The 1010494-nt window shown below is 41.4% G+C and overlaps 3 protein-coding genes, 2 long non-coding RNA genes, 1 other non-coding gene and 1 pseudogene across 9 annotated transcripts; 3 read left to right on the top strand and 4 right to left on the bottom strand.

Annotated features, from left to right (window-relative positions):
* Positions 1-163908: 163908 nt before the first annotated feature.
* ANXA3 (annexin A3) lies at positions 163909-241051 on the bottom strand. 2 transcript variants are annotated; one of them, XM_055434125.2, is made up of 13 exons: positions 240928-241047; positions 235785-235837; positions 212519-212606; positions 202780-202874; positions 199224-199337; positions 195136-195226; positions 188635-188714; positions 182768-182824; positions 182325-182418; positions 179246-179341; positions 174671-174729; positions 172554-172676; positions 163909-164444 (listed from the first exon to the last, which is right to left on the bottom strand). In XM_055434125.2, exons 2-13 carry the CDS (start codon positions 235797-235799, stop codon positions 164385-164387), a joined length of 972 nt encoding a protein of 323 aa, XP_055290100.2. In that variant the 5' UTR covers positions 235800-235837; positions 240928-241047; the 3' UTR covers positions 163909-164384. The 2 variants fall into 2 exon arrangements, with proteins under 2 accessions (XP_055290100.2, XP_055290101.2); XM_055434126.2 differs by lacking the exon at positions 199224-199337 and having other exon boundaries at positions 240928-241051.
* On the top strand, positions 240963-252783 carry LOC148777891 (uncharacterized). The gene is made up of 3 exons (XR_016037466.1): positions 240963-241404; positions 250904-251472; positions 252416-252783. It is a non-coding gene; the product is annotated as an uncharacterized LOC148777891 (long non-coding RNA).
* FRAS1 (Fraser extracellular matrix complex subunit 1) lies at positions 246842-780728 on the bottom strand. 2 transcript variants are annotated; one of them, XM_055434121.2, is made up of 74 exons: positions 779585-780728; positions 772381-772412; positions 579451-579558; positions 571181-571273; positions 555980-556139; positions 553609-553742; positions 542229-542312; positions 540487-540588; positions 539786-539977; positions 534354-534443; positions 532421-532456; positions 530962-531109; positions 529065-529208; positions 527494-527628; positions 506655-506798; positions 491990-492130; positions 490059-490199; positions 488383-488559; positions 468223-468363; positions 465113-465256; positions 438651-438803; positions 438219-438365; positions 431060-431206; positions 425636-425776; positions 423922-424062; positions 422111-422251; positions 418133-418403; positions 414593-414677; positions 410259-410585; positions 398310-398463; positions 388506-388684; positions 382850-382966; positions 375913-376027; positions 373462-373599; positions 370892-370924; positions 361137-361268; positions 359932-360057; positions 357542-357789; positions 348903-349051; positions 348554-348716; positions 346873-347008; positions 342774-342964; positions 341403-341556; positions 339536-339799; positions 336540-336728; positions 335047-335166; positions 334357-334536; positions 326025-326149; positions 325600-325740; positions 323525-323752; positions 320822-320935; positions 318682-318832; positions 317242-317401; positions 314570-314738; positions 310046-310292; positions 308375-308719; positions 306391-306551; positions 305328-305475; positions 297999-298204; positions 294031-294187; positions 291100-291300; positions 289170-289357; positions 287516-287791; positions 284127-284359; positions 281537-281697; positions 279105-279319; positions 275532-275682; positions 273559-273666; positions 271603-271762; positions 265965-266081; positions 260732-260898; positions 256444-256649; positions 254510-254656; positions 246842-251064 (listed from the first exon to the last, which is right to left on the bottom strand). In XM_055434121.2, exons 1-74 carry the CDS (start codon positions 779658-779660, stop codon positions 250471-250473), a joined length of 12039 nt encoding a protein of 4012 aa, XP_055290096.2. In that variant the 5' UTR covers positions 779661-780728; the 3' UTR covers positions 246842-250470. The 2 variants fall into 2 exon arrangements, with proteins under 2 accessions (XP_055290096.2, XP_055290097.2); XM_055434122.2 differs by lacking the exons at positions 772381-772412; positions 779585-780728 and adding an exon at positions 641401-643551.
* Positions 498864-499869, top strand: LOC129561512 (heterogeneous nuclear ribonucleoprotein H3 pseudogene; annotated as a pseudogene).
* TRNAE-CUC (transfer RNA glutamic acid (anticodon CUC)) lies at positions 662854-662926 on the top strand. The gene has a single exon. It is a non-coding gene; the product is annotated as a tRNA-Glu (tRNA).
* A 110957-nt stretch (positions 780729-891685) lies between the features above and the next one.
* Positions 891686-965216, bottom strand: MRPL1 (mitochondrial ribosomal protein L1). Of its 2 annotated transcripts, XM_055434344.2 has the most exons (9): positions 965067-965216; positions 954840-954951; positions 944658-944916; positions 942369-942452; positions 941201-941272; positions 933150-933261; positions 921839-921945; positions 893672-893753; positions 891686-891989 (listed from the first exon to the last, which is right to left on the bottom strand). In XM_055434344.2, exons 1-9 carry the CDS (start codon positions 965095-965097, stop codon positions 891871-891873), a joined length of 978 nt encoding a protein of 325 aa, XP_055290319.1. In that variant the 5' UTR covers positions 965098-965216; the 3' UTR covers positions 891686-891870. The 2 variants fall into 2 exon arrangements, with proteins under 2 accessions (XP_055290319.1, XP_088692540.1); XM_088836414.1 differs by lacking the exon at positions 954840-954951 and having other exon boundaries at positions 965067-965182.
* LOC129561613 (uncharacterized) lies at positions 965156-966134 on the bottom strand. Its single transcript, XR_016037465.1, has 2 exons — positions 966009-966134; positions 965156-965380 (listed from the first exon to the last, which is right to left on the bottom strand). It is a non-coding gene; the product is annotated as an uncharacterized LOC129561613 (long non-coding RNA).
* Positions 966135-1010494: the final 44360 nt, after the last annotated feature.

The following is a 1010494-nucleotide window of genomic DNA, read 5'->3' as shown; positions in this document are numbered from 1 at the left end:
TGCAGGACTCCAATATGCACCTTCTGTGAAAGTGGATACTGTGGTTCTATCCCCACCACGCCCTGCCCCCCATTTCTTAATCCAGTTTTTTAATGAGATACAGGCAGAAACGTTAGGAAATGTACTTAGGCAAAAGTTTTTGGGCTTAAAATCTTCCATTTTTTTTCTTCCCGTCTGCTATTTCGAGAGAAGCTATTTCTGCCAACACAGTGCTCTGGATTTGGGGCATTTTTACTGCATAACCCACTAAGATTCTTTATCTAGAGATGTGACCTTTGAAGCACATTCCAGCTCTATGGAAGTCAGATTTATATGCAGATCATTGATGTGGAGTGACAATGGGGGATTTCCATTTAGAAATAAGCAGACCATTCTCCTAACTGTGGGCATTCAGTGTGGAGTCTCATTCCTACGGTATTCGAATTGTAGTTTTTCAAGCTGAATAACTGAGAATTTTAGTTATTTCATACAACGGCAAAACTGCAGTCAGCCTAACATGCAAAGTTTGGGCCTAATACAGCTTCACCTGATGACCACACAAGAGTAAGTGAAGTCTCCTGTGATCAGTTTGGGAGTCAATTTACCACAATTGCTGTGGTTTAAAAAAAATCACTTCTGTGTACCCAAATAACCTGACTTCTGATGTGGAAGTTGATAATTAAAGACATAGGCCCCGTCTCAAAAGTTATGGGTAACACTAAGCAATATATTCTTTAATTTTTCACCAAGCGTGTAGTAAAAAAGGAATATTGTTTGATCTTCTCTGTTTACTCCACAATATTCTGTGACAAGAATGCAAAAACATTGTGTTACTAATAAGAATGCCAACGTTTGCAAACACTACCAAAAGCTGTTGATATTAACTGTCAAATTGTATCCTTCTAGCAACTCTGTAAGTTAAAATTGAGTGTCCTTAAACCAATCTGTAGGCGGAAAATGAGATACTATAGTATCAGTGGAAAAACTGTAGTGAGAACTCTAGTCTTAGTTTTGCACTCCTTTCACTTGGGCTTCCTGTTGGAAAATCTCTAGGGAAAAAAAACTGGATAATGTACATTCTGACCATGCTAACCACTGTCATCAAGGTGTCTCAACACAGGTATAAAATAGTTTAATAAAAGTAAAAAATTACATTTAAGGTTTTTATGGATATGTATGTCCATCTTTCAAATGTTTATAGTTGTACTGCAATGAAAATAGTTGGAAACTAGCCACATAATAAAGACTTTTTTAAAAAGCAGATTGTTTCAGCTTGCAAGGTTTCATGTTACGGTTACCTATAAAGTCAACAAATCATTGTAGCCAAATGAAGCATTCTGAGATTCTCAAATGGGAAGAAATTTGACAATGGGTGGGGGAGATTATTGTTATATTTTTGTCATCTGCTGGCAAGTTATAATGCTTCTTGTTACTTTGATTCTCATCTTTTTTGCACTAAGGTGGCTCTCAAAGACATATGTGAAGAAAGACTGGCATGAACAAAGTATGCTCATCCCCAAAGGCTTATTCATACCACTGCCTTAATTACTTTTATAAGGCATCTCTTCCAAAGCCTGATTGGTCATTTTTCCTCCCGAGTCAATGTTTTTCTTTGATGATGTGTTTTCAATCATTATTAGCCTCATTATGTTTTACTAGCAGGAAAAATTATCCTCCCTGCCTAACAATTACTTTATACCTATGCCTGTATCTTTGCTTTCCATAAAAGGTAGTCCTGAAGTCCATTAAAAGAATATATGCATATATATATATTGGAGAGGGAAATGGCACCCCATTCCAGTATTCTTGCCTGGAAAATCCCATGGACAGAGGAGCCTGGTGGGCTGCAGTCCACAGGGTCACAGAGTGGACATGACTGTGCGCATGTGCACATGCACACGGGTATATCCATTTAAAAAGCAGTTCTTTTAAAGTATCAGTAATATTTAAATCCTCTGTTAAGACTACTCAACGTCATTAATATGCCTGTAAAATATGTATATATGCATGTAAGATCACTCTCATAGCTTAAAATACTGAGATGCTCAAGAATATTCTTAATAAGAGAAATGACTCGTGACATAAATTATTTTTCTGTGATAGAATTTTTCCTATAACTTTTACCATGCTTTTAAAAAAGACTGCAAGAAGTAGGCAACTTTACCACCAAGAGAGGTACTTTGAACCCTGACCCCGTTGAACTGGGGAGGGGTGGGGGTAGCCGTCCAGCAGGTAGACAACACCTCAGGCTCAAACCTCATGTCAGGAATATCTTGCTGCCTCAGGAAGCATTTGTCCTCGAAATGGATTACAGTCACATGTCTGGATATGTTCCTGCCCTCCCTCTTCTTGTTAGCCTTTGTATTTTGCTCTTATGGCCGAGCTACTACCCTGCTCCCACTTACATTCATATAAAGCTTAGCAGAGCATAAAATAACAACTAACTGATATTGGGCACCTGCAATGTACCAGTGCTATTTAAAAGTACATATTAACTCAGTAATTCCTCATAACACTGTGAAATAACACTTCAAATTACTACTACTTTGCAGAGGAGAATACTAATTCACAGAGAGAGGTGTTACGCATTCAAAGTCTGTCTTGTGACTAGCAACAGGTTTCAAAACCAGGTAGTATGGCTTTATAGCTAATGCTCTTAATTACCACACCATGGAGACTCTCCTTGAAAACACACAATAAACAGTATGATTGCTACAGTCTAAGGTGATAAGGGCTTCCCTTGTAGCTCAGTCGGTAAAGAATTTGCCTGCAGTGCAGGAGACCTGGGTTCGATACCTTGGTTGGGAAGATTCCCTGGAGAAGGAAATGGCAACCCACTCCAGTATCCTTGCCTGGAAAATCTCATGGACAGAGGAGCCTGGTGGGCTGCAGTCCATGGGGTTGCAAAGAGTTCAGCAGGACTAAGTGACTAACACTTAACACTTAAGGTGATAAGATACCCTCCTATGCCCTCCAGCCATATCACTCACTTAACAAGAGTGTGCTACTTAGGTTCAGGGAACCCTGCTAAGATAAGTGACAATTTCTGATTCAGTCAATTCAGTTCTGTTGCTCAGTCGTGTCCGACTCTTTGTGACCCCTTGAATCACAGCACGCCAGGCCTCCCTGTCCATCACCAACTCCCGGAGTTCACTCAAACTCATGTCCATCGAGTCGGTGATGCCATCCAGCCATCTCATTCTCTGTCGTCCCCGTCTCCTCCCGCCCCCAATCCCTCCCAGCATCAGACTCTTTTCCATTGAGTCAACTCGTCACATGAGGTGGCCAAAGTATTGGAGTTTCAGCTTCAGCATCAGTCCTTCCAATGAACACCCAGCACTGATCTCCTTTAGAATGGACTGGTTGGATCTCCTTGCAGTCCAAGGGACGCTCAAGAGTCTTCTCCAACACCACAGTTCAAAAGCATCAATTCTTCGGCGATCAGCTTTCTTCACAGTCCAACTCTCATATCCATACATGACCATGGGAAAAACCATGGCCTTGACTAGACAGACCTTTGTTGGCAAAGTAATGTCTCTGCTTTTTAATATGCTATCTAGGTTGGTCATAACTTTCCTTCCAAGGAGTAAGCGTCTTTTAATTTCATGGCTGCAACCAGCATCTGCAGTGATTTTGGAGCCCAAAAAAATAAAGTCTGACACTGTTTCCACTGTTTCCCCATCTATTTCCCATGAAGTGAGGGGACCAGATGCCATGATCTTTGTTTTCTGAATGTTGAGCTTCAAGCCAACCTTTTCACTCTCCTCTTTCACTTTCATCAAGAGGCTTTTGAGTTCCTCTTCACTTTCTGCCATAAGGGTAGTATCATCAGCATATCTGAGGTTATTGATATTTCTCCCGGCAATCTTGATTCCAGCTTGTGCTTCTTCCAGCCCAGCGTTCCTCATGATGTACTCTGCATAGAAGTTAAATAAGCAAGCTGACAATATACAGCCTTGACGTACTCCTTTTCCTATTTGGAACCAGTCTGTTGTTCCATGTACAGTTCTGACTGTTGCTTCCTGACCTGCATACAGGTTTCTCAAGAGGCAGGTCAGGTGGTCTGGGATCCCCATCTCTTTCAGAATTTTCCACAGTTTATTGTGATCCACACAGTCAAAGGCTTTGGCATAGTCGATGAAGCAGAAATAGATGTTTTTTCTGGAACTCTCTTGCTTTCTCCATGATCCAGTGGATGTTGGCGATTTGATCTCTGGTGCCTCTGCCTTTTCTAAAACCTTCTTGAACATCTGGGAGTTCACGGTTCACATATTGCTGAAGCCTGGCTTGGAGAATTTTGAGCATGACTTTACTAGCGTGTGAGATGAGTGCAATTGTGCGGTAGTTTGAGCATTCTTTGGCATTGCCTTTCTTTGGGATTGGAATGAAGACTGACCTCTTCCAGTCCTGTGGCCACTGCTGAGTGTTCCAAATTTGCTGGCATATTGAGTGCAGCACTTTCACAGCATCATCTTCAAGATTTGAAATAGCTCAACTGGAATTCCATCACCTCCACTAGCTTTGTTCGTAGTGATGCTTTCTAAGGCCCACTTGACTTCACATTCCAAGATGTCTGGCTCTAGGTCAGTGATCACGTTATCGTGACTATCTTGGTCGTGAAGATCTTTTTTGTACAGTTCTTCTGTGTATTCTTGCCACCTCTTCTTAATATCTTCTGCTTCTGTTAGGTCCATACCATTTCTGTCCTTTATCGAGCCCATCTTTGCATGAAATGTTCCCTTGGAATCTCTAATTTTCTTGAAGAGATCTCTTCTTTTTCCTATTCTGTTGTTTTCCTCTATTTCTTTGCATTGATGGCTGAGGAAGGCTTTCTTATCTCTCCCTGCTATTCTTTGGAACTCTGCATTCAGATGCTTATATCTTTCCTTTTCTCCTTTGCTTTTCACTTCTCTTCTTTTCACAGCTATTTGTAAGGCCTCCTCAGACAGCCATTTTGCTTTTTTGCATTTCTTTTCTGATTAGGTATACTGAAAAGTTAACAAGTATTCGCTGAACATCTCCAATGGGTAAAGCACTGTGTATTGGGGGAGTAACTAGCTGATGCAAAGTTGAATAAAGTCAAGATTTCAGAGTTTGCGCTCTTGGGGGATGGGGGGAGACGTACACAGCCGTAATACAGGCAGAGAGGAAAGACTGTGTTGAGGTGGAGTTGACCGTAAGTTCTGGACAGAAATCATGGTCTCTAAGGTTTTGCAATGATGAGATGTTGCCTTCAAATCTCCTCCTGACAGTATGGTTGATGTTATGATCATCCAAACTTCTGGGAACAGAAAAACAGCTCTTCTGGGTTTGGAAGCAGGTGTGCAATTCCTATGGACAGATACTGAATCGTGTCCCCATGTATTGAACTGATGCTGAATCTCTGCATTTGCACAATATTTAGATTTACTCAAGCAACACTCTAAGTTACTATAGAGGAACACAGAGAAAGAAAGGGTTGAAGATAAAATCAGCTTTTGCATCAATCCCTTATCAAAATTCACTTCTTATTTTACCCACATTTCTGTCATCTGTGATAAAGACTGTTTATTGACACAATGTGCTAAATAGTGTATGAACCAACATACAATAACACGTGCAATATGGTAAGTCACAGAATTTCAAGCTGGAAGGCGATATAATAAATGGAAAAACTGAAGAAGGAACAGGAACATTTATTGAGCATCTAGTAATTCTCTGGCTTAACACTGTATGTAATCAATCCTTTCACAAAGGAAGTAGGTATTACTTTGCCTGGCTTACAGCTCTCTTACTGTAGCCACCCTGAACCATTTTCATTTCTTCCCAAGCTGTTTTAGGCCCCAAGGCTCACGCAAGATAGAATGTCTTGTTCTTTCTCACAATCACCTGATTCAGAGGATGACTATGTGGAACTCAGGGGCCATGTCCCTGTGAAAGCTTTCCTGACCTCTGCCATCTGCCAGTCCCAGGTAGAAGGGACTCATTTGTCCCCCACACAACTCTTCACAGACATCTAGAACCACACTGATCACATAATTACAAAGGCTTCATTCCATTCCTGTCACCCTCTGCTGCAGCTGAAGAGGTTTAAGGAAAGGCACTGTGTCACATTGTTTTCTTAAAACCCAGATCCAAGTAACATGCTTGAGATATAGTGAGTTTTGAATAAATCAGTGAATAACTTAGCCAAAAATCTAGTAAGTGGTAGAGTTAGGGGTTTGAGGCCAGGCTCAAATGTCAAGTATGTCTGAAATCCCAAGCATCTTAGCTGGTCTACACCTGAGTCATTCATCTTTAAAATAGGAAGAATATGGGTTGTGGGGGATATTTTTTGGCTGTGCTACATGGCCACAGATCAGTTCCTCAAGCGAAGCCTAACATACTGTGTCCTTTAATTGCAGAGTGTATATAAATCTTAGTGTCAAATAAAATATAGTTTTCATGTTTATTTCTATTGCATAAATAACCCAACACCAGGCACATTATAGGTGTTAAATACTTACTAAGGACTTCCCTGGTGGCACAGTGGATAAAAATCCAACTGCAAATGCAGGGGACGCGGTTTCGATCCCTAGTTCCGGAAGATTCCACATGCCACAGAGCAACTAAGCCAGTGAGGCACAACTACTGAAGCCCATGTGGTTAGACCCAGAGCTCTGTAATTAGAGAAACCACCGCAGTGAGCAGCGAGTCCATCGCAATGAAGAGAGAGTAGCCCCTGCTCACCACAATAGGAGAAAGTCCACGCAAAGTAACAAAGATCCAGCACGGCCAAAAATAATAATTTTTAAAAAATTTTTAAGGAATAAAAAAATACTTACTGAATTAAACAAAGTGCCTGGAAAATAAATGCCACTTTGGATTGGTATTTTGAAATGTGTCTTTAAAATTACATTTTGGATTCACAGAAAGGAATAAAAGACAGATGCTATGAGGGAAGAGTTGCAATCAGTCAGTGTATAGGTAAACAAAGATATATTTGACTGTACTTTGGTTTAAAGGTAAAATAGAGGTTTCCTATTATAGACCTTTCCTTGGAAAAATCTTAATGAAGTATAACCCGATATTATATAAAAGCTATTTTTTTATCATTTATTTTCATCATGGGGAATATCAAACACCACCTTAGTGTATATTTCAAGATAACATGGAAAATTTTTATGTACCCACTTCTTAAGTTATAATGTTTATAAATTGCTTTTTGTTGACCTTATCCAATTATATGATTTGCCTTTTGCTCTAAATATAATATTCAAGGAAATCATTCTTAAAGGATAAGTGTACTTTTTTAACCTTTTAATTTTTCATACTTCAACAGACACCTTGTTTCTGTTCTCTGTCTTATCAGCTGACAGCACTGGGCCCACTTATAGGGACCGATTAAAAACATTTTTCCCATTTACCATGACAACACCCAGCTAATGTTTGCTGATAAACTAGTAGCAAGGCAGAACATCTACAGGATGCAAGAGGAAATAGCACTCCCGCGTAAAAACTTTAATTCAAAAGTGGAAAAAATATTTATAGCTAAAATAAATTTATACATTAACATTTTATTAAAATTCTTGTCATTTTTATCTAAATGAAATATTTTTCTAAGTCCCCATTTACTTCCTTTTCATGAACTAGTACATTTTTATAAATCTAAACATAAATTTGACATGTGTGTATATTTAAGCAGCTTTTTGCTAAAATGTTCATTTGGTATTGACAAATATTAAACTCAAATTTTGCACACATGTAAATATACTTGTTCTTTGAAATATGTCTAACAATACATTTTAAGCAAAACAGTTATCATAAGAGAATGCTCATATTTTGTACCAAAGAGGATTAATCAACTATAAATTTGGCCTATTTAAACTTGGAACTTTTTATGTCGATACAACAAAAAATAATTATCAAAACCTTAAAAAATTAAAACTGAAATAATATTACGTAACAATTTTTTTAATTTATCACTTGTTTTGATAGCATTTACACACAGCCTCAAAGACAAAGAGTTACTTTAGCAACTTGGCTGTCCTTTGTGTAAAAAATTAATTAAATAGGGCTTTTTGCAGGCCTGTACATACATACACATGCACACAGCCTTCTGGTACTCACACGGGAAAACAGAGTTAAGACTTAAGATCCAAACTTGAAGCGAACAGACATTGAATCCAGTGGGTACAGGCATGTTTTCTTGTGTTCATGCTCATCGTGTATGTGTTTTTAAAACATTTCTTCTGCTCTGACCTGTGCATTTCCTCTTGGACTCACTGTTGTTGCCCTCCTCACTTATAACCCATCAGCTTTCCTTCCCTGTTCCTCTAATAATGAAAATTCTAATTATTATCCTCTATAGTAATGCCCTGCACATCAGGGTGAAATTTAATTGAAATGTACACTATATGTGCATCTCAGATAAAAATAATGACTGGAGAAGACTCTTGAGAGTCCCTTGGACTGCAAGGAGATCCAACCAGTCCATTCTAGAGGAGATCAGTCCTGGGTGTTCATTGGAAGGACTGATGCTAAAGCTGAAACTGCAGTACTTTGGCCACCTCATGCGACGAGTTGACTCACTGGAAAAGACTCTGATGCTGGGAGGGATTGGGGGCGGGAGGAGACGGGGACGACAGAGAATGAGATGGCTGGATGGCATCACCGACTCGATGGACATGAGTTTGAGTGAACTCTGGGAGTTGGTGATGGACAGGGAGGCCTGGCGTGCTGTGATTCATGGGGTCGCAAAGAGTCGGACACGACTGAGCAGCTGAACTGAACTGAAGAGAAACATCAATGTTTCAGTTTAATAAAAAGTCCAAAAATATAAGCACATTCACTTATTTAAAAGAGATTTAAGTTCTTCTTCATCAGAAGAATCCATCATTAGCAATTCCAGTAGAACATTCATTAATATTTCATGTCGTCACATCTCTATTCAAAAAAGTGACACTAATTCAACCAATTCAATATATCCGAATTACTGAGATTTTATAAACACCTTACATTTATGCACTAACTAAATCTAAAACTGATTTTTAAAAAAAATTAAAATGAGGTATTAATTCTCATGAATTAATGAGATATTAATTCTTTTTAATTCTTTAAAAAGAATTAAAAGCTATATGTACTTTTAGGTATGTGAATGTTTAGGGGATGTCTTTTATTCATACCTACTGATTAGAATACCTACAGAAAATATAAACAAAATCAAATTCATAGCTATCTATGCTTTATTCAATGCTTATGAATGTAGTAAATATTGTTTATAACAGCACATTCAAGATGGTAGCCCTACTGGTTCTTGGACATGTAAAGCAATGTATTTCATGAAAGAAACAAAGAATATAGCTTGATTATTTCTGTGTTTTTAATTGATTGGCAAAAAGAGAAATGAAGATTGACAATTTTACATAAATCTTATTTTCTCAGAGAAGCGTGTGATATTATATAAGGGCTATAGTGTTGGTTAAGTTGCCTAAATTCTAATGTATAACAGTTAATTTATGGATTGTGCATAATGCATGACAGCTTTGAAGACAAATTTAAGCTTTTCACCATGCCACTATTTTGCTTGGTTAAGTCTATTAATATGTGGTATTTATTAGAAATCCAGCAAGAGCAGAAAATAAGGGCTTTATCCAAAAAAACTGAAAACCTTCTCTCTAGCCACATAGGTATGGGCAGAGGGAATAAAATTAGCATTGACAGAAAATTGCCACCCAATTTCCACATGCTGAACTTATATTTCTGAATTCTAATATCAGGATGACCTTTTATAAACAATTTGGATCTTTGTCAATTCATTTAGGCTTCACTATTAAGTAAATGCTTATTACGCCTACCATCACATGTGATTATTTTAAGAGATGATGTGATTAATAAGGCACATTCTCTTTATTCAGGAATTACAGCCTAATGAAAAGAAAGATGCTTTTATATCTTACACAAGGCAGAATGCTAAGTGCTGGAATAGAGATAGGAAGAGCTAAAGGAATATAGCAGAAAAGATAAATTTTAGCTAAGGTATTGAGGAGGGCTTCATAGAGGAGGTGGCATTTGAAATGGATATTGGAGAAAAGTTGAGATTCCATCAGATGGTTATAATAGATTCTGTAAGAATGACTTACCTCCCATCTCATTCCCCTTTAACCTGTACTACTTTTTCTTTTTTTCATAGTATTCATCTTCTAATTTATTATGTGTGTGTGTGTATATATATATAATTTTTTTTTTTTTTTACCATCACGAGAATATAAGTGTCCAGACACAGATCTTTGTTTTGTTCACTGATGTACTTCAGTGCCTGGCTCATTGTAGGCACTTGGAATGAATGAATTAGAGGGAAAAATATAAGTTAATCATGGAGTCAGAAAGTCCAAGGTTTTTTTTTCAAAGTTATGTGGCTGACATGACTATGAAAGACATTTAATGGCCACATGATGTAAATCAAAAAGAAACTAGATGTAGAATGAAATGGCCTACGTTTTTCATTTTTTCCTTTGTTTTCCCATTAAGTAATGAAGCCAGTTTCTCTGTTGCTCAGTTTCTCACCTGAGAAACTGAAGGTTAAACTGTAATAACATGAGTTGATAAATACTTGTGGAATAAATTATACAGCAAGAAGGTCTAGTTCTAAAATCTTCATGATCTTAGCCATTTTACATTTATTTGTATATATTTTATCTTTATTTGGGCTTTGCTGCCCTGAAATTGTACTCTCTTGCCAAAGTCATCTCTACATCATTTCAGCTTATTGTTTTAAAAAGTTGAATTCTAGGGCTTCCCTGATGGTTCAGTGGTAAAGCATCTGCATGCCAAAGCAGGAGATATGGGTTTGATCCCTAATTCGGGAAGATCCCACATGCTGCAGAGCAAGTAAGCCCACTGGCGACAACTACGGAGCCTATGCTCTAGGGCCCAGGAACCACATGAACCCATGTGTTGCAATTGCTGGCGCCCACGCGCCCTACAGCCCATGCTCTGCAACAACAGAAGCCACTGCAATGAGAAGCCTCTGTACCACACCAGAGAGCAGCCCTCCTAGCAACGAAGACACAGCACAGCCAAAACTAAATTAAAAAGGAAGTCACATGATCTTTAAAAAAAACTGACTCCTATGAAGTAGATGTAACCCCTCTGTCAAATAAAATGATATTGAATGACTACGTCCAGCATTTGCTAAAGTCAGATATATCTCAATGTAACATAACATACAATGTCAGGGTCAATACACACTGATCTCAGCTGTCACAACAATTAGCTTTACTATTCCAAATTGCAGCAGCTCATAGAAAAAGGGATTCTTTTTCTTTTTTAGGGACAGACCCATGCAACTAGAGTCGCTAAAAATTCAGTCCACGGTATGATAGTGTTAATAGGTCGGTATCTATTTTGCAAATTTTCCTTGTGAATAAATCTACATTTTTCCTTCCCTGTAATTCATAGTGTTCATCATTCAGTCATGTCCGACTCTGCGACCCCATGAACTGTAGCCCACCAGGCTCCTCTGTCCATGGAAATATCTGGGCAAGAATACTGGAGTGTGTTGCCATTTCCGCTCCAGGGGATCTTCCCGACCCAGGGATCGAACCCAGGTCTCCCGCATTGCAGGCAGATTCTTTACCTCTGAGCCACCAGGGAAGTTATTCATAGGTTCATTTATTTATCTTTCTCATATTTTTCTTCTTTCCCTTGTATTTTAATCAGTATTTAGTAGTATCATCAGCCATTTTTCTCAGTGTCTGTTTCACCCTTTTCCAGTAGATTTCTGAGATGGTCAAATGTTCTATATCTGACAGTCCAATGTGATAGCCAATAGACACATATGGCTATTATTGAGCACAGGTTTAAATAAGCTCCAGAATACAAAAATATTCAAGTTTCGTACCACACCAAGAAATGGGAAGAATTCAAACTGATACTATTCTCTCAGAGGTTCCATAATGAATGAAACTAAGTTGACTGAGTGAATCTCAAACTCATATTTCAAAAATAAGACAAAAGATGCCAACAGTAAGATGACAAAGATATTAAAATTATCTAACAGAGAGTTTAAAACAGTCATAATTAAAAGCTTCAGTGAGCCATTAAAAACACTCAAAACAAATGGAAGGATATAGAAAGTCTCAGAAATTAAACAGAAGATACAAAGAACCAATTGGTAATTTTAGAAAATTGTGGGAAAATATGATAACCAAAATAGAAAACGCAGTAGATGGATTCAACAGCAGAAATAAGGACACAGAGGAGAGAATTAATGAGCTGGAAGATAGAGCAGTAGAAGTTATTCGATCTGAACAGCAAGGGAAAAATAAATTTAAAAAAATGATCAGAGTCTCAGGGACCAGTGAGACCAAAACAAAAGATAACATTGTGTCATTCGAGTCCCAGAAGGAGAGGAGAAAGAGTGAGACTGCAAAAGGACGTGAAGAAATAATTACTGAAAACTTGCCAAATTTAGAAGAGGCAAAAACCTACAGACTCAGGAAGCTCAGCAAACCCCAAACAAACTAAGCCCAAAGAAACCTATACCACCACACAGAAAAATTACACTTCTAGTAATAAAAACTTTTGAAAGCAGCCAGAGAAAATGGCATTTTACTGCAGAGGGAAAATAATTGAAATGATAACAAATGTGTCATAGAAATCATAGAGGTTGGAAGAGTAGTATATCATATTTCAAGTGCTAAACGAGAAGAACTGTCAATCCAGAATGCTTTAATATCCTTCAGGAATTAAGGAAAAAACAAGAAATTCTCAGATAAAGGGAAACTAAAAGAATTTATCATCAACAAACCTACTCTAATAGAATGACTGAAGGAAGTTCTCTAAACAGGAAGGGAATGATAAAAAAGAAAGCTTAGACCATCAGAAGAACACGATAAGCAAAAATATACAGTAGGTTTTCTTTCTCCTCTTGGTTCTAAATTAAGATTGATGGTGGAAGCCAAAAATTATAACACTGTCTGTTGTGGTTCTACATAGGAAATATTTAAGATATGTGTACTGTAAATAAGGGACAACAAAGGAACACACAGGGAGGTAAGTCTCACATAATACACAACAGTTAGCTCAAAATGGATCTTGGAGTCAAATAGAAAGCTTAAAACTATAAAACTTAAAAAAATGTAGGAGAAAATATTTGGTATGTAGGGCTATGCAATGTATTCTTAGGTTTGACACCAAAAGCATGATGAATCAATGAAAAACTGATGAGTTGGACTTTGTCAAGATTAAAAAACTTTTGCTTGGGAAAAGCCCTGTTAAAGATAAGCTCCAGACTGGAAGAAAATATTTGTAAACCATATATGTGATAAAGAACTAGTATCTAGAATATATAAAGAACTTTCCAAATTCAATAGTGAAAAACAAAATAGTCTGATCGAAAAATGAACAAAAGATACGAGCAGACATTTCATGAAAAGGATATGAAAATGCACGCACATGAAAAGATATATAATTTTATAAACCATCAGGGAAGTGTACATTTAAACCACAATGTAGGTAAATACCTACCTACTGGAATGACTAAAATTTAAAAATAGTGACAACACCAAATGCTGGCAAGAATGCAGAGAAAGTAAATTACTCAGTACATTGCTGGCGGGAATGTAAAATGGTACAGCCACTCTGAAAATCAATTTGGCAGTTTCTTTAAAAACTAAACATGCAACTACTATACAACCTAGCATTTGTGTTCCCGAACAACTATCCCAGAGAACTGGACTGTACATGAATATTTATAGCAGTTTTATTCATATTATCTGAAAATGGAAATAAACAGATGTTAAAAATGTCCTTTAACATGTGAAGCTATGAGGGCTTCCCTGATAGCTCAGTTTACAAAGAATCTGCCTGCAATGCAGGAGACCCTGGTTCAATTCCTGGGTTGGGAAGCTCCCCCAGCGAAGGGATAGGCTACCCACTCCAGAATTCTTTGGCTTCCCTTATGGCTTAGCTGGTAAAGAATCCGCCTGCAATGTGGGAGACCTGGGTCCGATCCCTGGGTTGGGAAGATCCCCTGGAGAAGGGAAAGGCTATCCACTCCAGGAGAATACCAGAATACTGGGTCACATAGGGTCCGACACGACTGAGCGACTTTCACTTAACATGTGTAAAGTTAAATCATGGTACATCCATAGCAAGGAGTATTATTTAATAAAAAAGGAAGGTATTCTTGATACATTCAACAACCTATATGAACCTTCAGAGAATTATGCTGAGTAAAAAAAGCTGATCCCCAAAATTGCAAACTGTAACCTTAGAACAAATTATTTTATTTATGTAACATTACTGTGAGTTCCTTTGTAGCCTAGTCGTCAGCATTCCAGGCTTTCACTGCTGGGACCTAGGTCTAAGCTCTGATCAGGGGAGTGATCCCACAAGCTGCATGGCACAACTGAAAAAAAATAAAGTGTGTGTGTGTGTGTCAGTATGTGTGTGTTTACGTAACATTATTGAAATGACAAAATTATAGAAATGTAGAAGGAACTCATGGTTCCCAGGAGTTGAGGGGAGTTGAGAGTAGGATGAAAGTAGGTGTGCTCCTGAGGGTTCCTTGTGGATGGAAATATTGTATGAACTGGCTGGATCAGTGTAAGTGATATCCTACTATAGTTTTGTAAGGTTTTACCAAAAGATACATGGGATCTCTCAGTATTATTTCTTACCACTTCCTGTAAATTCACACTTATAAAAGTTTAACTAAAAATAAGCAATTGTATGAGTCAATTCATGTTCAGCATTAGAATTATTTAAGTTTAGGATTTTGGGGGAAATAAAATGAGACTTTCTTTTAGCTTCTAGCTGATCAATAAAAATGAATCCATCTTAGTTTCATCCTTTTATTCTTAATGCTATAGTTCAGATGAATGTTTTATTACTCTCAGTAGAATTATTACTGTCTTGTTTACTAATATAACTAATCTGAAAATTGATGATTAGTTTTCTTTTAAAAGATGTTGATTTGAGAAGTGCTCCTATCTTCAAAAGCTCTTAGAATTTATATATTATTCAAGTCTTTGAAAAATATTGTATCTTTCTCTAATTTGTCAGGCAGAGAAAAGAATCACCATATTCAATGGTTTGTCTTCTATCACTGCTCTGTTTTTACTTTTGGACTAATGTGTTTTAGATTGTTGACTGTTTTTACTTCATCATCCAAATTTGTTTCAATAAAAGTAAGAGTCTAAATAGAAATGAAAACTACTGCAGTGTCTTCTAAGAGCAAAACTTTCCATACTATTCATTCATTCAACAAATGTATACTGAGTGTCTGTTACATTTCGGGCACTATTCTAGAGCTGGGGGAAACAGTAGACAAAAAATTCCGGTCTTCATGGAGTGTTTATATTCTAGAAGGAAAATGGAAACAGGTAACTGAAATATATAGCATGTCAGATAGAGATAATTGTTGTGAAGAAAAAGGCAGAAAAGTGGACTAAGGAGTGTAGGTTAGTTCAGTTCAGTTCAGTCGCTCAGTCGTATCCAACACTTAGTGACCCCATGAATCACAGCATACCAGGCCTCCCTGTCCATCACCAACTCCCCGAGTTCACTCAAACTCATGTCCATCGAGTCGGTGATGCCATCCAGCCATCTCATTCTCTGTCGTCCCTGTCTCCTCCCGCCCCCAATCCCTCCCAGCATCAGACTCTTTTCCACTGAGTCAACTCGTCGCAAGAGGTGGCCAAAGTATTGCACTTTCAGCTTTAGCATCAGTCCTTCCAATGAACACCCAGGATTGATCTCCTTTAGAATGGACTGGATGGATCTCCTTGCAGTACAAGGGACTCTCAAGAGTCTTCTCCAGCACCACAGTTCAAAAGCATCAATCTTCGGCGATCAGCTTTCTTCACAGTCCAACTCTCACATCCATACATGACCACTGGAAAAACCATAGCCTGGACTAGATGGACCTTTGTTGGCAAAGTAATGTCTCTGCTTTTTAATATGCTATCTAGGTTGGTCATAACTTTCCTTCCAAAGAGTAAGCGTCTTTTAATTTCATGGCTGCAATCAGCATCCTCAGTGATTTTGGAGCCCAAAAAAATAAAGTCTGACAGTCTCCACTGTTTCCCCATCTATTTCCCTTGTCTTATTTATAACGGTGAATAATCACACTGTAACATGTTTAAATGTAAGTTTCCTAACTAGTTACTAGTTAATCACTCAGTCATGTCCGACTCTTTGTGATCCCACGGACAGCAGCCTGCCCGACTCTTTTGTCCATGGAATTCTCCAAGAGTACTAGAGTGGGTTGCCATTTCTTTTTCCAAGTTTCCCAAAGGAACTTATAATTCTCAGTGAAAGACTATGGCTATAGAACAGGAATCTGAAACCGTTTTCTCTGCTGTGGTACAAATGACTGATGATATTTATGTGTGTGACACACCACCATAGTGAACCAGTGATGAGTGAGACTTCCTGTGTGCCATGAGTAATCCCTGGTACCTGGCTATAATTCCACCTTTCACTCAGGAAAAGCGACTCAGATGTCATTGAGAATGGGTAAGAATATATGCTTCTGGGATAGTCTTAGATTTGAATATACATTTAAAATACATTGGATCCCCTGGAGAAGGGAATGGCTACTCACTCGAGTATTCTTGCCTGGAGAATTCCATGAACAGAGGAGTCTGATGGGCTATATAGTCCATGGGGTTTCAAAGAGTCGGACACTACTGACTAATTTTTTTTAAATTTTAAAAATGTAGTCCTTTATTACTTGCAATATACAATTTATTTCAACACATTTGCATGTTGAATCATTGACATTGAAAGTAATAGCAATTACATGTAATTGCTAGCTGGTAATTGATGCTAAAGCTGAAACTGCAATACTTTGGCCACCTCATGCGATGAGTTGACTCACTGGAAAAGACTCTGATGCTGGGAAAGGTTGGGGGCGGGAGGAGAAGGGGACAACAGAGAATGAGATGGCTGGATGGCATCACCGACTCTGTGGACATGAGTTTGAGTGAACTCGGAGTTGGTGATGGACAGGGAGGCCTGGCGTGCTGTGATTCATGCGGTCGCAGAGAGTCGGACACGACTGAGCAACTGAACTGAACTGAACTGAACTGAATTAGTAATATCTAGTGAAAGTGAAGTCGCTCAGTCGTGTCTGACCCTTAGCGACCCCACGGACTGCAGCCTATCAGGCTCCTCCATCCATGGGATTTTCTAGGTACTATTGCCTAGAAAATCCCATGGATGGAGGAGCCTGATAGGCTGCAGTCCGTGGGGTCGCTAAGGGTCAGACACGACTGAGCGACTTCACTTTCACTTTTCACTTTCACATATTGGAGAAGGAAATGGCAACCCACTCCAGTGTTCTTGCCTGGAGAATCCCAGGGAAGGGGGAGCCTGGTGGGCTTCCGTCTATGGGGTCACACAGAGTCGGACATGACTGAAGTGACTCAGCAGCAGCAGCAGCAGCAGCAGTTGGTAACTCACAAAATTTCTACCTATTTCTAGGGACTAGGAAGCTACAACATTGATTTTACAAACGGGAATGTTGAGTCAAAGGGCAAAAATTATAGAGTCAATAGTTTTAGAATAGTTTCAGTGGAACACTCCTGATGGATACATCAATAGAAGTTGAAATTTTGGCATTAAAGGAAGCAAATACTCAGTAGGCTGAATGACTGAATTTGTTGCCTGAGCAGGCAAATTTTTGTAGCTTAAAAGTTACGTAAATCCACGGTTATTCTATTGGTACTCAGTATTACTACTCATTGGCTCAAAACATTTCAAATGGGAAAATACCAAGAAATAACTCCATCCAGTCAAAAAAGCTGAATGTAAAAATTCCTTGCCATAGGAGTTATTTTCAATGCAATAAGCATTTATGAAATGTCCACTATGGAATAAGCCTGTGCTATGCACTAGAGCCCAAACAGAATTCTTTTACTGATTTAAAATAGATCTAGTTTTTATTGATTAGTATATAGTCTAACGGTGTTAGCCTTGATATGTCCTATGTGGTAGACGTATCATGAGATTATGTAATTAGATCTTGGCTTAGAAATTTTCAGGAGGAAAAAAATCCAATAAAAATGAATGTGATGTCAAATGCGTCATTTATTTGGGGGGGATGAATGAAGTATAAGACAGGGATTTAAGTAAGGAATCACTTGGCCCCATACTCAGTGGAGCGTGTGAACAATTCCAAGTCCTCATTTCATCCCTAATGAAAGGAATCTTGAAAATTACCTGTCTCTACACATTTTTGGAAATCAAATTCAGTTTGATCATGTTTCTCATGCAAACCCAAGCCTTAATGGGAAACTCCTCAACATGGTACATGAGTTCTCACTGTAATATGTTGTATCTTGGTCTACAGGGTAGATGAGGGATTCTCCACCTCCATGCCTGCCTTTCAAAAGCATTATGTGGACTTCTTCAGCATTAGGGCTGAATCCACTGAACACCATTCTCTTTCTGTTCTCCTCACCCTCCCCCAAAAAAATAATTAAATGACTCCTTACTCATTTTTCTAGTCAACAGGAGATGCAATTATAGATACAGAAGTATTGAGTTGGCCAAAAAGTTCTTTCAGATTTTCCATATGCTGTTACAGGAAAACCTGAACGAACTTTGTGGCCAACCCTATACTTGGACATGCTGAGTATATCCTTTAGTCTAAATTCTAATTCTTGGAAGTATGTTCCAGAGCATGCATAAAGAGAGCTATCTGCCAAGGTTATTGTGGTTAATAAGAATTCCACCTCCCCCCATGAAGGTTAGCATAATTCTGGACTTAGTTGAGCTCCCTGATGGCAAAAAGACTCAGTAACATAAAATTTTTTTCAAACACTGAGTCTGGAAAAAAGCCAAATGAATAATACTCCTTCTTAAGACTTAATCACTACATGTACTATGCCTATAGTAGCATTTTGCACATTTTCATTTCACATCTATATTTAATGGCAGGACTTAGTTGACCAAAATATAACCTTGTAAGTTATCTCATGGTTAAGCATCTTCACAGGTCTTCAATGTTCATTTCTTGAACAAGAAAAGAGACATGTTCCCCATGTGATGATGAGTAACGTAAAATCAGGGATTCATTAATTCTTTTAGTACTTGACTGTTGAGTGCTTCTGTTCTGTTCTGTTGCGTCCGACTCTTTGCGACCCCATGGACTGTAGCCTACCAGGCTTCTCCATCCATGGGATTCTCCAGGCAAGAATACTGGAGTGGGTTACCATTTCCTTCGCCAGCGGATCTTCCCGACCCAGGGATCGAACCCGTGTCTCCCGCATTGGAGGCAGACGCGTTAACCTCTGAGCCACCAGGGAAACCCTACAAAACACTGAAATAAAGTTAACTGTATTTTGGGTTTTTTTTTTTTTTCCTATTTATTGTTCTTCATTTGTCATGGATGATTGAGTTGACTGAGGTAGAGTTTATCACACTCAGATACTTTGCTGGTTTGATCTGGCTGTGGTTTCTTCTATTTCTTTTTCTACATCGGCAATAATGGCTATGTCCTATCTTCTGCTTTAAGCAAACACTTCTAGGGCTAGTGCAATGCAAGCATTTAGAATTTTAAGTCAGACACTACCTCTAAGTTTTCTCATTTACTAAAAAGAAGATAAACTTTAAGACTCTTTTTGCTTAGCCATTTAGGATTTTATGATGTTAGTTTATAAATGCTGACTCAAAGGGGAAATGTTTTTGCAACCAAAGTTCTAGGGAGCCTATGGGTTTCCCAGGTGGCTCAGTGGTAAAGAATCTGCTTGCCAGTACAGGAGATGCAGGAAACAAGTTCGATCCTTGGGTTGGGCAGATTCCCTGGATGAGGAAATGGCAATCCACTTCAGTATTCTTGCTTGGAAATCCCATGGACAAAGGGGTCTGGTAGGCTACAGTCTATGGGGCAGCACAGAGTCAGACATGACTGAGCAGGCATATGTGGTAAAATTAAGTAGGTGAAATTTATCTTCTGTTCTTCCATTCCTCTGACATTTCTCTCTCTCTTTTCAGCACCCATACCTCCCACAAAGGCTTTAGTATTCATGCCCTAAAATGTAGGAATAAGGAGGAAAAATTATACTCCTGCTACTCAGTAGCTATATAACCTTGGGTAAGTTATTTATACTCCAGGCCTGAGATTCCTCATCCATAAAGTAGGAATTATCACAGTATATTCCACATATAGTCACTATGGAGACTGAATAAAATATCAAATGTGAAGAATTAAGCATATGTGTATGTACGCATTAAAGATTAATGAAAAGTTGGCTAGCTTTTTATTTTGCTAAGTAAAGACATTAAGGATAAAGCAGATCCTCCATCTACTACCACAATCATTTCATAAAAGAAATGACATAGTACCATCCAAAAAGGAGAACATAATCTCAGAATTTACAATTTTAATTTGAAAAGTTACTACATTGTCTTTGTTGCTCAAGTTTCACCATAAATCAATGAAAACTTCACCTTGTGCCAACCTCAATCTACAGATCTGTATTTGGAAATCAGTGTAGTGACTTTCCAGTTGTCTTATTCATCAAAATTTACCTACCATGGTCTCATTCCCTTGAAGCCCAGTTCTCTTTTCTAACATTATAGCTCACTGGTCTATAGTGGATGCAGATGGATAAATGTATTCATCTTTTCAAGAACATGTGCATGTTCTAACCAATTGTGGAAGGAGTGGTAAGAATTTCAGACCAGTTGTCAGTTCTAGGGGAAAACAGTGTGGATGCTGGTGCCCTTTCCAGCATCCTGAAAGTCCACCTGCTTTATGCATGCTTACAGCTGGCTCTATACTCAACCTTCCTTGTGTTGAGGAAAGTTACACCTGCCACAGATAGTCTGGACCTTTGAGAGGTTTTCTCAGCAGCACCTGAGGACCACACTTAACTATCACTGTAAATGAAATAATGGTCAGCCAGTTTTCCTAATTATATTTCAATTTATGCCACTTCTGATCAAAGCTAATCATCCTTAGTAGATCTTTGACTATTATGACCCTAATGGGAAAACTTATCTGGGGGTAGTTTTCTCCTAAGGATTAACATGAGTGAGGCCTGTCATGCCCTAGGGACTGGCCATCGGAGGTGGTAAATGACGGGGATTTTTAGGGGCTAAGGCAGCAGCATTGAGACAACAAGACTGGATTTCATTTCAGATGTCACAAGTGGAAATGACAGTATAGCCTACAGGGCACTATGATGACAAGTATGGATCTGGCATCAGAAAGCATTAAATCAAACCTAAAGTTAGACACCTATCAGCTATGGAAAGTAGTTAACCTTTCTAAATTTCAGTTTCCTGAAAACGGGTTAAGAATAGTGCCTACATCACAAGCCTATTAAGAGGATTAACAAGGTAACTCATGTGAAGCATTTCGGCACAGTGTCTGCCACGGTGAGCGCTGGTTAATGTCAGCCCTCTGTCGTTATGCACACTGTCACAGGATGTGCCCACTTCTCTGCCGGCCTCATTAACCACTTGTACTAAGTATATTTGCTGTTTTAGTCAGAGCCTACCCTGAAATCACAAAATATGCAAACTCAGGTCCAGATCTGAGCAAAGGCAAGGCATCTCTTGGAGTTCCCCTTTCAGTCGGTTCCACAGAAATATCCCAGCCTTTACTGAACTTTATTTTACTTCCTCAAATCACCTCTCACTTCTCTTTTGTTGTTAATGTCAGACTTGTTTCCCTCAGATTGTTTCTGAGAGGACTTTCTTTGTTGTTGTTTTCGGTTTGGGGTATTGTGATTGACAGCACCTTCTTCCATCACGAGCAAATATTACTTGGGTTGCCTAGTGGGTGGAACATCTCAATCCACATTATTTCTCAAGAGTGATGCTCAAAAAGTTTGTCTTCAGTGGTCAGATTTCATCATTGCAGCCAATTTTCAATTATCCACATTATAAGTTGTTGGTCCAGATAACAGAAAATTATAGATCCTAAAATTATGGTTAACCATCCAGTAGAGTTGAGCCAAACGTCAATATGTACCCAGTGACAATGCCAGTCTAGTTAAAGGAATATCAGTTCAGCTCAGTTCAGTCGCTCAGTCGTGTCCGACTCTCCACGACCCCATGAATCACAGCATGCCAGGCCTCCCTGTCCATTACCAACCCCCGGAGTACACTCAAACTCATGTCCACAGAGTCGGTGATGCCATCCAGCCATCTCATTCTCTGTCGTCCCCTTCTCCTCCCGCCCCCAACCTTTCCCAGCATCACAGTCTTTTCCAGTGAGTCAACTCGTCGCATGAGGTGGCCAAAGTATTGCAGTTTCAGCTTTAGCATCAGTCCTTCCAATGAACATCCAGGGTTGATCTCCTTTAGAATCTCCTTGAAAATCTATCTTTTGATATGGATACTTGACATATTCTCAATTTTATGTAAAGTGCTGAGAAATTAAAGCTTCAAGTCCTTGCTTCCAATGAGATGGTGGCTCCTACATTCCTGTAAAATAGAAGTTCTAGAGCTAGCTCTGTCATAGGTCTGGGATCATCTCAGGTAATGTGTCAACCATGTGGCTAAGTCATGACTGTGGCCAGGCCATTATACACACAACTCATCTCCAATGCATACACCCCAGGGAGTGATCAGTGCACATCTGGCCTGCTTTATCTTCCTAGAGCTAGCTTCAGTACATAAATAGAGGGGAAAGTGCAACCGGAGGCAACCCCCTTCAACAGGGGAATGATGAGCCTTTTAGACATGTCTTCTTCACATCATCTGCTCTACCTTTCACCATTGTTTTTATCCCCTGAGGTCATATAAGACAAATCCATTCTCCTTTGGATATTTGGAGAAAGTTATTACTTCCTACCTGCCATTGCCATTAAGAACAGCATGACCTTGGCAAAATTACTTCAACCCTCTGAGCTTTTTTTTTTTTTGCTTTTTTTTAAATTCCAGAAAGGAGGGAATTGGACGAGGTGATCATTAACAGATCGTTTAATTTCAATACTTTATAATTCTATGAAAAATCTCTTTTGATGCCAGTGTAGAATGGTTTATAAACTGCATTGTTTTTGTTCTTTCGTTGCTAAATCATGTCCAACTCATTTGCAACACCATGGACTTTAGCCCTCCAAGCTCCTCTGTTCATGGGATTTCCCAGGCAAGAATATTGCAGTGGATTGCCATTTGCTCATCCAGGGGTTCTTCCTGACCCAGGGATCGAACCCAAGTCTCTGTGTCCCCTTCACTGGCAGCCAGGCTCTTTACCACTAGTGCCACCTGAAAAGCCTCCTATTAACTGTATACTATATCCTATAACATACAATGAGCTTCCTATACATAATTTCAAATTTCTCATAATAATCCTACAGGAAAATTATTATTTTTACTTATAAGTGAAGAAACAAAGGGTCAAAGAAATTAAACAAGCCATGTTCTGAATTTCTGATACTAGCCCTCTGCTCTAAGATAGGTTTTATCTCCATTTTATATTTTCTTGAGAAATTAACTTTAAAATCTCTGAGCTTGGTTGTCTTTCAAATGGGTCTGAAAACAAAATTGAGCTGACCTTCAGTTCAGCAGACACTGTGTCATGTTCTGTGGTCATTGTCATGAGATAGAGTGAGGCTGCAGGCGTTCGTTTTTGGAGAACTGGACCTAGGCTTACCAAGCAGGGTAAAGGTTTGGAAGTTGATAAGAAATCAGCACCAGAATTCTCACCAGTACTTTTACTTTTTTATTTTATTAATTCATTTTTAATCAGAGGATAATTGCTTTACAATGTTGTATTACTTTCTGCTGTACAACACTGTGAATCAGCCATATGTATACCTGTGTCCCCTCCCTCTTGAATCTCTCTCCTCTCACCAGTACCTTAAAAAAAACTGAAGATGGGCTTCTCTGGTGGCTCAGATAGTAAAGAATCTGCCTGCAATGAGGGAGATATGGGTGTGATCCCTGGGTCAGGAAGATCCCCTAAAGAGAGGAATAGCTACCCACTCCAGTATTCTTGCCTGGAGAATTCCATGGACATAGAAGCCTGGCGGGCTACAGTCCTTTGGCTCACAAAGAGTCAGGCACAGTTGAGTGAATAACATTTCCAAAGATGTTATCATACGAAGACAATCATTCCTCCATCCAGCATACAATCACTAGGGCCTGCTGTATACCAAACTTTGGATTAGTCACTTTTACTTAAAATCTTTCGTTTATTTATCAAAAGAACTCTGTGAATCACCAGTTAATGCATGTGTAATTACTCTCTTACACAGTGGGTGAATGACTTGTTCAATCAGTAAGTAGAAGGTCAAGATTATAACCAAGGCCTTTGGGTTCCACATTCCAGATCTTCCCACTCTGCCAGCATTTCCCAAAGTGTGTTTCAATTCACATTCATTCCCCAAAATCCTTTGCCGAAAAAGAATTCCACAGTTCAATTCAGCACATGGTGGGATTCCTTAGAAGTTTGTAGCACTTAGCACATTCAAGTTTCCCAGAAATTTCTGGAACGGAAATGTGTTTAACAATTTCCTTCCTAGATTTCCCTAAACTTATTTGCAAAGGCACTTTTTAATTCACTTAACACATGTTAATATCATGAGTTATTCAAATCCTGTATACCCCTTTGAGAGATACTGTACCACACCAACCTACGTTAGAAAGTAATTTCTATAGAAAAGAATTCTCATCATAAGCTATCCTTTCTCTTCATGATAAAAAATATATTTTCCCATGAGTTAACCAGTAGATCTCATGAGACTGTAAGCCAGATGGCTACAGTAATTTAACAAACTTCCTGGCTCTTTACCTAAGAGAATAAAATGTAGCTGTAGAATTATATAGACGAGACTACCAAATGGGAATACAAAAAAAGCACATAAATAAGTATTCCATTTTCTTATGGTACATATTCTACATTCTGAAGGAGTTTATTTATGCATGAAACATACCATTTACCCCTTTCCCAAATTCTTATTGCTTGACATACTTTACATTTTTATTCCAATGAGAAATGAAGGAAAAGAAGTTGTTGAACTATTACAGAGAATTTTGTGATTGCTTAAATCCATTAATGATGCCTGGCATGTTTTAAAACTGGGATTGGAAATCATTGTCTCTAATAATTAAGTTGGGTTTGGTTATGAAATTAATTACAAAATTCAACTGTTTGGCCCATTGCTTATTTTTAAGATCTATTGTCAGTTCAGATGGGTTTTGTGGTAGTTTTTAACATTTTTAAAAAGTAATTTTTTAGTTGGTAATCATGAGTCAACAGCAATCTTGGAAATTTCTCAGTGAAGGTCATTGTTTAGGAAGTGAAATAAAAGTTTCGGACTATGACACACAGAAAGGCAAAACTGGGGACGTGTATTTTATTGAAAGTAACTGGAAAAATAAAAGGGAGAAACGCAAAGTAATTCATTGCTAGAATGCACATAAGCATGTTTTGATGTTTGTCATTAGTGACAAATAGGTAATCAAATTACCTATTGCTGTATCACAAAGCTCACCAAAGTGTCATGGATTAAAACAACAAAATTTTTATTATATCTCACAGTTTCGTGAGTCAGGAAATTGGCAAGGGTTTAACTGGGTGATTCTTCTGCTTAACTTACTAGCAACTGAATTGTTCCTGAGGGTCTAAGATGACTTTCCTACATGGCTGATAACTTGATGGCATGGCTGAGCCTTTGCCCCGCTTTATGTAGTCTTAGGCCCTCTCTTTGTCCTAGGGTAGTTAGACTTCTACTCTCCAGGGGGTAACTGCACTTCTTACTTGGCCTTTAAGAGACAGAAAATGAAAACTGTGGGCTCCTAGGGTATGGGCCCGAAAACTGAGAAAGGGGCTTCCATTCTTTCACACATATTCTACTAGTCAGAGAGTCTGAGACAGCAGATCACCCAGCTCTCAGGAAAGGTACCAGAAAGGATTTGTGACCATCATCACTGATATTGAACACAGGTTAAAACTCTGTCAGAAGGGTTTGTGTCATGAGGGAAAGAATACAGTCTCCCCTGAACGTTTGACCTGTCAGCCCTTGGAAACATAAGTCTTTTTATTCATAAAGCCAACATGACACTGTAAAAACATATACCATGTGACACATCTATATTGTTTTATTTAAGAACTGTATATTAGTTCAGACTTTACATTTGAACATTTCTTCTGTCATTTTAGGCCTCTTGAAGCACTTTTAAGCTGTTCTGTCATTTGTTTGCTCTTACTAGCCATGATAGCTCAGATTTGAAGACTATCTCCAAACAAGCACCACCGTAAGAGATAAGGTGCTACAAACCTGCCAGTATTCACACCTCAGTGATCAAGGTGACAGTGGCTGCTCTTCACTGGAGATGATAGAGCTGTGCCTTTTCACCCACATAGAGCTCTCTTTTGGCTTTGGAGTCTTTCTTCTTATCTATGAAGATTTATAAGCTCTGAATTATTGGGTTGCCAGAAAGTTTGTTTGGGTTTTTCCATAGCATCTTACGAAAAAAACCAAATGAATTTTTTTTGCCAATCCAATATTTCAGAAGAGTTGCAGTGTTAAGTTTTATTTGGGTGAGACAAAGGGCACCCTGTGGCAACCCTTTCACTTTCACCCCTTTCTTTGACTTGTCTCTCCTATGGTCCTTTCTTACAGCGTCAAGGATTCACATGATCCCTCTCACATAACAGATTTTTAATAAAAACTATATCTTAATGAAAAGAATGACTTCACTTCATAAACAATGATTTCATTTCAGAGAGATAATTATACAAACATTCCTCAGTGTATTTTTTCTTTATAATCAAACAGTAAGATGGAGCCAGTGTTGGGAGACTGAAGCTCTGCTGAGGGTAGAGCCTAAGCATCCAATACAGCCAGCTGCCTATCTTTGTAAATAAAGTTTTACTGGAACACAGCCACGCTCATCTGTTTACTTATTGTCTATTACTGTTTTCATATTAAAAGGGCAGAGTTGAATAATTGTGCCAAAGACCATATGGCTGGCAAGGCCTGAAACATTTACGATCTGGTCCTTTATAGAAAACATTGTCGAGGCCTGGGATAGTATAATTCCTTTGGAATTTTCTTAGGAAACTAATTTGATTTTGCTTGTTCTAAATATACTGATTTTGCTGTGGGTAATAAAAGATTGACCAAATCACAGCTTTTTAGTCTCATGGGTAAATAGACAAATATACTTTAATAAAACACTGAATTTTCAGGGATAAAAAGGCCCTCCATGGGACGGTGTTGCAACTCACTTCTGTTGCTGCTGATCTGACTTTTGTAATTTATTGAGTTACTTGAAACAAAGGCAGCTTCAGAGCTAAGGGCCATGAATATGTAGGAACAAATGAGTCAGACAAGGGAATTATGGACACGGTGGCCCAAATTTTTGTCAATATAGTCCCTCTGTCTGCTTTTGAAGACTTGGTTCTGACTCATAATTGAGCGTAAGGGAAACTCCAGGGAAATCTCTGGACCATTTAGAAGGACAAGTATTTGTCCATCTCCTGCATGTGTTAGAAGAAGCTCTGTCTACATATGAAGACAGATGGTTGACAACACACAGTGTTAGCTGGGGCATAAGCAAACTAGCCTTCTTATCACTATTTGTGAGAGTATAATTTATTTCAATGTTTCTAAAAGGCTAAATGTTTGTCTTAGAATTCCAGTGCTAACATTTCCCTAATGAAATAATGAATGAAAAGTAGATGTACAAATTTATTTACAAAGATATTTATTGCAGCTGTATTTGTAATAACAAAACATTGGCAATCAATCATAAGAGATTAAATGTAATAGAATAAAGGAAAACTGTGTATAATATTGAGGGAGAGAAAATAAATGACAGTACATACAATTTCAACCCAATTTTGTGTAAACACATACATAATTTATACATAGAAAAGTCCAAAAGACATACAATAAAAATGTAATAATGATTTTTATTATTGAACAATGGCTTCTTTATTTTTATTATTGAACAATGATTTTTATTATTATGAACAATGGCTTTGTGGATAATTATATTTTGCACTTCGAATTTTTTCATATTTTACAAAATTTCCATAATAAGCATGTATTACTTCTCTGATTAAATAAAATAACAATAGATATTTATTTAAAAGGCTGTATTAGAGATTTTAAAATATCCTCAGCTAATCAACTGTTTATCTCACCTATGCAATTGAAAATAAAACTAAAGAGGTTTTTATTGATTTTTATGGAATTTACTTTGTTGGCTGAATTTATGTATCTGTAATTATGTAGGCTTCCCCAGAGGCTCAGCGGTATAAAATCAGTCTACAATGCAGGAGGCCCAGGTTTGACTCCTGAGTGGGGACGATCCCCTTGAGGAGGGCATGGCAACCCACTAGTTTTCTTGCCTGGAGAATACCATGGACAGAGAAACCTGGCGGGCTACAGACCACAGGGTCACAAAGAGTTGGATACTACTAAAGTGACTGAGCACAGCACACCACAGGCTTAGCTATGGGTTTTAATTTCTGTGTGTCTCCTAAAAATTGGTACAAATTTTGAGATGGGGTCTATTTTATATCTCTTTATTAAATGCACACTTTTTCTTTCCATTAAAACAGAAAATACTAAAAAAAAAAAAAAAAACCAGAAAATACTTTTCCAGAACTAAAAATTTAGCTACATTTCATTTCCTAACAAGAATTTATAGTTCAGTATTTATATTATTTAACTTCTCATGATGCTCTATTGTACTCATGGAAAGCATGATTTTCAAAGATAAATATGGAGATTAAAGATCCAAGAACAGCCTTTTGAAATTTAATATGTGTTTTCTCTTATTGTCATACTTATAAAAGATGGTGCCATAGCAATTGTCAGCTGAAATCCAAGAAAGGGCTGAATTCTCTCCCCAGATGAATCAAGTCACTTACAGTACAGAGTTTAGTCCTACAGACTCTTCTGCTACCTGGCTTTGCATCTGATGCTGCCAGAACTGAGAAGGCCAAGAAATGCACCCGTCTGGGGCCAAAAGCACCTGGCTGCACTTTGCGACTACAACCAAGGTCAATTTATGTCTTGCAGGCCACTAAGCGGTCCCAGGATAGATTTGGCTTTTGGCCAGTGGTAGTTTGGAAACTTCAAGTTCTAGGTTGGTGCAAAAGTAATTGCAGTTCTGCATTGTTGAAATTTACTGTTTGATATTGGAATCTGTTCTTAAATCAATGTGGTTATGTTATACATCATTATAATGCACATTTCTTGGTTCATGTTTTTTTTTGCTAATGACTTATTACTTGTTTATTGTATTTTATATTTATTTCAGACTAGGGAAATGATGTTAGACAAAAAGCAAATTTGAGCAGTTTTCTTATTCAAATTCAAAGTGGGTTGTAAAGCAGTGGAGACAACTCGCAACATCAGCAACACATTTGGCCCAAGAACAGCTAACAAACATACAGTGCAGTAGTAGTTCAAGAAGTTTTCAAAGGAGAGGAGAGCCTTGAAGATGAGGAGTGCAGTGGCTGGCCGTTGGAAGTTGACAATGACCAATTGAGAGCCATCATCGAAGCTGATCCTCTTACAACTACATGAGAGGTTGCCAAAAAACTTAATGTTGTTCATTTTATGGTTGTTTGGCATTTGAAGCCAACTGGAAAAGGCTCGATAAGTGGGTGCCCCATGAGCTGACTGCAAATCAAAAAAATCACTGTTTGGAACTGTCATCTTCTCTTATTTTATGCAACAACTATGAACCACTTCTTGATCTGATTGTGATGTGCGACAAAATATGGATTTTATACAAGAACCAGTGATGACCAGCTCAGTGGTTAGATAGAGAAGAGGCTCCAAAGCACTTCCCAAAGTCAAACTTGTACCAAAAAAGGTCATAGTCACTGTTTGGTGGTCTACTGCTGGTCTGCTCCACCACAGCTTTCTGAATCCTGGTGAAACCTTTACATCTGAGAAGTATGCTCAGCAAATCGATGAGATGCACCCAAAACTGCAATGCCTGCAACTGGCATTAGTCAACAGAAAGGGACCAATTATTCTCCAAGACAACACCCAACCATATGTCACACCACCTATGTTTCAAAAGTTGAATGAATTGGACTACAAAGTTTTGCCTCATCCGCCATATTCACCTGAAACCTCTTGCCAACAAACTACCACTTCTTCAAACATCTCAACAACTTTTTGCAGGGAAAATGCTTCCACAATCAGCAGGAGTTAGAAAATGCTTGTTTGACAAGAGTTTGTCAAATCCTGAAGCATGGATTTTTACACTAAGGGATAAACCAACTTATTTCTCATTGGCAAAAATGTGTTGATTGTAATGGTTCCTATTTTTGTAATAAAGATGCATTTGAGCCAAGTTAAAATGATTTAAAAATTTTTAATGATTTTTTTTTAAAAAGCTCTAAAACTGCAAGCATTTTTTCAACCACCCAATATTAGATCTCCTTTCAACCACCCCTGATCAGATTGTTTAGAATACAAACAAACATTTTCTATTAATCTAGTTACAGAATTGATTTGTTTCTAACAAAGGACTCACAGAAGCTGTGTGAAATCAGAATGTAAACAATCTTCTAGCAACTGTGAAAGAAAATAGAATGTTTTCAACAATAGGTGGTAGAGCAGATTGCTTTAAAGGAAGTATTAATATTCATTAGGAAAGTGATAATCTTAGCTTTGGGCAAAAGGTAACCAGGGATATTCTGCATCTATGCAAAGTTTTCTATACTCCCAGTCCTGCTAGAAGTCCAAACAAAACCTTTAGACTTTATAGTAGAACTTACCAACAATTTGGAACTATGTGGCTTGTTTTAATTGGAGCTATCTCTTTTTCTTTTCTTTTTTTGCATTTGCATTGAGAAAAACAAAGCTGTAGTTATATCAGATGTTGGTCTGTGCTAGAATAGATTTGAAATAAGTGTTGATAGATGAAATGTTTTAAAACTTACATTTTTTTAAAGGCCACATTTCAAAGCTTTTCACAAGTGTTGCAAATGACCTTATAGATTCCCCTGTATTTCAAGACATTTTTATCTTCACTTATATTACATACAGTAAGACTCTCACAGAGGAAACAAAATATTACCGTAAATGTTCAAGGCAAAAGAACAAGTATGTGCCATTTAATTTCAATATATACAGTTACTAATTCAGCATTCTTACCACTTTATACATTTTAAACAAACCCATACTAATCTAGAAGCATTTGTTTCTAGAACATGGAAATGGGAAATTTCCTTGACAAAGATCCATATCTTAATTGTTTCATATTAACATACTGTCAACATATTTGAGCTTTCAGTTAATTGTGGTTAATTCAAGAAATGAGATCTTTTGAGTATCAAATTTACTATTTCAAATCCTTGTTTAAATCCTTTGTATAACACCTGCTTTGTCTTCCAGTAGATTCTTCAATTGGAATTGTTAGATGATGTTGATGATAGAAATGGTCCTCCCTGGATGGAATATCATGGATGCTGTTTGTAGGTATTACCTGATACCTGACTGCATCTAGTTTCTTATTAACGTGACCTTCACTTTTTGATTAACTACAAACATTCTAAGATCATGAAAAGCAGGTATTTTGTATATTCCAGGTTTCTTTTTTTTCAAAAGATTCTAAATCCTTCCTTCTCTATCTCATTTTCACATCTGACATGTCATCAAACTCTGACCTACTGGAAAATATTATATGTTGAAGAAATCACAGGCTTTGAGGTTAGACACCTGAAATTTCAATTCGCTTTTAATCTATCTGTGTTGTGGTTTGAGGGTGTGTGTCTCCCCCAACATCATATATTGAAATCCTCACCACCAAGGTGATGGTGTTAGGAGATGGAGTCTTTGGGAGTTGAGTAGGTCCATAAGAGTGGTGTGTCTGTTAGCCACTCAGTCGTGTTCAACTCTTTGTGAACCCATGGACTGTAGCCCTCCAGGCTTTTTCGTTCATGGGCTTTTCCAGGCAAGAATACTGGCGTGAGTTAGCATTTCCTTCCCCAGGAGATCTTCCCAACTCGGGGATCAAACCTGGGTCTCCCACATTGCAGCAAACTCTTTACCATCTGAGCCACCATGAATGGTGTCGGTAAGTTTATCCCATCAGAGAGACCACAGAGAGATCTCTGCATGCTTCTACATTGTGAGTTTACAGCAGAATAAACATCAAAGGAACTGGGCTCTCACCGAGCCTCCAGAACCATGAGAAAAAGATGTTTGTTGTTTATAAGCTAGTTAGTTTATGTCGTTGTGTTATACAATCCGAACGAACTAGTACAGTCTGTTTGGCAAGTTTTCAGAATTTTCAGAGATTTTGGCTACATGTGAAAGAATAGTTAGCTGCTGCTGCTGCTGCTAAGTCACTTCAGTCGTGTCCGACTCTATGCGACCCCATAGACGGCAGCCCACCAGGCTCCCCCGTCCCTGGGATTCTCCAGGCAAGAACACTGGAGTGGGTTTCCATTTCCTTCTCCAATGTATGAAAGTGAAAAGTGAAAGTGAAGTCGCTCAGTTGTGTCTGACTCTTTGCGACCCCGTGGACTGCAGCCCACCAGGCTCCTCTGTCCATGGGATTTTCCAGGCGAGAGTACTGGAGTGGGTTGCCATTGCCTTCTCCTAATAGTTAGCTGCTGCTGCTGCGTCACTTCAGTCGTGTCCGACTCTGCGTGACCCCATAGACAGAAGCCCACCAGGGTCCCCCGTCCCCGGGATTCTCCAGGCAATAACACTGCTAGTTAGGGCAATTAGAAGAAACACTTTTGGTGACTGCTGCCCTGGGTCTCAGGCAGGTCAGAAATCTCTGATTACAAATATTCTCAGGTTGAAATTTGTTCTTATTGATAAGTAAACACCTTGCAACTTAGGAAGAGTTAAATTTAAGTTTAGAAAAGTTTAAAAGAATCCAAATCATGCCGTGAATATTTTTGTATTAAGATGGAATCTGTACATATCTAGCATTCTTTTTCTCCATAAACGGCTTCTAAATACCATGTTTATCTATTAACAATGTCACATAATTAATACTTCTCTGGGAAAATTTTCCTAATTAGTTGAATTAGTTAGAATACACTGTACATAGTCTTTTCCTTTCCTATATAAGTTAAAATACATTTTCACCAAGATTTATTTGTTCATCCATTTATGTATGCAACAGATATTTATTGAGTCCCTTAAAAGTGTCAGATGTTCTAAGTGACTGTCTGGGAACACAGAAGCAAATAAACTAGATGAGGTGATTGCTCTTGTGGAGTTTACATTCTAGTAGAATTAGAAAACAGATAAGAACATTTCACAGAGTGATGATAAGTGCTCTAAAGAAAATAAAACGTTAACTGGATAGACAGTGATTGCTGCTGCTGCCGCGTCACTTCAGTCGTGTCCGACTCTGTGTGACCCCATAGACAGAAACCCACCAGGGTCCCCCGTCCCTGGGATTCTCCAGGCAAGAACACTGGAGTGGGTTGCCATTTCCTTCTCCAATGTGTGAAAGTGAAAGTGAAGTCGCTCAGTTGTGTCCGACCCTTAGCGACCCCACGGAGGGCATCCTACCAGGCTCCTCCATCCATGGGATTTTCTAGGCAAGAGTACTGGAGTGGCTTGCCATTGCCTTCTCCGATATAGTCACTAGCTGTCTTAGGGGAAGTTTAACTTACACAGGCAAATGGAGGGCTGCTGCTGCTGCTGCTAAGTCACTTCAGTAGTGTCCGACTCTGTGTGACCCCATAGACGGAAGCCCACCAGGCTGCCCCATCTCTGGGCTTCTCCAGGCAAGAACACTGGAGTGGGTTGCCATTTCCTTCTCCAATGTGTGAAAGTGAAAAGTGAAAGTGAAGTCGCTCAGTCGTGTCTGACCCTTAGCGACCCCACGGACTGCAGCCTACCAGGCTCCTCCATCCATGGGATTTTCTAGGCAAGAGTACTGGAGTGGCTTGCCATTGCCTTCTCCGCAAATGGAGGGCAGTCTAATCTTATTGCAGAGTCCTCTGGCTACAAAGACAGAGAAGCAGTGATTCCACAAGCCATAGTTTCTGAATGTATTTTTTATCAACTTAAAGAAGACTCTAAGATATTTTAAACCTATATTTAAATTTATATTTAGGGGCTTCTCTGGTGGCTCAGTGGTAAAGAATCTGCCTGCCAATGCAGGAGGCCTGGGTTTGATCCCTGGTCAGGGAAGATCCCACGTGCCATGGAGCAACAAAGTTGTGTGCCTTAACTATTGATGGGTCTGTGCTCTAGAGCCCATGTGCTGCAACTACTGAAGCCTGCATGCTCTCGAGTCCATGCCCCACAGCAAGAGAAGTCACCACAGTGAGAAGCCGGCGCAGTACAACTTGAGAGCAGTACCCCTTGCCACAACGAGAGGCCCAAGCGGCAACGAAGACCCAGCAGAGCCAATAAATAAATAATAATTTAAATGTGTTAATAAATAAATTTATATTTAGACATGCAAATAATTCAAAATATATGTTTCCTTGACTGTATGCTAAATTTGACTGTGAAATACTCTACTCTTGGTCTATAGTCTCTAACTAGAAGGATCACTTGAACTTTCTCTTCCTTAAATTTTAATTCATCTGATTAGTTCGCAATTTTTATAGCTGTCCTTTAGGTGTTTTGGGAGAATCACCTTAAAAGTGACTTGTGTTACCAACAGTGATGGCAAAGACAATAAATCATCAGCCAAGTGTCAGTTTATCTCTTCTGTATTATCATTTTTAAAAAGTCTTATACTTCCAATTGCTGAAAAACCACCTTCTTGAAGAGAAACAAAATCATAACTTTTTGTCAACTGTGAGATCATTTGGAAATGATTCTTTCCTGCTTCTGCTCTATAAAACTTTCAGGAACTAACAGATGTGCCTCTGTTGTGGCTACAAAAAACTATTCTGTGTTCCTCTGAAGAACAGGAAAAGGATATAGAGTAGCAAACAAGCGTGATGAATGGACATCTCACGTTTTTTCCCAAGGACAATAAAATATTCACACACCAGATGACAAGTTCACTTTTTCTTTTCCTCTTTCAAATCAAACAGTTCTATCAGATGGGAATCATATTCTTGAGCGATCTCAGAGGCACATATTATTTTATAAATAATACTTTAAAAACCCCTAACAACTCACTTGCTGTACTGGATGAGTTAAAATCAGTTTTGACTCCCTTCCAAGCCTTGGGAAGAAGTTATATTAGTTCTCTCTCACTCTGCTAGAAAGTCTGTGAGCTGTGATAGCACCAGTTTGTGCATCTATTTGATGTTTAAATGGAACAAAACAGAGAGATGCAAAGAATCTAAGTCTGTGATGACATCATTGGACCACTGCATCAGCCCAATTTGGATCCTGCCCTACTTCCGGATTCTGTTATATAAGAAAATAAATGTTGAACCTTTATTCTAGAACAAATATTGGAAAGAGAGAACTAAGGCCAAAATTCAAGAAGGCTGAAGAAACTTTGAGGCGATAAGCATCTCACTTAAGTGGGTTTAAGGCATTGAATCTTTTAAAATTACATTCAGATGAAGATTAAAGATGCTTTTGGCTACAATAACAGAAATCATTGCTGAAAATGGCTTCACTTATAACGTTTATTTTCTCATATAACTAAGAGTTCAGAGGTGGGGCAGGATCCAAATTTAGCTGATTCAGTAGCCTGATGATGTCTCTGAATCTCTTGGTTTTGCTGTCTTCAGGAGTGGCTTTATCCTTCTGTTTTTCTCTTTCTTGGGAGATGGCTGTCTGTGGTTATTGAGCTACAAACGTTCTTCTATGTGTCCAGAAGAGAAACCTTATCTGCTAACCAATCAGATTTTGGGTTAGGTATTCCCCCCAAAACCAATTGCAGTTGCCTGGGAAACACCATGCACGGATTGCTCTAAACTTTAGACGAATCGTGATAAGGAGGCAGGGATGGAATCATGTTTCTTTAAAGCACATATGGCATGGGAAAGAAGTTATTTAAGGAGTAAATGGGAAATAGGTGTTGGATAGGGCAACAATTATTATTCTGTCTCAAAATACTAAGATAGTTTAGGAGGGAAATTACAAGACAACAACTTTTGAAACAATCCAAAAAACAAGAAATATTCAAAACTAGAATGAAATTTGACCACAAACAACAGACCAATGACCTTGACATCAATCCTAGTTCAGAATCAAAAACTGGTCCTGAGAGCCTGCAGACAGCTGCCCAGACTACACACCTCTCACTCCATCAGCTATGTAAATCCCACGAGTTCCCCACCCCTGCCCGAGACTTCTTGTTTCAGTCACCCCAAGCCCTTTGTCAAAAAACAAGCTCTTCTGTCTCGCTCTTATACCTAGTCTCCTACATCCTTCTTTCTTTTGATCCTTTAATTATAAAACAATCATCGAGGCCACATCCCTAGTCTCTTCCCCAAATGCTTTATTTTCCCTTCTTTGCAATCTGAGGGCTTTCTTCACTGTGTGTGTGTGAAAGTGTGCATAAGTGTGTGTATCTATGTGTCTGTGCTCATGGGTGTGAAGGTTTTTAAAGGGACATGAGTACCACCCCTTCTGCATACCCTACCTTCCACCCCTCCCTACTCTGAGTGGCCCCTTAATTTGGCCATGCCTACAGCTTTACCAACTTGAATCAACCTAAATTTTGTCTCACTATCAAGTCGAAGGAAATGAACAGTAAGGGGAAAATAGGGTGTCTTTGGAGATGTAGACCTAGGGAAGGTTTCATAGAGGAGATGAAACTTAAACTGAGCATGTATAAGCTAAAAGAGAAAACTGCTCATGTTGAAGAAATCTATTTAATATGGTTATAACATTAGGTAAGGGATGAGAGACGAAGAGGACAAAAAGATAGGGGTCATCTCTGGTGGTTTAAATCCAGGCCTCTCTATTAATTCAGGTTCAGTTTTTCTGGGATGGAGCCTGGGCTTAGCTGTGTTTAAAAGGTCCCCAGGTGGTTCCAACATACAACTGGCTTGGGAACCATTTCTCTAAAGAGATATTGAAGTGTTTTAAGTGGGTTAATAACAGAGATCTGGGTGGGACAGCCTCAAGAGAAGCTGTTTAAAATGGGAAGGGAACTTTGAAAGCACTCTGGGAGTTGGAAGGCAGTAGTGTCAGTCATGTCCGACTCTTTGTGACCCCATGAACCGCAGCACGCCAGGCCTCCCTGTCCATCACCAACTCGTGGAGTTTACTCAAACTCATGTCCATTGAGTTGGTGATGCCATCCAACCATCTCATCCTCTGTCGTCCCCTTCTCCTCCTGCCCTCAATCTTTCCCAGCATCAGGGTCTTTTCAAATCAGTCAGCTCTTCACATCGGGTGGCCAAAGTATTGGAGTTTCAGCTTCAACATGAGTCCTTCCAATGAACACCCAGGACTGATCTCCTTTAGGATGGACTGGCTGGATCTCCTTATAGTCCAAGGGACTCTGAAGAGTCTTCTCCAACACCACAGTTCAAAAGTATCAATTCTTCAGCACTCAGCTTTCTTTATATTCCAACTCTCACATCCATACATGACTACTGGAAAAACCATAGTCTTGACTAGATAGACCTTTGTTGACAAAGTAATATCTCTGCTTTTTAATATGCTGTTTAGGTTGGTCATAACTTTCCTTCCAAGGAGTAAGCGTCTTTTAATTTCATGGCTGCAATCACCATCTGCTGTGATTTTGGAGCCCAGAAAAATAAAGTCAGCTACTGTTTCCACTGTTTCCCCATCTATTTGCCATGAAGTGATTAGACTGGATGCCATGATCTTAGTTTTCTGAATGTTGAGTTAAGCCAACTTTTTCACTCTCCTCTTTCACTTTCATCAAGAGGCTCTATAGTTCTTCTTCACTTTCTGCTATAAGGGTGGTTTCATCTGCATATCTGAGGTTATTGATATTTTTCCTGGGAATCTTGTTTCCAGCTTGTGCTTCCTCCAGCCCAGCGTTCCTCATGATGTACTCTGCATATAAGTTAAATAAGCAGGGTGACAATATACAGCCTTGACGTACTCCTTTTCCTATTTGGAACCAGTCTGTTGTTTCACATCCCATTCTAACTGTTGTTTCCTGACCCACACACAGGTTTCTCAAGAGGCAGGTCAGGTGGTCTGGTATTCCCATCTCTTTCAGAATTTTCCACAGTTTATTGTGGTCCACACAGTCAAAGGCTTTGGCATAGTCAATAAAATAGAAATAGATGTTTTTCTGGAACACTGAAGGGTCTAGAAGCCAAGAACAAGGGGATGGCCATCAACGTCAACATTCTAGAGGGCAGTACTGGGCCTGAAAAGGGACTATTGGATTTTTCTTATTAGCAGTATTTACAAGAGTAACTTCAACTTACTCAGATCAGAGTCACCAGGTTCTAAGGAGGAGGAAGGATATTTTGTTGTGAAGAGATGATCACTGTAGTAGAAATAGGGGTGTTTATAATTTAGTGTGGAAGTGACTGAAATATATATAACAGAGGAATGAACCTGTGTTACCAACGGCGTGGATGAAAGTGATTATGTGTTACATATTACAGTTAGCCCAATATGAGTGAATCCTATGATATGATCATCAATATCATGCACATGGTAACCACCACTCTTCCCACTGTGCTAAGAGTGTACCACCAAGGAACAAGTAGGTTGTGACCCTTTTCTGTTCAGCACTGGTTGGATCACACCCAGAGAGCTGTATTCCACTGTGGGTGTCATCACTTAACATTTTTTGGGGGGTTTATCAACAAACCAGGGGCCACATAGAGGAAACTGGCCAATATACGGTTGCTGTTGTTTAGTCCCTAAGGTGTACCTAACTCTTGCGACCCCATGGACTGTAGCTCGCCAAGCTCCTCTGTCCATGGGATTTCCCATGCAAGAATAACTGGAATGGGTTGCCACTTCCTTCTCCAGGGGATCTTCCCAACCCAGGGATCAAACCCACATCTGCTGCATTGGCAGGCGGGTTCTTTACCACTGAGCCGCCAATACATTAGATGGAATCAGAACCATGTCATGTGATAGATAACTTTAAAAAAGTTGGAACATTTTGCCTGGAAAGAAAGAGATTTGAGAGGACATAGTATTTTATATATTTGAAGTCCGTGATATGGAAAATGAAGAAAGCATTCCATAAATTCTTGCGAGACCACTCTTAGGCTGTCACCAAAGAAAAATTATTTTGGGAGTCTGGAAAAATAGGGAGAGCTTTTTCCCAAGTCAGAATAGGAATGACTTAATGGAAAAGAAAGGCAATGACCTTCTTGAGAGAAGTCAAATTAGACAGTTTATATCATAACAGAAAATATGTACAGAACTAGAGAATTAGTGTCCAATACCAAGGGAGAAGAAAGTAGATCAAAGAAAACACCCCCTCTAAGCTTGGAAGGCAATGTGGTTGCTTTAAGCAACTGAAGTATAAAGGACAATACATATCAGAGAGGAAATAACAATATTGATGTTAGGTAAAAGGGCTTCCCTGGTGGCTCAGCAGTAAGGAATCCACCTGCAACCCAGGAGCCGTGGCTTTGATTCCTGGGTCAGGAAGATCCCCTGGAGGAGGGCACAGCCACCCACTCCAGTATTCTTGCCTGGAGAACCCCATGGACAGAAGATCTTGCTGGGCTACAGTCCATGGGGTCAGAGTTGGACAGGACTAAAGCGACTTAGCATGTTCACCCATTAGGTAAAAATGAAGGATATAGATTTTATGACCTTATACCTCTATATCTAAAGATGCAATACATGTCATCCTTACAAAATATTCAAACCATGTATAAGTATAACAAATAAAAAGAAAATAGTGTTTTCATGTTCAAGGGCCTCCAATAAATGATCCTTGTTACTCATCTAAGTTCAGAACCATTGAGAAATAAGGAATCAGGCAGATAGTACATCAGCTTTGTTACTGTTGAATCCACTGGAGAAGCTATAGTCTAGATGGGAGACAGCTGCGGGCTTGCTAATACCAAACCCTAGGGTAGCACTTCGGAGAAGGCAATGGCAAGCCACTCCAGTACTCTTGCCTGGAAAAATCCCATGGATGGAGGAGCCTGGTAGGCTGCAGTCCGTGGGGTCACTAAGGGTTGGACCCGACTGAGCGACTTCACTTTCACACATTGGAGAAGGAAATGGCAACCCACTCCAGTGTTCTTGCCTGGAGAATCCCAGGGACGGGGGAGCCTGGTGGGCTTCCGTCTATGGGGTCACACAGAGTCGGACACGACTGAGGTGACTTAGCAGCAGCAGCAGCAGCAGGGTAGCACTTACCTGTGTGTCAGTGAGTCATGGGGAACCCTTCACAACCACAGCCTCCTCTCCTCAGAGGGTCTATCCCCCATAACTTACAGCCTGAAATGAAGGATGGTTTCTGCTGAAGTCTGCTTCCAGAGGGGAAGAGACAGTGTGACTGAGTCACACTTGTTCATTTCTTCAAACCTACCAATCTACCCGTTTACCCAGGTAAACCTATTCCTTTCCTGGAAATAAGAGTTGGAGAGAATAAACATATCACACCATGTCATCCACACACCTCCAAGGAGTGGAACAAGGAATAAGCATCAAGAGGTCAGAAGTGTAAGGGAAAAACTCTCCCCACAAAGAACACAAGAAGTAGGAGTAAGTTTCCACTACCCTCCCTGCAGGAAAGCACTGTTAATGGTTTGGAGTTGTTTGGAATTTATTCTTCTAGATTGTTCTGGGGGTCAGGTGGGGATCAAGTTTACAGCCTTTTGTACAAAAATCAGAGCAATATTAAGTAAACCAATTTACAATCTTTTTTTTTTCTTAATGATAATTTGTAAACTTTTTGCTTCCAAATAAGTATATATAAATAAATCCAACTTCTCCTTTTTAATCTTAATCAGAATTTCAATGAATTATGAGTTTTTCTACCAACTGATATTAAAGTCTTTCTAATTTTTACATTTCTATTAAAATTAATGCCATGAGCATCATTGTTAACACAAGGAGACAGATTAATAGTTCTGTTTCATGTGTAATGAACTTATTTAAGCATAGACCAGATGATGACTTGTCAGGTACGATTAGAGACTGCGGAAAACTGCGAATGAGCAATTAGAACGGATGACAGTTGTGAGTTGCTGGCCAGTGTTCATTCACAGACCTTTCCCCCATCTTATCTGTATTGTGTCTACTTACTAACTCAGCAAGAGATTTCCTGACCAAAATTTCCAAGAAATTCGGGAAAGAAATTACGTCAGCACATGCCCTTTGAATCCAAAATCTCAGCTGTTTTACCATTTTCTAATGAATTTCCTCAGCGCCTCTGTAAATCAGGTCAGCTCGGTAAGGAAAGGGCCAGCCAAGTTTTTAAAGGCAATAGCCAACACTACGTTTTGTTTTCAAGTGGGGGAAAGTGTGGCTGTTTATAATCACTTCCAAGGGAATATTTCCTCTTTTTTCTTAGTGAACTTAAATGTGGAGTCTTCGATAGTATTAACTTGTCAGCATTTTGGGAAATTTTGTTACAGATAGGCAGTAAAAAAGATAAAAGCCTGCTGACCCTGAAGCTATATGACTTGTTTGCTGTTTTTGAAAAGAAACTCTGTAATAGATTTTTTTTAAATAATTTTATTTATTTATTTATTTTTGGCTGTGCTGAGTCTTCATTGCTGCTCCGGCTTTTCTCTAGTTGCAGTGAGCAGGTTTCTCATTGCAGTGGCTTCTCTTGGTGCAGGGCACAGACTCTAGGGTGCGTGGGCCACAGTTGTGTCTCCTGGGCTCTAGAGCACAGGCTCAATTGTGACACACAGGCTTAGTTGCTCCGAAGGATGTGGCATCTTCCCAGATCATGGATCGAACCCGTATCTCCGGCACTGGTAGGCAAATTCTTTACCACTGAGGCACAAGGAGACCCCTGGTAATAGATTTTTTGGAACTTTTTGTCTGGAAATGATTTTATTACAGAAAATCTCCATAAAGAGTATACCCATATACTCTTTACACAGATTCTCTTTCTCTCTTTCCCTTTCTTTTCTTCAATTTATCCTTAAAAGTTTAGAAACCTACGTGTATCATTTGTCTATGTATGTACATACATATATGCATACCATTTTTATATGTATGCATGTATGCATTTGTGTGCATATACAAATGATATACATATTTTTCTGAACTTTTAAGAATAAGCTGTATGTGCCTAAAAATAAATATTTTCTTACATAGCCACAGAACAGACTACAGTTTTTAACATTGCCTTTCCCCTTTCTTAATTTAATAACAAATTAAAATCATACTTTTATACATCTAGAGCTCACATTTTAATCAAAATCCAGAATAATAGTTTGAGGACTTATCAGATAGTTCTAGTTTGTTTTTCTACAAGCATTCCACGTTTTACACATGCCTGTGCTCCAAACTCGGTAGATCTCTGTCTTTTCTTGAATTCCTTTTGGAAAAACAAAGTACGAGATAAGGACTTAGGTGCGGGCTGTTTATGAGGAGATGATCACGGGGAGCCGGAGTGAAGCACAGAAGGGGATGAGCTGAGGAAGGAGGGAAGCCTATTAACAGGGCTGCTGCTGCTGCTGCTGCTGCGTCACTTCAGTCGTGTCCGACTCTGTGTGACCCCATAGACGGAAGCCCACCAGGCTCCCCGTCCCTGGGATTCTCCAGGCAAGAACACTGGAGTGGGTTACCATTTCCTTCTCCAATGTGTGAAAGTGGAAAGTGAAAGTGAAATCGCTCAGTCGTGTCCGACCCTTAGCGACCCCATGGACTGCAGCCTACCAGGCTCCTCCATCCATGGGATTTTCTAGGCAAGACTACTGGAGTGGCTTGCCATTAACAGGGCACATCGTGCAATCCACACGGCCCGCAGCAACGTCCGCCTGAGCAACGCTGTGCTGGAGCGGTTATCCAGATTCTTATCCCCACTGGCTGAGAGGTCCCCGGGGGAGATTCTAATTCCTTACTTCAAGGCTGAATTTCAACTTACGAAATACCTTTTAAAACTTGATGTTAGTGAAACTGAGTTGACACAAGAATCAGTGAATTTATTTAACAGACAGATGCTTTAGCTATAAAGTTCACATCAGTTTTCCTAAGAAAGAACACGTTTTGCCAGTGAGGACACACATATTAAAAGAAAATGATTTTTTGGCACTACTTCAGTGGCAAGAAAAGTTTTAAGTATGTTTGAAATAATTTGGATATGTGAATAGACTCTTCCAACTGTAAAAGTTATGAAATCTAAACTCACAAAATATTTCTGATAAAAACTTAAGATTCATATGGAAATATTCTGTATATAAATAAAATACATATTGGATTTTGAAAATCTATATCCTATATACAATTTTCTTAAATATTTTGCTTTTACTATTGATTTATATATTGAAATAATACTTTTGACACCTTGAGTTAAATACAAGATAATGTTAACATTTATTTCACCTGTTTCTTTTAATAATTTTTAATTTAACTACTAGAAAATTTAAAATTATGTGTGTGACTACATTATATTTCAATGGATAATTAATTGTAAAACTTAGATAACAATAAAGTTATTCAGAAAAGTAGCAGGATTTAAAGTTAATATGCAACATTTAAATTTCTTAAACCTCAAATTTCTTAATGCCTATTTACAGAGGCACCCCAAAAATGTAAAATGTTTATAATAAACTTCACAAAGCACATTGAGTATGCCTACAAAGAAAGCCATAAATCATTCCTGAAAGACTCAAAAGAAGATTAAAACAAATGAGGAAAGTCTCTTAGCCTCGTCTCAAAATATCAGTTTTGTATCTAATCTGCAATTTTAATGTTATCCCTATAAAAACACCAACACTTTTTTTCTGGAGCTAGACAAGTTGATTTGAATTAAAGTTCATATGGAAAAACAAACATTCTGGAATATTTAGGAAAACATAGCAAAAGAAAGAGCTATAAGGAGGGACTCACACGCCTGTTATTGAAATATACAGCAAGGCCTCTGTAATTAAAACCATGTGATACTGGCACATGCATAATCAAACAGACCAATGAAATAAAGTGAGAAGTCCAGAAACAGACCCAGCTACATGTGGAAATCTCATATGTGATAACTATGAGAGTCAGCAACTCTTTGGGTAAAAGGCCTGACAGCAAATATTTTCTGCCTCGAGGATCAGATTTCTTGTCATTGTAGCACAAAAGCAGCCATAAATACATATACTAATGTATATTTCATATATGTGTGTGTTGCTCAGTTGTGTCCGACTATCTGTGACCCCATGGACTGTAGCCTGCTAGGCTCCTCTGTCCTTGGGATTCTCCAGGCAAGAATACTGGAGTGGGTAGCCATTTCCTTCTCCAGAGGATCTTTCCAACCCAGGGATTGAACCCAGGTCTCCCATATTGTGTGCAAATTCTTTACTGTCTGAGCCACCAGGGAATCCCTTCCATATATATGATAATATATTATATTATAAAGATTTATATATATATATATAAACAAATAGCTCTGTTCCAACAGACCATTTAAATAAAACAGGTGGCAGGATTTGGCTCCACACTCTAATCTCCTGTGCAGATCAGGGTTATATTACTTTTCAGATGAAAAGAAGAGTCGATATTGGAAAAACTGCAGGTTTTGCCACAGGTATGTAGCATAGGGTCTGGAATTTAAATTCTGACTAAGTAGTAGATATCTTTTTTTCCCTGTAGTAAATAGATTTTTAAAAAACTTTTACTTTAAAACTGAACTTATGGAAAAAATTGCAAGCAGAAACTAATACTGTACAGCAACTATACTCCAATAAAAAATAAAATATAAAAGTTATAGAAAGAATAGTATAGATAACACCTGTATACCTTTTACCCAGATTCTCTAAGTTTTAAACATTTTGCTTGATTTAAATGTTCGTAGCCTCTTTTCCCGGAGCAACCCACTCCAGTACTTTTGCCTGGAAAATCCCATGGATGGAGGGGCCTGGTGGGCTGCAGTCCATGGGGTTGCTAGGAGTTGGACATGACTGAGCAACTTCACTTTCACTTTTCACTTTCATTCATTGGAGAAGGAAATGGCAACCCACTCCAGTATTCTTGCCTGGAGAATCCCAGGGACGGGGGAGCCTGGTGGGCTGCTGTCTATGGGATCGCACGGAGTCAGACACGACTGAAGCGACTTAGCAGCAGCAGCAGCAGCCTCTTTTCTATGAAAGTTATCTAGATGACCGTATACTAGGCAATGGAAAGTATGCTAAGGTAAGATGTGCGAGTTCAGAGGAATACTGTTATAGGCAGGACACGTGCCTGCCTGTCCTCTTCAGCCCTCTGACCAAATGGAATGTGTGTCTAATCTAGTCATCCTGAACTAGATGGTTGACAGCAATTTCATCAAGATAGAAGAAAACAAATAAAGAAACAGCTTGGGTCCTTGACATAAATGCTAATATGTAGATTGTGGGTTGAGAAAGAAATTCTCTTTGATATAACCCACTATTACCTTAGTCTCTGTAGCACATCAAAGCTGTGTGATAAGTGATACTTGAACATCAGAAGCGTTATCAGTATTCTGCGGTGGTGAAAAGCATAAATCCTGGATCTCGGTTGCTTGTGTATAAATTCTGGCTCAGCCACTTGCCAGCTCTGTGACTTTGGGGAATTACTCAAAGTCCCCCAGCCCTCTCAGGTTTGTCATGAGTACATAATTCCTAGTCATTCTGATGATTAAATGACTTTTTGTAAAGTGCTCAGAATGAGGCTTGCTGAACAGCAAGCAGATGCCTGAGAGGTGGGTATTATTTTGAACATTTTGAAAGATGAGGAAGTTGAGATTTAAAGAAACCAACTGACTTGCCCAAGATTATGCAATTGGTAAATAGTGGAGCTGGGAGTGAAACTCATCTGCTTGCACATGCCTTTACTTTTTAACATCTGTCAAGCACATTTTTGATTGTAACAATGTAGAGCAAATCTATGGTTGGATTACCCATAGTCTAAGCCCAGGCTGAAGACTTTCACAAAACAGAGCACACCTCCCTCCAAATATCAGATCAGATCAGATCAGTCGCTCAGTCGTGTCCGACTCTCCGCGACCCCATGAATCACAGCACGCCAGGCCTCCCTGTCCATCACCAACTCCCGGAGTACACTCAAACTCATGTCCACAGAGTCGGTGATGCCATCCAGCCATCTCATTCTCCGTCGTCCCCTTCTCCTCCCGCCCCCAAATATAGCAAAGACAAAGTTTTGAGGCATTTTATGTTTTTAACATGGCATTAGAGTGGTCATCTTAGGAAAAATTTAAAAATTTGCCAGATTTTCTGATATTTATTTTCTGTTTGTATTGCTTTTTTTGGATTAGCATAGGTCTGAAGAGGGTCCTAGAGTTAATAGAATCATGGACTTTCTGGTGGCTCAGTGGTGAAGAATCCACCTGCCTATGCAGAAGACACAGGTTCGATCCCTCGGTCAAGATGGAAATGGCAACCCACTCAAGTATTCTTGCCTGGAAAATCCCAGGACAGAGGAGCCAGTCCATGGGGTTGCAAAGAGTCAAACATGACTGAGCAACTGAGCCTAGATTTTTCCTTTACTGGTGCTAACCAGCCCTGTGTGAATTGAAGTTTTTAGTAATATTTCAAAGTAGGAAGTATCTTTTTTGTAAGACTTTTTATGTATCCCCATGTAAATAGTTTGACTTGTACACTGATGCTAAAGCTGAAACTCCAATACTTTGGCCACCTCATGCGACGAGTTGACTCACTGGAAAAGACTCTGATGCTGGGAAGGATTGGGGGCGGGAGGAGAAGGGGACGACAGAGAATGAGATGGCTGGATGGCATCACCGACTCTGTGGACATGAGTTTGAGTGAACACGGAGTTGGTGATGGACAGGGAGGCCTGTTGTGCCGTGATTCATGGGGTCGCAAAGAGTTGGACACGACTGAGCGACTGAACTGAACTGTACACTTCCAATGCAGACTAAAGTCTTGAGTTCCCAAACATCTTAAAATATAGTTTAACTGTAACTCCAATTGTAACTAAAATGCTTGAGGACTCTTAAACATGTATAAATGTTTTCAGAGGTCCCCTGGAAACCGAGTTCTTTCTTTTGGACATTTAGAATGGGGAGCAGAGAAGAATGTCAGGTGTTAGTCTTATATTTGCAGTTTTTTTTTTTCTCTCTAACATGAATTCTCTCATTCTTTAAATTTGTTCAGCTTGCAAGTTAAAGGCTATACATAATTCTGTGTATACTATAATACTGTGTCCTCAGCGTGCCAGCGGTCACCTGCTTGGAGCAGACTGTCTTGATGGATCATTCTAGCATGTAGAGCACATGCAAATATATACACACTCATAATTTTACGGTTCACATTTTATTTCAGTATTTATTTTTTAACACGTTGAAACTTGAACTTAAGAAAAGCCTAATGAGCTACATTGGGCTTCCCTGGTGGCTCAGAGGTTAAAGCATCTGCCTCCAATGCGGGAGACCTGGGTTCGATCCCTGGGTTGGGAAGATCCCCTGGAGAAGGAGATGGTAACCCACTCCAGTATTCTTGCCTGGAGAATCCCATGGACGGAGAAGCCTGGTAGGTTACAGTCCACGGGGTCGCAAAGAGTCGGACACGACTGAGCGATGGAATGGAATGAGCTACATTATACTGAAAAATGGTTTAGGTTTTTGAAAAAATGGTTAATTAAAAAATAGTAAAACAGTCACAAGATTCAAAAAGCAGAAAGTATAAACCAGTGTACAGTCTAAAAATCTCCCTTCTACCCTTGCCTCCCAATGCCCAACTTTGCTCCCATCTTTTCTATACCAGCAAATTCTAAAGCAGATTCTGACCTTCCTCCCTTTTTTACACATGAGGTAGCATACTGTATACTCTGTTCTGCACTTCATTTTTTTTCATTTAACATGTCATAGATCACTTCATATTAGTACGTGAAGGTGCAGTATAGAACAATAGAAAAGCACATGCATGTTAGAACCACTACATATATGTCAGAAGTGAAACAGAGTCAGTTCTTGTGTTGTTGTTCAGCTGCAAAATCGTGTCCGACATTTTGCAACCCCATGGAATGCAGCATGCCAGGCTCCTCTGTCTTCCACTATGTCTTAGAGTTTGCTCAAATTCATGTCCGTTGAGTCAGTGATGCTATCAAACCATTTTATCCTCTGCTGTTCCCTTTTCCTTTTGCCTTCAATCTTACCTAGCATCAAGGTCTTTTCCTATGAGTCAGAATCAGGTGGCCAAAGTATTGGAGCTTCAGCATCAGTCCTTCCAATGAATATTCAAGACTGATTTCCTTTAGGATTGACTGGTTGGAATCTCCTTGCAGTCCAAGAGACTCTCAAGAGTCTTCTCCAACACCACAGTTCAAAAGTAGCAGTTCTTTGGCGCTTAACTTTCTTTATAGTCCAACTCTCACATCCATACATGACTACTGGAAAAACCATAGCTTTGACTGGATGGACTTTTGTCAGCGAAGTGATGTCTCTGCTTTTTAATATGCTATCTAGGTTTGTCATAGCTTTTCTTCCAGGAAGCAAGCATCTTTTAATTTCATGGCTGCAGTCACAATCTGCAGTGATTTTGGAGCCCAAGAAAATAAAATCTGTCATTGTTTCCACTTTTTCCCCTTCTATTTGCCATGAAGTGATGGGACTGGATGCCATGATCTTAGTTTTTCAAATGTTGAGTTTCAAGCCAGTCTTTTCATTCTTCCTCTGTATCATTCTCCAAATCCCTTGGAGATTGAATTGGTTATAACTTTAGTTATTTTGATTAAGGCAACAGTTCTGATCCAATCTAGATTCTCATTTGTGGATCCCTAATGGCAAGAAGTCTTGGGAACTAGATGTGTTGGGAAAATAAAGGAATGCAAGTCAGCTATGCAGAAATCCATACCTGGCTCTGAAAGCTTTAAAAGGGAACTTCAGTGATTATATCAGGAGAAATAAGGTACATATTGTACCAATGTCAGGGAAGGGGTGTAAATAAAGCAATTGAATTAATGTCAATGAAGGGGATCAGAATATACCAGTCCAAACTATGTCACTTCAGCATAAGGATTATTTTGAGTGGATGGCAGTTAAGAAATAGACACAGGAGGAAGTCTCTGTCCCCCCTGTTTGTGGCTTAAAGCAGGGCATTAAACCCCCTTTGTGAAGATGGGCTTTCTCCCAAGACCATATGGAGGGAAACAACCCTTATCACAGGAGATAAAAAGTCAGAATGGAAATGAGTTTGCATAAAACAAAGCTTACTAAAATAATCCTTAACTTCTAGTAAATTTTTTCCCATATATTTACCTTCCTGCAACTTACCACCCCTTTATTTTGTGTTGACAGGTCCTCCACAACTTCCTTGCAGGCCTAACCATTTATTCTTCTTTTTAAAAGTTTTATTTTATATTGGAGTATAACTGATTTGCCAACAAAGGTCAGTCTAATCAAAGCTATGTTTTTTCCAGTGGTCGTGTATGGACATGAGAGTTAGACTATAAAGAAAGCTGAGTTCAGAATTGATGCTTTTGAATAGTGGTGTTGGAGAAGACTCTTGAGAGTCCCTTGAATTGCAAGGAGATCCAGCCAGTCAATCCTAAAGGAAAGCAGTCCTCAATATTCATTGGATGGACTGATGCTGAAGCTGAAGCTCCAGTACTTTGGCCACCTGATGCGAAGAACTGACTCATTTGAAAAGACCCTGATGCTGGGAAAGATTGAAGGCGGGAGGAGAAGGGGAAAACAGAGGATAGGATGGTTGGATGGCATCACTGACTCAATGGACATGAGTTTGAGTAAACTCCACGAGTTGGTGATGGGCAGGGAAGCCTGGCATGCTGCAGTCCATGGGGTCACAAATAGGACATGACTGAGCGACTGAACTGAACTGATAACTGATTTACAGTATTGCCTTAGTTTCAGGTGTATTGCAAAGTGATTGAGTTATATCAATACATCTACATATGTCTATTCTTTTTCAAATTCTTTTCCAATTAGGTTATTACAGAATACTGAGTAGAGTTCCCTGTGACATACAGTAGATCCTTGTTGATTATTTCATATACAGTAGTGTGTACATGTCAGTCTCAAACTCCTGATTTATTTCCCAGCCTCACCTTTCCCCTTTGGTAATCATAAGTCTGTTTTCTTCCCCTGTGAGTCTGTTTCTGCTTGCCTAACCATTTCTTTTAATTTTCATGTATTCGTTCTATGACAACATGTCCATGCCCAATAAACATTTTCTCCTGTCAATCTATCTTTTGTCAGTTTAATTTGCAGCCCATAGGCACTTACAATAAGAGAGTAGAGGAAAATGTTTCCTCCTCTAGACCAATGGTACTACATTGATAACCGCTGAGGGGAAAAAAAAAAAAGGTGCCAAATTGTCGTCTGTTTTAGAATTACCAGGCTTATACATGTTATATTTATAGTTATCAGCTCCAGTGGACACAGTTTTAACACTTATTTTGTATACAAAACGTTTTCATAATTATAAGCTTCCATTTGATCTATTTTCTCCATTGCCATTAAGGTGTAAATGTCTGATGTCTTATTATCTTGTTTTTCCTACAGTAAAGGATAATTGGAGGGACTGATGCTAAAGCTGAAACTCCAGTACTTTGGCCACCTCATGAGACGAGTTGACTCACTGGAAAAGACTCTGATGCTGGGAAAGGTTGGGGGCGGGAGGAGAAGGGGACGACGGAGAATGAGATGGCTGGATGGCATCACCGATTCTGTGGACATGAGTTTGAGTGAACTCCGGGAGTTGGTGATGGACAGGGAGGCCTGGCGTGCTGTGATTCATGGGGTCGCGGAGAGTCGGACACGACTGAGCGACTGAACTGAACTGAACTGAACTGAAAGGATAATTTTTAAAAAATAGTATCATGGCTTTCATATAAATAACATGTGTATGTATCAAACACTTTAACTTAGTTAATGAGGAAAACAGTAAAATGTAAAAACCAGTTCAAAGGAGATTTCAAAGAACAGATCCATACACAGGCCTTCAAGAGCACTGAAATAAATTTGCCAATAGAAGCAAAACTGGCCTCTTCCATATGGTGGAACGAATTGACATTCACCTTGGCAAAACTGCATTTCTATGAACAGGAATTGTTGACATCACTATCAATTGCTACAACATACAGAGTTGTGAAATAGCTCAAAGACAATGAAAGGCATAGACCCTACAGAATGAGATAAATCCTGAAAGGTGGGTTTACAAACAACACCTCGTATTCCACTAAAAGGACATCTACAAATCTAAATCATTTTCTTTTTTAATTTGTCCATTTCAAAGTCTTTCACAAATTTTCATCAAAGACTGTTCCTGATCACACACAGTGTCACAATAAAAGACAATCAACAGGTTTTGAGAGTGGGCACTGAAAAGGCATTCCATAAATGCTAATTGAATAGAGCAATGTTTAAGTATTGGAACAGAGTTCTATAGACTCTGCACAGTGTTAATTTCCCAGCTTTTCATACCCAGAAGGTAACTCTGCTGTTGAAGATATTAAAGGGAGATACAGTTGAACAGAATCTATAGTCAGGCACCTTCCCACTTGAACAGGGCAGTGGCCTTTGGCCTCATTCAGCTGCATGGGATTCTGGGGCATGACCAGTCACTGGCAGGTTGCTGGGTAACTATCCTTCCAGAAAGGGTCAGTCCTTTGCTTGATTGCATCTTCCCCATGCTGTCTCCTGTTTCTTCCTCCTCCTCCTGTTTTCTTCAGTGAGAAAACTGGCAACAGTTGTTTCTAGCTGGAGCATACAGCTACCAATATACAAGTAGCATCCCCCCACCCCCCCCACTCCCTTAATCCCCCGACTCTGAAGGCCCTGTGAGGGGTGATTTGCACTCTAAGCCTAACTGCTGTCACGGGAGAGGGTAGAGAGCAGTGTGTGGGCTGTGAGGGGGTGGTGAGGCTACCAGATGATAGTTCAGAAAAAGGAAAAAAAAGAAAAACAGGAAAAAAAATGGATTGAGTTTCTAAGAAATTAAGGTTTTGTTCTGCATGCTTTGACTCATTCATAATCATCAGTTCATTTATTCTATTTATGCATTTACATAACAAGCCCTGTGGCACTCACTAGGCAAAAACAGACTTTTACTAGACTCCATCATTCCAGTCTCTTGATTAGTTGTACCTTCTTTCTCATTTCAGCATTATAGCATTTATTCACTTCTTGTGGCTTTTAAAATGTGTTTGTCTATCTCCTTTAATAACATGAAAACTCCTTAAGGCAGTGGAGTGTCTCATTAAACTTGATTTTCCACAGTCCTTAACCTAATTCTTAACTTTTAATGGACTCTCCATAAGTATTTGTTGCTTTGGTTAATTTAAAAAATAAATAAAACCCTTAAAATGCTTTCGGTGATTGTAGATGAGAAATTTAGCCAAGTCTTTCCTGCATGAACAACTCCCTGACATTAAAACATATGCTAAGTCAAGCCATTTAAAAAGCTCTGGGACCTGTGAGCTACCAGGATTCACAAAGGGAGGCCTTGAATGGGTCAGAACCTGCTGGGCAAGTCCTGGGCCCCCGGTCGCTCCGCAGGAGGGAGGGCTGTGCATGCACTGACTTGTAGTCTGGAGAGAGAAGTGAAGAAAGAAACCTAAAAGCACAAGTTCAAGGAGTCCTGTCTCAGATGTTTTGCTCTTCCCTTTTTTTTTTTTTCTCTTTCACAATTGCAAGAGACTGTAGGTCTCCTGCCCACCTTTGGGACCCAGGGGGTCAAGGTTATACATGGGGACTTGTTCACCAAGCTTCCTTTCTCATTCCCATCTTTCCACAGCAAAACTCATTCCTTCATGCTCATGGAGACACTCATGGTTTATTTAATTTCGTAGTGAGGCTTCAACGGACAACTAACAACATTGTCTTCGTTCCTTTTGCACAAGAGCTTTACTTCATTAGAACATGGTGAAAGGAACATCACATTTAAGAGAAAGAAAACTTAAAAAAAAAAAAAGAGCATTAAAATGAGTGTCTGCCCCGAAACAAGAATTAGAATAAAGATAAACTAGAAGAAGGCTAGTGGAGAAGGAAATGGCAACCCACTCCAGTGTTCTTGCCTGGAGAATCCCAGGGACGAGGGAGCCTGGTGGGCTGCTGTCTATGGGGTCGCACAGAGTTGGACACGAATGAAGCGACTTAGCAGCAGCAGCAGAAGAAGAAGGCTAGAAGTCCTAGGAGGACTTACCAGGTGGCTCAGTGTAAAGAATCCACCTGTCAATGCAGGAGACTCAGAAGACATAGGTTCGATCCCTGGGTCGGGAGGATGCCCTGGAGAAGGAAACGGCAACCCATGGCAGTATACTTGCCTGGAGAATCCCGTGGATGGAGGAGCCTGGCAGGCTACAGTCCATAGGGAAGCAAACAGTCACACACGACAGTGGCTAAACAAACAGCAGCAGCAGAAGTCCTAGGAGTTCCCAGTCTGGGAGATCTCTGCTTCCTCAGTCTTCCAGAGAAGACTCTGGGGGTCTTCTCATCATTGTGTGGTTTGGAGAAATACAGCAGCAGCATTCCTGGGAGCTTGATGAAAGTTCAGAACTCCAGCCCCACTCCAGATTTAGGAATAAAAATCTGCATGTTAACATGAGCCCCAGGTGATACCTCTCTTCACATTACAGTTTTGAGAAACCCTGATAATACCTGAATGTATTTGAATACCTGAATGTATTTGAATGTAAAAGATTTCAAAGAAGGGCTTCCCATTTTACCCTGGGGAAACACATCCAACTGCCCCCTTTCTCCCAGCTTGGATTGTGAATACAGTCATCCTTGTGGAATAAAGGATCACTTTAAGGTCAAACCAGCAATTATACGAGACCAATGTTCATATGTCTAGGAGCTTCTCAGCCAGAAAGAAAAATTACATTGCTGCAGTTGATCCTAACAAGAAGTAGGTTCTATTTGTTCCATTTTAGAGGTAAGGAAATTGGGGTGCAGAGAAGTTAAGTAGTTCTTCCAAGACCGTCTTGCCAATTAGTGGCATCACAGAGATTCAAGCCCAGGACTACCTAACAGTGAAGGCTTCCCAGTTGGTAACGGATCTGCCCGCATTGTGGGAGACGTGGGTTCAATCTCTGGGTTGGGAAGATCCCCTGGAGGAGGAAAAGGCTACCCACTCAAGTATTCTGCCCTGGAGCATTCCATGGACTGTAAAGTCTATGGGGTCACAAAGAGTCGGATTCAACTGAGCGACTTTCACTTTACTACCTAACAGTAAAACTCCTGCTTTTTCAAATGCACCATGTTCTTGCGGTTGCTATTGTTAGCTCTATTCTTTTTAAACAGCACTTTACTTGTCTTCCCTTTCATGTTATATATATATATATATATATATTTTTTTTTTTCCCAGGATAAATTTATACTGCAGCCTGCTACGTTTTAAGGTTTAGTAAGGTTTAGTTATTTGTAACTGCCAACCTCCCTGTCCCCCTTGGAGCAATTTTCAAACAGGAGGTTCTGTAACCGCTGAGGGGAAGGAACAGGAAATAGAAAGGCACAGTGACAGCAAGGGTTCCACTCCGGAAATGACCCCCAGAGGAGCTGTGGCTGTGCCAGAAAGAAGAGCAAGATAAAAGAGGCCAGGACTCCAAACCGGAGACAGAGGAGAGCTGTGTAAACAGATGATTCTGTCCCCTTTGGCAGCTCTCCTTCTATCACCCCATCCCGATCCTTCCCACACTCCACACAGGAGAGACTCAAAATCTCAACAGTGACCGTCAGGGCCATACCATGGGACACCCTTGCCAGAAAAGACCTGGGGCAGTGCTCGGGCCACCAGCGGTTTTAGGCATTTCATACACCCTTGTGGAATGCAAATTTTTCCCCCGCCCCTCCTTCAGGCAACTTGAGGGAAGGAAAAGAGAAAACAAAGGCAGATGGGCTGGGGTGGGAATGTGGCAAGGCGGAGCCAGAAGTTATAAATGACAACTCGGGGCCTAAAAATGAATTCGTCTATTGGCGGTCCACTACTTTAGGATAGAATCCTAATACGGAATTAACTTTTGTGACATAGACCAGTTATCTTCCACATTTCCAAAGGAGAAAAGAACCTACTGTATATTCAGCTCTACAATATTTGGTTCTTCCAATTTTATTATTTTTTTTTTAAGTCAAAACCCCAGAAAAGTTGCAAAAATAGTACAGTGAAATTTATATGCCCTTAACCTCAGCTGTGGTTTGGTGAGATTTTGTCCATTTCTATCTGTTTTGTTGAACCATTTTCCACAACAATTTAATACCTAAATGTAGGCCCGTATCTCCAGGAACAAAGACATTCTCTACATTTATGCACTATCATAATCTCATCTAAGAAAGGTAACATTGATTTAATATCAAGACTCTGATGCTGGGAGGGATTGGGGGCAGGAGGAGAAGAGGACGACAGAAAATGAGATGGCTGAATGGCATCACCGATTCGATGGACATGAATTTGAATGATCTCTGGGAGTTGGTGATGGACAGGGAGGCCTGGCATGCTGTGATTCATGGGGTCGCAAAGAGTTGGACATGACTGAGCGACTGAAATGAACTGAACTGAACTGAACATGTAGATCATGGGCTTTCAGGCGGCGCAGTGGTTAAGAATCTGCCTGCAATGCCAGAGACCCAGGTTCAATTCCTGGGTCAGGAAGATTCCCTGGAGGAGGGGATGGAAACTCACTCTTGCCTGGAAAATTCCATGGACAGAGGAGTCTGGCAGGCTACAGTCCATGGGGTTGCAAAGAGTCAGACATGACTGATCATGCACACAATATGTAGATCATATTCAAACTTCCCCAAATGTCCCATATATATTCTTTAAAGCTGTTTTGTAGCTGTTTTTTAATTTTTGGATCAACTTTCATGCATTATATTTGGTGGTAAACTCTCAATTTAAAAAAAATGTATACTAAAACAGTCTCCCTGCTTTTCACCTTTATTTCTCATTACATTTTCATCTGATTGGGTGTTTTCTTCTAAAAATATATGAAAATCTAGCTTTTACTAATTTTTTTTTCATAATTTGTCTCAGATTTATATTTACTTAAAATGGCAGATGCTGCATATGGTTTTAGGGGAGAAGATAGCTGTGAGTTAAACTTGGAGTTAAGCCTTTAACTAGACTAAGTGAAGCTATAGAACTGAAGAAAACAAACTACTAATTCCTGTGGGCCAATTCTGGCTTGCCTGATTTTGTAAAGGATGTTTTGTGGGAACTCAGTCACGCCCATTCATTTATATTTATTTTCTATGACTGGTTGGTTGCGTTCATGTTTAGAGCATGGTTCAGTAGGTATAACAGAGAACGTGTAGCCTGCAAGCATAAAATGTTTACTGTCTGGCCCTTTATAGAATAAGTTTGTTGATCCCTGATCTAGAACAAGAAATATGAAAGTGACTTTCTCCTTTGACTTTTAATCAAGCACAATTCAAATATTATCAGAAAGATCATACAGATCTCCTTGATGATGATTTTCTACTTCTTGAAGTAAAAAGAAATAAATTTATCAAGATCATTCAACTTGATTTTTAAAATTTCTTCTCTTTAAAAACCCCTTTAATGTCCTTGTATGGTCCACTCGGTTTAATCCAAACTCTTCAGCATGAAATTCCAGGAAAGGCTCTTCCTAACTGGTACTAGGCACCATTCTTGTATCCTGTTGGTTCCCCTACATCAATGGTTTTCAAACATAATGGTGTAAAAAAGACCATAACCACTAGAGGGGTGTGTTTAAAATGCAGGTTATAAAGTCCTACGTCTGAAGATTTGAATTACAAAGTTCTAGGAGAAAAGACTGGAGAAGGCAATGGCAACCCACTCCAGTACTTTTGCCTGGAAAATCCCACGGGCGAAGGAGCCTGGTAGGCTGCAGTCCGTGGGGTCGCAAAGAGTCAGACATGACTGAGCGACTTCACGTTCACTTTTCACTTTCATGCATTGGAGAAGGAAATGGCAACCCACTCCATTGTTCTTGCCTGGAGAATCCCAGGGACGGGGGAGGTGGGCTGCCATCTATGGGGTCGCACAGAGTCGGACACAACTGAAGCGACTTAGCAGCAGCAGCAGAAGGAGAAAAGACAGTAAGTCACCTGCAGTTTTCACAAGTACTACAGGTCAATCTGATACAGATGGTCTGAAAAACCACATATTGGAAATCAGTGCTTTAGAGAGAGCAGAATATTTACACTTGACTCCTCCATGCCTTCCATGCCCCTTCTGGAAAGTTTGCCTCCTTCCATTCAAGTGTCTGGGCAATGTCCCTGGGTGATGCTGATTTTCTGTTCTTCCTACTACTTCCTAATGATCTCCCTAGTAGTTCATTCATTCACGTCAGCCTGATCTCATGGAAATGTGCATGCATCTATTCTCATTTCTCTCATTGCATTATTGCAACTTATCTCCTGTCAGTCTCATGGAGTTCCTTGAGGGCAAGAAGAATCTCAGGCACGTGTGTTTCCTTGCACATAATTAAATTGGGACGAACACTGAAGTGTATGTTTGAATGAGTAAAATGGCTATTTGGAATAGATTTAATGTGGTGTTATTGACATACATTATATTACACTGTACATGTTGATAACCTAATAAGATAAGCTCTCTCCTTTTTTGTGTCATATAAAATATATTTATTCCCTAATTCCTGAAAAGGACTTGGTGTTAGAAGACACCATTAAGAGAGTAAAAAGAGAAGACAGGCTGTGAGAATTTTTTCTCAAATTACATGTATTTGACAAAGGAATCCTAATAAGTATGTGTTAAGAGCTTCTATAATTCAACCAGAAAAAGACAAATCACCTAATTAAAAAACATAAGTGGAAGATTTTAAAAGGCACTTTATAAAAAAGATATCCAAATGGCTAACAAGGATGTGAAAGGCCAGTTGACATTCTTAGCTAACAGGGAGATGCAAATTAAATCATGCAATTAAATCACAATGAGACACCACTACTCACCTACCTGAATGACAAAGAGTTGGCAAGGATGTGGAGCAACTGGAACTCTCCTGCATTGCTAGTGGGCGAGTAAGCTGACGTAACCGTTTTAGAAAACTGTTTGGCAATATCTATCAACTCTAAATATGTATCAACTCTACGAACCAGCAATCCCACTCTTAAGTATACACCCAAGAAAAATAAGAGCACTTTTTTAAAAAGACATGAAAAATAATATTCATAGCAGTTTTATTCATAAGAACTAAAAGCTGGAAGGGAATTCTCTGGTGGTCCAGTGGTTAAGACTTGACATTCTCACTGCCAAGGACCTGGGTTCAATTCCTGGTCAGGGAGTTAAGATGCCACAAGCTTCGAAACACAGCCAAGAAAAAGAACTGTGCAACTATTGTGACAATGGGCTTCCCTTGTAGCTCAGCTGGTAAAGAATCCGCCTGCAATGCAGGAGACCTGGGTTCAATCCTTGGGTTGGGAAGATGCCCTGGAGAAAGGAAAGTCTACCCACTCCAGTATTCTGGCCTGGAGAATTCCATGGACTGTATAGTCCATGGGGTTGCAAAGAGTCAGACACAACTGAGCGACTTTCACTTTCAAAAGCTGGAAACAATCCAGAAGTCCATCAATAGAAGAATGGATAAATAATGGTAGAATAATCATGTGTTTGCTCAGTTGTGCCTGACTCTTTGCAACCCCATGGACTGTAGCCTGCTGCAAATGGCATTATTTCACTCTTTTTTATGGCCAAACAGTATTCCATTGAATATATTGTATATACGGTATCTTCTTTATCCATTCATTTGTCAGTGGACATTTAGGTTGCTTCCGTGTCTTGGCTTCTGTGAATAGTGCTGCTATGAACATTAGGGTGCATGTATCTTTTCCAATTAAAGTTTCCTCTGGATATATGTCCAAGAGTGGGATTGCAGGATCATGTGGTAATTCTATTTTTAGTTTTATAGGGAACCTCCATACTGTTTCCCCATACTGGTTATATCAATTTACATTTCTACCAGTGTTGTAGGAGGGTTCCCTTTTCTCTATATCCACTTTAGCTTTTATTATTTACAGGTTCTGGGGTGGGGGATTGTGCCCGGCCCCAGAAGTGAAAGTGTTGAGTCCTAACCACAAGACCGTCAGAGAATTCCTTATTTGTAGACTTTTGGTGATGACCATTCTGACTGGTGTGGAATGTGCTAGTAGTTATATTTTCAAATAGTTTTAAATCTAATGGCCATCACCTTTATTAACACAATCCTCTTCTATAATCTCATTTACTTAAAAAAATATGTACACTCAAAACGTCAAATGGAAAAAAAAAAGAAAGTAAAATAAGTACTCAAATGCATCACTTTTTAAAAATAAAATTACAGTTTCAAAAATATTAAGTAGAACAAATGAAGCAAGGAAGCAAGCAACAAATTTCATCACGCTATTGTTTTCATAAACTAATAAAGTGTCCCTCACTTTTCCCCTTCGCTCTTCAGAGGTAACTCCCATTTCCAAATCAACTTGTGTTTGAATTTTGCTTTCAGGAAAGAAACGTTCTGCTGTGTGTATATCCTTTTGGTCTGAGAATGATTAAGGGCTGGCAGTCAGTACACACAAGGCAAGGACAAATTAATGCAGGATTCTGATGGAGAAGGTGTTTTGGGATTCATTTTCTTCTTGGTGGAGTTACAAGATGCTCCTTTATCCTTTGCCTAAACTGGCCCCTACCGCATCACTCCTGCCGGCACAAAGACATTTGGTAAAATAAGTACGAGGCGTGCACAACCACAGACTCACAGCTGAGGCTTTGTCTTTTCTTGAGTAAACATAATCCCAACAATGAGACACTGTCTGCAGGGACCAGGGGGCGGTAGGAGGGATGGTTAATCAAGTTCTCTTTTCTGATTAGTCACTAAATTTATAAAGCATTTCTCCCTCATTAACTCCGCTTGCCTCTTTTCTCGAACAGCTCCCAAGTGACATTTTTGGGGGTAGTGGGGGGTCTACACTGGGTCTTTACTGCTGTGCAGGGGCTACTCTCTAGTTGTGGTGTGCGAGCTTCTCATTGTAGTGGCTTCTCCTGTTGCAGAGCAAAGGCTCTAGGGTGCACAGGTTAATTAGTTGTGGAACATGGGCTTAGTTGCACTGTAACGTGTGAAATCTTCCTGGAACAGGGATCACACCTGTGTCCCCTGCTTTGGCAGGTGGATTCTTAACCACTGGACCACCAGGGAAGTCCTCTAAGTGACACTCGATGCCCCCTCTACCATGACTTCCCAGGAGGATCTGATGCACCTCTGGGGCAAGTCAAGTTGCTGGAATGGGTGGGGTTGGAGGGTCTTTGAAATCTATGAGCTGTTTTACCCAGAATCAAGGGCTTGGTTTTTCTCCTTGAGAATTATTTGATGTTTCTATTCTAAAGTGGGCTTCCCTGGTGGCTCAAACAGTGAAGTATCTGCCTGCAAAGCAGGAGACCCAAGTTTAATCCCTGGGTCAGGAAGATCCCCTGGAGATGGGAATGGCTACCCATTCCAGTATTCCTGCCTGGAGAATTCCATGGACAGAGGAGTCTGGCAGACTACAGTGCATGGGATCGCTCACAAATGTTTTACAATGCTTCTAGGCTGCTTAGATTGGATTCAGAGTGAGTTTAGGATCTCCTCTATCTTTTTAATCTCAGGAAATTTGATAAAATATTCTACTTTTATTTTCTCTCTTTCTTCCCCATCCTTATTCATTGTATCTATAACATTAAACTTGTACTAGCCTTTTCCTCTCCTCAAATCCCTTTTCTGGTTTCGTTTATTTAGTTCATTTAATACATATTTTGTTGAGTGCTTGCCATTGCCAGGCACTGCTCTAGGTTTAGAGATAAAATGGTGAAAAAGACCAGGTTCCTGACATTATGGGGCTGACGTTGTAACTGAAAACATAAGGTAAACAAATATATATTCATAGCACATAAAGTAACGTCATGTAGTAAAAAGCATCATGGGGAAAAATACAGCAGTATCAATGCATGGAAAAATGATGTGTAGAGATGAGAATATTTATTTTAGGTACATAGGTCAGGGCAGGCCTCTCCAATAAGGTGACATTCCTTGCAATGCTTTTGTTTTCTTCTTCAGTCTCTGAAGGTGCTGGTGATGAGCTTTTGTACCTTCTTACCTGGAGCTTGTGTCAACACATGCTTCCCTTCTGCCCATTCCTTGATGGTCCTGCTTCCTCTGCTCTTCCTGGCTCTGTACTTCTTCCTATGGCCTCACATTCTCTCTCTAATCATTTCCAGCATAGCCCTGTCACAAAGAATTTGTGTGTGGGTGCTTAACACATACCTTCAAGTGATATTAATATCATTCATCTGTCTTGACATTGCTATTTGAGAAGTGATTCTAACATAAACCAGAGGTTTTCAAACTTTTGATTTGATGGACTTCTGTCTGTAGGGAATAAAAGACTTTGAAAGAGGTTCCATTCCCAGCTCAACCCTGCAAATGCTGCTCACACTTAAAAAAAGATCAGTTCAATAGAGCTTTGCCTTAATAGACAGCTATTATGGTGGCCATTAAATACCCACTTTGTGCTGAGTAGCATACAGTCAGATCTGGAGTGGAAATGACTCTTTAAAAAAAAAAAAAACCCACGTTCATTTTTGGTGTGACTCACATTTTGAACAAAGCCCAAACCACCTGTTGTTTATTCCCTACCATTTGGAACTCTACCTTCATTTCTGGGTTTCCTCCAGAGGACACGGAACAAGGATTTGCACATAGTTTTCCATTTAATAAATAAATCCAGCAATGAAGTAGATCCTGTGAGGTACATCAGACAATACACAGAGGCTGAGTTTCTGAGCTTCTTGGCCTTTGGGACCACATAATCCTTATGAAAAATATCAGTGCTTAACATAATACCTGGGCCATGATTACCGTTGAGTGTATCAGTGAACAGAAAGGGAAGGATCATGTCTAATAAGTAAATATTCACAAGCTCTTCAGAATAATTTGATTCTGTCTCATCCATCATTTGGAAACTGCCTAGGTCAGCTTTGTGGCACTTTATTATCATAATGAGAAGTAGCTTTTATGAGAACAGTAAACACGAAACTATTATCTACACAAATGCAGTGGCCTGCAAAAAGAGTACTTCACACTCTAATTAAGAACAAAGCACCCCATTACATCAGATTGAACTTTGGAGTCACAACTTTGTTTTTGTTTCATCTTGTAATGCTGGACAAGGAATCAGAAAGAAAGGATCAGACAGAGTAGCTACTTAAGGACTGAATTAATGGATTGAGTCTCCTAGCTGCTTTAGGGGCTCCTTGGGTTAAGCCAGAAGAATGGCAGTACCGCAGTGGTTAAGAATCCAGTTGTCGGGCTGTTTGTTCATTCTTCTTTGTCTATTTGAAGAATAAAGAGGTCCATTTTTAATTCACATTGGAGAGAGGCCCGAAATTGGACCAAGAATGGCGTCCCTGGGCTTTATAGGTGGCTCAGTAGCAAAGAATCTGCCTGCAAATGCAGGAGACACGGGTTCAATCCCTGGGCCAGGAAGATCCCCTGGAGAAAGGAATGGCAACCCACTCCAGTATTCTTGCCTCGGAAATCCCATGGACAGAGGAGCCTGGAGGGCTACAGTCCACGGGGTCGCAAAAGTCGGACATGACTTAGCGACTAACAACACCAGCAACAATGGGATCTCCACATCCCCTGCAGCTTATCAGAATCTGAAGGGCCTGGAGGGCCCATGTGCCTCTTAGATGATTTTGCTGAGCAATTCTGCATGAAATAACTAAGCCTGGCTTAATGAACTCCTGGGGAGTTGGGTGGGTTGTGGAGATCCTTGTGTGACAGACCAGGCCCTAGACGTGGAAAATGGTATTTCTTAAACCCCAGGAAGGGGTGCACACTCCAGAGGAGGGGTGTCTCTAAAAGGAAGGCAGATATAAGATTAAGGGAACAAAATTAGGTTCTGCATGCTGCTGCTGCTGCTGCTAAGTCACTTCAGTCGTGTCCGACTCTGTGCGACCCCATAGACGCCAGCCCACCAGGCTCCTCCATCCATGGGATTTTCCAGACAAGATTACTGGAGTGGGGTGCCATTGCCTTCTCCTTGGTTCTGTGTAGCCCCCACCAAAAAAGTTTCCTGCTATGAAACATTTAATTTCTTGAATGTTTTCCAGGAAAACGGCTATTAATGGCTGCTTAAAATTCTCTCTCATATGTTGCAACTTTAATTTTTCCAACCTTTAGAAAAGTCTGAAACATTAAAAAAAAAATAAAAGAAAAGGAAGAATCTAGTTGTCGGTTTTGCAGGTTCTCTGATTTCCTTCTGTTGGTTCACCAAGGATGAGCTGTCAGGCTCTGTCTACTTCTCAGCTACTTTCCTGGGTCTGTGCCTTCTGCCTCCCAGCTTCAGGCTTTGCCCCACCCAGACTATGACCCATCTGAGCCATAAGGCATCATCTGGAGAAGGAAATGGCAACCCACTCCAGTGTTCTTGCCTGGAGAATCCCAGGGATGGGGGAGGGAGCCTGGTGGGCTGCCGTCTATGGGATCGCACTGAGTCGGACATGACTGAAGTGACTTAGCAGCAGCAGCAGCAGCCCGCTTGTAAAAAGTGTGGAATCTCAGGCTCCCCCCACCAAACCTCCTGAGTCAGAATCTGATTTTAACAGGATCACATGTCTGAATGCTAACGTTTGATAAACACTACTCTCAGGGACTCTAGCCCAGCACTGAACAAATGGTTGTCAGATCTTCAGGAGCCCCAGAATCATTTATACAAAATTGACAATTCCTGGTGTCCACCCCAGAGATTAGATTCAGGGAGTCTGGGACAGGGCCTGGAATTTTTCTTTCCTCAGGTAGGTGCTGCTGGTCTGGTCCTGAGCTCAAGCTTAATCCTGCAGCTGGACTTCTAAATAGTCTTGTGTCTTTAAAGTTCTATTCGCTGGTGTCTTGTATCTCAGTCTTTGCTTTGCAAACTGTTTCCAGTGGTCTGTTCAGGATTTCTGTGCAGAAAGGTCTTTGTTGCTGTTCAGTTGCTAAGTCATGTCCGACTCTTTGTGACTCCATGGACTGCAGCGTGCTAGGCTTCCCTGTCCTTCACTGTCTTCCGGAGTTTGCTCAAACTCATGCACATTGAGTTGTGATACTATCCAAACATCTCATTCTCTGCAGACCTTCTTCTAAGGTCTTACTGCATGCGTGTCAGTTGCTTCAGTCATATTTGACTTTTTGCAGCCGTGTGGACTGTAGCCTGTCAGGCTTCTCTGTCCGTGGGATTCTCTAGGAAAGAATACTGGAGTTGGTTACCATGCCCTCCTCCAGGGAATCTTCCTGACCCAGGGTTCGATCCCATGTCTCCCGTGTCTCCTGCATTGCAGGCAGATTCTTTACCCAAAGTCTTAGTATAGTAATCTAATTTGAAGAAGGAGGCTTGAAACTGTTTTCATTTAACATTTTAAATAAAATTGAGGGAGCCTGAGTTACCCATATCGAGAAACCAGAGACAAAGTTAATGGAGATTACTGGTGGACATCATTACTGTTTACTCCTACCTGTCTCGCCTCTGGGCTCAGAGACCTCTTGAACTCCAGGCTTATAATTAAAGTTCTTCAACCACAAATATCAGAACCAGCCTCCACCTAAGTCAACACAGGAATTTATTAGAAAGATATCAGATGGCTCACTGGAGAAGGCAATGGCAAGCCACTCCAGTACTCTTGCCTAGAAAATCCCATGGATGGAGGAGCCTGGTAGGCTGCAGTCCGTGGGGTCGCTAAGGGTCGGACACGACTGAGCGACTTCACTTTCTCTTTTCGCTTTCACACATTGCAGAAGGAAATGGCAACCCACTCCAGTGTTCTTGCCTGGAGAATCCCAGGGACGTGGGAGCCTGGTGGGCTTCCGTCTGTGGGGTCACACAGAGTCGGACACGACTGAAGTGATGCAGCAGCAGCAGCAGATGGCTCACAGAACAACAAGATGCCTATAGAACAAGTCTCATAAATGGGTAGGAAGCAGGGCAGATTTGGAGATCTGGGTAGCAAGAGCTTTTCAACAGTTTTGTCTCAGAGCCATCCCTGGAATGGATGAGTTCCAATCAGTTTGAGTCTTTTTGTTACTGTTCTGAAGATTAAGATCCTAGAATAGAAATGTTTGGCTTGGCTTGGTGAGGGAGGGCTGGCCACGCTGAGTAACAGTCCTAGCAGATTGTATCCCAAAGGAAGGGTAATTCTTTGGTGGAACGGGGGATGCTAGAAGAGATGCCTGGTAGCCAGGAAAGAAATCAACATCTTATTACCCGAAGCATACTCCTATGCTTCTCAGACTTCACTAGAATTAAGTTCCATGAGACCAGAATTTTTCCCTTTTGGTCTCTGTTATATCCCCTGTGAATATAACCTGGGATACACGTTGTATCCCATGTGAATAGAGCCTGTCTGATACAGGGTATGTTCTTCACGAGCATTTGTTGAAGGAGTGAATGAATGCGTGATCAGACAGCCTGTATGACTTGATGGTTAAGCCTCTGAAGTTAGGCTGCCTGTTTAAAGCCCAACTCTGTTACCTCCTAGTTTTGTTAACTTTGAGCTGGTACTTGACTTCTTTGTGTTTGTGTGATTAGGTGTCCTTGTTAAAGTGATATTGATAATAATGTCTCATTTTGTAGGACTGTAGTTAGAATGTTGGCTTCCCTTGTAGCTCAGTCGATAAAGAATCTGCCAGCAATGAATGAGACCCAGGTTCGATTCCTGAGTCAGGAAGATCCCCTGGAGAAGGAAATAGCAACCTACTCAAGTATTCTTGCCTGGAGAACCCCATGAACAGAGGAGCCTGCTAGGCTATAGTCCATGGGGTCGCAGGAGTACAACATGACTTAGTGACTAAACCACCACCACAGTCAGAATGTGCTTGGAACAGTGCCTAGTCTGTTGGCTCTATCATCTATCTATTCCTGTGTAATAACCCTTCCCCAAACCTAGTGACTTACTTTGACATTTTTATTGGCTCTCAATTCTGATTTGGACACTGCTTAGCGGGAACAACTAGAGTGTGATGTCTGCTGGTGCTGGAATATCCACGACAGTATCTTGGTTCATATGTCTGGCATCTCGAATGGGTGGGGGCTGGCTGAAAGAGCCTGCCTGGGACCTTGCTCCTTGTTGTCAGCTGAGTGCTCAGTGCTCCATGAAGCCTTAGGATTACTCCCTTTCTATGTAGTCACTCATGTGGCCTCTCTAGGGAGTCTTCTGCTTCCAAGGGTGCAAGAGTGGAAGCTTCTAGACCCTTAAGGCGTATAGTCTTAAGGCTTAGATTGCCTTCTGTTGATTGCTCAACCTCAGCACCATTGACATTTGAGGCCAGAGAATTCTTTGTCACGGGGAGAGGGATGGTGGGGGGAACTGCACTGTCTGATATTTAACACTGCCCTGGCCTCTACCTACTAGATTCCAGTAGGGCTTCCACTTCCTCTGTGCATGTGTGCTAAGTCACTTTAGTCATGTGTGACTCTGCAACCCTATGGACTGTAGCCCACCAGGTTCCTCTGCCCATGGGATTTTCCAGGCAAGAATACTGGAGTGGGTTGCTGTGCCCTCCTCCAGGGGATCTTCCTGACCCAGGCCTTGAATCTGTGTCTCTTAAGTCTCCTGCATTGGTAGGCAGTTTTCTTTACCACTAGCACCAAAGAAAATTGTCTCCATTGTTAAATATCCCCTGCAGGAAAAAATCTCCCCTGGTTGAGAACTGTTTGGTTAAAACAAGTCACAGCTGGAGCCCAGATTCAAGAGGAGAGACTGAGGAGGGCATGGAATATCAGGAGACTAGTTCACTGGAGGCTGTCAGCATAATGGACTCATCACTATTTCTCTTTGTAAATGTTGTTTGTTGCAGGAATCCCTGTTCTTCAGTTCTGCCCGTATGCTTGGCTATGTCTCTGTCCTTCTATTGGACTGCTTATTCTAACAGTTTGCCTGAGTCCCCTCTTGTCATAACAGTGCTCTGCAGCCTTAGGTCTGGTCGTGGGTTTTGGCCACCCTAGTAGCATGTCACCTTGGCTCCCATCCTCTGTGGTTAACTGAGCGTCTCTTGTACTCATATAATAGCATGTGACCAGGTTTTGGGAGTCATAGGGCTGATCTTATAACCTCCGAAAGTGGAATTTGTCAAACCCACACACATTAGTAATTGCTATACTCTCCCTGAAAGTCACTTATTTGCCTGAGCACTCCTTCCTCCACCAATGAACTTCTACTTTTCCTGCAAGATTCATCTTAGGGGCCACCGTCACTAGGAAAGCTTCCTGGAAAACCCAGTCTCCAGACTGATTTAGCAGTTTCCTTAAGGGCAGAGGTCATATCGTGTTCATCTTCATGTTCTCAGTACAGAGAACATGTATTGAGTCTATAACATGAGCCTATCACTTGGAAAATATTCCTTAAATTGATGCCCAGATGCTCAGTCATGTCCGACTCTTAGTGGCTCTAGCCCACCAGGCTCCTCTGTCCATGGGATTTCCCAGGCGAGAATACTAGAATGGGTTGCCATGCCCTCCTCCGTGGATCTTCCCAACCCAGGGATTGAACCCACATCTCTTACATCTCCTGCACTGGCAGGTGGATTCATTACCAGTAGCGCCACCTGGGAAGCACACCCCTGCACACCCTCCCGGCCCCCACCCCCTCATACACACACAATATTATCTAGGGACTTTCCTGGTGGTTCAGATAGTAAAGAATCTGCCTGCAATGCAGGAGACCAGGGTTTGATCCCTGGGTCGGAAGGATCCCCTGGAGGAGGAAATGGCAACCCACTCCAGTATTCTTGCCTGGAGAATTTCATGGACAGAGGAACCTGGTGGGCTACAGTCCATGGGGTTGCAAAGATTTGGACCCCACCGAAATGACTGAGAACACACGTGATAAAAAAGTCAAAAGAAGGGATGTAAAACTTGAGGAGAGATTGAGGAAGTGTGGGAGTGGATCACGTTATCATTTGGGGGAATGGCCTTTTGGGCAGGAGAAGCAGCAAGTACACGCCGAGGAGGCTAGAGTGGCTATGGTGTTTCAGAAAGAGCAAGGCGGCCAGTGGGCAGGGCAGAGGAAGAGAGGAAGGCAGTGGTGGGAAAGGAGGTCACACAGGTAACAGAACAAGATGGTCTGGCTTTGCCGGTCAAGCTAAGGATTCTGGATTTTACTCTGAATGAGATGAGAAGCCTCTGGGGGAAGTTTTGAGCAGAAGAGTGATTGACACTGACCTATTTCTAAAGGATTATTCTGGTTCCCATGTTGGCAGGGCTTAGGGCCAGGGAGGAAGTGGCAAGACCAGTTAGAAAGATCTTGGTAAGTATCTGGCAAGGGATGCTGATGGCCTTCCCTGATGGACTGAATGTGGGATATGAGAGGAGAGGTGGTAGGGGTGGTTTCATGGTTTGGAACCTGGATGAGAAGAATGGAGGACTTTTTTCTAAGAGAGGGGGTGTGCTTAGGGGTGGAAATTAAAAATCTAGTTTGACTCCTGAAGTATGAGACTCTCTTTATGCATTCAACTGGTTGCAGAGTGGTGGTGGTTTAGTCACTAAGTCGTGTCCTACTCTTTTGCATAATAGCTGGATATACAAGTGTGAAGTGCAGAAAAGATATATAAACCAAACAAATACATGTGGTAGTTCTGAGCTCTATTACTTGAAAGTGAAAGTGAAAGTTGCTCGGTCTGTCCGACTCTTTGTGACCCCATGGACTATATAGAGTCCATGGAATTTTCCAGGCCAAAATACTGGAGTGGGTAGCCTTTTCCTTCTCCAGGGGATCTTCCCAACCGCAGGATCCAACCCAGGACTCCTGCTTTGCAGGCAGATTCTTTATCAGCTGGGCCACCTGGGAAGCCCAAGAATACTGGAGTGGGTAGCCTATCCCTTCTCCAGTGGATCTCCCGACCCGGGGAAAAGAGGACTTGGAGATGTCGTATAGACAATTCATTCAAGCAGTTTTGTTTTAAAGGCAAGAAATGGGTTGTAGCTTGATGAACATGTAGCTTTGAGGTTTTTGTTGTTGCTGTTACTGTTTTCAAAACACCTTTTTAAATAGGAAAAATTATAGCTTGTTGGTATGTGATGAGAATGGCTCAGTAGAGAGGAAAGACTACTGATGCAGGAAGGAGAGAGGAGAGTCTCTAGAGCCCAGTCCAAGAGTGGGCAGAGGAAATGCCAACCAGAACAAGGGCTTGGCTTTAGATAGGATCATGATATTGTTCATCCATAAAAACAGCAGCCAGCCTGGGTGTATTAGCACTTATGCAGGTAGGGGAAGTCAACCTTCCTGGTTTTTCTGGGACTGAGGGGTTTCCCCAATTATGAACTTTTCAGTGCCCAAATTGGCACAGCCAAGGGCAAATGGGAGAAGTTGGTCACCCCAGAGAGAGGAAAATTTGTGGTATGAGTTTTATAGAAGTTCTCCTTTGATTGCTTTGAGTGTTGCCATGTGAGAAAGGGCAAGCATTCTTCAGGTGATTCAACTCAAGCATTGACAAAGCCTAAATCCCAGAGTTACACAATGTGGAGGATATTACTGTGAATAAGTGCCTGTTCTTATGGAGCTTAATCTATAGTGGGAAACATAAAAAAGAACGTGACTTCCTGTAAGGCAAGCTTACATGGGATGTGTGTGTTACTGAGCCAGACTTGGGTCTGCTCACTCAATACTCAGTAAAGCCAATCTACTGACACCGGTAGTGATGAAGGAAATTAAAACATTTATTGCAAGATGCCCAGTGTGGGGCCGAGCAGGGAGAACAGGCAGCTCATGTTCAAAAGATTCAAACTTCCCAGTGGCTTTCAGGAAAGGGTATTTAAAGGCAAGGTGCAAGAGAGAGTCATGAAGTGTGTGGTCAGCTCATGTACTTCCTTCTGATTGGCTGAGGGTGAGGTAACATGGTGATGTTTCAGGAGTCTCAGGCATCAATCTTCTGGTTCCAACTAGTCTGGGGTCAGCATGCAGTTAGCTTGGTCTACCTGGTAGGGGTTTTAGTATCTACAAAACAACCCAAGGATATGGCTCAGGATATTATCGATCACCATTAGGGAGAAACAAAAGGTCCTTGACTTTGTTTTATGGCTTAACTATGAGTATTTCATCTTGCTTGATTCATTTCCTTTGCTTCTGCATTTTTTTCACTTATCTGATTGAATTTGCTCTTTGGATCTCAAAGAAGGACTACACATAAGAGGCAGGCAGGGGACTGGTTGGGCTTCATCCCTGGTAAGGCCCCTCAGGGCCCTGCTTGGCACGCATAATGAGTTTATTCATTATAAAGCATCTAAGGAGCTTCAGAGGAACCAGAGATCACATTGTTAACATCTGTTGGATCATCGAAAAAGCAAGAGAGTTCCAGAAAAACACCTACTTCTGTTTTATTGACTATGCCAGAGCCTTTGATCACAACAAACTAAAATTCTTCAAGAGATGGGAATACCAGACCACCTGACCTGCCTCCTGAGAAATCTGTATGCAGGTCAAGAAGCCACAGTTAGAACTGGACATGGAACAATGAATGGACTGGTTCTAAATTGAGAAAGATGTACATCAAGGCTGTATATTGTCACCCTGCTTATTTAACTTGTATGCAGAGTACATCATAAGAAATGCTAGACTGGAAGAAGCACAAACTGGAATTAAGATTGCCAGGAGAAATATCAATAACCTCAAACATGCAGATGACACCACCCTTATGGCAGAAAGTGAAGAAGAAACTAAAGAGCTTCTTGATGAAAGTGAAAGAGGAGAGTGAAAAAGTTGGCTTAAAACTCACAGACTTTATTTTGGGGGGCTCCAAAATCACTGGAGTCATGAAATTAAAAGACACTTACTCCTTGTGAAAAAAGTTATGACTAACCTAGACAACATATCAAAAAACAGAGTCATTACTTTGCCAACAAAGGTCAGTCTAGTCAAAGTTGTTTTTTCCAGTGGTCATGTATGGATGTGAGAGTTGGACTATAAAAAAGGCTGAGCACTGAAGAACTGATGATTTTGAACTGTGGTATTGGAGAAGACTCTTGAGAGTCCCTTTGACAGCAAGGAGATCCAACCAGTCCATCCTAAAGGAAATCAGTCTTGAATATTCATTGGAGGAACCGATGTTGAAGCTGAAGCTCCAATACTTTGGCCACCTGATGCGAAGAACTGACTCATTTGAAAAGACCCTGATGCTGGAAAAGATTGAAAGCAGAAAGAGAAGGGGATGACAGAAGATCAGATGGTTGGATGGCATCACCAACTCAATGGACATGAGTTGAGTAAGCTCCAAGAGTTGGTGATGGACAGGGAAGCCAGGCATGCTGCAGTTTATGGGGTCGCAAAGAGTTGGATACTACTGAATGACTGAACTGAACTGAAAGGGGCTTCCCAGATATCTCGATTGTAAAGAGTCCACCTGCCAATGCAAGAGATGCAGGAGATCTGGGTTTAATCCCTGGGTCAGTAAGATCCCCTGGAGAAGGAAATGGCAACCCACTCCAGTATTCTTGCCTGGGAAATCCCATGGACAGAGAAACCTGGTGGGCTACAGTCCATGGTGTCACAAAGAGTTGGACACTGCTCAACTGAACATGCACACATCCATGGCATTATAATATATGATGAATAGTGCTGACAAGTGGCCTACAAATTTCAAAGGAGAGATCATTTTTGTTTATGACAATAAAGGATGACTTCATGGAGGAAGTGTCATAAATGGAACTTGAAGGTTGTTAGTTTTTCACTGGGCAGAAGTTAGGGAAGGACATGGCAGGCAAAGGAACATCCATGAAAACCAGTTCTCTTTTTTTTTGTTACCATCTGTCCTCCTGAACTCCTCTGGTTCTATGATCAGCTTGGCTTTCCTTTGCTGAAAGCTATTTCAGCATCTTTTATCAGAAAGATGTTTGTGATTTTAAGACGGTAGAACCACAGAGTGGAATGATAACTTTGACTTTCTTATACATTCCCAGCTTGTCTTTAGAGCTCCAGAATGGACAACAAACCTCTGTCTTCAATGATTGATTTACTTATTATGTATATTTTACAGCCGAACATATATTTTTTTTGTGTGTGTATATATATATATATATATACCAAAAAGTGCACAAATCATCTCTCTTCATTAAACAAACATACCTGCATAACCAGCTTACAGTTAAGAAACAGAACTTCCCAGCATCTCAGTAGCCAGCTTCATGCCACATTTTAATCAGAATCTTCTCTTTTTCCCCTCTATCAATGCTAATGATTATCCTGACTTCTAAAATCTTAGATTACTTTTGCCTGCTTTTGAACTTGGAATAAATGGAATCCTACATGTTGTTCTTTTCTTCTGTCTGCCTCAGACAAACTCACTACATTTTAAAGATTCATCAGTTTTGCTGGGTATAACTGTAGGTTTTTCATTCTCATTGCTATAGGGTATCTCACTGCATGAATATTTCAGAAAATTCCACTATTTATTAAATTGTTCTACTGTTGATATGCGTTTGTATTATTTCCAGTTTTGGAGATTAGGAATAGAGGTACCATGAACATTTTGGCACAGGACTTTTGGAAATATTTTTTGAGCATAGTGGTGGTTTAATTGCTAAGTTGTGTCCGACTCTTGTGACCCTCATGGACTCTAGCCTGCCAGGGTCCTTTGTCCATGGGATTCTCCAGGCAAGATTACTGAAAGGGGTTGTCATTTCCTTCTTCAGGGGATCTTCCTGACCCAGGAATCGAACCTGGGTCTCCTGCACTGCAGGCAGATTCTTTACCAACTGAGCTAAGAGGGAAACCTTTTGAGCAGCGCCCACCACATAAGTTTACAGATTGTGACTGAGTCTTTCTACCACTTTCATGTGTTTGCACCTGGCTATATGCTTCTAGCCTTGCCTAGAAAATCCCATGGACGGAGGAGCCTGGTAGGCTGCAGACCATGGGGTCGCTACGAGTCAGACACAACTGAGCGACTTCACTTTCACTTTTCACTTTCACACATTGGAGAAGGAAATGGCAACCCACTCCAGTGTTCTTGCCTGGAGAATCCCAGGGACGGGGGAGCCTGGTGGGCTTCCGTCTATGAGGTCACACTGAGTTGGACATGACTGAAGTGACTTAGCAGCAGCAGCATATGTTTCTAGCACCATCTGGCATGTGTAGATGAGGTTATGGGGTCAAAATGTCTACCTGTCTGGGTTGAGTTGGTTGCAGAGCATCTCACCAGATTACAAAATGCACTGAAACAGGGTAATCAGGCCCCCAGAGATGAAAATAAAGTAGTGCATGTAGGTGGTTTAGCAAAGATCATCATCTTCTTCCTGAATGGTTCTGATCCCAAACAATTAACAGGGCTAATTCTCATTCTCCTTGAGCAACTCCAATTGCAAAGTTCTTGGTTTTTTTTTTGCACTGTTCCTGGTCACAGGGTTTTTTTCACTGCTGTATCTACATCTGTGTGCAGCATGATAAACACAATATTTGTTTCTGTTCCTGATGGTGCACAGAGTCATGACCTCGTACCTTCTCATCAGACAAATTTTCCGTCCTGTTCAATACTGTGACCACTAGCCATATGAAACTACCGGGTATTTGAAATGTAGCTAGTGTGATTAAAGTGAGGTGAAGTTGCTCAGTCATGTCCAGCTCTTTGTGACCCCATGGACTGTAGCTCATCAGGCTCCTCTGTCCGTGGAATTCTCCAGGCAAGAATCCTGGAGTGGGTAGCCATTCCCTTCTCCAGGGGATCTTCCTGACCCAGGAACCAAATCCTGGTCTCCTGCATTGCAGGCAGAATTTTTTTACCATCTGAGCCACCAGGGAAGCCCGGTGTCATTGAGGAGCTGAATATTTTTAGCATTTAATTTTAATTGATTTAAATTCAAAAGTGGTACTTGATTCTGTCATGGAAAACTTTTAAATATGTTTGGACCAACTTGGCTATGAGAATCTACTTTTTTCAATTGTAAATTTTATGAAATCTAAATTCACATCAAATATTTCTAGTAGATATTTCACAGCTGAATTGAGATAATGGAAAAACAGACTGGTTCCAAATAGGAAAAGGAGTACGTCAAGGTTGTATATTGTCACCCTGCTTTTTTAACTTATATGCAGAGTACATCATGAGGAACGCTGGGCTGGAAGAAGCACAAGCTGGAATCAAGATTGCCGGAAGAAATAGCAATAACCTCAGATAGGCAGATGACACCACCCTTATGGCAGAAAGTGAAGAGGAACTAAGAAAACCTCTTGATGAAAGTGAAAGAGGAGAGTGAAAAGGTTGGCTTGAAGCTCAACATTCAGAAAACTAAGATCATGGCATCTGGTCCCATCACTTCATGGGAAATAGATGGGGAAACAGTGGAAACACTGTCAGACTTTATTTTTTGGGCTCCAAAATCACTGCGGATACTGATTGTAGCCATGAAATTAAAAGACGCTTACTCCTTGGAAGGAAAGTTATGAACAACCTAGTTAGCATATTAAAAAGCAGAGACATTACTTTGCCAACCAAGGTCCATCTAGTCAAGGCTATGGTTTTTCTAGTGGTCATGTATGGATGTGAGAGTTGGACTGTGAAGAAAGCTGAGCGCCGAAGAATTGATGCTTTTGAACTGTGGTGCTGGAGAAGACTCTTGAGAGTCCCTTGGACTGCAAGGAGATCCAGTCAGTCCATTCTAAAGGAGATCAATCCTGGGTGTTCATTGGAAGGACTGATGCTAAAGCTGAAACTGCAATACTTTGGCCACCTCATGCGACGAGTTGACTCACTGGAAAAGACTCTGATGCCGGGAGGGATTGGGAGCAGGAGGAGAAGGGGACGACAGAGAATGAGATGGCTGGATGTCATCACTGACTCGATGGACATGGGTTTGGGTGAACTCGGGGAGTTGGTGATGGACAGGGAGGTCTGGCATGCTGTGATTCATGGGGTCGCAAAGAGTCGGACACGACTGAGCGACTGAACTGAACTGAACTGTGTAAAATACACAAAAAAACTTTGTATGGAATAGGAACTTGAAATGTCTTATTACTTTTTATATCGATTACATATTTTAAAAATTTTATTTTATTTTTATTTTTAAAAATTTTTATTTTTTAAATTTTAATTGGAGGCTAATTACTTTACAATATTGTATTGGTTTTGCCATATATTGACATTAATTGGCCATGGGTGTACATGTGTTTCCCATCCTGAATCCCCCTCTCACCTCCCTTCCCATCCCATCCCTCTGGGTCATTCCAGTGCACCAGCCCCGAGCATTCTGTATCATGCATCGAACCTGGACTGGCGATTCGTTACATATTAAATAGCACTATTACGAATGTACTGGACTAAATAAAGCATACTATTAATGTCATTTCACTTGTTTCTTTTTTATTGTGGCTACCAGCAAATCTTAAACTGTATACATGGCTTGCATTCTATTTCTATTGGACAGTGCTTCTCTACAGATTCCCAAATATAATGTTTCATGGTAATTTCTAAGAAGCTGGGTGAGAATGTCTATTTGTATAAATACAGAATATGTTTCTGCATATTTCGCTAATGGATGGTCAGGAAAGGGAGAAACATTTGGTAGAAGAGAATGAGCATAAATTGTGATTTCAAACTTGTCTGAATTTGTATCCAAGCTTTGCCACTTAATAAGTAGGTGACCTTGAGCAAGTATCCAACCTCTATGAGAGTATGAACTCCCAAATTTCCTCTTCTGTAATTTAGGAATATGAATAAGGCAGAGGATACTGTCAGTTCTCTACACAGATTCCTTGGGTCTTTTCTTTTTTTTTGATGTGGACTGTCTTTATTATTATTATATTTTTCATTGTATTTATTTATTTTTTTTCTTTCTTTATTTTTTTTAGATTTTACAATATTATATTGGTTGGTTTTGTCATACATAAAATCTTTATTGAATTTGTTACAATATTACTCCTGCTATGTTTTGGTTTTTTGGCCTAGAGGCATGTGGGATCCAATTTCCCCGACCAGGGATTGAATCTGCACTCCCTGCATTGGATGGCAAAGTTTTAACCGCTGGGCCACCAGGGAAGTCCTTCTCTGGGTCTTATTTATTGTTTCTGCCCATGTACACGCCCAATCCCTATCTCCAATGGGGACACATTTCATACCCCTGAATTTCCCTGGGACCTCTGGCCCAGTAGACTTCACATGGAGATCAAACCTTGACCCCTGCTTCCACATCTAGGCGTCAGCTTCTAAGAACCCAGCCTAAGATGCTGCTGCTGCTGCTGCTGCTAAGTCACTTCAGTTGTGTCCGACTCTGTGTGACCCCATAGGCGGAAGCCCACCAGGCTCCCCCTTCCCTGGGATTCTCCAGGCAAGAACACTGGAGTGGGTTGCCATTTCCTTCTCCAAAGCCTAAGATGCTACTCACTTCATATGTTTTGGAGGGATGAAACCAGTGGCACCTGACACAGAGAAGGTTCTCAGCCCCGCCTTGTTTATACACACCAGTCAGTACACACCAATAATTTTACTACCACCCCAGGAAGATGTGAATGGTCAGTGATTTTCTTTTATAGTTTGGACACATCCCTAGTCTGTCCCTTTACCCCTAACCATTCTCTTTCATCACCTCGGATGTAAAAAGTTAGTGTTTACATTATTCGGACATAATGAATATTTAAAAAGAAAACCTCATAGGTTCATGGGTCCTTAGAGTTCATTGAGGGCTTCCCTAGAGGCTCAGTCGCTGAAGAGTCCACCTGAAATACGGGAGACCTGAGTTTGATTTCTGGGTTGGGAAGATTCCCTAGAGAAGGAAATGGCAACCCACTCCAGTATTCTTGCCTGGGAAATCCCATGGACAGAGGAGCCTCATAGGCTACAGTCAAAAGAACTGGACACATCTTAGAAACTAAACCATCTCCACCAGAGAGCATTGAATCCATTTATGAAAACCAATGTTACATGTGTTTCTGTGATTTCTCCCCGAGTACATTGTTAGTGCTGTGAGTAATTAAATCACTCCCAGGGTAAAAATTGTTCTGCCTCAGGGTGGGGGATGGACATCAACTAACTATTCAGAATAAAAAATGGAAATATGGAGATTTTGGGGGAGTTTTCTGGAGTTTCAGTGCAGGTCCCTACCTTCGAATGCAGGGGATGTGTGTTCCATCCCTGGTCAGGGAGCCAAGATCCCACATGCCCCAGGGCCAAGAAAACCAAAACATAAAACAGAAACAATACTGTAACAAACTCAATAAACACTTTTAAAATGGTCCACATAAAAACAAACTTTATAAAAAAACAAAAATGGAGATTCTCTTAGTCACAAAAGAGCTTGCTGACCCGGCACACACACAAAAACATTATATAAATACATATATAAATGTTGTGATTATAGTATTTTATATGCTAAGACAACCTGTTTATATTTTCTCAATCTTCCAGTTCATTCTTTTGATGAGTTAATAGTAAGTTATCCTTTATTGAAGTTTATTATAGGCCAGACATCATTTTAAAGTATTGACAGATGCTATCTCACTTAATCTGCTAAAAAATTCAGTTCAAATATTATCTCCTCAGGGAGGCCTTCCTTGGCTCCTCTGAATTGGTCACCCTCAGTTGCTCTCTGGTAGCCTTGATCACTACCTGGACTTTTGATTCATTTGTGTTTTGTGGCTCTCTCCACTATCTCCTTGCCTATCCCAACTAGAATGTGTGTCTCAGACAGCGGACAGTTTTCTGGGTTGCAAATCATTGTATCACAGAACATTGTATCACAGAACAGTGCCTGGCACATGGGTGATAATCAGTAATTATTGAATGACAGAATGAATGAAAAACTTACCATAAATGAGAACTCTAAAGCCCAGAGTGATTAAAAGGTTAAGATTCCAGAGTTAGGGAATAGCAGTGCCCTTACTTGAACCCCTGTATGGTATCCACTCTGCCTGCTGTCCTTTATATTATGTGGGCTGTAGAAAGATGACATAACTTACCCATAAAGCAATGCCAAAGAATGCTCAAACTACCGCACAATTGCACTCATCTCACTCGCTAGTAAAGTCATGCTCAAAATTCTCCAAGCCAGGCTTCAGCAATATGTGAACCGTGAACTCCCAGATGTTCAAGCAGGTTTTAGAAAAGGCAGAGGCACCAGAGATCAAATTGCCAACATCCACTAGATCATGGAGAAAGCAAGAGAGTTCCAGAAAAACATCTATTTCTGCTTCATTGAGTATGCCAAAGCCTTTGACTGTGTGGATCACAATAAACTGTGGAACATTCTGAAAGAGATGGGAATACCAGACCACCTGACCTGCCTCTTGAGAAACCTGTACGCAGGTCAGGAAGCAACAGTCAGAACTGGACATGGAACAACAGACTGGTTCCAAATAGGAAAAGGAGTACGTCAAGGCTGTATATTGTCACCCTGCTTATTTAACTTATATGCAGAGTACATCATGAGGCACGCTGGGCTGGATGAAGCACAAGCTGGAATCAAGATTGCCGGAAGAAATAGCAATAACCTCAGATAGGCAGATGACACCACCCTTATGGCAGAAAGTGAAGAGGAACTCAAAAGCCTCTTGATGAAAGTGAAAGAGGAGAGTGAAAAGGCTGGCTTGAAGCTCAACATTCAGAAAACTAAGATCATGGCATCTGGTCCCATCACTTCATGGGAAATAGATGGGGAAACAGTGGAAACAGTGTCAGACTTTGTATTTTGGGGCTCCAAAATCACTGCAGATGCTGATTGCAGCCATGAAACTAAAAGACGCTTACTCCTTGGAAGGAAAGTTATGACCAACCTAGATAGTATATTAAAAAGCAGAGACATTACTTTGCCAACCAAGGTCTGACTAGTCAAGGCTATGGTTTTTCCCGTGGTCATGTATGGATGTGAGAGTTGGACTGTGAAGGAAGCTGAGCGCCGAAGAATTGATGCTTTTGAACTGTGGTGCTGGAGAAGACCCTTGAGAGTCCCTTGGACTGCAAGGAGATCCAACCAGTCCATTCTAAGGGAGATCAATCCTGGGTGTTCATTGGAAGGACTGATGCTAAAGCTGAAACTGCAGTACTTTGGCCACCTCATGCGACGAGTTGACTCACTGGAAAAGACTCTGATGCTGGGAGGGATTGGGGGCAGGAGGAGAAGGGGACGACCGAGAATGAGATGGCTGGATGGCATCACTGACTCGATGGACATGAGTTTGAGTGAACTCCGGGAGTTGGTGATGGACAGGGAGGCCTGGCGTGGTGTGATTCATGGGGTCGCAAAGGGTCGGACACGACTGAGCGACTGAACTGAACTGAACTGAAGGGAGGAAAAACATTCACTTCCAGTCAACACATATTTGCTAACCTTTGCTAGGGACTGGATTGAACCCAGAGACACAAAAGTGAACGACACGATACAGCCCAGTCCCCTCATGGAGCTTTTGGTCTGGACTCAGATCGAGAAGACTGATGTGACAAGCAGTAACAAGTGAGATAGGTAGTTTGAAAAGGAGTGTACAGGGATAGAAAAAAATAGCAAGGGAACCCAACCAAGTTAAGGGGATTAGAAGAGGATTCTCTGTGGGAGGGAACGTAACCTGTTCAAGAAACAGAAAAGTACAGCAAGTAGAGGTGAGGGCAAGCATTTGTTATTATTCAGTCACTAGGTTGTGTCTGACTCTTTGTGACCCCATGAACTGCAGCACACTAGGCTTCCCTGTCCTTCACTGTCTCCCGGAGCTTGTTCAAACTCATGTCCATTGAGTTTGTGATGCCATCCAGCCATCTCATTCTCTGTCACCCCCTTCTCCTCCTGCATGGCAGAAGGTCAGTAGAGAACAGCCTGGAAAATGACATCTATAAATAATAATCAGACATGGTGATGAGTGATCTGTCCTAACAGTGCCATGGAAGCTAAGATAATGGCATGATTCCCAATATAGGGAAGTTTCATGAGCTCATTATAATGACACTTACACTTGGAAGACTAAAGAATATAAATACACTGAGACAGGAGCAGGGCATTCAAACACTTTCTTGTTCTTCTCTTGATTTTATAAGTAAATAATACATTCTCACAGCGTATATATGTGTGTGTATACATACGTATATATAATGTATTATGTATATATATAATACATAAAGTTGTAAACTGTAAAATATTATTTCCACTCCTATTTCCCCCTTATCCAATTCCCAAACCTAACACTACCATAGATAATGTCTCTTTCTTCTCTCTCTCTTCATTTTTTGTTCTCAGGCTTTAATTTGTTCACTTATTTTTTTAATTGGAGTATAATTGCTGTATGAGGTTGTGTTAGTTTCTCCTGTACCACAACGTAAATCAGCTATGTGTATACATATATTATCTGGACCTCTTTCCCACCTCCATCCGCGAATCCCACCCCTCTAGGTCAACACAGAGCACTGAGCTGAGCGCCCTGTGCTAGCTATACAGCAGGCTCCCACTAGCTCTCTGTTTTACGCGTGGTAGAGAATATATGTCAAGGTGTGCTAGTGGTAAAGAACCCGCCTGCCAATGCAGGAGATGTGAGAGACACAGGTTGGATTCCTGGTCAGGAAGATCTCCTGGAGAAGAATGTGGCAACCCATTCCAGTATTCTTGCCTGGAGAATCCCATGGACAGAGGAACCTGGTGGGCTACAGTCATTTAGGTTGGACATGACTGAAGTGAATTAGCATGCATGCAATCTCCTAGTTCAACCCACCCTCCCTTTCCCACCCTCTGCCCACATGACTCTTCTTTACATCTGCATGTCTATTCCTGCCCTGGACATAGGTTTATCTGTACCATTTTTCTAGATTCCATACATATGCATTAATATACAATATTTGTTTACTCTTCCTGACTTACTTCACTCTGTATGACAGACTCTAGGTTCATCCACGTCACTACAAATGACCCAATTTTGTTCCTTTTTATGGCTAATATTCTATTGTATATATATACCACATCTTCTCTGTCCATTCATCTGTCGATGGACATTTAGGTTGCTTCATAAACAAAGTAATCTTTTTTTTAATATGTTTTTTAAGGCAAATAAACTTCCAGAATTATTTTATACCAATAGAGACATTGTAAATATAAATCTTTATTCCCCCTCCCCATCTTTTACTGTACTATATAGAAGCACATATGTTATATACAAACATACTTCATTTTATTTCATTTTGCTTTATTGCAATTTTCAGATACTGTGTATTTTGCCAATTAAAGGTTTGTAGGTTTTAGAAAAGGCAGAGGCACCAGAGATCAAATTGCCAACATCCGCTGGATCATGGAGAAAGCAAGAGAGTTCCAGAAAAACATCTATTTCTGCTTCATTGACTATGCCAAAGCCTTTGACTGTGTGGATCACAATAAACTGTGGAACATTCTGAAAGAGATGGGAATCCCAGACCACCTGACCTGCCTCTTGAGAAACCTGTATGCAGGTCAGGAAGCAACAGTTAGAACTGGACATGGAACAACAGACTAGTTCCAAATAGGAAAAGGAGTACGTCAAGGCTGTATATTGTCACCTTGCTTATTTAACTTATATGCAGAGTACATCATGAGGAACGCTGGGCTGGATGAAGCACAATCAGGAATCAAGATTGCCAGGAGAAATATCAATAACCTCAGATATGCAGATGACACCACCCTTATGGCAGAAAGTGAAGAGGAACTCAAAAGCCTCTTGATGAAAGTGAAAGAGGAGAGTGAAAAGGCTGGCTTGAAGCTCAACATTCAGAAAACTAAGATCATGGCATCTGGTCCCATCACTTCATGGGAAATAGATGGAAAAACAGTGGAAACAGTGTCAGACTTTGTTTCTTTGGGCTCCAAAATCACTGCAGATGCTGATTGCAGCCATGAAACTAAAAGACGCTTACTCCTTGGAAGGAAAGTTATGACCAACCTTGATAGTATATTAAAAAGCAGAGACATTACTTTGCCAACAAAGGTCTGTCTAGTCAAGGCAACGGTTTTTCCCGTGGTCATGTATGGATGTGAGAGTTGGACTGTGAAGAAAACTGATCGCCGAAGAATTGATGCTTTTGAACTGTGGTGTTGGAGAAGACTCTTGAGAGTCCCTTGGACTGCAAGGAGATCCAACCAGTCCATTCTAAAGGAGATCAATCCTGGGTGTTCATTGGAAGGACTGATGCTGAAGCTGAAACTGCAATACCTTGGCCACCTCGTGTGAAGAGTTGACTCACTGGAAAAGACTCTGATGCTGGGAGGGATTGGGGGCGGGAGGAGACGGGGACGACAGAGAATGAGATGGCTGGATGGCATCACCAACTCTGTGGACATGAGTTTGAGTGAACTCCGGGAGTTGGTGATGGACAGGGAGGCCTGGTGTGCTGTGATTCATGGGGTCGTGGAGAGTCGGACACGACTGAGTGACTGAACTGAACTGAGCTGCAGTCCATGGGGTCGCAAAGAGTTGGAGACGACTGAGCGACTTCACTTTCACTTTCCACTTTCATGCATTGGAGAAGGAAATGGCAACCTACTCCAGTGTTCTTGCCTGGAGAATCCCAGGGACAGGGGAGCCTGGTGGGCTGCCGTCTATGGGGTTGCACAGAGTTGGACACGACTGAAGTGACTTAGCAGCAGCAGCAGCAGCAACCCTTCATTGAGCAAGTCTATTGGTGCCATGTCTCCTATAGGATTTGCTCACTTTATGTTAGATTTTGGTACTATTCTTACACTATTTTAAACTTTTTCATTATTATCATATTTGTTATGGTGATCTGTGCTCAGTGATCTTTAATGCTACTATTGTAATTGTTTTGGCTTCGTTTTAGTAATAAGGTCTTTTCTAATTAAGGTAAGTATATTGTATTTTTAGATGTGATGCTATGGCACACTTAATAGAAAATAGTATAGTGTAAAAAATAACTTTTATATCCACTGGGAAACCAAAAAAATTCATGCAACACATTTTGTGTAACTATTCACTTCATTGTGGTGGTCTGGAACTGAATCAGCAATATATATATATACACACATGCATACAAATATATATCATTCTACATTTCATTTTACAATGTATTTTTGCAACTCTTTCCATGTTGGCACATAGAGACCTTTCTCATTTCTTTTTACAGCTGCACAGTATTCAGATAGATGCGCCATAATTTCTTTAATTAGTCTTTTTTATTGATAACTTTTAGGGTGTTTCCATTCCAGTCTTTGGTTATTGAATAGTTTTGCAGATATGGAAACTTATAATTGTACAAATACATTCATTTTTTTAAAGCTATTGTTGAATTGCCCTCCCTAGGGGTTATATGAAAATGCCTCCAAATAGATTAAACTACAAAGCTAACCATAAGCCAGAGAAACCAATAAAATGGATTTTTAAAATGATTCCACTAATGTACTTGTTCATATTCAATAAAATACTGGATGTATCAAAAAATTTTAAATGGAAAGTTGCGTCTTATGGGGGAAACCATGTTCAAAAGCACTGACCATTGTCCTTAGCTACATGATAAGTAGCTATAGGATAAGTCCACAGGCCTTTCATGGTGTATGTAATATTCCTTGTGCTCACATTCAATCTCCCCAAATGGACTCATTCTATTTATGTTACATCTTTTACCTCAGAAACTCCAAACCCCTTATAAGTAGTTCTTGTAATATTAGCAATGCAATCATGACATGGAGCAAACCATCACATTATAGAGACAATTCCTCAGGAAGAATTCAAAGGCCCCCATCAGTTTTATCTATTCTGATCACATGTATAACAGTCTCAGCTGTCAAGTGGTCACCACTGGGAAATGACTTTCTTATACTAAGTTTGCAGGACATATGCTGATGAATTGTGTTTCATGACTTGAAGGTAATGGTCTGTCTCTATAATAAACAGTTGCTTGTTTGCCTGGTCCCAGATTCTGCTGCCGTTCTTCAGGCAGTATCATTATGCTATTTCTGGGGGAATAAGACAGCCGACGAGGAGACAAATGTTCCTGGGAATAGCACTGGGAGAGAAAATGTAAACAGTGCAGAAGGGAAAGGGAAGAGGGATCCGGAACCTGGTTAAGAGACAACAGAATTCACTAGTTTAATGTTAGTTAAAAACAAAGTGAAAATCAAGTCCCAAAGGACACAGAGCAAGAACAGAACAGAAATTTAGAAATATGGGGCACCTGCCAAACAAGAATAGGGTTTTAGTGAAACTGATTACATTTAATAAAGAAAGACTCTCATCTGACATTTAAAATATAGGCATTATCCAGTTAAGAGACTTGGTAAGAGTCCATATCCAGCCACCTGCATCACAAAGGTTAGAGTCTCTGTGATTAAGTTTAAATAATGTTGACCTTTAGTCGAATGTCCCTCATAAACAGGGTTTACGTTCACTGCCAGTGTTCAAACGTGCACAGCTGAGTTTGCAGGTCCTCAGTGAACAGATCTGGTGACTGCTTGCTACGAAGTGTCTACTACTACTGTTTTTTTTTTATTTTTTTATTTGTGCCCATGTAAAAGGTAATAAATTTACAACTACAAACTGTGATATGTATAAAAATCACCTTTTACCTCTTGTTTTTCTTTTTTTTAAATGTACTTATTTTTTCTTAGTCGGTTTCTTTAAAATTCATTCTAATCCACTGGTGGTGGAAAATTGTCATTATTGTGGTTTCATCTCCCACTGATCACACAGGACTCAAGGATGCTTATGTAATGCTCAGAAAATTGGATGTGGTTTTGTCCAACCCGACAGAAATTTTCAAACTCCTGCTTTGATCACCTTCCTTGATGCAACAAGTGGACAAGTCGTTAAGTGATCGTACTGGCCAATGAGAGGTAAGGGGACTTCTGCTGGGTGCATAGGATATGCTTTGCCTTTCCTTATAAAATGTATGCAACATCCTAGGGCCCCCTCTTCCTCTCTTTCTCCTGAGTTAATATGGATGTGATGTCTGGAATAGGAGCAGCTATCTTGCAACCATGAAGAATAGGTCAGGAGAACTGCAGATTTGGTGGCCCCAACATCACTGAGCCACTGAACCGATTCCAAGACTCACTTTCCTCCAGAACTTCTTGTTGTGAGTGAAAAAATAAGCATTTAATTTGTTTAAGTCACTGTATTGTGAGTTTTTCATTATTTGCAGCTTAAAGCATTTTTAACTAATTCAAAGAGGAAACAACTCTACTGTGCAGTCCATCTTGGATGGCTGCTGATATATTTATTGTCCAATGATTCCTTAAAATTCAGTGAGAAACTGCTCATGGGCCCCTGAACATAGGATATGACCCGGGCTGGGACCCTGAGGCCTAGGGCTCCCAAGCCATGCAGCCATCCTAACTGAGGCCTGGCCTGGGAGCCAGGAGCAGGTGGCACTTTTCAAATCTGTTGATTGCTATCCCTATTCAGGATGAACAAGTTAACCCTTTTCTCCTGCCACCGTCATAGACACTTCTTTTTCTCTTTAATCAATTCAGGACATTTATTACACTCTCTTCTGTGAATTGACGGGTCTACAAATAAACACTGCCTTTTCTCATGAAGCTCCATTTTTCATTTAGCAACCAACTACCTCTGAGACAAGAGAGCAAAACCTGAGCTATCTGCTTCAAATGTAGGATGGAAAACTATACAAGTTAATATTGTAATAAATTACCTTGCCACACTTACCAGTCTAGCAAAATAGTCACCATGGCAAGAAAGGGTGAGAATGACAGCTGATGAACTAGACTGACTTTTGAGCCCTGTGCTGACTTGCACGGATGAAATTGCTTGGCCAGTTTCTCATCTGCACAGCAGGTTTTCTAAAGATGACCAGGGACGCTGCTTCATCAGAAGCAAGAGAGCTGGTGTGGTTTGGGTGTGTGGTCTGTGGTTGGAGTAGAAAAAGGAGAGGAGAGTGAGGATGCCTCGTTATTTAGTCTGGACTTGGCCGCTTCTAAGTCCTACCATTTTGACCTTTTCTGTTTATATTTAAGTCAGAGCTTTCATAGGAATGTGTTTGCTTTCTCTTTCTGGATTTTTTTCATCTGAAAGTTTTATTTGGGTTTTTAATTTTTTTTTTAAAGGTAATCATTCAAATGATTAATTGCAGATTTGATTGTAATAGTAAAAGACTGGAAACAATTTAGATATCAACAGAAGTCTGATTAAAACAAATTACAGTACAAACATAGAGTGGAATGCTATATAGCTGTAAAGCTAAATGAGGACTTGCTCTACAATGGATATTAAAAAATCCTCTCTTCCACTCTTGTCTCCTATTCATGCATTTTCCACATCCTCCATTGGTACATTTTTATGACTCTTTTCAGAGTTTCTTTATATACAAGTAAATTGAAATGTAAGTTCTTATTGTTTCTTTTTTATGTGATAAGTAAGATTCTTTACATACTTTTCTGTTCCTTGTTTATTTCACTTAATAATATATCCTGGATGTCTTTCCAAATAGAATTCTTTCATTTGTCCAAAGTCATCTTCAACGTCATGCAGTAGTGGCTTTTTTTTTTAAAAAAAAAATTGTTTTATATCAGAGTATAATTGATTAACCATGCAGCAGGGTTTTAAATTTTTCTTCACATAGGTCTTAAACATTTATTTGTTTTGTTTATTTTTGGCTGTGCTGGGTCTTCCTTGAGACTTTTCCCCAGTTGCGGTGAGAGGGAGCTACACTCTAGTTTTGGTGCGAAGTTTCAAGAGTGCAGGCTCAGGAACTGTGGTACGACAACTTAGTTGCTCCTTGGCGATATGGGATCTTCTGGGACCAGATATCGAACCCGTGCCCCGTGCATTGGTAGGTGGATTCTTAACCACTAGATCACCAGGGAAGCCCACACATTTCTTCTTCTATTTATTCCTAGAAATCATGTCTTTTGTGGCTTGGTTTTGTATTCTCTTCCATTTTTCAATAGGTTGTTGTGTGTTTATATAGATTAATTCCATTCATTAACTCTTTACTCTTCTACTTTGCTTTGATTTCTAAACATTTTCACAACTCAGATTAAGTTAAATAAACTGCTCTTGGCCAGGTTTCTTTTTATAATGTAATGCTCTATGTTCTGAAATTCTTGATGCCATGATTGCTGTAAGTCAGTGAGCTCAAGGCTCTTCATGACAAGGCAATCCTCTAATATTCAGAGAGTAATTATAATTCAGATGCTCATACTAATATAAGTACCCTTATATTATACTAATATAATAGTATATACTATTTAAGTATATAAAATACTATATAATATAAACTAGTAATAGTATATATAATACTATATACTAGTATATAGTATATACTAAATATAAATTAGTAATAGTATATACTAGTTATATATATATAGTATATAAGTATACTAGTATAAGTACCCTTATACTAATAAGGGTACTTCCAGACTACTACAAATCAACTGAAACTACAAACAATTTAATAAAAACTGTGTCACTTACATAGTGCAACACAGCTAGTGAATACTTTCATAGATTTTTGATTTGTTAGTTTAACTACAGTCTGTGTTTCCTTGGTGTTTGTAATCCACTGTACCTTACATTTTGGGGAACACAAAGGGAAATTTTTTCATGTATTTAGTTTGGGTGCCACTTCAGCACCTAGAAACCCACCTATCAATAAGTTCTTTCTTCTCAATCACCTGAACTGCTAGCCATCATAAGAACATATAGTTTTAAAATTTTTACTTATTTTTAATTGGAGAATAATTGCTTTACGATGTTGTGTTGGTTTCTGCCATACATCAGCATGAATCAACCATAGGCATATACATGTCCCCCCACATCTTGACCTCCCTCCCACTTCCCACCCCATCCCACCCCTCTAGGTTATCACAGAGCACCAGTCTGAGCTCCCTGTGACATACAGCTAATTCCCACTGGCTATCTATTTTATATATGGTAATGCATATGTTTCAAGAGCATACAATTTTAATACAAGAAAATTGCAGTAAATGTTTTCTATTCCTGTATTACTTGTAAGAAAGAAAGAAAGAAAAAAAAAGTTGCTCAGTTGTGTCCGACTCTTTGCGACCGCATGAACTGTAGCCTACCAGGCTCCTCTGTCCATGAGATTTTCCAAGCAAGAGTATTTGTGGGTAGCCATGATTGGCCAAAAGGGACAAATATTATCAGGCCTATTACACAATCATTAATGATATGAAACTGTTCAGATGCTTAGTTGTGTCCAACTCTTTGTGACCCCATGGACTGCAGCACGCCAGGCTTCCCTGTCCATCATCATCTCCAGGAGCTTGCTCAAATTCTGTCCATCAAGTCGGTGATGCCATCCAACCATCTCATCCTCCATCATCCCCTTTTCCTCCTGCCTTCAATTCTTCTTCCCAGCATCAGGGTCTTTTCTAATGAGTCAGCTCTTCGCATCAGGTGGCCAAAGTATTAGAGCTTTAGCTTCAGCATCAGTCCTTCCAATGAATATTCAGGACTGTTTTATTTCCTTTAGTATTGACTGGTTTGATCTCCTTGCTGTCCAAGGGACTCTCAAGAGTCTTCTGCAACACCACAGTTCAAAAGCATCAATTCTTCAGTACTCAGCTTTCTTTATGGTCCAAATCCATACATGACTACTGGAAAAACCATAGCTTTGACTATGAGTATGAAACTATGAGTGGATGACTTTTAAATGGGACAATATTACATAGCTATTTTCCAAAAAACATGGACCAGATGGTCATCCAATCAAAACCCAAATATTTGGGACCAAATATTTCATTTCAATAAATAGCCCTACATTTTCATAATACTCTACAATAAGTGCCCCCAAATTACAACAAAAATATTTTTTCAAGGTTAACTTTTCATTACTCAAGGGAAAATTATAAAGTCTGTGGCTCTTCCTGGGTCACATTTCACCCTCAATGTGTATTTTTTGTTATTTCAGGTTTCACTGGCTGCTTCATCCCAGCCCATCAGAGGGAAATCACAAGCTTTGGAGAGCTGATTAAAGAATTACAGAGTGTTATTGCTCATGAATCCAGCCTCCTCATCTCAGAGATAGAGAAACCAAGGAAAGGAAGGGGTGAGTGACTTGCCCAACATGACTTCCTGCAATGACTTCCCAAGGGAGCCAAGATCTGGACCAATCTTTCTGCTCCCCAATCCAGAACTCTTTCTACCACATCATGGTGCACATTCCTAGCCTCGAATGAAAAAACACACTCCAACGATTGTTATTGACAAAGACGTGGTACCTATTAATGACACTTCAGGCATATACATAATATTTTTAAAAATATATTTTTCCTGTTGAGCAATCTCATTCCCATAGTTGTCATTACTACCTGTGTGATCAATGACTTAAATTAGTATCACCAGCTCTGACCTCTTCCATGTATACCATCGCCTGTCCCATAGGTCCACCTGTCATTCACAGATAAACCTAATACATTCTTGCCAAAATTGAGCTTATTTTTTATATCGACCAAATCTGTTCTCTATTTTCTATTTTGTTTTTGGGCTTGATAATAACTCATTTGTCCAAGTCCTCACCAGTCTTTTCCCTTCTCATCCAATGTATTATTAAATTCTATTTATGTTACCTAGAAATTTCTCACTTATGTTCTCATTTTTTCATTTCTATTTGCATGTCTTAATTTTTCACCTGGACTCTCTACTTTTGTCTCTTTCCTCTCCAAGCTGTCTCCGCAGTGCCTTCAAAGTCATTTTACCAAATGTTAATTACTCTCTTGCTGTGTGCTTGCCACCTGGAACTCAGAGTGTCATCCTCATGTGCATTAAATAAAAGCCCATATAGCATGATTGTTTAAGGTACTTGATATGAGCTGTCCATTGTCTGCCTAACTTCTGTTCCATCATAGCTTTTCAATGTTAGGTTCCACAAACACAAAAATACTTGCAAGTCTTTGAACTCATTAAATTATTTTATGCCTCCTTGTCCCTGAACACGCAGATCACTCTGTCTGAAATCCTATCGTCTGCTTGCTTTTCCCTCCTCTGAACATACTGTCCACTGCTGTTCTCATATTCATCCTTTAGGACCCAATCCCAAGGATGAAAATCAAACCTTCAGGGAAACCAATAGACAGTTTATTCTTTGATGCTTACACTGTGCCTTCTATGTACTTCCATTACTATGTATCACATCATATTACAATTCCTTATTTATGTGATATTTATCTTGCCTTCAGACCTAGCAGTGCTTGGATGAATAGAAGAACGAATATATGGGCAAAGGTAGTGGTAATCTAGAGAAACATTTTGTGGTCAGCTGTAACCTACTATATTTAGAACATCTGAAAATAATACTATTTGTTCACTGTTGCTCAGAACAGTGAGCAACACTGTTGTTACAGTTACAGAAGTGAAATGTTTTGAATTTATAGAATTTTAATAACTATAATTTAGAATGATTATGATTCATATCTACCTTACCCTTTCATTGAAATATAAATTTGTTTCCTCACTATGAAATCACCACATGTAATTATCTCCAGATGACAAATAGTCATTTCCATATAACATGCAGCTATGGAAAAGACATTTTATCTCTTTTTCAGTAGGGTATTTACCAGAGTGTTTCATGTGTCTTCAGTAGCATTAGTTAGCATTTGCATCTCTTCCAATCTTTAGTCAAATTCATTTTATTACACATTTATTAAGAGTTCTGGGCTTCTGAGCTTTAAGAACACGTATGAATGAGGGTATTATACATGTACACATAGATCAGATATGCAGGGTTAACTTGGGTGATTACTAAGTTAAATGGGGACATTTTGTTAATTGCAACACTAACCTAGGGATTAGTTGATGTTTCATTTCAGAATGTCTTACACATTTCAGCCAGGGTATAAACTACAGAGATGAATGCTTTTGTACCCCAGGGGAATCTAGATGCTCACTTCTTACAAAGGTACAATTTTTATTTGAATTTTCTGAGTGTACCTAGATTTTACTTTTTACTCCATTGTATATGATTGTAAGCAACTTAGCTTTTAATAAGACTTTTACATAACTGTAGAAAGCTGTGCCAGAAGTAAGCTACAGTTTCTAGCACTTCCCTTCGCTTTGCCACATGAGCCAGGGATTATGAGCTGCCAAGTCTGATAAGCAAAGGGATAGTGGGGAGAGTATTGGGCCCCACGGTAAAGACTTGGAGTCAAGCCTCAGTGTGCTGCTTACCAGTTTTTGCTCTGAAACAAATCATCTATCTTTCCAGTTTCATCTTAATGAGAATCATACCATCTCCCTAACTTCCTTGAGGATTATTTTTAAAATTGAGTGGCAACTGCTCAGAGATCTGAAAACAGGCGTGGAAAATGGGCAGGAACAAAGGGAGCTCAGGCAGCCAGAACCACAAAAACCGTCACACTGAGCCCTTTTGCAAAGGTGCTGCTGCCACCGCCAGCGGCCTCTGGACAGTTTCCCTTTGGCCACCATCACTGTTGCCTCTGGGGCAACCAGCACTGCTAGGAGGAATTATTGTCTAAGTCTTACCTTCAGCTACAAGTGCGTTGTGTGCTCAGTCGCTCAGTCATGTCTGACTCTTTGTGACCCCATGGGCTGTAGCCCCCCGGGCTCCTCTGTCCACAGGATTTCCCAGGCAAGAATTTTACCAGTGGCTTGCCATTTCCTCCTCCAGGCAATCTTCCTGAACTCGTGTCTCCTGCATCACAGGCGGATTCTTCACCACTGTGCCACCTGGGAAGCTTTTCAACTACAAGGAAGGCTAGAAATGCATGCCTCTGCCTTTGTCTTTTATGGTAGGAGATTAGTCTATAATCCAAATCGTAGGACAAAAGAATGGAAACTCCCTCATATACAGGAGAAGATGAAGGTGCTGTGTCCACAACAACTCTCTTGACTATTTCCGCAATCTCCTAACTTCTCTCACTGCCTCCAGCCTTGTTCCCCTCCACCCCACTGTCCCTGATTACATCAGAGATGCTTTTTCAAAGGAAAATCTGATTCCTGCCACTGCTTTGTTTAAAGCCTTCAACCATCCCCTCCCCTAGACGCCGGAGCTGTGCTAAGCCATTTCAGTCATGTCCAACTCTTTGCCTGCCAGGCTCCTCTGTCCATGGGATTCTCCAGGCAAGAGTGGGTTGCCATGCCCTCCTCTAGGGAGGGGATCTTCCTGACCCAGGGATGGAACTGTGGCTCCTATATTACAGGTAGATTCTTTACTGCTTGTAGTTCTTTACCACTGGGGTAGCTCCAGATGTCTATGTATATGTAAGTTAGAATACCATACAGACACTTAGAACTCTGCCAGGACACTGCTGTAGATGAATGCATGGCCAGCCTGTGGTTAGTGGAGATGACCACTGAGCTTGCCTAGAGCATAGAGTCGAGTTGCAGAGGGCAAGGACTAATGTCAAGACACAAATTCACCCCTCAACCCCAGTTTTTTCTGGATAACATACTCCTGGGATGCTTGTTTTGACCCATGAATTTCTGAAAGTCACTCAAATGAATACACTGGAATATTTTGCCTGATAACCAAGGTGACCTCACATCGAATTATGTCTAATTTATTTTTTAATTGAAGTATAGTCGATTTACAGTGTTGTGATAATTTCAAGTGTACAGCAAAGTGATTCAGATATATGTGTATATATATATATATATATATATATACTTTTTCAGATTCTTTTTCTTTATAGGTCATTTCAAAATACTGAGTATAGTTTCCTGTGCTATATAGTAGGTTATTGTTGCTTATCTATTTTATATATAGTAGTGTGTATGTAGAGTTTCCCTGATGGCTTAGTTGGTAAAGAATCTGCCTGCAATGTGGGAGATCAGGGTTTGATCCCTGGGTTGGAAAGATCCCCTGGAGTAGGGCATCGCAACTGACTAAAGTATTCTTACCTGGAGAAACCCCATGGACAGTGGAGCCTGGCGGGCTACAGTCCCCGGTGTTGCAAAGAGTTGGACACAACTGATTGAGTAAGCATGGCAGCAAGTGTATATGTTAATCCCAATTTCCTAATTTATCCCTTCCCCCTCTTTCCCCTTTGATAACCATAAGTTTGTTATCTATGAGTCTACTTCTATTTTGTAAATGAGTTCTTTGTGCCATATTTTACATTCCACATTATTAGTGATATCATATGGTATTTGTTTTTCTCTGTCAGACTGACTTCACTTAGTATGATCATCTCTAGGTCCATCCATGTGGCTGAAAATGGCATTATCTCATTCTTTGAAGAGGAACTCAAAAGCCTCTTGATGAAAGTGAAAGAGGAGAGTGAAAAGGTTGGCTTGAAGCTCAACATTCAGAAAACAAAGATCATGGCATCTGGTCCCATCACTTCATGGGAAATAGATGGAAAAACAGTGGAAACAGTGTCAGACTTTATTTTTGGGGGCTGCAAAATCACTGTGGATGCTGATTGCAGCCATGAAATTGAAAGATGCTTACTCCTTGGAAGGAAAGTTATAACCAACCTTGATAATATATTAAAAAGCAGAGACATTACTTTGCCAACAAAGGTCCGTCTAGTCAAGGCTATGGTTTTTCCCGTGGTCATGTATGGATGTGAGAGTTGGACTGTGAAGAAAGCTGATTGCCGAAGAATTGATGCTTTTGAACTGTGGTGCTGGAGAAGACTCTTGAGAGTCCCTTGTACTGCACGGAGATCCAACCAGTCCATTCTAAGGGAGATTGATCCTGGGTGTTCATTGGAAGGACAGATGCTAAAGCTGAAACTGCAATATTTTGGCCACCTCATGCGATGAGTTGACTCACTGGAAAAGACTCTGAGGCTGGGAAAGGTTGGGGGCGGGAGGAGAAGGGGACGACAGAGAATGAGATGGCTGGATGGCATCACCGACTCTGTGGACATGAGTTTGAGTGAACTCTGGGAGTTGGTGATGGACAGGGAGGCCTGGCGTGCTGTGATTCATGGGGTCGCAGAGAGTCGGACACGACTGAGCGACTGAACTGAACTGAATATTCCATTGTATATGTATACCATATCTTCTTTATCCATTCATCTGTTGATGGACATTTAGGTTGCTTCCATGACTTGGCTATCTTAAATAGTGTGGCTGTGAACATTGGGGTGCATGTATATTTTCGAATTAGAATTTTCCCTGGTTATATATGCCTGGGAGTACAATTGCTGGATCATATGGTGTCACTCTATTTTTAGTTTTTGAAGGGACTACTTACTTTAGAGAAGAGCTGTCTGCACATGAACTGGGAGTCAATCATACCCATGACAGTGCACACTCATGTTATTCCTTCATTTGTAGAAATAATCTCCCTTTTGTTGTTTACCAAGGGACAGCAACTCAGCTTTCAAGAGTCAGCTGACTATGCAGATAAAGAAAGTTGTAAAAGGATTCAGAGTCAACTGTTAAGATTAGTTCCCTCTGGGCAAGGAGAATAGGATGGGTTTGAAGAGGACTTTTCACTTTATGCTCTTCTATATTATTTGAATTTTTCACAATCTAGTGTATTACTTTTATAACTGAATTTTTAAAAGTTAACTCAAAAGTTAGAAAAATAGTGGTGACTCCTTCTTTGCTATTTTGCTTTTGCCATTTCTTTTAAAAATAACCCAAAGTGTCTTGTAAGGAGAACACAAAAGCCATCTGGGAAATGAAAAGTAAAAATACCTTAAGTGGCTTCAAAAAAACCATTATTATATTAAACGTTATTCAGAGCTGTCTCCTCAGAACATTATTAACTAAAACATAAGCAACAACACATCAAAGACTAAAATAAATAAGTAAAGAATAAATAAAGATTGTGTTACATGGCCTTTGAGTACACGAACAATGCTAATAGTGACCATTGTAGGGTCACTAACCTTCACACTTTTTTCCAGCTAAATGTCCAGATGACGGGACAACATCCAGGCTTCCCAAGAGATACCCCAATCTGTCCTGTTTGTCTTCTGTCCTGTGCATGCTGGATTTTAACACACTCTTCTTTTCAAATATGCATCAGCTATATTTTCTCATTTGATTTTCATTATACCCCCTGGGAAATAAAGACAGTTATTGCTTCTTGCTGATGAGGCAAGCTCTTGCAGGTTTTGATGAAACTAGGATGAGGCTCCTGGTCTCTGCACTATGAATGAAGTTTTCTCCAAGCTGCCTCATTGGTGTCCCCAAACCACAATCCATGCGTGTCATTTTAAGTATTATTCTGCAACACTGGAGACTTTCAACTCATTCTCCTCCAGTGCTATTTCTTCCACAAAATGAAAAGTTGAATATAAATATTGAAACAGAATGAATGTATGTGTGTGTAGTGTTTATTTCTTCAGTCAGGATATAAGCTCTGTGAGGGCAAGGACCATGTGACCCCACCCCCTCCCATTCAGTGCCTGGCATATAGGAAGCACACAATAGATGTTTGTTGAATGAATGAAGGACACAACATCAGCTACTGTATTAGGTAGGACTCTCTCAGGTGCAGGTTCCTCATTTAAACTGGCATGAACAGAGAAGGACTTTGTTGATGTGAGTATCTAGAAAGTTCAAGAATCAGCTAGCTTAGTCATAGTTCCATTGAGATTAGATTAAGTTTCTTTTCTTTATCCCTCTTCTTCTTGTCCTCCCCTTCCTTGCTGTTCTATCCTTCCCTTCGTCTTCTGACTCTTCTCTCTCTGTCATCCTCTCCCTCTGTGGCAAGGCCTCCGCCACCTCCTCCGTGGGTGGTGAAGTTGGCAGCTGGTGGCTCTGGGACCTCTGGTCTAGTTTGGCATCCCAGGAGAAAGTAAGCATATCGATCAAACTTTGCATCATATCTTCATTTCAAGAAAATAAAATTTTAGGATTGATCAGATCCATGTCCTATGTGGGAGTGAGGTACAGTGAACGGCAACCCCTCTGGAGGGGGACATGGCAACCCACTCCATTATTCTTGCCTAGACAACCCCATGGACAGAGGAACCCAAAGGGCTACAGTCCATAGGGTCACAAATAATTGGACACGACTGAAGCAACCTAGCACACACTAGAATCATTCGGAAGGGAGAGTGTTATTTGCCCAGAGCAAGGGATGCTGGGCACATGTAAATATATCCCCTCCACACACTTTCAGAAGGAATTTTATCAAGAAGTAAAGGAGAGGCTGCTTTTCCTAGCAAGAAACTTTCAGTCTCTCAAATCTAAACTCTCTCCATGGAGTTAAATGGTGTCTTCTTAAACCATTTGACTGAGGTCACAATTTTTCAAAAGATAGACTGAACTTTATGCTTTGATACCAAGGTGTTAATAAGTCCAAGAGAGTAATAAAGCCAAGTCTACTCACAACCTTCATATCTGTCTCTTTGGCAAAACAGAGGACCACAGTGACTGAGAATAAAGGTGCTCCTTGGTCATTAGACCACAGGATGCAGGTCCCCAGTTCATGGAGAAAACTGTGCAGGCAACATGCTCATTTTTCTCTTAAGTGAAAAAACACAGACTGCTCCTCTGGCACGTGGCTGCTCGAGCACTGAGAGTACTATTATTTCTATAGCTTTGATTCCTTTTTTAAAAATTACTTTATTTTTGGCCATGCCCTGAGGCATGTGGGATCTTAGTTCCCTGACCAGGGATCAAACCTGCACCCCCTGTGTTGGAAACACATAGTCTTAACCACTGAACCATCAGCGAAGTCCCTGTAGCCTTGATTCTTCAAGCGAGAAGGGGGATTTAGTTTTGAGCATTTGTTGCTGTGTCCAGGCCCCTGTGTAATGATCACTATTTAAGGGGAAAAAAGAAAAAACCTTTTTTTTTTTTCAATTTCTACCTTTTATTGCTCTGCTTTTATGCCCTTTCCATATATTGGCCTGAAGTGCCTGAGAGTGCAACAGTTTTATAAATGAATGAGAATGGCTGTGACAGGTCCCTCTTCAGATGGCCAGTGACAGAGGATCAGGGACTAAAAAGCTATTCATAATACAGAAAGGATTAAACTAGCTCTTTTTTTCATCACAGCTTTTTTATTTTATAAACCAGTTCTTAAGACATGAACTTTTTCAGCTTTTTATAAATATATATGATTAATAAGAAAAGTACTGAAGGAAATGAAAACAACCTCACATCCTGTACTTCCTGACATCCTCTTTTTTGATTTGGTGAAGTTTCCTGTCATTACTTTTCAGCATATTTATTTTTAAGGAAGTTCCTTTAGCAAGAAGATTGAAACCAGCACCATGTCCCTCCTCACTCAAACACAGACACACACACCTCGAAGAGCTGGAAATGTGTATTGCAGTATTCTTCAAAGTATCATGGCCATGATGTACATCCTTAGTTGTACACTTGGTTATTTGGGAAGAAGTGGAGAGAACTCCTAACACTAAAGAGAAAGCAAGATGTATCATATTCTAGATTTCTGTATTTCTTACAGTAAAAGGGCTATGAGATAAAAATGTTATAATTGTCACTAGTTACTACTGCTAATAATATACTTTCTTGAGCTACCATTTACTGAACTTTTGCTAGGTATTGTTACTGTGCTAAGTGCTTTATATACCCACACCACACACACATGCCTGCATGCTACCAATCTGCCATATGCCTCTGATTCTAAAGATCAGAGTTTATGCTGTGGATTAAGGCTGTGTTTTTGGTGGTCATGATCCACTAGTGAATCATGAAATTAATTTAATGGGCAGAGATAACCTCAGTCTTATAACATTCTTGTGAAAGGATTTATATTATCACTAATTTACAGATGAGAAATGCCAGACCTCAGAAGGTGAAGTAACTCACCCAAGTTCACAGAGTTAGTAAGAAGTAAATGTGAATGTGGAGCCTTTCTGTCTCCAAAACCTTGTCAACTATTAAGTGTATGTCACATCGTTTAACAATTAATGATGACTATATCACACTTGTCCAACTTTTTGCGACCCCATGGACTATAGCCTGCCAGGCTTCTCTATCCATGAAATTCTCCAGACAAGAATGCTGGAATGGAAAGCCAGTCTCTTCTCCAGGGGATCTTACTGACTCAGGGACTGAACCCAGGTCTCCTGAATTGCTAGCTACCCTCTGAGCCACCAGGGAAGCCCATTAAATATAAATAGACATAGAAGAAGAAGACCTAATTCCTAATATATTCTGTAAAGGAGGGCTTGAGGCTTGTGGATAATTAAGCAGCCTGCCTTGTTTTGAATATAGACTTAAAATTCAAGTGTGTGTGTATGTGTGTGTGTTTTAGACTTGTGGGGGAAAATTCTTAGGACTCAGTACAATTAACAGAAAGATAAAAAATCATGAGTGATTTCTTAAGCAAAGAGTTTTTTACTTTTAAAAACTTATAACCATATTTTATATTTGTATAGCATTTTACAGTTTATAAACAGGGCTTTCCAGGATATAATGAGATCTTCAAGCATTCTATGGACTCTATACGTGCAGCCTTTGTCGGGTACAGGCTGTAAGAATGGTTACAGCTGATAACGACTAGTTATCAACAGGAAAGCTAACATATTTTGGACACAATCCAATAGTATAAAAATGGTGCTTACAGATAATGTGCTGTTGTCAAATTCCCAGCTCTTTTAAAGAAGGAGCAAAGCCAGCAAATGAAAGATCAAACAAATGTATTTAATAACTCCTAAAAAGTTAAGCATAAAAATCCAATCAATAAGTTCACTCTGGAACATCAACAGCTCTTGAAGAAAAGACCTCAAACTTTTGGAAATAACTGTGATGGTGTTTGTTAAATACATATGTCATTAAGAAAGAGATCCCCACGTTACTAGGATCATGTCAGTTGTCAGTGTTCGCTGTCTCTCTCACTCTTTGCTTTTTCAGAAAAAAAAAATATTACAGAAACTCACACAAAGTGAACCCCTCCAGTTGGTGTTGGCTGCCGTTTTATTAAAGTTTGAGTAAGACCTTGACTCCTCTCAAAAACTTCCTTGTGCGATTGTCATATTGCCCATTAATTTCTGCTGTGGGTTAAGGTCGTGTTTGGGGTGGTCACAACCTGCCCATGAAGTCAATTTGGCAAGTAGAGACAAATTGTTTTTAAAAGTGTCACAACAGAATAGACAAACGTCAGAATGTATCACAGGTAGTAAAGGTCAGTATGGAGCAGGGGAGGAAATTGCTGGTAGGTGAGAGGTGTTGAGAGACAAAGTGCAAGGAAGAATAAGGAGGAAAACTCCGCCTGTTTCAGAGTGATACCTGGTGGTCGTCCTACTCTTTTGATCTTGACCATGGTCTAATGAGAGTAATATGTCCCTGTGGGTACCACTGGTGGGAGGAAGGGCAAAAGGGAGAAGAACAGAGAGTAGAGGCAGAGAAGACAAGGAAGGGAATGTCAGAGAGGGATAATGTGAATTAGAACAAAGGTTGGGGTTCATACGTGAAAAGGAGAGAGGGAAAGAAGAGGAGAGGGTAAAACACTAAGAGATGTACAGGATGAGGCTTGGCAGGCAGATTCACTCTGTGTTAAAAAATGCCTTCAACTGGGATAGTATAAGCTCGACTTCAATGGCTTAAACAACAAGGAAGTATATTGATCAATCTACTGGCTCAATTATGTCATAAGGGCCAGTCACAGCTTTGACCTCAGTTTTGTTCCTCTTGTTGGATGTAGGATGACTATACTCCTAGGACTATGTGCTGCCTTGCTTCTATGCAAGGAGGAAAAGGATGGATAACTGTGATTCTCTGAATAGCAAAGGATAACTTCTCAAAGTGAAAGTGAAGTCGCTCAGTCGTGTCTGACTCTTTGCAACCCCATGGACTGTAGCCTAACCGGCTCCTCCGTTCATGGCATTTTCCAGGCAAGGATACTGTAGTGGGTGGCCATTTCCTTCTCCAGATCTTCCCAACCCAGGGATTGAACCCGAGTCTCCCACGTTGTAGGCAGACGCTTCACCATCTGAACCACCAGGGAAGTCCTTCAGCAAACTTTTGCTTAAACTTTATTGGCCAGAATTGAATCACATGTCCATTTCCTGATTGGTTGACTGACAGAGGGTTGCATTGCTTAGACTGATCAGACTTCTCTCTTGCACTGGGATCAATAGCTTCCAGGTACGTGGCTAGATAAGAGGAAAGCAAAATTGAGGTTCTTTTGGGAAGAAGGGAAAGACATTTTGAGAAGAAGGGAAGAACTAGAAGAGTAGTTCACTACATATGAAAACGCCTAAAAACACTGGTAACATATCCTAATAATTCCAGTAGATTTGATATTGAATATCTCTATCATTAAAACAGTTTCATTCTTAGAGACCTATTATGCCATTTTCTTTCTCATAGAAGAAGGCCTTTAGGAGATATTTAAATGAAAGCAAAGAAATCAAGTACAGAGAGCTTCTATTTTCTATATATCAATACTTTACCACCAAAAAAAATCTCAAATTTTACTCAAAAATAATATGCTGTATTCACTTACCAAAAGACAATGCACAATGATTGACTTCTGTTGGAAAAAAAACATCAGAAGCGAAAACCACTAGCCATTGTGTAGAGCTTACTTCTCACTCTCTTTCCCTCCCCCACTCAGAAGTTAGACTTCAGCATTATCCTCATGTGTACTTGCCAACTTTCTGCATCATGACACAAAGACATTACTGGTTAGGATCATTCTAGCCTGAAGAAAGGCAAGCACAAAGCCAGCCAGGCTTAGATGAAATGCACACTGTTTGCTAAATGGCCGTGGTGTTTTGAGGGTTCCCTGCATGAAAGACTAGCTTAAAGTCAACAGCCCACAGTTGCTCAAATCTGGGCTTTGGTTTCACTGCCACCACCCGCCACTTCCCCACCCAGGAGAATTACAAAATTACAGCTAAGTGATGTTTTAACTACATCCCCAGGGGAGTGCTGAGTAAGAAGTAAAGCATTCTGGGTCACCAATAAATCATTTCTGGAAAAAAGGACATTTCAGGAAAATTAAACAAAGCGTAGAAAAGCCTTAGCTTGCAATCTGTTGTCACAGTCTGAACCATGACTTTCCTCCCTGCTTAGACAAACACCAAGCAGGAAGCCCTGAACAGGAAAAAAAAAAAAAAAACCCAGGACTGTCCACATCCATAGGATAGAATAGCTAACGATGACTGCCACTGTGACTTTGTTGCCCGTTTAAACAAAATGAAGGCAGCTAGTTCTTTAACCCTTTCCAATTGAACCTCTGACTATTTTCAGAAGTTCTACAGTAGATATGCAACAACTCAAGAAATCCAATGAGCCTGGAACATGGGTGTTCAGAGTTGCTTCAGATAGTTGAACCAGCTTCCCCTAGTGCTCTGGCTACATTGTGCGTGTAAATTGCTCCCCTTGGGATATTTACCTGTGTAAGTTTCATGGGTAAGCAATGTGCATATCTCGTTCATCAGGATTTGTATTTACATTGTGACATTTGAAAACCAGACCATTCTTGTGTGCACTTTGTGATTTTGTATTCTCGTGCACTTGGGTTCACTCTGGTGAACTTTGCTAGCATTCTCCTGCCTTACTTTCCCTCTGCTGAACAATTCCAGTGCTTACTTGTCTATTCATTGCCACTGTCCTACCATCCCACAGCAATGTCAGCCCAAATCCATTAGCTGAGCTCACGGTTGGCTGGCTCCATAGCAACCAGCTGAAAATATTATAGGGCTTTCCCCATGAGCCCATACCGAACAAAAGCACATGACCGCTTCTTTCTATTTTAACATTTGTCTACCTCAAGAGGAACTGGGCAGAATTTAGAAAATATTTTTCAGCTGGGAACAGAAATAATCAAACAAGTCAAATGTCAGCTCTTATTTCTTTTAGATGGCTTCGTCCTCATTTAGTCGCTAAGTCATGTCCGACTCTTGTGACCCTAAGGACTGTAGACTGCCGGGCTCCTCTGTCCATGGGATTCTCCAGGCAAGAATACTGGAGTGGGTTGCCATTTCCTTCTTCATTTAGATGTCTTACTGATTGTCATCTCCCTGTAATGAATGATTCATGCCATTCACCTTGAATCCATCATTTATGTTATCTGAATTTCTATTTTGCACTTCCTAAAATTGACAATGCTAGGATGAATAAATTCTTATTGTAGGTGGGTTTCCAGTGAGCCAGCTGATATATTTGACGAAATAATTTTGTTTATAAGATGGTTTCAAAATACTATTTTAAAATTTCAAAACCTCCTTGGGACCTGAACCAACGTTTTGAAGCAAGCCTATTATTCTCTTCTGAGAGTCCTTCTAGCTTTAAAATACTAGGAATTTATGAATATATGCTACTGTATTTCCCATAGGAATTCTGGATCATTATTTTTCATAAAGTTTGAAGGAATTAGTTACAAATTGACCAGGCAATGCAAATCTATGCATAAAGCAACAGAATAGCATGATTCTGTCTTTATGTAATAATGCACAAAATAGGCCCTCCACAGCTATTTCTTGAGTCTTGTCAACTTTACATTTTTCAATTGCCAGTTTGGTAATTATAAAAACTGTAGGTAGTAGTATTCTCAAATTGATGGCTTATTTTATAGAAATATATTTTATGGTTTATGTAACTGTAACAGGTTCCCATCATTAGGAGAGTGAAAACCATAAAATTCCTCTTTAGGAATCTTTGAAACCAGACAAACAGAAAAGCAAAAGGCTTTGCCCCATTTGACCTTGACCAGGCTAGTTGGATTGTGTCTTCTCTGCTGAGGTCCAGGCCCTTGTGTAGTTGGATCTAGACCAGGTCATATACTTTGTCCCACAGGAGACAAAAGGTCTCCTTATCCCTTTTGATTTTATAGGCATTGCCCCATGTCCTTCTTAATAACTCTGCCAACTTACCCTCCTCAGTTCTCTAACCACATTTTGAAGCTTGTTGCCTGGTTCATATATCAGACTTCTGACTTCCAGTAACCAATTGAATCACACCAGATACACTCAGCCAGGTGTCTCCTTGGACACCCAGAATCATCATCATTATCATCATCACAATAATATTTCATAGTGATGACTAAGTGCTGGCTAAGCTGTATGCTTTATGTAGATTATCTCATTTAAATCTTAAAACAACCCTATGAGGCAAGTAGTATTTTTCTGGGCTCAGGTTATTAAGGAAAACACATAGCAAACAAGTGGTAGAGGCAGGACTTGTATCCAGGCAGTGTCTTTGCTATTTCTCCATCTACTCCCAAATCTTACCCAAATGGAGAATTGAATACGAGCTGCTTGGGTAAGATCCAGACTTCCTTACCATATGCTATGTTGGTCAGTCTAGGGTGGGGTATAGCTCCAGCTGCACAGAACATTTCTGCCTTCTCATAGTCTTCTCTTAATTCTTAGTGGCAAGAGGCTTTATTCATTTCCTTTGTGTTCAAAATTAGCCTTTTACTTTTCATCCACACAATATGCCTCAGAGCGCCCAGACTGCATTCATTATGAGCTATCATGTCCCTTGTCACTTGTTTACAAGGGCTCTGGCTTGGCCTTAGCATTTAGGTGAAGTCATCATAGAAAAAGTCAAGAGCCACAGAACTAGGGTTTAAAAATGACAAACATTGCAAGCATTCATTTTCTACTCCCACAATCTTTATTTTCCCATTTTTGTTAGTTGAAAACAAGAACAGTAAGACTTCTTAGAAAATAGCAGATCTTTAGAAATACTCACAACTACCTATAAACAAAGGGCAAATAAACTCACTTCTACATCCTCACTCCACACAAACCAGATAGTAGTAAAAAAGACATGGAAAGTGCTTTTTATCTATAGGTATGCTACAAAAACTCACATAAATGAGTAAAAGACTTGAATGGCAAACACTCGCTTACTTTTTTTAGCTTATAAACCAAAAACACAAAAAGACTAAAGTGGGGATTCAGTTAAGAAGCTTGTGGTGACTTTTAACAGGTAGCATTTTCAGTAAACATCTCAGTCAGTCTGAACAGTGATATTACAAAGCAAGAGAAAGTCCCTCTAAGAAACTATCGTGCCTCATGGGATTTCCCTAGTGGTCCAGTGGTTAAGATTCATGGTTTCTAATGTAGGGGGCACCAGTTCGATTCCTGGTTGAGGAACTAAGATTCCCACATGCTGCGAGGCATGGCCAAAAAAAAAAAAAAAAGAAGAAACAACTATCTTGCCTCCTGGAAAAAAGCAAGCAAGATAAGATCTCTACTCAGGGTTGTCAGGGTGCGGGGCAGAAATATTGTTAGGTAAGAGAATGGCTCTCTCATTTAGTGAGAATAATAAGAAACACAGCAAAGGTCTAAGGTTGGTAGGAAATGAAATATCTCGCTTCTCATGTGTCTCTGTGAGTTCTGAGCACCAGAAACAGGAAGGAAGAGTGAGCAATACCCCAGTCTGTGTTGCATTTGGCCTGTTTGGAAACCACACGACGGGTCATGTGATAGACTCCAGTCTCTGCTCTCGCCTCAACCCTCTGCCCCATGAATCTTAAACCACACTGGATTTTGATCAAATGAGCAGGATGGCTGATCCTGAAAGATAATTACACAACTGATCACAAGGTTCTGGATGGCATGTTATCTGTTTAGTAAATAGTTGTGCTGGGAGCCCTGGAGGAGGGCATGGCAACCCACTTCAGTATTCTTGCCTGGAGAATCCCTAAGCATAAAGAAGCCTGGTGGGCTACCGTCCATAGGGTTGCAAAGAGTTGAACACAACTGAAGCAACTTAGCACACACGCACATATTGTGAGCACTTGTAGCATACTAGGTGCTCGGTAAATATTCGTTGAATGAATGAATACACATCTAAGAGCTCAATCATTTGACAGCAGCTTGAGAAGTATTCTGGACTTTTTTGCTCTTCACCTAACCAGTGATGACCAAAAATAAAATTTAAAAAAAGAATAAAAGAAAAAGAAAAGAAGCAGAAGACATCATCTCTCATTTGCCAAGGCAGCTGAGTTATTTTGTTCAAATTCAATTTAAATTCGTATCTTCGTTACAGAAAAGATGCCAGAAGATTATAAAGGAATAACTGTGTGTTTATATGTGAGTGTGCATTTGTGTATGTGTATGCGATCATTCATATTGATGTAGGTATGTCAAGTTATAGGAATACAGCCGTATCTATGGTTGACCTTTGTTAGCTCTTCATTAACCCTCCTGAAAGACTCTCCTAATTCTCCTGATTCAGCAGTAATTATTTAGAATTACAAGAAGCGAAGTTGAGTCACGAACAAAACAGCCCATCCCTACTAATAACACAGCTCAGTGGTAACAAGAGAAAGGTAATCTGGGACGTTACTCCTCCCCTCCAGAAATCTCATGACATCTAAATTGGGAGTTGGTGGCCATGTAAACAAATTCAAATTACCTTCCAGCGAAAACCTCAAACTACTTGTTTGGATGGTTTCAACTAGAAGACATGAATCCAGATCAAAATCTAAAGCCACAGGAGTACTGAAATAGCTGAAACAGAGATGTAGTCATTACAGGAAGCTTAGGAAGGTTCAAAGGAGGTTAAAAAAAGAAAGAGAAAGAAGAGGAAAAGCTGCAGCAGGAGAAGCTGGTGGCATTGCCCGTCCCTGCTGGAAATGTTGCTGATAGTCTCTGAAGAGGAAGGGGAAGGAGCTTTAGGTGCAAAACAAGCAGCCTAGACAGGGACAAAACAGGAAACGGGAGTGCTGATGAAACTGAACTGTAACTTGGGAAGGACAAAAAGCCTCAAAGCCACATGGCTGTTAAAGACACCGGAAGAGGACAACAGAAAAGTAGCAAGGAACTACGCGTAAACTGTGGATTAAATAACACATTGAGACAGATAATGAAGTCTCAAATTTCCTATTGAAACGACCTGCAAACAGACTTAGTCCTGTTCCAGTCATTCCAGGAGTGTCTTATTGTACTAAATTTGCATTAGATCAAACATTGCTTGAGGGACTTCCCTGGTGGTCCAGTGGTTAAGACTTCACATTCTAATGCAGAGGATACAGGTTTAGTCCTTGGTCAAGAAGCTAGGTTTCCACATGCCTCATAGCCAAAACACCAAAACATGAAAAAAAAAAAAAAAAGCAGAAGCAATATTGTAACAAATTCAATAAAAGACTTCAAAAAAGGTCCACATTAAAAAAAAAACTTAAAAAAAATATTGCTTGAACTTCAGTCAGTCAGTCAGTCAGTTCAGTCGCTAAGTCGTGTCCGACTCTTTGCGACCCCATGAATCACAGCACCCCAGGCCTCCCTGTCCATCACCAACTCCCGGAGTTCACTCAAACTAATGTCCATCGAGTCGGTGATGCCATCCAGCCACCTCATTCTCTGTCATCCCCGTCTCCTCCTACCCCCAATCCCTCCCAGCATCAGACTCTTTTCCAGTGAGTCAACTCGTCGCATGAGGTGGCCAAAGTATTGGGGTTTCAGCTTTAGCATCAGTCCTTCCAATGAACACCCAGGATTGATCTCCTTTAGAATGGACTGGTTGGACCTCCTTGCAGTCCAAGGGACTCTCAAGAGTCTTCTCCAGCACCACAGTTCAAAAGCATCAATTCTTCAGGGATCAGCTTTCTTCACAGTCCAACTCTCACATCCATACATGACCACGGGAAAAACCATAGCCTTGACTAGACGGACCTTTTTTGGCAAAGTGATGTCTCTGCTTTTTAATATGCTATCCAGGTTGCTTGAACTTAATGGATCTTCAACTTAGGGGAATTCTTTTGTTGTTGATGGTGGTGGTGGTTTAGTTGCTAAGTAGTGTCTGACTCTTGTGACCCCATGGACTGTAGCCTGCCAGGCTCCTCTCCATAGGATTCTCCAGGCAAGTATACTGGAGTAGGTGGCCATTTCGTTCTCCAGGGGATTTTCCCAACCCAGGAATCAAACCCTGGTCTCCTGCACCAACTGAGATATAAGGGGAGCCAATGGTCATGTATGGATGTGAGAGTTGGACTGTGAAGAAAGCTGATTGCCGAAGAATTGATGCTTTTGAACTGTGGTGCTGGAGAAGACTCTTGAGAGTCCCTTGGACTGCAAGGTGATCCAACCAGTCCATTCTAAAGGAGATCAGTCCTGGGTGTTCATTGGAAGGACTGATGCTAAAGCTGAAACTCCAATAGTGTGGCCACCTCATGCAAAGAGTTGACTCACTGGAAAAGATTCTGATGCTGGGAGGGATTGGGGGCGGGAGGAGAAGGGGACGACAGAGAATGAGATGGCTGGATGGCATCACCGACTCGATGGACATTAGTTTGAGTGAACTCCGGGAGTTGGTGATGGACAGGGAGGCCTGGCGTGCTGTGGTTCATTGGGTCGCAAAGAGTCGGACAAGACTGAGCGACTGAACTGAACTGATAGAGCTATTTCATAAGAGCGTCGCTTAATAGTAATAGGTAGCATTTAGTACTTTGCCCATGCTGACTTAAATAAACAGATAAACTGAAGCAAGCTCAAAAAATGAGTTTATTCAGGAAGAGCAGAGGAATTGTTGAGACAAGCAAACTGTAGTGAGCAATTAGACAATCTGTTGAGGGTCTGGGGTAGGTTGTATTTATGTGCAGGGAATGTAAAGAGGGGAGAGTTCAGTTAGAGTCAGTCAGGGATCAAAAACAAAGAGAGGCCAGCCTTGAAAACTTCACAAGCAGACAAAAATCAATTCAGTCCCACAAAGCTCAGTTCAGCCCTCTTTGTGAGATGAACCTGACCTGGGTCATCTGTTCATACCTGTAGCAAAACTTCCCAAGTTTGAGAAGAGGTACTGCTGATCAACACCACCCCACCCCACCCCACCCCTATTTGAGACAATTCTAATATTACTGTAAATCAGGCATTTATGGGAAATAAGTCTCTTAGTTTTTAAATTTTGCCTTCCTAGAGAGCATATGCATGAAGTTCTTCATTTTATATCCTTCAGTTCTATTTTAGATTGAAATTCTTTCACGCTCACAATATGGGTAATAATCACTGAATTCTCACAAATCTTAGACGGTAGTTATCATTACCACCAATGGTTTCTAGATGAAGTCTCTGAGGCTGTATGATTCTTTGAAGGTCAAGTGGCCAGGACTGAATAATTTCAAGGCAAGAATTTCCCACTCTTGACTCCAGAGCCTATGTTTTATGGTACCATTCTATTTTGCCTCCCAAGTTATAGTGCATTAGATCAATATATGATTTTCTACTGAATATAACAGAGCTCCGTTTGGCTCATTTCCATTTCCATTTGCTATATTTATCAGAATTGCTGGGGTTTTTTTTGGCCAACCTTCAGAGAGAGAAACAATGGATGGTAAAATGCCCAGAATTAAGGAGCAACCCAAGGAAGAAAAAAAGCCTAAAGACAGTAAGATCTTGAGTGGTAGGACACTAAAACCAGCTAGAATATTATATAGAGTTCAGTTCTCTGTAATCTATAATAGAATAACTTATTGAACCTTCAATTGAAAGTTTTGCCAAAACTATCCTAGGAAGTGACAAAAATTCTTTGGCCAAATAGGGGATGATCAGGAGTCATTTTTCTTACATTTATTTGTGTTGTAATACCTTGGGGGGATTACTATGTTAATAATCTTATGTAACTATTATTGTTGTTCATAAAATAACAGCAATTTGGTGTAGTTAAATGACTTGTCCAGGGTCACATAAAGTATTAGATTTTTCAAATTTCTCCAAACCTGATTTCATCCAGGAATTATACTACTGCCAGCAAGGCCCAAATTGGGTTGAATTTAACTTATGTCATAATAGTGATAATTGCTTTGAAAGAAATAGAAATTTTGCTTTGAAATCCAGAGCTTATGTTTCCCATTTGGCTGCCATCCCAATGTTGTGGTGTGCAGAGGACACTCCTCAAACAATCTGGACGGTTTGGGAGGCTCCCCTGCTCTTTCATAACCCAATTGGTTTGCCATGCTCCTTGGGTTAGGAAATGACCTTCTCAGGCACTGTTGCTTGGAGTTATTTAAGGTCTTAAGGCAAATTCTAAGTAAACAGAAAATTTAAATAAACACAAATACACATAATGGATCAGCTCAACATGAAACACTTAAGGGGATTTTACTCAGAGCACCACCTTGTTGGCAGGAATTTGAGGACACATGTTGAAAGAAGCACACACTGTGGCCACAGTGGAAGGACATTCTTTTGGGTTGAAAAACATTCAGAGATGCCTTGTTTTACACTGGTTTTCATGTCAGTATGCTTTTTAGTATAGTCTAGTCGGCCCTCCATATTCGCGGTTCTGCATCCATGGATTCAACTATTCTCAGAGGAAATACATTAAAAAAAAAAATTCCAGAAAGTAAAATTCCCAAAAGCAAAAGTTCTACTTGCTGCCTGCTGGCAACTATTTGGGCTTCCCAGGTGGGACAGTGGTAAAGAATCTGCATGCCAATACAGGAGACACAGATTCCATGCCTGGGCCAGGAAGATTCCCTGGAGGAGGAAATGGCAACTCACTCCAGTATTCTTGCCTGGGAAATCCTATGTACAGAGAAACCTGGTGGGCTACAGTCCATGGGGTCTCAGAATCACACACAACTTGTTAACTGAGCAGTGAGCAATGGTAACTATCTACTTAGAATTTGTACTGTGCTAGGGATTACATGTTATCAAGAGATGATTTAAAGTACGACAGGGTGTACATAGGTTTTGTGCAACCATGCCATTGTATATGAAAGGCTTGAGCATTCAAGAATTTTAGTATCTGCAGGAGTCCTGCCAGCTCTCATCCTCCAACAGCCTCAGTCCAGACACATTTGTAGTATTCACGGGTCCTGGTTTCAGGACTCCTCTGTCCATGGGGTTTTCCAGGCAAGAATATTGGAGTGGGTAGCCATTCCCTTCTCCAGGGGATCTTCCTGACCCAGGGATTGAACCTGCATCTCTTATGTCTCCTGCTTTGGCAGGCAAGTTTTTACTGTGAGTGCCACCTGGGAAGCCCTTTGATTTGGATTAATGGGGCTCATGGACTGCAAGGAGATCCAACCGGTCCATCCTAAAGGAAATCAGTCCTGGATGTTCATTGGAAGGACTGATGTTGAAGCTGAAACTCCAATATTTTGGCCACCTGATGCAAAGAGCTGTCTTATTTGAAAAGACCCTGATGTTGGGAAAGATTGACGGCAGGAGGAGAAGGGGACGACAGAGGATGAGATGGCTGGATGGCATCACCGACTCGATGGACATGGGTTTGGGTGGACTCCGGGAGTTGGTGATGGACAGGGAGGCCTGGTGTGCTGTGATGCATGGGGTCGCAAAGAGTCGGACACGACTGAGCGACTGAACTGAACTGAACTGAATGGGGCTCAGATATAATCATGCGATGAAACACCTGAAAATCATGTTGCTTTTTTTTTTCTTAATTTGGTCACACCAGATCTAGCTGTGGCAAGCAGGGTTTTTTAGTTACAGCAAGTGGGATCGAGTGCCCTGATCAGGGATCGAACCTGGGCTCCCTGCATTGGGAGCATGGATTCTTAGCAACTGGATCACCAGGGAAGTCTCTTATGTTGCTTTTGCAGAGTAGAGTGAAATACAGATACTCAAGTTACAAAAAAAAGTGTATTTTTTTTTTTTTACTGAATCAGATCTATTGTGTTCTATTATAGAGATCAGTAAAACCAAAAGAATATGGAACATTTATGGAGGAAAATTTTTAATTGGAGGAATTCTTTCCGTTGACTTTATTTTATTACCATTTTGTGTGGTAGAGACTGCTAGTTGACTACCCTCACAGCCAATTTTCACTTCCTCTTCAACACAACCCCAATTTTTAGTTAGGTACAAGGTCTCTATGGAAAACTACATTTCCCAGCCTCCCTTGTGGCAAAGTATGGCCATGTGACTATTTTCTATCAATGAGAGAAGGCATCATTACTTGTTGTGAAGTCCAGAAAGGATGCTCTGCAGGGAGGGGTCCTTTCTGCTTTTCCTTCTCTTATCCTGCAATGCAGATGTGATAACTGGAACTTTTACAGCCCTGAGATGGCCTTAATAATAAAAGACATGCCAAGATAATAGGGAAAATTAGTTTTGGAATTGGAATAGTATTCCAATTATAACTATATTAAAATTGAGGTTAAGAGAATAACTTCTTCAAACCCACATAGGTAGCAAGTGGGATACTTAGACTTTCTTCTCACTAGCTCCCCTATATAGAACTTAGAATCTGTTGCTAATATTTCAACTAATTAGATGACTTAGGAGAAACCATTTAATATTTCTAGGCACTGGAAGTGATTTTCTTGGTTATTTTTTTAATGTGCAGCAAAACCTAACCCTAACTGATATATTAGCAAGAAAAAATTCCTACCCCCAGTTCTGCTCGCCAGGTGACTCAGCAGTAAAGAATCCACCTGCCAATGCAGGAGACCCTTGAGGCATGAGTTCGATCCCTGGGTCAGGAAGATCCCATGGAGGAAGAAATGCCAACCCACTCCAGTATTCCTGCCTGGAAAATCCCATGGACAGAGAAGCCTGGCAGGCTACAGTCCACAGGGTTGCAAAGGAGTCAGAAACTACTGAGTGACTAAGTGCACACACATACCCAGTTCTAATATTGAACTGTAGAGGATGAACACCTAAAACTATAATATAAGAGTATAGTTTGAACCACAGGCTTGGTTATTATTGTGTATTTTATTAGAAGAACTATAAAGACAATTATTTAAAGTAACTTCTATGTTTAGTTTTCATTTCAGTTCAGTTCAGTCGCTCAGTCGTGTCCGACTCTTTGCGACCCCATGAATCACAGCACGTCAGGCCTCCCTGTCCATCACCAACTCCCGGAGTTCACTCAAACTCATGTCCATCGAGTCGGTGATGCCATCCAGCCATCTCATTCTCTGTCGTCCCCATCTCCTCCCACCCCCAATCCCTCCCAGCATCAGACTCTTTTCCATTGAGTCAACTCGTCACATGAGGTGGCCAAAGTATTGGGGTTTCAGCTTTAGCATCAGTCCTTCCAATGAACACCCAGGATTGATCTCCTTTAGAATGGACTGGTTGGATCTCCTTGCAGTCCAAGGGACTCTCAAGAGTCTCCTCCAGCACCACAGTTCAAAAGCATCAATTCTTCAGCGCTCAGCTTTCTTCACAGTCCAACTCTCACATCCATACATGACCATGGGAAAAACCATAGCCTTGACTAGACGGATCTTGGTTGGCAAAGTAATGTCTCTGCTTTTTAATATGCTATCTAGGCTGGTCATAACTTTCCTTCCAAGGAGTAAGTGTTAGAAGTCTTGTTTTCACAAAAATAAATAAGAAAAATGGCACTAGATCTCATTAGTTTCTAGAGTCACTTTCTCTTTCTCTCTCCTAATATTCAACAATGGTATAAATTTCATCTTACTCAAAGTACCTGTTTTCCTACACATTTCTGTGATGCTTTCAGTTCATAAACTATACTCCCATAATTATCTTAAGTGATTCTCAGAGTAAATCCATGGAGCAAGCAAAACAAGCATAATTATTTCCATTTTTATTAATGCAACAACTGGATTTTCCTCTTCATTACATCACATTGAGGTAGCTGAGACTACTATTATCTCCCATACACAGAAAGCAGCAACATCATCTGACCCAATCCCTTAAAAACAAGCTGGCATCTGATAAACACCTGCTGAATATCTGGATGGGTGACTGGATGAGTAAGTGAAAAGGAAAATGGGGCCCAGGTCAGTTAAAGGAGGTATCTGTCACAATACTGAAATTAATATTAAGATTTCCTCACCTCTAATCTATCCCCTCCCCGCCCCTGCATTACGCTATGTGGCCTCTCCCTAGAAATTCATCCTCCAATTTGCTGAGTTGCCCGTTTGGTGGATGGTCAGTGAAAGGCAGTGTTCAGATGGTCATCAGTGGTGAACTTAGGCTGATGCCCCAAAACAACATAGCACACACCACAAAAGAGTTTGCTTTCACTGGCAGTTCTCCCAATCTTCACATATTAATGCTGTGCCAACAGCTATTGTCCTCGACAAATGACTGTGCTGGCAACATGGGGCTCCCTTAAACAAAGTCCTTCACATGGATAGCCAGCAAGGAGTTCCATTTCTAGCTTTGCCTGACGCCCTCACCCAGCTAGACTCTTTGTTTCACTTGGGAAAACGTTCCAGGAGGCTTTGTGTTGTTGTGGTGGTTGTTGTGGTTTAACTTGAAGGTTTAAAGGTTTGAATGAGAAACACAAGAGCCACAAGGACTTGATCATTTGGAAATCTTTCTTTTTTTTTTTTTTGCTGAAAGGACTGAGAAATGAATAAGAGCCAGAAAGACCGAGATCATCACTCTGATTCACTCTAAGGTATGTGTCTATAGTGAATGTATGTTGCTTTGCAAATAACCAAGACAGAAATATTAAATGATTTCTCCAAGTCATCTAATCAGTTGAAATATTAGTGACAGATTCTGAGCTCTCTATTGGGGAGCTAGTGAGAAGAATTCTAAGTATTCCACTGACTACCTGTGTGGGTTTGAAGAAGTTGTTCTCTTAACCTCAATTTTAATATAGTTATAATCGGAATACTATTCCTTGACTATATTGTAAGATGCTTAGCAATTTAGAAGTCACTCAATTCCATGTTTGGAGAAGGCAATGGCAACCCACTCCAGTACTCTTGCCTGGAAAATCCCATGGACGGAGGAGCCTGGTAGGCTGCAGTCCATGGGGTCGCAAAGAGTCAGACACAACTGAGAATTGACTTCAGTTTCAATTTTCACTTTCACGCATTGGAGAAGGAAATGGCAACCCACTCCAGTGTTCTTGCCTGGAGAATCCCAGGGACGGGGGAGCCTGGTGGGCTGGCGTCTATGGGGTCGCACAGAGTTGGACACGACTGAAGCAACTTAGCAGCAGCAGAAGCAGCAGCAATTTCATGTTATTTTCAGTCCTTCCTCCTTTTATACTGCTTTCATTTTCAGAAACCCTCACCACATTCTGTGATCAAGTAGAAATGCTGAGAAACACCAATAAATTTTTTTTCAAAACATTTGATTTCCTTTAGTGTACCGAAGTTTTAAAAATTCCTGTCATGTGTGAAATCCACAAAAAAATCTTAGAATTAACTAGAAGACATTAGGCCTGGTTTACTTGGCCTGCAATAATTCTGGTTATTGTGTGCACTTTTGGCCCTAATTCTGTAATAAGAATCAGAATATCGAATGGGGACATTTTGGTGCCTATTGCTTTCTCATGATCAAGACCCAGAAGTCCTTACCAATACTTTTGCATAGTTTGCCTTTACTTTATTCAGCAAGTATGTTAGATGCTCCAAACTATTTGCCAGGTTCTAACTGAGGCACTAAGGCTATAGTAATAAACATGCAATGGACAACTGATACAGTGACTATGTAATTTATCAACCAACGGGGACATGAGTTTGAGCAAGCTCTGGGAGTTGGTGATGGACAGGGAAGCCTGGAGTTCTGCAGCCTATGGGGTCCCAAAGAGTCGGATACAACTGAGCAACTGAACTGAACTGAACTGAACTGGGAACACTTCTGAGAATAACAGGGAGCACTAAAAATAATTGCCCTGGCCAACAGGACAAACCAGAATGTATGATTGCCCTAGCTAGCCTTCATTGAAACAGACAGCTTGTGAAGCCACCCTGGGGCTGGGCTGGGAGTGTGACTTTCTGGGATCATCTGTGTCTCACAGTGGAGAGTGGGAGGGTGATTCCCCTCTGTCCTCATCCAAGGTGCATGGCCAGGCCTCAGGACCAGGGCTCCACTGTCCTGACTCATCTTCTGTTGCAAAGGACTGAGCTTGCCCTTGGCGGGGAGACAGGCGATAAACGAAATGAATAGAGCCTATTGGTGAGTGGTAAGTGTGATGGAGATAAATAAGGTAGAAAAGGAGATCTGGAGTGCTGGAACAGGAGTTTCATATTTAACATTTAATGATTAGGAAATGTTGAATAAGAAGATAAACCAGTAAAGACTTGAAGGAATTAGTGAGTAAGCAGTGCAGAAATCTGAGAGGAGCATGAAAGGCACGGGTTTAAACCCAGAAGAAGGAAGGTACCTGATCTTAGAAGAGCAAGAAGGCCAGTGCGGCTACAGCAAAGACAATAGAAGAGATGAGAGTAAAACATACAGTGAAATGGCTATGAAAGGAGGGCGGGGAAGATTGTGTCTAGCCATTATAAGGACGTTGTTTTTCACTCTAAGTGAAACGGAAGTCTTTGGTGGAGTTGCACATAGAGGTCACATGATTTGATGTATGTTTTAATAGGACCATTCTGACTATTGTATTGAGAGGCTAACCAGTAAGGAGATTATTGCAATAATTCAGTGAGAAATGATACTGATATTTGCTGATGAACTGGATGTGGGGTATGAGAGTCAAAGAGGCATGAAGATGAACTGCAAGGTTTTTAGCATGAAAAAGAAAAAGGTGGTTTTGCCACTAACTTACACGCAGAAGACTACAGCAAGAACTGGTTTGGGAAAGTTCAGCAGTTTTGTGTTAGACATACTAAGTTTGAGATAATTATTAGACATCTGAATAGAGATGCCATGTAGGAAACTCAATAGGGGAGAAATTTGGGCTGGAGAGGTAAGCTTGGGTGTTGACAACCTGTATATGATATTTCCAAAAGAGAAGACATATATGTCTGTGTGTGTAGAGGTTCAGTTCAGTTCAGTCGCTCAGTCGTGTCCGACTCTGCGACTCCATGAATCACAGCACGCCAGGCCTCCCTGTCCATCACCAACTCCCTGAGTTCACTCAAACTCATGTCCACAGAGTCGTTGTTGCCATCCAGCCATTTCATTCTCTGTCGTCTCCTTCTCCTCCCGCCCCCAACCTTTCCCAGCATCAGAGTCTTTTCCAGTGAGTCAACTCGTCACATGAGGTGTAGAGGTAGGCAGACGGGTAAAACAGGTGAATAGAGAATTTAGTCTCACAACTCAGAGAACCTGCTCCTTCAAGTCATTTGCACGTAAAATGCCTGGGAAGAAGATGGAACCATTGAGTTCAACAGTTTTCGAACTCTTCAAATGGAAAAGATCATCCGCTGTGAGACAGCACTGCTTAGATTGGGCCCGGGGGTGGGGTGTGAGGAAGTTCAAGGGACTACAGGTGAAATGCCCAAAATAAGGCTACAGAGTATGGCTTTGGACAACCTGACTCTCCCGCAGTGATTCAAAGACCTTGGTTGCATGTTCAGACATTGTAATAAATTTGCCCATACAGCATGGTGTGGCTGTTTACAGCTTGAAAAGAAATTGAGAGTACTATTTGATTCAATAATTCTACTTGGCTCAAATCCTCAGAAAATAAATTTAATAGTAGTAAAATACATGTACAAATATTCATCACAGCATTACTTCAAAAAAAAAAAAAAGGAAAAGAAACCAAAAACTAATGAAAAGATAACTGGAAACAGTCTAAGTGCTCCAATAAGAGGAATATTCAAATAGACCATCATTTACCTATAGGATGGAGTATTATACAGCCATTAAATTCAATGCTTAACAACATGGGAAATGACTGTAGTATAAAGTTAGCTAAAATTAACTTAAAATCATGTATATATAATATGATCTCAATTTTATATATTCAGGTGAGCAGAGAACAGAGAACGAAAACACATCCAATATATGTTAGTGGTGGACTTGTATTTTTTCCTATATTTCACATTTCTGTTTTTCCAAATTTTCCATCAAGAGTAGATATTATTTTTATATTCATGTTTTGTATTTTTGATTGAAAATTTTAAGGGAAGCTTAAATTAAGAAATTCCTGAGTTGGCCCCAGTCTTGCTTGGGTTGCTTTGCCTGACTGCTGATTACTCTGTTCATTTCAGTTATAGACTCTGAAGTCACCCCGATATATTGTTCCTAGAACATGTGATTGGTCAGACATGTGAGATTGGACAAAAGGCCTCAGGATGTTGAATAAGAGTTGAGCTGGTGGAAAACCTGTGACATGGGTGTGATGAATTCAGGAGTGACCTCCTTGAAGTTCTGAAACATTTCATCAGCCTGGGATTCCACCCATTTGAGCTGGCAGTGGGCTCTGTTGTTACTTGAGTTGTTCAGTTGCCAAGTCATATCCAACTCTTTGCGACCCCATGGACTGCAGCCCACCAGGCTTGCCAGTCCCTCACCATTTCCTGGAGTTTGCTCAAGTTCATGTCCATTGAATCAATGATGCCATCCATCTCATCCTCTGTCGCCCCCTTCTCCTCCTGCCCTCAATCCTTCCCAGCATCTGGGTCTTTTCCAATGAGTCGGCTGTTCATATCAAGGGGCCAAAGTATTGGAGCTTCAGCATCAGTGTTTCCAGTGAGTATTCAGAGTTGATTTCCTTTAGGATGGACTGGTTTGATCTCCTTGCTGTTGAAGTGACTCTCAAGAGTCTACTCCAGTGTTTTTCCTGGTGCTACTAGGACACCTAAGACTCATCATTTGTGCCTGGCTTGTTTCATTCACTTATGCTTTTGAATTCTTTGTTGTTGAGTCATTTCCTGTTTAAATTTCTTCAACTTTTTCTCTTTGACCCAGAACTGACTGAACAATATCTGTGTTCTCCAGTGCGTGTCAGATTCTTCACAAAAGTAAGCCATTCATGGGATGTTAGTCTGTCATGGGAAAAAAAGGCAAAGTAATTGAAAGCTTCAGTTAGCCCATCTGATCTGGGAGTGACCCATAGTGATTGCAGGGGTGTACCTACCCAAATTGCATAACATTTACTGTGTTGGTAAATCCATCCAGGTTTTCCTCTGGGAGACTGGCTTTAGCATCCTTCTATCTCTTTAAGATTGGGAAACCATCCAGTCCTCCCAGCTCTTGGCAAGCAACGGATTGACTTCATGTTATTACTCAGCATTTTGCTTCTGATTGAAATGCCAGGCTCTGCATGGCTGGTTTATAAAGTCTGAGGATCCTTTGGGGGTGCCCAGAAATGTAGCAAGAAGAGAGAATTGAAAACGGCAGAGTGAGAACACAAGAGGGGCTCTACAGCTTGGAGAAGCTTGAATCAAGCCAGTGTCAACAACTCATGTCTCCTCTCTTCTCCTGCAAACTCACCGACTTTTTAAAACATTTTATTGGGGTATAATTGCACTGTTGTGTTAGTTTCTACTGGACAGCAAGATGAATCAGCTATACATATACATATAGCCCCTTTATTTTGAATTTCCTTCCCATTTAGGTTGCTACAGAGCATGAGTAGAGTTCCATTTGCTATACAGTAAGTTTCCTTGGTTGTATGTTTTATACATAATATCAATAGTGTGTATATGTCAATCCCACCCACTGACTCATATAAAAGCAACTCCAATGCTACCTTTCCCAGCCCAATTTAACCTGCTCTTCTGTGTTTCTTCAGTTCAGTTCAGTAGCTCAGTCATGTCTGAATCTTTGCAACCCCATGGACTGCAGCATGCCAGGCCTACCTGTCCATCACCAACTCCTAGAACTTGTGCAAACTCACGCCCATTGAGTCGGTAATGCCATCCAACCATCTCATCCTCTGTCGTCCCCTTATCCTCCCGCCTTCAGTCTTTCCCAGCATCACGGTCTTTTCCAATGAGTCAGATCTTCACATCAAGTGGCCAAAGTGTTGGAGTTTCAGCTTCAGCATCAGTCCTTCCAATGAATATTCAGAACTGATCTTCTTTAGGATTGACTTGTTTGATCTCCTTGAAGTCCAAGGGACTCTCAAGAGTCTTCTCCAGCACCACAGTTCAAAAGAATCAGTTCTTTGGTGCTCAGCTTTCTTTATGGTCCAACTCTCACATCCATACATGACTACTGGGAAAACCATAGCTTTGACTAGACAGACCCTGGTCAACAAAGTAATGTTTCTGCTTTTTAATATGCTGTCTATGTTTCTTCAGTTCAGTTCAGTTCAGTCGCTCAGTCGTGTCCGACTCTTCGCGACCCCATGAATCACAGCACGCCAGGCCTCCCTGTCCATCACCAACTCCCGGAGTTCACTCAAACGCATGTCCACAGAGTCGGTGATGCCATCCAGCCATCTCATTCTCGTCGTCCCCTTCTCCTCCCGCCCCCAACCTTTCCCAGCATCAGAGTCTTTTCCAGTGAGTCAACTCATTGCATGAGGTAGCCAAAGTATTGGAGTTTCAGCTTTAGCATCAGTCCTTCCAATGAACACCCAGGATTGATCTCCTTTAGAATGGACTGCTTGGATTATGTTTCTTAGAACACTTTTATTTTGTCTTACCTAGAAGTCTTCTTTGCTCATACTTATTTAAGTATGTCTTATGTCTATATATTTCCCTACTGGATTGCTAGTGTCCTGAACAATTAGAGTGACTCAGTTTAGTTTGCATCCCTCTTCCTTAAACTCTGCCTTGTGCTTTACTAAAAAAAAAAAAAAAAAGCTTGAATAGAATAGAATGAAATCCCCATCCAAGGAAATGATTTGATTTCTAGCAGATCTGAAAATACCAACTCATACACAAATTCTCCCTTCAGTGGGTGGATTTGAAACCTGTGTGGCCTTCAGTTACTTCTGGGTTTGTTATAGCCTCAGCAAAGGCAATACCTCCTAGAGTTGCTTTGGCTTATAGAAATCTCAGCCTTCACTGATCTTTGTGTCTAAATGATAACAGAATTACACTCATTTTAATAGTTTATATGCTAACATTGTAAAGATACTGAAAGGACTAACATGGCCTTTTTTTTAATAAAGAAAAGCAAATTCTTGAAGTGTTCATTTGTTCAAAGACCATAAATGTCTAAGGGTTTCATTAAACTTTTATTGTAGATAAAGTAGAATGTGATGAATTAAAATGATAAGGAAGACCTATGTTGCTTAGTGTGAAAGAGTTTAGAATGTATCACCCAGTTTAAAAAAATGTCTGAAAGTGTTAGTCACTCAGTCATGTCTGAGTCTTTGCAACCCCATGGGTCCAGGTTCCTTTATCTGTGGAATTTTCCAGGCAAAAGTACTGGAGCGGATAGCCATCCCCTTCTCCAGGGGATCTTTTGGACCCAGGGATTGAGCCCAAGTCTCCCATATTGCAGGCAGATTCTTTACTGTCTGAGCCACCAGGGAAGCACCCTCCCTGCCCCCTCCCTCCCTGCCGCCCCCCCCGCCGCCCCCGCCCTGGCCAAAATGTCTAAAGTAGTATGTTTATTATGATCTCATTTTTTTTCTGGTCAAAACAAAACAAAACATAACTTCTATGTAAAATGTATGTACACATATTTGAAAAAATGTTTGAAGAAATAATATGGAAAATGAGTTCTCCTATAGTTAGAGCATTCATAACAAGAATTAGATAAAGCAGTTAGCTAATAATGAGACATAATTTATATGAGCAAGTCTCAGTGATAACTAGAACTGATTGGGAATTAGCATCATCAGAATAGAAATAAAATGAAAAAAGCTGTATATAACCTGGCTTCTATAAACTGGACTGTAAGCAGAACTGCACAGCAGCAGTGGTAGGGAAACAGAGGGTACTGAGGACATGAAGTGATGGCCAGGAAAGAAAAGCCTGTTTGTTTTTGTACTTTTTGATTCTCCCCCCTTTTTTAAAAACTGGCAATAACCAGATACATTTATGGTTACAAAAACACATTTATTACTGTAATTACTGTGGAAAAAAAACCCTATTCTACTGTGAATCCAAAACTACTCTGTTCCTATTAAAATATTTTTAAAATCTTGATTTCTACATTTAAATTTGATTTATTTTTGATAGGAGATACATTCAAAAAAGATAAGCTCTAAAAGATGCATAATAGTGTTTACACAATGAAAAATTTCTCTCCCACTTTTACTCCCTAGCCATCCTTCCCCATGTCCCTTGTTACCTCTTTATATTTTTTAATAATTTGAGATTACTTAAGAATGCACCTATTTGATAACTTTGAATGATTATGTACTAAAATCTTAGCTGCAGTTATTTTCAAATGACAGGACATATTGATCTCTTTATAGCTTTCTGTATACATTTTTCCCAATTAAGTAAAAGAATTATGATAATTTCCAAAACCACTTTATTGGGCTCTTTGACAGCATGCCTATATTTGCCTTGTCATCCTTTCCTCATTACTCCAGCCCTCTGCCTCAGGCCTTTAGTCTTAACATACATACAGCTAATGCAAAGAAGTCTCCTCTTCAGATACTTTTCTTCCCTAATCTTCATCAATCAGTACCTTGTGGAAAAAAAATGCACATCTAAGTCATAATCTGAAAAAAAAATTTCTTGCTGGAATTTCTCTTAATTGATCCATACTAATTAAATCAAAATAAATGATATTGAATATGCTTGTGTCACTTAAGCTATTTAAAGTAACAGCAGACAAAACAATTCCAGATTCTTAGGGGACATCTACTTTGCTGGGATAATTAGGAAAATATTTTATTTATCTTTTTGTGGCTGTGCTGAGCCTTCTTTGTAGCATACAGACTTCTCTTGTTGCAAAGCATGGGCTCTATAGTACTCGGGCTTTCTAGTTGCCTGAGTGAGAGTGTGGGCTCAGTTGCCCCACGGCATATGGGATCTTAGTTCCCTGACCAGGGATTGAACGCACATACCCTGCATTGGAATGCAGATTCTCAATCACTGGGCCACCGAGGAAGTCCCCTTATTTATCTTTTGCTGCTAAGTCACTTCAGTCATGTCCGACTCTGTGTGACCCCATAGACGGAAGCCCACCAGGCTCCCCCTTCCCTGGGATTCTCCAGGCAAGAACACTGGAGTGGGTTGCCATTTCCTTCTCCAATGTGTGAAAGTGAAAAGTGAAAGTGAAGTCGCTCAGTCATGTCCGACCCTTAGCGACCCCATGGACTGCAGCCTACCAGGCTCCTCCAGCCATGGGATTTTCTAGGCAAGAGTACTGGAGTGGTTTGCCACATCTTTTAAGTGAGATTTAAAACAAAAACAAAACTTGATAATTGGAGGTGGGGTAAGTGATTGTTGTTGTTTAGTTACTAAGTCATGTCCAACTCTTTTTGACCCCATATACTGTAGCCTGCCAGACTCCTTTGTCCGTGGGATTTCCCAGGCAAGAATACTGGAATGGGTTGCCATTTTCTTCTCCAGGGGAATCTTCCCAACCAAGGAATCCAACTCGGGTCTCCTGGATTGCAGGCAGATTTTTAAAATAGCCATGTTTCAATCTCATAAATATGTATCCTGAGCCACTTTCACTATGCTTGGAGTCACATGCTTTTCCAGACTTGTTTCAGATGTAAGAATTTGGGCAACAGTACCATTTAACCATTAATACAATGTATCTGCCTTGGAGCACTCCACCTATGACCCAAGAAAATGTCAGCTCTTGTCTTGCTGTTCTGCCACCTATAAATTCACCCCCAGATTTTATTTCTTATGTTTCCTCTTTTATATCCTCTCCTCCTTCCCTTGCTCTCATTCATTTTATTTTTCTATTTTGTAGGAGGCTCATGTAATAGAGCCTGAGGTGATAGAGATGAATGAGCGTGACATTGGACTTGGGGAGCCAGGGTTCTTGTCTAGTTCTCTTCTAAACTTGATATATTGTCACCCTGCTTATTTAACTTATATGCAGAATACATCCTGCAAAAGGCCAGGCTGGATGAAGCACAAACTGAAATCAAGATTGCTAAGAGAAATATCAATAATCTCAGATATGCAGATGACACCACCCTTATGGCACAAAGTGAAGAGGAACTAAGGAGGCTGCTGATGAAGGTGAAAGAGGAGAGTGAAAAAGCTGGCTTAAAACTCAACATTCAAAAAACGAAGATGGCATCTGGTCCCATCACTTCACGGTAAATAGATGGGAAAACAATGGAAACAGTGACAGACTTTATTTTCGTGGGCTCCAAAATCACTTCAGACGGTGACTGCAGCCATGAAATTAAAAGATGCTTACTCCTTGGAAGAAAAGTTATGACACACCTAGACAGCATATTAAAAAGCAGAGACATTACTTTGCCAACAAAGTTCCATATAGTCAAAGCTATGGTTTTCCCTGTAGTCATGTCTGAATGTGAGAGTTGGACCATAAAGAAGGCTGAGTACTGAAAAATGGATGCTTTTGAACTGTGGTGTTAGAGAAGACTCTTGAGAGTCCGTCTGACTGCAAGGAGATCAAACCAGTCAATCCTAAAGGAAATCAACCCTGAATACTCATTGGAAGGTCTGATGCTGAAGCTGAAGCTCCAATACTTTGGCCACTTGATGCAAAGAACTGATTCATTGGAAAAGACCCTGATGCTGGGAAAGAGTGAGGGCAGGAGGAGAAGGGGACGACAGAGGATGAGATGGTTGGATGGCATCACCAACTCAATGGACGTGAGTTTGAGCAAGCTCCAGGAGATGGTGAAGGACAGGAAGCCTAGCGTGCTGCAGTCCATGGGGTCAAAAAGAATCAGACACGACTGAAGGACTGAACGATGACAATGAAGCTAGATATCGTACGCGAGTTACTTCAGTATTCTGGGCCTTCACTTCTTCATTCAGCAAATACTTGCTGAGCTCCTACTAGGTGGTAGAGACTGTTCTAGGCGCCAGGACACAAAGATGGATCAGGTGCGCTTTGAGAACATGTACCTGTGTCTGGATTGTCAGGCAGCTGGGTCTCAGGACAGCTGCTGAAGCAGTGAGCATGGCCCTGCTGAGTGTGGGCATCATAACAGCAGAGGTACCCAGAAGCAGGAAGCATGGAGTATGGAAGTGAAATAACGAATGCTCTGTCGGATGGTGTCAGGGAGCCAAAGGTGGCAGTCTTGACTTGGCTTTGTGCCCTTGGACAATTCAGGCTGTTGCCTGGGCCACTGTGTGCAAAGCCGGTGTGTGTGGATCTGGGTGGGCTTTCAGGTGAAGCCAGCTCACCCACGGAGCACCATTTTTTATGACCAAAAACCAACTGTCTAAGAATTGCGAGTATGCGGGCTCACTTTAAGCCTTGGAAGTTCGGAAGTCAAGGAGAGTCCAGTAAATTGGAAGCAAATCTTTTCATCAAATCAAACCCCTGGTTCTACGGAGTAGGGGGCTCTTCTTTTTCTCCCAAGGACCCGACATGTTTTTGGCTCCAACACTTACTGAACAAATGTATGAGTGAAAAAGCTTTATGGAACTTGGGTGTATATCTTAGGGAGCATCTCTTAGGTGGGAAATTGGGAAAGACTGGTGAGCAAGAGCTGAACATTTTATCTCATAAAATAATAATGACACGCACAGTGTTGCAATGGAGTGAGTAGTCTCATCAACAATTTTAGTCATCGAGAGGACTCACTGAGAGCCTGGTTGGAGTCCAGCTTTGGAGGGGAAGAACGAAGGGAGCGCCGTCTCAGCCCCCTCTCCAGGGCACTCTGAAGATGATCCTCCTACAAGCACAGAGACAGGGGAGGAGAGTTTTAGGGCAGCTTGGTGGCTAATGGAGAAGGGCACCGGGGTGGGGGGCAGGGAGAAGGAAGTTCGGAGTCAGCGATTAGAAGGAAGAGATTCATTTTCATATTTTGCAGCTTACTCTCAGCCAAGCCAAAGATTTTCTGAGGCTCAGCTGCCTTGTTGGTAAAACAGGGATTCACAGATACCCCCCTCCCCTTGTTTTGAATTTCTTCCTGCTAGAGAATGTACTATGGAGAAGTCAATGGCAAGCCACTCCAGTACTCTTGCCTAGAAAATCCCATGGATGGAGGAGCCTGGTAGGCTGCAGTCCGTGGGGTCGCTAAGGGTCGGACACGACTGAGCGATTTCACTTTCACTTTTCACTTTCACACATTGGAGAAGGAAATGGCAACCCACTCCAGTGTTCTTGCCTGGAGAATCCCAGGGACGGGGGAGCCTGGTGGGCTTCCGTCTATGGGGTCGCACAGAGTCGGACACGACTGAAGTGACTTAGCAGCAGCAGGAGAGAATGTACTTGTATAAGAGATTTACTTAAATAGACACATTCTTCTTTTAAAAGCACAAATACATCCTGGTAGGGCCAAGTCTCTGCAGTCTGTCAATCAAGAGAAACACAAAGTATCTTCTCACTTAAACTAGAAGGGGACCTGATGGTCCCTGGAGACAGGAAAAAGGGTCTCCTAATTGGGCTCCACTTGATGGACAGGTGCTGAAAGTAATGATTCAGGAAGAGACTTGTGGGCAGGTCTAATTATACAAATATCTGTGCAGCTAATGCTGTGAGGAAGCTGGTAAGGGCTTGCTTCAGCTCTGTTAGGAGAGAAAGCAGGTCACCTGCGGTGGTAGCAATCCTACCATCTGAAGAGAACAGTCAGGGGCTTCTTTTGGCGAAAGAAAAGCTGACAGGAGAAAGACCCCAGCTTGGGAGAAAAACAGACGCATCTTTCAATACTGGCTGTGCTCTGATTGGTGACGCTTGTTAGTTTTGTCAGTAAAATAGAGATTATATTTAACTCAAAGTATGGTTGGAAGGACAGAAATAGAGGATATATGTCATTTCCTGGCATGAAGTAAACACTCAGGGGACTTTCGTGGTGGTCCGGTGATTGAGAATCCTCCTTGCAATGCAGGGGACGCAGGTTCCATCCCTGTTTGGGAAACTAAGATCCCATATGCCACGGAGCAACTAAGCCTGCTCGCAACTACTGAGCTCATGCACTTTAGAGCCCATGTGCCTCAAGGAAAAGATGCTGCATGATGCAACTAAGACCCGTTGCAGCCAAATAAAAAAAGAATTAAAAAAACCGTAAATTACAGACAGTATTCCCTGGTAGCTCAGCTGGTAAATAATCCGCCTGCAATGTGGGAGACCTGGGTTCGATTCCTGGGTTGGGAAGATCCCCTGGAGAAGGAAGTGGATACCCACTCCAGTATTCTAGCCTGGAGAATCCCATGGACTATATGGTCCATGGGGCTGCAAAGAGTCAGACATGACTGAGCGACCATCACTTTCACAGTCAGTATTATGGAATGAAGACACCCATAGGTAGGAGAGTTTAAATTCATGGCTGCAAGTAGAGAAGTCAGGAGAGGACTTGAAGAAGAAAGGGCAAGGGTAACAGATGAGATTTCTGACCAGGAGAACTGTTGCAACAAGTAACATGGCTTTTTAATAGGCTATCTTAGAGGTTGGCGCATCTGGCCAAAAAGGAGCCCAGTCTGATTGGGATCTGGGTAGGAAAGGTAACATTGCTGTTACCCCAAGAAGTCTCATTTGTAGGGCTCCACTATATTTGGGACAAAAAGTGGGGTTGGGGAGAATAACAGGGGAAGAGTAAGCTATGTCAGATCCTGATGACAGAGTTGGGACATGACTAACTGACAGAGGAAGCACAGTGTCAGAAAATTGAGGTTATTTTTTTACAAAATTGAGTGAATGATAAATGGTTTCTTTACAATATAGCTCTTTGCCCCAAAACTGGTTAACTCCAACCTTTAGACTCCAGCAAGCTTCTGATTCTGTTATTGCCTCACAAAATGTGTGACATACTCTTTTTGTTTGTTTGTTTGTTAACATATACTCTTTTATTTTCCCAAGACAGAAGTGACTTTCTTTTTAAAAAGGATAAAGCTAACACATACTCCTTGCAAATAAATACATAAATAACATAGGAGAATATAAAGAAAGTGAAAAATCATTTTAATTTTCATTCATTTGATTACCGCTGAAGTAGAACTTCTTGTAAATTAGTCATTTCTGCTAGTGTGAATTGCTCACATTACTTCTATGTCACTCTTTAAAAAAAACTATTTAACTAATCAGTGGCTTGCCTTCTTACTTCTGGATTTGTAAAAGGGTCCACTATAGTAAAGACACTACATTTTTGTCATCCATTTCACTTTTCTTCTGGTTTGTCACCTGTCTTTTTCATTTCTGGGGCTTTTTCTCATGTATAAGTTTTAAGTTTTTACTTTTTGGTCAATATTTCCATTCTTTAAATGTCTTACAAAATCAGACAGGAAATCTGAAAGACTCAACATCATGGTGATGGAAGTAAAAGGATGACCAATGATGTAATGGTCAAAACACAACTGCAAGATGAGTGAAACACACAACAGGTGCTGTTAAGTTTAGCCAAGTTAACCAAAGTCTTAAGAGCACGTGCTCTGCGGTTAGTGGTCCTGAATATGCATCCTGGCTCTGTCCATTACTAATGATTTGAGCTGGAGAAATTTGCTTAAGCGGCCTGCACCTCAGTTTCCTCATCTGTATGGTGTAGAGTTTTTGTGGAGGGTGTAGGAGTATTATGACATCTCTGGTGCACAGTAAAGAAAGATAAAGTGTTAGTTGCTCAGTCCTGTCTGACCCCCACCGGGGTCCCCACCCCACCCTTCAGCCCACCAAGCTCCTCTGTCCATGGGATTCTCCAGGCAAGAATACCGGAGTGGGTTGCCATTTCCTTCTCCAGGGGATCATTCCCAACCCAGGGATGAAACCTCGGCCTCCTGCACTGCAGGCAGATTTTTTTTTACCAACTGAGCTACAGGGAGGAGATATAGTAAATCCTCAATAACTTTAAACTACAATCATTTCTTGGTACCCATGGAGGACTGGTTCCAGGACCTACATGGACACCAAAATCCATGGATGGTCAAATCCTAAATTTTTGATATCTGAGAGTTTTTAGGGCCTGACCTGCTGGAAAAACAAGGGAGGGGACTGGAACTAGCCTCAGGATGAGTGTGAATGAGAATAGAGAGGGGAGAGAATTTGAGTTGAGGGACCCTGAGAATCCACCTGGCTGAGAGCTCTGCTGGATATTGCAGGAGGACTTGCTCTGAAGGGTGGCTGTGAAGCATGTGTAACAGTGACAAAAAGCAACAATCAGGGAAAGAAAATGAAAGATGAGCTGAAGAGACAAGAAAGAACTCAACGATCTCCTATAGGATGAACAATTTTAAGGAAAGAAAAGAAACTGGAATGAGAGTATCTCAGCCACCATGTGAAAGGAAATGCAATAATTAAAGCCACAGTTTAAAAACAAAAAACAACAGCGGTCAACAGTTGATACTGAAATCAAATGAAGATAAACATATGCCCCAGCCCCACTCAGTTCAGTTCAGTTCAGTTCAGTCACTCAGTCGTGTCCGACTCTCCGCGACCCCATGAATCACAGCACGCCAGGCCTCCCTGTCCATCACCAACTCCCGGAGTTCACTCAAACTCATGTCCACAGAGTCGGTGATGCCATCCAGCCATCTCATTCTCTGTCGTCCCCTTCTCCTCCCGCCCCCAACCTTTCCCAGCATCAGAGTCTTTTCCAGTGAGTCAACTCGTCGCATGAGGTGGCCAAAGTATTGCAGTTTCAGTTTTAGCATCAGTCCTTCCAATGAACACCCAGGATTGATCTCCTTTAGAATGAACTGGTTGGCTTAAATGAAAAAGACTGGTGCTGACAATACTGGAACACAAGAAATTGCTGCTGGTAGTTGTGCAAATTGGTACAAATACTTTGGAAAACTCATGGTAAATTTGCACGACCAAGAACTCAGCAACTCTACCCCTCAGGCTTAGTTGCTACAATCATGTCTGACTCTGTGACCCCATGGACTGCAGCCTGCTAGGCTCCTCTGTCCATGGAATTTTCCAGGCAAGAATACTGGAGTGGGTTGCTATGCCCTCCTCCATGGATCTTTCGGATCCAGGGATCAAACTCACATCTCTTATGTCTCCTGCATTGGCAGGTGGATTCTTTACCACTGTGCCACCTGGAAAGCCCCAACTCAACCCTTAGGTGTTTACCTAACAGAAATGCCCAAAAGACATTCACGCTAAATAGCAGCACTAATCATAGAAGCCCCAGACTGGGAACAACCTAAATGCCCATCCACTAACAATGGATGGACACACAGGTGTGTCTTCGCAGTGGAAGACTATGCACCAACAAAATGAGAGACTCACAACAACGCGGATGAATCTTACAAAACTGAGCAAAAGCAATGGACACAAATGAGTACCTACTGTGTAATTCTGTAGGATTCCATTTGTACGCAGTTCAGAAGCAGGCAGCACTAACTTTGATGCTATGTGTCTTAGTCTGTTCCAGCTGCTATAATAGAACAGCATAGACTGGATGGCTTAGAAGCAACAAACATGTATTTCTCACATTTCTTGAGGCTGGAAAGTCCAACAGCAAGGCAGTGGCAGATTCAGTGTCTGGGAGAGCCCACTTCCTGGTTCATGGATGGCTGTCTTCTTTCTGTGTCATCACGTGGCAAAGGGGACAAGGGAGCTCTTCCAGGGTCTGTTTCATAAGGGCATTAATCTCAATCACCTCCAAAGGGCCCACTTGCAAATTCCATCACATCGGGGACTAGATTTCAAACTATGAACTCGGAGGCAGACACAAACTTTCAGTCTAAAACAGAAGTTAAGATATGATTATTCCTGAGGGTGGGCTAGTCATGTCTGAGGGTCACAGGCTGCATGAGAGGCTGGTCTTTGGAGCAGCATGTGAAAAGTGTAAGATGCTCAGTTGTGTCCGACTCTTTGTGACCCCATGGACTATACAGACCATGGAATTCTCCAGGCCATAATACTGGAGTGGGTAGCTGTTCCATTCTCCAGGGGATCTTCCCAACTCAGGGATCGAAACCAGGTCTCCCACATTGTGGGTGGATTCTTTACCAGCTGAGCCATAATGGAGGAGCATAGAGTGTTTGATTTCTTAATTTGGGCCATGACTACGTAAGTATGTTCAATTTGTAAACATATATCAATGTATACACTTATTACTTATGCATTTTTCTTTATGTACTTAATTCTTCAATAAAAATATAAAATATTTGGCCCAGTTAGACATTAATAAAAAATCTTGAAAATGCTTTGTCGACTTACAGATGTAGCTGCTATTGTCAGCTTTATGTTGGTGCAGACAATGATTTTGAACCTAATTTTCCATATTTATAAGGTGTAGATAATAGTACCTGCTGCCCAGTAGGTAATACTGGTGAAAGAGCTTTGAAAACAGTGAGATTGCATGCAAATTGCTAGGGGGAGAATGCTTTGTCCCCACTTCCAGTGTTTGTGTTCTGTTGGCTGCCGTCTATGGAGTCGCACAGAGTCGGACACAACTGAAGTGACACAGCAGCAGCAGCAGCAGCACAACAGCCTGGTCTGCCTTGCCCACCTATCACTCCCTCCAGGAGGGTGAAACTGATTGTTTAAGTGGTAGTATGATACCTCCTTCTTCAATCTTTCATCTTGGAAAAACCCGTCTTATGCAAATGGTTATTGAAAGTTAGGGAGATTGAGTACAGCCTCCAAATTTAGGCAAAAAAATAAGTGACAGAGATAGAATTTGAACTGAGGTCTCTGATTACAAAGACCATACTTTTAAACATTCTACTGTATTGCCTGCCTTCTGTAGTGTATTAAGTATAAAATAGATGCTGAGCTATATGGTATAGTTAAGAATACAACAGGAATTCAGGGAGGCGAGTGTTCTCTATAGGGATCAGTTAAGGATGACTACACGGAAGACCATAGGGGTTAACTCCTGCTAAATTCTGTCAGTGTAAACTTCAGCTGGAATAGCATTAACCTCCTTCCAGGGCACATGAGAAGAGGGGTCTGTTGTTGGCAAAAACAGCCAGGAGAGTTTAACCCCAGAGTTACTTGGCTGGGTCCCAGAATTTGCCCAGATTCTCCCTTGGGTTAGCAACAATCTGTGATTTATCTCTGTCGGTGCTTGCCTTCAGATTTTTCCGAGACTTACCTCATAAGCCATTCTAAGGTATGAAATGAGATAGAAAGCTTATTTTCAAGCTTCTGAAGTCTGAGAATATGCAGAGGACACGTTAATAACACTTCATAGAGACAGATCATTTCTTTTTATTGAGGCACTAATTATATTCAATAAAAAACACTGATTTTAGATGTTTAGTTAGATGAGTTTTGAGAACTTTATATCTATGCAACCACTACTCAAACGAGAAGGAAAACATTCTTGTCACCCTAGAATCACATTGTATGACAGTGTATGTGTGTCTGGCTTTTTCAGTCAACAGTGTTTTTGAGATTCATCCATGTCAGTGCATTGATCAGCCATCTATTTTTTTTTTACCACCAAATAGTATTCTGTTATATAGATATACCACATTGTTAAGTCATTGTCCTGTTGGTAGGCGTTTAGGTTACTTCTAGTTTTTGTCTATTATATGGAAGGCTGCTGTGAACATTTTGATGAAAGTCTTTGTGTGAACATCTGTTTTCAATGTGTGTTCAGTTGCTCTTTGTGACCCCACAGACTCCAGCATGCCATGTCCTTCCCTCTCTCTCAAGAGTTTGCTCGAATTCATGTCCATTGAGTCAGTGATGGGCTATCTAACCCTCTCATCCACTGCCCTCTTCTCCTTTTGGTTTCAATCTTTCCCAGATCAGGCTCTTTTCCAATGAGTCGGCTCTTTATGTCAGATGGCCAAAGTATTAGAATTTCAACTTCAGCATCAGTCCTTCCAGTGAATGTTCAGGGTTGATTTTCTTTAGGAATGACTGGCTTGATCTCCTTGCTGTCCAAAGGACTCTCAAGAGTCTTCTCCAGCACCATAATTCAAAAGCATCAATTCTTCAACACTGGGCCTTCTTTATAGTCCAATTCTCAGACCTATACATGACTACTGGAAAAACCATAGCTTTGACTATATGGGCCTTTGTTGGCAAAGTGATGTTTTTGTTTTTTAATACACCGTCTAGGTTTGTCAAGCTTTCCTTTTAAGGAACAAGCATTTTTAATTTCGTGGCCACAGTCACCATCCGAAGAGATTCTGGAGCCCAAGAAAATAAAGTCTGTCACTGCTTCCACTTTATCCCCTTCCATTTGCCATGAAGTGATGGTACCTACTTAGAAATGGAATTGTTGGGTTATGGTTTAGATGTACATTTATCATTATAAGAAACTGCCACACAGTCCTTAAAAGGGTTGAACCATTTTATATATACCATCAGTGTTGCTCTGCGTGCTGAAGAAACAGTTTTTTATAAAACTGTGATGGTATTTTAGTAAAGCATATTTATCACAGTGTCTAGGGTGGGAAAGATTTCTGTGGGAATCATTTGAAGGCAGGAAAAAAACAGCAAACAGAGGGGAGTGGATTGGCACTCACCAAATAGCATTCACCAGGAAGCCAGCCTGGGGGGACCACGTGGGCAGCAGGCGCCATGGCTACCAATCAAGGCTGTGTTCTCAGCTGATGACATTCACTCCACATGCCAGGCTGTCTGTCCACGATCCAAGTAATCTGGGCAACTTATTGTTTGACTCAAGTTGTGCTTCATTGAAATTCTTTTTGGAGTGTCCCTTTTGGTCCCAAGTTCTCTTTCTTGTCTGGGAGCCAAGATTGTGCAGCTTATTTAGTACAGCAAGTCTTTTTTTGAATTTGTGCTGCTTGCTTAATCTCCAGTGGTAGGATGGACACTGACTTGCCTGCCCCAGCTCCTGATCAGCTTTCCCTTGGCTTCTACAAGGTTGAGAGCAAGATATTGTTCATCCTTTGGCCTCGTCCCCTCAGGTTACTTTTAGCAAGGTTTCAGTTTGTTTTTTTAAGCTATTATATTCAAGGGAGGGCAAAGCCTTTGGCTCTGCTTTAAGATGATTTCATTTTAAGACAAAACTCACTCTCTATGAGTGTTTCTTTTAGGTTATCATGGCAAAGGACAGGAATAGTACAGAGTAACCCGCTAAGAATTACTCTTAACTTTCTGTAGGCGGGACTGATCCGGGCTGTATTGAGTCTATGGATTCTATCCGATTAGTAAAAACTCTTGCTAAAGTAGGTGACCAGCCATTACTGATTCCTTAGCCAAATTCTGGGTGATAGGCTGGGACTTCAAATTTAGACACAGCCCGGTTTCAAATCCTCTTACATTATTCTTTTCCTTCAATTGATAGTCCCTGTAAGGGCTTTGTGATAAAAACACAAATGCTCATTTTCTCCTTCTTCCTTCCCCACAAAAGGCAGAGTTTGTCCCTCTGCCTATCAAATTCTTCATGTGTATTCTGGAACCCATTCCATCATGTTTTCTCAAGAAATATGTTCAATTGGTTATTTTCTTAAAAAAAATTTTTTTTTTTAAAATTTTTGGCTGAGCTGAGTGGCTTCTCTGGTGGCTCAAATGGTAACAAATCTGCCAGCAATACAGGAGACCCGGATTCGATCCCTGGGTAGGGAAGACCCCTGGAGAAGGGAATGGCTACCCACTCAAGTATTCTTGCCTGGAGAATTCCATGGGCAGAGGAGCACAGTCCATGGGGTAGTCAGACTTGACTGAATGACTAATCCTGAGTCTCCATTGCTATTCAGGCCTTTTCTCTAGTTGTGGTGCAGGCTTCTCACTGCAGTGGCTTTTCTTTTTGCTAAGCGTGGGCTCTGGGGCACTCAAGCTCAGTAGCTGGGCTCCCGGGCTCTAGAGCATGGACTCAATTGTTGTGATACAAGGGCTTAGTTGCTCCGTGGCATGTGGGACCTTCCCAGATCAGAGGTAGAACCCCTGTCTCCCGCATTGGCAGGAGATTAGTGGATTCTTTACCACTAACCCACCAGGGAAGTCCCTCAGTTGTATTTTCTGCAACAGAAGTAACTGTCCTCCTAACTTCAGGCTTCTGTCTTGTGATACGTGCAGCTGTTGCTAGAAAGTTGATGTCCAGATGCAGACAACATTCCCCAACCTCCCTTACCTTCAGGTAAGGCAATGTAACGAGCTCTTATCAATATAATGTGATGATAAGTGACATGTGTCACTTCTTGACCAAGTAGCTTAAAAAGCAGGAATGCTCAAGAGGGAGAAGATATATAATTAGGGCTGATTTGCACTGTTGTATGGCAGAAACCAACACAACAATGTAAAGCAATTATCCTCCAATTAAAAAAAAAAAGGCAGAAATGCTTCTTACCCCTTCTGCTCACTTGATTCAGAGAGGCACAGCAAAGTTAAAACTCATATACTAAAGATAAAGGACCCACAGATATATGGAGGCTCAGTCTTGAATCATCATTTGGAGAGACCCACCTGCCATTAAGAACTTCTGTGTTAAGAACAGTATGTAAATGAGAAAAAATTCCTTTTATTAAAAAAATTATTTTTTTTACTGGAGTATCGTTGCTTTCCAATGTGCTAGTTTCTGAAAGTGAAAGTGAAGTCACTCAGTCGTGTCTGAGTCTTTGCCACCTTATGGAATGTAGCCAGCCCTTCTCTGTCCATGGGATTTTTCCAGGCCAGAATACTGGAATGGGTAGCCTTTCCCATCTCCAGGGGAATCTTCCCAACCTAGGGATCGAACCCAGGTCTCCCACTTTGCAGGCAGATTCTTTACTAGCTGAGCCACAAGGGAAGCCCATGCTAGTTTCTACTATACAGCAGAGTGAATCAACTGTTCTTATTGCTTAGTCTCTAAGTCGTGTCCAACTCTGTTGCAACCCCAAGGACTGTAGCCTACCAGGCTCCTTTGTCCATGAGATTTCCAATGCAAGAATCCTGCAGTGGGTAACCGTTTCCTTTTCCAGGGGATCTTCCTGACCCAGGGATTGAAACTGCATCTCCTGTTAGTAGGCAGATTCTTTACTGCTGAGCCACCAGGAATCAGCCATCAGTTCAGTTCAGTCACTTATACGTGTCCGACTCTTTGCGACCCCATGGACTGCAGCACACCAGGCTTCCCTGTCCATCACCAACTCCCGGAACTTGCTCAAACTCATGTCCATCGAGACAGTTATGCCACCTAACCATCTCATACTCCGTGATCCCCTTTTCCTCCTGCCTTCAATCTTTCCCAGCATCAGGGTCTTTTCCAATGAGTCAGTTCTTCACATCACAGAGCCAAAGTATTGGAGTTTCTGCTTTAGCATCAGTCCTTCCAATGAATATTCAGGACTGATTTCCTTTAGGATGGACTGGTTGGATCTCCTTGCAGTCTAAGGGATTCTCAAGAGTCTTCTCCAACACCACAGTTCAAAAGCATCAATTCTTCAGCGCTCAGCTTTCTTTATAGTTCAATTCTCACATCCATACATGACTACTGGAAAAGCCATAACTTTGACTAGATGGACCTTTGTTGACAAAGTAATGTCTCTGCTTTTTAATATGCTGTCTAGATTGGTCATAGCTTTTCTTCCAAGGAGCAAGCATCGTTTAATTTCATGGAATCAGTTACATGTTTACATATATCCTCTCTTTTTCTGAATTTCCTTCCCATTAAGGCCACCACAGAGCACTGAGTAGAGTTCCCTGAGCCACACAGCAGGGTCTCTTTAGTTATCTATTAGCATATACATTTCCCCCATCCCTGGGATTCTCCAGGCAAGAACACTGGAGTGGGTTGCCATTTCCTTCTCCAATGCGTGAAAGTGAAAAGTGAAAGTGAAGCCCAAATCATCCCACCCCTTCCCTTTTGCCCCTTGGTGTCCATCCATTTGTTCTCCACTTCTGTGTCTGTATTTCTGCTTTCCCAATGAGATCATCTATACCACTTTTCTGGATTCCATCAGTTCAGTTCAGTTCAGTTCAGTCGCTCAGTCGTGTCCGACTCTCCGCGACCCCATGAATCACAGCACGCCAGGCCTCCCTGTCCATCACCAACTCCCGGAGTTTACTCAAACTCATGTCCACAGAGTCGGTGATGCCATCCAGCCATCTCATTCTCCGTCGTCCCCTTCTCCTCCCACCCCCAACCTTTCCCAGCATCAGAGTCTTTTCCAGTGAGTCAACTCGTCGCATGAGGTGGCCAAAGTATCGCAGTTTCAGCTTTAGCATCAGTCTCTCCAATGAACATCCAGGATTGATCTCCTCTAGAATGGACTGGTTGGATCTCCTTGCAGTATAAGGGACTCTCAAGAGTCTTCTCCAACACCACAGTTCAAAAGCATCGATTCTTCGGCGGTCAGCCTTCTTCACAGTCCAACTCTCACATCCATATGTATTAATATATGGTACTGTTTTTCTCTGACTTACTTCACTCTGTATGATAGTCTCTAAGTCCATCCATGTCTCTATATGAAGTGAAGTGAAGTGAAAGTCATTCAGTCATGTCCGACTCTTTGTGACCCCATGGACTGGACTATACAGTCCATGGAATTCTCCAGGCCAGAATATTGGAGTGGGTAGCCTTTCCCTTCTCCAGGGGATCTTCCCAAGCCAGGGATCGAACCCAGGTCTCCCGCATTGCAGGCAGATTCTTTACCAGCTGAGCCACCAGGGACCCAATTGTAGTCTTTAGAGACATTACTTTGCCAACCAAGGTCCGTCTAGTCAAGGCAATGGTTTTTCCCGTGGTCATGTATGGATGTGAGAGTTGGACTGTGAAGAAAGCTGATCGCCGAAGAATCGATGCTTTTGAACTGTGGTGTTGGAGAAGACTCTTGAGAGTCCCTTATACTGCAAGGAGATCCAACCAGTCCATTCTAAAGGAGATCAATCCTGGATGTTCACTGGAGGGACTGATGCTAAAGCTGAAACTGCAATACTTTGGCCACCTCATGCGACAAGTTGACTCACTGGAAAAGACTCTGATGCTGGGAAAGGTTGGGGGCGGGAGGAGAAGGGGACGACCGAGAATGAGATGGCTGGATGGCATCACCGACTCTGTGGACATGAGTTTGAGTGTACTCCGGGAGTTGGTGATGGACAGGGAGGCCTGGTGTACTGTAATTCATGGGGTCGCGGAGAGTCGGACACGACTGAGCGACTGAACTGAACTGAACTGAATGGCTGAATAATATCCCATTGTAAATACCACAGGAAAAATTTTCTATCATGTTTGACCTACTGTATATTTCTGAGTCACTTCATTATAGCAGGTATCATGACTCTAACACTTTATTTTTCTTTCCTCTACATCTCTCTCTCTACTAGAATCTATCTATATCTGAATTCAGACATGGCCAAGCATCTTCCATCTTAAAACAAAACAAAGCCAAAAAATATACTTTCTCTGACTCCACATTCTTGCCCAGTTTTGTCTTGACTTCCTTCCACAGACAAGCAAAGTTCTCTATGCTGTCTTAATTGCTTGCTTCCCATTCACTTGCAGCCCAACTCATACCACTTCTTTGCCACCACTCCATTAAAACTGCTCTTGCACTCTATAAATGCCATATTTCTAAATCCAGCAGATGCTAGTTGGCTCTCATTGTAGCTCTCAGGATTTAATACTATCAGTCACCCTCTCCTTCATGACATATTTTCTTCTCTTGGTTCCTTGAAATAATCTCTTATGTGAATGACAGGCATTTTGAATGTATAATATCTAAAACTCATCTCCAACTTCTACCCCTCCATTCTCTCATCTCAGTAAGTGGTAATTCCACTCATCTTAGTGGCTCATGCCAAGAATCTGAGGGTCACATTGAACGCATCCTTCTTTCTCACTATCCATAGCCAATGAATCATCACGTCCTGTCAGTTTTATCTCCTAATTTTTCTCAAAAGTAGATGCTCTTCTTCATCTGCATTCTCCCTCACCCCTCCCATTTTATGATTAAATTTGTGATTTATGATTAAAACTGTAAATCAGATATCACTTCCCTCTTAAAATTTTTTAGAAAATTTCCACTGTCTTAGAATAAATTCCCTGAAATTTTTCTTAATAAAACAGCATATAAACTCTTATATGGTGGTGTCTTTCCTGTGTCTTTAGTGTTATGACTGAGCGACTTCACTTTCACTTTTCACTTGCACACATTGGAGAAGGAAATGGCAACCCACTCCAGTGTTCTTGCCTGGAGAATCCCAGGGACGGGGGAGCCTGGTGGGCTGCCGTCTATGGGGTCACACAGAGTCGGACACGACTGAAGTGACCTAGCAGCAGCAGCAGCAGCAATCACTCCCCTTTGCTCATTACATTCTGGCTTTTCTTTTAAACCTTTGAAATGAATGAGATCTTTCCCACCTCGTACATGTTTAGTCACTCTGTCATACCGAACTCTTTGCAACCTGGTGGACTTGTAAGCCCCTAGGCTGCTCTGTCCATGGAATTTCCCAGGCAAGAATACTGGAGCAGGTTGCCATTTCCTACTCCAGGGGATCTTCCCAATCCAGGGACTGAACCTGCCTGAGAATCTCTCTAATTGCAGGAACAAAAATCAACTCAAACAAACTTAAGCAAAAACAGGGAACACAGTAAGCCATGTACTAAGTGGCTGACTTCAGACGTGGCTAAGATACTTGCTCCTTGGAAGAAAAGCTATGACCAACCTAGACAGCATATTAAAAAACAGAGATATTATTTTGCCAACAAAAGTCCGTCTAGTCAAAGTTATGGCTTTTCCAGTAGTCATGTATGGATGTGAGAGTTGGACTATAAGGAAAGCTGAGCACCAGAGGATTGATGCTTTTGAACTGTGGTGTTGGAGAAGACTCTTGAGAGTCCCTTGGACTGCAAGGAGATCCAACCAGTCCATTCTAAAGGAGATCAGTCTTAAATGTTCATTGGAAGGACTGACACTGAAGCTGAAACTCCAATACTTTGGCCACCTGATGGGAAGAACTGACTCAATGGAAAAGACCCTGATGCTGGGAAAGATTGAAGACAGGAAGATAAGAGGACGACAGAGGATGAGATGGTTGGATGGCATCACCGACTCGATGGACATGAGTTTGAGCAAGTTCCGGGAGTTGGTGATAGACAGGGAAGCCTGGCGTGCTGCAGTCCTTGGGGTCACAAAAAGTTGGACACTACTGAGCAACTGAACTGAACTCAAACTTGGCTAATTCCAAAAACTCAAGTTATGACCTTATTGCTCTGTTGTGTTATCTTATGACTCTGCTTATCTTTGGTTTGATTCTTCTTGATTTGACATGATCTGTCCTCACAGATGCAAGATATCCACTCTCTAAGATGCTGATTTATGTAATAAAGAATTAATTTTATTACCAAAGAATTAATTACCCAGAGAGGGGTCTGGCCTTTATCCTAGGCTTCTGGGAAGTAATCTTTAGGCACTTTGAATGTCATGCTTGATAAGAGTGTCTCTACTTGCCTGGGAGCTGCACACCAGCCAGATAGTAACACTGTGAGTTAAGGGTTAAGGCAAGGGCTTTGATCCATATCAGCAATGTGCATCTTAAGGTGACTTTGAGTCACTGGTATCACTTGACCTCTGGAGTGGCTGGGGACTGAGACCACCCACATCATATTTAGGGGATGAAGCCCTCGTGAAAGTTCTACCCACTGATGGTCAAATGAATTTCCTGATTGGCAACATTCTGTGCATATTGTCACACGTAGTATTAAGAGAGTAATGCAATCCTGACTCCACTGGGAGAGGACCACTCAATACTCCAGGTTTGGTACCCTCTTGGCCAGTGAGTCTTTGCCTTTGGCTGATTTTAATCTGTATCTTTTGCCTGCAATAAACTGTGACCTTTAATTCCGCAGCTTTAAGTGAACTCTGTTTTTCTAGTTAATTCTCAAAACTGAAGGTAGCTATGGGAACTACCAAATGTGCGCTTGGTGTCAGAAGTGAGGATGATCTTGTGCGAACATGCCCCCTCTAACCATTGGCTAATTCTCTGACACATTTTCTTATACATTATACATTCTTTGCTTAATAACTATAGCCACATGATTCTGTTTATTCTGATACTCCAAAAGAAAGTTTGCAGGTGACACCTTGGCTGGCTAGCTTGATGTAAGTGCCCATAAGTGGGAGAAGGAGCGTTGTGGTCAGTATCAGCCAGATATCTACCTAGACTGTGGCAGAATGTGTTCCTCACAGGAGAGAAGATTTAGATTACCAAAAGAAAAGAAAAAAAAGAAGTGGAATAGGGATTCTGGGTAGACAAAAATAGCAGACACTCAATATGGCTCATTTGTACAGCCTTTCCCTCTCTGAGAACACTCCTGATTCTTACTCACCACCTCCACCATCACCACAGTTTTCTAATGACTAAGTATACTTGTCATTTGAGTTTCAGAATAAATGTCATTTCACCAGAGAGGCTTCCTTCAGTCAAATTACAAGTTATCATCAGATGGTCCTATAGCTCTTGACAGTTTTTGGTTATATATTCACTGGCATGTTGTTTTTTAGTCACTAAGTCATGTCCAACTCTTTTGCAACCCATGGACTACAACCCACCAGGCTCCTCTGTCCATGGGATTTCCTAGTCAAGAATACTGGAGCAGGTTATCATTTCCTTCTCCAGGGGATCTTCCCAGCCCAGGGATCGAAACTGCGTCTTCTGCATTGGCAGGCAGATTCTTTACTAGTCAGCCACCAGGGAAGCCCATTCACTGGCATGATTATTAGTTTAAAATCTTAATGCCCCCTTGATTCTAAGTGCTATGGATTCAGGACCTTGTTTATATTATTTATCATGTAATAGGTACTTAAAATTATCTGTGAAAGGAATGAATGAATAAGAATTTTAAAAATCTATCAATGGATTACCTTCATCTCAGATCTTAGGCTAACTCTTCAAATGTTCTTTCTTAGTGAGAGGTCAGTCAGTGAATACCTGGTTAAACTTTGGACTCAGATGTTGGAACCAGCAAAAGAAAGTTGCTTCAGTTTTGCAGTCAGAAATTCAACTGTATGATACTTAGAACTAAAAGTCATTGGGTAGATTAGCCTCATTGTCCTTTATTGAAACAAAATATGTGATATTTGCACAGAAAATCTCTCATGATAAACGAATAAAAGTATGTGCCTCACCTTGCATAATGATTTTATCTGATTTCAGGCACACGGTAACCAGCAAGCTAGGTAATGCAAGTAGATGTTTCTTTCATCTGTTTAACGGATTAAAAAAAAAAAAAAAAGCTGGAGAACCAGAAAGGTAAGGTGAATTACTCAGGATCACGTGGAAAAGTCTGAGGTCAAAACAAGATTCAAGATTATTATTCAGCTATGCTGAAGCCCAGTTCTATACTCTTGTCTATGAACTCAAGGTGCTCATCCTCTCAATGTTACATTCAATACACTCTGCTGTCTCCTGCAGTTGTGGGATGTGTCAAAAGTCACACAGTTTTAATGTAGTAAATTTGAATATGAATAAACTTTAGATTTTCCATGTCTTGTGGATATTTTTAATTATTTGGATTTTTAGCAGTCTTTATAGTACTCCCTGATCAGGGACTTACTTTCAATCAGGGACTTACTTCTTCCACACTCTTAATTCCAGTGGTACTGGTGACTTTTCCATCCCCAACCCAAAAATATTCTGGCCAATGAGAGTCTAGCCTACTCTAGCCTACTCTAGATTTAATTAAGGGATGACACATGGCACATAACAGCAGTCAAAATTCAACAGAAGTTTTGGTAAGGCTTTGGAGCAGGAACAGACATTCCCTCTCAGTTGTGTGAACCCTCATGGAGCTGTCATGAGGCCAAAACTCCTGCAGTCATTTGTTCCCACGTGGAGACTGAGGCTGAAATTCATCAGTGGGAGGCAGAGCTGAGAGAGGAGGAAAAAACATGTCTTTATGATACATTTTGAAGCCCGAGTCCAACTGTGCTTGAAGTCTACACTATCTCTGGGTTTTTAGTACAAAATCCAATAAATTCCTTCTCTTGGGTAAGTCAGTTTGAGAAAGATTTTGTCTTTATCGTCCAGAAAGACATTAAGTAATATGGTAGTGGTTTAGTCGCTAAGTCGTGTCTGACTCTTGCAACCCCATGGACAGAGGAGCCAGGCAGGCTACAGTCCATGGGATTCTCCAGGCAAGAATACTGGAGTGGGTTGCCATTTCCTTCTCCAGGGGATCTTCCCAACCCAGGAATTGAACCCAGGTATCCTGTTTTGTAGGTGAATTCTTTATCAACTGAGCTACAAGGGAAACCCCTTAACTAATATAACCTATGATAATGTACTGTCACTCAATTGTATTCCATACCTTTTCTTGAAAGAGAAAGAGTAGAATTAGAGTTATTTTCTGGAGAATTGCCCATGTTGGATCTTCCCTGGTGGCTCAGCAGGTAAAGAATTTGCCTGCAGTGCAGGAGACACAGGAAACACGGGTTTGATCCCTGGGTAGGGAGGATCTCCTGTAGGAGGAAATGGCTACTGACTCCAGTATTCTTGCCTGGGAAATCCCACGGACAGAGTAGTCTGGTGGGCTACTGTCCATGGAGTCCCAAAGAGTTGGACACAACTGAGCAATAATATTTGAAATTGGATTTGCCCATGTTAGCTATCTTTCCCCTCAATTATTCCTAGAGTGTACATAAAAATAAGGATGCTAAAAGAATACAAATCATGATGGTTTAGAGCAGAAAATACTCTGAGCTCAGAATCAGAGGACCTAAACTTTGTTCTGGGTTTCCCTTGTGGCTCAGTTGGTAAAGAATCCACCTGCAATGCAGGAGACCTGGGTTCGATCCCTGGGTTGGGAAGATCCCCTGGAGAAGGAAAAGGCTACCCACTCGGTATTCTGGCCTGGAGAATTTCATGGACTGTATAGTCCATGAACAAAGTCGGACATGACTGACCAACTTTCACTTTCACCCCTTTGCAGTCACTCCTCTTTGGATCTCTCCTCACACATAACATGAGGGAGCATAGAGCTATAAATCTGGATGACTGATACAGAGCATTTGGAGATGTTATTCTTCTCAGTTTCAATTCTGTGCATGAATCTAAACACAAACTGTATACGTCAGAGAACTTTGAAGATGATCAGCCAAAATGAATTAGCTGGGAGAAAAGTAGACTCTAAGGGTGAATATTCTTCATTCATTCATTCACTCAATCACTCATAAATATTTTTGAGTAAAAGCACCAGGCGCTACTACAGGTGCTGAAGACATAGGTGAACAGTCTCATTCTCCACAGAATTTATTTTCTAGAGGTGAAGATACATCCTAATCAAATATATTAAATGGAGTGTGTCAGTTTGTTTTTTGTGTCTAAGTCTATTTCTCTTTTGTAAATAAGTCCATTTGTATTATCTTTTAGAGTCCACACATAAGTGATATGATATTTTTCTTTGTCTGATTTACTTCACTTAGTATGATAATCTCCAAGTTCATCCATGTTGCTGCAAATGGCATTATCTCATTCTTTTTATGGCCAAGTAATATAGGAAATGGCAGCCCACTCCAGTGTTCTTGTCTGGAGAATCCCAGGGATAGCAGAGCCTGGTGGGCCGCTGTCTATGGGGTGGAACAGAGTCAGACACGACTGAAGCGACTTAGCAGCAGCAGCAATATTCCATTGTATATATGTATCACTGCTGCTGCTGCTGCTAAGTCACTTCAGTCGTGCCCGACTCTGTGCGACCCCATAGACGGCAGCCCACCAGGCTCCCCCGTCCCTGGGATTCTCCAGGCAAAGAACACTGGAGTGGGTTGCCATTTCCTTCTCCAATGTATGAAAGTGAAAAGTGAAAGTGAAGTCGCTCAGTCGTGTCCGACCCTTAGCAACCCCACAGACTGCAGCCTACCAGGCTCCTCCGTCCATGGGAATTTCTAGGCAAGAGTACTGGAGTGGCTTGCCATTGCCTTCTCCGATATATGCATCACATATTCTTTTTAATATATATTTATTTATTTGTCTGGAAAAGGCAATGGCAAGCCACTCCAGTACTCTTGCTTAGAAATTCCCATGGATGGAGGAGCTTGATAGGCTGCAGTCCGTGGGGTCGCTAAGGGTCGGACACGACTGAGCAACTTCACTTTCACTTTCACACATTGGAGAAGGAAATGGCAACCCACTCCAGTGTTCTTTGCCTGGAGAATCCCAGGGACGGGGGAGCCTGGTGGGCTGCCGTCTATGGGGTCGCACAGAGTTGGACACGACTGAAGTGACTTAGCAGCAGCATTTATTTGTCTGTGTTGTGTCTTCATTGAAGCATGCTTGATCTTTGTTGGGATATGTGGCATTCAGTTACCTGACCAGGGATTGAAACTAGGCCCCCTGCATTGGGTGTATGGAGTCTTAACCACTGGACCACTAGGGAAATCCTTGTATCACATATTCTTGATCTATTCATCTGTTGATTCCATGTCTTGGCTTCCATACCTTGGTTATTGTAAATAGTGCTGCTATGAACATTGGGGTGCATGTATCTTTTTGAATTAGAGTTTTCTCTAATGCCTAGGAATAGGTTTGCTGGGTCATATGGTAGTTCTTGTAGTTCTATTTTTAGTTTATTAAGGAAACTTCATACTGTTTTCCATAGTGGCTGTTCCAGTTTATGAAAGGAGAAAGAGAGTGGGGTAGGGATAAAGTAGGAGTTTGTGATTAGCAGATACAAGTTGCTATATACAAAACAGATAAACAACAGTTATTTTATTTATATATATATAATATATATATACATACATCCTTTTCATATTCTTTTCTATTATGGTTTATTTAAAAATATTGAATATAATTCCCTGTCCTTCATATGTATGTATATCTGAACACTGTGTTATACACCAGAAGGCAACACAATATTGTAAATCAATTTTACTCCAAAAAAAAAAAAAAATGGCGTGTGTTAGCAGATGATAAGTGCTTAGCAGGAAACTAGGGCAGAAGGAAAGACAGGATGTGCTTGAGTTTGCCGTTTGCGCTTTGACATAAAGTGCCACAGATAAGACGGTATTTGAAGAGGTACCTAAAGGAGGTGAGAGAGTAAGTCTGGCTATTTGCTACTAAAGAACAGCAAGGCAAAGCCCCTAAGGTGAGCGTGTTTTGTCGTGTTTTAGGAGCATTTGTTATTGGAACACAGTAAGAAAAGGGAAGAACGATAAAGATGAGATCAGAGGGGAGGAAAAATACCAAGAGAAGCTGGAAGCTGCTGTGATTTGAACATGAACTGTCCGCATCCTCTTATGCGTGGATCTTTGCTAGTAAAATTGGGGAGAGGGAGTAGACTGGTTCAGTCCAGTTGTAATAGCTGTTTGGACTAGGGTGGGATCAGAACCCGAGACCCACTGTCAGAAACATGTGCTGTTTCTTGGAGAGTAAAGAGGCATTTCTTTCATTTTCAGCAGTCTAACTTATCTAACATCAGGGCCCTCTGTCCTTCCTTTCCCTCTATCGTGAGGCCCAGAGGTACTCCTGTGCTCCCTAACCCAAGTATGCTGAATGTGGCAAGACAAGCTCTCAGCATCGGATCTGGCTTCCTTTGTGTGTGTCTTCTGGTACCATGGAGACTAGAAATCTAAAAGTGTATGTTCCAGATTCCTGTGGAGCTAAGAGTTTGGATACAAATCATTCCCATTGATTAGATGCTTTTGCATCAGTTAAGTAGGTGGAAGCAAGGTTTTCTTCTTTTTTCTTCACTGTCTTTTTGTTTACTGGCTGTTTTCTGCAGCACATTACAGGGTCCATCCACTAGTTTCACAGGAGTTGCAAGGCAATTGCAAAGGTGGCAGCAGCAATGGCTTTTGGGGCCTCCTTGTGACTTTCATTGGCCCTAGGCACTCCTACCGTCATGAACCCCTTCCTTCATTAAAAGAGTATACTCTATGACTGCATTGGGATAAAGATTAGTGTTATTATTAAATACCTAAACATTAATTTAGCCTAAAATTTCATTTTTAATCTAATTTTAAAAGAAATTAAGTTTTATGGGAGTGTGGGAGGGAAGTTCAAGAGGGAGGGGATATATGTACTCATGGCTGATTCACTTTGTGGTACAGCAGAAACTAACACAACATTGTAAGGCAACTATAATCCAATAAAATAAAATAATTAAAAAAACAAAAAGTAAATTTGTTGGTAAGAAGTTTTCAGTTCAGTTCAGTTCAGTCGCTCAGTCGTGTCCGACTCTTTGCGACCCCATGAATCACAGCACACCAGGCCTCCCTATCCATCACCAACCCCAGGAGTTCACTCAAACTCATGTCCATCGAGTCGGTGATGCCATCCAGCCATCTCATTCTCTGTCGTTCCCTTCTCCTCCCGCCCCCAATCCCTCCCAGCATCAGGGTCTTTTCCAGTGAGTCAACTCGTCGCATGAGGTGGCCAGAGTACTGGAGTTTCAGCTTTAGCATCAGTCCTTTCAATGAACACCAGGATTGATCTCCTTTAGAATGGACTGGTTGGATCTGCTTGCAATCCAAGGGACTCTCAAGAGTCTTCTCCAGCACCACAGTTCAAAAGCATCAATTCTTCAGTGATCAGTTTTCTTCGCAGTCCAACTCTCACATCCATACATGACCACTAGAAAAACCATAGCCTTGACTAGACGGACCTTTGTTGGCAAAGTAATGTCTCTGCTTTTTAATATGCTATCTAGGTTGTAAAAATAACACGTAAAAATAACCATTACATTTCCATATATATAAATCCATGTTTTTAAAGCTTGTTTTCCTTCTCCTTTAAAAAAATCTTTATTATTTGGCTGTGCCAGGTCTTCACTGCAGCATGAAGGATCTAGTTCCCTGAACAGGAATCGAACTTGGGCCCCTTGCATTGGAAGGGCAGAGTTTTGACCGCTGGACCACCAGGAAAGTCTCTTTCTTCTTCTCACCTAAAACTGCTATTCTCCCAATAGTTCTCCTCATTGTGCCTCACGCCCTTGAGTCAGAGGCCGGATGGAACACCAGCTCTTTGCTCCTGGCAGCGTACCTGCTCACAGTCTCCCTACCCTCTCAGAGTCTCACCTGTTCAGGTGAAGCCTGCACCATCTCAGCACTGTGACTCATAGGATCTGTTCTCACCTCCTGAGACTCTTTGAGCTGACTCCAGTCCCCTCCCCTCTGCCTTGTCCCCTGCCCTCATCTTTAGTGACTTCAAATCTGAGTTAACCCTTCAGATCCCTTGACCCCCATGCACATTGCTTGGGCTAACGACCTCCATCTCTGGTCACCAGTCCGTGGAGTCACACTCAGGGCTTTCACCAGTCTGAGTGTTGTTTTCCCACTTGCAGCCACAGCCTGTCATGCCCTCCACCCCACTCAGTAAGCCCCTCTCCTGCTTCACACAATTTATCCTCCTTTATTTGGTAATTCTGTTTGCCTTCACTGCTTCCTGCCTTGCCTGCTGGAATCATTGATTCTTCATGTGCCTCCACACCCTAGACTTGACATTCAAAGACCCCGTGGAAATAAACATAAAGCACTAGGAGGAGGTAGTACTAGGAACTTGGTGGCGGTGGTTTAGTTGCTGAGTCATGTCAGACTCTTTGTGATCCCACAGACTATAGCCCGCAAGGCTTCTCTGTCCATGGCATTTTCCAGGCAAGAATACTGAAGTGGGTAGTCATTTCCTACTCCAGGGGATCTTCCCCACCCAGGGATCGAACCCGGGTTTCCTGCTTTGCAGGTGGATTCTCTACCAACTGAGCCACCAGCGAAGTCCACTAGTAACTTGGAAGATGATGATTAAGTGGGAGTTCTTCCTCCTCTTCATTTTGCTCCTATCCCTTGCCCTCTGCTCACTCCTCTTCTTGTGTTTTCAAATTACTCTGGGTTGTTGGAGGAAAAAGCAGCTCTCTGAAGACAGGCTCACTTCCTGCCCTGTGCTTTCTAACTTTAGCTGCACCCTGACCCCACCTCTCCATTTGCCTTTAGGTCTCTTGGTAACTCCCTAGCACGCCGACAGAGAAGAATTGACCTTTCTAAATTACTTCTAGCCCAAAGCCTTCATATTCTTTCAACTTCTCTACCTTTGTAACCTTACAAAGTTATACACACAGTTATCCCTCCTGTTTAACAAAATCTGACTATTTTAGGGTAAGTCTCCCCAGAAAGAGACTCTGAGATAAGGATCAAGGGATTTCAGGAGGCACTGGAAAGTGACATAGAATCAGGGAGGGAGTCAATACAGGTGTGTTACAAGCAGGTTATTACTGTGGGCAATTGGGGCTCATTCTCCCTGTAGGGTGTTCTCTGGAAAGCAGTTCAGAGTAAAGATAGAGGGGTTATTTTGGAGTTGTGGGGGACACTCCTCATCTGAGACTAGTCTCCACTACTCTTCCTTCCCTTTATTTGTTTTGACGTAGCTTTTCTAAAGCTTATTGGGCCAGAATTTCATGTTTTTATCCACAGGCTTAACACAATTTCTAGGAACAAAGATGAGATACAATGCCAATTTCCAGAATAAGTAATGCCTGACAATAATGTAATAAGTGGTCGATTTTATTAAACAATTATGTATTAATCACCTAATATGTACCAGACACTGGACCAGATGCTAAGAATACAATGATGGACCACAAATGTTCACTGAATCTAGGCATGAATCAAGAAAAGACAAGGTCTATTTTTCAATATGAAATATACCACATTCTCAAACTTACTTTAATTATATGAAACGATCAGCTAATGATGGCCACTTAACTTTTGCAATTAAGATTAATCTAGTACTTGGTATTTTTTTTCTCAGTCTGGATCTGCCTAAGTTTATTTTCAACATTTAACAATAGTAGATAACGTTGATGTGAAAAGAGCATACTTTTCATATGAAGACTGTGAAGATTAAATGAAACAATGACCAAATCCCAAATATTTTATATAATTTACCACACTTGCCTGTGTTCGTAAATCATAAGTTCCAAAAATAGACACTGCTCTATTTTACTTTGTTAAAATTTTTCCAGCTTTTTTGAGATAAGTTGAGATTTTTGAGATAATTGACATATAACATGATACATAAATTTAAGACAAACAACAGGATGATTTGATATTTATATATGTATACACACATATGATTTTATATACATATGTATGTATGTATCAGTCAGTTCAGTTCAGTTCAGTCACTCAGTCGTGTGTGACTCTTTGTGACCTCATGGACTGCAGCATGCCAGGCCTCCATGTTCATCACCAACTCCTGGAGTTTACTCAAAATCCTGTCCATTGAGTCAGTGAAGCCATCCGACCATCTCATCCTCTGTTGTCCCCTTCTCCTCCTGCCTTCAATCTTTCCCAGCATCAGGGTCTTTTTCCAATGAGTCAGTTCTTCATATCAGGTGGCCAAAGTATTGGAGTTTCAGCTTCAGCATCAGTCCTTCCAATGAATATTCAACACTGATCTCCTTTAGGATGGACTGGCTGGATCTCCTTACAGTCCAAGGGACTCTCAAGAGTCTTCTCCAATATCACAGTTCAAAAGCATCAATTCTTCAGTGTTCAGCTTTCTTTATATGTATGTATATATATATTTCAAAATAATTACAAGAAGTTTAGTTAATATTCATCACACACATATAGTTACAATTCTTTTCTCATGTGAGAACTTTTAAGATTTACTCTCAGTAAATAAACAAATACAGTATTGTTAACTTTAATCATCATGCTGGACAATTGCAGTCCCCAAACTTACTTATAAGACAATGTTTTATTTTAATTTACCTCCATGTGTATCCAGCTTTTGTAATGCTTAGCACACAGTAGGCCTTCAACTAATATTGGTGGGCTCAGTGATTAATATAGATATTATTAGTTCAATTTTAAAGATAAAATAAACACTCAGAGAGACTGAACGATTCTCCCAGTTTCTCCAAACTAGTTGGTAGCAGAGTTGGGACAAATTAAGTCTTTTTAACTGCATTGTTAAGGGTCTGTTAAAGGGCCTCTAGAGAGCATGTGGCATAGTGCTGAGTACACAGTAAGCCTTCAATTCTTGTTGTTCAGTCGCCAAGTCATGCCCGACTCTTTGTGACCCCATGGACTGCAGCATGCCAGGTCTCCCTGTCCCTCACCATCTCCTGGAGTTTGCCTGAGTTCAGGTCCATTGAATCAGTGATGCTATCTACCCATCTTATCCTCTGTGCTCCCCTTCTCCTTCTGCCTTCAATCTTTCCCAGCATCAGGGTCTTTTCCAATGAGTCGGCTCTTCGCATCCGGTGGCCAAAGTATTGGAGCTTCAGCATCAGTCCTCCCAATGAATATTCAGCGTTAATTTCCTTTAGGATGGACAGGTTTGATTTCCTTGCTATCTGTGGTCACCTCAACTCAGACTGTACCCGCCGGCAACGTGACCTTTAGACGTTGTCCAGTTCACACCGCTGAATGGTTTCAGTACTGCTGCTCCGGGCAGTATGGGGAAATGAAGACAGCAAAAGAGCCTACTTCCCCGTCGGAAAGTATGGGAAACACAGAACCAAGGACGTTCTGTAAGTCATGTGGGAAAGCTTGTTCAGAGTTCCAGTTTGGCACATTCTAGAGTTCTCAAGCCTTTTTTGTCATTGTTGTTAAATTTCAGAAAAATTCTCTTTAAAAAATATTTATTAGAGCGTAATGGCTTGACAATGCTGTGTTAGTTTCTGCTGTACAGCACATTGAATCAGTTACATGTTTACATATATCCCCTCTTTGGGGATTTCCTTCCCATTTAGCTCCCCACAGAGCATTGAGTAGAGTTTCCTGTGCTGCACAGTAGGTTCTCATTAGGTATCTATTTTATACATAGGAGTGTACACATGTCAATCCTAATTTCCCAATTCATCCCATCCGCCCCCCGTACCTCCCCGTGGTATCCATACGTTTGTTCTCTATGTCTGTATCCCTATTTCTGCTTGGCAAATAGGTTCATCTGTACCATTTTTCTAGATTCCACATATGTGCATTCATATGGGATATTTGTTTTTCTGACTGACTTCACTCTGCTTGATGGTCTCTAGGTCCATTCACATCTCTGCAAGTTCTCAAGCCTTAACAGCACAGTGCTCAGCGAGCAGAAGACACACAGCCAACCATTCTGTTCCAGTCTGAGAGCCTCCTGACACAGATTTGAAGGTAACAGTCACTGCTTTCTTTAACATGATGGCTTTTGTCCTGTGCTAGATGACTTTAGTTTATTGATCCGTAAACTTCTGAGAAGACTCTTGAGAGTCCCTTATACTGCAAGGAGATCCAACCAGTCCATTCTAGAGGAGATCAATCCTGGATGTTCATTGGAGGGACTGATGCTAAAGCTGAAGCTGCAATACTTTGGCCACCTCATGCGACGAGTTGACTCACTGGAAAAGACTCTGATGCTGGGAAAGGTTGGGGGCAGGAGGAGAAAGGGACGACGGAGAATGAGATGGCTGGATGGCATCACCGACTCTGTGGACATGAGTTTGAGTGTACTCCGGGAGTTGGTGATGGACAGGGAGGCCTGGCGTGCTGTGATTCATGGGGTTGCGGAGAGTCGGACATGACTGAGCGACTGAACTGAACTGAACTGAACTGAAACTTCTGAGAGGCTAATTTTGATTTCGGTTTTTATGACTGTGGGAGGGCAGTCATACTGGCAACCCACTCCAATATTCTTGCCTGGAGAAGTCCATGGACAGAGGAGCCTGGCAGGCTATGCCCATGGGGGTTGCAAAGAATCAGACCCGACTGAAGCGAGTTATCACATGCACACTTGTGACTGTTGCATGCCAGTGATATACTGTGAAGTTGCTTGGGGTGAGAAGCCAGGGGTTTCATGAAACCTGCAAGTTTCCAGACCCTTCTCCCCTTGGAAAAAGTCCTCTAAAGTAAAGAGCTTTGCAACTGCTGCTGCTATTGCCTCCAGACACCTTGGAGAGAGTGCCAAGAGCATGGATTTTGGAGTCTTAGATATCTTGGTTTGTCTTGTGGCTTCAGAATGATCTAGGTATGTAATGTATAGTGGTGCTTAGCTTTTCTGAGCCTAGTTTCCTAACTATAAATGGGGATGATGTCACCTGCCTCATGGAGCTGAGGTTAAATGAAATAACATCTATAATTTGCTCATATTCAGCGTTAAGAAACGGGTGTCTATTACTACTGAAACGAAGATGCCTGAAAGGATCAGAGCACAGTTAACACCTACTGTGTCTTCAGGTCTGTTTTCTGAGAAAAGAATGTGAGGTCCTGAAGCCAAAGTCCAAGGGAAGTTGAGCTCTCCTCTCTGCAAGGGAGTCAAGGATGTTTGTTAAGCTGCCAAACTTCCCCATGGTTATTAAACAGAATATGCAGTCCTGTGTCAGTTGCCCTACAATTATTAACAGTAAAACATTTGAAACAAAAAGGATCATATACATGTACTAATAGCAAAAGAGAACAGAAAACAGAGGAAGGGATAAATCATGTCCAGTTATTACACTATTTCAGATGCTGTGTTGGTGTTTTTAGCTAGATAACTTTTGTTACCTCATTCCCTGGTGGCTCAGAGGTTAAAGCGTCTGCCTCCCATGCGGGAGACCCGGGTTCGATCCCTGGGTCGGGAAGATCCCCTGGAGAAGGAAATGATAACCCACTGCAGTATTCTTGCCTGGAGAATCCCATGGACAGAGAAGCTTGGTAGGCTACAGTCCACGGGGTTGCAAAGAGTCAGACACGACTGAGCGACTGAACGGAACGGAACGGAACTTCTGTAATGGTGGTGGTGGTGGTCATTAAGTTATGTCCAACTCTTGTGACCCCATGGACTGTAACCCATCAGCCTCCTCTGTCCATGGGATTTCCCAGGCAAGAATACTGAAATGGGTTGTCATTTCCTTCTCCAATCTTCCATAATAGATCTAATTATTCCCTCCTTGGGCCTTCTGGCACTATGAGTTACAGAGATTATTCCCGTCTTTTTTTTTCAAATTGAGATATAGTTTACATTAATGTTGTACTAGTTCCAGGCGTACAGCATAATGATTTGATACACATATCTAATGTAAAATGATCACTGCAACAAGGCTAGTTAACAACCATCACCACACAGTTACATTTTTTGTGTGTGTGTGATGAAAAGTTTAAGGTTTACTGTCTTGGTAACTTTCAAAAATACAACACAGTATTACTAACTATAGTCACTATAATATTTCCCTATAACTTCTTTATCTTATGACTGGAAATCTGTATTTTTTGACTGTCTTCACCTGTTTCACCCACCTCTCAAATCCCACCTCTGACAACCACCAATTTGTTTTCTCTCTATATATGAGATTCTTTTTTTTAGGTTCCACATATGAGATCATACAGGATTTACCTTTCTCTTTCTGACTTATTTCACTCCTCCCATTTTATAAACAAAAGGAAATGGTGGGTCAGAATCACGAAGTACTTTGCCCAAAGTTACACAGCAAGCAGGTGGTATTTGAAGTCCGAGGTTAGCTCCAGAGATTAGAGTCTTTCCTTTATACCTAGGAAGTGGGGAGGGGGATCAGGGAGACTGTTTTTCCAGAAGAAAGAAGACAGAGATATCACACTGAGGAAGCCAAGGCAGCCCAGGAGACAGAGGACAACCACAGTGTCCCCAGAGTGGGTAACCAGAGAAGGAGCAGTGGAGTTTCCCCACAGGGGCTTTCTCTGGGTAGATCATAAACTCCAGGAATCCTTGGACCTCCCAAGAAGTTTCCGGCTGCACCTGGTCCAACCAAACTACATCCCCAATACCCAGAAGTAAGAATGAGGAGAAACTAAAAAACGGACAGCTCGTTGCCTGGTGGCCAGGGAAGGACCCCATCTTGAAATAATTAAAAGTAGACTAAACAGTGGAAAGACTTCTCTTTGTCTTGCCAACATTGCTCAAGTCAGCCTGAAAAATTAAGGCAGAGGGCTTAAGAAGAGGCAGGAGGTAGAAAGAGGAAGGAAGCTGCTTTTATCCCTTCTCATCAAGTCTCTCCAGAAACATAGAGGAATAAATTGAAGGTTCCCTGGTGGCTCAGTTGGTAAAGAATTGCCTGCAATGCAGGAGATCTAGGTTTGATCCCTGGGTGGGGAAGATAGGAAATGGCAACCCACTCCAGTACTCTTGACTGGGAAATCCTATGGATAAAAGAGCCTGGTGGGCTACAATCCATGGGGTCACAAAAAATCAGGCACAACTGAACATCTGAGTATATTCTCCAGTCATTGCTGTCAAATTTAGCCCTCCATTTAGCCCTCCCATGACAGAAGGCTAAGGTGTGCCTTGGTACCCAAAAGATCTGAAATAACTGCCATATGCCTGGGGCCGGTGGGCCCTGCCTGCAACACAGTTTGGTACTCCCTTTAGAATCCCAAGGTCTGTGATGAAGCAGAGCAAGGGCTGGAAAAGTAGGACCATCCCAGTTGAATGTCACTCTGTTTCACCCACTTCCTGGAAAAGACTCAGCTCTGAGTGTCCATCCACAAGATAGATCTTATGTTGGTTCTCCACCACGATAGGGAGGTCCACACGGCTCTCAGATTACCTGTCAGTATCTGGAAAAGAGGCAACGTAATTAGCATCTACCTATCCTGCAGGTTCCATCACCAAGAAGACTTACACTGGTCTCTAGCTATCTTCAATGGACAGGGTTCCACAATCAGGTTTTTGAAATCAGAGAGATTGAGAGCACGAGCGAGTGAGAGCAAGGCTGAGAAATTCTGAGGGTGAGAGAGGAGCAAACCTTCCGCCAGATACTGCAGAAGCAGGAACGCAAGTGAGCTTTGAGGATGGACTCGATGCTCTTCACTGAGGGTTATCCCATGACTTTCCCTTACAATCAAATACTACATAATTAACCTGTTCTTGGGAACTTGTCATCTCTGTACTAATCTTTATGTCTTCAAAGCCCCTACCAATTAATTCCTTTAATATTTAGCTCAGTTTTTCCATTTCCAGCGACTCCTTCCCTGACAGATCTTACCAATCCTTCAATGGAGCTCTAAGCATCTTTTCATGTCATTTCAAGTTTCATTTTAAAATGTTTTAAAATGAGTAAACAAATAATTGTTAAAAAATTTCCTTGGTGGCTGAGTGGTAAAGAATCCACTTGCCAAAGCAGGAGACATGTGTGTTCAATCCCTGGATCTGGAAGATCCTCTGGAGGTGGAAATGGCAACTTACTACAATATTCTCGCCTGAAAAATCCCATGGACAGAGGAGCCTGGCCGGCTACAGTCCACGGAGTCGCAAGAGTAGGACACGACCTAGCGACTGAGCACACAAACCAATGACTGTTAAAATTTTATAAAGTATAACTTAGAAAAAAGAAGAAAATGAGTTACCTGAACCACCCAGAGATGGACAATGTCCACCGTCATGTGTATTTTCCTAGTCTGTCTGGTTTTCTATTTCCCACAGTTTTACTAACATGTTTTTCCTTTTCCTCTATGTGGCAGAATATCAAGTGTCTCTTTTACAAGTGTATCTATCTATCTACCTGTCTATATCTATACATTTTAACGGTGAGTAGTAGTTTCAGAATTTTTAATAAGATTACAGAGCATATCACATTTTCACTACAGTTCAAGATAAATAGCTAGCACTCACACGGTACATAATATTCCTTGAGTTGTTCTAATTGCTTACAAGCATTAATCTATTTAATCTGTATAATCTGAGATGGTTGGTTTAATTTTTACTATCAAATTTCACAGATAAGGAAATGGTGTAATCAAGTGTTTAAATAATTTTTCCATGACTAGTATGTTTAGAGCTAAAATTTGAACCTAAACCTGACTGGCTTTAGACTCTTAACTACTGCCCTTCATGAATTTAACAACAAATAACTGAACATCTAATAATCAGTTTGGGTTTGACCCCTAGGTTGGGAAGATCCCCTGGAGAAGGGAAAGGTTACCCACTCCAGTATTCTGACCTGGACAATTCCATAGACTATACAATCCATGGATTCCCTAAGAGTCAGACAACACTCAGCTACTTTTACTTTCACTTTAGGGCTTCCCTGATAGCTCAGTTGGTAAAGAATCCACCTGCAATGCAGAAGACCCCGGTTCAATTCCTGGGTTGGGAAGATCTGCTGGAGAAGCGATAGGCTACCCACTCCAGTATTCTTGGGCTTCCCTTGTGGCTCAGCTGGTAAAGAATCTGCCTGCAATGTGGGAGACCTGGGTTTGATCCCTGGGTTGGGAAGGTCCCCTGGAGAACAGAAAGGCTACCAACTCCAGTATTCTGACCTGAAGAATTTCATGGACTATATAGTCCACGGGGTCACAAAGAGTCACACCTGACTGAGCAAATTTCACTTCAGTAATCAGCAGTTTATTCAAATATTTTATTTATTGACTCTGGAAGTCAGAAACAGCTGTGAGAATCTTGTCTGATGGTAAACAGCTTTAAAATAGGTCAGCCAGGTCTGTCTGCTCTCTAAACCATCCACTACTACCATCAGCTCTCAATCCTACCACCACCCATCACCCACCCCAAACTACCACAATCACCACCACCATCGCCACCATCACATCATCCCCCCACAGGATCACGATCAGCACTGCCACCACCATCACCTCCCACAACTACCTCCATCACCACCACCGCCACCATCACCACCACGTTATCTTTGCTCATCAGCCAGGCATCTGTCTTTACTTTCTATCCCTCAGTCCCTGCAGAATATCAGGTCTTTGAGCTAGGGAAATGAGTAGCTTTCTTCATCCTTATAACCCGAGCACCGAGCACAGTTACTGGGCTATGGTTACCGTAAATACTTGAAGGAATAAAGGACTCGTGAATAGATGTGACTGCAACCAAGGAAGATATTTTGACTGAAGAGATCAGTCAACACCTGTTTAAAGAGAATACATACTACACGATCTGAATTTGTCTTTGTAAACTTGGCTCTCTGACACAAAACAAAAGTTTAAATTTTCCCCACTGAAAATCTCTAATCTCGGCATGACGGATGTGGCCAGGAGCACTGGTAGAGGCCAGTTACGCCCTGGCTGCAGTTCTCTAAGGGGAAGTGTGAGTTTGGCTCCTTCTCCCTCGCTTTCCACCAGGGACCTTTGTTCTCCACACTTCCTCCCACTGTGGCATGCTGGTGTGTGGGGGGGCTGATTTGATATCAGTGTCCTTTGTCAGAGGTCTCTTTTGCCCGATGGTTGTTACTGTTATCAGTTACTTCAGGGCAAGTCCAGAACTCTGCAAGTCACCCTGGGCCATTCAGTTCAGTTCAGTTCAGTCGCTCAGTCGTGTCCGACTCTCTGTGACCCCATGAATCACAGCACGCCAGGCCTCCCTGTCCATCACCAACTCCCGCAGTACACTCAAACTCATGTCCACAGGGTCGGTGATGCCATCCAGCCATCTCATTCTCCATCGTCCCCTTCTCCTCCCGCCCCCAACCTTTCCCAGCATCAGAGTCTTTTCCAGTGAGTCAACTCGTCGCATGAGGTGGCCAAAGTATTGCAGATTCAACTTTAGCATCAGTCCTTCCAATGAACATCCAGGATTGATCTCCTTTAGAATGGACTGGTTGGATCTCCTTGCAGTATAAGGGACTCTCAAGAGTCTTCTCCAACACCACAGTTCAAAAGCATCGATTCTTCGGCGATCAGCTTTCTTCACAGTCCAACTCTCACATCCATACATGACCACCGGAAAAACCATTGCTAGAGGGCCATTATTTACTGCCAAATCCAGTTCCACCAAAGCTTGTGCTGGAAGAGAACTCCAGTAGGTTTTGATGACCTGTTTTCTCATGTAGGTTTGAAAACTCATGCAGCAGAAGGGGCTGTTTTGGTGTCCTGGGTTTGACAGTTTGGGATTTCTTTTTACTGTTTACTGCACCAGCTTTTCAATGCCACTCCTACTCTGTAACTCTCCTCCTCGCTTGAAATTCTCCTCTCTCCCACTTTTGACTTTGCAAAATCCACAGAAACAGGCAAACTCTGGTCTTGGAGTAAGGCTGATCCTCTGATAGATGAAACTGTCAGAAAGCTGAGTTTGTTGAAACTCAGAAGAAATAGACACTAGGAAAACAGCTTACGCACAAAGCAATGAATACTTCCTTTATTTTCACAGTCCCATGGGAGACGTACAGAGAGTGGGTGAAAAAGATCCAAATTTGTCAGTTTGCTGGGGTGGGTTGAAAAGAAATTTGTGGTACTTTCCGTGGTTCATAAAACATGAGGTTTCAAAAGCAGGAAATGGCCAAGAGATCTGGTTTATCATCATCTTTTCTAATTACAAACTAGAAGAGTTCACTTCACAACATCTGAAAATCCCCCAAGTAAATCACAGAGAAGCAACTATAGGTCTTCCAAAGTGAGCCAGAGAGTAGCAGCTGATGTTTGCTGAGCATTTAAGGTATGGCCAGCTCTGTGCTGAGCACTGTCTGACTCTGTGACCCCGTGGACTGTAGCCTGCCAGGCTCCTCTGTCAATGGGATTTTCCAGGCAAGAATACTGGACTGGGTTGCCATTTCCTACTCCAGAGGATCTTCCTGATTCAGGGATTGAAACTGTGTCTCTTGAGTCTCCTGCATTCTTTTACCACTGCGCCACCTGGGAAGCCCACCGCAGGATCTGGGCTGAGTAGTTGACCTAAACTGACTTAAACTGAAACCTCACAGCCACCTGAATCTGAACCATTAAATGCTATTGCCATTCCAGCTTTACAGATAAGGAAACCAAGGCACAGAGAACTTAAGTAAATTGACTACTCACATGTCGCATAGTTTATCAAGTGATGAGCAGGAAATAAGCCAGAGAAGCTTTATATCTTTGACTGAGTCATCAGAGGACACAGTTGACAAAATCCCACTGATTTCAGTAAAGGTTCTCCTTAAAAACTTACAAGGCCAGTGTTAGAGTTATTATAACTGTGTGGTACTAAAATGAGCATCATTTATTAATACTTCTTCTACAAATGCTTACTGAGCTCCTTCTATCTGCCATTTTCTGGGCAAGGCTATGTTAGTCTAATTACTAGTAACTATTTCTAGCAAATTTGGAAAACTCAGCAGTGGCCACAGGACTGGAAAAGGTCAGTCTTCATTCCAATCCCAAAGAAAGGCAATGCCAAAGAAGGCTCAAACTACCGCACAATTGCACTCATCTCACATGCTAGTAAATTCATGCTCAAAATTCTCCAAGCCAGGCTTCAGCAATATGTGAACTGTGAACTTCCAGACGTTCAAGCAGGTTTTAGAAAAGGCAGAGGCACCAGAGATCAAATCGCCAACATCCACTGGATCATGGAGAAAGCAAGAGAGTTCCAGAAAAACATCTATTTCTGCTTCATTGACTGTGCCAAAGCCTTTGACTGTGTGGATCACAATAAACTGGAAAATTCTAAAAGAGATGGGAATCCCAGACCACCTGACCTGCCTCTTGAGAAACCTGTATGCAGGTCAGGAAGCAACAGTTAGAACTGGACATGGAACAACAGACTGGTTCCAAATAGGAAAAGGAGTACGTCAAGGCTGATATTGTCACTCTGCTTATTTAACTTATATGCAGAGTACATCATGAGGAACGCTGGGCTGGAAGAAGCACAAGCTGGAATCAAGATTGCCGGGAGAAATATCAATAACCTCAGATATGCAGATGACACCACCCTGATGGCAGAAAGTGAAGAGGAACTCAAAAGCCTCTTGATGAAAGTGAAAGAGGAGAGTGAAAAATTTGGCTTGAAGCTCAACATTCAGAAAGATCACGAAGATCATGGCATCTGGTCCCATCACTTCATGGGAAATAGATGGGGAAACAGTGGAAACAGTGTCAGACTATATTTTTGGGGCCTCCAAAATCATGGCGGATGCTGATTACGGCCATGAAATTAAAAGACTTTTACTCCTTGGAAGGAAAGTTATGACCAACCTAGATAGCATATTAAAAAGCAGAGACATTACTTTGCCAACCAAGGTCCGACTAGTCAAGGCTATGGTTTTTCCCGTGGTCATGTATGGATGTGAGAGTTGGACTGTGAAGAAAGCTGATCGCCGAAGAATTGATGCTTTTGAACTGTGGTTTGGAAGACTCTTAAGAGTCCCTTGGACTGCAAGGAGAACCAACCAGTCCATTCTAAAGATCAGTCCTGGGTGTTCATTGGAAGGACTGATACTAAAGCTGAAACTCCAATACTTTGGCCACCTCATGCGAAGAGTTGACTCACTGGAAAGACTCTGATGCTGGGAGGGATTGGGGGCAGGAGGAGAAGGGGACGACAGAGAATGAGATGGCTGGATGGCATCACCAACTCGATGGACATGAGTTTGAGTGAACTCCAGGAGTTGGTGATGGATAGGGAGGCCTGGTGTGCTGTGAATCACGGGGTCGCAAAGAGTCGGACACGACTGAGCAACTGAACTGAACTGATTTCTGATTGAATTAAATTCTTGGCATGCTTTATTTCATTTAATCCTCACAATTCTTTCAGGTAGGTTTTGTTATTATCAGGTAAAGAACTGATGCTGTAGGGTATATAGAAGTAGAGATATAACATTGTACATGTGGAACTTAGGTAGTGTTATGAATCAATGCCACCTCAATTAAAAAATTAATTTAAGAATTGAGGGAGATTTCCCTGGTGATTCAGTGGTTAGGAATCTGCCTGACAATACAGGGGACACAGGTTTGATTCCTGGTCTGGAAACTAAGATCCCATGTAGAGCCCATGCACAAGAGAAGCCGCTGCAATGAGAGGCCCAAGCACCACTGCAACCTGCAACCTCACACCACTGCAACCCAAGGCACACTGCAACCTAGCAAGCAGCGTTGCAGCTAGAGAATGCCCGTGCGTAGCAACAAAGAGTCTGTGAGCAGCTACAAAGACCCAGAGCGGCCAAAGGGAAAAAAAAAGAATTGAGGTATTAAGAAGCTAAGTGTCTGTCAAATCCTTACTGCTATAAATGCTGCTATAATGGGTAGTAGAGACAGGATTTGGACCCAGTTTGATCTGACCCCAAAACCAATGTGTCAAAGATGAAGCAAAATTGTAGAAATTAGAGGCTATCAATATGACATGAAATTACAGTGGAAAAAGGAGAGGATACACAGAAGAAAAATCTGAAATTTTATGAGTTAAACATTTCTCTCAATATGCTCTTACAAATAGGTTAGACATGCCCCTATTCAAAATCTCCATTTGTCATTTTTTGGTAGCTCCTCACAAATAGACCAAGCACCCTCTCACTCCAGGACGAGAGGCACAAACCTCCTGCCTTCTGCAGTTCATCAAGACCAGGACTTGTTCCAGCTTGTGAATTTTCTCCTCTTCACAGCCATCCAGGGACTAAACTTAGCGCGAAATGAGATGACTTGAATGTATTCACTTAGCTAAGAGACTCCTGAAAGAGTTAATCTGCATTTCATGTAAATGCAGATGGTCCTGGGAATCTTAAGAAACAACAGGATGAAATTAAATGATACATATGTTCTATTAAGATGGGTTTTACAGCAACAATAAGATGCCTGGATGGTAACAAACATTCTACAGACAATGAAGATGTTTTCAAACAATTCATTTTGGGCCCCGTTATTGTGAAGCAATTAAAATAGGTTTTGCCTTGGGACACAGACCCATGGGGTCCACTTTGAACTCGACCTGCCACCTTGTGGAAACTGGAGGCAATAAAAAAACATGGCCCCTGGATAATAATAACATGACCTGGGCTAACATTTATTGAGGGTTTATTGTATGTCAGGCAGTATGCAAAATAGCTTTTAAATGTTTTCTCACTTAATTATTAGAATAACTTAACGAAGTAGGAACTATTATTGTCCCCATTTTAAGTGTGAGGAATGTGTGACTCAGCAAGGTAATCGGCATACAGTCACAGTTGGGGACATCGTGACCCCAGGGCTCATGCATTAAACCAGGCACTGCCCTGGGCCATATACAGCCCTTCTCATTTCCATGTATTTAAACATGTATTAAATATTTAAAAATAAGTATTGCAGTTCTTAAGACAGGTCACTAACAATAACCCTGCATCTTGAGGAAACCCTGTTCCATCAGAATCATCAGAATCCATCAGCCACCAGCTGACCCAGTGCACAGGAGGCCAGGGGATGAGAAGAGAGCTTTCCCTGGAATTTTTCCTTATCTCAATGTTCATTTCTCTTTGCAGGGTTCTGTCCAGTGATCACCACTCCCTTCATGTTCTTATCTTTCTTCATACGCACTCATGCACAAATACCATCTGTATTGGGAAACCAAGGGAAACTTTGGTTTCTCTGCTATGTAACTTTGGGCTAGTAGTCCCATGGACAGAGCAGCCTAACAGGCTACAGTCCATAGGGTCGCAGAGTTGGACAGGACTGAAGCAACTTAGCATGCAACAGGCATGCAAGTAAATACTTTCCGAGTCTCATCTTCTTCATCTGTAAATGGGGATGACACATATGACCTTGCTCCAAGAATAAATGAGATCTAAAAGATCTAGCCCTGTAATCAGTATCGAGTAAGTCCTTGATTCATATACACAACAAAAACTGATTCTTTTAATATTAAGTCTACAACTTCACTTCACGTTTGAATGTAATACTTTTCATGGTAGCTCCATTGTTTCATGGGCTCCTTACATCAACCTGGTACAAATGATAGGAAAGATCTACTATCCCACTTTACAAATCACTGTAATTAAAATTGGTCACATACCTCCAATGACTAGGGAACTGGGCTAAAATTTAGAGATGGACAACATTTACATTGACATTCACAGTGGTTTATGAAGTAGTACGCAGGGAATCCCTGGTGAGATAACAGAAAACATTATATGTTGGTCTCTTCCCCCTCATGCCGGGCACAGAGCTCTTAAAACCCTTGTAATTTTCTAAGTGATAAGAGCACTAGGAGTATCTTTTGACCTAATATTTGGTCTTTGCTAAAGAGGCGGCTCTGGATGGACTCTTGGATGAGGGCTGGTCATTGGAAAGAACAAGCCATGAGTAGAGGTTTGTAATTTTCAGCCCTGTCCCTCAAATTCCTAAGAAGGGAAAAGGGCTGAAAATGGACTTAATGATTTATCAAGCCTACGTGATGAAACTTCTATAAACACCCAATAATATGTGTGTATTTTCTAAACACTAGGGATACAGCAGAGAAGGCAACAGACAAAAATCCCTTCATTCAAACAGCTAAGTTTTAAGGTTGAAAAGGACAGTGGCCTTAGAATGGGATAAATACTAAGGGAAAATAGTGGTTAATGGCCTGGACACGGTTGAGTTGGACTGTTTGGGTTTAAATCTTCTCTTCCAATGGGCAACGTACTTGATTTCTCTCAGCTTCTGTTCCTGTGTCTTTGAGTTAATGCCTACATTGGAAAGTTCCTTGAGGATGAATGATTTAATATATACTACACTGTTTAATACAGCTGAACAATAGGCACTCAATGAGTATTAGCAATGATTTATTGCTCAGCGATACACTTACTCACTTAAGCCAAAATTGTGAGGGCATACATGACACCTAACTCTTTTGATTACTGTGTTCTATCAGTTTTTAGAAGTATTTATCTTCTAAATACTTAAATGAGTGTATTTTTCTTCCTTTCTCCCTTGCTATTATCTTAGCTCAGGCTGACACTTCTATATTGATTAAAGAACTAATTTGCCAAATGGGCTCCCTGCCTTTAGCTTTCTTCTCCCACACATTCTTCCTTGATCAAAAATTTGACAGCATCTCCCTGACTGAAATCCTCCTGGAATGCTCCTTCCATGCTTGTAAACTCTTTAGCATGGTCTGTGAGACCTTCATAGTCCAGCCCTTGGCACTGGTCACCTCCTCCTGTATGCTAAGCCCTACCCACATCGGTCTCTCTCCCTCAACAGATTTTAAAGCTCTCTGGCTAAAGTAAAAGAGTCTGAGCTCCTTTGGCATATCCAACACTTACTTAGCACAGGGGATGGCACGTGATAGATGGACTGAAGCCTGTTGAGTAATAGCTGCAATGCTGTCATGATGATTTTGATGATGATTGCTAATAGTAAATGACAACGCTGTCACTGAACACGTGTCAAGTAAAGGCATAGGGCTAAGTGCTTCACAGGCATTATTTTACTTAAACCTAGGAAAGAAGTAAGTGCTATAATTATCACCATTTAATTTTTTAAATATTTATTTATTTGGCTGTATGGTAAGGCAGGAAGCTCAGTTGATGAAGAATCCGCCAGCAATGCGGGAGACCCGGTTCGATTCCGAGGTCGCAGAGATCTCCTGGAGAAGGGATAGGCAACCTAATCCAGTATTCTTGGGCTTCCTTGTTGGCTCAGCTGGGAAAGAATCCTCCTGCAATGTGGGAGATCTGGGTTTGATCCCTGGGTTGTGAAGATCCCCTGGAGAAGGGAAAGGCTACCCACTCCGGTATTCTGGCCTGGAGAATTCTTTGGACTGTATAGTCTATGGGGTTGCAAAGAGTTGGACACAACTGAGCGGCTTTCACTTTCACTTTCTAAGGCAGGATGTCAAAACCTGGCATGTAGATTCTAAATCCCCGTGCTTTATTCCCATACGCATTTTGGAAATCTCAGGATAAGAAATAACTTCTTCACCATATTTTTGAAAGGTCTCAGAAACGCTGAAGTGTGGAATCCACTGATTAAAAGTTCTGAACTCACACATCACTCTTTCTATTTTTCACACGTCTATCATTTCTATTTCTGCTCAGGCTCATAACTCTAACTAGAGCTTTGTACCTTATATATTTCCTTTTAGTCTAGGTATTTCATCTTAGGTCCTTTTCAAAAATAACATGAAAGATTTCTAAAAGTGTGTAGTTCTGCAAACTTATTTTAGAGGAAAAAGATACCTAAGAAACTTGATTCTAAATGCCCATTCTGGGAAAGTAGTATTTAGCATGAAACAACCACAAGTCATGTTCCCTACTCAGATGGGCAATGGTTAGATCAATAGTTTAGCGGATGTTTTCTGAGAGCTAAAATAACTTCTCATGCATTGCCACTCCTCTAACTTGATCAAACTAGAAAAGGGAGGCCAGGATTACATAGATCTTCATTTTTATTTCTTTCTTAAAGATGAATGTGATTAATAAGACAATAGACAAATTGAAGCAACCACAGCTTTTACAACAAAAACACGTTTTAAAATATCTTTAGTCATTGGCGCCAGGTACCAAACTACAGTGACAGATCACCTTTTACATAGGGAACAATTTTATTACACTGTTTGGTATTGAGTGCTTTAGAACTATACAAAGATTCTCACTTCCAAGGCAGAAATGCAATTGGGATACTATTAGCAGATCTTTAATTTCATTTAAAAATTTCATTTATAAGTGGCTATGACAATAATCACTTTTGTGGTTGTTATTATTATGGAACAATGAGAATTTCTGTTAAAAACAGGTTATTGTGGACACTTGCTTGTACTTGTAAATATCGTGAAAAAGGAGTAAGCAGAGTTGAGGAAAATGCCCATCATGGGAGCAGGCAGCCTTTGGAAAGGATGTTCTTGACTCAGTCATCTCCTCCACAGATCTTCAAGAGTGCGGTCTCATAGTCTCCAGAAGTATCCGACTGCAAGGAACAGGACGGGGGAGAGAAGGAGAGACACAGCGTAAATAATGAGGGGACCATGGATAAACCGAATCCCACAGCACTGGGGAGTCACCGGCGTGGGAAGCTCATGACCTGTACCATTTAGTAACTCGCACCTGCAATTCCACCATCCGGTCATATCTGTGGGAAATCGCGTTCCAGCCTAGCATCTTCCTTACAATATAATATTTAAATTCTGCATGATATATTGCAGTTAAATGTCAACTCGGGTTTTTTTAAAAAGGAAGAGTAGATCAATTATATAATATTACATAAGCTTTATTTTCTCACCAAACTTTTTAAAAAACATGATTTTATTATATTTATATTAACACTTATCAAACACTTGCTCTTCTAAAGGTTAACTACTTTAATCCTTACAACAACCGTGTGGTAGATACTGTAACTATCTACATTTAACCAAGAAGTAAAATGAGAAAGGCAGAGGTTAGGATATTTATCCCAGATTATACAGAGAATAAGCGCAGAATCAGAATTCAGAGCCAGTTAACCTGGCTGCTTAACCCCATTCTATACTTTCTGACTTAAGAAAGTGAAATGAACTACTTTCCTATAAAGTATGTTTCCCAGTTCCTCTCTCCTAGGATAGGCAAAAAAGATCTTGGTTCAGAAAAGATACCATGTGTGTGCTGTGCTCAGCTGCTCATTTCTGTCCAACTCTTTGTGACCCCATGGACTGTAGCCCACCAGACTTCTCTGTCCATGGAATTCTCCAGGCAAGAATACTGGAGTGGGTTGCCATTTCCTATTCCAGGGGATCTTCCTGGCCCAGCGATCAAACCCGTGCCTCCTGTGTCTCCTGCATTGGCAAGCAGATTCTTTACCACTCAGCCATCAGGGAGACTGAGGCTTAAAGTACAAGTTGCCATGTTTGTTATGTAACAGAGGCAAAATGTTTGCATAGCATCTGTGATAAAACTTGGCTTTTGACCAAGATTGCTTAAAATCCTCATATTATTCTTATTTGATACAAGGCAACTTCTTATCACTTAAAATTTATATTGTAGTAAGGTAGAGGAGGAGAAGGCAATGGCAAGCCATTCCAGTACTATTGCCTAGAAAATCCCATGGATGGAGGAGCCTGGTAGACTGCAGTCCGTGGGGTTGCTAGGGGTCGGACACGACTGAGCGACTTCACTTTCACCTTTCACTTTCACACACTGGAGAAGGAAATGGCAACCCACTCCAGTGTTCTGCCTGGAGAATCCCGGGGACGGGGGAGCCTGGTGGGCTTCCGTCTATGGGGTCACACAGAGTTGGACACGACTGAAGTGACTTAGCAGCAGCAGCAAGGTAGAGGAAGCAATGAAGTGTCATTTAGAGAAGAGATCAAGCATTACTTTCATAATAAGACACAACAGGCCTTAATACGCATTCTTCTGTTTTATATAAATTTTACTTTTTAAGTCTTGCTTTGCCCTATATAATGATCTCTTGAATCACTGACAAGTCAGCAGTGCTCTGGCTTTGTATTAAAACAGCTCCCTCTAGCCATCTCTGATCAAAGTTGTAAACAAGTAATAGAAGTTCTATAGTTAGCTGAGAAAATACATCCAAGTAGTTTAACACACAACTGAAAAACATAAAATTTTGATCCACTGTAGACAATAAATGTTCATCCTTTTCTCCTACCTTTATTCCTTTATGTCTTGTAAGAAAATAGCTATTCTTTTAAAAAAGATTTTTTTTGATGTGGACCACTTTTAAAGTCTTTATTGAATTTGTTACAATATTGTTTCTATCTTAGGTTTTGTTTTTTTGGCCACCAGGCATGTGAGATCTCAGCTCCCTCATCAGGGATCAAACTCAAATCCTCTATATTGGAAGGCGAAGTCCTTTATATGAATAAACAATTCTATTTTATGGAGTTTTAGAAATTGTTATCCCAAAAGCTCAATGTATTTTCAAAACCTTTAAACATAACTTACAGCTTCCTAACTAGGCCCTATTAATTGTTCTTAAACTAAATGTTTCTGTCGGCCTATTTTAACAGTGGTACCAGTGGTTCTCTCCTCTCCCAATCTTTTTCCATTCTGACCAAAACAAACCTATTCTAGGCTCTCATCTCTTGTCATTAGTTTCCTTGGAGTCTCAGTGCGTATTTTCCAAGGTGTTAATGCTTCCTGTTTTGGGAAATGGGTTCAATGACCATCATACCCATTAAGCAAGCAGCCCTCTCTTATCCTAAATAGTTCTGACTTTTCTTCCTTCCTCTCTGCCATCTCCACCTCTGTCTTCTTTGTAGACTCATCCTTGCAGACTCACTCTTTAGCCAGTCACGGCTAGTAATGCTTAAATCCCAATTAATCACTTAAAATTCGTATTACATTTTCTCTTAATCTATATTTTCTCCCTAGAGAATTTGCATGCATGTCCAAAGATTCAGTGACATAATTATTTCTGAAAATATATCCCATACCACTAGCTACAACTCGCCATCTCTATTTGCATGTTTTGAAGTGTCCATTACAAATTGTAACTTGCCATGGGCATTTGCCATCGACCTCTACAAGGGTTAAATCACGTGCTGCTACAGCTGCTGTCCTTCAACATCCCCTGGAGGAAGTTCAGGGTGGAGGTCAGGAATGAGCCACTCTGTGCTCTGGGAAAACTGGCAGAATAGGTCTTCAGACAATTTTTAGGTTCTGATTTTATGAACCCAATCCTTGCATTTCCTCATATCTAGAAAATCACTAAATCCCTTCATGGTGACATCAGTTCCTCATGACTAGCAGAAAACTTTCTGTAAAATAAGCGCTTGATTCCATGAACTCCCCTTAACCAAAATCACATATATATTGACCTTCCCCACCTCCACCTCTTTGGAGTAGCTCCTCAGAGCTATCTGAAGTGAGATTCCTTGGGCTGACATCCTCATTTTGCCCCAAATAAAATGTAACTCGCAACTCTCACGCTGTCCATTTGTTTTTAACAAAAGACATTTCAAACTTAACATGTGGAACTTTCTCCCTGACTCCCCTCAAAGGGGAAAAATTAAACCACTGAAAACCTGATCTGCTTGTAAGGAAAGGAGCGTGTGTGCTAAATCACTTCAGTTGTGTCTGACTCTTTGCAATCCTATGCACTGTCCTGCCAGGCTCCTCTGTCCGTGGGATTCTCCAGGCAAGAACACTTGAGTGGGTTGCCATGCCCTCCTCTAGTGGATCTTCCCGACCCAGGGATCGAACCTGTGTCTCCTGCAGCTTCTGCACTACAGGTAGATTCTTTATCGCCGAGCCACCTGGGAAGCCCCAGACACCTGGGAGTCATCCTCAACTCCTCCTTTCTTTTCACAACAAGATGTCATATTGAGCCATTTGAAGTTTCAACTCCTAAGTATCTTTTGAGAGCAGTGGCTCTGCATCGCTGTTTTGAATCAGAGCTACTCTAATATGACTAACACAGTAACCCATCACTCCACATGCCTTCTATCATATGCCCAATTCATTCTCCACAGTCACGAGATCTTTTCTAAACACACTTCTGGTCATGACACTATGTGCTTAAAATTTAAACACTTCAATGGCTTCCCATCACCCTTAAGCAAAAGACAAATCTTTAAACATTGCCCCAAAGGCCCTGCATGATCCGGTCCCTCCAGCCTCGTTTTTCATTACATTTCTTCCACCATGAGGTCTTTCCACTCACGACTCCTTTTGTTAGAATGCTCTGCTGAATTCTGACCCCCTCAACCCTTGCCTTGTTAAGTCTAATCATTTTTAGATCTGAATCAAAACCTTCCTGTAAGTCAAACCCTCCTGTTATGTGATCTTATAGCACAATCTCTCTTTCCTTTATATCAAACATGGCTGTAATTTTACATTTATTTCTAATTCCATAAGGGCAGAAAACTTTTTTTCTTTACTGATAATTGGAACCCTGAGCCTGGCACATAATATACTTTCAGTAAGTATTTTAAATTGAATGAATAGAATACAAATTTACTGTTCTCAAGGCTCTCTTTCAACTGAATGGATCTTCCCACTGAGACTGTATTTTTCCATTTTCCCAAGGTAGGCTCCTAACCAATCAAGCACCTTATTAATACTTATCCTGCTGCTGTTGCTGCTGCTAATTCGCTTCAGTTGTGTCCGACTCTGTGTGACCCCACAGACGGCAGCCCACCAGGCTCCCCCATCCCTGGGATTCTCCAGGCAAGAACACTGGAGTAGGTACTTATCCTTCTACTTCTCATCAAACATGTGTTTCTAGAGCACTCACCTTTCAGACTCTATTGACCAGTATAGCACCAGGCTCATAAGGCACTCTGCTGCTGCTGCTGCTAAGTCGCTTCAGTCATGTCCAACTCTGTGCAACCCCATAGATGGCAGCCGACCAGGCTCCACCGTCCCTGGGATTCTCCAGGCAAGAACACTGGAGTGGGTTGCCATTTCCTTCTCCAATGTGTGAAAGTGAAAAGTGAAGTGAAGTAGCTCAGTCGTGTCCGACTAGTAGCGACCCCATGGACTGCAGCCCACCAGGCTCCTCCATCCATGCGATTTTCTAGGCAAGAGTACTGGAGTGGCTTGCCATTGCCTTTTCCAATAAGGCACTCAACACATGCTTATTAACTTGAAAGGTAAGCTTCAGACTCACTTTCCTAAGAAATGTGCCATGTGCTAAGTTGCTTCAGTTGTGTTTGACTCTTTGTGACCATACAGACCGTAGCCCGCCAGGCTCCTCTGTCCATGGAATTCTCCAGGCAAGAATACTGGGATTGGGTTGCCATACCCTCCTCCTGGGGATTTTCCCGACCCAGGGATGGAACCTGTATCTCTTATGTCTCCTGCATGTGCAGGTGGGTTCTTTACCCCTAGTGCCACCTGGAACTCGTGTACCAATGGAAGAGACTTGGGTTCAATCTCTTGGTCGGGAAGATCCCCTAGAGTAGGAAATGGCAACATACTCCAGTATCCTTGCCTGGAAAATTCCATGGACAGAGGAGCCTGGCGGGCTTCAGTCCCTGGGGCTGCAAAGAACTGAACACAATTGAGTGACTCAGCACACACACAGCGCTACCTGGGAAGATTCTCTGCTGCTGCTGCTGCTAGGTCGCTTCAGTCGTGTCCGACTCTATGCGACCCCATAGACGGCAGCCCACCAGGCTCCGCCATCCCTGGGATTCTCCAGGCAAGAACATTGGAGTGGGTTGCCATTTCCTTCTCCAAGATTCTCTAGTTAACCCCAAACATCTTTTACTCTCAATTCCTCTATTACTCCTCTATACCCCACATCTAATATTTCATTTTATGCTGTTTCACATTATTTTGTCAGCCTACTTTATCCTTTCCAATATGAAATATGATTATTATCTTGAAATTGCTTAACTTATGTCCACCTCAAGTCTACACATAAATTAGGAACTTACTGAGGGTAGCTACTACTTTTTCCCTTAAAGACTCTGGAATCAAGTTATTTTTTAGATAGATACCTAATTTGTTGATCAAGAAAATCTACCAAAAACTAATTTCATCCGATTTTTTAAAATGTTTTAGGATTAAGAGACACACATTTGTGTTTCACCTACTTTCTTCCTCTTCTCCCCTCCAATCATCGCCTGAGAAAGGTGTTGATGAGCAGAGAAACGTCTAAATTAAAGGCAGAAGGAAGAGGAAGACAGAAGCCAAGGTAGGGATGATAGACAAAAAGATTCTATTCATCAATACTGAAAATGTAATGAAATTACTTAATAATCTATGTTAGGCAACAGACATGAAGAAACCTAAGATAATTTTAAACTACACACTGAACTCTTCAGCAATGGATTTTTCTTTTCTATCAAGATACACATTGCTTACATGCTTCCTAATACAATAAGCCTCAATTACCCAGGCCATCTGGAGAGGGAAAGCTACGAGTTAATTGAATTTTCTGGTTTGCCAAGGGTGAACCAAAGGACCTCTTCATGTTTCAACCTTGTTACTGGAAATCTTTATAAAATGTATGTGTCTCCTTTTCTGCCTTGGTAAGTACAATTTAGTTAACATTATTGTATCTTCCTCTGTTGATTGAAACTATTGTAATGTGTCAGAATCGATTCAAATTGCATTGAGTGTGAGCAGTTGATGAAATCTGTGCTAAGCCCGAGGCGCAACCGGACAGTTGCCTTTTCGAATAAAGTTTCTTTTTCAACTTAAGCATGTATCTTTTCCTGAAAAGATTTAGGACAAAAACAACAGCTCTCATTAAAAAAAATAAAAATGATTTTGATGAACAAATGTAGTTGACTAACTGAGGTGCAGTGGAAGTCAATTGATAATATTTACCAAAATTCCCTGTCCTTGGAGATAGTGAAGGACAGGCAAGCCTGGTGTGCTGCAGTCCATGGGCTCACAGAGAGCTGGACATGACTAGCAACTGAACAACAATCAAAATTACAGGTGTACTGACATCTATCTCAGCACCCCTACCTACTATTGAGTACTCATCCTTCAGATACACTTGTAGCTGATGAAATCACATATGTATATTGCAGTGTTGTTTAGAATAGCAAGAAACCTGAAACATCTGTTGATGTGGTGGGTACAAATATACAAGTAATGGAATGATATGCAGCTGTTAAGAAGAATGAGAAAGCTTCCTAGCAACCTAAATGTCCACCGACAAAGAAATGGATAAAGAAGATATGGTACATACATACAATGGACTATTACCCAGACATTAAAAAGAATGAAATAGTATCATTTGCAGCAACAGGGTAGACTTAGAGAGTGTCATACTGAGTGAAGTAAGTCAGACAAAGGAGAAATATTGTAAGACATCCCTTATAAGCGGAATCTAAAAAGAAATGATACAAATGAACTTACTTACAAAATAGAAAGAGACTCACAGTCTTAGAGACAACTTATGGCTGCCGGCAGGTGGAAGGGTGGAGGGAAGAAGGACAGTTAGGGAGTTTAGGATGGACATGTACACACTACTGTATTTAAAATGAATAATCAGCAAGGACCTACTGTATAGCACGTGGAACTCTGCTCAATGCTATGTGGCAATCTGGACAGGAGGGGAATTTTGGGGAGAATGGATACATGTATACGTATGGTTGAGTTCCTTCAGTGTTCATCTGAAACTATCACAACATTGTTTATCAATTGGCCATACTCCAATGCAAAATAAAAAGCTAAAAGATAAGAATGAGAAAGCTTCTCTCCTTAAATGAAAAGAACCCCAAAGTGTAGAATCATGTTATCTTTTGTGTCAAACAAAGAGGAAATGTAAAATACATACTTTGTTCTACTGCCAGAAAGAATAACTGAAATAAATTAAAACAGTGCAATACAAGAAAACAGATAAGCAATTTGCATATGCAATTCACAAAAGAAGAAAAATCGGTGGCCACTAACCCTGAAAAAAATAAAATGTTGAGTGCCTTTTATGTACCTAGGATGTTAGAAATGAAAATTATACTACCTTTAAGAAATATTTTGTCACTCTTTTTTTGAGGTTTCTTTCTTTTTTTTTAATCTTCAGGTTGGAATAGAATTGCTTTACAATGCTGTGTTAGTTTCTGCTGTACAAAACATGAATCAGCCATATGCATACACATATACCCTTCCTCTGAAAAGTCCCTCCCACCCACCCCCATGCCATCCATCTGGGTCATCACAAAGCATCAGGCTGAGCTCCATGTGCTACAGCTTCCCACCAGGTATTTTACCCAAAGAAGTGTATACATGTCAATGCTACCATCTCAATTTGTTCCACCCTCTCCTTCCCTCCTGGGGTCCACAAGTCCATTCTCTACCTCTGTACCTCTATTTCTGCCCTGAAAATAGGTTCTGCAGCACCATTTTTCTAGATGCCATATTTATGCATTAATACATGACACTTGCTTTTCTCTTTCTGACTTACTCCACTCTGTATGACAGACTCTAGATTCATCCACATCGCCACGGACTCAAATTCACTCCTTTTTATGGCTGACAAATAATTCAGAAAACACATTTACACACTGACAAGGAGAGAGAAACCTAAGTCACAAATTTCCATGTTTTGAGGATTTATAAGGGAAAGACGATGGGTACACAGGCAAGATATATGTTTTGCTATTTTTAAGAACAGACTTACTTTAATTGCTGAATACAGGGAGTAGCCAGAAAGCTTCTTAAACTCTGTTCGAATGTCCAGAAGGTCAATTTCTGATCTGGAAACCATTATTCGGTTCAGAGTAAACTCATCAGTCCCGGCACCCTGTTAAGAAATGCAAGTGTCCACGAGACCAATCTCATTGCTCAGAAAACAACACGTGGATCTCTATTCATGAGACACTGATAATGGTGCACGAACTATTCAGCCACAGTGACTTTCCTTCTCTCATTTTTTCTCAAAATCCTCATTCATTTGTTCAAGTAATGGAATGATATATGCAGCCACTGCATATGATTTTCTGCCACTGAATTGCTAAATGCTGAAAACAGAGATGAGACGCCCTGTTAAGCTTTCAGTTTTGTAAAGGATACAGGTGAGAAAATGGGCCATTACAATAAAATCTGACATATGGGCAGTATTGGGTACTATGGGAGCATATGTTAGGGAGGCCTACCATATCCTTATCAAGGACTAAGAAAGGGCTGTTTGAGAAAGTAGGATTTAAGCTGGGGCCTAAATAGTCAGCCAGGAGAAGAAGGAATGGAGTTCTTATGCAGAGGAAAAAAAAAAAAAATGTTTCAATGTAAGAAACAGCATACGTGATGCTTTAAGGCAAGAAATAATACCACATTTAAGGATACATAAGTAATAAGAAGGAACAGCAAGAAATATATCTGGAAAGGCCAGACCTTATAAACCATGAAATGAAATTCTGACTTCATCCTGAGTGTGAAGAACTATTTGCAGTCTGTTAAAAATGAGTGTGTTGAGATCAGATCAGATTTGTAGTTTCAGACGGTTCCTTTGACAGCAGCAGTATGAAGAATGGATTTCAGGAAAAGAGTAGGATGAAGATGACAGAATAAGACTGGAAGCTTTGAGATCCATCCAGAAGTGATTGTATAACCGAGAGAGAGAGAGAAAGAGATGTTGATGCCCTGATCTACAATAATGGGAGTAGGGATGGAGAAAATTGGTAAGATTTAAGAGATGCTTAGAAAGGTACACTGACAAATCTTAATGATGTGTGAGAAGAAAGAGGGAGACAGAAGTGTAGGATTTCTAGCTGAGCAGTCAGGTGGATATTGACACTATTCATTTATTCGTTCAACAAATGCTTACTGAGCACAACAAATGCTTACAGAACACACATTCTCATGGAGTTCTTGCTGATGGAGGTGGACAGGAAAAACAGTAAGTTAATGGTGCTGAGAACGATGGGATGGAGTGTGAGTGAAAGGAAGTCAGCTGACCTGGGTAGACAGGGAAGACCTCTCTCAGGAGGACACATGAGCTGTGACCTCAGAGATCAGGAGGAGGCAGCCATAGATAGATCTGGAGGAGACACATACCAGGCAGAGAGCATGACACATGCCAAGACCCTGACATGGGCAGATGCTTGGAGTAATCGAGAAACAGCAAGAAGGCTGATGTGGCTGAGTTGTAGAGAGCCAGGCTGGGGAGGAAAGGTATAACTTCAGTGAGCTGGGCAAGGCTAGTTCTAATCAGTGTTATCCACTGATGACTGAAGGCAGGATGCAGAGCAGGACTGGGATGGGAGCTGACGAAGGTTCTGTGTTTACTGTGGACGCAGCTCTGAAAGGGCACATGGACTTCTATAGGAAACGTCCAGGAAGAAACTGAAGGCAGCATCTTCTGCATGCCAGGCTGACTATGAGGGTCTGAAGAGACAAACGAGAAAGAACTGAACAGATTCACAGAGCTCCCCACCTAGAAGTGACAGCAGACGAGAAAGCACAGGGTTTCTACATCATGAAAAGGCTGCTAGCTCAGTGTGGTTTAAGGCAGCTTGAGAGGCCACTGGATCACATTTGAGGGCTGTTGTCCTAAAACCAATCAACTGCCTACATTACTGTGAAGTGGGAGAAATAATTTAGTCAGCACTTCAGTGCATCTACCTCTGTAATGATTAGGAAACTCATTATCAACCTATGAGCCAAATTAGTAGACAGATGAGCTACAAAAGAGAACTCTATCAAAATGGAAAAGAAATAGGAAATGCCATCAATATTAAGTAATATTTTTACATTTTCCTTGAGGGAAGCTAAGAATATAAATGAAATTTCCAGACCAACCTTCAAAGCTCGGTACAGTCTTTCAGCTAAAAAGGCAGACGTGTTCCTTGCACAACGAACTGTTATAAAAAAGCAAAGTAATATTCGGTTTCATTTAATAGAAATTGAGTTAATCTATAGTAATACATTTTTAAAAAAAGATTCTTTTTGGGTAACCATACCACTCTCCTCCTCCCCACTCCTAGCTTTTCTTTATAATGAAAGAATGAATGAATGCTTAACCTGAATTTTGAAGACTTATAACGTCATATTTGCATGGAACTTTAACACAGTAATTATCCTTAGCCACTGGGAAAATAAAATTACCTGCCAAAGAAACTCCCACAGCAGCTGACTCATTTCCAGATCCCAGACACACCAACACCTACGCTTACATTTGATAACTCCCTAGGGTGTACTGCTGCTCCATTTCTAACATCTTTGACTACTGATGAATAGCTTGGGTCTAAAGATTGCAGAGATGTTGCCCCAAATAACTCATTAGGTAAAAAGCGGCACTGGAGCTAAGCTTAAAACCAGATTTTCCAACAGAAAGATTTTTTTCTTAAGTGACTGAATTAGAATTTATAGACTGATTAATTACATTATAACCAGTTAATCTAAATTCAGTCACTAAAATAAAAACGCTAAAATCTTTCAATTATTTATTTTGAAATAATGAGTAAAGCAAAAAGAATAATAATAATAATGATAACTGGCTAAAACATGAGCAAATGAATTATCCTTTACAGTGAAAGTAGTCAGGACTAGAAAAGTCTATATGGAATAAATCTGCTTATTGCAACACAATTACTTTTATCATCTTAAATTTAATCTCTAGGTAGAAAGCTGACCAAAAGTGAATGAATTTTATAATGAATTTTGGAGATCAGAACAAGAACAGTGGCTTTCTCATAGTGCCTTTCAGACTCTTTTAAGGGAAGTGAAAAGACCTTTTGTGTCTGTGTCTTAAGAAAACCAGAGAAATGTATTAGAAACATGGAATCTGGGACAAACATGATAACAGTTAGAGCTTTGAAACTGAGAAGAAATCAAGGATGTGAACTGGTATTACCTATATTTTTCTCAAACTTATATTCAGCAAGCCTTAATCATTTGATTGAAAGCTTTTATGCCCGCTTTTATCTTACTAAGTCTTTCAGTCATCTCACTCCCCACAAACTAAATGCAGGGAATCCTTTCTTTCCATAATCCTTTATCTTGTCCTTCGCTTTATGGTCTTAACTACCAAATTTGTTCCTCATGTCCGAATATTTGGGGAAGTGGTAGCATATACAGTATAAGGAAGCCTGCTTTAAGACTCAACCCCAGTAGGGAAACTCTGGGAAATTCCAAAAAATCAGGGAGTCTATTGAAGTTCATTATGATGATCAAGAGTTCATGGTTGCCTGCTTCTTACTATCTATGTTCTTTTGACCAAACTTTCTCAGGCCTTCCCCTGAACCTGACGATTCAGGCCCCTGAATCCTCGTTTGGTCCCCAGACTGAGCAAGTACCAAAATGTCAAACATGCCTCCTTTTCAGCTTGTCCTAAGAATGAGCTGACCTGGCGAGATATGCTTCCTGTCAACCCCCAACGATCCTGCCTCCTTGTTTGTCCAACTTCTAAAAAATTTCTGCTAGGGCTTTCCTGATGGTCCAGTGGTTAAGAATCCGCCTACCAATGCAGGGGACACGGGTTCGATCCCTGGGTCTGGGGAGATCCCCCATGCTGTGTCACGACTACTGAGCCCACGAGATATAACTACTGAAGCCTGCACCCCTAGAGCTCTTGCTCCAGAAGAGATGGCACCTCAACGATAAGCCCACAGGCCGCAACTAGAGAAAAGTCTACGCAGCAACGAAGACCCAGCACAGCGAAAAATCAATCTTAAAAAAAAAAAAAAAACTTCTGCTAAGATCTGTTTATCTCTTCCCCATAAAAGAAAAGCTTTTTCTGTTTGATTTTCAGACTCCTGTATACATTTCTGAGATTAAACTCTTCTCCCTAATGAAACAATCTTTTTGAAGCAAGCTTCTTCCTATCTACGTACAGATTTGACAGCTAGTGATCTTCCTACCATGCATTTCTAAGATGTTAGAACTCAGATGGTTTTCCGTGTTGAAAGCTATGTGTTGACAGTGTATTAGATTCCTTGTATATGAAATAGCCAGGACAGGCAGATCTATTGACACAGAAAGGAAACTGGTGGTTGCCAGGGGTGGGGAGGAGTGGGGAGTGACTATCAGTGGGTACAGGGTTTCTTTGAGGGCTGATGGAAAGATCCCAAACTTAGATTCTGGTGACAGTTGCACAACTCTGTGAAACCAGAGAGCACTGAATTGCATACTTCGGGTGAATTTTATGGTACTTGAGTTCTATCTCAATAAAGATCTTTTTAAAAATGTATTCCAATGATAGACTGAAATAGAAAATGAAAGTGAGACGTATCTTGAACTTTCAATTAGTTAAATTATGAAGTCTTTCTTTCACTTGATAAAATAACACACACTGTAGCCCAAATTTAGTGCATAGTTCAGTATCTATTTCCAAAAATGCCTCTTAGCTCAATGAAGTGAGAATTTGTACATCTTTATCACGGACACTGGAATATTCTCAGAGCTAAGTATGGAGACTGATCTCTGATTCATTTTTTTTTAATTGAAAAAGAAACTTTTTATTCTTTCTTGGCCTGTCTTTTAGCAAGTCACCTATACATACACACACATATGTGCTTGCTAAGATGCTTCAGTTGTGTCCAACTCTGTGCAACCCTATGGGGATTATAGCCTACCAGGCTCCTCTGTCCATGGAATTCTCCAGGCAAGAATACTGGAGTGGGTTGCCATACCCTCCTCCAGGGGATCTTCTCCACTCAGGGATTGAACTTGTGTCTCTTATGTCCCCTGCATTGACAGGTGGGTCCTTTACCACTAGTGCCACCTGGGAAGCCCATATATGTGTGTGTGTGTGTGTGTGTGTGTGTGTGTGTGTGTGTGCATACATATTTTTTTTAAAGCAGCATGTGGATCGAGAGTTAGTGAAATAACAGATGCAGAGGAAATCCTGAGAATAGAACCCAAACCGTAGGGAGGGCTTGCTCCCTGGTACTTTTTCTGTAATTTAGAATACTTCACTGTGGATGGGGTGAAACATGCAGGTTTCAATCTCTGTTTCCCCTGAAGCACATTGGAGAGGCTGGTTAACATCACAGGCTGTGGAGCCCAAATGCCTAGGTTAGAACTCCCGCTCCACCATACTTTCCCTGAGTAACTCGGGAAAGGAACTTAACCTTTTGGTGCCTCAGGTCTCCTATGGGGATAATAACAGTCCCTCACCCATGGGATTGTCATGAGGCTTAAATGGGTTGATGTTTGCCAAGAGGTTAGCATAATGCCGAGCATGTCCTAAGTGCCTGACGAGTGTTTATTTAAAAAGTACAATTTGAGGCACCTTCCACCCTCCAGAGGTGGTAATTAACATTTGAAAGATGAATCAGAGCCTCACTCTGGAGGTTACCCTTAGATATCAGCTATCTTTATCTCACTGCAGAAGCTATTAATTATTATGATTGATGTTGGATACCACATTTCATTGGGGAAATGATAAGTTGTGTTGAGGACAGGTATTCCTACCCTGGCATTAGTGGAGAAGCAAGATCAACGGTCGCCAGAAACTGGAGAAGTTTAGGATTCTAAACAATCCTGTGTGCTTATGAGCATTTAGACTCATGAGTTGCGGGTAAAGAATCCGCCTACAATGCAGGAAACACAGGAGACATGGGTTTGATCCCTGGGTCGGGAAGATCCCCTAGAAGACGAAATGGCAACCCAGTCCAGTATTTTTGCCTGAAAACTCCCATGGACAGAGGAGCCTGGAGGGCCACAGACCATGGGGTCACAAAGAGTGGGACACAACTGACTGACTAAACACTCACGCACGCTTGACTCGGCCTAGAATGGTCACTGAATCCTATCTTTGAAGAGTGTCTCATTCCTCTGAGTGCATCTTTCTTGCAAGGTGTTCTCTGGTGCCTAAAAGCACAGACTGCAGAGACCTGATGGAGAAGACAGATCAGCTTACATAACCATGTTTTTGTCTGCTGTTAATCCACGTGTCTCTACAGGCATGGATTCAGTCTGACTTATTTTCTTTCTGATTCTCCCCATTTGCACAGCCAACAAGGAGGAGACCTGTAGTTCTGTCCTGAGCTTAATGTTGGGAGGCCACTGACATCTTCCAAAAATAACCAAACATGATTAATTACCATATGGGCTTAGATCTATGTTTTCAACAGGCTCCATAAAAATGCCAGTATAAGTGTGACATTTTTCTTTTCTCAAGGAGTTTATAATCCAAACTTGGTACTAAGATAAATACAAAGTTAAAAGGCAAAGGAAGCTCTAAACAGAGAACATCTTCCTGCATCCATTTCACAATATTTGTTGAGCATATGGTGTGTGCCATGGACTGTGCTGAGGGCTCTGGGGAGCATAAAGAGGATCAGTCAGGATTCTGAGATGAAAAGAGCTGATCCTGACACTGATTTAAAACAAGTGCAAAGTACCTCAGTTTAAAAGCACTCATGGACTTACCTATGGCCAGCAGTAAGTCTTCAAAATGCCCAGACAATTCTCCTTTTATGCTGTCCTCAATGTCCTTCTGGCTGATATTTCTGTATTCATCAAATGCTGAAAAGCACCATAGCAAAAAAATTGAAAGCATCCCAGTTGACACCTGAATATATTTTAGCTTCTGATTTGATATGCAGCAAATCATGCTATTAAGTAGCAAGCACAAACACTTCTTTAAACCATCAAAAACTCAGCACAGAAGTTTTTGTTTTTAATTTCTTTTTAAAAATATCATCGACAATAAAACTTGAACTTCATATGCCATTTTCTTCAATGATTAATCTCTCTCTCTCCTTTCTTCCCTCCCCATCCCAGGCTGTAAGCATTTAAAATAGCCTGAAAGGTTAAATGATAAACGCTTTCTCTAGCAAGGTGGGCTAACTTTTAAAAGATAATAGCACCTGAGAAATAAGAATGTGGTCATGAGTCAAATATATTTTAAATCTGCTACTAAAATCTTAATTGTGAAGATTTCTTTGTGCTGAATAAATCACTCTCCAAGGAAGCAGAGCCTATTTCATACTTACTGGAAAGCACTGCAAGTTCTTGGTCAATATTTCCCGAAAGTAAAACCTGTACATACATCACCCAGCATGGAGGGATACTTCATAAGCCAAGTATAATGTTTCCAAGTAAATTTTGAAAACAGAAAATTTGGAGATCTATGATTATTTGGTTTTTATTTTTCAAATAAAGACATTAATAAAGCAACTATAGTATATTATTATTATTATTTTATAAAAAGGATGAAATTTCAATGTCCAAGTCTCCTCATTTTCCCACGAACTAGGCGTAAGCATAGTCATGCACCGTGGTAGTTCTCCAGATCAGCACAGGGAAGATACAGTTAGATGTCCACAGGAAGTGAAGTTCTGGATTTTTGGGTGCTGGTGCTTCCAGAATGACCCAGGGAGATGCATGAGTGAAGGGGTGGGTGCTTAGCAGTTCCATTAAATAGCTGGTCTGAGAAAAACAGCTTCCCTACCCCACCCATTTACCTTCATATCAGAAAAAGTTGAATGATAATCTGTATTTATGCATTAACAGAGATCACCTGTAATGCTTGGTTTTCCTGGAAAGTGGCTAACTGGGCAATAAAGGGGCTGGAAGCCATGATTTAGGATCTGCCATCAGCAGGAACACTCCTCTCTGCTTTCAGCCCAGAGGGCGGCTCCTCTTTCCTCCCTGCCAACACCACCCTGTCTATTATCTGTCACACACTCAATTCACATGCTAGAAAGTAACGCTCAAAATCCTCCAAGCTATGCTTTGACGGTACATCAACTGAGAACTTGCAGATGTACAAGTTGATTTAGAAAAGGCAGAAGAACCAGAGATCAAATGGCCAACATCTGCTGGATCATAGAAAAAGCAAGGTAATTCCACAAAAACATCTACTTCACTGACGACGCTAAAGTCTTTGACTGTGTGGATCATCACAACAAACTGTGGAAAATTCTTCAAGAGATGGGAATACCAGACCACCTGATCTGCCTCCTGAGAAATCTGTATGTAGGTCAAAAAGCAACAGTTAGAACTGGACATGGAACAATGTTCCAAATTGGGAAAGGAGTACATCAAGGCTTTATATTGTCACCCTGCTTATTTAACTTACATGCAGAGTACATCATGCAAAATGCTGGGCTGGATGAAGCACAAGCTGGAATCAAGATTGCCAGGAGAAATATCAATAACCTCAGATATGTAGATGACATCACCCTTATGGCAGAAAGCGAAGAGGAACTAAAGAGCCTCTTGATGAAGATGAAAGAGGAGAAGGAAAAAGCTGGCTTAAAACTCAACACTCAAAAACTGAAGATCTTGGCATCCAGTCCCGTCACTTCAGGGAAAATAGATGGAGAAACAAGTAAACAGTGAGAGACTTTATTTTCCTGGACTCTAAAATCATTGCAGATGGTGACTGCAGCCATGAAATTAAAAGACTTTGCTCCTTAGAAGAAAAGCTATGACAAACCAAGACAGCATATTAAAAAGCAGAGATATCACTACTCTTGAGAGTCCCTTATACAGCAAGGAGATCCAACCAGTCCATTCTAAAGGAGATCAATCCTGGATGTTCATTGGAGGGACTGATGCTAAAGCTGAAACTGCAATACTTTGGCCACCTCATGCGACGACTTGACTCACTGGAACAGACTCTGATGCTGGGAAAGGTTGGGGGCGGGAGGAGAAGGGGACGACCGAGAATGAGATGGCTAGATGGCATCACCGACTCTGTGGACATGAGTTTGAGTGTACTCCGGGAGTTGGTGATGGACAGGGAGGCCTGGCGTGCTGTGATTCATGGGGTCGCGGAGAGTCGGACACGACTGAGCGACTGAACTGAACTGAACTGAACAAAGGTCCATCTAGCCAAAGCTATGGTTTTCCAGTAGTCGTGTATGGAAGTGAGAGCTGGACAATAAAAAAGGCTGAGCACTGAAGAACTGATGCTTTAGAACTGTGGTGTTGGAGAAGACTCTTGAGAGTCACTTGGACCGCAAGGAGATCCAACCAGTCAATCCTAAAGGAAATCAGTCCTGAATATTCATTGGAAGAACTGATGCTGAAGCTCCAATACTTTGGCCACTTGATGCAAAGAACTGATTCATTGGAAAAGACCCTGATGCTGGGCAAGACTGAAGGCAGGAGGAGAAGGGGACAACAGAGGATGAGATGGCTGGATGGCAGCACCGACTCAATGGACATGAGTTTGAACAAGCTCCAGGAGATGGTGAAGGACAGGGAAGTCTGGCACGCTGCAGTCCAAAGAGTTGCAAAGAGTTGGACATGACTGAGTGACTAAACACACACAGGTAATCTACTCAGCTCCAAGGGTAAAACCAGAGTAGTGTTGATTCTCCCTTGAGTTGGAGCACAGCTTCCCCAGGTCGCTTCCTGAAATGTCTGTACATAAAAATGGGACTGCCTTCACCATTTTTAACTTCATTTTCCAGAATTATGTATATTAAACCCTGAAGTATTGAAAAAACAATACAATGCAGAGGAAAAAAAAAAAGATTGTAACGTGAGTCCATACTCAGTTTCAATTGAGGACAGCTCCTTAGACACAGGATGTCGGTGAAGGCATCTTCATCCGTGCCCCATCTCTTTTCACCAGCATTATAGAGAATCTGTTGGACAAGAGAGAAGACGTAAATGCTAGTATGGACCCAATTCTGTCTCTTTTTGAGGAGGTGGGATGATAGAGGGGTACGTTTATTTTACAGGTCATTGAGGTCTTCGATAAGCCGCGTCTGTCACTTCCAGTAGAAAAATCTGACAGTTGAAGTGGCAGGAGCCAGGGGAACAATAGCCAGCAGTGGGGAAGGCAGAAAGAAGGAGCTAAGGTATCACTGGGCTTCAGGCTTCTCCTTCAGACAGAAAAGAAGAGAGCACGGCCCCAGCTGATGCCAGAGATATAAGAAGGCAGTCAGGAGGGAGGAGAGTTCAAGGAGATGTTTTCTCTGCTCTGTTACTGACCTGAGCATCCTTTCTGGCCAGCTGCTCATCCACTTTTAGACTCTCATCTCTTCTGCCCTAATCAGAGAAGATAAAAATGAAGGCAGTCTTTTTAAAGATAAATATTCCATCATTTGGCATTTGAACCCATGGGGCCTCTTAGAGCTGTTTCTTCCAGTGAGGACCACACGGCCCAAAGGAATTGAGCACTCACAGCTCTCTTTCTGGCCCTGCCACTGACTAGCCATGAAATCTGCAGCAAATCCTTACAGTCTTCTGAGCACGAGTTTCCTTCTATGGAAACTCAAGGTCTTCAGGGAATCATAAGACAAGCCACACCTTGGGAGAAAATGTATGCAAACACATATCTGACACAGGACTTGTATCTAAAACACATAGTAGATCTTAAAACTCAACAAAAAGAGAACAAACAACCCAATTAAAAATGGGCAAAGTATCTGAATAGATATCAGATACCCAGATGGCAAGAAAGTGCATGAAAAGATGCTCAACAACATCTTTCTCTCTCGTGTCCGACACTTTGTGACCCCGTGGACTGTAGCCCACCAGACTCCTCTGTCCGTGCGATTTCCCAGGCAAGAATACTGCAGTGGGTTGCCATTTCCTTCTCTGGGGGATCTTTCTGACCCAGGGGTTGAACACAGGTCTCCTGCATTGGTAGGTGAAGTCTTTACCACTGAGCCACCTGGGAAGCCCACAGTGAAATAGCACTCAGTGATGAAAAAAAAAAAAAGGAAATGAGTTATTAAGCCATGAAATGATGCCGTCTGAAAAGCCTATACACTATTATTTCAACTATAGGACCATCTGGAAAAGGCAAAACTATAGAGATAAAAACATCACTGGTTACCAGAGATTCAGAAGGAGAAAGAGAGGGATGAATGGGTGAAGCACAGATTTTTAGGGCAGAAAAACTATTCCATATGATTCTGTAACAGTGGACACAAGACATTAAACATCTGTCCAAACCCATAGAATGTATAACGCAGAGTGAATCCTAACGTAAAGTACAGACTTTAATAATAACGTGTCCGTTCATTCATTCATCATGTAATCATCATTTAATTCATTTATCATTTAATTCATTCATCAACTATAACCAATGTACCACGCTAATGCAAGATGTGTGTGAGGAGGAGGGGCACGTGGGAGGTTTCTGTAGCTTCTGCTGCATTTTTCTGGAAATCTAAAACTGCTCTAAAAATAAAGTCTATTAAACCCAAAACTCAAAGATTCCCTACTAACTCTACTGTTGAAGAGTCTGTGGCTAAGTGCGTGTGCTCGCACATAAATTATTCAGGATATTATAGAAGATGGAAGATGGAGAAGGAAAGAGGATTGCCTGAATTATTTTGCAAATTACAGGTGAATGAAACTTTTGGCCATAATACTTTAAAAAATGCATTTGTTCTAAACTAGTGGTTACCAATGGGGAAAGGGAAGCGAGCAGGGGCATTATAGGGGTAGGGAAATAAGAGATATAAATTATTAGGTATAAAATAAGCTCTAAGGATACACTGCACAACACAGGACATAAAGTCAATATTTTATGATAACTATAAATGGAGTTCAGTCAGTTCAGTTGCTCAGTCATGTCCCACTCTTTGCGACACGATTGACTGCAGCACTCCAGGCCTCCCTGTCCATCACCAACTCCTGGAACTTGCTCAAACTCATGTCCATCGAGTTGGTGATGCCATTCGATCATTTCATCCTCTGTCGTCCCCTTCTCCTCCTGCCTTCAATCTTGCCGAGCATGAGAGTCTTTTCCAATGAGTCAGTTCTTTGCATTAGGTAGCCAAAGTATTGGAGTTTCAGCTTCAGCATCAGTCCTTCCAACAAATATTCAGGACCGACTTCCTTTAGGATGGACTGGTTGGATCTCCTTGCAGTCCAAGGGACTCTCAAGAATCTTCTCCAGCACCACAGTTCAAAAGCACCGATTCAGCAATTATGCTTCAGTATAAATAAATAATAAACAAAAATTTTTAAAAATATATTTATGCCTATTTACAAATATTAGGTCTTTGGATGCCTGCCTGACTTTTGCATGCCTTCTTTCCTCTGTTGCTTCCGGAGCTGCTGCTGCTCTGCTCCAACTAGCCTTCTCTGGTTTGTTGCTTTCCAGTTTTCCTGTCATCATTCACTCTATTCCAATAATAAAAGTGTTGATGATCGTTGGCATTAATTCCAATAAGCTGCCACCACCACGTATCAATGACTTTCTCTGCTGTTATTTATACTCTTTCTCTCTCTGTATTTTTACAGCACCCTCTGTGGTTGGTAATACTATTATTTTAATTTTGCAGAAGTGAAATGAAGGCTTTAAGGCTTGAGTTAAAGTAACTTGTCTAAGTACATAGAGCTGGTAGGCAGCAGAGGAGTAGAAAGGTCCAGGCCGGATTCTGAAACCCTGTCCAGGAGCCCTGCTCTTCACTGCCTCCTGTGGGCATGTGTGCTCACCACACTTACAAGGAGATGTACACTTAGGAATACTGACCTGTGGGATGGTATGTTTGCAGCGATGTCGCATCAACTTGGATTTACAGATTCAAACTTCAAAAGGCTTTCGCCATTGAAAAAAACTGAAACTATAACTAGGACAAATTGTTCCCTTGTGGCATAATGACAAGTGTTGCCTCAACCCTCAGGCTGGGACAGTGATTGGGAATTTCCTACACTTTAAGGGGTGTGTAAATCAGCTGAACGGAGAAGGCAATGGCAAGCCACTCTAGTACTATTGCCTAGAAAATCCCATGGATGGAGGAGCCTGGTAGGCTGTAGCCCATGGGGTCGCTAAGGGTCGGACATGACTGAGCGACTTCACTTTCACTTTTCACTTTCACACATTGGAGAAGGAAATGGCAACCCACTCCAGTGTTCTTGCCTGGAGAATCCCAGGGACGGGGGAGCCTGGTGGCCTTCCGTCTATGGGGTCACACAGAGTCGGACATGACTGAAGTGACTTAGCAATAGCAATAGCAAAATCAGCTGAAAGAGGCTGTTGAGATAGGGCTTAAGTCATTTCCTCTCTTGCACATGTGATTGCGTGCATGCTAAGTTGCTTCAATTGTGTCCAACTCGTTGGGACCCTCTGGGCTGTAGCCAGCCAAATGGCTCCAAGGGATTCTCCAGGCAAGAATATGGGAGTGGGTTGCCATCTCCTCCTCCAGGGGATCTTCCCAAGCCAGGGGTCAAACCTGCATCTCCTATGTCTCCTGTGCTGGCAGGTGGATTTCTTTCCACTAGTGCCACCTGGGAAGCCCCTCTTACACACATCTATGACTGTATCTCATCACTGACCTTCAGTTCAGTTCAGTTCAGTTCAGTTCAGTCCCTCACTTGTGTTCCACTCTTTGGGACCTCATGGACTGCAGCATGCAAGGCTTCCCTGTCCACCACCAACTCCCAGAGCTTACTTAAATGCATGTCCATTGAGTCAGTGATGCCATCCAACCATCTCATCCTCTGTCATCCCCTTCTCTTCCCACCTTCAATCTTTCCCTGCATCAGGGTCTTTTAACAATGCGTCAGTTCTTCACATCAGGTGGCCAAAGTATTGGAGTTTCAGCTTCAGCATCAGTCCTTCCAATGAATATTCAGGACTGATTTTCTTTAGGATTGACTGGTTGGATCTCTTTGCTGTCCAAGAGACTCTCAACAGTCTTCTCCAACACCACAATTCAAAAGCATCAATTCTTTGGTGCTCAGCTTTCTTTATAGTCTAATTCTCACATCCATACATGATTACTTGGAGAAACCACAGCTTTGACTAGATGGACCTTTGTTAGCAAAGTAACATCTCTGCTTTTTAATATGCTGTTTGCTTTGTCAAAGCTTTTCTTCCAAGGAGCAAGTGTCTTTTAATTTCATGGCTGCAGCCACCATCTGCAGTGATTTTGCTGCTACTGCTAAGTCACTTCAGTCGTGTCTGACTCTGTGTGACCCCATAGACGGAAGCCCACCAGGCTCCCCCGTCCCTGGGATTCTCCAGGCAAGAACACTGGAGTGGGTTGCCATGATTTTGGAGTCCAAGAAAATAAAGTCTCTCACTGTTTCCACTGTTTCCCCATCTATTTTACATGAAGTGATGGGACCAGATGCCATGATCTTAGTTTCCTGAATGTTGAGTTTTAAGCCAACTTTTTCACTCTCCTCTTCACTTTCATCAAGAGGCTCTTTAGTTCTTCTTCACTTTCTGCCATAAGGGTGGTGTCATCTGCATATCTGAAGTTATTGATATTTCTCCCAGCAATCTTGATTCCAGCTTGTGCTTCATCCAGCCTGGCATTTAGCATGATGTACTTTGAGTATAAGTTAAATAAGCAGGGTGACAATATACAGCCTTGACGTACTCCTTTCCCAATTTGGAACCAGTCCATTGTTCCATGTCCAGTTCTAACTGTTGCTTCTTGACCTGCATACAGATTTCTCAGGAGGCAGGTCAGGTGATCTGGTATTCCCATCACTTGAAGAATTTTCCACAGTTTGTTGTGATCCACACAGTCTAAGGCTTTGGCATAGTCAATAAAGCAGAAGTAGTTGTTTTTCTGGAACTCTCTTGCTTTATCCATGATCCAATGGATGCTGGCAATTTGATCTCTGGTTCCTCTGCCTTTTCTAAATCCAGCTTGAACACCTGGAAGTTCTTAGTTCACTCAGTGTTGAAGTCTGGCTTGGAGAATTTTGAGCATTGCTTTGCTAGCGTGTGAGATGAGTGCACTTTTGCAGTAGTTTGAACATACTTTGGCATTGCCTTTCTTTGACACTGGAATGAAAACTGACTTTTCCAAATTTGCTGACATATTGAGTGCAGCACTTTCACAGCATCATCTTTTCAGACTTGAAATAGCTCAACTGCAATTCCATCACCTCCACTAGCTTTGTTCATAGTGACGCTTCCTAAGGCCCACTTGACTTCGCATTCCAGGATGTCTGGCTCTAGGTTAGTGATCACACCATCATGGTTATCTGGGTCATGAAGATCTTTTTTGTATAGTTCTTCTGTGTATTCTTGCCACCTCTTCTTACTATCTTCTGTTAGGCCCATACCATTTCTGCCCTTTATTGTGCTTGACCTTACCACCTTTTTAATAAAGCCATGAACATCCCAGAAAAAGACAGCAAGGTGTGGCCACATTTTGGTCACATGGTGATGAAAGGTTTAGTGGCTCTTCCAAAAAGGGCAAGGATGAAGTTGCAGAAAGTCACTTTTTAAGTCCTGAGACTCATATACCCTTCTCTGAAGGTAATTCTTCTCAATTATGCTTCCTACTTAAACCAAAAGTTATATATTCTTTGGAGTTCAGAAGAAAATCAGCATGTTCTTAAAAATGGAGACTCTTACAATGGAAATAAATGATTTTTCTTCTAGATGAACTTGTGTGTGTGTTTAGTTGCTCAGTTGTGTCCCAACTCTTCAATAACCCATGGACTGTAGCCTGCCAGGCTCCTCTGTCCACAGGATTCTCCAGGCAAGAATACTGGAGTGGGTTGCCATGCCCTCCTCCAGGGGATCTTCCCGACTCAGGAATTGAACCTAAAGTCTCCCATATTGCAGCCGGATTCTTTATTATCTGAGCCACCAGGGAAGCCCAGATGAACTTATAGAATATTTTCTAATGTATTACAAACCCTGATCAAAATACATTTAATCCATATACTGATCAAAACAAGATTTTTTGGCTACTCATTATGTTATACTTTTATGATGGCAGTTAAATATTATGCAAATACAAAATGAACAAATCATTTCATAAGGAAAACTGCAATCTCACTGTCTCAGTTTGGTTGTTTGAAAACTTCCTAAAATTCATTATTGAGCATGCATCTTATTGGGGAGTTGAAAATGAAAAATAAAAACTTACATTTGCCAAAATCAACAGAGCTTTCCGGAAATCACCAGATGTTTCAGAACTAATCTCATCTCCAAGACTCTTCTTGTACACTGAAACCAGATAAGAATGAAACTAAGCTTTGATAAGCTAAAAATATTATTATAAAACAGCAAAGCTTAGATGTCAACATTGGCAAGGAATGAGTACCTGATAAAATAAATCTTGCTGCTGCTTCTTTTCTTAATCTTCATTGCTCTTCTGCAATAGATAAATTCTTATAACTATTACTATAGTGTGTGATGTGGTAGTAGCACAAGAACATAAAAGAAAAAGCTGCCATTCTGGATCGAATCATGGTTCATTTCATCTGACTATGGTACTAAGAAATGTATAGTGAGAAACCTAGGGTGGCCAAGCTATTAGTTTGCTTTCCAATTTCTATTACATCTTTCTTCCATAGGAATAGAAACCTGGCCTTAAAGAACACATTCTCAGCTCTCCTCTTGGCATGAAATGTAGGCAGACCTTTAGGACCCTGCTGGGAAATCTCCTTAATGATGGCTCATGTCCATCTTCCTCTGTCCTCCTGCTTGGTGTGTACATTGATTGCTGGAGCTCAGGCAGCCATTTTGGACTGTGAAGAACTATATCTGAGTGATGGCATAAAGATAAGTAGGAAGGGGTCTAGGTTCCTGCAAGTTCTGAGGAGCTATCATACCAGTCCTAGAATTGCTTATGTCCAGACTTCTCTATATGAAAGAAATAAATGTTCATCTTACTTAAGCCACTGTTATTTTTGTTGTATTGAACCTATCTCTAATCTTAATGCATACAGCTAGGTTGTATTATTTGATAGCTCTCAAAAGTAAGAAAGCTACCCTAAAACATACTGTTTTTCCATAACAAATGACAACTTTGTGTTCATATATTTTAGTACCAACTAGCTGTATGCCCTTTTACATAAACTGTGATGTGCAGTGTTCAATGCATCTTAAAACTCTGTTCTGTTCCATCCACGGAGTAGTATTTCTCTTGGAGCCACTTGTACACCTGGATGCAGCTGACACCATGGGGCTATTTGAACTGCCTGCCTCATTCTCAAAAACTCTATAAATTAGTCATATGAATACTTGTCCTTTTAAATCAGTAAAGGACAACTCTAGAAAGTGATATGAGGACTTCCCTGGTGGCCCAGTGGTTAAGAATCCACCCACCAATGCAGGGGACATGGGTTTGATTCACGGTCCAGAAAGATCCTACATGCCGAGGGGCAACTAAGTTGCAGGGTGCTGCGACCACTGACCCCACACTCTAGAGCCCATGAGCTGCAACAAGTGAAGTCACCGCGATGAGAAGCCCACACACCGCAACTAGAGAAAGCCCGAGTGTAGCAACAAAGACCGAGCGGAGCCAAAAACAAATTTAAAAAAAGAAAATGATTTGAGATCATCTAATCTTAAGAACCGTGAACTCCCAGATGTTCAAGCAGATTTTAGAAAAGGCAGAGGCACCAGAGATCAAATTGCCAACATCCGCTGGATCATGGAGAAAGCAAGAGAGTTCCAGAAAAACATCTATTTCTGCTTCATCGACTATGCCAAAGTCTTTGACTGTGTGGATCACAATAAACTGTGGAAAATTCTGAAAGAGATGGGAATACCAGACCACCTGACCTGCCTCTTGAGAAGCCTGTATGCAGGTCAGGAAGCAACAGTCAGAACTGTTCATGGAACAACAGACTGGTTCCAAATAGGAAAAGGAGTACGTCAAGGCTGTATACTGTCACCTTGCTTATTTAACTTCTATGCAGAGTACATCATGAGGAACGCTGGGCTGGAAGAAGCACAAGCTGGAATCAAGATTGCTGGGAGAAATATCAATAACCTCAGAGATGCAGATGACACCACCCTTATGGCAGAAAGTGAAGAGGAACTCAAAAGCCTCTTGATGAAAGTGAAAGAGGAGAGTGAAAAGGTTGGCTTGAAGCTCAACATTTAGAAAACAAAGATCATGGCATCTGGTCCCATCACTTCATGGGAAATAGATGGAAAAACAGTGGAAACAGTGTCTGACTTTATTTTTTGGGGCTCCAAAATCACTGCAGTTGCTGATTGCAGCCATGAAATTAAAAGACGATTACTCCTTGGAAGGAAAGTTATGACTAACCTTGATAGTATATTAAAAAGCAGAGACATTACTTTGCCAACAAAGGTCCGTCTAGTCAAGGCTATGGTTTTTCCCGTGGTCATGTATGGATGTGAGAGTTGGACTGTGAAGAAAGCTAATCGCCCAAGAATTGATGCTTTTGAACTGTGGTGTTGGAGAAGACTCTTGAGAGTCCCTTGGACTGCAAGGAGATCCAACCAGTCCATTCTAAGGGAGATCAATCCTGGGTGTTCATTGGAAGGACTGATACTAAAGCTGAAACTGCAATACTTTGGCCACCTCATGCGACGAGTTGACTCACTGGAAAAGACTCTGATGCTGGGAAAGGTTGGGGGCGGAGGAGAAGGGGACGACAGAGAATGAGATGGCTGGATGGCATCACCGACTCTGTGGACGTGAGTTTGAGTGAACTCCGGGAGTTGGTGATGGACAGGGAGGCCTGGCGTGCTGTGATTCATGGGGTCGCGGAGAGTCGGACACGACTGAGCGACTGAACTGAACTGAACTGAATCTTAAGAACTGTGTTGAGAGAAACTTTTTCAGTATGATTTTATTAAGTCTCTTTTATGAAATCTATAATTTTCCAGAGCAATTCAAGTAAACAAAATCCACTATAAAAACAGATTTTTTATCTAAGTAATATTAACATTTAGTAGGCATCATTTTCCCTAACACTCATATGTTATCGCTACATCTATCCTTCACTCTTAGAAAAAAAATTTTATTTTAAAAATATCAAGCCTAAGGATGATGCTCTGATTTGTTAGAATTTGGAGAAGTATTTTATAATATTAGAATTATCTGGATGAGTCTCATGCAATCTCCCATACCTCCTTTTTACTTTAGGTATTTTTTGCAGGAAATTAGACTAAAAATATGAAAATTTTTTCAATGAAAGTTGAAAACTACTTTATGCATTTTGGGGCACAGTAGGGTACAGAAAAACAAATAGTGTCTTAATAATGCAGAAGGTTGAAGCAGAAGTTAGAGTTCTTGATTCCTGATTCAGTTTTCTCTCATGCACTGTTGACTTCAGAATACTGGGAAGAGTTCAGAATTTAGATCTCTATTCATTCAAGTGTTATTGTATCATTGCACTGTACAAGCCACTCCATATACCTGGTCCCTTTATGAGGGCCACGCTGACAGTTCGTCCGACAGATTTCTAACGCGTAGGTCACTGTTTCACGTTACACGATGCCATCACTCTCACTACAGCTGACTGCAACAGGGCTGGCCTCTGACCAGAGGTAGCCAGCAGCCTACGAGGTGACCTGGTGGGAGAACTCTGCCCAAAAGAAAGCGCCTTTCTGAGCCCACTGAATTTTCTCTGTTACAGAGTGGGCTGTATAGAAGTTTTTAAAAAGAGCAACAATGAAGTGGAAAGACTCCCAGAAATAAAGCATAAAACTGAAGCCAAGAAAAAATCAGAAACCATGCACAAATGCAAGCCTTGAGGAGACACATACCATGTGGTGAGTGAAGAGATGTTACTTGGTCTCTTCAAGAACGGTAGAGGCAGAGGGGAAAGAGTTGCTTGGATGGAAATGTGCAGGGGAGCCATGGATGCCTGGCGCAAAGGGAGAGACTGGACGGCTGAGTCCCTAGGAAAGCTCTGTGTCCTGTATCAGCTGGTCTGTACATGATTGAGACTACTGGCTCCAGCTCTCTTCCTTCTTTTACTATTTCCTTCTTTCAGTTCTTCTGCATCGTGAATCCCTACTTAGCAAGGGAACCTAGATGTAACTCAATTCTTTCCAGCTTTAGAGATCTTAACTCACACAGATACCGGAGCATCTGGTAACTCTGAACAAGGCTCACTTGTCATATTTGCAAAACAATAGTCCCATTCACTTGGCTCTGGAGGTCCCCTATCTCAATGTTAAGGATATCCATTCAGTAAATATTAGGAGCACTGGAGATAAAACATACAGCAAAAGAGACAAAAATTCCCCCTTCATATAGATTACACCGTGGGGCTCTTTGTACATAAATAAATGCTGAACCTCAGGGAGAATTTTGGCGTCAGTCAACTCTTGGAGTGGTAAGTCTTCTAACAGATAGCAAAAAGCAACATAGCATCTTGGGATACAGCCCCGGGGTCTGATGATTCTTTACAAGTACATCTTGTTGAACTGAGGGAATCAAAGACATTAAACACCCACCATGTACCCATCTATGCCTATTTTTGAGCAATGGTCTCATCTACCCCAAATTTGCCCCTCCACACCTTGACTTGTGGAGCTAGGGGTGGGACTTGACAAATTATATTTCTCTTTTGTCCCCCACACCCCACCTCCCTCTCAGGTTCCACCAACGAGGGGAGTAGAGGGAGAACAGATGGAAGGCAGAAGGAGGAAGGAAGGACAGTGTCAACCCAGTGAAGAGATTCATTCCGATAGTAGCAGTTGGCTCCAGGCTCCTGGAACAAGTCACCTGTTTACATGCCCCTGGAGGTGCTAGCCCTAGCAAGATGGAGCCCCCTTCCCCTCCACGGAGATCTGAACTCCAATTCCTGGGGCCTCTCCTCTGAACCTCTGAAGCACTGGGTTGGCCAAAAAGTTTGTTTGGGTTTTCCCATAAAATATTACAGAAAAACCAGAACAAACTTCTGGCCGACCCAGTACCAACATCGGAAAGTACCAGCACCCTCCTCTGAGCTAGTTTCTAAAAACCCAAATCTCGTCCCGGCCTTGAGGGTTACACTTCTGAGCTACCCCTGTGTTTCTGTTCCACTTTTTCAGGTTTTCCAGAAGGTGCTTAAACAATTCTTGATATTAAAATTCTCTCTGTTAAAGCACCTAGTGTGTTTCTGGTTTTCTGACTAGACCTGATTAGCACATCAACAATAAAATAGTCACCCATTATTGAGGGACCTACATTCTAATGAGAAATTCTCAAAGTAAACTCTCTAACACCCACCTGGGGACCGGTACATCCCTCCTTTTGCTCTCTTCCACTGCAAAAGCTCCCATGACACAAAACCATAGAAACCATGGCTCCTTTAAGGCACTTGGAGGGGGTGACAGGGAGCTGTTGTGCTGTTGTTTAATAAGAATTGGGCTGGTCATTGTCCCTTGCTTTTTGCAGCTAACCTCTAAACACTTAGAATTTCCCCAATAGGAATATCATTGTTATTCATGGAGGGTCCCTTGAACCACAGCTTAGTTTATGCTAACAAGATGACTCCAGATGGCACTGGGTCACACTAGAGACATCTACTTGGTGACTAAAGGGTTAAGGTTTTGAACCATGTGATATCAGCCTGACCTCTAGTGGGGAGGAGGAGACTAGAGATGGAGTTCAGCTGCATGGCTGTGATGGAGTCAGTAAATCATGCCTGTGTAGGACTTCCTTGGTGGTCCAGTGGTAAGAATCCACGTGCAATGAAATGGAGGGGGCACGAGTTTGATCCCCAGTCCTGGAAGATGGCACATGCCATGGGGCACCTAAGCCCATGTGCCACAACTACTGAAGCCTGCATGCTCTAGAGTCCATGTTCTGCAACAAGAGAAGCCACCGCAGTGAGAAGCCCATGCACCACAACCAAGAGTAGCCCCTGATTGCTGCAACTAGAGAAGGCCTGCGTGCAGCAATGAAGACCCAGTGCAGCCAAAAATAAATAAGTAAGTAAAATGTTCTGTTGCTTAGTTTCTAAAAAAAAAGAAAATCATGCATGTGTAATAAAACTCCACTGAAAACCCCAGACACCAAAGACCAAGTGAACCTCCCTGGTTGGCAGTTAAATTGATACATCACTGTGCTGGGAGGGGGATGCATCTTGCAGACCTGTAAGCTCTGTGTTTGGGACCCTCCCAGACTTTTCCCAGTACATCTCTTCATGCCACCAGTCTTGATGGTGCCCTGGAGTAGGAAATGGCAACCCGCTCCAGCATTCTTGCCTGAAAAGTTCCATGGGCAGAGGAGTCTGGCAGGCTACAGTCCATGGGACCACCAAGAGTTAGACACGACTGAGTGCATACACACACAATTTCCCACACCAAAAATCATGAGGCTAAGCCCAGTGTTTTTAGCATGTCACAAGAATATACAATGATTTTAGTCTCTTCCATTGATGAAAACGGTTGATTCAATTAAGCAGTAATTGCTGAGAGCAAAATCCACTAGAGTTGTAATGTTTACATGGAAAGCATTAATGCCATTGCTATATAGCAGTTTCTAGCTCAGATCATATTAAAATGCTCTCTGAAAAATCCACAGTCCTTAGCCCATTTCAGAATGTGTCCTCCTTTTTATACTCTTGCCTTCTCAAAATGAAGAAGAGCTTGGTGGGTTTCTGGGGGAAAACAGCATTGGTTCATATAGGTGTGACCAGGGGTAAAGGTAAGCAGAAAATAAGATCACCTGTATAGTAGGCATGGCCGATCTCCTGCATCTGCTTGCTCGTCCTAGTGGTTAGAATTTCGATCAGTGCATCTTCATTTGTCCCCGTGCCCTAGAAAGAAAAAGGAAAACTATTTTTTAAAAAATACTGGGTCTTAGTTGTGGCATTCAGGATCTCTAGTTGTGGCATGCCAGCTTAGTTGCCCCACAGCATGTGGGATCTTAGTTCCTGGACCAGGGATCGAACCCATCTCCCTTGCATTGGCAGACAGATTTTTAACCACTGAATCACCAGGGAAGTCTCATGGAAAACTATTTTTAGAACACTTTAAAAACTCAGCTTTATTCACTTCCATCTTAATACCTTGTTTTACACAGAAGAAAAGAATCGTTTTTAGTCAGTCACTTTCTCTAAACCAGTATTTAAGTTTTCTGTATATTTTAATATTAAAATAACACGAGTCATCTAAAGTTAACTGACATTAAAATTTTAAAGAAAATGTCCTGCTGTGGTGTAAAAATTCATTGACTAATTCCAGGAGTATAAAGGGAAAGCTTACATCACTCAGGACCGGAAGTGAGCATTCAAATTTGTCATTGTATTTAAAGAGGCCTCTGCAATTCTTTTGAATGAGTTCATCCTTGTGCCAATGCACCGCGTTGGTCAGCAGGCATCAGTTGGTCAGCAGGCATCATCCTCTTCATTGGGGAGGTTTTTAAAGCCTTGATATTGTATGAGACCATGAGCCCAGCTGGTTTAGAGGCTAGTGATTCCTGAGTCTTGGTTTATATTGAGGTCACTGAGTCACACTGTAGAAGCCATTTACACTAGGACTTGATCAAAGCAGGTCAAGGTAGTATAAAAAAAGAGGCTGAATTGTGTCCATCTGTGGCAAAGATTCCTAGTGGTCCCCAATAGATCTCCTTTTCAAATTATTTATTTTATTATTTTTAAATAGACTTTTTTTGGGGGGGGTGTTCTCCACTTTTTAAAACTTTATTGAAGTATAGTTGATTACAATGTCATGTAAGTTTCAGGTGTACAGCAAAATGATTCAGTTATACATAAACATATATACATTCTTTTTCAGATTCTTTTTTCATATAGGTTATCACAGAATATTGAGTAAAGCTCCCTGGGCTATACAGTAGGCTCTTGCTGGTTATCTATCTTTTATATATTAGTGTGCATATGTTAATCCCAAGCTCCTGATTCATTTTAGAGCAGTTCTAAGTTTATAGCAAAATCGAGCAGATCCAATATTTATCATTGTTGATCAGAATTCATCATTGATAGAATCCCAATTTTTAAACTTAGCACAAAGCTACCCAAATAAAGTGGCTTCCCAGATGGCTCAGTGGTAAAGAACCTGCCTGCCAATGCAGGAGACACAAGAGATGTGAGTTTGATCCCTGGGTTGGGAAGATCCCCTGGAGGATGGCATGGCAACCCACTCCAGTATTCTTGCCTGGAGAATCTCATGGACAGAGGAGCCTGGTGGGCTATAGTCCATGAAGTTGCAAAGAAGTGGACACAAATGAAGCGACTTAGCACACCGTTCCGTTCCGTCGCTCAGTCGTGTTTGACTCTTTGCGACCCCGTGGACTGTAGCCTACCAGGCCTCTCTGTCCATGGGATTCTCCAGGCAAGAATACTGGAGTGGGTTACCGTTTCCTTCTCCAGGGCATCTTCCCGACCCAGGGATCGAACCTGGGTCTCCCACATTGGAGGCAGATACTTTAACCTCTGAGCCACCAGGGAAGCCCCAAACCATATTTCTCAGCTTCCCTTAGAGCTAGGTTTATCAATATAACTAAATTCTGACCCATGAAATATATGTGATGCCTCACATATGATTTCTGGGAGTCCGTAAAGAGAAAAGATGAACACTTCTTGGTCTTTGATTCTTTTCAGTTCTCTGGAATAAAGGTATAATGGCTGGATGTTGAGCAGCCATCTAGATAAGAAGTGTAATCTACAGGCTGAAGATGGTGGAACCTCAAGACTGAAGGTCTGACAATGATGGTGCCATGATACTGAGCTATGGATGGCTTCCTTTGGATTTCTTTTACATAGAGGGAAAATTTCTAATCCTTGTTGGTTAATCTAATTCTCACCATTTCACCTGCTAAGCTTCCCCACTGTGTAGCAGCCACAGAAATGCACTGCTGAAATTTCATTTCAAGAGAATATGCTGCAAAGAATGTAGCTGGCTGATAGCTTTCAACCTTTGGATCTGCCACAAAATTCTCACCAAGATCATGGTCTCTCCAGGCTGCTTTCAGCTATGACTGAGCATGGAAGGGGAACTGAAGCTGGGCCACCATTCCACCCCATGTAAGATTCCTCCAAAGGACACAGCTTGCTCGGGGCTCCCCACCGGTCTGCCACGGCTTCCTCAGAGCAGTGCTGTAGATGGAGGCTCTTCCTGTCTGAGCCTCCTTCCTTCCCTCTCTCCTTTCACAGGTGTCACACTTGTACTGCAGTCAGCGGTTTCACCCCACCTACCCTGCTCTGGCTCTTCTTTATCCTTCGCAAGCATTTCACCCAATATATCTCTTGTACCTCTCGTCATCTGCTTTGTGGGGTACCTATACTTCTTTCATGGAAAAGAAAGTGATTATCTCTGATGGGAAGGGAAGATGGTCTTGCCTCAGAACTAGACTTCTTCCTTCCCCTCCTTCAGGTCAACAAATACAGTAAGTCCCCTACACACAAACCTTCAAGTTGCAAACTTTCAAAGACTCGAACATGCTCCTGTATGCCAACTTTTGTACTGTACTACTGTACTTTTCAAGGTATTAATACTGTAAGATTAAAACTGTTCTATTCCTTGTGTTTGTTTTTTATGTATTATTTGTGTGAACAGTATTATAAATCTATTACAGTATAGTACTATATAGCTGATAGTTAGTTGGGTACCTAGGCTAACTTTGTTGGATTTATGAACAAACTGAACTTTACAAACTCACTCTCGGAACTCACTCGTATGTCAAACATCTATTTCATCACAGGCTTTCCTCTAGAACCAGAGGAGGTTCCTAAAGGGATGAGGTTCCCTGATATGATCAAAGTTTGTCTGATCGCTGGATGGAAAAAATAATATGTAAATGGACCAAAAAATTAACAAGATAATTTTAGATGGTAATAGGTGCAATTAAGAAAATTAAACTGAGTGAATTAATAGAAAATATCTGGAAGAATAGTGTTCCATATGGAAAGAACATCATGTACAAAGACTTCAAGATAGGAATAAGCTGAGAATGTCCACAGAGCAGCAAGAATGAACTGGGGTGGTGGGCAGGGGAGGAGAGGGTGTAATGATCAGTTTTATGTGTCAATCTGGCCAGGCTACAGTCCTCAGTTATTCAATCAGACATTAATCTAGTGTTGCTGTGAAGCTATTTTGCAGTTACAAACCATTATCAATCGACCTTATAGGGGAGCATCTTAGATATTCTAAGCAGGCCTAATTCAATCAGTCAAAGAGCCTTAATTAAGAAGAGGGCTGAGTTTCTCTGAAAAAAAAAAAAAAAGGTAGCTTTGAAGTGTGAGAGGAAGCGAGGGATCAAGGATAGTTCTAGGTTTGGGGCCTATGCAATGGGGTTAATGATGGGGCCACTAACTCTCAATGGCAACAAAATAGAGAATTTGACTCCTCAGGTCAAAAAAACAAAATTGGACAATATCCTTTCAGGCTAGGAACATGTGGGAATAAGGTTCCACAACCGCTTCCCATTTCAGGGTTGTTCTAACAATTGGAAAGCACAGAATCTCCAAATCCATCACGTTGACTCCCATACCTCGTGTGCAGGCCTTCCCCAGTGTCTCAGGGGTAAAGAACCCGCTTGCCAATGCAGGTGACACAAGAGACTCAGGTTCAATCCCTGGGTTGGGAAGATCCCTGGAGAAGGAAATGGCAACCCACTCCAGGATTCTTGCCTGGAGAAGCCCATGGACAGAGGAGGCTGGCGAGTTACAGTCCACAGGGTTACCAAGAGTCGGACATGACTGAGCAACTAAGCATGTGCTCAAGTGTGCACTGGAAGAAAGAGACTCTTTCTGATCATTAAACCCTAGGCAGGAACGGCCTGTGCAGCACTCACACCTTCATGGATTTCTTCAGCTGTTTTGCATCGAACACTGCCGGTGGGGTCACCAGGGCTACCATGAGACCCTTGAAGTGGCCAGAGAGATCACCCTTCAAGTCATCTTTCAGTTCCTGAAATTAAAAGGAAGAGAAAGAGAAAATCATGAACTATTTCTTCTCTTCCTCCAAAGTCATCTAGTAATAGATGAACATGAATGGATGAATTCAGACAAAAAACATGTACATCCACAGGAGATAAACAGAAATGGTGAAAATGCTTCTATGGCTATTAATCTGCATTTTACGACTGCCTCCAAAATGTTCTGTTTTATAGATGGTTTCCTGAAGGGAAGGCAGTGGAGGAGGTCCTGTCAGGGGCACGCCTCCCCGTCCATCACTAACTCCTGGAGTTCACTCAAACTCATGTCCACAGAGTCGGTGATGCCATCCAGCCATCTCATTCTCTGTCGTCCCTGTCTCCTCCCGCCCCCAATCCCTCCCAGCATCAGACTCTTTTTCCATTGAGTCAACTTGTCGCATGAGGTGGCCAAAGTATTGGAGTTTCAGCTTCAGCATCAGTCCTTCCAATGAACACCCAGCACTGATCTCCTTTAGAATAGACTGGTTGGATCTCCTTGCAGTCCAGGGGACTCTCAAGAGTCTTCTCCAACACCGCAGTTCAAAAGCATCAATTCTTGGGCGATCAGCTTTCTTCACAGTCCAATTCTCACATCCATACATGACCACGGGAAAAACCATAGAGTAGTACTGAATAACTATTTTTCCTGCTCTTGATGATCTCCAGCCTTGAAACAAGAGGCTGAAAGCCCACCGGACTGCTATGACAATGTGGGTGCAGACCAACATCTTCCGTGACACTGGGGGCCCAGTGGGGGTAGGCTGCTGCCAAAACAAATGGAATGGAGCCACTGTAGTTATCATGAGGGGTTTCCTCTTCAATGGCCAAACTCCAACTCATCTGTCCTCAACCTGGGTCTTACTTCACAGGCTCTCCTTCTGTCCCACTGTGGGACATGGTTGTCATCATTCCCCTCGATCCTTCCTCCATGTTCTGGAAATCCTGAAAGGCTAATGGATTGTTCATATTCCCTGTACATGGGTATGTTGCCTTGGCCAGAAGCTTGGCAATTCTTTTAATTTGACAAGTGTTTACTGGGTACCTGCTCTGTGCCACGCACTTAATGATGAGTTAGACACAATCCTTACCCCTAGGACACTGTACCCTAAAGGGAAAAACAGAAATAGTCAAAGATAAAATTTCCATGTAATATATTAAATATCTGATAAAGGGAACACAGTGCTTCCTCAATGGCTCAGGAGTAAAGACTCTGCCTGCACTACAGGAGATGCAGTTTCAATCCCTGCGTGGGGAAGATCCCCTGAAGGAAGAAATGGCAACCCACTCCAGTATTTTTGCCAGGAAAAATCCCATGGACAGAGGAACCTAGTGGGCTACAGTCTGTGGGGTCACAAAAAGTTGGACACAACTGAGTAGCTGAGCACACACACACAGGAAACACGGAGAAGGGGGCCTTAATGGGGCCATGAGCTGGGATAACATTGTTGGGTGATGCCTCAGCTGCCTGCAGATGGTCACAGCACACTCTTGATTCTGGATCCAACAGCCTGACTGGTTTGTGTTTCTACTCTTCCCTTACCAGTTCATTATCCAGGCAGCTAAAATAATCTTTTAAAAATAAAAATTACATTATAGTATTTCCCTTTGCAAAAGGCAAAGGAGAAAGGGAAAGATATACCCAACTGAATGCAGAGTTCCAGAGAATAGTAAGGAGATAAGAAAGCCTTCTTATAATTGACCAATCCAAAGAAATAGAGGAAAACAATAGAATGGGGAAGACTAGAAATCTCTTCAAGAAAATTAGAGATACCAACGGAACATTTCATGCAAAGATGAGCACAATAAAGGACAGAAACAGCAAGGACCTAATAGAAGCAGAAGAGATTAAAACGAGGTGGCAAGAATACACAGAAGAACTACTCAAAAAAGGGCTTAATGACCCAGAAAACCACAATAATGTGGTCACTCACCTACAGCCAGACATGCTGGTGTGTGAAGTCAAGTGGACCTTAGGAAGCATTACCACAATCAAAGCTAGTGGAGGTGATGGAATTCCAGCTACCCTATTTCAAGTCTATAAAGATGATGCTGTGAAAGTGCTGCATTCAAAATGCCAGCAAATTTGGAAAACTCAGCAGTGGCCACAGGACTGGAAAAGGTCACTTTTCATTTCAATCCCAAAGAAAAGCAATGCCAAAGAATGTTCAAACTACCGCACAACTATGCTCATTTCACATGCTAGCAAGGTAATGCTCAAAATCCTTCAAGCTAGGCTTCAATAATATGTGAACCAAGAATGTCCAGATGTACAAGCTGGATTTAGAAATGGCAGAGGAACCAGAGATCAAATTGCCAAATTTGATATGAACTGGAAAGGAGTCCTGTGGTCACTGCTAATTTTCTTAAAGAGACTGTAGAAAAAGCAAGGCAATTCCAAAAGCCATCTACTTCTGCTTCATTGACTAAATGAAGCTAAAGCCTTTGACTGTGTGGATCACAACAAACTGGAAAATTCTGAGAGACGGGAACACCAGACCACCTTACCTGCCTCCTGACAAACCTGTATGCAGCTCAAGAAGCAACAGTTAGAACCGGACATGGAACAACAGACTGGTTCCAAATTTGGGAAAAGAGTATGTCAAGCTTATATACTGTCACCCTGCTTATTTAAAGTCTATACAGAGTATATCATGAGAAATGCAAGGCTGGGTAAAGTACAAGCTGGAATCAACATTGCTGGGAAAAATATCAATAACCTCAGATATGCAGATGATACCACACTAATGGCATAATGGGGATAGGAACTAAAGAGCCTCTTGATGAAGGTGAAAGAGGAGAGTGAAAAAGCTGGCCTAAAACTCAACACTCAAAAAACTAGGTGGAAAAGACACACAAAATGTTCCTGAAGAGTTCTTATAAAACTTCTGGTGTTCAGTAAGTTTTCATTCACTGAATGAATTAAAAAATCTATAATTACATAAATATATTAAAGCTGAAAGAGAAACTGAAGATCACCTAAGACAGGAGTTATCAGATAACGGATCAGATGATTCTTTGTTGTGGGGACTGTCTTGCGCATTGAAGGATGTTGAGCAGCTTCTCTGATCTTGTCCCATGAGGTACCAGCAACATCCCTCTCCCACCAGTTGTGGCAATCAGCATGTCTGGAGATGCTGCCAAATAGCCACTGGGGAGCAAAAACATCCTTGATTTAGAGCCACTGATCCAAGGCAACCCTCCTTATTCAATGGTGAAGATAACTGAGGTTTCTGGAAAGGTCAAATTAACATGTCCAAGGCCATTCAGACAGTTAAGGCCAAAACCACATCTATTCCAGGCTATTGACTGGATATACTGGGCACTTTCTGTTACACTTGGCCTGAGATAAAAGACCTGGGGGCATCATCACGTGGGAGCAGCCCTGATCCATCAGTGATCAGCTCATTACTGCCTGTTATGTTAGGGAAACCATACCTTTCCACACACCGCTTGATATTCCTTAGCAATCAGCTGCCGTTGTGCATTCGTCCTCTCAGTCAGAATGCTGATCAGTGTTTTCTCATCGGTCCCTAAATGAGACGAAAATAATTGTATTCACCATCAACCCAAATATGCTTAATGTATCTGTCATGAACAAAAGAAAGATGATTAACTGTCTGAAACAGATGCAGAGAGGAAGGCATTTTAATTTCTAATTTCCAGGTCTTATCAGGTTGGCATCTTTATTTCTTTGATTCCCCGGCTTTGAGGAAAGAAAATTAACTTTATTTGGATAGTTTCAGGGGAAGAAAGCCATCATGGCTCAAATATTCCGATCCATACATCAGACAGAGGAAGAAGCACAAGGATCATGCCGCTTTTGAAGTAGGTTTTTTTCATCCTTGTGAGGTTCAGGTACTGTCATTTCACCTTCTATCTTTCTCTTATCTCCATATTTGGTATACAAAGTCATTTTTTTTCTCTAGAAAAAAGGAACTGATGCTAATTGAGGACCTACCACACACTGCTGCTGCTGCTGCTGCCGCTAAGTCACTTCAGTCGTGTCCGACTCTGTGTGACCCCATAGACGGAAGCCCACTAAGCTCCCCCATCCCTGGGATTCTCCAGGCAAGAACACTGGAGTGGGTTGCCATTTCCTTCTCCAGTGTGTGAAAGTGAAGTCGCTCAGTCGTGTCCGACCCTTAGCGACCCCATGGACTGCAGCCTACCAGGCTCCTCCATCCATGGGATTTTCTAGGCAATAGAACTGGAGTGGCTTGCCATTGCCTTCTCCGCTACCACACACTAGGCACCTTTTATTTATTGTCATAGTTAATACTGCCCAAGGCAGTAGGTATGATTAAACTGTTCTAAAGATAAAGATGTACATATTTAGAAAACTCACCTGATTTGCCAAAGCCATGCAGCTTTTAAGTGGCACAGCAAGAATTCGAACCTTAATCCAAATCTTTTAACCCCAAACATGTATTTCTATGTCCACTGGTCTACGCATGTTTCAGGCATTTCAGACCCATATACTTAACCACCTGTTTTAAGTACAAGTAAAAGGCTGACGTTCAAGCTGGATTTAGAAAAGGCAGAGGAACCAGAGATCAAACTGCCAAAACCTTCTGGACCATTGAAAAAGTGAGAGTTCCTGAAAAACATCTACTTCTGCTTTATTGACTATGCCAAAGCCTTTGACTGTGTGGATCACAACAAACTGTGGAAAATTCTGAAAGAGATGAGACTACCAGACCACCTTATCTGCCTCCTGAGAAATGTGTATGCAGGTCAAGAAGCAACAGCTACAACTGGACATGGAACAACAGACTGGTTCCAAATTGGGAAAGGAGTACGTCAAGGCTGTATATTGTCACCCTGCTTATTTACCTTATAGGCAGAGTACATCATGAGAAATGCTGGGTTGGATGAAGCACAAGCTGGAATCAACACTGTTGGCAGAAATATCAATAACTTCAGATATGCAGATGACACCACACTTATGGCAGAAAGTGAAGAAGAACTAAAGAGCCTCTTGATGAAAGTGAAAGAGGAGAGTGAAAAAGTTGGCTTAAAACTCAACATTCAGAAAACTAAGATCATGGCATCTGGTCCCATCACTTCAAGGCAAATAGAGGCGAAACAGTGGAAACAGTGACAGACTTTATTTTGGGGGGCTCCAAAATCATTGCAAACGGTGACTGCAGCCATGAAATTAAAAGACGTTTGCTCCTTGGAAGAAGTTATGACCAACCTAGACAGCATATTAAAAAGCAGAGGCATTACTTTGCCAACAAAGGTCTGTTTAGTCAAAACTTTGGTTTTTCCAGTGGTCATGTATGGATGTGAGAGTTGGACTGTGAAGAAAACTGCTGCTGCTGCTGCTGCTAAGTCATTTAAGTCGTTTCCGACTCTGTGTGACCCCGTAGATGGAAGCCCACCAGGCTCCCCCATTCCTGGGATTCTCCAGGCAAGAACACTGGAGTGGGTGAGCACCGAAGAATTGATGCTATTGAACTGTGGTGTTGAAGAAGACTCTTGAGAGTCCCTTGGACAGCAAGGAGATCCAACCAGTCAATCCTAAAGAAAATCAGTCCTGAATATTCTTTGGAAGCACTGATGCTGAAGCTGAAACTCCAATACTTTGGCCCCATGATGCGAAGAACTGACTCATTGGAAAAGACTCTGATGCTGGGAAAGATTGAGGGCAGGAGGAGAAGGGGACAACAGAGGAGGAGATGGCTGGATGGCATCACCGACTCGATGGACATGAGTTTGAGTAGGCTCCGGGAGTTGGTGATGGACAGGGCAGCCTGGTGTGCTGAAGTCCATGGAGTTGCAGAGTCAGACACGACTGAGTGAATGAACTGAACTGAAAGGGTTGATGAGTGCCTGCATGAAAATGACCTCTACGTCACCATTTTCTTAGTAACTGCAGTATTAAGACATTGCTGGAAGTTGCGCTACTCCTTGGTGGTAGAGGACTACCCCTGGGTTGGGGGCTGTGAGTTGGCCAGAATGGTATAAAAGATCAGTTAGAACTCAAGGCTCATCTTCCCCATGTTGTGTGATCCACACACGCCTTGGTTCCATTTGTCTATGGCAGTAGTCCACACTCTACATGAATGATGGGGCAAAAGAAACTGTATCTGGCTAGCTGCTGGGCCTCTCGGTGACAGATGCTGCCCCAGGGGATCTCTGATCTTATATTGTCTGTACAGTTAAGGAAACAGAGTTAGATTAAATCTTTGTTGTGCTCTGTGAATCTGATTATCAACTCAGACCTGTCATGGCATCTGGACTGGTGCATGACTGAACACCTCTAACGACAAGTATCTCAAACTCAGCTGCTTCAGGGTGCATTCATTCTATTTGGATTCTGTTTGCATTCATTCCACTGGATTGTATTCTATTCTATTTCCTAACTTGTCTTTCATTCTACGTTCCCTAGTCAATGATACCACTATAGATACAGTCATCCAAGCAAAGAGTCTCAAGTCATCCTTTCTTTTCCCCACTCTTTACGTTGTAGCAATCATCTGAATCTCTTGAATTTGTCCTCTTTTCTGCTACTGTGCATTCATCATATTTTACCTGGAAACTTCAATAGCCTCCTAACTTGATCCCATTATAATTCATACTGTTGAGTTCTGCCTAAGTAAATTTGTTAAACACATCAGATCATATCAATTCCTTGATAGAAATCCTAAAGATTCTCTGTAATCTTCAGGGTGAAGCTTAAGCTCCTTAGCTTGTGTACCAGTTTCTTCGGACCTAGCTTGGGCTTCCCTTGTAGCTTAGTTGGTAAAGAATCTGCCTACAATGCAGGAGCCTGGGTTTGATTCCTGTGTCAGGAAGATCCCCTGGAGAAGGAAAGGGCAATCCACTCCAGTATTCTTGCCTGGAGAATCCCATGGACTGTAGCCTGCCAGGCACCTCTGTCCACGGGGTCGCAAGAGTTGGACACAACTTAATGACTAAACCGCCACCACCAGCTCTTGCCTCACGTCTCTGTTCTAATTTTCCACCCCCTTCTCTGCATCTCTAAACCTTACGCCCCTAGACTCCAGATAGAACTAACCACCCACAATCACATGTAGGTTATATACATCAGGCAATCTCTCCTCTTTTATTTCTGCAAATGCTCAAGACCAGAAATTAAACCAAGATGCCTCATGGTTCAGAGGCTGGATCACACATGTCCCTAAGGCAAATGCCACCTCGACACCTGGTTTTGGTGTTGGGAATGGTGCTTACAAACTAAAACTTCCTCAGAGTGGGTCTGCAAACCTGTGAAGAAACATAATGTAAAGGAAGAAAGACAACAGAGAGAATTTAAAGGCCATTAATTCATTCAGTTTGACAACAGCCTCATGGAAAAGTCTATTCAACACTGTGTGGAAATAGGGAAACAAGGAGGTAGATAAATAACTTTCATTTAAAAATAGAAAAAAAAACCCTAAACAGGCAGAAATACAATAATATTAAACCGATATAAAACCTTAATAGTATAATTCATGAAACTTGACAAACTGACCCTAAAATTTATAGGAGAGGGCAAGGAGCCAAGAAGAAAAACTCCTGCCTTACTAGACACTGCTGCTGCTGCTGCTGCTAAGTCGCTTCAGTCGTGTCCGACTCTGTGAGACCCCATAGACAGCAGCCCACCAGGCTCCCCTATCCCTGGGATTCTCTAGGCAAGAACACTGGAGTGGGTTGCCATTTCCTTCTCCATACTAGACACTAGTGTCACTATAAAATAATAATAGTAGTTATGACAATGTTGTATAGAGACGGAGAGAGGCAAACAGACCAATGGAATGTAACAGAGCAGAAAAATAGCAAGGCTTATGAGACAGTGGCGGCATTACAAATCAGTGTGGAAAGGATGAACTCTTCAATCGATTGCACGGGGACAACTGCACAGCCACATAAAATCAAATTAGATTTAAATGCCATTCACAAACATTAATTCCAGGCAGATTAAGGATCTCAATGTGAAAAATAAGAGTGTAAAATCTGGGGGAGAAAATACAGCAGGGTATCTTTATGTGTTCACCACAGAAAAGACACAGTAAGTATAAGTTATTACAAAGAATACTGGTAAAGTTAATTTCACTAAAATTAAAGTTACCGTAGGCAATGTGAAAAGGAAATCACATTCTGAGAAAAGATGTTTTCATAGCCTGTAATGAAAAAAAAAAAGTTTCATACCCAGAATTTATTTTAAAAAATAAATTAAAAATTTTTTCCTGCCAAGCTGAAGAGCACAATCCAAGTGAAAAATGGATAAAAGGTATGGAGGAGTAATTCATGGGAAAGGAAGCCACTAAACAAGAAAGGATGCTTAACTGCATCAATAATGAGGGATAAGAGACAGGAAGGAAATAGGATGAGGTACAATTTTAGACCCACTCTGCTGGATGACCACAGCAAGCATGGATGAGAATACTGATCAAGAGGAAGTCCATACATTGCTGGTGCTACGTGCCCTCGAACGCTCAGCTGTGTCTGACTCTCTGTGACCCCATGGACTGCAGTCCACCAGGCTCCTCTGTCCATGGGATTTTCCAGGCAAGAGTACCAGAGTGGGTTGCCACTTCCTTCTCCAGGGGAGCTTCCCGACCCAGGGATGGAACCTGTGCCTCTTGCATTGGCCGGCGGATTGTTCACTGTTGTGCCACCTGGGAAACCATATTGCTGGTAGGAATGCTGATTTGTAAATTCATCTGAGAGAGCAGTTTGGCAAAATTTCCAGCAAATTTATATTCTAGAGAGATGCTAGCGAACATTCACAAAAGACATAAGCACGACTATTCAGTGCAGTACTTTTATACTGTAATAGAAAAGAATTGTAGGCAATTTAAAAGTTCCATCACTATTTCCAACTTACGACACAGTAATTCAATAGACTACTCTGCAGCTAAAATTAATGAACTAGAGCTAAACATATCAACATGGATAAATCTCAAAAACGTAATGTTAAGGGATAAAAAACAAGTTGCAGAAGAATACCTACAGTAGGATTTCAATTTATACTGTTTGAGCCCATGCAAAACAGTATGTACATACATACGGAGTACAGAATTAAAAGTTTCATGGAAATATATTTCTAATTTAGAATGTTGTTTATCTCTAGAGAATAGCATGGGAATGAGATCCAGACAGAATCATAAGGGACTGTATCTGTAATGATTCATGGTGATAATGATGATGACTGTTGATAGCAGTGATGGTCATGGCACTGTTTGAAAGTGAAAGTGTTAGTTGCTCAGTGTCCCACATTGGTAGGCGGGTTCTTCACCACTAGCGCCACCCGGGAAGCCCATGGTAGTGTTTGCTGCTGCTAAGTCACTTCTGTCATGTCCGACTCTGTGCGACCCCATAGACGGCAGCCCACCAGGCTCCCCCGTCCCTGGGATTCTCCAGGCAAGAACACTGGAGTGGGTTGCCATTTCCTTCTCCAAAAGTCGCTTAGTCGTGTCCGACTCCTAGCAATCCCATGGACTGCAGCCTACCAGACTCCTCCGTCCACGGGATTTTCCAGGCAAGAGTACTGGAGTGAGAAGCCATTTCATTCTCCAATGGTAGTGTTTAGTAGTAAATAAACATGGCAAACGTTCAGTTCAGTTCAGTTCAGTTGCTCAGTCATCTCCGACTCTTTGCGACCCCATGAATCACAGCATGCCAGGCCTCCCTGTCCATCACCAACTCCCGGAGTTCACTCAAACTCATGTCCATCGAGTCGGTGATGCCATCCAGCCATCTCATTCTCTGTCGTCCCCGTCTCCTCCGACCCCCAATCCCTCCGGCATCAGACTCTTTTCCAGTGAGTCAACTCGTCGCATGAGATGGCCAAAGTATTGGAGTTTCAGCTTTAGCATCAGTCCTTTCAATGAACACCCAGGACTGATCTCCTTTAGAATGGACTGGTTGGATCTCCTTGCAGTCCAAGGGACTCTCAAGAGTTCTCCAGCACCACAGTTCAAAAGCATCAATTCTTGGGTGATCAGCTTTCTTCACAGTCCAACTCTCACATCCATACATGACCACGGGAAAAACCATAGCCTTGACAAGATGGATCTTGGTTGGCAAAGTAATGTCTCTGCTTTTTAATATGCTAACTAGGTTGGTCATAACTTTCCTTCCAAGGAGTAAGCGTCTTTTAATTTCCTGGCTGCAATCAGCATCTGCAGTGATTTTGGAGCCCCCAAAAATAAAGTCTGACACGGTTTCCACTGTTTCCCCATCTATTTCCCATGAAGTGATGGGACCAGATGCCATGATCTTCGTTTTCTGAATGTTCAGCTTCAAGCCAACCTTTTCATTCTCCTCTTTCACTTTCATCAAGAGGCCTTTGAGTTCCTCTTCACTTTCTGCCATAAGGGTGGTGTCATCTGCATATCTGAGGTTATTGATATTTCTCCCGGCAATCTTGATTCCAGCTTGTGCTTCTTCCAGCCCAGCGTTCCTCATGATGTACTCTGCATATAAATTAAATAAGCAACGTGACAATATACAACCTTGACGTACTCCTTTTCCTATTTGGAACCAGTCTGTTGTTCCATGTCCAGTTCTAACTGTTGCTTCCTGACCTGCATACAGGTTTCTCAAGAGGCAGGTCAGGTGGTCTGGTATTTCCATCTCTTTCAGAATTTTCCACAGTTTATTGTGATCCACACAGTCAAAGGCTTTGGCATGGTCAATGAAGCAGAAATAGACGTTTTTCTGGAACTCTCTTGCTTTCTCCATGATCCAGCGGATGTTGGCAATTTGATCTCTGGTGCCTCTGCCTTTTCTAAAACCTGCTTGAACATCTGGGAGTTCACGGTTCACATAGTGCTGAAGCCTGGCTTGGAGAATTTTGAGCATGACTTTACTAGCGTGTGAGATGAGTGCAATTGTGTGGTAGTTTGAGCATTCTTTGGCATTGCCTTTCTTTGGGATTGGAATGAAGACTGACTTTTTCCAGTCCTGTGGCCACTGCTGAGTTTTCCAAATTTGCCGGCATATTGAGTGCAGCACTTTCACAGCATCATCTTTCAGGATTTGAAATAGCTCAACTGGAATTCCATCACCTCCACTAGCTTTGTTCATAGTGATGCTTTCTAAGGCCCACTTGACTTCACATTCCAAGATGTCTGGCTCCAGGTGAGTGATCATGCCATCGTGATTATCTTGGTCGTGAAGATCTTTTTTGTACAGTTCTTCTGTGTATTCTTGCCACCTCTTCTTAATATCTTCTGCTTCTGTTAGGTCCATACCATTTCTGTCCTTTATCGAGCCCATCTTTGCATGAAAATTTCCCTTGGAAACTCTAATTTTCTTGAAGAGATCTCTTGTTTTTCCTATTCTGTTGTTTTCCTCTATTTCTTTGCATTGATTGCTGAGAAAGGCTTTCTTATCTCTCCTTGCTGTTCTTTGGAACTCTGTATTCAAATGCTTATATCTTTCCTTTTCTCCTTTGCTTTTCGCTTCTCTTTTCACAGCTATTTGTAAGGCCTCCTCAGACAGCCATTTTGCTTTTTTGCATTTCTTTTCCATGGGGATGGTCTTGGTTCCTGTCTCCTGTACAATGTCACAAACCTCCGTCCAGAGTTCATCAGGCACTCTATCTATCAGATCTAGTCCCTTAAATCTATTTCTTACTTCCACTGTATAATCATAAGGGATTTGATTTAGGTCATATCTGAATGGTCTAGTGGTTTGCCCTACTTTCTTCAATTTCAGTCTGAATTTGGCAATAAGGAGTTCATAATCTGAGCCACAGTCAGCTCCTGGTCTTGTTTTTGCTAACTGTATAGAGCTTCTCCATCTTTGGCTGCAAAGAATATAATCAATCTGATTTCGGTGTTGACCATCTGGTGACGTCCATGTGTAGAGTCTTCTCTTGTGTTGTTGGAAGAGGGTGTTTGCTATGACCAGTGCGTTCTTGTGGCAAAACTCTATTAGCCTTTGCCCTGCTTCATTCCGTGCTCCAAGGCCAAATTTGCCTGTTACTCCAGGTGTTTCTTGACTTCCTACTTTTGCATTCCAGTCCCCTATAATGAAAAGGACATCTTTTTTGGGTTTAGTTCCTAAAGGTCTTGTAGGTCTTCATAGAACTGTCAACTTCGGTTTCTTCAGCATTACTGGTTGGGGCATAGACTTGGATTACTGTAATACTGAATGGTTTGCCTTGGAAGCGAACAGAAATCATTCTGTCTTTTTTAAGATTGCATTCAAGTACTGCATTTCGAACTCTTTTGTTGACCATGATGGCTACTCCATTTCTTCTAAGGGATTCCTGCCCACAGTAGTAGATATAATGGTCATCTGAGTTAAATTCACCCATTCCAGTCCATTTTAGTTCACTGATTCCTAGAATGTCTATGTTCACTCTTGCCATCTCCTGTTTGACCACTTCCAATTTGCCTTGATTCATGGACCTAACATTCCAGGTTCCTACGCAATATTGCTCTTTACAGCATCGGACTTTGCTTCTATCTATCACCAGTCACATTCACAAAACTGGGCAAATGTTAAGACTGGATAAAACTGGGTTCCTGGGCTTCCCCACTGGTCCAGTGGTTAAGAATCCGCCTTGCAATGCCAGGGTCACTGGTTCACTCCTTGGTTTGGGAAGATCCCACACGCTGTAGGGAAACACGCCCCACACTACTAAAGGCCTGTGCCCTAGAGCCCCTGCTCCACATAAGAAGCCACTGTAATGAGGAGCCCTCCCACTGCAACTAGAGAGCAGCGCCGGCCTGCCACAACTAGAGAAAGCCAGCAGCGAAGATCCAGCACAGCCATAGACAAAAATAAATACATAAAAACTTAAATACCTCTTAAAGGTCATGCCTATCCCCACTGACACTCTCCTGGTGTTGTGAATGTATGGCAAACTGGAAGAAACCTGGTATTTCAATCATGCATTTGAATCCCAGCTCTGCCACTCATGTATGACCCTAAGAAAATGATTCAACACCTCTGAGCTGAAGTTCCCCCATCTGTAAACTAAAGAAAATAAAAGTCTCCACCTCTTTTGATTGTCATGGAAAAAAAAACAACACACACACACATATCGACTGGGTACCCTATACTTTTCCTCTTCACAGTTTTTTGAAGTGTCTTACAATTTTTCTAATTAAGTAAAAAAGGCCACTTGGGCAACCTGAAGCTATGCACTTTTAGCTTTAATTCCTGATCGGCTTCAACAGTAAGAAAGAAATTGTAAAGCATTACTCACCAATTCCTTTGATGGCCTTACGAATCGCTTCAGCATCCACCGATGGGTTAAAGCCAGGATAATCTCTTATTGTCCCTCGCTTTCCAACCTAGAAAGAAATAACCAAAAGTCCCACCAGTTCAAAGTGACATCTTTACTTATATTACGCATGCATATTCCCATATGCCTACTGGAAACACATAACAAACCCATAATTTGCACACCTTATCACTTCAGGGGTGGTTCAAGACTCTCCTGGCTTAGATATACAGGCAACATGACAACTACCCCATATAAAAGGCCTCTCCTTTTCTGGGTAACAAATTGAAAATATAAAACATTTGTTCCCTAGAGCAATGAATTATGTCAATTGTGGTAACTCAAGAATATTTGCTTAAAAGCTGCATCTTCAAGAAAGCAATGAGAAAGCAGGAATTTCCTGCATCCTCTGTTTTCATGGGATCATTCAAAGCTCTTCACTGCATCTCATGTAGAAGTAATCGCAGCTCACAGGCCTCGAGATGTTTTAATTAATGTTGACCATCCTCCCTGGGGAACCCTACCCAAAGGATCCATAAATGAAAACCCCATTAGGACTGTCTGTTCTTAAGCTTTGTTTAATGGAAGTACAATTGTGGCAAATAAATTCTCTTCTGCAGGCTCCACCGACACAGGTCTTCAAGAACAGCATGGAAATAAAAACATGCCATAATACTAATTTTAAGCACATAATTTAAAATTTTTTCAGAGAAACTGAGAAAAATCCAAGTAAACATGCACTTCTATGGCATTTCTTAAATCTCTGAATAAAAATCTGTCTATAATAATACTGCTTTCTTTCTAAACTGATCTTCCCATCCTATTACTGAATAATACTGGCTCTGTTGTCTTGTGTTACGATGGTTTCATTTAGGATCTCCTGAGGTGTTTAGTGTTTTCATGAAAGGACATTATCTTGTCATGTGAAAGAGAATGGAAAATTGATGTAATGACAGTAAAAAATGATAGTCTGCTGATTCAGTAGATTTGATTGAATAATTTGTTTCAATACAATCCAACATCATTTTACCTTAAGGTGTCCAAAATAGAATTTTGATACTAAAAAAGTAAGTACAGGACTTCCCTGGTGGTATAGAGGATAAGAATCTGCCAGCCAATGCAGGGGACACAGATTGGATCCTGATCAGGAAAGACTCCACATGCTATGGAACAACCAAGCCCACGGGCCACAACCACTGATCTTGCATTCTAGAGCCTAAGGGCCATAACTATTGAAGCTTGTGGGCCTGAAGCCTGTGCTCCACAACAAGGGAAGTCACTGCAACGAGAAGCCTGAGCAGTGAAACTAGAGAAAGCCCATGTGGCAATGAAGACCCAGGGCAGTCAAATAGATAAATAAATAAATTTTGAAAGTGATTATACCAAGTTAGAAACTAGTCGTGAATGTATCTGATCTAAACCACCTGTAAGGAATCAATCACTTCAACATAATCTCTGGAGAATTCTCTTTCTTCAAGACTTAATAAATATTTTACGGATTAACACACAGCCAATTGACTTCATTTCAGTTCTAGTCATTTGTGAACTTTTGTGTTTATCTTATCTATCCACCTCTCCTGTGTGGCATTTTAGAAGAACCATCACAATATTGGAGCTTTTGAGTGCTTTGTGACTGACACTATGCCAGGCATTTTTTAAATCTATTAACTATATAACCTGTATAATGTTCCCAATGAGTAAGAATGACCCATGTCACATATGAGAGACCAAGAAATAAGAAGACTGGCGATAATGAGAACCAAATAGGAAAAGGAGTGCGTCAAGGCTGTATATTGTCACCTTGCTTATTTAACTTATATGCAGAGTACATCATGAGGAACGCTGGGCTGGAAGAAGCACAGGCTGGAATCAAGATTGCTGGGAGAAATATCAATAATTTCAGATATGCAGATGACACTACCCTTATGGCAGAAAGTGAAGAGGAACTCAAAAGCCTCTTGATGAAAGTGAAAGAGGAGAGTGAAAAGGTTGGCTTGAAGCTCAACATTCAGAAAACAAAGATCATGGCATCTGGTCCCATCACTTCATGGGAAATAGATGGAAAAACAATGGAAACAGTGTCAGACTTTATTTTTTTGGGCTCCAAAATCACTGCAGATGCTGATTGCAGCCATGAAATTAAAAGACGCTTACTCCTTGGAAGGAAAGTTATGACCAACCTTGATAATATATTAAAAAGCAGAGATATTACTTTGCCAACCAAGGTCCGTTTAGTCAAGGCTATGGTTTTTCCCGTGGTCATGTATGGATGTGAGAGTTGGACTGTGAAGAAAGCTGATCACCCAAGAATTGATGCTTTTGAACTGTGGTGCTGGAGAAGACTCTTGAGAGTCCCTTGGACTGCAAGGAGATCCAACCAGTCCATTCTAAGGGAGATCGATCCTGGGTGTTCATTGGAAGGACTGATGCTAAAGCTGAAACTGCAATACTTTGGCCACCTCATGCGACGAGTTGACTGACTGGAAAAGACTCTGATGCTAGGAAAGGTTGGGGGCGGGAGGAGAAGGGGACGATGGAGAATGAGATGGCTGGATGGCATCACCGACTCTGTGGACATGTTTGAGTGAACTCCGGGAATTGGTGATGGACAGGGAGGCCTGGCGTGCTGTGATTCATGGGGTTGCGGAGAGTCGGACACGACTGAGCGACTGAACTGAACTGTATAGCTCAGGGAACTCAGTGATCTGTGGTGACTTATTAAGAAATGGGAAGGAAATCCAGAAAAGAGGGGCTATATGTATATGTATGGGGCTTCCCTGGTGGTTCAGAAAGTCTGCCTGCAATGCATGAGACACGGGTTCCATCTCTAGGTCGGGAAGATCCCCTGGAAAAGGGAATGGCAGCCCACTCCAGTATTCTTATCTGGAGAATTCCATGGACAGAGGAGCCTGGCTGGCTACAGTCCATGAGGTCGCAAAAAGTTGGACACAACTGAGCAACTAACACTTTCACTTTTCATGTTTATGTATGGCTGTTTCACTTTGCTGTACAGGAGAAAGTTAACACAACATTGTAAAGCAATTATACTCCAATATGGTTTTTCCCGTGGTCATGTATGGATGTGAGAGTTGGACTGTGAAGAAAGCTGATCGCCGAAGAATTGGTGTTTTTGAACTGTGGTGTTGGAGAAGACTCTTGAGAGTCCCTTGGACTGCAAGGAGATCCAACCAGTCCATTCTAAAGGAGATCAATCCTGGGTGTTCATTGGAAGGACTGATGCTAAAGCTGAAACTCCAATACTTTGGCCACCTCATGCGACGAGTTGACTCACTGGAAAAGAGTCTGATGCTGGGAGGGATTGGGGGCGGGAGGAGATGGGGACGACAGAGAATGAAATGGCTGGATGGCATCACTGACTCGATGGACATGAGTTTGAGTGAACTCCAGGCTTTGGTGATGGACAGGGAGGCCTGACGTGCTGTGATTCATGGGGTCGCAAAGAGTCGGACACGACTGAGTGACTGAACTGAACTGAACTGAAAGATTAATTTGAAAAATAAATTTAAAAAGAAACAGCCAAATTAGGGGCGGGGTTGGGGGAAGAAGATTGGAGAATTTGCTCAAGTCCACATAGCTAGTTAAGCAGCAGAATCTGAATCTGAAATCTGTCTTGACCCTTGCAGCCCTTTCCTTGTCTGTCTTAAAATGCAGTCTCTGCACCACCTGGGCTGATTCTTCTGTGAAATAAAATTCACATTTTATGGCAAGACAAGTAAAATTTACACATAAAAATTTCTCTGCCCTTTGGCCTCCTCTCTCCCCAACACGGCACTGTGTAAATTCATTATGCATAGAACAGACCTTGCCCATTGGCAGGAATGCCTGCTCAGCCATAAAGAGCAACATTCTCCCAATACCAACAAGACAGCTCCTTAAAGATAACATTCTTCTCCTTGATCATGGGAGAGGCCACGGTGATGCAACACTGTGTACCTGCCGATGTGGACTGTGTGAACTGTCAATAACACGTCATTTAAGGAACAGCCCTCCGTCTCAAAAAACTTAACACACCTGCGCTTTGACTTCTAGTGGGCAGAACAGTCCTTGAAGCTTTCTGAGAGGCTCTTCCCAGGTCATAATCCTCAGTCTGGTTTGAATAAAATTTTCCACTTCTTTCATAGATCGACTGATAAATTTTTCGTTGATTAAAATGCATACGACCAGGCCCTACCCTAGACATATGAAATAATGGTCTTTAGAAATGAGGTGTTAGACACTGCATGTTTTAGAAGCTTGAGAGTCCCTTGGACAACAAGGAAATTAAACCAGTCAATTCTAAAGGAAATCAATCCTGAATATTTATTGCAGGGATTGATGCTGAAGCTGAAGCTCCAATACTTGGCTACCTGATGCGAAGAACTGACTCATTGGAAAAGACACTGATGCTGGGAAAGACTGAAGGCAGGAGGAGAAGGGGACAACAGAGGATGAGATGGCTAGATGGCATCACCGACTCAATGGACAAGAGTTTGAGCAAACTCCGGGAGATGGTGAAGCACAGGGAAGTCTGGCGTGCTTCAGTCCATGGGGTCACAAAGAGTTGGACACGACTGAGCGACTGAACAGCAACTGGTGCTTCTGTGTCAGCGAGCTACTCACAGGGTTGCTTTTGAATAAAAAGGCAAAATTCAGTCAGATTCTAATTGTTCATGAATTATGAAAACTCAGGGTTTTCATTCTAGCTGTGACCTTTTCACTGCCCTCTGCTACCAACACATGAAAATATGCTGAAATTCCAATGCACAAACTAAGAAGGATGAAATTCCCAATCCATTATGCAACTTGCTACTCTATAAGAATTTAATGGGAAGAAACTAATTTAATTAAAAGGAAAAAACTACACACACACACACATCAGCATGACAAATGACATAGGAATTCTGAAATGGAATCTTACTGAAATCTTTCAAACTGCTTCAGTCATTTAAATGAGCAGTATATTCACCTTACAGATGTTCTTGGCCAAACACTCAAATAAATACACGACTTATGATAAAATATCTTACAGTAAAAGAACTTAATGGACTGTTAAATTAATGCTGGTCAGGCGGGAAACAAAGTGCTTCACAGACATCTTTAAGTTTCTTGATGACCTTAACGAGGGGAAGGGGAAGGCTGTATCATTTCCATTTAAAAACAGAAGAAACTGGATCTCAGAGAGATTATTTGCTTGATAGGACTCTGCTCTTGGCTACTAAGGACAGCCCCAGAATCTGAACCCACTTCCTGGTGACTAAATCGCCCTGAGGTCTCTACCACGTTGCAAGGCCTCAGGACATTCCATATTAATGGTTCTCAAAGTGCAATTCCTGGATCAGCAGCATCAGCCTTGCCTGGGAACTTAGTAGAAATGCAAATTTTCAGGCCCCACCCCCGTCTTACTGAATCAACAACTCTGGTGCGAAGATTCAGGGTCCATGTTTTCACAAGCCCTCCAGAGGATTTTAATGTTCTAACTTGTTTGAGAATCACTGCCCTATTTCGTTCTTAGTTGCCCAGAAAACCAAAACAAAATTGAGCAAACAAGTCATAGATTCTATTATGGGCGTGGAAGAAGAATTTGATGATGAGCTCACTGTTTCAGGAATGTTGGCATTTTTACAACCAAACAAAACTGCTTGCGTTTCCTGCTCCACTGCAGGCTTAATTCTTTGACATTTAAATTATTAATCAACACTTAGCTTGTTTCCACGAACCCTACTACCCTAACAAAGTGTCAGTGCGAGTGCAGGACATCTCATGAATACATGGCAGTCTTTTTATTTTTAATCAAGATTGATCAGATTTTCATCCACATCCCTTTAACGCATTTTTCCCCCTCAAACTTGACCGTCAGATGCCCCCAAAGGGAACATGATCCTGAAACCAGTTGGAAAATAAATTTATAGCAAGGAATGTTTACTTGCTAAATAAAGGGAGGAAATAACAGCTCTTAACATTAATAACAATTGCTGCTACTCACGATTTGCTAAGCATGTTTCTTGCATTAGCTCATTCAGGCCTCACAGTAAACTGATAAGGCAGATTGAATATCAATAAATCCCATCTGTAGATGAAGACAAAGCTGTTGCCCAAGTTCACAAAACTGGCAAGTGGTCAGTCTTTGCTCCTAATGTTAGATGCATCTACTTCATGCCTACTTAATTTTCCATGATGCTCTAAAACTATCCTCCGCATGTCAGTCATAGCACCTGACATCTTGAAGCCACTGGCATGGCCAAGCGAGTCCTGCGGAGCTCTCTGCTACTACCTTTGAGAGACGCCAGACTGTCCTTAACTCAGAAAAGTCAGTCGTATCTATTTCTTCATGAAAAGGCACTGCGTTTGCAAGAAGTCAAATTTTTATACTCAGAAGAATGGGTGAAAGAGAAAAACACAGGGTGCCAACCCTCTTGACAGGGAACATATTTAAAGTGAAATGCTCCAGAGCAGAGTACCCATCACTTCATAAAGCCCTGGAAAGGCCATGTCCCAGAGTTAAGCTTTCAAATCAAAGCCAATTATACGCCTCTAGGACTTGGGAACTCTCAAAGCGCCAGAGAGAAATGGTCACTCTCTGCCCAATGTTGAAAGAGTCTGCTGGGTCATGAGGATTTAGAATAAAAGCAACAATGAAGTAGACTAAAAAATAAATGAAAGCAATCAAAACTTTTAAAATGTAAAACCTCTCATTCAATTTTCCAGGGAAAAATGGTTTTCAAAAACAAAGAAACTTAACAGTTAAAGGTCCTGGAATGGACTTTTGACTGATGGTCCAGTGGTAAATACCCTGGTGGTCCAGTGGTAAAGAATCCACGTGCCAATGCAGGAGACATGGGTTTGATTCCTGGTCCTGGAAGATCTTACATACCTTGGAGCAACTAAGCCTGTGTGCCACAATTATTAAGCCTGTGCTCTGGAGCCCGGGAGTTGAAACTACTGAAGCCCGCTTGCCCTAGAGCCCATGCTCCACAATAGAAAGCACCGCAATGAAAAGCCCGCACCCTGCACTAGACAGCAGCCCCCGCTCGCTGCTACTGGAGAAAAGTCCTCCAATATATGTATTTGAGTGCCAAAATATTGATGCTTTTGAATTGTGGTGCTGGAGAAGACTTGAGAGTCCCTTGGACTGCAAGGAGATCAAACCAGTCCATCCTAAAGGAAATCAGTCCTGAATATTCATTCATGCTGGGAAAGATTGAAGGCAGGAGGAAAAGGGGATGACGGAGGATGAGATGGTTGGGTGGCATAACTGTCTCGATGGACATGAGTTTGAGCAAGTTCTGGGAGTTGGTGATGGACAGGGAAGGTGTTGAACTGGAGAAGAAAGATGAATGTGATTCAGAAATTGGGAAGATGGGGACAAACAAGAGATTTGTGTTAGTTGCTCAGTCATGTCTGAGTCTTCGTGACCCTGTGGATTGCAGCATGCCAGGCTCCCGTCCTCCATCATCTCCTGGATCTTGCTCAAACCCATGTTCATTGAGTCAGTGATGTCATTTAACCATCTCATCCTCTGTCGCCCTGTTCTACTGTCTTCAATCTTTCCCAGCATCAAGGGGGTTCTAATGAGTCGGCTCTTCGAATCTGGTGGCCAAAGTATTGGAGCTTCAGCTTCAGCATCAGTCCTTCTAATGAATATTCAGGACTGATTTCCTTCAGGATTGACTGGTTTCATCTCTCTGCAGTCCAAGGGACTCTCAGGAGTCTTCTCCAACACTACAGTTCAAAAGCATCAGTTCTTTGCAGTTCAGCCTTCTGTATGGTCCAACTCTCACATCCATACATGACTACCAGAAAAACAATAGTTTTGACTATATGGACCCTTGTTGGCAAAGTAATGTCTCTGCTTTTTAATATGCTGTCTAGGTTTGTCACAGCTTTTCTTCCAAGGAGCGGGTGTCTTTTAATTTCGTGGCTACACTCACCATCTGCAGTGATTTTGGAACCCAAAAAAATAAAGTCTGTCACTGTTTCCATGGTTTCCCCATTTATCTGTTAGTAGAAGCAAAACAGTGACATTGCAAGTGTGGACTTTCTCCGAGGTCTACCCTTGTCTTGGCTGCCTGATGAAGTTGCTTCCATCAAATATCGACACCCCAGAAATCAAAGTGGTCACCATATCCTGGGAGATTTGGAAGATGTCAGGACTACATAAATGACCTCTTCACACACCAGGTCTTTCATGACTGGTGCACCTGGCATGTTTCCAGTGATTCTACTGTATCTTCCTTCCTGTCTCTCCATGCACTCAGAATTTCTCTGTCAAAGGCATCAAACCCAGCTGTCTGGATTGAGCTTGAACCACTGCACCCCTGAAAAGACTGCATCAACATAAACTTCTTTCTCAGCATCATTTCCATTATTTGTTTGTGAAAGCTTATACATAAGTTGTAATCATCTTCTTTTGAGTCTTCTATCCCCAGTGTCTGAGGATTAACTTTTTAGACCACAATCAAAATCAGGAGCTTAACTTAGCTAAGACTTCACAATCAAATTCTCTTCTTGGTCAAGGACCACAAAGAGTTGAAGACTCTTCTGGTCACACCCTCAGCTCTATGCATATCTAACCATCTTACGGGGGCGATGCCTCCACCTAAGGGACTGTCACTGTAAGTGTGAAAGATATAGGGAACTTGACTCATCGCAATGAGAAATCTGGCATCATCTACATCTTTTAAGTAAGTCCTTGGCTGCAGAATGGTGACTGCCTTGGCAGAATTGGAGGAGTAGAGTGGTGACACCCACTCACCTCCCACTTCACTTCTATGGGAATGGGAATCCATTGGACTAAGACCAGAGACATTTACAGCTCATAACATTCTGGGAAGAATATTTCTTACACTGATGGCCAAGGTCATTAATGTCCACATGATATGATGTTAAAATGCATTATTTTATGAGTTTTGTACGAGTATGTTTGCAGAGTGACATTGCCAACAACAAGTTGCAACAGATTTTTTAATGTTGCCTAATGCAAAGTAGAGAAGGAAATGGCAACCCACTCCAGTGTTCTTGCCTGGAGAATCCCAGGGATGGGGGAGCCTGGTGGGCTTCCGTCTATGGGGTCACACAGAGTCGGACACAACTGAAGTGACTTAGCAGCAGTAGCAGTAGCAATGCAAAGTAAACCTTTGTTGTTGTTTAGTTGCCTAGCTGTGTCCAACTCTTTTGCGACCCCATGGATTGGGATTTTCCAAGTAATACTGGAGTGGGTTGCCATTTCCTTCTCCAGAGCATCTTCCTGACCCAAGGCACCAAACTTTCATCTCCTGCCTGCTTCTACTGCATTGCAGGCAAATTCATTACCACTGAGCCCCTGGGGAAAAAGTAAACACAGACAACGGCAACTCGTTCGTGTGGAGACTACTTGGAGTTTTCATGGCCGATGAGGGCCCCTAAATTAATAAAAAGAGAACGTCTATGCTCCCCCAAATCTTCTTGTCACTTCATGGGAGTTTTCTTATTGCTCCTCCACCTCAGTTTTACACCTGCTATTCCCTCTACCTGGATGCTCTTCCCCCAAATATCCTCCCAGTTCACTCTCTTGCTCCATGTTGACTTCTGCTCACATTCCTGAGCAGAAACTAATGTGCCCCATCACTCTCATTCTCTTCCTCAGCTCTTCTCAGTTCAGTTCAGTTCAGTTCAGTCACTCAGTCATGTCTGACGCTCCACGACCCCATGAACCACAGCACGTCAGGCCTCCCTGTCCATCACCAACTCCCGGAGTTCACTCAAACTCATGTCCATCAGATCGGTGATGCCATCCAGCCATCTCATTCTCTGTCGTCCCCTTCTCCTCACGCCCCCAATCCCTCCCAGCATCAGAGTCTTTTCCAGTGAGTCAACTCTTTGCATGAGGTGGCCAAAGTATTGGAGTTTCAGCTTTAGCATCAGTCCTTCCAATGAACCCAGGATCGATCCCCTTTAGAATGGACTGGTTGGATCTCTGTGCAGTCCAAGGGACTCTCAAGAGTCTTCTCCAGCACCACAGTTCAAAAGCATCAATTCTTCGGCGCTCAGCTTTCTTCACAGTCCAACTCTCACATCCATACATGACCACTGGAAAAGTAGTTAAACCTGACTTTATATACTACACATTTATTTTTCATTTACTAGTTGTCTTCCCTAATAAAATCAGAGGCAGACTTCTCTTATGGTCCAGTGGTAAAGAATTCACCTGCTAATGCAGGAGACACAAGTTTGATCCTTGGTCTGGGAAGATCCCACATACCACGGAGCAACTAAGCCTGTGTGCCACAACTACTGAGCCCAGACACCCTACAGTTCGTGCTTCACCACAGGGGAAGCCGCCACAATGAGAAGCCCATGCACTGCAACTGGAGAGTAGCCCCCACTAGCCACAACTAGAGAAAGCCCGTGCTTAGCAATGAAGACCCAGCCCAGACAAAAATAAATAAATAACACACAGGGGACATAAAAGGCTTAAAAATGCTTGCTGGTTAATAAAACAAAAAATCATTGTAAAAATGTCAAAGGCATGTAAGCTCCATGGCTTTTTTATTTCTCGTTCCCTGCTGGATCTGCAGAGGTTAAAAGAGTATCTGGCACATAGTAGATGCTTAGTAAATACCTGCTGCATGAATAAATGAAAGTGAAAGTGTTAGTCTCTCAACAGTGTCACACTCTTTGCTACCCCAGGGACTTGTAGCCCACCAGGCTCTTCTGTCCAGGGAATTCTCCAGGCAAGAATGCTGGAGTGGGTTGTCATGCCCTTTGAGTACAAAATGCTTTCTACCAGAGTTTTCAGAGCTCCACGCCATATCTCAAAAATCTCAAAAATGCACTCTTCACCTTTTGTAAACCCTGTTCACATGGGGCTGTCACTACTCTCATTTAAGCATGACTCCAGGATCTAGGTGAGGCATTTAATCAAACACAAATAGTTGAAAATGAAGGGAGCAAAGATCTGGGAATGGAGGAAGGGGTAGACTTGAGAATTTTCTGCCATTTTGACTTATTTTCTTCATTCACGTGAGATGTCTGTTATTAATCTTATTGCTTAATACTTACACTTTCTAACTGCTTTGCATCTGCCAAGAAAGACATTCAAGAGAATCATATCTCCCCTTCACATTCCTTGCTCTCAATATAAAACTTGCTCGTTACCTCTTCACCTCTGCTTTAAAGGCTTCTTCAATGGCTACACGTTAGACTGGCAAATTACACTTTTTACTATGATAAAATATAAAAGAGGGACCCTCCTTCCTTAGTGGTTGAGCTTGGGTCAGGGAGTGGCAAAGAACAGCCCTTTAACGTTCATTCCATTCATTCCCAAGAAGCCTCTCCCTTCTCACTCAGATAATACAGTATTTCTTTGCAGGCTTTGTCCTAAAACAAAGCTCTAAATGTTTTGATTTGAAATCCATGTCTAACCTGTTTTTCATTAACTACCTGCAGAAGACCATTTGTGTAATTGTCTGGGTGTCAATATTTACCGTTTCGGGAAACGTGGTTTGATACGTAACACCAGACAGAAAGTCACAGTCATGTTTAAAGTACCTGCTCAGGCAGGATGGCTGTACTGCCTGAGATGTGAAAAGTCCATTTCCATAAAAACAGAAAGCTAAATCATCCAGCCCTGAGATGAGGTAAACAATAGGGACACCAGAAAGGAAATTCAGCACATAGACGGGTATGTAACACAGGTGTTCTCCTTCCACAAGCTTTCAATTTGCACGGTCAGGAAGAGCAAACACACAGGAAGAAAGGTCTCGTTGGAAGTCCCCACAAAAGCAAGAAATATGAAAGTGGATGGGGCTCTAATGAATCCTTTGTGAGTGTGTGGATGTGTGCTCAGTCATGTCTGACTCTTTGGGACCACATGGACTATAGCCTGCCAGGCTCCTCTGTCCATAGAATTTTCCTGGCAAGAACAGAGGAGTGGGTTACCATTTCTACCTCCAGCAGATCTTCCTGCCCCAGGGATTGAATTCGTGTCTCCTGTTTCCTCTGCATGGCAGGCAGATTCTTTACCACGGAGCCACTGGGGAAGCCCACGAATCCTTTGCACCCAGGACCAAAAATGTTCAAATGCCCAGGGCTGATGTTATCTATAGATGTGAGAGTTGGACTGTGAAGAAAGCTGATCGCCGAAGAATTGATGCTTTTGAACTGCGGTGCTGGAGAAGACTCTTAGAGTCCCTTGGACTGCAAGGAGATCCAACCAGTCCATTCTAAAGGAGATTAATCCTGGGTGTTCATTGGAAGGACTGATGCTAAAGCTGAAACTGCAATACTTTGGCCACCTCATGCAAAGAGTTGACTCACTGGAAAAGACTCTGATGCTAGGAAAGGTTGGGGGCGGGAGGAGACAGGGACGACAGAGAATGAGATGGCTGGATGGCATCACTGACTTGATGGACATGAGTTTGAGTGAACTCCGGGAGTTGGTGATGGACAGGGAGGCCTGGCGTGCTGTGATTCATGGGGTCGCGGAGAGTCGGACACGACTGAGCGACTGAACTGAACTGAAGACTGGGACTCGGACTGGACTGACTGAACTGAACTGAAGAGTTACACACTGGGAACATTGTATCTTCCTATGTTAAACTGCAACAATCTTGTTCCCAGGAAAGACAGGAAGGGTGGGGTGGAAAGGGAAGTTGTGCTCTTCTAAGGCACTATGGACACACAGGATGGGTTAGCTTCTCCTACCAGCAAGTTTCCGCTTTAGATAAACCTTCCCCAACCTTCCCACCATCAAGCATCCCTTTTTGAATTTCTTCTCCATGGACCCCATGTTTTGAGTGACTCTGCTTGCCAAGCTGGGACTATTATAAAACATTAACTCACTTCCTCCAGTCTTATCTGTGATTAAAGATATGACTTCCAATCAGAGCTTCTGATCAGCTTAAGATAACCAGTGCCATTTCCATAAAAATGGCAGGAATATGTTTACAGGAATATGATGTTTTAGATACTTTACTCATCCTTGATGTATATATATGTATATGGTTTAGTAAAGATATAGCTGATGTTTGTCCTGGATTCCAGTCACAGAGCTTCAAAAACCATTGAGGGACTTCCCTGGTAGTCGAGGTTGGGAATCTACCCTGCCAATGCAGGGAACCTAGGTTTGATTCCAGATCCGGGAAGATTCCACATGCCAAGAGGCAACCAAACTCATGTGCTGCTGCTGCTGCTAAGTCATTTCAGTTGTGTCCGACTCTGTGCGACCCCATAGACGGCAGCCCACGAGGCTCCCCTGTCCCATCCCTGGGATTCTCCAGGCAAGAACACTGGAGTGGGTTGCCATTTCCTTCTCCAATGTGTGAAAGTGAAAAGTGAAAGTGAAGTCGCTCAGTCGTGTCCGACTCTTAGCGACCCCATGGACTGCAGCCCACCAGGCTCCTCCGCCCATGGGATTTTCCAGGCAAGAGTACTGGAGTGGGGTGCCATTGCCTTCTCCGAAACGCATGTGCTACAACTACGGAGACCTGTGTGCCCTAGAGCCTGTGCTCGGCAACAAGAGAAGCCGCCACAGGGAGAAGCCTGCAGTGCACTGTGACAGAGAGTGGCCCATGCTCGCCAGAGCGAGAGAAAGTCGCATGCAGCAGCGAAGGCCCAGCACAGCCAGAAATAAATTAATTAATAAATAATTAAGAATCCACTGGGATTTCCTGAGTGATGGCAGTGTCTTTGTTGTGCTACTGAGGTGACTCAAGGCAGGCCCCAGGATACTGAAACATCAGCCTGGTCATGTGATTAGAAGATCAGCACTTTGAGAGGGGAAGGGGACTGGAGACCAAGTTCAGTTGTGGCCCCTGATTTAATCAATCGTGGCTATGCAGTGAAACGCCAGTAAAAGCTCTGGATGTCACGGCTCAGAGGCACTTCCCGGCTGGTGAACCCACCGACGTGTAGGGAAGGTGAGGCGCCCACACTCCATGGGGAGAGGTGAGGAAGCTCTGCATCCAGTGCCCTCCCAGACTTTGCTCTGTGTGTAGGTTTTACAATAAAACAGGAGTCCGAAATACACTTTCAGTGACTTCTGTGAGGTGTTCTAGAGAATTACTGAACAGGTTCATGGACACCTCTAATGTGTAGGCCCCGGGTTAGAACAGCAAGTGGCTCGGAGACTTGAAGCTCCTGTCTGAAGTCAGATCAGAGCTCTTAAACCTGTGGCATGTGTGCTTAGCCATGTCTCACTCTTTGCGACCCCATGGACCCTCTGTCCAAGGGATTCTCCAGGCAAGAATACTGGAGTGAGTTGCTGTGCCCTCCTCCGGTGTGGGCGGTGGGGGGGGGGGGTCTTCCCAACCCAGGGATCGAACCTGCATCTCTTCTGTCTCCAGCATTGGCAGGTGGGTTCTTTACCACTAGCGCCACCTGGCTCATCCAAAGGGTAGTAACAAGTACCTAGTCCAATGGACTCTACTGTAGACTGTCCAGCCATGGACCCCAGGTCTCCTTTTCATGACTAAGTGGTTAAAAGGCAAACTCTTGAATATGACCTTGAGCAGATTACTTCGTCTCTTGCTATGTCCGTTTCCTTGTCTGCAAAAGGAGTACAATAACGGTACCTGTATCCTCTAAGCTTTGAGAGCATTAGATCAGTTCATGTGAAGGCTGAACCTGGCATGTAGTGAGTACTCAGTAGATGTTGTAATCATTATCATTTCGGTATAGTAATTTCTTATAAAAACATATTCCTTGATAACTGATATCCTTGCAGCTGTTCTAGTAAAGAAGATTCTGCCTGTTTCCTGGACCTGATTTATTACAAATCGATAGTATCCTCCTGCCTGTCTGAATGATTCTCAGCCATCTGAAACCAATGGATTTTCCCCAAATAGATGCTCTCTGACCACACCTATTTTAGTATTTTCCTCTGTCCACAGAGAATCCCATGGATAGAAGAGCCTTGCAGGCTACAGTCCATAGGGTCTCACAGAGTCAGATATGACTGACGTGACTTAGCACACATGCACACACCCTCTGGATGAACTTCTTCATATTTAGCAGAAGTTATGTATTTTTAAAATTTCTTCTAAACCTTGGTGTCAGAGCTGCCCTATGATCCTCTTCCTCATTTTGCAAACTAGAGTTTGGAATGGGGAAGGCAGAGTGTATAGCAAGTTCAGATGTAACAAGAGCTCAGGATGATTTTAGTGATCATGAGCTAATGTAGAAAAATTTTAGTAGCATAATAAAAATACCAATTTGAGAGTTCAAACAAAGTGACCTGCATTCATCAATGTTCTGTAAAAGAAAGTTAGAAATTGACCAAGGAGCAAAGAGCTCAGCATATTCTCAGGAGAAACTTGGCCCTATAGAGGTGTACATAGGAAAAATACTGCTATGGCATCTTAATAAAAATGCTCCAAGACATTCTAATTCGTGGATTGTCTGAGTGCTTGCTACAGATGTAAAGGCAACATATGACAAGAGATCTTGAGTTCAAAGAGTACAAACCGATACGATACCAGGTCCTCTCATCTGGGGTGAAGTAGAAGCCAAGCCTGAACAGAGGTACGTAAGTTTCCCTTGTTAACTGAATGTAGAGCATCCTTATGAAACCTTCCATAAGCCAAAATGGTGTAAGGCCAAGGGTCTCCCCAGATTTTTGAAAGTTCACTTTAAACCACTTCCGTTTTAAGAAAGACCGACATTAAATATGCAGCCATGAAATTAAAAGGTGTTTCTCCTTGGAAAGAAAGCTATGAGAAACCTACACAGCATATTAAAAAGCGAGACATCATTTTGCTGACAAAGGTCTGTATAAAGCTGTGGTTTATCCAGTAGTTATGTACAGATGTGAGAGCTGGACCATAAAGAAGGCTGAGTACCAAAGAACCAGTACTTTCAAATTGTGGTGCTGGAGAAGACTCTTGAGAGTCTTTTGGACTGCAAGGAGATCAAACCAGTCAATTCTAAAGGAAATCAACCCTGAATATTCATTGGAAGGGCTGATGCTAAACCTGAAGCTCCAATATTTTGCACCCAATGTGAAGAGCTGACTCACTGGGAAAGATCTTGATGTTGGGAATGACTGAAGGCAAAAGAAGGATGAGATGGTTAGATAGCATCACTGACTCAATGGGCATGAATCTGAGCAAACTCTGGGTGATACTGGAGAACAGAGGAGCCTGGATACTGCAGTCCATGGGTTCACAAAGAGTTGTACATGAGTTAGTGACTGGACAACAAACAACACATTAACACAGCGACAGCATAAAAGCAAAAATTCTCTTCGGATTTCTTTCAGAAGCAAAAACAGGTACGATCATACCACATCTTTATTGCAACTCACTGTGCTTCACAGATAGTGCGTTTTTACAAATTAAAGGTTTGTGACAACCCTGCGTTAAGCAAGTACACTGGCACCACTTTTTCCAGCTTCATTTGTTCACTGAATGTCTCTGCATCACATTTTGGTAATTTTAGCACTATTTTAAACTTTTTCATTATTACTATATTCGTTATGGTGATCTGTGCTCAGCGATCATTGGTGTTATTATTGCAAAAGAAATTATGACTCTCTGAAGTCTTCAGTGATGATTAGCATTTTTTTTTTTTTTAGCAATAAAGCATTTTTAAATTAAGGTAGACACATTCTTCCCATGGACGGAGGATCCTGGTAGGCTGCAGTCCATGGGGTCGCTACGAGTGAGACATGACTGAGCAACTTCACTTTCACTTTTCATTTTCACACATTGGAGAAGGAAATGGCAACCCACTCCAGTGTTCTTGCCTGGAGAATCCCAGGGACGGGGGAGCCTGGTGGGTTGCTGTCTATGGGGTCACACAGAGTCGGACACGACTGAAGTGACCTAGCAGCAGCAGCAGCAGCAGCAGCAGCATTCTTTCTTTACACAATGCTATTGTACACAATAGACTACAATATAGCATAAGTTTTTTTTTTTCTGGCTGTATTCTCCATGTTGTACAGTATATTCTTATAGCTTATTTTATACCTAAGAGCTTGTGAAGTGAAGTGAAAGTCGCTCAGTTGCGTCCGATTCTTTGTGACCCCATGGACTATACAGTCCATGGAACTCTCCAGGCCAGAATACTGGAGTGAGTGGCCTTTCCCTTCTTCAGGCCTAACAACTTATTTTATACCTAACAGCTTGTATCTCTTACTCCCCTGTTATTTGTTATAACAAATAACAATATTCGTATTCTGTTTGATGACAACCATTCTGACAGGGCTTCCCTGGTGGCTCTATCCATTTACACCACATCTTCCTTATCCATTCATCTGTTGATGGCTGACTGTTTCTGTATCTTGGCAATTATAAATAATGCTTCTATGAACACTGGGATACGTGTATATTTTCAAATTAGTGTTTTTGTTTTCTTCAGATATATACTCAGGAGTAGAACTGCTGGGTCATATAGTAGTTTTATCTTTAGTTTTTTGAGACACCTACCTACTGTTTTCCACATTGGCTGCATCAACTTACATTCCTACCAACAGCATACAAGGGTTTCCTTTTGTCCACATCCTCGCCAATATTTGTTACTTGTATTCTGTTTGATGACAACCATTCTGGCAGGTATGAGATGATATCTCATTGTGGTTTTAATTTGCATTTCTCTCACGACTAATGATGTTGAGCATCTTTTCATGTGCCTCCTGGCTATCTGCATGTCTTCTTTAAAAAGATGTCTATTTGGCTCATGGACAGAGGAGCCTGGCGAGCTATAGTCCATGGCTTCGCGAAGAGTCTGTAGTGACAGAACATACGCATGCATGCATGCATAATTTTTAATTGGGCTGTTCGCTTTATTGATGTCGAGTTATACTGTTGATGTATTTTGAAAACTGACTCCTTATTGGTCATCTCATTAGCAAATATTTTCTCCCATTTCAGTACATTGCCTTTTCATGTCATCGATGGTTTCCTTTGCTGTGCAAAAGCCTAAATCTAATTAGGTTCCATTTGTTTATTTCTGTTTTTATTTCCTTTGCGTTAGGAGACAGATCCAAAAAATATTGCTACAGATTTATATCACAGAGTATTCTATCAATGTTTTCTACTAAGAGTTTCATGGTTTCCAAAATCTAAAATGCACTGGGAAACCAGAAAATTCATGTGACTTGCTTTCTTATGATATTCACTTTATTGCCTTATTGCGGTTCCAGGTTGGTCTGGAACCAACCTGCAATATGGCCAAAGTGTGCCTGTACTAGCGTAGGTCTTTCATAAAAGCAAAGTGATGTAAACTTTTGAAAAGTGGGGTTACCATATTCAAGAATTCTAAACAAAGGAAATAGTAAAGCAACATCTGAAACAATGGAGGGTTGCAACACTCCTAGATAGAATATAGAGTCTTAAGAAACCAGCTAATCTTTCATCGCCAATGATATTGCACTCAAATTGCAACCGAAATCTGCCCTCTTGATTTTATCACTCCAATAAATGGACCACACTCTGGTAACCACAAATAATAAACAGTTTTGTAGAAAAGCACAGGCTCATTGCTCATGTGTGTTTGGGTGTGTATGTGCTTTTGTGTATAAGAGGGAAAAGAGAACAGAAGGAACTTAGTGATAAGAGTGTTTACAGAAATCTGAGAGCTTTTTCAAAATTGTGGTTTAAAAAAAGCATAACATAAAATTTCCCACATTAAACATTTTTAAGTATACAGTTCAGTAGTGGTGAGAATATCCACATTGCTGTGAAACAGATCTCCAGAATTTAACTTCTTCATTGTATGGACATAAAATTCCATCTCCGTCAGGCAACACATCTTTTCTCCCTCTTCCCAGACCTTGGCAACCACAATTCTATTTTCTGCTTTCATGAATTAATTTGTCTACTTCAGATATCTCATTATAAATGGAATCAATCATACAGTATTTTGTCTTCTTATTACTGGCTTACTTCTCTTAGTGTAATGTCCCAAGGGTTCATCTATGTTGTAGCAAATATAAAAATTTCCCTCCTTTTAGAAGCTGAATAATATTCCACTATATACATATTCCACATTTTGTTTATCCATTCATCCATCGTTGAACACTGGGATCGCTTACACCTTTTAGTTATTGGGAAAAAAGTTTCTATGAACTTTAAGTCTGTAAATATCTCTTGAAGATCCTGCTTTCAATTCTATGGATATTTACCCAGAAATGGGATTGTTGGATCATATGGTAGTTCTATTTTTTAAATTTATTATTATTTATTTATTGGCCTCACCTTGTGAGATGCAGGATCCTAGTCCCCTGACTGGGGATCAAACCCAGACCCGCCTTGGCTGACAGTGAAAGTATTAGTTGCTCAATTGTGACCGACTCTCTGTGACCCCATGGACCATAGCCCACCAGGCTCCTCTTTCCACGGAATTCTCCAGGCAAGAACACTGGAGTGGGTTGCCATTCCCTTCTCCAAGTGATCTTCCCAACCCAGGAATCGAACCTGGGTCTCCTGCATTGCAGTCAGATTCTTTATTGTCTGAATAACCAGGGAAGTGGGGAACCCCAACCACTGGACACCAGGGAAGTCCTGGTAGTTCTATTTTTAATTTTTTGAGGAGCCATCATACTGTTTTCCACAGCAGCCCTGAGTTGTTTTTAATATTTGCTCTCATATGTCTCACTCATAAATGCTAGTTTTTTGAGAGAGGAGGAAAACAGGTAAGAAAAAGCAAAGCAGTGGGAGCCCCTCTCAGGCTAGAGCCTCTTTCTTCACTTGAACCCCTCAATTCCCCCACCCACAGCACAGCTTCCCTTTTCTGTTTCTTTCCCTTCTTTCCTGTCACTGAACGCCCAACCTTCCCATTCTGTGGTAGGCAGAACCATGGCTCCCAAATAAAATGTCCACACAGTAATCCTTGGACCCTGCAAATGTAATGTCACATGACTAAAGAAAGTTTGCAAATGTAATTAAGGTTCCAGACCTTGAAACAGAGAAATTAGGGACTTTCCCAGTGGTCCAGTAGTTAGGACTCTGAGCTTTCACTGCTGGGGACAGGGGTTCCATCTCTGGTCGGGGAACTAAGATCTCACATGCCACTCACACAGCCAAAAAGTACAAATTAAACCAAAAAAATCAAAATGGAGAAATTATCTTGGATTATCCGGGTGTGGCTCCAGAAGGGCAAGCTAGAGAGAATGCAAAGCACAAAACGGATTCCATGCACTGTAGCTGCTCTAAGATGTACAGGCCATGCATAAGGACTAGCAGTGGCCTCCAGGAGATAAGGATAGCTCCTGCTGACAGCCAGCAAGGAATTCAGTCTCATAACTGCAAGGAACTGAATTTTGCCAACAACCCAGGTGGGGCAGTGGTAAAGAATTTGCCTGTCAATGCAGGAGATGCAAGAGACTCAGGTTTGATTCCTGGGTTGGGATGATGTCCTACAGGAGGAAATGGCCACTCACTCCAGTGGGTTTCCACTTTCCTTGCCTGGAAAATTCTATGGACAGAGGAGCCTGGTGGGCTATAGTCCATGGGGTCACAAAGAGTCGGTCATGCCTGAGCAAGCACGTATATAAATAAGCTCAGAGGTGGATTCTTCCCAAAGTCTCCAGAAAGGAAGGCAGCCCTGCCGAGTCTTTGATCTTAGTGCCATGAGATCCAGACCTTCAGAAAATGTGCCATGATGTTGAAGGTGTGTCAGCGGGAGAGCCAGACCAACTAAATCATTAATGTCAATAAACCAACGGACAAGGGCTAGAGGGAGGCTAATTCTTTACAGAGATGAAAGTTTTTTTTGCATCAGACTCTACTAGAAAGAACCCACCTGGCAATGCAGCGAGACATAAGAGATGTGGGTTTGATCCCTAGGTTGGGAAGATCTCCTGGAGGAGGGCATGGCAACCTACTCCAGTATTCTTGCCTGGAGAATCCCATGAACAGAGGAGTCCAGTGGTGACTTCAAAGCTGGGCATGAAATATTTATCAGTGTACCACTGATGACTGTAGCCTTCCTGGCGGGCTACAGTCCTTGGACTCACTGAGTTGGACCCAAATGAGTGACTAACCACACACACACACACACACCCCACTGATGATAATAATGGGCAAATTTAAAATTAAGATATGATTTGAATTCAAGTGATTATTTCTGATTTATATTAGAAAACTATAATCAAATGACACTGAATTTAGGGCTGTATGAGTTTTGGCAGAAACCTGGATAATCCCATGGACTGAGGAGCCTGGCAGGCGACTGTCCGAACGGTTGCACAGAGTCGGACACGACTGAAGTAATTAGCAGGACTAGATAGCCTTAATGAAGTGCTGTGTTAGTAGCTCAGTCATGTCTGATTCTGAGACCCCATGGCCCACCAGGCTCCTCTGTCCATAGGATTCTCCAGGCAAAGATACTGTGTTGCCCTTTCCTGCTCCAGGGGATCATCCCAATCCAGGGATCAAACCAGGGTCTCCTGCATTGCAGGCAGATTCTTTATTGTCTGAGCCAAGGAGGCTCTAGAGAGCCATAACAGCAACAGGAATTTCAGATCTGGAAAGCAGATCAGCCTGCTGACTAGTGATGGGGAATCGTGTGGCACCAAGCAAAGCCTCATGATGATACATCTCCTACCAACACTGAGCATACCAAGGCCTGCTCAAATCTCCCTTGTAGTTACCCTTGAAGGCTCTCTGCCTCTCACTTACAAAATATGATGCATTTTCATCATTAAAAAAGATCAGAGCACAGAAGGTGAGGCATTGAAAATAGTCTTTATGTATTTTTTTCTTTTCTTTTTTTCTCTAAAACATAATCACTCTGTCCATACTATTCTGTAACTTGATTTTTTATTTATTAATATGTATTTGGACACTTTCTTATATCAATATAGAGACAGCTGACCCACTTTTTCTCATTTTTAAGTGATGACATAAAAATGGCTACAAGTTACAACTGAGTAATACCATACTCCACAGATGGCCACTTATGCTGTCTGTGTATTTTCATTAGTATAAATGAATGTCCATCAGCCTATATTTTTTCAACCTTATGCAAGTATTATCTGTATGATAAATACCTAGAAGTGGAATCACTGTGTTACAAGGGGTGTGCATTTAGACACTGATAGATATTACCAAAACACCATCCCCAAAGAGCGCCACGTTTATTCTTTCATTCTAAGGGAGATCAATCCTGGGTGTTCATTGGAGGGACTGATGCTAAAGCTGAAACTCCAATACTTTGGCCACCTCATGCAACGAGTTGACTCACTGGAAAAGACTCTGATGCTGGGAAGGATTGGGGGCGGGAGGAGAAGGGGACGACCGAGAATGAGATGGCTGGATGGCATCACCGACTCGATGGACATGAGTCTGAGTGAACTCCGGGAGTTGGTGATGGACAGGGAGGCCTGGCGTGCTGTGATTCATGGGGTCGCGGAGAGTCGGACACAACTGAGTGACTGAACTGAACTGAACCAGAATATGAGGGTGCCTCTCAGCCCGCATCCTCTGCAACGCTGGTCTTTGTACATTTTTTTCACCTTTGCCAATACTTAGATAGAAATGATTTCTCATTGTGTTATTTACATTTCCTTATTTCTCAGTGATGCACAGCATCTTTTTATATATTTATTTTGCATGTTATTTGTAATTCTTTTCATATCCTATTCATGTCCCTTAAAAGCTTTTTCATCAAGTTTACTTTTTGTATTGATTTATTCAAGCTATTTTTATGTTAATGAAATGAATCTTTTGTCGAATGTGTTGCAAATGCTTTTCCCCTGTGGGTTCTCCACTAACAGTATCGCTTGCTGTCATAAATTATAAATTTGTATGTAGTTAAATAGATCGATATTTTTCTTTTACGATTTTGGTTTGTATTATGGTTATAACTGCTTTTCCCACTCCAAGATAATTTTTAAAATTTACCCATATTTTGTCTCTTTCTTTTTATCCATCTGGATAAAATATCTAAAATTTAGTTTCATGAAAGAGGAGAGATGGAATACAGATTTACCTTTTTCTTCAAATAGCTAGACGTTTTCATAACATCATTTATTACATAAGCATTCTCCTCTCTGATATTAAATGTTTTTTCTTATAATAAATTCTCAAATCACATAATTTATTCTGTTATTGACCTCCCTATTTTGTTGTCAGTACAAATTATTTTAACTAAGTACCTTTACAACACATTTTAATATTTTCTTATTTTTAGACATCCTCTAGCTTTGAGGGCATGTTAATTTTTCACAGGAACTTTTTATCAAATTTCAACTTTTTCTTAACATTTTGATCTTCTGTATTTTGATTTGATTCAGATAAGTTACTGTTACAAAGGTTTGATTTTTACTTACCCAGATAGATGCCATGATAGCCCACCTTTCTGTTGAGCTGAGATCACACTAACCTATTAAAAGAAAAATAAAGCACTGAATGGTATAAACCTGGGATTCAGAGCACAATAATCTCAACCTAACCCTTAAACTCAAACCCAGAAAACAGAAGCCAATATTCAAAGAGAAACCATCTCAGGAAGAAGACTTGTCTCTAATATCTGTACCCCACTTGCTAAACAAATATTTGCTGATAACTAGCTACAAGGGCAGAGAAGGCAATGGCACCCCACTCCAGTACTCTTGCCTGGAAAATCCCATGGACAGAGAAGCCTGGTGGGCTGTAGTCCATGGGGTCGCTAAGAGTCAGACACGACTGAGTGACTTCACTTTCACTTTTCACTTTCTTGCATTGGAGAAGGAAATGGCAACCCACTCCAGTGTTCTTGCTTGGAGAATCCCAGGGACGGGGGAGCCTGGTGGGCTGCCGTCTATGGGGTCACACAGAGTCGGACACGACTGACGCGACTTAGCAGCAGCAGCAGCAGCAGCAGCAGCTACAAGGGACTGTGATCCCAGGGACGGTGGAGCCTGGTGGTCTGCTGTCTATGGGGTCTTACAGAGTCGGACACGACTGACGTGACTTAGCAGCAGCAGCTACAAGGGACTGTGATAGACCTGTGTGTGTCTGTTTGTGTGCAGACATGTCCAACTCTTTTGCGACCCTATGGACTGTAGCCCACCAGGCTCCTCTGTCCGTGGAATTCCCCAGGCAATAATACTGGAGCAGGTCGCCATTTCCTTCCTACTCCAGGGGGTCTTCCTGACCCAGAAACTGAATCTGCATCTCTTACATTTTGTGCTTTGGCAGGCAGATTCTTTACTACTAGCGTCACCTGTAAAGCCCTGTGCTAGACCTTCAAAACAAGAGAGAAGAAAAAAATCTATGTACTCAAAAAGTTTGCAAATATGTTTATTGGAAAGCCAATTTTTGACTCACTTAAAATCCAGGAGAATTGCTGACCTTCTTATTAACTACCGTCATAGAGAAAGAAAAAGAAAGAAAGATAAGTCGTGTTCGACTCTTTGTGACCCCGTGGACTATAGCCACAGGCTCCTCTGTCCATGGGATTTTCCAGACAAGAATACTGAAGTGGGTTGCCATTTCCTTCTCCAGGGGATTTTGCCAACCCAGGGTTCAAACCTGGGTGTCCTGCACTGCAGGCAGACTCTTTACCATCTGAGCCACCAGGGAAGCCTACCACCATCACAGGGACAAAAAAAACACTTGTCCCCTCTTCTCCAATTTTTAACTAGCTTCAGTTTGAATCCTTGTGTTTCTGAAATCTCCATTTACATTTTACAAGGCTCCAAGTCTATAGCCTTTTATGAACGAACATGTTTGCTTTTTGAGGAAGGTCCATATCTTGGTAGAGCCTGTAGGTATAAAGGGGTATTTCTTTGACAGAGTCCTGACTGGGAATCCAGTCACACTGTCATATGTAGACATTGTTCAAACATCCTGGCAAATATCCAGGGTTGACTTAGAAATAAAAGTTGCTCCCACTCTTCCCAGGAACAAAATATTCTAAATATTCAGTGATAGCCCACAGTAAAGTTCAACAGGAAATGACACTCTTAGTCCCTAGAAACATTTAGCCTCAATATTCTCAGAATCCCTGATGGAAGGGCAGTCGACTCTCTAGTTATGACAGCTAATGCTATATCCCTCTAGACATAAGTGGATTCAAAATATCAATAATTTTGGTTTTGCCCCTTAAAGCTAGACACAATCTCTGTGAGCCTCAATTTCCTCATTTGTAAAAAGGGGGACAGGATGGCCACTGCTGGCATTAAATGAAATTACATGTGTTAATAAGGTGAGCAAATGTTTTGAGTTTCTACTATGTTGCAGGTAATACAAAACCACTATATGGTCGATTCTGAAAGGCGAGAGATTTTTGTCACGTCTGTTCACTGGGGCACAGAAAATACTAAAAAATGCTATGGAATGAATAAGTGATTCAATACAAGCCTCACAATAATCCAGGGGAGCCAGGTATCACTTATAACATCTCCAAGTTGCAAACGAGGAAGCTGAGGCACAGAAAAGTCGGTCCCTCCACGTTCACGGTCCCAGAGTCCCTTCATGTCCATGGTCCCAGGCCCTCTCCCTAACCTCGTCCAGCATTTAACAAAATCTGAGGGTGCTTAAGTCCCTCATTCACAAGGGCATGGTACAGTCAGCTCCTGGAACCCAGGGGTTCCTCATGGGCAGGTTCCGCCAACCAGAGTTTGGCTGCGAAACCCACGGAGGCTACATTCCAGCCACACAGGGAGTGAGTGGTCCCCTACTGAACCTAGGCAGTTACACTCCAAAGATATGCGTTTAACCCCAAGTTTCTTACTTACCTAAGTGCCCAGCCAATACGTGCTTACGTGCTCAGTGGCTTCAGTCGTGTACGAATCTTTGTGACCCTATGGACTGCAGTCTGTGGGATTCTTCAGGCAAGAATACTGGAGTGGGTTGCCATGCCCTCCTCCAGGGAATCTTCCCAATGCAGGGGTCGAACCCACATCTCCTGCACTGTAAGTGAATTCTTTACCTACTGAGCCAACTGAGAAGCCCCAATATGTGCTGATCCAGTATAATTGGTAAATTATGAACATTTATCACAGGTTTAGGAAGTGAAGAAGAACTAAAGAGGCTCTTGATGAAAGTGAAAGAGGAGAGTGAAAAAGTTGGCTTAAAGGTCAACATTCAGAAAACTAAGATCATGGCATCCGGTCCCATCACTTCATGGCAAATAGAAGGGAAAGAGTGTCAGACTTTAGTTTTTTGGGATCCAAAATCACTGCAGATGCTGATTGCAGCCATGAAATTAAAAGATGCTTACTCCTTGGAAGGAAAGTTATGACCAAACTAGACAGCATATTAAAAAGCAGAGACATTACTTTGTCAACAAAGGTCCGTCAAGGCTATGGTTTTTCCAGTAGTTATGTGTGGATGTGAGAGTTGGACTATAAAGAAAGCTGAGCACTGAAGAATTGATGCTTTTGAACTATGGTGTTGGAGAAGACTCTTGAGAGTACCTTGGACTGCAAAGAGATCAAGCCAGTCCATCCTAAAGGAGATCAGTCCTGGGTATTCACTGGAAGGACTGATGTTGAAGCTGAAACTCCAATACTTTGGCCACCTGATGCAAAGAGCTAACTCATTTGAAAAGACCCTGATGCTGGGAAAGACTGAGTGCAGGAGGAGAAGGGAACGACAGAGGATGAGATGGTTGGATGGCATCACCGACTCAACGGACAAGGGTTTCAGTGAACTCTGGGAGCTGGTGCTTGACAGGGAGGCCTGGCGTGCTGTGGTTCATGGTGTAGCAAAGAGTCGGACATGACTGAGCAACTGAACTGAACTGAACTAAGAAGGGAAGAATTACTCCACAGTGGAGTCTAAGTGACCCAACGATAGAACCTTAAAACACCATTTTCTGAAAGAGATTAGAGTGTTTACATCAATTCCTTTACTTCCTCTTTAGTGCCTATATTTCAACAAACGTCTCTATAGAACCACAGGCTTCTGGGAACGAGGCTCTGGTTTTCTTTGAAAGTCGCTCAGTCTTGTCTGACTCTTTGTAACCCCAAGGAGTAGACAGTCCATGGAATTCTCCAGGCCAGAATACTGGAGTGGGTAGCTTTTCCCTCTCCAGGGGATCTTCTCAACCCAAGAATCGAACCCAGGTCTCCTGTACTGCAGGCAGATTCTTTACCAGCTGAGCCACAAGGGAAGCCCAAGAATACTGGAGTGGATACCCTATCCCTGTTCCAGGGGATCTTCTGGACCCAGGGTCTCTCGCATTGCAGGCAGATTCTTTACCAACTGAACTATCAGGGAAACCCTCTGGTTTTCTTTACATCTTTCAGTTCATTTTCTTATCAGTCTGAAGTTTTCTGCCTTCATGAGAGCAAATGGCGTAATGTTTTTATGAGTTACAATTTTCACGAAGTTGATTTTTTAAAAGTTGTGAAAGTAGCTACTACAAAGGGCAAAGTCTGTCTACGTGGAACACAAATCCTTGATAAGAATTTAGCCCGCCACGTTACAACTGTCTTTTTTTATTTTTGAGTATAGTTGATTCCCTGTGCTGTTAGTTTCATGTATACAGCAAAGTGAATGGATTATACATATATCCACTCTTTTTTTTCCCCCTAGTCCCACACAGGCCATTGCACAGTACTAAGTAGAGTTCTCAGTGCTATACATGTTCTTATCAGTTATCTATTTATATATATAATATATATATAGTAGTGTGTATAGGGTGATTCCAATCTCCTAATTTATCCCTTCCCCTCCTTCCTCCCAAATGAACTTACTTAACAAAACAGAAATAAAGTCATAAATACAGATAACAACCTTCTTATCAGCAGCCAAAGGGGCCTCCAGCGACCCTGAACCTTCTTGACCAGGGGGAAACCACAATTTCCTATATATGGTCAGTTGTAATCAAGGACTCAGATCCCCTATCTATTGACTCAAATGCCAGGGGAATGATTCACGTCCAGTGAATCAGACTATTGTAACCAAAGAAAAAGGTGAGTCTTTTGAAGGAAAAGCAGACTTCTGGGGCTCCTAACGCCCAATGTCTAAATACACTTTCAACTCCTAAAAAAGTCAGGTGAAATAAAATTAATTGCCTACGTGAAGAGGAAGACGTGCTCACAAGGATGGGTGGGTTCCCAAGTCCTCAGAACTGAGTTCAGAACTACTCCGGAGACACCAGGCACCGGAAGGGCCATTCTAACTCCCCGTTTTTTTTCTGTTCCCAAGACCTTCAGAGCTGGGGAGACCAAGATGGGCAACTGTATCCCCGCCCCGCTCGCGGTGATGAAAAGCTGGTCGGCGTGCGCCTCGCCTTGACCAGGGCCGGGTGACCCTGTCAGGGCAGGCTCTTCTGCTGCCGGGGGCCTCGGCCTCCTCGGTTCTGAAACAAGGGCGGTGGACTCCACGCCGGCCCCTGCCCCTGGGACCCTGCGCCCTGCAGCCGGGTCGGTCCGCGCCCTGGGTGCCAGCCCGGCGCTGCGCTCGCGGGGGAACCGCTCGACGCTCACCCGGGGATTCGGGCCGCAGGACTGCGGCCAGGCGTGGGGAGGCTGAACTTACCGAGGGAGCCGCCCCGGGAGCCGGCGTGCGGAAGAGCTGCCCGCGAGGGAGTGCGCCCCGGCCGCCGCTGCTCCGCGCTCCCTCCCGCCTGGCGGCCCGCCCCGGGGCCGCAGCCCTTCCTGCCGCCCCTCCGCCTCCTCCGGCTCCACCTGCTCGCCACCCGCGGCCGGAAAAGGGAAGCCGCGCCCCGCGTCCCCTGGCTGCAGCTCCCCGTACGGGCGTCTTAGACCTCCCCATGGAGTGTGGGGGCAGTCTCTAGACTTTCCCACACTGCTTTCTCATCCTCATAGTGAAACCCTGTGTCTTCCATTTTCACTTCTCCGTCACAGGACGTTTTTTTCAGATATTTTGCAGTGCGTGTTTTGTTCTGGCCTTGTGGATTCAAAGATGAGACAGTCCCCACGTTGCAGTGAAAAGGAAAAAGAGGAATGAGTTTCTCCTTCCCTTTCCTGAGACCAAAAAAGATAAAAGAGAACAGTGAGTAGGCCTGAACATCCTTAGCTTTTTTTTTTTTCCCTTTCTTTCTTTCTTTTTTACTTTAATTGCTCCTAACTCTGCCTATCTGCAACTAAGCTTGCTTTTCTGCCCCCTAACTATGCAGGAGCCAAATTTTACACATATTATCCTTTGCTTACCCTTGCAACAATTCCTTCCCCTTGTAGTTACATATCAGAAAGAAGGACTCAGAGCCCCAAACTACAAGGCTCAATTGCTGGGTTACTGAAGCCAGCCTATCAGTGTGTTTGACAAGATTCTAACACCTTTGCTCCTCATCGCTGACTCCTGACTGCGAACTGTCATCCCCTAGACTCCTCATGGTAGGGTTGGGGGTGAGGGGCGGCCCTCTCTGCCAGCTGAGAAATAAAGCCGCCTATTACCTCCAACTGAGAAGGCAATGGCAAGCCACTGCAGTACTCTTGCCTAGAAAATCCCATGGATGGAGGAGCCTGGTAGGCTGCAGTCCGTGGGGTCGCTAAGGGTCAGACATGATTGAGCAACTTCACTTTCACTTTTCACTTTCACACATTGGAGAAGGAATGGCAACCCACTCCAGTGTTCTTGCCTGGAGAATCCCAGGGAAGGGGGACCTGGTGGGCTTCCGTCTATGGGGTCACACAGAGTCGGACACGACTGAAGTGACTTAGCAGCAGCAGCAGCAGCATTACCTCCAAACTTTGTCTCCATATTTTTTAATCGGCTTCAGTGGGCAGAAAAAGCCAAGATTTTGGTTGGCAACAATTTGGGGGACTAGTCTGGCATTTGGTGGCAAGCAGGTGGCCCCACAGGGCCCCTTGGCTATGGGAAGGGGACTCCTTTCATAGGGCGGCATTGGGATCACACCAACCTGCCTGCCAACTTAGCTGCGGAACTCTGGGACTGTGATGGAGAAAAGGAGAGAAGTTACTCTTTCGGCTGCCAAGGCTGAGGGCACTTTTCTTCTCTCTTTCGTGCCAGCCTGAACTTTCGATCCCAGAAACACTGGATATTGGAGGATCAGAAATGGGGCATCTGGTATATGGAGACGCTCACAAGCATTTAGATAAGTCCCCTGGTGTGCACCTCTTGATGTTTTCCGTTTGAGGAACTGGTGCAGTTCCAGTTTGGGGGTGTCTCCCTATAGAAGGGGGTCCCTATTTGTAACGTGCCGCTTTGGACATACGTCACAGGCTTAGTGGGACTCAAAAGTCATATTTGGGGCATTCTTGCCATTTCGTTTTTGGATTTCTGGGCATCTCTTTGTCATTTGTTTTTAGTGACTTCCTGCTATCATGGTTTGGTTTGGTTTGTTTACTTTGGTTTGTGAGCACAGACATCTGACCCTAACTGCTTGAGCTAGAATGGGAAGCACTTACTCTAAGATTTCATCTGAGTCCCCTAGGAAAAATCCTAGATAACTGGCGACCTATAGTTATGACAAGTATTTACTTAATTGGAAATTAAAAGTGCTCACAAACACATAACAAAAATTTTTTGAGGGAACTTTTTTTATTGTGTATGTAATTTTTTATTTTTAAAAAGGAGAAGCTGGCTTGGTAACTTTAAACAAAGACTTCCTAGAGGGAAACTTATGTGTTTATGCATCTTTGAGATGTAAAATTTATATCTGATCTTCCTAGGCTGTTCTATTGTGTGTTTGTTTGTTTGTGTTAGGCCTATAAGAGGTCTTTTTATAATTTATTGGTGGCCAAATGCTGAGTTCTTTTAAAATTAGAGAAACTAACAAATTATTAAATCTCGAGCACAGACCAAAAAGCTTGTGACAACTCCCCCAGGTTTTCTTAGGGATGGTGGGATTTTGTCACATATGGAAACCAAACTTTGGGCTATCGCAAAGCCATTGTACCATGCTTTGAAAGGTGCAGATTCTGAACCTTTGTTTTGAATGAAAGTATGTTGTTCGCTCAGTCGTGTCCGACTCTTCGCAACCCCATGGACTGTAGCCTGCCAGGCTTCTCTGCCCATGGGATTCTCCAGGCAAGAATACTGGAGTGGGTTGCCATGCCCTCCTCCAGGGGATCTTCCCCACCCAGGGATGGAACCTAGGTCTCCTGCATCTCCTGCTCTGCAAGCGGATCCTTTACTACTGAGCCACCAGGGAAGCCTGTTTAAGAGGACATCCTTCCTTAAATGGAAGAGGAGCTTCAATAGAGAAAGCAGAGAGGTGGTCTTGCTTGTCAAGTCAGTGACCCGGAACCACCTGACTTCCAAATCTAACACGTTGAGTTTTCTGCCAAGACAGAACAGCTTCCGTTTTGTTATAATTTCTGACTCCCATTCAGGGACTGCTACAATAGATTATCAAGTCCCAACTCATCCTGGAACATTCTGGGATTATTATGGGAGCAACAGGGGATATGTATTGAGAGCCCATAATTTATACGACATTGAGAAATACACTTGGCATATGTTGCCTCATTTCATGTCTACAGAATAGCTTAAATTAGGTGTGATTACCTGTATTTTGCAAATTCAGAGACAGGCTCAGAGGGATTCAATAACTTCTACCAGTTGTGTCCCACACAACCAGGAAGTAATAGGATTTCTACCCAGAAGGCTATGAGTAACACGTGGTGTTTACATGTAGGATTTATTTTAATTGCTCCAGGTTCAGGGTTTAACCTCTTTGGTTTTAGGATGGCAACTTGAAAACAAAATACACTTTGTTCTTTGAGGTTTTCTAGTTGTGACAATTGCCCAGTTACCACCATTTAAACTAGAATCATGCATGACTGAAGCGACTTAGCAGCAGCATGCTGTAGTGTATTTATAAAATTAATGCTTTTCCCTCAAAGGATGAATTTCCTCAGAAGTAAATTTTAGATGGTAAAATGATAAGAATGATAAATATTAGGATCCCAGAAACCATGTTTATCGTCATCCAAAAAAACCCAGAAAAGACTGATGAAATTTTCACCATTCTGAATCCATTGAACAACACTGTAGTTTTATAAGAAGCTGCCTTTCCTATGTCCCCTTTCCTCTCTGCTAAAAAGAACAATTTGAGAGTCAAATATAACATTGTACTGTAAAATCATGTTAGAAAATCATAGGAAATTATAATCAAATGGGAGAGAGCTGCCCAAGAGGACCTGTGGCCTAGGAGGGATGCAAGCATGGCCACAACCATGGCAAAGCGCTGGGGGAGGGTAGAGGCCAAGGGCCCAGGAAAGCCTTGGAGAAGCAATTCTGGGAAGCCAGCTTCCTGGAGCATAGGAAATGGGGCCGAGGACTGGTGTGAAGGCAAACAGAATAAGCAGCATAAGGACTTCTGGTATTAAGTGCTGGTTCATTTTGGACACATTCCTAATTTAGTTGGAATGTTTAAGGAAGACATAGTGAAACATTTTTTTAAATTTTATTTAACAATTTACAGAAACTCTCCCAAAGCCTGGATTCTAATAAACTTTTCTAACTTGCTGGTCTTTGAGTTTGGTGCTGTGTATGTGCTCAGTTGTGTCCAACTCTTTGTGACCCCATGGACTGTAGACTGGAGCCTTAAATTAAAATGACCATGGGGATAAAATTCTGCTAACTTTTTGTTCTTTTAAGAGAGAGTTGCACCATGGGGCTCTTTTCTTGTATCAATCAAGTGGCTGGATTTTTTGGGGACAAGCATTAAATCAGAGGTATAGGAGCTTTGGACCATATTTAAGCAATATCAGTTTGTGCAAATACTTGAAATTCTAGGATTCATGTGGAACATTCAGAGAAAATTGTCCAGGACAATGATCTTCAACTGTTTTATAGGGTCATAACCAGGACTGAATCATTAATCTTGACTGGCATGCATGCATGTTAAGTTGCTTCAATTGTGTCCGACGCTTTGCAACCCCATGGACTGTAGCTCGTCAGGCTCCTCTGTCCGTGGGATTCTCCACCGGAGTCAGTTGCCATACCCTCCTCCAGGGGTTTTTCCCGACCCAAGGATTGAACCCATGTCTTCTGAGTCTCTTCATTGGCAGGAAGGTTCTTTACCACTAGCGCCACCTGTGTGCCCAACATGATATTGACATTGTCCCCAGGATTTTACCTGGGCCAGTAGCTAGTTGCAGTGTGCTCCTTGGTAGAGCTATCACAGGCTCATTTGGGGATAGAAACTTCTCTTTTTAAAAAATTATTTATTTAGTTTTGACTTTGCTGGGTCCTCACTGCTGCACACGGGCTCTCTCTAGTTGAGGCAAACTGGGGCTGCTCTCTAATTGTGTTGCACGGGCTTCTCACTGCAGTGGCTTCTTTTGTGTGGGCACAGGCTGTAGGGTGCTTGGGCTTCAGTAGTTGAAGCACGTGGGCTCAGTAGTTGTGGCCCACAGGCTTAGTTGCCCTACAGCATGTAGGATCTTCCGGACCAGAGACTGAACTGGTGTTCACTGCATTGGCAGGTGTATCCTTAACCACTAGACCATCAGGGAAACTTGGGATAGAATCTTTAGTATACACTGTGGCATCTAATCTAAATATTAGGTTGAGAGGTGTAAACTACTGATCCTGGACTATTTTTACTTACAAAATTAGCAATTTCATGGGGTTGAATCTAGTAGGATGTTCTTTATAGTCTCCCTCACATGCTCTCATTATGTTTCTTCAAGACCTTAGTCTGAGATATCGCAGAATCTAAATGAGAACTCATTTTCTGCCACTTTCCTCCAAGTTTCCATGAAATTTCAGGTCTCAGGAAGCATTTTGATAGCCAGTCTTAGCAATTCATAGATTGGTTCCTGAATCACCTTCTTCATGGGCCCAAGAGAAATGCACTCTGGGACTGAGGGCCTGCTTTTAGGCAAAGGACAATCATAGGAAATTCTGAGGAAGTTAAGTTTACACAAAGCCCATGGCGACCTCTAAGGAAAAGGAAACCCTAGGTTAGGTTGTGACATCTTTTCCCTGGATTTCATGCAAAGTCTTTCTCAAGTTTTGCTGGGTTGCAAATGTGCTATCAGAATGTGCCAACAGAGCCTTGGTGATCACTGTCATTGGTTTCTCAGGGAGGACAGGCTTGCAGAATGCCTGGCTTCAGTTTCATTCTGACTCTGCCATTTTTCCTGCACCAGCCAATAAATTCTTATTTGGAGCTTTTGTCAGTTACAGGGTGAGTTATGGACACAAATCTTTGTGCCCAGTGACTTCTTTGGTGGGCCAGTGGCTAAGACTCCACACTCCCAATGCAGAGGGCCCAGGTTTGATCCCTGGTTGGGGAACTAGATCCCACATGCCACAACTAAAGATCCCACATGCCACAACAAAGACCTGGTACAGCCAAATAAATAAATACAAATAAATATTAAACTTTGTGCCTGCATAAAAGGACATAGTCATTTTCACATTGTTTCAAGGGTCCTGAGGTTTGATGATAAATACAGCATCGATGATCATTTTTTGCACATGGAAATTTTAATTATTCTTCTTTTCCTGGGGTTTCAGTGGATGGCAAAAGAAGGACTATAATACGAGGATAGGTAATTTATTCTTGGTCTTAGCCCAAGTAATGAATGTCTCAGATTCAACCCCTTCAGAGGGATTTTCTCAAAAAAAAAAAAGTCTCAAATTTTAGAATGATTTTGCCATCTCCATGGCACTGTCTTATATTGATGAGATGAAGAATCTAGTAAGATGAACACAGCAAATAAAACACAGACTGTCATTTATTAATACAAATGTATATAGTGGCATATGCTATTGGAGAAATCAGAAATTCATAACACACAGATTGGTACTGGAAATACAAAAATCATTTCAGAGTCAAGGAATCAGGTTGACAGCACCACGGATGTTTTACTCAAGTCTGAGCAGCTGTGTAGTATCTGAGAAGAACGAGGACCTAGGGTACACCAAGACGAGATATCGTAAGATTGTGCAAACACATTCCTACACTCTTTCCGCATCTCCCCATAAGAATCCGCCCGAGGCCAGGAGGCCTGGGGCACAATCAGAGGGCAAAGGTGCAGGTGCTTCTTTCTTTGAACCTTCACAGCCAGCATGTGACAGCAAATAGCAACCCCGGAGGGGCTTTTGTTCCTGTTCACCTAAAGGCATGGTAGGAAAGGTTAGTAAAACACACACAAGGCCTTAGTGAGCGAGTTAGAAGAATTGAAAGGAGAGCTTTGACTGGAATAGCATCCCAGGTCAGTCAGCAAATTTTCTGCTTCCTCGTATGACGTATAAAATGAAATGAAAAATTCTGTATCGAAGCAGTACATCTCCTCTTTACATCTCTGAACACCTCCTATTTCACAAGTGTGCATCCACTAGAGAAGGATGAAGTGTATGTGGTGGGGGTGGAGAATGGAAAGGAAAGGAGGCACGAATGATCCCAAGGACTTCCCTTGCACACTGACAACGCACTATCTCATGGTCCACATAGATGCTGCCCGTGTCACTTGAGACCCTTCCACAGAGGCTGCTAGGAGTGCGCTGAGATCAGCCTGCACTCCTTCCCACAGCAGCCCCCTCTGCATCCTGTCCTCACTCTTTCCACCCATGTGCCCTGTTTAGTAGGATCGGAAGGGCCGTGCCAGAAGGCTCTCCCAGCAAGTGGGAAGCTGCTGCTTTCACATGCAAGCACTCAGGACTCTAGGAGTAGTGAGAAACAACAGGCCACATCAACAGTTTCTCCGCGAGTGACTGGCTCTGTCCTGGCAGAAATAGCGGCAACCTTCTATTATAGGTTGTTTTTGTTTAGTTGCTAAGTCCTATCTGACTCTTGCGACCCCATGGACTGTAGTCCACCAGGCTCCTCTGTCCATGGGATTCTCCAGACAAGAATACTGGAATGGGTTGCCATTTCCTTCTCCAGGGGATCTTCCCCACGAAGGGATTGAAGCTGTGTCTCCTGCATTTGCAGGCGGGTTCTTTACTTCATTGTGCTGGAGAGAATTCTGTGCTGGGATGATGAGCTCTCCAGTCATGAAACACCAGTTCTGGGTGTTCATGAGGCCAGTAGAGACCTTCCACCTCCAAACACCCCAGCAGGTCTCACATAGCACCTGAGCACGCAGGAGAATCGGGTGCGGGGCCCAATCTCTCCAACTCTCCCTTCACTAGAAACTTCCATTCATCCTGCAATGCTCATCAAACTCTCCTCCAACTGTCCTGCTCAGGAGACTGACTCACAGTGTCACCTCCTTTAACATGCTATTCCAGCTTCTCTGTTCCATCCTCCTCCAGTCCATGCCAGATTCATGCCTGTGTCAAGTGGTGCTTCTCTGTCCCAAAGAGAAGATTATTTTATGATCCAAGTAGGAGAGTCTTTTTCCTCTACCTGCCCTTATGGTATTGGCACCATACTCTGTCCCCTGCCCTAAATTGATTCCTCTGTCCTTCACCCACGACACCGTTTATTTGTTCACTTAACACGTATTCCTGGAGTGCTTGTGATGTGCCAGGCACTGATGGAGAACCCAAGGCATGGCTCACACCCGCCCTCCTCTCAAGGAGCCTGGACTCCAGCAGAGATGCCTGAAACCTTATATGGTTCATTCTTTCTAGCTTTGAGTATCAAAGTGCTTCCAATGTGGAATGCTCTCAGAGTGAGGCTCAACTCTAATACAAATATAACACAGTGTGAATGCTCGGCCATTTGCTCAGTGGTAAAGGTGTGACGGGTGTCAGGAAGGGGAAGTGTCTTTTCCTCTCGAACAACAGAAAGGTGCCTCCAGTTCAAAACAACATGACATGCACGCTTATGTTTTTGCCAACTCAGCAGAAATGAAACAACACAAAAGCAAGTGGTGTGCACACTACGTACTACATCATTAAGCTGCTGTTTGAACACTAAATCATTTTAAAGCCATGTGTTCATGGCCTGGTCATGTGCTGTGCTGATATGGTAAAAGTGCCTGAGCTACCAAAAAATGAACCCCCAAAAGAGAAATCCCTGAAATACTATACCGGAAGCCCTGCCTTTATTTGCTGAGCTAGTACTTGGTCTGCTGGGAGCACTAGCACTTCTGTGCTGTGAGTACCAGGGAATCCTCAACTCCTCAAATCCTCAGCTTTACTTGGGGTCTGAGGTTTCTCCTGATTGGCTTTATTCAAATGAATCACTGACTTCTCTGAAGCCCTAACAAAATAAAGGCCCCACAGCTAGCAAAGCACAGGGCTTGTCTATTACCAGACTGGGAAAAGCCTGGGGCAGCAGGAACGGTGGTAGGTGTGTCAAGCACCCACGGGCAATGTTGGCAAAAGGGGCACAGTGCAGCGATCTTGCCTGGCAGCCGTCCTGTTCCGGGGAGGATGTCTCCTGGCTGCAGTGTAAACCAGCTGGGCACAAGGACATCCCCCCAGGCCGAGGGCGCAGAGCATCTCTGATGTGCTCTGAGACACCTGCAGGTCCCTCCTTCCCCCCAGGCTTCAGTGCCCCGTCCATAAAGTGGGAGGGGGATTCCCCCATGCCCGATGCCTGACAGGAGAGGCTGAGGTTTCTCGGAGAAATGCTCTAGTCCAGAGCAGTTTAAACCCCCAGGTGAAAAGGGCTGGTGATGAAAAGTGCAGTCGGAGGACGAACAGTGCAGACTGTCAACTGGACGCATGAGCAAACACATAGGTGCTGATTAGCAGAATTCTGAGCGGAATCTGTGCATCAGCAATGTGAACTCTGCGGTCCAGACGCCCAGGAAAAGCGCAAGCAGAAGGGAGCTGGAGCTGGTGGGGAGGGTGGGGGAATAGAGACCAAAAGCACTGCCCCCGCCTCCCGCTTTCTGCCTGAGACCTTCTGGTACATCCCTGTGCGCTCCCTCTGCTGATCTAAATCCCGTCCTAACTCCGAACACTGGCTTTCCAATACTAGCCTTACAGAAGGAACAGTTCGCCGCTGCAGAGACTGTTAATGGGATCCACGGAAAGAACTCCTTCCATCCTCTGGGGTCTCAGTGGTTCTTTGTCTCATGAGGTAGCTCAATTGTGAGTTGATGCATGTGATGTATGCCTTCCGCCACTGAATGCTATCGTATTCCCTTTTTAATCGGCAAGATTATAAAAATACCAGTATTTTCCCCCCGTTTTATAAAAATGACTTTAGAAAAAAAAAATACACATGGGTCTCCTCCATTAAACTTCTGTTCCGTCCTGTAAATTGTTGTGAACTCTGACTTCCAGATTCAGTTTCTTTACTTTAGCACCTTTAAACACGTACGCGCCGTCGGTTTCACCAAGTATGTTCACATTGCGCACCGTGCAGTACTGTCTGTCCACGTTCTTCTCCACCCTGTCTGCGCCCCTCTTGGGCATGTCCACCTTGGTATTCAGGGGGTATTCCTCTAAGATGTCCCCTGTGGGCGGCTTCTTCCTCTGTTTCTGGCATTTCCTGGTGATGAAGCAAGCCACCAAAGACACCAGAAGTAGGAGCATGATGGCAGCAAGGGCGCTGCCAATAGATGCCCCGGTTTGGGAGAGAGAAGCAGCTACGACCGGCTCTTGCATCTCCAGGTTCAGGGACTTCATATTGGTGCCATTCTTGACTTGGTCCCCTTCATTGTCATAGATGAGGGACTCGTCAAGGCTCAGCCAGCCACTGGGGTCCGCCAGGTCCCTTCGGTGGCGCCTCAGAGGGGCCGTGAGAGAGCGCTGGACCCTGGGGCCTGAGATGGTATCCGGACCGATGATATAGATCACCTGAAGGTACCACTGGTGTCCTGCTTCGACCTGCAGGAGGAGGAGACCGGGAGATGAACTGAACATGTCACTGATGCCCACAGACCACCTCTGAGGAAGGGAATGGGAACACCCCTGCCCACCACAAGCTTCCATAGATAAATGGTTTCAAGAAAAGCATTAGCTACACCAATGTTCACAGCCGCATTATTTACAATAGCCAGGATATGGAAGCAACTTGAGCGTCCATCAACAGATGAATGGAAAAGGAAGATGTGGTGTATATATATATGCATACAATGGAGTACTATTCAGCTATAAAAAAAATCTTGCCATTTGTGCCAACATGGATAGACCTAGAAATTATTAGGCTGCACAGGCTGTACTCAGTCACTTCCACCTCTTTGTGATCCCATGGACTGTGGCCCACCAGGCTCCTCTGTCCATAGGATTCTCCAGGTAAGAATACTGGAGTGGGTTGCCATTTCCTCTGCCAGGGGATCTTCCCAACCCAGGGATCGAACCCGCATCTCCTGCATTGGCAAGCAGATTCTTTACCACTGAGCCACTGGGGGAGCCCTGGAAAGTATTACACTAAGTGAAATAAGTCAGTCAGAGAAAGACTAATACCATATGATTTTACTTATATGTGGAATTAAAAAAAAAAGACAAAATGAAAACAGATTCAGATACAGAAAATAAATAGGTAATTGCCAGATGAAGGAGGGGGTGGGGGGCCGGGATACATGAAGGGGCTCAAGAAGTACAAACCTCCAGCTATAAAATGAATAAATCATGAGATGTAATACACAGCATAAGGAATATGGCCACTAATACTATAATAACTTTGTATGGGTACAGATGGTTACTAGATTTACAACACTGATCATTTCATAATGTATGCAAATGTCAAACCACTATGTATCACATGTGAAACTAACATAACATTGTACATCAAATATATTTCAATTAAAAAAAAAGAAGGAAACTGATCCACTAAAGAATCTTTTTTTTAAAGGCATAGAAAAATCAGACTATCACTGGCCTCCTTTAGAAAATGTTGAGGTAAAACTATGCATGGTGCATTTAAGGATTAGTAAGTATGCCACTATAACTGTAGCAGAATAAATAAAGATTTTGATGAAGTATAGAAAAAAGAAAAGAAAAAGAAAAGCATTAGCAATGGTTGGTGTCTGAATAGAGAACTGAACCAAATATTTTGGGATTCTAGTCTATTTCCAAATTAAAGTGATCTTAGGGCAGACCTGCCTCTTGAGAAACCTGTATGCAGGTCAGGAAGCAACAGTTAGAACTGGACATGGAACAACAGACTGGTTCCAAATAGGAAAAGGTGTACGTCAAGGTTGTATATTGTCACCCTGCTTATTTACCTTATATGCAGAGTACATCATGAGGAACGCTGGGCTGGAAGAAGCACAAGCTGGAATCAAGATTGCTGGGAGAAATATCAATAACCTCAGATATGCAGATGACACCACCCTTATGGCAGAAAGTGAAGAGGAACTCAAAAGCCTCTTGATGAAAGTGAGAGTGAAAAGGTTGGCTTGAAGCTCAACATTCAGAAAACAAAGATCATGGCATCTGGTCCCATCACTTCATGGGAAATAGATGGAAAAACAGTGGAAACAGTGTCAGACTTTATTTTTTTGGGCTCCAAAATCACTGCAGATGCTGATTGCAGCCATGAAATTAAAAGACGCTTACTCCTTGGAAGGAAAGTTATGACCAACCTAGACAGCATATTAAAAAGCAGAGACATTACTTTGTCAACCAAGGTCCGTCTAGTCAAGGCTATGGTTTTTCCAGTGGTCATGTATGAATGTGAGAGTTGGACTGTGAAGAAAGCTGATCGCCGAAGAATTGATACTTTTGAACTGTGGTGCTGGAGAAGACTCTTGAGAGTCCCTTGGACTGCAAGGAGATCCAACCAGTCCATTCTAAAGGAGATCAATCCTGGGTGTTCATTGGAAGGACTGAGGCTAAAGCTGAAACTCCAATACTTTGGCCACCTTATGCAAAGAGTTGACTCACTGGAAAAGACTATGATGCTGGGAGGGATTGGGGGCAGGAGGAAAAGGGGACGACAGAGAATGAGATGGCTGGATAGCATCACCGACTCGATGGACATGAGTTTGAGTGAACTCCAGGAGTTGGTGATGGACAGGGAGGCCTGGCGTGCTATGATTCATGGGGTCGCAAAGAGTCGGACACAACTGAGAGACTGAACTGAACTGAACTAGGGCAGATATTCATATTTTTTTCTGTTTGCCTACTTGTTCATGGAATAGCCGTAACAATTTATCTTTTAGGGTTTCTGTAGCTTAGTGAATGCTTATGATTTGTTGGTCTTTATTGACATAAGTAGAGTAATAGTATTAATGACCAATTTATTCCCAGTGACTTTCCACTGGTTTGTATGCTAATTTACTATTCATTGATGAACTTTAGCTAAATAGAGTCATTCAATAAAGATTTATTAAACACCTACTCTGTGCTTAATAAACAGATACTTGACAAAAATTTGCTAAATCTGAACACTTTTTGGATCATCTTCTGAGTGGTTATGTCATCAAGCATTTTATTTTCCTTTCATCTGCCGCCCATTGAGACCCTCCATGATTTTGAAATAACTTCTGAAGAGTGATAATAGTTCTGAAATTCAAGGTCATGACTTACTATTTGAAGACAGAGAAGAGTAGAAATTGATCTTGGAAATTCATGCTTATTACTGGGACTTAAGAGTATTTTTGCTTATCAAATACAAGTAATTCTTGCCATTCTAAATCATTGGATTGTATTTACGATTTTGTTAAATATTTCCACATGCCTGTGAAAAACAGCTGGTGCTGTACAGAGCCATGATGAGACCATATGCGAATTAAAGAATTTTATTATTGCTTTGGTCTATTGGATAGATGACAAAATTTGGGGTGAGTGTGTTAGTTCCTCAGTCATGTCCGACTGTTTGCGACCCTGTGGACTGTAGCCTGCCAGGTTCCTCTGTCCTTGGAATTCTCCAGGCAAGAATACTGGAGTGGGTTGCCGTTCCCTTCTCCAGGGGATCTTCCCGACCCAGGGATCGAACCCAGGTCTCCTGTATGGCAGGCAGATTCTTTCCTGTCTGAGCCACCAGGGAAGCTGAGACTCCGATGCTGGGAAAGATGGAAGACAAAAGAAGAGTGTGACAGAGGACGAGATGGTTGGATGGCATCACCAGATCAATGGACATGATCTTGGGTGAACTCTGGGAGATGGTGAAGGACGGGGAAGCCTTGCGTGCTGCAATCCACGGGGTCACAAGGAGTTCGACAGGACTTAGTGGTTGAACAACAACGGTAAGTTTGACAACAATAAAAAGACCTGCCATCAAGAATGCTATAAAAAGAAACTGCCATTGCAGAGATGATGTCATCCTCCTCTTTGTAACCTTTAAAGTGAATTGGTGCTTTACTTCTATTCTTCTCACCACACTCACCTTATAGAGCGCGTCGACCTTCAGAGTAAATCCATCCACACCTGGCATGCTGCTGACCACGTGGAAATCAGGCAACTCGGAAGCAAAATGGGCCTCAAAGGGCACGTCATGGAAGTACTTGTCAGTTACCTCTGGCTGACTGCGGTCCTAGGAGTTGGAAGAGAGAAACACAAGATCTAGCAAGATGGAACCACTGAACTGGCAGGTGGCGGTCACAGGGAGGAGGCAGTCACCCTTTGGGTCGGGGGAGTGTGTGCTGCAGGAGCCCTCACCTGAGCCTTAAGTAGACTGCTGCCCCTGGGCATCACTGCCCTCTGGGGGAGGACACTTGGTGGCCTCTGTGATCTTGAAACATAACCAGTAAGATAGCCTAGACTAGCAATTCTCAAGCTATTTGTCCTTAGGACTTAAAAATTAAAGACATCTCAAAGCTTTCATTTTATGTGATTTATATTTATCAATATTTATTAAAATTAACACTGTGATATGCGACAATGAACAATTTTTTAAATGAAAAAATAGATATTTACTAATTCATTTTAAGAGAGAAATGAGCAACTCATTACATGTTAACATAAGTAACATATTTTTTAGTGAAAACACCTATTTTCATATCCACCCAAAAAGAGAGCTGGCCTTGTTTTACATTTTGGCAAATTGCTAGAAAAGAAGTAGATTCTCATAATTGCTTCTATTTTCTATCAGTTGTGATATGTTGTTTTGGCTGAAGTATGTCAAGACAATCTGGCCTCACATAAGCTATGTATTAATAGCTGGAAGGGGGAGAAATGTTTGAATAACTTTTTCAGATAATTGTGCATATTCTTTTTTGATACGAAATCAAACCTCAGGAAGTGGTATTTTTTAAAGATGAGGCACAATACGAGTTGTGACTCCATATCAGTAAACCTGCATACTCTCTGCAAGTGTGAAGGAACAAGTGTGAAAAAAACAAGCAACATCATATCATCAGGAAAGTAGTTTTGACCTCATGGAGGCCCCGAAAGAATACTGGGGACATTGAGGGGTCTCTGGGACACGCTGAGAGATACTGCCTTAGTCTTTCCTCTTCCGAAAATATCAGTGACAGCTTGTCTTGCTGAAATGGAGCAGGACCCTCCTGCCCATCCCCTGCCTCCATGTCTTCAGTCTGCCCACTGTCTGTGGGAAAACTTTGGCCAAAGAATAGGTTTGATCAGAGAAGTGAGAAAATGCAGGAACAAAGGCAAACAGTCAAAGGAGACCAAATAATAATAATGTAGTCACTAAGCATAGTCAAGGACCTTTAGCTTCTTCTCAAGGGCTATGGATAAATATTCTAAGCCATATCCTGTGAGGTGTCTTGTAGATACTGAAACTCCCATCAGGTGGAAGAAGTTAAGTACAGGATGACCAGACTGTAGCCATGATACAAACTGCCACAGGTCTGAGAACTGATTGCAAAGAAATGGAAACAGATGAACTCTAGGACTGAAGACTAACAGTATTCAAGACAATCAAGATGACTCTGGTCAGACCACTGATGACTGGTTTCAAGATGACTGTCAGAGCTGACCATACTCTTTCTGCATGCAACCTCTTCCCTCTGTCTATAAAAGCTCTTGCCCCCTGATTGTCAAGGGGAAGAACTGGCCTTTAGACATGCATCTGCCCTTGGTTATCAGCATCCAAAATAAAGCACACTTTCCTTTCCACCAACCTTTTTATTGGCTTTTCAGTGGCAAGCAGCCAGACCTGGCTTGGTGACATTGTTACCCACCATAATTATCACTACCTTTGTAATATGTACTAGAATTAAGCTGACAGATACAACATCAACAAAACAATAACAGTATCTGTAGAAACCATCAAGCATGGGGTTCTGTTGGCATTAGACAAAATTTATAGCTGAGAAAATCTATCCGCATGTCAGCCCTTTAACACAAACAGCATACCAGAAGCAGGAATCTGTGTTTCAGATGTTTGTTTGGCTGAATGCATCCATACTGTGGCCCTTCATTGTAGATGGTCCCTGTGGGATCAAAGAAAGGCACGTAGCCATCCTTCCCAGTACAAAGATAGACCTTCTCCAGCTGGAGCTTGTAAGCAGAATTAAGGTTTTGCTCTGGATTCCAAAGTACTCGGCCATAGAGGATTTGACCTGAAAAGATTGCAAGGCATTAATTAGGTCAGACTTTAAGAAAGAGGGAAAAAAGGTGTCAAGGATAGGAAGGCTTTAACACGCTTCTTCAGAATCAAAAGTACCTTTCTATGAAGAGCTGTGGGGTCCATGTGCCCCTAAAATACACATTGATTCATGCATTGTTTCCTTTAATCAGTAAATGTTCCTGAAGTATTTAGGGTAGGGCAAGCATTCCCTTACGTGCACGAGATACAAAGGTGAGTGAGATACAACTAAGAGGGCAGAAATACAAGCGAAGCAATTGCTAAAAGCAGCTAACATTTATTGAACTCATACTCCTGGCGAGGTACTTTACTAAGTCCTTCCCATGGGAGAACTCAGGAGGTGCTCACAATTTTATAGATGAGGACATTGAGTGTTGAGGTGATTTGTTCAAGGTCACAAAGTCACCGAGTGGTGAGGGTGGGATTCAAAGTCAAAGGTGCTTGGTTTGAAAAACCCACACTGTTAACCCCCACACGATACTGTTACCTCACCACAGAGGAAGGTGTAAACAATATCAAATGAGCATAGAGCTGACAAGGAGCGCATAGCACAAAAATCTGCCTGGAGAGCGCTATGCTGCTGCTAAGTCACTTCAGTCGTGTCCGACTCTGTGTGACCCCATAGATGGAAGCCCACCAGGCTCCCCCCTCCCTGGGATTCTCCAGGCAAGAACACTGGAGTGGGTTGCCATTTCCTTCTCCAATGTGTGAAAGTGAAAAGTGAAAGTGAAGTCGCTCAGTCGTGTCTCACTCTTAGCAACCCCATGGACTGCAGCCTACCAGGCTCCTTCATCCATGGGATTTTCTAGGCAAGAGTACTGGAGTGGCTTGCCATTGCCTTCTCTGCTATGGAAAGGCATAAAGAGGAGATGACATTTGAGCTGTATCCTGAACCATGAGTGGTCAGCTGGGGTATCTGAGTGGGGAGGGAGATGCTGGAGAGCATCCTAGGTGAAAGAAAGCAAGTCCATGTACAAAATACGGAATGCTGGAAGGGGACCAGTCCTGGTGTAGTTACTTTTTCTTAGTTCCTGCCTAGGACATCAAATTCTTTACCTACAGTATCTTATTTAATCCTCCCAAGAGCCTAAGAGATGGGTTCAATTAGTGCCCCTATGTTAAACAACTTGTCCATTTCGTATCTGTGACAAGCGGGAGGAGGATGTGAGCACAAATCCGTCTGACTCAGAATGCGCATCAGAGCATTTACTGTGGCACCAGGCAGGCCAGCGATGGGAGCGGAGGTGCGGGGGAGGAGGGGCTCTGGGAAAATTGATTAACAGTGTTGAGACTCTGGACTTGAGTGCAGGAATAATAGGGAACACAAAAAGGTTTTTGGCTATTCAACACGGCATGTAGGATCCTAGTTCCCTAGCCAGGGATGGAACCTGTGCCCCCCTGCAGTGGAAACACAGTGTCCTAAGCACTGGACCACCAGGGAAGTCCCTGGAATGTTTTCAATACGGACTTAATATCAACACACCTGGAGTTTAGAAACATGGAGAATAATGACTAAGAGACTAAAGGTACAAGTAGGGCGTTATTGTGATGCTCTAGCAGGAAACAGGTGTCCAAATATAGCAGTGAGTATGTATGTCAGTCCCAGCCTGCCAATTCATCACATCGTTGCAAAGAAACGATAATCCAATTTAAAAAATGGTAAAAACAACAAATGAACAAAATATAGCAGTGAGGCAAGGGGATTGAGGGTTTCCCTGGTGGTTCAGTGGTAAAGAATCCACCTGCCAATGCTGGAGATGTAGGCTCAATCCCTGGGTCAGGAAGATCCCCTGGAGAAGGAAATGGCAACCCACTCCAGGATTCTTGCCTGGAGAATCCCACGGACAGAGGAGCCTGGTGGGCTATGGTCTATGAGGTCACAAAGAGTCGGACACAGCTGAGAGACTAAACAACAACAAAGGGGCTGAAGGCAAGAAATGCCTGAGAGTTGGGACCAGTCATCTTATTACCATCAGGGATGGGGTACAGGAGGTAAGGGAGAAGTAGAGGTTAGCCCTGAGATCTTTGGCTGGCCACCTGGAGCTGGCTGATGCAGTCAGCGGGGCAGTGAAGTAAGAGGAACATTTCTGGGGGGAGATGAGTCCAGTTCCAGACATCTTAAGAAAAGCTATAACAAACCTAGACAGTATTAAAAAGCAGAGACATCACTTTGCCAACAAAGGTCCATATAGTCAAAGCTATGGTTTTCCCAGTAGTCATGTATGGATGTAAGATTTGGACCATAAAGAAGGCTGAACACCAAAGAATTTATACTTTCAAACTGTAGTATTGGAGAAGACTCTTGAGAGTCCCTTGGACAGCAAGGAGATCAAACCAGTCAATCCTAAAGGAAATCAGTCCTGAATATTCATTGGAAGGACTAATGCTCAACTGAAGCTCCAATACTTTGGCCACCTGATGCGACGAGCTGACTCACTGGAAAAGACCCTGACGCTGGGAAAGATTGAGGGCAGGAAGAGAAGTGGGGGACAGAGGATGAGATGGTTGGATGGCATCACTGAGTGGCATCATTTGAGTCTGCTCAAATGCAACGGACATGAGTTTGAGCAAACTCAGGGAGATAGTGAAGGACGGGAGGCCTGGCGTGCTGCAGTCCATGGGGCTGCAAAGAGTCAGACGTGACTGAGCAATGGAACAGTGACCACAAGGTATCTGAATGCCGTCACCTGGAGAGGTTTGGTGGTTTCAGTCTGTGTGTGGAGGTGTGGAAGAGAAGCTCAGAAGAGACCAGAGACAAGGTTAATCTGCATGGAGCGGCTGTGGAGCAGCAGGAGGTGAGGAGGTTCAGGGGACAGGGAGGAGCCAAGTCATGGGGGTGACTGGAGGAGCACTGAAGTGAGAACAGGAGCCAAGCATGGCATGTGGAGACAGCAGTACCGGCAGGCCAGAGGACGGAGGGCCAGAGAGTGGGACGTGGTCAGAAAGGCGAGATGGCGTCAGCTGAGGCTGGTGCAAAGGAAACCGATCAAGGTGTCAGAACCCATAGGTTTGGTATCAGTGACAAGAGAGAATTCTGAGCTGTGGCAGGGCAAAGCCAGTCTGCAGCAGATGACGCAGGAGTGACTGGGGGGAAGGGCCGTGGGGACAGTGTGTGTTCACCACTCCTTCAGGAAGATTCTCCGAGGAAAGAAAAGGAGGACAAGTGGGCTGAAGTTTGAGTGAGAGATAGGGAAGAGAGATTTTCTCTTACGGCATATGTTTTTAGGATGAGAGAAAAAGAAACTCGGATATGAGTAAAAGATTACAAGTAAGAAAAAGGCGGAAGAGAGAAACTGGAAGGAAAGATAATGGGTTGCTTTATCTATAGTTTATTCATTCAACAAATATTTATTGAGCACCTAGGCATTGGTGGCATGACATGAAAATTTGATACTTAATCACAATCTGTGTTCTAGTGGGAGAGAGAGGCAATAAATAAGTAAAGGAATACGATATTAAAAATTGTGACAAGTACTATAAAAAATGAACAACATTTAGTGAAAGTGAAAGATATGAAAACCTATATTAGATTGACTGATATGGTCAAAGCAAGTCTCTTTAAGGAGGTTAGCATTTAGATAGAGACTCGAGGGAGAAGAAAGTCAAGGGAGCTGTATCTGGAGAAGAGGAGGGCAAAGGAACCATTTCAAGCAGAGAAAGCCTGCTGAAAAGACATGGATGTTTGGCATAGCTTTGAGGCTGGTAGGCAGTCACACTGCAATCTCAGGAACTGAGAGATGAAGCAATTCACCCAAAGTTAGACAATGCATTAGAATCTGGCTGGAAGCCCCTGTGTTCTTACGACTTCATCAGCACTTTCACACTCATCACATCGCTGATTATTATAGCACAAAGAATGTGATCTTATTTTGAAATAACCCGAAGGAAGAATATGAATCTGTTCCTTGACTAAACCCTGGCTGCCCTGGAACCAGCCCTGGGGGACTATTCCTGGGAGAGCTGACTAAAAGCCGACAAGCAGAGATGCTAGGAGACCTATCCAATAGCTTCTGAAGTCCAGCGGAGTCTCTGTCTTTGGGTGAAGGGAACGCTTACCTTTAGAGAAGGCTCCTTTGTAATCCATTTCTGCCAGTGACATATCAGAAGTGTTGGGGTCCATTAGGAACACCTTCTCGTTGTTGCAGAGCTGAAATTCAGTATTGAGCGAATATACAACAGGGACAGGGCGGTTGGTCTGCTGGAATGCAATGGGTATCAGGAATCTAAATGCAGAAAAACAAGAGCTCCTTGAGAGTAGGATTGATTTTTCATCAGTCATTTGGGCTGCCCTCCTGTTCCCACCCTGCACTTTGCTGTAGGTGCTAAAACATTTAGTGAATAAAGAGATGGGTACAGGCAAGAACGGAAGAATTGATGCCTTTCAACTGTGGTGTTGGAGAAGATCCTTGAGAGTCCCTTGGACTGCAAGGAGATCAAACCAGTCCATCCTGATCCTGAAGGAAATCAGTCCTGAATATTCATTGGAAGGACTGACGCTGAAGCTGAAACTCCAATACTGTGGCTACCTGATGCAAAGAACTGACTCATTGGAAAAGACCCTGATGCTGGGGAAGATTGAAGGCAGGAGGAGAAAGGGACAACAGAGGATGAGATGGTTGGATGGCATCACCGACTCAATGGACATGAGTTTGAGTAAACTCTGGGAGTTGGCGATGGACAGGGAGGCCTGCATGCTGCAGTCCATGGGGTTGGAAAGAGTGGGACGCAACTGAGCAACTGAACTGAACTGAACTGACAGGCAAGAGACTTTATTTAGTTCAAGTTCTCATGAGGTTCATCTGCTCTTTGGAGCAGGAATAATCTAATTGGTCTTTCGACTCTTCAACACTCTTTGCTTTTTCCTGGCCCTCTCATTCTGGAAAGCCCTGAGGTTCAAATTGAGATTAGTGGTAATGAATTTAGTTTTCTGACTTTGACCTTGACAAACCTACTGGAATGCTCCCTCCTTGTCTGCTACGACCTGTTGCCTAGAGAACTCTTACTCTACAGATCTCAAACACCACTTTTTCTAGGAAGCTTATTTTCTTTCTCTTCCCTCCCAGGCTGGGTCAGATCTCTTATCATTTGTTCTCAATACACTGTGAAGTTTTTTTTTTTTTCATAGTACTTATTGTGGCTTGCTATTCTATTTAAATGTGTGATCAACGTCTGATTCATCCATTACAATTTCCATAGGGTCATAGCCCGTATCTATCCGCTCACCACTGTACCTTTGATGCTAGCCAAGTTCCTAACACACATATTTGTTAAAGAACAATGCACAAGAGGATGAGGCGGTTGGAAGGCATCACTGGCTGAATGCACACAAGTTTGAACAAGCTCTGGGAGACAGTGAAGGACAGGAAAGCCTGGTATACTGCAGTTCATGGAGAAGCAAAGAATCAGACTCGACTTAGCAACTGAACAACAACTGAGCAATGCACAAGTGGTCATTTCAACGCTTTATTCTTCCAACTGAGTCCATCTGACCATTCCTTACTTTTAACTGAACTGCTCTGGGGGTAGATTTGAGAGGGCTGAGGTGTAGAAGGAGTTTGGGGTACAGGAGAAACCCACACAAAGCAGGGCTGACTGTTTTAACAGCTTTGATATAACTATTCATTGTACCAAGACTTCATTTACCTGACTCAGGGAAATAGGTTTTTCCTGTTGATGTTGGTATTACCAGAATCTACACAGTGTCAGGCCATAAGATGCTGGATAAATACTTATTGATTAAAAAGGATGAATAATGAGATTGAGATGGTGATGATCATAATTTACAAGGTTATAATGACCTCACAAAAATAGGCCTAACAGGAGACACAATTCTTTTGAATTAAGTCTGAATTTCCTGAGTCAGACTAGATATTTGTGTATGTCTTGGAGTCCTATTGCATCCATACAAAGCCATATCAAAAGATGTGGAGATAATCAAATGCACAGTTAGGCCTAAGGAGGATCACCCTGGGAATAATGGGGAACCCACAGGTAAGGATCTCCCTGATGTAAGACAAGGACATCCAACCCCAACGCCTCAGTACACCCAACAATACTCTTCACCCTGCAGACTTCCACATTCACCAACTCTGGGACTAGAAGTGTGGCTAATGACTTTTTGCTCCTTTTGCCATTTCAAAGCATTATTCCTCTCTCTTCTCAAAAAAAAAAAACATCCAGCACCTACCCTGGAGAAACTTCTCACACACGTTAACTAAGAGACACATAGAGACACATGGAGTAATAGAATCTGGGATTATAAGCCAGAGTGGTCAAATACATTGGGGGCAATTCCTATGGAGACTACCTTAATGCAGTGAAAGACAAACAGCAGCTACATGGATCAACATTTGTGCTGATTTCACTTATGAATCAACAGATGATTCACTGAGAGGGAAAAGAAAAAGCCACAGAGAGAATCATGCAGTCTGAAAATTTTATATAAAGTTCAAAAATATGCAAAACCATGTAGAAGTTAATACGAGGTAAGTAGTAGTAGTATTAGTTGCTTAGTCATGTCTGACTCTTTGCCATCCCACAGACTGTAGCCCACCAGGCTGTTCTGTCCATGGGATTCTCCAGGACCCTCCCTCAGTCTCAATGATTTCAATGGATGAAACATCTACCCCCCTAACCTCTCAGTTCCTTGATGTCTTCACCTCCAAAGAGCACGTGCTCCTCTCCACTGCAGCCATCTGTGCTCCACCGTCCTACTAGGCACCTCCTCCATAAAACCTCACTTTCAAACGTCTCACTCTCTACTTACCACTTCCTATCTTTCCAGCTCACCTCTTTTAATCCCACTCATTAATTCTTCAACCACATTTACCAGGATGCAGAAGACCTGGAAAACTGACACACTCATGGTGGGGATACACACACAGTTACACATTTATAAACACTTTGGAAAACAGTGTGCCAGTTTCATAAGAAGTTAAACATACCACAGAATCCAGCCACTCCACTCCTAGGTATTTACACAAGAAAACAGAAAGCATGTGTCCATATAAAGGCTTATCTATGTATGTTTATAGCAACTTTATTTATAACAGCCCAAACTGGAAATAATCCAAATGTCCATCAACTAACTGATTTGATAAACAAACTGTAGTGTGTGCTCACCAAGGCATACAGCTCAGCAACAGGAACAAGCTACTGACACACACAACCATGAGTGAGTCAAAATAATCATGTCGAACAGGAGAAGTCAGAGAAAAAGAATTCGTATTGTGTGATGCCACTGACATAAATTAGTAGAAAATGCAAGCTTATCTGTAATGACAGAAGGATCAGTAGATACTGAGGGGGTTGGGTGTGGGGAGGAGATGGGAGGGGGGATACCAAAGGGTCATGAGGAAACTTTTTAAAGACATCACCACTATCTTAATTGTGGTGATATTTCACAGTATGTCAAAATCGATAAAATTGTATGTGCTTTAAATACATACTAGTCATCTTACATTAATAAGTAATTTAATGGTAATTTAAAGACAATTCAGGGACTTCCCTGGTGGTCCAGGGGTTAAGAATCTGCCTCCCAATGCAGGGGACGCAGGTTCGATCCCTGGTCAGGGAATCCTACATTACTCCAGGCAACTAAGTCCACATCCCACGACTAGAGAGAAGTCCGTGCTCTGAAACGAAAGATCCCCTGAGCTGCAACTGTGACCCAATGCAGCCAACAAATTAATAAATGTCTTTTTGGGAAAAAAAAAAAAATTCAGTAGGGCCCTCAGCACTGCTGATCCGCTGTGTCTATAACACTCTATCATACTTACTTTCCATTCTCAGAGACGACTCTATTTCACGTCCTCCTCTCTTCTCAAACCTCACTGTTCCTTACTTCCAGCTATGCTTGACTTCTCATTTCACGGAGAAAACAGACTCAATCAGATGTCTCCTTGGTCATCCTTACCCTCCCAACCTACTAATTTTCCCTTCACCTGTATCCATAGACTGTGCCTGCCTTCCTGTCTTAGTAGATGAAGTGTCTGTGCTTCTGGCTAAGGCTGGCCCATCCCCGCATGTCTGTCCCCTGTTCCACTCGAGGACTTATCTCTGCACATCTTCCCTCTTCCCACTGCATTGTCTGTTTCCCCCAATAGACCAGTAGGGCTATTCTCACCAGCACACAAACATCCTGAAATATTTTGCACCTAAAACACACACAAACAAAACCTCCTTTGATCCTTCATCTCTTCCCACTAATGCCCCTCTATCTGAAACCTTTTATAACAAAACTCCTTCAGCATTGCTTTGTCCCTTTTATCTCCACGTTCTTGCCTCTCTCTCTTGAACCCAATCTAATCAGGCCTCATCCTCCTCAGTCCACTGAACCGAACCTTTATGAAGATTATGGACGAATTCTGCGTGGCCAAATCCAATGGCCAAGTCTCAGACTCTTAATTTGAAAGTCACATTCCAAACCATCTTCTCTTAATGATAATGTCAGATTCTGTTTTCAGTGCCTTCTCTCTGAAACGTTTTCCAGTCACTCTGCTCAGCTCCTAGAAAGGCGGCACTATACTATATGCACTGCTTGAGAGCAGAGGTGACTTTTAATCCTCTGCTAGAGTCTCCATGCTGAGACTAGAGCCAAGGACACAATAAGAGCTGAATAAATACGGGCCGAGTGAATGAACATCGGCACGAGGACAGGCTCAGGTCAGAGGTGGGGATAGGCTGATGGACAGTTTGATTCTTCTTATTCATGGTAGTTACATTCTATAAAGCTGCAATGAACACGGAATGAATGAATTGTGAACAGCTGCCCCTGGGGGGAAATCAGGGGTCAAGTTCCCGCAGCCTCTGCTTTCAACATTTTTATCAGTGATCAATACCTAACTCTGTTTTATGCGTGTTTCTGTCTAAAGACACCTTACTTGATATGTACTGTTGATTCCTTAGCATAAAACTCATAGTGATGGCACTGAAGTTCATGCTTGAATGAAGCTCATTTAACACTCCATTTGGCTCATCACCACCTTCTTGTATGTAGGAAACAAGACAGCACTTCGGCGCTCTGCTGGGGAGCCATTTTAAACAGCAAAATCACCAATATGAGGGACAAAAATTTGATAAACCTGGCAGCAAATGGACTGCAAAAGGGCCACTTGTTCACAGGATGAGAAATCTGAGCTGGGAATATGGCTCAGATGGCCGCTGTTTCATCACTCTGCAGGTCAGGGAACGATCAGGATAGTACCACGAAAACTGGATTCGGGGTTACAAATAAATGTCAGTGAGTAGGTAAGTTCACAAATAGTGAGGATCAATCCTCTCTCCCTACCTCTCTGGGGCGTGTGCAGTGCAGGCCAGAGGCTTTTCTCCTGGGTCCACCCATGGCTGTGTGGGTTGCACCGTGCAAGGGATCAGGTAGATGGTGTACTCCCCGGAGTAATCCTTCCTGGAAACACGCAGGCAGATTATGGTTAGAGAGGTGGATTTAGAGATTATTTACTTATGCAGAAACACCCTGACTTCAGTAGACAAGTTTTCAGATGATACTTGTGCTCAGCATCCAACCAAGAACTTCAGGAGTCTGCAGACACGATTTTCAGGAATTCATCACACTTGTGATTGTTCTAACACACTTCAGAGTACTAACCAGAGGTGTTAAATAGAGTTCTTTTCATTTATTCAAGTCCTTTCCATGAGAAATGCTGAGAAAGGCACACTGTTGATAAAAGTCTAAAAGGCTCCAATGAGGGCAAAATAGACCTGGCCACATCTTTTTACACCCCTGTGAAACTGACTTGACATCTGTTTAGTGTTTCTTGCTGACTGACACCCTGTTACACGTGTTGGACTGCAAAAACTTTCGTTTACTGAGATGTGACCGAGCCAGCTACTGCTGCTGCTCTGATTGAAAAGGTAGTGAAGGCCTGGGGGTTAACTAACCCCACTCCAGAGACGGCTGCCACCCCCACTTCATTAGCATTCAGTTTCAGGACTTCTCTCCCAAACCCTCATCCTTTAAATGAAGTTGAAGAACAACATCACTTCTCATCGGAGATGACTTGCTGGGAATTTCTGTGTTTACAGTGGGGCATGAGATTCTGTAGGTCGTGACCCTGAGAGCACAGAGCCTTGGTAGCCCTCACTACTTCATCTCCCACACTTGTCATCCAGCAGCCCAGCCCCTGGCAGGCTGCCTGAAAGGCAGCCAGACAGCCACAAGTGGCAGGAAGATTCTTCAAGGGCCTTGGGAGGCTGCCATCCATTGAATGAGGAGCTCAGGGCTGTGAATCTTAATTCTAACTAGTGTGATTTGTGATCAGTCCTCACTTTCTCCATGTTTCTTCTTTGACCATTTCTTTGGCATTATTTGTGTCTATTTATTCGTAAAGCGATAGCAAAGATTTAGTAAACATAAATAAATAGCCAACTTCCCTGGTGACTCAGCCGGTAAAGAATCTGCCTGCAATGCAGGAGACCTGAGTTCGATCCCTGGGTCAGGAAGATCCCCTGGAAAAGGGATTGGTTACCCACTCCAGTATTCTTGCCTGAAGAATTCCATGGACAGAGGAGCCCAGCAGGCTACAGTCCATGGAGTTGCAAAGAGTTGGACACAACTAACACACTTAATAGATAAATAAATAAATACAACTTTCAGGACACAGCCTGGAGTCAGTTTAGTGAGATGGCCCAGGCTGGAAATGGGGAGACAGTCTAACCCTGCCCTTGCTTTGCTTCTGCCATGGTTGGACAATTTTAGACAAACCAGGCAAACATTCAGGGTTTAGTTTCTAAGCCACTTTGTGCCCTGGAAGTTTGTATGCCTGTAGGTCTGCATGTCTGCAGTCTTTTCACTGGATCCTTATCTTCCTCCAAAGCTGGAACCAGCAGGAAATGAGATCTTGTATACTATCTTTGAATTACACAAAAACTGACCTGTGTAATGTGAAGAGTAGCTCTCAATGCTGCTGCTGCTGCTGCTAAGTCGCTTCAGTTGTGTCCAACTCTGTACGACCCCACAGACGGCAGCCCACCAGGCTCCCCCTTCCCTGGGATTCTCCAGGCAAGAATACTGGAGTGGGTTGCCATTTCCTTCTCCAATGCATGGAAGTGAAAAGTGAACGGGAAGTCGCTCAATAGCAGTACTTAATTAGGCAGAACTGTCCATGCCTGACTCCTGCTTTCCAAAAGTCAGGCCATTGCAAAGTGGAAACAGAGACAGAGATGTAGAAAACAAATGCATGGATAACAAGGGAAGATAGGGACGGGATGGGATGAGTTGGGAGACTGGGATTGATATATATGCACTATTGATACTACATATAAAATAGATAACTAATGAGAACCTACTGTATAGCTTAGGGAACTCTACTCAGTGTTCTGTGGTAGATGGGAAATGGGTTAAACCCATTTTTAAGTGGGGTAGATGGGTTAAACAGGAAGGAAAGCCAAGGAAGAAGGGATATATGTATAGGTGTGGCTGGTTCACTTTGCTGTACAGCAGAAACGAATCCAACATTGTAAAATTATTGTATTCCGATTAAAACAAAAAGGCCAGATCCTAGTGTTCCTCCCCTCGAACCTGTAGTGGCTCCTGTTGCACTAGAGTGAAAAAGTCCACACACTGGCCTTCAAGGCTCCACAGCAGCCTGACCCTGTCTCTTGTTACCCTCTTCATCCACTCCATTCCAGCCACCGAAATTTTGTCAAACTCTGGAAGTTTGCCAGGAACCCCTTCCCCCAGATAACCTGCATAGTGAGCTCCCTTGTTTCCTTCAAGTCTTTGCTCAAATGTACCTTCTTAATAAGGCCGAGGCTGAACCTCCTAATCAACAAAATTACAATGTCTCCCACTCCTGATTCCCCTTACCCTGCTCTTGACCTTTTATTCTTCCATAGTGCTGAGTTGGACAAGCCTTAGCAACTGAACAACAACAACATCACCTTCTAACATGTGATACTGTCCTCATTCATTATGTCTACCTGTGGGTGCAGAGATTTTTATTTTGTCCACCGATGTATTCTTAGTAAAAGTTCAATAAATATCTATTGAACAAATGAATGCAAGACAAATGGCATGGTCTCCCCAGGCTGTAGTCCTGTGTTTCCCACCCTGAATATGAGTTAGGTCAATTTCCTGACTATTCCTACAAATATACCCAACACAGTCTGGAGGCAGGTTTTTAATCCTGTGGTTCTTTGCCCCTCTTTTCTGAAAACTAGAAGTCTCCCATCGGTTGCTCAGCCTCCCCGAGAAGCCTCGGTCAGTCCCCAGCCACTATGGTCTCCCAACCCTAAGTAGCTGTGGTCTGAGTGCTCGGCATGGCTCACAGTGTACACAGCACAGAACGCTTGGTGTTATTCTTTGCTTTACTATTTATCTATGGATTTAATCTCCTTACCGCAAATGTTAGCTCAAAAAGGATGCTTATCCAGGAACTAATGTGTGCTAAAACATGCAGTTCTGGAGCTTACCCTTGAAAAGCTCACAATCTAATGGAAATGGGACTCAGAGCATTATAATATGCTGAGCTGTGTTACAGTAAAAGCTGGAACAGCACGCAAACCAGGAGGAGGAGATTCTAACACAGCATGGAGAGTCAGCCAAGGTGTCTCGGAAGGGTTGGTATCTGAGCTGGAGCTCAGAGGAGTTTGAGATGTGCAGGAGGAAAGGAGCATGAAGGGTAGGTGGATTATAAAAGCAAAGAGGTATGGATGGGCTGTTGGATTCAGAGGCTGGGAACACACGTGCTTAGAAGGCTGGGTTTGAGGCGAGGCTTAGAGGGAAGGATATGGGTCCTGCTCAAAGAGCTGGACTTCATTTGGTAAGCAGTGGGAAGTCAGCAAAGGGTTTAAAGAGGACCACTTCTCTGTCTATAAATTGGGACAAGTACATGCACAATCTCATGAGGTTCTAGGAAGCACAATAAAGGTTATTTTGTTATATATTGATATCAAAGGAATCAGGATGTACAAGGAAAATCTGATATAAGACCAAACATTTATAACTAAAATAAAATTTTAAAAAATTATTCTTAAGACAATTTGCCACTTTTTAATTGAAAATAAATAATAAGGCTTTCATGCTAAAGATAGGTATTAATTTCATGACCTACAAAATGGGGCTAACAATATTTACTATAGGTTCCATTATTCTTTTAATGGTAAAAGTTTTCATTTTGTTTGTCCTGTTCTTTCCTTTTACAAATGGAATAGCTGACTGTATTTATTCCAATCTCATTCTACCTCTATATCGGGTGTAGGAGAAGGCTAAATCTTGTTATTTATTTTACAGGATATTGAATTGTAAAGGGTGACATCTGAACCTGATAACTAGTGATCCTGGATTTTGTACTGGTTGTGATCACCGAAATAAAATTTCTTTATTATACTAAGATCATGCTCAAAATTCTCCAAGCCAGACTTCAGCAGTATGTAAACCGTGAACTCCCAGATGTTCAAGCAGGTTTTAGAAAAGGCAGAGGCACCAGAGATCAAATCGCCAACATCCGCTGGATCATGGAGAAAGCAAGAGAGTTTCAGAAAAACATCTATTTCTGCTTCATCAACTATGCCAAAGCCTTTGACTGTGTCGATCACAATAAACTGTGGAAAATTCTGAAAGAGATGGGAATCCCAGACCACCTGACCTGCCTCTTGAGAAACCGGTATGCAGGTCAGGAAGCAACAGTCAGAACTGGACATGGAACAACAGACTGGTTCCAAATAGGAAAAGGTGTACGTCAAGGTAGTATATTGTCACCTTGCTTATTTAACTTATATGCAGAGTACATCATGAGGAATGCTGGGCTGGAAGAAGCACAAGCTGGAATCAAGATTGCCGGGAGAAATATCAATAACCTCAGATATGCAGATGACACTACCCTTATGGCAGAAAGTGAAGAGGAACTCAAAAGCTTCTTGATGAAAGTGAAAGAGGAGAGTGAAAAGGTTGGCTTGAAGCTCAACATTCAGAAAACAAAGATCATGGCATCTGGTCCCATCACCTCATGGGAAATAGATGGAAAAACAGTGGAAACAGTGTCAGACTTTATTTTTTTGGGCTCAAAAATCACTGCAGATGCTGATTGCAGCCATGAAATTAAAAGACGCTTGCTCCTCGGAAGGAAATTTATGACCAACCTTGATAGTATATTAAAAAGCAGAGACATTACTTTGCCAACCAAGGTCCGTCTAGTCAAGGCAATGGTTTTTCCCGTGGTCATGTATGGATGTGAGAGTTGGACTGTGAAGAAAGCTGATTGCCGAAGAATCGATGCTTTTGAACTGTGGTGTTGGAGAAGACTCTTGAGAGTCCCTTGTACTGCAAGGAGATCCAACCAGTCCATTCTAAAGGAGATCAATCCTGGATGTTCATTGGAGGGACTGACGCTAAAGCTGAAACTGCAATACTTTAGCCACCTCATGCGAAAAGTTGACTCACTGGAAAAGACTCTGATGCTGGGAAAGGTTGGGGGCAGGAGGAGAAGGGGACGACAGAGAATGAGGTGGCTGGATGGCATCACCGACTCTGTGGACATGAGTTTGAGTGTACTCCGGGAGTTGGTGATGGACAGGGAGGCCTGGCATGCGGTGATTCATGGGGTCGCGGAGAGTCAGACACGACTGAGTGACTGAACTGAACTGAAAAGATATTAGTTGGACACATTTCCCAGCTTCCTTTGCAGGTAGATGTGCCATGTGACTAAGTTCTGGCCAATGTGATGTGAGAAAAATTGATGTGCACCCTGGCTATTCTTACTCTTGAAATAAGGGTGATCCTGGTCCAATTTATACATCAGAAACTGATCTGAGCTACATCTGTTTCTCTAGTTGCCAGATGGCTACTTCTGTCTATCCCACTTTTAAAATAGAAAAGTTTTAAAAGTTTTCTTCTAGCTTTTGAAGAAAAGCCCTTAAAGAAACAGAAAACATTTCAGATTTACCCCTGAACTCCATTCTGTACTCACCTGTTATAAGAGCTTGTAGCTCGCCAGAGTTGATAAGGAGAATCGAAAGTCTGAGCACTCCATAGGAGCTGCAGGTCAAATTCAATTCCTCCGAGGTGGTCTGGAGTCAGTATGAATGATTTCACATAAGGGAGGGTGTGGTGCTCCATCACAAACTGACCTATTTCAAGGGGAAACACACAGACACTTATTTGTAAGTTTGTTTGTGGTCAATCTCCTACAAAAGTCTTGAAACTAAATTAATATTCTTCTATAGAAAAAAATCAAGGTTATACCTACCCACTTGGTTCTGAGAATATATCCCACACTGGGTGGGACAGCATGGCCTCTCACCTCAGTCTATCACCCTACCCATGATCGTTGTTAGGGTCACATATATTTACAAATAATAATGAATGTGCCTTGTAGAAATGGCACTAATGAGCATATTCACAATAATATGAGTACTTATGTGACAATGAACATTGAACACACTTAGCTTTGAACTCTAACCAGCATGTTTCTTGGAGGTAGAAAGATCTCAGTAGTTCATAAATAGTAGTGTTAGTTGCTCAGTAGTGTCCAACTCTTTGCCATCCCATGGACTGTAGTCCACCAGGCTCCTCTGTCCATGGGATTCCCCAGGCAAGAATACTGGAGTGGACTGCCATTCCATTTCAGATTTTAAAAATCTCATTTAGGGCCACTCAAGTCCTTTGTGGAAGGAGGCAATTGTAAACATCCTTAAAAAGGTAAGGATTACTCAGCAAGACACCTCCACTCTTTTAAAGTATAGTCATTTAGTGTCATGAATAAATAAAAGTAGGGAAACTATTCTATATTGAAAAAATAAAAAAGTAAAAATTAGTCACACAGTCGTGTCTGACTCTGCGATCTCACGGACTGTATAGCCTGCCTGGCTCCTCTGTCCATGGAATTCTCCAGGCAAGAGTACTGGAGTGGGTTGCCATTTCCTTCTCCAGGGAATCCTCCCAAGTCTCCTGCATTGCAGGGAGATTCTTTACCAACTGAGCCACTGGGGTGGCTCATTCTATATTAAAAGAGACTAAAGAGGTATAACAGCCAAAATGGAATGTATGGATCTTGATTGGATTCACTTTTGTTTTATATAAACAGATGCAAAGCAAATATAAACAAATATAAGAATAGGTATAAAAGACATTTGTGGGACACAAATAGAAACTAGATGTTATTAGATTGGTATGAAATAGCTTGGCCACAGTAATGCTATTGTGATGTATAACAGAAGGTCCTTGTTTCAGGAGGTGTCTATTGAAGTACAGTAAGTCCTCTGCATACGAATGAGTTCTGTTCCAAAAGTGTGATCATAAGTCCAGTTTGTTCCTAAATCCAACGAAGTCAGCCTAGGTGTGCAACTAACATAATAATCAGCTATATAGTATTGCACTGTAATAGGTTTATAATACTTTCCACACAAATAGTACACAAAATGCAAACATAAAACATAGAAAACATTTTTATGCTTACAGTACGGTACCTTGGAAAATAGTACAGTAAAATAGCTGGTGTCAAGTCAACAGGCAAAAAGAATTACTGATTGGAGGAGAGAGAGGAGATGGGAGATGGCAGATCTAAAGGATCGTCAGCAATAGGAGACGGAGGGCAAGCAGCAATTTCACTCACGCCTGACATCGATGGTTTAGGTTTTGGTTTCTTGCTGGAACTAGACGCATGTATGCATCTTGAAAGGTTCGTATGTAGGGGACTTACTGTATTTAGGGTACTGTGGCATGATGCCTACAACTTATCTTCAAATGATGTGATAAAAAAAATGGGAATATGTGTGTGTGTGTACATACAGGCACATAGCAACATGTTAACAATTGTTGGCTCTGTTCTTCATTGTCTATTCTTTCAACTTTTCTCTATGTTTAAACATTTCTTAGTAATAATTAAAAAAAAAAAACTTGAGGAAAAGAATGGCACTGATATTACCTCTGAATTTGGCATGGGTCTTGAATTCAATAACCAGACGGCCATCCTCTCGAATGTAGATCCTTATTATCTGAAGCCTTGCAGAGAGCACACTGTCTGTCTGGATTCCTGGGTAGGCAACCACACACAGAACATTCAAGTGAAGGCTTGGAGAAGAACTCCCAGGTAGTAGCTTACACATGAGTTACCCCAGGGACACCTCTAAGTAGAGCCACACGCTTACTTGAATGTAACTTAGGACAAATTTACATACTTGCATGAACATAGAGTCTATTTGGAAAAGATCCTGATGCTAGGAAAGATTGAAGGCAAGAGGAGAAGAGGGTGGCAGAGGATAAGATGGTTGGATGGCATCACCGACTCAATGGACATGAGTTTGAGCACACTCTGGGAGATCGTGAAGGACAGGGGAGCCTGGCGTGCTGCAGTCTGCGGGGCTGCAAAGGGTTGGACTTAGCAACTGAACAACAACAGTCTATTTAGAGACATGTGCCAGTCAGCATTGTAAGACAGCTCATTCTATTTGATTCTTTTTCACAATTCAATTCTTCTGACATAGTCTTTATACCTGCAGATGTCACTTTAGAGCAGGTATAGGGTCCCACTTCAGAGCACAGAAAAAATGTTCCCTAAACCTTTTTACTATTAACTTTACACCAGGATGTGGTTACAGCATGTCTGCTTCAGACTGTATTTTGTTTTCCTCACCAGAACATCTTTCAGGACTTAACAGAACCATAACCAATGTCCTGGTGGCTATATTTCGTATTGAAAGCAATAAAGAATAAGAGGTTAGCTTGTAGAAAGCTAGTTACACATGACAGGACATGAGTCCACAGTGGCTTTAATAAGAGCAATTGCAATCATGACATCCATTGAGTTCAGTATGGCCAAAAACTAAAGGGGAAGCAAAGAAGGGGGAAAGAAAGCTAAAAAACCCCAGCTCAAGAATTATCTGACCCAGACTGTGAAAACTCCCTGGGGTTATTTCTTATGAGAAATATAATGTAAATAAATGATTTGACCTTAAACCATTTAACAGAAGGAAGGCCTGTACTTTCCATTAGTAGAAGTAAAGCCCCATCTAAAGAAATCTATTCAGATGAAGTAACTGCCTCCAATCAAGTAAATCACCACCAGGAAAGGAGGAGGAATGGAAGCAATACAGTAAAAGGAAATGAGCTTGGGGTTGTGTTTGAAGTAGAAGACACCGAAAATAGAAAAAAAATATAAAAAATCAACTCGGACCCATTGGAGTGAATGGAGGAGAGAATCATGGAGTTTTAAGGGACATTCATGGGGTGGCAGTGGGAGAAGGTGGTTGGAGAGAGGCAGAAGAGAGAGGCCTGAGGATCTTAGCTGAAGGGTCAGCACCCATCCAGGCTCTGTGGGGGGGCCTCCTCTCAAGGAGAGCAAAAACACAGACAAGCCTGGGGTGAAGGTGATTGAAAAAATTCAGCATTGCAGTCTTTGAAATAAAAGTAGGGTTAAAATTCCTACTTTTAAGGATGCAACAAAACAGCAACCTCGATATCAAATGAATACAGTAACCCACGTTATTCTTGATGTATTTCTCCATTTCTGTGGATCTGATTTCAAGACTGTTCTCCTTAAACAACATGAATCACATCATTTTTACCTAGGAGAAAACGAACATGACTATATTCCAAAGGAACACACACTCGTTTGGCAATATGGGACTAGTCTATCACTTGCCATCCTCTACTCTGGGTCCCTGGCTCCCTGGACTGAATTTATCATAATGGTGGAGGCCTTCCAGCATTAACATCTATGGACATCAGTCTTTCTCAGAAGCCACAGATCTGTATCCTTTCTATACTTTATGTGGCTCTCCTTTGACTGTATATAGGACAACAGGATGAGGAATGCAGCTACTATTAAAACTCAATACTTAAATAAAAAAATGTTGCTTGCGCATAAGGTAAGACTTGTTAAGATGTCAGTGAGTATACCTGTTCTCCAGAGCACAGTGTCGTAGAAGAAGGAGAACTCCATCTCGGTGTGGTGCTCCAAGGAGGCCCAGCCCCTGGGGGCCGTCACGTAGATGTAGGACACGTAGAGCGGCACGTGCACCGTCAGGAAGGACTGAGCCGAGTCTCTCACCTGCCGAGCAAGCGGGGCGCACACGGAGAGGGTTATTTCTCCCCGGGATGAAGATGGAGATGAGCATCTCATTTCGGTTCAGTCTTCATTCGCTCATTTAGCCACTTATGCTCATGATTGTGCCAGGCACCAGGCTAGGAACTGGGTCCTTAGCAGTGGGAAAAAACTAAAATCCCTGCCTTATGGAACCTACAGTCTAGTAGGGGAGATACACAAATGTGAAAAGTAAAGGGGTGGGAAGTGGTCAGGATGCTTCTTTCAACAAGATAACCAGAGAAGACTTTTTCAAGGAGGTAACACTCAAGAACACTTAACTTTTTTTTTATATATATATTTATTTTGGCTGAGTTGAGTCTTTGTTGAGGCATGTGGGATCTTTAGTTGGAGCATGGGGGATCTAGTGCCCTGATATGGATGGAACCTGGGCCCCTGCATTTTGGAGCAGGGAGTCTTAGCCACTGGACCACCAGGGCAGTCCCCTAAAAACACTTTTGAAGTACAAGAAGCTCTCCTTCCACTGATTATTTGCTGGAAGCCTTGGTTGAGATTTTTAAGGCATCATAGTTATTCGCAAAGGATCTGGGCAGATCTGGGATCTACTGTCAGCATACAGTCCCTGGCTGACCATAGTTTTCAGAGAGCTGTAGGAGAGCATAAAACAACCCTAAATGGGAGGATGCCCGTCATCCTAGGATGAATGTGAGGCTGACTTGGATGTCTTAGTGAGTACTCAGACCTTTTTCAATAGGAAAGAAGGTCATGGGATTTGGATATCATGCTATGAAACTTACCAATGGACAGCTCACAGTTGGATAACTTCCTATTTCATTCAATGCTTTGTTGAAATAATTTTGAAAAGGCAGCACACCATACTTCTAAGAGAACACTTTTCTGAAGGAATTCTTTTATTGCCATTAATTCAGCTCTATTATTTTCATTTACTACACAATTAACAAAACTTGGATTGAAACATAACAAAATATGAGCAGAAGCCTTCATGGAGAAGCTGTGTATATGAGTGAGGGAGTTGGTTTATTCATTTTTGAGATGTATACTGTATTTTCTGTCATAAATACATATATCCTTTATAACAAAAAAGCTTACTTTAAAACAATTATATTTTGTCATTGGCCAAATGTGATAATACGTTATAGAACCTACATACAATTTTGTTTGAATATACAATGTAACATGTTTCCATGGGTAGTTAAGGGAAAGAGCCAAATGCTTTATCAATATTTATGACATTGAAACTTTATTTTTCCAAAGTATTCTTTCATATTCAAAGTTGTCAGGGATTTAAAGTTGGATTCCAAGTTCTTCAAAAGGCTCCATTAATTCCTTATGCACTTAAAACTCTTTTGTGAAAATCTTACTCTGTCTTCTTTGGGAAATTTTCTGATTTTATCTGGATCACACATCATGTTCTGTCCCCTCATGTACAGGTTTTACTAAATACACTTGCCCTAATTTCACCATTGCTGATGTCAGAACCTCCATAAATTTTCTAGCTAACTGGTAAAATTATTTTTCCTCTGTTTCTGTTTATTCTCCATTAACCTCCATATTACTTATTAATCCTTAGAAAAAAAACAACTCTTATAAATATTTCCTGCACAGCTCTTTTGGGTCAGACCTTGTGCTAGATGCTGTCCTCCCTTGAGATTACTAGTGACCGTTTCAGATGAGGTTCAGCGAGGTTCAGTCTTGTCTAATTCTGCCGCTATTTGATAAAGAAAGATATGAACCAGGGAGGGTTTTAAGTTGTACACTCTACCATATACCACTTGTTTCATCTATTTTTAAAGAAACAGACAGCAAAGAAGTACTTCTGTGGTATATATGCATTGGTTTAAAAAGTGGGACATATATAATAAGAATTTCTTGTCTTTGTGATTTTTAAGCATATTCTGAATAAAGATATCCAAAACTATAATTAAACTTAGGGAGAAGAAAGAATAATAATTTTTGAGGGACCAAAGAAGGAACCAATCACTCAGTTTTGCATATTGGGAAAGTGAAAGTAGGTCATGCAACTGCAGAAGCACAAAGGGAACCTCAGAATACCTTAAAATTTTATTCAGTAGAGGGCGATAGTGTATACAGAATGAGAATTAACCAAACCAAGAGGCATCTCAAGGAAACGAATAGTGTATACAAAATAAGAATTAAACAAACCAAGAGGCATCTCAAGGAACCAAATTTTAATCAAAGAAACTTTCCTAAAATGATTATGCATAAATCCCTCTGTAGGTTCCCCTCTTTCAGTGTGGTTAAACCTGATTTGAAGTAAAAACCAAATATTTGATTTTCTTGGTTCATTGAGATAACTACTCAAAATTGGGTAGCGCCTGCTTTAGAATTGTTTTTCCCATGAGGATGCATTAGCCTAGTCCCTTTGATATTAATGGGCCTCCTACAACTGTGACTTCTTGCTATAATGTTTTATTTTGTTGTGCTTTCCTAGTGGCTCAGATGGTAAAGCATCTGCCTGCAATGTGGGAGATCCAGGTTTGATCCCTGATTTGGGAAGATCCCCATGAGAAGGGAATGGCTACCCACTCCAATATTCTTGCCTGGAAAATCCCATGTACAGAGGAGCCTGGCAAGCTAGAGCCCATGGGGTTACAAAGAGTAGGACATGACTGAGCGACTCAGACTTTCTTTATTACTGATGTTTAAGGACTATTAACCACAGGTTTGCAATAGGTATGACAACAAGGTGTTTTAAATACTTGCCATGATGCTTGGGGCAACAGTGCTTTATTTGTCTACTGAAAGCGAACGTCTGTCATTTTAACTCATTTCCCCACGTGGGGTAAACACATTGACTTAGACATAATCTTCCCATCAAGGTAAACCTTTTTGACTTTCCAAAATATGCATGCTCAGTTGCTTAGTCATGTTGGACTCCTTGCGGGCCCATGGACTGTAGCCCACCAGGGTCCTCTGTCCATGAGATTTTCCAGGCAAGAATACTGGAATGGGTTGCCAGTTCCTTCTCCAGGGGAATCTTCCTGACCCAGGGATCAAACCTTTGTCTCCTGCATTGGCAGGTGGGTTCTTTACCACTAAGCCACCTGGGAAGCCCATTCCAAAATACACCCAGAGGAAAAAACATATATACCTAGAGAAGTAAGACTTGGATTTTTATATAAATGACTGACAGCTAATTTTCTTCAACTTAATTTAAACATTTTCCATATTAACTTTCTAATTAGCTGATTGAGAGGACTTTGGGGGGCTTGCTCTAGCCATGCTGCTGCTAAGGTCTCTTTTGCAGGGTTTAGAAAGAAGAGTCCCTTGGTTGGCACAGTTCTGGGAGCAACTGGGTGCTAAAGTGCTTCAGTTCAATGAATGAACAAGCTTTAACATGATAACCAGGTGCACGCAGCCTTCAGACAGACCCCTGGGGCACCCACCTGGAAGTCGGCGGTTACAGACCCCCCACAGACGTCAATCAGCTCCGTCATGTCATAATAGGCATCAAACGTCCAGACGCAGCTCTTCAGGTTCAGGTGTTTGTAGAGCTGGATGGTCTTTGGCTCCCGCACGCTGGAGTCAAACTGGAAGGGGCGGTCGTAGCCAGGCCCCAGTGCAATGCTGTCATGGACCCTGTCATCCAGGAACCCTGCCTCTGCGGGGGAGGGAGAAGCAAGGAACAGTAATCTAGTCTCTGGACCTGCCCTTCACCAGCTTCCCAGGAGCTGAGGGGAGAGGGAGAGCGGACACATCCTTTGGACACACAGAGAGAGCTTGCCTTTCTTCTGAGATGACTAATAGAGCACCCCAGGGCTCCCAGCCTTCCCTGGTGGCTCAGACTGGAAAGAATCTGCCTGAGATGTGGAAGACCTGTGTTCGATCCCTGGGCTTGGAAGATTCCCCTGGAGAAGGGAATGGCAACCCACTCTAGTATTCTTGCCTGGAGAATTCCATGGACAGAGGAGCCTGGCAGACTATAGTCCATGGGGTTGCAAAGAGCCGGACACAATTGAGCAATTAACACTAACTAACTAACCGGGGCTCCTGACATAAGTTCGGTGAGAAGGCGAGGGGAGCTTGTCATCTTGCCTGCCGCCATGTGTTAAACAGAGTGACTGGCTTCACAGACTCAGGGAAGATGCTGCAGGAGCCAGAGAAGAAAAGATGAATGGACGAGGCCATAAATGAAGAGGCCAGGGCCTGGTGGCCCTGAGTGACTCTTGGAAAAGAACATTGTAAATAAAGCCTTGCCTGTCACACCTGCCCAGTCTGGTTCTATGCTTCACAATCAGTCCTTGAAGAAATGGATTTACTACTGGAGAATCTGTTGGTGAATTATTCTTTCTCAAGACTTTTTTTTTTTTTAAATAGCTTTTATGGGGAGCCAGCAAACAAGCATCTGACTACCTCCTCCCCCACCTCCTATGGTTTCTGAACTCTTGAAGAAAAAAAAGTCTTAATTCTGTGTTAATGAGTAAATAGCTCGCTAATGAGGCTTGACTAAGCTTCCCTTGCTACAGGCAAAAATTATTGGATCAAATGCTGCCAAGCAACTGAACTGTTCTAAATTAAGGAAGACCTTTATGCAGAAGAGAGCTGAATACAGACACAATTTTAGAATATTAGGGTTAAACTTTGTACGGTACTGAAAGCAACTATGATATTCTGAAAGAGCTGATCCATTTCTCAGAATGTTTGACATCAGCACACAACCCTCTGCACCACAACGACTAGGGTGTCTGAACATGTATTGAAGCTAATCGTGTTTAAGTAGGAAGAGGTGCAAACTTTCAGCTTATAGACATGGTATGTTTCTTCCACTAGCTTGCATACGCAGACCAATGAAACTTTCATCTGCAGCCCAGTGACTTAGGAATCATTTACACTCCACTAATTCCTACTGTATCAAGACCATCACTACCCAAAGTGATGCTTAATGAATATGGAAGAGCACTCGAATGCTTTCCTGTCTTCAGAAACACTATTAAATGATTCATCAGTTGCAAAGGGAGGAAATGTGCATTTAATGTGCACTTGCTAAGGTGAATGGAAATGGACAGGATTCTTTGTAAACTAAAACGTCTGCCCTGGTGAACAGGAGATGTGCTGTCAGCAGTCAGCGCCCTTGGGTCTGGATCAGCTGCAGAGCTCCAAGTCACACACTTGCTCCAGCAGTCTGCCATCCACGGACGGAGCGAGGTAGGGCAGAGAGGTCTGCCCACTGGGGCTGGAGGCAGGACACGATGGACAGCTGGGCTCTCTCCAGAACTCCCTGTAAGAACTGGTTGCGGTTTCATTGGCCACGCTGCGGACTGACCTCTCCCTCTGCCCAGTTCTGCTTCCTCCCTTTCCCTTTAGGAGATGTGGATGCCCAATAAACATCTGATACCTCAAGCTCCACCTTGGCTACTGCTCCTGGAGAACCATCCTATAATATCTACCATTGCACAGGAGCTTTATAAAATGCTGAGAGCATGGGAACCAAGTGCAGGAGAAGGAAGGGGCTAAAATTGACCAGGACGGGGGTTTTAAAATTGTCGACACAATCAATCCCTACCTTGTTTGGGAGCAATTATTCTCCTCATGTGATAGATAAGAAAGCAGTTGGCTCAGAGCTGTCCAGCTATTTTTGTTGAGTTGCACAGGAGGTGGAATACGGACATGAACCTTGTCAGTTTGATTCCAAGGTCCTTGTTTTTTCCTATTCATGTCACCGTCCAAGCTGCCTATGTTTGGCTGCTTGCTGATGAGCAGATCCACTAACCATGCAGATTTTGAGGACCAGAAAACATGAAAAGCAGAGTTCACTTAGCCACATCCCTAAGGGTCATCGTGCTGGGCTGGGCACACGAACAGGGAAGTCTCCCCTCACCTGAGATGCCTCTCAGGTCCCGGGTGGTGACGAGATTGGAGCAGACGTGTTGGTGCCTGTAGATGGACTCAGACAGAAGGAAATGCAGGTTGTGCAGCGGCATGGTGGAGATGAGGGGCAGCATTCCATCCTGGTGTGGGATCTGCACGGAAATGTGGATTCTAGGGGGAAAACGAGCAGAAATCAGTGCTTTCAGGCGCCTGCTATAAGTAGCTAGTACGGTACACTGTGTGCACGCGTGCTCAGTTAGTCAGTCATGCCTGACTCTTTGAGACCCCGTGGACTGTAGCCCACCATCTCCTCTGTCCATGGGATTCTCCAGGCAAGAATACTGGAGTGGGTTGCCATGCCCTCCTCCAGGGGCTCTTCCCAACCCAGGGATCAAACCCTCACCTCTTATGTCTACTTGCATTGGCAGACAGGCTCTTTACCACTAGTGCCACCTGGGAAGCCCCCAGTATGGTACATTGCTTTCTCATAACTCAATTTGTCTTCACCAATGAATTTACCAGTTTTTTTTTTCTGAAGCTTTCCATATAGCAGTTCTCTCTTTACATGAGGGTACAATGTGCTTGCAGGGTTATTCTCCTCCCTCCAGCCCCTGGGAGATCCTCCAGACTCAGGACTGATAGCAATCGAGAATCATAGATTTTTTGTGTGTACAAGAAAAGATAACATTGCAACCATAAATTATAGCTTTCTTCTGCTTTAAAAGGAAGCTTTGTTTCCTCATGAGTTAGAGCCGAGTGGATGGTACAGGCATGGCTGAATTTCTCTGTCACAGTGAGTGTCTGTGGAGGTTGTGGAGGGTTGCCACAGAATTTTCTAAATTATTTGTGCCCAAAAGACATCACTGAGCTCTTAAAATTTAAGGCCAGTATCCCTACCCAGGAAAAAAGCCTAGAAATAGTAATACTCCACTATTCAATAGTCTTGGGGCTTCCCAGGTGGTGCTAGTGATAAAGAGTCCACTTGCAACGCAGGAGACCAAGAGACATGGATCCAATCCCTGGGATGGGAAGATCCCCTGGAGGAGGGCATGGCAACCCACTCCAGTATTCTTGCCTAGAGAATCCCATGGACTGTAGCCCATCAGGCTCCTCTGTCCATGGGATTGCAAAGAGTCAGACATGACTGAGTGACTAAGACACACATGGGCTCTTCCCAACTTAAAAAGCCTTCCCTTCCCCACCAGCAAGTTCTAGCAAGGCCACCAGCCCTCACTGGCCTCAATCTGCAGCAAGCTCTGCCTTGAACTACATTCTTCTGCCTTTAGGTGCCTTTGTACCAGGAAGTCTGTAACTTATTTATATTAGCTGCTATTTCTTGAATGCTTTTAGAGTCTGTCTTGCCTCCCCACTAAGAGGGCAAAGGACCATTTCCTTCACATCTTCTGTTTCTCCAGAGCCTGTAGTACACAATTCTAAATAAAATATGAGCTTAATAAATACCGGTTAAGACTGCAACACAACAAAACTGCAATTTTTTCACTGTACAAGTTTAGATTTTCAGCATGTTTATTGAGGGTGCATTGTGAGTTTTTACAGCTTGTCTCCCACAACAAAGACTCATGTTTTAAAGAGGAATCAGAACCTCAGAATATGAACGAGTGGCTCTTTTTGTAAGGAACGGGGTCAGTAGTAACCTTGGACACTTCTGTTATTGCTTTTTAACAAAAATAAATTTCATTCTGTTAGATAAAAGAGAAGGATTTGCATATTTTTGGTTCCATGATCAAATCTGTTTTTTCATGCAAATGAACCCCTTTCTCTGAACTCAGTTGCTCATAAAGGCATGCACATAAATACTATGAGGTTTAATGAATATGTATAACCTACATGAAATCTTTTTTTTTTTGCCATACAAAAATGAGAGCATCCATTTTCCATCAAAATCATAGGGCACAGGAAAAAATAAAAAAGCATATCTGCCCACTGATTTATAATTCACCAGTGTTGTTACTCATTTGTTCACTGGGAACTTAGTAAGTGTCTCTTAGGTGCTAAGAAGCACTGTTCTAGGCAGAGGAGATGCAAAATAAACAGTCATGGTCCCTGCCACCATCATCTCCTGGGTGGGAGATGAATGAATAAGGACCGAATGATAATGATAACACTCTCAGAGAGGCAGATGTGGGTGCCAGAAAAGTGGGGAGTAAAAGCTTCCAAATTAAATTGGGGGAGATGATGGAAAAGTTTCTAGAAGAGATGCCATGGCTTAGGTATGGTGGGACAATGGGATTTAAGAACATGGACTGGAAGGGGACAGGGGAAAGCTGGAGCCAGGAGTAGCCACATGGCAGAGGCAGGTCACCTAAGAGTGCCTGAAACCCTGAGGAAGTTACATGTGATTCCCTGTGGGTGGACTGGCAGGTGAAAATAACAAGATGAACGAAACGAGACTAGCAAGATTGAGAGTGACTGGATATTAGGGCACGTTTGAAGAAAGCCAACTTTTTATGAAGCTTTCACCACCATTATTCTTATTTTGCAGAAGCATCACGCACCGATCTGTCCCACCTAGAAAACACACACAACACAGCTGGGGACTCTCTCTGCCATCTCCTCACGGAAGGCACTCCCCGCCTGACCTGTTGGGATGCTCCTTGTGTTTGACGTCCAGGTATTTCAAGGTCGCAATGAAGGACTGAGCTTGGAAGCCTCGGGCTGTGCCAGCCACCACTGGTGTGTGGCAGATAGCACTGTCTGTTCCGATGGTGACGATGTTGCTCCTCAAGGGGGTCCCCACGTGGCCCACCTTGTCCACAGCCTTGGCCACACAACGCACGTGGAACCTCCGGCTGAAGTAAATGCTGTCCAGGACCTACCAGGAAGAATAAATCACCTCAGACACGTGGATATGCCTCAACAGCTCCTCATACTGTGTCATCTGGATGACAATCTGTGGTAATCTCTGAAGACCATTGTCAGCTGAAAAGACTGCACAACCTAAAAGCTGAGAGTTATGTTTTATATAGCAGGCTAAACTGAGGACTTAAGCCTGGGATACAGCATCTTAGATAACTGTGAGAGACTGCTCCAAAGAGGGATGGGAAGAACCAGGATATATATTAATCAGAGTTTTTGCAACAAAGGCCAGGTAGTTGGAACATCAAAAGATGATTGTTAAAACTGGATATCTCAAGTTAAGGAATTTTGCACTTTTCCATGTATGGGAAGATGAGACAGTTTAGGCTCATTGAAATCATTCCTTTAATAGGCATCTCAGCTATCAGGGGCCAGTATCCTGTGTTTTCTCATTCTGAGTCTCCTTAGGGTGCCCCACTGGCTGCAGTGGCTGATGCTGTAACATCCTTTGCTGACTGACATGGCAGGCTGCATTCTTAGCCCACACCATCCATTTTCCATCCATTTATCCATCTTTGTGTCCATTGATCTACCCACCTATCCATTCATTCACCACCTAAGTATTGACTTTCTACCAGGAGCCAGGCACCAGGGACAGAGCATGGAGTACTTAGGGCCTTGGGTGGTAACCCAGGTAACAAGGAAGTGGACAAATGTGGCGGAGAAGGCAATGGCACCCCACTCCAGTACTCTTGCCTGGAAAACCCTATGGATGGAGGAGCCTGGTAGGCTGCAGTCCATGGGGTTGCTAAGAGTCGGACATGACTGAGCGAATTCACTTTCACGCATTGGAGAAGGAAATGGCAACCCACTCCAGTGTTCTTGCCTGGAGAATCCCAGGGACGGGGGAGCCTGGTGGGCTGCCGTCTATGGGGTCGCACAGAGTTGGACACGACTGAAGTGACTTAGCAGCAGCAGCAGACAAATGTGAAGCAAGAAACTAGAGATGACTGATACCCAGCGACACTTGTTCTCTTTACATATAAGGTTCAGAGAACTACTTAATGATTTTTCAGCCCTTCCAGCAAGACTCATTGCCTCTAAGTCACTTTTGCTGAAGGCATGGTATCAGGATATAGAGGAAAGACACTTCTTTTCTAGGAGTTCTTAGTTTTCTTTCCACCCTACTGCCATTCCCCCCCTTAACTCCCCTCTAATTACTAAGGGTTACAATAACATGGCGGACTTGAAGTTGAGAACATGGCCTTGGACACCTACTGGCCTTTAAAGTCTTTCTACAGATTCTCTCATGCTCGAGACACACAGAATCCATGAGTGCTTAATGCAATCTATGCAGAGGTAACCTAGGTCACCAAAACTCTCTAGGTTACTGGTGCATTGACATAGGAAAGTATATAATAAGAAAAACTCATTAGTAGTTCTGTGCACCACAGACCTCCCACAAAGCAATCATACAAACTGATAAATTCTACCATGGAAACAATTTTCACTGAAGTCCATTAAAAATTGAAGAAGATTTTTCCATTAAAATTTTTTTAATTAGCTGCCAGGACTTTACTTATTTATTTATACATGGACTTCATTCAGAAGGGATTTGAGGCATCTTACAAAAATGCACACAATACAACAGTATTAAATAAATAATTGAAGAAATGAAGGCAGAGCAGAGGAAGCTGGGGTAAGAGGATTAGGTGCCAATTCATCACAAGAAGGCAAACTGAAATATAAGGTAAAATCATAAACATGGTACCTGTTAAAAATGTATATTTGGCTCAAATCAAACCAACTGCCACTTCATGGGTTTGCTGAACAGAGAACAAGGTATTTATGAAACAATACGCTGTTAAGTCTTGCCATTTACATTTCTTATAATAATAAAGATAATTTAAATTTGAACTAGGTTATGTTGCAAAAGAATTAGTCTCTGGCCTTTCTGAATAAGCTGTGCCAAAGATAATGGACACGAGGGATCCACTTTATCCAAAGCCTCCCACGTACGTCTAACAGCTTTCTTCCACTATCTACTCAAGAGAGTTCGTTTTAACATTTTATTATTTATTTTTGGCTGCGCTGGTCTTCACTGCTGAGCACAGGTTTCCCCGAGCTGTGGTGAGCAGGGCCTACTCTCTAGTTGTGGTGCTTGGGCTTAGTTGCTCCTCAGCATGTGGAATCTTCCTGGACCAGGGGTTGAACCCAACCGCTGGACCACTATGGAAGTCCAAGGCACTTGTTAAAGTGAGAACAAACTGTGGATTTGTAGGGAAAAATCTGGAGAAATTAAGTCTGAAGAAAATCTCTGATTTCCAAAATCATTTCAGTCAAAAATCATTGGTTGCTTACTTGGTGCCAGATGCTCTATGGAGCCTGAATCTCCACTGCTTTCAGCTCTTTCTCTGAAGAACATCATTGGTGCAACAAGCAGAGTCAGAACACTGGACTGTTTCCTGAGCTTGGGAAAACCACTGCTGTGCACGGCTCCCTGATGGTGGCAGAGGGGTGCATCTGGCTTCCTAACTCTCAGAGGACAGCAATGACATTCCGAACCTCTTTTCATATCTTCCCACTGGGCTTTGAAAAATACTGATCACTTAATAAGCATACTCTCATTTTATTTCGTAATTGGTCCTCACTATGTGCCACCAATGTGGTAGCCGCTTTGGGATGGATATACAAGTATGGTAGAACCCTTGGTCCTTTTACTTAAGGAATTTATACCCTACGCCTTATTGAATGATTTAAGAGATGTGAAAAGAGACTAATCATTATTCGTACTTACCTAGAATCTTTGACTTACTTCATCATTTGTAAATCACTTTCCCATCTGCCAATGACCTTGTCAAGTGCATTAAGCAAAGGAGGTATTATTTTGTAGATCAGGAAACTGAGACTCAGAAAGGTGAAGTAAACACTTCACATCATATAGTTCAGAACAGGCAGAATCAAGGTTTGTAAACAGGCTTTCATAGTACTAGCCTAGTTCTCTTTCTGCCACACCGTATTATCTTTTCTCATACGTAAGAACAAAAGGACAGTGTTGTACCTACTTAATTGTTTAGTTTATACCAAATGGCATGCAGGGACCTTAAGGAATTTGACAGAGCTGGAATAACAAAGAGAAAGGCCAGGTCTCTCCCTCTGTAACCAGACCTACCATGTGGTTGACACTGGTGAATGGCGTGTTGTCGGTGATGGTCTCGAAGGGAGACCGGGCCCCGTTGCCATCCGTGGGGGCAGCCACTTCCCAGCTGAACTGCACGGACGTCTGGTTGATGCCAGCCTCACTGCAGCGCTCCTTCATGACAGCATATTTGGGGAAATGGGGGTCGCAGGGCGTGATACAGACCAGTGGGTAGCCCGGGGAGGGGGATTTCTTGACTCCCTCCTTGGTAACCTCTTCCACATGGTCATAGTCAGCAAGTGTAATGACCTGCCAAGGAGCAACATAGCTTCAGCCCTGGGTGGGTATCAGGAGGGTCAAAAAACTAAAGTTCCCTTCCCCAGAGACCTACATAATCACTTAACTCCTAGGGATTCTTTAAAATATAGCAGTAGTTTTAACAATGCTTAACCAGGTATTCCTAAAAGATCCTGGAAATCTTCAATAGTAGAGAAGATCCTCCTCCTCCCTGAGTTAAAAGCTTTAGTATCTTAATGGTCTCATTCCTAAATCAGATTCCTATGACTCAAGTGAAAAACACTCCACCCCCTACACATTGGAACCAAAACTCTATCATAAATGGCAGATATTAGTTAAAAGTTGCATTAAACTGTTAATGGCAGGCAGTAGTGCATCTGGCAAAATACAAGTAAATAAAGGACATATGTGAAGGATAGGGAAGCCTGGCATGCTGCAGTCCATGGGGTTGCAAAGAGACAAATATGACTTAGTGACTGAACATACATATATATTTCTTCCATGGTCAAAAAGACATATTTTGAAATGGTCTTTCTATTGTATGAGATTAGTCAGGGGAAGTTATAAGACTTATTCAGACTGCTTCATTACCCTACGTTAAATTCCCCTTGGCAACTTCTGGGAGCTTCCCCGGTGGCTCAGACAGTAAAAAATCCACCTGCAATGCAGGAGACCCGGGTTCGATCTCTGGGTCGGGAAGATCCCCTGGAGAAGGGAATCCAGTATTCTTGTCTAGAGAATCCCATGAATAGAGGAACCTGGTGGGCTACAGTCCATGGAGTTGCAAAGAGTCGGACATGACAGAGGGACTAATCACATGGCAACCTCTATGTGTTTTTCTCCTAATTGTGAAGTCGGTGCATTCATTCTGTTCATCCCCAAATTGGGAAACATGGTGGTACATCTCCACAGACACTTAATTCTATGCCCGTGGCGAGTATGTAGGATAAAAGATATGGGGGGATATTCCATTTTTACTCTTCTAGGTCTCACCAAAGAAATGAGAAGATCAATGGTACTGTACTTTCTTTGTCAGACAAAAGTCTCAACATAGTTTGGTCTCTTATGTGGAAACACTGATTCTCCTCTTTAGCACTACTGGCTTTTGAGCCAGGCAACTCTTTGTTGTGGAGGAGGGGGACTGTCCTGTGTATTGTGTGTAGGATGTTCAGCAGCATCCCTGACTTCCATCCCCTAGATGCTAACAGCACCCAGTGTGACAGTCATGATAACCACAGATGTCACCAGACATTACCAGATGACCCTGGAGGTGATGGGAGTGAGGGATTTGGGGAAGGGGACATGAGCAGTCCTGGCAAATCCTGCTTCTCCCAAGTTCTCATCTAATGTCTAAGACAGAAGCAACTGTCCTTTGGGTCATGAGACTTACAATGGGCGGTGCTGGCAGGATGAGACTCCCAGCTGCCTCCTGGTCTAGAATCGTCACTGTGGCCGTGGTCACATCGCCAAGAACTGCTTCCACTGGGTCATCCGGGCCAAGGACTAGGGAGAACGATTCATGCCACTCCCGGTCTTCATTGGACAGGATCTCGACTTTAAAGAAGATGTGATCCACACCTTTGCCAAGGACAGAACAAAGAGAGCAAAGGCCCTCCTCAGTGGCCCACTTAAGACAGTGCAGGTTGGCACTGCTGAGGCTTCATGTTGAAATATGCCTTTCTTCACAGAGGGTTTCTATCAATGCAGTGGCTGCTAATCACTTTAGCTGCATCGCCAGTGAGGCATTGGTTGTATAGGTGAAATTCCACCTGTGGTGGAGGCTCAGTCCTACAGATTTACTATTCAACACCATATGAGGATTAATGGCCCCTGCCTGACACTAGCTGGTAGTAATAAAAATCTATGATCTAAAAAACACTCCACCATGGTCATGCATTTTTTTTGCCTAATTTTTCTTTCCCCTTTACACTTAGGAACAAGCCCCTGTGTGGCAGTGACTGTTTACACACTAGACACCCTTCAAAGCTATCTCCTGGGAAGAGACAGCTCAAAGGTTACCGACAGGGCCATCTCTGCCAAGACGATAATATGACAGTTTGCCAGCCTGGAATGGGGAGGAGTAGAGCTCAGAAATCCCCTTGTTTTTTGTAAAGTGATTCTATGAGGGTGCATCTATCCCTGGCAGTGGTCAAGATGGCCTTTTTCCGCCTATAGACACCTGGGCTAGGTTTCTTCTAGGACCTGCCTTTCCCCCAGATCCTTATGAAGAAGAGAAAGAAGCTAAGACACTTGGAGGAGAGGTCCTTGTGAGGATGTTGAGGAAGGGTACCTGCCTTGCCTGTAAACACTAGCCAGATGCATAAGGGATGGCGCCGAAAGCCCTTTGAAGCTCAGTGGGGTGATGGAGACATACAGAGACACCCCTCCATTTCCAAGGCAGGCATTTCCTCCCTCCTCTTGCCATGCCATCTCTGAAGAGGGCTTCGACCACTTTTGCCCACTTCTGGCTACATCACAAATAGCACCAGGCTCTACACCAGCCTTTTCACCTTTTCACCTGCTCCAGAAAGTTTTGGGGAAAAGTCGAGTGTAAAACTCAGCTCCTTTTCTGTCTCATTTCTTCCATTAAGTAAATACATCAGACAATTAAACAGCTGGTTGTGAGAATCTCATCCTTCTCTCTTCCATGACTCGTCTTCATAGCATCTCCTAGTAGACGTCAAGCTATTTGAATGTGGAGATTGTGCCTTCTGGGTTTAGTAACCCCTGAAGGGCTCGGCACAATGGTCTGTACCGTTTGCTGAGTGATGGCATCACATATATTTTTAAAAACTCAGGTGCTCCCATTGCTCAACCAAATCATAGGCTAACAAAAAAAAAAAAAAAAATCCTTTTGAATGATCCAAAATGCCAAGGATGCTCTGAAGTAAGGCACTTCTTCTTTTTCTTATCCTATGTCATTTTTGCTAATTAAAAAATTTAAAGAGTCCTGCAACCTCAAATGTGTGCTAATAAGTACTTCATGCTATTGGAAATATTGGTATTTTTAAAAATTTCTGCTTATTTTTTCCTTCGAATATAAGATATTAGCCTCTCTCTTAAGTAATACCTATGGGGCTTCCCTGGTGACTCAGACAGTTAAGAATCTGCCTGCAATGCAGGAGACTCAGGTTTGATACCTGGATCAGGAAGATCCTCTGGAGAAGGAAATGGCTACCTACTCCAGTATTCTTGCCTCGGAAATTCTATGGACAGAGGAGCCTGGTGGGCTATAGTCTATGGGGTCACAAAGAGTCAGACACAGCTAATCGATTAACACTTAAAGGAAGACCTACAAATTGGGATTGGCATTCAATTACCAGGACTGAACTTCAAGACTCGGCTCTTTGGGTAATAATCCACACCAGACTGGGCTGACCCATCCCGTGTGCTACAGCGAATCTTGGATGTTCTGTTCTGATCCCCTCTGCGGATCACCTTGACGTTCAGAATGGCTGTGGCATCTGGCCCTGAGGGTTCCCGGACTTGGTATGCAGCTTCTTCAAACTCAATGGTAGGGGCTAAGGAAACAAGATTAGGAAAACAAGAGCAAGTCGGAAAAGTGAAAAAGAATTCCAACTCCCATGAAAACACTTTATAACAACAAGAGGGAATTTTTCACACTAGTTAACAATACAAAAGGCAAAATAGCTTGCAGTCATAAAAATCAATCTGTATTTACCCCTAAGCAATACTTTGGAAAAAGGAATTCATCTGTGATTCTGTAGGAGCTGTTTCTCACATATTTCTTATTAAAAACAGTACAGTGGAGGAAACATTTTTAAGCACTTTGAAATGCATGCTATCCAAGTTTCCATCTAGGCCTTATAGCTCACAGCATGTTTTTAAATCTGCACAATTTATCAAGGGACTGAGACAGAGTAAGCCCTTGATAAATATCTATTGACTGATTGTATGAACCAACTCCTTTTCATTTATGAGATATGAATTTCATTTATATACTGCTTACATTTACCAAATCTCTGTCTCATCTCTATCTTCTGGATCCTCCCTCCCACTGACTTCATTTTCCCCCACCCTTAGGTTTATCTATAAATATCACAGGTTTGTTAAGAAGGAGTAGTTTTATGAACTTATGGTTGCCAGGTGAAAAGATGGGAAGAAGGGGTAGTTAGGGAGTTTGGGACTGACATGTACACACTGTTATATTTAAAATGGGTAACCAACAAGGGTAACCAACAAGCTAACCTACAGTATAGCACAGGGGACTCTGCTCAATGCTATATGGCAGCCTGGACGGGAGGGGGTTTTGGAGCAGAATGGATACATGTATATGTACGGCTGAGTCCCTTTGCTGTTCACTGGAAACTGTCACGACATTGTTAATTGGCTATCAGTTCAGTTCAGTTCAGTCGCTCAGTCGTGTCCGACTCTTTGCGACCCCATGAATCACAGCACGCCAGGCCTCCCTGTCCATCACCAACTCCCAGAGTTCACTCAGACTCATGTCCATCGAGTCGGTGATGCCATCCAGCCATCTCATTCTCTGTTGTCCCCGTCTCCTCCCGCCCCCAATCACTCCCAGCCCCAATACAAAATAAAAGTTAAAAAAAAAAAGAATGAGTAGTTTTAGTGGCTGCTACAACAATAATTCAGAAACAAAGGATTTCCGAACACAATCTGATTTGAAGTACTACCCTCACTGCTGTGAAATGAATAATTGGTTATTTTTAAAGTTTGAACCATGCCTTCCTTTGTATTATATTCTCGTAGGGAAGGGCAATGAGGTAGTGGTGGAAACAGTGAGATAAGAAGACAGAAAAATTGGGAGCAATTACAAACCTTATACCCTCTAAAAACATAGCATAGACTTTTCCAGAAATGTCTGGTGTCTCTATGTTCACTTCCTTCTCTCTCAGAAAATCCATTCTTCCTAATTGTCAAAGATAAAATTAGTCTCATTTGAGACTTCATAGTTTTACTGTGTGCGCTCTCTGGGACTGAGGTATGTCACTGAAACAGGGTGAACTGGTGACTTCTCTGAGCCGAAGTATTGGGCTAAGTACAATCTAAGTACTGCGTGAACAGGAGGGGTTCACCTCAGAACCTGTCTCCTTTGGTAAAGGGCTAATTCAACTTCAAGGCTGGCTTTAAAATTTTTTCTCCCAATTCAAGTTAGTCTCTATTTTATATTAAAAATCCTGAGTCTCACTGACTCTTGTGTAGATTCTAGAATCTGATAAAATAAGGTTTTACATGCAGTCTTGTTTCTTACAGCTGTATAACTAAGAGCATAAACAAGATAACTTTGCTGAGGTTCAATTTCTTTACCTATAATATAGGAATAATAATACCTACCTCAAAAGGCTACTGTCAGGATTAAATAAAGTTTTTTTTTTTAATAATATGCTTATAACAGTTCTTGGTATATAATCAGTATTCAATAAAAACAGCTATTACTAGTTGTAGTATTATTGTCCATTCATTAAAATATCTATTTTAATAAAACAGCTATGTCCGTATTTAAAACAGATTTTGTTTTCTTTGGTGCCTGGGTCATTCTTTGCTAGCACTTGTCTAAAGAATTTAAGTATTTTTAGGTTAGTAGGCCAAATCAATTAGAGAGAATAAAACTGAGTAATTAGACTTTTCCAGGAAGGTGGCGGTGTTTTAAATCAGTTCATTGGATTCAACTGACTCTGATTGTATTTCCAGCCCTGCTCCTGAATTGCTGGGACTTAAACAGTTTTTATTCTGTGTCTGTCTTAGTGTTTCTGTCCTAGCTCTTAACCACAGTCATTCCTTATGTCTTGGTGATGTGCCAGGGAACAACGTGATTAAAAATACTGGAGCTCTGGGACTTCCCTGGTAGTTCAGTGTCTAAGGCTCCTTGCTTCCAATGCAGGAGCCATAGTTTTGATCCCTGGTCAGGGAATAGTCTACATGTCACATGTCACACAGCAGGAACAAAAAAGCCCAAATAAACATCCAGTTAAAAATGTACGTTTAAAAATTCTTAATTAAAAAATATTTTTAATTACAAAAAAAAATCAGAGCTCTGTGGAAGGGATCCCTTACTGCCAACATTTTTTTTTTAATTGGAGTATAATTATTTTCTATAAATACTCCAAGAGTGTTTTTTTTGTATTAATACACCAACTGTGACCAATAGACATTTGTACAGTGCTTTCATTTTTCAAAACACCTATAATTACATTAAAACATTACTATGAAACATCAGTTCAAGTCCCATTAACCTAAGAGAAACTAAAGGCAATTTCTTCTGTTACCGTCTTCATCATTAGATATGGTGATGGTGGCCATGTGATTCTTTCCAACTCTGGCTCCACTCCAGTGGTTCCCAAGAGGACGGCCGAGGTAGACCCTGAACTGTTCCTCAGGCTCAAACATGGAGTCATCATGGATATAGACAGTACAGTTCTTCATCTAGAGCCAAGGGCACAAGAGAGATTAAAATTTGCAGCGAGATATCAATCATTTGCTCACCTTTCCCTGGAAAGTAATTTTTCTTCTTTGCAGCATCAAAGAGCCAACACAAATTCAAAAGGATTCCAACCATTTCATTCATAAAATAGAATATTTAAGTCTTAACAGTCATGCTTGGATGGACCTACCTATATGTGCAGCTTTGTATTCAACATTCCAAACCATTTTGAATTATTGGTCATGAGTTAAGAAAAACTAGAGCAATAAAATGAATCACTAAAAAGCATTTGGAGAACATTTGTGTGCTTCCCCGCATTTTGCCTGGACTCATCTATACCCTTGTACATGTAGATTTCTGATGGTGAGGGTTTAACATATGGATTAGAATTCCTGGAGAGGTGAATAATGTTCTTTTTCCTTTGTGAAAATTGAGGAGTCTTATAAGGAAGTCAGAAAAGCCTCCTGTTAGGCTAAAGACACCTTTAAAAGCTGCAGAACTCTATAAAGAGCTGCCAAATGGTGTCTCACTTGAAAACTGCTGAGAACCGAATGTCCGAGAACACAATCTAAATCCCTGTTGGATGGAAAGAAATCAAGTGCTTCCCAAACTGAATATTCTCTACTGAGGACTGTCTTCTTGGGGAAATGTAAAATAAGGTCACAACAACAGAGCAGCCTTGATAGCACAGTCATATGATATGAAGTGTGATTATTTTTAGTTGTCTGATCTTAAACTCACTATACTGCCATATTGCATAGGATATGTGGATATGGAGCTTCCACTGTCACACCTCCTGTCATACTAGACGGAGGGAGAGTATCTCTGTGAACGTTTACTTGTGGTTTGCTAACCTGGTTTTAAGTCCCTGAAGAACACTCTCTTTTATTATCCCTCTCATGTTTTTCTTACAGTAAGAATTTCTTTATGGAAAGTATTAATTTAGTAATGACTTTTCAGTATATCTTAAAAATAAGACATTCTCCCTGTGTTATACAGCAACATTCCACTAGCTTTATATTTTACACATGGTAATAAATATGTTTCAATACTACTCTCTCAATTCATCCCACCCTTTCCTCCTGGGGGGTGCAGGATGGGGGGATATAATGTATATTTATGACTGATTCACATTGTTCTATGGCAAAAACCACTGTAAAGAAATTATTCTGCAATTAAAAATAAATTTTAAAAAAGGACATTCTAGTAAATGACAAGTTCCAAAGACATTGCTCAGCATGACTAAGGAGATGAAGATTCCAAAACGTGTTTATGAATAGGCTGCCATGTGCGTAACATCTAGACTATTAAGCTGTATTTTCTTTATGATTTTATTAAATTACAAACTGCCTCTTGGACAGGCAGAGAATTCTCTTTTGAATTTAAAACAAATACAGACATGCAGACTCAAAGCTGAAGATCATATTTACAGTACTTATGTGTGTGTGTGTTTTAATATGTGTTTCAACCTGCCACCAGTAAAATTCCCATAAAATATAAAACTAAGACAGGAGTTTTATGAGTCATGCATGCATAAAAGACTTGAGATTTTCAGAGAAGGAAACTATTACTTTCTTTTGGTGGTAAAGAATGGAGGAAGAATCTGGGGTGACCTGGGATGGGTAAGGTCTTCTTATGCTAAACTTCAAAAGAACTAATCATAAGGCAAAACTTTCATATGCTTGCAGTCCATGGGATTGCAAAGAGTTGGACACAACTGAGCAACTGAACTGAAGTGAACTGATCTGAACTTCATATGCTTGATTATATCAAAGTGAAGATTTCTGTTCAACTAAGAACACCAAGGTCAAAGGTAGTAGATGAGTGACAGAAAAGGAAACTGTGCTTATAACAGCCAAAATGTCTAAATTTGGCAAGGATTAATATTACTATTTAGAATTATTAATATTAAGAATATTTAGCGTACACAAGAAACTATTGCAAATCTTAAGAAAAAGATAGCAATACAATAAAATAAGTAACAAAGGTTAAAAATAATAGATTCTTGTAAGAGGAAACTCAATGAACTAACAGGCATGTGCTTTGCTTAGTTGCTCAGTTGTGTCTGACTCTTTGCAACCCCATGGACTGTAGCCCGCCAGGCTCCTCTGTCCATGGGGATTCTCCAGGCAAGAATACTGGAGTGGGTTGCCATGCACTCCTCCAAGGGACCTTCCCAACCCAGGGATCGAAGCGAATCCAGGTCTCCCACATCGCAGGTGGATTCTTTGCCATCTGAGCAAAGCATAGAAATAACTGGAGAAAGGCAAATTGAAATGAGATATAACTTTATACATATCAGATCAGTGAAAATCAGTAACTGGAAAAGTACAGAAGAGGATGTAGGGTTTTAAAACCTTCATGCCCTGTTAGTGACATTTTGGAAAGTATTCTAATACTATTTTTTTTCCAAATTAAGCACATTCATTCCCTGTGGTCCAGCAATTTTGCTGCTGACTTAGTGGACAGGTAGGAGGATTTGCCTAGTGGTACTGTTAGTAATGGCAGAGTGTTAGGAGGTGACTGGGGACTAAAATGGAGGCTCTTCACTGTCTATTGCTGAGAGTGAGTGGGTAAAAGGTAGTAAATGCACGTCATGAAATACTAGGCAACAGTTTGAAGCAACAGACTAGCTAGACACATAAATGGCATGCACAGATACCAAAACACATTGCTGAGAAAACACAGAAACTGTGTGAAAAAATATAACGCAGTAGCAGTTTTATAAATTAAAAATTACATATATAAAGAACGAGGCAAAGTAAGAGACACACACTAACAGACAATGGATTGGTGACCTCAGATGGGGAAGGACTGTGATTGCAGAATAGGGGTAAAATGAAATGAATCAATCAACAAAATCAGAAAAGGCCTTGAACTGAGCAATGGGAACTGCACACTTTGAATCAAGGGCTGCGACCTTGCAATCAGGGCCACAACTGACTTAGTCATCTGAAACCGAGATGCAAAAAATGGGGAAATACAATTCCCATTCAGTATGTGCTCTGGATATACACTGAGGCTGCAGGCTTGATTCTGATGTGCGTGTGTGTGCTCAGTCACGTCTGACTCTTTGTCACTCTATGGACTACAGCCCGCCATGCTCCACTGTCCATGGGATCTTTCCAACCTAGGATCAAACCTGCGTCTCCCGAGTTTCCTGCATTGCAAGTGGATTCTTTACACAGCCACTAGGGAAGCCCTGTTTGATTCTGATGCAGCCATATTCAGTGACAGGGATTTCTCAGGAGTTCCTGTGTCTGTATGCATCATTTTGTATTATATTACCAAGAAAATACTCCCCGGACCTGAATTCGCTAAGCTCTACCTGTGCAATCCTGTACTGCGGGCCCTATACCAGAATGTGTATTGCCCTGCAACTGGGACCCAGGTATTAGAAAACTATCTCCTCTAGGCAACATTTGTGGGGTGCATTCCTCTTCAATGTAGTTTCACATTAAGAGAAGTCCCTAGTCATCTGATTCAGCTAAATTCCAAAAAGATTCTACACAATCTAAACTTCCCAGCTCAACCAATGACATAGGTAGCTGGTGCTAAGTGGGCAACAGAGAAGACAGCTACATAGAAGACATTATATCATTGAAAGTATTGGGTTGGCCAAAAAGTTCGTTCAGGTTTTCCCGTAAGATGTAATGGAAAACTCTGAACAAAATTTTTGGCCAGCCCGATATGAACAATTAATTAGAAACATCTTAGGATGTTCAGAGTTTGTCTGAATTACTTCACTATGGACAAATAAAGGCATCAAGGAAGGAGAGAAGCCCATCTTTCAGCCGCCACGAATCCACTTACTTTCTCCCCTTTGAGAAACGTAATCCGTGAAGAGTCTGCATTTCTTCTCTCCTCAAAGTCCTCCATGACCTGAGCTGAAAGGCCCTGAGTATAGCACCTCACCGAGGACTCATAGCTCAGGTCTCCACTCCGTACGATGGGCACATGCAGGACACCCTCCCTCTCCTTCACCAGGAGCAAATCCTTGGCAAACTGCATGCTGGGCACTGGGGGAGAGAAGGAAAGATGCAGGCATTGTCAGTGGGACACCGAGGGAGGTGGCGATAGCCCTCGTGGGCCCTCGGCAACCTGGCAGGAAGGTGCCACTAAGGACCACCAGAGGCTGATAAATCACAGGCAATCAGCAGATTTCAAGGCCTGCCTACTACTCCCAGGACCAAGAACCTGCTTCCACCATGAGTGTGAATGAAAGTGAAGTGACAGTGTTGGTCACTCGGTCGTGTCCCACTCTTTGCGACCCCATGGACTACTGTAGCCCACCAGGCTCCTCTGTCCATGGGATTTTCCAGACAAGAATACTGGAGTGGATAGACAGTCCCTTCTCCAGGGGATCTTCCCAACCCAGGGATCGAACCCCAGTCTCCTGCATTGCAGGCAGATTCTTTACTTTCTGAGCCACCATGGAAGCCTGCTCCACTGTGAGTGTAGTTCCAACAAAATAGAACAAATCAAGTTTGCTCAGCTTCAGGGAACAGTCACCATCTCAAATGCAGATAGGTGATGCAAGTAAAGATATGTTCCAGGTGGAAGAAAAATTTTGAGACCTGAGAAGCCAAAAAAGTTCATGTTCCTTCTAAGCTACAAAGAGGAAAACAGCAGTGTAAACTTGATGATGAATGACCACGTGCTGGGCCAATAGGGAAGAACAGGGACCATTGGTAAAGAGGAAAGAACAGGTCGTGTTGAAAGAGGGCTGCCCCTTAGCTTCATTCTTTTGTTGGCAGGTCTCCCTATTTTCAAACGAAGCCAGAGATCTGCATTTTTAGGTCATAGCTCCTAAATTTCAAAATAGCAAGCAATTAAAATAGTAAAAAAAAAAAAATTCCATTCAGGCCAAAACTATTGCAGCCAAACAAAACACACCCACAAGCTGTATTTGGCCAGTGGCTGGCGCAGTGGTAAAGAATCCCCCTGCTAATGCAGGAGCCAAGGGTTCCATCCCCGGGTCAGAAGAATCCCCTGGAGAAGGAAATGGCAACCCATGCCAGTATTCCTGCCTGGGAAATCCCATGGATAGAGGAGCCTGGTAGGCTACAGTCCATGTCCCACAGTCAGACACGCCCCACAGTCGGACATGTCCCACAGACAGTCGGACATGACTAAACAAGCTGGCAGTCTCTCTCCCCAGGAAAAGTTACTTGAACCTTGCTTTTTCCTTTTTTTAAATATGTAAATTGAAAATGTTAATATCTAAGTTGTAAAATTATTGGCAGGATTGAATTGAATGAGATTAGTGCTCAATACAGTAAATAGAAGGCACTCAAACATTGGTTGTTGCTGTTCAGTGACTAAGGCGTGTCCAGCTCTTTGTGACCCCCATGGACTGCAGCATACTAGGCTTCCTTGTCCTTCACTACCTCCCTGAGATTGCTCAAACTCATGTTCATTGAGTTGGTGATGCCATCCAACCATCTCATCCTGTTGTCTCATTCTCCTCCTGCCCTCAATCTTTCCCAGCATCAGAATCTCTTCTGATGAGTTGGCTCTTCATCAAGTGACCAAAAGATTGGAGCATCAGTCAACATCAATGAATATTCAGGGTTGATTTCCCTTAGGATTGACTGGTTTAATCTCCTTGCTGTCCAAGGGACTTTCAAGTCTTCTCCAGCATCAAAATTTGAAGCAAATGTTGGCAGGAATTACTATATCGTGGTGTGTATTGCTTCCCATCTCCAGGCTTCGGAATACATTGGATCAGTTTTTCCTCCTTGCTTTCTACAAGACCCTAGGTAACATTCTGCATTAAAGCGTGTCTCCTTCTGAGACCAACGTTTTGCTGAATGACAGTTATTATTTTCTTTATGAAAAATACAAAGAGGTAGTCATCTGTCCAGTCATATGTCAAAGGTCAGGAAGATGACCTTAAAGCTAAAACACGTATTTCCTGGCTGCCTCCTGGACATGCCTTGCCCAAACTGAAAGGAACGAACAGAAGGTGTGAGCACAAAGCTCTGTGCAAGACAACATGTAGAAAGCTCTCTGCCTCCAACCTGTCCACTGCTCAGAACTGTTGGCGTTGGCAAATATAAAACAAATCTATTATCTGAGCTAAACCTAACCATTGCCATTTATCACTAAAGAAAAACCCAGAAGGTATCTCTAAAAAGATGAGTGACTTTGGTATGAGGTCCTGCACATAACTCATCTGGGACTCTTTCCATCCAGAACAACTGTCCGTGCTTCTAAGAAAGGGGTGGGAATGAAATGACCTTGCACATGAAGACAAGAAGAAGCTTGTTGCCAGGCAAAAAGCAACACAAGCAAGAAAACTTTTCTGCTCATGGCAGATTTTATCTAATGCTTTGGATTGATTTTTTTGCTGGCTCGACAGGCATCAAGGTGGAGGTGAATTAAAAGCTAAAGTAGTAATGTTTGGGCACTGTCATGTATTAATCAACCCCAGATTTCTCTTGAGATGTAAAAGACTTCTTTCCCTTTTCCCTCTATTTAACACATACTCCCATGCCTATTGCCTCCCTGGTGGCTCAGAGGGTAAAGCGTCTGCCTGCAATGCAGTAAACCCAGGGTTCGATCCCAGGGTCAGGAAGACCCCCTGGAGAAGGAAATGGCAACCCACTCCAGTCCTCTTGCCTGGAAAATCCCATGCACGGAGGAGCCTGGTAGGCTACAGTCCATGGGGTCGAAAAGAGTTGGACACAACTGAGGGATTTCACTTTCACTTCACTTTTCTTTCCCATGCCTATCTGCTAAAAAAAAAAAAGGAGGAAAAGAAAAGAAAGAAGTGGGTGAACACTTCTTGTGACTGTCTTCTGGGAAAAGGCTCTGCTTTTAAGGAGCCCTCAGTCCAGTGGGAGACTTAGCAGAGACAAAGGAAAGGCAATCTGGATTTGGGGACAAATATAGAGGTTAAGATGTGTGGAGGTTAAGATGTACAAAGGGCCCAACCCAGGTCAGGCATTGTGTTAAGGACTTCCATACACGCCATTTCTCATCCTCTTGACAAACCCTACAAGGCAGCGATCCCCAACCATTTTGGCACCAGGGACTGGTTTCACAGAAGACAACTTTTCCACGGACAGGAGTTGGCTGCAGGGGGCAGGTTTGGGACAATTCTCATAAGAAGCAAACAACTTAGATCCCTCGTATACACAGTTCACAGTAGGGTTCAGGCTCCTATGAGAATCTAATGCCACTGTTGATCTGACAGGAGGCGGAGCTCAGGTGGTAATGAGACCAAAGGGGAAAGTGAAAGAAAGTGAAGTCGCTCAGTCATGTCCGACTCTTTGCGACCTCGTGGACTATAGCCTACCAGGCTCCTCCATCCATGGGATTTTCCAGGCACGAATACTGGAGTGAGTTGCCATTTCCTTCTCCAGGAGATCTTCCTGACCCAGGGGTTGAACCCGGGTCTCCCGCATTGTAGGCAGACACTTTACTGTCTGAACCACTGCTGCTGCTGCTGCTGCTCAGTTGTTTCAGTCGTGTCCAACTCTGTGCGACCCTGTAGACGGCAGCCCACCAGGCTCCCCCGTCCCCGGGATTCTCCAGGCAAGAACACTGGAGTGGGTTGCCATTGCCATCTGCGGTCTGAGCCACTGCTGCTGCTAAGTTGCTTCAGTCGTGTCCGACTCTGTGCAACTCCATAGATGGCACTTCACTAGGCTCCTCTGTCCCTGGGATTCTCCAGGCAAGAATACTGGAGTGGGTTGCCATTTCTAGGGAAGTCTAAAGGCGAGGGGCTGCAAATACAGATGAAGCTTAGTTCCCCAGCCTGCTGCACACCTCCTGCTGTGTGCCCCGGGTCCTAACAGGCCATGGATAAAGTACAGGTCCATGGCCTGGTGACTGGGGACCCCACTACAGTCCTGAGGAAGTAGGGGTGCTGGCCCTGAGGGTCAGTTCTGTCTGACTGCAGACCCATTTCTATTTCACTAGGATAGGATGTGTGAATGGGAAAAGGTTCACAGAAGGCTCCTGGAAGGCTCACTGGCTCACAGTGGATATCATGCACTATTGCCAACACCTCTCTGAGAACATCAATTTGCAGTTATTCTCACATTTGTGTAAGTCTGGTGTCCTGAAATAGATGGCAGGACTCTACTCTCTACTCCTCTGTAATCCCTAGTGTTAAGCACCAGTCTTAGGCATGGAAAATATCACCTGCTAATCTTCTTAGTAACTGACAAAATGAGTGCAAACACAACCCGCCTGGAATGCGGTGGACTCTATGGGTGATGGTTAAGTCTGTGACTGAGGAAAACGCCTGCCCCTGGTTCTTTGAGTTAATGGTGAGACACAGCTGCACATACAAGATTGCCATGCGTAGCAGCTTCAAGGCCTTGCCTTGCTCAGCATCTTCAGGGCAACACCAAGTCTAATCCTAGGCATCAGAGCAGAAGAGACAGGTGAAAACAGAAAATATGCTGAGATGAGCCACTTGGATGAATTAACGGCCATTTCAGCCCAGTGGAGAAAGACAAAAGGAGCTGAGATCACTTTGGGAAGCTGAAAGCTGACTTTGTAAGGATTTTTTTTTTTTTGACCATGGAGGTAGCATGCGGGATCCCCTACCAGGGGATCTTACTTCTCCTACAAGGAATCAAACTTACACCCTCTGCTGTGGAAGCATAGGGTCAAACCACTCAGGGAAGTAGGATGCCGGAACTGTTCTACATCTTGGATTGTGGCAGTGGTGAACTTTGATTCATGCAAGTTGGACCTCAATAAACCTAAGTCTCAAATAAGATACTATTTTGTATATATGAAAACATATAACAAAAAACTGCTTCAAATAGTTGTCTTCAGGGAGGGAAGACGGGGGCTTGGGAGACAGGGGTAGAAGGAAGACAATTTTCATAGCATGCTTTTTGCTGTTTACTATTTCTCAGTTATGCGTGCTCAGTTGATCAGTCATGTTCTACTCTTTGTGACCTCAAGGACTGTAAACTGCCAGGCTCTTTCGTCCACTGGGATTCTTCCATGGGATTCTCCAAGTAAGAATACTGGAGTTGGCTGCCATTTCCTTCTCTAGGAGATCTTCCTAACCCACGGATCAAACCTATGTCTCCCGCATTGGCAGATGGATTCTTTACCACTGAGTCACCTGCTGCTGCTGCTACTAAGTCGCTTCAGTCATGTCCGACTCTGTGTGACCCCATAGACAGCAGCCCAGCAGTCTCTGCTGTCCCTGGGATTCTCCAGGCAAGAATACTGGAGTGGGTTGCCATTTCCTTCTCCAATGCATGAAAGTGAAAAGTGAAAGTGAAGTCGCTCAGTCGTGTCCGACTCTTCACGACCCCATGGACTGCAGCCCATCAGGCTCACCAGGCTCCTCCGCCCATGGGATTTTCCATGCAAGAGTACTGGAGTGGGTTGCCATTGCCCTCTCAGACTGAGCCACCTAGGAAGCCTTTTTTAAACTATATAAGTGAATAAACTATTTAAAAACAAAGACATTAGTGATAACCCTGCTGGGCTTCCTATTACTTCTTTGATGATCTGTAGTCACTGAAGAGTATCATCGTGGGTTCTATGTAAATCCCTAAGGAGGCTGAGGAGGGTCCCCCTGCTTGAAGTGAAAGGTTTGACCTGATCTTCTCTACCCAACTCTAGAATATGGCAATTTTAGATTTCACCAATTCTTTCCCAGAAACAACTGTGCTTTCCTGTTTATTCTCTGTCACTTAGGCCAGCTCTTCACCAGGCACTCATATTTTTGTTCAGATGCTCGTGTGTGTGTTCAGTCGCTTCAGTTGTGTCTGACTCTTTGCGACCCTCTGAACCGTAGCCCTCCAGGCTCCTCTGCCCATGGGAATTCCCACGCAAGAATACTGGAGTGGGTTGCCATGCCCTCCTCCAGGGGACTGTCCCAACCCAGGGATCGAACCTGCGTCTCTTCCATCTCCTCCATTGGCAGGTGGGTTCTTTACCACTAGTGCCACTTTGTTCAGGTGCCCGTGTCCATTTGTTCCTGAACATCACCCACAGGATGGTCAGTATTAGTTTCCTCTAACAAAAATCATACCACTCCTCTGCCTAAAAGCATTCGCTGCTCCCCTTTACCTATCAATTTCTGATGCTGGAACATAAGACGTCTTAGAACTTATCTCCAACATCTCTTTTCATTTCATTTCCTTCCATTCACCTCCTGCCAGGCTCAAAGCAAAAGTAAGCATCTCACTGTTCTCCAAATATGTGTCTTTCAAAATTGTATACCTTACATACACTATAGTTCTCCATTTAGAAAAGCTTTATTATCCATTAGATAAACTCCTACCACACCTGAAGACTCTGCTTAAATATCACCTCCTTTGTGAAGTCTTCTATGATTCTTCCACTCCTAGTTATGATTCAGCCCCCTCTCCCAGACACTACTAGATTTATCGCACTATTAGGCCATTTATCATAATATATTCCACATTTTCTGTCTGAGGGTCTGATCCCCCAACTAGACCTTGAGCTTCTGAGGACACAGTCCAACCAAGCATGCCTTATTTTATTGTACTTCACTTGACTGCCCTTTGTAGATACTATATTTTTGACAAATTGAAGATTTGTGGCAATCATGTGTTGAACAAGTCTATGGTGCCATTTTCCCAACAGCATTTGCTCACTTTGTGTCTCTACATTCCAAGTTGGTAATTCTCCCAATACTTCAAACTTTTTCATCATTATTATATTCATTATGGTGATTGTGATCAGTGATCTTTGGTGTTTCTACTGAAGGAAAGATTATAATTTGTGAAAGGCTCAGAAGATGATTAACATTTTAGCAATAAAATACTTTAAAATTAAGGTACATTTGCTTTTTTAGACATAATGCAAGCCCCTAGTAAACTACAGTATGGTGCAAACTTTTATATACACTGGGAAACCAAAAAATTCATCTGACTTGCTTTATTGATATACTCACTTTAAAGTGGTGACCCAGACTGAATGTTCAGTATCCAAGTGTCTCTAGCAGAGTGCCAGAAACATGAATGATTATTTCTGCCCCATATTTCTATGTAAAAATGTGCACATGCATGCACTCATACACACACACATATTTCTTGAGTGAAAATGTGAATGAGTTCCAATGTTATGTATGTGGATATTAGGGAAATAGAAATTTGATCTGAGCCACCAGCTGGTATCCCAATCTCTTACCATCCTGGAATGTGTCATTAATTGCAATGACAGCCTGGAAGGGTTTGGTCAGTTCGGCCCCTTGTGGGGAGCTGAGGAAAACCACAAATGTCTCCAGTCCTTCAATCACTGGATACTGAGTGTCATCCAAGATGGTCAAGGTGCAATACTAGGAGAAAAATCAGGATGTTAACTAAACTTATTGTGGTGTTCACTTTATAATACTTACAAATATTGAACCATTATGTTGTATACCTGAATCTGATAAAACGTTATATGTCAATTACACCTTGACTTAGCACATACCCCTCCATAATTTTTTTTTTTCTAATTAAAAAAGAGAGGAAAAATCAAAGCAAATCTTATAGTACTCACCACCCAACACTCATTTGCCTTTGGGAGATTAGGACAAAAGTAACAACCTGCATTTCTCTGTTGGTCTTAAAGTAAATTTTTGAAATCCATAAAATGATGATCTATTTATCACATACCCTAGGTGTTTTTTCTCTAGACATTTGAAATCAATCAAGTGCAGTTTCTACCCTAAATCCGTGATGCTGGATATTATGCTGAAAATCCATTTGGAGAGTTTGTCAAAGATCCAAGTTTATTCGTTGGCTTGTGTTTTTGAACTCTCCAATGGTCCTGAAATACAAGTCTTTCACCTTTTCTATACTCCCCTTTCCTCGTCCCAGAGGTGAATGGGAAAGTAACAGCAACTCAGCCCTTCAGAAACACATACTCAACATCACCAAATTAGGCCCAGGCTAGGGAAAGGATAGACAAAGCTAGTTTTTGTCTCATCCTGCCTAGTTGGAAGCCAAAGGGCACATTCAAAAGGTGAAAATTACAATATTAACTTCACAATATTACCTTTGGAATCTACAACTGTGCCATACAGGTAATCCCTTCTAATAATTTGGTGTCTATCACCCATGAGCTTTTCTAAACATCTTAAAGGGAAGATGTCTGAAGAAAGGGAAGACAGTAATATTTCAATATTTTAGAGTCCTCTAGAGACTTAGGAGAGCAGACTAGAGATGACATGAACAGCCCATCTGGCCTTTGACCTCTGCATGCACACCTGCTCAGTGACACCCGGTCCAAACTCCACCTTCCTAGAGCTGGGAACATAGTCAACTCCTGGGGTGGCAGAAGCTGGGTCGGAGGGCCGTGTGGCACACCAGACAGACGTGAAGGTGGAAAGGTCAGTCCCATGGCGGATAACTGGGATCTTCACTGTACCTGAATTGAGAAGCATTCGTTTCAGTGGTCAGCCTTGAACCCAAGTGTGGTTCCCAGAACAATGTCTCCCCTCACCGCAGCAGCTCCATCCTGCCACCTTGCCCAGTCCACCTTCAGTGACGATCTGTGTGCCCTCTGAAGGCCCAGAGGTGTCACCATCCCTTGCTGCGTGGATATTAAGTTCAAGAGCAGACCTGCAGGAGGGCCCCACGGAAGTGGTGCTAGGAAGACAGCCTTTAGGGGAAAGCAGTTTTGTGGCTTCTTCACAGGAGAACAATGGACTTAAGGGGGGCGGTCCACTAAAGGAAATCAACCCTCAATATTCATTGGAAGGACTGATGCTGAAGCCGAAGCTTCAACACTTTGGCCACCTGATGCGAAGAGCCGACTCACTGGAAAAGACCCTGATGCTGGGAAAGATTGAGGGCAGAAGGAGAAGGGGACGACAGAAGATGAGATGGTTGGATGGCATCACCGACTGAAAGGACACGAGTTTGAGCAAGCTCTGGGAGATAGCAAAGGAGAGGGAAGCCTGGCGCGCTGCAGTCCACGGGATTGCAAAGAGTCGGACACGCCTGAGCGACTGAACAATACCAAAGAGGGTAAGGTCCACTGAAAAGCACCTTAAGCCTATTTATGGAGAAGGAACTCAGAGACGAGGGCCTCAAGGGCGAGCGCGAAAACAGCCAGTTAAGGAAGAACCAGCTAGGGGACTCTGTGAGGCCTGGAGCTGAATGTCCCTAATTAAAGGTTCCTAACTGGGTGATTTCCCCATTCTATCTGAGTGCTGCACACATCATTACTTAAACCATATGTGCTTACTGCTTATCTCAGGAAGAAGCTCGTCTTCTGGCCGCTGTGACAACATACTTTGTAGGGCCCTAATGATACGCATGTCAATTTTTAGCTGTTTTTACAATCAAGGTCAGAGAAAAGCTACGTGACAAGTCCATCAGTCATACTTTTCGAGCCAATAGCTGTGAGGTGACAAGTAGTCATGGCTGGGCATTTGTTGTATGGGAAGGGAACACGGTATAATAGAAAGGCCTGGGTTCTAATCCAGTTCTGTCATATTAGCTGGTCTTTGATGATTTATTTCACCTCTCTGGGACTTCATTTGCTCTTCTCTATAAATAAGAAAGAATCCAACGCACATGGCATGGGGGCTGGCATTCAGTAAATACTCCAAAATCTTAGTTTTTACTATCGCTAAGAATATCACTTTCAAAGAGGTGCAAAGTCTTGATCAGGGGCTCAGATTAGCAGACGCTCAGCACAACCACTGGCTGTCCTATTAATAGCAGGATGTCTGTCAACAATATGAGGAAGACTTTGAGATCCAGGTGGAGTCCAAAGAGGGAAGAGATCTGGGTGGAAGAAATCTGCCCACTGACTGCCTTGGGCTGTTATAGGAATGAGAGTTCCATTGTTAAAACACTGAAAATGTGAATTTATTTGTTATGGCAGTTGCAGTACACTAAACAATTTACCTCCATCTTCAACAGATCACATCCCCCTCCTTCACATGCCAAATGTTTAGCACTACACCCTCCCTTTGGACCCCAGAGGTCAGCCAGTGAGCTCTAAGTCAGGTCTCTCCCTGCCGCCAGTAAGCAGAGCAGGATAAGTGAATGGGATTCCCTAACCTTCGCTACCTTTCATTCTTGGTTTTGATGTTGAGCATTACCTGCCTCAGACTGACAACGGCATCACTGAGGAATGGCATTCTTAACATCCTAAGGGCATTCTCAAAACTAAGAGGAAACTATTTAAGGAAGGGACCAGGAGATGAGTGAGGGGAACCCAGAGATGCTCTCCATTACCTGCATCCTCGCTGATGGTAAAAGCTGTGTTGCCCAAGGACACAGTAGAAGCATCGTTGGGACCAGCAATGAGCACCTTGGCCGATGCCATCCTTCCAATGCGGGCGTTGTCGGAAGCACCTGTCAGGGCAATCTCAAACTCCTCTTCCTCTTCGTACTCGCTGTCATCAATGAGCATGATGTCACAGGTGGACATGGTGACACCAGGCCCAAATATCACTCGACTCTCAGCAGACATCCCTCTAGATTTAAAATCAGAGCCCGATTCTAGAGCATAGAGGCTACTGCCCATAGCTGACTTGGGGACCGTGTAGCAAATCACAGATACAATGCTGCTTGAATCCCCTGAAACACAAATGGCAAGAATACCAAAGGAGTTGAATGAGCATTTCTCGAGTTTTAAAATCTCTGGTAATTTTGATGGGTATGATTCTTTTGGACATATTCCATTCAAACTCTGACAGGAAATGTCCCTGCTTTGCAGTGTCTTAAGCCTGTGGTCTAAGCCACTTGAGGATTTCACATACCCCAGATCCTTCACCAAACAACCTGGAATGGATTTCCTATTCTGTGAATTTCGTGCTCTATTAATTCACAAGACTCATTGCCTGCCATCTAAGACCACAGTGGGTGGAGGGAGAAGAGACATACTTGGTCTTGGTTAAGTAGAAAAGTAATTGTGTCCTGAAGACAGTGCTATGAGCACAGTTCACTGCCTTTCTGAATAAACTTCTGTACTTTAATTTCCAGGGAGAAACAAGCCTGTTTTTTAAAAAAAGGAAGACTTTACTTATTAGCGCTGCCACTTACCCGGGTGATAGGCTATTTGGGCTCAGCTGGCTGACCCAGAGCAACCAACAAGACTTACCTGTCCTCTGAGTGGCATCACCAAGGGTTGGTGCTACCTTCAGTGTTGGCCACACTAACTCTGCACATCAGCAGATGCAACAAAATACCTGACATCATCACTTACAGTCTGGTTGTGGCTTTGAATAGGGACCTAATTTCCATGTGTTTTAAAAAAATTTGTTTTTAAATATTATTATTGGAGTGTAATTGCTTTACAATGTTGTATTAATTTCTGCTGTAAGAAAGTGAACCAGAAATCCATATACATATAGCCCCTCCCTCAATTTCCATGTGTTTTTAAAGTCACAGTATTCACAATCATAAATCCATATGATCTTTCTTTTGATTTTCCACCCCAGTGGAATCACCCTTTATTTCTCACACACGGTTAATTTCTCACCTGAGCTCTACATGTGACACTCACATGGGGAAATCTTTACATACATTTTCAGTCTCCCAAGAAGTAAGACAGGAAGCCAGTTGTTGCACACTGTAACTGCCTGTCTTGACCAAGGCTGCTAAATATTTTTGGCCTGGGTGACTGATTAAGAACTCTGAGTTCAGGAGTCATTTGCAAGGCCAAATGTAATTAGCCTTCTGGTCCCACTTAAGAATAAATGGGCATGCAAACAACTTCAATGGAGAAGCCATCTGTAGAACTCACAGTAGGGAGGATGGTTATTGGGGATTGAAGTGAGCTGATAACCCGTGATGTACCCCCACACGTGAGTTAACATGGTACATGAGCAGGTGGCATGTGAAAGGGACAGAATAAACGTTAGCTATTATTACAGCTCCTTGCCGCCTCAGGCACCAACAGACCTTTTCTTTCAATAGGTGCAAACAGAAAGCCAGCACTCTCGTTGACCCGGTAGGTCTTCTTATCAAACTCTAATGTGGGCTCGTCCTCAGTGTCATTGATAATGACCTTCGCCTGGGTGAACTCCCCTAGTAGGGCATACGCCGGCATGCTGAGCTCCACGGTGAAACTCTCGGCGTTCTCAAACACGCTGTCGTCGTTGATGACGATGGTGCAGGACTTGGTGTCTTCTCGCTCATCAAACTGCACCTGTCACGAAGGAAACAAGGAGATAAGCTGTGCCTCAGATTCCCCCGCTCCACTGAGTGCAATAGTTGGTTCTTCCAGCCAATCCCTCCTGCTACACCACTTCTCCCCATCTACCTCTGCACATCGGGGCTGATTTACTGTATACAGACATGGAAGGAAGAGGTGTCTCCTACCATGTGGTAAATGCAGAAAACCACGTAGGTAACTATTCATATCGTGTTTTATTAACTCAGCTGGGACAGCAAGAGTCATTATTTTAACACCTACAAAAAATTGTTTTCCTATTTATTTGGTTGTGCTGGGTCTTGGCTGCATCACAGGGGATCTTTTAGTTGTGGCAAGTGAACTCTTAGTTTTGGCATGTGGGATCTAGTTCCCTGAGCAGGGATGGAACCCAGGTCCTTTGCATTGAAAGCATGGAGTCTTAGCCACTGGACCACCAGGAAAGTCACAGCACAAGTCCTATGATTACTTGGTTCTCCTTCCATTTGTGGCAAGTTTAACTGGAAAGATCTTTGAACTTGGAGTGTGAAATTCTGGCCTCAAGTCCTGGCTCTGTTATTTCCAAGCTGGGTTAGGCTATAAAACTTCACAAACCTCAGATTCGCCATGGGCTAAATAACAACAATATGTCTATTTCACATACTTCCTGGGAGAACTAAACGAGACAATGTATAATGAAGGCACTAACTTTACTTTAAAGCATGGAGCAAATGCATGATATTATCATCATCACCATATTACTCATATAATCAAAACTGACATAGAATCTCAGTGTACTGAATTACGGAGTTTGAATTCGGAGAAAGTCACATTATGAACAGACCAGACTGAATTTTAACTTTATTAGTACATCCTTTCCTGTTTAGATGTAGCAGATCCATAATGTGAATTAACTTAGCCTGATATAAAATAGAAAAATTAATTTATATGATTACGATTGTGAATTTATAGGGATTTCTTCTGGTTTTACTTTGTCTTTATAAAAAAGGTGATGATTAAAACCTACACATGGAACCAGGGTTATGGATCAGTCTAAAACTGAGTGGACAGGCAGTGGGCCTGGACTGCATTTTGTGAAATAGTTAAAGTGTGTAAAAATCAGTCCTAAACCTCTAGGGTCACACAAATCTGAAAAACACATGCTTTTCATCTAAAAATGTACTATTTCATATCTAATCAATGTATCAAATTAAGTTTTACTAAGATCCACATTTTAAAATGCTCCCAGCTAAATGAAACACTCAAAGGTCTCTATTTAGGTCTAGAACACACTGTCTGTTGTCATTCTCTGAAAAACAAAAGTATGTACTCTTTAATATTATTTTGCTAAAAGATTCCTTAGTTTAGCTGATCTATTCCAATTTCTCATTTAAATTTGACATAGATTAGAAGTTTCCGATTAAAATATACATACATCAGGGCTTCCCTGAAAGCTTTCTGGTAAAGAATCCGCATGCGACACAGAAGACCCCAGTTCAATTCCTGGGTTGGAAAGATCCCCTGGAGGAGGTATAGGATATCCACTCCAGTATTTGCTTGCAATGCAGGAGACCTAGGTTCAAGGGTTGGGAAGATACCCTGGAGAAGGGAATGGCTACCTACTCCAGTATTCTTGCTTGGAGAATTCCATAGACTGTATAGTACATGGGGTCACAAAGAGTCAGACACGACTGAGTGACTTTCACATATATAAGATAACAAGGACCTACTTTATAGCATAGGGAACTATACTCAATATTTTGTAATAATCTATATGGAAAAGAATCTGAAAAAGAATATATATATATATTCTCTTTATAGGGATTCATGGTGCCATAAGAATAATGAAACTACTTTTAAAAAACATTTCAGTTCAGTTCAGTTCAGTCGCTCAGTCGTGTCCGACTCTCTGCAACCCCATGAATCACAGCACTCCAGGCCTCCCTGTCCATCACCAACTCCCGGAGTTCACTCAAACTCATGTCCATTGAGTCGGTGATGTCATCCAGCCATCTCATTCTCTGTCGTCCCCGTCTCCTCCCACCCCCAATCCCTCCTAGCATCAGACTCTTTTCCAGTGAGTCAACTCGTCGCATGAGGTGGCCAAAGTATTGGAGTTTCAGCTTTAGCATCAGTCCTTCCAATGAACACCCAGGATTGATCTCCTTTAGAATGGACTGGTTGGATCTCCTTGCAGTCCAAGGGACTCTCAAGAGTCTTCTCTAGCACCACAGTTCAAAAGCATCAATTCTTCGGCGATCAGCTTTCTTCACAGTCCAACTCTCACATCCATACATGACCACGGGAAAACCACAGCCTTGACTAGACGGACCTTGGTTGGCAAAGTAATGTCTCTGCTTTTTAATAGGCTATCTAGGTTGGTCATAACTTTCCTTCCAAGGAGTAAGTGTCTTTCAATTTCCTGGCTGCAATCAGCATCTGCAGTGATTTTGGAGCCCAAAAAAATAAAGTCTGACACTGTTTCCACTGTTTCCCCATCTATTTCCCATGAAGTGATGGGACCAGATGTCATAATCTTAGTTTTCTGAATGTTGAGCTTCAAGCCAACCTTTTCACTCTCCTCTTTCACTTTCATCAAGAGGCCTTTGAGTTCCTCTTCACTTTCTGCCATAAGGGTGGTGTCATCTGCATATCTGAGGTTATTGATATTTCTCCTGGAAATCTTGATACCAGCTTGTGCTTCTTCCAGCCCAGCGTTCCTCATGATGTACTCTGCATATAAGTTAAATAAGCAGGGTGACAATATACAGCCTTGACGTATTCCTTTTCCTATTTGGAACCAGTCTGTTGTTCCATGTCCAGTTCTAACTGTTGCTTCCTGACCTGCATACAGGTTTCTCAAGGGGCAGGTCAGGTGGTCTGGTATTCCCAACTCTTTCAGAATATTAAAACACTTAATAAATACCTAATAAGTGCCAGGTATTGTACAATACTTTAATCTGACACATAGGGGGCCCCTGCCATAAAAGAATTTACTATTTATGTCCTCTTTTCTCTTTTGCTTTCACTTTTTCTTTTTTCTCCTTCATTCACACCCTGGCACTAATTACCACCGCTACCACTGCTGTCACATAGAGATGTGCAAATGTGTGTGTGTGTGTGTGTGCATTCATGCATGTGTGTGTCTCTACACTCCTACAAACCCAAACAGCTGCCAACTGATTTTCTCTAAGGCAACTCACACTCAACAAGTCCACAACAGAATCAAGATCACCCCCCTTGCTAGACCTGCTCCTCTTTGGAATCCCCTCCCAGCGGAGGCATCACCATCCATCTCTCCCTTCTGTCCACTCTCTAATCCACTGTTGCTGCTGCTGCTGCTGTTAAGTCACTTCAGTCGTGTCCGACTCTGTGTGACCCCATAGAGGGCAGCCCACCAGGCTCCCCCATCCCTGGGATTCTCCAGGCAAGAACACTGGAGTGGGTTGCCATTTCCTTCTCCAATGCATGAAAGGGAAAAGTGAAAGTGAAGTCGCTCAGTTGTGTTCAACTCTTAGCGACCCCATGGATTGCAGCCTACCAGGCTCCTCCATTAATGGGATTTTCCAGGCAAGAGTACTGGAGTGGGGTGCCATTGCCTTCTCCAATCCACTGCTGCATCCTATCAATTCTTACTGGTCTGTTGAATCCACCCACTTGTTTCCACCTTCCCTTCATTTGTTTTCTGGAGTACAGTTGATTTACAATGTTGTGCTAGTTCCAGGTATACAGCAAAGTGATTCAGTTATACATATGTATCTCTTCTTTTCAGAAGCTTTTCCTTTATAAGTTATCACAGAATACTAAGTATAGTTCCCTGTTCTATACAACAAGTCTTTGTTGGTTATCAATTTTATATGTATAGTAGTGTGTATTCGTTAATCGAAAACTCCACCTTCACTCTATAAATGAAGCTCATCTCTCATGCAGCCGATTCCAAGAGCTCCCCAACTAGTCTCCCTACCCTTCAGGTAACGAGAAGTAGGGAGGAAAGGTTAGGATAGAAAAGGCTGAGTGTACAACATGGTACCTGGGAGACTTTTCTTGGTCATGAAGCAAAATGTGAAGATTGAGAAGCTGGGCAGCAGTTAAAACTGTAGCAGGGACTAGACAGACCGTGAAGAAGAGAGCATTGTGGGAAGGCAACGTAGCTCAGTGACCTGAGGAAGGGTGCAGTGGGCGGCGGGGGCGGGGGGTAGTCAAGGGGGAAACTAACACAGTTGACGATAGCCACGTCCCAGCCTGGCCGCAGCCCACCAGCAGTTCAGGAGTCAGAGGTCCCCATGCCCACCTACCTGGCCAGCATACTCCACATAGTCCTGATGTCCAGGCTGGGAGCCCACCCGGGAGCTGGAGGTGGCCGTGCCTTGCTCCGTGCGACACAGGACAATGGCGTACTGGTTCAGGTTCCCCGTCCTCTGCACCGTGACACTCACTGACCCTGCTTTCTCACTGACGTTGTAGCTGGAAGCACACAAAAAGGCCATCTCTGAAATTCTGAAAGGGCTGTGAAGAATCCATGTGCTTAATGCCTATCTCTGAGGGTTGGTTATTGGTGTCAGACAGTTTAAGAGGTAGTTTGGTTTTTATAAGAAGTTAGCTGTAAACTGAGGGAATATATTCACTTGTGACAGTCATAGAAGCACGTGACCAAAGGAGGAGTAGATGCAGAAGGATATCTGCCCCATTTTTAGAAAGAGTTGGAAGACAGTCAGCACACAGGAGGTATGCCCTCCATATTTCAGAACACAAAGAAATAACAAACAATGTTGTTCAAGTGTGGTGGAGTAATTAGCAGAGGTTAGTGAGCTCCTTTGGAAGAAAGCTGCTTGGAAGCCAATTAATAACTTGGTTCAGGTGGGAACTGACTGGAACAGGTCTCTAGGGTGTTTAAAAGAGCCAGAGTGGTGCCAGAAGTAAGAAAATGAGAACTGGGCCAAGGTAACAAAGGTGTTGACGCAAATGGGGCTTTATGACAATGGGGGAGGGCCAAGGTGCTATGGATCGGAAGTGTGCCCCTTACATTTATATGTTGAAACCTTAATTCCCTTTGTGAAAGTAATAAGGGTGGGGCCTTTGCAAAGGTGATTAGGTCACAAGAGTGAAGCCCTCATGAATGGGATTAGTGTCCTCATAGAAGAGAGCTCCATCTGCCTTCTGCCATGAGAAGTTACAGCAAGAACTCAATTCTCCATGGACCATGAAGCAGGCCCTCATCAGACACTGAATTTGCCAGCACCTCAGTCTTGGACTTCCCAGCCTCCAGAGCTGTGAGAAATAAATTCCTGTTGTTTACAAGTCACCAAGGTTATGGTATTCTGTTATAGCAGCTGGAATCACTAAGACACAGAATTAACTTAGCTTGCTGCTAGGAATTTCTGTTGAATTGCAAAGCAGGAGGCAAAGCATACAGGGGCCATTTAGTCATAACAAGCTATCCAGGTTGAGAAAAGCTCAACCTGAGCTGGGCTTTGTTTTTCATCACTGAGGATGGCCATTAACTTTGACTTGTGGCTTATTGCCGTGAGGATTGCAGGCAAAGTGCCTTTGTGAGGTTTGCCTTCATTACCAGTTTGGGGACTCTCTGTATTAGTTAGTCCATCCAACATTAGAAGGTTGTCCAGAAAACATCATCAGTTTTATTCAACTTATTTAATTCTGAAGGAATTGCAAGTAAGAGGTAAATAGCAGCAGAGTGTATGCATATAATGGAGAATAAAACGGCAACCACTCTAGTATTCTTGCCTGGGAAACCCCATGGACAGAGGAGACTGGTGAGCTACAGTCTGTGGGGGTCACAAAAGAGTTGGACACGACTTATTGACTAGACAATGACTATAAATATATATGTATATAAAACACATATGTATGTTAATTCTAATTTCCCACTCATTCTCCAAGTGTGTGTAACAACAGAATAGCCTCCATCTGGGGCACGTGAAACCAAGTTTGCATGCTTTTATCTTTTTTTCCCAAGATCCAATTTTCATTTGAATTATAATGAGATTGATTTCTTAGTGGGTCTGTGAAATGTAGATTTAAATAATTATATCTCCCACAAAAATTGCAGTCCTAGTTCTAATCTAATCTATAAAATCAGCTCTGTGTTTTACCAATTTGACTCTCTGCCTCTGGACTCCCCAGCAAGACTACAAAAGCATCTTGAAGAGCTGTCTGTGTTAAGCTATGAATTTTTAACTAAAGATACATGATTCTGTGTACACCAAAAGAACGAAGGGGAGAATATAAGCTTAAGAACAGGGAGAGTGGAGACAGAAGGCAAAGACTACTATTTTTGTGGGCCAGTGATCATTTTTTTCAATGTATTTTTTTCCCCATCAGTTCTTCTGGATTATCTTCTAAACTTGAAGACAGAAGGAAAAATACTTTCAGGAGAAGCAGTAAAGCATGATGGTTAAGATCACTGGACTTTATTGCTTATTAGCTATATGACTTCAGGTAAGTTAATGTTGTTTAGTTGCTAAGTTTTATCTGACTCTCGCAATCCCATGGACTGTAACCTACTAGGCTCCTCTGTCCATGGGATTCTCAGGCAAGAATATTGGAGCGGGTTGCCATTTCCTTCTCCAGGGAATGTTCCTGACCCAGGCATCAAACATGCATCTCCTGCATTGACAGGCACGTTCCTTACCACTGAGCCACCTGGGAAGCCTTCATATAAGTTACTTAACCTATTTCTGTCTCTATTGCTTTGTCATTGTGGAGGCAACAAGGTTACTCGTCTCATAACTGTAAGCATTAAACAAGATGACATATGTCCATTACCCACTACAGTGCCTGGTACATATGGTATTCAAGAAATATTTGGTGCAATTATTATTTTTATTCTTATTATCATCCTACCATCCTGACTGGATGATTACAGCTGCCCTCCAATGTGCTTCATCCTGGCTTCCTCTGCTTTCCTGTTTCATTTCTCAAGAATGAACAGTAACAGCACTTGTACCTGGTATATTTAAAACCGATAAGGGACCACTGGATATGGAAGATGTTGTCGCTGACCACATTGGGTTTACTGTCTTTCACCAGAAACTGAAAACTATCCATCATCTCATGGATCTTCTCTTCATGCAACACGTAACGAATCAATCCCAAGTTCACGTCCTCTGTGAGAAAAAAAGATACTGAATTAACCAGGGGATGTAAAGACAGCCTCATAGATTTCTCCCGACACATCCAGTTTATTCTTCTAGTGGATTACAGACAAAACTTATTTTTCCAGGAACAAAAAATATTGTAGTCTTAAAAATAAATGTTTCTACCAGATCTTAAAATAAGATCCTGTAATTCTGTTTGTGTACAGGAAGTACCCTTATGCTGTTATACAATGATAATCCCAGGGTCTTAGCAAAAAAGCAGTTTAATAAATGTCTATGGAAAGTTAAAAGCAAATCTTTGAGCCAACAGAGGAAAGTCTCTGACCCCGTCTGCCATGCATATATGCTTATACCTGTCCCTACTTCCTTCAAAATAAAGGTTCTTTGGAAGGTATGTGTTACTGAGAAAAGCTGGGGTTGGATTAAAACAGCCCCCTCACAAGGCACAGACAACATGGGGCTAGGAAAGAACACAGATTGAGGACAGGGATTAAAAGAAAATATGGCACACAAATTGTAAGAAACAGTTGTGTCTTCCCAATCAGGTCCATCCCCAACAGAAGTCTAGAAGACTCTGAAAAGTTTCCAATAAACTATAATACAAATTGGTTTGCTTGATGTGATTCCAAACAGGAAACTGTTCTATTGAGCAATCTACCCATGTTGATTTTTCTTTCTTTGCTGAAGACAAAAAAATCCATAATCCTTTAGAGAAAAAAATTAACCACACAGGATCACAGATGTTTCATAAAGTCTGGTGGCTATTTTTGTTTTGAAAGCAAACCCAGAAGTATCACATGATCTTTTACAAACAACTTGGTCAAAACTGAAAGCAATTTGGGAACTGAGGAAGTCAGGTAAAGATAAAAATTTTCTTTTTTTGGCCATAATTTGGAGTAACAGGGGAAAAATATCAGGAGAAGTAAAATTTCACTGTTGGATGGTTAGATGCCAAAGGATCTATTTGTCTGTAAATAGGTCCTGGGGGGAAGTAGCTGGCAGTGGTTGTGAGAAAGATGAGGGAGGTAGTGGGACTGGGGTTAGAAATAGACCCTTCCTACTTCTCATGTTAGTTGTTCAGTTGACTCCAACTCTTTGAAACCCCATGGACTGTAGCCTGCTAAGCTCCTTCGTCCATGGGATTCTCCAGGCAAGAATACTGGAGTGGGTTGCCCTTCCCTTCTCCAGAAGGATCTTCCCAATCCAGGGATCAAACCTGGGTCTCCTGAATTATACATGAATTCTTTACAACCTAAGCCACCAGGGAAGCCCAGCTCCTGAGTTCTCACCCTGTGTGAAGGTAGCCGCTGCCCTGCCAGGCTGCAGTTTATTCTCCACGTGGCCATGCTTGGGGCCAGTGGTGATCTCATAGACAAGTTGCAGGTCCTCCGTGTCCGGGTCCATGGTCAGCAGTTCCTTCTTGGTGATCAAGTTGGTTGCCTGGAATAGAAACCCATTAAATTTAATTCCTAAGATGGAAATAAAGCAGGAATAAGACCCTCTGACTCAGATTTAATTCAGTTCAACCATGATTTACTAAGTGCATTTACTGCCTGGAAAACTTTCTCAGGATTGAAGAGGTTATGAAGATAGAAACCATCCCAGCCTTTGCCCTTGACATTCATTCTTTCTTGGGGAAGAAAGGCTTATGAGGAAGGTAACTGTGGTGAGTGCTATAGTGGGAGAGGCAGAAAAGACTGCACCACAGTTTTAGGGAGCCAGGACAATTCATTCCATCTGGATTAGGGATGGAGGTGGCTTGAGTTTGGCCTTGAAAGAAGGTTGGAACTTTGAAAGAAGGACACAATCCAGGGAAGATGGCCACTTTATACCGTATAAGAGTTGATTACAGTGCTTGAAATTAAGACAGACAAATATATAATATCCCAATACTGCTCAAATATACTGGCTAAATTTTAATTCACTCATTTATTCATTCAACAAATATTTAATGAAACCAAAGGTTTGAGAGAAAAAAAGCATGGTCAACACTATTGAATGTTACTAGACCTAGTAAAATAAGGGCATATAAGTGACCTTTGATTTGGTGAAACTGAGGTCATTGATAACTTTGATAAGAGTCACTGCAGTAGGGAAAGAGTTGGAAGTGGAAGACCAATTGGAGAAGAAGAGAATAGGATGGTTCTGAGTATTGAGAAAAATATCAAATAGGGCATGAGAGGAATCTGTACTAATTTTGTCTCATATATTTAAAAATTCCCAGTGAGTTCAGCGGAAAGCTGTAACACCTCTGCTACACATACAGCCAACTCATCAGCAACATGGAGATGGGAAAATTCACATCCTAGAGGCGATAGCTGGAGAAGGCAATGGCAAGCCACTCCAGTACTCTTGCCTAGAAAATCCCATGGATGGAGGAGCCTGGTAGGCTGCAGTCTGTGGGGTTGCTAAGAGTCGGACACGACTGAGCTACTTCACTTTCACTTTTCACTTTCACACATTGGAGAAGGAAATGGCAACCCACTCCAGTGTTCTTGCCTGGAGAATCCCAGGGAGGGGGAGCCTGGTGGGCTTCCATCTATGGGGTCACACAGAGTCGGACACGACTGAAGTGACTTAGCAGCAGCAGCAGCAGCAGAGGCGATAGCACAGACAAAAGTGTGAAACCAGTTCCCCAACTGGGCTGAGGAACTGTGTGTGTTCAGGTGGGGATGAGAATTTAATGCCTGACATGGTACCAGGTGAGAATTATGGCATATCTTAAAATGACCCAATTGGTACTTACCAAAAGGAGAAAAAAATTTAAATTTCTAGAAATCCTCTGATGATACTCATCTACCAAAAAACTTCCTTCCTTCCCATCTATGGCATACACGAGGAGTTTTCCCAAATCCATCCTCCCCTTTTTCTAGTCAACAAACTTTTAGCTGAGCACCAAACTGCCCAGCTAGACACTCCATGCAACAGATAGGGCCATAGGATCAATTTCTTCTTAAAACAATATGAGTGCAAATGATGTGTTTAATTTCTGTATCATCTGCTTAAAATTAAGTTCCTTGCCCCCTACTTTTCTATATTCCTCTTCCCATGGTACGCAGTACTGATGAACAGCTGAAGAGTTTTGGCCCTGTTTTTTGATATCAACACTATAGTGATAGCAGAAGAGTAAGACAGAAGGAATATGCATCTCTGAATGGTCGTGTGGAGCCCTAACCTCCCCACTTCCGTGCTTTATGTGAGAAAAAAAATTTCTATCCTGCTTGAGCTACTATATTTGGGGGTCATTCTATAAGAACATCTTAAACTGTAATACAATTCTAACCAGACTCATGGAGCTCAGCAATCTTAAGAACTCAGCCTACTTAGGAAGGGATAGACATAAGTTGAACAGGAGTTCTGTTCATATTGTCATGAATAGGATAGAGCCCAAGTTGGTTAGTGAGACACTAGCAGACGGAAAGGCCTTACCTTGCCATCCATGTACTCTAGCCATTGGAGCCCGAGGTTGGTAACAATCCTAGGGGTGCCATCATCCACTGGGAGGATGTCTACCCAGAACTGCTGAGGTGCTGCTGTTATGATCTGTGATGAAAGCCAAAAAAGAAAACTCATCATTCACACATATCTGAAGTATGTCAGGTCTAAGACTTACAGAAGCTGGAACCCCTGAAATCTGTTGACACTTCAAAACAGACAACTAAGCAAGTTTCCATTGCTTATTACCACTCGGCTCCTGAGGCTTCAGGGACAATGCTGACTGACAAAGTGGAAATGATACAAGAAGAAAAGCAAGACACAAATGGCACTCTTGCTGGAATTTCAGCTGCTATGCAAGTTGGCTTTCCTAAACCTAAGCTTTCTTTGGTTGAGTTCAATATTGCCCCCGAGGTGAAACAATAAACAAAATATCCTCCTTTTAATAACTCTTGTTAAAACTTCCATCATTAAACTGTGAATGTCAGGGACTTCCCTGGTGGTCCAGTGGTTAAGACTCTGCATTCCCAGACCCCAGTTTGATCCCTGGTTGGGGAACTAAGATCCTGCATGCTGCACAGCATTGTCAGGAAAAAAAAAAAATTAGTTAATGTTATGGTCTTCAGGTAGGGTTCTGCTCGATGTGAAAAGACATTTCATGGGAAGAGATTTCCTTTTTTTATTTTTTGAGAAAGAACTGTTCACATGGGGAGAGGGGCAGAAGAAATCAAGAATGAAAGCATTTGTGAGGACTTCCCTGATGGTCCAGTGGTTAGGAATCCACATGCCAATGCAGGGAACATGGGTTCGATCCCTGGTCTGGGAAGATCCCACATGGTGTGAAGGGACTAAGCCCATGGGCCACAACTACTGAAGCCCACGAGCCCTAGAGACCACACCAAGAGAAGCCACCACAATGAGAAGCCTGTGCATCACAACTAGAGTCCAGCCCCCACTCGCTGCAACTAGAGAAAGCCTGCTCACAGCAACAAAGACCCAGCACCACCACTCCCCCTCCCCCCAAAAAAAGTGTGTGTGAGAATAGTGCAAAGACATTTCAGTTTATGACTTTACCACCACACAGATATACACAGGCATATTCACAACATACACGGGGAGTCCGGTCCAGTACCTCCCCATTTCGGAACTGATACAACAAGCTGGCAGACAGGGCAGCAAGACACTGGTGTTTCAGTCTTCTCCAACCCTCCCAGGTAATTTCCATTTTCAAAATGACACAGTCCCCCTGGAGACCTGCTGTGACCTTTTATGTTTATCAGAGAGGTGGCCCTCTTGTTGACTCATCCTGAAATCTTTTTTTTTTTCTCTTCTGAAAGTCAGACGAACTGGGGAAGCAGTATGGGAGAGGGAAAATGAACATGATGACCTGCCAGGTGGAGATGCAGTGCGGACACTGAAATGGCAGGGAAATCCCAAGAGCCATCCTACTGACACCTTGGCCAACTGAGAATGACCTTCTCACAGGCTGTTGGTTTCTAAAGCACACCAGAGGATCTTTCCTGGCCAGGCAAAGAATCATTCATCATCAAAGTAGGAAAAAAACTATAGGCCCGAGAGAAGCTGCTGACCCTTCGCTTATGCTGGAAGTAAACAGTAGGGTGTGATCACGTGCTTACTAAAACTGCTTATGCTGAGTCAGACAGCTGTGTGAGACATCAGGGGTCCACCTTTCATCAGAATTGCAGTTATTCCTAGGGGAAGGTTATGGTGCTGCAGGAAATCTGCTAAAAAAGAGTTGGAACTGCAGGGAAGAGAGTGAAAGGGGATGTTTATAGTTTCTTCTGAACACCTAAATGTTAGAAGTGAGCAATTCCCTTAAGGGAGAGAAGCTTGACAGCTTCATGACCTCAAAAGAAAAGCATCTTCATTTGTTCCACAAGCTGGTCCTAAAGTGACGACCATGATGATTATAGCCACAATTTACAGGCTATTTCTTGTGTTTCCTGTGTAAAGCACTGGGCTAACTGCTTTGTGTAATCAGGGGAGTAGATATCCTCATTTTACAGATAAGGAAGCCAAGGCTTAGAAAGGTTAAATGACTTACAAAGACACTCAGGTAGTAAGTGACAGAAGCAGAATTTAAATCAGTGTCTTTTGGATGCAAAAGCCATACTCTTAGCCACTGTAATTCTTCATGAGACTGAAAACTACGACTGGCTCAGGAGACGATTTGGAACCCTGTGATCTTATTGACAAACCAGATGAAAGAAAAAAGGAAGGAACAAAGGGTGACTGCAAAGGAAAAGGAAAAATAATAGCAGCAATAATAACAATAACGACCATCTTTTATGTGAGTACTCGGTCTTTGCCAATAGTGTTAAGCATTTTTTATGGATCTTTTGATCCTTAGACGAATGGAAGCAGGTGATGATCCTTGTGCCCACTGAACAGATGAAAAGCTGAGGCTTATGGATGTTAAGTCATTTGTCCAAGGCCAATTAGGTGACAGAACCACAATTCAAGCAGTGTTGAGTACATGCGTGTTAATTTGCTTCAGTTGTATCCGACTCTTTGTGATGCTATGAACTGCACCCACCAAGCTCCTCTGTCCGTGGGATTCTCCAGGCAGGAATACTGGAGTGGGTCTACCCTTTGCCTAAAAATGCCATGTTCAGCCTCCAGACAACCTCTGGCCTGCTGTGCTCCGCCTCCCTCTCTGCTGTCTCTGCCACTAACCTCTTTTCCTCCTTCCTCAATAATGAAGAAAGGGTTCGTCCCGTCAGTCACAGTGAAGGTAAATCGGTCTCTGAGGGAGTTGCTGCCATCGTGGCTGTAGTGGACCCGGCTCTGGTAGATGTCCTCCATGGTGAAGGTGGATGTGAGCTGGAAGGGCCGCCCATCGGCAGTTCGCTCGATGGTGCCGTGGCGTGGGGGCTGCACGACCGTGAATGTGACAGACTCGGCCTGTCGTGGAGGCAACAAGAGGAGAAGGGAACTCGGTATTAGGAACCAGACATGTGAGTGGTGGTCAACAGGTGGCCAAGGGTAGTTAAACCCAAAGACCTTTATAAAACAAAGACTGCCTTTTCTTTATATACACCAAAAATCAAGCTAAGGAGAGAAATTATATTGGTTACTACAATTGAACTTATATGCTGCTGCCTTCTGTTTTTAAAATAAGACATTTAAATTTGTCCTTTTGGGGTCATAGGGGAAAACTTGAATTTTTAACATCTAAGATGGTAAGAACTAGACCTTTTAAAATCCCTCACTTTCTTTTCATCCACTCTCCTCCCCAAGCACATACACTTTTCCAAAACTCATACATAGAATCTATGCATCAGAACAGAAGCATAACTTTCCATTTTTATTTTTTTGAGTGTAATTGCTTTACAATGTTGTATTAGTTTCTGCTGTACAACGAAGAGAATCAGCTATGTACAAATATCTCCTCCCTCTCAAAACTCCCTCCCACCACCCCCTCCTACTCCTCCAGGTCATCACAGAGCACCCGGCTGAGCTCCCCATTTTACAGCAGGTTCCCACTAGCTATTTTACACATGTGGTGTATATATGTCAACGCTGCTCTCTCAATTCATCCCACACATTTCCCATTTCTAATAACTGCTTCTAGGGTGACATGAAAAGGAAAAATACCGATGAAGAAAATCCTGCTCAGGACTCTCCAATGATTTCCCACCATCTTGGAAGAAAATGCAGAGGCCTGACCTGGGCCAAGAAGGCCCTTTGTGACCTGGTTCCATAGTTCCTCTCCGGTTTCATCCTTTTCCTCTCCTGCTTGTTCACTGGGGTCTAGACTCTTGGCCTGGCCACTCAATTGTTCCAAGCGCACTGGACCACAGGGCTTTTGCCCTCCTGATTTTTCTGCCCGGAGAGGGATTCTCCCAGGAAACTGCACAGTCTACTCTTTCTCTTCCTATCTCTGCTCAAGTATCAGCCATTCAGAGAAAACTTCCCTGACCTGTGCCTCAAACAGCACACACATCCATCTCTGTCACCTTCATGTCACTTTATTTTTATTTCTAGCACTTATCACACCTGACACGATAGTCTGTGTTCTTTCTTTCTTTATCATCTGTCCCCCTAACCAAAGGTTGTAAACTCCCTAAGGCTAGCAATTTGATCTGCTTTGTTCACAGTGCTGTCTTTAGCATCTAGAGCTGACCTTGGTAATAAATACTTGTGGAAAGAATAAATAAATGAATGCATGCTGGCACAGGGAAGGGCATCCATAGAACTAATTAATAAGTGAGTGGTACCCTTAATGGGAGCTAAATCATGTCAGAATATTAGATTCTTTAATTGGAAAGCATTAGGAGAGGAAGAGTTTAGTCTGGACATGCCCTGTTCTACTGGATAAAGCCTGGTTCTTTGAGAATGTTCAAACTGCAATAATTAGTTGTCATCCAGTGAAGTCTCAGTGAAGGAGGAAAAAGTGTAGAGGAGAGAAAATCCTTGTTCATTTATAATAGGGAGTAATAAAAATTGGATAAAATGCCATCGACCTAATTTTCTGTGGATCATAATCAAAATCAGAATGTTAACATGATTGTAACGTGCAATTGTGGGAAAGGATAAACGTATTTAGGGTTTCCAAAAGAGTTTAAAAACAACTTGATTTCAAATATATTAGCTTTTTTTCCCCAGCAGGCCGTGGTATGTTCTGGCTTTTAATCCTTTGAGGATGCTTGTATTACTTTCACCCCCACCCTTCGCCCCACCCTTGGGATGTACTGTCACAAAGCAACAGGCATCTCACTGGACCACAGAGGCCAGGGGAGCACTCCTACCTCTGTGTCTGCATCCTCCGCTTTAAGCTCAAACTCCGTTATGGTTTTCCTCACACCCTCCTGTACCCGCATCCCAAAGTTTTGCACTCGGGGCAGCGCGTCATCCACAGGGCGAAGAGTGATGCGGAAAGTCTGAGTCACCTACAGGGCGGAAAAGTGCAGGCGGGTCACCTGTCCCCAGCACCCACCCAAGGAGAAGGCAGACGCTCTCTGCATTCCCTTTCACACCGTTCCTGGCGTGACTGACTGACCAGGAGCCCAGAGGTGAATGCTTTTTGGCAAGATAGAGTTCTCTTTGCCTCTGTCCTGGGCTGAGAGCAGAGGGAAACGAAGCTCTCTCAACAATGGTGGCTCCGGGCCCTCCAGTTAAAGGAGAAGATGCTGAATTGATACCCATCAAGAAGGGGAGCAAGTTCCTCACCCACCTCGTGGACTCCATCAGACAGCGTAAAGCTGAAGGCGTCTGAATGCTTCTCAGTCTCACTGGAGTGGATATACTGAACGTTTCCTGAAGTGAGGTCAGCTTGCGTAAAGGAACTAATCTGGATGCCTAGCAAAAGACGAAGAACCAGAGAAAGGGTGTCAAGAGGCGAGTCATGGCTCTCAGTTAAGGGAAAAGTCACACAGTCACCAGAGAAAGTCCTTTCTCTTTTTCTTACAGCATCGCTGTGCTGCCCTCTAAGACCTCGGGTTAGAGCTGCCTGTGTGTTTTCCCTGCAACAGCATATGTTCTGTGGGAACATGTGTTAATTATCTAGGCTTCTACCCTGTGCCAAGGCAACAGCCGGTGCTCAATAAATGTTACTCTCTTCTCTCTTGGGGTTTATGTACGCAGGTCAAACTGTGAAAGGTAGAGCCATGGCCTTCTTTGCCAGACTCCTTGCTCTGAAGTTTTACATCCCCCATCGCCTCTTAGGTTTCTTTCTGAAAACCTGCCCTAATTTTGAATATTGTGTGATGGCTTAGTGTTGAAATACTGGGGTCCGAGGGCTTGGCTACACACAACCTTTTTTCTGAGATTGGTGAGCCATAATTTCATCGGATATTCTTTAAGGTCTCTTTCATTCTCAGTTCTATGATTCTAGCTTCTTATATGCCACTTTGGCCAGGATGGCAGTAACAAAACTTACCACATGACTTTGGAATTTGAGCAATCATTCTTTCTCAACTCTCAAATGACCTACCAGTATCTTTTAAAAATGTGATACAGAGAAAACTATTTTTCAGAGTCATTTTAAAGTTAAAAACAAAACCTGAAGGGATTTTTAAATAATGCCAAGGTATCCCACTAATGAATAACATCTCTATCTTTTCAAATGCTCAACAACATTTGGCAAAACAGCCCCAAATTCTTGCTTCTATCTTAGGGCTCCTGGGGTCCACCCTGGTTGCCAGACAAGTCTGAAACAAAGTCATATCCTTAATCTCTCAGCACAAATTTTCTTTCTGATTCTGGGTGTGAAGAGTATTCATTTATTTAATCCAGTCCTTTGCTTTGGTCCTGAAATTCATTTGCTGCTTCCTGGAATTTATTATTTATATTTGTCACTGCTAATCCTGGCAAAACCAGTTAGTCTTTAAAAAAAAAAACAAAGAGATTCTACTTTGACTATTTTACATTTAACTGTGACATTAATATCATTGCTTTATCTTAAAATTAAAACACATCAACCAGCGTGGTTAACATTTGCATCTCTCTTTATCATCTGAAATGTCATTCAGATACAATAGCCTCCTGAATATTGGGGCATCAATTTTTTGATGAGACATTTATATTTCTGTGCTTACTATACCAGCTCTTGACAGGCAAAAATGTGGCCCCCACCCTCATTTTATATAAGTTTCATCTTGTGGTTCTGGACAGAAATTCATACCATTCTTTAAAAATTTAATAACTTCAGACTGGATACATGGAGAAATTTAAACCTCTTACCCTGCTGTGAATCCATTCTCACAGCTCATGAGGAAATACCTGTGTGGAGTCTCATGATCAACTGGTCACCTAATTCACTATTCCCTTTATGAAACTCTAAGACTGATTTAAAAAGGTGATACATTTCCCTCCCTCTTGAGAAGGAAGTACTGAGGTCAATCTTCTCATTTTTTAACATTTTTTATTGAGAGGAAATTGATGTATAATAAATTATACATATTTGAAATACAGGTTTATATTATCTTTGTTCGGTCCATGAAACCATCACCTCAATCAAAATAGTGAAATGTTTCCATCACCCCAAAAGTTTCTGACATTCTGTAACCCTTCCATCCCTTCTTCTCTTATGTTCCACTCCATCCCGAAGAAGCAAATGAAGTCATTATAGATTAGTTGGCATATTCTCTAAATTTTTTAATAAACAGAAACATACAGTATACACTATTTGATGAATGATTTCTTATTTATTTAGCACAATTATTTTGCTAAACATAATTCATCCATATTGTAGCATGTATTCATAGTTCATTCCTTTTCATTGGCGAGTACTATTCCATTGGATGGTTATATCAAAGATTGCTTATCCATTTATCTGTTCATGGACATTTAGGTTATTTTTAGTTTGGGACTTCTGCAATTAAAGTTTCTATGATCACTTGTGCACAAGTCTTCCTATGGAAGTTTTCATTCTTCCTGGGTAAACTGCTAAGAGTGGGACAGTAGGAATACATGTAAGGTGTATGCTTAACTTTTTAGGAATCTGCCAAACTATTTTCCAAAGCAAAGTACTATTTTATATTCCCACTGGCAGTACATGAGTGGTCTTAGTGATCTCAGTGGATCTTTTTCAATTCAATCTAGCAAACACCGAGCACTTAACCGTGTGCAGAACGTTGTTTCAAATCTGCTTATATAGATATTTTAAAAAATATTTTAAAATTTAATTAATCTTTGGCTGTATCAGGTCTTAGTTGAGGCACAGAGGTCTTTGTTGCAGTTGGCAGGCTTCTCTCTAGTTGCCTAGATGTTCCCCGACCACGGATCAAACGCATGCTTCCTGCATTGCAAGGTGGATTCTTAACCACTGGACCACCACGAAAGTACCCAGATTGTTTTTTTAATCTCAACAGCTCTGGCAGGTCAGGGTTGGCATCATTTTTCTAGATTATGATACTAATAAAATAGATAAGAAATGTGACCCATATGAGGTAACAGCTAATAAGAGGGCAGTGCTGAGACTGGAACTCGAGGTTGCTCACTTCCAAAGTTCAGGCCTGCTGCAAGTACTTCTTTATCTCATGTTGATTACATATTGAAATGAGATTATATATATATATATATAATATTTTTTATTCTGTTAGGAGTGTTTTTTGTAAAACTTATCTAGCTGTTTTGGGCTAGACAAGGAGCTGCTTGGATTTCACCGTTATCCTTTAATTTTTTGTCAAATAAAAGTGATACATGAGTATTAAAGAAAATGTGAGAAACAGAAAAGTAAAGAATCACAAACCACTCACAGTTCTACCATTGAAATATCAGCACTGCAAATTTTTTAAAAAAATTTGAGTCATAGAGTAATTTTCTGGCTATAACCTCTTTCTTATCTGAAATGCTGATTTTGATGGGGGTATTTAATATTATGATTTAAGTGATAGCCATAATTAAGTGCCAGAGGGTAACAAGCTGCATTAGAAGGTAAGCTTCAAGAGGATGAGATTTTTGCTGTTTCTTCACTAATGTGCACCTAGAATATGGGAGGTTCTCAAAACATATTTGGTGAATGAATTTAGTTCATTGACTACAATTACTATCTAAGAGGTCCTATTAAGCAGAGATTCTCAATCTCTATACACTTAAAACATTTTTTTAGCTGTTGCTAATTGGCTATTGGAAGGCTTCAGCCGTTCACTCACCTGGCAAGATGCTGCTTCTAATAACATATTGTCCTTACTGACTGTCACAGCAGGTAGTTAGTGTTTGAAATATCTTGAAGGCTTTTAATCCCATCGAAGGTGTTTTCAGTCACCAACCTGCTGGCTAACCTATGTATCTGGCAGCATTACGGAGACCCATATTAACCCTGTCAGTTTTCTAACTCCCCTGGAGGGCCAGTATGTTAGAGAAAGTTCAGTCCGGGGCAAGGATGTGGTGTGAGAATAAAGCATCTTTGAAGAAATTGCCTTCCTAATAGGATATCAGGAAATGGCCTGGCTCTTTCTTCAGTGCAGCTGTGGCTGGCTCTGGGCCTCTTGTCTGTTCCCACCTCAAGCTCATGCTGGGTAGACTCTCAGCTTCTCCGCTTCTGATTTTCTTCCAAGCCTCCTGTTAACGGAATGAATTGTGTCCCCCCAGATTCATACACGGATGTCCTAACCCTCAGTGCCTCACAATGTGACTTTATTTGGAAACAGAAATCACTGCAAATGTAATTTGTGAAGATTAGGTCACTGGGGGGTTTCCGTAGTGGCTCAGCGGTAAAGAATCTGCCTGCTAATTCAGGAGACACGGATTCAACCCCTGATCCAGGATGATCCCACATGCTGCAGAGCAACTGGGCCCATGGGCCACAACTATTGAGCCTGTGCTCTAGAGCCCAGGAACCACAGCTATTAAAGCCCATGCACCCTAGAGCCCAAGTTCCACAACAAAGAGAAGCTTTATAATGCAACTAGAGAGTAGCCCGCACTTGCCACAACTGCAGAAAAGCCCATGCAGCAACGAAGATCCGGCACAGCCAAAAAATAAACAATTAAATAAAATTATTTATTTTTAAAAGGTAAGGTCATTAGGATGGGCCCTAAACCAATTTGACTAATGTCCGTATAAAAGAGGGAGTTTCGACACAGACATACACATACAGGGAGAATGTCGAGTGAACATGAAGATGGGCATCTATGAGCCTAGCAGAGAGGCCTAGAATGGAGCCTTCCTCAGGAAGAACCAACTCTGCAGACAGTCTGATCTTGGACTTCCAGCTCCCACATCTGTGAGACAATAAGCTTCTGCTGTTTAAGCAGCTGTTTATGACAGCTTGCCCCAGCTGACTAATGCACCTCTGCTCTCAGAAGGACCTGAACTAAGACACCAGGTGCATTTACTTTTGGTTGGTGTCACGATACTGAGAGGCTGAGATAGAGAGGAAGCCCCGGAGGACCTATGGTAAAGCATCACCTCGGGGAAGTCCTTCCTGATTCACTCTCAGCCCCTTGACTTCTAACACCCTCACACAATGCTGTCACAGCTACCAACATATACTTGCACATTTTTGCTTATATGTCTCCCACTTCCAAGACCCAAGCTTTCTCCTGCTGCAGCTACTCAATAAATGTCTGGGGAAGGGGAGAACCAGTGTGTGCTGGAGATAGCTATGTTCAATATTATTGCTCCCTGACTTTAAAAATACAACTGCTGTTTATTAGTTAAGTGGCTGGAGGTCCAGTTAGGGTCTAGATCTCCCAGCTCACAGCCTCATGTGGCTATGTCCTTGCTGCTAGGATGTGACCAAAAGGGATGTGTTCCCAATAACTCTCCTAAAGAAGAAATGGATATGGACGCCACTGGTTTTTTCTTGCCAGCTGCTGGCTCGGGATGCTGACAATACAGTAGTCACCTTGGACCAGAGATGGGAGCCTCACATGGAGGGTCACTGAACCACCTGCCTCTGTATTTTGCTGTGAGTGAAAATAAATTTGTGGAAGGTGCTGTATTTTGAAGTTGCTTTTCCCCAGAAGCTTAGTTTCTATCCTGATAATATAACTCCTTACTCTGATTGCTTTAGAATAAGAGGATCCTGGGACTTTTCTGGTGGTCTGGGGTTAAGACTTCATGTTCCACTGTGCGGGGAGCAGGTTCGATTCCTGATCAGGGAACTAAGATCCCACATGCTGCTCGGCACAGCCCCCCAAAATGAAAAGAATAAGAGAGTTCTTAGGGTCCCTGACATGAGGTTGTGGGCCCTCAACCCTGCAAGGAGCCCACACAGGGACTTGAGCTTAATGTAGCTCTCCACGGTAGGAATCTCGTGTCTGTCTTCTGCACAGCTCCCCCCGTGCACATGGCTCCCTGTGCCTCCTTGGGGGAAGAAGAGAGGACCGTCACACCTCTTCTATCTAAAGAGAACGATCAGCTGACTAAGAGAGCTGGGATAAGACTAAATATATTTCATAGTTAACCATCAAGAGGATGTCTGCAAGCACTGGTGGGAAATGATAATTCCCAGGGGCCTCCAGTCCCCAAACAGCTCAGTGCCTGCATGGAGACACGGGTCTAAAAGCTGTTCTGCTCTGTTTGGAAAGAGGTTCTGGCTCCAGGTAGACCCATCCTCACCCCGAGACAAATGAGGTGAGGTGGTTTTCTCCAAGCTGGAGCCAACTGCTTTCCGAGAGGTGATCCGTAATCAACATGGACTTCCTCTGAAGAGAAACCTTTGACATTTAAAAAGAATCAAATTCATGAATCCAGTTCCACTTAGGGGAGACAGGGAAGGAGAGAATGCTGACTAGATTCTCTAGAATGGACAGCAGGGCTGGTAGTAGGGGATGGGAAGGGAAGTCCTGCCCTGGGACAGGGTCCTCCAGGAGTAAAGATCGTCTTATCTGGTCTATTTAGAATTTCTAAGAACAGGAGGATTGAGAAGAACTGGTGGGCGCAGGAGAGCATGTAGATGAGGAAATCAAGCCTGGTGGGAAAGGGCAGGGAAGCACTCCTCCCTCTGTTTTAGAGTCTGCTTTCCCAAGAGGAGGGAGAAGGGGGATCTGTTATGTGTGGCCCCCTGAGCAGTGATAGCCTGGTACTGGCATCCCAGATTTAAGCCCAGCGAAGGTGGAGACTGTAAAAAACAGAAAAGGCAAATTTGGAGCCACCTCCCCCAGGACGTGACACAGCTGAGAAGAGCCAGGGTCTCACCAATAGCTGGCAGGGCCTTGCATGATGCTCCATGCCTTTTGGAGCACTGTAAAGTGTTAAGTACAGATGCCCCAACACAACAGCCAAGAGCCTGCCCTTTCATCTTTGGAGAGATATAATCAGCAACCGGACAGAATTCTAGCAGAAGCAATTAGCTCATGAATTAGTTATCAAATATCTCTTGTAGCCAAGGTCTTGGGAATGCTGATCTGCATACTGCCCCCAGGAACTTCGGGACAAAAGGGGAGGGCACAGGCTTTAATTTGCATTATGGATTCAGGCCAGTCTGTCCAGCCTTCCCCATGTCGCCCCCACCCCCCGCCAACATACACACAACACTCCCGCCCCCACCATCATGCTGGACCCAGACACAGTCTGCCTCCCTCATCTTCTCCACCATATCCCCCCTCCAGCTCACCCACCCCCACTCTCTCCCCTACTCACTCTGCCCCAGACACACTGGTCTCCTTGATGCAATTGGAATGTGATGGGCTTGGCTGATCCCATTTCCAGATGTTGACACTCACTGATGCCCTGGAAAGATGCTGAATGCTCTTTCCTTATACGTCAGCACGGCTGGCTCCCTTACATTCTTCAGATCTTGGCTCAAATGTCATCTTATTATTAGGTGGCCTTTCCTCACCTCTTTGGTCCCTGTACCCCAGGAATGCCTTCATTTCACTCCCTAACTCATCACCACTGACATGATATATATATACTTGCTTGGTTGCCTACTGTCTGACCCCCAGAATCAGGGCAGGTACTTCCTCTATTCTGCTATTTCCCTGGTTGAATGAAAGAAAAATCTGTAACCTGAAATCCAAAGAAAACCAATGATCTAAATTTCCTGCAAGCTGACACTGCTTCTATGATGGACAAAATAAAGACAATTCTACCTTTAGGTTGTTTATTCAGCAAATATCTCTTGTCTTTCACATTCGTTCAAGTTGTCAAATTCTATAGTTTCTTCTCCTGAAGTTAACTCTTTCCTTCCTTCTTTCCTTCCACCAACTACTGTTTACTGGATACTTACTAGGCTGCCCCACTGCCAGAAGCCTCACTAGCTCCCATCTGGCCAAATGCTAAACTTTCTTCCTACTCTCAGTGCTACCTTTTTCTTCCTTTCTTTCAATTTATCCTGTTGGACACTAGAGGAAGTCACTTCCCTTCCCTGTTCAGAATTCTGCAGGGCCTCCTTACTGCCTATTGAATTAAATAGGGATTACTGATCACCACTCTGAAGACCCATCATAAAATCTCAGTCTACCCATGAACCCAATCTACTACTATTTTCAGAATATATGCTTTAGCAAAACTGGCCCACTTATAATTTTTGGAATGAGTCCACATGCTGTTCCTATCTCTGGAAATAACACAGCTTCTGTCAGCCCAAATTCTATCTTTCAAGGGCACTCTTAAACACCACCTCTGAGCACCTTCCCATCTGATATCACCTCTTTCGCTTTCAAACTCCTAGGATGGCCGGTTTATACAGTTCTTAAAACACCTGCCATCTTCTTCCCTTACACATGGTTATACGCAAAGGCTCCTCATCTCATCCAACAGAAGACTCTAATGGTTGGGGTGATGTCTCATTCACCTCTTTTTTTCCTCTGTAGCAGCTGAACCAGGATCTTATTCAATATGCAGACTCACTTTCTATGTGTTGAATTCTAGTGTTGGAGACAAGACTATTTACATCAAACTGTAATTAACAAATCAACTTCCGGCAAGTAAGCATGGAGTACACTGTATTCTAAGTATAATGCAAGGCAGTATACAATGGTCAGAAATAGTGATGCCAGAAATACATACTAATAAAGGCAGGTTCAAGGTGAATGCGTACACATGATATGGCTGCCCCCGGCACTTACTAAATCCCAGCTTTGGTCTGATGAAGTCAGAGATGATGGGCTTACCTGGTGATGCTGTGTGTTCCAGGTGGCCCAGCTGGGGCTCTCTGGTGATTCTGTAGACCAGTTCTGTGGGTCCCGTCTCCTGGTCAGTGGCAGAGAGTTGCAGAGTGGTGATCTTCTTCACCGAGTTTTCATCCAAGAGCAGTCCTTTATTGGTGATGATGACTGGTGGGGATTTGTCTTCTGAAAATATCAGAAACAGTAACATGAAATGTGATCTTTTGGCTAAGAAGACGTGAAGAACTGACTCATTGGAGAAGACCCTGAACGCTGGGAAAGATTGAAGGCAAAAGGAGAAGGGGTGGCAGAGGATGAGATGGTTAGATAGCACCATCGACTCAATGGACAGGAATTTGAGAAAATTCCAGGAGGTAGGAGAGGACAGAGGAGCCTGGCGTGTTGTACCGCATGGGGTCACAAAGAGTCGGACACAACTTAGAGACTGACAACAACAGCAACCTTTTACACTTCCTTCTTTTTTCAATTCTGGGTCTGGTGTCCAGGAGTAAAATCAAAATAATCAACATTCTGACTCTCAGAGAGTACATCAAAGAGACACAGCATTGCACAACAGAGGGGAGAGGATTTCAGATTTCCACACAAGCCCGCAAAGAAAAGGCTCCAAGCCTTGAGGTATGCACCACACGAACTCAGAACTGCTGGAGAACTTCCAAACACCCAATGGCCCCTTACCTGAAACACTGATGGAAAATGACTGGCCAATCAGTTTGTTGCCTTCTCCATCAACCACATCAAATTTAAAAGCAAAGTTCCCACCAGATTCTCCTTTTCCATGACTGTATTCTATCAGGCCTGTAACAAGTGCAAGAAGATCACAGTTTGGTATTTTGTGTTTCCTGGCCTTATTTCTGAAATGTCAGGTGAGAATTCAATGGGTATTCACACCAATGAGTCAATCACCCCCCTCTCACTTTGACATTGCCTTTGATATTTTAGTCTAATGCTTTCATTTCCTCCCTTTCATCTAGCGACTGCCTCAGCATCAGTGGCTTCATGATAAAATCACCACAAGCAGCAAGTGGCTTTGCTTACGGCTAAGGCTCAGCATCTGTGGAAGGCGCTAAGAAAGCCTCATGAATAATGAACTCAGCAAAACTGCCCATGTGGAAATGGGCACCGACCAGACCCATATCACCGGTGCAGCCCTGTTATCTCTCCATGACACAGGGCAGGAGGACAGACAGCCACAGACCACATGCTCCCCTAAGGTGTCACTCCCGCTTCCCAGTCTTAAATCATTTTAGGAAAGGCATGGGATATAACCAATCAACAAAGAAACGGATAAAATGAATAAACTCTACCTAGATGTCAATTGAACCCAAAGGGAAAAACCCAATATATTATATTTTTGTTAAACCATAGCATTACTTATAAGGATCTAGCAATGTAAATATAACCAAACATCTGGGAAGAAGTGCCTGCTCTCATATTCTATAAAGGGACACCGAGGCAAGGAATAACTAAGGAATTATTCCACTCCCTTCACTAAAGTACAGACAGGTCCACTGATATTTGGGCTGCTATCAATTCTAGGCATGAGTGCACAGACAGGACCTGTATTCTGGCCCTAGGGGAGCATGTTTCCATCTCTAAACGGAAATTGCACATCATCACCTGACATTGGATTACTTCCCTCTCAATATGTAACTTCTTTTCCTTTCTTATCCCTGAAAGCACTATATGGTAACTACGTAGCATTTAACATTTATGTTTTCACATTACATCAGCATTTCCTGGAGGAGGGATGAGCTATGTAATCTCCCTCAGGCAGCTCCGATTTATGCCCTTCCATTTTGCTTAGTTCATTAACTTGTGCTCTTTGGGGAGCTGGAAAGAGATATAAATTGTTCACCTAAGGCAGGCATAATTTTCACCTTAATCCATCCCAATTCACTTCTTTTTTCTTTCTCTCTCTCTCATATACTTTTTAGCATCACAGCAAGTCAAAATGATTTTTTCCTCTATAATAGCCCTCAATTTCATCAAGGCTATGTCAAAGCATGAACCAAAAAATGGAGGAGACAAGTAAGAATAAATGAAGCTATAACTCAGCTCTTAATTCAAAACAAGAGTGTGCAGTTTGCTGCCATTGGTTACCAGGCACCAATCTCATTTGACTACAGGGGATGGAGTTTCTGGAAGTCTGGGTAGGAGAAGTGCCTGACCTTGACTGATGTCAGCCTGGGTGAAACTTCGGATGGGGCCTCTAATGGAGATCTGTTCCAGGCTGTCACGCTTTACCATCTGCAGGCGCCCTACTCGAGGATCTTCCTTTAAGATATACATCACCTGGTGGTCATCTGAGTCAGGATCTGTCACTTTCAAGTGCCGTTCTGTGATGGTCGCTACGGACCCTGGAAGAGAATGGGAGGGACCAAGTCTTTCCTCAATATTGCTTTTGGAGAGCAGGTCAAATGATTTTAGGAGACTGGAGACTAAATTATCACACACTCCCCGGTCTACGGAAGTATCAGGTATGGGACTTCCTTGGTGGTCCAGTGGCCAAGATTCCATGCTCCCCAGTACAGCGGCCCAGGGTTTGATCCCTGGTCAGAGAACTAGATCCCGCATACTGCAAACCTCACGTGAAGCAATGAAGACCCAGCTCAGCCAGAGAAATGAATAAAATAATTTCTTTCCTTTAGAAAATAAAAAGAAAATATCAGCTGCTTGCCCTTCTGGTTCCAGCTGAATACATTTTAATTTCCCTAAGTGAATAGTCCCAACTTCCCAATTTTCTAATCACCCCTTGAGTTTGGCTCAGCTGGTAAAGACTCTGCCTGCAATGTGGGAGACCTGGGTTTGATCTCCGGGTTGGGAAGATCCCCTGGAGAAGGGAATGGCTGCCCTCTCCAGTATTCTGGCCTGCAGAATTCCATGGACTGTATAGTCCATGAGGTCGCAAAGAGTCGGACACGGCTGGGCGACTTTCACCTTGAGCTTAGATCCGAGCCCCTTTCTCTTCTGATCCAATTTCACTCTCTGCACACGATCGCTCTCTCCCTTGGCCTTCCAGTTAGTACCTAAATCTATGTTCTGAACTTCTAGCTCTGTGATGTAAATGACTCTCAGAACGACAATGGGACCGGCTTGGACTTAATTTATTTACTGTCTTAAGGATCACCAAATCATTAAAAAAAACCCACAAAAAACAGCTTTATATAAACTCACAAACATATCTGGTTGCCTTCTCACACCGAATAGTCAGAATCACTGTTCCTCAAGATAGAGACTATGATGAGAGACTCAGAGCAGGGAGACCTGAATGCTGGGTCCTGGAAGACTACTCAGGTGCTGGGGCAGAGACAAGGCACAGTGCGCATGTGTGTGCTCAGTCACGTCCGACCCTTTGCGACCCCATCGAACCTGCATCTTTGGAGTCTCCTGCATTGACGGGTGGATTCTTTACCACTGAGCCACCTGGGACTGTCCCTCCTGGCAAGCACCTCTTCTCAGGGCCTTCCTCTTTGTTCTCCTCTCTAGCCCACTTCTCACATTAAAACAGTAAATTCTGATAAAGTAGGTCCTAGTTAGTTACTCCAGAGAAGGCAATGGCACCCCACTCCAGTACTCTTGCCTGGAAAACCCCACGGACGGAGGAGCCTGGTGGGCTGCAGTCCATGGGGTCGCTAAGAGTCGGACACGACTGAGCGACTTCACTTTCACTTTTCACTTTCACACATTGGAGAAGGAAATGGCAATCCACTCCAGTGTTCTTGCCTGGAGAATCCCAGGGGCAGGGGAGCCTGGTGGGCTGCCGTCTATGGGGTCGCACAGAGTCGGACAGGACCGAAGTGACTTAGCAGCAGCAGCAGCAGTTAGTTACTCATGTTACTATAACCTGGACTGTGGAGCGACAATCTGCCATGGGCCCTGAGCGTCTCTGTATGTTTTTGCTGGGTAATGCCAAGAATGCAAGGTTTGACCACTTGTTCTCTGGGCCATTCTCAGCGAGCATCCCTGAGGGATGAGGTGACATCTTCCTCCGGGACAAAGATCAGGTTTGTTTATCGCTACTATAACAAGGAGAGTTCCCAAGCTCAGGGTTCCTCTTCCGTAATTCATCACCCTGAACCAAATGTATTCGTCTGGGCCTTCTGTATTGCCCCTGTGGGATTTGGAGGGCATTGTCACAGAGTACTTTATTTCTGACCAAGGAATCTCAGCTTCCCCAGTGGCTCAGTAGTAAAAAATCCGCTTGCAATCAAGGAGATGCAGGTTTGATCCCTGCGTCAGGAAGATTCCCCTGGAGTGGGAAATGGCAACCCACTTCAGTAACCTTGCCCGGGAAATCCCATGGACAGAGGAGCCTGGCAGGTTACAGCACACGGGGTCACAGAGTCAGACATGATTTAGGGACTAAATAAAAACAACAAGGAATCTCATGTGTTTGACCAGCATCCATGAAAGAGTAATAAATAGATCAACTTATTAACTTGTAAATAGAGCAAAGTTAAGTTCCAGACCTAACAGCTGGGGCCTTTGGGAATCTCCACATTTTCAAATACCGTTCTACCAAATATTTTTCACTACAAAATACATGTGAAACTAAGAACAGACAAGCAAACAGAAGTCCAGTGTGAGATAGATGCTCTATGGATCAAAGGTCCACTCTCTATAAGTAACTTCCTGCTGCAAAGTGACTCCAAAACCCAGTTGTCACAGGTCCTTCAGTGTTGCTTATCCACCAGCAAACTGTGGATGTTAGATCCTAGAACACCGTATCTAATGGTTCTTAATTACTGGTATAATCTCTCCTAGTGCATGATAACTCCCCAATTGCCCCTCCATGACTTCAAAGAAAAAAAAAAGAAGCATGTTGAAAATCCTGCTAGATTTTGTTGTTTGTTTCTGTAGTGGGCAGTGGCAATGTTCTAAGAGATCGGGACCTACAAGTAGTTGGATAAATGAATATTTTGGGGACCCTGGAAATGCTATAAGCTCTTCTCAGTCTTTCCTCAGATTCACAGACACAGGCATCTGGTCCAAAGAACTTCAGAGATTCCACACTTGTCATTCACAATGCGTAGTGTCCCCAAAACAACAGGTCTCCTTAAACTCTGCACACACAGTTCAAGATCCTCCCACACTGCTGACAGAAGGAAGCATTGTGCAGGAACAAAGAAGAAACCATGGCCACTCTCTTCCACGCCTGCGGTACCTGCTGAGAGCTGGAGGCCTCTGTTTACAGCCAGGTGGGGGGTATCACTTGTAGGCAGTTCTATATATATCTCCATCCTCCCCGTGTCCGTGTGGAGGCCATCGGTGAGGGAGAACCGGAACTCATCCACTGCCACACCTGGACCACCAGGCATGTACCCAACTAGCCCAGCCAGGATATCTTGGTAGGTGAAGGAGGAGCCCTGGGCCAAAACCCTCCCATTCTCCAGAGGGTCAGAAGCAGTTTGCCTCCGGAGCAGATGACCTGAGGAAGAAAGTTAAAAAAAGAAAGAAAAAAAACAATGGTAGAGCAAATATGGCACTAAAACATTATCTGATTTTGTCAACTTTGAGCCTGGGTAGAACGCCAAGCCCATTGAACGTGTTGACTGCACATTCATAAGTAACCAACAACTCAGAATTCTATACAAAAGCACACGGTGATGCTCTATGACCTCATCTCCAGATAAAAAAGATCAAGTCCCACTTTTCCTGATTAAAACTCTCTTCAGGGGACACAGATGGATACGGAAATAGAGTGGCTTAGGAATCAGACCTCTCTCCACGAATTCAAACTCACTGCACTATCTAAGCCTTATTTCCTCTTCTGTAGGGTGAAAGTGGCACTCTCCACTTGCAGCCTTCCTCCTGAGGTGTCTGCGATGAGACAGAGGCATTTATTTTAAACTCCTTTTATGTTCAGAAAGACACTAAGCATCCTTGGGCTGAGGCTGCTGCTGCTAAGTCACTTCAGTCGTGTCCGACTCTGTGTGACCCCATAGACGGAAGCCCACCAGGCTCCCCCATCCCTGGGATTCTCCAGGCAAGAACACTGGAGTGGGTTGCCATTTATCCTATTTTCAAGGGTCATGTGTATGCAATGAAACACAGTGTTTCATTAAAGAAAGTGAAAGTGGATGGAGGCAAGCTAAAATGTAATGACCAACAGCTTCTCTGGTGAACTCTCCATCAACAGGAGTAGTTTCATCTGTAAAAGGTCAATAGCCATTAGGCCACCAAGCCACCACTTAGGAGATGAAAATTGCAGAGCTTTAGCTAATACTAGGTAGGTAGCGGAGAAGGCAATGGCAACCCACTCCAGTACTCTTGCCGGAAAATCCCACGGATGGAGGAGCCCTGTAGGCTGCAGTCCATGGGGTCGCGAAGAGTCGGACACGACTAAGCGACTTCACTTTCACTTTCATGCATTGGAGAAGGAAATGGCAACCCACTCCAGTGTTCTTGCCTGGAGAATCCCAGGGACGGGGGAGCCTGGTGGGCTGCCATCTATGGGGTCGCACAGAGTCAGCCACGACTGAAGCGACTTAGCAGCAGCAGTAGAAGCAGGTAGGTAGCACTTAGAAAGGAAGTAGGTAGAAGATTACCATGGTGGTGTTTTAAACCTGTAGTTTAATCAGGAAAAGTGCTTTCTTTGCAAAACAAATGAGCTCATAAAGATTACCTACCACGCCTCTAACCTGAAATGAACACCTTTTGTAATTAATTACAAGGTGGCTATTCTGTTCTTTGTATGAAATAGCCTAGGATGATCAAGCAATGATGCCCCCTCCAAGAAGAGGATGCACAGATTCTGAAAACTTGTTCTGCCTGAGGTTACATAAGAAGCAAGAAAACAGCTGAAATTGAATTTCAGAGACACCAATTACCCAGGAGTCAGGCTTTTAGAACAACCAGTCTATGGTGACCCCAAAGAATATAAACCAGCTGTGAATTTGATTATACCTTGATGCAATGAATGGACTATACACCAGGAAGGTAGAGGAATGATCAGCTGAAATCTACGTGTTTATTCTAATAACCCATCGAGCACCTCAATTAAGAAGCTTCCCATAGCAGTTATGTCCTACCGTGGCCAGGCTTTTTTGTCAATACAAAAATCAGCTCATTATCTGGAGTGTCCAGGTCTTGCAGGCTCAAAGAAGAATTGCTTATCACCACTCCTGAGCTCAGCTGCACACCAAGGGGCCTCAAGGTCATTCTGGGAGGCTCATCGTTCTTCCTCTGATTAAAGCATAAAATATTAGGTCTCACACAGATACTGGTTTAAGAAGAAAAAAAGAGCGCACACTATTCAAAGACAGTAACACCATCACATCAACTTTCACCAATGAAATAGCATTTAATGTGTCATCATCTCTTATTATCATTGTTGTTGTTATTGTATTTTTATTGAAATATAGTTGATTAACAATATTGTGTCAGCTTCAGGTATATATCAAAGCAGTTCAGTTATATAGTTTTTCAGATTATTTTCCATTATAGGTCATTACAAGATATTGAACATAGTTTTCTGTGCTATATAGTAAATCCTTATTGTTTATTTTATGTATATAGTTTGCATCTAATATGTCACTGCCTTTAATTCTCACTCAAAATGGTTACGTTGAAAGCTGAGCAGATCACATAAACCAGATATCCCCTTGATGGACATGCTGCAGAAATCTCAGGCATTCTCCATAGGTACGATGATGGCATTTTCCAGATGCCAGAAATACGGACATGTGGTTAGACAAGTCCAAGTGTACTGGGGGAGAAAAGGGCACATTTTTTGAAATCATAGCTGTCTTAGAACCTATGATAGAGGACACATATTTGAAAGTACAGGTGTTTAAACTGTCTGCCTGATCAGCCCCGGCAGAAGTCAGCTCCTCTCCACCCTTGGCCCCCAAGGGTGCTGAGAGTGCCACGTTTTGTTTTCTCAAGGCAGAGGGTATTCCATTCTGAGTTTTATCTTTTATCTTTCTCTCTCCCCAGAGTGACAGAGCAAGCCTATGTAGTTGCTCAGAAGAGAATATATACAGCATCAGGGAACACATTTCTTTAATGTTATAGTGTGATGAACAAATGCGCTAAAATGTTAGAAAAGGCAAGTAATGTACATAGAACTACATACAATAATTGCGGGGAAAAATAAGCATATGTTACTTTTCACCTCATGTGAGGCTAACAAGTTTTCTCTGTCTGCAAGAACAAAGTGTCTTCACACAGACCAGACAGATTTTATCCTAAAATGGATATTCAGATTTCCAAGTCATACCATCTCCAAATGTCAGTCTTAATTCTACAAGTTTCCTAAAGGTCAGGGTTATGTTTTTTAAATTTACCTCTAAAATTGAAGGTCCAACCCAATTTTATTTGTTTTTGAGTTCTTTTGAAGCTATCTAATGGTGGGATATTGTGGTCAAAGGCCCAACTTTTCCAACTTCCAGAATCTTTACCTCGATGGTGATGTTGATGCTGTGGACTTCTGATCGACTGTTTCCATCACTTACATAAAAACTGAAAATATCGTGGGTTGGCTCAATGCTTTCATGAACACTCTGAAAGTAGTAAATGTAGTTTTCCAGGACATCTTGAATAGGGAACGATGCCTCTAGGTCACTGGCAGTTCCAGGGCCAAACCGATCACCTGCACCAATAGCAAGAGGGAACTTTTATCTTGGTCCATAATTCCTGCTTTCTGAGCTGAACCAGAAAGCATGACAGCACTATCAACAAAAGATGAAAACAAGTTTGAGAATAAAGGTGGGAGAATGGAATTTGAAGACTTGGGTGGGACTCCAGTTTCCCCACTATTTCTCATCAATAAATGGGAATCAAATGAGTCACATGTATGAAAGTCAGAATGCTATTATTTAATAGAGCACAGAATCAGTGGTTATTAGAAATATTTGAAAAATAAGTCATGGGGCAAATATTGATATAGGAGTAAAAGTTTTACACTTTAGTCAATTTCAAAACCATTTTGCAAGAGGGACCTTTTTTCTCTACACAAGAAAGGGTGAACCGTATATCTTTAAATCTAAGAAATATCTCCTTAAGCAAGTTTTCATTTGACAATTCAGTTCCTTAAGAAATGGGCTAGTGCTCACCCCTGGGATGGTACCCTAGGGCCACTGAGATGTTCTGGGACCATCCAGAGGTCAGGTGTAGTTCAGGCTCTGAGATGCTCAAGTATAATCCAGAGTTTCATGGAAAGTGCTGGTTATCTTGTCTCTTCATTCCAACCCTAAAGGCCCACTGCCTAAAGGTTGGTTGACTTGTCTGTTATTTGGATTGAATCTCTCTAAAAGATTGATTTTAAATGGTTACATTTTCTTCTAAAGAGAGGAGAGAAAAAGATACCCCTGTATCTTCAAACACTCCCTAGATATACATCAACAAAGAAAAGTGTAGATAGAAGATCTGAAAACAATAACACTTTCTTTTTCCCTCTTCCATGGGTTTTGCAAAGATGAGGTCATATATTAAAAGGCCACTGACTTCCTAGTCAAAGACACACAGGGTCATTTTTTGTTGACCTCCAAATTGAAAGAGTAGGAATGAAAACGTTTTATTTACAATTTGTTTGTGACAAGAATTCAAGACAAATATTCTTTTTTACAATGATGTGAATTTTCTTAAATTTTACCCCTCAGATTTGATTCCTCTGGATACTAGAAGCATACAGGCGTCTAAGTGATTAGTGACCTGATAACCCCTAGGGCACACAGTTCAGAGTTTCCAAAAGGAATTGCTAACATTCCTTAAAACTTTTTCTCTTTCTATTTATCACTATAAATATAAGAAATATGACATCTTTATTTGGGTCAAAAATACACTAAGTAAGTGAAGCCTAAAAATGTATTCCAATAGAATGACATTCTATCATTAGAAAACAAGCTATTCAACAAGTGAATCTGTCACTGAAGTTTTACGCATCAATCCTTTTGATTCTTAAAACTGCACCTTCTATTTTTTCGTGAAAACCATTCTTATTAATGAGTTTCCTTGCCTTCTTCAATAGAATATACTATGTGCAAATTAAATAATTCTTGATGTGTGGAGGCTATATCATGAACATCTATTACTTGTGCTGGAACACAGCAATGCCCAACAGGTAATTAAGGTGGGCCCTAGTTGTTACCACCCTCTATACTAGCTTAGTTGTTAAAGAATCCGCCTGCAATGCAGGAGACCCCAGTTTGATTCCTGGGTCTGGAAGATCCCCTGGAGAAGGGATAGGCTACCCATTCCAGTGTTCTTGGGCTTCCCTTGTGGCTCAGCTGGTAAAGAATCTGCCTGCAATGCGGGAGACCTGAGTTTGATCCCTGGGTTGGGAAGATCCATGGGAAAGGGAAAGGCTACGCACTCCAGGATTCTGGCCTGGAGAATTGCATGGCTTGTATAGTCCATGGGGTTGCAAAGAATAAGACATGACTGAGCGACTTTCACTAGTTGTGCTGGTACTAAAGGAATGTAAGTTCCACACTGTTAGATTTTATGCTGAACGATATGACTATTCTGTTCTTGTGCTAGTGTGAACTTAAAGATTCTTCTTCTGGACTCTGAATCTAGGTAGCTGGTTTCATATGTATAAAATGAGACTCCGTTCTGAAAGCCCACGAAGCAAAGGACGGGACCTTACATGATGTGTGTTAGGACAATGATTTGCCCCCTTTTCCTTACTTCCAGGTTCGTACTAATGTAGAGCACTGGGTCTCCAAGTGTGGTCCCTGGACCAGCAGTAATGGAACCACCTGTGAGCCGGTGAGAAATGCTAATACATGGATCTCACCAACCTTCTCCGGCAGAAACTCCAGGGTTACTGCCCAGGAAATTGTGTTTGCTCAGGCCCTCAAGGCGAGTCTTATGAGCATTAAAGTTTGAGAACCACTTTAAGAGAGGCTAAGGACTGCCAGAAATTTGACTTCTGGACCAGTGAAATAGTCCTCTGCATGCACTCCATAAAACATAAAACTGTGTTAGAAAGCCTTATCAGAAACCACCCAGAGAGAAAAGAAGACTGGGGCAATCATCCTTTTCTGATTCCCCACTTTTGCTTGTGCTCTTTCTTCTGCGAGAAACACCGTTTTCCCTCTGCCCACAGCAACTCCCACTAACCCTTCCTCAGACATTCCCGCCTTCCCAGGCAAAAGTAATTGCTTTGTCCTACATCCATTCTCAGTGCTTTGTTCCTTTTCCTGTCCTGGTGTTTCATGATTATAACATCAGTCTCCGTATCTGTCTCCTGCGCGAGGCCGGGGCTGTGTCTTTTTCCTCTTTTATAATCCACTGCCTCTCAAATACTGGAGTGGGTAGCCTTTCCCTTCTCCAGGGGATCTTCCCAACCCAGGGATCGAACCCAGGTCTCCCTCATTGCAGGCAGATTCTTTACCAGCTGAGATACAAGAGAAGCCCAAATCTAACTCAGCAATAAACAAATCGAAGGGCACACACTGCAAAGCAAGATGGGGGAAAGACTCAAGGTTTTCTCTAGGAAAACATGACCCCTGCTAAATGAGTCTGGTAAAACTAGGCTCAAATCCCAGGCATCACACCAGCCACAGACACCTTCAGTCAGTAGCCTCTCTGTGGGAGCTGCAAGCTGCACGCCAATTAGAGCTGAGTGCTAGCACTCAGGAGCCTCCCAGCAGAGGCGGTGGTACGGTCACCTGCCAGGAGCTGTCTCAACTGCCAGTCACTGTGGACACAGGGGGCCTGTGGACAGTCCCTGCCTCTCCCCTTCCCTCCTCTGTGATAACCACCAAGAACAGTGGGTCCAGGGCAGATGGTGGGGGAGAGGGTCACAGACAGACAAGCATGCATTTCAATTCACGCCATATATTTAGAAAAAGCTGAGACGTCAGCTCTGGTTCAGCTAAACAGTAGCTGCCTCACAATAAAACAACAGACAATCTTATTTCCTTGACATTCAATTTCGAGTGCAATCCCCAATCCCCTCTGTCCTAATGGCTGGCACTTTTCCCTTGTTCTAGTTTTCCCCATGGCACTGATTGACCTCCTAACATCTTCCACAATTTTCTCATTTCTTAGGTTTCTTATCTGTCTCCTCCCACCAGGATCTAAGGCACCACAGAGGTAAGGGTTTCTGTCTGGTTTACTGATCTATGTGTGTGTATGCTCAGCAGTTTCAGTTGTGTCCAACTCTTTGCAACTGCATGGACTGCAGCCCACCAGGCTCCTCTGTCCATGGGTCCCAGGCAAGAATACTGGAGTGGGTTGCCACGCTCTCCTCCAGGGGACTTTCCCAACCCATGTCTCCTGTGTCTTCTGCATTGCAGACGGATTCTTTACCACTGAGCCACCGGGGAAGCCCCTTACTGATCTATTTCCAGTGCTTAAACATGTACTTCACATACAGGAAATGCTCGGTCAATATCTGTTGAGTCAATAAGACCTTCCTTCCATTTCTTGGAAATGGTTCCAGTCCTCTTCGGTTCTCCCTGTCCAGGTTAATTGCAAGCAGTGAGCCCCACCACCCTGCCTCTTCTCTCCAGATCTGGAACAACTCTACAGCCAGGCTACTGCTGGTACCTGTCCCTGTGTTCTCGATGCAGCCGTACTGGGGCAGGGCGCTTAGCTTAATGATGGCGTCCTCCTGGAAACTGTCCTCAGCAGCAGCAGCGAAGAAATGTTGAAAAGAGAGTGGGGTCCTCCCTCCCTCATCAACCTAAGAAAGAAAAGATTGGAGAGAGTCCTTGGACGGTTGCGCGGACTGCAGTGAAAAAGAACTGAATCGAAAATTGCTGCCTGGGTGACCTTCCACTTGTTTGAGGAGGCAGATCCTCTACAGACAAGATGAAGAATGTGCCAGCTGCTGGGGCCCGGCCATCCTTCAGCACCACTCAGAGCCACGCTCAGACGCAGTGACATCCGTGTTTGCCTTCAAAGCTGGGCTTCTTCCATGATGGACCTGGTTATAAAGCAGCTCTGGCCCATTCTAATCACCCACCTCGGAACAGCTGCATGGCAGGAGGACTGCCTTCCTTCCTATTAACGTTCAAAAGTCCGCAGCTTTGGAATGATCCATCTGGTCCTCCCTAGGATACTGTGAGCGCATCCTGTCCTACAGGAGTTCCCACCAGAAATAAAGTCCCCTTTATCCCGTGAGAGTGTATGCTTAAAGGTGCAAGGGAAGACAGGGCTCACCGGACCTGAAAGCTAGTGCTTATCATTACTGTCAAAGAGAATAATAAATCGGTTTAAGTAAAAGCGGTAGCTCCAGCTACCTTTTTCCTTTTGGGCCCTGTTCTGTATGCTAACGTTGCAACCTGAGCCTAGTGTTTTTTGTAGCCTGCTGGATATGCAGCTCGACTTCTGAATGACTCTTGGCTAAATACAGGAAGATTTACGAATTATAAAGTGGAAGGTCACCCTGACTCTGAGAATGGGGAAGGTGCAAACAGCTTCCCCAGTGCAGACGTGAAAAAGATGAGTGGAATATCAGAACCATTCAGAAACAACTCAGTTCTACAGATTTTCAGTTGCTCAACAAAATCAGAAATCCTGAGTTTGGGGCATTATGGCATGTACATAGAGTGGAATAAGAAAGTGAATTAACTTTTATGGAATCCCTACTATGGGCCAGTTCTGTACTGGAGCTTTTTAATGCTATTTTATTCATCATCAGAATAATCCTTTATGGAATAGGAATAGTAGTAACACTTTAAAAATGAGGCAGCTGAGGCTAAGAAAGATTATATAATTGGTCCAAGATCAGTCTACGGGTGACTTCATAATTGGGGTACATTACATGGACCCCCACCCTCCACACACCAAGGAACTGTCAATATTGTTTAACAGAGATAAGTATCAACTCAATTTAAGATGTGACCCAGGACACTATTCATATTCCTATGTTTCACTTGCTGCAAACATTAGACTATAAACACCTCAAAAAAACATCTCTATACCCCTACTACTAGACACATCTAGCATAGTATACAAAATACTGTGCACAAATAGATCTGTGTCTGGCACAAAAATATTTGTTGACTAATTAAATCATGTGAATATAATGATTTGATCTTATGCATTTAAATATTTTCATCCTTTTTGAAAAACTCATGTTTGAAAGCCATAATAGCTTGCTTCTGTGGCTTAGATATTTGAGGGGAAGGACCTGACAGCCAGTTGAGGTAGAAATCCTTCATTCACACAGGCACAGACTCTAGCTGTCTACAGCACCCACAGTTCATTGATCCGAACTGCTTACCGTGATAAGGTCAGCAAAAGCAATGACTGGGGGTGGATCCTTGACGGGCGTAATGGTGATGGTAAACTTCTGATTGTCCAGACGGTTGTGGTCCATATCAGAAACAGAGAAGTGGAAGCTGTCAGTAACTGGATGACCACTGGTCTCAAACGTGGCCGAATACCTATAGAAGTCAAGAGAAGAGTGGAATGAAGGAGCTACACTGTCAGGTCAAGTAAGATGACTGAATTTCTGTTTAAAAATGGGGCCAGAGGCAACATAATCTTTCAAGAGAACTACTGGTTAGTTGCTTACATATTTTAATACAATTTAAAAAATTCTGTGAAGTAGTACCAGGTGGTTATAATACCTAATTTTCTTGTTGTTGATGTCTTCCATTGTGAAATTGGAAATCTCCGCAAGTTCTTCCACCTCAGGTCCTGAGGTTTTTAAGAGAGCACCATACATAGGCAGAGAAGTTATCTGAATCCAGATCTCTGGGTCAGAGGAAGAATCATCCTAATCAAGCAAACATGATACAAGACATGAATGCATATTTGCAGGAAGACATATTTTCAGTTAAGATTATGGGTGCTCCTTTCTCTGCTAAATGAAAAATCTCCTTAAGCAATACCATGTTGAACTGCATGAAAATCCCACTATTTATTTCTCCTAAAATGTCTCTTTGACAGTCGTCTTTGAAGAGTTGCTGCTAAGTCGCTTCAGTCATGTCTGACTCTGTGCGACTCCATAGATAGCAGCCCACTAGGCTCACCCATCCATGGGATTCTCCAGGCAAGAACACTGGAGTGGGTTGCCATTTCCTTCTCCAATGTGTGAAAGTGAAAAGTGAAGTCACTCAGTCGTGCCTGACTCTTAGTGACCACATGGACTGCAGCCTACCAGGCTCCTCCGTCCATGGGATTTTCTAGGCAAGAATACTGGAGTGGCTTGCCATTGCCTTCTCCGCTACTTTGAAGAGTAGCTCAAGATAATAGCGGGAAATGCACTATGGGGCATAAAAGAAAGAGAGAAAGAAAGAAAGCCCTATGGTTACTGTAAGAGCCACACAAGGTTTTCTTTTAATTACAAGCATCTAGTGGAGTATAAAACATGGTCAGAAATATACGTCATTCTTCTGGAAACACAGTTGTAGGCTTCTTCTGGAGTTTCTTAGTACAGTTTGCTTTTTAGAAAAAGGTGCATCACCGACTCGATGGACATGAGTTTGGGTGAACTCCGGGAGTTGGTGATGGACAGGGAGGCCTGGCGTGCTGTGATTCATGGGGTCGCAAAGAGTCAGACACGACTGAGCGACTAAACTGAACTGAACTGAACTGAAAATTTTTGGAAATAGGTAAAACTCCACTATAACATATGATAACAATGATTTAAAAATTCAGGGAAATGAAGAATGGAAGGTAAGGACTCACTCTAAAGAATAGTCAACATCAACACAATAAAAAATTTTAGTTTAACAGAAAAATTTAAGAAGTCTTATGAATTTCATTCTGACCAAGCCTATGCATGCTCAACCCCTGAGATGCCTAATCTTAATGAAGACTATTCATTTCCCTTTCCTCTGCACTGTTTATTTACTGAGAAATAAAATTGGCTTCCTGTTTCTACGTGGGCAATAATTGAATGTCTTAACAAACAATTTCTTCTTTCTTCAAGGATATTTTTGGAAATATCTAGAAGGGAGGCAACATCTTCTTGGAAAGATCCTCTGAGTCATTCATCTTTTAGACCAGTTGGCTGTGAACATGAGGGCCCTCTACACTTCACCACAGCAACAATGAAGATAAATATTGCATGACCAAGCATACTTTCACATGCAAACTTGCATGGCTATGTTGTACAGTTAGCTGAGGTCGGAGATCAGAAATGTGAGCGTGGCTGCCTGGAGATCTGGGGAGCAGGTTTTGGTCAGCTCTCATTTCTATCCTTGGGGACCTTTTAAGTTGGCAGTTCAGAGCCTCAAGGCAAGATCACAGAACTCTCCATATTTCCTCACATCAGTTGACAGTAACAAGGAAGGAAACTCAAATTTATCGAAGCTGTAAAACTTCAGAAAACAGCCCCTAAATGTATACTTTAAAAGTTTCTCTATTTTTCTTCATGGGTTATCAAATACAACATGCAGGCTTCCAAAAGACTACTTGCTATGATATTACTGTGAGTAGCCTCTGAGGGGGAATTTTTAAAAGACAGCCGAGAGTTCTAAGGCACTGTCTTCTGAGATGGTGATAAACTACAAGGACAGAGCTCCTGGCTCTTGATGAGAATGAACAGCTTCTAAATTCCACATTGGCAAATTTGGCAAAGAAATGCTTATCTCGTGTCAGGCCCAACTTATTTATAATTTTTCAAATCTCAAGTGACTGCTGGGTTTGAAACGGTGTGAAATCAGCTGGAATTATTTTTCTGAATGCTGTCATCGTTTAAAGAAAATTACTACTTTGAGATATCCAAGATACTGTGGGTGAAAAATTCTTAAGAACATAGACCTTGATTTTATGTAATTTTTCTATTCGAAGACCTTCTTACCCATTTTGTGTTAATTCACTCTTTCATTTTCTTTTTATTATCTATACATCTACTGACACACCTTTCAACACAAGGATGAGAACTCTGATGATTAACATTTTATGCTCCTCTTTCATCCTGTCCCTGGTTCTACTATCACATCATGATCTTGCTTTTTTACTTCCTTGAATCTCTTGGTATATTTTGATATATTGTTGTTGAGTTGCTCAGTGCTGTTGAATTCTTTGCGATCCCATGGATGGCAGCATGCCACGCTTCCCTGTCCTTCACAATCTCCCGGAGTTTGCTCAAACTCATGTCCATTAAGTTGGTGATGCCTCCAACCATGTCATCCTCTGTCACCCCCTTCTCTGCCTGCCCTCAATCTTTCCCAGTATCAGTCTTTTCCAATGAGTTGGCTCTTCACATCAGGGAGCCAAAGTATTGGAGATTCAGCATCAGTCCTTTGAATGAATATTCAGGATTGATTTCCTTTAGGATTGACAGGTTTGATCTTGCTGTCCAAGTGACTCTCAAGAGTCTTCTCCAGCAGCACAGTTTAAAAGCATCAATTCACTGGTACTCAAGGGTGAGAGTTATAGTCCAACTCTCACATTCATATGTGATTACTAAGAAAGCCATAGCTTTGATTTGACAGACCTTTGTTGGCAAACTACTGTAAAGTAGTTGTAGTATTTTTCAAAATGTATGGAAAGGGAGTTAGACTCTCCTCTTGTGGGATTTCTTTTTCTTTTCACTCAATAGAAGACTGCTAAGATCCATGATTATATTTTTCATGATCCATGATTTATATTCTTTTCACTCAGTAGAAGACGGCTAAGATCCATGATTTTATTTCTTTTCTTGGGCTCCAAAGTCACTGGAGATGGTGACTGCAGTCATGAAATTGAAAGGCGCTTGCTCCTTGGAAGAAAATCTATGACAAACCTAGACAGCATATTAAAAAACAGAGACATTACTTTGCCGATAAAGGTCCATCTAGTCAAGGCTATGGTTTTTCCAGTAGTCATGTATGGATATGCGAGTTGGTCTATAAAGAAAGCTGATTGCCAAAGAATTGATGCTTTTGAACTGTGGTGCTGCAGACTCTTGCAAGTCCCTTGGACTACAAGGAGATCAAACCAGTCAATCCTAAAGGAAATCAGTCCTGAATGTTCATTGGAAGGACTGATGCTGAAGCTGAAACTCCAACACTTTGGTCACCTGATGTGACGAACCGACTCCTTAGAGAAGTCCTTGATGCTGGGAAAGATTGAAGGCAAGAAGATAAGAGGACAACAGAGGAGGAGATGGTTGGATGGCATCACCGACTTGATGGACATGAGTTTGGGCAAGCTCTGGGAGTTGGTGATGGACAGGGAAGCGTGGTATGCTGCAGTCCATGGGATCACGAATAGTCAGACACGACTGAGCAACTGAACTGACTAAAAGATCCATGAATGTTGTTTTGTGAAGCTATTGTTCATCTCTTCTGAATGTTCTCTAGTATTCCACAGAGTAAGTATGCTCCAAATTATCTGTTATTCCATTTGTTGATGCTGATAGACGTTGGGCCTGTTTCAGTATATTTGCTACTACAAAATAGTGTTACTGTTATTACAAATAGTGCTTCCATGATAGCTCAGTTGGTAAAGAATCCACCTGCAATGTAGGAGACCCTGGTTCAATTCCTGGGTTGGTAGGCTCCCCTGGAGAAGGGATAGGCTACCTACTCCAGTATTCGTGGGTTTCCCTTGTGGCTCAGCTGGTAAAGAACCTGCCTGCAATGTGGGAGACCTGGGTTCGATCCCTGGGTTGGGAAGATCCCCTAGAGAAGAGAAAGGCTACCCACTCCAGTATTCTGGCCTGGAGAATTCCATGTACTGTATAGTCCATGGGGTCCCAAAGAGTTGGACACAACTGAGTGACTTTCACTCTCATTGCTGTGAGTACTCTTGTGTATATTCTTGTGCATATTTTTTGTACCTGTGAAAGTCTCCCTTGGAAAGGAATTCAGGAGAGGGATGGTTAGGGAACATGAACATTCATCATTACAAGACAATGTCAAATTCCTTCCCACAGTGGCTGTTCTAATTTACAGCTCCATCATAAAAGAACCTCCTGTAGATCCATTTCCTCTCCGACATTTGGCATTTTCATATTTTGAAAATTTTGCCAGTTGAATTGGTACTAACCAGCATACAGTCTTTGTCTGAGTTTCCTGATATCTAAAAAGATGAATGTCTCTTATCTTTCCTGGCCCTACAGATTCCTCTTCTGAAATTCCTGCTCACGTCTCCTGTTCATTTTTCAAATGGATTATCTTTTTCTTCTTGATTGGCAGATGTTCTTTTTATTTTCTTTGTTATCTTTGGTTCTATGTGTTGTACATATCTTTTTCCAGTTTGTAAGTAGTTTTTTTTTTTTTGTATTTATGGTGTGTTTTGCAGAACATAAATTTTAATTTTAATATAGTCAAATTTTCAATCTTTTCTTTATAGTTAGCATTTTCTGTTTGTAGTTTAAGAAATTCTTCCTTTTCCCATTATCATGACAATATTCACCTATACCCTACAAAGAATTGTACAATTTTACCTATGACATTTAAGGACTTGATTTGCTACAGTTAATATCTGTAAGTTCTTGTTTTCTTTTTAATGTGAATAATAATTTTTGCAGATTCATGTTTCAAATAGTTTCTCCCATTTCCACCAATCTGGTTTGCTCTATCTGTTTTATGTTACAGTCCCAAGTGTGAGTCTGTTTCTAGACTCTCTAGTATATACCAGTGTGGACTGATTTAAATAGTGCATGTTTATATAAAATCCTGGTATCTGATAGGGCAAACCCCTGCCCTCCTGTTATTCATTTTCAGAGGGCCTTTTGTTGTTCTTTAAACACTATAGACACCTTCCCAGGTGGAGATAGTGATAAAGAACCCACCTGCCGAGGCAGGAGATGTAAGAGATGTGCCTTCAATCCCTGGGTTGGGAAGATCCCTGGAGGAGGGCATGGCAACCCACTCCAGTATTCTTGCCTAGACAATCCCATGGATAGAGGAACCTAGAGGAACCCGGCAGGCTACAGTCCCTAGAGTTGCAGAGTCAGAAGTGACTGAAGTGACTTAGCATGCATGGATACATTATAGAATGAGCTTATCAAGATCATTAAAAGGTCACTGAACTTTTGACTAGTTCTTAGTTGAATGGAAAGATCATGTTGTGGGAGAATTGATATATTTTTGATACTAAATATTCCTGTGAATACAGCATCTCCCAGTGCTTTTAAATAGAGAAGGCAATGGCAACCCACTCTAGTACTCTTGCCTGGGAAATCCCATGGATGGAGGAGTCTGGTAGGCTGCAGTGCATGGGGACTCAAAGAGTTGGACACGACTGAGCGACTTCACTTTCACTTTTCACTTTCATGCATTGGAGAAGGAAATGGCAACCCACTCCAGTGTTCTTGCCTGGAGAATCCCAGGGATGGCAGAGCCTGGTGGGCTGCCGTCTATGGGGTTGCACAGAGCTGGACACAACTGAAGCGACTTACCAGCAGCAGCAGTAGTGCTTTTAAAAATGTCTGCCAATTAAGTATTACAGTTTTCCCTGTAAAAGTATTGCCTGGTTTTTGTTAGATTTAGTCCAAGGAATATAAATTTTGTGATGCTATTTTAAGTGGTATCATCTTTTTAGTTAAATGTACTGGTCATTTTTTGCTCTTATATAGAAATGCTATTGCTCTGTTGATCTTCCATCCAGCCCCTAAATTCTTCCTTTATTTTTGAAACTTTGTGAAGAGATTCCTTTGGATTTTCTTTATAGTCAGTAATAGCATCAATTTTCCCTAGAAGTTACACATCTTTTGTTACATTTATACCTCATATGCATTACGTAATATTATTATAGATGGTTTATTTTGAATTAGTATATTTTTGGCTAGTGCATAGCAATTCTATTAGCTATTCAAGATTAATCTTGTATCATCCTCTCCATATTACAAATGAGAAAACTGAGCCCTAAGGAGTTTAATAACGTGTCAAGGGTTATTACACTAGTAGAAGTGGTAAGCTTGGATGAGAACCCATTCATTTTAACCATAAAACCCACACAACCCTCGCCTACTTGTTTCCTTGCAGTACATAGCAAATTGTGTACAGGAAACCACCTTTAAGAAGCAAATCACACAGAATCCCATTTTTGCCTTTTGTTTCTCCTGATGTCATTTTACCTTTTTGCAGTTCATGATACTGTAATTAAGAACTGGCTCACATGTTCCGTTATAGTCGGGGTTTCCCCAGTGGTTCAGCAATAAAGAATCTGCCTGCAATGCAGGAGATACGGGGGATGTGGGTTTGATCCCTGGGTCAGAAAGATCCCCTGGAGAAGGGAATGGCCAGTATTCTTACTGGGAAAATCCCATGGACAGAGGAGCCTGGTGGGCTACAGTCGACCGGGTTCTGAAGCAGCGGAACACAATGCACAACACAACTGCCCCGTTTATGACCAAGGGTTTGGATGGCTTTTCCAACTTTTCTGGATGTTCACAGCAAACTCACTAACTATGCACACCCAGAAAAGTCTTCCCCATGACATTAAGTAAAAAATTCTTCCACAAAACTCAGAGAAAGTTAGTATTAATAAATAACTTAGCTAAGTCTTGAAAATATGCTATGCTTTCAGTGAGCTAGAGTAATTCTTTTGGAATCTTCTTTCTGCTCCAGTGGGTAAGTTCACATTCAATCAATTTCTGAAAATACATGTTCAGTTGCCAATGGGCTTGCAGTTTGATCTGCAGCTCATAATATGCACTTAATGGGAAGTAACTGCTCTTGGAATCCTATTTTGGTCTGTCAAACGTTTTTCAAGCCTTGGTAATCTATTGATTAAATCTGTATTCATAAATTTTTATGAATTCGTGTTTCATAAGACTCAAAAGGCCATAACCTAGGGTAAGAATCACCTGTCAATTTAAAAAAAAAGTCAAAGGTGTTCTGAAACTGTACTAGACCCACGAGAAGAATCAGGGTGGAAAGCAGTTTCCCACAAGTTAAGAAAAGACAATTTTAGGGGAAAATCTGTGCAAAAGCAACTGAAGCAATTGTTCCCAGGCCAATGCTTTATCTTACATGCTACTATTCAGGCCTAGATTTTATAGCCATATTCTTCAGCTCAGAAAAGGATTACATAAAACTATACAGTAATTTTTTAAAAGGCCAGGTTATTGGAGGAAATTTTAAGATTAGCAAAGGAAAAATTCAATACTAAGAGTGATTATCATTCATTGGAGGGACTGATGCTGAAGCTGAAACTGCAATACTTTGGCCACCTCATGCAACGAGTTGACTCACTGGAAAAGACTCTGATGCTGGGAAAGGTTGGGGGCGGGAGAAGAAGGGGACGACCGAGAATGAGATGGCTGGATGGCATCACTGACTCTGTGGACATGAGTTTGAGTGAGCTCCGGGAGTTGGTGATGGACAGGGAGGCCTGGCGTGCTGTGATTCATGGGGTCGCGGAGAGTTGGACACGACTGAGCGACTGAACTGAACTGAACTGAACTGAACCATTCTTATTTCAGTGTATTTGCCAAAACTACTCATTTTGATTTCTACATGGAGAGTTTATGTTCACAACATACTTACATGAAAAATAAGATTAATTATCCTCATTATCCTCAGCTCCAGAGGTAAAGTCAAGGAAAGAAGATGAGTTTAATTAACCAGGATCACATATCAAATTAAGGTCAGATTAGCGGAAAAAATAACAGAGTTTCTGAATCTATCCTTGGTCCCTGCTTCTCATGGGGCACAGAATGGAGGGTGAGTCAGGAATCCTGCCAAACAAGCGTGCCACCATTCGGTCCAGAGCTCGACCCGAGACAAACGTTAGTGAGAAGTGGGTTTTCTCTCAGAAAGTTCAGTTCAGTTCAGTTCAGTCGCTCAGTCGTGTCCGACTCTTTGCGACCCCATGAATCACAGCACGCCAGGCCTCCCTGTCCATCACCAACTCCCGGAGTTCACTCAAACTCATGTCCATTGAGTCGGTGATGCCATCCAGCCATCTCATTCTCTCAGAAAAGTGAGCCATAAAATACCGTAACTTATCAGTCATTGATGGGTAAATTCTTCTAAGCTGCTCTTTCTCTAAAATTCCCATTTGAAATACTATGGAGGGAGCTTAAAATATGGGAACTTGGGCTTTTTGACAATGTTACTATTTCCTAGTGCAAATCACCCATCCTTACACATTCTCAGGACGTTTTCATCAGTGTTCTGCTCATTCACTTGTCTGCTGGGGAAACAGTGGATGCCCCTGGAATAAAGAGTGTCACTGCTGCAAAGAGCACAATGATAGGGAAGCGGACAAAAAGTTCTTTCATGGCCATAGACCTGATGGCCCAAATGTTCAGCCACGGCGTCACTCTCTAGCAACCTGATCAGAGGGTGCAGTGGACAAAAAGACAAATGACAGAACTTACCACATAAGCCAGGTGTGAGCGAGTGATCACAGCCGTGCTTTTACTGGCAACCGTGATGCTCAGAGAGGCGCCGGCAGCCAGTCGGGGCTCCCGGGCCTCGGCGGGTGATACCTCCACCCGCACGTCCACTGTTGTGGCTGAAAGGCCATCTGTGACTGAGATCTCCATGCTGTCCTCCCGGGCAGACGAGCCATCGTGTAGATACCGCAGGACATTTTTCTCCATATCCTCATATGTGAAAGTGTCACCTTTCAAGAACAAAACAGATTGCAAAAATCCAGGAACTTCTGGGAACAATGCTTTTCATTTCCATAACACCTTTGTTCTCAGGATTTCAAAGCACATATAGGATCATAAACCCTGGGAGTTGTAAGCTAATTAGTTCAACCATCCACCCAACGTAAAATTCCCTTTACACTACCCTTGAAAAGGGTTCTTTAGCCTGTCCTCCAACATGGCTCAAGGTGGGAGGCTCACCATTTTACAAGGGAGCTAATTCAACTGGAGATAACTCTAAAATTTTTCTAAAGCTTTAAATCAGATGGAGCCAAAATCTGCTTCTCTAAGCTCCACTCTTCACTGTTTCATTCTAGACAACACAGGGCATGCTTCTGTTCTTTATGATAGCCCTTCTAGAATCTAATCATGATACTGATGATTTATTTTAAAAAGTTAAGAAAGTTAAAAAACACTTAAAACTTGAAAAGTATACTTGAAGTTAGAAACCTACTCTGTGTAAGTCTATTCATAATTAGGTGATAGATGTCATGTGGAGAAAAATTTTCAAGGTCATAAACATTTAAGAAAAATAGGTTTAAACAAAATTTAAAATATTTAAATGTCAGGATTCACTAGAATTCTAGAATCTTCAATATACAATATGAAAGCTTCTCAAATTTGTTTGGTCATAGCACCCTTTTTATGAGAAATGCTACTTAGTGCCATGGGGCCCCATGACTCCTGAGCACAGCTGAGGAACTGGTCTTCTTGAATGTTATATTCAACTCTATTTCCTCACAGATTGCTGACTATAATAATTGATGTTATATAAGAAAACTAAATAATTTATTCATTCTTTGTTTTCTTCTTCCAAGCCTTCTCTTGATGCTAGTATAATTGTTCCTTAAAATGAAAATAAAACTAATATTTTACAAACATCTTTCGAACACATGTATTAATTATACAAATGCTGGTTAAATATAATATTAAAGACACTGGGCTATGACTGTTATGCTCCTAACATAGTTTCCTTAGGATACCAGAAATTTATCATAATGATGCTTCCTTTGTTTGGCAACTTAAAGAAAAAAAATCTGTCTTTGTGACTCCCAAGTGCCTATTTATTGTTCTTACAAATCCCACATAGTTTCAAGGTAAAAATCTGACGCTCTTCCTCTGCAGTGATATTCAGAAGAAAGCATTGTTACACGCCTATTAGGAATTACATGAAAGTTTTGAGAAAATATGGATTGTCAGAATAAGCACACAGCGTCTCAAGGTGACAACTTTGAAACAATATTCACTTCAATATATGAGAGTCAACTATTAAAAATTAGATTCAGTTGTGTTCTTTGAACTTTTCTGTATTTCCCAAACAATCAGCATGTATTATTTTTATAACTGGATGGAAAAGAGTCTGATGCTGGGAGGGATTGGGGGTGGGAGGAGAAGGGGACAACAGAGAATGAGATGGCTGGATGGCATCACCGACTCAATGGACATGAGTTTGAGTGAACTCCAGGAGTTGGTGATGGACAGGGAGGCCTGGTGTGCTGTGATTCATGGGGTCGCAAAGAGTCGGACACGACTGAGCGACTGAACTGAACTGAACTGAAGGTATAATAAATATTATTTTGGAAAGCTGGTCACATTACATGTTTTTTTTAATGGATGAAAATACATGCAGCTTATACTCTAAAGAGTCAGAGTGTTTAAGATACTGTGAAGAGTCACATGGAGCTGACAACTCTTATGAGGTTGTTCTAAATGTACTTACTCCAGGTTTCAGAATCAATTTTACATACAACCTGAGGAAAGAGCTTCATAGTTTTGGAGTGTGGGTGGTGGTGTAGAGAAGGAGGTCTCCAGTACTTCAGCCAATGGACTAAACATTAAACGGTCTTCCCTTTCTAAGTACCGCCTTATAGTTTACCCCACAATATTGCTCTACTTCTTGTCGGAGACATAAAATCAACTGTGGAGCAAGAACAATATTCTCTACGAGAAGAGACTCTAAAAAAGAGTGAATATAAGTACATGTATAGCTGAATCACTTTGCTATACACCCGACACTATCAAAACATTGTAAATCAACTATACTCCAATAAAATTAAAATAGTTAAAAAAAAAATAGAAGTTCCAGGAGGCCAATGACAGAGGGAGCAGGCTACCTGTGGCCATGGGCCCTGGTGACCCAGCTGTGTACTTAATAAGCACGCCATGCTGTGGAGGCTTCCGAAGCTCAAAGAGGAGTTCTTCAGGTACTGTCTCCGTGTCTCGTACTACCAACCGAAGTTCTGTAGTCAGGAGAATAAAGCATGGTGAGAAGCTGTGTATGTTAGCAACTCTATACTCCACATACAGTAAAGCCCCAGGCCAGGCTGGAAGCCATGTTGTAGGAAACCTAATGGTTACAAGAAAATGCTAAATTGAATCAACCACAAAAGAGAGAAAACTTAATCCAATCAATTCACAAATTTGTAAGTAAGTTCTTTAAGAGTTTACTTATGAGTCGGTCGTTCCAAATTCAGAACACCTTTTTTCTTCCAAACAAATGAGGGAATGGCGGTCTATAAAAAGGTCAGTCCTGACTGACTAGGTAGATTTTCTTCCATAAAATACTCGTGGAAGTTGTTTTTGCTTATTATTGTTCCTTCCTTTCTCCTTTCTCCAAATCTATAGAGGAGCCAGCTTATTTTAATAATGATTACTCTGGCCATCACATCACAAGAGAAGGAGTGGGGCAGAAGGGACAGTTATCTTTATATCTATGACTTGCTAATAAGTTGGATGATAATTCACTTTAGGCCAACACTGACATGTAGAAACTGGATAAGGATGTGTAAGAACACACCTTACAAAAATCAAAATAGCCACTCTTCCCTTTCCAGATGTTCTTGGTAAAAGAACAAACTTCTAAAGAGTAAGTAAATAAAATCACAGATAAAACACTTGGGTCAACTCTAGCTCTTCACAACTTCTGAAGGTTCCTGTGATCTGCCACTCCTGTTACTTTTCACTTTCTCAGTAGAAAACAAGAGCAGCCATTGAAACCATTTCCCTCACGTCTCGTCTCTGCTCTCTGTTACTTTACATTTTAGCGATGGCAACAAATCAAACTCCTGGAGGCTGGAAAATGAATTCAGTGTTGAATTCCATCACTGAGCACTGGCCTCTGAAGGGTTTATTTCCTTCTCTCTGTTGCTTCTATATGCATGGAAATGGCCAAAGGGACTGCTATGGATGAGAAAGCATGCAACTTCCGGAAGAGAAGGTCACTACTTTTTGGTAACCATGAAGAGGTTTAAACAGGGACTGTTAAGTGAAATATGGTTCTATCTCCACAGCCATTTTCTTGCAGGTTCCCAGTTCTTACCTATAGAAGTGCTGCCTCCTGGGCTGACCTCAAGCAGAGGAGCTGTGACCTGGAACACTGGTGGGTGCTGATCAGTGCGAAGTAAGTGAATGGTGAGGGCCATCTCTGGACTTGTGTGCTCTCCATCAGAAACTAGAAAGGGCACACACAGGCATAAATCACCTTGTAGTCTGGTCACCTTTAGGCAAGTTCTATAAATTTGTAGCTAGAAGTTTTTTTTAGATTACCTTAACACTCTGAAGAGATGCTTACAAGTGGAAAGAATAGGCAGCAAGTTAAGATACTGTGAACTATTCTACAAAGCTCTTTCTACTGAATAACAAAGAGGATAAAGGACCTTAATAACACAGTCATCTTAAGAAGCAACTTTCACAACAAGGTGATATTGATAAATGTCGGTGGAAGTAAAACAAAATACGCACTCATAGGTAATGCCGATAAAAGCTTTTATTTGTGGAATTATTGTAGATTCAATTAATTCTTCCAGTGTTTCAGAGAAATTCTTTTTCAAGAAATCTCTTTTAGAAATAACTTGTCTATGTCTCATTAGAAAATAAATTTTAAAAGGGTAGAAATTACTCTACACAAGTAATTCTAATGGTATTTGTTTGGAAGTAAGCAGACGCATTTTTACCTGGTCATTATGTCCTATGCAATAAGTAGAAGACATCTTTGTGAATAAAGCAGTGACCTTAATATTTTATTTGGATTACCTGAGACATCCAAGTGAAAGCTGATCACTGGAAGGAAATGAAAGCAGAGTTGCCAGACCCTGGATTCTTATTTCCATTTTTCCATACCCCACATGCCTTCCCTTCTCTAAAAGTCAGGTTGGTAGGAACAGCTGCACCACTGATTCATCAGTGGGTTTATCTGCAGTGCCTACTGAAAAAACTGCACTGCTGATTCTTTAAATGAGTGGTCTGCTTATACATGGGTTCGTTACAAGAAACTCATTTCCTTCTCTACTTTCTCCTGGACTCAGTAACAAGTCAGTGGGAACCTGACCTCTACTTCAGCCAAGTAAAGCATCACTTAGAGACTCTTGCTAATGAGTCCATACAGGTTTTAGATTTGTCTTTTCCTTGAGAACACAACTAAAAGATATGGTTGGATTTTACAAGGTCTGTTCCATGTCCTTAGAGAAGTCCAGAAATAGCCCTCCTGAAGGAGAGACGACATTATCCCTGGGAGAATGACGGTTTTATGACTGTGGTCGTTTGGTCAAATGTCAAAGTTATTTCATCTGCTTCTTTGAGCTCAATCTTTTGTCCTCTCTGGATGGCCAGAGATAGGGATCAATGATTCTTCTTTTTTTTTTCCTTAATGTTTCCTCAAGTTTTCTTTAGATTTTTATGTGGACCATTTTTTTAAAAAGTATTTACTGAATTTGTTACAATATTGCTTCTGATTTATGTTCTGGTATTTTGGCCATATGGGATCTTAGCTCCCTGACCAGGGATCAAACCCTCACCCCCTGCACTGGAAGGTGAAGTCCTAACCATTGGACCACCAGGGAAGCCCTGGGACCAATGACTCTTAATTTTTGGGAGGTTGAGGACAAGTGTTCTAACTTCTCCATAAATTTCAATGGATTCAGGATTCTCTGAAGTGCTTAGAATCTAAGTTAAAAGGCCTTTTGTTAAAAATAAATAATTGCAAAATACAATTTTTTAATGTTTACGTTGATTTTTTTGAAGTGAGGCGCACCTTTGGGAGCCTTCACCATCCTTACCCTACAGAAGAGGAGGAAAGACCGAAAACTTAAACAGCTTTGGTAATATCACACAACTATCCAAGGCATATCCTTGCCTCTATAAGTAAGGGAGGAAACTTATTTTTTAGTACAAATTTATGAATGCTTAGTTGCTCAGTCACGTCTGACTCTTTGTGACCCTATGAACTGTGTCTGACTCTTTGTGACCCTATGAACTGTAGTCCATTAGCTCCTTGGTCCATAGGACTTCTCAGGGAAGAATACTGGAGTGCATTGCCATTTCCTCCTCCAAGGGGATTCTCCCCACCCAGGGATTGAACCTGTGTCTCTTGCGTCTCCTGTATTGGCAGGCAGATTCCTTACCACCAAGCCATGTGGAAAGTCTAGTACAAATTACATAACAACAAAATATACTATGATGGTGCAGGGTTTAGCAAGCAAATGTAAGAACTTACAATCAAAACGTTAAAAGCATGCCTAACCCTCTCTTTAAGCAACGCTTTTGATTTCTCTGAGAAATAATCAAATTGTTTCTGCTCTCATACTTTTCAGATTGCTCCTTGCACTAAAGGTCTACACAAAAAATCTGCACACAGATGGTTACAGCACCTTTCTTCATAATGGCTCAAACTTGGAAGCACCCAAAATGTCCTCTAGCAGGTGACTGGGTAAACAAACTATGGCTCAGTTAGACAATGGAATATCCCTCAACACTAAAATAAACGAGCTACCAAGCTATGAAAAGACATGGAGGAATCTTAAATGCATATTACTAAGCGAAAAAGCCAGTCTAAAAAGTATGAGTTCAACTATATGATATTCTGAAAAGGGTAAAACCACAGAAGGCAAAAAAGAATAGTGTTTGCCAAAGGTGGGAGGCTGGGGTTGCAGGAGGGGCATAGGCAAAGCACAGAAAAATTTTAGGTATCAACTCTGTATGATACAATCATGGATAAATGCCATACATTATTCTAAACCCATAGGATGCAAAACAACAAGAGTGAACTCTAGAGTAAACTCGACTTTGGGTGGTTATGTGTCAGTGTTGATTTATCCTTGGTGAAAAGAGTACCATTCTAGTGACTGATGCTGACAACTGGAGAGGCTAAGCTATGCATGTGCTGGGGCAGGGTGCACAGGGAAAATGTCTGTACCTTCCTTTCAATTTTGTTGTAAACCTAAAACTGCTCTAAAAAAAACTGTCTAAAATAAAAATTTTAAAAAATCATTGAACAGTTAAATATAGGAACCTCAGGCAGAAACAAGATAAATTAATTTAAGGTCAGCCCAAGGTCTATTTTCTTTACTCTGTATAATAGGTTCATGGATCATTTAACTTAAAAGTCTTGAGGAAGTTAATAGTTAACCCCCTTCACCTATTCAAGCTTTCAGATTAGTATTGAGACTTAAAATCTAAACTGGCACACTACATGATACTTGTTTGTTTTTCATGACCAGAACACATACAGACCAGACTAAACTCAGAAAAGTCAGAAACTTGTATTAAAATCCTGGTTGTACTGTTTACCAGGGATGGAAACATGGGCAGATTACTACTATAATGATCCTTAGTTTTCTCACCTTTAAAATGCTAAAATAAAACCTATATTTACAGTATTGCTATAAGGCTTAAATACAAGTAATACTGCAAATTGTTTAATAATCAAGAAGTCTAGAAATGAGCCGACAATGGGTTCTTTTCAACAATGACACAATACTAGAAAAAGAAATAAAAGGTGTCCAAATCAGAATAAAAGAAAATTGTCAGTATTTGCAGATGAAATATTATATATAGAAAACCTTAAAGACTTCAGCAAAAAACTGAGAGAACGAATAAAGGAATTCAGTAAAGTTGCAGGATACAAAATCAATACACAAAAATCTGTTGCATTCTGTATACTAATAACAAACCATTAGAAAGGGAAATTAGGAAAATAACCTCGCTGAGAGTTGTATCAAAAAATTAAACATGTAGGGATAAATTTATTAAAGGAAGTGAAAGCCCTGTAATATGAAAACTATATGACACCAATGAAAGAAACTGAAGACACAAATACATGGAAAGATATTTCCTGATCATGAATTAGAAGCATTAATATTGTCAAAAAGTGGTTCCCCTGGAGGGTCTTCATACATTTTGCTTTGAGGTTGCAAAAAGTCAGACATGACTTAGAAATTGAACAACAACAACAATATGGTGATTATAATCATTAATCATTAATAATATCATTTGGCATATTTGAAAGTTGCTAAGAGAAAGCAAGAGAGTTTCAGAAAAACATCTATTTCTGCTTCATTGACTATGCCAAAGCTTTTGACTGTCGATCACAATAAACTGTGGGACATTCTGAAAGAGATGGGAATCCCAGACCACCTGACCTGCCTCTTGAGAAACCTGTATGCAGGTCAGGAAGCAACAGTTAGAACTGGACATGGAACAACAGACTGGTTCCAAATAGGAAAAGGAGTACGTCAAGGTTGTATATTGTCACCTTGCTTATTTAACTTATATGCAGAGTACATCATGAGGAACGCTGGGCTGGAAGAAGCACAAGCTGGAATCAAGATTGCTGGGAGAAATATCAAAAACCTCAGATATGCAGATGACACTACCCTTATGGCAGAAAGTGAAGAGGAACTCAAAAGCCTCTTGATGAAAGTGAAAGAGGAGAATGAAAAGGTTGGCTTGAAGCTCAACATTCAGAAAACAAAGATCATGGCATCTGGTCCCATCACTTCATGGGAAATAGATGGAAAAACAGTGGAAATAGTGTCAGACTTTATTTATTTGGGTTCCAAAATCACTGCGGATGCTGATTGCAGCCATGAAATTAAAAGACGCTTGCTCCTTGGAAGGAAAGTTATGACCAATCTTGATAATATATTAAAAAGCAGAGACATTACTTTGCCAACCAAGGTCCATCTCGTCAAGGCTATGGTTTTTCCCGTGGTCATGTATGGATGTGAGAGTTGGACTGTGAAGAAAGCTGATCGCCAAAGAATCGATGCTTTTGAACTGTGGTGTTGGAGAAGACTCTTGAGAGTCACTTATACTGCAAGGAGATCCAACCAGTCCACTCTAGAGGAGATCAATCCTGGATGCTCATTGGAGGGACTGATGCTAAAGCTGAAGCTGCAATACTTTGGCCACCTCATGTGACGAATTGACTCACTGGAAAAGACTCTGATGCTGGGAAAGGTTGGGGGCGGGAGGAGAAGGGGACGACAGAGAATGAGGTGGCTGGATGGCATCACCGACTCTGTGGACATGAGTTTGAGTGAGCTCTGGGAGTTGGTGATGGACAGGGAGGCCTGGCGTGCTGTGATTCATGGGGTCGTGGAGAGTCGGACACGACTGAGCGACTGAACTGAACTGAACTGAACTCAAGAGAATAAAGTTAAAGTTTTTATCACAGGAAAAACATATACTAACTTTACGTGGTGACAGATGTTAACTAGACTTATTGTGGTGGTCATTTCACAGTATATACAAATATCACTCATTATGTTGTACACCTGAAATGTTATACGTCAATTATATGTTTTACATACATACATATACATCAATTAAATGTCAAAAATAATTTAAAAAAACAATGATGGAAGACTAAAATTTACTGTTGCTTCAAGTGTGATTTTTTAGCCTTCAAAGAACAAATGAATAGCTGAGAATTTTAGGGAGATGACATTCTCTCTCACCAACATTCAGCCCTACATGAACTATAATAGGACGTGTAGATGGTTGACTCTAACGAAACAGTTAATCCCAAGAAAACAGCAATGTATGGATGCCATTTATGGTCAATAACCTTCACTCTAGACCTATATAAGTGTGCTTGTATTTCACATCAGCATAGATGCCAGCTCTGATTCTGTTTTTGCTTATTGGCACTCAGCTTCTATCACACTTTGAACTAAAATTAGGATGCTGAGATCTTTCACACACAGTTATCACAACTCACTCTCTGGGTCACAACACTTTTGCTTCCAGTAGCAAAGCACTCAATGAAAGGCTCTATTTCAGACTATGAAAAGTGAAAATGTTAGTTGCTCATTGTGTCCAACTCCTTTAGACCCCCTTGACTGCAGTCCGCCAGGCTCTTCTGTCCATGGAATTCTTTAGGCAAGAATATTGGAGTGGCTAGCCATTCCTTTCTCTAAGGGATTTCCTGATCCAGAGGTCAAACCAGGGTTTCCTGCATTGCAGGCATATTCTTTACCATCTGAGCCACCAGGGAAGCCCCTTCATTCATTAGTTGAGCGTCACATAGGGATGATTATAGGCATGCTTCAGAGATATTTCAGGTTTGGTTCCAGACCACTGCAATAAAGTGAATGCTACAATAAAGCAAGTCACATGAATTTCTTGGCTTCCTAGTGTATATAAAAATTATGTTTATACTACATTGTAGTCTAATAAGTGTGCCATAGCATTATGTTAGGCATTATGCATGTGCATTAAAAAATAATGTACATATCTTAATTAGAAAAATAATTTATTGCTAAATATGCTAGCCATCATCTAAACCTCCAATGAATTATAATATTTTTTGCTGGTGGAGGACCTTGAGTCACTGTTGATGGTTGCTGACTGATCATGGTGGTGGTTGCTGAAGGTTGGGATGGTGGTGGCAATTTCTTAAGATAAGACAATGAAGTTTGCTGTACTGATTGAGTCTTCCTTTTGCAAAAGATTTCTCTGTAGCACACAGATCCTGTTTGACAGCATCTTATCCACAGAATATCTTGCAAAATTGGAGTCAGTCTTCTCAAACCCTGATGCTGCTTTATCAATTAAGCTTTTTGTAATATTCTAAATCCTTTGTTGTCATTTCAGTAATCTTTGCAGCATCTTCAATAGGAGTACATTTAATCTCAAGTGACCACTTTCTTTGCTAATCCATAAGAAACAATTGGAATGAAGATTGCTGGGAGAAATATCAATAACCTCAGATATGCAGATGACACCACCCTTATGGCAGAAAGTGAAGAACTAAAGAGCCTCTTGATGAAAATGAAAGAGGAGAGTGAAAAAGTTGGCTTAAAGCTCAACATTCAGAAAACTAAGATCACGGCATCCGGTCCCATCACTTCATGGCAAACAGATGGAGAAATAGTGGAAACAGTGGCAGATTTTATTTTTTTGGGCTCCAAAATCACTGCAGATGGTGACTGCAGCCATGAAATTAAGACGCTTACTCCTGGAAGGAAAGTTATGACCAAACTAGGCAGCATATTAAAAAACAGAGACATTACTTTGCCAACAAAGGTCCATCTAGTCAAGGCTATGGTTTTTCCAATAGTCATGTATGGATGTGAGAGTTGGATTATAAAGAAAGCTGAGCACCGAAGAATTGATGCTTTTGAATTCTGGTGTTGGAGAAAACTCTTGAGAGTCCCTTGGACTGCAAGGAGAGCCAACCGGTCCATCCTAAAGGAAATCAGCCCTGAATGTTCATTGGAAGGACTGGTGTTGAAGCCGAAACTCCAATACTTTGGCCACCTGATGCGAAAATCTGACTCATTTGAAAAGACCCTGATGCTGGGAAAGATTGAAGGTGAGAGGAGAAGGGGACAACAGAGGATAAGACGGTTGGATACATCGCCGACTCAATGGACATGAGTTTGAGTAAACTCTGGGAGTTGGTGATGGACAGGGAGCCTGGTGTGTGCAGTCCATGGGGTCGCAAAGAGTCAGACACAACTGAGCGACTGAACTGAACTGAAGAAACAACTCATCCATCAAAGTTTCATCATAAGATAGCAGCAGTCAGACATATCCGACACTCCACTTCTGATTTTAGTTCTCCTCTTATTTCCATATCTGCAGTTACTTCCTCCACTAAAGTCTCAAACCCTCAAAGTCATTCAAGAAGGTTGGAATGAACTTCCTTCAAACTCCTGGATATGTTGATATTCTGACCTCTTCCCACGAATGAATGTTCTTAATGACATCTAGAATGGTGAATCCCTTCCAGAAGGCTGTCAATATATTTTGCCCAGATCCATCTTAGGAATCCCTATCTATGTTAATTATAGCATCACAAATTGTATATTTTACATAATAAGACTGGAAACTGAAAATTACTCCTTGATCTATGGGTTGCAGAATGGATGGTATGTTAACAGGCGTGAACACAACATTAATCTCATTGTACAGCTCCATCAGAGCTCTTGAGCACCAGATATATTGTCAATAAGAAGCAATATTTCGAAAGAAATAATTTTCTCTCAAGTAGTAGATCTCAAGACTGAGCTTAAAATACTCAGTAAGCCATGTTGTACACAGATTTGCTGTCATCCAGGCTTTGTTGTTCCATTTATAGAGCACAGATAGAGTAGATTTAATACATAATTCTTAAGGGCCCTAGGATTTATGGAATGGTAAATAAGCATTGGTTTCAATTTAAAGTCACCAGCTGTATTAGCCTTTAACAATACATCTTGTCCTTTGAAGCCAAGGACTGACTTCTCCTCTATAGCTATGAAAGTCCTAGATAGCACCTTCTTCCAGCGCAAGGCTGTTTCACCTACACTGAAAATTTGTTCTTTAGTGTCACCACCTTCATGAATTAGCTAAGCTAGATCTTCTGGATAACTTGCTGCAGCTTTTATATCAGCACTTGTAGCTGCACTTGTACTTTCATGTATTAAGACAGCTTCTTTCCATAATCCCATGAATCAACCTCTGCTAGCTTCTAACTTTTCTTCTGTAGCGTCTCACCTCTCTTAGCTTTCACAGAATTGAGAGTTAGGATCTTGTACTGGATTAAACTTTAGCTTAAGGGAATGTTGTGTCTGGTTTAATCTTCTACCCAGGCCATTAAGACTTTTTTTCCTATCAGCAACAAGGCTGCTTTGCTTTCTTATCATTTGTGTGTTCACTGGAGTAGCACTTTTAATTTCCTTCAAGAACTTTCTGTCGCATTCACAACTTGGCTATTTGGCACAAGAGACCTAGCTTTTAGCCTATTTTAGCTTTTGACATTCTTTCCTTACTAAGTTTAATTATTTCTAGTTTTTAATTTAAAATGACAGATGTGTGACTCTTTCACTTGAACACTTAGAGGTCATTACAGGGTTAATTAATTTAACTTCAGTATTGTTGGGTCTCAGGAAATATGGAGGCCCTAAGAGAAGGAGAGAGATGGAGGAATGGCCGGTTGGTGCGAGACAGAAAACACACATTTCTTAAGCTTACTGTCTTATATCAGCAAGTTCCTGGTGTCCCCAAAACAATCACAATATTAACATCAAAGATCACTAATCACAGATCACCATAACAAATACAATAATAATGAAAAAGTTTGAAATGTTACAAGAATGATCAAAATGTGACACAGAGACAGGAAGTAAGCAAATGCTTCTAGAAAAATGGCACTGAAAAACTTGTTCTATGATGGGTTGCCACAAACTTCCTTTCAATTTATAAAAACTGCAATATCTGTGAAGCACAATAAAGTGCAATAAAATGAGGTAGGTCTGTATGTGTCAATCACTATTTTGGGAACTCTATGTGGGCATGCTAAGTTACTTCAGTCGTGTCTGACTCTGTGCAACCCTATGAACTGTAGCCCGCCAGGTTCCTCTGTCCATGGAATTCTCCAGACAAGAATAGTGGAATGGGTTGTCATGCCCTCCTCCAGCGTTTGGAAACTGTACACATATATAATTATTATTTATTATCCCCATTGATGGATAAGGCATGGAGGCACAGAAAGGTTAAGAAACTTTCTTAAAGCAGGCTGAACCTGAGACAGACTGGATTCAAAGTCTGAGATCTTAACCATTATTACGTCTTTTTAATAAATAATAGAACAAATTGAAATTGGACTTAAAGAACACTAATCTTTCGTATCCATGGTGGAGCATTTTCCCTATGAATACAAAGTTGAGCTATTACTATCTAACTAGTATGTGATTATTTTAGAAGAAACTTGTGTTATGTAACTTTTAAATAGCTCTTAGAAAATGGCTAAAGTAACAATGAAGAAAGCAAAAAGAAGGTTTCTTAAAAGACTGCAATTAAAATTTTTACCTGTGAAGTGGAATTTCACCGATTCTGGGAGACCTGAAAGAATAGAAGACAGAAAATCATTATATTGAACATTTGGGGTCCAGAAATGAATGGAAAAAGTATAAAATATTAGGAGAGAAGTTAGAAATATAAATTATTATGGTTTAAGGAGGGCTTCTCTGGTGGCTCAAATGGCAAAAATTCTGTCTGCAACCTGGTTTCAACCCCTGGGTCAGTAAGATCCCCTAGGGAATGGATACCCACTCCAGCGTTCTTGCCTCATGGACAGAGGAACCTGGCGAGCTACAGGCCATGGGGTTTAAGGAAAGATCACCAGATTGTTTGCTAACATTATGTTGAGTTTAATGATGTCAGTACTAACTTTAAGTAACAAAAAGAACCACAGAATGGAATAATTTTATATCACAGCAGTTAGAGTGATTTATAATAGATTCATTCAGGTCCCATTTTACCAGTAAATAAAATCCTACAAATCGGTGAATGTGGGTAATGTCGTATATCACTGACAAGGCTTTCTGATGGGTCAGTTTCACTGTAGAATTGAGTGATGCCTGGGACATTGATTTACACACTGTAACAGCATGAGAGATTTATCTCGTGGCATTTATCCCATAGATTATACAGGATACAACTCTGCTGTCTCTAAGAAGGTTCCAGAAACACAGGTGAATATAGTAGAATCGGAAATAACTTCAACCCGGGTTGACATGTTTTCTTTTCCTCTAATCCCTGGATAACCTGAGTTTCTTGTAAAAAGTAGGTCTTGTAGAGTTGGGGTTAGAGGACCACGAAAATTTTCACTGGGTGTGAGTTATCTAGCTAGTAAACACTGGGGATTAGAGAAGGAAATGGCAACCCACTCCAGTATTTTTGCCTGGGAAATCCCATGGACAGAGGAGTCTGGCGGGTTACAGTGCATGGGGTCGCAGGGAGTTGGACATGACTTAGCAACTAAACACACACACAGACAGTGAGGATACTCCTTAGAGAAGAGGTTTATCCCAGTGCTTAGGATTTTCAATTTGAGTTAATTATCTTCTAGATAATTGCATCTATATAAATAATAGCAAATATTACTTTAAAACTATGCCATACTATAAAACATAACTCTAAAACTATTCAACCCACGTTCAACTCACCATTAGAAATCACCAACTGTTCGGTATGATTAAAGCTACTATACAAAAATAATTCTCTATGTTAATTGTGTTGAAAGTGTGAAAGTGTTAGTTGCTCAGTCATGTCCTACTCTTTGTGACCTCATGGCCTGTAGCTCAACAGGCTCCCCTGTCCATGAGATTTCCCAGGCAAGAATACTGGAGTAGGTTGCTATGCCTTCTTCTAGGGGATTTTCCCGACCCAGGGATTGAATCCTGGTGTCCCACATTGCAGGCAGATGCTTTACCTCTGAGCCACACAGGTCATAAACATCTTAAAGATCATAAAGAAGCGGGCTTCAAGATTTTTAGAGGCATTCCAGAGAAGAGAAGTGTCAAGGCCGACCAAAAAGTTCATTTGGGCTTTTCCATAAGATGGTATGGAAAAATCTGAATGAATTTCTTGGCCATCCCAGTATCTAGGGGAAGAGACTTCTTAAAACTTAGCAGCTTTGAATACTCGGTCAAAGGGAGACATAAGCGTGTGGCAAGGATTAAGGCTGACTTGACTTAATGGAAGGGCACACACTTGCTTGAATTAGAAATGGGAGTTATTCTCTTGGTCAACCTTTTCTTTTTTTAAAAGGAGTTTTTTGTCAAATCCTGGTTTTAATCCCAAAATGTGCCTGCATGGAATCCTTCTTACTAGATTCCTCTCACACATGCCCATCTGCCATGGTCTCCTCTTCAAATCCTCTCTCTTCACTGCAGTGAAAGAGTTCCTTATGAAAAGCCAGCCCCCTGTATCTTAAAACCTCCACCAGGTTCTTCTTCTTCATGGGATAAAGCTCCATGTCTCTGCAGGCTTACAGGGCCCCCGCCCTCTCTCTTCCCATCCAGGCTCATCCCCATTCTGCTCAACCCTCCACATTCCAGACACAAAAACTTTTTTCAGTCCCCAGAAAGTCACATTCTCTCTCTTTCAGGGCCTCTGCACAGGGGTGCATGTCCTTCTTTCCAGAATGTTCTCCCAACGATCCCAACACACACTCAGCCTACTCTCCACCATCAAGACCTCCCTGAGGCAGCCTCCAGTGGACCCTTAGTCTAGGTAAGACTTGCTACATCCAGTTCTGTATCTTTAGCCTGTATATCTCAGCCTTCCGTATCTTTTATACCAGCCTGCGATTGAACATTCCTTACTGAGGGATGAACTTTTTTCCTTATTTTTAGAGCACTTATCTCAGCCTGCAATTAAACCTCCCTTAGTGAGATTATTTCTCAAATTCTGTCTCTATACCTAGATCCCCAAACTTGCCAAGATGCCTCTTTTCGCTCACCACTAGCTCTCCCAGGCCTCATTCAAGCCTTGCCATCTAAGAGACACAAAATAAAGATTTATTGAAAGTATGCCATGAAGATTCACAGAGAGAAGTTTGGGGACCTCAAAATGGAGCAGAATCAAAGCATTACCAGCAAAGGAGAAGGCCCTGATCTCCTGGAGGTGGGGGGCTGCAGTGGGAGGACGGTACATGATGTTGCCCTGGTTAACGTCTTCCTGGGAGAAATACCGGATGGGAGAGTGAGGCTGGTCCCTGTGTTCGATGATGCCTGGAAAGGAAGAGAGTCTGCATGAGCATCAGCAGTAGTTCTGATGGCGGACAATGATTAGAGACATACAGCTGCCTCTCCCACTGGTGGAAGTCGTCCTTCAGGAACAGTTGCTCTCGGGTTGTTCTGGGCATACTATTCTCCAGTTATTCAACAAAGGGGCAAATCTGAAACCCAAATACTCTTGCCTTGAATTCGTTGTGGGCTTCCCGGGTAGCTCAGCTGGTAAAGAAATCTCCTGCAATGCAGGAGACCCTGGGTCAATTCCTGGGTTGGGAAATTCCCCTGAAGAAGGGATAGACTACCCACTCCAGTATTCTTGGGCTTCCCTAGTGGCTCAGATGGTAAAGAATTTGTCTACAATGCGGGAGACCTGGGTTCGATCCCTGGGTTGGGAAGATCCCCTGGAGGAATGGCAACCCACTCCAGTATTCTTGCTTGGAGAATCCCCATGGATAGAGGAGCCTGTTTGGCTACAGTGGATGGGGTCACAAAGAGTTGAACACAACTGAGAGACTAAACACAGCACAACACAGGATTCATTGCTCACAAACAATAGTAAGATGCAAACTACTACCCTCTAATGTAGCTTAGACCAGGGAAATCTTCACAAGTCATAGACAATGAACTGTAATTATGAGATTCTCTCAATTAAACTCAAGCTCAAAGGTGAAAGTCGCTTCAAAATGGCACAAACCGGTCTCCTGGTGAGGCTGTAAAGACTTTTATTCAATCCACTTTCTTTCCTTCAGAAACTGCATAGTCTCTGTGATGATTTCTGACAACAATAACGTGGATCTTGATTATTCGAAGAACCGGATTATCATGAAGTTACAAATATCTTAGGGGCTAAAGATATGCCTGTGGTTTCTAAATTTCATGGGTACAGAACTGATGGGATTCCCTGTAGTTCAGCTGGTGAAGAATCTATGTGCAATGTGGGAGACCTGGGCTCGATCCCTGTGTTGGGAAGATCCCCTTGGAGAAGGGAATGGCTAACCCACTCCAGTATTCTGGCCTGGAGAATTCATCTGGGTGACCGATAATGCTACTGTAAACATATTTGTTGTTTTTTTTTTTGAAGCTCACAGGGTATTAATATGTAGAAGCACTATGTAAACTTAAAGAATTCATAAACAGTATTCATTACCTTGGTTAAAAAGAAAGAGGAGGAGTAACTTATCCACGTGAGGGAAAACTGAGTTTGTGTGGGTCAGCCCCGCTGGGTTGTCTGGCAGAGCTCCCTGTTCTTTGTGGTTGTTCAGTTGCAAAGCTGTGTCTGACTTTGCAACCCTATGGACTGCAGCATGCCAGGCTCCTGTGTCCTCCACTATCTCCTGGAGTTTGTTCAAATTCATGCTCATTGAGTCGCTGATGCTATCTAACCATCTCATCCTCTGCCATCCTCTTCTTTTGCCTTCAGTCTTTCCCAGCTCTTTTGCCTTCAGTCTTTCCCAGCATCAGGGTCTTTTTCAGTGAGTAGACTCTTTGCATCAGGTCGCCAAAGTACTTGAGCATCAGCTTCAGCATCAGTCCTTCCAATGAATATTCAGGGTTGCTTTCCTTTAGGATGGACTGGTTTGATCTCCTTGCTATCCAAGGGATACTCAAGAGTCTTCTCCAATACCACAGTTTGAAAGCATCAGTTCTTCAGTGCTCAGCTTTCTTTATGGTCCAACTCTCACATCTGTATGCAACTAGTGGAAAAACCACAGCTTTGACTATGTGGACCTTTGTCAGTAAAGCGATACCTTTGCTTTTTAGTACACGGTCTAGGTTTGTCATAGCTTTTTTCCCAAGGAGCAAGCGTCTTTTAATTTTATGGCTGCAGTCACCATCTGCAGTGATTTTGGAGCCCAGGAAAATAAAGTCTGTCAGTTTCCATTGTTTCCCCATCTATTTGACATGAAGTGATGGGACCATAAACCATGATCTCAGTTTGTCCTTAGCACATGCTGACTCTATTCCACTCTCTCTCACGACAGCCTCACCAAGGCAGGCTCTGTCCCTACAGGAGTGCTTAGATCTGTCAGCTGGGCCTGCACATGGTGGGGAAGCTCAAAGAGTGATGAAGTTATTTGCACACTGAGCTCTCCAGTACAGCTCTGTCAGTACCAAAGCTGACACATTCATCTCCACCTGTCCGACCATAGTGTCTCCCTCTCAATTGGCTCTAAACTCAGAGGTGATGAATAACTGTTACTCCTTAAATCCTCAACAAGTAGAAGCAGACAGAATTCCAGAGCTTTTAAGGCTGGTCAACAATAAAAGACAAAGAGCATCACTCAAAAGATCACTTACTGCCTGTCTTACCTTGATTTGGATGCAGAGGTAGAGTGATGTTGTATATTATCTTTCTGCTTGGCCTCTCAGAGTTTACAAAGGAGAGAGAATGAGGCTGGATCACAGTCAGGCCATCTTCCCGAGCCTACACAAAATTTGAGAGGGAAGAAGAAAAAAATGGTGTGATGAAAACAAAAGCCAGAGACAAAAACAAAACCCATTAAAAAAAAAAAATTCCTCTGGGTTTTTTAATTCGTCACAGAGAGCAAAATTTTCTCTGAGAGTTCAAAAGAAGGACAGGCTCTCCCACATTTCAGACTTGTCCCTGCCTTAAGCATCTCTCAGGGTTACAGAGTTCTCTTCGGGTCTTGCACCTGACCCTTCTGTCCCCTGCCCTTGGCCTCCCGGGTGTATGCCGGCACATGCTGTGGGAGTCCCAATATGATCACTTATTCCTGGTTGGAGCTCACAGCGGTGCATGTTTGGAAATAAACCATCACAGTTGGTGATTCTACTGTTCACAGCTGGATCCTCACAGCTCTATTCCTCTAATTTAATGGGCTAAGATGGTATCTGGTGAGAATTTCTCCCAACCCCCCAGGCTGCTGATGGCAATTGTGATGCATTCTTTTCTTTAACTTTGATGGTTTCCAACGGCTAAAGGTGAACTTGCCTCAAATGCCAAAGAGGCTCACCACTGGCGTTCAGAGGTTTAAGAGCTACGTATTTATTAAAGCTTATAGAAATAGTATTTCCCTTTGTCTCCATTGTACTCTTCTAAAGAACCAGATATTGCTTTCTGCTTCTAGCTTTCAGGACCCAATGAAGGAGTCAAGTGAAATTAATTGGAAAGTCAATGTGTATACAGCTCTCACTATCCATTCACCTGTGTGGGTTCACAACCCATTAACAGTGACAACATTAAAGAAGAGAGAGGTTCAGAATTCCATGATCAGGCTTAACAGAGATTTGGGAACAGCAGCAAAAGCAGACTGGAGAGGAGAAAATTGAACATGGGCCCTTTGCCTAGGTCACATATATTGATACTAAAACAGAACAAAAATATCTGGTTCATCACAGGCTCTTTTTAATTGATCCCTGAAGGGTTAGAGTTTGACATGCTCTCCTGCTCTTTCATACTGTTCATAGACTCACTGGAAAAGACCTTGATGCTGGGTAAGATTCAGGGAGAGAGGAGAAGGGGACAATAGAGAATGAGATGATTGGATGGCAACGACGTCAGTTTGGGCAAACTCCGGGAGATCGTGAAGGATGGGGAAGCCTAAAGTGCTGCAGGCCATGGGGTCGCAAAGAGTTGGACACAACTGAGTGACTGAACAACAAACTGCTCTTTCAAGCTCTATTACTTTCAGAAGCCCAAAAAATTTCCCATCTAGGAAATGAATAAGAAGGGCTCAGGAAGTCTCATGGAGGAGGGCATGGTGTTCTTCCTTTTAACGATGAAAAGACTGAAGGTTGCAGTTGCTTTGTAATTGTACCCAAGCCATACTTGTCCTGGGGAGAGGCAGCACTTGCAGGTTAGGACAACCCCCTCTAGTACAGAGTCATATTTCAAGTCATTGTTCAGGTCTGGAATGTAATGAGCAAGGAAAATCAGAATTGCAAATAGCAGCTGGTCTCTCTCAAATAAAACAGGGAAGGACAACACAAGAAAAATATACACCCTATGCAAGGTGTTTACAGCCCATGCATGTGTGCATACATCTGTAAACGGGTACACATGTAGGCACAGATACGTGGACAAAAAGTGTAGGCTGAATGCACTGTTTAATACTGTTTGCTAACTTTTAATCTCAAAACCATCAGAATAACTGAACATTCTCAAGGTATTATGGGATATTTTTGAAAATCTAGATGTCTCTAAAACAATAAAGTGATAAGAAAAGGGAATTATTATGAACACAGAACAATGGAAAAGAGAAATGCATTATAGCCAAGAAAGCAGACATTTTATTACAGAATTTATTGATATAATTTCTTTACTAATAGAAACAGACACTAAATAGAAAAAGCAAGGACTTGATTCTCTCAAGAAAGCAATATTGAGGTGGAGGTACATCAAAGCATAATCAATTTTAATATTGGCTATTTGGAATGTTCAATATTTATCAATGAAACAGTAAGAAATGTGAGATTAAATTTCATGGAAATCATTATAGAAGACACTTTTCTATTAAACTGTCAGCATAAGAAGATTACAGAATAATGGCTTTCATAATACCCATATTACCTCTGAATACATCCAGAATCCAACCATTTCTTCCCATGACATTGCCACCACCCTGCTGGGAGCTAGATCCCACACCTGGCTTCCCACCATGGCCTCCCACCTGCTCTCTTGCCCTCTCCTCAAGAGTTTACTTTAGCATAGCCACCAGTGAATGCCTTTAAAAAGGCCATTAGGCCTCTGCCCAACACCCTGCAATGGCTCTCCATGTTACTCAGAATAAAGTTAAGTCCCTACAATGGTCTGTGTGGCTAGACACAATCTGTTCCCCCAGTCTGCCACCCTCCACTCCATTAACTTTGCACATCTGCATTCATGCCGATTCCTCTTGCTTTGTACTCACTTTGCTCCAGCCAGACTGATTTCCTTGCTGGTCCTTGAATATCTAAGCATGCTCCTAGCCTGATGCCTCTAAATGCATGGTTCCCTGGGTCGGGGATGCCCTTTCCTAAGGGATTTCCACAGCTCTCTCTCTTCCTCACCTCCTGCAAGTCCTTCTTTAAAGGTCATTGGCTTAAAGTAGCCCACCCTGACAACCTTATTTAAATTACAACCTAGGTCTCCCCTGCTACATTTCCAATCCTCTTGACTCTGATCTACTTTTACTTTTATCACAATGCTTCTCCTTAACATGCTACATGAGAGTTATTTATAACTTACTGTCTATTCATGTAAACTCCATGAGAATACAGATTTTAGTTTGTTCATGGATCTCAAGCATTGCATGTACAGTACATGGGAGTGCTTGATAAAAATTAACATAACATTGTAAATCAACTATATTTCAATAAAAAAGAATACAGTTTGTATTATGTGATCACTCAGTCTCCAAGGTCTTCCACAGAACTTGGCATAAATTAGGGGCCCAAAAGTGTTTGTGATTGAATAACTGAAAGAACGGACAGGCAGACGCTTACCCTTAAAAACACATGCACAAATATACCATGTGTGAATCTAGCATATGTATTGATAATGTGTCTACCAAATACATGCAAAACTTGCGTGGCTAGGTGAACCCAAATTGCTGAATTGAGAATGCACTTTTGTCACAGATTAGTTTGTATGTCCTATAGTAATGGCCCTAATTAATGTCTAAAGAAACATAACCATGTATATTTTAAGAAATGAAATGACAGCTTGATCACATTCTATAGTAGACTAATCTCTGTGATACACTAAATTACACAGGATAGACCTAACTTGAGACCCTCAAGGTTAAGTGTGTTTAAAAGTTGTTAGAGGTTCCCAGCCACAGAGCAGGAGTGACGCCATCTTCATGGCTCCTGACCCATTTATTTTCCCTTCTAAACTCAAAATAACACCGCATTAGCATTTGGCAAGAAATGTGTATGCACATTTTTCTTTACACTTTAGAGAAAATTCTGATTCAAGTTCCTCTAGTCAGAATGATGAATTATAGACTTTATAGTGTTGCTGAATTATGATTTCTTTAAATTATGGTTTACGGTGGAAATGCCGATACCAGCTATTCATTAAATACTTTCTGTTTCCCCTTTTATGTCTCTGTCACGTCCCAGACCCATAATTTCTAAAACTCTACCTGCTGTCTTTGTTGCGATTCAGGGCTGCTACACCACTTTGGAGAGTAATTATGTGGACGCTAACTGAAACGTGGATCTCTGATGATTCATTGACAAGGACTTTGTGCTTGTGGCTCTGTCTACAAGAGGATTCTGGCATTACACGTCCTGTAGATAAAGGGTTATGGTGGAATTGCTAATTGTCTGAACTAAGCTTCATGCACTGATTTAGCTGTCACCACGCTTCAAACTTTTCCATGTGTCCACACTCCTTCCCACACAAAGTCCCTCTGTGGTCCAGCTCACAGACCTCCACACCCCCAATCTCCTCTGCCTCTCTTATGTCCCCAGTCCTATTGAACTGTTGGCAATTTTCCCAACAATCATATTGCCTCTCTCCTCTGGGTCTTCGTATGTGTTCTTTCTATGCTTGGTGATGCTCTTTGCTCTCACCCCTCAAATCCTTCCAACCTGTCCCCCCATCCCCAGACTTTTTGAAAATTTGCTACTTGTTTTTCTGGAGTCAGCATTTTTTTTTTTCCAGTCGCTCAGTCGTGTCCGACTCTCTGCGACCCCATGAATCACAGCACGCAAGGCCTCCCTGTCCATCACCAACTCCCGGAGTTCACTCAAACTCATGTCCACAGAGTCGGTGATGCCATCCAACCATCTCATTCTCCGTCGTCCCCTTCTCCTCCCGCCCCCAATCTTTCCCAGCATCAGAGTCTTTTCCAGTGAATCAACTCGTCGCATGGGGTGGCCAAAGTATTGCAGTTTCAGCTTTAGCATCAGTCAGCATAGACATCACTTTTTCCAGGAAACTTTTATAATAGAAGTGAAAGTTGCTCAGTCGTGCCCAACTCTTTGCGACCCCATGGATTGTATAGTCCATGGAATTCTCCAAGCCAGAATACTGGGGCGGCTAGCCTTTCCCTTCTCCAAGGGGTCTCCCCAACCCAGGGATCGAACCCAGGTCTCCCGCATTGCAGGCAGATTCTTTACCAGCTGAACCACAAAGGAAACCCAAGAATATCGGAGTGGGTAGCCTATCCCTTATCCAGGGGATCCTCCCAACACAGGAATGAACTGGGGTCTCCTGCATTAAAGGCGGATTTTTTTTACCAACTAAGCTATCAGGGAAGCCCTGATATTTCTAATAGAAAACTACTAACAGGACTTTTATTTATTTATTTTTAAAATTTTGATAACATGTTTTCTCAAACAAAACAATTCCAACATGCAAAAACGTATTTATGTAACATGCTAATAGAGTACATCATGAGAAACGCTGGGCTAGAAGAAGCACAAGCTGGAATCAAGATTGCCAGAAGAAATATCAATAACCTCAGATATGCAGATGACACCACCCTTATGGCAGAAAGTGAAGAGGAACTCAAAGGCCTCTTGATGAAAGTGAAAGAGGAGAGTGAAAAGTTTGGCTTGAAGCTCAACATTCAGAAAACAAAGATCATGGCATCTGGTCCCATCACTTCATGGGAAATAGGGAAACAGTGGAAACAGTGTCAGACTATTTTTTTGGGCTTGAAAATCACTGCAGATGCTGATTGCAGCCAGGAAATTAAAAGATGCTTACTCCTTGGAAGGAAAGTTATAACCAGCCTAGACAGCATATTAAAAAGCAGAGACATTACTTTGCCAACCAAGGTCCGTCTAGTCAAGGCTATGGTTTTTCCCGTGGTCATGTATGGATGTGAGAGTTGGACTGTGAAGAAAGCTGATCGCCGAAGACCTGATGCTTTTGAACTGTGGTGCTGGAGAAGACTCTTGAGAGTCCCTTGGACTGCAAGGAGATCCAACCAGTCCATTCTAAAGGAGATCAATCCTGGGTGTTCATTGGAAGGACTGATGCTAAAGCTGAAACTGCAATACTTTGGCCACCTCACGTGACGAGTTGACTCACTGGAAAAGAGTCTGATGCTGGGAGGGATTGGGGGTGGGAGGAGACGGGGAAGACAGAGAATGAGATGGCTGGATGGCATCACCAACTCGATGGACATGAGTTTGAGTGAACTCTGGGAGTTGTTGATGGACAGGGAGGCCTGGCGTGCTGTGATTCATGGGGTCGCAAAGAGTCGGACACGACTGAGCGACTGAACTGAACTGAATAATATACTTATGTGAAAGTATAAAAATATTAATAAACTTAAAATATTTAAAATATTGATATATTTAAACTTATCTTAAATACTGGCTTTGAAATATGGTGTGTATTTTGCACTTAGAGCATATTTCAGTTTGGATTTTCAACAGTTAAAGTGAAATGTAGTCCTACCAAAACAACTAACAGGACTTTTAAAACAAAGAACAGTTTCTCCAGCTAGGTAGAGCTCTAAACTGGCTAAACATTTATACCCAAACAGTAATCATCAAATGGATATAAGCCTGAAAATCTATCCAGGTATTCAACGAGTACCTGGTGGCTCAGTGGTGAAGAATCTGCCTGCCAATTCAGGAGATACAGGTTTGATCCCCAGGTGGGGAAGATCCCCTGGAGGAGGAAATGGCAACCTACCCTCAAATTCTTGCTGGTTAATCCCATGGACAGAGGAGCCTGTTGGGCTACTGTCCAAGGGGTTGCAAAGAGTCGGGCTGCTGCTGCTGCTAAGTCGCTTCAGTTGTGTCTGACTCTGTGCAACCCCATAGAGTAAAGCATGACTTAGCAATTGAAAAACACCACTCAGGGAGTGGGCCCATGATTGGAATGCTGTAAAAAGTTCAGCAGCAATGGATGGGAGGTTGGGATAGATTTCCTCTAATCTTCCTTTCACCCTGGTAATTTTAACTGCTTTTTCAAATCAATGAGAAATGTGTTCACAGGGCTGGCATGCATTGGTGACCCCAGAGTCTGTGTTCCAAAATAAGCATTAAGTCAAATCTCATCCAGGTGGCACTAGTGGTAAAAGCAAACTCATTTGCCAATGCAGGAGACCTAAGAGACACAGGTTCAATCCCTGGGTTGGGAAGATCTCCTGGAGGAGGGCATGGCAACCCACTCCACTATCCTTGCTTAGAGAATCCCATGGACAGAGGAGCCTGGCGGGCTACAGTTCATAGAGTCACAAAGAGTCGGACATGACTGAAATAACTTAGCACGCATGTAGAGATCATCAGCCTACCTCCTCCAAGCAAAAACCACGAGCCCTCCCACCCAACTCACTGTCATGTGGAGAGAAGATCCTGGAGAGTGTTGGGGTGCTTCCAGAGCGTGAGGTAAGATGGCAATGTTGAACAGGCGGCTCTCCAGATGGGTGTGGGCCTCTGTGGTGCTGGACACCTGCAAAGAGATGGCACGCCAGTGAGACTCTGAGGGGCAGAGTAGTTTGCCTGTGTTTACTTTTTCCCTTTTGAACCATCTGTCTTTGAATTCTATATGCTCCTGCATTACAATATTTGTTCTGCTCTTCATATTTTAAGATTCATTTAAAATAAACATTTTAGGCAATTGAAAGTATAAATATGGAATAAAAACCATCAAGAATTTCACTACCAATAAATACTAATGAATATACCATTGCATTTCAATTTAATCTTTTTGCTATGCATATGTGAATCTTTATATATAAGTATATATTCTAAATATTTACTTAATATTATGATATTTTGCTATATCATTAAACATTCTTGAAAATATAATTTTGATAGCTACATAATGTCTCATTATGAACGTATACAACACATTACGTACGTGATGTTTATTCCACATTAATCTTTACCCAGTGCAGATATCTACACTTAGATTATAAATGCTAAATCCCAGCCTCATCACTGCAAGGCAAGATTAAAAGCATTTACAATTAGGGTAGTGGTCACAAAATCAATTCCTTCTTGTTTCAAACATACTGAAAATGATGGTTTGCTGTGCAGTCTCTCCCCTTCCTCGGTGCTACCTAACCACTCCCTTAAACTTGCTTTCTTTCTTTATTCCTTGTGCTTGTTAGAAGAATTGGTCAGGCTCAAGTGGCCATGTGGAATTGCATTCAGGTGGCGCTAGTGGTAAAGAACCTGCCTGCCAACGTGGGAGACAAGACTAGGTTCGATCCCTGGGTGGGAAAGATCCCCTAGAAGAGGAAATGGAAACCTACTCCAGTATTCTTGCTTGGAAAATCCCATGGACATAGGAGCCTGATAGGCTACAGTCCATGGGGTCACAAAGAGTCGGACACAACCGAAGCGAATCAGCACGCACGCACAGGCTACCAGGCTCCTCCATCCATGGGATTTTCTAGGCAAGAGTACTGGAGTGGCTTGCCAGTGCCTTCTCCGATGAGAAGGAGCAGGGTTTTGTAAATCCTGAGAAAAAGGTAGAACAGCAGCCCTTTCTCTATGTCTTCTAAAGTTACATCCTACAGGAAAGCTTACTTCTCTGCAGAGCTCAAGTTGCAGAATATCTACATGTTTCCAAGAAGACATCTCATAGTGTCGCCATAAATAATACTAACAACAACAGCTTAGTGACTTAGCGACAGAGAATTTATCATAGCCTCAGCAATGTACAAGCTACTTTTCAAAATTTTTTTACTGAATACCCACCGAGTAGATATTATTATTTCCTTTTTTACAGACAATGAAACTGAAAGTCAAAAAGTTATAGGTGTCAAGGTCAAAAGCCACTAAGGACCAGTATTTAAAACTAGGTCAGTGGGTTCCTGATCTTCCTACTGACCGTGGTGACTCAATTTGGAAGCTTCAGGAAATTAGGACAGAGGAAGTTACATTCTCCCAATTCTTGAAGAAAAGGAATGGAACTCTGCAGGTAGTGAGGTGTGAGCACACTACCAAGCAAGGGACTCGATTCTAGCTTCCCTAGCAAAGATATTGCTATAAAATACTTTGGTCCTTTTCAAACCACATCCCCTGAGGCTGTGTCAACGTGATCCGAATAAGCCAAAAACCAGGGCACCTTCCCTGGCCAAAAATGTGCCTGCTTTCTTCTCACTATGCCATGCTCTAATTTTTTCACAACATTCGCATTGCATAAATCCCAAGTCTTAGATGCAAAGTAACAGATGGACTGCATTGACGGCTCATGACAGCATATCAACATTAAAATGAAATTAAATCCATGCAACTCATTGTATTGTATTTTCTGCTTGAAAGGAAAAAAAGGGACAAAGAGAAGAACCATTAGAATGGCATCTTTTAAAAAATAGTCTAAAATCCCAAGGGACACTAAAATGATGAATGGGAAAAGTTGCTAACCATTTATTTTAGCACATAGGTACAGAGTCTGTGTCACGTCACATCAAAATATGAGGTAAGCCTATCAAATAATGAGACTTTAAAAACATACATACCAAAGCTTCCACATGCAAGAGAATATGATCTGAAAGAGTTGTTTCATACTTAGAATAAGGATGTTGTCAGTATTCAAAATGCACTTATTGGAAAGCCTTCACAAAACATGTAAGAAAACTGAGCTTGTTACTTCGTAATTCGTCCTTGTTTTAACCAAAAATAATACTACTCTTCTTTCTACCAGATATGAGTCAGCATGACTTTTGGCTATTGGGTTATATTTTAAAATTCACTTCCCAAGGATGATACATTGTTATTATTGAAGATATTCTAAAGAATATTCCACAGAGTTTGAAGGAGATTTCAGGTAGGCCTCCTAAATACATTTTGAGCAAAACGTGTGAAGACTCTCCAAAGGGAACCATTTTCTAAGTAATGATGTTTTAGGTCTTAAACTCCAGTGAATTTGTTTTCAAAAAATCAATAACTTTTGCTATTTTATAATAACCTACTTAGTAACCAACTTGCAAAAGCAATCAAATATCATTTTAGCAGGTGCTGAGAATCTCTTTCCAGGGAAATGCTCCATATTGATGATATTCTTCATATTGATGCCTATGAAGGCAAAGGCAGGTCTGAGGATTCTAGTTTGCCGAGGTGACTCCTTTTGATTGAGGTCTTTGCCTCTCTTCTGACTCGTTACCTGAGGACTGCTGAGTCCCCAGCTGCTAAAATTGAAATATTAACTTGGGCAAAGGGCACGTCATGTTTGCGCACTCACTGGACATTCAGTGTGCTCAGTGTAATCTCATTTTAATGATTTCCAGGTTTATTTCAGGCAGCTCTCTGGGAAAGCACATTTTTTTACACAATATAAATTGGACGATGAAGATATGTGTACCAGGCACCAGGAACAGGATGGATGATAATTTTTTTTAACTTTCTATTTTGCACTGGGGTATACTCAATTAACAATGTTGTCATAGCTTCAGGTGGACAACAAAGGAGCTCAGCCGTACATATGACGTGAAAGTGGCAGTTGCTCAGTCGTGTCTGACTCTTTGCGACCCCATAGACTGTAGTCTGCTAGGCTCCTCTGTCCATGGAATTCTCCAGGCAAGAATACTGGAGTGGGTTGCCATTTCCTTCTCCAGGGAATCTTCTTGACTCAGGGATCAAGCCTGGGTCTCCTGCGTTGCAGGCGGATTCTTTACTGTCTGAGCCATCAGGGACAAATATATATTCATTCTCTTTCAAACTCCCCTCCCATCCAAGCTGCTACATAACAATGAGCAGAGTTCCCTGTGCTAAACAGTAGGACCCTGCTGCTTATTAGTGTGGAAAATAATTTTAACAAGGTGAGCTGTAGTGATAGTTTATCCCCAACTGGATTCCTAGGCAAAGGAAACGGGCTCAGACTTAGCGGGATTGTTAAGTTGCTTTGACTGATCACGAGGCCCTCTTTGTATTTTCTCTGATGCGTTCCTAAATTCTTTTCTGTTTCTGTGTTTAAAATATTCTTTCTCATTCATACTTCCTCATTCCTTTGTATTTCTGTTCAATTATTCATTTCTGAATTGTCCTTGACAGAGGTTTCTCTAACTATATGGGTCTTTCCAAAGATTCAGATTTTGTACTTATTTATCAAGTCTGCTGCTGCTGCTAAGTCACTTCAGTCGTGTCCGACTCTGTGCAACCCCAATAACGGCAGCCCTCCAGGCTCCCCTGTCCCTGGGATTCTCCAGGCAAGAATTCTGGAGTGGGTTGCCATTTCCTTCTCCAATGCATGAAAGTGAAAAGTGAAAGTGGAGTCACTCAGTCGTGTCTGACCCTCAGCGACCCCATGGACCGCAGCTTTCCAGGCTCCTCTGTCCATGGGATTTTCCAGGCAAGAGTACTGGAGTGGGGTGCCATTGCCTTCTCCGATTTATCAAGTCTAGAATCTTATAATTAGTCAATTCCTCTTTTATGTTTATTGATGTTTTCCTTTTGCTTCTCTCATACTTCACCAGCTTCTTGAATTTAATATTTAGGCCATTCATTTTCATGCCTTTCTGCTCAATAATATGAGCTTAAGGCCATCAGTTTTCTTCTGAGTATTACTTTGTCCACATCATTTAAGTTTTGATACATTGTTTCCTCCTAATCAATATTTCTTAATAGTTTTAGAATTAGGAATTATTTAGAAATTCCAAATGATTTGATTTTTTTACCCTTTTATTATTAATTTCTAATCATATTTCATAACAGAGAATGTGCCCAGTATAATTTCTTGTTCTGTAATTTACTGACAGAATAAAGTTAAACCAGCCTTATGGTCTGGAGAAGGAAATGGCAACCCACTCCAGTGTTCTTGCCTGGAGAATCCCAGGGACGGGGGAGCCTGGTGGGCTGCCGTCTATGGGGTCACAGAGAGTCAGACACGACTGAAGTGACTTAGCAGCAGCAGCAGCAGCAGCCTTATGGTCTGGTTGCCACAGTTTGCTCAGGCTACTCTAACAAAAATACCATAGACTGGGTGGTTTCTAAATAATAGAAACGTAATTCTCACAGTTCTGGAGGCTGGAGGTCTGAAATCAGGGTACCAGTATGGTTGGTTCTAGTGAGGGCCCTCTTCTGGGTTGTAGATTGCAGATTTTTCATCGTATCCCCATGGGGGGCAGCAGAGATTGGAAGCAAGCACTCCTGTGACTCCTCTAAGTAAACTAATCCCATTCATGAGGGTACAACCCTTGTGTGTGTGTGTGTGTGTGTGTGTGTGAGTGTGTGTGTGAGTGTGTGTGAGTGTGTGTGTGTGTGACAGTGTGTGTGTGTTAGTCGCTCAGTCATGTCTGACTCTTTGCAACCCCGCAGACTGTAGCCCACCAGGCTTCTCTGTCCATGGGATTTGCCAGGCAAGAATACTGGAGCGGATTGCCTTCTCCAGACAACCTTCATGACCTCTTCTAATTCTAATCAGAGGCATCAACTCCATATACCATTATATAGATGAGTAAGATTTCAACATACGAACTTCGGTTGGACACATTCAGTCTACAGAACTGGTATTTGACTAATCTTAATAGGCAGTGTTCTAAATGCTTTATCTGTATTAACTCATTAAATCCTTACAACTCATTAAATCCGTACAATCCTATTTTACAGATGAGAAAACTGAAGTTCAAGGATTTCGCCCAAGTAATTTTTCCAAAGCTAGTACATGGCAAAAGTAAAACATAAACCCAATAAGTTTGACTGCTAAACCCATGACCTTATCATAAGATGGTAAATGTTTCAAAAACATTTGAAAAAAGAAAGTAAGATTTTTTTCTCCATATGCCATTTTAACATTTTGAAAATACTTTTTGCCAAACACTTTAGCAATTACCTATTATAAATCTCTTTGCTATGAAATGATGTAGAGATCATAAGGCTGAATTGGCAAATTAATTAAAAATAAATCTCTTGATGCTACATGTTTTTCCTCACAAATGTGACTTGCAGGCAGTCACAGAAAATGACTTGGATCATTTATAAATAAGGGTGGTTATTTGCATCAGACCATCCAGACATCAGAAAATTGAGGAAGCAGAGGGTACCTGAAACCGGAAGGAGTCACTCTGGGCTGGGACCCCTGAGTGTCTGTACCACACGATACCTTCGTTGATATCTTGCTGGGTGAAGGTGCTGGTGGGAGTTGCTGTCCTCCCATCAGGCAGGTGCTGCCCTCCATCTGCAGGGCTGTCTGCAGGCATATTAATCAGAAGGACCACCTCCCCTAGGAAAAACACATAGTTAGTGAGGACCCTGGGAAAGGGAAAAGTCAATCAGAACTCTCATCTCCTTCTCTATCACTTTTTTTAACAGAAAAGATATGGTACACTTCTTTATTTTTATCTAAGGTGAAGGAAAAGACATAAAGACAGAACTCAGTAGATGTCATCAAAACCACCTTTAGACAAAAAATACCCAGTCTTTCAGTTAAAAGAGCTAAAAGCCATTCAAGGGCAATTCATGTATGAAGTTACTGACTTGCATCTATTAAAATTATAGAAGAAGACTCTAATAGCCGTGAACATTGCAAATACTTGGCATTGAATAGATTCATTTCTACCCACAACTTTCTATGAACAGAAAATGTTTTCTAACCAGGAAACTTTTGCTGTAAACAAAAGGGGAAACTAGAAAAAAAATCAGAAAAAAAGCATTCTTGGAAGAGTTCTATACAATGAAAATAATAATAGCTAATACTGGAATGCATATGACAGGTTCTGCGTGAAGCACATTGCACAGTGGTTCAAACCCAGCTCCACCACATTGAGTTGGGTGAGCTTACTTATGTACTGTAAGTCTCTGTCCCTTATTGGTGAAAACAGAGTAATAGTACATACTTCACAGGTGCTTAAAAAGAATGTTGGTTATCCTTATCACTGTGTTACTGAATCCTCCTAAAGATGCTACTATCATCTGCATTTTAAAGGCAAAGTAATTTGTGCTCAGAAAAGTTCAAGACGCCTGGAGAATCCCAGGGATGGGGGAGCCTGGTGGGCTTCCGTCTATGGGGTCACACAGAGTCGGACACGACTGAAGTGACTTAGCAGCAGCAACAGCAGCATGCAGATCCGAAGTGGAGGAGCTGGGATTTGAATCTGAAGCTCATTTTCCTAGTCATGAAACTCTGTTACCCATCATGATTGTTTTATGTTCACAGACCAACATTTACCTTGATAAATAACTGATCATGTTTTTTCCCCCTTCACTCTCTAAACTTTATTAGAACTGAAGTAATGAAATCTACATCTAACACCACCACCAACACCACCAATCTGTTTCTATTGTTTATTCTTCACCTGGAGCTACTATATTCTTAAAGTGAGATTGCAAATTCAGAGGTGTTATAGAAACAATCAAAATTTCACAAGGAGAATGCTCCTTCAAGTGAAGGCCAAGGAGAAGAATGGATGAGGTTTAGGAGGGAGGGGACATGTATGTACCTATGGCTGATTCTTGTTGATGTTTGACAGAAAACAACAAAATTCTGTAAAGCAATTATCCTTCAATTAAAAAAAAATAAAAAAACGGAAGTCACACTCTTGTGAAAATGAATCTAACAGTAAATCCGAAAGAAGCCTGTCTATCACTCTGATATTAACAGGGAGAGAAGAGTGTGTGTGTGTGTGTGTGTGTGTGTTTGAGAGAGAGAGAGAGAAAGAAAGAAAATGCACATATCTTTTACATGTTCTGTAGAAAAAAAACAGATCTTAGAACACTAGACATATTGGGCGATTAACAGTACACTTTGATTACTCTAGAGAAATTAGTTTCTTAAAGAAAATACTGATTCTAACATTAATATGCACTAAATTCAAGCTGAAAATGAACATAATATCCTGGATAGTGACGAAATACTGAAGTAATAGAAAAACATCAATATTCTTATTAAAATAATCATGTATAGAATCAACTCACTCTAGTTCTTTCTTGGACTGTTTCTCATTTGTACCTAAGTCACAAATTCCATTATCCATCTCTTGCTGGTTCAACTTCTGTTCATAAGACCTGGTTAATAAACATGCTTTGCCAGGATGTGGACTGCTTATGAATGTGGGTAGTAGCAAAATATTCTGAGAGGAGATTTCCACAATGAAAATGTGGAGAGTAGAAAAATATCTAAAGATCAATTTCCTTGATATTCTGCTTTATAACAGGAAAGCTAATTAAGCAGGGTTTTCTTAACAAGTCCTAATGAAATAAACCTATTTTTCCAGATTAAAAAAACCCATTGCCTTACTATGCAGATTAACAAGAATCATAAGATATTGACTAATCCCATTAATTTCAACTCAGTAAACAGTCAGTGAGCACCTGTTAGGGGCTAACTACTGTGGTCAGCCCTTTGGGATGGGGGACTCAAAGATCAGTAGGATGCAGTTCCTGCCTCTGGAGATCAGCCCCAGAAGCAACTGGGAGCCACTGTGACAGTTTCAGTAGGTTAATGGCATGAACTGATTTAGTAGAACACAGAATGTATGTGAAAGTTCTTGAAAGAGGCTGGATTTTAATTTATAAAACCAATAACAACAGTAGCTAATTTTTATGTGGACAGTTTGACCAATTACAAAGTTGCTGCAAAACCCAGATGAAATAAACTCAAGAAACAGAGGTAAGATCGGAAAGACATAAACAGATACTAGAATCATTAAGGAAGTGGAAACAACATAACTTAACAAGTGTGGCTGTAAAGGGTACAAAAGAGGGAGGAATCAGATAATCACCTATTAGGTTGGGTGATGAGTAAGGAAGTGCGGCCACCAATGGGATGAGCTGGTAGAAGAGAAGATGAGGAATTCAGCATGGGCTATGTGGCATTCAAGGTCTCTTTGTGACAAGCCACAAGTAGACAGAGAGAAATACTGATATTTTGTGGGGTTCACTCTTTCCAGGTGAGAGCTTTTGCATTATAACTCATCTCTGCTTTTATCATAGTATGACAAAATACAAGGAGATGATTCTTCAAATATATGAAAATCCAGGTTTAAAAAACAGTCCAGGCTTATAAACAGAAAATGATATCTACTAGTGATTTCCTTGATACTGAAGTCAATATTTTAACCAAGAATCTTGAAGGGAAAATGTAATAGGTTTTAAGAATTGGAATCACAATGAATTATTTTGGGGTTGAGATAACTTGCAATGAAGTTTCCTTACACTATGCTAAATAACTTAGAGTTGGCAATGTAAGTCAGATTCTCCCTACAATGATACTCAAGTTACTTCAATAAAACTATCTCATTTAATTTACTCTCAAATCTGCAAAAGGTACACATATTAATCAACTTGCCTAAACTTACATTTGAAAAAAGTGGTGAGTCTGCAAATAGTGGAATGAAGGTCCTTTATGCATATACTACACGAGCAATTTACCTTGGACTCAGATACATAGTCAGTTCAGTTCAGTTGCTCAGTCGTGTCCGACTGTTTGCGACCCCATGAATCACAGCACGCCAGGCCTCCCTGTCCATCACTAACTCCCGGAGTTCACTCAAACTCATGTCCACAGAGTCAGTGATGCCATCCAGTCATCTCATTCTCTGTTGTCCCCTTCTCCTCCCGCCCCCAACCTTTCCCAGCATCAGAGTCTTTTCCAGTGAGTCAGGTCTTCACCAAAGCCTAAAGCTCAACTGGAACATTCCAATGTGACACAGTAGTGAGGGTGGCACTGAGGTAAGGGCTCCATAATTCATAAAACCAGGATAGATGGATGTAAGTAGATTTGTGGTAAGTGGGCTTCTGGTTCCCACCACCTTTTTCACTCTTGAATGGCTCCTAAGGTTAATGTGATTTGATTATTACCAGTGGGGAGCTCTGAACACACAGAAATAGGATTATGTTCCTAGGAAGAAGTTAATTAAGAGAGTTATGGTAGAAAAGGGTCAAAATCAAGTCTGTATGGCATTAATCAAACTGAAACCACTTAAAAATCACATCATTGAGCATTGTTCCATTTAATACTTTAACAGAATAATGGGGTGGGATACCTTTAAGAAATTTAACATCTTGATTGTTTTTATGATCAAGATAAAGGCAAAAAATTTAATATATCAAATGAGTCAAAGATTTTTAGAGCTGAAAAGACTTAAACATTGTCTAGCTTAAAATCAGTGGGTGAAATATGGCAAAGTTGAATAAGGTCTGTGAACTAATTAGTAGCATTGTAGTAGTATTGATTTACTGGTTTTGATTATTGTTCTATGGTGGTGGCGGTGGTTTAGTCACTTCGTCACGTCCAACTCTTTGCCACCCCAAAGACTGTAGCCTGCCAGGCTCCTCTATCCCTGGGATTTTCCAGGTAAGAATACTGGAATGGGTTGCCATTTCCATCTCCAGGGGATCTTCCCCACCCAGGGATCGAACCTGGGTCTCCTGCATTGCAGGCAGATTCTTTACCAAGTGAGCCACCAGGGAAGCCCATTGTTCTATGGTTATATAAGATGTTAATATTGGGGGAAGCGGTTAAAGCATATTCAAGAGCTTTTTTGTACTATTTTTGTAACTTTTCAGTAAGTCTAAAATTATTTTTAAGTACAAATTTAAAAAAATTATCTAGTTTCATCTTTCAAAGAAACCTATGGCTCAAGAGGGTCCACTTACCTTCCTCAAGGTTATACATCCATGATAAACTACAGTCCAGCTAGACTGGCTGTTTTATAATTTTGTCAATTATTGATTAGATTATGACTTTCAGTGCCTTTGTGGACTGTAGTGTTATTCTTAAATAATACTAAGTTAATTTTTTCTTCACCAGAGAAAATACATAGTTTTAAGAATCTGATAACCCGAGGAAAAATGAATTATTATTTCTCTACTATTTATCACACCAAGCAATTTTAATGACTACAATTTTCATTTTCAAGTAATTACTTATTTCTTTTAAAAAATATGCCTGTTTGTTGTTTTTAGTTTTTATAGCATTTTATCTCCTTATAGTTTCAATTCCTTCTTCTGAGTTTTAAAATCTTTTCAAATATGCTTATTTCATAGTTTTTGTAAGCTAGTTCCTTCATTTGAAATTCTTTGAGTTTTAATCTTCTTGCTTGTTTTGGTTATGGTACTACAGATTGTTTCCTCATATGTTCTGTAATTCTGAATTCTGAGCTAATCTTCAGCGTTTTTATCTGTGAGAATCTGTGTGGTCTGGAGTTAAGAGTGAACATTCCACAGTAGTTTCTACTTTTTTCTACAAGGAACTCAAGTAGTATCATTGGCCTGAGATCAATTTTCACATTAATGCCTCAGCTATGGGTTTCTCGGACAATGCAAATGGTATAATAGAACTTTGGGTCTTCAGGAGAAACAGGCCTGAAGTTCTGAATTCTTAGTAGGCATTTTTGGTTCTACTCTGAGACCTGGGAAACACTGGTAGTTTCTTTGCCATCTAGCTGTGCTGGTGAGCTTCTTGTCTTAATTCCAGCTTTCTGTCTCTGCATGGGCATTAAATCCCAAGCTCCTCATGTTATTGAGACAAACACAAACCGTCTCAGAGAAGACACGTCATCAGTTCCTGCCCAGGTTTGCAGTTCCTTCTCTGTTTCTTGCACCTGAAGATTCTTCTGTATCCTTGAGGGATCAGCTATGAGTGCCTTTTAGTTGTTCATCTCTTTTACCTATCATTTCTAGGTTATCACACTCTATTATCTGTCTGGAAGTAGAAGTAATGATGGAAAACTTGAGAAATGTTTTTATGTAAAGACTTTTTTTTTTTTTTTTAAAAAAAAGAAAGTCTCAAGAAGAAAGCAGGTGAGAAGGAATTTCCTAGTGGTCCAGTGATTAGGACTTGGCATTTTCACTGCTGGGGCCAGGGTTCATTCAGTTCCTGGATGGGGAACTTTCACAAGCCAGGTGGCAAAAAAAAAAAAAAAAAAAAAATCAGGGATGGATACAAGGTAGAGTTTAAGAGCCTGAACTTTGACATTAAACTGACATAATGCTAGCCAGGTGACTTTTAACAAGTTATGCTCTCTGTAAAATGGATTTATTTATTTAAATATTTTTTCAACACCTTGTAATGCTTTTAATTAAAACAGGTGTTTTAAATATATATCTTTCTTCACATATATCATTATTTTGTAGGACAGATGCCTCAGTTCAGTTCAGTCACTCAGTCGTGTCCGAGTCTTTGCAACCCCATGAATCACAGCATGCCAGGCCTCCCTGTCCATCACCAACTCCCGGAGTTCACTCAAACTCATGTCCATCGAGTCAGTGATGCCATCCAGCCATCTCATTCTCTGTCATCCCTTTCTCCTCCTGACCCCAATCCCTCCCAGCATCAGAGTCTTTTCCAGTGAGTCAACTCATCGCATGAGGTGGCCAAAGTATTGGATTTTCAGCTTTAGCATCAGTCCTTTCAATGAACACCCAGGATTGATCTCCTTCAGAATGGACTGGTTGGACTCCTTGCAGTCCAAGGGACTCAAGAGTCTTCTCCAGCATCACAGTTCAAAAGCATCAATTCTTCGGCTGATCTCCTTGCTGCTGCTACTGCTGCTAAGTCACTTCGGTCGTGTCCGACTCTGTGTGACCCCATAGACGGAAGCCCACCAGGCTCCCCCGTCCCTGGGATTCTCCTTCAGTTCAGTTCAGTTCAGTTCAGTCGCTCAGTCGTGTCCGACTCTTAGCGACCCCATGAACCACAGCACGCCAGGCCTCCCTGTCCATCACCAACTCCCGGAGTTCACCCAAACTCATGTCCATTGAGTCGGTCATGCCATCCAGCCACCTCATTCTCTGTCTTCCCCGTCTCCTCCTACCCCCAATCCCTCCCAGCATCAGAGTCTTTTCCAGTGAGTCAACTCGTTGCATGAGGTGGCCAAAGTATTGGAGGTTCAGCTTTAGCATCAGTCCTTCCAATGAACACCCAGGATTGATCTCCTCTAGAATGGACTGGTTGGATCTCCTTGCAGTCCAAGGGACTCTCAAGAGTCTTCTCCAGCACCACAGTTCAAAAGCATCAATTCTTCGGCGATCAGCCTTCCTCACAGTCCAACTCTCACATCCATACATGACCACGGGAAAAACCATAGCCTTGACTAGACGGATCTTGGTTGGCAAGGTAATGTCCCTGCTCTTTAATATGCTATCTAGGCTGCATAACTTTCCTTCCAAGGAGCAAGCGTCTTTTAATTTCATGGCTGCAATCAGCATCTGCAGTGATTTTGGAGCCCCAAAAAATAAAGTCTGACACGGTTTCCACTGTTTCCCCATCTATTTCCCAAGAAATGATGGGACCAGATGCCATGATCTTCGTTTTCTGAATGTTGAGCTTCAAGCCAACCTTTTCACTCTCCTCTTTCACTTTCATCAAGAGGCCTTTGAGTTCCTCTTCACTTTCTGCCATAAGGGTGGTGTCATCTGCATATCTGAGGTTATTGATATTTCTCCTGGCAATCTTGATTTCAGCTTGTGCTTCTTCCAGCCCAGCGTTCCTCATGATGTACTCTGCATATAAATTAAATAAGCAGGGTGACAATATACAACCTTGACGTACTCCTTTTCCTATTTGGAACCAGTCGGTTGTTCCATGTCCAGTTCTGACTGTTGCTTCCTGACCTGCATACCGGTTTCTCAAGAGGCAGGTCAGGTGGTCTGGGATTCCCATCTCTTTCAGAATTTTCCACAGTTTATTGTGATCCACACAGTCAAAGGCCTTGGCATAGTCAATGAAGCAGAAATAGATGTTTTTCTGGAACTCTCTTGCTTTCTCCATAATCCAGTGGATGTTGGCAATTTGATCTCTGGTGCCTCTGCCTTTTCTAAAACCTGCTTGAACATCTGGAAATTCATGATTCACATATTGCTGAAGCCTAGCTTGGAGAATTTTGAGCATGACTTTACTAGCGTGTGAAATGAGTGCAATTGTGCGGTAGTTTGAGCATTCTTTGGCATTGCCTTTCTTTGGGATTGGAATGAAGACTGACCTTTTCCAGTACTGTGGCCACTGCTGAGTTTTCCAAATTTGCTGGCATATTGAGTGCAGCACTTTCACAGCATCATCTTTCAGGATTTGAAAGAGCTCAATTGGAATTCCATCACCTCCACTAGCTTTGTTCATCGTGATGCTCTCTAAGGCCCACTTGACTTCACATTCCAAGATGTCTGGTTCCAGGTGAGTGATCACGCCATCGTGATTATCTTCATCGTGAAGATCTTTTTTGTACAGTTCTTCTGTGTATTCTTGCCACCTCTTCTTAATATCTTCTGCTTCTGTTAGGTCAAATACCCAGTTGTGGATGTGACTGATGCTAGAAGCAAGGTCCAATGCTGTAAAGAGCAATATTGCATAGGAACCTGGAATGTTAGGTCCATGAATCAAGGCTAATTGGAAGTGGTCAAACAGGAGATGGCAAGAGTGAACGTAGACATTCTAGGAATCAGTGAACTAAAATGGACTGGAATGGGTGAATTTAACTCAGATGACCATTATATCTACTACTGTGGGCAGGAATCCCTTAGAAGAAATGGAGTAGCCATCATGGTCAACAAAAGAGTCCGAAATGCAGTACTTGGATGCAATCTTAAAAACGACAGAATGATTTCTGTTCGTTTCCAAGGCAAACCATTCAATATTACAGTAATCCAAGTCTATGCCCCAACCAGTAACGCTGAAGAAGCCGAAGTTGAACAGTTCTATGAAGACCTACAAGACCTTTTAGAACTAACACCCAAAAAAGATGTCCTTTTCATTATAGGGGACTGGAATGCAAAAGTAGGAAGTCAAGAAACACCTGGAATAACAGGCAAATTTGGCCTTGGAGCACGGAATGAAGCAGGGCAAAGGCTAATAGAGTTTTGCCAAGAGAACGCACTGGTCATAGCAAACACCCTCTTCCAACAACACAAGAGAAGACTCTACACATGGACATCACCAGATGGTCAACACCGAAATCAGATTGATTATATTCTTTGCAGCCAAAGATGGAGAAGCTCTATACAGTTAGCAAAAACAAGACCAAGAGCTGACTGTGGCTCAGATCATGAACTCCTTATTGCCAAATTCAGACTTAAATTGAAGAAAGTAGGGCAAACCACTAGACCATTCAGATATGACCTAAATCAAATCCCTTATGATTACACAGTGGAAGTAAGAAATAGATTTAAGGGTCTAGATCTGATAGAGTGCCTGATGAACTCTGGACGGAGGTTCGTGACATTGTACAGGAGATAGGGACGAAGACCATCCCCATGGAAAAGAAATGCAAAAAAGCAAAATGGCTGTCTGAGGAGGCCTTACAAATAGCTGTGAAAAGAAGAGAAGCGAAAAGCAAAGGAGAAAAGGAAAGATATAAGCATCTGAATGCAGAGTTCCAAAGAATAGCAAGGAGAGATAAGAAAGCCTTCCTCAGTGGTCAATGCAAAGAAATAGAGGAAAACAACAGAATAGGAAAAACAAGAGATCTTTTCAAGAAAATCAGAGATATCAAGGGATTCTCCTTAGGGGATTATTATTCAAATAGTCAGTGAATTTGATGCAAAGTGCTAATTTGTATGGTAGTAAAGTCTGGACTAATTTAGCTCCCACCGTCTATGAAGAAAGAGCCTCAGTTTTTCATATTCCCACTGTGCTCTATCCTCACCCTCAGGTGCATTGGCTCTAAAGGGAAGTTGTTTTAAAACTTACATTTTAGGTTTAAATATACTATATTTACATCACTCAGCATACTACCTAGTACCTGATATGGACACAGTGTGATTGCGCTCTTTGATTATTCTTTCTTTAAAGGGGATGTGTTTGAAAGACAAGCTCATTGGAAACACAACCTGGCTGTGTGACATCACACAGAAGCAAGTCTAAGACCACTGAAAGCAATGATGAAATCATGACAAAGGGAAAAAAAAAAAGTTACCAAATTGGGGGTGGTCCTGTGTGATTTTGTAGATGATTTCTGAGGCACTGGCACCTGGAGCTTCTGCCTGTAAGATTCTGTTGGTAATCTGCAGCATCCCACCTTCTGGAACCCACACCATTGAATTAGCCACAAGCCGAAGGCCTCGATCATTCTAGAATAAAGAGAGAGAACAGCATTAGGTTCCCTGGTTCGTATCTGGGTGCCCCCTCGGTGATTTTGGCTTCCCTGGTGGCTCAGTGGTAAAGAATTCGCCTGCCAATGCAGGACATGAAAGTTCAATCCCTGGGTCAGAAGAAGGAATGGAGAAGGAAATGGCAACCCAGTTCAATATTCCTGCCTGGAAAATCCAAAGGACGGAGAAGCCTGGCAGGCTACAGACCATGCAGTCACAAAAGAGTTGGCCACATCTGAACAACAAGAACAACAAAAAATAAGGTATCAGTCTTTAAAAATATAAGTTGCTGCTGCTGCTGCTGCTGCTGCGTCACTTCAGTCGTGTCCGACTCTGTGTGACCCCATAGACGGAAGCCCACCAGGCTCCCCCGTCCCTGGGATTCTCCAGGCAAGAACACTGGAGTGGGTTGCCATTTCCTTCTCCAATGTGTGAAAGTGAAGTTGCTCAGTCGTGTCTGACCCTTAGCGACCCCACAGACTGCAGCCTACCAGGCTCCTCCATCCATGGGATTTTCTAGGCACGAGTACTGGAGTGCAAGTTATTAGGTCCTATTCCTGCTAAATGTTGTCGAAAAAGAGAGATTCATAGTTTTAGAGTCACACTGTGAACAATATGTATATGTGTAGATATAAGTATATAGGTATGTTATGTATATACCCTGCTTTTTTCTTCTAATTTCTCATGAGCAAATAACTTGTATCATTTAGAAAGACTAAGTCTTTCCATTTCTTTATTTCATTTGTCCATCTAACTGTCCTTCCATTCTCCCCATCCACCTATATTCAACAATTATTCATTAAGCATCTATTATATGCCAGATCTTTTGCTGGAGGACTGAGGTATATAAGGCTGGCTGAAATAAGACCTCAGTTTCAGAACCTACACTCTAGTTGGGCAGATAGACATATAAATAGTTAGGATGCCTCACAAGTGAGGCTTCAGCAGGGCACTATGAGAGAATAAAGGAGACAGGAGATAGCCTCTTTGGGGAAGGAATGTTCAGGAAGGCTTTCCTACGGAAATGCCTCTTAATTCTTGAATGACCGAAAAAGGCTTTTTCTAAGTGAATAAGAGAAACACACTTCAGGAAGAGGGCCTAGCCTAAGCGAAGATACTAGCCAATGCAATGTGTGCTTAATAAACTATCTTCTTGCCCAGGCAAGAAGAATCTAGGGAACCTGGGGAAGTGAAAGTCACTCAGTTGGGTCTGACTCTTTGTGACCCCATTGACTGTTGCCTGTCAGGCTCCTCTGTCCATGCAATTCTCCAGGCAAGAATACTGGAGTGGGTTGCTATTTCTTCCTTCAGGGGATCTTCCTGACCCAGGGATCGAACCCTGGTCTGCAGCATTGCAGGCAAATTCTTTACCATCTGAGCCACTGGGGAAACCTGAGCCAGGGGAGGGGATGAATAAAAAGTGAACTTAATGTTGGCCAGGAGAAGGTAGAAGCTGCATTGAAAGTTTCACTTTAGCTTGTAGGCCCTGTAAAGTCAACACGAATCTTCAGGGAAGGAAGGGGATGATCAGGTCTGGGTTTTAGAGAACTTCCAACAGCAAGAGATGGTAGGGACTAGGGTTGGGATGAATCTGGGGCTGCAGAAACCGTTTAACAAGTTCTTGTAACGGCTTAGGTGAGAGAAGACAAAGGTGTGATTGTGGTGGGAATGAACAGTGTTTTTAATTTCTATCGCCTATACTTTAAAAAAGAGGAACAGATTCCAGAAACACTACAGAGGCCAAACTGATGGGCCTGGATGACTGATCGAAAGTGAAGTCCTTAGAAGCATCAGTAGGGAACAGCTGACTGGTCGGAATCACCTCGTTAGTGCTCCCGAGAAGGCAACCATTCTAATTGCTAAAGCTAATGTCATTAAAAAGTGCTGCCACTCCTGATTTGCAGGCGCACACCACTTCCAACGCTTCCTAATTGACATCTTCCACAGGATGGGATTAGTGAGACAGCCTGTGTTCTGTTTTCACTTTTCCTACTTTCACAATCGGTAAATCTGATATTTCAAAATAGGGCATTTCAGAAGGGATGTTATTTTAAATGATTGCTGTTTCAAATATGCCAATAAATAGGACAGAGCAATCAGCATGCCCAGGAGGAGAATATTCAGAACAGAAGACAACAAGTATTTCTTTTCTATCACTTGAATGAGAGCATTTGCCCCTCTCAGGAGGTGGCCACAGCCATTTTTACCACAATCACTGAGAAACTGAGTCAGTACCCAAGAGAATGCGGTTGCTCTTGCCAACACACCTTCTACATGATTGGTAATCAAGGGCAAAATCACACTGAATTTTCACAAATCAGATGGCATATTATTTATGAAAACACCAAGACATGCCAAAAACTTGGCATGTCACCTACCAGAATTCTGGGGGAAAGGGACCTATTAACTGTGTGTGTGTTAGTCGCTCAGTCATGTCTGACTCTTTGCAACCCCATGGACTGTAGCCCGCCAAGCTCCTCTGTCCATGGGATTCTCCAGGCAAGAATACTGGAGTGGGCTGCCATTTCCTTCTCTACTATTAACTTTAGCAGAGTGTTAGATAACAGAATAATTACTTGAACCCAGGAATATTAATTGATAGAAATCTTTCTAATAGTAGCAGCCTCATCACACTTGATTGCGTGATGGAGATCGGTCACACACCAACCACCATTTTCTTGGACTGATGAGTAGTGTGGTTTTTCACATTCCAAGCAAATAAATAAGCACTGTGCCCTGAATGCACATCCCCAGATCTCTCTTCTACTGCATTTCTATATCGACTACACTTTATCAATTTAATTCTTTGTAACTCCTGTCTGAGTGTCAATTTTTAAGAAACAGTTCTTTTTGCAACTCAGTGTTCAGAAACCAGCACCATCTGGAAGCCTTTTACAATTTCAGTCTCTTAGGCTCCATCCCAGACCTTCTGAAGTAGAATCTTCATTTGAATTTTTTACTAGTTTTATTGAAGTATATTTGACAAAGAAAAATTGTATATATTTAAAATATATAACTTCCCTGGTGGCTCAGAAGTAAAGAATCTACCTGCAGTGCAGAAGACCTGGGTTCGGTCTCTGGGTTGGGAAGATCCCCTGGAGGAGGGCATGGCAACCCACACCAGTATCCTTGACTAGAAAATCCCATGGACAGAAGAGCCTGGCAGGCTATAGTTCATGGGGCCACAAAGAGTCGGACACAACTGAGCAACTAACACTTACTTAAGGTATATAACATGATGTTTTGTTTTTTGTATAAATTGTGAGATGATGAACACAATCAAGCTAATTAAGCCTTCTACCACCTCACAGAGTTACAGATTTTTGTGTATGATGAAAACACTGAAGATCAACTCTCTTAGCAAGTATACAATACAGAATTCTTAAGTATAATCACCATGCTACATGTTAGATCTAAAGAATTATTCATCCCTTATGACAGAATCTTTCTACTCTTTGACCAACATCTCCTGGTTTCCCCCACTCCTAGCAGCCATCATTTTACACTGTTTTTATAAGTTCAAATTCTTTAGATTACAAATGTGAGATAGTGCAATCTGTGTGGGCTTCCCTTGTGGCTCGGCTGGTAAAGAATCTGTCTGCAATGGGAGAGACCTGGCTTTGATCCCCGGGTTGAGATGACTGCCTGGAGAAGGGAAAGGCTACCCACTCCAGTATGTTGGCCTGGTGAATTCCATGGACTGTATATTCCATGGGGTTGCAAAGAGTTGGACACGAATTGCAAAGAGTTGGACACGAATGACCAACTTTCACTTTCAGCTTATTTTATAAGCTTGTGTTTGTAGTCACAAATGACAGCATTTTTTTCTTTTTAAAGGCTGAGTAACATTCCATTGTATATACAACCACATTTCCTTTATCCATTCATCCACGCGTAGGTTGTTTTTATATCTTGGCTATTGTAAATAGTCCTGCAATAAACATGGGAGTGCAGATATCTCTTTGAGACACTGACTTCATTTCCTTTGGACATATATCCAGAAATGGGATTCCTGGATTATACAGTAGTTCCATTTTTAACTTTTTAAGGAACATCCATACTGTTTTCCACAGCAGCTGTACCAACTTAGAATTCCACCAACGGTGTATAAAGGTTCCCTTTTCTCCACGCCTTCACCAAAACTTGTTATTTGTATCTTTTTGAGAACAGTCTTCTAACAGATGTAAGGTGATATCTCATTGTGGTTTTGATTTGTCTTTTCCTAATTAGTGATTTTGAGCCCCTTTTCATGCATCTGTTGGCCATTTGTATTTCTTCTCTGAAAAATGTCTAGGCACCTTCTTAGCTCCTTTTTAAATTTCTTTTTTTTAGCTATTGAGTTGAATTCCTTGTATATTTTAGATATTAACCCCTTATTGGATAGATGTTTTCAAAATTTTCTCCCATTCTTTACTTTGCCTTTTCATTTTGTTCATGGTTTCCTTTGGGCACAGCATTTTAGTCCCACTTATGTTTTAATAAGATCCCCAGGAGATATGGAATCATGCTAAAGTGTGAGAAGTCTGGCCCAAGGACAGAGATCACAATGGGTTTAGAATGCTTCTCCCAAACTCCACAGACAAGCCTTTAAGAATATTTACATTTATAACTGAGTAATACATATGCCTCTGTTTTGGAACTATTTGTTGACAGTACTGAAGAAGAAATGGACAACCATCCAAGGAAAAGAAGTATAATTCTTCCCATTTATTATGATGAAGATGACTTTGTCAGTTGCTTCCTTCTGGGAGAGGGTCCAGGGAAGATTCAAGAAGAGAAGAATAGAAGTCTATGCACCATCTTTTTCTACAGTGAACATGTCCCAAACAAATTTGAACCTACTTTCCCCAGTGGTTCTGACATTTTGCAATTTCTTTATCTCCTTATACAGGCACACCTTGGAGATACTGTGGATTTGGTTCCAGACCACTGCACTAAAGCAAATATAGCAATAAAATGAGTCACACAATTTTTTTGGTTTCTTGGTACATATAAAAATTATGATGTACCTTATGGGGCTTTCCTGGTGGCTCAGATGGTAAAGAATCTGCCTGCAATGCAGGAGACTTAGGTTCGATGCCTGAGTCAGGGAGATTCCCCCTGGAGAAGGAAATGACAACCCACTCTAGTATTCTTGCCTAGAGAATTCCATGGACCCAGGAGCCTGGCAGGCTATGGTCCATGGGGTCGCAAAGAGCTGGACATGACTGAGCAACGAACACTTTCACTTTACATTATACTATAGTCCATTAAGTGTCTTAAAAAAACCAATGTACATACCTTAATTAAAATTTATTGCAAAAAATGCTAACCATCATCTGAGCCTTTAGCATGTCATAATCATTAATAGTAATACCCAAAATCACTGATTACCATTAACAAATACAATAATATTAATTTAAAAGCTTGAAATATTGCAAAAATTACCAAACCATGTTACGAAGACATGAAGTGAGCATATGCTGTTGGAAGAATGGCCCTTATAGACTTGCTCAATACAGGGTTGCTACAAATCTTCAATTTGTAAAAACCACAGTATTTGGAAAGCACAATAAAATGAAGTATGCCTATAGGTTTTTGTTTTTTTTTTTTTAAATGGTACACATATCCTTCTAAGTTCAAGAAATTAGCCATAATTTCAGTTGAAGAATCTTCTGCCTAGTGATGTTTTACATATTCTTCAGGGTACCACACATTAGAAGGAAATGAAATCTCAACAAGGGATATGGGGGCATAATCAGTGATTTAAATTAAATAGTTCTAATTAATTTCATAAAACAACAGGCATACAGAAATGCTGGTAATAAAGTTTAGCTATTATATGCTGTATCACAAACAAAGATTTTAATTTTGTAAAACAGAAGTAAAGGCACATGACTTTATCATTTGGAGGAAAAATCCCACAAACAACATGTAAATTCCCTCCTTCCCCAGTTAAAGATTGGAACATAAATGATGAGCTCAACTATGATGGTGTACCCCAACCCAACTTTATTCAATAGAAAATGGCTATAATTGGATATAACAGCAACCCTCACATATTATTTATTCTATAAGAAATAATTTGTAATGGCTCATTTATACCATGGCTTTTAAAATTTAATCTTGGAAGTCATAGTGGATTTTAGGGAAGGATTATGTAAGGTGACACCTATAAGGTGAAACACAGACGCTATCTGCTGCTGCTGCTGCTAAGTCACTTCAGTCGTGTCCGACTCTGTGTGACCCCATAGACGGAAGCCCACTAGGCTCCCCCATCCCTGGGATTCTCCAGGCAAGAACACTGGAGTGGGTTGCCATTTCCTTCTCCAATGTGTGAAAGTGAAGTCGCTCAGTCGTGTCCGACCCTTAGCGACCCCACGGACTGCAGCCTACCAGGCCCCTCCATCCATGGGATTTTCTAGGCAATAGTACTGGAGTGGCTTGCCATTGCCTTCTCTGAGATGCTATCTACCAGAGTGAAAAACATTGAAAAGATAATTGCACTGTTTTGTGTTTGTCAACATATGTATATGCCTCAGAAACTGCAGCTTTGGATCAAGAGTACAGAACCATTGCTCCAGGTAGATTTCAACTGCCTTATAAACAAACAAACAAATACATGAATATTTTGTAATTGACAAACACTTTTTGAGAGTATACTCTGAGTGATGTACCTTATAAGATACTAAATTGAACCAGCTCAACAAGTCCAAAACAGGTGAAAACCTGATATGTGGTGAGGCTTTATTTATTTACGAGGTAGGAAGACTCTTTTTCAGGGAAATAAACATTTTCATGCCATTGATATTTATAACTCTCACCAACACCCTTGTAATCAAACTGTGTCCCTGTAAGACAACCCATGGGAGGACAGGTTTTAAGAAAACTGAGAGAAAACACAACAGGGCTTTTTAGCTGCACATGAGCCTTACCAAGGTCAAACAGCCAGAGAAGGCTTTTAGCAATAGAAATTTCCATCCAGGTCATAGCATGACACTTGGGGATTTTTAACATCAAGCATTACCCAGTTGCAGAAAACTGCTCAGACAACAACAAATGAGGTCAGAAAGATCATTAGATTTATTGCCAAAGTAGAAAAAGAGGCATGATTTTCAGAGATGCTTTAATTAATGAAAAAGAAGGTAATTCCTTGAAAGCCCAGCAGTGGAGAGAAATCTCCCAATAACCAAGGCTTCTCCCTGCCCACGTTTTAGCCCTTATTAGACCCTGATTGCTTTAGAATCGTATCTCTACAGGCTTGAGTTTGGTAATCCACCCAATTAATGAAAGCCTACTCAGCAGAGCATTCTTTATTACCTTTTAATCTTTTTGAATTCTTTTGCCTCCTTCCCCCAACAGAACACATTTCAACATCAGTCTAGGCCCTGTTTTCTCCTCAGCAGCTCAGTATAAGCCTGGAGGGTAGCGGTCAAGTTTACTCACTGCCAGGCCAAGGATAAAAACATAAATTTGGGGAAAGTGACATAGAATCTGGTAAATTAGAGTGGAATCGACAGCTCTTAGCTACAGTTTCAGATGGGCCATTCCAGCATCAGCAGAAGAGCCCAGTAGGCTGATGCAAGGAACCTACTCAAAGGCAGGAACATGGGCATCCAACACCTCCATCCAACAGAAAAGTACTAAACTTCCACAATGTGTTTGGCTCAAGGCTCCAATACTAAAACAGTTCCTGTTCTCACAGTTTCCTTTTTCCATCCCTCATTCCCTTTGCATTTATCTTACTAGATTAAGTTTTATGTTGAACAACACTGGGACTAATTTGTACATTCATTCACTAGGAATTAGACCTAAAATCCTTGGTCATTCTATTTAAGCCACCAGCTAGACATTGGCCAGTAACTTCCTCACCCCAAATTTAATACACAGGTAGCCTCCGGGTAAGCACTTTGATGTTCTCTTCAGAAATGGCTAGCAGAACAAAAGCAATCATGGTTGACTATGTACCTATTGGACGCCATTAGCAGTTAAGGCAATTTTTTCTTTTTTGGGCTTGAGTAGACTTATGATTATAAATAGCTTCACTCATTTCAAGATGTGGTAAGTCTACAGGGAAAATTTGGACAGGCTTGGGGCCCAGACTGCTTGGATAGGACACTGAGAAACTGACTAAATTATTGTCTCCATTCTGTCCATTAAGGGGATAAGAATATATATGACCAAAAACACTGGGGAAAAATGAGCTAGAATGTAAAAAAGCCATTTGGTTAAGTATGAGGAGACAGAACATGCTTGATCTGAAATCTCAGATCCATCACTAAATCACTTGGAGAAATAAACATTTTTAAACTCTTTAAATGCTTTTAAACCTCCTTTATTTCAGTTTCCCCTTTTGGAAAATTAAAGCTAATAATTAGACAAATTCCCTATAATGATCTTGAAGATCAAAAAAAGTAATTCACATCAAGCATTACTGCCCAATGTAAAACAAAACAAAAATTCCTTCCACCAATAGTAGAATATCCTTTAGAGGTATTAAGGTTACATAGCCTCTATTTTAACCTTCTTCACTAGGATATTGTACAGATGAGCGGAATAGAGGTCAGAAAAAGCACTCTGAATTCCTAAAAGAAGATACAGTCTACATTTGTAAAATATTTTCAGGATGAGACTGACATGTTTATTATTCATACATTCTAATGGCTGCCGGGGCTCTGGTAACTGGTTTCACTTTTCTAATTCATTGGCTTAAAAGTCATTAGCTCACGTGATGGACAGGTAAGCATAGCACCACAGGGGATGGAGGCATGGAAGCAGGGGGCGGGGGGCGGGGCGGGGAGGACAGTCACATGACCCCCAGCTTGTAGGCAGCATAAGAATTCTCAAGTTCTATGCTTAAGCCTAATTTATAAATTGAAATTCTGTTTTTCTTTGTCATGTTTTGGTATTCCAAACATCTAAAATCCTAGAAACACCCTTCAGTTGTGGGCCATGATGGTGCAACACACTGTACTAAGCTCCAAGCATGGCGATGGAAACCTCGATAGGAAAGGTGGCTGCTAGGGTTTCACTGAAGTCCTGTAACCATCTTAAAGATACCAAGAAGGAAGAACAGAAAACTTTCTGTGTCTGTCTAGACTTCACCTCTTCAGAAGTAAGCCTCATCTCCCAGGGCAATTGCAAGAGGGTGATAATTAGGATTAGCTTTAAAGTGGCTATCTGCCAACCTGATCTCATCATCAGCCTTCGCTTCCTCCCACCCATCTCATCCCATCTCATCCCACCATCACTGTTTTCAACAGCTGAAAATAATGAGACCAGAGACTGAGAAACCATCTGGCAAACCATATTAGATTCAGTTCTTCACCTTCACCAGGATCAATTGCAAATTGTAAGTGATCGCTGGTGAGAAAGTGACAAGTGATTTCTAAACTGTCCTCAGCACATCAATCTCTCTAGCTAATCATCAGTGACACTTCAATAGGTGCTGATATTTGGAATGAGAAGTTATAAAAAAATTATAAGTCTCCCAACCTGCCATCATGGGAAAGAGTCATTTTGCTTTTACAGAGAAAAGAGCTTCGAGTGAAATATCATCAAGTAATACATGGCTTTGAAAATATTTTTTGATTAGCATGGGCTAGCCCATTTGTATTTCCCTAAATGTGGTGGCCACCCTATTAGCAGTGTCCAAAACCTTTTACGTTGTACATGGATGAAATTGTATAAAATGGTTATGTATTAATTTTAATAAGTTGGAAAAAAATTTAATTCTACATTAAGTCCAGGATTTCACAAGTGCTATTTATTAGGAAGAAGTCATGATTTTAAAAAAAGTAAGTTGAATCACTAATCATTAGAGAAATACAAATCAAAACTACAATGAAGTATCACCTCACACTGGTCAGAATGGCCATCGATAAAAAAATCTACAAGCAATGAACATTGGAGAGGGTGTGGAGAAAAGGAAACCTCCCTACATTGTTGGTGGGAATGTAAATTGGTACAACCACTATGAAAACAGTATGGAGGTTCCTTAAAAAACTAAATACAGAACTACGACATGATCCAGCAATCTCATTACCGGGCATGCACCCTGAGAAAACTACAATTAGAAAAGATACACGCACCCCAATGTTCACTGCAGCATTATTGACAATAGCTAAGACATGGAAGCAACCTAAATGCCCATCAACAGAAGAATGGATAAAGAAGATATGGTATATGCACCACTGTGTGTACGTGGTATATGTGGTACATATACACAATGGAATAGTACTCACCCATAAAAAAGAATGAAACAATGCTATTTATGGACCTGATGGATGGACATGAATGGACCTGACCTAGAGATTGCCACACTGAGAAAAGTAAGTCAGACAGAAAAAGACAAATATATGAGATCACTTATACATGGAATCTTAAATAATGGTACTGCTGCTGCTGCTGCTGCTAAGTCACTTCAGTCGTGTCCGACTCTGTGTGACCCCATAGACGGAAGCCCACCAGGCTCCCCCGTCCCTGGGATTCTCCAGGCAAGAACACTGGAGTGGGTTGCCATTTCCTTCTCCAATGTGTGAAAGTGAAAAGTGAAAGTGAAGTCGCTCAGTCGTGTCTGACCCTTAGCGACCCCATGGACTGCAGCCTACTAGGCTCCTCCATCCATGGGATTTTCTAGGCAAGAGTACTGGAGTGGCTTGCCATTGCCTTCTCCAAACAATGGTACAAATGAGCTTATTTACAAAATAGAAACAGTCACAGATGTAGAAAACTAATGGTTACCAAAGGGCAAAGGTGGGGGGGTATAAATTAGGAGATTAGAATTGAGATATACACACTACTGTACATAAAATAGATAACTAACTTGGACCTGTTGCATAGCACTGAGAACTCTGCTCAATACTCTGTAATGACTTACATGGGAAAAGAATTTAACAAAGAATTGAATATATGTATATGTATAACTGATTCATTTTGCTGTTCACCTGAAACTAACACATTATACATCTATACTCCATAAAAATTATTTTTTAAAAAAGTGGTGGTCGTGGTGCTTCAGTCGCTAAGTCATGTCTGACTCTTGCGATCCCATGGACTGTAGCCTGCCAAGCTCTTCTGTCCATGGGACTCTCCAGGCAAGAATACTGGAGTGAGTTGCCATTTCCTTCTCCATTTACAAAAGTAAGTTGATTCAAATAAAAGTATTCAGTAAGTAATAGGACAGGCACTCATGGATACAGCAAAAACACAGGGAGGAGCATGGGGATGACTTAAGCTGAGAACCACTGCTCTTTACTGGGTACCTACCTTCTAGGCCAAGGATTCCTATGATTACTAAAAGAGCGAGTTTCCTCATCCTGTTTCAGCTGGGCTAACAGATGGCTGAACTCATCTTTTTTTGATTCATTATAATAAGCTGCCTATAAGCTTCATATCACACGAGCTATTTTAAAAGAGCAGACAAGAACAGGGGTATACTTGATTCTTATGATCATGCTCAGGGAGGAAGCCAAAAAATCAGTGGACAGTAAGGTATTTTCATGGCAGCAAGTCAACACAAAGGTTCAGAAGTGTCCCTTTTGCAGAGAACATGGGGACAGTTCTTTTGGACCAAGGGTGCTCCAAAAAATATATATACCATCCCCCGAGTCTGAGTAATGTGTTCTTGTAATCTTTGAATGTCTTAAAAGAACCTCCATAATAGGTTCTAAATAAATGTTTGAATACATAAATAACTACCTGCATCTTAAATTCATAAACATGGCAAAATAACATCATTGTTATAACTTTACATCTAGGTGCAAGGAAACTGTAGCTTTAGGAATGAGGCCTACCTTGGGCACGGTCCTCATGTGAAACAGTATATTTTGGAAGGAATGTCCATCATTGGCCTGCAAGACTGTGATGTCGGAAGTGCTATCTGAGCCATCATGAACATACTGGAGAAGGCCCCTTGAGAGCTCGTCCAGACGAAACTGATAGACAGGGGCCGCGGGGGACGGGAGCGTTTGGAGCAACTGGCCGTGCAGCGGAGGATCAAGCACTTCGACCACCACGTCCTGTGGGTTGTCATCATCTCTGATGTCAAGCAGCTGGGTGGTGACGCTTCTTCTCTCTCCTCTGTTGATACGGAGGACCTCGTTCCTCAGGACATAGGGGGCCTGTGGAGTTGAAGGAAAGGAGGAGGAGAAGCACCATTAGCAGGAAAAGAGAGGACAATCCAGTGGACCAGAAGACAGTTGTGTGCTGCCTGGTTGCTCTTTCTGTGCTTTTTAAGGAAATCTAGGGCTTCCCTGGTGGCTCAGAGGTTAAAGCGTCTGCCTCCAATGTGGGAGACCTGGGTTCAATCCCTGGGTCGGGAAGATCCCCTGGAGAAGGAAATGGTAACCCACTCCAGTATTCTTGCCTGGAGAATCCCATGGACGGAGAAGCCTGGTAGGCTACAGTCCATGGGGTCGCAAAGAGTCGGACACGACTGAGCGACTGAACGGAACGGAACGGAGATGCTCCTGCCAAATGCCGAACTCTTGCATCGTCAAAGCATTTGTTAGAGGTGCAGTCAATCATAGTAAGCACTGCAAAGGAGGTTACTTCACACCTCTGGTTCTGGAGGTTTCTCAAGCCACTGTCTTCATTAACACAATATCCCCTGCATTGTAACTGAAACCAGTGTCAGGGAACTCAGTTGCTTCATTCAAGAGACTATAATTCAAAAAGATACAGGTACCCCTATGTTTATAACAGCACTTTTCACAATAGCCCAAATATGGAAACAACCTAAATGACCATCAACAAATGCATGGGTAAAGAAGATGTGTACATAAAAGTTAGAGAAAGACAAATATCGTACAATGCTACTTACATGTGGGATCTAAAATACTGCACAAATGAACCTATCTACAAAAGACTCACAGACAGAGATCTGACTTGTGGTTGCCAAGAGAAGGGGGAAGGGGAGGGAAGGACTAGGAATTTGGAGTTAGCACATGCAAATTATTACATTTAGAATGGATTAATAAAAAGGTCTTACTGTATACCTCAGGGAACTATATCCAATCTCTCAGGAAAAACCATAAAGGAAGAAAAAGTTTTAAAAATAATGTGACCATGCATGCGTGCTTAACCTTGTCCGATTCTTTGCAACCCCACGGACTGTAGCCCACCAGCCTCATCTTGTCCATGGGATTTTCCAGGCAAGAATACTGGAGTGGGTTGCCATTTCCTTCTCCAGGGGATCTTCCCGACCCAGGGATCGAACCCATGTCTCCTGTGTCTCCTGCATTGATAGGCAGGTTCTTTACCTGCTTAGCCACCTGGGAAGCTCAAAAAGAATGTATATATGTGTAAAATTGAATCACTTTTCTGAGCAGAGATTTGCACCACATTGTAAATCGATTATGCTTCAGTAAAAAAAAGAGAAAGGGAGACTAGCAAGAGGTATGGAATTTTGGCATTTGTGTTGGGAATTGTGTATTTCACTCCAGGCTATGTTGCAGCATGTTGACTTGAAGTAAGATACTTCACTGTGAATTCCTGCTATTCTGGTCTTTCTCAGTAATTTTCTTCAAGCCGTCACATCCATATTTTGAAGGGACCCACCCCAACTCAGGTTATAAAACCTGATAAGATCATGGTCTGTGTAAGGCAACCACCTGGCTCATCCACGTGGCAAATTTTAATGTGTTTTCCTTAAGATTATCAGGTTTCCACCCACCAACTTCAGTAAGCAGATAAAATGTTCTTTCAAGAGATAAAACTTAATGAACCACAACAGAAAAAAAAAAACAAAAAACTCACCAAAAAAAGAAAAAAAGGCAAGAAGCCAAAGAAAACATTATCTTAGCTTTTTATATCATTTGAAATTGAACCATCTAGGACTTTTTCAGCACACTACCTTCTTGACTCCAAATGGCTTTCTTTTAAAAATACCTGCCCTGGCCTCCTGCAAATTTCAATATCTATTAATTTCTAACTAATGCATCTCTATAATAATCACATAATATGAAATGAGAAGATAGCTACTCCTCAGGATTCCTGAGTGAGATTTCAAAAGCTGCAATCTTATACATGGGAATGAGTGACCCCTCAGAGTCCGAAAGAGGAGAGGTCAAAGGTGATGTCAAAAATCTATAAATGAAAAAGATCAAATTAACTCACATAAGAAAATTTCAAGGAGGTTCAAAATCATCTTGAAATATCACAGAAATGTAAAGAAACAAAAATAAGTTAAAATTAATTTCTTAAATTCCATTTTTAAAGAGTTAAAATGATAAAAGCTTCTTATGTAATAAATTACTGTGTACTCAATTGGGTTGGGGAACACAAACAAAGAACAGAGAACCATGCAACCTGGCATCTCAGATTACAAAGTCACTTACCAAAACCTACCCAAGTCTTTTATTCACCTAATTAGAGTAACTACATCAGCACAAACAAAAAGAACAAAACAGAACATCTGACCTTAAATACTGAGAAACATCTAAGTCAGTAAATCTTGAGACAGAGATCACATTTTTGTTTAATTAAAACAAAATTTACACTCTTAGCCCAACCTGGAGGTCAAATTAATTTAAGATTAATTTCTAATCATTCTGCAACTTCAGTCATCACTGAAGTGAGAATGCCATTAAGAATCGCTGAGCTTGGCTGTGAATATCATTTGGCAGTCACTTCTGGTTCAAGTCTGTGGTCTTTTCACTTTCGAGCCAAAAATATAAAAATAACAGTTTTAAAAACAATGATCTCATATCTTTCCTTGATCCTACCGAGATCTACTATTTAGGTAGTTCGAGATACCTCAGTCTCTCTCTGTTCACAACATCAGAATATATTGATCTTCCTCCTGTCTTTGCACATTTCAGCTTTTCAATTCTCCAAGCCCTGGGACTCAGAGCACATAAGTACAACTTAACAGAGAAGAGCGATGAGACCAGAAGGGCCATCACACTGAACTTTATAGTATCTACCAGGATTTCCTCTGACTTATGTTAGCCTGATGACCACACTGGACCCTCATTTAAGCAGATCCTTAATAAGGCTTAATAAAGCTCCCAGGGCCTCTCTGGTAGCTCGGCTGGTAAAGAATTGGCCTGCAATGCAGGAGATCCTGGCTTGATTCCTGGGTGGGGAAGATCCCCTGGAGAAAGGATAGGCTACCCATTCCAGTGTTCTTGGGCTTCCCTGGTGGCTCAGATGGTAAAGAATCCATCTGCAGTGCAGGAGACCTGGGTTTGATCCCTGTTGTTGAGAAGATCCCCTAGAAGAGGGCGTGGCAACCCAATCCAGTATTCTTGCCTGAAGCATCCCATGGACAGAGGAGCCTGCAGGGTTACAGTCCATGTGGTCGCAAAGAGTTGGGCATGACTGAGCAACTAAGTGTGAGGTCCTCTAACTCCTGCAAACTGAGCTACATGCAGTTCGGCTACATGATAGGCAAAAGAGGCCAGCATAATTCCATATCCTGGAGAGAGAAAGATTTAGACAAAACAAACTTATCCACCTAGGGATATGAAAGTCTTAACAACTGGTACAGCTTCAAATCATTGTGAAGGGCTGGTATCAGATTCAGTATTGAAAAGTAAGGTACAGTTTAATAGTCAAGAACACAGATTGTGTAACCAGATTCACTGGGCACAGATCTTGGCTCTCTGTTAGCTACATCACCATAGGTAAGTTACTGGACCGCCCTGGGACGTAGTTTTCTGGCCTGTGAATTGGGGCTTATAATACCTTACAGGGCTAGCATGAGAATTACATGAACAACAGAAGAGCATTATATGTGTAGCAGTAATTATTATTGTTACAACCCACAAGTACTAAAAAAATTACTCCAGTGGCATTTCAAGAGGAAACTAAGGAACAATTAATTCAGCTCAATCATTTTTGCTAAAACTACAGAAAATCTGAATTTGTATTTGAGAATGAGTTGTTGTTGTAGTTTAGTCACTAAGTTGTGTGCGACTCTTTTGCAACCCCAGGCTCCTCTGTTCACGTAATTTCCCAGGCAAGAATACTGAAGTGGGTTGCCATTTCCTTCTCCAGGGGATATTCCCAACCCAGGGATCGAACCTGCATCTCCTGCAGTGGCAGGCAGATTCTTTACCACTAAGCAACCTGGGAAGCCCATCAGTAGGCATGTGAAATTATTAACTGTATGGCGTTTTCTTACCTGTGTTGAAAATGCTTGTATGTTGATCAGCTGTGGCTCAGAGAAGAACTGCTGGTCACTAATTTTCAGAGAAAAGTAACCTTTCCTGAAAGAAGCCCCCAAGAAAAGAATGAGACAATATAAACATTAAATTGGTCTTTAGAAAGACAAAGGTTAAAAATATCTTCAGGTTATGTGCATATATGAATTTGGATCAAACCACTACAATAATACACTACTCATGCCACAACTAGAAAGGAGCCCATAAAGATTAATATAGTGAGATGCAGGTAAAAGCACTTTATATTCATCTATCTCATTATAATAATGTTTCTTTTTCTTTTTTTGGATTTTTATAAGTAGACTATACAAAAGGTTGAAAAATGAGTTGTTAGGCCAGGACTAGTTAGTGGTATACTGAAGGTTAATGATCAAGCTGGAGAATGGAAAGGAATCTTTCACAGTCTTTGACTAGTTCTCAGTGACTCCCTCGTCCCTGTGAATTCTCTTTCCAACCACTGCCCAATTCACGTGAGTGGACCCCATTAACAATTTTGCAGCGTTTATATTACATGACTCTATGCCCACCCCTCCCTCTAGCCGCATGCATATTCACTGTGGCCTGGACTAGGGAAGGATGACTGATTCCAGCTTCCCTGGAAATTTGGAACTGGCCTGAGAGCCTCATTTGACGAAGGCGGAACCACAGTCTACCATGTTGATGAGAAAGTGGAGCAAGTTGGTCTCCAGGAGAGAGGTGAATGTGGCCTTCCAGCAAAGCCACTGAGAGGAAAGGTGGAACTGAGTCCTGCTTCCCATTTCCCATTCTATCTCCTGGGCTTGCCCTAGAAGCCCAATGGTCCCTGATGTGTCTGAGATCTGAGCCATACCTGCAATGTTATAACAAGTCTTAAAATTTTGCTTAATCTAGTTCAAGTTGACTCTCATTACTTGTAATCAAAGAGTCCTAATTAATAGAATAAAATAAGACTCACTCTTTGCTGCGGTTTTTATTTCCTATAAAAGAGTGTTGTTTTAGCCGCTTCAAAGACTACTAGGAGGAAAGGTAGGAGTTACCCATCTTCAAAGCCAAAGCAAGTTCAGAGCTCACTTTGTGCTGGTAGGATGTATGATTAACACATTATGGGAGTTTTGAATTCTGGCCTACTATAGGAACGATTATTTTAAAGGTTCTTGAAAAGGCATTCACGGAAATGACTAGTGAAATATGAAATAATGTGGATGGATCTCAAAAGCATTGTGGCAAAAGCCAGAACCAAAAGATTACATGCTGTGTGAGTCCATTCACATGACATTTCAGAAAGGGCAAGACAACAAGAATGAAAAACAGACCAGCATTTGCCAGGCACTGTGGGGAAGGGAGTGCTTGTAAAAATAAGATGGGGACAGGGTGACAAGACTGTTTCATATCTTGCTTGAGGTCTCAAGACTGCAAGACTATATATATATTTGTTAACACGCATAGAACAGTATAGTTTAAAATGAGGGATTTTATTAGGTGCAAATCATACCTCAATAAACTGGATTTTTTAAAAAAAGGAATTCTTGTCTTTCCTCTCACTCCACCCTTCCTTTCATTTTTGGTTCCATTCAAATCCTATCCCTCTCCCCTCCTACTTCCAGACTTCAAGAGAATACAGGTGACGAAGCAGCCCACTGGGGAAAAATGATTTTGGTGGCCCTTAGATTCTAATAACTGTGTTCAGTCTCTCTGCAATGCCAGCTAATTGGGGTCATTAGGACGATATTTCCAAGCCATCTCACACTCCATAGAGGGATTCCAGCCCAAAGGAAGCCAATCCTAAAGAATCCTAGTGGGCATGTTCATGAGGAAAACAACCATAAGCCCATGCGGCAGGTAGCCCCTTTAGCTTCTGTATCATCCAGAAACTTAGATAATTTCCTTTTTCTGTGAGTTCCTACTAATCTTGTTTTACTATTCCTCTCATTCTCTTAAAAAATTTTTTTAGATAAGAAATCCAATGCTAATATGAGTGCTAAAAAGTAAAAAGAGTACTGAAAGAAATCACTGTAAAATAGTTGCCACTCTTTGTACTGTTTAAGGGTGCAAAGCTGACCCTGGAAAGAAATCGATGATAAGGGATTAAAGAGATTAAACAGAGGAGAGGCTTAACTTTGGTTGTCTACGGATCTTTATATACTTCACACACTTTTCACAAGTGATTCTGAGACATATGACTACAGGTATGGAGCTGTGCATGTGTGTCTGTGTATGTGTGATGCAAACACTGAAGAACTATACTTGAAAGAAAATGAATGGAGAAGACAGAACTCAAAGGGATTCTATGGCATCAGACACCAGAGTTTTAAGCTCCGTGTCTGGAGCAATACTTTCCTATAACAATGAACTTTTGCCTCTGGAGGATGGAAGCACATCTGTTATCCCCTCCTTCTACTAAGGAGGCAGAAATCATTGAGTTTGAAAGCATGGTGTGTGGAATCAGAAAGGCTTAGGTTGGAGCCTCGGCTCTGTACTCATAGGCTGTGAAGCCTGGACAAGATTACATATATGCTCAAGGCCTCAGTTTTCCTATCTGTAGCCTGGGAACATAAATATACATAATTCACATCAAGTGCACAACACAATGGTGGGGTCATAGTGAGCAACTACTAGTGGTCCTTACATCTATAAGATGGGTCTTTTGAGGTTACCAACATCACTGGCTCTGAACTGCAAGAGGGAACATGTGAATTACTTTTTTCCCCACTTGTCAGATCTTAAACATTTTTTAAAATTCTCAAATTTAGTGGTAATAGTAGAAAATATTTACTGCTTCCTTTATCACTGTTTCACAGGGTTCAACTCCCTATCTACATATAGAGTCCACTTTGAAATAGGCTGTACTAATGAAGCAGAGCAAAGGATAATCCAAGAAGCTGATCTTTGGGGTGCATCCCCTGATTTCTAGATTTGCTCTGTTAATTATACTGCTCAATTTGCTCGGGTAAGTGTTAACACTCAGCTGCATTCCTGAAGCATATGTCAGCTGGGTGGAGGAAGACAGCCAGAACTGTGTTAGGCATCAGAAGAAAACTGGATCAGGCTTTAAAATTAACCACAATTAGTCCCAGAAAGTGGATAATAACAAGTTAACCGTGACTCTTCATTTCCTTCCAACTCTGAAATTCTAGGAACCACACAATGCCAAAAAGTATGCACCCCATCCTCTAGACACGCCCTCCACTCCTGGCAGAGAACCCTAATGCTGAAGTAGCAGCTGCATCTGGGTATAGAAGCGATTTTGTTCCTCCCGGGCCAAAAAAACTGGGTAATTGTACTAGGAACTTTCCCGTCACATCAGAGAATTACCCACAATTATGTGATAAAATGAAAATGCCTCTAACAGAGGCACTCTCTCTGAGCAATTACAGCGAAATGATGACAGGCAGCTGAAAGCGGCACTTGCAGAGTATTGATCTCCCCCAGAAGAGGAGGGAGGGCTCTGAGGGGCAGAGGGTAGGGAGCACAGAGAACTGACGGGAAGGAGACAGGAGGAAAACAACACAACACTGGCTCACCTGGGCTTTTCTCTGCTGTGCACAAAACGCACTTTTTTCTCCCTCACATCTTTCCAACTGAAGTGGCCAGCCTTGTCGAGCTGAACCTCTTTTCCATTCCTTGAGAGCATGAGCTGACCATTGGTGGGGGTGCTCACCACGTGGAACAGTAGGTCTTCAACCCTGCCACCCTGGTCTTGAACATTCAGGAGGGAAAAATCCAGTGGCTTCATTGAACCAATCGCAAGCGTGAGGGAACCATTCACATGAAGACTAGGGGTGTGCATTTTGCCTGGAAAATGTACGAATCCAAAGGTCAGGCTAGGTACAGTCACTAATTAGGTTATTATTATTTTTTTTTAAAGAAATATACGTGTAATGGTCATTCAGAACTACAAAGATGGGGCTTCCCTGGTGGCTTAGTGCAATGCAGGTGACACAGGAGACGTGGGTTCGTTGGTTCGATCCCTAGGTCGGGAAGATCCCCAGGAGAAAGGAATGGCTACCCACACCAGTATTCTTGCCTGGAGAATTCCATGGACAAAGGAGCCTGGCAGGCTACAGCCCATGGGGTTGCAAAGAGTCAGACATGACAGAAGGGTAATGTTGATTCAGAACTGATTCATACAAAGATGAAACTCTAGACTACTGTATTCCGTAAGCCTCCTTCTAATCCAGTGGTTCTCATCCTAGATGTGCATGAGAATAACATAGGGTGTCAGTGTTAAACTATAAAACTCCTAGAAGAATATACAGGAGAAAATCTTTGTGATCTTAAATTAGGCATTGCTTTCTTACATATGACACAAAAAGCACAAGTGACAGAATAAAAAAATAGATACAGCAGACACCATTAATACTAAATATACTTGTGCTTCAAAGGACATTAGCAGGAAAGTGAAAAGAGAATCCACAGAATAGGAGAAAACATTTGCAAATCACATATCTGAAAAGGGATTTGTATCTCCTCTGTATTCAGGATATACATAAAGAATTCTTACAACTCAATAAATGACAAATAAACTAATTTTAAAATAGGCAGTGAATGGACATTTCTCCTAAGAAGATATACGAAAAGGTCAATAAGCACATGAAAAGGTGCTCAACGTTATCAGTCATCAGGGAAATTTGAATTAAAATCACAAGTTATCATCATCTCACACCCATTTCAGGAAGCACAATAAAGTGTTCCTGAGGGTGTAGAGAAACTAGAAATCTCGTATATTGCTGGTGGGATGGAAAATGGTAAGCCACTTGGGAAGACAGTCTGGCGATTCCTCAAGCAATTAAACACAGAGCTACCACATGATCCAGCAATTCTGCTCCTAGGCATATACCCAAGAGTACTGAAAGCACAGAAAGTGAAAGTCCCTCAGTCATGTCTGACTCTTTGCGACACCATGGACTATACACACAGTCCATGGAATTCTCCAGGACAGAATACTGGTGGCCTTTCCCTTCTCCAGCAGATCTTCCCAACCCAGGGACTGAATCTAGGTCTCCTGCATTGCAGCCAGATTCTTTACCAGCTGAGCCACAAGGGAAGCCCAAGAGTAGCTTACAGTGGGTAGCCTATCCCTACTCCAACAGATCTTCCCGACCCAGGAATTGAACCAGGGTCTCCTGCATTGCAGGCAGATTCTTTACCAACTGAGCTATCAGTGAAGCCCATTGAAAGCACATGTCCATACAAAAACTGTAACACCAATGTTCATAGCAGAGGTATTCACAAAAAACAAAAGTGAAAACAACTGAAACAATTAAGCATCAATTGAATGAATAAACAAAATGTGGTATATGCATACAATGGGGTATTCAGTTCAGTTCAGTCGATCGGTCGTGTCCGACTCTTTGCGACACCATGAATCACAGCACGCCAGGCCTCCCTGACTATCACTAACTCCTGGAGTTCACTCAAACTCATGTCCACAGAGTCGGTGATGCCATCCAGCCATCTCATTCTCTGTCGTCCCCTTCTCCTCCTGCCCCCAATCTCTCCCAGCATCAGTCTTTTCCAGTGAGTCAACTAGTCGCATGAGGTGGCCAAAGTATTGCAGTTTCAGCTTTAGCATCAGTCCTTCCAATGAACATCCAGGATTGATCTCCTTTAGAATGGACTGGTTGGATCTCCTTGCAGTCCAAGGGACTCTCAAGAGTCTTCTCCAGCACCACAGTTCAAAAGCATCAATTCTTCGGCAATCAGCTTTCTTCACAGTCCACCTCTCAGCATAAAAAGAAATGAGGTACTGATATGTGTTCTAATACAGAGGAACCTTGAAAATACTATGCCAGGGGAAAGAAGCCAGATGTAAAAGGCCACATATTGTATGCTTCCATTTATGTTAACTATTTAGGGCAGGCAATTCCATAGAGACAGGAAGCACTGTGGTTTCTGTGTTTAGCAGGAGCTAAGGCAATGGGTCAGTAGAGAGAGATTACTAATGGTTACGGGATTTCTTTTTAGGATGATTAAAATGACCTAGACTTAGACGGTGATGATGGTTGTGTAGCATTGTGGATATACTAAAACCTCATTGTATACTTTCAAGGGTAAGTTCTATGGTATGTGGATTATATCTCAATAATAACAAAAAAGAATCACAGAGATTTTTTAAAACAATATTGCTACTTAGGCTCCACCACCAGAGATTCTAAATTAGATGTTCTGGGGTGGGGCCTTGGTCATTTTATAAGCTCCACAGGTAATCCTAATTGGTTGCCACATTGGAGAACACAGTCCTCTCTTAACACATCTATCATATCTGACCATCAGACCCACTAAGGGCAAGAGGAGAGGCAAGTGCCGGATACCATTTGCAGGAACAGCACCAGTTAACCTACAGTGAAGTAGGATTATTAGTGGCTTACATTCAGAATTCAAGTGACATATACACACGTTACTTTAAAAATTTACGATCTCTGTCCATAGGAAACATATGATGGATGAGTTAGGATTTCTGACCTTGATGTGGAATTCATCCCGTCTCCTCCAAGTTGTTTTGCCTGAGCTTTAATTGGCAGTGCTTCCTTTTACAAGTAGGACAGACAAGGCAGTTTAGGAATGCCAAGTTTCAGGGGAACTACTTCTAATGTAAGATTACTCTAATGAAAGTCGAATCATTTGCACAAGTTGACTTGTATTACATCCCAAGTGGGGTAAGCTGACTCTCAAGTACTTAGGGCTTCAGAAGGATCCCAATAAAATAAGTCAAAGATATTTTTTTCCCATGGGAAGTCTTAATATCATAGGAGGTCAGAAATACAGTGATGAAAAATATGATTGACTGCAGGTGATAAAACATGATTCATGTTATTGATGAAGGACACTCAAAAGCCAAGAAATGCTCAGAACTCCCAATCTTCATTCACCTGTAAAAATTTGGGGGTCCAAAATTAAGCCTGAATTTAAATTTTATTCTCTTTGTTGTTTAAGATAAAATGTCCACTGATGTGTTAGACAAGACTAGTTCCATTTCTTAAACATATTACCTAATTCTTAATGGCACACAGAGTGGCTTGAAATCCATCTACTTCCAATATGTGAGCCTAATGGGGCAGGCTCCTAATTAGGCACCATTCACTATTTACCATTTATCTCCAGCGTGCACAAAGAATACATCATTGCACCTAGCCATAATCAGTTCTACATGTTGATAAAAATATAATAAATTATATCTATTAATATAAACACATATATAAAACGTTCTATAACATGGCTGTAGTTCAGGGACATAAGTAAGTTTTATGTCAAATTTCTGATCTGATAGTTGTGACTTTTAAAGTGCAAATTACTTCTTTTTCCCTTCCAAAGATCTTAGAAGTTGAACTCTCCCAATTTTTCATTGTCTGTAAATAAGTCCCTTACAGCAGCACCTAGGGTTTTCCCAGAATGGGAAGCCTGCATTTTACATCACATGGGCCAACTGTATCTGCAAATTCAGCCTCTGCGTGGAGAAATTACAGGTGATTTCACCAGACCATTGGGGGAGAAGCACTTACCAGCACATGTCTCATTAGAAGAGTGGGCGGAGAAGCCAGGAACACAGTTGAAAAGACAAAGACCGCTCTTCAGAAAGAAGCCCTCGTCACAGAGGTGACACCAGTCTCTGTGGCTGCACCGCAAGCACCCCTTAGGGCAGGCTATCAAAGACAAGACACATCAAATCAGGCAGGACGAAGGCACAGGCACTCAGCGAGGGCCACCAGTGACAAAGAAATGAAGAGTGAAAGCACAGCAACATAGGACCCCTAGCTGTAGCAGAAGAGAGTTCTGACCATTTCCTATAGAATTTCATAGACAGCTGGTCTACCCCAGAAGGGCAGTGAACAGGGAGGAGCACCTTTGCTTTACACACTATGACCTGAGCATGTTGCACATAAATAGGTTATTTAAAAAGTTAACCATACTGACTTGTAAGGGAGGTAGTTTCTAGGGATTAAGAGCATAAATCCTGCTGGGGTATCATTCCTCTTTTCTACTACTTAACAGCTGTTGAATTCAGGCAAGTTGTTTTAACAGCCTGTGCTGTAATAATTTTCTCGTCTTGAAAATGGAGATAATATTGATAATAGCACCTAATGCACTAATTGTTGGTTGGATTACAGGTGCTCAACATAATGAGAAGTGACCAGAATAGTATTGGGCACACAAAAGTCAAAAGTACCACTATCATGGCTTTCCTTATTTTTATTATTATTTTAAATATATGGGGAAAGCAAGCTTTCTAAAAAGACCATAGATTATTTCTTTGAAATAAGTCAATTATCTTCTATAAATCAACTGTCTACTGCTTATTGTTCTGCTTCCTCAGTTGAGCTGTTAAAAAAGTCTTGAATCAGAAAAGCTGAGTTTAATATATGATTTTATGTTGTACTGGTTAATTCTTAAGCCTCTTTTTTTTTCCACTTGTAAAACAGGATTCACAGTGTCTGCCATATTCTACCAAGTGATTGTGAATGTTAAATGAGATAATGCAGATGAAGGAAATTTGGGAAAACGTAAAATGCCATGCCTGGGTAAAGGCATTATCATTAAATGTCAATTATCCTTTAAAGTATGGGTTTCCCAGGAGGCTCAGTGGTAAAGAATTCATCTGCGAATGCAGGAGACGCAGGTTTCATACCTGCGTTGGGAAGATTCCCTGGAGAAGGAAATGGCAAGCCACTACAGTATTCTTGTCTGGAGAACCCAATGGACAGAGGAGCCTGGTGAGCTACAGTCGATGGGGTCGCAAACAGTCGGATACAATAACAACACGGTACCAAGTTTTGATAGAAATGATGAGAACAAACTGAGGAAGCTCTTGTGAATAAATTAATGGACAAGGAGATTAAGACTTTGGGTTTAACTTCAGTTTAATATAAAAGTTCAATGTATCTCACTAAAATGTTCCCCAAATTTCTATTCTTCAAGCATATAATAGCAATAACAAGGTCAATGGGTAATTTAGTGTACACGTTGAAAACCCTGGCCCCACGTTAATAGGGCTGACCTACTCTTAATGGACACCTCACCTTAGTTCAATATAAGCTTTCTATTCCATGAAATATTGGCTTTGTTTCTATGCAGACCTTTAGGGACAACATTGATTTGTGCAAAAGAATTATTGGTCTACACTTCCACATTCTATTTAGCCAGCCATTGGCAGGGGTGCACAAGAAGCCATCAATTACTTTAGGCCAAACTCCCTGGGTTTTCATTCTGCTCCTAATTCAGATTCTCCCTGGCTACCTGAGAATCAACACACCTGACTTCCTGCCTTCCTTGATGTCTTCACTTCTTTTAGAGAATGCAGCTGTCTCCAACTCACCTGTGCATTTGTGGTTAGCGTGGTCTGCAAAGAAACCCTTCCCGCATTCCTGGACACACTGGGCTTCCAAGAGGAGAAATGGCTCTTCACAGCGGGTGCACTCACGGGGACCTTGGCACTGAAGACAGTGGCTCTCACAGCCTGAAAGACACAAGTCAAGTTGACAGGAGTGTGTATGGCTTTCCAAGCAGCTCCTGGCCCTCATGGTGAGGCCAGGCAACCTAGTGGGCCAGGCAGCAGACTGGGAGTCAGGAAGCCAGGCTTCTGATTGTGACTGCTGTGCTGACTAACTGGGTGACTTAGCACTAGTTACTGCACTTCTCTGAGGCTCACTGTTCTCTCCTGTAAAATGGAAAGAACACGCTGCTCCACCCAGCTCTCTGGATAAAGCGCAAATTACACAATGAAAAATACTCTGCAAACTATAAATTGACAGATATTTTCCAGCAATCATGTATGGATGTGAGAGGTGGACCATTAAGAAGGTTGAGTGCCAAAGAATTGATGCTTTCCAATTGTGGTGCTGGAAAAGACTCTTGAGAATCCCTTGTATAGCAAGGAGATCAAACCAGTCAATCCTAAAGGAAATCAACCCTGAATATTCATTGGAAGGAGTGATGCTGAAGCTGAAGTTCCAATACTCTGGCCATCTGATGTGAAGAGCTGACTCATTAGAAAAGACCCTGATGCTGGGAAAGCCTGAGGGCAAGGGGAGAAGGGAGCAACAAAAGATGAGACGGTTGGATGACGGCTGGACTCAATGGACATGAGTTTGAACAAACTCCAGGAGATAGTGAAGGGCAAGGGAGCCTCGTGTGCTGTAGTTCATGGGGTCGCAAAGAGTCGGACATGACTTAGAAACTGAAGAACAACAAGCTAGTATCATTATTACTCTCTAGTTCTTGGCTCTCTGCACTGTTTCTCTGAAATGCCAGTCTTTCCTGAGTGGCCTGGTCAGTTATCAGAGTATCATCCAAGGATGCTCCCAGGAAGGCTGCCTGTGCACTTCGGGTGGCATTTAAGGATGTGAAGATTTTATGGTGCTAAATTAAGGCTGAAGCAGGTACTGGACCAGAGTAAGGGGATAGTTAGATATTTATGGTATTTGGGGGCTTGTGGGAGGCAGATGGTGGAATAATACAGTCCTTTAATGTGCTCAGATGACCAGAGCACACTGACCCCTCTATCTGGAGCACAGCAATGTTCAATTTTTAAGGAAATCCAAAACTAATGGTCAAAACATACCTGTTTTTGTGGCCATATACCCCTAAGATTCCCATGTGGACTTTGAAATTATCAAACGTTGTGTTAGAGCATGGGCTTCCAAGGTGGAACTAGTGGTAAAGAACCCCCCTGCCAATGCAGGAGACATAAGAGGCACTGGTGAGATCCCTGGGTTGCGAAGACCTCCTAGAGGAGAAAAGAGCAACCCACTCCAGTATTCTTTCCTGGAGAATCCCGTGGACAGAGGAACCTGGCAGGGATGGGATCACAAAGAGTCGGACACGACCGAAGCAACTTAGCACATAAGTTGGGGCATGGGAGAAGGAAAGAGGGGACATTTTCATTATAACAAAGAAAAGCTCTTAAGAAAGAAACTAGAAATCAGATAAAAAGCCATAAAGGAAACTTTCCATGGACTCCTTCTCAGAACAGTGGCAATCAGAAGAGATGGAAGCTTGGCTGAGCACAGAGAAGGGCTGCAGATACTTACTCTTACAGAGGCCCAGGTCCTGGTAAAATGATGCTGAGCACTGCTCCACGCAGGTGCTGTCCTGGAGCACATAGCCGTCCATGCATTGGAGGCAGTCTGTCCTCAGAGGCCCGCTGCACGCATTGCAACTCCAGTCACACTCTAGAAAGAAAGTTCCTTCAATCAGCTTCCTTTCTGTCCACCCTCAGTCCCAGAGACTAATTTACAAGGACGCTGTCTGCAGCTGCACGGGTTGAAGTGAGGACACCATAGGAGATGTCAGGTACAGGAGCTCTAACAAGGCTCTGCTTGCAGTAGCGCGCACGCCTCTCTGAGGCTGAGTGTTTCCTAATTATGTTAGACACGGCACATACACGGCACATACACGGCACGTACAAGGACGGCTCCACACTTGTGTGAGGCCTGCTTGTCAGCAGGGCTGCTGAGGAGCCAGACCAACTGGATCTTATTCAATATGGACTCTAGAGTTCTGTATCCCTGAGACACAGCATCTTCATGCAAAATCACCTCCAGAGATTAGCCAATTTGCTTCCACAAACCTAATAGAACTTCCTCCAAATGCCAACAAGTAAAGGAAGTCAGGGGCTTTCCTTGTGGTTCAGACAGTATAGAATCTGCCCTCAAAGCAGGAGAGCTGGGTTCGATCCCTGGGTTGGGAAGATCCTCTGGAGAAGGGAATGATAACTGACCCCAGTATTCTTGCCTGAAGAATCCCATGGACAGAATAGCCTAGCAGGCTACAGTCCATGGGGTGGCAAAGAATTGGATATGATTGAGGAAATAACACTTTCACTTTCAAAGGATGTCAGACTCGAGGAAGGATGCATCTGCTCACTCCACTAACACCAGCTGTGTGACTCCCTTCCTCTCAGAAATCAGGCAGTGACCAACACAACGCAAAGAAGCATTGATGCTGGAGTTAAAAGGGTGTGAAAGAACAGCACAGAAAGAAAGGGATTCCTGAAATAAAACAGATCTCATGTAGAGCAGACTTGATTACTTTACATGTTCATTGACTCAGACAAACATCTGTTGGGGATACAGCCTCGAGCCAGCTTATCAAGTGGTGGGTGTAAACTGTCCTCAAGAAGCTTATGTTTGAGAGGGTCCCAGCCCAAGTCACCCACACAAGTGATCCAGGGGGATCGTTAGAAATACAGATCATCAGGTTCACTGTAAGAACTACCGAGTCAGGCCCAGGGTGTGGGATGCAGGAAAACGTGCTGTGGCTATGGATTTGGTGATTATGATTATTCTGGTTTTTGCTGCCATTGTTTCGGCCCAGGCAATTTGGATGCTGTCAGAAAATGCAAAGTTCTAGCTTGAAAGGTCAGTCCTTCATGCATGGATGACAGGACAAGAAAGCAGAGTTAGGTACTTGGTTTTGAAATCAAGGAGATCTATAATCAAGTCACAGTGGAAGTGACAAATAGATTCAAGGGGATTATATCTGATAGACAGAGTGCCTGAAGAACTATGGACCGAGGTTTGTGACACTGTACACGAGGCAGTGATCAAGACCATTCCCAAGAAAAATGCAAAAAAAGGAAAAATGGTTGTGCTAGGAGGCTTTATTAATAGCTGAGAAAAGAAAAGCCATGAAAGGCAAAGGAGAAAAGGAAAGACATACCCACTTGAATGAAGAATTCCAAAGAATAGCAAGGAGAGATAAGAAAATCTTCCTCAGTGATCAACGCAAAGAAATAGATGAAAACAATAGAATGGGAAAGATTAGAGCTCTCTTCAAGAAAATTAGAGATACCAAGGGAACATTTCATGCAAAGATGGGCACAATAAAGGACACAAATGGAATGGACCTAACAGAAGCAGAAGATATTAAGAAGAAGTGGTAACAATACACACAAAAACTATAAAAAAAGATCTGCATGACAGACATAACCACAATGGTGTGACCACTCCCCTAGAGCCAGACATCTTGGAATGTGAAGTCAATCTGGCCTTAGGAAACCACTACAAAGAAAGCTAGTGGAGGTGATGGAATTCCAGTTGAGCTATTTCAAATCCTAAAAGATGATGCTGTGAAAGTGCTGTACCCAATATGCCAGCAAATTTGGAAAACTCAGCAGTGCCCACAAGACTGGAATAGGTCAGTTTACATTCCAATCCCAAAGAAAGGCAACCAAAGAATGTTCAAACTACCATATAATTGCACTCATCTCACACACTAGCAAAGTAATGCTCAAAATTCTCCAAGCCAGACTTCAACAGTATGTGAACCATGAAATTCCAGATGTTTAAGCTGGATTTAGAAAAGGCAGAGGAACCAGAGATCAAATTGCAAACATCTGCTGGATCATTGAAAAAGCAGGAGAGTCCCAGAAAAACATCTACTTCTGATTTATTGAGTACGCCAAACCCTTTGACTGTGTGGATCATGATAAATTGTGGAAAATTTTTCAAGAGATGGGAATACCAGACCACCTGACCGGCTTCCTGAGAAATCTGTATGCAGGTCAGGAAGCAACAGTTAGAACTGGACATGGAACAACAGAGTGATTCCAAATCAGGAAACGAGTATGTCAAGGCTGTATATTGTCACTCTGCTTATTTAACTTATATGCAGAGTACATCATGAGAAACGCTGGACTGGATGAAGCACAAGCTGGAATCAAGATTGCCGGGAGAAATATCAATAACTTCAGTTATGCAGATGAAACCACCCTTATGGAATAAATTGAAGAAGAACTAAAGAGCCTCTTTATGAAAGTGAAAAAGGAGAGTGAAAAAGTTGGCCAAAAACTCAACATTCAGAAAACTAAGATCATGGTATCCAATTCCATCACTTCATGGCAAATAGGTGGGGAAACAGTGGAAACTGTGAAAGACTATTTTTTGGGGCTACAAAATCACTGCAGATGGTTAACTGCAGCCATGAAATTAAAAGCTGCTTGCCCCTTGGAAGAAAAGATATGAACAACCTAGACAACTTATTAAAAAGCAGAGACATTATTTTGCCAACAATGTCTGTCTAGTCAAGGCTATGTTTTTTTTAGCAGTCATGTTTGGATGTGAGAACTGGACTGTAAAGAAAGCTGAGCACAGAAGAATTGATGCTTTTGAAATGTGATGTTAGAGAAGACTCTTGAGAGCCCCTTGGAATGCAAGGAGATCCAACCAGTCCATCCTAAAGGAAATCAGTCCTGAGTATTCATTGGAAGGACTGATGCTGAAGCTGAAACTCCAATACTTTGGCCACCTGATGCAAAGAACTGACTCACTGGAAAAGACCCTGATGTGGGAAAGATTGAAAGCAGGAGGAGAAAGGAACAACAGAGGATGAGATGGTTGGATGGCATCACTGACTCAATGGACATGAGTTTGGGTAAACTCCAGGAGTTGGTGATGGACAGGGAAGCCTGGCGTGCTGCAGTCCATGGGGTCGCAAAGAGTTGGACATGACTAAGCGACTGAGATGAACTGATATTCAAGTCAAGGCTTTGTCAGTTTTAATCTGCATGTCTTACATACCTTCCTAAAGCTTTTTGAGCCTTAGTTTCTTTATCTGTTAAACATGGATAAGAAGAGCAGCTTCATAAGGTTATTATGAATATTGGAGAAGGAAATGGCAACCCACTCCAATATTCTTGCCTGGCAAATCCCATGAACAGAGGAACCTGGTGGGCTATGGCCCATGGGGTCTGAAAGAGTTGGACATGACTTAGCAACTGAACAACAACAATAGCAACAAATTGTGAAGATTAAATGGAATAATGAATTGAAGGATCTCAGCACAGTGCCTCGTACATGGCAATTTAATAAAGGTTTGCAGCTGAACTAGTTTCCCTGGAGAAAGAATCACCACTCAGTGTTGGCTTGTCCCGTGTCCTCCTTCACTAAGAAGCTAAGGAAACCTCTCGTTAGTCACCTTTCTATCTTCTCTGAGGCAATATTTCTAAGTCCCAGAGAAGCAAGTAAATGTGCAAGATAGTACACGTGCTTCTAAGAAGATTCATAAAGTTAATCTCACTCATTTATTTGACTGACTCAGTCCTGAGGGAAAATAACTAAAACAGAGCCTTGAAGACTGCCAGCATGGTTATGAAATCACTTCACAACAGGGAAGATTTGTTGGAATCTTGTTTTTTACCACAGACTGAAAACCATCGGTTAGAAAAGACAAACTAGAAAAGGTTTTGTGGTCTTGAGCACAGCAGACCACCAAAGTTAACAGCCAGGTATAATTTCTTGGAATGGAAAATACACAATTTTGGAAAATCTTAAAGCATCCCAAGTTTATCTGACAGATGTTTGACCTCCAATTCTGAGCCCTAGCTTTTCTGGCAGAATCAGAAAGGGTAAGGGGGACAGTGTGTGGAACATGGGATGGAGAAATGGAGAAGAGAAATTGAACAGGAGCAAGGAAAATCCACCCTTCAGTTCTGTTTTTCTCCCAGCTGAGTGCTGCCGTTTGAAGAGCATTAGTTCCAATCATTCTAAAAACTGGAGAGCAAGGTAAAAGCTACTCAGTTTTTGACATTGCTTCTTTAAGAACACCTGGAGAACAAGGACTGCATCTTCACTCTTTGAAGTATGAGATGAACAAATTAGACACAACTTCCTTCCTCATTAAGCTTAGAGTTCAGCAATCTAGAGTTGTAAGTGCAAATGCCTCCAGGCCAAGGAAGGCAATGAAAATCTTCAAAAGAGGCCTGGTATGATAGAACAGGGAATGATGGGGACTGTGGCAATCTTAGGAGATCATGCTCCTCCAATGGAGACAATTGCTACTTGTCTCCAACCCACTGCCGCACTGAGGGACGCAAACCCAGTTCTGCCAGACCTTCTGACTCTCAAAAGAAGCTGCAAATCTCAACTTTTGTATGTCAAGTCTTCTGATTTTTTAGAAGGCAAAGAGTTAAGAATTTTAAAACACTGTTATAATACATTTAGTGGGGAGAAAAACATGTCTTAGACCAAATACAACCTGAGGGTTTCTAGTTTGCCACATCTGGTCTAGGAATTAATACTAACGTGCATGTGTGCCAAGCTCAGTCATTTCCAACTCTTTTTGTGGGCCCATGGATTCTCCAGGCAAGAATACTGGCGTGGGCTGCCATGCCCTCCTCCAGGGGATTTTCCTGACCCAGGGATTGAACCCTCATCTCCTGCGTCTCCTGCATTGGCAGGCGGATTCTTTACCACTGAGCCACCTGGGAAGCCCTCTAGTTACTAACACCTGGCACAATATCTAGGCTACGGTAGGCACTCAAAAATACTTGCTTCATAAATAAATTAATGAATATATACATACATACATACATACATACATAATGACTTTTCACTATCATCAGAGAAAGTCTAAATATCTGATGACAGTATTTTCCAAATTGGGGGAGTGGAATTCTCCAGTAAAGGGGTATAGCCAAGTAAAAGAGCTGTCATGCAATTCAGGCAGAGTGTTACCTTTGCACGTCTTGGTGGAGAAGTCCAGATAGTATTGCGGGGCACAGCTCTCATGCTGACAGTCCCCGAAGAGCAGGACCTTGCTTGGATCTCGGCAGGAGGTACAGCTGGCCTGTGAATCACAGCTTCCACAACGCATGTCGCATGCTGAGCAGATAGGAAAAGAAAATGACCAGATGATTAGAATTGCAAATACAGAAGCACTGATCAAACCTAGACAGATGCTGTGAAGGAACAGCCTCGCTCCAACTGGTTCTCTAAATACTGCTCAGAACCCTCCCCTGTGATCAACAGTGACAGAAAATGTTAGTCTATCTTCCAAAATCAAACAGGGAAAGTTTATTTTCCAGAGAAGATAAATTATAAACCCAAGAACAGAAATCCCACATCCAAACTGTCCCATGCCTCAGCCACAGAATTTATACTTATTCCAAGACCTCTGGAGTAATAAACCATAGAGTCACTGGAACTTTGCTTCTTAAGGAATCAAGGCTCCTATAGTTCACGATGTAGATTTAGATTTTTGTGTGATGCCAAGATTAATATTGGGTACTGACTTAATCTGGAGCTTGGGAAATCTCATATTTTAAGATACGAATTCCCCAGTTCTAATTCTTAGCAGCCACTTACTTAGGCATTCATAGATGATCCCCAAATCCTGTCACCTGTCATGCTTCCATCTCTCTGATTTAACAGCTAGCATTTCTGCACATGCTCAGTTGTTTACTCTAGAAGCCTTAGAATCTATTCTGGCACCTCTCTTTCTCTCGATCCTAATTCATCACTCATTGGATCTTATCTGTATAAATTCTCCTATATAATTCTCAGAACTTTTTGCTTTTCTCCATATCCACACATGCCAGGAGATCCAAGTCATCATCATTTCTTACTGGATCACTGTCATAGCCTCCTAACTGGTTTGACTCCTTGCATTCTATTCTATGAATCCCCAAAAGTGATTTTTTTAAAAATTCAGACTTATCAAGTGTTAAAAGGCACTTTTATCTATGAACACATATCTTTCTTACGTCTTAGAAAAATTTCAGCCATCATTTCTGAAAATATTGTTCCTTGATCATTCCCTCCATTCTTCCTACCTAGAAATCATAACAAACATATTTGAATCCTCCCAATATAATCTCCATGTCTCTTGTCTTTAACTTTTACTCATTCTTCAGTCTCTTCTACACAAAGAAGACTTTCCTTTCCTGACTCTCCAGTCTGGAACAGGTCTCAGGTCTCCCAGGTACAGTTCTTACACATTTCATTCTTGCCATACATAGAAATGTTCTGTTCAGTGTTTATTTACCATCTTTATCATTTAAAGCTGTAAGCTTCGTGAAAGCAAAGACTAGATTTGTTTTGTTCCTTTCATAGTCCCCAGTGCCTAGCTGATTATCTTTAATTATGTCTGTGTTAAGTCACGTCCAACTCTTTATGATTCCACTGACTATAGCCTGCCAGGCTCCTCTGTCCATGGGATCCTTCAGGCAAGAATACTGGAGTGGGTTGCCATTTCCTCCTCCAGGGGATCTTCCCAATTCAGAGATCGAATCCATGTCTCCTGCATCTCCTGCACTGCAGGTGGATTCTTTACCCACTGAGCCATTGGAAAACTGGTGTTCAATAAATACTAGCAATATAAATGATAGAAGCCAGATACTGTAATTATACAAACTCAAGCACTAGCATCTTTGCCTCACTCTAAAATTTTCTCAGTATGTTTCAGATGAAAATTCTAGACAGTGATCATGTGAATTTTAGTTCTAAAGGATATTAAATGCAGTAAAATGACCTCCCACTAAAATAAAAAGAAACTCCTTTTGTTTCACCTACAAGAAAAGCCACAGGTATAAAATATCAGTTACAATATGTAAACCTGTAATTAAAAGTCCTAGGAAAATTCTAGCTAGCTTAGCAATAACTCAGTTCAGTTCAGTTCAGTCACTCAGTCGTGTCCGACTCTTTGTGATCCCATGAACCACAGCACGCCAGGCCTCCCTGTCTATCACCAACTCCTGGAGTCCACCCAAACCTATGTCCATTAGAAAAGAATAATTGCTGGAAACTTATATCAGGCTAAACTTTTATCATTTTGGGAGGTAGGATTTCTACACCTGTTGTATCTTAATTTTGCCAAAGGGTCTGACAAAAATCTCAAAGATACACCTGTGAATACAAAAATGAAGTGGTGTCTAGCAGTTGTAGGTGGATTTGAAGATAGCTGAAATAAATACATACTCAAAAAGTTGTCAGTAAATCTTTGTAACTGGAAATGAATGTCTGGACTAGAATATTATGATGAAGCCATAATTACTTGATTACTTTTTATCAATGACTTTAATGAAAACAGAGATCATGTTAATGATATTTAAATATGCCACATACAATTACACTGAACACATACCATCTGAAAGAAAAATTCAAATTTACTTTAGCCAGTTGTAGCAGTAAACTAGGTTTCCCTGGTGGCTCAGTGCTAAAAAACCTACCTGCCAATCAGGAGATGTGGGTTCAATCCCTGGGTCGGGAAGATCCCATGGAGGAGGAAATGGTAAACCCACTCCAGTTTTCTTGCCCAGAGGATCCCATGGACAGAGGAGTCTGGGGGCCTACAGTCCATGGGGTCGCAAAGAGTGGGATACCACTGAGCAACTAAACATCGCACTAAACTAAAAGGAATCAGGTGAAATTTAAATGTGTATGAGTGAACTCCGGGAATTGGTGATGGACAGGGAGGCCTGACGTGCTGTGATTCATGGGGTCACAAAGAGTCGGACACGACTGAGCGACTGAACTGAACTGATCTTCCCTTTTCTCATTTGCTTTTGCTTCTCTTCTTTTCTCAGCTATTTGTAAGGCCTTCTCAGACAACCATTTTGCCTTTCGGCATTTCCTTTTCTTGGGGATGGTCTCAATCACTGCCTCCTGTACAATGTCATGAACCTCCATCCATAGTTCAATGGACTCAATGGACATGAATTTGAGCAATCCCTGGGAGACAGTGAAAGACAGGGAAGCCTGGCGTGCTGCAGTCCATGGGGTCGCAAAGAGTGGGACATGACTGAGCGACTGAACTGACTGAATCAGACGAAATAAGCTACAATGTAAGGACAGTCCTGCATTTATGTTCCACAACCAATTGTACAAACAGAGGAGAGAGAAGGCCTGTTTAAACAGCAGTATCATAAAAAAAATATCTAATAATTTTAGTTGATTAAGAGCTTACTAAAAGTTGACATGGTACTAAAGAAATGAACACAGTCTTAAGCTAAAGAGCCTTCATGTAAACCTCAATGTCAGCTGGACCCCCTGCTGTATGTAAAGCTGCAAAATGAAGCCTCAAGGCCAGTTTCTCTGCGTGGGGTGACAGGTCAGTGCTCTGTGCTAACAGCTTAGAGTTTCCTGAAGTTTACTTCCTCAAACTTCCGTCAGCCTCCGTGTTCTCGAGTTCTTCTGTGAAGTCTCTCATTCCAGAAGCATAACTCAGCCCCTTCACTGGCTGCCACAAGAAAAGGATTCCTGCCGAGCGCTGTGAATTATTAGAAGACTATATGGAAGATCTGGTGGGATGTAGTGGTGTCAGACTACAGAGCAGGGGGCTTCCATCATTTCTCTTCGAATCTTTCTTCCTCTCTTACTGAACCCCTCATCCTCCTCCAATCCCCTCATGACCTTATCTCACTCAAACAGGTTCTGCACATTCCAAGCCCCTTGGGTTCTCAGCATCCCCCTTCAGAGTTGTGTGGGTGCAGGCTCTTTTCTCCATCTTATGACATTCAGACCACAGTGGGTATTAATCCTACTGCAGTCACACTGGGGGACCACGTCTTGAGTTCCAGGTGCAGTTCTCTGAGGTCAGTGACCCCATGGAAAATGCCAAGACGATAGTGAAGATGGTAGCAAGTGGACCAGGGAGAAGTGAGGGAAGCAGGGATGCACCTTAACCATCATTCACGGAAGAGGAAGCGGCCTCACAGACTATGAAGCCCATTCTCCCTCCTGAATAGGCCTGTTTGCTACTGTACCTCTGAGATGGTCCTCTCTTCTTGCTCCTATATTCCACTGACTCCAGTCCTGCCAGGAGCAGAGGAGTCCAACTGGGAGATGATGGCTAATTTCCAACTTTTGAAGATAACAGTCTGAATGAACAAGCAAGGAGCCATGCTATACTTCCCCAGAGGGAAGTTCTAGGGCTGATGAGAAAGAACTGTCCAACAACTATGGCCCACACCAATGGACCTCCCTTCCTCATCTGCAGATGCCCGATAAGGGGTGAAAGAAAACCTTTGCCCTGGGTGCGAGGTTGGCTCAGATACTCTGAAGTTCTCCTGCTACCCTAGGGCCCTATGGTTTCAAGTACTGAGATCCTCAATTATCATCTCTTCTTTATCTACTCAACTGGTTGTCCTTGAATTTTAGAGCTCAGTACGCAATTTCTAGGGATTCCTTGGTGGCTCAGACAGTAAAGCGTCTGCCTGCAATGCAGGAGACCCAGGTTTGTTCCCCGAGTCGGGAAGATCCCCTGGAGAAGGAAATGGCAACCCACTCCAGTACTCTTGCCTAGAAAATTCCATGAATGGAGGAGCCTGGTAGGCTACAGTCCATGGGGTCACAAAGAGTCAGACACAACTGAACGACTTCACTCGACTCACTCGACTCAATTTCTAAAGCTTTCTATAACCAGGCTCTAGACAGCTCTGCAGCTCTTACTTTTTTCTATAATATGGTTATTAATGCCTCCCCTTTATACTGATCATATTTCCTACAAAGCCCTTTACAGAACAATTTCTGCAATTTTTAGGCCTATAATTGTCTATAACGATGAGCTTTAGAAAAGGACACTGTGGATAATTTTTTTAAGTGCTAGAAATTCAAATACCACAACTTAGGGGCACGCTTTACTCAATCTTTGGAAGAAGGAAACCTAAGTTTTAGAAAAAACTAAAGTTAGAATATTCTTAATTTAACCGACTTAGTCTATAAAATCCTATTTACACGGTAGTGTAGCAAATGCATTTCTTCAGGGCAGAAGCTTCCCAGAAGAGAATTATTTCCATGCAACGTTTGTCACCTATACACCATATAAGGGATTCTGTTTTTTTCCTTCGAACTTTTATTTCTGTGTTTCTACTGTGGTGAAGAGCATCATCAATCTAAGTCACTCCTTCTATAGCAGTACTCCCTTGCTCTTGAACAGAACATTCAAGTATTTCATTCATGTCTTTTGTGTTACAGAACCTACAGATGCTGGTAGACAGTTGATATATACCAAGCAAAGGTTTTGTTACAAAAGTAAAAAGAAAAAAACCTTTTCATTGTCTTGAAAAGGGATTTTTATCTCTGGTTTCTCAACAGATGATGCAAAATGGAGAGTTCCATAGAACTTAATTTCAAATGCTAATCCTTGCAAGCATCTCCATAAACAAACAGTAATATCTATCTTTCTATCTATAAAATATAGGTGTCTTTTAATGCTTGATTTGCCTCTCATCTCACATGATGACGGTAACATAACGATAGCTATACTGGGAGCTTATTCTCTGCTAAAGTCTACACTAAGTGAAATGATGTTAGATGTAGAAACTATTTATTTGGCTGTGCTAGGTCTTCACTGATGCACACGAGCTTTCTCTAGTTGCAGCAAGGGGGGCTACTCTCTAGTTGCAGTGAATGCCCTTCCCACTGCAGTGGCTTCTCCTACTGGGGAGCACGGGCTCTAGGGTATGCAGGCGTCAGTAGTTGTGGTGCATGAGTTTAGTTGATCTGGGGCATATGGGATCTTCTTTGACCAGAGACTGAACTTATGTTTCCTCCATTGGTTAAAGGAAATTGGCTCCAGGACTAAAGGAAATCAGTCCTGAATATTCATAGGAAGGACTGATGCTGAAGTTGAAGCTCCAATACTTTGGCCACCTGATTTGTAAGAGCTGACTCATTAGAAAAGATTCTGATGTTGGGCAAGATTCAAGGTAGGAGAAGGGGACGACAGAGGATGAGATGGTTGGATGGCATTACCAACTCAATGGACCTGAGTTTGAGTAGGCTCTGGGCGTTGGTGATGGACAGGGAAGCCTGGTGTGCTGTGGTCCATGGGGTTGCAAAGAGTTGGACTCAGCTGAGTGACTGAACTGAACTGAACTCCTCCATTGGCAGGTAGATTCTTTCCCACTGAGCCCCCGGGGAAGCCCTAGATGTAGGCACTATTACAATTCCCCTTTTATAGAAAAAAAGAAACTAAAGCCTAGTGGTTAATTCACCTGCTCAAGGTCACAACGCTAGTTAAGGGGCAGTTAGGAGTTGCAATTTCATTACCTGATTTGAGAGCCCACTCTTCAAACCATGACTCTTTAATTCCTTCAACGTGGGACTTCCTAGGACACAAACTTGAAATATCTGCACTGTATTTGCTAACTGTCATTTTCAAAATGAGAAAAGTATAACACAATTTTTTGGCAACTGACACTTTACTGACTGAAATGAAATAAGCCTCCTCAGCCTGTCCCAAAACTGTTCGTTCATCTGTGAAGCACTTCTGATTTTCCCCCTCCGATTTGCCCTTGCCCCAATTTATCCCAACTCTTCGTTTGCACATGACTCAGATAATTAATCATGCTTTGGCTTATTTGAGAACTAAGACATCTATACAAGTAGCTCTCATGCAAGACAAAAATAACTACTGTTTGGGCAGAAACTGAATGCCCTGTAGCATATCAAGCCTTGCATATTGTCAATATTCAACAAACACATCTCAAAAACGAACCCAGTGAAGTGCTGAGGTCATAGCTTGTGTACTTCAAATGACCTCTGCTCTCTGCTCAGGATCTTGGAACTGACTCACTAAGAGAAACCATAGGAATGAACTAGACTAACACTTTAATTATTTTAATGAGATAACTACAGTACAGAGAGGTTAAATGATTGGCCCAAGATCACACAGCTGGTTCTTGCAGAGGAGAGATCTAGCCCAGCACTTCCAGGTAGGCCCGTATCTGAGCTGTCGTCTGTTCATCGCCTCCATATGCTTTGTAGATTCCTTTTCTTTCTTTTCTAAAAGTAAAGGTTAGGTAAGAATATGGAAGCAAAAAAATCTCTATGTCCTTTCATGACCTCAGAAGAGCAAGAAAGGATAGACAGTTCATTTTTTAAAAAAACTTACGCTGACAAACACGGTTATCATCGAGATAGTGCCCGGGGAAGCAGGCAGTACTGCAGGTGCCAAGGTGGGACAGAACGTGGCCAGTGTCACAGGAGGAGCAGGAGAAAGGACCCCTGCCCTGGCAGGTCCTGCAGGAGGAGTGACATTCTGCAGAGAGATGAGACACGGAGGGAACCCATGAAGCCAAATTCCCTTCCAAAGCGGCACACCCAGAGCCACTAATAAAAGCTCCAGCACGGAGAGGGTTAACTGGTCTGCTTTACTGCCCCCTGCACTGGTGTGATTCCCCCCTGCACTGGCGTGATTCCCCCCTGCCCTGGTGTGCTTCTCGCTTTCTATCTCTCTCTGGAGGCTCAAGCCTTCTCAGGTACAATCCCCATGTGAAAGAAGATCACGGGGCACCGCCAGCTCCTGCGTCCAGCACTTACTCACTTTTACAAGCTCCTCTCTCCAAGAAGTACCCAGAAGGGCAATCAGGGACACAGCGGTCCCCCAGCAGCAGGTTCCGGGCATTCTGGCACCGCAGGCAGACGCTCCCGGTGTCACGGAGGTCGGCTGCACAGTGATGGCACAGAGAGTGGCAGTCTGGAGAGGACAGAGGGGCACAGAGAGGAAGCACAGATGCCATGAAAGCAGCGTCTCATTTCTATACTGAAGGGTAAAAGGGATTTCAATGACCACTGCTGCAGTGCGGACAGCTGGGGAGTAGCCTGAAGGCAGTGTGTACATCAGTGAAGTAGAAGCCTGGGACCTGTACAAACGGTGTGTTTGAGATTTTTAGCAAATGGCCAGGCCCAGCACAGCAATTGAGTCTTCATCGCTTTCCAATTGAACAGCCTTCAAACTCTAGTGCAGCCTGTGACAGATACTTGCCAGGAGTATAGAAAGAACTGTCAGATAACAGAAACAGTCCATCAGATCAACACAGAGAGCTCTGAGAGCTTGAATACAGAGAGCCCCCTTCTCGTTCACAGAGCTTCTTAGTATGCTCAGTACCTCCACGAGGCTCCATCTCCCAAAGGGGGTCTTCCAGAGTCAGCTCTCCAGTCTCAGACATTGGTGTGAGAGGATTAGGGTTAGTTGATAATTGAATTGGGGGAAATTTTCAGTCCTTAATTAGAGGTAAAGTTAGAGTTTCCTTGGTGGCTCAATGGTAAAGCATCTGCTTGCCAATGCAGGAGATGTGGGCTTGATCCCTGGGTCGGGAAGATCCCCTGGAGATGGAAAGGGCAACCAACTTCGGTATTCTTGCCTGGAGAATTCCATGGACAGTGAAGCCTGGTGGGCTACAGACCATAGGGTTTCAAAGAGTGAAACACAACTTAGCTACTAAACCACAATAAAGAGGTCAAGTCACAAAGAAGAGCTAAGTTGAAAAGTCATAGGATTTGTTATCTGGGACGACCAGCACGCTTTCTTGTTCTCGCCTGTGTAATAGTCCTCTGATTAGAGACTTGGTTGTGTGTAGCTCTCCCTATGGAGAAGGCAATGGCAAGCCACTCCAGTACTCTTGCCAAAAAATCCCATGGATGGAGAAGCCTGGTAGGCTGCAGTCCGTGGGGTTGCTAAGGGTTGGACACGACTGAGCAACTTCACTTTCACTTTTCACTTTCACACATTGGAGAAGGAAATGGCAATCCACTCCAGTGTTCTTGCCTGGAGAATCCCAGGGACGGGGGAGCCTGGTGGGCTGCCGTCTATGGGGTCACACAGAGTCGGACACGACTGAAGTGACTTAGCAGCAGCAGCAGCAGCAGCTCTCCCTATAGGTAAAAACTTCCTCTGTCCTACTTTAAGTGGTGATAATGCTTCAAGTCCCATTTACTACCCTCCATCCCAAGGATGGAAGCCAAAAATTAAAAATTACCCCCCAAAATGAAAAAGGAGTAAAGACCTAGGAAAATAAAGTTCTGGTTATATGCTCTATCTTCCCTGCTAGGATTCAAAGCACTGTTTGCAGTCACTAAAGCACCATTCAGGAGCCAGGTATGTCTTATCATCCTAAAGTCTTTTAGATAGAGACTGTGATTTCTAGAAATATTGAGACTAAAGAATCCTTGTCAATAAAACAAATTACTCACCTCAGTTGGTAAAGTATCTGCCTGGAATTTGGGAGACCTAGGTTCAATTCCTCAGTCGGGAAGTTGCCCTGGAGAAGGAAATGGCAACTCACTCCAGTATTCTTGCCTGGAGAATCCCAGGCAAGAATGGACAGAGGAAGCTGGTGGGCCACAGTTCATGGGGTCACAGGTTGGACACAACTTAGCGCTTTCTTTTCTTCTTTCTTTCTCTCTAAGCCTCAGTGACACACTTTCTAATCGCGGATCATCCGAGACATGTTCTATGCTAAAGAAGAGATCTTAACTCCATACCCAGCACCCATTCACTCACACAAGAAGTCTTTCTGGGGCCTCTGCAGTCACTCCAGAAGTTGAACCTGGAGTGTCCTCCTCAAAAATGCCAACTCTTTTATAGCAGTACAAAAACGAACAGCCTCTGACCTTTCTCTGAACTTCAGGAGTTTCAAGTTTCTGGCAGCCTTTTGCAATATTAGAAACTATTCTTGATATCCTAAGAGGCAAATTAATCCCCATTACAGTCCTTCAGTAAATTATAAAGGAAATGATGGTTGTATCAAGAGAAATCTGATAAGGAGGCTATTTCCCCCGATTCAGTGTATGGCTTCCACACAATTCCAACCTTTTTGTTTTCTCTTTTTGTGTACTCTCGTCTCAGTGCCAGGAGCACTGAAAAGTCGCTGGAGCAGATGGTGGTGGCTCTATTGTATGATTACCTTAATGAGTGGGTACAGGTTAGAATTGGAACCCCAGGAAACAGAACTGATTCAAGGCTCTATTGTCTGAAAAGTCTTGGCCTCTTCCTCTTCATTTAAGCCAGTGCTTAAGACAGTGCCAGGCTCAGGCATGTGTTAAAGAGATCTGCAGGTGTGCAGTGGTCTAAAAGCTAGTTGCCTCTAACTAAGGCTTTCTCCAGCCTACAATTAGAGAAAGGAAAAAGAATAATCACCAAGGGGATGCTTTGAAGAGAAAGTAAGCAGATCTCTTGAGTATTTTGTGGCTACAATAAACAAATATTTATGGATTTTCCTGACTGTGTGGAACTCTAGAAGCTGTTTGAATGAATTGTGTGATGTGTCTGAAATACTTCTAAAGGCAGCTAGAGCTAGTTCAAGGACGCTCCTTCCCGCTCTCATGGAAACCGCTTTTAAAAAATATGTTTTTATTTAATTATTTATTTGGCTGCACTGGGTTTTAGTTGAGGCACATGGGATCTTGTTCCCTGACCAGGAATTGAACTTGGGTCCCCTGCCTTGGGAGCACAGTCTCAGTTGCTGGTCTACGAGGGGAGTCCCTCATGGCAGCTGCTTTGAAACCCTTACTACTCTTCCCCAGTCACCAGAACCCGCCCTGCCCGCCCTCCTACCTCCTCCCAGGTTACTTCACCCTCGAGCATGAGTACCTATGTTTCTTTCCTGTCAACCCCTTTTTATTTCATCTCATCCTCCCTCCCAAGCGGAGGCTAATTTGATCCAATACTCAAAATTATTTGAACATTATGGCAACATTATTGCATCTTTTACCCCCATCTCTCTTCATTCTCCCTGACGTCAACCTCCAAAATGTGTTCTGCATTACTCCCTCCAAAACTTTTCTCAACAACCATTCCATCTCTTGCCTTCCCCTCACCACCCAAATTTCCTGCCTCCCTAGCGTCTCACCGCAGTGTTATCTGCCATCCGCCTGAGCTGTTATCGCTCTTGAAAAGGGCTCTGACCACCTCACAACCAGATGTGATGGCTTCCTCCGATTCCTGTGCTGCAGGCTGTGCTCAGTCGTGTCCAACTCTTTGCGACCCTGTGGACTGTGGCTCACCCAGCCTCCTCTGTCCATGGGATTTTCCAGGCAAGAATACTGGAGTGGGTTGCCATTTCCTACTCCAGGGGATCTTCCCGACCCAGGGATCGAACCTGTGTCTCATGTCTCCTGCACCGCAGGTGGATTCTTTACCACTGAGCCACCTGGGAAGCCTAACTCACCCAAAATGTCTGCAACACATGGCACTTTAGATCACCCCTCCTCCTTGACCTCCTTTCCCCTCTTCCTGTGCTTTGTCCTGGGGCTCCTCTCAGTCATTCTCTGCCTCTCATTGCCTGATAAGTGTAGAAATAACCTCACAACCCTCAACTTCTTCTATCCCCCTAAATCTCATTTGCCGAAGGTCTTAGAATCAGACACGGCTGTTTGCATCATCTGGGTCTGGTAAACAGCTGCCAAAAGCCTGTGGAAAGGGCCCAAGAGTTGCAGAGAGAAGGAATGTGAAGTGGTACAGCCACTATGGAAAACCAGATGGAGGCGTCTCAGAAACTTAAAAATTCCATGTCTGCATATTTTTATGAAGAAAACAAAAACACTAATTTTAAAACATACATGCACCCCTATCTTCACTGAAGCATTATTTATAAAAGTCAAGATTTGAAAGCCACCTAAATGTCCATCTGTAGATGAATGGATAAAGAAGATGTAGTATATACATTCCCAATGGAATATTACTCAACCATAGAAAGAATGAAATGTTGCCATTTGCAACGACATGGATGGACCTTGAGGGTATATGCTAAACGAAATAGGTCAGATAGAAAAAGAGAAATACCATATGATTTCACTTACATATGGAATCTAAAAATTAAAAAAAAAGAAAAAAGAACATAAAACAGAAACAGAGTCAAAGATGGAGAAAGCAAACAGGCGGTGGCCAGAGAGGAGAGTGTTGGAAAGGGGGTGAGTGAAACAGGTGAGGGCAAAGGAGAGATACAAACTTCTAGGACAAAATAAATAAGTAATGGGGATAAAAATGTACAGCATAATACCATAATAACTTTGTATGGTGACAGACGGTAACTAGACTTATCGTGGTGATCATTTTATAATGTATAGAAATATCAAATCATTGTGTTGTGTACCAGGAACTAACACAGTGCTGTAGGTCAATTATATTTCAATAAAAAAAGGACAGAGTTGCAGAGACTTCAAAATTACTCAGGGCCTCTGCCTCTCTCCATGGCTCCATATTAAGCCTTAAAGAGGCATGAAATCAATCACCAGACACACCACAATGCATGATGGAGTGAGTACCCAGAGGCAAGGAGCAATCAATGAGTGGCCCCTGAAAAAAAATAAAACAATCAACTGCACATTACCCAAAGCACCACATTAATCCAGGATAGTTTACAGTTTCACATTATACACGAGACTGGAACTACTCGAGTTTGGAAAGTTGGACTCTTTTTGTGCATTGCCTGTACTCAGTCCTTATCCATTTATCCATAGCTTAAAAAGTCATGCTGTAGGCTCCCCAGGTGGTGCAATGGTAAAGAATTCACCTGCTACTGCAGGAGACACAGGTTCGATCCCTGGTCTGGGAAGATTCCACATGACATGGAGAAACTAAGCCCGTGCTCCGCAACTATTGAGCCTGTGCTTATGCCCTAGAACCTGTGCTCCGCATCAAGAGAAGCCACCACAATGAGAAGCTCATGCTCTGCGAGAGAGAGTAGCCCCTGCTCACCACGACTAAAGAAAAGCCCGTGCAGCAACGAAGCCCCAGCACAGACGAAAATAAATACGTAAAATCATTTTTAGTAAGTCATACTGAACACCCAATCCTAGGAATAGATTCACCCCAAAACAACTGTCTGAGTGACTCCTGTGTTAATGCGTGTGTGTATACTGTGCAAAGTTGCTTCCATCGTGTCCAACTGTTTGCAATCCTATGGACTATAGCCCACCAGGCTCCTCTGTGCATGGGATTCTCCAGGCATGAATACTGGCATGGGTTGCCATGCTCTCCTCCAGGGCATCTTCCCCACTCAGAACCTGTGTCTCTTGGGTCTTGTGCATTGACAGATGAGTTCTTTACCACTAGCATCACCGGGGAAGCCCTCCTGGGTTAATGTTAATAGCAGTAGTAGGGAAAGTTGCTCAGTCATGTCTGACTCTTTGCGACCCCATGGACTATACAGTCTAGGGAATTCTCTAGGCCAGAATACTGGAGTGGGTAGCTTTTCCCTTCTCCAGGGGATCTTCCCAACCCAGTGATCGAACCCAGGTCTCCCACATTACAGGTGGATTCTTTACCAGTTGAGTTACAATACATTCCTGCAAATCTTTCTTCCTAAATCTGTCTTATAACAAACCCCCAACAGAAGACCACATAAAACCAATATGCTCTCAAATCTTGCTGTGGAGTCAGCCTGAAGGTTGACTGACTTTTATTGAACCAACTAGAAAAGAAAACTAAATTCCTAAAACCTAGGAAACACCTTTGTCTTAAGAGGCTTGAAGTCAAAATTATAGGAAAGAATTCCTTAGGAGAGCTCAAAATGAGTTATGATGTGCAGGTAAAGAAGCCAGAAATCAGAGCAACAGGGCTTGAGGATTAATTCCAGCGTCCTGACTACAATCAGAAAAGCATTGTTCCCACAGGAAGACTGCTCAGGGGTGACAGGCTACAAGTGGCCAGTCCCCCTGGGCACCATCTGTAGGCAAACTTCAGGCTCAAGCCTGGGAGCCCACTGTGATCTCCCACACTGAGAGGGGCTGAGTGGGGCTCAAGACAGGGAGCTTATAATTTTATTTTTCTGACTACAAAGTGAGCCATGGAAGAAACTATGAAAAGCATTTTTATAAAGTATAAATAAACATAAAAATCCCCCTACATAGATCTTTCAGAGTAAATAGCTACTCACGTGGACATTTTTCTCTTAGTTCTTTTTCTGTACAATTTTCCATATATAGATCTTTACATAGATGAGATTCTACTAATGTTGTTATAATAACTTTTTAAAACTTAATACCATATAATACATTTTCTTTTACTCAATGCCATCATTTCCATATGTCATTAAGGGACTCTTCCTAAACATCATTTTTGGGGACTGCATAATATTCTAGCATTGAATAAACCAAATTTACCACTTTCTTTTTTTGAAAAAAGATTTAATTTTAGCTGTGTTGGGTTTTAGTCACAGCATGAGGGCTTCTCTCTAGCTGTGGATGAGAGTTTAGTAGTTCAATAGTTGTGGCACATGAGCTTAGTTACTCCAAGGCATGTGGGATCTTAGATCCCTGAATAGGGATTGCACTCGTGTCCCCTGCACTGGAAGGCAGATTCTTAACCACTGGAAAAGCAGGGAAGTCCCTTACCATTTTTCTTATCCTTGATCACTTACTTTCAACTCATCCACTTTTATGGAGGCCAAGATAATTCACTTGTGCTTTTTAGATTATTTCCTAAATGACAGTGTCAGTAAGTACAGCTAATATTATTATTATAGCTTACATTTATTGAGCTTTCAATATACATCAAGCGCTATATTAATTATCATAAATGCATAAACTCATTTGAAAAGATGAGGTAGGCAATGTTATTATCTCTATTTTAAAGATGAGGAAAGACTCAGAAGTTGTCATTTGCTCACACTGACTCCAGATCATACACTTTTAGCTACTACAGTCATGAAACAAATGTGAAATTCTCAATAGGTATTATAAATTTCTGTCCAACTGTTTCATCATAACTTTGCCTGCACTAAGACATTTTTAAAAAATAAAACAATCTGGCTAATTTGGCTGGTGAAAACTGCTGTTACATAGTTGCTTTGATTCGGATTTCCTTTATTATAAGTGAAGCTGAACATGTAACAAACCTTTCTTTCAAACCATAAAACTGTTCAAACGTCTCTTGTATTCATAGAACTTTCAGTATGGTGCAGGCGAGGACCCAAGATACAGGATAACAGTCGAGTATCAGATATGTGTAACCAAACAGTAGGTTGAGATCTCAACCAATGAATTCTTTCCTTATTCACTGCATCCATCCCCCATTAGACCACGGAACATGGGGACCTCGTGCTCCCGGAGAAAGTTAGCAGAATCAGACCAGCACAGATGCCAAATTCATGGAGCCCAGGGAGCAGGTGAAAGATAGAAGAAAAAACAAAATTAAATGTGGAACTGGAATGAGGAGACTCAGACCCTCCCCTACCAATATGACCCCTAAGCTCGCCACCTCGGTACCCCAGCCTAGAAAAACCCTTCGAGCTGGAGAGGAAGAAGGAGCAGAAAGACCCTCCACTTTGCCCCTCCTCTCCCCTCCATCCCATGGAACAGGTTGGAGGTAGCCAAGTAGGATATTCAAGAATACAACACTAAAATGGACTTGGGCTGTGCTTCCTGACTTTAAAGAGGGTTGTGCCCAAACTGAGTCCTGTGTCCTAAGGCAATAAAGATGGTGGCAGAGCAGGATGAGCAATCAGAGAGTGTAAGGCAGATGCTTAGACGCGGGACTACTTTGAGATCATTGCAAACTTTTGTAAAATGCAAACGAGGCAAGCACAGGGACCATGGAAGTCTCTGACAGGGGACCAGCTCAGTCCAGGAGTCAGGGAAGGCTGCCTGGAGGAGGCTGAGACAGGAAAACTAAGTGGGAGTTAGCTGTGAGAGGAGATGAGTTGGGGGAGGGAGCTTGGAAAGGTCCCAAGAAGAAGGAAAACATGCAAAAACCCAGAAGCTCAACAGAACCGGATGCCTTCAAGGAACTGAAAAAGGTTCTATACACCTGGATGTTGAAGAACTATGAAAGAGCCGCTCAGGACCTGGCTATGCTAGTTTTGGAATACCTTGTAAGTCACGAAAAAGAGTGTGGATTTATCCTCTTGGCAACTGGGAACTGGTCTGTGTGTATGTATTCTTTGCCAGTCTGTCTACTGAGGTGTCTGTGTTTTTACTACAGATTTAAATGAGAATTTGTATGAAAGTTGACCAGCGATGGCAGAAGACATGAAAAGCACAACCAAGAAGCAACAAGCCAAGAAAACCGACACACAGCAGCTTTCAATACAAACCCTTATGATAAGGAAGAAGGGAGGGGTCCCTAGGCTTCTGTCTCCTTCCCCCTTCCGTTATATTCATAGAAGACCCTTCTCTGTTAACATCCACTGCTGACCTGCTGAGGCTTATGCTAGAGTAGGCATATTAAGAAAACTAAGAATACTATTGTGTACGTGTATAAAGGCTGTCAAGACCAGGAATGGAGACCTTGGGTGTCCCTCGAGAAGGAAAACCAACATACCAGTGGTTTATCTTTCAGATATGACCAGGGAAGACTTTTGAACAATCTGCCAGCTTCCAAAATGCCTTTAAAATTTACAAGGTGGAATTTGGCTAAATCAGTAGTACCTAGTTAGGGAGCCCTTGTTCAGTCGCTAAGTCATATTTGACTCCTTGAAATCCCAGGGACTGCACCATGCCAGGCTTCCCTGTCCTTATCTAGATAAGGGAGCCCTTATCTATATGTTAAATGAAAGAAAAAAATATTGGAGTGAAAGTATTAGGAAACTGTGGGGAATTTGAAGGCCTGGGGAAAGGCTGACCTGGCCTGCACCACCTGGTTTTCAATTTACTTTAGGCCAAGAGGAACAGGGTGAAACTTGGCTGCATGTGTGGTAATTTGCAACTGCCCTGTCAGTACAATTTGAGATAATGAAGAGAGAAATCTCCCCATGGCCGGCCAGATGCACTAATTATACAATCTAAACATAATTAAGAGGTGCTATGAGCCCATCTCCAGACACCGCAGGAGGTGACTATGTGTCCCAGGGAACTGCTACCACACCAGTTACTTCATGCACAATAAAATCTAGGGGCATATTTTTTAAGAATTAAGCTGATTTGGAGGCCAGTCTTGAATTCTTCTTAGTAGGTGGTGACCATCTGACAAATCCTGATGCAGATTCTTGCTGGACTCACACTGGTAGGAGCACAACATCTTTTTTTTAATTGGAAGACACTGCTTTACAATGTCGTATTGGTTTCTGCTGTACAACAACTTGAATCAGCGCTAAGAATACAAATCTCCCCTTCTTCCTGAGCTTCCCTACCACCAAACACTCCCCTCATCCTAACCCCCCTAGGTCATCAGAGAGCACCAAGTCGAGTTCTCTGGGAACACAGATTTTAAGGTGTCCTTAAAATGCCAGTATTGTCAGAGAGGCCAACAAAACAGCAAATTCCTCTGTAGTCCCACCTCCAGTCCCATTCCTCCCTACAGGTGATGTCTGGAACAAGTTCACAGGATACATCAGAGGAAGTTTATACTACCACTGCTTAATTTGTACCAGAACTGCAGTTACTAAAATAGAGGAATTGAATTTCCAACCCACCAATCTAGGAGCCTCTGCAAGGATTAAGGGTCCATTCTAAAAGCCCCATCTGTGCGGGAAGGCATTTTCCGCTGACCTTCCAGTCTGTAATCGAAAAAGGAGACTAACCTCAAATATGTCTAAATGGTGAGCGCGCATGCCTTAATTGCTTAAAAACAGCGCAGTTCAGGAGGCTGTCTCTCAAATCCTCCCATTGCTACTCAGTAAGTAAATCCTTTATTTGTCACTATTTCAATTACAGTAAAGAGTCTTTAAATAAAAGACTCATTAAGGATGACAGGGAGAGTAGAGAGACCCCAGATACATTTACGTGTAGCCTGTTTCAGATCATACACGTTACCTTCATTTCAGACCCAATATATCACTATATATTAAACAGGTGGAGGGAGGAGGGCGGCTGGAATTCCAGTTATTTGTCTATGTGTCTGCTTGCTCACAAACCCGGTGAATTATCACGTTAAACCCACAAATTAATGAACACATTACAAGGGAGCCTGGAAGCGGAGTATCAGCTCGTGCTGAAATAAATACATTTCTTATTTTTAAGCAAGCAGCGGATTCCATTTGTTTTCTAAATGTGCACAGCATGTGTACATGCTAAAAATGTAAATATGTAAAAAATTAATATTTTGACTCAGCAGTGGCAATATCCTCTAATACTTCATCCTGCTGCTGTGAGGAAATTATATGCGGTCATCACGGTGTGAGGCTTTTTTCAAATCACAAAGGCTCTGCTTCGAGGATCAGTGAGGATTACCCACAATCATGATGGATGAAAGCACATGGCAGTGAAATGACTTATTTCACGTCTTTGGAGCCAAGTCCAAAGAGCTTGAAGATATTAAAGTAAATGTATACTGTCGAAGCAATGGCTTTGCATGTTGGTTTTATGGGGCCGTGACTCCTTAGCTGATAAATAATGGGCCTATAAAAACGTATTTAGATACACAGTGAGGCTTTTAATAATGTCCTATCAGTCGATTAGGTTCTTAATACAACCGCATTAAATGTGTTTGGAAGCTGTTAAAATAATCAGAACTTGTAGCTGTTCCTCATCAGGCGAGAAAGAAATGATTCCATGCTGAGACTCAGGGTCCTTGAAGTGTGTATGGATTCTGAATTTGGATGCCACTTTGAAAACTGATGGGGTTCTATTTGTGAGACAAGCATAGCAGGAAGCCAGAAAATAATATACAGATGGCAGAAGTAAAAGAAGCCCCCTCTCTTCCCCTCTGGAACATTACTTTGGTCCTAGCCCACCCATCCGTCAGTTCAGTTGCTCAGTCATGTCCGACTCTTTGCGACCCCATGGACTGCAGAATGCCAGGCTTCCCTGCCCACAGGAGAAGGGAATGGCAAACCACTTCAGTATTCTTGCCTTGAGAACCCCATGAACAGTATGAAAAGCCCACTCACGAGTGCTTATAAATGGGGTGCTCTGTTTAGGGTTAGCTCTGAGTTAGTACAAAAACAAACAAATAAATAAAACTAGCCATTTCTCAGTGTCTGGGGCTACAGTTTTACCCTGGGAAAAACCAATAAAGAAACAGCAACATAGCCCTCCACTGTAGACAGAGCTTACCGGTATAGGCCGTGACTTCTGCCCAGTGTTGACAAACTTATAAACGTGATGAGAAGCCTGGGGTAGCACCCACAGAGCCAGGCGGCAAGAAGGAGGGAGCGAGAGGCAGCGTTAGATGTAAGAGTGAAGCTCCTTCCTCTGGTCTGATGCAAGATCTGGCTGCCAACAGGGGAAATAGCACCCCTCCTATCCAGGTATCCTGGCGCCTTGCATCTACCCTCCCTTCCCCCCAGTTTATGTTTTAATTTTGCCTTCCCTCCAAAACAGAAAGAAGTTCACCTCAATAACAGCTCTTGGATGTCCACTGGGTGTGAAGAACTATGGAAGCTACTGCAGCAGACGGAGCATTGAGTTGGTGAGACCCTTCCCTTAAGATGTTCAGGACAAGGTCAGAAGAAAGCCACACCTAAAATACAACTGAAGCTGAAGCTCCAATACTTTGGCCACCTGATGGGAAGGGCCAACGCATTGGAAATGACCCCGATGCTGGGAAAGAATGAAGGCAGGAGAAGCGGGTGACAGAGGATGAGATGGTTGGATGGCATCACTGACTCAATGGACATGAGTCTGAGCAAACTCTGGGAGACAGTGAAGGACAGGGAAGCCTGGTGCGCTGCAGTCCATGGGGTCGCAAAGCGACAGACATGACTGAGCGACTGAACAACAACAAAATAAACTGGCGTCTAAGGAGGACCAGAAAATTATTTATCCAAAAGAAATAAGAAGGACTTGAGCTTGGCAAGATGGGGCGGTGACTAGAACGTGGAAGAGGGGTGGGAAGGAAGCAGGTGTAACTCAATTTTAAATTATAGTTATGATCAACTCCTTTGAACAATGCAAAGGTTAATTGGAGTATAACTTGTAGTCAGCCCTCTGCATCCCTGTTCCTCCACATCCTCAGATTCAACCAAACACAGACCATGTAGTACTGTAGTATTTACTAGTGAAAAATATCTGGACACAAGTAAACCCATGCAGTTCAAACCTACATTGTTCAAGCATCAACTGTACTTACTTTTGAATTATACTGGTGAAACATCAGTAGTGGATGAAGAAGAAAGTCAGGAGAAGGGAAAAATCACCACCTCTGGTAGAGGTGGAACGGGGGTTCTTTTGTGCTTTCTGAGTGTATTGTTCCTGTGGATCAAATGTTCAGAAATCAGACAGATCCCTTCTCAAAGGAAGGAATGAGGGAAAAGGTATTTAGAAGAAGATACAGAGACATTCAAGGGGACGAAGTGAGGAAGTTTCTTCTGCCATTGTTTTTAGGAGATTACGTTAATCTTCCAAACACAGAAGAAAGCAAAGATACAAACTGGTGGGAGTGAGAGTTGAGGGAAAGTGTAGTGAGTGTATATGGAATAGGCCACGGTGGGCAAGGTGCCAACGTCTCAGAAAGAACTATAATAATACTGTTACAGAGAAGAGAAGGTCCTACTGGAACTAGGTCGGGTCATGAAGGCTGGCGGCCCAGTGTTCACATGTGTACCCTCTGAAGTGGTGCTGCTTCAAAGCCCAGTTCTCCTGCATACTAGCTGTGGAACACTGGGTAAGCTGGTTAATGTCTCTTACCTTAGTCTCTTGGGTCACAACACGGAAATGTTACAAATCACAGTTCTGGCCTTCCAGGGTCACAGTCAGGATTAAATGAGACAATGTATGTGAGGGGTTAGTACATAGTAAGTGCTCAATAAGCATTAGCCATTATTGTTAATCTGGGGCCAGCCCAATCAGGACTGCCACTGATATTGATGATTACACTTACATCTAAGTCATGATTTTTGCCTATTACATGTAAATGGAGAGATTTACGTGTGTAAAAAAAGTAGGTAAGTGCAGCCATAATAGCAATTTTTCTGTCTTTAGTACTTAAGGACAACCTGTGGAGCCTAAATTCAATGGTATTCTTTACACATAAGCAGTCAAACCTTCTCTACAATTCAGGCCCTGGCCTGTAGTTCTGAAGACAAAGCAATCCTAACTTCATTGGGAGCCCTGCCAAGTTGAATACTTTTAAGTGAGGTCATTTCCAAGGCTAGGTACATATTGTTTAGTAAAAGTCACACAAAGGAGAAAATACAAGCTGCTGTTCTTTTTTTTTTCTTTTTTAATTTAGGAAGGCTTCAATTTAAGCATAGGTCATGTTCTTTTATCCCCCCAAAAGTTCAAAGAAAAGAAATGCCTTGAAATATTCAACCATTTTTCAACAGACAGCACAGTCTCTTAAATAAAACACAAACTCTGAGAACAAGGGAGAGACGATCATTGAAAGTTCCAGAGAGAGACTGGATTTGCATCTCTTAGTTCCAGCAACAGGAGATAGGGTGACAGATGAGAAATAAGAAAAGAATGTGCATTGCCAGAAAAGAAGATAAGGAAAATGAAGGAAGAAATGTTCACAAAAACACACACAAGAAAATTGAAAAAATATAGAGATAGAAGAATAGGGCCAGATGGAATGAAATAGAAAGTGAAACAGAAGAGATAAGAAGCAAAAAAATTTAAAAAAAACAACGGGTTGCCCGAGAAGATTCTTGGTGTAATTACCATAGGACACACTGAAAGGGAACTAGACTAAAGTAGATGTTAGGACGCCACAATCAAATCATTCCAACATTTCTTGGTCACCATCTATGTGCTGATTAGGCACCGAACTGAGCTCTATTCCCACTTTTGCAGTTTCTTGGGATGATCAACTGAAAAAGTTAAGTGAGAAAATACTTTAAAAATTATAAAATTCACCAACCATTATTGCTATTAATAATAACATGAAAAGCAGATCTCATCCCAGGTGAAACCTTGGAAGTCATACTTAACTCACCAAGCGGTAACCCTGCTGGTTATTGCCAAGAACCACAACAGAAAAAAATAGCCAATCAAATTAAGTCACACAAATATAATGGAATGTTATTTAGCCATTAAAAACTACAATTATGTGGATTCTTCCAATGATGTGCCAAGACATGGAAATACACAAAGTGACACTTAAGAGAAAGACAAAGAAATACAGACATGCCTCATTTTATTGTGCTTGGCTTACTTGTGCTTTGCAGCTGTGTTTTCTTTCTTTTGCAACCTGAAGGTTTGTGGCCACTCTACTCTGTCAGATGATGGTTAGCAATTTTTAGCAATAAAATATTTTTATTGAAGGTATAGTCATTGTTTTTAAGACATAAAACTATTGCACACTTAATAGACTACAATATAGTGCAAACATAACTTTTATGAGTACTGGAAAACCAAACAATTTGTGTGACTTGCTTTATTGTGATAGTCACTTTATTGCAGTGGTCGGAAACCAACCCACAACATTTCAAAGGTGTGCCTGTACACAGCTGCTGATTACAACTATGAAAAACGCATGTATTTAACCACTGGAAAAGATTAAAGTACATGTGGAGTAATACAAATTATTGAATTTTAGTATGTGTTAATGTTTTTAATTAAAGTTTATTCATTTAATACAGATATACACAATATGGAGCTTCCCAGGTGGCTAAGATGGTAAAGAATCTGCCTGCAATGCAGGAGACACAGGTTTGATCTCTAGGTCAGGAAGATTCCCTGGAGGAGGAAATGGCAACCCACTCTAGTATTCTTGCCTAGAGAATGCCCATGGACAGAGGAGCCTGATGGGCTACAGTCCATGGGATCACAAAGAGCTGGACACGACTCAAGCGACTTGGCAAGGGATACACAATATAAATCCATTGCAATCTTAAATGTCTTCCTTAGCACATAAAACAGACTAAAAAATTCGTGCCGCTTTCCCCAATAGTGCTGCTCTAACCATCTTGCTATACCAGACTCTGAGGATCCACCTTTTAATCTACAACCAGAAAATTTCTTGAGTTCCTATTATTATATTTGGTCTCATCAATTAGGACAAAATGGTTAAGCATTGGGCAAAAAGTTCGTTCAGGTTTTTCCATAAGCTCTATGGGAAGAGACTTCCCTGGTGGTCCAGTGATTAAGAATCTCCTTATAACTTAGGGGGTGCAGGTTCAATCCCTGGTACTGGAACTAAGATCCCATGTGACACAGCACAACTAAGCCCACAAGTCGCAGCTACTGAGCCCGGGCACCCTGGAGCCCGCACCGTAACTAGAGGGAAGTCTGAGTGCAGCGACTAAGACTCAACACAGCCAAAAACAAAATAAAAAAACAGGAATTTTTTTTTTTAAATAGATCTTATGGGAAAACCAAAACCAACTTCTGGCCAACCCAATATGTGACTTATGGAATCACTCTCCAGGTTAAAATCTTGGCTCTATCTTCCAAATTTTGTCATTTTGAGTAAGTGACTTAAACCTTTCTTCAGTTCAGTTTCTTCATATGAAAATGGAGATCACATTAGTACCCACCTTGGAGAATCACTGAGAGCATTAAATGGCAAAATGCATTCAAAGGAATTAGCACAGTGCCTGTCACATACTAACAGGCTTCCAGGTGGTACAGTGGTAAAAATGTGGGCCTGCTGATGCAGGAGATACAAGAGACTCGGGTTCAACTCCTAAGTCAAGAAAATCCCCTGGAGGAGGAAATGGCAACCTGATCCAGTATTCTTGCCTGGGAAATTCCATGGACAGAGGAGCCTGGTGGCCTACATCCACGGGGTTGCAAAGAGTTGGACACGACTGAGCACAGCACTGCACTGTCATCTACTAAGCTCTCAGTACAGTCACCTATTACTGCTGCTACTAAGTCACTTCAGTCGTGTCCAACTCTGTGTGACCCCATAGACGGAAGCCCACCAGGCTCCCCCATCCCTGGGACTCTCCAAGCAAGAACACTGGAACTAGACACCATGAAAAGACCACTCACAGAGAACATGAGCCAGTCAATGCCAAGTGGTTCAAAATCCTTAGAAACAATCAGGGTATCTAAAAATTACAACTCAGGAACTGCCAAAAGCAAGCTGGTCCTAGAAGGGAAGGAATCTGAGCAAGGCCAAAAGGGATGGATGGGTAGGATTTTGATGATGAAAATAAAGCATTAACTATTACAAGTTGTAATGTGTGCCTCTTTTCTTCTTTCAGTTTACAGTCCCAGGAGCAACTTCAGCAAGACATAGGACAGTGCCAACCTTCCTCACATGTGTGTGTGCGTGTTCAGTTGCTTCAGTTGTGTCCAACTCTTTGCAACCCCATGGATCGTAGCCCGCCAGGCTCCTCTGTCCATGGGATTCTCCAGGCAAGAATACTAGAGTGAGTTGCCATGCCCTCTTCCAGGGGATCTTCCCCACCCAGGAATTGAACCCGGGTCTCCTGCATCTCCTGTACTGCAGGTGGATTCTTTACCACTGAGCCACTGGGGAAGCCCCACACCCCACACATAGAAACTGCTGTAAAGCAGAACTGGCTCCCCCATCTCTGGCTTCAAGCCACTTTATCTGGAAGCAGAGAACTAGAGCACTGGTTTCTACAGGGCTCTATCCCACCCAGTTCTTAATGATACTCAAGTTGAACTGTTTCTTTTTTCATCACCCAGTGTTGCAGTTCTCACAACTTGTTTCACAATAAGGATTTGTTGTTCTTTAACCTGTGCATTTCGACTGTTTCACCATGCTTTTCAGTGTCCTCTTTAAGAAATGATTGACAGTAATTGGGGAAAATTGTGGAAGGGACTCAAGAGGTTTTGTTTTTAATGATTTGGAAGAAAAAAGGTATTAACAGGTTTTCTAATCCGTCAACTCAAATTCAGAAAGCAAACACCTCTCAGACCCAGCATTAGAGGAAAATTACCGATTGCTCCCTGATGCTTTTCAACAGTTGAGAGAGTGGCAAGCCTAAGCAATCTCAGGGCCCCCTCTGTTCATCCACAAAGAAAAGAAGGAAGAAAGGAAGAGAGAGAGGGGCACCAAGGGATGGAAGGAAGGAAGTTTGCAATCTGAGTATAGCTTGAGTATTTCATTTGACCTTGAGGGAGTGCCAAAAATTGTCCAACATACTAACACCAGCTAGTGCTGGGCTTCCCAAATATTGTTCTGCAAAGCACTGGTTAACTCTGGGAGAAGCTATAATAAATCAAGGGAAGGGATGCAGCCTCCTTCATTCCAGAGATTCACAATGCATACCTGCTTCTTTAAGGTTTTGAGAAATTCCATAATAAAGAAAGCTGCTTAACTTTACTTAACCAAGAGTTTGCCAAATTTATTCAGCCAGGAGACATGTTTTCATGCCACACCTATTAACCACTGCTTAGAGCTCAAGTACTGGAATACAATATGAAAATTCTCAAGAGTAGTAGTTCTTTCCTGATGCTTGTCTTCTTTTGCTTACATTCTGGCACAGATTTATGAGAAAACAAACCAGCATTTAAAAAATTACTGCATAAACAAAATTTTAATCCCCTAGAATTCTGCCATCCTGACAAATCAGCTATTTAAAATTTTGCAGTCTTCGTAGAAAACAAACCTACAGCTACCAAAGGGGAAAGAAAGGGAGGATAAATTCAGAGTATGGGATTAATAGATGCACACTACCATATGAAAAATAGATAAACAACAAGGATTTTCTGTATAGCACAGGGAACTATATTCAACATCATATAATAAACAATACTGGAAAAGAATAGAAAAACAGGTGATATGAATATATATATCAATATTTACTTTAAATGTAAATGGATTAAATGCTCCAACCAAAAGACACAGACTGGTTGAATGGATACAAAAACAAGACCCACATATATGCTGTCAACAAGAAACCCACTTCAGACCTCAAGACACATATAGACTGAAAGTGAGAGGATGAAAAATATATTCCATGCAAATGGAAAGCAAAAGAAAGCTGGAGTAGAAATCCTCATAGCAGACAAAAATAGACCTTAAAATAAAGATTACAAGAGAGAAGAAAGGATACTACATAATGTTCAAGGGATCAATCTAAGAGGAAGACATAACAATTGTAAATATCTACGCACCCAACATAGGCACACCTCAATACATAAGACAAATACTAACAGACATAAAAGGAGAAATTGACAGTAACACAATAACAGTAGGAGACTTTAACACCCACTTACACCAATGGACAGATCATTGAAACAGAAAATTAATAAGGAAACACAAGTCTTAAATGATACATGAGATGAGATGGATCTTATTGATATCTTCAGGACATTCTATCCAAATGCAGAAGAATACAACTTTTTCTCAAGTGCACATGGCACATTCTCCAGGATAGACCACATCTTGATTTGGGTCACAAATCAAACCTCAGTAAATTTAAGAAAATTGAAACTGTTATCAACCATCTTCTCCAATCACAATGCTATGAGACTAGATATCAATTACAAGAAAAAAACTGTAAGAAACACAAACACATGGAAATTAAACAACATGTTTCTAAATAACTGTTACTGAAAAAATCAAAAGGGAAATAAAAAAATTTTTAGAAACAAATGACAATGAAAACACAACAACTCAAAACCTATGGGATGCAGCAAAAGCAGTTCTAAGAGGGAAACTTATACCAATACAATCCTACCTCAAGAAACAAGAAAAACAGCGAATAGACAACCTAAATTTACACCTAAAACAACTGGAAAAAGAAGAACAAAAGAACCCCAAAATTAACAGAAGGAAAGAAATCATAAAAATCCAAGCAGAAATAAATGAAAAAGAAATGAAAGAAACAATAGTAAAGATTAACAAAACTAAAAGCTGATTCTTTGAGAAGATAAACAAAATTGACAAACCCTTAGCCAGACTCACCAAGAAAAAAAGAGAGAAGAATCAAATCAACAAAATTAGAAATGAAAAAGGAGAGGTTAACAACAGACAATGTGGAGATACAAAGGGTTATAAGAGACTATTATGAACAACTGTATGGCAGTAAAGTAGATAACCTGGAAGAAATGGACAGATTCTTAGAAAAGTTCAATCTTTCAAGACTGAACCAGGAAGAAATAGAAATTATGAACAACCCAATTACAAGCACTGAAATTGAAGCTGTGATAAAAAATCTCCCAAAAACAAAAGCCCAGCACCAGATGGCTTCACAGGAGAATTCTATCAAACAGTTAGAGAAGAGCTAATGTCTACCTTCTAAAGCTCTTTCAAAAAATTGCAGAGAAAGGAACACTTCCAAACTCATTCTATGAGGCCACCATCGCCCTGATACCAAAACCGGACAAAGACAACACAAAAAAAGAAAACTACAGGCCAATATCACTGATGAACATAGATGCAAAAATCCTCAACAAAATTTTAGCAAACAGAACTCAGCAACACATCAAAAAGCTCATACACCATGATCAAGTTGGGTTTATTCCAGGGATGCAAGAATTCCTCAATATATGCAAATCAATCAATGTGATATACCATATTAACAAACTGAAAGATAAAAACTATATGATCATCTCAATAGATGCAGAAAAAACCTTTGACAAAATTCAGCACCCATTTATGATTAAAACTCTTTAAAATATGGACATAGAAGGAATCTACCTCAACATAGTAAAGGCCATATATGATAAGCCTACAGCAAACATTATTCTCAATGGTGAAAAACTGAAAGCATTCCCCCTAAGATCAGGAACAAGACAAAGGTATCCATTTTGGCCACTATTATTCAACATAGTTCTGGAAGTCCTAGCTACAGCAATCAGAGAAGAAAAAGAAATAAAAGAAATCCAGATTGGAAAAGAAGAAGTAAAACTCTCACTGTTTGTAGATGACATGATACTGTACATAGAAAACCCTAAAGACCGTATCAGAAAATTACTAGAGGTAATCAGTGAATTTAGCAAAGTTGCAGGATACAAAATCACTACACAGAAATCACTTGCATTTCTATATACTAACAATGAAAAATCAGAAAGAACAATTAAGGAATCAATCCCATTCACAATTTCAACAAAAAGAATTAAATAAATATCTAGGAATAAACTTACCTAAGGAGATTAAAGAACTGTACACAGAAAATTATAAGACACCAATGAAAGAAATCAAAGATGACATAAATGCATTCGAGTCAGTTCTAAGGAGGTGGATGAACCTAGAACCTATCATACAGAGTGAAGAGAGTCAGAAAGAGAAAGATAAATACCGTATTCTAACACATATATATGGAGTCTAGAAAAATGGTACCGAAGAATTTATTTACAGGACAACAATGGAGAAACAGACATAGAAAATAGACTTATGGGCGTGGGGAGAGGGGAGGAGAGGGCGAGATGGATGGAGAGAGTAACATGGAAACTTACATTACCATATGTAAAATAGATAGCCAAGGGGAATTTGCTCTATGGTTCAGGAAACTCAAACAGGGGCTCTGTATCAACCTAGAGGGGTCGGATGGGGAGGGAGATGGGAGGGAGGTTCAAAAGGGAGGGGATATACGTATACCAATGGCTGATTCATGTCGAGGTTTGACAGAAAACAGCAAAATTCTGTAAAGCAATTATTCTTCAATAAAAAATAAATAAATAAAAAAATTAAAAGAAAAAAAGAATACAAAACATATATACATATATGCAAATATAGCTGAATCACTTTGCTGGACACCTGAAACTAACACAATATTGTAAATAAACAATACCTAGATTAAAAGTGAAATAAATAAATAAAATATTTCAGCCTTCTCCTCTACAATATTACTCTCAGTATTATTTCCTTTCCACCTAAGAACAGCCTTCCCATTAGACATTCCAGAAAAACAATGTCATTTTTCAATGCATCTTCATTTGAATATATCTTCTTCATGTTTTCTTTTTAATTCTCATCCTTTTCTATTGAAAAGAGAAAGGTTTTAGCTGAGAAAGACAAAGAGAAGGAGCACCCCCAGACTTTGAAATTTGGCGATAACATTGTTGAGATGTGAGCAAAGTATAAAAAACAAAAATCTATGGAGAAAAAAACTGGTTTTCCATAACACCTCACCATGTCAGCTGCAATCTTATCCACTCTTACCTCTCATCCCAGTTCATTTGTCTTTGTTGAAAGCCTTCAGCTCTGGCCCCAAATCTCACAAACTGTGTATTTGCTTTGATAGACTTGGAGGGAAAAAAAGAAAAACCCTCATACATAAGACATCTCCATATGTGATAACACAGTGAGGTTATTGGATATGTTCCCAAGATGTGCTTATTCTTGTCTTTGTGATAAATTAGATGTAATTTTCTTTCTTAAACAGCTAAGGGCAATTAAGAGGTCTCTGATGATGATCTTAGGTTAGGTACAACTCAGAGAGAGAATAAATCCTGTGAGTAAATCCTACCAACCTCTAAAGTTCACACGAGACAGAGGAGAAGAGAGGGTGCTTCTCCAGGGATTCCGCTGTGTTAGATTTTCCCAAGGACTTTGGAAATGCACTCTATTGAGGGCACTGCATGGGTGGACTATCTTCTGCTTTGTTATCACCAGGGCTCCTCCTAACACCTTCCAGCATTTAGATAAAAGTCACTGAAATATTCCAGGAGTTTAACTTATGACGTGACTGAAGCAACACTTGAGCTAAAAAAAGAGTTCCAGGATATCAGGCTCAGGGTGAAATGAAGATAGAAGATGAGTTTATGGCTCACTGAGACCTTCACCCTCCTCCTGGACAGCTACCCCAGATAGTCCAATAGTCCCACCTGCCCAAGGTCAAATATATCATCTTCCTATTCTGGTTCTTCACAAATGGTTCTCTCATTCCTTGAACTTACTAGACCAGAATCCTAGAAATCATCCCCCAAATTCACTCTCCCTTAGCCTCAGTTCTAGGAGATTACCAACTTCTGCTGTTTCTATTAGGTTGAATCATATGAAACTGCCACTATTTGATCTTTTTTTTCCCCACAAAACAACGATCTCAGATGGGTCAACCTAATACACAGTTAATGCTTACTGAAGCTGTGCCCTGCTCTTCATCCCATCAGCAACTTTCTCATCAAAGGGCTTCATCTTTCACCTGGATTCCTACAACTCCCTCCCAAAGGACTTTCTGCCCCCATGTTCTTCTATGCAATCTTCTGCAGAACTTTCTCTTTACAGAAATGTAATTAAAATGCTTCCTTCCTTAAAAACCTATCACAGTCTTGATAACAAGGCATGTTCTCCTCAAACAGAACCCACAAAGGTCTCGTGGAACCTGGCCTGCTTCCTTCTGCTTCAGGGCCCAGCACCTGGAGGGACCTGGCATTCTACTGAACTCTGTTGATGCCTGAATAGAAAATATTCTTTGACTTGTTTTCTGGAATGCTCTCCTTTCCAAATCTCCAAAGCCCTCTAATTCTTACTCATGCTTCCAAATCATCTGTCATCACTAGTTCCAGAAGGCCTTCACCACCCACTACACACATGCACACACACACACATACACACACATGCGTGCACACACATGAGTGCACACACACACGCACATTCTAGTCTGGGATAGGGTGCTGTCCCTCAGCTCATATAGTCACAATAATATCATATTCAACAAACATCTCCTTCCTTCACTACACAGTGTGTTTCTGGAATGCAAGCAATATATTTTATTCACCTGACCTCCCCAGAGCCTAGCACAGTGCCTGGTAGGGAGAATGCGGGTAATAAATATCTGATGAAGCCATACATGAATAAATCCATTACAATATTACAGAGAGAATTGGGAGGTATTTGGAAAGGGCATATATTCATTAAAAAATAAACCTTGGGGTCAGTGCACTTCTCTAAAAGGTCAACAACTAAAATTACTGGTCATATTTTTCTGTGATAAACATTAGTAATCTACTCTCAACTCAGGGCTTCTTAGGTGGCAGTAGTGGTAAAGGACACACCTGCCAATACAGGCAGAAATAAGAAACATGGGTTTGATCCCTCAGTTGGGAAGATCCCCTGGAGGAGGGAACAGCAAACCATTCCAGTATTCTTGCCTGGAGAATCCCATGGACAGAGCTACGATCCATAGGGTTGCAAAGAGCTGGATAAGACTTAAGCAACTTAGCAAGCACGAGTGCATTCTCACTCAACAAAAGATTTCCAAGTACCAAACAATGGGTTACCTTATTAAAAAATTTCACCTAATCTCAGGACAGACAAGGTGTGTTCCTTTCAGCTTACATTAATGGAACCTGATATTCTAGGGCTGGGGATTTACAGGGTCATTTGGCCTACTCCAATGATTCTTTATTCCACTGATCCCATATAAGCCTTAAAAAGTTAATGCAATTCCTATTCACCTAATTTACCATCAAAGAGGCCTCTGGACATTGGAGAGGACTGAGCTGATTAAAAATTAAAATTTTCCAATCTCCTTATATAAACATTTATTTATAAAATGGCCCCAGCATAAAGTGTTTAAGTTCCACACTCAGAATAGTTTGAAAATAGAAAAGCCATTATGAAGGTTCAACCTTCTAACATCTCTATCATCTCTCCGACCTCCAATCTATCTTCCACACAGCTTGCAGCCTTCCTGCCTGTAACATAGACTTAGCTGTCAAAGTTCCCTCTAAAACTCTCATAGTCCTATTATTGCCCACAAGAGTCAGTCCAAATTTTTTAGCCTAGAACTCTGGGTTCTGTATACCCTGGCTCCAACTTACATTTTCCAGTCATTTCACCTAGTATGTCTTAATTCAAACCAGGTCCTTCAGCCAGGTTGGATCACTCTCACTGGCCATGAATGACCCACGTGTTCTACCCCTGCCTGTCTCCTGGTAGAAACACACCTGGAATGCCCACCACATTTCCCTCTGTCTAACAGAATCCTAGTTATTCTTCAGGAAGAATTTTAGGCCCCACTTGTCCATATTTATTTCTTCTTCTTCTGAACTCCTACAACCCATACTGTTTAAAGAGGTTATGATTCAGAAATTGCTTTGTACTATCTGTACTTTTATCATCTCCATAAGTAGCCTGGAAGATCTCTGAGACCCCTCAAACTCAGCACCCTGGGCTCTGGTTACTCTCAACAACATCCACTAATGTGCTTTAACCATGTCAGGAACCTCTTGGGGGCTGCTCCTCTGTATTCTAACATAGGAATCAGCCCTAGGCTCCTCTATCCTTGGAATTCTCCAGGTAGGAATACTGGAGTGGGTTGCAATGCCTGTCTCTGGGGGATCTTTCCAACCCAGGAATTGAACCTGAGTCTCCGGAATTGCTGGCAGATTCTTTACTGTCTGAGCCATCAGGGAAGCCCCTCTAGTTGTGGGCTATCACATATGTCTGAAGCCTGGACTCTCTGAGCTTCTATTTTCGATTGTTCCTAAAATGTCTGCAGTCTCTGTAATCAGGTTTTGCTCTGAATCCTAGCAGGTCTTGGCTGCTCAAGAGTTCTATCTTCCTAGGGTATAGATCTTGAACTCTCATGTCTAGTCATTTTTTAACTCATTTATTATTATTATTTTTTTTTTTTTTTTGGTGGTACTACATGGCTTCTGGTTACTTAGTTCCCTGATCAAGAATCAAATGCAGGCCCCCAGCAGTGAAAATATGGCGGAAGGAGAAGGGGACGACCGAGAACGAGATGGCTGGATGGCATCACCGACTCTGTGAACATGAGTTTGAGTGAACTCCGGGAGTTGGTGATGGACAGGGAGGCCTGGTGTGCTGTGATTCATGGGATCGCGAAGAGTCGGACACAACTGAGCGACTGAACTGAACTGAACTGAACCATTGGATAACCAGGGAATTCCTTCTAATGTCTAGTCTTTAGCTCAGTGTTAGTCGCTCAGTTCTGTCTGACTCTTTATGACCCCATAAAGACTGTAGCTGCCAGGTTTCTCTGTCTGTGGGATTTCCCAGGCAAGAATGCTGGAGTGAGTTGCCATTTCCTTCTCCAGGGGATCTTCCTGAGCCAGGGATTTACCCCGGGTCTCCTACACTGCAGGCAGATTCTTTACTGTTTGAGCCAAGGTCATATACAAAAAGAAATAAATCACCCAGGACTGTGGCACCCCAGCCACACATGAAGCACTATTACCATTTACTCGCTATGTTGAATGGGCCACCTCGATACTCTGATGGAGACAACTGGCCACACTCCCTCCCTGCCTGGGAACAAGCCCTACAGCCAGGTCAGCCCCTTCAGTGTGTGTCTAACCAGATTTTTCAGCTTCCCCTGTTGCCCAGTGGATCCCAGGATGCTTCCCACTCAAGCCCTTCAGAGCGTGACAACAGCAGCTGTAGGCAAATCTCTTCAACTTTTTCATGCAACTTGGAGAAGTGGGTCAACAAATATAAAATAACCCACTAGTCTGTAAATTTCCCTCTCCAGACTTAAATTCTTTGAGGGCACAATCATTGTCTTATTAATCTTTTTTTTTTTTTATATATTCTGAGTATCTGACCACTGTTAGACTCAAAGATATTTATTGTAGGAATGGATAGATGAACACAAACACTACATGGCTACTTCATCATTATCCAAATTCCAGGTTTTTTTCCAGTAAGGTGCTTTTTAAACAAAATTTGTGGCCATACCCGTGCAGCATGTGGGATCTTAGATCCCCAATCAGGGATCGAACCTGTGCCCACTGTATTGAGAGCACCGACTCTTAACCACTGGACCACCAGGGAAGTCCCAATAAAGCTGTTGCTGTTTTTTTTTTGCTTTCTTAATTTACTTCCTTTTACGATCTGAGTACTAAACTGAGGAGGAAAAAAATCCCATTTCCTGAAGCAACTGATTTGCTTCTAGGTTAACATCCCTACACTTTTGTTGTTGTGTGCGCTCAGGGCTGATGACAAAGGTTCTTCACAGCAGGAGATAACAGATAGCAGCAGACAAGAGGGCAACAGTTTTCAGAGAGCTGTGACTATCTTGAACCTGCTTCTTGCCATCTGAAGCTAAAGTGCACTGCATGCATGTAAGCAATCATTATCATGACTTCAGTTTTCATTAATATGAAGTTCTAAGGTTTTGTCAGGAACTGCAAGAGCATCATTAGAAGATTCCACTTGAATCCACAGATATTTACTAAATGTCAGATAGAAAGCAGTGAAGTGAATTTTTGGACATGAGACAAACATCTCCCAAGAGAGAGCTCTTAATCTGATGACAAAGGACAAATACGAGAGTCTTCTGGGGCCTGGTATGAAGAGCCCCAGTCTTTGGCTAGGGATTTCTGAGCCTGTAAAGGGGACTCACTCACCAGCACAGTAGCCCACGAGGTTGAGGAACTGCTCCTCTTTACAGCCGGCCCTGCAGCTCCCAGCAGTCAGAGGAACGTGAGGGTGGCAGGAGATGCAGTCAGACTCCAACGGGCCGTGGCACTGCCTGCAGGTGGGGTGGCACTCTGGAAGAAAAAACAAGAATCGGGATTGGAGTTAGCAGCTCAGCATGTACACACACAAAGTATTTAGTGTACTCCACCAATTACACCAAGAATAGACTTCAAATGCTAATCATCTTTTGAAGAAGACTCTTGAGCAAGGCTGGCACACCCTCTGGCATTGACCAAAAGACAGCATTTCTAGGGTCAGCAAAAACATTGCCCATGAACAGAACATGGAATCTAGAAACACTGAAATAAGAGAAATTGGGACTTCCCTGGTGGTCCAATAGCTAAGGTCCCAATGTAGGGGACCCAGGTTTAATCCCCAGTTAGGGAACTAGACCCCGTATGCCACAACTAACAGTTCACATGCTGTAACTAAAAAGATCCCACATGACGAGAGGAAGATTGCAGATCTTGCATGCCTCAACTAAGACCCAGTGCAGCTAAATAAGTAAATGAATATTTTAAAATTTTTTAGAAAATAAAATGAGAGGAACTAGTTGCTCAGTATGACCATTCCCATCTAAATAAATCAGGAAGTTCAGATCAAAGTCAAAAAACAGAAAAACAAATGGTAAGACTCTCCCTCTCTAAAATTCAAAGAGCCTGATGGAGAAGAGGGAGACATTTTGCTTCTCAGAAATCCCCAGCAGGCACAAGTGGAACTATCCACAGCAAGGGAAGTGAAAACTCACAGTCAGATGCCAACCCTGCTCTCCCTCCAGGCCACAACTTGAATGCCTGTTTTAGCATCAACACTTAATTAAAATACAAACAGCCGAAAAAGGCCTCTTTCTGGAGGTTATCGTGAACCATGTTTGAAGTTCAATTCCTTAGACAAAACTGTCAAAGCTATGTTTTCCCCAGAAAAACCACAAAATTACTGAGAGGTACTGCACTGAAAAAGAGCAGTGACTCCCAGTAGGTGCAGGCAATAAAGATAAGGATGGCAAAGAATAAAAGAAAGTTGCAGCTGCAACTGCTCTTGTGCTGCCAAGATGGGCAGCGGGAGCAAGTGTGCGTGGAAGGAGATTGAAGGGTTTCTCTGCCAAGGATGAGGAAGTCTAAGCCTGTCTGAGTCCAAGAGGAGGGGAGGCGAAGGACCAGAGCTGGGTAGTGCTTGCTGGAACTAATGACAAAGAATTCCCTTCTGGTGCAGAGCTGGTGGGAAGGGAAGACACAGATTTCCAGTAAAGTCAACTTTGTCTGGCAGAAGGCCAAGAGAAGATAAGAAGTTATAGAAGAAAAAAAAAAAAGCAAGCAAGCAAACTGCTGATTAGAAGGCTAGCATTAACCATCACCAGTTCTACATTCTTGAGGCTCTTAACTTTGTAAATGCCCATCCAAAAGATACTAGCACTCTCAGGATGATCTCTACCGCCCAGTGCCCCCTCCCTGCCAGGATATTTCCAGTGACCTTGGAGCCCTGCTGCTTGTGGTACTATTACTGAGTCCAAGTCCCCTCTGCTCGCCCCATGACAGACCAATAAATCAATAGACAAGGTGTTGAGGCAAGGAATAACAACTTTATTTGGAAAGCTGGCCGACCAAGAAGATGACAGACTAGTGTCTCAAAATAACCATCTTATCAGGGTCTGGATGCCAGGTTATTTTATAGAACACAGAGGAGGAGGAGGTGGGGAAGTAAAGTATAAAGGCCATTAATCTTGTAAATACCCCCTGGAATGGCCAGCCTCAGGGAGGGGATGTGTTAATTTCCTGTTTCTTGCTGCCATACCTAGGTGAACAGGTCAGAATGTCTGTCTGGACGACAGCACTTTAGTTTCACATTCAGGCAGAGGGGCCATGTTTCCCGAGGTAGGGCATTATGTATAGACAGTATCCTTTCAGTTTAGGAAAGCAAAGGAAAGTAAAAGAAACTTATTCAACCTGTAGCCAGATTTTTTTATTCTTCCCTATAAAAGTACCTTCTATCTGCTGGTCTCAGGCAGGCACGGGCATGGGCAGAGAAGAGTTACAGCTACTCAGACTTTATTCCCCCAAACAATTTTCCACAGACGAAACCAACTGGGCAAGGGTGAGGGCACAGAAGGAAAGACCAGAGTTTTCAAGGACAACCCCAGTGACAAAAACCAAGAAAGCTCCCCACTGAGCTTAATAGAGTGTTTCAAGTGAAACAACCCATCAGGGGCCTACAGAGATTAAAAAGCTACTTGTAGAAGAAAATTCCAGAAAAATAATATTGATCTTCAATCATCTAAATTTGTATTCACGCTAAATTTCCTCTTTGGAGTTTGAAGCTTGATGAATCTGACAAGTTTTAATTTATTTCAAAATATTTTACACATTTACTAAGTTTTCCAATGCCAGAAACACAAATCAAACAATTTTATAACAATGGGCTTTTTCCCTATCAGTCGGCCTCAGCAGTCTATTTTTAGAAATAAAACCATAATCATGATAGAATGTGTTTGTCTTTTCTTTTTTCATTTAGCAACAAGAAAACACAGAGCTACAATAAGGTGCTTAAATTTTAGTACTTTGTCAGTTCCAATAAAACCTTTCACTAATCTGAACTAGTAATTTTTAAAATCTCTGTCACTGAAATATACAGGTGCTCTTAAAAACATATTGGGCTGATGTGTCAAGGAAGAAAATAAATATCTCTTTCCCTTTTTGCTCTATTAGGCTATAGCTGGGGGAGGGGGGGCTGAGGACTGCAGAAGTAAGGCCAATGCCTGCTCTCCCACAAATGCATGAGAGCCTGCAGCAACTCATCTCCTCGATGGCCCCCATCATCCCTCACTATATGCAGAGGATCAAGCTGATTCTCATTTTTCACGTCATCCATATTTCCTATTGGATGAACAGAATTTCACTTGGTGTCCTCACTCAGAAAGACTCACAGCCCAAGTCTAGTCCCTGGGTATGACACGGTTTCTAATTGCAAAGCCAGGTTGTATGAAGACAACATATGGGCATAGGGTGTGACGGGCATATGCCCAAGCCAGTTACATACTCACCTGTACAACTGCCTTCCTGGTTGAAGTACCCATCTGGGCACTGGGAGAGGCACTGCCCATCCAACAGCACTTGGGAAGGCCAACAGGCTGTGCAGTTATGTGGGCTCATCCCTGCACACCCAAAACAGGATGGGTGGCAAGCTGGAAGGGAGAAAAGGCAAAGGAGATAATCAGGAAAGCCATCATCGACAAGGACAGTGGCTCTGCCTTTCCGGTTCACTTTCCTGTAATATTCCACTGGTATAAGTTCTATACATTCACTTAACTTCCCAAGGACAGAACAAACATCTCACATACTTCTTTCAGGCTGTATTCTACAAAGCAAGCATCTGTGGAACCCAGATTAAAGTGTTAGTCGTTCAGTTGTGGCCAACTCTGTGCTACCCCATGGACTGTAGCCCTCCAGGCTCCTCTGTCCATGGAATTTTCCAGGCAAGAATACCGGAGTGGGTTGCCATTCCCTTCTACAAGGGATCTTCCTGACCCAGGGATTGAACCTTGGTCTTCTATATTGTAAACAGTTTCTTTACCAACTGAGTCATCAGGGAACCCTGATTAAGAAAGGGATAAGTGACACAAAAAAACAGAAATAACCATTTGCACGGTCATTCATTTCTTTATCCCCATGTTCCCAGTCTAAGAGGATGTCAGATAAAGAACAGAAAGCCATAAAAATAGTCTCCTTCTATCAGGACAGCTCCTGTACCATCAATGGGCTGCTGATTAGGCGGCTCAAATTAAACAGGAAGGTGACGGAGGCCTTCCTGATTGAGTAAACAAAGCTTTCTATGGTGCCCATGCTCTGATGGAGACTGGACACATACAGGTAAGAAGGACTGTCCAACATTTTGAACTGCTCAAAGTAGCTGCGTCAACAGCTACTGCAAATAACCGGAATAAAACAAATGGAAAACGGAGTATAACAGAGAGAATAAGAGCATCATATCACAATTCGCTGTGACCTTGACTAAGTTATGCAGTTTCTCAAGGCTCCCACTTCCTCATGTATAAAAATGAGAATATAAACTATACATACTGCCTGGGGTGCTGTGGACACCATGTGGATTATTTACTATGCCTCACTTATTTCTTCCCACAGAAACCACGATAACAGCTTTCGCCCACCTTCTGCCCTTACTCCTTCTGCCTTCTGCCCCACCCTGGCGCTTCCCTCTGTGGCCCCTGCATGATGTGACGTGCCCTTCCTCTTGGGAACTGTGAGTAAGGGTTCTTTCCCAAGACAATCATCTCCTGATATGCTGGCCTCATCATATCTGAATAATAATAAAGCCCACAATTTGACACAGCCAGTCAATCACTCTCAATCACTCATTCATCTTTTGTTACTGAGCCGCAAGTAGGTCGAGGAGTTGGGGAAACAGAGGTGAGTAAGACAATGAGTGGGTGGACCCAGGTATTTCAGGGCCAAGATCCACTGACTGCAGGGACACCACCCGCAGTCTCCTCTGCCCCCTCAGTCAAACCTCCTGAAGACGCAAGAGATCAGCAGCTCGGAAGAAGCATATGGGATTTTCTGCCACTGAGGTCTCCATTTCCATCAATCCCCAATAAAAATGTAAATTTCAATCCTTGATGTACAGATTGGGCTGCTGCAAGGTAGGATGTTCTTGTCCGGCAGGACTGGTTTGTAGGAGTATTAAACTCATGATATATGGCTGGTAGATGACTGCTGTCCTAAACCTTCTGGGGCTCCACACTAGTATCTCATCCATAACTGAGCACCTAAAGGTTTAACACCTGTACTGAGCTAAGGCCATACCCGTCTGGATTGGGCAGTACACCCTACCTTGCATGCATGCATGCTAAGTCGCTTCAGTCCTGTCAAATTCTGCAACCCAATGGACAGTAGCCCATCAGGTTCCTCTGTTCATGAGATTCTCCAGGCAAGAATACTGGAGTAGGTTGCCATGCTTTCTTCCACGGGATCTTTCCAACCCAGGGACTGAACCATCATCTCTTATATCTCCTGCATTGGCAGGCAGGTTCTTTACCACTGAGCCCCCTAGGAAGCCCCACACCTTACCTTGTGTGTGCTGTGCATATCCGCTCAGTAATGTCTGACTCTTGGCGAGCCCAGAGACTCTGTAGCCCACCAGACTCCTCTGTCCATGGGGATTCTCCAGGAAAGAATACTGGAGTGGGTTAACATGCCCTCTTCCAGAGGATCTTCCCAACCCAGGGATCGAACCCAGGTCTCCTACATTGCAAGTGGATTCTTTACTGTCTGAGCCACCATGGAAGCCCACACCATACTTATTGGTTGATAAATATTTTGATTATTATCCCTAGATACACTGCAGAGCTTTATATCTATTCAACAGTATTTATTACTCTATGAAAAACAGAGCCAGAGCTCCAAGTTTTAAAATTATTTCCTTATTTTTTTTAAATTGCCTTGTTAACTATTCTAATAGCACAAGTCACAGTAATTTCTCCCAGGTATTTTCAGAATCACTGACGAAATATTTCCTCTTTAAAAAACAGAACAAGTATGCAAATATGACTATAAAAGAGAGGTACCTATCAGCTCATTATTTAAGACATGTTTAACACAAATGAAATGACATGTGATAGAAAGTCAGGTGGCAGTATTTCAAAAAACAACTAACTTGTATTGTCAACACAAAGCCATCTAGGATAACTGGGGAAGCAACATACTTCTATATATCTAAATTTATTTATGATAATACCAATATGTTCATATCAGACCTTACAAGATTGCAAATATCCCCAGCTCATCCTGTTCTACCTCCTTAATAAATAGGAAATCAAAGCATATCATTGTTGATCTGAAAACTGGGAGGAGATGAATTAAAGCATTATGAGCAGACAACTTATTTCATTTCATTTGGTCACAAAATCAATGAGATAAACTGACTCGATGTGAATAAAGATTGTTACTAAATTATATAAAACAAGAAAGCAACCATAAAGAAGGCTGAGCACCAAAGAATTGATGCTTTCAAACTGTGGTGCTGGAAAAGACTCCTGAGAGTCCCTTAGGTAGCAAGGAGATCAAACCAGTCCATCCTAAAGGAAATCAGTCCTGAATATTCATTGGAAGGACTGATGCTGAACCTGAAGCTCCAATACTTTGGCTGCTGCTGCTGCTGCTGCTAAGTCACTTCAGTCGTGTCCGACTCTGTGTGACCCCATAGACGGCAGTCCACCAGGCTCCCCCGTCCCTGGGATTCTCCAGGCAAGAACACTGGAGTGGGTTGCCATTTCCTTCTCCAATGTGTGAAAGTGAAAAGTGAAAGTGAAGTCGCTCAGTCGTGTCTGACTCGTAGCGACCCCATGGACTGCAGCCTACCAGGCTCCTCCGTCCATGGGATTTTCTAGGCAAGAGTACTGGAGTGGCTTGCCATTGCCTTCTCCGAATACTTTGGCTACCTGATGTAAAGAACTGACTCATTAGAAATAACCCTGATGCTGGGAAAGATTGAGAGCAGTAGGAGAAGGGGGCGACAAAGCATGAGATGGTTGGATGGTATCACCTACTCAACCGACATGAGTTTGAGCAAACTTTGGGAGATAGTGAAGGACAGGGAAGCCTGGTGTGCTTCAATCCATGGGGTCACGAAGAGTCAGACAAAACTTAGTGACTGAACAACAACAACAAAAATCGCATTGAAGACAAATTAGTTGATGGGCTAAGAATTTCAGGAGAAAATCCTCTGACTCCCACTTGATTTTGGAAATAAGCCTCACTGGACATCCCCATGGCAGACTTCAGAACTGCCTTCATTGGAAATGTTTAAGAACCAAATAGATAATGACCTAGTGAGTCACCCTGAGCCACTGAGGGAAAATGATAGGCTGGATGACCATCCTTTCCAAGTATTTGTCCTCTGTAATACTCTATTTCTATAACTATAGGCATCCGTGTCTTTAAAACAAGCTCATGAAACTTCAATTCTGTGCTACTTTTGGAAATGTCTACAATCTTTCAGTGACTTTTATGAGGGTCTATCATTTAATGGAAGCTGATTCTGTAGCAGAAGTTCCAGTTTGAAGTCTAAGATCCTTCAAGGAAGACTAACTCCATTACAGGGCATATATGGAAGAGATTTGAGAATAAGTTCTGTGAGTAATTTCTCCACTACATCTTTTAGAGAGTAGTTTTCCAGTTGATGGCTGAGTATATTTCTGAAAAAGCATAACAGAGCTGCTTAAGCACTAAAAGTTTTGGCATTAAAAGTGTCCTCAGATGGTTGTAAATTCCAGTCAACCTGACGCCAATAAAAATTTCACCTAAAACAATGAAAACATACCAATTTTTTGTTCATTCTATATTCTGTTTAAACATCAGACAAAGGACACTACTATTTCTTTTTTCCTTTTAAATAATATATAAAGTGGGCCAGCATAAATATTTTCATATCGTATAAAATTTCCTGGCTTTTCATGTCAAAACAATTTTTGAGGTGGATGTCTCTTGAATTATGATGTAAATACCAAAATCCTCAAGAATATACAGAAGGAACACCATGATGAGGGATGAAAGTTGAAACGAGTGAAGTCAAATAAAATTACTCTCCCCCTCTCCCTCACTCTTCCTTTCCTTCTCTCTTTCTGTTTTCTTTTTAAAGAACAAAAGGCATATTGCTATTTATTTACCTCTTTTTCATGGTTTACTTCATTTAGCATAATGTCATTAACGTTCATCAACATGGAACACGCGTCAGAATTTTCTTCCTTTTTCAGGCTGAATAATATTTCATTGTATGTATGCATATTTACCTGGAGAACGCAATGGCATCCCACTCCAGTACTCTTGCTTGGAAAATCCCATGGACGGAGGAGCCCAGTAGGCTGCAGTCCATGGGGTCACTAAGGGTCGGACACAACTGAGAGACTTCACTTTCACTTTTCACTTTCACACATTGGAGAAGGAAATGGCAACCCACTCCAGTGTTCTTGCCTGGAGAATCCCAGGGACGGGGGAGCCTGGTGGGCTGCCGTCTATGGGGTTGCACAGATTCGGACACGACTGAAGTGACTTAGCAGCAGCAGCAGCAGCATGCATATTTACCACATTACGGTAAACCATTCATTCACTGTTGCACACTGAATTGCTTCCACTTTTAAGCTTGTGTGAATTATGCTGTTATGAAAAAGGGTATACAAATACCTCTTTGAGATCCCACTTTCAATTATTTTGGGAATATACCCAGAGGTGCAATTACTGGATCAGATGGTAAAACGCCATTTACCCTATCTCCCCAATGCCCTCCGTTCCGTTCCGTCGCTCAGTCGTGTCCGACTCTATGCGACCCCGTGGACTGTAGCCTACCAGGCTTCTCCGTCCATGGGATTCTCCAGGCAAGAATACTGGAGTGAGTTACCGTTTCCTTCTCCAGGGGGATCTTCCCGACCCAGGGATCGAACCCGGGTCTCCCGCATTGGAGGCAGACGCTTTAACCTCTGAGCCACCAGGGAAGCCCCTGGGAATTCTTTAAGAGTAAAATTTACATCTTATCCATCTGTGATTCACACAGTAGCTGTCATAGTCCCTGTCCCTGGCATGGCACACGTTCTCAGGAAATAAGTTTCTGCTGACTGAATGGAAGGGCAGCTAGGAAGGTGAGTGGGTGGGGTAGGTGGATGGAAATGCTGGCAGTACAGGGCTAGGTCTCCCTTCTCTTTGATCTTTTCTTTTCAGCCTCAGGCTGGTGAGTCGCAAATTTATGTGTACAGCTCTGACTTTAAACCTGAACTCTAATCACATAAATCTAACTGTCTAGGGAACGTCTCTAACATATTCTTCATTCCCCATTATCCACTATCCATTAAGTATCAAAGCTTAACCCTTACCTACTTAATGTAAATGATCACATCACATTCATTCCATCCAAACAGTACTCATGACCCAACCCAACCCCACATCCTAACCCCTATCTGGTCTTTTTTGTACAGTAGCCCCCCTTCATACCAACAAGTTCAGTTCTGAAAGTACATTCATTAATCAGTCCAATTTGTTCATAAGTCCAAGAAATTAGCCTAGGTATGCAACTAACACAATTATAGAGTACCGTACTGTAATAGGTTTATAATATTTTTCACATAAATAATATACTTAAAATGCAAAAAAAATGAAAACATCTTTAATCTTGCAGTACCCTGCCTTGAAAAGTACAGTAGTACCAACTACCTCACTGCTGCTTTAATGCTTGCTTCTGGACATCCAGGCTGGAAATAAAGAGACTGAGCTGCTATACTGTATACAGTGCTGTATGGTAAAGTATGTAAGAGCACAGCCGCCCGCAGAGAATGCACACACACACGACAATGTATACCAGACATGTGAACTGATTCATGTGACTGGACATGCAAATACACGTTCACATCTTTGGCAGGTTGCAACTTGAATTTTGATGGTTCATTTGTATTCCCTGGCTTGCCTTTACCCCACCATTCACAAAGACACTCACAATGAGAAAGCTGGACTTCTACTTTTCCTCACCATAACACAGCCAAGATATGCTGATTTCTACGTCTTAAATCTGCATCAAATCTATAGCAGTTTAATCATCCTCATGACCCTTAATGTATACCTTCAATGTCACTCCTTATATGGGTCAGTGTGGCAGCTTCCTAACTAGCCCCACTTGCTGCTGCTGCTAAGTCGCGTCAGTCGTGTCCGATTCTGTGCGACCCCATAGATGGCAGCCCAGCAGGCTCCTCTGTCTCTGGGACTCTCCAGGCAAGAACACTGGAGTGGGTTGCCATTTCCTTCTCCAATGCATGAAAGTGAAAAGTGAAAGTGAAGTCGCTCAGTCATGTCTGATTCTTCGCTACCCCATGGACCATAGCCCACCAGGCTCCTCCATCCATGGGATTTTCCAGGCAAGAGTACTGGAGTGGGGTGCCATTGCCTTCTCCAACTAGCCCCACTTAGTGTCTCCCCATTTACTTGCCACACCACCATCAGGGAGGTCCCTATAAAATACAAATTGACCAAACTACTTCCCTACTTAAAATCTTTTAATGGTTCTCCAAAACCAACAGTGTCAACTCCTATACGCAGCACACGCAGCCTTTCATGACTCCCTACAATCCACCATTCAGACTTTACCCTGCAGGAAAACCAGATGCACAGTCCTTCAAATACACCATGCCTTTGCACTTGCTGTTTCCCGGGCAAAGAATGCCCTTTCTTACCTTCCTCCCTAGTAAATTCCCATTAATTTTCAACAGCCTAATGTAGTTTTCCTTCTGCGAATTTTTCGTCATATCCTCTCCCCTTACCGGTCAGACTCCTTTGTTGCATTCTTTCTATATCTTGTGCCTATTGCCATTACAACATGTATCTCGTTTTTTTAGTTACTTGTTCTTTGTCAGTCTCCCCTAGTTGGTCATTCTTTCCTTAAGGCACAGTCTATATTTTGTCATCTTTCTATCCCCAAAGCCTAGCACACCCTGCTATAAAAGCAAGAAGGAGAAAGAGAAGAAGACTGAACATCTCCAGAAGGCACGCATTTGTACAGCTTAAGTCAGCACTCTAGGGACTACATTAAAGTGTTACTTAATATAAATGCCACGTATTTTATTCAATTAATTCAAGGGAATCCCAGCTTCATAAATAGCAACACACTCTTAAGCAGAACAGGCTGATTCCTGCACATTTATTTCTTTAATTAAAGCTCTGTGCCTTAAGGCCTTTGGTGAATCTTAGGAACAACTAAACAGATAAAATACCACAATATGCTTTACTCCTTCTCATTCATCTAAAGCAAGTTATTTAATTAACCAAAATCATCAGTGAATTTCTTATTTAAAAAAGAAATTGGCATTCTGGTCCAAGATGGCAACATAGGAGGCTCCTGAATTCACTCCTTCCATTGGTCATGCTAATCTACAGTCACACATGGGCCAATTGCCTCTGAAAGAAGTCCAGAAACTAGCAAAAAAAAAAAAAAAAAATGGTAGGTATGCCGAGACACACTCCTGCCATAAATCCTACCCCTGGAACAGCAATATATTGACACAATAATCAAGGGGGAACTCACAGACGCCCAGCTTCTCCCAGAAGATTGAAGGGCTTGAACCCAACATCTACTACCCAACTTTAAGACTTCCACCTGATAAATGGTCCTCCAACCTCTAGCTCAAAAGCCAGTGGGGCTTGAATCCAGAAGACCTACGAGATCAGAGCATCCAAAGAGACAGTTCTTCACAGGCTCACTAGGATTCATAGTACTTGTCCCCCCCAGGGCTCCCTGTGAATGCATCCATCATAAATGCGCATCTCCCAGTCTTTTCCAGAAAGAGACACATGTGTGTATAGTAAAGGCTGCAGCCTGAGGGTCAGGCTTCTACTTTAACCCACATAGAGAGGCTTAGTACCCGCCATCCTCTCTGGAGACCTGGGAGGCGGGAGGAAAGCGTATTCATGTTCTCCTTCCACCCAGCTCCAGGTCACTCGTGTCTCCCTGGAAAGAATCTGTGTGCAGGTCTAGGGCCCTGGTTTTTTGACTATGGCCCAGAGAACATGGCCACTGGTGGCCTGACTCTGATGATCAGCAATGTTCAAATTCGTGCGCTCTGTGGAACAGTCGCAAACAGAGAATTAGTTGTTAACCAGTGGAATCTACCCACCAAGAAACAACCACCTCCCAGACGGTCTCTGAAAGAGATCCACTTGGACATTTTAGAAGTTGCTGAAAGAGGGTTTGGCTCCAATCTCCCAGCATTCAGATGCTGACTAGGGTCCTTTGCATCAGGACAGAGATAGGGTGGGCACACCCTCCTCTACTGGATGCCACTAAGAATACAGAGCGTAGCTTGGACAGCCATCAAAGTTTGAGAGGCAACAAGGGACTGGATCTGGACTGAAGGATATGGATCAGACAACAGACTGGTGTATCCCAGGGGGTAGGCAGGGGTGTGAGGAGGGGAAACAAGTGAAGGTGGTCAAAAGGTACAAGCTTCAGTTATAAGACAAACAAGTTCTGGGGAATCTAATGTACAGTGTGGTGCTAGAGTTAACAACTGCTCTGCCTGTGAGTGCTGAGTTGTGTCCGACTCTTTGATGAACCGAGCTAAAATACTGGAGTGGGTTGCCATTTCCTCCTCCAGGGGTTCTTTCCGACCCAGGGATCGAAACCACATCTCCATTGGCTCCTGCATGTACAGGCAGATTCTTTACCACTGAACCACCTGGGAAGCCCTATAGTTAACAATACTATATGTATATTTGAAAGTACATTACTTTGCCAACCAAGGTCCGTCTAGTCAAGGCTATGGTTTTTCCCGTGGTCATGTATGGATGTGAGAGTTGGACTGTGAAGAAAGCTGAGCACCGAAGAATTGATGCTTTTGAACTGTGGTGCTGGAGAAGACTCTTGAGAGTCCCTTGGACTGCAAGCAGATCCAACCAGTCCATTCTAAAGGAGATCGATCCTGGGTGTTCATTGGAAGGACTGATGCTAAAGCTGAAACTCCAATACTTGGGCCACCTCAAGTGAAGAGTTGACTCACTGGAAAAGACTCTGATGCTGGGAGGGATTGGGGGCAGGAGGAGAAGGGGACGACAGAGAATGAGATGGCTGGATGGCATCACCGACTCGATGGACATGAGTTTGAGTGAACTCTGGGAGTTGGTGGTGGACAGGGAGGCCTGGCATATGATTCATGGGGTCACAAAGAGTCGGACACGACTGAGCAACTGAACTGAACTGAACTGAAGACAGTAAATTATAGTTTTCATCACAGGAAAAAAAATTACAACTCTGTGAGGTGAAGGATGTCAAACTAATCTTATTGTGGTGATCACTTGGCAACATAAACATATATTAAATTACTATGTTGTACACCTTAATTGAATACAATGGTATATGTCATTACATTTCAATAAAACTGGAAAAAAATTGATGCCAAATCTGTATTGATTTTATGCAGTTTTGCCCCACGCAGGTGTAAGTCTGCCTAAGGAAGCAATACAATCTTTAAGACTGACAAAGAAGGCTTGGAAAAGTTTAGTTACTAAAATTTCCCGGATGTCTCCCTGACCAAAGCTCTGTGATAATTCTACCTCTAATGCGTGATGGGGGATGGGAGGGGGCACTGGGATGTTTGTTATGTCTGCATTCTTTTTTGAAGAACAATGTTTCTACAGACATTATACACGAGAAGATATGTAGGTAAAACTCGTTATTGCACTATGGAGTTCATTTTTAAAACAAAACTAGTACTTTCCTCAAAATTATATTATCTTAAGCCCTCTCACTAAACTGCATGGTAATTTTTTAAAAATCCATCTTTAATTTGCCACAGAAAGTGAAAGTCACTCAGTCGTGTCTGACTCTTTGCGACCCTATGGACTATACAGTCCATGGAATTCTCCAGGCCAGATTACTGGAGTGGGTAGCCATTCCCTTCTCCAGGGGATCTCCTCAACCCAGGGATTGAACACAGGTCTCCCACATTGCAGGCAGATTCTTTACCAGCTGAGCCACAAGGGAAGCCCAATTTGCCACAGAATTGGGCCAGTTACGCAGCTGAGTTAATCATTCCAACCAAGTTCATACCCCATTGCTCTACCACAACCAAGTCGTTGACTTAGTGATTGGATGGGATCATTAAGAGAGGTGGCTAAGTGAAGTTGCTCAGTCGTGTCCAACTCTTTGCAACCCCGTGGACTGTAGCCTACCAGGATCCTCCATCCATGGGATTTTCCAGGCAAGAATACTGGAGGCGAGTTGCCATTTCCTTCTCCAGGGAATCTTCCCAACCCAGGGACTGAACCCTGGGTCTCCCGCATTGTAGGCAGATGCTTTACCGACTGAGCCAGAGAGGTGGCCTGGACTGATTAAATTGTAAGGCTCTAGGATGAAAGGAAGAACAAGGGATCTAGGCTTGGAAAGAAGGAAATATACCCTAGGTAACCATGTCCTCCATTAGAGCCCAGGATCTTCCTAATGCTAAATAATTCTTCAGTTGGTTCCTTCTAAGTCTCAGTTTCTTCATCTGTAAAATGGGAGTAAATATAAATTCACAGGATTTCCAATCAAATTCTTGGTTCTAAGGAATTTCATAAACTATAAAGTGATACATGTATGTGTGTATGGAAATAACTGTAGGAATCTATGCCAAATATTAAAAGAGGTTATCTGAGAATGGAAGGGTTACAGGCAGGAATCATAGATGAAATAAAGGACATCTAGTTAAATTTGAACTTCAGATAAACAATGAAAAATATTTTAGAATATCTCAGGTAATATGTGGGCATACTAAACATTTCATTTTTTATATGCTAAATATTTTTATTTCTTAATTCTGTATTTTTAATATAGTCCTCCTAATTACTCCTAATTAAGGTTTTTTCTTATGTGAAGAATAGATCATGAACCTAGGTAGACAGATTTTCAGCAAATAAAAGTGATCATATTCTTTTCTCCTTTGATGTTTTGATATGATAAATTACCTAATAGATATCTCAATATAAGCTAATCTATAAGTTCTTAAAATAACCTGAATTCAATTTGATATGTATAGTTCTGAATTCAATTTGATAACTTTTTAATATTTTATCTAAAATTTGTTGTTCTTCTCTGTGTTATCTTGTAACATTAGCATTAGTGCTATGCTGGATAAAAAAATAGTGTACTCTAAAATATTCTTTTTCTAAGCTCTAGGATATTATATTATTATAAGATTTCCTTATATTGTTTTTTGATGGTTTTAATAACTCACACATTAAACTGTCTAACTCTAGCACTATTTTAGAGAAAGTTCTTTGTTAACCTTTTTAATTTTATGCATGCTGCTGCTGCTGCTGCTATGTCACTTCAGTCGTCTCCAACTCTGTGTGACCCCATAGACGGCAGTCCACCAGGCTCCCCCGTCCCTGGGATTCTCCAGGCAAAAACACTGGAGTGGGTTGCCATTTCCTTCTCCAATGTGTGAAAGTGAAAGTGAAGTCACTCAGTCATGTCTGACTCGTAGCGACCCCATGGACTGCAGGCCACCAGGCTCCTCCGTCCATGGGATTTTCCAGTCAAGAGTACTGGAACGGCTTGACTTTTGATTTATTCATACTTTCCATGTATTCTTGGACTGATTTTGACAATAAATCTTTTCCTTTAAAGTAATTTGATGGTGGCTTTCAAAATTTTCAGATTTTTTAAATCCCAAGTCTTCATTTGCTAAATCTTGGTAACTTAGATATTTTTAACATTTTTGGTCTATACTTTTTTAAACGTTTCAGTAATATGCAAAATGTATGCAATGAAAAGAAATAAAAATTGGGATTTAAAAAAACTACTATCATTATAAATAAGTACACCAGTGATATGATAAAGTGATATACTTCAATTCAGTTCAGTTCATTTCAGTCGCTCAGTCATGTCCAACTCTTTGAGACCCCATGAATCATAGCACACCAGGCCTCCCTGTCTATCACCAACTCCTGGAGTTCACTCAAACTCATGTCCATCGAGTCGGTGATGCCATCCAGCCATCTCATTCTCTGTCGTCCCCTTCTCCTCCCGCCCCCAATCCCTCCCAGGATCAGAGTCTTTTCCAGTGAGTCAACTCTTCACATGAGGTGGCCAAAGTATTGGAGTTTCAGCTTTAGCTTATTCTTCTTTAATTAGTTGGATGATAAAGAATCTGCCTGCAATGCAGGAGACCTGGGATTGATCTCTGGGTTGGAAAGGTCCCCTGGAGAAGGGAAGGACAACCCACTCCAGTATTCTTGCCTAGAGAATTTCACGGACACAGGAGCCTGGCAGGCTATACAGTCCATAGTGTTGCAAAGAGTTGGACATGACTGAGTTCACACAACTCTTTAATCAGAGGCTTTGCTTACTCAAACTATGGTATCTGGACCAGGAGCATCAGCCTCCCCTGAAACATGTTATAAACATGCAAGCTCAGACCCCACCCCAGACCTACTGAATCTGAGTCCACATATTAACAAGATTGCCAAGAGATTCCTATGAGAAGTTCTACTCTACAAAGACCTCAACTAAAAGCTGAATCTTCAAAATAGTTGAATCCCTTAAAGAAAAACAAATAAGTCCTCAACAAGAGTGAAGGAGAATCTGAAACTGAGCTGAGCAATCTGACCTGACCTTAGGAACACCTATAGGAGAGAGCCAACTCTTGAGAGTCCCTTGGACTGCAAGGAGATCCAACCAGTCCATTCTGAAGGAGATCAATCCTGGGTGTTCATTGGAAGGACTGATGCTAAAGCTGAAACTGCAATACTTTGGCCACCTCATGCGACGAGTTGACTCACTGGAAAAGACTCTGATGCTGGGAAGGATTGGGGGCGGGAGGAGAAGGGGATGACAGAGAATGAGATGGCTGGATGGCATCACTGACTCGATGGACATGAGTTTGAGTGAACTCCGGGAGTTGATGATGGACAGGGAGGCCTGGCGTGCTGTGATTCATGGGGTGGCAGAGAATCGGACACGACTGAGCGACTGAACTGAACTGAACTGAAGGCCTCCTAGTGACAAAATCCTCAGGTCCTTCCTTCCATCCATCCACCCTGAGCTGCCATGTTCAGCCACACAGGCTTCCCAAACACTAAATGACTTCAGGAGGCACCAATCACATAAATTACCCCGAGAATGGTGTCCCTGGAGTGGGGAACGGAGTGGTCCCTACCCAGCTCTACTCTCGAGAACTCATCTAGACTCATAAAAGCTCCCAGAGGTATGGAAAGTTAGTGAGAAAGATGAACGAGAAAGTAAGGGATGGGCTTTTTATTTTGTTTTAGAAGGTTGGGGTCTTATGAAGTTGTTCTATTTGTGCAAAGGCACTGACAGGGGTTTCTTGGGGTTTTTCCTTGTTTTAGAAACTAGTATCTGTTGATGCTAGGGAACAATCAGTTAAACAGGTAAGATGAACTGTGGATAAAATCACTAAAACCCTTTCTGTACCTAATACTCAATTAATATTTAACTGTGCTCAGTCACTCAGTCATGTCTGACTCTGTACAACCACACGGACTGTAGCCCACCAGGCTCCTCTGTCCATGGGATTTTCCAGGCAAGAATACTAGAGTGGGTTGCCATATCCCTCTCCAGGGTATCTTCAGGAAGGACTCAGGGATGGAATCTGCATCTCATGTCTTCTGCACTGGCAGGCAGATTCTTTACCACTAGTGGCATGTGAGAAGTCCTTAATATTTAATAGACATGTAAAATTTAGGTGGATTACCAGAAAAGGCCTCCAAACTATCTTTAAAAATTGGTGACAGATTTTATTTTGAACCAGAAACTCCTGCCACGCTGAAAACATGGAGGCTGTGTGTGAAAGAAATGTAAAGTCAGAGGTCTACCTGGTAAAGTACCCAAGTTTGTTTCTGTGAGCTAAAAATGCAGGACAAACATACTCAGGTCTCCATCCTCATCTCACCAAAGTGCGCCTGTTTTGAAGTCTATCTCAGAGCACCCCCTCTGTCTTCCCCATCCCTTGCTGTGGGTTTCATAGTACCAACCAAGGGTATACTGTGGGCTTCATTGTTGCTGTTGCTATTTATTTTTTATTTTCTATTTCTCTCAATATAAATCCCGTGAGAGCAGGAATTTCATCTGACTCATTGACGAGAGCACTCCAAGTGCTTAGACAATACCTGGCACCCAGGGGACACTCAAAAAACATTTGTAGAATGAATAAAATCAGACTCAGTTCAGTTCAGTTGCTTAGTCGTGTCTGACTCTTTACAACCCCATGGACTGCAGCACACCAGGCTTCCCTATCCATCACCAACTCATCGTTTGTTGTCCCCTTCTTCTCCTGCCTTCAGTCATTCCCAGCATCAGGGTCTTTTCCAATGAAAAGACAGACTGTGCTTGAGCTAATAAAAAACAATTTTCTCTTTGGTCACTCCTTGCTAATTATATATTTTTCATTCTTCTATCATACACTTGGATCTTAGCCAAATATCCTGAGTAAATCTGCCTCATCCTCCAATAGATAATTCCTGGGTTTGTCAGGTAGCTCAGAGCAGAAGCTTTTATAACAACTCCTGACAGTATTCGGGCTCTAAGTAAATTGCTTCTCCCTCTAATGCATCTGCCTCTCACTTTCATTAACTGCGGTAATATTCTAATCACTCTATGCTGCAGTCTCAGAGAAAGGCAGAGGGAGAGTTCCAGAAAGCAGTTGTTTTTTGCTTCTTTACAGCAAAGCACTTCAGATGAAAAGGTTTGTAAAATCAACTCTCAGTGGCACACACTCAAGAACTCTAACCTATTAAAATGTTCCTTACAGAGGAGAGGGTGCTTTGTGGGTGTGTGAGAAGGAGCACCCAACGCAATCTCACAGGGCTCCCAGGCCCAAGTTTAGAGACAAGGCTTCAGCAGAATCGAAAAAGGAACAGATTGTGGGAAGGCGGAAAGGTTGCCAGAGATACCGAATGAGTGACAGGAAACACATCAATCAACACACTTTTACTCAAGTGAGTGGGGAAACAATTGGTGGCTGCGCTCAGTCTCCCAATGGAATCTTGGGCAACTCAATTAACCTCTTTCTCCCTCTTTCCCATCACTACTATATTGAGCACAACAATCGACCTTGAGCAGAGAGGGCTCAGGATTTCATAATAAATGTGAGTAGAGAGCTCTATGTGTGGTATCTCACAGTACTGTGTGAATTAGCATAAAGTCACAAGGCTACCCGGGCCTCTAGAGGTCAATCCAGCCCTTTCACACGGGAGCACAATTAAACCATTCCAGAGGGATTAGATTCTAATCCTTTGTAAAAGGTGTCTGTATAAAGGGATTCCAAGAACATTCCCCTTGGTCAAGGATGCTTTCTTAAACTTCAGTTCAGTTCAGTCGCTCAGTCATGTCCGACTCTTTGAGACCCCATGAATCACAGCACGCCAGGCCTCCCTGTCCATCACTAACTCCCAGAGTTCACTCAAACTCACCTCCATCGAGTCAGTGATGCCATCCAGCCATCTCATTCTCTGTCGTCCCCTTCTCCTCCTGCCCCCAATCCTTCCCAGCATCAGAGTCGTTTCCAGTGAATCAACTCTTTGCATGAGGTGGCCAGAGTATTGGAGTTTCGGCTTTAGCATCAGTCCTTCCAATGAACACCCAGGATCGATCTCCTTTAGAATGGACTGGTTGGATCTCCTTGTAGTCCAAAGGACTCTCAAGAGTCTTCTCCAACACCACAGTTCAAAGGCATCAATTCTTCAGTGATCAGCTTTCTTCACAGTCCAACTCTCACATCAATACATGACCACTGGAAAAACCATAGTCTTGGAAGGAAAGTTATGACCAACCTTGATAGTATATTAAAAAGCAGACATTACTTTGCCAACAAAGGTCCGTCTAGTCAAGGCTCTGGTTTTTTCCGTGGTCATGTATGGATGTGAGAGTTGGACTGTGAAGAAAGCTGATCGCCGAAGAATTGATGATTTTGAACTGTGGTGTTGGAGAAGACTCTTGAGAGTCCCTTGGACTGCAAGGAGATCCAACCAGTCCATTCTAGAGGAGATCAATCCTGGGTGTTCACTGGAAGGATTGATGCTAAAGCTGAAACTCCAATACTTTGGCCACCTCATGCGACGAGTTGACTCACTGGAAAAGACTCTGATGCTGGGAAAGGTTGGGGGCGGGAGGAGAAGGGGGCGACTGAGAATGAGATGGCTGGATGGCATCACCGACTCTGTGGACATGAGTTTGAGTGAACTCCGGGCGTTGGTGATGGACAGGGAGGCCTGGCGTGCTGTGATTCATGGGGTCGCGGAGAGTCGGACACGACTGAGCAACTGAACTGAACTGAACTGACTAGATGGACCTTGGCTGGCAAAGTAATGTCTCTGCTTTTTAATATACTATCTAGGTTGATTATAACTTTCCTTCCAGGGAGTAAGCGTCTTTTAATTTCATGGCTGCAATCAGCATCTGCAATGATTTTGGAGCCCCCCCAAAAAATCTGACACTGTTTCCACTGTTTCTCCATCTATTTGCCATGAGGAAGTGGTCAAACAGGAGATGGCAAGAGTGAACGTAGACATCCTAGGAATCAGTGAACTTCTTAAACTTAGGTTGTCTCAACTCTGAAGCACAGTACTTCTGTGCGTTTGCCCCTTCAGGGACCATATTGGAACAGCTTTTTGGTGAATAGCATGGATACTGGAGTCTGGCTGACTCAGGTTCCCACCGGACTCTACTTGGTGCCAGCTACCTGATACTGAGCAAGTTTGAGCCTTAATTTCCTCCTGCCTGTTTCTCCTCTAAAGTAGTTGTCCGACTGACCCCATAAAGCTGGTGTCAGGACCAAGTGAAAAAACAGAACAAGTAAGGTGCTTCTTACAGTGTCTGCATCAAAGCTGAGCACCAATTCACAGGAATATGATTTTATTAGGGCTGAATAACCCTGGTTGCCTGCATTCGTGCTCCGTCGTGTCCTGTTCTTCATGATCCCATGGATCAGCCAGGCTCCTCTGTCCATGGGATTTTCCAGGAAAGAATGCTGGAATATGTTACATTTCCTCTTCCAGGGAGGAATCCTGACCTAGGGATCGAACTTGCACCTCCTGTATCTCCTGCATTTCAGGCCGATTCTTTACCACCGTGCCACCTGAGAAGCCCTGGTTACTCTCATTTTTATCAACAATTTATCTTTAAAAATAGTTATCATTTTTGTTTATCCCTTCAGATCTCTCTCTAATTTCCCTAATTTTCTTTTTCAATGAAGTGATCAAAATTATAGAAAGAGACTAACCATGGTGAACAGCCTAGGCAAGTTTCTTCTTTATTTACTTCACTTCTTCTTTAGGATCAGAAGTGAAGGTTGTGTGGTGTGTGGCTTGGAAATGCATTGGGGCTCTTTCTCTACAATTAATTTTTTTGGAGTATAGCTGCTTTGGCTTCCCAGGTGGCTCGATGGTAACCTGCCTGCCAATGCAAGAGCTATGGACTCGATCCCTGGTCTGGGAAGATCCCCTGGAGAAGGAAATGGCAATCCACTCTAGTATTCTTGCCTGGGGAATCCCATGCACAGAGGAATCTTGCAGGCTACAGTCCACAGAGTCGCAAAAAGACACAACTTAGCAACTAACCAACAACAATAACAACACAGCTGCTTTAGAATGCTCTGATATCTTCTATAGTATAGCAAAGTGAACCAGCTGTACATATACATACATCCCTTCTTTTTTATATTTCCTTCCCAATTATTTCCCCCTAGAGCATGAGTAGAGTTCCCTGAGCTAAACAGTAGGCTCCCATCAGGTTATCTATTTTAAACAGAGTATCAACAGTATATGTATGTCAATCGCAATCTCCCCATTCATCCCAGTCCCTCCTTTACCTCTTGGTGTCTGTATGCTTAATCTAGAAAAATGGTAAAAATGATCTTTGCAAAACAGAAAGAGATTTGGAGCTCTCAGCAGCAACGATTCCCATATTTTGTAAGTGGTTGTGGAAACAGAGTCGTGAGTTTAAGGGACCACGGGAAGTCTGCACAATGCATACATAGGTGGAAACCAGTGTTTTAGGGAGTAGAGGCCCTCTCCCAATTTTAGACACCATGAAGAGTTAACTCACTGGAAAAGACTCTGATGCTGGGAGGGATTGGGGGCAGGAGAAGAAGTGGACGACAGAGAATGAGATGGCTGGATGGCATCACCGACTGGATGGACATGAGTTTGAGTGAACTCCAGGAGTTGGTGATGGACAGGGAGGCCTGGCGTGCTGTGATTCATGGGGTCACAAAGAGTCGGACATGACTGAGCAACTGAACTGAATTGAACTGAAACACTCTGTAGCCTGGTGAATCCCAGGGAGCAGGGGGTGACTCTTATAATGTCCCTGAATACCTGAGCACATGGACTGAGATTTATACCAAGTGATCATGAGGGCTTTACAAGTTACCAAGCATTTTCATGCTCTGCACCTCGTTTGATCCTGGCAAAAAGCATGTGTGAAAGTCAATTATCCCTATTCTAATACTGCAGATGCGAAGGCTCTGAGAGCTTAAGTATCTGGCCTGGGGTCTCTGTATTCCAACTCCAGATACTTTCTACTATGCCATATCACTCACCGTGTCCAAAGCCTTTTAACCTAACCTTGAAATCCAGCATTTCCATGTGAGTATATATTCCAGTGTAACAGTGAAGAAATTTTAATAAGTGGGCTTGTCAAATACACCACTGAATCTGCAGTATGCTTACAATTATGGTGCAAAAATAAAAATTCAAAGCTATGCACAGGGGAAAAAAAAAAGACTCAGATATATTACAGCAAAATGAAAGGCAATTGGGTTTAGGCAGGTAGATGGTGGAGAGATTATTTTTCTACTTTTTTCTGCATTCAAAATTCCCCTTAATGAACATATGTTCATAATGAAAAATATAAGTACTGGATTTTTCCCCAAGTAGCCTGAGAGTCAACAAATTCATTAAATAGCAAGGAAGGTTCTTTAAGAGCAGAGAGGGGCCTCCCCTACCTCCTAAGAAATTGGGGCTTCCCTGGTGGCTCAAATGGTAAAAAATCTACCTGAATGTAGGATACGTGGGTTCAATCACTTGGTTGGGAAGATACCCTGGAAAAGAGAATGACTATCCAGTCGAGTATTCTTGTCTGGGATATCCCACAGACAGGGGAGTCTGGTGGGGAAACAGCATCAGACACAACTGAACAACTACACATGCAGGCGCCCCTTCATCTCATCTTATAAATGACCCAGCTCTGAGTCACACCATTCAGAATGGCATCAATTCTCTGTAGGCAATACACCAAAGCAAGGGCAAGAATCACTTCTAAATTTTGACAGAAGTCCAGATTTTGTCCTGAAGAGATCAGTTTATATTCAGAGTAGCAAATTAACACAAATAAACAGAATTCTACAATGAGCTCCGTGTCTGTCTCAGCCACTCATACTGTCTCTGAACGAATCCCCACCTGGAATTTCTGACAGTGTGACTCTGAGGACAGTGGAGGAAAAGGAACTAAGTCTTTAAGATCACCTGTTATTCACCAAAGGAAGGGGGATGTCAGTGGGACCATACTCTCACATGTCAGTCTTCCATCCAGAAACACTCAGAAACTATTGTGGTGGGAAAACAAAGAACTTCTGGCTTGGGTCCCACCTCACAGGATCCCTCAAGAGGTAAGCCTGGAAGCTACCTAAACATTTTCTCCAATCAGGCTTTCTCACCTTCACACCGTCCAGTGTTCTCCAAGTAAAACTGGGCTCTGCACGGGGACAGACACTCGCCCGAGGTGATGTTTGCACCCAACAGCGGCTCAAACTGCAGTCCATCCTCTGGCTTCCTACACTGGGTGCAGTGGGAATGTGCTGGACCCACACAAGTCAAGCAAGAGGAATGACAGGCTGCCAAGAAGAGTAAAATGCAGAAATCAATCCAAGGGTCAGATAAGCATTGCAACCAAGGAGAGTCCCTAAGAAGTCCGATTCACTCAGAAAAGTTCACCAGATACAACTTTGCAGATAACTGTTTTTCCAGCATTCTCCACAAAGCCCAGGGGGATAATAACAATATCTGTGAGAGGCCAAATGAGGGTGATGCTAACTAGCCATGTCTCTCAGGTCCTAGAAGAGCTGCCAGGCTAGATCACGGAGAGAAGAAAAAAGCAAACTGGACAATATTGGCTTGGTTCTCCAGAGAGTCACAGACAGTGGATGACGATATAATGTTATAATCTCAGTTTTTAATGGAAGACTTTAAGAAGCATTCCTATAAAGGCTGTTACTCTATTATGTGCAAAAATGGTAGTTGTGTTACTGTCCATTACAGCATCCATCACCCACTAAAGAGGGGTCCAGGCAACAAATTTTTGTTAGAATTTATGTGAGGAAAGGCTGCTTTTCTAGACAAAGAAGAGGACCCTTTAGAGCAGCAACAAAGACTTGACAATCCATCATGGTTTCTGGTTTTTCTTGGATGCTGGTGAGAATCAGAGCCAGAGAACTCAAAATCTCTCCTGCCCACACTCTGATATAATGGTTGCTCCTCTTTTCAAAGATTCTCTAAATTGTCTTTTTCGGGATATTTATAGCAGCTGCCCTGTCTTAAATACGTTTCTTTTTCCCTTGTAACTATCCTTCACAACTTTTCCAAGGTGCCCTATGTATAAATAAACATAAATTAACTTTGCTTAATTAAAATGTTTGCTCCCAATGTTCCAGTTTCAAAAGGCTCAAAGGAGATTGCCCTCCCTATGAGCTGAGAGCCTTTTCAGCAAATAGCTATGAAAGATTTTCCATTTTACTCAGCCCAGAGGCATTGCTGGTAACTCTCAGTTTGCTCAGCAGTATCATTAACAAAAAGAAGTTCTTCAGGGAAAAACAAAATGAAGACTAAGAAAAACATTAGTAATGCTCAGAGGATTGAAAAGAGAGGAAAGAAGAACTGGGTTCGTTTTAATGCACAGGAAAGGGAATAACATTCCCCTCAAGGATGGCCAGAAAGATGGTGGCCCATTGAGTGTCATGACAAATATTCAAATGTGATTTTTCAGATTCTCCCTTTGATAATGGAAAAAAAAAAACACCTTATAATGTAGGCATAACCACATGGGATACACTAGAGGAAGAGCTGCCCCACAAAGTAACTTATCTCTATGTCCTTGTGATGGGAAAGTTTATCAGGAATGATGATAAGGGACTTCTCTGGTAATCCAGGGGTTAAGAATCAACTTTCCAGTGCAGAGGATGGGAGTTAAATCCCTGGTCCTAGAACTTAAATTGCACATGCCCTGGGGCAACTAAGTCCATATGCCACAACTACTGAGCCTGGAAGCCTGAATGCAGCAATGAAGTCCCAACATAGCAAATAAATAAATAAATGATGATGATGACACCAACAATACCTTTGCAGACACCATGGTCAGGGTAGAAGCCCTCTCCACAGTTGGGCAGACAGCGGCCTTGGCGCAGGGCCTGGGGGTGGATGCAGGTGGTGCAGTGAGAGGCCGTGGGTCCTGAGCAGCTGGCACATGAGTTGTGACAAACTGAGAAAGAAAGGAATACAGTGGGATCAAGGTAACTAGAGAGCCCACTTCTTGGCCGGGCTCCTCATGTGCGAAGATGCTCTCTCTTCTATCCTCAATTCCCCTCACCTGCTGCACCAAATCAAGGGGCATATGTGTTCGGAGGTGGTTATGTTACCAGCACTGCTCACACTGCAACTTTGCCCATCTTTCATCCACATTCTATTATTTATTAGCTACCCTTTATTTGGGTTTCCCAGGTGCCGCAGGGGTTAAGGGGATGCAATGCAGGAGATGCAAACGAGACCTGGGTTCCATCCCTGGGTCAGGAAGATCCCCTAGAGGAGGAAGTGGCAACCCACTCCAGGATTCTTGCCTGAAAAACTCCATGGACAGAGGAGCCTGGCAGGCTACAGTCCATGGGGTCGCAAAGAGTTGGTCACCACTGAGTAACTCAACACAAATCCTTTATTTAGTGTTTGTATTGTGTTTTATATATATTGCCACTTTTCATCTTCATAGCAATGTTAATGCAGTAGGGAATATTAACCTAATTCTACAGATGAGAAAACCAAGGTCATGGAAAGTTAAAAAATTTACTCAAGATCACAAAGCTAGTTAGTAGCAGAGCTGAAATTTAGCCCAAGGTCTATCTGAACCTAAGACTCCCCAGGTGAATAGGGAAGAGGAGAAAGTTCACGGATCTGGGTGTTGGGACCCCTGGCATTTTTGAAGGGCCTGTCCCCTAGCTTATGCCCTTAGCCAAGACTGGGTCTCTCCAGGCCTAGTTTCCTTGACATATGCATGGTGAAAGGTTGGGTTAAATGGTCATTTAACACACTTACAGTTGGACATTCTAGGAGTCTAAATAAAAATTATGTTAAAGGATTCAACCCCTGCATATGGCAGTGTCAGGCATGCCTCTCTCCTGCTTTGGTCCTGGCTAGTAACAATGGGATACTCTGACTCCAAGGGGCAGATGGCACCATGCTGTTCTAAGGAACAGGAGTGAACCCTGGAAGAAGGTTCTGGAGGACCATGGTCAGGAGCTGGGAGAGGGGAGTGTGGAGACAGGAGGAGATCTCTGGGGACAGAATACTGAGGACACGAGATAAAGAGTGGATGAGCAAAGAGGCTGACAAACAAACAGGAGGCTGACGATTCAAGGCGGTAGGACGGGTCTAAATATCCTGCCCAAACAGACACTAGACGTGGAAGTAAGAATACGCATGCTGGTTTCAGAGAAGGGCAATCAGGGTGTCTGAGGCAGCAGTAAGTTCCCATCTCAAATGGGAATGTTTCCCAGTTTAAGATGTATAAGTCTGAAAAAAATACTATATAAATAGCACATAAAACCAAATTTTCAATAGAAACACACTTTAGCTTTATAAGCTATCAAACTTGGTTTGCTTTTTTATTTTCCTGGTGTCCTGTAGTTGCCGACATATGTGTTTACAAATGCCATCTAAAGAATGATTCTCTCCCACCTACAACCTGAGTGAGTAATGGTTGACAAGTACACAAGGACTGTGTGAAGATTTTAGAGGTTTTCTTGGCATTTCAAAATGACCCCATGATCTCTAATGATGATTGGTATGTGTAAGCCCCTTATTTAATCACATTACTCCCCGAGCATCCACCCATATTTCCCACCCTCACACCAGATATATTTTCCTTTTAATTTGCCATTTACTTACCACACACACAAACTTCCAAGTGAGCAGCATACAGCACTGAGTGTAATCAAACATGTGTTAATTACTTTTTTGGTGATGAGGAGGATGATGATAACAGTTACCCAGGTAACTTACCTTTGCATCTACCAGTGGCATCAGCATAGTACCCACCAGGGCATTCAGAAATGCATTTCCCATCATGCAACACGGTCTTCTCCACACAGGTAAGACATCTGGGACTACTGGGGCCACAACTCTTACAGAATTGATCACAAGCTAAAGGGGAAGAAAACCCATCAGAGAAAATCAATAACGAACAAAGGGAGCAAAGGAAGTCTGTTCTTTCAACGTCCACAGTTGGCATCAACATAGTAATCACATTTCTGGTTGCTCAGCTGAGGTCTGTTTCCTTGATTCAAACTTTTCTGTATTCACAGTTGAAGGAGAACTCAATAAGTATTCACTGAACTAAGCATAACAAATATTCTGAGGCTCACCTACCAGTCTGTCCAATTTAATATGGGATTTAAAGTCAAAATGGCTTTGGCAGTAGGGTTCCCAGATTTAACAAATAAAATACCAGATGCTCAGTTAAATTTGAATTTCCAGATAAATAAAGAATAATTTTTAGCTTAAGTTTGTCCAAAATAGTTCATCCTATATTTCATCCAACAACCCTAGTTGGAGAGAGAATTCAGAGTTCTACTAAACAAGGTCATGCTATAAAACTTCAGTTGAAATTGCTGAGCTTCACACAATCTGCTAGGATCTACTCATCACGTATTCATTCGGTGAGCCCTGAACACATTTCTTACACTCTATGTCAAGTACTGTTCCAGGTAGTAGAGACACAAAATCCAAATCAACTTGGTCTCAGCTTTAAGGGGTTTGTTAAGTCTACCAGCGGGAAATAAACACATGCAATATTAGGAATACTAAATGTATTGCTCAGATTGGTCTGCATAAGCATCACAAAAATTTCAACAAAATGTGTGTGGGGTAAGAAATATGAAAGGTGAGGAAAGGGTTCATGGAAGAAATGACGCTTGAGCACTGTCTTAGATATTGAGTCAGAAAGAGCATGCCAAGCTGACGGGTATATACTCTCAGCTGAAGCAGCAAAGCAAGTACAGGCCTAGAACCTGGGAAAGCCATGAACTGCAGCACTCCAGGCTTTCCTGTCCTTCACTCCTCCTGGAGTTTGCTCAGCGAAAGGCTGGGAAACAGCAGTTCTGTTTTTTTGTCTGGAAAAGTGGGAAGGGCCAGATTACAGAAACCTGTCTACCAGACTCCACAGTCTAGATGCTCATCTTGTGAAAGATTTAGGAGCCTCTCTCTACACAGTTTTTGGGCTTCCCTGGTGGCTCAGATGGCAAGAATCTGCCCGCAATGTAGATTGGGTTCAATTGGGTTGGGAAGATCCCCTGGAGGAGGAAATGATAACCCACTCTAGTATTCTTGCCTAGAGAATCCCATGGACAGAGAGAAGCCTGGCAGGCTACTATCCATGGGGTCACAAAAAGGCGGACATGACTGAGTGATTAACATGTCACACTCACTACAAATTTTAGCATAGTAAAAATATGGCTACGATTGTGTTTAAGCAGGATCACTTTGGCTTCAGCTGGGAGGTAGTTTGGAGGGGTAAGGAGGAGAGTTGGGGACCAAGTTGGAAAATTGTGGAAATGTTCGGGGAATAAGATGACTGGGAGCTGCATCAAGTCTGTGAATGAGGTGATAGATTTAACAGCTTTGTAGGTGGAAGCGTCTCAGATGGCTGCCAGGGGTCTGGTACACGGAATAAGTGATGCTACTCGAGGAACAAAAAAAAAAAGAGTAGGTGTGGGGGTTCATCTGGGACACGTGCAGTCCAGTAAACAGCCTGATGACTGTTCTGAGACTCAAGGGAGGGCCCTGGGGGTCATCACATACAGGTGTGGTTGTTGAAATCAGAAACAAGTTTATTTATTCAGTAAAGGGATTCCCCAGGTGGCACTTGGAGAAGGAAATGGCAACCGACTCCAGTATTCTTACCTAGAGAATACTGTGTACACAGGAGCCTAGTGGGCTGCTGTCCATGGGGTCGCACAGACACGACTGAAGCGACTTAGCATGCATGCATGCATCGGAGAAGGAAATCGCAACCCATTCCAGTATTCTTGCCTGGAGAATCCCAGGGACAGAGGAGCCTGGTGGGCTGCTGTCTATGGGGTTGCACAGAGTTGGACACAACTGAAGCGACTTAGCAGCAGCAGGTGGCACTAGTGGAAAAGAATCCACCTGCCAATGCAGAAGACTTAAGAGACACAGGCTCGATCCCTGGGTGGGAAAGATACCCTGGAGAAGGGTACTGCAAGCCACTCCAGTATTCTTGCCTGGAGGGCTACAGTCCACGGACATGACAGAATTGGACATGACTGAAGCACTTAGCATGCAAACATGCGTAAAAAGATGTATTGTTTCTCCAGCACTGTAAAAGCCCAAGGCAAATACAGACCGAGGAGAGGTTTTTAAAAAGAGAAGAGTTTGAATAATTGCTGAAAGCATATCTAGGAGAAAGAGGTGAGATATATTCAAAAGTACAGATGGAGAGATTAGCCTTGAACAAAACAAAGTCCACCTTTGCTGAACAGAAAACAAAGCTGAGGGTAAACGCAGTCGCAGGTAAGTCTATGACTCAATCCACTCCACACTCATGGCTAAATTTTTTAAAAACAAGCCAAAAAAACTTCTTCTCACTATCAGAACCGATGATTCAGGAATAGAGAACTATTGAGAGATTTAGTCTGCCTGTTCTCTTAATCCACCTACACCATCCTAACTTCCTGAAAAACATTTAAAGAACTTGAGGAAAAATATGGCAACTGATGGAGTCAAATAAAGGATAAAAGGAAAGATCAGTTCAGTTCAGTCGCTCAGTCGTGTCCGACTCTCCGCGACCCCATGAATCACAGCACGCCAGGCCTCCCTGTCCATCACCAACTCCCGGAGAATACCCAAACTCATGTCCATAGAGTCAGTGATACCATCCAGCCATCTCATTCTCTGTCCCCTTCTCCTCCCGCCCCCAGTCCTTCCCAGCATCAGAGTCTTTTCCAGTGAGTCAACTCTTCGCACGAGGTGGCACAAGTATTGGAGTTTCAGCTTTAGCATCAGTCCTTCCAATGAATACCCAGAACTGACCTCCTTTAGAATGGACTGGTTGGATCTCCTTGCAGTCCAAGGGACTCTCAAGAGTCTTCAACACCACAGTTCAAAGGCATCAATTCTTCGGCGATCAGCTTTCTTCACAGTACAACTCTCACATCCACACATGACCACGGGAAAAACCATAGCCTTGACTAGACGGACCTTGGTTGGCAAAGTAATGTCTCTGCTTTTTAATATACTATCTAGGTTGGTCATAACTTTCCTTCGAAGGAGTAAGCGTCTTTTAATTTCATGGCTGCAATCAGAATCCACAGTGATTTTGGAGCCCCAAAAAATAAAGTCTGATACTGTTGCCACTGTTTCCCCATCTATTTCCCATGAAGTGATGGGATCAGATGCCATGATCTTCGTTTTCTGAATGTTGAGCTTCAAGCCAACCTTTTCACTCTCCTCTTTCACTTTCATCAAGAGGCTTTTGAGTTCCTCTTCACTTTCTGCCATAAGGGTGGTGTCATCTGCATATCTGAGGTTATTGATATTTCTCCCGGCAATCTTGATTCCAGCTTCTGCTTCTGCCAGCCCAGCGTTCCTCATGATGTACTCTGCATATAAGTTAAATAAGCAGGGTGACAATATACAACCTTGACGTACTCTTTTTCCTATTTGGAACCAGTCTGTTGGTCCATGTCCAGTTCTAACTATAGCTCCTTGACCTGCATACAGGTTTCTCAAGAGGCGGGTCAGATGGTCTAGTATTCCCATCTCTTTCAGAATGTTCCACAGTTTATTGTGATCCACACAGTCAAAGGCTTTCGCATAGTCGATGAAGCAGAGATAGATGTTTTTCTGGAAATATCTTGCTTTCTCCATGATCCAGCGGATGTTGGCAATTTGATCTCTGGTGCCTCTGCCTTTTCTAAAACCTGCTTGAACATCTGGAAGGTCATGGTTCACATATTGCTGAAGCCTGGCTTGGAAGATTTTGAGCATGACTTTACTAGCATGTGAGATGAGTGCAATTGTGTGGTAGTTTGAGCATTCGTTGGCATTGCCTTTTTTTGGGATTCGGATGAAGACTGACCTTTTCCAGTCCTGTGGCCACTCTGAGTTTTCCATTTTTGCTGGCATATTGAGTGCAGCACTTTCACAGCATCATCTTTCAAGATTTGAAATAGCTCAACTGGAATTCCATCACCTCCACTAGCTTTATTCATAGTGATGCTCTCTAAGGCCCACTTAACTTCACATTCCAAGATGTCTGGCTCTAGGTCAGTGATCACACCATCGTGATTATCTTGGTCGTGAAGATCTTTTTTGTACAGTTCTTCTGTGTATACCCATTTGAATGCAGAGTTCCAAAGAATAGCCAGGAGAGATAAGAAAGCCTTCCTCAGTGATCAGTGCAAAGAAAGAGAGGAAAACAATAGAATGGGAAAGACTAGAGATATCTTCAAGAAAATTAGAGATACTAAGGGAACATTTCATGCAAAGATGGGCTCAATAAAGGACAGAAATGGTATGGATCTAACAGAAGCAGAAGATATTAAGAAGAGGTGGCAAGAATACACAAAAGAACTGTGCAAAAAAGATTTTCATGATCCAGATAATCACGATGGTGTGATCACTCACCTAGAGCCAGACATCCTGGAATGTGAAGTAAAGTGGGCCTTGGGAAGCATCACTATGAACAAAGCTAGTGGAGGTGATGGAATTCCAGTTGAGCTATTTCAAATCCTGAAAGACAATGCTGCGAAAGTGCTGCACTCAATATGCCAGCAAATTTGGAAAACTCAGCAGTGGACACAGGACTGGAAAAGGTCAGGTTTCATTCCAATGCCAAAGAAAGGCAATGCCAAAGAATGCTCAAACCACCGCACAATTGCATTCATCTCACATGCTAGTAAAGTAATGCTCAAAATTCTCCAAGCCAGGCTTCAGTGATACGTGAACTGTAAACTTCCAGATATTCAAGCTGGTTTTAGAAAAGGCAGAGGAACCAGAGATCAAATTTCCAGCATTTTCTGGATCACCAAAAAAGCAACAGAGTTCCAGAAAAACATCTATTCCTGATTTATTGACTATGCCAAAACCTTTGGCTGTATGGATCATTATAAACTGTGGAAAATTCTGAAAGAGATGGGAATACCAGACCACTTGACCCGCCTCTTGAAAAATCTGTATGCAGGTCAGGAAGCAACAGTTAGAACTGGACATGGAACAACAGACTGGTTCCAAATAGGAAAAGGAGTACGTCAAGGCTGTATTTTCTCACCCTGCTTATTTAACTTATATGCAGAGTACATCATGAGAAATGCTGGGCTGGAAGAAGCAGAAGCTGGAATCAAGATTGCCGGGAAAAATATCAATAACCTCAGATTTACACATGACACCACCCTTATGGCAGAGAGTGAAGAGGAACTAAAAAGCTTCTTGATGAAAGTAAAAGTGGAGAGTGAAAATGCTGGCTTAAAGCTCAACATTCAGGAGACTAAGATCATGGCATCTGGTCCCATCACTTCATGGCAAATAGATGGGGAAACAGTGGAATCAGTGGCTGTTTATTTTGGGGGGTTCCAAAATCACTGCAGATGGTGACTGTAGCCATTAAATTAAAAGACACTTATTCCTTGGAAGGAAAGTTATGACCAATCTAGACAGCATATTAAGAAGTAGAGACATTACTTTGCCAACAAAGATCCGTCTAGTCAAGGCTATGGTTTTTCCAGTAGTCCTGTATGGATGTGAGAGTTGGACTATAAAGAAAGCTGAGCGACGAAGGATTGATGCTTTTGAACTGTAGTGTTGGAAAAAGACTCTTGAGAGTCCCTTGGACTGCAAAGAGGTCCAACCGGTCCATCCTAAAGGAGATCATTCCTGAATATTCATTGGAAGGACTGATGTTGAAGTTGAAACTCCAATACTTTGGCCACCTGATGCGAAGAGCTGACTCATTTGAAAAAACCCTGATGCTCGGAAAGATTGAAGGCAGGAGGAAAAGGGGACGACAGAGGATGAGATGGCTGGATGGCATCACCAACTCACTGGAAATGAGTTTGGGTAAACTCTGGGAGTTGGTCATGGACAGGGAGGCCTGGCGTGCTGTAGTCCATGGGGTCACAAAGAGTCAGACACGACTGAGCAACTAAACTGAAGTGAACTGAACTGAATGTTCCACCTTGCACCCTAGATGATTCAGTCTCTCTCAAATCAAACATGTAAGGCAAGCTCTTCAATAATGAACAAGGCTGTGGGCTTCACATCAGAGAAAGAGAAAGGCATGTCCTCTACTCATAACTGGAGCAAGGAATCAAAAAAACGTATCTAAAAACTGCTCTTCACTCCTACCTTCCAAAAAGTTCTGAAGCTTCTAATTCTAGAATGGACATCTCAACAGAACTGAATAATCTACAAACTAAAAGGATTTTCCCAGAAATAAAGAACTTTTTTAAAAATCAGAATTGCCCAACAATAAAATCATTACAGACCAAATGTTTTAGGATACACCTAAAGTAATACTTGGAGTTTGTAAATTTAAATAAAATTATTAGGACGATGTCATTTCTCTCCAAACTAGTCTAAACTTCAATACAATATTAATAAAACTTCCAGTTGAAGCTTAATAGTAATTCAATAACCATACTCTAAAGTTCATGAATACTCAATAAACGTGAAAAGGGGGTGGTTGCCACTGTTGGAGACAGTTGGAAGAACCATTGTGGGAGCAGGACACGAGGTGGGCAACCTCTCCCTCCTCACAACCAGCCCCCATGAGCACTGGAGTCAACACTACTGTTACCCAACAAGGCATTTGAAGTAAAAGGGGCATTTCAATGAACCAGTATTGAGATGGGTTTGGCTTGTGAAACATAATGGCCCAAATGACACTAGTGATGGACAGTACAACTTCATGGACTGCCATCTGATTGCGGTAAAGAGGAAATAGTTGATTCAAGGGTTGGAAATCGTGCCAAATGGGATAACACTGACAATGGACTGCCACGGGAAAAGCACAGGGGAGGCCGTCGTGCCTTTGCTTCAAAGGAGATAGCAGAAAATGCACTGGGGAGACGTAAGGACAAAATGAGGCACAGGGATACTGAGAACTTCAGAAGCAGCAGGAAGGAAATCAAAGGATTTTATGACCCACCAAGACGATTGCTGGGCCAGCAGCCAGGACCATATGATAGACCAATAGGAGGAAGAGGAAATCAGTATGGAGCTGGGCGTGGAAGGATGTATGACAGAATTCGATAAGAAGATGATGGGTACGATGGTGGTGATGATGGAGTTTTGATGACTATGGGGGCCACAGTGATTATGGCTATGGAAATGACGGCTTTGATGACAGCATGAGAGGTGGAAGAGGTATGGGAGGACATGGCTATGGTGGAGTTGGTGATGCCAGTTCAGGTTTTCATGGTAGTCATTTTGTACACATGAAAGGACCACCTTTTCAAGCAACTGGAGATGACATTGCTAATTTCTTCTCACCACTAAATTCAATCCAAGTGCATATTGATATCGGAGCTGATGGCAAGCAACAGGAGAAGATGTAGAGTTTGTGACACATGAAGATGCAGTAGCTGCCGTGTCCAAAGAGAAGAATAACATGCAACACCAACACATTGAACTCTCCTTGAATAGAATTCCTGGAAGGCGGCTCAGGAATGGGAGGTTATGGCAGAGATGGAATGGATAATCAAGGAGCCCACAGATCAGCTGTAAGGATGGGAATGGGAAACAATTACAGTGGAGGATACAGTACTCCTGATGGCTTGCGTCGTTATGGGCTGGGTGGTGGAGGCAGTAGTGGTTACTATGGGCAAGGTGGCATGAATGGAAGTGGATGGCATGGGATGTACTAAAAGCATAACCACGGATGTAAAAGTCCTACCAACAGCATCTGGTCTACTAGACTTTCTTATAGATTTCCTATCTTTTGTATTTTAAGAATTTTATAATGACTGAAGGAATGTTTTCAAAATACTACTTAGTAAAGCAACGGATTGTGATGGGAAAATTTGTTTTCTGCAGATTTTATTTATTGCATGTGTGCGTGTGTGCTAAGTCCCTTCAGTAATGTCTGACTCTTTATGACCCTACAGACTATATCCCACCAGACTCCCTGTCCATGGGATTCTCCAGGCAAGACTACTAGAGTGGGTTACCATGCCCTCCTCCAAAGGATCTTCCCAACCCAGAGATCAAACTAGTGATCTCCTATGTCTCATGCATTGGCAGGTGGGTTCTTTACCAATAGTACCACCTGGGAAGCCATCTGTTGTACACTTTGACTTAAAAAATAAATTTTTACATTCAAACCACTGATGCTCTTACTTTTTATATACTAGCTACTCCTAAGAATGTGTTGCTTTCGTAAGATTCGGGTTGATGTATTTTACTGTTAGCACTACAAGAAGTGAAAAATGAAATTGAAAGTCACTCAGTCATGTCCAACTCTGCAACCCCATGGACTATACAGTCCTTGGAATTCTCCAGGCCAGAATACTGGAATGGGTAGCCTTTCCCTTCTCTAGGGGATCTTCCCAACCCAGGGATTGGGTTGGCGGATTCTTTACCAGCTGAGCCATTATGTCTACTTTTTTAAAATGTAAGACACAAATCCATGCCTTGAGAGTCTTACCATTGGATTTTGCATCTGATGTTTGGAGTTTTACAGCCATTGCATTAAAAAATAATTATATGCGGCAAAGGAAAAGGTACTTTTTACTTTTAATCCCTTTAATCAATGTGACTTTTTTCCAAACTGGCTAATGGATCAAAATAAAACCTGTTCATGTTAATTCAGTTATTAAACTTGCTACTTGGTTTTGCTAGAAATGTTATTAATGTAATAAATATCAAGGTGGGAGATAAGTAAAAAGGAAAGAAAGGGTAATTTGCCCAATCAGACATTGAGACATATTGCAAAGCAACAGAAATTAAGGAATAAAACAAACAATGTGACAGTGGCATAGGAATAGAAATTTAGACTATGAAATACCTCAGAGACAGACCTATGTGCATATGAAAATTTAATATCCAATAAAGATCAATGGAGAAAGTTAGATTGAATGCTGGGAAAACTGGATCATGAAATGGAGAAAAATCAAACTGCATCTCACAGAAGTGGACTCTAGATGGATGAGCCTACATAAAGTTAAAACTGAAATTAACAGAATTTCTTCTATTAATTGTAGTATAATTTCTTTGTGAACTTGAACAGGGTAGGTTTTTATCTTAAAATTTCAAAAGCAAAATGTTAAAGTAATAAATGATGAATTACATATTTTTGTTCAATGAAGGGCACCACATTAAAGGTTAAAAAGCAATAAAATGGGAAAATGTTTGTATATTTAAGACTGGCAGAGTTAGTATCATAAGGTGCAAAGAACTCCATAAAATCAACAATGAAAAGGAAGCAAGGCCAGTGAAACAATGGGAAAGACACATTAAAAAGCAGTTTATCAAAGAGGAAACACAAAAGTCCAACAGGAGTTGAAGATAATCTCAAACTCATTAATAATCAGAAATAAGCAAATTAAAACAGAATCCCCTGTATATCTATTGACCAGGAAAAAACCTGAAGTTTGATAATGTCAAGTCATGGCCAGAATGTGGAGAAGAGACAGCCCTGATGCTTGGGAGTATAGATGTTGGTGAGTTACCTGGCACTACTTAGTCCCATAAAGAAAATGCAGAGTCAACACATAAAGAATAAATTAAAATTAAAAAAAGAAACCAGTAATTCTGTTCTGGGGTTATCCATCAATCCTAGGGAACTTTCCCCCCACCCCTGCAGGTTCACTGAAGGACGTGTTGGAGGTTGCTCACTGGTGTTCCCTAGTGATGGCGAGCAGATGGACAGATGATAAGAGTCTGTCCCTGGGAGAGTGGGAATGCAGACCAGGATGGAGCAGGCAGCAGTGAGAAGCAAAGGCCTAGATGCTATAGCAACATGGGTGAATCTGAAAGACATACTGCTGAGTGAAAAAAGGACAACATGAACTCTATAAACTGGTATGAACTCTATAACATGGTATCATTTAAGAAAAAAATATATGTACGTAGAGAGAATAGCATTTCAACATGTACATTACCATATGTAAAATAGATGAGCAGTGCAAGTTGGATGCATTAAGCAGGGCACCCAAAGCCAGTGCTCTGGGAAAACCCAGAGGGATGGGGTGGAGAGGGAGGTGGGAAGGGGGTTCAGGATGAGGGAGGCACATGTATACCAGTAGCCGATTCATGTTGATGTATGACAAGAACCATCACAATATTGTAATTATTTCCCAAATAAATCAAATTAATTTAAAAAACATGGTATCATTTAAGAAAAATATACATATACATATACTCACTGAAAACAAAACTCATTTTACATGAGCCCATAAAAACAAAAGGATAAAATATTTAAAATAGCTGCCCAGGTAAGGAAGGGAAATCAGTATAAAAGGAAGGAAGGAAAAAGAAGAAAAAGAGAGGCGGAAAGAAGCTGCTGCTGCTGCTGCTGCTGCTAAGTCGCTTCAGTCTTATCTGACTCTGCGCAACCCCATAGATGGCAGCCCACCAGCTCCGCCGTGCCTGGGATTCTCCAGGCAAGAACACTGGAGTGGGTTGCCATTTCCTTCTCCAATGCATGAAAGTGAAAAGTGAAAGTGAAGTCGCTTAGTCGTGTCCGACTCTTCGTGACCCCATGGACTGCAGCTTACCAGGCTCCTCCATCCATGGGATTTTCCAGGCAAGAGTACTGGAGTGGGTTGCCATTGCCTTCTCCGGGCGGAAGGAAGAGAGAATGTCTAACAGAAATCTCTGACTCTGCTTTGATTTATGTGTTAGCCAGAGCCAGAAAAGCCCTTCATAACAGCACAGGTACTTACATGACTAAACAATGAGGAGGTTTTGTCCTTCGAATTTCCCCACCCTTTTTACCTAATATTTGTAAAACTCAAAGCACGTACCACAGACAAACTTGGTCGTTGTAAATTCTTTCAGCCATTGCACGGCACCATTTATAACAGGTTGTGCTGGATTTTTCTCAGCACTCAACTTGAGATTTCTACAGATATGGGTTGCTTGGGTTATAAATTATTAAACCAACACCAGTCAGACTTTATCTCAAATAGCACTAATCTGAATTGAAAGTAAGTCAGCTTATCACCATCAGACATCTTAATTAACATTCCGATAGCAATCAGTGACTTGGTTCACCGTTGCTTTAGAAAATATTTATACAAACCTTTCTGAAGGCATTTGACAGACTTAGAGAACTCGAACAATTTTATGAAGAGCGTGAACTCCAGCTTTGTCCATCAAAAGGGCCATTGGTCAATGCCAACGGCATCACAAAGTCTTGTATCTTCTAAGCACATGGCAGGCATTCACTAATTAACCAACGGTCAGTCAACTGGTTGGCTGACTAATGTCAGCAATGGTCCATCCTTGTGTTTGAAAGTTCTTTTTCTGCTTTGTTTCAAAATGTATGCAGATAGCATTTCAGATGTATACTTTCTCCCAAAGCCACCTGTTCAGCAGTCTTCTTTCACATTCTTCCAGTCTACAAGGAGGTCTGGTTTTCTTCATTCAACCTCTTAGCCCAAGTAGACTCCCACCCCTCACTGCCTGAGGCCCACACTAACTGTGTATCACTCCTTTCACATACACGCAGCCCTAGCAAAAGTTGCTTTCTCAATCGAGATAACATCATCTCAGTAGCAGGTCTGTCACTGCTCCCGACAGTGACAGTAGCCAGCTTCCTCGGGGAATTAAAGGGTAGATGCCTCAAAGCCTTTGAATTAGTGCAAATTTGACATCTGCCAACCTTAGGAGAATACATCTGGCTTAATTGAGCAGGGGAGTGATGCTGGCAGAAAAAGATTAAAACGCTCAGGGTAATGGCAGCCTGCTTTTCTTTCCTCATTCTCTCCTAAATCCACACAAAAGCCACCTGCGACTTGTCCAAATCGAGTGAGGTTTCTCACACCAGAGATACTGATGGATCCCTGCACGGCTTTAAGCAAGCAGCTGCCAAGAGCTCTCTCTCTTCTCTGAGACAAGTGCGTTTGTCAAGTCTCAGAGATCATCTCAGGTGTGCTGCTGCCCTGCTCAGTAAACAAAATGAGCATAATAACTTGAGAAAGTTTTATGGACTGCACATTTTTTTTAATTTAGTAGACTTAGTTATTAAAAAATGCATGAGTCAGGGTGCTCAGGGCAGGTGCACTGGGATGACCCTGAGGGATGCGATGGGGAGGGAGGTGGAAGCAGTATTCAGGATGGGGAACACATGTACATCCCTGGCTGATTCATGTCAATGTATGGTAAAAACCACTACAGTATTGTAAAGTAATTAGCTTCCAATTAAAATAAATAAATTATTATTATTTTTTAATGTCATCTGACTTTTCAATATTGACCATCACAATAAACTTGATTCAAACCTTTCATTCACTATCAGGTGCTCACCCTGTCGACCAGCGACAGGGATAGCTGGCTGATGTAAAGACTGATAGAGATGCAAGAGATGCAGGTTTGATCCCTGGATCAGGAAGATGCCCTGAAGAAGCGAATGGCAACCCACTCCAGTATTTCTGCCTGGAGAATCCCCATGGACAGAGAAGCCTGGTGGGCTATAGTTCATGGGGTCACAAAGAGTCAGATATGACTGAGCATGCACGTACACACGCACAGGAAGACAAGGAAGAAGGAGGAGGAGAGGGTCAAGGGAAAGGAGAAGGAGAGCGGACAGGAAACGGGCAGAGGTGCAAAAAGAGGGATCATGTTACAGCAGCACCAGAGCAATTATTAGGCAGTTAAGTTCTAAAGCCAGAAGACCCAGCATGGATCCCAACTCTGCCCCTCGTTAGCTCTGTGACCTCAGGCAAGTTTCTTAGTCTCTCTGCTTCTTCATCTGAGAACAGAGGCTGATGATAACTACCTCAGAAAATTGCTGTGAGGATTAAACACTAAACACAAAGCGCTTATTCTGTACCAGGCACTGTGTTAAATGCCTCCTCTACATTAATTCAGTCTTGGCCTGGCCTTCTGAGTTAGGTGTGTGCTGCTATAACAAATGACCACAGACGTGGCTTAAAGCAACACACATTTATTATCATAGAGCTTAAGAGATCAGAAGTCCTAAAATCAAAGCATTAGCAGGACTGCATTACTCCTGGAAGCTCTGGGTGGGAGAATCTATTTCTTTGTTTATTCTTTGACTCTTTCCGGGTTCTATAGGCTGCCTGCATGCTCATGTTCCCTTCCCAGCATCACCCCCAAAGGCTGCTTCTGTTTCTGGTCTCCTTTTCTGATTCTAATCCTCCTGCCTCCCTATTAGGACCCTTGTGATTACACTGGCTCGTTCAGATAATCCAGGGTAACCACCCCCACCTCAAGATCCTTACCTTAATCATACTTGCTGCTGCTGCTGCAAAGTCACTTCAGTCGTGTCCGACTCTGTGCGACCCCATATATGGCAGCCCACCAGGCTCCCCTGTCCCTGGGATTCTCCAGGCAAGAACAGTGGAGTGGGTTGCAATTTCCTTCTCCAATGCATGAAAGTGAAAACTGAAAGTGAAGTCGCTTAGTCGTGTCCATCTGACTCTTAGCAACCCCATGGACTGCAGCCTACCAGGCTCCTCCGTCCATGGGATTTTCCGGGTAAGAGGACTGGAGTGGGGTGCCATTGCCTTCTCCTTAATCATACACACAAAGTCTCTTTTGCCACCTGAGGCAGAATATTCACACACGCTACTGATTAGGACAAGGGCATCCTTGAGGAGCCATTCTGTCTCCCACAGGTAGGAGGACTATTGTCGGCATTTAACAAACAGGAAACTGACACAGGAAGAGATTCAGTAACTTGCCCCAGGTCATGCTTTTTCTCCCAACATGTTCCTGCCTCTCATTGGGTTAATGTTTAGCACGTGGGACAGTGCTCTGCACAAGGAGCATGAGGTTGGGTTAACTCTTATTGTCTGCAGTTGTCTTGAAGGTTGAATAGAAAATAACTGCCTCAGTTTCAATTCAGGGGCACCAACATCAGAAACAGGGTGGCCCTTGGCTGGCCTGGGAGTTCCAAGGAGTGCCTTGGTCTCCATGCATATATGAAAGCTGGGCTCGTCTCCTTCCAACTATGGGTCTGAAGCAAGCGGTCTGAGCCTTGTGGTCCTCATATGCATGCAGGACAAGGTTACAGAGAGCAACCAACCTAACAAGCAGTTGGGGGACAAAGGTATTCAAGGGGATTCTGTCACTGGGAAAAAACATGTTCCACAAACTACTAAAACCCTGCCAATTCCAGCGTGCTACATGTGTGCTCAGTCATGTCTGACTCTGCAACTCCATGGTCTGTAGCCCACCAGGCTCTTCAGTCCATGGGATTTCCCAGGCAAGAATACTGGAGTGGGTTGACATTTCTTTCTCCAGGGGATCTTCCCAACAAAGGGACTAAACCTGCATCTCCTGCATTACCAGGCAGATTCTTTACCACCGAGCCACCTGGGAAGCCCCATTGGGAAACCAAACCTAACATCGTGTGCATATTTGTTGAGTAGAAGAAGCGATGGCTTTTGGTGCTATGATTTGAATGAAACAAGGGATGCTGGAAGAGCAAAAACCACTTTGGCCTGCCAAGTGGGGCACTTACCACTGCAGGTCCCCTGCTTGTTGTAAAACCCATTGCCACAGCTGCTCTCACAGCCGCCCTCTCTCAGCACACGGAGGGGGTCTCTGCAGGCCAGGCAGTGCTTCTCTGTGGGACCCCAGCAGGCGGCACAGGACTCGTGGCAGGCTGCAGGAAGAACCCAGAGTAGAAAAGAGTGACTGCAATTTTTCTTTCAAAGCCTTTAGAATTTATAAGGAGGATGTTGGAACCTTCAGTCCTAAACCACTAGGCACATATGTGTACCACAGGAGAAAAAAACCACCCCCCACCAAAAAAATAAAAGAAAAACATTTTCTGTTGGCCAGAGGCATAACTTCCGTAAATTACTGCTAAGAGAAATGGAACAGGAAACCAGAGGCTTTTGAATAATAGGAATCACAGGGAATGGAATCATAATTTTCTAGACAAATACAGTCTGTCTAGTGAAATTAGAAGGCCCTCCATCACCTTGCCTTCGAAACCACACAACAAAGTGTCAAACTAGATAACTGCACTCAACCTCCAACACGTCGAGCATCAGCTTATAAGGGATGCCATGCACTCTTGAGTGTCCCTTGGACTGTAAGAAGATCCAACTAGTCCATCCTAAGAGATCAGTCGTGGGTGTTCACTGGAAGGACTGATGTTGAAGCTGAAACTCCAATACTTTGTCCACCTGATGTGAAGAGCTGACTCATTTGAAAAGACCCTGATGCTGGGAAAGATTGAGGGTGGGATGAGAAGGGGACGACAGAGGATGAGATGGTTGGATGGTATCACCAACTTGATGGACATGAGTTTGGGTAAACTCCGGGAGTTGGTGATGGACAGGGAGACCTGGCGTGCTGCGGTTCATGGGGTCCCAAAGAGTCAGACACGACTGAGCAACTGAACTGATTCTGATGCTTTCTTACCTTGAATAGACTTTGAAAGATCCAGTACCGCTTTACTTCTATTGCTCCTTCCCTCCCTTTCCATCTCTCCCCCACCCCAGCTTTTCCACCCTCATCTTCCCTCACAACTCTTACAGCTCCGCCTCTGGCTTCCCCATAGCATCTGCTCTAAACTTGTATCTTGAGGACTCACAAAGCCTGCCTTTCCCTTACACCTTAGATTTTTAACTATATGTTGTTTCTAGACCAGAGTTATTCCTTTAAGGTTTGACCATCTCCCCCTTTTCCAGCATTTGATCGTTTTATTACTATTCATTCCTGCTCTTCATCTTAGGTCTATAAAGAGAGGTCTATTCTGAATGATTGAATATATTCAGATTTGGTACACTGTCTGTAGGGCTAACATCCTCCATCCTTCTGTTAGTGTATGGGCTGTGTGCTTAGTTTCATCCAACTCTTTGCAACCACATGGACTGTAGCCCACCAGGTTCCTCTGTCCATGGGGATTTTCCAGGCAAGAATACTGGAGTGGATTGCCATGTCCTCCTCCAGGGGATCTTCCCAACCCAGGGATCAAATCCAGATCTCCTGCATTACATGTGGATTCTTTACCATCTGAGCCACCAGGGAAGCCCCAGTATACTGGAGTGGTTAGCCTATCCCTTCTCCAAGGGATCTTCCTGACCCACGGACTAAACTGGGGTCTCCTGCACTGCAGGTGGATTCTTTACCCACTGAGCTATCAGGGAAGCCCCTGTTAGTGTATCCTGATTTTCAAAATGTTTTCTTTACAATGGAGCACAACCTATTTTTCAGAGATATTCATTCTGACCAGAATTGGCAGAGAGAATGCTTTTGCTGGTCACAGGTGACTTGGGAGCTATACCTAAGTAACTAAATTAGGCGTCCCTTTGGAATCAGAAGAAAGGAGGCTTACATGGCAAATCTCAAGACCTAGTCCTCTCCTCTCAGTTGTAAACTGCAAAGAAAGGCTTTAATTTCAGACAACTTTTCTCTCCAACAGACTTAGAGATAAATGCAAATTGTGTTAAGTGCTAGAATAACAGTAGTGGATACCTTGTGATACTGCTTATATGTGAAATCTGAAAAAAAAAAAAAAATGAACTTATTTACAAAACAGAAACAGACTCACAGACTTGGAGAAAGAACTTAGAATTACCAGAGTGGAGGAGAGTGGGAGGAGAGATAGTTAGGGAGTTTGGGCTTAACTGTGGTGCTGGAGAAGACTCTTGAGAGTCCCTTGGACTGCAAGGAGATCCAACCAGTCCATTCTAAAGGAGATCAATCCTGTGTGTTCATTGGAAGGACTGAGGCTAAAGCTGAAACTCCAATACTTTGGCCACCTCATGCGAAGAGTTGACTCACTGGAAAAGACTCTGATGCTGGGAAGGATTGGGGGCGGGAGGAGATGGGGACGACAGAGAATGAAATGGCTAGATGGCATCACCGACTCGATGGACATGAGTTTAAGTGAACTCCGGGAGTTGGTGATGGACAGGGAGGCCTGGCGTGCTGTGATTCATGGGGTTGCTCGCGGAGAGTCGGACACGACTAAGCAACTGAACTGATGCACATTTTATGTATCCATTTAAATAGATCCATTTAATATGTATCCATCCATACATTTAATATGATACATCCATCAATATGTATCCATTTAAAATGGATAACCAACAAAGAACTACTGTATAGCACAGGGAACTCTGCTAAATATTATGTAACACCCTAAATGGGGAAAGAATTTGACAAAGTATAGATACATGTATATATGTAACTGAATCCCTTTGCTGTACACCTAAAACTAATACATTGTTGATCAACTATAATATAAAATTAAAAGCTAAAAAAAAAAAAAAAATAGAATAACAGTAGTGGGAGTGCAAGGGACTGACATCAGGCAGATCTGAAGAATGAGACGTAGCCAGCCATGGAGAAGCCGGAGAGCAGCGGCAACAAAGGAAAAGGGAAGGAGCTTGGGGGTTCAAGGAACTGGAGGCTCTTCTTGTGACTGGACCTGGTGGACATCTCGGGGTACAGTGGGGAATAGAAGGCACGATGACCTGATTCGTGGCTGGAGGGGTAGGCAGAAGCCCTATCAAACTTGATCTAGGAGACCATGGAAAGAAATTAGGATTTTCAGCCTAACTGTGATGTGAGTCAAGAATGGGCTTAAATAGGATAGATACAAGCCCTGCTTGAGATGTTTAAAAGTTCTCTTTGGATGTCATGAAGAGAGGGCTTAAGGACTTGCATGCTGCAGGGAGACGAGCACGGAGCTGACTGTACTGGTCCAGGTAAGAGATGAGAGTGGCAGGTGGAAAGCAAAGCCGGACAGCGTTTACTTACTGTCGTCTGGCTTCCTCACTAGGGAGCTCCCTTACCATAAGGTCCACAGGGGCAGAGTCCATCCTCTTTTGTCAGCCTGGTTGAACACACTGCTTGGTACTCTACAAACTCCTCTTATACTCGCCACCTTATTTACAGATGGTGCATGAAAACACTGCTTGTGTTGAGATAAGCCACTGATGCTACTTAAAACTAAATATGTGGATGCAAAGATCGCAGCATCAAATTCTACCCTGAATTCGCATGAAAATTTTCATTCATTTATTCAGCGACTCTCAACAGCTGATTGCAGTCACTATCCGAAGTGTCTATCAATGTTAAGGGCTTCTGCCTTACTGAGGAAATGGAGTTGATTCAAAGCTGTTACCCAAACAAACAAACAAAAATCCAACTGCATTTCTAAGAAGGCATGCCACACTGATCTATCAATGTTCAACAGAAGCACCTACCACATGCAAGGTGAATGACTAGTCTGGAGGGCCTCCCCAGCTGCCACAGGTAGGTCAGGGCACCAGGGAGTAAGTCCCCAGGGGATGATGGGGAGTGAGGTGAAAAAGACAATAGGGGTCATATCAGGAGCGTCAGGCAGGCAGGGGTAAAAGACCTTGGACGTCATCCCCTCAAAAGTTTTAATCAGGGCAGAGGAATTGATCAGTTTTTATCAGTTTTGCTTTTTAGAGTATTAACTTTACAGTGGGGAGAGGAGAGGGTGATTAACTCAAGACATCTTTAAGGAATGAAATCATCCTTGTCCCGGGGGCAAGGAGGAGATGAGAAATGAAAGGGCAATTCCCAGTTGTTTCAGGGAATGTCTGATGGCAGTGCATTACATCAGCTGCACTGGCAGTTGAAACAGTACAAACACTTCCAACCTGTTTGGTAAATGGTACCCTCCCTGATACTCTGTCTGCAGCCCTGAGGATGCTGCAGACACCATATCCAACAATGAAAGGTCTGACATAGGAGAGGGTCTTGGGTCTCCCCTCCTTCTGACCAGTCTGATCTTTGCCATACTGCTTGTTAAATATTTTTGATATTACCCACCCCCCATGCTGCCAGTGAGGAAGGGGTCAAAAGATGAGCAGGATGGAGGCCCTGGACTTAGGGATGGCACTCAGCCCTGTCACACACTGAGACCTACCTAACCTTTCACCCTGCCTGCTGTTACCTCCCTCCACCATACCAGCTCTACGGAGCAGAGACCCTAAGCAGACCATGTGATGATCAAGGGTCTGGATGCCCCCACACAGGACTGACCCAGCCAGCAATGCCTCTGGCTCCTTCCACAGTGAATATAATCCTGCGTACATCTGAGAGGCGTCCTAAAGTGTCACTATGTCTATGACGCTTTGCTGAACTTGTCCAAAGCCAGCTACTGCTTCCTCGAGGTCCCTGCAGCCCTTTGTACATGCCTGTCCTGCTACTTATCCGACTGTGCAAGCATGCTAAGTCGTTTCAGTCTGACTTTTAGCAACCTATCGACTACAGCCCACCAGGCTTCTCTGTCCATGGAATTGTAAAAGCAAGAACACGAGTGTGCAGCCATGCCCTCCTCCAGGACAATCTTCTTGACCCAGGGATTGAACCCGCCTCTCTTATGTCTCCTGCACTGGCAGGCAGGTTCTGTACCATAGCACTACACCGGAAGCCCATGCTGAATCTACCTACATTGAGAGCCAAATATGATGCTGGACCTTCTCTTTTTTCCCATCTCAAAAAAAAAAAAAAAAAAGGCATGTTCCACAGCCAGGCAGGACAGCAGAAGGTATTTTTATTTTAACCCAAGACTATGCTGAGTTGTCATTTCTTTCCCTTTTTTTTTTTTGAGTTGTCATTTCTCATAATGACATACTCCCACTGAGTTTTGCAATTGATTTCTAATTTCTAACACTGAACATATGCTACTGCAGATAATCTCTCCTTGCAGGCTTATTTTACATGGAGCTTTTATTACATTTGGGTTATTATGAAAAATAAAAGGTCAGTCCCTGACTTTTCACCATAATTTGTCTTAGTGATACATGTTCAGCTCACCCAGCGTTTGAAGTGTATATTATGATGATAAATTAAAACAGAGGATGAATAAGAGAAAGCCATCATCTTATCTCACGTGCAGAAGATAATTTATTTTGGAAAGCCCCTAACTCTTTCAGAGAATAACAAGACATGTGTTAGCTTGCTGAGCAATTCCTTTCAAAATGAAAGGGAATGAAATACTTTTCTTTTGGCAACTCTCTATTGAAACCTTATGCTAAAAATAACAAACTTCTTTTCATATTTGATAATTTTGAAATAGAAGGTTGTGAAAAAAATTCAACCTGTGCTGCTCAAAGAATAAAATGCAGCCCTTTCCCAAGGAAATGTTAACATACTTCCTAGGGACCACTTCTTATTTTCCAAGAAGCCTTTGAAAGACCCCAGGTAATGGACACAGATCCCTATTCCCTCAGCCTTCATTTAAACTGCCCCTCAAGGAAAAGAAGGAATCTTGGATTCTCACTATTCCATGGACTTCTGGGATGTCTCCCGTCCATTACCAGCAAATAAGCACACTTGGTTAGTGGCCCTTTTAAAGTCATCAGTGAGGCTGCACTTTGGATTTCCAAACTGCCAAGAAGTTTTCACTCTCACCTACATGAAGCAGTCTAAACTCCAGGCATAAGCAAGACACCATACACAAGGTAAATTCCTTCATTCTGGTCCTTATCCACATCGTGGCAACTGCTAACTATCCTTCATGATTCACACATGACTAGGAAGGACTTGCCAAGTTTTAAAGTTTATCAGGAGACAGTGAGTAAATTTCTAGTAAGACACTCTTGTTGGATGAAAAACATTGTCCCATCTTAAACTCAACGTCACTGCCCTTTGCTCTCCTAATCTGTAAAGTGGGAATAATAATATTTGTTGTACTTAACTCAAGGGGATATGGCGAGATGATGTATATGAGAAAGCAGAGGATACTGAACATGATCCTGTGAGTGGCACACCCTATGGGATCGAACAAATCCTGTTTCATCTGGTGCCAAAAGCAAAGTAGTTATAAAGGGAGCAAATTAAAATGTAACACAAGGCAGAAAGGGCAAGGATGAAAAAGACTACGGGAAAGGAAGGTTCACTTAGAAAGGGAGAGAAAAGAAATAACCGAGCCCACAGGGACTCCTCCAGCAGTTACATAAAGGAGCTCCAGTCTTGCCCAGAGGCCATCTACTGTAGAGCTCTTTCCTTGTAATTGCTACAAAATATTAACAAAAATCCTTTGGAAACTGATTGAGAACAGCTCTGTGATGCTCACAGTGAAGCCCAGATGCTGGGCAAACTGTGCTCTCTTCCTCCATCACAGCCGTACCTGAGGCCCAGGCTACTAGTCTTAGAAGTCTGGACAATGGACACCAGACAAATCTAAAAAGGATGGTATCCTCTGAGTCACTATCATTTGTGATCCTTTTACTTCCACCTGCTTCTGTCCCCTACCAAGCTAGTCTCTGCCCTCAACCTTCCACCCTGTGCCAACAGAAGCTTTAACACCTGACGTTGCAGTGCCTGGTCTCCACATGTTCTGAAAACCTATATGTACTTGAGGGAGTTCATAATAGAAAAATAAAAACACATGAAAACATCTTCACTCTCTCAAAAAGGCGGAGATGTTAAAATGACACAGGAGAGCAGCAACTAGATGCATAGGATTGGATGTACACACAGCAACATATATGCATCTTAGAAACAGTGTTCAGTGAGGGAAACAAAGTCATCCATGGTAACAAAGGTACCAGTCTGGGGTGTGTGCTCCGTTGCCTCTGACTCGTTGCGACCCCATGGACTGTGGCCCGCCGGGCTCCTCTGTCCATGCGAATTTCTAGGCAAGAATACTTGAGTGGGTTGCCATTTCCTCATTTAGGGGATCTTCCTGACCCAGGGGTCAAACCTGTATCTCCTGCACTGGCAGGAGGATTCTCTACCACTGAGCCACAGGGAAGCCCCCACCACTCTGGGGAAGAATGGTGATAATTGAGGAGGTTGCACTTATGCCGGGAAAGGGAGTGTATGGGAAATCGCTTTCCTTTCCTTTTAATTTTGCTGTGAACCTAAAATGGCTCTAAGAATTTCTAAAGTCTTTAAAATTTAAGAAAAAAGGAAAAGAATGAAATATCCATCTGTTAATATGTATGACAAACCTCGACAGTGTACTAAAAAGCAGAGGCATCACTTTGCCGAAAAAGGACCGTCTAGTCAAAGCTATGGTTTTTCCAGTAGTCATATATGGATGTGAGAGTTGGACTATAAAGAAAACTGAGTGCCAAAGAATTGATGGTTTTGAACTGTGGTGTTAGAGAAGATTCTTGAGAGTCCCTTGGACTGCAAGGAGATCCAACCAGTCCATCCTAAAGGAAATCAGTCCTGAATATTCATTAGAAGGACTGATGCTGAAGCTGAAACTCTAATCCTTTGGCCACCTGATGTGAATAGTCGACTTATTGGAAAAGACCCTGATGCTGGGAAAGACTGAGGGCAGGAGGAGAAGGGGACGACAGAGGATGGGATGGTTGGATGGCATCACAGACTCAATGGACATGTGAACTGCGGGAGATAGTCAAGGGCAGGGAAGACCAGCGTGCTGTGGTCCATGGGTCACAGAGTTAGACAGGACTTAGCAACTGAGTAACAACAGCAACAAAATGTATGAATATTTAAGATATGTGCATACGAAACACTAAGGGTACACGCATACAACACATCCACATTAAGTTGCATTAGAATAGTTAAGTGGGGAAGGGAAGTGGGGACAGGAAATAGGAAGACAAGGAACAGACAGGCAGACAGATGGGAAGAGTAGCCTGGCACAGGCTAATGATGAAAAGGGGCCATGAATGGATAAGAATGACTAATTCAACTTCCTTCATATAAATCTCCAAAATAAGTATAAATAAATTAATAAACAAGAGTACATCAAAACATTAAAAAAATTTTTTTTTGGCCATAGCTTAGGGCATGTAGGATCTTAGTTCCCTGAAAGTGACAGCCGTGTCCAACTCTTTGTAACCCTGTGGACTGTAGCCCACCAGGTTCCTCCGTCCGTGGGATTCTCCAGGCAAGAATACTGGAGTGGGTTGCCATTTCCTTCTCCAGGGGATCTTCCCGACCCAGGGATTGAACCCAGGTCTCCTGCATTGCAGTTAGATGCTTTAACCTCTGAGCCACCAGGGAAGCCCTTAGTTCCCTGACCAGCAATCAAATCTGTGAACCTTGCATTGGAAGCTCGGACTCTTACCCACTGGACTGCCACAGAAGTCCCAAGATTACATTTTGATAAATCAAACTGACAAATGTAATAAGGACTGTAATGCCTAGTATTGACAGAGGTAGTGGGAGATAAGCACTTTCATGCCTTTCTAGTACGAGTGCAAATGAAAACTTCTTTAAAAGAGAGTAATATGTTAATATGTGTCAAAAGATTAAATATGTGCATAGCTATACTTGGACCCATTGTCTAATAATTTACTTTAATCAAATATATTTGAGTCTGTGCTTAGTCTCTCAGACACGTCCAACTCTTTGCGACCCCATGGAATGCAGCCCTCCAGGGTCCTCTGTCCATGGGATTTTCCAGGCAAGAATACTGGAGTGGGTTGCCATGCCTTCCTCCAGGGAATCTTCCTAACCCAGGGATTGAACCCAGCTTCTCCGCATTGCAGGCAGATTCTTTAACCACAATTCTATTAAAAATGATTGTGGTTATTTACGATAATAGAAAAATTAGGAAGAAATGTCATACAGCAGAGGATTAGCTCAACAAATTCTTGCAGAGCCACAGATCGAAAGTTATATAATAGGTTTCAAAAGACACTGTAGAAAGATGATAAATAACATGGGGAAAGCAGGCAGTAAAACTATATAGAGAGTGTGACTTTACTTTTGAAAAATAAACTCATCTGTACATGCAAACTACATAAATTAGGAAGACATTCACCAAAATACTAACAGCCATGATTTGGTAGAGCTTGAGTCAGGGATTCTCACAGATTTCATGCACCTTGAATTTTACTGACTTTATTAGATCAATTCATTTGGTGCTTACAGAAAAAATTACTAAAGGAGAAAAAAAAGCCTGCAGTCGTTTCCTCTAAGGCAGAAGCTGGGTAAGTAGGTAGTTAATCTATTAACCACATTAATGATACCACTGAACGATTCACCAGTCTTGGGTAACATATTTATATTTTTAACAGGGTCTTCCATAGACAGAGAGCTTGAATGGAAGGAGCGACTTTCCAGCTGAAGGAGGCTTCAGCAAATCCACATGGAGAGAGATTTACAAGCAGACTGGCTCTTCAGGTGGCACATAAGTCAGAGGATGAAGGCAGACATTCCTTTCACTGGTAACACTCCTCAGGTTATCTCTTCTGTCTGCTGCTCCTCTACCTGTCCTCCTAAATCTACAACCCAGCACACCCTGAAGATTTTCAAATGCAGTGACCACCTATGCTGAACCTGACAGCCAAAGGGAATTCTCAGATTGCAGTCATCCACGGTGACTGCTGGCAACCCTCAACTCCCTGGGGTTTTCTTCAGCCCGTGTAAATTAAGTGGATATCGATTTTTCTAGCAATACCTTGAGTCTACTTGGCTATAGAAACTAAAGAGCCAAAGGAGGGACCCACCAGGCCGTATCAAGCTTTCAATGGTGCCCAGACTTCCTGGCCACACTTGTGCAGCCTGCTCACAACTGGGTGGTGGTTAGCATGGAGGCACTGGGTTACCTGTGGGTGGCATAAAAAGGGAGGGGAGGGCAGAACATGGAGAGTGCTGGTGGGGGGGATGGGGAGGAGAGAGAAGGAATGTACAAACGTATGCCATACAGTCTAGCTGAAATAACTGAGAACCCTAGGAACTGGGCAGAAAGCCAGAAGACTTGTCACTACTTTGTAATCCATAGCTGAAATATTTGAAGGTTCAGATGTGTCAGGAAGAATGGGATCTGTCTGGAAGATAAACTCCCTTGCACTTGCGGCAGGCTTTCTCTGCTGGTATGTGATACGTCTGTTCCATCATCTGTCTTTGGCCTGCACAGCAAAGGCCTATAAGCAACACAGACAAATGCCAAACACAGTCTGTTGAAGCCTGATAGAGCAGAGGTCCCAGGCAAAGTACCACCAGCTGCTTTTTCCTTCCTCCCTCCATTTGTCATTTACAAGAATGTACAGAGAGGGAGGGGATTTGGAATACCATTGTCACCTGCTTCACTGGGTCTAGTTTACTCAGGAAAAGAACATTCTAGAAGGACAATCCTATTGCCCTCCCTTCTGAGTGGCTTAAAATACCCCATGGATACCAACCAAGTTCCAGGGACAAGTGTTTTTTTTTTTTTAAAGAATTACCGTTTCAACTAGAAGCCAGTATCACTGATGAACATAGATGCAAAAATCCTCAATAAAATTCTAGTAAACAGAATCCAACAACATATTAAAAAGATCATACATCATGACCAAGTGGGATTTACCCCAGGAATGCAAGGATTCTTCAATGTTCACAAAGCAATCAATGTGATTCACCATATTAACAAATTGAAAGATAAAAACCATATGATTATCTCAATAGACGCAGAGAAAGCCTTTGACAAAATTCAACACTCATTTATGATAAAAAAAATCTCCAGAAAGCAGGCGTAGAAGGAACATACCTCAACATAATAAAAGCCATATACAACAAACCTAGAGCAAACATTATCCTCAATGGTGAAAAATTGAAAGCATTTCTTCCAAAATCAGGAACAAGACAAGGGTGCCCACTCTCACCACTACTATTCAACATAGTTTTGGAAGTCCTAGCCACAGCAATCAGAGAAGAAAAAGAAATAAAAGGAATACAGATTAGAAAAGAAGAAGTAAAACTCTCACTGTTTGCAGGTGACATGATCCTCTACATAGAAAACCCTAAAGGCACCACCAGAAAATTACTAGAGCTATCAATGCATACAGTAAAGTTTCAGGATACAAAATTAACACATGTAAATCCCTTGCATTCCTATACACTAACAATGAGAAAACAGAAAGAGAAATTAAGGAAACAATCCTATTCACAATTGCAACGAAAAGAATAAAACACTGAGGAATAAATTTACCTAAAGAAACAAAAGACTTATATGTAGAAAACTATTCAACACTGATGAAAGAAATCAAAGATGACACAAATAGATGGAGATATATACCATATTCATGGACTGGAAGAATCAATATAGTGAAAATGAGTATACTATCCAAAGCAATCTAGAGATTAAACCCTATCAAACTACCAATGGTATTATTTACATAATTAGAGCAAATAATTTCACAATTTGTATGGAAACACAAAAAAACTCGAATAGCAAAAGCAATCTTGATAAAGAAGAATGGAACTGGAGGAATCTATCTGCCTGACTTCAGACTATACTACAAAGGTAAAGTCATCAAGACAGTATGCTGGCACAAAGACAGACATACAGGTCAATGGAACAAAACAGAAAGCCCAGAGATAAATCCACGCACCTATGGACACCTTATCTTTGCCAAAGGAGGCAAAAATATACACTGGAGAAAAGACAATCTCTTTAACAAGTGGTGCTGGGAAAACTGGTCAACCACCTGTAAAAGTATGAAACTAGACCACTTTCTGACACCATACACAAAAATAAACTCAACATGGATTAAAGACCCAAATGTAAGACCAGAAGCTATAAAGCTCTTAGAGGAAAACATAGGCAGAACACTCTCTGACATGAATCACAGCAAGATCCTCTAAGACCCACCTCCCAGAGTAATGGAAATAAAAACAAAAATAAACAAATAGAACCTAGTTGAACTTAAAAGCTTTTGTACAATGAAGGAAACTATAAGCAAGGTGAAAAGGCAGCCTTCAGAATGGGAGAAAATAACAGCAAACAAAGCAACTGACAAAGAATTAATCTCCAAAATATACAAGCAGTTCATGCAGCTCAATACCAGAAAAATAAATGACCCAATTAAAAAATGGGCCAAAGAACCAAATAGACATTTCTCCAAAGAACACATACAGATGGCAAACAAACACATGAAAAGATGCTCAACATCACTCACTATCAGAGAAATGCAAATCAAAACCACAATGAGGTACCATCTCACGCTGGTCAGAATGGCCATCATCAAAAAGTCTACAAACAATAAATGCTGGAGAAGATGCAGAGAAAAGGGAACCCTCTTACACACCCTTTCCTTAAAAAACTGAAAATAGAGCTGCCATACAACACAGCAATCCCACTGCTGGGCATACATACTGAGGAAACCAGAATTGAAAAGAGACACATGTACCCCAGTGTCCATTGCAGCACTGTTTACAACAGCTAGGACATAGACGCAACCTAGATGTCCATCAGCAGACAAATGGATAAGGAAGTTGTGGTACATATATACAATAGAATGTTACTCAGCTCTAAAAAAGAACACATTTGAGTCAGTTCTAGTGAGGTCAATGAAACTGGAGCCTATTAAACAGAGTGAAGTAATCCAGAAAGAGAAACACCAATACAGTATATTAATGCATATATATGGAATTTAAAAAGATGGTAATGACAATCCTATATGCAAGACAGCAAAAGAGACACAGATGTAAAGAACAGTCTTTTGGACTCTGTGGGAGAAGGCGAGGGTGGGATGATTTGAGAGAATAGCATTGAAACATGTATATTACCATATGTAAAATAGATGACCATTCAAGCATGAAACAAGACACTCAAACCCGGTGCACTGGGACAACCCAGAGAGATGGGATGGGGAGGAAGGTGGGAGTGGGGTTCGGGACAGGGGACACATGTACACCCATGGCTGATTCATGTCAATGTATGGCAAAAACAACTACAATTGTAAAGTAATTAGTCTCCAATCAAAATAAATAAATTAATTAAAAAAAATAAAGAAATATACAAGACATTGAAAAAAAAAAGAAAAAAAGAAAGCAACCATATGTAAAATAGACGACCAGTGCCAGTTCAATGAATGAAGCAGGGAACTCAAAGCTGGTGCTCTGGGACAACCCAGAGGGATGAGAAGGGGAGGGAGGTAAGAGGGGCGTTCAGGATAGTGGGACACATGTACACCCATGGCTGATTCATGTTGATGTACAGCAAAAACCACCACAATATTATCAAGTAATTAGCCTCCAATTAAAATAAATTGATTAAAAAAAAAAGAATCACCATTTCAGCACTCACAAGGCACCCAATTATCTTAGAACAGAGGCAAATGAAGATAAGAAAAAGAGGGGTGGGGGAAAACTAAGATTCTGTAATTTTCCTGAGGCCATGCCTAGTTAGAAACTGCTGACAGGGAGAAAACAATAGAAGCTAAATGAAAGTCAGGTTACCAGGAAGCCAGCGTCTAGGCATGCCTGTACACTCTTCTACTTTCTCCTCTGTGCGGTGGCTTAAAAACTTATTTTTTTTTCAATCAAAAATTGTTGCAAAGTATCTTATATGTACCCAGCATTGTGGGGAATTCAGAAGGATAAGATCTGCCCTTGCCTCAATAATCACTCACTTTCTACAATAGACTTTTAAACTGTCTGTATAGCATTGAAAGTAACGGATTCATATAGTAGTAACTATTTAAAGCAATGTATTTACTTTTTTAATGACACTCTTCTCCAGTTGAGAACCTATTCCTAAACCACAGGGTGGTTTTCTGTCACTTCACTGCAGTCTCCTAGTGCCTGGGACATGGGAGAGCCTCACCAAATACTTGTTGCATAAATAGGGTGGAGGAGACAGGACTATCACTTGAAGCAGTATATATATCTTTACAAGATATTCAGCAGCTAAGTGAGAAATCATAATTGCTGTAGAATACCAGATGTCTGAACATGCATATGATGTTCCCAGGTGGTGCTGGAACATCTTTAACCATAGGTGAAGAACCCACCTGTCAATGCAGGAAAAGTAGGAAACACAGGTTCAATCCCTGGGTCAGGAAGATCCCCTGGAGGAGGGCATGGCAACCCACTCCAGTATTCTTGCCTGGAGAATTCTACGGACAAAGGAGCCTGGTGGGCTACTGTCCATAGGGTCACAAAGAGTCAGACACGACTGAAGCGACTTAGTATGCACAGTGTAAAGAGCAGAACAAAGTGAGTGAAGACACAGTGGCAGGATGCGCTGAGGCCCAGACTGCATGAGTGATCTAGAGGGGAAAAATGGGGACTCACCCTCCAGCTCTGCAAGGTGTGGAGGGACTGTGGAGGATATCAGCTTCACAACGGCAACACCAACAGAACAGGAAGAGTCCCATGTTCTAGAGGATTTCAGGACAGCAGTTTCATAAATGCCTTTGCCAAGAGGTTCGACCTGGGCACGGCAGGCGGGGCTCAGCCACATACAGAAAATAATGCCAAGACCCAGCAAGTACTGCTTTGCACCTGGTTCCCAGGGGTCAGTGCTACGTGTCCACAAATTCCAACAAATAATTAACTTTAGACGTTCTTCCATTCAAACTACAACTTCTAAATCTCAGCTCAGTCAGCATCCTATACGTAAATTTTACAGGTTTTCTTTTCATAAGCTTTCCCTCTAAATGTAGCGTAATATTGGTGAAGAAACAAGTCATTCTAGATTCTCATCATTTGATCGAAGCATTTAAAGAAAATGATTTTACTTTGTTGTGAGGAATACAATAAACTGTTCCCTGTATTATATTTATTTCTAAATAATATACAAAAGTTATTTAAAATCAGACACAAATGACACAAAATCCTTTGTTTCCTAATGCAAGCTATTTGATTTGCATCTGCATAAATTGAAAAACAAAGGAATATATTTGATAAGAACAATAGCTGCCTTTTATTGTTCATGTGGGGTTTCTCAGGTGGCGCTAGTGGTAAAGAACCTGCCTGCCAATGCAGGAGAGATAAGAGATGTGGGTTTCAATCCCGGGTGGGGAAGACCCCCTGGAGGAGGGCATGGCAACCCACTCCAGTATTCTTGACTGGAGTATCCCATGGAGAGAGGAGCCTGGCATGCTACAATCCATAGGGCTGCAAATAGTTGGACACGACTGAAGTGACTTAGCAAGCATACACTGGCCACATACCATGTGTCAGTCATAATATATTTACATTTTCAAACATCTTTTCTAACCTTCATATTAGTGGCTTAAAGTAAATAATATTAACCCCATTTATAGCTGAGAAAACTGAGGCTCAAGGTGGTTAAATGACTTGCCCAAACATACAGCAAAAAGTGGTAGAGTTGAGATTCAAAATGATGCCCCTCACACAAACCTAAAAACTGTTCAGTTGCTTGATTCATTAAGTTTCAAAATCTAAGACCACACAGCAATCCTATATAGAATAAGTTACATATATTTCTGTGTTCGTGTTTTTATTTTTTCACATCTCTGCAAAGCAGCAGCTAACCCTGCCTTGATTGGCAGCTCACTACAGGCAAACATGGAGCCTTATTTATCTTCATTTTCTCTAGATCTTGAGCAGTGGTCAACAGAGGATGAATGGAGTGGGGGACAAGGAACAGGAAAGATGGACAATGGGAAGCAGAAATCCAAGTCTCCAAACATACATGGAGGGTTTACAGGTGCCAGGTGTCATCCTAATCAACACATGTGAATTCACTCATTTAATCCACACAACAGTGCTGTGTGGTAGACATTACTGCCTCCGCTTTGGCCACAAGCAATTGAAACACAGAGTTAAAGAACAGGCTGTTTGAGGCAACAGAGTCAAGATCAGAATCCCAGTGGTTTGTCTCCACTTGAGCAAGGTGTCACCCTCCCTCCCATCTCTGGTTCTGCAGAATGAAGGCAGCACCTGCCAGGGGCACACACAGCTCCATCCTCCAACCTTTGTGATACATATTTTAAAAATGGGCTAAATTCTACTCTTTCTCTACTCAGAGTCAACAGTTTTGAGCTATTCATTTCAAACTCATCTTCTATGGTGTGTGTTAATGTAGTTGTTCTAACTTCGTGTGGGCTCTTCTATCTATGATCTATGTACACAGTTTAATAGTCCCACCAGAGTGAGACAGAAGTTGATTGAAAAGAGGGGTGAGACGGGCAAGAAAGAATGTTCTCAGGACAGGCGAGCTCAGTCTGGATCCAGATTTAGATTTAACACCAAGGTTTTTAAGACGAGGTAACGAAACTACCACTCTGGCAGAAAGAATACAGTGAGTCTAGGACAAGTGGTACCCAACAGCCATGGTGGAAGGGTACAAGGCCACGTGGCATAGAGATGGGGCAATCAATCAACATCCATACATGGGTCAAGCTTGACCATGAGGTCAGGGTTAAGAGACGGGCTGTTAATTCCTGGAAATGGGTCACAATAGGACAAGTGGCAGGAACCACAGTAGAATCTCAATACTAGGACCTGATGTCCATGGGGTCAAAAAGGAATGCTGGACCAGATCTAGTTAGCACCAAAAGAAGTCTACGGGTTAAGGCAGATGCCTGAGTGCCACAGCTAAAGGGTGTGTTCTGGGCATCAGGAGGGTGATTACTCCTTGGTCCTCTCTGCTGTGGGACAGTGACAACTTCCAGATTGTCCATCTCCAATTTAGATGGATATAAAGCCTGGGTGGTGCTGAGCCTTCAGGTAAAGTGATCAAAGCATTACACTCTCAAGTTGAAGCACTGACTGGTGGGGGGACACAAAATGTGATTTATAATTATGTTATTCAGTTTAATCAAGCACAAGATTATAACAATAATGTGAATATATGTACACATGTACATGTTTGTAGGCATATGCGTATATGTGTGTCTATATCATAAAACTCAAGGGAAAAGAAACAGTGATAAAGGCCCCTAAGGATGTGGTTCTCAGGTAGGACTCAAGCCATTCTTTTACCTCCCTCTGGTTTACTTTCTTGATTCTTTTCTTGAAGAGTCATGGGTCTATGTGCCTCTTGGGTCTGCCTCGAATTTCTCATTCTGTCTCATATTCAACATGGTGAGCATGAATATTAATCAGCTAATTTCTGGTAATGAGTTCCCTCAGCACGTGTTCGCTTTCTTTTGCTTTTGATGGGTCAATAAAGTGGCAATTAATGCCAGCCAGAACATAAATGATTCTGGCAGAAGGAATCAATCCAGAAAAACCATAAAATGGCAGGCTTCATTTAGAAAAGTTTAGCACTCTGAATGAGCACTGGTTGATCAACTTCTAAGGTCAGTGGTGAAAAAACACCCAAAATGGTGCAAAGCACAAATATTGCAAAAAAAAAAAAAAATCCGATAATGAGAAAGTTTATTTGGAAAGATTATTTGGGCAATCTCACCATCAAATGAGTATATGGAAATTGATCACAAGTTTAGCCTTAATTTTTAAGATCGTTCTCTTTCTTCTCTCTCTCCTCTTGCTCTCTTTTTTCTTCTCATTTTATGCATAAAAATGCAACCAGGCTGAACTAAAGCAAATTGGTTTAATTCCCTGGAGGGAGCATGAACAAATTTTCCCAGCAACTTTCTACTAAGGCATTTGTGTATGGGCATGTGGATGGAATGTGGAAGCAGTCAGCTACATAAACCAGTAATCAAATGAAACATTACCCATTTCAAAGTGCCCTGAAACCGCATTAACATCACCAATTAAAACACTGGGCTTGGGAGGAAGGAAAGTGGCCAAAAAAAGAAAAAAGTAAACATGTATGTGGGACATTTGGCCGGGGTGGAGGAGGTATAGGGGGAAAATAAAATCTAGGGGGAATTACTTCCCTTTCAAAGGCAAATCTGTTGCAAGAGTGCTAGCAGGAGGTCTCTTTGATGGGATAGAAGAAAGGAATAAAGAACACATTCAATAATTTCATCAAATTGAAATTTCAGCAGTTTACCTAAATTGCCGAACCATTAGACACTTAAAAAAGCATTCGCGTGCACCGACTTTAAACCTTTTCTAAAATAACCAGTAAACAGAACAGGATTGAAATAAACATCAAGAGTTCTTTTCTCTTTTGTGGCTGACACTGCTGTGGAAAAGCTGGTCCTTCAAGGATCACCAAGGGGTAGGATATTCCTTCATCACTCGAACACTTATTCAACAAATGCCAAACAAATCTGAACCCTTCGTGCAGCCCTTGATGTTGGGGATACAGAAATAAAGAAGAATTCTTCCAGATCTCAAAAAGCCCCCATGTCAGACTCAGAAGCCAGGATGCTTCCCTTTCTGTAATGTGACTGGATCCAGGCCCACTATCCTCACAGCCACATGGCACACACTGTGCCACTGTTTCCTTTCAAGGTGGTTTCCACAGTCCTGTGGATTCTGCCCATAACCATGAGCAGGAGAGGAAATGGCCAGCAGTCTCCTCCATGAGGGACTTTCACCTGGCCTTGGAGCTCATTCAGCCTGCACACCTAAAGAATACCATGCTCTGACTCTCCTTTTTTCCCAGCAGATCACTAGAATCTGTTCATCTTGCACAACCAAAGTTTTAGACTTGCTGAACTGCAGGAATCCATTTTTTTTTTTGCCCATGGCAACCGCCCTTCTACTCTCTGCTTCTGTCAGTTTTGTTATGTTAGATACTTCAATATGTCATCGTTGTTTAGTCACTAAATCATGTCCAACTCTTTTTTGATCCCAAGGACTGTAGCCCACCAGGCTCCGCTGTCCATGGGGATTTCCCAGGCAAGAATACTGCAGTGGGTTGCCATTTCCTTCCCCAGGGGATCATTCTGACCCAGGGATGGAACCTGGATCTCCTACACTGGCAGGCGGGTTCTTGACTTACCACTGAGTCATCAGGAAAACCAAGATACCTCAAGGAAGGGATATTATAGAGCACCCATCCTTCTGTGACTGGCTTATTTCATTTAGTACAATGTCTCCAGTTCAACCACATTGTCTCATATGGAAGATTTTCTTCTTGTTTAAGGCTGAATAGTATTCCACTGCATACACAGACTATATTTTGTTTATCTGCTAATCCATAAGTGGACATGTAAATTGCTTTTATTACTTAGATTGCCTAGATAGCACTGGTTCTCTTTTACCATTTTCCCTCTGACTTTTCTGAAAATCTAACCAAGGACATGAACAAAAGGAGCCTACTAGCTGACCCTCAGACTGGCCCATCTCCTGATTCCTGTCACATCCCTGCCCTTTGGCTCAGCTGCAGAATGCAGCTACCACAGTTCTCTGGGATGACACCCAAGACCCACCCTCTGGTCCATCTGCCTCCTCAGGTTTTCCGGCTACTGCACACCCTGCCTCAGGTTCTGGGCACACCTGATTCCCTGTCTCTTTCGAAAGACAAACTTAGGATTCTGTCCTTTTCTTGGCTCTCACCATCACACCTCCCTCCATTTCTGCACTAAAAAGAGTTCTTTATACATTTACTCTTTAACTTATACCCATGATTATAAACACTACTGAAAAAACAGTCAAGCCCATGTATAAAAAACAAATTAAATCATATTATGACTATTCCCACCTCTAGAGATGATTATGATACTAGAATTTCAACTAGATTGTAATAAAAAATACAGAGTTAAAAATATAAACAAAGATTTCTCTGGTGGTCCAGTGGTTAAGAATCCACTTGCCAATGCAAGAGACATGGGTTCAATCTCTGGTCCAGGAAGTTATCACATGCCACAGGGCAACTAAGCCCGTGCGCCAGAACTACTGAAGACCAAGTGCTTTAGGGTGCAGGCTCTGTGACAAGAGAAGTCACTCCAATGAGAAGCCCAGCCTGCATATTGCAACTAAAGAGCAGCTCCACTCAGAGCAACCAGAGAAAGCCCATGAGCAGCAATGAAGACCAGTCACAAAATAAATAAATAAAATTTAAAAAAACAAAAATTAGGCATATAAAGCTACTAAAGTAATAAATACTAATATATATGCTAAGTAGGCAGATACTTAAGTAGGAGTAAACGTAAAAGCCTACTCTTATTTGTCCAAGTTTCTTGTTTCTGTTTCTCCCTCTCTAAGTGAAAGTAAAGCTTAAAAATATATAAATATAGTTCCTCTTCATTTAAGTCCTGTGTTCTTACACCATAAAGGAATCTGACTTAACAACTTTTTTAAAGACAATCTGAGCCAAAGTATTTTGTTTGTCATTGTTGAGTTGCTAAGATGTGCCTGACTCTTTGCAACCCCACAGACTATAGCCTGCCAGGCTTCTCTGCCCATGAGATTTCCCAGGCAAAAATACTAGAGTGAGTAGCCATTCCCTTTTCCAGGGAATCTTCTTGACTCAGGGATCAAGCCTGGTGATCAGACCCAGGTCTCCTGCATTGCAGGCAGATTCTTTACCATCCGAGTCACCTGGGAAGCCCGACTCAAAGTATAATGCTTGTCAGATACTGTCCCAGGGGCCCCAGATATGTGCAAAAGGACTTTTAGAAATCATATCACAATGTACATCACTAAAGCACTAATAAAATTATAAAAACACTGTTTGTCAGGTCTCCCATCTACCGTTCTCATGCCATCAGGAATCACATTCAGAATTTCTTCTCCTACTTGAGAAGCTGCTTATAGCTCCGGGTGGCCCCAGGTAGTTTGGGGGCAGGGGGTGGCTTTCTCGGTGGCCTGCTTGACCATGGCGGGTCAGGGCTTACCTGCACAGGAGTGGCGGTCTTGGTAGAAGCCGATCCCACAGGTGGACACACATTGGCCCTGCTGCATCAGCAGGGGAGGCTGGCAGGACGAACACTCAAGCCCACTGGTGCAGGTGGAGCACTGTGGCTGGCAGGCTGGCTCGACAAGGGTGGGAGAAAGAGAAAGGGAACCTCTCATTAGTTTAAGTGTGCTGCCCTGGTGCCAGTCCCTACACAGCCCAATTCTGGAGACACAGAGAATCAGGAAGGCAGGAAAATAACTCTCCCTGCCTTCATTTACACAGCATATATTTCATGCTTTACATATATAAACGCATTTAATCTTCACAACAACGCTATGAGGCAGAGTATCAATCCCACTGTTATGAACGACGAGCAAGCTCACAGAGGTAAAATAACCTGCTCGAGATCAAGGTCACATGAAGGTGGCATTGGAAGCCAGGCAGTTAGGCTCAAGGGTCTTGCTCTTCTCTTCTTATCCATTTGCCCCCAGTAGCTTTCTCACTCTTATTCAGAGACATAAATAACTTCCAAGAAGGTTGAAGATTATGAATCAGGAGAGAGAGTAGGGAGAAGTGAATAATTACAAAAATAATAAAAGCGGTTGACTTTTATCGAGGTCTAACAGCATCCCAGACACTATTCTAGGAACTTGACATGTACTCCCACATGCAATCCTCACAATGCCTCCTGAGAAAGAAACCGGAATCACCCCACTTTACAGGTAAGAATGCTGAGGTGCAGAGAGGTTATACTCACAACCAGGGTGTAAACCTACACATTCTAAAATGGATAATTAACCTCCTGAATTAGAGATAGGAGAAAAAGTAACTATGATTTGGCCTCAACCAAGCCAAATTCTCCCTGTAAGAGCTCCCTCTCATATGTATTATGTGATTCAGTCATGCCTGATTCTGTGTGACCCTATGGACTCTAGACCGCCAGGCTCCTCTGTCCATGGGATTCTCCAGGCAAGGATATTGAAGTGGGTAGCTATTTCCTTCTCCAGGAGATCCTTCTGAACCAGGGATCGAGCCCGCATCTCTTACATCTCCTGCATTGGCAGACGGGTTCTTTATCAATAGTGCCACTTCAGAAGCCCCACATGTAGTATAAGAATTCTGAAATACACATGAACCCCTTCTGGATCCTCTGGCAACCCACAAGAGGTAAGCTCTGTTACCAATTATCTGTATGATATTAAGCAAGCCAGCTCATTCTCTGGTCCACAGATCCCCATTAGCAAAACAATAAAGTTCTAGTAAGTGATCTCGAAGGTCATGTTACCTCCGAAGTTCTATCTTGGATTAACTGATGACTATCCTTGAAAGCAAGAAATCCAGCCATGACTACCTAGTAAACATCTGAATGCCCCATCATCTATTAATACCTCCTGGTAAGCATGGAAACACCCATCAAATGTGAGATGGGTGTAGAGAGGTCAAAGAGCCTACGGATGACATTACCCCCTTCTCATGGTTTTTGGAAGTTGTGCGTTTCCTGCACCATGACCCCATCCAGGATACCAGTGAGCCTCAGTCCCTCCCTGGGTGGTCTGCCTGGAGCCGTACCTAAACAGAGAGCACCAGCTTGGTAAAACCCCAGACCACAGCTGTGCACACATTGTCCATTCCTCAGCAACTTGGTGGGATCCTGACAGAGGTCACAGTGGTCTGGAGACTGAGAGCAGGTCAAGCAGTCTGGGTGGCAACGAACTATGATCAAAGACAAAGAAGAGGAGAACTCAGTAAAGACCATGTAATTTCTCTTGCCGCCTTCCAACAAGGGATCTATGGAGTATATGGATCTGTATAGAATATCGAGAAAACTCTGGGTATGCATGAGAAAGGACTCCAAATAGCAAAACTGATTTCAATGCACGATTTCAAGGAATTACTCCTTGTCTGAAAAACACTGTGTCCAAAGTGAAGATATTAAAAACAATACCAAACCAGCCCTTTGCTGACAATTTACCACCAAATTCAGTGATGATCCCAATGACTGGTAATGAGGTTTGAAATCTTAGAGAAAAAGAAGAAAAAAGTGGCTGTACTTTTTTTTTTTTAAATAATAACTGTTTTTCAACAGTATAGGTTTTATGCATGAAAAGGGCTATAAAGGATCTGTAAAAAAAAATATGGAGAAAACTCTGGGGATGAAAAAGGACTCCAAATAGCAAAATTGATTTCAGTGCAAGATTTCAAGGAATTGCTCCTTGTTTGAAATACAATCACTGTGTCCCCAAAGTGAAAACATTAAAAACATTACCAAACTAGGCCTTTTCATGCTTCTGTCTCCTCCTAGAATACCTATAGAAACAGGAATGACTAGTTCCATGATAGATGATTTAAGCAGATTCAATGATTTATAATTTCCTAGAAGTTTTTCCTAACCTTTGATGTGCATAAAGGTTAAAACATAAAACCTACACTACTGAAAAACAGTTATTATATTCTTAAAAAAAATACAGCCATTTTTTTCTTCTTTTTCTACAAGATTTCAAACCTCATTACCAGTCACTGGGATCATCACTGAACTTGGTGGTAAACTGTCAGTACAGGACTACTTTTAGGTTTCACAGTTGTCAAGGACCTGATTTTCAAGGTTTGAGAAATTATAATACGCTACATATTTGTTTTGGAAAGCCCAAAGAGTCACCTTGGTGAGGGTAAAGTGATGAAACCCTGACATTGCCATGCTTTCCCATGATAAACTCTTCATGGAAACACCGATTAGCCAAAATATGTTGAGTGCCGCAAGTGCAACTGCCAATATGAAAAACTGCGACCCACAGATGAAAACAATTAATTATGAAATATGAGTGCAAGAAAATGCCACTTCTCCAAGGCAGACTGAGCTCTCAGGCAAATTACTGCTCAGCCAGAGCAACTCCAGGGCTTGCCAACAATTATTAACTGGAACTAATTCAACCCCAGGTGATTTGAAGGCAGAGTTGCAGAACAAGTAGATAAAATTTTCTTTTGGAAGAAATTAATGGGTCCTTCAACTTCAAAAACCCATTTGAGAACTCCAAAAGGACCATCTGTTTAATAGTTCATCTTAAAGAAATGAACATCCATAACAAACTTGCAACAATTTTTCTTTGATCTTCGACAACGAAGCAGTCCTACTAACCATATTTGCCTTTAAAAGTTTTTGAACATTATTGTATTTTATTTTCACAATAATTTTGCAAGGAAGATAAGATCATTTTATCAACAAGAACATGAAGATTCAGAGAGGACCAATGACTTCTGTGAGGTCACATACTCATAATCAGCTGAGTTTGGCAAACGTGTGGACCAAGATTAATTAGCATCATTTGTTAGAAAAAATTAAGAAGAAACAAACAAACAAACCGAATGAGTGAGTAGAGAAAAATAAGCAAGGGGTGGGAGGAAAGGGGATCTCTCTGAATTGTATGGCAGTAAGAATAGTTCAGCAGACATAAATTGGTCATGGACCCACCTGATGTGCAATCGGGACAGCACTGTCCCTCCACCACCTGGGCTAGCGTGGCCACCGGGCATGGAGGACAAGAGGGCGCATAGCAAGTTACCTTAGCCCCCTGGCACTCACACACCTCACAAGGGCCATCCTCCCACTTCTCTCCCTCCTGCAGGAAAGAGCAAAGAAGGACGTTGTTATCAGAGTGCAGAGATTCAGAAGCCAGTTGGCTGGTGGAGAATGTATGATTTCCATAAGGGTCAAAGTGAAGGCTCCTGATTAGTACAATGTCAAACCTAACTGAAACAGGACATCAGTAGAAAAGTTCAAGCCAGTCAATCCTAAAGGAAATCAACCCTGAATATTCATTTAAAGGACTGATGCTAAAGATGAGGCTCCAACCCTTTGGCCATCTGATGGGAAGAGCTAACTCACTGGAAAAGACCTTGATGCTGGGAGAGATTGAAGGCAAAAGGAGAAGGGGATAGCAGAGGAAGAGATAGTTAGATACCATCACTGACTCAGTTAACATGAATTTGAGCAAACTCTGGGAGACAATAGAAGCCAGAGGAGCCTGGCATGCTACAGTCCACAGAGTTGCAAAGAGTTGGACATGACTTAGTGACTGAACAACAACAAGAGTTATAAATTTAAAAGGATAGCGTCAACCCTTCTTTTTTCATAATTGATTTATTTTAAAGTACCACCCAGGCAGAAAGATGAAGTGTGAAAGCATTCTGGGGCTTCCAGAATATGCAAGAAGCACATAACAATTGTTTCTTAACCTATCTCAGCAAAACAAAAGAAAACAAAACAAAAACACCAGAAGGGATTACTATGTACCTGGTGATTAGCAGGTACATTAAATACAATCTTTATAACAACAGTAGGAAGCAGGTTAAAATGCTGAATTTCCTTATTGTTACTATAGTAAGAGCAACAGTAGGGTCATGTATTCTTACAGTGACAGCTCTCCCAAACCCACATTTTGTGGGCTGTGGATGTGCCTTGGGCTTTCTCACACTAAATATTCTTTTCAGCCAAGCAAATGATGATAATAAACATTAGTGCTTTGACAGAGCATCCAAAGTGAATTATAAAGAGCAATTCCTTTCTGCTCACTGTGCTATTCACCCTGGAGATAGAAAAAAGACAAAAGTTCCTACCAGAATGTTTGGGGACATGAAGGAGGTATTGTTACAGAGAATAAAAGGGCATACTTTAAAATAAAGGTTTGATAAAATGTTTACTAAGTCAGTTGATGTTAAGCATTCTGAACAATTAATGTGACAGTATGTAGCAAAAGTTCAATGAATCAGTCTTTGTTACCATTACAATTCTTAATCCCAGACCACCATAGCGCCATCAAATATGACTATCAAAAATACTGAGCATTAAGGTTTCCCAGGACAGTTTATGCAGATCACTGCTTAAAATAATTGTGTACATATTTACCTACAAGCTAAAAATGTATACTTACTGGAATACGTTTAACTTTACTTGCATTTGAGGACATCTAGAAACAAAGCAAAACAGAAACATATTTATTTTTATACTACTAAAAACACCACTAGGCTGATCTAGTCATTTTTCCCCAAGTAACAAGCAACTTCAGTCACTGTTTATGAACATAAATAAAATAAATATCAAAAACAAGAAAAGCATACCAATATGAGGTGAAGACAATATGCCTAGGAAATATTTTTGAATTCTTATTCTCACTTTGTCCTGGAGTATTTGGCTTTAATTCCCCTCAATATGAAGGACTTTGTAGGCAAGAGACCTAAGCGTGTAAGAGCAATTCTTGAAACTTCAATGGTACTGCAGCATCATGGGAATTTGTGCTTATTTAAAACAACTTGCTTTTATTGAATTCTACTGGGCTTGATTTACCTCCAAAAATGGACAGGAAAATTAATACTGTGATAAAGAGAGAAAACACAACTTCAATACTTATAGGGAACCTTTAATCTCCTAAATTCTTAGGAAACAAAGGTAACTAAATTATGAAGTATCAGTATGAAGCAAACAATGCCAACAGCAGGATGATAATAATAATAATCTTAAGCTTCTTTATATGCCAGGTATTGTTCTAACTTTATATGTATCATCTCAGTAGACCCATGAGATAAGTACTATTTTTATCTCTATAGCTGAAGATTAAGTAACTTGCCCAAGGTCATTGTCAGTATGTGGCAAAGTAGGGGTTTGAATTTAGAGCTCGAATGTTTTAACCCTACACAAGACAGCATCCCCAGCTTATACAAAACATTGGCAAGTTGACAGGTGCAATTTACCCCGATCACAAGAGAAAAGGGTGTAGGAATCAGTTCACCAGTCAAAGCACCTAATCCTAAACCTGATAATCCCACTTTGATTGGTCAGTGAAGCAGTTGTATCTATGATTAACAGAGGTGTTTTTAAGCACACATTGAACTTATCAACATTCCAAGAACCCCATGTGGAAAATAAGAGCTATAAAGATAGAGCAAATTTGAAGAGATTAAGATAAATATGTTTCCCTGGGGGTATAGAAGAAAAAAAAGTACAGACTTAGGGATAAATAAAACCTGAACTAATAGAGTTCTGCTCTATATCCACCATATCAAAATCCTTTCAGCTCTACCTGCAGAATAAACCTAGAGCCTGATCGCTTTATATCACTGCCTCCCTAGACCAAACCACCACCACTTTCCTCCAGACTACTGCAAAAACCTTCTAACCAAACCACCTAGTATCAGTCTCACCTCCTTTGTCACTTGCCCATGTGGTGGCCAATGTGACTCTCTCACAAGTAAGCCCCTCGCAGCCCTGCTCTGCTCAGGACTGTCCAGTAGCTCCCATCCGTGTGCGGGTGAAACCAGGGTCCAGGCTACCTCCTGCACCTCATCTCAGAGCCCTTTCCCCTCATTCCCTTGGTTCCAGCCGAACTCACTTTCTTGCTGTTTTCTGGACCTGCCAAGCACACTTCTGCTTCACTGTTTTTTCCTTTGCTGATTTCTCTTCCTGGTACGTATCCCCTTGCAACATATCCCTGGCTCACTCCCTCAGCATCTTCTTTCAGGTTTTGCTCAAATTTCTCTTCATGAGAGGACTGCCCCCATCATCTGATGTAAAAGATGCCTCTCTCCCCTCACTTACTACCCAGCTGCTTTATTTTCAGAGCGGTGCCTGTCACCACCCAACACATGTGCTTGTTGTCTATGGGCCCACCATGAAACAGAAGCTCCTTGGGAGCAGGGACTCTGCCTGCTGTGTGGGCTTCTGTATCTCCAGTACCTGGCACAACAACTGTGCAATCATGTTTGTTAAACAAGTGAATGGGTAAAAGAAATGAAAAGGTAATGCCCCCTTATTAAACTAATTTCCAAAGATTCATTTTTATTAGTCTTCGGTTATTACCCGATACTCACAAATTCTGCATTTTCTTCATAAACACAATAACCATTCCTTGAAATGCATTCAGGACAGCATTTTCCCTCTAAGTGAATTAATTCTTCACCCTGCAGAATAAAGGTTGCAGAAGTACACATCAAATTAACATCTCCAGGTAGCAGCACTAAATTGTGAAGTGGCTAAATTCCCTAAGTAGAATGAAAAGCCATAACACACCCCTCCGCTTTGGCGCATGACTTATTGCACCTCCCCTGTGCTATATCACTATGAAAAGCCTAGTCAATACAGCTCACTCCTTCCTCCAAGTGTTTTTCTCTTTCCAGTTCTGATGATCTTTGTGTATAATTTCCTACCCATGACCAGGAACTCCCGTGAAGAAGAAAGGCCACAAATAATCTTGTAGTCATGGAAAGTTATGAGTTTCAGAAAAGGACCTTAAATTTATGTTCAGGGCTTGAACTTGTGATTTGATTTCATTCAGTTCAGTTCAGTTCAGTACAGTCGCTCAGTCGTGTCCGACTCTTTGCAACCGCATGAACCACAGCATGCCAGGCCTCCCTGTCCATCAACAACTTCCGGAGTTCACTCAAACTCATGTCCATAGAGTCGGTGATGCCATCCAGCCATCTCATTCTCTGTTGTCCCCGTCTCCTCCCACCCCCAATCCCTCCCAGCATCAGACTCTTTTCCAGGGAGTCAGCTCGTCGCATGAGGTGGCCAAAGTATTGCAGTTTCAGCTTTAGCATCAGTCCCTCCAATGAACACCCAGGATTGATCTCCTCTAGAATGGACTGGTTGGATCTCCTTGCAGTCCAAGGGACTCTCAAGAGTCTTCTCCAGCACCACAGTTCAAAAGCATCAATTCTTCGGCGATCAGCTTTCTTCACAGTCCAACTCTCACATCCATACATGACCCCGGGAAAAACCATAGCCTTGACTAGACGGACCTTTGTTGGGAAAGTAATGTCTCTGCTTTTTAATATGCTATCTAGGCTGGTCATAACTTTCCTTCCAAGGAGTAAGCATCTTTTAATTTCCTGGCTGCAATCAGCATCTGCAGTGATTTTGGAGCCCAAAAAAATTAAGTCTGACACTGTTTCCACTGTTTCCCCATCTATTTCCCATGAAGTGATGGGACCAGATGCCATGAACTTCGTTTTCTGAATGTTGAGCTTCAAACCAAACTTTTCATTAACAGTGCTCAAATCACACCAACATTTTCCCTTTTATACAAATTCAGGCACATCCCTATACGCACAGATGAAGTCTTGGGCATAAATTAAACAGAAGAAAATTAATTTATATTCAATATTCTGAAACTGTTATCCAATTCACATAATCACTATTTAAAATATTACAAGAGGAAGGAAAGAAATGCCACACTAGGAAGGCAGATATTAAACTTTCAAAGCCATCATTTTATCACTTTTAACTTATCAAAATAAATCATTTCAAATTTTTTATTATAAAATAATAAATGCCTACTATAAAAATAATTCTGAATTCTATAACTTAGAAAACATAATTTCATTAAACATAAGTCCTATCTCCCAGGAAATCTGCTATTTAAAAGACAAGCTTTATTTACAACTTTTCATATGCATATAGTAGCATCTAACATCTGTAGGCTAAAGAGTATTCTTTAAAACACTTCCCACTTTCTAATGATGTATCTACTTTTTAAAAAATGATGATGTTTCTTTACATGAATACGTTATTTAATTTGTTATCTATATTACATTCGAAGTGTAAAAACCATGTTAGGTAAAAACTGAGTAATGTAAAATTGAATAAACAGAATAATCACAGTATTTTATGTTTAAAAACACTGTGCACTAAAGAAAAATATGAAAAAAAAGCATTGGTTGTCTTTCAATTGTAGCATTATGAATGGATTTTAAAGTCTCTTTTGTACTTCTCTTGAGCCTTCAATTTTCTAAGTGAATATGTATTATTTTAATGAAACTATCACTTTTAAAAGAAACACAAAAGTATATGAATGACCATAATTTTTATAATATCTAAAAAGTTATTTCAAAAAGGAAGGGGTTAGATAGATCACCATTCCTCAAAATTTCATGCCAGTCAGAGGGTGCTACAGGGAGCAGACGTATTTACATATAAATTGTTTTGCAGAAACGTGACAAATCAGCTGGTAGTGAAGGCCTAACCCACAAACACAGAGAAATTTGCTTTCCAAGCATATAAAGGGGTTTATAAACATGTAATCTAAGTCACTTAAAACAATGTTTTGAAACAAGACAGAGGACGCGTACTTCTATTAAAGTTGAAATGCATGAGACATTCTTGAGTGCCTACTACAATAAAAACAGACAAAACTGAAAATGGAGCCTGCGTCACTCTGATAAGGCAAAGAAGGTAGCTTTTCTGAGTCTTCAAAAGCTCCTGAAAATAACCACTAGCCCTGCACCTGGGGAGTGAGGATGCAGTTTCGGTGAGGCAGGAAGTTCTAAATAGATTTGCTATTTATAGACATCTTGATGCCCCAAACTGCATCACTTCACTGCGATGAGGAGCTTGCTCCAATTAGCATCAGACTTGGCTTTGAGAAAAATTGCTGTGTGAAACAAAACTAACTCTTCTTTTTAAGAGGATTCTGCTGCATAGGCCAGATGGAATCTGCTAACCCCTCACCACTGAATCACACCAGCATCCATCCACCAGACAGAGACTTTGCCATTCCACCAACCTGCCCACTGGAAGAGAAAACACTCTTTGGAGGGAATTTTCCTCTGCTGGAAAAGGGAAAAGCACCTCACATTTACGGCATGACTACTTTCTTCCATGTCTTTTGCTAGAAACTTTGATTTCCTTACCATTTTATCTCTCATATATGAATGTGAGGTCTTTAAAAAAAAAATGGCAAATTGACTTCGTCATTTGAATTCATGCTCAAAGATAATACTAAATATAGAAACATGGAAATCATCCTGTTACACTATTCTACTGCTGATTTACTTATATTTCAACGTCTAGGGATTCAGTTCTATACATCAATGACAAAGGTCATGCCACCTGCTCCTTTTTCAACAAAGAAAAACTGTTTGCTATTTCAATGTTATCATAACATTGCTGTTGATAATAATGCAATAATTATTACAATGGTGATGCTGCACACTTTTGCCTCTTTCTTTAGAAGTTTACTTTTCTGCACCCTTGTGGATATAGACACAGACTTATTCTACCTTTGGTATGAAGATTAGAAATCAAATGACCTTGATATATTTTAGAATAGGCAGAAAGTGGGGTAGAATTGAGTAAAAATACCAATAGCGTACTTTTACTGCTTCCCTGGGCAAATGTCATCATTTTCTCCAGGTGCTCCTAACACATTTCATTCATGTTAATTCCTAATCATTGGTGTCACTGCATATTATAATTCCTAGGTACGTATCCGATTTCCCTCGAAAAGCCTGGGAACTCTTCAGATTAAAATGTATCTTATTCATCCTGTTATCTCCAACCTACACAGAAGTTCAGAAGTGAGTATCCCAGGATTTCATAAGGTCATTGAGAAAGTGAAAGTGTTAGTCACTCAGTCGTGTTCGATTCTTCACGATTCCATGGACTGTAGCCTGCCAGGTGCCTCTATCTAATTCTCCAAGCAAGAATACTGGAGTGGGTTGCCATTCCCTTTTCCAGGGGATCCTCCTGACCCAGGGATGGAACCCATGTCTCCTGCATTGCAGGCAGATTCTTTACCATTTGAGCCACCAGGGAAGACACTTAAGTGACTCGCACAAGGTCATTAAGCATAGCTATTTACGGAAGTACGGCATAGAAAGAAGGCTGAGTGATATTTTTTGCACGGTTTAGTTTTGGTTAAAATTCCCCATCTGGTAGTACATTCAGTGTAGAATCCAGGGTCTAAAACAATATGTGCTAATTGAGTAAAGATCTGGAGAAATAGGCTGAAGGCATTAGAACTCAATTCATAAAAGAGAAGACGAATGGGCATGGGTGGAGAATTGGAGGGGGTGAGACAGTGCCATGGGGTGACCTGCAGAACACTGAGGCCCATTCCACTGGCTTCAGCAGCTGCTCCCCACCTCCCTAAGAACAGAGGACAGAACCTGGCTTATGCTACCACAGCAGGAGACATGGAAGCCTGGCAGGTACTTGCAAATGCATTAACACTGGGGGTGGGGGGTCAAATTATTTCCTGTGAGTGAGACTCTTGGTATAGACCTGACTGAAACTAGTTGGTTAAGGGACCCACCCTATCAGGATCACCTCTCCCAGATTTTCCATAAACCCTGGAATATCAGACAAATTAAAACCTTGGAAATAACCCAGCATCCTCTGGGCAGACTGCCAAGGCCAGGAAGCCTAGTCTTGGCCCAAGAGAGACAGAGGGAAACAGAAGAGGGCCCTGACCAGGGTTTTTCTCATCTTCATCCAACCAATCTGATTCCCCTGACATAAAGAAGAGAAATGAAAAGGCATGTAGAGGGAAATAAATCTGCAAAAGGCGAGGCCCTCTTTACCTAAATGTGTCTCAGTTCTGAGACACAGAAGTAGGAGGCAACATGAAAAAAGAGCTCTGTCGCTGACAGCCCTGTTTGATAGGCTGTTCCTCCCCAGGAGCCGTGTCAAGAGGAGCTGAGACGTGGGGGAGAACAAGAAAGAAACATGCCTTCACAGACACCCCGCGCTTCAGATCTTCCGAGCTCCGCTCATGCACTCGAGTTCACAACCCCGCGGGAAACTGGCGGGGCGGATGGGAGCGGCCAGGGAGAGGCAGACAGCTTTGAAAGCAATTTGTTTTGCAGCCGGTCAAAACTGAGTTCAAAGGGAAAACAAAAAAAAGCAATTGCCCCACCATATATATCTACAGTCCAAACAGAGGCTACTTTGTTAAAAGATTCTAGAAATTCTGCAGACGGCACAAGTCTGCGGAGGTCAACAGCCTTAATTATTTATGGGGTCTCTCTCCATGCCTCTTTCAAACAAAAACACAAACACATTTCATTTTCTTTCCTGATTCACAGGAAGAGCCTCCAGGTGCCGTCTTGCCACTAAAAGCTGCCAGTGGGGCCTGTGATAGAAGCTGGAGCCCCAGAGCACCTGCGGACCCTGCTTCAGAACCAGATGAGCTGGGCAGCCCCCGACGATGAGGCCCGGCTGCGCTGGCTGTTAGGCTCCTGTCCCATGTCATCCCTTTCTGCGTCCGTGTCTCTGGCTCAGGGCTTCCCATCTACCAGCTGCACAGGGAGCTAACAGCTCCAAGGCTAGCTGTTCCAAGCCAATCTGCACAGAAAGTAACATTTGCACTACAGAATCTCCGTGCTAGAAGACAACTTGAAATTGAGCCCTCAAACCTGGCTGTCCCCTCTGCTGGGAAGGGACGGAAGGGAACAGGTAGGGGACCACCGATCCTGCTGCAGAGAGGGTTTCAAGTTCAAACAGAGATGCCTTCGCTCCTTACCCGGGCACACTCCACTTTGGCACACTCTGCAGTCTGGCAGGTCACTTGGCCATGGTCACACATGCAGAACTCACAGGATGAGGCTTCCCACATTTCATCCTGGTATCGCACGAGCCCTCTGTGTGAGCAGCTTCCAGCAGGAGACACACAGTCCTCACAGCATTGCCCCTGACGCCGAGCCCGTCTCTGACCCTGAGGAAGCAGAGAGAAGGGAGGGGAAGGGCAGTGGTCAGGAGGGTGCCAAAGCATCGGAGCAAAAGGACATAAAACACCAAGTTTGTACACCGTTCCCTGGCGGCTCAGGTGGGCAAGAATGAATCTGCCTGCAATGCAGGAGATCCGGGTTTGATCCCTGAGTCGGGAAGATCTCCTGGAGAAGGAAATGGCAACCCACTCCAGTATTCTTGCCTGGAGAATCCCATGGATAGAGGAGCCTTATGGGCTACAGTTCATGAGGTTGCAAAAAGTCGGACATGACTGAGCAAGTAACACTCACTTTCCTTTCCCCCACCTCCCCAGAGGGAGGCAGGTTACCCTCCACCCCCACCTCCTTCCTGGGAGGCAGGTGCTTCCTACCTCTATCTCAAAATCTGAGCATCATAACACTTTCTCTTCCCTCAAGGGACACAATGGACTAAGAAATGCATTTCGAAAATGACCTCGATAAAAGTTGGAGAATCAAGCTGCACACTCTCAAATACCTTTTCGCATCTTAATGGAGGGCAGGGCTGTTTGTGACACCTGACCTCGCCCTGGTCACATGTACACGTGGTGCAGGCATTTTCACGCCATTGCTCTCCATGCTGAAGAAAGGGGGAGAAAGTGGAAAATCAAATGTCACATGTATCAGATATAAACCTGAGGCACATAAGACACACACTTTTTATTAGTTTTCAGTTGAGTCACACTGAATGTAATCCTGAGAAATGATAACATTCACACAGCAAGAGGCTCTAAGAAAAAAAGTCAAGAAATGTCCAGAGAACTTTGGATTCGTTCTTATTCAACTAGATTCATTCTGCAGATGCCTTGAGTGCCTGCCTGCTTTATGCTAGGTACACAGAGGCCTGGGTACACTGAGCGTCACAGGAAGTCAGTGTTGCTGGGTAATTGATGGTTATTCTCTAGCTCTTCTTTTCTAGGAGACCCAGTTCTCATGGCCACACACTCATTTTTCTAGCTTCCCTTGCAGCCAGCCCACAGACTTAGTCCCCCACCAGCGGGACCCTAGGGGAAGAGTGCTAGAGGTTGAGGAAAGGACTCTCCTCACCCCATAAAAGAAGAAAAGCCCACCCCTTTCTTCCATCAGGCTGAAGTAACGAGCGGGTGAGGACAAGCTGCCTGAAGCTGTGGAAGACACAATGAATGGAACATGAGGGAACAAGCCAGAAAGCAAACGTCAACATGCTGAGGATGGGAGCGTGCAAAGATCAAAAGATAACATCATGCAGACCTGACCAACCCTGCGACTTCTCCACTGCTGGTCTTCTTGCTATGTAAGGTCATAAATGTTTTTTCGTCTTAGCCACTTTTAGAGGAGCATTTCTGTTGCTGGCAGCCAGAAACACTGTAACAACTGTAGAGGCTCTTCCTTCCAGGAGGAAATAATCTAGCACCTATGTGTCTACTGTATTAAACAGCGGAAATCTAGTATATAGAAAAATCATTTCCCCATGAGTTCTTTTCATCTAGACTTCAAGGGACCCATCTAGAATTTATGTCATTCATCCCCTAATACTCTTCCAGATTCTCTGCTGAGAGTCAAAACTCACAATTTACTTTTCCTCAGAATGACTGGTAACAAGGGAAGTAGTTGGGCTTATTTCTGATATATTCTTTGCTTTAGAATAATGTAACCTTCTTTTGGTTCAGCGGGGCACTCCCAAGACAGAGCCTTCATTCATTCGATTTGTTGAACCCACTTTCATTTGGTGCCTACTTTGTGCCGGGTAGTCACCTACACTGTCCCAGCAGTACCTCCAAGCTTGCAGGCTCCACCACCACCAAACTCCTTGCCCTTTCCCTCTCTCGCCTCCCACCCCGCTTTGCTCCCAACCTCACTGTAAGTCAGGAGACACTGTCTGAATATCAGTGCATAAAGTCCAACCCAGACAGACATTCCCAGAGTCTCCAGGTTAAGTGTCCAGTGACAGTAACCAATGGGACTCCTTTTTCCCTTCAAGAGGTGTGAACAGAAAGTTCACCGTGGTTCATGAACCAGGTGCTGCTTGCCAGCACATTCTTTTATATTTCTAATCCTCTCCGATTTAATTTTTTCAAAAAGGCTTTCCATGAAGAGAAGAAAAAAGCCGTTTATGCCCTGAGTTACTAATGCTGGCACAGAGTCAGATGAGGGCGGGGGAGGAATGATGGTTAGCAAGGCAGTGGGCAGATGTGTAAGAACAAGTGTCACAACACCTATGAGGGGCACATCAGAGCTTACCTCGTACACTTGGCCAGCAGCAGTGCAGGACCGCGAAGAGCACTGTGGACAGCATTTTCCAGGGATGCGGACTACAGTTTCATCCTAACACCCCAGGAAGAGTCCATCAGAAGGCAATATTAATAAAATCCACAACAGTAGGAAAACTTCACTCACAGCCAACTCAAACATGTGCCTCAAAGAAGCCAGAAATAGCAATTTCCTCTCCTTTAGTATTTATTAGTTACCTGGTGCTTTGATAAGAATTAGCACTTCTCAGGGCAGTGTAACTTGAGAAGTTTGCACATTCCTCAACTCCCAGCTACTTCTAAGAACAAATAAAAGCACAGCTAATAGCAATAAGAATAGTACTTCCTTGGACATCTAGGTTGCTTCCAAGTCCTGGCTATTGTAAACAGTGCTGCAGTGAATACTGAGGTGTGTGTGTCTTTTGAATTATGGTTTCTCAGGGTTTATGCCCAGTAGTGATCTAGATGGGTGGGATGTGTAGGTGGGGGGGGTCCAAGAGAGAGGGAATATACATATATACATATACATATATATACATATATATTTAGCTCATTCACTTTACTGAGCAGCAGAAACCAACACAACACTGTAAAGCAACTATATCCCAACTTTAAATAATAATAATAATAAAAAGAAGAGTAGATTTTGTTTGCCAGGTACTGTTCTAGGTATTTTATATGAACCTGTGAAGTAGGAACTCTTATTTCCCTTTTAAAACAAGCAAAGTGAAAACCGGAAAGGTTGTGGAACTTGCCCAAGGTCACAGAGACACCTTGCCCAAGGTCACTGGTAATGGTATACGGTTGGCAGAGAGGACTTCAGAATATTAGCCATTTCAACACTTCAGAACATTTACACTCCTGCTGAGTTAGCACTAATCTCAAAGTGAAGGGATCCCTCCCTTGATAAACTATCTCACTATTCTTCCGGATCTTTACGTGAATCCACACATTCAACTATATGCATTAGGAAGGTCCTTAACAAGAAAAAAATCAATCATGCCCTTAAGTATCTCGGTGGCTCAGATGGTAAAGAATCTGCCTGCAATGCAGGAGACCCAGGTTTAATCTGTGGGTCGGGAAGATTCCCTGGAGAAGGGAATGGCTATCCTCACCAGTCCTCTTGCCTGGAGAATTTCATGGACAGAGGAGCCTGGTGAGCTGTAATCAAGGGGGTCCCAAAGAGTCGGACACAAATGAATGACAAATACTTTCACTTTATTCACTTTAACATGAAAAAAATCAACCATACCCTGAGATATCTATTAATAGGAATATGGCAGCGCAGAGAAATATGGGTGACAAACATTCCTACAGTCTCAGCTCTACTGCACCCACCCCCAGAATATCAGCCCCTTTGTCTCTGCTGCCCTAAAAAGAATTTTCACAACAATGAGAAGCCAAAGAATCAGCTTCTCACTTTGACATCACTACAGCCTTTAAAATGGAAGAAAGGAAGGCAAAAAAATTAAAGCCAAAAGAAGGACTAGAATAAACCAAGTTTCAATTACAAAGAAGTGGTAGAATTTATACAGAAGATACCTCCTGAACAGTTGTCTGCACTTCTCACAAAAAGCAGAAAATGAGATTGCATAATCATTCAGTTCAGTTCAGTCACTCCACCATGTACGGCTCTTTTTGACCCATGGACTGCAGCACGCCAAGCTTCCCTGTCCATCACCAACTTAGCTTATCCTCTGTCATCCCCTTCTCCTCCCACCTTCAATCTTTCCCAGCATCAGAGTCTTTTTAAATGAGTCAGTTCTTCACATCACGTGGCCAAAGTATTGGAGTTTCAGCTTCAACATCAGTCCTCCCAATGAATGTTCAGGACTGATTTCCTTTAGGATTGACTGGTTTGATCTCCTTGCAGTCCAAGGGACTCTCAAGCATCTTCTCCAACACCACAGTTCAAAAGCATCAATTCAGCACTCAAATTTCTTTATAGTCCAGCTCTCACATCCATGCATGACTATTGGAAAAACCACAGCTTTGACTAGACAGACCTCTGTTGGCAAAGTAACATCTCTGCTTTTTAATATGCTGTCTTAGGTAGGTCATAGCTTTTCTTCCGAGGAGCAAGTGTCTTTTAATTTCATGGCTGCAGTCACCATCTGCAATGATTTTGGAGCCCAAGAAAATGAAGTCTTTCACTGTTTCCATTGTTTCCCCATCTATTTGCCATGAAGTGATGAGACCTTCCTCACTGATCACTGAGGAAGGCTTTCGTATCTCTCTTTGCTATTCTTTGGAACTCTGCATTCAAATGGGTATATCTTTCCTTTTCTCCTTTGTTTTTTGCTTCTCTTCTTTTCTCAGCTATTTGTAAGTCCTCCTCAGACAACCATTTTGCCTTTTTGCATTTCGTTTTCATGGGGATGGTCTTGATCACTGCCTCCTGTACCATATCATGAACCTCCATCCATAGTTCATCAGGCACTGTCTATCAGATCTAATCCCTTGAATCTATTTCTCACTTCGACTATCATAATCTATATGGAATTCACTCTGCAAGAAAATAAGGCCAGGGTACTTGGGGAAAGCGAGGGTGGTAGAGGGTGTCAAATAATATTAATTTTTCATGGAGAGTTCCAATCATGCCTGTGGTTATTTTAACCCAATAACATACGATCAGCTAGATTAATGCATTACTCTCTATTAGGGATTTATTTCAAACACCCGAATCACTGAAATTAAAATGACAACTGTTTTCTCTGTATTAGGTTACTTTTATTACTGAATAAGTCTATAAAAATATTATGACAATTAATGTTTCATAGAGTATGTGAAAATTGGACATGGACTGAAATCATCGAGCATTCCTTGACCTCAGCTCTTGAGTTTAAAAAAATTTCAGCAAGGAAGTAAAAATAAAGTTATATCTGATGTCATATTCATTCTTCAGGAACTTTATGGAACTAAACAATGAATTTATCCAATATTAAGTAAACAGTAGACAAATGTCATGATCACAAATCATGAACAGAAATATTGACTCAGTATGGCCTTCCCTGGTGGCTCAGAGGTTAAAGCGTCTGCCTCCAATGCGGGAGACCCGGGTTCAATCCCTGGGTCGGGAAGATCCCCTGGAGAAGGAAATGGTAACCCACTCCAGTATTCTTGCCTGGAGAATCCCATGGACGGAGAAGCCTGGTAGGCTACAGTCCACGGGGTCGCAAAGAGTCGGACACGACTGAGCAAAAAAAGAAAGAAAAAAGAAGATAATCTATCTTAATCAACAGGGACTAAGCCCAAGGACAGTGGCAGAGTCAACTGGCAAGTGTAGGGGAGGAGTAATTACTTACATAAAGGTTGGTACAAGGGAAATCAAGTTTTCTGATTCTTATCGGCAATGCTTAATTATATATTTTATTAGACTTTCTTCTAATAGAAAGATTTTTTCTATAGACATAGAATCTTTCTTCACAAACAGAGACCAATAAGAATAGGAAGGAAGCACATTAAAGAGAAAATATCCCTGGATACAACAGAACTTCATGATGGTGAATTTAGATCCCATTTGGACTCAAGCTTTATGAACAGGACTGAAGAGGCAAGTCAGCAAAGTCAGAGAAATGGAAAAAACGTTTTGGCAGTACCCTTTTATTGCTATAATATATGCCTGAATTCTATCATTCTTTTCTTCGTTGTTGTTCCGTCGCTAAGTGGTATCTGACTCTTTGAGATCCCATGGACTGCAGCACGCCAGGCTGCCTTGTTCTTCATGATCTCCTGGACTTTGCTCAACCTCATGTCCAATGAGTCACTGATGCCATCCAACCACCTCATCCTCTGTCGACCCCTTCTTCTCCTGCCCTCAATCTTTCCCAGCATCAGAATCTTTTCTAATGAGTCAGCTTTTACAAATGAGGTGGCCAAAGTATTGGAGCTTCAGCTTCAGCATCAGTCCTTCCAATGAATATTCAGGACTGATTTCCCTTAGTATTAACAAGTTTGATTTCCCTGTAGTTTAAGGAACTCTCAAGAGTCTTCTCCAACACCACAGTTCAAAAAAATCAGTTTTTCAGCACTAAGCCTTTAGTTATGGTCCAACACTCACATCCATACATGACTACTGAAAAAAACCATAGCTTTGACTACATGGAACTTTGTCACCAAAGTGATATGCTGTGTGTTTGTCACAGTTTTTCTTGCAAGGAGCAAGTGTCTTTTAATTTCATGGCTGCAGTCACCATCCACAGTGATTCTGAAGCCCAAGGAAATAAAATTTGACACCGTCTCCACACTTTCCCCATCTAGTTGCCAAGATGTGATGGGACCAGATGCCATGATCTTGGTTTTTTGAAAGTTGAGTTCTAAGCCAGCTTTTGCACTCTCCTCTTTCACTTTCATCAAGAGGCTCTTTAGTTCCTCTTAGCTTTCTATCACATCTGAGGTTGCTGATACTGGTGTCATGTGCATATCTGAGGTTATTGATATTGCTCCTCGCAATCTTGTTACCAGCTTGTGATTCGTCCAGCCTGGCATTTGGCATCACGTACTCTGCATATAAGTTAAATAAGCAGGGTTACAGTATACAGCTTTGATGTACTCGTTTCTAATTTGGAACCCGTCCATTGTTCCAATTATGGTTTAACTGTTGCTTCTTGTCCTGCATACAGGTTTCTCAGGAGACAGATAAGGTGGTCTGGTATTCCCATCACTTTAAGTGGAATACTGTCTGGTATTCCACAGTTTGCTTTCCACACAGTAAAAGGCTTTAGCGCAGTTAATGAAGGATAAATAGATGCTTTTTCTGGAATTCCCTTGCCTTCTGTATCTTCCAACAGATGTTGATAATTTGATCTCCGGTTCTTCTGCCTTTTCTAAATACAGCTTGTGCATCTGGATGTTTTCGGTTCATATACTTCCGAAGTCTAGCTTGAAGGATTTTTAGTATTACCTTGCTAGTATGTGAAATGAGTGCAATCGTATGGTGGTTTGAACATTCTTTAGCATTGCTCTTCTTTGGAACTGGAATGAAAACTGACCTTTTCCAGTCCTATGGCCACTGCTGAGTTTTCCAAATCTGCTGACATACAGAGTACATTACTTTAACAGCATCATCTTTTAGGATTTTAAGTAGCTCAGCTGGAATTGTTTTCATCCCTTTGAGGGCTTCCCTGGTGGCTCAAATGGTACAGAATCTGCCTAAGTGCAGGACACTGGGGTTCGATTCCTGGGTCATGAAGATCCTCTTGAGAAGGGAACAACAACCCACTCCAGTAGTCTTGCCTGGAGGATCCCATGGACAGAGGAGTCTAGTGGACTACAGTCCATGGGGTCACGAAGAGTCAGACAAGACTGTGCAACTAACACACATTCACAGCTGGAATTCCATCACCTCCAAATCATAGATTTGTCTTTCCAAACCTATAGACTATACAGTGACCAGCACACTACAGACAAATGACCAAATCCAGCCCACCACCAACTTCCATAGGCTTTGACTAGAACACAGCCACCTACACTCATGTACATATTACCTGTGGATGTTTCTGTGCTGTAATGGCAGAGTTGAGTAGTCATTCCAACTATATGGCACACAAAGCTGAAAACATTCACTATCTGGCTCTTTACAGGAAAAATTTGCCAACTCTAAGTCTAATATGGTACCCTCAGTAATCACAGGAGTTCAGTATAAAAAAAAATGTATGATTAATGTCATTATAATTTGGGATAGGCCACCATTAAGGATTTACAGTTGACCCTTGATCCAATAGAGGTAAGGAGAACTGACCCATCATGCAACTGAAAATCGGAATGTAATTTTTAGTCAGTCCTAGGTATCCACGTTTCCTCCATATCTGTGGTTCCGCATCCGTGGATTCAACCAGCTATGGATCATAGGGTACTGTACTATCTACCACTGAAAAAAATCTGCATACTTTCAAACCATGCTGTTTAAGGGTCAACTGTATTTAATTATGGTTTACCATATTCCTTAAATTAAAATACTATGATAAACTTTATAGTATATTATGACTAATAGTTCGTAACAAAGTATCTTCTCCTATGATACCTCTGAAAATATAAAAATGAGATGAAAATTGTACCATCAAAAAGGAGAAGAGACAACCTCCTGCTATTGCCAAGAGGGATCTCACTGACCATTAGACTTTCGGTGGCCTTTCTTTGCTTTGTTGACCAAATAGAACTAAGAATCATCACTTTCTCTGAACTCTCTGACTCTCAGTGCCAAACATAACATGGCTTGTCCCCACAGTGTGTGGCCACTACTATTTGAAGCCATCAGAGTGCCCACTGTAGCCTTTCACCTCCCTCAATGCCCTTCTATATCTAATCAGTGCCCATAATATATAAAAAAAAAGAAGACAACAAAATGGATGGGAAATATGTGCATTGGGGGAGGTAGAGGAAGTGATAAAAAATGGGGATGAGGACACCCCAAATATAAAGCATATAGTCACCAAGAAACATTGTGAGAACTCTTGTAAACTAGAGATTATAGTTTTATGTTTCATGAATTCAAAATTTAAGAAAATTGGGCAGTGGAGACAGCAAAAAATCAGATCTCAGAACAATAGAGCAACACTAAGTTAAAACTGGCCAGACCCTTGGTCAAGGAAACACATACCTTTCTAAGCACTTAGACCTTTATTTTCTTGGGCTCCAAAATCACTGAGGACAGTGACTGCAGCCACACAATTAAAAGACACTTGCTCCTTTGGAAGAAAAGCTGTGACAAACCTAGACAGCATATTAAAAAGCAGAGACTTCACCTGGCCAACAAAGGTCTGTATAGTCAAAAGAATGATTTTTCCAGTAGTCATGTATGGATGTGAGAGTCAGACCATAAAGAAGGCTGAACGCCAAAGAATTGATGCTTTGGAGAATTGATGCCTGGAGAAGGCGCTTGAGAGTCGCTTGGACTGCGAGGAGATCAAACCAATCAATCCTAAAGGAAATCAATGCTGAATATTCATTGCAAGGACTGATTCTGAAGCTGAAGCTCCAATACATTAACCACCTGATGTGAAGAGCTGACTCATTGGAAAAGACCACAATGCTGGGAAAGATTAAAGGCAGAGGAGATGAGGGTGACGGAGGATGAGATGGTTAAAGGGCATCACCGACTCAATGGACATGAGTTTGAGCAAACTCAGGGATATTGTCAAGGACAGGGAAGCCTGCTGTACTGCAGTTCATGGGGTTGCAAAGAGTCAGACATCACCTAGCGACTGAACAACAATGAACCCAAGCAGGGAATTAGCTAAGGGCATGCTGCTCACCTCTGCAGCTTTGAAGCACTGCGTATGAACAGATTTCTCTAAGGTTGAGAAAATAGAAAGAAAGGAACTTGGGGGAAAATCCTAAAGAGCAAGCAAAAAGTAATAATAATCTGAAGATTCACAGAAAGGGCAGATTTCTGAAACCTACATACTGCAGGATCTCAAATAAAAGATTTAAAAACCATTTTGCAACTTGAGTAAGGCAAAAGAAAATTCAGTCTTTATTAAAGAAGCAAAAAGCAATATAGAAAGAGAAAGCATTGGAATTTTAAAAAAATTAGAAGAACCAATGATAGGAGAAAGAAGGAAGAATTAAAAGAAAATTAAAGAAATCATCAAATTAAAATCAATATGGAGGCAGGAAACACAAACTCAAGAAGCTTCCCCCATAATGCAGAGCAAAGACACAAAAGTGAAAATAATGAGGCAGAACATGACCAATAATGAGGGGAGATGGTAGAGGAGCAGTCTAAGAATCATAGGTGTTTCTGAGAACTGAGCATAATTGGAACAGACATGACTAACCAAGGCCAGAACTAAAGAAAACACTTCACACCTGGAATGAGGCTGAAAGGGCTTCACAATATTCTAGGTAAAATATGTGAAAAGACACTTTCCTTAGAAATACCCTGGGGAAATGTCTTAATTATAAAGATAAAGAAACATCTTGCAAAACTTCAACAAAGTAAACTAATTGATAAAACAGAAGAGGAAACAGACCCACCTCTGACTCCTTCACAGCACTAAATTCCAGAATTCAGTGGAAGGGAGATTATAATCTTAAATTTTGGACCCCAACAAATAATCTTTCATGAATGTAGGCAAATAGGAAATAATTCTACAACACATCAGTGGCTCAAAAGACATAAAAATATTTCACCTTTTTATGAAAATATCTGAAGATGAAGTTCAATTCACTTAGATCAATCAATATTGGGAATGGGAAAATGGTGGTATTAAAAAAAAAATGTGGTAATAGAGCCACAGGAAGAACTCTCATCAGACTGAACAGATCATTTTAACAAGCCTACAAAAATGTGAACAGAGGCCTCTGTTCACATGGCATCTGGACAAAAGCTGAAGGCAAGCAATTTCAGTGTGAATTTATACCACCCACCAAGGGAACAACCCCTTATTTGAACACAGGAATTACTCCTTTTATCAGAGATAATCACTAACTCTAAAAATCTGATTATAACTACACAAATATATCCACTTTTGCCTACCAAAACTGGAATGAATTTTAAAAAAATTCTACTATGATCTTTTTGAATGGTAGAAAAATGGATGATCAGTTCCTTTTCCGCTTTTTTCAAGCTTTCCTTAATGAACACAGATTCCTTTTACAATTAGAAAAAAAACACTTTATTTTAAAAATCAAATTTTTTTAGAGCTCAAGACCTGGAAATACATTTCTTCTGATGAACTTTTTTTTTTTATTAAATACTGAAGGAGTTAACTCATATAAAATGCTTGCAATCATGATTGATGATGTTAGCAATTATTGTTTTGTGATTTTTATTAGATGTAAACAATATGTGACTCATCATTTAGGGAGGTGATGTAGTGTAACAGGTAAAAATCAAAGTCAAGTGTGGTCTGTTGAAGTTGTAATGTCAAGCTGCCTAGAAGCACAGATACTTCCTAACAATGGTATCTTGAGCAGATTATTCAAACTTTGTATTTCAGTTTTGTCTACTGCAACATGGGATGATAATAATAGATCGTATTTCATAAGGTTGTTATGAAAATAAAAAAGATTTTAAATTAATGATTATCACATAATAAATACCCCAAATGTGGGGATGGTGAGAGTGATTACGTTTCCCACCAAGGCATTAACTCTATCAGTTCAGTTCAGTCGCTCAGTCACGTCCAACTCTTTGTGACCCCATAGACTGCAGCACGCCAGGCTTCCCTGTCCATCACCAACTCCTAGAGTTTACTCAAACTCATGTCCATCGAGTCAGTGAATCCATCCAGCCATCTCATCCTTTGTCATTCCCAACTCCCGCCTTCAGTCTTTCCCAGCATCAGAGTCTTTTCAAGTGAGTCAGTTCTTCGAATCAGATGGCCCAAGTATTAGAGTTTCAGCTTCAGCATCAGTCCATCCAAAGAATATTCAGGACTGATTTCCTTTAGGATTGACTGCCTCTTTATATCATCAGAACACCCAATGTTTTAATAGTGATATTAAATCAAGAAAAATGGTTTAAATAATCTGACAGTTGGGTATTTTTGAATGTCAAGGCAAAACTATAAACTTGATGCAAGAGTGCTTAAAATCAATCTATTGTCAAGACTTCAGAATGCTTGCATAGGAATTAGCTCTATAGTATGGCAACAAATTTCATCTTTTTAAGTTAATCCATGCAAACTATAAGTTAGTACTGTTTGAAGCTAGAGTTTAGCATTTTAAAAAATGGGAACCAGCACTTTCTGGTATTCCAAGCTAACCCATGATATGCAATCATTGTTGTTTTTAAAGACTTGAAGCAGAAGTTTCACAATGGAGTGTTTCCTCCTTCCCTCCTCCCACCTCCCTTATTGTAATGGTGGCAAACTGCTTAATTAAAGCTTCTTACATAAGAGACTAAACCCTGGGATGTGTAAGTCAAAATGCTCCAACACTACAATGTCTTTCAAATGTAAGATATTCTGCAACTCTACCAAGAAGCTCATTTGCAATCTGAAAGCTAGGATAAGACTTCATGATGAATGGAGATATATGATAAGTGTGCAGTGTTTGCTGTAGTGTGGGTAATACAATCTGGTCTTTCAATTAGATACATTTTTCCTTTATTTGGCATTTAGCATTTCTTGCCTAATTGCCTTTTGTCTGCCTTTAAAAATATTGCCCAATTGTCACAATATGCAATGTTATTGATTTTGCTTTATTTGACACAAAGTGCTACTCTGTATCAACTGAATGCTGGCTTCCAGCTCTTTCTCAGATCAAAAATGAGCTATTTTTCAACTGGAGGCAAGCTCCTTTCATGGTTATCTGTCAATTGCCAAGGAACATCCATGGGAGCTACTGGAAGAATAAAAAACTACAAAATACCAAGGATACAAAATTTATTTGCAATTGACTTTTACCTGCAAATCTGTACGAAAGAGTAATGTTTTGAAAATCCAATCAGATTTTTGTTTGTTTTACTTTTAAAAAACACTTTTATAGAAGGCGAGTACTGGCCATGTGAAGTCCTTTTTTCAAGGACTTCAAAAATAAACAAACTTGTTTATTTTTAATTAAAGGATAATTGCTTTACAGTATTGTGTTGGTTTCTACCAAATATCAACATGAATCAGCCAGAGGTCTACCCATGTCCCCTCCCACTCAAACATCCCTCCCACTTCCCCTCCCCCAATCCCATACCTCTAGACTGTCACAGAGCCCCAGCTTGAGTCCCCTGAGTTATACAGCAAATTTCCATTGGCTATCTATTTTACATAGTAATATAGGTTTCCATATTACTCTCTCCATACATCCCACCCTCTTCTCAGATCAGTTTTAAATGAAGAACAAGTTCTCACTATTTTAAACCTCCCCAGAAAATACTCCTTTGGTAATTTGAACCATTAAGAATTAAATCATGTACATCTAGACAATCAGGTTCAAATAAACATCTATATGTCTATAAAAAGCAGTCTGTACCTATATATTGACAAACAATAACAATCCTTGGAGTTAGTGATGGACAGGGAGGCCTGGCATGCTGTGATTCATGGGGTCGCAAAGAGTCAGACACAACTGAGCGACTGAACTGAAATGAACTGAACTGATCATCCTACTGAATTTTCCAGATGTTTAGCTAGACATTTTTGGAACACCTGCAACTAGAGTTTGGCGGTTCCTTTGTGTATATCCTGAAGGCTCAGTTTCATTATGTAACAATTACCTTAAATGACTGGTAATTAGACCTATCTGTAGCTGCTAAGGGTAAAAGAAATGTCTCAAGGGTGGTCTCCAAAACTATAAGGAAAATAAAGCAGCTTTTGCTTCTCGTTTTCAGTACTTGCGAGGCCTGCCTGCCATCATCTCAGAAGAGACTCCAGGTTCCCAAATAGTGAAGTTAACAGTCTGTGAAGGGTCCTTTCTGAAGCTGTCTTCCTTACCTGATTACAAAACAGAGACGGACACTGAGCTGTGAAGCACTGGACGACCCCATTTCTACACACACACTTGGCGCACCGACTTAATGGCCAGTCCTCCCCGTCTTGAAACACATGGCCTTCGTAGGAACAGGATTCTGGAAGGTTAGAGCAATAAGGGTTACTGAGGGTGTTGCACAACCTAGACAGCATATTAAAAAGAAGAGACATTATTTTGCCAACAAAGGTCTGTCTAGTCAAGGCTATGGTTTTTCCAGGTGTCATGTATGGATGTGAGAGTTGGACTATAAAGAAAGCCGAGGGCCGAAGAATTGATGCTTTTGAACTGTGGTGCTGGAGAAGACTCTCGAGAGTCCCTTGGACTGCAAGGAGATCCAACCAGTCCATGCTAAAGGAGATTAGTCCTGGATGTTCATTGGAAGGACTGATGTTGAAGCTGAAACTCCAATACTTTGGCCACCTGATGTGAAGAACTGACTCATTTGAAAAGACCTTGATGCTGGGAAAGATTGAAGGTGGGAGGAGAAGGGGACGACAGAGGATAAGATGGCTGGATGGCATTACCGACTCAATGGACGTGAGTTTGGGTAAACTCCAGGAGTTGGTGATGGACAGGGAGGCCTGGCGTGCTGTGGTCCATGGGATCACAAAGAGTCGGACACGACTGAGTGACGGCACTGAACTGAACTGAACTGCACCACAATCTCAGGGCAGGCTGCATCTATGCCAGTGCAGTCATACACAGTCTTGTGCTCTGGGGCACGGTGCAAACTAGGGGGCCCTGAGCTTGGGGTATAGCTCTGGAGCCACTGTATGGAGTTCTTAACTTTCTCTCTGAGTTTTCCAAGTGAAGTCTGGTGGGAAAGATAGCATTGCAAGTGGTTTGGAGCCTCAGTTCATGAATGGCCCTACCTCCCCCTGACTCCTTGCCTTCCTGGGTTCTTAGAAGCCTGAGCCCAAATTTGTGCCCAGTGAAAGCTGCCACCCTCCACCCATACTGGGGACCTGGATACAGGTGCCTAAGGAGTGCACTCACCCTAAGCACCAAGTAGCGGGAGGGGTCTAGGGTGCCTGAGGAGGACTTACCCACCCAGCAAATATCCCCATGCCTGAGGGTGGGGGACATTAACAGCAAATTAAAAACATAACAGTTTGAGAAAGATCATGGAAGAAAAACCAAAGCTTCCCCCACCCTGTTTTTTGAACAAAAGGCCCTGCATTTTTATTATGCACCCAGGAAATTATGGAGTTGGCACTGGCTAATCCTCCAATCTCTCCAGGCAAAATGCTTCCACTAGATTTTTCTCATGGAGAGTCAATCAGAAAGTCTCCTAAAATGTAAGAAAGGAGCCCACAAACCCAGACAGCCCACCCTCCACCCTATCCCTAAACACTGTGGTTGGAATATTTTTCCTTGCAGGCTTATCTGGCCCAAAGTGGCTGTCTGTCCTTTTTCTGGTGGGTGATATCTGAAATGCAAGAGGAATGCACTCTACTTTCATCATTTCCTTATACTTTGCAATCCCCAGAATGGTTCTCCAGGGTAAATGGTGGCCAGGAATGGAATAACTGGCAATCAGAAAGAAGCCAGAAGTCTTTTTAAAGAGAAAAGGCAAGATTACAGTGTAGCTTCCAGGTACTACTTAAAAAGAGTAATCTGAGCTATTATAAACCAGGAGAGAATATAATACAGCAATGACAATAATTTGTATTTGTCATGAAGTATATGCTACTTAATTATAAAAATGGAAAGGGACATATAACTCTAAAATGTACTAAAAGGGTACTTGGTACAAGCATGAATTCTAAGGAGAGGGCTGGAAGCATACGCCCGGGTTGCTGGGCTGTGCCTCGGTTAACAGGCAGGCATAATCTCTCCAGCAAAGAGGCCATAAAGACAAATGAAATACTGCTTCCGGCTCAAAGTGTTTTGGAGAAAGACATGAAATCTTAAAAGACGAGCCATCAGATTTAGTGTTGTGATACTACTGATACCCAGAAAAGTGATGTTTGTTCTTCTGTCCACCAAGAGGCCGTAGGAACTACCTGGGCCTTATGGAATCATATCAAAGGATCTGGTCCTTCCTCCTTTCCTTCTCAAGAGCTGTGAACACAAAGGATTGCATCTGGCCGAGACAAAATAATATATCAGAGAGCCTCAGCACCCTGAGTTTGGAATGGAGCTTAAGGATTTGTTCCAACCTCACGGTTTACAACATCACTTCCTGCCAAGTACAAGACTGTGATTCGGTTCCAGTAAGGAGTAGGGTCAGGGATCTTTGAGCCACACACTAGGCAAGAAAGAGAAGAGTTGGGATGTCACCAGGTAAACCTCACAGGCAAAGAGGGTCTCTCTCAACAAGCTCATACTCACTCCCAGGGCCCACGCAGACTGGGCAGCAGCTCCCTTCGGGGATGAATTCCAGCTCCTGGTGTCCACACATCAGTGGTGGGCACGGTCGGGGGGTACATCGGACTTCCCCGTGAGTGCAAGAGCACACACTGCAAGGGGAGGAGGCCCACTCTGTCCCGTGCTGGGTGTTAGGAAAAGAAAAAGAAGGTTATTGCGAGAACATAGACTTGCACTTGATCAAACAGAAACAAGCCTGCTCTCAAACAAGTGAATGACGGAGCTCCAATAAGACAGAAAAAAGCTCTAGGTTGAAATCAGGGTTTGCAATATTCCAAGGCAGAGACCAATTTAGCAACTGAGTTTTATTTTCCTTTTTAAAAATTTTATTTATTTTAAATGGAGGATAATTAATTTACAATATTGTGATGGGTTCTGCCATACATCAACATGAATCGGCCACAGGCATACATGCCCTCTCCCTCCGTCCACCTTCCTCCCCACCCCATCTCTCCATGCTGTCACAGAGCCCAGGCTTTGGGCTCCCTGTGTCATACATCAAACTCCCACTGGCCATCTATTTTACATATGGTAATGTACATGTTCTCAATGTTATTCTCTCAAATCATCCCACCCTCTCCTTCTCCCATTGTGTTCAAAAGTCTGCCCTTTACATCTGTGTCTCCTTTGCTGTCCTGCACGTAGGACTGACAGTACCATCTTTCTAGATTCCATACATAAGCGTTAATATACAATATTTGTCTTTCTCTGACTTCCTTCACTCTGTATATTAGGCTCTAGGTTCATCCACCTCATTAGAACTGACTCAAATGTGTTCCTTTTCACAGCTGAGTAATATTTATCCTTAAGACTTTATGTTTGAAAATTTCAAAAAAGCACAACAATGAAAGAAAAATCACCCCAATCCCATTATTTAAAAAACTTCTGTGAGGACCAAAGTAAAACATGCACACATGCATCCACATCTACTGAATTCTTTACACCAGCTACGTTATTTTCAACAGCTCTCACTCCGATTGCTTCTTTTTTTGCCTTTTACCCTGATGAGTGTCCACAGTCCTGTCCTCTCTCTCCCTTCCCCAGTCTTCTCTCTCTCTCTGATCCCAGAGATCTTATGGTCCCAGGGAAGCGGAGAGAGCCAGCAGAAGGCACCTGTCCAACCAGTTCTCCCACAAATTGTAGAGCCAACTCACTCCTGATGAGGGTGTCCATCTACACACACCAAATGTTCCTGGTCCACTTGAGGCTAGGACACCACATTCCCAAAGCTGGCACTGTACTGACGATCAAACATATCCATGCTTTGATACATAACATTTCAGTTCAGTTCAGTCGCTCAGTCGTTTCCGACTCTCCGCAACCCCATGAATCACAGCACGCCAGGCCTCCCTGTCCATCACAAACTCCCGGAGTTCACTCAAACTCATGTCCACAGAGTCGGCGACGCCATCCAGCCATCTCATTCTCTGTCATCCCCTTCTCGTCCCACCCCTAACCTTTCCCAGCATCAAAGTCCTTTCCAGTGAGTCAACTCGTCGCATGAGGTGGCCAAAGTATTGCAGTTTCAGCTTTAGCATCAGTCCTTCCAATGAACACCCAGGATTGAACGTTCACTAACTACCAAAAGTATCTAAGGGCTTCCCTGGTAGCACAGATGGTGAAAAATCTACCTGCAATGCAGAAGACCTGGGTTTGATCCCTGGGTTGAAGATCCCCTGGAGAAGAGAATGGCTACCCACTCCAGTATTCTTGCTGGAAATCCCATGGACAGAAGAACCTGGCAGGCTACAGTCCCTGAGGTTGAGAAGAGTCGACACAACTGAGGAACTAACACTTTTCAAAAGTATCTAAATAAGCCATGCTCAGAGGGCAGCGGAGAATCTTAAATGTTAAAAGCTACAAATATGTCAATTGTTTGGGGAAGTAGCTGTCAAAATACATTATGTTCTCAATGGTAGAGTGGAATGATGGTGGCCTTTTAAAAGATATATGCAAAAAAGTGAGCTTAATCAATAAAGTTTCTTCCTATAACATTTTCTTAAATAGTGCCTTCCTCTGCCCGTATTAAATGTAGTATATGATGAAATCTGATTCCGCACAAACCATATATAGGCTTCTATTAAAAACATCACACATTCTAGGTGCTTAGTCACCTAACTATAATCTAGGGATTTCAACTGTGTCACTGAGAAGCATGGAAAATAAAACATCCTCTTGCTACTTCTCAAGCCAGCATCCAGAATAAGTATTCACCCTCTCTCAAACACAAAAGAACTCTGTCTTACCTAAACAAGTCACTATGCCTTTATGGTGCAAATTGCTGCCAGGCTGCAAGCATGCCAAGTCTGACATTTGGGGATTATTAATAACCTGTGCTATTATTGTAACAATAATAGTAATAGGTTGTCACAGCCATCTACATTTTTGGGAACCAAGTCCTTGCCTTACCATCATGAAGATTACTTTCCCAGGATCTACTGGGAGTACCAGAGGACAGATACGTAAGGAATCTACTGACAGCCCGGGCAGATTCATGTCAATGTATGGCAAAACCAATACAACATTGTAAAGTAATTAGCCTCCAATTAAAATAAATTAATTAATAATTTTAAAAAACAGGAATGTACTGAGTTGGATGAACCAAAGGTTTCTGTGGAAGTATATGTGTTCTCGAACCACAGCTCAGTTCTCCCTGCCTTGAGGACTATGAGTGTGTCACCTAATCTTTCTAAATTGCAGTTTCCTAGTAGAGGAACCTGAAATGTTATGAAGATAACCTGCTCACTTGTTATTGTAAAGGTTACATGAGGTAGTTGCTAAAGAGGCAGCAAGGGAAGTGGCACGTAGGAGATGCTTAACCCTTTCCCCACGAGTCCATGGCTTTCCTACTCCCTCTCACACCTATGTGCTGCCTGTGATCATGGCAATAGACCTGGATGCCAAGGCCAACTCCTCTCCCATCACTTTTTACTTCTTCTATAATTAAATATAAAACTTCAAATTTAGTACAGCATATCAATAAATGGGCAAGTCCACAACTGGCTAATAAACTGTTGGCTAATAAAACATAGCAGGCAATTGACCTTTATGCTTTAAAAGGCCTAAGCATAAAAGAAAAGGAAGAAATGGTAGGAGAAAAACGGATACATTCTGATGAGTTAAACTTTTAAAAGTCAAATATATTGAATACATTGTAGAAAAATTTGAAAGGTGAATGATAAACATTTTTAAAAACTGCAGATTATATTAATTAGAATTATACTCTAATATATAAAACCATTTACAAGCAGTAAGAAGAGCCTGGAGGTGAGATCAAAATGATAGAGTAGGCAGATTCTGAGCTCACTTCCTCCCATGGACACATCAAAATTGCAACTACATATAGAACAACTCTCTTTAAGAACAACCTGCAGACTAGCAGAATAGCTCTTCTACAATTAAGGATATAAATAAAAAACCTCATCAAGAAGGGTAAGCGGGGACACATACCCCTGGAAGGGAACCCAAAAGCAGAATGGAACATCACAAACTTGGAGGACATCCCTAAGGAGTGAGAAATTCAAACTCTACACTGGGTAGAGCTCCACACCGGGTCCCATAGCCCTGGGACCTGCTCTGGAAAGACGAGGTACCACAACTGGATTTGAAAACCTGTGAGATGGACATCTGGGAAAGCCAGAGAACTACAGGAAACCAAGACTCTCCGTTAAAGGGCTTGTGCACAAATTTACTCTCTCTGAGTCCCAGCACAGAGGCAGCGGTTTTAAAAGTTGCCATTCTAGTCAGTCTGGAAGGCAGCCCCAGCGCACCCTTGAGCCTGGGCCCACTCCAACTCTAACCATTCCACCAACATGGCAACCCCAACCCAGCCCAGGAGAGCCATGGCTGGTGTTCACTTCAGCTCAAGGCATCTTGCCAGGGATGCCTCAGCCCAGCCTCAGTTCAGTTCAGTTGCTCAGTCGTGTCTGACTCTTTGCGACCCCATGAATCACAGCATGCCAGGCCTCCCTGTCCATCACCAGCTCCCTCCCGGAGTTCACTCAAACTCATGTCCATCAAGTTGGTGATGCCATCCAGCCATCTCATTCTCTGTCATCCCCTTCTCCTCCCGCCCTCAATCCGTCCCAGCATCAGAGTCTTTTCTAGTGAGTCAACTCTTCACATGAGGTGGCCGAAGTATTGGAGTTTCAGCTTTAGCATCAGTCCTTCCAATGAACACCCAGGATTGATCTCCTTTAGAATGAACTGGTTGGATCTCCTTGCAGTCCAAGGGACTCTCAAGAGTCTTCTCCAGCACCACAGTTCAAAAGCATCAATTCTTCAGCGATCAGCTTTCTTCACAGCCCAACTCTCACATCCATACATGACCATGGGAAAAACCATAGCCTTGACTAGACGGACCTTGGTTGGCAAAGTAATGTCTCTGCTTTTTAATATGCTATCTAGGTTGGTCATAACTTTCCTTCCAAGGAGTAAGCGTCTTTTAATTTCATGGCTGCAATCAGCATCTGCAGTGATTTGGGAGCCCAAATAAATAAAGTCTGACACTGTTTCCACTGTTTCCCCATCTGTTTCCCATGAAGTGATGGGACCAGATGCCATGATCTTAGTTTTCTGAGTGTTGAGCTTTAAGCCAACTTTTTCACTCTCCTCTTTCACTTTTATCAAGAGGCTTTTTAGTTCCTCTTCACTTTCTGCCATAAGGGTGGTGTCATCTGCCTATCTGAGGTTATTGATATTTCTCCTGGCAATCTTGATTCCAGCTTGTGCTTCTGTTGCTGCTAAGTCATTTCAGTCGTGTCCAACTCTGTGTGACCCCATAAACGGCAGCCCACCAGGCTCCCCCATCCCTGGGATTCTCCAGGCAAGAACACTGGAGTGGGTTGCCATTTCCTTCTCCAATGTGTGAAAGTGAAAAGTGAAAGTGAAGTCACTCAGTCATGTCTGACTTGTAGCGACCCCATGGACTGCAGCCTACCAGGCTCCTCTGTCCATGGGATTTTCTAGACAAAAGTACTGGAGTGGCTTGCCATTGCCTTCTCAGCTTGTGCTTCTAACATGCCCTAAAAGCCACCCCACCCCTTCTTCTCCACCCCTAACTGGCCAGCCAAGGCCACCCAGCACATGAAACCTACACTGGAAACACTTCTACACAAGACCACAGCTCCAAGAGCAAGAGAGATAACAGTTTCACCTAATTCACAGGAACAGACAGAGAAAATCAAATGAAATGAGTACATAGAGGAATTTATTCCAAAGGAAAGAACGAGATAAAACCCCAGGGAAAAAAACTCTAATGAAATAAACGTAAGTAAATTACCTATAAAGAATTCAAAAATTTGAATTCTCTATTATAAGCATCATAAAGATGCTTATAGAAATTAGGAGAATTGCAGAAAACAGTGAAAACTTCAACAAAGAGTTAGAAAATATAAAAAACAATCAGAACTGAGAAATACCATGGCTAAAATGAAAAATACACTATAGGGTATCAAGAGCATTAGATGATATGGAAGAATACATAAGCAACATGAAAGACAGACTAATAGAAATCACCCAATCACTACAGAAAAAAAAAAGAATTTTTCAAGATGAGGATAATTTAAGACAGCATCAAGCATACCAACATTTGTATTATTAGGGTCTCAGGAGGAAGAAAGAGAAATAAAGGGGCAGATAACTTACCTGAAGAAACAATGGCTGTAAATTTCCCTAACATGGGGAAGGAAATAGTCTCAAACAAGATGAATCCAAAGAGATCCACACCAAGACATGTCATAATTAATACGGCAAAAGATAGAGAATTTAAAAGGCAGCAAGAGGCATACAATGCATAATATTCAAGAGAAATCCCATAAGGCTATCAATTTATTTTTCAACAGAAACTTGGCAGGACATAAAGGAGTGGTGTGATATATTTAAAGTACTGAAAGGAAAAAACTTCTAACCAAAAATACTTGATACCAAGGCTATCATTCAAGATTGAAGGCAAGATAAAGAGTGTCTCAGACAAGCAAAAATTAAGGGTCCATCACCTCTAAACTGGCCCTACAAAAAGTGCTAAAGGATCTTCTTTAGAAGTAAAGGTTATAACTAGAAACAAGAAAATATATGAACAAAAAAGTCTCATTGGTAAAGGCATATACATAGTAAAGCCAAAAGATCAACTACTTGAAAAGCAAGTAAAATTTTTAAAAAAAATTGGAAAATCAACCATAACAACAATTTTTAGTTAAAGAATAGACAGAGTAAAAAATGTAAAATATGACATTAAAAACATAAAACGTGTTGCAGGGGAAGTAAAAATCTAGTGCTTTTAGAATGTGTTCAAACTTAAGTGACTATCAGCTTAAAACCAAAATATTTGTAAACCAAACAGCTGATATGGGATTAATATCCAAAACATAAAAAGAACACATACAACTCAATATTTAAAAATCCAATTAAAAACTGGGCACAAGACCTGAATATTCGTTTTTCTAAAGAATGACGCAAAGATAGCCATCAGGACGGTGAAAAGACACATGACATCACTAGTTATAAGGGAAATGCAAATCAAAACCACAATGAGATATTACCTCACACCTGACAGAATGACTATTATCAAAAAGACATGAAGTAACAAGTGTTGGCAAGGATATAAAGAAAAGGGAACTTACATGTAATATTGGTAGGAATGTAGTTGATATAGTTACTATAGAAAACAGTATGGAGATTTAACTTTTAAGGGAAAATTACAAATAGAACTACCATATGATTCAATAATTACACTTTTGGTATTTATCTGAAGAAAACAAAAACACTGATACAAAAAGATATATGTACTCCAATGTTAATATCATTGGAACATTATTAATGACAAGATATGGAAGCAACCTAAGTGTCCATCAAGAGATGAATGGATAAAGAAGATGTCACACACACACACAATATTCAGTTCAGTTCAGTCGCTCAGTCGTGTCCGATTCTCTGCGACCCCATGAATCACAGCACGCCAGGCCTCCCTGTCCATCAACAACTCCCGGAGTTCACTCAAACTCATGTCCACAGAGTCAGTGATGCCATCCAGCCATCTCATTCTCGGTCGTCCCCTTCTCCTCCCGCCCCCAACCCTTCCCAGCATCAGAGTCTTTTCCAGTGAGTCAACTCGTCGCATGAGGTGGCCAAAGTATTGGAGTTTCAGCTTTAGCATCAGTCCTTCCAATGAACACCCAGGATCGATCTCCCTTAGAATGGACTGGTTGGATCTCCCTGTGGTACAAGGGACTCTCAAGAGTCTTCTCCAACACCACAGTTCAAAAGCATCAATTCTTCGGCGATCAGCTTTCTTCACAGTCCAACTCTCACATCCATACATGACCACGGGAAAAACCATAGACTTGACTAGACGGACCTTTGTTGGCAAAGTAATGTCTCTGCTTTTTAATATATTATCAAGGTTGATCATAACTTTCCTTCCAAGGAGTAAGCGTCTTTTAATTTCATGGCTGCAATCAGCATCAAAAAGCAAAATGGCTGTCTGAGGAGGCCTTACAAATAGCTATGAAAAGAAGAGAAGTGAAAAGCAAAGGAGAAAAGGAAAGATATAAGCATCTGAATGCAGAGTTCCAAAGAATAGCAAGGAGAGATAAGAAAGCCTTCCTCAGTGATCAATGCAAAGAAATAGAGGAAAACAACAGAAAAGGAAAAACAAGAGATCTCTTCAAGAAAATTAGAGATTCCAAGGGAACATTTCATGCAAAGATGGGCTCGATAAAGGACGGGAATGGTATGGACCTAACAGAAGCAGAAGATATTAAGAAGAGGTAGCAAGAATACACAGAAGAACTGTACAAAAAAGATCTTCACGACCAAGATAGTCACGATAACGTGATCACTGACCTAGAGCCAGACATCTTGGAATGTGAAGTCAAGTGGGCCTTAGAAAGCATCACTACGAACAAAGCTAGTGGAGGTGACGGAATTCCAGTTGAGCTATTTCAAATCTTGAAAGATGATGCTGTGAAAGTGCTGCACTCAATATGCCAGCAAATTTGGAAAACTCAGCAGTGGCCTCAGGACTGGAAAAGGTCAGTCTTCATTCCAATCCCAAAGAAAGGGAATGCCAAAGAATGCTCCAACTACCGCACAATTGTACTCATCTCACACGCTAGTAAAGTCATGCTCAAAATTCTCCAAGCCAGGCTTCAGCAATATGTGAACCGTGAACTCCCAGATGTTCAAGCAGGTTTTAGAAAAGGCAGAGGCACCAGAGATCAAATTGCCAACATCCGCTGGATCATGGAGAAAGCAAGAGAGTTCTGCTTCATTGACTATGCCAAAGCCTTTGACTGTGTGGATCACACACACTATTACTCAGCCATAAAAAATGAAATTTTGCCACTTGCAAAAACATGGATAGACAGACCTAGAGGCTAATTATGCTTCGTGCAATAAGTTTGATAGAGAAAGATAAATACTGTTATGATTTCACTTATATTAATATATGGAATCTAAAAAGTAAAACAAAAGAATAAACAAAACCAAACAGAAACAGACTCAGAGATACTGAGAACAAGCAGGTGGTCATCAGAGCAGAGGGAGTATGGGAGAATGGGTGAAAGAGGCAAAGGGGATTAAGAAGTACAAGCTTCCAGTTACACTAATAAAATAAATAACTCATAGGGACATAATGTACAGCATAGGAATATAGTCAATAATACTGAAATAACTTTGTATGGTGACAAATGGTAACAAGACTCACAGTGGTGATCGTTTCATGATACATAAAAATATTGAATCACTTTGTTGTGCGTGTGAAACTAATACTATATTGTAAGTACACTGTACTATATTTCTTAAAAAAGAAATAAATCCCAGTGGAAAAAAATAGCAACAAGCTTACAGAATATTCAACTTAAATATAGAACTTTATTAACTACAAAGAAATATTAATAAAATAAAATTAAATGATCAGATATGAGATTTCTGATATGAGATAATATCAGATATGAGATAATATCAGATATAAAATTCACTTTAGCTATTGTTAGTAAAGCTGCAGTGGAGTGGGACTCTCCTACACAGAGACTTGTCTCATGATCACACCTGGAACAACTCTGCCAGGAGGCACCTACCCCAGGTAATCATACTTGAAAAGAAGCTGTACTATTGGTAATATTCTCATTTTTATCTTTAGACAGAGACAACTTAAAATTGAATTTTAATGACCATAGATGTCACAGCTTCAATACTCAAACTCTTTAGATGCTTTGACCTACTAATTTCACTTTTAAGAAGTTATCTGAGGAAAATGATCAATGACACACAAAAATGTTTGAATACAAAGAATTCCATCTCATTGTTCATTACAATGAAATTGAAAATATTTTAGTGAATATTGGAAGCTACCCAAATGCCTAACAATAGGAAATCACATTCTCCAAGAGTATGCTGGGGAATTATTTACTACATGTTATATAAAAATTAAGCCATAAAGTGTACACTGAGTATAATTACAATTATGTGAAACCGTGTATATCTCTATCTATCTACCCATCCATATTCACTACCATGTCCCCTTCCCCCCAAAAAAAACAACTGAGGAAACAATAGTGGTTTTCATAATTGGAGATAACTAGTGGATTTGTTTTCTGTTGGCCTATTTTTTCTACATTTTCACCAATAAACTATTATTCACTTTTGTCATCAGAGAGCAAAAGTACTGTTTAAAATATCTAATGAATCATTTATATATCTTAGATAAGTAAAATCTGAAAGCAGCTTATAAAGTAATTAGAAGTGAACATCTTTATACTACTAAAAGCTAAGAGATTGCTTCTAAACATCCAGACACTAAAACAAGAGCTCGTTTTTGTTACTACTGAGAAACACTAGCTGTCATTTCTCAAACATTTGCAATCATACCACCTCTCAGATTGAGACCACAAAAATTAATTATAATAACAACCTGTCAATCACCAAAGTGTTTTCAACTGTAAGACGAGAGGGCTATATTAGCTCATCTCTTTGGTAGCTTCAAGCTCTCCAATGATGTGAATCTATTATCTATCTCAAGAGACATACAGTTAAGCAACGGATTCTCCCTTCACAATAAGCTTGAGAATTATGGGACTAACAAAGAACATTTGTCAGGGTGACTCCACTCTCGATGTCAAAGCCACAGAAGCCGGACAGTGATCCAAACTGAACAGAATGATGGAGAAGAATTACTCTTACCTCTCTGAGAAAAGTCGCCTCCACTTTCATCTCCTACTCCTATTTCTGAATCAGTGACACCTCTCTCACCAGAGGGAGACCAGAAATCAAAGAGTTTGATGCATGCTGATAGATAGCTGGATCATAGGTAGACAGAGAGGTAGGCAGATAGATGGTAGATGGGTGGATACATAGATGATGGATAGATACAGAGACGCTTTACCCTCTGAGCCACCAGGGAAGCCGCCAGATGACAGATAGGGGTCAGATATTAATAGATGATAGATAAACATATTTTTTTAATCTCACTGTGTTCTCTATAGTCACAAAAGTTTTAATCTAATGAGCAAAGTTAACAGCAAAGAAAGTTCTGTAAAATCAAGAAATAATGCATATACAAAGCAATGCTCCCATAAGACCTGTGTTGTAGCTGTACCATCCCAACATCATTAATACCTTTCAGAAACATGAGACTTTGACACTGGGCAAAAGCACATTCCTGCAGACAACATCTTAGATATATTCTTCTGCATAGCCAAATAACAAGTCTGGTTGGCTGTTGACTTAAGTCCAAAGGAAAGATACAGTCATAAAGTATTTGCCTGGCTTACAGACAGAACAAAAAAATAATTTTTCTTTATATAATGTGTTCCTGTTATGATGTTATAGATCCAGAATACTAAATATCTGGGGATGTTTGGTGCATATTGTAATTACATCCTCTACTTTGACGAAAACAAGGCTGCAGAATTCAATATTCATCTCTTCCCTCACACACATAAATTAGTTCTCCTTTTAGCCTCACAGTCGGGCAAAACAAGCAGACTCCTTCCATACTCCTATACTCAATCAGATGCGGGCACTGGGGCATTACCACCTGCCACTTTTCTTTTTCAGCGAGTCTCCAAGCACCATCTTCTTGGACAGGACATTATGTGGTGCTCAGATCAAATTAGTAAAGAGGAAAAGAAAGAGGTTAAGGTCCTTTCTCCTCCCTTTCACAAGCTAATTTGTGGGGAAAAGAACAGGGAAAAAGCATTCCAACACTCTTTAGGAAAACATATTTCAGGCTTATCTCCCTAACTGGTTGGCAAGGCTGGGCAGAGATCCAAAAGCTAATTTGAAAGGATAGCTTAGGGAGGTCATGGATGAAATAGTCTCCCCAAATGCTGACTGTACTAAGCCCATGCAAAACTCTTTTGGAGTTGGCCAAAAGGCTCAAGTGTTTTTCTCACTCCAAGGAAGATGCGGGGGCTTGTCTGGACTTGCTGGAACACCAGCCCACGATGCCAGAAAAAGAGGTCCCCTCATGAGGCGAAGTTGTTTCATTAAAGGTGGCCTTGTCGTGCCACCCTGAGCTCAACCGAGTCTTGATTCTCCTTCCCTTCAACTCTGTTCTCTGGGGATGGCATTGCTCTAACAGATTCTCTTCCCACTACACTTACTCTACCCTAAAGCCACTTCTAAATCTCTCTTTCAGGGGAAAGCTTCCACTTCACCACTGCAAAGCTCTCAAAACACCAGGCTATTTTATATCTACAGGGAGAGAGATTCCATAACCCGCCCTATGGGATGCAAGCCAGAGGCTAAAGAGAGGATTACCGATGTTCAACAAGAGAGGCATTGCTCTGGAAACTGCTTTCTAAAACAAGCCAAGGGAGCAAAACAGAAAAGGCTCCAAGATTCAGGAACAATCCGAGTGATGCAAGTGACAGGGGGAGATTCAGACCCAACCCAGACAAGCATTTAACCCACTCAAGGAAATGAATAACATTAAGAAGAATTTGACAAGCATCTAAAAAGGTGAAGAAAGAGAGGAAAGAAGAACAGAAAGACAAGAAACATGATTATTTTAAATTGATTAAGACTGAAAGTAGAGGATTTTATCTCAACTTTAAAAAAGCCGTTCTTCTATTTCTATTTGGAGAAGTAGACCACTAGGGATTTGTTTTTCTCCTTCAAACTACAGTTCCTGAAATCCAGCCCTTTTCTGTTACATGAAGTTGCAGAAATATAATTATAACACTTTCTGGAGGAGTAGATTCTGAAAGTTGCATATGGGAAAACAAGCACGCACGCTGTCTTACCCAGTTTAGAGCTTTCTGTTTGCTGTGTTAGAAGAGAGGGATGAATTGCAAGGGAGGCGGGGAGAAGAAGGACTTTCAAAACTCTTCCTGAAAAAGTAGAAGGTCAAGCAGATTTCTAACTAACCCATCTGCAGATCTGTGGTCCTTGAGCCACCCACCAAACAGGTCAGGTGGTCAAAGATCAACGTGACCTTGGACAAGGATATGGGTAAGCCGGAGAAGGGATTTACTCACTGCTTGAGTCCTGATGGTTATTGAGCTAGACCTACTCTGGGATAAGTTCAGTGCCAAGAGTCAGGTTAGGTTGGGGGTAAGGAAGATCACTCCAATACTTTGGCCACCTCATGCGACGAGTTGAATCACTGGAAAAGACTCTGATGCTGGGAGGGATTGGCGGGGGGAGGAGAAGGGGACGACAGAGAATGAGATGGCTGGATGGCATCACCGACTCTGTGGACATGAGTTTGAGTGAACTCCGGGAGTTGGTGATGGATAGGGAGGCCTGGCGTGCTGTGATTCATGGGGTCGCAGAGTCAGTCACGACTGAGCAACTAAACTGAACTGAACTGAAGGAAGATCACTATGAAGGTAGATAAAATATTGTCATTTGTTCTCAGAACTCTTAAATCAAGAAAAGAATATCGCACAAGTGCAAGAACATAAGAGAAGGCAATGGCAAGCCACTCCAGTACTCTTGCCTAGAAAATCCCATGGACAGAGAAAATCCCATGGACAGAGGAGCCTGGTGGGCTGCAGTCCATGGGGTCGCTACTAGTCGGACACGACTGAGCGACTTCACTTTCACTTTTCACTTTCACACATTGGAGAAGGAAATGGCAACCCACTCCAGTGTTCTTGCCTGGAGAATCCCAGGGACGGGGGAGCCTGGTGGGCTGCCGTCTATGGGGTCGCACAGAGTCGGACACGACTGAAGCGACTTAGCAGCAAGAACATAAGACAAGCATGCAAATGACAAGTGTCATTAGAAAGGCTATGCAAAGAGTCATTGAGCTCCGCTGTCCCAAGTCCCTGGTACCCCCTCGTACTTGAGATGTTCGTTGTTCCTCCAGATCCTGGCCTTATTTTACATCCTAGGGCTCCCTCACTTGAAAAGTTCAGCTTGGGGTTTTTGACCTTGATCCATACACCTGTTCCAATCATTATGAACTTTTTGTTAATTCCAGCACCAGCCTGCCCTGCAGCACCTTCCATTAGGTCCTCTAGCGTGGTTTCCACTACCCTACCTAACAGACTGAATCAAGCAGAATGTGTGCATGCTCAGTTGCTTCAGTCGTGTCTGACTCTTTGTGACGCTATGGACTGTAGCCCCCCAGGCTCCTCCGTCCTTGGAATTCTCCAGGCAAGAACAAAGGAGTGGGTTTCCATGCCCTCCTCCAGGGATCTTTGCCACCTGTGGATTGAACCTACATCTCCTGCACTACAAGCAGATTCTTTACTGCTGAGCCACCAGGGAAGCCCTAAATCAAGCAGCACAGGGTGACACATGGTATGAAGACACAGATCCTACCATTCGGATCACACACCATCCTATCATTCGGCAATACACTGTGCTGATTGAAAGGGTGGCTTCCTCAGGTGATGTGGAGCCAGTGGCTAAGTGAGGTGATCCTGTCCCCGGGGAATGTGCACTGTCGCCACTGAGTTTTAGGTATGCACCCTGAATAGCAGCGGAGACTGGGTATATCACTTCTGGCTAACTACTATGCTCTCTGCTGAAAGGGGAGAGACACCAACTTGGAGAAAGTTTCGTATGAGGTGGAAGATGAAGAATAAAGCAAAGAGTGTCTTTCTGTCACACTCAGCTTCACCTGCTGCCTCAGGGGAGTATGCAAGCATGAATGGAGATGAACTGTAGCCATCCATTTTCAAACTTTCTATGATAGTCCTTGCAATGGTCCTTTTAAACCAGTATTTAATACCTCTAAGCTAATCCTGCAGGATCTGGAATGAGCAAGTGTAATAAAAGAACTTGAGGGTTGATTTCTAGTATTGTGGTGCTATGGGCTTCCCAGGTAGCCCCAGTGGTAAAGAACCCTCATGCCAAATCAGGAGACTTAAGAGACTCAGGTTTGATCCCTGAGTCAGGAAGATCCCCTGGAGGAGGGCATTCTCCCCTGGAGAATCTTATGGAGGAGCCCGGCAGGCTACAGTCCATACAGCTGCACAGAGTCGGACACGATTAAATCAACTTAGCATGCATGCATTGTGATTCTAAATGAGGGGAGTGGGCATTTTCATTTTGCCCCTCACCCTAGGGGAAAGACGGCCACACCTACAGACAGTTCTGGTTGTCAGAACTGCAGAGGTTACTAACAGGTGATGGGTACAGAGAGGCTGGAGATGCCGCTAACCATCCTACACTGCAGAGGATGGTCCTCACCACAAAGCCTAACGTGTGCATGGTGCTGAAGTTTACAAACTCCACCCTGAACGAGGAGTCAGAAGATAGGGCTCTAGGCCAAGTTACACCACCTATTGGTAATACATGGGGTCAGTATCTTACATTCTTTGCAATTCAACTCTTCCATCTTTAACACAGGAGTCATCTACTCGGGGCTGTTCATAAAATCAAGTGGAAAACTTATGTGGTACACAAAAGCAAGGTGGCCTTTTATTATTCAGCATCACAACTTCTTCGTCATCAACATTCTCAGACTACCCTTTAGACAGACACAAATTCAATCAACAAATATTTACCTGGGCCTCTGAAATAAATAGGACAGTTTTAATCTTATCCAAGAAACCTAAGTGCCCATGGAAAGTCAAATAAGCCTGAGGTCCTCCCTAGCCCAAACAAAGGAGAAAAAAATCCTCTCTTGTCAACACAAGTTTAGCATTCAGCTTTCCTTTGTCAATGATCTACAGACAAGGAATCAACCACGGGTTAGAAAATACTTACCCCGTGAATTTTCTTTTCATGATGGCAAGATCCAGGCATCCTTGGCACACATTCAGGACAGCATTGGTTGGCGGGTATTTGAAGCACTTCCCCCTGAACATTTAAAAGCAGCTCAGTGTAAAATAGCAGTAGTGAACACAGTCATATCTAATTCACTAAATCTCATGAGTTGCCACGGGTGACAACAATAAACAGGATAAACAGAATACACCAACAAAAAGGACTCTCCGTCATGAAGAGCTTCTCTCAAAGCTAAAATGAGCACCATTGTGAAAGTGGATTCCTTGAAAATGGACTACATCTTTCCACATGTAATGAAGTGAAGGATTTTCTTCACTAGAAATATAGAAATGCTCCATGTGAGTGTCAGACCAGAAAAGCAGTTGGGGGTGATAGAAGAGCTGTATTTCCCTGTAATGGAGAAGACTTAGGTGGGGTTAGGCACAGAGTTGGCAGGTCTTCTAACATGTTATAGAGGCCTACGAGCCAGCAACAGGAGGGTTGTGGGGAGCAGGGGAGGAGAGGGTGAGGGGGGGCTGAAGTTCTAATGCTGACTTTTACCTGGGACAGAGTAGCAAAGCACAAGGGACAGGTGACTGAAGGACAGAGCTGGGAGAGGAAACAGCATCTCTGTGGAGGTATCACATGTACTGCGGGTATCCGGGTAGAATTCCTGGGCTCCAATAAAGATCTACATTGTTTATTAAGGCCTCTGCTGTTGCAATTGTGTTTGTTATCAATACGTGATGCTTTCAAGAGAATAGACATGCATGTGATACCCCAAGATTTACTGGGAAGTTGTCACATGTTAACTAACCATCTACTTGCCACTGTGAAGGATCTATTTATCCAAGATGATTAAAACTGCGGCACGTAAGTGGGTCTTTGGGGCTTAATGATCCTTCTAGACCCTCTGGGGACTTTCCTGGCAGTCCAGTGGTTAACAGTTTGTGCTTCCAATGCAGAGGTCATGGGTTCAATTCGTGGTCGGGGAACTAAGATCCCACATGCCAAATGGTATGACCCCTCCAAAACAATAATAGCCTTCTAGACTCCCCGGATTTATCCTGCTCTTCCACTTAGCATTTTCTCAAGTCTAGAAATGTGGCAGAACAGGTAATTGGTGATTTTTATCAAAAATTGTGGTAAAAGACCCTGAATTAACCAGGAAATCATGACCTGTCCACAGAATAAAAGTCTACAAAGAATTCAGCTGACAGGTTCAAAACATTACATATGTTTTAATGTTTCTTTGCTACTTGGGCTGTGGCCATTAAAAAGAATTATACCTATAAGAGAATGTTAATTGTACATACAACAATTACAAATATAACTACATCTACAATATGTATATTCTCCACCAAATAATGTGGGTGGAGAATAAAACTATGATTTCACAACTGTTAATCCACTAAACAGATAAATACATGAGTAACAGTGATTAACAATTTCTTATTTGCTTAATAAAGGATAAAACATATGGCGTGGAATTTTATAAAATTGTATGTACAGTGCAACATTAATGACTATTCACAAAAGTGCCCTCTGAACCCCAAGTAGAACCTATACTTATCTAACATCCACTGAGACAGTAAATATAGAAAATACACTAACCTAAATTCCACTGAGCATACAGATTTAAAATGAGATAATCCAAGTGTTGTTTGTATTCTAATATGGAAGCAGAGAGAAAGGCAGGTAAGAGGGAAGACTTCAAGGGATATTTTATGTCCCAAATTAGTTGTCTTTGATTTCTATATCAGATTTTATTTATATATTTATACATCTATCCTCAGATTTGCCCCTCAAAACCCAATTTATGAATATAATATTCTCTATTTGTGAGTAGATGTTCCCTATTTTGAGTGTTGACCTATTGACCTTCTGTGGGAACACAAAAGAGGTGATTTGGGGCTAAAGGAGGAGCAAAGAGTTTTGCATGTAGGACGTGGAGAACGAAAGAGAGGGAGTTCTTGCTACGTTACCCTGTAACCATGCATAGCTCCCTGAGTTGTGGGGTGCATGGAACACATAAGCCTATTGCCCTGCAGGCTTTGCACTGGGAGCTTAGGAAGCGGTGGCTTGGGCACAAGATACCAATGAAGACTGCTTGCCTAGGATCTAGAGGAACCAACTAACAATAATGATGATGATCATGGGATAATCACAGCTAAAACAGAGTACTTACAATAGCCAGGTACCCTTCTAAGCATATGATACATATGTACATGTACATGTATATATATAATTTATCACAATAACTTAATTAGGTAAATACTCTGCATTGGAGTTTGCAGCCAAAAATCCCTCCATGCATTAATAATATATTACCCTTTTGCATGGCAATATCCTCTCTATATATATGTTCTTCAGAAATCCTGAAGGTTGGTTCCAGGCTAGGCAGTCAATATTCTAAAAGCCTCTGTTCTCATTTCTTCAATTTTTCTCATATCTGTCTGTCTCTCTCTGACCCTTTTCTTTGACTCTGTAGTTAGCTATTCTATATGGATACAGGATAAGAATACAGAATCTATTATATATTATGATATGACGAATAGACAAATGATCAGTTCAGTTCAGTTCAGTCGCTCAGTTGTGTCCAGCTCTTTGCGACCCCATGAATCACAGCACGCCAGGCCTCCCTGTCCATCACCAACTCTCGGAGTTCACTCAAACTCATGTCCATCGAGTCGGTAATGCCATCCAGCCATCTCATTCTCTGTCATCCCCTTCTCCTCCCGCCCCCAATCCTTCCCAGCATCAGTCTTTTCCAGTGATAGACAGATACAAATATCAAACAGAACTACAATTGACATTAGTTTATTTCCAGTCAATTCAGGAGCAAAACATAAATTGCAAAGAGATTTTTAAATTTTTTTAAAATGATAGGAATCCAAAGTACTATTAATAACAATAATAATTTGGGTTAGGGTACAATAGCATCGAAGAATTGATGCTTTTGAACTGTGATGTTGGAGAAGACTCTTGAGAGTCCCTTGGACTGCAAGGAAATCCAACCAGTCAATCCTAAAGGAAATCAGTCCTGAATATTCATTGGAAGGACAGATGCTGAAGCTGAAACTCCAATACTTTGGTCACCTGATGTGAAGAACTGACTCCCTGGAAAAGACTCTGATACTAGGAAAGATTAAAGACAGGAAAAGGGGATGACAGAGGATGAGATGGTTGGATGGCATCACCAACTCAATGGACATGAGTTTGAGTAGGCTCCAGGAGTTGATGACAGCCAGGGAAGCCCAGTGTGCCACTGTCCATGGGTCACAAAGAGTTGGACATGACTGAGTGACTGACCTGACTGACTGACAATGGTGACTCATTAAGTTGTGCCATGAACTAATTTAAGTCTACCCAGCAGATGTGAAAAACAACATATGCACCTGAGAAACACAAGGGAAAACATGGTGGAGTAGAAATTACATTGACTCATGAGCCAGGAACGAAGGTTCTTGTCATGGGAGTGCCACTTACTAGTGCTATATGTTTGAGCAAGTGACTAAAGAATGAAAAAAATCTGTTTTTTGTCTATAAAATGAGAAAGTCTGACAATTAATTTTAAAGGGTTTTTCTAGTTCTATCATTCTGTTTCCCCCACTCTCCAAATCTTCAATTTCTCTCTCTCTTCAAGGCCATTCCCCTTTGCCTTCCACGGTGATCATAGTAATATCAAGTTCATAGAAATATCAAAAGCCAAAAAAACCCCTCTCCTTCCCTTGCTTGGTAATTTTACAAATATTGACTAACTATCTTCTGTGTGCCATGCACTGTGCTGTTTAATGTGCTACATATAGTGAAGAAGAGGCTTGCTGCTCTCAAGGAGCTAAGAGTCTGGAGGAAGAAGCAAACGAATACACAGGCATTTGTAGTCTGGTCAAGGGCAAGCACCAAGCACATGGCAACACCCAGAAGGCTTGATGACTGGGGACGGGAGGTTCAAAGAAACTTCACAGATGTAGTGGTGTGCACCTAACAGCCCATTTCTCTCTTCCATTCTCAGGGAAGCTTCCAGAAGGAGTAGCCTGTACTCGGCCATCCTAGGCCCACGATCTACCCACTCCTCAAGCCTCTGTAACATAGCAACCACAACCACCACTTCCCTGACACCAACTTCAGTGGGACCACCAGTGGCCAACATGTTGCCAAACTCAATGAAACATATTAAATTTTCTCACACTTTCAACGCTGTCTATATAAACTCCTTCTGGAAACACTCTATTCTCCTAGCTATCACAACATTCTTCTCTCTTCTGACCATTTCTTACCCTTTACCTCTCTGACCATGTCTTCTTAATCTTCCTAAGTTTCTTCTCTTATGTTCATCTACTCTTTAATGACTATGCTACCCGAATCCCGTCTTTGATCTTCTATTCTTTTTTCACACAATCTCTTTGGATGAGCTCACTCATCCTAAAGGTCTGCACTCCTGTGTTCCTGCTACTGATACCCACATTATATCTCCAACTCTGGGCTTCCCAGGTCGTGTTAGTGGTAAAGAATCCACCTGCCAATGCAGGAGACCTAGGAGATGTGAGTTTGTCCCTGGGTCAGGAGGATCCCCTGGAGTAGTAAATGGCAAGTTGCTCCAGTACTCTTGCCTGGAAAATTCCATGCATGGAGGGCTACAGACCGTGGGGCTGAAAGAGTCAGACATGACTGAGCATAGCACATTCTTCTCCTCTGAGCTTTACAGTCACATATCCAGCTGCCTATTGGACATATCTACCTTTCTCTTCCACGAACACTTCAAACTCAATGTGTTCAAACTGAAATTATCATTTTGTTCCCAGATGGGATTCTTTTCCTCATTCTCCTATATTCTCAATATCAGTTTGTGGCTCTGCGAACCCATTAGTCACCAACTCATAAATATGAGAGTCATGTTTCCTTTTCCTTTCTCTCACCCACCTACTTCATTCAGTTCTGCTAATTTCTTCCTTAAACATTTATCAAATCTACCCTTTCCTCTTTTCGTTATTTCTTTGGCTGGACTGGGGTCTTAGTTGCAGCACACAAGATCTTTAGTTGCTGCATGTGGAATCCCCGACCAGGAATCAAACCAGGCCCCCTGCACTGAGAGCATGAAGTCTTAGCCATTGGACGACCAGGGCAGGCCCTGCTCTTTCCTCTTCTCCTACACTAACAGTGCTCTGATTCAGGTATTCACCCTTTCATCTGGATTATTCTCACAACCTTTGAACCGATCTCCTTAGCTCTAATATTATGCATTATCTTTGAAAAACCAGAACGATCTTTCAAAAAGTAAAGCAGGCCATCCTACCCACATGCCTTAAAACCTTCATTAGTATTCTACCAACTTAAGAATAACGTTCCAAGCTCCACAGTACAGCACACAAAGCTCTTCATAACCTTGAACTTACCAGCTTTCTAGCTTCATCTCTCATTCTTCAGTCAGTCAGTCAAAAGATATTTATTAAGTGCCTACCATGTGTCAGGTGCAATTGTAGGTGCTGAGGATACACAGCGAATAAAAGAGACAGTAAACAAGAACTTTCAGTAAAACATAGAGTATGGCCAGACAGTAGTTAGTGCCAAGAAGAAAAATAAAGCATGGAAACGAAATAGGAAATATGTGGTAGGGGATGAAGAACTGCAATTTCAAATAGAATGGCATTCAGGCAAGACTTAGAGAAGGTAAAGGATTAAAATAGATAAATAGATGATAGATAGATGGATATTTAGTCACTAAATTTTGTTTGACTCTATTGTGACCCCACTGACTATAGCCCACCAGATTCCTCTGTCCATGGAATTCTCCAGGTAAGAATACTGGAGTGGGTTACCATTTCCTTCTCCAGGGGATCTTCCTGACCCAGGGATCGAACTCACGTCTGCCTCACTGTAGGTGGATTCTTTACTACTGAGCCACCTGAGAAGACCCAGATAGAATTTCAGGAAGCAGAGCAGAGCACAAAGGCCTTAATGGCAGAAGTATGCCTGGCAGAAGCATTCCCTGGACAAATCCAGGGAATAGCAAGCAGGCTTGGTGTCTGAAGCAGAAAGAGCAGGAAGAGGAATTAATTGATCAGAGGGTTGACTTTGCTGGTAGCTCAGTGGTAAAGAATCTGACTGTCAATGCAGCTTCTCTGGGTTCAGTCTCTGGGTCAGGAAGATTCCCTAGAGAAGGAAATGATAACCCACTCCAGTATTCTTACCTGGAACATCTCCTAGACAGAGAGGCCTGGCAGGCTACAGTCCATGGGTCGCAAAGAGTTGGACTTGACTTAACGACTAAACAACAACAGCAGCAGTATTTTACAGGACACTGGGAGGAGTTACTCAAAGTGAGAAGAGAAGCCATTGAAAGCTATTGGAGGGACTTAAGGAGAAAAGCAACATGATCTGACTTAAATTTTAATAGGATCCCCCCTGACTGCTATATCAAGATTAGAGTGAAAAAGGCCAGTACAAAAGCAGTGAAACAAGTGAAGAGGCCACTGGAAGAATGTGGGCAAAGAAGGACAATAAGTAAAACCAAAGTAAAAGCAGAGAAGTTGCATCTGAAATATACTGTTTTATGAAGGAAAAGCTGGGAATCTGCTAGTATACTGGATATGGGGTGTAAGAGAAAGTGGGGAGGATGATGCTACATTTTCTGACCTGAGCAATAGGAAGAAAGGAGTTGCCATTTGCTGAGAAAACTCACGAGATGAGCAAATTAGGAAGGAACAAAATCATGCTTGGTACAGAACAAGGGTCAGAAATGTTTTCTGTAAAGGGCCAGACATATTTTAGTCTTTGGGGGTCACATATGGTCTATACCCCAACTACATAACTGTCATTGTAGGACAAAAGCAGCTGGCTATAGATAATACTTAAACAAATGAGTGTGCCTGTGTTTCAAAAAGCTTTATTTATAGATACTGAAACTTGATTTCATATAAATTTCACATCACAAACTACTGTTCGGTTGGTTTGTTTCAACCATTTAAAAATGTAAAAACCATTCTTTGCTCACAGGTCAAAACAGAAAAAGGTGGCAGGCCAGGTTTAGTCTGTTGACCCCTGGTAGAGAACACATCCAGTTTTCAGCAGCACCGTCTGTCTTCCAACATTCAGTTCAAGGCTTCTTCCATGAAACCATAATTATTCACGTGAAGTGGAGGAGGGCATGTCTTCATGGCCCTTATAAAACCAGCTCAAATTCTGACATGAGTTACTCAGTGAGCAAAATGGAGATCTTTTAGGAGTACTCACTCCATAAAATAGAAAGCCCCAGAACAGACAACAAAATACTACCAAATTTACCAACATTTAATGTACACTCAGCTTCTCAGAAATATAGCCGAGAAGAACACTAGGTATACTATTAAAGGGATACAGAAACTTCACTCCAATGTCAGAAACGAACAGAACCTTCTTAGCATTAGATGGCATAAAGACTCAAGAATAATTACTATGGGGTGGGGAGGGAAAACTCTAGAAAAATAAACTGTGCTTGTGAAACTGACAGAAAGCTTTTTGAAGAAAATAACTGGTCTTCTCCAGGGAGTTTCCAATGTTCAAATTTGAAGCTTAAAATTTTTTGTTGTTTCTAAGTAGATTTACTTTAAAAAGAAAAGAGTCAGTACTCGGGGAGAAAAAATTACAACAGAATAGATGTACAGTCAAAAAGTAAAAATAAAGCAGTTTAATAAAGGGGAAATGAGGAAATATCCCACACACATTTGGCTAAACACGAGGAGATTTATTGATTAAAGTCTATCCTATGATCCTAGGTAGTCCAATGATACAGTCAGTTGCACAATAAACAATGTCTTTAGAAAGTCATTTTCGAGAAGTCAGTCCTGACTTGCAATGCATTCAGTGGCTTGTAAAATGGTGTGGCTAGCATCAGTAGCTATGGCAATTGCCAAATCCAGGGAAGATCTCTGGACAGCAGCTTCTTAACTGCATAATCATATTAAGCTGCCTAAAATCTCCAGGCTACACTTTCCATTTCTGTAAAGTGGGGATATAGATACCTACTCCACAGAACTTCAAATAGGATAACACTTTAAATGGGGTAACACTGTAAGACCTTTAAGTTTTAACCTTGAGTGCCTGATTCTGAGTAAATGTCCAACACACAGAAATTAAGACATTCTTAGAAATGATATGCTAAAACTGTCTCCTGTATTTCCTAAACTTTGCAATTAGAGGTTGCAATAAATGTCAAAACCAGATGACTGAAAAAATGCAAACACCCTACTCTTCCCCAGCTTTACATTTAGAGAACAATTAGGACACCATACCTTCTCAAAGGCACACTGAGGGTTTCTGCAAACAGCGGGTTTGCAGATAACGATATCACCATGGCAACGGCAGTTCTGGCATGAATCGGGCTTCCAAATGGTGGCATCCTGCAAAGAAGCATAAGCTCTGAGTTAAAAACTGATCAGTCAAGGTAGGAGCACACAGAAGTGGTGCCATCAACAGCCCCACAGCCTGAACATTTAAAAGGCAAAGGAAAGTCATAGGCACATGCAGAGCTTGCTGGGTTCTGATTAAACCCCAAGAAGCTATAAAAGCAGCCTAATCCATTTCACCACAGTCAACCCACGTAGCCAAAGACAAGGGCAGGCAGCAGAGAGCTGTCGATTCTCAGAGTAAAAACAATCGATTGGACTGAAATCTCAGGAGGACAAGCTGCTCCCTGACTTGAGGTTTCTCTGCACTGCTAACTAGCAGAAACCATCAGAGTGTGTCCAGAAGAAAATGATGCTTGGACCAGCACTAACCAGCTTCCCAAGAGCAGCTTTTGCCACTGGGTACTTTGAGCACCTCACACTTCACTTCCCAGTTCTTTGGTACTACATCTGCTCACACTCATCTATCCCATGGCTCACCTTTATCCTGACGGGATAAAGTGTAGACCCGTCACCTGGCCCTTGCCTCTCGCCCTAGCCTCAGCAAATCTGACTGCTCTGAGACTTCTGTCTGTCCACGATAGATGGTCAAGCCATTGGACAGCCCCAGCCTCCTTTCTCCTGGCCTCACAGCTTATCTTCTTCCTGGTTCCCGCTTCTCCTTGACTCTCCCAAAGAGAGCTTGCCAACCAACACACTTCTTCAAGCCTCACCCTCAGAGTGAATCATTTCCTAACTCTTAAGCCTATGCACTGCATCCTCCACTCGGGTGTGACTCTTCATGGCTTCTCTGGAACCCCACTGTCTCCTGCACATATTGATACACTTTTACTGCACTCACAAATTCCTGTTATCCTGCCCGGACCAGACTGTGAGCACCCCAAAGCAGACACTGTCCTGGGCCTGGCACACTGGAGGTCTTTCTAAATCAAACGTTCACAGTGCACAGGTCTCTTAGTGAAGCTTTTGTCCCCCTTTCTAAACTTCCTCATCCTTTTGTCCTCGAATAACTGAAGTACTACTCAAATACATTGGAGAGAAGTAAGGGAAACCTCTAAACTCTTGATAGAGTCACAGACTATTAGCACTAACCTGAACTGGGATGAGCTGGGAAAAGCATGGGTGCTAGTAAAAGATGCTATCACACAAAGGCAGACACCAAATGTGACAGCTAACTTCTGCGTCAACTTGGCTAGACTATGGTACCCAGCTGTCTGGTCAAATACAAGCCTAGATGTTGCTGTGAAGGTATTTCATAGATGTGATGAACATTTATCATCAGTTAAGCAAAGGAGATTACCCTCAACAATGTGGATGAACCTCATCCAATCAACTGAAAGCCTTAAGAGAAAAACAAGGTTTCCTAAATAAGAAAGATTTCAGCCTGAAGACTGTATCACAGAAATTCTGCCTGAGTTTCCAGCCTCTTGGCCTGCCCTACAAGCTTCAAACTTGCCAGTCCCCACAATCACATGAGCCAATTTCTTAAAATGACTTCCTCCCTCTACTTTTCCCTCCCTCTTTCTCTCCCTCTCTCCACCCTCATACATATACATATACATATACATATACATATGGTTGGCCATAACATCTTTTTTTTTTTTTTTTTTTTGGCCAACCTAATATAGTGAAGAGGAACTCAAAAGCCTCTTGATGAAAGTGAAAGAGGAGAGTGAAAAGATTGGCTTGAAGCTCAACATTCAGAAAACGAAGATCATGGCATCTGGTCCCATCACTTCATGGGAAATAGATGGGGAAACAGTGGAAACAGCGTCAGACTTTATTTTTTTGGGCTCCAAAATCACTGTGGATGCTGATTGCAGCCAGGAAATTAAAAGACGCTTACTCCTTGGAAGGAAAGTTATGACCAGCCTAGATAGCATATTAAAAAGCAGAGACATTACTTTGCCAACCAAGGTCTGTCTAGTCAAGGCTATGGTTTTTCCCGTGGTCATGTATGGATGTGAGAGTTGGACTGTGAAGAAAGCTGATTGCCGAAGAATTGATGCTTTTGAACTGTGGTGCTGGAGAAGACTCTTGAGAGTCCCTTGGACTGCAAGGAGATCCAACCAGTCCATCCTAAAGGAGATTAGTCCTGGGTGTTCATTGGAAGGACGGATGTTGAAGCTGAAACTCCAATACTTTGGCCACCTCATGCATTGAGTTGGAAAAGAGTCTGATGCTAGGAAGAATTGGGGGTGGGAGGAGACGGGGATGACAGAGAATGAGATGGCTGGATGGCATCACCGACTCGATGGACATGAGTTTGAGTGAACTCCAGGAGTTGGTGATGGACAGGGAGGCCTGGCGTGCTGTTATTCATGGGGTCGCAAAGAGTCAGACACGACTGAGTGACTGAACTGAACTGAACTGAATATATATGTTTCCTATTCATTCTGTTTCTCTGAAGGACCATGTCTGAGATACCAACACTGGTACAGACTTACATGGATTGTGCACAACACTCTCAAGGAAAAATGAAGTCGGCCTTTGTGTTCAGCAATGTTATACAAGACAGCAAAAGAGACACAGATGTATAGAATAGTCTTTTGGACTCTGTGGGAGAGGGCGAGGGTGGGATGATTTGGGAGAATGACATTGAAACATGTATAGTATCATATGTGAAACGAATCGCCAGTCCAAGTTTGATGCATGATACAGGATGCTCGGGACTGGTGTACTAGGATGAACCAGAGGGATGGGATGGGGAGGGAGGTGCGAGCGGGGTTCAAGATAGGGAACACATGTACACCTGGGGTAGGTTCATGTCAATGTATGGCAAAACCAATACAATAATGTAAAGTAATTAGCCTCCAATTAAAATAAATAACTTAAAAATAAATAAATAAATAAAATGGAGGAGAAAAAGAAAAAAAAAAAGAAATGTTAAATGTATAATCTTTCAGGGAATGTGCTTCAAACCCCAAGTGATAGAAGAAATACAAAACCTATCTGAGGTGAGATGACATTCCCAGTGCCTAATTCATGAGAAACTTGAATTAAAGTAAACGCATACTGGAACCTGACTTGGAACACCTCTGAATTTCTTTCTCTTTATGTTACAGCACATTCTTCTGAAATGACAATCGTGTGCCAACCACAGTCTATTCTTAACCCAAAAAGCAATGACAAATAGGTGAGGGGGAAAAAAAATTCATTCTCAAGTACAATGTAATATATGTTCCCTGCTGATTTAAGAAAATAGTACCAGCTTCAGGATACAGATGAACTAAAAATGACAACTTCATGAAGTCAGCAGCTGCTGTTTATTGATCACGTATCCCAGGCCAACAGGAAGTGCTGGTAGGAGAAGGCGCTTGCGGCGCCGGAAGAGGCTGGCCTCTGCCACCATCGGAGAGCGCTGAGCCCAGCAGAGAGGGAGGCCATCAGTGTGTATCAGCGCTTCGTGAAACTCTTCCAGGAACGACAACCCTACGAAGCTGGAACTGTAATTATCATGACTATTTCAACATGAGGAAACAAGACGTGAGAGATTGAGCCATTTGCTCAAGTTCACAAAGGTGTCTGAGACCTAAGAGCCCAGACTCTGACATCAGGCTACTGGATCTGAATCCTGGTGTCACCAGTCATACAGTGAGTCCATTTCATCAAGGTGTCTGTGTCCCAGGTTCCTCATCTGTAAGGCAGATAAAGACCTAAACTCATAGGGTGCGTGAAAAGATCAGATGAGATGCTTAAAGAGATTTGAACAGGGCCTGGAACTTATCAAAGGCCCATTATTTATTTTTAACGTAATTGATTGTTGAATAAGCAGGGTGACAATATACAGCCTTGGCGTACTCCTTTTCCTATTTGGAACCAGTCTGTTGTTCCATGTCCAGTCCTAACTGTTCCTTCCTGACCTGCATACAGGTTTCTCAATGTAGATGACACCACCCTTATGGCAGAAAGTGAAGAGGAACTAAAAAGCCTAAAACTCCCTCCATTCTTGCACCAGGCATTAAGCTCTTCCCCACACCTCAACTATTTCCTCAGTGACCCTAGATTCCAAAATAGTCCATTTTACCTTTTAACGGCTGTCAATCACTGGATGCAGCTCACTCAACTCTACACAGAATGTCCTAAAAACATGGAATCTTTTTTTCATGTTCATTTGTAGAAACATGATTTTTCAATATGTTAATTAAAAACAAATTTTCTGGGCCCAGGGAGCATTCCTGAATTTGTTCACATATCTGTATTCCCTCCAGTATGCCACTTCCAGGAAGGAAAGCTAGCTTTATTCCTCTGTGTATAGCCCCTCCACTGAGCACAATTACTGTCGGCTGACTTCATTAGTGAACAACTTTGAATACTTACTTATCCTGAAGAAATTTCTTTCCCCATGACTTGAGATATCCCAGTTAGGATGAGAGGTCTTGAGGAAACAATATTTAAATGACATTCACTACAAAACCCCCATAATGTTGAAGCTTATTAGTTCACTGGAACCAAACTACAAGGACTTCCCTGGTGGCTCAGCTGGTAAAGATTCTGCCTGCAACACAGGAGACCCAGGTTTGATCTCTGGGTTGGGAAGATGCCCTAGTGAAGGGAATAACAATCTATTCCAGTATTCTTGCCTGGAGAATTCCATGGAAAGAGGAGCCTGGCAGGCTACAGTCTATGGGGTAGCAAAAAGTTGGACATGACTGAGCAACTTTCACTTTCAAACTACAAAGAAAAATTTTCTTCATCTAGGCATTTTCAAAAACCTTCCTTATATTAATGTCCTCATAGAGTCTATAATTTATGGTTAATTTTAAACAAAATGAGCCCTTTACCAAGGCCTAGATAGCTGGCCACATATTTTTTCAGGTCTAAAACTTTAGGAATCAATTTCTATGGTACCATAAAATTGCTTTATGAAGGAAGGGATACTAGAGTTCCTCGATCGCTAAAACTGGATAAAGCCATAAAGTCCAAAGAAATAACACTGTAAAGTAAATTTTACAGATTTTCCATGTTACCATTGCAATTCTGTCATTCTATAATCCTCTCTTCCAATCTAACACACTCTGCAAAAGAAAGTCTTAAAATAGTTTTTCACTAGAATGTAGATTAAAGGACTAGATTACTATAACCTAAAAAGCAACCTAAATGGCTTTTAATATTTCTAATAATAAATGAATAAAGTGTTCTAGCAGATAATACAGTGCCTCCATACCAAGACATGTTGGAGTAATAGCAAGGTGCTTCAAAAAACAACAAAAACTATTTCACTCGGTTAAGTATTTATTAAATATTTGTTTAAAGCTAAAAATAAACAATGACTACATCCCTCATGAGTACTCAAATTGCTGGGGAAACATTATTTATGATATTCTATAATAGTTTATCAACTGTCGACATAATTTTTTTATCTGAATGTTATAATAACCTTATTTTAATTATTGATTTATTCATTTCATTTTAAATCTCCTTGACTTGTTAGGCCAAAAATGAGAAAGGAGGAAAAAAATAACCCCAAAGTTGTGCTTTCAAGTTACAAAATAGTAAGCAGAATATAATGTGTTTTTATAATTAAAATATATTTCTGTGCATGGTCATTCCTGGGTAGGGATTCTTGGTGATTTTTTGTCTCTTCCCTTTATCCTCATCCATATTTTTTGTTATTTCAATAGCAAAATATATGTAAATTATGTGATCTTTTAAAGTTATTTTCAAAATATAAGACAGAAAAAACAAAAATATGGTACCCTTTTCTCTACAAACCATAGGTAGAAAGCAACTGAGTTTTGAAGTTGAACTGTCATGGGGTGAGGGGAGTTAAATAAAAGCACCCAACACCTAAGAGTGAGCCATTTACCTAAACCTTTGTGTTGTTCTCAAACATTTCTTCTTGTGCTCAGTAAGAGTTTAAAAAACTAACTGTGTCTCTATTTGTCCTTGAAATGCCATGAAAGGACTGCAATATTCCACTGGGCCTCATGTCTCCATTTCTGGAAGTTCATTTTCCTGACAAGTCTGGTTTTCAGGAAAGATAATCCATATATAAGAGTTCTTTGACCCAGCTCCAATTCGGACACAGAAATAATGGTTCCTGTTTGTCAAGGAACCATAAAGAAACGAATCAATAACTTTCATAAGGTTATTTCAGAGTTCAATTCTTTCCCCAAGTGCCCTTCCTCAGACAGCTTAGATAAACAGTACCTTTTTCATTTGGTCTTATTTTTAAGTTCATGTGAAGCTCTTTATCCACTCCCAAATAAAAGGGAGCAGAGGACACTTATTGGTAAGAAATAAGAATCCTTGTATTTACATTAAATTCCCCCCTTGCAGGAAGAACAAACACAAGCCAAAGGCAAATAATACAGAAAATGGTGATCCCCTTCCTGCTTGAGACCTATTTTTAAAATTTGCTATTGTTGTTTAGTGTCTAAGTCATGTCCAACTCTTTTGTGACCCCCATGGACTGAAGTGTACTAGGCTCCTCTGTCCATGAGATTTCCCAGGCAAGAATCCTGGAGTAGGTTACCATTTCCTTCTCTATGGGATCTTCCCAGCCCAGATCTCCTGAATTGACAGGTGTGTTCTTTACCATTGAGCCACCAGGGAAGCCTTGCTCCACACAATACCCCCTTATGGAGTTTGTTCCGAACAACAAGGACTGAAGTAGTTTCACATTTTAGCATTCTGGAGTGATTAGCTTGTACCTGATCTCCTCCTGCTGTTGTCTTAAAATGATAAAGTTGAAGGAATCAATCATGAGATCAACTTAGATACAGAAACAACATCATGAACCACAGATGAAAAGACAGCTTCTTTATACAACCGCAAATGTCTTTGTTCAGTTGGCTGACAAGAAACCCTGAAAAGCACGGCAAGTTAACATCATGATCTTGTAGATATGTCTTAGACCAGTGAGCTAGCACTGGTGGAGAAGCAGAAAGGAAAGGAAAGGGAAGGGAACAAGCTACTACCAAGGGCCAGTACTTCTCCAGATCTCCCACACACTCAGCATCTCAGGGACCCTCCCAGCATCTTGTGGACAAAGCATCACTATGCTACTTTTTCAATGATGGAACAAGGTGTGAAAAGGCTAAGTGAAGTGTCCAGAACACATCTAGTAATGGGTGGATCTGGGATTCAAATCCATCCTTTTTTCTTCTAGGCTGTACTGTTATCATGTAATATTAATAATAATTATTGCTTTATTACATATATATGTATATATATATATGTATATGTATGCTTTATTTGGGGCTTCCCAGGTGGCTCCAGTGGTAAAGAACACACCTGCCAATGCAAGTAGACGTAAGAGACGCAGGTTTGATCCCTGGATTGGGAAGATCCCCTGGAGAAGGGCATGGCAACCCACTCCAGTATTCTTACCTGGAGAATCCCATGAACAGAGGAGCCTGGCAGGCTGCAGTCCACAGAGTCAGAGTTGAACACAGCTGAAGTGCCTGAGTATGTATCTATACATGTCTTATTTTATGTATGTAGTGTGTGCACAGATAGATAAATAGAAAGATACTATAGAGCAGTCTTACCATTTCAAATCACTCTTCCACTTTCTCACTTTAATAGGCCAATAAGATGGGATAAACTACGGCAGTGCTGCTAATTTTCAGGGGAAAGGACTGTGAGGTTAAGTGACACACCTGCCTAACAGACTCCCCTGTGACTCCAACAGCATACTCCCACACACTCTTCATCTAATTCCCACACATCCTCCAAGTCTCAGCTTAAACATCACCTCTTCAGGGAGACCTTCTCTGCCTCCTTAATTAAGTCAGTATTTCCCTGTTTCATGTTCCCAAAGCTCCCCCTGCTTCCATAAAGCCAATCTTATTTCTCCAAGTTCTTGTGGCACAGTAAAGAAAACTAAGAAAGAGGGCATCTCCTGGATTTCAGATGCTTTGGTATGTTCACATCTTTCATGTCTTCCTAAAATATTTTGAGAAACGTATTATCATCATCTCCATTTTACAGATAAGGAAACCAAGAGTCTGCGAGTCTAGGTAATATTCCCAAAGCTTGTAACTGACTGTCAGTTCAGTCACTCAGTCCTGTGCGACTCTTTGCGACCCCGTGGACTGCAGCACACCAGGCTTCCCTGTTCATCACCAACTGCCAGAGCTTACTCAATCTCGTGTCCATCGAGTCGCTGATGCCATCCAACCATCTCATCCTCTGTCGTCCCCTTCTCCTCCCGCCTTCAATATTGCCCAGCATCAGGGTCTTTTCAAATGAGGCAGTTCTTCCCATCAGGTGGCCAAAGTACTGGAGTTTCAGCTTCAGCATCAGTCCTTCCAGTGAATATTCAGGACTGATTTTCTTTAGGATGCACTGGTTGGATCTCCTTGCAGTCCAAGAGACTCTCAAGCATCTCCTCCAATACCACAGTTCAAAAGCATCAATTTTTCAGCGCTCAGCTTTCTTTATAGTCCAACTCTCACATCCATAAACCATAGCTTTGACTAGACGGACCTTTGTTGGCAAAGTAATGTCTCTGTTTTCTAATGTGCTGTTGTCTAGGTTGGTCATAACTTTTCTTCCAAGGAACAAGTGTCTTTTAATTTCATGCCTGCAGTCACCATCTGCAGTGATTTTGGAGCCCCCCCAAAATAAAGTCTGTCTCTGTTTCCATCATTTCCCCATCTATCTGCCATGAAGTGATGGGATCAGATGCCATGATCTTCATTTGCTGAATGTTGAGATTCTAGCCAACTTTTTCACTCTCCTCTTTCACTTTCATCAAGAGGCTCTTTAGTTCTTCACTTTCTGCCATAAGGGTGGTGTCATCTGCATATCTGAGGCTATTGATATTTCTTCTGGCAATCTTGATTCCAGCTTGTGCTTCATTCAGCCCAGCATTTCTCAAGATGTACTCCGAATAGAAGTTAAATAAGTGGGGTGACAATATACAGCCTTGATGTACTCCTTTCCTTATTTGGAACCAGTCTGTTCCATGTTCAGTTCTAACTGTTGCTTCTTGACGTGCATACAGATTTCTCAGGAGGCAGGTCAGGTGGTCTGGTATTTCTACCTATATCTGAATCAATGTCCATTTAACTCTAAAGCTTCCATTTTTCCCACCATTCCCACATCTGTACCCACAGCCTCGGTCTGTGGACACAAACTTATACAACAAGTTATCCAGCATATCAACTCAAGTACCAATGCCAGTATGGTAAGTGCATGCTCAGTTGCGTCTGACTCTTTGTGACTCTATGGAGTCCCCTGGCAGGCTTCTCTGTCCACGTGATTTTCTCAGCAAGAATACGGGTGTGGGTTCCTCCAGGTGATCTTCCTGACCCAGGGGTCAAACCCTCATTTCCTGCATCTCTTACACTGCAGGCAGACCCTTTACCACTGCCACTGGAGAAGCCAATATGGTAGAGTGGATAAACTTGGGTTCAAATACCGATTCAATCACTTCCTATCTTTGGGAACTTAGACAAACCATTTAGCTTTTTTGAGCTTCCATTTCCTAATATATAAACTAAGGATAAGATAGGACCCAATAGGGTGACAGTGAAGATGAAATAAACTAATGTACTTACTTAGTACAGTGACTGGTGCATGCTGCTGCTGCTAAGTCACTTCAGTCGTGTCCGACTCTGTGTGACCCCATAGACGGAAGCCCACCAGGCTCCCCATCCCTGGGATTCTCCAGGCAAGAACACTGGAGTGGGTTGCCATTTCCTTCTCCAATGTGTGAAAGTGAAAAGTGAAAGTGAAGTCGCTCAGACGTGTCCGACCCTTAGCGACCCCATGGGCTACAGCCTACCAGGCTCCTCCATCCATGGGATTTTCTAGGCAACAGTACTGGAGTGGCTTGCTATTGCCTTCTCCGGACTGGTGCATAAAAAGCACTTAATAAATGTCAGCTATGAGTTTGATTACTTGCCACTATCTTAACCAGTTGACCACAGTATTTTCTGTGACAGAGGGAATACTTGTAGCATTTAGAGATTTCTTTAGAAAATCCCTCCAGCTTCCAAGATAAGGAAAAGTTTACTTTCCTATAGTTTAAATGTTTAAAAAATATTCTTCTATAGAATGTTGTGGAAATTACACTCCTAGAGTAATATACAGACAAAATACTCTTCAAAATAGAATAAAATTAAATATCCAGTGAATGTGCTTCACATTCCAAATTCTGAAGCAATGGAAACACAGGCTTAGCTCTTCTATTTTTACTCCCAGCTTTCCATTTGTTCTAACACAATCCTGTTACAGTAAAAGCCCAACCTAAGAGGACTCCAGTGACAAAATAACCCTCATAAATTCCTGGAGATGTTAACCACAGAAAGTTCTATAGTGAATAAAAAATCTGCCTCATATTTCCACTCAAAGTAACCCAGTTATTAGGGAGAATCTAGGATAGCTTAAGCTTTAAATTGCTTTTTTTATTCTCTCTAGCAATTCAACTCTCAAAGACTTTATTTCCTATTTCTAAAGCAAATGGAGAAAAAAATCAAACATTCAAAATGTTTGCACATGAAATTAAAGTATAGCTATACCATTATCTCTCATATTAAAATTATTTATTTTTTTGTCTTCCACTCCCCACCGGATCATTTTCATTTATTCTATAATTAGTTGTTTATATCTATCTCCCTCCCCAAAATTGAGGATAATTTCTTTACATAGAGGTAGCTTTGCATTCTCATAGTGACTGAAACATGGCAGGCACTTATGATGATTCTGACTGAGTTAATGAATGGATGGATGGATAGATATTCCCAAATCTAAATAATTGCTAGCAATTTTGTGATGTAATTGCTGAAAGTCAAATACACAGACAATAGCACTTCACTCTCCAACCTGCTCTTGTGGCTGCAGTAGCCCATTTCAATACATGCTATTTGTGATCCAGCCTCCTAGACCTATGTTTCCATCAAGACTTTTGTACTAAAAGGGTCCTTCTATTTCTGCCTGGTGCTACTGTATTCCAGAATGCCAAAGCTGCATCAAAGCACTTGAAGCTATGCAGCAAAACCTTCATCCCTAACTTTTCCTTCTAGCTAGCCTCTTGGCATTTGGTCTAGTTGAACTGGCCAACCAGTAAACGGTTGGAAGTTGTACTGGCACTCACATTCCACCAGGTAAATCCACATTCCACAATGTCTGTTGTCAGGCCCAACCAAGGCCTTGAGTCAAAGACGTCAACATTGGTGAGCTGGCCTCATGATTTAATGTAGAGCATGCTGCTAAACAGGGACTATGCAACCCCAAGAGGCATTTAAAATTTTGCTTTGAAGAATAAAGGTGAGGGTGTTACTGGAATTTAATAGAAAAGGATCATAAATTCCAGATGTCTTGTCATAAGCAAGACATTCCAGCACCTAGAAAACTGTCCCACTTTCACATGACTTTCAAGTGTCCCACAAAATATTCAAAGCAATGCAAAATCTGTTTACAGTTATCTGATTATATATCTCAACTGTTCCTGTTTTATACATAAAGACTTTATTGAGTGCTAATAATATACACTGAATTGTCCAGGAAATTAACTAACATGTAACTCAAAGATTTTACTTCATTTTGTTTAGAATTTAATGAAAATAACAGAAGACAATAAAAACATATACTAGAGATTTTATAAAACCTATGAATATTTCATCAGATAACTAATATCTATAAGCATAGTTAATTCCAAATTGCAAAACAGAAAACAAACATATGAGATTAATTTTGCTTAAGTGCAGACTGTATATAACACACACAAAACAATAACAACAACAACCAGAGGATAAGTAACAGAAAACCCCAAAAACAACCAGAGGATAAGTAACAGAAAACCCCAAACATTAAGAACAAAAAGTATGGAAACCATGGAAAAGAGCATGGGAGACACAAGGAACATGACATAAGGTTTACTATATTGTCAACTGAGTCCTGAGAAAGAAATAGCAGAAAATAGGCAGAAACAAACTTTTCAAGAAATAATAGCCAAGAGTTTCTCCAAACAGAAGAAAAACATCAAGCCACAGATTCAAGAAGTACTATGTACATCATGTAGAATACACATAAAGAAAACACGTAAGGACATCAGGGTAAGACTACAAAAATATCCACAAAAAATTTTCCCCCAACTTGTCCCTACTTTCTCCATCCTCAGTCTTGATAACCACCTTGCTACTGTCAGTTTCTATGAGTCTACCTTTTTTTAAGAAGGCAAAAATATTTTTAAAATATTCAGCATATAGCTAATACCATACAGTCTTTCCTCATGTGACTTATTTCACTTCACACAAGGCCCTCCAGATTCATCCACACTGTTGCAAACTTAGAATTTCCTTCCTTTTAAAGCTGAACAACATTTCACTGTATTTCTATATGCTATATTATCTTTATCCATTCATTCATCAAAAGACATTTAGGTTGTTTTCATAGAGAAAAATCTTCAAAGCCACAGAGGAATTAATTTCAAAGGTTAATGCTAAAACTGACAGCTAACTTCTCCACCGGAAAAAAAAAAATGGTGAAAGGCAGAAAACAAATATTTAAAGAAAGAAACAAAACAATCAACTTAGAACTGTATACCTAACAAAAATATCCTTGAACAATGAAAATGAGATAAGGATATTTTAAATTAATAAAATGTGTGAGAATTTGTCATCTACAAACTCAAACTAAAGAAATGAAAATATTAAATCAAGTTTGCAGGCAAAAAGAAAATGATTCTAGATGGAAACACAGTAATGTAAGAAGGAATTTAGAGTAATCAAAACATCAAATATGCAATCTAAATAAATAACTGTACAAAACAAAATGTTGACATCTTGTGAGATTTGAAATATATATAAGTTTAAAATGCCTAACAAAAACAACAAGATAATAGAGGAATAAATAAAGCTGAAATGTTTCAAGGTTCTAGTATTAGAACCTCTCTAGCTGGGAGAAGATAAATAAATTGATTACTACATACTGTAATTTCTAGGATAACCATTAAAGAAATAAAGCATGTATAACTAAAAACCTAATGTGAAATTAGGTACACACAAAAAGGATTAGATCCAAAAGACAGAGAAAAAAAGAAAAAAAAGAACAGAAGTGACAAATAGAAAACAAATAGCAATATTAAATATAAACCTTAAATTATGAGAAATTACAGGCTTCCCTGGTGGTTCAGATAAAGAATCTGCCTGCAATGTGGGAGACCTGGGTTCGATCCCTGGGTTGGGAAGATCACCTGAGAAGGGAATAGCAACCCACTCCAGTATTCTTGCTGGAGAATTCCATAGACAGAGGAGCCTGGTGGGCTACATTCCATGGTGTTAGAAAGAGTTGATACGACTGAGTGACTAAGCACACAGCATATGAACAATTATATTGACAAAAAAATGTTAAAGGATAAAGACTGTCAGACTGGGTGAAAAATAGAGCAGTGGATACAATAATATTGAGAGCCTTTATTATAAAATATCAGCTGAATTTCCCAAAATAAAACCCCATATGTAGATATGTATCCTTGTCGTTTAGTCTCTCACTCATTACAAATCTTTGCAACCCCATGGACTGCAGCATGCCAGGATTCCATGTCCTTCACCATCTCCTGGAGTTTGCTCAAACCGATGTCCACTGGGTCAGTGATGCCATACAATCATCTCATCTTCTGTCATCCCCTTCTCTTCCTGCCCTCAATTTTTCCCAACATCAGAGTCTTTTCCAATGAATCGGCTCTTCACATCAGGTGCCCAGAGTACTGGAGCTTCGCTTCAGTATCAGTCCTTCCAAAGAATATTCAAGATTGATTTCCCTTAGGATTGACTGGTTTGATCTTCTTGCTGTCCAAGGGACTCTCAAGAGTCTTCTCCAGCAACACAGTTCAAAAGTATCAATTCTTCGCCATTAAGCCCTTTTTATGATCCAACTCTTGCATTCATATACAACTACTGGATAAACCATAGCTTTGACCATACAGACCTCTGTTGGCAAAGTGATATCTCAGGTTTTTAATACACTGTCCAGGTATCACAGCTTTTTTTCCAAGGAGCAGGAATCTTTTAATTTCATGGCTACAGGCACCAACTGCAGTGATTTTGGAGACCAAGAAAATAAAGTCTGTCACTGTTTCCATTGTTTCCCCACCTACTTGCCATGAAGTAATGGGACCAGATGCCATGATCTTAGTTTTTTGAATGTTGAGCTTTAAGCCAGCTTTTTCACTCTCTTTCGCTTTCATTAAAAGTCTCTTTAGTTCCTCTGCTTTCTGCCATAAGGGAGGTATCTTCTAGATATCTGAGGTTATTGATATTTCTCCTGGAAATCTTGATTCCAGCTTGTGAATCATCCAGACCAGCACGTTGCATGATATACTCTGCATTAAGTTAAATAAGCAGGGTGACAATATACAGCCTTGACGTACTCCTTTCCCTATTTGGAACCAGTCCATTTTTCCATGTCTGGTTCTAACTGTTGCTTCTTGACCTGCACACAGGTTTTGCACGAGTCAGGTAAGGTAGTATTGTATTCCCAACTCTTGAAGAATTTTCCACAGTTTGTTGTGATCCACACAGTCAAAGGTTTAACATAGTCAATAAGGCAGAAGTAGATGTTTTTCTGGAATTCTCTTGCTTTTTCTATGGTCCAACGGATGCTGGCAATTTGATCTCTGGTTCCTCTGCCTTTTCTAAATCCAGATTGTACATCTGGAAGTTTTTGATTCACATACTGTTGAAGCCTAGCTTGATGGATTTTGAGCATTACCTCACTAGCATGTGAAATGAGCACAATGTTATGGTAGTTTGAACATTCTTTGGCATGGCCCTTCTTTGGGATTAGAATGAAAACTGATCTTTTTCAGCCCTGTGGCCACTGCTGAGTTTTCCAAATTTGCTGGCATCAGATACATGTATATTTGTATGATTTATACCTCTTCATCAATCAAAATAAGATTTTAGACACTAATTCCTTTAAGAATTCAATTCACCAAGAACTTATTGAGGATTTTTCATTGTCAGATACAATATGCAAGTATGGAAAAATAAAGCCCAATCCAGAGACAGAAGAATACAACCCAGTCCCTTATATTTGCCCTTGAACTTGAAATACAATCAAAGAAGCAAGAGTTCTGAAATAACTACACAGCAAAGCAAAAGACAAGAAGTGAAGAAAAAACCTAGTATAGAAAAAGAACACTAGACACAATCAGAACCTGCTTTGACCAAGGAGGGCACAGTAGACAAGCCACTTGCATGGGTCTCATATTCCTCTCCCATAAACTTCAGCGATCAGACTATATATCCATAATCTAGAAATGAGTTTTGGGACCAAAAAATCCTGGGCTGGAATTCAGCTCCCGGCCTTAATAATTACAAAACCTTCAGCAAGACAATTATCCCAACTCAACCTCAGTTTCCTTTTATGTAAAAAGAATAAAGATAATAAAATCTACCCAGGAGGATAAATTAGGTAACACATTTGCATTTCTTGGCACAGTGCCCAGAAATTACAGCGTAGAGCAGTGATTCCCACTTCTCCAACTTTAGACCTTCCTGTACCCAGATAAATCTCTCCATGACCTCTGCTACTCAGAGGAATCACCACTATACCCCATGCAGAATTTATAAAGTAGTCAATTGGTTGTTGGATTTTTTTCTCTTGTGTGTGTTTCATGACCAAGTTCATCAGTATACCAACCACTCTTCATTATGTGTAAGCAAGTCAGAAATCAAACATTTAAAATCTGATACCATAGAGAGAAATGTTTTTTGAAAAAAAATTTATTTATTTAACTTAATGTTAACTTAAAGTTAACAAAGTTAACTTTATTTAACTTAACCTATTTAACTTAATGCAGAGGACAATTTCATAAACCCCCGCTTTAAAATATCCAGCACACAAAGTTACTACTTACTAAGCAGCTAACAACACATATATACGATAGTATGATCACTCACCTAGAGCCAGACATCCTGAAGTCTGAAGCCAAATGGGCCTTAGGAAGCATCACTACAAACAGATCTAGCAGAGGTGATGGAATTCCAGCTGAGCTATTTCAAATCCTAAAATATGATGCTCTTAAAGTGCTGTACTCAATATGCCAGCAAATTTGGAAAACTCAGCAGTGGCCACAAGACTGGAAAAGGTCAGTTTTCATTCCAATAACAAAGAAAGGCAATACCAAAGCATGTTCAAGCTACTGCACAATTGCACTCATCTTCAGTTCAGTTCAGTTCAGTTCAGTCGCTCAGTCGTGTCCGACTCTCTGCGACCCCATGAATCACAGCACGCCAGGCCTCCCTGTCCATCTTACACGCTGGCAAAGTAATGCTCAAAATTCTCCAAGCCAGGTTTCAATAGTACGTGAACCATGAACTTCCAGACATTCAAACTGGATTCAGAAAAGGCAGAGGAACCATAGATCAAATTTCTAGTATCTGCTGGGTCATAGAAAAAACAAAAGAATTCCAGAAAAACATCTACTTCTGCTCTACTGATTACACCAAATCCTTTGACTGTGTTGCTGCTGCTGCTAAGTCACTTCAGTCGTGTCTGACTCTGTGTGACCCCATAGACGGAAGCCCACCCGGCTCCCCTGTCCCTGGGATTCTCCAGGCAAGAACACTGGAGTGGGTTGCCATTTCCTTCTCCAATGTGTGAAAGTGAAAGTGAAGTTGCTCAGTCGTGTCCGACCCCCAGCGCCTCCATCCATGGGATTTTCTAGGCAAGAGTACTGGAGTGGCTTGCCATTGACTGTGTAGATCACAACAAACTGTGGAAAATTCTGAAAGAGATGGGAATACCAGACCACCTTATCTGCCTCCTGAGAATCTGTATGCAGGTCAAGAAGCAACAGTTAGAACCAGACATGGAACAATGGACAGGTTCCAAACAGGGAAAGAAGTACATCAAGTCTGTATATGTCACCTTGCTTATTTAACTTATATGCAGAGTGGCATCATGTGAAATGCCAGGCTGGATGAAGCACAAGCTGGAATCAATAAACTCAGATATGCATATGACACCACCCTTATGGCAGAAAGCAAAGAGGAACTGAAGAACTTCTTGATGAAACTGAAAGAGGACACTGATAAACTTGGCTAAAAACTTAACATTCAGCAAATGAAGATCATGGCATCTGGTCCCATCACTTCATGGCAAATAGATGGGGAAATGATGGAAACAGGGACAACCTTTTTTGGGGAGGCTCCAAAATCACTACAGATGGTGACTGCAGCCATGAAGTTAAAAGACACTTGCTCCTTGGATGAAAAGCTATGACAAAGCTAGATGGCATATTTAAAAAGCAGAGACATTACTTTGCCAACAAAGATCTGTATAGTCAAAGCTATGGGTTTTTCCAGTAGTCATGTATGGATGTGAGAATTGGACCATAAAGAAAGCTGAGCGCCAAAGAATTGATGATTTTAAACTGTGGTACTGGAGAAGACTCTTGAGAGTCCCTGGGACTGCAAGGAGATCCAACCAGACAATCTAAAGGAGATCATACCCGAATATTCATTGGAAGGATTGACGCTGAAACTGAAGCTCCAATATTTTGGCAACCTAATGCAAAGAACTGACTCACTGGAAAAGACCCTGATATTGGACAAGATTGAAGGCAGGAAGAGAAGGGGACGACAGTGAATGAGATGGCTGGAGGGCATCACCAACTCGATGGACATGAATTTGAGCAAGTTCCAAGAGCTGGTGATATACCAGGAAGCCTGGCATGCTGCAGTCCATGGGGTTGCAAAGAGTTGGACACAACTAAGTGACTGGACTGAACTGATTATATATGTATATTACAGATGCACATCTATAGTGTGCATATACCTATAAAATACATGTTACATGTGTATTATGTATATGTGTGTATTTGTTGCTTAACCGTTAAGTCTTATCCAACACTTTTGCAGCCCCATGGACTATAGCACCAGACTCCTCTGTCTACGGGATTCTTCAATCAAGAATACTGGAATGGGCTGCCATTTCTGTCTCCACAGGATCTTTCTCACCAAGGGATCAAACCCAGGGAATCTCTGATGGCTCAGTGGTAAAGAATCCACCTGGCAACGCAGGAGATGCAGGTCCGATCCCTGGATCAGGAAGATCCCCTGGAGAAGGAAACGGCACCCACTCCAATATTCTTGCCTGGGAAATCCCATGGACAGGGGAGCCTGGCTGGGTACAGTCCATGGGGTCAAAAAGAGTCATGATTTAGCAACTAAAAACAACAAATATGTGAATTTATACAACATTTAAGTCCCACAAAGATCCTATAAATTAGTTATTATTGCTCCTGTTTTATAAGTAAAAAAAATTTTTTTTAAACTCCAGAAACTTAAAGAAAGTATTTGGTTAGTAATTGTACAATTGATGAAGCCAGGGTTTGAAGCCAAGCCTGCTTGGTTTCAAGAACCAAGGTCTTTCAACTGAAAAATTATAGTTCTGATGAGAACAGTTCTCAACAGGTTTGAGCAAAACTGATCAACAGGTCTAATTGACTTTGGCTGCTGTTGCCACCCCCACCACATCCTTGCAATTGGCAAGGATTTCAAGGAGGGAGGGAATCAGACCAACAAGGCAGCTAGCCTTCCCTCGGCAATCTTATTCTCAGCATCTTGAGATCTTATACTTCTAAGGAAACAAAACCAGTTTCTCCTTTGGCAATGTTTTAGGAAGCTTTCTATAAAGCCACATGGCATAATAAAATAATAATGTTATGGCAACAAAACTACTAGACAACACTACTCAAAGCAACCTTCTTAATCTTGGCAAGTGAGAAGAGTTTAATAATTACTTAGCTGAGACCATTTCTAGTTCCTGGGTTCATAGTGGAAATGTTCTTCTACGTTTCTAAGGCAGAGACAGTAAACAGGTTTTATCACTTACATAAGCTGTGGAAAAAAGCGATTTAAAATAGGAGGAGGATCCTGAAGTTCTGTCCAGGTAGGTTAAATGAGGAAAGTTACTATTGTCGGTCACATGATCAGGGTTCAGTGATAGAAAGGACCGGAAGTGACCTGTGCCACATGTCCTCTGGTGCTTGAGCCAACATTATATACCTTAAAATATTGTTCACACTGTTACTTGATCTGTGAATTAAATCGTAGAAGAAATGCAAAGAAAAAAAAACAACGGCAGAGCGAAAAGTACTGTGATGATCAACATTAATGATAAATTAACAACTACGCTTTACTTTCCTTATTTTTTCATTAAGGTAGTCAACATTTTCCATACAAGTAAACTTTCCCTTATTCATAAACAGTTTACAAAATGGGCTTCTGTTCTTCATCATCTACTCTTCCCAAGAACACCCTGGCACAGACCACAACTGGCATAGAGGTTCGCCTCTTCACCTCTGGAAACATGGATCCTACCCCCATTTCAAATCAGGAGGAAATTAACTGCCAGTTCTAATGGAAATGACATATTGACTAAGTACTTAGACCAAGCAATCCACTCCCACAGTCAGCAAAATACACAGTGGTTGTATTCTCTAACGACACAAGAATGCTTGATTAGATTTGCTTCAAGCCCAACCGTTTGCCAGGAAGCCACTGAAGAGAAGCAGGTATCGAGTGTCTCCAAGGAAGACTCTCCCAGGGTTCACTATTAAATCCAGAAGCAGAACTCGAGGCAATTACACTTCTGGTACAATTACCAGCATCACCCACTCCCTGCCAAGTGAAGAGACTTGGCGGCTGAATAATACAGCTTTCATTTTACATTTCCACTCCAATTAGCTGACAGTACTAGTCAGTTGGCTGAATTAAACAAAATGCAAGGGAAGTTGAAAGGCCTCTGTGTGATTTACAGAGCTGTGCCTTCAAGGACAATGATGAGATGAAAGGGACTGAAAAGAGAATTAGGGGACCCATCACAATAAAAGGGCAGGCTGCTGATGACCCACAGATGGGATGTATGGTGTGAATGGTGCACCGGAGATATTTCAGCTTAACACCCATCCCAACTACTGTTTGTTTGACTAATGGCAAGAGAATTAAATTGCTGCCCTGCAAGGTCTGGCTGGGACATATTAACACTATACAGCAGAGACATGCAAAAGCACACATTCTCCTGAGAACATCAAGCTTCCCTCATCCTGCCTCACAGTCAACATTTACAGAGAAATTACTGAACAGAGAGCAAAGTCCTGTGTGTGTGTGTGTGTGTGTGTGTGAGTGCATGCATGTGCTCAGTCACTTCGGAGCTGTTAAAGAAACAGACGCTGAGTTTCCAGCGGGGCTCACAGTCTTATCAGTGAGATGCAATGCACACAGGAAACAAGGAGAATATATGACGAACAGTGGAAGGAGGTATGCTTGAATAACTTAACCATTAGAATCTGCGGACTGGTGTCAGCATCTTAGGTGAATCCCACAGAAGAGTTCTAGTAGATTTCACTGTTTTCCTCACAGGTCTGGATGGATAACTCCAAGAACTCTTTGAGAACTGAGCAGAATCAACCAGTGCCTTAGGCCCCGTAACAGTCCATATTGAACCTCAGCAAGCTCCATGGTACCACCCTGCTCTCCTAGATTCGTCCAGAGGTTGTGTTGTCACTTAGTCATGCCAGACTTTCTGCAACCCCGTGGACTGCAGCACACCACGTTACCTTCTCCTTCACTATCTCCCAGTTTGTTCAAACTCATGTTCATTGAGTCAGTAATGCCATCCAACCATCCCACCCTCTGTTGCCCCCTTCTCCTCCTGCTCTCAATCTTTCCCAGCATCAGGGTATTTCCAGTGAGTCAGCTCTTTGCATCAAGTGGCCAAAGTATTAGCGCATCAGCTTCAGCATCAGTCCTTCCAATGAATATTCAGGGTTGATTTCCTTTCCTTTAGGATTGACTGGTTTGATCTCCTTGCAGTCCAAGGGACTCTCAACAGTCTTCTCTACTACCACAGTTCAAAAGCATCAGTTCTTTGGCGCTCAGCCTTCTTTATGGCCCAACTCTCACATCTGCACATGAATACTGGAAAAACCATAGCTTTGACCATACATTCCAGTGCTTACAGGAGGTTAATGACAGCCCTGCAGACAGCCTGGGAGAGTTCTCTCTAGTTGAACTATGGATGAGCCTAAGATTTTCAGCACCCCTTGGGGGAAGGATTCCATTAACAATAGAGTACACATTATAATATACTTCCTTATAGTTTCATCCAAAATTTCGAGCCTTTATCCATTTTTGGCCCTGTGATTGAGATTTAAAGTGGAAAGTTTCTGTGATCTTGTCCCAAAGCTCAATGTCAAATGTATGAAAGAGGAAGAGTTCATTCTGTGAATCAGGGATTGCTATGTTCTTCTTGGTGGCTCAAGGCCTCAAAACACTGTAGAACCTCGTGTCCATGAACCATGTTGCTCAATGCACAACAGGTGGTTCAACACGGATTCCATTCTAAAGGTAGGAAGATGGTCATCCATGCAATTCAAAGAGTGAATTAGCAAGGATGAGATCTCTGTAGAAACAGCATTTGGGGAATGAGAGTCTTTTCCAAGACATAACAAAATATTTAGTGAGAGCCAACAGACAACTCTTACAAATACAGCAAATAGCATTCTGTTGATCTGCCCTTCAAAAGAACGAAGCCACATTTTTAAAAGTTTCTACTTAATATACAAAAATGATTAATGACCTGGATAACCACAATGGTGTGATCACTCACCTAGAGCCAGACATCTTGGAGTGGGAAGTCAAGTGGAAGCATCATTATGAACAAAGCTAGTGAAAAAGTGATGGAATTTCAGTTGAGCTACTTCAAATCCTAAGAGATGGTTCTGTTCAAGTGCTGCATTCAATATGCCAGCAGTGGTCACAGGACTAGAAAAGTTCATTTTTATTCCAGTCCCAAAGAAAGGCAATGCCAAAAAATGTTCAAGCTATAGCACAATTGCAGGCATCGCACATGCTAGTAAAATAAAGCTCAAAATCCTCCAAGCTAAGCTTTGACAGTACATGAAACCCAGAATTTCCAGATGTACAAGCTGGATTTAGAAAAGGCAGAGGAACCAGAGCTCAAAATGCCAACATCTGTTGCATCATTAAAAAAGCAAAAGAATTCTAGGAAAGTATCTACTTCTGGTTCATTAACTCTGCTAAAGCCTTTGACTGTGTGGATAACAACAAACTGTGGAAAATTCTTCAAGAGATGGGAATACCAGATCACATTACGAGCCTCCTGCGAAATCTGTGTGCAGGTCAAGAAGCAACAGTTAGAACTGGACATGGAACAATGGACTCGTTCCAAACTGGGAAAAGAGTTATGTCAAGACTGTATATTGTCACTCTGCTTATTTAACTTATTTACAGAGTACATCATGCAAAATGCCGGGCTGGAAGAAGCACAAGCTAAAATCGAGATTTCAGGGAGAAATATCAATAAACTCAGATATACAGATGACAACACCCTTATGATAGAAAGTGAAGAGGAATTAAAAAGCCTCTTAAGTAAGGTGAATGAGGAGAGTGAAAAAGTTGGCTTAACATTCAACATTCAAAAAATGAAGATCATGATATCCAGTCCCATCACTCCATGGCAAATAGATGGGGAAATGCTGGAAACAGGGACAGGTGTTATTTTCTTGGACCCCAAAATCACTGCAAATGGGAACTGCAGCCATGAAATTAAAAGACACTTGCTCCTTAGAAGAAGCTATGACAAACCTAGACAGCATATTAAAAAAACAGAGACATTACTTTGCCAACAAAAGTCTGTATAGTCAAAGCTATGGTTTCTCCAGGAGTCATGTATGGATGTGAGAGTTGTATCATAGAGAAGGCTGGGTGCCAAAGAATTGATGCTTTTGAGCTGTCGTGTTGGAGAAGACTCTTGAGAGTCCCTTGGACTGCAAGGAGATCCAACCAGTCCATCCTAAAGGAAATCAGTCCAGAATATATATTGGAAGGACTCATGCTGAAGCTGAAACTCCAATACTTTGGCCATCTAATATGAAGAGTCAACTCTTTGGAAAAAGATCCTGATGCTGGGAAAGATTGAAGGCAGGAAGAAAAGGAGCCACCAGAGGACGAGATGGTTGGATGGCATCACTGACTCAATGGACACGAGTTTGAGTAAGCTCCAGAAGATGATAAAGGACAGGGAAACCTGGCACGCTGCAGTCCATGGGGTCACAAACACTGACATCACCAAGTGACTGAACAACAACAAGAAGACATGCAAACATACTTGAGTAAATTTACTATCAATTTTCAACAATCAATTAACTAACCAGCCCAGAAGTTACCTACTATCACATTAACTCTGTGTACACACAGGGATTTGTTACAGAGAAGGGAGAAAAAAAAATCTTAAAAACTGACTAGAGACCACTAAAGAAATTTGGTATCATTAATCTCTATAATAAATTCTATAGTCCCACTTTTTTAGTTAAAACAAAAAAAGATAGCTGGTCACATATAACTTTTTATCGTAAAAATGTGTTATTTTCTTTTAAAAGAAAAATGCTACTAGAGAAATTTAGCCCTCCTAAAACTGAGTTCCCTATCAAGTCTGTGCTTAACCTCTCTATCCAAATTTCATTCTCTTTCCTGTCCCACCTCTGTTGCCCTCAGGATTGAGGAGTATCAAAGAAAACAAGTGATTGAAGTGAGCAGCATCCTCCCAGGTACAAAAGCCGCTCCATGTCCTCTGTTTCTTGTTTGTAGAAAAAGACTTTGGTCACCAAATCCTTCCCTGAGTTCCAAAGAGCAGACTTGAACTCATTAGGAAAGTGAGAAAATGCAGAAAGCAAAGAAAAGTAGCCAAGAAACTGTTGTTGCTATTCAGTCACTAAGTCATGTATGACTCTTTGGGACCCCATGAACTGCAGCACGCCAGGCTTCCCTGTCCTTCATTACTTCATTATTTGAGTTTGCTCAAATCCATGCCCATTGACTCAGTGATGCTATTCAACCATCTCATTCTCTGTTGTCCCCTTTTCCTCCTGCCCTCAAGCTTTCTCAGCATCAGGGTGTTTTCCAGTGAGTCACCTCTTCACATCAGATGGTCAAAGTATTGGAGCCTCAGCATCAGTTCGTCCAACGAATATTCAGAGTTGATTTTCTTTAGAATTGACTGGTTTGATCTCCATGCTCGGCACCCGGCAAATAAATGCCACATTTTCCTTCACCACAACCCAGTGTCAGTAGATTGACTTTGCTATAAGGTGGGTGAGTGGACCCAAGTTTGGTTCAGTAACCCTAGCATTCTTGAAACTTCTAAATAGTTTGCACACCTGACAAGTTGAGGTGAACTCCTAAATAAAATGGCTGGGGAACAAAGGGAGCAGGCAAAATCCATGGATGCACTAATCTAACACCTTCAGATTAGATGATTTACTGTCTAAACTGGCTCTGACATCTGATCGCTTTACTCTAACCTTAATAAACTTAGGTGAGAAATGTGTTCTCCATTTGGCTCCTGAAAAAATAGCTTTTCCACAACACAGAAAAGTCACCACTACATTTAACAACAGGATCACAACTATTTATGTAATAAATAACATTTCTGAGATCTGCCTAAACGTACCTCAACTGAGACTTTGTGGGCCATTTGGTATCTATCTTAATCCCTCAATTCACCTTTGTCAATGGAGTCAAGAAACAGTTTTAGGCAATATGCAAGTGACTCAGCAGGCTGAGTTCGAAGAAAACTTCCCTGATGGACACTAACGAATCATTTTGGTGAAATATTTTTCTTCTGATTTTTCAACCATTCAAAAATGCAAAACCCAGCCATAGACTGGATTTGTCCCAAAGCTGTAGCTGACTGACACTTGATCTACTGCATAAAATTTTAGAGAGAGGGACAGAGAAAGAGAAAGAGATAAACGGAAAGACTAGATCGATGAAACAGACTATGCTTGTATGATTCCAGAGGGATAAATGAGGAAAGGCATTCAGGATTCTACAGTAAAAGAGCAACTTCTGGTCAATTTGGAAATGAAAACATGGGACGAATCTTCAGAGTTAATCATCTACTCCAACTCTTGCGCAAAATTCTTGCCACTGTTCCTGTCCTTGAGCTATACTAGAAGACACAGGACAAGCAAGACTGTCATCCACTGCTGTCAGGGAGACTGATGGGCTGTCACTGCCTGATTTCCGGCTGAAAAGGGAAGTATTAGTGCTTGAACACCTGCCTATCACAAAGCAAAGCAACTCATTTTCTGTAGAGAAAACAAAAAGAGCTAACTTCTGTCAGTGGAAAGATCCTTCATGAAATTTATTATCTATGGGGTGGCAGCAAAAATAAGCCCAACAAAATATTAAGTTCCAAATGTGCAGCAGTAAGGCAATTACTTATCCTGACATCTCAAGTCAGCTCCAGAGAAAGCTGAAACTTTCAGCAAAGTTTCTGCTTGTTCCTCAAGGATAACACAGGTATTTCATACAAAAATATTTTAAATTCAACACACTACTTAGATGCTTAATTAATTTGACATGGCTCTTTAAAAAGCTTTTTAAAAATACATTTCTGTTTAGTAGTATGTATTATTCATCTTGGAAACTGGTTGCTCTCAACATTACCCATGATCTATTGTAGCTAGGTCTAAAAGAAAAAGCAATTAGGAAATATATTATTTGCTGCTCTACGTCCACTATTTATAAGCAGATAACACATTTTTTTGTTTGTTTTAAAAAGTTTCAATAAAAAAAAATGTTTCGATGTTCTGATTTTCTAAAACAATGGCTCTTTGGTGTAAAGTAAAACAAAATCATGAAATTTCTAATAGAATTCATTTGTTAATAGACCAAAATGGTCTCAAATGAGGTAGAACTTCATTCTTAAAACAAACAAGTAATTCACTCTGATAATAGACGTATAAATAGGGCCACAATTCACAGATATGTTAATTGTTCTTCCCTAATAAGAACACTAAATAGCGCTTGGCTTATACCATGAAAAAAAAATGAAATCATCTTCAAGATGAGGAAGAGAGAAATCAGGAAAAAAAAAAAAAAAATGCAATTACCAGACAAGTACCTCCAAAATTATATCTGGAGCTGAAATCCCATATCAGGGAAAATGAATCCTGAAATTGACAACGTCTCTTCCATTGAGATAGAAAGGAATGTGTCTTGCAATTTACAAGTTCCATTCTTGTGAATTGAAAGGACAAGGTATTCATTTTAATGATCATTTCCTAAGCTATTTCACATTTCATATTTGGAAAATCACACACAGAAAAGGCAGAATTCAGAATATGTTGAGGCGAGCAACCCACATGTGTCACCTTCTCTGTGATCCCAACAGCCAACTGGCTTCCCAGCCCTTTCCACAGGACGAGGGGAAGAAGCAAGTTCCTCCAAAGGGCTTCAAGACCATCACTTGTTTCAAGAGCTCTAGAGAGATTGACTTGATTGATTCTGAGGCCAGTCTTCTGCAATTTTAAGAGCAGGGTCCAAATAATCACAGAGTCATTCTCTTAGATCTGCCCTTGGACAAGACTGAGACTTTAGTCAGAATCTGGGTTCTACCCAGGTACCACAGGCAAACAACATGCACTTGGCTGCCAGTCCGTACACAGTCTGCTTGACGTCCCTCCCGACGGCGCACACCCCTGGTTTGGCTCTGCAGGGAAAGAGCTAGGCTACACTAGCGAAAATGATAGTCCATGCTTCTCCAATTCAGAACAGGTTCGAAAAATCCTAGCCTTGGAGACATATTTCCAAATATACTCAAAACTCACTACCCTCTAGGAACAGAAAGTAAGTTTTAGGGCAGTGTAGCATGATGGACAGGGAGGCCTGGCGTGCTGTGATTCATGGGGTCGCAAAGAGTCGGACATGACTGAGCGACTGAACTGAACTGAACTGAACTGAGAATGTTGTATCTTAAGTACAGATCCTTCCAAGAATGCTCCTTGTGTGTATTCTTCAAAATAAAGTTTCCTAGAAGTCAAATGTCTCCGAAGAAAGTGTCTTGATGCAGAGAATTATATTTCATTCAGTGAAATATTAACTTAAAAACATTAAGTAAATTTTTGTTTTTGATGTAGGTGTTTAAAAGTCACACACACACATACACACACAAGTGATTCTTCAGGTTTGGGAGAGACAGGATAGGAGCATGCAATAGCTATTGTTCAATGAACTACTGCTGAGGATCTTACCCAGTACCAGGTAAAATTATTCATAAAAACAGCAGTGACAAAGTAGAAGTAGATTAGGCCGACCTTGAGGAACTGCCTTCAGAGGTGACAAAATGAACATGGGGACAAACAGACTAAACATGGGAGATGAGGAAGGCAATCTCTTATCTCCAAATTGAACCTTCAGTCTGTCCACATCCCCCTGGCTCCACTGCCACCTCTGGGCCAGGCCACCCTCATCTCTCTCTCTGGGCTGTGGCTCCAGCAGCCAAAGGCAGCTTGCTCTTCTTCCAGACATGTGTTTGCATGCATGCTAAGTCACTTCAGACTCTGTGTGACCCCACGGACCACAGCCTGCCAGGCTCCTCTGCCCATGGGATTCTCCAGGTTAGAATACTGGAGTGAGTTACCATGCCCTCCTAGAGGGGATCTTTCCGACCCAGGGATGGGATCTACATCTTTTATATCTCCTGCATTGGCAGGCAGGTTCTTTACCACTAGCGCCACTTGGGAAGCCCAGACACACTACTCAGCATTTAAAAAATGCAAATTCAGTTCAGTGGCTCAGTTGTGTCTGACTCTTTAGGACCCCATGGACTCCAGCAAGCCAGGCTCTCTGTCCATCACCAACTCCCAGAGCTTGCTCAAACACATGTCCATCAATCCGTGATGCCATCCAACCATCTCATCTTCTGTCGTCCCCATCTCCTCCTGCCTTCAATCTTGCCCAGCATCAGGGTCTTTTCCAATGAGTCAGTTCTTCATATCAGGTGGTCAAAGTGTTGGAGTTTCAGCTTCAGCAACAGTCCCTCCAATGAACATTCAGGACTGGTCTCCTTTAGGATGGACTGGTTGGATCTCCTTGCAGTCCAAGGGACTCTCAAGAGTCTTCTCCAACACCACAGTTCAAAAGCATCAGTTCTTCAGTGCTCAGCTTTCTTTATAGTCCAATTCTCACATCCTTACAAGACTACGGGTAGAACCATAGCTTTAACTAGACAGACCTTTGTCAGCAAAGTAATTTCTCTGCTTTTTAATATTTATTTGTTGTCTAAGTTGGTCATAGCTTTTCTTCCAAGGAACAAGTGTCTTTTAATTTCATGGCTGCAGTCACCATCAGCAGTGATTTTGGAGCCCCCCAAAAATAAAGTCTGTCACTGTTTTCACTGTTTCCCTATCTTTTTGCCAAGAAGTGGGGGGGACCAGATGCCATGATCTTCCTTATTTGAATGTTGAGTTTTAAGCCAGCTTTTTCACTCTCCTCTCAAGTGCAAATTAGCTCATACCATTCTTGAGTTCAAATAGGTTAATCGATTCTCCCTGCTTTAAACAGAAATCCAAATTCCTTACCATGGCCTCTGGCATAAGCCCTCTGTGCTCCCCTCTTTACCCTCGATCTACAGCCTTCCTTGGGCTCCATGAAAATGCTCTCCTCTGGCCTGTGGCTTTTCCTGCACACTCTCCTAAGGTGTCAACTCCTCACCTGTGTCCTCCCTGACTGCCCTCCCCAATGCAGGCAGTCAATAGAGAACAATAAATCCTTCTGTTCCTTTTTCCTTCATGGCACAACAAAAACCTGGAAATCACTCTGCTTCTGTCAATTTCAGGAGAAGGTAAAACCCTGAAAGCCAGACCATACCTGCTTTGTTTACTAATGAACCCTCAGTATCCAGAACCGTCCATATTCATGGTATGAGAGAATAAAAGATGTCCCAACCCTCTTTACCTCTCTCCGTCTCTCCTGTCATAGTGAAGCTCTCCTAGAAATACACCACCCACCAAAGAGTAGATTCTTACTTGGCTCATTCATTAAATCATCCCTTCATAGAACATTCATTGATGTATTTCCTCTTTTGAGTGAGTATATTTTGAGCTCCTACTATGTTCAAATCATGGGAAGAAAGACAGGAAAAAAAGTCATTGGTTATGTTTTGACTAAAAGTACAAATAAGAATGGGCTTCCCTAGTAGCTCAACTGGTAAACAATCTGCCTGCAGGAGACCCCAGTTCAATTCCTGGGTTGCCAAGATCCCCTGGAGAAGGGATAGGCTACCCACTCCAGTATTCTTAGGCTTCCCTGGTGGCTCAGATGGTAAAGAATCTGCTTGCAATGTGGGAGACCTGGGTTCGATCCCTGAGTTGGAAAGATCTCCTGGAGGAGGGCATGACAACCGACTTCAGTATTCTTGCCTAGAGAATACCCATGGACAGAGGAGTCTGGAGGTGTACAGTCCATGGGGTCACAAAGAGTCAGACATGACTGAGCAACTAAGCATGGCACAGCACAGCCCAGATAAGAATAGTTGTATTAATCCATATTGAGTTAATTAGAAATAGTTAAGATGGTAAATTTAATGTTACATATATTTTACCACAACTAAAAAACAAAAATCATCTTATAGACCAGGGTGAAGTTAAACAGCATGGCTGAGATCACCATCAAGTGTGCTCCAAACCTCAGTTCTTTCTCCAGCTATCTTGGTATCAGACAAGTGGGTTTACAAACTGGCCAGTGATTGACTGCTTGAGAGAAAGGGGCAGGGAAAAGGGACCTCTGACATGGTCATTATGCTAAGGGAACACAGACTCTGTACCTAGATCATAACAGCTGAAAGTACAGACTTCATGCAAAATAAAGGCTCTCTTTGTCCCCTAATTCTGAGACTGAGGCCCCTCAGCTAGTTCGTTCAAAGCTGTCAAGACGTGACTGGCTAGTGAAGTTGTGTGAGGGCAAACAAATTAAAATAAATGGGCAGCACAGACCAGGTAAGGACTCCCAACCCACATGCACAGAGCACATACTGTTTCTCTTGGTTATGAATGAGCAAATTAATTGGCCCTGGCACTAGCATCTTATTGGCTCAAGGCAAATTTCTGCTGTAAAATCAGAAACACTTTTAAAAGGCAGCCCTCAAGGAAGTCTGAGAGGTATCCAGGAAGGATACTGCTTTTATCAAGATGTCTGTGGGATGTTCAGATGAAATGAAGGATTCGCTTCCAAATTCTCCACAAAAAAAGAAAAGAAAAAATGAGGAAGGCAGATGAAACAAGACTGGCAAAATATTCGTAATTCTTGAAGCTCGATGAAGGTTGTGTGGGGTTTGTTATATCCTTCTTGCTACTTTTGTGTTTACTTGAAAATTTGTGTAATAAAAATTTATCTTTTTAAATGTGTGTGTGGCAGAACAGTTTATGACAGGCTTGCAGACGACTTCAAGACAGACATAAAAGTTGGATGATTCCTCACCCATCAAGATACTATAAAATTAATCCGTAAACTTTATTACTGGTACGAAGTTATGCTGCCTTTGCCCACAGGAGTCACGGAACATGGTGCACAGGCTTGGAGAGGGAGCAAGAAATAAGAAAGGAGGCTTTGTTTTCTTAGACTCCTCTTTGCTCAGCAACTTTAATGAAGTCTGTCGGGGGAGACATGACAGCGAAGTCAGCTGCCGCCACCAAAACAGATAGCCAACGACTCTCCTGAGGACGCAGAGACTTTATTTATGTGCCGTGTTTTAGCTCTATTTGAAATCCAGGGGCAACCATGGAGAACCCAATACCTAAGTCTACCTGTGAAGATTTGATTCTCAGAAATTACAGGCATGAGTGCTTCTAACTTGAAAAAAAAACCACCCCTCTTTCTGGGCTTCCCTGGGGGTTCAGTCGGTAAAGAACCCATCCACAGTGTAGGAGACTGGGGTTTGATCCCTGGGTAGGGCAGATACCCTGGACAAGGGAATGGCAACCCACTCCAGGATTCTTGCCTGGAGAATTCCATGGATAGAGGAGCCTTATAGGCTACAGTCCATGGGGTCACAAAGAGTCAGACACAACTGAGCGACTAACACTTGCACTTTTCACTTTGTGGTTGACTAACTTTTGACCTTGGCAGGTCACAAAGGTGATGACTAACGAAAACTGAACAGAAGCAGTAAAAGGAAATTTTCTCCTGGCCAAGAATAATATTTAATAAGTGCTTGCTGAGTTAATGAATTCACTAAAATGTTTTTAAAGCCATTGGGGACAATCGTCTACTAACTTCTTCCCCTCCATGGTTCTCAAATTTGACAAAGAAAACAGTTAAAATTTACCCTTTAAAAACTCGTGTACTTCCAGCAATTATACATACCTCTTTTGTATGCTTTGATAATAAGTATCCTGATCATAAAACTTGGGAAATAAGACATGAAGAAAAAAAAAAGATTCAAAATAACCACTTTCATCATTTGGGTTTCCTTCATGGTACCTTAAAGAGACAGACAAAACAAATAATGTCCCAAGAGGAGATGTTGGTCAAAATATATGAACTTCAGGTTAGAAGTAAGTTCTCAGGATCTTTAATGTACGACCTGGTGACTATAGTTATCAGTACTGTATTTTATACGTGAAATTTGCTAAGAGTACATCCTAAGCATTCCCACCACATACACCCAAAAAATTGGTAACTCTGTGAAGTACGAATGTGTTCATTAACTTGATTGTATTAAAAGTAATCACTTTACAATACATATTGTTGTTCAGTTGCCAAGTCATGCCCGACTCTTCGTGACCCCATGGACTGCAGCATGCCAGTCTTCTGTGTCCTTCATCATCTCCCAGAGTTTGTCCAAGTTCATGCCCATTGAATCAGTGAAGCCATCCAACCATCTTATCCTCTGTCACCCTCTTCTACTTCTGCCTTCAGTCTTTCCCAGCATCAGGGTCTTCACACAAGGAGCCAGTTCTTCACATCAGGTGCCCAAAGTGTTGGAGCTTCAGCATCAGCCACTTCTTCCACCTTTTCTTGGATACACAATAGATGTATCACAGATCATCACATGTTACAATTAATATAAGCATAAGCCAAAGAATTGACGGTTTTGAACTGTGGTGTTGGAGAAGACCCTTGAGAGCCCCTTGGACAGCAAGGAGATCCAACCAGTCCATCTTAAAGGAAGTCAGTCCTGAATATTCATTGGAAGGTGATGCTGAAGCTGACACTCCAATACTTTGGCCACCTGATGCAAAGAATTGACTCATTTGAAAAGACCCTGATGTTAGGAACGATTGAAGGTGGGAGGAGAAGGGGAAAACAGAGAATGAGATGGTTGGATGGCATGACCAACTCAATGGACATGAGTCTGAGTGAGCTTCTAGAGTTGGTGATGGACAGGGAAGCCTGGTGTACTGCATTCCACGGGGTCCTAACGAGTCAGACACGACTGAGCAACTGATCTGAACTGATGTACGATTTTATCTGCCAGCTGTACCTCGGAATGTCCCAGACCTTTTTACAGCTGGGTGTGTTCATGCAACTACGTTGAAACCAATAACAAGTCAATGGAATAATACGTACAACCTAAGGGTCAAGTCCAAGTAGAAAGCACTTGGAGAGAAGACAGAAGCAAGAGAAACCAGTGCCCTTCTGCCCTTTCCCTGAGATTACCGATGTGTGGGTAAACCTTTAAGACCATACAGCACTTGGGGAACAAGAGGTCAACACACTAGAAAGAGCCTGGACCCCCAAAACCGTGGAGCCACACGCTAGTCCTGGTAGGCTACTCAGATATCCCCCTTCAAGATGAAGCACTCACTTCCCCAGCTGCCAGAAGTGTTGGCTGAAAAGTGCCTTTGGCTGAAAGGAGCCACCTCCCTTAACATTATTCCCCCACCATGGGCAGCCTGCGTCCAATGACTGGTCCATAATGAGGCGCAAACTCAGCCTCCTTGTCTGGATATATGACCAAATCTGAAGAGCCGCCCCAACTCCCAAGCTCCTCATGCAATCAGCAAGGTCTCCGTGTGTGACCATGTCACAGCACTGCTCCTCCCTCTGCTGGGCTTGGCTTCCTCACACTTACATGTGTTTTCTCCAAGAGCACCCCCCCAACACAACACCTGCACACCAATTTCCACCCCAAGAATCTACCTCTCAGACAGCCCAGCCTTAGCCAGTAAGCCAGTGTTATTTGTTCTGCCGTACAAGTAGGATCTATATTTCACTTCACTCAAGTACCTATTATGTGTTGAGCTCAGAGCTAGAAATGTTAAGACATCACACCTTTGAGCTCAGGAGCATGTCAAATGTGGTGCAATGACGGCATGCAAATACAGAGTAAATAAGTATGGCTGCAGAGAGTTGACAACCCCTGGTCTCATAAACACCACCGCTCTTGTCCCATACCACTTGGAAGGAAGAAAAAAAGTCCATCTTGTTCCCCAATCTCAAAAACCTTGCACTATCCCTCCTTAGTATCCATAGGACAGACCTTTCTCTAATTCGTTTCTCCAGATGATCTGTTTGGACATCCTTCCTTGATCGCCCTTCCTCAAGCTCCTTGGATGTTAACTCTCTCTTGCTTTGGGGAGAAAACCCACATGCCTAGCCCACAGCTCCAGGTTAGAGGAACAAGCTAAGGCCTAGAGAAAGGGACATCAGCCCAAAGGCACTGAGAGTGAGGCAAAAGATTTTCACAGAGAAGGCAACATTTTAGTCAAGACTTGAAGAATGAATAAGAATGCGAGAAGGTGACAGTTTCCAAGTTTTACATAATTCTGAAAACTATTCCTTAGCCAGTAGACAAGGCATGATTATTCACAACAGCCAAGAGGTTCTGTTTCGGGTGATGATGAGTTTTGGAAATAAATAATGCTGTTAATCGCACACTGAGAATATAATTAACACCCCTGAAATATGCAACTCAAAATTGTTAAAATGACCAAGCTTATGTTTTATGTATTTTACCACAAAAAAAAAATTTTCAAAAAAATTGCTTAGCATCCTAGCTTCACCTCAGCCCAAGTCCAATTAACAATATGATGAAGTGAAACAGCTGTGTGAGCCCCTGAGTCCCAGTGCTGAGTGTCTAAGTGGAGGGAACCTGGAAGGAAGCTAGAGAGGATAAAGGCTTTAGCGAACATGTGCCTCAGCGCAATTTCCCTGTGACTTCTCCATGGCCTGGTGTGATTATAAGGATCATGTAAGTTTGAAGGCAGCAGTTCAATCACAGGCCACCTTATTTAAGATTCAGAATCCACCTCCTGCCTCCCTGTTTTTTTCAATGATGGTGTAACCATCTTGCAAGTGACTTCTCTTCTTTTAAATCTTGAAGGATGGCATTCACACGGTAAGGTGTACCAGCCTTCAGTGTACGGCTCCATGATCCTTCTCCATCTGGGGACAGCCATGTAACTACCGAGCAGGTCTAGAGAGAGAAACTTTCCAGCACCCCAGAAGTTGCCTTCATGTCCCTTTCTAGTCTAGAACCCATCCCTCCTGCAATAACTCCCAAGATGCAACTTCTCACTATAACATAAGCACCAAAATGGCCACACCTGCCTTCTTTGCCAACAAGTCCCATCTCACACAACAGCGAGCCCATAATACCCACCACCACAGCACGCCAGGACGCGAGTGCTTCTATCTCTGTGAAAGAAAACTGCTGTGTATACGAGAGGCCGTGGTCCTCAGAGGGTGTGGATGTGGGATGATCACAGACTGTCTCCACACTGCACACCTAGGCAGGAAGAAAGCTGCTTACTGCTTTTCCTGAGGCTCTGCCAACGAACAGACTCTAGGATTTTATAACCTAACAGTCACTGGTTTCTGCCAAGAGCTCTGACACCTACAGTCTCCTTGTTCTGCAAAAATTATGTGGATGAAGGTAGTAACCCACTTCCCCTCTCCCTTTCTCAGCTGCCGCCATACCAGGCAAACCTATTTCCCATAACTTCAGCATCCTTCTCATAGGCAAGAACAGGACAATGGCACATGGACCATCCCTAGGGCCCCAATTTCTCAGGACACGTAAGTGTCCCTGAGATACGAAGAACTTGGGGCAGAGGAAGGCAAAGCACAAAGTTGAGGCTCTACAGAAGTCAGGACAGCCCCCAAATATAACAAATCAGAATAACTTCTTCCAGGATAAACTGTGTGCCATGCACTGGACCTGTTGCTGAGGTTCTAAAGTGACCCACACCCAAGCCAGGAGGAGGCCAGCAGGAGAATAAACAGTAAATTTAAACACAAAACTTATGACAGTAGATGATTTACATAAAAGGTGATAAGGGCTTCCCTGGTGGCCCCGCGGTTAAGAATCCCCCTTGCAAGACAGGGGGCACCAGTTCAATCCCTGATCCGGGAGGACCCCACATGCTTGGGGCAACCAACCCCATGCACCTCAACTACTGAGCCTGCACTCTGGAGCCTGGGAGCTGCAACTACTGAGTCCATATGCCTCAACTACTGAAGTTTGTGCACCTGGAGCCCTGCTTGGCAATAAGAGAAACCACTACGATGAGAAGCCTGTGCACCGCAGCTAGAGAAAGCCTGAATGCAGCAACAAAGACGCAGTTCAGCACCACCTGCCAAAATAACTTTTTAATAAATAAATAAAAAGAATTTTAAAAGGTGATGAGCGCTTCAACAGAGGTATGCATGAGAACCAAAGTCCAGGGCTCTCAGCCCAACTTGCATGAGAACCAAAGTCCAGGGCTCTCAGCCCAACTTGCATGAGAACCAAAGTCCAGGGCTCTCAGCCCAACTTGAGGGGAGCACAGAAGACTTCTGGAAGGTGTGGTGATGCCTGGATTGAGTCTTGGAAGGCGTTAGATGGGGGCAGGTGGGGGAGGGTACTGGGAGGAGGGAAGGAGGCAGGAGACGAAGTTCCCAGAAGAAGAAAGGGTGGGAACGCGCAGAGAGAGGCATGAAGGGACATGGGTGTGGTGTGTACCAACATTACATGGAAGACAAGGCCAGGACTAGCAGGAGAAATGGTGGGTGAGCTCACAAGAGGCCAAGTCAAGAGAATAAAGACTGTCATGTGAACCCCAAACTGGACACAATCAGAGACACTGGGAAGCAGGGCACAGGGAGCTAAAGGGTGCAGAGTCATGAGTTGTTCTGGAAAACACCGGTCTTTCTTTGGTCAGCTCAGTTGGGAGGCAGGCCAGCAATAAAAAAACATAAGTGAAATTAGCCTTCTTGATGACTTACCCATAACCAAATACTCCTTTTAATTAAAAGCAGTTATTTTCAAAGGTCAGCTTCAGTGAGTCCTGCTGCTCTGATCCTCCTAGTAACAAATGAGCATCTAGGGGATGCTAACAGTTTAAGGCTCTGTCTTCAGACCCACAGAAAGGCACAAACCTTAGGGGAAAGTAATCCAGAGGCTGACCCGGATTTGAAGCTCTATCAAGTCTTCTCCAAGCCCTCTTCCCTAGCTCTGCCTCCACCCCAGACCACAGTGAATACCCCGAACTCCCATCATTCTCACTTCTGCTCCAGATTTGAGCTCTTGTGGTCCCTGCTTCTCTTGCCTCTCAGACCCACCACATTCCTCAGGAAACACTCTATCAAGATATTTCCCAACATACAGGATGCCACAAGATGGTCTTACTGACTCCTGACACCAATGCCTCTCCCTGGCACTTTTGTATTGTTGCGTGCTCAGTCGCTCAGTTGAGTCTGATTTTTTGCAATCCCAAGGACACTCTTGGCCTGCCAGGCTCCTCTGTGCATGAGATTTTCCCAGCAAAAATACTGGAACGGGTTGCCATTTCCTTCTCCAGGCTAACTTTCCAACCCAAGGATTGAACCCTCTTCTCCTGCATCGTCAGCATTGCAGGTGGATTCTTCACTGCTGAGCCACCTGGCACTTAGTACAGGCTCATTAAATAACTATTCCGTGAATTCACTTGCTGAGCGCATACTCCGGGTGATGACTTATCTCCTCCCTTATAGCTCAGTCTCACTTCAAAGCTGAACCTCTTACTTGACCCTGGACAACTTTTCTTGAACCAGTCAAGTGGTTGAGTACTCCCCAACCCATGTCAGTATGGTTTGTCACAGAGTGGCTGATACCTCCAAAATAAAGACCACAAGAGATGGTTTTCTAGGAGTTTCCTAGCAGCCAAGTATTTTGAAAAAAAGAAAAGAGGAAGCTATGATCTTCGTTTTCTGAATGTTGAGCTTCAAGCCAACCTTTTCACTCTCCTCTTTCACTTTCATCAAGAGCCTTTTGAGTTCCTCTTTACTTTCTGCCATAAGGGTGGTGTCATCTGCATATCTGAGGTTATTGATATTTCTCCCAGCAATCTTGATTCCAGCATGTGCTTCTTGCAGCCCAGCGTTCCTCATGATGTACTCTGCATATAAGTTAAATAAGCAAGGTGACAATATACAGCCTTGACATACTCCTTTTCCTATTTGGAACCAGTCTGTTGTTCCATGTCCAGTACTAACTGTTGCTTCCTGACCTGCATACAGGTTTCTCAAGAGGCAGGTCAGGTGGTCTGGGATTCCCATCTCTTTCAGAATGTTCCACAGTTTATTGTGATCCACACAGTCAAAGGCTTTGGCATAGTCAATGAAGCAGAAATAGATGTTTTTCTGGAACTCTCTTGCTTTCTCCATGATCCAGCGGATGTTGGCAATTTGATCTCTGGTGCCTCTGCCTTTTCTAAAACCTGCTTGAACATCTGGAAGTTCACGGTTCACATATTGCTGAAGCCTGGCTTGGAGAATTTTGAGCATGACTTTACTCGCGTGTGAGATGAGTGCAATTGTGTGGTAGTTTGAGCATTCTTTGGCATTCCCTTTCTTTGGGATTGGAATGAAGACTGACCTTTTCCAGTCCTGTGGCCATTGCTGAGTTTTCCAAATTTGCCGGCATATTGAGTGCAGCACTTTCACAGCATCATCTTTCAGGATTTGAAATAGCTCAATTGGAATCCCATCACCTCCACTAGCTTTGTTCGCAGTGAGGCTCTATGGCTAATTCATGTCAATGTATGGCAGAAATCAAACCAATACTGTAAAACAATTATCCTTCAATTAAAAATAATTTTTTTAAAAAAAAAAGGACCTGTTTGTGTGTCTCTCTCCCCAGTATAGTCTCCCAGAAGTCAGGATCTATGTCCAGACTATCTTAATGCATCCAATTCCTGTTACAGTGAGAATCTCACAGTAGATGGTCAGTGCTGAATTTAACAGACCCTACAAGTAGAGGGATATATCTAGGAATTGAGTCAGAACACTCCAGTCATTCAGTTGAGATGACTCTTGAAGCACTGAGTTGGCCAAAAACTTTGTTCTAGTTTTTCTGTATGCTCTTATGGACAAACCCAAAAAACTTTTTGGTCAAGCCAATAATCAATCAGTAAAGGACACAAACAGATAGTCTCACACGCTTCCCTCTTCTCCAGACAAATAACACCCACTCCTTTCTGTGATGGTGCATTCTTTTATGCATATAAAATCCACTAGATTAAAGCTTATCTTAGTTTCTCGGGAAACTCCCTAAGTCTACCAGCTGAAGGCAGTGAAACATTCTTGACTTGTTGGCAATACATTTTCAAAAGCAATATCTTCTCTTAGAATGCAATTTATATTTTTTGTGCAGAAGGGTGATTTCATCTGTTTGGTGTTGGATCTTACTGCATTCAACTTCAGAAGATGGCATCTTCTGACCTGCATTTCAGAAGACATCTCTTGTTTGCAATATTTATCCCCAGTCTCTATATTGTGCAAAGCAAAACACAGTGGACCAGCCTGTAGGTAGTGTCTGGTGGAGCTTGCACAATACATCTATCATCTCTGGCCCTATTTTCGTCATATTTGAATAAAAAAAAAATTAGGCTACACGGTTTCTCCAATGGCTAGTTTTGAGATAATTTCCTACTAAGGTGGAAATGACAGATGACAGAGAGTCGCTCAAACCACAGGGCCAGGGGAAAGAGGTGTGGCAACGCTACATATTAATACTCAATGTGTGTGAGTACTGACACACAAAGAGGGAAAGAGAAGCCACTCATGGGAAACCTCAGAAAAGGAGGCCAGAGCCTGGTCCTGGCAGAAAACAGATGGCTCAGGCCAACAGGACCACAAAGAAAAGACAGAGGCCACTGACAGCAGGGCAGCAAAGAATAGGGGAGCCCAGGCAACAGCAGGGAGCCAGGGAGCCATACCACCACCAGGCCTGAAGGGACACAGGCGAGAATCTGAAAGAGCTGTGGTCTTTGGAAGCAGAGGAACCGAACAAATCACAAGCAGCTCACGGGGGTGGTGGGGGTGGGGGCACCCCATTTTCTCACCCTCCTACCGCTTTCTCAGCTCCTGCTGGCATTTCCCAATGCCTACGCCCAACCAGAAGGCAGAAGGGAAGGGCCAGTCACTGCATGCAGCCTCCAGGTTTGCGGACCAGAGGGGAGCCAGAGGTCTGGAAGGGTAAACAAAAGATATCCAAAAAAAGCACACTGTTGGCTACACAGTTTGGTCTCTGTGGCTATCTTCTTGAAAACAGGCAGGGATGGTGTATTAGGACCATGAGGAGACCACCAGCAGCCCTCTGCAGAGGGTATCAATGCTGTGATGAGGTAGGGGATAAGCTGGGTCAGTGTTAGGAATGTTGGAGCAAGAATGGGCTTGTTCCTGCAGTTTCAGAGGAAGAGTAAACAAGGCGGGGCGAGGTGGGGGGACGACACAGGAACTCTCAGAGGCTGAGGGCCATTCCAAGGGGTTGCCTGAAAACCAAAATCCAGAGACACAAGCCATGAACCACCTGGGAAGTTGAGTACAGCCTAGGGTGAATTCCTATGAGTGGGTTACTGCTTGTTTCAACAAGCCTTTGTGAGCCTGTCGGCCACAAGCGTGGCAACACCCTCCTATGTGAAGAAGTCCTAAAGCCACCACAAGATGTCTTCCCAAGAACAAAAGGAGCTTCTTCCTCAGGGACTCTGATACTTAGATCCTTAGCCATTTTGACGGCAAAAAATGTTCAGATTAGTGGAGTTACATACGCCTGAGGTGCAGTAGAGAGAACTGTCAACATCAAAACCTCAATCATTCATGAGTGACTTCATTCAAATTTGAGGTACCCCGGACTAGGCTGAGGATAAACAAAACTGCAGAGAAATGCTTTAAGTCCAGAAGAGATCAAAGGCTACGCAGTGCTTCAGGGGCAGTGACCTACATGTCAATAACAGGTATGCAAACAGCAATTCATCTCTCTCTGTTTGATGGAGCCTGAACGAGGCAATGCTTTTCCTTCAAATGACAGTTCTCCTTTATATGAACCTGGAGAAAACTATAGAAGAGTATCTAGGCTTTCAGCTCTGTTTCCCTTGAAGTGAGTGTGTTGTTACTTTCATAATAAATTATAAATGGACGAAGGTTTCACATAAGTAAATCTGCAATGCATTTCTTCAAAAAGACGTTTATACAAATAAAATTTTGCATCAACAAAGGCATCAGTATCTAAAAGCTTGACTTGATGCTACTTTTGTCCCATGCACTCAGATGCCCTGCACAGGCCTCCAATGTGGAGGACAGAGTGCTGGTTTAGAAGGAATGAGAACTGCCTGCTTTCTCACTCTAGAGTTTTGAGACTTGAATTCTTTTCAAATTGCTCATTGTAACTCTGCTAATCACTTTAGCTCCCTGAACTACAGCTTCTTGACAAGTAAAATAACAATATGTGCCTCACAGGTTGTTGCCAGGATCACAGAAGCATGTGTGTAACATTATTACAGCTACCTCCTGCCCTTTCAAAACACAGGAAACTTTAGGTTAGTAATTCCACATTATTTGTTAAATTCATAGGTGTAGCTCCCACCTACATGGAAAAAATACATATTTTAAAAGCCTCCCTATATCTACATTCCTCGTGAACCTTTATTTTACCTGAGACAGCAGTCTAAGAAGGTAAACAAAGGTTATAATTAGGCTCAGGTTTGCGAGTATTAAAATCATCTTGGCAAGTTGGATTTCTGCTGCATTCTTGTCCTCCCTGGATTAGTCTCAGAAAGAACAGAACAAAAGAAAAAGTTTTAATTGAGGTAATTTATGGCATTCCATTTCCTTTCCAGACTGCATTTGACAAGCAGGAATTGGGTTTCAAGGCTTAATGGTTGGGTTTGAAGAAAACTCCTTTCAGTTTGTAATGAAGGCTTAAAACAGCAGAGTATACACTGCAGTTGTCGTGATAACTATGCATTTGGAATTATTTTTAAAAATAACTTTATTCCAATTGGCGCCTGTTTCTTCATACCCACTTCTTCTCCTTAACTAAGTCGGAGCTGTTCCTGGGCAATGTCCTCAGCAATGTCACCATCACATATGGTAGCAACATATGGTAGCAACTGAGAGAGGTGAGCCATCTTCACAAAGGAGGCAGGAAACTCCCAGGAGGCCAGAAAGAGTAGCAGCAGGATGCGTGTCTCATCTACTACCCCCATCAGACTGGAAGTCAGGAGCCTCACACTTTAATCTCAATAAACTCATCTGTAGGCTTCCCTGGTGGCATAGATGGTAAAGAATCTGTCTGCAATGCTAGAGACACGAGTTCGATATCTCTGTCGGGAAGATCCCCTGGAGAAGGGAATGGCAACCCACTCCAGTCTTCTTGCCTGGAGAATCCCATGGACAGAGGAGCCTGGTGGGTTACAGTTGACAGGGTCAAAAAGAGTAGACTCATCTGTAAATAGACTCAATTTTCCTGACCTCTTACATACTACAAGTTTATGATTCCTCCCAGACATTCCCCTTAAAATGCTGAAAAACTCTTGCTTAGTTACCCCAATAATGGAAAGATGAAATGTGAGAGAACATTTGCACACAAGGCATATTCCCACAAATGTTATGTAAACTTACTTTTCCAAATGGAAATAATATGATAACTGTATCATAAAAATGCCCTTCAGGTACAGTGTATGAGTTTCTATGGCCGCTGTAACTAACTGCCACAATGTTAGTGGCTTACAAGACCACATACATATTCTTCTGCAGTTCTGCAGGTCAGAAGTCCAGCCTCAGTTTCTCTGGACTAAAGTCAAGGTGTCAGCAGGCCTGGTTCTTTCTTAAGACTCTGAGGGAAGAATCTGTTTCATGCGTTTTTCAGCAACCTGTGTTAGAGCCCCTTCTGGGCTTATCTTCTATCATCTTCAAAGCCTATTGTTTAGTTACTAAGTCATGTCCAACTATTTATGACTAAACAAAAAGTAGCCCACCAGGCTCCTCTGTCCATGGACTTTCCCAGGCAAGAATATTGGAGTAGGAAGCCATAATCTGCTCCAGGGGATCTTTCTGACCCAGGGATCAAATCTGAATCTCCTGCATTGCTTACCGCTGAGGCCCTAGGGGGGCTTCCCTGGTGGCTCAGAGATTAAAGCGTCTGCCTCCAATGCGGGAGACCCGGGTTCGATCCCTGGGTCAGGAAGATCCCCTGGAGAAGGAGATGGTAACCCACTCCAGTATTCTTGCCTGGAGAATCCCACGGACGGAGAAGCCTGGTAGGCTACAGTCCACAGGGTCACAAAGAGTCGGACACGACTGAGCGACTGAACGGAACGGAACGGAGGCCCCAGGGAGGCCCCTCAAAGCACATTACTCACTCCAATTGCTGCTTCCACCATCCATTTCCTTTTCTGTGGTTGGTTCTCCCTCTAGTTTCTCCTTCTCCTGAGGACCCCTGTGATTACATGATTGGGCTCCCCTGGATAATCTAAGATACTCTATTTCCCATCGTAAAATCCTTCATCACATTGCTTTTGCCACCTACAATTACATGGCACAGTACAGGATCGGAATGTGAACAACGTGGCGGTTATTACTCACCCTATTATAGGTGGCATATTTGTGATTATCATTTTTATGACTTTATGCTGGAATTCTGTATTCAGGGGGTGGAAGATCCAAGATCCAACCTGCCTTTTCCCTCTCTTTCCCTGGGCTTCCCCTTAGCAGTGGAAACAGACTGGGGAAATGGAAGCCATTAGTTCAACTGCAGAGTCTGGGCTTCTTCTTAAACTGGTCTAAGGAACCCGGGCCAGACCTATAACAGCAAAGTCATCAAACTGTGCCTCTGTTACAGATACCCTCCCCTCTTTGAACTGCCACCCTCTTCCTACTGCTTCTCTCCAAAGAAGAAGTTTAAGTCACACGTTCTCTGTGCTACCTGCACCAGCCCTCTGCACTATTCAAAAATGTCTATTTCCTACTTCCAACCTAACAATTCAGGGGCAACAAGATTACGGGATGGTTAGAGTTGCTGATTCAAGGAATTAATGTATAGATTTTCATTTTATTAGGTACAGATGTTTTGTCATTCCCAGAGAATCTAATTGGCTGGAAACTTTAAAGAGTACCCATTTATGCTCTTTTTATTTCAGAGGTCCTGGCTTCTTCCCATTCTTGGAGTCAAAAGTGCATCTGAGTATCATTAGGATGCTTATTCCTTACCTGGATCCACCACCCAAAAAGTCCTCTGGAGCTTGAGAACAAAGCAAACTGCCAACTGCCTCCTGGGCAGGTTCTCCTTAACAAAGATACTGCTTTATCTGTTTCTGATCCTCAAATACATAAAAGATTAAAAACGTGGAGAAGAAAACACAGCACAAAACATATCAATCTATGTTTAAAGGCTTCCCATAATTTGCTTTCTTTGTAGGGATGACTTTTATTCTATTCACTTAAAAAACTCTAAATCAAATAAAACTTTCTTTTCTGAATTTTAGAAAATACACAATCTAAATGGCTCAGAGGTTAAAGTGTCTGCCTGCAATGCGGGAGACCTGGGTTCGATTCCTGGGTTGGGAAGATTCCTGGGTCGGGAAGAAGGAAATGGCAACCTACTCCAGTATTCTTGCCTGGAGAATCCCATGGACGGAGGAGCCTGGTGGGCTACATGGGGTTGCAAAGAGTTGGACACGACTGAGCGACTTCACTTTCACTTTCAAGTCAACTCAAAGGGCTTCCCTGATGGTTCAGTGGCAAAGGACCTGCCTGCCAATGCAGGAGACCTGGGTTCAATCTCTGGATCAGAAAGATCCCTTGGAGGAGGAAATAGAAACCTACGCAAGTATTATTGCATGGGAAATCCCATGGACACAGGAGCGTGGCAGATTACAGTCCATGGGGTCAGAAAAGAGTCAGACATGACTTAGTGATTAAACAACAACAACAAAATCAACTCAAAGGGTCTTCTCTTTTTCCATATGGAGTGCTCTGTGGACTGCAGGTAAAAAACAATTTTAATCATGTAAAATCCAGGGCCAGATTAATAAAACTACATAGTAGTGATACCAGAAATCAGTTCAGATACTCACATTGGTTCCTGAAAATCAATCAAATGGCCCTTAAATTTCTTCAATAATTACATCATAAAAGGCGAAGGCTATCTTCCTTTATTTTATTCCTTTAGGGAACAGTTATCTTAACCTACTGTGATTTCTGTATGAATGAAGATCAGCCATATTTACTTTGGAAAAACATCACTCATCGTGTCTTAGGCAAAATGAAAGTCTTTTCATGACTGTTCTACATCATGGCTGCATAGTACTCCCTCATATAGCAGTTAAGATAATCCATATACAAATAGCTGAGAAAAGAAGAGAAGCTAAAGACAAAGGAGAAAAAGAAAGATATATCCATCTGAATGCAGAATTTCAAAGAATAACAAGGAGAGACAAGAAAGTGGCCCTAAGTAATCAATGCAAAGAAACAGAGGAAAACAATGGAATGGGAAAGAGCAGAGATCTCTTCAAGAAAATTAGAGATGCCAAGGGAATATTTCATGTGAAGATGGGCACAATAAAGGACAGAAATGGTATGGACCTAACAGAAGCAGAGGATATTAAGAAGAAGTAGCAAGAATACACAGAAGAAATATACAAAAAAGATCTTCATGACCCAGACAACCACTATGGTGTGATCATTCACCTAAAGCCAGACATCTGGGACTGTGAAGTCAAGTGGGCCTTAATAAGCATCATGAAGAACAAAGCTAGTGGAGGTGATGGAATTCCAGTTGAGCTATTTCAAATCCTAAAAGATAATGCTGTGAAGGCGCTACACTCAATATGCCAGCAAATTGGAAAACTCAGCAGTGGCCACAGGACTAGAAAAGGTCAGTTTTCATTCCAATCCCAAAGAAAGGCAATGCCAAAGAATGCTCAAACTACTGCACAATTGTACTCATTGCACACACTAGCAAAGTAACGCTCAAAATTGTACAAGCCAGGCTTCAACAGTATGTGAACTGAGAACCACCAAATGTTCAAGCTGGATTTAGAAAAGGCAGAGGAACCAGAGGTCAAATTGCCAACATCCTTTGGATCACAGAAAAAGCAAGAGAGTTCCAGAAAAACATCTACTTCTGCTTCATTGACTATGCTAAAGCCTTTGACTGTGTGGATCACAATAAACTATGGGAAATTCTTCAAGAGATGGGAATACCAGACCACCTTACCTGCCTCTTAAAAAATCTGTATGCAGGTCAAGAAGCAACAGTTAGAACAGAACATGAAACAATGGACTGGTTCAAAATTGGAAAAGGAGTACATCAAGGCTGTATATTGTCACCCTGCTTATTTAACTTCCATGCAGAGTACATCATGCAAAATGCTGGGCTGGATGAATCACAAACTGGGATAAAGACTGCCAGGAGAAATATCAACAACCTCAGATATGCAGATGACAACACCTTTGTGGAAGAAAATGAAGAGGAACTAAAGAGCCTCTTGAGGAAGGTGAAAGAGGAGAGTGAAAAAGCTGGCTTAAAACTCAACATTCAAAAAACTAAGATCATGGCATCTGGTCCCATCACTTCATGGCAAATAGATGGGGAAACAATGGAAACATTGACAGACTTCATTTTCTTGTGCTCCAAAATCACTGCAGATGGTGATTGAAGCCATGAAATGAAAAGACATTCGCTTCTTGGAAGAAAAGCTATGACCAAACTAGACAGCATATTAAAAAGCAGGGACATTATTTTTCCGACAAAGGTTCATCTAGTCAAAGCTACGATTTTTCCAGTTAGACCATAAAGAAAGCTGAGTACCGAAGAATTGATGCTTTTGAACTGTAGTGTTGGAGAAGACTCTTGAGAGTCTTCTGCAAGGAGATCAAACCAATCCATCCTAAAGGAAATCAACCCTGAATATTCATTGGAAGGACTGATGCTGAAGCTGAAACTCCAATACTTTGGCCCCCTGATGCAAAGACCTGACTTATTGGAAAACACCCTGATGCTGGGAAAGATTGAGGGCAGGAGGAGAACGGGATGACAGAGGATGAGATGGTTGGATGGCATCACCGACTCGATGGACATGAGTTTGAGCAAGCTCCAGAAGTTGGTGATGGACAGGGAAGTCTGGTGTGCTGCAGTCCATGGGGTCACAGAGTCGGACGCAACTGAGCAAATGAACTGAACAGATACTGTGTACAGGGGGTTCTCATTATTCATGGTAGTTGTGTTCTATAAAATCTCCACAACACTCACTTAGTAAATACTGAGTCACTGCTCCTAAGGAAAATTTAGGGCATGGTTCCTGCAGCCTCTGCTACAACATTTTCATTAATGAATTAATTACCTTGTCTTTTGTGTTTCTGTTTAAAAGTGAAGTAAAAGTGTTAGTTTCTCAGTCATGTCCAAGTCTTCGCGACTCCGTGGATTGTAGCCCACCATGTACCTCTGTCCATGGGATCTCCCAGACAAGAATACTGGAGTGGGAAGCTATTTCCTTCTCCAATGGATCTTCCCAACCCAGAGATTGAACCCAGGTCTCCTGCATTGCAGTCGTATTCTTTACCATCTGAGCCACCAGGAACTCCTTATTTGATATACACTGTATATTCATTAACACTGAACCCATAGCCAGCAGCACCATATGTAATCAATGCCTGAAGGAAACTTTTCTGACACATGGAAGGCACATCTACATAAGACACATCATTAGACTTCCTGCTTAGGACACTAGAACGCACTTCAGCGGGAATCTGGAAGAGCACTCTGAAAAGTGAAATCACCACCAAAAAGCACAAAGATGTGAAAAACATGGTCCTAAACAGACTTGTTTACAGCATGAGAAGTGAAACTAGAGAGCAGATCATCATTATGTTTGATTTCAGCCCGGAATATGTGAGTCAAGCAACTCAAATTTTCCGCCACTCTGCTAGTACCCTAAATAACCATAAAAAGTGCTATGAGTATTGATTTGGGGGTTACAAATAAAATGTTAGTGAGTTGGTGAATTCACAAATGCAGAATCCACAAATAAAAAGAATTGACTGTGTACCACATCTTTCAGGAAACACTTCCAACCTCGTTATCCTTAGGCACCTCTAAGTCACTCCCTGGTACACTGTGAGGTCTCCTGGTTTCTAAGGTCCAGCAGCACTGACCCTGTTTTATGATATATTATTGCTCAGCAATCATGCAGCAAAATTCCTAGCTGCCAGAGACACAGCACTCAGTTCATGTTTGTTAAATTAATCACACCAGTCTGGCTGACCCTAAAGGAAGCTTCCGTCATTCCTCCCTGAAATCAGTGTTACAAAACAATTCTATATTATTTCCAATACCCAAAGTACCAAACATCATTAATCTTAAAGAATGGTAGCCCAGAAAGAAGAAATAACATATCGCCATGAAATAAGACGGAGAAGGCAATGGCAGCTCACTCCAGTACTCTTGCCTGGAAAATCCCATGGACAGAGGAGCCTGGTAGGCTGCAGTCCATGGGGTTGCGAAGAGTTGCACACGACTGAGAGACTTTACTTTCACTTTTCACTTTCATGCATTGGAGAAGGAAATGGCAACCCACTCCAGTGTTCTTGCCTGGAGAATCCCAGGGACGGGGGAGCCTGGTGGGCTGCCGTCTATGGGATTGCACAGAGTCGGACACGACTACAGCGACTTAGCAGCAGCAGCAACAGCAGCCTGAAATAAGATGACATTTGCCTCCAACTCCTCGGTTCACCCAGTAACACGGGAACATTCATACAAACAACTAAGGAAGCCCCCAACACTACCTGAGGTAGAAAGGAAGAGAAGGTGTGAGGTTAAAGAGAAGAAAACCCAGAGTAAAGCAAAGTAGCCAAGTCACTAGGTTCCAGCCACAGGGACAGTAAGAGCAGCCTTGGCTAGGGAGTGATGCCTTGTCCAGAGCAGTGTTTCTCGAGTGTACATCTGAGGAGCTAGAGAGACTATTAAAATACACAGATTTCATGTTCTACACCAGACCAACTACAAGAGAATTTCTAAGGGTGGATCTAGAGAGCTGACTTCTAACAAGCTCCCCTGGATGCTCATGCAGATCAATGCTTGGGAGTTGCTGCTCCATCTAGAGAATGGTTAGTAAGAAGACACAAGTTTTGGGGCTTTGTGAGAAATTTGGGTCCAAAGATTCAATCCACTTACTACCAGGTAACACGGAGCCCTCAATGTTTTATAAATATGAAAGTAATATTGGGTTACCCAAAAAGTTCATTCATGTCTTCCTGTAAGATATTATGGAAAAACCTGAACAAACGTTTTGGCCAACCCCATGAAACACTTGGGCTTCCCAGGTGGTGCTAGCGGTAAAGAACCCACTTGTCATGCAGGCTGATGTAAGAGACACGGGTTCAATCCCTGGGTTGGGAAGATCCCCTAGAGAAGGGCATGGCAACCCACTCCAGTATTCTTGCCTGGAGAATTCCATGGACAGAGGAGCCTGGCAGGCTATAGTTCAAAGGGCTGCACAGAGTCAGACACAGTTGAAGCAACTGAGCACAGCACAGCACACATATGATACTTGGTTCACAGGATTGCCATACTGTGACACTACTGATATTTGGGGCTAGATAACTGTTTTCGGTGAAGGCTGTCCTGGGCACAGTTGAATGGTTGGTGGCAACCACAGCCTCTACCCACTAGATGACAATAGTCATCCCAGTAAAAAATTATTTCCAGGTATTGCCAAAGTTTCCCTGGGGAGAGAAAGGAGCAGAGTCACTGCTGGTTAAGACTCACTGTTTTAAAGGATTGTTGAATCTAATAAATTTGACCTAGTCTGACATACAGTAGGCTATCAATAAATATTTATTATCTTTCTTATCTCTCAACTCACAATGAATGCCCAGAGAAGAGCACTCTGACAATTTTCATTAAGGTCCTCAGTGCTTTCTACATTTTTGACACCTCCATTGATTCACATCAGTGGTACCTTAAATCCTGGCTTTGTGGTCAGTTAAGAAGAGCAGGCATTAGGCTATAAACTTAACTTGGCTTTGTTCTTGTTGTTCAGTTACTAAGTCATGTCCACCTCCTCGTGACCCCATGGACTGCAGCACACCAGGCTTCCTGGTCCTTCACTCTCTCCTGGAGGTTGCTCAAACTCATGTCCATTGAGTCACTGATGCCATCCAACCATCTCAACCTCTGTCACCCCCCTTCTCCTCTTGCTCTCAGTCTTTCCCAGCATCAGGGTCTTTTCCAATGAGTTGGCTCTTTGCATCAGGTGGCCAAAGTACTGGAGCTTCAGCTTCAGCATCAGTCCTTCTAATGAATATTCAGGGTTGATGTCCTTTAGGATTGACTGGTTTGACCTTGCTGTCTAAGGGATTCACAAGAGTCTTCTCCAGCACCACAGTTTGGAAGCATCAGTTCTTTGGCACTCAGCCTTATTTATGGTCCAGTTCTCACATCCATACATGACTACTGGGAAAACCATAACTTTGAGTATACAGACCTTTGTCAGCAAGGTTTTATTCTTAATGTTGCAAATTTTCAGAAGCAGTTGGTTGAGTCTTAACTTTACAATTCATAAATATCATATGTAGAGGGGTGAAAGTGGGGTGAAAGCTCAGAGCCTTTAGTTCACTCTTAGAATTAATTTGACAACAGGTCTTTCATAGGCTAATTCCCCAGCTCTTTAATCAAAGCACTAAAAAACTGGAGTGCATGGCCCCAAGGACTTCTCATGCTCAGCAAGTCAAGATTCTTCATCCGTGAAACAGAGGCTAAGCTAAAGTCTCAAGCTCCTCTAAAATTCTGTATGCTTTAAAAAAATTCTATAATTCCAACTAACTCCTAATACTTTCTTCTAATTCATCAATAATTTCATATTTTTAGTATTAAAACTTAACAATTAGGATATTTTAACATTCACTCAATAAATATTTCATCAAAGTAACAGTTCTTTCTCTCTCTCTCTTTTTTAGCCACACTGTGTTACTTGTGAGGTCTTAGTTCCCCAACCAGAGATTGAACCTGGGCCCTTGGCAGAGAAAACACAAAGTCTTAACCACTGGACCACTGAGAATTCCCCCAAAGTAACAGTTCTTGAGCATCTACTTTGTGAAAAGCAACACCAAAAAAAGATAAGACATGGTCTCTGACCCCAAAATGGAGAGGCAGACACACAGAACAAACTCCAGAAAAAAAAAACCAAAATGAAAATGTACTCTGTGCAAATGCAATAAGAGTATATCTGAGATGGGAAAAAGATGAATTAACATTTAAATAGTTAATGAGAATTCGTCATATCTGAGAGAAATGGCTGAAAACAGAACAGTTGGGAAAGAAAGAAAAGGATTCTTGCTTGGCCTCCCAAACTTGGGGACAAACAAGACAAAGATCAATTCAAGGCATGCTGGAAACTGCAAGTTACAGCATTCCCATCACTGTTTCATAAGAGGAGACATCTCCCCTTGAAGTATAGCCACTTTGAGTGATGAAAGATATGACTATAGAGGTAAATACACTGGATAATTAGAAACAGCAATTTGCTAGAAGAAGTTTCATCAAATTAATGCCTCACTGACTTCTTTGGCAGCTACTTGCCTGGATAAAAAATATAATTCTAGGGCCATAGCAAACTTGGATATATTACTTTCTTGAGTAAATTTATCACATCAGTATTGCAGCAATCCCTTTATTTACATCAAAATAATACAGGGAAAAGTTGAAAGACAGCCTCCAAGTAGATATTAGAAGTTACTCTCTGATTTTCTTTTAACTGCAGCATATTCTTTCTCCACTCAAACCTGCCTGGCTTCCATAATAATCAGCATTGCTTCCCCGGGAGAAAAAATGTCAGTAATAACATATGGTGGGGCGTGGCCTTGTCAGTAACTCCATACTGTGTGTGTGTTTAACATGAGGCACAGACTCATACCTCTCAGAAACTTAGAATGAATTATTTGGAGTTGAACACATGCTGTGTCAAAGAAAAGAGCTCTGTTCATTTTTGGTTGACTTGACATCTATTTAGAGTGGCAAAAATCACAGCAAAAATAAGGTTCTACAAAGGGCTAGAAAACCAACTATCGATGATACTGCTTCATCAGCCCAACTGAAATTCACATTACGTCAGCAGTAAGATAAGATCAACTTTCAATTTCTTCACATTGAATAAGCAAGGTGGTGGTGTATGGGGAGGGGTGGGGTTCTCACTACCTATATTTCTATAAAGAATTTGCATCTAGAGACTAAATGATTGCATCTCCTCAAAATTCACATTTAAACCTAACTGCTAATGTGGGGTGGGACCTCTGGGAGATGATTAGGTCATGATGCTGAATGGAATCATTATTTTATAAAAGAGACTCAAGAGCTCCCTTGTTCCTTCTGCCATGTGCACACAAGGCAAGAAGACAGCCGTCTATGAACCAGGAAGCAGGCCCTCACCAGATTCTGAATCTGCTGGCACCCTGATCTGGGACTCCCCAGCCTCCAAAACTCTGAGAAATAGATGTCCGTTGTTCATAAGCCACCCACTCTCTGGTATCCTGGCAGAGATAAGGCATTCAGGGAGCGCTCCCTGAATATCCTTTAGGTATCCTCTATCCAGGTGGCACTAGTGGTAAAGAAACAGCCTGCCAATGCAGGTGACATCAGAGACACGGGTTTGATCCCTGGGTCGGGAAGATGCCTTGGAGGTGGACATGGCAACCCACTCCAGTGTCCTTGCCTGGAGAATCCCATGGACAGAGGAGACTGGCAGGCTTCAGTTCATAGGGTCACAAAGAGTCGGACAAAACTGAAGCATACATGCACAACTTAGCACACACTCATCCACGCACCCTGTGATCCCCCATCACAAGGGGAAAACGCAAGGTGAAGGCATTAGAGCTCTTCTCCAGCTGTTTTAGTGGTTGTTATTCCCACAACATCATCAGAGTCACATTTACTAAGTGTTTACCATGTGCCAGGTACAATTATAAGCGCTTTTCAAGTATTGAATTATGGAAATAGTTTCTGTCTTTCCAACCACACAGGCCTGATTACACGTGGCACCATCACTGATCCTAATGGACTCTTTCTTTTCTTAATCAAATCAATGCTATGACAATTCTGAAGGAGGTAGAAATCTGGATATCATGCCAGTACACAAATAATCTCATGGATCTCTTCATAAGGGAATATGAGTTAAGCCAAAAAACTGACATACTACAAATACTATACATTTCAAAATACTCAATGTTACTTTATTTTGACCATTTATTGATTTGCACCATTCTTAGTTTATAAAAATTGTTTTCATTCTCTGTAGACAAATGCCCTACAGTAATGTCCTACCAAAGAATTAATTTGTTTCTCACACAAAGAGATCGAAAACAGAAAGCCAAGAAATGTCACCATCCCATGAAGGTTCAGCAAGCTAAGGGGACCTTCAGAGGTGATCATCTCTGGAGACATAATTACTCACAGAAGCCACAGTTGTTCTTCAGCTAGGAAGATCATATGAGCCACAGCTCGTAAAGCCTAAAATTCCCAAACTAATAGAACTCATTTATCACTTGCCACTGATTCCCCACTGGTAAAACTAGATTACTCTGAAATGACAGTCCCAAGAGGAATTGTGAGATTCAACTAGAAAACCAACCCATCAATAAATATGCCACTGAGTGACAGAAGGTGGGGTACATTAAATACATTTATAGATTGTCCTTATCTTCAAGGAAGTTTCAATACAGTTGAAAGAAGTTAAGACACAGAAATATTTCTAAGGTGTTTTAACAACAAGCTATGTACCACAGTGAATGGCAAAGGGCATCCCAAATGAACACTAACCTATTAATTTCCTGCACTCTTTCTTTCATCTTCTCATTTGTTTGGGCTCTTCCCAAAGCAGGGTCTAAAGCAAGGTCAAGGACTCAGGGAAAAGGTAATTCATTTTGAAGATGCCCCACAAAGCATGAGTGAATGGGAGGCAAGAATGACTCAAAGACAGAGGAAAAGCCAGTAAGAAGATGTGTGACAAAGATCAGGGTCAGTTAGGGTTGTTTGCCAGTGGGACCTCTCAGAAGCAAAGAGAATACCTCCCAGAATGTTCATGTGCAGGGCTACAGGCTGAGGCTATTGGTCGAGAATTTCCAGGGGCAATAAACTCTCATACTTACAAGCTGCATTTGCCTGCTGGCCAAACTGACCTCAGTGGTCTGAGAAGGCCCTGAGACAGAAAGTGAAAAGAGACTTCCTGGCGATTAAGGTCAGGCACTCTTAATGTTGAACCTGAACTTGCATGAATCATGAAACAGCCAATCCCCAAAAGAAGTACCTGAAAGCAGAGGCAGGTGAAGGAGAAGTGATACGAATCTCGAAAGCACTGTTACCCAGTCCTGCTCTAAAAGTGTTGTGTGACTTCTCTGATCACCTGTGAATATTCAATCCACTCTCTTCTCTGATGTTCCTTTGTCTCAGGCCTTCTTACTCGGATGTATGTATCTGAAACAAGCTACATTTTCTATCCAACAAATGCTTAACTTCTGAGCTTTTCCACTTTAAAATTCCTTCACAATGCCATGTATCATTTTTTATAATTATTCAGTTAATAGAATACTGATATGTTAGGATCCTCGGGAGAAAAAAAGATGATGGTGATGAGAATCATGATGATGATGGTGACAATGATGATGATTATAAAACAATAACTACCAATTATTAACATCTTCTTATGTGCCAGTCCTTTACATGGATGAGCACATTAAACCTCCGTGACAATTCTTCGAACCATCTACCCTATTTTACAGATGTTTTTCCACCGATATATAAAGAAATTCAGTAACTTTCCCTAGATCACACAAATATTAAGTAGAGGAGTCAGGATTTGAACCTAGACAATTTGACTCCAAGAGCCCAGGCTAACATTGCAGGAAGGATGGGGTGGGAGGAGAGATAAAATTACCACAGTGAAGCAATAAGCAGGGTTATGAATGCTTAGTCGCTCAGTCGTGTCCAACTCTTTGCAAACCCATGGACTGTAGCAAGTTTAATGAAGTAAAAACAATGAGCTGCCTGTAGACGCATAAGGATAATAAGAACTTTTGCAAAGTTCTGCAAAACCTCATCTAAAACAACCAGAACATACTATCTCCAGAATCTCATTCACATTTCTGCTCCACTTTGTCTCAATCATTGGCCACCCCACTGTGTTTTTCAAACCCTCCTTCCTTGCAACAGATTTTTACTCATTTTTTACTTCAGTTTCAAAAAGTCTACAAATAACACCTATGGAATTCCATGCTTTAATTTAAATTCTACAGGGAAAAAACTCTTCTTCAAGCCCTAAAAGATGACGTTTGAGTTTCCAGAAATTATTATTCCAAATCCTTCATCACCATTTCTGAGGATCAGTGCTGCCGTGACGTGCTCAGTCATGTCTGACTCTTTGCAACCTCATGGACTGCAGCTGGCCAGGCCTCTCTGTCCATGAGATTCTCCAGGCAAGAACACTGGAGCAGGTTGCTATTTCCTCCTCCAGGGGATCTTCCAGACCCAGGGATAGAACCCACATCTCTTGCATCTCCTGCATTGACGGGCAGATTCTTTACCAAATCAGAGAATATATGAAAATGTAGTGTGCAGCCACAGTATGCAACCACTACTTGCAGTACTGTAAAATATATGCCCATGGACACGATCAAGACAAAGTTCAAGAAACCAATTCAAAAACAAAAGGAAATCTCTAAATTTAGCTCAGGGATTTAACTTTGAACACCAAGATGAAGGGTAAAATAAAAGGTATAATAAGAGGATGTACTGATTATTTCAGAGTATATAATTATTTAATCTTTCTAAAGACTTCTAACAAGGTTTCACATCAAAGACTAAGAACAAATTAGCAAGGGTCCAGAACACTTTAATTATTCATTCAGTAAACTTTTTGAGTTAATACTATGTTCTAGAATAGATGCTTTACTGCCCTAGATACTATATATACTGTAATCAATAAGACATGGTTGTTATAAATAAGGAAGTGTCCCTGAGATTAAAAAAGAAGAAGAAATGAGCCTTTCTCTAGATGAAAATAACGCACAGATTCCCAGGACCTTAGAGTGGAAACAATTTTCTTTCAACACTTTTAAATGTTACTTTAACAAATTTTAACATTGTTCTGATTTTTCTAATACACCAGACAACATTAACTTCCTTAATAAAATGCAATAAAATGCCAGCCTAACAAAAGATCTCAGAAGCTCAGTGACAACGCAGACAACTGGTAGACAAGAAATAATGAGCAGACTGTCGTACATTTAGGAAAATTCAACCGAAATTACATGTGGAAGATTACATGTGTTTGGACCTACAAAAGCAACCAGACAGTCACTGAGGGTCACCCCTCGTGTTGGTCTGCTAGTGTTAGTCACTCAGTTGTGTCCAACTCTTTGCCACCCCATTGACTGTAGCCCACCAGGCTCCTCTGTCCAAGGGATTTTCCAGGCAAGAATACTGGAGTGGGTTGCCATTTCCTTCTCCATGGGATCTTCCTGACTCAGAAACTGAACGTGGGTTTCCTGCACTGCAGGCAGATTCTTTACTATCTGAGCCACCAGGGAAGCCCCCTGGTCTGCTAAGGCTGCCATAACAAAACACCACAGGTGGAGGGGCTCCATAGTTCTGGAGCCTGGAAAGACCAAGGTCAAGGGTGCACCCGACCAGGTTTCTCTGAAGAGCTCTTTCTGACTTGAAGATGGCTGCCTTCTCACAGTGTACTCACACTTCCTTTTCTGGTACATGAGCGTTGACCTCAGGTAGGGGCAGGGATCAGGCAATGACAAACCACTCCAGTACTCTTGCCTAGAAAATCCCATGGATGGAGGAAACTGGTAGGCTGCAGTCCGTGGGGTCGCTAAGGGTCAGACACAACTGAGCAACTTCACTTTCACTTTTCACTTTCACACATTGGAAAAGGAAATGGCAACCCACTCCAGTGTTCTTGCCTGGAGAATCCCAGGGATGGGGGAGCCTGGTGGGCTTCCGTCTATGGGGTCACACAGAGTCGGACACGACTGAAGTGACTTAGCAGCAGCAGCAGCAGGGGCAGGGATCAGAGAGCAGAGGAACAGTCTCTGCTGTCACTTCCTCTTCTTATAAGGGCATCATTCCAACCAGATCAGGACCACCCTGATGACTTCATTTAATCTTAATGATAAGACTTCCCAGATGACTCAGTGGTAAAGAATCCACCTGCCAATGCAGGAGACATAAGAGATCGAAGTTCAATTCCTGGGTCCGGAAGATCCTCTGGAAAAAGAAATGGCAACCCACTCCAGTATTCTTGCCTGGAAAATCCCATGGACAAAGGAGCCTGTCTACAGCCTGTGGGATCACAAGAGTGGGACAAGACGGAGCTACTAATGCTTTCGCTATCACTTCTGCAGAGGCCCTAGAGCCAAATATATTCACATTGGGGGTTGGGGCTTCAACACACAAATTCCGGCAGACAATTCAATACACAGCATCCCTTAAAGTTGTCAACCTAGTATACGGCTACAGAACAAAAGCACACAAAAAATTGATTTATTCAATCATTAAAATAACATTTATTAAGTAAATAATCTGCTTCAGATACTATGTTGTGCTGTGAAGAGGAAAGAATGAAGGGAGAGAGGGAGAGGTTAGAGAGCCTGCCTTGACTACAGTACATTCTAGTCGATAGTGGTAAACAGTAAATAACCAAACAACTTAATAAAGACTAACCAGCGGTGGGTGGGGGTGATGGGGGAGGGAGCAGGGAGAGGGAAGAGTCTCTCTGAGGGAGTGATTTTACGTTGAGATCTTGAAAGAAGAGAGGGAGTCGATCACTTGAGGTTTCTGGGGAGAGTGTTTCAAGAAAAAAGAATGGACATGCAAAATGTGAGTTAGTAATAAGCTTGGCACATGTGAGGAAAAGAAGCCATGGTGGCTGAGCTGCATAGGTGAGCAATGTGAGATGAGGTCCAAGAAGGAGGTGGGGAGATGTAGATCATGGTAGCGGGTTTGCATTTAGACTACTTACAACAGAGGGGCACTGGAGGGCATTACACAGGGGAGGGGCCTGACCTGACTACACTGAGGTCAGCTGGGTATTCTGCAGCCAGGAAAGGATATGGCCGGGCAACAGTAGAAAGAGAAAAATCAGGTTAGAAAGCTAGTATGTCAGTTCGGCGAAACATGATGGGTATTCAGGAGTAGGGTTGAGGTAATGGACTAGAAAGGACTTAGTATCTGTTTTAGGGAATAGAAGCATAAGATATGATCATGGATTGGAGGGTAGAGTTATTAAAAAAAAACTACAAGATTTATCTTAAGCTGAAAATTATATGAGATGGAGGGAAATGGGAAGAAACAGGTTGTGAACAAGCTATGGAATCAAGGGTTCTCTCTTGAACTTGTGGAGTCAGAAGATCCACTAGACATGCAAATTGTTGTCATTCAGCGGGTCCGACTCTTTGCGACCCCATGGGCTACAGGCTTCCCTGTCCTTTACTATCTCCCGGAATTTGCTCAAACTCATGTCCATTGAGTTGGTGATGCCATCCAGCCATCAAATGGAGATGTTCCTTCTGTGTCCACACGGGACGGATCAGGGATAGAGGAAGGCACTGGTGAGTCAGTATATAGATGACATAGCTGGAGCCCCAGAGCTGGATGGGAACCTAGGCAGAGCCCATATACAGCTAAAAAGGCTGGTCCACAACAGTGCCCGAGGCACACTGAATTCAGAGGAGAAAGAGGCAGCAAACACATCCTCAGGGTGATAAAAACCACGTCCTTACCTTCTCCTCACACCACGTTCTGAACCTGGACTACTGAGAGCACATTTCCAACCTCTCTACTGAAGAGCAATACGGAAGATTCCAAGAAGCGCAAGAAAAGTCATCAAGAGAGTGAAAGCCAGTCATAGGAATATTAAGGGAAACAATTAAGGCTGCCCAATATGACCAAAGCAAACCAAGATGGTGCACTGACTCGCTCATTAATTCCCAACATAACTAAGTAAGAAGCGCACATCTTACCCCTCAGTTTTGAAAGATGAAACTTAAGTGCAATGAAAATGAAGATATTGTGTCCACAGCTGTGCATTTTAATGAGATGTGCTACCATCTGTGATCAGATAAATCAGGAGAAGAGAAGCGTACAGGTAAATACATCAGAACTGGAAGCAGATGATGGGTATTCCAAGGCAAGCCCCCAGTGACTTCCTGTCTTGTTTAGCACAGACAAGCCCTTAATCCCACTCTGTGTCTCACTTGCAATTCAATGAAAATGCCACAAAGCCTCTTCACCTGGACAAAGCTAATTAGTTAACAGCTGGAAATAAAACCACATCTGTAGAGCATGTGCTTCGAGCTGTTTTCCACCTCTGGTGCTGTTTTTATGACTGTCCATTCACGCTGCTGCTTTCTTATGGCCACTTATAATTGAGGGCAGTGGGCAGAGTAATGCCAACTATCTACTCAGGGACTGAGCTCATGACCATGGTATCAGGGAACTTTCACTGGAACAACGCAGAAAATTCCACATCACAGAGTCAGTATCTAGAGGAAATTCAAAGTGCAAAACTCTTCTGTGATAGTTTCATGTCGTAACTTGGCTGGGCTGGAGTCCCCAGGTATTCTTTCAAACACTAATTTAGGTGTCACGGTGATGATATTTTGTAGAGATGATTAATATCTACAAGCTGTTGACTGGGGAGATTATGCTCAATAATCTGGGTGTACCAGATCCAAGCAGTTGAAAGGCCTCAAGAGAAGAGCTGAGGTTTCCCTGAGAAAGAAGAGATTTCATGATGGACTGCAGAGTCCACGGGCCTAGCCAGAGCTCACAATCTGTACAGGCCAATTCCGTGCATAACTAACTAACTAAATACATGTGTCTCTGTGTGTGTGTGTGTGTGTGTGTGTGTGTGTGTATTCTACTTGTTCTGTTTTTCTGGTGGAACTCTGACTTATACATTTGCCCTTTCTCCATAAAGAAGTCAAGCTTATGTAAATGCATACCACTACAACTTCCATAGAAGAGAAAGAGGTAAGTAACTCCCCTCTCATATGGGAGGCAAAGGCTAACAGCATTGCTGTTGATGGGTGATGAAGACCCTAGTCAGAAAACTTCCACCTATTAGTCATATGCTCATGTATTTGGCAAATTCAAATTTAGGTCTTATTTTATTGTACAGCCCAAAGCACCTCCCTGTGGAATCTCACAAATAGAAACAAGTACAAAATCTAAGGGGCTCCCAGGTGGCGCTAGTGGTAAAGAACCCACCTGCCAATGCAGAAGACATAAGAGACGCAGGTTCAATCCCTGGGTCAGGAAGATCTCCTGGAGGTGGGCATGGCAACCACTCCAGTATTCTTGCCTGTAGAATCCCATGGACAGAGAAGTCTGGTGGGATATAGTTCATAGGGTCGCAAGGAATCAGACACAATTGAAACAACTTAGTATGCATATATAAAAATCTAACGCTGATGCTGTCTGTAAATCAGTTTTAGTTCCATGAGTTTAGTCCCTTGAGCTCTCCGCTGAGAAATGCCTGAGCAGACAGTGACCATCTGGGGCTGTATGCTATGGAGACAAAGTTTGGTGGAGTGATTCCTTCTCCAAAGAGCAAATAGCTAGTTCAGTTTTCTGCCTATCACCCCTCCTCGCCTGTGCAAGGGAAGTCTACAAATCATCATCCTAACCAATGGGAAGGGCAGGTGTAAGGGTGACTTCATCCTCTGGTTGGTTGCCCAGATGACCAAAATGACAAGGCCAGAGGCTCCCTCCCCTCTTACCATTCCATGTATGTCCCTTCTTAAACATCACGCTCAGTTAAAGGGTTCATTTTTCTAGTAGAGGAACACAGTGAGAAACGCACAAGTAGTCTTGCAGCTCTGTTTGGACCTCCAACATCAAAAAGGAAGCTGAGCTCATGTGTTCCATTCAGCACCCCTTTCCACGTTTTGTATACAGAACTGACCACAGTTTCTCTTTACGTGCACCAACATTTTCACTTGTGCATTCATTCACTCAGATATATTTATTGAGTGCTTTAGAAGAAACCAAAGTAAATCAGTCCAGAGTTTAGGCTCGAGGATTTGAAGAGTAGCTAGATGCATATATGGTTGTAATACAAGTTGGCATAAAATAAACAGATAAAAATTCTGCAGGAGTTTACACATAGTTAGGCATGGTGAGGGTGACGGAACGAAAAGAAGAGGAACACAGAAAAGTTATGGCCTGATATACTGAGAGCTTTTACCTCACGGGAGACAGACACCAAACTCAGATCTTCTTGTTATTTTTATATTTAGTTGCCACCAGAAAAGTATTTAATCAGAACATAATTTTGATATGGTCTATAGGGAAATCACCAAAGAATAGGACTGTGACACCATCTGTATAATAATTTGAGTCACTTTGCATACTGCTGCTCTGGTCTGGCTGACAAATCTGATATATACTATATACTAGTCTATCTTTAAAAACTACATCTATATAAAGAGACAGGGCAAGAGCCCAAGAAGGTCTTGACCTGGCAAATGCTAATAAGCCTCCTGTGATCCAAGCTTAGTTGGCTGGCTTCAAATTAATACAGACTTTCACAGAGTTCACAAGTGACAGGTTTTATGATAAATAGAGTACTTCAGTAAAAATGCTATTAAATATATGTGAAGCCTTGAACAGATGGCATTTATAATAGATATCCCTGATAACTGATCACCATTTAGTATTCTCTGGCCCAGCCTCATATCAAGGTTTCATGATTCTAGAAGGCAAAAAAAAGTATGAGCAAGATCTTAATTTCCCAAGCAGTCTGTCAAACAGCTGTTTCTCACTGCTCTATAAAATCAGCCATTCATCAAAGCTGTTTTTAAGGAAAGGGAAAATTAAATTTATATCTGAATCTTCTGCAAGTTGAACCATAGGTTACTAATTTCCTGACCTATTTATTCTGAAAACCCCAAGTTTCCAATGTTACTGAAGAGTTATGTATCTTATCAGATCACCCTCTCTCTCCTATGGGCAGCTGTAGAATGTTTAACAAAGGGGTTAAGATCCTTTAGGAGTCATGAGGCCCAAAAAAGCAACTAGGATCAGCAGGTTAATAGGCCAGGGTCAGCAAAGAGGACAGCCTCCAAGGGACCCACAGATATATTTTCAATAGAAAATGCCAAATTAAGCCTGGACTTGAAATGTGGGTCATCAGGATAGAAACAAGAAATAAAAACATGGACATCATAAGACAGATGAGTCTAAATCAAGGGCTGATGATTTTCAAGAAGTGGACTGCTGCTGCTGCTGCTGTTAAGTCACTTCAGTCGTGTCCGACTCTGTGTGACCCCATAGACGGCAGCCCACCAGGCTCCCCCTTTCCTGGGATTCTCCAGGCAAGAACACTGGAGTGGGTTGCCATTTCCTTCTCCAATGTGTGAAAGTGAAAAGTGAAAGTGAAGTCGCTCAGTCGTGTCCGACCCTTAGCGACCCCACGGACTGCAGCCCACCAGGCTCCTCCATCCATGGGGTTTTCTAGGCAAGAAGTGGACAAATTACCCTTATTTATTAGCAGTCTATGCATCAGAGATTTTGTTTCTCCTAACTCCGGGAGTTGGTGATGGACAGGGAGGCCTGGCGTGCTGTGATTCATGGGGTCGCAAAGAGTCGGACACAACTGAGTGACTGAACTGAACTGAACTGACCTGCCTTAGGGCATCCCAGGTGGCACTAGTGGTAAAGAACCCACCTGCCAATGCAGGAGACTTAAGAAATGCTGGTTCGCTCCCTGGGTCTGGAAGATCCTCTGGAGAAGGAAATGGCAACCCACTCCAGTATTCTTACCTGGAGAATCCCACGGACAGAGGAGCCTGGTAGGTTACAGTCCTTGGGGTCACACAGAGTAGGACACGACTAAAACGACTGATCTGCTGTACGTGTAGATATTTTTAAATGCTAACCAAACTAATGCATGTTCTAAAATTAGGACCATATGACAATCAACCAGTCAGCAATGCAAGGCATCTGGGCTCCACTTGTTGGAGCACGTTTTCCAACAATCAAGAAAAGCAAATAACTTTATTGCACTAAAACATACAGACACACACACACATACACAAGTATCCTCTGAAATACCCTGAGGTTAAAAAAGGCAGACCTCTGCAGTGAAGAAAAAAGAGACTCAAAAAAACAGACTCAAAACCACCTGCAAGTTTATTCGAAAAGGCTAGCAACCAACCTGCAATCTATAAACTCTGGCACAAATACATTCTGTCCAGATTCCGCAAGACAATAATCTTGATAAATCAAGCTTACTTTAATAAAGCTCAACCCAATAAAAGAGCTACATACTATAAACCACTTCGATCAGTTGACCGCATTCCACCGTAGCTGCACTCTGCTGAATGACAGGGACTCCCACCATAGATAGGCCTACACAAGATACGCCCAGAGCTCTGCAAAGAGTTGTTACTCAATTGTAGGGCAGTGTTAACTGTCAGTACTGGCCTGGTTAACAGTTTTGAAAAGCGATCACTCTTACAGCACCAGCATGGTAGACAGTCCCGGGATTGAATGCAGGGCACCATTTACTAACTGCATGATCCAAGATAAATTACTTGACCTGTGTTTGCTAAAAAAATGAAGATTTCATGGTCTTTTACGTCAACTTGGCTGGACTCAATTATGAGGATGGAGGAGAGGGTAAAGCAACACACAAACCTCGCTCCAGTTATTCAACCAAGCGCTAACCAAGGTCTGCTGCGAGGGGATTTTGCAGATGTAATTGAAGTCCCTAATTGGTTGATGTTAAGTCAGGGACATCATCTTCAATGGGCCTGCACCAATTTGGTGAGCCCTTATAAGGGACCGGGCTCTTCCTGGCGAACAAGACACCAAACAACAGCTGGGTCTACGACTGAATGCGCCTTCTCTAGGTTTTTTCTTCCTGATTGCGGGCGCACAAGAGCTGCAGCCTATGCCCAGGATTACAGACTGCCCATGACTGTCCCTTCCCAACCGCCTATTCTATGGATACAGATATGCTTAACTAGCCCCTGTATTCATGTAGATCAACATGGTTGTAATTTATCTCTTAATTGTATCTCCTATTGGTTTTCTTTCTCCAGTGAAACCTGACTTTATGGGGAATAACTATATGTATATCACAGGCTTACTATTAGGATTAAACGTGATTGTTGAAAAAGTATGGAGAACAGAGCTTCTCAGATTCTACTGTGAGTACAAATCACCAGGGATACAGATTGAGTCAGCAGGTCTGGGTGGGGCCTGAGGGCCTGCATTCCTAACAAGCTCCCAGTGGACACTAACACTGCTGATCAATGGACCCAGTTTAACCAGTAAGAGCCATCCTAAAACATTATGCTCGCGCTCAGCTGCTCTGTCACGTCTGACTCCTTTGTGACCCCATGGACTGTAGCCCCCTAGGCTCCACTGTCCATGGGATTCCTAGGCAAGAATACTGGAGTGGGTTGCCATTTCCTTCTCCAGAAGATCTTCTCGACTCTGGGATTAAACCGGCATCTTCTGCATTGGCAGGAAGGTTCTTTACCACTGAGCCATCTGGGAAAACACAGTATGCAGTAAATAAATGCTAGTTTGCTTTCCCCATACGATCTCTTCGCTCTCATAATTTTCATGTTTCTGGGTTTGTTTTTCCTTTTTAATTAATTAACACATTTGAAATACATAATACATTGACCATCGAATGCTCTGGATGGCTATAATATATAAACATAAATTTGAAAAGCCACAAGGAAAGTAAAAACAAACCAGAAAAGATAGCAAATACTAAATAATGCCCCCCCATACCTTATGCTCAGAACTAGAGACTGATCACAGAAGTCTGCCTTGTTATAACCCAATTGCTAGAAGATACATTTTAACACCAAAACTAAAGAGATCATTTGAACAGTAGAGTAAGGCAAGGCCACGGTCTACAGGGGCCAAAACAGAGCACAGTCAAATACTAACAGGGGAACAATGGAATATATACATTCTCTGGGCACAGTCAGCACAGTCCTGACCCATCTTGCAGGAAAGATGGTTCACCTATCTGAATGTGGTCTTGATTTCAGGGGAAGCCAAAACCACTCTAATACTTCCCTCTGTCCCTTACCGAGTGACTGTTAATATTTTGTGATAATAGCTTTGTTCTTAGGGTTTAAGGCTTAGCTCCCTTGGGAATAAAAATACCCTTGGGGAAAAATACAGATGTGAGCTTCAGAAACCGTGAGCTTTGTGACCACATCCATGCCCACCATTCAGTCCATTGCTCTTACTAGCCCATGAAATGGCACCTACTGAAGAAGTCAATGGTCTCCTTACAGAAGCCCAGTGACCAGATAAGTCCAGATCTGGCCTGACCCCTCTACCACCCTGAACACCATCGGCCCCTGTCTTGACCTCTGTGACTTCCTCATGATTCCCTCCTGGTTTTCCTCCTATACTTCCAGCTGCTCCCAGGCTCCTTCTCCAGCTCCCCCTCTCCTTCTGGGCACCCCTCCCAGACTGAGTCCCTGTTTTTCTCCCTCCCATCCATTCCTAAGCTTTCCTCTGCTGCTGGTGACTCCCAAGTCACCTCCACCCTGAGCCGAGAGCTCTCAGCCTTCAGGGCATCTTAACTTAGATGTGCACAAGTACCTCGGACTCCAAAGGACCCAAATCAAAGTTAGTGTCATTCTCTCTAAACCTACTCTCCTCATGCCTCTATTTAGCTAACTAGCATCACCATCCACTCAGAGAAAGAAAATCAGAGACCCAGGAGGGAGTCCTCACTTCTTCCTTGCCTGGTTACCTCTTTCTCATATTTTAAGATCCAGCTGCTGCCTCTCATATGCGACCTTCCTTAACTTGCCCTGATCTAGGTAACGTTCCACTGCTCAACGCTCCCTGTATATATCTCCACTGCAGGACTTATCTCCTGGTAATATAACTAGAAAAAAACAACTTGGCTGCCCCTGTCATGTATTCTCCTTTACAGCATTCCTAAGCTTTTCCTTTATAGCATTTCTTATGCATATAATTCTGTGGTTATTTGCATAATCATTCACTGTCCATCTCCCCCCCTAGACTAAAGATTTCATAACATTAGGATATATCTAGCTTATTTTATACACCCACCAGCCCATCCAGTGCCTGAGACACTCCTTATGCTCTATTTGTTAGTGAATGACTGTTTACCTCTATGTCTCCTCTACTATACTGGGAATCCCTTAAGAATAGGAACTGACTATTGTTTCTATATTCCTAGTGTTTAGCACATAGTAAACACTTGATCAATGTTGGTTGGTTAAATGTACTGTGCTCAGTCATTTGAGTCATCGCCCACTCTTTGTGACCCCATGGACTGTAGCCCATCAGGCTCCTCTGTCCATGGAATTCTCCAGGCAAGAATACTGGAGTGGGTTGCCATTCCATTCTCCAGGGAATCTTCCTAACCAAGGTATTGAACCTGAATCTCCTGCCTCTCCTGCATTGCGGGTGGATTCTTCACTGCTGAGCCACCAGGAAAGCCCTGGTTGGTTAAATAAATTCGTATAAATATAATGGTATCACCAGAAGTTAAAGAGCAAGCTTCATATATACAAGACTGTTAATCAAATCTTTTCAGCCACATCTATCCATGGATCCCAATTGCCACAGCATCCTTATAGCATCTGCCTAACCCCCAGCCCCATGCCTCCCTAGGGCAGTTAGTATTTACCGGGCCATCAGAGATGACATTTATATCCATTTGTCTCACAAGTGTCTGCCAGTAAGCACTTTAAATGCCTAGAGACGGGCAAAAGGTGTCTTTTAACAGCATCAGGCCTTATTCTACCTTCAGATGAAAGTAAATCCTCTGAGGTAAGTTATTTGGACTAAATAAATATCTAGACTCTCCCCTTTATTTACCTTCTCTGGATTTCTGTACGCATGACATGTTCAAAGTTTATAGGGATGTCATTTTAAATATATTTTCTGGAGCAGGGAAAGAGTCGCTATTCCAAGCTCCACATTATAAACAGTTTTACGCAACGAAGATTTTTAATGAAACACTTTCTGCTCATTCAGGGGAATTCCACTTTCTTTCATCCCAAGCCTGAGGAGACTGTGAGCAATGTCTAGGCTAAACACGCCTCACTACCTGCTGGCACTGGATATGAAAAAGAAGAGGCCACCACAGGTGCCATCTCTGCGGAGAGCCAGATGTCAAGAAAGAGCCCCCAGGCGGAAAGAATGAGAGGAATGCAAATGACCCCAAAGGGGGCCTGTGCTGTGGATACACTTTGAGTGAGAACAACTGGATCTTCCCAATTCTGCTCTGTGTCCTCATTCTAAGTCACCTTTTCAAGATTTCTTTTGCTGTGTTCATAACTGAAAAGTCAGAACGAGACTAAAAAAAGAATATATCACCATCCTTTACGTACCTGTACACCTCACAGATAAATGATTGCCCCCCCCTTTGGCAGATGGGAAAACTGAGGTACCGGAAAGTGTCCTGAAGATTAAATTCTGGGCAATTTCCTGGGAAACATGCGGTTTGGGCTGCAGCCTCCACTCTCCTCACCCAGCTCTGCATCTATGGAGGCATGTAGCCCAGTGACTGATAATTGTTGCAACATGCATAGTATTGCTTTCAGCAAAGCATGACAAACGCCCTCCATGATGTCTTGATGGGTAGATAAGATGACCAGAACTAACAGTGGGTTGAATGACAGTACCCACTGATTTAATTGACTGGTTTCAACCTGGTGAAGGCTTTCACTGACAAGCTAAAGTTCCCTTCCCTAGTTCCTATCCTGTTTAAGTTTAACCCACAACTTGGAAACAGTATGTGAGTGAAACTTCTACTCAACACATTTCCTTATCTCTTGTGTCTGTTAAGTGTTTACATTCCTCTTCCCCACTATGTTGTAAGCTTAGTAGGTATACTCTCCTAGATCCTGGACCAAGTGCCTAGTATACAACCAGGGGTTCAACAAATATTTATTGAATTAAATTGTATCATACAAGGACAGGTTGCAGAAAATGGGATGTGCAGCCTAGAAATGAGAAAAGATGGCTGTCTTCACATAACTGAAGGATGATGAGATTTAGGCTATGTAACTCTGAAGGAAAATATTAGAACTGGTGAAAGGAACAGTGAGTTGATTTCTGTTCAGTACAAGGAAGCTCTTTCTAACAATTACATCTGATGGAAAGGGAATGGATGGAGTTTCAAGTCCTCCCACGGATGATGATTACAGAGGGCCCTTAAGAAAGAATTTCTGCTCTAAGTAGAAGATAAATTAGGTACACTTCTCCACATCCAAGTTTTTAATGATATTCCAGGCTTCTCAGTTTTGAGTCTTTTTTCTTAAACTAGCAATTCTCATAAATGTTGATAGATAAAGCAATATGTCACATAAAATAGGAAGATAGCTACTAAAAGAAAACTTATTTTGTTTTCTGAACCAGGGTACAACTAAACTATAGGTGTTACCTTTCATGTAGTTAGAGTTGACATGAAACTTCCCCTGAGGGCCAATGAAGGATTTGACATCCAATTCACTAATATCTGAATGGTTGACGTCTTAATCTTATTGATTCCCAGAATGACACTCACCAGGAGAGAGTCAGCTAGAATCTCTCAGGGGTGTAACTATGCGGCAAGCTTGACAGACTGTGTGCCGAATGTCTTCCATTTAACCCCACTCTCAGCCAAGGCTAGTAGCCCATTTGAACCACACCAACAGCCTCCTATGTCGCCCAGCTCCCAGGAGGGTTTGGCCAGAAGTGAGGCCCAGCAATAGATCAGAGGAAGGGTGGAGAGGGAGGTTATTCATGTCCCTGCCTCCCGCCCTGCTGGGCATCAACATATGGCCCATCCCTCATCTCAAGAGCAGGGTTTCCATAAAGTAACCATCTCCACAGGCTGGCTCTGCTCCAGGTCCAATCATTACTACATCCCCCCACCCTTTCAGACAGGGAATTAATATTGGCCTTCTGATCTAACTAACCCTGGGGCAGGGCACCAGCCTTGTGGGTTCCTTATACCACACACTGCTCTCACCTTTGGAAAAGAATCCCTTAATCTCCCCTCAAATTACCTGATTTACCTGTGCAGTCTGTTTCCTGTGGAAGCCCTGACTGACATAGTCAGACACCAGTCAAGATCAAAACACTGAAGGGTGGGCCCCATGGCAGAGCAAGGTGCCCCTCCACCCCTGGGCACATAAGCAGTGCTGCCACCTCCACACAACCCCAGAATCTCCTCCAGTCACTCCAGCAGTGCTGGTCCAACCACAGCAGGAACAGCAATGGCACCTGTCTGGGTAGCACTGAAGATGAGGTCAATCCACTAGAAAATACAATTTTTTAAAACATGTACTAAGAGACGAACGTTAGTCTTTTTGTTCAGAGTCAGAGGAAAATAATCTTCATTTCATTTGATAAGATTTGAGCAAGAAGCCATTGGCATGAAGAGAAGGATGACATTATTTTCTAACTGATATCAGAAATGTCTTCATCTTTTCAAGCTTCAAGTCTGGACCACTTAAGGTTTACACTAAAGAGACCTGCCTTCCTCATTTGATTTGTCCAGTGTCCAGTCTGCCATTTCTTCTTGGTCCCTACTTCACCTAAAATTCCTTTGTGAGGGGCATCTAAGACTAATGTGACCTCTAACTAGCAAGCCAATGTTACAATATCACAATGCTGAAAGGAACCAGAGAAGGAAAACTATGCACTTGGGGAGCGGATACAGAGGAGAACAACTTTTCCTCTCTCTCTCACTCGTTCTCTTTCTCTCACTAGCTCTTTGTTAGAACAAGTAAAGCAGGTTAGAAAGAGCAGGTTATTAGAACAGAGGGCAGACAGCCCCAAGCTCAAAGCCTGGTGCTAGCACTTACTAGCCCTGGAGTGGCCCTGGAGACTCTACTTGGCCTCTCCAACCTAAGTTCCTCATGTATAAAAGAGAGATGGGAACTTCCCTGGTGGTCCAGGGGTTAAGAATCCACCTTCCAATGCAGGGGACTTGAACTTGATCCCTTCAGGGAGCTAAGATTCCACATGCCATGGGGCAACTAAGCCCATGTGCCACAACTACTGAGCCCACGTGCCTCAACTAGAGAAGCCTGTGTGACGCAATCACAACGAAGTGTCATCACAGCTCCCCCACCTCAAAAAACAAAAAAACCTAGAAATGGTTGTTCCTACCTTGAGAGGGTATTGTAAAGATTAAGTGAGATGGAATGTTTAAGCAGAGGGTCTGGCATACAGTTAACGTTTAATGACTATTAAGTATAGGCTTCCCTTGTGGCTCAGCTGGTAAAGAATCCGCCTGCAATGAGGGAGACCTGGGTTTGATCCCTGGGTTGGGAAGATCCCCTTGTGAAGGGAAAGGCTACTCACTCCAGTATTCTGGCTTGGAGAATTCCATGGACTGTATAGTCCATGGGGTCGCAGAGTCAGACACGAATGAGTGACTTTCACTTCACTTCACTTCAAGTATTATCCCAGACAAATATGTTGGCTTGGTTTTCTGCTTGGAAGTTCTAAGAGTTTCATTTGTGGAAATGTGGTCCCTGAGTAGTAAACATGTCCCTGGGAGGGATGTCAGAGGCGAGAGGAAATGGTGGGAGACCGAGGAGGGCAGAACAATGTCAAGGAAAGCGCTCACCACCCGGGTGCAAACATAAAAGGCAGAATGTGTGTTGAGCACCTTACCCAGCAGCAGGCACACAGTAGGAGTTTAACTGATGGGAGCTAAGAACATGAGCACTAAAATAGCCCAAAGAGAGACCTGCCTCTCCATCAAAAACAGACCCCAGGCAATGGGACAAGGGGCCAGAATTCTGCTGGGCAGTGTCAGGTTGTGGCCAGCAGAGAGGAGTGGCTGCCTTTGCTGGAAACAACAAAAGCTGATTTCACGTACTGCATCTTTCTGCCTAGAATCAAGCCTGCTGAGATTCAATAATGAAAATCTTCACAGCACATTACTGAATACAGTAATGCCTTTCTGCCTCAATAACACTGGGCATGAGTGTAATGCATTATTTGTATGCGGCTAGGAGAAAATTCAGTGATTTACATTTAGGGTTTATATTTTGTTTCCAAATGAAAACATCCAGCCCCACCATTCTTACACAGGTATTCCCACTTCAAGCAAATGGCTCAAGATTTAGCCTGTATTCTCTTCCCTGAGACTTCTGACCTAATTCAGCTTTCCATCCTACTAGAGTTAAGAGGGCCTAGTTAAAGATTTATAATCCTGTCATTTTATCCCCAAGACAAATTATAGTCCAGGCTACTTTAGCGCCTGAAGTCGACCAGTACTAGTCAGCCAAATACTTGGCTTATCTTAATTGTTAGACAACTGGTATGCTCAGCATTTTTTGAGACAGAGGAATGAATACACCTCTGCTATCTTTTCCCTCTCCCCCTCTCCTCTGTACTGGTTATACACAAGACAGATAATGACTCAGACAGCAAAGAATCCACCTGCAATGCACGAGACCTGAGTTCAATCCCTGGGTCGGGAAGATCCCCTAGAGAAGGAGATGGCTACCCACTCCAATATTCTTGCCTGGAGAATTCCATGGACAGAGAAGCCTGGCAGGGTACAATCCATGGAGTCGGACAGGAGTCAGACAAGATTGATCAAATTCCACTTTCACTTTCAAGATAGATAACCACTCCTGGTTACAGGAAAACAAAGGGTCTTGTGATGGAAGGGGTGGGGGTATGAGGTATGCACAGGAATCATGCATTTGCTGCTGCCATTGACAGGCAGCATTATTATCCATCCAGCTGTCCCCTTATTATCTTCTCTTCAGACACATAATCCTCCTGCATATTCAAATGATATTCACCTCTTTGTTAAGCAGGTCTCATAAACATACCAAATACGGAAGAGATGCATTAACAGAGCTTTGCCCACCAGGCCCGAAATTAACAATAAGGTGTTTTATGTGACCTAAATGGACCATGATTTCGTGTAGTCGAGAACATGAGCCAACACATTTCCAAGTGGAAGCAGTGAACGCCGCAAAATTCAATTTACGGAGCGCTCCTGGGACACACGAGCCTCATTCAGAGGCTAAGCAGCAGAGATTGGTCCTAAAAATAAAAGAAGCTGCTATTCTGATCTCACAGATGCAGTTGTGTGCTCAGCTGAAGCCTGGGAGACAGCAGCAGACACCGAGGGATGCAGTAATCAAGAGCCAGTCACGTAGAGCCCAGTTATGCCATCTGTACAACGGAGCTCAGTGTACACAGTCAGTGATGATAAGCAGTAGTAAGAATTATTAAGCACATTGACAGCAACAGTGTAATGCCAAGAGAAATGTTTTTTATGGCTTTAACTGCCCCGTCATTTTTATCCACAATGGCTCTCCAATGCAATATTTTAAGTGAGGAGCACTTTTTCCAGTTTCCCAATAGGAAATTAAAATGGGTCTTGAAAAAAGCCTAATAGTTTCCTCCATTAGGATTTGTTGGTTTTCACCACTAATCAGTAAACACAGTCCCAGCTTTCTGCACTTTATACAAAGATGTGGGTTAGTTAAGAATGAGTAGTGATGAAGTAAGTCAATAGAGTCAAAATATCCCTGCTAAAGGGATAATTGCAAGAGCCATATCACTTTACAGTTTCAATTCTAAATTGCTTCCTGTGTTCAAGAACAAGATAGTTCTTGGGCATAGGATTGCAGGAGATTATGTAAATGATGGCTGATACCAAGAGGGAAGAAACTGAAAGAGGGGGGCTGGGAATAAAGACAAACTGGACCCCACTTCTCCACAGCAGCTCTGGAGGTAATAAGACTCCTCTGTTCCCTGATGGCTCAGCAATGAAGAATCCGCCTCCTATGGAGACACGGGAGGGATCGGGGAGATTCCCCTGGAGAAGGAAAAGACAACCCACTCCAGTATTCTTGCCTGGAGAATCCCACGGACAGAGGAGCCTGGAGGGCTACAGTCCACGGGGTCACAAAGGGTCAGACACGAGGAGCACAGCAGCAGCAGAGAGATGTGACTTTGTGTTCACGGGGCCCTAGGCAGAGGACACCCCAGGCTGTCAGTGGTGGGAGGGTGGGGGTTGATACCCAAGCTTTTAGGGTAGAGCAGGAGGGGCTTCCCTGGTGGCTCAGATGGTAAAGAGTCTGCCCACAATGCAGGAGACCCAGGTTCAATCCCTGGGTCAGGAAGATCCCCTGTTGAAGGGAGTGACCACCCACTCCAGGATTCATGCCTGGATAATTTCATAGACTGAAGAGTGAGTCCATGGGACACAGAATTAGTAACACTTTCACACTTTTTCAGGAGCAGCCAAAGACTCCTAAACCCAAGGAGCTCTCAAGGGTAGTTAGGAGAGTGTCAGAGATACCTCTTGGCAACTAGTTTTGACTTAAGATAGAAACAAACTACTTCCCTGGAAAACTTGGGAAGAACTGGCAGTGTGTAAGACTTCAGTTGTGACAAAACTCCAAGAAGATAACAGAACATGTCAGAAGGACTTGGGGTATTATCATTCTGTCCCTCTGACAGCATGGAGATTCAATGTCAGAAATACACCAGCCTGCAGAACAAAAAGCCAATATTTCCAGCACTCCTCAGCTGTGGACCGATATTAACACCCGCCTTCTAAATTAACACCTCACAATGCCCTTCTGTTTCGTTGGACATCATGGATAAAATATTGCCACCCACACAGAGGGCACAAAGCATTATTTTTTATCATATGGTCACCTCTAAATTCAATCCAAAATAATGACACTCAGAGGAAAAGTATAGTTTTAAAATACAAAGGGGTCCCAAAGGGCCTTTCAATCAAAAGCTTCACAAAAGAATCTCAACAGACTAATAGTTCTTTAGGCTAATAAAATTAATGGAAACAAAAGTTTTTAAACAGTGGTATTAAATATAACTTAACTTTTCTTGGATGATCCTACTCGATCAATACAAACTACATTGAGACTTCCCTGGTAGTCCATTGGTTGAGAATCCACCTTTCAAAGCAGGACATGGGGGTTTGATCCCTGGTCCAGGAACTGAGATTATACATCCCAATGACATGAAAAAGGAATGGCCATAGAAAAGCACAGAGAATTGTGCCAGGTAAGTACAGCTACAACTAGAATGATGGGGCAAGGCTGGCTTATAGGGGTTTAAGGGCCAGAAGCCTGTATTTAATTTAGTAGGAAGCAGACACAGAAGAATGTGATGGAGGGAAGGAGCAAGATCACAGTTAAATCTTGGGGAAACTGAAAAGGCTACTGTGATGTGCTAGAGAGAGACACCAGTAGCAGACAGGAGATAGTAGTTTCACAGCTGTATGCTTATTTTGTTTTCCTTGTCGAAGAGTGACAACAATATGTTGGGCAAAATAGACTGCGTACAGGTGTGACCCTGGGCATGGATCAGGTGGTGAGAGAAACCACAAAAAGAGTCCAAGGGGAATCTGACAAAAATGTGGTATAAAGATGGAAGACTTAAGAATACCTTCAACTCCAAAATATGTTGTTGAGTGAAAAAAAGTAAGATGCCCGAATTTAAGCATTATATAGTATATTTATATAAAAGAAAATCATTAAAAAATTATGTCAAGTATATATTTTGCATGTATTGTACAGGCACATACAGAACATATAAAGAGGCAGTAGGTAATATAATTGACTCTGAAGTCAGAGTTCAGGGGTTCAAGTCCCAACTCTGGCAATACCAGCTCTGAAGTCTTGAGCAAATCACTTCACCTCCACAGGAAGGTTGAGGCAGGAGAGTCTCAGGAAAGCAGAGATGTGGAATGGCAGTTGTATAGGGATCTTCTTTTAATTAATAAAATACTGTTTCCTAACAGTGAGAGTTCAGATGAGAATAGATTTCATGGTTTTCAAGGTACCAAATCAGGGCAGAAAGAGAGCCAAGTAAATTCAAGCTGATGGTAGGTCAGTAAAGGCTCACAGGAAGAAACTTAAAGAAGGAGCTGGCTTACTTTGAACTTGAATATGACTAAAGCTGATAGACAGGAATGTTAAAGACAGCGTTAAAAATGAAAAAAAGAACTGACAAAAAAGAGTGAACTGGGATGCAGGAAGCCAGAAGGATACCAAAGAGCCATTCAACATTAGAGAGGGAGGAAAGTAACCTGAGAAAAAAGAACTCAAAACCCGAGGGATTTCTACTGATGACACAGAGTGGCCATGGAGCAGGGCCACCACAGCAGTGAAGAGACAAATCACCAGGATGAGTCTATAAGTAAGGTGAGGCTGGGTCAGAGAGTTGACCATTACAGCTTTTCTTCTCATCTCTCAGGGCTTCCCTAGTGGCTCAGATGGTAAAGAATCTGCCTGCAATGAAGGAGACCCAGGTTTAATCAATGGCTACCACTCCAGGATTCTTGCCTGGAGAATTCCATGATCACTATCACTAACACAATGAAGTGTTAGGCATTCAGTCGTGTCTGACTCTGCAAGTTCATGGACTATAGCCCACCAGGCTCCTCCACCCATGGAATTCTCCAGGCAAGACTACTGGAGTGGGTGGCCATTTCCTCCTCCAGGGAATGTTCTGAACCCAGGGACTGAACCTGGGTCTCTGCACTGCAGTCAAGATTCTGTACTATCTGAGCCACCAGGGAAGCCCAATTACAATGCAATAGATAGGAACAACAAAGAAGGCTGAACTCAAACTGACCTCCAGACATTTCATCTTGGGTGACATCTTCAGAATAATGATTTTTTTCTCCTTTTCTGGTTCATTTATTCAACAAATAATGACTGTGTCAAGCACTGTACTGTGTGTGGGGATGCAGGACTAGTCTAGGGCTCCAGCTCTGCAAGGGTTTACAACCAATCAGAGAGTATAAGAAAATAATTAGCAATCTTACAAGAGCTAACTAATAAGACAACAAGTGATGTTACAAGGCAATATGAAATGAAGTGACAAAAAGTGGTGTGTGCTTACAGAGGAGAAACACCAGCATTAGTTGTTGGCTGTTCTTTCATCCAGTCATTTAACAAAGATGTACTGAGCACTAACTATGTGCCAGGCAGTATGTTTGCTATATAATGATGAACAGACAGCCCTCAGCCCAACGGGAAAAGATAGATCATCAACAAATACGCAAATACAACGAGGAAGACACACTGTGATTTTTTTAATTAATTAACTTTTAAACTCCCGGCTGCTGGGTCTTCATCATGATTGTGTGAGGGCACTTAGCTCCAGAGCACGGTCTTCCCTAGTTGCGGTGCGCCGGCTTAGTTGCTCCCAGGCATGTGGGATTTTAGTCGCCTGACTAGGGATCAGACACACATCCCCTGCATTGGAAGGCAGGTTTTTAACCACTGGATGACCAGGGAAGTCCCCTCAGATTGTGGTTAAGTTCCATGAAGGAAGGGTGCTTTAAGAGCAGAACAACAGACAACATAATCGGGGGGTCTTGGAAGTTCAAGGTGGAATTCAACACACCTTAAGAAAGTACACAGCAAAACCCTGCTGTGTTCTATTAGTTAATTGTGCAGTATGCATAAGATGTAACCAACTTTATATACTAGCTCTAATTCTCAGAATGAGTCTTATTTATATGAACATTATCATCTCATCTTTGTTTTATGAACGCATAAACTGAGGTTTAGAGGTATGATTAACTTTTCCAAGGTCACAAGGTACTTTTCCAAGGTACATGGTAGTGCCAGAATTTAAGGCGAGATCTGGGCAACTCCTGAATCTCATGTTCTTTCTGCTATGACACACTAATTCTCATCTCAGAAGACGTCTGAAGTTATTCTCTTTTATTTGTGAAAATAAGTTTCTGAAGAAACACCTTCCAATATAAATATAATGATTACTATTGCATTAGAAAATAACACTTTTACATAGCAAGAGGCATGATCTTTTTACAAAAGAACATGCCTTGCACCTCTGCTGCTATTTTGCCAGCAACTCACCCAGTTTGAAAACTTGATAACAGCTAGTAATAATAATAATGAAACATAGCAACTAGAATTTAATAGGCACCTATTATGTGCTAGATGTGCATCACTGACTCAATGGACATAAATTTGAGTCAATTCCAAGAGACAGTGGGGTCAGGGAAGACTGGCGTGCTGCAGTCCATGGGGTTGCAAAGAGTCAGACACCACTTAGCAGCTGAACAACAACAACAAATGTGCTAGATAATGTGCTTGGTGATGTCTGGGCATAGCCTTACCTAATCCGTGTAACAGTCCTGTGACGTGTACATGCCTCTCCCCATCTGAGAGGTGGCACCTAAGTTGAGAGATTAACCAACCTGACCAAGGTTATACTGGGTGAGTGGCAGAGAACAGATTCAAACTCTCTCCATGCCACCCCCTGCACCAGCTCATGAGTTCCATGAGCCAAAATTAGCTTTGCTGTAGGGAGAAAGAACAGAAGTAAAACAACTTGCCCAAAGTAACGTGGCTAGAGAAAAGTAGACCCGGTCGGGCAACCTGGAATTCCCAGCTCCCCATTCACTTCCTGACTGACCACAGTAAGTTTGTTTGGGCAAAGATGATGACTGCATGATAACTGAGAAAAAGGACTTAATTCATTCCTAAATGGCTCAAGTCAATTATACTCAAAGGATAAAAGTGCAGCCTGTAAACTTACAACTCTCTTGTTAGGCCTTTTGGACTTTCAGAACCCTTCTTGTAGAATATGCAGAAGTCCCAACCTGGATCATAATTTACATCTGAAGTTGCCAGTGAAGAGTTGCCAACTAGAGTAAATTGACACTGCCCAGTTCCTTCCTTTATTCTGTCTTGCCAGACATTGCACACAGAGCACCCTCACAAAATCCAACAAGGTTCAGCATTAACTAGATGCAGTGGCCCTGGGGAGAAAGCATCTCCAAGAAGCTTTTAGCACCTGCCTAGCCTCTTTATCAAGAGCTGGTTTCTCACCAGAGGCATTCGGGATGCAACAGGTGGGATGCTCAGGATTCACTCTATCCACTCTTATTCCCACAGGAGAAAATGACCACAGGAGAACGAGAAAAGTAGGACAGCAGTCACAATATTTTAAGGAAAACTAAAATTATCCCCACTTGAAAGTCAATGCGTCAAGGCCGGGGACACGCTCTGGCTGCGCCTCAAGTCTCAGACAAGAAAATTCAGTACTCTGATTAAATGAAAAAGTTTAATGGACAGGTGTAAAAAATGGCACTTTGCACATTTTGACTGTGGGGCTTCACAGGTGGCACTAGCGGTAAAGAATCTGCCTGCCAAAGGAGGAAACCAAGACATGCTGGTTCAATCCCTGGGTTGGGAAGATGCCCCAAAGTAGGAGATGGCAACTCGCTCCAGTATTCTTGCCTGGAACATTCCACAGATTGAGGTTGCAAAGAGTCGGACACAACTGAGCACACACACACTGAAAAGAGAACTTGAGGTTTCAGATTAGGTTTATATTTGAGGAACCGTCTTGTGTGAACATTATAGGAGAAAAAAGCAAACACACTATGAAAAATCATTTTCAATCTTCTTTAAGGAGTATCTGAGAGAGATGAACATTCAGACACCGTCGTCTGAGTGACAGCTGTAGGGCAAACACAGAGGACAAGGAGAGGCCTATACAGAATGCTTCTGACGGCATTTAGGAGATGAACTCTACATAGAGTATTACTCTATATTCGCTCAGCAAGAAGTCAATTGTCAAGCACTTAGTGAATGAAGGTCAGTATTCCACATTCTGAAGAGGTTTGAGAGCCACAAAGACTCAGCTTGGAAAGACTATATGCAAATAGTCATCACTAATTTTTTTGAACTCGTAGAAACTTCATTGACTGCAGAACAAAATAGAAACCCACAAAAATCAGAACTGCCTCAAAGAAGCCTGATACAAACGTATGTAGCATAACCACAGGCACCAAGTCCACCATTACAAGCCAAGTTCATGAGTGCTAATAGAAAATGCTTTAAAAGTATGTCAACTGTCACCAAGATCAATGGCTGTCCCCCTACTACAATGACTGCTCATTGCATCAGCTTGCTTATCAAAGTAGAGCGTGATGGTTAACAGCCTAGGGTCACGTTGCTTGGTTCAAAGTCCTGCTAAGTCCTATCCTAGCTATATGAACTTGGGTAATTTAAGCAACTTGTGCCTAGATTTTCTTATTTGTAAAATGGGAAAGTAAACAGGACCGAGTTCATATGGGTTTTGTAACTATTAAAGAAGTGATTACACCTAAGGACTTGGAATGATCATTATTAATAAAAATCTATAGAAATAATTCGTATCAGTATTGACATTACAACTCTCTAGAGTAGAGCTACCTACCCACCTTGGATTGTCCACCTTACTCTGAATCCCCTCAAAAAAGAATTTTTTATCTTGTTTGAGTCACTAAATAGTAGGGTCTCTATAGTAAAATAACTTAGCTTGTACCTCAAAATGGGCTTCCCCAGTGGCTCAGGAGTAAAGAATATACCTTCAGTGCAGAAGACCTGGTTTCAATCCCTGGGTAAACAGCAACCCGCTAAAGTATTCTTGTCTGGGAAATCCCATGGACAGAGGAGCCTGATAGGCTACAGTCCATGGAGATGCAAAGGAGTCAGGCAGGACTTAGACACTAAACAACAACAATACCACAAAATAGGTTTACTACACTGCATATTAATCATTCTTTTATATACGTATTTCTCCTATGAGATCGTGCACTCTCTGAAGCAGAAATAGTCTTACTCAGTTCTGTCTTCAGCAATGAGCTCAGACTTCTGTAGATGGAAAAGTCAATAAATGTTTGATGGACTCAACTTTGTATCAAAAGTAATATCTGTAGATAGAGAAGATGGTCTAGAAAACTCTTAAATTATGCTTTAGCCCATCTTGATTTTACAAGTCAGTGCATTATTTATTGTATTAGTTGCAGTAGACTGTACAGATAAAACAAATAGGTCCACCATGTGTTGTGATAAACACAGAGAATTTCATGCCTTGCTCAGTTAATAATCCAGGGCAGATGCTCCTGTTTGAAAGAGGCGTTGTGCTCCAGGCAATCATTCAGTCAAGGGCTTCCAAAGTCACTCCGGGTATGGCCAACCCAGATGCCAATAAAAGGGGAAGTATGGCAAAGCACTTCCTGGAGGTTTCATGGAACAAGCCAGGAAGTGGCATGTGTTTTTCTATTCACATTCCATAAGATAGAACTTAATCAAATGATATATTTAGCTGCATGAGAGGCTGGGAGATGCAGGAAGGGGAAATGGATTTTAATGAACTAGCAACTTCTGCCACTGGTTAAAATTAATCCCACTTACTTTATTCAAAAAGCCATTAAAGTATTTGGCAAGTATTGAAAAAATTTCACACTCTTTTGAGAATAGATTTTATTTACTAAAATTCTGCAGTCAAGATATAACTTCTTCCTTAAACTAGGAGGAAACAAGTTTTGAGATTAATTATTTATCTGCAAACTCTCCATAGCTTAATTAAATTAAACTGTCATTTGCTCTCTTTGTGTGTATAAATATAAGGGATAATCAAAAGCAAAAAAGTTTGATTAGTCTGGATCTAACCACTGCCACCTCACCCTTCAATACTTAGTAGAAAATTCCAATCCACTTTTGCCTCCTGTCCTGTAGCTCTCACATGTTTCCATACAAAAGAAAATTAGATGGTCTGGAAATGTTTTCTGTTTCAATATATGAGCCTCATTTGCTTAACCACATTGCCAGATCCTCAAGGGTATCATTTATTTTATGTTTCTCTGGAAAGCAAAACTGATTTTGTAAAATGCAAAGTGCCTTCCATATAGTCAAGTGTTACTTTTTCTTTTATATTTCTTTCAGTGCCTAAGCACAGTGGTAGGTATTTAAATAACCAATTAGATCACTTATCCATTAAGCAAAATCTTAGAGCTCAAAGGGGCTTGAAAGTCAATTTATTGCAGAACAGACTATTATTTTTCACTCCTCCCTGTTTCCACACCCTTTCAAAAGACTTTGGAGTCTATTTCCCCATCTCATGGATCTGAGCTGGCCTTGAGATTTGCTTCAGCCAACAAAATGTGTTAGAATTAACACACTTTAAAAGGCCTTGTATATCCCAAGGTTCACACTCTTGGGACACAAGCTTTTGTCAAGAGAATAAGCCCAGGCTAGCCTTAGGAATGGGAGAAGGCAATGGCAAGCCACTCCAGTACTCTTGCCTGGAAAATCCCATGGACAGAGGAGCCTGGTGGGCTGCAGTCCATGGGGTCGCTAAGAGTCAGACACGACTGAGCAACTTCACTTTCATATTTCCTTTCATGCATTGGAGAAGGAAATGGCAACCCACTCCAGTGTTCTTGCCTGGAGAATCCCAGGGACGGGGGAGCCTAGTGGGCTGCCATCTATGGGGTCACAGAGAGTCGGACACAACTGAAGCGACTTAGCAGCAGCAGCCTTAGGAATGGTAAGAACTACATGAAACTCTCATCTAGTTGCCCAGCCAAAAGTCAGTCTGGAGAGGTCATTCCAGGAGAGCCAGCCCTTAAGCCAACCTGTTAGCCAACTGCAGAAGTACCAGCAAACACAATTGTGAAATGAAATGTTTTCTGCTTTACCTCTACCAGTAAACAAGCCTTTTCCAAATGCAAGTTTCTGTGCCCAGGTGAAACAAAGCCAGCTATTTGGAAGCCATCAGCTACTTCCTCCCTTGTAAGTGCTGAGGGGCTGGGGATATGGGAGAGGCTGCCATCTGCCACATTCACCAACTCTTACTGTAAACAAGGAATTAGCATGTAAACAATAAAGAAAGCAGGATCATACCCAGATAGCTAGATGTTTATGAAAGAAATGATCTCTGCAAGCCCAGGCACTTCTATCTTCTCATATATAGAAAGAAGATCCTGCTCATTTAACTTACATACAGAGTACATCATGCGAAATGACAGGCTGGATGAAGTAAAAGCTGGAATCAAGACTGCCAAGAGAAATATCAATAATCTCAAATAAGCAGATGACACCACCCTTATGACAGAAAGCAAAGAAGAAGATCTAAAGAGCCTCTTGATAAAGGTGAAAGAGGAGAGCAAAAAGGCTCATTTAAAACTCAATATTCTAAAAACTAAGATCATGGCATCCGGTCCCATCACTTACTGGCAAACAGAGGGGAAAAACTGGAAACAGTGACAGACTTTATTTTCTTGGACTCCAAAATCACTTCAGACGGTGACTGCAGCCATGAAACTAAAAGACACTTGATCTTTGGAACAAAAATTATGACAAACCTAGACAGTGTACTAAAAAGCAGATACATTACTTTACCGACAAAGGTCTGTCTAGTCAAAGCCAAGGTTTTTCCATTAATCATGTATGGATGTGAGTTGAATCATAAAGTAGGCTGAGTGCTGAAGAATTGATGCCTCTTTGGTGTTGGAGAAGACTCTTGAGAGTCCCTTGGAAAGCAAGGAGATCAAACCAGTCACTCCTAAAGGAAATCAGTCCTGAATGTTCATTGGAAGGACTGGTGCTGAAGCTGAAGCTCCAATACTTTGGCCACCTGATGCAATGAACTGACTCATCAGAAAACACCCTGATACCAGGAAACATTGAAGGCAGGAGAAGGTGATGACAGAGGATGAGATGGTTGGATGGCATCTGCGACTCGATGGACATGAGTTTGAGTGAACTCCGGGAGTTGGTGATGGACAGGGAGGCCTGCTTTCCTAAGAATCTCCTCTCCTCACCCCTCCTGCAGAGGTGAAGTGAGTTGCCCAAGACTTCAGAGTTGGTATTGCCAGAGCTGACTCGTTGGAAAAGACCCTAATGCTGGGAAAGACTGAAGGCAGGAGGAGCAGGGGATGATAGAGGACGAGATGGTTGGATCATCGACTCAATAGACATGAATTTGAGTAAACCCTGGGAGGTGGTGAAGGGCAGGGTAACCTGGCGTGCTGCAGTTCATGGGTTTGCAGAGTCGGATACAACTGAAGTGAAATAGTACTCAAGCACTCATAGACTCTTAACAATCATCTCCCATAGGCTTTCATTTTGCAAGTTAGTAAACATGGTCTTGAGCAGGTAAGTGATAAAAGTAGACACTAATAAAGCTAGGATTACAATTCAGGTCTTCTAATTTAGCAGTTTGATGTGCTTTCAATGAAAACACTTTGCTTCACTTTCAAATATCTTTGGAGTTTCTCAAGTCAACACAACTAGTGTCCAATAAGAGCTGGACACTAAAGAACACCCCATGTAGGATTATTGAAGCTTTTCACAGATAAGACTGTTTAAAACACACTGAAAAATACTATAAAAGGTAAGGCAAGGATTCCTACTATATGCTAAAGACACTGATGAAAGTATTTTAATTTCTGATTTGTCAAAAGAAAGGTCATGAGTCAGCTTTGAAAAACTGTTAGCTCAGAAAGCTCTGATTTTTCTACCTGGGGATTCTAAGACTATAAAAATATCCCTTTTATAGTCTTTCAATCATCAAAATACTACTCCACCTTCTCCACTGGAAAATGTTGAACAACCCATATAAACAACCCATAGAATGAGATGGCTGGATGGCATCACCGATTCGATGGACATGAGTTTAAGTGAACTCCGGGAGTTGGTGATGGACAGGGAGGCCTGGAGTGCTGTGATTCATGGGGTGGCAAAGAGTCGGACATGACTGAGCGACTGAACTGGACAGCCTGGTATTGGACATGAATGAATGAATAACTCAATGAATCTTAAGCAGAGTGATCTTTAAAGAAAAAAACCATAGGAATAGGTTCAAGAAAATAGAAATTTTGAGAAAGAACTTTAGACTGGCTTCAGGCTGATGAATCAGGAAAATAAGATGTTACTTTTAGAAAGACCTACATAAAAAAGAGGACAAAAAAGAAAGGAAAATATTACCAAGCTTTTAAAACAAAAAAACGTATTAACAACGCTGTGCCCATGTTTAAATACAACTTCATTAAAATACTCGACTTTTCATAATAAAAACTGAGATTTTAAATAGCCTTTAGATTTCTTGTGTAGGAAAGTCATTATATAGTAATAACTTACATTTATATAAAGCATTATCTCAGGTAAGGTTTTTTCCCCTTCAGAACAAATTTAATGTTTTACATAAGTACTAAATTCACACTAGCATTTTAATAAAATCAAAACCTTTCTAAATCTTTTCCTACATCTTAACATTTCATGAAATTTTTAAAAGATTAGTTGTGTTAATTGGTCATAAATGCAGTTTCTGCTCCTTTTGTTATATTCTTTAATCTGAACTGAGTCAGAACTTTTATTATTCTAAAGCATTATAAGTGACTCTGGAGTTACAAACATACCACTTTAAAAATATCCCTTTGGGACTTCCCTGGTGGTCCAGTGGTTAAGACTCTGTGCTCTCAATACAGGGGCCCAGGGTTCGATCCCTGGTCAGGGAAGTAGATTTCACATGTAACTAACACTCAGCACAGCCAAATAAATAAATAAAAATATCCCTTTTATAGTCTTTCAATCATCAAAATACTACTCCACCTTCTCCACTGGAAAATGTTGAACAACCCATATAAAGGTGATCCTTCCTGCCCATCCTTGAAATCCATTTCAGCAGCAAATCTAGCCATTTGCTCTGCCACATCCTATCACTGACTTAACATTTGTCCTCAGGAACTCTGACGAGAGCTGCCACTCTGACCCCTCTCAATTCCTATTGAGAATTCCTACTTCAGGAACCTCCAGTCTCTTCCAATCACTTTGTTCCAGCCTGGTGCCCAGTGTAGTTCCCACCTGGGGGACACTGGAGGTTGAACAAGCAAAGCAAAAACCCATTCCCCCTGCCATCTTTGTCAGATGTGACCATGCACAACTTCTTCATGGTTCTGCACCAAAAGGAAGAAAATGAATTAGAACTCCTCACACTGCCCAGGTCGGAGGGGATAGGGGTGTGTATGTTCTGGGGTTGGGGTGGGGGTGGGGAGTGGGGGGGGGGGCGGGGGGAAAAGGAAAGGGAAAAAAGTGCAAAAGGAAAGGGAAAATATTATTTTTGTCAATATTGGAGCTATAGAGGAAATCATATGTCACATTATGACTTGGGACTAATTTTTCCAAAGAAGCAATAAGAAACCAGAGCACTCTAGATCAGCCCCAATATGAGTTACAAAGGATTGTGGGTTAGAATGGAAATCTAGCCCTCATTCACTGTAATTTAAATACCGTTCCCTTGGCAAGTAGGGGAGAGGTAGAGAGAAAAGAGGGTTTGCATTAGAAAATGCCCACAACTTAGAAAGAAACCAGTCACAAAGTTATAATCTCTGCTAATAAAACCATTATATGGAGGAGGAGCCACAGGGTTTCCTTTGTGGCTTAGCTGGTAAAAAATCCACCTGCAATGCAAGAGACCTGGGTTCGATCTCTGGGTCAGGAAAATCCCCTGGAGAAGAGAAAGGCTATCCATTCTAGTATTCTGGCCCAGAGAATTCCAAGGACTGTATAGTCCATGGGGTTGCAAAGAGTCAGACACGACTGAGAGACTTTCACATGGAGGAGGAAATGGCAACCCACACCATTATTCTTGCCTAGAGAATCCCATGGACAGAGGAGCCCTGGTGGGCTACATTCCATGGGGTCACAAAGAGTCAGACATGATTTAGCAAGTAAACAGCAACAACTACACAGATATAAAGAACAAACTAGTGGTTACCAGAGGAGAAACAGAGGGTGGTGGGACAAATTAGATACATGGGATTAACAGATACAAACTCCTATGTATAAAACAGGTAAGCAACAAGTTTATATTGTATCAGATAAAGAATGACAGCCATTATTGTGTAATAATATTTAATGGAGTATAATCTGTAAAAATACTGAGTCACTGTGCTCTAAACCCGAAACTAGTATAATCCTGTAAATCTATACTGCAATCAAAAAATTAAAATAAGTCAAAAACAAGCAGGTGAATTTTCTATGGAGAACTGATAAAGACTGTACTTTCTGGATGGTACAAACCACCAGACATTTAATAAAGTGAGTTTCTATGAAAAAGAAATTATAAATATCATTCACACACAAAAAAAAAAACTCTTGGAATAGTCAGGTAACTTGATTAACTGGCCCCAGGAATAAATGAAATCTTTGACCCAAAAATTTAAATAGATTTTCTTAAATAGTGAGAGACAGGATATCAATTTTTCATACAATAGAGAGAAAAACACAAAATTTTCAAGGATTTAGAAATATAAATTACTTGAAGGTACACATCTATATAAATAAAGGTCTATGCACATAAATTTACTCATAAAAAGATGAATAAAAATGGAATGAAAAAATATGAATAAAATATTTTTTATAGAGTGGGGCAGTGCTCCAAGAGTCTCCATTAAGAGTGGTGTCTTTGGTATCTTTTTATTTGGGGCTAATGATTCTTTTTTTTTTTTTGTATTGGGGTATAACTGATTAACAATGTTGTGATAATTTCACGTAAACAGCAAAGGGACTCAGCCATACATATACATGTACCCATTCTCCCCCACTGAGAATGTTGTCTGGGTTTGAGGTTTGTTTTCTAGAGACAAGCAGTAAGCAAAATTGTGTCATCTGCTGTTGCTTCTTGGTTTCATACCTCTTCAAGTACCAGAGCTTCATAGCATCCATGATCGATCCTGGAAAAGGCTAGAGATGAGAAGAGCTCATCCCACAAATTGTTTCTTAAAAGTTAGTTATGGAAACAACTGGAATAAATACTCAGAACTTACTTTTCTTACATAATTCCATTTTATTCTTTCCCCAAATATAGGATCGTTTACACTAATAACAGGTGGTAAAGAATCTGCCTGCAATGCAGGAGACCAGGGTTCGATCCCTGGGTTGGGAAGATCCCATGGAGAAAGGAATGGCTACCCACTCATGGACAGAGGAGCCAGGCGGGCTGCAGTCCATGGGGACACAAAGAGTCGGACACGACTTAGTGACTAACACTTTCACCTTACACTGACATAGCAAGGAACTAAAACTTTGTCTTCCCTTCAGAAAAAGCAGTTTCATACTTTAGAACCAACCAGCTTCTGAAAGGCTCCTCTGCCTGATAGCCTCAGGAGAAATAACTTGGGTTTCCAAAGTTATCAGATAAGAGTCAAACATTCACCTAACAGGCAGTGACAGAAATGGAATAAATGTAACAACAATGTCAGTGGTAGCCAGACAAAATTTACAAGATCCTCTACATTGAAAACCCTCCAGCTGAGAGAGATTTGCGTTTTTACAATCATTTAAAAGGATGTTTGCCTCAAATGTCACCCATCACTTTCAATCTTCATTTACAACAGTGAAATACTGCTTTCTGCCTCCTCAGAAAGGACAGTGGGTGCTCAGTGATGTAGAATTCCTATGGTGTAAAACAATAGCAATTCTGGATCCAAAAAAATAGGTCCCATGTCATCATTTCAATCTCTTCCCACTTAAAACCAAATTTTTCCAGAAGAACAAGGAACAGAAAGGAAGGACATTATCATAAACTCCTGTTGATGTGGAACATCATCCAAGTTAGTGCTTTATCCATATATGATGATTGAAAAACATTTTTCTTGTGGATTCCTTTTAGGCATAGGAGTAAAACCTGCTTTCCCTTCAATCAAGAAGTAAAATGAAACTTCAAGAAAAATAACATTGATCTCTATGGCTGCATCACTATTCCTGTCCTGCAAACAGATTCATTAGTACCATCTTTCTAGATTCCATATATATATGCATTAATACACAACATTTGTTTTTCTTTTTCTGACTTATTTCACTCTGTGTAACAGGCTCTAGGTACATCCATCTCAATTCAACTGACTCAAACTCATTCCTTTTTAAGGCTGAGTAATATTATAGAAGGAATAAAGGGATGGAGCAAAAGCAAAACCAATACCCAGTTGTGGATGTGACCAATGATAGAAACAAGGTCCGGTGCTGTAAAGAGCAATATTGCATAGGAACCTGGAATGTTAGGTCCATGAATCAAGGCAAATTGGAAGTGGTCAAACAGGAGATGGCAAGAGTGAATGTCGACATTCTAGGAATCAGTGAACTAAAATGGACTGGAATGGGTGAATTTAACTCGGATGACCATTATATCTACTACTGTGGGCAGGAATCCCTTAGAAGAAATGGAGTAGCCATCATGGTAAACAAAAGAGTCCGAAATGCAGTACTTGGATGCAATCTTAAAAATGACAGGATGATTTCTGTTCGTTTCCAAGGCAAACCATTCAATATTACAGTAATCCAGGCCTATGCCCCAACCAGTAATGCTGAAGAAGCCGAAGTTAATCGGTTCTATGAAGACCTACAAGACCTTTTAGAACTAACACCCAAAAAAGATGTCCTTTTCATTATAGGGGACTGGAATGCAAAAGTAGGAAGTCAAGAAACACCTGGAGTAACTGGCAAATTTGGCCTTGGAGCACGGAATGAAGCAGGGCAAAGGCTAATAGAGTTTTGTCAAGAGAATGCACTGGTCATAGCAAACACCCTCTTCCAACAACACAAGAGAAGACTCTACACATGGACATCACCAGATGGTCAACACCGAAATCAGATTGATTATATTCTTTGCAACCAAAGATGGAGAAGCTGTATACAGTTAGCGAAAACAAGACCAGGAGCTGACTGTGGCTCAGATCATGAACTCCTTATTGCGAAGTTCAGACTTAAATTGAAGAAAGTAGGGAAAACCACTAGACCATTCAGATATGACCTCAATCAAATCCCTTATGATTATGCAGTGGAAGTGAGAAATAGATTTAAGGGACTAGATCTGATTGATAGAGTGCCTGATGAACTCTGGACGGAGGTTCGTGACATTGTACAGGAGACAGGGACCAAGACCATCCCCATGGAAAAGAAATGCAAAAGAGCGAAATGGCTGTCTGAGGAGGCCTTACAAATAGCTGTAAAAAGAAGAGAGGCGAAAAGCAAAGGAGAAAAGGAAAGATATAAGCATCTGAATGCAGAGTTCCAAAGAATAGCAAGGAGAGATAAGAAAGCCTTCCTCAGTGATCAATGCAAAGAAATAGAGGAAAACAACAGAATAGGAAAAACAAGAGACCTCTTCAAGAAAATTAGAGATTCCAAGGGAACTTTTCATGCAAAGATGGGCTCGATAAAGGACAGAAATGGTATGGACCTAACAGAAGCAGAAGATATTAAGAAGAGGTGGCAGGAATACACAGAAGAACTGTACAAAAAAGATCTTCACGACCAAGATAGTCACGATAATGTGATCACTGACCTAGAGCCAGACATCTTGGAATGTGAAGTCAAGTGGGCCTTAGAAAGCATCACTACGAACAAAGCTAGTGGTGGTGATGGAATTCCAGTTGAGCTATTTCAAGTCTTGAAAGATGATGCTGTGAAAGTGCTGCACTCAATATGCCAGCAGATTTGGAAAACTCAGCAGTGGCCACAGGACTGGAAGAGGTCAGTCTTCATTCCAATCCCAAAGAAAGGCAATGCCAAAGAATGCTCAAACTACCGCACAATTGCACTCATCTCCCACGCTAGTAAAGTCATGCTCAAAATTCTCCAAGCCAGGCTTCAGCAGTATGTAAACCGTGAACTCCCAGATGTTCAAGCAGGTTTTAGAAAAGGCAGAGGCACCAGAGATCAAATTGGCAACATCCGCTGGATCATGGAGAAAGCAAGAGAGTTTCAGAAAAACATCTATTTCTGCTTCATTGACTATGCCAAAGCCTTTGACTGTGTGGATCACAATAAACTGTGGAACATTCTGAAAGAGATGGGAATCCCAGACCACCTGACCTGCCTCTTGAGAAACCTGTATGCAGGTCAGGAAGCAACAGTTAGAACCGGTCATGGAACAACAGACTGGTTCCAAATAGGAAAAGGAGTGCGTCAAGGTTGTATATTGTCACCTTGCTTATTTAACTTATATGCAGAGTACATCATGAGGAACGCTGGGCTGGAAGAAGCACAAGCTGGAATCAAGATTGCTGGGAGAAATATCAATAACCTCAGATATGCAGATGACACTACCCTTATGGCAGAAAGTGAAGAGGAACTCAAAAGCCTCTTGATGAAAGTGAAAGAGGAGAGTGAAAAGGTTGGCTTGAAGCTCAACATTCAGAAAACAAAGATCATGGCATCTGGTCCCATCACTTCATGGGAAATAGATGGAAAAACAGTGGAAACAGTGTCAGACTTTGTTTTTTTGGGCTCCAAAATCACTGCAGATGCTGATTGCAGCCATGAAATTAAAAGACGCTTGCTCCTTGGAAGGAAAGTTATGACCAACCTTGATAGTATATTAAAAAGCAGAGACATTACTTTGCCGACCAAGGTCTGTCTAGTCAAGGCAATGGTTTTTCCTGTGGTCATGTATGGATGTGAGAGTTGGACTGTGAAGAAAGCTGATCGCCGAAGAATCGATGCTTTTGAACTGTGGTGTTGGAGAAGACTCTTGAGAGTCCCTTATACTGCAAGGAGATCCAACCAGTCCATTCTAAAGGAGATCAATCCTGGATGTTCATTGGAGGGACTGATGCTAAAGCTGAAACTCCAATACTTTGGCCACCTCATGAGACGAGTTGACTCACTGGAAAAGACTCTGATGCTGGGAAAGGTTGGGGGCGGGAGGAGAAGGGGACGACGGAGAATGAGATGGCTGGATGGCATCACCGACTCTGTGGACATGAGTTTGAGTGTACTCCGGGAGTTGGTGATGGACAGGGAGGCCTGGCGTGCTGTGATTCATGGGGTCGCGGAGAGTCGGACACGACTGAGCGACTGAACTGAACTGAATATTTCATTGTATATATGTACCACAGCTTCTTTATCCACTCAACTGTTGATGGACATCTGGGTCGCTTCCATGTCCTGGCTATTGTAAATAGTGCTGCAAAGAACATTGTGGTACATGCATCTCCTTAAATTATGGTTTTCTCAGGGTATGTGCCCAGCAGTGGGATTGCTGGGTCATATACTTTGGCCACCTCATGCGACGAGTTGACTCACTGGAAAAGACCCTGATGCTGGGAAGGATTGGGGGCAGGAGGAGAAGGGGACAACAGAGACTGAGATGGCTGGATGGCATCACGAGTCGATGGACATGGGTTTGAGTGAACTCCAGGAGTTGGTGATGGACAGGGAGGCCTGGCGTGTTGTGATTCACGGGGTCGCAAGGAGTCGGATACGACTGAGCAACTGAACTGAACTGAACTGAACTGATGGTGGTTTTATTCCTACGTTTTTAAGGAATTTTCATACTGTTCTCCATAGTGACTGTATCATTTACATTTTCACTAACAGTGCAAGAGCATTTCCTTTTCTCCATACCATCAGGGGAAAGAGAGGGTGGGATGAATTGAGAGTAGCACTGAAACATATACACGACCATGTGTAAAACAGATAACTAGTGGGAAGTAGCTACATACTCCCGGGAGCTAAACTCGGTGCTCAGTGACAACCTAGAGGGATGGGATGGGTAGGGAGGGGAGAGAGGTTCAAGAGCGGGGTTATAGATGTGTTCAGTTCAATTCAATTGAGTTCAGTCGCTCAGTCGTGTCCAACTCTTTGCGACCCCATCAATCACAGCACGCCAGGCCTCCCTGTCCGTCACCAACTCCCGGAGTTCACTCAAACTCAAGTCCATCGAGTCGGTGATGCCATCCAGCCATCTCATTCTCTGTCGTCCCCTTCTCCTCCCGCCCCCAATCCCTCCCAGCATCAGAGTCTTTTCCACTGAGTCAACTCTTCGCACGAGGTGGCCAAAGTATAGGAGTTTCAGCTTCAGCATCAGTCCTTCCAATGAACACCCAGGACTGATCTCCTTTAGAATGGACTGGTTGGATCTCCTTGCAGTCCAAGGGACTCTCAAGAGTCTTCTCCAGCACCACAGTTCAAAAGCATCAATTCTTCAGCGATCAGCTTTCTTCACGGTCCAACTCTCACATCCATACATGACCTTGGGAAAAACCATAGCCTTGACTAGACAGACCTTTGTTGGCAAAGTAATGTCTCTGCTTTTTAATATGCTATCTAGGTTGGTCATACCTTTCCTTCCAAGGAGTAAGCATCTTTTAATTTCATGGCTGCAATCACCATCTGCAGTGATTTTGGAGCCCCAAAAAATAAAGTTTGACTCTGTTTCCACTGTTTCCCCATCTATTTCCCATGAAGTGATGGGACCAGATGCCATGATCTTAGTTTTCTGAATGTTGAGCTTCAAGCCAACCTTTTCACTCTCCTCTTTCACTTTCATCAAGAGGCTCTTGAGTTCCTCTTCACTTTCTGCCATAAGGGTGGTGTCATCTGCATATCTGAGGTTATTGATATTTCTCCCGGCAATCTTGATTTCAGCATGTGCTTCTTCCAGCCCAGTGTTCCTCATGATGTACTCTGCATATAAGTTAAATAAGCAGGATGACAATATACAGCCTTGACGTACTCCTTTTCCTATTTGGAACCAGTCTGTAGAACCATGTGCAGTTCTAACTGTTGCTTCCTGACCTGCATACAGGTTTCTCAAGAGGCAGGTCAGGTGGTCTGGTATTCCCATCTCTTTCAGAATGTTCCACAGTTTATTGTGATCCACACAGTCAAAGGCTTTGGCATAGTCAATGAAGCCTAAATAGATGCTCTTCTGGAACTCTCTTGCTTTCTCCATGATCCAACGGATGTTGGCAATTTGATCTCTGGTGCCTCTGCCCTTTCTAAAACCTGCTTGAACATCTGGGAGTTCACGGTTCACATATTGCTGAAGCCTGGCTTAGAGAATTTTGAGCATCACTTTACTAGCGTGTGAGATGAGTGCAATTGTGCGATCTTCTTTGGCATTGCCTTTCTTTGGGATTGGAATGAAGACTGACCTTTTCCAGTCCTGTGGCCACTGCTGAGTTTTCCAAATCTGCTGGCATATTGAGTGCAGCACTTTCACAGCATCATCTTTCAAGACTTGAAATAGCTCAACTGGAATTCCATCACCTCCACTAGCTTTGTTCGTAGTGATGCTTTCTACGGCCCACTTGACTTCACATTCCAAGATGTCTGGCTCTAGGTCAGTGATCACGTTATCGTGCCTATCTTGCTCGTGAAGATCTTTTTTGTACAGTTCTTCTGTGTATTCTTGCCACCTCTTCTTAATATCTTCTGCTTCTGTTAGGTCCATATCATTTCTGTCCTTTATCGAGCCCATCTTTGCATGAAATGTTCCCTTGGAATCTCTAATTTTCTTGAAGAGATGTCTTGTTTTTCCTATTCTGTTGTTTTCCTCTATTTCTTTGCATTGATCACTGAGGAAGGCTTTCTTATCTCTCCTTGCTATTCCTTGGAACTCTGCATTCAGATGCTTATATCTTTTCTTTTCTCCTTTGCTTTTCGCTTCTCATCTTTTCACAGATATTTGTAAGGCCTCCTCAGACAGCCATTTTGCTTTTCTTTTTTTTTGTTTGTTTAATGAAAATAGTTTTTTCTTTTTTTATAAATTTTTATTTAATAAATGGTACAAAGCACAATGCCAAAAACATTAACAGTTAAAATTTCACCAAATGAAAAAATACTATAGAATACACAGTTGTAAAAAGCTACATTAAGTTATTTTACAACTGCCTCAGGCTGCAAAAAGAAAAAAAACCCAATGCCATACCTAAGTTATCCCTCTCTCAAAATAATGCCATTTATATTTCTTTTCCATGGGGATGGTCTTGGTCCCTGTCTCCTGTACAATGTCACGAACCTCCGTCCTGAGTTCATCAGGCACTCTATCTATCAGATCTAGTCCCTTAAATCTATTCCTCACTTCCACTGTATAATCATAAGGGACTTGATTGAGGTCATATCTGAATGGTCTAGTGGTTTTCCCTACTGTCTTCAGTCTGAATGTGGCAATAAGGAGTTCATGATCTGAGCCACAGGCAGCTCCTGGTCTTGTTTTTGCTAACTGTATAGAGCTTCTCCATCTTTGGCTGCAAAGAATATAATCAATCTGATTTCGGTGTTGACCATCTGGTGATGTCCATGTGTAGAGTCTTCTCTAGTGTTGTTGAAGAGGGTGTTTGCTATGACCAGTGCGTTCTCTTGGCAAAAGTCTATTAGCCTTTGCCCTGCTTCATTCCGTGCTCCAAGGCCAAATTTGCCTGTTACTCCAGGTGTTTCTTGACTTCCTACTTTTGCATTCCAGTCCCCTATAATGAAAAGGACAACTTTTTCGAATGTTAGTTCTAAAAGGTCTTGTAGGTCTTCATAGAACCATTCAACTTTGGCTTATTCGGCGTTACTGATTGGGACATAGGCTTGGATTACTGTAATACTGAATGGTTTGCCTTGGAAACGAACAGAGATCATTCTGTCGTTTTTGACATTGTATCCAAGTACTTAAGGCTAATTCACACTGTTATACGGCAGAAACCTACACAACATTATAAAGTAACTATCCTCCAAATAAAAATAAATTTTAAAAAATAACATAAATTATAAGAGACACAGTAAGAACATATTTCCATATAATAAATTAGCTGTTTGCATATCTTTGGGCCACAACTTGACATTCATGCTTTTCTGTATTTGATTACCAATGCTTGGGAAATGCATGTAATTGGAAATTGTAAAATGGACGATAAAATTTATCATCAAATTCATTTATGGAAGACAAAGTCTTTTCAGCATTTTTCCTATTGAAATCCTCAATTATCACTACAAAATTTCTATCTTGTTTTGCCCTACAAGGTAGAGGACAAAAAGTAGTCTCCTCATTTTACAGATGAAGATCTATGGTTTTAGATGAAATTTTCAAAGTTGAAATTTAGTACAAGAGCAGTTCCTAGGGCAGAGTTTTACAACCTTACTTCAGACAGATAATGTAGACATTCCCAGCATACAATAATGCACCAGAAAAAAAATAGCACTAAAGATGCTTTATTTAAAAGTAAATAGATAACGTGTTTAAGCTGGTTTTAGAAAAGGCAGAGGAACCAGAGATCAAATTACCAACATCCACTGGATCATGGAAAAAGCAAGAGAGTTCCAGAAAAACATCTATTTCTGCTTCATCGACTATGCCAAAGCCTTTGACTGTGTGGATCACAATAAACTGTGGAACATTCTGAAAGAGATGGGAATCCCAGACCACCTGACCTGCCTCTTGAGAAACCTGTATGCAGGTTAGGAAGCAGCAGTTAGAACTGCACATGGAACAACGGACTGGTTCCAAATAGGAAAAGGAGTATGTCAAGGCTGTATATTGTCACTCTGCTTATTTAACTTATATGCAGAGTACATCATGAGGAACGCTGGGCTGGAAGAAGCACATGCTGGAATCAAGATTGCCGGGAGAAATATCAATAACCTCAGATATGCAGATGACACCACCCTTATGGCAGAAAGTGAAGAGGAACTCAAAAGCCTCTTGATGAAAGTGAAAGAGGAGAGTGAAAAGATTGGCTTGAAGCTCAACATTCAGAAAACTAAGATCATGGCATCTGGTCCCATCACTTCATGGGAAATAGATGGGGAAACAGTGGAAATAGTGTCAGACTTTATTTTGGGGGGCTCCCAAATCACTGAAGATGCTGATTGCAGCCATGAAATTAAAAGATGCTTACTCCTTGGAAGGAAAGGTATAACCAATCTAGATAGCATATTAAAAAGCAGAGACATTACTTTGCCAACCAAGGTCCGTCTAGTCAAGGCTTTGGTTTTTCCCGTGGTCACGTATGGATGTGAGAGTTGGACTGTGAAGAAAGCCGAACGCCGAAGAATTGATGCTTTTGAACTGTGGTGCTGGAGAAGACTCTTGAGAGTCCCTTGGACTGCAAGGAGATCCAACCAGTCCATTCTAAAGGAGATCAGTCCTGGGTGTTCATTGGAAGGACTGATGCTGAAGCTGAAACTCCAATACTTTGGCCACCTCATGCGACGAGTTGACTCACTGGAAAAGACTCTGATGCTGGGAGGGATTGGGGGCAGGAGCAGAAGGGGATGACAAAGAATGAGATGACTGGATGGCATCACCGACCCCGATGGACTTGAGTTTGAGTGAACTCCGGGAGTTGGTGATGGACAGGGAGGCCTGGCGAGCTGTGATTCATGGGGTTGCAAAGACTAGGTCACGACTGAGCGACTGAACTGAACTGATTAAGTTCTTATTCTGAGCCAGCAGTCCTGTTAGATTTCTTAATCCAGTCATTAAAACAATCCTCTAAAGGTAGGTGCTGTAATGATTCCTGAATCACAGGTTTGAAGATCCAGAGACAGGGAAGCTCTGGCTTTTCCAGCTCACACAGCTTGTATGTGGTAGAGTCAGACTTCAAACCCAGGCCACCTTAATCCAGAGACATGACTATCTAAAGTAATGTAAAACAATAGAGCTCATTTATGTACACAGGCCCACTTACTAATATAACCTATGGATTAGAGATCTGGAAAAGATGAATTCTAATCAAAAAGAAAAAAATATGATTATTTCTTTTAATTAAAACAATCCTATTTCTTTCCTTTTCTTATAAAACATCTTTTTAGATCTTTAAAAGGCTCTGGCTTGCATCTAGATAATAAAATAAGACACTGAAAGAGATCAGAAATATTGCTGTGTAAAAAAAGGTTAAATAAAATATTCTAATTAAAATAAATAAGCCCTACTTTATGTTTTATATTACACTACAAAGGATGCACAGGTGTCTAACATTATTAATAATACTAGGATTATTACAAATTTTTTAAACTTTATTTTGTTTACTCTTGATTTAGTGATTAGTTAGGAATAGCATTTACTACAAAGTCTATATAAACAAAAGAAGTGTCTAAGAAAACAGCTTTGTGGAGACAACAAACTGACATGTACAAGTCCCACCTAATGAACAAAACTTCTGAACATATCCATGACTGTGGCCGTGGGAATGTGCGGCCAACGTTCCCAACCTTCCAACTGTTTAAGACAACTTAGAAATTCAGATTTTCTTATGAAATCTCCATAAACTGACATTTTGGAAATAGACACAGCTCTTTTAAAACACCATGAGAGACAAATAAAACATGTCAATAGATACTACTTGATGTATTTGACTTACAGTTCTTGAGTTTATTACTCACAGAACTGTCGTATTTTCACTAAGAGAAACATTTCAAACATTTTATGGTCAGTGGTGATACAGACATATTACTCAGACTTTCTTCATTTACCCTTGCCTTCCTCCTTATTAAAAATTTACCCATGAGTAAATTAAAAACTATAAAATCACAAATCAAAACCACCATAAATAAATGTAACTGCCACACTGATTAACATTATTAATAGTGTCTCTTAATGGTAATGGGTACCTACTCTGAGTTGTAGGTAGATAAGAGAAGTTGGAGATTAGGTGCTATCCCTCGGTTATCCTTTCTTTCCCATGGGAGAAAAATATTTTAAATGATTATCAATGACAGTAATGACACAGGTATAATCACAAATTAGTACTAAATTATCTTTAAAGGTAAATCATCCCCGAAAGGTGTCATATTAATCACCACTGCAAACTTCAAAAGCCATGATCCACAGAGTCCAGAAACAAAGTCACAATTAAAACTTGTGACCCAAGCAAGGATTTCCATTTCCTCTTGCATTTTTCACAGTCATTAAAGAAGTTCAAAAACAGAGTCCATAACAACTTGAAAACTCTATCTTATATTATTCTCAAACAACCCATGAGTGACTCACTCCTGTGAGAGACTTACAGGAGCCACTCACTGTCCCACTGCAAGAAAACTCTCACTAATCTGCATCATCATACCTTTTCTGCTTTTCTAGGTCACTTTTCTCTAAATTATTCCTGCCCCTCCTTCATATTTCCATCATAGCAAGGTTCCCTCCAATGAAGCCCCAAAGGAAATAGTTTGTATTCTAATTGGATTGTTTTTCTCTCAAAAATTTGTTCATTGAGTTTCGTCCTTCTTTCTCAGAAAGTGGGGTCTTGGAAAGTCCGTGAATACCCACACACTGGTAACCTTTGCCCCATCACACACGGTATCAAATGTGTGTGACATACTGCTGACTAATATGTGATTGAGAAGTTCTGCCCTCCTTGTCAAAGAGCTCCTGCTACTTACTGTCTGTTTTTTGGTTTTTGTTTTTTTTGTGTTTATTTATTTAATTATTTTTTTTATATCATCAGTTTTAGTTTAAGACTTTCTTTTTTTCTTTCTTTTTGTTTAATTGGAGGCTAATTATTTTACAATATTATATTGGTTGGTTTTGCCATACGTTGACATGAATCTGCCCCGGGTGTACATGAGGAGAGTATAGTTAAACTACCCCAGACAACATGTAGTGATTCCAATCACTGAAGCTGCTCTTCATCACTACCGGATGCCCATGGCCACAACACAGTGATTGTAACTTTAACAGCATATCAATCAAAACAGCCACTCTCCAGCAAGAGAATGATACAGTAATGGCACAGCTAAATGGACCAGAGAATCCAACAGCCAGCCTACTTTGGGAAAAGAGGTCATGTGAGGTATAAAAATGCAAACAAAAAATTAGCTTCACTCCAAAGAACTGAGATTAAAAGACTCCAAGTGCCATTTGTCTCAAGCATATTATTTATTGCAGCAAGGCTGAAAACATAACAAGTTATGTATTTTCAAGACAAAATAGAAATATTTTGCTTATCGATTATAATGTCTGCGTGGGAGTTTAATTCATCAAATGTTGCTTGAGCATCATAGCTGGTGATCACTCTCTTCTCTCAGCAGACTTAAAGGAGAAGCTCCCACAGAGTAAAGAAAACAGCTGGAAAGGCCAATCTAGAAGGGGTGAAGGGGTGGGGCAGAGGTCAGTAAAAAGAGAGTGTGGGCATACAGTGGGACAGAGAGGCCACAGCAGTACCCTGATGAAAGCAGCTGAGCTAAAACAACATTTGCTCCAAGTCCCCAAAGTGATTGTTGGATAGTTTTCGCTAATGATGGAATATTTAGAATCAGTAGATTCAATTCAATCATCCTTAAAACAGAGGTCATTTTTCAGACTGCTGAAGCCACCTGGGGACAAAGCCTCATTTAAGGAAGGGAAAAGTAACTGCTTCTTTAGAGAATCTTGCACATAAATTAAATTCAAGTGTTCACAAATAAATAAATAAATAACCCCCACTGACGGGGTGACCATCATTGCTTTCTCTGGTCAAGAGAGCTAGCTCTGGCTACCAGAAAGGCATTCACAAAACAAAGCTGATGCAAGCAAATTGTGTCCATTGGCTTGTTCTATTATTATTACCCTGATGAATATCCAGAAAGAAAATACATGAGTTTTAAGCCACCAGTATCGATCTGTTCAAAGAGATAGACAGTGATATCAAAAATGATGAGGACTTTGGGTTCAAACAACTCATATGGACCTAAAAGCTTTGCAGATGCTAAGTTACTAAGCTCACAGAAGTGAACCTGAGAAATTGTTCATGAACTTCTACTATTTCTTAATTTAGTCCCAACATACAAAAAAGACAGTCTTTCACTTTCACCCTTTGAATGCTGTCATGAACAATTATTTGGAATCAAGCTTTGACAAAGATTCCATGAGCCCAGAAACAGCCGAAGGCAAAGGAACCATGGACTCACAGCATAATGAGCGTGAAGGGAGAGATCGCCACATGAAAGAATTACGTTGTTTGCTGTTTTGTGTCTATTTTTTTTTTTTTTTTAAACTCTAGCTGCTTGGCAGCTCTCCTAGATCACAGCTTTGGGAAAGAAGCGTATCTCCCTGATGAAAAATGAGCTAACAGAGATCCCATTGATGGCCCACTCGCCAGCTCTGTATGAGTCCATGAGTTTCACCCTGCACAGGAAACCCAACCAAATTGATTTCCTGAACAGAGAAAAAAGAGAAGAGGAAGTCGAGGAAAGTAAGCCAGGTATGTTTGCTCAGATGTAAAAAGATACCTTCGTATAAGCAGAGTAACATTTCATCCTGACCACACGAAGCATGGTGTTTAAAATGCATAATTGAGCCTTCTTCGCTGCTTGCCCTTCACAGTGGGTTATAAATAAGCCCCAAGAAGGCCATGTGTTTCTATATAGAAAAAGCAAATGACTGTATCATCAGTAAACCTGAGGAAAAGGTCATGACAAAAACAATAGTATTGGAAAATAACTTTGATGGCTAAAAATAATCTCTCCCACGCTTAGCTTTTGTTTTCTTTTCTTTCCATTTCAGTACAATTTACACTATTTATTTTACTGTTGGCAACAAGCTCAAAGAAAAATTAGATCCAGTTACTTTTTTCATATTTCAGTGTTTTCAAAATAACAATAACAATCTTTTTCTTACATTAAACACATGGCAGAAAGTTTTGCCTCAGATTATATCAATTCGTTTTAAAAATAAAGCAGTCCCTTTGCAGGTTCTTAGCCAGTGGTACAGCATCTTCAGGTGGTACTGCTCCAGCCAACAAACCCACACCCAGACCTAACCAGAAGTTGGGCCTTGTCCTAGGTCCTAGGGATAAAGCTGAAGAAGCCATGGCCTCAGGATTTTATAGCTTATTGCAGCTACCTGAATCAGTGTCTTATTATCTTTGTGAACATAATGAAGTGGTGTAAATAATCAAGCACCAACCAATGCCTCAACCAAAAATAATTCATGACAGGGTCATGCAGGGCCACTCATGAGACTCCACTGCCTCTGTTCCTCACTGGACCAGCAAAAGGGAAGAAGGAAGCACACCAGACCACAGGGTGGAGAAGGCCTAAGACAGACTCAATTATCTGCTGCTACACATGCAAGGGGGCTTCCTAGGTGGCCTTAGTGGTAAAGAACCTGCCTGCTGATGGAGACATAAGAACCACGGGTTAGATCCCTAGGTTGGGAAGATCCCCTGGAAAAGGGCATGGCAACCCACTCCAGTAATCTTGCTGGGAGAATCCCATAGGGTCACACAGAGTCAGACACAACTGAAGCCACTTAGCACACAAGCACACATTCAAGGACTGGGTATACCTAATCTCCCAAACAAAGTACACATTCTTATATATGGAACTGTGATCAACTGTCAAGATAATTCTGCTTTGTTTGCTTTTAATTACCCATCTGCTAAGATTTCCAGTTTGCTTATTTTTCATATTTTTCCCTCCTGGGATTAAAAATAGATTTTCTTACTTTTATATGAGAATGATTTTAAATGGCTATGAAAATAATTATATAAATGTAATTTCAGTTCAGTTCAATTCAGTTCAGTCGCTCAGTCGTGTCCGACCCTCCGCGATCCCATGGGCCTAAAAAGAAATTTAATGCTTTCTGATCCTTCCAATGCAACTGGATTTCTTAAAATGGGCAAATGTTGCTAGTTTTCCAAGCTGGGTGATGGGTATATGAGATTTCCTTATAATGTTCTTTTTCCATTTAAGAACTTTGATAAAATCTCAAGATAAAAAATAGGCAAACAGACCAGGGTTATCTTGAGCAAGTTACTTAACTCCACTAAGCCTGAATTTCCTCTTCTTTACAGAGATAATACAATTCCCTCTAAAGTGTATACCATTAGTTCTAAGAGAATGAGGGAATTCTAAGAAATTATGGATGACATTATTGTCCATGTGTTTCCATGAAACAGAACTCAAGATAGCAAACCTGATAATAAGTGGACTCATCTCTCAATATAAAAGGCATGCCATATATTGGCTGCACACATATGTATATCATCTCTTGGTTTCATGAAAGAGGGATAAGAAAATAAAATCCCATAAATTGAAAGTGGCTGTGGGACTTCCCTGGTGGCCCAGTGGATAGGAGTCCACCTGCCAATGTAGGGGTCACAGGTTCTATCCCTGGTTTGGGAAGATCCCACATGCCACAACTATTGTTGTGTATGCCACAACTATTGAGCCTGTGCTCTAGGACCCGAGAGCCATCACTACTGAAGTCCACACACCCTAGCACCCATGTTCCGCAATAAGAGAAGCCACTGCGATGAGAAGCCCAAGCACCACAATGAAGAAGAGCCCCCACTTGCCAGAACTAGAAAAAAGCCCATGCACTAATGAAAATCCAGGACAGTCAATAATTAATTAATTAATGGCTCAGATGGTAAAGAATCTGCCTGCAATGCAGGAGACCCGGGTTTGATCCCTGGATCAGGAAGATCCCCTGGAGAAGGAAAAGGCAAACCCACTCCAGTATGCTTGCCTGGAGAATTCCATGGACAGAGGAGCCTGGTGGGCTACAGTCCATGGGGTCACAAACAGTCAGACACAACTGAGCAACTAACATTTTCTTTCACTTTAATTTTTTAAAAAACTTTTTAAAAATTGGCTGTGAACAAGGCAAATCATAGTAAATAATCTGCAATCTAAATTTGTAAGGATAGAGTCATTCCTCCTGAACAAGAAGACTAAAGAACTTGCAGAAATTTCTTGAGTAAAGCATTTGGTCTTGTTGGACAAAAGAGATCTTGAAATAACAGTGGTTCCATCAATTCTAGTTGAACATTGCTGGGTAAATGCAAGAATCAATGTTATAAAGAAAACTGCTTTACAAAATATGAAAAGGGAATGATTATGAAATGTAAAGCAAATTCAAGAAATGATGAGCAAATCTGTTAAATTATTGCCTGTTCTGTTCTCAAGATGACCGAAGACAAAAGATACTTTGCAGAATACAGTGTTAATGAATCTCTTGCCTTGCTTTAACTCCTTCTATTATGTTAGAAGCTAATACCACCTCCTGCTATCAGATGAGGAGGAGGACAAGCTCATGAAGTATACCGTCGTTAGCACTCATCAAGTGCTAACTGTTACCAAATTACTTCTGAGTTTTGTTGAGCAGTGAGAGGAAAGAGCCATCTATTTTCACAAAGTGCTTTGACAAACAATGCTGAATACATCAAATACGAATTTAAGGGAATAGACAGAAGGCAATGCAATTTGGTTCGCTAACAAGCTGAAATCTTGTTAGTTCAGAGGGTCTACGTAACTCAGTTCAATTCCACAAAAACTTATAGAACCCCACTATATCTTGGGCACCATTCTGGATCCCAGAAATTCAAAGAGGCACAAGCAAACATGGACCTTACCCTCACAGAACTCTGTCTAGTGGATACGGACACTGGAGATTCCCAGAACACAAAATGTGGATGGGGGAGGGGGCATAGTTGGAATTAGGGCTACAAGACTAGCAGAAGATCTTACATGTCATGGACAAATACCTCTAGGTATATGATCAAACTTCAGGTTAGAAAGATCACTGTAGCATCAGTGTGGAAGAACCTAGAAGACGGTAAGAATGAGGAGAGAACACCAGTGAAACAGCAACAATCCAGGGAGGCAATCATGAAGTTTCACACTTACGCCAGATCACAGGGTAGGAAGGGAGGAGAGCTCTGTGCTATATTTAGGCAGTCAAGTGAGTAGAACTAGTAGGCTGATGGAACATGACTGCAACTAATGAGACCAATTTCTCTGGGAAATGTCTCATCAATTTATAGTCATGTCATATATAATGCATTACTGCTGAAAACCAGATTTAGATCAAACCAAAGGAGCACTTTATTTATTCCCACTGCTTCCTCAGCACACAGTAAGACCTTGACAAATATCCATGGAAGGAATCAATGAATTCTCTAAAACTGAATGCCACTATGCGTGAGAACTGGCAAATATTTATAAAATGGCTTACATATAAAGAACTAGTCTATCTGACATAAGAGAGACATACAAAAACAATGTGCAAGTGCTTTTCTTGAATTCAAAAATGGCAGGGAGAAAATACCTGTACAACTTTAAACAACAATTGGGCCTGAATGAAAGCATGTACTCAATTTACAATAAACAAACCTTTACTCTCCCTGGGTACCTGGAATAAGCAACCCGGAGCCCCAAATGAAAGGTATGCAGGTGAAAACCTGGGCCCCCATGTGTTCAGTTACCTTAAGCTTCTCAGTCTCCTTCCCGCAGTCTGTCCTGGAGGGGAGTGTGGGTGGGGTCCCTGGAGCAGTACCCCATCTCTTCAGGAATCACACTCCAAACACACACCAGTTCACAAGGAAAGACACTGACTGACGTTTATAAACAGATTTCAGCCTTTCTCGATGGCAACATCTACACTCATTTCTCTAAAATATAGCATAATGATAGGATAAATTGAAGAGTGACACAACAAGGAGTAAAGAGAACAACACAAATAATGATTTAGCTTCTGGATGTTGCTTAGCATCAGTCCTTTTCGGAACAGCCCTTGATTCCTTCCATCCATAGACTAAGATATTACTGCAAAAGCAAGCAAAGGTACTACCTTAAAATTTTTATATATCTTCCCAACAAAGAGTAAGAATTCTTTCAAGTTCTCCTCAGCCGTTAAGCCTTAGCACTTCTGCTGGCTCCAATAGAAAGAAACATGAAGGCTTTAGAAATCCCCGGGCCTGGGGAATGAAAGAAAGAACCTCTCTATCAGCTACTCTTCACCTATCTTGATGCTCCTTATTGGAAGAGAATGGCAACTGAATGCTTTTTCTTTTAAACCTGCTTTACACCTAGAGGGACGTGTATTTTTAAGAAAATGCCTGACTCTTCCCACGCAGGTAACTAATAACACATTTTGAGAAACTATGTGTTATTTCTTTTTTGTACTCAGGACAAGCCCATGATCATCTGCCATGAGTCCTACCTTGAATGCACAGAAAATGAAATTTCACCTACCAAAATTGCAGGTTTCACTACCCTGCAGCACACTGCCTTCCTCACGTTACTCCTTTTGCAGAATGTGCAGCAGATGTTTTCCACCTGATTTTTTTTAATATTCATTTATTTAATCTATTTATTTACTTTTGGCTGTGCTGGGTCTTCGTTGCCACAAGCCGGCTTTTCTCTGCTTCTGGTGAGCAAGAGCTACTCTCCAGTTGTGGTACCTGGGCTTCTCACTGAAGTGGCTTCTCTGCAGTGGTTGCCGAGCACGGGTTCTAGGGGACAGGGCTAGTTGCGGTTCATGGGCTCAATAGTTTCAGCCACCAGGCTCTAGAGCACAAGCTCAGCAGCTCTGGCAAGGGGGTCCCAGCTGTCCCATGACATATGGGATCTTCCCAGATCATGGATCTAACCTATGTTTCCTGCATTAGCAGGGGGATTCTCAATCACTGGACCACGAGGGAAGCCCCTGCCAGATTTAAAAAAAAAACAAATAACTAGGTACAAGAGAACAAAAGTGAGAGTCCCCTGAGGGCAGGAATTTTGTCTCTTCCGTTCAAGCTGTACCCCAAAGACCTAGAATCTGCCCCACTCAATAAACATTTTTTAAAGAAATATGTTATTTCAGTGTGGGGTAAATGGGAGTTTTTCATCCATAACAAACCTAAAGCTGGGAGAAAAGTGTTTAAAAGAAGTTTCCATAGAAGTTGGCTCTTTGATCAACGCATATTTTATTTTTGAAATCCCAAATATTTATAGTAAGATTCAGTGTTTGTGGGCATTATGTTTCTTTGGGTTAGAAAAATCGATTAATCCTAAAACCAACTATTTCCATTTCAAAGCACTATACACTTCAGGTAGTTTGGGACACGTAGTTGGTAAAGAATCAGCCTGCCAATGCAAGAGATGCAAAAGACTTGGGGTTTGAACCCTGGGTCAGGAAGATCCCCTGGAGAAGGAAATGGCAACCTACTCCAGTATTCTGGAGCCTCCAGGCTCCAGACAGAGGAGCCTGGAGGGCTACAGTCCATGGGGTCACAAGAGTTGGACACGACTGAGCGACTGAGCACGTACACACTTCCCCACAGACTCAGCGGCATCCCACAGAAAGCCCTGAGCAATCAGACTCAGTACTTACTACAAGCCTGGCCTTGGCCTCTGGTATAGGGCTATAAAACACAAAAGGAAATACAAACGCTGTAAGTAGTGGGTGTCCCCAAGATAAACAGTGTTTAAAAGGCTTCACCAAGAAATCTGATGGTCATATGCAAACATCCTTTCTGCATTCCCAGCATAAATCACTTCTCCAGAGAGCTCAGTTTCAGGGTCCTGAGTTAATCATTTGGCTGCAGTAAACACTGAAAGCAATCAATCTCACAGGCTTTGGAATTTGTGTAAAGATTTGTTGCCCTTACAAGCTAGTTTCTCCAGTCTGCATATTTCTAAATTTTTCTTTAGGAGCTAAAATTTAACTGACGGGATACATCCAATCTTCAACCAAGGCTGCCCTTTGATCCAGCAAAGACCCAGCAGGCTCTTTAACCACAAAAAGAAGATGTTTCCTCCTTGAAATTATTGGCAAAGTAGAAACTCTTCATGGTGTCCAAATACTATTTAAAGTTAAAGAAAGATTAAACTCAACATCTTAGATGAAATGAAATGCTGTCCAGTCTATTTTTCCTGTCTGTGTCCTGGAAGATGCCAGCCTGTGGGAATTGAAGGGGCTGTGAGGGCTTGGAGTTGGAAGAACCAAACAGATCCCCAATCTAACATACACAACCCTGCAGTTCCACCTTCATCTCTTTTGCCTGCTAAGTCGCTTCAGTCATGTCCAACTCTGTGATCCCTATGGACTGAGCCTGCCAGGCTCCTCTGTCCATGGAAATTTCCAAGCAAGAATACTGGACTGCCCTCCTCCAGAGGATCTTTTCTGACTCAGGGATCAAACCCACATCTCTTAGGTCTCCTGCATTGGCAGGAAGGTTCTTTACCACTAGTGCCACCTGGGAAGCCCTTCATCTCTTTTATATACTGGGAATTGTAAAAGACATTTCATTTGAAAAATAGGTTCCCTTTCTAAAAGAAGTATGAAAACTACTTATCTCGTCCAAAGTTCAACACTCTCACTTGAAGGCAAGCTAAAACTGACATTTCCATTTCCTTTGGGAGTCTGCAGGCTCTTGAGATGGGCTTTATAAGCTCTGGGACTTTCCTCCTATCTGGGAAAAATGGCAAAGTTGCTGGATTCGGCCCCTGTGCTGAGTTGACTTGAAAAGAGAGTGAGCTGCATTATTGACCTTGAAAATTCTGACAGCACAGTACCTTGATTTTCTGCTTCATTATGTCCAATCTAAGGATTTGTCACTGATGTACCCAACTTCCCACTCACTTTTCCACGCTCCACTGAACCTAGGAGCCACGACCACAGCTCTGGCTTTGGCAAGCACAAAAACACACACCACACCTCACACACTGAAGACAGGTGCAGATGGTGACAGCTAACAGCCCCCAGGCTGCCACCAGCTTACCTTCTCAAGGTTGGAAAATTGAACCTCCTCCAGAGGACGCAAGCCTTAGGTGTGAGATTGACTAAATGCTTGTCTTGAAGTATATTATTTCAGGAAGAGAGGAAAGAGTATGAGAAAACCATTAAAAGATGGAACATCCCTAACATGCAGAACTACCCAGTCATTTAAAAGAAAGAATTCACTCTATGTAGTAATGCAAAAAGATATCTACACACACACACACACACACACACATGTAACTGGAGAAGGAAATGGCAACCCCTTCCAGTATTCTTGCCTGGGAAATCTCATACACAGAGGAACCTGGTGGGCTACAGTCCGTGAGGTCACAAAACGTCAGACACGACAGCGCATACACACCATGCATGCAAGCATACACACCATGCATGCAAGCATACACACATACACTACTCTTCCATTCAAAAAAATACATATCTATACATGCAGGGGTGTGTTCATATAGAAAATATCTAGGACATCCAAGATGGTGGCTCCTATAAAGAGTGAGACTGGAGGGAGTATGCAGTGCATTGCACAACCTTTTTGTTCTCTTTAAATCCTTAACTATGAGTATATATTGACCCCATAATAATTTTGCAATGTTTACTATAAAGTCTAATACAGAAGACTGAGAAAAGCTAACTCCTCAGAAACAGAATTTAAGGAGAAGGAAGCAGTAACGCAAACCTAAAACGAGATATTTAAAAGCCAATTGCTTCTTTCCTGCCAAGGGTGCTCAGGCTCTTAGGACAGCTAACCAAAACACGGCACTTGCTGTGGTCCTCTCACGCTGCAGGCACTTCCTCAGCTCCACCATTTCCAGGACCATGCTGTTCCCAGTCATTCCCTCCTCCTAGAAATTGGGGGTGGGCGGGGGAGGGGAGTCAAAATACAAAAAGCCAACAGAATTCCAAATGTGGAGCTTTACTCAACACAGAAAGGAGCAGCAACACTGATATGACTCTCCCAGTGTGTGAATCACAGTCTTTGAGAGTTTAAAAGATTTCTCCAGCTCCTGTGCTGTGCTCAGTTGCTCAGTCTGCCTGACTCTTTGTGACCCCAGGGACTGTAGCCCACCAGGCTCCTCTGTCCATGGGATTCTCCAGGCAAGACTACTGGAGTGGGTTGCTATGTCCTCCTTCAGGGGATCTTCCCAATCCAGGGATCGAACCCAGGTCTTCTGCATTGCATGTGGATTCTTTACCATCTGAGCCACCAGGGAAGCCCAAGAATACTAGAGTGGGTAGCCAATGCTTTATTCCCGACCCACGAATTGAACTGAGGTCTCCGGCACTGCAAAGAATTCTTTACCAGCTGAGCTACCAGCAAAGCCCTCTCCACTCCCTATTTCAGACTAAAAAGGAATTATTCACAGGAGATCTGGGTCCCTTCTGCTGCCCATCAGGAGTGCCTCATTTCCAGTTGATGAAACACAAGTCAGATGTATTTTGCTGGTGCATGTGTTCCTCCAGATACACTGTGTATTCACAGTCAACATAATTTGCAACAATAAACACTACTAAGAAAAGGATGGATCTCTTTAAAGATGAAATCAAAAGAGGCCGAGTTCAGGTCAAGCTATCGAGCATTAGTGACTATGGTCCCCAAACAAGCAGTGTTGATCACCAGAATTCTTCACATGGGGTGAACTTCATGCTTTTGATATATTTTGTTATAAATAATTAAGAATACAAAGACATAATTAATATCTATGTAGCCTATGAAAATCAGAGCATTCATCTAGAAACTCAAGAATGATCGCTATGGGACTTCCCTGGTGGTTTAGTGGTTGACTCCGCCTTCCAAGGCAGAAGGTGCAGGTTCAATCCCTGGCTAGGGAGCAAAAATCCCACAGGCCTTGCAGCCAAAAACCAAAACATAAAACGGAAGCAATATTGTAACAAATTCCATAAAGATTTTAAAAATGGCCCACATTTTTAAAATCTTAAAAAAAAATAAAGAATGCTTACTAAGTCTCAATTCATTGATGATTTGATTTTTTAATTTGTTTTTAATTCTTACATGATTTCAACAAACTTGTTTAGAAAACTTTTGGGTTTCCATCTTTTATATTCTAGGTTGAGATGGGTGAGAAAGTATTTAAGCCATTCAACTATAATATTATATTGAGCAATTTTACTATATGATGTTGTTTTAGCTAAAATTTAAACAAAGACCTGGCTATTTTCCTAGGCTTCACTAGTTAATAGCTGTGTGGTCTTAGACAAGTAACAGCTTTTTTAAAGCTTAATTTCTTCATCAATAAAATTAAAAATTTTAATCAGGTGATCACTAGACCACTTTTCAGCTCTAATGATTCTCCACTAGCAGTTTACTTGCCAGTTGGAGGAAAAAAACAGTCATTCCTCTGCTATTTCAAACTAGCAAACCAAAATCCACAAATAACTCTTCATTTCTAGAAGCTGTTCACATGTTTTACGGAAGAGAAGGTCTTGAAATTCAGAGTGAAGTCATGACAACTTCACCACATACCATGCCAGATAAATTAGTTCATTTTAATTTTTATTTCCAAGGTCATCTCCAGATTGGACTATCTCCACACAACATGTCAGGAGAATTCTTACAGTGAATTAGATTCAAGTTAAACTTTCTGGAAAGTCCAACCCAGGAAAGCATCACAAAGATCAGGTAACCAAACAGCATAGCAGGCATATTCTCCAACCAATGCTCAGCTTTCCTCAGACACAGTCTCACCGTGTGATCGAGCATCCAGTATCCCTAACCTCTTAATAATAAAACTGACACAAAACACGTACATACGGCCAAGACTGAGCAAACTATCCTGTCTAACACCATCTTTGGAGCAGCTCTATAAGACAGGCACCCTATCCAGATTTTAAACACAAGGGAACTGAAGTCGAGAGACAACATTTTATCAAACATTGCATACCAAGAAGAGGCAGAACTGGAAATGTGAGCTCAGAACCTTTGACATTCTCTGCTCTCCTTACAAGCTTCTACCTGCCATTAACTTCCCTCAGAGTCAGGTCTCAGATCTTCTACATGTGTTATCACCTTTTAAGCCTAATGTGCTCAGTTCAGTTCAGTCGCTCAGTCGTGTCCGACTCTCCGCGACCCCATGAATTACAGCACGCCAGGCCTCCCTGTCCATCACCAACTCCCGGAGTACACTCAAACTCATGTCCACAGAGTCGGTGATGCCATCCAGCCATCTCATTCTCGGTCGTCCCCTTCTCCTCCCGCTCCCAACCTTTCCCAGCATCAGAGTCTTTTCCAGTGAGTCAACTCGTCCCATGAGGTGGCCAAAGTATTGGAGTTTCAGCTTCAGCATCAGTCCTTCCAATGAACACCCAGGATTGATCTCCTTTAGAATGGACTGGTTGGATCTCCTTGCAGTATAAGGGACTCTCAAGAGTCTTCTCCAACACCACAGTTCAAAAGCATCGATTCTTTGGCGATCAGCTTTCTTCACAGTCCAACTCTCACATCCATACATGACCACGGGAAAAACCATAGCCTTGACTAGACAGACCTTGGTTGGCAAAGTAATGTCTCTGCTTTTTAATATACTATCAAGGTTGGTCATGACTTTCCTTCCAAGGAGCAAGCGTCTTTTAATTTCATGGCTGCAATCAGCATCTGCAGTGATTTTGGAGCCCAAAAAAATAAAGCCTAATGTGCTAAGTGGTATTATTCTCTCCATTTTACAGATGGAAAAATTGAGGCTAAAAGAGGAGCCATGACCTCCCTCTAGAAATAATAGCAAAGCTTGGAAGGAAAGCCAAGCCTCACAATGATGATTGATTCCAAGCCTGTGGGATTTACCATTGTGGAATAAGGAACTTGGTTTCCTGACTATTGATTCACTCTATGTGCAAAATTACTTTATCAACTCACGATGTATTTCATTCTTTAAAATGGAGGTCTGATTTTTACAAGGTGTAAACTCTTCAAATTGACCCAAAAAATCACACCTTCGTCACCTTTTGGTCTAAAGGACCCTCAGTTCAGTTCAGTTCAGTCGCTCAGTCGTGTCCGACTCTCCGCGACCCCTAAACAATGCCAAATAACAGTGGTCAATTAATTTGTGCCGAAATACTTGATTAACAATGAAAACAAGCCTGTACCACTTTAAGCCTTAAATCTTCTACTGAAAAAGTTATCCTGCTTTGGAAATTAAAAGAAAGAAACAATGAGTAAGTGAATGAATGAATCAATGTTTGGTGGGACCCACATTCTAGTTGGTGATTAAGAAAAAACTTGTTTGAAGAACAGAATAAACCACAACAGAAATGGAAGTACTTCTCCATTCATTTCTAAAGAAATCTAATCCCCTGTTTGATCAAATAGAACTAAATCATTAAATTAATTCTGTTTAAAAGGTGAAAAGTGATCTTGGGGATTTGTTTGTAATAAATGTTTGCTGTATTGAGCCAAAGATCACCGGTGTCTTGTTTGGCAAATGTCATCCTTCTTATTCTCCAGACGAAGGTCCACCTATGACCACACATCACGAGAGGCCCTTGGAAGAAAACTCAAGCCCTGACTCCCTCTGGGCATCTATGGCACTAGGATCAGCAGCTCTCCTTCAGTGTAACCAAATCCATTCCTTTCTCCCTCCCCTTCCTTCTTGTTTCCTTTCTTGTCTCCTTACATACTTAAGAAAGGTAACCTGTAGAAATAAAAATCATTGTGTTAAGTCTTGCAGTGAAATGCAGTGAATAGAACAGGTGCTTACCTCCACTTTTTCCTAAAGACCCACTAAAATGAAAGAAAAGAGACAAAGCCATACAAATCCTTGTCAAAGGGAAGAGGGAGCAATTACAGTGGATGATGGAGCTCACAGTTTTTAGAGACAGGAAGCAGACAGAAAAATAGTGACTGACATTTGAGGTTTCTCAGCTTTAAGTGCCTCTAAGGTGGTGGCCAACATTGCAGAGCCCTGGAAAGGCTGCAAATGAGAGCTACCAGCTACCTCTGACCACCCCCACACAACACTGATGGAAGAAAGATTTAACTTGTGAAGAGGCTGAACCAGAAATGCTCTGAACCAAGCACTACCAAGCACAGCTGAGTGGAACATCTTAGGAAAAGGGAAGAGATAAGTGAAAGGCTGAATACTCAATGGGAAGCCCACCAGCCCACGTCCCCAGAAATGATTCCAGGTTCCTTTGCAGAAAGATCTGAAATCAAATGACAGAGAGAATGGGAGAAGAGAAAGGGGAGGGTGGGGAAAAACAAGGGAGAGGTAGAGATGAGGAGGGAGAGGGAAACGGGGAGAAGGAGAAACAGCAGGAAGAGGAGGAGAATGGGAAGGAATTCTTTCAAAATATTCACTACAGGGGAATTTGAAGGACTAGGAAGTTAGCAAATATGGTTAAATTGGATTCAGTTCAGTTCAGTTCAGTTCAGTCGCTCAGTCGTGTCCGACTCTCCGCGACCCCATGAATCACAGCACGCCAGGCCTCCCTGTCCATCACCAACTCCCAGAGTTCACTCAAACTCATGTCCACAGAGTCAGTGATGCCATCCAGCCATCTCATTCTCGGTCGTCCCCTTCTCCTCCCGCCCCCAACCTTTCCCAGCATCAGAGTCTTTTCCAGTGAGTCAACTCGTCGCATGAGGTGGCCAAAGTATTGCAGTTTCAGCTTTAGCATCAGTCCTTCCAATGAACACCCAGGATCGATCTCCATTAGAATGGACTGGTTGGATCTCCTTGCAGTACAAGGGACTCTCAAGAGTCTTCTCCAGCACCACAGTTCAAAAGCATCGATTCTTTGGCGATCAGCTTTCTTCACAGTCCAACTCTCACATCCATACATGACCACGGGAAAAACCATAGCCTTGACTAGACGGACCTTTGTTGGCAAAGTAATGTCTCTGCTTGGATTAATCCCAACTTAATAACTGTTGAAGCTAGTGAACACCAAGGCTCACTCTCCTCACTACTTTTTGTATAACTAATTTTCCATAACGAAGAAAGGATATAGGGAGCAGGGGAAGGTGCTACAGAATATGAAGAAGAAGGAGGCATGGGATATGTGTGTATATAAGGGAGAACTACGTACTGATCATCTATGGAAATCAATATATGCTATCTATACCTTTAAAAAAAATCAAGAAATAGCAGTATAAATATGATATTTTTGTAATGTGGAAAAATATGCCTGAAGAAACAACTAAAAGTATTAAAAGTGGCTGCTTCTGGAGGGTGACAGAACTTGTGAAGAGGTGAGCTGTTTTTCACTGCAAATCTTGTTTCACTATTTGTATTTTAAGACTATGCACGTTATTACTTTGCTAAAAAAAACATGAACACAGGAATTAAAAACAGTTGTGCTACAGTGTTTGGAAAAGGGGTGCCCTTAAAAAAATATCTTTTAATGCAGTTCTTTTATAGTTTTATCCATAACAAAAACATAAAAATCTTTGTAAACTTTAAAGTACTTTATAAATTGAAGTTGTTGAGCTCACTGGGGATGCTGACTTCCAAAAGAGACCTGCGTGTATCCACAGTGTGATTTTTGGGCTTCTAAGTGTGTTAGTTGTTCAGTAGTGTCTGACGCTTTGTGACCCGATGGACTGTAGCAGGCCAGGCTCCCTTGTTCATGGAATTCTCCAGGCAAGAATGCTGGAATGAGTTGCCATGCCCTCCTCCAAAGGATCTTCCTGACCCAGGGATAGAATCCAAGTCCCTTGCTTATCAGGCGGATTTTTTAGTACTGAGGCACTTTTAGAATAGGTTAAGATAATTAAGTGAAGTTTATTTTAAAAGGTTATGCCTTACGTTGGAGATAGTATTGGAAATGGATATGCTTATACTCTGTTGATGTTGATGACATTATAACATAGCACACTCTTTCTGGAAGATAATTGGACAATAAATATAGAAAGCCTTAAAAATGATTACTTTTTCCTCTCAGCAATTTCACTCTCAAGTATTTATGCAAAGGAAATAATCAGTGATTTGCACCAAAATTTGGTTACAACAATGTTTATTATAGCCCTGTTTATAACAGCAAAAATGTTGCAAACAATCTAAATGTCCAAACACAGGCAACTCATACACTTGAGTAATTTAGGTCATGTGGTCATTAAAATAATTCAATAGAAAGATATTTGATGACATGGACAAATAGTCATCACACAATATTAAGTAGAAAAAAAAAAGATTACAGAATACACATCATCACATTTTTGTAAATATATGTAACTCTATAAGCAAAGAAATGAGCTTCAAAGAATATACATCAAAAACAACTGTTATCTGGAATTTGAAAATTTTCCAGTAAACCTCCTTTTATATTATGTGTATTTCATTCAGTGAACATATATCATTTTATAATGAAAAGAAAGGTAAGAAGTTGTTTCTTCTTAAAGCTGATTAAGTAAAGAACATAGGGCTACAAAATACTGATCTTTTAAAATGTATTTGAATGTATTTGTTGGCCCAAATAGTAATTCTCATCCGAGGTTTATCAATTTTTCTAATCTTTCCAAAACATTTTGACATTATTCATTCATTTTGAATGTTTGCTTCTATTTCATTAATACCTGTTCCCATATTCATATTCTAAAACTTCTTGAGTTTTTTTAGCCTTTTTAAATTAATTTTATTTACATATATTTTAAAGTTTTAAATTTTTCTTTATTCAGTGCTTTAGCTGTACTTTACAGAATTTTTATCATTCTGTTCAGTATTAATTTATCTTGCGATTTCTTCTTTGACTTACTATTTAGAAAAACACTGATATTTTCTAAAATATTTGAGAATTTTCTAAGTTGCTTTTGTTAGTAATTTCTAGCTTTTTTTCTCAGTACCCAGAAGTATGCTTTTTGGATTTTAATTCCTTGGAAATTAAAACATGCTTTATAACTGGTACATGTTCATTTTTGGCAACTGTACAGTGTGCATTTAAAAGAAATGCATATTTTGCAGTTGTGTGTACTATTCTACATATTGTATATCAATTAAGTCAGGTTGATTAATTTGTTCAAATATTCTATATCCTCTGATTTTTTTTTGTCCACTTATATATCAATTATCATCAAAGTTATATTAAAATCTTCCATTGTCACTGTGGGCTTGTCTGTGTCTCCTTGCCATACTTCCAATTTTTGCTTTATATATTTTGAAGTCATATTATTAGGTATCAGTTCAGTTCAGTTCAGTCGCTCAGTCGTGTCGAACTCTTTGCAACCCCATGAATCACAGCACACCAGGCCTCCCTGTCCATTGCCAACTCCCGGAGTTCACTCAAACTCATGTCCATCGAGTCAGTGATGCCATCCAGCCATCTCATCCTCTGTCGTTCCCTTCTCCTCCTGCCCCCAATCCCTCCCAGCATCAGGGTCTTTTCCAATGAGTCAACTCTTCACATGAGGTGGCCAAAGTATTGGAGTTTCAGCTTTAACATCAGTCCTTCCAATGAACACCCAGGACTGATCTCCTTGAGGATGGACTGGTTGGACCTCCTTGCAGTCCAAGGGACTCTCAAGAGTCTTCTCCAACACCACAGTGTCAAAAGCATATACACATTTAAAAGTGGTATAGATTCTTGATGGATTAACCTGTTTATCATTATGAAATGCTCCTCCAAGAAATTCTTCTTGCCTTAAGATAGCATAGCTATACTGACTTTCTTTGGTTTAGTGTTTGTATATTTCATTTTCTAAACTTTTACTTTCAATGTTTCGGAATTTTTATATTTAAGATGTGTTCCTTGTAAGCACCATATACTCACATTCTGTTTGCTTACTTTTCCAGGCTGATAATCTTTATCGTTTGATGGAAAGCTTATTCAATGGAATTAAATACATATTTATGTTTAAATTTTCCCTCTTGCTATTTGCTTTACATTTGTTCCTCTTCCTCTTCTGCCTTATTTTGAATTTATCAAGAATTTTTATTATTCTATTCCCCTCCCCTTAACTTTCTTGTTAGCTATTCATTCCTTAACGATGCTTTTAGTTGATACCCTAGAAATTACAACATGCATTCCTGATCTAGCAAAATCTAACTTAAATTAGTGTCTTTACGACTTCCTAGATCACACAAAGATTTTAGAATGTTTTTTCTTCATTTAATCTTCTCCCAAACTATGTACTATTTTGGCTATGCATTTTAATTATATATTTCCTTTTTGCATAGCCAATAATCATTTAGATTAACTCACATATTTACCATTTACCTTTTGTTTTTGTCCTTCATTCCTTCCTGTATCCCTGAGCTTCCCTCTGATATAATTTTTCTACTGCTTGAAGGATATTCTTTAGTATTTTGGTTAGTGTAGATCTACTTACAATAAATTCTCTCAGTTTTGTCTGAAGGTATCTTTTTTCACCTTTAAGTTTGAAGGATTCTTTTTGCTAGGTATAGAATACTACATTGGCAGTTGTTTTTCTTCACATTTTGAAAACATCTTTTCATTGGTTTCTGGCTTTCACTGTTTCCTCTGAAAAATATTCTCAGTACCTTGTTTCTCCTTTCAAGGTAATTCTTTATTCTTTATTCTCTGGCTAATTTCATGATTTTCGCTTTGTGTTGGTTCTCAGTACTTATACTAAGATTTCTCTTTGTCCTTTATTTTGTATAGAGTCCAAAGTCCACGGTTGATCTCTCTCAGTCTTCAAATGTTGTTTTCCTGTTCCATCTCTCCTCTCCTTCTGGGACACCAGTTACACAAATGCTCTACCTGTCACCAGATCTCATTTATCTCTTCTGCTGCTTATTCTATTTTCCTTTCTTCTTGATTATTGTGTTTCAGACTAAATATTTTCTTCTGCTCTTTCAGTTCACTACTTCACTCTTCAACCATGTCATATGTGTTAAAGCCATTAAATGTACTTAATCAGTTGTTTTATTCAGTTAATTATATAACTTTATTTGGTCCTTTTCCTTAGTTTCCAGTTGCTTACTACAATTCTAAGCCCTATCTTTTAATTCCTTGAACATATTAATCATTGTTGTAAAGACTATGATAGTCCCATTACCTGAAAGCCTGGTGGGCCTTTTTCTATCTTTTTTCCCTTTTTAATTTTCAGTTACAGCCTGTCTTCTCATATACCTGGCTATTGCTGCTTGAGCAGAGAACAATTTTTATGCATTCCTTTTTTTAACTAGTAGAGTTCATTAGAAACTCTAGATGATGCTATCTTCCTCCAGAGAGGAATAATTTCACTTTTGGCAGGCAGCTAAGTCTAATGGTACCAATAATTTTTAAACCATTCTAATCCAACCAAGGATTGACCTGATTCATAGCTCAGCTTCAGCCTTTGTGGGACTGGTCTGCTGCTGCGGCTGCTGCTGCTGCTGCTGCTAAGTCGCTTCAGTCGTGTCCGACTCTGTGCGACCCCATAGATGGAAGCCCACCAGGCTCCCCCGTCCCTGGGATTCTCCAGGCAAGAACACTGGAGTGGGTTGCCATTTCCTTCCTGCTTATTCCTGCTTCTGGGGTGCAATCATTCAAACGCTCAAATGAAAGCCTGGGGTATTTACCAGCCATGCTCCCACTCTCAACTGCCACTTTTGGACATTTCCTCACCTGTATCTTGGTCCTATAACTTACTATCCTAATAGCTCTCCTAACACCTTTAATCAAAATGTTTTTCATATTTTGTACATATTTTCCAGTTGTTTTCAGCAGGAGAATAGTTTAAAATAACATTGTCCACCATTGCAAGAGAACTCACTCACATAACAGGTTCTTAAAATTAAATCCCAAATAACTATTTTTATCTTTTATAACCACCTTCAAATCAGTGCTAGACCATAAGTTAAATACAGGTGAAAGGATGGTTTGGGTGTTCTAGTGATGTCAAATATCAACTTCCATGAAGACAGAATTTCCTCTTTAAAAAAATCAAAAAGAATCTTTCAGCCAATATCCAATGTTTTATCTGTGGCTCTAACTTGTGACCTTTCTAAAAGCCATTTCCACTCTCAAAAGAAAATGGAAAATACAAATATCTTTTTTTTTTCTTGCAAGTAGTTTACATCATTACAAAATCTGAGACCCGTAGAAGAACTTAAAGGTCTTCTACCTCAACACTATCATTTTACAAACTAGGAAATGGAGACTCAGAGAGTTGAAGTAATTGGCTCATGGTTATACTAGTTCTTAAAAGAGCTAGGAAACTAATCTAGTTTGACAATACATTGACAGTATTTCAATATACATAATTATACTGTCAATAATTACATTGACAGTATCTCAAAGGAACAAAACACAGCTTCAAAAAAAGTTTATTAAAGAGATAAGTAAAATGGAATATAATCAAACCGAAGCATAGCCAATTAAAATATCTGGGCCTAACATGAATCCTTATAAACAAACCAAGAACAAAAGAGAGACAGAAATTCAAACATGACTGACTATCTGAGTTTAGTTCAGTTCAGTCGCTCAGTCGTGTCCAACTCTCCGCGACCCCATGAATCACAGCACGCCAGGCCTCCCTGTCCATCACCAACTCCTGGAGTTCACTCAAACTCATGTCCATCGAGTCGGTGATGCCATCCAGCCATCTCATTCTCCGTCGTCCCCTTCTCCTCCCACCCCCAATCCTTCCCAGCATCAGAGTCTTTTCCAGTGAGTCAACTCGTTGCATGAGGTGGCCAAAGTATTGGAGTTTCAGCTTTAGCATCAGTCCTTCCAGAGTTATAAGGGAACAATTAATTATGTTAGATATGAAAATGTTATTTTGACTATATTTTTAAAAGAGTCACTACCATTTACACACACATCTTAAATATTTATTGATGAAATGATAAAGCAAATGGATCTACTTTAAAATAATACAAGATGGAAAGAAACATATGACTAAAGTGATTAAATACACTGGCCATGAGTTTCCGGGCGATAATACATAGATTTTTCATTACATTAATCATCTGTAATTGGTTGGAATTTTTCATAATAAACAGTAAAAATAGAATTAGAAAGTGAAAGTTTTATCAGTTATTTTTTTAATCAAAAAAGAGTTGCCAGTTAAATAAGTTAGAGAGGGCTAAAAGTCAAATCCAATACAGTTTAATAAATATCTCTAGATAAGAAATTTCAACCAACAGAATAAATGCTTTAAGTAGTAACTTGTGCAACCTATAAATTAGCAAGAGGCAAGATAATACATTATGCAGCATAATTCAACCTCCTTTTTAATATTTGATCATGTAAGTATTATTAATATTGTTCCTAGAATTTTTTTTTTTTTAATTTCGGCTTCATTGAGGTGTAATTGACAAAACTGTAAGATATTGGAAGTGAAGATCATGGTGATTTTATATACATTCACACTCTAATGTAAAGAATTGCCTGTCAATGCAGGAAACAGAAGAGACATGGTTTCAATCCCTGGGTTGGGAAGATCCCCTGGAGCAGGAAATGGCAACCCGTTCCAGTATTCTTGCCTAGAAAATCCCACAGACAGAGGAAAGGGGTGGGCTACTGTCCATGGGGCTGCAAAGAGTCAGACACAACTGAGCACACACACAATATATATTGTGAAAGGATTTCTCCCATCTAGTTAATTAACACATCCATAGCCTCACATATTTATCTTTTTTTTTTTTTTGGTGAGACCATTTCGGTTCTTAGTATATTTCATTTTACAATACAGGGCTATCAACTATAATCTTTCTTTAAATCTAGAAGAAATTATTTATGCTAAGTCAGCACTCATTATTTGGCACATTATTAATATTCTACAACCCAGATTCTTCCCTACTAACAAACCATCACCAGAGTGGAATGCTGGCCACATTGACGGTATTTCAGAATCCACATAAAATTTACGAGAGAGAAAAGGATAAATTGGGGGAACTAGGAATTAGAAGGTAAAAATGAGTACCAAGATAAAAACCAATTAACACTGTCCTAGGTCACCTGTAAACTGCTCTTTCATACCTGAATATATCTTAAAAGTCATAACTTGGGGATAGGGGGCAGAGATCAAATACAAAATAGGAGAACTTTTCAGTAAATGATTTTATCATACGTCCCATTAAATACTCCCTGCTTAATCAGTCATCTGCTCGGTGTTCACTGTTGGTTATGTCCCACATTCTATCTTTATTCCACCGTATTCTTGCCGAAACTCCTGCTCTTCAGCCTGTAAGTCCAATACCTGCCTGCCTCCCCATCTGTCTGAGGCTGGCACCGTGCTAACCCCTGTCCAGAGACTGTCAGCCCACTATCTTGACAATCATTGAGGTGAGATGACTTATTTCCAAAGAACACTGCACCGCTTTCCCAAACTAGGCGAGTCTGTGAGCTCTAAGTTGTGAACTAGGGAGCTAGATCATTCTCATTTAAATAAACAGAGGGTTCCTCTGTCCCTGGGATTGTCCAAGCAAGAATACTGGAGTGGGTTGCTACTTCCTTCTTCAGGGGATCTTCCCAACACAGGGACTGAACACTTGTCTCCTGCATCTCCTGCATTACAGGTGGATTCTTTACTACTGAACCACCGAGGAAGCCCAATTTAAACACACAGATGTACAGATCTCCACGTGGATGTGCAAGCACATACACACACACAGTCACTGCTTATAAATCCCAGGGACAGGAAACTACAGAGGTCCTCAGTATTCGGTATTTACTTATGTAAGATGAAGGAATATCAGACTTCCTCTTTATTTATTAACTACAGTCAATAGTAACTTAAATAATTTCAGCTGACATTTATCAAATGCTTGTCTGATATAAGGGAGCCATTGCGCTAAGTTCACGGTCCCACCTTATCTCATGCACGTTCATTTCCTCATGCACAAATTCATCTCATTCAATTCTCATAACAACCTTAGGAGATACGTCCTAAAGCTATCCCCCCATTTTCTAGCAAGAGAAACTGAAGTTCAGAGAGATTAAGTCACCTGTCCAGGGATACACAGTGGTAACAGAGAATTACTATGTAATAGCTGTGATTTTTATCAAGACTGAAAACCCAATCTCATTATAAAAACAAGCAGTAAGAGCAAGAGTTAAAAGAAATTGCATACCCTTGCGGATATATTCCTCCACACACATCCTGGATGAATGTCTGGGCTTACCTGTAATACTGCTGATCCCTGGCTTACTTTTCCCCAACCTCTTGACCACATCCTCACTAGAAATTGGCATGGAGCCCTCCAGAAACAATACAGCTCAGCTCCTGCTCTCTATGGCCATCTTTGCTTTTCTTAGCTAAGCTCCACAGTTGTATAAAATTAAAATATAGACCATGATGGTGCTTATTAAATGCAATGAACAATATCGTTACTCGAAATGACAGCAGCTGAGGCCTGACACCAACACAAGTGGAAGGCTCTTTGCAAGCCAGGGATGGAAGGCAGAACTGCCCATCAGCCTAAGACCACCTGCAGAAGGAAGACAAGTGCCCAGTGGCAGAGTCCAAGGCTGGAAGCTCTTGCCTTCGATTAAACTAGTGTACACTGCATGCACACACACCCTGATAACAACTAGAATCTACTGGCCAATTACTACTACAAAAATACCATTTATCCAGCCTTATCTATATAACATAACCCTAAGCATTTTATATAATTATCTCTATGTATTGTGTTATTACCATATTTCACAGATAAGAATCGGGACACAAAGAGAGCTTTAGTAATGTGCCCAAGGTGATATGGAGACAGGATTAGAACCCAGTTCAGCTTAACTCCAAAGCAAATGTTATTAACTACCACTCACACCGCTACTGCTGCTGCTGCTAAGTCACCTCAGTCGTGTCCGACTCTGTTTGACCCCATAGACGGCAGCCCACCAGGCTCCCCCGTCCCTGGGACTCTCCAGGCAAGAACACTGGAGTGGGTTGCCATTTCCTTCTCCTTATACAGCCTTACTCAAAAACAATTTTAGGAATCTTTACTTAAAAACAACCTTATCTAAGATGGAGTAACCACATGCCTCCAATCCAGGTGTGAAGCTCAGCTCTCCTTCAGAGAGGGAATGCAGACATCCACCAATGCCAAAACGACACACACCAGACATGGGTCACCTTTGATGGAGCTCAATATAGTTTCCCCCGACAATGCATCAAGTTTCCCTTGTCAATTATCTCCAAGAGAGGATACGGTTATCAAAATCAAACATTTTCTCTTCTATGATTTTAAGTTTGAGAGGAGAAAATATATACACATATATTTATATGCACACAGATACAGGTACATAATTAAATAAGTTATTTTACTTAGCATGTGGGCTTCCTGGTGGCACAGAGGGTAAAGAATCTGCCTGCAATGCAGGAGACCCAGGTTCGATCCCTGGGTTGGGAAGATCCCCTGGAGAAGAGAATGGCAACCCTCTCTAGTATTCTTGCCTAGAGAATCCCATGGACAAAGGCTACAGTCCATAGGGTCGCAAAGAGTCTGACATGACTGAGCAAAGTCTTCATTTAGCATTTAACAAGTAAGAATTATTGGTTCTAATTCCAGTATTCTTGCCTGGAGAATCCCACGGACGGAGAAGCCTGGTAGGCTACAATCCACGGGGTCGCAAAGAGTCGGACACGACTGAGCGACGGAACGGAACGGAATTCCCTGGAACCAACAGAGCCTACAGAGAGCCTTTAAGCATTTTACTGTGGCCACATAAAGGGGTGGCATTAGACTCTATCACACACTTCACATCTTTTCTGTATCTGAGAATAGAAAATAAGCCAAAGGACTATAAAAGCCCTTTAAGTATAGTCCAGCCCTACTTCAGTTCAGTTCAGTTCAGTCGCTCAGTCGTGTCTGACTCTTTGCAACCCCATGAATCACAGCACGCCAGGCCTCCCTGTCCATCACCAACTCCTGGAGTACACTCAAACTCATGTCCACAGAGTCGGTGATGCCATCCAGCCATCTCATTCTCCGTCGTCCCCTTCTCCTCCCGCCCCCAATCCCTCCCAGCATCAGAGTCTTTTCCAGTGAGTCAACTCGTCGCATGAGGTGGCCAAAGTATTGCAGTTTCAGCTTTAGCATCAGTCCTTCCAATGAACACCCAGGATTGATCTCCTTCAGAATGGACTGGTTGGATCTCCTTGCTGTACAAGGGACTCTCAAGAGTCTTGGATTCAGAAAAAACCTTTGCTAGGTAGGTGGCATGAGAGGCTTCTTAGGGCAGGAGTTTGAGATGTGACATTAAGTCTAGTTCTTTTGGGGAGTTTTGTTTGTTTTTTTTTTTTGCTGGGAATTTTTCTTCCAGATGGTTCAGTGCCAATGGCCTCCAGCCTGTGTATGCTGGTACCCACCCCTAGGAGGGCCTTCGGGTGGGCTCTTAATTCCTCATGAGGTGCCATTCACCCCCAACACCTTAGCACTCAGCACAATGCTGCCACACAGCAGGTATGCAAAAAACAGTTCTTGAACAAAGAAATAAAATGGGTGGGAGGCAATGGTAGACTGAATGTTTGTGTGCCCCCCAAAAATTCATATGTTGAAACATAATCCCCAGTGTGACGGTATTTAGAAACGGGGTCTTGGGAGGTGATTAAGTCAGAAGACAGAGCCTTCAAGTACAGAATTAGTGGGACTTTCCTGGTGGTCCAGTGGCTAAAACTCCACGTTCCCAAGGCAGGGAGGCCCAGGTTCAATGCCTGGTCATGGAACTAGAGCCCATATGTTGCAACTAAGACCCGGCACAGCAAAATTAAAAAAAAAAAAAGAACAGAATTAATGTCCTCATGAAAGAGGCTCGAGGGACAGCCCTGACCCCTTCCTCCATGTGAGGCCATAACAAGATGCTTGTCTCTGAACTAGGAGTCTCACCAGACACCGAATCTCTTGGTGCCTTGATCTGGGACTTCCAGCCTCTAGGACTAAATTCCTGTTGTTTATAACAGGTATTTATTCTGTTATACCTGAGGTATTCTGTAAGAGTAGCCTGATGCTAAAGCTGAAACTCCAATACTTTGGCCACCTCATGCAAAGAGTTGACTCACTGGAAAAGATTCTGATGCTGGGAGGGATTGGGGGCAGGAGGAGAAGCAGATGACAGAGAATGAAATGACTGGATGGCATCACCGACTTGATGGACATGAGTTTGACTGAACTCCGGGAGTTGGTGATGGACAGGGAGGCCTGGCGCACTGTGATTCATGGGGTCACAAAGAGTCGGACACAACTGAGCAACTGAACTGAACTGAACCGAACTAAGCCTGAATAGAGTGACTGAAACCCACATATAAAGAACTATTTCAAGACACCACCTCCCTAGCCCTTCCTTTCCAAAGTATCAGCTCCAGGAAGCCCTGCAAAGACTCTTACAATGGCACAGAGAGGGGCAGGGCATCACTGGTGCAACAGGTCTTCTGTCCCAATAAACTACTATTCCAGCTTAAGTGTTTACTCTGCAGGCATTAGCTGCATGGCCTTCCACAGGTCACATAGTATCTCTGAGCCTCTTCCTCATCCAAGAGCTGGCGAGATTAAGCTGGGCGCCATCTAGAGTTCTTCCCAACTCTAAATGCTAGAATCCTACTGTCCAGAGGATGAGTTGCAGTACAACACCTCCTACCCTGGGTTCTTCTGGTTCTTAGTTAAAAAAACATAAGCTGTTGATCCTCATTACTCACCAATTCCATATTTGCAAATTCACCTACTGGCTACAATTTATTTGTAACCCCCAAATCAATACTTACTATGCTCTCATGGTCGTTTAAGCACATGCAGAGAGCAACAAGAAATTTGGATAACCTGCCATTACATTCCCAGCTGAAGTCAAATAAGGGGACTCTCTGCCTTCTTGTTTCTGATCCCAAACTATAAACAAGGGTCCTTTTTTGCAGTCTATTTAGTGCTACATTTTTCACATTTCTGTACTTTTCATTAGTGATTCTGCAGTTTAAAATGCCCTCCGAGTGTAGTGCTGAGGTACTATCTGGTGTTCCTAAGCTCAAGAACATTATGATGGTTCTCAGGAAGGAACTACATGTGTTAGTTACTCTTTATTAAGGTGTGAGTTACACTGCTGTTGGTCATGAGTTTAGTGTTAATGGATCAACAGCACATGTTAAACAACAAAAACACACATAAAACAAGTTTCTGTGTTGATTAGTTGACAAAAAAGTGATCAGAGGCTCACAGAAGCCCTACTCTGTATTTCTCCTAAATTAGCAAAGGTTCATTGCTAATTTACTGTTCATGGCTACTTTATGCTACTGCTGCTGCTAAATCGCTTCAGTCGTGTCCATCTCTGTGTGACCCCATAGACGGCAGCCCACCAGGCTCCGCCCATGCCTGAGATTCTCCAGGCGAGAACACTGGAGTGGGTTGCCGTTGCCTTCTCCAATGCATGAAAGTGAAAAGTAAAAGTGAAGTCGCTCAGTCATGTCTGACTCTTCCCGACCCCATGGACTGCAGCCTACCAGGCTCCTCCATCCATGGGATTGTCCAGGCAAGAGTACTGGAGTGGGTTGCCATTGCCTTCTCCCATGGCTACTTTATTGAATATAACTATTGCAAATAATGAGAACTGATTATATATCCTCAGACGGGCTTCCATACACAGTTGAGTAGAAATGGAAATAGCGTCCCCTAGAGTTACTCAGTGCACAACATGCCCAACCATATGCAGCAGCACCACCCTCGAGATATGATCTAGTTGGAATGGATATTATCCAAAAACAAAATAGAAACTCCTATCCTTAATATACCCCAGATTTAAAAAGCTTTTAGAATTAGTCAGTGCTCAGGATGAAATGACTGTCTATGGGCTCCTTGACATGGTATACCCATCTGGAAGCCTGACTGTCTCCTGGAATGCCTTACCTCCATTCCTCTTATGCTTACATCGGCGTTCTGAATCTTATAAGAAACAGCCCAAGTGTTTCTAAGTTTCTTGCTCAGATCAGTTTGTAACTGTCATTAATAATTGCAGATGGTGCCCCCATGAGAAAGTTCTCCACAAATCCACTGCAGAAACACAGGGCAGTAACAATAAATAATTCATGCATGCACCTGAAACCCCTACTAAGAAGATATACTGGGAGAGTTACTGAAAGAAAAGAGAACACAAAAACAGGAAAAAGGGAAAATGAAAAGAGAAAAATCAGGAAGAAAGAGAATGAAAGAGAAAGACTGAATATAAAATAGTAAGGGTTTTAGAAATAAATGGCACTTGAGAAAGGCATTAGCAACATAGATCAAAATGTGTTTCTATTTGTGAGTGTGGGCAGGGGCTTTTGGCTTTTACAATATGCTTTGTTATTGGAGGTCTCAAATACATAGTCAGCCTAATCACACTGCTCAGGGTCTAACAATTTCATACAGATAACCCCTGCCAGCATGCAACTGTCCTTTGAGGATGTCAAAATTTGGATAAAAAAGATCATGCTCCTTAGACTCTGAACTCAGACATCAGGGCTCAAATCCCCTAAGTTACAATGGTTCAGTGGGTATAGAACCTGCCTGCAATGCAGGAGACACAAGAGATGCGGGTTTGATCCCTGGGTGGGGAAGATTTCCTGGAGAAGGAAATGGCAACCCACTCCAGAATTCTTGCCTGGAAAATCCCATGGTCAGAGGACCCCGGCGGGCTACAGTCCAAAGGGTCACAAAGAGTCGGACACGACTGAGTGACTAAGCACTTTGGGCATACCACTAAGCTAAAGGCTGTCAGTAAGTGGTTTAACTTTTAAACTTTAGATTCCTCTACCACATAAATGAAATTGTACATATAAAAGCACTTACTACCATATTTAGGATATGGAAAATGTCATTTATTAATTTGATACAGTAATTGAAACTCACATACTGATCTAGCTCACCTGGGGCTTTAAATCAGTAAGTAAAACCACAGCATTGAACACATCTCCCAGAAACCCCTCTGGAGTTATTGATCATGAAAGGAGGGATCCTGGCAGGAAAAAGAAGAGAGAACAGCAATTTTCTTGTGAGTGTCTCAGGCTTTCCACTTTTCTTCTCTCATTGCTAAGTAATGGATCAATGACTTCCCAGAGACCAAATCTAATCCTACAAGTGAAAATAATGTGGTTATAGGCACAGCTCTTGGAAGCCACAGTGCTAACACACTGACATGAAAAGGAGGGACAAGCAATAGGAAAATAAACTTGAGAAAATGGGTAGTAGATGAAGGAAAAAACCCCTAGGGCCAAAGTCGCCACCATGAACATCTCAGGAAGGAAAAATAAAGAATTCAGAGGCCCAAAGAAAGCACTGCTACTACTAACATGTCCAGAATCTCTTAAGAGCTCTGAATACATATCACAAGACCTGCCTCCCATAATGATATAAAGACTCTTCCTGGTTAGGATCTATAGGAACCTGGCCAACAGCCCATACTGCATGAATACCTATAATGGAATCCTGACTTTGAAATAATCATTCTGAGGAAAGGAATCACAGTAAACATTAAAAGGAAAGAAAGAAAAACACTGGCATCAGCACATGAGAGAACTCCAGCCCTCCCAAGACACAGTTCAGGAATCTTCCAGGTAAAGTACTGAAAACACATATGCAAGATGAATGAGTTTTAAAGAAAGGAAGAAAGAAAAGAGGCCAATAAAGGGCTAAAGGTCTAAAGATACATTGTGTTTCTGCTGTCATTATTGATAAAGCAAGTCAATCAGTTCTTTCTCTGTTTGAAACATAATGGACTTACGGGCCTTGAAAGGATGTTTGGGGTTAACTCTAACCTGAGTATGAATTCTCAATATATACCTATGGTTTTAAAAAGGTGAGAGAGTTAAGATGGGAAAAAGAGGGCAACCTACTCCAGTATTAATGCCTGGAGAATCCCATGGATAGAGGAGCCTGGTGGGCTATACAGTCCAAGGGGTTGCAAAGAGTGGGACATGACTGAAGCAACTCAGCACACACAGAGTTGTCCACATAAATGTAAGATGGTGTGAGATCATAGTACCAACTTCCTTCTCCCATCTTGGGCATTGCCAAGGTCTTGGTCACCTGACACAGCCTCTGCTGTCATTCTATCAACAATCCCACTGTGGACCCCTCATCTTCCTCATCCATGTATCTTCTCTCATAACGCCCCAGAAGCCACAGTGGATCCAACCCAAAACCTGATCTCTCAGGGTTGCTACACACAATCAGACAAACCTATAATGACTCCACTTCCCATCACAACTGGACCCTTGACCAGGTCACTGATCTTTTTATTTGTCTTTGGTCTGCTCCATTTGTCTGAGTACAACTCACAAGCTGGAACAGTGAGGGCTGCCTTAAAGTTGGGAAAGAAAAGAAAGTTTTCAGGGCTGGATCCTGTAATGTATTTCTTACCCAGAAATCCATTTGCCAAACCGCTGAGCTGGAGACAAGGACTATAGTCAGGAAGCAGAGATAAAGATACAGATGCAGAGAAGCTGATTATATGTCTAACTGGAGGGGTTTAGGTTGACTTATACTCTTGCCTGGAAAATCCCATGGATGGAGGAGCCTGGTGGGCTGCAGTCCATGGGGTCACTAAGAGTTGGACACGACTGAGCGACTTCACTTTCACTTTTCACTTTCATGCATTGGAGAAGGAAATGGCAACCCACTCCAGTGTTCTTGCCTGGAGAATCCCAGGGACGGGGGAGCCTGGTGGGCTGCCGTCTATGGGGTTGCACAGAGTCGGACACGACTGAAGTGACTTAGCAGCAGCAGGTTGCCTTGTGGGCTTCCCTTGTAGCTCAGCTGGTTAAAAAAAAAAAAATCCACCTGCAATGCAGGAGACCCTGGTTCAATTCCTGGGTCAGGAAGTTTCCCTGGAGAAGGGATAGGCTACCCACTCCAGTATTCCTGGGCTTCCCTGGTGGCTCAGATGGTAAAGAATCCACATACAACAAGGGAGACCTGATCCCTGGGTTGTAAGATCCTCTGAAGGAGGGCATGGCAACCCACTCCAGTATTCTTCCCTGGAGAATTCCCATGGACAGAGGAGCCTGGCAGGTTACAGTCCCTGGCGTCACAAAGAGTCGGACACAGCTGAGTGAATAAGCACATACGGGTTGACTTGTAAACAAAACTTAGGGCTGAGAAGTCAAAATTCAAGAAGTTAGAACAAAATGAGATACAAGGCCAGCAAACAGCTCCAAATCCAAACTTGTAAACACCAGATCACCTGGCAGGACCAGTCCTTCCACGCAGGCCCCCAGCATCTGCCCTGGCTGAGCCAACAAAGCCAGACTCCCTCCCATTCCACTCAGTGGCTATGCCCCACTTCAACCACTCTGGACAAACCCTGCACTCTCACCTGCAAACCACACCCCTCTCCTCGCACCCACCTCCCACATATGCATTTGAATCTCCTGCCACCCCTTCTTCTTTTTAGCTTCCCAAAGGAAGAAACATTCCTCCTTCTGCCCCCGGCAAAAATCTCTCTCCTTCTGCTCTCTATCACCTTCTGTCTCCTGAAATACCTGAAAGAACCTATCACTGCTCCTGGCTCCTGCATCTCCAGACGTTCCTTTTCTCCTAGCTGTTTCCTTACTTTAGCCCCCAAAAGGGTTACAACTCTGCAGTCCTTACACTGAGACTGTCATGTGTGCATTCACATCAAGAACACAAGCTATGGGCTTCCTAAGAGTACGACTTGGCTACACTGAGAGCTCTCAACACCCAAATTCAGACAGTGCCTGGTCCTACTGCTTATGGTGACAGAGATACTTTTTGACTTATGTTTTGTCTTATTTTAAGGGGCCCATGACGGACCACCAAACAAAGACCTCACTTTTTGTATTAACACTGAACTCATTCTCAAATGAAACAGGAATAGGGTTGTTCTCCCAGTCGAACCGGAAGTAAAAATCAATAGCAACTAGCTGCCCCTCCTGACTCTACACACCCTCTTCAGGGGGGCTGGTCTGCATGAGGTCACTGACTGGTAGGAGACCTGGTGAGAAAACCACCAAGAAACACAAGGCAGCACTGACCAGCCACCAGCCTTGCAGATCTGCACCGTCCACGGGAAGGAAAAGCGAAAAAATTACACAGGTTCAGTTTGGGACCATGCTGAAACAGGACAGTGCTTTAAATAACCTGGTTAGTGAATTCATTTAATAAAACAAACTATCCCCATGGAGATGGTCCCAGGTACCTATTTATCAGCAACTATTTAAAACCACACCAAAGTTATTACATAGTCCTTAATTTACTCCAGCTAATGCCGGCAAAATCATTTCACATTTACCCATTCTTAAAGGATACATTCCTGAATAAGTCATGAATAATTAACATTTTTTCTTCCCACTTGAATCTGCGATGCCAGTCACTTAACACCACTGGCACGATGCTCAAACACTCCAATGTTCTTTACACTGCAGTAGATTTCAGGCTTGAAAAGCATCTCCGAGGTAAACACGCCTTTCTAATGCTAACATATCATCTTCTCCACGTGGCACAAACTCAGGTGTCAGGAACGGTGAGCAGTTGTGGCTTCTGCCTGCGCTGCTTTTATTATGAAGCACAGACATTTTCAACACAACAGTCATGCCTCTCACCAGACTCCATCATTCCTCTATAATCATAAAGATGCAAACATTTTCCTCACTTGATATCAAAAGAAACAGTATAATAACTCTAGAGGTATGGGCGGGAATGGTGGAGGAGAAAAAAATGATAGTCTGGATGGGGTCGAGAAGTCTCAAGGAAAGCTGAGCTGAAAGGAAAAGTCTGCCATGGCTGAGCCCGGCTCAGTCAAATAGATTTAGTCAAGAAGATTTCTATAAATTTAAACCTCTATAGCAAATCCTATGTGATTATATACCAGTCTCAGAATTTTAACACCGAAAAGAATTTATTCCTCTGAAATACGCTTTTATCCAAGGCACAATGAAAGCACAGGAGAATGCAGCACGTCTTCAAAAACCTGAATGTATCTTAAGGAAAAAAAAAAATGTAATTTTTACTTCAAGTGTTAATAATACCTGAAAGGAAGATCAGAAAATATCAGAAGCAACAATTTAGTTTATTTGGTACCACAGCTTCATAGCAGCGGAAGTGATGGCTATTAACATTACAGCCTGTAGCAAGCTCCCCCCACCACCCGGCAAGCTACGAGCTGCCCGAGGGTAGGGCCATGTCTGTCCCCACATCCCCTGTGCCTGGAAGCAGTGTGGATGCAGAGATTGTCTATGAATGAAGGAGGTTAACGAATGACTGAATGCCCAGCTGAGTAGGTTTTTGGAGTTGGTTACAACTTTCACAGTTTCAACTTTGTAAGACAGAAGAACAGGGGAAAAAACTAAGATGCGAATCAGTGATTCTGATTTGGCTGGACTCGACTAATATCATCATTGCTAGCAGTAAGCATACAGCCCTGAGTTTGTAAGCAGTGCTGCTAACGCTATTAAACACAAACAAGTATAGTCGATGTATTCTATGTATCATCAGTCCCCAACCTTTTTGGCACTGGGGACCGGTTTCATCGAAGACAATTTTTCCACGGACAGAGGGCAGTTGGGATGGTTTCCAGATGATTCTCATAAGGAACAGGCAACCTAGACCCCTCGAACGTGTTGTTCACAGTAGGGTTCGCGCTCTATGAGAATCTAATGCTTCAGATGATCTGACAGGAGGTAGGGCTCATGCAGCAATCTGAGCAAAGGGGAGTGGCTGCTTGCTCACCCACCACTCACCTCCTGCTGTGCAACCCAGGTGCTAACAGGCCAAGGGCCAGTATCAGTCCATGGTCTAGCATTTTGGAGACCCCTGCTATATATAGTTCTTATATTCCTATAATCTACACTGTAATCTAATTATGTGTGTGTTAGTTGCTCAGTCGTGTGCAACTCTTTGCAACCCCATGGACTGTAGCCCCACCAAGCTCCTCTGTCCGTGGAATTCTCCAGGCAAGAATACTGGAGTGGGTTGCCATGCTCTCCTCCAGGGGATCTTCCTGACCCAGGGATTAAACACCTCTCATGCATTGCAGGTGGATTTGTTACTGTCTGAGTTACCAGGACCTTAAAAAGTATTTTATGAATTAATGAATATTGGGGTTCATTCTGGGTGGCTTTTAATTATCCTGTGGCAATAATTTCAAAGTTCCATTAAACTGCTTGTTATCAGAACAAAAGCTTTGACTAACATAAAATAAACATATTCTAGAGGTCTCCATGCACATGAAGAAGTTGGTGAATGATATCCTCTGCCAACAGTACTTTCCCCATTTACCTTCTTACTTATTCACTGTTTCATGATCTATGATTAGACATGAGATAGGAATAAAATTATGAATCAACACTAAAATTTTACAACGTGCTAGATCCAAAAATAAATCAAAGGGTAGAATAAAATTTGAGGGAGGGAAGGTGGGCTGGTCTAGCTCTGTGCAAATGGATAAAAACCAAGAATTTTCAACACAAAGAGTAGCAAGGATTTCCGTATCATACACCTATTATGCTGCTGAGGCATAAACAGATACAGTTCTTGTCCTTTAGGGATCTAGACTGCAGATGCTAGAATCTAAGATGGACCACACAAGTCCAGATCACAGCAACACCTTTAACTTTTGGCACCCGAAGCTCATCATCCAAGAACTGGTCATAGTTCAACTGCCATAGGTGGCCACTCAGAATGAAATCTGCCATGTGTGCAATGAGACAAAAAGATCCAGCCAAGTCTACTGTGCTGCTTTAGACAGGCACACACCATAGCTATTTTCTTGCAAAACATACACAGTCCAGTCTGAGCAGAGCTCAAGCATTACCAAAAAAGTCTCTGTTTATCAATAAATATGAACGGTGGCAGAGAGTCTGATGAAATACCCTCCTTACCTACTATCCAGCAAGGGGATAAGTCTCCCAGGCCAGGATGGCTAATTTCTGCACTCTATCTAAATACAGTGCTTTCACAAGCTGTGCCAGGAGGGACAGAAGGCACAGTATGCTTGATTATAGTACTTGCTGACCAGGGCCCTGAAGACACACCCAAGGAAGGAATGAAGGCCAGCACCATTCCAAAGTCCCTTACCCTAACTGAGGTTCCCACTCTATTACAGAGGCCCCAGGATGCTTCCAAGGTGTGGAGGGGGGGCGAGCTTTATTAAAAAATTTAAACCTCAGCGAAAAGAAAGCATTACAATCAGAAGCATTGGGCCAAACTCTTCAAAGGAACTTCTTTTACTTTAGCCTACTTGGTGGCTCAGATGGTAAAGAATCTGCCTGCATTGTGGGAGACCTGAGTTTGATCCCTGAGTCAGGAAGATCCCCTGGAGAAGGAAATGGCAACACACTCCAGTATTCTTGCCTAGTGAATCCTATGGACAGAGGAGCCTGGTAGGCTACCGTCCACGGGGTTGCAAAGTCAGACATGACCGAAGCGGCTAACACACACATAGAGCAGGAACCCTAATCAGGCCTCTTCCTACCTTGGAGATTATACAAAAATTTGTTTATGTGGCTATTGCTCCAAGGAGAAAGATCCAATCAGCCTGAACTATTAGATCATTCAGATATCCAGAGAAGGCCAATTCGGAAGCAAGACTGGTTGAGCTGTTTCTGAACTTTCACTGCATTTCCAAAAAAGCTGGTAACCCAGAAGAGTAAAGTATCAAAGCATCCAGGGGCTGTATTTTCTAGGGTTCCCTGGTTGTATGTCTTCCTGGATGTCTTCCTTGACTTGTCCTGGGATTGAGACAATTTCCCACAAAGTAGGTAAGGCTATGAAGCCAATACCAGAACCACAATCATTCCATCCAACTTATTTGTATCGCAGCACCAGATTTGGCCCAAATCTAGGTTCTGAATCGACATGTAGCAAGATTTTAGTTCAGTTGAGACCACAGCAGAGAAAGTCCAGGAACCGAGCATAAGTATCCTAAGATTCAAAGACTGAGAGACAATAAATCATTCTGGAATAGACCCCAAAAGTCACAGTCCCCAAGAGTATGCTCAATGTTGCACGGCAGTAATCCTTGAAGTCAGATGTGGTACCGAACACCGTCCTCTGAAGCAAGACTGGCCAAAGCGGCAGCTCTACACACGTGCTCCTTCGCCCCGTCAACCTGGCTGGCCTGGACCCCAATAAAGAACAAACCAGAGCTACTCTGGGCTTCTCCCCAGTACACCGTCTCACCACGGGACCAACACTCCTATCCAGAGAACTGGCAGGAATGAGAGAAACATGAAAGATGTTTTGAGAATCTCAGAAAGAAAGTGTTAGTCACTCAGTCCTGTCTGACTCTTTGTGACCCCATGGATTCAGAAATAAGCCTTATCGAGAACATGCAGTACACCTTGGATAACTCTAGATTAAGCCTTAGAGATAAACTCATATATGTAACAGCTCCACATGTTGATGAAGGCAAAGTTGATTCTTGCCCTGCTGCCACCATCACAGAGGACAGCATTATTTTATTGTCTGAAGTCACATATACAAAGTTTGTCATTGCTGGCGTTTTATTGTTTATAGGGAAAATTATTTGTTCAGATTAAAGATATTTGGCATATACACTGGTCATAAAAAATCAGTGTACATTTTAAATAAAATCAAACACGCTGTCAACTCCAAAACAAGCAGAGTATATAAAATTCCAATATACTTGTACTCTGCTCAAATATGTTCTAGGAAGCAAACAGTTATGAAACACATTCATTTATAACTTCAAAAAATTCTCCCCATCAGTCTGACTAAAAGAAAAAAAAAAAAAACAAGGAGCAAACGGGGAAAAAATATGTATTTTGCAATTGTTTTGCTTCAGTAGACAAGACAGGAAAACAGACAAGAGAGGCTCTTCCTCTCTCTTCAATGTATTAATATTAGCTGCTTCCAGAAAGCATAATCTGAACCACTCAATTACAACACCAGCTGTCAGTCACGACGTTTTGCTTGTTTCCATTACCTGATAGTGATGATCTCAAAATTAGAGTTTTCCATACCTTGGTCCATGGACCAGTCATCAAATCACCTGGGAAACTTTCAGCCATCCATTTTTGTCTCACTGAATCAGAATCCTCAGAACTGAGTTAGCTGGCTGGGTTTTTAATAAATACCCTGACTGTAACTCAAAGTCAGGGTTAAGAGCTGCTAGTCTAAAAAGTCTGACCTGAACTTGCTGCCATAGCTTTTGAGGAACTATTGGAAATATAATAAAAGTAGTAAAAGAAAGAAATATTGAATATAGCCATTTAATGGTTTTGGTTTGGACATTTCACAACTACAGTAAGTAAGAAACAAGTAGCCACAAACAGAATGTATTTGGCAAAGACAATTATATATCACTACTCTTGTAGTACTTTCACAAGCCATTTCTGGAGGCGAAAATATTAATGAGGGGAATTCCCTGGTAGCTCAGTCGGTAAAGAATCTGCCTGCAGTGCAAGAGACTCAGGTTCAATCCCTGGGTCAGGAAGGTCCCCTGGAGAAGGATATGGCAATCCACTCCAGTATTCTTGCCTGGAAAATCCCATGCACAGAGGAGCCTGGCGGGCTACAGTCCATCAGGTTGTAAGAGTCATACACAACTTAGAGACTAAACCACCACCAAGTATGAATGATTTGAATCCTAATTTCTGTGTAGTGTGTTAATGCTTTTAAAGCCCTTTCACAAGTCAGAAGTCTCAAATAGCTATTAGAAAAGAGAGTCACCTAACAGAAAAGCTCGCACACGACTGAGGTATGTGTGTGCGTGTTAAGTCGCTTCAGTCATGTCTGACTCTTTGGGACCCCATAGACTGTTTCCCACCAGGTTCCTCTGTTCATGGGGATTCTCCAGGCAAGAACAGGGCGCGGGTGCCATGCCCTCCTCCAGGGATCTTCCCTACCCAGAGATCGAACCCATGTCTCCTGGAGTTCTGTATTGCAGGTGGATTCTTGACTGCTGCGCCACCGCAGAAGCCCAACTGAGGTACAAAATACAGTAAAATAAATTGTAGATTTATGATTTCCAGAATTATGTATCCTAGGGAATAGTTAAATTATAAATATTTACATGCAATGACTGTATGATTCCTTTAAAGAAATAGTAAAAGTCAATTTTTTAATATGTCAGTTATTCATTAGTTTCATTTGTTCAGTTAGCTTTCTATATTGCTTCTCTACACATTATTATAAGGTGATCTTATTACAGTTTTCAGTGAAGCATCAAAAATATGATAACCACATGCAATTAGACATTTTCCCTTCTTACTCTAACAAATGTTTAATTCAACAAAAATTTAGATTTTTGTGGAAAAAACATAGAAAGCAAGACAATATACTCATTAAAGTGAAGGAGATTATCAAAGAAATTCTCAATATATGAAAAAAAATTGAGATGTCAAACACTCAAAAAACTGTTTTTTATTGTCTTTTATTCAATATTGTTTTTAAAATATACATTTTCCCCTGATTCAGAATCCTTTCCTATCTCTTGAAAGCCCTCCGTCTTGGGATATAAACACGGCAGCAGTAGGCTTGTCTTGCTCCCCCACCACACTCCAAATTGTCTATTCTCTACCCTAATTAAGTCTTCATGACTTTTGCATTGTGGCAAAACAGAACCTCATCTTACATTTCACAATTTATGTTTGGTCATGTTTCATACTTTAGCCTATATCCAACAGTTGCTCTGTTTCATATTTTAGCCTATTTCCAACAGTTTCTCTCTGTTATGTTAAGATCAGGAAGTTTGAAGACAACAGTAAGGGGCCTACATCCTACATCCCCACCATCTCTACCCAAATGAAACAACTGGTGAATATTCGGGGGTCTTCATAGGCACCAAGAAGTCTCTAACTCCATGGCTTCTCCTCATACCCTCCCCACACCCTCTGAGAAGAGCCATAAGAGGTCCTGGTTTAGGATGTCAGCATCTCCCCTGTCACTGAGTCTTCCACGCTTTGAACTAAATTTCTAGAACTTTACAGTGCCTGCCAACCACCTCTCTCTCTTTCCCCTCTTCTAAAATAAGGATTTTGAGTTGAGTGTTGCAAAATCATATAAAAACATACTGTGTCAGGTAAGCTCAACGGTACAGAACAGACATGGAAGGTAACTACTCCCCTTAAACATTTACTCTTCTGAAGATTATGCCAACCAGAGTCTGAATTCTGGCTTCAGAACAAGATACTCTTTCAGACTGGTGGGAGCCATCCACACAGAGCCATCTGATGCCAGGAGGAGAGACTGGAGAACAGCAGGTTTTCTAAAGATTTTGGATCTAAAGTAAAGAAAGACTGGGAAGGAAATCAACCCACTGCTGAGAAAACAAATAAATCCAATCAATCTAAATCAGAAGAACAATCAATGGAGGAAGGCAACATGAAGCAAGGTGAGGCTGAACACCTTGTCAGAACCTCAGGATTAGTTCAACTTTCCTACAAAATATAACAATATGAAGCCTTCTATAACTTCAGCAGAAAATTGTTGCAGGACATGAAGTATAGGATAAAGGTATGATTTCAAAACAGGGCTTATTTTCTTTAATACGGAAGTACGTATTATTTGCTTTCTTTTAAAATTTTTAGCTAAAAAGTCTTCTGATGTTACTGTGAGTTCCTGAAACACAAGCATTTGGCCTTTCATAGCTATACTACCAGCACTAGCATGGTAGACACGCCAGCTATGCAATGAATTTCTGCTAACCTGACAGAATGAATGAACAAGTTTATATCTCATTTTCTCTTTTTCTGAAATGCATTCATTAACAAAGAGCATGAAAGCCAAGCCAAAAAAAAAAAAAATGCATAGGATGAATCATTTAAAATTGCTAACAAGACCAAACCTACTGATGTAAAAGAATAAAGATAGCACTCTGTATAAGAATGTCTCATACAACCCAGGGATGTGTGTGCATGCTCAGCTGCTCAGTCACATCTGACTCTTTTTGATCCCATGGACTGAAACCCATCAGGCTCTTCTGTCCATGGGATTTTCCAGGCAAGAATACTGAAGTAGGTTGCCATTTCCTCCTCCAGGGGATCTTCCCCACCCAGGGATGCAACCCGCATCTCCTGCATTGGCAGTGGATTCTTTGCCAGTGTGCAACCTGGGAAGCTCACAAAGCACAGGGAATACAGCCAATGTTTTATAATAACTTTAAGTGGAATATAATCTGTAGAAATTTGTTATCACTATGCCGTACACCTTAAACTAATATTTTCAATCAATTACACCTTAATTTTTAAAAAAAGAGTTTAAAAAGAAGATAGTGATCTGCATGTATACAGATAAGACCAATTGTGTACACACCCTAATTGTTCAAAAGAAGAAGAATCTAGTGGGTAGCATCGAATTTCTGTCTTCTCTGCATGTCTGACAAGGCTGTGTTTCCATCCTTTTCACTTTCTCTTGCCCTCAATAGATTTATACTAAATATGCTGCAAATCGTTGTTGATATTATGGAGCAAGCGTGTTACGATCATAGTGACCAAGTGGGTGAGTTCGGTGCTATCTTGGCTCAGCAGCCTCTCAAGGGCTCTCTGTTCTGATTTATTCCTCAACACCTGATTTCCACCTTGTGTTTAATGTCAAAGTTGTCACAGTCATTCCTGGAGGAAACTGGAGTAAAATAGTGAATAAAAACACTGTCACGGTTCCATAGCAATAGAGGACGTTGTGCTAGCTGAGGGCACTGAGCTAAATGAGCTCCGAGCGTGGAGGAGGCTGCTGCCCACAAGTAGGTGTTCCACTCCAGCTGATCCCATCAAATGCTGGGGGCAGGATGGTGCAGAGGCTGCAATCTGGTCAGCGGGCATAGAGCTTAGCTCCTCCCATCAGCATGACTGATCTACAAGGCTAAGGTGAAGAACCATATCACTTTTCATAAATGGATATCCCTCACCCAGCCCAGCTCTCTATTCGGTCCCCACCTCTCATCTCCACTCCATCCCCGGGAAGAAAAGATCTGTAAGAAACAGTCATAATCTACTCACGTAGACTTATAAGGTCACCCGCTCATCATGGCCCTCAGAATGCAAGAGAGAACTGAAACACTTGCATTTGAGACTCTTGGTATATTAAAGTACGGACAAAATATGACTAACAATGCCAAATGTTCTATTTGACAATTTAAATTGTTTAGTGAATGTCTTCTTTCAATACCAGTATCCAAGAGTGAGTGACTCCTAGAGATAATGTAGAAAGCCTAGGGGACTTCCCTGGTAGTTCAGTGGCTAAGACTTCACACTCCCAATGCAGGGGGTCCCAGGTTCAATCCCTGGTCGAGAAACTAGGTCCCACATGCTGCAATTAAAGATCCCGCTAGCAGCAGCTAAGACTTGGCATAGCCCCAAAAAAAGTCTAAATACTGGTCCCTTCATGACTTACTTCAGTTGGCTGGCTTCAGTTGGTTTTCCTAAGAGCTCCCCTATAGCTACTTCTGAAGTCCTTGAACCCAAAGTACTCTTATTTGCCTATGTCTTAAAGGGAGAAGCAGAAAAACCTGTTCATTAAGAAGTAGCAAGCAGCTTCCCCTGCCTCTCTTTGGGCTCCAGAATAAGCAGAGGTGGGTATTGGCATATTTCACATGTAGAAGATAAAGCCACCCCCCAGGCACACACCCACACCACCATCTCCAAGAATGTTTTGTTATTCTATGGTGGCAGTGGTGTGTGAAAGTGAAAGTCGCTCAGTTGTGTCCACACTCTTTGCGACTCATGGACTATATAGCCCGCCAGGCTCCTCTCTCTGAGGAACTTTCCAGGCAAGAATACTGAAGTGGGTTGCCATTTCCTACTCCAGGGGATCTTCCCAACCCAGAGACTGAACCCACGTCTCCCACATCACAGGCAGATTCTTTACACTCTGAGCCATGGTGGCGGTGGTGGGTAGTCACTTCAAATCTCTAGATACATTTTCACTTTGGTTTAAAGAATAGGAGAATCACTCAATGTTCTACTTCTGTGCTTGCTTCTCCTTTGGGTGAAACTTTCTCTCTTTTGTCCCCACCCCTCAGATCCTAAAGAGGGGTGAGTGTACTCATTATGAGGCAATAAATTTAGATATGTCCGCCTGAGAGAAATCTATAGTAACATGTTAATTTCAATCTCAAGTTAATAAAATCTTCATAATAGTCCACACTGCACTTCCTTGATGGTCCAGTGGTTAAGAATCTGCCTGCCAATACAGGTGAAATGGGTTCGATCCCTGCTCCAGGAAGATCCCACATCTTGGGGGAACTAAGCCCCTGTACCACAACTACTGAGCCTGTGCTCTAGCGCCCATGAGCTGCACCAATGAGAGAAGCCACAACAATGAGAACCCATGCACTGCAACTAGCCAAAGCGCACACACAGCAACGAAGATCTAGCACAGCCATAAATAAATAAATAAAAACTGAAAAAAAAAAAAATAGTCCTCATGACTTCATCTATTTACACAGCTTAACTCAGTTGTGTTTTTTTTTTTAATACCCTTTCCCCACTCAATCTCTTCTCCAGTTTTCAGCTTTTACTTGATCTATACTGTTCAGCTAGAAGTTAAAATACTTCTGTGAAGGTGGTACCCAATGCCATCCTAACTTGGAGAATTGAGGGGAATTTGTAGTCGTTCAGTAAAGTTCATACTCAGCATGAAAATGATAACAGCCAACATGTACGGAATAAATCCAATTAGCATATGGGTACTTAGGGTTCATTCATTTCATGTGAAGTGACATTTTGATAACTGAAGAACTGAGCCATTAACACTCTCTGGTTACAACCGGTCTGACAGATTCTGGGCATGAACTTCACTAATTGAGTTTTCAAGGACTTAGGTGAGGAGTAGTGATAGGGATGCATTCTGTGCTGTTTCCTCTGTAAAAGCGCTGCTGGAGGTCCTCTGGAAATGGTTTCTTTTCTGGGAAGTATCTAAGAAAGTATGTTCAACAGTTCAGAAAAAGAAAAAAAGGTGTTCTATCTTTTTTTTTCCTTTTGAAAATCACCATTTTCAACCTTGATCAAAGAAGTTCAATTGATCAGAACATTTTAGAAGTGCCATTCAAATTAAAAAAATGATATTAATATAAATGTGCAATGTTAGGTCTTGATAGAGTCACTACAGTATCATTAGAGGTATTAAAAGGGAGTGGATTTTGCTTGGTATTTTGAGATTCAATGACTATTTGCTGAATGAGTGAAGCGGACCAAAAAGACAATAGCAGAGCAAGCAACCACACACCTGAATTCTATTTAGGGCCCTGCCTCTATGTATGCAGCTTTGCTCCTATTCTAGAACTCTCATTTAGTGTTCTTCATGTTCTGTTAGAATATCAGGTCAACGTTCTTTCTTTCCTCCATTCAACTGTCTTATCCCTTTTCCTATAACAAATATGAAAACACATTACGAACTAAAAGCACTGTACAATATAAATTATTTGTATTATTATTACAACTTGAACCATAATGTTGTCCAAGAATATCAGAACCAGAAATTCTCAGTCAAGAATTTTCTTTAGATAGAAAATTCCAATTTTCTAGCCTAGGTACTGATAAAAAAAAAAATTCACCAATGCTTTGGATGAGAAATGTTAAAAATTACACTCTCGCTTTGAAATTTCAGAGGAAAAGGAGGCTAAGCATAGTTTTAGGTTCTTCCAGATGTAAACACAGGAATACCAACTAATTTATTTTTTACTCCTACAACTTTCTCATCAAAACAATTCAAAACCACTATATGGTCTCACGCCTGTACGTGGAAGACATAAAAAACACACAAGAACTGAACGTTGAAGCAAAAGCAAGCACAAGGGAGTTCTAGATCCTAAAGTTGCCTGCAGGTCACAGCTAAACTAAAGCGTGTTCTTTCATAAATGTTTCTCAGCTTCTCCTTTTGTAAAGAAACAAAATCACACTTGAGTCAGCCACCAGCTCTATGGAGTAATGGTCCTATATAAATCAGTCTTATAATAATCTATGCTTTTAAACTATCAAGTTAACCATGTTTAAAAATTAAAGGATGATTATCCATATTAAATGGCTCCTGTAGTCAGGCTAAGCATTTCGCAGCTCCTACATATCTTCAAACAAAGACTTAGCACTAGTATCCTTTCCCTTCTCCAGCACATTGCTTTAGACTAACACTAACCTAAGGTGTGAAGACAATGGGCTTGAAAGCCAACAATTCTTGACTACATTCCCCATTCTGCCCCTTCACAAAGCGTGTATCTTCAGGAAACAATCTATGCCTCAATTCCCTTAATTGCACAATAGGGATACTAATATCCACACTTGAATATGACTGGAATATTAGGGTAAATGAGGTATATACATATCAGGAGCAAGGATCAGCTACATAATTTGTGTGGTCTGGTGCAAAATGAAAACATGCTCAAAAACTACTAAAATTTTCAAGATGGCAACAGCAGAGCATAAAACCAAGCGTGGAGCCCTTCTGAATGTGGAACTTGTGATACTGCACAGGTCACACACTTGTGAATCTGTCCTTGCACACCTGAAAGAGCACTGCAAGTATTCAAGAAATGATAAGTAATATTAAAATGCTTACTTTGATATGAACTTCTAATTTTTCAGAATGTTTCAGAGAGATGATTTTCCCAATGGGGACACATCCCTCAGAGAGTGAAAATGTCATTGAACAACTGCTGGAAAGACACTGAATGTCTCTTGGCCAAAATTTTCTCATATTCAGAATAGAAGTTGATTCAGAGAAGTAGTTTTCAAACTCTACTTTGAAGCTCTTCCCTGAAGAAGGCTTGGAGTGTCCCCTCAAAGACACAGGGGCAGGCAGAGAAGGGGAAAGCCAAGTGGGTCACTCTTACTTGAAACAGAATGACTATGTTTGACTTGCTTACTTTCATTTGGGGGAAAAAAATGAGTTACATGATAATAAATGAAAACTTGACCTTGCTGCCTTTCCAGTTTTAAGGTCCATGCTCTATTTCTTGTTATATCTTCACAACCTTAAAATTAGAAATCTAACACCACTTCCGTTTGTTAAAGAATATACAGAGTCAACATCATGCCTAGGGCTGTGTCATGACCCAAAGCCTGCCCTCCCCCATCGCAACACCAGTTTCTTTCCTTGGCTGCCTCTCTCCCCTCCAGCTCCAGAAGTTACTTCCTTCTCGGGATATTCCCTTTCTAGTGCCTCCAAGAAACCCAGCTCCCTCAGAGGTGACTACAGCGATAACATGACCACAGTGGAGGAAGAAGACATATACAAAATGGGATGGATTAGAGATCAATTCAATATGATAATAAGCTGTTTCCCTCATTTCTACCCTAACTGTGCCACTATTATATCCAACATCTCTCTCCCAAACCTGGCATTCTCTTTCTTCCATCCTGCTCCACAAAGCACCCAGTTGCTATCAGTTCTTTCTTGTAAAAGCTCACACTGTGGAATCACACAGCCTGGGAACAAATCTCCCTCTACCACGGTCTCACTTGTGATCTAGAGTGAAAACCTCTCCTACCAGAGTTTTCTCCTAGGGTTATTATAAAGATTAAGTAAATTAATATGTATAAACCACTTGGAACATGCCTGGAACATAGTAAGTGCTAAGTGTTTATTGAATAAATAAATACATTTTTAATTTACGTCCTATCTAATGTGCCCCTTCACCTCCATCCTTCAAAAACTTGGCCCCAGCGATTTCACAAGTGGAGGAGAGGGCTGGAACCAGGGCACAGACAGAAGTGCTCAGAGCCTGCTGTCCTTCGCTAAAAATACCCATCACAGCCACTGTTTCTGTCTCAAAGGGCCAGTTACAGAAGCATTCCAAGTTGACTTATCCTTATTCCATGTTTCACACCAACCCCTTTCAGGTATCACATGACACCTGATGAAGTAAAAAGTTTCTGAGGTCACCTTCCACTTTCAAATGACCCTGATGCACCAAGGTCTTTTCCTTCGTTGCCCCATGCCTCTTCCAGTCCCGAAAGCTGACATCTGGCCCGCAATACCAACGGAGCCCTTATAAACCAAAGCAATGAGGAGATTTTTTTAAAGATCTATGGGTACTGAATTAGAAAGAGAGGAAATGTTAAAAAAAAAAAAAAAAAGCATAGTGATCCTAGAAGTGTGCATTCACTTAGGGGGCTAGCGTTACTGTTCCTCTCAACAACAACCACTATCACAAAAAAGGAACCGCATTCTAGAATGCCTTTAAGCAGTCTATTTGCTTATTAACAGTCTGAAAGAAAGAAAGTGATAGTCACTCAGTCGTGTCCGACTCTTTGCGACACCATGGACTATAAGTTCATGGAATTCCCCAGGCCAGAATACTGGAGTGGGTAGCCTTCCCCTTCTCCAGGGGATCTTCCCAACCCAGGGACTTAACCCAGGTCTCCCGCATTGCAGGCAGATTTTTTACCAGCTGAACCACCAGGGAAGCCCATAAACAGTCTACAATTCCTATATTAGGAGATTCATGTGAGTTCGACTCTAGCTTTTAAAAATAAGACCTTTATTCAAGAATATAAATGGAAATAACTGCCACATGTCAGACGCTATTTTTGGCTCTGGGAATATGTTGGCCACTAAACAAAGTCCATGCCCTCATGGAACACATATTTAGGGAATTAAGGGGCCGGTGGGCACTCACATTCTAGTATGTGTGGTTAAACCACTAACATCACTTATTTCTTTATTCCTAACTTTATCTAGAGCAAAGGGAGCACTTTGGAGAGAATCAAGATCCATGCTGATCCAGCACATTGAAGAAGAGGATTATACTAGTGGAATGCAGAATGTCACGAAGACAATGGGAAAAGCAGAGAAACAGAACAAAAAGTAAAAGAGGACTACAGACTAACTTCTATCTTTGCATTTTCAGTCTATAGCCAAGTCTACTCTCCTCACACCATATGGTGTCTGTCTCAGTTGGTAGGGCTGCCATCAGAGTATAACAAGGTGTGTGGCTTAAACAACAGATTTTTGGAGGGTAGAAGTCAGGAGATCAAGGTGTCAGCAAGGCTGGTTTCTTCTAAGGCCTCTCTCCTGGCCTTCAGATGATTATCTTTTTCCAGTATCCTCACACAGTCTCCCCAGTATGTGTGTCAGTGTTCTGATCTCGTCTTCTCATAAAGACACCAGTTATTTCAGATTAAGGTCTGCTCGCATGACCTTATTTTACCTTGATAACCTCTTTAAAGGCCTTATGTCCAAGTACAGTTGTATTATGAGGTACCAAGAATTAACGAATTCAACATTTGAATTTAGGAAGACACGAATCAGCCCCTATCAGTCCTCTCTCTACTCTTAAGATCAAAACCAAGATAATACAATAGTGAGACTTCACCAAGCCTTAAATAGACCCAACCAGATTTCGTAAACTATTTTGTGGGAGAAATATGCTCTAAATTACCAATAAACTCTTTAGTTTATTTAGTTTATTATCAATTTAGTAGACCATCAGGAAATAGTCTTCCCCAGCCCCCACCTACAAAGAGGCTTTCATTGTTCGAACAAAACCTAACCAAACAGGATCTAACAACATAAGGATAGAATTTCTTCTCTTGAAAAAGTTTTTACATTTTTACATTCAAAATGAAGATCTTTCTGGTCAATTAGATGGGTTTGAAACATTTCTTTATTTATAGATATTTCATTGCTTTTACAATTGTGAATTTTGAAGACATTTCCTGGTGAAGGGGCCACTCACAGGAAGAGGACTGCTCCAGTTTGAACACAAGCTGAACACTAACTTCATTCTGGCTGGCTTCACAGGTTAAGCTGGCATATGTGTGACTAAAACTAAACTAAGCAAAACCCCTAAATCCAGAACTTAATTTTAGTAAATTTTATGACAACTGGAAAATTCTGGTGAGTCATCACAGATACTTTACCTCTCAAATGGACAATGATCAAGCAGACAGCAAGTATTATCCTCAAAGAAACTGGGTAATTCTAACAAAAATTTATTATCTAGAAGCCTCTCTGTAGTTCCCTTAAAATTCTGTTATTTTTCAAAACGGTGCTCTTGATGACAAGTAGATTACTAAATCACTCTATGAAAATTCATATTTTTTTTTATTTTATCATAGTTGATTTACAGTGCTGTGTTTATTTCTGCTGTACAGCAAAGTGATTCAGTTAAACATATATACACTTTCTTTTTTGTTTCTTTTCCATTATGGTTGGGCTTCCCTGGTGGCTCAAGGGTAAAGAATCCAACTTCCAATGCAGGAGACAAGGATTCAATGCTTAGGTCCAGAGAATCCCCTGGAGAAGGAAATGGCAATGGAGGGGTCTGGCAGGCTACAGTCCATGGGGTCACAAAATGTCAGACATGGCTAAACCACACAAACCATAATGGCTTATCACAGGACACTGAATATTGCTTCCCATCCCATACAGTAGGACTTTGCTGTTTATCCATCCTGTATATAATAGTTTTGCATCTACCTGTGTCTAATGCTTTAAATGCTGAATTGTAGCCACTAAACTTTCCCAGTTTTATAAGAGGAAAAAAACTCTAGAAATTTTATAAGAGGCAAAGCAGACTGGCCTTGGTATCTTAGTCTTGGCTCTACCATTTTCAGTGAAGCCTTGAAAAAGCTCCTTATTTTCTCTATGCCTGTTTTTCCATAAAATGGAAATGATGACTGTAGCTATCTCATAGCGCTTTGGAGAAAATTAATCATGAAGGCTGCATGTAAAGCACTTAATACAATGTCTACCATGTAAGTACATAGTAAATTGCAGTTACAACTGTTAGTAGTAGTACATAGGCTTTACAGGAACCCTGTGAAGTAGGTACATAATCTCATGTCCATTTTCAAAATGAGAAAACTGAGACGTGGATAAGCTGCCATTTGCCTAAACCTAAACAACCAATAAGAACAATATCTAACTCCAGACCCTGAATTTACACTAAACCAAAATGAATTACAAGTGTTAATGAAATGTTTTTAGGTAAATTGGCACTCACACCTTTGTCCCTCCTCCCTCATTTTCACGAGCTATTCACATCCATGTTTGCTTTCAAAAGCTAATGAATAGACATATAAATAAACTATTCATGGCTTGTATCAACTATAGACTACAAGCAATATCTACCAATAGTCAATACAGGGACCTCTTTGATATGTGAAATCATTAGAGAAACTAGCAACTGTGTTTTCACTGTGAAAATTAATTATTGCCAATTTCAAATGGGAGACAAACCATTCAAATAAAGGTAAATGTTACATAAAGGCATTGTTTATTGTGTTTTTCAAAAATACCTCAGGAAGATTTTGAGAATTTGGTCATTTCAGGAATTTGGTCATAAAGCTTTTAAACTGAAAAACGAATAAAATTAAGAATAATATCTATCTTTTATTGCTTGATCTTAAGTCTGGGATTTAATGCTAATTGATAAATAAAAATCATTGGTAGCTCAGATGGTAAAGAATCCACCTGCAGTGTGGGAGAGCTAGATTTGATTCCTGGGTCGGGAAGATCCCCTTATAGAAGGGAATGGCAACCCACTCCAGTATTCTTGCCTGGAGAATCTCATGGACAGAGGAGCCTGGCGGGCTGCAGTCTGTGAAGTTGCAAAGAGCCAGACATGACTGAGCAGCTAACATAATAAATTAAAAAATATTAATATTTACTTAAAGAATAAGTAGTATCTTCAAAAAGAATTAGTGAATATTCTGTTTTTTCTTTAATTGGAGCATAGTTGCTCTAAGAATTAGTGACTATTCTGGCTATAGGATATTTTCAACTCAGTTTCATTTCTTTTGGGTCTATATGTTAACTCCCAGGAGACTACAAAATAATAACCTATTGAGTGCCTATTCTGTATCAAATACTGTATTAAATATATGAAACTGTTGGATCTCCCACAACTGCCCCATATGTTGAGTACTATTATTATCCCATTTTACAGACGAGGAAATCAAAACATAGGGATTCTGTAACTTGCTCAAGGACCAACAGCTGCTAAATAAAAGAATCCAAATCTGAACTTAGATCAGCTGGCTCCAGAGTTTACACTCCTAAGTGGCACTTTATAACTGAATCAAATACTCACCTACAGTACATAAATAGGTTCCATTAATAGGCTTGAAAACAATCTGTTTTAGTAGGTTAAGCAATGATTATGCAATAATTCCTGGAGGAAGGCATGGCAACCCACTCCAATATTCTTGCCTAGAGAATCCCCATGGACAGACAAGCCCAGCGAGGTATAGTCCATGGGGTCGCAAAGAGTCGGACACGACTGAGCAACTAAGCACAGCACAGCATATGCAATAATTAATTACACATTTTTTCTTAATGCAACATCAAATTTCAACTCAGCAAAAGTTCCACCAAAAAAAAAAAAGAGCGCTCCTATCACACAGTTCGTATTAGAACACTCCACATTATTAAGATTCTATTATAGATAAAAGTCAGAAAAATTCCAATTTTAAAACTTTTTAAGCTAAAGATTCAAATGCATATTGAATCCAAATGGGGGAGAAAAGAATATTGCATGTGGCTTGAACTCAGTTCACTTCAAGAAAATCTCTGCTACCTCAAACAACCCAAATAAGTAAACTGGAGCACTTGTCATCATTTTCATTTTGAAAGAATTATCCAAAATCCACTGATTTCACTTTTCATCTTTTCCCTAACATGAGAGATGTTGTGTGACCTGAAGTTCTTTGGAAAGATATGGGTAATATAAAGATGGAACACTGGAGGCTTTCCTAATTTCACTTTAATAGTCACAAAAACCCACTAAGTGACATATAAAATTTTACCTGTTCCTTTCACATTGATGTTGTGTTTCTAACTGCATGATGATTTGCAGATAGCCTGCCGTGCCATCCCAGACTGGCCATCAAGTACTGAGGCTGGGGTAAAGGACAGGAGAGTCAGCTCCATAAACAGATGAACTGTTAGGCAAAGCCCACACTCGTTACCTACAACATCATACAGCCTCTATTAAAATCTACTTCTAAGACTGCTGCTCATAGTAACCTTACAAAAACAACTGAAAATAAATGCTTCACAAACAGAATTTCTCTAAATAGAACTCTTTTAAATTGGTCCTTGGGGTGTCAGAGGACGTTTTAATTTTGTCTTCATAACTGTGTTCTTTCACAATTCACTGACTTTGTGTCTTCAGATGCAAATTTCTTTTTCTACTAGAAAAGTTAATAGGCACCTCCACTTAGAACAGATGGTTCTTTATTTTTAAAAAAAAAGTTGGAGAGCATCTGGCCAGATATATCAGATCTGGTAGTTCACATTTTAAATACCTGCTATTCTTGATTTAATTTATTCAGACAAAAATAATTTTAATCCTGGTAACTTAATCTTGGGCTCTTCTGAAAATCTTAATAAGGTTTTTATGGGAATAGATATTAAATATAATCAGTTGTCATAGTGGTATGAATATGTTTTTCTTTCCCAATGCAAGCAACGGCCCCAGTCATAACAGCTGCAAAAATAGAGATTCACTTCGATTTACACTTAGCACTTTCTATCTTAGCCCCCAGAAACCCTGGTTAACTCCCTTCCATTACTGAAATGTTTATTTTTCTTCATGGCTCCTGAACAGGCATTTGAGTTTTAAGCTGGTACTTGTGGTACTTTTCCATTTTAGAATAACTTTATCATATCTTGAATGCTTCTCAATACATATCTAATTATTCTTTCTTTCTTTTTTTTTTTTGAGAGCGGCTCCCTCCTTTTGGCTGCTCCTGAGTCAAGACAGGAATATGATCACAGGCTTGGGTTTGGAATTTTCCTGGGATGAACCAATGTAGTCAAAATAAGGGGTGACTGAAGGAAAATTATATGTGCCTTATTGTGATTTTTCATTAACACCAAGCTACACAAGAAGCAAAGGTTAAAGCCAGATGAGTTTTCTCTTTCTCATGTCATCACTCAATTGTACTGAGCCCTTCGAGATTTGCAACTCCCACTCTGTACACAGACCACCTCGGCTGCATACACATGCAAGACAAGACAGAGCCTTGGCTAGCTTTGTGTGGAACTACCAGAGTTACTCTGAAGTCTCTGAATCTCTCTTAATCTGTGATCTATGAATGCATCCAAGGATGACACAAGTGCAAGGAATAACATTTTAAGTTCCTTCAAACCTACTTCCCCCCAGGTCCACCAGAGACCCCAAAGGACAGTACCACCACCATTGATGAAGCACCCACCATATGCTAGTCCCATGATGATCCATCCTACAGAACAGGAACCAGAGGTGCACACAGGTTAAGTAAATAACAACTGAAAAAGGGGGTAAAATTACTATGCAAGAAAGCAGAGCAGGATATGAGTCAACAGCATCCTGAAGTCCCTTTTTCCCACCATTCTATACTTATTTTCTCAGAACTAAAAGCTCAAAAAATACTATTCAGGGAAGTGCTCCCCTCTGAGGCATCCAGGTTTCAGCTCCCAGAACTGAAGCATGTATGATTTTTAAAACTAATCTGTTTGAGAAACAGTGAATCTGTTTTCCCTTTTGAAAACTAGCCACAATCAAAGTCCACTGGAAAAGTCCAGCATTACTCAAGAGTAAAGTATATTGTGACTCATCCACTCTACCCAGAGCCACCAGGGCCCTTCAGAGCACAGTAAATTCCAACTCTGTAGATACTGGCATGGCACTGAGGAGTTTTAAGCAGAAGAGAAAACATGAGATTCACCCATCAACTCGGTATCTTTTGATGCTGTATCAAACGGATCTGAAGGGCACAGGTCTGACATGTACATGTCAGAGGGCCCTGTAGAAATCAAGCTCAAACTTGACCAAGAAGGGGTGGGAAGGATGGGGGTGGGAGGAAGGTCTAAGAGGGAGGTGACATATATACATACACATATAGCAATTCACTTTGCTGTATGGCAGAAACCAACACAACATTGTAAAACAACTATACCCCAAATAAAGAAAAATTAGTGGTGGCATGAACCAAGATCCATGGCAGTATAAAGAGCAGGAAAGAGAAATTCAGAAATAAATGAAAGTTAAACAACCAAGCATTTGTGACAGATTAGAGGAGCAACGGACACATAGTAGGGATGAAAAAAATTAAGCTAAACTAATTAAAACGCATGCCACTGTATTGAAGAGCAGTGCAAACAGCCCCACCTAAATGCAAATTTAAAGCCCAGATGGCCCAAAACCTTCCCCACAAAAATAATCCTTAACTGCTAAAATTTCTTCTAACACCCCAATTCAATTATTTTTAACAATGCAGTTATTTCAAGTTTTACTGTGAATTAGGCTCCTGCTGAATATTAATATCCATGATTTATAAACCACAAATTTATCTTTTATGCTTCACATAATTATAATCTTGCCATTTCCAGAATTATGCTCCTTGTGGAGGTTTTACATTTGAAAAGTATGCTCAGTTAATGTACAAAAGGATAAGAGAGACCATTCTATGCAATGACAGCCTTCATATCAACTAGAGGACAAATGCCTTTGTTTTGTTGTTGACTTCTAGGAAAAAATCTCCCATGGGCATTTGTTCTGTTAATGACAATGAGAAAATCGTGTTTTGCAACACACAGCTATACTTTAAAACAGTGTGATTTATAAGTTCAGTGATTCTGAGCCTAGATGAGTTAATGATTTGAAGGCCGCGGGAACAGCATTAGCCTAACTCAAGGATAAAATAAGAAAGTGACAGTTTAGGAAGACCTCTTGGGCTCTCAGAGCCCAATTTTGCACTCTTATCTATCATGGTGTTTGTAAAGTAAGTTTTGGAAAAAAAGGGGGAAATTTTTTTCAGTAGAAAAAAACAGCTTCAAACTTGGTATAATTTTGACCTTTTTGCCTTCCTATAGTTTTGAACCAACAGCTGGCCCTCAAATTCCATAAATGCTCAGAACTTTCTACATTAGCATACAGTTCCGTACTAGAAACTGTTCAGTTCATTTAATATGTTCTTTACATCAAGTGAATTAGCTTCTTTCCAATTTGGGCCTTAAGGCTCTTGCCTTCTGCAATGGTCATAAATGCACTGCTTGTGTTTTGCTACAGTATTATGTTCTTGTACAACATAAACTCTGCCTGACCTATGTATACCCAATTACGTGTAGAGCAAGGAAGCACAGCTTCAGGGCTGGTTGGTTCTAAGTCACAAGTTTGCCATGTTAAGGTCTTCACCGAAAATTGTTACACATTGTCAACATGGCTGATTTCAAGTAGTTTTTTAAAAAGTGAAGTTTGAAGAGCTAGATTCAATTTACATTCTATAAGGAGCTCAGACACCAGGCTAATTTCATAATATGTGTTCTCCAGGCAGACAAAATGAGAACTCAGATGACCTGGAGTTTGTATCCCAGAGTCAGAGATAAATTAAAAACTTGGAATTCACCAAAGGAAAGTAATAAGAAATCAAAAGAAAGGGTCCATATATAATCAAAGCATAATTCAAAGACAATGGGTACAAGACAGCAAAAGAGACACAGATGTATAAAACAATCTTTGGGACTCTGTGGGAGAGGGTGAGGGTGGGATGATTTGGGAGAATGGCATTGAAACATTTATATTATCATATGTGAAACGAATCGCCCGTCCAAGTTCGATGCATGATACAGGATGCTCAGGGCTGGTGTACTGGGATGAAACAGAGGGATGGGATGGGGAGGGAGGTGGGAGGGGGGTTTAAGATGGGGAACATACATACACCCAGGGCAGATTCATGTCAATGTATGGCAAAACCAATACAATAATGTAAAGTAATTAGCCTCCAATTAAAATAATTTAAAAAAAAAAAAGAAGCACTTCAAAAAAATAAATAAATAAAGACAGTGGGGACTTACTTTCCTGGTGGTCCAGTACCTAAGACTCTGCGCTCCCAATGCAGGGGGCCCAGGTTCAATCCCTGGTCAGGGAACTGATAAAGATCCCACATGCTGCAGCTAAAGATCTTGCATGCCAAAACTAAGATCCCATTGTTGCTGTTGCTGTTCAGTCACTAAGTCATATCTGAATCTTTGTGACCCAGTGAACTGCAGCACGCCAGGCTGCCCTGTCCTTCACTATCTCCCAAAGTTTGCTCAAACTCATGTCCATTGACCTAAGACTGGGCACGCCAAATAAATAAATAAATATAAATATATCAAAAGAAGATTAAAAACAAAGGCAAGGCCTCTTAGGTGGATCCAACCAATTTATGGCTCCTATTAACACTTTGTTACCAAGTCCATAGGCTTCCCAAGTGATTCAGTGGTAAGGAACCCACCTGCCAATGCAGGAGACGCAAGAGACATGGGTTCAATCCCTGGGTAGGGAAGATCCCCTGGAGGAGGAAATGGCAACCCACTCCAATTTTCTTGCCTGGGAAATCCCATCAACAGAGGAGTTTGGCAAGCTACAGTCCACAGAGTTGCAGAGTTGGACATGACTTGGTAACTAAACAAGAACAACTAAGTTCACAGGATCAACAACTCTCATGTGACTTGTGAGAGGTGAGTCTCCCTCCCCCTTCTCGTGTCTAAGAGTCCCCAGAAGAGGAAGCTGGGATGGGGACCCAGGGGGATAGGTCTTTCAAATATTCAAAGCTTCTGCCTCCAGCTCTGTCATCACTGCTTGGCTGATGCGATCTGACTTTTAATGCTACGATCGGTTCCTGAAGCCCACAAGTTGGTAGCTTTGATTTATTTTTTAGGATGTCTTCAGGTATAAGTCACAGAAAGACCAAGTACAAGTGGTATAAACTTCTTTAAAACTAGAGAATCCAAAGATCAACACTGATGGGCTGGAGGGGTAAATAATGCGTAAAAGAAATGTAAACGGCCTTTAAATACATGAACACAGAAATGTAATTAAAACTATGTTGAGTTGCCAGGTCTTACCTATTAAATCCAAAAGTTTGACAGCACACTTAATCTTACAGAAAGAATCAAATGACCTTAAAACACAGAAGTTTGATTATCCTTAATAGAGTACATTTTAAAGAGAAAAAAAAAAACTATTTTCAATGATCATATTGATCAATTCAGCATGTTTTGCTCATATAAAATTATCACAGATACATAGTACCTGCATATGTTTCATTATATTAGTGTCAATGTGAAATAAGCTTTTCAAAAGAAAAGACACAAGAAAGCAAAACTATTACTAAATTTGAAAGGGAATTAAGTATTAACTCATACTTCATTTTCTCTTTAAAAGGAAATATATATCTTAGCTCTGTCCTATTCAAGGATCAGGAAACAATGATCAATCCAGGAACAATATGTAGTTTTCAGCACCTAGATTTTGGCCCCTGAATACCACTTCCCATATTGAAAAAATGGGCTGACTCTACAGACTAAGGCAGGAATGCATGAGGATGGAACATCTTCTATCCCAGAATTAAAGAATTTGTCACCATGGATTGGTGTAAAATGTGAAGGGAAAGTTGCTCAATCGTGTCCAACTCTTTACTACCCCATGGACTATACAGTCCATGGACTTCTCCAGGTCAGAATACTTGAATGGGTAGCCTTTCCCTTCTCCAGGGGATCTTCCCAACCTAGGGACTGAATCCAGGTCTCCCACATTGTAGGTTGATTCTCTACCAGCTGAGCTACTAGGCAAGCCCAAGTATACTGGAGTGGGTGGCCTATCCCTTCTCCAGCAGATCTTCCCAACCCAGGAATCGAACTGGGATCTCCTGCATTGCTGACAGATTCTTTACTAACTGAGCTACCAGGGAACAATGAAAGTATAGGACCATCATGAAGAGTTGGACACAACTGAGGGACTGAGCATGCGGGCACCCAAAGATAAGACAGCCTGAGTAGCAGAAGGAAAATTAACAGCAGTGAACTGCCACACCTCAAACACATTAAATAATCACGAACCCATAATAGCTGCTGCTGCTGCTAAGTCACTTCAGTAGTGTCCAACTCTGTGTGACCCCATAGATGGAAGCCCAACAGGCTCCCCCGTCCCTGGGATTCTCCAGGCAAGAACACTGGAGTGGGTTGCCATTTCCTTCTCCAATGTGTGAAAATGAAAAGTGAAAGTGAAGTCGCTCAGTCGTGTCCGAACCTTAGCGACCCCACGGACTACAGCCTACCAGGCTCCTCCATCCATTGGATTTTCTAGGCAATAGTACTGGAATGGCTTGCCATTGCCTTCTCCAGAACCCATAATAACATAGCTTTAAAAAGCAAAAAGGGGAAACTTCACTGGCCGCTTTTGGCTAATGCCAGAGAACCACACCGGTATTCTTAAAACGGGTAAATAAAAGAGAAAAACAAACAACCAAGAATCCACCCAGCATTTCCTCTCTGCACTGTGCCTTAGGGTAACCAGATATTTACATGACACAGGAACTTTCATCTTTTAGATGGATTCAAGCTCATAGATGAAGAAGGAATGCTAGAACTGGAATATCAGTATTTCGCTAAAATCGAATAAAATCAGAAATTCAAGTTATGGTCACTGATGGCAGCTAACACTAATTAGGTGAAAAGCTGACATGTTACTTTATAATGTATGGTCAAACTGATAACCCTGAACCTAATTATCACTCTTGACATCACAATAAAAGAGAGAAAACTGTGTACCTCTTAATGAAAGTAGTTTTTTGATCTATGCTAAATTAAAAAAAAAAAAGAATTTGAATAAGTAAAGAATCTAACTACCAATTTTCAGAAAATACCAAGGAGAGAAAAACATATTAAATGATACCACAGAGATGCACTGAGAAAAATCTGTAATGCAGGAAATTCTACAGGACAAGCGAACAAGTATCTTCAACAAATAAGTTGCGAGGAAAAAAAGATAGATATGCTTAAAGATTAAGAGATGGATAGACCAATTGGAATTATGTTTAAACAATCCAAATACAAACAATAACCCACTAGAAAATCAGAAAAATCTGAACATTGACAAGGTAGTCGATGGTCCTGAAGTGGTAATTATTAATAAGTGATGGGAACATAAAGGTTTATTATACTAGTCTTTCTTCTTTTGTGTATGTTTGAAATTTTCTTAAATAAAAAAACAGAGATTTCGATAATGCAATATCCAAAGAAGATATACATGTGGCCACTTAAGCTCATGAAACAATGCCCGATATCATGAGTCATCAGGGAAACGAAAATTAAAACCACAATGCAGCAGCAGCTAAACAGTCAGAAATTCAGAAAATAATTGGTGTGGTCAAGGATGTAGAAAACTGGAACCCTCATATGCTGCAAGTGGGACTGTAAAATGGCTCAGTCACTTTGGTAAACAGTTCGGCAGCTCCTCAAATGATTAAACATAGAATGACCATCTGACCAGCAATCCACTGCTAGGTATATACTCAAGAGAACTGAAAATACATACTCACACACAAACCTGTACACAAATATTTATAGCAGAATTATTCATAATAGCCAAAGTGGAAGCAGCCCTAATGGCATTGACTGATGAATGGATAAATAAAAAGCAGTATATCTATACAACAGAATATTATTTGACAATAAAAGGAATCAAGAATTGATACACGCTACAACCTAGATGAACTCTGAAAAGATTATGCTAAGTAAAAGAAGTCAGTCATAAAAGACCACACAGAAATTATTTTGTTTATATGAAATATCCAGAATAGGCAAAGCCATACAGACAAAAAGAAGCACACTGGTTGGCTAGGGTTGAAATGGGGTGGGGAGTGGGAAGAAATACTGGGAGGGAGATAATGTTGCTAAAGGGTACAGGCGCTGTTTTTTTGGAGTGAAAAAAATGTTCTAAAATGACTGCAGTGATAGTTGTTCAACTCTGTGGGCATACCAAAACCCACTGAATTGTATATTTTAAATGAGTTAATCATATGATATGTTAATTCTATCACAATAAATGTCAAAATAATAATACAGTAGTGGCCAAAACCAAGTGGCTTAAACAAATAAGGAATCTTTTTTGTTTAACTAAGAAGTTCAAAGGTAGAGTGTTTCTAGGCTTGGTTAGTTCAGGGGATCAACAGTAACATTCAGTTCAGTTCAGTCGCTCAGTCGTGTCCAACTCTCCGCGACCCCATGAATCACAGCACGCCAGGCCTCCCTGTCCATCACCAACTCCCAGAGTACACTCAAACTCATGTCCACAGAGTCGGTGATGCCATCCAGCCATCTCATTCTCCGTCGTCCCCTTCTCCTCCCGCCCCCAACCTTTCCCAGCATCAGAGTCTTTTCCAGTGAGTCAACTCGTCGCATGAGGTGGCCATTAGGGACTCCAATTCTCTTCTTTGTTTCTGTTCTGACATGTTAAGGTGGCACTCTGTCTTTAAGCTTAGTCCCCTGATGACCAGTGCATTTTTGCAGCTGCTCCACAGCACCAGAGACGACCATATCAGAGGAACAAGAGACTGACTCTTTCCTGGATTTCTTTTTGAGACCAGGAGACATTTCCCAGAATCTTGCAGCACACTTCTCCTTGTCTCCCAGAATCCAGAATTGCATCTTATGTTATGCAAGTCAGGGGAAGGGAACCATGCAAATATGTAGGTTGCTGCTGCTGCTGCTAAGTCACTTCAGTCGTGTCCAACTCTGTGCGACCCCATAGACGGCAGCCCACCAGGCTCCGCCATCCCTGGGATTCTCCAGGCAAGAACACTGGAGTGGGTTGCCATTTCTTTCTCCAATAAGTCACTCAGTCGTGTCCGACTCATAGCGACCCCATGGACTGCAGTCTACCAGGCTCCTCCATCCATGGGATTTTCCAGGCAAGAGTACTGGAGTGGGTTGCCACTGCCTTCGTTATCAGCCTTCAAATAGAGGGTATTAGAGTACTGTAGAAGGAAATGGCAACCCACTCCAGTATTCTTGCCTGGGAAATCCCACAGACAGAGAAAGCCGGTGGGCTATAGTCCATAGCATTGCAGAGTTGGACACAACTTTGCAACTTAACACAGAATATTGTATCCCTGGGGCTATGTGAAGTCTCCTCAAGGGTAGAGTGAGAACAGACAATTTAAAGCAATTTCCAGATGCCCATATCCATATGCTTTCTTTTCTAAGGATAGGCTAAGCCTTTCACACTATAAAAGAGAGGCACACATCTCAACCATCCTGAATATTTATATAGTATGATGCTCTGGTATGCTAAAATCTCAGGGTCACCAAACACCAGGGCATTTTGAAATATCAATATAGGTGTTAAGAAAGTAAATTATTCTGGTAACTTGCAACTATTCTTTTTGCAAATCAGACAGCTAGCAATCCTTTGCTTTTAATAAAATCGAGAAGGAACTTAATCAAATTGTCAGTGGATCATTAAAAGTAATGTTTCATGATAGATCACGATTGATTTTTAGCCTACAACACAGAAGGTTAGGAGTTCAAAGAGGCTATAACAAATTACTTTCTTTCCTATCTACTTATTATGTGAACAGGAATTCACAGAGTTTACAAGCAGACAAGTGAAAAATGGAAATAGAATTGATGCTTAACTGTGCCTCATATAGTAATAAATAATATGTATTCTGCATAAACTAATTGAAGGGAAAAAAGCTCCATCCATCTCATTAAGAGATGCATTCCTGATAAAAATGTACTTGCTAACATTTAACAAGTATTTATCAAAACTGGTAAGGTATTTATGTTGTTTTGCTCAACTGTAATAACTCAATCCAAAGGAAACTATTTAACACTTAAAAGCCTTATGTTCACAGGAAACATTACAAATGCTTTAAATTTAAGTTTATATACATATTTTGTTGCAGAAAAGTATAATAGGGCAATCAATAGAAGACTTTCAAGCATAAAAATAAATTACATAAAGATAAATTCTGCAGGGAAAATTGGATCAGAAATGAAAGTTTGAGAAGGAAACAAAGTACATTTCTTTACAAAGATGAGTTTCTATACTTTTTATGGATGATGGTTGAACTCAAACTGCTACATTTGATTCTGTTTGGGTATATGACATTTTAGGATGGAACTGGAACAGTCCTAAAATGTCAATGTTTTCCATATGCAAAAAAGTACATCCACTGCAACTCATGCATCTTATGAAAAAAAATTTAGATATAAAATTGTAAATATGTAAAGATGTACATGATTTTCCAAACTATATTGAGGACATGTGTGTAGAAATGAAGAAAAAGACCACTGACTTAGGCCAAAGAAAATTTATCACTAGGTCTGAGGAGGGGCTCCTTCTAAGAGAAAGAAAAATGCCTGAAAATAACAGAGTGAGTTTCTTAAAATATTTATTTATTTGGCTAAGCCAGGTCGTCGTTGTGGCACACAGGGGTCTTCACTGTGGTGTGTGGATCTTTTAGCCAAGTCTAGAGTTCCTTGCCATCTACCACCAACCTCTGGGGCACCCATATATCTCTAGCTGACCTGAGCAGGTGGGTGGGGGTGCCAGCACAGGGTGGGTTGGGAAAGCTAGTGATAAGGTTCTTGCCAATTTATCTCCCAGGTCTCTACTGCTGCTGCTGCTGCTGCTGCTGCTGCGTCACTTCAGTCGTGTCCAACTCTGTGTGACCCCATAGACGGAAGCCCACCAGGGTCCCCCATCCCTGGGATTCTCCAGGCAAGAACACTGGAGTGGGTTGCCATTTCCTTCTCCAGTGTGTGAAAGTGAAAAGTGAAAGTGAAGTCGCTCAGTCGTGTCCAACCCTTAGCGACCCCACGGACTGCAGCCTACCAGGCTCCTCCATCCATGGGATTTTCTAGGCAAGAGTACTGGAGTGGCTTGCCATTGCCTTCTCCAGGTCTCTAAGAGTGTCTGAATTCCAAATATTGTGGTTCTTTCAGTTTTACCCCCTCCAGCATCAGTTTCTGCTCTGACAGGCGGTGTGGGGTGAGTTTATGTGTTGCCCAAAACTATACCTAGAACCACTGCTTTTTTGGGTTTTTAGTTTTACTACAAAGTCAATATGAGTGTTATCTGATACGATTGCTACTAGCCACACGCAGCTATTTAAATTTATTTAAAAATAAACTTTACAATCCACTTCCTCCTCTTTGTCATTGACTCAACAGTCACATGTAATGTGTGGCCAGCAGCACAAATACAGAGCATTTTTATTGACATGGAAAGTTCTGTTGGAACGTTCCACCATGCCAAACTGTCCTCGGAAGGTATGGGGCGGGTGAGGTTCTCCCTCAGGAAACCTGTTGTTCCTCTTTACAGTCTCTCTTATCCTTGGCCCCATACCATGCCAGCCTCACAGGCCTTAAGATGTGACATTTGATGTCTGAATTTCGATTGCTTTTGGAGTGAAAGCTCTTTCTCAGGGGGTATCAGGCCCCAGATAAACCACGGAATGCAGTTAAACACAAGCTTTCGGCATCAGGTAGGGATGTTTTGTTTCTCCAGTACAGGCGAGGAGGACAGACTTGACCCAACACCACCCGCCTGCACATCCCAGTTCAGATCAATCCAGCAAGACATCAAGGACAGATTTAAAAGGTAGTATCAATAACACCTGAAACTAACACAGCACTGTTATTCAACTATACCCCAATTGAAACAAAAATTAAGGAAATTCCCTGGCAGTCCAGTGGTTAGTGTTTGGCACTGTCACTGCCTGGGCCTAGGTTCAATCCCTGGTCAGGGAAATAAGATCTTGTAAGTCTCACAGCACAGTCCAAAAAAAAAAAAAAAAAAGGTAATGTAGTTGCTGCTGCTGCTGCTGCTAAGTCACCTCAGTCGTGTCCGACTCTGTGTGACCCCGTAGATGGAAGCCCACCAGGCTCCCCCATCCCTGGAATTCTCCAGGCAAGAACACTGGAGTGGGTTGCCATTTCCTTCTCCAATGTGTGAAAGTGAAAAGTGAAAGTGAAAAGTGAAAGTGAAGTCGCTCAGTCGTGTCCGACCCTTAGCGACCCCACGGACTGCAGCCTACCAGGCTCCTCCATCCATGGGATTTTCTAGGCAACAGTACTGGAGTGGCTTGCCATTGCCTTCTCCGGGTAATGTAGTTATGAGGAATTTAAAAAGAAAAATACCATAATCTTGCCACACAAATGGAAGATTAGATGTGAACTGAAAATAAATATCCCATAACTGTAAAAGAATTTCAGGTAGTAAAGTGAACCCAAAATGAATGCATCCCAAGATGCATCTCATGGAATGCTTACAAGTATCTTCTTGTAAAGCAGATTTGTACAGTTTAAACTATGTACTCTTGGCAAAAGCAGAATTGAACATAGAAAATAATTTTTCACACTGTATTTCCCAATGCAGATGCCTCATCAGCTATTCACATGTAGAAACTCTGGACAATAGAAAGTATCTTATTAAGATAAAACTTACTTCACTTAGGAAAGATTTCATTTTTTATTGACATCTTGTCTATGATAGAAAAAAATGATTTAAATATATATGCATTATGTGTATTTTATATATATATATATGGAAATAAAACTCAAGTCTTTGCCCAAGGCATTTACCTATGCCTGCTACTCTCTTAAATGCCTGAGCACACCAGCCTCTTCTCCATGCGACACTGCTGAACACTCCAATTACACCTCCTCCTCTGACACGTATGGACAGGAATGCTCTCTGCAGCTCCGGGGGAGTGAAACAATCAAGCCCTTGGAGGCATACACATCGTGCTATCCATGGCTCCTCACAGACCTTCGTTGTTAGTTCGTGTTTCTCAGCTATGTTCCAAACAGATGCACTTGCCATGAGCACAGTTACCAAAGGTAAGATGTCATTCCATCTGTGTGGAGTAAGTTGTACACGGGAGGACACCTGTTAACACTTGAGACCAAACAGGGAACCAGAAGATGGCAATTTCCAAGACAGGACTAACAGCAAAATCGCTTTAATGGTTATAATACACACACATATATGAAAAGATAGTGGACGTGTTAGTCACTCAGTTGTGTCCTACTCCTTTTGACCCCTTGGACTGTAGCCTGCCAGGCTCCTCTGCCCATGGCAGAGGATTTCCCAGGCAAGAATACTGGAGTGGGTTGTCATTTCCTCCTCCAGGGGATATTCCCAACCCAAGAATCAAACCCGCATCTCCTGCATTGGCAGGGATATTCTTTATCAGCCAAGCCACTAGGAAAAAAAGTTATATATGTATATATATATATAATCAAATATAATAAGGAGATGATTGTAAATATTGAAAATGAAAGCTCTTAGGTCTGGCTACTAATTTGTTTCCATGTTTTTATTACATCATCAGTTTGGGGATAAAACTGAGATATTAGAACAGAGGGATGTAGATGAGAAAAGCTAGGACATATACCAAAAAAGAAAAGAAGAAAGGAGGAGGCAGGTGAGGAGGAGGATAAGGAGGAGAAGAATACAGAATTTAGAGACCATGCCAAAAGGCAGAGACATAGAACAACCTCTACACTAAAAATCAAGCTGCTTCTGACATCTATACACAAAATCCTTACAAGGAGATAAAACAACAACAATAAGAAATGAAAGCATGAAGCCATGATTTCTAAGGACAGTTCTAGCTATAAAAACCAGTGACCCCTAAAGTTCTTTTCCAAAAGACCTTTATAACTCACATTTCTGTTTCTTTGTTCTTTCTCTCCAGCATAGCCTCCAATGTTTCCACACAGTTCTCTTACATAAAGACTCATAAATATTAATATTTTGGATTCACCCTGATGAAAAATTACATGCCTCCTTCCATCCAGGATGTCCTCAAGACCCTCTGTCCATGGATTTCTCTAGGCCAGAATACTGGAGTGGGTAGCCCTTCCCTTCTCCAGGGGATCTTCCCAGCTCTGGGATTGAACCCGGGTCTCCTATATTGCAGGCAGATTCTTTACCATCTGAGCCACCAGGGAAGCTCTCTTGCTTGCTCAGTCCTGACCTATGTATGCTCCTTTGCCTAAACTACCAAAACTTATCTAGTTTCTCCTTGTTTTGAGGGAGAAATATCAATAACCTCAGATATGCAGATGATAGCACCCTTATGGCAGAAAGTGAAGAGGAACTCAAAGGCCTCTTGATGAAAGTGAAAGAGGAGAGTGAAAAGTTTGGCTTGAAGCTCAACATTCAGAAAACAAAGATCATGGCATCTGGTCCCATCACTTCATGGGAAATAGATGGGGAAACAGTGGAAACAGTGTCAGACTTTATTTTTTGGGGCTCCAAAATCACTGTGGATGCTGATTGCAGCCAGGAAATTAAAAGACGCTTACTCCTTGGAAGGAAAGTTATGACCAGCCTAGATAGCATATTAAAAAGCAGAGACATTACTTTGCCAACCAAGGTCCGTCTAGTCAAGGCTATGGTTTTTCCCGTGGTCATGTATGGATGTGAGAGTTGGACTGTGAAGAAAGCTGATCGCCAAAGAGTTGATGCTTTTGAACTGTGGTGCTGGAGAAGACTCTTGAGAGTCCCTTGGACTGCAAGGAGATCCAACCAGTCCATTCTGAAGGAGATCGATCCTGGGTGTTCACTGGAAGGACTGATGTAAAGCTGAAACTACAATACTTTGGCCACCTCATGCGACGAGTTGACTCACTGGAAAAGAGTCTGATGCTAGGAAAGGTTGGGGGTGGGAGGAGAAGGGGACGACAGAGAATGAGATGGCTGGATGGCATCACCGACTCGATGGACATGAGTTTGAGTGAACTCTGGGAGTTGGTGATGGACAGGGAGGCCTGGCGTGCTGTGATTCATGGGGTCGCAGAGAGTCGGACACGACTGAGCGACTAAACTGAACTGAACTGAAGTTAAGGATGGGGGCTTTCCAGGTGGTGCTAATAGTAAAGAACCCACCTGCCAGTGCAGGAGACATAAGAGACATGGGTTTGATCCCTGGGTCGGGAGGATCCTCTGCAGGATGCGTGGCAACCCACTCCGGTATTCTTGCCTGGAGAATCCCATGGATGGAGGAATCTGGCAGGTTACAGTCCTTGGGGTCACAAAGAGTTGGACACGACTGAAGCAACTTGGTGCACGCACACACACAGATGCAAGTTAAGGAGTGGGGCTTCCCAGGTAGCTTGGTAGTAAAGAATCCGCCTGCCAAGCAGGAGACGCAGGTTCAATCCCTGGGTCGGGAAGATCCCCTGGAGAAGGAAATGGCAACCCATTCAAGTATTCTTGCCTGGAAAATGCCATGGACAGAGGAGTCTGGCGGGTCACAGCCCCTGGGAATCGCAAAGAGCCAGACACGACTAGCAATACAACAACAACAAATTAAGGACAGAGAAATTATCAAGCTTCTTAACTTATGTCTAATACCACAATATTGCTATCTTCCTTCCACACCTTTAGGAGTAAAAGAATGGCATTTGTTTCCTTTTGGACATTGTGCTACAGTCCATCGGGTCACAAAGAGTCGGAAACAACTGGGTGACTGAACAACAACTGCAAAAATGCTAGAACATCCTTTCAGATAACAATCGAAAGCTCCTAACACCTGAAATGCCCTGGTTTACCTCACTCTGCTCTCATTCTTCATGGCAGGACCATGAATTCACCATGGAGGCTGTACAAATCACTGACTCATTCCAGAGGACTGGAAAAACATCCCCTTAGCAATAAGCCTCAGCTTTCTAGTCAATGCATTTTCAGTCTGCATTACAGACATCTTTCTCTTTGTACAAGTCATTTATCAAAGGAAAGTAAATGAAACTAAGAACTAAGTATCCAAGAAATGTTCCAAAGGAGCATTCAAGAAAACAATCAAACATTCCATTTCAAACTGCATTAACATCTAACCTACCACCCATTCACCCCACACCTTTCCAAATTAGCAAAAAACGCCTCAACATGGCCCTAATTCATCAGCTAGGCCCGTTGATATTTGCTTAGTATTCTTCTCAGACAAGTAAAAGTATGTTATAGATCGAAATGGGTCCAACTAACTTTCTTTCTCAACTTCAGATAAAGGCAAGTAAATAATGGATATTAGTCCAGGGCTGACCATAAAGGAGTAAGTCGAGAGATGGGCGATCTGGATCCAGTGATACTTGCTCTAGCCTCACTGATTAGGTCAATCAAGCAGATGGTAGCTCTCACTTAAGACTTAGCCACACAGCCTCTTAATGTCTATTTATCCTTGTGGAGAACATCTGTTTCTGTCTCTTTGGCCAGCATGCTTTCATTGTTAAACTGCCCTCCTCTGCTTGGTAATGTTGGTAAATCATAAGCTTTCTTCTTCCCCAGTGAGGATATGATTATACCTGGGGGTACAATCCTTGATTCAAGCCGGACCAAGCAGGGATTTTCCTAGAATTCTGACTGGCGATATCACTCCAGAAAGGGGCTCTCTGTGAATAAGAGCTATTTGAACTATGTAAACCAACGTTGCCCCCACAAAGAGACTGCCTTGAGATAGTGCTAATCAAGAGCAATGCACAGATAAGACAGGTGTGTCATATGAGCAAAGGGACGCAGTCGCCCCTGAAGCTAAACGCTTGGATAAAGGGAGCCATAGATCACAGGCTTTGCTTAGGCCAGTTTAAATGGAGTTTCCATCACTTACACCAAGTCCTAAATAAAGTAATTTTCATATGCCTTCTCCTACTTTGCTTCCATTTTAGAAAAACAACCTTGTTTGGGGGATCCCTGCCATCTAAGGGCTGACCCCACTCCACACATTTCTCCTTTTTTGTCTCCATCTACTGTGTCTTCATTCTCAAAACTTCTATCTTCTCTCTTCTCTGACTCCAAACCCCCTACTTTATAAGCTTTCTCCTTCAACTTCTGACATAAAATGAGTTTTCCCCTTTTATCAGACTCCAATCACAGAAAGGCAACTTTTCTAGAGTGGTTTTAATCATGGGGTGTGAATTCAGTACTCTGCCTTTCACTTAACATTACCTCATAAATGTGTCTACACGGTTAGATGCTCTTCACATCCATTATCTTAATGGCTGTATAATGTCCCATGTCAACTTAATCTATGATGATATACTCAACCACTCCTACAATACAGACGTTTAGATAAATTCTTAGTTTATAAATAATACTTCTTTATGTATAATTGTTTTTTCTAAATTAATTCCTTAGGGCAAATTTTCAGAAGTCTCATCAAAACTGAATTTGATCGGTTAAATTTTTTTCTAGTAAGTGTAAGGTGATGTCCCATTAAGGGTTTAGTTTTTACCTGGTTACTAACAATGATTCTTCTTAATGTATTTGTTTGCTACTTGTATTTTATCTAATTGTTGTTCTTGCGGTTCAGTCATTAACTCGTGTCTAACTCTTTACAGCCCCATGGACTGTAGCACACCAGGCTCCCCTGTCCTTCAATTTCTCCTGGAGTTTGTTCAAACTCATGTCCATTGAGTCGGTGATGCCATCCAACCATCTCATCCTCTGTCGTCTCCTTCTCCTTTTGCCTTCAATCTTTCCCAGAATCGGGGTCTTTTCCAATATTTTGGCTCTTTGCATCAGGTGGTCAAAGTATTGGACCTTCAGCTTCAGTATCAGTTTTCTTATATGAACTCTCTATTCTTATTTTTAGCCAGTTAAATTCCTAAAGCGTGGTGATATTCTTCAATTTTTGCATGCATTCTTTTTAAGTACTAAGTAATCCTTTATACACTAATTCCTTAAAAATCTTTATTCTATTTTGGATTTTTTGTTTTACGTTGTTAGATATTTATTGAATTTTTATCAAATTTATCAATATTTTCCATCAGCCTTTAAAAATCCATTATTCAAGACTATCATCAAAAACTTTACAAATACTAAAGGCTGGTGAGGGTGTGGAGAAAAGGGTATCCTCCTACAATGTTGGTGGGAATGTAAGTTGGTACAGCCACTGTGCAAAATAATATGGAGGTTTCTTTTTAAAAATACCAAAACAAGAGCTACCACATGATTGTACTGCTGAGCGTATATCTAGAAAAGTTCAGTTCAGTTCAGTTGCTCAGTTATGTTCAACTTTTTGTGACCCCATGAACAGCAGCATCCCAGGCCTCCCTGTCCATCACCAGCTCCCGGAGTTCACTCAAACTCATGTCCATCAAGTCGGTGATGCCATCCAGCCATCTCATTCTCTGTTGTCCCCTTCTCCTCCTGCCCTCAATCTTTCCCAGCATCAGGGTCTTTTCAAATGAGTCAACTCTTCGCATCAGGTGGCCAAAGTATTGGAGTTTCACCTTCGATATCAGTCCTTCCAATGAACACCCAGGACTGATCTCCTTTAGGATGGACTGGTTGTATCTCCTTGAAGTCCAAGGGACTCTCAAGCATCTTCTCCAAAACCACAGTTCAAAAACATTAATTCTTCGGCACTTAGCTTTCTTTGCAGTCCAACTCTCACATCCATACATGACTACTGGAAAAACCATAGCCTTAATAAGATGGATCTCTGTTGACAAAGTAATGCCTCTGCTTTTTAATATGCTGTCTATGTTTGCCATAACTTTCCTTCCAAGGAGTAAGTGTCTTTTAATTCCATGGCTGCAGTCACCATCTGGAGTGATTTTGGAGCCCAGAAATTAAAGTCAGCCACTGTTTCCACTGTTTCCCCACAAATTTGCCATGAAGTGATGGATGCCATGATCTTAGTTTTCTGAATGTTGAGCTTTAAACCTTTTTCACTCTCCTCTTTCATCAAGAGGTTCTTCAGTTCCTCTTCACTTTCTGCCATAAGGGGAGTGTCATCTGCATATCTGAGGTTATTGATATTTCTCCCGGTAATCTTGATTCCAGCTTATGCTTCTTCCAACCCAGCATTTCTCATGATGTACTCTGCATATAAGTTAAATAAGCAGAGTGACAATATACAGCCCTGAGGTACTCCTTTCCCTATTTGGAACTAGTCTGTTGTTCCATGTCCAGTTCTAATTTTGCTTCCTGACCTGCATACAGGTTTCTCAAGAGGCAAGTCAGGTGGTCTGGTATTCCCATCTCTTTCAGAATGTTCCACAATTTATTGTGATCCACACAGTCAAAGGATTTGGCATAGTCAATAAAGCAGAAATAGATATTTTTCTGGAACTCTCTTGCTTTTTCCATGATCTAGCTGCTGCTGCTGCTGCTGCGTCACTTCAGTCGTGTCCAACTCTGTGTGACCCCATAGACATAAGCCCACCAGGGTCCCCCGTCCCTGGGATTCTCCAGGCAAGAACACTGGAGTGGGTTGCCATTTCCTTCTCCGCCATGATCTAGCAGATGTTGGCAATTTGATCTCTGGTTCTTCTGCCTTTTCTAAAACCAGCTTAAACATCTGGAAGTTCACAGTTCACGTATTGCTGAAGCCTGGCTTGGAGAATTTTGAGCATGACTTTACTAGTGTGTGAGATGAGTGCAATTGTGTGGTAGTGAGCGCATTCTTTGGCATTGCCTTTCTTTGGGATTGGAATGAAGACTGACCTTTTCCAGTCCTCTGGCCACTGCTGAGTTTTCCAAATGTGCTGGCATATTGAGTGCAGCACTTTCACAGCATCATCTTTTAGGATTTTAAATAGCTCAAATGGAATTCCATCACCTCCACTAGTTTTGTTCGTAGTGATACTTCCTAAGGCCCACCTGACTTCACATTCTAGGATGTCTGGCTCTAGGTGAGTGATTATAGCCTCGTGATTATCTAGGTTGTGAAGATCTATTTTGTACAGTTCTTCTGTGTATTCTTGCCACCTCTTCTTAATATCTTCTGCTTCTGTTAAGTCCATACCATTTCTGTCCTTTATTGAGCCCATCTTTGCATGAAATGTTCCCTTGGTATCCCTAATTTTCTTGAAGAGACCTCTAGTGTTTCCCATTCTATTGTTTTCCTTTATTTCTTTGCATTGATCTAGAAAAGATGAAACTCTAATTCAAAAAGATACATGCACTTCAACACTGACAGCAGCACTGTCTACAATAGCCCAAGACATGGAAGCAACCTAAGCATCCATCAACAAGTGAATGGCTAAAAAGATGTGATATAAACATATATATATATGTGTGTATGTGTATATACATATATTCCATTTATCCACTTTATATAAAGTTTATTACTCAGTCATAAAAAGAATGAAATAATGCCACTTACAGCAATATGGATAGACCTAGGATTATCCTACTAAGTGAAGTAAGTCAAAGAAAAGCATATGATTGATATGTGAAGTCTTAAAAAATGGTACAAAGTTATTTATGAAACAGAAACAGACTCACAGACATAGAAAACAAACTTATGGTTATCAAAGGGGAAAGGGAGGGAGAAGAGGGATAAATTAGGAGTATGGGATTAACAGATACACACTACTATATATTAAATAGATAAGCAATAAAGCTTTACTATGTAACATGCTGCTACTGCTAAGTCACTTCAGTCGTGTCCGACTCTGTGTGACCCCATAGACCACAGCCCATCAGGCTCCCCCATCCCTGGGATTCTCCAGGCAAGAATACTGGAGTGGGTTGCCATTTCCTTCTCCAACTATGTAACATAGGAAACTATTAAATTTATTATAATAACCTATAATGGAAAGTAATCTGAAATATGTATATATAAAACTGAATCATTTGCTGTATACCTAAAACTAACACAATATTGTAAACCAACCTAAAAAAATCAATTATTGAAAAATCAAGCCTTAGTTTCATCCTTACATCAGAATTCTCTACTACTACCAGCCAATAGGAGTGAAACAGTATGACTTCCATGAAGGGCAATTTGGTAATACACATTACATATATACACAAATATGCTTTTAAAATGTATATATCATGTGGCTCAAAAACTGCATTTCTAAGGAATTTACCCTCAGAAAATAACTAAAAATTTTAACAAGAATGTTAATCATAGTGCTGCTTACAATACTAACAGATTTGAATATGAATACCAATCAATAGGTATGGCTAAAATAACTTACAGTGTGTGCATAATGTATTTATGATATAGATCGATATATATTGACATAAAGATATTCATTACATAATATTAAATTTTAAAAAGTGACCCAAAATATGCATATTGTGATGTTTGTTTTTATTTAGTACCCACAACTCACCACACACACACTTAAAAAAAAAAAGCTCTGCAATAAATTCACCTAATATTTAGCAATCATTACTTTTGCTTATGTATGGAATAACTGAAATTAATACCTTTCCCTTCTTTTATACTATATGTTTGTCTGGCTTCTTTTTGTCTTTTTATACAATTCTTGAGGTTTTCATGGCAAGTATACTGGGGTAGTTTGCTATTTTCTCCTCCTGCAGCCATGAAATCTGAAGACAATTTTTTTCTTGGCAGGAAAACTATGACAAACCTAGACAGTGTGTTGAAAAGCAGAGACATTACTCTGCCAACAAAGGTCCATATAATCAAGACTATAGTCTTTCCAGTGGTCACGTACAGTTGTGAAAGCTGAACGGTAAAGAAGGCAGAGCACCAAAGAATAGATGCCTTCAAACTGTGGTGCTGGCGAAGACTCTCGAGAGTGCCTTGGACAGCAAGAAAATCAAAGCAGTCAGTCTCAAGGGAAGTCAACCCTGATTACTCATTCAAAGGACTGATGATGAGGCTGAAGCTCCAGAAACTGGCCACCTGATGCTAACAGACTACTCATTGGAAAAGTCCCTGATGCGGGAAAAGACTGAAGGCAGATGGAAAAGAGGACGCCAGAGAATGAGATGGCTGAATGGCATCACTAATGCAATGGACATGAACTTGGGCAGACTTAAGGAGATGGTGAGGGACAGGGAAGCCTGACGTGCTGCAGTCTATGGGATCACAGAGTTGGACACAACTGGGTCACTGAACAACAACTGGCTTCTTTTCTTTATAACAAACTAATAGTACTTTTAATATAATCAATATTATATTAAAACATATTAATGGCCATTCTCGTTTAGAAAAACCAAAAAACAAAGTTATCATTCTCAAAAGTTAAGATAATATTCTGAGGTCTGTGGTTTGGCTTTTTACAAAATACTATTATTTATTCTCTTTATGTTCTTCCTAGCTCAATAATTTATTTATAGTACAAAAAAAACAGAATTCTTAGTTTTCAAGATACAAGCTTACTTATTAAGTATTCTTGGCCCTAATAACTTTGAATAAAAACATCTTACAGGAGTACACATGCCTTGATGCTCACAGAATTTCTTTTATTATGCTTTATATTTATCTCCTGCCTGTTATTATTAAAGTTTTTCTTCCAAGTCATCAATGAAACAGAGTAAGAAATATAAAAAGGTGTTTTATCTTCAACAGCTTAATTCATTCTATTAAAGAAATATGAGTTTCTCTCCTTTTTGTAAGAACTTGAGTTATCTTATTCCCATAAAATCTCCCTCTCTTCTCCTAAGTCAAACTATTAAGAATCTTTTCTAGCAGTTCATATTTTTCCAGGGGTCTTACAATCTTTTAAAGTATCTTATCACAGTTAATCTTTTTTTAAAATGACATATTTTAAACATAGGAATGATAAGTCTGATAAAATTCTAAAAGCAAACAAAAGCCAGTAAGTTCTATTGTCCAGCACAGGAGAAAAATTATACTCTTCAAATCCTAGGGTAGGATAAATAAAATAAGGTTTCCATTCGAAAAACTTTAATACAATAAAATGTACTTTGTGTATGTTTGTGTGTGCCCACGTGTGGACTCAGTCGTGTCCAACTCTTTGCAACCCCATGGACTGGAGCCCACCAGGCTCCTCCATCCATGGGATTCTCCAGGCAAGAATACTGTAGTGGGTTGCCATTTCCTACTCCGGGAGAACTTTCCAACCCAGGGATTAAACCCACGTCTCTTACATCTCCTGCATCAGCAGGTGGATTCTTTACCACTGTGCCATCTGGGAAGTCCCAAAAATGTACTTTATTTATCTTATTACTATCTGGAACATAATTTAATCTTTGCAAGTTGTGAAGAAGAAATAAGAAATGCTGACTAAAGGAGAAAGATTCCTCCACCACCTCAGGGAGAATCATTATAAGCATCAATATTAAAGGAGTGGATTAATGCCTATTAATAGGAAGTTTCATTTCACATAATCCAAGATGTACCCATTTTTGCTAACCTAATAATGAACGTAGCAGTACCAACTTACTGTTTAGAGTACTTCGGTACACTAATCTTTTTTTCCAGCAATGATGCCCAGTTGCATGGAGCCACTTACACCTCTCCAACGCTCTGCAGGGCAACTACATCTGGACTCTGATGAGGATGAGAAGAGGGAAAACCATGGCAGAGGATGGTGCCATGGTTTCTCACTTCCAACAGCACAACAATCAGTTTCTAGTAACAGAGTCAGAATTCAAGAGCAAATGATTTCCACTTCAAAGGGTTCCAATTGGTCTACAGAATGTAATTGACATGCTTTATTCCAAGCCCTCTGTGATCTGGAGTTTAAAAATCCCTCTGCGGTAATTTATCCCATCACTTTTCACACTTTACTCAAACCAGACTGTCTTTGCCATTTCTCCTTTTATTTACACTGATCCTCTATCGGAAGGGATCTTCCCTCATCTCTTCCAATTCTAAACTGACCCATATTTTCAGGCCAAGATGAAAAGTGATGTTCGCCATAAATAACAGTATTCTCAATACTGTATGCCTGAAACAAACACAACACTGTAAACCAACCCTCAGTTCAGTTCAGTTCAGTTCAGTCGCTCAGTCGTGTCCGACTCTCCGCGACCCCATGAATCACAGCACGCCAGGCCTCCCTGTCCATCACCAACTCCCGGAGTATGCTCAAACTCATGTCCACAGAGTCAGTGATGCCATCCAGCCATCTCATTCTCCTTCGTCCCCTTCTCCTCCCACCCCCAACCTTTCCCAGCATCAGTCTTTTCCAGTGAGTCAACTCGTCGCATGAGGTGGCCAAAGTATTGCAGTTTCAGCTTTAGCATCAGTCCCTCCAATGAACATCCAGGATTGATCTCCTTTAGAGTGGACTGGTTGGATCTCCTTGCAGTATAAGGGACTCTCAAGAGTCTTCTCCAACACCACAGTTCAAAAGCATATATTCTTCGGCAATCAGCTTTCTTCACAGTCCAACTCTCACATCCATACATGACCACGGGAAAAACCATTGCCTTGACTCGATGGACCTTGGTTGGCAAAGTAATGTCTCTGCTTTTTAATATACTATCAAGGTTGGTCATAACTTTCCTTCCAAGGAGCAAGCGTCTTTTAATTTCATGACTGCAATCAGCATCTGCAGTGATTTTGGAGCCCAAAAAAACAGTCTGACACTGTTTCCACTGTTTTTCCATCTATTTCCCATGAAGTGAAGATGAAATAAGTAAGCCCAAGGCTGAACAACAGTCAAGAGCCCAGACTCAAAGTTAGGAAGTCTGGATTTAAAGCTCATACCCTTAACTATGCGGCTGCACACGACAATGACACTGATCCCAAAGTGTTTTCAACTGAGCTCATTATCTGACTGCAGGATATCAGTTAGAATGTTTTTAGCCACAGTAACATAAAATCTGACTTGAACTGGTGTAAACAATGAGGGAATTTCTTAACTCGTGTAACACTTCCCCAGGAAGATCAGTTCCTATGCTGCTTAACTCAGCAGATCAACAACCAAACTCTTCAAGAAGCCAAACTCTTTCCATCCCTTCCCTCCATGCATGTGCTGGATAGGTAGTCTAATGGCTGCAAGGATTAGGAGGAGCTAATTGGAGGAGCTCCAAGGATCACATCTCCACATGCCAATGTTCAGAGACTAAGTTTTAGAATTTCCCATTAACATGGGAGAAAATATTTGCAAGTGATATGACCCATAAGGAGCTAATATTCAAAACATATAAACAACTCACACAACTCAACATCAAAAAAAAAAAAGAACAAACTGGATTTAAAAACAGGCAAAAGATATGAACAGACATTCTACCAATGAAGGTAGACAGATGGCTAATAGGCACATTAGAAGATGCTCAATATCACTAATTATTAGAGAAATATAAATCAAAACCACAATTCGCTATCACCTAATTAACTAGGTATCATCTAGTAAACACCTGTCAGATCATCAAAAAGTCAGCAACTAAATATTGGCAAGGATCTGGAGAAAAGGGAACCTTCTAAACTGTTGGTGGGCATGTAAGTTGGTGCAGCCACTGTGGAAAACAGTATGGAGGTTCCTCAAAAATGTAAAAATAGAACTATCATATGACCAGGAATTCCACTCCTGGGAATACATTAAAGAAAAAAGAAAATACTAATTCAAAAAGATACATGCACTTCAATGTTTAGAGTAGCATTATTTTTACAATAGCCAATATGTGGAAAAGGTCAGTTTTCATTCCAATAACAAAGAAAGGCAATGCCAAAAAATGTTCAAACTACCACACAATTGCACTCATCTCACACGCAATGCAAAGTAATGCTCAAAATTTTCCAAGTCAGGCTTCAACAGTACATGAACCATGAACTTCCAGATGTTCAAGCTGGATTTAGAAAAGGCAGTGGAACCAGAGATCAAATTGCCAACATCCGCTGGATCGCTGAAAAAGCAAGAGAATTCCAGAAAAACATCTACTTCTACTTTATTGACTATGCCAAAGCCTTTGACTGCGTGGATCACAACAAACTTATCGAAAATTCTGAAAGAGATGGGAATACCAGACCACCTGACCTGTCTCCTGAGATATCTGCATGAAGGTCAAGAAGCAACAATTAGAACTGGACATGGAACAACAGACTGGTTCAAATCAGGAAAGGACTACGTCAAGGCTGTATATTGTCAAACTGCTTATTTAAATTATATGCAGAGTACATCACGCGAAATGCTGGGTTGGACAAAGCACAAGCTGGAATCAAGATTGCCGGGAGAAATATCAATAACCTCAGATGTGCAGATGACACCACACTTAAGGCAGAAACCAAAGGAGAACTAAAGAACCTCTTGATGAAAGTGAAAGACGAGAGTGAAAAAGTTGGCTTAAAACTCAACATTCAAAAATCAAAGATCATGGCATCTGGTCCCATCACTTCATGGCAAATAGATGGGAAAACAATGGAAACAGTAACAGACTTTATTTTTCTGGGCTCCAAAATCAGCAGATGGTGACTGCAGCCATGAAATTAAAAGATGCTTGCTCCTTGGAAGGAAAGCTATGATCAACCTAGAGAGCATGTTAGAAAGCAGAGACATTACTTTGTCAACAAAGGCCCATCTAGTTAAGGCTATGGTTTTTCCAGTAGTCATGTATGGATGTGAGAGCTGGTCTATAAGGAAAGCTGAGCGCTGATGAATTAATGCTTTTGAAATATGGTGTTGGAGAAGACTCTTGAGAGTCCCTTGGACTGCAAGGAGATCCAAGCAGTCCATCCTAAAGGAAATCAGTCCCGAAAATTCATTGGAAAGACTGATGCTGAAGCTGAAACTCTAATACTTTGGCCACCTGACGCTAAGAACTGACTCACTAGAAAAGACCCTGATCCTGGGAAAGACTGAAGGCAGGAGGAAAAGAGGCCAACAGAGGATGAGATGGTTGGATGGCATCACTGACTCAATGGACATGAGTCTGAGTAAGCTCCAGGAGTTGGTGATGGACAGGGAGGCCTGGCATGCTGCAATCCGTGGGGTTACAAAGAGTTGGACGTGACTGAGCGACTGACTGAACTGAACTGAATATATGGAAGCAACACAAATGTCCATCAACAGATGAACGCATAAAGAAGATGTAAACATATATACAATGGAAAATCACTCAGCTATAAAAAGAGTGGAATTCTCCCATGTGCAACAACATGGATGGACCTAGAAAGTATTATGCTTAGTGAAATAAATCAGGCGGAGAAAGACCAATACTGTACATTATCACTGATACATGTAATCTTAAAAATCTAAAAAAACTTAAAAAGTCCCATAGACACACTAGTGGGAAGGAAGCGGTAGGGGCAAGATAGGGGTATGGGGTTAAGAGATATAAACCACTATGTATAAAATAGATAAGCAACAAGGATATAGAGTATACCACAGGGAAATATAACCATTATTTTGCAATAACCTTAAATGGGGTATAAGCCATAAAAATATTGAGACTTCCCTGGTGATCTAGTGGTTAACAGTAAGACTTTGTACTTCCAGTGTAGGTGGCACAGTTTCAATCCCTGGTTGGGAAACTAAGATCCCACATTACGCTTGGCACAGCCAAAAAAAAAATTATATATATACATACATATATATATTATATTATATATAATCACTATGTTCAGTTTAGTTCAGTGGATCAGTCGTGTCCGACTCTTTAAGACGCCAGGCCTCCCTGTCCATCACCAACTCCCAGAGTCTACTCAAACTCATCTCTATTGAGTTGGTGACGCCATCCAACCATCTCATCCTCTGTCGTCCTCTTCTCCTCCTGCCCTCAATCTTTCCCAGCATCAGGGTCTTTTCAAATGAGTCAGCTTTTCGCATCAGGTGGCCAAAGTATTAGAGTTTCAGCTTCAACATCAGTCCTTCCAATGAACACTCTGGACGGATCTCTTTTATTTTATTTTTTTTTTTTATTTTTTGAATGCAATCTTTTTTTTTTTAATTTTTTTTAATTTATTTTTTTTTATTTTACAATATTATATTGATCTCTTTTAGGATGGCCTGGACTCCTTGCAGTCCACAAGACTCTCAAGAGTCTTCTCCAACACCATAACTAATATAAAATCAACTATACTTCAATTTGTCAATCAATAAAATTTAAAAAGCCAAACCTCCTCCAGAAAAAAAAGAAATTTAAATTAATAATTACAAAATAAAATTTCTCATTAATAAAGAATTCTTTCTCCTGCGGTTTCCTTTTTGTGAGGAAATCCAGGGCTTTCTTATCCCTGGGAGAATGGCATGATCTGTCTGACTAGTAAAGTTAACAGAGTAACTAGGCGTGCTTAACTCAGTTTTGTCTTCCTTCCTCTTCCGGGAAGCAAATCTTGCAACGGAGAGCATGAGTTTTCCTCTGCTTCTTGAAGCAATCATTCGCACTTAAGCAGACCTTCTACATGAGAAAGCTGCCCCAGCAAAGCTTCATCTGTGTGGCCTAGTCGGCTGGATTGTGGGGGTTCGGAATCAGAAAGCCTATTGGACTAAGAAATGAAAGCTATGCCCTCCGTCTCCTATCGCTGACGGTCCTTCAGCTCTGCCATCTCTCACCTCCTCTCCTTCCTCCATCAGTAACTCCTCCTGCTGTTCACTCGATGCCAGCCCCTGTATGCCGGCGACTGTACTATACGACTCTACTTTTCCAGGTACTATACTGTAAGATTTAAAACAACTTAAAAGGCCAGGAAATTAAAAGACGCTTACTGCTTGTAAGGAAAGTTATGACCAACCTAGATAGCATATTAAAAAGCAGAGACATTACTTTGCTAACAAAGGTGGGTCTAGTCAAGGCTATGGTTTTTCCCGTGGTCATGTATGGATGTGAGAGTTGGACTGTGAAGAAAGCTGATCGCCAAAGAGTTGATGCTTTTGAACTGTGGTGCTGGAGAAGACTCTTGAGAGTCCCTTGGACTGCAAGGAGATCCAACCAGTCCATTCTAAAGGAGATCAATCCTGGGTGTTCATTGGAAGGACTGATGTTAAAGCTGAAACTCCAATACTTTGGCCACCTCATGCAACGAGTTGACTCACTGGAAAAGAGTCTGATGAGGGGAGGGATTGGGGGTGGGAGGAGACGGGGACAACAGAGAATGAGATGGCTGGATGGCATCACCGACTCAATGGACATGAGTTTGAGTGAACTCCGGGAGTTGGTGATGGACAGGGAGGCCTGGCATGCTGTGATTCATGGGGTCGCAAAGAGTCGGACATAACTGAGCGACTGAACTGAACTGAAAAAAGATTTTTAAAAAAATTTTTTTCTTTAAAAAGAGAGAATTAAAATGATACTATCTTCATTTCATTGATTAAAAAACTTTTATGGTGGTATTTTTACTTCTATATTCATTCTTTGTTTCAGAACTGGAGGGGAAAAGGAACTCTTTAGTGTCCCTTCAAGCACCCAAGACTTCCCTGAACATCTCACTAGCCACAACTAGGTCTTATACTCACTCTTAAGCCAATCCTGGCAAGGAAATATAAACTTCCTAACTAGCTTGCAACTAGCATTTACACAAGTGGGAAGGGGTGGGAAATGAGAGAAAAAAAAAAAAAAATAGGACTTTGCCAGCAGGGTAAAGGAGAACCCAGGGTCTGTAATTCATATCTTTCAGTGCTTGGAAATTAATCGATAAATATCTGCAATCCAGGTAGATCACTACTGCTCCATATGCACGCTTAGTCACTCAGTCATATCTCTTTGTGACCCCATGGACTAAAACCCTCCAGCCTCCTCTGTCCATGGGATTTCCAAGAAGAGTATTAGAGTGGGCAGCTCCCTTCTTCAGGGGATCTTTCCAACCCAGGGATCAAACCCTGGTCTCCTGCATTGCAGGCGGCCGTCTGAGCTGCCAGGGAAGCCTCACTACTGCTACCACACACACCAATGGTAAATATGAGAGGGAAAGGGTTCTTCCAGGCCACCGATTTCAGGTTAGAGTTCCTTTTGTTTCTCTTCTCTCATCTTTTAGATAAAGTTTCCTCTGGATTAGAAGGAAACTAAGTACAGTAAGAGGCACAGAATAAGTATCACTGTTGATAATTCTCTCCTACTCATGATTATAAAACCATTTCAAGAATTTAAGGTTCAAGGAACTACAAAATCTGCTCTCCCATGTAGACACCCTCCCTCCTCTCCCCAGCCCCTCCCACACCCACCCAATTTCCCTTTGGAAGAAAGGAATAACATAAATTTAATAAATAACCAATCTTGGGAGCTGACAGGAAAGAACTCACAGGTCATGGCCCAAACTCAAGCGTCTTCTGGGTACTAGCAATAAACTGTTCCTTACTAGGAAAGCTTTTCCCTTTCCTTCTTCCTTTCATTTGGTTTATAAACTCTGGGAAACTAAGAAATCATGACTAAAAATAATTTAGCTGGCATACCAGTGGCTATGGACTTATTTTACATAAAACTGCTCAGATTTTTTAAAACTGTTTTATGCTGACTTTATATTTAAGTATCCCTTCCTATCCCAGAAGCAGAATGCCATCCATATGTGACTTTCAAAGTAAAATTTTCTTTAGACATTTGCCATTCATACTCCAAGAAAACAGAAGCTTGCTTAACTCATAATTATCATTTGATATTTAAATATTATCTTTTCCCCTACTAGGCAGACAGCTTTAAAAATAACAATAATGAGATAACACCATAAGGTGTTATAAATGAATGACAGTTCTTTTCTAGGGTACCTATACATATGCATATCTATTTTACTATGTATAAAATAAACATGTTCAGTTCAGTTCAGTTCAGTCGCTCAGTCATGTCCGACTCTCTGCGACCCCATGAATCACAGCACGCCAGGCCTCCCTGTCCATCACCAACTCCCGGAGTTCACCCAAACTCATATCCACAGAGCCGGTGATGCCATCCAGCCATCTCATTCTTGGTCATCCCCTTCTCCTCCCGCCCCCAACCCTTCCCAGCATCAGTCTTTTCCAGTGAGTCAACTCGTTGCATGAGGTGGCCAAAGTACTGCAGTTTCAGCTTTAGCATCAGTCTTTGTATTTATAAACAGACAAGTAAAGAAAAGAAAATGAGGTACTAGGCAATTGTAGTAAAAAAGACACAAACTTAAAAAGAGGTATGGGAAATGTATGATCTGAGCAGAAAATTGAGATATACGATCACACTACCACATTCTGAACAAATTAATACGGCTTCCAGGCTCAGCTGCATCTTCGAAATTCAAAAGCATAAGAAATGTGTTTGTTAACTTAAAACATCTGTTCCTACCACAAGAATATGAATCAAAATCGAAATGCATATGGATTATTCATCAATAAAAGCACAAAATCTCTTGTATTAGTTCTCTCACAACTATTCTCAGAATACAATTTATAAAAACTCAGCAAAGGAAAAAATGAGGGACTTCCCTGGTGGTACAATGGTTAAAACTCCAAGTTTCCAATGCAGGTGTTTTGGGTTTGAGCCTACATGCCATGTAATGTGACCAAATTTTTTAAAAAGAAGAATAGAATAAAAAGAATCATCTGAGGCACCTAGAGCCCAGTCCTCAACACCTGGTACCCAAGGGTATAAAATAGGTCCTTTTGAAGGAATGCAGGGAGAAACCCATCATTGTTGGCTCTGGGATCGGGAAATTTTCTCACCCCTACAAGGGCTTCCTTAAGGCAGACACACAGCTCTACTCTTCAACTCACACAAGTCAGAACCCAAGTTAGAAAGACTTTTTGAAGGCATCTAGACCAAGCCAGTTAGAACTGGACATGGAACAACAGACTGGTTCCAAATAGGGAAAGGAGTATGTCGAGGCTATATATTGTCACCCTGCTTATTTAACTTATATGCACAGTACATCATGTGAAATGCTGGGCTGGACTAAGCACAAGCTGGACTCAAGATTGCTGGGAGAAATATCAATAACCTCAAATATGCAGACAACACCACCCTTATGGCAGAAAGTGAAGAAGAACTAAACAGCCTCTTGATGAAAGTGAAAGAGGAGAGTGAAAACGTTGGCTCAGCTTAAAACTCAACATTCAGAAAACTAAAATCATGGCATCCAGTCCCATCACTTCATGGCAAATAGATGGAGAAACAATGGAAACAGTAACAGACTTTATTTTGGGGGGCTCCAAAATCACTGCAGATGGTGATTGCAGCCATGAAATTAAGACATTTGCTCCTTGGAAGAAAAGCTATGATCAAGCTAGACAGCATGTTAAAAAACAGAGACATTACTTTCCCAACAAAGGTCTGTCTAGCCAGAGCTATGGCTTTTCCAGTAGTCATGTATGGATACGAGAGTTGAACTATAAAGAAAGATGAGCGCTGAAGAATTGATGCTTTTGAACTGTGGTGTTGGAGAAGACTCTTGAGAGTCCCTTGGACTACAAGGAGATCCAACCAGTCCATCCTCAAGGAAATCAGTCCTGAATATTCATTGGAAGGACTGACGTTGAAGGTGAAACTCCAATACTTTGGCCACCTGATGCAAAGAATGGACTCATTGGAAAGACCCTGAAGCTGGGAAAGTTTGAAGGCAGGAGGAAAAGGTGACGACAGAGGATGAGATGGTTGGATGGCATCACTGACTTGATGGACATGAGTTTGAGCAGGCTCCGGGAGTTGATGACGGACAGGGAAGCCTGGCGTGCTGCAGTCCATGGGGTCACAATGGAGCGACTAAGCAATTGAACTGAGACTGAAGCACCACTCTCTCATTTACGACACAGGCTATCCAGTCTCACAAGCCGTAGCTCCAAGGCTACCACTGGAGTACCTCCAGGTAAAGGACTCTCATTATTTTTCAAATTTTATTTCAGCACCGAGAACAGAAATGATGTGCTGTTAATTTTCTGAAAAAAAAATTAAGTTTTTACCCCAGAATAATTACAGATTTACTAAGTGTTCAGGGGGTGAGGGCTGAGTACTTAATAGAGAAAGCTTCCAAATTCTCATTTCTCTTCTCCATGAAAATCCTTGAGCATGTTGATGAATAGCAGCACAAACATAAGTTTAAGACATTTTCATCTCTATGGTCAACCTCTTTTGTGTTACACTTCCGAATAAAAGAAAATGATGCTACTCCAATTTTTTAAAAGGACCCTAGCACTGAAGAGCTCCATGTGTCTTCTCTAACCCTCCTTAACCCTGATCAACAAGGCTTACAGGCTAGACCAGAAGTTCTCGATTTTTTTCACCATCATATACAGTGGATAACACTCCCACAGATACATCAGACATTAACAAAACACCAAAAACATTTCATAAAATCTATAATAGACAGAAAGTATAACCACAATGAAATAGGACCTCAAACCTGTTAAACTGCCTATGATAAAAAGACAAAAGATAACAAGTGTTGGAAAGGACGTGGAGAAAAGGGAACTCTTACACAGTCTTGGTGAGAATATAAACTGGTATAACCATTATGGAAAATAGTACAGAGGGTCCTCAAAAACAATGAAAATAGACCTACTTTATGATGTAGCAATCGCTGTTCTGGATTTTAATCCAAAAAATGAAATCAGGATCTTGAAGAGATCTGCATTCCCATATTCTTCCCAGTGTTATTCCCAATAACCAATCCAAATACCTATCAACAAAAGAATGGATAAAGAAAATATAGATAATGGAATGTTGCTAAGTTGCTTCAGTCAGGTCCGACTCTGTGCAACCCTATGGATTGTAGCCTGCCAGGCTCCTCTGTCTATGGGATTCTCCAGGCTAGAATACTGGAGTGAGTTGCCGTGCAATATTATTCAGCCTTAAAAAAGAATGAAATCCTCCTTTTGCAACAACACAAGTGAACCTGAAGGACATTCAGTTCAGTTCAGTTCAGTTCAGTTGCTCAGTCGTGTCCGACTCTCCGCGACCCCATGAATCACAGCACGCCAGGCCTCCCTGTCCATCACCAACTCCTGGAGTTCACTCAAACTCATGTCCACAGAGTCAGTGATGCCATCCAGCCATCTCATTCTCGGTCATCCCCTTCTCCTCCTGCCCCCAACCTTTCCCAGCATCAGAGTCTTTTCCAGTGAATCAACTCGTCACATGAGGTGGCCAAAGTATTGCAGTTTCAGCTTTAGCATCAGTCCTTCCAATGAACACCCAGGATTGATCTCCTTTAGAATGGACTGGTTGGATCTCCTTGCACTACAAGGGACTCTCAAGAGTCTTCTCCAACACCACAGTTCAAAAGCATCAATTCTTCGGCGATCAGCTTTCTTCACAGTCCAACTCTCACATCCATACATGACCACGGGAAAAACCATTGCCTTGACTCGACGGACCTTGGTTGGCAAAGTAATCTCTCTGCTTTTTAATATACTATCAAGGTTTGTCATAACTTTCCTTCCAAGGAGCAAGCGTCTTTTAATTTCATGGCTGCAATCACCATCTGCAGTGATTTTGGAGCCCCCAAAAATAAAGTCTGACACTGTTTCTACTGTTTTTCCATCTATTTCCCATGAAGTGATGGGACCAGATGTCATGATCTTTGTTTTCTGAATGTTGAGCTTCAAGCCAACCTTTTCACTCTCCTCTTTCACTTTCCTCAAGAGGCTTTTGAGTTCCTCTTCACTTTCTGCCATAAGGGTGGTGTCATCTGCATATCTGAGGTTATTGATATTTCTCCCAGCAATCTTGATTCCAGCATGTGCTTCTTCCAGCCCAGCGTTCCTCATGATATACTCTGCATATAAGTTAAATAAGCAAGGTGACAATACACAGCCTTGACGTACTCCTTTTCCTATTTGGAACCAGTCTGTTTTTCCATGTACAGTTCTGACTATTGCTTCCTGACCTGCATACAGGTTTCTCAAGAGGCAGGTCAGGTGGTCTGGGATTCCCATGTCTTTCAGAATTTTCCACAGTTTATTGTGATCCACACAGTCAAAGGCTTTGACATAGTCAATAAAGCAGAAATAGATGTTTTTCTGGAACTCTCTTGCTTTCTGCATGATCCAGCGGATGTTGGCAATTTGATTTCTGGTGCCTCTGCCTTTTCTAAAACCCGCTTGAACATCTGGGAGTTCACGGTTCACATATTGCTGAAGACTGGCTTGAAGAATTTTGAGCATGACTTTACTAGCGTGTGAGATGAGTGCAATTGTGCGGTAGTTTGAGCATTCTTTGGCATTGCCTTTCTTTGGGATTGGAATGAAGACTGACCTTTTCCAGTCCTGTGGCCACTGCTGAGTTTTCCAAATTTGTTGGCATATTGAGTGCAGCACTTTCACAGCATCATCTTTCAAGATTTGAAATAGCTCAACTGGAATTCCATCACCTCCACTAGCTTTGTTTGTAGTGATGCTTTCTAAGGCCCACTTGACTTCACATTCCAAGATGTCTGGCTCTAGGTCATTGATCACATTATCGTGACTATCCTGGTCGTGAAGATCTTTTTTGTACAGTTCTTCTGTGTATTCTTGCCACCTCTTCTTAATATCTTCTGCTTCTGTTAGGTCTATACCATTCAGATATGACCTAAATCAAATCCCTTATGATTATACAGTGGAAGTGAGAAATAGATTTAAGGGACTAGATCTGATTGATAGAGTGCCTGATGAACTCTGGACGGAGGTTCGTGACATTGTACAGGAGACAGGGACCAAGACCATCCCCATGGAAAAGAAATGCAAAAAAGCAAAATGGCTGTCTAAGGAGGCCTTACAAATAGCTGGGAAAAGAAGAGAAGCGAAAAGCAAAGGAGAAAAGGAAAGATATAAGCATCTGAATGCAGAGTTCCAAAGAATAGCAAGGAGAGATAAGAAAGCCTTCCTCAGTGATCAATGCAAAGAAATAGAGGAAAACAACAGAATGGGAAAAACAAGAGATCTCTTCAAGAAAATTAGAGATTCCAAGGGAACATTTCATGCAAAGAATGAAGGACATTATGCTAAGTGAAATAAACCAGATGCAGAAAGACAAATATGGTGTGATTTCATTTATGGGTGGAATCTAAAATAGTTACACTCATAGAGTAGAGAGTAGAGGTTAGCAGTCAGAGAGAGGAAGAGAAACAGGGAACAGGTTAGTCAAGGGATACAAGGTTTCACTTGGGCTTCCCAGGTGGCGCCAGTGGTAAAGAAGACACTTGGCAATGCAGGAGAAATAAGAGATGTGGGTTCAGTCCCTGGGTTTGGGAAGAACCCCTGGAGAAGGGCACGGCAACCCACTTTACTATTCTTGCCTGGAGAATCCCATGGACAGAGGAGCCCAAAGAATCAGACATGACTGAAGTGACTTAGCACACATGCATGCACAGGATTTCACTTATTCAAGATGAGAAATGTGCAACAATGTGATTATAATTAACAATATGAAATTATACACTTGAAAGTTGATAAGAGGGTAGATCTGAAGTGCTCTCACTATAGAAGGAAGGAAGAGAGGGAGGCAAGACGGAAGGGAAGAAGGAAGGGGTGATTAAGCTGATAGATATGTTTATTACCTTAACTGTGGTGATTACTTCACACTGCTTACACATGTCAGATAGTCAAGTTGTACATCTTAAATATATACAATTTTTATTTATCAATTATACCTCATAAAGCTGGAAAAAAATACCAGAATATGTAGGAATGATTGCAGATGAAGGCTCAGTTGTAACTCCACTCCTTTTTCTTTTATTCAAGAAAAGATATCAAGCCATATGGCAAGAGCAGTGCTGTAATAATTATACACATATGTATATATTTATAAAACAATGATGTAAACAAACAAATAACAATCTCAGATGCTCTAACAAGTTTTTGTGACCTTTCTCAAACTAATAACAACACAACAGTGAGCCTTCACCCAGGGTGAGAACCATAAATCAGACTAAAACTCAAGCTAAAGTACTAGTAAGTTAAGAATTTTAAAGTTCTAACACTGCACAGTCCAATACAGTAGTCACGAATCATGTGTGGTCATTTGAATTTCAGTTAACATTCAGTTCAGTTCAGTTCAGTTCAGTCACTCAGTAGTGTCCGACTTTCCGCGACCCCATGAATCACAGCACGCCAGGCCTCCCTGTCAATCACCAACTCCCGGAGTTCACTCAAACTCATGTCCACAGAGTCGGTGATGCCATCCAGCCATCTCATTCTCTGTCGTCCCCTTCTCCTCCCGCCCCCAACCTTTCCCAGCATCAGAGTCTTTTCCAATGAGTCAACTCATCGCACGAGGTGGCCAAAGTATTGGAGTTTCAGCTTCAGCATCAGTCCTTCCAATGAACACCCAGGATTGATCTCCTTTAGAATGGACTGGTTGGATCTCCTTGCACTACAAGGGACTCTCAAGAGTCTTCTCCAACACCACAGTTCAGAAGCATCAATTCTTCAGCGATCAGCTTTCTGCACAGTCCAACTCTCACATCCATACATGACCACGGGAAAAATCATAGCCTTGACTAGACGGACCTTTGTTGGCAAAGTAATGTCTCTGCTTTTTAATATGCTATCAAAGTTGGTCATAACTTTCCTTCCAAGGAGTAAGTGTCTTTTAATTTCATGGCTGCAATCAGAATCTGCAGTGATTTTGGAACCCCAAAAAATAAAGTCTGACACTGTTTCTACTGTTTTTCCATCTATTTCCCATGAAGTGATGGGACCACATGCCATGATCTTTGTTTTCTGAATGTTGAGCTTCAAGCCAACCTTTTCACTCTCCTCTGTCACTTTCCTCAAGAGGCTTTTTAGTTCCTCTTCACTTTCTGCCATAAGGGTAGTGTCATCTGCATATCTGAGTTATTGATATTTCTCAGTTAACATTAGCAAAATTTAAAATCCCATTCTTCAGTGTCACTAGCCACACTTCAAATGCTCAACAGCCGCATGTGGTTTGTAGCCACCATACTGGAGGGTGCAGCTCTGGGACATTCCCATCAGCACAGAGTGTTCTACTGGATGGCACTGTGCTAAGGAATCTTGGAGAGGATCTCATCTAATGCTCTCATTTTACAAATTTAGAAACTGAGACCTCATTTCATTCAGGTGACTTACTCAATATTCCGTTCCGTTCTGTCACTCAGTCGTGTCCGACTCTTTGCGACCCCCTGGACTGTAGCCTACCAGGCTTCTCCGTCCATGGGATTCTCCAGGCAAGAATACTAGAGTGGGTTACCGTTTCCTTCCCCAGGGGATCTTCCCGACCCAGGGATCGAACCCGGGTCTCCCGCATTGGAGGCAGACGCTTTAACCTCTGAGCCACCAGGGAAGCCCAGTAATTACAGAGTCAGGACCTAAACTAAGACACACTCTGGCTTCTACGACACAGTCATTTCCACTCCAACATCTTGTTGTCACCTAGGTGATGTGAGCATCCGTTCTTGCCAAGCACAGTTTTGGGTTCTTTCATAAGTATGCTCTCAGGTAATCCTCACACCGGCCCCATGAGGAATATTATTATATAGTCTATGAAACTGAGACTCAGCCATTTAAAGTATGAGATCTGAGACCAGACTACAAGAAGTAGCAGAACCAAGATTTAAACTCCAAAGTCTGTATTAAACTCCAGTCACTGTATTATACTATGCATTAATACACTGACTACTCCACAATTTTCATTGTTCTTGAAAACTTTTTCCTCCTTTCAAATGTGCTAAAAGTTGATGCCTCATGATTCACTTTGCCAGCATTTGTGAGGAAAAGGATTCCAAGGAAGAAAATCCCAACACTCAACACTGTTAATCTGAGGAAGAAGAACAGTTGTGTCCACCTTCGCTAAGTGTAAACTACTTCACAGCAACAATAATAGGAGCTAATTTTGTCAACTTAAAAAATAGTCACAACCTAAAGGTTGAGAGTTATCTTTTATTTAGGGGGAATTTTTAGGACTTCAAGCCCAGGAGACAGCACATCAAGTGACCCTGAGAGAACTGCTCCAAGAAGTGAAAGGGAGGAGTCAAGTTATATAGACGTTTGCAAAAAAGAGCAGGTAGTCTTAACATCAGAAGTATTTCTAAGAATTAAAGAAAACCATATATCTCAAGTTAAGGAAGTTAGCACTTTTCTATGTATGGGAAGATGCAAGAGTCTGGGCACTGAAATCATTCTTTTCATTTGCATCCCAGCTATCTGAGGCTAGAATCTTGTGTTTTACCTCAGTGCTCACCATAAGGAGTGGTTGCAGACTAATGACTGCCATTTCTCACCTTTACTGTGGATTTCCCTGGTGGCTCCATGGTGAAAAATCTGCCTGCCAATGTAGAAGACACGGGTTCGATCCCTGGGCCAGGTAGATCCCTTGGAGAAGCATATGGCAACCCACTCCAGTATTCTTGCCTGGAGAATTCCATGGACAGAGAAGCCTGGCTGGCTACAGTCCATGGAATCACAAAGAGCTGGACACGACTAAGCAACTACACAACAAAAACTTTATCATAGGTCACAAGCACTGGGCTAAGTGCTTCATGCTGATCTCCTTTAACCTTTGCAACCATCCTGTGAAGCGAATCGTCTGTCTCCATTTTACAGATATAAAAACCGGAGAGTCCAACCATCCACCCTCAGGAAGAATCTATGAAGGAGATGTTTGACTATGGTGATGCCAAAGGAAAGTGAAATTCTTTTTACTCAGTAACACATGGAAAAGACCAAGAGAGAGGTGAAAACTTTTAAATAAAATCTATCGTCCTCCTCACACACGACGCCCTGTCACAGGTAAAGATATTAAGTAGGGAGTTTCCCTCTGACAGATTCCTGATTTAATCCAGCCACACTCTCTCTCCCACCGCAGCTGACTTTGGAGAAAGTCCAGACAGTCCAGGACCGCAGGGATACTGAGGGGTAAGAAAAATACCCCAAAATAGACGATGCAGCGTTTCTAAAGGTGGAGGACTTCCTGGGTGTTTTCTAACCTGAGGAGTGGAAAGAAGAGAAAGGGAGGAAGACAGTCGTGAAAAGAAGCGACAGCTGGGGTCAGAACATTACTGAGAAATGACTCCATGGGACTTAGAACCAAATCACTGCAAAGTGTCCCCATGAGTCCTCAGAGCTGTCAAAAGCTGGGTAACACCACAAGTTATCCCACCAAGAGTTGAGATTTGTGTGGTTACACATATATGATACAGCATGTACTATACAATAAGATGGAATGTACTATACATTAAGATGGAATGATTTAGCACAGCTGGGCTTTCCTGGTGGCTCAGATGGTAAAAATATCTGCCTGCAATGCAGGAGACCCAGCTTCAATTCTTGGGTCAGAAAGATTCCCTGGAGAAGGGAATGGCTACCCACTCCAGTATTCTTGCCTGGAGAATTCCATGGACAGAGGAGCCTGGAGGGCTATGCCCATGGGGTCGCAAGAGTCGGACACGACTAAGCATCTTTCACTCGTTCACTCAGTGTGGGAGAGCCTCCGCTGACTGGGAAGGGGTTAGCCAGGGACAGCTGGCTTTTGCAGGAGGTCAGGCCAGAGACTGGCAGAGACAACTGCATGACAGGTGCAGCAGGGAGGGGCTGGGCACACAGGGCTGAAAGTAAAATAAGCCAGTTGTGCTTAGAGACAACAAGCAGACTGGCCTGGCTGTGAGAAACAGCATGCTCAGTGAAATGGCTCTAGAGTCAGACCTGGGTTGGAACATGCTCTCTGTCAAGCGCCGACTAGCTGTGTGTGATTTGGAACAAGTGACTTAAGACTTTCTGAGACTCAGTCTCCTTATCTGTAAAGACAAAGCCTGTTTCCTGGATTGTTGAGAGTGTGAAATACATAGCAGGTGCTGATTAACTCTCTTTCCTCTCCTTCTTCTTAGTTCACAAAGAGGAATTTTGTTACTGCAGAAAATTACACGCCAAGTCCCACATCTGGGTGTCATCCCCACGTTATCTTCTTTACAAAATACTTCAGGAAAGGCTCTATATATCCCCATTTGATACAGGAGGTAATGGAGAGTCAGGAAGGTTATGTAACTTGGTCACAGAGCTGGTCTGTAGCAGATGAGGAAGAATCAAAGCAAGGTTTGTCAGCAAAAGCTCTAATTTGAAAAGATATGTGTGCCCCACTGTTCATAGCAGCACTGTCTACCATAGCCAAGATGTGGAACCAACCTAAATGTCCATAAACAGATGAATAAAGAAGATGTAGCATGTATATACAATGGGATATTATGCAGCCATAAAAAAGAATGAAATAATGACATTTGCAGCAACATGAATGGACCTAAAGATGATCACACTAAGTGAAGTCAGAGAAAGACAAATATCATATGATATCACTTATACGTGGAATCTAAAAAAAATGAAACAAATCAACTTATTTACAAAACAGAAATAGAGGGACTTCCCTGGTGGTCCAGTGGTTAAGAATCCACCTGCCAATGCAGGGAACACAGGTTCAATCAAGATTCCACAAGCCACCAGGCAACTAATCCCACATGCCACAACCACTGGGCCTGAGCAGTCTAGAATCCACGCTCCACAATGAGAAGCCACCACAATGAGAAGCCCATGCACCGCAACTGGAGAGTAGCCCTCCTCATCTCAACTAGAGAAAGTCCACATGCAGCAAGGAAGACGCAGCACAGCCGATCAACAAAACTGAAAGAGACTTGAAGACACAGAAAACAAATTTATGGCTACCAAAGTGGGGATCTCGTAGTTTGGGATTAACTTACACACAATACTATATGTGAAATAGATATCAACAAGGACCTCTTATATCTCACAGGTAAGTACATAAATATCTTGTAATAATCTAAAATGCAAAAGTATTAGGAAAAGATATATATACATACTGCTAAGCTGCTAAGTCACTTCAGTCGTGTCCGACTCTGTGTGACCCCATAGACGGAAGCCCACTAGGCTCCCCCATCCCTGGGATTCTCCAGGCAAGAACACTGGAGTGGGTTGCCATTTCCTTCTCCAATGTGTGAAAGTGAAGTCGCTCAGTCGTGTCCGACCCTTAGCGACCCCACGGACTGCAGCCTACCAGGCTCCTCCATCCATGGGATTTTCTATACACACAGACACATAACTGAATCACTTTGCTGTATACTTGAAACTAACACAACATTGTAAATCAACTGTACTTAGACTTAAAGTCATTTTTTTAAGGTCTGTCAGACTACAAGCGTCATGAATATTCCACTCTATATGGCCACTTCCAAGGCAACTAATGATGAGACAGAAACCATACCAGGGGAAGGAATACTCACAAGACAGGCTGAGAGCAACCAGGAGCCAGTGCTTAGAGCCATGTCCTCATTTGCTTGGTATGTTTCATGGAATTCTGAGTAAAGCTGGTGCTTTGCCATTTCAGCCAGACCCACTTTCCATTTCTGGTTACTTACCGGCAATGAGGGAGACCTGGGTTTAATCCCTGGGTTGGGAAGATCTGGAGAAAGGCATGGCAACCCATTCCAGTATTCTTGCCTGGAGAATCCGCATGGACAGAAGAGCCTGGCAGGTTACAGTCCATGGGGGTCACAAAGAGTCAGACACGACTGAGCAACTAAGCATAGCACCCGAGAAATGAGCTTCCCTGGTGGCTCAGACAGTAAAGAACCTACCTGCAATGTTGGAGGCCAGGGTTCAATCTCTGGGTTGGGAAGATCCCCTGGAAAAGGGAATGGCAACCCACTCCAGTATTTCTGCCTGGAGAATCCCATGCGCAGAGGAGACATGGGCTACAGTCTGCTGCTGCTGCTGCTGCTAAATCGCTTCAGTCGTGTCCGACTCTGTGCGACCCCATGGACTGCAGCCCACCAGGCTCCTCCGTCCATGGGATTTTCCAGGCAAGAGTACTGGAGTGGGGTGCCATTGCCTTCTCTGGGGCTACAGTCTACGGGGTCACAAAGAGTTGGACACGACTGTGCGACTAACACACACCTGAGAAATGAAAGAAGTGCAAGAGCTTCACAGCCCTGCCCCAGCTCCCCAACTATAAATGGAAAGTCTGGACTACACGATCTCTGAAGTCACTCCCAGCTCTCAAAGGCACACAGGTAGAATGCACAGGGTTTGGGACTGTGACACCATACCACCTTCCTCACAGCCAGCTCCCAAATGCCATGCCTCTTACCGCAGAAATCCTCTCACCCAAGGAGTTGCTTAATCAGAGAATCCTAAACAGTATATAGAAGTTCTTAAAGTCTGGATTTTTAAATTAAAAATCATAAATGCATATTAATTCAATTTCACTGACACAGGTACAGTGCTTTTCTTCAAGACCAGCCTGTGTGGTAAGAGAGCAGCAATGAATTAAGCAGACACTTGGCTATGGCCACAATGCACCAACCTCCCTGCCAGCCTGAAGTTCCTGAAAATGGAAAAAGGACTTCACACGGTTGCAAATAAACCCTAATGCAGAATCTCTCTGGACTTTTGTGTTTTTCCCCCAATCTTTTAAAATTGTTTCTCTTACCCTTAATTTGACAGCAAGTTTTAGCAACTCACCTCTTAAAGTATTCAACTATATAGTTTCAACAAATGTTATTTCTTTTCATATTCCCACCTCAGCAGTTTAATTAAACTGTAAGTCAGGTTTCGTCATTCCTCTGCTCTCAGCTCCTCCAGTCGCTCACCCACTGATTGAAAGGACAAGCTAACGTCCATGCAGGGACCCACTGTGCTATCACCGCCCGCCTCTCTGACCTCGCCTCCTGCCACACTCCCCTGGGTCACATGTTCCATCCACACTGACCTCCACGCCCATCTTCAAATGGCCAAACAAGCTCCTGCTTCAGACTTTACACTCACTGTTCCCTGCTCTGGAATTCTCTTTCCCTGGACGTCCAGGGGGCTAGCTCTTACCGTGCCCCTCAGGTCTTTCTTCAAATGTCACCTTACTTCCTCAGGGAGCCATTCCCTGTCCCCTTCTTTCAAGAGGCCACCCTTGTCCCTTATTTAGCCTTTTCTCTCTCTCCCCTCTCCTTATACTGTTTTCCCTCTTAGCATTAATCTGATATTGCTTGTTCCCAGATGCATTCCCAGTGCCTAGAATGGCAGGCCCAGGGGTGTCACTCCATAAATATTTGTTGAATAATAATCTTTATTATTGCAGCAAATTTATTGTCTTTCTCACTGAGCTGCATAACCACTAAGTATACCAGGCTTGAGAACATATAGGAACAAACACAGCAAAGTTTTGGTAAGTAAAGAAGTCAACTGGAAGGGTCACAGGTGTGCTGGTGACCACTCCCTTAACTTGATCCTACCGAACTGACCTCTCCCTGTCCTTGCTACCGTCATATTCAAATGTACAATACCACACTGCCACATCAAACACAGAAGGTAGTCAGGACACTGTCTTCAGATTCAGGAGGAACAACCAGAAAACAGTCAGGTTGTTTTGTTCTGGTCCGCTCCTTAAAGGTCAATTACCTTTAGCAGATCTCTTTCTCTCTCACTCTTGGTTCTTCATTAAAAAGAGGGAGGGTATAAAATAATGTGGCCTGTCTATTTCACTGATCTACTGTATGTATCAGGTAGATGATTGATAGCTATGAAAATATACTGAAAAGCTACGAAGCACTCTATACAACAAGTAATTTTCTTTGTATTAAAATGGACAAACTATCTCTACAGCTCCCCCAAACAGATGATATACTTTATAGCACTTTGATTTTAAAATGATTCTTCAAATGTACTAAAGAATAAACCGCAGGAAAAGTAGGCTTTTAAGGGTATGGAATGGAAAAGAGAGTGGAAAATGGCTTTCTCCTGATTCTTTATAGAAAAATATAAGGAAGGAAAATGATCATAAATCTCCATAGCAGTAACTCTATTACATAAAGTTCAAATTCAAGAATATTACTGTGAACATCTACAATTATCTAGACTCTCAGATATTTCAAATATTTCTCATTTATTTCAATCCCACAGGATAATTCAAGATGACATATTAGTATCACACATGTCAATAGTGGGTTGGGATGTAAATGAGCAAACCCTTTCCAACCATTCGAGTTCTTTTTTTTATTACAGCATTTATTAAACTAAAATAAAAAAGTGGTGAAGAATGACTTGTCACACCATTTATTAGAGTTGATGGAGTGTAGACAGTCTTTTCAAGAAGGCTTTAACACACTGTTATGCACCACAGTACACTATTAATGAAAAGAAATGCAGGGAATCTTGCATCAGCTTTTCCCACAAGTCATTCTGACGTTCGATTCAAAATCAATTCTACTCTACATAGCAAAGGTTCAGAGATATAATGTTAATTTGTTTGTTGTTTACAACACTAAAATGTATAATGCAAAGCAATGGTCAGGATCCTCCACATTGTACTCAATAATCATACAGTTTTTTTGTAGGGGGGACTCAAAATGCAACAGCGAGATAAAGAAGTTGTGCCCTTGTTCATATCTGACAAGAGAATGGGACCTAATTTTCTCTCTGATTGAAAGAACACACGGGACAGCCACAGAATGCAAATTGTGTTGGGTGTCTGAATTTCTCTTCCAATACCTGAGCATCTGAATGGAACTAATTCACTCTGGAAAAGGTATTAAGTAATTGAGCATGATTGTGACAGGATGAGGGATAATCCTCAAACCAAGAAGGAAAATAAACTTATTTTATAATGACAGGGTCATCTCACTCAGTAACCTCAATCAAGTATTTTACATTCATAAGAAATAAGTCAAATATATAAGGAATGACCTACCGCCAACAAGGAACCCTGATAGACACAAGCACCTGTGGGAGAAAAACAAAACAAGAATTAAAAGAGATGCATAACAGACCAATAGGAACAGCTCTGGCCAACTTACACAAAAACTGCATTTACATGCATCATAATCACCAAACTCTGCTTTCTCCAAACTCTTAAAAGCTTGAGGATTCTTCCCTTGGGAAAATAACCCCAACCACTGAAACAGTATTGCTGGGCCACACATGAGGGAAGGCATTGTTGAAGCTTATTATTTGAATTTTAAAATAACTGTGTTTACAATGACATGTGATAAATACAGTGTGCATTTTCCTATATGACGAATCAGCAAAGCCTCCACAATCGAGTCCCAGTTTACTGATCCAGGCTTCTTAGCCTTTCTTTGCTTACACAAATTCTTCAGTCCAACCCAAGAGGCCAACTTAGGATCCCATGATAATACTTTCATATTGTCAATGCCTTTACTCATTTTCATTTCCTGCAGGAGATGCATTTGGTCTAATCAAGTTCCTTGAACTTGACCCCATCTCCTTCATGAAGCTTTCCAGTCCACATGATTATTCTTTTTCTAAAACGATTTTTGAACAGCACAACAAGTGTTGATTTAACCTATGAACATGCGGACAGCTACTAGCTCAGAAACACGCTTCAAAGCAGATTGAACTAGCATACACACCAAGAGCATACCCTGACAATGTGCCACACTTGGGTGTCCAACGAGCAGAGGACACATTGTACTACAGTGCCTGGCTTCCAACAGATCACTGGAAAAGTCTCAATACTATTAATTTCTCATGAAGTTAGGACTGGTCTACACTGTCTACTAACAATGGAATGAAGAACAATATTCAAAGAAAATGAAATGGTTATTTACACTTGGGCTTTGAATCAAAGATCTCTATGGGCAAATTTACTGAAATGACTTTTGTGCCCTTGACATTCGAATAAATTGAGATAAAACCCTGGGGGGAAATTCTTCCCAAGTAACTTCCTTTTCTTTAAGAAATCCTATTCCAAAACTACAGTATATCATAAGGGTATATATATACATATATATGGATATAGATACATTTATCAAATAATCATGTGGATATATATAAAAAATAATCATATGCTTAGTCACTAAGTTATGTCCGACTCTTTTGCAACCCCATAGACTGTAGCCTGCTAGGCTCCTCTGTCCATGGAATTTCCCAGGCAAGAATACTGGAGTGGGTTGCCATTTCCTTCTCCAAAATAATTATATATAGGTAAATAAATACATATCAACACAATTCAATTCTTAAAACACATACTTATTTAACAACTTCTGACATTTAAAAGTTAAACATAAAGATCATCATTTAGGTACAATTTAACAAAATTTAACCTATCCTCAAATAATTTTATTACACTTTTCCACAGCACTACCCTTCAAAAGCCACTATCCTTTCAAACCTCCAAAAGGTATCAGGTATCTTAAGAAGTATCCAAGTATTCATTATTCATATCAAAGTCCATTTCTGGAAATATGGACAAATGTGATAAATTCGTTGTACCATGAAGAAATAAAGTGGCAGTGAGTGGGGCCCCACAAACACACTTCGTTAAGCCAAATATCTGCTAGATACTGAAGTCAAAACTATGTGTAACTCCTGATAAATTCTATCATTAGGAAAAGGAGTTAACTCAATTAGGGTTGCTGCAGGATGTACAATTCTGAAAGAAATAAGCCTTGGCCTCTGAAGGCTTTCCTGCAACACAACAGCTCTACCCAAAAGGCAGCTGCAGAAATGAGTACTAACGTGGCTTCCAGAACCTCACCGCTTCCTTCTGGAGGATAGAAAGCATTCCACTGTAACGCCCAGTTCCATCGAACATTCATCACCAACCCATGCAGGTGTAGTCCTCGCATGCAGGCATACTTTCCCACACCCACACAAGCTTCATACCCACCAGGAGACAAAGTCGCTGGGTGCAGCCTCTGGTGCTGCCTTTTCACTAATCAACCAACCCATACACTTTGGAAAACAAAGTTACTGTCTCCACTCATCACTTTTTCTCTTAGGGAAATGATCGCAACTCTGAGGTTTCAATTTTGGCTTATTGGAACTTGAAAGGCAACTCCAGATTAACGGGAATTCTGACCAACAGGTGGTAAAGAACCCTCCTGCCAATGCATGAAACGTAGGAGACGCGGATTCAGTCCCTCAGTCAGGAAGACACCGCGGCCTAAGAAATGGCAACCCACTCCAGCATACTTGCCTGTAGAATCCCATGGACAGGATCCTGGTGGGCTAGACTCTATAGGGTCGCAAAAGAATTGGACATGACTGAAGCAACTGAGCACGCAAGCACATGCACGCAATGATGCAGATCTAGGAGCAACAGGCCTTCTAGAAGGGAAAACAAGGAAAAAGACAAGAGGAACCAGAGTCCTCTGACCAAGAACTTGGCCAGTTTTAGGGCACGGAACACAGCCGAGATGGCGAGTAATTGAAGTTGACACCTGTGAGCAAGTACCCGAAGTTTTGCAGGGTGAAGGGATCAGACAGTGCCAAGAAGGAAGCCGAGATCAAGCGACCTTCCCCCCTTGGGGTTGGTGCCTTTCTTACAGGTCCCATAGATAAAATGTTACTTCATATTCACGTAAACAGGTAAATGTCTGTTTTTGGGCCCACTGGCACATCATAAGGGAGTCTATTATGAAACACATGTATAAAGTCTGAAGTTTTCAGAGGAAATTTGAGATACAATTTGCACCTGTACTCACAGCCCGAAACTACTCACAATAGAAACCCCTGCCTGATAACATGAGCAAATTAGAGATGTTAAAACCCAAGAATCACAAAATGTCAGATCCATTAGTTCAAAGAAATAGTGGCAGATAAGATTATGAGATATGAAGAAATTTGGATAGCAGGGTATCACAAAAACATGACTCATTAGGAACAAGCAGCCACAAGTTGGCATTTAAAGGTTCAAGCTTTTATGTTGCGCTCTAATTCAGCATATGGCTTGCACACTGTGGAATAGTTAAAACAGAATCGTTTTCTGAACTGACAGGACAGCTCATGTCCGGATTATTGTCAACCAGGAGTCAGATCAATTAATAGAGTAGTTAAATCGAAAACGGGCCAACTGTTTTTGAACTAATGTAAGATTTGGCACAGGGCTCCAGCTATGCCATGTGGCAACCCCTCCCCTCTCCTGAGCCAAGTGGTGGTATTTTACGACTACTCATGTCTGAGTAAAATTGAGTAATATTGCCACTCAGGTCCACAACAGTGAATACAGATGGCTGTGCTCTCACTAAAGGATTTATTTGCAGAGGATAACACCTAGAATCCAATCCCCAGAGGAGAACATAAATATAATATGAGGGACAGAAGAGCCTATGACAATATAAATACATCTTTATTTCTGCTAGTAGTTAGTTGCAAAAGACAAAAGATGCAGAGTTGCAATTGTTCAATATTGGTAAACCCACCAAGGGTCAATGTTGACATGTCCCTATGGCTCTCTTACCTATATTAACGGTTTTCCAGGAATGCAAACTCCTGAGGGCAGGTATTATGATTTTTTTTGTTGTTGATGTCTGTATGTCCCTACCAGACAAAACCTGATAACCTGATACATAAGTTCTCAATAAAGATTTGTGGAATGAATGAGTGAAGAGATAGGCTATTTATTCCCATCCAATGTCTTTCCTTCTTTGAGTTTTAAACACTGACTCTTACATAGAAGGAACTCTCCAGCCAAGAGTGGAACCAAATAGGATGATCCACCCATAAATAAAACACTATCAAATTATCCTTTTCAATATATTCCATTAATGGCTTTTAAAGGAAAAAGACTGGAAGACTGTAAAATTGGCTGAAGTCACATGGGGAGTGATGGACACAGACTAGAACTCAGTTCTCTAACTAATTCAAGAATCTTTCTCTATCCACAAGCCAACAGGTTTTACCTAGTGTAATTTCACACAACCAGGGTCAACACAACTTAAGATGTTCTTCTCCAGGAAATGTCATGGAAGAGCCCATCTGATTCAGAAAGCGGCCATGTTTGTTAGAAGTTTATCTGTGACTTTCTGATTTTATTAAGTTCTCAAATCATAGTGCTTTGTCAGCTTGGTGGTATAAGAAAATGTAAAATAATACTGTCAACTACCTGTTGGTAAAACTTCAGCTTTCTTTTAATAATTAAAATAAAATTCAGGACTAGGAAGTTGCAACTGATTGCAAATAAAGCAGTAAATATCGAACTTTTTTTTTCTGTGTTGGATGATTAGCACAAGTATTTTAGAGCTATCACCTAGCCAATTTCTGCATTTGGTGACTAATAGAACACAGCCTAAAGAAGTTAGGTGGTTCATTCAAGGCCACATGGCAGCAGTCTAGGCTTAATCTGAAATGTGATCTGGCAATACTCATTCACCTGAACAATATATTTTAGTACGTATTGTGCACCAGGAGCTAAGCTGGAGATATGAGAATAACCAAAAGCCATCTTAAGCACTCAGTGAGCACACAGTTAAGATAAGAAGACTGCATCTTTAATTTGATTAATCATTTTATTAGTTTTTTAAGTAAGTTTTATTGGTTATTTTGCCGAGGCACTAATTTGCAATTTCTTTGTATGTAAAATGGGGACAATAAAAGCAATTAACTCAGAAAAAAAAAAGAAGACTGCATCTTTATCAACTAAAATTATAGAATTATTAAATGGTGTTTTACTACAAACATATATGATAAGCTCTCTGAGCACTGAGAAGAAAACAAATTCTGCCTGAACAGCAAAAGTATCATAGAATTGGTCACACCAAGAGACCCACACATGTGAATACTTCTTTTCCATTTTTAAAAATCATTGCCAGGACTAGTACTAAAAACTTGAGGAAATCTCTAAGATCCTTAAGCTTTCCATCTCTGACCTCAATGCTTTTATTTTTTAAGAGAAAAAGAAAACCCTGACAGAATCAAATCAAAAGTCTCATCAGATGACAGTTGATTTTCCGGCTGTGGGGCTGTTATCATTTAATTAATTTAATTAAATGAGATTAAATATGTAAAGCACTTAGCCTAGTGCCAGGCAGACACTATGTGCTCCATAAATTTCCCTACTCATTCATTCATTATTAGGCAAGCATGGGGCTTCCCTGGTGGCTCAGCTGGTAAAGAATCCCCCTGCAATGGGGGAGACCTGGGTTCCATCCCTCAGTTGGGAAGATCCCCTGGAGAAGGGGATCCAATACTCCAGTATTCTGGCCTAGGGAATTCCATGGACTATATAGTCCATGGGGTCGCAAAGAGTCAGACACGACTGAGCGACTTTCACTTTCTTTCAAGCATCGTTATGACTTGGATGGAAACTCTCAAACATGTATCAGTCCAGGTTGTGAGATGATTCTAGAATGTTCTGAAGGTGGGCTGAAACAGTAAGAAGCAAAGTATCCAAAGAATCTTTGGAGAAATAGTGCTTCTCACGCCCCACACTTCCTCTCCCCCAACTGAAAACTCGACGTTCTTAAACTTTGCCCTTTTTGTCGACCAGTCTTCCAAAGAGCGAACCCTGCAGGCCTTTCATATTAATGGCTTTTGCCATTTCAAAAGAACGATTGGTTCTGAGAAAGTCAATCGTTGCACTATTCCAACTGCTCCCTGGTGAGCTATGGGGGGAGAGATAGCACGTCTTCCGCGTAGCCGGGATATGATCCTAAATAGGAAACTCCCATCACTCGGTGACAATGTAATTTTTCTACGTCTCAAGTTCATACTGGGGTGTCCTAGGTTGACTCTCCCATCTGCTTCACTGCAATTAAGCCCTTTAAGTTTTATTGTTTTTAAGTGTGCAAACACACGCACACATAAAATAAAGACACGGTTCTACAGGTTATGCCTTGTTTGAAAAGGGCTGCACAGGTCCCAGACCTGCTCCTTCCCGGGGCCGTATACTCTCAACATACTTCCCGGGAGGGTGCAGGCAGACGGTCCCTTCACCTACGGGCAAGCCCCCAGTGCTGTGCGTTTCCAAAGCCACGCCACCCTCTCCCGGGAAGCTAGCTAGGAAAAGGCAGCAGCTCAGGTGGCTGCAGGTCCACCCGAGCAGGGATGTGTCCCGCCGGGCGCTGCGGCCGCCGGGCTCCCGGCGCCCAGGTCCGCACCCGCGAGCCGCCCCCAGCCTGCACCTGCGCGGAAAAGGCTCCTAGCCCCGCGGCGTCCCGGCTGCAGCTCTGATTTGAAGCGGGGCAGGTGAACCCTCCCTCCTGAAGCTGGATGAATAATGAATGGAGCCGGGAGGGGAAGCCGAGAGCCCAGCGCGGTGGATTAAGCCGTCTTCCTCCGCCCGCCGGCTCCCTTCCCCCTCCCTAAACCCAGAGAGGCGACTTTCCCGGCGACTCCGAGCAGGTGGGAGTTGCCGGGCCCGCATCCCAGGACCCCCAAACTCTTGATCTTTTTATCGATGCATTTATTTGCCCGAGCTCACATCGCTTTTGCTATCATGGCGACAATTCCCACCTTCTCCTTTCTCTCCCCCTGCTCCAGGGTTTTTACAAGTAGACTGGAGCCCCGGAGGAAAACTGGGAGGCAGAGGGCGAAGTCAGAGAATGGAGCTAAACTCTTATTAACCACTTCTTTTCCGCGGAAGAGGCAGCCTGGTGCCTTTCTGTACTAGGGAGATTTCTTTTAGTGCGATTGAATTCTCCACCTCCAGAACACGCTCTAACCGGTTTATAAAATCTTAATTGGAATTTACGGGGAGACCCGCTGAGGCAAGGAGGGCGGGAGAGGGGGGGGTTTTAAGGAGCCGGATTTTATGTTTCATAGGAGCACAAGTATTTTTACGCAGGTTTAAGAGCAGTTGTTCTCGCCTCACCTACGCTCCATGTAGTTGCTTTCCACTCGGGGGCACCAGGGAAGTGGAAGAAAGAGCATCCAATTTCAGGGATGGCACCTCCATCGGCCACTACCGCACCCCCCGCCAAATGCGCTCAGGGCAGAGAGGGAGTGGGGCTTGGGATCCGCGTGCAAAACAATCAGGAGTTGGATGGAATCTTCTCAGAAAAAACCCACTCTGGTTTCCCGGCCACCCACCTGCCCATCCCCAAAAAACTTCATCTGACTCACAATACCATAAACCGGCTGAGCTTTTAAAAGACCACGATCACACACGCGCGCGCACACACAAGCACATACACACACAGCACCTCTCTCACCTTCAGAATGATGAGGCAATGCCGCAAATTCCGCCAATGCGAGAGCCATCCCGAGCCACACTTGGAAGACACTCATCGCCGCCTCGGCACTCACGCTGGAGGAGCCCAGCTTCCAGCATCCAAGAACCAGTTATCAGCCGAAACGCAGGCTTCCGCGCCCCGGGCTGGGCGCACCGCGAATAGGGGGCGGCGGCGAGCGGTCACCTCCGAGGAAACGAGGCGACAGAACGGCGAGAGCGACACTCACATCAGCCCCGAGGCGCCGGGGCGGGAAGGGGGTTTCAATTCACTCACAGCCGGGGAACAGCGCGCCCAGGTCTCCAGCAGAGCAGGGCGCCAACGCGGGCTGAGCTGGGAGAATAAAAGAGAAGGCAGGGCGCACGCAGTTCCCCGAGGCCGTCTCGCAGGAAAGTTGCCGGTCACCGGCGGACCTGATCTCCCAGCAGTTCCTTCAGGCCGGACCCATCAGCTCCCGGGACCCCGGTCGTGGAGACCCCGGCGCGTCGGCTCCCGGATCCCCAAACCGTGGAGACCCCGGCGCAGGTTCCTCTGCGGCACCTTTTAAAGTTCGCTGGACACTCTCCGACGGCGCCGCGTCGGCCAAAGGGGTTGCCGGGAGCCCCGAAAGACCCAGCCACCGCTCTTTCTGGGCTGGGCCCCCAGGGCTCGGCGGACCTCAGCCACCCCGGGAGGCTCGCGGGAAACTTTGTGCGGCGCTGCGGGCGGCTCCCGGGACTCGCCGGTGCTGCGGCCGCCCGGCGCCGCCTCGGGCTGCGCTCCCTGCCGCAGATGGTGCGAATGCTCCGGAGGAGAGCCCGGGGGTGGTGCGGGGGACGCAGCCGCTACTTTCGCGCCCCCGCCGCCAGCCCGGGTGAGGAGGGCTGCCGGGCGCGGTCTCCCGGTGCCGCCGGCCGCCTCCGCACCGCGCGCCCGGAGCCGGTCTGCAGGGTCGAGATGCGATTACGGAAGCGGAGGAGGAGCCATCATTTTAAATGCAAGGAGGAAAGACACTGGAGAGCCCGGAAGGGACCCCTGAATTAGAGTCACTCGGACCAGAGAGCCCGGAAACGCACAAAATCAGGCCCCCTCTGGAGCCCCACGTTTAAAGGACACACGCTCCGCCTCCCTCCCCTCCTTCCTCTCTCCTGAGCTCGGAGTGAAAAGGGACCCAGCGACTCCGAGCTTTGGCAAAAGATTCCTGAGAGTCACGTGGAAAGGGAAGAAGCCAGGAGGGGCGGGGAGGGGAGAGAGGGGAGGCCGAGAGAGCAACCTGATCCGCTGATTCTTTCGGCTGGAGTTCAGGATTGCCTTTGTCTGGGGCGGGATCGAGAGTGGTCACACGAGGGAAGGGGAGGGGAAGATGGCGTGGTCCTGACTCCTGCAACAGCCGAGGGGCCCGCCAAAAGGATGCACACCCCTCACTTGGGAGGCTGTATGCCCACCTTCAAATGCCCCGGCACGGCTTGCACTCTGCACCCCGCCACTCTGGCTGGACTGAGACTAAGGCGGATCTGATCCATCTTCCTCGCTCTGGGACCCCCGGGTCGTCGCATCGTGGGTTTACCGGCAGCCTGGGAGGATCTCGGTGTGTGTGTGTGTCCGAGGCGGGGCCTCCCACAGTGAGTGCACCCCCATCCCTCCCCGAGAGAGGTTGTCAGTGGAACACTACACGGCCTCGGCGCGGTGCCTTCAACTGCGCCCCCAAATGCCCGAGACTGGGAAGGAATTGCCCGGTCTAGGCAGACTGGCACAGGCATTTGAAGAGGGAAGGTCTTCATTCCGACCCAGGACTGAGTGACGGCAGCTGATTTTTATAGGACCAAATAAAAATAGCTGGTCTAGGGTTAATTATTAGATGAGAACAGTTGCATCAGAGAGATGCTGTCTGGATTCTGATTGGCCCAAAGAAGAGACGATCTGGGTCTCTCAACTGACCTGAGATGGGCGAACCTGTCAGAGGGGAGTTATCCAAGCACTGAACCCCTGAGCTGTGAAACAGCAGGGGCCCCCACTTATTTCCAGTCTTTGCCATCCCTATAATCCGTGGATGTTTACTCTGCACTGGCGCTGCTGGGAACAATTCACTTTTCAGAATAACTGGATAAATTGTAACTGGCAGATCCCTGTAACTAATTCTATTAGCCAAAGCAGAACGAAATGTCTGATCACCCAGCACTGATATTTGCGTGTTCACAGGACCCAGGGATTGTGCAATTCACCCTCAGTCTCTCATGGTCCGAGGTGATCACAGGCACTGAGACCGTCACCTTTTTACCTGAAGCACATGGCTGCTGTTGTTCAGCGCCCAGGCCTGTCCAACTCTTTGCCACCGCATGGACTGCAGCATATCAGGCCTCTCTGTCCCTCACCATCTCCTGAAGTTTACCCAAGTTCATGCCCAGTGAATCGACAGTGCCATCCAGCCATCTCATCCTCTGACGCCCTCTTCTCCTTCTGCCCTCAATCCTTGCCAGCATCAGAAACTTTTCCAGTAAGTCAGCTGTTGGCATCAGATGGCCAAAATACTGAAGTTTCATCTTCAGCATCAGTCCTTCCAATGAAGGACCAAGTATGAGTATTCAGGGTTGATTTCCCTTAAGATTGACTGGTTTGATCTCCTTGCTGCCCAAGGGACTCTCAGGAGTCTTCTCCAGCACCACAGTTCAAAGGCATCAATTCTTCAGAGCTCGGCCTTCTTTACCGTCCAGCTCTCACAACCATACCTGACCACTGGGAAGACCATAATCATAACTATACGGAACTTGGTCGGCAGAGTACTATCTCTGCTTTTCAACACACTATCTAGGTTTGTCTTAGCTATCCTGCCAAGAAATCAAACATCTTCCGATTTCATGGCCGCAGTCACCATCCACAGTGATTTTAGAGCTCAAGAAGAAGAAATCTGTCCCTACTTCCACCTTTTCATGCCCTATTTGCCAGGAAGTAATGGGGACAAATGCCATGATCTTGTTTCTTTAGTTTTAAGCCAGCTCTTTCACTCTCCCCCTTCACCCTCATCAAGAGGCTCCCCTTTGCTTTCTGCCATTAGAGTGGCATCATCCACACATCTGAGGTTGTTGATGTTTCTCCCGCCTATCTGGATTCCAGCTTATAACTCATCCAGCCCAGCATTTCTCATGAAGTGCTTAGCGTTTAGATTAAACAGAGTGACAGCAGAGAGCCCTGTCATACGCCTGTCTCAATCCTCAACCAATCAATTTTTCCATACAGGGTTCTAACTGTTGCTTCTTGACCCGCATACAAGTTTCTCAGGAGACAGGTAAGATGGTCTGGTATTCCCATCTCTTTAAGAGCTTTCTGCAGTTTATAGCAGAGAGCACATAGTAAGCACTCATTAAACGTTTGTTAAAAGAATGAGCAAAATAGGAAGAACCTGAGAGCAGTGGTCACTTAGATGGGGTTGGTTTGGAAAATCCCCTTTTCCCAAAAAAAGAATCCTTTCCCTTTTTTATTTAGGAAGTTGACATGTTCTTTATCCCATGTAAAGTGCTGTGAAAACTCAGCTTCCAGCACACTCTGTCAACCACGTTACCATCCTATTGCCAAATTTACAGAAATTTTGCAGCCACCACTGACTAGGAGTAACTTAGACAATTTGCTCTCTCAAGAACCAATTTGACTTTATTTTTAAAAAGTCTTACAGAAGTCTCAATAAGTCATCTATTATTTTGTTTTTAATGCAAGTATATCACTCTTTTAAAAGGAAAGGAAATGAAGGTAGGAGGGAAGAGGGGGCAGGCCAGGGGAAAGGCACTAGCACATTACCCTGAATTCATCTGTGCTATATTTATTTCTCACAAGCTCAGTCTACCAGCAGCCCAAGACAGGGACACACACTGGCCTACTCACATCATCTAATGAGACAGAGAGTTGATAGGCCCAGAGTCTGTGTACTGAGATCCTTGGATGACCCCATGGTTAAAAGTGTCAACCAATAATTCAGTAATATGAGGCATATCAAGTGTCTTCTGTGGCCACTTAAATTAAAATATTGGTAAAAGAATTATATTAACCTATTTCATTATGGTGGAAATTTAGTAACCATTTTTATGAATATGACTATTACATTAACCTCTAAGTCTGAGTGCTTCATTTCAATAGTCAATGCTTCCACTGACAGAAGTTCAAGAGCCAGAGAAAGCTGAGTCTACCTCCTCAAGGCTTTTTATTGATATGTGTTTTGTGGGAGGGCACACAATTTGCATGCTTCCTGGGTGGAGCCAATGATAAAGAATCCACCTGCAATATAGGAGACATGAGTTCAAACTCTGGGTCAGGAAGATCCCCTAAAGAAAGAAATAGCAACCCACTCCAGTATTCTTGCCTGGAGAATTCCATGGACAGAGGAACCTGGCAGGCTACAGTCCATGGGGTCACAAAGAATCAGACATGACTAAGCATGCACACAGTTCTATCATGTTGCATGTGGGATCTTAGTTCCCTGACCAGAGATTGAACCCATGCCCCTGTCAGGGAAGTCCCTCATTTGTACATCTTGTTTTGACATCCATTAACATGTCTCACAAAATCTCCTTGCTTAGTCCTGCTATCATCTATCAGCATGTCTCTGGCTTTGTGACTGCCCGTTTAGGGGCCAAGATTTACCATTCCTGCTCCAAATGATAGTATTACCAACAATAACAGCTAACACATACTGACTACTTTGAGGCTAACACTGTATACTTGTCTATTTAATCCTCCAATACTCTTGTGAGATAGGTACTCCTAGTATGTTCATTTACCAGAGAAATAACTGATGCTGATATTTAAATAATCCGTCCAAAGTCAAGACAGCTAATACATGACAAAGCATGTTGGAATAAGCAACTCTAGCTGCAATGACAGGCAACCACTCAAATCGCTGTGTCTGAAAATAACGCAAGTTTATTTCTCAATCACATCCTGGCCCCTGTGCATTTACAGCTCCTGCAAATAGGCCCCTGGGCATTGATAACCTCTTATTCCTAGGCCATCGTGGAACTCTAGGCTTGTGCTGCTTCTGCATGAGGGCCAGAGAGCACTGAACAGGCACTGAAATCCATAAGTGTCTCAGCCCTTTCTCTGAGTCTAGTGGCAAAGTCACCGTAACCCTAACCTAACTGCAAGGGGAGCTGGGGCCATAGAGGAACATGTAGAAACTCAGCAAGTATTAACTCTACCACCTCACTGCAGAGTCCTTGCCCTTAACTATCTTAATTATTCTACCTTACATTCTCTTGCCCACTAGCAAGGCCCCAGGTTGAACCTTCCCTTCTTCAGTCTCTAAGTTGTGTCCAATTCTTTGTGATCCCATGGACTGCAGCATGACAGGTTTCCCTGTACTTTACCATCTCCTGGAGTTTGCTCAAATGCATGTCCGTTCAGTTAGCGGTACTATCCAAACATCTCATCCTCTGTTGTCCGCTTCTCTTCCCACATTCAATCTTTCCCAGAATCAGGGTCTTTTCCAATGAGTCAGCTCTTCGCATCAGGTGGCCAAAGTATTGGAGCTTCAGCTTCAGCATCAGTCCTTCCAATGAATATTCAGAGTTGATTTTTTTTTAGGATTGACTGCTTTGACCTCCTTGTTGTTCAAGGGACTCTCAAGAGTCTTCTCCATCACCACAGTTCGAAAGCATCAATTCTTTGGTGCTCAGCCTTTGTTATGGTCAACTCTCTCACCCATATGTGACTACTGGACAAACAATAGCTTTAATGATATGGACCTTTGTCAGCAAAGTAATATCTCTGCTTTTTAATGTGCTGTCTAGGATTGTCATAGCCCTTCTTTCAAGGAGCATACATCTTTTAATTTCATGGCTGCAGTCACCATCTGCAGTGATTTTGGAGCCCAAGAAAATAAAATCTGACACTGTTTCCATTATTTCGCCATCTATTTGCCATAAAGTGATGAGACTGGATCCCATGATCTTAATTTTTTGAGTGTTGAGTTTTAAGCCAGCTATTTCACTCTCCTCTTTCACCTTCATCAAAAGGCTCTTTAGTTCCTCTTCACTTTTTTCCGTAAGGGTGGTGTCATCTGCATATCTGAGGTTGATATTTCTCCTGGCAATCTTGATTCCAGCTTCAGATTCATCCAGCCCAAATTTCACACAATGTATTCTGCATATGTTAAATAAGTGGGGTGACAATATATATCCTTGACGTGCTCCTTTCCCAGTTTGGAACCAGTCCATTGTTCCATGTGTGGCTCTAACTGTTGCTTATTGACATGCACACAGTTTTCTCAGGAGGCAGGTCAGGTGGTCTGGTATCCCCATCTCTTTAAGAACTTTTTAGTTTGTTATGATTCACTCAGCCAAAGGGTTTCACGTAGTCAATGAAGCAGAAGTAGATTTTTTAATTCCTTTGCTTTTTCTATTATCAAATGGATATTAGATCTATGATCTCTGGTTCCTCTGCCTTTTCTAAATCCAGCTTGTACATCTAAAAGTTCTCTGTTCAAGCACTGTTGAAGTCTAGCTTGAAGGATTTTGAGCATTACCTTGCTAGCATGTGAAATGAGCACAGTTGTACAAAGTATGAACATTCTTTGGCATTGCCTTTTTTGGGGATTGGAATGAAAACTGACCTTTTCCAGTCCTATGGCCACTGCTGAGTTTTCCAGATTTGCTGGCATATTGAGTGCACTCTCACAGCATCATCTTTTAGGACTTGAAATAGCTCAGTTGGAATTCCATCACCTCCACTAGTTCTGTTCATAAAAATGCCCACTTGAATTCACACTCCAGGATGTCTGTAGGGAAATGACCACACCACCATGGTTATCCATGTTATTAAGATATTTTTTGTATAGTTCTGCTGTGTATTCTTGCCACCTCTTCTTAATATCTTCTGCTTCTGTTAGGTCCTTGCCATTTTTGTCCTTTCCGTTCCGTTGCTCAGTCGTGTCTGACTCTATGTGACCCGGTGGACTGTAGCCTACCAGGCTTCTCCATCCATGGGATTCTCCAGGCAAGAATACTGGAGTGTGTTACCGTTTCCTTCTCCAAGGGATCTTCCCGACCCAGGGATCGAACCCGGGTCTCCCGCATTGGAGGCAGACACTTTAACCTCTGAGCCATTTTGTCCTTTACTGTGCCCATTTTTGCATGAAATGTTTCCTTAGTATCTTGAAGAGATCTCTAGTCATTCCCATTCTACTGTTTTCCTCTATTTCTTTGCATTGTTCTCTTAAGAGGGCTTTCTTATCTCTCCTTGCTATTTTCTGGAACTTTGCTTTTATTTTTCTGCTTCAAATACTTAGGTCAAAAAGAATATTAAAATAATACATGAGTACAATATGAACTGATGGACTCTATTATATTCTAACCCCTCCATGCAGATAACCACAGCAAATGTATTCATTTTTCTCTGCTTAACTAAATATAATTCTTTTTTAAAAAATACATTCAGAATGTACATGCTATTTTGTAACCTGCCTTTTCTCTTCTACTGAACAGAATATCTAGGCTACAGATTTCCAAACCAAATCACATTGATCCACCTCATTCCTTTTAAGAGCTACTTGGGTTTACACTGTATAGATATGTCTTTACATATTGAGCCAATCCTCTTTTGAAGAACATTTATATTGTTTCCAATTTTTGCCTTTAAAATAATCCAGTACTAACCATTCTTATGGTTCTTTCTGCAGTTACCCAATTATTTCCCTGGGATAAACTTTTGTAGGTGAAATCTCTGGGTGAAAGGCAGGCATATTTTTCATTTTTACTCTATCATTTAGTCTTTATAAATCTCAGAAAGTAAAATAGCATTTTCCTTAACATCATTTATTAACTGTGTCACCTTGGACATATTAAACTCCCTGAACCTCAGATTCCCTGTCTGTGAAATGGACATTGGACATTCCTATATTTTTTATATTTCTGTGTGTGTGTGTGTGTTTGTGTGTGTCTGAATGGCCTCTTTATATTTTTCTGTTAGTGGAGTTTGTAGTTCTATGTGGAATTATAAGGGGTTTTCATATATTCGGAGCATTAATCCTTTTCTATGAAACTGTATATTGCTTTACAGAAAAGGAGTAGCTATTTGCCATTTGTTTTTGTGGGAAATGATAATTTTCCCAGCATTGTTAGTGGAAAGATATGCAAAATGAAAACCAAGAAAATGGGTTTCAAATCTACACTTTTTTTCCAGGGATAAAATAAAAATTCCAAGTTTTTAAATTTTCCTTGTTTTATCTTCCCACTTGGGATGGCCCCCAACTCTTCCACACTGGTTTGGTCATCTTAATTGTGGCATACTCCCCCTGCTCAGTGCCCCTACCTCCCAGACTCTTATGTCTGTAATATCATCCTATGTTAAATGTAACAGCACAGCAGAAAACCAAGCTTCAGTGGTCACTGAAAATACCAAATGGTCACAACAGCCAATAAAGAAAAAGAAGATAACTCATTTCTGTACATTTAATCAATTGCTTTCCTGCACAGATTACACTGGCTTTTGTCTTTTAAATAAAAATCCTACAGGACTGGACCAGATTCATCCCACACTTTATTAGTACATACTTGCTGTGCTGTGCCTAGTCACTCAGTGATGTCCAACTCTTTGCAACCCCAGGCTCCTCTGTTCATGGGATTCTCCAGGCAAGAATACTGGAGTGGGTTGCCAAGCCCTCCTCCAGGGGATCTTCCCAACCCAGGGTTTGAACCCAGGTCTCCCTCATGACAGGCAGATTCTTTACCATCTGAGCTACCAGGGCAACCCCACAAGTACATACTTGTCAATAGATTTTTTTAAAAACTTGTTTCTAGTTACACCTAAAACATCTAGAATAACCTACCTATCTAAACAATACTGGTAATAAATACACCATGGTCATGATAGTGGGAAAACATTACTGAAAATTTTATAAGAAACTAGTTTTACCAGTCACACAGTTGCCATGCTGAGCTGTATACCCCCATTTGTATTTATTTCTACTGAAATAACTGAAGGAGGCCAGGTATAAAAAGAAGAGATGAGAGAGAAAGAAATGAGGAGTTCCAAATACACTTTATTTTTGCTTCAGATAAGGAGATATTCTAAAATTCAGCACCTCTGTCCCTGCCCCAATTTAAACAGTGAAATACTATGAACAACCGTTAATACGAAATGTGTTGAGTGAATTGATTTGTCCATAAACTGGAATATTATTCAGAGATTAAAAACAATATATTTTCATACTGTTCATGGGGTTCTCAAGGCAAGAATGCTGAAGTGGTTTAAGCTGGCTTAAAACTCAACATTCAAAAAACTAAGATCATGGCATCCAGTCCCATCACTTCATGGCAAATAGATGGGGGAAAAAATAGAAACAGTGACAGACTTTATTTTCTTGGGCTCCAAAATCACTGTAGACAGTGACTGCAGCCTTGAAATTTAAAAGACACTTGCTCCTTGGAAGAAAAGCTATGATAAACCTAGACAGCATATTAAAAAGAGAGACATCACATCAACAAAGATCTGTCTAGTCAAAGCTATGATTTTTTCCAGTAGTTATGTACAGATGTGAGAGTTGGACCATAAAGAAGACTGAGAGCCCAAGAATTGATGCTTTTGAACTGTGGTGCTGGAGAAGACTCTTGAGAGTCCCTTGGACTGCAAGGAGATCCAACCAGTCAATCCTAAAGGAAACCAACCCTGAATACTCATTGGAAGGACTGATGCTGAAGCTGAAGCCCCAGTACTTTGGCCACCTGATGCGAAGAGCCAACTCATTGGGAAAATCCCTGATGCTGGAAAAGACTGAGGACAAGAGAAGGGGGCAACAGAGGATGAGATGGTTGGATGGCATCACCGACACAATGGACATGAGTTTGAACAAACTATGGGAGACAGTGAAGGACAGGGAAGCCTGGCAAGCTGCGGTCCATAGCATGGCAAAGAATCGGACATGACAGAAGAAATTATATCTTAAATGTATTATTGACACGGAAAGCTGTTTTTAAATAAGTTTAAATATTGTTGGATGAAAAACATAGGTTGTAAGAAAATAATACAGTTTTCCAATGATTTTGCTCGTACATATACACGTTCATGCATTTATACACATATTCATACACACAGGGTTCCCGGGTGGCGCTAGTGGTAAAGAACCCTCCTGCCAATGCAGAAGATGTAAAAGACACAGTTTCTATCCCTGGGTGTGGAAGATGCCCTGGGGGAGGGTATAGCAACCCACTCCTGTATTTTTGCCTGGTGAATCCCATGGACAGGGGAGCCTGGCGGGCTACAGTTCATAGAGTCACAAAGAGTTGGACATGACTGAGTGACTAAGCACAGCACAGCACATTCATACACACACATCTCAAAGGTTATACACCAAAATATTCTCTGAGAATCTGAGTTTTCATTCCTCTTTTTAGGACTTCCCTGGTGGTCCAGTGGTTAAGAATCCTCCTTGCAATGCAGGGGACATGGGCTGGGTCCTTGGTCAGGGAACTAAGATCCCACAAGTTGCTGGGAAACTAAGGTGGCGTGGCCACAACTACTGAACCCATGCTGCAACAAAGACCCAAGACAGCCAGAATAAAATAATAAATAAAATTCTAAAACTAAGTGTTCTTTTTAGCTAATCAGAATTTTCTCATTCATCTATATTATTGAACACATTTAACTGTGCAATGCAAAATTATATTAGAGAAATTTTCAAATGACAGAATCAGCTAATTCAAACTGGCAAAACCATATGAGTAGTATTTACTCTGTCATAATTAGAAACTAACACTCTCCTTAGAAGACCTTCAGATTGGATCCAATTCAGGATTTGAATGATGTCATTAAGGACCTGAGTTCTTTCTTTTTCTCTGCTTTGCCTTTGTGATAGACATTACTGGGGCTCACAATCATTTCCTGAAAACACTGGATATCAGATTTTCCCAGCCTGCTCACGGTTAAGTGAGGCTATGAGCCAGGTCTAGACCTGCACTGTCCAATAGAGCAGCCACTGCCCATATATGGCTACTGAGCTCCTGAAATGTGGCTGGTCCAAATTAAGATGTGCTGAAAATATAAAATATATATCAGATTTCAAAGACTTAGTACAAACACAAAAAAAATTTTTAATCTTTTTAATTATTTATATTAACTACATGTATTTTGAATAAACTCTGTTAAAATGTATTATTAAAACTAACTTCATTTGTTTCCTTTTACTTTTTCAAATGTAGCTTCTAGAAAATTAGGTTTACATAATTCCACTAATCTATTTATGAGATGAGATATGAGAATGAGTTCTAATCTATGAGAATGATTGAAAAAACAGCTGATAGTATCAAGCACTGGCAAGGATGCACAGGAACTGGTGCTCACATACGCATTGCTGATGCTAATATAAAATGAGGCAGACACTTTGGAAACCAGTTTGGAAGTTTCTTACAAAGGTAAACATGAAGTGACCATGTGACCTAGCTATCTCACTCCTCTAAACATTTCCCAAGGGAAATGAAAACCTATCATTTCACACAAAAATTTGTACTTAAATATTTTTATTAGGCACAGGACTGGAAAGGTCAATTTTTATTCCAATCCCAAAGATAGTCAATGCCAAAAAATGTTCAAACTACCACACAATTGCATTCATCTCACACACTAGCAAAGTAACACTCAAAATTCTCCAAGCCAGGCTTCAGCAGTATGTGAACCATGAACTTCCAGATATTCAAGCTGGATTTAGAAAAGGGAGAGGCACCAGAGATCAAATTGCCAACATCCGTTGGATCATTAAAAAAGCAAGAGAGTTCCAGAAAAACATCTATTTTTGCTTTATTGACTATGCCAAAGCCTTTGACTGTGTGAATCACAACAAACTGTGGAAAACTCTTGAAGAGATGGGAATACTAGACCACCTTACCTGCCTCCTGAGAAATCTGTATGCAGGTCAAGAAGCAACAGTTACAACTGGACGTGGAACAATAGACTGGTTCCAAATAAGAAAAGGAGTATGTCAAGGCTGTCACCCTACTTATTTAACGTACATGCAGAGTACATCATGCAAAATGTGGTGCTGGATGAAGCACAAGCTGGAATCAAGATTGCCAGGAGAAATAGCAATAACCTCAGATATGCAGATGATAACACCCTTATAGCAAAAAGCAATAAAGAACTAAAGAGCCTCTTGATGAAAGTGAGAGAGAGTGAAATAGTTGGCTTAAAACTCAACATTCAATAAACCAAGATCATGGCATCCAGTCCCATCACTTCATGGCAAATCGATGGGGAAATGATGGAAACAGAGATAGACTTTATTTTGGGGGGCTCCAAAATCACTGCAGATGGTGATTACAGCCATGAAATTAAAAGATGCTTGCTCCTTAGAAGAAAAGCTATGACAAATCTAGACAGTATATTAAAAGCAGAGACATTACTTTACCAACAAAGATCTGTATAGTCAAAGCTATGGTTTTTCCAGTAATCATGTGTGAATGTGAGAGTTGGACCATAAAGAAAGCTGACCGCCAAAGAATTGATGTTTTTGAGCTGTGGTGTTGGAGAAGACTCTTGAGAGTCTCTTGGACTGCAAGGAGATCCAACCAGTCCATCCTAAAGGAAATCAGTCCTGAATATTCTTTGAAAAAACTGATGCTGAAGCTGATGCTCCAAAGCTTTGACCACCTGATGTGAAGAACTGACTCATTAGAAAAGAGTCTGATGCTGGGAAAGATTGTAGGTGAGAGAAGAGGGTGACAGAGAATGAGATGGTTGGATGGCATCACTGACTCAACGGACATGAGTTTGGGCAAACTCTGGGAGGTGGTGAAGGACAGGGAAGGCTGGTGTGTTGCAGTCCATGAGGTCACAAACAGTTGGACACGACTGAGTGACTGAGCAACAACAAAACTATTCTCTAATTTCAAACAGACAATAAACAAGTTTTACAAAACAAACTTTACCTCCAAATTTAGTAACAACAGCAATAACAATAAAGTTAGTCAAAATAATTACACATGTGGCTCACGTTATGTTTCTCTCAGACAGCACTGTTTTAGACAATAGGGTATGTTACTTTCAAGCGAAAGCAACTGCAGAAATGCTCCCTTCCCCCCCTAAGTGAAGCTGAAACCTCTGATGGCAGCATCATTAGATGGAGGAGTCTCTATAAGCCCAAGTCTTTGAATTACTCTTTAGAACCAAAGCCCTGCCAGTACTCACTGGACACCATAAGAAATAAACTTTATTTTGTTAAGCAATAACCTAACCTATCATGATGGATGTTGCTTTTCATTGTGTCAACTTCACCTTCCACTTGGCTCCTGATTTTAGGTACAAAATAACTGCCTGCAATTCTCAGAGCTACAAGCCTCTTAGCGCAATTTACATAGAATTGATCCAGAGCTATCTTTTAAAAAAAGGAAGGAATTTGCTTTCTTGTGAACCCCCAGCAGACATTTTCTTGTATTTCATTGGTTCACATTCACTCCTGTGCTCACCCCTGAATCAACATATTTAACCAAGTATGGGATTTCATGAACTAGCTCAGACCTGAGTCATAAGACAAGCTCCACTCCTACAGTCGGGAGTCAAGTTCCCAAAATAGAGAGACTGATTTGTTACCCAAACCAAGATACTTTAGAAAGTGATAAAGAATATATTCATAATTATTCCAGAAGCACAGAAACAAACCAGAGATCCCAAAGTACATGGCTTCCTGAGGAAGATGTGGATGCCTGAATGAAAAGTTAGTAGGTAGTAAGAGAAAGTGGGATGGTTACTGAGGTAATAACCACAATAGCTATGCTAAAAATATATTTTTAATCACATACCTACTGTTTTAGTCCATTCAGGTTGTTACAATAAAATACCATAGACCGGGAAGCTTATAAACAGTAGAAATGTATTATTCACAATTCTGGAGGCCTGGAAATCCAAGATGAAGGTGCAGGCATATTTGGTGTCTGGTGAGATGCTAGGAGGGATTGGGGGTAGGAGGAGACGGGGACGACAGAGAATGAGATGGCTGGATGGCATCACCGACTTGATGGACATGAGTTTGAGTGAACTCCGGGAGTTGGTGATGGACAGGGAGGCCTGGCGTGCTGTGGTTCATGGGGTCGCAAAGAGTCGGATACGACAAAGCGACTGAACTGAACTGAACTGAACTGAGAGCTTCCTAGTTTGTGGATGATTGTCTTCTGGCTGTAAACTCACATAGGAGAAAGGAAAGGAAGCTCTCTGCAGCCTGTTTTATAAGGGCACTAATGCCATTTGTGATGGTTTGTGTCTGCTTGCTCAGTTACTTCTGTCATGTCTGACTCTGCAACACCATGGAACGTAGCCCTCCAGGCTCTCCTGTCCATGGGATTTCCCAGCAAGAATAGTGGATTGAGTTGCCATGCCCTCCTCCAGAGGATCTTCCCAAGCCAGAGACTGAACATTCCTCTCCTGTGTCTCCAGGATTGTAGGCAGATTCTTTATCACTTGAGCCACCAGGGGAGCCCCCTCATGACCTAATCATGTCCCAAAGGCCCCACCTTCAAATACCATCATGTTGGGTAGGTTGCAACATATGAATTGGGGTGAGGGTAGGGAATGGAACACCAGCATTCCATCAATAGTACATACAAAGAGTAAGTCCACAAGGCAGTGAAGACCAGATATATTCTCTATTAGAGAAAACGCCAACCGCCAAACTGGCTCCTGAAGTTGGCTTGTTTTCAAGGTATTCTTTCTGAGGTAACACAACTAGGAATCAATGTTATGTGAACTCAGAGCAGACATCCCATCCCCCACACCAAGACTTTTTACCACCTCAAAGCAGAAATGACAAAGAACAACATTTTCCACATTTTCAGAAGTAAACTCATTATTTTGATTATTTTGAGATCATTTTCAGTGCAATCTGAAGATACTGACCTTTGCAAACTGAGAGAAGAGAAACAGTGTTATCTCACTGAACCCAGGGAGTAACACCTAGGAGGCAGTCTAAGTTCTGAGACCAGCTAGTTGACTGACCTCATATAAAGTCATTAATAGATCTTCTTCTAAGTCCTCATCTATAAAAGGGAGATAGTAATACTTGTAATCTACTTATCAAACTGGTTGTTTGGAGGCTCAAATTAAGAAAATAGATATGAAAATCTTTTGAAACTTTAAGAGTACTATACAAGTGTAAAGTATTATTATTAAGAACTTCTGGCTAGGTCAGGCATTTTTCTGTGGGAGGCAGTTTAAAGGTTATGAATAATCACCTTGTAATAATTGGATATGTAAATGTTCCCAGAGGTCTTTTTCAGCAGGCTATTCAGATAAATCAAAACTGATGATGATGTCAGTGATGATAATGATGATATTTCTTTAATAGTGAATAAGAAGCAAGAAGAAAAGATAATGGTCTCATACCTTGATCCATGGAAAACAAAGTACCTTTCAGTGTCTTTGTTTTTTGAAGATTTCCAGTGATGATATAACTGCGGTTGCAACTTTTACTATCACTGTGAGTCTGGTATGTTTGCTCATACTAATCCATTAGCGTTTAATACTGTTGTTTTTATCTCTTATCTTATAAGCATCTAGTAACAGCTGAACTGCAATAAGTCTGGCTTCAGTGCCCCTGGAGTGATTCAATCTTAAAACGATTGTGGATTTTGAAAAGACAGGGGAAGACTGGCCATGGGTTCTCATGGGAGTCCACTGGCAGACAGGCAGTCCTGAACCTGCTGTCATTTTTAGGAGGTTATAAAGTTGAGAAATATTTCCCCTGTGGGCACAAGAAGAAAAGAATGTGGGAAAGCAGACAGTGAAGAGCCATGACCCTGTGTCCCTTCATATCTTGTACAGAACCAAAAAGTGTGCAGAATTTGAAAGTGCCTCTGAGATGAGAGAACTGTTGGTATCTCTCTGATTCGGCTCTCTTTTATCGACGTGAGCATCCTCTTTAACATACACCACTGTGCTTCTCGACAAACTGTATCAGCATGAGACTTCCTGGGTAGTCCAGTGGCTCAGACATTCTTCTCCCAATTCAAGGGGCTGGGTTCCGTCCCTCATCAGGGAACCAAATCCTACATGCTGCAACTAAGAGCTCACACACTGCAGCAAAGATAGTGTGCCACAACTAAGACCCAACATAGTCAAATGAATTTTAAAAAGATGTCCAAAAACAAATTAGTATGAATCTGAACGAAAGATATCAAAGATGTATTAAACATGGCATCGGTATAGAAAATTTAACTTACAATGAAGCAAGGCCAAAGCTTTTAATAAAATGTGAAGTCAAGTGGGCTTTAGAGAGCATCACTACGAACAAAGCTAGTGGAGGTGATGGAATTCCAATTGAGCTATTTCAAATCCTGAAAGATGATGCTGTGAAAGTGCTGCACTCAATATGCCAGCAAAATTGGAAAACTCAGCAGTGACCACAGGACTGGAAAAGGTCAGTCTTCATTCCAATCCCAAAGAAAGGCAATGTCAAAGAATGTTCAAACTACCACACAATTGCACTCATCTCACACGCTAGTAAAGTCATGCTCAAAATTCTCCAAGCCAGGCATCAGCAATATGTGAATCATGAACTTCCAGATGTTCAAGCAGGTTTTAGAAAAGGCAGAGGCATCAGAGATCAAATTGCCAACATCCGCTGGATCATGGAGAAAGCAAGAGAGTTCCAGAAAACCATCTATTTCTGCTTCATTGACTATGCCAAAGCCTTTGACTGTGTGGATCACAATAAACTGTGGAAAATTCTGAAAGAGATGGGAATACCAGACCACCTGATCTGCCTCTTGAGAAACCTGTATGCAGGTCAGGAGGCAACAGTCAGAACTGGACATGGAACAACAGACTGGTTCCAAATAGGAAAAGGAATATGTCAAGGTTGTATATTGTCACCCTGCTTATTTAACTTATATGCAGAGTACATCATGAGGAACGCTGGGCTGGAAGAAGCACAAGCTGGAATCAAGATTGCTGGGAGAAATATCAATAACCTCAGATATGCAGATGACACCACCCTTAATGGCAGAACGTGAAGAGGAACTCAAGAGCCTCTTGATGAAAGTGAAAGAGGAGAGTGAAAAGGTTGGCTTGAAGCTCAACATTCAGAAAACAAAGATCATGGCATCTGGTCCCATCACTTCATGAGAAATAGATGGAAAAACAGTGGAAACAGTGACAGACTTTATTTTTTTGGGCTCCAAAATCACTGCAGATGCTGATTGCAGCCATGAAATTAAAAGACGCTTACTCCTTGGAAGGAAAGTTATGACCAACCTAGATAGCATATTAAAAAGCACATTACTTTGCCAACAAAGATCTGCCTAGTCAAGGCTATGGTTTTTCCCGTGGTCATGTATGGATGTGAGAGTTGGACTGTGAAGAAAGCTGACCGCCGAAGAATTGATGCTTTTGAACTGTGGTGCTGGAGAAGACTCTTGAGAGTCCCTTGGACTGCAAGGAGATCCAACCAGTCCATTCTAAAGGAGATCAATCCTGGGTGTTAATTGGAAGGACTGATGCTAAAGCTGAAACGCCAATACTTTGGCCACCTCATGCGACGAGTTGACTCACTGGAAAAGAGTCTGATGCTAGGAGGGATTAGGGGTGGGAGGAGACGGGGACGACAGAGAATGAGATGGCTGGATGGCATCACCGACTCGATGGACATGAGTTTGAGTGAACTCTGGGAGTTGGTGATGGACAGGGAGTTCTGGCGTGCTGTGATTCATGGGGTCGCAGAGAGTCGGACACGACTGAGCGACTGAACTGAACTGAACTGAACTGAAAGATGTGCAACTGTCTTAATTTACATAAATGTCGTAGTCAAAGAGACTTGTTACAAAGAAGAAAGCCCACTCAAACAAGTAAAGGAAAGAACTGCTGTAAAAATGCAGTTAATTATATAGGTATCCAAGGACAAAACAAAGTTTATGCATATATATTCCTCCACGATCTAGCATGGCTAGAATATTATGATTTTTCTGTGTTCTCCCCTCATAGATAAAAATGCCCCCAAAAGTTTCCTACTTTGATTGTCTAAAATTTATTTGAAAAGAAAGAGGGGAACTGTTTTGATCCACAACTATATTTATAAATCCTCTTGTAGGCTGAATATATTAGAAAGAATTGAAGTTTTGAACTGAAAATTGTTTATATGATGCTACTTTATGTACACCACCAAAAACAACCTTAACTGTTTTCATTTTTAGTATAAATTTGGGGCTTCTATAAGCGGCTACCTATATATTTTATAAACAAAATAACACTCTGATGAATAGTCACATTAATTAGTATTAGTCATGGCATAAAACACTACATCCTAGTAATACCCTTATAACTTGAGCCGTTACAGAGGACCCCTGCTAGCCTGCCTGCCCAGTGCCCAGTAAATGGAAGGAATCCTACCTATGTGCTTTTATCCACAGAGCTCTTTAGTTCTGAGTCTCTGAGAAAAGAATCACAGCTTAAAACAGAAATATAAAGATGAACAAACAAAATAACTGACCCCAGAGTTAAAAGCATCATGCAAGCAAATTTTTGAAAAGATTAAATTCATATCCTCACAGTTATTTAAAAGGACAGTATTTTTGTAAAACAAGTTCTGGAGTCTATGGGGGAAAAAGAGCAATTAAGAACAGAAAAGAGTTCTTAGAAAATAAACATAAAATTTCCAAAAAAAAAAAAACTTTATAGAATTTCTGAATAATAAAATAATACATGGCTGAAGACTTTAATTAGTAGCCTAGAAGATAAAGCTGAGGACATTTCCAAAATTTAGAGCAATAAAATATGATATAACTCCAGGAGACCCAGTATCTGTTTAATAAGAGTTCTCAATAGAGGAAACAGAAAACATAAGGAAAGAAGCAAAGAAACAGTAGTTACTCATGCTGAGGACAGAGCCTCCCTTTCCCAACTGATTTGTGACATAAATGGCTAATGTGGGCAGGGTCTTGGGACTGGGAAGGGGAATGAAAAAGCTGTGGCCTGCTTAGGATTTAGTATCCTACAGACAGTTTGTTTGGCCTAGTTAAGGCAGCTTCTGTAAAGCATCTTTACAAAGCTGCTGCTGCTACTGCTGCTAAGTCACTTCAGTCGTGTCCGACTCTGTGTGACCCCATTGACGGCAGCCCACCAGGCTCCCCCGTCCCTGGGATTCTTCAGGCTGGAGTGGGTTGCCATTTCCTTCTCCAATGTGTGAAAGTGAAAAGTAAAAGTGAAGTCGCTCAGTCATGTCTGACTCGTAGCGACCCCATGGACTGCAGCCTACCAGGCTCCCCCGTCCATGGGATTTTCCAGGCAAGAGTACTGGAGTGGCTTGCCATTGTTTTCTCCGGAAAGACTCAAAGTCAGTCATCTGAGGAGAAGGCCTGTCACCCTGGTGGAAATGGAAGAGATACAGATTTTGTATCCAATGGTTTGAGCCTATGGCTCCAAACAAGGGAACCCTCTAGTTCTACCATTGCAGACCACACTTAGGAGGAATTGTACCATTGGTCTGAGTTGCCTTCTTTCTTGTGAGTGAAGAAGGGCCACTGCCATCCACTATACACACACACCCCAAAGTGAAGAATGCTGAGAGTGCGTCAAGTTCGCACTCACTGATGCCTCACTAGAAAAGTTTCCTTCTTTGCTTTCATCTTCCCTCCACCACTCACTGAGAGATCCCAACAAGCTGGCTTCCACATGCACTGTTATGGAAAAGCAAAGAAGGACCTCAGGTTATGTCAGGGGCTCAGCAGCTTAAAGGAGGAAGAACAGGGAAAAAAAAAAATCAACCATAAAACAAAAAACTAGGACAGATGTCTCCCATGAGGCAGATTCAGATACAGAGAAAATACAGTTAAGAAAAGTACTATGTAAATCAGTAGCATACAAAAAGATTGCTAAATGAAGATTCAGAAAACCCAAAATATTTATTTGGAAAAGATTTTTTTTTAAATCGTAGTACTTGAATTTTAAAATTCATTAGAGGAACACCAAAATAGAGTGGATACTTTTGAAAACAAAATTAAAAGTATGAAAGGTCAGATAGAAGACGTGTATTACAATGAAGCCCCATAATGGAAAGGTTGAAGGTCCTGAGTAAAAAGACGTGGAAGACAGATCCAAAGTTATACCCATTCCAAGAGGTAGAGAGAGAACATACAAATGCCAAGTTTGAAAAGATAACTGAAGAAAGATTGTTCTTCAGATTAAATGTGCCAAGCATAATTAATTTTCAAGTGAGATGAATTTTGACAAAATCTGAAAAAAACTATGACTCCCAAGGATAAGAAGAAAATATAATTCCAGACATTAATGTACATATACATACACACAGACACACATACACATAGACACACATAGATTAATTTAGGAAAGAACATCACAGTGGACGCCTCACTTGCAACTCTGGAAGATAGGGAAAAATATTTCTAAGATGTAAGATTCAAGAATTCTTTACCAGCCTAGATATCAATCCCATGGAAGAGCAAGAGAATACATTTTCAGTTCAGTTCAGTTCAGTTGCTCAGTCGTGTCCAACTCTCCGTGACCCCAAGAATCACAGCACGCCAGGCCTCCCTGTCCATCACCAACTCCTGGAGTTCACTCAAACTCATGTCCACAGAGTCGGTGATGCCATCCAGCCATCTCATTCTCTGTCGTCCCCTTCTCCTCCCGCCCCCAACCTTTCCCAGCATCAGAGTCTTTTCCAGTGAGTCAACTCGTCGCATGAGGTGGCCAAAGTATTGCAGTTTCAGCTTCAGCATCAGTCTTTCCAATGAACACCCAGGATTGATCTCCTTTAGAATGGACTGGTTGGATCTCCTTGCAGTACAAGGGACTCTCAAGAGTCTTCTCCAACACCACAGTTCAAAAGCATCAATTCTTCGGCGATCAGCTTTCTTCACAGTCCAACTCTCACATCCATACATGACCATGGGAAAAACCACAGCCTTGACTAGACGGACATTTTACATGCTCTCAAATATACTACCTTTATGTCCTCCCTAGGCAACAAAGAAGCAAAGAGAAAACTAATTCAGGACAAAGAATCTCAAATTAGTAAAAGACAGTGTGAAAGGCTTCCCTGATAGCTCATTTGGTGAAGAATCCTCCTGCAATGCATGAGACCCTGGTTCGATTTCTGGGTTGGGAAGGTCCGCTGAAGAAGAGCTATGCTACGCACTCCAGTATTCTTGGGCTTCCCTTGTGGCTCAGCTGGTAAAGAAACCACCGGATGAGGGAGACCTGGATTCGATCCCTGGGTTGGGAAGATCCCCTGGAGAAGGGAAAAGCTACCCACTCCAGTATTCTGGCCGGGAGAATTCCATGGACTATATTGTCCATAGGGTCTCAAAGAGTTGGACACAACTGAGCCACTTTCACTTTTATTTTCACAAGAAACAGTATAAGCAAAAAAAACACCTTGCTTTTAAAACTGTTAAAAAGTATTAAAATTAAAACAATGATGATAATGCAATTTTTGAAGAATAAAATATATGTTCAGTGAGGATTATAAAAAGTGAAAAGGCATAATTCAAGGAAAAGTAAACAACAGTTTAAAGCTAAAATGTCAATAATATCTAGAAATTAGGGTTAAAGCATGCTGCTTTGAAATAAAAGTTTATTAGAAGATAGTGGTGGAGGGGGAAGAGGAAGCAGGGAAATACAGTGGTGACGGCCACTGACCTATTTTAATTTTGGAATGTTAAAACAGAGGCCCGGAGAAGAATTTTGAAATTATTGTTGGGAGTGAGAGGCAGGAGGGATAAGACAGACAGGAGACATAGGAAAAAGGAACAGAAATAGGTTTCCTTCTTAACCCCTCAACGTAAAGGCTGTATTTGCTTTTCAAGCACAGAGAACAGCTATAATCATCTTCCATGTATGAGGCCATAAATAAAACCTTAATAAATTCAAGGGAAAAAAATCATATATAACATATTCGCTAACAACCACTATAAAGGCAAGCATAACAAGAAAAGAATAATTTTTATTTTAAATATGTGCACTTAGAGATTTAGAAGCACTCTTTTAAATAACTCTTGGTTTAAAGAGGATATCAAAACCAAAGTTCCAAACTACAGAAAAATGAATGACAAAGAAAGTTGCTTATCAAAGCATATGTGATCCAGTTTAATATGACATATGACATCCAAAGCAAGAAATAAGCCTACAGCTTAAAATAATTTATCAAAGTTAAGAGAGATTGAAAACAAAGAACGCCAAAATTTTAACTCAGAATCAAGAAAAAATGGTGAATTAAGTGCAGAGAAATTAAAGAAATACATTAATAAACACAAAATTAATTAAATACAAAACAAAGACTAAGTGCATATCAAGAAAACCAAAAGCATAAGTTTGGGGGGAAACTAATACAATGGCTAAATCCTGCAACCTAGAGAAAAAGAGAGAAGTTCATTGATCAGGTTAGCCCTGGTGTCCTTGAAGAGCTTGGTGGTGATTATTCTCTGCAAGCCAGTATGAGAAAAGCTGCTGTCTAACTGGACTCAATGAATTCACTGAGGATGATGGAATGCTAGGGTGACAGGGAGCAAGTGATAGCACTAAATCCTCAAAGACAAGGCATCTATGGTTACTGTAATGAAAGCAGAGTCAAAGTAGTCATGAGGCTATTTAAACCTGCTTAGAGCTTTTGTGTTGGTGAATTGATCACAGCGCCCTTAGGACTTAAATAGAGGCAGTGAACAAGTCTTTCTTCATGTATGTAAGTGAAAGAGCTTAGACTTAATGTTTAAAAAGTTTAAAATTCTCTCAGTAGAGAATTGTGAATCCTCACTCAATTCCCAGGATTAAAGTCCCCTGAATAAGAATAAAGAGGAGGCTGGTGTTCTCTTGAGGAAGGACCTTACTAACCTACCAAAAATGTATACAGTATATCTTCCTTCTAGACTACCAAACAAACTTGGTATCATTTAGCCGGGAGACTGTGCATAGGGGAAGGAAAAGAATCAGAATTTGAGGGTTTCCGGACATCCTAATCTAGCACCCTTACATGTTTCTCTAGTGTATATTGCAATCATCTGGGGGCAAATGGTATCTCCTCGTGGGATCTCACCCTCTGGAATGTGAAGAGGTCTGAATCTGGCTATATGTCTAGCAGTAATGAGAGGTAGTAGAAGTGGTCCTAAAGGAGATCAGCATTTTGCTGCAAACTAACCAACTCATGGGAAGCCATTTCAGATCCTCAAGCAAAGGAAAACTAATGACTTCAGTCAGGGGAGATTTTGCTCTATTACATCCCAATATCTCCTAAAGTCTCAATCTATTATTGCAGGTGCCAGATCTTACCTACATATCATCAACTCAAGAAGTCCCAAATCTCATCATCTAAGCCAAATATGGATAGAATTCTGGATATAATCCATTCTAGAGCAAAATTCTCATCCATTTGTGAACGTGTGAAACTAGCAAGCTACTTATAGGCTGCTGTGGTTTGAATGTTTGTAACCTCCAAAATTCATATGCTAATCCTAATCCCCAAGGTGAAGGTATTAGGAGATGGGGCTTTGGGGAAGTGGTTAGGTCATGAGGGTTTCATCCTCATGAGATTAATCTCACACTCATGAGATTAATAACCTTATAAAAGAGGCCCCAGAAATCTCCCTTGCTCCCTTCTACCATGTGGGAACACAGCCAGAAATTGCTATCTGTTGCTAAAGCTGAAACTGCAATACTTTGGCCACCTCATGCGACGAATTGACTCACTGGAAAAGACTCTGATGCTGGGAAAGGTTGGGGGCGGGAGGAGAAGGGGACGACAGAGAATGAGATGGCTGGATGGCATCACCGACTCTGTGGACATGAGTTTGAGTGAACTCCAGGAGTTGGTGATGGACAGGGAGGCCTGGCGTGCTGTGGTTCATGGGGTCGCGGAGAGTCGGACACGACTGAGCAACTGAACTGAACTGAACTGAACTGAACCAGTAAGCAGGCTCTCACCTAACATGAAAACTGCCAGCATCTTGATCTTGAAATTCCAAGGCTCCAGGACTGCGAGTAGTAAATTTCTGTTGTTTATAAGCCACCTAATCTGTGGGATTTTATTATAGCAACCATAACAAATTAAGATGTGTGCTCACACAACACAGCGAAGCCATAGGACAACACTTACAGACATTCTCACTGCAAAAGGGAGACTATGGAAGAAAAAGAGTCACTGGTCTCAAGCAATTTCAAATTCCAACTGGCCAAACTTTGTTAGGTTTCAAAGGTTGGGAATAATCCTCTGTAACTCCTGGCTCTGACCTCTGGACCCAACGCCTTACCCTTAAAGTCATCGTTCTTTCTTAAAGGGTAGAACATATTTGCAGATTAGTAGTTTTATCATGTTTCCTGCCTGTGGAATTCTGGGAGACCAACAACCTTCTTTCATTTCATCCTGTTGCTTGTCCTTTTTAGTCTAAGTTGTCAGTTTTTCTGCTGATACAACATTCTTGTCAGTTTCCGATGAATGTCATGGAAATGTAGGCCATTAAACAATAGGCTCTTCTACAGTAATCACATCTTTTTCTGACTTCTGCTGAGGTGGCTGAGGAGATCCATGAATCACGTGCTTCATTCCTTCAAATTTGCTCTGCATGAATGAATATACTGATCGTTTGATTCTTCCAAAGCACTAGCAAAAGATATACAGACACATCCTTGGTTTTCTCTTTGTATGTGTGTGCTCAGTCACTCAGTCGTGTCCAACTCTTTGCGACCCTATGGACTGTAGCCTACCAGGCTCCCCTGTCCTTGGAATTTTCCAGGCAAGAATATCGGAATGAGTTGCCATTTCCTGCTCCAGGGGATCTTCTCGACCCAGAGATCAAACCCACATCCTTTGCTTTGGCAGGAGGATTCTTTACCACTGCACCACTTTAGAGCATGCTTTTCTGGCAATGACTCTCCAAATTTTAGCATTTTTGGGTTTTTTTGCAGTCTGGATAGGCTAAGGATTTTCTAAATCATCAAATTCTGATTTCTTTTAGCTTAACAATTCTTCTCCTAGTTTATCTCTTTCTTCTCTCATTTTACTATAATCAACAAGAAACCATGTTCCACCTTCAACGTTTTGCAGTACTCAATTCCTGATACCAAAGTATATATTGGTTTCCTATGGCTGCTGTAACAAATTACCACTATGTGGTAATTTGTTTTAAAAATTTTGTTAAAAATTTACAAAATTTTTTTGTTAAAAAAAATTGGTAATTAAAAAAAAAGAATATATTTATTCTCTACCATATATATAATAGGAATATATACATACATATGTATGTGTGCTCAGTCATGTCCAACTCTTTCGTGTCCTCATGGGTTGTAGCCTGTGAGGAATTCTCTAGGCAATTCAGTCCATGGAATTCTCTAGGCGAGAACACTGGAGTGAGTTGCCATTTCCAACTCCAGGGGATCTTTCTGACCCAGGAATTGAACCCATGTCTCCTGCATTGGCAGGTGGATTCTTTACCACTGCACCACCTGGGGAGCCACCTGGGGAGCCCATACATATGTATACATACCTATACAGTATACGTGTGTGTATATACATACACACACTTTGTTTTTGAGTCACTAAGTTGTGTCTGACTCTTCAGCAACATATACTTTTTTTCTTACAGTTCTGGAGGTCAGCAGTCTGAAATCCACTTCTCTGGGCCAAAATCAGAGTCTGCAGAGTCATACTCACTCTGGAGGCTCAAAGGGTGACTCTTTCCATTTCTTTCTTGGCATCTAGGGCTGTATTCCTTGCATTCCTTGGCTCCTCATCCATCTGCAAAGCCAGCTGGGTGGCATCTTGCTCCGGTCATCACACTGCCTTCTGTCTTTGTAATCTGATCTCCCCCTGTCTTCTCTCCTTTAAGGAAATTTGGGATTACATTTAGAATCCACCTGGATAACCCAAGATAACCCATCCTATCTCAAAATCGTTATCTTAATCACATCTGCAAAGCCTCTGTTGCCATATATGGTAAAATTCACAGGTTCCCAGGATTAGACTGTTGATATCTTTGGGGGCTATTATTCCACTTACCACATTGGGTACTTTCTTTTCCTTTCTTTTTTTATTGTAGTATAATTGCTTTACAATGTTGAGCTAGTTTCTGCTGTATAATGAAATGAATCAGCTATATGTATACACACATCCCCTCCCTCTTGGACCTCCTTCCCACTCCCCCAAATCCCACCCTTGTAGGTCATCACAGAGCACCCAACAAGGTAATATTCACAATGATTAGCATCTTTTTTTTTTTTTAGCAAAAAAGGAAGCACCCTATACTATACTAAAGAGTTTAGGGTAAGGATGAATTGAGAGAGTAGCATTGAAACATATACATTACCATATGTAAAGTAGATAGCTAATGGGAAGTTGCTGTGTAACATGGAGTTGCTGTGTAACACAGTGCTCTGTGACAACCTAGGGGGTGGGATGGGGTTGGGGGTGGAAGAGAGGTTCAAGAGGGAGGGGACATGTGTATATTTACGACTGATTTGTGTTGTATGGCAAAAGACAATACATATTATAAAGCAATTATCCTCCAATTAAAAATAAATTTTAAAAAAAAGTGTAAGGTACTTTCTTTTTTTTTATTTGATGCTAAGTGATTCATGTGACGAGTAGACTCACTGGAAAAGACTCTGATGCTGGGAGGGACTGGGGGCGGGAGGAGAAGGGGACGACAGAAAATGAGATGGCTGAATGGCATCACCGACTCAATGGACATGAGTTTGAGTGAACTCTGGGAGTTGGTGATGGACAGGGAGGCCTGGGGTGCTGTGATTCATGGGGTCGCAAAGAGTCCGACAGGACTGAGCCACTGAACTGAACTGAAACATTGTGAATATTACCTTGCTGGGTGCTGGATATTTCTGTGTTTGAATACAAAGTTTAGTTACCTGGAAACAGTTTGATTCTTTCAGACTTGCTTTTAAACTTTGTGAGGTGAGATACAAAAAAAAATCTCTAGCCAGTGTCTAATTTGGCTCCAATAACTTCCTGAACTCTCTGCCCAATGCCCTGTGCATTACAAGATCTTTCATTCTGGCTGGTGAGAACATGATGCATTTCTGGCCCCATGTGAGCACATGGGATTTTTCCCTCTGCCCCTGGGGGATAGAATTCTATCCCCAGCCTCAAGCTCTTTCCTCATACACATGTAATTATCAGTACCCAGCAGAGGGACAACTAAAACAAAAAATCAGAAGACCTTCAGAACTCTCTCGGCAGTCTCTGACCCTTTATACTCTGCCCCAGGAGCTCTTGTCCTCTCAAGATTCTCAACATTTTCTCCTCAACTCAGGAAGACTGTCAGGCTCTGCTGGGTCTCCTCCTCCTTGTGCTGTGGCCTGGAAACCTTCTCCAGGCGGTAAAAGAGGCAATCACAAAGCTCATCTTCTGGTTCTCATCTCAGTGATCACTGACTGGCACAGACTCATGTCCGATGCCTGAAGACTCTTGTTTCATGTATTTTATTCAGTTTTCTAGTTATTTCAAGCATGAGGGTATTTCAGGTCCCTGTTATATTTCCCCATCTTTACCAAAAGCAGAAGTTCTTAAATTTTATGTGAAAATATAAAGGAGCTAGAAGAGAAAAAAATTTGAAAAAGAACATATTTTAAGGAAACACACTACCACTTGGTTTCAGGTTTAAAAAAAAAAAAGATGAACTGCTATATCCAAAAATGTGAATAATCTCAGCCTAAAAAAGCTACAGTAAACAAGATAATATGGTGTTTGTGGTGGTTAGTTTTATATGTCGACTGGGCTAAAGGGATGCTCAGAAGGCCGGTAAAATATTATTTCTGGGTGTGTCTGTAAGGGTGTTTCCAGAAGAGATTTGGCACATGAATTGGTAGACTGAGTCAATCCTCACTCACATAGGTTGGCATCATCCAATCCCTTGAGGTCCTGAAAATAGAACAGAAAGACAGAGGGAGAGCAACTTTGCTCCCTTTGCTTGATCTAGCACTTTCACCTTCCCCTGCCTCAGACATTGGCTCTGGTTCTCAGGCCTTCAGAATTGGACTGGGGCTTATGCCCTTGGCTCTCCTGGTTCTTAGGCCTTCGAACTTAGACTGAATTACACCACCAAATTTCCTGGTTCTCCAGCTCGCAGATGGCAGGTGGTAGGCTGCCATAACTGTGCGAGCCAATTCCTATAATAAATCTGTGTCTATGTATCTTTCTATATATCTCTCCTTCTATAGGCACATATATATATAGAGAGAGAGACAAAAAGAGGAAGCTCTTGATGATTTTTCTCTGGAGAATGCTAATACAATATTTATATAAGGATAGATTGCTGGGACAGTGTAAAGAGTTCCGAAATAGACTTTATGTGTATACGGTCAATTGTGGGGATTTTTTTACAAATAAGGAAAAGAAATAGTCTTTCTAGCAAATGATGTTAGAATAATTAGACATCCATAGGCAAAATAATGAACCTAGGCCCTACCTCACACCATATACAGAAATTAACTTGAAATGAATTATAGATACAAACTTAAAAGTTAATAATATAAAATTCCTAGGAGAAACCATCAGTTTAGTTCAGTCAGTTCAGTTCAGTCACTCAGTCGTGTCCGACTCTGCGACCCCATGAACCACAGCACGCCAGGCCTCCCTGTCCATCACCAACTCCCGGAGTTCACTCAAACTCATGTCCATCAAGTCGGTGATGCCATTCAGCCATCTCATTCTCTGTCGTCCCCGTCTCCTCCTACCCCCAATCGCTCCCAGCATCAGAGTATTTTTCCAGTGAGTCAACTCATCTCATGAGGTGGCCAAAGTATTGGACTTTCAGCTTTAGCATAAGTCCTTCCAATGAACACCCAGGATTGATCTCTTTTAGAATGGACTGGTTGGATCTCCTTGCAGTCCAAGAGACTCTCAAGAGTCTTCTCCAGCACCACAGTTCAAAAGCATCAATTCTTCGGCGGTCAGCTTTCTTCACAGTCCAACTCTCACATCCATACATGACCACGGGAAAAACCATTGCCTTGACTAGACGGACCTTTGTTGGCAAAGTAATGTCTCTGCTTTTTAATATGCTATCTAGGCTGGTCATAACATTCCTTCCAAGGAGTAAGCGTCTTTTAATTTCATGGCTGCAATCAGCATCCGAAGTGATTTTGGAGCCCAAAAAAATAAAGTCTGACACGGTTTCCACTGTTTCCCCATCTATTTCCCAAGAAGTGATGGGACTAGATGCCATGATCTTTGTTTTCTGAATGTTGAGCTTCAAGCCAACCTTTTCACTCCTTTTTCACTTTCACCAAGAGCCTTTTGAGTTCCTCTTCACTTTCTGCCATAAGGGTAGTGTCATCTGCATATCTGAGATTATTGATATTTCTCCCAGCAATCTTGATTCCAGCTTGTGCTTCTTCCAGCCCAGCGCTCCTCATGATGTACTCTGCATATAAGTTAAATAAGCAGGGTGACAATATACAACCTTGACGTACTCCTTCTCCTATTTGGAACCAGTCTGTTGTTCCATGTCCAGTTCTAACTGTTGCTTCCTGACCTGCATACAGGTTAGGAGAAACCATAGGGATAAAATTTTTGTGTCATTGGATTAGGGAAAGATTTTTAAATAGATCGCAAAAAACACAAACTATTTTTTATTGATAAATTTAACACCATCAAATTTAAACTTCTGCTTTTGGAAAAACTCTGTTTAAGAAAACGAAATGGTATACTGGGAGAAAACACTTGCAAACACATATCTGATTAATATATACAGACATCTTACAACTCAGTAGTAAGAAATAGATATTCCAATTTAAAAACTGGGCAAAAGATTTGAATAAATACTTCACCAAAATTATTTGACATCCATATATCATTTTTGGTGAAGTATTTATTCAAATCTTTTGCCCAGTCACCAGTCCAGGTTCGATTCATGATACAGGATGCTTGGGGCTGGTGCACGGGGATGACCTGGAGGGAGGATATGGGGAAGAGGGAGGTGGGAGGGGGGTTCAAGAGGGGGAACACATGTACACCCGGGGTGGATTCATGTCAATGTATGGCAAAACCAACCAATATATTAGGGTAAAGTAATTTGCCTCCAATAAAAATAAATAAAATTAAAAAATAAAATAAAATATGCTAAACATTATTTGTCTTTCAGGAAATACAAAACGAACCACAATGAAATACCACTATACACTTACTAGAATGATTAAAATTAAAGCCTGAAAATACCAAGTACTAAGAGAATGTAGGCTCACTGGAGACCTCACATGTATTGCCTTTGAGAATATAAAATATTTATGCCACTTTGGAAGTGTTTCAGTTTCTTTTAAAGTTAAATATTCTCATAATGGGGCTTCCCTGGTGGCTCAGTGGTAAAGAATCAGCCAGCCAATGCAGGAGACATGGGTTCGATCCCTGGGTCAGGAAGATCCCCAGCAGAAGGTAAACGGCAACCCACTCCAGTATTCTTGCCTGGGAAGTCCATGGACAGAAGAGCCTGGTGGGCTATAATTCATGGGATTGCAAAAGAGCAGGACATAGTTTAGCAACTAAAACAACAACAAATCTATAAATCTACAACAATACTCAATGAATAATCCAAAAATCTCATTCCACAGTTTCCCACGAAAATTAAAAATATATCCACACCAACATGGTACACTCATAAATGGAATATTACACAACAATGAAAAGGAATAAATTATTTTTACATTCAACAATGTAAAAAAGTGTCAAAATCATTGTGTTAAAAGAAAGTCCAGACACAGAATACTATATACTGTAAGATTCCATTTAAATGATACTACAGTAAAGCAAATCTGTAGGGAGAGTCCGCAGACCAGGAGCTAGGTTGGGATAAAGGGATTGATTGCCAAGGAGCATGAAGGAATTTATTTGGGTAATGTAAATATTTTGTATCTTAATTACCTGTCAAAACTCATTGAGATATACTATAAAAGTGTGAATTTTACTAAATATAAGTTATACCTGAATAAAATTGCTTAAAAGATGTCTTGGAGAAGGCAGTGGCGACCCACACCAGTACTCTTGCCTGGAAAAATCCCATGGATGGAGGAGCCTGGTAGGCTGCAGTCCATGGGGTCGCAAAGAGTCGGACACGACTAAGCAACTTCACTTGCAATTTTCACTGTCATGCACTGGAGAAGGAAATGGCAACCCACTCCAGTGTTCTTGCCTGGAGAATCCCAGGGACAGGGGAGCCTGGTGGACTGCCGTCTATGGGGTCACACAGAGTCAGACACGACTGAAGTGACTTAGCAGCAGGAGCAGCAGCAAAAGATGTCTAGTAATAGAAAACCAAATATACAGTATGATCCCATTTCTTTAATGAAAAATGTTTACATTTTAAATGTTGATGTGTTTATGTATTTAAACACACACACATATAGATCTATAGAAAGACCTAGAAAAATATACACTACATTTTCTTAGTACCTGAAGCTGGAAATGGAAGTGGGATTGTGGGCTGTCAAAGACTGGATTCTATGGAAGCTGAATCTGATACAGATTTGGCAAGTGGGTGACTGCAGCCAAGAAATTAAGAGCAGCTTGCTCCTTAGAAGAAAAGCTATGACAAACCTAGGCAACGTATTAAAAAACAGAGACATCACTTTGCTGACGAAGGTCCATTTAGTCCAAGCTATGGTTTTTCTAGTAGTCATGTATGAATGTGAGAGTTGGACTATAAAGAAGGCTGAGCACTGAAGAACTGATGCTTTTGAACTGTAGTGTTGGAGAAGACTCTTGAGAGTCCCTTGGATAGCAAAGAGATCCAACCAATCCATCCTAAAGGAAATCAGTCTTGAATATTCATTGGAAGGACTGTTGCTGAAGCTGAAACTCCTAATACTTTGGCCACCTGATGCAAAGAGCTGACTCACTGGAAGAGACCCTGAAACTGGGAAAGATTGAGGGCAGGAGAAGGGGGCGACAGAGGATGAGATATTTAGATGGCATTATCGACTCAATGGACATGAGTTTGAGCAAACTCCTGGGAGATGGTGAAGGAAAGGGAAGCCTGGCTTGCTGCAGTCCATGGGGTCACAAAGAGTCAGACATGACTGAGCAACTGAGCAACAACAAACCATATACTGTGTTTCCCCATCAGGAAATCTCTGTTGTCTGATTTTAAGTGATCTCCCCAATGTCAACAAGGATGAGCTGACAAATGCAACAATAGTAGATGGCCTGAAGATCCAGGCTACCTGCTCACACAGCTTGCTTATGTCCTTAGTCCTGCTCATGCTTAACCCCAGATGTACCATATTCCTCTAACAATGGATTGCTACTGAGCCTGCCCTGGTTTACAGTCGAAAGTGCTGCACTCAATATGCCAGCAAATTTGGAAAACTCAGCAGTGGCCACAGGACTGGAAAAGGTCAGTCTTCATTCCAATCCCAAAGAAAGGGAATGCCAAAGAATGCTCAAACTACCACACAATTGCACTCATCTCACACACTAGTAAAGTCATGCTCAAAATTCTCCAAGCCAGGCTTCAGCAATATGTGAACCGTGAACTCCCAGATGTTCAAGCAGGTTTTAGAAAAGGCAGAGGCACCAGAGATCAAATTGCCAACATCCGCTGGATCATGGAGAAAGCAAGAGAGTTCCAGAAGAGCATCTATTTCTGCTTCATTGACTATGCCAAAGCCTTTGACTGTGTGGATCACAATAAACTGTGGAAAATTCTGAAAAAGATGGGAACACCAGACCACCTGACCTGCCTCTTGAGAAACCTGAATGCAGGTCAGGAAGCAACAGTTAGAACTGGACATGGAACAACAGACTGGTTCCAAAGAGGAAAAGGAGTACGTCAAGGCTGTGTATTGTCACCTTGCTTATTTAACTTCCATGCAGAGTACATCATTAGGAACGCTGGGCTGGAAGAAGCACAAGCTGGAATCAAGATTGCTGGGAGAAATATCAATAATCTCAGATATGCAGATGACACTACCCTTATGGCAGAAAGTGAAGAGGAACTCAAAAGCCTCTTGATGAAAGTGAAAGAGGAGAGTGAAAAGTTTGGCTTGAAGCTCAACATTCAGAAAACAAAGATCATGGCATCTAGTCCCATCACTTCATGGGAAATAGATGGAAAAACAGTGGAAACAGTGTCAGACTATTTTTTTGGGCTCCAAAATCACTGCAGATTCTGATTGCAGCCATGAAATTAAAAGACGCTTACTCCTTGGAAGGAAAGTTATGACCAACCTTGATAGTATATTAAAAAGCAGAGACATTACTTTGCCAACCAAGGTCCGTCTAGTCAAGGCAATGGTTTTTCCCGTGGTCATGTATGGATGTGAGAGTTGGACTGTGAAGAAAGCTGATCGCCGAAGAATTGATGCTTTTGAACTGTGGTGTTGGAGAAGACTCTTGAGAGTCCCTTGTACTGCAAGGGGATCCAACCAGTCCATTCTACAGGAGATCGATCCTGGATGTTCATTGGAAGGACTGATGCTGCAGCTGAAACTCCAATACTTTGGCCACCTCATGCGACGAGTTGACTCACTGGAAAAGACTCTGATGCTGGGAAAGGTTGGGGGTGGGAGGAGAAGGGGACGACCGAGAATGAGATGGCTGGATGGCATCACCGACTCTGTGGACATGAGTTTGAGTGAACTCCAGGAGTTGGTGATGGACAGGGAGGCCTGGTGTGCTGTGATTCATGGCGTCGCGGAAAGTCGGACACGACTGAGCGACTGAACTGAACTGAACTGAACTGGATCTGGTAGAATCCAGTCCCAAGTGCATTGTCACTTGGTATCTCAGATGCTCCATCTCTACCAGAGTCCAGTAGCACAACAGGAATTGCTTTTCAAAAAGCATATGATTATCTGCCAAGAGGGCATAGTCTAGCTCCAGAAGCCTGATTCTACCACAGTAGTTTGCCATGAACCCCACACAGCATCACTTCATTCACATACCGAATATACTAGAGTCTGCCAGGTCATTCAGGCCAAGCATCAGAGCTGCTAACATTATACGGGCCTGCTGCAGAACCCTTTCTTGTTCTGCACCCCATAAAATGATGGCAGCCTTCTGGGATGCTCAGTATATGGATTGGAGTAGCATTCCCACATTAGAATGGTGTTGCTGTTTAGTCACTCCGTTGTGTCCGACTCTTTAAGACTTCACAGAATGCAGCACACCTGGCTCTCCTGTCCTTCACTATCTCCCAAACTTTGGTCTAACTTATGTCCATTGGGTCAGTGATGCCATCCAATCATCTCAATCTCTATTGCCTCCTTCTTCTGCCCTCAATCTTTCCCAGCATCAGGGTCTTTTTCCAATGAGTCGGCTCTTCACATCAAGAGGCCAAAGTATTGGAGCTTCAACTTCAGCATCAGTCCTTCCAATGAATATTCAGGCTTTATTTCTTTTAGGGTTGACTGATTTGAGCTCTTTCCTATCCAAGTGATTTTTCTCCAGCATCACAGTTCAAAAGTATCAGTTCTTCAGCACTCAGCTCAGAATGTGCAGTCTTCTAAATCCAAAAAGGCCTACCAGGCGTTGTATACTCTTTCTCAGGAAGGAAGTTGCAAGATGTGGTAGTTTGTCTTTTATTTTGAAGGGACATCCTGACACACTCACAACTATTGAACAGCTGAATATTTTTCCAGTGTGATAGACCTTTGAGTCTTTGTAGGGTTTACCTTCCACTCTTAGGTACATAGGTATCTTGCCAAGGCCTCCAGGATGCTAGCCACTTTTGGTCCCCTGATACTACTGGAATAATATGTTTGATGTAGTGGCTCAGTGTGTTATTTGAGGGGATATCCACATGGTCCAGACTTCTTCAGACTATATTAAGATACCCACTCCAGTGTTCTTGCCTGGAGAATCCCAGGGACGGGGGAGCCTGGTGGGCTTCCGTCTATGGGGTCGCACAGAGTCGGACACGACTGAAGTGACTTAGCAGCAGCAGCAGCAGCAGCATCCTATGACATAAGGTAGTAGATTTAAAGTAGTCCTGGGAAAAACTGCAAATATCTATTGGTGCCCATTCCATATTGAGAGTTTGGGGTTTTCTTTTTTTCTGATTGGAATGGAAAAGACAGCATTTTCCAACTCAGAGGCCACAATCCATGTACTTGAGGCCATATTAAGCTGCTAGCAAATTAACACTTTACACAGGGGCTGCTAGTGGGGCTACTTCTTGGAGGGAGTTTGCAGTAGCCTAATGTGATCCTCCAGGACTTATCTGGCTCCTGTAGTGGCTAGACTTGCAAATTAAATGGATGAGTATCAGTGTATGTACTCTATTGCTTGTATATTTCCTATTGCTTTTGTAACAAATTCCATACGCTGAAACAACAAAAATTTATTATCTTCTGGTTCTAGAGGTCAAAGCTTAAAATGGGTTTCACTGGGCTAAATCAAGTTTAGTGTTCCTTCTGGAATCCACTGACTTGCATTTTCCAGTCTCTAAAATTTGCCCATATTCCCTTGGTTTGTGGGCCTCATTCATCTGCAAAGCCAGCAATAGCTGGTCAAGTCTTTCTCATGTTGCATACTCTGACACCTTGTCCCTTCTCTTCAGTTCAGTTCAGTCACTCAGCCGTGTCCGACTCTTTGCGACCCCATGAATCACAGCACGCCAGGCCTCCCTGTCCATCACCAACTCCCGGAGTTCACTCAAACTCATGTCCATCGGATTGGTGATGCCATCCAGCCATCTCATTCTCTGTCGTCCCCTTCTCCTCCCGCCCCCAATCCCTCCCAGCATCAGGGTCTTTTCCAATGAGTCAACTCTTCACATGAGGTGGCCAAAGTATTGGAGTTTCAGCTTCAGCATCAGTCCTTCCAATGAATATTCAGGACAGATTTCCTTTAGGACTGACTGGATCTCCTTGCAGTCCAAGAGACTCTCAAGAGTCTTCTCCAGCACCACAGTTCAAAAACATCAATTCTTCGGTGCTCAGCTTTCTTTTCGTTTTTTGCCATACATCAACATGAATCAGCCATGTCCCCTTCATCTTGAACATCCCTCCCGCCTCCTACCTCCCATCCCATCCCACCCTTCTAGGTTGTCACAGAACATGGGTTTGAGCTCCCTGAGTCATACAGCACATTCCCACTGGAAAGCTATTTTACATATGGTAATGTATGTGTTTCCATGCAACTCTCTCCACCATCTGCAACTTCGTTAAAAATTTTATTTACTTATTTTTATTTTTGGCTGTGCTTCAGTAATTATGACCCATGGGCTTAGTTGCTCTGTAGAATGTAGAATCTTCCCAGACCAGGTATCAAACCCACGTGCCCTGCATTGGCAGGCAGACTCCCAACCACTGGACACCAGGGAAGCCCCATCTGCAACTGTAATTCTCCCTGACATATAGCCTAATCATCATAGGTTCCAGGGATTAGAACCTGGACATCTTTGCAGGGACTATTATTATTCCCACAACTCTTCTTTTCTGAGAGTGCATTTACTTGGGTAAATGACAACATCTCTTTGGAGAAGAGATGGTAGAATTATTACTATGATCATTGTCATCATGTTACAGGGGCTTTCTTCCTGTGGATCCAGCTTCCTCTTCATTCAATGTGCTCCAGGTCTAAAAATTGGTCAGATCAGTATTTGAGCAAAGAATCATGAGTTTTTATTGAGGCAATGCTCTCAGTCTTCTGATCATTTAACCTTTTTTTTTTCTAAAAAGACTTTTTGATGTGTGGACCATTTTAAAAATCGTTATTTAATTTCTTACAACATTGCTTCTGTCTATGTTTTGGTTTCTTTGGCCCCAAGGCACGTGGGATTTTTGCTCCCAGACCAGGGATTGAACCCACACCCCCGGCATTGGAAGGTCAAGTCTTAACTACTGGACCACCAGGGAAGTGTCTGATCATTTATCCTTGATTTGTTATGGTGGTACTCACTGAGTAGTACATATTTTGGCTCTCATCTATTTTGCCCTTGGGGTCACTTGTTTGATTACCCTTTTACAAAACTCTCTTCAAGTCAGTTCCCCTTGGCTGTCATTCCAGGCCTGCAGTTCATTACAGTAATTGTATCCACCTGGCTTCTAGCAGTTAAGTGCTGCCACCTGGCCTACACTGTTTCCGGTTCTTATCCACCTAGAACTATAACAGTCTCCCCTCCCATTACAATCTCCTCTTCCATACAAAGGACAGGATAATCATGCTTAGTGATGCTGGTACCCTCACACCAGCACCTTCCATATGGCCTTGGTGGGTAGTATGTTCTATAGGTACACCTCTGGAACATGATGCTCTAGTGGTTTCATAACATGTGCCCACTTCAGCATTCCAACTTCCTTGGGCCTTTTGATCCCTTCCTCCACTGTCTCACTCAGAAGTTCTGGCATGTCAAGTGCATATAATTTATGAGCCATCACTTTTTCTATGCTCCCAGAAGTCATTCCAGTAGCACGTCCATACCATCTCCTGGGGACTTTGCCAGGGCATTAAATCCTGTATATCAGGCACATGCTCTGAAATCAATAAACTTTCCACTGTTCAATCTTTTGTCCCTGCCCCTTGATCATGCACCCTAAGATGCAGTCTCAGAGTAGCAGCTCCTACAGGTACATGCTGGCGAGATTTATAGCTACCATATGACCGTGGGGAAATTAAAGGGCTGACAGGTAGATCCTAAGCTTTTATTCTGGGTATTACTGCAGTTGAACACAGTAAGTATGTATTCATATATAACTTGAATTATTTAAAGATTATTTTTAAACAGTTTCTTAAATAACAATAAAAGTTTTTTTCTTTGAGCCAAGGAAGCACAGAATCTTTAGTTTTACCCAAGCGGTAATAATGAAAAAGGAAACACTTAAAATCATTCAGGTAAGATTTCTCATCTCCAGAAATAAAATTATTTTAGAAAAATAGTCCTAAACGGTCAAGAGTCAGATGACGTTAAACTCTTTAACTTCTTCATGGGATGCAAAGATACTGTAATACTTTCTATAGAGTTTTAAAGGAAAGGAATTTTGAATCTGAATTTTTATATAAAATTCTATGCAAAGGCAAATCATCATGGAAATGTGAAAACAAATGAGAAAATTTATTCAACTAAGTACTCAGAAACTTTATGACTCACTCAAGGTTTCTGAAAAATTCTAATACGTATTCCTACAATTAAAGTATCTAAAAAATAGGAAGACATGAGATATAAGAAATAGAGTTGAAGAAGGAAACTAGTAAACTTAAACATAAATATAAAGAAATGTTTATACGGACCTAAAGCTTAATTTAAGAAAACATTTAAATATCATGAAAATGAAAGAACTATACTGTAAAAGCTTCAAAATACAATTAAAATAGAAAAATGACTTCAGTAAAATGGGTGATTTTAGAGGAGAGTGGGGAGGAGTCAAAATGTACTAAAAGTGATAGTGTAGACACTCAGTCATGTCTGACTCTGTGCGACCCCATGGACTGTAGCCCACCAGGCTCCTCTGGTCCATGGAATTCTCCAGGCAAGAATATTGGAGTAGGTAGCCATTCCCTCCTCCAGGGGATCTTCCCAACCCACGGACTGAACCCGGGTCTCCCGCACTGTAGGCAGATTCTTTACCATCTGAGCCACCAGGGAAGCCCAAAATAAACTAAAGGTTATGTGTTATTGTGAAGGAGGTGATAATCATTTTGACCCCAGGGAAGGTCCCAATCAGGGACGAGCACATTCTTGATTTTGTTTTCATGAGCAGACAAGAGAGTTGCTCTGGAAAAAAAAAAAAAAGAGAGTTGCTCTGCCTAGCCAGCTTCCGTCGTGGGGTTCAGTCACAACGACCACACCTCTGTCATGGTGACTGAGAGCCCCATAGGGATGGACAGAAGTTCCCCAAAGAACCAAAAGAAGGGGAACCAGGAAGCCAAAACTCCTAAGTACCCCAGATCACACCACATGACACTCTCCAAGTCACTAAATGTGAAATAAAGAAGGAACAAAAATATCAAATCAGCAAATACAAAAATAGCAAATCTCAAATCAGGAAATGTGAAAATTAAAAAAACAACAACAAAGAGCATGATAAATCAAAAGCTTAAGAAATGATGGTGAGAAAAAAAATTAAAATGTGAGTATGCAGCCTTGAAATTAAAAGATGCTTGCTCCTTGGAAGAAAAGCTATGATCAAAACTGGACAGCATATGAAAAAGCAGAGACATTACTTTGCCAACAAAGGTCTGTCTAGTCAAGGCTATGGTTTTTCCAGTGGTCATGTATGGATGTGAGAGTTGAACTATAAAGAAGCTGAGCACCAAAGAACTGATGCTTTTGAACTGTGGTGTTGGAGAAGACTCCTGAGAGTCCCTTGGACTGCAAGGAGATCCAACCAGTCCATCCTAAAGGAAATCAGTCCTGAATATCCATTGGAAGGACTGATCCTAAAGCTGAAACTCCAGTACCTTGGCCACCTGATGCAAAGAACTGACTCACTAGAAAAGACCGTGATACTGGGAAAGATTGAAGGTGGGAGGAGAAGGGGATGACAGAGGATGAGATGGTTGGATGGCTTCACTGACTCAATGGACATGAGTTTGAGTGAACTCCAGGAGTTGGTGTTGGACAGGGAGGCCTGGCATGCTGCAGTCCATGGGGTCACAAAGAGTTGGACATGACTGAGTAACTGATCTGATCTGAATCATGATAAATATAAATGTTTAAGGAATGGATTTAAGGCTGTATATTGTCACCTTGCTTATTTAACTTATATGCAGAGTACATCATGTGAAATGCCTGGCTGGAGGAAGCACAAGCTGGAATGGAGACTGCCAGGAGAAATATCAATAATCTCAGATATGCAAATAACACCACCTTTATGGCAGAAAGTGAAGAAGAACTAAAGAGCCTCTTGATGAAAGTGAAAGAGGAGAGTGAAAAAGTTGGCTTAAAGCTCAACATTCAGAAAACTAAGATCATGGCATCTGATCCCATCATTTCATGGCAAATAGAAGGGGAAACAATGGAAACAGTGAGAGGCTTTATTTTGGGGGGGCTCCAAAATCACTGCAGATGGTGACTGCAGCCATAAAACTAAAAGACACTTGCTCCTTGGAAGAAAATCTATGACCATCCTAGTGAAGTGAAAGTTGCTCAGTCGTGTCCGACTCTTGGTGACCCCATGGACTATACAGTCCATGGAATTCTCCAGGCCAGAATACTGGAGTGGGTAGCCTTTCCCGTCTTCAGGGGAACTTCCCAACCCAGGGAACGAACCCAGGTCTTTCTCATTGCAGGCGGATTCTTTACCAGCTGAGCCACCAGGGAAGCCAACCTAGACAGCATATTAAAAAGCAGAGACATTGCTTTGCCAACAAAAGGCCATCTAGTCAAAGCTATGGTTTCTCTGGTAGTCACGTATGGATGTGATAGTTGGACTATAAAGGAAGCTAAGCGCTGAAGAATTGATGCTTTTGAACTGTGGTTTTGAGAAGACTCTTTAGAGCCCCTTGGACAGCAAGGAGGTCAAGCCAGTCAATCCTAAAGGAAATCAGTCTTGAATGTTCACTGGAAGGACTGATGCTGAAGCTAAAACTCCAATATTTTGGCCACCTGATGGGAAGAGCTGACTCATTGGAAAAGACCCTGATGCTGGGAAAGATTGAAGGCAGGAGAAGGGGATGACAGAGTCATCGAGATGGTTGGATGGCATCACTGACTCAGTGGACATTTGAGCAAGCTCCAGGAGTTGGTGATGGACAGGGAGGCCTGGCATGCTGCAGTCCATGGGGTCGCAAAGAGTTGGACACAACTGAGCAACTAAACTGAACTGAACTGAAGGGATGAAACTTATTCATGTCTTATTTATAAGGGACACATTTGGTACAAAATGACAGCAAAAGTTTGAAAATAAAGAAATAGATACATCAAGAGAATTCTAACAAGAAAAAAAAACAGAGTGATAATAATAAATATACATACAACATAGAATTCAAAGAGGTAAAGTATTAACTAAACAAAATGAATATTTTATGTTGATGAAAGTTACAAACCACCAGGATGACATTATATCACCCAAATTTGTGGATCAAAAAATATAACATCAAAATGTATAAAGCAAAAAAATGTGGATAATAAAAAGAGTAATTGACACAAACAACATCATAATGAATGACTTCAACATATCTCTTAGATCAATAGAGGAAAAAAATATATGGAATATATTATTCATAAAGATATGGGCACCTAAAATGTGCACTATTCCAGAAACTTTGATGTGCAATTCAAACCAAAAACTCATGTAGCTTAAAAAAAATGAGAGCCTCAACTAAAAAAAAAATTTCTAAGTTGTATAAATAAAAAATGAATCCATGAAGTTTTACTTCTTCCCTGATTTTCTTTGGTACAGATTTTAGCTAATGTTATAACAAAAACTTATATATTTATGCCTAAAAATAGAAGATAAATATATATAGAGAGATAGGGTAAGCTTTGATAATTAGTTATCAAATAATTCATAAGTGCTTACCTTGGTGGATCAGACGGAAAAGAATCTGCCTGCAATGCAGGAGACCCGGGTTCAATCCTTGGGTCAGGAAAATCCCCTGGAGAGAGACATGGCTACCCACTCCTGTATTCTTGCCTGGAGCATTCCATGGACAGAGGAACCTGGTGGGCTACAGTCCATGGGGTTGCTAAGAGTCAGACACGACTGAGGGACCTTATTTCACTATACATCTACTTCATCGGAGACTATCGGAAAGAGTTCACGAACTGATAAAAAACAACACAAAAATTTTATGAGTAGAGTCTGACTAGAAGCATATCTTTTGAAATTGATTTAAAATTTTTTAATCTCATAGTAAAAATATTGTTTTAAATAAAGAAATATGAGTCAAGACATTTCCTGGAACTGAAGAACTTAGTTTTGGAGTCATACAAATCAGTAAAAATAGGTCTAATGCAGAGTGCCTGAAGAACTATGGACGGAGGTTCATGATACTGTACAGGAGGCAGGGATCAAGATCATCTCCAAGAAAAAGAAAAGCAAAAAAGGCAAAATGGTTGTCTGAGGAGGGCTTACAAATAGCTGAGAAAAGAAGAGAAGCTAAAGGCAAAGGAGAAAAGGAAAGATATAACCATTTGAATGCAGAGTTGCAAAGAATAACAAGGAGAGATAAGAAAGCCTTCCTCAGTGATCAATGCAAAGAAATAGAGGAAAACAACAGAATAGGAAAGACTAGAGATGTCTTCAAGAAAATTAGAGATATCAAGGGAATGTTTCATGCAAAGATGGGTTCAATAAAGGACAGAAATGGTATGGACCTAACAGAAGCAGAAGATATTAAGAAGAGGTGGCAAGAATACACAGAAGAACTATACAAAAAAGATCTTCATGACCCAGATAACCATGATGGTGTGATCACTCACCTAGAGCCAGACATCCTGGAATGCGAAGTCAAGCAGGCCTTAGGAAGCATCACTATGAACAAAGCTAGTGGAGGTGATGGAAATCCAATTGAGCTATTTCAAATTTGGAAAACTCAGCAGTGGCCACAAGATTGGAAAAGGTCAGTTTTCATTCCAATCTCAAAGAAGGGCAATGCCAAAGAATGTCCAAACTACCACACAATTGCACTCATCTCACGTGTTAGCAAAGTAATGCTCAAAATTCTCCAAGCCAGGCTTCAATAGTACATGAACCATGAACTTCCAGATGTTCCAGCTGGATTTAGAAAAGGTAGAGGAACCAGAGATCAAATTGCCAACATCTGTTGTATCATCTAAAAAGCAAGAGAGTTCCAGAAAAACATCTACTTCTGCTTTATTGACTATGCCAAAGCCTTCGGCTGTGTGGATTACAACAAACTGTGGAAAATTCTGAAAGAGATGGGAATACCAAACCACCTTACCTACCTCCTGAGAAATCTGTATGCAGGTCAAGAAGCACCAGTTAGAACAGGACTTGGAAAAACAGACTGGTTCCAGATTGGGGAAGGAGTACGTCAAGGCTGTATATTGTCACCCTGCTTATTTAACTTATATGCAGAGTACATCATGAGAAATGCTGGGCTGGAGGAAGCACAAGATGAAATGGAGATTGCCGGGAGAAATATCAATAATCTCAGATATGCTGATGACACCACCCTTATGGCAGAAATTGAAGAAGAACTAAAGAGCCTCTTGATGAAAGTGAAAGAGGAGTGAAAAAGCTGGCTTAAAACTCAAGATTCAAAATACAAAGATCATGGCATCTGGTCCCATCACTTCATGGCAAATAGATGGGGAAACAATGGAAAGAGTGGCAAGACTCTATTTTCTTGGGGCTCCAAAATCACTGCAGATGGTGACTGCAGCCATGAAATTAAAAGACACTTGCTCCTTGGAGAAAAAGCTATGACCAACCTAGACAGCATATTAAAAAGCATAAATATTACTTTGTCAACAAAGGTCCATCTAATCAAAGCTATGGTTTTTCCAGTAGTCATGTATGGAATGAGAGTTTGACTGTAAAGAAAGCTGAGTGCTGAAGAATTGATGCTTTTGAACTGTGGTGTTGGAGAAGACTCTTGAGAGTCCCTTGGACTGCAAGGAGATCAAACCAGTCAATTCTAATGGAAATCAGTCCTGAATATTCACTGGAAGGACTGATGCTGAAGCTGAAACTCCAATACTTTGGCCACCTGATGTGAAGAACCAACTCATTGGAGAAGACCCTGATGCTGGGAAATATTGACGGCAGGAAAAGGGGACAACAGAGGATGAGATGGTTGGATGGCATCACCGACTGACGTACATGAGTTTGAGCAAGCTCTGGGAGTTGGCGATGGACAGGGAAGCCTGGCGTGCTGGAGCCCATGGGGTTGCAAAGAGTCGGAAACAACTGAGCAACTGTACTGAACTGAACTGAATGCAGAAGAAAGTTTTCATTTCTTGATCATGAAAGCAGCCATGGTCGCCCCATGGAGCGTATCGATACCACCAAGATTCATATTATCCCGCTTGGGAGCACAGGATCATGTGATGTATTACACAGCTTATTATGTTTTGTGAAGAATGTTTCCATCTAAATGCGACATGTAGAAATGATACCATTCACTGGACTTAAGAGATAGCTCACAATGACAGTATAGAATCCTCTTATAGTGAAAGAGCTAGAAGCTATTTTAAAACCATGAGACAGAATGGAATAAAAATGAATTCACTGACCAAATGAGGATGAAGTGAATAATGCCTCAGGTATTTCGGTGGCAGTCTGATCAAGATTATCTTAACAAAGATGTCAGCAATGTAGTCTTCCCTCATGGCTGTGCACTTGCAACTGAACATCTCCCCCCATCAGTGTACCCTCTCACAGACTGTTCACAGCCTGCATCCCGTTGCTTAGCAGCAAAACACTAAATGATACGGGAGCAGCAGTTCCTCTTCAGAAGGTCGCTTACAAACAAAATACCAAGCTTTGTTCCTATTTTACAGATGAGGAGTTTGATACAATGAGGCATGAGTGACTTGTCCTGACCAGGCAGGTCAGTAGATAAGTAAAAACATGATTCTGTCAGAATCAGTTCACAGAACACAGAAACAAAGCATGGTAGGAAGGAGGGAATTAGACAATATCTCAAACTGATAAGAATGAAGTGATGGAACTATGCATGTTGATTCTAATAGGACCCATTGCATGTATAAAAAAGGATGTTTTGAATGAACATTTAAGAAACTGTTTTTGAACCAGTGATTCACATTTTATGTATTTACAGAAAGAAAACTTTGCAGAGGTCTGTGCTCTGCCATTGTTTTTGATAAACTTTTAAAAGATAACCTGTTTTTCAAAATAGTTAAACAAAACAGTGATTTCCTTGTATCAACAAATTCATGTAACATACATAGTCCTGATTAATTAATTAAGTTGTCAAGTAGAGCTTAGAAATTTTGAGAAAAATAAGAAATTATACACTACAACACAGCACTAAGGGGGTCGGGGGGAGACAAAATATTCTGAATTTTATAAAGCTCTTCTTTTTGAAGGACCTAAAACTTTGTCCACCACCTGTTCCATAAACTCTGCCAAAATCAGAATAAGAGATCTGATTTTGAGATTCTAGGAATATGTATAGGGAAAAAAAGCAGAAAGAGGGAAGTCACACAAAATTAGCAGTGAAGATCATCTGATTATTAATGTAATGCTTTGTTATCTGAAATTTTCCTTTTTAAAGCAAGCAGAACTCAAACTCAAAAGGCTAAAGAGCATTTTACATTAAACAGTGGCTAAATATTTGAGAGAATGGATTAGACTATAGGAGAATTTTGATTTTCAGTGAGGTTCCCTATTCTATGGAGAAGCAAATGGCAACCCACTCCAGTATTCTTGCTGGGAAATCCACGGACAGAGAGGACTGTTGGGCTACAGCATGGGGTCGCAAAGAGTCTGACATGACTGAGCGACTAACAATTTTACTTTCGTTTTCACTTTCCCTATTAAATCCCCAACTTTCCCAGTGTTTTAAAGCCAGCAATTCCCAGAGTTTTTCTGGATATCAATTCCTTTCCATATACCATGAATTGTCATCTTCATGCAAAGTGATACAAAGTGAGAGTCTCATTCAGACACAATAAAGATATTAGAAAAAGAGCAGTAAGCAAAGGTAAAAGCAATTTTACATATGCATATCATGTATCACTCAGCCCTTCAGAAATTTCAGAAAAACTTATTGGAAGCAAGTTAAAAAGGACCATCTCCATAGAGCATCTTAGTCCCAATCAAGGGAAGATAATTTTTTACAGTTTGGATGAATTATGCTTCTGCTTTAAACTTCCCAAATGTCTTTGATCACAGAACTTTCTTTGCAAGTGTAATATACTGATGGAACATGTACAGCACTGTGAACCCTCAGATTAAAATAAAGAGCAAAAACACAGTCTCAGAATAACTGCTGCTAGAAGCATTCAGAAAGGATCTCTAAAACAGAGCCTAAAACAATAACAATTTCTTTAAATATTAATTTAAAGAAATTAAATTTACTTGCTAAAGGCCAAAATGAACAAAGTAACAAAAAACAATTAAGTTACTGCAAGTTTAGTTGCTTGAAGATCAGCTGGATCCTTTTGAGACTTGTCTTTCAACTTTTTAAAGATAAGTCTGCTGCTGCTACTGCTAAGTCGCTTCAGTCGTGTCTGACTCTGTGCGGCCCCACAGATGGAAACCCACCAGGCTCCCCTGTCCCTGGGATTCTCCAGGCAAGAACACTGGAGTGGGTTGCCATTTCCTTCTCCAATGCATGAAAGTGAAAAGTGAAAGCGAAGTCGCTCAGTCGTGTCCAACTCTTTGAAACCCCATGGACTACAGCCTAGCAGGCTCCTCCATCCATGGGATTTTCCAGGCAAGAGTACTGGAGTGGGTTGCCATTGCCTTCTCCAAAAGATAGGTCTAGAGTAATCTTTATGCTAGGGCTTGTTTAGCCATACTGTTAATCCATGATCCTCTGGATTCTCTATGAATGTCCTAGAAATTCAACAAATTCTCTGCATTCTGGATGATGGGAATTCAGATGTCGACACCCAATGTTATCTCTGAAAATTGTTTAATCTACAGTTCCCTTATTGTTTTTATTTGGACTTCATGAGTATTTCAGAAATGCATAACATAGTGTTCAACAGTTAATTCATGGAGACCCTATTCATATTTGCAAGAGGTTTTTTTTGTTAGATAACACTCTTTTCTCTGCTACTCTGTACCACAAATTCCAGCCTCAGGTTCCTCCAAACTCCAAACTCTATCCCCTCAATTCAGTGAGACTACCATGTTCTTCTTGGGTTTTTCCCTCCCTTCATCATGATCTAGAAAATACTTCCAAGTAAAACTCAGGTTGATTGTAAGGCTAAGCCTGTTTGCTTCCCTTCTCTTAAGAATCACACTCTTGCACTGCCTATTGCACAGCCAGTGTCTAACAGAAACTGTTCTGCATGTTTTGCTGAGTTTTTCAGCTATTTATGATGGGAAGGAAAGTCTGGTACCAGTTACTCTATGAAGTCCAGAAATGGAAGTCTCTATGAGTTTTTTAAAGGAAACTGCCAGGGTTTAAAAGTAACCTAAATAACATCTCCTGGAAGAGTTCAAAGAAATTTTGTCAATAATTCTTTGAGATTCGAGGTTTTGCTTTGTTGCGTGCTTTTCTTGCTAAGTTACTTTGGTTAATTACCTAACTTTTATAATCACTAAGATTTCACTTTTGCCTTTTTTGGTCTAAAATGTCTCTACCTATTTTACTTCTATTTATCTTAAAATTCTCTGGATAGAATTAGACCATTTTTTAAAACTGCAGTATTGATTTACAGTGATGGGTTCATGATCAGCTCCTGGAAATTTGTTTGCTGCAAATGTTGGCTTTTGTTTATCTTAGAACACCAAAAAATAGACTCTTAAGAGGATTTTAGAATATTTGTCCCAAGCTTCTAATTTTACTCATAAGGAAATTATGTTCTAGAAAAGTTCAATGTTGTTGTTGTTCACTTATTAAGTCATGTCTGACTCTTTGAACCCCATGAACTACAACTCACCAGGCCTCCCTGTCCCTCACTATCTCCTGGAGTTTGCCCAAGTTCATATCCATTGAGTTGGTTACACCATCCAACCATCTCATCCTCTGTTGCTCCCTTCTCCTCCCCTCCATCTTTCCCAGCATCAGGGGCTTTTCCAATGAGTCAGCTCTTCACATCAGATGGTCAAAGTATTGGAGCTCCAGCTTCACCATCAGTCCTTTCAACCCTTTACGGTTGATTTCCTTTAGGATTGACGTGTTTGATTTCCTTCTGTCCAAGGGACCCTTGAAAGTTCAATAACTAACGCAAAATTATCTGGCTAGTGGTTGACAAGATTAGAACCAGAACTCTTATTTCTCTGTATAAATTCAATTCATGTTTGTTTCATCTCATCACATACCTTCCTCACCAGAGGTGGGAGCTGTGTAAGAGGCTTTCCCATTCATTCCATCTGTTAATAAGGTTAATATCAATAAAAACAAAATTGATTTCTCCAATTTTTCCTTCATTCACAATTTCAGGCATCTTTTTATTGTAGTTCAAGTACTTTTGTATTTAAGAAGTCAAAGAAAGCCAGCTTAATCACCATACTCCTCCTGCTGGAAAGAATATCTAACTACAGGCAACAGGAAGGCATTCAGACAGAGAAGGAAGATTGTGCCAGATGCTCTGGGGACGGAGGTAGGTACTAAAGAAATTGAGAAGACAAGGCTACATACATAAAACATTTAGAGCACAATGTCAAACTCTATTCTTCATCTCGAAAGCCAAAAGTCTTCACTGCTCTCCTGTAGTACGTGTAAGGTATGCAGCCCTGAATCAGAAATTACTACTAGAATATTATTGAAGATGAGAAACCTGTGTGGCAGTTATTGAAAATAAGGCTCACCTAGATATGTTGCTCAGAGAAGGCAATGGCAAGGCACTCCAGTATTCTTGCCTAGAAAATCCCATGGATGGAGGAGCCTGGTGGGCTGCAGTCCGTGGGGTCGCTAAGGGTCGGACACGACTGAGTGACTTCACTTTCACTTTTCACTTTCACACATTGGAGAAGGAAATGGCAACCCACTCCAGTGTTCTTGCCTGGAGAATCCCAGGGACGGGGGAGCCTGGTGGGCTGCCGTCTATGGGGTCACACAGAGTCAGACACGACTGAAGTGACTTAGCAGCAGCAGCAGATATGTTGCTGGCTTCCCAGGTGGCACTAGCAGTAAAGAACCTGTCTGCCAATAAAAGAGACATAAGAAACGTAGGTTCAATGTCTAGGTGGGGAAGATCCCCTGGAGGAGGGCGTGGCAACTCACTCCTGCATTCTTGCCTGGAGAATCCCATGGACAGAGGAGCCTGGCAGGTTACAGTCACATGCCATGTCACAAAGAGTCAGACATGACCGAAGCGACTTCGCATGCATGCAGACATGTGAGCAATGTTTTATCATAATACATAACAACCTATCAAGAGAATGAGAGCAAGAATGCTGACAGGTGACATTACGGCAGGTGAGGCCTCACAATGCCTTTGTAGAAGGCCCTCACTGCATCAGGGACCCTAGCGCTGGTGCTTCCTACTGTTCAGCCCTCCAGCCTGCTCAGTTCCTTCTGCTGGCTGTTAACACCAAGTTGGTCTGCATGTATGTGGATTTTTTTTTTTCTTAACTCTCTGTGCAGATAGCATAAGCTATTTTCAAGTTATAAGGGGAAAAAAAATCCCAAAAGATTTCAAAATGTGCTAATTTCCATTACATTAATCATTAGCTTTTTTAAAAAATCAATAACTAGCAAGAAATGATTAAAGGCTCTCTAAATACAAATTCATCATCTTTAATACAGTGTTATTAACAAGACTCAAAAATGGTGCTCACTAGTCTATAAGATTAGATGAAGAAGAGTAAATATTTTATTAACCCTCCCAGAGTTATTTATTGACCATCTTTTCTCTCTTCTCTCATAATACATGGCATTACAAATAAAATAAACCAAGTATTATACATCCATTTATAATACCACGTCACAGACTTCTTTAGCTCACCCTGAAGTAAAAATATAGCTCCTTATTTTGGATTATTATGATCTAACTAGACTTTACTGAGTTGAGGGGAAAAAAGAAAACTTTAGAATAGCAGCTAATTTCAGATAACATTATTGAGCACTTACTCTAAGCCAGGCGCCATGCTAAACGCTTCTACTTGATTATCTTATTTAATTCTCACAACAATCCTATGAGCTGCATACTTTTATTATCCCCATTTCTTCAATGATGAAATCAAGGTTTGGGAGGGTAGATAACCTCCCTGAAATTACAGAGCTGGTAGGTGCTGAAAGGCTGGCTTCAACCCTGCCATCTGTGCTTTGAACTACTCTGTTCCCTACTCCCATGCTTTTACCAATAACTTACTGCACTTGCTACATGTAAAGACAAGCTTGTGTCAGGCCTTTTAGGTAACTTTTGAAGATCCAAGATAGGAAATCTAAGTAGCACAATGGATAACAGATAGGGTTGGGTTCAGTTTCCTGTATGTTGGCTGCAATTATAAACATTTATCTCACACAAAAAGAAATTTGCATGTGTGCTAAGTTTTTTCAGTCACGTCTGACTCTTTGTGATACTATGGACGGTAACCCACCAGGCTCCTCTGTCCATGGGATTCTCGAGGCAAGAATATTGGAGTGGATTGCCATTTCCTTCTCCAAGGGATCTTCCCGACCCAGAGATTCACCCTGAGTCTCTTATGTCTCCTGTATTGACAAGTGGGTTCTTTACCTCCAGCACCACCTGGGAAGCCCAAAATGAAATATATTTGAATACAAACAGTAGAGGATGATGGTATTCAAGAGAAATCCTTGAATGTTCCTAGTTTTCAAAAATCTAAACCATTGCAAATTTCAATACTTTATTTAGTTTAATTACAAACTACTTAGGATGTTTGAGAATTATAGTACATAACAGTTTCAAGACACTTGATAACACTAACCTAAAGAACTACCAGATATCACATAAAAAATTATAGTATTTAAGAAAAACATTTTAGGCCATATCCAGTGTGGGATCTTAGGTTCCCCACCAGGTACCAAACCCACCCCCCATGTATTGGAAGCAAGGAGTCTTAACCACTGGACCACCAGGGAAGTCCCAACAATTATAGTATTTTGATGTCAGGAGTCATATAGGTTCTAATTCTTATTCTACCAATAAGAGTATGAATGACCTTGACCTTATCTGTAATGTGAGGATGATAATGACAATAGTACTCAACTTGGATAGCTGACATGTTGATAAAAGGGATAATCAGCACAAGTGCCTCACACCTGGAAAGCATTCCCTGAGTGCTGGCTATTGTTGAACTGTTCACTAGTTCATGTGAATAGTTCTTCTGAAGCCCAACACTTGGAAAACTGGAACAGGACTTGTGTGTGTAACTAATCCCACTAGAATTCCAAGTACTAGGGCTAAAGGAATGATGTGTGCCTGATTTGTTCCCCACAAGGGTGACAATGCTGTGGAATTCTCCATCATGATTTGTCTCTTCTTTTACCAGTTAGACAACCATGGATCTGAAGAACTTGTGAATATTCCATAAATACGATTGCAAAGAAAGAGGATGTATCTTCTGGGTGACGCTGGCAAGGAAAACCACCCCATCCATTAATTCTCAAGGAAAAGCAGTATAAGATATTGGAGAAACAGTAATTGTGATTGAATTTGTTTTTCAAAGTCCAAGAAACTCCTACTGGAATCTTGAATCTACCACTTAATTATCTGTAACCTTCAGACAAGTTAATTAAAGGACAAAGATACTGGAGTTTGTTGCCATTTCCTTCTCCAGGGGATCTTCCTGACCCAGGAATCAAACTCAGGTTCCCTGCATTGCAGTTGGATTCTTTACCAGCTGAGTCACCAGGGAAGCCAAGAAAATGTATCTGTCACTGGCAGAACTAGCTACTAAATAGAAATTTTTTACTTAAATCTACCCCATCCCCAACTGTTACTCAAATCCAGGGTCTGCCTTATTTGGTTTATCTTGAGACAGGAATGTCTTGTGTTTGTCATCTGACTTCCTGTTGCATCATTGTTCTTTTTTAGCAAAGTAAGATGGTCTGCCTATGAGTTTAATATAACTGAATGGACCTGTGGCTATCAAGCAAGCACATTAAAAATATCCCCACAGCTTTATGGGAATATCTGACACCGGTCACTAAATAACCATTCTGCAGCTCACAGTCCCCTGAAATACCACTTTGTATCCTATTACCTGAAAGGATTAAAAGAAATCTGTATATCAGAACATAGTTTGGACACACAAAGACAGAAGGTTTCTGCAGTTTTAAATGACCAAAAACTCCCTCAAACAAAACTGAAGATCAAAGTTTTGGCCCAGTAATTTCGAATATCAGATGAAATGCCCCAGTTGGGTTAGTTTGATTATTCTTCTTTAGCCTGATTGTTTCTCCCTATCACCTTGTGCCATTAATGGAGGAATTAATCTTTGAAGTTCTAGTGGCTCAGCATTTTCAATTATTCACTTCAGCTAAGGAATGTTTTTTAAGAAAAGCTCAGTGTTCTCAGTTACGATAAGTCTACCAGCAGACACTGATATCCAACCTGAACTGCTACCCAGAAAAAGCATCTCCTCCATAGAAATTTTTCTGAGGATTTAAAAAATCCATTCTACAGCTTATTTCCTTTCTTAAAGTCCATATTCATAATCAGCTTAAAGCATAAAAAGTGTTTAATAAGCATTTTAATAATTCTTTCCTAAAGAGTATGTTCAGAAAGAAACAGGGAAAGAATGTGAAAGAACAAATACTGCAGTCTTCTTAGGACTAGTTCTGTAATACTATAAGCAGTATAATCTAAAATATATTATGACACCCTGGTCCTATTTTATTGCCTGGCTAGATATTAGGAATACATCAGCTTCTAGTTTAATAGCAAAACAAAATAAAGCAATTTCCCTAGTAGTCCAGTGGCTAAGACTCCACGCTCCCAATGCAGGGGACCTGGGTTCGATGCCTGGTCAGAGAACTAGATATGCTGCAACTAAGAGTTCACATATTGCAACTAAGATCCAGTGAAGCCAAATGAGTAAGTAAAAATAAAATAAACAAGAACCCCCCTTTTGTTTTTAGCATCCTGCTCCAGCGTGGTCCCTCCTTGTTCTTACTGAATGATTTCTTCTATCGATTGCCATTAGCTTGATGAAAAGTTAAGGAGTTCTGTGAACCTATTATCTCTTTTTTGTGAAACAGGCTCTCAATGTTTAAGAAAAGTTTCAGAGGAGACATTATTTCTGCTAGTCGGATGATACCACAAAAGCTCTGTTTACTTTGACAAGCCTGGGTGCTTCGTTATTCTTCTCTGTAAACTGAATGCTCAGCCTTCATTTTAAGGAGTTACACATTTGCTAAGTGCAGCTTCCTTTATGCTAGTCTTTATTCCTTCAAAATGTTTATTGCTTCTAAGTAGTTTCATGCTAAAAATGAGATCCTTCAAACAGAAGCATTAGTCTAATTTTACAAGCCTTTGTGTGCAGGAACAATTATAAAGTCAAGGTGTGTTATTACTACTCCGAAATATACTTGGGGGAAAAATTCTCTGGTAATTGATGTTTCATGAACTTTACCCTTCACAAACCTCCATTTTTACAAACTGGCCCAGTTTATCACGGGCTCTAAAATTGTGAACATACTCTTTTAGTTACTGTTCCTTTGGGTTGAGAGTACGGTGCCAAGGAATTCCAGAGATGAGTGAGCTCTCAAAATTCTATCTCAGATCTCCAGGTCTGAGAAGATATGAGTTGCTAGAAATTTTTCATTCAATTCAGTTTTATACTTGCATTAACAACGCTGGAAGAAGTACAAGCTGGAATCAAGATTGCCGGGAGAAATATCAATAACCTCAGAAACGCAGATGACACCACCCTTATGGCAGAAAGTGAAGAGGAACTAAAAACCTCTTGATGAAAGTGAAAGAGGAGAGTGAAAAAGTTGGCTTGAAGCTTAACATTCAGAAAACTAAGATCATAGCATCTGGTCCCATCACTTCATGGGAAATAGATGGGGAAACAGTGGAAGCAGTGTCAGACTTTATTTTGGGGGGCTCCAAAATCACTACAGATGGTGATTGCAGTCATGAAATTAAAAGATGCTTACTCCTTGGAAGGCAAGTTATGACCAACCTAGATAGCATATTAAAAAGCAGAGATATTACTTTGTCAACAAAGGTCCGTCTAGTCAGGGCTATGGTTTTTCCCATGGTCATGTATGGATGCGAGAGTTGGACTGTGAAGAAAGCTGAGCACCGAAGAATTGATGCTTTTGAACTGTGGTGTTGGAGAAGACTCTTGAGAGTCCCTTGGACTGCAAGGAGATCCAACCAGTCCATCCTAAAGGAGATCAGTCCTGGGTGTTCATTGGAAGGACTGATGCTAAAGCTGAAACTGCAATACCTTGGCCACCTCATGCGAAGAGTTGACTCACTGGAAAAGACTCTGATGCTGGGAGGGATTGGGGGCAGGAGGAGACGGGGACGACAGAGAGTGAGATGGCTGGATGGCATCACCGACTCGATGGACATGAGTTTGAGTGAACTCCGGGAGTTGGTGATGGACAGGGAGGCCTGGCGTGCTGTGATTCATGGGGTCGCAAAGAGTCGGACACGACTGAGCGACTGAACTGAACTGAACTGACAACGTTTGTAATGGGACTTCTCACTTAGTCCCAAATCAAAAGTCACCAATCCACAGAGCCTTCCCCCACCCTCCTCTCTAGAGTTCCCCCAACCCATTACTCTCTGTTATAGTCCCTTCCTCCTGTCTGCACAGGATTCATCACAGTGTGAAGGCGCTGCCATTGGCTGACTGAATGCCTTGATCTACTAGAGTGTAGACATCTGACAGCAAGTGATTGCCACCTTCTTCATTTCTGTATCCCCAGAGCCTAGAGCTGCACTGAAAGGATGAGATGAACTAAAATTTCCTGCTACTGATTCGCCTCTTTGATCTGAGTCATTACTTGGGGATGCTCTCAAATCTCTCCTCAACCAAAATACAGCCAGCATGCTTCCATTTCTTCTTCTAAGAGTATATTGTTATTGTTCTTTCTCTGATTACCCAGGTAATACAGGCTTATTTTAGAAAATGGAGGGGGGGTGATGGTGAAATCTACGTCATATAAAAAGATAATTAAAATCACTGAGGTTGACCAATCATCACAGTTTGTCCAAGAACTAAGAGGATGTCTAGAATGTAGGAAAAAACAGCAACGTCCAGAGTAAGCCAGGATGAGTTGGTGACCCTGCCCCTCACCTCTCACTAAGTAGTTACTATTAATAATTTACTCTATCTTCATCCATTACTTTATGCATATTACAGTTAATTGGGATTTCATTATATAGATAATTTTGAATTCAGCTCTTTCCAATTAATTTTATGCCATAAGCATTTTTCCACATCATTAAAATTCTTTCATTATATCATTTTTTAAACTGCTTAATATTGGACATTATACTTAAGAGGCACTGTAATACAAGTACATGATCCATTGCTGTCATGTCTAAGTTTTTGCAACCCAGTGTACTGTAACCCATCAGGTTCCTCTGTCCATGGGATTTTCCTGGCAAGAATACTGAAGCGGTTTGCCATTTCATCCTCCAGTTCAGTTCAGTCACTCAGTCATGTCTGACTCTTTGCAATCCCATAGACTGTACCATGCTAGGCTTCCCTGTCCTAACCATCTAATCATCTTATCCTCTGTCGTCCCCTTCTCCTCCTGCCTTTAATCTTTCCCAGCATCAGGGTCTTTTCCAATGAGCTGGTTCTTTGCATCAGATGGTCAAGGTATTGGAGTTTCAACTTCAGCAATAGTCCTTCCAGTGAACACTCAGACTGATCTCCTTGCAGATCAGAATGGACTGGTTGGATCTCCTTGCAGTCCAAGGGACTCTCAAGAGTCTCCTCCAACACCACAGTTCAAAAGCATCAATTCTTTGGCACTCAGTTTTCTTTATAGCCCAACTCTCACATCCATACATGACTACAGGAAAATCCATAGCTTTGACTGCTGCTGCTGCTAAGTCGCTTCAGTCGTGTCGGACTCGGTGCGACCCCATAGATGGCAGCCGACCAGGCCAGGCTGTGCTGTCCCTGGGATTCTCCAGGCAAGAACACTGGAGTGGGTTGCCATTTCCTTCTCCATAGCTTTGACTAGACGGACCTTAAAGTACTGTCTCTGCTTTTTAATATGCTGTCTATGGTGGTCATAATTTTTCTTCCAAGGAGAAGGTGTCTTTTAATTTCATGGCTGCAGTCACCATCTGCAGTGATTTTGGAGCCCAAGAACATAAAGTCTGTCACTGTTTCCTCACACGCCACTCACATCCATACATGACTACTGGAAAAACCATAGCTTTGACTAGAAGGGAGATTGCCTGGGGTCAAGGCCCAACTCTGCCTTGGGCATTTTACTTATCCTCTGGGCCTTAGTTTCCTCATCTTTAACACAGGGATCAGGAAAGTATAGGGCTGTTGTAAGGATTATGTGAGTTTATATTTGAAAGTTATGAAAGTTGTCTCTGTTTTTCCTGATAGATTGCTGTAACAGGATGTTCATACTACATGAATGTCAGACCTGCTTCTTCCTTCTTATTTTTCAGAGATCTTACTCCCAAATAAACCTTTGTATTCCTAACTCCACCTCTACACACACTCCAGAGGACCCAACCAGTACAGAAACTCTGCTAATTTGATAGGAGTAACAAAAGACACTTGCTGCATTTCTTTGATTACAAACACAATTGAATATTTATTCATGTTAACTAGGCTCTGAAATTTCCTCCTTTGTGAATTGACTATTCATATTCTTTGCCCACTTTTCCTATTGGGTCGTAGTGTTCTTCTTGTCTGTTCGTATAAGTTCTTTAAATATAAGAGATATTAACCCTTTATGTCATTATTGGGTTTTGGTATATAGAAGTTTCACACTGTTAAGTCAAATGATAATAAATTACTTTGTAATTTTTTTATCTTTGTTCTCACACCAAGAGAGTACATTCCCTTCTAGAGATCAGTCACTTACTGTGTCTCCTTATTAACAGTTTATATTTAGTCCACCTGGAATAAAATTTCACATATGGCAAAAATCTAAATTGACTTTTCTGGCTCTGACTGTAAAACCATGTCTCCCCAGACCACTTAATGAACAATCTTACCCTTTCTGATTTTCCATGTCTTCCAATATCATTTATTAAAATTGTGTACATGCTTTATTCTTTTCCTATTATGTAACTTTGTTGTCTTTCTATATACTACACCTGCTAAATTGTTGTGGTTTTATCACCGGTTTTAATATGTGCTATGTTGAATCGCAATCAGTAGACTTCTGTACTTTTTCCGAAGTGCAGTTTTGGCACTTTAGAGTGTGTCTAGACAGGGTCACTTTCTCTTTCTCTCTGCTGTCCCCAGATTGGAAAATTTATCATTGCTGAGGCCAGTAATGATGGTAATAATACAGAGAATTCTCATAAAGCCTCTACATAAAGGAGGAAAATCTAATTTGTGAAGCAGAGTTGTTTAAAACATGGTACAAACGTGACTAGGATGCCCTCTCTAGCTTGTGCAGGAGTCTGTGGATTTTATCTTATTTTCTGGTGCAGAGCAAACTAAGAGCTTAAGGTTCAGAATGTGACAGGGACATCACAGGACCTACTAATGGTATGTTTTTATAGCGATGTGAAGAAAAGATAAATGTGTTTATCCCGCGACTGTGTGACCAAGAGTATTTCCTATAATTGGATGAAAGAAGTGGTCAGTAAATATGGATGGACAGAAAGGCGAATAAATGCAAAGGGAGGGTCATAGACCAGACTTGTCCAGTCATTTCTGCTGCTTCTACCACCATCTGTTCAACAATCCTGGTTAAACTGAGTTCAGAAGCAGGGAGGGAGAGGAAATGATAGGGAAACTAGTGGGCAGTGGCATGCCAGCCAATAGCAACTAGAAGACTCCCACTTGGTCACCCCCAAGATAAATACTACTAAAGGGAAAAAAGTATAAATGTCTGAAAGGAGACAGAATTCCTTTGCAACAGCAATCACCTTGTAGGCTAACTGTAACTCTGTGATTATGTTTTAGTTGGCAGGATTTCGTTTGGGATATACTTAACCCTTCGTATTGAGTTGGCCAAAAAGTTCATTTGGGAAAACCCAAACGAACTTTTTGGCCAATATTATGACAGAGATGTGCTCAACTGGATTTGTCTTTACCACAGCGACAAGTGAGAAAATATCTTTTCTTTTCTCCCTTCCTTCCTTCCTCTTCCTATTGCTCTGTGCCTTTTAAGTGGGTTTAAAATAAGTACCACATGCACCTGCCAATTCACTCAGATGTATAAACAGGAAAGGGGCAAACAACAGTTTAATGAACAGTAAAGCCAACAAGAGCAAGAGTAAACATGCAACTGAGGCTTGCAAAATGAAACAGAACTCATCTGAAGATTCCATGGGGATGAAGGTTTTTCCTTAACTAGCAGTTTTTGTTTTTTCCTTTTATCCTACATGAAGCACATACAGTTTTAAAAGGTGAATGTGAAGAACATCCTCATGAGGAAGCAATGTCACCTGCCCTGGTTCGGGATCTCCCAGCACCCTGCAAGGCTGTTAAGAGTTGACCGGAGGCTCTGGGGTTGGGCAAAGGAGCCATTTCCTGAATAGTCAGTCCTTCAGGGCTGTAGCCAAGCTCCACACTGGATGGTGAGTTTTAAGGGTCTTCTGTATTTATAGTGAAAAGTAATCTGACTTTGAAAGACAGCCTGGAGGTGACACATTTTTAATAATGCTGGAAAACTTGTTCAGGTCCTTGAAAGAAAGAAGCATCATCTCAGTCTGACTAGATGACAAAACACAGAGCAAAGAACAAACTGCCTAGAAACAGCTACAGCTACATATATTACCTAGAATAGTGAAGGGATAGTGGTCTTTGGTAAAGGTATTGTTTTTGAAGATGTAAATCGTGTCATCCTAAAAGAGGCAAATTAATGTGTTTGTGGTCAAACAGACCTGGACCTGAATCTGTGTTACTTTAGGGATCTGGGACAATGGGTTTCTTCGTCTGTGAAATTTCTTACTTCACAGGCTTGTAGTAAAAATCAAGTAAGATCGGGATGTCAAGTATTTAGGCCAGAAGCAGGCGCATTATAAGTGCTCAATAAATGACAGCCATTACCATTCTTGTTGTTATTTCTCATCATCATCCTAGTAGAGAAAAGAGCTAGATAGGTCTTCTAGTCCAACCTTCCTGCTTCTACTTTGGGTCACATTTAAATACTCACAGAAAACAAAATGAATCCCTCTACTATTTTAAAGGATACTTAAGGAAAAGGAAAGTACATGATTTCCTATAGGAGTTCTTTCTTGCTCAGAAATGTTTCCTAGTTTTTCTAAAAACCTCTCATGTTCCACCATAAGCCTGATTTTTCTTGGCTATGCTTACTGAGGATGGGAAACAATTTATCACCCTTTTAAGCAACCTCATAGATGCTGTACTTTAAGGAAATTATGACTTGGCCCTCCTTTTCCTTTCTCACTCCCCTGGACTCCACCCCAAAGGCACAGCTAAACTCTACCACTTTCACTAAAGGATATAATAATCTTACTTCAGTTCAGTTATAATTGACTAAACCCAAACACTAGACAGTGGTTCTCAGACCTGTTTTGTAACACATCAAGGAATTTCTCTGTGCCAAGAGTAATAATGGCAAATACAAGCAGCCGAGTCAAAATAATGGATCATGTCAAGCAAAATCAGGTGATCTGAAGGAGGCTGCGTTAATGATAAGGAGGGAAAGATCTGCACAGATCAAAGGCAGGCAGTTTCAAACCAGGAGCTTGATTTGTTAGAGGGTCAGTATGATGAAACAATTCTATACATTTATCTTCTCTTCCTCTTGAGATTGTATGAAAATATTAGAAACAGAATACAAAAAAATTAAAGAGGAAGGACTCTACTAGTGAACAATATACTAGGTCAATTTCTGGAAAACTGAAAACTTCATCAATTTCTGATGGAGGAGTGTTTCCTGATGAACAACGAAGAAGAATCCTCAGTCAAGAGAGATGGAGGCAGGGAAAGGGGAGGGAGAGAGAGGAGTGTGCACATATACAAGTGTTGGGAGGGGGATAGGGAATGCAATCAGGGAGAATGACAATCTGGAGAATACAGGAGAGGTACGGGAAACAGAGGGCCACCCCCGTAGCTCAGTGGGAAAGAATCTACTTGCCAATGTAGGAGACGTGGGTTTGATCCCTGGGTCAGGAAGATCCCCTGGAGAAGGAAATGGCAACCCACACCAGTATTCTTGCCTGGGAAGTCCCATGAATAGAGGGGACTGGCAACTACAGTCCATGGGAACACAAAGAGTCGGACATGACTGATCAACTGAAACAACACAACAGAACACAGATACACCAGAATCAACAAATGGCGGCACTGAGTTTGGGCTAAAATTAGAGGAATTAATTAAAATGTGTTCCAGCAAACCTGTGACTACCAAAGCAGGTAAGGGAGGATAGGTTAGGAGTTTGGGACTAATAAATACACAATATTATATATAAAATAAACAATAAGGACCCTACTGGATATAGCACAATATCTTGTAATACATACACCTGAAACGAGCAAAACATTGTAAATCAACTGTATTTTAAGTTTTTTAATTTCTTTAAAATTAAAAAAAATCAAGTGTGTTTTCAGAAAATTTCAGCTCCAGCTGAAAGTTTCTCTCCAGCTCTCTTGAACAATTTATAGAGTCTAAAAGAAAATATACAAGGTTCTTTTCTAAAGAAATTGAATAACATCAATACCAAAGATTCAACATCAATTAATAGAAGTTCTAGGAAGGAAGAACAGAAGAAAAAAAACAGAAATAAGGACATTTTCTAATAAATGAGAAAAATTTCTAGAGATGAAGGATATATGTCTCCATATTAAGGAAGTCCCAAACAGCTCAGTACAATGAATGAAAAAAGGCCTCTAGCCATATAGGTAATCAGCAACATGAAATAAAGAAAAAGATCACCAAGTCCTCCCTAAAAGCAAAATTGCTTACCTACAAAGTGATGGTTCTCAGGATAGAAAACAGCTTCACAATGACAACATGGGTTACTGAAAACAGTGGAATAATATTTTTATAGTTTTAATGGAAAAGGCAAAGGAGAGAAGAGAAGCTAAAGGCAAAGGTGAAAAGGAAAGATACAGCCATTTGAATGCAGAGTTCCGAAGAATAGCAAGGAGAGATAAGAAAGTCTTCCTCACTGATCAGTGCAAAGAAAAAGAGGGAAAAAATTACAATGGGATAGACTAGAGATCTCTTCAAGAAAATTAAGGATATCAAGGGAACATTTCATGCAAAGATGGGCACAATAAAGGACAGAAATGGTATGGAACTAACAGAAGCAGAAGATATTAAGAAGAGGTGGCAAGAATACACAGAACTGTACAAAAAAGATCTTCATGACCCAGATAACCACAGTGGTATGATCACTCACCTAGAGACAGACATCCTGGAATGTGAAGTCAAGTGGGCCTTAGGAAGCATCACTACAAACAAAGCTAGTGGAGGTGACAGAATTCCAGTTGAGCTATTTCAAATCCTAAAAGATGATGCTGTGAAAGTGCTGCACTCAATATGTCAGCACATTTGGAAAACTCAGCAGTGGCCACAGGACTGGAAAAGGTCAGTCTTCATTCCAATCCCAAAGAAGGGCAATGCCAAAGAATATTCAAACTACCATACAGTTACACTCATCTCACACACTAGTAAAGTAATGCTCAAAATTCTCCAAGTCAGGTTTTAATAGTATGTGACCGTGAACCTCCAGATGTTCAAACTAGATTTAGAAAAGGCAGAGGAACCAGAGATCAAATTGCCAACATCTGCTGGATCATCAAAAACGCAAGAAAGTTCCAGAAAAACATCTATTTCTGTTTCATTGACTATGCCAAAGCCTTTGACTGTGTGGATCACTACAAACTGTGGAAAATTCTTAAAGAGATGGGAATACCAGACCACCTGACCTGCCTCTTGAGAAACCTGGATGCAGGTCAGGAAGCAACAGTTAGAACTGGACATGGAACAACAGACTGGTTCCAAATAGGAAAAGGAGTATGTCAAGGCTGTATATTGTCACTCTGCTTATTTAACTTATATGCAGAGTACATCATGAGGAACGCTGGACTGGATGAAACACAAGCTGGAATCAAAATTACTGGGAGAAATATCAATAACCTCAGATATGCAGATGACACCACCCTCATGGCTGAAAGTGAAGAGGAAATAAAAAGCCACTTGATGAAAGTGAAAGAGAGTGAAAAAGTTGGCTTAAAGCTCAACATTCAGAAAACAAAGATCATGGCATCTGGTCCCATCACTTCATGGGAAATAGATGGGGAAATGGTGGAAATAGTGAGACACTATTTGGGCTCCCAAATCACTGCAGATGGTGATTGCAGCCATGAAATTAAAAGACGCTTACTTCTTGGAAGAAAAGTTATGACCAACCTAGACAGCATATTAAAAAGCAGAGACATTACTTTGCCAACAAAGGTCTATCCAGTCAAGGCTATGGTTTTTCCAGTGGTCATGTATGGATGTGACAGTTGGACTATAAAGAAAGCTGAGCACTGAAGAATTGATGCTTTTGAACTGTGGTATTGGAGAAGACTCTTGAGAGTCCCTTGGACTGCAAGGAGACCCAACCAGTCCATTCTAAAGGAAATCAGTCCTGAATATTCATTGGAAGGACTGATGCTGAAGCTGAAACTCCAATACTTTGGCCACTGGATGCAAAGAACTGACTCATTTGCAAAGACCCTGATGCTGGGAAAGATTGAAGGCAGGAGGAGAAGGAGACGACAGAGGATGAGATAGTTGGATGGCATCACCAACTGAGGTACATGAGTTTGAGCAAGCTCCAGGAGTTGGTGATGGACAGGGAGGCCTGGTGTGCTGCAGTCCATGGGGTCACAAAGAGTTGGACGTGACTGAGCAACTAAGCATGCATGCAAAATTTTTTAAAAGGGTGAATTGTGTGATATGTGAATTAAATGTCAATAAACCTGCTATAAACTGTACTAACTTTAAAACCAAAATGTTATAATATTATGCATGTAATATGCAATTTTTAAAAAAATGTATAGAATAAGGAAGAAAACAAGGATGAAGAAAGAGTTTCAAGTTAACCATGATTGGTTGCTTTCACTCCAAAAGGCTTAGAAACTTTTATTCTAATCTGGATCATGAGAAGATAGGATTATATTTGAAAAAGTGGCATAGAAAACTTTTCAGTTAAGTCAGAATTTATTTCTTTAGTGAAAGGAAAGCTAACTTAATGGAAAAATTTTGCAAGTTTTATTTTGTGTTGTTTTTCTCCTTTTTGCTTGATTTGAGTTTGAAGTTAGGAAATACTTAGATTAATTTGACTAGGTAAAAAATTTATCTTTGGGAAAATTAATATTTATCAAATATTACCTTCTTTCATATGAGTACCTGGTATAATATATAAAATGTCACAAAAAAAAAAAACCAAACAAACATGGAGTAAGAACCATAGAATGGAACCAGAAAAACCTTGCTTTTTTAAAAAAATAGAAAGGCTCATTTTAAAACGCTGAGTTTGGGACCTGGAATGCAGAACATCTCAGCTTGGCATTTGAATGCTTTCTCCTCCCAAGCCCATCACATTCTTTTCTCTGTCTTCATGTTAAGGTTGGGTAGAAGTTTCATCAGCTCCTGGGTATGATCCAAATTAGATTTGGATTTGTACCTGTGAGAAGTCCATGGACAGAGGAGCCTGGCGGGCTACAGACCACAGGGTTGCAAAGAGTCGGACACGACTGAGTGGCTGAGCAGGCATACCTATGAGAGCCTATGATCTAAGTAGTACTCGGCTTAACTCCAGTTCTCAGAACTTAATGCTTATCACCTTAACATGATAACGAAACACTGGCAGATATAAAGAAGTGGCATTTATTCTAGTCATATTAAAGATTTTAGAATAAATTATTCCTTTTTTAGGAAAGTTCTCTGAGGGCAAAGCTTACATAAATCAGAGGTATTGTTGTCATAATTTCAAATAGAGTAAATATCCATCCACCCACAATGCTTTAAGGATTTGGAGAAAAGATGCAAAGTTCACCTAGGAGTTCTTCAGCTCCGAGGAGGGTTGAATTACTATGTGGCTTTGGATCCTTTTCCTTGTTCTCTGTTTTCTTCAGAAACTGAAGCTCAGAGAGGGTTAGGCAAATTGGTCAAGGTAACACTGTAATGACTAGACTAAATTTAAACTCTAGCTTTTTAATTTCAAGTTCATTACTTTTTCCTGACATCTAGTTCCCTCACATTATTCCAACTTCTTCTTTGGGACTCCTTGAATTTACTCTAAGTAACATCTCCCTTGGAAAAAATTAATAAATAAATAACAAAATATGCTGTTTTAAATGGGAAAAAAGAGTGTATATTTCTTCACATAACTTTAATAAAAAGGGGGTTCAAGGGACTTCCCTGGCGGTCCAGTGGCTGACTCCAAGCTCCCAGTGTGGGGCCCCAAGTTCGATCCCTGGTCAGGGAACTAGATCCCCCTTGCTGCAACCAAGACCAGGTGCGGTCAAATAAATAAATACTTTTTAAAATAAAAGGGTTCATATTGGTTAGGTAGAGATAACAAACCCAGCCATGTTAACGTTAAAGAGGAAAAAATAAGTGACTCAGTTCAGTTCAGTTCATTCGCTCAGTCGTGTCCGACTCTCCGCGACCCTGTGAATCACAGCACACCAGGCCTCCCTGTCCATCGCCAACTCCCGGAGTTTACTCAAACTCATGTCCATCGAGTCGGTGATGCCATCCAGCCATCTCATTCTCTGTCGTCCCCGTCTCCTCCCGCCCCCAATCCTTCCCAGCATCAGAGTCTTTTCCAGTGAGTCAGCTCGTCGCATGAGGTGGCCAAAGTATTGCAGTTTCAGCTTTAGCATCAGTCCTTCCAATGAACACCCAGGATTGATCTCCTTTAAAATGGACTGGTTGGATCTCCTTGCAGTCCAAGGGACTCTCAAGAGTCTTCTCCAACACCACAGTTCAAAAGCATCAATTCTTCGGCGCTCAGCTTTCTTCACGGTCCAACTCTCACATCCATACATGACCACTGGAAAAACCATAGCCTTGACTAGGCAGACCTTCGTTGGCAAAGTAATGTCTCTGCTTTTTAATATACTATCTAGGTTGGTCAAAACTTTCCTTCCAAGGAGTAAGTGTCTTTTAATTTCATGGCTACAATCAGCATCCGCAGTGATTTTGGAACCCAAAAAATAAAGTCTGACACTGTTTCCACTGTTTCCCCATCTATTTCCCATGAAGTGATGGGACCAGATGCCATGATCTTTGCTTTCTGAATGTTGAGCTTCAAGCCAACCTTTTCACTCTCCTCTTTCACTTTCATCAAGAGGCTTTTGAGTTCCTCTTCACTCTCTGCCATAAGGGTGGTGTCATCTGCATATCTGAGATTATTGATATTTCTCCCGGCAATCTTGATTCCAGCTCGTGCTTCTTCCAGCCCAGCATTCCTCATGATGTACTCTGCATATAAGTTAAATAATAGGGTGACAATATACAACCTTGACGTACTCCTTTTCCTATTTGGAACCAGTCTGTTGTTCCATGTACAGTTCTGACTGTTGCTTCCTGACCTGCATACAGGTTTCTCAAGAGGCAGGTCAGGTGGTCTGGGATTCCCATCTCTTTCAGAATTTTCCACAGTTTATTGTGATCCACACAGTCAAAGGCTTTGGCATAGTCAACGAAGCAGAAATAGATGTTTTTCTGGAACTCTCTTGCTTTCTCCATGATCCAGCAGATGTTGGCAATTTGATCTCTGGTGCCTCTGCCTTTTCTAAAACCTGCTTGAACATCTGGGAGTTCACGGTTCACATATTGCTGAAGCCTGGCTTGGAGAATTTTGAGCATGTGATTAGAAGGTATATTTGGACTGCTGGAGAGGAACAGATAGGGACTTTCTCTTGAGTGGTTTATTTTAGTCTTTTATTTAAAGCAGCCCTTATTTTTAGGTTGTTTGATTAACAGCCAAATTAGAAAATCAGCAAATTTCTCAGTGGGCAATTTTAACCTTCCAGAATTGGAAATGCCCTTGTATTTTCACTACCCTCTTTAAAAATAAAACCAACCTCTTTTCAGGACACTCGTCCCAAGACAGACCATCTCTAAGACCTCTAAATATATCAGAACCAATATTCCGGGACCGGGAGGGGTGACAGTGGTGGTGTCTGTGCAGCATACTTCACGGTTCAGTGCACTCTCCATGCTCTCTTTGGTTATTTTCCTGTTTTTTTTTTAATTAATTAATTTATTTTTTGCATTTATTATTATTTTTTAAAGCAAATGACAAAGACCCAGAATTAGCCAGCTGCCTCAGAACCTAGCAAGCAGAATATTCCTATTCTACCAGTCACTGCTGGTTTTCATAAATCAAACTGTGAGGCTGATGAAATTGTCTTTAAAAAAAAAAGCAAACAGCCAATAGATTTAACAGTTCCTTGTAGAATCATGAACTTTGGCTGTCAAGACAAGAATTTAGCTTGAAGAAAACTCAGTGATCAGACAGTACCCAAATATGGTCAGATGGAAAGGCAAAGAAACCCCACCAAAAGGAATTTGGTTACTTCCTAGGAACCTGAATGTGAAAATACACAGTAAACGGTTAAGGGCCTTGCTCCACGAGACCACCCCCTGAAGCTCAAATATGAGTGGGATATGACCTCGCTTTGTGATGGTTTGTAGTCCTTTCACTTCCCATCATGAACACCCCCTTTTTTGAGGGAGGAATATACAATGCATGCATATTTAGGATACTGTTTACTTTCCAGGAGGAGTGGATGTGGTTCCAGTGAATTACTCTTCCACTGAATGAAGAGGTTGAGAATACAACCTATTCTTAGCTGATCTCTGTGTTCTATTTCTCCACCACAATATTTGGTTCAGGCCAATCAGTGCCACCTAACCTGAATTCTGGGACCTCTCTTTGAGATCTTTTGGGCAGACTATCCCTTCTGTTGGGCTTCCCAGGTGATCCTAGTAAAGAACCCGCCTGCCAATACAGGAGACCTAAGAGATGTGGGTTCGATCCCTGGGTCGGGAAGATTCCCTGGAGGAGGGCAGGACAACCCACACCAGTATTCTTGCCTGGAGAATCCCATGGACAGAGGAGCCTGGTGGGTACAGTGCATAGGGTCACAGAGTCAGACATGGCTGAAAAACAGAGCACACATGATTCTGTTGGACTAAGGGATGTGAGGGAACTCAGAGTTGCCAAGAGGACACATGTGGAGCCTGAGGTTGGAGCCAGGGCAGCAGAGAGTAGAGCTCAGACAGACAAGGAGACAGATAGAAGCTGCATTCCCACAGCATTGTTTGAACCTCAAATCATGCCCTAACTAACACCCTTGGATTCCTCAGTTACACAGACCCTAAACTCTCCTTCTCTGTTAAATCAGTTTAGGTTAGGTCCTCCATCACTAGCAACACAGAGTGCCCACAATGATATATATTTTATTTACACAGATGTCCTGGTGTAAACTATAAAATATAAATGCATCCATAATTTCAGCCATTTCTATTGGGAGATAATTTGCAGAATCTGTTTGAAATAGACATTGCTGGAAATATATCTAGGACAAATGGAGGCCATTATGTACTTTATAAAATATGAAATTATGCAACATTACTTTATTGTACCAGACCATTGTTACACTCAGAACTCCTACACACACATATCACTGACCACCACAAGTGAGTCCAACCAATCTGAGGACAGCAATGCCCAGACATGCAGAGAGTTGTTTATTTATGGAGGCAATCGGAGTCCAGTAATTAAAGAGTGGATAGGTGTTGTTTCACTTTATAAGCAATGTAAATCAATTTAGAAGTGAATTGCCAATGACTAGAGACTAAAATCGCATGGACAGAGGAGCCTGGTGGGCTGCAGTCCATGGGGTCGCTACTAGTTGGACACGACTGAGCAACTTCACTTTCACTTTTCACTTTCACACATTGGAAAGGGAAATGACAAGCCACTCCAGTATTCTTGCCTGGAGAATCCCAGGGACGGCGGAGCCTGGTCGGCTGCCATCTATGGGGTTGCACAGAGTCGGACACAACTGAAGCGACTTAGCAGCAGCAGAGACTAATAGTAAAACAATAAGGTTATATAAAAAAAAAGTTTGAGTGGAAAAAGACCAGAACATTTGATTAGGGTTATGAAAAAAGACATAGTCTTCTATGGGATTCATTTATAACTTTCTTTTTTAAGTCCTGATTGCTCTAAAGATACCACTGATGGAAGGAAAGGAAAAGGAATATTTATTTCTAAGTGTCTGTTATCAGTTAGGAAGCTTTCTCTAGCCCAAAAACAAATTTAAACTGGCTTAGAGATTACAACAAACTGTGGAAAATTCTTAAAGAGATGAGAATACCAGGCCACCTGACCTGCCTCCTAAGAAATCTGTATGCAGGTCAAGAAGCAACAATTAGAACTGGACATGGAAGAAAGGACTGTTTCCAAATTGGGGAAGGAGTACGTCAAGGCTGCATATTGTCGCCCTGCTTATTTAACTTACATGCAGAGTACATCATGCAAAATGCTGGGCTGGATGAAGCACAAGCTGGAATCAAGATTGCCAGGAGAAATATCAATAACCTCAGATATGCAGATGACACCACCCTTATGGCAGAAAGTGAAGAAGAACTAAAGAGCCTCTCAATGTAAATGAAAGAGGAGAGTGAAAAAGTTGGCTTAAAGCTCAACATTCAGAAAACTAAGATCATGGCATCTGGTCCCATCACTTAATGGCAAATAGATGGAGAAACAATGGAAACAGTGACAGACTTTATTTTGGGGGGCTCCAAAATCACTGTGGATGGTGACTGCAGCCATGAAATTTAAAAACACTTGCTCCTTGGAAGAAAAGCCATGACCAACCTAGACAGCATATTGAAAAGCAGAGACATTACTTTGCCAACAAAGGTCCATCAGTCAAAGCTTTGGTTTTTCCAGTCGTCATGTATGGATGGATATGAGAGTTGGACTATAAAGAAAGCTGAGCGCCAAAGAATTGATGCTTTTGAACTATGGTGTTGGAGAAGACTCTTGAGAGTCCCTTGGACAGCAAGGAGATCCAACCAGTCCATCCTAAGGGAAATCAGTCCTGAATATTCATTGGAAGGACTGATGCTAAAGCTAAAACTCCAATATTTTGGCCACCTCATGGGAAGAACTGACTCACTGGAAAAGATCCTGATGCTGGCAATGACCAAGGGCAGGAGGAGAAGGGGACGACAGAGGATAAGATGGTTAGATGGCATCACCAACTCAATGGACATGAATTTGAGTTAGCTCCAGGAGTTGGTGATGGACAGGGAAGCCTGGCATGCTGCTGTCCATGGGGTCACAAAGAGTCAGACATGACTGAATGACTGAACTGACTGAACTGAATTGAGAATAAGGGAATCTATTGACTCAGATAAACAGAAATCCTAGAGAGCCAACTTTAGGGTCACTTTGAGCAAAAGGTTTGCAATACCATCACAGCCATTTTCCCCATTTTTTGGTGCTTCCCTTGACTGTGTTCTCCTTCTTGTATTGACTTTTTAGTTAGGCTGGCTTTCCTAATGGTAGCAAAGTGACTGCCAGCAGCTCCCAGGGTCAAATGCTTTCTCATTTACCTTCAAGGCACAAGGGGCTTCCCCTCATTCCCACCATAAAAACAAATCCTTATGCTTCACACTGAAACTTTCCTACCCCTGAAAAAAAGTACTGTGGCCATTGAAGTTATCATCATAGTAATTTCAGACCTGGGAAATGTGCCTGTGCCTGAATCCATAACATAGCTGGGGCTGGACCAGTGAGAACTCACCTTTAGAGCTAAGGAAAAAGTTGATCCCACTAAGCCACAAGGTTTCTACCCAAAGCAAGAGGATGAATTGGATATTACAGAGGCAACCACGATGTTTTTTTACTACCATGTGCCAGATTGAAACTAACCAGCAGGAGGTGCTATCCAGGTGGTTGCCTAGAGTGCCAATATATAGATTGCTCTCACCAGAAATGTGTCTAGATGGAGAAAGTTGTTCATGGCCATCTCATGTGAGGGTCATTAAGCCTCATATAATGCCAGGTTCAGAGAAGGCAATGGCACCCCCACTCTAGTACTCTTGCCTGGAAAATCCCATGGATGGTGGAACCTGGTAGGCTGCAGTCCATGGGGTCGCTAAGAGTCGGACACAACTAAGCGACTTCCCTTTCACTTTTTACTTTCATGCATTGGAGAAGGAAATGGCAACCCACTCCAATGTTCTTGCCTGGAGAATCCCAGGGACGGGGAGCCTGGTGGGCTTCCGTCTGTGGGGTTGCACAGAGTCGGACACGACTGAAGTGACTTAGCAGCAGCAATGCCAGGTTAATTTCTCCATAGGAAAACATGGAAACTAGGGAGAGATGAATTCTCACAGCATGTCTGTCTACTACAATGTTGCCTTTTTTGCTTTTTTTCTCAAGCTTATCTTTAATATTTCATAGCATGGTGAAAGTGTTAATCGCTCAGTCATGTCCAACTCTTTGAGACTCCATGGACTGTAACCCCGCAGGTTCCTCTGTCCATGGAATTCTCCAGGCAAGAATACTGAAATGAGCTGTCATTTCCTTCTCCAGAGGATCTTTCTGACCCAGGGATTGAACCTGGGTCTCCCTCATTGCCGGCAGCTTCTTTACCATCTGAGCCACAAGGAAATTCCCATTTCATAACATGCTTTCTCCTAAATTAATAGCAGTGTGTTAGGGTGTTTGTTTGGCCTTACTTTAGCACATCTAATTTCTATTCCAAAGATAAAGATTTTCAGCAATATTATTTGGACCACATTCAAAGGAACTCTTAGAAGGCATTACTATTGGATTCTAAAAATATTTTAAATCATAGTAACAGTGAATGTTAAAATGAAGGCAAAATAATTACTCATAGTTGCAAAGTACTTGTAGCAGACACCTATGGTGTCCCAGGTCACATATCCTAAGCCCACTTATCTAGTGGCAAACAATAGTCTCACCTCAAATACCACCAAGTCTTTGCATTTTCTATCCCAAGGCCTTTGAAATATTAAGCTACAGCACCTACCTGACCCATAGCCAAGCAAAGTGAGGAAATAATAGGTTCTTAATAAATATTTGTTGAATGAGTAAATGTTGAATGAGGTTAATAGATTGCTATTGAACTGCCTTATTAGTTGAAAAACTTCAAGGCTCTTGCTATATATCCTGAGGGGCACACATGTTTAGAACCTGAACTACTTGGAATATAAGAGTAGAACATTCTACCATGATGGAATGGTTCTAGAACAGTGCTGTCCAATACAATGTCACTACCCACTTGTAGCTATCGAGCATTTGGTAAGTGGTTAGTGTTAGCAAATAGCTAAATTTGAACCAGAAGGATGGGATGGGGAGGGAGGTGGGAGAGGGGTTCAAGATGGGGAACATATGTACACCCGGGGCAGATTCATGCCAATGTATGGCAAAACCAATACAATAATGCAAAGTAATTAGCCCCCAATTAAAATAAATAAATTAAAAAAAAGAGAAAACTTAAAAAATAAATAGTAAAATTTTATTTTATTTTATTGAGATATAGTTGACATACTGCATTAGTTTCAGAGGTACAACATAATGGTTTGCTCTTTGTATACACTGCAAAGTGGTCATCACCATAAATAGCTATAAAAATTTTTTCTTGTGATGCTTTTAAGATTTACTCTTTGAGCAACTTGCAATATGCAATACAGTGTTATTGACTTTTTGTCTTTTTTATTTCACAAGGTTCTCATGGCAAGTATGCTGGGGTACTTTGCCATTCCCTTCTCCAGTGAATCACATTTTGTCAGAACTCTCCGCTGTGACCCATCCATCTTGGGTGGCCCTACATGGCAAGGCTCATAGCTTACAAGCCCTTTTGCCACCACAAGGCAGTGATCTATGACGCTAAAGCCTTTGACTGTGTGGATCAAACTGTGGAAAGCTGTTAAAGAGATGGGAATACCAGACCATCTTACCTGTCGATTGACTCATTGGTAAAGTCCCTGATGCTGGGAAAGATTGAAGGCAGAAGGAAACGAGGGCATCAGAGGATGAGATGGCTGGATGGCATCACCAATGCAATGGACATGAACTTGGGCAAACTCTGGGAGATGGTGAGGGACAGGGAGGCCTGGCATGTTGCAGTACATGCGGTCACAAAGAGTCGAAGGCAAAAGGGTGACTGAACATTATTGACTTTAGTTACTTTATTTAATTTTAATGAACTTAAATAGTCACGTGTCAAAGAGCTCTCCTACTGGACAGCAAGACAGCAAATGCCAGGTACTGATACAAAAGTCCTCTTACTTAGTGCCACACTCAGCTGGAAAAATGATTAGTCTCTCTGGGAAACCCACATCAGCTCCATGCCAGGCATTGTACTAGGCTTTTCTTTTATTTGATTCAGTCAAAACCCAGCAAAACCAGGCAGGTGGGACCAAGAAACCTATGTGGTTACCTTGGCTTGTGTTTATGATGGGTTTCGAGCACAGATCTTCACTGTTGGATTTCTCTGTGTGGGCTTAGTCAGGTAGAGGAAGATGTGATTGAAAAATGCATGGGACAGTTTAAATCCAGCCCTTTCAGATGCATTTACATTTAAATAAGAAAAAAAGCGCTGCTTTAAAACCACCACTCATGTCTAAGAAAAGATCTTTGAATCCTTTATTATTAGAAAATTTTCCTTTTCCTTAGACGAAAAAGAATTTTTTGTGTCAGTGTTCAGCTTGCAAAGACCAAACCGCTGGTTTCAAAGAAGCTTCTAAACTTGGCAAGCCCTGCTTCCCATCACTAATAATAAAAAATGCTTTGTGTGCACACACCTTGTTCTGTGTGGTTAACAGAGGTCACAGTGGGAGGCAGGTGCTCAGGGGTTCTATTCTCAGCTCTCTTGCTGCTTCTGTCTCCAACCTCAGAGAGGTTGGAGGTAGATTTAGACCAATGGCTCCTGGGTACATACCAGAACGTTCACTCAAAATTCTAATAGCAGCACTTTTGATTTTGCTTTGTTGAAACAAAGCAAGGTACAGCCACACACCATCCTGACCCATCCCCTGGGCTTCCCAGGCACCACTTTCTGACACCACTACCTTCTTTTCTTCTCCTCCACATCTCATTCTTTCCTCCACCTTAACTTCCCACAGTAGTTGCGTTTCATATATCCATTCAACCAGTCAGTAATAAAGATGACCGTGGTATAATTTCAGATCTTGGGGATACAAATTAATGGAATTGCAGCAGGTAAGTCTCAAATCCACAGCCTCATTACTTAAACCTGTTTGAAGCAGCTGAGCATGTTGGTGATGTTCTCTGCAGGACCCAGAGGACTCGATCTCTGCACAAAGGCAATTATACCCAAAGCGTGAGGATACCTTATGCCCCAGACCCAAATTCTCAGCTTCACTGTGCTCCCAACAGTACCTCCCCCATCTAGATGCCAGTTTGCATCTCTTTATCAAGGCTTCCCCTTCTGGGTCGCCTTCTGGATTAAATCTGCATAGGTTCCATCCAAGGTTTCAGGTTTAGTCACTGTGCCTCTGTGAGGGTTCAGAGGAGTCTGCCAGCCTCATGCAGACCAAGAACCGTGGAGAAGACAGCAATGTGAAGTTTCAAGCTGGTTTCCAAAGGCACAATTTTAAAATTTAGGTTTTCACAACACTGACTTCTACTCTGAGTCACTATGGAAAAGTATTGAGCAGAGGAGTGGTTAAAGGAAGACTGAACTTTTCCCAGGCTTCCTCTGCGGTCTCTGGATCTCCGCGTATTACTCGGCCCTGTATCCTGCTGCTGTGTTCTGTCAATCTGGTGGGGAAACATTATCATTGCTCTGTCTGCTGGGTTTACTCACTCTCCCGCATCATTTACAATAAGCTCTGTCCCTCCAGCTCTGCTTCCAGACTCTTCCTTAGCCAGGTGGGCTCTCTACCTGCTGACCCCAGTTTTTCTCTTCTTGGTCACTCCGTTGCAGCCAACAAAACCAGGCCTGGCTGTCTCCACACTAACATCAACATGTAATAGTTTATCATCCGAAAGCAGTATCAGGCTCTGTATGTGTTTGACTTGGCATGGAATTTTCACTTTTTTCTCATAGGTCCCCTAGGCTAGGGTGACCCAAATCTGTGAGCGGTCCCTCCCCTACACTGGTGTCATGACCTTGCTGAGCTTGTCACCCCACTTCTTACCTTTACAGTCTGCTTCATAAAGTCCTGCCCACACTTCAAGTGAATCATCGTCTTTTGGCTATCACTTAGAAACATAGAGCTGAAATAATTTATTATTAAAAATGAACTCTTTTGATAAAAACTGTAGAAAACCTGGAAAATATAGTTAGGCTTAAATGGGAAAAATATTTGCAAATATCTATAATCCCACAGTGTGCATGCTAAGTAGCTTCAGTTGTGTCCAGCTCTTTGTGACCCTATGGACCCCATTGTAGTCTGCCAGGCTCCTCAGTTTATGGGATTCTCCAGGCAAGAATACTGGAGTGATTTCCCATGTCCTCCTCCAGGGGATCCTCCCAACCCAGGGATCGAACCTGCATCTCTTATGTCTCCTGCATTAGCAGTTGGGTTCTTCACCACTAGTGCCACTGGGGAAGCCCACAAACCAAATAAAAGTAATCCCACTAGCCAAATACATTTTCCAAAATTATAGATATATGTATGGTTTGTTTTACAAAATTATGATATATTATATATATATCAATGGCTTCCCTGGTGGCTCAGAGGTTAAATATTTGTATTCGTGTTGTATAATGAGCGTTTCCTTATCCTACTAAAGAAATTATTTTTAGTGGCTTCACTGGATTCCACAGTGTGCTTACATCAGTATTTAGTCAGTTTCCTACTTAGACATTCTGATTGTTTCCATGTTTCTGATATCATAAACATGCTAAAACAAGTGATCTGTATATAAATATCTGAATGGGTCACTGACAACTTCACTCTGTTACATTCCCAAGAGGGGAATTACTGAGTCAAGGGCTGAAAGCGTACTTAAGGCAGGCTGTGATGCTCTATATCAGGGGTCCTTAACCTTCAGGATCTAATGGCTGATGATCTGAGGTGCAGCTAATGTAATAATAACAATAGTTTAATCCTGAAACTATCCCCCCTACTTCTAGTCCCTGGAAAGACTGCTCTCCATGAAACCCAGCCCCTGGCGCCAAAAATGTTGGGGACCACTGCTCTAAATGAAGACTCCAAATCCGAATGGGAGTGAGCAGGGTCACAGAGGACTGTCCAGTCTCCTCAGGATCCCTTGACCTTGAGCAGGAAGTGACGTTGGAGAAGGCATTAAATCGTTTAATCATTTAAACTGATTTCTAAAGACCAGAACCTGCTAGAGCATATATTCATCAATGTAGATGAAGTAGCCGCAGCTCTCAGATGGAACAGACGGATAAACACACTTGGCCTCACACCACTGCTGGCTTCCAGTCCTCCTTTCAAGTGAGCAATGGGTATCAGGCAAAAAGGTGATCGTCTTTTTCAGAGACCAACTGACCCTTGTTCTGATTCCTAATTAAATTCTGAAATTATACTGATTCTGAAGAACAGCTATTCGATGGTAATGAGAAACTTGAAAAGCAGTAATACTGTATAGACCCATGAAGGGATGGGTGCAAATAGCAAATTGCTCAAGTACTTGCCACATCAGCAAAACAAGGAGAGTAAGGGTTTATGCAGACACATTACAGCCGAGAGCCTTCTCTCTTGAATTTTGTCCAATGATCATTTTCTGAGCGATTTCCACCATATATCAACCCTCAAAATACATGCACCTCGATGTAAATCAGACTATTAACCTCTTCCAGATAAGGCAATGCAGACAAACAGATTATTTCATTTGTCCCACTTCATCTCTCTGACCTAGATTCATTTTCTTCAGCTTCTACATGAACACCTCCCATGAGTCAGGCATTGAGCTTTGTTGGAAGATTTGCAAAGCTGCTTAAGAAGGGATCTCTGACTTGAGGAAGGCAAAATCTAGTCATGAAAGCAAAATTTCTGATAATATGTCCAAACACGCTTAGGGAGTAACAGAAGAAGTAGCAATATATTGAGAAGGAGGCAAGCTAAACAAAACCCTGACATCATTTGTGGACAGGCAAAAACTACAAATGCATCAGAAATATGATACCTGAAAAAATAATAAATAAATGTGGATCAACACACAAATTCAATCTCACTACTGTACCCTGGAGATCAGATGCATTTACACTCATAGCAAAGCCTGTAAGATGAGTAAGTATTCTTTGGATCCTTTTTAAATGTAATAATTACTCTTCATAAAAGTTCACAGTAAACATCAATTTCCATGTAATTAAAATCAGTGCTTTTGTTCACATAACAGGATAATGCCATCAGAGAAGATGCTGGTCTGAGAAGGACAGACAAATGCCTTAGGGAAAGTCATCTCTAGCTAGTTCAATGATAAACAGGAGTTTGTGGATTATCTAACTATCAGGGAATTTTAATTATCTTTGATACTTTCAGGACTTTTTACCTGAAGATGAAAAATGAGCTATGGCTCACAAAATAGGGACAATCTTGAATTTCCAAATCTGTAGTCTGATCACTATTCAAATGTAAGTTGCTTGTCTTATAATTTCAGAGGGATCCAGAAAGCCCAGGGCCCCTGCTGAGCTTTAGAACACTGAGTGAATGTCACTGTCATGGAACATTTTCACGCAGTAATGGTCTCCCTGCTGCTGGATAACAGCTGAAGCAAATCCACTGATGAGAAATAAACGGGGAAGCACAGCAGTGTGTGCTTCCAGAGCTGGAAAGACTGGCCCTTTTGAGGCACTCAATCATTCTGACTTCATTTCTATGTATCAGGAAGTGAGTGATGAAGAATGAGCTGTGTTAGGTCAACAGACGCCAGCAGGAGCCATAGACGCTTTTGCCTCATACTCTTGCTTGATGGCTGCTGTCAAGAAGGCTGACTTGCAAAGTAGAACCACAGCGAGAGCAGCATTCCTGCCTGTGAGAAGGCAGTCTGATCTGGCTGGATCATCTGTTTTATATAGTAGATCAATTTGTATTCATCTTCATTTCTGATGCGATCTCTGGTTGAAGAAAACAAGGCTCAGCAGTTTGGGATCACCTCGCCATCCAAATCAGCTGTCACAGTACTGGTGCAAGAGTTTCATATATAACCTGACACTTTACTTCTTCAAGGGAATGGTTCCTATTGTGCTTGATCAAAGAGTGACTTACTCTGTCTTACACATTAATTGCTAGGACTTAATGCACCATGATACAAGGGTTCATCTCTATCCCTCCCATGGAGCCATTCACTTCATGCTAGTTGGAGGTCCGACCAAGAAAACTAAACCCCTGACTCAGCAAAGTAAACCCTGGAGTGTAAGTTTACTGTTCTCACTTCATTCACTTCACAATCTTAGTAGAAAGGAAGGGAACACATTCAAAATCTTGGGAGCTGGGGAGAAAAAGACTTCAAAAGAAGTACTTACTGCAAATTCTTGTGTCTTGGTAACTCACCAGCTGTTCCCATTTTCTTTTTCCCTTGATGACTTCTACTACATGGCCAGTACTTTTCCAGCCTCCCTTGAAACTGAGCATGGCCATGCAACACAGTGCTGATCAATGAGATTCAAATAAAAGTATGAACCAATGAACATGCTTAATTATCTTCAGTGAAAGAAAGGAAGAAAGAGAAAACGAAAGGAAATAGAGAAAAAGAAAAAAAAATCCTTCCTTCACTCCGCTGCTGCTGCTAAGTTGCATCAGTTGTTTCCGACTCTGTGCGACCCCATAGACGGCAGCCCACCAGGCTCCCCCGTCCCTGGGATTCTCCAGGCAAGAACACTGGAGTGGGTTGCCATTTCCTTCTCCAATGCATGAAACTGAAAAGTGAAAGTGAAGTCGTGTCTGACTCTTAGCGACCCCATGGACTGCAGCCTACCAGCCTCCTCTGTCCATGGGATTTTCCAGGCAAGAGGACTGGCGCCATTGCCTTTTCCGTTCCTTCACTCCACATCTCTTTATACACCTTCCTTCTCTCTTAGTCGATATTCTGGAAAGAGCAGACAGCTGAGAAAACTCACCCAGCACTCATCTCCTCCTGCCTGGGCTTCCAGTTTGGGATCCACTCCATTCCTGAGACTCCGATGCCTGTGAAGTTGACTCGCTTCCCAGATGCGGACTCATCCTCCTTGCTAAAGTGATTGGTTCAGATAAACTAGTTTAAGCAAATTTGAAATGGGCCATGGGGATTAGCTCATGAATGGGCCAAGAATAACTTCATTTTCTTTTTCTTCTATGAAAGCTTCCAAAGGGTCACCCACACACTTTCTCTTTCTGGATCTTGTATTTTTCTGAGGTGAAACCTGAAATTGCTGCAGTCATTTTGTCACCAGGAGGAAAACCCAAATAATCTGACACTATGGAAAGCAGAATTACAAGATAATAAATTCTTTAAATGACACTGTTAAGCCTAACACCCACCCTCCTCTGAATTTTCCAGGTATGTGAGCCAATGAACTCTTTTATTATTTGAATTCAATTTTCTGTTACTGGGCACCAAAAAAAATTTTAAAGGAAAAATCTCACATCATAAAGGGTTTTTATACTATGGACTAAATATGTTCTTTATCTACTGCCTCTCTCTTTCCCAACTGTCATACCTTACCACCTTCCTCCTTAATTTTATCATATAATACTTAGCAAGTTTCTTTGACTTTAATTCTTCTTCCATTCAATCTGTTGATTACATAGCCATCAGATACTCATTTTAATATGGAAATTTGATCATCACCATCCCTTCCCCAGGATTCTTCACACTCATCCCCATTGTACACAAGGTGATTCTTCATATTTGATTGTGGTATGCAAAGTCCTTCATGCTCTCACACCTACTTGGCTGTTCAGTCTCATCACCAACCATTCTCTCCATCCCCATCTCTCCTGACACACACATGTAGGGACATTATATTCTTGAAATTCTGAATTATGTGCAGTTCTTCAACACAGGGATCTCTCTCTTGTTTTGGTGATTGCTCATCTGAGTTCCCTCTATTGGGATTCTAGAACTCTTTCCCACCACTTGTCCAATGGGTAAATTAATGTTCATTCTAGTACAACCTATTCTATGAAGCTTATTCCAATTTCTCCATAGTATCCATACATGATTATTTTTATACAAGACCATGTTCTTTGAAGACAGGGACTATGTCTAATTCATCTTTATAATCCTTTTTCTTAGGAGTATCTGATGTGATAAGTCCTCTGTGTTTGAATAAATGCAAATCATAAATGAATGAATCAGATGCAAAGGTGGAAATTTTACTTGGATTATTGGATCTTCTACATGATAGTTAATTAAAATAATAACCATTAGAAAGTTGACTAAGCCCTTCAGATGCCTTCTCCATAGCTTAGTCTTTTGAGATTTATTTTCCTAACTAGATGGAGGAGCCTGGTAGGCTGCAGTCCGTGGGGTCGCTAAGAGTCGGACACGACTGAGCGACTTCACTTTCACTTTTCATTTTCACACACTGGAGAAGGAAATGGCAACCCACTCCAGTGTTCTTGCCTGGAGAATCCCAGGGGCGGGGGAGCCTGGTGGGCTTCCATCTATGGGGTCACACAGAGTTGGACACGACTGAAGTGACTTAGCAGCAGCAGCAGATAATTATTTTTATCTTCCTGAGATGCTTTCCTGCTACTCCTCCTTTTAGAATCACTTCTTGATGGAAACATACTTGCTAACCACATCTGTGAACTTGTAAGACTGAGAAATCTGAAGCCATCTTGGTTCTTGTCCTTCCCAAAGCTTTCTAAAATTTGGTTCAGTACTTCTATTCTATAACTTACCTCCAGTGTCCTTCCAATAAATCTCCTTTTGTTGTTAAAAAAAGAACTGGATCTGTTTCTTGCAGTCACAGAATTTTAACTGATGGTACTTTTTTGATGCATGATAATTTAGGGCTATTACACTATAAGGTAACATAAAAGGAATATGTATTATTGTTGATCAGTAAGTCAGGCTATTTCCCACAGTGCCAGGAAACACCTAGCCCAGTGCCTGACACACAACAAATCAGTGAAGGCTTGTTGAATGAATACACTTCCAGGTGTGGGGAATTAGAAATTGATGGTGTCATCATGGGAGATGGGGCAGAGGTCATTTGGCTGTCCTATTTCTCCCATTCTTTCATTTAAAAAATCATTTAGTGAGCATATACACGATGTTCAAGGAGCTTCAATCTAGTTAGTTAAATCATGGAATTAAGAACAAACACAATCCCAAGATCTTAGAGGTAAGTTATTACAGTACAATAAAATATAGTGAAATAAGTACTAATATTAGGTGAGCAAATGGTACAGTGAGAATTCACAAGAGTAGCACCTAATCCAGACTTGTACATTTAGGGAAGGTTTCCTGCAAGAAGTGAAATCTAGGCTGAGAGCTGAATAGGACTTTACTTGCTTAAGCGGTTGGGAAGGATTATTCCAAACAGTAGTCAGGTTTACAAAGGGTAGAGGAGAAAAGGCATGATATCTTTGGAAAACAACCACAGATAGATCAGTATGTATGGAGTTTAGACTGGGGTTAAGGGAGATGAGGCTGGAAAGGTAAGTACACATTACTGTAGATCTTGAATATTGAAGTAACATGGAATCAACTGAAAATCTTAAACAATGGAATGATATAGATATACCACATTGACTGAGGTGGGGTAAAGGGAGATGAAGGGGAGAAGCTTCAGAAAGGAAAAGCACTTAAAAGATGTACTGTCCTATTATTAGAGGCGTTATCCACAGGTGGCTATTGAGCTCTTCAAACATACACAGTACAAATTGAGATGGCTGAAAGTGTAAAATACACACTGGACTTCAAACACTTAGTGCAACAAATAATAATATAAAACATGTATATATATATATGTATATATATATATGGGACTTCCCTGATGACTCAGTGGGTAAAGAATTCGCCTACAATGCAGGAGTCTCGGGTTCAATCCCTAGGTCGGGAAGATCCCCTGGAGAAAGAAATGGCTACCTACTCTAGTACTCTTGGCTGCAGAATTCCATAGACTGAGTAGCCTGGAAGGACACAGTCCATGGGGTCTCAAAGAGTCTGACACGACTGAGTGACTAAGCAGGCATCCCGTGCCATGCTGAGTCGCTTCAGTTGTGGCTGACTTTTTGCGACCCCATGGACTGCAGCCCACCAGGCTCCTCTGTCTGTGAGATTCTCCAGGCAAGAATACTGGAGTGGGTTGCCATTTCCTTCTCTGTAAGTATCCATCTATATCAGCAATTTTGTAGTGATTATATATTGAAATGATAATATTTTGGATATACTGGGCTAAATAAAACATGTTATAAAAATTAATTTCCTACTATTTTTACTTCTGTTTTTTAATGTGGCTATTAGAAAACTTAAAATTATGTATGTGACTTGGGTTTTCAGCCTGCATTGTATTTCTATTGAATAGTCAGTGCTGAGGTAAAGGGTTACTTTAGCAATCTATGTAAGACAATAAAGACAAACTAAGCTAAATGCATCAGTCCTTCCAGTGAATATTCAGGACTGATTTCCTTTAGGATAGACTGGTTGCAGTCCAAGGGACTCTCAAGAGTCTTCTCCAATACCACAGTTCAAAAGCATCAATATTTTGGCACTCAACCTTCTTCATGGTCCAGCTCTCGTATCCATACATGACTAGTGGAAAAACCATAGCTTTGACTATATGGACCTTTGTTGGCCAAGTAACATGTTATAGGCTCTGAGTGAGGAAACCTCTTTAACAGCATTTTCATCATATTTGACTACAGAAACCTTTCTTCTCTCCCAGTAATACTTATTAATATCTTAAGAAACACACTCAAGGAACACAATTTGAGAAGTGTTTTTCCATGGATACCTAATTCTATAGTAGAATAAAAGATCAAATAGGATTATATCAAATGTATGGCTTTTAGGGCATAAACAAATTACTTTGTCACTTCAATCAAATAGATCTATTTTTCCAGGTGCCTCTATAAGCCTAAGCATATTTGGGGGTATTTTATCCTTTTTAACATTTGAAACTGCAATACTTTGGCCACCTCATGAGACGAGTTGACTCACTGGAAAAGACTCTGATGCTGGGAAAGGTTGGGGGCGGCAAGAGAAGGGGACGACCAAGAATGAGATGGCTGGATGGCATCACCGACTCTGTGGACATGAGTTTGAGTGAACTCCGGGAGTTGGTGATGGACAGGGAGGCCTGGCGTGCTGTGATTCATGGGGTCGCGGAGAGTCGGACACGACTGAGCGACTGAACTGAACTGAACTGAACATTTAAAGTGCTCAAATTAAATGCCAGATTTTCCATGAATAACTATCAGTGCAAGAACTTCTGTAAGTTCACTACAAAGAAAATTCTTGCATTCATTTGAATATGGGCTATCTCATGGTCTAGTAAAAGATTATCCCATTAGAACAGTTTGAAGGACAAAATAATTTTCCATGGCATCCATTAAAATTGAGAAGAGGCACAAAGTTTTTTTCTCATAAACTGCTTCAGTTAAAAAATGTGCAAGCCACTATCATTTACATTACTTATGGTGCCTTTGGTATGTTGACTCAGAAAATGAGTTGGGTAGTAACACACTTTATAAGAGGCAGCAGATGGCATAATTTCCCTTGCTCAGCAACTCATATGTTATCCACTATGGGCTCTGTCTAGATTTCCATACTAATGTACAGTATTAGAACATTTAACAGCAGGAAGCCCCAGCTCCTACAGCCAAGGGTCTAGGTGCTACATAAATAACAAGCCATATCCAAAGAAAGGAGATCAGGCCAAAATTTTAAATTTCCTTTGGACTTATCTTGAAATGCCATAATTTTTAAAGCCACTTTAAAGCCTGAATCATGCCAGCAGTTTGTATTTATGCAGTATATTTAGAAGATGTTGCATAAATTGGATTTACTTTTCCTCAAAAAAGTTCCTACCTGATAAATGAGGAGTTAGGGGAGGAAGACAAAGCATTGGATATAAAATAGATGGTTCCTGGACTCACTAGCTGATTGATCTGATTGTTATTGTTCAGTCGCTCAGTCACGTCCAACTCTTTGTGACCCCATGGACTGTAGCACGCCAGGCTTCCCCGTCCTTCACTACCTCCCAGAGTTTGCTCAAACTCATGTCCATTGAGTTGATGATGCCATCTAACCATCTTATCCTCTGTTGCCCCCTTCTCCTCCTGCCTTCAGTCTTTCCTAATGAGTCACCTCTTCGCATCAGGTGGCCGAAGTATTGGAGCTTCAGCTTCAGCATCAGTCCTTTCAATGACTATTCAGGCTTGATTTTCTTTAGGACTGGATCTCCGTGCAGTCCAAGGGACTCTCAAGAATCTTCTCCAGCACCACAGTTCAAAAGCATCAATTCTTTGGTGCTCAGCCTTCTTTTGGGTCCAACTCTCACATCCATACACGTGGTCTGGTATTGATCTGGAGTACAACCTCAAGTCTCTATTTCCACATTAGTAAGTTAATAGTATCAGTCCTACTCACCTCATAGGGCTGTTGAGAGGACCAAAACAAAACAGCAGATTTCATTAGAACAGAAGCTCAATGAAGGTTCAGATGTTTGTCCTTTATGGTTTACTGCTGTATCCTTAAAACTTACAAGTGCACCTAGTACACAGTAATCGTTCAGTGAATGTTGTGAAAATGTTTTGAATATTATAAATATATAATGTATTATATGTAAGGTATTGTTCTCACTAAACTACCAAAGGGCAAAAGGAAGACAAGAGTGTAACTTGCTCAACTTATTTAAGTGACAATTGAGTTCAGATTGGATTTCAAGGCAGGTCTCGACATTTTATTTGACAACAAATAAATAAATTCAACAATTTTTTAGAGTATATACTACATGCCAGGCATGGTTCTAGGCACTGAATTGTTTTTGTTCAGTCACTAAGTCATGTCTCACTCTTTGCAGCCCCATGAACTGCAGCACGCCAAGCTTCCCTGTCCCTCACTATCTCCTGGAGTTTGCTCAAACTCATGTCCATTAAGTCAGTGATGCTATCCAACCATCTCAATCTCTGCTGCCCGCTTCTCCTCTTGCCCTCAAGGTCTAAGGTATAGTGGTAAAAAATATATACATGAGAGTCAGATGTGGAACACAGACATTAAACAAATGAACACACCAACAACATTGTAGTAAGCACTATAAAGGAAGAACACCATCTGATGTTCCCTAATTTACAGCCGGATTATATGTTTAAGTTAAAATTTACATTTTACATTTATAAGATGTATTTTTAGAGAACATTCATTCATTTTTCTGACTTCCCCGGTGGCTCAGAGGGTAAAGCGTCTGCCTGCGATGCGGGAAACCCGGGTTCGATCCCTGGGTTGGGAAGTTCCCCTGGAGAAGGAAATGGCAACCCACTCTAGTATTCTTGCCTGGAGAATCCCATGGATGGAGGAGCCTGGTAGGCTACAGTCCATGGGGTTGCAAAGAGTCGGACACGACTGAGCAACTTCACTTTACTTCATTCATTTTTCTACATATCATTATTTCAAACCAAATCAAAAGAACTTTATTAGTATCAACTAGAATTAACCACCTGAGACAGATCTATTAAACATTTGGAAAAACAATGACAGCATTATTCATTCACCTCCACTTCAGTTCTCACAACTAGAAGCCCAATGATACGTATTGACTTTAATATAAAAATTTGGATATAAGTCTCAAAACATGCCTTCAACATTATAAACCATTGCTAAACCAAATTCACACCATACCTTACTTTTAGTAAGTGCTCAAAGGGTTTTGTTGTGTTGCATTTTATTCTTTTAGAATGTTGAGGGTTATCATTAGTATACTCAAACATTTTCCCATGGGAATGCATATTTGTTAAATGATTAGCTTTCTCTCATAAAAGGATTTTTTCCAAGCTAAAGACATAAAATGAAGGCTCTGATTTATTGTTCCTTTGAATTCTGAATGAGTCCATTGAGATCACTTGACAAGTCCACTGGCTTTTTTTTTTAAGGGTTAATTTAGTCTATTAATCTATGCAAAATTGCTTTCTACTTCACAGGCAATATTGGGAGAAGAATAAGAGTTGAAACCAACCCTTTCTTTTTAAATGAAAACAAGGAAAACACTGTATTTTATAATAAAGGACAATTGATGTAAATATGCTCTCTTGACATGGTTGACAGCTAGAATTTTAAGGTCAGATATTTCCAATCATTAGTAACTTTTTAAAACTTTAAATAATAACAATAAAGGCAGAAGCATTTTTACAAAACAATTTTTTAAATTTTTATTTAATAAATGGTACAAAGCACAATGCCAAAAACATTAACAGTTAAAATTTCACCAAATGAAAAAATACTATACAAATGAAAAATACTAAAGAATACACAGTTGTAAAAAGCTAATGAAGGAGACACAGGATCAATCCCTGTGTTGGGAAGATACCCTGGAGAAGGAAATGGCAGCCCACATCATTTTCTTGCTTGGAAAATCCCATGGACAGAGGAACTTGGTGGGCTGCAGTCCACAAGAGTCTCAAAAAGGTTGAACACAACTTGGTGACTAAACAACAACAACAATCAAACTTAAGGATGAAAAATTGATCAGTTTCCTCATAATATCAGAAACAAGGCAAGGATGTCCTTTCTTGACATTTTTATTCAACACTGCACTGGAGTTTCCAGCCAGAGAGGCAGGGGGGAAAAATGAAATAAAAGGCATGGAAAAAAAAGAGAATCAAAACTATGTCTATTCACAGATGACATAATCCTGAATATAGAAAATCCTAAGGAATACACACACACACACACACACACACACACACGTAAAAGTGAAAGTCGCTTAGTTGTGTCTGACTCTTTGTGACCCCATGGACTATACAGTCCGTGGAATTCTTCAGGACAGAATACTGGAGTGGGTAGCCTTTCTCTTCTCCAGGGGATCTTCCAGACCCAGGAATTGAACCAGGGTTTCCTGCAATGCAGGCAGATTCTTTACCAACTGAGCTATCAGAGAAAACTAAGAGTAATAATCAAGTTCAACAATCCAAGGTTGCTGGATAGAAGAGTAGTACACAAAAGTCAACTGTAGGTCTATACAATACCTACAAACCCTCCAAAAAAGAAACTGAGAAAATAACTTCATTTATAATAACATCAAAAAGAAGAAAATATTTATGAATAAATTTAACAAAAGTACAAGATTTGTAGCTGAAAACTATAACATATCACTGAAGAAAATAAAGGCCTAAATAAATGGAAAGGCATACTGTGTTCACAGAAGAAAAAATGTTACCAAGATAGCAATATTCCCTAAATTATCTACAAAGTCAACACAATTTCTACCAAACTCCAGCTCAAGAGAAAAGGAAGATCTTTAGAAATCATGGAAATGTAGATCAAAACCACAGTGAGATACCAATTCACATCCACTAGGATTGCTGTTCAGTCACTAAATCACGTACAACTCTTTGCGACCCCATGGACTGCAGCACACCAAGCTTCCATATCCTTCACTATCTCCCAGAGTTTGCTCAAACTCACGTCCTTTGAGTCAGTGATGCCATCCAACCATCTCATCCTCTATCCCTTCTCCTCTGCCCTCAATCTTTCCCAGCATCAGGGTCTTTTCCAATGAGTTGGCTCTTTGCATCAGGTAGCCAACGTATTGGAGCTTCAGCTTCAGCATCAGCCCTTTCAATGAATATTCAGGACTGATTTCTTTTAGGATTGACTGGTTTGATAACCTTGCTGTCCAAAGGGCTCTCAAGAATCTTCTTCAGGCCCATAGTTCGAAAGTATCAATTCTTCAGCACACAGTCTTATTTATGGTCGAACACTCACACCCGTACATGACTACTGGAAAAACCATAGCTTTGACTATATGGACCTTTGTTGGCAAAGTGATGTCTCTGCTTTTTAATATGCTCTCTAGGTTTGTCCAAGGAGCAAGCATCTTTTTTTTTTTTTTTGCAGGGCCACATGGGGCCATGGCATCTTTTAATTTCATGACTTTAGTCACAGTCTGCAGGGATTTTTGTAGCCCAAGAAAATGAAATACGACACTGCTTCTACTTTTTCCCCATCTATTTGCCATGAAGTGACTGGACTGGATGCCATGATCTTAGTTTTTTGAATGCTGAGTTATAAGCTAGCTTTTTCACTCTCCTCTTTCACATTCACTTAAAGATTCTTTAGTTCCTCTTTACTTTCTGCCATAAGGATGGTGTTATTTCCATACCTGAGGTGGTTGATATTTCTCCTGGCAATTTTGATTCCAGCCTTTGATTCATCCAGCCTGGCATTCTGCATGATGTACTCAGCATATAAGTTAAATAATCAGGGTGACAATATACAGCCTTGATGTACTCCTTTCCCAATTTGGAACCAGTCCATTGTTCCATGTCTGGTTCTAACTGTTGCTTCTTGACCTGCACACAGGCTTCACAGAAGGCAGGTAAGGTGACCCGGTATTCCCATTTCTTTAAGAATTTTCCAGTTTGTTTTGATCCACAGTCAAAGGCTTTAGTGTAGTCAACTGAGCAGAAAGTTTTTATGGAATTATCTTGCATTTTCTATGATCCAACAGACGTTGGCAATTTGATCTCTGGTTCCTCTGCCTTTTCTAAATCCAGCTTGAACATCTGGAAGTTCTTGGTTTATGTACTGCTGAAGCCTAGCTTGAAGGATTTTGAGCATAACCTTGCTAGCATGTGAAATGAGCACAACTGTGCAGCAGTTTGAACATTCTTTGGCACTGCCCTTCACTAGAATGGTTATGATCAAAAATAAGATAATGACAAGAATTGGTAAGGATATGGAGAAATATAAATCCTCACAAGCTGCTGATGCTGATGGGAATATAATATGATGCAGTTACTTTGGAAAACAGCCTGGTATGTCCTCTAAAGATTAAACACAGAGTTAACATTTGGCCCAGCAATTCCACCACTAGGTATATATATACCAGGCAAAATGAAAACATATGTCCACACAAAACTTGTACACAAATAACACACCACCACTGTTCACAATAGCCAAACAATGCAAACAATCCATCAATTGATGAATGGATAATCAAAGTGTGATGCAACCATACAATAAAATATTATTCAACAGTAAAAATAAACAGATACAAGCTACAGTATAAGTGAACTTTGAAAACATGCTAAGTGAAAGCCAGTCACAAAAGAACCACAAATTAGATGACTCCATTTACATGCAATGTCCAAAATAAGCAAATCTATAAAGATAGAAAGTAGTTGAGTGGTTGCCTAGGGCTGGGGAAGGGTACGTTGGGAAAATGAAGAGTGCCTGGATAGATTTCTTTTTGGGGTTATGAAAATGTTCTCAAATTCATTATGGTAATAGTTGTACAACTCTGAATATATATAAACAAAACAAACAACTTTGAGTATAGACTCTAAATGGGCAAATCATTATATAGGATGTGAACTATATCTTAATAAATTTGCTATAAGAATTCCAATTAAAAATAAAATACAAACAACAGTGAAAAATCAATGAATCTAAATCTAAACTTTAAAAAAAATCAATAGAATAATAAACTAGCTTAGAAGAATCAAAAATAAAAAAGAAGACATGAATTACCAGTATAGAAAAGAAAGAGAGATATCACCATAGATTATATACATATTAAAATAATCATAAAAGAATGTTTTAAACATATTTATTGCAATAAATTCTAGAACTCAGAAGAAATAGACAAAGTCTTTGATAGCCAAAATTTATAAAAGCATAAACTGGCATAAAGAAATTAAATACCTAAAGACCCCTATATTATTTGAATAAGTGAATTATCTTAAAATCTTGCAACAAAAAATATTCTAATTCAAGACACACTCACTGGTAAATTTTATCCAGCATCTGAGGAAGATATAATAGTTGTCTTAAGAAAGTTTCAGAAAATAGAGGGCAGACTTCTCAACTCATTATGAGTCTAGCATTACCCTGATACCAAAAGTAAACCTATTTTAAGAAAAGAAAATTAAAAACCAATCTCTCTTCTGAGCCTAGTTGGAAAAGTTCCTAATAAAATATTATGAAATCCAACTTATTAACACATAGAAAGAATAATGCACCATGACCAATGGGGTTTATCCCAGTAAGGGAAGGTTGTTCTAATCTTTGAAAAATAACGTAATTCACCATATTAACAAACTAAAAAAGAAAATCTACATGGTTCTCTAAATAAAATTCAGAAAAACCACTTGGTAAAAGTTAATACCTACTCACGAAAAACAACTTCCTGGGGCTTTCCAGGTGGCACTAGTGGTAAAAAACCCGCCTGTCAATGCAGAAGACATAAGAGACGTGGGTTTGATCCCTGGGTTGGGAAGATCCCCTGAAGGAGGGCACAGCAAACCACTTCAGAATTCTTGCCTTGGAAATCCCATGGACAGAGGAGCCTGGTGGGCTACAGTCCATGGGGTCAGAAAGAGCTGGACGACACTTTCATGAACAACAACAATATCAACAAAATCATCAGATTAGGCACAAGATGGAACTTCTTCAAACTTTTTCTTTCTGAGAGCCATTAAAGAAGATTTAAGTAAACAGAGATATATCAGTCATGGATTAGAAGACTCAGTATTGTTAACGTACTAATTCTCTCTAAATTAGAATATAGATACAATGAAATCTCAACCAAAATCACATTGGCTAAGTCGCTTCAGTCATGTCCAACTCTTTGCAACTCTTTGAGTCCAGGCCCCAGCAGTGAAAGCACTGAGTGCTAACCACTGGTCTGCCAGGAATTTCCAGCATTTATGCTTTCAAATTAGAGTTTTCTCTGGATATCTGCCTAGGAGTGGGATTGCTGGATCATATAACAGCTCTACTTTTAGTTAGTTTTCTTTTTTCAAGGAACTTCCATCCTATTCTCCTTGGTGGCTGCACCAATTTTACATTCCCACCAACAGTGTGGAGGGGTTCCCCTTCCTCCACACTCCTCCAGATCCATTCCAGAACTTATTATTCGCAGATATTTTTTTGGGGGATGAACCACATGGCTTGCAGGATCTTAGTTCCCCAACTAGGGATTGAATGTGGGCCATTACAGCGAAAGCACTGAGTCCTAACCACTGGACCACCAAGGTATTTCCTGATTCTAAAATTTATATAGAAACACAAATGATACAAAACAGCCAAAACAAATCTTTAAAAACAAAACAAAAACAAAATTGGAATGCTCATATTTTCTGACTTCAAGAATAACTATAAATTGGATGGATTATACATAGTTATTTACAGGTTTTAACATTTTAAAACTTAGAATCCACATGTACCAAGAAACATCTATTGATATATGTGGCAACATGGATTCAGAGTTATAAGAACAGTATGGTATTACTATGATGATAGATAAATAGATCAGTAGACAAAATAGAGTTCAAAAATGAACCAACACATATATGGCTAATAAATTTTTGACCACGATGCAATGTCTAGGGAAATAATCTCTTCAACAAAAGGTCCTAGGGCAACTGAATATCAGTATGGAACAATTATACTTCCTTCATTATATCATTTAAAAATTTGATGTGAAATAAATCAGAAACCTAAAAGTAAAGGTTAAAACTTATTAACTTTATAAAAGAAATGTAATAGAGGAAAATACAGAAGAAAAATATTGCAATTTCTATGAAGGAAATGCTATATTAGGACACAGAAAGCACTGACCATATAAGAAATAGTAATAAAATAAACTTCAGAAAAATTTAAAAACTCTGCTCTCTGAAAGACACAAGAAAATAAAGCCAGCCTTCAACTGGAAGATTATTTGCAACACATATGTTTGACAATGGACTTGAAACCAGATAATATAAAGTACCTTTACAATTCAATAAGAAGAAGACAGTCCAATTTTTCAAAACAGCAGAAGATCTGAATAGACACCTTGTACTAATTACCAAAGGAGACAGAAGAATAGCTAATTAGCACATAAAAAGAAGTTCAACATCATTAGTCACCAGGGAAATGCAAATTAAAATCACAATGATACATCACTCCAAACCCACTAGAATAGCTAAAATTAGACATTAAAAATCCAACTGTTCTGGAGTATATGAAATTTCAACTTTCAGACATTGCTATTGACGGTATAAAAAGGTACAAACATTTTGAAGACCTGGTGTTTCTTATGAAAGCTGTCTCTCTCCATATGACCTAGCAGTTCCATTATTAATCCAAGGGAAAAGAAAGCAAATGTCCTCCCCGAAAAAAAGCTTGTGTATTAATGTTCACAGAAATTTTATTCATAGTAGCTGCAAAGTGGAAACAACACAAATACCTATTAACAGGTGAATGAATGGATAAATACATTTGGTGTACAACAGAATATATTTCAGCAGTAGAAAAGAAACATCTATTGATACATGTGGCAACATGGATTCTGAGTTTTAAAATATCAGTTCAGTTCAGTCGCTCAGTCGTGTCCGACTCTCCGCGACCCCATGAATCACAGCACGCCAGGCCTCCCTGTCCATCACCAACTCCCGGAGTACACTCAAACTCATGTCCACAGAGTCGGTGATGCCATCCAGCCATCTCATTCTCCGTCGTCCCCTTCTCCTCCCGCCCCCAACCTTTCCCAGCATCAGAGTCTTTTCCAGTGAGTCAACTCGTCTCATGAGGTGGCCAAAGTATTGGAGTTTCAGCTTTAGCATCAGTCCCTCCAATGAACATCCAGGATTGATCTCCTTTAGAATGGACTGGTTGGATCTCCTTGCAGTATAAGGGACTCTCAAGAGTCTTCTCCAACACCACAGTTCAAAAGCATCGATTCTTCGGCGATCAGCTTTCTTCACAGTCCAACTCTCACATCCATACATGACCACGGGAAAAACCATTGCCTTGACTAGACGGACCTTGGTCGGCAAAGTAATGTCTCTGCTTTTTAATATACTATCAAGGTTGGTCATAACTTTCCTTCCAAGGAGCAAGCGTCTTTTAATTTCATGGCTGCAATCAGCATCTGCAGTGATTTTGGAGCCCAAAAAAACAAAGTCTGACACTGTTTCCACTGTTTTTCCATCTATTTGCCATGAAGTGATGGGACCAGATGCCATGATCTTTGTTTTCTGAATGTTGAGCTTCAAGCCAACCTTTTCACTCTCCTCTTTCACTTTCATCAAGAGGCTTTTGAGTTCCTCTTCACTCTCTGCCATAAGGGTAGTGTCATCTGCATATCTGAGGTTATTGATATTTCTCCCAGCAATCTTGATTCCAGCTTGTGCTTCTTCCAGCCCAGCGTTCCTCATGATGTACTCTGCATATAAGTTAAATAAGCAAGGTGACAATATACAACCTTGACGCACTCCTTTTCCTATTTGGAACCAGTCTGTTGTTCCATGACCGGTTCTAACTGTTGCTTCCTGACCTGCATACAGGTTTCTCAAGAGGCAGGTCAGGTGGTCTGGGATTCCCATCTCTTTCAGAATGTTCCACAGTTTATTGTGATCCACACAGTCAAAGGCTTTGGCATAGTCAATGAAGCAGAAATAGATGTTTTTCTGAAACTCTCTTGCTTTCTCCATGATCCAGCGGATGTTGGCAATTTGATCTCTGGTGCCTCTGCCTTTTCTAAAACCTGCTTGAACATCTGGGAGTTCACGGTTTACATACTGCTGAAGCCTGGCTTGGAGAATTTTGAGCATGACTTTACTAGCGTGTGAGATGAGTGCAATTGTGCGGTAGTTTGAGCATTCTTTGGCATTGCCTTTCTTTGGGATTGGAATGAAGACTGACCTTTTCCAGTCCTGTGGCCACTGCTGAGTTTTCCAAATCTGCTGGCATATTGAGTGCAGCACTTTCACAGCATCATCTTTCAAGACTTGAAATAGCTCAACTGGAATTCCATCACCACCACTAGCTTTGTTCGTAGTGATGCTTTCTAAGGCCCACTTGACTTCACATTCCAAGATGTCTGGCTCTAGGTCAGTGATCACATTATCGTGACTATCTTGGTCGTGAAGATCTTTTTTGTACAGTTCTTCTGTGTATTCCTGCCACCTCTTCTTAATATCTTCTGCTTCTGTTAGGTCCATACCATTTCTGTCCTTTATTGAGCCCATCTTTGCATGAAAAGTTCCCTTGGAATCTCTAATTTTCTTGAAGAGGTCTCTTGTTTTTCCTATTCTGTTGTTTTCCTCTATTTCTTTGCATTGATCACTGAGGAAGGCTTTCTTATCTCTCCTTGCTATTCTTTGGAACTCTGCATTCAGATGGTTATATCTTTCCTTTTCTCCTTTGCTTTTCGCCTCTCTTCTTTTTACAGCTATTTGTAAGGCCTCCTCAGACAGCCATTTCGCTCTTTTGCATTTCTTTTCCATGGGGATGGTCTTGGTCCCTGTCTCCTGTACAATGTCACGAACCTCCGTCCAGAGTTCATCAGGCACTCTATCAATCAGATCTAGTCCCTTAAATCTATTTCTCACTTCCACTGCATAATCATAAGGGATTTGATTGAGGTCATATCTGAATGGTCTAGTGGTTTTCCCTACTTTCTTCAATTTAAGTCTGAACTTCGCAATAAGGAGTTCATGATCTGAGCCACAGTCAGCTCCTGGTCTTGTTTTCGCTAACTGTATACAGCTTCTCCATCTTTGGTTGCAAAGATATAATCAATCTGATTTCGGTGTTGACCATCACAAGGTCCGGTGCTGTAAAGAGCAATATTGCATAGGAACCTGGAATGTTAGGTCCATGAATCAAGGCAAATTGGAAGTGGTCAAACAGGAGATGGCAAGAGTGAATGTCGACATTCTAGGAATCAGTGAACTAAAATGGACTGGAATGGATGAATTTAACTCGGATGACCATTATATCTACTACTGTGGGCAGGAATCCCTTAGAAGAAATGGAGTAGCCATCATGGTAAACAAAAGAGTCCGAAATGCAGTACTTGGATGCAATCTTAAAAATGACAGGATGATTTCTGTTCGTTTCCAAGGCAAACCATTCAATATTACAGTAATCCAGGCCTATGCCCCAACCAGTAATGCTGAAGAAGCCGAAGTTAATCGGTTCTATGAAGACCTACAAGACCTTTTAGAACTAACACCCAAAAAAGATGTCCTTTTCATTATAGGGGACTGGAATGCAAAAGTAGGAAGTCAAGAAACACCTGGAGTAACTGGCAAATTTGGCCTTGGAGCACGGAATGAAGCAGGGCAAAGGCTAATAGAGTTTTGTCAAGAGAATGCACTGGTCATAGCAAACACCCTCTTCCAACAACACAAGAGAAGACTCTACACATGGACATCACCAGATGGTCAACACCGAAATCAGATTGATTATATTCTTTAAAATATAAACACCTATAAATAACTGTGTATGATCTATCCATGTGAAATTCTACAGCAAGCAAAGCTATAGAGACAGAACACAAATGTCTTGTGTACTGATTGTTCCTGAAGCAAGGGGTGATGGAAATGTTCTGTATCTTGATTTTCATCATGGCACCATGGATCATCGAAAAAGCAAGAGAGTTCCAGAAAAACATCTACTTCTGCTTTCTTGACTATGCCAAAGCCTTTGACTGTGTGGATCACAACAAACTGTGGGAAATTCTCAAACAGATGGGAATACCAGAACACCTGACCTGCCTCCTGAAAAATCTGTGTGCAGGTCAAGAATCAGTAGTTAGAACTGGACATGAAACAACAGACTGGTTCCAAATCGGGAAAGGAGTACATCAAGCCTGTGTATTGTCACCCTGCTTATTTAACTTATATGCAGAGTACATCATGAGAAATGCTGGACTAGATGAAGTACAAGCTGGAATCAAGATTGCTGGGAGAAATATCAATAATCTCAGATATGCAGATGATACCACTCTTATGGAAGAAAATGAAGAGGAACTGAAGAGCCTCTTGATGAAAGTGAAAGAGGAGAGTGAAAAATTTGACTTAAAACTCAACATTCAGAAAACTAAGATCATGGCACCTGGTCCCATCACTCATGGCAAACAGATAGGGAAACAGTGGAAACAGAGACAGACTTTTTTTGGGTTCCCAAATCATTGCAGAGATGGTGACTGCAGCCATGAAATTAAAAGACACTTGCTCCTTGGAAGAAAAGTTATGGCCAACCTAGACAGCATGTTAAAAAGCAGAGACATTACTTTGCCAATAAAAATCCACTTAGTCAAAACTATGGTTTTTCCAGTAGTCACGTATGGATGTGAGAGTTGGACTGTAAAGAAAGCTGAGCTTTGAAGAATTGATCTTTTGAACTGTGGTGTTGGAGAAGACACTATAGAGTTCCTTGGACTGCAAGGAGATCCAACCAGTCCATCCTAAAGGAAATCAGTCCTGAATATTCACTGGAAGGACTGATGCTGAAGCTGAAACTCCAATACATTGGCCACCTGATGTGAAGAACCTGAAGCTGGGAAAGACTGAAGGCGGGAGGAGAAAGGGATGACAGAGGATCAGATGGCTGGATGGCATCACTGACTCAATGGACATGGGCTTGAGTAAACTCTGGGAGTTGGTGATGGACAGGGTGGCCTGGTGTGCTGCAGTCCATGGGGTCACAGAGAGTTGGACATGACTGAGCAACTGAAGTGAACTGAACACAGGTGCAAACTTTGGTCATGCTTGGTGAACTATACAGTCAGTTCTACTACAATCAGTCAGTCAGTCAGTTCAGTTCAGTCGCTCAGTCGTGTCCGACTCTCTGCGACCCCATGAATCACAGCACGCCAGGCCTCCCTGTCCATCACCAACTGCCGGAGTTCACTCAAACTCATGTCCACAGAGTCAGTGATGCCATCCAGCCATCTCATTCTCGGTCGTCCCCTTCTCCTCCCGCCCCCAACCTTTCCCAGCATCAGACTCTTTTCCAGTGAGTCAACTCTTCGCATGAGGTGGCCAAAGTATTGCAGTTTCAGCTTTAGCATCAGTCCTTCCAATGAACACCCAGGATCGATCTCCCTTAGAATGGACTGGTTGGATCTCCTTGCAGTCCAAGGGACTCTCAAGAGTCTTCTCCAGCACCACAGTTCAAAAGCATCAATTCTTCGGCGGTCAGCTTTCTTCATAGTCCCAACTCTCACATCCATACATGACCACAGGAAAAACCATAGCCTTGACTAGACGGACCTTTGTTGCCAAAGTAATGTCTCTGCTTTTTAATATATTATCAAGGTTGGTCATAACTTTTCCTTCCAAGGAGTAAGCATCTTTTAATTTCATGGCTGCAATCAGCATCTGCAGTGATTTTGGAGCCCAAAAAAATAAAGTCTGTCACTGTTTCCACTGTTTTTCCATCTATTTCCCATGAAGTGATGGGACAAGATGCCATGATCTTTGTTTTCTGAATGTTGAGCTTCAAGCCAACCTTTTCACTCTCCTCTTTCACTTTCACTAAGAAGCTTTTGAGTTCCTCTTCACTCTCTGCCATAGGGTAGTGTCATCTGCATATCTGAGATTATTGATATTTCTCCCAGCAATCTTGATTCCAGCTTGTGCTTCTTCCAGCCCAGCGTTCCTCATGATGTACTCTGCATGGAAGTTAAATAAGCAAGGTACAATATACAGCCTTGACACACTCCTTTTCCTATTTGGAACCAGTCTGTTGTTCCATGTCCAGTTCTGACTGTTGCTTCCTGACCTGCATACAGGTTTCTCAAGAGGCAGGTCAGGTGGTCTGGGATTCCCATCTCTTTCAGAATGTTCCACAGTTTATTGTGATCCACACAGTCAAAGGCTTTGGCATAGTCAATGAAGCAGAAATAGATGCTCTTCTGGAACTCTCTTGCTTTCTCCATGATCCAGCGGATGTTGGCAATTTTGATCTCTGGTGCCTCTGCCTTTTCTAAAACCTGCTTGAACATCTGGGAGTTCACGGTTCACATATTGCTGAAGCCTGGCTTGGAGAATTTTGAGCATCACTTTACTAGCGTGTGAGATGAGTGCAATTGTGCGGTAGTTTGAGCATTCTTTGGCATTGTCTTTCTTTGGGATTGGAATGAAGACTGACCTTTTCCAGTCCTGTGGCCACTGCTGAGTTTTCCACATTTGCTGGTATATTGAGTGCAGCACTTTCACAGCATCATCTTTTAGGATTTACAATAGCTCAACTGGAATTCCATCACCTCCACTAGCTTTGTTCATAGTGATGCTTTCTAAGGCCCACTTGACTTCACATTCCAAGATGTCTGGCTCTAGGTCAGTGATCACGTTATCGTGACTATCTTGGTCGTGAAGATCTTTTTTGTACAGTTCTTCTGTGTATTCTTGCCACCTCTTCTTAGTATCTTCTGCTTCTGTTGGGTCCATACCATGTCTGTCCTTTATCGAGCCCATCTTTGCATGAAATGTTCCCTTGGAATCTCTAATTTTCTTGAAGAGATCTCTTGTTTTTCCTATTCTGTTGTTTTCCTCTATTTCTTTGCATTGATCACTGAGGAAGGCTTTCTTATCTCTCCTTGCTATTCTTTGGAACTCTGCATTCAGATGCTTATATCTTTCCTTTTCTCCTTTGCTTTTCACTTCTCTTCTTTTCACAGCTATTTGTAAGGCCTCCTCAGACAGCCATTTTGCTTTTTTGCATTTCTTTTCCATGGGGATGGTCTTGGTCCCTGTCTCCTGTACAATGTCACGAACCTCCGTCCAGAGTTCATCAGGCACTCTATCTATCAGATCTAGTCCCTTAAATCTATTCCTCACTTCCACTGTATAATCATAAGGGATTAGATTTAGGTCATATCTGTATGGTCTAGTGGTTTTCCCTACTTTCTTCAATTTAAGTCTGAATTTGGCAATAAGGAGTTAATGATCTGAGCCACAGTCAGCTCCAGGTCTTGTTTTTGCTAACTGTATAGAGCTTCTCCATCTTTGGCTGCAAAGAATATAATCAATCTGATTTCGGTGTTGACCATCTGGTGATGTCCATGTGTTGAATCTTCTCTTGTGTTGTTGGAAGAGGGTGTTTGCTATGACCAGTGCGTTCTCTTGACAAAACTCTATTAGCCTTTGCCCTGCTTCATTCCGTGCTCCAAGGCCAAATTTGCCTGTTACTCCAGGTGTTTCTTGACTTCCTACTTTTGCATTCCAATACTTGTTTTCAAAAATGCAAACTGGTTCTAACATGACAGCAAAAAATTTTATATTGACTTTTTACATTGGATTTTATCCATTAAAAATAGTAGATAAAAAAAAATAGTAGATAAACACAGAAAACAGCACCCAACCCAAATGAAAAGAGTCAAGTATAAATATATACCATGCTGACCTATATGTTACTGTTTTCATACATTTTCCTTCAAATCTTTTAAAAGCCCTGCCATTCACTGTTACATTTGTTTTAAAAGAATAAAATTAGAAAAGCATTTTTCATATTTCCCATATATTTTTCCATTGCTGGCATTCTTCACTCATTTGGAACTGGGTTTTTACTGGTATCACTCACTTTTCTTCCTCTAGAAAGACTTCCTTTAATGTTTCTTGTAATTCAGGTCCACTGGAAATAAATTCTCTGTGCTTTTATTTGTAAAAAAAAAATCTTTATGCTGCTCTCATCTTTGAAGGATATTTTCACTTGAGATAGAATCTTATGTTAACTTTTTAAAACCATATTACAGTTATCTTTCTATTCCATGTTTGGCTTACATTATTTCTGGGAAGAAATCAGTAATTTATCTTGCTATCCCAGCTGCTTTTGTTTCTCCAGCTGCTTTCCAGAGTTTTACATTATCATTGGTTTTCAACAAATTGAGTATGATATGTTTTCAAATGGTTTTCCCTTCAATTATCCTGCTTGGAGTTTGTTTTCTTAGATTTCAAAATCATAGTTATCATCCTGTTTGTTAAAGTTAAACCATTATTCCTTCAAATATATATTTCCTGGCTCCTCTTCTCTGCCATACTAAGATACTCCAATTATACATATGTGAGATCATATTCCTCAGATTACTGAGCATCTAGCCTGGTGGGCTTCCGCCTGTGGGGTCACACAGAGTCGGACACGACTGAAGTGACTTAGCATAGCATAGCCTTTTATTAATACTTTCATTGAGTATCTCAATTTATATAGTTTCTATTGCAGTATCTTCAAGTCATGCTTCTTTTCTTCTGTGGTGGGTAATCAGCTGATAATCCATAGGTGAATTTTTCATTCAGATATTGTATTTCTAGGTTGCACTGAAGTTCTAAAGTTGCCTTTGCCTATTTTAATGTCTTCCATTTCTCTCATTATGTCCATATTTTCCATTACGTACTGGAGCATATTTACTGTGATGTTTTAAAGCCCATATCAGCTATTTCATTCATTTCCATAATTTCTGATTCAGTTTCTACCGACTGATTTTCTGCTTCACAATTTCCTGCTCATTTGTATGTCATAATTTTTATTGGGTAGGGCTTCCTAGGTGGTGCAGTGGTGGAGAGTCTGCCTGCCAATGCAGGAGACACAAAAGAAGTGGTTTTGATCCCTGGGTCGGGAAGATCCCCTGCAGTAGAAGTGGCAACCTGCTCCAGTAATACTGCCTGGAAAATTCCATGGACAGAGGAGCCTGGTGGGCTACAGTCCATGGGGTCCCAAAGAGTCGGCCACAACTGAGCAAAGAGCATACACACAGACACTATAAAAGCTAAGTTCTTAAACTTTTGGATTTTGTTTTCTGCTTTTAAAGAGTGTGGAATTTGGCAGGCTGTTACTTGCCAATTAGTTTGATCCTTCTGAGGTTGTTTTTAAATTGTTATTGGTGGTCTAGAGTAGACTTTACTCTAGAGCTCTTTTAGCCCCATCTGAAGACATAACTCTAGGGTATCTATTGAATGCTCACTTGCCACTCTGGTGGCCAAAATTGAAGTGTGTCTCAGCCATATGTAGGTTCTGGGAACTGTTCAACTTACAGCTTCCCAGTAATTGCATTTAATCTAGCCTTATGGCATTTCATACTATACATGCACACCTTACTTAGAGCAAAGTCACAGTGAAACCTCCTGCAGAGCCTTGGAGCTCCTCTGCATAGCTCCCACATCTCTGGTGTGTTGTGCCTCACAAACTGAAGCTGCCACAACTTTCCCAAATTTATCTCAGTGACTTCTATACAGAGACTGCCATGCTTTCCTTGGTCTCCCTCTTCTGTACTGGGTCTGGAAAGTGACATCAGGTAGAATGGTGAGGCTTCTATATGACTCATTTGTTTCCCTCCATTCAGAGAACACACTCAAGTACTGCATGTTTTCCAACATCAGAAAACAATTGCTTCAAGTATTTTTCCAGTTTTCTAGCTGTTCACAGGTAGAGGGACAACTCTGATACATGTTATTCCATTATGGGCAGAAAAGCAAAGCTAGAAATTTTTTAAAAATCTAGTTTGAGTTATTTACATGTTGAGGCTCACATATTATCCTAGTATTTATGATAACAGCAGTTAATTGTATCTTAATTTTATAAAATAATTTCATTTATATTATCTGATTAGTTTTTATAACACTTTGGGTTAATAAGGGTGATTTTTCTTACAATTGTGTTATAGCCAAAAAGACTGAGGTTCATACGGCAGTCAATGCTCACTTAGTAAGAGCTGGAGTTGGAATGTGATGTTAGCACAAACTACATTGAATCCTGGTTTCATGCATAGCATGAAAACCTTTTATTTTTCATCGATCCCTCCTCCCTCCCTTCTTTATTCCTCTCAGGTTTGAATTATCTTTTAGGATTTAATCATCAACTTTATCATGTTAGCTTAGACAAAATTTTAAGACGCAACTCATTCTTTAACTTTCCACTTTGAAAAATGCTACTTATAATTCAAATCCATATATTATTTTTAATTTCAAGTGACAAGCTATAATCAATATATATCATACATAACCAACATCCTCCAAATCAATATAGGCCACTGAAGGCCTCCCTAACCTCCTAAACTGCCAGCTTTCAAGTATAACCTTGTACCTGTATCATCTTTCCTCCTCTTTTAAGTTATTTTCCCTAACTTTGAGCTATGAAGCTGCAGTAAACCTCTGAGTTTTTCCTAGTCCAAATGAAAAAAATTCAATTAAATATTAATAGGAAGGAAAACAAAATATTTTAACAAGAATAAAGTAACAATAAACCAGTTCCTCAGTTAGCATGACTAATAGATTGAAATGACAGCTTTCTAAGAATGAGTTGCATTTATGTCAGTCTATAATAATATAGGACCAACCGAGAGTGGCAATATTTGAAAAAATTTCAAGACTCAGTTGATTACCTTGTACCTTGAGGTACAGGATGAAAAGAGTGTGTTAGTATTCCAATACACTTCTAGTCAACAGTGTGACTATATGGAGCATTGTACTAAGAGAAAAAAATACCTGAGACCGCGCAGCAATCAGTGGGAAAGCCTTCTGTGAGTCACATCATCCGTCATAATCCACCTAGCTGGACACAGGGGATGACAACACGAGAGCCGTGGATTAGTAGTCTCCAGTCTAAGTTAAGAGTAGTGGTATAAACACTTTGAAAAACAGTTTACATAGTTTATGTATTTATATAATTTATACTTTCAAACTGTGGTGTTGGAGAAGACTCTTGAGAGTCCCTTGGACTGAAAGGACATCCAACCAGTCAATCCTAAAGGGAATCAACCCTGAATATTCATTGGAAGGACTGATGCTAAAGCTGAAGCTCCAATACTTTGGCCACCTGATGTGAAAAGCCAACTCACTGGAAAAGACCCTGATGCTGGGAAAGAGTGAAGGCAGGAGAAGAGGATGACATGGTTGGATGGCATTACCGACTCAGTAGACACGAGTTTGAGCAAACTCCAGGAGATGGTAAAGGACAGGGAAGCCTGGCAGGCTGTGGTCCATGGTGTTGCAAAGAGTAGGACATGACTGAGTGACTGAAAAATATATAATGTTTTTAAATAGACTTTACAAACAGTCACCTAGTCAACAACATCAATGAAGTCATATTATTTCATGTGCAAGTTATATTTTCCTAAAATACAGTAAAAAATACTTAACTATTAATTCTAAGATGTGATTCAGTTACCATCGAAATTCCTTTCTTGGTCTTTCTTGCCATTAATGGCATACTTATTGCCCTTTGGGAAACACTGGGTTATCCTACTTAACTTAAAAATTTATATAAATTAATTTTCACTAATTACCAACTTAGGAAACAATGCTATAAAGTTTTATGTAACATATAATGAGGAGATACAGGAAGTTTTAGGCCTTTCATTTAGCAAATACTTGAAAATTGCTTTTGGTTGGCTTTTTTCAAATCAAAGCCTGAAGAGCTAGACATGTGGAAAACTGCCAAAGACAACCTCTCTTCCTAGCCTATACCCAATATGATCACAACTATATTATTTGGCTGGAGTGGGGGGTTGCAAAAATAGACTTCTACATGAGAAGAAAGAAAAAGTACAACAAAATGTTAAGCAGTTATTTAAAGAATTATGGGTCATTGTTTTCTTTAAATTCTTCACTGTGTTCTTCCTTTCTCTACTTACAAAATTTTAATGCCCTTCTGTTTCTTTTCAATAAAAGAATACAGTAGTACTTTCTGAATTTGGCAATAGGGAGTTCATGATCTAAGCCACAGTCAGCTCCGGGTCTTGTTTTTGCTAACTGTATAGAGCTTCTCCATCTTTGGCTGCAAAGAATATAATCAATCTGATTTTGGTACTGACCATCTGGTGATGTTCATGTGTAGTTTTCTCTTGTGTTGTTGGAAAAGGGTGTTTGCTATGACCAGTGCGTTCTCTTGGCAAAACTCTATTAGCCTTTGCCCTGCTTCATTTTTTACTCCAAGGCCAAATTTGCCTGTTACTCCAGGTGTTTCTTGACTTCCTACTTTTGCATTCCAGTGCCCTATAATGAAAAGGACATCTTTTTGGGGTGTTAGTTCTAGAAGGTCTTGTAGGTCTTCATAGAACCATTCAACTTCAGCTTCTTCAGCACTACTGGTCAGGACATAGACTTGGATTACCGTGATAATGAATGGTTTGCCTTGGAAATGAACAGACATCATTCTGTCGTTTTTGAGATTGCATCCAAGTACTGCATTTTAGACTCTTTTGTTGACTATGATGGCTACTCCATTTCTTCTAAGGGATTCTTGCCCACAGTAGAAGACATAATGGTCATCTGAATTAAATTCACCCATTCCAGTCCATTTTAGTTCACTGATTCCTAAAATGTCTATGTTCACTCTTGCCATCTCCTGTTTGACCACTTCCAATTTGCCTTGATTCATGGACCTAACATTCCAGGTTCCTATGCTCTTTACAGCATCAGACATTACTTCCATTGCCAGTCACATCCAAAACTGGGTGTTGGTTTTGCTTTGGCTCTGTCTCTTCCTTCTTTCTGGAGTTACTTCTCCACTAACCTCCAGTAGCATATTGGGCACCTACCAACCTGGGGAGTTTATCTTTCAGTGTCCTGTCTTTTTGCCTTTTCATACTGTCCATGGGGTTCTCAAGGCAAGAATACTGAAGTGGTTTGCCATTCCCTTCTCCAGTGGACCATGTTTTGTCAGGACTCTCCACCATGACCCATCTGTCTTGAGTGGCCCTACATGGCATGGCTCATAGTTTCATTGAGTTAGAAAAGGCTGTGGTTCATGTGATCAGTTTGGTTAGTTTTCTGTGATTTTGGTTTTCATTCTGTCTGCTCTCTGATGGATAAGGATAAGAGGCTTATGGAAGCTTTCTGATGGGAGAGACAGACTGAGGGAGAAACTGGGTCTTGTTCTGATGGGCAGGGCCACGCTCAATAAACCTTTAATCTAATTTTCTGTTCATGGGTGGGGCTGTGTTCCCTCCCTGTTGTTTGACCTGAGGTCAAATTATGGTAGAGGTAAGGAAGATAATGGCAACCTCCTTCAAATGTCCCCTGCACCCACTGCCTCACTCACTGCCTCTGACCCTGCAGCAGGCCACCGCTGACCCACGCCTCTGCTGGACACTCCTAGACACTCACGGGCAAGTCTGGGTCAATCACTTGTGGGGTCACTGCTCGTTTCTCCTGGGTCCTGGTGTGCACAAGGTTTGTTTGAGCCCTCCGAGGGTCTCTGGTGGGTATGGGGTTTGATCCTAAACACAAGTTTGCCCTCCTACCACCTTGCTGGGGCTTTTCCTTTGCCCTTGGACGTGGGGTATCTTTTTCTGGTGGGGTCCAAAATTCTTCGAGGGGCGGTTGTTCAGCAGTGAGACGTAATTTTGGCGTTCTTGCAGAAGATGAGCGAGAGTAAAAACCTCCCTGGAAATCAATTGAGAAAAGTTGCTTCAAGGTGAACTTTGAGGAAATGCATAAGTTCAGTTCAGTTCAGTTGCTCAGTCATGTCCGACTCTTTGTGACCCCATGAATCACAGCACACCAGGCCTCCCTGTCTATCACCAACTCCTGGAGTTAACCCAAACTCATGTCCATCGAGGCGGTGATGCCATCCAGCCATCTCATTCTGTCATCCCCTTCTCCTCCTGTCCCCAATCCCTCTCAGCATCAGTGTCTTTTCCAATGAGTCAACTCTTTGCATGAGGTGGCCCAAGTATTGCAGTTTCAGGTTCAGCATCAGCCCCTCCAATGAACACCCAGGACTGATTTCCTTTAGGATGGACTGGTTGGACTTCCTTGCAGTCCAAGGGACTCTCAAGAGTCTTCTACAACATCACAGTTCAAAAGCATCAATTCTTCAAAGCTCAGCTTTCTTCACAGTCCAACTCTCACATCCATACATGACCACTGGAAAAACCATAGCCTTCACTAGACCGACCTTTGTTGACAAAGTAATGTCTCTGCTTTTTAATATGCCATCTAGGTTGGTCACAATTTTCCTTCCAAGGAGAAAGTGTCTTTTAATTTCATGGCTACAATCACCATTCACAATGATTTTGGAGCCCAGGAAAATAAAGTCTCTCACTGTTTCCCCATCTATTTCCCATGAAGTGATGGGACCAGATGCCAGGATCTTAGTTTTCTGAATGTTGAGCTTTAAGCCAACTTTTTCACTCTCCTCTTTCACTTTCATCAAGAGGCTTTTTAGTTCCTCTTCAATTTCTGCCACAAGGATGGTGTTATCTTCATATCTGAGGTTGTTGATATTTCTCCTGGCAATCTTGATTCCAGCTTGTGCTTCTTCCAGTCCAGCATTTCTCATGATGTACTCTGCATATAAGTTAAATAAGAAGGATGACAATATACAGCCTTGATGTACTGCTTTTAATATTTAGAACCAGTCTGTTGTTCCATGTCCAGTTCTGTTGCTTCCTGACCTCCATACATATTTCTCAAGAGGCAGGTCAGGTGATCTGGTATACCCATCTCTTTCAGAATTTTCCAGTTTATTGTGACCCAAGACCATCCCCATGGAAAAGAAATGCAAAAAAGCAAAATGGCTGTCTGAGGAGGCCTTACAAATAGCTGTGAAAAGAAGAGAAGCAAAAAGCAAAGGAGAAAAGGAAAGATATAAGCATCTGAATGCAGAGTTCCAAAGAATAGCAAGGAGAGATAAGAAAGCCTTCCTCAGTGATCAATGCAAAGAAATAGAGGAAAACAACAGAATAGGAAAAACAAGAGACCTCTTCAAGAAAATTAGAGATTCCAAGGGAACATTTCATGCAAAGATGGGCTTGATCAAGGACAGAAATGGTATGGACCTAACAGAAGCAGAAGATATTAAGAAGAGGTGGCAAGAATACACAGAATAACTGTACAAAAAAGATCTTCACGACCAAGATAGGCACGATAACGTGATCACTGACCTAGAGCCAGACATCTTGGAATGTGAAGTCAAGTGGGCCTTAGAAAGCATCACTACGAACAAAGCTAGTGGAGGTGATGGAATTCCAGTTGAGCTATTTCAAATCCTGAAAGATGATGCTGTGAAAGTGCTGCACTCAATATGCCAGCAAATTTGGAAAACTCAAAAACAGGACTGGAAAAGGTCAGTCTTCATTCCAATCCCAAAGAAAGGCAATGCCAAAGAAGACCGCACAATTGCACTCATCTCACACGCTAGTAAAGTCATGCTCAAAATTCTCCAAGCCAGTCTTCAGCAATATGTGAACCGTGAACTCCCAGATGTTCAAGCAGGTTTTAGAAAAGGCAGAGGCACCAGAGATCAAATTGCCAACATCCGCTGGATCATGGAGAAAGCAAGAGAGTTCCAGAAAACCATCTATTTCTGCTTCATTGACTATGCCAAAGCCTTTGACTGTGTGGATCACAATAAACTGTGGAAAATTCTGAAAGAGATGGGAATACCAGACCACCTGACCTGCCTCTTGAGGAACCTGTATGCAGGTCAGGAAGCAGCAGTCAGAACTGGACATGGAACAACAGACTGGTTCCAAATAGGAAAAGGAGTGTGTCAAGGCCGTATATTGTCACCTTGCTTATTTAACTTATATGCAGAGTACATCATGAGGAACGCTGGGCTGGAAGAAGCACAAGCTGGAATCAAGATTGCTGGGAGAAATATCAATAATCTCAGATATGCAGATGACACTACCCTTATGGCAGAAAGTGAAGAGGAACTCAAAAGCCTCTTGAGGAAAGTGAAAGAGGAGAGTGAAAAGGTTGGCTTGAAGCTCAACATTCAGAAAACAAAGATCATGGCATCTTGTCCCATCACTTCATGGGAAATAGATGGAAAAACAGTGGAAACAGTGTCAGACTTTATTTTTTGGGGCTCCAAAATCACTGTAGATGCTGATTGCAGCCATGAAATTAAAAGACGCTTACTCCTTGGAAGGAAAGTTATGACCAACCTTGATAATATATTAAAAAGCAGAGACATTACTTTGGCAACAAAGGTCCATCTAGTCAAGGCTATGGTTTTTCCCATGGTCATGTATGGATGTGACAGTTGGGACTGTGAAGTAAGCTGATCGCCGAAGAATTGATGCTTTTGACATGTGGTGCTGGAGAAGACTCTAGAGAGTCCCTTGTACCGCAAGGAGATCCAACCAGTCCATTCTAAGGGAGATCGATCCTGGGTGTTCATTGGAAGGACTGATGCTAAAGCTGAAACTCCAATACTTTGGCCACCTCACGGGAAGAGTTGACTCACTGGAAAAGACTCTGATGCTGGGAGGGATTGGGGGCAGGAGGAGATGGGGACGACAGAGGATGAGATGGCTGGATGGCATCACCAACTCGATGGACATGAGTTTGAGTGAACTCCGGGAGTTGGTGATGGACAGGGAGGCTTGGCGTGCTGTGACTCATGGGGTCGCGGAGAGTCAGACATGACTGAGCGACTGAACTGAACTGATTGTGATCCACACAGTCAAAGGCTTTGGCATAGTCAAAAGCTATGGTTAAAGTCTAGTCAAAGCTATGGCTTTTCCAGTAGTCATATATGGATGTAAGTGCTGGACTATAAAGAAAGCTGAGCACCAAAGAATTGATGCTTTTGAACTGTGATATTGGAGAAGACTCTTGAGAGTCCCTTGGACTGCAAGGAGATCCAACCAGTCTTTCCTAAAGGAAATCAGTCCTGAATATTCATTGGAAGGAATGATGCTGAAGCTGAATCTCCAATACTTTGGTCACCTGATGTGAAGAACTGACTCACTAGAAAAGACCCTGATGCTGGGAAAGACTGAAGACAGGAGAAGGGGATGACAGAGAATAAGATGGTTGGATAGCATCACTGACTTGATGGACAGGAGTTTGAGTAAGCTCCAGGAGTTGTTGATGGACAGGGAAGCCTGGCGTGCTGTAGTCCATGGAGTCACAAAGAGTAGGACATGACTGAGCGACTGAACTGACTGAATATTTTCTAATTCTTTGGATATCCTCAGAATGAAAGCTGCATATTATTTCAACCTATTCATTATAATAGTTACATTTCTAATCTCATAGTTTGATTCAAAACAAAAATTTAAGTGAGGATACCAACTTTTTTCTTTCTTACTTTTAAAACTATTTAATATTTATATACAATATTATGTCTAATATGTTACTATTCTCAAAGCACTAGAAACAGGGTTTCGCCCATTATTACATGAAAAATACAATCATAAGAACCTAAATGCCCTCAATGGCCAGAGCAGAACACAAGTAAACTGGGTTCCGAAAAATGGATCTAAAATCATCTTGTAATTATAGCTTGATTATTCTTAAAACTCTTACTTGGATTTACTTTTAATTACTCTGGCAAGGATAAGGACAAGTTGGGGAGTGGTAGGTAGATGGAAGGGATAGACATATCTAGAACAATAGCATAATTTGATAATTGCTGATGCTAGGTGGTGAGTAAATGGGTGTTCTTTTTTTCCTGCATACTTGAAAAATTCAATGATAAAAGTTAAAACAGAAACGAAGTTCCAAGTTGTCTATAAAGTATTTTTGCTATTTCATTTGTATAATCAAATGAGAAAACAGTATTTACCAGTAAGTACACAACTATTTAAAAGTTGTATGAAAGATTATCATTGCCACCTACTGGACACTGTGATTAACTACTCTCTCTTAAAAAACTCACTATTGAATAGGTCTTCCCATCCCAGCATAAATATCTGGTTTTTAACCAGATAATGATAAGTAATACTAGTAAATTTATGTTTATAAATGTTTATAATAGTAATGATAATTAATAATGCTACATCACATCATTTCTAACAACATGAAATGCCACCTATAAAAACTGCATTATAAAATTTCTGTTCGAGTACATTGGTGATCACCTTATTGTTGTCCTAATTTACAAAGGGCTTCCCTGGTGGCTCAGAAGTTAAAGCGTCTGCCTCCAATGCGGGAGACCCGGGTTCAATCCCTGGGTCGGGAAGATCCCCTGGAGAAGGAAATGGTAATCCACTCCAGTATTCTTGCTTGGAGAATCCCATGGACAGAGAAGCCTGGTAAGCTACAATCCACGGGTCACAAAGAGTCGGACATGACTGAGCGACTGAACGGAATGGAATTTTACAAAAGATCTCAGACTTTGAATTCTTTTCCCATAGACGTTTAAATTATTTACACATAGGGATAGACCAGAAAGCTAGAAAATAGTCCTGGCTCCTAAATTTGGTGATTATTTTTTTATCTCAGTCTTTTAAAATCTTGATTTTTATTAAAAAATTTTCATCATGTATAACTTCATTAATTGTATACACCAGTGATTCTTAACCCCGCTACATCAGAATTACCTGCCAAATTTGAAAATAAACTGATGCTGAGTTTTTTTTAAAACCCAGCATTAAAAGATCCATTAGTAAATATCAATGGTTTTCAAAGCATAGTCTCTGGAGCAGCAACATCATCTGGGAATGAAACCAAGCAGGACCCTATGTAAAAAAGCCTTTCCTTGTCTCCATACTTCCTTGTTTGTAGGGAAAAGTTTAACCTAGAACTTCCCAGAGTTCTAGAGGGCAGATTCTAACAGAAGAGTGAACGAATGCAGAAACAAAGGAAAGGCAGTCAAGGAACAACAGTGCAGTGCTGCGACAGGGCCCCGTTCCTCCTCGACAGCTATTCGTAACAATCTCATAGTTCCTCTACAAGAACTAAGACCCATCCAGGCGGAGGATGGTAACTTTAGGCAGAGCACAAGCTCTGGATCCCAGACTAGTTGGGATCGGAAGGCTAATGACTGAGATTCCTGGAACATCATCACACTGTTACAGGGGACGGTCACACGCCTTGCAGCCCTCTCCTCCACGTTTTGCAGGTAAAAACTCTTTGGAGAGTTTGGGCTTTTTGAGCTCTAGCAGCCTATTTTCCTTGCTCGGCCCTTGTGATAAACCTCTCTCTGCTCCAAACCCCCTGTTTGGTTTGTTTGGGCTTATTGAGTGTGCACTAGGCACACAAACTTGGGTTTGGCAACAGGAACTTGTTAGAAATGTAAATTTTCAAGGTCCACCCCACTTTGCCAACTGGTGCCAAGCAATCCGAGCCTGCTAGCTCTCCAGGTGATTTGGATGCAGGCTAATGCTTGAGAGTTACAAGTATTTACCATACACATATTAAAACTTTTTACTCTTTTTAAACATAAGACTTTAATTTACTGTTTTCTAATAAAGAAGAAAGTACATTAATACAAAACTTAGAAAGAGGTTTATGTGAAGGGTAAACTAGTGCAATTCTATTTTTCCAGAAGGACACCATTATGAACACTCAACATGAGTTCTAGTTAGCCACAAGGAAAAATGCTCTAATGGAAGGTTAGGGAATAATTTATTCATAGGCCAGTTAATAGGACCCTGGAATGCTCTTGCCCAGAGCAAGTTTTCCAACCATATTTCCTTGTTCTGGTTTGTTCTGCTCAGAAAGGCACCTTTCTAAGACATAATTAAGACCTTCAACCATATCATACCTTTCAACTTGGGAATGTCACTTCTAGAAATACAGAGAAAAATAAATTATGCTCAAAGATTTTCTCCAAACTGTTGTAAATAATAAAGGTCGAGGGGGACCTGAAAGCAAGTTCAGTTCAGTTCAGTTCAGCCGCTCAGTCGTGTCCGACTCTTTGCGACCCCATGAATCATGATTTCATAAATTAGAGCGTCAACAGAATGAAATATTGCTCAACCATTAAAATTATGCTTTTCATATGAGATTTTAAAGAATATGGGGGAATCCTTACTTTATAACATCACTTGCGTGCATGTTCCCTCTGTTTCTCTGTCAACTGAAAAAAATAATGGAAAGCACCAAAATATTAATACTGGTTACCTAAGTAGTAGCATTGAGTGATACTTTATTGCTAAAATTTTTAATAAGAGTATACTTACTTTATTAATTGGAAGAAAATTTACAAATACAGTAATGGTGCTTCTACTCTGTGAATTAGGGTCTTTAACAATCAATGTGTTTTCAAGACTGATGCTGAAGCTCCAATACTTTAGCCACCTGATGTGAAGAGCCAAACTCATTGGAAAAGACCCCGATGCTGGGAAAGACTGAAGGCAGGAGAAGGGGACGACAGAGGACAGGATGGTTGGATGGCTTCATCAACTCAATGGACATAAGTCTGAGCAAACTCTAGGGGAGAGTAAAGGACAAGGAAGCCTGGCATGCTGCAGTCCCTGGAATCGCAGATAGTCAGACGTAACTTAGCGACTGAACAAAAACAACTTTCAGAAGATCGGCACTGTGGGAAACAAGTAGGTATTTTTTTCACTCCTTCCATCAATGCTCCTTCTCAACCCACTCCTCCAACTCTTGTATTTCTACTTTATTCACATCAGCTGTGCCGGAACCCCATAATTAGACACACCAAGAAACTGAAGTGCAATTATTCAATATTTTTAAAACTTAAAAATGGTCAAACAGTTAACCTTAGAATATATAAAAAGGAGAAAAATGGCTCAATAGGCTTTTTAAAAGAACAGGCTTCAAAATCAGACAAACGTAGGTTTAAATCTTAAATTGCCACATATGGGAACTCACACAAGTTTCAATTTCTTTTTCTGTGAAATGAGAGTCTCACCTTCCTCCGTGAGCACCTTTGAGGAGGAAATGAGAGAATGCACATAAAGCAGAAGACAGCAGTAGGCACTCAATAGAAGGTAACTGCTGTTACTGTTTTGCAGTCAATGTTACAGTTGTTTTCAGTAAACAATTGTCAAATTTTAATTTTCCTGTGGGGGAAAAAAGCTTAGCGGGATACAGTCATTTGGATGTCTCAGACCACTAAAATTTCAAAAACAGTTGGGGCCATCCAATTATTCTTTACAAAGTGAGTGTTATTAAAACCCACCAACAAATGTATCAGGAATATTATTTCACAGGGCTTCCCTTGTGGCTCAGACGGTAGAGAATCTGCTGGCAATGCAGGAGACCCAGGCTCAATCCCTGGACTGGGAAGATCCCCTGGAGAAAGGAATGGTATATAATTTCATGTAAGAAAAAGCCCTTGAACATCCACTAAAAAAGTGAAAAACAGCCTCAGAGTAAAGGAAATCAATCATTTCCAAGAAAGGACAGTTGGCTACTACATGACAAAATTATCCTTAATTTTTTTGTTTTGTCACGTACCAGTAAACATTTAAGGACCAACACCAGTTTGCAAATTGGTAGTTGAACTTCCTAGCCTGATTTTTCATCCATAAATTAAGTTGCTTTATCTACCTCATGGGATATTCATTCTACAAACACGAACTTGCTATTAAGCAGAGGAATTGAGGATCAAATGAAGCAAAGTAAATATATAAAAATACTATACACTGTGCCTTATATACTGCAAAGCACTGTTAAAATATACAGTATTATTACAAAAAATACAAATACTGTAAATTGATTCCTAAGAGGAAAAAATTTTCCCATCCATTTCTAAAGGCATAGTCATTTCTATATTCGTGCTATCACAAAAGACATTCAGAAGTTTTCAGAACAAAGACTGTCCATAATTTTTCTTCAGAAGAGTCATATTTGTGATAGAGCCCATGACTCTTCCATTTTCTGTCTTGTGGGAATTGAGGACCTTTTCTCTCAGATGGTACAGCTCTTGAGGGACAGATATTAAGCTAGAAATTGCTGCTATAATTACCAGCATGCAGAATCTGAATTCTTAGGAAGAAAATATAATAGGATCTAAAAGGTAGGTTCAGACACACAGTAAATTTTATTTTCTTATTTTTGAAAGTGTTCTAAGATTTTCCAGGGTTAAAATTTACTTTCAAATATGATGCTCAATAATAAGACACCAAACGTAGAAAACAGACAGTTTTAGAATTTTCACTGTTGTTTCTTGATCCAGTGAGAATAATTTCACAATGCAACACGTTTACGCAGCTTTTTTGTCACTTTCTTTGGTTTCTGCTTCTTTAGGCAACAATGGCTCGATCTTCAGTAACAAACCTTCACTTGTTGAACTTCGAAGGAAAGCACGTACCACAAAAGGTCCTGAAAACAGAGACAAGAATCAATTCTCATTTTACTCCAAATACCTAATGAGCAAATACAAACATACATGAAACCTTATAGGATTCATGTTATATTTTCACTTGAAAAGTACTGATATTGCTGAACTATTATTTTAAATTATAACAATGGGAAGATTGTTTCATTTCGAGAGAAGAAGGCAAACTAGTTGTACCAGAGTTTACTAGAGATTTATCAATGAAACAACATATATTCACTAATAATTCATTTCTCTCTTCCAGAAGGTGATCACCTAAAATTTATTTTATTGCAAAGACAACAGTAAAGGGAGCAGGTGGTGATATTTACTTAGATGGCAAGATTCTAAATATTTATTTAAAACAGTCAGCACATATGCCACCTTTGTATTACTAAACATGTTTTAGTCAAATTCCCTAAAAATTAAAAAAGCTTTCATAAAGATAATGTTAAGAGACCTCATTTAAAATGGCAAAGAGAAGATAACTACATTGCTTTTAAAGATTTATTATTCATCATTCTAGGGCTTCCCTGGTGGCTCAGTGGTCAAGAATCTGCCTGCAATGCAGGAGACCCGGTTCTATCCCTGGGGGGAAGATTCCCTGGAGAAGGGAATTGCGGCAACCTACTCCAGTATTCTTGCCTGGGGAATTCCATGGACAGAAGAGCCTGGTGGGCTTCAGGTCATGGGATCACAAAGAGTCAGATACAACTGAGGAACACACACACAGACACAGACACAGACACACACACACACACACATCATTCTAATCCTGCTATAGGCTCAGAGGTTTTTAAACTGAAATCAAAGTTCTCTAAGACATAGAAAAATCTATACATACAATTATACATATATAATCTACATACAGTTACTAAGTACTATGGTCATACTTAGGAGAACAGAATTAAAACATGAGGTATTTATTCACCGGTGTGTTTAACTCCCAAATAAGGTTAAATATAGCTTAAGATTGTGTTTTAATTATTTGGTTTATAAAACAAAATGTGACAGATTCCTATAATGGGAAGCCTGTAAGTATTGAGTCAGTTGAGGGAAATGGACTCTTGTTTGGTTTCAGCCAGCCACAAGAGAACACGTTTTTGTGAATGGCAAGTGATACAGCAGGAACTAAACATGTCCCTAGCTTACAGCTACACATGTTCCTACCTACACAGCTGCTACATCAAGTTTCACTGTTCTTCATGAATTACCCTTCATGAATTTATAAAATGTGATTCTTCTGACATGACTAAAACTTCGTCTCTTTTCCAAAATAAGATAAAGAAAGCCAACTGCTAGTACCAGTGACAGAGTGAATGGTCTGGCTTCAAAATATGATCTATCTCACAAATGATTTTAGTTTCTGCTTAAACACTATTTTAAGTTTAAGGCAATCTATTATAGCTTTCTTTCAAATTTTATTACATTTAATGATAGAAATAATGTGGGAATCTATCAAGGCTTCACAGTGTATTCCTTATTACTGTTAAAGAGGTTTCCTCTCTAGACAACCACAACTTATTAAAAAGGATCAGGAATACTTTGGTGAATTCAATTGTATTTCTTTAACCCTTGGAAATATCACTTTCTGTAGTTGCATATTAACTGGACTGTTTTCTTAATATTTTACATTTTTAAAGCATCACAGGATTATAGGGAAGTCTAACCCCAGTGAACCACTTACCCAAATTCAGTGGTCTTTGCCTACAAACTTCATTGATAACGGCTTGCAGATTGGCAGCTATCTGGTCACTTGGCATATCCAGCTGAAAGAAAAAGATACATAACATTAATGATGTAAAAGCAGGACAAAAATACAATTTTGGGTTACTGTATTAGTAGTGAGTCCAGACAGTTTTTTCAAATATTCAACTATTGCAAATTATCTACTAAGGGACTGTATTGTGAAAGAAAACACTTCTACAGCTCTTTTTTTAGAATGCTACATTTACATGTCTCTACATGTCAAGACTCAATTACCTTTTAGAGCATATTACAGCAAAATATTTTGAAGTGGTTCCCACTTGTGATTCCTTGAATTCCAAATTTCCCCAAAGCATACTGTGGGGTAGAATATACCATCCCTACCTGCCACTTCACCCCAGGAATCAGTGATATTTTTTTCTTAAAGCTGTTAATTAATTTTTTGTTTATTTTGTAAAAGAAACTTAAGAAAATATTTATAAGTTAATGCTTTCAAAAGTCCAAAATGAAATTCCTTGACTACACACATTCAGATAACACATATCTCACACAGAGACATTTCCAAGATGCTATGCTAACACTCTCTAACTGCAATAACAATTATCTTCCTACTTAGCAAAAGCTACAGTCTAAGTGAATGAGCCCTATTCATAAAACACCTAACCCGGCACACATCTTTGGAAAGTCCTTGAGTTTATCATTCAAAATTCAATGCATGTTATTCTTTTAAATAAGCCACTAAAAATCAATTCTGTTACAGTCCTATGTTTAAAGGATTTTGCACTTTGTCAAATGAATCCAGTTTTTAAAATTCATATAAAACCTGTAATGGTATAAATGGTAAAAATTACACAGTAAGAATTCAAGATCAAACAAGAATTCTACTTCCCAATGACTCTTGAGACTACTGTGAGAAATGTGGTACATAAGCATAAAAAGAATTCCTCCTGAAAAGAAAATTATTCTCATCATCACCAGACAACATTTATTCAACACGCACTTGGGCACGATACAGTATCAAACCCGAAATGAGAAGGTCTGGACATTATTGGAGGACTTTTCATTTTATGCCAATCCATAAGTGGGAGTTTTGAGAGGGAAAAAAAAGAAAATCAAGCAATGCTTAGTTCTCCTTATTAAATCCACAGACCTTACAGACATTAAAATCCATCAAAGTAAGTAGTTCACTGACAGGGTACCTTACATTTGCTATGGCAGAAAAAAGAAAACAAAACATGTAGAGTATCAACATGTGTCTTTTCATTCCTCTCTTAATTCTCCACTTTACCTCAAAAAGTCCTTCTTTCTATTATCAACTGAAGTAACCAACACTGCTCTGAGGAGTTCCTTTACCCTTTGTAAAGACTTATTGTTTTTCTTTAGCCACTAGGTCCTTTCCCATGGACTGTAACCTGCCAGGCTCCTCTGTCCATGGGATTTCCCAGACAAGAATACTGGAGTGGGCTGCCATTTTCTTCTCCCAGGGATCTTCCTGACTCAAGGATCAAACTCCCATCTCCTGCTAGGCAGGCGTATTCTTTACCACTGAGCCACCAGGGAAGTCCACAAAGACCTATACCTACCTTAAATTTGGGAAAGTAATAGATACAAGAAAAAGCAAGAGGTCCAATATACCTTCCTTAAGTTACAAGCTAGACTGCTGGACATTGTATACTGCACTCAGATGTTTGTGACTATACTTGCTGCAGACTTATACTGCCATTCCTACTGTAAACTAACAACATAGGCTCCAGAAACACAAAACAGATGCCCTCAATGATTTCATGAAATCTTAAAATACATAAACTGATTTAAAATACAGCGGACACTTTTGTCCAAATTTTAGCACCTCTAAGAGATCCAACCAGTCCATTCTAAAGGAGATCAATCCTGGATGTTCATTGGAGGGACTGATGCTAAAGCTGAAACTCCAATACTTTGGCCACCTCATGCGACGAGTTGACTCACTGGAAAAGACTCTGATGCTGGGAAAGGTTGGGGGCGGGAGGAGAAGGGGACGACGGAGAATGAGATGGCTGGATGGCATCACCGACTCTGTGGACATGAGTTTGAGTGTACTCCGGGAGTTGGTGATGGACAGGGAGGCCTGGCGTGCTGTGATTCATGGGGTCGCGGAGAGTCGGACACGACTGAGCGACTGAACTGAACTGAACTGAACTGAATCCTTAGTACTATGTCCTCTACTAAATCTTAAAATGCATTCAGTCACACACCTCACTTTACTTTTTATTTTAGATATTGTATAAAATTATGAAAAAGTTATACGTTTTATGAGCATGCTGCTGCTGCTAAGTCGCTTCAGTTGTGTCTGACTTTGTGTGACCCCATAGACGGCAGCCCACCAGGCTCCCCTGCCCCACCCTGTGCGACCCCATAGACGGCAGCCCACCAGGCTCCCCCGCCCCCCAGGCTCTCCAGGCAAGAACACTGGAGTGGGTTGCCACTTCCTTCTCCAATGCATGAAAGTGAAAAGTGAAAGTGAAGTCGCTCAGTCGTGTCTGACTCTTCGCGACCCCATGGACTGCAGGCTCCTCCGCCCATGGGATTTTCCAGGCAAGGATATTGGAGTGGGTTGCAGGCTTTTCACTGCACTGACTTCTCCTGTTGCAGAACACACGCTCTAGGGTGCGTGGGCTTCAGCAGTCGTCACACATGGGCTCAGTAGTTGCAGCTCCCAGGCTCCAGAGCACAGAATCTATAGTTGTGGCACATGGGCTTAGCTGCTCCATGGCATGTGAGATCTTCCTGAATCAGGACCTGAACCTGGGTCTCCTACACTGGTAGGTGGATTCTTGACCAGTGAGCTACCAGGGAAGCCTCCATTAATGTCTTTAAGAAAGACTGATTTACTGAATCCTCCCTTCTGCTTTCATCCTTCTTACATCAGAAATAACTCGCTAAGCACACTAAGGGCTTTCTAGGTGGCTCAGTGAGCAAAGAATCCGCCTGCAATGCAGGAGACACAGGAGACGCGGGTTTGATCCCTGGGTTGGGAAGATCTCCTGGAAGAGGAAATGGCAACCCACACCAGTATTCTTGCCTGGAGAATACCATGGACAGAGGAGCCTGCCAAGCTACACAGTCCATGAGGACGCAAAGAGGTGGACACAACTGAGCCCGCGCTTATCTTCTAAGCACACTAGACAGACAACTTCCCAAAGAGGTCAGCATGGTGGCTCAGTGGATACAGGTAAACTGTATCTTTTTGACGCTCCGATTTTCCTCTTTCTGTGCAATTTGTAGCTTCTGCTTTCAATCACTTTCTACTATTATGGGAGAACTAAAACACTGTGATTCTTAACCACTTTTCGTCCCTTTGAGATACAGATACATGCAGGACAAACTGTAGTCATGAGACTGTCTGAGGCTGTGATTCTTAAACATTTTTTGGTTATTAAATCTTGCTCCAGAATAATGTACTCAGGCACACAAAAATTTTAGCTCATGTTTTTAAGGTCTTCAAGGATTCTTTGATTAAGAGAAAGAGGACAGAAGAAAAGCTCCTGAGGAAAAGGTTTCAGTTAAAAGGAGTTCTTGGGCCACACCTGGAGAACCACCAATGTTGGAAGTCAGCTCAAATAATTTGAAGGACTAAAGACAAGAGTATGGAAAAAGGATTCAACTTAACTGTCTACATTTTACAGGGGACAGACCTAAAAAAGAAAAGTATGTGCACACAATTTTTAAACACTCCCATGTTCCACCTAAAATGGCCCACTTCTGTCACTATAAATGTTCCAACAGCCTCTATATCACTGATCATCTCTAACTGGAAACTGCAGAGAGAACTGTTGCTTTGAATAAGCACTTGTTAGAACATCTGCCCTTTAAAATCTCTTCCAAGTGCAATGATCTAGGATCATATGTAGGGTAGCCTGGCAGTGGTTTTTCCAAGTGGGCCAACACTCCTAATTCCCTTGACTCCTGAAGGTTTAAACCAAGAAAAGGAAGACAGTTTGTGTATTCCCTACACAACATCAAGGAAAGTAATAGCAGCAATAGCAGTGGCAGTGGTAGGGGTGACAGCAGAGGTGGTAGACATGGAGCAGCTCCATTTACTGGGTGCTGACTCGAAGCCAACTCTATTCTAAGCACTTACACATTCTCACTTATTTCTCCCAAATATCCTAAAGATGGGTCCCATTACCGTTTCCCTTTTACAATTAGAAACTGAGACTTAGAAAACTTTGTAACTTATTCAAAAGCACCCAGATGATAAACAGTGGTCCAGCAGCTATATGCATGAGCTCTAAAGGCAGAGAAATTTAACTCTGAAACCCACTTCCACCACTTACTAGCTTGTGACCCTGGGCACAGCTAGAAAGTGATGGTAATCCTTATGAAACCTGAAGTATCAGTTCTCTGGAAAACACTTGTTTTAAACAAGTTATAAACTAAGGAAAGAAAAAGAGGAAACTAAGTGAAATACTGCAAGGAAAAGAATACGCGTTTAAGTGGGAAAAATGCAAATTTTTCTTTCTGCCTAACGAATCTTCTTCTACATTCCCAGCTTTTAGATGTTCACAGCACACAATCTAGCAACATTCACTTGGCCGTCACTCTTTGTTGAGCACCGACTGGGGCCTACCTAGGAACAGAAAGATGAGGAAGACACAGATCTTACCATCAAGGCGCTTACCATATGGTCACTAAAATACAACATGACAGGTGCCACTCAAACGAATGAACAAAGTGCCATGAGGGCACAGAAGGAGAAGTGCCTGTGACAGGGAAGGCCTCACAAAGGTGGTCTTTAAAGGGAGGCTTAAAGGACGAAGAGTTCTGAAGACAAAGGGGATCTACAAGGTAGCGGGAGGAGCACACGGTACTATAGGAACAGGTGGTTCAGGTGACCAGGAGGCAGCTCACTGTCCCTAGGCCCAGGGTTGGCTGCAAACGCAAATGAAGCCAGCAGCCAGAACTGGTAACATGCACGATTGAAGAGGACTAGGTTTGACTGCATGTGCATATATGACCTGCAGGACACAGGCTGTGCAGAGGGGAACAGCACTGCCCCACAGGGAGGAGGCAGTGGCCATGCAGTGCTAACAGAATGTTACACTGAGGTCTCTGTGGCCAGTTTATCAGAACTCTTTGACTCATCAAGAATAACAAGGAATCTGGATTTCTGGGTGACATCATCTAGTTTTTAAATGCTGAATCAGTAAAACAGAACAATTCTGGGAGCCAATTCTCAGCCGGTAAGGTGCCAATTTGCAACGTCAGACATCAAGTTACATCACTGAAAATAACAGGAAATCCTGAATTTGAACTTGGCATAGTGATTTGAGGCTACACTGTAAAAAGATTTGAATCTATAGCTAAAGATTTTAGAATGCGTGCGTCCTAAGTTGCCTCCCTTGTGTCGACTCTTTGCGACCCATGGACTGTAGCCCACCAGGCTCCTCTGTCTATGGTATTCTCCAGGCAAGAATACTGGAGTGGGTTGCCTTGCCCTCCCTCCTCCAGGGGATCTTCCAGACCCAGGGATCAAACCTGCATCTCTTATGCCTCCTGCATTGGCAAGTGGGTTCTTTACCACTAACACCACCTGGGAAGCACTAAAGATTTTAGACTATATTCTGTCAACGATGAGATGCTACTTAATGTTTATAAGTAAACAACTGGTATTTCTGAGCTATGTTTTAGAAAGAATTTTAGAGGAAGGGTGTATAACAGGTGCTGGCAAATTTTTCTCTGTAACTGGTCAGAGAGAAAATATTTGGGGCTTTTCAGGCTAAATGGGCTGACACAAATACTCAATTCTGCTGTTGTGGTTCAAAAGTCATCCTAGAGGACACATGAACGATGACCACAGCTGTGCTCCAAGAAATTTAACTTACAAAAACAGCTGGGGATCTGGGAGAGTCCCACAGGCCACAGTTTGCAGACCCCTGGTGAGGAAGACAGACCAAAGGATGCCTGAGAAAATGAGTGGCTAAAAGAAACCGTTCATTTTCACTGCAACAGAAATGATTTTTGTTTTGTGTGTTTAACAGAAAGCTTTGTTGGGTGCTGATAGACTTTCAATGTATCCTACAATGCATCTACTTATGCAGATGAGGCAGAAAAATGTTTTTTTCAAGCTAAGAATTGAATTGTCATTTAAAATAAAAGTAGGAAAAATGCTCAGGAACTGCTCTGACAACTGCCGCAAATTTTACATATACACTTGAAACAAGATGTTGCATGGGGCCTTTCTGGAAGTTTGTTCAGGACTGATGACCAGGGTCTACATCTGAAAGCAAAAGAGGCATTTAATGCCCTATATTCTTGGCCTTCCCAGGTGGCACTAGTGGTAAAGAACCCAGCTGCCACTGCAGAAGACATAAGAGACGTAAATCTGATCCCTCAGTCGGGAAGATCTCCTGGAGGAGGCCATGGCAACACACTCCAGTATTATTGTCTGGAGAAGCCCATGGACAGAGGAGCCTGGTGGGCTACAGTCCATGGGGTCACCAAGAGCCAAACAAGACTTAGCATGCATGCTTGCCCCCACATTCTATATTCTAAAGAAAGATACCAACAATTAATGTCATAATATTCTCACCACAATCAACAACCATGCAAAGCAGAAGCAGGCCAAGAGGCAAGGCTCCAAGAAGTTCCTGTGTAGACTGGGGGCACTGCCAGAAGAGGGTACTGGTGGTTGAACATATGCTTGAAGGACATCAAATCAGTAAGAGCTCGTCAGAGGAGTAGCGACAACCAAAGTGGGGCCACAAACACAAGCAGGTAAGGCAGAGCAGTTGCTTCTACTCCCTTTGTTAAGCCTTTACCCCAGAGGAGTTATGCCTGGAACCCGCAGTGGTGCGAGGCATTTACAACTGAATTAAGTCACTGCCACACTCTACATTCTAGAGCGGAAGAAGGAGTGAATGAAAGCCCTCCCCGCTTCAGATCATGAGTCATAAAAAAAGCCTGGTTCCAACTTGAACAAGGAAAATCTTTGGATATGAGATCAGAGTTTTGAACTGGATCTCACTGCACTTTTAATTTCTGAATTAGATCACTAGAATTATGCCTGTCACTCACCTCACATGCCTGTGCATAGGACAGAAGAGAAACTGTGCATGGCGTACTTGGAATCAGGGAGAGGAGAAGACTATTCCATGTTTGTACTTCACTAAATCCAGACTTTTCAACGGGGCTGTACATTTACACACAGACGTATTCTGCGCACACGAGAAATGTGAATATACGTTCACAGGAATGGCGGCTATAATAGGTGACACCTAGGACTTCTCTGGTGTTCCAGTGGTTAAGAATCTACCTTCCAATGAAGGGGACATGGGTTAGATCCCTGGTCAGAGAACTAAGATCCCACCCGCTGTGGGGCAACTAGGCCCACATGCCGCAACTACTGAGCCCACACCACAACTGGAAAGAAGCCGACTGGCTGCAACAAAAGATTCCATATGCCACAGTGAAGATGCGGTGTGTGGCAACTATAGTAAGACCCAGCACACCCAAATAAACAAGGGATGCTGGAAACAACCTAAACGGCCCAAAAGAAGGACTGAGGTTGAATAAATTATGATATAGCCACAAGATACTACTATGAAAATAATGCTTTGCAAGAATTTTAATAATTTTGGAAAATATTCAAGATACACTAAGGAAAAGAGAAAAGGAAATTCGACATATAGTATAACAATAATTACATAAACAAGAAATAAACACACAGTGCCTTGCAAATCTCCTCCCTTTTTCTAGAGCCCTGATGACGTGCCTGCTGACACGAATAAGGTTTCTGCTCTGCTACAAACACATACACACAAAATACACGCATAGAGAAAGAGCAATAATGAACAGTATTAAAATGTTACCAATTGCAATTTTAAAATGTTATAATCTTATTTATGCTATTTGGTATCTTTCAAATATATATATGTTATCACCTGTTAATTACAAAAAAGAACACTAGCTTTAGCTTAGCATTTTAAATTAGAAAACTAGTCCTTTACAATGGTAAAAAAAATAACAAGGCATACTTTATCTCTTCATGTTTCCTTGAAACAAAGTAAAATCCATTCCCACTGTTGGTGCTGAGGGACACTCCCCTTCCAACCCTGAGCAAGGGTCCTAACAGGCTTACATATATTGATAATTATATTTGTTTAATTGAAAGGCAGCAAAATTGACCTTTTCAGGGTGTAGAGTTCTATCAATTTTAACTCATGCAAACATCTGAGCAACCACCATCACAATACTACACACAGAACCAAAAACCCTCCCTCACGTGACCTCTGTTAGCCATTCCTGATTCCTGGCAACTAGTGACTTATCACGATGGCTTTGTTTTTTCTAAGAGATCATACAGATGGAATAACATGTAACCTTTCTCTCCTCCAAAATTTAAAAAACTGTGATAAAATATACATAAAATTTACCATTTTAACCATTCTGAAGTACACAGTTCAGTGGCATTAAGCACCTTCACATTGTTGTGACCACCATCTTATCTCCAGCACTTGTTCTATCTTCCATATCTAAAACTCTGTATCCATCAAACACTAACTTCCAATTCCCTTCAACCCTATGCACCTGACGACCAGCATTCTGTTTTCTGTCTTATGAGTTTAACTGCTCTGAGTTATGACCAACCTAGACAGCATATTAAAAAGCAGAGATATTACTTTGCCAACCAAGGTCCACCTAGTCAAGGCTATGGTTTTTCCAGTGGTAATGTATGGATGTGAGAGTTGGACTGTGAAGAAAGCTGATCGCCGAAGAATTGATGCTTTTGAATTCTGGTGTTGGAGAAGACTCTTGAGAGTCCCTTGGACTGCAAGGAGATCCAACCAGTCCATTCTAAAGGAGATCAGCCCTGGGTGTTCATTGGAAGGACTGATGCTAAAGCTGAAACTCAAATACTTTGGCCACCTCATGCGAAGAGTTGATTCACTGGAAAAGACTCTGATGCTGGGAGGGATTGGGGGCAGGAGGAGAAGGGGACGACAGAGGATGAGATGGCTGGATGGCATCACCAACTCGATGGACATGAGTCTGAGTGAACTCCGGGAGTTGGTGATGGACATGGAGGCCTGGCGTGCTCTGATTCATGGGGTCGCAAAGAATCGGACACGACTGAGTGACTGAACTGAACTGAACTGAAGCAGATCATATAATATTTGGAATCACGTAATATTTGTCCCTTTGCTACTGGCTTATTTCAGTTATTATAATGTCGCTAAGTTTCATTCATGTTGTAGCAAATATCAGCATTTTGTCCCTTTTTAAGGCTGAATAATATTCTATTGTATGAACATTCTGTTCATCCATCTATCCTTTGACAGACACTTGTGAACCATGCTGCCATGAATATACATATATCTATCTATGTCTCTGCTTTCAGTTCTTTGAGGTATATATCTATAAGTGGAACTGATAGATCTTATGGTAAGTATGTCTAATTTTTTGAGGAACCACCATACCATCTTCCACAGCACCTACACCACATCACATACCCACCAGCACTGCACGAGGCTTCCAACTTCTCCATATTCTCACCAACACTAATCTCTGCTTTTCTGATAATAGCCATTTCAACAGGCATAGTGCAGTATCTCATTTTAATTTGCATTTTCTTGATGCTAATGATGCTGAGTATCTTTTCATGTGTTTATTGGTCATTTGTGCATCTTATTTGGAGAAGTGAAAAGAGTGAAAATGTTAATCACTCAGTCGTGTCCAACTCTTTGCAATTCCATGGATTGTAGCCCGCGAGGCTCCTCTGTCCATGGAACTCTCCAGGTAAGAATACTGAAGTGGGTAGCCATTTCCTTCTCCAGGGGATCTTCCCAATCCATGTATTCAAATTCTTTGCTCATTTTGTCTTTTTATTATTGAGGTATAAGAGTACTTTATATATTTTAGCTATGCTTATCAGATATATAAATACACACACACACACATAGTTAGGAGATATTTTCCGCCATTGAGTGGGTTGCCATCTCATCCTGTCGATAGTATCCTTTGATGCACAAGAGTCTTATGTATTTGATAAAATACAATTTATCTCTTTTGTTGCCTGTGCTTTTGGTGTCAGTATCTTACTTTCTGAGACTACTTTCAATCAGGTTACAGTATGCAATCTTTTGAAAAAATGTCCTAAATTATTGTGTCTATCAAGAGTTCACACCTTCTTTTAAATCACTGAGTATTATTCCATTACTCAGATGTATCAGAGGGTTTTTTTTAAAAGCCATTCACATATAGAAGGATACTGGGCTTTTTCCATCTTTTGATAATTATCAATACAGTTCCTACAAATATTTATGTGGATATCTATTTGTGTGAATGTTATGTTTTGATTTCACCATAAATGTTTCAACTCTATGGGAATGGAATTGGTGGATCTTACAGTAAGTATATATTTAGCTTTACAAGTTACTATCAAACTGTTTCTAGAGTGGCTGTACTATTTTGTATTCCTACCATCAATATAGGAGATTTTCTCTGTAATCTTGCCATTTTTAAAAAAGTAATTTTCTGCACAATACTTCCTCATTTCCTTTTGAGATGCCAGTGATACAAAAGTTAGATCTTTGTTATCGTCCCATAGGGCCTTGATGCTCTTTCCCTCTCCCCAATCTTTCATCTCTGTTTTTTAGACTGCATAATTTTTATGATCTATCTTCAAGTTGACTCTTTCCTGTATCACTTCCATTAATTTCAACTCCAGGAGTTCCTACATTAATTCTTCTGAGACCCCTTTCTTAAGTTCCCCTCTCTTGTAGATAAATGAGTACTTTCTGATTCCCTGGGGCTCTCCCTTTTCAGCACTCTGCCCAGAAAGCTGAGGTTTTATTTACATTTTGCCTCTTACTTTCTCCAAGTGTTCAGGTAGTAGGGGCCAACTGGCAAGAAGTCAGAGAAAATAAGAAGTTGCACATCTCAACCTCTCATGACCATAGATCCTCCAACAGAAATGAAGGCAACCCCCTTCCTCAGTTTTAGATACCTATGTCTTCCTTTGTGCCCACTATCACTGTTAGGAGCCATAATCTCTACTTTCCAAGAATGAGGTTGAGAGCTTCTCTTAGAGCCCTCCTGGGGCTCTCTCTGTTGACACTGATGTCCACTTCCTGGTTTCACGTTATGTTGAGACCAGGCCACGTGACAACACAAAATGGAAAAATGGAAAACTCACCCCCAGCCTGGTGGCATTTCAAATTTTGGTCTTACCTAATTCTCTTGCTACTTTTTACTATTCAGTCTTCAGATATCTGCTCCAGGCATTCTGTCCAAGGTTTATAATAGGTGTACTCACTGAGAGAGACACAGAGTCGGGTGATTATTACACCAGCTCACTTGGAACCAGAACTTCCCATGCTTATGTTTTATATATTTATATTTTAGGGTTGGCAAATTTTCTCTGTAATGGACCAAAGAGTAAATATTTTAGGTTTGGAGGGCCACATATGACTTCTGTTGCATACTCTCTTCTTATACAACCTTTAAAAAGACCATTCTAAGTTCATAGATGGTATAAAAACAGACCATTAAGCCATTGTTTCCCAACTCTTGTATTAGAATACATTATTTGTCTCCAAATAAATGAAAATTCATGCAAAGACAAGCTGCAGTATAAGTTATGCTTTACATCACTTTAACAACTCAATACCTTTACCAAAATCTATGAGTGCTATGAGGTAGAAGCAGCCTTTATCATTGGTCATGATAATCTGTTTGAAAAATGCTTAATTTTGTCTTTACATTTAATATATTTAATAATTCATAATAGGATCTTATAGCTATTTTATTGTTTATTGTAAATACTATATTTCTGAATGTTATTATTTGTTTAGAAGCAACACGAATGAATGCTGGATGGCATCACCGATGCCATGGACATGAACCTGGGCAAACTGTGGGAGACAGTGAAGGACAGGGAGGCCTGGCGTGCTACAGTCAATGGGGTCGGAAAGAGTTGGACACGACTGGGTGACTGAACAACAGCAATGACAGCAATACTAATGAAAATCACAGGGAATTCTCTTTCAGATCCATTCACTTTCTAGGATTTTGATAAAGACAGAATTCAGTAAAAGCTGTCATATTTATCACTGGTTTTTGAAACAAGGCTAACAAAAGAAAGCTGGGTTTGCAGTATACTGACAACTACTTATCAAGAAATGGGTTTGCAAACAAAGGAAAGCAGGTCAGTGTACTCCCCGACTCCGTGTTACGTCACATTTGTATTTTTCATCATGTGTCTTTCTGTTGATCAGTGATCACTACGTTGTTGAGTTAATGCTGTTTCTCTCAAATGGTATGGTTTTCCTTATGGTATTATTTATATGATGGAAGGGGAGAGTGACACTTCCAATTCCCAAAAGTTCTGAGAAATTAGCATCTGATTTCACGACAGTATTGCTAAGAAAAGTAGAAATGATAATAAACTCTTCTTAATTCTAATATTCCCACCGGTAAGAACATTGATAAAGATCCAACCAACAGCTGTAACCTAGAATACTACAAAGACTATTCATCCCAGTAAAATAAATACACATCTCTCACTATGAAGCGCTGAGTATCACAATGAAGCGCTAGTATACTGACATTACTGGGCCCTGAATAAATACTATATTCTCCTCTTTCTTAACTCCATACTCTTAGATTTACTGCCAATCTACTTCCTTTATTTTTAATGAGAACTAAAAAGTACAGAAGTTGACTTGTACGTTCTACAGCTTATTTTCCACTTTTAAATTTGTCTGTGACACAATACACTGTAGTATACCAAAAATAATGCAACCAAAGAAAAGTTAATCATCAACTGGAAGAAACTGAGGAAAAGGAGGAAGGGAAGTGGCAGCGAGCATGTGCCAATGAGCTGCTGCCTTGTATCCAACTACTGTTTGTATCTGACTGTTTTCAGCAATACTCCTTGCTTGTAGCTTTCTCAACTTGTGGACCTAGAGCCTTCGTAATAAGCCTTCATTTTCCACGTGCTATACTATTGACATCTTGTTTTAACTGAACTCCAACACACTCACTTCTCCTGTTCTAACATGTTTGCTAAACCTGAAGGCTCTGATTTCAACACAAGATTTTACTATGTTTATATTCCCTCGCCCTGAACTTGCTTATTTTTGTTGCCATATACATCATCTTTTATCAGCTGCCAAGTTGACAAGATTCTTGCCACGAAACAGTTCACTATTACACAAGCAAAATACAGTGATACACACCTAGGAAGGGACCATGTCTACAACTTTAAAAAGGAGGAGAAAAGCACATCAAAGACAGGGCCTTTATATTAAGTATGTCAAAGAGCCAAGTATATCTGAAGCCCAGACAAGAAACACTAGTTAAATCAGGTCTTGGCAAGATTTAGGATAAACAAAAATATGAGCTGTCCTATCCCGTTGCTTTTCATTTTCTGTTACAAAAATGTTTTGTTTGCTAATAGCATTATTTACAAGTTCTTGAAATCTGGATATTTTGTTGTTGTTCATTTCTTAAGTTATGTCTGACTCTTTGAGATGCCATGGACTGTAGCACGCCAGGCTCCTCTGTCCCCACTACCTCCTGGGTTTGCTCAAATTTCACGTCCACTGAGTTGGTGATGCTATCTAACCTCTCATCCTGGATATTCACGTGACTATAAAAGGGGTTTTCCTTTAATGCTATGATAACCATTCATGTCAAAGCTAGGCTATTATGTTTAAAAGATGTTCTTTAAATTTTCAATTATATTTAATGGAGTTTTTAGAAGCCTTCCTCAATCCAAATTACTTTTAAGAGTTTGTGCTCTAGTTTCATATTAATAAATTAAAAGAAAAGAATTAGCAATAGCTTGTAAATTAAAATAGAACAAGTAGCATATATATTTTGAAAGTACACTGTTTCTTTAGAATACTTTACTCTTTTATTTACTCAAGCAGATTTCACAGGATACTAGTAGGAATCTGTCTGGGGATAGAAGAAAATAAATAGGAAGATTAGGACTCCACTCACTCCCAGGAGGAATCAATGTTTCATAATAAATGTACTGATGCTACTAATTTGGAATCAGTAATAATTCAAAAACTGTCAAATATATTTTAAAACATATTTCAAAAGTTTTACGATGTAATGAATGAATAATGTGAATAAGATTACAGAAAAATATTTAAATATCTTTAGAGAACGAACATTTATATTAAAAACATTGTTTAATATAAACAACTGATTTGTTAGTTACAGGCGGCACTAGTGGTAAAGAATCCTCCTGCCAACGCAGGATACACAAGAGACGTGGGTTTAAGCCCTGGATAGGGAAGATCCCCTGGGGTAGGAAAATGGCAACCCACTCCAGTATACTTGCCTGGAAAATTCCATGGACAGAGGAGCCTGGTGGGCTACAGTCAAAGGAGCCACAGAGAGTCAGACACAACAGGGCAACTAAGCACAAGTAACTGAGGCTGCATCTATCAAGCAACATTTTTTGATTAGATATTCAATGTTATCATATTAGTAAGTTGCACATGATTGAAAAACTATTCTGTGGTATTCACTTTCAAGTAATTCATATTAATCTTCCCACAAACTCATTTCTCTTTTCATATCTTTCCAATCTGCAAGTGAATGAACAAGGAGGAAGGGAAAAGTAGAAAAGAAAAAAAAAGCAATAGAGAAAAAGAAAATAGAAAAGAAAACTTCAGAGAGCTATTAAAAGAAGGAAAAAATAAAAGGACAGAGAAAGAGGGAGGAGGGTAGAACGTAGGGAAAAGGGAGCCTGAAAACAAACTACATTAAAAAGAAAAAGCCTACAAATAAATCATGTCAAATAATATTCATCAAAGTACCAAAGATGAACAATTATCTCTTCATCCAGAGACTGAAAGAGTAAAACTACCATGAATGTTCAAGGGAAGAAAATAGTTACAAAACTGCTCAAAAGCCTAATTATGATAATTATTCTTAAATTAAGCCTCATCTAAACTCACCGACTCTGTGGACATGAGTTTGAGTGAACTCCGGGAGTTGGTGATGGACAGGAAGGCCTGGCGTGCTGTGATTCATGGGGTCGCAGAGAGTCGGACACGACTGAGCGACTGGACTGAACTGAACTGAAACTCCATGGGGTCGCAAAGAGTTGCACATGATTGCGTGCCTAAACAACAATCTGCTGCCTAGACTGGTGGCCAGAATTCTGGGAGCCAGGTAAGGGAAGAGTAGAGGGTGGGGAGGAGGGAAGAGGAGAAGTGGGGAGGAGGGGAGGGTTTCTCAATATTCCATATACATATATTCACTTAATCTCCCTGTTTTCAATTTTCTCAACTCCTGATCTCTCCCAGTAAGAGACCTTTGTTTTCACCTTTCCTGCCACCTACTAGCGGAGAAGGCAATGGCAAGCCACTCTAGTACTGTTGCCTAGAAAATCCCATGGATGGAGGAGCCTGGTAGGCTGCAGTCCATGGGGTCGCTAAGGGTCGGACACGACTGAGCGACTTCACTTTCACTTTTCACTTTCACACATTGGAGAAGGAAATGGCAACCCACTCCAGTGTTCTTGCCTGGAGAATCCCAGGGACGGGAGAGCCTGGTGGGCTTCCGTCTATGGGGTCACACAGAGTCGGACACGAATGAAGTGACTTAGCAGCAGCAGCCACCTACTAGCATGGGAAAGGGCAGTCACTCAGGGTCAGGAAATATGTAAAAATCTTCAATAGTTTTCAGCTAAACCTATTTCAGAGGGTTCTTGCTCCATCCCCACACATTGCATTAACACTCAGTCCCTGTGGTATCCAGAGAAAGATCCTAGCCTTTTTAAAGATCCTGAAATTTATTTCATTGGCTTTCTCCATTGCTGACTTAAGATTTGACATTTCCTAATCAGTTACCACTGTGGTATTCATTCCATCTTTACCTGGAAGCCTCAGAGCACATGTTATTTTCAAGTGTCCATGTGATACGTTGAAAAAGAACATTACTATTATACTACAGGCCACAGTGAAAGTCTTGAGATTTTTTTTTAAAGTAGAAACTAAAAAGGATACATTCTTCAACCATTAAGGCAGTTAAATTAGAACTTACCAAAAATCTAAAAGCAAGTCAAAAAAGGTTCCAAAAGGTTAAAATATTCTCCCAAATAAGAATAAAAAGTACCAAGAAAATAATGACAAGAAAACTAAATATCAGACTTGTAATTACAGGCAAATTACACTCTTCCAGTATTACAAAAAAACAAAACTCACAAATAATATATAAAACTTAGAAAGTTAGAAAACGAACAACAAAGCAAATCTCAAGATAATAAAAAGAGCAAATTGATAATTTATAAATAGAAAAAAATAGCAATAAAATCTAAAAACTATACTAAAAAAAGTACTTTAAAAAACACATTTGAGATAGCACTGGAAAATATATTCAATACACTGTGATAAACCATAATGGAAAGAATATGAAAAAGTGCATATACATGTATAATTCAATCACTTTGTTATACAGCAGAAATTAACACATAAATCAACTATACTTCAATAAAATAAATTTTAAAAAATATAAAGAAGAATGTCTTATTCTTAGGTTATGACATAACAATATTTTGGAGTGAAGTATTATAATGCCTGCAACTTAATTTTAAGTGGTTCAGAAAATATAAAAGAATATCTACTACTTTCAGCAAACTACGTATACTAGTTGTTCTAAGCAAACATGACAAAAATCAGTGAATCCAGGTGATGAGCATATTAGGTGTTTGTTATACTATAATTTCAACTTTCCATTCATTCAAAATTTTTCAAAATAAAAAACTGAAGAAAAAGATGTGCAGATGTGGAGGGTATTTACAAACAAGAGCTTAAGCTATTTTAAATAAGAGCTTAAATAAACTTTATCAAGCAATAAATTCCAAGAAAATCTGTAATATTTCATTATTTTCTTACCTGAAATGTTATGAATGTGATTTCTCTTTAGAGTTTTCTCTTCTAAAGAGATATGAACCCAAGAAGCTCTTAGAGCTTAACGCTCTAAGGTAAAATGAAGAAAAATCATCAAGATTCCTGATTTTATGGTGTTTCAAAAAATACTACAGTGAAAAATCATTTTAAAAAGCTTGGATGTACATGGATACTTGAAAAGAATTACTTTGAAATGAAAAATGAAAATGGCAAAAGGTGACTGAAATTATAGCAGGTCATCACGAAACATTCTTTTGAAAGCTAAACACTTTTTATAAAGCATGGGAAATCCCACGAAGTCACTGGGCTAACACCAAAGCATTTAAAGGGGCCAAAACTCCAAAACATCACCTGAAACTGAGTAGATTTTAGAGTACACTGCACCCTTTGAAAGGTCCATTGCACATTATATCACAAATCTACATTTTCATTCTGAAACTTCATCTAACTTTATTAATCCTAGAAGATTTCTAGGTTACACTTGATTTGAAAATCAAAGTCTAAAACAGATGAAAACTACAGTAACTGTTTCTACATATGTGAGATTCTACTGAACTGGATTCAGACATAAAATCAGCTAGTTGCTACTTGAAAACATACACAGAAACATGGGTCAGATTTTATAGGCTCTTTAGGCATGGACATAATAGGCCACAAGAGTCATAATTTATTACAGTATGAAATACTATGAGAGGTTAAACAACCGAATAAGCACATTCCACGCTTTCCTTTAAACTACAGTTCATGTCCTTTCCTCTTGATAAATGCCTCTACTACAAGTCCTAATGCGCCATATTTCACAGCTCGAGAATTTTTTTTCCAAATGAAAAGTTCTATCTTTGATCTCCATCAGTCTCAGCAAGTGAAAGCTAACTACAACAATATCACGTATGATTTTGAAATATGTGATGAAGTCAATATTAACAAAAGTGAAGGAAGGGAGAGAGACAGAGAACATTTCAGTTTTTGACAAATATAAAGATACTATGTGTGCCGCTGTAAAACGGGAAAGTCAATATTAAGAGAAAATTAGAACTTTTACCTTATCATAAAGGACATGTTAAGAAAACCAATCAACAATGGGACTGGCTTACATTTACAAGTGATCTAGAAAAGTAGGCCAGAGGCCAAGATTCTTAAACAAGCAATCTATCAGAGAAAAAAACAAAACATATTTCTGACAGCCTCACAGCTAACATAAAATGGATTTGTGGTATGTTATAAAATACTAACAGACACCCTTTGAAAATTACTTCAAAGTCTTTATTCTGGGAGGTTTAGGCTACAGTATCTGGACATATATAGTATCTGGACACTGTTTAGTTTTTCTGTGTAATGTCAAAAAATACACCTGCCTAAACATGCCTATAAGGAATAGAGGACAACACTCTTAATTCTGACTCTCACTTTGTGAGACCTCAGGAATCAAAATTTTTACTTTCAATATTACTTACAAGGATTGTTTGAAAAGTTTAGCTTAAATTAAATTTTTATAAATTATTGATTCATGACATATAATATATATTGATGCTTTTGAATTGTGGTATTGGAGAGGACTCTTGAGAGTCCCTTGGACTACAAGAAGATCAAACCAGTCAATCCGAAATAAAATCAACCCTGAATACTCATTAGAAGGACTGAGGCTGAAGCTGAAGCTCCAATATTTTGGCCACCTGATCCAAAGAGCTGACTCATTAGAAAAGACCTAGATGCTGGGAAAGATTGAAGGCAGGAGGAGAAGGGGACGACAGAGGATGAGATGGCTGGATGGCATCACTAACTTGATAGACATGAGTTTGAGCAAGCTCCGGGAGTTGGTGATGGACAGGGAGGCATGGCGTGCGGCAGTGCATGGGGTCGCAAAGAGTCGGATATGACTGAGCGTCTTAGCACACACACACAAAACTATAAAAGACCATTCTTAGGTCACGGGTCTGTTGTTAAAAAAACAGCCACAATTGGATTTGGTCCATGGGCCGTATGTAGCTTGTGGACTCTGCTCTGGATAGCCTCCTTTCATCCAAAATGAAGCAGACCCCTAACGGGCACGTAATGCTGTCAATGCCCTTTCATCCACACATTCATTCTAAAGCCAATCCTCGTATCATGCAAAGCAACAACAACAAAACAACAACAAAAATAAACCTCTAGTATTTCCAACTATACAGTAACACCACCTGTGGAAATTTCAGACTTTTAAGGAAGATATATTACTGTGCTTTGAAAATCTTTTTCAAAGATTTTCTGTTAAAGTCTGTTACCTCTGATAATTATAATAATAAATATTTTTATGGAATAGTTGTATTAGATACAATCACAGACAGATTTTTTATTCCCTTTAAATCTTTATTGAGGTATATTTGATAACCTTATAGAGGCATATTTTGCATATTATTCACCATTTTCTAAATCATAATTCAATGACTTTTTAAATAATTTTTTCTACCAATATTTTTTCTGACCATAAATCAATTGTCAAACTAATGATCTCTGAAGCACATTTACTGTTAATGCCTGTTTTCGCCCACCCCTTAATCTCAGGCAACCACTAATCTTTTTGTCTTTACAGTTTCACCCCTTGTTTGGACATCTCACATAAATGTGGTTTCTGCATCTGCTTTTTTTCACTAAGCATGTTTTTGATGTTCATCCACATCATGGTATGTATCCATAGTTTGTTCCTTCTTATTGCTAAACAGTATTCCAAGAGATATGCTACACACTCTTAAAGTGTCAATCTAACAAGTTTTGACATACATATACACTTATCTGGTGGCTCAGATGGTAAAGAATCTGCCCACAATGCAGGAAACCTGGGTTTGACTTCCAGGTTGGGGAAATCCCCTAGAGAAAGGGAAGGCTACCCACTCCAGTATTTTTACCTGAAGAAGTTCATGGGCAGAGGAGACTTTATGGGGGTCATAAAGAGTAGGACACGACTGAGCATCTAACACTTTCACACACTCGTGAAACCACCGCCAGTCAGGATAACAGACATGTCAATCATGTCCCCAATTCCTTGTGCTCCTTTGTCATCCCCATTTCCACCCCATCCCAGCCACGCTGTCCCTAAAGCAACTTCCAGTCTGCCTTCTGTCACTACATATCACTTTGTATTTGTCAGAATTTTATATAAATGGAATCACACAGTATGTACTTTTTGTATGCCCTTTTCATTCAGCACAATATTTTAAACATTCATTCATGTCAGAGCATTTATCAATATCTCTTTTTATTACTAAAGAAAATTCAATTGTAGAGAATAACAAAGTTTGTTTATACATTCACCTGTCAATGGACATGTGATGTGTTTCTGGGTTTTGGCTATTACAAATAAATCTGATATAAGCATCTGTTTATAAATCTTTGCATAAGCATATGCTTTCATTTCTCCTGAGCAAATATCTAAATGTGAAGTGATGGGATCATATAGTAGGTGGGTTAAACTTGTTAAACTACAGAACTGTTTGCCAAAGGGGTTTCATCATTTACATCCCCACAGCAACTATGAGCATTCCAGTCACTCCATATCCTCACCAACGTTGGCATGATCAGTTTTTAAAATTTTAGACATTCTCATAGATGTGCAGTGGATCTCATTGTCATTTTAATTTGCATTTCCATAATGACTAATAATGTTGAGCACATTTCAATGTTTGTCATACTTTCATGAGGTATTTTAAATCTTCTGACTTTTAAAACTAGACTGTTTAATTGCTGAGTTTTAAGAGTTCTTTATATATTATGGATTTATCAGAGAGATGATTTGCAAATATTTTATCACAATCTGTGATTTATTTTTTTCATTGTCTTAACAGCTTTTTTAAAGAGAAAAGGTTTTTAATTTTTAAAAAGTACAAATTACCAATTTGTTGTTTTTGTGGATCATGCTTTTGGTTTATATTTAAGAAATTATTCCCTAACCCAACTTTTTCTTCTAGAAGTTTTATAATTTTAAACTTTATATTTAGGTCTTTGATACATTTTGAGGTAACTAAGTATGGTATGAAGTATGGCTCAAAGTTCATTTTATCTCATATAGATATCTAATTGTGCCAGTGCCATTTGTTGAAAAGTCTATTGCTTTGCCATTAAAAATGCTTCTGTACATTATTTTAAATCAGTTGTCCATGTGTGTTTTATACTTATTTTTCTTCTGATTCTCTATCCCACTGATTGTATTGTTTCTTGACATCAATATCTCATTGTCTAAATTACTGTAGCTTTATAAATCTTGAAGTCAGACAGATCTCCAACTTTGTTCTTTGTCAAGGCTATTTTGACTCATCTAGGTCCTTTGTATTTCCACATGAATTTTGGAATCATGTCAATTCTACAAAAAACTTTAATGGGATTTTGATCCGTACAGTCTATACATTACTTTAGGGACAACTGACATCTTCACAATATTAAGTTTACTGATCCATGAAGATGGTTCATCTTATCATTTACTTAGATCTATTGAATTTCTCTTGACTATGTTTTGAAGTTTCCAGTGTATGGATTTTTCACATCTCTTGTCAGATTTATCCCTAAGTATTTCATATTTATTTAACATTACTTTGGCATTCCTTAGTTTTAAATTTTAATTTCCAGATGTTCATTGCTGTTATATAGAAGCAAACTGATTTCCATATATTAACCTTGTATTCTGAAACTTACTTAACTCACTTCCTTGTTCTAGTAGCTGAATCATGTCATCTTGTGAAAAATGACAGTTTGATTCCTCCTTTCTAATTGGATGTCTCTTTTATCTGCCTGAATACACTAGAATCCTTAGATTAACGATGAAAAGAAGTGGTGAGAGTGGATATCCGTATCTTGGTCCTGATCTTAGGAGGAAAGCATTCAGCCTTTCATTACTATGTATGATATCAGCTGTTGATTTTCCTTAGATGTTCTTTACCAGGTTGAAGACATTAATTTGCATTCCTAGTTTGCTGAGACTTTTTAATCAGGAATGAGTGCTGGATTCTGTCAAATGTTTTCTCTGTATCTACAGAGATGATCACACGACTTGATTTTTAGTTAGTTGAAATCAACCCTGAATAATCATTGGAAGGACTGATCCTGCAGCTGAAGTTCCGATACTCTGGCCACCTGATGCAACAAGCTGACTCACTGGAAAAGACCTTGATGCTGGGAAAGACTGAGAGCAAGAGGAGAAGGGGACGACAGAGGATGAGATGGTTGGATGGCATCACGGACTCAATGAGTTTGAGCAAATTCAGGGAGATAGTGAAGGACAGGGAAACCCTGGCATGCTGCAGTTCATGGGGTCGCAAAGAATCAGACATGACTTAGCGACTGAATAACAACAAACAAATGTGGTAAATTACAGGGATTGTTTAGTGTAACCTGTATTCCTAAGATAAGCCCTAAGTGATCAAGATATGTTACTCTTTTACACACTGCTAGATTCTACTTGCTAAACTTTAGCTTATAATTTTAATATTTACATTTATGAATGATACTGGATTGTCATTTCCTTTGCCTGGTTTTGGTATCAAGATAATAATGATTGCTTTAGGTGTTTGTGTTGGGGGGAAGGTGTGTAATTAAAGTCCCTGTTACTCCATCTTAGCCAGAAGTGCGTGCATGTGTGTGTGCGCTAAGTCACTCAGTCGTGTGTCTCTTTGCAACCCCATAGACTGTAGCCAGTCAGGCTCCTCTGTCCAAGGTATTCTCCAGGCAAGAACACTGGAGTGGGTTGTCATGCCCTCCTCCAGGGGATCTTCCCAACCCAGGGATCAAACCCATATCTCATATGTCTCCTATATTGGCAGGCGGATTCTTTACCACTAGCACCACCTGGGAAGCCTAGAATTTTTTTTTATATTTATTAGGTCATTATCTCATCCACTCCTTTCTAATCTAGAAAGCATATACCAACAACATCATTTTATATATAGGGAAAATAGAGAAAGGGGGAAAACTGAGGCTCATAAGGTTCTAACAGTTCTAACCCAGAACTAAGATTTGAATCCACACATATGAAACCATTCTTTAAACATCCTACTCTACTATACTATTTTAGTAGTACTCAAAAAGATTCTGTTTAAGAACAGATTAATTTATTTTTCATTTAAAAAAAGCATTATATCTCTAAAAACCCAGGTAAGTCTGGTCTGAAGCCCATGTCTCAATCACTATGATATTTGTTAAGTGTATGAATGACATTATACACTGAGTCAGGATATATACATAAATTATTAACTATTCAGGATATTGAAAACATTAGTTAAGGAAAAGATAAAACTAGGAACAAAGAGTCTTATAAAGATACTTTCAGTTCAGTTCAGTCACATCCGACTCTTTGCAACCCCATGAATCACAGCACGCCAGGCCTCCCTGTCCATCACCAACTCCCGGAGTTCACTCAAACTCATGTCTATCGAGTCGGTGATGCCATCCAGCCATCTCATTCTCGGTCGTCCCCTTCTCCTCCTGCCCCCAATCCCTCCCAGCATCAGAGTCTTTTCCAGTGAGTCAACTCGTCACATGAGGTGGCCAAAGTATTGCAGTTTCAGCTTTAGGATCAGTCCTTCCAATGAACACCCAGGATCGATCTCCCTTAGAATGGACTGGTTGGATCTCCTTGCAGTCCAAGGGACTCTCAAGAGTCTTCTCCAACATCACAGTTCAAAAGCATCAATTCTTCGGCACTCAGCTTTCTTCACAGTCCAACTCTCACATCCATACATGACTACTGGAAAAACCATAGCCTTGACTAGACAGACCTTTGTTAGCAAAGTAATGTCTCTGCTTGTTAATATACTATTTAGGTTGGTCATAACTTTCCTTCCAAGGAGTATGTGTCTTTTAATTTCATGGCTGCAGTCAGCATCCACAGTGATTTTGGAGCCCAAGAAAATAAAGTCTGACACTGTTTCCACTGTTTCCCATCTATTTCCCATCAACTGATGGGACCAGATGCCATGATCTTTGTTTTTCTGAATGTTGAGCTTCAACATTCATTTCACTCTCCTCTTTCACTTTCATCAAGAGGCTTTTGAGTTCCTCTTCAATTTCTGCCATAAGGGTGGTGTCATCTGCATATCTGACGTTATTGATATTTCTCCCGGCAATCTTGACTCCGGCTTGTGCTTCTTCCAGCCCAGCGTTCCTCATGATGTACTCTGCATATAAGTTAAATAAGCAAGGTGACAATATAGAACCTTGACATACTCCTTTTCCTATTTGGAACCAGTCTGTTGTTCCAGGTCCAGTTCTAACTGTTGCTTCCAGACCTGCATACAGGTTTCTCAAGAGGCAGGTCAGGTGGTCTGGGATTCCCATCTCTTTCAGAATGTTCCACAGTTTATTGTGATCCACACAGTCAAAGGCTTTGGCATAGTCGATGAAGCAGAAATAGATGTTTTTCTGGAACTCTCTTGCTTTCTCCATGATCCAGCAGATGTTGGCAATTTGATCTCTGGTGCCTCTGCCTTTTCTAAAACCTTCTTGAACATCTGGAAGTTCATGGTTCACATATTGCTGAAGCCTGGCTTGGAGAATTTTGAGCATGACTTTACTAGCATGTGAGATGAGTGCAATTGTGCGGTAGTTTGAGCATTCTTTGGCATTCCCTTTCTTTGGGACTGGGATGAAGACTGACCTTTTCCAGTCCTGTGGCCACTGCTGAGTTTTCCACATTTGCTGGCATACTGAGTGCAGCACTTTCACAGCATCATCTTTCAGGATTTACAACAGCTCAACTGGAATTCCATCACCTCCACTAGCTTTGTCCATAGTGATGCTTTCTAAGGCCCACTTGACTTCACATTCCAAGATGTCTGGCTCTGGGTCAGTGATCACACCATCATGATTATCTTGGTTGTGAAGATCTTTTTTGTACAGTTATTCTGTGTATTCTTGCCACCTCTTCTTAATATCTTCTGCTTCTTTTAGGTCCATACCATTTCTGTCCTTTATCGAGCCCATCTTTGCATAAAATGTTCCCTTGATATCTCTAATTTTCTTGAAGAGATCTCTTGTTTTTCCCTATTCTATTGTTTTCCTCTATTTCTTTGCATTGATCACTGAGGAAGGCTTTCTTATCTCTCCTTGCTATTCTTTGGAACTCTGCATTCAGATGCTTATATCTTTCCTTTTCTCCTTTGCTTTTCGCTTCTCTTCTTTTCACAGCTATTTGTAAGGCCTCCTCAGACAGCCATTTTGCTTTTTTGCATTTCTTTTCCATGGGGATGGTCTTGGTCCCTGTCTCCTGTACAATGTCACAAACCTCCGTCCAGAGTTCATCAGGCACTCTATCAGATCTAGTCCCTTAAATCTATTTCTCACTTCCACTGTATAATCATAAGGGATTTGATTTAGGTCATATCTGAATGGTCTAGTGGTTTTCCCTACTTTCTTCAATTTCAGTCTGAATTTGGCAATAAGGAGTTCATGATCTGAGCCACAGGCAGCTCCTGGTCTTTTTTTGCTAACTGTATAGAGCTTCTCCATCTTTGGCTGCAAAGAATATAATCAATCTGATGTCGGTGTTGACCATCTGGTGATGTCCATGTGTAGAGTCTTCTCTTGTGTTGTTGGAAGAGGGTGTTTGCTATGACCAGTGTGTTCTCTTGGTAAAACTCTATTAGCCTTTGCCCTGCTTCATTCCTGCTCCAAGGCCAAATTTGCCTGTTACTCCAGGTGTTTCTTGACTTCCTACTTTTTCATTCCAGTCCCCTATAATGAAAAGGATATCTTTTTGGGGTGTTAGTTCTAAAAGGTCTTGTAGGTCTTCATAGAACCATTCAACTTCAGCTTCTTCAGCGTTACTGGTTGGGGCACAGGCTTGGATTACTGTAATATTGAATGGTTTGCCTTGGAAACGAACAGAAATCATTCTGTCGTTTTTAAGACTGCATCCAAGTACTGCATTTTGGACTCTTTTGTTGACCATGATGGCTACTCCATTTCTTCTAAGGGTTTCCTGCCCACAGTAGTAGATCATCTGAGTTAAATTCACCCATTCCAGTCCATTTTAATTCACTGATTCCTAGAATGTCTATGTTCACTCTTGCCATCTCCTGTTTGACCACTTCCAACTTGCCTTGATTCATGGACCTAACATTCCAGGTTCCTAGGCAATATTGCTCTTTATAGCATCGGACTTTGCTTCTATCACCAGTCACATCCACAGCTGGGTATTGGTTTTGCTTTGGCTCCATCCCTTCATTCTTCCTGGAGTTATTTCTCCACTGATCTCCAGTAGCATACTGGGCACCTACCGACCTGGGGAATTCCTCATTCAGTATCCTATCATTTTGCCTTTACATACTGTTCATGGGGTTCTCAAGGCAAGTATACTGAAGTGGTTTGCCATTCCCTTCTTCAGTGGACCACATTCTGTCAGACCTCTCCACCATGACCCGCCCATCTTGGGTGGCCCCACACGGCATGGCTTAGCTTCAATGAGTTAGACAGGGCTGTGGTCCATGTGATCAGATCGACTAGTTTTCTGTGTTTATGATTTCAGTGTGTCTGCCCTCTGATGCCTCCTCGCAATACCTACCATCTTATCTGGGTTTCTCTTACCTTGGTCGTGGGATATCTCTTCATAGCTGCTCCAGCAAAGCGCAGCCCTGCACCTTACCCCAAAAGTCCAACCAAAAGAGTAACAATAGCCGATAGATACCATTCTAAAGTTTTTAGTTAATCTTCAAAACCATACTATGAAATAGATATTACTATATAAATTTTATAGATTAGGAAGTTTGAGATACAACACCATTAAGAAACTTGTTTAGGAGGGGCAATATAGGAGTAAGGGGTTAAAGAGATATAAATTACTATGTATAAAATAAGCTACAAGGATATATTGTATAACATGGGAAATATAGACAATATTTTATAAAAATATAAATGGAGTATAACCTCTAAAATGTGTGAATCACTATATTGGACACCTGTGACAAATAATATTGTATATCAACCACACTTCAATTTTAAAAAATTGAAAAACAGAAAAGAAATTTGTCCAAGTAACAGAACAGGTAGTCAAGCCTACGTCTCTACAGCTCCAGAATATGATCTTAAAATCTGTATTTGATTTTCTGCTTGTGTTTCACATTACAATGTTGTCATCCCTGAGAAAGAAGATGCACAGCCAAGGGCCTTTCAGGAACAAGAACACTCCAACATCAGATTCCAGTAGAGCCAGTGCCAAATGAATCAGAGCTAAGCTTTGCTGACAATGGAGGTGATAACGGGTTTCCCAGTCCCTGACTGGAATAAACTTGTTTTGCTCCCTTTCTGCAGCAAGTTTTCCTTCCATAAAATTAGCGAAGGGCCCTTTATATATTTCTGATGATCTGCAATACGCTCAGCTTATGAGCTTGGACTTTTAGCCGTTGGTTTTAGTGTAGAATTGCTCTCAGGAGTAGCATGGGAGGAGGAATAACAGCTCTTCAAGTAATTCCAGTTATGAGGCAAGATGGTATAAGGCTAAAGAGCCTGGACTCTTGAGACTCCTGAGGTTCAAATACCTAGTATGCCTCATACTAGCTGTGAGACATTAGAAAAATTACTTAATCTCTTTGGGCTTCCATCCCTGCACCTATAAGAGATGTTAATTCACCTCTCAAAGGGTTCAGTATTAAAAGAACATATGAAAAGTGTTTAGAATAGTGCCTGGTACTTAGTTAACCGGTATGTAAGAAATCTGTAGTATTAAAAAATACAGGCAAAAACTATATGTTTTAAAACACAGTCCTCTACAAATCTGACTTATCTATATGAATGTCTCAAAAATGACTTTGGAAATTAATTTCCAGCATCTTCTGTAAGTGGGCAAACAGTTTTTAAAACAGAAGTAGGGATAATCAGAAACAATTTATTAAAATCAAATCACTCAATTTTCTTAAGGTAGTATTAAATATTTACTACAGACTCAGCATTATGCAATATCCTATAAGGTATATATAAGATCTAGACCCAACCCCCAAAATGCTTAAAATATTAGACAGCAAAAATAACACAGAATTGACAAATAAAGCAAAGTACAAAAAATGTCAGAGAGTGGCATGTAACTCTAGAAAAGGACTTCTACAGCACCATTAGAATGTAGGAATTCAACCCACAAAAAAAGTATGTATGAATTTAGTGCCACTCCTAATGCTAGTGACAAGGACAAGTACAAAGGACTGGTATGTTATAAATTATTAATGAATCACTTCCATAAAAAAGGAAAGGGTTACTGAATAATATTCACTATAACTTACTGTTGCTATTTTGGTCTCCAGAAAGTTCTCCCTTTCTTCATCTACCTTAATTTCAAGTCCAGTTTTAAATAATTCAAGCATTTTGGGGATGTCCCGGCCAACGGACTCTGGTTAGAAAAACAAGAAATCCAAAGTTATCACTATATCTAAACAAGTAGCAAAAATTACTAAACAAGAGAAATATCCAATCCAGTTAAGATATAAGAAGTGATTAGTGGCAAACAGACTTTAGGGTGGCCCATATCCTGGTGTTCATGCCCTTGTGTGATACCCTCCCACTGAGTGTGGATGAGACCTGCAACATGCTTCTAAGCAAGAGATACGATGATTATGCATAACTGATTACATGACATAAAAATGCAACGCTTATCTTGAAGGAGTCTCTCTCCCTACTGGCTTTGAAGAAGCAAGATACAATGTTGTCAGGGGGCATATGGAGGAGCCATGAGCCAAGAAACTGAGACCCTCAGTCCAGAAACCTGAAAGGAACTGGATTCTGCCAAAATGCCACATGAATCTGGAAGCGAACCTTCCTCGGTCAAACCTCAGACAAAACCATGGCTCCAGTTGATACCCTGACTGGAGCTTTGAGACACTGAAGCAGAAAACGTAGCTTAGCTGTACACATATTCCTGATACACAGAAGCTGAGATAGTAAATGTGCATTGTTTTAAGGCACTAAATCTGTGATATTATTGTTCCACAGCAATAAACAATAAATAAGTGTATACAATGATGATGCTTATCAAACTTTAGAAACACTGATGACAAATTAAAACCTATAGAATAACACATGATAAAAGCTGAAACAGGGGAGTACTGAAATCTTTGAAGAACATTTTACTTACCTTTACATGAAATTCATCTGACCTGCCTGACCATAAGGAAGGAACTAGAAAAGCATCAAGAGCTAGCAGTAGAAATATCTCAGTGAGTGATACAATCTGGAGGCAGCTCATTACTACACCAATGGTTACAGAACTTGGCATGAAGAAAGAGATAAAAATTGAAACTTTACTGGATTCTAATGCCACTTTGTCCTCCATTAGGGTAGAGAAAAAGATGCAGTTGAATAAACAAAAGAGAAAAAAGGAATCAAGGTAAAAACCCAGAATTTTCGAAGGGTCATGCAGGAGACTCCAAACATACATTATACCCTCCTAACCTTTAATCTGGAGAAGGCAATGGCAAGCCACTCCAGTACTCTTGCCTAGAAAATCCCATGGATGGAGGAGCCTGGTAGGCTGCAGTCCATGGGGTCGCTAAGGGTCGGACACGACTGAGCGACTTCGCTTTCACTTTTCACTTTCACACATTGGAGAAGGAAATGGCAACCCACTCCAGTGTTCTTGCCTGGAGAATCCCAGGGACGGGGGAGCCTGGTGGGCTTCCGTCTATGGGGTCACGCAGAGTCGGACATGACTGAAGTGACTCAGCAGCAGCAGCAGCAACCTTTAATCATCAACATTTTAATTCAAATTTAACATATAAAAAAATATATATATATTTTTAGCTTTACCTTAAACTTTTTAAAATTCATTTTTTATTGCAGTTACAGTTGAATTATAGCACTGTGTTAATTACTGCTATATAGCCAAGTGATTCAGTTACATATATATACACACATTATTTTTCACATTCTTTTCCATTATGGTTTATCACACTATATACTAGGACCTTGCTGCTTATCCAGTTTATATATATTAATGCACATATGTGGAATCTAGAAAATCAGTACAGATGAACTTATTTGCAAAGCAGAAATAGAGACACGGACATAAAGAACAAATGTATGGACACCAAGGAGGGAAGGGGGATGGGGTGGGATGAACTGGGAGATTGAGATTGACATATATATATATACACACACACACACACAATGAATAGATATATATATACACACTGTTGCTGCTAAGTCGCTTCAGTCGTGTCTGACTCTGTGTGATCCCACAGACGGAAGCCCACCAGGCTCCCCTGTCCCTGGGATTCTCCAGGCAAGAACTCTGGAGTGGGTTGCCATTTCCTTCTCCAATGCATGAAAGCAAAAAGTGAAAGTGAAGTCGCTCAGTTGTGTCTGACTCTTAGCGACCCCATGGACTGCAGCCCACCAGGCTCCTCCGCCCATGGGATTTCCCAGGCAAGAACACTGGGGTGGGGTGCCATTGCCTTCTCCATATATATATACACTGCTGCTGCTGCTGCTGCTAAGTCGCTTCAGTCGTTTCCGACTCTGTGCGACCCCACAGACGGCAGCCCACTAGGTTCCACTGTCCCTGGGATTCTCCAGGCAAGAACACTGGAGTGGGTTGCCATTTCCTTCTCCAATGTGTGAAAGTGAAAAGTGAAAGTGAAGTTGCTCAGTCATGTCCGACTCATAGCGATCCCATGGACTGCAGCCTACCAGGCTCCTCCATCCATGGGATTTTCTAGGCAAGAGTACTGGAGTGGCTTGCCATACACTACTATGTATAAAATAGACAACTGATGAGAACCTACTGTTTAGCATACACAGGTAACTCTACTCTATGCTCTGTGGTGACCTAGGTAAGAATGAAATCCAAAAAAGAGGAGTTATACGTTAAAAAAAAAAAATTACCTGCTGACTGACCGGAATCTATACCTACAACTCTGCTTTCCTTCCTGTCATATGTATGAACTGTCTGCATTCTTATGAAGGCCAACGCTCTTCATCCCATACCTCCTCACCGATACAGTGACACCACCCCTCCCTCTCTCTACACTGTCAGCTTCCCCTGATTTCCCAGATCAGCAGCAGCAGCTGACAAACTTGCTATAAAATGTTCCATCTTAAAACAAAATACTGCCTTTCAATAACCATCTAATACTTTCTAAAGAACGCTAAGTTTTCCAAAAAAGTTGCCCATCCTTTCTGTCTTGGCTTCCTTTCCTTCCATTTTCTCTCAGACCTACCTCCATCAAGTCATATCCCTAATACTCCACTGAGAATAATCCTGTGTTCCTCTGACTTGCCCCGTCAACAGTAGTTCACAGAATATGTCTTTCCTCTTCCTACTGTATCATGGCTTGTTCCATGAAACTCTATCCTCACTGGCTATTCATGCCATTCCTGTTGGCTGAGCTACCCTTACTTGGCCAATTTCTAAAAGGTGGACTACCCGAGGGGTTCAGTCATATGACCTCTCTTTTTCTAACCATAGACACTCTTTAAGTGATCTCTTTAAACATTTAAAACATACTGCTTTAAACATTTACCCACTGGTAACTGCAATACTTTGGCCACCTCATGCGGCGAGTTGACTCACTGGAAAAGACTCTGATGCTGGGAAAGGTTGGGGGCGGGAGGAGAAGGGGACGACAGAGAATGAGATGGCCGGATGGCATCACCGACTCTGTGGACATGAGTTTGAGTGTACTCCGGGAGTTGGTGAGGGACAGGGAGGCCTGGCGTGCTGTGATTCATGGGGTCGCGGAGAGACACGACTGAGCGACTGAACTGAACTGAACTGAACTGCCAAATTTACGTTTCTGGCACAAGTTCTCTCAGGCTCTCCAACCACCTACTTAGTATCTCCACCCAAAGGCAGGTAGGTAATTAATACGGAGTACAACATGAAAAATGTTTGCTGAAAGAATGAACAAATTAATGACTTCATAATTTTGAGTCTGATATCACAGTGCTGTTGTAATGATAATGAAGTGGGAAAGACAGGGCTTAAGAAGGAAGAGTTCCGTATTTTTGGCTCAGAGGTTAAAGCGTCTGCCTCCAATGCGGGAGACCCGGGTTCGATCCCTGGGTCGGGAAGATCCCCTGGATAAGGAAATGGTAACCCACTCCAGTATTCTTGCCTGGAGAATCCCATGGACGGAGAATCCCATGGACGGAGAAGCCTGGTAGGCTACAGTCCACGGGGTCGCATAGAGTCGGACACGACTGAGCGACGGAACGGAACGGAACGAACGGAAAGTGAAGGTGTTGATGGACTACTGAATATGTAGAAATAAGAAACTGGAAAAAAGTGACAGACCAGGGATAATGATGTATTAATATATTTTAGTTTTTTAAACCAGTTTCATCCTAAAACAATCACAAATAAAACCTTCTTCCTTTGAACTCACATAATTTTTTCCTCTGTCTCCTTTTTTAACCAAAACATGTTGATGTGAATTTGCATTTCCCTAATAACCAACATTATTGGTTGGAGAATGAGCTGGTTGGATGGCATCCTCGACTCACTGCACCTGAGTATGGGCAAACTCTGGGAGATAGAGAAGAACAGGGAAGCCTAGCAAAGAGATTCCTCGAATTTCTTTCAGTTTCTGATTTCTGACTTAACTGTTATGACCAGAAATCACACTCTGTACGATTGCAAGCCTTTTAAATTTATTAAAACTTGTGTTAAAACATTCAGGTCTAACCTGAATGTTCCACGTACTCTTGAAAAGTGTACAACAAACACTTTTTAAGTGAGGTATTATACACCTAGCAATAAGGTCAAGTTGGTTGACAGTATTGTTCAAATCTTTTATGTACTTCCTGATTTTCTATATATATATTCTATCAGTTAAGATATATCAGTTCTATCAGTTAAGAGAAGAATATTAAAATCTCCAACTGTACTTGTTTAGCTTATTTCTCTTTTCAGTTCTGTCAGTTTGTGCTTCATGTATTTTGTGGCTCTCTCTGTAGCTGAGCATGTCCTCTTATTGTTACAGAACATCCATCTTTTTCTCTAGTAAACTCCCTGTCTTAAAAGTTCATTTTGTCTGGTACTAAAATAGCCAACTCAGTTCTCTGATGGTTAATGTTTTCATGGTTTATTTTTACTCTTCATTTTCCTTTCAGCCTCTTTGTGTCTATGAATATGAACTGTGTCTCCTGTAGACAGAATATAATTGGATTGTTTTTTCCTCGTCTTAGAATTTCTGCCTCTTGGTTGAAGTGTTTATTCAATTTCCAATTAACCTGACTAATGATGTGGCTGGATTTAGGTCTTTGATACACATCTTCTATTTGTCTCAACTCATTTGTTTCTCTGTTCTATGCTGCTTTCTTTTGTTTTCAACAAAAAACTTTAGTAGATCATTTTTACTCCTTTATTTAGTTTTAAGCTGTATCTCCTTTTGTGTATGTTTTCAGTCGTTCTAGAGACTACAATGTGCACACTCATTTATCACAGCCTACTTCACCTTAACACTCGCTCCCAGGAAACAACAGCTTTGTGCCCACCTCCATCCTTCCTCTCTCATTTCATCACGATGTTACTGTCACGTCCAAACCCGCTGCATCTCTGTATCTACCTTTAAATTCACACTCACTGGCCTGCTCAAGGAGGAAATCAGGGCCTCAGTCAAGGCTCCTCTCTCTCCCTGACCTTCCACGCCTAACCAGTAACCCCTGTTAATTTCACCTCCTCAGCACCCCACGACAGCCCTCCTCTTCTCCGTCTCACTGTCACTGCTCAGAGTCCGCCTTTACTCCTCCCCCAGCCGCTGCATTGGCTACCTCACTGGTCTCTGTTCTTAACGTTTCATTATCCTCACATCGCTTACAAAGCTCCCATATAGAGTCATTCTAACAAGCAAATCATATTTCATTCCTCTGAGCAACAGATTTCAACGGCACCTACCTTCACAGAGGATAAAATCTCATCTCCATAGTATGGCACACAAAGTCCTCCATGATCTGGCCCACTGCTCATCACTGCTAACCCCACTGCCCGATCTGATAGCACGTTACGTAACTACCGATAGAAAGTTAGTTATAATTTTCTGAACACAACCGGCTGACTCACACTTTTGTGCATTAGAACAGGGAATGTTCTCCCCATGAATGCCAGGAAAGAAAATGCCTATATAAGGTTAAACTCTCAACTTCACTGCTACCTTCTTCACATAATCTGATTCTTCAAGGTGTTCCTCATTCCTCTAAGCACTTTGCACACTTTCCACTAGTACACTTCCTGCATCTTAGAGCAGCAGTTTGTTACCATCTCTCACCTGTCAATTTTCACCTCCTTAAAGATGGGAACTATCTGTTCATCTTTTAATCTTCAGCACTAAGTGTACTGCCTGGCACGCAGTAGACACCCAATAAATATCTGCTGATCCAATAAATGAGTTATAAAGGTAGAAATGATATATGAAGCCATGAAAAAGAATGAGTTCTAAAATAATTAGGAACAAATATTTTTAAAAAAGAAAAAAGTAATTATGGAACATGCATAGCCACTTTAGGAATTGTAGGGAGGCAACAGTAACAGAGGGTCATATGCATCACGTACTTAGCCTGTGCTAAGCTCTTGCACATTATAATAAAAACACCACGGGGACGTTATCATGAAACCCATTCTGGAGATGAAAAACAAAGGCACAAAAATGTTCAAAAATTTGTTCAAAGTCACAGTGAGAGATAAAGCCAAGACAGAAAGAGGTCTATGCTAGCCACTCTTTAATTCTGCTTTTCAATATAGCCCAAGGTTAAATCTTTCCCACTATTCTTAGGTCTTTGAGATTATGTAGTTAGCCTCCTCTTTCTCTATTTTCTTTTTTCTCTGTGCTTTTACATTTGTCTACTTTTCTCCTCTTTCTTTTCCTTTCTCTTCTCCTGCTGCTGCTGCTGCTAAGTCGCTTCAGTCGTGTCCGACTCTGTGTGACCCCACAGACGGAAGCCCACCAGGCTCCCCCGTCCCTGGGATTTTCCAGGCAAGAACACTGGAGTGGGTTGCCATTTCCTTCTCCAATGCATGAAAGTGGAATGTGAAAGTGAAGTCTCTCAGTCGTGTCCGACTCTCCGCGACCCCATGGACCGCAGCCTACAAGGCTCCTCTGTCCATGGGGTTTTCCAGGCAAGAGTACTGGAGTGGGGTGCCATTGCCTTCTCCTAATTCTATTTAATTTTCATAATGAACATAATCGATACTAACATACAGGTATTTCACACTAACCTTCTCTCTTCTTCACCAGGGAATATGACAGGGATAAAGAAAGTAGAATGTAAGAAGGCAGGGAAGACAAAGGAGGAGTAGTTAGGGAAAAAAAAGTGTTAAGATTGTACAGTGTAAAAATAAGTTTCATGAAAAAGAGAAAATTAAAAACAGACCTTTAAATGTGACAAAAGAAAGAACAGACATTAGTAGTGAGAGCAACATTTGAGCTGAGTTATGAGAGAAAAGTATGTAAGGAAGAATAACAATTGGAAAGGAAATGGAGACAGCCAACCACTAAAGAGACCTGCCTGAGAAACTTGGTATGAGACAACAGAAAGAAGTAAGATCACTGCTTTAAAGGACAGTGGAAACAAATAAAGGTTTTGAGGTATATGCTTTGTTTTGGTTTATTTCTTTAACTAGAGAAATCTGAGTTAGTTAAATTAAAAATAAATGCTCAGTAAGTCAGCTTGTCTAGTGCAGAAAACGAAACTATTCACTCTGTACCAGTCAGGACTTCCTCTTGTTCATAGCCATCACATTCAAAGCTTGACACATATGATATGTTTGTTGAGTACCTACTATGTTGAATACCAGGTGCTATTCTAGGTCACGGGACTATGCTAGTGGACAAAACCAAAAATGCCCTTATGCTAATGGAAGAAATTGAACACACACCCACAGATTAAAAATGTAAGATGCCAAGATTGATAAGCCTTAAAAGAAAGAAGGTAAAAACACAATAATGAGAAATCTAGTGGTAATGGGAAGTGGAGATTAATATTTAAATAGGATTGTCACAGAAGGTCTCTCCATCTAGGTGATACTTGAATAAGAATGTGAGCCAGACAAATTAGTAAAAAGCATTACAGACAGATGGGACAACGAATCCAAAGACCTGAGAAGGGAGAAAACTTGGTGTGTATGAGGAACGGCAAGGAAGCAACTATGGCTGGAGTAAGAGAAATAAAGAAGACCAACAGAACCAGTTGTAATATATCACTAATTCATCTATAGCAGTAATAATCATACATAATCGTCACTGGAATCTTTCACACATAAATAGTTTTTAAATTATTAGTACATGAGAGAGGCAAATTTAGAAAAATTTCAAATTCGTTACCCTGCAAAAATTCCATTTGCTTTATCATTTTTCTTTGTATGACCAAAGAATTCTAATTGTTTCAATAACGCAAGCAATACTTAAGTACAGCATGTTGATCTATGAGTTAAAAATAACTGACATTAGATTTCAATCATTTTACATCCATTACTCTCAAATACGATACAAAAGCAACTTCCTTACAGAAAGCAGTGTCCTACTCAGTAGATATGAATACTCTACAGACAAGCCTGCTGGAATATCCTTTTGACAAGACTCCAGCTGCAACACTGATGTTCAGTTCAAAGAGCTTATGTGTTAAGAGGAAAACACAGTAATGGGTCCAATTTCCTAATCATGTCCCTTACCTGCCAACAACTGAGTATGCTTTATAAGTCAAGGTATTTTCATACTAGTATTTTCTGTTTAGTAAATGTTAGTAAGATTAGGAATAAAGAAAGCTTTTAAAATATCAATAAAATATATCTATGTTAGATATGAAAAAATGTTAGAGGTTACATTGTGGCAGGGAACTGGGGGGAAGCTAGTTGACAAGGAAAATGAAACCCAATTTCTTCCCAAGAAATTTTAAAAAGCAGGTTTTAGATGTCTTTTTTTTTTAATGAGATAAAAAAGAAATACTAAGAAAATATGCCAAATGTGCATTGGAAAAAATAGAGAACTTGCTTATAGTTACGTAAGCAATGAAAATAAAACAAAACTGCAGCATTAAACATGCTGCAAAATGTGCACATTCAGTCCAGCCAAGTTAGTTACACCCACTCTCATTACAATGACAAAATGTAAGACAAAATGGGAAACTAATGAGCTCAGCTGCAGGGGCTTGCTTGTTTGTTTTTTAATTCCATCCATTTGCTCAAAACGTAATTCCTACTTTACCCTTACATCTTTTGTTGGATGTAAGGGGAATCAAATGTTCCTAAACGAGAATCTGAATAAGCTCTAAAAATGCATAAAAGCAGCTTCATTTGTTCTATTGCACATCTGGTGTACTCTGTTTTAACATTTTTGACAGGTTAATCGTTTGTCTTCATGTTTAAAGAACACAAATGTTTTGTGTGGGGGTGAAAAGAAAAAGGTGGGGAAGGTGAAAGGTCTGTCTGTTTTTCCAAGATGTTTTGGTAAGCAAATGGAGGTGGGGGACATACCTAGGTAACTTGACCATAGTACACAGAAGCTATGATTCATTATGAAAGCAGAAATAAAGTAAAGCCCACTAATAAAAATATACATTTTCAGGGGAAACTTTTCTTATTTGCAATAAAGAAATGTTCTCTGAAAACCTTTCAGACTAAAACTAATTATCCCAAATTTTGTGATGAAAATGGCAATTAAAAAACCTCAACACTAAAGAAAACTGAGACCAAAGGTTATTCAAAGAATGGATAAAGTTAGCAAAGGTGACAAAATTAACTTCCGTGAAAAACCAGTTAACCGTGCAAAGCAATGAGCGAGCTGAATACAGATATACTCGGTATTCAGTTTCACTTCTAACTGACTATATTTAGTATTATTTGGCTTTATTGAGCTTGAATTCAATTAGGAAAAAAATTATGAGAATTATCTTCAAATTCAACTGCAATTCTGGTTTAATTTTTAAAATAATGTTCAATTTCAATAATGTTCAACTGCAATTCTGGTTTAATTTTTAAAATAATGTTCTTTCTTACTTAGGAAAGAATGTAGTGTGATTCCATGAAAACAAACACTACTATAATGGAAATTCCTAATAAAAAGTACCAAACCTCCGTCCAATATCTCAGAAGGATGTGTTATTCAATGCAGGCTATTAAAAATAAACAAAACTCCAAATAACAAAAGAACTGAAGAGTCCATTTGAATTTGCTTACAGTATAGAACATGGTCTATAATTCAGAAGAGCATTATTGGCTATCATGTATGAAGAAATTTAGCAGGATTTTCTTAGCTCAACTGGAGTTAAAATTTTAAGATCTACTAAAATAATTTTTAAATATCTACTAATATAATTTTTAAATTTTTAAATATACCTTATAAAATTTTATTTGAAAAAATATCTATCTACAGCAGATAGTCGGCACCACCTAAAAGAAACTATGTCTGCCAGTGAACCTACTCTTTCCTCCCAAACCTACTCCCCACTTGCATTAATGATATCAACTTATTAGGAGAGATCCCTAGGCTTAAAAATCTCAGCATCATTTGACTCTCCTTTCTCTCTCTCGACATGTCCATTCCTAACTACATAGTGCAAAGTCCTATTATCTTTGACATCTTTCCTCTTTACTCCAGACTCATTATGAAGGCTTTAGTTTAAGCCTCACCTTTATTAATCTCTGGCAACTGCATCTGAACTGGTCTCCTTGCCTCTACTTTTGATTTCATGCCAGTACATTTTACAAACTCTTGCTAGATTAAAGCTCTAAAGAATCCCCCGACTTAAAAAAACTTCTAAGAGATTCCTGCTGAATATAGAATCAAGGTCCAAATTTATGAGGATCTTATTCAAGATTCTACTCAATACAGCATCAATCTACCTTTCTAACATATTCTTTTTCATTTCAAAGTAGGGGTACCATTCACTACCGCCAAAGAAAACTAATTGATATTTCTTCGACGTAGTCTGTAATTTCTGACTTACTTCAGTGTCTATGATTAACAGATTCTACTTAAAATATCCCTCTTAGTCTGCTCATCAAATTATTCAAGGTACAGTTTAAATATCACCCCCTTTAGGATGCCTTCTCTGATTTCCCCACCTATGTGTAAATTCCTCCTCTACTGAACACCTACCACACCTTGTGAATTTATCATATAATACTTCATACTTTATAACAAGGCTACTTATGGAGCACCCGTACTTTTCTTACTAAATTTCATAACGGGCAAATATTCACAAGAGGAAACTTGCTCAGGGGAAATAACTGCAGAACCATACACAGTAAGCCAGCATATACAGATGATGAATGCTAACATAAACAAGCAAACATGTTATTTTGATAAAGAGACATAAGACAGCATGATGATAATATACCTAGTGGGTAATGTGTTCCACTAATTTAAAACAAGAATATGGCCTAAATTTAAAGATATCGTATTATAAAGCAACTAGGTTTTCAAATTACATTAAATCACCGATATTAATGCCGAGGGAAAAAAAAATTCTACATGTTATGTAACACAAAACTGAAATACCAGAGCATATTATTTATTCTATATTAGCAATTTTGTTTTCTAATTAAACATATGTATTAGAAAGTTGTTGATAGAGTACTGAAGTAGTAAAAGAACTCTCCCTTACTTCGATTAAACTTAGGAAATCTTGTTTTCAGTTTCTTCCTTAATGGATTAAGCTCGGGCATTATTTCTGGAACAGCTACATAAAAATCTGCTTGAATTTCATCATCCAAAATCTGAAAATCAGGAGGGAAAAGATAACCTTAGATTACATAAAAAGCTTTATTTTTCTAAAAATAAGGTCTAACGTAGTAATAATTTTTTATAATTTAGAAAATACATATTAAGCACCATTCCTTTCTTCAAACACAAGGATCATATGAACATATTTACCAATTATGAAAATCTTCAGAAGCAAAAGTTTCTAATGTTTGCTTTTAAAAAATAGCCACATCCATTATAAACAAACAAACATTTAATAGGTTTAATTCTTCCATGGGGTTATGTTAGTCAAGTGTTGATTACTTATGTTGGTTCTACAAGCTAGAACGCTGCACTGATGTGTACGTGGTTCATACAGTCCCAACAAAGTTGAATCTGTATGTCCATCAAAACTGAAAAAAAATGCTGAAATTTTTGCAAGATCACATGTAAAATTAATAACCACTAGCTGCCAAATCATTAGCAACTACATTGCTTTCCTAAATTTGGAGCATCAAGACAACTGAACTAAAATCAGCTTTACAAAGAACTGAAACTAAAATTCCTTTTGCCTCCAAAAAATAAAAGAGAAGTGGGATGGTCAAAGACAAGTTTACTTATAGTTTGTAATGCATAGTCTAATTCCATTCTAAGAGCAAAGAGAAAAATTTCAATTTTTAGAAGACATTTTAAATTAATTCAGGCAGGTACCCAGAATAATTACTTTACTTCTATAGTATACTCCATTTAAAACTTTAGCTGATTTAAAATTGAAGCAATTTTTTAGAGTAATACTGCCTGGGCAACAATTATCTTACCAATGATTCTCTTTGCATAAAATCTTACCACAATATGTCATTCAAAGCCTTAGTTTGGGGTGACACATTAAACTATAAAAACTTGAACTCTAGCAAAATCAAGCATGATTCTGGAATTTTATTTTCCTGTTACTATTTTTTCTTTTTACAAATTCTTTACTCCCTAAATGGCATACTATGCTCCCCTGAACAATAACAGAAAGAAAGAGAGCACTAAGTTGTGTCCAACTCTTGCGATCGTATGAATTGTAGTCTGCCAGACTCCTCTGTGAATGGGATTCTCCAGGCAAGAATACTGGAGTGGGTTGTCATTTCCATTTCCAGGGGAACTTCCCAACCCAGGAATTAAACTCAGGTCTCTTACATTACAGGCAGATGCTTTACCGACTGAGCTACATGGGAAGCCCTGAACAATAATAATTTACATAAAAAGAATTCTTGGCATATGACAAGTATTCTTAGAATATTTGGACTCTGATGCTGGGAGGGATTGCAGGCAGGAGGAGAAGGGGACGACAGAGAATGAGATGGCTGGATGGCATCACCGACTCGATGGACATGAGTTTGAGTGAACTCCGGGAGTTGGTGATGGATGGACAGGGAGGCCTGGCGTGCTGTGATTCATGGGGTTGCAGAGAGTCGGACATGACCAAGCGACTGAACTGAACTGAACTGAAGCATACTTCGAATACATGTAATGTGCACATTACATGGTTTAGTTCACCAAGTGTATACAACAACCCTACAAGGCAAGTGCTAATATTGACCATACATTCTAGACAAGGAAGTTGAGGGCTTAGGAAGGACAAATCAGTCTGCACTTTTAAGTGGCAGACCCAGAACCAAACACAGGCAGTTTGGTTCCAAAATCAGGGCTCTCATCACTAAAAACATGAAAGCAGAGGCAATTTTGAAACATCAAAGAACTATATGTGAAATTTCCACTCCAAGATTTTCTAATCCTGATTCTAAAACATTTTCCTCTGGATTAAAATAAAATTATGTTTGAAAGTTATACTAAATATACTAAGTTATACTAAGTATACTAAGTTATACTAAGTATACTAACACATATATATGGAATTTAGAAAGATGGTAACGATAACCCTGTATATGAGACAACTAATCTTCAAATGTATAGACATAAAGTTGTTTCTATTATTTATATTCCTAAGCTGGAATCAAGATTGCTGGGAGAAATATCAATAACCTCAGATATGCAGATGACACTACCCTTATGGCAGAAAGTGAAGAGGAACTCAAAAGCCTCTTGATGAAAGTGAAAGAGGAGAGTGAAAAGGTTGGCTTGAAGCTCAACATTCAGAAAACAAAGATCATGGCATCTGGTCCCATCACTTCATGGCAAATAGATGGAAAAACAGTGGAAACAGTGTCAGACTTTATTTTGGGGGGCTCCAAAATCACTGCAGATGCTGACTGCAGCCATGAAATTAAAAGACGCTTGCTCCTTGGAAGGAAAGTTATGACCAACCTTGATAGTATATTAAAAAGCAGAGACATTACTTTGCCAACAAAGGTCCGTCTAGTCAAGGCTATGGTTTTTCCCGTGGTCATGTATGGATGTGAGTTGGACTGTGAAGAAAGCTGATCGCCAAAGAATCGATGCTTTTGAACTGTGGTGTTGGAGAAGACTCTTGAGAGTCCCTTATACTGCAAGGAGATCCAACCAGTCCATTCTAAAGGAGATCAATCCTGGATGTTCATTGGAGGGACTGATGCTAAAGCTGAAACTGCAATACTTTGGCCACCTCATGCAATGAGTTGACTCACTGGAAAAGACTCTGATGCTAGGAAAGGTTGGGGGCGGGAGGAGAAGGGGACGACGGAGAATGAGATGGCTGGATGGCATCACCGACTCTGTGGACATGAATTTGAATGAACTCCGGGAGTTGGTGATGGACAGGGAGGCCTGGCGTGCTGTGATTCATGGGGTCGCAGAGAGTCGGACACGACTGAGAGACTGAACTGAACTGAACTGAATGCTTCTATGAATAATTCCCATTTTGAATATTGTTTATTTTCAAGATTTTTCTTGTTGATTATTGTTACCTGATGTTTCCCTTTTTAGAGAAGTTTTTTAAGGCAGCTTTGACTCTGTTGAGCCTCTCAATTTTATCTTTATTTTTATTGCATTAATACCTGGTATGTATTAGGTGCTTTCTGTTCTTTATGATTATTCTGTTTATCTTGCTAACTTCTTAAACTGGCTGTATACTTGTATACTCATTGCTTTTCCTTTTTATGTGAAGTCTACTACATTTAAGGCCTCAGAGGATAATGTTTTCCATATCCCATTGGTTTTAAGACTTTGTATTTTTGTTATCTCTCTGTAATGATGTTGTTTTTAAATGCCATGTACTCAGTGAGTGATATAAACACATTGTATGCTGCTGCTAAGTCGCTTCAGTCGTGTCCAACTCTGTGCGACCCCATAGATGGCAGCCTACCAGGCTCCGCCATCCTTGGGATTCTCCAGGCAAGAACACTGGAGTGGGTTGCCATTTCCTTCTCCAATGCGTGAAAGTGAAAAGTGAAAGTGAAGTTGCTCAGTCATGTCCGACTAGTAGCGACCCCATGGACTGTAGCCCACCAGGCTCCTCTGTCCATGGGATTTTCTAGGCAACAGTACCGGAGTGGCCTGCCATTGCCTTCACTTCAGTTAATTAAAATTTAAAAATAAAAAGTTTTTAAAAATTAAAAAAAAAAAAAGTTATGTTCCAGTTAGCCTTTAAGATCATATCATAAAATATCACAAAACTCTATAGATGGAAATCACAATTTAGAGACAAGTAAAACTGAAACAATTTTAAAATCCTTCAGAACCAAGCATATTTGTGACACTTCACACATATTAAAATTAAATGAAAATGTACTTAAAGCAATTCAGTTCAGTCAGTTCAGTCGCTCAGTCATGTCCGACTCTTTGCAACCCCACGAACTGCAGCACGCCAGGCTTCCCTGTCCATCACCAACTCCCAGAGCTTACTCAAACTCATGGCCATTGAGTCAGTGATACCATCCAACCATCTCATCCTCTATTGTTCCCTTCTCCTCCTGTCTTCAATCTTTCCCAGAATCAGGGTCTTTTCAAATCAGTCAGTTCTTCCCATGAGGTGGCCAAAGTATTGGAGTTTCAGCTTCAGCCGAACTCCTTCCAATGAATACTCAGGACTGATTTCTTTTAAGACTGACTGGTTTGATCTCCTTGCAGTCCAAAGGACTCTCAAGAGTCTTCACCAACACCACAGTTCAAAAGCATCACTTCCTCGGCACTCAGCTTTCTTTATAGTCCAACTCTCACATCCATACACAACTACTAGAAAAACCATAGCTTTGACTAGGTGGACCTTTATTGGCAAAGTAATGTTTCTGCTTTTTATTGTGCCATCTAGGTTGGTGATAGCTTTTCTTCCAAGGAGCAAGTGTCTTTTAATTTCATGGTTGCAGTAACCATCTGTGGTGATTTTGGAGCCCAGAAAATAAAGTCTCTCACTGTTTCCATTGTTTCCCCATCTATTTGCCATAAAGTGATGGTATCAGATGCCATGATCTTAGTTTTAAGCCAACTTTTTTACTCTCCTCTTTCACTTTCTTCAAGAGGCTCTTCAGTTCTTCTTCACTTTCTGCCATAAGGGTGTGTTATCTGTATATCTGAGGTTATTGATATTTCTCCCGGCAATCTTGATTCCAGCTTGTGCTTCATCCAGCCCAGCATTTCTCATGATGTACTCTGCATATAAGTTAAATAAGCAGGGTGACAACATACAGCATTGACGTACTCCTTTCCCTATATGAAACCAGTCTGTTGTTCCATGTCCAGTTCTAACTGTTGCTTCTTGACCTACATTCTAGAATTAACACCCAAATAAGATGTCCTTTCCATTATAGGGAACTGGAATGCAAAAGTAGGAAGTCAGGAGATACCTGGAGTAACAGGCAAATTTGGCCTTGGAGTACAAAAAGAAGCCGGGCAACGGCTAACAGAGCTTTGCCAAGAGAACGCACTGGTCATAGCAAACACCTTCTTCCAACAACATCAGAGAAAACTCTACACATGGACATTACCAGATGGTCAATAGCGAAATCAGACTGATTATATTCTTCACAGCCAAAAATGAAGAAACTCTATAAAATCAGCAAAAACAAAACAGGGAGCTGACTGTGGCACAGATCATGAACTCCTTATTGCCAAATTCAGACTTAAATTGAAGAAAGTAAGGAAAACCACCAGACCATTCCGGTATGACCTAAATCCCTTACAATTATACAGTAGAAGTGACAAACAGATTCAAGGGATTAGATCTGATAGAGTGCCTGAAGAACTATGGACGGAAGTTCATGATATTGTATAGGAGGCAGTGATCAAGACCATCCCCAGGAAAAAGAAATGCAAAAATCAGAATGGTTGTCTGAGGAGGCCTTACAAATAGCTGAGAAAAGAAGAGAAGCAAAAGGCAAAGGAGAAAAGGAAAGATATACCCATTTGAATGCAGCGTTCTAAAAAACAGCATGGAGAGATGTGCCTCTTCTTCCCACATCTTGAAAAAAACAAATGTCTTTGCTTCTAGAATATACAATGGAGAAAAGACAATCTCTTTAACAAGTGGTGCTGGGAAAACTGGTCAACCACTTATAAAAGAATGAAACTAGAACACTTTCTAACACCATACACAATAAACTCAAAACGGATTAAAGATCTAAACATAAGACCAGAAACTATAAAACTCCTAGAGGAAAACATAGGCAAAACACTCTCTGACATAAATCACAGCAGGATCCTCTATGATCCACTTCCCAGAGTAATGGAAATAAAAGCAAAAATAAACAAATGGGACCTAATTAAACCTAAAAGCTTTTGCACAACAAAGGAAACTATAAGTAAGGTGAAAAGACAGCCTTCAGAATGGGAGAAAATAATAGCAAATGAAGCAACTGACAAAGAATTAATCCCAAAAAATATACAAGCAGCTCCTGCAGCTCAATTCTAGAAAAATAAACAACCCAATCAAAAAATGGGCCAAAGAACTAAACAGACATTTCTCCAAAGAAGACATACAGATGGCTAACAAACACATGAAAAGATGCTCAATATCACTCATTATCAGAGAAATGCAAATCAAAACCACAATGAGGTACCATCTCACACTGGTCAGAATGGCCATCATCAAAAAGTCTACAAACAATAAATGCTGGAGAAGGTGCAAAGAAAAGGGAATCCTCTTACACTGTTGGTGGGAATGCAAACTAGTACAACCACTTTGAAGAACAGTGTGGAGATTCCTTAAAAAACTGGAAACAGAACTGCCACACGACCCAGCAAGCCCGATGCTGCATACACACCAAGGAAACCAGAATTGAAAGAGACACATGTACCCCAATGTTCATCACAACACTGTTTATAATAGCCAGGACATGGAAGCAACCTAGATGTCCATCCACAGATGAATGGATAAGAAACCTGTGGTACATATACACAATGGAATATTACTCAGACATTAAAAAGAATACATTTGAATCAGTTCTAATGAGGTGGATGAAACTGGAGCCTCATTATACAGAGTGAAGTAAGTCGGAAAGAAAAACAGCAATACAGTATACTAACACATATATATGGAATTTAGAAAGATGGTAACAATGATCCTGTATGTGAGACAGCAAAAGAGACACAGATGTAAAGAACAGTCTTTTGGACTCTGTGGGAGAAGGCGAGGGTGGGATGATTTGAGAGAACAGCATTGAAACATGTATATTATCGTATGTGAAACAGATCGCCAGTCCTGGTTTGATGCATGAGACCGGGTGCTCAGGGCTGGTGCACTGGGATGACCCTGAGGGATGGGATGGGGATGGAGGTGGGAGGGGCGTTCAGGATGGGGAACACATGTACACCCATGGCTGATTCATGTCAATGTATGGCAAAACCACTACAATATTGTAAAGTAATTAGCCTCCAATTAAAATAAATAAGTTAATTGAAACAAACAAACAAATAAATGTCTTTGCTTCAAATGGGCTCCACCAGTTCTTTGGTATTTTCTCAAGGTAGGCTGTGTAACCGGAGAAGGCAATGGCAAGCCACTCCAGTACTCTTGCCTAGAAAATCCCATGGATGGAGGAGCCTGGTAGGCTGCAGTCCATGGGGTCGCTAAGGGTCGGACACGACTGAGCGACTTCACTTTCACTTTTCACTTTCACACATTGGAGAAGGAAATGGCAACCCACTCCAGTGTTCTTGCCTGGAGAATCCCAGGGATGGGGGAGCCTGGTGGGCTTCTGTCTATGGGGTCACACAGAGTCGGACACGACTGAAGTGACTTAGCAGCAGCAGCAGCAGCAGGCTGCGTAACATTTTTTTGCCTATACCACTTGAACTGATGGAGTTGGAAGAGTTGGTGTGGTAAAATTTAAGAGTAACGAAAGCTGAAACTCCAATACTTTGGCCACTTCATCCAACGAGTTGACTCACTGGAAAAGACTGATGCTGGGAAGGATTGGGGGTGGGAGGAGAAGGGGACGACAGAGAATGAGATGGCTGGATGGCATCACCGACTCGATGGACATGAGTTTGAGTGAACTCCGGGAGTTGGTGATGGACAGGGAGGCCTGGCGTGCTGTGATTCATGGGGTCTCAAAGAGTAGGACACGACTGAGCCACTGAACTGAACTGAACTGAAAAGTAGCATATTACAGAGGTCAGATACTATCCTTTGTAATCTACTAAAGTAAATCACACTTTCCACTCCAATAAGGCAAAACAAACATATGGCCTTTGAAATATGAATAGAGATATTCATGTAGGCTACCTTTCGGATTTCACCTTAAATGTCACATTCAAAACCACAAGAGTCATACTGTCTTTTCTAGTCTATCCATAAAACTCTCACAAACACATAAGAAAGAAACAAAAAAATCAAATACAAATCAAGTATAATTAATATCATGCTGTCTGGATAGTTTTTTCTTAGGTTGATTTTGAGACTCAAAGGAGTAGGAAGATCATCTGTTCTGTAAAGCTCTACTAACCTTTATCAAAAGATATGAACAGAGTAGTTATGTTCCACATGTAATAAATCAATGGACGGCAAAGATAACAGAACAATTTCTGTAAGTAATGAATATGAAAACAATACCATACCTTCTGAATCAGATTAGTTCCTCCTGCAAATGCAGCTCCATTTTCTTCTGCTATTTTAATTTCTGATGCATTCTACCAAAAAACACAATAGTTTGAACATTAGTCTTTAAACAAATTCAGTCTGCTTTCAACTATTTTGTCAGAAATACCACAGTTCAAAATAAAACCTGTATTTTTTACTTTTAATTCAAAGTGCATCAGTTTTCAACTAGATGCATCGGAGATAGTACATTCAGAACAAGCTTAGTTTGTAGGTGATTAAGGCATTTCTTGACTAATATATGAGGAAATACGTCAAAATGGCATATTAAAAACCCACCAAGTGGTCCTAAGTCTCCAATGTCAACAATACATCATTTTCCAAATATAACAGATTAAAATATATTTAGTTTTGCTACTTTAAATGGAGACATTTTATCAATCCAGTATTACAAAAGTAAAGATTTTTAAATTTAAGAAATGAGAACCAAAATTTAGCCTACTGTCTGAAAATCCAAAAGAAAAATATGCAGTATTAGGTTTTTTTCTCTATATGCCTCATTTATACCATTTGGATTTACGGTAAAAATATGTCACCATTTACTCAAGTTTTGTGGCATTCTAAGAGCTATATTCTCTACTTTTCTGGGAAAAGAAGCAAAACATTTCTTCACTGTAACTGAGACAGACGACAGGAAGAAAAACACTTGACAAAGCAAATCCATGAGCGTGCTATAAACAAATGTGCATAACACAAAAACAGTGACAGAGAGCTGTACTACTGCACTCGCTTCTGCCGTGACTTTCCTGACTTTACAGACTAGATCATTTAACAAGCGTGGTTTCTGTGTCTTCACAGCACTAAATGGCCCACTGCTTTAAAGTCAATGTTATTTTTGTCATTTGGAGAGTTTCAGCAGGATGCAGCAGCTAGTAGGATAAATACTTCTCTTCTGAGAAACATAAAATGGTAGATAATAATGATGAAATTAATGTCGTGGCTCAGCTCTTTCTCAAATTAATGATATGACCTCAAATAAGTCACTTAACTGCTTTTGAGTTTCACATGGGGAAAATATTCTAGGGGAATGCCAGGATTTTCTCTAACTCTATTCAGTTATTCTAGTCATTAATTAAAGTGATGTGTCAAAAAACTAAAGGATATAAAAAGCTGACAAAAGTTACTCACCCCTGTAAATACGGCAACTTTACTCATTTCTGAAATGAATGGGTATGGCAAACTAAGAACACTGGCAAATGGCTCCACTTTTTTCTAAACATACAACAATGGAAAAACAATTATAAAAAATTCATTCATCTTTTCTATATCCAAACTATTCACTGATTACCTGTTAAAGCATAAGAGATTATATTTCCTTTGTAAGAAATCAAAATAAAGATCTAAACCTCTTTCCCCAACTCCATACTGCCATGGCACGTGGCTTCTTTCTCTACAGCATTCACCATAGTCTCACATATTAAATTAAGGTCTGTGTTTGCACAATCCTTATCTTCCCCGACACCTAGTACAAGGCCTTCCACATGATGGATGCCAATAAATGTTTTCCACCTTGAGTTAAATTGAAAAAAACATAATTTTTTTTAACATTAACAAGGAGGACATGTATACAGCTATGCACACTGAACAATATCCAGCTAATCTGCTCAGTGGATCAGGTGAATCTGATGATATTAACTCTAAATCCAAGACAGATTGCCAAATCTGAAAGGCTATTTCGAGCGGGTCTGTTTTGAAACAACCTGGACCACCCACCACTTCCACATATGTATGGGAAGTCAGTTGGAAAATCCCAAATAATGGCATGCATTTGAGGCACCCTAATATGGGTGGAGTTTTTACAGGACCTCAAGATTAATTTGTTTAGTCACTGGGCCAAGGACCTGTCTAGACCTGTGACTCGGATCTCTCAGGGAGACTCCACACAGAAACAAGTTCTAGGCCCATAGTTTTGATGCAGACTTAAGGTCCAGAAAAAGAGAAAAAGAGTCATTTCATAATTAAAACTGACTTAAAGATCATATTTTTAGAAAAACTTGAGTAAGATAACCTCCTGAGAATTTCTTTTCAGATAAGAAGGCACAAACTCTTAAGCACACTTTATGTCAGACATACAACTCAGCTTTACTGACTGTCATTCCTTTGCCATTAACATGTCACAACTGGCTTAAGTAAATTTTTCAATGGCAAGCAATCACAATAATAGCATCCCCTGGGGGAATACTGGCTTGTTTTACAAGCACTCTGTCAAGAACAAAAAAGGTCTCAGGAAGAAAACTGAACCTTTTCAGTGTTATTAGTTTACAAGTGGCTAACATTTACAAAATGAAACTTGTGGTCCTACGATACTTCATTATAATTTACACAATTGGTTGACTGAGAAAGTGGTTATGTTAGACACTACAATGTTATAAAATAAAAGAACAGTAACACTATAGTATAAAATAAAATATCAACAGGATTGAAATAAAAAATAACCAAGAAATGAAACAGACCTTGGCTTAAATCCTAATTCCACCCCCACCTCTGGTGACCTTGAGCAAGTTACTTCACTTTCAATGTCTCAGCTTCCTCTTTTGAGATTATTATATAATTAAATAAGAACATGCATGAAAATAAGCATTTTACTTCCCTTTATAAAGAAAGGGGAAAACTAGGATTTGGAGAGGTTAAACCAGAAGCTCAAAGAGCAGGTAACTGGTGACCCCAGGATTCTGGCCTGTAATGCAATGTCAGCCTATGCTCTTAAGCACTATGCTGTATTCTTCCTCCTCATTTACTTGTTGCTGCTGAGGTTGTCAAACTGTATTCAAAAACACAGACCCTCCAGTTTGACAAAAAAAAGACATCCTCAGAATAAAAATCAAAGTATCATCTCCAAATAAATTAATTTCTTAAGTGAGAAGCTTATCAAATTGAGAGCTGTAATGGACCTCAATTCTAATCCAGTATTTTTCCCACCTTTAGAATCTTATAAACAAGTCTTTTGTGGAACTGCAATATATAAGCAGACATAGCAGAAATGTTTTGGTTGAGATGAGGGTAAGGGGTTTGGCACCCCATCCAAACTTAGTCTCAGTCCAGGATTCTGAGGAACACATCTTCAGGAAGCTGAGCTATCCAAAGTTCTTACCGACTGAGAAGGAACAACATACCTAGACAGCTTAAGTCATTTTTCAAAGTTACAGTAATACCTCAATTAATTTTGACACTACTTTTCCTACCAATGACTTCCAGATAAATAGGAGATATATGTTCATTGACTCTACAGATTGAGTTCAACATTCTATTTTATATTTGGAAAATTAAAAGACAAACTTTAATATTTTTCATCCTAAAGTTCATAAAGAACATAAGATTTTCTAAAAATTATTATAGGAGACAAAATATATTTTAAGTTAAGAAACAGCAATTCATTCAAGCACTGTTGACAAATAAATTTTAACTGAGTCTACATACCTTCTTCCCCAGTGTCATATCCAGTGTCAAATCCAGATAAACACCTTGCTTTGGATTCGTAAAGTCCAAAACTTGAAATTTCTTAAGTAAGTGAACAGCTTTCTCCACCTCGTATATCTGCCTTGGGTATAAGCGTTTTAGGTAGACATCATCTTCAGGTTCACCTTCCATAAAAGGATATGACTTTATTTTTTCTATATCAACTTTTTTCTCATTTGATGCTTTTTCTTTAGTACCTTTTTTTGTTTTCTTTGCAGGCCTTAAAAAAAAATTCAAATCAGTTATCTAAATATGTACCAAAAGACTTAAAAAGGAAGCTAATATACTTACATTAGACAGAAAAAAATGACAAAAGATAAAGTTTATTTTAATTCAAAAGCACAGACTGCTTTATAGGTTTTTTTTAGTTCAACAAACATTAAGCAAATTTTTGAACTGTTTGTAGTTGATACAAAGTTGGATAAGGTATTGATGTTGCTCTCCAGAAACTCAGAGCACGGAAGATGTTCATGCAAACAGATAATTTCAGTATGATGTGGTAAATACTATGAGAATGTTATCAGGGTCATGGAGAAAAGATAGTTAACCCAGTCTAGGAGGCAGGGAAGAGTTCGGAGGAAAAAAAAAGACCCCAAAGTCAATTCTTAAAAGATGAGGAAGAATTAGCCTAAATATAAACCCAAGAGAAATGAAAACATGGACACACAAAAACCTGTACACAACTGTTCACAGCAGCATTACTCAATAAAAGCCAAAAGGTAAAATAAGCTGAATATACAAAATGTGGGATATCCACACAGCAGAGTATTAACAGGCAATGAAGAAGAGTGAAGCCCTGATTCATGCTACAATTTCTATGAGCCTTAAACACAGGATGCTAAGTGAAAGCAGCCAGTTCCAAAAGACCACACATGGTATCGTTCCATTTATAGGAAATGTCAAGAATGGGCAACAACAACAAAAAGAATGGGTACACCTATAGAAACTGAAAGTAGATTCAGGTTGTCTCGGGCTGGGGAGGGGATAGGGAAATGGGAAGTGACTGCTAATGGTCATGGGGTTTACAGGGAAGATAAAGAAATGTTCCAAAACAGACTGTGGTGACGGTCACACAACTCTGTGAACACACTATAAAAATCACCGAGTTGCACACTTTGGGTGAATTGTATGGTATGCCAATTGTACCTCAATAAAGCTATTATTTAAAAAAAAGCAGAGTTATCCAGGCAAGGAAACAATGTAATAAAATTACTGAGGCATGATTAACAGAATGACACACAAGGGGAGCCATTATAAGTTCTAGCTGACTAGAGCAGGGGTTGGTAAACTTTTTCGGGAAGGGGATCAGACAGTAAATGTTTTATGGACTCATCTCCGTGCCTCAACTCTGCCATTCGAATGCGAAAGCCACCATATACAACACAAAAATTAACAAGCATAGTTGCATTCCAGTAAAACTTTATTTATGAACACTGGTTTAAATTTTGTAATTGTCATGTGTCACAAAATGCTGTTCTTCTTTCTTTCCCTTAAAGATGTAAAAAACATCACTAAGAAATGTAATGGCCCTCTGGCCACATTTTGCTGACTCTTGAACTTTACCTCAGGAAATAGCAGCACAGGAGGCTGGAGAATCCAGATAACAGAGGCCTCCTCTAGAGACAATGAGAAGCCACTGGACCGGGGTGGCATCTGTATTTCACAGAGTATCCTAGCTGCAATATAAGGGGTGGATCTGAAGGAAGCAGACTAAAGACAATTAAAGAGACGACCCTCCCTCTCTTCTCAAGGAGACATGGCAGCCTGAAGCAGAATGATGATGATACTAGGCTGGACAGATTACAGTGATGATACTAGGCTGGACAGATTACAGAGACATTTTACAAGGTTAATACAGAAGACAAAAGGGAAAGAGACTCCGGATACTACGCAGGTTTCTGGCTCGCATGATTAGACATGAGTAGTATCATTAACTAAAACCAGAAATAAAGAAAGCAAAACAGGTTTCTTTTGAGGGAGGCAGTCATGGAGATGAGTTCAGTTTGGGGCAACAGAGAGTATGAGTGTGGGGTTAGTTGCATCATTGGCCCCAATTCCTTACCTCCTCTCTCAAGTCCCTTTGCTAAGTGACTTTGCAGTTCCTCCCACTTAAAAGTGCCTTGATTTCGTCACATGACTAGTAGGCCAATAGAATAAAGCAAAACTGACAGATTCTATGCTCTAAGCTTAGGCTTTAAGAGGCTTCATCTGTTTCCACTTGTAAGTTTGTCTTTCTGCCATTTTCATAGGCACAGGCCTGGGCTAGCCCAAAGGTGGGAGGATGAGAGACAAGTGAACAACAGAGCTGGCTCCACAGAGCCCCAGGCTAGATTAGACAACTCTCAGCTGACCTGCAGATTCACGGAGGCACAGCTAAGCCCAGCCAAGGTCATCAGAGACACCCATACAAACCTAGCTCAGATCAGCTCACAGACCTGTGGGCAATGATAATCACAGGGTGGTTTGTTACATAATAAACGCCAACAAGGTGCTTACAAAATATCTAAGAAAATGTGTTCCACAGGTAATTGCAGGTAAGAGTTCGAAGCAAAGAAGACAGAAGTAGAGGTGATATGATACACTTTCTCAGCATTAATTCCAATCACACCTTTAATCTTTTAACAATAAAAGCTTTAAATTAGGGAAATACTATTCTAGAAAGATGTCCGGGTTCTGTGCTAGACAGGATTACAGATTCCCAAATATGGCCACATCTGCACAGCAAAAAGGACTTTGCAGACCTGATTATCTTGAGAGGATGCTGGACTATTCAGGGGGGCCCAATCTAATCACACAGTTTCTGAAAGCAGAGAAACCTTCTCCTTTCTCATCCTCATCTCACAGCAATGGGGAGAAGAAATCTGAGCATGAAACGGACCCAATATGCCATTCCTAGCTTTGAAGATGGAGGAAGGGGGAGCCACGAGCTAAGGAATATGGGTAGCTCTTGAAGCTGGAAATGGCAAGGAAACAGATTCTCCTCTAGAGCCTTCAGAAAGGACCGAAGCTCTGACAGCTCCTTAATTTTAGTCTGCTGCTGCTGCTGCTAAGTCGCTTCAGTCGTGTCTGACTCTGCGACCCCATAGACGGCAGCCCACCAGGCTCCCCTGTCCCTGGGATTCTCCAAGCAAGAACACTGTAGTAGGCTGCCATTTCCTTCTCCAATTTTAGTCTAGTGAGATCCATATCAGAATTCTGACCTACAGAACTGCAAGATGATAAACTTGAGTTGCTTTAAGCCACAAGGTCTGTGGTAATTCGCTATGGCAGCAATAGAAAACTTAGTAAGAGGTCCTATAAAATTTATGCAAAAGAAATGGATGACAGTAAAATGATATTTTTAAAAAAAACCTCAAAAACCAATCCAACATATAATTCCATGCTCACTTACAGCACTCAATGAATCCTTATTACTACAACTAATAATAGTATCCTCCCAGCTAATGAGCAATTTGACAGAATAGCAGCTAATGACAACACTCATTTTTAATGGGACACAGGTGCCCTATTGGACTGCCGACAAGTCTAAGTAGGTGCCCGAGTGGATGGATGCAACATGCCTTACTACTATGTGGAAATACACCACAAAATCCTGAAACCTTCAAAACTGAAGAAATTACATTTTATATTTAGAGTAGAGCGGCCAATAGGGGAAGGAGCCTAGACAGCATGTTTTAGAAACAAATGAATAAAAATTGTAGCTATAACCCACAGATTTACTTTACATAAATACTGATTTCACCACTAAATTCTTCATCATGACTGAACCTATCCATCTAATTTACAATTCTATGAAGTTCCCAGAGACTAACATGTGATTTTTAAATTAATATTTGCAAAACCTGATACAAGTCAGGAACATAAAGAGATTGAGTTGGGTATTATAGCAGTTTACTTATTTATGCTTTGGACCTTGTTTCACAAAATTTGTGATGGTTTTTTGAATGTTGAGATGGTTCAATGAAAATATTGTTGCGTTACAAATGAACACTTGTAAAAGTAAATGAAGTAAAACATCACTGTTGTTGTTTAGCTGCTAATTGTGTCTAACTCTTTTGCAACCCCATGGACTGTTGCCCACGAGGCTCCTCTGTCCATGAGATTTTCCAGGCAAGAATACTGGAGTGGGCTGCCATTTCTTTCTCCCCAGGGGATCATCCCAACCCAGGGATCAAACCTGCATCTCCTGCATTGGCAGGCAGATTCTCTACCACTGAGCCACCAGGGAAGCCTACAACATCATTTAACATAGAGCAAACAAAATTAACATAGAGCAAAATTTAAAAAAAAATGCAACTGACTAAAATCTGTCAATAATAATCAATTTTACAAACCCACCACCTGCTGTTTTCCCTGAGCCTCCAAAAGGTGTGTCTTTATTCATAAGAATCACATCCAGAAGACTTCTGTTATTTATTCAGTATGTAAGGCCCTATCCGGAGAAGGTAAAAACTATGTTCTTAGGGAGTAAAATAATTGTATTAGAAAGGTTTTGGGGAAGGTGAGGGAGAAACACCTGGTAGGCTGAACTAGAGAGAACACAGTTTAGCTGCAGTTACCTTGGTAACTAAACCACGCAGACGAAATGAGTCATAAGAGACTGTAGTCAGATAACTTTCTCCCTGCTTCTCCTGTCTCCTAACTCCAAGACCATGAAAGGAAAAACAATTCCACGGTCTTATCCAAATAAAACAAGACAAAAAAGATCAGTACTATAATAAAGCTCACTTCAAGATCCTTGAAGATCTGTGACCCTAGAGATCCAAGTCTTCTCAAGGTTGAATAAGTCTTTAATTTGAGGAATCAGGGTGAGAGTAGGGGACAAACAACCTCAGTCAAAATAAATTGAACTAAACAGAACTAAAAAGAAAACGCCTAAGGTATATAACTATTAATGGAATACAAATGTCTGGAATTCCTATTTCTCAGTGGAATCACATAAATAAATTCACTAACATCTCTGATGCTGGTTTATTCATTAAACTAACATCTCTGATGCTGGTTTATTCATTAAATGCGTAAGTACTGCTTACACTTACAGTGTAAAAACTGACAGAATAAAACCTAGTCAATATAAATAAAAGCTGGAAGGAGCATTAACAATGACAGGCAGACACAATCACAACTTTTCTTGAACCTATAGCAGAACTGATGACAGCAGGGCAACCAAGCAGGTCTGAAATCTTCCCACACCCTCCACTCCACATGTGTACAGACAGGAGGGTCTTGCCTAGAGCAGAGAACGCGATGAAGGCAGGCAGGTAAGAAGAAAAAAAAAAAAAAAACTCGGCTAAATTTTAGTGCTAGCGTGACAGTTTAAACCCGAGAGATCCAGACACAAGAGAAGTTCACACTCACCCACCCTCAGACCTCCACCAGCTCCTTCTAGGAAAGACTGGAATAGGCCAGGAGATAGAAAGCCTCCTTCAAGGATGCAGCATAGAGAACAGCAGCCACTGCTGCCAGAAAGACAAGCAACCCTGAAGCCCTCTAGGGCAGGGGTCCCCAACTTTCTGGGATCTACAGCCTGATGATCTGAGGTGGAGCTGAGAGAATAGCAGAAATAAAGTGCACAATGAATGTAATGCACTTGAATCATCCTGAAACCAACATCCCCACCCCAAACGGTCGGTCCACGGAAAAACTGTCTTCCACGAAACCAGTCCCTGGTCCAAAAAGGTGGGAGACTGCTGCTCTAGGGCACAGGTAAATGAAAGAAAGGAAATGTGCAGGGAAATGTGCAGGAAAAAAAGAAGAATAAAACACTAGAAAGAAGAAAAAATACTAAAACTTCTATCCTTAAGGGAGGGTGGGACACAGTCCTGATAGCGATATCTTCTACCGATAAAGCTCCAGAAGGGCCCAGACACTGTGGCACAAGACCTTCAATAGATATAGACCATGGTGGGAAGAGGAGAGAAATATGGAGAAAACCATCCCCAAGGACCAGCAACACTGGGCCTGCTTAAGACAAAGGCTGGCTTTGGAAACTGAGAATCCCTTCCACACCCATCACCAGCCTAACAAGCACTGAGCAACAAGCAACAGCAGTCTTCTACTAGGAGAGGAGCCAGAGTATGGAGAGCAGCCACCTTCTGAGGCATAGCTGCCCAGCCAAGGCTCAACACTGAGCATGGAACAGGAACACTGAGGGGAAAAACCTTCCAGCAACCCAGCCTTCACCCTAAGCACAAGGGAAATCTGATGCTGCTGGTCGTAACCACAGCAATAACAAAACCAAACCCCAGCTCAACTTCTGATGGGATTCACACAACATTTGAAAGAAGAGGTATGTCCCTTTCCAGGCATAAATACTAGGTATTTTAGCCTCAACTGTTCTACACAAAGTATCTAGCGGTCAATAAAAAATTCTGAGATGTATGAAGAAGCAAGAAAAAGAATCTATTGTCAAGAGAGAAGCAGAACCAGAGTCAGAGACATCACTGGCAAACCATGGAGAAGAGAGGAGATTCAGAGTGACAAGACAGAAGAGAGACGCAAGTTCAAGCCCCTCTACCCTGTCTCAGATCCATCATAAAAAATTAGCCAGGAAAAAACTATTTTTTAGTATATTATAAAGCCAATAAATTAAGAACTAAAACCACAGCTAGGACTTTCCTGGTGGCTCAGTGGACAAGAACTCTTGCCTGCCAATGCAGGAAGCATGACTTCAATCCTTGGTCAGAAAAGACTCTGAGTGCTACGGAGCAACAAAGCCTGTGCACCCCAACTGCTGAACACACGTGCTGCAGCTACTGAAGCCTGCACACCGAGAGCCTGTGCTCCACAGAAGCCCACACAACGTAAGAAAGAGCAGTCTCTGCGCGCCACGGTCATTTTTCATATTTTTTTTAACATGCATATTTCATATGCTACAGTTTTTAGGTGAGGGGAAACTCTTTTCATGTTGTACTGAAATAGAATATGAGGAAGACATAAAATGAAAAACTTCTATAAGATAAAAGAAAATAACAGTTAAAGAAAAAATATTCTCAAAATAATCTATGTTCCTAACAAATACTTCTACAAAACAGAAAAAAGACAAACAGCTCAAACGAAAAATGGGCAAAATGTACAAATCAGATATATAATGAAAAAACACAAATAAAGACTGACGATCTCCAGAGTTGTTAAAAATTAGGGCACTTTCACTCACTACTAGGTAGGGATGTAAACTCGTACGACCAATACTCTTTCAAATTCTCAACCAAAAGAAGCCATGTACTACTATTCAGACTCAAAGGACGTCTCCTTTCTAGTAACATTTCTGCCTCCTCTTTCTTCATCCTGTATTCATGTCACTGACTTTCATGCCTCTGCACCACTGAAATACCTTTCTCACAATTTCCCTGCAAAATTCTATCTATCTTCCAAGACCCAGCTCAAATACTTCCTGCCGTATTCTCCTCCAGGAAGAATTAAATGACCTTTCATCTGTGAGCACATAGCACCTGGTCCATTCCTCCACTATAACAGTTAAAACATAATAATATAGTGCAGATATATGGTAATTTATAAAGACCTCCTACTAATCACCAGCAAAAAAATGGGAATAGGATATAAACAGAAAACTCACAATAAAGAAAGCATAAGTGGTTCTTAAACAGATAAAAAAAGACATACAACCTGAATAATAATAATAAAATAAAAATTAAAGCCATGATGTTACTATTTATTACCTATCAAATTGGCAAAGTTCAAAAATTTTGATTACACTGTATACAGGAAAATAGATATTCTAATAATACTTGCTGGTAAGGACATAAATTGGCAAGATCTCTATGAAGGCAATTTGGTATTACCTATGAAAATTATAAATGCACACAACTTTTGATTCAATTCTATTTCTGAGTTCATACTACAAATATTCATAATACTTGACAAGATCTACGTACATGATCCTTCAATGCAGGATCATCTGTAATAGCAAAAGACATGTCTTTTGGAAAGACAAATGGGTATCAATAGGGGAATTTTTGAGTAAAATTATGGTACACAGACCCAGTGAAATATTCTACTCATGTTCACTGTAGCCATATATACAATAATCAAGACATGGAAGCAATCTAAGAGTCCACTAATGGAAGGATACATAAAGAAAATGTCATACACCCACACACACACACAGAGGAATATTATTCAGCCATAAAAACAATGAAATCTTGCCATTTGTGACAACAGAGATGGACCTTTCTCTTATGTTAAGTGAACTAAGTCAGACAGAAAAACATATACCATGTGATTTCACATATATGTATAACCTTAAAAGAAAAAAAACAGACTTCGGCTACCAGAGGCAGGGCAGGGAATGGGGTATAGGTGAAACAGGTGAAGTGGTCAAAAGGTACAAACTTCCATTTATAAAATAAGTCATGGGGATGAAATGTACAATATGATGACTATAATTAATAATACTACAATGTAAAATTATATAATGTAATAATGGACTACAATGTAATAATACTATAATATGTATTTGAAAGTCGCTGAGAGTGAATCTCTAAAGTTCTCATCACAAGGAAAAAAAATCTGTAACTCTGTATGGTGATGGATGTTAACTAGGCTTCTTGTGGTTAGTATTTCCCAATATAGACAAACATTAAATCACTATGTCACAAAGGAACGCATTTGAGTCAGTTTTGATGAGGTGGATGAACCTAGAACTTATTACATTGAGTGAAGTGAGTCAGAGAAAGATAAATATTGTATTCTCATGCATACATACAGAATCTAGAAAAATGGTACTGAAGAATTTATTTACAGAACAGCAGTGGAGAAACATAGAGAACAGACTTGTTGACACGGGGAGAGGGGAGGAGAGGGTGAGATGTATGGAAAGAGTAACATGGAAACTTACATCACCACATGTAAAATAGATAGCCAACAGGAGTTTGCTGTGTGGCTCAGGAAACTCAAACACGGGCTCTGTATCAACCTAGAAGGGTGGGATGGGGCAGGAGATGGGAGGGAGGTTCAAAAGGGAGGGGATATATATATACCTATGGCTGATTCATGTTGAGGTTTTACCAACAAAATTCTGTACAGCAATTATCCTTCAACAAAAAAATTAAAAGAAAATCATTATGTCACATACCTGAAACTAACATAATATTATATGTTGATTTTATCTCAATTTTTTAAAAAAATGACTAGAAGTTCCATCTGAAACAATCTCCAAGATACACTGTTAAGTTAGAAACAAGGAAGTAAGATGCACACAGGGAGTATAGTTAGATATGACACTGCTTTCCTCTACTCATAACAATTCTGACACTAAAGGTGTGGGTATGTCCCTCACAACCCCCAGTTACCCAATACGAGCTGGACAGCTGGGAGTTCAACGCGGTTCTGACACTGTCTATCTGGATGAAGCACCAGATGCACTAAGCTGAATGAGTTCTGCAACCCAGAAGGTCTCCAAACCCCACAGTTCAGGGGTTTTTATGGAGGCTTCATCACGGAGGCATGAACAATTACAAATTCAATCTCGAGCCCCTCTCTCCTCCCTGGAAGACGGAAGGCAGGGCTGGAAGTTCCAAGCTTCTAATCTTAACTTGGTCTTTATAGTGACCAGTCCCCTTTCAGGAGGCCACCAAGAGATGCCTCACTAGACAAAGAGACAAGCCTATGACCCAGGAAATAATAAGGGTTTTAGGAGCTCTGTATCAGGAACTGGGTCAAAGGCCAGGTATTTTTGAAAACTGCTCTCCGAGCACCCCTATGACTCAGGAGATCACAAGGATTTTAGGACCTGTGAGACAGGAATTAGTGGCAGAGACCAATTTAAATACTTCTTATGTCACAAAATCCTAGCTCTGACACTTACTAGCTCTGTGACCCTGGGCAAGTTACAATAATCTACTGGAGCCTTGCTCTCCGCCTCTAAAAAAGAGGATAATAACAATGGTTTCCACAAAAAGTTGCTGTAGAGATTAATTAGTTATTGAATGTCAGTATTCAATACATACGAAGTACTATTATAACTAGTCATATCTCTCCTTCAGAACTATCAGGCAAAGAAGCAGAGATGTTAAACTTTTACAACTATATGTCCTTGTAAATCTTTAAGGAACCAAGCATAATGTTTTCTAATCAAAGATGGTAATGGTAGCAGATGAAATAACCAAAATATAAAATACTTACTTCGCAGCAGCTGCAAAATGTCTGCTGGGCACTGGAATGTATATGGAACAAGGATAAAGAGACGTCTGAGAAGTCACTTTGGAAAAACTATGCCTTTGATGATGTATCAAGACTTAAAAGAAAAAACATATAAAATATTAATATTCATCATTACATTCATAGTTTTTACATTCTCCATGTTTTCCAAAACAAAATTAGTCCAGATTTTGTGACTGTTAACCACAATCTTTAAAAAGTGTAAAAATGGAAACTGCACTTCTTGAAATGAAAGCCAAGTAAACAAATCTAATTGAAGAACTGTGTCCTCATTTATTTTTAACCGAATCTAGTTTGGACTCAACAGAATATGCTAGCTCTATCTTTATGGATTATGTATATGTATCCTGAACTTTTCTTAAATTTATTTAATTTTGCACAGATAATGCATTCAAGTTGCCCAATTACTTCTGAAGGATAAGAACAAAGTGAAGGGAACTGCCTTACCAGAAGTTAAGACTTGTTATGAAGCTATGGTAATTAGAGCACTTTGGTATTGGTACAAGTACAGAAAAACAGACTAATGAAACAATAAACAGCCCAGCAACAGACCTACGCACATATGGATATGGAAATATGATAGAGATGTTATCGCAAAGCACTGGGGAAAGAATGCAATAAATGGCACTAAGACAAGTTATTATCAGTAGGGAAATGAGTATATTTAGATCCCTATCTCACACCATACACACACAATCAAATCTAGATGGACTAAGGACTTATATGTGAGAGGCAAATTTTAAGACTTTCAGAATATAGGAAAATAATCTTTACAACCTTTGAGGAGGGAACAATTTCACAAACAAAACCCAAAAGCACTAAAAAGTGACTCCATTAGTGTTAAGGACACTTGTTTATCTGGAGCCTATTATACAGTGTGAAGTAAGTCAGAAAGAAAAACACCAATACAGTATACTAACGCATATTTATGGAATTTAGAAAGATGGTAACGATGATCCTATATACGAGACAGCAAAAGAGACACAGATGTAAAGAACAGTCTTTGGGCTCTGTGTGAGAAGGCGAGGGTGGGATGATTTGAGGGGATAGCATTGAAACATGTATACTATCATATGTGAAATATATCCCCAGTCCAGGTTTGATGCATGAGACAGGGTGCTCAGGGCTGGTGCACTGGGATGACCCTGAAGGATGGGATGGGGAGGGAGTTGGGGGGGTGGTGTTCAAGATGAGGGACACATGTACACCCATGGCTGATTCATGTCAATGTATGGCAAAAACCACCACAATATTGTAATTAGCCTTCAATTAAAATAAAATTTTAAAAAAAAGAACACTTGTTTATCAAAAGATACTTGAAAATGAAAAGACAAGCCAAAAACTGGCAGAATAGTAACACACACACTGGCCTAAGAATTAACACCCAGAATATGTAAGATCAACCCAACTGAAAAATAAACAAAAGAGATGAATCAACTTTTAACTGAAAAGGAAATACAAACGATGAATTATTATATGGAAAAATGTACAGTCTCATTAGCAAGCAGGTAAATACTAATTTCAACCACAATAAGATATCATTTTACAGCACTACTTGAGGAGTAGTCAGATGGCCCGCCACAGGTCTGTGTGCATGTGTGTGTGTGTGCATGCTCAGTCATGCCCAACTCTTTGCAGCCCCATGGACTATAGCTCCCCAGTCTCCTCTGTCCATGGGGTTCTCCAGGCAAGAATACTGGAGTGGGTTGCCATTTCTTCCCTCCAGGGGATCTTCTCAACCCAGGGATCAAACACATGTCTCCTGCATTTCCTACACTAGCGGGTGGATTTTTTTACCACTGAGCCACCTGGGAAGCCCACTCACTGTTCCACACCTTGCTTTTTCATGTAAAGGTATTAGAGCCCATTTTCACACGCAGATATAGATATACACACCTATTTATAAGAGATGTATATGTATCTATACACACATACATAATCTCATGTATACCTTTCATAACGGTACATTCATATGTAAATATTACCGCAATAATTTCACATCACTTCATAAAGACCGTTTTTAGAGCTGCAAAGTACTACACTGTGGGGTTGTATCATGATTTAATCAGTGACCAGTCATTAGGTCATTTACAATATTTTGCTACTATAAACAATCCTGCAGTGAATGACCTTGTACAAACACCATTTTGCACACAAATAAGTATTTCACAGGATAATTTTCAAGATGGGAATGTGCTGGGTCAAAGAATATGAGCATTTGTAATTCTGATAAATACTGCTCTCTGCAATAACAGTGCCATGCACACAGTTACCAACAATGAAAAGGTTGCCTATTTCCATACACTCGTGCCAACATAGCCTGTTACCAAATGTTTTGGTCTTTTGTCAATCTAGTAGAAGAAAGATGGTATACGGAGTTGTATTGATTAGCATTTCCTTAAGAGTTAGGCTGAGTATGTTTTCATGTTTGATCATCTATATCTTCTGCTGAATTCGCTTAAACTCCATTTTTTAAACTGGCGCTCCACAACTAAGTTTTCACGTAAAATGACTGTTAAAATCCAGAATCTTAAAATCCATTCAAGAGATAAACTGAGAGCATGCAAACTGTAAGACCTGTCTACACATCAAATGAATTCATTTCATGAGTTCTGTATCCAAGTGCAGAGCGCTGTGCGTGCAGAGAAGCGCCCATGTCCTCGCTGTAGTCTACCAGCCCCCATGTGAGCTTGTCCCTGCCTATCACTCCAAACCCCTCTCTAACCTCCTCACTCTGATCCTTCTTTCAGATCCCTGAATCCCTCCATTCCCTCAAGTTAACTCCTGCCTTAGGGTCTTTACATTTAATGTGACATCTGACTGGGATGCACCAGCTCCAGACTTTCGCCTGGCCTTCCCCTCATTATTAGCTCAAATGGCATCACATGCCTAACAACTCAATTTCATCTCTAATATCCCACGACAAAGTGCAAGTACAGGAAAAACACCTAAACTGTGAATTGTATGAGTGTATGGAAATGACATCTGAGACAGTCTAGGAGACCTGTTTATTACTGGGAATTCTTTGTGGCACAAGGGGCTTTAATGGCTAGGAAAAAAAAGAGAAATAGACTAATGAGATCCAGTTCCTCCCCTCCAGAATCTCAAATTGAGTGGGCTATGCTGGTATGCAACTGTCTAGGAACAGATCCCCCACATTTTCAAAGCCAGCTATCTTGAAAAATCACATATGGTAAGTGAAGGAAGAGCAATTATCCACTCACGATTTGGCAAACACTTCAAAAAAAATAATTCTAACTGTATTAAACAAAAACCCGACAACCTTGGAAGGATCCTCAAAATAATAATTCTCTTGCATCAATTGCAACCTGCTATAAAATAATCAACCACTACTTTCAAGAATCCCCAGTCATGACAACCAGAAATTAAAATTTTCAACAGGTATCAAACTGCTACAGACTAAGGAAAAAACCAAACTACAAAAACACCACTACTTAAATAGCACTGCTGATTTCCCTGGTGGCTCTCCTGCCAATGCAGGAGACAGGCGTTTGATCCCTGGGTCAGGAAGATTCCTCTGGAGAAGGAAATGGCAATCCACTCTAGTATTCTTCCCTGGGAAATTTCATAGACATAGGGGCCTGGAAGGCCACAGTACATGGGGTTGCAAAAGAGCTGGACACAACTTAGTGACAACACAGAAATAGCACTGTAAGAATATTTCTGTATTTTCAATTCCTCTGTAGTCAGAGGAATTATCTATCTGTAGCATTTTATTATATTCCTTTAATGTACTTCTTTTCCTCTCTTAGCAGATAACCTCACTTGCTACTTCAGAGAAGGCAGAAGCTCTCAGAATTTCCTCCACTACTTATGAACCTAATTGAATCTGCATTCACTCTCAAAAGTCATCCCCACCCCTACCCTACAGCAATAAGATGGAAATTAATCCATCACCTTTGCTAGATGATTCTTACACACGATACTGAAAGGTTAGAGATCCCCAGGACTTCTCAACCTAACTCTATAATCCTCGTTTTCCCCAGGAGAGCTCATTCACCTAGTCCTTGCCTTCCCACCATAAGCGCCGTTCAGGCCACCATCCTCTACTATATGAAACACTGCCAAAGACTTCAAACTATTCTACCTTCTCTCTTTGGCCCTCTTCATTTCTTTTCCTCCTCCTCCTAATAGGGATGATTTAAAATTGAAATCACATAGCCTTACAACACCTGGATGGTTCTTCGAATAAAGTAAATTCTTAACAAGGTCCTCCGTGAGCTAGCTCTAACCTATCTAGTGAGCTTCATCTAACACCACTCTCTTAGGCTTTCTGCACTTCAAATACACTGCCTCCTTTCAGTTACTTGAACACACCGTGTTTTCTGCAACCTTCAGACTTTCAAACATAATCTTCCCTCCTTCCGTGACATTCTCGTCTACTACTTTGCACTCCCCTCTTCCCAAAGCTAATTCATAACTATCCAGTGATCTTTCAGGAACTCTACTTAAGCTACTCCTTCAGAAAAGTCTTCTCTAAAGGCTCAGAATCGACAAAGGTTTCTCACATACACTCTTACAATTTGTACTTTTTCTTCACAGCACTTAGGACAACTGTAATTATGGAAAGAACAATCCAATTAATGTTTGCTTCTCAGCAGATGATAAGCACCATGGCCAAACAATGTATATAACTTGTTCAGTATTGTGTTCCTAACACATAAGCCAGTGTTTTTGCAAATGAAGACACAATAAACAACTCTTAATGAAAAAAGGAAATGTGAACTAATGAGAGCAAAAAACTGGATTCAAATTACTTTAAGTATTATTCATTCAGTTCAGTTGCTCAGTCGTGTCCGACTCTTTGCGACCCCATGAACTGCGGCACGCCAGGTCTCCCTGTCCATCACCAACTCCCGGCGTTTACCCAACTCATGTCCATTGAGTCGGTGACGCCATCCAACCTTATCCTGTCGTCCCCTTCTCCTCCTGCCTTCAATCTTTCCCAACATCAGGGTCTTCTAATGAGTAAGTTCTTCACATCAGGTGGCCAAAATATTGGAGTCTCAGCTTCAACATCAGTCCTTCCAACGAACACCCAGGATTGATCTCCTTTAGAATGGACTGGCTGGATCTCCTTGCAGTCCAAGGGACTCTCAAGAGTCTTCTCCAGCACCACAGTTCAAAAGCATCAATTCTTCGGTGATCAGCTTTCTTCACAGTCCAACTCTCACATCCATACATGACCATGGGAAAAACCATAGCCTTGACTAGACGGACCTTGGTTGGCAAAGTAATGTCTCTGCTTTTTAATATACTATCTAGGTTGATCATAACTTTGCTTCCAAGGAGTAAACGTCTTTTAATTTCCTGGCTGCAATCAGCATCTGCAGTGATTTTCGAGCCCAAAAAAATAAAGTCTGACACTGTTTCCACTGTTACCCCATCTATTTCCCATGAAGTGATGAGACCAGATGCCATGATCTTCGTTTTCTGAATGTTGAGCTTCAAGCCAACCTTTTCACTCTCCTCTTTCACTTTCTTCAAGAGGCTTTTGAGTTCCTCTTCACTTTCTGCCATAAGGGTGGTGTCATCTGCATATCTGTTCAGTTCAGTTCAGTTCAGTCACTCATCTGAGGTTATTGATATTTCTCCCGGCAATCTTGATTCCAGCTTGTGCTTCTTCCAGCCCAGCATTCCTCTGATGTACTCTGCATATAAGTTAAATAAGCAGGATGACAATTTACAGCCTTGACGAACTCCTTTTCCTATTTGGAACCAGTATGTTGTTCCATGTCCAGTTCTAACTGTTGCTTCCTAACCTGCATACAGATTTCTCAAGAGGCAGGTCAGGTGATCTGGTATTCCCATCTCTTTCAGAATTTTCCAGTTTATTGTGATCCACACAGTCAAAGGCTTTGGCATAGTCAATAAAGCAGAAATCGATGTTTTTCTGGAACTCTCCTGCTTTTTCAATGATCCAGCGAATGTTGGCAATTTGATCTCTGGGTCCTTTACCTTTTCTAAAACCAGCTTGAATTTACAATGTATGAAAGAGGAGTGGCATTTTGTTGAAGATCCATGTATTCATTCATCATTTATTGGACAATAATTATGCCAATGAAACAATGTGCTCTCACTGCTTTAAGTATTTCATAAACAAAACGAACAAAATCCCTGTGCTCATGGAGCTTACATCGTAGTAGGGAGAAGCAATACTAATAAACATAATATGGTAGTGGTAATGGGAAATCCTGAGGCTTCCCTAGTGGCTCAGACAGTAAAGAATCTGCCTGCAATACAGGGGACCTGAGTTCAATCACTGGGTCAAGAAGATCCCTGAAGAAGGGAATGACTTCCCACTCCAGTATTCTTGCCTTGAGAATTCCATGGACAGAGGAGCCTGGCGGGTTACAGTCCATGCGGTGGCAAAGAATGGACACAAACGAGCAAGTCTTTCACTTCTGCACTTCAATGGGAATCCCTCTGGGTAAAAGGATTTGAGAATCAAGGGGAAAGTTGGTTGTAATTTTAAATAAGAAGGTTAAGGTAGGCCCTTTTTTTTTTTTATTATTGGAGGCTAATTATTTTACAATATTATATTGGTTGGTTTTGCCATACATTGACATGAATCCACCCCAGGTGTACATGAGTTCCCCTTCCTGAACCTCCCTCCCACCTCCCTCCTCCCCTTATCCTCCTTCTGGGTCATGCCCATGCACCAGCCCCAAGCATCCTGTATCATGCGTCGAACCTGGACTGGTGATTCGTTTCACATGTGATAATATACATGTTTCAAGGCCATTCTCCCAAATCATCCCACCCTCGCCCTCTCCCAGAGTCCCAAAGACTGTTCTATACACCTGTGTCTCTTCTGCGGTCTCGTATACAGGGTTATCATTTCCATCTTTCTAAATTCTATATATATGCGTTAGTATACTGTATTGGTTTGAAGCTCAACATTCAGAAAACAAAGATCATGGCATCTGGTCCCATCACTTCATGGGAGATAGATGGAAAAACAGTGGAAACAGTGTCAGACTTTGTTTTTTTGGGCTCCAAAATCACTGCAGATGCTGATTGCAGCCATGAAATTAAAAGACGCTTGCTCCTTGGAAGGAAAGTTATGACCAGCCTTGATAGTATATTAAAAAGCAGAGACATTACTTTGCCAACCAAGGTCCGTCTAGTCAAGGCAATGGTTTTTCCCGTGGTCATGTATGGATGTGAGAGTTGGACTGTGAAGAAGGCTGATCGCCGAAGAATCGATGCTTTTGAACTGTGGTGTTGGAGAAGACTCTTGAGAGTCCCTTATACTGCAAGGAGATCCAACCAGTCCATTCTAAAGGAGATCAATCCTGGATGTTCATTGGAGGGACTGATGCTAAAGCTGAAACTGCAATACTTTGGCCACCTCATGCGACGAGTTGACTCACTGGAAAAGACTCTGATGCTGGGAAAGGTTGGGGGCGGGAGGAGAAGGGGACGACGGAGAATGAGATGGCTGGATGGCATCACCGACTCTGTGGACATGAGTTTGAGTGAACTCCGGGAGTTGGTGATGGACAGGGAGGCCTGGCGTGCTGTGATTCATGGGGTCGCGGAGAGTCGGACACGACTGAGCGACTGAACTGAACTGAACTGAACTGATACTGTATTGGTATTTTTCTTTTTGGCTTACTTCACTCTGTATAATAGGCTCCAGTTTCATCCACCTCATTAGAACTGATTCAAATGCATTCTTTTTAATTGCTGAGTAATACTCCATTGTGTATATGTACCAAAGCTTTCTTATCCATTCGTCTGCAGATGGACATCTAGGCCCTTTTAAAAAGGTGACATTTGAGCAAAGGCTTGAAACAAATGAGAAAGTCAGTAATGCAAATACCTAGAAAAAGTGTTCCAGGCCCATTCCACTTGAGAAAAAGACCTCCCAACAAAGGAATGCTTTTGGTGTTTATGGAACAAAGAAGCTGCTGTGAGTACAGTGAGTAAAGAAGAGAAAAAAAGAGCTCAGGGTGGTAAACTGGGTGAGTGGAGGGAGGAGAAGGCAGGCACCAAATGACGTGGAAGACCCTAGGTCGGTGCTGTCAAACAGAGGTATAATGTAAGCCACAGGAATGATTTTCTAATAGACACAATTTTTAAAAGGGTAAAAAAAAAAGAAACCAATGAAGTTAATTAATAATAAAATTTAACATTTTATTACAACCAATAGCCAAAATATTATTTCAACATGTTTTTAATATAAAAAAATTATTGAGATATTTTATCTCTTTTGGTACCACATCCTCAAAATCTAACATGTTTAACACACTCATTTGGATTAGCCACATTTAAAAGGTCCGTCTAGTCAAGGCTATGGTTTTTCCAGTGGTCATGTATGGATGTGAGAGTTGGACTGTGAAGAAAGCTGATCGCCAAAGAATTGATGCTTTTGAACTGTAGTGCTGGAGAAGACTCTTGAGAGTCCCTTGGACTGCAAGGAGATCCAACCAGTCCATTCTAAAGGAGGTCGATCCTGGGTGTTCATTGGAAGGACTGATGCTAAAGCTGAAACTGCAATACTTTGGCCATCTCATGCGACGAGTTGACTCACTAGAAAAGACTCTGATGCTGGGAAGGACTACGGGTGGGAGGAGAAGGGGACGACAGAGAATGAGATGGCTGGGTGGCATCACCGACTCGATGGACATGAGTTTGAGTGAACTCCGGGAGTTGGTGATGGCCTGGTGTGCTGTGGTTCATGGGGTCACAAAGAGTCGGACACGACTGAGCGACTGAACTGAACTGAACTGAAAGTGCTCAATCACAGATAACAAAATGATCAGCACAGCTACTGGTTATTCTAAAGACTTAAGACAGAAAAAATGGGGAGGTTTTGAGGAATTCTGAGCATAGGAGCAACGTGATTTGATTTATGTTCTTAAAAGAACCAATCTGACTACTTGTTGAGGGTAGATTGTAGAGAAATCTAGGTCAGGGGTGATAATGGCCTGGAAGGTCATTTCAGGGAAGTAGTGAGAAGAAGCCAGATTCTGGATTGATTTTGAGGGTAAAACCAAAAGGATCTGCCAACTATTTAAATACTGCAAGGAGATCCAACCAGTCCATTCTAGAGGAGATCAATCCTGGATGTTCATTGGAGGGACTGATGCTAAAGCTGAAGCTGCAATACTTTGGCCACCTCATGCGACGAGTTGACTCACTGGAAAAGACTCTGATGCTGGGAAAGGTTGGGGGCGGGAGGAGAAGGGGAGGACGGAGAATGAGATGGCTGGATGGCATCACCGACTCTGTGGACATGAGTTTGAGTGTACTCCGGGAGTTGGTGATGGACAGGGAGGCCTGGCGTGCTGTGATTCATGGGGTCGCGGAGAGTCGGACACGACTGAGCGACTGAACTGAATTGATGAGGAAAAAGAGGGGGAGTCAAGAATATTCTGAGGTTTTGTGTCTGGGCAACTGAAAGGATGAAGTTACCATCAAATGAGATGGGAAAGACTCCAGGTCATGACAATGAGTTTGACTCTAGTTAGGTGCTGATTAGATATACAATTGTAGATCTAGAAGAGAGAGTAGTTTAAGAATCTACTGTTCAAGTCCTTATTGTAGATAATTTTGGGAACCATTAAGATACAGACAATAGTCAAACCATAAAACTTGGATGAGATCACCAAAAGAGTGAATTCAGATACAAAGACATGAGGATGAAGGATGGAGAATCCTGGTTCCTGAGACATTCCATGGTACGAGATTGGAAACAGGAAGACGAACCAGCAAAGTAATGTGACAAACGACAGGTGAGATAAAAAGGAAATTCAGAGAGTAAGGCATCTGAGAGCTATGAGAAGAAAACGTGGCAAGAAGAGAATGACAACCTTTGATTCCAACTCCTTTCCTCCCCCATCCCCGCAGCCCACATCTCTAGCATCGGAGACAAAATCATGTCTCTGCCTCCTTCCCTACGGCGGCTGGAAGGATGTCCATGTACATCCCCCTCCTACTCCAGTCCTAGGGTGGACAGCTCCAGAAAGGAGTGAAAACCTCTGAGGTCGCTTTTGAGTAGCAACGACCCTCTGAAGAACTCAGAGCCCAGAAAAAGTAGAGGCTTATCAAGCCCCCAGTGCAGACCCGCACGTAGGAGTGCCCGGCTCGCACTGCGCAGCCACGGAAGACCCCGCGCCAGAACTATCTTTCCCCGCAAGCCCAGCTGACCCTCTGTTTTACCTCTGCCGAAGCATCTCACGGCCGCCGCCATGTTAACCACTCCGGATTGTGTTGACGAAATTGGTCCCACGCTTCAACGTGAAAGAAATTTACAAAGGGTTCCCATCCGGAAATGGCGGAGGGGGAAGGGATTCGAAAGCGCAAGAGGAAAGGGGCGGGAACCAACGTCGACTTTCGGCCGGCGAGAGGGGGCAGGGAGGGACAGCAGGGCGCCCCGTGGCGGTGTTCCCGTCAGTCTTTCGTGCTGCACCGGGGCCTGGGTTTCGTGGTTCCGGTTCGACAGTTCGACCTCCTTCAGGGAAAATCTGCCCTTCCTGGAAAATACGGGCCTGTTGGCGATGCTCCAACTATTTTATTCCTTTATTTGATTCTGCAAGCGTCCTTAGAACGATCATTTTAATAAATTGTGAGAGTACCCAGGAGAATACGAAAAGCAGAAAATCTGGAGAATCTCACCAGCTCTCACCACCACATTACCAGCCTTGTAAAAACTAAAAATTAGCCAGGCTGTGTCCCACTCACTGACAAACTCTTTTTAACTCATCGCAGGATCAGCGTGGTTTTAAGGTCATGTGAACATTAGACAACTCTCCACGTTCCCCCTGCTGACAAACCATGCCGTTAGGCTCAATCGACTAACAGGAGGACAAATTTATATAACACTTCTAGCTTTAAAACGGCAGACCCAAGACCTACGCACAGGTTATTCTGACTGGTGCGGGGGGAGAAAAAAATCAGCATCCTTTCCATTACGTCACAGCTGACGGTGTGGCTTATCTAAGACAAATCTGATAGCGAATTGTAACACTTTCCAGTTTAGATAAAACCCTCTCACGACTACCTCGAGCTCGCTTCTGGCCTCCGCCTACCTCCCTGGCCTTAAAGCCCTGCCAGCAGCCCACCCCCTCGACCCCGACTCCGACCCCCCGCCCGTACACATACCCGGTTTCTCACTTCCATGCCTTTGTTCATTCTGTCCCCCTGGAACGTCCTGTACCATATCACCTAGGTAACTTTTTTTTTTAATTAAGATTTCAGCTCAGGCTCTATTCATTGATGAAGCCTCCCTCTTCCCTTCCCAGGCTGAGTTATGGCCACCTCTTCCTGGTTTTGTACAAAGCTTACACCTGTTTTTATCTGTTTAAACAGTTTTATTGAAGTGTAATTCACATACCATACAATTCACCAATCTAAATTGTGTAGCTCAATGGTTTTTAACTTACAGAGTTGTGTGACCATCAGCACCATGTATCTGTTTTTCCTGCTAATTGTCTGAGCTCTTGTGGCCAGAAATGGTGTCTTACTCATTTTTGTGACCTCAGCACATACTACCTGCCTGGCAGGTAGGAGGCTCTCAATAAATATTTGTTGAATAAGTCATTATACATATGCATGAATTATTGACTTGCAAACGTGCTTCCATGAGGCTGCCCATAGGACTGGATCAAAGTAGAAATTTCACAAATGCTTTATTTCATTTTTGTATATTGTACTCCTCTACATGAAATATGTTTTCTTCTACTTTGTTGGCGTGGCTTGTCAACACCTGAACAGTTACTTCAAAGGTTACACACACATTTATGGCTGTTATACAAAAAAATTCAAAGACATTTAATATACCTTTATAACTTTCTTTTCTCTCTCCCTCCTCAGTTCAGTTCAGTTCAGTCTTCCTCTTTTCCTCCCTTCCTTTCACAAATACCTGAGTGCCTACCACGTGTCAAGCAGTGCCCTTTGTGCATACATCGGGTGAATAAAATAGCCATTGCTCTCATGATGCTTAAAAATGAATTTCATATGAGGGTAAATGCCAGAATTAGAGCAAGTTCATCTAATTTACTTCAGACAAAATGCAAACATCCAAATTAGAGGTGCTGGTCCTTTGATTCAACATTCCTTCCTTTTCATAGCTGGAACCAGTTGGCCCCCATGTATGTGACGTTTATGTCTCGTATTATAACAAGAGAATTTAAACATCCAATATGTGGATTCAGAATAGCATGTAATATGCTTGTGGTAGTAGCCTTATTGAAACAATGTCCTGTAGAGGTGTAGCTCAGCTGATTGTCAGTCAGAACTTGATAGCATCAGTCTGGTAGGCTCCAGACTCCCTATATAAAAATATCAGTTCAGTTCGGTTCAGTTCAGTCGCTCAGTCGTGTCCGACTCTCCGCAACCTCATGAATCACAGCACGCCAGGCCTCCCCGTCCATCACCAACTCCCGGAGTTCACTCAAACTCATGTCCATCGAGTCAGTGATGTCATCCAGCCATCTCATTCTCTGTTGTCCCCTTCTCCTCCCGCCCCCAATCCCTCCCAGCACCAGAGTCTTTTCCAGTGAGTCAACTCGTCACATGAGGTGGCCAAAGTATTGGAGTTTCAGCTTCAGCATCAGTCCTTCCAATGAACACCCAGGATTGATCTCCTTTAGAATGGACTGGTTGGATCTCCTTGCAGTCCAAGGGACTCTCAAGAGTCTTCTCCAACACCACAGTTCAAAAGCATCAATTCTTTGGCGATCAGCTTTCTTCACAGTCCAACTCTCACATCCATACATGACCACGGGAAAAACCATAGCCTTGACTAGACGGACCTTGGTTGGCACAGTAATGTCTCTGCTTTTTAATATACTATCAAGGTTGGTCATAACTTACCTTCCAAGGAGTAAGCGTCTTTTAATTTCATGGCTGCAATCAGCATGTGCAGTGATTTTGGAGCCCAAAAAAATAAAGTCTGACACTGTTTCCACTGTTTTTCCATCTATTTCCCATGAAGTGATAAGAGGTTATTTAGCTTGAGACTTGTAAAAACCAAAAAAACGCACTCTCTGAAATGGGAACTCCAAACTTCTGAATATTTAAGACTTAATGACATTCTCATTAAAGAGAAACAATAGAGCACTTTTGCTTAACCAGTGGTGTTCTCTAACAAAACTTCTTAGATTCGAATCCCAGTATCATCACTTTCTAGTCGTGTGACTTGGGGCAAATTACTATACCTTTCTGGGGCTCAATTTCCTTACCTGTGATACCGGGCTAATAATGAGATATTTACTGAAGTAAATACTACCATACCCTGCACAGGTATTGTATACTCGTTAAATGTTGTCATAATTAAGAACCAGTGAGACCTGTTAAACAGAGAGGCAAAATAAATAAGCTGTTCTATACCCTTTCTTTCAATATCTGCACAATTCTTAATTGATACAAGTTGTTCTTATTCCTATGTGTGCTAGGATGTCACCTTCTTTAAATGAGAACTTTTATTAGTATTTGCAGAAATACTGGATGTGAGAGTTGGACTGTGAAGAAAGCTGATCACCGAAGAACTGATGCTTTTGAACTGTGGTGCTGGAGAAGACTCTTGAGAGTCCCTTGGACTGCAGGGAGATCCAACCAGTCCTTTCTAAAGGAGATCAGTCCTGGGTGTTCATTGGAAGGACTGAGCTAAAGCTGAAACTCCAATACTTTGGCCACCTCATGCGAAGAGTTGACTCACTGGAAAAGACTCAGATACTGGGAGGGATTGGGGGCAGGAGGAGAAGGGGACAACAGAGAATGAGATGGCTGGATGGCATCACCGACTCGATGGACATGAGTTTGAGTGAACTCCAGGAGTTGGTGATAGACAGGAAGGCCTGGCGTGCTGTAATTCATGAGGTCGCAAAGAGTCAGACACGACTGAGCAACTGAACTGAACTGAACTTATGCATTTCCTCAAAGTTCACTTTGAAGCAACTTTTCTCAATTGATTTCCAGGAAGGTTTTTACTCTCCAGGAGTCTTGGCATCATGCCAGGTGCTTGCCTGCCTGGCTAATTTCCCTGGGAAAAGGTTCTTAATATTTGCCCAGCCCTGTAGTTCTCTTAATCTGTGTTCTCTGCCTTCCTCACCTATCTTCCAGTTGAGCTGGAAACTCCTTTGCAAGAAGAGTCACTTCCCATTTGGGGTTCAAGTTGAAAATGGATCCTCTCATTGGATAAAAAAAGGAAATCTATGACATTTCCTGCTTCAGGAGTGTGCAACAGAATCACCTGAAGGCTTGCTAAAACTCAGCTCACTGTTCTCTACTCCCCAGAGTTTATGATCTGGTAGGTCTAGGGCAAAGCTCATTAATTTGCATTTACAACAGGTTTTTGGGTGATGCTGATGCACTAGTCTGGAGGTCACACTTTAAAATCAACTCCCTATATTATATCATGAAACATTTACATCCATACCTACCATTAACTTGGGGAGGAGTCATTTTGTTTAACAATTTTATATTCAATGTAATACAAGCAATAAATTTCCCCATGTGATATGTATCCAGGACCAGAATCTACTCACCCTTGTCTTCTCCTCTGTTTGGAAACGGCTATTTCATGTCTGGGTTTCAGCTCCAAAGCTGTCCAGCTGTCAGCGGGGAGAATCTTCAGTATCTGCCTGCCTGCCTATCTAGATTTTGAGTATTACCAACTCCTACATTCCCCTCCCTCCTTGTGCTTATTTCATACTCAGATTTAAAAAAAAAAAATTATTTCCATGGCTGCACCAGGTCTTAGTTGTGTACTCGGAATCTTCAGTTTAATGATTAAAGACATGTGGAATCTGGTTCCCTGACCAGGTATCAAACCTGGGGCCCCTGCATTGGAAACATGAAGTCTTAGACACTTGACCACCGGGGAAGTCCCTCAGATTATTTTTTATAAAGAAATAACTATCTAGAATAATATTGTCATACAAGGTTGAAAGTTTGCTGAGGAATTGGAACTCATTGTCTTGTCCCTTCCATATATGGGAGCTTCTGTGTCCAACAATCCCTAGGAGACTGTTCTAATTCCAGATTGAATTAGATTTAGAACTTTCCAGTGGGATGCTGGTAAATGTTTGACAATAGGGTTTCCAGTACAAAACACACAAATTTATAGTATTTGCCAATTTCCATGGAATAAACATTCCCAGAATAGCTAATTTCAAGCTACCAAACATAAAATCATGCAACTTACAAAATTCTGACAATTTAGCACTGGTTCTCACATGGCTAGAGCACTACTGGGAGTTTCTTTGTAAAAGCTTTCGATAACTTTTAGAAGGCCTTTGTTGTTGTTGAGTCACTAACCTATGCCCAACTCTTTTGGGACCCCATGGACTGTAGCCTACCAGGCTCCTCTGTCCACAGGATTTCACAGGAAAGATTACTGGAGTGGGTTACCATTTCCTTCTCCAGGGGATCTTCCTGACCCAGGGATCAAACCCCTATCTCCTGCCTTGGCAGGCAGATTCTTTACCACTGAGCCACCAGGGAAGCCACTTTAGAAGGCCTATTCTAAACCAATTCTAGAGCCGTATTTCTAATTTAATGTAAATAGAAATCATCCAGGAATTGTAATATATATTCTAATTTAGTAGACCCAAGTTGGAGCCTAGGATTATGACTTCTTGTTGGAAATCTATTGGCTTGTATGTGATATTGAGACTGCTGTTCCATGCTGATATTCAGTCACTCAGTCACGTCAAACTCTCTGTGACCCCATGGACTGCAACATACCTTGCTTCCCTGTCCTTCACTGTCTCCCATAGTTTGCTCAAACTCATGTCCATTGAGTCAGTGTTGCCATCCAGCCATCTCATCTTCTGTTGCCTCCTTCTCCTGCCCTCAGTCTTTCCCAGCATCAGGATCTTTTCCGATGAGTTGACTTATTTGCATCAAGTGGCCAAAGTATTGGAACTTCAGCATCAGTCCTTCCAATGAATATTCAGTGTTGATTTCTTTTAGGATTGACTGGTTTGATCTTGCTGTCCCAGGAACTCTCAAACATCTTCTCCAGCACCACAATTCAAAAGCATCAATTCTTTAGCAGCCTTCTTTATGGTCTAACTCTCACATCTGTACATACCTACTAGAAAAACCATAGCTTTGACTCTACAAGCCTTTGTCGGCAAAGTAATGTCTCTGCATTTTAATATGCTGTTCAGGTTGGTCATAGCTTTTTCTCCAAGAAGCAAGCGTCTTTTAATTTCAACATAGTTGAAATGTTGCTGTAGTCAACATCCACAGTAATTTTGGAGCCCCCCAAAATTAAATTGTCACTGTTTCCATTTTTTCCATTCTATTTGCCATGAAGTAATGGGATGGGATGCCATAATATTCATTTTTTGAATGTTGAGTTTTAAGCCAGCCTTTTCATTCTCCTCTTTCACCTTCATCAAGAGGCTCTTTTGTTCCTTTACACTTTCTGCCATTAGGGTGGTGTCATTTGTATATCTGAGGCAGTTGATGTTTTTCCCTGCAATCTTAATTACACCTTGAGCTTTATCCAGCCCAGCATTTCATGTGATGTACTCTGCATATAAGCTAAATAATCAGGGTGACAATATACAACCTCAACATACTCCTTTCCCAATTTTGGGCCAGTTCATTGTTCCATGTCCGGTTCTCACTGTTGCTTCTTGATCTGCATACAGGTTTCTCAGAAGGCAGTTAAGTTGGCCTGGTATTCCCATCTCATTAAGAATTTTCCACAATTTGTTGTGATCCACACAGCCAAAGGCTTTGGTGTAGTCAATGAAGCAGAAATAGATTTTTCTGGAATTCTCTTGCTTTTTCTATGATCCAGCAGATATAGGCAATTTGATCTCTGGTTACTCTGACTTTTCTAAATCCAGCTTGTACATCTGGAAGTTCTTGGTTCACGTCCTGTTGAAGCCTAGCTTGCAGGATTTTGAGCATTACCTTGTTAGCATGTGCATGTTAGTTGCTCAGTCTTGTCCCACTGTTTGCAATCCCATGGACTGTAGCCCACCAGGCTCCTTTGTCCATGGGATTTCCCAGGCAGATACTGGAATGGGTTGCCATTCCCTTTTCCAGGGGATTTTCCTGACCTAGGGATAGAACTGGAGTCTCCTACATTGCAGGCAGATTCTTTAGCATGTAAATGAGTGCAACTGTGAGGTAATTTGAGCAATCTTTGACATTGCCCTTCTTTGGGATGGGAATAAAAGCTGGCCTTTTCCAGTCCTGTGGCCGCTGCTGACTTTCCCAAATTTGCTGGCAAATTGAGTACAACACTTTCACAGCATCATCTTAGAGGATTTGAAATAGTTCAGCTGGAATTCTATCACCTCCACTAGCTTTGTTCATAGTAATACTTCCTAAGGCTAGTGTATGGACCACACTTTGAGTAGAAAGATCCTAAAACAGATCCTGGAGCAAAATTCATGTTTCCATCATTAGTTTCAAGCCAAGACCATTTGAATAAGTCGCTAATGCGAAGAGCTGACTCATTTGAAAAGACCCTGATGCTGGGAAAGATTGAGGGCAAGAGGAGGAGGGGACGACAGAGGATGAGACTGTTGGATGGCATCACCGACTCAATGGACATGAGTTTGGGTAAACTCCAGGAGTTGGCGATGGACAGGGAGGCCTGGCGTGCTGTGGTTCATGGGGTCACAAGGAATCAGACACAACTGAGTGACTGAACTGAATTGAACTTCCTAATAGAAAGAATAAACTTAAGTGGGACTCAGTCCAATTCCAAAGAAAAGCAATACAAAGAATGCTCAAACTACCCCACAATTGTTCTCATCTCACACCCTAGCAAAGAAATTCTCAAAATTCTCCAAGCTAGGCTTCGACACTACGTGAACCAAGAACTTCCAGATTTAAGCTGAATTTAGAAAAGGCAGAGGAACCAGAAATCAAATTGCCATCATCTGTTGGATCATAGAAAAAGGATGAGAATTCCAGAAAAACATCTGCTTTTGCTTTATTGACTATGCTAAAGCCTTTGACTTGTGTGGATCACAACAAACTGGAAATTTCTTAAAGGGATGGGAATACTACACCACCTTACCTATGTCCTGAGAAACCAGTATGCAGGTCAAGAAGAACCAGTTAAAACCACGCATGGAAAAATGGACTGTTTCCAAACTGGGAAAGGAGTATGTCAATGTTGTATATTGTCACCCTGATTATTTAACTTATATGCAGAGTACATCATGTGAAATGCTGGGCTGGATGAAGCTTAAACTGGAATCAAGATTGCTGTTAGAAATATCAATAACTTCAGATATGTAGATGACACCACCCTTATAGCCGAAAGCAAAGAGCAGCTAAAGAGCCTCTTGATGAAAGTGAAAGAGGAGAATGAAAAAGCTGGCTTAAAACTCAGTATTTGAAAAACAAAGATCATGTCATCCAGTCCCATCACTTCATGGCAAATAGATGGGGAAACAATGGAAACAGTGACAGACTTTATTTCCTGGGGCTCCAAAATCACTGCAGATGGTGACTGCAGCCATGAAATTAAAAGATGCAAGCATCTTTGGAAGAAAAGCTATGACCAACCTAGACAGCATATTAAAAAGCAGAGACATTACTTTGCTGACAAAGGTGCGTAGAGTCAAGGCTATGGTTTTTCCAGTAGTCATGTATGGCTGTGAGAGTTGGACCATAAAGAAAGCTGAGCACAGAAGAACTGATGGTTTTGAATTGTGGTGTTGGAGACGACTCTCGAGAGTTCCTTGGACTGCAAGGAATCAAACCAGTCAATCCTGAAGAAAATCAGTTCTGCATATTCTTTGGAAGGACAGATACCGAAGCTGAAGTTTCAGTACTTTGGCCACCTGATGCGAAGAACTGATTCATTTGAAAAGACCCTGATGCTGGGAAAGATTGAAGGCAGGAGGAGAAGGGGACGACAGAGGATGAGATGATTGGATAGCATCACCAACTCAATGGACATGAGTTTGAGCAAACTTTGGGAGTTGGCGATGGACAGGAAAGCCTGGTGTGCTACAGTGCATGGGGTCACAAAGAGTCGGACACAACTGAGCAACCGAACTGAACGGAACTGAACTGAGACTTAAGTGGATTCCCAAATTTCTGAGTATAAACTGCATGACTTCCATTTTCCAGTGGAGATACCAGAAACATCATTAACTTCCTGTCCCGCCTACATCTGTTGCTCTTGGAAACCTCCCTCTGCCACATAAATAAAATTCCCCAAGCCCCAAATATTTGGATCAATGGAAACCATCTGATTCAAGGAAAGTCCATTCATATGTAGCCAGTGGTCTGGCCTGAAAAGAAAATCTAGGCCACTCATCCTTCTCACAAAACTGGATTTTGGAAAATGAAAGGTTGAAACATTTAGTTGGGAGAACTCAAGCTGTAACGTCATGGCGTAGATTCAAGGCTAGAGAAGACTTAAAAGGCAAGGTATGATTATTAGCAAGCAGAAATGATTCCTGAATAGAGTCATAAGAAGCCAGTCAGTTTCAAGAACAGAATGGAGTAAGAATGCCAGAAAAAGCTGAAATATCATGAAAAAGAAAGAGATCTACTCGCCTCTGAGACGAAGACAGATGCTGCTTTAGTTCCTGTTTCTATCAAGCCTGCTATATCACTGTCCATCTCCCTGTGCTCTGGTGAGATTCTTATCTACCATATAGAGCCCTACAATAAATCCTGTTTTTCACCAGTCAATGTCTTTATTTTATAAACAAACAAAGACCTAATTAAAATCATGGGTCTCTAGTTATTCTAGTCAAGATACATGAATTGCCAGCTGTCTGCCAGAATTAATAGCAAAGCCTTCATCATGGAATCTCAGTTTGAAAAGGTAGATGTAAAAACCCTCTCTATAATTCTCTGCTTAAATTTCTGGTTACAGGAACTTCTCTGGTTGTCCAGTGGTTAAGACTCTGTGCTTCCACTGCAGGGGGCACAGGTTTGATCTCTAGTCAGGGAACTATTGGTACATATGCCTCACAGACCAAAAAAAAACCAAATTCTGGTTACAAATTAACGAACAGAGACACCGAGAAGTTCAGTAATTAGCACAGTAAGTATCTAGTTGATTTGGGATGTGAACACAGGATGCCTAACTCCAGAGTCTATGTTTGTAACCAACAGTATACATGTATTACACACATAGTTCATGCTGGGCATTTATGCTAAGCACTTCACATTAAGTAGCTTCCTTAATTCCCATTTTACAGATGAAGAAACTGAGACTGAACAAAGTTAGTGAGTTGCCCAACGCCACCCAAGTAGTATTCTAACCTATCCTCAAAGTCAGTGCATTTGACCATTACACAAAAGCTTCAAGGCCACCCTGAAACTCTGGTGTCTATACGCACAAACATCTATGACTCAATATTTTTCATGCCAATGTTCTACATTAAAAAATGGCCAGATAATATCAGAGTGTGTGGGAGAAAGTAAATAACGTGTAAGCACATATTATTATTTTTTGATCTTCAAAGCCAAGGGTGGAAATCGCAAGCAGCAACAAAACACTAATTAGAGTCACTATTTTTTTTTTTAATCTCTAATGCACTCAGAGGTAAAACGTGTTGGAAATATTTATCTAAAACATGGCAATGCGTTTTTAAAATGTGATAAATCTGAGAAAAGTGACAGCAGTAACAAAGTAATGCTCAGGAAGATATTTTCTTTTTGTAGAAGAGTGAGAGGAGGCAGTAAGTATTGAAAGGATGTGACTCTCTTCCTCCCTCTGTGCTGTGTGGCTAGATTGTTTTGTAGACTCAGAGGTGAACTTGACATTTTGCTGTGCCACTCCTTCAGGGCCTTTTTAAAAATTAGGTCAGACTGAAGCTGAACTCTCCAAACTCTGACCTTAGGGTCTACTAAGGGCCTAACAATCATTATTAAGACTAAATAGGTATTTCTTTGTCATTTTTACCTGAAAAATATTAAATCAAATACTCCAGTATTTGCTCATGTACAATAGCATCTTATCCTGGTCTGAACTGTTTTATTCTATCTAGCAGCTTTTCTATTGTTGCTACTGTGTATGTTAGTCACCAGTCATGTCTGACTCTTTACAACCCCATGGACTGTAGCCCAACAGGCTCCTCTATCCATGGGATTTACCAGACAAGAATACTGGAGTGGGTTGCCATCTCCTCCTCCAAGGGATCTTCCTGACCCAGGGATTCAACCTGCATCTCCTGCATTGGCAGGTGGGTTCTTTACCACTGAGCCACCAGGGAAGCCCTGGATTAACCTTTTTCTTTTTCTACTATCAGGCGGAAAATGTAGAATAGTGGTGGTGTTGGAGGGAATGGTAAGGAATGGGATGGGAAGAAAAGAGACTCAGAGTGGAGTGGCCTTTAATAATTAAGAAATCAGCAATTCAGTTCAGGTTTTTGTGGCATGGCCAACCCCAGGAAGCCATTTCCCTACCCAGTACCTCAGGTTTTTCATCTGAAAATAGGAGCCACGACAATTTTGCGGTGCATGACTCTTCATTGCATTTCATCAGCTTCAGTGACACTTTGTTAATGTATGCTAAACAAATACAGATAATGGTTAAGGGTTAATTTTTAATTTTTTTTGGCCATGCTAGGCTGCAGGTGAGGTGAAGTGAAGTCATTCAGTTGTGTCCGACTCTTTGCGACCCCGTGGACTGTAGCCTACCAGGCTTTTCCGTCCATGGGATTCTCCAGGCAAGAATACTGGAGTGGGTTACCATTTCCTTCTCCAAGGCTGCATGTGGGATCTTATAGTTACCCAACCAGGTATGGGCTTCCCTGGTGGCTCAGATGGTAAAGAATCTGTCTGCAATGCAGGAGAACCAGGTTCAATCCCTGGGTCAGGAAGATCCCCTGGGGAAGGGAATGTCTATCCACTCCAGTATTCTTGCCTGGAGAATCCCATGGACAGAGGAGCCTAAAGGGCTACAGTCCATGGGGTTGCAAAGAGTCAGACACGACTGAGTGACTAACACTTCATCAGGTATGGAATCCATGCCCCCTGCAGTGGAAGCATGGAGTCTTAAACACTGAAGCACCAGGGAAGTCCCATTAAGGGTTAATTTTTAATGGCTAAATAACAGATGACTTTCTGGCTCCTCTGGGTCAGATGATGGAGTTCTACCTGAGCAAAAAACGAAAGCAAAAACACAACAGACTAAAGGGATATGCAGGAACCCAAGGGGAGGGAGAAATTAGCATTCTGACCCATCAGGGAAAAAATAGATTTTATTTAGAAAAATAAATAGAATTCTCCAAAAAGCAAAGGAAAAATGATAATGGCTGGGCAGAGACATAAGAATGGAAACGTTTTACTAAATAAAATTTCTTTTCAACTGCAATAATTTAGGTTCTAAAATATGTTCTGATAATTGCTTCTCTTTCCTTAGTTTGAACCATTTTAACTGGTATAAAACACATGATTCTTCAAGAAAACATAAGAATACAGTGGGGAGGGCTACAGAATATTAGGGAGAGTAAGACACCCTGGTGCTCAAGGATCCACCATAGGAAGAGGCCCAGCCCGTGCGTGGCCAACAGTGAGGGTGGGGATTTTTGCAGGGTTACCACAACTCACCATGTAGGCAGCACACAGAATGGATTCAGGAAGTAGTGGCTGTGTTGTGGGAGAGCACCACTTACCATAAGTTGTGTGCACCCCAAGATTCAGACACGTCTTGGACAGACAGAGGATCTGCAGTGTGTCTATGCCTGGCTCTGAGGAGCAGTCATCTGTTTCTTGAAAGGTGAGAGCCTTTCAAGGACACAGGGACGTGTGAAGGGAAGGCAATTCTGGGTGTGTTCTTCAGGCACCTGCTTTATCCACTGCCTTCCAAGGGTGAGTGTTAGATTGGGCAGGGAGGCAAAAGAACATAAAAAAGACATTGTACTGAGTCCTCTGGAGGACCTGCGAGCACAGGACTTCTTGTCTATGGGAACCAGGTAACAGTGAGGACATCAGAGAAACCCTCCAGTGCCACATACTGCAGCCTTTGACACACTTGGGACAGGGATGGGTTCAATGGTTTTGCCCCCTTTCTTACAGACAGTAACCAAAAGCAGCAGAAGAGAAAGAGGACCGATGCCAGGCAGCAGCAAATGTGTTTGGGAACACTCAGTGAGACACTCCCTTGCTATAATCCGTGCATCCATTCAGAGCCTGGGAGAGCTTGGGAGAATTTCAGGGTGAAGTATAGAGGCAATACGATTGGTCGTGTCCTGAAGGCAGAGAAACAGTCAGACTATAGTTCACCCTCAGTCTGGAAAACACTAGCTGCAAAAAAATCCTCTGAGAGTAAGACAAGCAAGTATGATTATATTGTTTTATAATAATGTTCACTGATTATGAAGTTTTGTAGGTCTCATTTAATGTTTAATTTTCCTAAATTTTCTTTGGCCGAAGATTAGCAAAATTTTCCCCCTTGTTGACTCACTGGAAAAGACTCTGATGCTGGGAAAGGTTGGGGGCGGGAGGAGAAGGGGATGACAGAGAATGAGATGGCTGGATGGCATCACCGACTCTGTGGACATGAGTCTGAGTGACCTCCAGGAGTTGGTGATAGACAGGGAGGCCTGGCGTGCTGTGATTCATGGGGTCGCAGAGAGTTGGACATGACTGAGCAACTGAACTGAACTGAACTGAACTTTTTATAATATAAATTAATAAAATTCCAATTTACACAATAAAATATGACATATTGGACCCTGTATCTTAAAGTACGCTTCATTGAATTAATATGAAATCCTGGTGAATTCTACCAAAAATTTAGAGAAGAACTAACACCTATCCTACTCAAGCTCTTCCAGAAAATTGCAGAGGGAGGTAAACTGCCAAATTCTTTCTATGAGGTCACCATAACCCTAATACCAAAACCAGACAAAGATGCCACAAAAAAGAAAACTGCAGGCCAATATCACTGATGAATATAGATGCAAAAATCCTCAACAAAATTCTAGCCAACAGAATCCAACAGCATATTAAAAAGATCATACATCATGACCAAGTGGGCTTTATCCCAGGGATGCAAAGATCCTTCAATATTCACAAATCAATCAATGTGATACACCACATTAACAAATTGAAAGATAAAAACCATATGACTATCTCAATAGATGCAGAGAAAGCCTTTGACAAAATTCAACATCCATTTATGATAAAAACCCTCCAGAAAGCAGGCATAGAAGGAATATACCTCAACATAATAAAAGTCATATATGATGAACCCACAGCAAACATTATACCCAATGGTGAAAAATTGAAAGCATTTCCCCTAAAGTCAGGAGCCAGACAAGGGTGCCCACTCTCACCACTAGTAGTCAACATAATTTAGGAATTTTTTGCCACAGCAATCAGAGAAGAAAAGAAGAAGTAAAACTCTGTTTGCAGATGACATGATCCTCTACATAGAAAACCCTAAAGGCACTACCAGAAAATTACTAGAGTTAATCAATGAATATAGTAAAGTTGCAGGATATAAAATCAACACACAGAAATCCCTTGCATTCCTATACATTAACAATGAGAAAACAGAAAGAGAAATTAAGAAAACAATTCCATTCACCATTGTGACAAAAAGAATAAAATACGTAAAAAAATCTACCTAAAGGAATGAAAGACCTATATGTATAAAACTATAAAACACTGATGAAAGAAATCAAAGATGACACAAATAGATGGAGAAATATACCGTGTTCATGGGCCTCCCTGGTGGCTCAGAGGTTAAAGCGTCTGCCTCCAATGCGGGAGACCTGGGTTCGATCCCTGGGTCGGGAAGATCCCCTGGAGAAGGAAACGGTAACCCACTCCAGTATTCTTGCCTGGAGAATCCCGTGGATGGAGAAGCCTGGTAGGCTACAGTCCACGGGGTCGCATAGAGTCGGACACGACTGAGCGACGGAACGGAATGGATTGGAAGAATCAATATAGTGAAAATGAGTATAACACCTAAAGCAATCAATATATTCAATGCAATCCCTATATCAAGCTACCAATGGTATTTTTCACAGAACAAGAACAAATAATTTCACAATTTGAATGGAAAAACAAAACACCTCAAAAGCCAAAGCAATCTTGAGAAAGAAGAATGGACCTGGAGGACTCAACCTGACTGACTTCAGACTATACTGAAAAGCTACGGTTATCAAGAGAGTATGGTACTGGCACAAAGACAGAAATATAGATCAATGGAACAAAATAGAAAGCCCAGAGATAAATCCACACACCTATGGACACCTCTTTGACAAAAGAGGCAAAAATATACAATGGAGAAAAGACAATCTCTTTAACGAGCGGTGCTGGTAAAATCGGTCAACCACCTGTAAAAGAATGAAACTAGAACAGTTTCTAACACAATACACAAAAATAAACTCAAAGTGGATTAAAGATCTAAATGTAAGACCAGAAACTATAAACTCCTAGAAGAAAGTGGGGGAAAACCACTAGACCTTTCAGGTATGACCTAAATCAAATCCCTTATGATTATACAGTGGAAGTGAGAAATAGATTTAAGGGATAAGATCTGATAGACAGAGTGTCTGATGAACTATGGACGGAGGTTCGTGACATTGTACAGGAGACAGGGATCAAGACCATTCCCAAGAAAAAGAAATGCAAAAAAGCAAAATGGCTGTCTGAGGAGGCCTTACAAATAGCTGTGAAAAGAAGAGAAGTGAAAAGCAAAGGAGAAAAGGAAAAATATACCCATTTGAATGCAGAGTTCCAAAGAATAACAAGGAGAGATAAGAAAGCCTTCCTTCAGTTCAGCTCAGTTCAGTCGCTCAGTCGTGTCCAACTCCTTGCGACCCCATGAATCACAGCACGCCAGGCCTCCCTGTCCATCACCAACTCCCGGAGTTCACTCAAACTTATGTCCATCGAGTCAGTGATGCCATCCAGCCATCTCACTCTCTGTCGTCCCCTTCTCCTCCCACCTCCCAATCTTTCCCAGCATCAGAGTCTTTTCCAGTGAGTCAACTCTTCACATGAGGTGGCCAAAGTATTGGAGTTTCAGCTTTAGCTTAGCAATCAATGCAAAGAAATAAAGGAAAACAATAGAATGGGAAAGACTAGAGATCTCTTCAAGAAAATCAGAGATACCAAGGGAATATTTCGTGCAAAGATGGGCTCAATGAAGGACAGAAATGGTATGGAACTAACAGAAGCAGAAGATATTAAGAAGAGGTGGCAAGAATACACAGAAGAACTGTACAAAAAGATCTTCATGACCCAGATAATTATGATGGTGTGATCACTCAACTAGAGCCAGATATCTTGGAATGTGAAGTCAAGTGGGCCTTAGGAAGCATCACTACAAAGAAAGCTAGTGGAGGTGATAGAATTCCAGTTGAGCTATTGTAAATCCTGAAAGATGATGCTGTGAAAGTGCTGCTCTCAATATGCCAGCAAATTTAGAAAACTCAGCAGTTGCCACAGGACTGGAAAAGGTCAGTTTTCATCCCAATCCCAAAGAAAGGCAATGCCAAAGAATGCTCAAACTACGGCCCTAAAGTCATACTTAAAATTCTCCAAGCCAGGCTTCAGCAATATGTGAACTGTGAACTTCCAGATGTTCAATTTGGTTTTAGAAAAGGCAGAGGAACCAGAGATCAAATTGCCAACATCTGCTGGATCATCAAAAAGGCAAGAGAGCTCCAAAAAAACATCTATTTCTGTTTTATTGACTATGCCAAAGCCTTTGTGTGGATCACAATAAACTGTGGACAATTCTGAAGGAGATGGGAATACCAGACCACCTAACCTGCCTCTTGAGAAACCTATATGCAGGTCAGGAAGCAACAGTTAACTGGACATGGAACAACAGACTGGTTCCAAATAGGAAAAGGAGTATGTCAAGGCTGTATATTGTCACCCTGCTTATTTGACTCATATGCAGAGTACATCATGAGAAACACTGGGCTGGAGGAAGCACAAGCTGGAATCAAGATTTCCAGGAGAAATATCAATAACCTCAGATATGCAAATGATACGACCCTTATGACAGAAAGTGAAGAACTAAAGAGTTTCTTGATGAAAGTGAAAGAGGAAAGTGAAAAGGTTGGCTTAAAGCTCAACATTCAGAAAACAAAGATCATGGCATCTGGTCCCATCACTTCATGGCAAATAGATGGGGAAACAGTGGAAACAGTGACAGACTTAATTTTTGGGGGCTCCAAGATCACTGCAGATGGTGATTGCAGCCATGAAATTAAAAGACGCTTACTCCTTGGAAGGAAAGTTGTGACCAACCTAGACAGCATATTAAAAAGCAGAAACATTACTTTGTCAACAAACGTCCATCTAGTCAAGGCTATGGTTTTCCCAGTGGTCATGTATGGATGTGAGAGTTGGACTGTAAAGAAAGCTGAGCGCTGAAGAATAGATGTTTTTGAATTGTGGTGTTGGAGAAGACTCTTGAGAGTCCCTTGGACTGCAAGGAGATCCAACCAGTCCATCCTAAAGGAGATCAATCCTGGGAGTTCATTGGAAGAACTGATGTTGAAGCTGAAACTCCAATACTTTGGCCACCTGATGGGAAGAGCTGACTCATTTGAAAAGACCCTGATGCTGGGAAAGATTGAGGGTAGGAGGAGAAGGGGACGACAGAGGATGAGATCTTTGAATGGCATCACCGACTCAGTGGACATGGGTTTGGGTAGACTTGGGCAGTTGTTGATGGATAGGGAGGCCTGGTGAGATGTGGTTCATAAGGTTGCAAAGAGTTTTCCATGACTGAGCGACTGAAGTGAACTGAATTAGCCTCCAATCAAAATAAATAAATAAAATTTAAAAATATGAAACCCTGGCCTAATTTCCTAAATCATGCCAAGTTACCTATGACTATATATCATTCTGCTGCTGCTGCTAAGTCGCTTCAGTCATGTTCACCTCTGTGCAACCCCATAGACGGCGGCCCACCAGGCTCCCCCATCCCTGGGATTCTCCAGGCAAGAATACTGGACAGGTTGCCATTTCCTTCTCCAATGCATGAAAGTGAAAAGTGAAAGTGAAGTCACTCAGTCGTGTCCGACTTCTCGAGACCCCATGGACTGCAGCCTACCAGGCTCCTCCATCCATGGGATTTACCAGGCAAGAGTACTAGAGTGGGTTGCCATTGCCCTCGCTGACTATATATCATATCCCTTAAGTATTCTTCATAGTCTACAGTAAGAAGGCATTATTGGGAATTCTCTGGTGGTTCAGTGGTTAAGATCCCTCACTTCAATAGCAGGGACCACAAGTTTGATCCCTGGTCAGGGAACTAAGATCTGACATACCACGTGGTGCAACCTCTCAAAAAAAAAAAAAAAATAAAGAAAAGCTATAAAATAAAATATTGAGTCTGTCTGCCCACAGGAAAAAAAAAAGAGAGAAGGCTTTATCACAATTCGTAACAAAATCTGAATAAATTATACTCACTGGCTAATCCTCCTTTGTTATTTATGTTGACTTTCAAATAATTTAGCAGATTAGAAGGAATTGAATTTAATTTAGAAGGAAGCTTTATTTTTACAAAACTGTTCCGCCCTTATCATATTGCCAAAAATCTGTCAGCTACAAAAATGCTTCATTATCTCTACTAATTTTCTCTTGACATATTTTTTCCTTGTGATAATCAGCTAATTATTGATAATTTTTTATTTTAAAAGAAGACTGTACTGGTTATATTCTATTTGCCACCAACCGGATCCTTTCTTTGGGCTTCCCTGGTGGCTCAGACAGTAAAGAATGTGCAGGCAATTTGGGAGACCTGGGTTGGAACCCTGGGTTGGGAGGATCCCCTGGAGAAGGTAACAGCTGCCCACTCCAGTATTCTAGCCTGGCAAATCCCATGGACAGAGATGCCTGGTGGGCTACAGTCCTTGGGGTCTCAAAACAGTGGGACATCACTGAGTGACTAACACACACACACGTATTCTTTCTTTCTCCTGTCCACTCTGCTAGGTGTAGCCTTGTAGCCTGACTTTTGTAAATAGTATCACTCCTAACTAATACAGGAGTTGCTATCATTTAGTCGCTCAGTTGTGTCCTACTCTCTGCGACCCTATGGACTGCAGTATGCCAGGCTTCCTTGTTCTTCACGATCTCCTGGAGCTTGCTCAAACTCATGTCCATTGAGTCACTGATGCCATTCACCATTTCATCCTCTGCCACCCCCTTCTCCTCCTGCCCTCAATCTTACCCAGCATCAGAGCCTTTTCCAATGGGTCAGCTCATTTGAATCAAGTGGCTAAAGTATTGGAGCTTCAGCTTCAGCATCAGTCCTTCCAATGAATATTCAGGACTGATTTCCTTTAGGATTGACTGGTTTGATTCCTTGATGTCCAAGGGGCTCTCAAGAGTCTTCTCCAGCACCACAGTTCAAAAGCATCAATTCTTTGGCGCTCAGCCTTCTTTATGGTACAACTCTCATATCCATACATGACTACTGGAAAAACCATAGATTTGACTACACAGATCTTTATGGTACAGTAATGTCTCGGCTTTTTAATACACTGTCTAGGTTTGTCATAGCTTTTCTTTCAAGAATCAAGCATCTTTTAATTTCATGGCTGCAGTCACCATTTGCAGTGATTTTGGAGCCCAAGAAAATTAAGTCTGTCACTGTTTCCATTGTTTCCTCATCTATTTACCATGAAGTGATGAGACCGGATGCCATGATCTTCGTTTTTTGAATATTGAGTTTTAAGACAGCTTTTTCACTCTGCTCTTTCACTTTCATCCAGAGGCTCTTTAATTCCTCTTCACTTTCTGCCATGAGGGTGGTGTCATCTGCATATCTGAAGTTATTGATATTTCTCCCAGTGATCTTGATTCCAGCTTGTGCTTCATCTAGCCTAGAATTTCACATGATGTGCTCTGCATATATGTTAAATAAGCAAAGTGACAATATACAGCCTTGACATACTCCTTTCCCAACTTTGAACCAGTCCATTGTTCCATGTGCAGTTCTAATTGTTGCTTCTTGACCTGCATACAGGTTTCTCAGGAGGCAGGTTAGGTAGTCTGATATTCCCATCTCTTTAATAATTTTCCACAGTTTGTTGTGATCCACACAATCAAAGGCTTTAACATAGTCAATGAAGCAGAAGTAGATGTTTTTCTGTAATTTCTTGCTTTTTCTTTGATCCAACAGATATTGGCAATTTGATTTCTGGTTCCTCTGCCTTTTCTAAATTTAACTTGAACATCTGGAAGTTCTTGGTTCACATACTGTTGAAGCCTAGCTTGGAGAATTTTGAGCATTACTTTGTTAACTTGTGAAATGAGTGTAGTTGTGCTATACAAAGGAGAAACCTGTTGCTAACTCACTATGGGAACAAATATGAGAAAAAGACTAAGGCCCAGTGGGGAGAATCTCAGGTTTGGAATGAAAGAACTTTCACTACTGGCTTGAAGAATGTGTAGGCGTGGATACTGATAAGGTGGTAAAAAATACTCAAAGGAAACTGAATTTTAGGTAAATTGGTCATCAATAGCTGTGATCAGTAAGTAAACAAGTTTTGGGAAAATTAGCTGCAGATTGAATTATCTCCATTAACCAATTTTAGGGAACTGTTTTTGTTTTTGTTTCCTTAGGATTGACGTCAAATGAAAATGTTGTTGAGCACCCACTGTGAAAAAAGGTAGATGGATATTAGTGGATCTCTGCCCTAGGGCTGTGGGTCAGAATCTCCAGAAGTGCTTGTTCAAACACAAAACCCTAACCCCTCACAAATTCCGAAGGTCCAGGATGTGACCAGGGCTACCCTCATAGCTCAGTCAGTAAAGAATCTGCCTGCAATGCAGGAGACCCAGGTTTGATTCCTGGGTCGGGAAGGGCCCCTGGAGAAAGAAATGGCAACCCACTCCAGTATTCTTGCCTAGAGAATCCCCATGGACAGAGAAGCCTGGCAGGCTACAGTCAATGGGGTTGCAAGATTCAGACATGACTTAGCGACTAAACTACCAACACAACATGTGACCAGTGAATTTCCACTGCTTGCAGGTTCTTGATGAGGTGCCTGATGAGGTAACTGCACTAGAAAACCACTGCCCAAGAGCTATCTCAAACTAACCAGAGAGAAGACTGGCGTTTGCGAGGATTTCACAACTGAGTTTGTAATGGGAGGGTGACAGGAAGGCGATTCTGGGAGGGGTTTTGCATTTCCAAAAACAGAGACTGTCAAAGAGAATTCTGGGAGAGGAAGTAACAGGAAGCTTAGAAACCAGGGAAGACTTAAAGGAGACCACCAGGAAGAGCAGCTCTGACCTGCTAGGCTAAGGAGTTGGTATATCACTATAATCCTTGGGGATTGAAGATTTTAATAAAGGCGGGGAGAAACTAATAATTTCATCACAAAACTCCTTTGACGGCCATGAAAGTTAGTGGTATCTGCCACATTCTATTAAAAACGAGAATAGAACTTAATAATGCAACAGTACTAAAAGGCAACTATTTCTAAATGCATCTTTTCCCAAACAAAAGTCTACAAGTGAGCTGCATCTTGGTACAGAGGGATTTCTATTAGACATTCTATATTAGAAACTCAAGATAAATTTATTTAATGCTGTGACAATATTTAAATAAAAGTATTTCAATTTTTTTCTTCATTTCTGCTTGTAACTAATTACCTGGGAGGGGAATATAGTTGATCTTTCTTGGCAGATTTTGACATTTAAAATATGCATAAGCCCAAAGGGTAGGGATTTTCAATGCTAAAGTTTACTTTCAATAAATCAAATTGCTGTTTTGCATAATGTTATCCAGCAGGATTCATTCCATATAAAGAATCAAAAGAACATTGTAAATGACTGTTAGTAATATCTCAAATATATTTAAACTTTAGTAAGGAATTAAAGCCACCACAATAGTAATGTACATTTATCAGTGATTATACTGAGACATAACACTGGCAAATATTTCAGAGGCAGATAAAGCTAAGAAAAAGAATTTTGAATAGAAAAAATTATTTAAAGAACATTTGTATTTTCAAATAGAATTATGAAACGACAAGATTTTGTGTTTATTAGTCAAAAGCTATAATTCAACATTGGTGTCAGCCAACCTGTGCTGGTACTTAGACTGGGATAGATACTTGGCATAGTTGGCTCCTACCAGGAGTGGATTGTGTTCTAAGAGTTGCAAGCCACAGAGAAAAACTTTTAATTTCCACAACAGTTTGTGAATGCAATGGTGAAACCTTAATTCACATGAACAATAGTTGGAACGGAAAATGCTGTTCAGAACACAAAAGATCAAGATAGGTAAATCTCCAAAGCCAAAGAAATTTAATGAAAATGCATATGAACATCAAAGGAAGTGAGGGAAAAAACCTCATTTGTGCATTCAAACAAGTTTCCCTCTATAGCAACTAGCTTAATTCCAAAAAACTACAGGAAAAGACTCAATAGAAATGTAATAAGGGAAAAAAAAAGAAAGGAAAATAGATATAGTAAAATCTAAGCTGCTAATGCCAAAACCTTAATTTCTTTCTTTTTTCAGAGTGCATCTAACAATACCAATTTTTTTTATTAAGCACCATTCCAACTCAATTTTAAAATGTGAAATTAATTAAAATATACCAAAGAAATCTCAGTAATTCAGATCCATTTTAACTTGGTTCATTCTCTCTCTCTCTTTCCAGGTGTAGAATAGAGGGAAATTAACTTTTGGCATTGGAAAAGAAATGTGAGCTTGTATATTTAAAGACTGCAAAGACTTGCTAATGGAGATCATAACATTTCTTATCAGTTTCAGTTCAGTTGCTCAGCCGCGTCCAACTCGTTACAACCCCATGAACCACAGCGTGCCAGGTTTACCCAAACTCATGTCCATTGAGATGGTGATGCCATCTAACCATCTCATCCTCTGTCGTCCCCTTCTCCTCCTGCCCTCAATCTTTCCCAACATCAGGGTCTTTTCAAATGAGTCAGCTCTTCGCATCAGGTGGCCAAAGTATTGGAGTTTCAGCTTCAACATCAGTCCTTCCAATGAACACCCAGGATTGATCTCCTTTAGAATGGACTGGTTGGATCTCCTTGCAGTCCAAGGGACTCTCAAGTCTTCTCCAACATCACAGTTCAAAAGCATCAATTCTTCGGTGCTCAGCTTTCTTTATAGTCCAACTCTCACATCCACACATGACCATTGGAAAAACCATAGCCTTGACTAGATGGACGTTTGTTGACAAAGTAATATCTCTGCTTTTTAATATGCTGTCTAGGTTGATCATACCTTTCCTTCCAAGGAGTAAGCGTCTTTTAATTTCATGGCTGCAGTCACCATCTGCAGTGATTTTGGAGCCCCAAAAAAGTTATAAACCAAGATGGTAAGCCATACCTTCAGTAAGCAGACATTGTTCATTTGACTTAGTCTTTCATCTTTTCCTGTCAAACATTTACTAAATCAAATAACCCGTTTATATACAGCCATGGAATAAAAGCATTGTAGTACTACCTCTTTTTTCTGGGGAGACAACAGGGGTCAAGGGACCAAACAGTAGTCTGGGCAGACAGGGTCAGTGAACCTAGCCTGTCTTGACCATTTGTTGCCTTTAGGATCTTAAGCAAAGCACTTATTCATCCACGCATTTATTCATTTAATCACTTTTTAAAAACTCAGATTATAGCACCAGAAGGGTAGTCATGAAGGAAAGATAGATAATATGAAAGAATTTTGTTAACATAAAATGTTTATTTAATAATTCCTCTAGAAATTGAAATATTAGATGCAAACAGTTATGTATAGAATGGATAAACAATGATGTCCTACTGTACAGCACAGGGAACTGTATTCAATATCCTGTGATAAACCATAATGGAAAAGAATTTTAAGAAGAATATATATATTGGGTTGGCTAAAAATTGGGGTTTTTCCATAAGATCTTATAGAAAAACCCAAATGAACTTTTTGGTCAACACATTATGTGTATAACTGAATCACTTTGCTATACACAGAAGTTAACACAACAGTGGAAATCAACTATACTACAATTTTTAAAAAATTTAAATATTATATATAACTTATTTGTTAAATCAGGGTTTTGATTATATAAACAATTCCCTAAAAATAAGAAGGGAATTTTTTAAAGATAACGTTTAGAGATTATTGTAAAATCTTTTAGATTCCCAGGAAAAAAAGTTTCAGGGCCCAAACTGGTATCCTTCCATTTTTAAAGTTATTCTAATTTCAAAATAGAGTACAGTTAAGATTTATTTAATGTATTCACTCATCAAACATTTATTGAGCACCTATTATGTACCAAAATACATTCTATTCCTTGAAAAATTTAGGCACACAAAAATCTCTGAGTACAGTCAAATAACGAAATATTTGTGAAGAAAGAAAAGTGATAAAAATAATTTTTTTCTAAGTGCCCATAAATACAAGCCATCTTGGTGAAATCTACTTTAGAAAGGAGAGATTTTTTTTTCACCCTGAGAATCATATCCATTGTGTAAAATGTCTGGATGATGTCGTTTTTTCAGTTTTGGGTTATTAATAGAAAATATTATAGTTCTTTATTTTTTTATAACAAAGGTAATATAGTAATTTGAAAGCATATAAAGTAAAAGTGAAGAGGAACTAAAAAGCCTCTTGATGAAAGTGTAAGAGGAGAGTGAAAAAGTTGGCTTGAAGCTCAACATTCAGAAAATTAAGATCATGGCATCTGGTCCCATCACTTCATGGGAAATAGAAGGAGAAACAGTGGAAACAGTGTGAGACTTTATTTTTTGGGGCTCCAAAATCACTGCAGAGGCTGATTACAGCCAGGAAATTAAAAGACGCTTACTCCTTGGAAGGAAAGTTATGACCAACCTAGATAACATATTAAAAAGCAGAGACATTACTTTGCCAACAAAGGTCCATCTAGTCAAGGCTATGGTTTTTCCAGTAGTCATGTATGGATGTGAGAGTTGGACTGTAAAGAAAGCTGAGCGCCAAAGAATTGATGCTTTTGAACTGTGGTGCTGGAGAAGACTCTTGAGAGTCCCTTGGACTGCAAGGAGATCCAACCAGTCCATTCTGAAGGAGATATCAGTCCTGGGTGTTCACTGGAAGGACTGGTGCTAAAGCTGAAACTCCAATACTTTGGCCACCTCATGCGAAGAGTTGACTCACTGGAAAGGACTCTGAAGCTGGGAGGGATTGGGGGCAGAAGGAGAAGGGGACGACAGAGAATGAGATGGCTGGATGGCACCACCGACTCGATGGAGGTGAGTTTGAGTGAGCTCCGGGAGTTGGTGATGGACAGGGATGCCTGGCGTGCTCTGGAAGTGTCCCTGCAGTAATTTCTCTCCCTAAGAATAGCCACTATTAAAAGTTTATTCATCAAGGCATTTTTTTCCCATGCACTGAATTATAGTAGATGATCCAAGAAAGTATAAATTTTCAAAGTACTAGGAAATTTGACAGTTAAGCCTCTTCTGCAATTGGCGAGTGCCAAAGAGAATCTTTTTTCAAAAAAATACTTTTTTATATTTATTTTTTAATAATTTTATTGACTTATTTATTTATGGCTGTGTTGGGTCTTGGACAAGGAAATGGCAACCCACTCAGTATTGTTGCCTCGAGAATCCCATGGACAGAGGAGCCTAGCAGGCCATGGTCCATAGGGTCACAGAGAATCAGACATGACTGAAGCGACTAAGCATACACACACATGCTGGGTCTTCATTGCTGCTCTGTCTTTGCACTAGTTGCTGGCAGCGGGGGCTTACTCCGGTGGTTTCTCATGTTACAGAGCGTGGCCTCTAGGGTGAGTGGGTTTCAGTAGTTGTGATATGTGGGCTCAGTAGCTGGGACTCCCAGGCTTTAGAACACAGGCTCAGTAGTTGTGGTGCATGGGCTTAGTTGCTCCGCAGCATGTGGGATCTTCCTAGATCAGGGATCCAACATGTGTCTCCTGCAGTGGCAGGCGAACTCTACCACTGAGCCACCAGAGAAGGCACAAGGAGAATTTTAAGTTACCCAAAGATCACCAAAACTGTGTGTCTCTCCCAGCTGATCAGTGGTGCATTCAACATCCTACCCATGCTAGGGTATAAGTGTGTGTGTGTTAGACACTCAGACATGTTTGACTCTTTGAGACCCCAGAGACTGTAGCCTGCCAGGTTCCTCTGTCTGTGGGGATTCTCCAGGCAAGAACACTGGAGTGGGTTGCCATTCCCTTCTCCAGAGGATCTTTCTGAGCCAGATATTGAACCAACATTTCCCACATTGCCGGCAGATTCTTTACAGTCTGAGCCACCAGGGAACCCCAGTGTATAAGTAGCAGGTTGCAAGAGAGGATATTTCTCCAACACCTTCCCAGTCCTGTTGATGTCCGTCAAAATAAGAGTTAAAAACTTCAAAACAATCACATATCAAAATCTGGGCTTCAGTCTTCACAGGACTTTAGCTCATCCTGATGATGATTGCCAGACTTGAACTTCATGAGACCACATGTTGGATATTTTCAGCAAGGAGGCCTTTAACACGTCTCCTTTCCCATCTTGTACTCTCATTCAGATCTGAGAGACCATCATAATACTGGCCAAACATGCATGTAAAAAACAGGCTAATATTTATTCCTTCAATTAATTTTTTTCAACACCTGCTTCAGTTCTATGAGTATTTAAGAAGGAAGACCCTGAGAAGACATCAAGGCCAAGTGAAAAGCCTCTTCCAAAATTAGGTGGTTGGCTGGTTAAGCAGTCACCTCAGGATCTGGGTCTGTACCCAGGTTAGGGTACTACAGCAAGGAAAAAAACTTATAAGAGACATTAATGCAGCAAGAAAACAAAACAAAATTTGAAAAAAACAACAACATTTTAAGATAGGTCTGAGCGACTTCACTTTCACTTTTCACTTTCCACTTTTACACATTGGAGAAGGAAATGGCAACCCACTCCAGTGTTCTTGCCTGGAGAATCCCAGGGACAGGGGAGCCTGGTGGGCTTCCGTCTATGGGGTCACACAGAGTCGGACACGACTGAAGTGACTTAGCAGCAGCAGCAGCAGCAGCAGCAGGGACTTCCCTGGTGGTCCAGTGGTTAAGACTCCACACTCTCAACACAGGGGTCCTGGGTTCGATCCATGGCCAGAGAACTCAATCCCACATGCCTCATTTAAAGATCCCACATGCTGCAATAAGACCTGGTGCAGGCAAAAAACAAAAACAAAGTGTACAAAATATACCATACTTAGTTGTTTAAAATTCCTTTATGACTTCCAGAAATTACTACCAAAAGCAGAAAGCAAAACAATGCATGAGACATCACGCACAAGATTAACAATTTAGTCTTTTTTTCTGGGTAAAACATTCTAAATGCCCAATATAAACTACTCATAAGATGTTTTAGATCAGAAGACTTTCTGACAGGCAGAACAAAACCTGGAACTAAATCCTAGGAGTATGTGAATGAAGAGCCTATTGCATTTTTTACTATTATGGAGCAGGCTCTAGTCTCAGTTATATGATAGATTAAGTTGATGCCAACATATTTCTGTTCTAATGCTTTCTTTGCTTTATCTTAATCTGAAAATGTATAATCACAGAAATAAAAATATAATAGAAACAAGAGCTGTTAAAGATTTTAGTCCACATCTTAAGTGACCTTACTGAATTTTCTTTCCTGATTTTGAAGTTGTTGTACTCCTTGAATGACAAACATCCGATTCACAAACACCAGGATGTAAAAATAGGCTGTTAGACAACTGCCTTAAAAATTCATTTGTGGAAAGAAATTTTTTGTTTGTTGGAATTTGGTCTTCTGTGAAAAGTATGGGAAAGAAAAGAGTTTTTAAAAAACATGTTTTTGATCAGCTGATTCCAAGTTTGTCCTTCAATATGGCAAACAATCAAGGGCATGAGACTTATGACACTTAAAAGATTTAGTCTTATGTAACTTAGACATGTACAAGACTTCTGAAGACTATTGAAGGTAATACATTATAAGGTCTTTCATATTTACTTCACTTTTTAGCTTGTCATTTCCATTGAATCCTTCTATCAGAAAACTCTGTCTCGTAAGGGTAAATGTCTAAAATATTTCCAGAACTCCTACAACTCAATAGAAAAACAAACAACCCCCAATTATAAAATGGGATGGGATCTCAATAGACATTTTTCGAAAGGAGACATATAGATTGACCAACAGGTATGAGAAGGTGCTCAGCATCACTAATCATCAGGGAAATGCAAATCGAAACTACTCTAATACTTGTTAGAATGGCTACTATCAAAACGCAAGAAATGACAGGTGTTGGTTAGAATGTGTAGAAAAAGGAACCCTTATGTTTTACTGATGGGAATGTAAATTGGTGCAATCACTGTGGAAAACAGTATAGAGGTTCCCAAAAAAATTAAAAATAGAACTACCAATTGATCCAGCAATTTCAGCTCTGGGCATTTATTTGAAGGAAATGAAAGCGACAAACTCAAAACGATATCTGTACCCATGTTCACTGCCGTATTATTTATAGTAGTCAGGATGTGGAAATAATATGTGTCCATCAATGGATGAATGGTTAAGGAACATGTGAGAATATACATATTTCTCCAGCTCCTATGCTTCAAGAAGCACCATCTGCATTCAGTTCAGTTCAGTTGCTCAGTCGTGTCCGACTCTCCGCGACCCCATGAATCACAGCACGCCAGGCCTCCCTGTCCATCACCAACTCCCGGAGTTCACTCAAACTCATGTCCACAGAGTCGGTGATGCCATCCAGCCATCTCATTCTCTGTTGTCCCCTTTTCCTCCCGCCCCCAACCTTTCCTAGCATCAGAGTCTTTTCCAGTGAGTCAACTTGTCGCATGAGGTGGCCAAAGTATTGCAGTTTCAGCTTTAGCATCAGTCTTTCCAATGAACACCCAGGACTGATCTCCTTTAGAATGGACTGGTTGGATCTCCTTGCAGTATAAGGGACTCTCAAGAGTCTTCTCCAGCACCACAGTTCAAAAGCATCAATTCTTTGGCGATCAGCTTTCTTCACAGTCCAACTCTCACATCCATACATGACCACGGGAAAAACCATAGCCTTGACTAGACGGACCTTGGTTGGCAAAGTAATGTCTCTGCTTTTTAATATACTATCAAGGTTGGTCATAACTTTCCTTCCAAGGAGTAAGCGTCTTTTAATTTCCTGGCTGCAATCAGCATGTGCAGTGATTTTGGAGCCCAAAAAAATAGTCTGACACTGTTTTCACTGTTTTTCCATCTATTTCCCATGAAGTGATGGGACCAGATGCCATGATCTTAGTTTTCTGAATGTTGAGCTTCAAGCCAACTTTGCTGCTGCTGCTGCTGCTAAGCCACTTCAGTCGTGTCCGACTCTGTGTGACCCCATAGACGGAAGCCCACCAGGCTCCCCTGTCCCTGGGATTCTCCAGGCAAGAACACTGGAGTGGGTTGCCATTTCCTTCTCCAATGTGTGAAAGTGAAAAGTGAAAGTGAAGTCGCTCAGTCGTGTCCAACCCTTAGTGACCCCACGGACTGTAGCCGACAAGGCTCCTCCATCCATGGGATTTTCCAGGCAAGAGTACTGGAGTGGCTTGCCATTGCCTTCTCCGCCATCTGCATTAGTAGTTGCTAAAATCTGGATTCTAAAGGATGAAATGTTTTGTCCTACTTGGTAACCACATAATCTGTACTAATTTTCTACACACATGTCTAATGAAATACATTTCCAGAATAAAGTTTGTGATTCAGAAATTTCAACATAATTAAAATCACATTTAAATATAAATAATAGATAACAAATAAGGACATGCTGTAATAAGGAAATCTACTCAGTACTCTGTAATGGCCTATATGAGAAAAGAATCTACAAAAGAGTTGATATATATATTTGTATAACAGATTCACTTTACTGGATACCTGAAACTAACATTACAAATCAGCTATGCCCCAATAAAATTTTTTTTAATGTAAATCTAAATAGCTTTATGAAATAATGTAAAGCATGAAGAGGTAGAAGAATCATGTTCTAAAGGTAGGAATACCTGTATTTGAGATCTGGATCTGCCACATAAAAGCAGATGTTATGAATTTAAAGATGTCATTTGACATCTCTGAGTTTTCTTATCTGCTAAAAATGATAGTTGTGACATAACTCTGATATTTTTAAAACAATGTTATTGTAAAGATCAAATGAACTGATTGTACCTCAAAAAGTTTTCTAAAGTGCTGTAAGAAATCAGAACTACAGTGATGAAATATTTGTTTAAAAATGAAAGTAGTATCTCATTTTTCTTTTATTAAAATCAGAAAAAAATTAGAGAGGTTTACAGTGGCATTACATTTTTTGGCCCTAAATCCATTTTACTGGACCTTTGCTACACAAGTCAGATAATAATTTTTATTGTCTCATCTGATTTTAATGAGGCAATACTGTTTATTACAGCATGCATATGTTTTCCATTAAAAATTTCAACCAGTTTCTGTAATATGTGTTAAGGGGTAAAGGATGGAGAGAAGCATACTAGGCATAGATTTTTTACTTTACTAACAGAACTTTTACTAAGTACCTTCTGGAGAAAATATAGAGAAGCCTTCCCAGGTGACCCAGTGGTGAAGAATCAGCCTGTCAGTGCAGGAGTTGCAGGTTCGATCCTTGGATCAGGAAGATCCCCTGGAGAAGGAAACGGTAAGCCAAACAGTATTCTTGTCTGGAAAATCTCATGGACAGAAGAACTTGGTGGGTTATAGCCCATGGGGTCTCAAAGAGTCGGACACGACAGCACATGCACTTCTACTTCTACTATTCTACCAAAAGTTACAAATGGCCAACTTGAAGTACAGAAAAAATTTTTTTTAAAAAGGAAAGAAACCAAACTTGAAAGATAAAGAAAAGCCTTCAGGTAAGTCTTTTCTCCAGTCAAGAAGGATGTACTCAAAGCTTGTTTAAATAAAGAGAAGAAGGAGCCATTAGAACAATAAGAATTGTTGATATGAAAGAACATAAGAATGGTGTCAAGGGAATAAAAAAGGCAAGGAAGATGAAGCACAAAAGTACAAGTGTTCTTAAGGGAAACAGAAGTTGAAAAATGCTTGCAAAAAGAGAGAAAGGTAATGAGTTGGGGAACTTGAGGTTTTATGTTCAAGAAGCAGCTATTTATGTCTGTGTCTATCTCCATCATTAGATTTTTAGCTTCTTAAAGCAAGATGCATAACTTGGGTTTCCCTGCTGGCTCAGTGGTAGAGAATCCGCCAGCCAGTGCAGGAGATGCAGGTTCAATCCCTGGCCCAGGGAGATCCTACATGCTGTGGGGCAGCTAAGTGCATGTGCCACAACTATTGAGCCTGTGCTCTAGAACCCGTGACCTGCAACTACTGCAGTCACACTCACAGACAAAAATAAATAAATAAAACATATGAATGACGTAGCTTTATTCATATTATGCTTGTGTCTCCCAGAGCAACTAGTTCCGTTTCTTGTTCACAGAAGGAACTCAATGGGTATTGAGTTGAACCTGAATAAAAGTTGCCTGTACTGCAGTTTAGATTCTGGTTATGAAATAAAGTGATAGCAAGAGACATAGCAAGACAAGACTCAGTAAGTATATACAGGCTCCCTTATTTATTATAGACATTCTTAGTGAGCACCATGTACTAGGAAGTCTCTGAGGATAGAACAATGAATCATATGTGTTAGGATTCTGCTTTTCTTTACCAAAATATAACCCAGATCTTCCAAGTTTAGCATTAGAACAATTTCCAGATGATCAGGTGACACTTGTATCACACGGCCCTGTCTGTTTCCCCTGGCTTTCCCTAGCTATTGGCATCTTCAGACTGATTGCCATTGGGATGTCCCTGGTGGTCCACTGGCTAGGACTCCATGCTCCCATTTCAGGGGGCCTGAGTTCAATCCCTGGTGAGGGAAATAGGTCCCACATGCACCAACTAAAGATCTTTCATGCCTCCACTAAGATACAGCACAGCCAAAATAAATAAATAAATGTTCCTTAAAATAATAGAATAAAATAAACTGATTGCCACTGAGATAACCATGCTGAGGGTAGGGGATGGAGTGAAGATGCTCCTTTAGGCAGTTTGGTCCAAGCATAGACAAATGACCCTGTCTTCATTTCCTGTAATCCACATAGAATAATTTATTAAAGATTGGTGGATAACAAAAGGTAAATAAACCTAAATAATAGCATGAATTTGGAAGATCTGAGTTGAAGCTATACCTTGCCTTCAAAGCTCATGTACTACCCTAGCGGGGGAAAAAGACAAAAAACAAACAGATCTTATCTGTGTCCTTCCTTCTTGGCACCCACCTGGAGGGTATGGGGAGCCACCTTTAATAGTAATTACAAAAAGTACATTTCCAAACATTCTGACCCAATCTTTGGAGATCAAATTTCATTTCATATCAATTATGGGCCCACCCACTCAGTCAAACTTTCCTATCTGAAGACTAGCTTCTCTTCTTGGCATGTATCAACAAGAAAAACCTAGTCCTTCAGACTGCATCAGAACATAATAGGCTGAACATTCTCTCAAGAGATAGATACAGTTCAGTATGTGAGAAAGTTAGCCCATGCAATGTGGGTAAGATATGCTCTAGTTTCAGCTTCGACTCCTAATTAGGGAAATGGGCTCTGTATCTTTTAAAATAATAACAACATAAAGCTAAAAGTTTGTTGACTATGTCCATATATCCCACCAAGTTGCATATGCATGTCATGCAGAAAGAAAAATAAAACCCGCATGTACACAAGTCCAAAATTTGAATCCTGAACGCTTTGGATCAAAGCATTCTATGAAGGAAAAGAGATTGCAGGGAAAAAAATAGAGGAGGAAGAAAAGCTACTCCTCAAATTTCCCCTAGTGCTAGTATAGTTCTAGCAACACACAAATAATCTCCTGTGTCCTTGTAACAGTTCTAGGAATTCAGCTCATTTTATAGGTATGGAAAACAGAATAGCAAGGATCGAAGTGAGTAAATCTGTTTATGTTTAGCTTGTAATTATTGTGCGAGCTTTAGCATCACGTCTTCACTCAATAGATATTTATTGTAAATTAATTACATATAAGCATTACAATATAACATAGCAGAGACACAGTGACACACATTCTCTGTCTTCAAATTATGTCCATTCCAATAATGAAAGAAAAAAACACTTCATTAACGAGAAGGTCACTCATAAGGACTGAAATAATATTTTAGATGTCAAAGTCAGGGAGTGAAAGTAACCCTCTAGTCATTTAAAAAATGAGTGGCTGGTGAGGAAAAAGAGGCAATGAACATGTAATTGAATACTCCCTGGACGTGTTAGTTCAGGTTGAAAATTCTCAAGCTACTTTAAAAATTGAATTTGTTCAGTTATATTGAGTCATTTATTCAGAGACAGCCTGAGGGTAAGGACATTAATTAGAACCAATTGTGGCAGATCCAAATCTAAAACAGCTCTCCACTTTAAAAGGCAGGGGGAGAAAGGAGTGGGGGAACAACCTCATGTTTCCAGAAAAGAGTTGTTCCAGAAAGATCAAAAAAAGAAAGACAGTTATGAAGGGAAGCTGAATCAGAAGGTAAGAAAAGAACTGAGCAGAAAGAGAATGGCTGCTCTAAGAAGTAACACAAACTACATCTGGCAGCATGTGGTTATGACAAAGAACATGGACTTAAACATCAAAAAGACCTGGATTTAGAGTCTGGCTTCCCTGAAAAACGTTATATCTGGGTATCTTTGAGCCTCAGGTTTCTCATCTGTAAAATGGAGAAAATAATAATACCTCTTTCATTTACATGGCAGCTAAAGGTTAAGTAAACAAATGAAAATAAAAAGCCTGGGACATTGTGTGCTCTCAGTTGGTGGCTCCTGTTTATGATGATTCAGTACTTCAGGGAGACTGTGTCCTTGAACTCAGTGAACATTTGGTAACCACTGGTGCCTATTAATTCAATGGAATGCTAAGCAATCTTTAAAATACATTCTACAGCAGCAATCCTTAATTAGTATGTACCTACCCATGGGTGAGGGCATTTTTAGAGTTTGAAGGGAAAGTTTTAGGACATTGTAATCACAGGAATAGCAGTGGAAAGTGATACTCTGGATTAATGGACAGGGATTGGAGATGCTAAATGTTCTGGAATTCTCAGGAAAGTTCTACACATAAAAGGATGCTTGCATCCTATATGATTTTCAAATGTCCTTCTAGACATTCATGGAGGTATATGATCTGAACCTAGGGCTCAACTCCATTATACATGAACATAAATGGTTTTTTTCATGATTTTAATGTAAATTTTCTAGGAAAGCCATTATTATGTAAATAAAGGAAAGAAGGTATTTTGTTTTGTTTGGAATTTTACCAAGGGTCGTTCACCGTCTTGGTAAAATCTTGTGACTCATGACAGTGTCAACTTTATAACAAATCAACACAACTGTATATCAGTCTGCTTTTGTAATCATGACATTAGAGTTAAACTTACAAGAGAAAGATAAACACCATATGATTTCACTCTTAAGTAGAATATAACAAAGAAACAAAACCAAAAATGAATGAGTTAAACCAAACAAAAACAAACATGTAGATATGGAGAACAGAGTAATGGTTTCAAGAGGAGAAATGGGGATGTTGGGGAGGCCAAATGGGTCAAAGAAATCAACTGTATAGTGAGAGAAATGAAATTTTTAGTAGTGAGTACTCTTCAGTGTATACAGAAGTAGTAATACAATGTGGTACACATGAACTTATATAGTGTTATAAACCATTGCTACCTAAATAAAAAATAAATTTTAAAAAAAGAAAGTTCCTTAAAGGTATACAAAACCTGACTCGTTCACTCTGCCTTCCAGTGAAGTCATGCGTCAGCACTTCATGTATTATTTCATTATAAATTGCTTCACTTTTAATTATCCTATGTATTATAGCTAAGGCATTTTTAAAATAAACCATTTGGTCATGGTGGTTTAGTCACTAAATCGTGTTCAACTCATGACCCCATGGACTGTAGCCCACCAGGGTCCTCTATCCATGAGATTTCCCAGGCAAGAATACTGGAGTAGGTTGCATTTCCTTCTTTAAAATAAATTGTTTATATATATTTTATCTAAGGATAATGAAAAAGGTATTACAAAATATTTGCTATGAAGGGGAGTGTTGGGCCTGATAGGTTGAGAACCATTTTCTAGAATTATATTTAATGTCATGATAATATATTAACAACATAAGATTAAGTGAAAAAGTAGATTCTAAGCATTACCTATGGATTGATCCCAGTTTTATAAACAAAACAAACAAAATTTACAAAACTCGCATTCCTTTCCCTGTAAGATGGGAATCACAGTAACCCAGCTGAAGAGATCTCTTATGTGCTCCACAGTTCTGTAAAACTTTGATAGAATATTTTGCTTTATTTCAATTAAATCATAGAAGTGTATTGTTTGTGTTTCCAGGGATTAGATGGGAATGAAATATGGATTTTCAGTTCAGTTCAGTCGCTCAATTGTGTCCGACTCTTTGCGCCCCCATGAATCACAGCACGCCAGGCCTCCCTGTCCATCACCAACTCCCGGAGTTCACTCAAACTCACCTCCATCGAGTTGGTGATGCCATCCAGCCATCTCATTCTCTGTTGTCCCCGTCTCCTCCTACCCCCAATCCCTCCCAGCATCAGAGTCTTTTCCAATGAGTCAACTCTTTGCATGAGGTGGCCAAAGTATTGAAGTTTCAGCTTTAGCATCAGTCCTTCCAATGATTAACCTTGGCTTTATTATTTAAGCCAAGTCCTTTAACTTTTACAGGTTTATTTTGCAATCTGAAAAAATTGAAGATACATCATCAATAACGCAAGATTTCCAGCTTTCTGTTTCTTTGATTCTAAAGCAAATGTTTGTTGATTAAGGGTTTAAGTAATATTTCCCCAACAATGCTCTACCTGAGGACATTTATGGATATTAAGTAGAGTTCTATGGTTAGTATATCTTAGAAAACTCTGGGCTAAATGAAGTAAAACATGTTTTTGTAAGTACGACTTTTCAATTTTCTTGTTAAGCTTAAGAATATTGTGAGTTTTCAAGGGAAGTACAGTGTGTATCATTTCCTGTATATATTTGACCACAGAATCTCCTCGGTTCATATACTCTAAGACTTCCATGGAAATAATGTTCTGCATAGCAAGTGCTGGGTCACACTAATTTAAGATGGTGTGCTGCTGCTAAGTCACTTCAGTCGTGTCTGACTCTGTGTGACCCCATAGATGGAAGCCCACCAGGCTCCCCCGTCCCTGGGATTCTCCAGGCAAGAACACTGGAGTGGGTTGCCATTTCCTTCTCCAATGTGTGAAAGTGAAAAGTGAAAGTGAAGTCGCTCAGTCGTGTCCGACCCTTAGCGACCCCACGGACTGCAGCCCACCAGGCTCCTCCATCCATGGGATTTTCCAGGCAAGAGTACTGGAGTGGCTTGCCATTGTCTTCTTGTTTTAATATATTTTACAAGATTTTTTTTTCCTTTCAAAAGACTGACTCCCCATGGTTAATTTTCAGGCATTATAACAAGCAACGGAGAAAAGAGTTGTGTAATGATTCTCTTAAATCATATCATTTGAAATCAGAACTTTTAAGTTCAGGTTAATAGAAAGACACTTGCTCCTTGGAAGTAAAGTTATGACCAACCTAGACAGCATATTAAAAAGAAGAGATGTTACTTTGTCAACAAAGGTCTGTCTAGTCAACGCTAAGGTTTTTCCAGTAGCCATGTATGGATGTGAGAGTTGGACTATAAAGAAAGTTGAGCGCCAAAGAATTGATACTTTCAAACTGTGGTGTTAAAGAAGACTCTTGCGAGCCCCTTGGACAGCAAGGAGATCCAACTAGTCCATCCTAAAGGAAATCAGTCCTGGATAGTCATTGTAAGTACTGATGTTGAAGCTGAAACTCCAATACTTTGGCCACCTAAAACAGTGTGAAAAACTGACTCATTTGAAAAGACCCTGATGTTGGGAAAGATTGAAGGCAGGAAGAGAAGGAGACAATAGAGGATGAGATGGTTGGATGGCATCACCGACTCAATGGACATGAGTTTGAGCAAGCTCCAGGAATTGATGATGGACAGAGAAGCCTGGCATGCTGCAGTCCATGGGGTTGCAAAGAGTTGGACATGATTGAGCAGCTGAACTGAACTGAATAGAAAGAAGGAACCAAGAAAGTTAATAAAGAACACAAATTGTAATGTGTGATGAGCACGAGTCTTTCTAGAGCTAAAAGGTGACACAGAGCTCTCTTCACATCAAAAGACTGATCTATTTCAAAAATTTGTCCAAAAAAAACCAAGTTTGATGTATTCATTAAGTCAAAATAGTTAAAGTCTGAAAGTTGTTTATAGAAAAACTACACAGTGCAGATATAGAAGGAGTGTAATATTATATATGGAGAAAGGAAGAAATTAGGTGATTTGAAACATTAGAAATATTGTGCTTTCTCGGTTATTTTAGGAAGATTAGGCCACCAATACAGACAACCTAAATTAAAAACTAGAGTATAATTCTAGAAAGAACATAAATAACAAGATTATCCCAGCTGCAGAAAAGAGTATAATTCCTTTAACTGATGATTATTTTAAAGGTCAGCTGGTGGAAATTCACTGAATTTGTTTTGTGTAGGTTTATCAGCAGTTGGTATTAGTTTAAATACTCCCGAATATTTGACATTTAAAGAATTAGTTTAGATTGTATAAATTTCAAATCTCAGAATACAAATTATTTAATGAGTAGAATGTCTGTTGAAAAATTTAAACATTTAGGTTCATTTGCCCAGCTGTATAGTGTGCTTCTGGGTCACAGTTTACTGCACAAGATGATCTATGAAAACTAATCTTAATAGCAATCCAAGTAAAATTTAATCATGAAAGTAAGTCTACCATCAATATAAAAACAAAACAAAACACTCAGGTAATAGATTCTAAAACCAACTTAAGGCTTAATTAACATATAAAATCTTTAAGGGCAAAAGCAATACTGAAGTATATATTTTGAAAGTTAGTCACTTAGTCATGTCCGACTCTTTGTGATCCTGTAGATTTTATCCACCAGGCTCCTCTGTCCATGGGATTCTTCAGGCAAGAATACTGGAATGGGTTGCCATGCCCTCTTCCATGGAATCTTCCCAACCCATGAATCGAACTATCATCTCTTATGTCTCCTGTATTGGCAAGCAGTTTGTTTACCACTAGTGCCAACTGGGAAGTGCCTAGATGTAGAGAAACTCAGTCATAATAACTAGATGCAAAGGACTACCAGGTCAAAAATGCATCTCTGCACTCTTTCTCACATCAGTGGAGTAGACTGTGTTTCTGGCTCTGAAATCTTAGCTGGACATCTGGGTAGAGCCTCCTCAGTGCCTCCCACCATGGGAATGTGGCCTGCCGTCCTCTCTCTGTCCCACCTGTTGCTGCCTGTCCACCAGTTTCCTTCTTGCTGATCCTGCTTCTCACGTGCCTCTGGGTAACTCAGCCAACCAGCCATTTTTCATTTCTGTGGGAAAGAATGCCTGACTTGGGCCTCAGTCCAAAGAGTGTAGCTAGTTCAACAGTCTCTTTTAGCACAGTATGGGACATAGATTTAGAGGCTATATGATAAATGTCCTTTGTTGACAGGGAAAAATCTCAGAAATATGTACTTGATTTCTGGAAGAAATATAAAAATGCTTAAGGGAATTCGCCTGCAATCCAGTGGTTAAAACTCTGAGCTTTCATTGTGTAGGGTATGGGTTCAATCCCTGGTCAGGGAACTATGATCCCACAAGGCTAGTGGTGTAGCACGCACACACACAAAAGCTTCAGGTAGAATGTTTAGAGAACACGAAATGTCAATTCCTTACAATTCTTCTGGAGAATTATAGTATTAATGCATATGTATGGAATCTAGGAAAATGGTACTGATTAACCTATTTGCAGAGCAGGAACAGAGACCCGGAGGTAGGTAATGGACTTGTAGACACAGTAGGAGGAGAGGGGTGATGAATTGAGAGAGCAGCACTGAGATATATATATACACTATCATATGTAAAATAGATAGTTAGTGGGAAGCTGTTGTATAGCACAGGGAGCTCAGTTCAGTGCTCTGTGAAGACCTAGATGGTGTGGGGGGTAGGAGGGAGGCTCAAGAGAGAGGGGATATATACACATTTATGGCTGATTCATGTTGTTATAGGACAGAAACCAACACAACACCACAAAGCAATTATCCTCCAATGAAAAGTAGATTAAGAAATAATAAAATGGATAGCAACAACAACAGAAAATTATGGTACTATGCATGCTTTCAGAGTAATGTGGCAGGTAGTGAAATTTTGATAAATGTTAATACACTGTCTTTTCTTCAGGCACTTCAACTTCTCTATTGAAAGTGCTGATATTTTAATTTAAAAGTAGACAGTACAAATAAAAACAAAAATAAATTCAAAGTTTGGATATCTGTATTTTTTTTGGAAATTTGCAATTTCATGGAAACTTCTCGTCTGAAAGATCATCCTTATAGCAACTGACTATAACTTTATCTACAGATTTACATATCAGTGTGAAGCCTGGGTTGATGTCATATAATCTTTCTTGGATTTTCAAGCCCTAGCTCTTGATTACCACACAGAACTCCATGTTACCCTGAAAAAAAAAGAACAGGAACAACAGAAAAGCATATCCTTTCTCAATGCTTTCAGCAAGAGAACGCGATGACATTTGGTATTTTTGGTAAAGCAGTTATGTGGGTCAACCCGAGCATTAGCATGTAATCTTCTTCCATCTGTGAAAAGGGTTGGTCAGGTAAAAATATTAATTTATCTGACAATTGTAAATCCTGTGCTATTAAAGGAAGAAAGGAAGGAAGAAAAAAAGTAAGGTAAGTGAGTAGGTTGGTTCAAGGGAAAGGCTTAGTGCGTGCTATCAGCAAACAAGTCATTTTAGCTGATAATAAAGCGATTCATTGCATGATGAGAGCCAAAAGAGACATACTTTCTTAAACCATTTATTTGCCTTATTATAATAACATAATTACAAGAGTTAATATATAGCATTTTTTGGTTATTTTTATTTCTCAAAAATAAATTTTTCACTCAGTTATCTTCAAGTTGTTTAAGGTATGTAATATCCTGTTTTTATTCCCCTATTTTTGATAGACAAAGAAACTTCTAAATGAAAATCCTGGCAAACTGCCAAAGATAACAAAACTATTTAATGACAGAATTGGAAGCAGAACACATCACTTCTGCCTCTATTCCAGTGCAAACAGATACATGTATTTCCACAAGTTTTCAGGCTATGGTTACCTGGAGATTATTTGCGAAGAGATTTCTTGAATTTAATACATACTCTGAATTTTTCTACTTGTTGTTTCCTCATTCAATTGTGTCAGTGTGTTTTGTTTTCATGATTCCGCACCCCCACCCTTTGGATAAAATCTTATGGAAGAAAGCACAGTAGCTATTCCTTGAAAGTATCTTTGACAAATTCAGTGTTAATACAAGTCAGCACAAGTTTGTATACTATATTTACTAATTTAGTCAAGAAACGCTGTTTGCTCTTGTCAAGCTTAACATTTATTATTTTACTTGTTTTCATACCAACTCTGCAAATACATATTATTCTTATGTTTCAGATGAAGTTGAGCAATTTGCCTGGGATCATAGAGTAAGTGGCAGAGCCAGAATTTGTACCCAGATTGGTGGTACTCTAAAAGCCACAGGATTTCTACTCCACCAAGTTAACATGCCAGAGTCTCTTCTCACAAAGTGCTGTGGGTATTCAGATGGGGATAAAGGTATACCTGGTTGGGCAGGGATGAGGATGGTGTGGGATCCAGAAGGCTTTGTGAATGAAGGAGCATTGGACCTAGTGCTTGGAAGATGTGATTCTTTTGATCGTGTACAAATGCAAGGTTGAGAAGTGTAAGCCAAGAACAGTGTGAACAAAGGTACAGAGTAGGAAAGTCAGAGCATGTGTAGAGAACAAGTTTGGATAGAACCTAAAGAGAATGAAGGAGAAATGTGCTAAGTTTGGAAGCGTGTTTGAGGTTATGAAGATGCTTGAACAAAAGGCAGTGGACAGTCTTTACTACCAGTGGCTTACACAGATGGGTATGAATATAAAACACACAGTCTTCAAATTTTGATGGTATCTGGGTTAGGAGAATGGCCCTATTAAGAGGAAGTTTTGTTTGTTTGATTTGCGAAGAGTAATGGAACCCTTCTAATTGACAACTTAGGACTTAAGGATAGATGATGTTTGGGATACCAAAAACAAACTCTACTGACCTTAAGTTGAGAGAGAGAGAGAGAAGAAAAAAAGAAAGAAAGAGAGAGAGAGAGGGACAGAGAGAGAAAGAGAGATTATTAGTTTCTGAAAACAGAGCATGAAAGTTTTGGTGAAAGTATCTAGCTTTGATTTAGATAAATGTAATTAGAAGTTTGCTAGAGTAAAAACTTTTAGTTATGAAACTCAATGCAATGCTTTGACTCTATTTCTTCAGATACAGCAACCATCCAATCACCATTGAGGTGATGGATTATATATATGCTACACCTATACCTAGGCTCCCTTTGGGAAGCTGGGAAATAGTATTTTAGGTAAACACGCTGCCACCAGAAATAAATTGAGGATAATTTTGCCCTGCCAGGAAAATAAACGAGATAGTTGGGATCCCAATGGCCATGGTATCTCTGACAGAAAGAAGCATCCATCCTTGTAGATGAATTAGAGAAAGTTCCTCCACTGGGTAGATGCTCCACTTGGTGAATCTCACTTCTTGGCAGGGTGCCTTTGCAGTAAACAAACTGCACAACCTTATGAGATGGTCCTGGCAGCCATCTTGGACTGTGAGGAAGGAAAGAAAGGTATGTTCTAAAGATGACAAAGCCAAAGAGAGGAGACATGTTCCTACTGACCATGGATGGGCCATATCAGCCCTGAGTCAACTATTTTCAGACTTCTTTTATGTGACAGAAAAATAAAATGTATTTTGTTTGTGACTGTTATTTCTGATTTCTTTTACTAGCAGCTAATTGCTAGTAAATTGACATATGGTAAGATTTGAGAAGTACTATTCTTAATTAATGAATTAAACAAATGTTCCTTGAGCATTATGTGTCAGACAGATGCTGTGATGTACTAGGGATAAAGACAGAGTTTACAGTCTAGGAAGTGAATGATGGATATGTACTTACATAGATAATAGCAGTATATGGTGATAGGGTGGTTCAGTTTGCAGACTGCATAAAAACATCTGGCTAAGAGGTGAGATGGAGCTGTGTTCTGACAGATTGCGTTCACCCAGAGGGAGAAGTTTTCTAGTTCATCTCCACAAATGGGACACTTTTTAAAAAAAGACTATAATTCAACTAATAATAATGCCTTATTGTCATTTAGTTCAGTGATTTCCAAATTTACTGTAGCAGCAGTTAGCCTTCTTTGAAAGAATTTTCATGCAAGAACAAGATGTTCAGATGTTTTGGTTGTAGAGGTCTAACTCAAATTAGTTTGGATGTAGAAGAAAATTACTAGTTAATTTAATGATACTTACTGTAGTAGAGGTGAGCACAGTGTGCTAAGAAAATACACACTAGAGCTTCCAGAGGCGGCTTTGCAAAGGAAGTGATGCTTGAGTTAAATCGTGAAGGATGATTTCAAGAGGAGGACAAAACAGGAAAGAGCACACCATGCTGAGGGAATATCTCAGCAAAAATATAAGACAGCATGGCCTGTTTCAGAAACAGCAATAGTTCACTAAAGGCCAGGAGTGACAGAGATGGTGATAGTAAGTAAGAGATCATTAAGGAATAGTTATGCTTGTGAAATTAGGTTTTAGTTTACAAATTATGGAGAAGTCACTGAAAGATTTTAAAGAGCAGAGTAATATGAATAAAATATATTCTAGGAAGATGTTGCGCTTGTGCTCATCTTTAGTTGCTCGGTTGTGTCTGAGTCTTTGTGACCCCCATTGACAGTAGCCTGCCAGGTTACTCTGTCCATGGGATTCTCCAGGCAAGAATACTGGAGTGGGTAGCCATTCCCTTCTTTCTGAGCCAGGGATCAAACCTACATCTCCTGCATTGGCAGGTGGGTGCTTTACACTGCACCATCTGCAAAGCCTGATTAACTAGGGATACATTAATGGACAAAACACAAAAAACTCAGGCATTAGGTGATACTCCTTGAGATGGAGGGACTAGAGTAATACAAATATTTAGTATGTCAATTGGTAGATGCTGAGTATGGGCAGAAAAGTTAAAGATGATTCCTAGGATGAATTGGGTGACCATTCATGTGGTTACAGAATCATTAGCATGGTGGTACCATTTTAATGGGAAAGGTCAGGAATAGATTTTGGAGGAAAGACAACAAGCTCTGTTTTAAACATACTGATCTTGAAATATGCAGACTGTCTGAATGGAAATACCCAGGAGGAAATTGACAATATAGATGTGAATGTTTGGTGAGAACTCTAAATTGGAGACGTCGATTTGGGAGTTATAAGCATAAAGATGGTAGTTAAAACTTGGAGACACGGCTATTTAAGACTCGAAGAGTGTGTTTGAGTCCAATTTTTAAAACATATGGAAGCCTCAAAGAGGAAAAAGGGATCTATCATGGTCACATGCCACCAAATATCTTCTCACTAAGCAGTGTCTTAAATTGCCATTGTTGTGATTTATATTTTTAAGTTACAGTTGTATCTCTATGTAACCACCTCTTAAAAATACCACTGGAGAGAATTAAACAAATGACAGGGTAGAAGAATGAAGAGAGTAGCTGAACTAGGTATCTAGAAATCAGTTGCTGAAACGGACTCACCATTGACTGCCTGGGTGATACTCAGCAAGACACTTTGCTTTAGGTTCCTCATGTGGAAAATGAGGAAGTAAGACCAGGTGACCTTCAACGTTTGGTAAACTATGATTCAACCAATAAGACTGTCCTGTTGTAGTTTAGATCAGTAATTTTCAAATTTATTTAGCAAAATTTAACCTTCTTTGAAAGACCTTTCATGCAGAAACACAACATATTGGTCAGGATGTTTGGTTGCAGAGGTCTAAGTCAAGTTACTTCAGATATACAAGAGAATTTACTAGTTAACATAACTGCACTATGAATAGTTGGATCCCCAGGCTGACTGGAACCTGACACTGGTGTACCACTGGGACATACTCTCCACACTTCTCGTCTCTGTGTGATGGATTCATTCTACACAAAGCAGAGGTAGCCATTGGTCACTCAAAACTTCCTTCTTTCCTGCCTTCTCGTCTCAGATTACTATGATGGTGGACTAGCTCGTCTTCCCTTGGTTCTGCCTGAAAACATTCTGAGGAATAACTCTGCTTGCTTTGACTTGAGTCATATGCCCAGAAGGGCATGGCATTCCATTCCACTATTCTTGTCTGGAGAATCCCATGGGCAGAAGAACCTGGAAGGCTACAGTCCATAGGGTCGCAAAGAGGTGGACAGGACTGAAGTGACTTAACATGTATGCACGTAGTCAGGAAGTTGGGGGACTCTCTTGAGATGCAACTGTCACTAGAATCATCTGTTTGTAGTACGAGGAATAGTTTCTCCAAAGGGGAGGAGCATTGTTCACAGAAAAAAGAAAATTCAGAAGTAGTCAAATAGAAGGTCTATACGTAGAACAGAGGCTTTCCAGTTGTGATCCCGCCTATCTGTTCCCCTCTGCATGCCATAAGTGGTTTCTGAAGCATATTTCTGAAGACTCCATGAAGATCATTGAAGTACAACGTCAGAATAATTGATTTTAATTATTGAATAGCACACCAGGTACCTCCAAATACTTAAAAAATTGAAGCACTGGATATTTATTGGTGGTGGTCATGGAACTTACATTCCAGAACATTCCTAGAATGTAGGGAAATACTAGAAAGAATGGTGGTGATGATGATGGGGTTGGAGTGGAGATTCTGAATATTCGGGGTTCCAGGGACTTGAGACTTGATCCTGGGAGTATAGAGAGAAGAGGCAGGAGGACATCAAAATGAATGTGGTCTACTTCATTATTTTATCTAGGACTAGCACTCCAGTGTTCTTGCCTGGAGAATCCCAAGGATGGGGGAGCCTGGTGGGCTGCCGTCTATGGGGTCGCACAGAGTCGGACACGACTGATGCGACGCAGCAGCAGCATATCATATGTGGAGAAGGAAATGGCAACCCACTCCAGTGTTCTTGCCTGGAGAATCCCAGGGATGGGGGAGCCTGGTGAGCTTCCATCTATGGGGTCACACAGAGTCGGACACGACTGAAGTGACTTAGCAGCAGCAGCATATCATGTGAGGCTTCCCTGATGGCTTAGTGGATAAAGAATCTCCCTGCACTGCAGGAGACACAGGAGGTGTGGGTTTGATCCCTGGGTCAGGAAGATCCCCTGGAGGAGGAAATGGCAACCCACTCCAGTACTCTTGCCTGAAAATCCCATGGAGGAGGGTCCTGGTGAGCTACTGTCCAAAGGGTTGCAAAGAGTTGGATGTGACTGAGTGACTGAGCACACAGCGTATCATACAGCAAGCACACTATTAAAAATGGTGGAAAATGTTTATCTTTGACCAAGAGAGTGGAATGGTCCTCGGTGTCATCCATAATCATACTAGAGAAAGGAACAAATAGGAGGTTGATGAAAAGAGAGAGTTGTTGGACTGTAAGACATGTGGAGGCAATGAATGAAGCCATTTTTTTCTTAGATGAACATAACCATGGTATAT

Source organism: Moschus berezovskii, chromosome 5 (assembly GCF_049115385.1).
Source record: "Moschus berezovskii isolate FMDL1 chromosome 5, NW_MosBer_1.0, whole genome shotgun sequence".
Taxonomy (NCBI): domain Eukaryota; kingdom Metazoa; phylum Chordata; class Mammalia; order Artiodactyla; family Moschidae; genus Moschus; species Moschus berezovskii.
This window is presented reverse-complemented; position numbering and strand designations above follow the sequence as displayed.

Coding starts and splice junctions, on each gene's coding strand:
- ANXA3 (XM_055434125.2), bottom strand. Junction 174,730..179,245: donor AGACTTACTGCTGGCCATAG/GTAAGTCCATGA, acceptor TTTTTATAACAG/TTCGTTGTGCAAGGAACACG. Junction 164,445..172,553: donor CCCTGTATTCAGCAATTAAA/GTAAGTCTGTTC, acceptor TGTTCCTTGCAG/TCGGATACTTCTGGAGACTA.
- FRAS1 (XM_055434121.2), bottom strand. CDS start 779,660: ATGAGTGTCTTCCAAGTGTGGCTCGGGATGGCTCTCGCATTGGCGGAA. Junction 506,799..527,493: donor AGACCGCCACTCCTGTGCAG/GTAAGCCCTGAC, acceptor TTCTTCCTGCAG/CCTGCCACGAGTCCTGTGCC. Junction 465,257..468,222: donor CCAGGAAGGCAGTTGTACAG/GTGAGTATGTAA, acceptor TTTTTCTTCCAG/AGTGCCACCCCACCTGCAGG.
- MRPL1 (XM_055434344.2), bottom strand. CDS start 965,097: ATGGCGGCGGCCGTGAGATGCTTCGGCAGAG. Junction 921,946..933,149: donor ATTTCCTAAGTTTAATCGAA/GTAAGGGAGAGT, acceptor TTTTCTAACCAG/AGTCCGTTGGCCGGGACATC. Junction 891,990..893,671: donor GCAAAGACCACTGAATTTGG/GTAAGTGGTTCA, acceptor CTCTGTTTTCAG/GACCTTTTGTGGTACGTGCT.